The following is a 1,153,433-nucleotide window of genomic DNA, read 5'->3' on the forward strand; positions in this document are numbered from 1 at the left end:
GTGTATGTCCTCTGGGAAACATGAATGTGACTGGACCCTCTGTATTTTCACTTGCTAAATTTGGACATTCAGGGTCTGAAGAAGACTAGGGACAGGTAGAGATACAGACCTTGTGTGGAAGGAGAAGTGGGGTTTGTAAGTTTTCACCCAAGAACACACAGGACACGACTCGTGTGTCTGGGCCTCACAACTGACTACACTTAAGAATCGCCCAGAGAGCTTTGAAGAAAATAAAGTAAAAACGTCCTGATTATCAGAGATGCTGGGTTAATTCATCTATTGCACAGTCTAGGAAGTTTAAATCTCCTTAGGTGATTCTAGTCCATGGTGAAGTTTAGGAACCACTGAACTAAGCCCGGGAAAAGATGGAGTCACTGATGCGGGTGGAGAAGAATGCACAAGTTGGTTCCCTGGAGAGCAACTAGTGCTTACGAGCTACACAGGGACAAGGAGACAGCAAGGGGAACGGAGAGTGCTGGTTTGGGCATGATGAATGACCCATCAAAGCCAAAGGGAGGCAGGGAAGGCCTCGCCAGGGCGGCCCCAGGGGAAAGAAGGATGCAGTACTAGACAGCTGCTGGTAGGTGGCGCTGGTGGGTTCAAGGTCAAGGAGATGGTGTGGAAGCCAGTTTTCAGGTGCTGGGAAACACAGGCAAGGTGCCAATCCTGTCATTCCTGCCTTTATCTGAAAACAGAGACATCTGCTGTCTTCCCTATTCAACTCCTAGGGGGACAAAAGCCAAGTAGGAAAAAAGGACGCACACATTTGTCTTAGCTTGAGATGCTGAAGCAATACAGCATTGACTTCGGAACAACTGGAGCATGTTCTCATTTCCCAGTTCAGTGGCCATGGTCAAGAGAGTAGCCCCAAGGACACTTCATGCTGGTAGTCACCAACTGGACAAGACCATACAAGGTCTGGGAGGTGCTGGAGGATGAGATATGGTCCAAGCACAGTGACCGACACATAGTGGGTGCTTTTCAAATTGTTTCTGCCCAAACCAAAAGGACTTTGCAAATGCAGTAGACAAAGACTACAACAAGAATTACGACTACAAGGAAAAAGGAATTTATAGATCCCAGCACTTACATGGCAACCATAATTATCCATAACTCCAGTTCCTTGGCATCTGACACCCTCTCCTGACCTCTGTGAGCATCAGGCATGTACATGGTACGAATGCATACATGCAAACAAAACACTCATGAAATAAAATACATCTTTTTTTTTTTTTAAATCAAGTCTGCATAGGGGCTGGAGAGATGTCCCAGGGGTGAAGAGCACACACTGCTCTCTTGCAGAGGACCTGAGTTCAATTCTCAGCACCCACCTTGGGTAGCTCACAACTATGGATAACTCCAGCTACAGAGGGACCCCATGCCTCTGGCCTCTGAGGTTCTCTGTACCCGTGTGCACCTTCTCATATATATAATTAAAAATAAGACAAATCTTGAAAATGTGTGCCTGGGAACTAAATTTAAGTTAGAGTTTCTTCAAGCGAGGGTTGGGAGCAGTCTCCCAGTCAGGCTCTGCTCTCGGCAAGGGGGCAAGGGAGAAAGGGAAAGAAACACAGACGATGGATGATTACATGAGAGGATGTGTGGGGTTTCTAATTCAGTTACTGCATCTCGGAAGTAGCATTGCATTCTATCACTACTAAGGGATTTTAACTTCCCTGGGAGTATTTTTCTCTTTGTCTCATCATTAAAGGAGAATCTGCAATTAGCCACCTCAAATAAGGCTCCTGTTTTTCAGCTGTTGGCCACTCCCAACTCCGATACTCTCCCTCCCAGGGAACTACTCAAGAAAGTGAGGGGACAGGCAGGTTCAAAGCCACGAGTAATGTCGAAAAGGTGCCTAATTTGCCTAATGATGGTAGTTAGAACGCTGAGTGTGCTTCAAAGCACCTTACCAATGTTAACTAATCAATGCTCAGAACACCCTCTGCAGTGTGTGCCTCTGAGTGCACGGACAGACTGCAGAGCTTCAGCTGGGGCTAAGATTTAAATATGGCCACTTGACAGTGAGAATCTGTAACAAACCAGGACGGCTGTGTTAGTCTCAGAGAAGCCTGTGTGCTCTGACAGAGTAGCTGAACAGGTTGTTTTAGGAGCGGTCTGAAAAAACAAGCATAAAAGAAAATTGATTGATGCACTAACCATTCCAGAGAAACATTCAAACCAGCAAGCTGGGGGCTAGAGGATGAATGCATGCTTGTCTAAAATTCTATTTTCTACAAAATTCAATTGTTAATATTTTTGAAGTATTTTTCCAGTGCCAAGGTCGCAGGAAATCCATAAAACGTGGCTTAGTGCAGAGTTTCTCAACCTCACTCTGCAGGCATTCTGGCTGGCTGGTTGCCTACTGAGGAGGAGGACCTATGTGTGCCAGGGGAGCACTGGCAGATGCTAGGAGCACAAACCCCTCTCCCAGTCTGATAAAAAAAAAAATCTCTCCAATCATTCTTTAGTGTCCCCTGACCATCCGAATTGTGTACATGTAAGAACTGCACACTCAGACTAGATTCAAAGTATTTCTTCCCAGCTCTCTACACATCCAGAGAGCTCTTGTGGATTTATAACTTCCCTGACAGGAATGAAGGGATTCTAAAGAGACACTGCTTTCCCTGTCTGCCGTGGTCAGCCTCTTGAGACCATAAACCTCCCCAGATTGGAATTCCCCAGGATTCTGACTCTGTGAGAAGGGGAAGGCTGAAACCTTGAGCCAGTCAGAGCAGGAAAGTGACTCTTGAAAAGAGATTTTCCAGGATTCCAGCAGCTGGTCAGATCACCTTGAAGGAGAGAAGGAAGTCGAGCAGACCGGACGGGTCAATGATGGAGAGACAGAAGCCGAGCAGACAGATGGGTCGAAGATTGGAGGAGCACACCGTGACGGGATCGCTAAGCTGTGCCTATTTCTTGCTCTCTACTGAAACCTAAACCTCATGTCAGAGCCCAGGAGGTTGTTTTGGAGGTCACTGGACTTCTTCAATAGTTCCTCTTCTCAACATTATCATGTTGAGTAAACTTCCGTTCTTTGCTTTCCACTAGAACTTTCTTTATTCTTGTGAGGACAGGTGGCTGGGCCCAGTTCATCAGGGATGCCAGAGCTCAGGCTCTTACCCTAGCAACTCCAGTCACAGTTTTACCAAGGGGAGGAGCATTTAATCTTCCCTGGATTGTTACTCTTTGGTTCATGTGAACAGAGATATCCAGAACTTCTCCTGGCATGGGGGGGGGGGGGGGGGGCGGGGTGAGCCTTGGATGACACAGTGTCTCTGAAGATTCTCCGAATAGTAGTGCTTTTTAGCATTACGAGATGGCTTCCCTGGACAATCCATCTGCGTGGGGGCTGGCCGTGGACCTGGGGGTGTCTGCTAGTGGCCTCTGTAGCTTTCTCTTTCTCCTCAGATTGCCTGCTGGATACACTAATGCTCGGGGAAAGCTGGCAGCCCACACAAGACATTTCTGGCTTTGCCTGCCTCCTCCATCTCTGCATACTCAAATGCCAAATTCTCCCACTCTTGGAGCTGAGAACTCTGGGGGCTGTTGAGAATGAGCAACTGGCGATCAGCCTTCCTACAACCAACCTCTGACTCCTTCCTGCCTCTGCACTTCAGTTCCTTCTTTCTTACCATCCAGTGCCTCCCCAGAAGTGACAGAAGTCCTCATTGCTGTTAGTTCAAGGGGAAACAATGACACTTTATTAAAGCTTAGAAAAATAAGGGAAATTATCTCCTGATGGACATACAGATAAATAGAGGATAGTCATACGATGTGTTATGAAAACAAACTGGGCATTTATCAGTTCATATATGTAGTCTCTTCACACACAGTGTGTCTGCATTTGAACAGAGGGTCTTATAAGGGAATGATTAGGGTTAAGTGGCATCCTAAGGACAGGACTTAATCTGCCAGAGCTGTTGTCCTTACCAGGAAGTGACGCCAGAGGAAAGCAGTGTGAAGACAGCAGAGAAGTAAGGATGAGAACCCTCACGAGAAACCAACCTTGGTGCCTCAGCCTTGGACTTCCGGTCTCCAGAGGTGCTGGAAAATAAACATTTGTCCCATCACCAACTCTGTGGTAATCTATAAGAGCAACCTGAGAAGACTAATACACCACAGAACTCAGCAGTTAAGTAAATGGAACAAAAACCAACAGAAAATGAGTTAGAAGAGCCTCACCAAGGTGGGCAAGAAACAGCGTGATGTGTGGAGCGGGAGAAAACCCAGAGCCTCTGAGCAAGAGGATCATCACCATTTGGCATCTTAAGACTCCACGGACAAGATTGTGAGCACAGTCAAACACAAGTGCTTTGAGACACTGGCTTATAAATGGAGGTGTCTGGGATAATCATCCCAATGGGACAAACCCCAGTTAGCACTGGGAGAAGACTGGAATTGGGCAAGGAAATGGTCAAGGGTTCTATAGGCTCAAAGGTTCTATCTTATGCTATCTGGAGGGTTTCAAAATATGTATTTTATTAATTCTTTGAGAATTTCACATGATATATTTTGATCATATTCATCTCCACTCCTTCCCTTAACTCCTGACAGATCTGCCCTAAGCATGCCTTCCCAGTCTCCTATCTCCTCTTCTTTCTTTTTTTTTTTCTTTTCAGTTTTTTGAGACAAGGTTTCTCTGTATATCCCTGGATGTCCTGGATCTCACTCTGTAGACCAGGCTGGCCTCCAACTCAAAGATCTGCCTGCTTCTGCCTCCCAAGTGCTGGGATTAAAGTCCTGCACCACCACAGCCTGGCACTTTTTTTTTTTTTTTTTTTTAACTCACAGAGTCCAATTAGTGCTTCCCACATACTCTATCTGTTGTTTTGGGAAAATTCAGCAGGTCTGGAGAGATGGTTCTTGCTACAAAAGCACAAGAGCCAGAGTTTGAGCTCCAGCACACACACAAAGGCAAGTATCAGCAAGTGCTTGGAATCCCAGTGCTGTGGAGTTGGAGGTAGGAAGATGCCTGGGACTCGGTGATCAGCCAGCCTCACCTACTTGGCAAGTTTAGGCCAGTGAGAAACTCTTCTCAAGAAAACAATGGACAGCACCTGAGGAGTGACACCCATTGCTGTCCTCTGGTTTATGCACCTGCACCTGCACACACACACACACACACACACACACACACACACACACAATACATAACTAATGTACTACATACTGCATATATCATAAACAGTAATTAAGTCCTTTGTTGCCTTATTGTTCTCCTGTTTTCTCAGAGCTTGAATTATGTTCTCACTGATGCCTACATCTGGCCTCTCTCAAAGGCAGCATAAAGTCCCAATAATATTAAATTCTTTCTGCTCTAAGTTCTATAACGAATCACACTTTTTCTCAGCATTTGAACCCAGTTGCTTGATGCAGAAGTGGAACATGCAGAGTATTTCCCTCAAAGTCTAAACCGAGTTCCATTAACAGGAGAAGAGAAACATGTTCATTCCTTTCAATGGACTCTAGAGAGAGAAGAAATAAATGTACAATAAAAAAGAAAAGTAATCTGCGTACACATTATGGTTGTTGGCTTGGTGTTTTTGTGGGACTCCTAACCGTGGGACTCTTGGGACTCTTTTCCTGTCACTGGGTTGCCTCACCTAGCCTTGATATGAGGGTTTGTGTCTAGTCTTATTGTAACTTGTTATGCTGTGTTCAGTGGATATCCCTGGGAAGCCCGCTCTTTTTTGAAGGGAAACAGAGGAGGAGTGGATCTGGGGGAGAGGGGAGGGGAGATACTGGGAGGAGTGGAGGGAGGGAAAACTGCAATCAGGATGTATTGTATGAAAGGAGACATTCACAATAAAAACGAAGAGCAATACAAAGAAACCAGACAAAATATACCAAGTTAATAATAATAAAAGCCCGTGAAATGGATTTTCTGAAATAAAATTGAAAAGAGGTGGAGAGTTAAAAAACAATCCACAATAGTGACTTCATGGAGCTCACAACATGGTGCATTTACTGAGTCCATCTTCCTTCCGGAATGTGTACCTGTGTTCAGATTCCACACAGACCGGCTAGTGGCAGTGAAGACACTCCCAGACCAAGTCTGCTCTTTAGAACCCAAATGTTGGCTCTTATGGGAAGAATTACGAAAATACTTCTTCCTCTGATGAAAGAATGCCAACCCATGATGTCCCCTTCACATATCTGTGGTACTTCTAATAGGCTTTGGTGTTTTCTGCATGTTGGACATGGCCTGTCCTCACTGCCTTTTGTTATGGGAGTTATTTTAGCAATCACTGGAGGGCTTGGTGCTCTGTAAACTGCTCCACACACACAATGAGTCTTTCTCCATAAGGCTTCCAGATCCATTCTGAGTCTTGCTTCTGTGTTTCCCCACTTCAGGCCTCCAGGCCCTCCCTCCACTCCTCGAGAAGCTACCCTAACTTTTCAGTGAAGTCTTTGCCCACGCCTTCAGTTCCCTGTGGGGAGCTTGAGTTTCTTTCCTTCCCTTCTTGGCACCGTCTAGATGAAGTTTCTTTAATATAGACACTCAAGGACACCACATACTCCTCCAGAGCTCTTACCACAAGGAAACTCAATTAGCCAGTGTCTGGCTTTCCGGTCAGACTCTAAACTTCAGGACTGTAGGAATTTCATTGCCCTCCTCCTTGGCATAAACACCCAGTGCCATGCCTGCAAAATGGTAGCCACTCCATGCACACTTGTAAACAAACTGCTCTGGAGGAAGCTATATTTTTCAGGCCATAAAGGAAACAGTTTAATCAGTCACATTTCAATTTGCAAGAGGAGAATCTGCTCCATAAATAATTCTCTCTCTCTCTCTCTCTCTCTCTCTCTCTCTCTCTCTCTCTCTCTCTCTCTCTCTCCTTCCCATCCTCCCTCCCCCCTCTTTGTCTGTCTCCCCCCCCCTGTGTGTGTACATGTGTCGAGGTCAACACTGAATATCTTCCTCTATCTCTCCATCTTATTTTTTGAGACATCCTCTCACTGAACCTGGAACTCACCACTTAGCTACACTGCCTGGCCAGAGAGCTCCAGGACTCCTCCTGTCTCTACCTCCCCAGAGCGGGGATTATAGTCACTGATGAGACATCCAGTTTTGTATGTGGGTTCTGGGGATCTCAACTGCCGTCTCCAGGCTTGGGTGCTAAGTACTTTATCCACAGAACCATCTCTCCATCTCATCCAATGGATCTTTGAGTTCTGATCCAGTCCCTAGATAGAACTCCTAATATCAATGGTGTATTCTGGCCTGGGGCACTAGTCTAGACAAATGTAAGTCACCTGGGTTGATCTGCTATAGGAATGGCATTATTAATAGCAACATGCTCTCAAGAATTTCTTCTCATATTTTAAAACTGGACTGCTGTCTTGGTTAGAGGAATGCACATTCTGCTCATTCAGTCACACACAGTTTTTAAACTTTAAGATGCTTAACTAGGATCTGGAGAGATGGCTTATTATCCAGAGATGGTCCCTTGCAGAGGATTCACATCAGGTGGCTCACAACTGCCTTTAACTACAGTTACAGGGGGTCCAACGCCCTCTCCTGGCTTCCACTGCACCCAAATGCATTTGTTGCATATGCACACACTCAGGCTCATACACGTACACATAAAATGAAAAAAAAAGGATCTTTTAAACATGCTCAATTTAATCAATATTATAACTAATTAAATTTGTTTTTAAACCATTTCACACATATATGAGATACACACTGACCACTCTCACTTCTGCAAAGTCTTCTGCTCAGAGTAGTCACAGGTGGAGGCTGGGAAGAGTGAGGGGCCCAGAAATACTTTGGAAAGAAAGAATGTGCTAGAAAAATACTGCAGTCTTCTCCTGACATCAAACCACTCATTATTTAATATTCTCTTTCTTGTTCTGTTTTAACATGCCTTGTGTTCTATTTAAATAGGAGCATTAAAGTATTCTTCAAGGCTTTTTTTTTTTTGGTTTTTGGACCCAGGATTCCTTTTTGTAACAACCCTGGCTGTCCTGGAACTCACTTTGTAGACCAAGCTGGTCTTTGAACTCAAAGATCTGCCTGTCTCTGCCTCCTAAGTGCTGGGATTAAAGGAGTGTGCTACCATGCCAAGGCTTTTTTTAAAAAAGGAAGTTATGTGATAGTATTGTGTTCCCCAAAATATTGTGCACTCTAATAAACTTATCTGGGGTCAGAGACAGAACAGCCACAATATTAAACATAGAGGATAGGCAGTGGTAACTCATGCCTTTAATCCTAGCATTCCAGAGGCAGAAATCCGTCTGGATCTCTATGAGTTCAAGGCCACATTGGAAACAGCCAAGCATGGTGACTCACGCCTTTAATCCCAGAAAGTGAGCCTTTAATCCCAGGGAGTGATGGCAGAAAGTAGAAAGGTATATAAGGCATGAGGACCAGAAACTACAAGCATTTGGATGGTTAAGCCTTCAGGCTTTCGAGCAGCAGTTCAGCTGAGATTCATTCTGGATGAGGACTCAGAGGCTTCCAGTCTGGGGAAACAGGATCAGTTGAGGAATTGGCAAGGTGAGGTAGCTGTGGCTTGTTCTGCTTCTCTGATCTTCCAGCATTCACCCCAATAACTGGCCTCAGGTTTGATTTTATTAATAAGACCTTCTGGGCTGGAGAGATGGCTCAGAGGTTAAGAGCACTGACTGTTCTTCCAGAGGTTCTGAGTTCAATTCCCAGCAACCACATGGTGGCTCACAACCATCTGTAATGAGATCTGGTGCCCTCTTCTGGCTTGCAGGAATACATGCAAGCAGAACACTGTAAACATAATAAGTAAACAACATAATAAATAAATATTTTTAAAAAAAAGACCTTCTAAGATTCTTGCTACAAAGTTACCCTTACTGAAGCTCAGTGCAACGCTGGTGCCTTGGAGGATGCAACCACCTCTCCACACTGTGGAATAAACTCAGTTATGGCAAGGATATCAAACAATTGACAATTGATACCTGTAACTGGAGTATTCCTGTGTCCACCCAGCTCCTGCAGCTGCTCAGGCCCAATTAAACACACAGAGACTTGTATTACTTATAAATTGAATGGCCGCAGCAGGATTCTTGCTAACTGTTCTTATATCTTAAATCAACCCATTTCTATTAATCTATAAGTTGCCACATGGCTCGTGGCTTACTGATATCTTATGTCATGCTTCTCCTCGTGGTGGCTGGCAGAGTCTCCTGACTCAGCCTTCTTCCACCCAGCCTTCTCCTCTCTCCTTGTCCCGCCTACACTATCCTTCCTGCCCGGCTACTGGCTAATCAGCATTTTATTTATCAATCAATCATAGCAACATATATTCACAGCATACAGGACATCCCACAGCAGATACCCACTTCCCTATCTGAGTATATTACCCTATATTTGGGTAATAGCCTCATATGATTAGGAAGGTTTGCAAAAATCATCATACTTGTCTTTCCCTTGTGCAACTGAGGGATTGCAGAAGGTGAGTGCAGACCCCATATGGCCAAAGGAGAAAGCAAAGCAATGCACCCCATCCCTCTGTCCATGAAGTTACACTGCTGTCTGATGGAATCACCAGGGACCTTTTATAAGCAGGATGCAGCCAGGCCAATTACATCACAGTCCCTGAGAGGGCCAAGGCCTCATGGTTTCTGAAGCTCTCCACGTGGCTGCAATGTGCACCTGAGGCTGTGAACCATCAGGGTCAGCCATTAGGTTATGCTTGGAAACTCACATCAATGGGACACTGTCCCAAGACCTGCAAACACTTAGCTAAAACAGCTGTTCCCAATGACAGTGTACATATTCCCGGTATTAGTGTCACCAGAAATAGAAAAGAAGTAGGAACCATGATTTACTCCTTCAAAGGCATTTAAACCGAACCACTCAGGGATGCCAGGCTTTCATTATACACAGGGCTATTCACTGCAGCAGATTTTTGTAATAGAAACTATGTTCCATAGGGAACTAGCTAAATAAATTGTGGTCAACAGCAGAATAGGTAGCCATTAAAAGAGCAAACTACACATATTACAGAATAACAACTCTGAGCAGGTTTGCCCCCGTCTAAAAGACAACGATCCTTGACTTTTCCAAGCTTACATTAGGGCTCTTGCACGGGCTTAACTCTAAATGAGGATGAACCATGCAAATTCAAATTGTGGGGTTACTTATTCAAAGACTTACTTAAAAGTAAAGACCACAAGAGGAAAGTATTAAAACGGGTCAGGGCTCCTTCCTCGGGCATGGCTCTGGGTGTGGCCGCACATTCAAGAGGAAACAGGTGGTCCACGGTGGAGAGAAAAGGGACCGTGGAGAGTCAGCAGTCAGAAGGTGCAAGAGCTGTGGAGGAGAAAGAACAAAGGATTCGAGTTGAAATCTTTAAACAGAGTAGTCAGGGGAGGGGGCCAGGAAGAGTGAGAGAGGAAGCCAGTGTGGCTTTCTGGGTCGAGAGCGGCAGTTGATGATCAGGGGCTGGCTGGGGCAAAGTCCCAAGGACTTCCCAGAGTGTGGCTGGAGTGCTAAGGACTTCGCTGAAGCCCCAGGAAGAAGGATTGGTAGGTGGATAAGTGGGAAGGTGGGCAGAGGAGCGAGAAAGCTTCAGCAGGAACCAGAAGAAAAGGGGAGAGAGTGAGGATCTACAGGATGCAGATTTTATTTTAAATGTGTGTATACATCCCTAACATGGAAAAATGTCACCATATCCAAGCTAAACGAGCAACTCAAAATATGATTCGTGGCTAATTCAAGAAAATAAAAACTTGACTTTATGCACACACATATAAACATGCACACACACACACACACACACACACACACACACACACACACTCTAAAAAGATTAGAGATGTAATAAAAACACCCGTTGACAAGTTAGTTCTTTTAAATGCTCATTGGGCCGTTCTAACTGTTGTGCATAATAATGGGCTTCATCATGACATCTTCATACATGTACAGGATCACAGTCACCCTCCACTGCTCTCTTCACACCCTCCTCCCACTGGCCCCCGTGCTCTTTCCAAATATTTCCCAACATAATTTCATGGACTTGAAAAAAATTAATGTAATATTTCCTTTCTGAGTTTCACTTGGTTTGCTTAACATTATGCTAAGAGTCCCACTCGTTTGTACTTTCATTTATGTTTATGGCTCAATAAGACACACACATACAATGCATATATGTCACACTTTCTTTACCCATGCAATGACTGACAGGTACCTGGGCTGATTCTAGAACTTGGTTATTGTGCATGCACAAACACACACACTGACCTTGATTCTCTTGGGTGTATACCCAGCGAGAGGGAGAGCTGGATTGTGTGGTATCTCCTTTGAGGGACTCCCATGCTGATTTCCATGGTGGCTGGACTCTCATTGCCACCATCAATGGGTAAGGGTCCCCCCCCCCCACTCCTGCCAGTATTTGCCGTGTTTTGGTTTCTTGATGACAGCCACACTGGCTGGAGTGACATACAATCCTAACATCATTTGGATTTGTGAAGACGTTTAACATTTTTTTTTCATGCAGTTACAGGTCATCTGTGTTTTTTATTTTGAGAATTGTCCCTTCAGTTCATTTGCCCACTTACTGATAGATCTCTGTTCTTTTGGTGCTTAACCTTGTTAGTTTTTTGTATTTGGGGAATCCGTTCCTGTGGAATGAGGAGCTAGCTGCCCAGCATCCTCTCCATTTTCTTGCAGGCTAGGTCTCTTCTCTGGTAAATGTTTTCTTTGTAAGTAAAGGTCTTCTAATTCGGTACAGCCCAATCTCCAGTTCCTGTTATTTCCCGAGCAATTGAGGACTCCGTCAGAGAGTTCTTGACTATAACTGTATTTTAAAGTATTTCCCCAGAGTGGTTTCAAATGTGATCCATGTTAGATTGGGGTTTGTACAGGGCAGAGGAAGGACAGAGGCTCCGTTTTCTTCACGTGGCTATTTAGTTTTGTCACACAGCTTTTGAGTAGCTTGTCTCTTCTCAAACATGTTTTTGGCATCTTGTCAAGAACAGCAGGCTGGAGCTGCATGAGTTAACTTCCTGGTACCCTGCTCTATTCTGTTGCTCCTTATCTGTTTCTGCGGCTGCAGCATACTGGTGTTTCTCTGCACTACAGTTTGAGATCAGGCTTTGTGATACCCTCAGAATTGCTCTTTTTGCTCAGGATTTCTCGAACGATTGAGGTTCTTCATTTATTTTTTATTTATCTCACTCTCTGTATGAATGGTTTTGCCTGAATGTGTGTACCTGCACCACACACATACCTGGTGCCTGCAGAGGTCAGAAGCGGGTACTGTGGCCCCGGGACCTGGAGTTATGGATGGTTATGAGCCATTATGTAGGTCTCCTAACTGGCCCCAGAGCATCTGTAAGAGCAATGAATGTTCTTAAGTGAGTGAGCCATCTCTCTAGCCCCCTATTCACAGCTCTTTTTTTTTTTTTTATAACTCCAGTATGAATTTTAGGGTGGCTAATTTTTCAGAATGCTCCTAGAGCTTTGTTGAAGGCTGAACTGAATCTGTAAGTTACTTTTGGTAATAATGATTTTCAGCATATGAATTCAGCCAATCCACGAGTTTCTTTCCCTCTCTCCCTCCCTCCCTCCCTCCCTCCCTCCCCCTTCCTTCCTTCTCTCTTCTTTCCTTCCTTTCTTTTGTCTTCTATTTCTTTCTTCAATGTCTTATCCTTTTCATTGTAGAAGTCTTGTACCTCCTTGGTTATGGTTAATGTAGATATTTTATTTGATTTTGGAACCATGTAAACAGGTTTCTCAGATTTCTTTTTCAGCATGTTCATTATTGGTAGAGCAAAAAGCTGCTGACTTTGTATACTGATATTGACCTGTTTGTCAGATTCAAGAGTTTCCTGGTGATGTCTTTAGGGTCTTTTTAGTATAGGTTTCCTTTCCTATTTATATTCCTTTTCTTTTTCTTGCCTTACTGCTCCAGTTAAGAACTCAAGCACTATATTCAATAAGAGTGGAGAGAACCAATAGATACACCTGTCTTGTTCTCGGTTCTAGGTGAACTGACTCAGGTTTTCCCCATTCAGAGTGGGGCTACTGGTTCATCACATAGAACTGCACTATGTGGAGGTATGTCCTTTGCTTCTTTTGGGCTTCTATCATGAACAGATGCTGAATTTTGTCAAAGACTTTTTCTTTCCTACATCAATTCACATGATTATGTGATTTACATCTTTGATTACATATATATACTGTGATGGTTGAAAGAAAATGGCGCCCAAAGGGAGTGGCACTATTGGGAGGTGTGGCCTTGTTGGAGTAGGTGTGGTCTTGTTAGAGGAAGTGTGTCACCATGGATGCTTTGCTCAGTGTGATATTCAGTCTACTTCCTGTTGCCTGCAAGATGTAGGAACCTCAGATACTTCTCCAGCATCATGTCTGCCTGCACACATCACCATGTCCCACTATGATGCTAATGGACTGAACCTTCGAACTGCAAGTGAATCACCCCAATTAAATGTTTTCCTTTAGAAGAATTGCCATAGTCATGGTGTCTCTTCACAACAATAGAAACCCTAAGACATGTGCTGTTATAGTTATTTATATGTATCTGTTGTACCATCATTGCATCCCAAGAATGAAACCAGTGTGATCATGGTTGTGATATTAATGTGCTATTGTCAAATCTAGTTTGCACTTTTAAAAAAAGATTACTTGTGCATGCGCAACATCCTTCTGAACACTTGTAAGGTTCCCTTCCCATCTCTAATTTTATTAATGTGAGTTCTTTCTTTTGGCTAGTTTCAGCCAAGGGTTTGTCAATTTTATTCATCTTTCTGAAGAGTCAAATTTTTACTTTGTTGATATTTTTTCCCTCTTGGTCTCCACTTCTTTGATTTTTGCCCTGATTTTTATTATTTCTACCAATTTGGGGTTGGGTTTGTTCTTATTTTTCTAAGATCATTGGGTACATCACTAGACTGATTTTAAAATGTAAGTAGGTATACCTATGAATTCCCTCTTAAAACTACCTTCCTTATATCCCAAAGGATCTGGTAAATTGTGTTTTCATTTTAATTTGATTCTAGAAACTTTTTAATCCCACTCCTCAACTTATTCAACAACCCACTGATCACTAAAAAATGCATTGGGCAACCCCCATGAGTTTGTAGTTTCTCTTCGTATTAGTTATAGTTCTCCTTCATTATGATTTTCTTATTAAATATATAAGAACATATTTAAATAACTTTTAGGTATGTTAAGGCTAGTTTTTTGACTTTTAATGTAATCTATTTTTGAAAATTTTCCATAGGCTGATGAAATTCGATAGCTAGTTGTAATATTCTATAGGTGTGTAATAAGCCTAATCTATGCTGATCTTTAACTCTGGAGTTTTATATTAAGTTTTATATTTACAATCATTAAGTCTTCTTGATGTGTTGCCCCCTACACTAATATTTAGTAACCTTCTAAATTCCTTTTAATTCTGTCTTAAAGTCGGTTTTGTCAGATAAAGTATCACTGTCTATTTTCAGGCCCCGATTACTTGAGTTCTCATTTTCTGTTCTTCGGCTTTCAGTCTCTGTATGCCTTTTGCCAAGGAGGATGTTTATAGACAGGAAACAGTTAAATCTTATTTTTTAAATGCAATCTACAAGTCTACATCTTTTAATTGGAGATTAAAAGACTGTTTACACTTAGGTTATTGTTGAAAAATAAGTCTTAATTTCTCCATTATCCCGGAGGTTTTCTGTTTAAGTGAGTTAGCACCCTCTGACCCTTTCCTAATTCTCATAGTGAGCCTTGTGAGCTTTATACTTTCCCAAGCTCTCAAGCTCATGCCATCTATCTTCTTCTTCACTGTGTAGAATTCCTGCCAGTATTCTCTGCAGTTCTTACTTGGTGGTCATGAACTATTTCAGCTTACACTTACAATGGGAGGACTTTCTTCTTTGATTTTAAAGGGTCATTTTGCTGGATAGAGTAATCTTGGTGGGGACTGTTCTGTTTCATGGTTTGAAGTATACGAGCACACACCCTGCTGGCTTTGAGTTTCTGCTCAAGAGGTCTGCTATTGTTCTCATAGGTTTACCTTTGTAAATAACTTGGCACTTGCAGTTCCTTCCTTGTCCTGTGCTCTTGTTATTTTAGTTAAACCATGGCATGGGGAATTTCCTTTCTGGTAACATCTTTTGGGGGTTTTCTTGTACTTGAAGGCCTATACCCTGCCCCCCACCTAGATTTGGGGGAACTTTTCCCATAATTCACTGAATAGGTTTTCTATGCTTTTATATTTATTTATTTATTTATTTATTTAGAGACAGGGTTTCTCTGTGTAGCTTTGGAGCCTATCCTGGAACTCACTCTGTAGGCCAGACTGGCCTCAAACTCACAGAGATCTGCCTGCCTCTGCCTCCTGAGTGCTGGGATTAAAGGCGTGTGCCACAGCTGCCCAGCCTGCTTTTAATATATATTTAAGTTCTCTTCAATATCATAGACATACAGATTTAGGTTTTTGTTTTTTGGTTGGTTGGTTGGTTGGTTTTTTGTTTGTTTGTTTGTTTTTTCAAGACAGGGTTTCTCTGTGTATCCCTAGCTGTCCTGGAACTCTTTCTGCAGACCAGACTGGCCTTGAACTCAGAGATTCACCTGCCTCTGACTCTGGAGTGCTGGGATTAATGGAGTGTGCTGCCACCACCACTCAGCCTAGACTTAGATTCTTAGTGATGTCCCAGAGGCTTTAAATATTATAGTTATTATTTCCTTTGAAACATTTGAATACAGTAATTCTTCCTCCTTTTGATCAGTCCCTGATACTCATGCTTCCACTTGGTCTTGTCTACCAATCTATCAATCTATTAGTCACACTTTTCATCTCAGTCCTTTGAATTATCGAGCTGTTCATTTCCAATATTCTTTTTTAAAATTATCTCCATTTCTTCATCATTCAGATGTTTAATTTCTTATCCACACCTTAACATTTTAACTTCATTTATATTTACTTTAATTCTCCAAAAGGTCATTAATAACTTTTAATATTAAGCTTTTTAATTTTTTAGGATTTTAAACATTTCAGTTTGGATTCGATTTTAAAGTTATGAATTTTAAAAGGATTCATGTTTATTGGCTTCTAGAATTATATATATATATATATATATATATATATATATATATATATTTTTTTTTTTTTTTTTTTTTTTTTTTTTTCTTTTGAGAGGAAGTCTCACTATGTTGCCCAGATTGGGCTCACATCCACCTTCTACCTCATGCATCTGAGTGCTGAGATTATATCTGTTTTTGTTGTTGTTGTTGTTGTTTTGAGACAGGGTTTCTCTGTGTAGTTTTGGTGCCTACCCTGGATCTCGCTCTGTAGCCCAGGCTGGCCTGGAACTCACAAAGATCTGCCTGGCTCTGCCTCCCGAGTGCTGGGATTAAAGGCGTGCACCACCACAGCCTGGCTCTGGGATTATATCTATGTGCCACTACACCCAGTAACTCCTGTTTCTGTGTTGCAGTTTACATCATTGTTAGGATGGGTATATCGTCTGTTTTATATGGGGTCTTCAAGTAAGCTGCCTTCTCTTGAGGGGTTAATCCTTACGACTGTTCCAGGAGAAAACAAAATACTGTAAAAGTAACATCATCCAAATAAAAAAGCAAAGACACCTACTACATCACCAACCACCACCAAAAAGGAAGTGGTAAAAACCACTGAAGGATACCTCTGAGGTTAAAAATTAATAAAGGAAGAAGTAGTGAAAGAATTGAAGTAGGAGCAAGGAAAGGAAGACAAGATGCTGCAAGGCTAAATAAAAGAATAAAAGTATATGAGGAGGAAAAAAGATTCTGCTTACAAAATTAAAAGAGCATATAAGTAAAACTAGATAAAGGTAAGAAGATAAAAATATGAAATATTTTTTTAAATAAAGTAAAAATGTCAAAAATATTGCCCACAGATGAAAGGTTTAAAAAAAAAAGATGAAGAATTGTTGAAGATGTACCCACAGATGCAATAATGGCATGAACATCATAGGAGTAACCTATAATCTTCTGATAGAATTTAAGTCATATTGCACAAGATAAACCCACCTGGCAATACTGTCAGGCCAAGAACCTGTGGCTAGACAGGTTTCAAGCTCCAAGGAAGAACCTACCTACTACAATTATTCTGCTAAATGGATATAGCATTATACCAACTTCTAATGGGTTAGTGTTATACTCATCAATTAATGCATCTCTCAACCCTCACCAGAGAAACTTTTATTTGTAGTACACAGTGGTAAGGAACACAGAAAACCACAACCAACCAAGGTGTAGAAAATAAAAGACCGCAGAATGCTCAGTCCTAAATGGGACATGTATTTCACATCCTCTCCTCCCAAAGCTCAGGGATCATTGCAGAAGATGGTGGAAAGGCAAATATCCAGAGGAGTTGTTGACTATGAGGAGACAATGTCCCCAGGGCACAGCACATAAGAACTGATGATTGTGACAACATGCATAAGACCTGTGCAAGATGAAACCATACCAAATCTCAGCATGGAGAGGGGAGGTGGGCATAAAATCCAAACCTTAGCTGAAGACCTATTGACTTCTTTAAGAATGTTGCCTCTCCAAAGGGGTTCCATGGGAATCCTAAAACAACTTAGGCTGTTTGCAAGACTATAGATCTGTTATTCTCCACAAAGGATGGTAAGTCCCATTGCTGAAGGCAACACGTACACAACTCATTGAACATAGAGAAGTTGAGCTGGTGCCTACCTAGAGCCTTCACCCCTATGTTCTAGTATCTTTGGTACAGGAAGGTATCTTGCACACTACCAAATGAGAAACATACACAGCAAACCAGCCACAAACCTTTTATCTACAAGGGTGGCCTGCCTGCAAGATATGCTAGTGTACTGTTGGACAAAGCTTGTGGGAGCAAAAACATAAAACAAAGTAAAAGACAAAAATAAAAACAAGAACAAAGTGACTCCAGTGACCTTCTGTTATACTCAGAGATCAGTGCCTTGCTCAGCCATCATCTTGCAGCTCAAGCATCATCTTGCAGCAGATGGGAACAAATACAGAGACCCACAGCCTGACATCATGCAGAGAGTGAGTGAGAGGCCTTGGAACACTCAGCCCTGAACAGGCTGTCTCCATCAAACCTCTCCCCTCAGGCTTAGGAAACCCTGTGAAGAGGGGGTGGAAAGAGTGTAAGAGCCAGAGGGGATGGAGGATAGAAAGGAAACAAGGCCCTCTGAATCATCCTGATCAAAGCACACATGAACTCCCAGAGACCCAGTCAGCATGCACAGGGCCTGCATGGTCTGCACCAGGTCCTTTGTATATATATTATGGTTTCCAGTTTAGTGCTTTTATGGGATTCCTGAGTGTATGAATGAGTGGGTTTCTGTTTCTTATGCCTTTTCTTGGGCTCTTTCTGTTTGTTTGTTTTGTTCAATTTTGACGTGTTAGTTTAGTTACCTTATCGTATTTTATTTTATTATTATCCCTTAGAAGCCTGTTTGTTTTCTAATGAGAGACAGAAAGGGAGTGGATCTGGATGGGAGGGGATGAGGGAGGAAATGAGAGGAGTAGAGAGAGGGGAAGCTGACATCAGGATATATTATCTGAGGAAAAAACTATTTTCTGTAAAAGGATAAAAAATACACTAATAATTAGGAAATAACTGTACTGGAGAGCCAGGACCAGAGGATCCTGACAAATATCAAGTAACAGGGAACCTGGAAAATCGTATCATGGGAGATTTTATTTATAAGATCTTTTAAGTTATTGCTCCCAAAAAAGAAGGATTTTTTAAATTAAAAAAATGTCCTAATTGCCTCTGGGGAAAAAAAAAAAAAGAATGTTGCCTTTGGTGAGTCGACTAGAAGGTCACATATCCAAGAATTGGCAGGCAACACATATTAGACTTGATGCATGGGGAAAAAAAAAGAGAGAGAGAAAGAGAACACACAGTTCAGTGGAAGGGGAAAGGGCTTGGATCTATAAGGAATGGTGTCCATGAATCTATCAAAACACAATGTACAAAACTCTCAAAGAATCAATTAAAAAAAGAATTGGAGAAACTTCTTTTTTGGTCCTCTAATGTAGACGAATTGCTAAATGGTGTTATTAATAAAAAAAAAATATGAAGCCAGAAATTGGGGTTAAAGCTGAGAGATCAGAGGAACAGGACAAACCACAAGCCAACCTCACTTCACCACCCTTCAGTCTCTATAAGAGACCTACTTCCTGTGTACCCATACCTATAATCCTTTCTGTTCTGCTAACTCATTTCCTCTCTCCGCCCAGCTACATCACTTCCTCTTCTTGCCCAGTTCTGTCACTTCCTGTCTGTCTGTACAGACCTCTAGACCTTTATGGTTAACTAGTGTTGGAATTTAAGGCGTGTGCCACCGTGCCTGGCTCTGTTCCCAGTGTGGCATTGAACTCACAGAGATCCAGACAGATCCCTGCCTCCGGAGTGATAGGATTAAAGGCGTGTGCTACCATTGCCTGACTTCTGTGTTTACTGTAGTGGCTGGCTTTCCCCTCTGATCCTCAGATAAACTTTACTGGGGGGCATAGATAAAATATCGCCACACTCTAATACTGTAATCAAGCAGATGCGTCTGGGGAAGGGCAGTAATGGGCTGTAGCTGCAGTCCATCACAGTTCGTTTTCATCTAGCACTCAGCAGGCTGAGGGCCACGTGGTCATGGATATGTTGTCAGCACCTGGGGTGTTTTTGTTTCTGAAGCTTCCTTTCTTTGGCTATGAGGGAGCCACTATTAGTCATAATGAGCTTAGTGGACTGTGGGCTGGGCAGTCTGTGGAGTCTGGGGTACCCACTTCGTGTGTGCAGAGGGAGCAAACGTTCCCGTTGCGGAGTCCCTCCTACCTGACTGAGCTCTGCCCTGGAGGGGAAGAGCTCAGAGAACTGGCAGTCCACCCGATACTCCCAGAACTGTCCGAATTTACAGCGGAGGGAACTGCCCTGTGGGACAAAGGAGGCCGTGGGAACCCAGCCGTCTGCTGGACCTCTAAGTTCAGAGCTCTACCTCCTTCCCCACAGCCAACCATCGGTGGGAAGGAAGGTAGGTCTAGGGGTCCTGTGACTGCCAGCTACGGGTTCAGAGTTCTCATCTCCTTTCCCGCAGGCAATCAAACTTACTCCTCCTCAGGGTGCAGTGCCACTGGCCACTGCTTCTGACAGCTGAAGCTCCCTGATGCCTAAACTTCTCAGATCTCACCTAACCCTTTGGTTATCATCCCTCAAGATACTGTGGCAGTGCTTCCAGGCTGCTTCATTTAGGACTGACCCTCAGTTTCGAGTCCCCAGATGTGGTGATTTGAATAGGTATGGGCCCCCACAGACTCATGTGTTTCACTGCTTGGCCTATTGAGAGTGGCCCTATCAGGAGGTGTGGCCTTGTTGGAAGAAGTATGTCACTGTAGGGGCGGCCTTTGAGGTCTCCTATAGGCTCAAGCCACACCCACTTGGGACAGTTCTCTTTCTGTTGCCTGCAGATCAAGATGCAGAACTCTCAGCCACCTCTCCAGCACTATGTCTGTCTGCCCACCACCATGCTGCCCGCCATGATGATAAAGGGTGAAATCTCCGAAACTGTAAGCCAGCCCCAATTAAGTGTTTTCCTTTGTAAGAGTTCCCATGGTCATGGTGTCTCTTCACAGCAATAGAAACCCTAACTAAGACACCAGAGTAGCTCAGTCTTAAATCACAGAACCACTGTCAAGATGGCCCCTGGGTGTAGTGCTCTGAGACATGAGGAGTGTTGCCATGGATTTCTCCTCTGGTGCTAGTTCCAAATCCAGAGCAATAGTTATGTTGAAAACATGCACCGAGATTCAGGTGTGTGAGCCCTGTTTTTCCTCAGACTGATGCTCATCGCCAGAGCCATCTGGCTCATTTTATTGTGCATCTTTGGGCTCCATTCCCTAACACGGAGCCAGGGCTGGAGTTGTGGACTCTTTTCTCAATTGTTTCTGTTACCATCTTCTCTCCATGCTTCTTAGCTGCCCTGTCACTTCTTTTTTGATTCCCAATCCCCTTCATCCTTCTCTCCAGAGGATACAGTTTCTTTTTGTTACCAGACTCGTCTCATTCAGTCTCGCAGAAGAAACTTGGAAACCAACATCTTATCCCAGAAATGCCTTCTGGCAACTCTGTAAGTTATATAGAGATTGGAATTGACTGGTCACAAAGAACACCACCTTGTTCTTTATAATCTCCTGAAATATTTGTGTATTTTATTAAAAGTCTGCATTACTTTCATAAATTTAAACACGTTCTTCAAGACAGAGTATTGGAAGTATTCCTATCCAATACTCAAATGCGGGATGTCCAGCAAATGCCGAGCAATACACGAACATGCTTCTGCAGGTCAACAAAGATGTGGTCAACCAAAACAGTAAAAAGACATGAGTGAGAACAAGGTTTATGAGCTCTGATACCTATGTGTGAAAGAGGGTAGAGTAAGGTATGGATTTGTAAGCTTCAAGAAAATGAGATAAATTACCTGGGTACAAATTTCAACAGGTTTTTACATGTATTATAAGGGTACACTGACAAAAAGTGATGACTAGGCAGACTGGAAAGAAAACGAATTCTTTCCTACGAAAAGTCCAACAGTAAGTGGGTCTGGGCACAGGCAAATCAGCTCTTGTATTCCCTTGAGTGAGATCCCATGGTTACAGGGACAGGAAGGGCACCAATGTCTCATGACTCCTGCCCTCCTCTTGCAGTCTGAGGGGCATGATGCTCCGAGACCAACTTTCTCCAACTTAAACCTAACTTGTCCACATTTCCTTCCCTGAGAGCCATGCAACCCAGCAGCGGCTCTGTAAACACTCCAAACGCTGTTCTGTTGAAGCTGGAAATTGGGAACAAGGCCAGCTAGCCCTTCCATTTGGGTCACATTTTACCTCTGATCTCTCCCCCAGCCCACTCTATGACCCTTCTGTCACCGGGTAAGTCCTTTTCTTCTCTTGGTCTATCCAACCGCCACTCTCCTCACTGGCTAGCTCCCCTTAAGTCACCATCACAGGACCTGGGCCTCTCTACCTGCTGTCTTTTGTGCATTTTTTTCCTTCCCCCTCCACAAACTATCAACTCTCCCCACCAAGTAGGTATGTCTAACTATGTATGTATCCGCCTTCAAGTGAAGCTCTGAGACCGATTCTCTGGATCAAAACACAGCATTTTGGCTGCCCATTTCAAGATGAGACGTTCATCACACCTGTCCCTAGTACAAACACATGCAATTAAGGGAAAGGCTAACTGCTGGCAGTGTCACTCACTGAGGCCTGTCCACTTGCCAGGAGAGTTCTGAGCACTTGTCACTTATCCTGACCAACTCTATGAGGTATGTTCCTTTAGGGGGAGCAAGGGAGGCTTCAAGGAGTGAGGAACCCCTGGCCAGATAACATACCCTTAGGAAGTGACTCATCCCTTGGGTCTGAGGAATTTGCTATTACTAGGTGTCAGCACTATAGCACACTGCTCAACTTTTCATGTGCATACAAGTTAGCACAGGATCTTGTTAAGTGCACGTTCTGACTCTGGAGGACTGGAGTGGGGTCTGAGATTTTATACTAATACAACTCCCCCGCCCCGCCCCCAGTAATCATGAGGCAGCTGGGTCATGTACCACACCTTGAAGAGCAAGGCACTTTCCCATGACAAAGATACAGCTCCCTTTTCACGGGCAGAATGATAGTTCAGTAGTTGTAATCATGGGCTCGCAAGTGATGACTTCACCCTGACACATCTGAGACCACATGGAGACGAAGAAGACACCAATCCAGAAGCAACAGTGGTTATGGAATGCATCCACTTCCATGTATTTTTACAGTAAAAATGCATTAAAAAATCTTTCACAAAAGAAACTTAAAAAACACAAGTAGGCTATTGAGTCCTCCTACCCCCTGAACATTCTTTCAGGCATCAGTTGTATGGGGGGGGGGTCCTAAATGGTTTGATTTAATCATACAAAATACTCATCCATCATACCTCATCAGCATTCATACGTGAAGTGGGAGGTTGGGAAGATAGGCTCACAAGAATCAGTTTCCAATAAAGGTTACAGTAGATTGAGGAGAATTCTACTTTTCTGCTTAGTGTACAGTTTTCCGTACTTTGAAAGTGCAATACTTTCAAACCAGATCTGATGTACGGAATTAAGGTTAAATTGCTACAGCAGAATTCCCCAGACACCGAGACAGGCTCAGTTTAAATGCTCACTACCATTTCTTACAACGAAGACAGACATCTCGATGTTAACTTCACGATACAATCCAAAATTCATCCTTGACTTTTACTTGCTTATAACCCATAGACTGTGATCAAGAGAATGAATCAGTCACATCACGGACTGTGCTAGAAGTAGTGAGAAACATCCCAGCAGCAGAGCCTCAAGCATGACACCTCCAAGTTGGCTCTCAGGAAACTGATGAACTAAACATCGTCACTCAGTTGTCTTCCTCAGCATTAGTACTGTAGTCAATGCATGCTTCTAGGGAAAACTCTGCTAGTAAAAGTAGCAATCACAGACTCCCCGCCCCCTTTAGCTACAGAGTGTACACTGTGTTTGATTCAGGAAAGGAACTTTGATCATGTCCACATAACTATAGCTACTCTGTAATGTTATGTATAAACCCTAGGTCAAATAACGCTATGAACAATGTAATATTGATCTGTGCATAGTGTTTTATAAAAAAGATTGGCCCACACACTGCTTTTCATCAACACAGAAAGAGCATTAAGCAAGAAATAAATGAGTGAAGAACAGAGAATGCAAATGAATGCTTGATTATTCATGAGCAGGCTCTCCATGGAGAATGATAGCCCCCACAAACTAAAGCTTTACTGATTACTTATACAGTCTCCCATTTTAAAACAACTTTACATACCTGATTTAGTTTAAACTATATTCCCAAGAATCAGTCTGTTCATATTCAGAAATATAGACACATCACATTCCTCACAGCTAGACTTTTGTCATAAATTCTCTTTTATACAAAAAAAGGCAACAGTTGTTTAATTTTTTTCCAACAGGCTCTATTAATTACAATTTTAAACTCTACATACAATGATTGGCTGGTTTTATTTTTTTTTTTCTTTTTTCTCCCCTCCCCTAATACAGTACCATGGGAACAACAGTGATTGACTTGCAAAGTTTTTGTGTCTGAATGGGAAATGTGAAACAGTACTACAGAAATACAAATGCACTGTCAGCAGCGGTCTGCTGTAGCGGTCCAACAGGTACAAGCAAACACTTTGGCTCAGCTAGGCAGTAATCCACTTAAACCACTTCTCAGGGCTACAGCTAACCCAGCCACACCTCCTGAGGGTTCAGAAAATGGGTCTACTTTAGAAAGAAAAACCATTACATTTTATTTTGCTGTCCCCCCAAATAAAGAACAGGGTCACAGGGGTGGAGGTTTCCCAGTTTCTTCCTTGCCCTTCAATCCTTCAGACTTGGATTGCGCTTTCAAAGTGCATAGTCAGCTATTCTGGGAATAAGCAGCCCCAGTGCTTTTTAAATATCACGAGAGAGGTTTCTTCCACCAACGTCCACTCCTCTGCTCCATGAGATTATGCTAAACCTTTCCATGTTGGAGACATTTACATCTCCCTCATCCCAGAAGCATAAGGTCCTACATTCCATCTCCTCAGCTTCATATTGGACCAGACAACCCAGAAGCAGCTTGTCTGTTCCTTCTAGAGGCTGACAAGCTGTGGCGGGCACTGCTGTAAGTGAGATGTATTCTGCGGTGGAGCTGATGAACCTGACCATCTGAGCTAAGGCTGTATTTGGTTAATGGCAGCCAAGCTTCTTGTTTCTGCACCTTCCTGGGCCAGGGAGAGCACAAACCATTCTTTGAACCAACTGTAACTCAAGATCATAAAGTTTCTTAGCGCTGTGCACTGTAGTCATAAATATCCTTCATTTGCAGTAGTATTCTGTCACACAGCCTGGCCACCCTAATTCATCCTAAAAGGTCCTCAGTTTGTACAAGTAGAAGTTTACTTTCTGTGTTCTGCTTTTCTGAAAAACAAGTGTTTACAATACAGCACTACATCACTTCTAACAGTTTATATTGAGTTAGATTTAATTGCATTTACTTTGAGGACATGACCAACAAACAGCCCCATTTTCTAGAAGAGAAAGCTTGCCCCAAAGAGGGAACAATTCTCAACAATTCTATAGCTTGTGAAGAAACAAAATGTACATCCCTTTGGGCCATTATTTTGGCAAATGATTTTCAAAAAAAGTATGCATTTAAAAATACTTTCTTTAATATTATACATCAGGCACAAGACTTTTCATATATATTTTTTTTCTTATAAGATTTCAAATGCATAAAATGTCCATTACTATTCATAGGTCTGTCAGGTGTCAGATGCTGCCTCAGGTAAGAAACTAAACTATTTCATGTTTGCGACCTCCCTCTTAGAACCTTTGACACGGTAAAGGTTGCAATGTGACTCAGAGTCTCAGATGCTGAGGTCGGTGCTACATTCTTTATAAGGCCGCCTTCTCTGCTCCGGGGGATTTCTGGGGCTTCTCCCGGCCTCAGCCTTCAGACCAGCCTCCTCCTTTTCTCGGTGGCCAACCTTGTCATCCCGGTTCCTTTTGTCCAGAGACCGCTCTCGCCTGCGCTCAGGGGACCTGGCCCTCCTCCTGTCGGTGGACTTGGCTCTCCTCTCAGGCGAGCCCCCTCTTCTGCGCTCCGGGGACCGTCTCTGATCCAGGAGTCTTTCGAGGGACCTCCGCCGGCGGCTGGGGGAGCTGTCTCTTCTCCGGGTGGGTGACCGCTCTCGCTTCCTCTCAGGGGACACCTCCCTCCTCTTCTCATGCCTCTCCCTCCTTTCCAAAGTGTTGTCAGCGCTGCGGGTGCCTTCCCTGCGCTTCTCCGGAGACTTCTTCTTGGGGCCATTGGTGGCTGTCCGCTCCGGCTGTGCGTCTCTCCATGCATCGGGTGGCCGGTCTTTGGGCCGGCATGCCCCACTGTCGGGTTTTCTAGAAGTTCCATTCCAGGTGTGGTGTTCGTTGGGTTGTCTGCTGTGCTCCCTGTTGCCTTTTGGATCCTTCGCGTGTGCCCGCTTTTCCCCATGTTGTGATGATTTGTGAAGATCGGGTGGGTAACTGGACTCCAAGGCTGGATGCGGTCTGCGGTCTGGCGGCCCGGACCTCACTTCCGGAACACCTTGTGCACCGGTGGAGGGGCCGTTCCGGTCGCTGCTGGGGTCTGCCAGGATGAGAAATAAGAACAACCGTTTAACGTGAAGGTCCTGGGCTCCTGACCCCCGTTCCCTCCCACACTTGACTCATTAGTCACAACAAACAAACAACTGTTAAAACAGATTCAAAGCCAACTGAATCTGGGTTAATTTAAGAATGACTGCAACTAGTTAGGATTAAAGACTAGCACTATGGCTTTCAACATCTAGCTGACTATTCCCCATACCCTGAAGACAGACCATCTGAGACATTATAAATGGTTTTAGTTTTTAAAAAGCAGAACTGGAAGGGTCTGTCTAGAGGTGCCAGAACTACCGTACCCTGACACACACCTATTCTCCCTTGGCCACCCACCAGCTCTTTCCCAGCCTCTGTCTTTCTTCTGTATCCCTCCAATACCATTTTATTTGAACAATACTTGTTCTGCTTAAAATTAACCTAGAGCACAGACCTGGATGGGCATGAGGAAAGCTTTCTGAGGGTTAAAATTAGTCGCTGGCTTATCTGGATGGTGACCTAACAAGCAGGAGGACAAGCCACTGAGGATCTGCATATCACAGAAAAAACATACTTCTACTTTTAGAAAATGATTCAGGGTATTGGGCAAAGGGGGTTATCTAGGCAACACACAGGGCAGATGTTAACTGTCAAATGTGACACCAGCTTGAAGGTCCACTGAATTACTTTTACATTTTACTATTTTGTTTACTTTTGAGTAAAGTAAAAAAAAATAAGGAACTGTATTTAAAAAAGCTTTCTGCCAGAAAAAAGTGAGGGGGGATAGGATGTTAGATGCACCTTTGAAGTGAGTTGGGACTTATAAAATCTCTATGTTTAAAGCACCTTTCCTTATGATGTAAGAAGCAACCATAATGATATGCGAGAGCTGTGGACTCATTGGACTGCTTCTCAGTTCACTCAGGCATCCACAGATCTAAATGCTGGACAGCCTATGACAAGTCCCACTTATCATTAAACTATCTGAACTGACACCACAACCCTTTAAGGCAGCATCTTGAATTTATGCGAGCCTTTGCAAAGCGGGATGTTTTGTTGCAATGATAAAACTATCAAGTTTTGGGTGCCTGAGCTGCTGAGCTGCAACGTGGGATACAGGGCTTTGAAAACATCTTCCATGAGACAGTCAGGATGACAGTAACCAAATGGTCTGTCTCATGAAGGAGCTCTCCAAACCCAGGACAAGCTCAGCGAAGGGAGAGAGATAGCGTAGAACACGAGTCCTCACAGTCTTAATTCTTTTTACTGAGAGGGGGGCTGCTAACACTCATTTTGGGTCAGCAATCCCTCTTTAAGTTGACCCCTGTGGTGCAAAAACATTTTTTAAAAAATGGGTGTGCAATATGCCAAGAAAACTTTATTTACAACACCAGGATGTGGTTCATAGGCTGGAGTTTGCTGAGAGACCCCTGAACAACCAGGAAATCTCCTCTTCCTGTCCAGCAAAGCCTTACCCACCAGGAAAGAGCTCCATGATGAGGCTCGTTCTCTCTAAAGGCTGGGTGTGCTACCGGGACAGAGACAAAGTCATTCCACACTTGGGGGAGAGAAGCACTCGGGTAGCTGTAAAGCTAACCTACGTTCTTACTCTATTCTTAAGACAAGGGAGTGCAAACTTCAACAGGGTCAGCCATGTACTTACAATTCAAAGAACGCAGGGTGCTCAGAATGAATTGCCAAACATATCAAAATAGAGCTAAGCAGAAGCAATGAGGAAATTAGGCCACAGCACAGAAACACCTAGTATTGATTGAGCTACAAACCGTAGTTTGATTATGGCCCATAAGGTAGAAGCAAGCCTTCCCGAGCTTTTCATTTCTCATACATGCAGCGATATTAGGAGATATCATCGCTGTAGGAGGGAGGGCCCAGCACCAAGAACAGTCAGAGAGAAGGAGAGAGAGAGAAAGAGAAAAAGTTGAACATTTAGATTCCCTATAACAAGAAAGAAAGAAAAAAAAACTTCATTTGTTAACATAGGGCAAAGAGAGTTTATTTGACCGGTCAGTCTAAGGCAATACCCAAGGCTGCAGGGACCAACCGCAATTGAACAATGACCTTTTTAGATAGCTGTAAGATGACTCCAAAACCCAGATGATGATGCATCCTTTTGTTTTTTTGTTTTGTGATTTTTTTTCAAACAACTGGAACAATGACAAGCTGGCATAGGAGAGCATTAACAATAAACAACCAAAGAACCAAGTCCCCTCCCACCCCCCCAATACCGCGGCAGTTAAATTAAGTACAAAAAACTCATTACAAAAATAGCCTCACAGAGAAGCAGGTTCCAGTCAAGTCAGAAAAATATTGGAACTTAACATATTATAACCCATTTGTAACTCTAATCAATAGAATTAGAGAGATTTAGTCCAAATGACGCATGGAAACATTACAGTAGCACAACCCTGGCATGTTCAACCCTTTGTGGAAAACCATGTAGTTCAATGATCTTTATTTTTAGCCCAAAGAACATTTGTTAGTGTTGGATTTTCATCCTCAGTGCAACAGACATAGGTTTGGAGAAGATACACAGGTTACTGACGATGGCCCTCAAGTGAGACATCACATCCAACAGAAGCATAGGAAAGACAGAAAAGGGAGACATGTTACACAGGTTCAGTGGTATCCATACACCGAACGGCCAGAAGTTCAGCACAGTGTGCAGCCATGGCACCTGATGTTGTCATTAAGGTCCCCTCTGATTGGACACCCACCCTCCCCCTTACCTCAGACCCCTCATATTGTGCACCAGTACCAATGTCCAACACCTGGAAAGGCTGCCCTGCGAAGGAGCCACTCTCCTCCTTGAACTATGTCTGAAGTTGAGCATCTCATTGAGCCCAAAATGCATCTGGGAATTGTGCAGAAAGACGTTCAGAAAAGAGGGTGATAACAGATAAATCCCGAATAAAGGGGACCAATGTATATGGGGATCTTTCAATCACAGTTTCTATAGAAACTTTTGTAGACCTTTGGTTGGGAAAAAAAAGCCCTACATCTAGGGCATAGCTTCCTTTTTTTTAAATTTTAAATTTTAAACAAGAATCTCAAATAAATAGGACATAATTATCACAATATACAATATTTTGCCATCAGAACACTAAGCTAGGTAAAGAGCATTGCTGTCTACTCAAACTATGTTAAAGATACGACAGAGGAACTCTTCGTATCACCTGGCTTTCCTCATAGGAAAGGTATAGTAGCATGTTTCCCTCATGATGAGCGCTGGGAATCTATTTCATCCTTTATCATTTAAAAACATATGGCTAATAGATCAACATTTGTTTGTTGTTGTTTGTTTGATAGTGTGGGCTCAGGTGGTCTGGTTTGGGGTAAAAGACCAGTTGAGAGGGACAGAGAACTGTCATATACAGAGTCTAAACAAAGTGAGCAAAGCCCCCCAATCTCAAAATTTCACACCTCTGCAATAAAGTAACAAGAAAAACAAAACAAAACAAAAAACAAAACAGAGCAAAACAAAGAAACAAACCCAACTAGATATTGTGCCTCAACACCAGTCAGGCAACCTGCTTCTTTAAAGGACTGTGTAGTCATTTGTGCTAACAATTGGATCTGAGAAACAGTTTGGCACAGTTCAACAAACATTCCTTCGCTCCTGGTTGGACTAGACAGAATGTTCTCTCTGATTATCAGAAAGGGGGCTATCAAGATCTTGTCTTAGGCCACGCCCCAGTCCATGTAAGCAAGCAAAGGATGAAATGTGTAGAGATTTCAGAACAAGCGCGGCAAGTAACCACATGGTGTGAGAGGCTGGTAAGACACTGGTGAATAGGGAAACAAAAAGGACTTTCCTGCTGCCGTTCTGGAGACAAACTCATGGAGTCATGCCAGGGAAGGAAGGGATGTTTTCATAGTTTGACCCACCATATTCTGGGACTGAGCCGTCTCCCCGCCTCAGAAACAGACGAACTCTGCGGCCACCATTCTTTATCAGTTCTATGGCCCGAGAATGTTTCATGTTTTTGGTGGTCTCACCATTGATCTCTAGAATTTCATCACCAATCTGTCAGAACAAGAGACAAAGCGAAATGGTCACACCAGGTTTTCATAAGCTATGGAAGTCCTTTTGACTCAGAATTCTTCCCCTCACTGGTTCCCCACATACACATTAGGCATATTCCAGAATTTTTTCTATTGCTCAGGATGTAGCAGTGAAAATATTCAACCCCCATGGCACTTAGATTCTAATGAGGGAAAGGCAATTTGTAGGAACACTATACAAGTAGTACGTTACATAATGTTAAGTGCGAACTGAAGCAAAAGAGCTGTAAGAGACTAAGAGTTACTGAGGAGGACACAGCATGGCCCCAACTGAGGATCTCTGCTCCATGTAGGGAGGGATACTTGGGTGTAATCTCCTTTACTCTGGATGTAGGTTAGAATTAGTGGGTTGTTTCGAATCACAAGAATATGGTAAACGTGACAGGATATCCGGTCAAGGCGTTACAAAATAATTGTCTTCTGTCTTTCTTGTCCTTTGTTCTCTCATTTGCTCACCCTGATGCATGTTGTGGGGTGCCTACTGTGGTGAATGTGTTCCCCAAAGGCGCTGTGTTGAATGAAGACTTAGACCCATAGTCTGCGATGCTAGTGATCAATGGTAGCATAAAAGGAAGTTAGGTGACTGAGGGCATGTCCTTGAAGGGGATACAGGTAGCCTGACCTCTTCCTCTCACTCTTTCCTATTTCCCATGAGGGAAGGAGTTTTGCTATGCCATACATCCTTCCACCTCACTATAACACTCTTTGCCTTCCAAACAGGCCTCAAAACAGGAACCTCTGAGACTGTGAGGCACAATAGGCTTCTCTTCACGTTAGGCTTATTTCTGTAGGCATCTGGTCCTGAAATCTGACTAATATATCACCCGATGGAGTTCCATGATAAGAAAATGAGAGAAAAGCCTGGTGTGGTGGTGAATGCCTTTAATTCCAGCACTTGGGAGGCAGAGCCAGGTGGATCTCTGTGAGTTCGAGGCTAGCCTGGTCTACAGGGTGAGTTCGGACAGTCAGGGTTACACAGAGAAACTCTGACTCAAAAACCAAAACCCAAAACCCAAAACAACAACAACAAAATAAAAAAAAGAAAAGGAAAAAAAAAAAAAGAACATGAGAGAAGACTCCAAGACTCCAGCCACAGGCTGACAGGCACCCAAGCCTGGAAACAGCCACAATGAATGAGCTCAGAAGAGAAATCTTCCATGTGAGTCTTCCACATACCTTCCTAGGCACTGTGCAAAATCAGAATGAACAAAACAGGCCCGAATCTGACTCACACTCAGCTTACATTCTAGAAGAAAGAAGAGGCAAAGTACTGGCTTTGGAATCCATGCCACGAGCTTGGATCCCATCTCATGTCTGTCAAGTAATCGATTCCAGGGCCCTTCAACCTCCTGCAGCTCAGTTCTTCAACTGCAGAGGGGGATGAAAACAACCTCATGCTACAGAGCTCAAGGAACCAGGGGATAAATGTGTCTTAGGAACTGTGCACAGCTGTAGAGTAATGCTATTTCATACTATTAGAAACTGTTTCTTCCAAATATCCATCATTTTTCACCGCTTAATTCTAGAAACTATGCTCTGCTTCCTCAATTAAGAAAAGGCTCAGTTTGGGGCCAGTGAGATGGATCAGTAGGCCAAGGCCACAGGCAAAGTCTAAGGAGCTGAATTTGATCCCTGGGACCCACACTGTGGAAGGAGAGAACTGACTCCTGAAAGTCATCTTACTGGCTCCACATGTATGCCTAGACACATATACACATATATATGAAGCAGAATAATATACAAAAATAAGAAACAACAAACAAAAAGCCAAACACTTCAGTCTGAAAATGGAAAAACAAGTATAAACACATTATTGAGTTCCTCACTCTTGGCTTAGTGTGTGTGTGTGTGTGTGTGTGTGTGTGTGTGTGTGTGTGTGTGTGTATGTGTGTGTGTCTTTCTGCTCAGGCAGCTCACTTTTCTTCTTTTCCTGATGATCTCTTAGCTGCTGCAGTGGCTCCCTAAGCATTTCAAGTTATGTAACTTACCTAAATACCATGATTTGCCTCTTTTCAATCACCCAATCCACACAGATAGTAACAAACATTAAACAGCTCAAGAGAACAGAGAGCCCTGGGTCTGTGTGTCTTTTCTTTTTTTTTTTTTTTTTTTTTTTTTTTTGTTTTGTTTTGTTTTGTTTTGTTTTTCGAGACAGGGTTTCTCTGTGTAGCTTTGCGCCTTTCCTGGAACTCACTTAGTAGCCCAGGCCAGCCTCAAACTCACAGAGATCCACCTGGCTCTGCCTCCCGAGTGCTGGGATTAAAGGCGTGCGCCACCATCACCTGGCCTGTGTCTTTTCTAATTCTCAGGCTGGGTATGCCCAAGCTGTGACATGAGGGCACACATGGCTGAGGAGGGCTATAAATGTGGCCCAACACAAAACTCCTACTTAAAACTTTATGAGATTTATTTTTGAAAATTTGGTTTTTTTTTTTTTGTAACTTGATTTCGAGGTTCTGGTATGTGACCTTTGTAATGATAATGTTGTTTCACAATTTTAAAAGGGTTGACACCCCTGTAGCAACTCCCAGTGTATTAGAACTATTGACCCCATTGGGGTCTAGGGTTGACTGGGAGTCTCTATGGCTAAGGACAGGCAGCTGGTGACCAGCTAGAGAAAGAATGAGCTCTCTACTCAGAATCTATAGGGCTACTTGGATTTCCTCCCTTGTATGCATTCTGCACTGTCCAGTTTCTTGTGACAGGATGTGCCTACTGTAAGAGACTAAGACCAGAACAATGGGGAAGGCATTCAAAAAATACCCACTTTAAGTATGTTTTAGAAAGGACCATGACAGGAGCCATATATCCATTGTCCTGAAGGCTGTGGGAATGTCAAGCAGCGACCACAGATGACATATGTACAACCACTCTGGCCCCCTCTCTACTTACCCTCATCTTTCCACATCTTTCTGCAGGACCATCCTCTGCTAAGCGCAGAACATAGAGGTCCATATTATACTCTCGTCCCCCTCGAAGACTAAAGCCAAATCCCTTGGCTCCTCTTTCCAGTTCCACAGTGTAAAAATCTTGCTCCTATTTGAAGACATTAAATGCAGTCATTCTGGGGGAACTTAGATCCCCACCCATTTCTCTTAGTGACTTTGCAGAAAGGCACAGACTATCTGCAACTCCCATCTTGTGACCCTTGTTTATTAATCATCCGAGGAGTTAGGAATCCTGCATCTCTAAACATTCACGAGCATGTCTTGATACATGCATACATTTACAACACTCAGTAAGGCTGCGGCTGACGTTTCAGGCAGGGAAACTTTCCATTTCATCAGCCCAACCACTGGCTGCTGTGTTGCGAAATGGCCCATACCTGGTAAATGCTAGCAGTGCCCTAAGTCCGCCTTTAGAGATGAGGGCCCCGTTTCCATTCTGCTTGGAGAAGGCCAGCAAAAACATTTACCTCTGGATCACTCCTGTTCCTCAAATTTGTATCCCTGGCTGTTACTTGTGCATTCCCAACCTGAGGACCAGATTTGCACTCTAGGGGGTCTTATCTGAAATTTACTAGCTAGAGGAATGTCTCCTACACAAAGACACTTGCTTTTTGAAAACCATGAGAAGCGAGACACTAGCTGTCTTGCTTCTGATCACTGAGTCTTGTGACAGCCTTTTCCTTCTCCCTCAGAAAAGAGCACCTAGGAATATTTTTCAAAGGCAGTAAAAACAAAATGTCATTTTCTAGACAATCAAATTTGAGCACACATCTAGTTAAACCACCTCCCCAAAAAAGGCTGTTTATTTCCAAATAAGGGTTCTTTGAAGACTTCTTCCTAAAGCTAGCTAGCTTCAGGAAGTTGGAGGGCAATGAGGAAGATGGACCGAGAAGAGGAAGTGGCCCTCACCTGTGCAGCCTGCGGTCCTTTGAACTCAAACTGAGAATCCTGCTTTGGTTTGGTGGTATTCCTGCCAAAATGACAGACACAAATATAACAGCAATCCCAGGGGAAACAAGAAAGAAAAGCCAAAGATGTGTGTACATGAGGCAGGGGCTACTTTATCCCTTCAACAATGCCGATGACTACAGTAACAGTAACAACAGAGGGCCCAAGCCACATCTGACCTGGTTTCCTGGGTCCCCTGCTGAGAAGGGGCATGAGTAGTCGTAATGGTGGCGATCTTCTCAGCATTGGTCAGCAGTGTGGCATTTGAGGACTCTGTAAGGCAGAGCATGAAGACATGAGGGCCTTAGAGAAGACATCAACCAACTGGGAGGCATGCAGAAACCCTGGACCGAGATGAAAAAGACTGGCTTCTCTGTCTCCATTTCCAAGAGCTGACTAAAACTTCTCAACAATCAGGTGGTCAATAAACCTTCCCGAAGACCATGTGTGTCCCACAACTCTCCTCCCCAGCAGACATTTCCCCAGAAATGTAATGTGGCTTACACAGCCGGATCACCCCGTCCTGCCACTGAAAGGTGGTGGCATGTGCCATCAGAGCACTGCCCCACACTGGAGTTCAAGAACTTTACAGGATGATGATAAACGGCTTTGCTAACTTCTCTTGCAATTTATCGGCTGTATTTGGTTGAGTCTGCTTGATTTCCTCGTCTGAATACGAAAACTCAGAAATGCTGTACCATCTTGTTAAATACATGGATCTACTTTCTTCCCACTGCTTTTAATGAAGCCCAACTGAAAAGATGGGACGCTTGACAAATTTCATTTAGTATCTCTTTGAAAGATTAATTTTAAGACTTGCATTAGCATAACCAGTGTTTATAAATATAAGTCATATAAATTATGAAGCCACCTTAATGTAATGAATACAATTATATTCATATGTAAATTGACTTTCTTCTCCACTAATCAAATTCAAAACCAACTTCATTAATCTCTAGAAGTTTAGAGGCTCAGAATCTGAAAACACTCATGAATGTCACCATGCTCTGCACACTGACATGCATGTAAAATACAATCACTTGTTAGCAATGGCTAATCATTCTCTATTTACTAATCATTTGCTAATTTCTAATCATTTCTCTATTTAGATCAAGCTGGCTGGCAGCTAACCATGAGCAAGTCCTACTTTCAGTATTTATTTTTAAATTGACGCTGAAACTTAAGTGTAGATTTTTTAATCAGGAAAATACTAACCGTGGTTGTCAAGTTCTAGTGTGAGTCTGTACATGTCCATTTCATTTATGGAGCACCTTGGAAACTCAACCTCTACCTACCAGGTACAATAGGTTTCTATGGGGAAATGCTTTAGGTATTCTAAGCCTAGAAACCTGGACTATAGCTTTCTCTACTGAACTCTTGGAACAAAAGGCAGCCCGCTTATCCCAACTGCTGGTGGTCTGTCTTCTGTTTTCATTTCTTAAGTATGTAGTCAGCTAGTATCTAACTTCCTAGTTCTTTTTTTTTCCATTACATGCCGTGCATGAGTTTCGAGATCTCAGAAGCAGATTCAAATCACTGCCTTCCTCCTCATTAGGTACGAACCTGATTTTTCTTATTTGGTAAAAGGAGACCTACCCCTTCATGTGGATGAAGGGCTAGAAAGTGTTTAGTAGACTGCCTGACATGTATGTCATGAGTGTCCAGTGTGTATCTACTCTACCTTTGGGCCTTGCTACTAGTAAAAACATTTTATTAGTTTCTCTGGGAGCTTCTTAAAGCTATATGAGCTCTCTGCAAAATGACAAAGTTTAATCTGATTTTTTTTACAGTTTCTAGTCTAGCCCCCAAAGCTTATTACTCATACAGGCAAGGCACAAAAATCTAACTGGATCCAGAGAACTGCTTCTGTATCCCAGTCATGTTTCAGGACAGTGTTCCCCAGAATCTGTTCTTATCAAATGTTTCTGTAGCTATCAAGGGAAAGAGTGTGTGGTCAGTTAGGAAGTAATGTGTGAAACAAAGGGGAACCTGCCTCCGAGTACCTCTTGGGCTTTCTCTATCTGGTACGGATACAATGTGCCCTGTGTCCTCTGAGTGGGGAGGTGGTGCTCAAGTCAGCTGAGAGGCAGACTGCTCAGTGGTTGCAAGGTCAGACTGCAGAGTCTTGACAGCTTGTTCTGCATCCTACGCTCTGCAGCTTACTGCACAGGCCTTGGACAAGATGATGTAAGCGTTTGCTGCCTCAGTTCCCTCACTTTACAAGAGGAACAAGGGAAGTCTCGAAGGAAACTGGTGCAATGATTATAAGTCGAAAATAGGATAGTGCTGGACACATAAATATTAGCCAAAATGGTAAGAATATGTGAGGGTATTTATTGTTACTACTTATTTCTACCATCGTTATTAATAATTAAGAGAATATTGGTGAATTTTAACGAATGCTATTAAAAGACTGCAGGAACACCAGCTCTTTACATCACTTCCATACCAGGGCAGCTGACCTGGAGAACTGAGGTGTAAGTCTACCTGGTATTTCATAAAGCAAGTTCACTGTGCTAGTACAAGATGAGGGATAGCACAGCCTGTCAGTATGACTCTCCGGAACATTTATGACCATGGGCACTGGTCTCTTATCACACTTCATAGTGCTCACGGTCATACACTGCATAAAGATTATCCAGGAAATTATGACGGTGTTTGGGCCATAACGAAATCATAAGTGGGACAAAGAAGAATGTTTCCTTGTAATTAAAGTGATTATAATTGCTGAATGAATTCCTTTAGAATGTTGGTGTGCTGTTGGTCACCAGCATTTTCTGGGAACACTGAATCCCATTGTCAAGCAAATTTTGTATTTCTGTTGTTTTCCTGATTTGGTGGCATATGATAATCGCCCACTACACATGTAAATAGAATGCCAGCAATAATTTTCCTTCAATTCTTTACTTGCGATGCTTCACAATGCAAATTGTTTGGGTGTTGAAGCTCAATTTTCAACATTCAAAACACATTAACACTTAATATGCTACTGTGGGTTTGATGTATTTTCCTTCTCCCATGGTTTGTCTTACTATTTAGTTTACAGTGTGCAAAGCAAACACTGTACCTTGTAGGTCCCCTATGCTAATCACCTATCATTCGATTCTTCTCTTTCCATAAAGCAAGCAGCTACAATGAATGTCTCACTTTACAGATGTGGATCTGAGGCATAGGAAGATAAACAACACACTCAAGACCTCCCAGGAAGCAAGTGGAGATGCTGGGACGTGAAGCCAAGGCTCATCATTTCCCAAATGTTGGTGAATTTTAACGAATGCTATTAAAGTTCATTTCCCAAAACTTACTTTATTTTGCCTGGGAATTATAATTATCAAGAAAACCATACCCAATTAGTACATTCCTTTCAAATAAGCAATGCTTTAATTTTACTACATGAATATCAGTACCTTCACTAATCACCATCAATGATTCCTTAAAATACAACCTATCCCTGCCTACTGGATTTTATAAGCCATCTTCAGAGCATCAAAATAACTTAAATAGGCTTGATTTCCAGTATGCTTTTACAGTAAAATTATACTTATTTTCCATAAACATTTAAGTCTTCATTTGGAATTAAACCAAGATTACATCTGCCAAACACTGTCCAACTTTTAAAAACACAGAGATACAGCCCATTATCAACAATGTATTGTAGCTCTAGCCCCCAAGCAAAATTTGCCTTGTATAAAGAGACAAAGTACCAAGGAGCCTGAAAGAAGAGCACACGCTTCCCTGTACGGTAATAGCAATGGTACGAGGGAGAGTGACATCACATGTGACTGTCACAGCTCTCTGGCAGTGAGCAGACTGAACATTTTGGAGACAAAATCTAGACAGTGCCTATACCCTTTATTATTAATACTCTAATAATAATTAATATTATTATTAAATAGCATTTACATCTCCCAGAGGAACGAAGATGGATATTACTACATTTTTCAAATCCATCACATATCATGAAAAGCACATCCTAGCTCTCAAGGCACCGTGGAGGGCTATTCTAAGCCAGGGCACTTACTCTTCTGACAGGAGCTTCTACCTCAGGTTTCAACCTACCCCCCCTGACAAATGGTTACCATGCTAACCTCATTCCCATGCTAATATTCTTACCTTCCCTGATGAAATATACATTGAAAAGCCAAGCAAATCAACAAAGGATGCAATCTTTTTTTCATAAATACTTTAACTGCAAACACAGTAAGTATCTGGAAACAGCATGGGCAAACCTAAATCCTATGCATATGTGACACTGTTGGGAACTTTTTACTATTCCTCCTCTTCTCCCAAGGAAGCCACCGGATCTGTACTGCCAAGCTCCGACTTATCTATAAGCAAATACTTTGAATAACAGCAAAATGAAATATTAGTTACATTTTTAAGCTCACACATTTTTTTTTATTATCTTGAACTTGATTCTGTATTAGCCAAGCTCAGTCATGTTCTTCTCTACCTGATTAAAGTCTTATTCCCACTTAAACTGCACAGGCATTTCTATGCAATACAGGTATGGTTTCATTCTGAAAATTCAAGCTCAGATTCAGTATGTTCAGCTATCTTCTAGGCCTTTTTGAGTTGTCACTATATATTTACTAGCCCTTGCTCATAATCATGGAGCATCCTTCCTCTACTCTACCATCCTTCTTGATCACTAACATGTAAAAGGCAGAGAGGTAAGGGGTCCTCATTTGGTACAAGATCTGTGAAAGTAAAAATGAGGTCCTGGGTCAAAGGTTCTCAAGTTGTGGGTCACGACCCCCTTGGAGGTTGAACGACCCTTTTACAAGGGTCGCCTAAGACCATCAGAAAACACAGATATTTCCATTGCGCTACACTATGATTCACAACAGTAGCAAAATTACGATTATGAAATGGCAATGAAAAAGTTTTATGGTTGGCCCTTTATAGTATTATTAGGAAGGCTGAGAACCACTGGCCTAGCGGGGAGTAGAGTAAGGGAGATTAGGGACAGAATGAGGCAGCTGAAGACGGGGGAACAGAGAACCAGGCAGCAGGAGCTGAACAATGCAGCCAGGGTGGTGCCTCATGCCTGTAATCACAACACTCAGGAGGCTGAGGCAGGAGGATCTCAAGCTGGAGGCAGCCTGGGCTACCCAGTGAGACCTTGTCTCCAGACAACACCAAAAGAAATACAAAGCAAGCCAAAAACATCCAGGGCATGCTTTTAAGCATTGCCCAGATACTAAAGTGAGGATCAATGGTCTTGCTGTGCAGGCCTAGGGTTCCTGAGAACAGTACTAAAGAGCATGGATTCACTGTGGTTCAGCACTTCAGCCTCTTTGGGATATCGCCAAATGACTGGTCTTCAGGTTATTTGGTACAGTGACCACTCAAATGAAACATCTGAAGGAGACCAGAGCTCCCTAACTCCAAGAGCTGCCCGCCTCACTTCCCAAACCTGTCCTACAAACCACACACAGAGGAAACGGATCCAGCAGGGCTTCACCCCGCAAGACGGTGAAGGCCATTCTCCCTTTCCATGCTTGCCACAGTCACTGGAATCTGAACTCCCTTGCCTCAGGCTCCAGTTTCAGACCCTCTAATGAATGGACACCACATGTTCTTCCTATGCCTTCACCTGGGTCCTGACAGTCATTCAAGTCACTGTAGAGAGTTTTATTATCATTGCAATGATTTCCTGAAACACCATGGAGAAAATCCACATTCTTAGAGAGCCCATTCTGCCTTCAAAACAAACAAACAAACAAACAAACAAACAAAGTCTTCTAATCAAAGTAGGGTACAGAATGCCTTCCTGAACTTGACATTTAAGTATTAGTTTTAAAAGTCCCTTTAACTGCTAATTATTAGTGGCCATCCCACTACATACTCTGTATTGTTGGTGTTCAGGTTTTCAGAAAGTCTGTTGTCTATTATTATTATTATGTTGATTCTTGGTGTCCACACTGTAGTATGAGTTGCCTTTCCTGACTTCAGACTTTAGCACTTGCTTTCAGGAGGTCCCCTGCCTGCCTGCCTGCCTGCCTTCTTTTTTGAGACATTCTCATTCTCACATCTTGATTGCCCAGGACAGAGTCAGTAAGTGAATTCCCATGCCCAGTTCTTTGTTGTTGTTGTTTTAAACATCTCTTCGTGACATGTAACCTATTTAAATACTACCTCTGGCTCTCAACCAATTTTCACTTCTTCTCTGGCTTCCCTTATCCGTTCCATTTGGAATCCAGGGCTCTGCCATTTTGTGATCAGTTTTGTAAATTGCAGTAGCTTTCCAGAGAGGCAAATTGGTGGAATGGCCTCTGCACCAGATGGCAAATTACAAACCATGCATTTAAAGAAGGTGATGCATACAACCACTTAAGGAGATATATGTTCTCCTCCACAATAGGCACAGGGTACTTTTTAGAGGAAAGTACTCTGTTCTGAGAATACACAATTTTTTTTTTTTTTTTTTTTTAAGTCAGAGCTGAGGACCGAACCCAGGGCCTTGCGCTCTACCACTGAGCTAAATCCCCAACCCCCACAATTTTAAAATATGTGTTTGCTTTGAAGTTAACTTTGACTGAAAAAGCACCAGCTCTGCCATTCAACTTCCAAATCCTAAGTATCACTCTCTATCAAGTAGCATATAAAATATTCATTGAAATTATGGCATTAGTGTTCTTCACCTTGGGAAACACTCATGCTTTAGAATGTAATTTACTTCGTAGCGTGTATGGAAATAATGGGGAGACAATTAAATGTTTTGGGATAAGTATTAGCTTCTTCCTAACATAAAGCTGGCTTAGAATGAGATCAATATTCAGGCTTTAAGTGGACAAGCAACCCACCCTCACCGATATCAGCACATCAGCCTCACTTTTGCAATTATGAATGGTAGTCTTTTCTACTAAGTGACTTCACACTGTGGGGGATGTTCTATGCACTGGCGGATATTTGGGACTGTCCCAGGCCTTCACCCATTAGAGGACACTGTACAAACTACAGGCATGGCCAGATGTCTCCTGGGACAAAAGTACCAATGATGTAAAAGAACCCAAAGTATTAATTTAACCAGTTAAGTAAACAAGGATACTTCAAGTTTAATGTATATAATCTGTCAAAAATATAGACATCCAATCTTTTTTTTGTTGTTGTTGTTTTTTGTCTTTTTTTTTTTTTTGGTTTTTCGAGACAGGGTTTCTCTGTGTAGTTTTGGTGCCTGTCCTGGAACTCACTCTGTAGCCCAGGGTGGCCTTGAACTCACAGAGATCCGCCTGCCTCTGCCTCCCAAGTGCTGGGATTAAAGGTGTGCGCCACCACCACCTGGCCAATCTTTCTTAATCCATATTGAAAAATTATAGACAAACCAAGTAGGCTATGGCCTACTGTTCATTAAATCACAAGTATCAATATGGTCACTTATTTTGAAAAATAAAATAAGTATTGGCTCTGCATTGTCATTAGATAGTTTTTGTGATGTCATATTTTAGTGATTGTTTAAAATAAATAACATTATAAAAAAAAACCCCAGATTTCCAGCTAGACTATCAGGTCAACATTACTACCCATAGCAAAGTTTTTCTATAGCACTGGAAACAAAGAGAGCAAAGGAAAAAATAAACGGAGAAAGTTGAAGGTTTTCTGGAATATTTTATATCTGCATCAAGACGGGATCATAGAGTGATAGGATTAATTAGGTCAGAGAGTGAGAAATGGTTAGTAACAACGGCTCTGGTTCATTTGATAGGCATGTTTAGTTAGGGATAAAGCTGCCTCTACATCAAAATCAAACAATTACATGAACACTAATGGGGGGGGGTGAAAGAGAGAGAGAGGAATGAGAGAGAGATAACAGTATACTTTACCATCCCCGGGGATGATCCGGAGGGTCACTGTGTTGCCCGCTTCTTTGATTAGGTTGACAATGTCAGAATGGGATTTGTTGGTGATGGAACATCCATTTACTGCCAAGATCCGGTCTCCTACTTTCAGCTTGCCACAGCGGTCAGCAGGGCTCCCCTCAATAATCCGACCTATTTTGTGAGGCATAGCCACACATGCATTGCCTGCTTTGGTATTGCGTTTTAATTTTGTTTTTTAAGTTATGTGGGAATATAGTGAAGGGAGGAGAAAAGGGTTGAAAAGGGAAAGAGAAGGTTAAGTGTTAATTAATTAAAGCATTAAGCAAATGTTATTAGAGGAGAGCGCTGTGCTGATGGTCAAAACATTGGCAATACTCAGGGTGTTTAAAAAGCCACAGCTCTGAGACTAGAGTTCAAGGTCATAGTCTTTTTCTGATTGAAAATGATCACAAAACCCCAGCTTCTCTCCTTAAAACAGTTAGAATTTGGGATATTTGGCAACTTGAATCTTGAGACCCCAAAGAACTTGATGGCCATTGGTTTATTTGGGGCTATAAACATAAACCCCAAAGCTGGGGTGGACGCTTTTACCCACTCTGGGTTCCTGTCCCTTCATTTGCCAATTGTTATTAAAGCGTCTGCCAATGTTTTGTTCTTTCTCCATTTACAAAAATAATCACTGAACTTTGGGCGAGATTTAAGAGTCTGCTAGTGTTAAAAGTTCAATGTGAAAACACAAGGTGGACCGACCCCTTAGCTCTCTGTGTGCAGAGATGAAAGCTTTGGAAAAGAGCATAATCATCGGAGGTGAGCCTGGGGAGCACCAGCACCGAAACATACTGATCCATGTGGGACCTTTGTTCAATCAGCCAAAGTAGGGAGCTCTCAGGGAGGCCCTGGTGGGCTCATTAGCTCGGATCCCCTTCCTGCTTCACAAACAAATTCCCTTAAAGGGACATAGTGAAAATCCAGCACCTATTCACACTTAGGATAGCGAAGCAAAGCTAGCCTCCAGTCATTCCCCAGGCCCCTCTCTTTCATCATCTCCTCTCTACTCATCGGCTTACACACATACATACATAATATGAAACAGGGGAAAGGGATCTGCGGGTGTGTGTTTATTGCACGCTTGAGGCACTCTATTGGGGGAGCTGTCTTTGAGGAGTGCTCTGGGATAATCAGGTATTTGTATAGTGAGTTCCAATGTTTTTATGCAGACTTTTAGAATTTGCTTTCTCGGAACTACCAAAACAGCTTCCTGGTGGAGCCACCTTTTGGAAACGGTGACAAAATTAATAGGGGAGTCTATAAAGCCAACTGTGCAGACTCTTTCATTATAATTTCTACCTGAAGGGAAAACTATCGGAAAAACGCACTTTGACTCCTTTGAATTTGAATGACCGAGTCTGTGTGGAACACCAAATTCAATTCAAAGAATTTTTTTTTTTTTTTTTTTTTTCCGATTTTTCGAGACAGGGTTTCTCTGTGTAGCTTTGCGCCTTTCCTGGGACTCACTTGGTAGCCCAGGCTGGCCTCGAACTCACAGAGATCCGCCTGGCTCTGCCTCCCAAGTGCTGGGACTAAAGGCGTGCGCCACCACCGCCCGGCCAATTCGAAGAATTTTAAAAAGCAAGTGAGCTGTCCATGAATCTACAGAGGAGGCACAGTGGAAGGGAAGAGTATCCAATTCAAGGTCCTGAGTAAGTGTAGCTCGGCTCCACGGACAACTTGCAGGACAAAGGTCTCAAACAGCAGGCATGAAGAAAGGCTCTGCGTAGCTCAGCAGCCTCGTGCAAGGTGTTAGGGGAAGTTGAATTTGTTGATTGTAAGAATGAAGGGAAAATAATCAAAGATCAAACTGTGAGTGAAAGCATCCAATACTCATCATCCAACACAGAGCCTGTCACCTGACATACCTGCTTCTTCTTTCTGGAGACTGAAAATGAGAACTATGATAAAGCTGAGAGGGTCAAGGGGTACACTGCAGATTGGGGGAGCAATCACTTGGGATTTCTTTTCCCTGTTTTTTGTTATTCCTAAAGTCAGCAGAAAAGTCTTTGAAAGTAATTTAAAAGCAAAGCAAAATAAAACCAAATAAAAACTGGTGCCTTGATGTCAGGTCACATGCTGTGACACGCTGTGATGACTTCATCTTCGCAACTCAGAAAAGCACGGTTAGTGACGGGCGGTTGTTACTGCAGTCACACATGTGCAGAACACGCTGTCTCCTTTAGCAAGCAGCAGCTCATCAAGACTAACTGGAGACAGTGTGGGTTCTACCGGACCAGAATGTTAAAGAGATATAGGCCCTTGTTAACTTAAGCCAATGAGTGACCTAGACCACTGGCCAAGAGGTCCTGGGTGGATAAGCCATTTGAGATCAAAATTGAAGCCTGCATAATAACCCTTCCTGTCTCCCATCACCTTCCAGCGTGCTTGGGAGACAACAAGGGACTGAATCAGGAAGGAGGGTGCACATCCATCGCAACAGGAAAGAGACTCCTAGACTCAACTGGGTTCTTAGAATAATCTGGGTTCCTATTCGCCTTTATGCATGCACCCAGGAGAGAGGTAATACTTGGAAAAGGTTACAAAACATTACCCATACTTGGCTGAAATCTAAGACCTGGATAAGACCCCTAATCAAATGACTCTTAATTCAGAGTTCAGCCAGTTTCTAAAGCAACAATAAAAAAATCATTTAAAACTTCAACAGCACTCAGGTAGGGATGGAGGAAGGACACACACGAGGTAGGGGAGTATCACAGGTGGCTTTTTACTTCTGACATGTCTCCGTTTCCTAGGCATTCTTATGAACATCTGCTGCTTTGAAAACCCTTATGACTTTCTGAGGCCATTGCTATTAATGACCTCCCCTACTCAGGAACTTTCTGAAGTCTTTCTCTGGCAAAAAAAAAAAAAAAATAAAAAAAAAAATGTATAATCCGTTACACTACCAAGGAGCTGCTATTCAAATTTGACATAAATCTTATCTGTACTTGAAGTTGTGCATGACCACACATTTAGAAAGCTAAATGGGGTTGAGGATCAATAAAACCTAACCTACCAAATAAACTCCATCTCCAATTAAGACTTTAATTATCTGAAGCAAAAAACAAACAAACAAACAGAACAAAACCATTAAGGCCTTTCTGTTGGGAGCTAAGTCCAGACCCTCTGCAAGAGCAGCAAGCATCCTTAACTGCTGAACCCTGCTGGTAGCAGCAAGCCCAGCCTGTTCCTTCTAGCACTCACCAAAGGTTGTGCCCGCTTCAGGCCTGCTCACGGAGGACACGATGACGAACCCAAAGCCCTCGTTCTCCCCACGGCGAATCTCCACGTCATAGGGCTGCAGCACCGCACTGACCACGCCGCTGCCCCCGCCGCCGCCGCCGCTGCCGATGCCGCTGGTGCTGCCGCTGCCGGAGCTCACCGTGTTCAGCGAGTTCTGGCTGCCCTGTGGCGTGCGCTTCTCTTCCGTCAGAGAGGCCGGCTGGTTGCTACTGTGGTGCGATGAAGCTGGTGAGGGCACCTCATTCTCTGCTTTTGGGACTGGAAGAGACACGTATTACGACTAAACCATTTGAAATCCCTGGAAAACGGGCCCAGTCACCACTTCCACCGGAATTCCCCACCTGTAAGGAAACCGAGAGGCTAAGGAGGGCATCTTGTCTCAGAGGACTGCAACACAAGCGTGGAAAAACAGCCTTGCTGTGGAAACATTAATAGTCTGTCTTCAGGAAGGCTGACTCCATGCACATCGACCCCCAAAGAGGACTCCTAAGTGGCATGCAGTAGACAGTACAATGATACTACCCACAATGCCACTCTGTCTACAGCAACATCCAGTTATGACCTTTCTCCGATGGAGGAAGGAACTGTGAACAGACTCTGTATGAGCTGTACCAGTGCAGGCTGCCATCCTAGCCTCCTTTATAGCCTCACTCACTCACAGTCATTCCCTCCTCCTTACATCTTTGTTCAGTGTTTACGTTTTCACTGGATAGGAGACTGCTAGGGTGGCTCCTTTAAGGTTCGCAGGATTCATGAGGACCTGAAGGTAGGTACACGTAATTGCTCTCCCCAGCTCCCAGCTGTAAATATCTATTCTAATCACAGAGCTAGAGGCATTAGCTTCCTTCCAGCTTTGGGTATTCATCCAGTCTTACTGCCTTGTCAGCTAACAGGGCAAAACATTCTTAAAGAGTTCACACCTTAGGTAAAACCAGGCATGCCAAAATCACTGTGTACTATGGCGAGTTGTGGCTATGGTTATATTTATTCCACAAAGCTTTTACTTTCATAGATGGCTTTAGTTATGGGAAACAACAAATTTAATGACGTAACAGTGCTTATATGTAACTCAGGGGCATAGATGTATTCACACTGTCATGTAAATGTCACCACCATCCATTTCTAGAACTTTGTCAACTTCCCCAAGTGAAACTTTCACCACCAAATAACAACTCCCTTACCAGCACCTGTCAACACCCACTCTGCTTACTATCTGCCTACCTAATTTCACTTAATATAATGTCTGCACTGGACTAACTTACTGAATATCCCAAACATAAGCCTTTCAAATAAAACTGAAACAACCAAGTGAAATTACATTGCCTTACTACTTTAAGACAGGGAAATCAAAGTTTTCAACTCATTTCAAAACCCCAAAACAAACCAGCTGACTGCCATTGGCTGCATGGAATACCATACTCAGAATTTGGGGGCGGGGGGCCAGAAATGAGTTCTAAGGACATAATCTATTGTGGAGTAGGGACTGTTTTCAATGGCTACCATTAGATTCTTACACTGGAATTTAGTAACTTCATTCTGTAATTAATTATATATCACTTCAAATAAGCTACATTAGCTTTTTTTTTAAGTGCCAATTAATTTTATCTGGGCTATCTGCTATACTAATATTAAGGCTACAGAGAATTCACAGGCTTTCACATCATACTTCTTCAGTAATTCAACTGACATAACAGTTAATCTTCCTCTTCTGGATTCTGTTGTACAGGCTTTGAGTAGAGGCTGCATGCAAAGGTGAATAATAAAGACATATGCTTTCAGGAAAGAGCAGACATGTAACAGCTTTCTTAAAGGGGCAGAGTGAGATGTGGAAATATACTCTGAGCCACGGGCATGGCGGGAAGGGGGTGCTAAAACCTGAAAGCATTTGGAGGAGTGTTCTTGAGTGGAGCCTGAAAGGGTATTCTGAGAACTTCAGAGGAACCAGAGCTGACCTAGAACTGGCCAGCTCTTCAGCTTTCTCAGTAAGGCAACTGCAGGGGCTGTTAGGAAGAGCTCATTCTGCAGTCCAAACCTAACTTCTGTTCTTTGAACCTGGAGCTGACCTTTTCTCACGCTCCCCGATAAGCTGGTCGGATGAGGACTATCCTCCAGCGAAGAGGAAGGCTAAGCTCTGGTTGGTGAGGGGCAAGAGGCAGGGGACATATATTCATCTCTCGCCTTTCTGGAAGTCTTTTTTGGAGCATATGCAAAGAGCATATTAAAGTACTTTTGAATGACAGCACTTTTGCAGAGCTGGAGAGAAGCAAGCCATCTGGAAATTCTGAGCTTGATCACATTTGCAAACATTTGCTAAAATAGAAGCTTGAGGAGGCAGACAGGAAAACGACAGAGCATGGTCCGAGGGGATGAATGGAAAACATACCAGCAAACACCACTTTGCGCCTCACTGTGAGATTGACATGGCCTTGCTTGGCAGCCTGTTGCATAAGCTGGACCACAAGCTGGTGTGATTTTCCAATTACTGGTGTCCCATCCACACAGATTAATTCATCTCCAGACCTCAGGCGGCCGTCTGTGTCAGCAGCACCCAGTGGTACGATGTGACCGATATAAATCTGTTGAGTAATTAGATGATGGATGAAACATTGTCCTGTTAGTTTTACTATAAAGACTGATGGCCTGTACATCTCTAGAAATAATTCAATTCATTCATTCACATCCACATGCATGCCACAAACGATTATTGAGCACCCACTGTGTATAAGGCATTGTGCCAGGTCCTATAGCTGTTTTTAAGAAGTGGGAAGAACAACTATTTCTTGTATGGCTCTCTGACATAGCTATTATCTGTGGCCTGTCAATCATGTCGTTTTTCTTCTTCCACTCCAGAGAAATGGGCACTTTATTCTCTCACTTACAAGGCCTTTCCTCCTTTCCTGTCTACCCGAGAACCCCACTCTCACTAAGCCCTGGTAAGTACATCAATACTTAGTTTCTTAATTGTCTAGTACTGTCTGCTTAGCAGTAGGGCATCTCACTAAACATAAAATGAAGGGGAGAAGGAAGCAAATTCTGGCCTCATATTCCTATTTCTGCCATCTTTCAGCACTAGAAGGCACAGGAACATTTGTATTCAATGTCTTGCTGTTCTGCCATTCACCAAATGTGAGTTTAAATTTGGTGTGTGCTCTGTCTTCTCAGTAGACAACAATGTTATTGTTCTCTTCACATGGCATTTAGGGTTTATGAGGGGCAGGAACAAAACAGTGGCTGAAGAGATGGAGGAGTTGGGCCTTGTCAGCCTTGCATCTACACTAGCTCTGGGACCTTGGGCCAGTTCATTAACCTTTCTGGAGTTTTTATTTTCTGGTTTGAAAAACAGGGATACATTCTGGCTAAAGGAGATATTATATGTTAAAGGTTTTTAGTATAGCACATCACACACAGTAACTGCTCGATGAATGATAGGTTTTGTTCCAAAGGCATCAACTACACTTCTCTTTTGTTTTCCTTTCAAAGGACCGTGTGGTGTTAAATAACTGACTCTAAGAAACTGAGGAGATTCAGTGTTTATTGGTCACCGTTCAGGGTTCTTTTTCTATTATTTAAGGACAGGGTGCTGTTTTCTTGAGCCACAGTGCTGCCTAGGGAAGTTCTCTCTGTGTTCTAGCTACTTACTATTCAGACCCCTACAGTGTCTACACACACACACACACACACACACACACACACACACACACACACACACCCCTCTACTTGCTACAGATACCACAGAACTGACCACAGGGCTGAGGCACTGTCTGCTCTGCCTTCTGTTTTTCTTCTTGGTGGGGGGCCTCACTGCTGCAACCCCCACCACACACAAAAGCTTTAGAAAATATGACTTCCCTTCTTCTTTAAGACAAATAAACAAACAAACAAACGCAGCACCCCGCTGCAAAAGGAAGTGTGAGATCCATACTTCTCAAGATGAAAGAGCCAGGGCCCCAACTAGCAAGACTCCTCTCCTGGTGATCTGTCAATTGCCACCACTTTGCTTTGAAGTCTTAGCAAATAGCACAAGGGAGAGAAGCAGATAAAAGACTCACAGGTTCCCCTGGCTCATTTCCACCCAGAATCCTAAATCCAAATCCGGTCTCTTTTCTCCAAAGGAAGATGTCCTGTTCCTGATAATCTGGAACTGCAGAGAAGGAAGAAGGGAAAGAGATTATTTCATTAATAAAGGGGATTATGTGTCTAAAAAGGACACAATTACAGGACCATGATGGATGATGCATGCACAGATAAAAGCTCCCCAGCACAGACAACCACAGAAAAGGTCATGGGTAGGCGACAGGGCACAGGGCAGTGGGCACAAGGAAGCGGTAGGAAAGTTGAGCTCTGCAGTTCCCCAAGGGACTCAGGCTGCCTGGTAATGCCCAGTTTAGCTCATGACAGCTACGCCAGGAGTCAGCAAGCACCTCTCTCCCCGGCATCGCTCCAACAGGAATCAAACTGAGTCACTGTGGGCTGCACTACACAGCAAGTATCCACGAAAAAAATCACACAGAGGGGATTCTCCCCAGAGGAGAAGTGGGCGCTATGGATTTGAAAGTTCCTTTAAATGACTTGTCATTTGATTGAGAGGACAAGTATTATGGCTTTGGCTAAAAAGAATTCCTAATTTATTTTTAATCATATTCTTCTTCTCTAGCATAATCAAGACCACTGACACCAGTAATTTAATATGAGATCAGTTTTGTGAGAAAAAAAAATTACTCTCAAGGGCTGTGGGGTGCACAGCTCAGTGGAAACTGTTTGCCTATCCTTCTTCAGGTCTTGGGCTTGAACCTTGGCACCATCACAAAATATAGAGTTTAATATGATTTCAGTACTAATATCCCAGAGTTGTCACATTTCTAGACCCTTAGGGTCAAGTGGTGACAGCAACTTCTGAACAATTAACTGTATCTCATCACTAAATTACAGCTTTTCCCTTAATTTGCCTATGGTATCTGAACGTGCATTATTACCCAATAAGTTGCTATTTTGTCTAACACTCAGTAATGGTCTAGTGCTTTAAAACGAAGCCCTCAGTAAATTCCAGAAGAAAATGCCTGTTGTGCATGAAGTCATTCTATATAACTGCACTGTTACCTCACTGAGATAATAAAAGGCTTGCTTTCCCTTTATTCTTATGGAGTACTTTAATGTACATACAAGGTGTTTTATAGTCTATAAAGAGATACAACTTTTAGTTAAAGAGAATGCATATAATTCAGTTGCAGTGAATCCTAAAGGGGGCATTAAATTACTGTTCCACATTCTTTCTTATTTGCTTCATTAATTGTATTTTGGGCTGTAGGAGTATCTAGGCCTGAAACTTTAATTCCCATCTTCACCGTTTTGTGCGATAGAATAGGAAAGACAAAAATGGTTGTTTAGATTTCACACTGGGGGTTATTGTTCCTTTTCAGTGATTTGCCTATAGCCTAAGATGCACAGTCAATGAATAATCCAAGGGAAACAAAATGAATGGGTATAAGGCAGAGGACTCAGAATAGATTTTGCTTGAGCTACTTTTAGGCTGGGGTTCTACCTGGATGTTTGTATACAACCTTTTATATTAAAAATGCTGAGGCTAGCTTGTAAAATGCCAGGAAAGATGAACGGAGCTACATCACGGGACTCCTACAGAAACATTTGGAGACTAATGTTTCCTTGAACACATTTATATAAATATATTCATTAATTCCTGTTTGAGTAGCTTGGTAAATGATGCATGCTGTGAAGTGCCTCATTGAAATAACTAAATCAGAGGGTGTTCTGCCTTTTGGTTTACCCAGGGAAGGAAACTAGCACCCCAAAAGACCACTGGTGATTTTCAGCTGGTATACATGGGTGCTGGCAGAGTCAATCTGATGTCTGCTGAGCATAAGAGCTTTCTAAGAGCAATTAAAGGGCCTTTGCAGCCGCCTTCAGCCCAGACCCATTTTTCTCTGCATCACTTTAACACAGTATCATTTGTCCATCCTACAGGGGCAAAAAAATTGTAGCACATTCTGCCTTATGTTGCAATGAGGTGTCAGCTATCATGGTATATGGAGGAGACCCAACAGATTTAGGTCAATCACCCAAGTTAGGCCACAGGAAAAAAGTTTTTCTTCCTTTCAAGAATCAACTGGAAAATGGTAAATTTATTTAAAGAGTTTTCTGTTGAAAAGAAAGGTGCCCCATGACAATTGGGATATACATACACTCACAACGAGCCAGGAAACACAGACATAAACACCAACACAGACACGTGACAAAGAAAGCCTTCGGCTACTTAACTTTTAGCATATTAACAATTTTACCCTTTCACCAACTAAATACCATTTACTCAAATAAATATAGCCTCGGTTAATGAATTGGTATTGAAATACACTATGGTGGTCAAAATTTTATCTCCTATGATACTACTTCTTGATATAAGAAGTACTGAGATTTTGAAATAAGTTCCCCCAAATGTTTCACTCTCTACTTTCAGAAGACTTGTATTTTAGAGAGCAGCAAGGTGGGGCCATTTTTCTGACATTACTGTCACATTTCTTATTATTACTGTCACTTCAGTGAGGCCAGTCGTGCAGAAGTTACAGCTCTGATCCAGCCGTCTGCATCTTAGATCCTCACCTAGGGGACAATCACCACCGCAGTTCATCTGCTTCTGGTATTGGTCACTTAAGAAAGTAGCCGAATGACTTTCCTTGATATTTAGTGAGAGTGGGGTCACCAGGCCCTGGTGTCTCCACTGCTCCAGACACACAATGCATCTACAGATTCTGAGAGCACACACATCACTTCCTAATCTCATCTTGTGTTTGCTTTATGCTCAGCCAAAACAAGCCTAAAAACATCACTGCATGGACTTTTATCTTCCCTCATTTCTGTGGGCTTCTCCCCGGACAGATGGAAACATCAAACAAGAGAAATGATAATGGAGACACAAACGTGTGCGGCAGCTCCTTACTCTGACATTCTCCAAAACTCGTGGAACTGATCTCTCTGTCTCTTTCACCCTTGCTCAGTCCTGATGCAGGCGAAGGCGACATGGCTGGAACAGCAATTTCACAGTTGTGTAAAGCTCAACATACGCTCGCTCTTGGTTCATTTGAATTTAGTCGTGACTGATAAGGGATGTGCAGTTCAGCTTCACAATAAAGGTCCTGACTGCTATGGACTTCAAAGGACCACAGTTGAGTCCTGTTTTTCACTTTCTTTTTTTCCTGGTGCTTTACTTGTCAAAAATCTAATTGAACACTGAGAGTTTCCTGTGACTTCCATTACCACCGTAGGCTCCTGATGCTAAATTAGACTCTAACCACATTCTTGAGTGACCTCATTTCAGTCACATCATGAACGAGAGAAGGCTGTCTAAACCCTCATTGCCTTGTGAGAACATGGAAGTGTATGTTAGCACTCCACAACAGCACTTGCTTAGGGGAGAGTCGGTTCCTGAGAGAATCCGTTCTTAGAACGAGGCATGCCCTGGTGAATTCTAGGTATTTCAAACCAGAATAGTCTTATGTTTGAGATGCAATCATGGCATCTGTTGAATCTGAACGAGCACACAGACAGACATGGTTATAATGATCCTAAAATCCTGGTGTAAGACTTGTAAGCAGGACTCCCCAGAGGACAGCTTTATAATGGTTAAAATGACAGCTTCAGCTGCTTTCTTCGCAAGCAGGCACAAACTTTATTTATAAAGCTTTGGCGTTTCCTTTGTAGTAAAGGCTGCTGTGCACGAGGTGACTGTGTGAACATCTGCTAATAAGACCAATCATGTCACTTTTAAAGACATGGATCCAACTGGCATGTTATCTAGAGAAAATACAAAACAGGCAAGGCGGCTTATTGAAAGGACTTCAAGTCTTTAATTAACATTGAAATCCTTCAAAGGGATTCATTAACACTTCTGTAACTCAGATTAAATCATTTTTGACACTGCGGTTTTGGCAGAGAGCCAAATTGAGAGGATGGTATTTTGTGAAACACCTAGAACATGTAAGGGAAAGTGGTCAGCTGTGTGTTCATCTTTATACTGCCCTTAACAATGAAGTTCAATAAGAAGGAAAGGGTATTTTCAACACAAAGGGAATAATATGTATAATTAATGTACTGTGACTTACTTCAATTTTCCTTCAGTATTTGCTTATTTTATCATCAAAGGATGGGGAGGGAATTCCATCCATCAAGGCTACTCTTTTTTTTTTTTTTTTTTTTAAAGAATGTTCTTAAAAGACAACATACAAAATAACTTATTGCAATGGGAGAAATGAATTTGAGATTAAATAAAATGGTAGGTAATTCAAAGACAAGATTGCTATATGTTCATCAGTGGGTACCATGGGAAGAAGAAAAGCTGTGCTGGAGACACAGTAATTACTGGAGGTGGAGCCGGGGGAGGGTCATCATTATCCTCATTTAGTAGAGAAGAAAAAAATCTATGCCGATCTTAACAGCCATTAGGCTGTTCCTATCACTCAATTACAGGACCTCCAATCACCAAAGAGGCATTGATTCTCACTGTGGGGCTATATCTGATCGCTTAGATGCTAAGAAAGCAAAGGGACAAAAAGGGACCCATTCCAAACATGTCATTGTGACCGCATGGAGCAATGTCAAAGCTTACAGCAATCAGCTTATAGTGCTTATGCTGGATAGTCCAGTTTCTTTTTCTGGTGAAAACTTTCCTAAAAGTTGAACTAAAATATCCAAATCCCAAGAAATATTGTTGCTTTAGGGTGGACGAGCCTACCATTGAGCACGTACATGCTTCAAGTGTCCTGTCAATCCAGGAGGTCCCGCCAGTACTTCAGGGAATGATTTATTTGATCACAAAAGGATTGGAACATGGAAAACTCAATCATAATGTGTATTGGACTGAAGAAAGCAGGAGCATGGTCAATAAAGCAATCACTCAACATCCCCTGAAGCTGGGTTGTTGACTGAAGAAGCCACATGGTTAGAGAGCAATGTGAAGGGACTATGGAACATTTGAAACTGGGAGGCATTCCTTCAGGGTGTTTTAAAGAGAAATCACTACAGTTAGAGGGTATTCCTGGTATGAAGCCCAAGTTTGTAACAGTTGGGTGTCCCTGATTCTGAAAACCTCACATGCTATAAAACCCAAAGCTTTTTAAGTATTGATATAACACCATAAGAAGAAAATTCCATACCATAAAATTTATATTCACAGATAAAATCACTGCAAATATGGTCTAAAATGACTTTCTGGCTTTGTGTGTAAGAGATGTAAGAAACACAAACAGATTTGAAATTCAGACTCAGGTCCCATCCTCAGACTATCTCATTACAAATATGCAAATATTTCAAAATCGAAATTGGAAGCATTTCCCCTCGCGAGCATTTTTTGATATAGGATGCTCAACTTTGTAGTTAATTTGTAGATTTCCTTCAGCCTGGCTTCCAAAGGACTTCAGTGCTGTCTTCCTGGGAGTCGGGGGAGTCCATTTCCAAATTAGCTGGCTTTTGTCAGCATGCTGAGCCTCCGCTGGTCAACAGGCTATCTAATGGGCCAGTGTTTTACGCTGATGGTGCGGCACTTCAAGGGACCTCTGACAGCTGCTAATCAGCAAGAGACCCTCCTGTGCCCCCTGAATGTCGAGTTCTACCTAAGAGTTTGGTCAGCTTTCCTTCTTAGGGCTGCTGGCCTTACTCCCTTCCTTATCCGAGTCACAGAACAAGGGAAGTCTTCCCAAACACCCTTCAGACAGCCGGGTATGCTGAAGAGCCAAGTCAGAGAGAGCGGTTGTTGAGAGGAGGAAGAGCCCTTAGCCTCTCATAGTCTCTGAGCTACCAATCTCCACAGCGGTGACATCAGGGTGGTTAGGAACAAAGCCTGTTCCAAGTTCCCCCAGTGGCCCGGCAAAACAATGCTGTTTTCTCTCTCAGCCTCTCTCCAGGTCATCAATAGAATGTCTTTCCTCCTAACACATTCTACCCCGTTCTAAAACGTTAGTGACGGCAAAGACTCCAAAAGAGCCAATAGCATCTGCTACGCTTGGGGCATTTAGGGCCTTGCATTGGTAAAATAACAAAGATAACTGATGGTGAATGTCCCCAGGAATCACTTCATTAAAAGGAGAGAAGGGAAATAAGGAGGAGATCTTAGGTGTTTAAGATCCAGAAAGTTGATCTTAATAAAACAACACACCTAACTATTGTATAGATAATTAAGCTACAATCATTCTCTGTGGGTTTTCTTCTTCTTCTTCTTCTTCTTCTTCTTCTTCTTCTTCTTCTTCTTCTTCTTCTTCTTCTTCTTCTTCTTCTTCCTCTTCTCCTCCTCCTCCTCCTCCTCCTCCTCCTCTTTTTGAGGAAAATGTTTGCAAAGACTGATATCACCAGTATTTTTAAGAACCACAAGGCCACAAAGAAAGTACCTGACCTCATCTCATGAACCCACAATCACAGTTACACTGTTGTGTGTCGGAGCAGCTTCATCAGGCAGGAATGCAGAGCAGGCCACGTTCTCCACTCGGGAAAGGATTAAAAGACAGTGGCTCTTACCAACCACTTCTTTGAACCAGAAAGAAAAGCATCCATTTTTACCCGTGCTTCCTCAAGCTGGAGACATCATCTAGCCTATGCAGACAACCAGGGAATTCTACCTGTTCTAGGAAGCTGTGGCTTTCCATCCTCTTTACCTTTATCCACTGGATACCCCAGGCCTCTTTTATTAAGGGGAGGCTAGCGCACTGGGAAGGGCCTGGGAGAGCAGGAACCCAGGTTTTACTCACGTCGGTTTTCATACATGCTCCTGGACTGGGCCCAGATTTTAAAAGGATCTGGTTTTTTCTGCCCAGAGCTGTCGGTCTGATCTGGAGCAGGGGCGTCTGCGGGTGGGTACTCGGGGAGCACCTGTGTGCTGTGACTCGGGGACGCCGTGTGCAGGCTCCGGTGGCTGGAGACACTGTGCTGGGAGCTGTTCTGGCTGTCTTTCCTCTCCAGTGGCTGCTGTAAGAAGCAAGTGAGAGGGCCAAGAAAGGAAGATGACTGTCGTTTCTCCAGTGAGTACCTCTCCCCAGCCTGCCTTTGCTCAGCATTTCTGTGTACACACACACACACACACACACACACACACACACACACACACTTAAAATGACACTCTGGCTTCTCCAGCAAGTGCTGAATGCTGATAAATCCTTAGATGATTGGCAGGAAGACAGAGGGGCGGACTAGACAGAGACATAACCAGACCCATGCTGCTCTCTGGGCTGTAGTGGGAAACAAATCTGATTTTCATTGTAAGCTCTCAGGAAGATACACTGGGTTTATTTATTGTAAGATGCATCTATCCCAACACCCTCAGTTCTTGACAAAAATATGTGACTCAAAATATCCTAAGTGTTTTAGATGTAAGTCTGTAATACCTGTAAGCAATACAATCAGGGCTACAAATGAAACGTGGGGCTCCATATGCTGTATCTCTTAATAATAAAATGCCTGCTCCGCTCTGCAGGTTTCCTCCAGCCCTGTTCCAGCAGGGACTGTGGCAGAGCATTAGGAAGTCACACCGGGCAGCACAGTGCTCTGGTACTCACTGCAGAGAACCAAGAGCGTCTATAATTTTTAGTCAATCAATTCTAAAGGCAATGCTTTCTACCTCTTGAATTACCGAGACTACCGTGAATTAAAAAAATGAAGAGCAAACTTGAAGTACATGTATGTGTTGCTCTGCAGGGCCAGCCTTCCCAGCCTGGCAACTTGTCCAAAGTTTAAGTACTTTTCAAAGGGGAACTTCATCGACTTCAAAGGCAGAGTCAAGTTCCTGATCACTGAAACCAGCCCAGAACAGACTTACACTGTATGAAATATTCTCTGAATTGACAGAGAGCACAAGCAAAAACCCTGGTAAGGATTTCACCCCTGCGAATGCAATGCTGGAGTTCTCATTTGCAAAAGTTACCATGTTACTTAACTTCAGGTAGGGGACGTCTGCATCCTCTATTAAGCACAGTGCAGAGCTGTTTTTAAAGAGGTTTATAAGAACCCGACTGTGTGTGTTCTGGTCCCCTGGAGCTCTGCCATCGGAGGCTATCATCAATCCCCTGCTCTCCCCTCAGTGTCCTCCATCTTTCACTCCTTGTTGGAAATGACCATGGTCCTTTCCCTTTTCGTCCTTGTTTGGAAATCAGTAGATGAAGAGAGTCCAAAAAGAACAGATTTGCTTTGTCCCTTTTGCCTGTGTATGTTCATGTGTGGGGACATGTGCATTCATATACACACACACACACACACACACACACACACACACACACACACACACACACACGGAACGCAGAAGGCGACCTACCACTTTTTGTTTGAGACAGAGTCTCTCATTGGCCTTGAGTTCACCAAGTAGGCTAGTTAGCCAGCGAGCCCCTGAGAGTCTTGTCTCCACCTTCCATTTCACCTTTCTGAAATAACAAGCCTGGCATTGTCTGTGGCTTCTGAGAATATAACCTAGGTTTTCATATTTGCATGGCAAGCACGTTCTTGACGGCCATCTCTCAACTCCTAGGCTGAGTTGAGATCTTGCCTGCTAGAGACCTGACTGTAGGTTTTGGAAAAGATCCACAGGCTATGAGCACGTTGAGAGGCCTAGCTCACTCCCATGCAAAGGGGTGGCACCCACTAACGAAGATGCCAAGGGAAGCACAGGGCAAACACACTGCCACTTCACCCTTTCTCTCTTCAGGTGTTAATGGACTTAGCTCAGTGCTGGATAGACTAGCATTTCCGGGACCTGAAATAGGCACTCCGCCACCTTTTAAGGTCCTTCCCTACACGGACGTCAGCTCTCTTGGCCTCATATCACACCCTGAAAAGCACCTTGGGTGACATGCTGGAGATGTTGAGGGAGAGAACAGCACCAGTTCTCTCTTGAAGGTACACATCTCATCTGTGTCTCTCTTGCAAGCTCCCTCTGTGTCTCTCTTACAAGCTCCTAATCACAGCATCGGCCCATTGTTGGTGTGGACATACGGCACAATGTTTAGAAAAAAAAAAACAACCTGATACTATGGGTAGTTTCTTCTTTTAAGTTTTATGCTTTTCAGTGCGGCATATATATATGTATTTATATATAACAGGTAACTTCTTACAATAAGAGAATTAAAGGCTATTTCCATCTTGAAGTGAACTTTGTAAACAGAATTAATATGGACTATGACTTTTATGCTGTTAAGGAGATATTCTAAATATAAAACCAAATCACTCAATACAGGAGCTGGGTTTGCCTGGAGAACCACACACTCCCCTTCAACTGCTAACCCTATTTTTCTTCCTTAAAAGAGTGGCAGATGCCTGATTGTGGAAAAAGCCCAGCAACACTAAGTTCATTTCACAGCTGAAATAAGTCTCTACTCCTGAATGTGTCAGTCTCCATTTGAGGACACTTAACACCCCCACCCTCTAGGCCTGCATGCCGCCGTATACCTGGAAGAGCATTCATAGGTAGCTGTTTCGGGGGGGGGGGTGCTTTGCAGTGTGTGTCCTACTGACTTCTTGGGTCCCTGTCCCTGAAAACCAAACTTTAACCTCTTACACTAGATCACTTTTCCTCCCTGTCCCACTGAGAGTCTGGTGCAGTGTTGGCCATTTCTGCTGTATAATGTGCCCACTGGTTTTGTGCCCAGTGAGTGGCACCCACAGAGCCAAGGGTTTGAGCACATGGTCCCCAGCTGGTGGTGGTGTGGGAAGGTGTGGAGCCTTTCAGACATGTGGCCCAGCTACCAGAAGCGGGTATCCTGGGATGGCCCTTGAAGATGACAACACCCTTCTGGGTCTAGCCTGACCTTTCTGTTTCTTGTCAGTCACCATGTGGTCAGCCACTTCCTGCTCCTGCTGACAGAGATTAAGCCAATCCTGCAGTATGCCTCTTCACCCTGATTGAGTGACATCCCGAGCTCAGGAGCCAAAATAAACGGTTTCCCCTTAAGCTGCTTACGTCAAGACTTTTCTCACCCCAACGAGAAGAGTCATGCACACACCATCATCCATGTTGTTCAAATGGGTTTCTAAGGCCCTAGGATGTTCATCTTAGTGTAACAACTAAGGACACAGAGGACCCAGCCTCAGGTTTAACTAGAGAGCTGCTTGGCCATAAAGGGAGTATGCAGATGAAGTCTCCTGAAAACACTGTAGCCACTTTTCAAATTATAACAGCCTTTCTCTCCTAGCCATAAAGGCTCATTTAAGTCTGACGGCACACTTGGATGAAGGAACAAAACTGCATCTCTGTCACACTGGGCCTCTCAGTCCCTTTAATGTCATCTAATGTTGCCTCTCAGTCAGAAAATACTAGCAAAGGGATATCCAAAAATTTGGAGAACGTGCTCCAAAAACTATACTCCAGAGCCGTCACTCACTAGCTTAACCTGATGCCAAACTAAAAGGCTATGGTCCAGTAATCTGGAAGCTTTCTGGATTTTTACCTTGCTAAGATTTAGCTCTGTTCTATGTTCATTTTTAAAACTGACTACTTCTCTTCAATTTAAAGATGCATTCTATCATGTGAATCTTAGGGTTTTTGGAGTTGTGCTCTGTGTGCATGTGTGCAAACATTTCACAAGTGTTTTTCATTTTCTGTGACATCCTTTATTAGAGCCCAAAATTGGTCAAGTAAAAAGCAGGATTTACAGGGCTCTCAAATTAAAGTAATCTGGTGTGTGTGTGTGTATGTGTGTGTGTGTGTGTGTGTGTGTACGTGATCAGGTCTGTACGCACACAGGTGCATATGTATTTTTTGTGGAAGCCAGAGGGTAACCTTGGGTGCTGTTCCTTAGGCGCCATGCACTTCAGGGTTTTGAGACAGCCTTTTTTAAGTCTGGAGGTCCTTGATTAAGCTAGGCGGGCTGATTACCAAACAACACATTTGCCATCTGTACCTCCTCAGTACTAGGATTATATGCATACACCACTATATACTTTTTAAAAACTGTAGATGCTAGGGAATGAGCTTGAGTCCCTGAGGCCTGTGTGATCATTTTACCGACTGAGCTGTCTTCCTGCCCCTTCAGTTTGTATGGCTTTTCTTGACTGTCTACCAGAAGGCTTTGTGCACGAAAGAAAATTTACTTCTCAGTTGAGACAGCACAGATTTAGATCTGCAAGCAATATGAATGCCATTCATCTGTTTTTCTTTATAGTTTTGTTCAGTGTGTGTGTGTGTGTGTGTGTGTGTGTGTGTGTGTGTGTGTGTGTGTGTTTAAAGAAAGTTTTACTATGTAGTCCAGGCTAAACTCAAACTCTCGATTCTCCTGCTCCTGCCTCTGGAGCGCTAGGGTTATATGTGCGTGCTACCTTCAATTCATTTCCCTAGGTGAGACACAAGCTCTAAGACAAGGAGCCACAAGACTGTATCTTTAGCCCTGTTAAGAAAGGGAAGCCTGTGCATGCAGTGCATGGATGGAGAGAAACACCTAGCACACTAACAACAGGATACCAGTCAAGGCCTGCCTACAGCAACCACCTGCAACGTATTTATTCAACTCGATCAACAAATACAAATGGATAATTTATATTGTGCCAGACACTAAGAAACACAACAGATAAATAAAAAGATGTTACCTAACAGCCTGGAATTTATACCCAAGTATGAATGTATATGTGAAGATGGATATTAAATGAATCAGATATTCAGAATATATTTAAAACGATGCACCACAATGTCCTTTGGATAGCTGGTTTAAGGATGGGCGTATAGAAGAGTATTTTGGCAATGGACCCAGCATATGCTAAGTCCTAACATAGAAATGAGCTTGGACAGCTTGCAGTTTGCAGAATGAATGGCTAGTGTGACACTGCAAGGGGATGGGGAGCTGGACATGAACTTGGAAGGCGAATCAGGCAAGTGCCTTATGTGACACTGTACGGAGAGGCTTCCTTTCCAGCTCTGGAGGAAGAATCTATTGACGCTAAAATGAGAATGAACCAGGAGTTAACTGATGTAGAGAAAGGACAGGAAGCAGAGAGGCCAGGCTGAGGTTCCTTGTTGCTCTGCACCCAAGGCAGCCTCCCCTGGGGCAGGGGTGTGCTGAGGAGGAGACACTGCTGAGAGGTCCAGTGGGAGACAGGAGGAGGAAGAAAATACCTTAGAAACAAAGAACTCACCCCCGCCATCTCCACCTTAGAAACAATGCATTCACCCCAACAACACTACCACTTGAGATAATGATTGGGAAGCCACATAACCAGACAGAAATCACCAATCCTAACTACTGTCACTAGGCTGATACTTTTTAACTAAGAATTTCATTTCTGATTCTCAAATCTCTGCCAACTTGGAAGAAGAAATGGGCTTAATTTTAAATCTCCTTAAGAGTCCTTGGCCATGAACTTGTATCACAAAACCTTTTAGAATGAAATTGTACCTATCTCCCTAAAATGAATGATTCTCATCCTACTTACTGTCAGGTCAGGAAAATTGGGAAGGCGCAATGGTTTTTATAAATGGAAATGGGGAAAAATTTATCTCATCAGTATTTCACAGAATGATTTAGAAATGGAGGTTCTTATAAAGTGAACTGAAAATATTTGCTCGGAAGAGCAAATGAATACAGACAGCACTTAGGAGCTTAAATGATGAGAAGAATTCATGTGGCTTAAAAATGACAAATTGATCCATTTTAAAGCCAAATTATTTACAGTTGATGTATCTGCCAAGACCCAAGGCCACTGCAGCGATTTTCATGGACAATAGGAGCAGATCCAAGTGCTGCTGAGGTATGAGGCCAAGGTCATTAGAAGTGTGAAAATCAGACACCAGGTCTAGGCCAAAGCATAGGCTGCTCTTTATTTTTGCCTTTTCCTGTATCTCTTATCAGCTTCCATATCAAATTTCTTCTCAAAGTCAGGTGAAGAGAATTAATGGAGAAGAGCAGGAGAACACTGGTTGGATATAAAAATGAAATCTGAGTCACATAAGATGTAAGAAATTTAGGAAAATGGAAAGTCTACGCTTCTAAGGGCTCCAATGTGCTGTTCACTGAGGTGGGACAATTTGATTGACAATTTGAAGTCAGTCTATTCCTTTCCTCGTCTACCATTCTCACGGCTTTTCCTTGTGGTCTGAAGAAGCTTTGATGAGATCTACATGGTAGCTTTGGAACCGTGAAGACTAGGAGTGTAGTGTGAGAGGTAGTGCACATCACAGAGAGCGACTCAGGCAGGAGCCACCCGATGTATATGTCATCTAAGAGGTCTTGTGTTTCCCCAATGCATACATCATCATCTAGGAGGTCTTGTGTCTCCCCAATGCATATGTCATCTAAGAGGTCTTGTGTCTCTGTCTCCCCAATGTATACATCATCATCTAAAAGGTCTTGTGTCTCCCCAGTGCATATGTCATCTAAGAGGTCTTGTGTTTCCCCAATGCATACATCATCATCTAGGAGGTCTTGTGTCTCCCCAATGCATACACCATCATCTAGGAGGTCTTGTGTTTCCCCACTGCATACTCCATCATCTAAGAGGTCTTGTGTCTCCCCAGTGCATATGTCATCTAAGAGGTCTTGTGTTTCCCCAATGCATACATCATCATCTAGGAGGTCTTGTGTCTCCCCACTGCATACACCATCATCTAGGAGGTCTTGTGTTTCCCCACTGCATACACCATCATCTAAGAGGTCTTGTGTCTCCCCAATGCATACATCATCATCTAAGAGGTCTTGGGTCTCCATCTCCTCAATGCATACATCATCATCTAGGAGGTCTTATATCTCCCCAATGCATACATGACCTAAGAGGTCTTTTGTCTCCTAAAAACATACATCACATAAGAGCTCTCATGTCCCCCTTACATGTCTTAATGTCTAGTTCTAGAAATGTCGTTCAGTATCTCTTGTAGGTAAAGGAGATGGAAGTGAAACTTCCTATTGCTGTCTTGAAGACACCATCTTGTCACTGTTTGTAAAACTTTGGGTGTTCCCAGCCTGCCAGAGAACTCCAAATAATTTCACAGTTCAGCACAGTTCTTTATTCTACCTTGGGTCTGGGCTTTGTAAGACTATTCAATGTAGGTCACTGGAACTGACAGCGGGATGACTAGCGTAATGTATGCACATGGTCCCTTCATCCACTTTCAATGTGTACACCAGACTTTAATCCCCAGGCGGAGAGGGTCTAAACAGCTCTGTCTGTTGATGTGGTATCCATTTCTCTCCCCAGTTGCTGGGAGTCAGGGATATCTTCTGTCTTAGTTTCTGGATACCTGCACTATTGTAGCATCTGAAGACAGTTAGTAAACATTTGTACTTCCAATGTCTCAGTTCAAGTTCCATCTTAGTAGTCCTTACTACTAATTTGCTGAATGAAAAGCTGGATAAGTGGTTGAGTAAGTGGAGGATAAATGTATGGATGGACAGATGAACAGAAGATTGGTGAACAGGCAAAGCAATGGACAGATTAACAAAGGGAGGATGGGGAGGTGGGATGTGACCCAGCAGGAACACAGGTGCATCTGTCTTACAAGATGTTTGAGTGTGCAATTTAGAGTTTAAAGGCCCCACACAAGATCTCTGTGTTTGATATAAACTGACAGTTAAAATTAAGTTTCTAGTCAGAATGATTAAGTTGGGCCACAATTTAAGTTTTCCAAAGACGTCTAAAATCCCACAGCAAATTTGTCTTATTTTTTTACTGCCATGTGGTAGAAAATGTGTGACGTAGAAATCCAGGTATTAAATTAATCAGACATTATTAAGATACCACCATTATCCCGCAAGAGTATACAAAAATCCACAAACTTGCCATTTAAACTAAATCTAGCAAGTTAAATTCTTATTAAGAGTAAGCTATAGGGACAACCCAGGAGGAGGAACAACATTAAAATGCTAAACCCTTCTGCTCTAATAAAATCTCAACTGCCTAATTATTGAAAACATTAAAGAAGAAAGAAAAAGTATGGCAACACAGAGACCTTGTCCATCATCGGAGGAAGCCGAGCGTGTCAGAACCTCGGGGGTAACAGCGGGGAGAACAGGCAACCAATAGTGAGGACCTGGTTTAGATGCTAAACCACAGAGCTGGGGTGGAATCTACACGGATCACAACCCAGGTCCAACTGCTGCCCTTTTCCTTCTGCAGCCTGCAGAACTGACACTATCTGTCATCCCCTGAGCGGCTCAACCAGCACCTGGAAACCCATCGTCCCTGTGGAGTCCCTCCAACCCTGCTGAAAACATCTCATAATCATCTGTCCCATTGGCAGGACATCACCCAAATTCAACCCGGGGAAAGGGAAACAGCTTTCCATCCACCTGTACGAGCCCCCACTGATCACAGATGTTTGTAATGCTCTCCTGCCAACAGCAGCCCTTGGCTGATAGTCCCCTAATCATGTGCAGTAGCTGCCAGAGTGCCAACATGCTATGCGAGCTGCCATCCCTGTCCTGGAGCAGGACCTGGGTGAGGACAAGCTCCAAGCTCTTGGGTCCAGCAGCACCCACCCTCTTAGCTTGTGGTAATTAGAAGCCAGCAGACTGTGGGCAAAGCAGTTAAGAGCGCTTTTTTCCCTAGGAATGCAACCCAAGTAATTGGCTTGTTGCTCACTAATGACATGGCAACTACAAAAATAAGCTACCAGAGAATTCTCTTAACTGATTTCAAGAACATGGGCTCTGTACATGCTTGATACTACTAGGTGTCTGCCAGGTAATTCTGAACTACTCCAGGGAAGATGATATACAAACATTACAGAAACCTCTCCTGCACAGGTGCGAACAGCAGCGAACACCCCGATATCCACAGCATGTGGGGTGTGTAAAACAGGTCCATGCCTCAGCACAGCATGGTCATGGAAGGCTCACACTAACTCAAGCTCGGGAGACACATCTTCCAGCTGCATTCGGTTTGGCTGAAGGCTGAATGGGTTTCTGACGATGACCCAGGGATGGCGATAAACACATGCGCACATGCAGCCACTTGGGCATCTCTGTGGTTTCAATGTGGGCACCAAGCAGCACTTTCCTGCCTGGACATTAACACAAACTGACACGGGAAGCAGCCCTGAAGTCAGTGTTCCAGTTGCCACGGCCGGCCCTGTGCCATCAGCAGCACATTAACTACTGCAGGTTTTTCTCTTTGCAGAACTAGGGAGTCGGGCTTCCGAGGGCGTAAAGCTCCCCTCGCTCATCTCCTTAATAAACTTCTGCCTGGTGCGGCCATGCTTGGAGACAGGTGTAAAGAATTCAGCTGCAGCGCCTGAAGCTGCAAAGTTTTCAATGTCCTCCTCCGGATGGCACAAAGCTACAAATTTCCCCGTTCAGAAATCTTCTAAGTTACAAGGAAGCCCCCCCCCCCCCCTTTTAAATCCTAATATTAATGACCTGGGAAGCTTCTACCACCTAGTTCAATTTCACAGGCATTCAAATCACAGATTTTGAGTTTTTAAGTAGCATTTTAATTTGTTGTTAGTGCCCTGGGGGTAAAAGCTCATACGACCAAACAAAACACTATAGCCTCTAGGCTATTAGCCAGCATGCCAAGTAGGTAATGCATCTTCAGGGAAACCAGATTAGAAAGGACAGCAAAACATTGATTTTTTTTTTTTTTTAAAGAATCCTATACCTGCAGCATAATGCTGCTAAAGCTAGCAAAACAACAAAGGACATTTCCCCAGCAAGGAAATGTCTTATTCTCAGTGCCAGGCAGTGAACACCGTTCCACCTGAGCATGGACATACACAGGCATAGCAATTCTCCAAACCCACGGGCTTTTGGTTTTGTGATTAATTCACCATTGAGTGCATAAGGAAGCTCTGAGAGAGCCGGTAGCCATGTGAACGGCTGCCGGCGAACACCAGTTGAGAAGCAGGTGGAGCCTTTTTCTCTCTTTTCCTCCCCCAAAGGAAACAATAGCATTTGTATCAAGTTGAAACAGCTCAGAAACTCGCCCATTCAAAGGAGTTGCGAGCATTTGTGTAGGGAAGCCAAACTGCATTGTTTCAATCCTCAAAGCTTTTGCATCCTGCTTACACATCTCCGCATAGTTAAAAGACAAACCCAAACACCATCTGTATCAAACATATCCCCAGAACTTAATTAAATGAGCCTCTGCTCCTGGCTCCTGCATCCACTCTAAAACACATTTAGTGAGGTGAAACCAGGCAGCGAACCTTCCTTCCGCTGGGGTCCCCCGCTCCCCCTCCTCCCCCCCCCCCCCCCACCCAAACACCAAGTAAATGACAAGTCCTTACCGACTTTGGACTCTTCTTGGGAACTGGTAGCCCTAGAAAAAATGCAACAAGGAGAGGGAGGAGGAGACATCATTAGCATATAAATGTTACCTTTTCTTAAAGAACAATCCCCAGGTGTTTCATGGCCACCTAGTCATCTGCAGAGTTCTGTCAGCTTCCTCCCCAGCATCGGAGTTACCAGCCTGTTCATATCGAATCAAAGCTGAGGGAGGAGGAGAGCGAGAGGCAGGAGATCTATCTGCATTAGCTATGCTGACTTGTGCTGCAGCAGCCTGGAGGCTGGGAAAAGAAATTCACAGACCTCAGCGGCCTGGGAAATTGAACACTTGGACAGAATCTCAAATGCTCTTCTGGATTAAGAGAGACTTAACTTACAATTAAGTTCAGGATATTCCCTTTCCTTACGATCCACTTGTCAACGGAAATGGACCAATCAGGGCAGAGAAAGGGGTATATATTTAGTTTTAAAGGACAGCATGGTTAAATTTATATCCCCCCTCCCATCTTTTTATTCCCCTATGTATTTCAGGCAAAGAAATGCCTCCTTTAGCTTGGATGAGCTCAGCCTCAACACAAAGCCGACTGTTCTTTCGCCAGCAGAGAAGGATAAAATAGGAGCACAAGTTCAAGTTGGTTTAGGATACCCTCTGGATCATCAGCACACATCTTGAGATCTGTCAGTCATATAAGCAGCTCCCTAACTTGGCTTCTGGAAGAGACTGGGGCTTGGACTGGGCTCTGGAGAGGTAAGCATGCCATTTGGAAGGAAGAAGGAGAATTTCACAAAGCCGAGAGAAAAAGCTAGTAAGGGAGAAAGAGATCTGCAAGGGAGACAGGGGGTGGCTGAACCTGGTGGGCTGTCCGCAGACCCCGCCGTCCTTAGTGGGAGGGCCGGCCGGCGCGGGAGGGAGGGAGACAGTGATCTCATCACTTCTAGGAAAATGAGCAGCCATCAGAGGCAGGCTTATGGGGACTCTGTCACCAAACAAGCGTGGTGAAGGGAGGTGAGAAAGGAAAACAAGTACAAGCTGGTGTCAGAAAAGTAATCACTTCCCCAACTGCCACTTCTTTTTCTTTTTCTTGTTGGAGCAGGAGTTAGACCACAAGCTGCAGATCCCATCTGCACCAATGCCAAAGATACATTTGGGATGCGATGATTCTGCACAGCCATTTCAGCTTGGCTCTGAGAAGTGACTCTGATGCAGCCTACTGAATTTCAAGTCTTTGGGAAGTCACTTGTCAGATGGGAAGCCATGCTAACCCAGCAAGAATCACAGGAAGCAGCGGAAGTGGGTAGGAAGGAGGATCCCACTCAGATGAGTAGTGCTAATGTCCACACTACCAGTGAGGCCTGGCAAGAGTCACTGGTCCTCAGAGAAGTTAGGGGCACTCTCTGGCAAGGCTTCTCACATCACAAAAATGAGGTTACCATGGTCTGACAGAGTAGGTCTCAGATCTCAAAATGTAACACTTCCTTTAAAAAAAAAAAGCACAACCCCAGCACCCTCTACCCACCTCAGGAGAGCAGAAACCTGCAGTATTAACAAAAATCTCTCAAGGTTTCTGATGCCACGGTAAGAGTCACCTCAGGAACATGTTTAAAGAAATTATGACAGAGCAGAAAGAGTGTCACTGTTTCAAGTGAGGCAAAGGCAGGCGGGTCACTTTGGAGTCTTTTGCAGCTTAGTTTCTGCACTAATAAATGGAAATACAAGGCTCCTTTTTTAGGATTGTTAAGGCAATTAAATAACACAAAATCTCTGAGAGCCTCTGTCCTGTCCTGGTCCTATTCCAACATCATGTTCTTTTACCTTCCTTGGCTGACTGACATCATCTATGAAAAAAATGATTAGGATTAGCCAATTTCAATCACGAAAAAATCATTTTGCTGAGTTAATTAACACATAAAAAGATTTAGGGTAGGATTTACTTACAGATTTCAGACTGGACTGAATAATTTTTATATGACTTTAATTTAAAAGAATTGGGTGCTTTTATTGGCCAATAGGCTGTCCATAAGGAATCTTTATCAAATGCTATTACTGAATCACTGCATACATTTCGAAACTATATACTATTACATGGGTATGTTCACATTTTCTCCTAATTCTTACACACTTAATTGGAATAAGCCAAGTTTCATGACAGTTAGTTTTTATAAAACTCGATTGATCAGTACCCAATGGCCCTCCACAAAACTTCTTATACAGTCTCCAACTGGCTTGGTAAGACTTCAGTCTGGGTAGTCACCAACTGTCTCTCTTAAGATTGCCATTTGTAAGGTAATGGTATGTTTCATTGTCTGCCACAGAGGAACAATCACAGATTCCCTATAGTGCACCCACAAAGACGCTCACTGCAGCACTTTAATACACAGGCAAACTGAAAATCACCAGAATTTCTAAAAAACTTGTGGGGTAATCCACCAACAAAGCACTCCACATGCTTTGAGGGAATGAGCTCTCTCTTCAGGTAACAATGAAGAGACCACCTCCAAAACACAAACTCAGTGTGAATAGTATGGAGTATAACAGGAGGGAGGCAGTAAATACAGACACACAGTTTTGCCTTCTGTGAATGTCCCCAAACTGATATCACGGACATTATTCATCATTACTCATCTCACTGAGGTAAAAAGATAGCAATTTTAAAATAAAAATTAGCTAATAGCCCTTCTACTATTAACAATAAAATATCAACCAGCATGAAAGAAATTGGTGTAACCGATTGATGCATGTTTGTATATTTCCTCTAGGAAGTTGCCCATATGATGTTCCAGAAGGTCCTAGCTAACCTGAAAAAATTACCACCCCACCCCACCTCCCGACAGGGTTTCTAGATGTAGCCCTTGCTGCCCTGGAACTAGCTCTGTAGACCAGGCTGGCCTTGAACTCACAGAGATCTGCCTGCCTCTGCCTCCCCAGTGCTGGGATTAAAGGCATGGACCACCATGCCTGGCCCCACAAATTGTATTTTACAACAAATAAGAACACCTCTTTGTAAGAAGGCCTTTATTTTTCTCTGCCAGTGAGTTGCTGAAACCTTCATTTTAAAAACCACACCCTTTGATAGAAGCCCAAAGTAGGTTATGACCACAAATTAATATTTAAATAGTCAAAATCAAGACATTCCACTTGACTGCTTTAAAGTGTATGTGTGTGGGGGGGGAACCAAAGATTTGTGTTAGGCCCATATGGTCATTAAATCTTAAAATCTAATAAATATGAATGCTGGAACAAACTTCCTTATTACAATTTATAATTTATTTTAGCAAAACCTATTCAGAAGGATTGAAGGCAGCTAGGAAAAGCCCTAGAACACAGTCAAAGGGTCCCATTTGGGGACACATTCTCTAAGCCCTAGAAATCATGGCACACAGCTCTTCCTCAGAAAGAGGCAACAGTAGAACACCCTGTGCTGGGTAGACTCCTTCTCCACGGCAGAGTCCTGGTCTGCTTAGGTGAATTCATTCTTTGTGCACCCTGTGGCAGTAGGAAAGAGGGCTGTGCTCTATAAAGCACACCACATACTGCTTGTGAGGCATATGGGCACAAGCAGCACCTGTCTTGGTGGGCTCATATGGTCCACTCAAGGTAAGAAGGTTCCCCAAAGTGGGAGAAGAAAGCATTGATGGATGGCGCCATCTGCTCTTAGCACCCAAGCAGCAGCAAATGCTACTTCTAAGAGAATCCAGAACACTTTTACAGGGACGTGTATGCTCAAGGTGTGAGCCTATGTGTGATACATGCAGTGAGAAAAGCCTAGGACCCAGATTTCTACACTTCCCAGCAGGGAAAACAAAAGGCGAACGATCTAGTGAATGGGACACGACCATTAACGCCTTGACAGGGAGTGCTCTCTCCCTCATTAAATACCAAAGCCATAAACTGCTCCCAGACTCACTCTCACATTACTAAGTGGAAGAATGATATTCCTGAAGAAATGCTTTAATGGCTGGGCACAGATAACTTACAGGAACAAGCATCTGGGAAGCAAGGAAGTCCTACACAGAAACACCACTTTCTTTGGCTCAGGGGGCTCCAGGTGCCTTTACTACGTATGTTGTTATCCCCTGCAACAAGGAAAGCTTTATTTGTGAACATACATATACACACGGATACTACACTAAACACGAATCTGCACCGCCTTTTAAAGTAAGACACATTTGAGAACAATTGCTAGGGTTCTCACTGACTTCTGCATCTTGTAAGCATCGCTTCTTTCTCTGCAAATGAGCGCAGACACATCACTTTCCCTTCCTGGTAAGAGGATTGAACCCAGGGTCCCATGTATGCCAGGTCAGTGCTATACCAGCTGGGCTGTGTCATCAGCCCTTTGTTTTGTTCTCTTTTTATTTTTGAGACCAGGTCTTAATATGTATCTCAGGCTGGCTTTGAACTCACGGCCCTCCTGTTTCAACCTCTGAACAGTAGAAATATATGGTAGACTACCATGTCAGGCTGATGCGTACATAGTTTTGTCTAGATAAACATTTGTCCTTGCCTTAATGACAGAATGAAATGGTGAAGAAATAGGAGTGCGCAGCTGAGCTATTGGGGAAGCTAAGCAGAAACTTCATTTTAGCTCAGCGATGTGTGAACCTGGAGATGCTGTGACAGGGGGCTTCTACGGCCCCAGTGTCCTCCAGGATTAAAGGACATGAGGTCCCAAGCAACCCTCCCTGACTGACAGAATGAAGAAAAAATTGGGCAGAGGGTGTTGAAAAGGTGAATTCTGAAGTCACTGTGATATACGAAGAGGATCTAACAAACAAGAAAAAACGCACAGCATCACTGGCTGGCACTTCCTTCATTATTGGCTTCCATTCCCCTTTCACTGTGTCTCCAGACATGACCACCCTGCCACAAACACTTGGGTTTTCTTTGAGCAGTTCAACAAACCCTAGGTCACTATTCTGCATGCCACTGAACACATCTCCTTTTCTTGGAACTGTCTAGAAGGAAGTCTATAGAAAATGATTGTGAGGGGAGGAACTGCATTGAAGAACACACCACAACACTAACATTCAGAAGCAAGATGCTGCTCTGTGAATACTGGTTCTGCTAGTTAACGCATCAGCCTGTTTATGGTGGTGAGCTGAGAGGGAGGGACCACTGGGTAGGACAGACAGCTGAGAACAAGGCTCCTCCATCCAAGCGGAAATGACGATAGTCTGAAAACCAGTACTTCTTAAACAAGCCATGAATACCATTCCTTACCAACTAGCTTTCTTGTTTTGTTTGATAGAGAACATGTGAAAACGGACATAATATAATAGATTTAAGTGAGAACGCTAACTTCTACTGGCCTCCATGCACAGAAAACTGAAATGCTAGGGAGAGCTCAGGCTGGAAGAGATTAGGACAGATTCACTCACAAGTTTAACCGCAGTGCATAGAAGCCCTACTATGTGCCATGAGTTAAAATGCAGTGAGCAGGCTGAAGTCCTGATTTCACACACTGTGAAGAGAATCAACAGCATGGTAGTTAATTCCCGTGAGGAGTTTCTTCTTTGATGACAATGCAGAATTACAGTGAGAAAGAGGCTGGACCTGGGAACAGCTACTTTAAACTCTGGTCAACAAAGTAGTCCACTGAAGAGACAGCATTTTAGCTAAGACCCAAATCATAAGAAGGAACCTGGCATGAGATTATTCCTCCATCCAAGATTTACTGAGCTCTGCCATATGCCTAGCAGAGCATGGCTGGGGAGATCCAGGAACTCGGGCTAGGACCTATGCCCTGGAGAGGTTCCCAGGCTGTTCACAAACCCAAGTAACAGTGGTGAGCATGAACCACCATGATAGAAGGCAACCCTGTCACATGTAGAACCGAGAAAAGAAAGCGATTCTTTCAGGAAGAAAAGAGCAGAGGGGATGGGCTGGAATCGAAGGACATTCAGAGTTTGCCCATGGGGCTTGGAGAAGCTGGCAGCTACATGCAATGACTGATGATTGACTGAATAAGGATCATGACTTTTAAGGTTGTTTCAGGCTAAATAAGTATGTCAACATAGACTCAAAGCAAAGCTCGAGCCAGGGTACATTTCCACTGATGCATCTGACAAACACAATACATCACAAAATTAAATCCAGAAAACAAAATGAAAAATTATTCTAGTTTGAACTGTTTGATTTTTTTCCCCCTTTCCTCTAGCCAAAGACCATCATCAACTCTGCAGAGTAATTTTTTCAAAGCAAACACAGTGTCAGCTGCCAAGAACACGTGGACCAGACCCACTGGCCCCAGAAAGATGAAGGCATTCTTCCTTAGGAAGCCTACTAATGGTCACTATGCAATAGCATCACCCTTATAATGCAGAGGGCTGGCTGGACTTCAAGATCTGGAGTAAGGCGTTCCCATGCTGTGTCACCTGGCATCTTGCAGAGAAGATTAAGAATATAGTTGTTCAGGTTTTACAGCTATAGAGAAGTTGGCTTCAATTACACAGTACATATAGCCTAATAAATATGTCCCTAGGAGAAATAAATGGCTTGCGAGGCTGGTGATTGCTAATGGTTACAGAGCCTTTCACCTCTAAGTCAGAAGCCTTGAACTGACACAGATGTGGAGAGACTTGGAGCATTAATACCATGGGCTGCTGAAAGACCAAGGTAGGATGGATGGACTACTTTCAAGAAATTCCTTAGAAATAAATGGTCACTTGAGAAAAAATATCACTGAAATGGAAGGATGTTCCTACAGTTCATTCAAAGGCATGGGAAGTATGAGCTGGGGTTGTGGCTTAACAGGAGGGGGCTTGCCTACCATGCAAGAGAGTTGAAAAAAAAAAAAACTACAAACAAAACCCCAAACACATATGAAGTATACCTATAACTCGAAGGGTGAAAAGCTGTCTTTTCTTCTTATTTCTAATATCTATATATATCTTTAAAAATGAGACCTGCGTGTAAAAACAACTAGTGAGCATAGATGTGTACTGCTCTTTACAAAGAGCTCCCTGGGCAAGTCCTAAAAGCTTCCTTACTTTACAGATGAGAAAACTGTCACACTAAGTGTTAAACAACGTGGCCAAGGGCACACTGCCAAGTAAGTAGCCCAGAAGACCACACAACATGCTATTCTGGGGAACAGACCACAATGAAGGGAGGAAAACTATAGTTGTCCATGCAGTATACAATGAATTTATGGAAATGTTTTCATACAGCCTCATGGAGAATGTCGCCTAACATCTGCAAACAACAGGTCAGTTTGTCATGGTTATCTTAGACCCATGATCATGATTTAAAGTTGGGCAGATGGTTCTCTTCCATAGGTGAAGTCTCTATATAGTTAATTTCTTAACATGCCTCTGAGTTATTACTCTAAGTTCCAGTACCTAAATCATTGCCTGCTGAAAGCTGTGCATACTGAAAATACAGTTAGACCTGTCTCTGATTGGGGCAAAGAAGCAAATCTAAAGCTATACAGAGAACCCTAATAGTTGGAAACATAGTAGTAGTAACAGTTTTGGTTTGCAACTGAATCCTGATAGTACATGATAAAAGGATTTCTTTTTAATGGGGTATAGGGAAAAGAAGTAATGAGTCAGAAGTTGGCGGGGGATTGTGGAGCCTTGCCTTCATAAAGGGAAAAAGAAGAATTGTCACTTTAAAAAGTCTGTTCTGTCATGATATAGTGCAGGGACAATCCTTCTCCAGGGAATATCCTTGCAAGATGTACTGCTTCAAAGTGGAATCAAGGCAGTTCTTATAGTTCTCTACATCATGTGGGTTGTGAATATTTGTAATTATACTGTTCAGGGGTCTTATCTCACTCTAAATATATTTCTACCCCTGGGGAACACTCCTGGAATGACAGACCACCAGCTTCAAATATCAACTGCTACTTGTACAGATGTTTCACGACTGGCCTTGCTAATTCTTCCTCTTACCAACAGTTCCCTCACAGAGAAGCCGTTGGGGTGGGTACACTAGAGTCTGGAAACTCTACAGAAGTCCTTTCGAATTTCAAAGTTTGACTTTTAATAGTATTAGGAAGTAGGGAGGAGATTATGAAACAATAGCTCAAAATAGTGCACTGAGAGAAAAACTCAGTAAGAATTCCTCTTCCAAAAACAGGATGCTGCGTGTGTCCCTATTTTAAGGTCACTGGCCTCTAAGGGAAAGCTATCACTGTAATTGGTACTGAGGCACTTCTGGGTTGTAAAAGCCACACCAGGCCCCTTTCCTCCAGCCCTGGGGCCTTTGGGTCAATTTTTATCACAATTGCTTATTTTTAGTAGTGGAAGTAAGGCATGGGATGAAGAAAGCTATCTAGGAGAATCTTCTGAATTTTATCTTTACAAGACTTCTAGGGTGATCTTAATCTCTCCGCCATGTCTGCGTCTATGGAAGCACTCCCATCTCCACTGCCATTGTCTTGTCTTTCCTAAATGACGACAAAGGCCTCACCGCCCGACCCTCAGATTTATGATGGAGACCAGAGATGGCATTGTGTAGCACAGATCCAGTGATCCGGTCCCTTGGCTGTAGCTTCACTTAGATGAATCTCCCACTCTTCCCTGTATCCCACCAGGCCCTCCTTCATCTCAGCTGCCCTTGGTCCATTTCGGTTCCACCTGAGTCACCTCGTCCACATGTTCTAGTCTGGCTGCCATTTACTTTTAAACTCTTTGCTTCGAGTCCCTGGGCATTTTCACTGGCTGCTCCCCCATCGTGGAACAGTAAGTCTGAAGCTCTAGGCATGGGGAGCTTCCCATCTTCTCGACATGACGCCCTCAGAATTGATCTGGGCCACCAGCCAATATGAAGTGACCCCTTTTGTCATAATTGACTTACAAAGTCCAGCTGGTTTCCAGATACCATGACACTCCCTAAAATAACTTTATGTGCCCACGTCTTTATTTTTTAGTCCTGATTGTCTTTGGTCCACCTTATCTGTCTATGCCGGGCTTCAGAACCAGAGCTGGACCTCAGGTCAGTAACTATCTTTCCACGGAATCCCTGAACGTGCAGACCTTCTGAAGTAAGCCTGTATTTCAGGGGCTGCAGGAAGAGCCAGAGCCGACGAGGCACCTAGGAGGGGCGACCCGGCCTCTCATTTTTCTCACCCCGTCACTGCTGCAGTCCCTAGTTAACAACTCTTGATCCTTGCTCTGTTTCTTGATTTAACAGGAAGCCGCCAGGCTTAGCTCAACTCCGCCTCGCTCTGCACAGAACAAGGTTCTACTGTGCCACCTTGTGTCCTGACTTCCCATGACAACGACAAGCTTGCTTCTCAGAGCTCAAACCCTAGAGGCTCCCAGCCCCAGGAAACTCAAGGACTGTTTTCAGGCTGAGATAAGAGACCTACCTATCTTTGCTTATGAAAGAAACTTCCATTCCAGCAGGAGTTGTAAGGCTCCAAGTGGTTCCCTTTCACTCCCACAATACTGCTAAGGGGAAGAGCAGCAGCTGCTTTGTGCAGGCCAAGCCATGCATCTCTGACACATTGCTAATGACCTGATGAGGGTGGCAATTCCTCTTGTCACAGTCTATTTTTTTTTTTTTTAAATTTTATAGGAAGGCAGATTTCCGATGTTTTCTGTAAGGATGTGGCAATTTTATTTAACTTATTACAGGACTGCTTAACCACAACTAAGGACTTCCCTCCAACCTGCACCAAATCAAACTTTAAGAAGTGTTATATACTTCAGATAGCACAGGTTGTGGTTAATAACAGCAAGATGATCCCCCAACTGGAGTCCGTGGTACTGCATTATTCAAAGAGTCTGCGAATCAGGCCAGAGAAGCCACTTACGCAGGGGTCAGGCTTTCCAGAGAGCAAAGGACATATCATGTGAAGCCCCATTTGTGTCCTGGGGAGATATTAAATGTCTTCAAAATCCTCTTGATGAAACAGTATCTGAAGTGGTCTAAGTGACTGTGGGAATTACTGAGCGGGGAAGGAGGTGTTTCCTGTCAATTTCTAATGAAAAGAAACCAATCACTGTAGCTTCAGGAGAGAGGCTTACATTCTGTTCAGGTCTCATTGTGCCCACTGGATTTACTTCCAGGCAAAATACAACAGTCCGCACGCACGCACGCACGCACGCACGCACGCACGCACGCGCGCACACACACACACACAGAGTCCCACCCCAGGTGAGCCTCATTACAACTAACTTTTATAGGTCAAGTGTATTTAAAATGCAGGAAGGATCTGAGAACTTCGAGGCCACAGAATGGAACATTTTAGCCAGGAACAAGCTATAGAACGAGTACCGTGATTGTGGCGAGGAAGAAGAAGCATGGTGGAAATGAAATCTGTGCCGACCCCGTGAGCACTAAAGTCACTTGTGCACTGTGGAGGGTCCCGTTGCTTCTTCTGTCTGAAGTTAGCTGTTTCCTATTGTTTTTCTTGGCAAATCAGGCTAAAAGTTAATGTGGACGGGAGATCTTAATGCTAAGCAAACACTCAGGAAGGATTTTTAAAGGCTGTTATAAAGTTTCTGAGGCTGCTTTTTCCTTTTTAAATATAAAACAAAGACAAAAACAAAAACACCAGCCACGGGTATCTTGGAAATCCTCAAGCACACTGAATGTGCCCAGCTCAGTCTGTCTTTCCCTTTTGGATTAGACAATCTCTAGGTTACCCTAGTAACTTTAAGAGGGCAGAGCTACCACGAAAGGGTTTCACCAATAATGCCATAGTAAGAGGGTGGGGCACACAGAAGAGTAACAAATGTAACCGTGGCCTGGGACTCTGCTTCTCCCTACATTAAGAGTCCCCGGTGGTCGGAGGAGGAAGAGTTCCCTGGACTTTCTCACATGCTCTCCTGTCCTGTCTTCATCTTCTTGGTGGCCTTTTCCCTACAGCCGTGCTCTTTGGATTGTAGATTTCACAGACCAGCACATTTTTGTAAACCAGAATTGAGCAACTGAACATAAGCTGCCAATTCCTTACTTTGCAAACTGAGAACATCTTCAGAACGATTTAAAAAGGAGGCCAAAGGCACTCGTCTATCTCACTGAAGACTTCAGCCGGGAAAACTTCCCCAGTCAGTGCTGATTTTCCTCTTTCACTGCAGCAGAAAGAAGCTGAAGTCACCTCACCCCGTCAATAGTACAAAGTGGCAGCACATGTCTGTGTGTCTTTCTTCTTCTCCCCTAAGCACCGTCCACCCAGACAAAGCAAGGGCTATAAGGTAAAGACCCGCCACCTCCAGCCTACTGGTGGGCTGAGAGTGTGACAAGCCTGTGTCAGTCCATCTTGGTTACCACAAAGGAGGGTGCCCTTCCACCCATATATCAGATAACGAGCAGGAAGTCAGAGACACCACCGTCTAAGGCTCCCCCAGGCTGAGCCTCGCCTAGCGGCAGCCCGCACACACAGCTGTCACAACTGGCCAAAGCATTTACTTCTATTACTGAGGAGGTACAACAGAAAAATCAGAAATGGGAGACTGAGAAATTAAGTATCTTCTGCCCAAGTTCAACAACGACAACAAAAGATAATAAAGAAATTGCTATAATTTGCATTTTAATGAGTAGAACACAGAAATTGCAATAAGCAAACACAAGTGGATTATCAACGGGCTATCTAAACATGGTTCTCAGAATTGACTCTGTCCTTGAGACAGGTAGCCCACACATCTGCAGACACCCACTGCTACAAGCGAGGGCTGGGAGCTGTTACTGGCACAAGGCCTCACTTGAATACCAGCCTTTCCCCAGTTTCAGCTTGCCAGGGCGTTAAGTAAAAGTTGCTTTACCAAAGCAGACTGATTCCACAAACATAGAATTCTATTAATTCATGGGCAGTGTTGCTAATTTTAATGCAATCATCTGTCACTTTGGTAGGTGGTATCTACTGCAAAAGTCACTAAGAGAACATAATCCATTTTTAAATTTAGAAACAACAACAACAAAGTCTAAAAGAGGACAGACAATTCTATCTCCAAATGATTTTTATAAAACATGGTGTTCATGCCAACTATAGGAAAGTCTTTTTTAATACTGATTTTACAGGGTTAATCATGCCAGGATCAATGACCATACCAACGGACAGAGTAGAGGCCTAATTAAAAACCCAGGGTGCCCGAAGGAGGTCAGCAGACAGTGGCAAAGGGACCTGAAGGGATTTCCTCCTTCTCTAGGGCCTTTTTACTGTCCTCTAAGGCAACTCCCTAAGGGCCGCTAAGCTGTGGCTGTGAAAAACGATCTTTCTTTAAACACAGAGCTCACAAAACAGTAGAGTTGTTGATGGCTAAGGTGATGTACCAATGAGAGGTCTAGAAACTGAAGGAGGCATGGGACCTGAGCAAGCACACTAGATTTTACATGTTTACTTTCATGTCACCATCCATGAGAGATTAGCACAGTTCTGGAGTTTGCTGGGTGAATTAGAAGTAATATTTATTATATGTGGCAAGAAAAAAAAATAAGAGAATTAAAAACACAAAAATATTATACTAAGGAATCAGAAAGAAACCCAGGAAACAACCTGACACCAAAAAGGCACATTTGAGGTGGCCAGCAGGAAGCTGCACTTATGCGGAGCCAATGCTATTTTTGAAGACATTAAGATTCCACTAATAAGAATTCTTAATAATAAGTTCACAGGGAGGGTCTGGGATTAATATGTGAGCAGGATTACAAACAAATACGAAGCAACACACGAGTCGGAAACCACGTTTGCACCTGTCTGTGACAACACGAAGACTCCAGCAATTTCTTTTTTTCACTCACCACTTATGTTCTTTTTTTTTCTTTTATTGAAAATAGATTTTTTTCTCATATAATATATCCCCACTATGGTTTCCCCTCCCTCTACTCCTTCTAGTCCCCCCCACCTTCCCTCTGGATGTACCCCCCTTTCTGTCTCTCATTAGGGAAAAAAACAGGCCTCTAAGGAATAATATAATAAAAAACATAATAAGATTAAACAAACAAAACCCACAACATACTAGAATTGGGCAAAACACACAGAAGGAAAAGAGCCCAAGAGAAGGCACGAGAAACAGAGACCCACTTGTTCACACACTCAGGAATCTCATAAGAACACTAAACTGGGAGCCATAATATATACTCAGAAGACCTGTGCGAACCCATGCAGGCCCTCATTCCAGCAAATTCTTAATGCAATATGCTGCTAACGAATGTGAGATTTACCTTGATGGAATAAAGGAAAAAGAATATTTTACAGGGCAAACTGCCCCACATAGTAGCTCTGAGAGTGTTCAAAATCAGGAGCAGCAAGGTGCCTCTTCCTTTAGTGAGGAGAAAAAAAACTATCATTATGGAGTTTCTTTTCTTCTATACTTTTAAGATATGATACAACATCCAAAGTTGCTGATAAAAGTTAATCTTCACCTAGAACTAAGTGAAGGGGAAAAAAACTTGTGGGAGAAAAAGTCCACAGGTATTGAGTTTTTGTTAAAACAAATTATATTAGTGAAAAAACAGAAAATGCCACTTGCTGGGATTTTGAGACAGTAACAATGTACTAAGAAATACTTGGGAAATGGTCCACAGCGGGTCTCTACGCATCCATGCACTATATCCAGCCGCCGCCCCTCCCATCAGCGTCTTCATCAGTCTTTGGGCTGCCTATGGACCACAGACAGGTAATGTACAAGCGTGAAATCAGAAGTAAGAAATGGTAGGACAGGCCCATGGCATAGGAACCAATGCAAAAGCTAACTGTATTCAAATTTTAAAATAATTCTTCAAGAGATCGCTACAAAATGGATGAGTGGGCCATGTCAAATACTGCCCATGGACCACCAGCTCCCAGCTCCAAGTCCTTCCTAGACTTCAAAGCTCCACTTCATCAGTTCTCACAGGTGACAATTTGTTGTCTAAGGGATATCTGCCAATCTTGTCCGGCAGTTATGCCTCCGACATCTAACCAGGGATGCCGTTAACCACCTACAACATGGGTGTGGACTTTTAGGGAGGAACTACTCGGCTCACGTCCATCAGACTCTGCCCTTGCCTCACTGTTACCCGAATAGGCTCCATAATCACCTCCCCTCTGAGTCATTCTTTTTTCTTTCCCCAAAGAGGGTTTCTCTGTGTAGCTGTGGCTGTCCTGGAACGTGCTCCGTAGACCAGGCTGGCTTCAAACTCAAACTCTGCTTCTGCCTCCTAGTGTTGGGACTGAAGGCGTGTGCCACCACACTCGGCTTTCCGACTTACATTTCTTCTAAATCTACACCACACAGAGAATACATATCACTCTGGGAAAATTCATCTGCTGGTCTGGACTCCTTTAGTTAGCTTAGGCATACTATGATTTCACTCTTCAAATTCCAGAATTGAACACAAAGAATATCTTCACTCTTTGTTAGGACCAAGAAGGGGTTAAATGACAAGAGGCTTATAACTTTATTAATAGGACAGTTATATAGAAAATAGAGGCTGGGGAGAGCCTAGTCAGTACTGTGCCTGCCTTGTACCCATAAGGACCCGAGTCTGACCTTAAGCTCTCCTCTAAAAAGCCAGACAGGGTAACATATGCTTGTAATCCCAGTGCTGGGGAGGCAGAGAGAGGTGGGTTTATGGGACGTGGTGGCAGGCCACCCTCTCCTAATCACAAAGCTCCAGGCCCCAGTGAGAGATCATATCTCAAAACACAAGGTGGATGTCTCCTGAGGAATGACCCAAGGATGAACTCTGGTCTAATATACACATGTGCACACATGTAACCCACCTCCCCACATATATAAACACATACACAATGAAATAAAATCAGCTATAGTATAACTTCAATTGGTTCTATTAAGTGCAAACCTCAAATATACACAATTGAGTATTTTACTTTCAGGAGAAAAAAAACAATGATCAAATCTAGACCATTTTCTACCAAGTTTACAGAGATCACCCCACATGCCAATATTCCTCCCATGAGGGCTCCACTTCCTCCCTCTCAGACAGTCTGTCTGCAAGCAGCAAGCACAGGCTTCTCTCAGTTCTCCAAGCACCAGGACCTCTATCTTCTAAGTCATCCCCATCAGCATTCAAGATATTCCTACCTCCTAAGGAAAAAGAAGTGCCCCTCCCATGATTCCCCGCGCTCAGCCTGTCTCTTCTATATGCTCTACTTTATGACAGAGTTTCTACAGTTTGTCCCCAGCTCCCACTCCTCGCCACTCACTCCAGGCTGACTGTCTTCTGAGAACTCCACAGCTCTGTGCAGAAGGTTCCCCGTGTGCTCAGGAGTGTCGCTCTTCCCGGATGCCACTACTGCCGCCGGGACCCCACGGACATGGCTCCACTCTGGATTCTGAAATACCCGGTTTGAAATTTCCTATTCTTTTTCCTTTGCACACCTGTTCTGTTCTTGCTGGCACCTTCCTCTGCTCAGCCTCACCTTGCAGGGGGACACAGGCCTCTCAGGCTTCTGTTTTGGTTCCTTCCTTTTTATTTTTATTTTTTCCTAAATAACCTCAGTCAGCCCCAGGCCTCAAAGACTGTCCAACCATGTGAAGAGTTGTGATTGTGGTCCACAATGAGGAGTATATTAATATAACACATTCATACACATATACATTTACATATATATACAGGTGTGCACAAACATGTACACAATGTTCTGTGAGTACCTACCTACCTTTCCATAGTGAGACATACTCTGATAAGTTTATATTCTCTTTCACTTAAAGTAAAAATGCCAATTATAGCCTAATATATTGATTTCATGGCTAGCAATAGGTCTTACCTAAGTTTGTAGAACATTCACTGATTTCATAATGGCCCATAAATATGTATTTCTCCTGCCCTTATTCCAGACTCCAGACAATAGCAGGCATTCCTGCTGTACGTGGATGCTGATGGGGCATTTCACAATGAGTGTGTCCAAGAAGGAACACCTGACACCACAGCACCTCTCTGCCCACTCCTCTTCTAGCATCCAAATCCAGGCGAGTACGAGACTCATATGGGAAATTTAGGGATCATTTTCGGCTTTTCCATCTTCTCTTCCTCTTCTTCTCCTCTCCCCTTCCCGCCTCCTCCCCTGAGACAGGGTTTCTCTGTGTAGCCCTGGCTGTCCTGGAACTCATTCTGTAGGCCAGGTTGGCTTCGAACTCATAGAGATCCGCCTGCCTCTGCCTCCCGAGTGCTGGGATTAAAGACGGGTGGCACCACCACCTCTTTTCCCTCATTAAACTAGGATCAACGAAACTGGAGCCTGTAAGTATTCTAGTCAGATAGGAATGAAGATACCCAAGAAGGGCGTTTCAACTGAGGAACCACTCAGATCAGACTGCCCTGTGGGTACACCTACGGGTGACCTGTCTTGACGGTGAACTGGCGTAGGAGGGCCCATATCACTGTTGGCAGAGCCATTCCTGGAGTCAGGTGCTCTAGGCTGTATAGGAAGCTAGCTAAGCATGGGTTTGCTAGCAAGCAGCACTCTTTCCTGGTTCTGCAGTACTTCCTTGCCTGTAAATGAGTTCCCTGGTTATGAGTGGTATACGTGTGGAAAACTAAGAAGGCCTGCCTTCAAGTTCCCACTTGAGTTCCTGTTCTGGCCTCCCTCAATGATGGGACTGTGACCTGGAAGTATAAGCCGAAAAAATCCTTTTCTCCCCTAAGTTGCTTTTGGCCATGGAATTTGTCACAACAGATTGAAACCAGAATAGTAAGGCACATCGTGTGTTTTTAGAACACAAACAATCCATGCCTTTGTATGCTACCTGGTACAGTGCAGATGAGAGGTGAAAAATATAGAGGCTATAAGGCCCATAAAGCCTAGAACGGTTACTAGCCTGCTTTTTACACATATGTCAATCACTACTTACAACCCACCCACCGCATCATGCCACTCTCCCTAATGGCCCACGGCACATCGCGCTCGATCGGAACTGTGGTCACTCCGAGCTGCCGAAGCTTGCTCAAGCTCAGCAACAGCTCCACAGACCCGCTCTCTTCACTAGTTTCTAGTGCATTCTTTCACACCGGCTAGCGGGATGCTCTGCCAATGCTAGTGCAAGCGTTTCCTTCCACAGGGTGAAACCGGACACCACTGTGAACACGGCATTCTATTCTGAGTCCGGTCCTTGTCCCCAGCTCCTGACCTCATTATGAGTCTTATCACTTGTCTCCAGCCACAGTGCCCTCCTTTCCATCTCTTCCTTCCTCCCCTGTGGTGGCTTGTGTTTTACCAGCTAACACAGAGGAGTCACTCTTCCAAACTGCCCCCACCCTGCCTACTCCCGTGCTTTGATCTCATCCCAGCACTCTCCTCTGCCTGACACCTTCCTGTTCACCTGCCAATTTCTGCCCCCTTTCACCTTTCACAGAACACACATTTCACGAAACCAAGTCTTTTTCTGTTTTCTTTGCAGATGATTCTGTTCTGCTCCCTGCGTCTAGGCAATGCCAGGCACATAATGTGAATAAATTTGCCCCCCCCCAAAGAGACAACAAATCATTGTCTTTAACATTCAGAAGCAGCTTTATAAGTAGCAGCACAGAATAGTAATTTTACTGCTGTCAGCCCAGCCAATGAAATGCTACCACTCTTCCAGAAAAGCCGGGGGAGGCCACTACGTTTTAATGAGAATGATAAATCTCATACACATTTATAATAAATAATGTGCATACGTTGGGGATATTATACTTACCTTCAAGGGGGGATGAGGCACTCACCCATAGGAAAAAAAAATCATTTGTTTGAGAGGTGTCAACCACTCAGCGTTATGAATATAAAGGAACGGGGCTGAGGAGAGGACTCAGTTGGAAAGGCCAAGCATGAGACCTGAGTTCAATCCCCACAGCTTTTCATGTGAAAAAGCCAGCCATGGTAATACATGCTTATAGTCCCAGTTCTAGGTAGGTGGAGCCAGAAGACCCCCAAGGCTCACTGGCCAGCTGGCCAAACCTACTCAGGTGAACTCTAGGCTCACAAGAGACCAAAACCCAAGCTGAAGAGCTCCTGAGGATAACACCCAAGGTTGACCTGGGGCCTGCATATGTGCATAGGCACACATACTCACACACAAATAGCCAGACATATCATTCAAAATAGAAAATATTAAAAAGAGAATATAAAGGAGTGAACTCTAATTGTCCAATTAGATTTGACACCACCTATAAATGCTTGAACAAATAAGCAATATACTTAAATTTAAAAATTAAGACAAAATATAATTAAAGAAACTAGAATTCCTCAAGATATGAAAATGAAGCAATTCTTATGCATTATATAATGAAACACAACCAAAATAGAAACATTTTTATATTTATCTCCTATCTTGGTGTAAGTCATCTCAAATGCAAATGTGACCTAACATTTTATGAAGAATTCCAAAATAAAATCCTTGATGACTTTAAGCCATGGCAATAAACCAAAATAACAACTTCAAACTGCATTACTAATAAAGGCCAGAAGGCTCCTTAATAGCAAACGTGAAAGCCATCCTGCTTAGCACCATGGAAGTGCAAGAAGTTTGCTAATTTTAACTTGAACAACTTCTAACCGCCTTGAAGGAATCAGGCTTCACACTGGATCCAACCAAGGCCTCAACTTTCTGATAGTGCTGCAAAACCGGAACACCCTATGTAAGCTGTGACGTCAGTCAGAGAGACCACGCCCATCAACTCAGGAGGTGTCCTCAGCTTTCTCTTTCAATGGAGTTCTAACCAACTGTACACTGCTTATAGCTTAGGTGGCAGATCACACATTTTATAGGCAATAATTTTAGCTGTTATTTATTTTAAAGGTAAGATCTCACTATGTAAACCTGACTGGCCTGGAACTCAAGAGAGACCTGCCTACCTCTGCTTCCCGAATGCTGGAATTAAAGGCAGGTGCCACCAATGCCTGCAATGTTTTATATAAAAAAGAAAGTTGTTTTCTGTGTATGTCTGAGTGCATGCAGTAGCCAGTGCAGGCCAGAAGAGGGCATTGCATCACATGAACTAGAGTTGCAGATGGTTTTGAGCCACTATGTGGGCGCTGCAAATTGAACCTAGGCCTTCTGCAAGAACAGTAAGTGCTCTTAGCCAGTGAGCTAGCAGTCCCGCCTCCATTTTACTTTTTTTATACCTTTGTGTGTGTATTGTGCACGCATGTGTGAGTGTGTAGGTGAGAGGACAAGTTACAAAGGTCAGTTCTCTCCTTTCATCATGTGGGACCCAGAGATTGAACTCAGGTTGGCAGGGCTGGCAGCAAATGATTTTACCTGCTGAGCCATCTTTCAGTCTAGTTGGGTATAGTTGAAATTTTTTAAATAAACTTCTGCCATGGTTAGTTTTTACCATCAAATAGACATCCTAGCCATGAGTCACCTGTGAAGAGGGAGTTTTGATTGAGGAATAGTCTAGATCAGAATGGCTTGTAGGCATATCTTTGAGAAGAATTTTCTTGATTACTGATTGATGCGGGAGGGCACAGTCCACTGGGAGCATTGGCCATCCCTGGGATGGTGGTCCTGGGCTGTATAAGAAAGCTGGCTGAGGGGCTAGAGAGATGGCTCAGCAGTTAAGAATCAGGCCAGTGAATCCTACAGCCAGTCATGGCAGAAAGTGTGGCTCGGGTGTAGAGTTTATCTTGTCTCAGAAGTGAGATGTTGAATACCCTTTATTTTACTATTTCTCTTAACTGTATACCTTGGAACAGAAGGAGAAATATGATAGTGAAGATGACTTCATATTTAGTGGAGTTCTTTTTTATTATAGAAGGCAGTAATACCCATAGATCCAACTGATTCTTTGGCATCTTAGCTTACAGACACTCTTGATCAACACAATTCCCTGTCCTTGTGAGCAGTCCTGAGAATCCTCAGGCTTTGCAAACAACCAGATCTGGGTTGAGATCCAGGTGATGGCACTGGTTTGCTGCACGGTGTTGGTTCTTTATCCTTTCAGTAATCACATCCCAGGAAGCTCAGCTAAGGAGCGCTGTTCAGGAAACACGGCCTGGCATGTCTCATTTGTTCATTCAGTACATGTGATTTTTGTGGTTTTTTTTTTCCCCTTAATGAACCAGAGTTGGGATTTCATAAAGATAGTTGTGAATAGGTTTAAGCATGAGAATTAAGAGAAAGGGATGCTCAGAAGAAAGGGAGGCACATCTGTGAGCGTGGGTGTAGGCTTCTCAAAGAGCTATAGAAACTAAGACATACCCAAGGTACGGGTTCCTTAAGGAAGAGCCAGTCATTAATCTATGTGATTTTTCTGAATAACTCTCATATACCGGGCTCTATTTCAGGTAACAGGACTGAGTTCCAGCTCTCATAGAGATTCCAAGTAAGTACAAGGAACCTGTCCCTTACCTGAGGTGATACTTTCTGAGGGTTAAGTCATTCAAAGTCTGAAAATACGAACTTGAAATTTCCAGAAATAAACAAGTCATAGGTATTGTATGCTGGCGAGAAAGGCATGCATATTGTTCTAATTATTCATTGTTATTGGCTATTATTGGTCTCTTCTGTGCTTAACAAAGTAATCTTTACTCTAAGTATGTGTATACATACATGGAGGGAGGGCGCTAGTTGTGCTATTAAGGATAAAGGATAAAGGAGGAAACACAGCCTAAACACTAGGACTTTAAAACCTCTAAAACCCAGAGAACAGGGAGGGATGGTGATTGATGCCATTTCACTTTTTGTGCATGGTCAGAGCCAGCCTCTGAGATGAAAGGATCTCAGAGCAGAGGCCAGAGCATGTGAGGAATGGAGTCCTGAGATTCTCTGGGAGAAGAAAGAGCAGAGAGTGGATATCACATGGCAGGGCTTGACATAGGACTGTGGAGTTTACACTGAATGATGGGAAGCCACTCAGATATGAGAAGAGCCTTGACTTGACTTTAATCCACTCTAGCTAGAGTATGGACAGAAGCACTGAGTCCTCTTCTGAGGCCAGTACAAAGCCAAGTGCCATAAGGGGGCCTGGCAGAGGCCAGGGAGGGGTGAGATGTACTCTGAGTCTGGAGATCTAACAGGGAGAGGGACAGCATTTGAGAGGAGAACATGTAGTACTCAACTCTATCAGGATATCACTCTGGGAACAACCTGAATTTCCCTTCCTGGGGCCTTGCAGCTCAGTGTGAGACATTCTGGCAGTAAAACACTTTAAGTGGTGCAATTTGCAATTCATTCTCCAATCCAAGACCAGAGGGCAAAGAGAGGCGCCTGATCACCCAGTTTAACTCACAGGCAGACAGCTCACTGTGTTCCTAATTATGATGGGTTTGCATCATTTCAGAAGAAGCACACACACACAGAGATAGATATACACACACATAGACAGACAAACGACACACACATCCAGATGGACAAACACACACACACAAAGGCACATACTTACACTCATACTTTCTCATACACACAAACATACACACATAAGTGGATAGAAAGGAACCCACATACACAGAAGCACACACTCACATACACAGGCACATACACACACAGGCATAGTGACACACAGATACACACACATATGAGCATACTTATACACACACACAAAGCACATACTTACACACAGACACTGACACTAATGCTGTGCTTAAATGACTGAAACTTTTTTTCTTCTTTTGTTCTTTTCTTTTCTTTTTAATGCTAGAAGGCTTTTTTTAGCACAGTGTTGAAGCATAATCTCTGCAGCCCAGATTCCTAGTTCAGATCTTAGCCAGGTATGCCGTTTGGGGAAAATCTGACACTCTTGAGACCTCAACTTCTCCTAAAACATGGAACTAATACTGCACCATTTTCAGAGGGCTCCAGGAAGTCTATGTCAAGTGAATGCAAAACGTTAAGGTCAGTGCCTGGTGCAATGGCGGTTTGTTGTCTGCGTGACAAATCTTCTGCATGCTTTCCTAACAGAACCAGAACCCCTGCTTTGCTCTAGACTACTCAAATCTAGCTGGAGTTTCCTTCCACCCCCCACCCCCCCACACCAATCCTCTACATTTTCTCATATTGTAGGAGGCAGTAAATAAGTACCTTCATTTTGCAGAGGATCCCACTTAGAGTAACTCTGCACATGCCAGTAATTCCAGTTTGGCTGCAAAAATGAGATGTCACCGGGTTTACTGTATGTCTTTGTTTGAACGTGTATGATTGTACCATATGTGTCATTGCTCTTCTACAGTGAATTGAGGAGGTTACAAAGCTATATGGTGTGGTGACATTGTGTCCCCCAATATATTGTGCACCCTAATAAACTTATCTGGGGTCAGAGAACAGAACAGCCACTAGACAGACACAGAGGCCAGAAAATCATGGCACACACACCTTTAATCCTAGCATTCTGGAGGCAGAGATCCATCTGGATCTCTGTGAATTCAAAGCCACACTGGAAACAGTCAGGCATGGTGACACATGCCTTTAATCCCAGGAAGTGATGGCAGGAAGCAGAAAGGTATATAAGGCGTGAGGACAAGGAACTAGAGCCTTTTTAAGCTTTTAGCTTTTAGCAGTTCAGCTGAGATCCATTTGGATGAGGATTCAGAGGCTTCCAGTCTGAGGAAACAAGATCAGCTGAGGAATTGGCAAGGTGAGGTTGGATATGACTTGTTCTGTTTCTCTGATCTTTCCGTGTTCACCCCAATACCTGGCTCCGGGTTTGTTTTTATTAATAAGACCATTTAAGATTTATGTTACAATATGGGTAATATTTTTCTGTGACTTGTGGATGAGGCAGTCTACTCTAAAGCATCTGTGGTATAAGAAAAAAGGCACAGATCCCACTTTCTGGGAATCCTAAAATTTCATTACTTAAGAATCAGACCCTAAAAAATAACTTAGTGGCTTGACAAAAAAAAAAACTCTGCATATGCTATGGTTCATGGACACTGTGGGGGCAGACACCCCTTCATTACTGTCGGCATCACCGGAAGAACTCTGTATATGACATGGTTCATGGACACTGTGGGGCAGACACCCCTTCCTTACTGTCGGCATCACCGGAAGAACTCTGTGTATGCCATGGTTCATGGACACTGTGGGGCAGACACCCCTTCAGAATCCAACCATTCCTCCTATTCTCTGAAGCTGAAGAGCGCAGCAGGTGGAAGTTAAAATGGCTCTTAGGAAAGATGGGGACATCTGCTGCTTACAGAAGCTTAAGTGGGAGAGACGTGGCTTAGTAGGCGAGAACATACCCAACCAAGCAAGAGGCCTCAGCTTGATCCTCATCACCAACAAACCCAGAAAAACCCTTTAGAAATTACTCAAAATGGAAAATAACTTTAATTTTATGAACTTACCCCCCCCCCCCCCCCACACGCACAAAGTATATGAGAAGGAGTTCAAGCTAAAGACATCATGAGGTAGGAGCCTGGTTTCATTCACAACACCGATTACTATCTAACACCAACAATGGAGCTTCTCAAACAAAACGCACATGTCAACACATCATAGAATGCTATTAAGAGTCTGAGTTCTGGCTAGAGATCATCTTTGCTTTGCTTTTTCTTTTTCCTTTTTTTTTTGGTTGTTGTTAATAAAAAGCCAGCCCAACCAACTTCAGTAGTTACTTCTGCTAACTGGCAATATTAGTAAAACGCCATGGATGGACCACCAGCAGCTACTTCTTATTTACCTATATCATGCACACAAGGCATTCTCTTTTGTTACATTCTGAACTAAGCTAAGGGAAGGTGAGAGATGTGCCTAAAAGCACACACAGTGAAGGCAGGAACCAGGTTCAATTCAAATCTTCTTCTTCGGGCTCCAACTCTACTGTCTTGTCTCCCCAACAGTGGAATCACTCTCTTTATGAAATGGGAGCCCAAAAGGTCCTCCAGCTCAAAACGTTCTTTTTCTTTTTTGGATGAAGAAGTGAGTGTTGGGGCAAGAGGTAAAATGGTAAGGACACAGCTTGACCCAGAGGCCTGCTCATTCCTGACAGACCCAGTTCAGCTATATTTCCAATAGATGCTTCCTCTCCAAAGCACAGCACACATTTCCCACATTCACAGAACACTGTGGCAAAACAAAACACTGTCAAACTTCAAGTCAACACAGAATTATTTCGGAAAGAGAAGCACAGAGGTGTGCGTTAGCTGAGCAGGCAAGGCTTTGTACACTGTGGGGCATAGGTGATGTGCTGACTCCCCTTAAACATAGGAAAACCTGTCCAGGGCAAGTTCTTTAGTACATTAAGAAACTATTAATTAACCACTGGCTAGCATGATTCTCTAAACTCAAGAAGTCCTATAGACTCACACTGGCACTCGGAGGCAGACTGCTGACTGCAGATGCTGGTACAATTTTAAGCTGTAACAGAAAGAAAGCACTCTCTTGTCTACACAGCCGAGGGAGGAGGAGGGAAGGACATGCTCGAGAAGACGAGGACAGCACAAGGAGGGCTGTGCCTCACAGACAAACCCCAGAGCGGGAGCAAAGGCAGGAAGAAGGTCTAGTTGAGACACTAGGGACAACCTGTGACATTTCCAGCTAGCCAGCCTGTGCGAGAACAACTCTGGCAAATCCAAGCCTAACCCCAGAAACTGACTCCAGAAATGAACAAAAGCTATTTCATCCTCTGCCTTATTTCCCTAAAAGTAACAGACGTGTGTGTGTGTGTGTGTGTGTGTGTGTGTGTGTGTGTGTATAAAAGTAAATTTAACCAAATCTCGACAAGGACAACCATCAAGAATGAACATGGGACTTAGGAACGAAAACAGAGGCTGCCAACATCCAATTCTGCTACCAAGGAAAACAAACCCATTTGATAAGGCATAGGAAACCCCACCCTCCCAACATGGATGCTAGAGCATCACGGACGATGTGGATTTAATGAGTGAATCAATCTGTTTACCAGCAACTATGACAGAAATGAGATTCATGAGCAGTCAGTGAACTGACCGCTCACTTCCTCATATCACCCAGCTGCTGTCCTGCTTCTTCATCTAACATTCTCCTTACACCCCCACCGCACACACGGAGGGATGATTAAATGTCAGCCCCGATGCAAACAACTAATGCGTGGCACAAGCAAATATATTTTTATGCTTTTGAGAAAGATTAATAGTAGCTGGCAATGGCCTGCCAACTGCAGATGTACAAACTTTCCATCCTCCACATAAATCAAACTTAGGGTATATGGCGTACTTTACAGACTGTCGCTGTTACAGTGATTTGAAATTACTCAGGTTGTAGAGTAAACCATGTAGATGTTGACTAATGAGGCAATATATTCTGGATCTTTCCATATGAATGTTATAAAATGTAATAGCGTCAACAGAAAGACAGTCTCAGGAATTAAGAAAAGATAGACTTAGTTAAAAGAAGGGGTATATATATTTCTATAATCAACTCTTTGCTATGTTAGGCAAATGCAGCATGAGTGGAGTTAGTAGATTATCACAAAACTATGTTTTGGTACCTTTAAAAGTTAATCTACTGGTAGAAAAGCCCAGTACACAATACACTCAATAGAGAAGAAGGATTAAAATAGGTTAGAGAGGAGACTGGCTATAAAATGCACAGTAGCTGGATCAGAGAGAGATGCCTGTCAAAAGTGGACATGTGAACAAGTATGCACAACCAACATTGTTCAGAGAGAAGCTGGCAGAGCTCTAGACTAGGAACAATAGAACCAGAAATGGGGTAACAATTCTGTTCTGCTAGAAGCCGCCACTTTCCCATCCAAAGGAAATGGTAAAGATCAGATGAGAGGTGTATACATGTATAAGAGCACTCTACAAATCACCAGTCTGTCTACATGAACCCAGGTCACTTTTAGGGATCAGCTTTCTGGGTATAAAGTGGTCTCAGAACCAGAGGAGAGCTCAAAATGTACTAGGGTGTTTTTGCCAAATCAGTCTGCACAGTGTTTTTTGTTTGTTTGTTTTAAATTTTAGACAGGGTCTCACAATGTACCTCTGACTGTCCTAGAACTCATGATGTGGACCAGACTGGCCTTGAACTCCCAGAAATCCACCTGCCTCTGCCTTCCAAGTACTGGGATCAAAGGTGTGTGCCACCACACCCAGCCTGCACAATGGTTTTGATGACTGCTCCCGGAAGTAGGAAAAACACTTTAACCAACTCAACAGTTGTGCTGTGTTCTGTTTTTCCTTCAGTGACCCTAATCACTCTGATAACACAAAACGCAGCTGCAAGTGAGCACCTTTGTTGCAAGGAAACCACATTTGATAACTGATCTCCTCCTTTCCAAGGGCTCAACTACGTTAAGCATGAAATGTCATGCTGAGGAGGACATGGGCGGGGAAGGGAGACGATCTCAGGCCTTCTGTGAACAAAAATAAGCTACACCTAGTTACAAGTTCCCACCCCAGAAGTGAGACATTTCAATACTGAAATTAAGAAATACGAGGAGTGCTGCTGAGGAAGAAAATGGGAGGCTGAGGCAAGGAGAAAGAAGGAAGTTTAATGTTGAGACTAAGATGATGTGAGTTCTATAGCACTGTTCTAAAAGGAGTCAGGTATGCTAAATGCTAGGTTAACAAACAATGTGCAGATGTGTGTGCTGGCTCATAGAACTTACAATCCCATGAAAGAGAAAGAAATGAAAAATAAAAGTCTAAAATAATGGCTCATGATAACAAGACAGACATACAGGAGAGATGTCGTGGATATGTCAATGGTTAACTTAGATAGTGAGACAGATAACTCCCTAGGGAGAAATCCGGGAGAAACTAGGCTGAGGAAATAGAAAGGTCCTGAGGCAGGAAAGGACTAAGCCAATGTGGCTGAATTCCAGTGGAAGCAGCAAAATAGTGAGAACTGAGGCTGGGAGAGTAGACTCAAGAGGACATTTTTTTTCCAGCCTGGGAAGCCCAGGGCCAGGAGTCCTACAAGAGAAATCTTACTTGGTTTTAAGAGACAAGTCTTGCTTATTTTTAAAAGATGCAGGATTTGTTTTATAGAGTCACTCTAATTATATGTATGCTACACAATATATAAACTTTATTGTGAAGAATGTCCAAAGCAACCAAAAGACATTTGCAAAGTACTTTCAAATACGGAAGTGAAAGGGATCTAGGGCTAGCGATGTAGCCTGGTAGCACAGTGCTTGCCTAGCATGCTGAAGGCCCTGTGTTCAACTTCTAGTGTCTCAAAAAGGAAAAAGAACAACAACAACAAATCTTAAAACAAAACAAAACAAAACAAAACAAAACCCTCAAATAGTTGAAGACTAGTAAGCCAACCAATGCATTTCAGACTTCAAAAGCAAAGAACAAAATCAACCTACGTACCTCCTCGCTGCACCAACAGTGTGACCTCACTTCCCTTTGGACACTCAATCAGCATATCCACGACTTGGTTGTGTGTCAGAGCCTGCACGTTCTTCTTATTCACTTCCACAATAAGATCCCCTTCTTTGAGGCCTCGGCAGCGGGGACTGTCAACAATCTGTTTCACTCTTTGGCCACCCCCACCAGGACTATCTGCAATCGTGAAGCCAAAGCCCATTGGCCCTTTGACTATGTGCACAGTTATCAGCTCTGGCTGCGTGGCTATGGAGGAAGCCAAAGAGACCGTGTCATTGGGATAACCATGGGAACTGTTGGAAGCCACGTCTGCAGGGCTGCTTGGCCTGGCATCCTTCATGCTGCTGACTTTGCCTGTTTTACTACTGTGGCTTGCTGGTGAATCATAGGTCTCTTGTCCATTCACAATAATTGGTTCTTTGTCCAAAATGGCCACCGAGGTCACTAAACTTGTATTAGGGTCATCCGGGTCAAAAGGCAATGGATAACCTCTGCAGAGTTCAAGGTCCACACTGGCACCAATAGGAATGGACTGGAAGATTTTTACAACTTGAGCATGTGTGTGTCCCAAAACACAGGTGTCATTCACGCTGACAATTACATCCCCTGTAAAAGGTATGAGTTTGGAGGTCAAACAACAGTACCAAAAAATGGTGCTACAATCACATTCTCCTAATGTTCAGATTAGGAGATTCCTCACTCAGTACAGGCCTATTCTGGGCTAAAGATGCTTGAGAGGAACTCTTTTATTCCTCCTGAGAACTCCACATAGATGATGTTCTCACACAAGAACTAGCATTCTGACTTCAGTACATCCTTGTTACTATGGATAAGAAGCCAACCTTGTTAAACCACACCTGACTTCCCAGTCACTTCTCTACTCTAGCCTAAGCCTGTGTGTTCTTGTCACATTCTTATAACCTACTCTGTTTGCTGTACCAAGTGCTGAACATCATCTCTGGGCTGCTATTTACTTTTGAGGGTCCTGTGTCACACTCTACTCATTCTTTGTATTTAGGGAGCAGTTTCAGAGTCAAGGTCTCCCTATGCAGCCCAGGCTGGCCTTTAATTTGTGATCTTTTTTATATAGCTATCTGAGTGCCATTATACCTGGTTTTAAACTCATCTTAAATGAACGTAAATGCTTTCCTCTTATTGACCTATCTTTTGTGATTCTAAGGCCCATCCAAATTCCTAATGAGGGTGGAAGTGAAAATTTTAGTTCTTCTGTACCTTCAATATAAAGTTGAATGAAACAGGGTGGGGGTGGGGTGTCCACCAGCCAAAACCAGATTGGATATTTTAACTGATAATAAAGCTTTCTTTTAGCATCTAGTATCTTCTCTGTTAAAAGACAATATAATAATCATTGAAAGAACACTGGGGTTCTAAGTTTAGAATTCATTTATTCAAATGGATCTACATTTTTAGTAAATTACTACTTTACTACATGCAATAGCACTCTAACAGGTTTCTAAAGTCAAAGTACTTGCAAAGGTTTTCATCTGGACTGAGGATGGAGGGTGTTGTAAGAGGAGACTCTAGCTCACTGCCAGGTGTGAAAAGGACACATCCAAAGGAATCCTGATGCTGTCTGCCCCTGTTCAGATGTAGGCACAGGCCTCACCACACGGAACATGCTATGGCCATGGGGACTCACCCGTCTCCATCTTGCCATCCAGGGCAGCAGGACCATCTAGGACGAGGCTCTTGATCTGCAGGAACTCATCAGGTTCATCCCCTCCCACCACTGTGAAGCCAAAGCCACGACTGCTTTTCCGTAGCTTTGTGTGAATAAACTTGCCTTTCAGCTCAGAAGGGTTTCTTGTAAAAAAAGGTTTGCCTGGTTTGGATTAGAAGGAGAAAAAGACAAGGAAATTCATCGTGAGTATACCTGTGAATGGATTAAGGATGCTATGAGACCATGCAGACTGCTGTTCAAGAACAAGTGTTGAGGCCTTTGGAAACAGATGGGCCGGGGGGGGGGGGGGGGGAGGGCAGATCAGAGATGACTCAGAAATTAAGAACACTTGCTGCTCTTCCAGGGGACCCAAGTTTGGTTTTCAGTGTCCTATCAGGTATGAGGGCAATACAGACTCCATCTAAGGGTATGGCCACCATCTTAGAACACCTGCTGTACTCAGTTCCAGGAAGGACCTTAGGAATGTGCCATGACAACTCAAACAGATACAGGGCAGTATGCTCCTGAAGACATTCTGTCTGTGGTTTATGGCCCTTGAAGATATCTAGATAATCCTGCTGAGCAGCCCAGATAATTCTGTTCAGCGGGTTGTGGTCCCAAAAAGTCTAACCCAATGGTTTCAAATGTGGTTTCGTGCCCAAAGCTTAGACCAATAGCTTCAAAAAAATCACCTTGCCCCATATCCCTTCTACCCAATCCCAAGTTGACAAAACATGTAATTCCTGGCTTGCGGTTTTCCCTACAAAAACTCTCTACCCCTGGGCCTGTGGCCACCACTGCATTTCCCTCCATCTGCCGTTTGGTTGCCCAGGTTCAAACCTGACAATAAAATGACCCTTATGTGCTTGCATCAGAAATCAGCTCCTTGGTGGTCTCTGGGTGTTTCAAGAAGTGGGTACAACACAGGCAGCTCACAACTGCTGTAAGTCCAGCTCTAGGGAATCTGATGCCCTCTTCTGTTCCCTATGGGCATCTGCACATACATGGCATGTTTATATACACACACTTGAATACAGTTTTAAAACTCTTCTCTTGACTGCAGGAATGAGGGTGATCCTGCATACTCTGTTTAGGAGGTGGGTGTCGCAGTCATATTGTCATACATTGAGAATATCTATCTTCCTTCCTTCCTTCCTTCCTTCCTTCCTTCCTTCCTTCCTTCCTCCCTCCCTCCCTCCCTCCCTCCCTCCCTCCCTCCCTCCCTCCCTCCCTCCCTCCCTCTCTCTCTCTCTCTCTCTCTCTCTCTCTCTCTCTTTCAAGACAGAGTTTCATGTAGCCTAAGCTGGCTTCCAACCTCTTATACAGACCCTCCACCCTTCAAGTGCTGGATTACAGGTGTGCAGGGTAGAAATCTGACCTAGTAGGTCAGAACCATTGGGCATTCTCTCAGGTACAGCTCTGTGTCAGGCATGTCAGCTTCCAGGTCCAAAAGAAAAGAAAAGAGGACAAAAAACCAGTCTCAGGATTGTGACATTCTCCCTGAATTTCAGCCTACGGGGTTTCACAGCTACCAGGCTGCCACAGCCTCCTTAAAGGAAGCTTCTGGTCTTTGCTTTGTGCCATGGTTTTCTATTTTGCAGTGTTTACTATAATGTGCTACCGCAAGACACGGCTTCTAAGCATAGGGCCAATGGAGCAGAAACTTCAGTTTTTAACCAAATGCAAGGCTCCAGACAAAAATCCAAGGATAATATCAGGTCACCAAGTGTAGCTTGACAAAAATGTAGTATCCCAGTTTAGAAAATTAAAGGTCATTACTTCAAATGGAATTCCAAAGTCAATGGACTTGTCTCATTTGCTGCAGCTTGTAACATTCTGAAAAAGAGCTAACATGTATTCATTGCCAAGGTTGATTGCTTTAAACAACAACAACAACAACAATAACACCATCACCACTACCACTACCACCACCAACAAAAACCTTAGGGCATTTGGCAAAGGCAGCAAAAGCAGAAGCCGAAACAAAATCCTCAAACTAAACTAGTTCCTACAAGAGCCACATGGGTTCAAATTCAGCCATTTTCCTGGAAAGGAATTACTTAGCTAAGCAATGCTCACTCATACTAAGGTCTTCCTGCTTTTAAGCATGTGTATATGTTCATGTGCATGTCTGTATATGTATAGGTGTATACATGTGTGTGGAGGCCAGAAGACAACTTCAGGTTTCATCCTCAGAAAAACTGTCTGGGTCCTTTGTCTCTCATTGGCGGGGAGCTCAACAATTAGGTTAAGCTGGCTGGTCACAGAGCTTCAGGGATCCTACTGTCTCTGCCCCTCAGGGCTGCCATTAGAAGTGTGTATCATCACCACGTCTACCATTTTCCTGTGGGCTCTGAGGACCAAACTCAGGGACTCATGCTCATGGGGTAGTACTTATCAGTCTGAACTATAGCTCCAGATATGTTCTAGAGATAAATAACACTGAGGAAGTTTGTAAAGCCATAGAGAGATATATATTTTATAAGCTTACTTAAAAACACGTATATAATATATATGTATGTGTGTGAATACATAAGCACATACATACACATAGCTTAAATGGAGTTATACCACATGGGGTGATAATACTCCTCATAAGAGCCATAGAATAAAACCCCCAGTGCCAGGCACAGGGAATCTCTCTCCAAGCTGTTGATCAGAAGATTACAAGAGTTGTCCCTAAACCATATAGGCTATTGGCACTGACCTTGGCTGATTCCCAGAATTTTAAGGTAGGTCCCTATTGCTGAAGACAACACATGCTTTGGTCACAAGACTTCAAAGAATGGAGCTGGAACTGACCTGGAAGGGCCCTCCCTGAGGACTGGCTTTCAAAGTATCTGAAGGTGTTATGCAAGCTGCCAAGGGAGCAAAGTGGTCACTCATCCTACCCAGCTGTAAAGCCTGTGAACCACAACAATGGCCAGTCTGGCAAGATACTCCCAATGGTGCAGTGGTGGCACTTTTCTCTTGTGGATAATGAATAAGCTGTCTTTTTGGACTTAAGACACATTCAATAGAAGGGAATCTGTGCCTGCTGCTATCACCTAGCCAACTACCTACTGGCTGATTAGATCATAGGGCCTGGAGGAGAACCTACTACTGCCGTATTCCTGAACCAATATGATTTCTAACTGTATTCTAAATACCTAAATACTTATCCTCATGTCCAGAGATAAGCACAGCTCTTTCTGCTCACTAAGAACACTTCTTTTAGCTACAGATTGAGACTATTACAGAAATCCTAACTGGTCAAAATGCAGAGACTAAATGACCTTGGGATTCCTAGTCCCAACAGACATAGCATATTTATATAGATATCTATAGCACCACCTCTATACCCAAGGCTCAGTAAACATCAGGGAGGAGGAGCAGAAAGATCTTAAGAGCCAGATGACCAAGACCCCTGATGCTAGATAGTGCTTTCTGTTTATGACAGAAAGTTGCACTCGTGAAATATCAACAATATGGTTAGGCAACAAGATGTACATATTGACAACACCAGCTAACATGCAAATGTGGATACAGGAAATTCTGCAAGGCAATCAATGGCTGGAGAGAGAGAGAGAGAGAGAGAGAGAGAGAGAGAGAGAGAGAGAGAGAGAGAGAGAGAGAGAGAGAGAATATCAATGGTCTTCGAGTACAAGTTCCTGATAAATTATCTAATCCCAAATTGTCAATCTTAAACACATGTACATACAAATGACACTAAATGGACTCAATAGGTTATATTGATGTGTGTGTATATAAATGTAATAATAATAACAATAATAATAATAATAAGGAAAGAAGAGGTCATGGATTTGAGGGGTAGTTGGGGGCATAAGAGGAAATGGAGGGAACAAGGAGAGTTGAATGGAAATGCTGTAGATGCAATACTCATGTATGACAATCTCAAAAAAAATTAAATAAATTTTAAAAAGTGGCATTTCAGAACTAACTCACAAAACCATATTCAGGCTTCACTGAGTCCTTCTCTGCATCCAAGAAGCTCTTTGGGATTTCTAGGGTTATCCCAAGCAGTGGCCAGTTGCCTCTTTTCTAATTTCATTTGCTGTGTCCTGCCCTTGTTACAACCTCCTCATCTGATCTATTTCTTTTCTTTCTATCTATCTATCTATCTATCTATCTATCTATCTATCTATCTATCTATCTATCTATATTTTTAAGAGGAAGAAAAAGAAGTTACCCTGTGCCTCTGCACTTAGCAGCCTTGGCACCCAGTTGGGAAAGTTATTTTTGGTTAGCTATAACTAAAAGGCTTAAAAAGGTCTCTGGGCACACACACAAATTTTAATTGCATATTTTTAAAAGTCTCTGGCTCTTATAAAGAAGGCTCCTTCAAGTTGGCTATAGTCAGAGGTCTGTTCACAAACCTCCTCTCCAGTGCAGTCCAAGGCTTATTGGAAACTCAATGAATGGCAGCCCTGTAACTGTGGTTAAAGAGAGGCAAGATTTAGCAGGATTTGCCAGGCACAGTCATCTGCCAAGGTGTGGGGAGAAGGATGGCACCACCAGTGAAGACTTCTGGGAGACAGCTCGCCGGCCAATTACCAGGTAAAAAGTTGAGGACAGGAAGAAGGACTCTGAAGCTCACTTTGGCACATGGAAGTCAGATGGCCTAGGTCTTAGAGGAGAGGCTGAAGGAGTCTAGAGGGCTTGAAGTGCACACATTTCAGTTATACAGAGACATCAACAGCTGCTGACTGTCAGTGAGACTTTCTTGGACCATGTTATTAAAATGGGCAAGGTCTCTGCAATAGTTGCAGCCCTCTTTCCTGCTTTTTTTATCCTAGAATTGTCTCCTTTAACACAGTACACGTCTCACTGACCAGCTTGCTTTCCTGTGCCCATGCTGAAGGAGCACTGTACACGTACTAAACTCACGAGAATGTAAGCTCCATGGAGACTCACTTGAAGATTCAGTGCTTAGAATCTGAGTCCTGTCTGATATGTATGAGGTGCTCCAACAATTTCTGTTGTAGGAATGAAATGCTAAGGAAGGGCACAATGAACAGACTCACTAAGATGCTGAGAACTCTCACAAGAAGTGACTGGTATTGGTACCTTTCATTTGTATTATAGGCCAAGTTAGAACATGTGAAAATGCACCACTTAGCTTACTGAACTGTAACCACAGAGACAACATCAGAATTTTGTATTAAATGCACATTTTATAATGTTTTAGGTATGGGTGGGCCATGAGTTAATGTGCGTTGGGAATTATTTTCTCCCACAAGTAGGGGCATTTGATACTCTTGGCTGCTGCGCTGTGGTCTACTCCATCTACTGAGACACTAACTTCTTGGGGGTAGTTGTAAGACTCGGTTGTGTATCTGTACACTCATCTGAATGGCTTTTAAAAACGTACTCAAGGGTTGGGGATTTAGCTCAGTAGTAGAGCGCTTGCCTAGCAAGCCCAAGGCCCTGGGTTTGATCCTCAGCTAAAAAAAAAAAACAAAAAACATACTCAATTTAGTTCTTACCCACTGCCCGTTGAATGAGGATCTTCTGGGTCGGGCTCAGACTCTGCCCTTGAACTACCCTTAAGTGTTCTCTGACAGGTCAGAACTACTCTAGGCTCTGGTACTTGGATTTCTAAACTGGTAGCTATCTACCATCACTTACTGCAGCACTGGAAATACTGTGTATTTACACAGACCTGTATGGCAGCCGCTACATCATGTAAGTAGATATCAAAGCCTCAAAAGGAGGCTAATGGCCAAAAAACTTCAATTTTTAATTTTTTTCAGTTGCAGTTAATTTAAACCTAAGTGACAATATCTAACCAGTGACACTGCACTAAATAGCAGAGCTTAACTCATGAAATAAAATGTCCCACAAAAAGTAGAATGATAAAAAGTTATGAGCCAGAAGTTCACTAATTTCTAATGAGAACAGCATTTATATATACGTTCTACTACTTTGTGACAAACCTCTCTTTCTATTTGAGTATTGCACATCTAAAGAGAGACAGAGATGGTACCAACTTCACATAATGGTTATCAAGAATTAGCAAAATGGATCATGGATATGAAGGGCTTAGAGGGGTATCCTGGCATGTAATATGGTTCAAGAAATCAGTTATCATAGGGATGGGATTTGGGTTCAGGGTGGAGAGGAAGCTGTAGAAATCCCTCCCCAAACTCAATCTGGAAGCTGGAGAGTTTATCCAAGAACACATCTACAAAATGACCAGGTGCTGGGAAGTAAAGTTAGTCACAGGAGAATCTGGTCTAGAAATTAACCACCAAGCTAAGTTGGCAAAATGGCTTCTTGACTTACCATTAAAACTAGATACTGTGCAAAACTAAGATGTGTAAGCAGGAGGCTGGTAATGCAGACATAAACAATGAGACTAAAGTCTAAGTTAAAGTTTATGACACTGCCAGCTTAGAGAGAACGAGAGCAGTGTTAAAGTGTTCCTTTGGTGTCAGATAGACTCCAAAGACTCTATGTCTGAGGGAGAGGGATCAACACGAAGGCCACCCTGGAGATTGGCTATGAAAACAGTTACTTCCGTGGAGAGTTTGGTGGACCTGGACTTTCTCAGCCCACTGTCAAGTTCAACAGGACTAAAGAAAATAAAGAAAAGGAACCAAAAGCCTGGAGTATGGCTCAGTAGCTGAGCACCTGCCTGAGACACCAAGGACTCTGGGCATAGTGGTGTCCAGATATGTGTCCTCTACTATCAGTACAGAGGAGGCAGACAGGAGGGTCTCTGTGAGTTTGGGGCCAGTCTAGTCTAGACAGCTAGTTCCCTACCAGCCAGAGCTGTATAGTGAGAACATGGCCTTAAACAAACAAAATGAAATAAAGCGGGGAGATAATGAGATGAAGCATACGGACAAATGCCATGTGTAACCTTAGTTGGTGCTTTACACACATGGTACATCCAGGACCTGTACCTTTCGATCTGTAGTGTGGTTCATCTCTAAGACAATTCTTTTTAAGAACATGAGCTAACACTCAACAAAAATACATGTGTGTGTGTATGTATATATACATACTGTTTCACTCAATAATATTGTAATTTCAGCAGAGCATACGTAGTGTTCTTCTTGAATGGGAATTAACAAAACAAACAAACAAACACCAAACTCCTGGGCTCAGGCCTCCATGGATTTAAAGCTTAGTGCAGAAAGTACTGTGAAATAACACAAGTGAAGACGAATCCCACTGTTAAGCTCTATAAATGACGAGTACAGGATGGCTAAGAGTGAACGACGGGAAGGAAGAGTAGAGAAGAGTGGGTGGGGAGACAGCGACACGGAGGGAAGAGTCTATGGAACTCTTCTAGTGGTCCAGCGTGGCTGCTTGAGGCAAATGAGGCCGGTACAGCTCTCTGACTATGAGAGAGCTGAAGCCACAGGACACGAGCCAAAGAAGGAATTTTACATTCCAAGAAATGCTAAGGACGCTACAACAAAGATGGCATTCTTTAACATGCTAGATAGACTGCAGTCTCTCTTTAGGAAACCATTGTCACAGTAAAATGCATTTGTGTGTTCAAAGATATTAATAATGCTCTAATGATGACATCAGCTACCAGAGACAACTTGCCACGGGTGTGATGGTTCTGTATCACCAACATCCCATAATTCCACAACACTATCCAACATATGTCTAGTTTTCTTGTTGGACCAAAAAAAAAAAAAAAAAAACAAACAAGCAACTCGCCGGGCGGTGGTGGCGCACGCCTTTAATCCCAGCACTTGGGAGGCAGAGCCAGGCGGATCTCTGTGAGTTCAAAGCCAGCCTGGGCTACCAAGTGAGTTCCAGGAGAGGCGCAAAGCTACACAGGGAAACCCTGTCTCGAAAAACCAAAAAAAAAAAAAAAAAAAAGAAAAAAGAAAAAAAGAAAAACAAGCAACCCAAACACGCTGCCTCTCTTCCATCACTGAGGAGTAATAAGGACTGACTATAGCAAGGCTCAAGAACCCAAATTAGGGATGATCCTTTCTAAGGGGTTACACCATGAGTGTAAGTAAGACATATCAGTTCAAATACAGCAGCAGGAAAGGACATTTAAGGTAAAGTTATTTACACTGAGAAGAAAAAACTTCTCAAAAGCAAATATGTTGTCTGGAATCTCAAAATATCTAACACTCAATTTAAAAAACATTGTGGTCTCTGAATCACTCATTCTCAACTCTGGGATGGTTCTGTTCCTGAGGGGCATCTAACTATGTCTGGGCATCTTCCAGAACATCATAGTGGGTAGTGGGAGGTGGTATATGCTCCTGATGTCAAGTGGATAGGGATACTTCCAAACATCCTATAAGTAAGTGTTTAAGACAGTCCCCTTTACAAAGAATTATCTAGCCAGAAGGGTTGATAGCACTGAGGCTTCTGACTTACAAAATCTCATTTTTAAAATGAGACTTTAGGACTGGCAAGATAGCTTGGCAAAAGGTGTTTCAGGACAAGTCTAACAAGCTAAGTTTGATCCCTAAGCCCCACATGGTGGAAGAGAGAACTAATTCCTTCAAGTTGTACTCTGACCTCCGCACGTATTATGTGGCACTAGTGTGGGGGTGGCACACACACACAATCAATGTAATGAAGAAATTAAAACGTGCAACTCTAAAGCTCAAACTATCATGCAATCAGAAACCCACATTACCCTGAAGTGGAGCTTCCCTGGCTGGCTCCGAATTGCTCTGGGGATGGGAAGGAGCAACAGGGGGCACAAGGGATGCATGATCTTCTGTCCATTCTACGAAAAAGAAAAGAAGCAGTTTCCTGGTTTGTCTCTGAACAGCTGTGCCATTTATCTTCCCAGTAATAGTCAAAGCAACGAATCCATAGCAGGTGGTGAGCAAAAGAAAAGGCCAACGGACCTCCGTCAGTGGGAAAGATGGCAGGGTCTTTCTCCCCCATGTTTGAGCTTTTGCTAAAGAAATATGGCATAACTGGTAAAAATTCAACTTTAAAGGTCGTAAGTGAAAACACAGTTTTGGTTTTTTTAAAGTGTGCATTCACCTGAAGGTAGCCATATGAGGAAGTACCTTCTCCAGGCTCATTGAGGGGTGGGCTGGTCTGCTATGGTGCCTGTCCTGCATCATGAGTTGGATGAAGATCTGCCATCATTTTGCTGAAACACAACTTCTATTGTCTCTGAGACCCAAAGGGAAGCCACCACCAGATCCTAACTCTAAGCTCATGACCATTGGAGGCTCAGGAACACCTTGCAGTGAATTACCCTTAAGAGGTACTGCAGGGCCATCTTCCCTCAGCTAACATGCACCCACGGCTCAGAACATATTTTCTGAGACTACTAGGTTTTATCATCAAGAAAAAATAAATTCAAGTTGTTCTTAAATTAAAAAGGAGATTAAGGCAGAGAACTTCTCAGCTGGCAAATAGGCTCGCTCTCTAAACTATATAGTTAAGGGTAGCAGGTGGGAAACCATGGCTTACCAGCTAAATTGGGCTCAATGTCTACTTTTGTATAAACACAAGGCATGAACATCTTTCACATTTTTAAAAGCTTAAAACTGAGTATTTTCTGATACATGAAAATTATGAGATTTACATTAGTGTTCATGAAGCTTTACTGATCCACAGATATGCCTATATTTACATACTATCTGTAGCTGTTTTCATATTATAAAGGTGGGTAGTTATTATGGGAACTACATGTTCATTAATCCTAAAACACTTGTATGTGGCCATTTACAGAAACATTTGGCTATCCCTATAGTGTAAGGTCTATATTTGATTATGTTTAAGGGCTAGGAGTGTAGCTCAATGGTTGAGTAGATGCTTGGCAAGCATGAGGTCCTGAGTTCAATTTCTACCACCATACACATTTATATACACACACACACACACACACACACACACACACACACACACACACACACACATATTATATATATTATATAGTGGATATATAATTACATCCAGTATTGTAAGAACAAAAGTGTTATACTTCACATTTACACAATTGATATTCATATATTATACTTAGAGGGTATAAAGCCTATCATTTAAAAATTGTAATGAAAAATTGGGAAAATATAAATATGAATAATGGATGGTTACATATCAGTAGAAACACTTATTAAATGATACATTATTCAGCTATTTAAACTATGAGTTAATTATAATAAACCTTCAAGAAGGTTTAAGAAAAAGTGGAAAAAAAAAAAAAACCAAGATGCTCAAATACACCTGGGATATATTTACCCACAAAATTATCTTGTTTTTGATATTTCCAATTTGTATATACCAAAAAATTTCTGCACAGTGAACATCTGAGATCGGGATGGGGCAAGCACTGGGAAATTTAATGTTGCACTCTGCTCCTGGGTTATTTTTATTTCTACAACGAATACGAATTCCTAACTTCTAGAAGCACTCAGGATTACCAGCTCTAATCCTTCTGTGCAGGGTTTCCAAAAAAAACCCTGCACATAAAAAAGGAGTCTAGTGCCCAGGAACTCCGCTTGAAGTAAAAACATTAAAGGGGCATTGGATTTCGACAAGGATTGCCATGCAAATGCTGCAGGGGCCCTAAAGTCCCTCACTGTCAGACTTAGCTTTGCAGGCTAGAGGTCTGGGTGCCTATGCAGGGGCGCCCCCTTCAGCAGTGTGCTGGGGTGTGCTGTGGGAGGAGGGAAGGCTAGAGGAGGAGGAGTCAGTCATCAAGGCCAGCTCTGACCACACGGGGGTGTCAGTGCCTAGGAATTGCCCCACATTCCCAACTAGGCAAAAGCCTCCAGCAAAGAAGCCGACCTTCTGGCTGTGGTGGTTGGGGTTGCTGCTGCTGCTGCTGCTGCTGCTGCTGCTGCTGCTGCTCAAGCTGTTTCTTCCTTTTGGCTTCTAGGACTGGGTTTTCATATTGTGTCTTCCTGTTGATGTGGCTGGGAAGAAAGGAAAGCAGTTTTCAGGTAGGAAATACTCATTCTAGAGGCAAAAGGCTCAGCAAGTCCTTCAGTTGGAATGGAGCCACACAGAGGGTCTGGTGCAGACATGCAGATAAGAAGAAATAAACACGGTCTCCATTACTGGCTGCTTATGTGCACTAAGAGCTAGGGTGTCAGCTAGGAATGCATCTTATTAGAAATTCCTAGTAAATGTCCTAAGGCAAAATGTATTCTTACTCATGCAGCAGAAACTCCTTGTTTATAGGGGACATACTCCAAGACCCCCAGTAGATACTGGAGCCCAGGATAACATCTAGTCCTATAAAAACTGTGGTTTTCCTCTGTATCTGCACACACCTATAGTGAAGTTTAATCTACAAAACAACTGCAGGAAAAGATCAACAACAACAATTTACCACAGCCTCCAACCGTCTCCACACATGATTTCTTTTCTTTCCTTAGTCACTTAAAGAACTTCTGCCCTGTCTCTTAAGCATGTTCCAATTGCCTGTGCCACTTTGTGCTCTGGGTCCACCATGGAGTTAAATAAGGGACACTTGAACACAGCATTTGACACTGTGGCAGCTGACCTGGTAACTGAGATGGCCATTAATAGGTAGGCAGTGCATAATAAAGTAGAAATGCGCTGGACAAAGGGATGCTTCATGGCCGGATCTTCATGGAGCAGCAAGGACAGAGAGCTCAGCATGCCAGAAGCACATTCAACTTGAAACTTAAGATTTAGTTTCTTCTAAACTTTCCCATGTAACTCCCCTACCCCCAACCAACAGTTGACCTTGAGTAGGTGAAATCACAGAAGCGAACCATGCATTTAGGGACACTACGTCATTTTATGGGGGAGGGAAGTACTTCTGAGTAGTCCGCTTGCTCTGACAGTATGAGCGAGCATGCTCACTCCGCTATGACTGCTTTTGAATCCTAAGACTTGAGCCAGTGACTCTACCCAAATTTCCAAGCTATCACCAGAGAGGGGAGGTACTTAAATTCAGCAAGAAGTACATTCAGAATTACTGAAAATTAAGATTAACTGGGGCTGTGATATTATCTATGGCACACAATGATAGAAGTCTTGAATGGCCTACAGCAGGGTATATAGAAACCTAAGAGTAAAGCTGAAAGAACTCCACTAACATCTGTCAACTATGTTAACTGACTGACCAAGAGGAAAGACTGAAATTACAGCCCGTAGACAAAGATATTCCAAAGATAGCAGAACTGAGTATGTGTGATGTGTTCACAGGGACAAAGACCTAGGTATTTTAGATGGCTACGTAACTAATAAGGTCAGGGCAAGCGTGCAAGCACACATGCACACAACCCCCTACCCACCCACATAGGTGTGTTTTTGAGCGATGGCCTTATTTTGTATTTATGCTAAGAATACATAAATATACATATACAGATGATGTATGTACATAATTTTTAAGCAAAATTAACAGTTCATTAGACGCTTGGGGGCATACCTATTGTGTTATTATCTAAAATATAAAATATTGCTTTTGAAATTCAGACTTTTTTTTTAAAAGAAGGGTTTAATCAAATGGGGTGGGCAGATTATCTTTAATTCTTATTAAAAGGACATTTGCCTTTTGATTCCTTTGGGCCAGGCATTAAAAGACATAGAGAACCAGACCAGAGTAACAACATCTCATCCCTGAGGACCAGATTTCTTTTTCCTTCAAAGCGGTGCCCAGCCACTTCCTTTCTTACTAAATGCACAAGGCAGCTGAGTACCGAAGCAAGCCTGGCCTCACCTAGCAGAAGACTCTCTGTTCACCTGTATAAAAGAGCTTCCGAGCTCACACAGGAAATGTACTTTATTAGGGTCCATAAAAATGGCTTTGCTTGTGTCTCTGATGACGATACTTCTCTTTCTGTTCTGCAGAAGGAAGCAGGGCTTGCACTGGTCAAGGGCACTTCCTATACTGAACTCCTATAATTGCTATACAATGCGATGCTGGCATCTTACTTTGGCCTGGCATTTTTGTATAATGTGCTCCTATTATAGGGGCATTATACAAGTGACTTTTTATAGCCAGCAACATGAGAAAGAGAAAGAAGGCCTTTTATCTTCACCATGGCAGGAAGGATAACGATGATACAAAATTTATATGGCATTTGTCTTGTTCAAAGGGACTGTATTAGTTATCTCTCATTTTTCTCAGAGGAAAAGATATGATTTATATGTTTTCAGTATTCTACCTCTTGGTTATTTTAAAATTTCCTTTTAGAATCCTGCTAATCAATGATTTTAGTAAAATGACAGAGGACACGCCCAATGTTAGAATAAAGTCCATAGTGAAGAGATCGCACTAAGAGGTGAGACTCCTGGGGACAGGCCAAGAGGGACAGATAACAGGTCCTGCATCTCATCCCAGTTTTCCATTTCCTTCTTACTCCTGGTAACATTTCATAAATTATTAAGATTTGTCTAACCCGTTTAGAATGGCAGAATAAATAAGTAATTACTGCGAAGTTCAGACCTAGGCATGAGAAAGTAGGGCAGTAAGGCCCCTCTGAGAGAGCACTAGCTTTTTTATTGGCTCTTCCAAACCCTGGCCTTCAACTAACACTCACTGAGCACCCGTCACGTCACACACACTGGGTCTCGGTGATTTGGAAGTTAACAAAAGCCACATGGACTGACTTCCTTTCTGAATTTCTTCAGCTTCAGGGACGACTTACTTATTCACTAAGTTCTTGATATTTTCATTATAAAATTATTGCTATTACGTTGAACCTTGTAACAATACCATCATGAACATAACTGCCCAGGAGTACAGAGAAGGACGTGTGGATATCCCACGGGCACTTACTCTACATAGTAGACACCGTAGACAGGGTCTTCAATCTTCTCCCAGCCGGCAGGCAGCTCTGAAAAACAGAAGGACATCAGAACAAGATAGGCCGATTCCTGAAGACCCAGGCGCTCACCACCTGAGCGATTCAAAGGGGAGTGATATGTACAAGCACCGTGGACCCAATTAAAACAGTATGTTCTAACACAAAGACGCACCCATTATTTTTACTTTGTTCACTGTGCTTTTCTACATGAAAAACAACAACCACAACAATTCTTTATCTACTGGTGTTTTACTTAAGAAAATAAAACTTAATAAAATGCACTCCCAGCTGCCTCCATTACCAGCCAAGTATTAAATTAGCTTTTAATAGAAACACTTGAAACTTGCCTTCAATGCCTACTTCTCACCTTAAGTATTTACAGTTTTCTCATTGTTTCCAGACTACCTTGCCATATAAGCAAAAACACATTAAAAACTACTTTCTATTCATTTTCAACTCAATGGTCTTATTTTGCTTTCCTCAAATAAAAATCAAACCCACGTCTTATTTTCTCATTGTTCTTGATTAACACTACTGAGTGAACAGACATGACAGGCTGTGCCTGTGTCTGACGTGCACACTCTGTCAGGCCATTCTTACATGTGGGTCAGTTTGTCTTTCCAGAGCTCTACTTGTGAATATGACACAGACAGCTCACTGCTGTGTGTGAGTATTACTCTTTTCTATTTCCCCTAGTGAGTGGTGTCAGACCAGGTCGCACTAGGTAGGCCAGGCTGGTCTCACACTTGCAGTTTTCTGGCCTTCACTGCTGGAGTCCCAGGATTGTAGGCATGTGCCTACATGGCAGACTATGTTATCTTTTAAATGGGAGGGGGACTAGCACTAGGTAAACAGTGAACCCTGCCTGCCTCCTATGGTTTCACATCCAAGTTGGAAATTCACATATTAACTAGGTTCCTGAGTTCCACTAGATGAATCTAGCACAGAAAAGCCTGCTGCATTCGGCTGTTTTACTTGGAGAAGAAGCACCTTGGTTGCATCTGTGTCATCAAACAGTCCTTTCAGGCAGAGCAGCAATTACTCAATTTGAGTTTTAAAGCTCTGTAGATCTGTGTAGCTAAGGAAAGCTTGGGTAAATGCTATACTGCGAAGTGAATCATTATTCCTAGAAATCACTAGTCAGAGGGTTTGAGCTGAACACTACAAATACTAAACACTACAAATACTAGAAGTACCCCTTACTTTGAAACAGTTTCATTTTTGAATTCAAAGAATTGTATAGTTACTATTAATTATTTCTGAGATGATAATACAATTGCGCCATTTTCCCATCCCTTTCCTCCCTGCAAACACTCCCAGACACCCCTCCTTGCTCTTTGAAATTCACAGCCTCTTTTCTCATTAATAGTTGTTATATGCGCGCACGCGCGTACACACACACACACACACCACACCCGTATATACATGTATATTCCTAAAGACAACCTGCTCAGTCTGCATGTTATTTGCATGCATGTTTACAGGGCTGACTGTTGGGTATTAAGAAACCAAGTGGTGTGTTCTTCCCTGAGGAATACTATTTCTTCCACTGAGAGCATTTCTTAGTTGCCTCTAGTTCTTTTTGTAGGGCTGAGGTCTCATGGGTCCTCCCTCCCATCTACTTTGGCATATCTACTGCTGTCTTGGTTCAGCTCATGTTTTGATAGTCAAGCTGGGGAGACATTCCTAGGAGACACAGTCTCACAGCAAACTCCCTGGCCCTCTGGGTCTTCCTATCTTTCTGCCCCTTCCCACAGTGTTCCCTGAGCCTTAGGTGCACATTTGTTTTGTAGATGTGTCCACTGGGAGTAGGATAACAAGCATTTTGATTGGTTGTGAGTTTCTGAAAGAGGCTTCCATCTGTTGCAAAGAGAAGTTTCCTTGATGAGGGATGAGGATTTGGATATCTGAAGATTTGGAGCTAGGAGCCAAGAGAGAGAGAGAGAGAGGAGAGAGGAGAGAGAGGAGAGAGAGGAGAGAGAGGAGAGGAGAGGAGAGAGAGAGAGAGAGAGAGAGAGAGAGAGAGAGAGAGAGAGAGAGAGAGAGAGGGAGAGGAGATAGAGAGGTGTGACATTTGACTTTTTTGGGTCTAGGTTGTGTCATTCAATATTTCAATATAATCTTTTCTAGTTTCATCTGTTACCTGCAAAGATCATGATCTGATTTTTCTTTACAGCTGAATAGTATTCCACAGTGTGTAACACACTTTCATTAATCATCCATAGGGTGGCAAGCATTTAGGTGGTTTCCATTTTCTGCTTAATGTGAATGGAATAGCAATGAACATGGTTGAGTAAGCATCTGTGGAGTCAAATGCCATGACCCCTTCGGGCATATGCCAAGGAGTGGTATAGCTGGATCATATGAAAGATTTACTTTTTACCTTTCTGAAAAGTCTCCACACTGATTTCCATAGAGGCTGCACCCGTTTACAATCCCATCAAGAGTGAATGAGGGGCCCTTTCTCCTCACCCCCTCTAGCATTTGTTGTTAGTTGTTTTGTTAAACATTGCCATTCTGATAGAGGTAAGATGAAATCTCAAAGTTGTATCAATTTGCATTTCCCTAAGTGCTAGAGGAACAACAAACATTTTGTGAGATATTCCTTGGCCATTTTTTTTTTCCTTCTTCTTTTGAGAAAGCTTTGTTCAGGTCCTAGGCCTTTTTTTTTGGAAAAAGTCATTTGGTCTTTTTTAGTTCTTTATATATTCTGGACATTAATCCTCTCAGATATTTATCTGGCAAAAAGATAAATCCCATCCTGTGGGCTTCCTCTTCACCCAGTTGATGTTTCTTTAGCTGTGCAGAGCATTTCAGTTCTGGAAGTCCCACATGTCAGTTGTTGATCTTTTCCTCGGGCAAACGGGAGTCTTCTTCAGAAAGTCCTTTCATACACCTCTATTATGTAGGGCACTGCCTATGTTTTCTTCCAGCCATTTCAGTGTTTCCTGTTTAGGTTTTGGTCCATTGGGAGATAGTTTCTCTGCAAGGTGATAGGTACAGGACTAATTTCATTCTTCTGCACATGGATGTCAAGTTTTCCTAGCACCATTTGCTGAAGATGCTTTCTTTTTTCCAGCTTATGTTTTGGGAATCTTTGTCAATTATTAAATGAAGTTATGTGTACTCATGTCCGGGTCTTCAATTTTGTTCCATGGGTCTACATGTCTGTTTTTCTGCCATTACTATATTGCTTTTATTGCCACGATTCTGTAATAAATCTTAAGATCTGGTATGGTAATGCATCCAGCATTGTTCTTTTTGTTCAGGATTGTTTTGGCTATCTGAGGTCTGTTGTGGTGCGATGAGAATTTCAATTTTTTTTATTTCTATTACTGTGAGGAATAAGATGAGGATTTTCATTGGGATTGTATTGACCCTGTAAACACCTTTTGGTAAAATGGTTATTTTGACAACATTAATTCTACCAATCCATGAGTATGGACTGTCTACTCATTTTCTAATGTTTATCTCTTTCTTTGGAGGTTTAAAGTTTTCATTGTAGAGGTCCTTCACTTCTGTGGTCAGGTTTATTCTTAGATGTTTTATTTTCTTTGAGGCTACTGTGAATGGGAGTGTGCCCATGATCTCCTTCTCTGTGTGTTTGTTCCTGGTGTATAGGAAAGCTAGTGAATTGTGCAGCTTGATTCTATATCCTGCCACAATGCTGAATTTGCTTATCATTTCTAAAAGTTTTCTGGCAGAATCTTGGGGATCTCTAACGTACAATGTCATACATACCATCTACGAACAGTGGTGGTTAGACATCTTTACCTATTTGTCTTATGGCTCCAGCTAGTACTTCACACACACACACACACACACACACACACACACACACACACACACACACACACACACAGAGAGAGAGAGAGAGAGAGAGAAAAGTGAGGATAGTGGGTATCCTTGTTTTGTTCCTGACTTCAGTGGAATTGATCCAAGATTTTCTCTGTTTAGAATGATTCTGGTTATGCATTTCTCTTATGCAGCTTTTATTATGTTGAAGTATGTATGTTCACTCTAGTCTCACATTCTCTGAGACTTTTATCATGAAGGAACGCTGAATTGTAGTGGGTAGCCATTCCAGCTTTGATCTGGAAGTTCCAACCCCCATCGAGGCTTCGGTAACTGTCACGGCTACAAGGCGGGGCCAAGAGAGGACCCTGAAGACCCAAGATCCAGATGCGCCAGCTCTCTCTGTTCCTGGACCACGGCCGGTGGAGGTTGACCGAGCAGAGTTCTCCAGAGAACACCGCTGGACTGCGACACACCTTCCCCAGACCCTGCGACTTTACCTATCCCTTTACTTGTAAGTTACGCCACTAAATAAACCTCCTTTTTAACTACGTGGAGTGGCCTTAATAATTTCACCAATACTGAATTTTGTCAAAGGCCTTTTCTGCATCTATTGAGATGATCATTTGATTTTTGTCTTCAAGACCAAAGTCCATCTTTAAGACCAAAGTTTACCATATTTACTGACTTGTGTATGTTCAAACCTCCTGCATTTCAGGGATAAAGCAAACTTGGATACGGAGTATAATCTTTTTGATGTATCTCTGTATTTTGTTTACGAGTATTATACTGAGCATTCTTGAATCTATGTTCAGAGATATTGGCTTGTGTTTTTCTATTTTTATTGTGTCTCTACCTGGTTTTGGTATGTAAGCAATACTGGCTCTGGAAGTGCTCTTTCTGTTTCTTTTTCTTTCTTCCTCTTGTTCTTTTTTTCTTCTTTTTTTCTGGTAATAGTTAAAGAAGGATTGGCTGGAGATTCTCTTTGAATGAGTGAAAAAATTCTCTTGTGAATCCACTTGGCCTTGGACTTTTTTTTTGTTTGTTTGTTTAAGCTTAAAGGCTTTTTTATTATTATCTTAAGCTCCTCATTTGTTATACTTCTCTTTAGGTTGTTGACTTTTTCTTGATTTAATTTTGGTGGTTTGGCTGAATCTAGAAATTCATTTCTTTTAGGGTTTCCAGCTTGATGGAATATAGATTTAAGTATTCCCTCATAATATTGTGAACCTCTTTGGTGTCTGTTGTACTGTTTCCCTGTTTGTGTCGGGATCTTTTAATTTGGTTCCTCTCGTTTCTTTATTTTGGCTAGTTTGCCACCAATGTCTGACAATTTTGTTTATATTCTTGAAGAACCTGCTCTTAGATTTGTCAATTCTTTGTATTGTTTCTATAATTTTGGCTGTTTTTTTTTTTTTTTTTTTTTTTTTTTGCTGTTGACTAGTGTGATGGCTGTTCTTGGTTGTCAACTTGACAGTATCTGTAATGAACTACAATCAAGAAATAGGGGGCACACCACCTGTGAGAGATTTTCTCCTTGGTTTGAAGTGGGTAAATCTATTTCTAGTCCAGACCTTTGAGGTAGGAAGTAACATCTTTGATCCAGATCTTGAGATGGGAAGACACATTTTTTTGATCTGCTCTTGAGGCAAGAAGACATACCTTTAACCTGGGCAACACCTTCTGCTGGAAGCCTATACAAAGACATGGAAGAAAAAAGCTCTTGCTGTTTGCCTGCTTGCCCTTGCTCTGCCAGCACATCCATTCCTTCACTGACATTGGAGCCTTCCTCTTCTAGATTCCAGCATGTACAGAACAGCTGAGACACCCAGCCTTGTGGGACTGATCTCCCACTAGATTCATGGATGTTCTGTTCACAGCTGACCATTATTGGGTTAGCAGACTGCAGCCTGTAAATTACTCCAATTCCGTGTGTGTGTGTGTGTGTGTGTGTGTGTGTGTGTGTGTGTGCGTGCGTGCGTGCGTGTGTGTGAGAGAGAGAGAGAGAGAGAGAGAGAGAGAGAGAGAGAGAGAGATTGATTCATTTCATAAATTCTGTGGCTCTAGAGTACCCTGACTAATACAACTGAGGTTGGATTTGGTTTGCTTTAGTTTTCCAAATTTTTGAATTGCTTTGTTAAGGCATTTATTTGTGCTCCTTTTCTTTCTTTCTTTCTTTTCTTTCTTTCTTTCTTTCTTTTTCTTCTTCTTTTGTTTTTGTTTTTTGTTTTTTTGTTTTTTTCAAGACAGGATTTCTCTGTGTAGCCTTGGCTGTACTAAAACTAACTCCGTAGCCTTGAATTCACAGAAATCTTCATGCCTCTGCCTCCTGAGTGCTGGGATTAAAGGTGTGCACCTCCATCGCCTGCCCCTCTCTTTCATTTTCTGATGCAGGCACTAGGAGCTAAAGATTTCCCTGCTAGTACTGCTTTCAATGTGTCCCAGAGGCTTTGCTGTGCTCTCATTTTCACTCAGTAGAAGGGAAACTTTATTTCTTTCTTCATTGACCCAATCATGCTTCAGAAATGAGTTGTTTAGTCTCTACAAGTTTGTGTACTTACTAGAGATTTGTTTGTTGTCCATTTTAAGGTTTTATTGCCTTGTGATCAGATAGGATACATGGAGTGATTTCAATCTTTTTGACTTGTAAAGATTTGTGTCTCAGGACGTGGTATGTTTTCGAAAGCATCCATGTGTTGCTGACCAAAATATGTATTCTTTGGTGTTTGAGAGGAGTATTCTGTAGATAACCATTTGATGTATGATATCAATTAATTCTGATGTTTCTCCATTTATATTTTTTTTCTGGATGAGGCTTCTAGTGGAGAAATTGGGTATTGAAATCACCAACTATTACTAGATAAGTCTTAATCAGTGTCTTTAAATCAAGTAGTGCAATTTTTAAATTAAATTAGGTGATTAGGGTTTGGAGCATACATCTTTAGGATTGTAATGTCTTCTTGGTTAACTGTTACCTCGATTACGATGAAATGTCTATCTCCTTTGATTAGTTTTACTTTCAAGTCTGTAGTGTATGGTGTCAGATATTAATATAAAGATACCTGATTGCTTCCTAGTCCCATTTGATTAGAGCACTTTGGTGTCTATCTTTAAAGCTAAGATGTATTCCTTGTAGAGAACAGATAGATGGGTTGTGTGTTTTGTTCCATTCATTCAGCTCGTGTCTTTTGATTGGAGAATCGAGGCCACTGACATTTAAAGTGTCAGCTGAAATGTGTGTTAACTGCAGTTGTCCTGTTGTTGATTTTGGGTGGTGCTGTGTTCTCAGTGGTATTCTGTGCTTTAATAATTGTGGCTTCCTATGTCTTTCCACAATGTCTCTACTATGCTCATTTCTCTGTTCAGCTGAAATTATTGCTTTCAGTTTTTTCTTTAGGTAGAATTTGTTGGTTGTAAACTTTTTAAAAGACTGTTTATATAATAGAAAGCTTTTCTTTCAACTTCAATTACAGTGGGTAGTTTTGCTGGGTATGTTATTGTAGCCTGGCAATGATAAGTCTTTTAAGACTTGGAATGCATTGCTCCAGGCACTTCTCACTTTCTGAGTTTCCATTGTGAAATCAGCTGTTATTTTGATGGGTTTACATTTATATATGACTTGTATTTTTTCTCTTGGAGCTTTTAGTACACTTTTGTTTGTTATGTCCACTTAGTGTTTTAATTTTGATATGTTGTGGGGATTTTCAAATATTGACAGTTTTGTCAGCAAAGTGATCTCACATGTTACCAACAGTCACAGAGTATAGTGGAGTCATGCATGTGCACACAAATACATGTAAACTAATTACTGAAAGCTCATGATCTGTTTAAATTTGACTGCACATCCAGAGACATTGATTTTATGGCATTTGCCACACAGGTTATGCCTGCAAACAAAGACACACTCCCCCTGCTTTTTTAAAAAGCATTTAGTAGATTTTAAGATGTATCTGAGTTTGGGAGACATTAGCACTAAAATGCATGTTATAAGATAGCCTTTGTTTGTAATATCAGATCTTAAAAGACTGATGTCAATCAAATGCCTGGGAAACAGTTTACCCTTACAAAGCTGGAAATTACCATTTAAATGAAAATGAAGCAGGGAAACATTTTCAAGGAGTTGGGAAATTCAAGGTTAAAAAATGCAAATTGTTGCACAGTCATGGGGTAGAAGAATGGATGAGAGTGAAGGATAGTGCTAATTATACCAGACCTACCAAAACCTAAAACCTAAAAGATTTGACCTGATTATCATCAAATAAAATGGCAGAAAGATGTACTCGATTTTCTTAATTTGGCAAACATTAACAGAAGCACTACTGTTTGCCTGTGGATGTGTCAGGCACCAGGGACCCAGAGGGAAGTGTACAAGTCGTTATCTGTGCTTAGGTGGAGGTACAAAGGGGATACAAGAAACCACCCCTGACTTGACCCCCAGGTATCATCAACAACTTAACATCCTGGAGTTGAGAAATGTGGCCAGGCAGCTGGTATTTGTGAGTATGGGGGTTGGGGTGATAGCTTGATTGGCAAGCACTCTGTGTACTTCCATGCACACACACAAACACATACACAAATTAAACATTTCTCAAACAGACAAACCAATTCTATAAATTTTTGAATTTTTTAAGCTAAAACTCAGTTTGAAATGAAAAGACAGATTTCTCACTTCCAATGTGGTAATTAACTTAATAACAGGAATTAGTCTCCTAATGCTTAAAATAGAAATAGGTCATCAATTTGAAAAAAAAAAAAAAGGAAGCTGTTTGTCTTAGAATTTGCCACTTGGTTTTGGAAAATGAAAAAGGTCAGAAAATATTTAACATAGAAACTGATTACATTATGTTTTAGGCAAACATTACTGAAGACACACTGCCTGTGTCTATGGATGGATGACAGACAGGCAAAGCTCTCCAGCCTGTTATGGGAATTAGAGAGAGCTGAGATCCTTCACACTCAGATCTGGGATTGTAACTTATGGTCCACATTGGCTCTGTTGTCCTGTGGACTCGGCTTGGTTAGTAAATATCTCTGAACATACCTTTCCCCCAGTTCACCTGAATGGAGATGCTTGTAAAATGCTTCCAAGGCACGCGGCCCATAGCCAATGCCTGACAGGGAAGCACACGGAACAAGGATGGTTGTCTACAACTGTATGATTGCTTTTTCTCCCTCGGAAAATTTCATGTGGAGCAAATGTTGATTAGTCAAATGTTCTGTATGTGGGAAAGCTGTCAGAGGATTATTTTTACTTTAAGTCTCTACTTGATTTCACTATCTGAATACCTACCTACTAGATCAAAGGAAGGTTCTGTGGGTGTTTGTTTTTTGTTTTTTAATTCTAAAGACACTTTTATGGAGAATGTGACAGTTATCTGCAGACCCAGTGCAGAATGGAGTTACTACCTTAGCTCACATATTAGAGTCCAGACACAACTCTAAAATCAAATGACCTTTATCCATTACCCATATTGACGGCCTATGGCCCCCAGAGCAGGTTAGAGGTTCCTTATCACATACTCCCACTGTTCACCGAAAACCTGACAGGTGCCTTTGTTCAAAAAATAGATTACATTTATTAAGTAAATGGGCAGTGAGCTCGTCAACAGAACTTCAAGTAAATATAGTAAACAATAGTAAACATGGCAAACATGAGTGTGCACACTACTCTTACACAATGGAACTGTGCAAACAAAAATCAGGCGCCATACCTACATTACTCATGAGAACATATTTGATATATGGGTGACTGCTTTAGAATGGCACATAGTCAACTCTTGTCTTTGATGAAGGGAAAAATATTGTAAGAAAGTACTGGTCAATCCAATAAGAGGGCTAGCTAACATATAAAGCCTTATTGAAGCACCAACATGTGCTGATCACCAAAACAAGTTCTCAGTAAGTCTCCTCGGAAGCATGGAGGGAGCCCTCCTTTTACTCTGATTTGCAAATTTGTGTGTGTGTGTGTGTGTGTGTGTGTGTGTGTGTGTGTGTGTGTGTGCATGCCGTGTACATGTACACAGGTTCATGTAGGTGAGGGTGTATGTGGAGCCCAGTGTGGACATAAAGCCATTGTGAGCATGGAGAGGGCAGAGGAGTGGGTTTTTTCTCCCCATCTTCCTGTGGATTCCAGAGATTAAACTCTAATTTTGAGACTTGAAGTAGGTGTGTTTGCCTTCTGAGTACTTGCACCAGCCACAACCATGGTTTGTGAGACAGGATCTCTCATCTGTCTGGAACTTGCCAGGTAGGCTAGGCTGACTGGCCAGCAAGTCCCACCTACCTCTATCCTCAGCACTGGAATTTTCAGTGTTAGGCTAAGCTTAACTTAAAAGCGAAGGTTAAAGGTCCCTGGGCTGCAAGATACACACTTTACCAACTGAGGTCTCGCCCCAGCCCCTGACTTCGACATCTTTTATAAGTGTAAAGTGGGAAGGTGAACAAGGCTGACGTCACAGAGCCAGTAAGTAAGCGAGGAGAGCTGGTCCATGTCAGGGAGTCAGTCAAGTAAGGAAGCTGGGCAGTCTGCTTCATCCCAGAGGCAGTTCAGCAATCTGTCTCCGTGTGAGCACGGAGCACATCACTAGAACACATTCTTGAGAGTCTTCGACGCTATGGGCAAGTTCTAACAATGCCATAGTTACAAAGGGGAAATGACAAACTGCTTTCCTGAAATGCCAACATTCAGACTTCCTCAGAAGCACTGAACCGTGTGCTAGTCCACACAGCTGTGTATGCTATCTCCACGGGCCACCAATAGCGGCAGATTGGTCACTCACATATTTTATTCAGGTGGTAGCAAAGGCTGAAATTGGTTCAACAAATGGTTACTACTCCTGACTTTGTCAATGTTTTAATCTATTCTAAGTTGATAATTTTTTAAAATAGAACTGGTTTTGAATTATGTTATCACACAGGGCAATCCTCAAGCCATTCCCACCACAATAACTGCAGGGCAATTTACTAAGCAACTTAAAAAACAGACCCCAAGAGTTATCGTCCATTACTGATGTATTCACTAGTTGTAAGAGGGTATCTTCCAAATGTTGATAAAAATAAGGCTAAATTCTCTACTACAACCCTAGTCAACCAATATTATATGTATGTAGGAAAAGCAAATGAGAGTGGTAACACTCTAAAATACATCCCCATTACTAGGAATGAAGACACTTCTAGAGTGCAAGCAGATTCAGTAATCTCGGGCGAGTCCGCGCACGCTCACACTTATGTTAAAGGATCTTCTTAAAACCGGCCAGCGTGGGCCACTTTTCAATCGGCCAACGCTTGCTCCTGCAATTTACCTGAAAGTACTGGTGCTTTCCCATCTACTCCAGTGATGTTCCAGATGGACTGCAACTGACTTCAAAACTATTCAGATCTCAGTATTATCACAGGGAATATAATGCAATACAGTCCAAAAGCAGAGCAAAGAAACAGCATTATAGACACGTGCAAATTACTCCTAAACTCCAACTGCCAGGGCAGCCAAGAGCTGAGTTACACTGACACACAGTCTCTACAGAAATCAGCACGGCTCCTGCTGCCCAAGACTGCAGTGACAAGGTCAGCAGCACACAGTCCATGACTTAACCATACAATTATAAGACTCATCAGCTATGCAGCTCATCGCTGGAATTACTTGATTTCACATAGCACACACAGCAATCAGTAAATCTGTCTCGTGAGTTTTTGTTTTACTTGGCTTGTTTATATTATTCATAGAAACAGCCTTGCACACTACACAGATTGAGGCAACGAAGCAAAGACAGATTACATGAAAGTTCGAAAGTCATGGCAAGGATCCCTTCATTTCTTTCTGCAATTCTGAATTTAAAGACCACTCGTCGCCAATTTACTCCCATGCTACTCTTAATCTGCCCGCACTGTTTCTCTGTAAACACCATGTGTTACACACAACTCCACTTGATGGCTGTCATCAAAGGCACGGCCTTTCATGGGCCCGGCAGGCTGAAGATTGTGACTGGCAAAGCACAAACTCAAGGTACAGAGGAAGGAAGCAGTCCGTCATGGAGGGTACCCATGCAACAGCAGCAGGCAGGGTGGGGGGCGTTACCTAGTTCACTGTCCAGCTCCTCGGTGTGTACCCCTTCTTCTCCAAAGGAAGAGCAGGAATGAGACAGAAAAGAGAAAGACAAATTCAGACACCAGCACCAAGAGAGAAACTCCCTTAGAAATCAGCAGCAAACACATCATTATAGTGTCCTTACCTGAATTGCGGTTTGTTTCACTGGCTTGGCTAGTAAACTCCTGACCTCAGTGTAAATCACAAAATGGTAAGAGCTGATATTGGCAAAATAATTATACAGCTCATTTCCTTGCATGTCAAAACGTTGTTTGATTGGTTGTAAAGGATGATAAATACCTTTGCGGTTTCCATGCTCTTAAGTGGGAAGTCACTTGCTACTGACCTTATTTGCAGCAAACAAAGCTGTGAGACCTTTCACTATCGGTCCTTTTAATCCTTCAATAATCCTCTCATCACAGAAGCAATTACACTCGCAATTAGAACATTGCTTAACTTAAAAGTAATACCACTTGAGAAACAGAAGGTGAGGTCAAATTGAGAAAGGAGATTGTATAATGAACCCAGAGCCTTTCAATAGGGGCTGGAAAGATCAACTATGTCACGGTGATACATTATCAAGGACGTGGGGCTTGAAGGCCACACTGAAGGAGGACCAGGGCAGAGTTCACTCATTTGTTTGCTTGGTTATTTGTACATAAGCTTTCTAAGCCAATGGTTCAGAAATAGTCATGTGAATGTGTGCTCAATTATTTCAGCCAGCAAAACAAGTCAAAATCCTTTCCGTCTTGACCTCCTCTGGCTGTCAGTAAAACAAGCGGGTTATGCCTGAGATGAGAACATGGCACAGCACACAGAGTTCATTTTGGTGCTAAAACCTCCCCAGTGGAGAGCAGGTGGCTGCTGCCTACACCGGAAGGAAGCTGCACAAACAGAGACTAGGGGTCCAAGCCTCTTCCACAGTGCTACATGCTAGTAGTGCTCAGGGCACTTTCTAGACCATCTTAGGCACTAAACATTTCTCAGCTAGTCCTGGGAGCCAGTCTGACCTCAGGATCCCATCTCTGTCTCCTGGTGGAGTCTACAGAGAGGCTTCCATGGCCCCCCCCACCCCCCGGCATGGACAGTAAGTTTTGACTGGCGGTCTTTTTTTTTTTTTAAGAGGTTATCAAACTTGAATAAAATTATTTGTAAAAATGCCCATTTAGATGTTACCTAATAATGTTTTGGGGAGGGTTTGTTAATTTCTTCCCCCGTGACTATACACCAGTCACTGTGCTAGCTAGGGGCCTGTTACATCAGCAAAGATACAGCGTCTCTTTTGGAAGAAGAGACACTATAAAGCTAAACAAAATGTAACTGAAATTAAGACCACGCCTAATTCTCCAGGGTCATTGAAATGGTATGTGAGCAAAAATGTGAAGGGTGCATGGATGTCAACAAAAATAACTCAAATTTCAGCTCTGTGGCAGCTGGCTGTTTTGCTGTTGCAGTCACTGTAGGGCCTACAATGTATGTGTCACAGAGAAGACATTCAGCAACAGTGACGAACGTGAAGCTATTCTAAGGATAAAGAACTGTGCATCCAACTGTCCGGCAGGAGCTCAGCGCGGTCTAGTGGGAGTGAGTGCAAAGCAGAGGGCAGGGCAGAGAAGAGCAAGGACGGCTGGACAAGCAGACGAGACCTGGCGGTTACCGAGCAACCGGAGAACCATAAGTGAAGACTCCTTCACCCCGACACTGTAAAAGACTGCTGAGAGCAGCACGGAGAGCATCTAGGTAGGAGACACGTGCGACCTGGCTAGGGATGGTACAGGCAGGGAAGAAAACAGGGAGAGGGTCCAGAAATGTTTAAGAAGCACATGAACTGAGCTGACTCATGCATCAGAAATGGAGGTAAAAGGGACAGACGGATGGGATTGCCGAGTGTGCAGCCATTTACTCTCAACTAACATGGGGAACGACTAGCAAAGGCTGGTGAAGGGTCAAGAGTCTGGTTCTAATGAGCCCCGTGAGTCTGGAATCTCTGTGAGACAGCCTGTTGGGACAACAACCGGGCAACTAAAGACACTGACCTGGTACTAGAAGGCAAGGTCGAGACTTCTAATGGTACTAGACTGAGATCAATGGCCACAGGTAATTAATACCCCTTGGGTCCTCACTCATTTGAGAACAGCAACAGAAAGTGCAGCATCCTCGCAATATTTAAGCATAACGGTGTTGTGTTGCATTCTGTGTGCAGGTGAACCTGGGAGCATAAGGCAATGCAGGCACAGTATGTGTGGGCAATAGTGCATTCTTGGTCTGTGTCACAATAGCAAACAGGAGCACAAGGCAGCTCTGTGTTTACTAGCATCGGAAAATGCAAACTGACGTGTCATCATATGATTACATGTTTATGCTGTCTGCACATACATATCATTCTAGATGAATAAAACATGTGATTCTAATGTGGAAGAGATAATTACTGAATGAATTGCACTTGGTATGGATATATACTTGTGTTAAAGGAAATACTGGTAATATAGAGATGAAAATTTGGAAACAAAATCATTAACTCCTCTTAATGCATTTATTCCACAGCAATTTTTCTCACTAAAAGGTTCTGTAACCTTCTGTCATCTATAAAATTATAGTACTATGCATTTTCACACATTCCCAATGTACTTATAATGGATACTGACCCTGAAGACCCTATGTGATAAAAATGGCTAAACTACCTTCAAACTCATCTCTCGTCAGAGATTAAACTTGTTCTATGAAGTTGTACTAAAATACATTCTAAAGAATGCATGTGAGGTTCTCATCTTTGAAAATTGAAAATCTTTTGAAAACATTATATTAAACAGAATCCTCAAATACTCAGATAGCCGTTACCCCCCACTCCCCCCGTGTATGAGAAGCAGCTCTGATCATACCTAGCTCACTCCTTCTTCAGCTATGGGAACAAGGATCCAAAATAAAATGAGCACCTGATCGTGCCTCTTAAATTAGAAAAATACATATTTCCACTTGGACTTGCTCCAATAAATATAGAACATGCAAATCTATATTTATCTCATGTAATCTGCAGCCATATGCAACAGGAAACTCTCAGAGTACAAGGCTTTTAACTGGGTGATACTTTGAAACACAGTCTTGCATTTTCTAAACATCACATTTATGTATATGCAACAATTCTTCACTTCAGGACAAATTAATTATACTACAAATTCAAATGCCAGAATTGTATTGTATAATGAGCAGCAAGGCAAGAATTTGTTTTTTAATGTGTTCCCAGGAGGAAGGAATCTTGGTAGAACTCGGGTTAGATCCCAGTGCTAAAGAGGATGGACATGCTCTGCCTTCACCTTTCCCTACCCCCCCACCCCAGTTTGGGAGAAATAATTAGAAACTCCAATACTTGAAATAATCTTTTTCAACAGAAACTGGTATAGTCAGAAGGAACGTTTGGGAGATGAGGCAGCAGCTCTAACAGCTGCCTCTTTGAGGAATAGCCTTTCAAAAAAAAAAAAATGTGGCTGTATTTTAAACAACAAAGATATTCCCAACATGTCAAGATCTTCCCGTTGCCCCCCAAACTGGAGAAACAACAGCCAAGGAAATCTCCTGATTGCTTCCACGAAGCTTTTACCACATAGGGTTAGGGTCTAGTACATTAGTGTGTGTGGAAAATCAAACTATCTTTCGTTTCTATACCACGGAGTGCTTCTCTAGAGTCCTTTCAAGTTCAAGGCAGAGGATGAACTTGCCTCTATTTCCAACAACTATACTGGAATGTACATGTCTTGAACTGTTCTTTTGAAAGAATTCTATTTAAGTCCCTCTTGCATTCTAAGCCACAGTGTGCTTCCAATAAAATCGAACAACAAAAACTACTTCCATGTTAAAAACTGATTTACCTTTCGATCACTCTTTAGAGAAATGTGCCCATGTAATCAAGCCCCCAACTTGCTGATCCTAAGACCTCTTAGTCCTTACCATCATCCTCACATTCTTCCAGAGGCTTCTGCTGTTTGTTCAGGCACCGAGGGTCTAACCATGATGTTGTCTTTGTGTTATGGCTGAAATCCAGAGACAAAAAAAAAAAAGATGAAATTTCTTTAAAAAGAAAGAATAACAACAAAGTACAAAGACAGAAAAATCACAAACACTTGCATATCTGCTCATGAACCAATGAAGAGATGCATTCCAACAGTACAGGCAAACCACTAGAGGACTGGAGGCTGGAATGATAATGGCCTAGGGTGAGTCTTAGAAGAACATTTCCCTAAAATATAATCAATGAATTACTGAACGCTTAAAATATAATACCACTTTCTTTTTGAAAAAGATACAAAGGACATGCTTTTCTTATACAGTCTACCCATCTAGACGTATTCTTCAGTCTTCATATTTGCCAAAGAATAAAGTTTGGTTTAGTTTACGTTTGTCTATGACTTCAATTTAGAAGACTGAAATTCAAACAAGGCTACTATGTCACTATTCTATCATACAAGCCCTTTCCTTACAGTGGGGAACCCCTCTATCACACAGTACCTTAAACCTATTCATACGCATCACTCTCCACAATATCCTAACTTAGGCATTTAATGAACTAGTTAATTTACTTATTTATCAGTGTGTGAGCACGTTCATGCTATGGAACATGTGGAGGTCTGAGGACACCTCACAGGAGTCAGTTCTCATCTTTCATCATCAGGGTCCCGAGAACTGAACTCCGGCATCAGGTTTGTGGGGAAGCACCTTGACTGGCAAGTCACCTCACTGGTCCCTAACTTAGGCTTCAGAGAGGTCAAAGGCAACCCAAATTACCAACTACAAGTAGAATCAGGCTATTAAGGAAAAAAAGAGAATGAGTAACAGAGACGCTGTCCAAATGCCTTCTGGAGAGGACAGAGAAAAGGTCTCAACAGACTGACTGGGGCCTTCTGAGATCTGAAATATCCCAAGGGCATTGCCCTTCAGTCGCACTAGGAATGTCACAGGCAAAGCGGGAAGAAGACGCCTTTGTGCTTCCCCAAGTGGATCAAGACACTGGAGGTCAGAGTTCTGCCTGGGCCTGATTCACTGAGCAGCTAAGTGGGCGAGGTGGGAACACCAAGTCCAAGAGCTCTGGCCAGAAACTAGATATGAAAACAAGATATGGAGAGGGAAAAGAAAGCATTTGAAGTTTCAGCATGAATCCTCGTTTATCCCGAGTTTAAAGTTCAAGCTATCAATGTAAGAGGAGGCACAGAGCTGCCCCAGGTTTTAGACTCAAATCTTACTAATTGTTAAAGAGAAAATGATGCCATTTCACCTAAGTTAAACAACAACAACAACAAAATTTAAAACAATACCATAATTCCCATCATCACTCTGCTCTGTGGGGCCACTTGCCTCCATGAGAATCTTATTTCATGTTAGTTTATTTCATTCTCATAATAACCCTATGGGGGCAGTAGTGAGCAGTAAAGTTACTATGCCCATTCTACAGAGGAGAAAAGTGGAAATACAAAGATGAAGTCGGCCAGAGGACACTGCTGACACATGGCAGACATGGAACTGAAACGCAGGGAGTCGTACAGGCCAGTCTGAGGTCTGCACTAGTCTACAGTGATGCAGCAACACTACACCGCTCACTGCCGGGAGACGGGTATGCAGCATTTCAGAAACAAACCTCTGTCTTAGTTATGTTTCTGTTGCTCTGATGAAACATTGTGACCAAAAACAACTTGGGGAGGAAAGGGTTTATTTCATCTTACAGCTTGTAGTCCATCATCCAGGGAAGTCAGGGCAGGGGCTTGATGTAGTTACTGATGCAGAGGCCACGGAGGAGTGCTGTTTACTGGCCTGCTCAGCTTGCTTTCTTAAATAACTCAGGACAAGCTGCTCATGGGCTGACCCTGCCCACAGCAATCATTAATCAAGAAAATGCCCCACAGGCTTGCCTACAGGCCATGTTGTGGAGACGTTTTCTCAACTGAGTTTCTTTTTACCAATGATGGCTAGGTTTGTGTCAAGTTGACAGAAACCAACAGGACAATTAACCCCTTGCTGACACACAAACACATAATTTATTTATCCATAATCTTCCCTTTCTTATTCATTCACAAGACCTCATATTAATATCAATATCACAATATAAAACATTTCAGTCTTTAATAAGTCAAACACTTTAAAACTTCAGTCTGTCTAAAAGATTCAAAGTCATTTTCAAAGTTCAAGTTCTTTCTAAAATATCTAAACTCTCTCAAATGAACTCCTATAAAAAGTAACTTACATACTTATTTCAAAAAGGAAGAGCCAGAGCCCAGTTACCATTAGATCAAAGCAAAACCAAACTCTAACACTGTAAAAAACCCAGTGTCCAATGTTTAGGACTCAAAATCTTCTGGGCTTTAAAGGGCTTAAGGAGCTCCACCTCTCTTCTCTAGCATGCAGAACCCACACAGTACATTTCACAGGCTCAGACCAGCTCCAATCCACAGCTGCTTGCTGTTCTTGGAGGCTGTTCCATAGTACTGGGATCTCCAAAATGCTAGGAGATAACTAAAGAGGCACCCTTACCAATGACTTCTCCTAGCCTCTCTTCAGGGACTCTGACCCTGCCACATGATGCCAAGTCTCAATCTCTCTCCCTGACTCTTAAATCCCGGGGCTTCTACTTGAGGCTGCACTATGACCAGTGGTCTCTCCTGGCTTCTCAGAGTGCCAAATCTCAACTGCTCTCCATGACCACGTCATACTTTCAAAACCAGTACCACCTGGGAAACCCTTACACATTACCAAGTTCAGCTGCCATCATGAGGTCTAGTCTTGGCCCTTTCTGGACCACAGCTTCTGTGTGCTAACCCTGAGGAAATGCTTCCAGACTTCCAATAGCCAATGATGCTGGCCTCTTCCTAAAAACCACTAGTTTCTCAGCTCCAGCATCAATTGTCCCAGTAAAGCAAAGGTTTTACTATGGGGGTGCTGGTCTCTTGTTAATCACAGCCAATTCTTCAGCCTTAGCTGTCCACGACCACAAATTATTTTACTGAAATTATCAAAAGGCCACAACAGAGTCTATAAGGGACTCTTAAAACCCTCTAAAATTTCACAAGTTAGGTTTCCATTATCACAACGAATGTCAGCGTTCGTATCTTCCACGCTCCCACAAAATAGCCTTCTGGGCTGCGAACACTCAATAGCTTTTCCAGTCCAAAGTTCTAAAGTCCTTTCACAGTCCTTTCAAGAACAACAGTCAGGTCTGTCACAACAAAATCCCACTCCTGGTTCCAATTTATGTCTTAGTTATTTTTCTGTTGCTGTGATAAAAACACCATGAACAAAAGCAATTTGGAAACGAAAGGGTTTATTTCATCTTATAGCTTGAAGTCAATCATGGAAGTCAGGGTAGGAACTCAAGGCAGGAACCGATACAAAGGCCCTGGAGGAATGCTGCATACTTCTAAATATGTCTAGGTTTGTGTCAAGTTGACAAACAACCAACAGGCATAATAACCTTTTAGTTTGAAATAACTATAGATCCTCATGTCACTATAATGAAGAAAACAGCTAGATTCAATATACCTTTACCTGGATAACATCAATGGCAACATCTTTACAAAGCTATTCACCGGGACAGCTAGAACATGTATTATCAAGTGTGTGTGTGTGTGTGTGTGTGTGTGTGTGTGTGTGTGTGTGTGTCTCCCTCTCTCCATTTTTTTACAGACAGGATCTCATAATGCAGGTTACCCTCAAACTCGACATTCTCCTGAAAGCTAGGATTTTTAGGTACATAACCATGTTGGCTATTGGTTTTGTTCTTTAGATTGTTAATATGGTAACTATACTTATTGAATTTTATTTTTCACTCTTTTTATTTGTAATGTCTTTGAGTTTTTGTTCTTTTTTTTCCCTCCAGTACTAGGGTTTGAACCTGTGCTGTAGGCATACACACAAGCCTTCATTTGTATCATTATCAGGGAAACATCACCATATAAACATCATACAATGTTGATCTTCTTCTATTTTCTAAAACATTGTGTAGAGATGGTGCCCATTCTGCTATGACAGAATTCTTCAATGTGAAATCATGCAGGCCTACAATTTCTTTTTCAGTAGTTTAAAATTATAAACTCATTTTCCTAATAGTTAAGGGCTCCTTAAAAGATCTTAGCTCATACTACATGAGCAACAGTCTATCTCTTGAATCACTGTGATTTGTTAAATGTTTATATGGAGATCTGCGGCCACATTCCCTTAGTATCTTGTAGAAATCTTCAGATTGGTGATGATTCCCAGCTTGATTAATACTGGCAAATTTCTATTTTTCATTCTTTGTCTGTCTTAGAGATCCTCTTCAGTTCTATTAAACCTTTGAAGAATTAGCCATTCCAGACATTTTCTCTAGGGTTTAGCTCCATTGACTGCTCTTCTTCGGTCTCCCCTGAGAACAGCTTGAGAGTGTGTGCTAAGATTTATTATTATTTTACCTGTATAAGTGTTTGCCTTTATCCATGCGTACTACATTGTATACAGTTATCTGTGGATGCCACAGAGGACACCAGACCCTCTAAAACTGGAGTTACAAACTTTGTGAGCTGTCACGTGGGTGCTGGGAATGGAATCAGGTCCTCTCAAGAGCAGCCAGGGTCCTTAGCTGCCAAGGCATCCCTTATTTTGAGTTTGACTTAACTCTTCTTTTTCGTGGTTCTTGAGATAAAAGCTCAGACTAAAGACCAGAGCCGTCTCTTTTTTAAACACTACACATTTACCTCTGTCATTCACTGGGTTTTGTTCCACTCTGATACGCAGTATTTTCATTTAATTTGATTTTCTTTCTCAAGCTAAGTACTAAGGAGACTAAGGCTAGAGGATTACAAGTTTGAGGTCAGAACGGTTACAAAGAAAGACTCAGCCACAGAAGTGAACAAAAGCAAACAATTTCTTTGAGAATACTGTTCTGAATTATTGGTTCTTTTTCTTTCTTTTTAAAGAAGTCTTGTTTGTTTGTGAAATTTTTTTTCTTACTTTATTACATAATATTATGATGTTTAGTCTTTTATGATTAATACTTTTATTATAGTTTTTCCTATCCTTTTATGTTCAGCATACCTCAACTGTTACAACATTAATTAATTTCATGTAGTTACTGATAATCCCTGACTATGCTCCTGCTTTCCAACTCTTTTCCAGCTTTCCTGTGGGCTGCTGGACTTGAGAAATCCTTTCTCTGTATCTGAACTACACTTATTGTTTATCTAGCTTTTGAAATGGTTGCTTTGGATATGCCTTAGAGTTATTATAGCCGTGTTGAAACACCACGACCAAAGCAACTTGGGGAAAAAAACGGTTTACTTCTCTCGCAGCTCCATGTAACAGTTCATCACTAAAAGCAGTGAGGGCAGGAACTCAAGCAAGGCAGGAACCTGGAGGCAGGAGCTGATGCAGAAGCCATGGAGGCGGGTGGTGGTGAGGGGTGCTGCTTCCTGGCTTGCTCTCCTGGGCTTGCTCAGTCTGCTTTCTCTGGCCCAGGGGTGGCCCCCCACAGTAGGTTGGGCTCCTCCCCACAAATCACTAATTAAGAAATGGCCTACAAGGGCTGGAGAGATGGCTTAGCAGTTAAGAGCACTGGCTGCTCTTCCAGAGGTCCTGAGTTCAATTCCCAGCCACCACATGGTAGCTTACAACCATCTATAATGAGATCAGATGCCCTCTACTGGCGTGCAGGCATACATGCAGACAGAGCACTTATACCTAAAAAAATACATAAAGCTTTATAAAAAAGAAAATGACCTACAGGCTTGCTTGCCTACAGCTCGATCTTATGGAAACATTTTCTCAACTGGGGCTCCCTCCTTAATGATGACTCTAGCTTGTGTCAAGTTGACATAAAACTAACCAGTACAGGGTATTACAATGTAAATATTAAGATACCATATCTTATCACATTTAGATAGTAATTCATATATAGTTATCTTATTACACTTACATATTCCTTCATATGTGTGTGTTATAAAATCTACTGTTGTTACCATTTTCCCTGGTCAATTGAAAATATAAAAATCTTAGCTACACTTACATTCTTTTACTTATAATTAGCTTACTGCTTTTTCCTAAATTTGTATGGAAAAAAGTGTCGAACTTCTTTTTTATTTCACTCCTCTAAATTAATTAAGAAAAATCAAGAGGTAAAGCAAAGTTTTTCTTATTTATATTTTCGCTTTTCCTATTGTGGCTTCCTGCTGTTCCAGAATTCTCCTCTTCATGTAGAGTAGGCTTGCTGATGTCTACCTTTCTTAGCACTGGTTCATCTACGAGCACCTCCTCCTAAAGGTGCTTTCAATCTACATAGACACTGAGTTATTTCCCCTCTCTCAGGGTCCAAACAGCTCTTCCTACCTTCTAGTCTGGTGGCAACCTTCCTAACACTGCGACCTTTTAATACAGTTTCTCACATTGTGGTGACCCCCTAACCATAAAATTATTTTGTTGCTACATCGTAACTGTATTTTGCTACTGTTATGAATCATAATGGAAGTGTCTGAGCTGACATGTTGGATATCTGATAAGTGACCCCTAAGGGGGCGGCACCCACATGTTGAGAACCACTGTGCTAGTCTTTTTTTTTTTTTTTTATCAGTTGTTATATTAAGGTGTTATTTCTCCTATTCAAGATTTTTTTTATGTTAGTTTGAAAGAGAAATGTCACCATAGGCTCACATATTTGGACACTTGGTCCCCAACTGGTGGCTCTGTTTTAGGAAGTTACAGAAGTTTTAGGATGTGGGGTCTTGCTGAAGAAAGTCACAGGGCACTGGGGAGCTTTGAGAGTTCATCACCTAGCGTTACTTCCAGTTCAAATTCTGTGCTTGCTAGGTGACAATCTATATGACCAGCCAGCTCCCTGCTTGGGCCACCTGCTGTGGTGCCTTCCTGGCCCTTACAGATTCTCCCTCTGCAACTGTAAACAGAAAAAACTCTCCCCTAAGTTGCTTTTGGTCGTGACCCTTTCTTTACTGCAGCAACAGAGAAGTAACGTGATGATGATGTGCGTTTTCTTGTTGTGCATTCGGTTTGAGCTCAGCTGCTTTCTGCAATCCTGCTAAATGGGGGATATTTTGAGACACCGACTCTTCCATTTTCCCCCTTGCCCACTCACTGTCTTCTCCTAAAACTTTGATCACTGATGTCAGATGTTTGTAATTGGCCCCAAAGCTCCTGAAAGTCCGTTCTTTTACTTCTCTCCCAAGTTCTGTGTGTCCTACGGGTCAGGTAGTCTGTTTGCCACCTCCACATGCAGCCCATGTGGCTCTCCCTTCCCTGGTTCTCACTCTGATAATGACAGTGAGTGCTGCTGAACCCATCTGCTAGGATTTTTTATTTTTATTTTTTTTTTAAGTTCAAGGTTTTTCTTTTTATATTTTCTACTGTTTTGCTGAAACTTTTTTTGTTACAAGTATGTTTATAATTGACTAGTGAAGGAGTTTGTAATGGCTGTATGTACATATATATGTACTCATTCATTTATTCATGCAACAAAATCTCTAAATGTTGCTCAGGCTGGCCCTAGATTCTCCATCCTCCTGCCTCAGTCTTCCTAGTGCCAAGACTTCAGGCTAGCTACCATGCCTAACTATAACGGGTATTTGTAAAATCTTGAGACAATGCTAACATCTCTGCTATCTTGGTATTGGTATCTGCTGATTGCTTTCTCTCACTCAACATGAGATCTTTCTGGCTCTTGCTACAAGAAATGTGTCTGTCTGTCTGTCTGTCTGTCTGTCTACCAATCAATCATTATCTTTTTGTGGTACAGGGAATTAAACCCAGGGCCTAACATATGCTAGGCAAATGCCCTAATGCTAAGCTATAACCCTTTTTATTTTTAAAGAGGGCATTGATATGTTGCTACGGAAAGCCTTTAAATCCTGTTGCCCAGTTCACTGAATGGGTGAATTCCAGACTTGTACCAACAGGTCCAGCTAAGAAGTGACTTTTTTTTTTTATTAACTTGGATATTCAAAGCATTATATTACAAAACTATGGATTTCACTTAAACCTACTTTAGCTGGCTTGACAATGCTCCATAGAGTTATAGCTAGAAATTGCCTCACTTTCAGGGACACTAGATGGGGAAGGACATCCTTGTCCCCTTATCTGGAGAGGTCCATTCCAGCTATTTAGGAGACCTTGCCTGATACCAGCCCAGCTGAAAGGGATAGAAGCATCTCACTATGGCTCCAAACCAGAAGCTTCACCTGTGGGCTCTACCGCAGGCCCGAGATGGAAATCTGGACAACACTCTAGAAGGGAAACAGTACTTTGCTTCTACAGGTAGGGAGGAGGTCCACACCCTCTCCTCCCAGTATTTGGGTGGAGAATGGGCAGGCAACATTGTTTTTGCCTCTCTACAATCAACATTCCATCTCTGCCACAAGTCTTTCAGAGAGTACCCTGGAAGCAGGTTTAGGCTCCCATCGGACTATTAAGGGGCAATATCTAGGTTCCCTCTTTTACTGGCTCTTGGGGGCAAGGGTAGGACCCTGGTATGTTCTGTGTTGCTGTCTGGGGTACAGGAACTGTTCACCAAAAGCTGTCTGAATTGTCGGATTCCCCCTCCTTTCCCAATAATTCAGCTAGAGAAAGCAGGTTTTCATTAGGACCATCTGTTTCTCTATCTGCTAGTGTTTCTCAGTTGCCAGTTTCTCTTGCTCAAAGCCTAAGATAAATGAATTAAAAAGAAAACTCCAGGAATGACCTGCCCGTGGCTCCTTTGAAGACCTGTTTGAGAAAGTCTGCTCCATCGGCTCCTTTCAGAGTCCTCTTATTTCATTTTGTACACAACGTACAAGGGTCCTAAGTCTATGCTTTGTCTTTAATGTTCTTGCTAACTTTTAATATTTTAGATTTTCCCAAAACTGTAAAACCAGTCTAGTATTTTAGATTTTTTCCAAATCCGTAAAACACATAAGCATTAGATTTAATTCTACTTCAACTTGTGATTCAATACAAGATACTCTAAGTTCTTTTCAGAAGGAAAACATCGTTGGACGTTTAGTTCTGTATGTGTATGTGTATGTGTGTAAAATTAAGGCTAACATATAAATGGCATGTATGCATGAATGTTTATACACAGGTTTTTTTTTTTTTTTAAGTGCTGGTGATCAAATCTAGTATTCACATACAGAAGGCAGGAGCTCTACCACCAAAGAACATCTCCAGTCTCAAATGGACTATGCAATTAATACAGTTAATACTAATATCTGGAAAGCCAATGTCATACTTGTCAGAACCATATGTTTAGACATTAGGGTAATGAAACTGGCCTCCTAAAAGCTATGTTAACTTGCAAAGAGTATGTACTTAAGCTAGCCAAAGTTTTTGGGGCGCGGGGGGGGGGGGTGGGTAGCATCTCACTTACTGTTAGCATATGAACTTTCTTTTCTAAAGTTTATCAGTTCAGTCCTTGGCAAAATTACAGGTTGTTTCTTTTCCAAGAATGTGCATTTCACACATTATTTGATATTGGGAACGCCTCTATTACACTTTCTTCTTGCTAATGGACATAATTTCGAAGGCAGTATGTTATAAATCCTAACTATGGAAGTCTGAGCTTCAAGGTGATAAAATTTCTTTTAGCAATATTGGAGTTTGTCTGCCATAACTGTGAGCGATGAATGCGGTACTAAGAGAAGCTGTGACGGCTAACTACATCACCCCAAGCACTCTACACACTGCTCCCGCCAACCCGCAGACTGGGTAGGTTCGAGATCTTCTATCCTTTTACAGATACAGAAGAGGTTCAAAGAGGAGCAAGGCTCTCAGCTCACACAGCTGGGAAGTGGAGAAAACAAAGCGCTGACCACTGTGCTGCTCCCATTCTGTGTTTAATAAGCATCCGCCATTAACAAGAAACCTGCAAGAGCCATGGGTGTCTAATCCTCTGGCTGCACAATACAGACCTTCCTCTCATGCTTCACAAACTTCTTTCCAAATGGGTTTTCAAAGTAGCTTTCTTCCTCATGCCCATGTGCTTAGGAGAATTGTACTTTTAATTTTTATTTTCCTTTTCTAGTAATAAAATATATGGCACATATGAAACTTAAAACCCAGAGAAATGTGGACTATGATTAGGAAACAAGCCCCTCACTTAGATGCACGCGTGTATTTTAGAAAGTTGAGGTGCTTATATATTCTTCTGCAATGCCTTCCTTTGCTGGTAGACCATTTATGTGAGAATAATACATTTATCTATAGTTTTGTTTGTGTATAATTAGAGCACTGTACTACTGCTTTAACCGAATAATTGCCCCCCCCCCCCGGTCCATCTATGACCTATAAAAACGGTGCATGTCACCACCAGCAGATTCAAAACACCATGTTTAAACATGTACTACCATTGTTAGGGGCGCCAGAAGACTTTTGGATTTTCAATTATAGGAACTATATTAGTTTTCTTTTCTCTATTTCTGCTAGTGTTACTTGTTTAAAACTTTAAATACATACAATTTTAACCTTTCACATCTACATTTTTTCAAATCCCTATTCACCTATCTTGTACTATGCAATAAAATCAGCCTATGTCGGTCCACGCACCGAAACATTCGATGTAAAGCTACGAAATTTCTTCAAGAACTATAACAGAAAATCTTTAACCTTGAGTTAGGCAATGATTTCTTGTTACCACAGTAAAGGCACACTCCACAAAGGAAAAAAAACAGATCAGTCAAATCCAAAGCTCCTTGACTTTGAAAGCTATGAAGAGTCACACTTGAGAAAAATCAATAAAATTATGTTCATAATATATAAAGAAGCCTCAAAACTCAGTAGTAAGAAAACTAGTTAAGAAAAATATGTCAAGTATTTACTATTTTAATGGGAAAATAAAATGGTTATTTATTATAATTATATATCAAGATTCAGTTTGTCTAACCCCTTCAAGAAATTATAGACCTTCCACTCCCTAAACCCTTTCACACGAATAATTAAGAATGATATGAATGAAAACATTTTACGTGAAGCTTGTGTAATCAGAATATCACTACTATGTGATTAGTTCCCTCAGGCCTAGCTGATTTCCAGAGCAAGGGGACAGGAGGGAGAGAGCCAGAAGGGTATTTTCAGGTAGAGAAAATAGTATACTTTACTCTATAAAATAGACTTCTCCATTTTCGGTATAGGCCATCTCCCAGTTTTCAGGTAGAGGACCTAAATTATCCTCTGCAGAAAGAGGTAGGTACTGAGGGAACTTCTGAGAAGGGTCCGTGATGGGAGCGGCGAGGACGCTACTATTCACGGGCGGGAGCGTTGCTTCTTGGAGAGTGTGCTCGTCCTGGTCTCCAGAATCGGCTGCTCCATCAGGCACAAAAGAGAGAGAAAAAAAACAAGCACAAAGCTGTTCAACAACACGCTGGGAAATGCATGACGAATACATCTACATTCTTTCCCCACACGCATTTGTGATCCATCCTAGATTTTATTAACAAATATTAATTATGCATAATAATGGCTTTCCTTAGGTCATTTTCATACATGTATATAACGTGTTTGGATCATATGAACCCATTACCCTCCTCTCTCATTAATTCCTTTTGTCTTTACACCTAGCCTTCCTTCTCCTTTACTCTCCAACCTTCTAGCGACCCATGAGTTTTTCATCAGCATGTTTACAAAAACTTGTGTGTCTTGCCAGTGGCAATACCACTGAAGAAAATGCCTCTACCTGCTCTAATCAACCATTAACAGTGTGTAAAGCATCACAGGGTGTGTGGCCTTGTGAGTGGCTTCCTCTTTCATGCCAGGCCCAGTCTTACAGCTGCTGTGAATTCAAGGGTGCGACAGTGACGTCATGCCCAGAAGTTAGGGTTCCACGCCACTCCCCATCCTTTTACAGCTCTTGTAAATTCATCCATCCCTTCGTCTGCAAGGTTCCCTGAGCCTTGGTGAGGGTGTTATAGCTGTCTCATTGATAGGTAGGCTTTTAACAATTATTTAATTTCTGTGCTGTGTATCCCTGGTGAACACAGTTGCAAAAATTCTTAATAAAATACTTGCAGACCAAATTCAAGAACCCATCAAAAAGATGGTTCATAGTGATCAAGTTGGCTTCTTTCCAGAGATGGTTCAGGGATGGCATGATCTGTAACTGTAGTATGTCACATAACTGCCCAAATTCAGCTTCTACATTCTTAAAAGAACTTATCTTTTCCTAGTTGCTGGTTATCCACTATGGCTTCTGTTTCACTTGGGTAAACAGAAAGAATCAAAATGATTAGCAAGGCCAGGGATATGGCTGAGTCGTAGAGCATCTGCTGAGGGAACCACCCAAACAAAACAAAATGCAGCAAAGTATATTTGAAAAGAAACAAGACAACAATCATCTTGAAGATATCAAAGGAGAAAGCAGTTTATCAACTCAAACCCTAAGGATTCTATACCAAAATGTCCTCAGACTGATCTGAGTTCTCATTCCGTTGAATTCATTTGGTTTCATGATTCAGGAGGAGAAAAAAGATCAAACTGAAGCCACAGACTCTGTGGCATTTTTGTAGGTTTTTGTATAAGTTACTTAGTCTCTCAGAGTCACTCCCCTGTAGACATTTCTGAGTTTTGATAGACACTGGCAAAGATCAAATAGTGACAAATTAAGCTGGAAAGATTACAAAAGTTTAGAATAAAGAGACAGCTATGGCAGTGAGTCAGAACTGAGACTCCTTTGGGAAGCTAAAGAGACTGTTCCTGTGAAAACTAAGACAGCTACCCCAGAACAGTATCGTGTGGGTGGACTGATTGGACTTGGATCCTAGAAGAAGGCTCTAAGTGAATGTGTCTCCTTGCCTCCGTATTAACCAGAAACATCAAGGATGATGTCATCAAAACACCCATAAACAGCACTGTTGACATGCCTGCTGACTTTTTATAGAGGAGGATGATATTAAACGTCAATCTCCATGGAGCTTCAAAACACAATAATCAAGATATAGTCATTTTCTGTCTCCCATAGTCACTCCCCTGTAGACATTTCTGAGTAAAGCAAAATAAGGGATAAAACTGGGTCCCAAGCTGTCTGATGAACAGCTAGTGAGCTCAACACATGAGAAGGCTCCCCAGAAGGTGAATGGCAGCATGCCAAGCCTACAAGATGAGCAGCTCTACCACAACCTAGCACCACTGACTAGGCCATCTGGAGGACTTCCCTGGCCAATATTTCTCCCCTCTTATTTTGGTGCCATCATTAAGGCTCCTGTTTGGAGGCCATGCTGTGTCTGGGTGGTCCAGATAGAAACAGACACAAACCAATGTGTGGTTCCAAGTCACACTCTTGGATTTAGGAATATTCTATCGTGTTTGTTTTTTCCATTGGTTCAGGAACAGGTGCACACTGCAAGGCTAAGCAATGAAAGGCAGGTGTCTTAGTCACATTTCTACTGATGTGAAAAACACTCCAAGACCAAATGCAGCTTGAAGAGGAAATGGTTTATTTCAGCTTACAGTTGTAATCTACTGTGGAGAGAAGTTCAGGCCAGGAACTCAATGCTGGAACCTGGAGACAGGAACTGAAGCAGAGGCCACAGAGGAAAGCTGCTTACTGGCTTGTTCCCTATGGCTTATTCAGCCTGCTTACTTATACCACCCAGGATCGCTTGCCAATGGGTGGCTATGCCCCCAGAGAGCTGGGCCCTCCCACATTAATCATTAACTGAGAAAGCACACTACAAACTTGCCTACAAGCAAACCTTATGGAGGCATTTTCTCAACTGAGTTCCTCTTCTTAAATGACTCTAGCTTGTGTCAAGTTGACATAAAACTAACCAGCACATAAGGTATAGAAATTTTGGTGGAGCAACTTGCAGCCTGTTGATGCTGGAATAATCAAGCAGACAGGTTTCTAACACTTGATGTGCTGCTGGTGGTCCTTCTAACATGGCTTAGCAAGATGTATACAGAGAAAAGCAGAGACAAAAAGTGGAACACTGCCTAAGATTCCAATGGAGCCTTTGAGGTTATGTCTGAAACCGAAGCTGTTCCCAGGCTATTCAACTGCTTAATGCCTCACTTTCTTTCTCAAACCAATACAAGTCAAGTTTTATGACTTGCATCTCCTTCTTTTGGAAAACATCAAATGGCAGATCATGCCAGTGCGGTGGGAAGGCCTAGAGAACCGGAGGCCCAGGATAGGAGGCCGTGGCAGCTTCTGCCAAGGATTCGGCAGAGATCTTAGGGGCCACAGTAGTGGTCAAGGCCATGCCTATAGTCAAGGACATGGTTGTGGTCAAGGATGTGGGGCTCATGGAGGTAAAACCAAAGATAAGGGGTGGATCCCTGTCATCAAGCTGGGCTGACAGGTTAAAGACATGAAGATCAAGTCCCTGGAGGAGATCTACCTGTTCTCCCTGCCCATTAAGGAATCCGAGATTATTGACACCCCCCCCCCCCCCCCCCGGCCAGGCTTATCCCTAAGGAATGAGGTTCTAAAGATCATGACAGTGCAGAAGCAGACTTGGACTGGCCACTGGACCAGGTTCGAGGATTTTGTCACTATTGGAACTACAATGGCCATGTTGGTCTTGGTGTTAAGTGCTTCAAGGAGGTAGCCACTGGCATCCGAGGGGCCATCATCTTGGCCAGGCTTTCCATTGTTCCTGTGTGGAGAGGTTGCTAGGGGAACAAGATTGGCAAGCCCCACATTGTTCCGTGCAAAATGACAGGTCACGGTGGCTCTGTGTTGATGTGTCTCATCCCCGCACCCAGAGTCACTAGCATGGTCTCTGCTCCTTTGCCCAAGAAACTGCTGCTGATGGCTGGTATTTATGACTGCTACACATCAGCGAGGGGCTGCACTGCCACCCTAGGCAACTTTGGCAAGGCCATCTTTCATGCTATCTCCAAGACCAAAGTCTCCTTATCAGGAACTCACTGGCCATCTTGTGAAAACCCATACCAGAGTCTTTGTTCAGAGGACCCAGGCTCCAGCTGTGACCACCAAATAAGAGTTTTTATACAAGAAAAATAAAGTGAATTAAGTCTGTTAAAAAAAAAAAGGTTACTGTTGTAGAATATTAAAGATATGTTACATTTGTTTATGCTGTGGAATATTTGTTTAATGATGCAAAGATGTATTGCATTCTTTTATGTTGCATTTGTTTAACTCTGTGAAGCTGTGTTACCTTGCCTGCCTAAAACACCTGATTGGTCTAATAAAGAGCTAAACAGCCAGTAGCTGGGCAGAGAAAGAATAGGTGGGGCTGGCAGGCAGAGAGAATAAATAAAAAGAGAAATCAGGGAAGAAGAGATCCAGAAGTGAGAGAAGGAGGAGGACTCCAGGGGCCAGCCACCCAGCTATACAGCAAGCCATGGAGTAAGAAGTAAAGAAAGGTACATAGGATAAAGATAAAAGCCCAGAGGCAAAGATAAATGGGATAATTTAAGTTAAGAAAAGCTGGCTAGAAACAAGCCAAACTAAGGCTGGACATTCATAAGTAAGAATAAGCCTCTGTGATTTATTGGGGAGCCGGGTATTGGGCCGCCAAAGAGTAGAGAAAAAAACAACAGTTTGCAACTTATATCTAAGAGTATAGATTAACAGAAATCTAGAAAAACAGAAAGGAAATAAAAAACAGAAGGATCATCTTAAAATTATTAACAGATAGCAATATGAACTGAGTAATTAGCAAGAATGTAGAATGACTCCACAAAAGTCAACACACACTCATTTCTGACATTTCTCTGGAAGTTTCACATCTCATGTGTCCTAGAAACCCCCAGACCCACCACCAACTACTACTAACCACTTGCCTGGCTCCTTGGTGCAAAACACAGGACGGGGGTAAAATTTTAAAGGTGTGGTATATTGTGTTCCCCAATATATTGTGCATCCTAATAAACTTATCTGGGATCAGAGAACAGAACAGCCCCTAGATTTAGAGGCCAGAAATTTGTGGCACACACACCTTTAATCTTAGCATTCCAAAGGCAGAGAGATCCATCTGGATCTCTGTGAGTTCAAGGCTACACTGGAAACAGACTCACGCCTTTAATCCCAGGGAGTGATGGCAGAAAGCAGAAAGGTATATAAGGCGTGAGGACCAGAAACTAGAAACTTTTGGCTGGTTAAGCTTTTAGGCTTTGAGCAGCAGTTCAGCTGAGACCCATTTAGATAGATAAGGACACAGAGGCTTCCAGTCTGAAGAAACAGGATAAGCTGAGAAATTGGCAAGGTGAGGTAGCTGTGGCTTGTTCTGCTTCTCTGATCTTTCAGTGTTCACCCCAATACCTGGCTCCAGGTTTGTTTTTATTAATAAGACTCTTTAAGATTCATGCTACATAAAGGGACTTTTTTTGGGGGGTGGGGGTTGAACCAGGGTTTTTCTCTGTGTAGTCCTGGCTATCATGAAACTCACTCTGTAGACCAGGCTGGCCTCAAACTCACAGAGATCCATCTACCTCTGCCTCCCCAGAGTGGGATGGATTAAAGGCATGTGCCGCCACTGTCTGTCTTAAAGAGACTCTTTTTAAAAGCACCACATTGAGGAAGAGTCAGTTCATATAAGAACCATGTTTTCATACAGTTCTCTAAAGAGTGGAAGGACATAAGATAAGGTAGCATGTGAGCTGTTTATGTGCATGTTTATTTATGTGCATGTTTATTCCCAACTGGGATTTGAGCTCAGCTTCTCAGTCTTGAGCAGCAAACACTCTTACTCACTAATCCATTTCTCCGGCCCCTAAAATTGTTTGTTAACATTTTTGGTTCCCAAAATAGCTGTGCACTTTGGCCAACAGTATAATTCTACTGTCATTAAGTACACATAAGAAGAATTTGCCTTCAGTGGCTCCTCTTAGCTCTGTAATTCAGGGGCCATTTGTAGAAGACTGTCCCACTACCTAGTTCAACCATCAGTCCTGTGGTTAGTGTCTGCTATTATCACATAAAGAAGGCACAGGCTATGCCCTCAGGATGCGTGTGGGCATTATTCCCCTGTTGTCCTACTATTGATGTTGAATGTCACACAGGCATGATTACGGGGTACAACTTCTTCAAATGATCCAAGCGAGGGAGAGCAGCAATATCAGGTTCTTTTTCAATGTCCTGGTGAGTATCATTTTTAATGGGCACATAGTACTTCTCCATTTGGATAGGAGTGTCACCACTTTAGCAAAGCCAGTCTAAAACAGAGCTCAGACCTCATTATGGCACTGTTGTTCAAGAAGCTCTTAGCTCAGAGCAGCTGGCGGATTGCAACTTGAAGAGGTATACGGTGCAAAATGCTTTGAAGCGACTCCTTTTACACATATATCACAGGAGTGTTAATTATTTGAAAGCATCAGTTTGAGTTAGTGCATGACAGCGTCAGTGTTCTGAATTAGTATTCATTCAACATATTCCTTACATACTGAAGTTATCCTATCACACAGACACATCGAGCTACCCCTCCCCTTTTCCCTCTCTTTTTCCTTTCTACTTCCTTTCTCCACCCCACCTCACCCCCATCCCCAGATGCAGTACCTGGAATCTCCCCGAACTTGCACACTGGGCATGCACTGTACCACTGAGCTATCCCCCCAGTGTAGACCATCCCTTTGGAGGACATGCTATTTGCTTTCTTGGTACTAAGGTGGGAACCTAAAGAGCACAAATAGTGATCATTTGGCTTTCTGTTTTGTGTATAAACTAACGATGAGACTGATTTTACCAATGATGATCTAGGAACACATGCTGTCCTTAGATGCTAGACTTTCAGCTGGGGGTGATAAAAAAAAATCAGGTTTTCTGAGACCTGGCTTCTACCAATAGAAACATATAGTAGTTAAAAACAGGAAGCCCACCAGTAACTGCAGCTACTACCATGAATTTCGTCTTGTTTTCTACCAAGCAACCTCTTTAACATGTATGTAGAAGACAGGCAAAGGACATGAAACAAACCCCAGGCAACTACTCCTGGGTACAAATCCTGGAGGGCACTCCTGGGGCCAACTCCAGGGATCCTCTCTTGGAGCCTACTCTTAGGGAACACTACTGTGGTCTACTAAAGACAACTCCTGGAGTCTACTCTTAAAGACCACTCCTGGAGCCTACTCTTAGGGAACACTACTGTGGTCTACTAAAGACCACTCCTGGAGTCTACTCTTAAAGACCACTCCTGGAGTCTACTCTTAAAGACTACTCCTGGAGCCTACTCTTGAGGTTTATTCCTGGGGCCAACTCCTGAGGTTTATTCTTGGGAACTTACCTTTGGGAACCACTCCTGGGGTCTAGTCCTAGAGACCACTCCTGGGACCTAACTCTGGGGTCCACTACAGGGATCTACTCTTGGGGAATATTCCTTTGGCCTACTGAAAACTCCTCTTGGAGTCTACTTGAGGAGACTCTTCCTGGGGTCACTCCTAGGGACTACCCCGTGTGCCTACTCCTGGCATCCACTCCTCAGGACCACTCTTGAGGTCTACTCCCTGTACCCACTCCTGGCATCCACTCCTCAGGACCACTCTTGAGGTCTACTCCCTGTACCCACTCCTGGCATCCACTCCTCAGGACCACTCTTGAGGTCTACTCCCTATGCCCACTCCTGGCATCCACTCCTCAGGACCACTCTTGAGGTCTACTCCCTGTGCCCACTCCTGGCATCCACTCCTCAGGACCACTCTTGAGGTCTACTCCGTGTGCCTACTCCTGGCATCCACTCCTCAGGACCACTCTTGAGGTCTACTCCCTGTACCCACTCCTGGCATCCACTCCTCAGGACCACTCTTGAGGTCTACTCCCTGTGCCCACTCCTGGCATCCACTCCTCAGGACCACTCTTGAGGTCTACTCTGTGTGCCTACTCCTGGCATCCACTCCTCAGGACCACTCTTGAGGTCTACTCTGTGTGCCTACTCCTGGCATCCACTCCTCAGGACCACTCTTGAGGTCTACTCCGTGTGCCTACTCCTGGCATCCACTCCTCAGGACCACTCTTGAGGTCTACTCCCTGTGCTGGCAGAGCTGCTTCACTAAATCTGGCTGCTAGATCTTCTTTGGGGACCTCTTCTTTGCTGGGAGTTAAATCATGATTCACTATTCTTATCTGCTGAACTACTACGATATTAAAGTATTAGAGGTTTTTAAAAGAAATGGTAACACTTGTGCATGGTCCATTTTCATTTTGGAAAAGAACACGATAAACACACAAAATATTCCCAAGGAATGAAATCAGTGGAATTTAATAAAAGTATGCATAAGAATGGCAAATATCTTCTAGCTATTGCAACTAAAGGTCAGCCACTGTCTATTCCATTCTAAATAAAAAAATGGAAAATTTCACAGAATCAAATTCTTAGAGAAAGTTAGAAGTGGCCTAATTCAGCCATTTTATACATAAGTGAGGCTATGCATATTGTCTATAAAAGGAAAACCACCACAAGCCAAGCCTTAACACCTAAGCACTCCTTCTTTACCCAATGTTTCTCACAAAAAGGTTGAGCTACACTATTGCTGATAATAAAATTACCAAAACTTTTTATTGCCACCTCAGGATTCTGAATTTAATGTCTGGCAAAACCTCTGAGAAGTACAAAAGGCTATACATGATGTTCAACTCTAATAGCTCTTTCTTGAATATCCTATTAAATTATCTTGACTGTGGTGGGAGGTAGGCATACAGACTGACCAATCTTTTCACTCACTCTGGCTAGGTCTAACTAGATAAAGACAAAAGTCTGCTGATATGCAGAGAAAAGGATCTAACATGCTGAAAATGGATACACCATCAATAGCTACAATTCCGAGACAGGAAAGGAAATAAAAATACAGGCAAGCCGGGCGGTGGTGGCGCACGCCTTTAATCCCAGCACTCAGGAGGCAGAGCCAGGCGGATCTCTGTGAGTTCGAGGCCAGCCTGGGCTACCAAGTGAGTTCCAGGAAAAGGCGCAAAGCTACACAGAGAAACCCTGTCTCGAAAAACCAAAAAAAAAAAAAAAAAAAAAAAAAAAAAAAAAAAAATACAGGCAAAGTGGAGGAAACAAGATGGACTGGTAAGTCACATAACACATTAGCAACTCCATATATGCTATAGGCTGTGTGTCTGTGCCATGGTGGAAACAATGAATTGCATAGCCATTTATATAGTCACTACATTTTAAGCTACAGCATACAGATCAAACCCACACACTGTGAAAAATACGCTCACTAACTGAGAACATGCACCCCAGCCTCTGGTCTTACAGTGCCCGGAGGCCTTATCCTTAACCATCCCTTCATAATATGTATCATCTCAGTAACCCATGCTCTTTAATGCAGCATGCACATGCACTGTGGAACCTTACAATATTTATTTTTCTATCGTTCCCCCTGTAGGATATACAGTGAAATTTGTACAAGTTAACTGAAGACCTGATCTGGTTTCATTATATCTTTACCTAGATGAGAAGAGGATGCTGGGAGCTCACCAGTATAGCCTCAAATGACAGCAGCCTGATCAAACAAATTTTCATGTTTCAATTCATGATCAACCATGATCATGTCTCATGCTCAGGCCCCCCATAATAATAAATAAAAATAATCAAACAACAAAGTAAAGAATTTTTTAAACATGTTTTTTAGTATTCTGAAGAGAAAGAAATCAGGTTGAGACTGCAGTTATTTATTCCTAGTGCATTAAAGATGGTTTGGGTGAAGTTCAAAGACTCTTAGGAACAAGCACGGTACGCAGACCAAGGAAAGGACCCCCTGTCCCCATGTACCCAGTGGTCACAGTTTGAATCTTGATAACCCCAAACACTGGTTGGAACCTTTCTGTAAAGACTCCAATCACCACTTTGGCACATCTGTTCAGAGGAGACACAATCTATTCTTACCTGTAAAGCTACTGTTCATTTCAGGAACATCATCCTCCTCCTCATTCTCCGTGTGGACTATGCCAGCATTTTGCATATCATTGTAGGACTTTGTTCGCTTAGGGGTCGACTGCTTGGAGCCGGACTGAAGGCTGTGCAAGGCATCCGTCGTGGTCACTTTCCCACTGACTGGCTGGCTGGGAGGTTTGGGTGTCCCATAATAGTTTCCTAGGTGATGGAGAGACACATTTGCATGTTTCAAAATGAAGACTTTTTTTTTCAGCCCCAAGAATTCACATCCAAATCTCTTAGAGTATTAAAAAATGAAGCTGGAAAGCTAGAACATGCTGGATTTCATTTCTAGAATGAGGTATCAAAGGCGTCTTTTCTATCTAGCTAGTTACGGGGTTATAGAAGGGAAAAGGAAAGCCACAGCGTTTTGATGCAAAGAAGTTAGGATAAAAACAAAAGTGGCCGTGCTGAATAGAGGCGTTTCATTGTCATTACATTTGAATTTCAATGGGTCATCTTTTGATATAGGCAACCACACAAGGCCGAATCCGATTAAGAGTGAGTCCCACAGAAGACAAAATTCATGACTGCCAAGATCCTCCCAGGCCTCAAAGGTCGAGGTCTCTGTCTCTCTTCAAGAGGCAACCGGGGCGCCTCTGTAAAAGGAGGGCAGCAAGCACCACGTGGCACCTCTTAAACTGAATGGCAGGATTGACTACAGGGGTTGTGCCAGGTGGGAACAAATCCTCGCCAAGTTTCAACAGAAAACTGTTCACTGATGCCCACCATGTAGTGGTCTTCTTTGCTTCAAGCCATCTTCAATTCCTCTGTGTTTGGGAGGGGGCCCCCCTACCTCTGCTAGGCAATTATGAATGATACATGAAGTGGATACTTTTTTTTTTTTTTTTGAGACAGGGTTTCTCTGTGTAACAGTCCTGGCTGTCCTGAAACTCACTCTGTAGACCAGGTTGGCCTCAAACACACAGAGATCTACCTGCCTCTCCCTCCTGAGTGCTGGGATTAAAGGCGTGCAACACTACTGCCCAGCAAAGTGTATATTTTAATATTTAGAAATGTGTACTTTATTTTCATTTGTAAGTTTGCTCATATGTGTGTATATTCACATGTGTGGAGTATGCTTTTATACTTGTATGCATATACCATATACAAACCAGAACGGTCAACCTTACATGCCATTCCTCAGATGCCATGCACCTTCACTTTTGAGACAGGGTCTCTCCTTGGCTTGAAGTTTGCTGATTCAGCTAGACCGGCTGACCAGTGAGGCTATCTCCACCTGTCTCCTCCTCCCCAGCACTGAGATTACAAGCACACCCTATTACACCCTACTCTTTTATGTGGGTTCTGATGTTAAACTCAGGTTTTTATAACTACATGACAGACACTTTAACTATGTACCTAGTCCCAGATACGTATATTTTAAATTTGGTATAATTACTAAATCCTAACTAGTAAATTCAATTAACTTTCAAAATGAAAAACAATGCTTAAAAAAAAGGTTTATTTTAACCACATACCTTAATTTTCCTAAGAGAAAGTTAATCAAGTGCTCTCTTTGACAACACTTATACTAACATTGCAATAATACTAAGATGATATGCGCGCGGCCGCTGTGCAAGGATGTCATAAAGCCAAAGTTTACTTAAGCAATATTAAGGTGGCTCAATGTCATTATCAGTTGACATGCCAATGTGGATGGGAGATTTCACAAAGCCCCACCTCTACATAAAGAGCCACAGTCAAGCAATGGTTGCTGGAAGAGGGAGAATTGGTTTTCTCCAACCCCAAGTAGTCAGCCCTAAATACGTATGCATATGAGCAACACTAAATGGACTCAGTAGTTTGTGTGTGTATATATGTAACAATAACAACTGAAGAAGTCATGAGTTTGAGAGAGAATGGCAGTCATGGAGGAGTTTAGGGGAGTTAGGGAGGTATAAACGGTGTAAGTACAGTACTCATGCATGAAATCCTCAGAAACTTAAAAAAATTAAAAATTTAAATAAAGTGGGTAATGGTGGCACATGCCTTTAATTCCAGTACTCGGGAGGCAGAGGCAGGAGGAGCTCTGTGAGTTCAAGGCCAGCCTGATCTACAAATTGAGTTCCAGGACAGCCAGAGCTGTTACAACAGAGAAACTCTGTCTCAAAAATCAACAAAACAAAACAAATTTAAATAAAAAAAAAAGAAATCAATGAGTGGAAGAAATAATGATAGTAGTGATAATTTCCTTCTGCAATTTTATGTTTAAAAGCAAGTGATTTTGATATTGTCTTAAATGAAACTTTAAGACGCTTGTCCCAATACAAAAAAAAAAATCTTGAGTACTTTCTGACTAATCTAGATTTGGAAAGCATGTGATATTCAGGAGGGTAGGTACATTGACAAAGAATGTGCTTCCACCAGGCTTTACCTATAACTACTCTTCTGTTTTCTTTTATTGGGACACCTGCTTTCTTGTGGTGCTGTTTTATGGGGTGGGGAGTGGAGGACAGAGGTATGGTCTGGTTTCAGGTAGCCCAGGCTAGGCTGGTCTACTGCCTCTGCTTCCTGGGGCATGAACTGCCACTCTTTTTATACTTGCTGGGATTCCACTCAGAGCTCTAAGCATACTAGCCAACCTCTCTAGCAACTAAGCTATTTCTCCAGCCCTGCAATTAAACTTTTTTAAGAAAGGAAGGCTTAATATTAATGCAATATTTTTTAAAGAAGAAACTCTTTAGAATTCTTTTCAATTTTTTTGTGTATGTGTGTATGTGTATGTCTTCATGTATGTGCTGTGCTTGTTTGTGTGGGTGCCCGTGGAGGCCAGAAGAGAGCATGGGAGACCCTGGACCTGGAGTTATTAGAGATGGCTATGATCTGCCCAATGTGGGTTCTGGGAACCAGCTTCTGATCATGGGGGAGAGCAGCAGCAAGCACTCTTAATAACCGAGTCATCTCTCCAACCCTAACATTTGTTCCTTTAAGTTGTATTTTGAATCCGTAATTTTATTAGCACACGTAAAACTACTTTCTTTTGAGATGGATATAATAATCCATGCCACCAGTGAACTCTGGACATATAAGTTAATAAACACAGGAGCGAGAAATGGAGCCACTGCTCAGCAGCTGAGGGCACTTGATACTCCTAGAGAGGACTTGGGCTCAGCTCCCACCACCCAAATGGTGGCGCACAACCATCTGGACCTTCAGTTCCAGAGCATCTGGCATCCCCTTCTGAACGCTGCATGCATGTGGTACACATAGGTACAGGTAGGCAAAACAATCCTACACATAAATATAATAAATAAACCTTAATAAAAAAAAAAACCCATGGGAGCAAAGGGCACCATGTTTAAACTTTGAAGACCCCAGTTGGCAGTCTCTGGTAAGCTCTCGCTGGAGGCTTTGGTTAAGACTTAAGCTCTCACACAGTAAGTGATCTATCAGTCTCTTATGAAGAAAAATCTTTCAGATTCTCAACTTACAGGCCAAGAAGTTGGGAGGAAAAAGCTGGAAAGAAGACAACCTATAATGGTGTGAGAGGCTAACCCTCACACAAGAAAGAGCTGGCAATTATGTAACAAAGAAACACACTTCATCTTTCATACGTACAAGGTTATGGAAAGACTATTCTATGCTTTCTTTAAAGGTGTGCCTAGGCCAAGTACAGCAGTGTTTGTGAGGTTTAGGAAAGTAAGACTGTTGACTTAAAATTAAATCTCCATAGAGAATTAAACAAACAGCGATAAAGTGCTACTGAATTTAATTTTAATTCCTCCCCATTACTAATATACCAAAAGAGCACACTCACTTTAGAACTAGATGTTGAGTGAAGGCTGATACCTACAAGTCAGAACCTACTGCAAAAAGGGAGGTAAAGGATGGGACCCTGTGCTCTTAATTTCCTAATTACTGTTGCTCACAAAATTATCATCTTAAAACTAATTTACTCTTTGATATCCACAGCTTATGACAGAAATAAATGGCTAGGAAACAAAGTTTCACGTAATTTGACAAACACGTGTAGATTTTCCAACAAACACCTGTCCTCAGTTTTCAAGTTAAAAAAGCCTAGCAGATTTGTTGATACACCCCCACAAGTTGTTTCCCATGTCTACAAAGCAGTCTCGGAGACAGATGACTCGCATATTATCAGATGAACCATATAAAATTAAAACTTGTCGCACATCAACAATGTAGTGTGCCTTATAACAATGAATAAATGTGCATCAGCAATACTGAGCAGCCTTGGCACTGCATGTCAATAAAGCTTGTAAGAGAGAGCCCACAGTTCTAACTCACCATCACAATTTCCAAAAATCCTCAAAGAGTCTGTAAACTGGCCTTTGAATGAATTCAAATTTGGATGCATCTATCTGGATCCTGGACTTTCAGTCAACAAGAGTATAACATTGTAGACGGTCTTTCCCATGTAAGCGCAGGCAGGTGGGTCATGTATAGAGTCCCACAGTTACTCCAGGACTCTATAGCCTGTATCTAGTGTCTTGGAGTTTGAGATCCAAACTGTGCCTTCCCCCCCAAAAAAAACTCCACCTTATCAAGAATTCCCAGTGTGATCATTACGTAGGCCAGGTCCAGCCAAGGTAGAAGCCCAAACCTTACAGAGAATGTGCAGCATGTACACAAGACTCTGTGTGAAGGACATAAGTAATCTGAGGCACTGCAAATGATTCAAAAATTAATTAAGCTTATTGCTTGGCAGGTTGCATCATTTCTGTGAGCCCTGAACCTGGCTGTCCCACAGTCTCCATGTTACCCAGCAGACACTTCCTGAGGTGCCCGGGCTTCAGCCCAAGTGGGAATGTGTTCCTCTTCCTCCGCTATTTTCAGAGCAGGTTCTACAATAAAACTCAACAGGGGTGGTGGGTAGGGAGGGAAGGGAAGAAAGGGGAAGAGGAAGGAAAGGCTGGCCTTAATTAACAGGCACAATCTATGGCCATGACCAAAGCCAAAGAAAATCCTTTCTAACTCACACTTATAAATTAATGAGGGCTGCAAATCAATTTTTAAGAGCTTTATAAAACATTTAAGGAAGACTGTACTATCCCTGGATTTTCAGCAAGAATGAATCAAATCTGCAGCTTCTCAGCTTACACAGTTATAATTTCATTTACATCCTAGGAGAGAACCTTTATTCTAAGTACTAAGTGACGTACTAGCAGTAAGATGTAAAGATATAAATCTTTGTACATAGCAAATGTCAGTATTCTGAAACTTTAGTGGGCAAACAGTCTAGGAACATTAATTACAGATGCTGATCCCATAGGTCAGGGTGGGCCTGATAGTCAAGATTCCAACCAGCGTATCAGGTGATTCTGCAGCACCTCAGGGTTTCTATGTTTAGACAGAGGAAACCATGCCCCGTTTTGTAGGAGAGGAGCACAGAGGACTCTTGTAGGGTGCCACTGTTAGTTCAGCATAAACGAAGAAACCCTTTTCTGTCCCCTTAGAGGCTAAGCATTTGAAAATAACCTAAAGCCCAGAAGGAAATATAGACAAAACGTTTCCAATGAGGGCAGCATCAACCGCAGGTGATGAAGATCCCTTCTCCTTTTGGGGCGGCGGTGTGTGTGTGTGTGTGTGTGTGTGTGTGTGTGTGTGTGTGTGTGTGTGTGTGTGTTTCTATTCTACACTCTCCTGTATAAGCACAGACAGACATCTGTACACTTGGTGAACAGACATCCAGCTCATCTGGTTTGGCCTTGGCCTCGGGGCCCTGAGGACTCTGCTCTGGTCCTCCCCACTCTCAGGCTGGTCTACAGCTGTCTTCTGCATGCTCTCTCACTCTGCCTCCACAGGGCTTCCTTCATTCAGGAGCCCCTCACACTGGGCCTCCTTACCATCTCATGGCTTCCTTTGTCCCTCATCCTTACTACTGCTTGTCCTCAGGACATTATCTCTGATACCAGAGGCTGGATCAAAGCTGTACTCAGCCCTGCTGTGTTAACAGGGAGATACACACCAGTCCCTTTCTAACATCTTCCTCTGCATGTATCAAGTAGTTGGATTCGGCATCAGTTCTCACTTCTGGGTTATGAATTCTATAAGGCAGTAACCACGACAGTTTCCGTGCACGTCTGTGTTCCCTGAGGGCTGCCAGAGTCTATAAGGTACACAGTGTCACTCAGTAATACTTTGCGGAACATAAAAAGGAACAAGTAGTGACAGCACACATAAATCCCAGCCGAGGATCGTCCTAGATACCAGTACTGTGGATCCGGTTTTTAATGACATGACTCATGGCATTTCTCTCCACTCCATTAGTTACACCTGAATAACATATACCTATACTACTTTGCCATGTATGTATTCAACACATTAGGATATTCAGAAGACTCCCATCACTTTCTACTATTCCTTTTCCCACATGCCCCACCCTGTAAATGTGTATTTATATATAAAAAGGATAATAAGCCAACATCCTGTAATTAGATGTTCCTCTGTACCCATGACTTTGAGTATGAGACCAAAGAAGAGACAAGCTAGTATTTATAGTTACCTCACAGCAAAAGGAACAAGTAGCCTCATTTTTCAGTTGAAGGAGATGAGAGCCACATAATTTGTAAATGATGAAGGGCATTAAAACACAGACTGGCTTGTGTCTCACATCTACACACTCAACTCCAGAAATCTCTAAGGATCTCTGAGCAAGAAATTAAGTAAAATTTTCCTAGCTCCAGCCTCACCCTCTTCAAATGCAGGGGAAAGCCACTGACAGCACAGGTTTCCTTTGGTTACTTTCATTATCAACAGAGAACATTCCAAAGCAGAGTGTGCCAACAGAGCTTATCACAACAGACGGCTCCCAGGGCCCGCCAGAGAACAGGACTCCAGACGGTCTCCTTTTCCTCAATGACAAACATGAACTCTCTTCACCCCACTTTATATCTCTGTCCCCCAAAAGTACACTGCCGGCAGCTGCTTCTCTGCAGATCTTCTAGGAAGCAAAACAATCCCATTATTGAGCACAGACATCCCCTTTCTAATTAGCATGCAGAAATATGCAACCCATAACTCCAGTTTGAAATGTCACCCTGGCACTGCACTTCCAGGCTGAAGGAAAATCTCTGTGTGGCTCGAAGTGTATAATCGGTCTCTTCTACCCAGAGGCATTTGTAAAACAGGCATGTTCAGAACCCAGTCCTACTGAATAGTTCATCCCTTGTAAACTCTCTCCCAGGGAAGTCCCAAGGGTGGGCACTAAGGCAGCAACCAGGATTTCAGAGTAAAAATGTCAGCACAGAAAAAAAGAAAAAAAGAAAAAAAAAAAAAAAAGAACCAACAGGGATGGTTCAGTTGCTTTATTTCCAGCACTGTATCAAATAAATTAGCTCAGTGCACCATTAGAAAGTTGGCCCAAGGAGTTTATTCTTAGTTCCTTTGATTTGCTTTGATACCTTGTCTGTCCAGGAAAAGGACAAGGAGCTGGTTTGAGCCGATTCAAGGTGTAAAGCTGATCATTGCCACACTCCACTAACAACTTCTATGCCTTGCAAAAAAGAGTCTGTTGGGAGCACATGCAGCTGTCAACAGTTACAGCTGCTGAGGGGACAGTTCCATGATAGAGTCGGTGCCTACTCCTTAAACCTGGTCCAATTACAGCATTGTTTTCCTTCTTTTTTGGGACAGGCTTCACTGTGTAGTCCAGGGTAATCTAAAAACCATGCTCCCCTTTGCCTCCTTCTCTCTGTCTACCACAGCCCCCTAGTGTTTATTATCTTAGCAAATGTTAGCAACCTAGGTCTAGATACAGAAGACAACAGACTAGGAGGATTATTGTCACCTATCTCTTCTTTCCTTCTGACAATGAACAACAAATACATCAACAAATTCAGCTCTTTGGTTACAGGAATCTCTCTAGATTCAACCAACTGGTCACTACTACCATCACCCATGCAGTTCATAGCTAACCACAACACCCACTGCATAAAAAGCACAGTAGGGTGTTATGTGGTGGTGGTGGTGGTGGTGGTGGTGGTGGTGGTGGGGTGTGTGTGCGTGCGCGCGCGCGCGCGCGCGCACACATGCATATGAAAGTGAGTTCAGGAGCATGTGTGCTATGCTCCATGTATATGCATGCACTGCTGGTACATGGGCTGCATGCTGATCCTTGCCTTCCATCTTGTTTTGAAACAGGGTCTCTACTGGATTCTTCAATGTATACTCCAAGCTCGCTGGCCCATGAACTTCCAAAGGGTCTCTCATCTTTGTCTCCCATCTCACTGTGAGGGTCTTGGGGTTACAGACACACGCACTACAGTGTCCAGGTTTTATGTGGATTTGTGCTACAGCATTGAGCTTTCTGTACAAAGTTGGTAAGTGAGGAGAGAGGTTCTTCTGTGGGACTTTATTTCTCCTTGAATAATTTTTTATTCAAAAAATGGCACTGAAATAAATACAGTGGCCAGCTACCATGGTTAATTTAAATTCAACTTTTAAAAAATTATCAGTTATTCCTTTTAATATTTTGTGTGTGCATGTGTGTGTAAGAGGGAAGGAGGGAGAGAGAGAGAGACAGAGAGGGAGGGAGAAGATATGTGTGTGTCTGAAAGGATCAGTGGCATCAGATCTCTCTGGAACTGGAGTTGCAGGCCATTGTGAGCTACATGACATGGATGCTGGGAACTTTACTTGGGTCCTCTGCAAGAATAGTAACTGCTCTTAATCACTGAGCCATCTCTCCAGCCCCAATGTATGAATTCACAGTAGTTGCAACAGCAACAAATCCCTGTAACCCCAGGCCAGAACAAATCCAAGCATGGTGAAGAGAATTTGGCAAATGATCCCTACTGACATCTATTAGCTGAGAAGAGGGATGTTAGTCCCTGGTTAAGTTGACTACTCTTTAGTGGAAGACCACACCTCCAAGACTATTTGGGCAGCACAAATTGGTCTGGAAAGATTTGAGGGCAGTGGGGAGACACACAAAGTGTGTGGTAGACAGGATAGGTTTAATCTGGGAAGAGTTGGGGGAGGGGAGTGAGAATGACTAAAACACATTGTAAGAAACTATGAAAGAAGTGATAGAAAAGAAAAAACCCACAAAACCTCAACTGTTCAGGGGCTTGAGAGATGGTTCAGCATTAGGAGCACTTGCTGTTCTTGCAGCAGAGGACTAGAGTTTAGTTCCTAGCACACAGATGGAGTGCCTCACCAACCACCTGTAACTTCAGCCTCAGGGGATCTTCATGGCCAGTTCTGGACTCCACGGGCACCTGTACTCAGGCACATAGGCACACACATATCACTTTAAAAAGTACAAATGAATGCACCTGTTGAGTCTGAAGAGCCTTAGCAGGTTAGTGGCTACCATGTGCAGAGTTGAAAATACAGCGGGCGTGGTACACTGAACAAAACTCTCCATGGACAGCGCTGGCTGGGGGAAGCCGAGACGGGCTGCTTCGTGCCCCACCCACAAGCCACCATGCTAACCTCCTCTGTACTCAACACAGTCGGCTTTCGGCTCATGCCTTGGGTGCTGATGACTGGGCTCCCTTGCTATCTACAAGCAGTTCACCTGGCCTTCCACAAGCTCCCCTCTTCCAGCTGCTTCCTCGACCAGCTGGAGACAGCACCTGCCACAGCCTTCTGGAGCATGCTGCAGAATGCCCTTTCAGAATGCATTTTGCTTTTGTTTTGTTTAGTATTTTTGTTTTTCCCAGACAGGGTTTCTCTGTGTAGCCCTGGATGTCCTGGAACTAGCTCTGTAGACCAAGCTGGCCTCAAACTCACAGAGATCCACCTGCCTCTTCCTCCTGAGTGCTAGGATTAAAGGTGTAGGCTACCACGCCCTCTTTCTTTCTTTCTTTCTTTCTTTCTTTCTTTCTTTCTTTCTTTCTTTCTTTCTTTCTTTCTTTCTTTCTTTCTTTCTGTCTATTGCATCAGAACCTGAGAGGTTCTAATCCATAATCAGATGGCTCTCTTCCCTTGTTTTGGCCCTGTGGCAAAGCAAGACATTGGGACAAGAAAAAGGTGCATGCCAAGGTGGAGCAATCTGTTCATGTCATGCGTCTAAGAGGCAAAGAGAAAAAGAATATTCTCAATATTCCCCTTAAGAGCATATTCCCTTTGATTTCCCCAAAGCATTCTAACTAGACTGACTCCATCTTTTAACAGTCCCATCACTCGCCAACAGCAGCCTGGGCTAGGAAACAAGTGTTTTTAATGCACAGCTCTTGAGGACATTTATCTGAACAAAAGCAATCAAATACAGTTATTTTTAATGGCATATTTAAAGAATACCCTGTATAGTTTGGTTTGTTTTTAAGGAGAAGAGCTGTCTCAGCTCAGAGTTTCAGAGTGCTCAGTTCACAGCATGGTAGGCCCGGAAGTAAAAAGTGTTGTAATACCAGGCTCTTCCTTTTTGGAATTAGAGGCCAAAGGAAATTCCAGATAGCAAAAAAAATGTGGGTGGAACCTGGGAAATAAATACATATACTCGACTGGCAGGTCCACTGGTTTACTAGAAGGAGATGGGAATATGCTGTGTAGCAATTTACGTAAGGGGTGTGTGTGTGTGTGTGTGTGTGTGTGTGTGTGTGTGTGTGTGTGTGCAAGAGCTAACACTGACTGGGATGTACCTGTGCCAGGCACTCAGCTAAGCCCTTTGCAATCACTTCCTCATTTAGTCCAACTCACACGGAAGTGCTGCAATTACCAAGGGGAAAATGGAGACTGAGCATAAAATGATTTGCCAGAGGAGACACAGCTCCACAGCACAGGGCCGAGACTCAGATCCAAGTGGTTTTAGCCTGCTCCTGAGTGTCTCCCACCAGACACAGCCACTGGTGAGGGATGGTCCAGGGGCAGCAGGTGAGAGACAGGCCTCTGGGGATCTAGTAGCATTACTCCTAGTATCTGGCATTTAATAAAATTTCCATTTGCTTTCAGCTTGTGAAAGTCAAACTCTAGCTGGTTCCAAAAAGTTAAGAGCCTTCTTGTATGGTTGTGAGATTAAACTAGTAAAAGGTCAAATGCTGGAGAGCAAGCATAGAAAAATGCCTAAGAAGCAGAAAGGATTGATTTGGTATATCAGGAAATTTCAATTCCAAAATAACCAACCAACATTCATAGAAATACACTTGAAGACAATCAGATATTTTCTGAAAAATATTTACTTCCCTTCTGCTTGGCCAGGAAGTCAGTGCAACACTAACAGGCTACCTGTTATAGCCAGGGTACCCTTGAGTTTGGGGGAAGACTGCTGGATCTGAGCTGGGGGTGGCATCTCAGACTGGCCATGAAGACCTTCCCTATTCCCTTTAGCCCCGGTCGGTCACAGTACTGGTACCCTTGCTGCACCGATGACAGTAAAGGCGAAAAGAACCTGTCCCACCTATGTAGTTTGTCATATAAACATCTGAATAAACTGTTTATTTTTATTTTCCATACTACACTTTTGTCTAGATCCTAAGCTTTTCCTTTCACCCCAATTCCTCTAGCTGTGCCCATAAAAATGCAAACGTATGGAATATGCATCTGGGGACCAAGGCTCCCCAGATTGAAAGAATAGGTGAGGACAATTCACTATCGAAGCAAAGAAGTCTCCAGCTGCTCCATAAAGGTCACCAAATTATTAAATGGAGTCACACAGACAGGAAGTCCTTTGTGTCTCTCTCAGCCCCTTTCTATTCTTCATTGTATCCTTAGACCGCAACCATTCAGCCCAGAAGCTACCCATACACATTCCCTTCCAGGGGACTAAGTCAGAAATAAGTAAGAATCCCCCCAAACAGTATTGCTGCCTTGCAGTTATCCACCACTACTGGCATTTACAATCTTTCAGCCTGCTCGTTCACAATGATCCCTGAACCTTCTATTTAGGAACGAACATTCTACAGTCGCTTGTTCTCTGCATCTTAACCGTGTGTGGATGTCTGTATGAACTGCCATCTACTACAAAAAGGAGTTTCTCTAAATGGGGTTGAGAGATGCATTAATCTATGGGTATAATAAGTCATTAAGAACTGGTTTAATACTATGTCTATTTAGCAAAAAATAATAATAGTAGGTTCTCTCCTAGGGCCTATGATCTATCTAGTCACAGGCTTTTTGCCTAGATAATGGTGTCAGATATGGATTCCATCTTGTGAGGTGGGACTTAAGTTCAATCAGAAAGTGGATGGTTACTCCCATGATGTTCAGCCACTACTGCTCCAGTGGGCGTGTCTTGCCCGCTTAGTTGTTACTTTAGTGATTAGAGTCTGGGTGAGACTGATGATTACTTTCTTCCCCTGGTAGCAAAACACGCTCCAGGACAATGAAAGCTACACAGTAAGGATGAGCTTCCAGGTGAGTACCAGCTTGCTTTTTCCACATTCTCTGACTCAAGTATATAGTTTCTCCAACAATACAGTCTCGCCATCAAGTCCAGAGGGAAAGCAATAGCATTGGCTATATATACCCGCAATGTTTGGGGGTCTATGTGACCTAACTAGCCAACAACTTCAAAATAGGCAAACCATTCGTGGCACTAGGCTTTTTATTTGTTAGCCTATGGTGTCTGGTAGGGGCCCTGTTACCTGGTTATAGGGTAATTCCACTTTAATTCTTTCCATATATGTGCATGTATATATTATAGGAAGCTCCTATAGTGGTAGATTTCCTTATGACTTTTTTTTGGAAGAATATTAGTGTTATTTATCTCTCTCCAAGTCCCTCCTCTACTCTGCCCTACTATACACAGCCCCATATTACCCCCCTGTACCACTATTACTCTTTAGCCATTTCTATTACCGAGTTCTGGTGCTCTCCCCTCGAAAGCTCTTCTCATGGTACCTTCCTTATTCCGGACATGGCTATTCCAAACAAGGCATACATATCTGAAGACTGAAAGCTAACATTAGCAAATGAGAGACGACATGTGATGTTTCTTTCTGAATCTAGGTTACTACACTCAGAATGATTGTTTCCAACTCTATCTACTTACCTGTGAATTTTATAATTTTATGATTCTTAATAGCTAAGTAATATTTCATAAATATACCACATTTTATTATTCACTTGTTATTTATCTCATCTTGTTATAACTTTGGCAGGCCATATATTTTTCTCATCCATTTTTTTTACATTTTCCAGTTGGGGAAAATATAAATTTTAAAAGTATATCTATGATTCTCGGAATTTCTTCAGTATCTATTGTGAGGTCTTCCTTCTCATCACCAATTTTATTAATTTGGGTCCCGTTTCTCTCTTTTGATTAATATGGCTAGGAAACTGCCAATCTTGTTAATCTTTTCAAAGAACCAACTCTTGGTTTTATTCTTTGTATTGTTTTGCTTTTTTTCTGTTTCTATTTCATTAATTTCAGCCCTGATTTTGATTATCTTTTTGTCTTAGTTGGACATTTATTGCTTTGATAAAGACACGATCAAAATCAACTTAAGGAGGAAAGAGTTTAGTTTATCTTATAGTTTACTGTCCACCAGGAAGGAAAAGTCAGGGCAAGTGCTCAAGGCCACAACCTAGAGGCAGACACTGAAGCCGGAACCACAGAGGGAGGGGCACTCCTCACTGGCTTGCTTCTTATACAACTCAGGACTACCTACTCAGGGGTGGCAGTGCCCACAGAAGGCCTAGCCCTCCCACATGGATCATTAATAAAGAAAATGCCCCACAGACTTGCCTACAAGCCAATCTGATGGAGGCATTTTCCCAGGTGAAGTTTCCTCTTCCCAAATGACCCTAGCTTGTGTCAAGTTGACAAAAACAAAAACAAAAACAAACAAAATACCCCAACAACAACAACAACAAACGAACCAGTATACTCTCTTGTCTACTGTTTTTGGCTTTGCTTGTTCTGGATTTTCCAAATTCTTCCAGGGCAACATAGTTATTAGTTTGAGATTTCTCAGATATTTTTTGATACAGGTACATGAAACTATAAGCTTTCCTCTTCGGATTACCTTCATGGTATCTCACAGATTTTGGTATGTTGTGTTTTCATTTCCATTCATTTCTTTCTTGATCACTTACTTGACCTAACTCAGTAGTGTGTTGTTTAGTTTCCATAAGTCTACGTACTTTCTGTAGCTTCTACTGCTGTTGATACTCAGCTTTATTCACTTATGGTCAGACAAAATGCAGTGTGTGATTTCACTTGTTCTATATTTATTAAGTGCTGTGGGATGGTCTGTATGTCAAATGTGTTGCTCTGATTGGTCAATAAATAAAACACGGATTGGCCAGTAGCCAGGCAGGAAGTATAGGCGGGACTAACAGAGAGGAGAATTGAGAGAACAGGAAGGCGGAGGGAGACACTGCCAGCCTCCGCCATGACAAGCAGCATGTGAAGATGCCGGTAAACCATGAGCCACGTGACAAGGTATAGATTTATAGAAATGGATTAATTTAAGATGTTAAGAACTAGATAGCTAGAAGCCTGAGCCATTAGGCCAAACAGTTTAAATAATATAAGCATCTGTGTGTTTATTTTATAAGTGGGCTGTCGGACTGCCGGGGCTTGGCAGGACCCAGAGAGAAAACTCTCCAGCTACAAGACTTGCCTCAGGTCCTAATATGTGGTCTGTTTTGGAGAAAGTTCCATGGGCTGCTGAGAAGAAAGTGTATTCTTTAGTGTTTGGGTGGAATGTTCTATGGATAATCTGTTAGGCCGATTCGATTTATGATGTTTTCTGACTCCAGAGTTTCTTAGTATAGGCCTTTTCCCCCTTCAATGGCTTGTCTATTAGTAAGCGTGGTATTGAAACCACCCACTATCACCATGTTGGGATCAATCTGTAGCTTTAGATCTAATAGTGACCCTTTTATGAAAATGAGTGCTTCTGTATTTGGTGCACATACAGTTAGAGTGTAATACTCTATTAGTGGATCAATACTTTGATGATTATGAAGTATTTCCCTCCCTCCCTCCTCTCTCTCTGTCTCTCTGTCTCTCTCTGTCTCTCTCTCTGTGTCTCTCTGTCTCTCTGTCTCTCTGTCTCTCTGTCTCTCTCTCTCTCTCTCTCTCTCTTTTGTTTTTGTTTTCAAGACAGAGTTTATCTGTGGAATAGTCCTGGCTATCCTGGAACTCACTTTGTAGCCAGCCTGGCTCACTGAGATCCACCTGCCTCTGCCTCCCAAGTACTGGGATTAAAAGCGTGCACCACCACCACTCAGCTCCTCATCTCTTCTGAGTAGTTTTGAAGTCTATTTTTCCAGATATTGGATTAACTACTCCACTTGTTTCTAATTTCATATCTTTTCCTATCACTTCACCCTATGGTGGTGTCTATCATTGATTGTGGGGCATGCTTCCTGGAGGCAGCAAAAAAAGAGATGTATCCCATTTTCTAATCTAATCTGTTAATCTGTGTGTATTTGCTAGGGAGTTGAGACCCTCAAGGATTATTGAGCAATATGTACTAATTCCTGTTACTTTGTGGTATTTTATTACATATCTTTTAAGTAACTGTTCTATTCAAATTATATTAAGTTTGATTAAGTTTATTTCCTATGCCTTCTCAGGCATGTTTAATTTTCTCTCCACATCTCCTCTGTAGAGCTGGCTTAGTGGTCACAAATTCCTTAAATCTATTTTAACCATGAAAATTTTCCTTTTTCCTTTGATACAACTGATAATTTTGCTGGATATAGTAGTCTGGCCTAGTATCTGAGGTCTTTTATAACCTGTCTAACTGCTTCAGGTTTTCAGTCTCCACTGAAATATCAGCTCCTCCTCTTCCTCCTCCTCCTCTGCTCTAGCCTTTCTTTGTTCTGTACATTTACTGTGTTGACTGTTATGTGGAAAGTTTCTCTCTGGTTGTGTCTAGTGATTGCTCTGTATGCCTCAGATTTTTGACAGGCTTCTCCTTCCTTAGATTAGGGAAGTTTTCTTCTTTGGTTTTGTTGACAATATTTTCTGTGTCTTTGAGCCGAGTCTCTTTTCCTTTTGTACCTGCTATCCTGCTATCCCTGGGTGCTCTGTCTTTTCATAGTGTCCTGACGTCCCTTGTGTGTTGTGTCCATGACTTTTTGCTGTTGGTTTCATTTAACACACCCTTTGACTCAGTGATCTTGGTCTTCTGGATTGTCTCTAGACCCAGCGTGCTTCCTTTCCCTTGTTCCAGTCTAGTGGTGAGGCTTTCCTCTGAATTTTTTGTTTCAATTCCTGAAATTTTTAAGAGCTTTACTTCATTTTTTCCCCAAGCTTCTATCTCCTTATTAAATTCTATTTACAAAGCTTGGATTGCTTTTATTATTTTATTCAACTGTGTTTTCACTGTCTTTATTCCAGCATTTACTCAGATCCTCTTGGAGTTTCTCAATTATTTTATTGTTATTTTGAAATCATTGTCTTGTGTATCATCTAAGTTGCTTTTCTTAGGAATATTACTCTGGGAGGACTGATTTTTTGTGGTGACCTATTGTGTTGATTATCCATGTTGCATGTGTTTTGGTGATGGGACCTAGGCATCTGGGGTTAGGTCTTTGGTAAGGTCTCTTGGTATGGATACCTTGCTTTTCCTTTGTTGAGTGGGTATTTAAAAATCTCTGTTTACTGCTCTAGCAATCTGTAGGGTTATAGACCAGCAGAATTCAAATTAATTTCAGGATAGTTTAGGGGTTAGTCTTAGGGCAATTCAATGTTGATGCTTGACAGGGTATTAGAAGTAATCCCAGTTCAGCTTAGGCTAGGAGTAGTATCTAAGAACAGGAGAGGGCTTCTGTAGAATTAGAGGGGAATCTCAGGAGAGTCTGGGGGAGAGGAAACCATGATCAGAATGTACTGTATGAAAAACATCTATTTTCAATAAAAGAAAAAAAAGACAAAAAAAGAATTCCATATGATATTGCATTGTCATATTTTAATTAATAATTAGTTTAGCTTTTAATGGTGCATTCAATCAAGTGACAATGTCATAGATTTGAAAATATATAATCACTGGGTGTAGTGGCACACAGCTTTAAGCTCAGCACATGGGAGCCTGGTCTACAGAGTGAGTTTCATGATAGCCAGAGCTATATAGATAGACCTTGTCTCAAAAAAAGGGATAGGAGGGGGAAAAAGAAAGGAGAAGATTCTTACAGCCAATCCTCAGGAGTATGCTTAGGACTACCTGTTAGGCAGCAAGAGTGAACGGAACTGACAGTGTGAGCATGGGGTTCCCTATCTGAAGAATGGGGTCTGAGGGCCAATAAAAGAAACCTGATTCTCATGCAGGGAAGGGGGTTAAGTGGAGTTGTAGTGGAGCCTAGGAATAGGTTGTACTCAGGTTTCAGGAGCAGGTGGAGGTGGTCATGAGAGTGTGGGGCCCTTTCCTGGAGAGACGCCATGGGCATGAATGGATTTGACAGCACCAGTCTACAGTCCCTACCTGGAAAGTAGTCTAGGCAAAGGACACAGTCTTCAGGCAGGTTGGGGTAGAGACAGGTGAATAATAATAATGTTTCCATTTACCTTTTGTTTTTAATCTTAATGTTCAAATTTTTTGTATGATTATCCAAGACACATTTTAAGAGTTTATAGAGATCCATATAACATAACTATGAATAAATTAGTAATTTAACCTAGTTAATTGTATCATATTATGGTATTCTGTCTCAAATAACAACACTCCAAAAGAACAATCAAACATTATATCCAAAGATATAACATTGTTTTCAGAAAATGTCACATTTTCAAGACATATAAATGGTCAACAAGTATCTAAAAATATCTCAGTATCAGTCGTCATCATCAAAACTAAATCCACACCATAACAAGGTATTGTCTCACTCCAGGCAGAGTAGCTATTAGCAAAAGGACCAAAAGTAGCACATAGCAAACCTGAGGGTGAAGGGTAATTCTTGAACAATGAATATACATTGTATATCCAATAGGAAAAATAGCATAGAAATTCCTTAGAAATATAGAAACAGAAGTAGTTCATGATCCGCTTCATGCTCACATACATATATGTACGTATATACATACATATACGTACATATACTTTATATATAAAGAGAAAACAGAAGTAAGAATGTAAAACACATCACTACTCCCATGTTTATTATTGTTCAAAATGGTCATGGCTTGGCATCAATCTGAGTATGCCTGATGCCCTAGGTTCATTCTCCAGCACCTCATAAAACAGAAGTGGCGGTAAAAGTTGTTACCTCAGTACTGGACAGGTTGGGGCATTGGGATACCAAGTTCAAAGTCAACTTCAGCTACATACTGAGTATCATGCCAGCCTGGACTACATGAGACTCTCCTCAATAATAAAAATAAAAACTTATTGTTGGTCAACATGGATGATCATGGAGGACATTAGGCTAGATGAAAACATCAGACACAGAAAGACAAATACCTCATGTTCTTACATGCATGTGAAAGACACAATAGCTCTGTAACAGAAGGCGAGAGGAGAATAGTAGCAACTAGAGGCTGGGAAGGGTGTGGAAGACAGAGAAGATGATTAGCAGTAACATGGATACAATTAGCTAAGATGAAAAATTTCCAATTTTCTATCAAATAATAGAGTAACTAGGGCTATCACTAATTAATTATATATTTCAAAACAACCAGGAGAAAGGACTCTGAATATCCCTAACACAAATGATCAGTGTTAAATGAGTATCACTTGTAGCCTAGCCTTGTATCGAACTCATGACCTTCCATTTCAGCATTCCCAGCCCTGGGATTCCAAGTGTATGTCAAGTGTCCTGATCTGATCCTCACATATGTATGAAATATCAGACCTGAATGTCAATTAAAAAAGAAAACACTTAAGAAATCAGCTATGAAAAACCCACACATAGAGAACTAGCTAGATAAATTATAATACAACCCTCAAACAGGTAAGGAAATGTAACTTTTCCCCTATTTGGTTTTGACATAGAACTTTCATTTGTAGAAACTCACACTATAGCTACAGCTAATGCCCATGTTATTAAATATAGTAGTGTTCTGAAAGAGCAAAAATTATAAATATTTTTAAATAATAAAAAATCGTAACAATTGTTTTTAAAATAACCCAAATGTTTGCATGAAGAGGAAAAAAAAACTAAATATGGTACATTCATAGGAAGTGACTTGAGAAAGGAAAACAGGGAGTTCTCTATTGCTGAATGGCAAGGATCTATAAAGACAGAAAAAGACAGACAGGCACAGGGTATCCAGAGCATTCAATGCACACTGTCCTCTGTGCACAACAGGAAGAAACACGAACACACAGAGGGACACACATGCACGCATGTGATACTCAAATGGACTTCAAAGAACAATCAGGAGCTCTGGTCATCGGTCATCAGCCACATTGCTTATTGCACTGAATTCAAGTCAAGCAGGGAGCAGTCTGCCATAGGAAGATGCTACTCAGTTGTGTTTCTTTATGAACAGTGTAAATACACTTCCAGGTAAAACCAACTAGTAGTGGTAAAAATAGAATTTCATTTCTTCAAGATAAAAACAACAATATAAGGTCACATTGTGATGACCTATGATTCAGTGAAGCAGTACAAGGGTCCACATCAAAACATAAAACTTAATGTCCTTAAATTCACAAGGTAAAAGAGAAAAGCGATTTGCAAGGAGATCTTTCAAGGCTTTCCATATCTTATTAGTACAAACCACATTAAGGCAGACTAGTCTCTTCTTACTTCTTTAGACTCCCCAGAGTCTAAACACTCTGCCTGGACCACTGCAGGCACTCGGGATGCCACAGGGCAGCAGGGCAGCTCACCTTCATAGGTGCCGACTTCCAACAGGGTCCCGCTCTGCTCGAGGTCCAAGAACTCTTTCACAGTCAGAAAGCTGTAATCCACGCCAGGCACTTCTCCTTCTCTGGGAGATCGGGTTGTGCCTGCAGCAGAAAATACAAAGGCCCAGAATGCCATCAGTCCATTAGAACAGGGAGTTCCAACCTGAGTAATTAAACAAACCTGCTCAGTAAGCTGGCCTGCCTAGAACTGGAACAGGGGCCCAGGAAAAGCAGCTTTCTAATAGAACGACATCCCCAATTCCTCCCTCCTTCCCTTAGGCAGGGAGATGGGAAACAGGTAATCCAGACAGTTTTAGCATTTTTTTTTTTAATGCAGCAAGCAAATGAAAAATTGAATCCAATGTCACACAGGCAATGTTCACAATTATCAGCTTTTAGGACTCTAATAAATGCTACAAAGTTATCTGCCCTAAGCTTGGAGCCTAAAGGATTTGTATTGTTATCAGAGGCCTTGAAATCCTTGTTCACAATACATCTAGCAAACTCCAGTGTAATAAGCCTTTGAAGAAAATGATACCCAGTGCATTGACATAGCACTGCAGAAATGTGACTGCTCAATCTGGGCATGGACATCTCCCAGGATTAAAATGCTGCTTCCTCCAGGTAATTATTATGCTCAATAAAACGTGGACACCCAGGAGCTCCAAGGACAGACAAAGGACACTGTGTATGAAAGGAAAACTCCCCTTGAATTAATCTGTTCACACTCTCAACAGCTAATCAATGTATCCATTTCTCTTAGGAAATGACACGGGCCACAGAGAGCATTTAAGATGTTCTGCCCAGGCTCTGAACTGTAAACCTATCTATCACACTTCAGCACAGTGTCAACCAAAGAGGGGAAACAAGGTGAATGTGGTTCAGATCTACACCAAAGGAGAAAATAATACGATGCGAACACACAGCATGTACTGGGAACCTGTGATTAATGTTATGAGAACAAAATTAGGGCAATACAATACGATTTCTGATCCTATGTAAACCTTGCAAGCCTACAACTTGCAAGGGGATGAGACTCAGTGGAGTTCACAAGGCATCATCCATGGTGGTAATTTACCGTTTTTCCAGTACAATAAGCAGGGTTTTGTCTTCTTCCCCGAACTCTCTCCTTGCAATTGTAAAGCAATTAAATAAGCAACTGTATGCAAGCAGCAGTTCTAATACCCTCGGTGCAGCATGCAGTCTGATCCCATACCTGTATAAAACAGCATCGACATGCATAGCATGTGTAGCTATAACTTCCTAAGGTCAAAACCCTCAAGAATTACTGCATAATTTGCTCAGGCTGAATCCATTTCTCTGAGCACCCAAAATTTAAAATATCTTAAATCCATATGTCTTATAAGATAGCTTCAATTTTTTCCCAGAATGGTAGTTTCTCACAACCAATACATGGCTTTGGGCAAAGAGGCTATTGGTGCCACCCAGAACTCAACTCCTATATTCTTTGCTGGTTTGTTCTCCCTTCTCGTCCTGAGTGGATAAAAGGATAGTGTGCAATCTTTAAACTTCTATCCCAGTTATCACAGGCTAGGATCATTGGTGATGCTTGCTTGGCATGTTCCATCCCCAGAAAGGCAAAACAGGCACCAGATACCAGCACACAGTTGATACTGGAGAAAACCAAGAGCAACATACACCACAGGAGAGCAGAGGTCTGGATGGGAAGGACAAATTCATGGTCTGGCTCTCTACTCACAGTCTCAGGCATGTTCCTTAGTTTCTATGACTTAACAGTGTCCGCTTTGCAAGACAGGGTTAACAACAGCACTTACACCACAGGCTTGCTGAACGAGTCTGCTGGGATAATACTTGCAGTCAGTAATTGTTAGTGGGCATTGTTTTTATGTTGTTAGGATTAAATGAGTTTATAGAGTCTTATATTTCCAATGCCACTATAACAATTTGCAATTATACGAATATGTATACATCTACACATGTATATAATGTCATTGTTTGTCTCAATTATTTAATAATTTTCTGAGGTCCCAATGAATGCCAAGTGATGATGAAAGAGCAGAGATAGCATTGGTAAATGAGGCAAAGTTCATGGGAAAACTGATCGTTTTACTGTGAGACAGAAAATATGTATGGGGCTGGAGAGATGATTCAGAGGTTAAGAGCACTGGCTGTTCTTCCAGAGGTCCTGAGATCAATTCCCAGCAACCACATGGTGGCTCACAACCATCTAGAATGAAGTCTGGTGCCCCCTTCAGATAAACATGTATACGTGATAAATAAAATAAATCTAAAAGAAAATACATATGTATGTAGACAAGCACAGAGTATAGTTGTGGGTAAAAAAAAAATGTATCTTAGTGCCATGCAGCCTAAAGGGTTGGAAAGGGGGAAAAGGAGGCACCCACACAATGGCAGCTCCTAACTGGCTGTAACTCCAGTCCCAGGGGATCGACGCCCTCTTCTGGCCTCCATGTGTACTTCATACCCTTGCTGCACAGACACATTCAGACATACCACCAATATACATTACAATGAAAATTGGGGGGAAAAGGAAACTCATTACATACTATTGTTGGAATTCTCAGGGTCAAAATCTGGGCTTAGGAGACCCAACAAGTTAGATGAACCATCCTCCATATGCTAACTGAAGAGACAAGTAGTCCAGAAAAGCAGAGAAAGATGGTAGTTCAGTGTAGTCACACTGGGAAAAGAATGAGTAAAGAGGTCTGATGACCCCCAAATCCATCTTCAGGGTGCTGCCAGGAGGTTTAGGTTTCTATGGAGTGTAAGAGGTATGCATAACTAAGCAGTTCCCATCAAGGTGTGATCATGTCCATCACTGACCCAGGCTGCCTCCCAAAGTTGTCAGGACTATGTGGAATCTCTTGGGGGAGGTAAGTTCCTCCTTTGGCTGGCATTAGGTAGGATGCCAGCCTTTCCTTCACCCACATGAGGTTTCCGGGGAAAAATTTGGGGGAGTCCGTTGTTTCAATAGTCCTAGTAATGTAAGTGTCTCTCTTTTAGATATCCTCTCTCCTAGCAAGAAGGTTAGAACCACTCTGCCTGCATTTTAAAGATAAACACAAAGTAACCTGCTGGTGGATTAGATATGCTATGTAAGAGAGAACAATGGAGACTTTTTAAAGGTTTTTAACCTGGACAAATGGGTGATGCCATTTATAAAAGTTGAAATCATGGAACAAATAGTTCCAAGGGGAAGGGTCAAAAAAGTTCACCTTGGTCATGTTAAATTTGAGATTAGACACTTTGGTGCAGAAAGCCCAGGGAACAGTGACCTTGTAAATCTGAAGGTCAACCTGAGTTTGAGAAATTAGTTGTCTGTTATCAGCAAGCCAGGGGCATCTGAAGACAAAATATTGAGAGAGAAAACCTGAGTAGAGTGTGGCGGGAAAGAAGCTGAGAAGCACTGGCTGGACAGTAAGACCTTCCACTTTCTACCCTAGAAATTCCAGGAAGATTCTGGAAGACAGCTGAGCAGAAGTCAGAGAGGAAGAAGCAAAGGCAGGTGGGGTCCTGAAGCCAAGAGAAAAAGTCGCTGAGTCAGCAACTTGTACGCCACCAATAACCAACAGTCATCCTGGGAAATCCGAGTGTGCGACACAAATAGAACCTCTCTGGACAGGCTGTGAGAGGATCCGCCCTAAGTCTGTTCTTATGGCAAACTCACACTCAGCTTCCACCCTCAAATTCCATCAACCTAGTCCATTCAAAAGAAGAAGAGGAGAAAATAAAACCAAACAAAAGATGCCCTGAGTCTTACAAGTCTTCCTAGACCATCAAGTGCTGTTTTTCCCTTTGCCTGGCTCTGGCTCATACTTGCCGATTCTTTTTTACATGTTATCACATCCTATTTGCCAGATTTACTTTAAAGACAATCGTCACCCCAGGGTCTCCATTTCCTGAAAGGATTAGAAATAATCAGGAACTTCAAAAATTACATTTTACGGGAAAAATGAAGCTACTAGAGACACTCTCTTTCCAAGAAAACAAATCTGTTTCCAACAGCCTTTGAGCTGCGGGGAGGAGGTGGGAAGGCGGATGAGTCTCCACCCATTGGGCTCACAGGGCTTATTACTCAGACGAAACCTGTCCTCACTATAGGCTATCAAGAGGGTTACTCCCAGGGATGCTCCGAGCAACCCACTCTGGGTCTGGGCCAACTTCCCAGGATCCATTCAGAGAGGATGCTGGGGGAAAAGGCCACAGGGAGGGGCCCCGCCTCCTCTTTTCTTGTAACAGAATGACAGGCTGCTGGCTGGACACACGCCTGACAGATGGCATTTCAAAGGGATTTCGGGAGCCATCTGGGGTGGGTACAATGATTACAAACCGTGCTTCTAACAAAGCCAGAAGGGTTACTTCCTGAAAGAAGAGAAGTAAAACAGATTCTATCATATTAGGAAGACACACGAAAATAGACCAGGCTCACAAACTCCAGCTTTCTGCAGCCTAAAATGCTACCTTCTGTTTGTGGCGCTGGAAACCAGGCCAGCAATATCTTCCAGTTATTAGCTTTACACTCATAAACACAGGGTTTCTCCTCTTCGAGAAAAGGAGACCATCAGACACCAGGGGGAACAATGGCTTCTAGCTCCTGGATGTTTACTCGTAGAAAGACATTAAGCATTTAATCAAGAATATATTTAACCTGCACAAGAAACCATAGAAGGAGAAGTAGGATTAATATTATATTCGTGAAGAATTCTGAGATCCAGACGAGAAAAGTAACCCATTCACGGCCATATAAAAGGTAGGTGAGATTAAATGATTTAAGTCATTTAACACGATTTAAAAGACAACAGTTGATATCATCTCTCATTCTAAACTAGCCTTGTCTAACAGAACCTTCTGCCATGGTGAAAACACTTCATTTTGATGCTGCCCAACATGTAGGCTCTACCCACATGTGCCTGTTGAAAGGTGATTACCGGGTCTGGGAAATGGCTCAGAGGATTCAGTGCTTGCCACGCACACATGAGGCCTTGGGTTCAGATGCTAGACAGCATCCACGTAAAAGCCAGGAGCAGAAGAAATTTGAGTCTGTAATTCCAGTAGAAGAGTGGGGAACGGAGTGTAGACACAGAAGGCTCCTCAGAGCTTGCTGGCCAGCCAGTTTAGCTAATCTGTGAGCTCCATGTTCAATGAGAGACTACATCTCAAAAAATAAGAGAGAAGAGAAAAGATGCTCCAAAGCTATGTATCACATGCACACATAACTACACACACACACACACACACACACACACACACACACACACACACACACACGGGGATGGGGGGTGGGTTGACTACTGAGGCTGTGGAACTAAATTCAATATTATTCACTTTAATGGTGAAGAACCCCTGCTAACAGCAGTGGACTAGCCAGTCGAGCTCTACTGGAGAAAGGATCTGAGTTGCTGGTTATACACTGTGTTTGATACAGTCCCCCAAAGATTTCAAACTCTCAAAATAACAAGAAACATACTTATATTAAACAGCAAGACATCTTGAACGGCTATTTGAAAAAACCTTCCATTTTTCAAAGTTTGTATATGCTTTGAAAAATGATCTAGTTAAAGTCTGTGTTTTTGTTCTAAAAATCCTATTTGGTCCTTATTGGCTGTGGTTTTGGGAGCAAAAAAAAAAATTTTTAAATATGTTTGTGTAGCATGGATTGCAACAAATTAAACACAATAAAATGAGGGCGAAAGGGAAGCAGCCCTCCACAGGGAAGAGATGGGACTAAGCTTGGTGGGTTTGCCCTCAGCAACAGTTTTAGCTGTGGAACTGCAAACGGGAAGGACGGTTAGACTGCAGGCAGCTGCCAGAAGGAATGTCTGCATCGTGCACTGAGGAGACATGAACAAGTCACAGAATAACAGAAGACTTCGGCTGCAGTGACCCAAGAACAGAGAATGAAAAGGCCATGCTTTGTAAGCTCATATTCTAACAGATAACCGGTTGGAAGAATACTAAACTCTTAATGCTGGACACTTCAAGAGGGTGGCTGCAGAAATGGGAGAGATAAAATGGTCTTCCTTTCAGTAAATACTCTCATATTCTGGACTGGGGGGGGCACTTATTTATTGCTGCATCTCATAAACTGAATAAAATGATTCCTTAACTCTTGGACACTATTCAACCATCACCAATCTTAACTTATTCACCAGAAAAACATGTAAAGGAATTATAGGCTCCAGTCAGTGACACTAACAATGCATTTCAAGGATTCCCACGTGACAGAAAGCTAACACCAAGGTCAAGAACACACACTTTCAGTTGTGAATAAGAACACACTGGGAATAAAGTTGCAGAAAAGGTGGTACTATTTTTCCCTGATATTATTTTTAAAACTCAAAGTGTTAATGTTAATCAGTACAGCCCTCTTTAATTGTTTTAAAAGAGCCAATAAGGTAGAATCTAAGCTCCCAACCCTTTCTACCACCAGATCATAACTTAATCTGAGCACTGTCCTATTGAATGTCTCAGTGTGAATTAGCAAAGGCCCCAGAGTTCTCCTAGCAAATATTGAGTGGCTATTTGCTTCTTATGCACATTTTATGGTCCATAAACTTTTAGTATACCTGCCTTCAGTGACCCTCGCTGAGGCAATCAGAAAGTGACCTTCTTTGCCATCACACTCTATTCACCGTGGCTGAAGAGAGGACACTGGGCCGAAAGCCCTTCTTCCAGCCATCCCTCTGTTACCCAGTTGAGGCAGCTGAAGAGACCCCAGTGCTGAAAGGCCTCTAAGCAGTCTCCTGCTGATTCAGGTTCCCAACACCAGCAGGTTTCTAGACAAGCCATCCCAATGGAGTTCTTTCCCAGCAACTGTACAAACGCTCTCAGGCCCAGCCTGCTGACTGGGCCATGATCATCTCACTCAGATTGAGCAGTAATTATTTCGTTTGCTGTTACATTAATTTGGGCCTTGTTTATCAAAATCTACCAAGACTTCACAAAGATTACTGTCATTTCTACTGCTTAGGACGGTTGAACACGCTACACACAGACACCATTTCATCTTGTTACACAACTGCTTGCATTTCTTAGACATCCAGGATATCTGACAACAAGGCCAGACTTACGTTATTCATTCTTTAGCTAATGGAGACAGAGCACAGATGTATGCATTGCTCCCCCACCCCCATTTACTCCATTACCAACCTCTCACAAGTACTTTTTTTTTTTACAGCTCTGAAGACCAGAGGCACTACTCAATATTTGCCCTTCAAATAATTTTTCAAAAGCTTTAACATGACAATTTGTTTAAAAATATTTAATATAAATGTATCATACATTCCAATAATCTAATTCATTTCTTCCAGAGAAGCGAAACGCAAGTTTACAAAACCAAACAAAAATGTTTACAAATGTTTATGGAAGGCTTCTTTTGTAATCACCTCAAACTGGATATGACCTAAATGGTCTTCAACCGGACAAACTGTGGTGTGCCACTGCAATGCAACAACACCCAGAAAAACAACTGTTACACAACAGTGTGGCTAAATCTCAATCACATTGTGCTAAGTGGGGAAAAAGCCGGACCTAGAAGACTACACACGGTATAACACCATTTACATGATGGTCTATAAAAGGCAAAATTACCATAGGACAGACAGGCTACTGCAGAGAGATAGTGTGGGTGGTATGAAGTGACCACACAGGGCATCACAAGACGACTAGGGAGAAGAGAACACAGAAACACTGCATCCTGACAGTAGTAGATGGCGTTCATTAGTTAACCTGTGGTACACTGTCTTAGCTCATTTTCCTGTTGCTGTGATAAAATAACCTCACAAAAAGAACTTAAGGAAGGGTTCATTTTGGTTCATGGTTCCAGATACAGTCTATCATGGTCAGGAACTCAAAGCAATGGGAACTGGACAGCTGGTCACACTGCATTCACAATCAGGAAGCAGAGAGAGATGGATGAATGCTTGTGCCCAGTCCACTGTCTCCTTTATATATAGTCCAGGATCCTGTCTAGAGAATGATGGTACCATAGTGAGTGGATCTTCCTACCCCAATTGATCACTGGTGAACTCTACTTCTTATTAGTTATTTTTAACAAAAGGAAATGTCTAGCATTTCATTAAATGGAGAATCAGTTTCATTTTGTCATAAATACCAACCAAAAATAAATACAATAAAAAAATAAAACCAGTTTATCCAATGTGGAGCCCAAGGCTTGAATTCCCTTATTACAAGAGGAGATAACCACCGTGACTATCGAACGGAGACCACCTCCTTAACTTAATTATAAGGCTTGGTCATAACTGGAGCTGCAATAATCCACCAGAGACCAGGTGGCTAACGCTGAACAAGCCTATACTTCTCACAGTGCAGGTTCTGTCTGGACTGGAGGCAGGACTTACAGGAAGCGAGGGGGTCAGGGAGGAAAGCGTGAGCTCTTTCTTTTTCAATGACATTAACTCCATCATAAGTAACCAATGCTGTCCTAAGCCGTTCTAATCATCTCCTAGAGCAGAAGTTCATGAGCCCTTTGGGGGAGGTCGAATGACCCTTCACAGGGGCCACCTAAGACCATTGGAACACAGATATTTATATTACAACTCAAATTAAGGCATTTTACAATTCTGTATGTCTCAGCTATACCACTCCTGGGTATTCACCCAAAAGACTCCAAGTCATCAAAAGGAAATGTGGTGGGTTTGGCTAAGCTGGATGAGAAGAAAGCTGATAAAGCATTCTCAGGATTTCCAGGATCCTGACCCCAAGTTGTATGGCATTCTGTCACACTACCTCTTGATCAGAGAAACTTGGGAAGAGCCCAGACTCCATTCAGTAGCAAATTCCAGTACAAAGGGACATGAGCATTAATCACCCTTTGTCCATGGGAGAGAATGTTATCACAGATAAATGCAGAGAGCCTGCATGCATTAAACACAGGAAAGCAGAAGTCTCCAGCTGTGGCTGATTCACTCCAAACAGCAGCAAAAACATTCAGGAAATAAAGAATCTTCACCATGAAAGGTTCCCTTATCAAAAATCAACCCCTGGGGATTATCTTGACACATATTCCACCTGAGTAGAATTCAGGAAGTGAGGAATGCCACATCTGAATGGGAAGGGTTGTCTGTGATAATGGGGGACCTAAGCTGATTTTATCCATTATGACAGGTGATACTTTCATTTTCTCTGAAGTCATTACACTACTGTTTGTATATAATGGAATGGATTCATCTCCAATGTTTTCAACTGAATAATTTTCAAAAGCTTGTGAAAAAAATGATTATTTTAAATGAAAAACAATGATTAAGAATATCATATTTCCACAAATTAGGTGACTTTGCGTGCCCAATAAGGAATGAATAATGGTTCTAATATTAGGCAGCTTGCTTTCTTAGTTTAAAAGAAAAAAAAAAAAGCTCAGAAGTGACTGCTAATGAGCATATGGTTTCTTTGGGGATAATGAAAATATTTTGCAATTAATTGGTTGCAATAGTTGCACAGTCCTGCGAATGTAATGCAAACCAATGAATTGTACTATCCAAAAGGGGGGAATTTTATGGTACATAAACTGTACATCAATAAGGCTGTTAAAATATAAATAAATGTTGGCTGGGCAGGGTGATGCATGGTTGTAACTCCAGCACTTAAGAAGCTGAAGCAGGAGGAGGTTGAAGGCAGCTGGAGCTACATAATGAATTTAAGGTCAGTCTTAGATACATAATGAGAGACCCTAATTCAAAACAGATAAAAGGTATGCATGTGTGTGTTACCCTTAAAGATAAATGTGCAAGTAAAGTCTAGTCTCTGCTCTCACTTTTCAGAGAAAGTCCAAGTTCAGAAATCAATGTCCACTTTATATAATTTCCCTTAACACTTCAGAGATCTTGAGCTCTTCCAGAATTTGTGTAGAGAAATTACAAAATCTAAAATCAGGCTTTATACATTTAAATCTCAGCTCAGGTTTTTACAAACTCAGCAATGACAGTCAAGGTCAGCACCTTAGTTTCTTTATCTCTAAAATGGGAATAATTATGATAAAAATATAACAACACATTCTTCATGAGATGTGTAATGTTATATAAGACAATGTATGTAAAATGCTTAGCTGGGTCAGAATATGCACTTGTGAAGTACCAGCTGTAAGAACGGGAACATCATCATCATCACCCTGACAAACTCTGTAGTTCAAGGAACCAAATCTAGGGATTGTGCTGGGACAGGTGGGGGCAGACACTGTAGCTCAGTGCCAGACAGCTTGCTTCCCTTGCGGCCAGGCCTGGGTTTGAGCTGCAGCACCACACCTAAGAAAGTAATAAAGACCCAGCTATTGGTCACTTGCTGTTCTCACACAGAACACAGGCTTTCTTCACTCAATGCCTAATTTAACTCTTCAAAGGAGGGTACGTTTTCCCTGCCTTCACCAAAGTTTCCATCTTCAATCAACATTTTTCAAAGCCTTTCGCACAATGTATGTAACTTTAACTATACCCCCTTGGGTTATCTTTACATAACAAGTCACACGGTCCACATATTGTGTAAACAGCATCACTTTAGTTAATCATTTAGCACTAGCACTGGTATTGATTCACAAGAATATGTCAATATGTTTGCACATAATGTCTACATTGGAAAAACTCAATACTCCCAATCCCATATCAACCATATTATTCTTCATGTGGCTGACTCCTTTTCATTGAATGAATGTAATACTTATTTATTTAATAAATAACACAAGTGGATTCAAAGACAGATAACAATGTTTAGTACTAAGACTGAGCAATTCTAAGAACAATTCCAGATGGATATAAGAACAAAGGTTGATGTGAATGGCCTGCTAGTCACCTGAGTCCAAGGTGATGTAGGGGCCTGAGCTGTTGCCAAGGGTCATGTCTGGGTCTATGACCCTGCCACAACCAGGGTCTGTGTTGACATTCATGGCTCCTGAGACCATTAAAGGCTATGCTGATGCCTGAACTCTGGGTTGCCACCTGGGGCCATGTTGGTGTCCAAGGGCCACACAGCCATAGGGGCCATGCCAATAAGAGTAGCCTATGCTTCTACCTGGGACCATGGTGACATCTAAGACTAGGTGGCTGCCTAGGACCATGTCTGGGCCCATGGTCTTATCACAGCTGGGGTCTGTATTGATGATGTCTGTGGCCCATGTTGCCACCAAAGACCACACAGATGCTTGGGTGTGGGCCGCAACCTGTGGCCATGAGGGTGTTCAAGGGCCATGTGACTGTAGGGGCCATGCTGATGTGAGTGGTCTGTGCTGTCACCCGGGACCATGGTGTTGTCCAGGTCAGGGCTGCTGCTGAGGGACCATGTCTGGGTACGTGGCCCTACAGCAGCCAGGGTCTGAGTTGATGTCCATGGTTCCTGTTACTACCAAGGGCTGTGTGGATGACCAGGATCTGGTCAGCTATCTGAGACCATGTGGGTGCCTGAGTGCCACAAAGCCACCAGGGCCATGGTGATATCCAGGCCTGAGCCACTGCCAAGGGTTCATGCTCCTATTGCTGGGGTCTTTGATGATGTCTGTGTCCCGTGTTAGCACAGGGAGTCACTGGAACCATGCCCTGCTGAGCCAGCTCCGCCCTTCACTGACCCTAGGATGGCTGGCCCTGGCCATTACTGGATATTGAAGCAGGAGAGCTGGCCCCACCCCTCAGGGCAGAGCTAGTGCCCGGCCCCCACTCCCCCCCCCCCACACACACTTGGGAAAGATGGCTCCACCCCTCACCACAGGCATGCACCTCACCAGAGCAGCACACTAGATCTGACCCTGTGGTCAGAGATGCAGGTGAGCAGACTCTGAGGGGTTGAGAGCAGGAGAGCTGACCTTGCCCCTTTATCTGTCATGTGGTGGCATGGGTGAGAGAAAGATGTCCTCTCCCCACCCCCACGCCCGCCCCCTGCCACCTCCCACCCATTAGCACCTGCAGCAGGTGAGGGAGCTAGTCCAGGGTCACAAGAGTGGGAGAGCTATCCCTGGCCCTTACTGGCTGCAGCACACAAGAGAGTGGGCAATGCACCCCACCTGGACATCATACTAGAGCTGACCCTTTTGTTGGGGGCACAAGTGAGTCCGCCCTGAAGGCATCAGAGCAGGAGAGCTACCCCCACCCCCATATCCCCCCTACAGCAACTGGGAAAGTGGGCCCTGCACCTTGCCTGGTCAAAACAATAGAGCTGGCCATGTTGGTGTGAGTGTGGGCGACCCAGATTCGAGGACCTGAAGACAGAATGGGCCCAGCTCCTTGCTGCAGGTTGCAATGGGTGACCTAGCCGAGGCAGTGCTGGAGAGCTCACCCAGGCAGTGAGGATGGGGGAAAGCTGCTGGCAGGGTGACCAACCCAGCTACCACCCAGGCCCAGAACCACCCCAACATCCACCTCATCTATGAACTGTTGGAGTGGGTGAAAGGAGCAAACCTACAGATCCAAAACAGCAAGATCTCCATGGCAAAGGACAACAGGATAGTCAAGAGAAGCCCCAGAGAGAGCCGGTTATCTATGGTGTAGCAGAAGCCAGAGGCCTTTGAGCCACACCAATGACTCTTGCAAGTAAAGATGAATGGACTAAAGGGTAAACTGTGTAACTCAATGGACCACACTACAGCTTCCAGGACAAAATTCTTCTTTTCTCTCTCTCTCTCTCTCTCTCTCTCTCTCTCTCTCTCTCTCTCCCCCCTCTCTCTCTCTCTCATTTGTTTCATTTTTTTGTTTTGTTTTGTTTTTGTTTTTGTTTTTTTATATTTGATTTCGTTTTGGGGGGAGGTTGCAAGGGCAGAGGGTGGAATCCAGAGGACACAGAGATAAGTAGGATTGGAATGCAGATGTGAAATCTACAAAGAATCAAAAAAAGTTCAAAAAAAAAAAAAAGAGCAAAGTTCCTGGTGATTTATGACTATACACAGTCATGATAACTCCTGAAGCCTTCTCAGCCATACAGCCAAATACTCCAGAATATGTGAATTTTATCTACACACAGTCATGATAATTCCTAAAGCCTTCTTAGCCATACAGCCAAATACTCCAGAACATGGGAATTTGATCTACACACAGTCATGATAATTCCTAAAGCCTTCTCAGCCATACAGCCAAATACTCCAGAACACGAGAATTTTATTTTAGCTCCCCTAAAATACACATTGCTATGTCAAAGTCAATAGAAGGGCATACTATGCAGAGAGAATGACAGTGTGTTGGCAGAATAAAGGGGATTGGCTAGGAATTCCGCCTACATTATGTGGAAAGGGGATTGGCTAGGAATTCCGCCTACATTAAGTGAAGGAGACTGCCTATGTGTAGACTTTGTAGCATAAGGACATAAGAGCAAAGAGAGTAAGAGAAAATTTAGTGGCCAATTTAAAAAACAACAACAACAAAAAAAAAACAACCACGTCAAAGAGAAATGTTTACAGGTTACTTTGAATAATTACATAAGGATAATAAAATCTATTTTACAGATTTTAACTGGCTGTTTTCATACAAGTGTGCTCCCACCCCCAACATCAGGTAAGCATGTTGCCTTCTAAAATGGTAACATCATTTTAAACCTACAGGAGTCTCATTAACCCCCAAATGCAAATTATGCCCTTGTCAAATATGGAAAACTGGACCTAACGTAAGTTAATTAGATAAGATCCAATCAATGATAAAACCAAAAGCTCTTTATTAGAGACAAGAATTTGTACATTGATCATTAAAAGTGAAGGATTCATCATGAAATATAAATAAACTTATTTTTTAAAAGAAAAAATAATGAAATACACTGTTTGCTCCCTCTATGTGAACTGAATGGTTCACATAACAGGAAGCTGATTGGTTCTCACTACTGGGTTTCATCTAATTCTTCATGCCTGTCAGCAGCAGCTGCTGGTCAAGGGCAGAGAGAGGGGAGAGCAATCTCCCTTCTTTCATTTGGCAGCAGGGGCTCGCTGCCATTAGCTCTGTCAGTGGGGGCAGCCGGGGGAGGTAATAAATGACCTGGGAGTCCTTACAGGCCACTCTCCTCCATCCTCGCCTCTTCACCTCCTTACCTAGCAGTGACTGTCTCATCTTCAGGCAAAGCCACCTTTTTGCCCACAGCAGAAGAGTCAAAGTCTTTACTAAACCCACAGGCCACTAGTGGAGTTCCGTGGACATGTCCTGATAAACCAGTGCACTAAAATAGTGCAGAGAGTTTGGTAAAGGGAGCGTGGACATTCTGAAAGTCTCTTTCTAATTCCACACATAATGAGTTCTTTCTGAAAAGAGGGATGAGAGATTGAAGGCAGCAACTCTCCAGTTAGTCATTTTAGCAAATATTATAAAGGACAAGATTGTCTTTATTGTTTTATGAAGGTAAAGCAGGAAGCGAGCCACGTAAGGAAAGCCGCAGCTTCCTAAACGCCGGCCACCGAATGACGCAGGAATGATGCAGAGAAGAACGGGAAACAACGGAAAAGGCAGCGGTGGCAAAGAGGGCCTGCCAACCTTCTCAGTGCGTTCTTCTTCCTTCATTTCTCTCTCTAAGTTGATGAGGACAAGGGAGATGCTACCAGGAAGTCCAATGGGGAAAAGCACCTTTACCATCCTAGCTGACCACCATCAGACAGGGATCACATCCTGTGGTGCTCAGCCAGAAGTGGGGCTCATCCACACTTGCCTTCTTGGGAGCAACACTGACCAACACTGATCCCTACTACCAACGTTTACGGGGACAGAGACCCACTCCTTTTCACAACTCTTTTACTACCTCCACCATTGCTATGCTCAAGTCTCACAAGCATGGAGAGTGAGTGAGAACACACTTTTCACACCTTTACAGGAGGCTGAGGAATTGGAAGAGTGAAATAATCAAAAGCAATTTCTTGCTCTGGGTCTTGTAAAGGCATTACGATGATGATGATGATGATGATGATGATGATGATGATGATGACGATGACGATGATAACAGGTGTTCAACTGATGGGAGAGGTCTGTTATTAGTGCTGCCTCCACAAACTCTGACTCCGGTGCTACTTGGCATCCTCTCTCCTTGAAACCTCATCACACTCACGAGCCCAGAGCTCACGCCTATGGCTGGGAAAGGATGCATTACTTACTTGCTACCTTTTAATGGCAGCTATGCTGAGATCAAAACTCACACTTTGCTGATTCTGAAGTTTAGGCATAAGTGTAACAACACCACGGGGCTTCCCTTCTCAGTGGCCTCCTTGCTCCTACAGAACGCCAGGGAGCATCATCCCTCGAAGGCCTCATGTTCACATTCTTCTATCAGAAGGCTAGCGCTCCAAACTTGATTAGAATGTGTGTGCGCGCACAGGAGTGTGTGTACACATGTGGATGTCAGAGGACCACTTCCGTGGAGCCAGCTCTCTCTTTCCACCTTCATCTCGTTTCTGGAGGTCACATGCAGGACATCAGGACTGCACAGTAAGTGCCTCCATCAGCTGAGCCACCTGACTAACCCTCAGATGGCCAGTGGTCCACAAAACCGCCTCAGGGCCGTTGCCAAATCGCCGCTAAGTTTAACTCAAATGTTACTGTGGTAGTCTGAATGTCACTGGCCCCCATAATCCCATAGGGAATGGCACGATTAGGAAGTGCGTGGCTTCGATGGAGCAGGTGTGGCCTTATTGGAGGAAGTGTGTCACTGTGGAGGTGGGCTTTGGGGGTTTCCTATGCTGAGGATACTGCCCAGTGTGTCGGTCGACTTCCTGTTGCCTGCAAGATGCAGGACTTTCAGCTCCAGCACTGTGTTCATTTGCATGTCGCCATACTCCTCGTCATAAAAATAATGGACTGAACCTCTGAAAACCGTAAGCAAGCCACCCCAATTAAATGTTTCATTTATAAGAGCTGCGGAGGTCATGGTGTTTCTTCACAGCAATAAAAACCCTAAGACAGGCATCTTCGAGGTAAAGAGTTCCTTAACCCTTTAATTGCAAGTCACAGCCTCTCCCCCATGCTACTCCTTGCATTACACATGTCCTTCAGCACCCATCCATAATAAATGCTTGGCAGACATAGTGATCCATATGCAATCCCAGAGTTTGGGAATTGGAGACAAGCCATCCCTGGGTCAAGCTAGGTAGGTAAACTAGGCAAACTGGCAGGCTCCAGGTTCAAGTGAAAGACCCTGACCCAGTATGGAAGGTAGAGAGCAATTGAGAAAGGTGCGGGATGTCAGGCTCTGGGCATGACACACACACTTCAACAGGTGCACATGCACTTTATGCCAGCACACATTTGAACATGTATGAACGTATCACACACACACACACACACACACACACACACACACACACACACACACTCTACAAAGAAAAAAGAAAGAGTGTAGATTAGTGAAGCCTATCTCTAGCTGTTAAGAGGACATTTCCCGAGACAATGAGATACTGGAAGCTCTGACCCAATGAATAGGTTAATCTACCGATGTATTCAAAGCATAAATAGGTAAGTGTGGAACCATGGAAGAAGGTTGGGCTGGAGGTGCCTGGGTACAAAGCATGCGGAGGTTGATCTCAGCCTGGCCTTCTTTATCACAGCTTCATTCTGCTTCTGATGAACTCTCTGATCTTCCAGACCACCATGAGGGTAAACAGCTTCGGTGACATGGTCCTGTCTCCATGATGAAGTGTCTCACCCACCACGGGTCTACAAAAAACCTACAGTGTGAGATCTCTCAAGCTGAGGGCTGAGGTAACTAAGACCGCAGCGAGAACAGATCTTCCCCCACAAAACGGAAGCGAAGGAAAGGCATTCATACCAGCTTTGCTTTTGCACCTCAGACTGCAAACTTCCTCATGGCTTGTGCCAAGTGTTCACAGTTCGGATGGAAGAGGCAGCAACATGAGAAGGCGCAGACGCCGACACCCGAGAGAGAAGTTCACATGCCGTGTAGTATAGACAGTGTTGCTGATGTTAATCTTCCACTGTGTCTATTCGTACATTCAGCTTTACTGTGAGCATGTGGATACAGCGACAAACAGACTGATTGGGGCTTGGTGCTATTTCAAGCATCCTCTGGGAATCTGGGAACAGATTTGCTATGCATAAAGAAGAACTATGGCACCTGACGTATTACCAGTGCAGGTCACAAGCAACTAAAACCACCTTCCTATAATGGCATACAAGCTCCGTGGAAACAAGGGGCTTTGTCTGTCTTGTTGCTATTTAACTGAGCTCCTGGAGTACTATCTGGCCTATGTTAGCTGCTGAATAGACATGGGTTGAAAAAACAATCCATCTGGTTAGATGCTTAAAAATAGCAAGTAGATATGGTCCAGATTTCACTTCAAGATGGTCATGCCTCTCCAAAGCCTCCCCTGACCATGACTAAAATGTCTCTCCCAACTGTCCTTTGTTGGCCACTCACTTTTCTTCCCTAGCACTTTCATAATCTAGAATTAGCTTATGTATCTGTATAGTCATTTTCTTCCTAATTCACAATATTAATACTATAAGGATCAGGGCTGTATCTGTTCCAGGACATCCTCAGGCACTAGCCCAGCAAAGCAAACAGTAGCTGTTCAGGTTTTTTTCTGGAAATAAAAGTACAGAGGGACTTAGATAACTTCTTAAGGGAATGAACTCTCGGGCTGTTTTATCATATGGTTCCAAAAAGAAATGGTTAAGAGAGGTTGAGATTAGGAGGAATCCCAGTGAGATCCTGGAATCCCGAGTGGGTAGCTTATTAAGCCAAATCTGAGCTGACAACACCATGAGATATTAAGTTATATTCATGAAATAAAATACTTCGTAAGTATCAATATCCTGCTTTCAGTAAATGTTTACTAAATACTGTGTGCCAAGTTTAACACACTGCATGCACCAAAAATAGATGAATAAGTAAAACCAAAGACCTGCCCTACTGGAGTTTATATTCTAGTAGATAAACAATCCCCAAATTATAGAATATTGTTCATTTGCTGTAAGGGAGAGTGGGGTAAGGAATTCTGGGTGGCAGAAGCCCAGATACAAAAGGAACCAGTCACAAGGGTACGTGAATCACAATTATATAGCTATTTTCAACACAGCAATTTCGTTTATTAAATGTTGTGTGAAAGGGCTAAGCATGTAGGCTCATGATTTTAATCCCAGAAACTGGGAGGCAAAGGCAGGTGGATCCCTGTGAGTTTGAGGCCAGCCTAATCTACATAATGAGAACTGAGCTAACCACGGATACACAGTGAGACCCATCTTTAAAGAATAAAACAAAATAACAAAGATGTGTGAGAGGCTGGTAAGATGGTGCCAGCTCTACTAGCCTGGAAACATGAGTTTGATCCCCAGAACCTGTGAAAAGGTGAAGAGAGAGAACCAACTGCGCAGCTGCCCTCTGACCTCTACATGCACTCTGCGGCATGACCCCATTACAAATGACAATTTTAAGAGGTTGTGTGATTTTCTGTGACAGTGTCTGTCTTCTGTGCTCAGGGAACCTTGGTAGGAATCGAAGATGTTGAGAGTATCAACCCTCTGCACGATGTTTCCCAAACGCCATCGCTATCATGTCTATTCTGGAAAACACACTTTAGTGGACTTGGTGACTAGCACTCTGCTGTGACACTATCCAGGACCTCAATGCTGATGAGCACAAAAACCACCAGAAAAACCCAGACATGGGACATCTTTGCCACCACCAAAATGAGACTTCCACAGATGGGTCCTTTACCACTTTATTAATGTAACAGATCAAGATATTTACACTCACCCACTTCCACTTTATTAGAGATTACACTCAATAGAGGCTGGACTTTAACAACAAAAGTCTTTAGCCAGAGGCAATAAAGTCCCGACCCAAAAGCCACAGCCAGTCAGAGAAACAGACAGCCTGTTTTAACAACTGGCCTTCCAGTTTCTTGTGAGGAGACTAGAAACAATGTTGCTTTCAAATCCTAATAGCCACAGCTTGGAACAAGTGCAACAGATGTATAGAACTGATTCAATAAATATTTAAATACCTATCTGGGTATGCCATTAGTTTGTGAAACACAGATTTCAGAAAATATCGACTTGAGGACTACATTACTTACTGAGTAAATATATAGTGCAATGAATATTCATGAACAATGGAAATTCACTATTTTAATGTAAGCATGCATACTTGATTTCTAAATGATTTAGCTTTGCACAAGGTGGCTCTTAGATTATTATAAGGCTATGCTCCTTACCATATGCTAATAAGTAATTTAAGGTAAGGATTTTAGGCACCAAGTCTTGGATTATAATATAATGGAAAGTCATTACAGACTAATAGAAAACTAATTTTTACAAATGAACAACCATTTCTCTGTTGATATATAAACCAAAGTGCTACTATTTTTAAAGACTTATACTGGACATTAATCTTATCTCTTAGTTTAATGGGACTTAATGTATCAGAGATGAATTCCTCCATCATCTGTTATCCTTCTTTACACCTACATAAGCTTATGACAGCAACGTGTTCTCAACCACTGTTTCAAGACGGTAGCAACAAGAGAAGAGAAGCACAAGAATGAGCCCAAATGGAAATTTCTTTTCCTTGTTCACTCTCCCAATGGTCCTTACCTAGTACAGTAAACCCCAAAGAGAAGCATAAAACTGTGAATGTTATTACTAATAAAGATACTCAAAGTTTTGCACAGAACTAGATTCAACACAATGCTGGAAGAAAAAAAGTAATAAAAAGCAAAGGACAGCCGGGTGGTGGTGGCACAAGCCTTTAATCCCAGCACAGGGAGGCAGAGACAGGAGGATCTCTGTGAGTTTGAGGCCCACATGGTCTATAGAGTGAGTTCCAGGACAGGCAGGGCTACACAGAAGAAACCCTGTCTCGGGGAGAAAAAAAAAAGTAAAGGACATGACATGACTTCTCCTAGGTATGGTAGATGAGAAAGTTTATTGTAGATAAAAGGGAGACATAGTCAGAGGCAGGGACTTCTGGAAGAGTCCAGAGTAGACATGACCCTGAGCCATGTGAGGAGAGGGGGAGGGGAAGAGAAAAGGGAGAGAGAGAGAGAGAGAGAGAGAGAGAGAGAGAGAGAGAGAGAGAGAGAGAGAGAGAGAGAGAGAAGCAGGTGCAGCAGCCAGGAGGCCCAAAAGAGAGATGAAAGGGCCAGGTAACAAAATGGTTGGTTTATACAGGGAAGGGCAGCTGGGAGAAGGGCAGCCCAGCCTCTGGGCTGGAGAAGTTTAAGGTAGAGGGCAGGGTATGCCGGCCATACCCTCTAACAGGTAGGGACTGAGGGATGCAGAGAATCTGGTTGCCAGGTCTACTTTGATATGTTAAATAGGCACCTCAACCATTTGTCCCAGGTTTGAAACCTAACAAAGGCTTTCTCAAATTTTTTTTCATATACTATTAATCAAGAACTTCCAGGAAGAGTAAATGATGCTGCATTTACCCAATTCTTTCTACACTGAGTGCTCCATGGGACTGGTGCTCTTTTGTGGAACCTTAGGAAATACCAGCAGGTCAGGATTGAGTTCTACTGTTACACACTGCATAGGACACTTATTTGTATCATCACAGGAACACTGCTTCAAGAACTGATTCCAGTTTTTATGTTTTCACCACAGAAAGTTAAGGTGTACCTATGTTGTCAGCAGGATGCAGGAATTAGGTTTCCCTCCCAGCTGCCCAGCAGACCACCACAAACACAAATGTGACTCCATCATCAATCTGCTCAAAGTCCGCCACAACATCTACCTACTCAAAGTCCTCCAGGGGCTTCACAGCTCTGTACAGTAATACTTACATATTTGATAAGAGTTCTTGGAATTTTTCCCATGATCTGCTCTTGGTTTATCTCCCCTTTCAAATCTGTCAAGATCGCAAGCTGGGGACTTCAAGTTCCCTAGAAGCCCTCCCAAATAAATGTTCTAAGGGAAGAGGCCTTGGCTAACTTAGTTGAATGTGGAATAGACAATCACTGCCTGTGCATGGAAAGTTCACACCTGTTACACCTCCACCAGAAAATAGTTATGCCACCAATCCTTGCCTGGCAGGAGAACTCCCATATGTTCTTTTGGCTTCAGGCTGAGCTAAGTAATCATTACTCTGGGTTTTCACAGCATCTATTTATTCCTTTGGCATGTGGTAGGATCCCCCACTGGTCATTGAAATGGCCTAGTTACTTGTCTTCTCAAGCAAAATGCTTATGACCTGGGAGCCAAGAACAGAGTCAATATGCACATGTCTGTGCACATATCTTAGGTGGCAAGATCGATCAGTAAAACATACATGCTCTTAGGATGCTGGATATTCACACAGGTCACTAAAGCTGTTGAACAATGCAGGATAACCACTGAGCTCAAAGTACGTAACACTCTATTCAGATGCCCGGGATGTTGAGTGAGGGTGTGCTCTGGATCAGCCCAGTATGACAGTCCAGAAGGTGACTTTTAGAATTACTATGAAGGTCATTTAATGTGGACAACTCTTGTGGTATATTCTGATCACACTGTGACACTCCAGACTGTAATTAAGACTTACCTTGAATCAGGGGGCAGAGCCAGGGACCAGCTGACCGGAATTAGCCACAGAGAAGCCAGCAATTTGGATAGAGAAGATGCAATTTGGATAGAGAAGATAGAGAGGGTGGGGACTAGAGTTTGAGCTACCTTTTGGTTCTAGGACAAGGGAAGAGACGTGTCTCTTGGGGTGTCTTGGCCAAACATCAAGGTTAGCTAGTTGCTACTCAACCTCACTAGCAGGATTTTACTCCAGCCTTTAACTCCTGAATTTTATTGATAAAGAGAATGATAGAGACTTAACTGAAGCTGCAGCAGAGTGGGAGCTGGAAGCCCTGACAGGTCTTGGCCTGAGTGGCTGATAAGACACTGACTACGGGGCCGTGGGCTGCAGATAACAATTAAAATATCAGCACATTCATGTGCAGCCACTAAGCTGACCAAAAAAAAAAAAAAAAAAAAACCATCAGGAAACCTTAATAACATTAGTGAGGTCAGGAAATAAGGGAAGGGCGGTGAGTTGGAAAAAAGAAAGGGGGGGGGAGGGAAGCCCATAAGAAAAAAGGCCAGAGATAGAGAACAATGTAGCTGTGCATCTGAATGGATCCACACTGCTGTGCCCAGCTGCTGAGTGGTACTTCGTCATAGTCTCTGTTCCACATACATCTCAGCACGAGCATCTTGCCTTATGTAGTATTAGATAATATACAAAACTGAGAGCCCTTCAGGAGGAATTTTTATCTTAAGTGGTTTTCTTTGTCTTATATGCTTGGAAACTGTTGCATACATTAGGACTCACTTGTACAAGCATGTAAAGAAATAACTCTCACTATTGGGAAGATATGGAAATCATTGTGAGATCACTGGGAAAGACAAATTATTCTCAAGAACTTATTACACTGTCTATATTTTTGTATCGCTCAAGAAAACAAGTACAAATTCTTCTCCTGCAGAATCATGGCAGCTGACACTACAGATGTCTATGGTGAGCTGTTCTCTACCCTGCTACCAAAGAAACCCTAATGTGAAAGCCATGGACAACACAGACCTCAAGTTACTGCAATGTCAATTATACAAAAAAAATGCTCAGTGGAATTTTGAAAAAAGGAGGAGGAAGTGAGAAAGGGGGAATGAAAAAAGTGGGGGTAAGGAAAAAAAGGGGAAAAAAGACAAAAGAAAACTGAGTTTTGTTCCCTGGAAAAATGTTATTATTCCACAGCATTCTTTTTGAATGAAAAATTCCAACTAGACTTTAAATCACAAAACTATACACAATAGACATAGCCAGGAAATGCAATGAAAATGTTTGCTGTATTCTTTCCAGAAGGGTAGATGTGTCTCCTACCAGTCTACCGAGCTTCTCTGAGGAAGGAACGTGTTACAAGAAAAGAAGCACTCCTTTCTGCTCAGAAGCTCAACCCTGATAGAGAAATCAAGACACACAATGAAGAGGGTTGGAGCGCAGCTCACTTGGGAGAGCACTTGCCTAGCACACATGAAGCCCCGAGTTCAATCACCAGCACCCATAAACTGGACATGATGGCACACACCTGAAACCCCAATAATCAGGAGGCAAAAGTAGGATTAAAAGTTCAAGGACATCCTCAGCTAAACAGCAAGTTGGGGCCAGCTTGTCTCAAAAAGCTAGAGAGGGAGAAGAGAAGGGGGGAGAGAGGAAAGAGACAGAGAAAAAGAGAATTTCTGACTGTGAGAACGAACAAAACATTCCTCTTACTTAGGATCTGACACTTCCTGGGACTTAATAAACATTCACCTCCAGTGCGACTACTTTCCTTCTCCCTACAGAATAGTAACAGGAATGTGTGGAAAAGTGCCTTGTGACCGATTCCTAAAGCAAAGGCACAGGTATCTCAGAGCATCACTGAATTCCTGTAGCACGGATGAGAGTGCTAGCCTGTCCAGGACCAGGCAAATATTGGGGGTGTAAAAACAATGCCCACGTGCTGCCCAGCCTGAGGTCAACCCATCCTACCCTGCTGCCCTAGTGAGTTTGAAGACAGTGGACAGCATCCAGTGTGTAGACCTTACTGCATAACAAGAAAGGCTCTGCAGGTCACCACAGGTGGAGGTCTGAAATGGCAGCCATACAGGATTCCTTGTGGTCACCCACCTCCTAACTCTTTCTCAGCATCATGCAGCTCTCCTTGGAAATTGCATCTCACCCACAGACTTGGGCAGAGATCCAGGAAAACCTAAGACAAAAACTGGCAAATCTCCCAGCACAGCTCATTAATAATCTGCAAATGATGCCCTTCAAGCCACAGGTCATGGAGGTGCAGCCTCACATCTGTCATGTAAAAGCAGTGCCTTGGTGCTAGAGGTCCACAGGTGCCACAGGCTTGAAACTGTCCCTGACTGAGCTCCACCCACTAGCTACCTTAAATGCCCACTCAGAACTTCTTAGAGGCAAATGCTCACACTGCTAGGAGGGGCGTCTTTCTAACCCACGCCACCTCCTTCCCTGAAGTCAAAGTCCCTTCATCTTTGAATATCTTCTTAGGTCAAGCTCAAGGAAGGATACCGTCATCCAATCTGCAGCACTCCTCAACATGGCTCTCATAGAGCACATCAGTTCTCAGCGGGGTTTCTATTTCCCTTTCTTCTCTTTAGATAAAGCACATTGCCCCAGTACCTGATAATCTGCAGAGAAACGCTGCCCTAACACTTGTAATGCCAAATGCCTTCTATATCAATGGAACTAAGATCAACTCAGGATATCCTCAACAACTCTGTTCTTGCTGAAGAATCAAAGTGATCTGAAAAATCTAAATATGCGGCTTAGAAGAATGGCTTATCAAGACCTCGGGCTTAGCTTCAAAGAAAGTGAAACCGAAGGGCATCAGCACTTCCAGTACGCTACTGTCTGGAATAAATGAATTAACTTCTTAGACTGTATCTCGTGGTGCTTGAATTACAGTTATCGAGAGCCACTGCATTGTAAAAATGTGTGGAAAGAAATAAAGGATGAGACAACTACCCTGTCAATTCTCTACCGGCAGAATGTGCCTAATTACAACCTGGGGCTCAGTGGCGGAAATCCACTGGCATGCTGTGTAAGGGTTTACTGGATCACTACGTCCCACAATCCCGTCCTCGTCACTTACCGTCTTGGGAATTACAGTAATGCCACCAAATCTCAGCCAAAAGGAGTTCAAAGAACTTAGAAAATGAGATGTTCAGCAAAGGGCTTCCCAATCTTTGCAAAACAAGAGGGAGTCTTTTGATCTATATAACTAGTTCTTTAAAAACTTATCTTACATTCAACACTTGTACCTTAATTTATGACGCCTAACGGATCCAACTATGAATGGGTGATGCTTGCTACTCCACTCTGTCAAGTGACTATCTGATTGTTTCCTTTCCTTTCCCGTCACCCCTTCCCCACCCTGCTTGATGTTCAGTCCACTGTGTTTACGGTGAAGGTGTTGCTCCCCCAACTTGTTTTTTTTTTGTTTTTTTTTTTTTTTTTGCCAAAAACGACTGTTCAAATTAAAATAACTTGTGAACTATTGCATGTAAAACAAATGGGGCATCACTGGAACGACTACTTCCTGTATGTAATTCATCTGAAATGTAACAAAGTCGGGGAGATGGGTCCCATGAGCACACCCATAGCAAAAGCTTCACTTGTTCTAGCAACCAATACTGTGGGTAACTATGCCACCAAGCTGTCCAGAATGCTTTATCAGCATGTAAATCAGTTCATAGGTGCTACAGCTGCTATTACGACAGTATAAAAACAAGAATTTGATAATGAACTCTCCTCTTTATGGAAATTTGCTTCAAATTATTCCAATAACACCCTGTACGTATCTGGAATTGCTCGCCAACTGAAAAGCCCAATTCTCTACTGTGCCCAGATAGCTGCACTTGACCTTCCTTCTTATCACTTCAAATGGATGAAGAGGGAGTCTCCAGGCTACCTTCCACGGACCCCCAGCTTTTTCAGTACTCTGACAGGGGCTTTCCTGCAACTGACAGTGTGGATCACTTGGTGATGCAATAGTCCTACAATCTTTGGAAGGTTAAAAATGTAAACAGCCATCAAACCCACAGCTCCTAGCTTACCACCAATCATCAGCATTAAGTTCTGAGACCTTCAAATGCCACCAGCACGTAGGATCCAGAAAGGAAAAAAGAACTCCAAGGTCCAGATCTGAGACCAAGAACACATGCATAGGGTAGAAAAAGCTGGGCTTGAAAGAATTTAGAAGGGCCATTTTACTCCAGGATGCTCACCTCCGGTGTATTTGCTTCATCAGGTGACTGGCCAGGTTTATTAATCACCATCCAAAACTAATGCTTTTGAGCAGAAACTGCGGAGGAAAAGTCACAGCCCTTTGCTACCTTTTTAGGAAACAGATGCCAGGTCTCAGTTCCAGCATTTTTTCTACCCTCTGAGGATAGGATGCTACCACAAGGACATGGTGGGGCCTCACATCTCCACACCCACAGTTTGATTCTTCAAGTTAACTATTACATTTCAGAGAGATGGCAAGTGCCAACTAGGAGTCTCACAGAAAATGGGAACTATGGATCCCTACATTAATATCTTTTATAGATTAATTTTTTTGGGGGGGTCAACTGAAACAATACAGAGATTTTAGGACAGTAAGTTCTAGGGAGATGGCTTAGTGAGTATAGCACTAGCCATCAGATTGGCCTGTAGGAATGGGGGCATGGGGGGGAGGGGCATTTCCTTGATGAATGACTGAGATGCGAGGGCCTAGCTTACTGAAAGCTGTGCTGGGTAGGTGGTCCTGGGTTATACAGCAGCACTCAGACAAAGCCATGGAGAGCAAGCCAGAAAGCAGCATTCTTGATGGTCTGTGTACCAGTTCCTGCCTCAAGTTCCTGCCCTGACTTTCCTGGAGCATAAGATGAAATTAATCGGCCTCCCCCCCAGGTTATTTTTGATTACTGTGTTTCTCACAGCAGAGAGGTAAACTATAACGATACATAAATCCCAGTGTGGTAGTTTGCATCTGTAATCTTGCTGTTTCTACTGTAAGATGGGTGGTGGAGACATGGGAATTCCTCAAATCTTCTTGCAGAGCAGCTAGTCTGGCGTACACAGTGGTGAATAACTAGAGACCTCATTTCAGACAAGTTGGGGAATGAGGAATGATACATGAGGTTGTCCTCTGACTTCCATATATGTGCCATGACACATACATGAACACACTCACACACATATACACAAAAGACAAAAGGAAGACAGCAGGTCAACAGAAACGTGTTTACTCAATCCTTGTTCCAACGCCGTCATCTGTATCAATGAAAACTGAAGGCTCTGAAAGAACGGAACACGGGCCTTATCAACTGGACAGAAGTCCCTCGTTTTGGCTTCATCTCAGTGACAAATTCAAGATGTGCAGCAGTTCCCTCCGTGTAGAACAGCCAAAGGACCTGGTGCTCACACACATTGAGTCTCTGCAGGAGACTGGACAGGGTACAGAGCCACCTGCATCTCAATTACTAATTCTGCAACATGAAAAAGCACTACTCACCGCAAAGGCTGCTGGGTCATTTAAATTTGATAATCCAACTAAGCTCTCTGTGTGGGGCTGGCAGAGAGCAAACAGCCCACAATATCACTTCCCACTTCTATGCTTTCTTCCCACAGGGAAACATGGTCACTGTACCAGTGACATTTTGCCACTCAAGAATACTGGGGCTAACTTCTATCTGCCTGGGATATAGACTTTTCTACAATACAGAATTGATCTCAGCTTGTAAGAAATACATTAAGAATAGATTCCTCTCATAACTGTGGTTAAAAGACAAAACAAAACAAACACACAAAAAACATTACCAAAAGTCAAAAATGTAACTGTTTCAAATGTATTATTCAGTGACAAGATATGGGCAATGCTGCCCAGTCATCACTACCCAGTCTGTGCCCATTTCATCAGCACAAACCACCAAGCATCCATGTTCCCCTCTTCTTCCAGCGCCTAGGTTTATCTATTTTAGCTTTGTATAATCTATATCTTTCACATAAATTCATTGACAAAAAAGATGGTCCTCTGTGCTTGACTTTTTCCACACAGTACATTTTCCAGATTTGTCCACCCTGCAGCATGTCCTTCAATACTTTTCATGACTAAATGGTATTCTCTCGCATAGACATACTATAATTTATTTATCCACCATTAGTTGATGATCATTTAGGTTGTTTATACCTTCTGGTTACAGTGAATAGTGTTCTGCTATGAACATTCATGTGTGAGTTTCAACTGTTTTACACATAAACCTACAAGTGGACTAGAGCCAGAAAGGTCCGAACTTTTTAACACAGTGATACCGGCAATGCTATCCACAATGTTCATGCTCAAGAACTGTGCAATCAGACTACCCCTCTGGCCTCCAAATAGCACATAATGTTTTAAGTAACTTTAGAATTCCATGTTGGCCCACATGCATAACTCTCTTTGACCACATGTATTCCATAGGCCCACAGGTGGACATACCTGGAGCATTTATATGCACACACACACACACAAGCTAATATATATAAAGACATAGATCATTAATAGATAGTTATGCAGAACACACATAGAGGCTAATGTGTGCTACAGTTGACTTGGCCATATTTCTTGCGTTAAGGCCTTTCTTCTTTCTCCATCATCACTGGCTGATGCTCTCAACTCCACAACTGTAATCTTTTAAACATCAAGTCATGTCCCTATTTTCCTTGCTTACATATTAGCACAGATGTGTGAGAATACCTGCCTTGACTAGGTGTTCAGTAAATGTTTGAGCAATAAACAAATAGATAGGACCCAGCACACAGCACAGAGGCAGTGAATACCTGAAACCAGGCCAGTACCATAACCATTTACAAGGTTAAGTCAGAAAAAAGGTAGTGTTCAGAGGGGGACTTTAGGTGTCAGTGCCAGATGTTTGTCACCACTGCTCCTCATGCTAGGATGGACTTTGCTCTCTCTTACACCACAAACTCCTCAACAAGAGGGTATATCACAGTGTTAGAATTTCACCAGCCCCTTTACCGAACTGAATGCAGCTTCTATAAGGCTCTATTTGGCCCTCTGAAAGCTGAGATGCTAATTCTCGTGCCTTTAGTTTGCTATGAGAACAAAATGGTTTAGTCCTTTATGAAGTACCCAACCAACAGTGTCTGACACATAGATAAGGTCATCAGTGATAGTTCTCCTTAATACATTCTGAGTATAAGCTACGTCTTTCTTCTTGTACTAAATCCAGGAATCACACAAATCTCTGGAAAAATCAACATATCCGTTCCAATACAGATCCATGGCCTTACATGGATATGATGAAGAATGTCGAGTCTGCTGTCACGGTTGTTACCTGAGCTATACACTTGCCTGTAACCCAACAACCCACTTGACATTTCCACTTAGGCCTCTATGAACATCATAGAATTAATATGAAGTATGCTCAAGATACCATCATGGAGGGAGCTGGGAACAGGATAAACAGAAGGCCTCTTCACTATGTCTGCAATGTTCTAGGACTCCTAAACTATCCCAAAATCGAAGCTGTGATATTGATTCATAATAATAGCGATTGCAACTTTGCTTACTATTATGTTTCTTTATAATAAAAATAAAGTTAATATGACTCTCCAGCCCTAAAATGCAGATGCCCAAGGTTATGTAGCTAGAAATTAGAGGAGCCAGAATTCAAACCCAGCAATGTAGCCCTAAGGCTTTTGTTCTTTGGCTACTTTCTGGTATGAGCACACACTTCAGCAGTTGTGTGGACTAGTTCGTTTACTGCCTTGTGTCCAATGTGTATTGAAAACCTGGCCACTCCTCCCTCTCTGGCCTACCAACCACCCCAGTGTCCTGCCACCATCAACTCCCATGAGTCTGCATATGCTCCTCCGCTTACCACAGTTGACTTACCATAGTACTCAGAAACCTGGCTCACATGAGTAATCTTCTTCTCCTGCAGTTTCTATTTAATGTTTCGATAGTTTTTCATTAAGAGAGTTTTTAAAATCCTACCAGTGGGGGTGGCAAGAGGACTCTGCAGATAAAGGTGCTTGCTAACAAGTTAACAACCTGAGTTCAATTCCTGGGACGCACATGGTGGAAAGAGAGAACTGGTTTGACAAGTTATCCTCTGTCCTACACACCTGTGTACACACACACACACACACACACACACACACATTTTTAAAAAGGATAATGCATATTCATTTTTAAAAATGAAATAAAAGCAAGACCATACCTAACAGTGCCTCCCAAGTCTTCTGACTTCATTCCTGCTTTCCCTTGTCTTCCTTTCCAGAAACAGTGGCCTTGACATCTTGCTGCTTGTGGCCTGGATTTTAAATGCCATTTTCCCATCCCTTCTTAGCAACAGGACTCCTAATTCCCATAGCCATGCCAAACACTGGAACAGAAACTACTTATGTAGCCTGCTTCACAGCTACGGAGCCAAGGAATTAATATCTAACCAATAAGATCTACACAGAAGTGTTAGGTGTGTCCTTCAGGACGAAGTCTTTGGCACAGAAGGCACTTGGCTTTCTAACTCACCCTACGTCAGAATGGCTACTGTACAAGCATGGCGGCTTAGCCATGAAGCACGAGAATTTTAAAAAATTGCAAAGCAGGGCTAGGGAATTAGTTCGGCTGATGGAGTGCTAGCCTAGCATGTGCAGAGCTCTGGGTCTGAACCTCAACACTGCACAAACCAGGTGTGGTGGTACACATCTGTAATCCTCTTCAGGAGGCGGAGGCAGCAGTATCAGGAGTTTAAGGTCGCCCCCATCTACACAGCAAGTTTAGGACCCAGAGAGCTGGGAAGGAAAGAGAGGTAGAATGGGGAGCTTGCCAAGCAACAAGTGAGAAGGCGCCAAAGGCAGTGAGGGTAACACAAAGTTAGAGAAGGTGTCTCGGCTCATGACCATGACCCTCCCCACCGTGCCAGCTCCAGGGTACTTAGTCTGTGCACTGCTATCCTCAACAAGTGACTTTAGCTTGGGTTCTTTCCCCTTTTCCTGGCAGACAGGTCCCTGTATGGCTGCCTGCTTTTTATTAGTCTGTCTCCCCTCTGTGGTACCCCAATGGTGTCTATGGTTCAGGACCTCCCCCGATACCCCGTCTCTCCACATGTCTGTAAACTTCCTTTGTAGCATGTGGTGGCACTAAAAACCACTCGTCTTTCTCCTGACTTGGTGTCGCCTTCCACTGAAAGGTAAACATGGTTGGGAGTTGGGGGTGTCCTCTCTAAAGCACCTAGAACAGTTTCTGGCACACAAAGGACAGCATGTCTCCTTTGTGAGTGGTTTTGCACTTCCTCCAAATTAGCAGACTTAGTTCAGCCCACAATTTACTGAGTGCCTAACTGGGTAGAGACACAGTGGAGGATCTTGAAGAAACAGTGATAAAATACGGTGATGTCAAAGGTCACTGGCCCCAGGGGCTTCACATGGGCAATATTGCATTCCATGTTTACAGGCAAAGTACTCAGTGTTCAAGGAAGAAGCAGGACATTAGTCAAAACTTTTCTCCAGGTATGCTTAGATGCTCAGACTCTTATCTGTTATTTTCATTGTTGGAATCCAGCTTCACACTACACTACAATGATTTTTTGGTGTTTCTACTATCATAAAATATTAACAAATTCCAAAATGTCATTAATTATCCCCTTCTTTAAAAATCCTATCATCACAATATCGTTCTGTCAAAACCCATGCTGCAGAATCCAAACAGCCTACGAATGTAACATGCAAGACTGAAAAGCTTATAGAAAGAGACACGTGTCCTTTTAACAAGACCAAATGCTTCCTCAAGAGGCAGCTCCTAGGGCAGCTCCATCAAAATACCCTCAGAGCACCTGAACAAGGACTTTGCCATGAGGTTAGAACCATTTCCTGGTTTAATATCACTGAAGATGGATCACTGAAAACGGAACTTGAAAAACTTCATGACACCAGCCAGGTATGGGATCCATCCAGTTTAAGCCTGCCCGCAATGATGTAAGATTGCCCATGATGCTTGCCCTACTTTTACAAATTCAATACTTGGACTCTGAAGAACATTCGAGGTAGGTCACCAGCGTGGAAGTGGTTCTCTAGCCACAGGCAAAGCTTGAGATCCACTGAAGCCTGGCAGCTCCACTGAAGTTTATGAGAGAAAAAAAAAGTTCCCCAAACTCCCTAAGCCAGAATGCCCAGTGGAGCTGTCCCTGGATTCCTGGCCCTCAGAATCTGGTGATAACAAACAAGAACTGTTTTTAAAAAACAAAGAACATATATATGAGCATGGAAACCTGAGTTTCGAGCTCCAGCACCATTTCAAGTAGGGCACAGTGGTATATGTCTGCATCCCCAATCAGAAAAGGTGGAGACAGGAAGATGGCGGGAGCTTGCTGACCCTCCATTCTAGCTAAATCAGTGAGCTCCATTCAGTGAAGACTGACTTAAAAAGTAAGCTGGAGCCAGGCAGTGGTTACACACGCCTTTAATCCCAGCACTTGAGAGGCAGAGCCAGGCCGATCTCTGTGAGTTTGAGGCCAGCCTGGTCCACAAAGCGAGATCCAGTATAGACACCAAAACCACACAGAGAAATCCTGTCTCAAAAACACCAAAAAAAAAAAAAAAAAAAAAAAAGTAAGCTGGAGGACCAGTGAGATAGCTCAACAGGTAAAGGTGCTCATTGCCAAGCCTGACAGACTGACTTAGACCCCTGGGATCCACATGGTGGAAGGGAAAAGCCAACTCTTGTAAGCTGTCCTCTGTCTTGCATACATACACTGTGACATGCACACACCCATTCACATACACAAATGAATAAATAGATGTAATATAAAAATAAGGTGGAGAACAACTGAGGAAGACACTTGGAATTGACCTGACCTCTACATGTGTGTACACCACACACACACACACACACACACACACACACACACACACACACTTCATATGTACACACAATAAAACACTTAAGATAGGGCTGGAGAAATCACTCAGCAGTTAAGAACACTGGCTGGTCTTCCAGAGGATCTAGGTTCAATTCCCAGCATCCACACGACAGATTACAACTGTCTGTAACTCCTGTGCCAAGGGATCCAATACCCTCACACAGACATATACCCAAGCAAAACACCAATGCACATAAAACAATAAATAAGTCATTAAAAAGAGAAGACACTTGGGACAGTATTTAGAGTGTAGATCTGGAAAGACTGCAGTTAGAAAGTGGCCTGAGCTCTGTGACTTGTGTGAGTGCCACTAGCTTCAGAGAACTAGCATGATAAATACAGGAGATCAGGAAGTGAGGTCACAGGGCTGGCCACCCTGGCACACAGTAGGCCCTCAGCAAACGTCCACTGTGCTGCTACTGAGATTGATGAAGACGACCGATATGTGCTAGGATTTGAATCCATGTCTGGCTGCCTCTAAAATTCAGTCTTATTTCATTCGCTCTTACCCACTGTCTTTACTCCTGTTCACTAAGGAGTCATCTGCAGGAAGCCTCAGCTCCCATTTTTAAGATCTGGAAGCTGCAAGTCATCTAGGATGGAGTCTGCTGAACCCGAGCACCATGGCAGGTAATTTGTGCAACAGAAGACAGAAATTGAACGGAAGGAAAGTGCCAACTACTCGTGTGTGTGTGTGTGTGTGTGTGTGTGTGCGCGTGCTTTGCGGGGAGTGTGGGGGGGGGACCACAAAGCACCATATGGCTCCGCAATTAGGGAGGAAGAAGACTGCCAAGGGCAAAAATAACCCTGGCAAAACTGAATACGGTTGGCAGGAGAAGTCAGCCCAGGCCAGCTCCTTCTCCATGCTGTTTTCGTTCCCCAGGGGATGTTACTGTCACTTCTTCCCATGAATTTGAAAGGGATTTGAAAGATGAAAATAAGTCTGATGATAGTGGGTATTTCTAATAACAGGTCATTAAAACAATTTTCTCCCTTCCTAAAAGCCTGAGAATGAACAGCTCTTCAAAGGGAAGATCGTCTCAGGAGAAGACCAAATTGTTAACTTTGAAGATGTACAAGGACTCCCGTCTCCCAGCTGAGAAAGACAGCAGGTAAACTCCCAGCTCTGAAGGACGCTTCTGGGTGCATGAAGCCAGGGGCAGAAGCAAGAGGCGGAGGCTTCACAAGCCCCACGTGTGAATTTTCATTCAAGGAAAAGTACAGGGAATGGACCCAACTGCATTCCTTGAAGTACGCAAGTATTTTCTGCCTGAGGAAAACCAGCCTTGTGACTTTCCCAATCTGGACAGACTTCCAATGTTCCCCCGCCTTCTGGACCAATGGAACAAAGCGATCAATGGCATCAAGCACTATCACTCACTCAGTGGGAAGCTATTTTAGGCAATGAAGTTCGGGTGGGCGATACAAGGATAGAAAAAGCCAAAGTCTGCATTTGGCAAAATGAAAATTAATATTTCTTAAAATAGAGATCAGTTAGGTAATCACTTGTCTTAATTATGACACCTCAAGATTTTTTTTTTTTTTCTTGACAGCTTATAGTCAAAATCATCCCGATTGCTGCTGCTTTGGTTAAACAGCAGCTGAGGAAGTTGGCTGAGATCCAGGGACCATGTGGCATTTTTTAAGAATATACACCGAGCGCTAGAAATGTACCCACTTGGGTACTCACAGCATGGGGACACACTGAAAAGAAAACAAGAAAGCTAACCAGTGCCTGAAGTCCTGCTGAGGGGTCTTAGGAGCACCACAGCCTCAAGAAAGGGAACTCACAATACGGATAGTAGCATTTCAGTCTTTGACCTTTGAGCCAGCAGGCACTCCTGATTGTGTGTCTGGGGTATTAGCACTGTAGAGCATCGATGTTGTCTAATTGTTTCTTCCGCAAGATCTGTGAAGGTGGAGCTATCTTTAACTCCTCCTACTACACAGCACGTTTCTTCTTCTTCCTCCTCTTCCTCCTCTTCCTCCTCTTCCTCCTCCTCCTCCTCCTCCTCCTCCTCCTCTTCTTTTTTGGTTTTTCAAGACAGGGTTTCCCTATGTAACAACTTGGCTTGCTCTGTAGACCAGGCTGGTCTCAAACTCACAGAGATCCACCTGCCTCTGCCTCCTCAGTGCTGGAATTAAAGTCATGTGCCACCACACCCAGCATCTACATAGAACTTTCTATATTCTATGATATCAGGATAATATTGGATAAAATGACAAGAAAAGTGTGTGGATAATCTGAAGTCCCTCCTTATTCACACAGGATATTGTCCAAGACCCCTACAAATGTCTAAAATTAAATGATAAAGTTTAATATCTCAATTAGACATAATAAAGATCAATAATTAATAGTGAAATAGAACACTTATAACTATAATATGTAAATGGGGTCTCTTTCGAAAGATTTTACTGTACTGTAGAGCCCTAAAATCTCAGAATATAATTTTTTTCTTTTGTTATTAAGCCAAGAACATTTACCTTTTTAAAAGAAACATTTTTGGGTTTCTCTTTCTCACATCCCAGGTGTCAGCACCATTAATACTATCTTTGGGGTATTTACTAAGTAAAATGACAGTTCCTTGAACAAGCACTACAATACCATTCACAGTAAATCTAACACACTAGCTCAAGGGACTAACCAATGTGTACGGCATACAGCATGGATGTGATGGACGAAGGAATGATTGACGTGCCAGCTGGGACAAAGCATGACGAAGTGAGACTTCAGAGCACGCTACTCATAGGGCATGTGACCTAAAAATTATATCTGGAATTTTCCATTTAATATTTTCAGACTGCAGGTAACCAAAAGGAGAGAGGGTCCTTTCCTGCAGGCACCTATAAAAAACGATGATGAGATCTCTCTTTGCTTCTTTACAACCAAAAATGGATTGAGTCAAAAGGATTTCGGTGTTTACAAAAAGAGCCAATCCCTTTTAGCGTGTAGGCTGAAATGTGTACTACAAATAAAACATCTCACTCTAGTCTCCATGATCTGGATTCCTGTTACCAGCTCCCACATCCTGAGGGCCAAATGAGCCCGACCTTGCCCAGCACAGAACCTCTTCTCCAATCAGAGTGTTCTGGAGTGGCCACAACACCCAGATAATCTGCCTGGATTCAATAGAAGGATTTGGGTTGTGAATACTGAGAAAAAGAAACTTGTCTTTAAGGTCCAGGAGCTGGGGTGTAGAGCTGTTAAAAACAATGCATTCCCACCTGACACGTAATTAGAATATAGTTAGATGATCTCAACATGTCAGAAGACAGATCAGAGACTCAGGGGTAAAACCCTAGCGTGCTCTGGGCACCTAGACCTAGCCAATGTGTGAAGCCAGTTCCTAGCCAATGCCTGGAGACAGTTCCTTTAGTTCTTGCTGTCAAGCAGGCAGGACGTTTTCTTCTCTAGCATCAGAATGAGTTAGGATTCAGTGGCAAGAGCCGCAAGTGTGATGAGGGTGTTGCTGAGGCTAAGGCAGGTTTGCCGTCCTCAATCGTTACACAATGGACCAGAACCCACTTTCTCTAACCTTAGATGCAGATGTCATGCATTTAAACTCCAAGTGTTGTTTATAAATAAGAGGCGGGACAGAAAAGCAGAAGAAATTGAGGGGAAAGGGAAAGAAGCCCCTCACCCCAGAGTCTAGTTGAAGTATCAAACAGCCACAAACCATGCTAATGGCCAGAGGGTGTCACCTTTGAATTTAATTTTCCTCCTGTCCTGGCTATAAACCTGTATCTTTCTGAGAACCTTACAAATAAGATTATGAACCATCGTTACAATTGAAACATGCCTTAATCCCCTTGTGACCAGTACAGTGAGATTACCTCAACCCTTTTTAGATCAGGTTTCTATCTTAACAACCTGAGATCCTGTCTAGCGGCACTCTGTAATGACCCTATGGCCTCACTTACTGGGGGAAGGAGGAGGAAGAAAAGAGAAGAAAAAAGGGTGGTGGTGGAGGGGGGCGGGGGATAAAGGGAAGATGGGAGAGGGAGAAAAGAACTGAAGCCTCTTAGAAACTCTATGAACAATGTAACCTCAGAAGCTACCCAAATGGTATATATAGCTATCATCAAGGTACTTAAATCAGTGTCGTCTGTCTGTCTCTATCTCTCAGTCTTGAAGTTGGAATGTAGTCAAGCAAGGTAAACCTTGAACTGCTGATTCTCCCGCCTCCATCTGCCAAATGCTGAGTTACAGGCCTGTACCACCAAGCTGCTTGGCTCTCTTTGGAGAACCTACAGACATGTTTTAGTGTGTACATACAATCCTTTGCCAAAGAACATCGCTCCCTCCCTAACATCTGCACTTATATCTATGATGCAGTCCAACTCATTCTGAAATTCTTCTCTGGGATGAAGTCAGGAATCCTGGCTTCACCTAAGTAGAAGCCTCTAGAGAGAACCCTCGGACTGCCACAGGGAAGAGTATGGAGCTGTCCCCAGCTCTCCTAGTCCCTGACAAGCCACATACAGTGATGCTGACGTGCCTGCCTTTGCGCTTGCCATCACCCCTGCATGTAAGAGCTTCTCTCCCTCTTCTCGACAATAAAGTCCAGTGGAAATGAGGAAGACACCCCCCCCCCACCGCCCGCCCCGTGAAAGCCTGGCTCAACCCTCTTAAGGAGGGACAGACTCGGTCTGGGTTTTCCTACCGTGTCACCATCCTTGACAGCTTCTTACATTATCTGCCCCATCAGTCTACTGTGCTATGCTCACAAGCCTCTATCAACTGTACTGTCCACCTGCATCGCCTCACGGCTCAGTGTTCAACCAGCAAGAGAGAGAGGAAGAGACAGGAGGGAAGCAGTGAAGATGGGTGCATTCCCAACGAGAGCCTCCTAAGGCTGGCTACACTTCGTAACGAAAGCAAAATTCAGGTGATTGGCATCAGATTCCAATGTTTCCAAAATAACTTTCCAAGCCCTCTCCTTCCACTGCAGACCCAGGAAACAGGCACTGCCCTAGCAACGTCCGATCATTCACACCTTCACTAACACACAGGAAACCCAGGAGGCGGTGCTGGAAACCAGGAAAGTAATAGCTTCAAAACAGACAACACACACCACAGGAATAATGCTTTACGTGACAGTGACACCAACTCAGGGACTATCTTTTAGTCAGGCTGAAGGGCACAGAGCACCTTTCTTCTGATCTTTCCCTCTCTCGAATCCTAAAACATTGCTCTTGTGTGCCAAGTACTTCCTGAAACATATATTCAAAAATCAATCATGTAGAGGGAGACTCACCACTCTCAGAAATCTGGCAGATAAAATATTAAGGCTTCTACAAGAAGTGTGTAATTGGACTAAAAAATTAATTACAGCATCAATGTGATTCTCTTCAATCAGTAAGATCTGCTAGATACTGCAATCTCATTTACCCATATAGTTGCAACTCAGTTTATGTTCAAGATAGACAACTCAGAATAGCCACTTTCTCTCCATTTGTGCACACACACACACACACACCCTCTCTCTCTCTCACACACACACACATACACACACACACACTTTTCTTAAGGAAACAAGATACACATGCACACACATAAACTACCCAGCAAATAAAAAAAGAACTTTCTCCACATGCTGCCAAGGGGCCATCTGAAAGGAATATACCATTCTCCAGGGAACAAGAATACAACCCCCTGGGAAGGCTGTGTCCTTTTAACCTGTATCTGCATTTGTGACTGCAGGCCAAAGCATATGTGCTCAATAACAGGAGTGTAAGGAAGCATATGGTAAGTAACTCTGCAGCACAATTTGGGATGAAAAGCAGGGCATGGCTTTGCAGGCTGCTGGAAACACAATGGAATGGGCTCCCCCTGCTTTGGATGGGGTGTGTACAGCTAGTTAACATGTGAAGCAGATGCCCAGCAGGGAGCATTTTCTGGAGACATAACAGGTGGTCCTTAATAGAAATACAGCATATACACCAATGGTGTATCGAGTAGTCCAGTTTATCCAGTGTATTTTCCATCCAGGCTTAGCAACCTGGAGAAGGAATAACCCTGGACTTCTTGCTCACTGGCGAGGCGCTCTAAGGGGCTTTAAACAAAGCAGGATCAGCTCTGCTTCTAGGCCAGCAGCTCTCCCTCTCTGCATAGACACTCAAGAAGAAAATGCACCCTTGCTTCCTCAGGACTCGATGGAAAACGTGTGATCAAATCACACACTGAAAGCACTTAGCAATCAGACAGGGTCCGAGGGAAGTCAGAAACGGCACACCAGGACAACTCAGACATTCAGTAGCTAAGCTAAACATCACAACCAACAGAAGACTTCTTAATTTCTGTTTGCTACTGGACTACTTTATCTAAAATAGCAGTGTGCCCTTTATTCTCTGTCAGCTCATGCTGTTTTATTATGCTCCACAGAAGTATGTATCACCATTGGCATTTTACATTTCTAGGGGTTTGTATACTACTGTTTTGTTTTGTTTTGTTCCTTTGAGAGGAAACAGTATCTAATGCAGACCAAGCCGGCTTTGAACTCACCATTGTAGGTGAGACCAGCCTTGATTTCCTGATTCCTACCTTTGCCTCCCAGGTGCTAGGATTATAGGAGTCCCTCACCACATCAGTTCTCTTCTTGTTTCATAATGGAAGTTGGAGGAAGCTTACTGCTATACCACAGTACCCAAACCAGTACCCAAGAGAAAGAGAATCCCATGGCTCCAAAACAGGAGAATGGATAGAAACCTGAAAAACAGACAGCTATAGATTTTTATTCATTTTTTTAAATGACTGTGTTACAATGAAAAGGATCTTTTGTTTTTGTTTAGGGGATAAGGCCTCATGTATAGCCCAGGTTGGCCTCAAACTCAGTATGTAGCAAAGCATGACCTTGAAGTCCTTATCTTCCAGTCCACATCTCCTGGGGTTTGAGATGTACCTACCACCAGTCATGAGGCATGCAGGACTTCCTACATGCTGTACAAGTACTCTACCAACTGAGCTACAGCCCTGGGTGCGTGAAGAGGAGTTTGGATATTGTAGCTATTGACCTAAAATAGAACTACCACTGTTTGTTTGTTTGTTTGTCAACAAACACTGACTTGATGGTGCGTTTCAGGAGGCTGCCGGTGAGCTGCTGAGAGGTAAAGCCAACCCTTCATCACTCCAGAGTTTCATCCACAGTATACAATCACACCTTACTGATAACTGTCCCTCTCCCTTCTTCCTCCTGGCAACAGGAAACGCTGCCCTGCCATGGGACACAATAACCAGCCTGTTGGGAGAAGGAAGAGGGGATGGATGCACCAGAGAGCAGCAGCGAGGCAGGGCTTAGCTTCTGGGGTTCCCAGGGGTGCAGTCAAGTGCCAGCCTGCCTCCATCTTAGGCTTAAAAGCCATCTTCCAGTGAAGACAAACTAGGTTCCTTCCTGTTTGTGATTAAATCTGTTTCTCAAGGATTGAGCTCTGCCCCACCTGTCCCCTTAACTACAATCTGTGCTGCCTGCTTCAGGGACGGCAATCATGCCTTGGTTTCAAAGAGTTGTTTAGAACCATCTCACAACCCTGCCTTTGTTTCACACGGTTGCATGACCACCTACGGCTTCCTTGTTATGCCCAACTTGCAACCATGGCTTTGTTTCAGGTCATGAGGAATAACGCATTATGCTTATGTGCTGTTCCTGTAACCCCGCCTATTTTGCCTACCAAATCCTCTACCTGGAAACCCTCTACCCCTGAAAAGCCTTCTCTTCCTCACATGCAATGCTGATCTTCCAAACCCCACCTTAGGGGGAGGCAGCCCTTGGACTTGACTGAAACAATTTGGTCTAATTAATTTGGCCATGATGATCTGGGTCGGTGGTCTTTCTCCTCCCATCTTTGGGATTAACAGCAGCAAGCTCACAAAGTCCTGAGTCTTCCTTAGTCTCTTGAGAACAAACCACAAAAGCAATTTTTTAAAAAAAGATGATCAAGCAACATAAATCAGGAATGTTTTTAAAAATGCCTATGGTTAGGTGAAGACAGGAGAACCATGAATTTGACACCATTCTGAGCTACAGAGAAAAATCCTGTCTTGAAAAATAAAAATAAAAAAGAATTTTTCTTTTATTTTCAGAATCTTGTACTTTCTAGAGTGTCTCTAATGAATGATTGCCACTTCATTTATAAAATGCTACATATATTTGTGACTGGAGAGACAGTGCAATGGGCAAAATGTATGCTATGCAAGTCTGATTACCCAAGTTCAATCCCCACTACCCAGTGTCAAAGTAGAATACAAAAAGTGACTTCACAAAGGTGTCCTCTGGGCTCATACACGGGCCAGGCCCATGCATGCCTATTATCCCAGCAGTAAGAGGGCAGAGACAGGGGCTTCCCAGGGCTCCACAGTGGCCTCCCTCAGAAAGTGCAAGGTGGAGAGTGACACCTCTGTGTTGCAGAATATTTGTATACTGTGTGAAGATGTGTGGCTACGGCTGGTGTAATAAAAAGCTAAATGGCCAACAGCTAGGCAGGAGAGGATGGGTGGGATTTCCGGGGAAAGAAAAGTGCTAACAGGAGTCAAGAACTGCAAACAGCACCAGGCCTACACTGACGCTCGCCATAACATAACCATATGATGGTTATAATGTTTATTTCACACACAACCTCAGGACAGAGCCTGGAGTTCCAACACCACACACTGGAGAAGTGCCAAACCATGAAGCTCCATGACTATAGGAGCAAGGTTTGGGCAGTGTTCATCTGACGAGTAGGTAGAGTCATTGTGGACTCCAAAACTCCCAATCAAGCACTCCTCACAGCGTCTCCATGAGTCTCCTAACCCAGACATGAACTCACACAGTCAAGGATGTGGATCTACACTGGTGGCTGGGAGGAAACTGCTTCTGGCAGACAGGCATGCTAAGAGTTACATTTCCTGTGAGTGGGCAGGGAAACCATGGAAACTGGAGCTACAGGGCACTTAGGGGCATCCAGGTAAAAGCTAGCTCTCTCCATTTCAGAGCAACCTCCTGCCTCAAAATGAAGACACTGGTGTAGGAGGCCAGGGAAGTGTGGACCCCCTCCTTCTTCTTCTTCCTAAGCTAGGGACCTCCAGAGGCCAGGAGGGAACATGGCTTTACAATAGGATTCTGCACAAAAGGACCTCCCACTTCTCAGTGCATTTTTTTTTCCCCAGCTGAGCTTAGCTTTAGGCAAGCACCATTCTCAGAGAGGTCCAAAATCCAGGCTCCTTGCGGGGTGGGGTGAGCCAACACTTCCCAATAGCAGCAAGCCAGTGAAGTGGGGATGGAGGGAATAGGAGACAGACACAAAGAGGAAGACATTCTGGCTCTGAACACACGGGAGCCACAGCAAGGCATCCTCCATGACCCCTGCCACCAAGCAGAGGCAGCCTGGGGGGTGCTAGCTGCTCTCATCCCTCTCCATCTTCTGGCACAGACTCCTAAGACACAGCAGGGCAGTTCCTGAAGCCCGTGCTCAGCAGTGCACCCGTCACGACTGCCCAGAGAACATGGCTGTCTGGAGTAAACTGGAGAAAACACACAGAGAGCTAGGCTGGCACTTCAGATGTTTAGAGGAGGTAGATGCAGGAGATAGGGAACTTGAAAGCCTGGCAGGAGCCAAATGTGGTGGTGCTTCCAAGCTGCTCTGGGCCTGCCTCCTCCCTTCTCTCTCCTCTTTTCCATCTTCTCTGCCTCTCTCTCATCCCAGGCTCCATCCGTCCTGACCCCCATCCTTCCCCCTGCTGTCACTCCAAAGTCCAAACCAAGGAAATCCTGCCTGCCCACCCCTGCAGCCCCTGATTTACCTGCCTGCCAAGCCTCCGTAGGCCCTACTCAGTCACAGCCTAAGTGCAGGGGAGCAATCTGTGGCCAGCTGCCTCGTCATCAGGCACCTGTGGGCTGGGTAGCAGCTGCTCCTTCTATGGGATCGTAGGTAGGAGACATGGCCCCAAGTGTCCCTCAGCCCACTCGCCGCCTTCTCAAGGCGTCCTATTCACACTCCCTGCCCTGTTCCATAAGGCCTTGGGCAGGGTGGGGTGGGAGGTAAACATGGCTTTCAGGACACCCAGTAGGGGAAGGGGATCAAACAGTCCTCACCCAGAGTTACTACAGACTTAGAAATGGAAGTGGAAACTACAGTGAAATGACTGGGTTGAGTTTGAAATAAGGCAGAAAAGCAGTTAAGGCTTAACTTTCACTCATTATCAACTTACTTAGAACTATTACATAGGACCTGCCATTTTCTTAGGTCATTATGATGAGCTGCACTCTTTGTTCTGGTCCAGACCATCCTGAAAGCACTATGCTATCCTAGCCCACCACGCAGCCCCATCTTGGAGATACATTCTCTTTTTTGAGGGAGGATGATTCTGGCCCTCCTTCCACGGGATAAAACCAGTACAACTTGGTATTCTAACAGTTATCTGTAAGGCTATCCTGGCCCAATTCTACAGTCTCAAAGCTGATGCTACCTCATTGCATGCCAGTCCAGAGATGATGACTATTTGTTTTCCCCTTTAAAGCTCAAAATGGGGCCACACAGCCAAGAAATAAGGAGCAAAGTCTCTGTGCAGTCCAAGTTCAAAGATGTGGATGGTCCAGTTTGCCCAGTGTTTCTATCTGTTATAAACTCTTAAAGTCAAAAAGGCACCATGCCTATTTAAGATTGGGAAGATATTCCATCCTTCCATCTCAAAAAAAAAAAAAAAAACCAAACAACAACAAAAAAAACCAAAACATAAAACAACAACCAAAAAAAAAAAACAAAAACAAAAAACAAAAAAAAACCAAAAAAAAAACAAAAAAAAACAAAAACAAAACTCTTTTTTCCCTAAATGGACTCTGCATAGGCTCATCCCCAAGTGCGCACGCTTCTGGCCAGCTCTTCTTTTTTATTCGTATACAATTTCGGTTCTAATTTCAGGTGGACTATTGCAATCATTTGTGGGGAATTCAGGAGGAATAATCAATGTGACTAAATTGGAACTGGCCCCAGCATGCTCATATCATTGCCTGGAATAGCAGGTCCACTTACAAAGGAAGTGAAAAGCAATGGTTTGCTGTGCTTTACAAAATGCTCCAGGAGCCGGGCGGTGGTGGCGCACGCCTTTAATCCCAGTACTCGGGAGGTAGAGCCAGGCGGGTCTCTGTGAGTTCGAGGCCAGCCTGGGCTACCAAGTGAGTCCCAGGAAAGGCGCAAAGCTACACAGAGAAACCCTGTCTCGAAAAACCAAAAAAAAAAAAAAAAAAAAAAAAGCTCCAGGGGTATTTCCAGAAGCAGAGGAGATAGAATCTGCATTGAGGGGCTGCAGCAGGCCTGCCTTCGAGGAGGTGGACACATTAGCCAGTGGGAAACACTTACTTCCTTTTAATTTATTTTTTATGCAAGGACCAAGAATGCGTTTCACATGCAGTGTCCCCCAAAACAAACTGGTACAATTCTCCTAAGGGAACACATCAGAGGACCAGATCATCCTGCTTCTGATGAGATGTGGAGAGACGCAGAAGGGCAGTGTCTAAGGTGGTAACTTCCTGAGGGCTTGGGGTGGCAAGATATTCCTGCTGGAGTAAATGTGACTTTCAATTTGGAATAATTACATTAGGTCATTCAGTGGGTGGAGTGGAGTGTCTGTAGGATATGGATCTCCTGCTGAGAGGGTTCTTCAAGGCTGAGTGTTAGGAGGCAGAAAGCTGGCAATTAGAAGCCCTGAAGCACCCACCTTTTCTGATGAAGAGGGCTGGAGAGCAGCCCTGCTCAGACAGTGGCGAGTGTGTGTGTGTGTGTGTGTGTGTGTGTGTGTGTGTGTGTGTGTGTGCGCGCGCGGTTCCCAACATTAACATTTACTTCATCAAGTTTTACAAGCTTCAGTGTGGTGGAAAAAGAGTAACTCGAAGCAAAGGCAAACCAAAAGATGCATGACAAAAGCCTAAAACCCATAATTCAGAGACAAAGATATTTGAACCTACACCCAAGCATCCATTTAGCACAGAGTGAGAGAACAGGCTATGCTTTGAAACATCCAACAACAACAACAACAAAAGAGAACTTTTTCTGAGCTGCACACTTTTTGGTTTATTGCACTGACCCGCTCCTTACCAAAGGGAACAGGAAAATGAGGGCTTGCTGGTGACATCACCGTTCTTGTCTATTTCTGGTTGTTTCTAGCAAAATGGACCTCTTGGAACAAATTTAGCTTCTCTTGGGCCCTGACTCTTACTCGATAAGGGTGTGTGCAAGCTGAAATCTGCTTAGCGAAGGAAGTATAGAAACAAAACTTAGGTCCACAGCGACTCCTGACATGATACATGTGAAAATCGTCACGCCTCCTCTGAGTAGACTGGCCACGTTTCAGAAAGCAATGGTAGATAAATTCACTGCTTTTTATAATACACTCATCAATTCAATTCTCTAGTTCAAGGTAAGGAGGACTGGAGACTGGCGCTTACTTGCTCAGGCACTCATATACCTAGGTGCACCCAAGCCCCCCTAAACATGAACAGTCACTCCTGGGTGACAAGGCAAAGGGAAGTGAGGAAAACACCTCGCCATCAACGTTTCACTCTCTCAGCTGCATCCTGCTCACCTTGGCTAAACTAACAATACTGGTGCTTTCTCCCTGTGCAAGCACCCCAAGATGGAAGGAAACTAAAGTCCGATTTAATCTACGAGCTATGCAGAGTCTAACTCTATGAAGTCATGTATCCGGAGACTTAGTAGCTAGAGGCAGTTTCTCCATTTAACTAGAATGGCCACCCAGAACTCACTCTCTGCGGTAGGTACGGATCTTATCCTACATTTTGATCACTGGGGTTTATTTCTTTCTGAAGGTCCTAGCTAGCTATACTGCACTAAGCTTATGGCCCTAGTAACAAACAGAATAAATCAGTTTGGCTCTCACTGATATTTTTTTCTTCAAGTAGTACCTCTTTTCCTCTTTATTCCTCCAATACAATTTTTGGGAGATGGGATTTCACAAGGCCAGGCTGGCCTTGAACTCATCATGTAGGTCCAAGCTAGTCTCCAACTCATGAGTCTCCTATCTGTGTCTCTTGAACATGGCCATTAACGCATTTCTTGTTACTATTACACACTGTCTTCTATTCTGCTGTCTCAGATGTTAGAGAAGTGGCAGAGCAGACTTCCATGGTGACATCCCTGTTCCTAAGCAGGATCTAATGTCAACAGCACAAGTGGAGAGTCAGTCCCCAGTTATCATCTTACTCCAGCTAACTGCACAAGAAACACAGATGAAGTAAGAAAGGACCATCTTTGCTTTGAGGTGCTGCTGCGTCTTGTCTCTATGGACTTCCTTGCGGGTTTCTAATATGAATAAGGTTACAGCTTGGTAAGGGTGAACGGTGTTTAGGCCTTTGCTATTTGAGTCTGACTGTCCAGCACGGAGCTCACCCATCCATACGCACTCTCTCCCTCTCTGATCTGAGACAAATGTAAGATTGAAGTCAGACCACAAAAGCAAAACTATTTGGCCTACAGCAGTGATTTTCAACACATTTTTTCATTATTACTTCCACTATTTTCAGATATCTGCCCTCTCATGCCCCTCAACCTCTTCTAACAAACAAAGCTTAACAGCGCAGATACACCGAATATCTATTTGGGTACTCCAGGACTGTTTACATCTGTTTAAGAAAATCTTTACCGTACGAACTAAACATAGCAAGTTTTTTCCCCCATGCTGTCTTAGTTAGGTTTCTATTACTGTGATACAACACTATGACCAAAACTGTTTTAGGGATGTGTGTGGTTGCTTTGACTTACATGAAGGGAAGTCGGGGCAAGGAAACAAGGCTGGGACCTGGAGGAGCACTGCTTCCTGCTAACTGCCTTGCTCCTCAGGGCTTGCTCAGCCTGCATTTTAAAACAGTGCAGGACCACCTGCGCAGGGGTTGCACTGCCCACAGTGAACTGGGCCCTCCCACATCAATCATGTACCAAGAACACGCCCCACAGGTTTGCCTATCGGCCAATCCGAAGGACACATTTTCTCAACTGAGGTTCTTCTACCCAGAGAACTCTAACTTGTGTGTCATTGGCAAAAACAAACAAGCAGAACACACTCCCAGGAACTGCTTCTGTTCACACACTTCCAGGTTGATCTGGCTTCCAGCTGGGAGGGAATGGCCAAGAGTCTGGCACGCAGTGCTTCCTAAATTGAAGAAACTACAATGATGTGGTGGAAATGAGAACGGCCCCCATAAACTCGTATGTTTGAGTGCCTGGTTCCCATTTGGTAGAACTGTTTGGGAAAGATTAAGAGGTGTGGCTTCTTTGGAGGAGGCATGTCACTGGGAGTACTGGGCTTTGAGGTTTCAAAAGACTCAAGTATCTCTCTGCCTCCTATTTGCAGATCAAGATGTAAGGCTGTTCCTGTCCTGTGTCTTCATTCTACCTTCATGGACTCTAGCCCTGTAAAACTGTATGCCCCAAATTAAATGCATTCTTATATAAGATGCCTTCTTGGTAACGGCGTTTATTCACAGCAAAAGAAAAGTAACTGAGATAAGGGGAAGTCACAAGAAGATGCAGTAGGTGTGACTCTGTCCCACGACTAAGGAAAGGCTGGTTGAGTCTAGAAAAAAATGACAGGAGAGAAGGTGGGACCTAGAAGGCTTAGGAGCCCTTGGTGCTCTTTCTTGCAGACGGGCCAGGTTTAGTTCCCAGAACTCACATGTGGCTCACAACCCCCTGTAACTTCAGTTTCAGGGGGTCTGGAACCCTCTTCTACCTCCTCAGGCATCAGGGACTAACATGCAGGCACTAACACATACACATAAGATAAAATAATAATTATTTTAAAAAGGTGATAGGGGCTGGAGAGATGGCTCAGAGGTTAAGAGCACTGGCTGCTCTTCCAGAGGTCCTGAGTTCGATTTCCAGCAACTACACGGTGGCTCACAACCATCTGTAATGAGATCTGGTCCCCTCTTCTGACAAACACACAGGCAGAACACTGTATATAATAAATAAATGTTAAGAGAGAGAGAGAGAGAGAGAGAGAGAGAGAGAGAGAGAGAGAGAGAGAAGAGAGAATACATCAGGTCTGATGCCCAAGAAGCCAGAGTTTGACTGGCAGGGTGGCAGCATAAGGAGGCTGGGCTGGGCTGGGTATGAATCACAACGATCGTTTTATTGATGAAGAGAGATAAGAGCCAGTGCTGTAGGGCAGCCAGATAAGGGTGACAACTCTTGACTGGTCAGCTAAAGCTAACTATTACTTGAAGATACAAAGGAACAAGACAGCACAAAAGGGCTCCAGGTTCAGAGTTCTCCTTGCCTAAAAATTCTCCTTGCATCCCTTGCTCCGTCTACTCTTCCCCTTCTGTCAAGTTTGCCAAAGGCCCATGGCCCTCATGAAGTCATCCGCAGCACAGGTATGTCAGCATCACAGCATGGTCTTGAGTGGAAGGTCCTTTCATAGGACAACTAACTACAGCACTTTTTCATAAACATCACGGTCGTAAGGGACTTAAAATGTTACAGATCAGACAGAGGGCATCTGTACTGTGGGATGTTCTGTATGGCAAATATGTTGCTCTGATTGGTTAGTAAATAAAACACTGATTGGCCAATAGTCAGGCAGGAGGAAGTATAGGTGGGACAAGGAAGAGAAGAATTCTGGGAAGTGGAAGGCTGAGTCAGAGAGACACTGCCAGCTGCCACGATGACAAACAGCATGTGAAGATGTCTGTAAGCCACGAGCCACATGGCAAGGTATAGATTTATAGAAATGGATTAATTTAAGCTGTAAGAAATGTTAGCAAGAAGCCTGCCACGGCCATACAGTTTGTAACCAATATAAGTCTCTGTGTTTACTTGGTCGGGTCTGAGCGACTGTGGGACTGGCAGGTGAGAGAGATTTGTCCTGACTGTGGGCCAGGCAGGAAAACTCTAGCTACACATCTGAATAAATTGTAGGACCTTATATTGTTGGTAAAAAGGAAAGTGGTAAAATTCCACTGTCCACTGGTTAGTTACTAGTATTGTGCCAATGGTGACTTCCTAGTTTTGATCATGGTGCCACTGTGATATGAGAAACCAACATTAGGGGTAACTTTGAGGAAAATAGGAGAAATCTCTATACTGTTTTTCAGAACTTCTAAGTCTGATTATTTCAGAAAAAAAGTTTTTAATAAATGTCTCAAGAACCTACCCCACACTAGGCTTTTTTAGGAGCTTGGAATTAAGTCATGAACAAAGACAGACACCTATACAGTCATAGATACCAGGGACTTCTCTCCTCACAGTAGCTGCTGAGCAATGCCTACTTGGGGAGTTCTATCCTGCTACTACTGACATGTCAAGTTCAAAAGCCCTTGTTGTGTTTCCACACAATGAACATGGCTAGTTGTTCATGGACAGAGCATGGCTTTGATTCACTGCCTTTCACTCACTCCCTGCCTGACATGTAGCAGGTGCCTGGAATAAGGCTTAGTGTAAGTATCCTGGATAAGGAAGAGGAGGTAGTATTTCCTCAAAAACCTAGAGCCTGGAACAAAGTATCTTTTCAATTAACCTGTTTCTTTTCCTGGAAAGTAAGAATGATTTACGTACTAGTCCCATAGACTCTCAAATGTTTTATGACATGTCTAAGTTAATTCTTTGACAATTATTTATATGTGGTCTGGAGATGTGGTTATGTTACTTAAATGCTTGGCTAGCATGCACAAGACACTAGGTTTCATCCCACTCCTGTATGATAAGACATACTATGAACTCTGGGATAGCAGTAGGAGAAGCAGAAGGCTGGATTTTATGGCTACTGTGGAAGACATGAAATACTGTCTTAAAACAAAAGCAAATACAAGTGCACATAAGAGTGAGAAAGAGGAGAGGGAACAGGCAGAGGGGAGGGGAAGGAAGGGAGGGTAGGTAGGAGGGAGACAGGGAGAGAGGGAGGGAGAGAGCAGAGACAAAAGGCAAAGCAAGAAAGGGGTTAAATTACGTATGAAAAATGAATTCATTTGGACACCCCAAATGGACATCAATATCTAAATAAATAAATAAGTAAACTGGGATTCAAAAGATTTTATCAAGCTGCTTTAAAAGATAATGATCACTTAAAGGAAAATGCCAAGAATTCCAATGAGCATTGCTGGACATGAAGTATTCACACACAAATGAAAAGAATATCCATTTTTAAAATATGTGCTAGGCCTGGACTGGGGTTTAAACATGTCCTAGGCCTGGACTGGGGTTTAAACATGTCCTAGGCCTGGACTGGGGTTTAAACATGTCCTAGGCCTGGACTGGGAGATGGCTTGGTAAGGAAAGTGCTTGCTTGAGCAAACATGAGGACCTGACTTCAATTCCTAGAACCCCCATAAAACCTGACTGTTGCAGTGTGCATCTGTTTCCCTAGGGCTGAGGGCAGGCACATCCCTAGGCATGCCTCAGGTTCAGTGAGAAACCCTGCATCAATAATACGGTAGAGATAAATAAAGGAATTCATCATCAACCTTTGTCCTCCACATGGGTGAGCACAGTCAAACGAATGAATGAACACACACACACACACACACACACACACACACACACACATTAAAGAAAAAAGGCCACCATGTTTTCTACAATTTGAGTAGAACTGCACGTTTCCTAGCAGAGCTTACCTTCCTCTCCTCTTCCACCTCCTAATATTGGCTACCTGATATATTTATTCACTGTCCACTGTGACATCTCCAATTTCAGGACCAATTGTATTACGTATTTCTGAAGGCTGGTCCTCTTTCCAGCCCCCCCCCCCCAAGGAAAAAAAAAAGGATATCATGCATACCAACCTGGCCTCAAGCTCATTATGTAACTGGGGATGACTTCGAATTTCTGATCCTTCTGCCTCCACAGCTCAAGTGCTGGGATTACAGGTATGTCTGGTTTATGCTACACTGAGGAATGAACCCAGGGCTTAATCCATGCTAGGCAAATATTACCAACTGAGCTGCATCCTCTGAGCTCCTGGTTCCCTTTATCTGACAATGTCACCTCAGTCCATCCCATTCTAGATGCCACAAGCAGAGGTCCTACTGGACAACAGCTCCATCCACTCTAAATTCTGACAAGCTTCCTCCTAAATATATTGCACATCCATCCACTACTATTTCTCTGCCAATGTTCTCACCCGAAATGATAATTTGCCTGGATAACTATCACAGCTTTCCAGCTGGCTTTCCTACCTATAATTCATACTGCTCACAGAAAGCAGACTGATGTCTTTAAAAAAAATTAACTAGCTTAAGTATTCAAAGACTAAAATTCTTCATTTGACCTCAAAGGACATGTGCGATCTGGTCCAGTCAAGCTCTTGAGCATCATCTCCCAGGGCATCTAAGGCTCTGCTCCAAAGAACCCTCACTTTCATCTCAGCTTGAACAGCATCTTATCAGAATGGACATCAACAATCCTCCAGATTCTGTGCGTGGGTGACGCTCTAGATGGCCCTTAAGAAGCCCCAATTCCTTTGATTTGGACTCTTGTACATTCTCCACCCACTTAATACAACATTGATTTGTATAACAACAAAGAGAGAGAGAGAGAGAGAGAGAGAGAGAGAGAGAGAGAGAGAGAGAGAGACAGACAGACACACACACACACTGGACAAGAGAGGTTACATCACTTGAAAGATGACGTGAGGATACAGCAGTGGTACCCATCTTGTTTGTGTATACACCCTGTCTGCTTTGAAGAAACCAGCTGCCTTGGTAGGACCTGCCCTATGCAGAGCCACCCATATCAAGGGAATAAAACAACACTGCAAAAGACATGCTTTAGCCCCAGACAAATCCTTGCTAATTACAGTGAGACCAACAGCCGAGTTATACCCTCAAGAGAGTCCTTGAGCCAGAACCACCCACTTCTACCACCCCTGGATGCATGGCCCACAGCAACTGTGGGAGACAACATAAATCTGTCTTTGTAAGTTGCCTCTGTTAATGAAATGGACAGGGCATTAGAAATGTATTCACTAGGTTCAATGTCATGGTGATAACCTCTCAAAGAAGCTTGCTCTTCTCTTTTCTTGATGATTACATACTTACTGAACTATACTGGTCCATGTCAATGTCCTCATCAGTTCTGTCTTAACCCTCACCACAGTATTTTCCAGAACATTGTGCCAGGTAGAATGGAGCCTTCAAAAACATTGCACAGTTGAGGTCACCATTCCAACCTTACACCTGGAAGACTTTCCTTCAATAACAATCACCTTGACAATTTTGCTTTTGGTAGGAAGTTAACAGATGCAATGTGAACCTTAAAACTGAACAGTAATTAATATCAATAACAGATAACAATGTAGACAAGTTCCCCTCAGAACTGTGATTCATCTAGTGTTAATTTTACTCTATAATTGACCTTCAGCAGTACCCTGTACCAAACTGCCTTCCACCTAAGAGTCGATTAATAACAATAAAATTGCATCTGCTCCAGGTCCAGCCAGACTGCACACAAGACTCAGACATGAACGGACTTCCTCATCCCTGAGGGATAACTGCCATCCTCATCTTCCCTGGGCCTAGAGGAAGATGTGACTGGTGTCTAAATGGACTGGATTTCTGTTCCTCACCAAGACTTCTCCTCTGCAGTGGTATACTGCTAGTGCCAAGTGGGATCATTTGAGAAAAACACAGCCAGAAGGACCCCAAAGAGGGCTGGCAAGCCACCAATACTCAATGTGTATAATCAAACAGGTGACAGGTTCTATTTTCTCCACGTATCATTCCCTTCCAGCCACTGCCCCAATTTCTACTCTGATGATTAGAGAAAGCTCTGGTCCCACTTCCAAGAAATACATGGGTTTAGGCCAACATTTCCAATGGGTTGGCTGTAAAGGATATGTTGTCCGAGCTTTCCTTGAATGTAGTTTCAGCTGAAACGCTAAAAATGAGAGAGGGAAAAAAAAGGAAAGAAAAGGAAGGTAGAGAAAATAAAGAGACAGTGTGAGATTAAAGAAAGACAAGGAAAGGAGGAAAAAAAAGGTCAATTCATGGTGATGGTGCCATGAAAACGGAAAGTCTTTGACCTAGTCTATTCTGAAATGAGGAAAAAGCGGCTACAATTGCTAACACACATGAAAGAAAGAAAAAGTGATCAAGTGAGGGAGTTAGGCGGGGAGGGAGGGAGAAAAGGAAAGGAATGTTTAGCAAACCATCCTGATGTATTTGGTCAGAACTCCTGTAAGGAAAGCCTAGGAATCTGTGCTTTTAGCCACTAATCTATGGAGTAGAGTAGACTACCAAGCACTAAGCTTTACATGATGTAAAACCATTTCCAGTTCACTAACGTAAAGGGAATAATGGCAGAGAACAGTGACTGTTCTAAAGCCGGAAGCACTAATGACGTCATTCTCAAGTACTCCCACTCTGCTATGGTGGAACCAAACAAACAAGCCATATACGCTACACACCAGATAGCTCAAAAGCCTCCTCTCAGCACACATGGTGTGGTGGTTTGAAAGAAAACAGCCCCCAAAGAGAGTGGCACTATTAGGAAGTGTGCCCTTGCTGTAGTAGGCATAGTCTTGTTGGAGGAAGTGTGTCACTGTGAAGGTGAGCTTTGAGGTTTTATAGATGCGTAAGTTACTCACAGTGAGATAGACCACTTCTTGTTGTTTATAAGATGTAGGACTTTCAGCTACCTCTCCAGCACCATGTCTGCCTGCATACTGCCATGTCCCACCATAATGACAATGGAATGAACCTCTGAACTATAAGTGAGCTACCCCAATTAAATGTTTTCTTCATAAGAATTGCCATGGTCATGGTGTCTCTTCACAGCAACAGAAACCCCTAACTAAGATACATGGGGATTAATACACCACACAGGGACCATGAAACACTGGAAAGATCGCTTTTTAGATTCCCTTTCCTTGGTGAACTCATGTGCTAGGACCCATCTCATTTTTCCTCAAGAATAACTCCAAGTTGAGCAGAAGACAAGGACATTTCCCTCATGTCACTTATCATCATAAAAAGAGACAATGTCCTTCAAAGAAGAGGGCTGAAGGATTCTTATACTTTTCTTAATCAACTTTCCTGCCTTTTTCTTGTTCTGATTCAGCTTTAATATGGGGGTTTACTATGTTCTGAGGCTAGCTGTGAGCTACTCAACCTCCTGAACAACTCAAATACAGGTGTGTGTCACCACAACCAGCCCATTCTTCCTCACCCTAAAGCGACAGCTCTTGTGTCAAATTAATAACTTACTGTAAACGCAAACCTATGTGAATGATTTATTCTGCACTATCTTCCATTTACAAAACATCAGTTATCTACGTGAACATATCTACTTAGTACTTGAAAGTATTAAATTACTATTTTTATTTTTACCTTGGTTTTCTAAGGAAACACTTATCTGTACCATTTCTTATTTCTAACATTCTAATATTCCTATGGTGCCAGATGCTATATCAGGTAATTCAATCCAATCCTTTTTAAATCTGACCCAAGTGCCAATGAAGTAGGGATGACTATTCTCTTCTTACACAGCAGAAAATGGAGGCTAAGAGAGATTTACAAAATCATCTAGGGACTGGGGAGAGGACTGGGTGGGTAAAACCACCTGCCGTGTAAAAGCTGGCTGTACAGCTTGAATATCTGCAGTCCCTGGATAGGGAGGCAGAGGCAAGAATATCCTCATCAGTTCATAGGCCAGCTAGCCTGGTATGTGCATATGTGTGTGTGTGTGTGTGTTTGTATGTGTGTGTCTGTGTGTAGCAGTAATTAATGCATAAGTAAATAAAGACCCTAACTCAAAGTGGAAAATGAACGACACCAAAGTTGTCCTTTGACCTACAAAATATGTCATGAAAAGTACATGCCTACACCTGTAGACATAGAAATACACACATATACACATGAGGCACACATGGGCACACACATACTTAAATTCACATGGTTTCAGGCACAAATATGATTGTAATGCTTTTTTAAAAACAAACTATAAGTTTTGCATATATAGGATAAAATATCATCTTCCCATGGCGATAGGAAAAATCGTGTCAAGAACAATACATAGGGATTCCTTGGCATTTACCAGCATTGGCTTTTTATCATCTCAGGGAAAGTCACATACCAGTGGGTTTAATTGGTCTCTTTGAAATGTAACATATCCATGGTGACAGTGCAGGGAAGTATACTTCTTTCACTCACATCCTATAGTAAGGAGAGGTTACAACAGCTAGCTCATGTGTTAATAGCAGTTTGGGATTCTGAAGGAACTAGCCACCTACAGTGAATTTACAGGGCTGGAGTAAGCGTGAATTGTGTCCAGGCAGAGAAAGACAGGCGAAGGCACACATGAAAGGAACAGTACTGGAGGAGAAGTAAAAAGCCACCAAGAACCACCTCACACAAGATCACAACAGGCACTAAAGTGTGCAGACACGGGAGGGCTCCTGACACTGTGCCTCCCAAGAAAGGCTAGGGATCTGCTACAAACCCTGCAAACACAGAGGTCATCTGAGAGGAGGGGTCCCAGTGCTTAGCCCAGAGCACTGATGGATGAGCTGACAAAGACAGTGACCTATTCCTAACTTGACAGGCCCTAAAATCTCTGAAGAGGCAGCATCTAGCTATGTTTCTTAGTTAGGGTTTCTAATGCTGTGAAGAGACATCATGTCCACAGCAACTCTTAAGAAGGAAAACATTTAATGGGGTGGTTTACACTTTCAGAGGTTTAGTCCATTATCATCATGGTGGGACATGGTGGTGTGCAGGCAGACATGGTGCTGGAGCTGAGATCAACAGGCAACAGGAAGTGGTCTGAGGTACTGAGTGTGGCTTAGCATACATGAGACCTCAAAGCCCACTCCCACAGTGACACACTTCCTCCAACAAGGCCACACCTCCTAAGAGTGCCACTCCCTTTGGGGGCCATTTTCTTTCAAACCACCACAGTATGCGGATGAAGAATTACCTAGCTGAGGTCAACTGAGGTGGGAAGATTTACCTTAAGTGTGGGTAGCACCATCCCAAGGGCTGAAGTCCTAGACTGAATAAGGAGGAGGAAGTAAGCGGAGCACCATCATTCATGTTTCTGCTTCCTGACTAGAGATGCCTGATGGACAGTTGCTTCAAGCTCTTGCCACCACATCGTCCCCACTGGGGTGGACTAAACCCTCAACTCTGAGCCCAAATAAGCCCTTCCTTAAACTGTTTCTCAGGTGTCATCAAGGCAATGACAAGGGGAGCATGACAGTGACTCCTGGGGACACATGTTCACACGGTACAAATGGAGCCTGTGTTTTGAAAATGTTCACAGCCTTCCATTACTAATTCTTATCGGCACACTGTTATCAGGGGAACAGATACGTTGAGAAGAGACAAGCTGCTTAAGGCAACTGAGTATTAGAACTTATGCTTTTCCTAGTTCTTCAAAGGTGAAGTTGTTTATATTCTGTCATCTTTTATGAGTGCTGGGGGTTGAACTCAAGACTTTGTACATGGTAGGGCGAGTTCTACTATATTCTCAGCCTATATGTGAGGTTTTTAATGGTTACCAAAAGCTTTTACAGATCTTCTAACACTACTAAGAAAACATGATTTTCTTTGTCCATCAGTATTTCTTCCCAATGTGGGAGAATCTGGTTGCAAAGGTCACGTGACTAAGTATTTTGAATGCTACCCCCAGGTATCATCTACATGCCCCAGCTTAGGACATGGAGTCCAAAAGTCTCTATAGAACTCAGGAAGAAGAAACCAGCAAAGGCTTGAGGCTGAAAGAACAACCCACCACCTCAGAGGAATTTAAAGCTTTAGTTGATTATAGAGCTGTACAAAGAGAAAAGTCGAAATTTAAGGTAGAAAACTTTACCTTGAACTCAAAGGGCCCCAATGTTTAGCTATAATCTTAGAGGGTTGAGGAATGTATTATCTCTGGAAACTGAAAATCTTGGGAATTTACTGTCACAGGCACTTGTTTATTATAAAACAGTGCTTCTCAAACTTCCAAACACTGTGACCCTTTAATACAGTTCATGTTATGGTGACCCCAACCATAAAATTATTTCATAGCTACTTCATAAATGTAATTTTACTACTGCTAGGAATCATAATGTAAATATCTGTTATTCAGGATATCTGGTATGTGACCCCAAGGGGTCATGATCCATAGGTTGAGGACTATTTAAAAAGGTTGAAGCCGGGCGGTGGTGGCGCACGCCTTTAATCCCAGCACTCGGGAGGCAGAGCCAGGCGGATCTCTGTGAGTTCGAGGCCAGCCTGGACTACCAAGTGAGTTCCAGGAAAGGCGCAAAGCTACACAGAGAAACCCTGTCTCCAAAACACCAAAAAACCAAAAAAAAAAAAAAAAAAAAAAGTTGGTTAATTTTTTTTTCCATTTTACTTCTTTGAAAATTCTTTTTAAAATTGAAACATAAAGCCTGTATATATTTATGAAATGCTTAAATACACATATACACTGCCTGATGTTCAAATCAAGAAAAACACATCTAATGTTCAAATCGATATAAACATATCTGTCTCCTAAAGGATTTTCCCTATCTTCTTCCCTTCCTTCCTTAGTTTTATTTATTTATTTATTTTTTTTAGGTGTGATCTCCTGTAGCTAAGCTGGCCTCCGTCTCCATATGTATCTAAGGATGACCTTGAACTACTGATCTCTATGGCTTCTTCCTCCCTAGTGTTGGGATCCTAGCTGCCTCCTCCAGGTGCATTTGCCATTTCTTTATGGTGAAAACATTTGAAATCCTTTCTTCTAGCCTTTGAAAGTACGCAGCACATTATCACTGTCTGTAGTCAACCTACCATACAACACAACACCAGAGCTTATTTCTTCTGTCCTACTAGAACCAGACAGGGCACTGTCTATTGGACAGGCTTGATGTACTCCATTCCATTTCTCTCCACTGTTAAAAGACGTATGAGAAAGTTCACGAATAGATCAAGAACTAAAACCCGTTCCCACGGAAGAAAGGGTCAGACTTTTATGTTCAAGCTGAAACAGAGTCTGGGACTAATTTATGTCACTTCTCTCAATACACAGTGGAGGAGACTGAGATACCCAGGTGCCACATTTCCTATCATCATGAAAGATGAGTCACATATGAGTTTGCACTGCTTTGTACAACTTTATTAACAAATTAAAACAGATTCGGCAAAGCCACAGTTTGGCAGAAACACCTACCTCCACTTTAACAAAAACCTAGAACTCAGATATTTAACATATTTTCTAGGACATACCATGAAACACATCATGCATTATCAAATCTAAGGCATAAGCTATAATTTAAGATGCAACTGTATACTGTCAACTAAATTACAAAATGTCGCTGATTGTAGAGTGTGTTTTAATTCCTGGAACATTAAAGGGTGGGAAACCACACATCTTAGAATTGATGGTTGTGGCAACGCTTTCATTTAGAACAGAGTGGTTAACTACCTTTTGCAGTAATTCACAGATAAGAACATTGAGACTACCTCACATGCTAAAACTGCCTTTTCCAACATATCTAAGACCAAGAAATGATGAATTCATGAAACCAGGTGCAAAGGGCAAGACATCAGACAAAAAAAAAATCATATAAATTCAAAGTCTTTCACTTTAACACATACATTCATTCTCTGATCCATTTTTTTTAAAGTATAATAAGAATCTGGTTTTGAATCTAGACTCCTGTTTGGGAGTACACAAGTTTTTTCTTGGAAGAAATCATGCCCACAATTCAAAGGCTACGGTTTCCAGTCAGAATTTATTCGAAATGGAGTAAAAAGGGAGACAGTTGAAAAGCAATGTGAGTGTTTTTAAGTTTTTATGGCTGTTTTTAAAATTTTACAGACCTAACTTCACAATGATTTTTTAATCAGCTATCCTTTATTGGGACTTCTTCGAAGGTTCTAATGAGTTTAAGCAAATGACAGTTCTCTTTTTCCCTCACTCATTACTTTACTGGTTTCCACAGCTCTTACTTAAATTTATGCCTGTAGTAATATGTGACAGGTATGAGCCAGGTTGGTAACAAACAACAGACCATTCACTGGAAACACCATACAACTTTGGGTAGGCAGCACGGGATCTGACTGTCTCTGGAGTTCTCTGGGAGGAGCTCCATTGTAGTCCCCTCCCACTGAAGGGACTAACATGATAGGATGATGGGGTTTTCTGAAGTGAAATCCTAAAAGACACCTCAACTTTCAGTGTTTTGTCTTTGGTCTCTTGTTTTGCAAAAGCAGATGCAATGTCATGAGGTCACTTAATCAATCTTGTAGAGAAGTTCCTGTGACCTCCTGACAAGAGCCAGCAAAACTGACCAAGCTATGAAACATGACAAGATAATATCCTCCAGCTCTACCAACCCTGCTCACACTTGAACTTCAAACTCACAATTCTGGCCCCAGCCACTCGGCCAGGCAAGTTCAGATCTTTCACTTACAGAGCCTATATGGAGTAGTACATATTTATCACTGAAATCATCAACAAGATGGACAAGCTCACCTTACAGTACCAGGAACCAATATATCTCTCGACTACCTTGTGTGCAGTCAACAGGGATTCACCTTTGAGATGGAAAGGCTAAATGGCTACGCAGAATCTTCCTCAGAATGGCGTTCTAGCTTCCTTTACTACTAGGAGTTACTGAATAGCCTTTACATGTGAGGCAACTTCTCCTTTTATAACACCTAATAATGTACTCAAACCAGGAGGCATGGCTAAGGGGGGAGAAAGCACTGTACAGAAGTGGATATGGGGACATCAAGTCCCAAGTCTGTACTTGTTAGCATCAAGATGGCCAGGAAGGGCCTATCACCTACTCACCTACTAGGGCTTCTGCCTTAGGAGCTGCAGGTCTTCTGTATTCCTCTCTCCTTATAGTCCCCTCACCCCACCATACTAGGTGACCAGTTAGGAAAGAAGCTCTGAAGACCACAAGGAAATCTGTTTCATTACAAAACAAATGAACACTGAACAAACAAGAAAAAGACATACCTAGAAAGACCAGCATGTCAAAACGTTCATTCAATACATCTCTGTCCAGAAAAAAAAAAAATCCACTCTCAGGAATATGGACAAAGCCTTGGGTGAAGGCTGAGCTAAATATATTCTGTGAAATGCAAAGGGAGCTAAAATATTTTGTGAGGCTATGTTGGGTGGAGCAGATCTCTAAGACCTCAAACCTCACAGCAGGGCAAAGGTGGGTTCTGACTTGCAGTAACAGGAATAGATGTCTCTACTCAGATGTAGCCGACAAATAATCTATTTCTTATAAATGGCCTCTAAAACAATGTTAATTCACAGATAAGGACATCAGTAACTTGTACAGGACAAGGAAAAAGGTTCAGTGAAAGAATGCTTCACATATATAATAATCGCCTTGGATTCAATTCTCAACCCTACAAACAAAAACCAAAACAAACAAAAAGAATACTTCATCCAAAAGGCCATCATAGTTCCCCTGGTTTCAGCCGTCTTCTCTATTTCTAGGAAGTGCAGCTGATGCCCATCTCTGCTCTCCTCTATCCCACACCACAACAGGGCCACTCAATCTCTCTGCATGAGAACACAGGAGGTTTCCACTAACTTCCTCTTTCCCTGGGCAGAAAAGGGCTGGTGAGATGGCTAGGTGGGGAAAGGCACTTGGCATCCCTAGACACCACACGGTGAAGAGAACCAAGTCCCACAGGTGTCCTCTGACCTCCACACACACGCTGTGACACACACGCAGCACATAAAATGCATGCACATATACAAAACAAATAAATGGTTTTTAAAAACTAAGACAGAGAAACCAGGTGTGACGGCAAATGAGTGTAATTTCCAGCACCTGGGAAATCAAAGCAGGAGAACAGGAGTCTGAGGCCAACCTGGGCTACAAGAGACACAGTGGGGAGAGGAGGAAGCCCCAAATGAAATGTGCATTGTTGACAGGAGCACTGCCATGCCAAGGACCCTAATGCTTCAGGCCCATGGGAACTGGCCGAGCCCTCCTCTGGCCTGAGGGCAAATGTAACAGTGTATACAGAAATTGTCAACTACTCTTTTCTCCTCTGGGATGACTAGAGCCTGAGACTGCTTCCCCTACAAACAATCCCCTGAGATTAAATAAGCCTGTGGTGGCTCTTGGTGCCTGTGGTGGTTTGAATAAGAATGGTCCCCATAAGCTCATCTATACGAATGCTTAATCACCAGGGAGTGGCACTATGAGAAGGATTGGGGGGTGTGGCCTTGCTGGAGTGGGAGTGGCCTTATTGGAGGAAGTGTGTCACTGGGGGTGGGCTCTGAGGCTTCAAAAGCCCACAGCAGTGCCCCGCACTCTCGGCCTGCTGATCAGGATGTAGCTCTCAGCTACTGATCCGGTGCCATGCGTGGCACCCTGCTGCCACCGTGATGACAATGGACTAAACCTCTACAGCTGTAATCAAGCCCCAATTAAACACTCCATCTCGTAAGAGTCGCCTTGTCATGCCGTCTCTTCATAGCAATAGAACAGTGACTAAAAGACAGTGTGTCTCCATCAGAAAGCATGGCCCCCACACATATGCTTTTCCGTACGTGTCTATAAGTCTGTTCGTTCTTCACTCCCTCATCACCCCAGTCAAGTTCCCAAACCAAGCTGTGCAGAATGCCAAAAGAACCCGACTTACATAGCTAAAGAAGAGCAGAGGCAGAAGGCTACAGGGAGAAATAACAGAGAAACTGAGAGCTCAGAGTCAGGAACCTAACTGGTGAAACACAGATGGTCTACTTTCTCACTGTTTTACCCCTCACGAGCCACCATACTGGCTAAAGAAGGGCAAAGCGATCAGAATGGACAGCAGAACATACAAGAGACCTCATAAACATGGAGCAGTTCCCTGCCTTACACAAAGCTGCAAAAGAAGATAAATCTCATAGGAAAAAAGAGGAGTAGGGGCAGAACAAATCTATTTAAAAGATTCCTCCCTTTTACAATCACAGTGTGCTTTACACATGTCCTGATTTGGGTATTTCCACTGCCATCTTCTGCCCCTGTTTTTGGCCTCTTTCCATGTCTAATTCTGAATTTTCTTCTTCACTGAATAGATCCAGGCAAGGCAAAGAGACAATTATATGGCAAAAGAATGAATGAGCTTTTTTTTTTTTTTTAAAGATCTCTTATAAATAACTATCTGCAGAAATCTTGAAATAACTGTGGACAAAGAATTGTCATCCAATCTACAATACTAACAATATGAAGACCAAAAAAATTAAAAAATAAAAATAGTAGGCCATGTAATGGTTATTCACGAGTCTACTGGGAAATTAAAAATAGGTATAGCCTCATCCCAAGTTCAATAGCAACCTAAAGATTTATTTGCTTAACAGTTTGATTTCCTAATAGTATTCTAACCTGCAGCCAAGGTCTTCAGCAGAGGGGCCACTTGTCAGAACTGCTCCCAAAAGCTTCACTCATGTTTTATCATCATTAAATGCCTGTGACAGAATAGATCTCCTGGCTCCTCACTGCCGACCAACTTCGCAATGGGAGAAAGGCAACATGGTTCCAAAGGCTTTGCAGAAAGTGCAGTGACACTATCAGAACAGAGCTGAGCCAGCACGCTTCACAGCCAGAGTACTGGCTCCCCAGAGAGTATCAAAACAGACCTACGGTCAAGGGCAGCCGAACCTCCGAGACAGGGTAGCAAACCTTGATAGCCACCAAAGGTGCCAAGAGGAGCCCACCAGCAACGAGCACACAAACGCACGTACATGTGTGCACAGATGTAATTTAATAAAGACTTAAACATACTTCTAGTGACAAGTGAGCAACAGAAAAAAGGTACATTATCTAAAACATCATTCTTATTCCCTTTTTCTTAGTAGAAGATGCTGTGGCCTGTGCTACATGAAGAATAACTCTAGAAGAAAATAAATCCCACAGTCTTATCAAGGGCTTACCATTGTCTTGCTGATAATTCATAATATACAGCCAAAGAAGCATGCCAATACTAATTAGGAACTACACAGGAATACTTATGACCAGAGGGTATTCTGCAAGGCTATGCACAGTAGTTAAGAAAACAGCAATAGCCATTTGGGTTCTTGGATGTTTGATCAAGCTGACATTTGAGATCTTCACCTTCTCCAGGTGAAGTTTCAGGAATACCACTCTTCTTAAGAAACATTCTTAGGGGTGAAGGAGCCACTGGTGTGCTCTGCCACCGTGAGGGCCCAGTTCAGCGCCCCAGCACCCAAATAAAAAGCTAGCTGTGGTTATGCATTTGCCTTTACCTCCAGGGCTGTAGGTGGACACGGCAGGTTTACAGGTGCCTGTTGGACCAGCCTAGCTCCAGGTTTAGTATCCTAGTCTGCTTCTTGGTTTGTATGATGAAACATCAGGGCCAAAAGGACATGGCGAGGCAAAGGCTTAATTTCACTTACACTTCCGGGTCAAAGCCCATGACTGAGGGAAGTCAGGGCAAGATACAACTGGGATGACTTGCCCAGAGATGGCACCACCCACAGTGAGCTGGGCCCTCCCACATCAAGCATTAGCTAAGAAAATGCCCCATAAACATGCCCAGAGGCCCATCTGATGAAGGCAGTTCCTGAACTGAGGTTCCTTCTTCCCAGACGGACTCTAGTTTATAGCAAGTTGACAAAAACTAACCAGTACAGTGAGAGCTTGTCTCAAGGTGAAGAGTGGTAGAGCAGAATACTTGACTTCCTCCTCTGGCTTCCCAATGTGTACACCTGCATTCACACTCAACACACACACACACACACACACACACACACACACACACACACACCCCTCATACTCAACACACACTCCATACATCACACACACACACACACACACACCTCATACTCAACACAGTCTACACCACACACACACACATATACACACCTCATACTCAACACACACACTCCACACATCACACATGACACACACACACACACACACACACACACACACACACTGAGTGGGCAGGGGTCAGAGGGAGAGGGAGGAAAGAAGGAAAGAACTCATCTTTGGACACTCTCTACGTCCAGAGTAGGGTACACAGCAGGAGAGCGGAAGCTGCCACATAGCAGATGGGAACAGAGTCCTTACCAATCATACGGCAGGTATATTAAGTGTCAAGAGAAAGTATCACATACACATTTTTCAAAAGTAGTGCATAAAGCAAGTTACATTAAAACAGATGTCCATGGCACTCATCTGAACATGCTATCTGCATACAGAGGAAGAACCACAGGAAGGCTAGGAACCTAAAAATACTAACAGTGACTAAGTGCTGGGGACAGGGTGATTTTTATTTCCTCTATTTTGCTGATTTGTGTTGTCTTTCTACAATGAACACAAGGAACTTCTGCGATTGTCACATTCAATGTAAGTGGCACAAAGGCAAACCGCACACACTTCACAGCAATAACATAGGGAAGGTGGCTTCAAAGTCACTTGAGGTCAAGGTTCACCTCCATGTCATGGGGGTGTTGCTTGCTTCACTTGGACCGTGGGTCAGATACTTGTGCTCACACTTGCATTTTCCATGGCCAACTCAGAGCACACCATGGCCATTTTCCATTGGCAGCACTGTCAAGACCTCAGAGACAGCCCCAGAAGTCTAGGACACTTGTTACTGTTGAGGCTTCTTGCACACAATGTCCTCATCAGGAGTCTACACGTTGCAGCATGTTGCTGGATGTCTCAAATGCACCTTGGGATGGGCTCTGTTTCTACCTGGATGTACCTCAGCCTTCACTTTAAGAGAATTCCCAAGGCTCAAACTGGAGGCTCTTCTCTGCTCCCTCCAAGTACATCCTGAATCTAGGAAATGTAAATAGGAACACCCCACATGGCCCATCCAGCCCCACAAAAACCAGACAGGCCACGATGATACAGAGATAACATCTAAATCTAAAAATGTAAAACAAAACAAAACTCAACACACACAAAACCAAACAGCAGTCAACAAACAAACAAAAACAAACCAAAACAAATCTCAGAAAAGGTCCTGCCACAAAAAGCACTAAGAGAATCACGCTCCCAACAATTTTATCAGGTCAAAGAGGCTAGTTAGAGAAGAAAGGAATTGAGGAGGCAGCAAAGAGCCTTTCCACTGCTGCAACATATCCCACTGGTGTGGTATATTTACATTTAATTTAGGCCGAACACAAATCGAGCAAATCTCTTCAGCAGTTAAATGTTGCCTTCAAAGGGACATCAGGACATAAATCCCAGAGTCAGCATCCACAAAGCAAACTCCAAAAGCCCTGTCCCAAGGGCACCTGTTTACCAGAGAAAGGGCACAGCCAGAGAGTCAATTAATGTGAAGGTAAAGGACCGAGTAAACACGGAAGCTCAGCTTTTCATCAACTCTTCACTCAGTCAAGGAAGAGGACTGGGAGTGGGAGTACTTGTTAACGGGGAGGCAGGAACTACCCCCGACCTTGTCCCCTGGGTTCTCTTTGATTTCTCATTCTTTATAGCACCTAAAACAAAAATTTTTGACTACACACAAACACACACACACACACACACCCCTATTGGTTGTACTCAGGAGTCAGCCTTTGATGTATTTATCCAAACATTCCAGGTGACTCCTTGCTATGAGCTATGAGGGAAACCCTTAGCCTTAATCAAATCAAGGTGCAGAGTAGAACCCTCGTGACTATATATCCCTGCACACAACAGGGAGCTTAACTCATGTACTGGGCTCCATACTCTGCTCAGTGTGGATGATCCAAATTATAGACTAAATGCCACACCAGTGTTTTCAGCTATTAGTGAACAGACAACTCGGGACTGATGAAGCTGCATCCAGTCTACAACCATTTAGTGCCTTGCCTGTTCTGGGCAAAGGCCTGGGTGATGTTCTGTATGTTGGAGATTCTACGAGAGAATGATGATTGCCAAGTTTGCTTTTGGGTTTAAGCCAGACTAATACTAAAGATGAGTGCTCAGTATCCAGAAAACATCCTGACAGGGCCGGGAAGATGAATCAGTCAGTATAGTGCTTGCTGCCCAAGCATGGGACCCTGTGTTTAATCCCCAGAACTCACAGTTGAAAAATAATTCAAAACAACAACAACAAAAACAAAACAAAACAAACACTTGGAATCCCACAGCTGGGAGGCAACAAGACTTGGGTCCCTGGGGCTTGGTGAGCAGTCAGCCTAGTCTACTCGGCAAGTTACAAGCCAATGAGAGATCTTGTCTTTAAAAACGAAGTGGACAGTGCTTGAAGAATGATACACAAAGTTCAACTCAGGCCTACACACACAGGCACACATATATGTATGCACATATCTAAAGGAACAGCCCCACACACACACACACACACACACACACACACAATCACAAACCTCATGATGCTCCATAAATTTCTACTATATCAAGTACATGGCCCTTTTAGTGTGACTGCACGGGGTACTTCATCCTCTATACTTTCTTTTTCTTTTCTTTTTTTTTGGTTTTTTGAGACAGGGTTTCTCTGTGTAGCTTTGGTGCCTTTCCTGGAACTCACACTGTAGCCCAGGCTGGCCTCGAACTCACAGAGATCTGCTTGCCTCTGCTTCCTTCATGCTGGATTTAAACGAGTACACCACCACCGCCCGGCCCTCTATACTTTCTAACAATCTACAGTAATGAGTTAAATAATTTTCATGTTCACTTTTATTATCCATATAGACCAGTGCAAAATCCAGTTGAGGGAGTCATGTTTTGGCTAGATAGCATAATGCTTAAAAAAAAATTTTTTTTAAACAAGTTATCAGGTAGGTATGGTTTTGCCAACCTTCAATCCTAGCACTTGGGAGGCAGAGGCAGTAAGATCTCTGTGAGTTTGAAGTAATCCCGGTCTATACAGCCAGTTACAGGCTAGCTGGGGCTACAGAATGTGATCCTGTCTCAAAACAAATAAACAAATAAAAAACAACCCAAGTAAATGATAACAAACTAGCTGTTAAGCAAACTAGTATTTATTGATTAAAAAATAGAAAGGATAAACAAAATCTGGTTTGTACATTTCAATTGTGGATTTCCAGGTAGAAATACTGACACGTGATACGTGAATGAGCCCGAAGAACAATGGGGCAACCAAATGCCCTCTGAACTCAGGACTATGGGATCTCCACAGGCATCAAGTGAAGAAAGACAAATGAAGTTGGCAGTCTGCAGTCACTGAAGGGAGGGAAAGGAGAAGTTGTTGGCTGGGTACAAAGTTTTAGTTCTGCAAGATGCAAAGAAATCTGACAGAAGGTTGGTTGCACAATTGTGTGAATGTACTTAATATTGTGAACTATCATGCACACGTAATGATTAAGATGGTAGGCTCAGTGGGTTAGGAGTACACACTGTTCTTGCAGAGAGGACCTGGGTTCAGTTCCCAGCACCACACGGTGGCTCAAAACCACCTGTAACTTCAGTTCCCAGCCTCCCAGCTTAGTAGACACAAACTTGAAGACATACACAGCAGGCAAACACTCAGACACATATAATAAAAATAAATCTTTTTTTAAAGATGGTGTAAGCTCTATATTATGTATATCTAGCCCAGGTTTAGAATTTAGTTGACAATCTCAAAAGGGGCTAACGTCACAGGAAAAAAAAAAAATCAAATTTCCAACTTCTCTTTAAAACTGAGAAGATCTGGCAATAATGAGACCCTGTTACAACCTGGTAATGGACAGCCGGAGGAAGAGTAACCATTCCTCTCAATATGCTCTTGGTCTCCCAAATTCCCAGCATCTCTTGGTGTGTAAGGAAGGCTCTGAGTTTCATCTCCAGCACAAAGAGAGAAACAAAGGGAGCTTATCCTATCAATCTGATTACTGTACTCACAAACTAAAAAAAGAAGCCCTACGTAATTACTCTGTGAACATGGAAAAACCATTTGAGAAATTCCAGTACTGATGGAACAGAAAAAGCAAGAAAGGGAAAATAAATAACTTCTGGCAATCTCTAACTAGCTCCGAACTTCCTCCACCTGAAAGGGGACTTAGAAGAGACCCTACCCCAGCACTCACACCTGGGGCCGAGACGGAGCGCTTCCCCTGCAATTATAAATGAGAGGTGCAGAACTGCTTCCCTCCATTCTACCCAACACATCATTACAAGAACTCCTAGGCAGCACGACAAAGAAAGGAAAGGAAAGGAAAGACAAGGAAAATTGGAGAAGGCCGAGCAACCTGCCCATTTCTCCTGATGGCACAGTTACCTGTGGCCAAGGCTGGCATCCTGGAGAAATTTCCATGACTAAGTGTGGTGGGGAAATTCCCCAACCCCCATTTGCTTATGTAGTGACCAAGACTGTTTTCCCTGCAGCAGGCAGAGAAGCCACCACCACAGACCATCCAACCCACAAGCTGAAAATAACTGCTAAAGGACTTTGAAGAAAAGGTTTCTAACCCCTGATCGATGCAGACAGTCTGATTCAATCTGTAATATTACAGATCACAAGAATAATGTCCAAAAATATGTGTATTTCTATCCACTTACAATCTGTAGTCAGAACTGAAATGTTAAAGTAGCATTTATTGAAGCAACAAAAATATATAATATCGAAGACTAAATCTGACCACATGGTGAAAGGAAAGAACGGCCTCTGGAGAGTTGACCTTTGACCTCCACAAGCACTCCCTGATGCAAACATGCCCCACCTCACCCCCCCCCACAAATATTAAAAAAAAAAAAAAAAAAAAAAAAAAAAAAAAACTAAAAGGAAGAAACAAACCCTTTAAAGATTCACCTTATTTAGGAGTAGAATGTATTCATCCTGCAGTGTTGGGGGATGGAACCAGGAGCCCTGCACAGGCCAGGTAAGCTGTACCACTTAGCTAGACTCCAAACTCCACGGGTGTATTTTTTAAACTGTAAATTCTCTACATTTAGATATTCAATATAGTCCTAACCAAAATTCCACCTTACGTTCGTAGCACTAGAAACAGTGGTTCTAAAATGTTTGTAGAATTTTACTGCAGAAGATCACCAATGGCCAAAATAAATTTGAAGATGGAGGAGAGGTTTATGTCTAATTTCAAGACTTCTCAATTCCCAATTACCAAGACAATGCTACCCTAGTCTGGGAACATAACAGACAATCCAAATATGCATGCACACATGATATATGACTCGTTCTCGTAGACAGAGATCCAATACAATCCAGTGGAGAAATGAAACGTTTCCGAGAAATGGTAGAAAAACCACTAGACTTCTATATTAGAAGCAGAAAAACAAAAGACAAGAGCAAAACCCGACAAGAACATAAATGGTATGGTGGTACATGTCTTTAATCTCAGCACTGGGGAAGCAAAGGAAGAGGCAGGCCCATCTCTGTGAGTTCAAGGCTGGCCTGGTTCACCTAGTAACCAACCAGAGCACATAGTGGAGACTGTTTGTCATCCCTACCCCACTCCCTCAAAAAATTCAAAATGGATCGGAAACATAAAAGTAAAATCACAAACTACAAAATTTTTGATAGAGATGGGAGAAAACCCTTCTGACCCTCTGTTACATGAAATACGATGCCAAAAGCATGATCCCTACGTATAGATACAAAGAGTAATTTGGATAGCAACAAAATCCAAACTTCTATTCTCTATAAGACACTATAAAAGCATGAAAACACAAGGCACAGCCTGAGAAATAATACTTACAAACCGAATATTTGATAAAGGACTTTTATTGAGAATATCTAAAAAAATTTTAGAAATGCATTAAGAAAACACCCAGTGTAAAAGGAGCAAAACATTGTGTAAAAGGAGCAAAACATTTCAATATACACTTCAAAAAAGAAGATACATGAAAAGCAAAGGAGGCCATGCAAAAACTCAACATCATCTGTCATCAATAATGAAATACCACTATACACTATTAAAAGATTAAAGCTAAAAAGACTAGCCAAGGGGCTGAAGAGACAGTTCAGTGGTTAAGAGTGCACACTGCTCTGTGCACACTGCTCTTGCAGTGGACCTGAGTTCCCGGCGACCACATTAGACAGTTCACAATTGCCGGTAACACCTGCTAACAAAGATCTGACACTTCTAGCCTCTGCTGGCACCAGCGCTCACTAATGTGTGGGTATACAGCCCCTCACAGGCACACAAAATCCTAAAAATAATAATAAAAGCAAAAAACTGGCCAAGTTGACACTTGTTGAATACGTGGGAAAACTAAAGTCTTATTCACCACCAGGCGGGGGGGATATAAAATGCAACAGATACTCTGGAAATGCTGGTGTATTGCTTAAAATTTTCAGATGAAGTAACATCCAGCCATATCACCCCTAGATACTAAAAGAAGAGAAATGAAAGCCCAAATCCATATAAAGACTTACTTGCAGATGTTCATAACAGTCCCCAAAATAGAAATAACAAAAATGTCCATCAGCAGAGAAGTAGGTAAAATATGGTATCTCCATACGAGGATCATGATTCTACTTGGTAATTAAACAGTGAACTACAGCTACATGCTACAACATGAATGGATCTCAAAGAATTATGTCAGTGAATAAAACATAATTCACTGTTATGCTTTGATTTAAGCTAGATTGGTTCCTTCACAAGAAGAATACATAGTACATGACTTCATTGGTGTAAAATTTCTAAGAAAGCAACCTAAAGCATAACAATGGAAACCATGTATTGGGGCTGGAAAGATGGCTCAGCAGTTAACAGCCATGACTGCTCTGCCAGAGGACCAGAGTTCAATTCCCAGCACTCACATGATGGCTAGCAACCACCTGTAACTCCAGCTCCAAGGGATCTAACACCCTCTTCTATCCTCTGAGGGCACTGCACATACATGATGCACAGACATACATGCAGTCAAAATAAAAATAAATCTCAAAAAAGAAAATTTTAAAAAGAAAGAAAACATGTATCATTGTGTGGGAATGGAAAAAGTATAGGGTAGATAAGCGTGATTATAAATAGGTACAAGGAAACTTACACAAACAAAACATGAATGTGGCTTTGTCCCCTCCCCCTGGTCTCCCTGTCTTGTTATACTGTTCCGTTTAACTCCTGAGTACTAGTTATCTGTGGTAGTATTGTGTTCCCCAAAATATTGTGTACCCTAATAAACTTATCTGGGGTCAGAGAACAGAAAAGCCACTAGATACTTAGGCTAGAAAATGGTGGCACTCACGCCTTTAATCCTAGCATTCCAGAGGCAGAAATCCCTCTGGAACTCTATGAGTTCAAGGCCACATTGGAAACAGCTAGGCATGTGACCCACGCCTTTAATCCCAGAAAGTAAGCCTTTAATCCCAGGGAGTGATGGCAGAAAGATATATAAGGCGTGAAGACCAGAAACTAGCAGCATTTGGCTGGTTAAGCTTTCAGACTCTGAGTAGCAGTTCAGCTGAGAGCCATTCTGGATGAGGACTGAGAAGCTTCCAATCTGAGGAAACAGAATCAGCTGAGGAACTGGTGAGGTGAGGAAGCTGTGGCTTGTTCTGCTTCTCTGATCTTCTAGCATTCACCCCAATAACTTGGCCTCAGGTTTGATTTTATTAATAAGTACCTTTAAGGTTCATGCTACAGTCATCCTCTTGCTTCAGCTTTTTCAAGCAGTTAGGACTAAAAGCATACACAGCTGGGCCTAGGTTTTTGATCACTCTTAATCTCGGTGATGACTTCAAATTGTTTCACACACTAAATATGTGCAAGACATTGTATATCAAATCTTTCTCAATAAAGAAGTGTTTCAAAGGTCTTTAACGGAAGTTAAATTCTGTTTTCTAATTGTCCGCTGCATTAATAAACACAAGCTTTACACAACTGTATTCAAAAATACACCATCAGCATTTTAACCTAAATTTTTCCACTTTCTGTTCCTTTCTCCTATCTAAGTCTCCAAACAATCAAGCCAACATGTATTAGGAATCTCTCCAGCAATTCTAATCGAACTTTTCTAAAGATTCAGTTCGGGGCACTAATGTAATCAACACAATCACATCAGTGTTATAATGCACCTAGCATACTAGCATGAAAATGAGTGGTGATCCTGTCATTCCCATGCAGATATTGCTAATAAATCACTGTGTTCTCTTCTCTGGATAAAGGATCCCGGTTCTAACAGACTCAAGTTAGGCCCACCTCTACCATTCTAGAAGTGTAGTGGAAGCTACTGAGTAACACTTGGTTTTCACCCTCACCTGCCTCTCTCTCTGTCATTCTGTTGCTTTGCTCCAAATCAAAGAAAATGAGTATTACATTTCTGCCCTGGAATTTAAATAATGGCTTCCTCTAAGAGCCAATTTAGAACTCATACATTCCAGGAAGTCTCCTATTGACTAAACTCAGGTTGTAATAAGCCTGACTTTTTCTGAATCCCTTCAACAGTCTTCTATGCTAGACATTACCACACTCATCATCTGCTGCCAGGATTATCCTTGGAATATCTCTCTTATCACCTGAAAAATGGTTGTGCCAATATCTATATTGAAGAGCTGTCATAAGGACTAGGAGTGATGTACAGTTGTCACTGAGATGTATGTTCCAAGAACAAAGATTTGCTTAATTTATATAACTCAAGCATTCAGAATAGTGCTGGCATGCAGTAAATGGTCAATAAATATCTATTAAATAAAAGACTATGTAAAAGGCCCTTCACATACAGAACATACACAAAAAGGGAATTCAATCCATGTACACAGTCAGTGTTCTTTCTGTAAGAACTGAATTCATGAAGTCACCTTAGATGTTCTTTCTGTCAGTTACAATCATAATTTCCAAGGTCGGAAGTCAAGGACAGAACCAAACCAAAGGGAAGCAAAGGATACATGATCTTAGCACTCCAAAGAGAAAAACAAAACCAAAGCAAGCTTTAGTAATTTCGAGTAAAAGTGTTTGATGCAATATATATAAACCACACACACACACACACACACACACACAAAATTAATGCAAGGAATCTTTGAAGAACCTATGTCTTAGTGACTTTCCAATTCCTCTGCAGAGACACCATGACTGAGACAATTTATAGAAGAAATTATTACTGGGGCTTACACTTCCAGAGGATTAGTTCATGACCATCAGAGCAGAAACATGGCAGAAGACAGGCATTGCTGTGGGATGGTCTTTCTGTGCGCTGTGAATATGTGTTGCTACTATTAGTTAATAAAGAAGCTATTTTGGCCTATGGATATAACATATCCACAGGATATAACCAGGCAGGTAGTCTAAGAGAGATACTGGGAGAAGCCGGGTCAGAGGAGACACTGCGAGCTGCTGAGGAGCAAGATGTAATAGTACACAAGTAAAGCCATGAGACACGTGGCTATACGTAGATTAACAGAAATGTGTTAATTCAAGATGTTAGAGCCAGCTAGCACTAAGTCTGAGCCATAGACCAAACAGTTTGTAACTGATATTAAGTCTCTGAATGATTATTTTATAAAAATAGCTTCTCTCTGGGTGGGACCAGGTGGGACCGAGAAGCTTCAGTCTACAAGGCATGACCTTAGAGCAGTATCTGAGAGCTCACATCTTGATCCACACAAGCACAGGCAGAGAAAAAACACTGAGAATGGTGTGAACTTTTGAAACCTCAAAGTCTACCCCCAACTGATATATCTCCTCCAACAAGGGCACATCTCCGAATCCTTCCCAAATAGTTCTACCAACTGGAGACCAAGTATTCGAATATATAAGCTTATGAGGGCCATTTTCATTCAAACCATAACAAGTGAGTTTTATATGAAGGTAAGATCAGTACCAGAGCCATGCTGAGACTCAAAGACATCCTAGGAAAAAAGAAAAGGCAAAATTCTCATATATCTTTACTTAAAATATTATGTTTTAGTTTTTAAATTTTATATATGTTTTGTTTGTTTGTTTGTTTGTTTTCCTGCATGTCTATGCACCACGTGAGTGCCTGGTGTTCACAGAAGCCAGAAGAGGGCATTAGGTCCCCTGGAACTGGAATTATAGAATGTTGTGAAGAGCCATACAAGTGACAGAAATTAAGCCAGGGTCTTCTGGTAGAGCAGTCAGTACTCCAAACTGCTAAGCCATCTCTCCAGCCTCTTAAAATAATTTCAAAAACATTATCTTAAAGTGTTAAAATGATTACTGATAGTGCTCTTAAGTTGTATGCTTCTCCTACTTTATCCCAATTCGCCATTTGTAAAAAAAAACCCTAAAACTGTCTTAGAAGTGTCCTATTTAAACTCTCCACCAAATGCAATAATCTACTCTGCTTAAGCTCAATGTTGCCAGTCTGTTTCCACTGTGAGAAAAGCTCACTGCTTTTGGAGGTGAGCCCTAGGATGAAGTTGGCTTATGTTTGAGGAACGACAGTGTAGATGAGGTCCCTCAGCTTGGTGAGGTGGTGATGTGAGGAGATTTTTGTCTCCCAGTTCAGTCTCCCTCCTGATACAGTCTCTAGGCAATTGGGACCAGGTACACAGTTTTTGCCCCCTGCATTCCTTCTTGTGAGTGATGTACCACACCTGTCTCAATCTCACACATGCACACACTTGCCTTATGTCATGTGAATGAATAAATAAATATCGTGACAACGTGACTCTCTTAGGAATGCAACATTGCCTACCACACCTTGGCTCTCTACCCAGAACCCTGCAAGCTGAGGGAGGGTTCCGCCTATAGTTAGGACCTCAGCTCTCACAAATCACTATCAATGTCTTCAGGCCACAAAGACCCAAGAGACTGCGGCACCCAGGCTGCGCATCCCATTTGCTGCCCTTAATTAATCACATCATGTTGCTTCTTCTTAAAACTTCACAGTTTTATCCTGAGACGATGTAGCACCATTTCTGCCAGGAAGCACATGCAGAAACATGGTTCTGTTTTGTTTCTGGACATACTGTATTTGATAAAATTAGAAGGAAGTCGTCATACCAGCATTCTCACAGGAGGAGGAGGGGATTTTCAACCAGCTATGAGATGCCCCATAAAGAAGACATAAGGAAACATTTTTGCTGGTTCCAAATCCCACTTGCAACACTGATCCAGCACCAGAATGGAAAGAGCTGGATGCCAAGTGTTACTGAGCACAATTAATCCTGTATGAAAACTTGGCCACAAGGGACAATGAAGTCTCCCTGGTCTAAGAGTTTTTCAATAAGGACAGATGCCCTCTGCAAGCTCTCTAAAATCCACTGTATTCTGGAAGTCCACAAAACACAAGACACACTTGGCACTGGACCTCCCATGGCTGTAATGGAAAACTAGGTCAATGTGAATAGCCATAAGGGGAACAGTCTTGAAGTACTGCCCAGCCTGCCTACTGTATGAGTCCTGTAATCAGAGTATCAGATTCTACGAGGTCAATGTAGGTGTTTTTGAGACAAGGTAACAGAAACTTAACAAAACCCAGGGTCACAATGGCACTGAGGTCATGAAGACATTGGTTGGGACCCTCCAGCAAAGTTCCTGCCAAGGTACTACAGCACCTTCTGTCACTCAGTGGTTGGACCACTGAGCCCAAGACAGACACATGTGTGAACTCTGTACAGCTTCCCTCTATGATGAGCAGGACAGATCTCTCTACCTGCTATCAGATGCCATCTCACCAAACTTGCTGCTGAGATGCAAAGAGGATCTGACAGTCAAAACATTCAGTTCTAGAGCCTCAGAAATTAAAGCCAGTGAGAAAGGTGAATGGAGCATGATTCATAGAGACCTCACTAAAAAAAGAAAACAACACCATGTTTCCAAGAGCTTTGGCTGGGGTATGGTCATGAGATCTCCAACTACATCACCGAGTAACATGGAGACACTCTGACAGCTCAGGTCAGCACAGTGCCTCCAGCTGCTACTCATCTTAGAGAGGGGAGCGGAGGATGGAAACAGGCTAGACACATAGTCCAACAACTGGTGAACAGATAGTGAAGGTGTGGTTCACTCATACAATGGAATAATATTCAACTTAGGGAAAATGAAATTCACAGGTTAATGGATTGTGAACTGGAAACCATCATCTTGAGTGAGAAAACTCAGATGGAGAAAGACAAACCACATGTTTTTTCTGAAATAGAAACTTTGTGTGTTTCACTTGGAATGCCCACACAGGTTAGGACACCAGGAAAAGGCCATGCAGGAGCGGGACTTTTTCACACAAGAGGAGACAGAATATAAGGGTAGAAAGAGGGAAAAGAAAAAAACAGAATAGGAGAGGTTAAGGGGATGTGGGATAGGAGGGAATACTGAAAGCCAATAACTAACTAAATTCCTTTTGGAAAAGACACACACACACACACACACACACACACACACACACACACACACACACTTAACCTATAACCACATGTTACCAAATAATGCAGAATGCAGGAATGGGTTACTTCTTTGTGAAGTTGTTGGCCAACGGGGTCACATAGACCTACAAATATTACAGGTTATTATCATTGATTTTGGTTACCTTCCAGAATTTGAGGTAAGATCCTATTGCTGAAGACACCATACCCTTGACTCATAAAACATGGAGGTCAACAACATGGCTGCCTAAACCAAACCTGAACAATTCCAACTCCAGTTGACATCCCAACATAGACAGGAAAAATCTCTTGGGGATCCACTCCTATATGAAGAACTACAGGCAGTTAATGACTGTGGAGAGAGGAAGAACTGTCTTTCTTGGGGATGAGGCCTCTAATTAGTCATCTAATACCAGTGGTCAGCCCTAGAAACATATGCATACAAGTAATACTAAACCAACTCAGCAGGTTGCATTTATGTATATATTTGAATATATATCTGTGCTGGATAGTTTTATGTCAAACTGACAAAAGCTAAAGTCATCTGAGAGGAGGGAGCCTCAATAAAGATAATGCCTTAGAAAGATACAGCTATAGGCAAGCCTGTAGGGCACTTTCTTAAGTGATTGATGAGGGAAGGCCCAGCCCACTGTGGGTAGTGCCACTCCCTGGGCTCCTAGTCCTGGGTTCTATAAGAAAGCAGGCTGAACAGGCCATGATGAGCAGCATCCCTCCATGATCTCTGAATCTGCTCCTGCCTCCAGGTTCTGGCCCTGTTTGAGTTCCTGTCCTGACTTCCTTCAGTGATGACTACGATGTGGAAGTGTAAGCCAAATAAAGCCTTTCTTTCCCAAGTTACTTTGGTCATAGTATTTCATCACAGCAAGAGTAACCCTAACTAAGACAATATCAATAATAATTAAAGAAAAAGAGGTCATGAATTTGAGAGGAAGTGGGAATGGGGATGCATGAAAGCAAAGAGGCAGGGGAAATGACGCAATATTTTTATTAAAAATTTAACAAAAGAACAACAACAAAAATCCATATTGAAAACAGCTAGCTGGCCTTCACAGTCCTGGAAGGTGCTAGGCATGCTGTTTCCTTGTAATGATCCATCACTTCTAAAGAAACGTAATCATCAGTCTCACCCAACCGTGCACCCTGTGAGCTACAGTAACAACCTAAGTGGCAAGATGTGCCCAATGGTGTAATAGTGTCACACATATTACGGAGATAACCAACCACTTTCTTAACTGGATTTAAGGCCCATTCCATATGCCTGGCTCTGTTAATGAGGCCAAGAACCTGTGGCAAGATAGTAGAAAACGTACTAGCACTAAAACAACTCCTAATGACATACTGCTGTACCCAAGATCAGTGTATCTCTTAATCCTCACCAGAGATTCTTCCTACACTAGAAAGCAATTAACAGAGACTACAACTAGTCAGTGTGTAGAGAACAAGAAACTTCAGAGTGCTCAGCCCTAAATGGGACATCTATATCACACCCTTCCCTACAAGAATCAAAGATCTTAGTGGAAGGGGTAGAGAAAGACTCTGAGGGCCAGAGATGGTGGCTTATTCCAAGGAAACAGTGTTTTGTTAGTTTTGTTTTGTTTTGGTATACAGCAGGGCAGATGCACCACTTATGACTATCAACCGCAAGTGATAGGTGGTGCAAGCCTGTAATTCCTGCACTCAGGAGGTTAGACAGGAACTCTCTGAGTTTGGGGTCAGTCTGGTCTACATAGAAAGTTCCAGACCAGCCAAAGTTACATAGTTACAACTGATAACTATTCTCAGATATTCTTTCCAGAATATATTCTAGACTTAATTTGGGACTCAACTATAGAAAGTACTTGTATCCCTTTCCCCCGCAACTAGCATTTGCTCCCGGTTTGATGTTAGCATTCTCTCGAGTTCTCTTTTACCTCAAGAGCATTGTCAGCTAACAGCACCAGAAGAGAAGAAGTGACTCAAACACCAGAGCTGCCTCCAAGCTGAAGTTCAACTTTGGGGGAATAAAAAAGACTCCTAATAAGCTCGGTCTCCCTACCACAGGTCACGTTTCTTGTGTAAGTTCAGCAGGTAAAGAATCATTACAGCTGCACTAAACGCTGTATTGTGCCCACCTAGAAAGAAAGATCTTTCTACCAAAGAACAAATAACAAATCGAACTGAGACCATACCGCACAAAACATAGAGTCAAGTACCTCAGAATCCTACAGAGGGACAAGAGACCCCTATAACATCACTAATTTTCTTTCCACCTTTTTCTCTTACAAAGCATACAAGGATTTCTAAATATGAATGCATACATTCAACGCTGCCTAGATATCTTCTACATACTTAATGCTTTACAGTCTGTCCCAACTCAGTAGATTAGAACTATTCCACCCTTCTTTACTGTAGAAGGCAAAAATTGTGCCAGTCTTCCTTTCTTCTACACAGTCCATCCAATTTTACCGTGAGACCACACCCAGATCTGCTGGCTTCCTCCCCTTCCGACAGCTGTATGAACCTGCACGCTGGCCTTCTTCACCTAAGCTTGCCTTTCTACAGGCTGCTGGTCAGAGTCTCCTGAGTTGTCCTCTGAAGCGCCAAGTCACAAGGGAGTCTCTCAACACAAGGACTCAGCATCTTGCCAGGGACTGTGGCTAGAGGGTCAGGTATGTTCCTTAAGGCTTACAGAGCTGCACATCAGTGATCCAGAATTCTACTGCATAGATCACTTTTCTCAGAAAACTAAGCTGGACCACAGAAGATCTGTACTCAAAATCCTGTGTTAAAAAAAAAAAAAAGCTAAGTTCCTACCTGATAACATTCCCTATTACCTCTTCAACATCTTCAGATACTTCCTTCCCCTTTGCCCCACTCTGCCCCAGCCCCACTGCCCTCCCTTATTGATTATCAAACAAGTCAGGCATACTTCCGCCTCTTGGACATTGACTGACTGTTCATTCAACTGGGAACAAGCCACCAACACCTTGATTTCCAGAAGGAAAACAAACTCACTCCAACTCATCTGGATCACCTTCCTGGCTGAAAATTCCCACTCACTCCCACCTACACCCTCAGCGCCTTTTCCTGTTGCACTCTGCCTTTTCCTCCCACTTTTTTTGTTTATCAGTTTCAAACTCAAGAGAACAACAGTCTTTCTCTCATTCTTCTATTTGCTGAGAACATCAGAAAGTACCTAGAAGATGGCGGTTGTTGAGGTATTCACTGAATTCATGAAGGTGCCCAATGAGTGCCTCAGTACACAAACACAGCCTTCACCCCTGTGGATACAGATTACAGGGATGATTGCTAAATAAGTGGTTTGCCCTCTATAACTTCCAAGTTCTCTGTAGGTTGGCCATTCACTGCAATTGAGTGTCTTAAACATACAAGAGGCCCTAGTAGACTATCTGCCCCTTCAGTCAAGCTTAGCAGGAGTTAGTGTGGCTTTTCTACTACTTTACCTCTAACCCTAGAAGGTGCACCCCACACAGCTCCATACGCAATAACAGACTGTTCAGGAATAGAGCACACGCTCTGTGGACAAGGAATAAAGGTCTTGTTTATGAGCCTACATAGCAGATTTAAGGATGGGAGGAGGGAACAGCAGGTGTAGAGAAGAGGCTCAGGCCTGGGTTAGTTCTTCTCCGAATGGCCAGGCCCAATCACAGTGGGCAACAATACACAGAAACCTCCCTCAGTGCTCTTGGGAACAGAGTGGAGTGGGTGTCTGTAAGCACCCCACAAAAGCACTCACTGCAGGTGAGAGCCCTTGTGGAACTGCTATTAGGCACGTAACATCAAAGACAGGCTCTTGGGGGTTGATGGAGGAGAATGCCAGAGCATTCTGAGCGTGAAATCCAGGTCAAATACAACTTCTGTAGAGAGCAAGCTTTTCCAAGAAAATTGCTGGGCTTTCCCTTTGCATTCTGACCTTGTTACCTCATTTCTCCCACTTGAACCTCATACCAAGGCCATCACGAGCACAGATATCCATGGCAAGCACACAGTTACTACCAATCCCAAGGCCCTCTCTGGTCAGTATTCAAATGGTGGCTTCAAGGGATGCAAGTTTTTCCAAAGAAGAACACACTTCAATCAGCAAGTAAACACCAACTGGCATAGGCTATGACTTTGACTTCTTGAATTTTTGAAATTATGAGTGCAAATGTCACACAAGTATTATACCTTTCTCTCACAGAGATATAATATGGACCCATACATAATTTTACAAGACAAAGATAATATTAAAAATAATTCAAGAGGGTGGATGGCTCCATGGTTAAGAGTGTATACAGCTCTTGCAGAGGACTTGGGTTGGGTTCCCAGCACCCACATTCACAACTGACTGTAACTCCAGTTCTGCACTCACAGGCACATACCCACACACATACATATAATTTAAAAAAATATTTTAAAAAGAAAGAATTCACCAGGTGGTGGTGGCGCATGCCTTTAACCCCAGCACTCGGGATTAAAGAGGCAAGTGGAACTCTGTCAGTTCAAGGCCAGCCTGGTCTACAAAGCGAGTTTCAGGACAGCCAGAGCTGTTACACAGAGAAACCCTGTCCTGAGAAACAAACAAACAAACAAAAAACCAAAAAGAAAGAATCCAAGCCAAAACTAAATGAACAATTAGTTTATTTGAACTCAACATATTCAAACTACTGTGATGTCAAGTCAGTCTAAGAATGATTAGCAAGGTATTTTCCTTTCATTTGCTGACACTGAATCTTCACAATGTGCAGCCTATCTTTTCCTGTTACCAGATCTCAATTCAGATGTTTCATATCTGAAATGCCCCAACAGTTCCACGTGGCTTAAGACTTACTCACCCTGGACAGTGTGAGTACAGATGTTAAGCACTTTTCCTTTTCCGGACTCTATTGCTGCTCTCTGATTCATGTTTGTTAGGTACCTCAGAAAGGAGTTTGAAATTTCTCCCAATTTAGAACAGCATTAACCTCAGCTCCCAGATCTCTCTTGGAATATGGTTACTATATGAAGTAATATGACAGTGGGAATGGGCTGCTCTGTATACCAGAGTTGTATTGCAAATAATATCTGTGTTTTTCTGATCTCTAAGAGAAACTGCTTCATTAAGCTTCCTTTTTGCAGTGGTATTTCTTGCTAATGACACACTAATGTATGTTGACAATGAGGCTTTCAAACAGCTATACCAAAAACAAACCTAACAAAACAATTAACTAGCAACACAGAGGACAGGAGGCAGGTAGAGTTCAAAAACCATCCTGCATGCCTGGAGCTACTCTCAATGTTCTAGCTTCTGTACAAGGGAGCTCCTGAAGGATGTTCTCAGCAAGGTTTTAAGGAGAGGAAGTGAAAACACGTTCCGGATAGGTATAAATCCACCACCCCAGAGTCTCTTTGACCACGAAAAGGTCTCCGCTTCTTGAAGGTGAGATTACAGCTTCTCCTGGCTTCTGAAAGGTGAAGTGGATCACCAGAGCATGAAAGGCAGTTCAATTTGGAGAGCTTTCCACAGCAACAGTGGTGTAGAGCTCAAAGCTAGACAGAACCTAACATAATAATTAACACATCCCAGCAACTCCCTGACAGTCCCTATCTCTCCCTCCCTTACCCATGGGCCTCAAAAGACACTTTTTGAAAGAAAGCAAGCTGGCTTAAAGTTAACTTTCTCCCTTCCAGTGGGAAAAAGGAAGGTTGGTTGGAAGTATTGCTCAGCCTACAGAATGAGCTATTATGACCTAGTTCTGCCTTACAGCTGACTCAGCTGAGACCAGCTGAAACAATGCTTTTCAGGAGGCCAATGCTGGAGTTGGTGAGGCTATGACAGGACCCTGCCAAAGTCAGCGATTTCTTAAAAATGAGGTCAGGTTATAAGGAACCCTGGTAGCCTTGCTGCTGCAGCAAGGAAGCTAAAGCAGCCACAAGTACCTACCCTCCCTAAAAACAGCCAAGAAATAATGGGCCACACCCGAGGAAAGCTGGTCAAGAAGTGCCATTCAGCACAGCTAAAAAGTCATCAGTTTATCCATAGTTACACTATTGGCAGATACTGTATCCCAGCCAAGAGAAACCTGCAGGTGGGTTGCAGGCTCTGGTTCTGTCCTTTAGAAAGCATTAAGTAGAGAGAAAGTATATGCAAACACATCACATTCCCAAATCTTGCTGTCAGACTCCCTAAAATTAAATCTGAATTTGTTAGCTAAAAAGTATCAATGACTCCAGCACTAAAATAAATGGCAATGTTACAAAAATACCCAAGACTTAGTTCAGTGCCTAAAAGGTGCACTTGCCATGGTCCTACAGAGTAACCTTCAGCAGTACCATCCTGTGTTCTTCATTCACCCAACAATTCACTCAGGCCTTTCAGTACCAGTTAAGGGCCAGACCCTGGAGCTGCAGTGGTAAGCAAAGGCCACCAAGTACTTCCCTTTAGGGACCTCACAGATCTGTTATAAGGAAAGCAGACAGGCTAAAAGGAAGTTCACAGAAATCAGTAGTGCTCCCTGACTTGCTCAGCAAGCATACATTTTGTGTGAGTATGCATGACTACTGTCCAAACGAAGGAACAGAAGACTCATAGATGTGAAATGGCTGGCTAAGGTCATCTTTACAGCCAGTGACAGAGTAAGCCCAGGTAGGTCCAACTCCTAGCAAAATTTTAAAACAAAACCAACCAACCAAACAAAAACCCATCAAAAATGAAGGACGGAAATGAAGAAATGAGGAACCATTTTGATATTATATTTATTTGTGAGTATATAGGTCTGTGTGAATGTCTGCACATACATAGGGTGCCAATGGAGGTAAGAAGAAGGTTTCAGATACTCTGAAGCTGCAGTTAACAGGCTGTGAGGCCTGCCTGACATGGGGGCTGAGAACTGAACTCAGGCCCTCTGGAAGAGCAGTATGTACTCATAACCACTGAGCCATCTTTTCAGACTCCATCTTGATATTTGAAAGAAAAAAAGAATCAGATAAACTAATAAATAGGATTGACTGACAGTTTGTGTATTCCCTTAAAATTCTTGATTGTAAACAAAGCAATTTTTTAAATGGATAAAGAATTTCTACACACAGCTTACCAAACAAGATATACAGGTGGCAAATAAGCACATGTGGGCATGTCTAGCATGTATAATTGTTTGGAACTAGGACAAATTACTATCACAGTATTAGAAAGACTAAGAAAAAAATCTGGCAGGATGGCTTGAAATGTAAAGACACTCCTTGCCAAGCATAACAACCCTAGATTAACCCCAGAACCTCCATGGTGGGAGGAGAGAATCTAATCCTGCAGGTCCTCTGTCCTCCAATACATGTATTATGAAGCTCTGTGTGTGTGTGTGTGTGTGTGTGTGTGTGTGCACTCATACACATGCATACACACATGCATGCATATATACACACACACACTGAATAAACATTAAAAACCATCCACACACACCTATAAATATTTTTAAATAGACTAAGAAAATATTTAACTTTACAATATAGCTTGGGATTCTTTTATTTGAAATATTTGAGACAAGACTGTTTCTGAGTTCCCAGTCCTTTGGATTTTGAAATATTTGTATAGCCTTTACCCAGTGCACATCTCTCATCTGAAAACCCAAACTCTGAAAAACAATGAAATTACAAAATTTTTTAAATGCGGACATGACACTAACAACTCATTAGGGTTCAGCATTGGAATTACTGATGAGGGATGCTCAGCGTGTACCAAGTATTAGAGAAATGCCAGGCATGGCGGTGCATGACTTTAATACCAGCACTTAGGTGGCAGAGGCAGGGAGATCTCTGTGAGTTCCAGGCCAGTCTGGTCAACATATTGAGCTCCAGATCACCCAGGACTACACAGTGAGACACTGTCTCAAAAACAAAACAAAACAAAACAAAAAACAAATGCCAGTCTATACAGCAACTGAGAGTCTTACACTGCCCACCACAGTGAGGATGCACCACTATAGAAGTGGGTAAGTTTTCCCTAGCATTAACCATGGACTTACTATGTGACCCAGAGATCTCACTCCTAGGTATTTACCCAAACAAAGTGAAAATCCAATTTGACAAAAATCCCTTGAATACTCATGTGGTTCTTTGCCCAGGAACTCTAAGCCTATTCTCTTACTTTCTGTGGAGCCTCCTTAATGACATTATTCATAATCTCCTGAGTGAAAGCAATTCAATAGTCCTTCAGGAGGTAAATAGATAAATGTACTGTGGTACATTCATGAAATAGAACAATACACAGCAATACAAAGGAACTAATAAAGCAAGCAACAACAGAGATGAGTCTTAACTCTATTTAATATGCAAAAGAAGCTGAATTCATAAGCTTAATACTAAATGATTCCATTTATATGGTATCTGGGATAAGTCAAAAATATTGGTAACACAAAGCAGATATGGATGTTTGGGGATGGAAGGGTATCGACTACAAAGGATGGGAAGGAAGGCATTCTTCGGGAGACTTCAGTGCTCTCCTTGAATGAACTGACAGGTCCAAGACTGTATGTGACTGCCAAAACGCAGTACCACATCCCCAGTTGTAAGTAATTTTGAAGTGAATTAAACTCACTTCAAAAAAATTGAAGTTTTTAACAACAACAACCACTACCTTGCATTTCTTAGAAGCAGGCATGTATGTACATGTGCGCACGTACATACACATGCACACACTTAAAATTCACCTAGATTAAAGCCATCTCAAACTAGCATAAGTTTTCTTAATGACAAATGTTGGAACATACATATTTTCAAACTGGCAAGAAACATAACAGACTTTTTTTTTTTTTAACACCCTCTTGCTGGTTGGCAAGCACCACAGTTCACTTCAACACCTTCATTCTGCATTCTGGAAAATGCAAACACAACACAGGCGTCTGGGGTAGGAGACACAGGTTTTCCATATATCTTGTAAGTCACAAAAGCCGCCTCGGAGAAAGTGTCTTTATAAAAAGGAAACTGAAACCTCCCCACCAATAAAATCAAACCTTACGTATACTATAACTACATCCACTGCCTTGGAGTCCCATCCCTAGTCCACTGCTGGAGGATTCAATGCTATAAGGTTAGGGACCTTTGCGATCATTACACATAGAAGATACCACTGTGCTCAGCACCCTGCTAACATTCAGACTGTCCTCAGAAAGTAACCATGCCCCACCCCATGTCTTTGCATCACACATAACAAAAAAAGAAAAATCATGAGGAACAATTAGCTTCTTCAGTGCATGGCAAGACCAGCTGCCCTTTAGGGTTGGGTGAGGAATCTATCTAGAATTCTCTTTTCCAGACACATGTAGGTCTCCTTGGGCTCCAGAGCCATTCTCTTTTCTGAACGGTCCCAGAGCTCTGGCTCATCTGCCTACCAAAGACTCACTGAAAACCCCTATTACAAGCAATTCAAAGCATGAAATGAAAATTGATGCTTTCAGCTCATGTAATGATGAAAATGGGAAACTGCCAGAAACTCCATGTTCCTTAATTTCCCATGTCACATTTCAAGAATGCAGATAGCAGCGTGTCATATGAGATAAGAGAACGGACTAAGGGTGAAGCATTCTTCCCTAAATTTGACCCCATTAAAGCAGAGCATCTGCAATAAAAGTAAGTCTGGGAAGAATGTTTTAACAAAAGAAGAGGAAAAAATACAGTCTTCAAAATCAGCACCAACCAGGGCCAAGGATGAAAAGTGCACATTAAAATAATGCATCCTGTGTCCTTCAGAGTGGATCAGATCACACAAGTGAGATGTGCAACCCAAGGCCTATCTCTCAAAATGATGGAACTAGACTAAAATACAATCTTTCTACAATATTATTCTTTATAGTCTTAGGAACTGAGAAAGAATGGGGATATTGTACTGTCTTTCTTCTTCCATTAAAACAAAAGTTCTTTGATGGCAAGAATTGTTAACTACTGTATGGCAGAAATAGAGCAGACTGCCTGGGATGATATTTAATGTGTTAGACAAATTTTTATTGAACAAATCAATGGAAGACTTTAGAAGAAAGATGTCTGTCTTCTTTCACCCAAGTATCATGTTTTGTAACTACAAAATAAATATTAATATATTGAATTGGTTGCATGATAAATCCTAGAGTCACATAAAAATGTATGAGACACTATACTTAGCCTTAGACTTATAGTCTAGGTAGAGAAATAAATATTTGCTTGAAAAGTGAACCATCTAGACAGTCGGGACTTCCCCATGATTCTGTGAAGGGTTTGGAGCCGGAGTGGATCACATTACATAATGTACCACATTAAGGTTTAGGTATGAAACTTACTAGAAGGCTCATGTGTTGAAAGCTTAGTGTCCAATGCAATGTTCAAAGGTAGATCACTGGGGGTGTTTAATGATGGGTGCTCTAATAAATCAACAAATTAATATGACATTATTGGAAGGCAAGGGAAAGAAGGAGGTAGAATCTGGTTGAAGTAGGTCCCAGGGGCATGCCTTTGAAAGATCTAGTTTTCTCTCTCTGTTTCCTGGCTGCTATGAGGGAAGCTGCTTTCTTCCCCCATGCCCTTTCACCCAGCATTCTGTGTCACCACTACTTGCCAGTTGGTGGTCGTGGACTGAAACCTCTGAACTCATGAGCCAAAGGAAACCATTTGACCTGCATGCTGTTTTCAGTTAGTTATTCCATTACAGCAATGACAATCGGATCGACACTCCACACATAGGGATGGCTTCCTCAAGTTTGCGAAGCTGAGATTGGAGTCAAGATTAAAACTGGCAAAGACAGATTCATTTCTGGAGCAGACAAGCAGAAAGAAGATAAACAATGAGGTACTTCTGGGGTTTTATGCACTAACGAGGCCTAAACTCCAACTTATCACCTTCCACACCCAATCCGGGCAGCCATAGGCTCAAACACCTCCCACTTTGCTGAGCATCTCCACTTAAATGTCCCCTGTGACCTTTTAGTTTTTCTGGTCACTCTTCCTAGAACTAATATGTCATTTCCAACTCCTCCTCTCCCTTGTATTTCTCATTCCATTACTAAGTTCTTCCAACTTTACTGAATGGTTGGGTTCAGGACATTCATTAGTCACAGCTTCCTTGTAAATGTCCTTGTATTAACTTCCAACTTTAAATCAAGGGTTAACAAACTTTCCTCAAGTAAATAGTTCAGGCTTGGGCTACACAGTCTGTGCTACAGGTACTATACCCTATAGTTACAGCACAAAAGCAGGAGAAAGAAAAGCCCATGTCCCAAGTGAAGACTAGCCTAACAAACAAACAAACAAACAAACAAACAAATACTTTATTTGTGAGAAGAAGCAAGCAATGGATCACATTTGCCCAGAGGATCAGTTAGATGGCCTCTACCTAAAGTGGCTGCCAGTCATTTTCAAAAAATGCAAGCAAGCAATTCCTTCTGTTTAAATTCCCCCAAGATTCCCAAGGCCCTCAAGAGAAGTTCTAAGACTGACGTTCTGGCAGGACACAGGAGTGTCACTAAGTCCCTACCATGACAGTCCCTCACAACTCGTATAAACTGCACACACCACAATGAGTGACTCTCTTCAAGATGTGCACATGACTGGGCCTTCCCTCCGGACTCTCCAGGTGTCCTTCTGTCCTCTGCCCTTCAAAGCCACCAGCAGAGCTTCCTGTGTCCCAGAACCCATCCTTGACCTCAATTCCAGCCACATCACCTGTACTCACTGTCCCCCATAGTTCAGAGGACAGCATGCCACCATCTCCCACAGATGCATTTCCTACCATCAATGCCACTAGATCCTGAGTCACACTTCATGCGACGTTGTCTCCCAGGCCCCTAATCTACTATCTTCCTCACAGCTGAGACATATTAAGTATTTGTTTCATTAATTAAGGAAAAAGTCCTCAATCAACCTTGTATAATTTTTGAAGAACGCTGAATTCACTGGGCACTTTACCTTGGCTGTGCCAACTATTTTAATTTAGCACCGGCTACCAAAACTCGTCCACATGTCGGAATGCACTGTTCTTTCTGAGGATGATAGAACGGCATAATTGAAAATTTCCCCTTTACAGGAGATGTACTTTAAAACTGCTACTTGGCTGTCTCCCCATTAGTCTTTAATTAGCTGCTTGAACAATGCTGAGTATGTTACATCCTCCTGCAGAAAGCTAAGTCCTCAGGCAATTAGTTTGTCCTGCTAAATATGGCCTATGCTACCACTGTGCCCGTGGTAGGCAAACTTTCACAGAGGGGAGCAAATTCTTACAGCTTCCAGGACCTGGACAGAACCTCTGAGGCTGAGGACATGAGGTCTGGGTAAAGACTATATTTATTATAAATATTTACATATGTAGACCATATTTATACACAGCATTTCTTCTATCAACCTGTGCAACTTTTAAAGATTGATTATACTCAGTTTGAAGGAAGTTGAAAGAAAATAAAAACTTGCACACACTGACAAGAATGTGCACCATGAAATTCCTTTGCAGAGGTATTTCTAATCCTAAAACACAAATTCTCTAAGGCTAGAGGAATGGCTTTTTTAGAAAGTGCTCGCTTTGCAAGCACAAAGACCTGAGTTGAAGCTACAGAACCCATAGAAAGAATGTCAGGCGCAGTGATACAGGCTTGAAATCTTAGTGCTGGACAGGTAGAGACAGGCAGATCCCTGGAGCTCACTGGCCAATCGGTCTACCCTAATTGGTAAGTTTCAGGCCAATGAGAAACCCTGTCTCCAGGGAGGTGGACAGGATTACTAGGATGACACCAGATGTTGTCCACTGGCTTCCATATACACCTTCACATGCACGCATGTGGACCTGAACACATGCTTCCTCACACACATGAACACACATATAAACGTAAGTGTGCATAGAAAATACATACCTGTTTCACTCAGTAATGGTAGACACCTCGGGAGTTGAACCCCCAGAAAGTTGCAAGTAGGTACAAAGCTATTGCTCTAACAGTGTTATCATAGGACTGACCTAGCTAGTGATAGCCTAACTCATGGCATACTGGAGGTTTCCATAAATTCCAGATCATAAACTCCTGAGAACCCATTTCATGTCTAGTAAGATATTTCTCATTTACTAAGTTCTACCTGAACTCCTGACCTAAACCACAAGTTGATGACACCTTCGAGGCTTCCCCTATAGGTTCAAGCTAAAAAACAAAACCAAACAAACCATCAAACCCAAACAACTACAGTTAAAAAATAAATAAAGCTGGGCGGTGGTGGCATACACCTTTAATCCCAGCACTGGGGAGGCAGAGGCATGTGGATCTCCAAGTTCAAGTTCAAGGCTAGCCTGGTCTATACAGTGAGTCCCAGGACACCCAAGACTACACAGAGAAACCCTGCCTCGAAAAACCAAAAATAAAACCAAAAATAAAAATAATAAACTAGAGTCACTCTTCCTCCCTCTCACCCTCACCAAACACAGCCATGCCTTCCTTCGGCACACCTCTGCTCTGAGTAGAAGACAGTGACGGCTTCCTAGTTGTGTTCCCTGCTTCCATTCCTCCAGACAGCTCAGCCCACTGCCTAGAGTGAGGCTTCCCACCACCAAGAGCAGGTCTGCAGCACTCTAGTCGGGACCCTGCGATGGCTACTGTTCATTCTGAGTAGTGCAGTTGTGTCCTGAGATGCCACTTTCCACAGTTTCCCCCATGTTCTCGACTCCAGCCATCCTCATCTTCTTCCTATTTCTCCGCAGCTAGCACTTCTGCTGTAGTGTCTGTCCTGGGCTGTCAATCACCCAGACATAGTTCCTCCCCTCTGTCAACGTTTATGTTTCCTTCCCTGTGGGGTCTAACCAGAAACCTTAAAGACCCTATTCAAAACTGCAACACATCTAATTAATCCCCATGTTCCTGGCCTTCTTCCTCTCCTCTGCTCCTCCCCCCATCACACCTGCACCATTTTGCACACTAAATAACTGACTATTGCCAAATTCCCTGACTGTAACACAGACCCCATGCTGGACCTTCATCCTTGATCTTGATCATAAATCCCGAGCATCCCAGTGGTTCTCAGAACAGAGATGTTGCAAAATGTGCCGAACTTTTAAATCTATCTTTTGACTAAATGAGCCAGCTCAAGCATGAAGCAGCCTAAAAACACAGATTTCAATAATGACTAGAAAGCAGGAAGTAGGCAAACGTGTACTGACATGGAAAGCTGCCCAGATGTGATTGATGATAACAAGAAAAGCCAAGCGGAACTTGTGTGCTGGGCTAGTTACTGTGTATCAATATGGGAGGGAAAGGGGAGCTAAGCCAAAGTCGCAGCATCAAAATGAAAATTAAAAGCTTTATAGCACTCTGCCCTATACATGGGGCATTTGCTACCAAAATTTTGGCAGGGATACTTTAATTATTGTCTTAAGATGTCAATTTCAGGTAGAAAAAAGTGGCATTGATTCAACAGGAATACAAGTTGCCTATGCATATATTGATACAGAAAACTCAGAGCATGCACACACACACACACTCCTTTTGAAGTATGAGACTGAGGTCAGCTGAAATTATCTTTGTGACTGACCTTATTTGTAAACAATCAAGTCAACTTTTGTTTTGACCACCACAATAGTTTTTAGGAAGAAACTTCACAAAGTATTTCCTTTCCAGTAATCATTTCTGCCTTATCCTCCTTTCCCTACCTTGGCTGGACTAAATCAGCACGGGTTCTAATTCAAGCCTTAGAAGCTCAGCGAGATCTGGTCTGCTTTGCTCCCTGTGCTACAGTCCTCAATCTCTAAAGGCACAGAGTAGGCATCCATCCACATGTATACTACTTCCAGGGCAGTATCACCACTAGATAGAAAAGTCAATAATGACCTAAGGATCCCAAAAGCCATAAAGAGAAGTAGCAAAGGCTTCCTTCCCTAAACCCAGGTGCTAAGCAGCATTAAAAAGAGCTAAATGTTTGCAGACTAGTTTCCCTTTCAGGCCCTATCTATACTTAGTGTTTTTAAAGCAACACCCTTTGGCATTGCTCCACAATTAATTAGAAAATTATGGCACTTACTGCTTTTCGGCAAGTTATTTCATACAGCTGTTGTCAAATTTGTAGATTCACATGGATCTAATCTTTACTATGGAACAGAAATACACCCCATGCGATAATTCAGTATCACCCTGAAGATCAATTAAACAGTGAGCAGAAACCTAAGTGCTTTATTTCCTATAGAATATTGGACCAACGATTTAGCTTGCAGAAGAGAACATGCATCTTTAAATGTCGGGGACCTGCCCCTCCTTTCTCTATTTTTGAAATGATTTTTCATGTACTGGCAAAAGCAACAGCACTCTAGCACTCAGCTCAAACTTCAAAATGACTGCCCAGGGTTCCTGATGTATCCACTCACTCAAGTATTTACTCAATATGTATTATGTACTAGACATGGCACTTAGAACTGGGATCCAGAAAGGAAAATGGCAGAAAAGCTCCACAAACAAGGGTGTATATCACAAAGAAAGGAAATCTATGCCTGGGGATTTTTTTTTCCTTTTCCTTTCGGGTCAGAAAACCACAAATATCGAAGAGGTTTGAGCCTAGTGGGTCATTTTCCAGCCTGGGGTCTCTCTTTACGCTCATGTTTGGACTCCTTCAAACATCATAGTAAATGTCAAACAACATTTTCCCATTGATTTTATGCCTCAGTCTGACGTCTGTTGAAACTTCAAAGATGCCAATCTCCTTGGAAGAGAGAATCAAAATGAGCAGCCAGAGCCCAAGATGTGTATTAAGGGGAATACACCAAGCCGAACCAAGTATCCACATGGCATTCAGTCATCAACTCGCTAGATTCTGGGGACAAATGGGAGAAGAGCCATTTTTAGGAGTCTGAGACCAGAGACAGAACACACTGCAGTGCTTGGGAGGCACTGCTAACTTAGCCATAATCCCCTGAGTGTGAGCACCTCTGACAAGTCCTGTGCATGTGCTGGGAGCCAACAATGGCAGACACTTCTCTCGAAGACCTGGGGATCCAGAACATGACCTTGGAAGCAAGTGTCTCGAACAGTTCTTCAGAAGATGGAAAGCCAACAAGAGACGACCTGCTGCTGTCTGTCACACGGGCATCTGCAGAGTTCCCAAATCAATGGCTGCCACTGCTGCCTTTTCTTTCCACCAGACTTCTCAAAAATGCTATGACAGTTTGTCTGGTGCCAGAGGGTGTCAGTATGACTGCGAGGGATGTGCTTATATTCAAATATTTGGGGTCTGATTATCAACATAAGAATCATCTTTTAAAGGAGAAAATAAACATGCTGGGAGAAAAATGGTTACCAAATGAACTGGATTTTGCCAGAAAAATACAAGTGCAAAGAAAAAAAAATACTTGAATGAAGAATTGTCTTTGATTCTGTTTTTTCTGATCTTTGCACCTCTCTAGTCATTATTAACGTGAAAAACTCTTCTGCATTTAGGCCTAAGTTTCCACACATTCTATTCCATATGGGAAGGCTAATAAGCCAAAATTAGAGGGACACACTGAACTACATACTTAGTGGTACATACATACCATGAAATAAGCCATCTCAGATGCTGTTACCTTAATTGCTTTAAAGACACTGCCTAGGGGCAAAGAGAAATGTCAACTTTTTATTTATTATTTGTTTTTATTTATTCATTTTAGTAACTGGTACTGATCAATCAGTTTAACTTCTTTGTAAATGTAAAGGTTTAATTCTTTCTCCTTCTTCTTTATTCTCTCTTCTACCTCCATCCACATGACAAGGGTGAAGTAGAATACACTATGGGAAATGTTCTTGATGCACACTGACTACAGCCATGACTTCTTTGGTACAATGACTCATGGACTGTTACCTTATGTGTCAGAATGGACCATCTACAGCCATGTATCACAGAAACAGTCTCAGTGTGGAATAGATCCAGTGGATGGTTGCTCCACTGGGACACACCCTAGGTTACACATGGAAGCTCCAGTCTTCTTGGGAAAAGTTCAGTAACAAACACAATTGCCCCTGCTTTCTGCTCAGCAAGGAGCAGCAGGTAAACCTCAAGTCCAAGTTCAGTGAAAAAAACGAAAACAAAATAATAGGTCAATTCCACCTCTGTGATAAAAACACAGGAGAGCCAGAAACAATACCAAACATTTTCTTCAAGGCATTGCCATAGAAACACAACTTGAAATTTGTAGCCTGAGAAACTACAAAGGGAAGCAAAACAGGAATGCTCCAGCATTTAACTTGGTGGGGTAGAGTGCAGTGGGAGTGGGGGACAGAGATGGGTCCCAGCAGCAATCCCTCCCTTTTGCCCCATCCTCTTCCCCAAAGCCCAAAGCAAAGCGGCCAGGGGCAACAGCAGACTGTTTCTGTTTGCTCAGCCGAGAAATGGAGGAATCAAGACAGTGTTGATACCATTAATCTGCTCAAGCTTTCAACAGCACTAAAATTCATAGGCAAGTGGTTTGCTAGGCCTTATTGACCAGGTACTGTGCAAGTTCAATCATGAAAAGAATCTAAACATATATCTGATCAATGCAGGATTCCAAAGTTATGGAATTTTTAGTTCAGTTTTCAGAAGGCACTAGCTTTATAGATGATAAAATGTAAGCTTTTCTCAACAAAATCATTTTCCCAGAACCCCAAAAGGCAATGCTAGTCTATGTTAAAATGTGCATAGTTACATATAAAACCACAGTCAAATATTTTCAACATGAAAGTCACACACCCCTTCCTCTGCAAACGCTTTCAGTTTTCATCTGAACCTCCAATGAATATGTCTGAACCTTTGAAAACACTGAATAGGTTCTAGTCAAGAGTAGTAAAAACAAGCATGCAAGCAAACAACAAAACCAGCAAGGGTTATTTGACCAGTGCACAGCCCCAACTAAAAAGCCTCCTAAATGATTCTCAATGGATAGGGCTGTAGGCATAGCCAACTCTTGGAAAGAGAAAGGGGCCTATTCCTAATCCTTACAAATAAACAACACACACCCTCAAACCATTTAGTCCAGACACAAATCCACTCCCTTTGTGTGGAAGGCCAACTCTGTGGTTGAGACAGCTTCCTTGCACACTTCACTGCCCCCTTGGATCTCAGGTCAGGCAGACTCCGGTTTGAGAAGAGGAAGGTACACCCTCCTGCCTCTTTAAAAAAATGAAGATCCCAGCCTTCCAGGATTGGCCCATTAAGAACCAGCTAAGGAGAACAGCCTTTCAGGTCCCAAGCACTCACAAGCCAGACTCTGGTTTCCTCTATTTACTGATGCCCACAGACAAGCATACCTTACCTAGATAAGACAGAGCTCTCACAAACACATGTTAATTTCCAGGAAGCAAACTTAAAAAAAAAAAAAAAAAAAAAAAAAAAAAAAAAAAAAAAAAAAAAAAAACCTTCTGCATGTACATTCCTCCTTTTAAGACTGGGGGAAAGGAGAGAGGGGATGGTGGTCCTTTCCTCCTTTATTTTCCTGAGAGCTTGCAAAGCTCTTCCAAAGTGCAAAGGCATTTGCCTACTACCGCCAGGAGAAGCAGCTCTCTGTCTCCCCGCCTACTCCAGCCTGGGCGCCGGAACAATGCTGCAACATGCATTTACCAACACCTGCTGGAGCCTATTAATATGCACGGGGGCCTAAGGCTTTCCCCCTCCCCTTCCCCTGCCCTCCACACTGAGCAAGCTTTCATCTCTCCTTTACCATCCATCAGGAACTCATTTCGGCAGCCCCCCTCCCCCTCCCACCCTGAGTCCCCATTCAGCAAAGCCTGGGGGCCGCCCCTCGCTCTGGCTCCCCAAGCCCAGGCTGACTAGCACACTTTGGAATGCACTTCATTAAAATTTAGCTGCCCGATTCCAACCTGCAATGCGGAGGAGGCAATACAAAGCGCACGCCACACTTCCTCCAGGATCCCCTTCAAAAGCTCCATTGTTCACCAGGCATCTGCTCTGGAGCCCAGCCTCTCCCTACCCACTGACCTCTGATTTTTTTTTTCCTTCCCGGCTTCTCCTCCCACCCTGCCCAGCCAAACGGGGCCTGCCTGCCCGTTGAATTAAAACGCAGCCTCGGCCATCTGGCCCTCCCAAGCTGGCCCACAGTCTCCCCTCCTCCCTGGTCCACACACCACACATGGCATCTTCACCTCCATGGATGTTCCCACAACCCAAGCGCAAACCTCCGGTGACAGGCGCCCCTGTCGCCGCCTGCCTGATCCCAGCCTTCCTCCAGTGGACGAGCGTTCGAATCCAGAGGTGGGCAGGGGACGGCCAGGAGGAGATCGTGGACTTGTACTTGCCTGCAAAAGCCCAGCCAATCGCCAAGATTAATCCTTCCTTTTGTGCGCCTGAAAGAGCCTCCCACCACGCTGGTCCTCGGCTCCGCAGCGGCTGTAAGGAGAGGCGGGGGTGGGGAGTGGGATCTGAACCCTTTCCTGAGCTATCTGGGGGCTCCTCGGCCACCTGACCACCCAGTGGGTTTTCCAGGGCACAGGCTCTAGATGGAGGAGCAGCTGATGTGCGAGAAGGGAGAGAAGATGCTCAAGCTTGCGCCTTTTATATCACTGGCGACATTTCTAACACATGACAACAATTTCCATCTGTATTTAAGCCGGGAGTGTGAAAAAAGCGCATTACATCACAGAGCCCGGGTTCTTAGAGGCTGCCGGATATCTAGGCCAGGGGGGATTAGGGCTGCACCTGTGAAGGGGGCGGGAGGGGGCGGGACCCAGCTAGCTCCCCTACCAGGACATGTCAAGTCCCCATCACCCGATTGGTCCTAGGGAGCCCTTGGCCAAGCAAAGGCGGGAAATCGGGTTGCCCCATTTGCTAAGGACTGGCAGCTGAGTGGACAGATGGGTGAGGGCTTGGGGGTATGGTGAGGAAAGGTGGGTGACTCTCAAGAACAGGGACAAATGCCTCCCAAGTCCCCTTTGGCCTTTCTCCTAACTTTGAAAGGAATTTCACAGGAAATAATTCTTATATTTGACATAATTGTTTCTCGGAGTTAAAGATGATGGAGAAGTTCGGAATGAGAATGTGAAAGGTTCCCCATCAAGCAGCTGACTCGAAAAAATTAAAGGTAGAATCCCATTGAGAATCAAGTTCTTTGGGGTTTATCACCTTTTATTCAAACTTACTTTTTCTTTTCTTCGTGTGTGTGTGTGTGTGTGTGTGTGTGTGTGTGTGTGTGTGAAGAATGCATCTTCAATCATTTCTGTAGCTTAATATTCGAGGAAGGGTCTACCCCGAACCTGCAGTTCACCAGCTGGACCACCTGGCCAGCTAGCTAGCCCCTTGGGATGCCCTCATCTCTGCCTCCCCAGCACTAGGATGAAAGGCGCGTCCTGCTGCACTGGCTCTTGGAAGAGAGCTGGGATCTCAGGTCCTCATGCCTGTGCAACAAGCACTTCACTAGTCACCTCCCGCACCTCGGACTCGGGGCTTTGATCTCAGGTCTATCTCTAGTTCAGCATCCTCATCCCAGCTCCGGGAGTGGGAAACAGTGCTCAGAGACTTAGAACTCCAGGGAGTAAATATTTCCTATTGGCAATTGAGGAACACACTGATAGCAACACAGAGTATGCCTTTGACTACAAAAGGAATCACCCACCACTGCATTCCCACAGCTCCACACTATGCAAGAGTTACATGCGCCGGGTGGTGGTGGCGCACGCCTTTAATCCCAGCACTCGGGAGGCAGAGCCAGGCGGATCTCTGTGAGTTCGAGGCCAGCCTGGGCTACCAAGTGAGTTCCAGGAGAGGCACAAAGCTACACAGAGAAACCCTGTCTCGAAAAACCAAAAAAAAAAAAAAAAAAAAAAAAAAAAAAAAGAGTTACATGCAAGGAACTGTCAAGAAGTGTTAAATACTAGAGCAGGGGCGCACACCTCTAATCCTAGCATTCCTTGAATCCCAGAATGTGGGAGGCAGAGGCAGGCAGATCTTTGTGAGTTTGAAGCCAGCCTGGTCTACAAAGCCAGCTGGGTCTACACAGAGAAATCCTGTCTTGAAAAACCAAAACATAACTAAATACTAAAGTATCTAAAGTATGGACATGAGACAAGGGAGTCTAAAACTTTGAAGAATAATGAGAAAAAAACAGGCAGAGGGGATGAAAGCCAAAAGATGGCAAAATATTTGAAAGCTGGGCAGGAGAGAGCTGACAGTGCAGCCGGGTCAGATACCTGGGGACAGGACTCGGCCTGGGATTCAGGATCAGCAAGACGTCAGAGCAGACGAGGGAAGCAAAGCATGCTTCTTCCCACTTACTGGGCAGGAACCTGCCACTGTATTCCTGAAATGGGATCTTTTGGTCCTCCAACAACCCAGGGAGTGGCAAGACAGCATTTCTAATGTTCCTCTTCCTGTGGTCACCTACGTATGGCTGGAAGACTCAACATTGGAATCAGGCTCCGTGTGTGCTAAGCCCATCTCTCCTCTTTATGCTTTTGCATATCGGTGAACTGTGGTGGGAACTTTTTGTATATTATTCCCACATGATAGTAGTCATGGTGTATATGAATGTATGTGTTCACATGTGTGTGTGTTCATGTGAGACTGGAGGACAATATCCGGTATCACCTTTATCACTGTTTCTAGTATAGTTTTTTAAACATGTGAAAACAGGCAAGGAAAGTGTCTACAGCCCGTGTGGACAGAAAAAAAGGGTTACTGTATGTCATCTGCTGTTGCTATTTACTACAACGTTTTCCCTATAAAGCATCTCTAATTGATTGTTTGTTTGTTTTCTGGCTGTCCTAGAATGCACTATGTAGAGCAGGCTGGCCTCGAACTCAGAGATCCACCTGACTCCCAAGTGCCTGGATCAAAGACTTGTGCCACTAAGCCTAGCACAAAACACACACCCTATACTATGCGAGAGGTCCTATAAAATGGATACAGGACTCCAATTAGCTGAATGCAGAGCCCTGGGTCGGGGCATCACTCTAGCTGTCAGAAAAGTGAGATACTACTTTGTTTAAAAACAAAAACAAAAAACAAAAAAACCCCTTAATTCCAGATTCCTGCCTACTCCATTGGCAGGTGAGGCCTTAGAAGCTGAATGCAAAGAATCAGTGTACATTTTTGTTTTGAGGGAAACAATACTTGAGTGAGTAGTTTCCTTATCAACCTTGCACATAATATGTGTAAGTACTGACATCATTCTCTGTCATCATCAGATGGAAAAGCATCACATAAAATTTTCAAAAGCCTTTGGCCACAAGCTCATGCTGAAAACTGGAATCTGTATTTTATTAGTTTCCACACGAAAATGATTGTACAGCACAAATTAAACTGCTCTAGTACAATGAAGCTCCATAGAGACTGCAGCAAAGGTAACAGAACTACAAAGCCATCCTCTTTAGGAACCATGGAAGGAACTTCTACGCAGTCAGTATTCACAGCTTTTCAGTCTTCAGTAGGGTCAGAAAAACAGCCCTCATTTAGATGGGAAATATCCGTAATGGTAACAAATCATTTTCTTTTTAAATTTATGTTTTATTTTTAAAAACTCTCATACAATATATTTTGATCCTATTCTATCCCCTCCCCCAGCTCCCTCCAGATCCTCCCCATCTCCCTACCAATTCAACTTCATGTTCTTTTCTCTAAAAAGAGAGAGAGAAGAAAAGAAGAAAATCAAAATGATTTTCAATTAGCCCAAGACTAGGCTTCTCTATGTATAAGAGAATCTCAAGGCGAGGCAAGCGACCATGGGAATCTGTTTAAGATTTATCAGAGTACACCCTCAATCTTACAAACCCAGGCTCGCAGAGATCAAGTGGTCTCCAGCAAAAATAAGTACAGATACGTCACAGGGTGTCTTGAAATCACACTGGTCACATACACAAAATAAGAACCAGTGTGCTCTTTGTTCATTACTACCCGAGTTCTAGACCCAGGGAGCAGTTAGACAGGGTCTTCAGTTCAAAGTAACAATGAGCTGTAGACATGTCTTCCTATCAACAATTTAACAAGGTGTGAGAGAAGGCCAAAGGGTTTCTCTCTGAACAAATGTTTAGCCATCAAACCAAGTAAACACAATGACCACTTTGGAGGTAGGAGTGCAGGCTGGTTTCTAAAGTGGAAACTGGGGCCAAACATGTGCAAAAGCCACTCTGCCTCTTTCTCATGTGACTAACGGGGCAAACAGCCTCACTGGGCAACACCTTTACTCTCTCCTGTCCAAGGAGAGTCCATGCCCCATGGGGCAGGTATAACGACTGGGGGAGGGGAGGATGCAGACCATGAGTGAGTCTGGCACAGAGGCAGGCTTAGTGTTAGTGCCATCACACTAACCACCTTGGAACCTTCCAGATGTGGATCTGCTAACTGCTTTCTATGAATATGCCTTCTGGAGGATGGGGCGGGGGTTAGTTTGTGATATTGGGTCTTGCTATGGAGATAGCTGGGAATTCTCTATATCGAACATGCTAGTCTCAAACTTCCAGCAGCCCCCAGCCTCTGCCTTCTATGTGCTGGGATTACAGACATGCACCACTATGCCAGAATTTAACTGGTGATCATATTCTTCTGTTTTGGTTTGTTATTGTAAGGCAGGATCTGACTATGTAGTCCATGCTGGCCCTGAACTCAATCTCTATCTGCTTGCCTCAGCCTCTTGTGTCCTGGGATCACAGGTCAGCATCACCAAACCCAGTTTCTATATTTTTCCACCATACAATTTATTTAGTACATGCCAAGAGCGTGGCCCTGTGGGCTACAATAAACAGGCATATACAATCTATGATGTTGGAAGAGGGGCTTTGTACTGACTACAATATAAGTGTCCCTTGATAAAATTATGTTTAATGACAATCTAAGCCACCTTCACTAACTAAATGCAGTAACAATAGACATTAGAAATAGAAAGGAGGTCAAAAATGGACACTAATAACAAACTAAATCTGCAGGATAGGCCTAGGCACCTACACAGAAGGAAACTACAGACTTAAGTATACTTATTGGAGAATGACAGAAAACAATTGAATTATGATATCTACTTATGGACCTATAAACATGAAAGATAATCTTTAAAAAGGTTTGAAATATCATCTAATAGTGCTGGGATTATTAGATATTCATATGCAAAAGAATAAAGCTGCTCCCTTCTCACATTGTATACAAAGATTTACTCACAAGAGATGACAGACAGAAATTGATATAATTCTCAGAAGAGTTATTAATCTTTATAGTCCTTGGTTAGGCAATACCAAAAATGTACACACACAAATTAAGCACATTACATATTAAAGAGCTCCCTTTTTTCCCTGAGAGTAATACTACCAAGATGAGGAAAAGAGAATCAATAGAAAGGGAGAGAATATTTGTGAATCATATCTTATGAGGAACTTATATCCAAAATATATGAAGGACTTCTATAACTAGATAATAAAAAAACCAAACAGTCCATTTGAGAAACAAGTGAAGGATTTAAACAGACAGTTCTCCAATGATGATACACAATTGACCAGTAAACACATGAGAATGTGCTCAGTGTAATTGGGCAATCCATCAGGAAACATAAGTCACGACCACCATGACATATCACTTCATAGTCATGAAGATGTTTTAATCAAAATGACAACTAGCAAAGATGAAACTCTCAAATAGGAATATAAAATGGAGCTGCCATTTTGGAAGATGGTCTGGCAGAGGCTCAAAAAGTTATTTATAATATGACAGAAGAATTCCATTTCATAGAATGTGTCCAAGAGAAATGAAAATATGCCAATATAAAATGTATACAATGTGTTTGTGGTAGTATTATTCATACTCATCAAAAAGAAGTAAACACTCCAAAGAATGTGTATGTGTTCATAACTTAGGCCTTTTAAATACTATAAGTCACTTCTGGGTTGCTTATAATACCTAAGAATTGTTAAACTGTGTTGCTTTGAGAACAGTGACAAGAAAATAAAAGGCATTAATACTCAAGATAGACATATCCACTGTGAGCTTAACACAGAATCTGAAGTTGCTTGAATCCATGGATACAGGGAGCCAGCTATAGACTAAAAAACAAGTCCTTAAGAAATGGATGATACATTTCAATGAGGCTATTTTAAAAGGTATGGTGTAAGAATAATGACATTAGAGTAGAAATATAGATAAGAAACTACAGGCAATAAGAAAAAAGGATGAAGAGAGAAAATTTCTTTTATAGTTTGTTGTTTTCTGTGAGAGCATAATGCAGAGACCCACAGAGGTTTCCTAGTGAGAACTTACTCAGGGTCCGAGAATCTGAGCTTGCTTTACCCAGCAGGGCTGCGTAAGGGGATGATTTGACCATGGGCGTGGTTACCAGGTGTTTGGAAGGGTCTACACTTGGCTGTGCGGTGTGCTTTGATCTTGCAAGGGGGAGGTCCTTTGCCCCACCCTTTGGCATTATTATAAAAAGCCCTTTTGAAGAGGCAGAAGGAACCATTGGGTTTTGATTCAGGTCCTCCCGAAGCTGTCCTGTGTTTCTGCTTTTCTCCTCTTCACTATCTTTCTATCTAATATTTTCTTATCCCTCTCTCTTCCTCATAAGAACCCTGGAAAAGGTGGGAGCAGGCCTTCCACAGCTTAAGAAAAAGATCTTTGGAAAACAAAATCATGAGTAGTGAAAGGAGAAATCATGTCATTAGCTTCAAAAACAAAATGTAAAGCATTATAAAAAATGTGTAAGAGAATGTCATATATAACTCTACTAATTTGAAAACCTAGACAGATGAATTATTTTCTGGGATAATATACTAATGAAACTATCTTAAGAAACAATAGAAAACCAAAAGAGAGAAATTAATGAATAAAATGCAGTTAAGATGAAAGAACCAGTTGGGTTCTTTATATATATATATATATATATATTATATAGTATACACACACACACACACACACACACACACACACACACACACACACATATATGATGCACATTCTTTGCTCTACATTGTGTGTCTTTTATGTGCTCATACATGTTATGGTCTGGATACTGACATCCTCCAAAGGGAAAAACATTGGGTTGCCTGACTGTGGCACCACTGGGAGGTAAGGCAGCCTGAAGGAAGTGAGGACTGGTGAAGGAAGGTAGGTTGTTAGGGGCAGCCCCCGAAGGTATTAGGATCCTTCCTCTCACCTCTCTGCTCTTAGCCACCAGGATGGGAAGAGATCTCCTCAGCCACAGCTGCTGCTGTGATGTCCTGCTGTATGTACTACAGGCCCCAAGCAATGGGACCAAAGGACCACAGTCCCAAACCTTCTGAAACTGAGCCAAAACAACCCTTTCCTTTACATGTGACTTTTCCTGGCTACTTTGTCACAGTAAAGAAAGGCACACACATTTGTGAATTACTAGAAAAAAAATATCAGAGGGATATTTTTGTTTGATTTTATCTTTGCAGTGTTATGAGTTAAACTCAGGCCTTGTGCATCACATACTGAGCAAGCAGGAGCTGTACAGCTAGATTACATCCAGCACCCAAATACATGTGGCTATGTTATGTGTATTAGGGATGGGGTGCTGGGAGCCCTGGAGGCCTCACACATGCGAGGCAAAGGATTAGAAGATTTCAATAACAGTCCACAGTTATTTGACAAAAATAAACACTATGGTATTACTAAGGTCACATGAAATGTTTCTGCTTTTTTTAAATAACAAAATTTACCTTACTGGTGCAATAACTTGATAATTATATGGAATGGAAGACTCTAAGGTATTCATTAAAAATGTACATTGAATGTCTTGCTAGTTGATAGAGCCATGGAGATGAAAAGGGGCCAGACAACTGACACATGAAGGCAACTCCTTTGAGCTAAAGTCATCCACGTGCTGATTTATCAGCCTGAACACACAGATTCCAAGCACAGGTAACAACAATAAATAGTCTGTGTCTTCGTCCATTTGTGTTGATGTTTGTAAGAAGCAGAAATTCGTGAAGTTTGTGTCACACAGTTCTGTTAGCTGGAGAGGTCAAAGTCAAGGTGCCAATGGGCTTGGGAGTCTCACAAGAGACCTGTCCAAAGATGGCAGCTTGTCTGCATGCTCAGAAGGATGAACACTGTGTCATTATCGGGCAGAACCAAGACAGAACACAAACATATTCTCTTAAGCCTTCTCATAACAGCTCTGATTCCCTTCACACTCATGACTTGATCTATCATCTAAAAGTCTTTGACCATTTATTTTCAACATTTGAATTTAGGGAGACATTTTTTTAGATCATAGCACAGGGACATTTTTTTTTTTTTTAAAATACCAAACTTTCCTTAGTTTGGGGCTGGGGCTGTAGCTCAGATGATAGAGTGATGGCCCAGTATGCACAAAGCCCAGGTTCAATTCCTAGCAGTGCATTAATCGGGTATGCTGGTTCATGCATGTTATCCTGGCACTCAGTGCTCAGGATATGGAGGCAAGAGGATTGGAAGCTCAAGGTCGTGCTTAGTATAAAGCAAGTTCAAGGCTGCCTAGGATACATGACACTGGGAGAACAAACAACAGTTTTACCATGTTATTAATTATAAGCTACATATTTAATAGGTTTTCAAGGGAAAAAGGAAACTATAACATTACATACATACATCTATGTTTCAACACACCCAAATGCAGAAAAACATACGTCTCCAAATCAAGAAATAATGGTTTTGTAGAACAAAGGGGGCGCTGATCAAAATGAAACCTCTTTTCAAAGGATACAACTTTTAAGCACAGCTGTTTGAGTCTTGCGGCAAAGTTTTGCCAGGAAAAGGACACTGATTTTCTCCTAAGGTTAATCTATAAGGCTCATTTAGGACGTAGCAAATATTGTTGGGGAAAGAAAAGCCAATCAAAAAAACTTCAACTTCTCTGATTCTTTTAATGTTAGTCAAAGGATCTCGATATCAGGATGTTCCGCCAACCTATAGCTGAGACATGATGGAAAATCACTATTGATGTTTTTTCCTGCATATGGATTATAGTGGCTCTCACATAACATCAAAGACAGATGATAAATCATTTCACAGTTAGTATGGGCCACAGAGATGCAGCTTCCTTATAAGAACCTTTGACTTCTACTACAAATGAAAAGGGGAAAAAGTGTAACAATTTGAAATGTTGCTTTCCAGCTGGATTTTGACTTGAATTGCCACAAATATAGGAGGAAGTGACCCCTCCACCCTTACAGAAAACAATCCCACTGACAATTCCAAAGCTTTCCTAAGTCAGCTGGGAACCATACTGTAAATGGGAAATAAACTCAATCCAAAGGCTGTCAGTTTCAACAAGGAAAGGAAATAGAGTAGATGTAGAGCATTTCCCCATAAATGTCACTATTTGACAGTGACCTCCAAGGTGGAAAGAGCCCAGCTTCTTTGATAGCATGCACAGGTTTGTCAACCAACAGGCTTCCAGTTGCTACTCGACAAGGGTTCATGTAATGTAATCTATGCAAGAGGGCTATTCTACAATGGTGCCATCAAAGATCAAAGTTCCAAAAACTCCAAATTTGTATTGAACAGGAATGTTGTCAATGTGGAATCTTTCTTTGCAGGACCTCACTACAGAAGGACTGTTTGACCAGGTCATAGCCCTCCATCCTCAACACTGTGGACTGTCTGACCAGGTCACAGCCCTCCATCCTCAACACTGTGGACTGTCTGACCAGGTCACAGCCCTCCATCCTCAACACTGTGGACTGTCTGACCAGGTCACAGCCCTCCATCCTCAACACTGGACTGTTTGACCAGGTCATAGCCCTCCATCCTTAACACTGTGGACTGTCTGACCAGGTCACAGCCCTCCATCCTCAACACTGCAACCTTCCTTAGCTTGTGTCATCATTACCTTTTGGTCTGCTCTGCTGTGACTCTCACTGGCCACAGAACACACAAGAACAGGGGATAGGATGTTTTAACTTTTTACATGTGGTACATTATGGTCTACTGAACATAACACCCATGTGGAGGTCCTGAAGAAAATCTGTTACAGTGAGTAACTAAAGAGGGTAGGAAACAGAGATGTGCATTTGCTGGGGGAAATGATGTGACACACAGGTGTGCTTCGTGGGGTCTCTGCAAGACTGCAGAAAAGCTCACTTCTGTCATGCAGACAGCCATTTCAGAGAGCTCAAGAACTGGCAACAAAAGTAGAAGCCCATGAGGCCAAGCAGGCCCTTCTGTACTGCCTGACCTCCTTTAAAGCATGCTTACAAGCTTTATAGTCAATGAGGGGGAAAGAAAAAATAAGGCTACAATATCACACTTAGCATTTTAATGTGCAGGTGAGTGTCTTTTATGTCAGCAAATTATAGATTGCTCAATGGTAGGCTAGTTATACAGCAGATTTATCTCAATCGCAATTGCTCTAAAGAGCGTGGAACATTTGGTGACAGAATTATAGAACCAAAGCCTGCTTGTAGCCACAACGCACAGACAGGGTTGAGTGAGACTACATGGTCTGGTAGGTGTGCTTAAAACACGCCTTTCTTTGGACCGACCACTGTGCTCATAAATATCACTGAAATTGATATTTCTCATCAAGTGTATGGATTTATCTCAGCAACGCGGCTGCCAACTGTGTGCCTGGTCATATCTTCAAATGTTATGCCTCTCAATCCTCTATCTAAGTCTAGGGGGACCATAGCACAATCCTGTTTGTAAAACGTTAGGAAACCTCAGGGAAGCAACCTATCCAAGTCCACAAAGTCGGATGGTGGAGGGAATGTGAGTCCACATTTGAAGTCTGCATTTACTAACAACCCCAATGGTGTCCCAAAGTGTCCCAAAGTGTCTCAGTGTCCCAAAGCCAGGACGAGGAAAGCTGCCTAAAGTCAATTCCAGCACCTTCTCAAGTCACTATGATTTTGTCCTTACACACACTCCTCCCAACCCACCCTGTCCTGAGACAGGTTTTCTCTGTATAATGCTCGCTGTCCTGGAATTCAGTCTGTTAGACCAGGTTGGCCTAGAACTCAGAGATCTACCTGCTTCTGCCTCCAGAGTGCTGGGATTAAAGGCATGTGCTACTACAGCCCTGTATTACACATGCTTTGAAATACACAATCAAATATAACAATAAAACTCACAGTAAGTCATTTGGGATCCCAGGGTTGGCCCAACCCCTGAGCCTGACATGTAAAGGGGCATCCTGGAACAACGGCCCAATAGAAACTTGACACTGACAGAGGTTCCTCTCAGAGGAGAAGAGCCTTTCCCCCTTCTAACATTGCTCTTCCTGTTGCCACAAGCACCACTCCCTGGGCCTGCTGCTGTCTCTGCCCTGAAACAGCTTTCACTGAGCCCAGTGATGGCAGGGGCAGACACTTCCATCACCTCCATCAGCACCAACACTCTCACCATGGACATCAGCCATCTCATCACAGTAGGTCCCAGCACAGTGCTTGATGACTGGAGGTGAAGCCCTGTGAGGAGTCTCACAGAAAGGCTGTGACGAAGGTACTGCTCTCTCCACTTTCCAGGTGAACAAAGTGGTTCTCTGAGAAGCTAAGTAACAAAGGAGGAGGAAGAAATGAAAGACAAAAGCCAGGCCCTTTTCCTGCATGCTTCTTACCAGGGCAGGGAGATGGCTCTAATTGAGTGCTCCATCTACATTTTATCTTCTTGCCCCTTTTTTTAGCAACTCACGTCTACTCCACATTTGTCTCCCTTGCAAAGACAAGTTTCTTGGGAGAACTGATATGACCTCTAGTGTGCCTTTGTAACAAATCAGTCACTTTAGCCCAGTATGTATTATGCATGTGACCATTCTCGTTTTGTACTACAAAAGAATAGGAAGCAGGTAAGGGCACATAAAGAGAAGGGGGGGGGGGGGGTCGCACAACATAACAATGTCTTAATGAATCTGACCTCTGATACAAGAATAGATTTTCTTTTTCTTAATTTAGATGTTACTCGCCTGTGCCTTCACTGTGCCTGGAACAGAGCACTTACTGCTTTGTCCTTGGTGATTCACACTTCCTGTGTCAATCTTATTGCAGCCTACCGATAAAGCAGGTATAACTGGAACCATTCTGTGGGGTTTTCTTTGTATCTGTGTGTGTGTGTGTGTGTGTATATGTGCATGCATGTTCATGTATTCACCGGTGCACTTCTGTATGTGGATGTGCATGTATGCATGCATGCAGAGAGCGGAAGACAGCCTCGAGCCATGCCATTCTTCAGGGGCCATCTATCTTGTTTTTACTGAAACAGTCACTCAGTGACTCTGAAACTCACTAGTAGACTAGGCTAACCCTAGGGATCTGCCTATCTCTGCCTCCCCACCACCCAGATTACAAATCAATGTCATCACATCCAGATAACTTTACATGGTTTCTGGAGGTCAAGCTCAGATCCTTGTGCTTGCAAGCGAGCAAGCTCTTTACCAACTGAGCCATCTCCTCCATGCCCCAGTGAGCTTTATTATTTGATTTTTGATATAGATATATATGATTTTATACACACACACACACACACACACACACACACACTTTAAAGACAGGTCTTATGATGACTAAAGTTATGTTTTAAGTTTAATAACTGTGATTAAGAGATCTATAAAGAAAAATTGCTTCTAACCTATAAGCCCTACTTGCCCAAGGACAGATTCCTGGAATACTAGGGGCTATTGTTTATGTACGATAACAAGCTACATGTTTTAATTTCTGTAAACAAGCTTGGTTGCCCCAACTACCCAACCACACAGGACATGCTTGATCACATGTAGCGACGGGGATGGAGGGTGTTAAATAGGCAGGAAGTACATCAGGAGGTTTGCTTGGTCTCATTGAACCAAGGCTGGAAGTACAGAGCCTTGTGCAGTTTGCCTTTATAAGCCCCTGACTAATGTAATTTGGAATACCAAGAATAGACCCAGCCAGTATCCATCGTCCTGGACAGTGTTTAATGAAGCTTGCTTCAAATTTGGCTCAAAAATTGTGGTGGTGATCTTATTCCGACCCGGCGGGATAAATAGTCTCATTATGTAGCATAGGCTGCCTCTGATTCAAATCCTTTAAACTGGGCATGCTGAGTACTGGGATTATAAGCACCTACCACCACACTTTACCTTACTAGTCCCACTCCTGAGAAATATAAGAAGTTTGGACAATCTATCCAAGCATAAAGATAAAATTTAGGGCTGGAGAGATGGCTCAGCAGCTAAGAGCACTGGCTGTTCTTCCGGAGGTCCTGAGTTCAATTCCCAGCAACCACATGATGGCTCACAACCATCTGTAATGAGATGTGGCACTCACTTCTGGCTTGCAGGCATACATGCAGGCAGAATACTGCATATATAATAAATAAATAAATCTTTTTTTAAAAAAAAAATAAAATTTAAAACTCAATTCCTGCTATAATTCTGAGGAAAAAACAATCTAAATTAAAAAAAAATGGGAACAAATCAAATAGGAACCTTACAAAAGAAGATACACAAGTGGATAAAAAATATTTGAAATATCATTGTGTCAGCAAGTATGCAAACAAGTCCCAAAGAGATACTACTGTATACTCACCAAGATGACAAAAATATTTGTACACAAAACTAACAATATCTGATGACTTTGACAATGAGGTGTGGTCTGAACTCAGTGTAGAGGCAAGTTCCACCTTGGAAATGCTTTGGCAAGATCTACCACAACTGAATTTATGTCTTCACTTTGACCAGCAATTCTTCTCCAGGTATTGTGCATACATGTGTAATTGTGTAAGAACATAGACAGGCGGAACTAAAGGCTGGAGATCATTGGAACTGATGGAAAAGGATAGCAGTCTATCCTCACAACGAAAACCTATCCAGTGGGGGTGGGGTGGGGTGGGAATTCCTGCTACACTGAAACACATGGACACATTTCAAAAGAAGAGCATTAGAAAAAGATAGAAAGAGATAACAGAACTGGAGCTGGCTGGATGTTTCCGCTTAGTGAAAACACTGCCTCAAAGCCTGAGAACGTAAGTTCAATTCCTGGAACACAAGGTAGAAGAAAAACATACATATCACATGGTTATACTTATATGAAGGTCAAGAAGAAAAGTGTATTTATATAGAGAGCATCAGAATCACGGTTACTTCTGAAAAGGAAAGGAAGTATTCACAGGTGGAGGTATAAGGGGGCTGCTAGAAGGCTTTTATCTGGGTGTGTCCACCTGCAAACAAGCGGGTGACAAATGTTTGTGTGGAAATACAGGACAGAGGTCAACCCTGGTATCATTCCTTAGGCACTGTACACCTTGTTTTCTAAGACAAGGTCTCTCACTGGCCTGGAGCTCTCCAAGTAAGGTGAGGCCAGGGTGGCTGACCAGCCAGTGCCAGGGGTCTTCCTGTCTACCTCCCAGCATTGAGATGATAATCACTCCCTACCACACCCAGCTTTTTTTATGTGGGTAGTGGGGACTGAATTCAGGTGTACACTTTACCCACTCAGCTGTCTCCTCACTACCTCCCCACCCACTGCTTGGTCTGTAAATGATGCACTCTGCCGGGCACTGGGGATGATGCACTCTACTGTGTGCCCTGGGGATGATGCACTCTACTGTGCCCTGGGAATGATGTACTCTACTGTGCCCTGGGGATGATGTACTCTACTGTGCCCTGGGGATGATGTCCTCTACTGTGCCCTGGGAATGATGTACTCTACTGTGCCCTGGGGATGATGTACTCTACTGTGCACTGGGGATGATGTACTCTTCTGTGCACTGGGAATGATGTACTCTACTGTGCACTGGGAATGATGTACTCTACTGTGCACTGGGAATGATGTACTCTACTGTGCACTGGGAATGATGCACTCTACTGTGCACTGGGGATGATGTACTCTACTGTGCACTGGGGATGATGTACTCTACTGTGCACTGGGGATGATGCACTCTACTGTGCACTGTGGATGATGTACTCTACTGTGCACTGGGGATGATGTACTCTACTGTGCACTGGGGATGATGTACTCTACTGTGCACTAGGAATGATGTCCTCTACTGTGCACTGGGAATGATGTCCTCTACTGTGCACTGGGAATGATGTCCTCTACTGTGCACTGGGGATGATGTACTCTACTGTGCACTGGGGATGATGTACTCTACTGTGCACTGGGAATGATGTCCTCTACTGTGCACTAGGAATGATGTCCTCTACTGTGTACTGGGAACAATGCACTCTACTGTGCACTGGGGACGATGTCCTCCACTGTGCACTGGGAATGATGTCCTCTACTGTGTACTGGGATGATGTACTCTACTGTGTACTGGAAATGATGTACTCTACTGTGCCCTAGGAATGATGTACTCTACTGTGTACTGGGAATGATGCACTCTACTGTGCACTGGGAATGATGTACTCTACTGTGCACTGGGAATGATGTACTCTACTGTGCACTGGGAATGATGTATTCTACTGTGCACTGGGAATGATGTCCTCTACTGTGCACTGGGGATGATGTACTCTACTGTGCACTGGGGATGATGCACTCTACTGTGCACTGGGGACGATGTCCTCCACTGTGCACTGGGAATGATGTCCTCTACTGTGTACTGGGATGATGTACTCTACTGTGTACTGGAAATGATGTACTCTACTGTGCCCTAGGAATGATGTACTCTACTGTGTACTGGGAATGATGCACTCTACTGTGCACTGGGGATGATGTACTCTACTGTGCACTAGGAATGATGTCCTCTACTGTGCACTAGGAATGATGTCCTCTACTGTGTACTGGGAACAATGCACTCTACTGTGCACTGGGGATGATGTCCTCCACTGTGCACTGGGAATGATGTCCTCTACTGTGTACTGGGATGATATACTCTACTGTGTACTGGAAATGATGTACTCTACTGTGCTCTAGGAATGATGTCCTCTACTGTGTACTGGGAATGATGCACTCTACTGTGCACTGGGGATGATGTACTCTACTGTGTACTGGGGATGATGTATTCTACTGTGTACTGGGATGATGTACTCTACTGTGTACTGGAAATGATGTACTCTACTGTGTACTGGGGATGATGCACTCTACTGTGCACTGGGAATGATGCACTCTACTGTGTACTGGGGATGATGCACTCTACTGTGTACTGGGAATGATGCACTCTACTGTGCACAGGGAATGATGTACTCTATTGTGCACTGGGGATGATGTACTCTACTGTGCACTGGGGATGATGTACTCTACTGTGCACAGGGAATGATGTACTCTACTGTGCACTGGGAAGGCACAAACATCCCCTGCATAACCTTGAATGGTACAAATGTGTGCAGGTGTGCAATTCTGACAAAATGTACAAGGCATAAAGTAGGTGTCTACCCTTTGGGAGGAGTAGAACTGAGTAACTAACAAACAAACAAAACTCAATGAAACCTCAAGACCAAGGTTCTCAAAACAAAATATGACCCAGTGTCTCCCAGGGTCACCGTGAGTTCCATTGTCAGAAATCTGGGAGAATTTCATTGTTCCTGCGTGTGTGCATGTGTGTGTGTGTGTGTGTGTGTGTGTGTGTGTGTGTGTGTGTGTGTGTGTCTGCACACATGTATATGCACCCATGTGTGTGGAGGTCAGAGGCCAAAATCAAGTCACTTCCTCTATTGCTCTCTACATTACTTCCTGGACACATCCATCTCTGACTGAATCTTGAGCTCACTGACTCAGCAGGACCATCTGGTCAGTGAGCTTGAGGGACCCTCTTGGCTCCAAATCCCCAGCACTAGAGCTGCAGGTAAGTGCCCCACACTTGACTTTTTCTGAGGGTGCTGGAGATCTGAACTCAAGTTCTCATACTAGCATGGTAGGCGCTCTAACAGCCAAGCCCCAACTTCCCTCCATAGTGGTTCTGCAGGGTGACTCATTGTAAGCCGTACCACATGACTAAAGAACATTCCAGCTACCACTCAAGCAACGTTTCCTTTCACAATTCTGCTGAAACAGATGTGGCGTTTCTCCCACAAATCCTAATTAAGTGAAGCTGAAGCCACGAAAACCAATTAGAGATGAAAACAAGACATGTATAACTCTAAAATCAGTAGACGAAACAAAGAATACAGAAGCTGTGGTTCCCATATGCTGTAAGAACTTAATGTTCCACCCAAGGAGGTGGGTGAGGAGAAAACATCAAACACATTCCCATACAGAAACCAGAGGAATGAATCGCCCACAGGTATTAGCCAGTGACCTTGAAAATGACTTCATTTCCATTCTAACCAAAATATGTCTCACTTTTCCAAACAAACCCCCTAAGACAACAGAATGGCGCACTTCTCACAGGCAGGAAAGGGCAGAAAACCCCAACTCCACATAAGTCAGACATAGTTGAGATGGCTTGAGAATAAAGAGCAGGCTGATGAGAAGGCAAAGCCCTGGGAAAGGCCTGAGGGCTGCCACAGAACACCTTGCTCATGTTGAGAGGGCCCTTAAAGTCTGTCAACTAGCCTCCTGGGCACCTTAATTTAACAGGCGATTGAAGTTGGGAAGCATGCCATACCTATCAAGAGTTGCCCAGGACAAGTAGGGCAAAGGTCATTTGTCTCAAGTCTCCTATTCATCATGGACCTCAAATTTAGGAATTTGAAGTCCTTTTTTGGGGGGTGGGGGAGGAGACAGGGTCTCACTATGTAGCCTTGACTATCTTGGATCTCAGTGTGTAGACCAGGGTGGTCTAGAACTCAGGAGAGATTCTGTCTGCCTTTGCCTCCCAAGTGCTGGGATCAAAGGCATGAGCCACCACACAAAGCTTTAATGTACTCTTCAAATAAATCTAGATCCACAGTACAGTGATGCAATAAAAGAATCCAAGGCATCAATGGGGATCTCAGCTCACAGTCACGGGGTAGATTTTCCCTGGTTCCTCCACTGCTTTTCCTAGTATCTCCTTTGGTATTTTTGTTGGATCCCAGGTCACACTGACTCACTGGGCTCATGGCAGCTATCTCCCACATGCTTTTTGTATTCCCTACTACACAGTAGACACCCAAAAGTAGGGAATTCACCCAGCTTATCTTTTTTTTTTTTTTAGGTGTTTCATCATTTCTTTATTATTTCTTTATTTATTCATTTATTATGTATTTATTTTTCTTTTTTATTTTATTTTATAATTTAATTTAATTTTACCTATCAGCCACGGATTCCCTTGTTCTCCCCCCTCCTGGCCCCCCCAACCCCGCCTTCCCCCCAGCCCATCCCCCATCCCCATCTCCTCCAGGGCAAAGACTCCCCTGGGGATTGAGTTCAACCTGATAGATTCAGTCCAGGCAGGTCTAGTCCCCTCCTCCCAGGCTGAGCAAAGTGTCCCTGTATAAGCCCCAGGTTCCAAACAGCCAGCTCATGCACTGAGGACAGGTCCCGGTCCCACTGCCTGGATGCCTCCCAAACAGATCAAGCTACTCAACTGTCTTATTTATCCAGAGGGCCTGATCCAGTTGAGGGCTCCTCGGCTATTGGTTCATAGTTCATGTGTTTCCATTCATTTGGCTATTTGTTCCTGTGCATTTTCCAATCTTGGTCTCAACAATTCTTGCTCATACAAACCCTCCTCTTTCTTGCCAATTGGATTCCTGGAGCTCCACCTGGGGCCTGGCTGTGGATCCCTGCATCCGGTTCCCTCAGTCATTGGATGAGGTTTGTCCAGGTTGTTCATGTAGATCTCATCCACTGCTCTGTCATTGGGCGATCCCTGTGTCTTTCTTGGGGTCCTGTTTTCTAGGTAGCCTCCCTGGAGTTGTGAGTAGCAGTCTAGTCATATTTTGATGCACCCAGCTTATCTTTAATACTAAGCACCCACATTCATCTGCTCGGTACTGCTGTTCTGTAAACATTTTTCCAGGAGACAGAGAAATGAATAAATAGACATGGACTGTTAAGTAGATGTTTTAATTGAGAACGTCAGGATGGATAATCACTGCTCATTAAGGGCCAATCCTGATAGCTCTTTAATTACATCTGTTTCACCGTGACCAAAATATCTGAAAGAAATAAAGATCAAATTTCTTTTGGCTCTCAGTTTCAGAGGGTTTTAGTCCATCACCACAGAGAAGCATGGCAGAGCGACTCAGCTCAGAGAGGTGAAAGCATGTGGCTGAAGCTATTCATGTGACACCAGACAGGGCAGCAAAGAGGGAAGTGAGAGGTAGGTATACCCTTCATCAATGCTGTCCATAGTAAACTACACATTTGGGTGGAACTTCCAGCTCACCCCTGCATGATCTGGAAAGCACCCCCTCCCCCGCCTCTCCAACAATCTCCAGCAAAGAAAAGGTGCCAAAAAAGCCCAGTTCTGCATACCTGGCAAAGATTACAACTTTCTCCCCTGTTTCCACCAGCAGTCCAAGTCCCCACTTAAGCATTCCAGATTTTGACCATACTTGGGCACAAACCCAGCTTGTGGCGGGCACATCACACCTCACCTACAGGCTATATTATAATCTCCCATCTTCAGTTCAGGCATTTTTGGCTTCTTGGGCTTCCATCTCTGGGACTGGAGAACCCACCTGGGAGTAGCTTTGCTCAAATAAACATGTTGTTATACTTTTTCAATTCGGCTTGATCTGGTTTACTTTGTCGGCGAAGCAATCTATCATCGGGGTACAGAAACCCTATCACTACGTCCAACAGCTGGCTCTACATCTAAAGGGTTCCACAGCTGCCCAAACCAGGCAAGCCAGACTGGAGAGCAGGTGTTTAAGACAAGAGTAAGGAGAGGGGTACTTTTGACTCAAGTCACAACAAACAAAACCCTTTTTCCTTTAAGACAGGGTCTCATTATACAGCTCTGAATGTCCTGGAACTCACTATGTAGACTAGGTAGACCTCAAACTCACAAGCATTCCAAAGGGCTTAGTGGTACACCCCTTTAATCCCAGCATTTGGGACCCACAGACCTGGAAGTATCACAGGTTCAGAACCAAGATGGTGTTTAAATTTTGTACTGTACATAAAGGATTAAAAAGAGAAAGAATGAAGAACTCTTTTAATTGGGTTTCTGATAAATCTGTAGCAGGTATTACCTGGATAACACACTACGTCATAATATTTAGAAAGCATCTTTGAGACATGTACTTCCAAAATTAGTAGCAATATTATTCCACTCTCTCTTTCTCAAATTGAGCATCTATCTAGTAGAGTATCCACTACAGAGCTATGACTTAGAGGTGGTGAGATTTTAAGCAAGTTATTTAACCTTGAATGTGGAGAGTAACAGCACCCTGTTATAGGACCATCAGGAGACAACTATGCTGTAGTGGAGTAAAACCTAGCATATGCAGCATTCAGCACATGTTCATAATACAATTATCATTCTATGGATACTTTTATATTCCTCTAGAATCTCATTAGCAAATCCTTAGAATTGACTTAAAATGATTATTCCTAACTTATTTTCTAGATAGGCATACATGCAACTATATACCCAAAGTCTAATGAAAATCTAGAGTTATGAGCAGATGTTGAGTGCTGGTGTCTCAATCCTATTGTGCAAGAGTAAGAAAGTGAACCTTATCAGCCTCAGTTTCCCTATCTGTAAAAGGCTAACAGTATGACGGGAGTGCCTACCTTCACAAGAGTTCTGCAATAATGACATGAAACATGCTAACTAAAACACTTAACATAAACTTGTTATTCCATAGGAGATTTTTGTTTCATACTATGCACCTCCCTCAGAAAGTCTCCGCTTCATGACCTATCAAGGTGTTCACCAAATCTCAGCTCTAGGACAGTCTAAAGATACTGATGTAAATATAGGAAGAATGATTCCCAAATGGAGTATATACACCTTTTTCTTACCAAATAACAAGTGGTTAATTTACTTCTTTTGGGTATGGGTTAATTTTCTTTTAAGAATATTTTATCCAGGAGTAATTCCAAATCTATACCTGTCAAAAGAATAAAAATGATACATAGGACACCACATGCCCTCTCCCAGACTGTTAGCAGTTCTGCCTGCTGGCCTGTTATTTGTTCTCTGGCTCCCTTTCTGTACAGGCAGTATATTTTCAGTTGTTTTTTTCTCTTGTAAATAACTGGCATTAGTTGTATTCACCCTGGCCATCTATCCATAAATACTTCAAGGCATATTTCCAGACAGAAGTGGTAACCAGCTAATTATATGTGGAGGGGAGAGTGTTTCTGGAGGTTAATATAGAGCTTCATGTACTATGTTAGCCGTGCTACCATCCCAGGCAACTGCCTAATTTTAAATGCAGTGTGCCACTCATTAATATGACAATTTTATTCACATTGTGATTGAAATGGAACAGTAGGCACTGTCTAGTCTAAATTGAATAAAATCACATTGAGCAGTTTGTTTTACACCTCAGTATTTCTTGTGTATGTGCGTCTGTGTTTGTGTTGTGTGTGTGTACATGCACCATGTATGAGTGCAGATGAGCATGTATGTGTGTATGTGAGCATGAGAGCACACTATGTGGGAGTGTAGGTAACTGTGTGCCATGGTTGCACGAGGAGGTCAAGGACAACTTTCAGAAGGTTTTCCCTTCCAATATGGCTCTCAGGGATTGAACTCAGGTCCCCAGACATTCATGACAAGGGCTTTTATTCGCTGAGCCATCTTGCCAGCCCATTAGTTTCTAAAAGTGTGTGTTGAAACCCATATAAAGTCCTGTAACTGAATGTGAGAGATATGAAACTTTTGGCAATAGTAAAAGGGTGCTGATCGTGTGGTGACGAACAATTAACTCAAACATGTAATGAATCTGAGGTATTTGTGGCACGGTTTTCCCATGTTTCATTTCGCAGATTCACTGTAGCCCCTGTTCTGAACACACAAGTGCAACTGTGCACTAGCATGCCGTCATGCCATAAAACATCAGCAACACTGTCTACAGGAGCTTGGCTCAGAAATGAGATGCTAGCAGTTATAAATTCCAGCATTTCTACTGTTCACATGAAGTTTTCTGCTCTTATAGGAATATAATTTAGTTACACAACACAGAAAGTCTTTTAAATTTTCCCTACTGTCATGTATCAAATAGGAGATCTTTGCATGATACTGTGTTAAAGTGTTTGATTTTTAAAATTACTGTTTGAGCTGCTCACTTGGGTTGCATTAAAAAAAATGATTCAATAAATTTTGGTTTGAGACTATCTCAGAGTTTCAAAACTTTCTGAAATGGCCCTAAATATGCTTCTGCTCGTTTGTACTATGTACCTGTGTGAAGCAGCATTCCCAGCTCTCACCATCATAAGATCTAGCTGCCAATCAACTCTCAAAGACATGGAAAATGTTCTATGTCCTGCACTATCAAATAGCTAACAAAGATTTAAGTGATTATGTAAAAATGGACAAGCACATCCATCTTGTTTAGGCAAGTTTGTTTTCATCTTCAGTAAATGACAAAATTATGCACACACACACACCAAATAATTGCTTTAAAATTAGTTGCTTTATGGTTTTTTTGGTGTGTGTGTGTGTGTGTGTGTGTGTGTGTGTGTGTGTGTGTGTGTGTGTTGTTTTTGTTTTGTTTTAGAGATAGGGTCTCATGTAGTTCAGGCTAGCCTCAAACTCCCTGGGCTCTATGCTGCTAAGTGCATCTATGCTCTTGCTGCAGCTGCTGATGTAGTTCAGGCTAGCCTCAAACTCCCTGGGCTCTATGCTGCTAAGGGCATCTATGCTCTTGCTGCAGCTGCTGATGTAGTTCAGGCTAGCCTCAAACTCCCTGGGCTCTATGCTGCTAAGGGCATCTATGCTACTGTTGCAGCTGCTGATGTAGTTCAGGCTAGCCTCAAACTCCCTGGGCTCTATGCTGCTAAGGGCATCTATGCTCTTGCTGCAGCTGCTGATGTAGTTCAGGCTAGCCTCAAACTCCCTGGGCTCTATGCTGCTAAGGGCATCTATGCTACTGCTGCAGCTGCTGATGTAGTTCAGGCTAGCCTCAAACTCCCTGGGCTCTATGCTGCTAAGGGCATCTATGCTCTTGCTGCAGCTGCTGATGTAGTTCAGGCTAGCCTCAAACTCCCTGGGCTCTATGCTGCTAAGGGCATCTATGCTACTGCTGCAGCTGCTGGCACCATCCGTCACTGACAATAGAACCCAGCCTTCTTAGCTTCCAGCAGGCATTGAATGCCAGCTCACTCCAGGCCTTGAGCACCACACTGAGACTGGTGGGGCACCCGGCCTGTGGACTGAGCAGCCAGGTTGTCAGTATCTGCAGAGTGCAAACAGCCACTGCTGGACTACCCACCCAGCAGCATGTAAACTAACCTGTTAGCTCCCTTTGTAAGGTATATTAATGCGATCCAGTCGGATCCTCTAGAGGACCCTGACTAATATAATCTCCATGCCCAGTTTTATGTAACACTAGGGATCAAACCCAAAGGGTAGGAGTGTGGAGCTCATGAATGCTAGGTGTGAGCACTCAACCAAATGAGCCACACACCCAGCACTATTTGCACTTGTTTCTACTGAACACACTTGACACAAGGAGGATTTGTGTGAAATACATTGTATTTTATTCTCTGGATTTAAATATTTTTTGAAAAACTAATATATAATAAAGCCGCCTCTGATATAATAGGTAGTAAGGACACTATGGAAACTCTCATGTACCTTCAAAAATTACTGTGAAAATTGCTTTATAATTATAACAAATCTTGATGGAAAATGTCAGCTAAAATTATAAAGCAATTAAATAAATTAACACGGATGCCAAATAGATATATTAGGATCCCGGACTGAGCCAAGGACTAATCCATATGTTATTAAGAGGAGATGCTTTGCAATTCAGTATACATTTAAAAACTGATCTTCAAGACGACTGGAGGCAAAGAAGCAAAACCAGAGCTTGGACTCTGGTGCTAGTTAGAACTGTGTCTGTTCTTGAGTTCAATCACTAATAAACTGGGTACCAGCACAGATCACTGACTGGAGCTGCCCACCTCTCTTGCTACATACACTAAGAAGACATGAAATACAATAGTAACAAACTACAGCTCACCCTCTGAAGGGGCTTCAAACAGAGGAGAGTGGTCTCCTCTCATTCACACCTCTGTCACTGGACCAAACAGCAAGAAAGCTCTTGCCCCATTCACACACCTTGGTACTGATAAGTTTTAGACCCTCCTGAAGGCCTCTCCGCCATCACAACAAATCAAATCAGACCAAATTAGGAAAAGCCCAGGTTTAATGGGCAAAGTGCTCCTGGGCGATTCCCCACCCCCTCGCCCCGCCCTGCAGAGAGGAGCAGGGGACCAGACCAGAGGAACCAGGAGTCTGTTTTGGGGGATACTGCTTATACATCCCCTGTGGGAGTCGTCCTGAGCCTCTCTGGGGGAGGAGCTGTGTTTGGCGGGCTTTGAAGGGGCAGGTTTGGGAAGGAGCTGTGTGAGGTGGAGCTCCTACCTAAACACTCCAGACTCTATGGTACCAAATAGGTACCTCCATTCGTGAGTGATTTTTTTTCTTCATATCCCCTAGTCCAGAGTGTTTCTGAGATAGCTAAAGCCTAGAGAGAACTTGAAAATGAGCAGTGATGCTAAATTTGGAAATTCATGTCAGCAAGGGGAAGGACTGACCTCAACAGAAGACCTTCAGATAGAAGGTCCCAGGGCTGTGTAACAGTATCACACTGCAACATAACATTATTGTCTACAAAGTACAACTGAATTGCCCCCCCTAAAAAAAAACCAGCAAAAACATTTCAGGATACATGTTTATGATTTTGTGCCAGGCTGGGACATTCACAGCTATCCCAGGACACACGTGGTCTGTGAGTCACAGGTTGGACACACTTGACAGATGACCTGGGAAGAGGGAGGCTCACTTTTGGGTGCTTATATGCTACTCACAAGCATCCATGAAAAGAGTGAACAGTGGGGCCCCACACACAACAGGAAAAGTGCTAACTGGAAGAGCCACTGGCCTCTCAAGTCCTTCGCAGAATGTCCCAGAGAGTCAGCATCTCTTTGTCAAGCACCAATGACAGAGAGGCAGCGAGGGAGTCCAGGAGAGCAGAGTGAAATCTGAAAGGTGGTTTGTGGTGATGCTCTTCTGTACATTACCACACTACTTGCTAAATAAACCAGCCGATATGGCAGGTTAAAGGTTAAACACACACACACACACACACACACACACACACACATAGACAGACATACAGAGAGAGAGAGAGACAGACAGACAGACAGACAGACAGACACACACACACAGAGAGAGAGAGAGAGAGAGAGAGAGAGAGAGAGAGAGAGAGAGAGAGAGAGAGAGAGAGAGAGATATTTGTCTGTCTGTACTTCAGGCCCATAAGCGCCTATGTACCCTAGAGTTAGAGGTGACAGGCAGGCAATCTACACAAACTATACAAATCACAACAGAGCACCTGAGACACAGAAACAGTCACAAAAGTAAGTGACTATCAATGTTAGGAATCAGGCTAGGCTTTGCAAAGAGCAAAAAAATCCTTTTAATTTTAGGCAGCACTTTGATTAGAGGATAACAGTCCTCAGATGCATACAGACTTCTCTACAGGCTCCAATCAGAAGCACTTCATTAACATCAAACACAACCTGAACACAGACACACATTCCAGAAGACCTTCAGCATCAGCTTCTTTGCTCCTAGTCTACTCTACCATTAGCTCTAATTATTAAAGACCATGGCTGAAAGGGCTGATTTCAGACAAGCCAAGGTGGAAACAATAGTGCCTAAGAGAAAACCAATAGGTTCAAACAGTCCCCAAAGCAATGCATGGCTCTATGCATGAAGAGGCAAAAAAAAAAAAAAAAAGGTCAATGTTGGCAGATGCTCAACTGTCTATCTGAATACGGCACCTCTGTAAACAAAGACCAGGGTCATCTGTTTATCACATCAAATTTAAAATGTCTTGGAGATCAAACGCAATCTCTTTGTAAACTCTTTTAATAATCAATACCTCTTGGGCAGGTCACACTGGTCTCAGGATCACAGAAAGCCTTGATCAACAAAACATTAAGCTGTAAAACAGGCTCCTCTTCTCCTCCCCTGTTTTAGGAGATACTTCTTTGCCTGTGTAGAAGAATGAGCCCCTCAGAGCAGAGCCCCAAGACTTGGGAGGCAGGAGCGGGGTGCACTCAGCATTCCAGAGAAGCAACATTGCTGAACGAGCCGTGAGCTGCAGCTTGCATCTCACTTTGACAGCAGCGCCACGGCAAATGACAAGCCCCGTCAGGTGAGGTATTTATCCTCACATGGAACGCGGCCACCCCAAAGCAACAGTCTCAGATGCTGTCACATCGGCGAAGACAGGAAGTCATGGAACAGGAAGGCTATTATTGAGGGAGGTACAGCAACAGAGACTGTAATTAAGAGCTGCTGCAAAGGGCCCCTCTGCATCATGCTCAGGATTGCTTGGATTACCTGCCAAGCCACCAGTGAAGTCCTTACCAGCCAATCTCTGAGGGGAGTGAACTTCTGAGCAGCCTTTCAATCTGGAAACCTATACAAAAGCAGCTCTTAAAGGCTGCATAGGTATAACCAAGGAAGAAAAATCAAGGAAAACAGTGAACTTTCCTCCATCTTTCTTCCCTTGTTCATTCACTCAACAAGTAGTTATCTTACTATCCCGGCACCAGGTTAGGGGTACAGAGGTCACTGAGGGAGGCTTGGCAAAGTAAGATTCTAAAAGGACAGATAGACACACGGTAGGAACCACAGCTTAGGACATGGTAGAGGGGGAGGGGCTTTGAGAGCCCTGAGGAGGGCACCTGTCCCAGTAAAGGAGATGAGGCAGACCTTCAAGGAAGAAGAGGCTTCTAAGCTGAATCTTAAAAGGAAAGTAAGGGACTGGTCGGAGAAAACAATCTGGGCACACAGAAGGCGGCACTGGATGTATGCTGGAGACAGGAAGAAGTCTGTGTGGCTGACACTTTAGGCAGGGGCTAGGAAACGGACTGCATGGGCCTCAGGACAGTTACAAAAAGGGAGCAAGACAAAATGGTAAACTTAGAACACGGTGAGATAGTGCGTGTGTGTGTGTGTGTGTGTGTGTGTGTGTGTGTGTGTGTGTGTGACTACATTACCAGGTTCACAAGTGTGAGATAAAGTGTCGCAAAGTCAGGAGGTTGGTCATACCTACAAGGACCTCCCTCATAAGCTTCCCCTCCTTCAGAGACACTAGTTGGGCTTAGACTCCTACCTCCCATCTAAAGGGCATCGAAGGGGTTCTGTGAGCTGCAGGAGGCTACAGAGCTGGCAGAGCAACCCTCACACTTCACACTCTGGCTCCTTCTGCATTAGCTCTCTTCTCTGTACTCATTTTTTTTTTTTTTTTTTTGGTCCTGGGGGGGGGGGGTGATTTTCAGCGGTAAATATAATTAAGTTCTAGCATGATGACCTTTTCCTTCGACTGTAGAAACAGAGTTCTTGAATAAGGAGGAAAATAAAAGGGAGAATAGCTTCCACAAAAATAGGACTGTAGGAAGGAATTAAAAGGGTGACGTAGATAGTATGTGAATTATACCTCAAGGAAGCTGCTGCAAATTTAAAATAATAACCACAGAAGTGGGTGAGAAGTGAGCAGCGTGGTATTTCCAAGTGTGACTGAGCAGCAATTCAGTGGGTCCTCTGCTTGTCCATAAAACAGACTACTGTCATGGTTAGGACTGAGTTCTGATCTGTGACATCCATCCCTACACACATGCTGAGGATGTCAAGATGACGTGGGACAAGAGGAGCTTTATCTCCTCATTTCTAATGGCCAGTGTATCTTCTACAGTGTGGAGAACAGAAATTCAGCCCCCCACTGGCAGATACCTGCTCAGGGGGTCACCCTACCACATATGAAGGTCAGGGACTATCAGCCAAGGAAGGTTCTGGAACCAAGAGATCACAGGAAGTTTCATTTCTATTACAACACAAGCAGTCTCCCGATCCAGGGCTTCCTCAGCCATTCACACAAGGTACTGGTGAAGAAAGACCCTTGCTTTGCCAGGTATAGGCCCAAAGATCAAAATAAACACACACAGGGATGGACTATCCCAAGCCTGCCACAGAATTCCACATCACACTAGCCAACTCATGTTAAGAAGCACATCACAGGCAGGGGAGGCAGTGCAGAGGGCAAAGTGCTTGCTAGACCAGCATGAGGGCCTGTACCCACAGTTTAGAAAGCCAGATGTGGTGACACAGGCTTGTAATCCTAGCGCTGAGTAGGTGGAGACATGTGGATCCCTGTGACTCTCTGGGCAGCCAGCCTAGCTTAAACGGTAAAGCCCAAGTCCCAGTGAGAGACCCAAGGTTTCAGCACCCGAGAATGACATCAAAAATGGACCTCTGGATTCCACTTACACACATGTGCATGTGGATGTACATACACATGCATCACATACATATATCCATGCACATATACATACACACATATGTGCATATATATACATACATACACAGAACACACTATGCACAGAAATAGACCTCATTTTTCTGCCACTTTATAATTGGATAGGTACAGTGAATTGTGATGTATCTTCTTTTTCAATCCAAACACCAACTCCACTTTCCAAATTCCTATTTACTAGTTTCATACAAAGAGAACATCAATACCCACTAGTTTTTCAAGCAAAGACAAACATTATTTTTCCATCATTTTAAAAAAACTGAGGTCATTTTGGACCTACTTCCTCAATAGTGGCACACTTAAAATCAAGCCATGTAGCTCAGTCAGGTCCAAGAGATCAGTGGGGGCAAAAATAAATGGGAAAACTTGCCCAAAATGTAACCATGGCAACACCATAGATGTATGAAGTAATGGTGTGATAATTCGCTTCATCCCCATTTCTTAAATTGGAATCTAAGTAGGGGGAAAAGTACATGGAGAAAAGCATGAGTCTGCAATTACTGAACTCTGCAAAGTTGCATTCAACCTGCAACTGTAACTTACAGGCAGTCACGGGACAGCTAAAAAATGGCCCTAGGAGGTTCAAGAGTCAAAAAGATGAGGATCTGCTCTGAACTCCCCATGACTCTGTTTCCCCATCTGCTTTCAGGAGGTTGGTGTCTGTGACACTGGCCAGTGTGACAGCGGTGGACCCAGCTGGATCATACTGCCTCAATCCTGTAACCCAGAGTCACATTCTCACTCAAAACTGTGTTACTAGATCAATAAAAATGGGATTAAAATCAGCACCCCATTCGCAAGACTAGATTTAAGAATTGCAATTAATCCAAATACACATGTAGTCATTCAAGGATGTTACTGGGATTAGAGTTCTCAGTTCAATATGGAAAAGCTGAAATGAGGACAACTAAGTCAAGTAAACAGGTCACCTCTTCTCTGTCAGATGCAGCTGCCAGTGAGTAAAGAGGGGACTCTGGAGTGCTGGCCCAAGTCACTTGCAGTATTCTTCCCCACAGAGCCATGATTTACTACCAAGTAAGATGGAGGGCAGCAGATTGTTCTAGAATTTGATTTCCTAAGGTTCTCAAATCTATGCAAAGCCTTTGGTCCGTTACGCTTGTGACTTTAGTATCAGCAAACACTGGAATCTAGCACATTACTTACAAAATACCATATTTTAAAGAAAACCATCTCTAGACAACAGATCACAGTAATAGGAGGGCTTTGTGGATAGGATATTAATCTTCCTCTAGGAGGCAGTGTCTTAAAAATGGTATCCCAAAAAACTCTTTCAAACTTTAAAGGACCAAGTGACAGACAGCACTACGTAAAATTCCCAGTAATAAAACCAGAAGCACTCTTTCCTTGAGATGTGAATGAAATCAAATAAACACCGTGTCTTCCCAAGAGGCAGAGGTGAGATCAGCCTGTTCATGGACACAGTGTGTCCATGTCCCACTCTAAGGCAGTTGTCCATTTACCACTCACAGATCAACACACTGCCTCTTGTCCTCACCCACAAAGGTTTCCTTTCAGAGGCCCGATGTTCTGGATCTTGCTTGCTCAAATTTGATTGCTTTGAATGGTTTTTAGAATTTGGAATTTTTAATCTTTGAAAATCCTTTCTTCCTACAATCCATACTTGGGAATTTTTAAATCTGGTTGTAGGGAAGGAGAGTATACTGTGGTATTCCCTCCACTGAGGGCCATTAAAGACACAGTGGCCTCTGCCTCGCTCACTCCATTAAACACAATAATGTTTAGAAATGTCTCTATTTCTAGAGGCTTCACCTTGCCAAGGCTTTACAAACTGCTTACCCGCTTCAGTTCACTTATACTTCACAGCAGCTCCATGAAGCTAGCATGGCTGACATGTTCTTTACACAGATCAGATGGTGAGCTCACAAAAGGTAGATAATTCACTCCGCATTGAAACCCAGTACAAGTAGCAGAGCCAAGCGGAAATCCAGTCACACAGTCACACCATGATCTCATGCTGTCTGTCCCACAGTCAACCACCATTTGCTTCACTCAGGGCATCCCTGGGTGGACTCGCTACTAAGTGTGCCAGAACCATCAGCTGAGCTTCCTTCTCCTCTTTACACACGCGTGAACCCACACACTCCCACTCCAGCAGTGAGACACTAAAGCTGGCTACTTACAAGGCACGGCATGGCGGTAGAGGTTGTCCCGTATGGTCTGCTGGAGCTCATGGTCCGGAGACCCCTTCTGGAAGCGCTGGTTGAGGAAGTGTCGCAGGTCCTTGTTGAGCCTTCCTCCTGCAGGAAATACATAAAACAGACAGAGCACATCAACAAGAGAGGGCTGTGTGTGAGAAAGCCGCGTCCGCACATCCAGCCCACAGCCCCTCAGCCACCTTGAGGAAGTGCTTCCGTTTCCCTCTGCAGGGGAACAGCCAGAAGAAGGCACCAAAGAGAAAACAGCCCAGAAACAACTAAGGTGTGGCCCTATCACGTGCAACACTAGAAAGCCAAAGAACTGAGAGTTTCCTCTAGGATTTGCACTTAGACGGGCGCCTGTGACATCCACAGACACTCTGGGAGGGAGAACAAGCCGCTGAAACCGCAAAGGGGACAGTCTGTAACAACTGTCCCACTACACAGCCTTCTTCACTGGTTACACTCGCAAGCCTGTTTGGAACCCCAGGATAATTTACTGTAGCCAATAAGTAAAGATAAAAAGCAAGCAAAGAAACAACGTAGAAACAACAAGCAGACACCGATTCAGTAAAGCGCGGCCCACCTGCATAGGAACTGCTAAGAACACAGGAGCTACACCTCTACATGCCAGTCACAGGGAGGGAGCTCAGAAAGGAGCCTTCGAGGTCTGACCCCGGTTTGCATATTTAAACTTTATTTAACTGGCATATAAAAGCAAAAAAAAAAAAAAAGTTACAACTTAACATATAGGAGTATATAGGAGTGCACCATGTAATATTTAAACGTAGGTATATACTGTACAATGGTTAAGGTAGCAATCATTTGTATACAGTGGAAACTTTCGAAATCCTTTCTTCTAGCTTTTAAAGTATAGACAGACTGCTGTACTATTATGTCTAGTTATCCTTCTCAGTGGGAGCAAACCAGTTTCTACCTACTGACAAACCTCTCCCCTGGTACCACCCAGACCACTGGTAAACACCATTCTCCCACTCTACTCTCCATTAGTGTGAAATCATCTTTTATATTCCATGCATGAGTGAGATCACGGGTGTAACTTGTCTGTCTTTATGATTCTTTTTGTGCGGAAAAAAGATTCTAAATAGGAAATGGACTGAGGCACAACTTAGCCAGTTTGAGACTAAGTTCAATCCCCAGAATCAAACAAAAACAATGAAATAAATAAACTACAAAACAAAAAAGAGAGAAAACATATTAATAGAAGGGATCTTAAAAAGAAAAGAAGGACAGCCATTTCCTTTAGAGTAAAAGACTTGAGCAGAGAAAGGAGACCCCATTCTTCATTTTAGAGATAAATAACTATTGATGTGTATATCTCCATCCCTTCCACTGCCTTGCAAATGCAAGGTACACATTGCTTTTTTATTGCTCTTTGAGCCACAGTTAATTGTGTCTTTATTTCCTTGAAATCTTGTATACTTAGTAGAACAAAAGGAAAGCTTTCAAATGTTGCAAAAATGTATCATAGAAAAGAGAATTTTAAAGAATTGTAAAATAAATGGATAAAGACCCTACAGAGATGGCTAAAAATCACAAGAATAAGTTTGTCTTCCCAGCTGGGCAGTGATAGTGCAGACTTTAATCCCAGCACTCGGGGACAAAGGCAGGTGGATCTGAGTTGAAGGCCAGTTTCTTAATGTACAGAGCGAGTTCCAGGACAGCCAGAGCTACATAGAGAAACCCTGCCTCGAAAAACAAAAACAAACAAACAAACAAACAGTCTCTTTCAGTTTTTATACAAAATGAAAACCAGGCAGAGGCATTTCCAGCCTTAGTGAAGCAACACAGCCACTGGTCACCATGCGAGCCACAGAACTCCTTGAAGCAGCTTCCTGCTCAGAAGGGTGATTTAGGACTAAGACAGTGATGCTAACATGACGCTATTTCCTACTTTGGCAGGAAACTACTGGTCTCGCTTGTCACACCTGCTCATTCTGGCACAAACTTATGAAACAGCATTTGAACTATTTTATTTCAGTTGTATTAAAACCAAGGTTCAAGTTGTCAAAAGGAAAATACATACATATATTAATAATCAAAATTAACACCATTCAATCATTTATCACCTATTTATGAATGAAGCAAGAGCTGCCTTACCTGCTCCCTAGACAGACAGACAAACACACACAAACAAACACACACACACACACACACACACACACACACACGATGCTGACACATACCTAGGTGATAGGAACATACAAATTCAAATCACAAGGAGATCCCACTACATAGCTACCAGAAGAGAAGAATTCAAAGAGTGAATAAATATATCACCTTTTAGAAAGGTTATAAAACAAGGTTTTACATACAGCTAGTGTATAAGGAGGCTCAGCCTCATGGGAACATAATTTAACAATACCTTATTAAGTCAAATTTGCACAGAACAAGTAACCCACCAATTTTACTGGAAATGAAGAACACAAAAATAAGTCCACAAAAAGAAAACAAATATGAATCATTACAGTAGCCTTAATGATGACAACCTCAAATTATAAACAATCCAAATGTTTATCCAGAGGCAATGAAACAAAATGTGATATGTTCGATGAAGTGCTACACAGCAATTAAAAAGGAGAAATGGCAAATACATAAATAATGTTGACAATTCTCAAGCACTTAACATTGGACACAGAGGCCAGACACAAAAGGGAACAAAACTTCATCCATAAAGTTTTACCATGTTCTCTCCAGAATAGAAGGAAACAAAGACAAAGAGCGGAACACATGATGGTATGGAGTACCTGATGTATGAAGTACATGGATGTTTGCTTATGCACCAGTTCACATGAGGGAACTTCATGAAGGGCATTGAGAAACACTATTCTACAACTATGAGTCAACAACCACCACAATAATTATTTCCAAATAACTTAAAAAAAATAACTGACTTAATTTTCTTTGATGTGCCTTGGTGTGAGAGTGTCGGTTCTCCTGGAACTAGAGTTACAGACAGTTGTGAGCTGCCATGTGGGTGCTGGGAATTGAACCTGGGTCCTCTGGAAGGGCAGTCAGTGCTCTTGACTGCTGAGTCATCTCTCCAGCCCTCCAAATACCTTTTTAAGAAACAGAGACGACAATGGACTCTTTGAGGGAGATGTCAATCTCGAATTGATAGACTGTGTGCTGCAACACAGATCCTACACATCCGAACGCACAGACTCACACAGGAAACAGTTAGATGGGGTGGCTGGCTGAGTGGGTACCATACGCTAGGCGCTGTGCTAGATGCTCCGTTCCCAATTTCATCAGAGTCAAACAGGAAGAATAGGGCCCATCTTGGCAGCGAACAAACACAGGTCCAGGTATGGATCCAGCTCCATGACTCATGGCCCCTGAGCCTCTCTTCTCTCACTCGTATAAATAGACCAATGACATAATAGGAGTGGGTCACATGGCTGCTGTCAACACCACAGGCGGTGACAGGATGGCACAGTGCAGGGCAGAGTGGAAGCACTTACCAAGAGATAAAAACTGTAATCACCACAGTGTCAAGTGGACAATTTCTGAGGTGAGGGGAAAAGAATAAAAACTGGCCCAAACATGAATTATCATTCCTTTTCAAAAATAAAAAAAAAAAAATCACATCAATTTGAATGTTATTCAAATGGGTTAGAAATAACAAGAGACAAAACATAAAGGCGAGAGAGCTTGGACTAAAGAACATTTCCAGAGCTTCTAGAAATGGGTGAAAGTCTTTTCGTGCTAAAATAGTGTGTTCTTGGGTAAACGGGCTGAGGTTCAGGAAAGAATGCTAGCTGGTAAACTACTGGTAGGTGTGATAGTCACACTTGCTAACCTCTAGCCCCAGGGGGAAGGCACTCTGGGATGATTCAGCAAGAATAACATTTCCCATGGCCTACGATCTAGGTGGTATTTGACATGAAAAAGTCCTATCGGATCACTGACAGGGCCAGTGAGGCTCAGCGGGCAGTCTGCCAACGAAGCCCGAATTCCGTCCCTAGAATCAACATGGCAAAAGAGAACCAACTGTTGCACGTTCTTCCCAACACATTTGCCATGACACTTGTGCTCCCACGTACGCGCGCGCGCGCGCGCGCACACACACACATATAAATAAATAGACGGATGGATGGATGGATGGATGGATGGATGGATGGATGGATGGATGAAAGGGGCAATAAACACTATTTGAGCTATGAGTAGCAAAGAGGTCTGTGATATCTAAATATACCCTTAGGCTCCAAAATAAATTCCAGAGAACATATGGGACACATTAGTTCTTTCCCTATATGTAACAGAGATGCATACCTCTATAGTCACCATCAGGATAAATCAGAGATTTTCAGACGGGATGGTATTATTAAGACTCTGCTGGATTATTCTTGATTTTAGGCTCCAACTAAGCAAGCCAGTTATGGTTTATGGTCAGCAGACCGAAACCCTCCCTTTTGTGGATGTGCAAAGGGCAGGGTTAACTCTGCTGCCAGTTAACATTTACTCTGCATTCCCTGACATTTGGATGGGAAAGGCTTCCACCTTCACATTCCATTAAGAATAATGTACTCTGAGCATCTAATCTCAAATTAATTGCCAATTATTCAGAGGACATGTCAGTAAATCTTTTCCTAATTGTCAAGGGCATTGTGCCAATGAAATAATAAATTGTAAGGTGGATAAATAATAAACTGTAAGTATGTCACGGCATCTTTACTTTTGTTCAAATTAAAGATTTGTTTTGTAAATGGAAGAAAGAACATAGGTCGGAAGTATGTAGAGCTTTGCCCAAGAAAAAAGGTCAGAACTAGGGCTGGGGAGATGGTTCAGTGAGTGAATAAAGTGCTTGCTCTGCAAACATGACCTGGGTTCAAATCCCCAGCACCCATATAAAAAGCTGGTTATGGCAGGATAAACCTCTAACCAAAGTGCAGGGGAGGCAGAGAGAAGTGGATCCCTGGAGCCTACCGGGGAGCCAGCCTAGCCAAATTGATTTGGTGAGAGACCCTGTCTCAAAGAAATGAGAAGGGAAGCTGGGTGTGGTGGTACAGGGCTATAACTCCAGCACTTGGGAGGCAGAGGCAGACAGATCTCTGTGAGTTTGAGGTCAGCCTGGTCTACATAGTGAGTTCCAAGACAGCCTGAGCAAATAGTGAGGCCCTGTCTTAAAAAACACACAAGAAAGAAAGAAAGAAAGAAAGAAAGAAAGAGAGAGAGAGAGAGAGAGAGAGAGAGAGAGAAGAAAGAAAGAAAGAAAGAAAGAAAGAAAGAGAAGAAAAAAATGAGGAGGAAAGCAACTGAAGAGGCCACTCAGTCAACTTCTCGTCTTCACACATGTGCATGTATCTGCACAGACACCCGTGTGAACAGACGGACATGTCCACCTGAACACACTGCACATGCACATGGGCACACACACTTTCAGAGATCAGTGCAAGAAGTTTTAAATTGTAAAAGAGGACAATTCTGTATCTTCTAAATTTCCAAATATATCTCTGTATTTTTCCATTGAGTTTTCTGAAATTTAATGACTATCAATATATCATCTTAATATTGTATAAGGTTCCATTTTCAATACACCAAAATTCATTTTCCTTCATATAAAAATCAAGGTATGATTTTAATCCAGATCATGTTGCTATAAATGTCAGTGGGATGACATGAAGAAAAAAAAAATGCAGCAAAGGTCAAGAAACTGATTTCCATGGAGCAGAAGCTTAGTCTGCAAGCAAGTGCATTAGGGAGGGACTCCTAGGGTGTATTTAAGGACACAGTTCATGGATGGAATGGTTATTCATCCCATTTTCTTCACATGTCTTCAGGCATACCACGTTTCTTTCCTTTGGGGCTTCAGGCTGGACTTTAACTCTGAAATAGGATTTTCTGTCTCTTTTGGGGCAAGAGAAGCATGTGCTACCTGCATCAATACCATAATGAAATCCATTACTTTGGATGATAATTTCAATTAAAATATTTTAGTTCAGGGAAAGAAAAGGAAATTTATTTTCAGCAAATCAGAACTCTCTGTACTTTCCTTATAAGTTTTAGTTAGGCAACTATGAATTTCTACAATATACTTTGAAAGGAAGAGGACAGGACTATTATCAACAATGACCAAGCCACTGTGACCTTCAGACCCTCACCTACGTCATTTGTGCCAGAGGATATCAACATGGTGTTATTCATGTTTCTTTCTAACATTTTTTACCCAAAATTTCTCTCACCTGTAAAAGAAATATAATAATTAGGGAGTTAGTGTTTGATAAGAAAGAGTCTTGGTTGGAGATGTTCAAAAAGTTCTGAAAACAGAGGGTGGTGCTGGCTGCAGAACAATGTGAATAGACTTGATGCCAAAACCTCTCCTTGAAGGTGGTTAAAATGAAGTCTTACACATATTTTACCACAATAACGAAGGTATATAAATTATCAACCCTGAGAAACAAGCCAGTCCCAGAGACACACACTTATACTCTCACCACTTCAAGGTTGGGACCAGAGTACAAAGCATTCAAAAACAGCCTGAGCTGCACAGTGAGATCCTGTCACCAAAGAGCAAACAAAAACCCAGAACATTAAATGTTCTGTGTGTGGGCATTGATGTGTATCACATATGTATGGAAGCCAGAAGAGAGTGTTGGATCCCCTGGAACTGGAGTTACTGATGGTGGTGAGCCTCCTCATAGGTACTGTGAATCAAACCTGGATCCTCTGGAAGAGCAGCCAGTGCTCCTGACTGCTGGTTGAGCCATCTCTCTACCACCTCAAGGAGAAATATTTGAAGACAGAAAGTTGTACAACAAAGTAAAACCATTTGTAACCTCACTTGCACTCCTGTATTTATTTTATTTATTTTTTGCCCTGTGTATTGATACATATATACACTCAAAACATAAAATCATAGCTGTACAGACACATTGTATCCTTGGATTACAACATGCACCCTTTAACATGCCCATACACATGAGTAAATGCATCATCTCACTCAACAGAAATGTATTAAATGCCTACAGACAAATACGCTGTGAACCCTGAGGATATGCTTGTCCCTAGGAAGTGGCACTGATGTACAAGGCAGGAATAGCCCATGGATAGAGGCAACTGTTAAGAGGGCAACTAATGAACTAAATGAAGGTAGTCACTCCTGCAAAGCGTGGAGGAAAGTATTCCAAGTAGGAGGGAACAGCATGTGTCAAAGATTCAGAAGCAGCAGAGAGGCAGGCCTGCACAAAAAGAGCACAGAGCGTCATCAAGGAGGAGCTTGGGTGGGGAGTGAAAAGGGCTTCGAAGGCCATGACAAGGAGCTCGTATTTTACTTGAAGTGCAGGAGAAATGTGCTGAGGGACTCCAGCCATAGCAGAGAAAGACACGTTGTAAATTTTCAGGCACAGTAGGCTGTGGAGTAGTAAGTGACAGGAAGAAGTCAGTGCAGCCACACTAGCTAAAGAGGGGTGTTGACCTAGGAAAGGGCAGAAGAGCAGGAGAGGATAGAGATGTGATTTAACACGGAGCCTCCCAGAAGCTTGTGTATTCAACACCTGATCCCCAGTGGCGGCAGTCTGGGAAGGGTATGGAAGCTCCTGGAAGCAGAGCCTTGCTCAAGTAAGCATGCCGGTGGGGGCGGGCTTTGAGGTTTTATAGCCTGGACCCACTTCCTTTTCTCTCTCTGCTTCCGGTAAGCAGATGAAATGTGATCTCTATGCTCCCTGTCTGCCAGGCAAGTCTCAGGCTCCTGATTCCATGCCATGATGGACTCTGTTTAAGTCAGAATAAAAGCTATTCTCCTCTAAACTGCTTTTGGTCATGGTATTTTATCACAGCAACAGAAAAGCAACAAGGTTTTACTTTGAACTGGCGATGAATGGGTCCCACAGTTCAGAGTTCAGTTGATCCCTATTAACTATGGCCTAATTTGTCAGATCATACTCTGTATGAGGATTCATGCCCACATTTTATAACATTTTGTAAGCATTTGCAAAACATAATTGTGTTTCAAAATGCTACATATTTCATCAATTCACACAACCTATACATCTGTAAGAAGGAACCAAACTGAAGCCATTTTGAATAAAATTTCCAACTTGAATGAGGGTCAAAGTTTAACTCCCAAGACCTCCCCAGACCTCCCGGGGTAACTGACATCGCTGAAATCCAGTTGGCAAGATGAGACAAGAAGAGTGGGCAAGCCACCCCACCACACTTGAGTAAACCAACCAATGAGAGTAAGATTAGTGTACTACAGAGCCATGTTCCTAGAAACTATCTACTCTTTGAATCCTGATTGGTGGAAAACCGTAACTGTAACCTGGCACAGATGTTTGGGGTATTTCTGCTTAAATACCTTCTGAGACGGGGATCGGTCAGCTTCCGAGTCTGTGCTGCTGTTCCTGACTGGTCACTTTCTGCCCTGCTGCCCAATCCAATAAAATCTTGCTTTGTGAAACTTTTTGTGTCTGTATGGGTTGTTTTGGAGCCTTGGATCCACAACATCCATTTCCAACAGGTAAGCACGTACATTATCTTCTGTGTACAAAATCCATTCGTAGCTGGCTGTTATGCCACAGGCCTAAAATCTTGGCATTTGGGAGGTGGAGGCAGGATCAGATAGTCAAGTTCATCCTTGGCTGTATATGGAGTTTGAGACCAGTCTACATGAGATTATCTATCAAAACAGACAGACAGAGTAATCTATCTGTATTTATTACTTTTTCATGATCCTTGATATAGTGATATTGGAACAAAAAGCATGGAAATGTTTAAGGCTCTTGAAAGGAATTCTCTCCAAAAGACTGTGCTAGCTTCCCCTCATCCCACCTGATCTTTTATTTATTAGTTTTTTGAAGTTCTATAACCAGGCTGGCCTCAAACTGTTTTTCCTGCTGTTAGGTGCTAAGGCCCTAATTCTTACCCCAACTCCATGCAGTGTGGACACTGTCCTAAACAGAAGGACTTTGGCCTGGTAAACGGAAGGATTCTTACTGGATAAACAAGCCCAAAGGCTGCTTTCTGCCTACCAGACTCACTCTGAGTCTTCCCACAAAGGTCAACTACCTAGGGCAAAAACATCTGGTTCAGTCTGGCTGGCCTGTATCAGCTCACTGACCCCACCCTGTTGTCACATAAAACCTGCTCCTTCTTCTGCCATTTTGTTGTTCTCTCTGCCCCCACCTCCTACAGCCTTTGCAGCTCATCCCAACAACCTTTTTCTTCTACCCATGCAGTGGCCTAGTTTGGTAGTTTCACGAGGCCCTTGCTTATACCTGCCTCCACTTCATATGTGCTGAGATTGCAGATGGGCACCACACCAGAACTCTTACCTTCAAATGGCTCAAAACTGGTATAGAGATTAATCATGTACCAGACATGTGGATGCCCTACCTAATGCTACAATGCAAACTTAAGTATAAATTATTGCTGAAATTGCCTTTAAATGAAATTATGTGGTTCCCAAGGGTCATACCAATTTCTACTAAAGTACAGAAAAAATTCAATATCACTCATGTGACAAAGAATGTTGAAATGAGAATGGGTTTTCCCTTTTAATTAGTGTCTCCTAATCTTGACAAACTGCTCTCCACAGAAAATTAATTTAGAGAATGGCCTATTGAGAAATAACGAATGGCTGTCATTATCATGTGTATTTAACCAAAAAAAAAAAAAAAAAAGAATACCCTAATATGTAAAAAAACATATAAACTGGAAACACTGACTATGTCAAGTCTTTATACAGTTATGTCAAACTTCTTTACCCCAAATAGCATTAAAGCAATGACCTAACTCAGGGTTGGCTACATTTTACAATACAGGATGAAACTGAAGTACCCTTTCCCAGCCTTGAGAGCACACACAGGCCATGCAACTATTCCATTCTGCCTTGGTGCTATGAAAGTCAACAGGGACCGTATGCAAATAAGAATGCTTCCCATCAAAACAGTATTTATGAAAACAGGAGTGAGAACTAGACAAGGTGGGACACACCAGTAATCCTGGAAAGCAGGAGGCTGAGGGTAAAGGACACTGTGGGATATACAGTGAGATCCAACAAACAAGACTGGACTAAGGGGGGGATGGGGAGAAGGGCTAATAGACATGGTCTCAGAGCTATAGCTTATGAATGAGAATCCTGAAAAGAAACTGCTTCTAAAATGTCTGATGATTACATCTCATTGAAATTGTATACTTTAATTACACATTTTCTTGCTGTACCATTAGCTGCCCCCACCACACACTCCTTCCCCACCTATTTGCCAAACCTAACATCCTGACAAATAGATAAAACCCCCTGGAATGTATTCAGTTAACAAAGCCTTATTCTCCACCAATGGGAAGGCTAAGAATGCCGTCAGATACCATCTGAGGCCCACAGTTGAGATGTGACATCTTTGTCGCACCTCCACCCTGATGTTTCCACCAAGGAATTTTTAAAAAGCTTGATTTAGCTGGGTTTGGTAGTGCCTTTAATCCCAGCTCTCAAGAGGAAGAGGCAGGCAGTTCTCTGAGTTCCAGGCCAGTCTGGCCTACACAGAGAGTTCCAGGACAGCCAGAGTTACACAGAGAAATCCTGTCTGGGGAAAAAAAGAAAAGGAAGAGGGGGGGGGAAGGAAGGAAGGAAGGAAGGAAGGAAGGAAGGAAGGAAGGAAGGAAGGAAGGAAGTCTTGTTTTATAGCTCTACTTGTTCTGTCCACACAAAAACTCCACGCCGTGGTTTCCATGTTGAGACACTATACGGGGAACCTAAGTCTGTGTTCCAGAATGAACCTGATCTTCCTGTCTTTCATTCCTTTGATGCAGAGCTGCTCCTCTGGAGAGCAGGCTCCTGTTCAGGTGACAGCTCTGCACCCCTAGGTGGGTGGGAGATTCGACAGGGAACTCTTGAGACACATAGAAGCCGAATCCATGCATTCCTTGGTGGTACAAAGATTGCTGTTTGCTCACGCGTGTTTCTCCAAAACTTAAAAAGAAATGCACAGGAGTCTGTGATGTGAGAGAGGTGCAGAGCAGAATTGTGTACACTGATGAAACACAAGAAAACACTACTTACATTAACTACCCCACGTGGACGAGCACAAAACATTTGTCAGCACTTTAGGAAGTCGGCTTTATTATTATTTCCTGGCTACCTTTTTATTCTTTTTCTCCCAGTGAATCTTTTTGTAACAAATTTCATCCCACAGCGAGAAGAAACTTGAATTAAGCATGGAAAGAAAAGCAAGCTCAGGTTTTAACTTTATCGTCTCCATATTTCCATTATTTACAGCCTTTCTGTTCCCTGTATTTATTCCAGTTAAGCTAAGAAGCAGAATAACATCTGTTCACTGGGGGGGAAAGGGGGTGGGGGAAAGAGACATCTACAGAGAAAGCAGAAAGACAATGATCCCTCTTGTCTAAGCATTCTAGCTGATGCAAGTTCACGCCAGCCCAACAAGCAGCTCTAGGGTTTTACAAAAAAACCCGAAGCTGTGCACCCAGGCTCAGCCTCCTCAGCAGCACCTGAAGATGCGTGTGTGCCCGTTTATGCCCCACGCCAAGGCACTGGGGATGGCAGTGGTGCCTGCCGCTGCTTCTTCATTGTCTTCTCCTGTCCTACCCCTCCTCTTGTGCTTCTTTGTTATATTTATTCATGGGGGCTGGCGGGAGGCACATTGTAGTGGGTAGCCATTCCAACCTTGATCTGGAAGTTCCAACCCCCATTGAGGCTTAGGGTAACTGTCACACCTACAAGGCGGGGCCAACCCTGAAGACCGGAGATCCAGATGCGCCATCTCTCTTGGTTCCTGGACCCTGGACACTGGAGGTAGACCAAGCAGAGTTCTCCAGAGAACACCGCCGGACTGTGCTACGTCTTTCCCAGACCCTGTGACCTACCTATTCCTTCATTTGTAAGTTACACCACAAAATAAATCTCCCTTTTAACTACGTGGAGTGGCCTTGATAATTTCACCAATAGTACATGTTCCACAGTGGACTTGTGGAGATCAGAGGACAACTCATGGAAGTCAGGTCTCTCCTTCTGTCAGTGATCCTGGTACCTGAACTCTGATGGTTAAGCTTGGCAGCAAGTGCCTCTCTCTACTCAGGGAGCCATCTTACAGACCTGACAGAGACATCCTGAAAAGACACTAACCGGACGGACCTGCCACATTTGAGTAAGGATGAGGAACATATACAGACCACACTAGTATATACTGATGAGGTGACTTCATGATCCATCCACCTCCAAGCCAATGAGGTCGCTTCTACTGCCAGTGCCATGTTGAAGAAGAAAAACTAAAGAAATCCCTCCATCACCCGCCTAGAAAGGAGGAGAGAGATGGGACTCCTATCCAGACAGAGGGGCTGTCCGAGTGTCAGTAGTTAGGGAGGGAGTCAGGAGACGCTTACAATGGGAACAGAGCATCTTGGAAGAGGCAAATTAGGAAAGTAAGGCCAAGAAGTCACGGCACAGTCTTTGTAAAGTCAAGTTCTCATATTCACAAAAGGTCTGTTTTCTGAACAGCTTCTGCTTTTGTAAGTGTTCGAAAGCACAGCTGGTGTGGTGGAAACCAAGTGATATGAGACATGCCCGTGCACAGTAGGACTGTCAGTGGCATGCAATCTGCATGCACCTGACGGTGAGGAATGGTTTTTTTTTTCTACCAAGGTAGTCAGCCAACAACAAAGTTTCTGAACCTCCCCTCAGCCCTTTGCTCTGATTAGCCAATCACAGACTGTGAAGTCAAGCTCCACCCAATGGAATGAGATGCAGTCACTGCCTACATCAGGGATAAAAGACAAGAGGCCCTTTTGGCTACTGCGTTCATTAGCCTCATTTGGGCTCTGGTGCACCTTTTTTACAAAAAGAAATGGTTCTGCTGAATTACTTTTGCTTTCTTTGTTCATGTGTTCCTCTGTGCAATACCAAGATTATTGATTTCCCAGCAGACCTCGAGCCAGATTCCACTAGCTCTAATCTAGGCTCCAAATTCTGCAGCAGGCTTTAGACAAGTTGCTAAATCCCCGGTGATCCTAGCTTTCTCAAAGTATCAGCTGATTATAAAGACGGCATGTGCTCTGAAGACTTCTTGTCAGGCTTAGCATCATCATGCCTTAACACACTACCTAGCCCACTGTAAATGCTCAGTAATTCGTTATTTTTTTTTCTCTTACCAAGGGTCATCTCAAAGAAGTGTGTAAACTTGAGTAGACACTAAATTTAATACAAACAAGGCAAGAAAGACTCAGCTGAGGAAATGATGAGTGTGGCTGAGAAAGTCTAAGGATGCTATTGAAAGGCTACTGAGACATGGCATCTGTGCCAAAACTTACAGAAGAATGTCATCAGTTGGAAGTGATGAAGGGCTAGGGTAGCTACATCCTATATTCATAAAATGTGGTGAGATGCAAATATGTATAGATATGCAAACAGAGAACAGTGATGGCCAGATGTGAATGAAATGGAGCTTGGTAATGAGGGTACACGTTATGCTGCTATTCACCTTCCAGACGGATAGGAAGTTTTTCAGAATAAAAAAAAATAAATGATAACATTATTTTGCTAAGGCTATTATAATTACCACGAAACTAGCAAACATCTGTATGACTCTCAATAGGAAAGATACTAACTTCTCTCACAAATCACAGAAGTAAAGTCAACAGCCCTCAGTTGCTGTGGGATGGTCTGTATGTCAAATGTGTTGCTGATTGGTCAATAAATAAATCACTGATTGCCCAGTGGCCAGGCAGGAAGTATAGGCGGGACTAACAGAGAGAAGAATTGAGAGAACAGGAAGCTGAGTCAGGGAGACACTGCCAGCCGCCATCAGGACAAGGAAGATGTAAAGTACTGGTAAGCCACAAGCCACGTGGCAAGGTATAGATTTATAGAAATGGATTAATTTAAGCTGTAAGAACAGTTAGCAAGAAGCCTGCCACTGCCATACAGTTTGTAACCAATATAAGTCTCTGTTTATTTGGTTGGGTCTGAGTGGCTGTGGGACTGGCGGGTGTCAGAGATTTGTCCTGACTGTGGGCCAGTCAGGAAAACTCTAGCTACACTCAGTGTTCTTACTATGGAAAAAAAAAAAAAAAAGAGCAAAACAAAGAATTGTCATCAGACTAACAAACACTATCTTCCAGACAGTCAGCCAGGATGTGGGAGCAAAGTTCCTTCCAGGGAAACAGCCCTCCCCACCAACTGGCAAAGCACTGTCCCGCAGGGTTTTAGGACTCTGGGGACAAGAAGGACCTTTCGAATGATTTTCAATGCAAATGTGACTGAGATCCCATTGGCATTCCCAGGCTTGAACATCCACAATAATTAAGACAGCTGTTCCGCTGCCCTCCCAGTCTCACCTCAATTTATTCTCCGAGTGGGGAGAGAATCTGGGTTACAAACCATATTCAGATATCGTTCATGCAACAGTTGGCTGGGGCCAGAGTTCCAGGCACTCTGACCTACATTGGCAAACCACAGACAAACAGCATCATAGCACAGCACACTGCTGCCATTTATACTGGACCAGACTATGAGAGCAGACAGGAATGGTGAAGCACATATCACTACATAAGTTTAAAGAAGAAAGTGAGATAATTTCCTGTTGTGGGACATTTGCACACTGTGTGAAAATGTATTGCTGTGATTGGTGTAATAAAATGTTGAATGGCCAAGAGCTAGGCAGGAGGTATAGGTGGGACTTCCAGGCAGAGAGAACTCTGGGAAGAGAAACTTGGAGTCACCAGCCAGACATGGAGGAAGGAGCATGAGCTGAACGAAGAGATGAGGTAACGAGCCACATGACAGAACATAGATTAAAATAAATGAGCTAATTTAAATTACAGGAGCTAGTGGGACAAGCGTAAGCTAAGGCCGAGCTTTCATAATTAATAATGTCTCTGTGTTGTTATTTGGGAGCTGGCTGGTGGAATTGAGAAAGACTCGCTACTGTTTCCCACTCTAGAAGATACACCTTTACTGTTTTATTTAACAGAATCACCAAGACCAATGAGGGAAGAACTGAGGGAAGGAATATTTCATATGTGCACATGGTTATGTGCATAGTTTTGGAGCAATTTTATATGTTGCAAACCTGTAATGGCCTGTCTGGCAGGAATGAATATACTTTAAAGTGGAACTTATGTTATTCTCTTTGGCTATCAGACTAGTACAAGAATGGATCCCCAGAAAGCAAAATTTCCCCAGGAATCTCATGCAGGGAGAAGAAATGGCTGAAGCCTTGTGGGCAGCCAGAGGAGGAACTAATAGGCCAGAGGAGGGTCCTGTCTCCCAAAGAATAAGCTTACAGCAGAGGCTGGGAACTGAGACAGCAGGTACACAGGGATCACACCACCTCTGCTTAGTTATGTGTACCTCTGGCTTCCACTGAACCCCCACTCTCAGGACCTCCAAGATGGCCTCGAGGTGGGGGTGGGGATCTGGTCATTGGATCTCTTTGAACCTCTTGTAGCTGTGTTGAGTACATCCCTTCTGCTTTTCATTATTAATTTGGCTCTTTTAACAGGGCTATTAAGGAAGGTGGCTAGGTAGGGCAAAGGCGGTGACACCCAAGTTTGGGAATAAACCTATCAAGTAAAAATTCTTAATTTACCAAGATTCACCTCGCTGGACAGACTACAGCTCTCACTTTGAACGAATGAGGAAAACACTTCCTCGGCTGATCATCAGAGGTTGCTGATCTCCCAAATTCTATCAACAGTTCCCATTTTTAGACCCCACCATTTCCATGATGGACTCACTGTCATCTTCCAGCTACTATTCAAGAGTGACTACAAATAATGGGCTATAAAAGCCACTCGGTAATTAGGACACTCATTGGCCATATGCCAACTCAACAAGAGGTGATGTATCGGGAGTCACTGGCGCATCTGCCAGCCTGGTCCCCTCTGGCTGTAGAATAACAGTGCTCTCAATGGCCATTTGTTCTTGACTGAAGGGCTGACCAGCAAGCAAGCAAACAAAACAATCAATAAATGCCTCTCTGCCTCTCCAGTGTTGGGATTATAAGTGATGTCACCCTGCCTGGCTTCTTTTAAAGAAAAGGACTTGTCAGTGCTATAGACTGAACTAGGGTCCTTTTGCAAGCACTTTACCAAATGAATTATGGCCACAGCCAATTCTTGTAGAATTCTGGTTTTGTTTATTTCTTTTCTTTTCTTTTTTCTTTCTTTTTTTTTTTTTTAAGCTTCATGACTGTCACTTAGGTATAAAACAAAAGGAGTTAAACACGCCAGCCTTCTATGTGTCCAGAATGTAAACTAATTAAATCCGATGTTGGCATCAGGCTGCTTCCACACTCCCACTACCACACGGTATAGCTAAAAGTATGCAAGCCAAGAGAGGGGATGTGCTTTCAGCTTTATGGGAGGAGAGCACAGGAGAGAGCATCAAGTAGCATCCCCACTCTGGTTTAATCCAGTCCCAAACATCAGGGCATGCAGCCTTCATTTTCAATTTCCCCGTTTATTCCCACATTCTTTATGTGTGGATCACATTGCTTATTCATTATTTTAATTTGCATTCTCCCCAGAAGGCTAACCGTGTTAAGCATCTTGTTATGTGCTAATGAAAGTATCTTTCCATTTGTGAAGTTTCTATTCAGATTGCTTGACTTTTTTATTAGGTTATCTTAATAAAACAGTTCCCCATATACTGTGATTCAAGTCATAGACAAAAGGGGATTTTGTAAACATTCTCTCCATCTGTGGTTGCCTACTTATTTTCTTAGTGATATAGCTTTTTCAAAATTATATTTTATTACTTTGGGACCCAAGGATTGAACATAGGGTCTGGTGTACGCTGGGCAAACATTCTATTCTACAAAACTACACCTCAGACTTAATGGAATCTTTAGACGAGTGAAAATTGTCAATGTTGATGAAGCCTAATTTTTACAGTTATTTTTTCTTAACATTTTACTATTTTATATGTGAGTCAGAAAACAAGACAATAAAAACAAAGAATCCTGGACAAAGGTCAGAAGACCTGGATGCAAACCCAAAATCTGTACAATCTGGTTTAAAGAATCATCTGTAAGAGTCCATTTCACATGCAGACCCGACTAGGATATGAAGTAGCCAGATTCTTGGTCAAATATGACGCGTTTAACAAAAATCAATGGACTGAGTAAATCAGATCGCCTTCATAAGTGTAGGTAGATCTGATCTAATGGGTGAAGGCCGGAGGGTGTTCAAATCGTGGCCCCTCACAAACAACACGGACTTTTCTCCACCTGACAGTTCTGAATACAGAATCATTTCTTCTTCCCTTTGGACTAGAGCTAAATCACGGGCTTGCCAACTTTCTGCTGGGCAGTACCACCAGCTCGCCTGGGTCTCCAGCTCCTTACTTCAATTCTTGGAATATGCCAACCTCCAAAATACTTATAATCTGAATCTATCTCTCATTTCTCTCCTTCCCTCCCTCTCCCCCCCGCCCAAACTCCTTGCTTTTACACACACACACACACACACACACACACACACACACACACACACGGTGGAGAACTCAAAAGGATATGTCACCTAGTTCCATTAGCACCAACATAGTATGACACATTGTACTTAGTGCCTGTGGAATGTCCAATAAAATGGCCCTAGTTTTTTCTTTCTTTCTTTTTTGTTTTTGTTTTTGTTTTTGTTTTTATTCAGTTTTTCGAGACAGGGTTTCTCTATGAAACAGTCCTGGCTATCCTGGAACTCACTCTGTAGATCAAGCTGGCCTCAAATTTAGAGATTTGCCTGCCTCTGCCTCCCAAGTGCTGGGATTAAGGGCATGCATCACCACCACCCAGCACCATTGTTCTTTTTTAAAGATTTGTTTTTGTTATTTTTAATTGTATATAGGTATATACAGGTGCCCTCAGAAACTAGACCAGTGATTCTCAACCTGTGAGTCTTGACCCCTTTGGGCTCACATATCAGATATCCTGCATATCAGATATTTACTTTATAATTCATAACAGCAAAACTACACTTATGAAGTGGTAATGAAATAATTTTATGGTTGGAGGTCACCACAGTATGAGGAACTGTACTAAAGGGTCACAGCATTAGGAAGAGAACCACTGGACTAGAGGAACTGGATTCCCCTCGAGCTGGAGTTACAGGTGGTTGTGAGCTCCTGACACAGGAGCTGAGAGCTGAACTTGGGTCTTCTTTGAGAGCAGTATACATTCTTAACCACTGAACTACCATCTATCCAACCCTAAGTGACCCTAAAAAGAATACACTAGCTTCTAACTGATTTTAAAATTGCCCGATCCTTATTTTGGTCTCCCCTTTCTATTCCAATGAATGCTTTAATGTCCGTGTTCCTCTAATAAATTAAGTCAGCTGCACCATCTACAATGAGGTCAAAAGGGATTCTAAAAGAATTCCGTAACATACAACTTTTCAGCGTCTCACTGGCTTACTTATGCCACAGCGGTATTGCATGTAGTCCTTTCTGCCCCGAGTTCAGAATGAAGACAAGTCAAGAGGGCTGTAGCAGCTGGATTCTCCCAGCTCCTTCTCTATACACATTACTTACATACAGATAGAATCACTCGAATCCTGACATTTTAAAATCGGCACCAAAGATGCCAGATGAGCCAATAAACCCCATTAGTAAGTGCCCTATTAGGTGAGAAAGTCCTTGACACTTTGCTACTTTTCATACATTGCATCCAGACATGCACGGGATAGATGAAAGTCTTTCATCTTCTGCCTTTAAAATGGGACACTTTGTCAGTTGCTTGATTTCAGACTGATCCTTGAGCCTAGACACTTGGACTCCAGCCAATGGTGCTGTTGAGAACTGCAGAAACTGTGGCTGTGGCCCTACTAGCAGAAGTGCATCACTAGGGGGCGGGTCCTGAAGGAAATATCTGCTCCTGATCCCGAGCTACGCTTCTAGATTTCCCGAGATGTTATAAACATACCATGCCACAAGCATTCACCACTAGGGACCAAGCCTGCTGCAGCCCATGCCTTCCCAACCATGAGGGACTGGTGTCACTGGAGAGCCTCAGCAAAAATAAGTCCTCCCTCCCTGTGATATTTCTGTTGGGTATTATATTAAGGCCAGGAGAAAAGTAACTTATGTGTTACATGTATCTCTCAGAGAAAAATCAAACATCTTTTCTCTCCTAGTGTCCTCAAAAAATCTTAATACTGGAGTACCAGCCAGACTTACTCAAGGGCAGAGATGGAAGCTGGATGCTACCAGAGAACCAGCCAGACTTACTCAAGGACAGAGATGGAAGCTGGATGCTACCAGATGAAGATTTGCATTTCACTGGGGTTTCAGCAGAATCAGCTAAGACATGTCTAAAATAATACCCATTCCTAGGCCTCTGACTTCAGATCAATTAATAATTTCCGTAGCAGGGCTAGGCAGATTAAAAGACAAAACAAACAAGCAAACAAATCCCAGTATTTTCAACAGGTTTTAAATGTCCAGTAGGCTGGAGAGATGGCCGAGCCATTAGGAACCAGTACCCACATTAGGGACTCATAACTGCCTATAACTCCAGTTTCAGGGGATCCAGCAACCCCTCTGGCCTGCTTGGGTATCTACACACCTGTGGCAGACACTCACGCAGACACACACAGCAAACAGTCACATACATACACACCTACACAGGGTGTAACTCAGTTGTCAATGTGCTTGTTTACAGTGCCTAATGCCCTGGGTTTGATCCCCAGCAGGGTCTAAACTGGAAGTGACAGTACACTTCTGTAATCACAGGAGCAAAGGCAGGAAGATGAGCAGTTCAAGGTCAGCCTCGGATGCATGAGACTCTATCTGAAAAAACACAAACAAACAAAAAAAAACAACCACTATTTTTAATAGGCACCCACTAGTGGTTCCACTATGCAGCCAGGGTTCTGAGCATAGCCTGATTATTCACTCCTGAATTCATAATGGTTGTACTAATTGTCAGAACACTACGCCGAACCTGCTGTTTATACTGCATCATGCACCTAAGATGAAGTGCTCTCAGCTTCAAAGATGAAGCCGAAGACTCTTGAGAGGAGGACCAAGTGGGATGGGAGTGAAGAACATCAATAAGAAAAGGACATGAAAAATTCTAACATTCTTTAGAGTCACAGCCCTGGGAATTTAAATTGGGTTTCTGCCTGCCCTGACTAGGAGAGAAAAAAAAAAAATCAAATTAGCTGGATAGACACTTCATCTCAAAAGATCATGAGACTCAAAGTGATCTTTTCTTATGTGTTATCACTGACCCTTAGCCACACTTCTCACTTTCACACAAATTTCTGAGAAAAGCCCTCTTAACCATGTGCAATTTGAAGAAAAGACATCAAAGGGTAGGGTGTGTGTGTGTGTGTGTGTGTGTGTGTGTGTGTGTGTACAAGTGTAGGGGGAAACTGAATAGACCAGTTTGCACTTAGCTATGATCAATAGCAAAGAGCAAGGGGAGAAAGGCTTTTTGGGAACATGGTGCTTCCCACCCTCATATCGCAATAATGATGCTTTAACGGCTACTCAGGCTGGTATCTGAACTCTAGCAAGCAGCAGCACACTCAGAACCATAGAAAATGAAAGGACAAACAGGAGCCTCTCCCAAACTGAACACAACTCAATGTGACTGCTACGGATAGGGTAATTATTTCACTGGCCTACATGCACCCCAACAAGGTGTCTTCGGCCACCAACACCGAGTGCAGCCACTGCCAGATAAAGATCAAGCCTTCTCTGCTCACAGGAACCATTAATTTCCTTTAATGAGAGAGTACCCTGCCATGGGTCAGAGATACAGGTACAATGACATCATGCCCTATCTAACAAGGCATCCAGAAATTTCTACCAGCAAACTAAAATGGTGTTAGCACTGTAGAAAATCCTTATCTTTACGCAGACACTAAAATTTTGCACAAAATCTTTTTCTGCGGGCTTATCTAGCTGTCTAACCTGGATATGTGTGCTCTATTTATACAGACTGAAGTCACACTGGTATCTTAAAAGTTCAAGCAAAATCAAACTATGCAAGTAAGCCAGTTACACTTGCTTCCGCTTTTCACGATGACGAGAGACTAGCTTAACATTTCTTCCCCTCCCCATAATTAGAAAGGTTCTGGGAAAAGAAAATGTAGTCAAACAGGCTTGAGCAGAAAATAGCTTAAAAAGCAGTCTCATGTATAAAAGAATAACAATTAAGGGATAAGAGCTCCGTCTCTCATCTGGGAGGTATTACCTGCCCGAGAGTTAGGATATTCTTTGTGCTATCTCGAGAGAAGACTTTTGTTCCAAAACTGGGGTCTAATGTTTGAGTCGTGCACGCCAAATGAGCCTGAAGAAACAGAAGGCTCGGCGAAGCGCTAACAGAAGAAGCCCTAACATAACATGCCAAGGAAAGCGTGTGACAAAACAGAAGTAGAAAAATATTTTCAAAATCGGCTCCTGGCTTAAATATAGCACTTGGCGCCTCAAGTACACACAGAAGCAGCTCTAACTCGGTGGCGCCATGTGACTTCTTGAACTGCAGGAAGCCAGATGGGGAGGCTGGTGATTCATTTCTCAGCTCCTCATTCTCTTTGCCCTTCCATTACCAACTACCAGTTTCCGGCATTTTAGAAGGGCTGGACAGGAAATCCCTGGCTAGATCGACCTTTGCTCTTCCTAAGCGTTTGCTTCTATAAAATCACGTTTCTAGCAGCTTCCTCACACCAACTTGATAGTTCTTCTTCATAAGTGTTCTGGATAACATAACCAAGTCCCCACCCACTGTCTACTAACTGGGTAACCCTGCCCTTCTTGAAAGATGAGTCCTAGTTCTCTCTTTCTCACACTGAGTACAACCAGAGATCCTGGGGATCATCTTCAAGACAAACAAGCCCTCAAATGTAAAGAGACAGACATACATTGGGATGACGTTAGTTCCGGGAGTTTCCTTAAGTTTCTCATATCTCAGAGTTGATAGTGAAGAAGCTGGAAACTAGTCAAAAATGAATAGAAAGAGAGAAGATGAAAGCCTGTTCTTTTAAACAACCAGGGGACGGGAAAGGGACAGAACCTTTAGAAAATGGCCGCCCTACTTCAGCTAATCACTACTGAAAACAACAAAACTATGGCTCTACTACATTCTAAACTGGAAATTATGGAGAAGGGAGCCAAAGACTTCCAGGCAGTAAGGAGGCACCCTAATCTCTGGGCTCCATACAAGGCATATCAGAGGAATGAATGGAGTAGAGAGACCAAATTTTCTTTTTCTATCTTAAATTCTTTTTTGATTTATCTATTTTATGTATATGAATGGTTTGCTTATATGTGTGTGTGTGTGTGTGTGTGTGTGTGTGTGTGTGTGTGTTTATGAGTGGGTGTCATGGGCCCAAGGAAGACAGAAGAGGATACTGTATCCCCAGAAGCTGTAGTTACAGAAGTTGGGGATCAACACGTGGATGCTGAGAGCCTAACATGGTTTCTCTTCAAGAATAAGGAGTGTCCTTAATTGCTAACTAACTCTCCAGCCCCCAAAAATCAAATTTTGAACAAGGTTCTTGCCTTCCTCACATCTTCCCAAATCCACCTATGGAGAAACATGGGATTGCAGGACTCCTGAATCACCCAGGAGGGATAAAATCCACCTATGGAGAACCATGGGATTGCAGGACTCCTGAATCACCCAGGAGGGATAAAATCCACCTATGGAGAACCATGGGATTGCAGGACTCCTGAATCACCCAGGAGGGATAAAATCCACCTATGGAGAACCATGGGATTGCAGGACTCCTGAATCACCCAGGAGGGATAAAATCCACCTATGGAGAACCATGGGATTGCAGGACTCCTGAATCACCCAGGAGGGATAAAATCCACCTATGGTGAACCATGGGATTGCAGGACTCCTGAATCACCCAGGAGGGATAAAATCCACCTATGGAGAACCATGGGATTGCAGGACTCCTGAATCACCCAGGAGGGATAAAATCCACCTATGGAGAACCATGGGATTGCAGGACTCCTGAATCACCCAGGAGGGATAAAATCCACCTATGGTGAACCATGGGATTGCAGGACTCCTGAATCACCCAGGAGGGATAAAATCCACCTATGGAGAACCATGGGATTGCAGGACTCCTGAATCACCCAGGAGGGATAAAAGCACCGGTCCACTGAATGCCAGTGGAGGACTAAGGGTTTCCTTCTCCTCCCCTTGCCAAATCAATAGTAAAACAGCAAACAACAGACCACCACCACCAATCTCTAAGGGCGCTAGAGAGATGAGTCAGCAGTAAGAGCACCCACTGCTCTCGGGGAAGATCCAGGTTCAGCTTCCAGCATGTACATGGTGGCTCACAACCATCTGTAACTCCAGTTCCAGGGCATCCAAGGCCCTCTTCTGGCCTCGTTGGGCACAAGGTACCCACATGGAGCACTTAATACATGCAGGCAAACATACACATAAAATAAACATATGACTCTTAAAACAAAAACAAAAACAAAATCCCTAAAGTTTAATGAAGAGTCAGAAGTTCATAATGGCCAAATTTTACAGGCTTTATAACTGAAAATTATTCATCACACCACGAATCAGAAAAGTTTCAACAATGACGAAAAAGGCATCAACAGACACCAACTTGGAGGTAACAGAGATGTTACAGTTATCTAAGGACTTTCACAGTGATTATAGAGGTGATCCCAGAGGCAACAGTGAATATATCAAATACCTTAGGAAAAAACAGATACCATAAGGTTGAAACAAATAGAAACCTACAACTAAATTATGACCAATGAGCAAAAAACAATGGCTGGGCTCCACAGCGTAACTCATAATGGAAACCTAAGGATGGAGGAAAGGAGTAACCAGAAGAAACAATTCCAGTACACTTGAAGGCAAAACCATCAAGAATGCCCTCGGGAGGCTGAGGCAGGTGGATCTCTGAGTTCTAGCCCAGCCTGGTCTACAGAAAGCGTTACAAGACAGCTAGGGATACACAGACAAAACCCTGTCTCAAAAGATAAATAAACAAACAGACAAAAAAATCAAGAAAATAATTGGAAGCTCTGGTAGAAATGCATGCCTTTAATCCCAGCACTTGGAAGCCAGAGGCAGGTGGATCTCTGTGAATTCCAGGACAGCCAGGGCCATATAGAGATACGCTGTCTAAAAATGAGAAGGAAAGGGAAGGGAAGGGAAGGGAGGGGAGAGGAGAGGAAGGAAGGAAGGAACGCAGAAAGAAAGAAAGAAAGAAAGAAAGAAAGAAAGAAAGAAAGGAAGGAAGGAAGGAAGGAAGGAAGGAAGGAAGGAAGGAAGGAAGGAAGGAAGAAAGAAAGAGGAAAGGAGGGAGGGAGGGAGGGAGGGAGGGAGGGAGGGAGGGAGGGGAGGGAGTGTGTGTGTGTGTGTGTGTGTATGTGTGTGTGTGTGAATGTGTGTGTAGGAAGGGAGAGGGAAAGAGAGACAGAAACAGACACAGAGAGAACACACACCAGTCAGCCTGCCTGTCTGCCTCAGGGAATTATAGGGCTATATAAAAGATTTTATATTTGTGTCACTAGAATCCCAAAAGGAGAGAAGAAAGAACACGTCTAAAAATGCACTGGCAGTAATAATCACAAAATGTCTCAAATTAAGCAAAACATATAAATGTAGAAATTCAAGAAAGTAAGAAAAAAAACAAAAGAGGAAAAAAGTCAATCCACATAATATACAATATAATTAAGCATATGAAAGGAAATAAAGGTATTGTCACATGAATGAAAGTTATCATTAGCAGCAGACCTACCATAAAGAATGAGTGAAGAGGGACTGGAGAGACACCTTGTGGTTAAGAGCACTTGCTCTAGTCAAGTTCCCAGCACCCATGTTGGGCAGCTTACGCTTTCCCATAACTCCCGGTCCAGAAGACCTGATACCTACTTCTGGCTTCCACAGGCACTCCTACACACATGACACATGCTCATACAGAGATACACATACACACAGAAAAAAAAAATGAACAAACAGATTTACTGAACGAAAGGAAGACCAGAACAGAAATTAAGTGTGTGTGTGCGTGTGCATGTGCGTGTGCATGTGCGTGTGCGTGTGCGTGTGCGTGTGCGTGTGCGTGTGTGTGTGTGTGTGTGTGTATGATTCAGGGTCCTTCTCTCTCTCAATTCCCTAAACAGGTTTAATAATTGGGATATAAGGTATAATACTGTTTCATTTGATTCTAAGCATACAGAGTACTTCAGACAAGTATATTATAAGGATGTAAAAGAACATATGGTTTAAAGAATACACTTGAGCTAATAAAATTACCACATCAGTAGAAGGCTACATTCTGAGTCTATAAGGTGGTAAAACAACTACTACAAAAATCATGAAAAGAACAACATGATAAAACTTGAGATAAATTGAAATCGGAAACTTGAACAATGCTTAGCTCTTAGGAAAGCAGATAACAAAAATTACAAAAAAATAAGTGAAAAAGTAAAATAAGATAGCTATAAGCACTAACATGTCTAAAGTTACAATGTAAATGGACTAATAAACTGTAAGCATTATATATTAGTCTTTCAAACATTGTAAAACTTTTATGAGAAGAAATTCAAATCTTTTTTCATCTTAACCTTGTAAAACACTATACAAATGTTTCACCCCACTCCGCCCCTGCCAATCTCCCCATTGTCCAAGCTTATAAAGCCTTTGTTTACACACAAAGGCCCTGCTGCATTCCCAGAACTTAAGTGCCTTAAGTGACTCACTCCTCCCTTACTCTCCTTTCCTTTTCAGGATTCTTTTAAAACTAACTGGGAAAGACTGAGGCTGGCCCAGGCAAGGAAGAAGACACCGTCAGCACCTGAGTTAGGACACAAGACATGTGTGTTGTGAAGATGTACTTATGTGAATGGTGTAATAAAAAGCTGAATGGCCAATAGCTAGGCAAGAGGTATAGGCGGGATTTCCAGGGAGAGAAAGGAAGGGGAGGAAGAATCTAGGCACGCAGGAGATGCCAGGAGACATGAAGAGAAACAGAAGGTGCAAGATGGAAGAGAGGTAACACCATGTGACAGAATGTAGATTCATATAAATAGGTTAATTTCAGTTGTAAGAACTAGTTAGGAACAAGCCTAAGCTATAGGCCAAACATTCATAATTACTAATAAGTCTCAGTGTCACGTTATTTGCGGGCTGGCGGTCCCCATGAAAAAGTAGTGATACACAAGTGTATTTCCTGTCAATGTGCTTGCTCTTCTGAGTACATCCTCTTGATAAAGACTAAAATGTTGCCTTTCCAAGATGCTTTTGCTTTATTTCTGGTATTCCTTTGTATAATGCAGAGAATGTTTCTAACAAAATTAAAAGACAGAGGCAGCAGAATGAACTGAAAAGCACAAACCAACTATATTCTTCAAATATATCACCACAGAAAAAGGAAGAATAAAAGGATAGAAAGAAAATCATGGAAACTTAAGTCCAAGGAAGCAGTAATGCCCAGTTTCAGATAAAGAGGACTTCACAGCAAGGAAAGTTAGCACAGACAGAGGCATCATATAATGATTAAAAAGGTCAAACTAACAAAAAGACAGCACAGTCCTAGTGTACACACTGAAGAAGAGGACTTTAAGACACATGATGGATGGAACTTAGAAAGGGGATAAATCTATAGACTTCAACATCCCGCTCAGTTGGTAAAATCTCACAATCACCAATGAACATGTGATAGACACCTATCCTAGTACAACCAATATATATCTATTATATCCTACAATAAATCTTAAAGTATGGGGCAAGTGAGATGGTTCAGTAGCTGAGAACACTTTCTTTTCTTGCAAAAGACTAGAGTTTAATTTCCAGCATCCACATTGGGTAGCTCACAAATGCCTAGATCCAGTTCTAGGGAATATGATGCCTACCTTCACAGGTACCCACATATACATGCAAGTGTGAGCATGCACACACATAAATGAAATTTCAAATATTTTATTTTAATCTGAAAGTAGACATGGTTGTGTTCTATCAATACAGGAGAATCAAACTAGAAATTAGTAAGAGAAAGATCTGAGGACAAGGTCTGGACACTTAAAAGATCTGTAAAGATTTTCAACTGGACAGAAGAAAACTGCAGCATATCAAAATCTGTGCAACACAGCTAAAGTAGGAAATTAAATTTCAGAGGAAAATGTATAGCTTTTACATCAGTAAAGAAATAAATCCTCAAATCAATAATCACCACAAGAATTCATAGAAAGAAAAGCAAAATAAAGACAAACAAGAGAAAGAATATGAAGATAATAAATGTAACTAAAAACAAAACAACAGAATAGTTTATGGTTCTTTGAAAATATTGAACCGAAGGTAATTTCTCCTGTAAACTGACAAATGGGGACAAAAGAGGAAGAGAATGGTCCATAGGAGGAACTCAGTAAATGATGTTGCTAGTGGCCATGCATGTATAAACTAGAAGGGACTACTAGAACAGGGCATGCATTGATGACTGAGGAGGAGAGGGAACTCGTAACTAGAGAAACACCATAGTTTAGCTAAGAAACATAACTCAAACAGCTTTAGGACTATTATAGAAATGGAACTTGCAAACTAAATGCACAAGGAAATCTATAGGCTCACATACCTCTTCACTGATGAAACAAACCTAACAACTATGTGAAGAATACCAATTCCACATAATCTTTTCCAGAAAATGAATATAAGTGAACATTTCTCAATTCATTTTACAAAGCTAGTATTATCTGCTACAAAAGAATAAAAAAAAAGACTAGTATATCTCTCCCATGAGCCCAGATATGAAAATTCTCAAAAGAAAAATAAACTGAACCCGGCAATATGAAATGAAAAGAAATTATGAGCCATGGACTAATTGAGGTATTGTTTGCTTATTTGTTTATTTGTTTTGGTAGATAAGCAATAGTGTTTCATGACAGTGATTGTCTGAAGAGCAATCAGTATAATTCATAATACTAACACGCTTATAAAGAAACCTCAAGTGGAGTGGTAGTGGTGCATGCCTGTAATCCCAGCACTTGAGAGGCAGAGGCAGGTGGATCTCTGAGTGTTCAAGGCCAGCCTGGGGTACAGAGTGAGTTCTAGAACAGCAAAGACTGTTACACAAAGAAACCCTGTCTCAAACGCACCCCCACACACAAAAAAAGAAAGAACAGAAAAAAGAAAACTCATACTATCATATCAACTGATTCGGAACTGATAGGTATAAAACTGAATTCATAATTAAAAATAAACTTTCAAAAATTATGATTAGAGGAGATGTCTTCAAGCTGACCAAAAACAGTCAGAAAATCCTCTGATGACATGACACTTCTTGATGCTCAGTCAAATGCTCTTCCTGTTAGGATGTGAAAAATTCTCACTACTCAGTCAATAAGGCACCGGAAGTTGTAGCACAAGAGCAGAGTGAAGGATGGTAACACACTCATTACAACTGAAGAAATAAAACCGCCCAAATTTACAAACGCCAAGTTTATTTGCACAGACTGGACTGGGGATACAGCTTAGAGGTGAGGAGGACTGGCTCCTCTTGCAGAAGACCTGGGTTCAGTTCCCAGCACCCACATGGCAGCTAACAATCATCAGTAACTCCAGTCCCAGGGGTTTCCACTTCCAACACCCTTTCCTGGCCTCCAAGGGCACCACGTATGTATGTGATCCATAGGTATGCAGGCAAAACATCCTACACAGAATTAAACAAAGATTATTTACATAGAAAATCTCATGGATTTTTTATCAAGAATGTGAAATTGAGGTCAGTGAGATTGAGACGGGAGAGATTTAGATATATAACTACATAGCATTAACAAAAGAGACCTTGCCTCAACAAGTTAGAAGCAGAGAGCCAACTTCAGAGAGTGGCTCTATAATCTCCACATGCACATCATGATGCACCCGCACCCACACACAAACACAGTAACTAATTATCTACTTCATTTTTAGATTCTTTTATTTAACATGCGTGAGTATTTTGCCTGTATATATGTGTGTATATGAACCACATATGTGCCTGGTGACGTGGGGACAAGGAGAGGATGTGAGATCGATCCTCTGGAACTAGAGTTACAGATGGTTTTGAGCTGCCATGTGGGTGCTGAGAACCAAACCGGGGTCCACTGCAAGAGCGGCAAGTGCGCTTAAGTGCTGAGCCATCTCTCCAACACCCCGGCAGGTGTGCCTGTACATGAAGCCAACTTTCCCCGACACACGCAATCCGTATCAACCAGGCCAATGGGACTGTTGGTCACAGTCTATCAACCTCTTTACTTTCTTCTTTTGCTCACAGAAGACAGACATCCCACACATGCCAGCCGAATATTTGAGAGGAACAACATATTTAACTCAGCACCAAAGTTAATTTTTCAATTTCTCTGGGATTTAAGCCAGTATTTTTCATTCTCATCTTAAGGTAACCAACCTTTGACTAAGTTTTTAGCTCATCTTTAGAGAATATATTGCTCTAGAAATATTTAGAGCAAATATCTAAGTACCTATCTTCTGGAGCTATTACGCTGAGGGGAAAATGTACTAATTGAAATGATAAGGCCATAGCAGGACAAACTAAACAACATCGACTTTCAGACTCTGTTATTTGTACATATGCCATTCGAATGGAAAACTAAATGAGAAGCGGTAAACTGAGTTCTATTACTGTTTCTAGACTAACAGCACCACCGCTGTGAAGCCACTGTAGTCCCCCCTCCCCCAAGACAGGATTTCTCTGTGTATCCCTGATTGTCCTGAAACTCACTCTGTAGACCAGGCTAGCCTCCAACTCAGAGACACATCTGCCTCTGCCTCCCAAGTGCTGGGATTAAAGGTGTGCCCTGACTGTGAAGCTACTGTTTAAAGGTCTTAAGCTCTGGTTTTTAGTGGATGGGTAAATAATTCAACATTCTTCTAGGAAAAATCTGTTTTCATTTCTATAACTGCCACCATTGATATTATTTAAAAATTTGAAGATGAACATACGATTCATAGTCATTCAAAGTGAGAAATAATTGAGAAAGAACCAGGATAAAAATAGCACTTTAATCTACGGCTCTTGACTTTGGCATTATTGGCCTGTGTGAACAGATGCACCTGTGTTCTTGGGGGCAGTACTTGTGCTGTAGAACAGTTCACAGTCTTCCTGGTCTGTATCCACTAGAGAGCAGGTACCAGTTCCCAATCAGCTGTGAAAAGCAAGAGCAGCCTCACACATTGCCAACTGTCTTCCAGTGGAAAAAAAAGTCATCCTCATCTAAAAAACCCTTGCTTCAAATGAGCAAACAAGCTAACTAGCTGAATGCTGAGATGTAACTGAATTCTCCGTTGGCCCTCTGTGGGTTTAGTACTTGGTGATTCTACAGAACTGTCAGTGACTTAACTCCTAATGACTACATGTTATGAATCATCTAAGTATAACAAATTCCATGGTGATGCGAGACCATGAAAAGGCCAAGACCTCAGCTTTACTGGGATTCCAATAACAGGGGCCTTGCCTACTTTTGTATCCAAGAAATTGAAGGTGTCATTTTGAGGTCTGAAGACAATGTGTGGAGCCTCTGGGTAGCATACCTGAGGACTGAGGGTTCAAACAGTATGCAATTCAGACCTGTAAGAAAAACACAACTCTCTCCCATTCACTGCTGGAGTCAGGATAGCAGCATTTCCAAATCACTCAGGGAGTTCCCCTGCTCAGCATATATCCAAGTCACTATGCACTTAGGGTTTCAGAACCATCTCAACAGGTTGGGCAACCCTTATGGAACCCCACCCCACATGCATGCCCAACCACAATAGAAATGTGTGTTCAAATCACAATCTGAGAAAAAATGAAGGGCAGTATTTTGTACCTGAAGCTATCTCCTCCATCTTTTCTAGATGCCATCAATCCAACAGTCTGCTTCTGTCAATTCCACCAACTGCTTATCTCTCCAACCCGCCCACTTCTTCTTATCACGTGTTTCACTACTGGACTATGATGGGAAATCCGTCAGCAGCCACCTACCTTCCTTTGGGCCTTCTCCCCTGTCTAAAACACAAATCTGATTGCCTTTCTCAATGTATATTCCTTCGGGAGATCCCCAATAAACTTAGAATGAATCCTGATAGCTGTAACCTTCGTTTCTGTTTTTGTGAGACAGGGTCTTTCTAGTGTGTAGCTCTGGCTGTCCTGGAACTTTCTATGTAGACCAGAGATCCACTTGCCTCTGCTTCTGGAGTGCTGGAATTAAAAGCATCGGATACCAACTCTCTGTTTCTTTTTCTTTTTCTTAACCATGACAGGAGTCTTGATGCTACACAAGCTGAAAATGTCCGAATAACTAATAATACAAATTACTGCTAAAATCCTCTAAATGACCAGGAGTCGGGCTTTTGGAAGCTAGAAGGCCACACATAAACCTTTCGTTCCTCTCTCTGCATTTCTACAGTACTGTTCTTTTCTCAAAGACAGAGAGAGAAGTGAGCCAAGGTTATTTTAAACCTAGCAGGGCTGGGGGTTGGGACAGTTAATTAGAGGGATTTCAGTTTTCTCTTTCTTTTTATCCATCATCTCAGTTACATATGGTGGAGTCTAACTGTGCTTTTGATGTAATTTCCATATATAAAGCACAACTCCAACTACATTGAAGATATGCATACACAAAGGTATCCTATTTCCATGAGGGGGCAGAGAGGGTTGCTAAGCATGGTTCTAATATATGCAAGACAAATAAACTAGAGAAAAATACAGCCATATGCTAACAGGAATGTGTCTGGATGACGAAATTAAAGATAAATTGATTCTCAATACTTTTAAAAACTCTAAAAGTTTGCTTTGTAAAAAGTCTTCATCTATACACATAGATCTAGGGCCTACAGCAAAGGCACCATAAATCATTTTAGAATGCAAAGATGGATCACCCACCCAGTTTTGCTAAGCTGCGGATCTTTGTGCCCAGTTGATGGCCCCAGACTGGAAACGGTTATCATTGGGTGCTTTCAGAGTTAACTGCAAAATCAATCACATCCAAGCTTTTTCATACACAAATGTGTAGGGGGTAAGAGGGCAGGGCAGAGAGCAAAACACTACTCAAAGCTGAGAGCGAATTCCTATAAAATAGTTAAGTGGCTGCAAGAGCGAGTCCGGCTGTGTAACCTGGACAAGAGCAGCTTGTGCTGAACAGAAGCATGGGGAGGAAGGCAGTTACGAAGCATGGCAGCATGTAATAAGCAGCCAGCTTTCCTTCCAGTACCTCAAAATCAAATGTTCCATGAACACCCAAGGCTTCACATGCCAATCTTTACTTCAAGTACCCTTTCTGTGTGCTGGTGACACAGGAGTAGGGACCATGTTTTTCATTGAAGTATATCTCTTTCAATACAGGGTTGGTAAGCCCAGTTAAATATCCATTTGCCAAAAGTTATCCACTCTTTCCCTCTTAACACGTAATCTACAGTGTGCATCTTGGTTGGGGAATGAAATCTGTGCAGAGCCTGCTGACTAGTCTGTCTCCTGCAATTCTTTGCATAATTCCCAAAGTGCTAGGCTCCAAAATGTAAGACTCGAAGCTACCTTCACTTTATTGCCCAGTTGTTATGGAAATGCAAATTACTACAAATATATTGCATGTGCTCCGATTCTACACATTTTGTAATTGTGAAATAATTTCACTTTGCACAGAAAAATGCTTCTTGCCATTACTCCACTTCATTCCTATCAATTTCAAAAGGTGGAAATTATCTATCGCCTTGGAACTGCAAGCCTTGCTGCTTTCAATGCAGGGGCTTTTATGAGCTCCCTCCATTATACAGCTCTTCTCTTTACCAGTGTGAAAGGGCATGTGGGAGAGAGGAAGGTGTTTCATTCAACACCCAAGGATTCTAACAGGGGAGGGCGGGAGTGCAGACAGAGACGGGGGAGAGGAAAAGGCAGCTCCACACCTGCCTTCCCAGATGACAGGAGAGGACTTCACCATGATTCCATAAAGGCTTCCGATAGATAGGCAGGTGTAGACAGTAAGCAACTAATTAAAAGGAGGGAAATGTTTACATCCAGCCACATACAGTTATGGTATAGATTGTTACCTACACAGCAAAGTGCAATTCCCGATGTGACCTAGTCAAACTCCAGCAAAGCACAGATGACAGAGCAGAGGGTTTCTGTTCCTCCCCCACTGATGCTCAGATGGATTCATGGGGATTTATTATCAAGGGATATATTTTTTTTTTTTGCCTTTCTGCTCAATTTGATATGCAGAGAAGAATTCTAAATTGTCATCATCTATCACCATGACGACTATAATTTACTGCAGGACTTTGCTAAGTGTCCTTATACATTATGCAGTCCTAGCCTCAGCACTTTGAAATGGGAGCACCATTTGCTACCTTAGAGGCGATAAACAGAAGGAAGCACAGACAGGTTGAGAAAGTTGCCCAAGATCACACAGCTTAGTGAAAAGTCAACATGGAACTTGAGCTTAGGTACCTGAATTCTCATTTCCAGCTACTTTTATATTCTTTATGAAAATCTTATTAAGAAAGAGAAAAGCCTTAAGAACTAGAGAGACAGGTCAGCAGTTAAGAGCACTTGTTGCTCTTGCAGAGGACACAGGTTCAGTTCCCAGCAACCACCAAGAGGCTCACAACCATCTGTAACTCTAGTCCCAGGGGCCCTGTCACTTTTTGGCCTCCATGGGCATCAGGCACGCACATGGTGCACATATATACAGATAAAACATTCATACAAATAAGAAAAATAAATGAATCTTGAGAGAGAGAGAGAGAGAGAGAGAGAGAGAGAGAGAGAGAGAGAGAGAGAGAGAGGGAGGATCTTTTTTTCTTGTGTTTTCTCAAGGACCACGATCACTAACAGTGCAGAAAGAGGTCCTGGTGTCACAGAGTGAGTTGCCTGAATTACCATGCCAGACTTTTGTTTTCTAATAAAGTATAATCCTACAATATCATCTAGTCTGCATCAGGAACAGAGAAATAATGTGACAAAAGTACTAAATTTTAAAAACTCACCAAGGATATTTAGGGTCACATATTGAGAAAATGCAATCTTTTAAATTCTTTTAGATTTATTTATTTTATCTTATGTGTATGAGTATTTTGCCTGCATGAATGTCTGTGCACCAAGTGCATTCCTGATGTTCATAGAGACCAGAAAAAGTCACTGGAGTTACAGATGTTTGTGAGCCACCATGTTGGTGCTGGTAAATGAACCTGGGACTCTGTAAGAGAAGCAAATACTTTCAACTGCTGGGTCATCCCTCCAGCCAGTACATTTTTAACCAGAAGTTCAGTATCTTGCAAACATCTCAAACTCACTTGCCTGACATAGTTTACTGTTTCTCAAATGGTCTGTAACACTAGTGTATACGACAAGCCCAAGATGAAGGAAACTTGAATCTTTTAGTATAAATTTGCTGAGAGGAGGGAATGAAGAATGGTCATCTAATATTTATGAAGTTCTAGATTGGATCCTCAACAAGCCAAAGGGAGGAAAAAGTACCTATTGGTTATATCAGGAAATAAAAAAACAAACAGGTGACAGACAGACAGCCACACACACACACACACACACACACACACACACACACAGAGAGAGAGAGAGAGAGAGAGAGAGAGAGAGAGAGAGAAGAATAAGGACAATTATATTAATAGTTAATATTTATGGAATACCTTCTGAGAAGCTAAGAACTTTACATAATTTTGAACCTTTTATCTCTACAACATCTGTAGGACCTAAATACTACGGTGTCCCCAACTTTAAGATAAGAGGGTACAGGCATAAGCAAGCTAAATATCTCACCTGAGGACACAGGTTAAGATGTTACTGGGATTCAAAATCCAAACTCTGTGTTGATACTGCCTCTCAAGCAGAGCAACCAGAAAATTATTCTCTGAATTAAGAAAGATAAGCACATGTACCCTTTACTTCATACAAACAACAGTAAGCAACTTGGAAAGCCATTGGAAACTACTACCTAAGGGGCTTTGATTAACTAAATGAGGATCTCTGTTAAAGGGTCAGGAGAAGAATCCCTAAGCAATTAGGAAATGCCAGTGAATCCAACTTTCCTTCCCTAGCCTTGCCGAACTTTGGTTTCTACTGAAATCTCTGGGTGGCTACATTCTAGTTACTCTGGGCTGTCTGCAGCTGATACCTAAGAGAAAGAAAACTTGCTCCCAAGTTTGGAGTCATAGGCCAACAAAAGCCAAATCCTTACCAATGACCTCCAACGGAAGAGAAACACTTGTCAAATCTTGAAACCAGCCACACAACACTGGGAAGGTCAGTTACGTGCTCTGAGTAAGTCCCTTACCTGTCAATCTGGTGTAACAGTGCCTACCTACAAACGTACCTGCTGACAACAGTGATAGCAAAACATTCACAAGGAGCAAGAAAGCTTGTGCCTTTTCCAAATTTCCAAATCTCATTAAGGAAAACAGTCCAGATTTCTGTTCCTATGATCACGTCAGACCTTCATTCAATTGGAATAGCAAGAAGTATCTGCCTTTCATTTCCTAATCACCCATCTCCTTTGTCTTTTAGATTAAACAAATTTGACTATGATGAAACAAGAGGAGCAGAGCCCATCATCTCCATGGGAGGTCAGAATGTCTAGTCTTCCAGATCAAGCCATTACAGCATTTTGGAACCATTTGCATGATGTCAAAGGACCAATTATTCTGGGAATCTCAGTTCTGGCAATCAGATTGATAAGAGAAAATGCATCCACTTCAAATAAAAGTCTAACCATTAATCTGCTACCACACACGCACATAAGACAAAACACCAAACCACACCCCAGGATTCCAATGTGAATACACATTTTCGGAAATAAATTACGCATTGTTCAGGACACAAAATCATGTTTCCTGACATCAGTTTAGAGCTTAAAAAAAGAAAAGAAAAAAAAGAAAAAGCCCCAAATCTTTTTCTTCATATCCACTCACAGGTTGGAACGCAATTAGATAAATTGTGAACATATATATGCCCTCCTGGGGTGAGGAGTGCCAGCAGGGCAAAAAAATAAGCCATTCTAGATTGCTAGCCTAGAATTCAGAATGAGTGGAGAGAAAAGCAAATGTCAAACAATCCTTCTATCATCATGTGCAAATTACAAACTAAATAATTTCTTGTCAATACAATGTGCGGCTGAGGATGACCATGAACTTCTGAACATTCTACCTCAACTTCTATAACACTGGAATTACAGGTATGTGCCAGCACACCCAGTTTTATGTGGTGCTGAAACTAGAACCCAGGGTCTAAGGCATGCTAGGCAAGTTCTACCAGCTAAGTTGTGGGGGCCCATACGAGGCTCTTTGTTAAGACCTTACTCAGGGTCAGAAAATCTGAGCTTGCTATACCCAGCAGGGCTGCATAATCAGATTATTTGACCACAAGCATGGTTACCAGGTGTTTGGAAGGGTCTACACTTGGCTGTACGTTATGCTTTGATCTTGCAAGGGGGAGCTCTTTTGCCTCTCCCCTTGGCATATTATAAAAAGCCTTTTGAATAACGTCTCAAGGCACGACTGGGTATCGATCCAGAGCCCTCCCAAAGCTATTCTGTGTCTCTATCTTTCTCCTTGTCATTGTAGTCTAGGTCTATCTTTCTATCTAATATTTCCTCATTCCTCTCTCCTCCAACCAAGAACCCTTCAAAAGGTGGGAACAAGGTGGAAGCTGGTTTCCCGTAGACTCCCACACTAAGCAATACCTCAAATCCCGATGTTTTGTCTTTTTGATAGAGTCTTGCTATATACCCTAGGCTGACCTGGAACTCACAATCTTGCTGCATGAGTACTGGACCTACAGGAATGTGTCTCCACTCAGGTTCTATTTTACTATCTTGATGGGTTTAAAAAAAATGAGGACACAAGCCAGGCATTGGTGTTACACACCTTTAATCCCAGAACTTGGAAGGCAAAGACAACCAGACCTCTGAGTTTGAGGCCAGGCTGTTCTGCAGATCCAGTTCCAGGATAGCCAGAGCTAACACAGAAAAACTCTTGTCTTGGAAAACCAAACCAAACTAAAATGAAAAGAAAATAGAGGACACAATTGTGCAAGTATGGAATGGGGGATGGATCTGGGAGGAGATGGTAGATGGGGATGAAAATGTTCAAAATAAACTATAAAATCCTCAATAATTTACAAATACTTTTAAAATTTTTAGTGGGTAGGCAAATATACAAATACGGAACCACTGATAGGGATTAACTATGTTTTTCCACATAAAGCTAGAAGTGATTGGGCAGAACACTTGAAACTGACCTGCCTTCCGCCTGCCCATTAATAGTGATAGGACTTTGAGTAAACAGTTTCATTTCTCTTAGCTTCAGTTTTTAAAACATGGCAATACTGAAAGCTGCCCCATTAGGTCCTTTTGAGCACTATATATGATTAGTAGCCCTAGAACTATACTTTAGATAAGCACACGTTGACTGAGTACACATTATTACCATTTTATGGTGGTAATGAAGTGATACTCATCCTTGTACAAACAGATAAATTGTTCTACATCATTTCCCCCTTCCCTCTTCTCTTTAGTGTATGCTGTAATAATAAGTCAGCAGAACTGTTGGGAGCATTCTCTGAAATGTCATAGGTGAGAGAATTTGTATCACTTAGCAACTAGGCTGTGTCTCAGAAACTGACTGTCAGGTGACTTCATCAATGTGTGTGACATCAGAGTGCATTTACACAAAGACAGCTACAGTAGTCATACTGGTGATGTAATCCTGTGGGACCACCACAGCATATCATTTTTGTCACTGGTGGAAATATTATCGTGCACATGACTGTACTGCAATATGCACTGGAATAGATTTTAGATATTCCCACCATAGAGCAAAGGAAGAGAGCTGTGATCCTTTCACTCTGAGTATATGTATCAAAACTTCATGTCGTATTCTTTACACAGTATAAAGAAACATTATTAGGAAATACAAACACACCATCATGTCATTCTTACTGACCTGTTACACTGCTCTGGAATAGTCCACCTGTCTCAGAAGTCATCTTGGACATACGCACGGTCCTTTGGTCATTTCCTGATTAATGCTACTTTTACATTAAACAGAATCAAGTTATTACTATAGAGACTGTATGGTCCTGAAGCTTAAACCAAATGCTTCCTAGTATTTCCAGAAAAAGTTTACTAATTCCTATTTTAGAAGAGTCTTTCTCAATTAAAACTAAGCCAGCCTGCTTCCTTAAGCGCCAGAGGTAAACAGCGTGGCCTTTCCAGGGACAAATATGTCAGTATTAACCCGGAGGGTGGGGAGGACGGGCAGTGGCACATTCCCAATCTCCTAGTGATTTTTATTTCATTCACCTTTTCTTTGTTCTGATTCAGCTTCTGTCCTAAACTTATTAGGATTTTCAGTGATCCCGCTGCTTTTTATTATTATGATTATTTGTGGAAATAATAAAAAATACAAAGGTGACCGATAATAATATAGTAAACTGGATGGCTGGATGGTAGCAGTACATGCCTTTAATCCCAGTACTTGGGAGGCAGAGGTGAGCAGATCAATGAATTTGAGGCCAGCCTTGTCTACAGAGCGAGTTCCAGGACAGTCAGAGCTACACAGAGAAAACAAAACAAAACAAACAAACACACACAAACAAATGAGGACTTGAGGTATTACTTAGCCAGTAGTACTTGCCGTACTTGCCTAGAATGCCTCAAGAGGTGCTCAGATTCTTGTGCACGGTGTCATAACTACTGTGGGTTCCTATGTGCAACTGCCTCCTATGTCTGGAAACCGCTGCTTCCCTGTAGTCATGTACTGCTTCTACTCTTCCTGTTTCTCCACCCTCTTCTGCAGAGGTCCCTGCACCTTGTGAGGGGGGAGTTGCGATACAGATGTTTTATTTGGGGCTGAGCACTGGACAGTCTCTTAGTCTTTGCTCCGTGACCAGTTGTGGGTCTCTGTGTCAATCACCATGCACATGAACATTCTCTGATAGGGTCTGAGAGACTCTCTCATCTAGGGGTACAACAAGAAGTCATTAGAAATCAGTTTAATAATACATCCCATTAGCAGCAAGACAGTATTGTGTCAGTATGCTTCACACACCTGAGTCATAGAACATGAAGGTAAGGAGAGATAGTGACCTGGAAGTTTCCTTTCTACTGGCTAGTCTTCCTAATGCTAGTGGTTATGCATTCGACTAGAGGACGACAGTAATCATCAACCTTATCCAGAAGTGAACTCTGCAAGCTACAAGAACAACCAACCTGCCTTGCCAGTGTCTACTGGTGCAACAGTGTCACAAATTTCCTGGGCATAAACAGTTCTGGTCAGTTTTAAGACTTGCTCCATAACGGAACCTGGCCCAATTACTGGGGTCCATGGCCTCTGATTAGACAGGTCAAAGGCCTTAAGGCAAAATCTACTACTATAACACTGCTAATGGGATATACTATTAAACCAACTCCCAAATGTCTTTTTAAACCCGAAATCAATACAAAATATTTTCTTAGTCACTTACAGACATGTAAAACACATTGAAAGATTTTTCTCATACAAGGTGTATGTTCCCAGCAAAGGATAAACATGATAACATCCTGCCTTCTTGTTTCAGTTCTTACATGGCAGACAAATGCCCCCTTCACCATGCATTCACTGCTATCTTCTCACATCTTTGTGCTTTTTATGGGTGCTTTCTGTTAAAGATGCCCTCTAACTGTCTGGCTGAAGGCCACCCAGTGCTTCTAAAGACACAGCCATGATGTGCTTTTCATGGGTGCTAACTAAGCTTCATTTAGCCGTGAGTTTTAGGGCATCTGATTGTGAATTCCAGACTAACCAACCCACAATAAGGTGCATTCAGACAGAGGAAGAAGCCATTCCCCAAACGAGACCAACATCTGTAAGTGGCAAAGCGGAGATAAAAGGAAACAGACTAAAACTGGAAGCTGTGGAACTGGGCAGTAAATGAAGCACAGTAGGTATCTATGTCATGGGGCTAAAGGCCCAAGGCAATGTCAGCCATGTTAGCCAGGGTCAGGAAAATATCATCTCTTTTCAGTGGCTTTGAATTATACATCAAAAAGCAGGATTGTGTGCTTTATAAGAAATATGCATAAAGTAATGGATAACTAGCTGTTCATACATCTATAATAATCCTAGCACAAACAGGCTGAGGCAGGAAGATTGCCAGTTGGAGGCCAATCTGGGCTTTACAGTAATTTCTAGGCCAGTTCTGGGCTGTATTCTGAGATGTAGGTAGGTGTGGAGATGTAGAATTTTGTGTTTGCCCTACTGGGTTTCATTCTTGGTTTGATCCAGTATTTTCTCACTGTGTTCCCTTTTCTCCATTTTGAAATGGTAATGTATATTCTGTGCCAGTGTTTGTGGGAACTAAATGATCTTGCTTTTTAATTTTCATTTTACAGGGGGTTACAGTTAAGAGATTGCCATGAGTATCAGAGACTTTGAACTTTGATTTTTAAACAGTGTTGAGATTGTTACTGACTATATGGACTTCAGAAGTTGGAATGAATGCATTTTTGCATTATGATATGGCTACAAGCCTGTGGGAGTCAGAGAATGGAATATGGTGGTTGGAATAAGAATGGCCCCTTAGGCTTACATATTTGAATGCTTGGTTACCAGAAGTGGTGGTATCTGAAAGGATTAGGAGGAGTGGCCTTGTTGGAGGAAGTGTGTCACTGGGGATGGGCTTTGAGGTTTCAGAAGCCCAAGCCAGACCCACTGTCTCTCTCTTCCTTCTGCCTGTGGATCAGGATGTAGAAGGCTCAGCTACCTTTCCAGCACCAGGTCTGCCTGAGTGCTGCCATGCTTCCTGCTGTGATGATAATGGACTAAATCTCTGAACGATAAACCAGTCCCAGTTACATGCTTTCTTTTATAAGAGTTGCCATGGTAATGGTGTCTTTTCCCAGCAATAGAACACTGACTAAGACAGTAGGTATGTATGTAGGTATAAATAAAGTGCCTTTAAACACAAACACAAAAAAACATAAGATTCTGGTGGATTAGCAGATAAAAATGCTACCAGAGGTCCAGAGGACCCTAGTCCTGCATTTCCCTCAGAAGCTCAGTGTTGGCTCCGGTCTTCATGGTGACTTTGCAGAACACAGCTATCATGGATGACAAGAACTGAATAGACCCAGACCTTCCTTTAATAAATATGCATTTTAGACCTTAGCACATTGTTCTCCAATTAAACTTCTAAGCAGTTCTGTCCAGAAGTCTGAATGTTTTCAAGGTTCTTCATTTACAAACCTGTGTTTTATCACTATGCTGTGTCATGCTCTTCATCAGAAACCACAGAACTCCCAGGAGCCCAATCTACCTAGTTTTCGATTCCGTACCACCCCGTTCTGACCTGCATGCTCTAGAGGCTGCCCTAGACATGGCTCAAGCTTAGAAACTGCTCTAAATCTTGCAGGAAGTAATTTCGGCAAACCATTTTTAAAAAGAAAAAAACTTCTAACACCTTCCATATGGTCATTAAAAAAGCAATCACACTCAAATTTCTAGCTAGTAGTCCACCTGCTGAAGATGCTTTTCTGTACCAAGTGGAGAGCCAGGGATTTGTGTGGTTGCCATTGGCAACCTGTCACTCTCAGCAAACTTATCACCTCTTTCAAACTTCTCATGTGTACACATATGTTCACCAAGCACTATTATGCTAACAAGCAGAGCAATATATAAAAGACATAAAAGGATAATCAAATCAGGTGAGCTCAGGGATGGATCTCAGTCACTAAATCCTGTATAGCACACATGAAGCGCTCGCGTTTGCTCCCCAGCACTGCATTCATGTCCCTAATCCAAAACAGGAGGATCGGAAGTTCAAGGTTGCTCTCTGCTACATACTAAGTTCAGGGTCAGGCTACACTGACCCTTTGTCTCAAAAATAAAAAATAACCAAATACAAAAGCAGCTAGGTGTCGGCACATAACATTATTCCTAAGGCAGATAGGTGGACCTCTGTTTTCCAGGTTAGCCTGGTCTAAAGAGGGAGTTCCAGGACAGCCAGGGCTATATGGTTGAAACTCTGTCTCAAAAAGGGGGTAACTTTTTTCAGAGGTATAGACATAGTTGCTATAAATAGTATCTTAAAGAACACAAATGGATTTGGGGGTCATCCTCAAAAGTCTAACAACTTTTTACTGTAATATAGAATTTCTCAGACTTTGTTCCTCTACACCAGTGGTTCCCAACCTTCCTAATGCTGCGACCCTTTAATACAGTTCCTCATGTGTGGGGACCCCCAACCATAAAATTATTTTCGTTGCTACTTCATAACTGCAAATTTGCTACTCATGAACCATAATGTAAATATCTGCTATTTAGGATATCTGACATGCAACCCTTGTAAAAGGGGCATTGACACACCCCCAAAGGGGTCGCAGCCAACATGTTGAGAACCTGAGCTCTACACACAAGTCACATGAAACATGATGAGAAGGAAGTCAGTGAAAAATGATTTTTGGAAAACGCCATGTGTAATAAAATCTTGTAGACAACCACACAGGGTAGTAAAACTCTGAGAAGGTCTGAAGGGAAAATGACAATGTCTAAAATATGATACAGAACCATGACGGTGGCTTAGGCTTGGCTCGGACTGTGGCCAGTCAAGCTGGTTTGAATTCAGTTCTATGAACGTGGAGTTCACAAGGACCTTTCTCCAGGCAGTGAGTGGCCCCGCCACCAACCTCAACTGCTCATGATCACCAGCCTGTGAGGCACTATGGCTCCAGCCCTACACAGATGTGTTATCCTGAGATGGGTATCAGCTGACCCACCTCATCACCCAGAAAATTTTCACTGCCTTGGTCTCCTACATCCCGGCCAGGAATGTAGCAGCTGCAGCAGGAGCAGCATCTCATCTAGCACAGACCAGCTCAGCCCAGGTTCAGGCAACCAGAGCTGACATCGCAGAAGGGTCCAACAACTGGATGTTAGCTTGAAACTAGAGGAAGTTGTCTAGGAAACGCTGGACTTGATCACTCAAAGTGCTACCTGGAGGTCACAAAACAGACCTGACACTTAACAGTGCTTCGGAGGCAAGATAAGTAAGACTGGGTGGTGAAGAATCTGAACAAATTTGAATTTTTCTTTTTTACCTTCCTTCATTGCTTAACCATATTTGAATTTGGATTCCTCTGCCACCCAAGGGCCTTTTAATTATTTACTGCCAAATAAATGAGTGTGTGTGAGTGCGCGCACCCACACCCACCCACGCACATACACTTACTTCAAGGAGTAGTTCCCAGACCTCTTTGACCATGGATTTCTTTTACATACCTATGAATTCCAGGAAACAATGCTGAGAAACATTGTAATGTTTTGATGTTCAAAGCCACAAAGACGTAACCAGCCAGTCACAATACACTATTCTTTCAAAACAATGTGATGGACCTTTCACATTCAGTGTGTAGATTCATCACAGATCATGCAAACAGACAGTGTTGGGCCCCCTCTGAAGTTCCATTACTGCAACATTCACTGCATGAACACACAAGCAAGCCATCCTTAGGCAGGGAGGAGCACTGGGTTCCATCAAAGACAAACCCATCTAAAACCTACAAAACGCCGAGAGAATCACCTTGTCAGCCCACGGATGGAGCACGTCAAGAAGGAATGGTCTACTTGAAGAATGGCAGTGTCCTCTCTACTCACAGTGAACAGAAATGGGACTTCTTTGCTATGAATGGGAACAGAGGAAAAAGACTTCAAATTTAGACACTTCAGTTTCAAAGGCATCTGTCAAAATTATTTGGTGACATTATAAGGGCTCTTGGGAAGGAGGACACAACAGATTGGGCCTCGGGGAACCAATCACAAGTCAATAAGGACTAGGGTGTGAGAGCGTGTGCGGACTGGGGTTGGAGGGGAGGGCTTGGATGGAGCAGAATGAGAGCATTGAACAGTCTGGTTCGTCCCAATTCCATGTCGGCAGGTTCCTGTGAGAAAAGCAGCCAGAAGGTAAAATTTAATTATTCTTGCTGAGGCCCTTGGAGACATGCAAGCGTAAGGAGCTTGCTGCATGCTTGGCACAGACCAGGGAAGGGAGGACACATGAGGGAGACGAGAGTGAAATAGGAAGGACAGGTGTCTTCCAAAGAACTGCTCTGCATCCTAAAGGAGGAATCAACTTCTCAACACCCCCAGATGCAGCTGGACCTGTGGAGGACTTTCTGAGCAATAACAGTATAATGGTGGGATATAGTACATCAATTTTGAATCTAGCCTACCTGGATCTCTATCACAGCTCTTAAAAACTGTGTGACTCTGGGCTGTTTACTAAATTCTCTGTGCCTTGATTTTTCCATTACAATAGAAATGATACAAAGGTTAAAGAAACTAATATACCTAAAGCACCTATTATAGTGCTAGCATACTGTATTATTCAATAGACTGTGCTGGAGCAGGCTTGGATTTACTCATGAAACCAAAGGGTAACTAGGATTTCTTCCCAGTTCCATGATGAGTGACCAGAACCAGTGGCTCAACACTATCAGACCACAGACACACACAGACACAGACACAGACACACACACATGAATGCACTCACGCAGAGAAAGGGGGTGTACTCATGTCATACATATACGTAGACATATATATTAGTTACGTTTCTGTCACTGTGATAAGATGCCATGACCACAGCAACTTATAGAAGGAAGATCTTATTTTGGCTTATGGTTATAGAGGGAAAAATATCATAGTGATATCAGGCATGGTGTCTAGAGCAGGAAGTTGAGAGTTCATATTTTTAACCACAAACACAAAGGAGAGAAAACCAGAAGTGGGACCAGGCTATGAGCTCTCACAGACTTTACCCACTGAGTCTTTCCTTCAGCAAGACTGAAGCATCTCACCATACAGTACCAACAACTGGGGACCAAGTTTTCAAATACCTGAGCCTGTGGGAAACAGTCTCACTCTAACCACAATATATATGCATGGTCACATGGTTACACGTGTGCAGTTCTGTGAATATACAGAAGTGCTATCACCAATGCTATCACCATTAAGAGTTTTATGTGACCCAAGCAGAGACTCATTTGAATTCTTGGCTTTTTTTTTTTTAAGAGGTTACACAAAAATTGAGACATTGTCATGAATCCTCACTCTAACAAATACAGATGTTCTTCAATTTACAGTAGAGTTACCTACCAATGAATCCGCCAACTAAAAGCACCAAGCTGTGAAAATTCACTCAATAAACCAAACTTGTGGAACACCACAGACCAGACTGACCTTCCTTAACATGTTCTAGGAACTACATCAGCCTGTGATTGGCCAAAAATCATCCAATACTAAGCTTCTTTTATAACGAAAGATTGAATATCTTATACAATTCAGTTCTTGAACACCGCACTGAAAGTGTACAGGTACACTTCAAACCATCACACCATTAAAGACTGTAAGTCAAACACTCTATACTTGTGGAGCATCAAAACTACCAGGCACAAGCCTAGTCAGGCTGGGCTACTGATTGCTAAAGTACAACAAGGGTTTTTGCCTGTAGGGAGTTTGCAATCTAACTAAGATGTACTACAGAGATCCCACCACAAGGAAGACTCAAGCTCCCCCTCCTCCCCTGCCCCATCTGCCTGGTTTGTCTTTTAGAAGATTAAAGGAAGAGCAGGTGGGAATGTGGCACCAAGCAGCTGATAAGCACAGCATTACTTTTAATAAATTAAACACCACTGGGGCTTATTGGCTCTGATTCCCTCCCTTAGGAGCCTCAACCATCAACACAGCTAATATGGAGATTAGCTCCAGACAAGTACACATATGCCAACGGCACACATTCCCATTCTTCAATCAAGAAGGAGTCAACACACATGTACTGGGGCTATAGAATGTGTTGAAGTACTTCATTCACTTCCTTTGGAGGCATCATTTACTGTTTTGGGCTACATTTATAATGATGTAATTTAATTAAAGTTATGTAGTAGGTACCCAATGTTTATTGAGAATGGGTTCTTGTAAGAACTTGAGATTATTCACTCAAAGTGCATTGTGTACAAGTGCAACAATGCCATGATACACTCATAAGTTTGCATGAAGAGTAGATACTAGTAGTTATTAACTTAAAAATACACACACAAAACAATACTAGTCCTGCAAAATAAATAAATGGATGAGTAAATAAAAAGCCAATTAATGAAAAATTAAAATTTAGGTACAAGACTCTAACCCTGACTCAGAGAATAAAAGGGCTCAGAAAATGACTATTACAGTAGCCAAGAAAATCTGTCTAAAACAGAATCATTGACACAAATACAATCTTTTCATTGTAGACGCAAAACCCAGGCAGAGTCTTTATGTGGGGAGAGGCTAGTTTTCATTTTAACCTGTGAGAGGTATAAAACACTCATCTCAAATTAGAGATGTATTTTCCCATCATGCAAAGTGGCTGCTACAACCTAAAGTTAAAAACAAACAAACAAACCCAAACTAGAACTGTCATCAAGTAGATTCACTAGAAATCTCAGACTCAGCTTAACACTAGAGAACACACTCATGCTTTCAGACACTCATTCATAGGAGCAAATGCTAAAAGAGAAAGGTAGGGACTAGACATGAATAGACACTTGGGCATTGGTGTAAAAATCCTGGATCCTAACCTCAAGTCAACAAAACTTCATCTACAGAATGAAAGTGCTACAGAAGGTAAATCTGGTTTGTCCTATCCATACATATAACGAATTCCCAAATGCCAAAAGTGATGATTTATCTATCAGATCTAATGCTGAAAAGATACCACCTTTGATTGTTTTTTTAGCAACTGATGGATGGTCTTCAGGTCACAGCAGTGAGGGCACAATATGTAGAAACAGAATCTGAGCATCTGGTTTTTAAGGTAAAAATAAGAACAAAACAAAAACAAATACAAAAAAAAAAAAAAAAAAAAGAGGGAAGTCCACAAGAATACCAGGCAGACATTGCCTGTGAAGGTCAGAGAAGGGGTAGATGTCTTAGATAGAGACCGTGATAAAATTCTGACCAGGAATTACATTTTATTAATTAATGAAGTGATGATCTGATACCACTACAACAATTTTCTAGGGACTGATCTCAGAGAGCAGATTTGTAGCTGTAACTGAAGTCTATTCCTTTGAAACATGCATATCATTACACTCCCTCAAGGGCAGGCCTTCCCTAGCATTAAAGTGTGGAAGAAAATTATTCCAATTTGCTTGATGACTAGGAATTACAAAGAAGAAAATCAACTCATCTTAAATGATATGACAACAGGATGTGATCAAGAATGAACAATTGTTTTCTTGTATCCCAGTCCCTTAATTAATGCTTTAGAGTTTGAGAAGGTGACAGTTAAAAAATAAGTTTTCAAGCCCAAAAGGGCATCAAATAAATGACTACTGTCGCCACCTTTTGGTGGCAAGCAGAACTGCTGTGCTTCTACTTGGCCTTAGAGGTTTCTTCTGAACCCAGGAACTCTAATCATATGAACCCTCCAAGTTTTCCACGGGAAAAAGGCGGTTAATGTTAATAGCGTGGCAGATAATATCCATTACTACTGGACCTTCTCAACCAGACACAGCATGAACTGTAGAGGAAGTCTGGTCACTCCCTTCAATATTCAAATTGTGTGATGGCTCATATTTTTATCTTAAAATTTCATATGAATTTTGTGCCATACATCAAAGTAATCCACATCTATTTAACATGAAAAAAATTTTGAAAATTAATTATGAGGCAACTTTTGTAGTCCAACTGTTTAACTGTCATCATCCTGGGGTTAAACGCACAGTGCTTTAGGGACACTTGATTTTAAGTAAGCTCCACTTGCCACCTTCAGAAAGTCCTGAATTTGAGGATAAGTCTGATCTCAGCTCTGCCACAGTCTGCTCCATGCCCACCACGACCCTCAGTTTACTTGTAAGGCCTTATACGCACTGTGGCTGAGTGGCTAGGATGCTTCCAGCTCTGAAACAACCCAGAGACCTTTAGACATAATCCCTCTGTCTACTAGGAACCATAGGTGCAAAAATCTCATCAAATGTGGCCTCTGAGAATAGAGAACTGTTATTCCTTAGCACAGAACTAACAGAAATTTCACTTACATTATTAAAACCTAACACATTCAAACTGGCAAAATAAGAGCCTTTTCTCCCTCACACTTCTCATAAGCAAAATGCAGATGCCTTCCACATGGGGTTACTTCATATGGAAACACACAGAGTAGCTCAATAAGGCCTAGCATGTGAATGTGGGACAAGAGATGACACTAGCCAGAGAAGCAGTGGCCGCATCACAAGAGGTCTCCAAAATTATGTGAAGGAGCCAACAGGAAGGATTAAAGGCACCTGCCACTGAACACTGGACCCATAAAGAATTCAAGAAATGACTTCCATCATTGTCATATGACTTCCACAAGTTCACCAAGGCACACATACGTACTTACAAGTATACATTTTTAATGTAAAAATCATTTTTTAAGTTATGTTAAATTGGGGGCGGGAGGGGGATGACAGGGGAATCCATGGCTGATATGTAAAATTAAATTAAACAATAAAATTTTTTTTAATTATGTTAAATAGCTTAGACCCCTCCACACATGTGGCAGCCTACAGCCTGTGTGTTCTGCATACTCTGATGAGGTCACACAGACAGACAGACAGAGAGACAGGAGAGTATGGATGATCGCCTCAGCACACTCACAGGCACACTGACAGGCAGGGGAACATGGAGGACAGCCTCAGCAGCGGACTTTCAAGTAGGATTCCTGTTCACACCAATCTACCTGCAGGCACAGACTGTCGTTTCATTTTACCCTATGACCACAGACATTCCCAACCTCACGAGGTGCCTGTGAAACTCCATCTACAGAAACCATTTTGGGGAAATGGACTAGGAGCCAGGGCTTATGCATCTCTTTTGAAACAATTCAACTTTCTCTAGTTTCCAGAACAGCCATCCTCAACGGAGGCTTTCTGTTCTCGGACAGCTTTCAACCCTGCCTTAAGCTAGTCATCATCAGGAGAAATAAGAAGGAAATTTCAGTATGCCCCTTGTTCTCAGTGTTCCCCCTTCTGCCATGATCCCACTGTTCTCTGGCTGGCAGCTCACCGTCATACAATCTGCCGCAGAACACAGAACCTGTGCACTTCCCACACACATCACTGCCCCAACTGTACTAAAGTACAGGCTTCATAATTTGCTACAATTCAATACTAAAAATGAGGATAAGGCTCACTCACTGCTGTGGGTGCACTGAGTGCTAATAAATAAACTCTAAACTTCTGTAGACACTGGAAAGTGCACTCGCTCCTGGTCCTATCGGTGGAGAGTGCCCTTGATACTCTACAGCCACACCTTCCACACACTCAGCAAGCCCACTGGGTCGTTCCTCTTAAGACAAAGGATGATAAATTAGGAGAGAGACATGCTGACTTGACACTCCGATCCATGCCCACCAGTCTTAATCACAATTTGGGGACACCAAGACTCATGAAGACAAGTTAAAATGAAATTACGATATTTGCTTATATGTGTCATGCAGGGCAGATGAAAAGTCCCAGATGTTTGGGGCTTCAAAGTTCATTTGAAATAACAACAGATCACCTTTATAAAAACTGCACACCCAGGGCCTCTAGGCTTCAAGGACAGTAGAAGAGGTTGGGTTAGAACAAACCAGCTTGAAAAGCTGAAGTCAACAATTCCACAGTTCTGCCAAAGCATAAAATGTGTTTTTAAATGGGGAAACAGGGAAAGGGGGAAAAAATAAAAACCTCAAAAAAATGTTAATACTATACTATAGAACACTTAGTAGAAGACCTGAGGGGAAAAAAGGGGAAATTCTCAAATGACAATCACAGTCAGAACGGCATAGCAAACAAACAAAACCACAAGCCCACTATGAACCTAGAAAGACCTCATTCCAAGTATGTACCATAGACAGATTAACGAGGTAGCTTTTTACAGTGGAATTCAGCTCCACCCACTGAGCCAAGAACAAAACAATAAAACCGAAACAACTGCCTCACAACACAATCCGAACAATTTACACTGGTTCAACCAAAGAAACAGTGTATTCTAAGGCTAGAGACAGTTTTGGCTGAATTATGCTCAGGAAGAAATGATGAAGAATAGGGAAAACCTAACAGATTTTTGAAGATAAATGTGGCCATACAAAAAAATTCCACTTGATGATGACTTCTACATAATGGCTGCAAAGAGAAAACCCACCTGGTTAGCCCAGCAGACAGCAGGCAGCATTCTATCCAACAGTAAATTTTATACACATTCAGATCTTCACCTATATAATAACAAGCACTTAACTATAGAATACTCATACAGGAAAATATGGCTATTAAAAAGAAATGGGACCCATGTACTGTAACATGAATTGTTAGAAGGTCTTACTGATAAAAACAAACCCGGGAACCAGATATTGGGGTGAATGCTGAAAGATCAGAGAAACAGAATAAGCCACAGCTAACCTCACCTCACCAATTCCTCAGCTGATCTTGTTTCCTCAAACTGGAAGCCTCTGTGTCCTCATCCGAATGGATCTCAGCTGAATTGCTGCTAAAAAGCCTAAAAGCTTAAAAAGCCCCTAGTTCCTAATCCTCATGCCTTATATATCTTTCTGCTTCCTGCCATCACTTCCTGGGATTAAAGGCATGTGTCTTTCCCAAGCAAAGATGTGAGATCTCAAGTGCTGGGATTAAAAGTGTGTGCCACCCTACCTGGCTCTGTTCCTAGTGTGGTATTGAACTCACAGAGATCCACATGGATTTCTGCCTCCCAAGTGATAGGATTAAAGGCATGTGTGCCACCATTTTCTGGCCTCTATGTCTATCTAGTGGCTATTCTGTTCTCTGACCCCAGATAAGTTTATTAGGATGCACATATTGGAGAACACAATATCACCACAGTGTACTCACAGTAATAAGGACAGACATGAATTAAAGGATGAAAACTATTATTTTTATAGTTTTAAAACTATAGCATATAACGATCAAAAACACTAATGACAGTCTATGTTGGAGAGGATGCGGAGCAAGGGGAACACTCCTCCACTGTTGGGGGGAGTACAAACTTGTACAACCACTGTGGAAATCAGTATGGTGGTTTCTCAGAAAATTGGGAATCGATCCACCTCAAGACCCAGCCATACCACTCTTGGGCATATACCCAAGGAATGTTCAATCATACCACAAAGATACATGCTCAACTATGTTCATAGCAGCATTATTCGTAATAGCCAGAACCTGGAAACAACCTAAATGTCCGTCAACTGAAGAATGGATTAAGAAAATGTGGTACATATACACAATGAAGTACTACTCTGCAGAGAAAAACAATGACATCATGAAATTTGCAGGCAAATGGATGGAACTAGAAAATATCATCCTGAGTGAGGTAACCCAGACTCAGAAGGACAAACATAGTATGTACTCACTCATAAGTGGATACTAGATATAAAGCAAAGGACAATCAGACTGCAACCCACACATCCAGGGAGGCTACCTAGCAGAGGGGACCCTAGGATGACTGTGGCTTATAATAAGTTTTGGTTTTGCTCAATCACTGGGCAAGATTTGGTGAAACATTTCACTATTAGGATAAGAATACGTACCATATCAAGCTGATGAAAGAAAATGCTGGCCATACATACTTTCAAGAGGGGAGGCTTAAATCTTTTTAGATTATGGATTAGCCTATGAAAAATGTCTGCTGTAAATCAAAGAATGAAGGGGAATTTGAATAGGAAGCTCACATACACAACTTAAGTAAAATGTAGCTCTCTGAACCAGATGAAGATAGGTTTCTTTTGTATCCCAGAATCTAATTAATATGTATGTGTAATTCAGCTATTATTTGGCTTAAAGGGGCTTATTGGGAAATGTTACCATTTTTACTATTTTCTACAGAGAAAATATTTTCCAGTTTCAAATAACCCTGGACTTTTGAATTATAACCTGTTTTTATGTTCAAGCTATCTGTGTATTATTTCTCTTGCAGTTACACATAAAAGTTTTTAGATTTAAAAAAAAGGGGCAAATACTAAAATAAAAGAAAAAAACTATAGCATATAAAATATATGTCTGTATTTAAAGCAAAAACCATGGAAAGATGTGTATCCCCTTACTGAAAGTAGTTAAGCCAGAGAGAGAAACTGGAGCAGCAATTTTCAACTCTGACTTAAAATTTCTGAAATCTTACTTCTTCTAACAAATGAAAGCTGTTCTTATGTATCTGTGAGAGATCTCCCCACCTCCCACCCCCAAAGAACCTCCCTTTGATGCTCCAGATCTGTGCATGCTCAAGTCACTTATGTGATAGGGTATCCACTTCTCCAGAGAATTCACACACATTTAAGTCACCTCTAGACTGTTTATAAAATATCTACTATAGAGCAGACAAGATGGCTCAGTGGGTAAAAGCATTGGCTGCCTAGCTTGACAGTCTCAGTATAATCAGCACCACATGATGGAATCAGAGAAACAACTCCACAAGTTATCCTTTCTTGACTTACACACACACACACACACACACACACACACACACACACACACTGTAGTAATTTTTAAAAGTACCTAGTATAATAAAACAGCTACATGCTATTTCATTTGTATAGATTTCAGGTTACACTCAATGTGCAACAAATTCCAGTTTAGTCTTTTTGGAAAGCTCCGAGGTTTTTTTGCTTCCTAAATACTTCTGATTGTCAGCTGACTAAATGTGCAGATGAGGAACCCACACCCACAGACACCGAGGGCCAAGTGTACTCCTTTTGCAATACCAAATAACTGAAATCAGTCTGGAGGGTGGGGAAAGTTTTGAATTAAAACAGAGAACTGTTTAAAACAGAAGACGGGGAGCTGACCTGGTCAAGTCTAGCATGGCTGGAACAGGAGACACTGAATTGTATACAGACCAGGGAAGGCGACAGAGAGGTCCTGGCCCCAGCTCAGTCAACCATTAAAAACCTGAGGAGGGATTTGTTTCTTGTGTTCTTTTTCTCTCCCTACTCCTCATTCTCAGCCAAAGTACAATCCTTTTGTTCTTTCCTCGGGAGCTAAAGAAAACAGATGGTCTCACCATCCTTTGAATCTCTCAATGAACTACACAAAACCAAGTGTTTTTCTGGAGGGGCAATATTGTGTTCACAATATGGAATGACACATCCCAGTTTGTCCCTCACTTGCAAACATAACAGATCATCCTTCTAAGGAGACTTAAAAAGGGACAGGGACAGATGTATTTAATTTAATTCAATAGATATTAATTCAATGTCTCCATGTACATGGGATTTAAAAAGCTGCTGAGGGCCCTTTAGAAACTGAAAACTTTATGGGGGGGATACATAATAAAGAATAAGTATATAATTAAGATTGGGGGATGTGTGTGTAAATTATTTTAGAAGCAATAAGGAGATCTTGAGTTGAGACTAGCCTTAAGAATGGTAACAAGAACATCAAGAACTTTTAAACTTTCTTGGCTTTAAATTCTAATTTTTGATTTGTTTTGTTTTGTTTTTAGAGACTGGGTTTCTTTGTGTAGCCCTGGCTGTCCTAGAACTATCTCTGTAGACCAGGCTGGCCCCAAACTCACAGAGATCCACCTGCCTCTGCCTCACAAGTGCTGGGATTAAAGGCATGCACTACTGCCCGGCCTATTTATTGATTTTTGTTTGCTTGCTTATTATTGTTATTAATATTTACTACCTGTCAAAAAAGAGTCAAGCCAAAGATATTACAGCTGACTAAGAACAGTTTCCATGGTCACTGAGGAATTCAGTGAGGGCTGCTGGGCTCCGAGAAACAGCACAGACACAGCGGACATGACAAAGATCTGTGGCATACTGGTATCCTTTGAATCCCAACAATAGGGGATGTTTTAGCAATAGCCTGAAATAGGGAAGAAAAACAGTGGTCTGGGGCAAGGTGCTCAAGATGGAAAGCTCTCGGTATGAGGATGCCAGAAGGAAACATGACTCAGGTTCACCACTCAGAGGAGGTGAACACTGTGTTACTGCCTCGCTCTCTCCACCCAGCAGCTTCATGCAGTCGGTATGAAACCTGGCTGGCATCACCTCCAACACGGTCACACTTCACACCTCCACATTCCACCCACCCCTGCCCAATCTGGATCCACAAAGTAATTGAGAAAATATTGAGACAAATATCGTAACATGTGTCACCATATTGATTATGAGTGAGTGTATACTGACTTCCTTTCTAAAGTAAATAAATAAGTAAGTAAGTAAGTAAATAAATAAAGGACTCATGCTGCAAGTGATAGTATTTTGTGTGGTGTATGTGTGTTACACATTTGTGTGTGAACATGCATGTGTGCATGCATGTAATAAACATGTGTAGGGGCCAAAGGTTGATGGTGGGTTTCTTCACCTCTCAATCTCCACCTTATTTTATTTATTTATTTATTTATTTATTTATTTATTTATTTATTTATTTTTATTTATTTATTTATTTGAGTCAGGGTTTCTCTGTGTAACCCAGACTGTCCTGGAACTAGTTCCATAGACCAGGCTGGCCTTGAACTCACAGAGATCCACCTGCCTCTGACATCCCAGTGCTAGGATTAAAGGCGTGTGCCACCATCGCCCTGCTCCACCTTATTTTTAAACACAGGGTCTTTCACTAAACCTGGAGCACATCTATTCAGCTAGATTGGTTGGCCAGCAAGCTCCAAAGATCCACCTGCCTCCATCCCCTCAGGACAGGCCTTAGAGCTGTGCACTGCCACACCCAGCTCTCCTTCCACAGAGAGCTGCTGGGGACCTACACTCAGGTCTGCATGCTGTGTAGCAAGCACTTTACCAATCTCCTCAGCCCCAGTGCACAGCACGTTTGCATTTTTCGTAAGCAATTTAAAAAGTTTCCTACTCACAAAAGAAGTAAAGGTGTAAGAGGGTCCACCAAACCATAATGGGATAAAGGAGACGATATCCTTGGTAGGGATAGATACAAGACAGAGACTTAATCAAAACCCCTTCATGCAGGCTTGAGGACAAGCATTCCGATGGGTAGGTGCCTACCGAGGTTCTTAGCACATCTGTCTTACAAAGGCAGGAAGTCCACGGCTATGGCTCTCTTCAGTGCTGCTCTTTTCAAATTTTGTCAACCTGTGTGCTTACACTCCTCAAACAAGGGAACTGTCAACTAGTTTAACATCTTTCTTCTACATAGATTCAACAGGCTCAAAGAAAAAAAAAGTCTGAAAACTTCCCCTCATTCTTACTCTGAAATTTGAAAAGCACTTCGTCATTTCAACATGTCCTTGTTACTATAAGATAGCTATTTTCTATCCTCATTGACACTCAAATGAATAATTAAGAACCATCCAATCTTCAAACTTGAATAATGGGCTTAAATAGCAACAGAACCCTTTTTTTTTCCCAGCGTTCCACTTGCTCTGCTATTCCTCCTCAATCATGTTGTTTAATTTCTCGTCAGCTAAGCATGTCTGCAGACTAACAAAGCAATTTCTCCCCAGAGGAGGCTCTTCTGCAGTTGAAGCTTCTGTTTGCCTGTCTACATCCTCTAGCACAAACCCACGGATGAATATACTCAACCAGCACAAAGATGCTGTGTGTGATATTGAACTAAATGAGAAGAGTGGTAAAGTCTAGCACTGTAGACATTACAGACACTGTACTCGTGGGAAATTGGTTTCAGGACCCACCCAGAGAAACTAAATTCCATATTGTCCAAATATATAAATAGGATGCAGCATTTGCAGATAATCTAGGCATGCCCTCCAGGGTATTTTAAGCAATCTTAAGAATGCCAGAGGGACAGAATCACCCACATCTCTTGTTTCCATGGGGCCAGTTTGGGCAAGGGCTGCTAAGATGATGTCATGCCCAAACCATCCTCCCTGGGGGCTTCCTTCTCCTGAGCAAGAATGAAGAAGGCAGAGGGAGCCCTTACTCAGAAGACAGAGAAGACTACTCCTCCTTTTAGTCCCAAAGCTTTCTACCTTCTGAGTGTAAGGATAAGGAAGGAGAGGGAGTGATGACCTCACATTATACTCTTTTCCCTCTATACTTTCTATTCTTTTACGATCTTAGGAAGTACAGAGCTGGCCTCTGCTTTGGATTCCTAAACCCCATCCCATTAATGCCTTGGCAAAGCCACACAGGTCTTAAAACATTAAGCCATGATCTCTTGTTGTCAAAATATAAAATTATAGTGTCACTGATCACTTTTGGGTGGGAATAGCCATTAGTAAAATAAAAATGATAATATTATGATACTGCCAGGTATGTAACTGTCCAAAGAAAGCATGACCATGACTTGACATGGATGTCAAGTACGAGATCTGAGGAAGAAAAAGAATTACTTTGGGGCCAGGCTGTGGTGGCACATGATTTTAATCCCAGCACTCGGAAGGCAGAGGTAGGTGGATCTCTGTGAGTTTGAGGTCTACAGAGTGAGTTCCAGGACAGGCTCCAAAGCTACACAGAGAAACCCTGTCTCTAAAAAAACAAACAAAAAACAAAAACAAAAAACAAAAAACAAAAAAATGCTTTGGGTTCCTTAACTTTTAAGTCATTTTGACAAACATGTCCCCCATCAGTCCCTAGATCAGACCTACTTCCCTGAGCTCTGCACTGGGACTCAAGAGCAGAGCATCACCACTTCCGTGCTTCTTATATTGTCTGTGCATAAGTGCCTCTGGGAGTTTGGAAACAGGGTGAGTTACTCCCTGGGCCACTAGCTAAAAAGAGCATAACAGCTACTTAAGATCACCTGTTCTAATGTGCAGGCCATTAAGAGAGAATTCCAAATTCCTTCTTCTCCATTTCTTTCTTTCCCTTCCAAAGCCCTAGATATTATTCATGGAGTGGAATTAAGAAACATGCCTAAATAACTATCCTCTCAAGTCCATTTCCTCACGAGGTTCCCTGGAAGTGTGTAAAGGCACCAGAAGACAGTGCCATTGTTTGTCCTGCCATTACTGTACAGTATGAGTTATAATGCTTTTAGCCTAAATGAACAACCAAACTATTGTTAAGAGGAAAAAAAAAGTTCCTCTTCTGTTTATGTAGCCAAAGAGACAGACATTACAGTTTATACAATCACTCTGCTGCCATGCTGTTTGAAAACATTTCCTGAAGAAATTCCCTCCTAAAACCTTCCTGTTTAAACATTTGCAGACCCTTGCACTTATTTGTACACTGAGTCACTTCGCTTTTGAAGAGAGCATTGGGAAATTAACAAGTGAAGCCTTCTTCATCTCTTCATCCCCATTCCAGGCCACATTGCTAAATCTAAACAGGAAAAGAAATTAAGAAGTAAGAGACCAACCAATCAAAGATTTGCAAATCAGATACGTTTACAGAAAGGTGTTCAGGAGTTTGGGGGGTTAAGGTGGGCATAAATAAAATCGCCCACAAGATCAACTTGGTTTTACTATACTCGGGAAGAAAATGAACAACATGATTCCCTGGAAAAAGGGAAAGAATTGCTTTAATCAAATAAAATACCCTAAATGGAAAGCTAGCAATGAGTTCAGGATTGAAAATGGGCATGGGAGGACACAGAAACCCAGACAACGGGACTGTGGGTAACACAGACCCAATAGTCCAGGCAAAGAAAGATGTGGGGAGACACATTCCATTCATTACTAGTACTCAGTAGGTGCTACAGTAGTACCACAGTGTGATATGGGGAGGGGAATGGACATACAGAGAGATAAAGGACATACACTACAGGACCTAGAAATAGACCTGTGAAACATATGCACTCCTGATTTTTTGCAATGATTAAAAAAAAAAATCATTAAATCAATGAAATGTCACCTTTGAGCAAATACTGCTAGAGAAAAAGAATATTCACAGAACAAACAAATAAAAAATGAATGGTAACTTTCAGAGAAAATCTTCAACACACAGAGTAGGAGAAAGGGCTTTTGGTATAATACCACATACAATCTACTAGAGGACAAATTATTACTTTGAAGCCAATAGAAGTTTAAAACTTAACCATTTGAAAGCCAAAGTGAAAAGATTAAAAAGGACCCACTAACAGGGCCCAGCATGTTTAGGGAGGGTACACAACACTACACATTTATCTAAACCAACAGAATATATATCACCATGAGGGAACACTAATGTTCAGGTGAAAATTACCTGTCCACAGTTCATGAATTTTAATGCCTCTCTTTGTGGGGAGCAAAATGAAGAAGACTTCTGAAAGATTTACTTTTTATTTTTAATTGTATGCACATATACACAGGTTTTTGCACATGCATATGGATTACCATGGAGACCAGAGGCATAGGAACCTCTTCAACTAGAGCTACAAGAGGTTGTAAGTTATCTGGCACAGATATTGGGAACCAAACTCAGGTCTTCTGGAAGAGGAGACCTCACTATGAACTGCTGAGCCATCTCTACAGTCTAGGAAGGCTCTTCATGTGTAGGGTCAGCAAATTCAGAGGAAACGTGTGCAATTTTCTCAGCTTTGCTGCAAACCTTCTCTAGAATAGCTTTTACATTTTTTTTTTTAAATAAATGCAAGTTGTTGACTGGGAGAATGAGGACTTACAAAGGATGCTCATGTGTGAAGGTTTAAAACTTTACTTAAACATGAGCTAAAGCCCTGAACAAAAGATATGTGACTGAAAATGACAGGCAAGCACATGAAAAGATGTCCAAGACAAATGGCATTGGAACTATGTAAGTTCAAAACACAACATGTCCACTTCACTGCTTGCAGAATGGATAAAATACAGTAGCATTGCCAAGTAAGTACCAGCAAAGATGAGCTAATCCCGACTTGTACTCACGGGCAAGTGACCCTTCTAAAGTGCCTGAGGAGAAGGCATAGGTCGGGTCTGAAACTTTTCAGGAATGTTATCTCAGCTTTATTGGTAATTTTGATACTAGAAATAGAACCCAGGCCCTCCCTTGCTCCTGATAGGCAAGGTACATTCCCAGTCCGGTTGTGCACCCAAACCAGAAAATTCCAAATCCAAAATTCTGAAACCAGAATCTGAGCACAGAGCCTTCAAATGTTTTAGATTTTGGAGCATTTTGAACTTCAGATTTTCGGATTAAGGATGCTCAACCTTGAGTAAGCTGGGAAGTGAAATAAACGGTAGGGCCACTCTTGTAAACTGCTTGTGAGTTCCTTACAGAACTAAACACCCACCCAAATACTGTTGTCTGTGCATTTTATCTAGAAAGAGAGAAAGCCACACTGAAAGAAACACTCTACAACAATCTCTGCATGAATATTCATAGCAGCCTCATTGTGTACCTGAAATGTAGAAGTAACCAAGATGGCCTTTAACAGGTGAGTAAGAAATACAAGGCTAGATGACTCAGCTACAAAATTTGTATATTCCAAAAGTATAACAATTTTGAAATGAAAAATTTCAGAATCTAAGGAGAAATTAGTAGTTACCACAAACTGAGAAGGGCAGGAAAAGGCAAAAAAAAAAAGCAGATATGAATATAAATGTTACACTTGTGATGTGGAACCTGTGGCACAAGTATGTGTTTTAAGTGTGTTGCTGGGAGGACTGAACAAAGGGCCGTGTGTGCCAGTCAATGCATGAAGCTACATCCCAGCCTTGTTCAATAAGTTGACTGTGGTGATACATAGCTAAGGTTTCTATTGCTGTGTTAAAACACCATGACCAAAAGCAACTTGGGGAGAAAAGGGTTATTTTGCTTACACTTCCACGTCATCATCCATCATTCAAAGAAGTCAAGGCAAGCAGGAACTGAAGCAGAGACCACGGAAGAGTGCTGCTTACTTGGCTTGTTCCTCGTGGCTTGCTCACCCTGTTTTCTTATACAACTGAGGACCACCAGCCCAGGGTTAGCACCACCCACAGTGGGCTAGGCCCTCCTACATCAATCATTAATCAAACCAATGCTCCACAGACTTGCTTATAGGCCATTTTTATAGAGATCTTTTCTCAGCTGAGGTTCCCTCTTCTCAAATGACTATCTTGTGTCAAGTTGACATAAAATTAACCAACAAAACCATCTTACAAAGGTGGTGAAATTAAGTCCCCAGATCCACACAAGTGAACACACATCAACCTGAGCAAATGTGAACCTGCTTGAGAGACTGCATCATCGTCAATATCCTAGCTGCAGTACTACAGTGTGTTTCTGTGAAAAGCAGCTCTGGGAACCCTGAACTAAGTGTTGAAGGGATCCGACCACATTATTCCATAAACCTGCATGTGAATCTATAATTATTTCAAAGATCTACAATTAAAAAACCAAGTGCTTAAAAATGAATACTTTAAATGTGCATGCTCCATAATACTCAATGAAACACCAACATATAAAACCAGCAGAATGACGTCATTTAGTAAAAATGTGAACATAAGTTTAAACATTTCTGAATTAAAAAAATAGGAAAAAAAATTAGGAAAAATTTCTCGACAGTTGTTATTTGGGGGGTGCCAGGTACACTCATTTGCTTTTTAATTTTTCTTAAAAATTTAATCTATTTTTCAAATATTCCACAGTGAACATAGTTTATATTCTATTGTTATTAAATGGCTTTGTATCAAAAGAAGAAAAGCCATATTGTACCTATTTCATGTGAAGCACAATGTCAAGAAATGTAGTTTAGCTGAAGGCTAAAATATTTTCAGTTCAAGTATGTATCAATTTAGAAATGGTAATTAATCCCTTGAGTATAAATAAACACCCTTTTCCATGTAAATCCTACCAGTAAATTCACCCTATATATTACCCTATATATTGCTACTTTCATTCAGTCGATTCCATCATTTTAATTTTAGCACCAATAATGCCTTCAAATTTTAAAGCTAGTGTGGTGGCACATGTCAGTAACCTAATCATCTGGGAGGTGGAAACAAGAGAATCAAGAGTTCAAAGCCAGTCTCAGCTACATGGAGAGTTCACTGCTAGCCTGGGCTATACGAGATCCTGTCTCAAAACAAAAACAAGAAACAACAAAATTCAAACTTGAAAAGCTAACTAAAGTCCTTCAAGGAATTCACAGCTCCACATAGCCACTGTTACCATTCCAGGGTTGGATAATGTCTGTGTTCTTGACATAGAGCTACAGAACTATGAGGAGATGAACTCAGCTAGAAAAACACAATTCAGTCCTTGGTAACTAACTAGCAGGTTTCATTCTTGGTTGTCAATTTGAGGCAGGATGACACACGCCTTTAATCCAGATCTTGAGGCTGGAAGACACACCTTTAGTCTGGGCCACACCTTCTGCTGGAAGCCTATGTTAGGACAATGGAAGAAGGAAGAGTTCCTTTGTTCTTGGCCTGCTTGTTCTCATCTCAGCACATCCATTCCTTCACTGACATTGGAGTCTATTTCTTCGGGATTCCAGCACATACAGAAGACCAGCTGGGACACACAGCCTCATGGGATTGAGCAGCTACTAGATTCTTGGACTTTCCGTTCACAGCTAGCCATTGTTGGACTGCAGCCTGCAAGCCGTTCCAATAAATTCCCATATATATATATCAGTATGTATGTATGTGTGTGTGTGTGTATGTGTGTGTGTGTGTGTATATATACACACACACACACACATACACACACACACACACACACACACACACACAGAGAGAGAGAGAGAGAGAGAGAGAGAGAGAGAGAGAGAGAGAGAGAGAGAGAGAGATTCCCTAAATTCTGTGACTCTCAAGAACCCTGACTAATTCACACTATGCCCCACCCTCAGAATGCTTCAGATTCTTCCTGGACCTCCACTTAACACCCCTTTGCAGCCCAATACAAAACAAATCTGTCAGTGCAAATATGGCCACCGTGACTTCTCTCCCAGTTACTGTGGGAACGAAGTGAACAGCAGAGCAAACACCTCCAAAGCGAATGTGCTGGCTGGTCTCCCGCCGTGTTCTGCACTGCGTACAATCAGTCTACTTGATTTTTTCCTTGGGCTCTGGGCTTATGAGACAATCTTCTTGAATTAAACTATAGGTGATCACAGGAAACTGAAGGCTAGCCTGTGGCCCATTTCATTGACTGTCCTTTGGGTTCAGGGGCTGTCAATAAATGATATATCATCCTATGAAATATTTTGGCAATCTGTATGGGAGTGGATCTTGTGAATGCAGAGAGAAAGGCTGGAGTTGTAGCTCAGTGGTAATGCACTTACTTGCCACTAGCTAGCATGCACAAGGTCCTAATTTTGAACCCCATCACCATAAGAAAACAAAACAAAGAATTCTATCTCTGAATATAGAGAAGAGGAAATCTGTCAGAGTAACTTGGAAGCAAAACTAGGATTTCATAGGCAAGGTCTTGATGAACTAGTCATGAATAAAGACTGTCCCAGTAGAGAGTGAACAAAACACCAAGAATCTGAGCTGAGAGTCTTTTTATCCTGTATCTAGAAAGACAAATTGGGATTTTTGCCTCTATGTGTGTACACATAAGCCAGAGGACAACCATGGCTGTATTCCTTCAGGAGTCATCCATCTGGCTGGCCAGAGAGCCCCAGGAATATTCTTTCCCAGCTTCCCTAGTGTCTTAGTTCATTTTATACTGCTGTACTAAAGACCATAACCCAAAGCAACTTGGGGAGGAAAGGGTTTATTTTGTCTACATTTCTTAGTCATATTCCATCATGAAGGAAAGTCAGGGCAGGAATTCAAGCCAGGAAGTAAACACAGGCTATAGAAGAACACTGCTTACTGACTTGCTCCATAAGGCTACCTCAGCCTACTTTCTTATACTCCCAGGACCACCTGTCACCATCCAAATTATGCTGGGCCCAACCGGATCAGTCATTAATCAGGAAAATGCCCCACAAACTTGCCTCCTGACAATATGACAAAGGCAAATCCTCAACTGAGCTGATCTCTTCCCAGATGACCCTAGCTATGTTAAGTTGACAAAAAAACCAACAAGCATATTTTGTGCTGAGATTACAAGCATACACCACCATGCCTGACTTATTTGTTTTTGTTTAAACATACATTGTGACGGTTGAACTCAGGTCCTCACACTTGTGTGGCAAGCCATGTTACCAACAAAGATATCTCCCTAGCCCAAAGCATGATTTAAAAAAATGTATTTACTTCATTTTAGGTCATGCACCATGTGTGTGCCTGGCAACCAGTGAGGTAAGAAGAGGTTGTTGGCTACCCTGGAACTGAAGTTATGAGTGGTTGTAAGACACCATATGACGTCTAGGAACTGAACCTGGGTCCTCTGCAAGAGTAACAAGTGCTGTCAGTTTCTGAGTCATCTCTCCAGCCCTCTAATTTATGATTTTTACAGTTTTAATACTCTAATATGCAAAAACCATATAAATTAAGAGGATCTCGGGGCTAGCAATATGGCTCAGTGGGTAAAGATGTTTGATATGCAGCCTGAGGACCTGAGTTGGATCTGTAGCAATCAGTTTTATGACTGAAACTCATAATGGCTCTGTGCACAGGTTTCTAGAGCCTTTCTGTTTATAGCATGTCTAGGAACAGGAGTAATGGACTCAGCAAGTGGCTGGAAATGAATGTTCTCAAGCATTACACGGGAGCTGCTTAATCAGAATAGGCACTGAGAAGTTCCCCAGGAAGAGCTGGCCCCCAAGCATGTATTACACACACTTCAATATGCACCACTCACTATCAGCAACCTGGTTTCTTTTATTTTCTATAGACAGTTCCGTCACTACATAATTTTAAGCATTAGGGAAATCAAGAGGATGAATTCTCTATTAACTATACCAGAGGCAAATAAACAGAACTCAAAAACATCTTACGGAACAGACTCTGGGTGGAAAACTACAGAGAAGCAGCTGTCCACAGACTGCCAGCTCTGTACACTTTTTTTTTTTAACATTACTGTAGGGTTTAAAAAGGTAGTTGAGCTGCAGATGACAGCAGGAGAAACAAAGGAGATTTCTGTTCCACTCTGAGTTTTGTGTCCCAAATCATCCTCACTGGAACAGTGTGATACTGTGCCACTAACATATGTTGTATTTGGGTTGGAGAGATAGCTTAGAGGTTGAGAGCACTGGCTGCTCTTCCAGAAGTCCTGAGTTCAATTCCCAGCAACCACATGGTGGCTCATAGCCATCTCTAATGAGATCTGGTGCCCTCTTCTGTCCTGCAGGGATATACGCAGACAGAGCACTGTAAACATAATTAAAAGACACTATAAACTTATTAAATAAATAAAAGAATTTAGGCTGGGCAGTGGTGGTGCAATCCCAGCACTCGGGAGGCAGAGGCAGGCGGATCTCTGTGAGTTCGAGGCCAGCCTGGGCTACAGAGTGAGATCCAGGACAGGCTCCAAAGCTACACAGAGAAAGCCTGTCTCGAGAAAACAAAAAACAAAAACAAAACAAAACAAAACAAAACAAAAAAAAAAGTGGTATCTAATACAAGTTAGCAGACACAGAAAGAAACACAAAACTCCTGAGGCCCAGGTATTGGTGTCTTCAAGAGAAAACACACTCCAAGAACACTTCCAGCAAACAGCCTTCTCAAAGACAAAGAACCAGCCATCACCTCACAAGGAAACAAGTCTTCACTTTTCTCTAAGAGGATTTTGCTTTGAACAAATCTAAACCGTTGTCTTCAAATTCATGGTGAGTGTTTTTCTCCAAAATCTACTTTTTTCCTTTTGTTTCCTTGTTTCAGCAAATAACAGGCCCTATCACAATCTCTGAATTCTACAGAAACAACAAAATTCGGTGACTACTAATGACAGCAGGCCACAGCGGCACAAGGGCAGAGGATGTGGTCCACTCGGTGGAGAAGCCCGTAGCTAAGCTTAGGCTTCCTTAAGCCTGACCTGTTCGGCACTTGCAATACTAAGGCCAACCTTGAACTCCTTGCCTTCACCACTTGATTGTATTTTTGTGACATGTTTACTCTGTCTGCACCTAATTATCTACCAAACACAATCAGCTGCAGCTTAACTGACTAGAAGCTCCATTAATGAAAATCTTTATCTGATTAATAGGAAAAAAGGGTTTCACAAAACGACAGGCTAAGGCCACCTTCTATTTCACCTACCAAACACAGGATAATTCTCTGCTGCTTGTCCTCAACTTTCTTCTAGGGCACAGTCCAAGCCCCATTCCTGACTCTGCACATGGGCATTACCTGGAAAGGACATATCCCTTTGCACAAAAGATAACAGGAGCCCCAGCCCAGTCATGCCTACCACCCAACCTTTCACAAGAGGAAGGCATGAAAATCACATGACCATGACGCACCAATGAGATTTCAACCTAAGCATTATTGGGAGAGGAGAGCTCAATCTCTACTGTTGATGTAGAGTGAATCAGCATGGACCATTTGCTTCCCCAGTTCCCTTGAGAACCAAAGGAATACAGAGGACAAACACCCCCCCCCAAAAAAAAAACACCCCAAAACCTGACGACAGAATGTGCTTGGTCCTCGTGGCACACTTGCAGACTTATGGTTCACAAAGACACATCTTTCCTGGCACATTTTCCCTGTTTTGAAAGCCAGGTGCAGTTGGTGAACTGGTACTTGCAATAAAAGATTGAACCCAAATAGGCTAAGTGTCTTCCTTTTTTTAATGGCTCGCTTGAGGAGACACAAAGAAAAAAGCCAAAAGAACTAACAAGTCTAGGACAGAATCTGCACCACCTGAGCCACATATGATCTGTTTAAGGAATCTGTAACCAAGCTGGGAGTGCTGGCACACGCCTTTCTTTTATCCTAGCACTTGGGAGGCAGAAGCAGGCAGATCTCTGTGAGTTCAAGGGCAGCCTGGTTTACATAGCAAGTTCCAGGCTAGCCAGGACTATATATAATAGAGACCCTATTTTCAAAGCAAAAACCCTGGTAAACAGAATGATGGTCACAAATGCTAGGACATGGGATTATGACATGCGGATGTTTTGATAAGTAAACCTTACTTCCACAACCACCAAAATCCGTGAACTCATTTTAGACTGCCCAGAGCAACGGTGTGACAGTCCACATGCCAAACCTCTAGAAAAGCCACGATGAACATTAGCATGGTAAGGGTCTGTGATGTTCTGCTTAAGAAACGCGTTTATCCTCTCTGACCACATAATTTTACATTAAAACTACTGTGCAAATATTCTTAGCACATACAACATGACAGAACATTACACTCAGGTGAGCCCTGAACGCCAAGGTCTGCTGTTGCACCTGAAAATACCACTGCTGTTGTTCTAAGTCCGTGGCTGTGCTGATAAAACTGTAAGAACTTTGATTTTCAAAGTCTAACAGAATTGAAAGCTGCTATCCCAGCACAGCGCAAACTAATGCACCTCTCCAGGTTCTACCGTGGGGCTGCACTAACTACCTTCCCAGCTTCCTGTCACTGCTGTGTCCCCTTGTGTTCACGCATGAGTGGGAAGAAGAGATTTGATAACTGCATTGAAACCATAGCCGAAAAGTGCCTAGGCCATTTTCAACCCAATCAACTTCTCAATGGAAGACAAACTCTAGCTTGATGTCATCACACAGCTCTTACTAATGTGGACGTCAAAATGCTGCATTCCATGCAGAGGAATTCAAGTCTGAGTAACTCACCCCAGGCAACATAAATATTGAGCATGATACATGATTAATGCTATTGAAGAGGAAACAAGCACACAAGTACAAGGAACGTGAGCCCGGTGCCAGAACGGGGATACTTTGGTTTTGTTTCATTTTGGTTTCTTGACACAAGATCTCTTTGTAGCCTATAGTGGTTTGAGTGAAAATGGCCCCCACAGACTCATAAGAAGTGGCACTATTAGGAGATGTGGCCTTGTTGGAGGAAGCATGTCACTGGGGGTGGGCTGGAAGGTTTCAGAAGCTCAAGCCAGGCCCAGTGTCTCTCTCTTCCTGTTGCCTGCGGATCCAGATATAGAATTCTCGGCTACCTCTCCAACACCATGCCTGCCTGTGTACCACCATGCTGCCTAGCAGGCTAATAATGGACTAAACCTCTGAACTATAAGGTAGATACAATTAAATGTTTTCTTTATAAGAGTTTTCATGGTAATGGTGTCTTTTCATGGGAATAAAACACTGACTAAGACATAGCCCAACTCACAATCCTCCTGTCTCAGCCTCATGAGTGGTGAAATTACAAGTGTGGTCCTTCTTGAGTGAGTCTCTACCAGACACTTGAACTGGCCTAATCTAAACATCATCTGGTTCCTTATTCTCTCAAGACTCAGAACTTCACAGCTGACCAGTGTTGGTGACACCAGTAGACAATATCTCTGTGAAAAATCACAATTTTGCCTTTTTGAAATTCTTTTTGAGGTTTAATTACTTTTCCAACCAACCAGATCTCTGAATTTCAATTCTAAACCGCATTTAAATAAAATGTATGAATGTTTTACGTACATGTATATATGTATAACATGCACACGCCTGATGCCTTGTAGAAGTCGGAAGAGGGCATGGATTCCCTAAAACTAGAGTTATGGATAGTTGTGAGCCACCATGAGGATGTGGGAACTGAACCTGGGTCCTCTGCCAAGAGCAACAATTGCTCTTAAAAAAACCACTGAGTCATCTCTCTAGGCCCTATTTTATACATTTAAAAACATTATTTTCAGATGCTTTCATGGGTTTCACACTGCCTGAGGTATCTGGCACAGTAAGGTGAGAAATCCCCAAGAACTTTACTTTATTTTATTCTCAGATTAATTACTAGCAGTTATCACTTCAGCAGGTTCATTAATTGAGGCATCAGATCCCGTGGAACTGGAATTACGGACAGCCATGAGCTGCCATGTGGTTGCTGGGAACTGAACTCAGGTCCTCTGCAAAAGCAGTAAGTGCTCTTAACTGCTGAGCCATCTCTCCAGCCCTTCTTATCCTTATTTTTATTATTGATGAGAAGCCATTGTGGTATTTTAAGTACAGGGAGTGAAGATCATTTTGGAAAGAGCATTCCAACTCAACCACAGACAGTGTGTGAGAAGGGACACAGAAAAATCTCCCTCTGAACATCTTTTTAACCTAACAGTGAACTTTTAGACGTGAAAACACTTCTTCAGCTCTACCTTATGTATCTCTACCCAGGTACATAAGCCAGTAATAAGCATAGCTACCCTGAAGGAAGCCGGTGTCACAGCCCCAAATCATAGCAGCTCAACATTTCTTTCCTTTCCCAAAAAGTCCCTTCTGACACTCCCATCTACAAAGCCTGAAAACTGGATATATTTCCATGTCTAAGCCAGTAATTTGAAAATTGATTCTTTTTTGATAGAACAATTCAGAAACTACCAAGACCATTAAGGAACAACAGGTTTTTATGAACCTAATAATCCAATTCTCAATAGGCCACTATGTTCCATTACAACAAAGATTCTTTCATTCATTTTCTTGTTCAGTCATTCATACACACCAGTGGATGCTTCCTCTGTAACAGGTAGTGTTCTAGATAAGAGAGATACACTGCACCTACCACACAGAGTGAAAGGCCTAGATGGTAGTGGCAGAAGCCGGACAACATGTACAGGAAGGACCATAATGTAGAGTGATACCTGAATAGTCATTACACTAACTAAGGGCAGGCTCTCTTCTCTCTCTGTCTCAACCTTACCTTGACATTCTAGAGTAGCTCCCTAAACTCCTTGTCTCTAAAGACCTCTTTAATCATTGCACTTCCAGGGTTTTCATCCTTCCTCTTTACCTATCTTGCATGTTGAAAACCCTCAGAGAGACACAGTTTTTGTGTGCTTAGTTTTCTTTGGACCACATTCTGCCCCTCACTCCCAACTGCCAGCCAGGCAACCAGCTCATGTGCTCCTGCTTTAACAGCCCATAGTTCCAGCTTTAACCCACCTGCAGTGCTCTCCTTGTACAAGTCATCAAATGAGCCCCCACTTCCTCAAACTCTGACCCTTGACCTATAATGTAAAAATCTGACACAATGTCCGAAGCACAACAGGACCAACTAGGATAGAAAGTAAGGTCAGTGCAGGTAGCTAAAGCATCACTTTTGTTCACTGTGGCCTGTCCAGGGTTCAAAATGGGATCTGTCAAAAAAGTATACTCCAGGTGGATAGGATTTCAATTGGATGAGATGGGATGGGATGGGATGGGATGGGATGGGATGGGATGGGATGGGATGGGATGGGATGGGATGGGATGGGATGGGATGGGATGGGATGGGATGGGATGAGATGGGATGAGATGGGATGAGCTGGGATGAGATGGGATGAGATGGGATAGGATTTGATGGGATGGGATGGGATGGGGTGGGGTGGAATGGGGTGGGGTGGGGTGGAGTGGGGTGGGGTGGGATGAGATGAGCTGGGATGAGATTCGACGGAATGGGATGGATGGGATAGGATGGGATAGGATTGGATGGGATGGGATGGGATGGGATGGGATGGGATGGGATGGGATGGGATAGGATGGGAGAAAGGGTTAATAGACAGGCTATTGGACAGATAGAAGAAAAGAAAGACTAGAAAGAGATGGGGAGGGGAAGGGAGGAAAGGAACAACATGGCACTAGATACTGAAGGGAGCACAGACACACAATGAAGTACATTATTGGAGAGTTAGAAAAACCCAAAGAAGCCTTGACTCATGCTCCACAGTGCTTCCTAACCCATGTAACCCAGGAGGACAACTAGTGTTTCATCAACATGTGTTGCTAGAGTTTTCCTGCCTGACCCACAGTCAGGACAAATCTTTGTCACCCACCAGTCCCGCAGCCGCTCAGACCCGACCAAGTAAACACAGAGACTTATATTGCTTACAAACTGTATGGCCATGGCAGGCTTCTTACTAACTGTTCTTACAGCTTAAATTAATCCATTTCCATAAATCTATACCTTGCCACATGGCTCGTGGCTTACCGAGATCTTCACATGCGGCTTGTCATGGTGGCGGCTGGCAGTGTCTCTCTCACCCAGCTTCCTGTTCTCTCAATTCTCCTTTCTGTTAGTCCCGCCTATACTTCCTGCCTGGCCACTGGCCAATCAGTGATTTATTTATTGACCAATCAGCAACACATTTGACATACAGACCATCCCACAGCAAACATGACCTTCACCATGTCGTGAATAAGGAGGCTGCAAATGACTAGGTTTCAGAGATTTTTCTTAAGATCATACAACATGGACATGCACAGGAGGACTTAGACCCTAGTCTTCATGGCCCACACAAGTAGCTCAAAGCACCTGAATACAAAACAGCACAAGAATGGAACATGTTTTTGATTTCACAGACACTGAAAATTCAAAACAGTGAAAAAAATGCCCCAGACCAGGATTTCCTGAAAGACATTACGTGTCTTCTTGAAAGGTCTGCTATCCTACCATCAAATGGAAGCAAAGCTTAGTGTGGTGGTGCACATAGGTATCCCCAGCCCTGGAGAGGCTAGGGTAGGAAGACTATGGGTTTAAGGCCAGCCCAGGCTATACAGCAAGGCCCTGTCTCCAGAAAATATAACAAAACCAAGAAACCAAAAGGAAACAGATGAGCATCTTTGCAGAGGTGGAAGAAGACTTTGTCCCAGATAAAGGGCAGATCCTCAGTTGTTACTGGGCATCCATATTCAGAACACAGATGACAGAGGGGAAAATATGGGCAAGAAATAAATACTGGATTTTTTTAATCAGCAAGAAACAATAAAGATAAAAATTCACGTTGTAAAATGTAGTCAGATAACTAACAAACAGAAAACAAGCAGAAAAGTCTGACCTCCTAATCCCACTCATATACTCAAAACTACTCCTTAAAACACAAAAGCTAAATCCAAGCAGTAGGACCTGGTAAAGTCACTACCTCTCAGTAACACTACCTAAGTGTCAGGTGTGGCATTAGGAGGCGCGCCTTGAGGGCATTCCTCATCCTCACCACATTGCATCTACAGTGAGCATCTCTCAATGCTTACCTCACCAGGACGTTGTAGAAACTAACTGAATTTAGAATGTATAATACCTGGTTAATAGTAATTGCTCATAAATGTGACAGGGGGCAGGGGAGGAGGGATGGGAAGGTAGCTCAGCAGGTAAGAGCACTTGCTGTGCAAACATGAGTATATGAGTATTCATGTAAAAAGCTCTGCATGGCTGTGCATACCCTAGCATTGGAGATATGAAGATAGGAAGATCCTGGGAATTGTTGGCCAGATAGGTCCCAGTTTAATACTAGAACCGTTTTTTGTTTTGTTTTTAAGAAAAATTAGAGAGTGGTAGAGAAAGACATTGGACACACACATCCACGTGCAAACACACACACACATACACACTCATGCATGAAAGCACTCACACAAGAATGTACACCAAATAATAATAATAATAATAATAATAATAATAATAATAATAATAAATAATAATAATAATAATAATAATTATAAAAATAAAAACGAAAAAGGTGACTGTTCTCCTTACTACCGCTCTGTAGCTCTTCCACAAGGGGAATTCAATCGATCCCACATCCTAATAATAGCACATACTAAACCATAGATGCGTGAACCATCCTCATGGACTTAAGTAAAGAGACAGCTCACCGAGCCTAATCAAGACGATGGTCAGCAACAGTAACCCTGTATTCTGAATCAACCCCACACATACCCAGAAACTCTTATCCTGCAAACAGCAGGTACCCTGACAAGTCCTCTAACTCATGCTCCTATGAGCACCCCCTGAGTTGCACTTCTCCAGCTGAGGTCCTCTACAGGACAATAAAAAACACCTGCATTAAAAGGCAGGAATCCATCACTTACAACCAAAGACTTGCATTTTAAAACGCAGCAATCCCTCCTCTGGTTAGCTGTCTCTAAGAGCAGAAAGAGATCATTGGTGTTCTATTTTATGTTTTTCTTATGGAATACTTTTTTGAGTATATATTTTAGCACCGACTACATTTTGTGTACAAATTGAGAAAGTTCTTTTATACTTAAGGCAGCTCATGCTCAAGCAAACATTTAGTAAACTGGATTGGCATTCTTTACCAGAAAACAATTAGGATGGGAAAAGGAGCATGAAGATCCCCAAACTAATGACCCTGTTCGTACATAAATGCCAGTGTGCAATCCATTCTCAGATGCCCACTGAACAATCTTCTTCTTCAGTGTGGGGAAATAGTGGGTGAAAAAGGGAGAATGAGAGAGAAATGAATCCAAAGAACAAAGACAAGTGGGGAGAGAATGGAGGTGAGGAGAGGTCATTGGAGTAGAAAGTGTTCAGAACAAGTTCAGGACCGACAAACTCAGGCATCACTCTGTTAAATAATGTGGGGAGTAGCAAGTCCTGTCACAAGACGATGATAACAGCTGCGGAGTTCAGACTGATGGAAGTGATGGAAGTGACCATAAGGCCACCTGAAGACTGAGACACTCGGTCCTTCTGCACCACAAGCTGTGGGACATCTTGACCACCCCTATCCTTAAAACATCATTTCCTACTATCTAAAGGATTGAGGGGGCTAGGGAGATTGCACAACGGCTATGAACACTTGCTGTTCTTGCAGAGGACAGTTTCACCTCCCAGCACCTACCTGGTGACTTACGACCATCCCTAACTCCAATTCCAGGAGATCTGATGCCCTCTTCAGACCTCCAATGGCACCAGACATGGACATGACATGCATATATACATTCAGGCAAAATACTCAGACATATAAAAATCATTTAAGATTAAAAAAATTATTGAATCCTCATTTTTGTTGTTGTTGTCGTTGTTGTTGTTTTGTTTTTGAGACAGGGTTTCTCTGTGTAGTTTTGGTGCCTTTCCTGGAACTCACTCTGTAGACCAGGCTGGCCTCAAACTCACAGAGATCCGCCTGGCTCTGCCTCCCGAGTGCTGGGTTTAAAGGCATGTGCCACCACTGCCTGGCGAGTCCTCATTTTAATGTCTTGATTACATCACATCTGGACAGAGAACACGGGTTCGGAAATGACCAAGCTCCTGTATTTGCGGACTTTCCTCTTTATTGCTCAGAATGAAATGTTGATGAATGAATAAGTGTATCTGGAATAGATGCTTCCTAAGATTTCTTCTAAGGACAGAAAAGGAACTGAAAAGCCATTTGATACAATGGGCTGCTGGGACAGACATAAAGAAATTTCATTCCATGTATAGACTCTAATGCTCAGTTTCTGGCAGCATGCTGCATTGACAAGTCATTAAAATCAATACCCAAGCCAGTGATAAAGGCCCTGGTGATTGATTTGCGATGTTAGGAGAGCAACATAGAATATCAGTGTTTTGGGCACTTTTTACTCTTCTAAAAGCCACCACACTTTCCTTGTTCCAATTCTCCATAAGGACAGTCTGGCCCTTCCAAAGGTCAGGCATATCCTATCTGTACATTTCAAAACCTTCCAATGGCAATCATTTTCATTCAGAATAAAATCCAGTGGCCATTCCCCATCCACCTCATCTATTACCTAGTAGGTTCCAGTGCTGACAGCTTTTCTGCTCATCTTTAAGCACAACCAGCGTATTCCTGCATCTATCTCTGAGAACCACTTCCGTCCATCCAGATGCACTTAACCTCACTTTTCTATGGGTACTTATTTCACTTATCAAGACAGTGTCCCCTGTTTACCCTGTATAAAATAGACCTCCTTCACCATCATCTCCTCATAATATTTTCATACTTGATGTACCACTTATCTGTTGTCTGTTTCCTCCTCCTACTCCTTTCCAACTGTCATTCAGTACTAAACTCCATTAGAGAAGAAAGCCATCATTCATATTTATGGAGTGTCCCAAAACTCAGAACACATGAATGAATAAATGAATTTCTTGGCTATTAAAATGATTGAGGTTATATTCATATAAACAGTAGCTCATCTACCCAACAAAATGTTTGTCTATGATCTCAGATTTTGGTTCCCTCTTGTCAGATACCAAACACTGAACTTCCCACCTTGAAATGGCAATGGTAAAAAGTCAAGTAGAAGGAAGATCAATGCATCTCAGCATGAAATACATGCAGTAATGAATTACGAACAGGAGAAATGGAAATGGGTGGAGCCAAGCGGCAGAGTGCAGACAGAGCCCTGCAAGGCCCAACTCTGCAGTATCAAGGAGAGGAGCTGCTTCTTCCCGAGTTCTCTAAGTGTGAGCTACCCCAGACTCACCATCAAAACCACAGGATATCTGTCGGGCATGAAAATTCTTAAGCCTGACCTCTGACCTTCTGAAGACAGACCCAGAAATCAGTTTTAAACTAGGCAAAGTATGCTGACCTATAGTCATGCTTAGAAACTAATGCCCTGGGCAAAGAGGCAATATTTTAGATCCCCTCTTCCCTTGGGATAGAGTCTTGCTATGTCCCCTCAGGCTGGCCTTGAAGATCTGAGCTCAAGTGATTATCCTGTCTTAGTCTCCTGAGTTATATAAGGATGGAACTATACCATCGTATCCAACTGGAAAATTATTTTAACTAGGAACACTTTTGATCTTTTGCCTGCAAATTAAAAACATCTTTCTTTATAAAATTCTTGAGATAGCCTTTAAATAATAAACAACTAATTTCATGTGATTCCCTTAGTGAATTATCATTTTTAAAAACAACTATACATGATTTGTACATTTAAAAATATTTGTATCTTACAGTTGCCTTGAATCTACCTATATAAAAAACTCAACAACTACATCTACTTTCTGCCTATGTTGTGACTCTTAGATAGCAGTTCTGATAATTAGCAGGAATTGGCAAATTAAAATATGACTGTAAAACATCTTAAGAAGGCCTCAAAGGATAGAAAATGTGAATGCCTAACAGCCTGGCATCCAGAAACTTCACAGAATGTCTTTACCTGAAGCCGTTTCTGTAATTGCTTCTAATGAAGTCAATGCATGTGTTAATTAAATATTAAGTGCAAATGTAAGTACTTCTAAGGTGCAACACAGCTCTTCAGAAGTACACACTAGTCACTCTGATCCCTATAGAGGATAAGGGCTGGGACCCCAAAATCACTTAGCCAACACTCTCTTTCTATTGCCTGGACCGCCATCAAGGGAACACTTGTCAGCTTATAGAGATGAAATTTATGCCCAGAACATGGGTGAAGGGCAGGTTATGTAAACAGACTAAAAATATTAACCACTGACCTGTGCTAAGTGTTGTCACAGTCTTGTGACATTTCCACTTATCTCCAGTTGACAATGAAGAAACTAAGATTCCACAAAACAAATGAACTTACCTCAAATTGCAGTTTATAAGAATGATGTCAGAAGTTGACTCCATGCAGCTTTCCAATGCATGGTTTACTTTTTCTTCCTGCCCCGCCCACATGTGGTCCCTTGAGCGTCTCAGACAAACCCCAAATAAAAGCACTTTTACTACAGGACGTCGAAAGGCATGATTAGGAAGAGCTTGAATTGGAGTTTCATTTGCCAAGTAATGGTCTCTGGCGGACCCTGAATTTCCTCTGTACTAATGAACAGAATCACAGCTGTATACTTCTAGCAAAAAGATGTATAATTTGTAGACAGTCAATATGAGCAAAATAGGAAAATGAGTAGAAAATATTTTGAAATGGCTGACACGAAGCCATGCTAAAATTTTAAACTTGAACATTTCTGAGAACCGATTTCAGCTTATCGGGCACTATGCAAATCAGATGCAAATCCCACACCAGGCCTGGCTCTAGTCTCCTTGCCTGTTATTTCATTGGCTTCCCCTCACAGGTGGCCCTTGGGAAATCCAAGTAGAAACAAGGGAGCTGTGATTCTCCCTGTGGCTCAAGCTCTGGATGGAATGCTTGCTGCAGGAGAGGTGATGAGTGTGGCGGAGTTTCTGATTGGTATTCCACACATACGTTCCCACGCAAGTTTTGCAGTCTCCTGCAAAGCCAGCATTACATCCAAACGTCAAGAAGAATTGGTGTACGCATATTTTTAAAGTGTCAGCTCATACAGCATCCACTTATTTACAGCCAGTCTTTGCCTACCCCTGCTTTAAAAAAAAAAAAAAATCAATGCACAAACACAACAAGCCACCCCTTACATGTATGATTAGGCAGAAAGGCTCTTCACAGTTGAGCCTGATGCCACCAGAACCTTTTGGGTCAATGCTGCAATTTATCATAGTATAATTTGTAAGCTGCCCAACCTCCCCCCACTGCCCCCCCCACAGTCTCACGTGACACAGATGCAATACACAGCAGTAAAGTGTGAATTTTAAAATATACATGTGGAATTCTTGTCAGAAGCTATAAGAAGGCTTACCAGTCAGCCCCTCTTTTTGTTTTTTGGGTTTTGTTTTGTTTTGTTTTGTTTTTTGAGACAGTGTTTCTCTGTGTAGCTTCGAACCTTTCCTAGAACTCACTCTGTAGCCCCGGTTGGCCTCGAACTCACAGAGGTCCACCTGCCTCTGCCTCCTGAGTGCTAGGATTAAAGGTATGCGCCACCACCACCCAGCCTACTAGCCCCCTCTTACTTCCTAGAATTACCAATCCCTTTTCTGACCCAGCCTTCTTCCTGGTCCCCACTCCCTATCTCTCTGCCCTGAACATCATTTAGGGCCTGTCTTCCCTGACTAAAGATTATGCATGCATGTGTATGCATACTTGTGTGAGCAGGTGAACATGTGTGAGTGGGTACAAATGTGTAAGTACAAGTGTGGGATGTTCAGGTATGGAAGTACATGTGTATGTGCACATGGGTGCATGTCGGAGTCCAGCTCTAACCTGTGGAAGGGTTCTTGGTGGGGCAGAGAGAGGAATGAGGAAGTATTAGATAGAAATGTAGGAGGAGACAACAAGAAAAACAGAGACACAGGATAGTTTCGGAAGGGCCTTGGGTCAATACCCAGTCACCCTAAGATTTATTCTAATGGGCTTTTTATATACTACCAAAGGGAGAGGCAAAAGACCTCCGCTGCTGTGGGATGGTCTGTATGTCAAGTGTGTTGCTGATTGGTCAATAAATAAATCACTGATTGGCCAGTGGCCAGGCAGGAAGTATAGGCGGGACAAGGAGGAGAATAAAGCTGGGAAGTGGAAGGCTGAGTCAGAGAGACACTGCCAGCCACCACATTGAGAAACAACAGCATGTGAAGATGCCGGTAAGCCAGGAGCCATGTGGCAAGGAATAGATTTATAGAAATGGATTAATTTAAGCTGTAAGAACAGTTAGCAAGAAGCCTGGCACCGCCATACAGTTTGTAAGTAATATAAGTCTCTGTGTTTACTTGGTTGGGTCTGAGCAGCTGTGGGACTGGCAGGTGAGAGAGATTTGTCCTGACTGTGGGCCAGGCAGGAAAACGCTAGCTACACTCCCCCTTTCAAGATCAAAGCAGAACATGCAGCCAAGTACAGACCCTTCAAAACTCCTGGTAACCTCCCCCCTGGCCAAATCATCCTATTATGCAGCCCTGCTGGGTAAAGCAAGCTTAGATTCTCTGACCTTGAGTAAGGCCTTGCTAGGGAACCTCTGTGGGCCCCCACAGGTTGCACATACATGTGGGTGCACACACATCGTATAAGTATGTACACGTGTGAGGGTGCCACACATCTGGGTATAGTTCCTAAGGCACTATTCACCTTTGAGAAAGTTTTTTTACTGGGCTGAAATTCACCAAGTAGGCAGGGCTGGACAGTCAGAAAGCCCCAGGGATCTACCTGCTTTTGTCTCTCCAGCACTGGGATTGGAGGAGTTCATCGCCACTCCTGGTATCTGGGCGCTGGGAGTAGAACACAGGTCCTCATGCTTACACAGTCATGCTTACACCGTCAATACTTTACTGAAGAGGACTTTAACCGCCTGCAATTATTCATTGCACTTATTTATGCTCAGAATTTGAACTCCTTGAAAGGGGTGACATTGCTTGATCTGGTAACCAGAGTATTTGTGAAGCCTCAGTCCTCAAGGCGTATTTGTCAAACAACAAATAAATAAGGAGCTTCTCCTTTTTCCATCTTCAGCTTGGAGCTCCTGTTGAACACATGGTATGAGAAACTCCACTCTTTAGATCTCTGAGATGCAGGGCTACCCCCTGCTAACAATGATGGTTCCCATGGCTTTCATAGAGCATTTGCAGCAGAACCTGGAGAAGAGGCACTAAGAGGATTGGCTGGAGAGAGGCAGCCCACCCTCCCAGGTCAGCAGCTCCCTGCTGCACTTGACAAGTGCCTCCTCTAGCCTTTAAGGCAGGGCGTTAACATCCTACTGTTTTGGCAGGGGTAAGTGGCTTCTAGTCCTGCTGCTCTGTGTGCTGCATGACTGCTGAACCAGAAGATGAGCAAATCTGATGCCTTCGATGCTGAGTGAGTCTAACTAGAGTAATGAACTCGACCTAGGCATTTGCTGAACCCAGGAGCGGAGTGTGAGGACCCACGATGGGCGAGTCAATTATCTATTCAAATACTGCCAAGACTGCCCAGCACATCTTTTTTCACTGATTAAAGACCCAATGAAAACTTGTCTAAGGAAATTGAAACACACCCCAGGTGCCCTTTCTCATTCCCTCCATGACTGCCTTTAAGCAGTTCTGTCTAAGCCTGTGACTTCCATTATTAGCTCTGCGGCGATGGGTCTTTTTCCTGAGCTTCTTCTATGGATCCAGCTGCTTCCCGAATACTTCTATGTGGGCATTTCGAACTTGGAATGTGCAACACTCGCCTCAGGTCACATTGATAGTAAATGGCAGGTTAATTCCAGGTTAAGATGGTGCCAGAGAAAATAAACAGGCTTTCTAATGTCCAACCTGTCTTCCCTCAGTGTGGGCTCCTGGAGGATACAGGGTTGGAGAGTCCAACTGTACAGACTTGCTGAGGTAAGTGAAATCCCAGAAAAAATGAGCTCTAGATCACCAATGCCAATAAAATGCTACCAAATCCTAACCTTGGGAATGGCTAACTTGAGTGCTAGCTGGAGATTTCCAAGACACTGTTACAAGTTTCCCTAAACTAAACAGCCTGCAATTTGGTAGGGTGTTGCTGTTGTTACTTAGGTATTTTTGTTTTATTTTGTTCTTCTTATTCCTTGCACTGTCTTTATTTTTATTTATTTGTTTTTTGTTTTGGTTTGGTGTTTTGGTGTTTTTTTTTTTTTTTAATATGACACACTCATGTGGAAATCCGAGAACAACTTGAAGGAATCAACACTCTCCTACCATGTGGGTTCTGGGAACTCAACTCCGGTTATCAGGTTTGTGGACGAGTAGGAAATTCCCTTTACCAGCTGAACCATCTCTTCAGCCCTTGCTCTGCTTTAGAATGGTTACAGTTACAGAAGTCTCTCCCGATACAAGGAATGTAAAGAGGCAGAAAAGGACGGAGGTCCTCAAATCCACTGCTCTCTTTACATAATGGTCACATCACAGGGAGGCTTCATCTTATGTGGAGCTTCTGTAAGTCTGCTCTTACAAATTTCTTCCTTTAGGCTTTGCTTTTCCAGGACAGGTAATACTGAGCTACCTCCACTCCTGAACAAGATCAGCTATCCTTTCCAGGACAGGCAACACTGAGCTATCTCCACTCCTGAACAAGATCAGCTGTCCTTAGAAGGCACCTAACTTGCCATTCCTTGCCAATCTCGAATTCTAATTTTCTTAGGTACAATTGTTACAAAATGAGCTGGAGCCCGAGGTGTGAACTCAGCTGACTTGTCCAGGAAAGACCTGCAACCTCCTCAGCAGGAAGTTCAAGCCAGACTGGCTGTCCTATGCTGCTCTTTGCTACTCATTTCCTCAGGACTTCCAGACCTCACTCCTGGGCCCTTTCTCCTGGTTATCTTTATCTTTCTTCTGCTGCTAACTAGCTCTGCCCAAACAGCTCCCTGTGGACTAACTTGAGGTTCTTTCTCATCTAACTTGCACAAGTAACAAATGACTCACTTGGGTTTTCTATGGTCTGTAAGTTTGGGAATGTAACTGTTGGTCATTTACATTTTTTGTTCACAATGATCACTTAAATTAGTTCCTGAAAATGTTTGTACATTCAAGTGCATGGCCACACAAAGATCTGCTTTATAAAAAAAAAAAAAAAAATGACAGAAACAGGCAGCACTCTATGGAAATGCAGCTAGAGGAGGAGCTAAGTCACCTACACCGGGGTAACCCCATGACCCCTATCTCCTTCCATCTTGCCTGGGTTGTGCACAGGGAACTGTGTGTCTCATATTGACCTACCCTTCCCAATAATCCCCGTTTTCTTTCTAAACTCAAAACACAGCTTTCTGCAGCTGCACAAACTCCTCAGTGGCTTTCCCAAATCCCCAATCAATTAAAAGTGGCTCTGGCTGCCTGGAGATTTGGAGACCTTCGCTGAGGCTAAGGAGCAGTCACAATACATCTCATATTACCTTTACACAAACACCAGGGAGCACAATGATGCAGAGACTTGCAGACTATTCCCTGAAATCTCTCATTCTCATGGTTTTAAGTCAAGCTACATTCTTATTGAGCTCTATTTGAAGTAAGAAAAAAACGATTTCCAAGCTTACATTTGGATAATAAAGTGTTATTTGAAGTCATTTAATATTGTTGGAGAGCATAATCTTAACTAAGAACTTTCTCTGCTCTATAAAACTCCATAAAGTAGCTGGTATTCAGTGGCACACAAGGCCATCTGTGACAGGGTTTTGAAATTTACTGAAACCCTAATTAAATAGATAGTGCCTTAGTAAGTTCTTAAGCGGAACATTATTCACAACACATCCTCAGTCCTGAAAAGTAGTGCATGCACTTTAAGCTGTATACGTTAAAACACTTTATGTTCAGTGAATCTCACCCTGATTCTTAGAAAAAGTGTAAAGTATGAATCAGGGCAAACAATCTCTGATGGGAAAGCTTCTTCATTCTCATGAGATTAGCCCAGGGTTATACTGACCAACTATATGGATGGGCCTGAATGTTATTCTTTTTAAAGAAAGATAAATGTTTAAAAATGTAGTTTAAATTTATTTTTATTAAATTTAATTTTGTGTGTGTGTACTATATGTGTATCTGTGATATATGTGTGTATGTATATGTAGGTATGTGTGCCCATGCATACATGCTTGTGTGGAGCTAGATGTCAACCTCAGGTGTCATTTCCCCAGATACTACCTACCTTATTTTTTGATATATGGTCTCTCCTGAGCTGGAGCTCCAATTCAGCTAGACTGGCTGGCTATGAGTCCTAGGGATCCACCTATCTCCTCCTTCCCAGTGCCAGCTTCTTACATGGGTACTAAGGATCCAATCTCACATTCCCATACTTGTGCAAAAAGCCATTTACCAACTGATCCATACCCCTGTCCCCCTGAGTACCTTGTAAGAGATATGGGACACTTTCCAACTCACGTGGATGATGAAACCTTAATATGTCTTATGGAAAAAATTATATGAGTATGCAAAAGGATTTCACATTAGAATGAGTACAAAAACTTTAGCTCCCTCATGTGACTCAAACCTTTGAGTCTCCTCTTTAGACAGGGCTGATGTATAGGCCTGGGGCTACACAATACCTCAAGAGAAGCTCTGACAAGATGTTAGCACTTGTGTGCCTACTGATCTACAAAGGCAGAATCTACATATTTTTAAGACTTACTTTTATTTCTGCAGGTGCCAGAAGTGGGTATTGGATGGCAGGAAAGGAGGCAATGTGTTGGCTAGTTTTATGTCAATCTGAACAAGCTACAGTCATTTTAGAAGAGGAACTCAGCTGAGAAAACGTCCCCACCAGATTGACCTGTGGTATACCTTCTTGATTAATAACTGATATGAGAGGGCCCAGCTCACGGTGGATGGTGCCATCCCTGGGCTGCTGGTCCTTGGTGCTACAAAAAAGCATGCTGAACAAGCCTTGAGAAAGCAAGCCAGTAAGCAGCATGCCTTCATGGACTCTGCTTCAGTTCCTGCCTTGACTTCCCTCAGTGATGGATTGTCAGCTATAAGATGAAATAAGCCCTTTCCTCCCCAAGATGCTTTTGGTCATGGTGTTTATCACAGCAATAGAAACCCTAACTAAAACAGGCAGCAAGTGCTCTTAACTGTTGAGCCATCTCTCCACCCCTCCTAGATGTATGGGAAGCACCTCCAAGGTACCGAGCACAGAGCTATAGATAGAGAAACTGTGAAAAACGAACCAAGCTCTTCTTTCTGAAGGAGCTGGAAAACAGCATCAATTCAGACTGTACTAGCTTCAAGATAAGGACAGAGAATGGCTTGTGATGTTAGGAACCAGAAACAGCCTGGAATGCAGTGGAATCAAAGATGAGGATCCAGAGCTGGGCAGTGGTGGTGGTGGTGGTGGTGGTGGTGGTGGTGGTGGTGGTGGTGGTGGTGGTGCACGCTTTAATCCCAGCACTCGGGAGGCAGAGGCAGGAGGATGGTTGTGAGTCTGAGGCTAGCCTGGTCTATAGAGCAAGTTCCAGAACAGCCAGAGAAACCTTCTCTCGAGGAAAAAAAAAAAAAAATGAGGATCCAGACACAGAAGGTCAAAAGATGAAGGGAAGGGATCTGAGAGAGGAAAATAGAAACTCAAATGTACTGAAAAATACAGAGTATCTGAAAGTACTTTTGTAGAGCACAGCTTAATAGACAGGGAAAGGAGGGAAGTCACCTGAGATAACACTGAAAAAGCAGGCAGGGGCCAGACACCGAAGGACCCTCTTGGCCGTGAGAGTACACTTGAGCATTCTACTTTGATACAGGGAGACGTTGAAGGTCCCCCTCACCCCCAGGATGCTCAATTTACTTTAAACCCGAACCTATGCTTACATCTTTGAAGAGCATACACAAAAAATTTCCATACCCAAACAACCTATGGGCTTCATTTATCATTTCAAGAGAACCAGTCTCAGTGTGGCAGGAGGATAAACTAAAGACTTGGCAAGGGATGTGGAGGGATTGACAGCTCATTGATCAAACACGGACGCGTTCCGCGCTGTTCTTAATGGTGTGGGAACGTCTATCCTGAAGCCTGGCCACACCTTAGAGGTAGGCAACTTTTCTTAGGAGCTGCCTGAGAGAGCTCCTAAGGTTCCCAAGCTAAATATTTCATCGCTTGGATCCATCAGGGTTGGTGCTACACAACACAGAAGCACTTTGTAAATAATCAAAACAGGCACTCGAGATTGACCAAAAAAAAAAAAAAAATCTCTGGAGCAGAGAGGGAGGGTCATTAAGCAAAAGATAAAAGAAACCACATCAGTAGCCATGGGCTTCAAACTTCCCTCTCAAGTTTCTCCAGCAATACAGCAATTAAATGACACAGGCAGCTAAACCAGGGTAAAGTGAGCCAGTAAGATACTGGCAGTCAGGAAACCTTCAGACAAGGTCATGGACATGCCTACTCAAACCAGGGCTGTGATGGTGGAAATGGTGCGGCAAACACACATTTGAATAGATACAAAGCAAAGCACCATTCAATAGGGCATAAGTGTCATATACAGGTCAGCATCTCAGCAGCATTTCAACCTGAAAGAGTAGGGAATGGACACAGTTCTGTACAGTCCTCTGTGACAAAGTAATTCCCCCTGTAAGTGCAGCCCACTTTTTACAAATTGAAAATTAATCTTCCAAATCAGCTAGATAAAACTAAAGCTCTCAAAGCACCTAGGTGAGATCCAGCCTGGCCCCTTTTAAATTTAAAGACACTTCTAGTTTAGAGGGTGCTGCTGTAGATCAAATCCAGGGCCTCATGCATACTGGGCAAGCACTCTACCAACTGAGCTACATGCCCAACAGATACGGAATATCTTTAAAGAACAAAAGCTAATGAGAAGATAGTGTAGACCAGAAGAAGGAGAAAGGGGGCCGAGGGGAGGAGGAAATAGCATTCCGCTTCTGATAGAACGTCCAAAAAGGCCTTTCCAGACTTGGTAATCAACCTTTCTCCTATTTTCTCCTCTTCTACACCAAATCCAGGGCACTGGGATAAGTAAAAGACTTGAGACGTTAAGGAGTAGAGAATAATAATTCCGAGCCCTGTCCTCCCATCTGCCAGCCCCTCAGGAGCTGTGGCCTTGGAAGTAGTGGGGGGAATCTGATGTTTCCTAAGGGTTAATAAAGCACTCTAATTTAACAAGTCCCAGAAGAGGGAGGGACAGACCACACAGCTCAGCTTTGTGGACTGAGGGAAAAGCCTTAGAAAACTAGCCATACATTTTCAAACAATGATGAACATGTATTTGGTCTCTGTGTTCTTCTGTGTGACAGAAACGGACTCCGAGGTTCCATCTCTGACTTTGGAGTGGGGGTACTCAAGCACGTAAAAGCACGAGGAAAACAAAACCAAACCAATCGTACAACTTGGCACGTTTCTTAAACCAGTCTCTGAAGGAGAGGCAATGAGTAACATACTGGAAATGGAAACTCTCTCTCATTTCCAGTGCACTATGTAGCACAGTGGATAGCAGAAACTCAAAGGTTTTAGGACAGTGTGTCTCCTTAAAGCTGTGTCTCCACCAAGACTTTGTTGTTACAAATGGGCTGCCTCACCCAACTCTAGTAACACTCCCCAAGTGTCCCTGGATTTTTTTATTTTTGTGTGTTTATATCTGTGTGTTTATGCAGATGCACACACACATAGACAGACAGACGACAGATCGATAGATGTATATGAACATGTATACATATGCCTGTGGAAGCATGGGACAAACTCAGCTATCATTCCTCAGGCACTGGCTACCTTTATTATTGAGACAAAACCTAGAACTCACAAGTAACATAGACTTGGCAGTCAATGAACCCTAGGGACCTGCCATCTCCTCCTCCTCCTCCTCCATCTCCTCCTCCTCCATCTCCTCCTCCTCCTCCTCCTCCTCCTCCTCCTCCTCCTCCATGTTGGGATTCTAAGTACAGTGTGCCCTGACCAGACCAGTGATTTCTACATGTTCTGGGGATCAAGCTCAAGTCTGAATGCTTGGGTGGCAAGCACTTTACTAACTGAGCTATTTCTCACCCCTTGGTCTCTCTGTGTTTGTAAGAGCCACTGCAGGAGGGAGCATCAACGTGTGTGTGTGTGTGAGCGCACATGCATGTGTGTGCATGTGTGTGTGTTGTATGCACTATTTCTTTGCCAACATAAGCACATAACACCTATCTTTCATTATCTGATCCATTAGCGGTGTGTTTAAACACACTGACACCCAAGAGTGCCACCTTAATCAGCCTATGATCACAGTGTTCATTTCACACATAACATTTGACAAGTTGAAAATCCAAGACCTGTTTTTGACAGGCAATTTTAAAAGACTCTGAATAGCTCTAATTTGCTGATGGTACCTAACCTCTGTTTTATGAGAGACATAAACTGTAAATCAGGTCCTGCTTAAAATACACTTGCCAAGAAGTACCTGGGGTTATGCAAACTGTAAGGGATACACTTCAAAAACCAATGACTTTCCCTTCAAAACACCTTGCAGAGGACAACTCAGTGGCTACACAGAAGCTCAAGGGTTTGACCTGTGAAAACTGCCTTTTCTTAGAAAGCATTGTGGGAGCCGGACAGGCGGCTCAGCAGACTAGCAAGTACTGCTCTTACAAAAGATTCAAGTTCAGGTCCCAGCAGCCACATCAGGCAGCTCACTAGCGTGTGTAACTCTAGCTGCAGGGGATCTGATGCCCTTGCTGCCCTCTTCTTGACTCTCCAGGCGCGCGCACACACACACACACACACACACACACACACACACACACACACAGATGCACAGGTGTAATTCAAAATGAAAACTGAAAGACTTGGTGGGCTGGGATAAGCACCAGGGACTGAGTTAGTCCCCAGAACTCATGTAAAAACCAAACAAAACAAACACAGATTTGCTTTTACATGCTTATAATCTCAGTCCGAGGAAGGCATAAACGAGCAGATTCCTGGTGCTCACTGACCAGCCAGCTACTTGCTGAGTTTCAATAGAGACTGGTTCTCAAAAATGAAAAAAGAAAGGAAAAAAAAAATGAAAAAAAGATAGAAGGCATCTCACCAACAATATCCAGGTTGTCTGTTCTCTGGTCTCCATACGTACATGCCCATGTGTGCACACACCTATAAATACATTTAAAAACAACCCACATTGCCATTGAAAAACTACAAGTATGCTGTGGGATAGTCTTCCTGTACACTTGAATATATGTTGCTACCATTGGTTAATAAAGAAGCTGCTTTGACCTATGGGAAGACAGGAGACAGCCAGGTGGGAAATCCAAGAGAGATACAGGGAGAAGAAAGGTGGGGTCAGAAGAGACACTGCAAGCTGCCTCCTGAGAAACAAGATGTCATGGAACTCAGGTAAAGCCACGAGACACGTGGCGAGACACAGATTAATATAAATTGGTTAAGATGAATGAGCTAGTTAGTAATAAGCCCAGGCCATAGACCAAACAGCTTGTAATTTATAAAAGCCTCTGTGTGTTTATTTGGGACCCAACGGCTGTGGGACATAGGAAAACTTCCATCTAGACAGGCTATTACCCAACAGGCTTGGTTTGGGGCTTGGTTTCTAGAAAGGCAAACTGCTGCACTACAGCAGAAGCCATGGGGACAAAACATCAAATAAAAGACGCAGGTGGGCTGGACATGTTAGAGTTCATGCTTGGTATATTAGAGGCTCTGAATTCAATCCCAAACATGAGAGATAATAAGCAAGGACACATGTAAGTTTCGGCCAGGTAGACTTAACAGATTCCTGATTTCAGGGAACATTTCCTTCTTTTATATTTCTAGAGCACTTACTAGTTTGTAGATTTGCTTCAGCAATGTCTCTTGAAAGCTTCCACACCCCATGTCGGAGGAAATAACGCAGACAGACAATTACCCTCCTCTTAGGATTTTCAGAGAAATTAATACCCATAGAAGCAAACTGGAACCAGTGACTAGTGACTGTTTTTTTGTTTTGTTTTGTTTTTTTAATTTATTTTGGTTTTTCGAGACAGGGTTTCTCTGTGTAGCTTTGCGCCTTTCCTGGATCTCACTCTGTAGACCAGGCTGGCCTCGAACTCACAAAGATCCGCCTGCCTTAGCTGGGCGGTGGTGACGCACGCCTTTAATCCCAGCACTCAGGAGGCAGAGGCAGGCGGATTTCTGTGAGTTCAAGGCCAGCCTGGGCTACAGAGTGAGTTCTAGGACAGGCTCCAAAGCTACACAGAGAAACCGTGTCTCAAAAAACCAAAATGACTTTTAATGTCCAGTTCCCTATTTCCTGATCCATAGCTACATCTTCAATATATGGTTTTCTCTGATGCCTGCAGACATGGACTTCTGAGTCCTACCTCCACCAAACTTTTCTGTTCACTCATTTTGTACTGTACCCCAAACATAAAACTTTCCTTTTTTTTTTTTTTTTTTTTTTTTTGTATTGGAAAGTTTAAGTAAATTAGCTTGTTTTTTGAGATGGTCTCATATAGGACAGGCTGGTCAAAATGCAGCATAGGATAGCCTTGAATTTCAGGTCCTTGTGCCTCTGTTTCTATCTACAGTGCTGGGTTAGACATGGACCACCACACCTAGCTTCTGCCCCTTCGTTTTCTAACTCATTCCACTTGATGTCCCCATCCACTTCCACTGCCTCTTGTGTAGATGATTCCCAAAACTAGCCTTATGCCCTCAATTCCAATAAAACACTGCTACTCACCAACTATCAATCAAACATCAGCCACAGCCTATGGACAGTCAGAACTTCAGGTCTGACACCATGAACAAGAAAATGAAAGAGCCGCTGACTGTGAGGATCAATCATCATAACTCTGCAATATGATCACTGGACTAACGGGGCTCTTCATAGGTGTACAGACAAGATCAACAGGGAAGGATGTACAAAGGAAACAAAGAGGAAATTTAGAATCTAGATTTTATTCTGATATACTTTACAGATATTACTTTTTTTTTTTTTACCATGTAAACTATTTGTAAAAATGTAAAAATGAAAGTGTTTTAAAAGTAATTCCTAAAAAGGGAGGCTAATCAAAATGATCTGAGTCTTGGTACTTTTAGTTTGTATCTATTTGATGTTTGGTCAAATCTCTGCTACAAGCTTCATTCTGCTACAAACACACTCAACTCATATGTGAAGAGCTAAGTCCAAGAATGTGGGTCTGGTTACTGACAGGGTCTTTAGGAACACAAAGTCAATGAGATCATATGGAAAACCCTAATCCAACATGGCTGATATCCTTCTAAAGGCCTTAGGGCTTGCACCTGTATATCCTCAGAGAAAGACCACGTGAAGACCCAGAGAGAAGGTATTTGCATGCATACAAGCCAAGGAGACCAGCCTCAGGAGAAGGAAAACACACTGGCACCTTGATATGTAACTTCTACCCTCCAGGAAGAAGAGAAAATATTTCTGTTATCCAAGCCACCCAGCCGACAGTAATTTATGGCAGCCTTGGCAAGCAAACAACCCCCATATTGTCAACCGTCTGGGTGCACCCATTTTATGATCCTTACCATATTATAATTAATTTCTCTTCGTGTGAGCTGTTAGGTTGAAGCTATCTCCCAGGATATGAACACAATGAGGACCAAAACTCTAAGTTTCTCTAAAGTACTCAGCACAGAGGGAGCTCTTGTGTTGGCTTAACAATAAAACCTGAGAATTCTTTGCTATATCTCCCACTAAAAGGTCAGGTCTATGTAACCTCCTATTAATTTAGGATCTTGAACTTGACTGATAGACTATGAGAGAAATGACATTACCATTCCATAACATTTACCATTTCCAGGTCCAAAGCTCAAGAGCCTTCAAATTACTCTTTGGGGGACTTTTCCTTGAACCTAACCAACTTATGTAAAGTAAGCTGCAGGGAAACTATGCTCTGGTTCACAGTTCCAGATGAGATCCCAACCAACAGTCACCAACAGCTGCCAGACAGGAGTTAGGATCTTTCATTCTGACAGCAACCATGTAGAGGTCACGGCAGGGAAAAACACCCAAGCAGAAGAAACACTAACGTCGTTCCCGGAAGTCACAGTGTTTTATGATTTGTGGGTTTTGTTCTGGAGCAACAGAATGCCTATTTTATAAGCAAACAGCTACATGAAATGTGTTAAGCAGACATGTCTAGAAACTCCACCCTAGATCTTTTGTCATACCCCTAGGTCCATAGCAGGTAAACATTCTATCTTTATTCTTTTACTGGAAGATTCTCCAACTAAATATGCATCAAAAAGATGTAGTTAAAAGGTAAATTTACTGTAATCTTTACCTCAGATGTAAGCTGATTTCTCAGTGAAATGGAGAGTGGAAGTAACATGGACAAAAGCGGAAGTAACATGGACAAAAGCTTTCTCAGCTCCTTCTGCTGAGGAGACAGTTCCTGGCTACTGTCCTTTGTGGCCTTCTTTGTCATAAAGGACCCTGGCTGCTTGAGTGATGGAATATCACCCTGTCTTCTGCTTCCTTTAGCTGCCACATGAACCTTATCAAAGCTGCAGCCATCACCATGGAAACCAGGCTGGGAAGAAGCTCAACATCTTTGGTCAACTCTATGCTGTTACCTACAGAGAGCTCTAGAAAAAGCCTTGTATTTAATTGAAAATGTGTATTTCAGGTTCCAGGAGACACCTGCTGTTTTCTCCCTAACAAGCCACAAGAGAAATTCAAAAAAATAAAATAAATCAAATAATTTCATTTCTAACTGCCTTTCAAAATAATACTGATGATCTATCTCTGGGAATGACTAAAATAAGCCAGAAAACCTAAACCCCATTTTATTTAAGAATGGGCTTGTTCTACTATTAACTAATAACTAAATACAAGGCTTGCAAGGCCAGAGGGACCTCAACTCAAGCCTCAGCTTGCTACTAAACATCAGGGTGAGGTCATACAGTCCCTCGGTAAGTTGTGTGGTTAACAAATTCTTTTGTGTATCTACTAGGTCAAGAGCCATTTGCTGAGCACCAAGAAAATTCTTGGCTGCTCAACAGAACTGCCTTTGCCAGGCACAGGCTATAATCCTAGCTCTTAGGAGGGGCTTAAGTACATTACTTACCCCTCTTGTTGCTATGACTAACTAGCAAGCAGTTACTTAAGGGAAGAAAGACTTACTTAGGCTTACAGAAGGAATACAGTCCACCACGGCAGAGAAGCCATGGCGGCAGCAGCAGAAGCCCAAGTCAGCTGGTCACATCACACCCGCAGTGAGAAAGCAAAGCTTGAACAGGAAGTAGGAAGTACTTTAAAACCCCAAGGTTCAATCTTAGTGACCTAGTACCTTCAGGAGGCTCCACCACATACAGGTCCCACAACCCTTCAAAACAGAGCCACCAGCTAGGGACTAAAGGTTCAAACTGAGCCTGTAAGAGACGCTCTACATTCAAAGCACATCATGGCAGCAGAAAGATAGGAGTTCAGGCCCCTTTTGGCTTTATAGTGAGTCTGAGGCTAGCCTAGGTTACGAGACCCCGATTCAAAACAAAGAAAGCCCCAAATCAGATGCAGCCTTAAACACTGACCTAGGATCTACATCATACCACTCTATGAGTACTCTTAGGAGTACAATCTAGCTCCTAAGAAGCAAAGCACATTTAAAACCGTTTTCTTTCCAGTATAGAGACAAAGAAAACCAAAGTTAAAGAAAATGACATCGTTGCATAAGCTATGATCAGCCCTGGTAGTAAGTATGGCAATGCTAATTAATCTCCAAGCCTTAGCCTTGGTTTCTGTACTGGAAGACAGGCCTAACATTGTCATGAATGGTTGTAAGGATTAAAATGAACATTTGCAATGCACGTGAGCAGTGTGTGCTGCGCAGTGTGGGTGGTCAATATACCTCCTCTTGAAAGAGACAATCCACCATGACTCCCGGTCCCTGGGCATTCCGCTAGAAAAGCCCTTAACTGCAGTTTGCCCAGATCACTGCTGTAATCGTGATGAACCAACGTGAGACACGAGAAAATGTCATCCAGCTCACAATCCCATCTTAGACCTTTGAAATATCCTCTTGAGAGTCAAAGGGTGCAGGAAGCCTACACACACCATGCCCATGCTGCTTGCTGTTTCCCAGTGATATCAATTCTTTCCTCTCTGACCCAAGAGTCTTTTGTCTTCTGCTGATATGGACAAAACTGTAATCAGCAAACTGGTCAATTTTTACATAGACTAAAATTCTCAAACCGTAAAAGTATTCAAGAATCACCAATAATCCTTAGATTGGTTTTCTATAAAGAAATCAGATCTTTCTCTGACACAGCTGACTTTTTTAATGATAGCCCTTATGAGATCACCATGAAGTACGTACAAACTTCTGAACACAAAATCTGAAGATACGATATGGACTATAGATGTGCTTTCAAAATGGAGACATGGCTAGAAACAAAACTGAGCTCAGCTAGGTCAAATATTAATCAGTGATGCTTATTAAAAGATATCCCCTCTAGGACACTCAACTTTAGATGATAAAATAGACCAGAATAATCTTCTGAAACTCACATTAAAGTAAAAAAAAATGCACCCATTGTAGTTATAACTTTTTCAGGATAAGAAAGATTTTTTCCTGTGTTCTCTTGTAACCTTCCTTCTTCCCAGCCATTTCTCCCTTTTCTTTTACTTTCTGGGAGAAACTGTAAGTCCAATTCGCTACCTGAACACAAAAGCACAGAATCTGAAGTGCATCTTTAATTAAGTACACGCCTGGGACTTGGAAAATTCCAACCAGACCAGTGTCTGTTTATTTCACCTTAACTGCAGGAATGCAACAGTGTTTTTCCTTGAGTATCACCTCTTACTCGAAAAGCCACATGCACTTTCCAGGGAATGTCACACACCTACCAACAGACACGTACACACAGGAACCACAGCTTCAGACACATATTTTGTTTAAAATAAAAATTACTTGGGGAAAGAAGCAGATTTATTACTTCTCCCAGGCACTAGCCATGCTGAGGAATTATTTCATGTCAAAGATAATTGCATCAATGAAATATTTATGTGCTCTCATTATATGAAAACACTCCATTTTATAACCAAGATTTTGTGCAGTTAAAAAAAAAGAAGCAGGGAAAGGTGAGACTGTAGAATTCATTCTGCTTGGGATTTGTTAATTTAGTCAACTAGAGCAGCTGCAGCTGCTTATCTCCACTGGGATGCCCCTGTGATCAGCCAGGTGTTGGAAGCCGTTTGTTAGAGCAATGCTTTCAGAGAGTCTTGTTACCCTTGTAGGTATGTGAAGACTCGGGTCTCTGAAATTGGGTTCTAAAACAAAACAAAAACAATGATGCCAAGAAAGCATTTACCAAACTGAGTAACTCGGGTACCTTTGGTCTACTTTCAATTAGAAGCACCCTCTTGTCCTCATCCCTGGGGCTGAAGCATCAGACACCATCTAGCTAGGAGCTATCCATCCCATCATGCTGCCAAGCATCAAAAACACTCTGCTGTTTAGATGCAGAACCAGTATGGAAATTTGGGACATTTGCTAAGGACACCAAAGGTGATGTAGGAACTGTCAGATATGCTACAGGTCAGTGAACTGTAATCCCAAAGGATCTATGTAATCACTCCGTTGAAAAACACAGAGACTCCATCACAACCCAGCTTGAGAACAAAGATGTATTTCATCTGGAGAAGCTGCACTGAGAAAGAAAATAAAAAGAAAAAATTATTCTCTGCCCTGGATTGATTCATTGGCCACTTACCTCAATATGCAATGCACAGAAGAAATGGGAAGAATGAGCTGCAATTAGGCCGACACAGAGACAGACGATCTCATTTCACAGAGTACTGGGAACAGTGGGAGACTGCAATTCCTCCCTTGCTACCTGACTCTGAAATCTCCAGTTCTTGGAAACGACTTAATCGCGTATCTTTGCAGGCCTGTTTGCTGCCTTTTCCACATTCTGTATTGCAGAACTGTTCCCAATGCACGGCTTCTAACAACTCCTCTTCATGGGGCCCAAGATGAATAGAAAGAACAAGCCTGGTGCTCAGTGAGCACATATGGAGGCCTCCTTTGTACCAGGCTTTGTGTTTGTGTTAACAGGCTGGGGTCCAGAAAGAAAATCCCATCCTATGAATTGTGGCAACACTTAAAGAGAGGTTTTCTAAACTATATCACAAACATTTTATAGCTAAGTCTTAGATGCTGTAACGGAAAGTCAGGTCAACTCACTCAAGCCGTGTGTGTGTGTGTGTGTGTGTGTGTGTGTGTGTGTGTGTACACCACACAAATGTGGTAGGCGGAAAAAAGCCTCTCCAGATGTGTCCATGTCTGCTCCTCAGAATGTGTGGGTGTGTCCCCTCACAGGGCAACAGCAGACTTGTTTAAGGAAAGGACTTGAAGAAAGGAAGACTGACCGGACCTTTCAGATGTGCTAAGCCAAGGGCATCTTAAAGAGAACCTTTCTGGGATTTACAGAAAATGCAAGGCCACACTAATGGCAGTGGTTTAAAAAAGCAATACCAGAGTTAGGAGATGGCTTAGTCGGTAAAAGCATGAGGACCCAAGTGCGGACTTCTAGCGCCCACATAAAAGCTGGCGTGAAGCTATGTGCCAGTAAGCCCAGCCCTGGAATGTAGAGACAATTGGCTCTCAGGGAGTTAGGAGCAAGCCAGTTTAGGTGAGAAGGTGAACTCCAGGTCACGGAGAGAACTTCATAGAGTAGAGAGGACTTGAGAAAGACACTCAGCATTGACCTCTGGTCTCCACAATCTGTTTTGTTTTGTTTTGTTTTTTGAGATAGGGTTTCTCTGGGCAGCCCTAGCTGTCTGAAAACTTGCTTTGTAGACCAGGCCTTGAACTCACAGAGATCAGCCCGCCTCTGCCTCCCAAGTGCTGGGATTAAAGGTGTGCACCGCCACTGCTTGGCTTCAAGCCCACACACAATCTTAATCTCTGAGAAGCCTTCTCTAATAGGACTACCAACAGTCCTGCAGTTGGTTCTGACTGGTCCGGCTTGGATCACTCTCTGAATTAACCATGGTAGCCATGAGATGAGATTAGACAGCATCCTGAAAGATCAAGCTCAGCCTCGGGCCCTCTTCCAGGGTTGACTGAAAGGGCTGCCAGTCCTAGATCTCTACAGAGGAAGCCGAGAAGAAAGAGATGTTCTGGTAAATATACCTAACTATGCTGACAGTGATTTGGGAGAGGTTTCCCAGACTTACATAACAACACCATTCATGAGTCAGTCTCTGTACTTTCTCTTGGACGCAGAATTCACTTTGTGAATCTCATCATCAAGATATTTGTCAAGGTCACAATGACATGAAAATAAGAGACTACATTGCCTATGGTTAATGTGACACCACAATGGTCAACACGAACTTGTTTTGCTTTGTTTGTTTGGTTTTTTTTTGTTGTTTTTTTTTTTTTTTTTTAAGAAAAGGTATTGAGACTAGCCAGGCACTCTAATTGTAGAAGCCAGTTCTGCAATATTGCTGCAAGGATTCTGGCTGGGTCTGAGCTCCCTACAGTGATGAAAAGGAGCATCACTGTGAGAATTTGGGGCAGCTCTCTGAATACATGTTTCCAGAACAAGACGGAGATAAACCTCTCCAATCAGTCATAGTGACAGACAGGATAGGCAGAAGTGGCCTCAAGGTCCCAATCCAAGGCCTGCTCTGTCCTTCCCAATGTATTCCCACATTTCCATTCTCTGAAAAACATGCAGAGGCCATTTACTTTAGTTACACATCAGAAACACCTAGCCATTAGATGTCCTCACATTGCTGTAACTCATATAAATAAGCAAAGTAGCCTGGGCTCAGAGATAATATAGATTTCTGAGTACATTCTGAGTCAAATTATAGAATTCACATACAAATAAGTGAGGTAATCCTGAAAATCAATATACCATTAAGGAGCACAACATAAAAATGGGAAATGAATAAAGTCTTCATTGTTTTTTTCTTATGGCTCCTCCAGAAATTACTTGTCATCTCTCTCTCTCTCTCTCTCTCTCTCTCTCTCTCTCTCTCTCTCTCTCACATATCAACTCTACATAAACTACGATCATCTGGGAAGAGGGACACCAATCAAGAAACTACCTCCATCAGACTGATCTATAGACAAGCCTCTGGGGCATTTTCTTAATTAACGCTTGATGTGGGAGGGCTCAGACCACTTCAAGTTGCCAACCTGAGGAGGTAGTTCTGGGTGGTGAAAGATCAGGCTGAGGGCTGGAGAAATGACTCAGAGGTTATGAGCACTGGCTGCTGTTCCAGAGGACCTCAGTTCGATTCCCAGCACCTCCAGAGCAGTTCACAACTATAACTCCAGTCCCAGGAGATCCAGCACTCATTGGAAGCAATCCAGTGAGCAGCATTCCTTCAGGGGCATTCCTTCAGTTCTTGGCTCCAGGTCCCTGCTTTGAGTTCCTGCCCTGACTTTTTATTCATGATGGACTATAAACTGTAAGCTGAAATAAACCCTTTCCTTCCCGAGTTACATTCGGTCCTGTCGTTTATCACAATAGAAAGGAGAGTTTCAAGTCTCCAAGCCAGTATCATCAGGCATCTTGTCCTGGTTTCCACTGTCGCGTTAAACTGAGCTAGAGTGTTTCCCTTCTTCTCTTGTTCCTGTCATCCCTCCTTTCCTCCTCCCTTCCTCTAGCCAGTCTGTGTTCCCCCCTCTAGGCACCAACAGACGCTATCTACTCCTTTACCCAGCTCTCTCCACTCCTGGCCCCATCCTCTCACACACAGCTTTTTAGTACATAGCCCTATCAAGAAAAAGATGGAGAGCAAATGCTTTAAAGTGTTGGGTAGTTTATAAATAAATAAATAAATAAATAAATAAAAATTAAAGAAAAACTGAAAAATAAGTTCTAAACCCAAAACCTACAGTCATTAAAAAAAGAAAAAAAAAACTTGAAAAGGCACAGATAAAGACAGAAAATCACAAATAGTAGTCTACTGAACTAATATAAACATACTGTGTAGCTAGAGTTTTCCTGCCTGGCCCACAGTCAGGACAAATCTCTCTCACCCACCAGTCCCACAGCCACTCAGACTCGACCAAGTAAACAAAGAGACTTATATTGGTTACAAACTGTATGGCGTGGCAGGCTTCTTGCTAACTGTTCTTACAGCTTAAATTAATCCATTTCCATTAATCTATACCTTGCCACATGGCTCGTGGCTTACCGGCATCTTCACATGCTGTTTGTCATTGTGGTGGCTGGCAGTGTCTCTCTCTCAGCCTTCCACTTCCCAGCTTTATTCTTCTCCTTGTCCTGCCTATACTTCCTGCCTGGCCACTGGCCAACCAGTCATTTATTTATTGACCAATCAGCAACACACTTGACATACAGATCATCCCACAGCAATACTGTTATAGATTTGCTCAAATGATGTGCATGCATATGCATACAATGCATGTATACATATAAACATATCTAGGATTTCCATATAGAGTTTTGTTTTAACAAAATCCATTTTTATAATACTTTAAATATGTTTAAATTTAAGGTGGAGCAGTATATGCAACTTTCTAGTTTACTTTTTATCTTTTACATCACATAATGAAAGCACTATTGAATACCAATAAATATACTGTGGCATCCTGTTAATATACAGTATTTTAACACCTACAACATTAAATATGCAATTCACTTACTCTATCCATAACTTTACATACTTGGGTTTTTCCTAAGAGTGTCAAATTTTAGAACACTGCTCTTTGGATGGCCCAGACTCAGCATAGCTTCCTGACTCTCTATGATTTATCTTGTCTTTTTCAAGAGTTATTATCCTGGAGCCTGGCCGTGGTGGAGCACACCTTTAATCCCAGCAGAGGTAGGTGGATCTCTGTGAGTTCCAGGACAGCCAGGGCTGTTACACAGAGAAACTCTGTCTCGAAAAACAAACAAAACGTTATTATCCTCACTAGTGACTGAATACTGACAGTTTATCATGAACTGTTTTTTTAATGTGGTTTACTTCCTCCAACTAGGCTCCACCTCTCAGATTCCACAGCTTCCCCAGACAGCGCCACCAACTGGGGACCAAGTGTTTAAACATCTAAGCCACTGGGGAAGATTCCCACTCAACCCACCATCACACTGTATTCATAGCATATCTAGCAATTTCATGTAACCCAGGTACAGGTAAGGCCTACCATACACAATCGTCTTCAATTCACTTTAGTAAGTGAAAAACAACCACAAATGACTAAGTTGGTAACTCCAACATGAAAAGCACATCATAATCACAGTTTTGGTGGAGAAGTCATGCTAAAGGGAGGGTGATGAAACCTTAATCACATAGGAGGGCCTCATTAGAGCCTCGAGTATTTAATTGTCAGTGAGACATATTATGAGCATTAAAAAAAAAAAAAAAAAAAAACACAAACCTTGGGTGAAAATTAGTGCATTTCTGGATTAGAAAACGTGAGAGTTGCTAGGTGTGCCAATGAATGCACACATTCCTAAAATATCATCAACCACACACACAGTATTTCAAACAAAGAAATTTGAAACTCTAAGCAACACACTAACGATAACAAGCCTGAACAGGCATGTTTAATAAGAGTGAATATAATACATCTTCAAAGAGACCATGCATTAGAGTTTTCTTTCAACCCAACCAGGCTTTATAAACACATATATGTTTGTATGTAAACTCATATTATCCTGTAGAAATTATAATGCAGTGGTGGAGAGGGATGGCAAGGGAAGTGGTTACTACAGTAACCAAAATCACCACTACACCCAAATACTCAAATGATTCCATCTCTTCTCTTAGGTGACCAACATATCCAAGTGATTATCATCTCTTATGTGACCTACATAGCCAAGTGATTCTTTATCATTTCTTAGGTGACTTACATATGCAAGTCATTCTTTATCATCTCTTAGGTGACCAACATATCCAAGTGACTCTTTACTATGTTAGATGCTTCTCAAAATTATTTGAGCCAGTTATATGTCAGCCACAGAGAGGAGAGTCCTTTAGGAACAGGGCCCCCATTCTTCAGGATCATCTAAAAAGAGCTGTAAGTACAAAGTCTGTGGATAAGCAATTTCACTGCATACTAGACTCAGTTGGTCTTACTTACTGGAATACAAAGTGATGTATACTCTTTGGAAAGAGACATTTTTACTTGTTTTCATTGTTGAACACTCATTACCCAAGCAAGATACTACCTAAATGAAGTGTTTAATAACCAGATATCAAACAAATGATGAACAACTGATCTATCTCTCTCTCTCCCTTCCCCCCTCACACACACACACACACACAACAAACAAACAACAACAAAAAAACTCATAAACAAAATCTCTGTACTTGGGTCTCTTGGTCTAAAAATCCCAAGGACCAGCAAATTGAGTGGAAAGAATTCAACTCTTCTATATGCCCAGAAGGAAAGAACTCCAAATAGGGTTCCAATCCAACTTGTTTGGATCACTCATTCCTACTAATCATCAATGTGTCATTCAACAGAAGGAGAGTGTAATGGTTGAACGCACAGACTCTGGGACAATGGTGTCTCAATCTGAAATGTGGCGCTCTCCCTGTGTGACCTGGGAAAAGCCACCTAACCTCTGTGTGCTCCAATGTTTTTGTCTGAGAAACAAGGAAAATAACAGGACCTATTTCAAGTGTTCACAACCATAATTAACTACAGACTAAACACACAAAGAAGTCAGCAATGGTGGCTCATGTCATTAATCCTAGCACTCAGGAAACAGTCATAGCTTAGAGTTTGAGACCAGTTTGGTCTACAGAGAGAGAGTTCCAGGACAGCTAGGGCTCTACAGAAAAACCCTATCTTAAAAAACAAACCAACAAAACAAACAACAAAGAGTAAAATATCCTTAAGTTCTGTCTTACTTAGGGGTTTCTAGTACTGTGACAAAACATCATGAGCAAAGCAACTTGGAGAGGAAAGGGTTTATTTGGTGTATGCTTCCACATCACTGTTCATCATCCAAGGTGGTCAAGACAGGAACTCAAACATGGCATGAACCTGGAGGCAGGAGCTGATGCAGAGGCCATGGAGGAATGCTGCTTACTGGCTCGCTCCACTCCACCCAGCACCACCAGCTCAGGGGTAGCCATACCCGCAAAGAACTGGGCCCTCCCCCATTAATCATTAATTAAATGCATTACAGGCTTGCCTACAGCCAGATCTTATGTGGGCATTTTCTCAACTGGGGTTCCTTCCTTTCCAGTGACTCTGGTTTTTGTTATGTTAACATAAAACTAGCCAGTACAAGTTTTTTGTCAAAAATAACCAATGGCAATATATTGTTAGCAGTTAAGAGTATGAAGTGCTCTTTCAGAGGACCCATATTTAGTTCCCAGAATTCATGTTGGGCAGCTCACAACTGCCTGTAACTCCAACTCCAGGGGATCTAACACCCTCAGTGGATACTTGCACTCATATATGCACACCAACACAAACATACACATTATTAAAAATAAAATGAATATTTTAAAAGCCCAATTCCAAGTAATTTAATCAGCAATAAAAATAAAAGGAAAGAAAGTAAGAAAGTGTTACTCAAAGGGTTAATGATTCCATGGCTTCTCAGATCTGTTCTGGAGCCAGTATAGCAGGCAAAAAGTAATTTACATGAATGTACGCTTGGCAAAAAAAAAAGAAGAGGAATAAAAAATATGCAAAGGCTTTTGAGATTAAATGAATTATACTGCTGCATATGAATCAGTGTATTTTAAAGAAGGTAGGCAGTATAAAATAGACATAGTCTTGTAGTTGATTAGATTTACACTTCCATCTTATTTAAACCATGCCACCTGGAGAATAAGATAATTCAATGCTTTTTACATAAAACACCTTAGCTTAATATTTCACAATGAGAACCCCTGCTTTTGAATTCAATTATGGCAAAATGGAAGTCTAGGAAGGAAGATTCAGTGAGGGGGTGCTAACTACCTGGTGAAGACACACTGCCTGAGTGGTGGGAGATAAGGATGCTGTGTAACATTTCCTAGAGAGAGAAGTGATTCGGAAGCACCACCAAGTCTTGGAGGAGTCTTCCACAAGGCAAGCACATGTTGCCTTGGCTTTTTTAAAAAATTTGTTTTGCATCTTTGTCTTCTGTAAACTGTCTGTCTGTCTGTTTTGGTTAAAGAAGCCAAGGCTCGGTTGCACTCACAATGCCTAGGAATCTCTGATTAATGCTGTCATCACAGATGGCATTGTGAAAACAGAGAGAAGGAGAATTATGCTATTTCATACACACCAATCCAGAGGGAGGCCAGAAAGTTTCTGCACTGCTGTCAGCAAGTGCACTAAGACACTCTGAAATCAGTGGGCTGAGCGATGCAGAGGCGTTCCACCTTGGGAGCGAGGATGGGACCTGGGTCAGTTAAGGCTTCCAGGACCATCTTCTTATTCCCTGAGCATCCTGGGCACTTCAAATTCTCTCCAGAGAGCCATGAAAACATCACTCTCCACTCTAACAGCCCTTCACACCAAAGTAAGAAGCAGAACAGAAAGGGTATAATTCAACTCGATATTAACAGTTAACACAGAAGGAAATACAGAAGGCCGCTACGTACATAAAGTAAATTGTGACACAAAAGCAATACACCTTTCTACCCTCTGGGACTTACAAGCATCCTTCAATATGATCACGAAATATTCTAAAGGGATACAAAACTGCTGCAACTTATGAATTATTTGATAAGTAAACTCATTTTAATGGAGTTTCATTAGAGTCAAGAATTCATACAGAACAAAGTAAGGGGACCCCAGCTTCAGATACTTAAGTTGTATTAACTGATGCACGGATGCCAATAAATATTTGAGCAACATGTGAATTTTTTAAAAACTAAAGAGGCGGAGATTTATTTAAATTTAATTTGAGAAGTTATTATGTGTTCTAGGCCCCACAGTGCCCGGTCCCCCTTATACAGGCAAATAGGATGGATAACAGTAGGCAAGGTAGATTTTCATTTAAACAGACAACAGAAATATAGACAGAAGAATCGCAAATTCACATTATATTTTTAAGTCAGGGTGATACAATAATGTGACAGTGGCTTGGACTCTGGGGCACTACTTTAGATTGGATTAGTGGAGGAAGCACTAGAAAAGGGCAGTATTAGGGCTTGGTATCTGACTACAGGGAGCAGCTAGTCACATAAAGGTTTCGGGAAAGAGGTCTTTCACACTAGGCAAATACAAAATGAAGAAAAACAAGTGGAGCCCCAGCACCCTGTGAGAAGCAAAGAGGGTTTAACGCAACATTGGAGACCCAGCGAGGTAGAGATCATGTAGGGCTGTCAAGTGTACAGTAAGATGGATCTTCATCAGAGGGAGCTGCTGTTGCTGCTGCATGCCTTCATGCGAGTGTGTCTGTGTGACATATCTGTGCAAGTGTGTGCATATGGAAGACAGAGGTCAATGCTAACTGTCTTCACCTGTTACTTTCTAATCTAGTTTTTGAGAGAGGTCCCTAAAATTGTGAGGTCTCTGAAGATTGTGGACTCCTGGACTCAGCTAGATTGGCTGGCCAGCAAGCCTCAGAAATCCTCCTCTCCTGTTGCTGCCTCTCCAGCACAGGGGTTATAGGTGGACAGCACTATAAAATGACTTAAAACAACAACAACACCCTTATTTTCATTTATCAGATTGACATGTGTCTTAGCTAGGGTTTCTATTGCTGTGAAGAGACACCAGGAGCACAGTGACTCTTACAAAGGAAAACATTTAATCGGCGTGGCTCTGCTACAGTTCAGATGTTCAGTCCATTATCATCATGATGAGATATGGTGTCATCCATGCAGACGTGGTGCTAGAGAAGTAGCCGAGAGTCCTACATCTTGCAGGCAACAGGAAGTAGTCTGAGACACTGGGCAGGAACCTGAGCATATATGAGACCTCAAAACCTGCTTCCATAGTGACACACTTCCTCCAACAAGACCACACCTACTCCAAGGTCACACTTCCTAGTAGTGCCACTCTCTTTGGGGTCATTTTCTATCAAACCACCACAGCATGCATTCGTATTTTTTCTTTTTTTTTTTAGAATTTCAGTAGTACCATATTTACATCATTTCCAACTGCTCCAATGTTCCCCCAATTCCTTCTCAAATTCAATAACCTCTTCTGCTTTAACTATTATTATTGTTACATGTGCGTGCACACACACTCACTCAAGTGCACATGAATACATTCTTGCATATATAAGTACAACCTGCTGAGTCCATTTAGTGTCACTTATATGTGTATCTGTTTAGAGCTGACCACTTGGGATTGGATAACCTACCAAGGGGCTTGTCCCTGGAGAAAACTGATTCGTCTTTTCTCAGCAGCCATTCATGGCCTGCAGCTTTTCATCTGGGGGTGGGGCCTTGTGAGATTTCCCCAGCTGCACTACAATGTCAGCTTGTTTCACAAACTCCATTACGTGTGCAGCCAGGGCTTTACTGACATGGCCACTTCCCAAGCCTACGGTGGTTTTAAGTAGGAAAATGACATGATTTCTGCTGTGAGCGTGGTTGCTGCTGTGTCAAAAGAAGAATTCAGACCTCAACAACCTAGTTCAGTTCCTTAAGCCCGACATTCCCTAGAGAACCAATGGACACATGTTCCGGTCCACCTTTCTCCTAAATCAGCACTGTTGGAAGAGATGCGATCATCCCAGAGAAATCAGGGAAAGAAAAAAAAAAAAAAAAAAAAAACTTTGTTTTAATATTGTTTTGTCTAAGGCACCATTATTCTTTACAAACTTCCTTTGAATCTCATAGGGAAAAAAGGAACTCAAGCAAAAGCCTTTTCAATCCCACGCATTATTCTTCCAGGAGAGCTCCAGCATGTATTGAAGCCAATTAGTTTTTAAACAGTAAGTCTCTACCTTCACTCCGAGTCAATATCCCATGACACTGCCTCACAAAATGATAACATATTTAATACTCTTAGGATTCAAAAGGAGTGAATACACTACAATCTAATTAATTCTGACCCAATTAAAACTGATTTTTGTAAAAGTTTACAACTGCAAAGATCTGAGTCTTTATTCTGCTTCATTAAGAAAATTTTGTTCTAGAAATTAGAAAGTATCAAAAGGAACAGTTGCATGAGACAAATTATTCAAGCAAATGCTACATAGATATTAATTTCTATAGTGCTGGACTCGGACTACACCTGGCTTGTCTGTCTGTGACAGCAGGCCATCCACAGATCTCTGCTACCCTATGGGAGCCACTCTGCAGCTTCCTGTCCCCATACTAATAAACAAACTACAAATTTGAATATACCTCCAGTTGAGGGTCTACAATTCTTTCAGTGAGTATTATGACGGAGTTAGTACAAAAGTAACAGAAAGTACAAAAGTAACAATAGTTAGTACCAAAAGCCCTGGGACATCACTATCTACTAACATTCTGAGTATAATACTGGACACAGCAGACAGCTACAGTGTAGACAGTGTCACCAACAGACTTTACCCGAAGTGGTAAGGGAACTAAACTCTAACTTGAGGTTTAGAAAGTCAACTAACAAAGAGGCAAATGTGTGTGATACTGCTTTATTTAAACATTCTAGTTACTGCCCAGCAAAGCCAAGTTCCTTAAGCAAATCTGTTTGTGATCCCTGGAACCACCTCTGAGGTTCTTTATCACTAACGAAAGATACTGGAAGAACTGAAGAAACGGTTCAGGGGGTAAAGTGTTGGCTGGGCAAGCATGAGGACCTGAGTTCGGATCCCCTGAACCAATGTTAAAAAAAAAAAAAAAAAGAAAGGATGGGAAGGAGGGAGGGAGAGAGGGAGGGAGAGAGGGAGGGAGGGAGGGAAGGAGAGAGGGAGGGACAGGCAGCCAGGTATAGTGGAGAATACATCTGTAATCTTGGGCTGGAAGGGTAAGCAGGCAGATCCTTGGAGCTAGTGAGCCAGCCAGCCCAGGCAATTAATGAGCTCCAGCATATCCACATGTTCACTCATATAGTCACCCATGCACACACACCCTCCTGATCTTTCAGCCACTCTAAGAATAGACAGACAGACAGAGACACAGACAGAGACACAGACACAGACACAGACACACACACACACACACACACACACACACACACACACACACACTCCCTCTCTCCCTTCCGAGCCTTCAGCCACTCTAAGAATAGACAAACAGACAGACAGACACACACACACACACACACACACACACACACACTCCCTCCCTCCCTCCTGAGCTTTCAGCTACTCTTAAGAACAGAACCATAGTTCCAGTCTCCTGAGAGAGTCTCTGAACCAGTCTGCTGTTCCTATGGTCCTATAGTCTAGACAGCAGACCCGGCTAGCTAAGAAACAAATGGTTAGGGAAGAACAGACACAGCAATGCTGACAGCACCAAGTAGTGCAGTCCGCTTCCTCTGCTGTTTGACTCTACAGGAGGAGTTCAGAATGATTTATTAAACAAAACAGGACAGATTGTTTTCTTTCTCTTACCACACACTTTCAGGCCTCTGGTTCAACTAAAAATTAAAACATGACCACATACGTAGAGTGTAATTACATTTCTTCAATATTTGTCTTTCTTTTCAAGCCAAAAGAAAATAATATTTACAAAAAAGCAGACTGAGGAAAAAACATAAATGGCTGTCTTTCCATCTCATTCAACTAGTAATGCATACAGGCCCATTTTGCCTTAAAGTATTTTATCAATTAAGAAATTTAGGCTAAAAATAAGAGAATCCCTGAGAAACAGTGGTTTAAATAGTGAGAAGCTTGGTTTTTGTTTTTTAACTTTTATTTTCTCCCCCGTGCTGCTTCCCCCAGGGATCTAGGGGGAGAGTGTTCTGGGAGTTGCTTCAGCTACTCAACAATGATGTCTCTATTCCACCCTTCTCTACACCTTAGTTTCCACCATCCATTCCACCCATAAGATGGTTTCTATATTCTTATGCAAAGCAGGAAGCAGGGGAGAATGCTGGAATGATTTGTTTCTGTGAGTATCCGCCATTTTCATTCAGGAATGGACTCTCGACTACCTCCTCTTAACATCAATGGCAAGAGGTGGGTCACATGTACACCTCTAAGCCAATCATGTTTTTATTGTTTTGCGTGTGTACAAATTCATAGCGAGGGTAGAGGCTCAGAAGCTATTACCAGTAGTCTTCTGGATCAATGTTCACCTTGCTCATTGACAAAAGACTTCCAATTGAAACCAGAGTTCACTGATATGACTAGTCTAGCTAGCCATCTTGCCCTGTGGATCTCCCATCTCCACCTTTTGAGAATTAGAATTACAGACAGACCAACATGCTCACCCAGCATTCATACATTTACATGGGTGCTGGGGATTCAAACTAGGGTCGCACACATGCAGAACAGACACTTTAACCACTGAGCCAGTCCCAGCTCTTGTTTGTGGTTGGTTTTCTCATTTTTGTTTTTAAAATAGGGTCTCAGGTAGCTCAGGATGGCTTCAAGCTGTTTCTGTAGCTGAAGACCTTGAACTTCTGCTCTTCCTGACTCCATCTCCTGAGCTCTGAGATTACAGGTATGTTCCACCAAAGTCAATTTATGTGCTACTGAGGATTTAACCCAGAGCATCATGCACTGTAAAACTCTCTACCAATTGAGTGATATCCTCATTCTCTAGACATTTGAAGGAGAATAGGAGGATTACACTGGCTTAGACCAATCATGATTCAGCAGATATGACTAGAGATACATCTGCTTTGCTAAGATGGATTAACTGTTCTAATGAATGTCTGAGTTCGGTGAGTAATAACAACAGGGAGATGGTCACAAAGTAAACAAGGACAGTAACATAGATCTCACCCCCTAGAGTTGAAGGATCTACAAATAACAAATGATCATGGGGCTGGAGAGTTGGCACAGTGGTTAAGAGCACTTGTTCTTGCAGAGGAACTGGGTTCCCAGCATTCACATGGCGGTTCACAACCATCCACAACTCCAGTTGCATTAGATTCAATGTTCTCTTCTGACCTCTGTGGGCACCAGTCACACACATGTACAGAAATGCACGCAAGCAAAACACTCATAAAATAAATAAACCTAAAATAAGAAAATTTAATGAAGAAACATCATAGCATTATCTTTTATTCTTCTCAAGTCTGAATATTGTGGAAGGCTGACATGTCCTCAACCCCACTGCAAAGCCATCTCTACTCATTCTTTACCACAGTCAATGAAGAAAAGGAAGATCAGTCATGCTATCTCTGGAAATATCATCCAACCTCAAACTTAGGAAATGAGTAACTCAAAATGTAACGAGAATAACAGGGCATTTCTTCTGGTTACCCGTGAAGTTTTACACATATATTAAACATGTATAACCAAAGAGGCTGGAGAGATAGCTCAGTGGTTAAGAGTACTGACTGTTCTTCCAGAGGGTCTGGGTTCATCAATTCCCAACGTCCACTATAGTAGTTTGTAAACTTCTGTAACTCCAGTCCCCAGGGGATCTACTGCCCTCTTCTGGTCTCCTGGGGCACTGTAGGTACACAGTGCACAGACATACAAACAGACAAACATTCATACATATTAAATAAAAATAAAAACTCAAAAAGGTTTAAAAGCTATATAACTAATAGCTCTGGGATTACATGACTGATGTAAGAGGAAGAACTTAGAAATGTTTGCAAAATTGAAAACCTGTCATCAGAAAATTGTAACTCTGTTGAAACTAAGAGACCCACTCCTACCCCCTACAAAAGTAATTTCCACGCTATACCTAAAACCACCACATGACCAGTCTCAACCACAATATGGCTAAAGTGGAAGTGAACACTATATAAAGAATGTCTGGGGCTGGAGAAGTGGCTCAGTGATTAAGAACATGAATTGTTCTTGTGGGGGACATCAAGTTCAATTCCCAACACCCATATCAGGCAGCTTATAACTGCTTGTAACTCCAGCTCTGGGGGATGCCCCTAACCTCAGGCACATGCACGTATACAGACATACACATCTGCACATATAAATAAGTGATCATAAAAATATTTTTAAAAAGAATATCCATTATCGCACAAATTAGTGATTTGAGGGGCTTTAAATATTATTTCTTCAAGATCAGTCACTACATAAGCAGTGCTTTCAAACCCCCAGACACAAAGCGGAGACTTAGAAGAGCATCCATGCTCCAGTAGCCAGCCCTGTAACCTAAGGTCTGGTCCACTCCACTCTTAAGGAGTTTAAGAGTACAAGCAAGAATCACCCTCTACATTTGAGAAAGTGACTAACAAGATTATGGATGGTAATTAGTTGTTGTTCAGAAAAGTTACTAAGAACTAAAAAGTCACACTTAAAGAATCCTAAGTCTTGTGAACCCCCTCCCCACCGGGCAGGAAAAAAATTTAAATGAGTTTATCAAGTTACATTCTTCTAAGATGTTTAGGAATGAAATGAATCCAGTCTTGGTCTACAAAGGAAGCCGTCACAAGCATCAGGGAGACAAAAGAACAAAGTCCAGATTCCCTTCACAACGTCTCTATGCCAAGACCACAGCCCCACTGTTGGGCATTTAGCAGTCAATCAACACACACATGCAGGCTTCACCCTGATACTGGGATTCAAGACACAAAATCCCGCACACAGTGTGTATGTGTATATACAATACTTCACACTGATTCCTGCAGACTCTGATAAAGAAAAACAAGCCCAAGAACACAACTTCCATCCTTCCCCCACATCTTCCACGAGCTCCCTGTACTCTCGGGATTTACAGTGGGAGAAAAAGAAAAAGGAAAATTTTCTGAATGCTCCAAACCAGCCCCTTTGCCCTCAGACACCAAATCAGCAAGCTGCTCTCTATTGCCCCCTAGAGGGTCTCATTATTACAGCATGAAAAGAAAAGGCTTTGCACAAGAAAAAAAGTGACCTCAAAGGAATGTTTATTGAGGCGCTTATGGTTTTACATTTTGATTAGCAAAAAGAAATTCCCAAACATCTTGCTAGAGATTCTATACCACACTTAAGTATCATTAATGCATACTTTCCCCAATACCAAGGTCTGCTCCACTTCTTGGGAAATGGAACACTTAACTGAACACAGTAAAATATATGTGAAGATTGTCTTTAAGTTAAATAAGAGTCTGTGCTTCTTTAATTCTTTTATCAGAAACTGCAATAAGAGAAATGAGCTAGGTATAAGATATTAGGGAATGGTTAAGACTGTAGCAAACTGAAGATTTCAGCTGTACTGACATGGTGGAGGGGCAAGATCTAAGTTCTCGGTAACTGATTATGCCCCAGTTGGTCACATTATTTTAGAGACTGCATGCATGTGTGTGTGTGTGTGTGTATGTGTGTGTGTGTGTGTGTTTGTTAGATAAGACAGAAGAACAATTTTTATTAGAACCTCTATGTTTTAAATGATGCATAACTTCAAACAATGGGAAGGAAGAAATCATGCCAACCACTTCAATCTATCCACGTCACCCGAAATTTCTGCTATATGCTCATCTGGAGTAAAGGCAATCCCAGAGAAAAACAGAAGGAAACCTCATCCATCTCTCCTACAATGAGATTCATTCTATCAAAAAACCATCTGGCTTATAGGGACAGATGCAGCAGCTGTGGCAATTTGAAGACTCCTTAACTCTTCAACCAGTCCCTTCCTTGGGTGTTTCATCTTAATTTTGAAACAAACAAGTGGCTTTATATGGCATGTTAAAGCATAAATAAATCTCTACAGTAGTCTGGGCTGTTTCTTCCTCTGCCTGTTCCGTCTGGAAGCAGAAGAAAAGTGCCAACTGGACACTCCCCAGCATGGGATAGAGGCAACGAAACCACTTCCCTCGTTCCTATGAGACCACTGCCATTATTAATGCTCTTCTAGGGAGGGGCAGCACAGCCAAGTTAATACAGCAGTTCATGTCCCGATCCCAACTGGTACTTTTCTCCAATTCTGAGTCTGATCTAATCCAATCTCCTCTGCCTACTGCCCCAATGGCCCTCCTTAGATCCATTTCTCTTTTCCAGAAATGAGGACAGGCTCTCAGTTCACTTTCTCCACAGCTTATAGGACAAGGGATGGGGAACAGGCTCAGCAGAGGAGAATGAGCGGGCCAGATGCCAACTCATTTTCATCTTCAGGTTAAATACATTGTCTGCTCCGTGTCACCTTTACTATCATTAGTCAAATCTCTATTTCAGCAGCATGGAAAACTCCTCCGTGCTGCTTCCAATTCAATGTGACCACTGAAGATTCCTAAAGGAAGCAGAACTCCTAGGTATATAAGCAAGGGCCTAATGCCCTTGAACATATGCAAACATTTAGCAGAAATTTCCAGGAAGGCTATATCCAGTATTCTGGAAAAGAAAAAAAAAGAAAAACAAAATTTATCCTTCTGATCACTACAACTCATACAAATATATATATATATATATATATATATATATATATATATATATATATCGTGTGTGTGTGTGTGTGTGTGTGTGTGTGTGTGTGTGTGTGTGTGTGCTGGTTTGTTCACATGTGTATGTGGGTGTGTATACATGTGTCTGAGCATGCAGGTGGAGGCCAGTTCAACATAAGGTGTTTTTCTCAATTGTTCTTCACTTTAATTTTTTATGTATTCTTTATTTGTATTTTATGTGCATGTCTGTGTGAGGGTGTCAGGTCCCCTAGAACCAGTTAGACAGCTGTGAGCTGCCACGTGGGTTCTGAGAATTGAACCCAGGTCTTCTGAAGAGCCGTTATCCCCTGTGCCACCTCTCCATCCTCACTTTATTTTTTTTTAATACAGACTCTCACTGAACTTGGACCTCACCTATTGGGCTAGGCCGATGGACAGTGGGCTCCAAGGATCCTGGGGTGCCCACCTCCCTGGCTCTGGGATCACACTCACATTTCCGTACCCAGCAAATGTCCTCATGCTTCCAAAGCAAGTGCTTCACCAACTGAGCCGTCTCCCCAGCCCCTTCCAGGACGATTTCTAAAGTACATATATTTGCACACAACAAAGATCCTTAAAAATCTGCCCAGTGATATTTCAGTAATTTAACAATAACTTATTCCTGAAAGAGACACGAAACTAAGTTTAAAGATCCGTGGATTGTTTTTAACCTCCAAGGATTTTTTTCATCAGATCCTTTCTGGGACTGTGCTAGAATCCTAACCTTTCATTTCTCCCTTGCAAATGAAAGAGGGTTATGCCGACAGCGTCATCTAAAAATCTCATTTTAATAAGTGCTGCTTTCAGCCGGGCAGTAAATCCCAGTACTCAGGAGGCAGAGGCAGGGGGATCTCTGTGAGTTCCAGGCCAGCCTGGTCTACAGAGTGAGTTTCCGGATAGGCACCAAAACTACACAGAGAATGCTGTCTCGGAAAAAAAAAAAAAAAAAAAAACCACAAAAAAATAAGTGTTGTCTTCAACTGTTCTAATAATAGACAAGTGGGATTTACATATTATCTGGGTTTCTCATATTAAAGTGGATACAGCCCAGTTTATTAGGCATGTGTATGGGGGCACTTTCTTCAGAACCAGAAAGCCACATCCATGAGCTGAGGACCTGAAGCACCTGGTCTAACGATTCAACACCCCTCTCAACTGCTCACTGCCTTCTGGTGTCAGGTCCTGCAACTCCCCTGCAGGGAAGGAGGTAAGGATTTGATAACAAGCATCAGATCATAAACGCCAGATAACATGTGTCCAATTAGAAACAGCCAATGTTTTAGAACAAGGCACAGAGCTCATTAGCCTCCTTGTCGACACTGCCACAGCTACACGTGGTGAGTGGGGTGAAGAGAGAGAAGGAGGAAAGTTATAAAGATGCAATGGACACACACCATTAGTCCACAAAAGGAGCCTCATCGGCCTGCCTACAATTAGACTGTGCATAGCCTTACAACCTGCCAATAAACACGGAGAAACTCAGCTGGAGTACCCAGTGTTTTCAAAAGGCCATTTTCTTTCCTCAGTACCAGTGGCTTTAGGCCACCACGTCTCATGACAGTACTCAAGTGTTTAAACCACAAGTTTTGCTTCAACAGCACACACTGCACGGACAGCCCCAGAGAAGACCGAGAAAGGCTCTGACATGATATGATAGTTTACTCAAAGCCTTAGAGAGGAACACACAATATGTTCACACAAGTTCTCCCCCACAGACACGACCACACACAAAGAAAAATAAATAATGATCTACATTCATAAATCTGAAAGGAAATACACTCAGCTTCTGCTGGAGAAGACTAGTTAGGCTTGTGATAGCAGGGTTAATAAGAATGCTGACAATATTTTCTGAGAGCTAGACACTGACCAAGGTGAACTACAAGCATACATTATCTAATCCTGCAGGACTTCCCGGGAGGTTACTACAAGGTCTACGGCAACGCACATCCGTAGAAAGTATTCCTGAGAGTCATTAACGAGTGTGTTCAAAGGTCACGCACACAGAGAGCTGAGAATGCTGGGATCTGAATTTAGGAAGCCCTAATCCCAACCCTGTTTCCAATTACCATGCCCACTGCCTCTGATTGCAAAAGTGTTTCTAATGGTAAGGATTCCTGCTACTCTACAGCATCTCCCGGGCTGGGGAAGGACTCAGAGACGGTAGGGAGGAAGGAAGGCAGAGGTAATTGCTATGGATGAGTTTGCAGCAATTCAGAAGCGTTTTTCAGCTAGGACCAACAGACACTTTGTGAACTTCAGCTATAAAACCACCACTCTTAAGCTACTAAAACTAGGCTGTGAAAAAAGTCTTTACTGATGTGAACACTTTAGGAATATATTGCTAAGGAAAATCCAGCTCCAAATACATTGGGTACGTACATATTTATAGACACTATCTCTCTAACTTTTGCCATTCCTTATTTAAGTATTTATTTCTCCAAAGGGTTTCAGATTTATTGTTTCTGTGGTGAGGAAGTAGGCTTAATGGAATCTATCGGGGGCAGGGTAGAATTTAATAGCGTTTGGGCCATTTTTTTAAAATGGCGTTTATTATTATTGTTGAGGTGTACACATGCTGCCATGCACATGTGGAGGTCTGAGGACAACTCTGTGGAGTCAGTTCTGTCCTTCAACCTTTACACGGGTTCCAGGGATTGAACTCAGGTCATCAGGCTTGGGCAACAAACACCTTTCCTGGCTAAGCCCTTCTGCCAGCCCTTGGGCTGTTTCTTGAATGGACATTTTGGACTCCAGTATGCAAGCAGGTTCAAAAACCAGTTAGGACCAGACAGACCTTATACTCTTAATCAATTGTTGAGTGCAGAGCTCTACCAAAATAAAAGCAGAAGCCACCGTCCTTGTTTCAATATTAAGCTACATGCTGATGGGCACATGATGATATAAAAGTCCTCACCTATGGCACCTTCAGTTAGTGCAACAACATTTAAAATTTGTAAGATCTGTAAAAACCTACTCTGGAGTAGCTCTGTCTTCCATGGACTACAACAGGGAGAGTTCTGACAAGGACAGACTGAAAAGATTCTTGTGTGTGTGTGTGTGTGTCCATAGAAATCAAAGGTTGATAATGGGTACTCCCTCAGTCACTATAGATATTACTATTACTACTACTACTACTACTACTACTACTACTACTACTACTACTACTACTTGAGACAAGGTCACTCATTGATTGGCTAGGCTGGCTGGCCAGTGAGCTCCAGAAATCTGTTTCTCTCTGCCTCCACAGAGCTAACAGCACAGGCACACGCTACCATGCCTGCTTTCACAAGGGTGCTTGGGATCACAACTCGGGTGCTTAAGTTTGTGCAGCAAGTACTTTACAGACTAGGTCATTTCCCCAGGCACTGATGGTTCTTTTTAACCAGTGCCTCCACAGAGAGCAAAATGAGTGGTTCTCATGATGAGGAAGACACCCCAGGATCATTCTGTGTCATACAAATAAATGGGCATACTCTACTTGGGAATGGAATTTGTCACACACAAACAGAAAACCTTCACCATGGACATTCAAAGTTTAGAGAATAAGCACACAGAGATTCTGTCCAAGCTTGTTTAACGATGTTGTGGGAAATCTTTCTTTGGGGAGATGTATGTCTACCCATTCCTTACAGGGCTCCAATGACAAACCAAAGTATAACTATACCAAATTCCAACTTAGGGACCCAGTGAATTTCTTGGGCTTACCTACAGAGCGTGGGTGAGGGGTTCTTCACAACAGCATGGGTAACTAGAAGCAGCCACAGCACTGATCAGTCATATCCCAAGCATGGGTCATAACTTCCTCATGATTGCAGATGGAGCCCTCCTTTCGTTAACCTATCATAATCTGCATATTTTAGTACTTCTCAAGACAATGAGGTCACCTACAATTTGGGCAGAACTACATACAACTGGCCAGGAGGTGTAGGAGAGCTACCAGAATCTCAAGTGCAAGTCCAGGGACCCTCCTCACCCCCATCATCTATGGGGGACTGTCAGCAACCAACAAGTTGATTGATGATCTTGGGGGTCACTTGCAAGTAGTCACAGCTGTTCTGATGAAGGTGGCTGTTAATCTGGAGGATAGCATTCTACAACAAACACTTATTTCAACTACTTTTTCATTCAGCAAACATCTAGTAAGTTCCCAACCTGAACTTGGTATACAGTAACAGGTACAGCAGAGAGGAGGCGTGACCTTGACTAAGCAGGGTGTTCAGATTATACAGAATGAAGTCTGGAAATTAGATAATAGAATCGCATTATGAGGCTTTCACTGCCCTTGCTTATCTGCATACAGGAAATAGGACATTTATGCATATTTACATCAAAATGCTTAGAACTGTGCAACACTTAACACTTCATCAAAAGCAAGGAGAACAAAGGTATCCTTCAAAGGCTCCTGTTGTTCTACAGCAAAAACTCCAACCACAGCAACCACGAGCATCATCGAATGTGGAAGTGCTTGGCATTCACCAAGCACCATGCCAAATATTTTAGATCACTGGCCCATTCAATGTCAAGAGATGACTCTTAGAATCCAGGTGCCCAGGTTTTGAGACAACATTCCATTTTTTTTTTCCTGTTTACAGAAATCCAATCATTCCCAGGGCATGCTATTAATTTCAATAAACTTTTATAAAGAGAGTAAGAAAAGACTGTGGTGCCTGACATGTCAAGTTGTGTGGCTTGTGGAGTCCACCACGAATTGGTCATGTGCACTTGGACAAGTTCCATAAACTCGGAGCCTCTCTGCCCTCTTCCCTGAAAGGAAGAGCTGAGTCCTTGCCCAGAAGGACTCTGAGAATTAAAGGAAGTACAGGTGCACGTGAGTGTGTGTGCATCTGCTGATACTGGCACATAAGGAACAAACCTTGACCTTACTCAAGATGTAAACTACAACCACACTGTTCCATGTCCCTCTCCCCAGTCCCCCCAGCTTCTGGGTGAATTCATTTTGCGTGAAGTGTCTCAGTTCTCTTTATCTGATTTCCACTGGATTCTGCTGAGCTAATGAACTTCTCTGTCTCTGCAGAAACCTACAGCATTTGTCAAACTGTCAATCAGAAATGTAGGAAAACAGCCCAAAGAAACTGCCGTTAATTGAAGAAATGCGGTGATCAACAGTATGTCTGGGAAATGTTAGTAAACAAACCCTAAAACACATCTGCCCAAACACAAGTGTGAAAACAGATATGAAAAGTAGCTTTTCAAAGGGGGATAAGTGAGAGTTGTGGTAAAATGGGCCTGTTTTTATAAATCACCCGAGAAAGAGACAGATTCCCCACGGACTTACAATTCAAAAGGGATCTGCACTTCCTTGATGCCAGATACATACAGTGACATACCACAGCACCTATTATCACCCCTCTTGAGATTAAAAATCATTATTCTGTTCATTCCCACTATAGAAAGCTCTATTCTTTCAAAATGCATTTATCCATTCAACTGTATGTCAAGTTTTTACTGTGTGCCAGGTACTGTAAAATAAGAATATGTGGAAGCTTCCTAAGAATGTGTCTATCCAGCTCCTCATATCCCAGCAACTTTCCAGTTAACCACGGAGGAAATAACCTCTGAATCAGTCCTTGTACTCTGCTAATGTTTTAAAGGTCTCTAGAATTTCCTATTCACCTCACTAAAGCTTCTGTTACAATAATTATTTTTTCTGCATCTAGGGAATATTTAATATATATTCCTTTTGTGTGAGTTCTCAAACTCTAAGAAAGTAACATAAAGTCTGGGAACAATTAAATGACATGTAATAAAGATACAGGAATTCACAAAGATACCGTTAGGTACATGGCAGCTTTGTCCTACTACTCACAACAAATGGAAACTCTTTTTTCTTTAAAAGCACACTTGGATGTATTTTTGCAAAGACTCTTTCAAAGTGTTAATTATGTTACACATCAGTTTTCAGAAGAGGCCAAAGCATCTTCTGTACCCCAGGGACAGTAGAGTGGAGCCTGAGAAATGGCTGCAGAAAATGTTTTTGAAAAGGTTTTCTTTGTCAGGCTCCTTTCAGATAGTTTTCTGGTATTAGCATGAAACTGTGAGAGAATGGTAAGTCCAGAGGAGTGATAAACATTCTAGAGACTGCCCAGCCCAGTGCCCTCCACACAACACCACATGGAATCCGTTTGCATGGGTCAGATGATGTAGCTCCATTGCCCATACCTATCACTAGCTTCCACCTTACTCAGAGGCAATGACCAGCCTGGCTGGAGTCCAGCACATGCTCACTGAGCGTCTACTGAATGAACGAAATGGAAATCAGTGTGAACAGGAGAACATTGAGAAAGGTGGGATGGCACATGGTCCATAATGAATGACTCAGATAAGAAGTTCTTTAATAAATACTTTTTCTTAAATTTTATGTGTATGAATGCCTGTGTGTATGTATGTGTACCATTTACAGCCCAGAAGAGGATGTTGGCTTCCTTGGAACTTAAGTCAGACTGCTGTGAGCTGCCATGTGGGTGCTGGAAACTGAACCCAGGTCTTCTGCAAGAGCAACAAGTACTCTTAACCATCTCTCCAACACCTTGATACATTTTAAGCAACTAACTGTGTATGATGCAAAGTTCCTCACAGCACAGAGAAGTGTTCATGACAAAAGGCTCAAAAAAGACAGTGAGTGGCCTGTATAGACTCTATGATCACAACTTCAATAGTGACAAAGACCTTTAGAAAATATTTTCAAAAATAAATTTATGGAAACGCAGTCCAGGCATGAATAGGAAAGTCTCAGAGGGGTGGGCTCCTACATGATTTTTCCTTTTATTTGCTGTCTTTAAAAATACAAAATTTGCCATTTGGGTAATATTCTGAATTTTTGTTTAGTTATTTATGATTGTACAAGCAAGTGTGTGCACCCACACATGTGGCGGTCAGAGGACAGCTTTGTGGAATGGATTTTCTCCTCCCACCTTTGCAGAGGATCAAACTCAGTTTTCAGGCTTGGCAGCAGGTGCCTTTACCTGCTAAACTATCACATGCTGCTCACATAGACGGCTGCAATTAGACCAGTTTAAGTGTGTAACTTTATTGCATTAATGACATTCACAATGTTCTATAGTCATCATGGGTATCCATTTTCAATACCTCTGAGAGAAATTCTGTAACTATTAAACAAAGAAGTTCCCTACTCCACCCATTCCAGACCCTGATGACCTTTAGTCTACTTTATTTCTCGGCATTTGCCCATTCCATATAGTTTATAAAAATGGGCTCATACAACGTTGGCTTTATTTCACTATGTATAGTATTTGCATCACTGATACTTTTTGAAAACTATTTTCACATATTTCATTTCTTACAGTGGAAATATTATATATAGGGAACCAGAATGGCTTGTGCTGTAAATGAGAACAATAAAAGAACAAAAGAGAAGAGACACACAAAGGGCAGTAGCCCAGTGGTCAGTAAGTCCGTCCGCTACCCTGAAATGGGCGGCACAGAGCATGAGACATAACCCCCGCCCCCATTCCGCCCAGTTCGTCCCACAGGGTCACCTCCACGGACTGGGATAGGAAGCGTGTGACTTACACTTGGAAGCCCTAGATTTGTAGGTGAGCATTTTGTGCACGATTTGGCAGGTTACAAATGAACATAGGAAGACAGCATCTGTCACGCCCCTTAGGAAACCAGGCAGAACCGAATGTAATTCCTTACCTGAAAAACATAAACACAAACACATATTAGCATTCAACTGGCACAGTTTCTTAGTAATTTAAGCCACATGTTCAGTTTATTTCTTCTTCTCAAGGCAGGCTGGCAGTGTCAGTTGGATACTGAATTCTTATTTCAAAGAACATTCTTCCCTGTTTCAAGTCAGTTTGGATATAAATATTGCTAGCAAGAATCTATGTTCCATGCTAGCCTGGTCTGGTCAGCTCACGTGACTTTGACCATCCCATGCTACATCCAACCTCCATGCCCTGACCAGGACACTCATCTTAAGTCTAGGCTGCTGATTTCCCTGAACCCTAGCCTGACTGCATTCTCCCCAATCTTCAGACTTTGCCCAGGTTGCACATCCTATGGGTCAGCCCAATATCATTAATCCACCTGCACTTTCTCAATCCCCATGCTTGTCCCTGGCCATACACCCTGCATACTGGTCCAGTCTGAAGAGTCACTACAACCTTACCTGTTCACATTATCTCCCACTCTAAGTCCTTGTTTTGGCCACATGGTTTGTACACTGCTTAGCTAGTGAGTTTCCAATATCGAGCTCACCCATGTTGTTCCCTATGTTCACACTTAGCCCAGCTAGAACAGTCTGCATACTATCTCAGGTAAATCCAACCATTTTCCCATCCATGTGCTTCTGTGTTTACCACTGGACTGGAATCACCCTATTCCTCCACCAAAATCAACACCGAGCATCTGAAGGACTGACCTACCAACTCCTCATAGTTGATCTGAAATCAGTCAATACTGAACAACAGCAACAACAAAACAGAAACTGACTTTCCCTCAACAGAGGCAACCTAGAATCCCAGCAGGCACACAACCAGGGAAGTGAGTCCGCGTGCCCAGGTCTCCTTGCAAAAACAAACAATATGAAAGGCCAAGATGGTATACTTGCCCCCAGATGAACTCCACAACATACATCTTAAAATTAAGAACAATCACTGGCCTAGAGAGCTGGCTCAGCAGTTACAAGCACTGGCTGCTCTTCCAAAGGATGTGGGCTTGATTCCCAGCACCCTCATGGCAGCTCACAACTGTCTGTAACTCTAAATCTAGCTCCAGGTAATCCAACCTGCCCACACAGACATACATAGAGACAAAACACTAAAGCATGTAAAATACATTTTAAATATTTTTTTAAAAATCATACACTTCATCAAAGAATTCAAGAAGTTTAAAGAAGATGTGAAACAGCTCAATGAACTACTTACTAGACTAAATGCCTAAGTGATGCTCAAGAAAACACAAAAACACATGGCTGGATGAAACAATGAAGACTGGAATCAATAAAGAGATAGAAAGAGTTGCTGAAGAGAACCCAAGGCAAAATGAAGACGGAATTAGTAAACACAGGGCAGCCTACAAGCAGAATGAATGAAGTAGAAGACAGAATGTCAGGACTTGAAGATAAAGGAATTAGACCACATGATGTTAAAACTCACAATGGGGAAAGACAGAACTGTGGGGCCCCCTCATGGACCAAGTCTTCAAAATATAGGCAAAGATGAAGGAGAAGAATCCCAGGCCAATGGCATACGCCAGATCTTCAACAACATCACAGAAGTCGACTTCTCTGAATTAAGGAAAGACGTATCTACTTATACAGTAATAAGAACACAGAGAACACCATATAAGTGGAGGAGGAGGAGGAGGAGGAGGAGGAGGAGGAGGAGGAGGAGGAGGAGGAGGAGCTGCCTCTTCCCTAGAGCATATCATAGTTTACACACTAAATATACATAACAAACGAGTATTGAAAGCTTTAAGTGAATAAATACAATTAACACATAAAGGAAAATTCAACAGATCAACAGCTGATTTTTTCAATGGAAACATTAAAAGTCAGAAGAACCTGGAACAATAAACTTCAAGTTCAAAAAACCATGGATACCAACCTATATTACTGTCTGGCATAGTTGAAACACAGAGAAACTTTTTTTTTTTTTTTAAATGAAAAACAGACTAAAGGGATTTGGGTCTACCAAACCAGTCTCACAAAGAACACCGGGAACAACACTTTGGACCAAATTAGTGTAGCCAAGAGGTGATTGAAAGAAAACAACTGAAGCTGTGATTACTCAAATGAAAAACAGGATGACAAAGACAAAAAGAAAAACAAACCACAATCAGACAACAATCAACACATACCTTACAACAACTTGAAATATTAATAGCTTCGAATCCTCAATCAAAAGACACAGGTTAGCTCAAAAAGATTAAGAAAGCAAATTCTAGCCGGGTGTGGTGGTGCACATCTTTATTCCCAGCACTCTGGAGGCAGAGGCAGGCAGATCTCTGTGAGTTCAAGGGCAGCCTGGTCTACAAAGCAAGTTCCAGGACAGCTACGGCTGTTACACAGAGAAACTCTATCTGGGGGGGAGGGGGAGAAGAAGAAAGAAAATCCTATTTTCTGTTGTCTACAAGAAACTCAGCTTTAAAGATAGTCACTACTGTAAACTGAAAAGGTGAAAAAGTATTCCAAGCAAAGGGGATCAAAAATATCCAATATCCAACAAAAATGGACTTCAGACTACAACTGAGGGGAAAAAAAAGAAAGAAAGAAATGACCTGAATTAACAGAAGCAGAAGTGAACAGGAAAACATATAGTAAGTACTAAAGAAATTCAGAATATTATAAGGGAATACTTTAAAACCTGTAGTTCTTTAAGTTGGAAAATCTGAAAGAAGTGAACAAAGATTCATCCAAGCCACCAAAATTAAACCAAGAAGAGATTTAAAAAAAAAAAAAGAAAAAGAAAAAGAAAAAAAAAGAAAGAAAAAAAACTAAACAGACCCAATACAGAGGGGGAGATTGAAATGGTAATGAAAGGCCTTCTAACCAAAAAAGCTCAGGACCTGATGCATTTATGGCAGATTTCTAAACAGCCTCAACCAATTCTCCTTACATTATTTTTTAAAGATAAAACAAACTGAAGGGACACGTCCAAACCCCTACAAACCAGTATTACTCTAATACCACAAATAGGTATTAGAAAGAGGGAGGGAAAAGGGATTAAGAAAGGGAGGGAGGGAGGGAGGGAGGGAGGGGAGGGAGGGAGGGAGGGAGAAAAGGAGAGGTGGGAGGGGGAGGGAAGGACGTAAGTAGATAGAGGCAAGCAAAAACTCTATAGAACATTATCCCTGATGAACATAGATGTAAAAATCTTCAGTAAAATACTTGCAAGTCAAATTCAGGATTATATTAAAAAGACTGTCTACTATGATCAGGTTGGCTTTGTTCCAGAGATGCAGGGATGGTATATATAACCCAACAAATATAATAAATCGTATAAATAACATAAAGACAAAAATCACATGGTGTTATCAACAGATTCAAAGAAGCCCTTTGACAAACCCCAACATGCCTCCATGAGAAAAACTGGACTGGAGGGAACATACTTCAACATTATAAAGGCTATATTCTATAAACCCACAGCCAACATCATCCTAAATGGACAAACAGAGAGCAATCCCAATAAAATGAGGAACAGGACAATGCTGCCCATCATCCTGACTCATCTTCAACACAGTGCTTGAACCCTAGCTAGAACAATAAAACAAGGCATAAAGGGCTACAAATAGGAAAATAAGTCACTTATCATATTTTCAAATGATATACATGAGATCATAAACTTTCCACTAGAAAACTTCTAGAAATGATTGAATTTCAGCCAAGTGGCAGAATATAAACAAAATTAATGTAAAAAACTAGTAGCCTTTCTATACACCAATAACAATCATGCTGAGAAAGGGACCATGGACATACCGCGATTTACAATACAAACCCACGCTATCTATCTTTCTAAAATCCATCTATCTATCTAAAATCAATCAACCTATCTATCTAGCTATCTATTCTTACATACATACATATGAACTAACCAAGAAAGTGAAAACTCTACTCTGAGGAAAGAAATTGATGAAAACACTAGAAAATGCAAAGACCACTCATGCTCATGTATTGGTAGAGTTAATACTGTTAAAATGATCATTATGACAAAAGCAATTTATGGGTTCAATGCACTCCCCAATCGAAGTCCCCATTCTTCACAAGTAGAAAACAAACCCTAAAACTCACATGGAATCTCAAAAGACCCTGGAGAAACAAAGCAATCCTGAGCAAAAAGACCAGTTCTGGAAAAACTACCATTCCAGATGTCAAGCAATATTACAGAGCTATCGTAATAAGAACAGCATGGTATTGGTCCCAAAACAGACACAAATACCAATGGAACAAAACAGAAGGCCCAAGCACAAGTGCACCTAACTACAGTCTCTGATATTTGATAAAGATGCCAAAAACATGTACTGGAGAAAAGACAGCATCTTCAACGAATGATGATGGGAAAACTGATGTCCATGTTTAGAGGAATGAAATTAGACTCATAACTATCATCCTGCACAAAAGTCAACTCTAAAGGCATCAAAGACCTCAATTTGAAACCTGAAATGCCAAAGCTACTATAAGAAAACATAGGCGCTATCTTATAAGATATAGGTATAGGAAATCATTGAATTCTTTGCCCAAGAATTAAGGCTAACAATAGACAAGGGAGACTTCATAAAATCAAAATGGTCTGTAGAACAAAGTAAAGAATCAGTGGAGAGGATCCCACAGAGTGGGGAAAACTTTTTGCCAGTGATATATCTTACAGAGGATTAATAAACAGAATATGTAAAGAACTTAAAACAGAGTGAACCCACAAATGACCCAGTTAAGAATTTTTATGGATCTAAATGGAGATCCTCAAAAGAAAAAAGTAAAAATAGCTAAAAAATATCTCCAAAAGTGCTTTTCATCCTTAGCATTAGAGACACGCAAATTCAAACTAATTTTGAGATTTCATCTCACCCCAGAACAGCAAACATCAACAAATCAACTGACAACAAATGCTGGTGAGGAGGTGGAAAAAGGAGGATCCATCACTTTTGATGGAACTGCAAACTGGTACAGCTACTCCAGAAACTGGCATGGAGAATTCTCAAAAAGGTAAAAAATAAATCTACCACATATATGGCACAGATAAAGCACTTCCTAGCATATGCCCAAGGACTCAACATCCTACTCCACAGATAACTACTTAACCAGGTTCATTGAAGCTCTGTTCACAATAGGAACTGGACACACCTCAAAGTCACTTGACTGATGAATGAATAGCGAAAATGTGGAATATATGCATAACGGAATTCTATTCAGCTGTAAAGAAAAATGAAATTATGAAATTGAAGGTAAATGGAAGGAATGAGAAAATACTGTATTGAGTGAGGCAACCCAGACCCAGAAAGACAAATGTCACATGCTCTCTGTTATTTGTGGATACTAACTCTGAATCTTTAGATTTGAGCACAGAACCTGGAGTAACAGCGGAATCCAGCACATAAAAGTGGACAGGGTGGGGAAAGAGCTCTAGAAACGGGAATAACAAGGCCCAATGCTATGAAGGGAGAGAAATAAATGAGGAAAACAAGGTCTGGGGTCGGGGTGGGGGTTAGCAGCTTTAACTGGGAAGTGGGGAGACAGGGCAACATAAAGAGGGAGTAAGGGATTAAATAACACTAAGGATGTTTGAGAAAGCCAAAAGGAATAATTATTTTATGTTTACCTAAAATTGTATTTTATATATATATATAGAGAGAGAGATGTACTTGAACATATATACATACACACACACACACACACACACACACACACACACACAAAATTAAATATCACACCTCTTAAGGGTGATAATACTCCCACCAAGAGCCATAGATTATCTAACCAAAACTCCAATGCCAGGCATGAGAACTTTCCTTTCAAGTTGTTCCTCAGACAACTTCAAGAGACCAAAACCAAGAGAACCTGCGGTCACTGCCCTTGGTTGCATCCCAGAACTAGAAGTCAGGTATGCATTGCTGAGCACATGGGGAAAACACCATCTTCCAGTCAAGAAGTCTCTGGCCAGGGCCAGGCAGGGCAGGAAGGGATGCCCGGTCACTGGCTAGAGTTCAGGCTATGAATTAAAGCCAGGAGTCTGCAGGATCCAGAAGCCAATGGTCATATTACTGGTAAAATAAACACTAGGGAACCCCAAGGCCACATGCTGTAACTCTGGCTAGTATGATAATGGAGGTAGGGCTGGGTATATGAAAACATGAGATTTTTAAAAGGAGAGTTAACTACCTAAGATTTATTAACAAGAGGCAGGGAGCCTGAACACTGCACCTTAGTCTGACTTACAAGCAGCACCCTGGAAGACAAAACTATGGCCCTAACAAAAACCAATGACAAGGTGAACCTCAGAATGAATTCCTGAAATTTGTAAAGACCCCACAATGCAGTTCCTCAAAGGCTGTGACTAAACGCAGGCATTCAGACAAGTGGGCAACATGATCACCGGCTGGGAGAATGAGTTCAAAGTTTGCTATAACGATGAGAATTTTGAAAATGTGATAAACCCCCTCTCACCTGAGCTAAAGAGCACACTTCAGGCTCCAGTGCCAGATCTACATTAGAATCCTGGCTTCCAGGAACATTTTCCATACACTCCCTCCATCATTAGTCACAGAAGTGAGTTAAAAAGAAGCTTGTGGACTGGGGGTGGTGGCTCATGCCTCTACTTACCAATACTCCAGAGGAAAAAGCAGAAGGACCCACGAAGGCGACAAGGATGCCGGCCTACAGCTCCAGAGCAAGCCAAGTACCTGACCCCAACTCCCTCACACGCCTGCAAAGCTTCTATCATCCCTTTGTAGAAGGCAGAGCATGCAAGTTATTTAAACTCTTGAGCCAGGCAGGGTGGTGCATACTTTAATCCCAGCACTCAGGAGGCACAAGCAGGTAGATGGATCGCTGTGAAGTTTTAGGATAGCCTGGTCTAGCCTGGTCTACACCGCGAGTACTCAGACAGACAGGGTTACATATAGAAACTCTATGTAAAAACAAAAAACAAATAAAATAATTTAACAAAAAAAAGACTCTGACACTTGGGCCTCTGTCGCCTTATCTTAAGAAGGGAATTTATGAATTTTCATAAATTCATTATAAGGACTGGTCCAAATAATTTTCTTAGTATTTGTGTCTGATGGATATAAGCTGTAATTATTAGGGGGAAATACATGATTAAAATGGTGACGCCACTTGATAATCAATCAGGAGAGATGGCTGTCAGGCACATGTTTGTCCTTTTATTTGTCCTATCTCTAGCTTTGTCAGAGGCCTCAATCTAAATGTCTTCCTGCTGGTGACTTCTCAGGAAGGAAGAGCTGGTCCTGCCCCCTGCTGGGCAATGCAGCATTAACAGAAAAACAACAACAACAGAAAAACAACAACAACCACCCAAAAAAGCAGATTTCAGAAGCAGGCTGTGGTCACCCCATAGTGTGGCAGTCTCAAGAAGACCAATGTCTCCCTTTCTCTACAATGATGGCCCTTTTCGGCCTAACAATATGATGTTCATTGACCCTCGGAGGAAAAAGGCAGCATTCTACCTTCTACAAGGTTCTGGTAAGTGATTTCTGAAAACACTCCCCACAGGCCAACAGTACTTCTCAGAAGGGAACAAGGTGATGATCATGTCATTTCAGAGTGGCCTTGGGAACAAGAGGACAAAGAGTTTCCAAATTTCATTCAAAACTGTCTTTGAAGATATCATCAAGTCAAGTGGGGATGTATGTATATGTACATATGACCGGTAGTTATTTTTTTTCTCAATAATCAAAGTACTTAACATTTCTAGGTTCAAGTTTACACAACAATGCTACAGTTTAGACATAAAGAAAATACACCATGAGCGGCAGTGCTGACTTGGTGGGTAAGTACACCCTGCTGTTCCAAAGGACCCAAGTTCAGTTCCTATCAGCCACATCCAGCAGGTCACAACCCACCATAACTCCAGATCTGATGTATCCAGTACCCTCTTCTGGCTTCCTAGGGTACCTCCATGCATGTCACATGAATAAAAACGAAACAATTCTCTTTTTAAAGAAAGATGCTACATCATCTTCAGAGATAAAGACTCAGTCTGTAGTCAAATTTGAAATAATACAATTTCTTGGGATTGAAGAGATGACTGAGCAGTTAAGAGCATTTGCTGCTCTTCAGAGCTCATGAAATTCTATATTCACTCACTGTAGTCCTCAAATTTTAATCTACAATATCATTTTTCAACAGCATGAAAGCTATTCCATCAACTCCCAGAGCAGCCTTTTCTTAGATGCACTTTTTAATGTTCTCAAATCTGCTTTTTATCTGGGCTGCCTTGAAAAAAAAAAAATCATCTTAAGAAAAGATGGTGTTAGGAATGCCAAGTTTTCCCCTTAAAAGGAATATCCTGAGTTTGAGGTGGCTGTAAGAATTACAGCTTTAGGGGGCTAGAGAGATGGCTCAGTGGTTAAGAGCACTGGCTGCTCTTCCAGAGGACCTGGGTTCAATTCCCAGCAACCACATGGTAGCTCACAACTGTCTGTAACTCCAGTTCCAGGGGATCTGACACCTTCACACCAATGCACATAAAATAAATTATAAAAAAATAATTATAGCTTTGGCAAAGTCCACTAGATTTTCAGAGTGTACTCACATATTTCAAACTAAATCTACCAAGTTATAGATAAAGGAATGGCATCTGATTAGCCAATCAATTTGAACACCATGAATTACCATGAATTCTAACTCTACCTGCAGCATACATTAGCTAGCTACAGTTTTCCTGTTTGTAAAAAAACATCTTCCACATAAAGAGAGGTTTCCATGGGGCCAGCCAACTAAACAATGATTACAAAGCAAAGAGTGTGCCCAGTTACTCAATGAATGCTTACAATATTCCTTCCAAAAGCAGGCACAGCTTAACACCTTTGGACAAAGAGACAAGTGTAGAAAGGCTCAACTTCACTGGGTTCAAGTCCTACCCTACCACTGTCATTAGAATCTGCAGATTCCATCACGAACAGGGAGGTCTATTTGAAACTAATAAAAAACATTTTTATCTAGAGATGCAGGAGGCAGGGAAAGTGCAGGGCTGAAAATTCAAATTCACTTCTAGACAGTCTGTGATGGAATTCAACAGCAGCAATTTACATACAGACATATAAAATGAATATGTCTTCTAAGAAAATGTAAATGATACCCAGAGATACAACTTTATATCTATTTATGGTCTTCAGGAAGCTTAGTAAATGTCTTAATGTTTTCTCTTGTGAACAATAAAAATCAACTTACCCACAACTGAACAAACCTAGAAAACTTAAAACAACAACTATCTTACAAAGTTGTGATAATTATTAAAATAAAAATCTCATTAACCCTGTGCCAATTTATTTCAGAGTATACCAATTTGAGAAAACAGTTACCCTTGAGGCAACCTCATGCCTTATTATGCTATAATACAAACACTGAATATTTTGAACCTAGATAATTCAAAATCTGTCATTTCTGATCTCTCCCACCCCAAATTCCCTTTTTTTTTAATACCATTTCTCCACTTCTAAACAAGTCCTCCCTTTAGGGCTTTAAATCATCTAAATTTTCAGCAGTTGATTCTAAAAATGTTCTAAAATATGGAAAGAACTACATAATATTCATGATGTTAAAACAGCTCATATAATTAGTTTTCCCCTCTTTTTTTTCCAACCCACTGTCCTTCCTGACCACCCCGAAACCCTTCTCAAGGAGATGAAATGTCCCATGCAATTTGCTAGTGGTAGATTCTTCAGGAAAGAAAGGATTTAGAATGCAGGCAGCATCCCACTGGGGAATGTGGCTGGATGGGAAGAAGGGTCCTTGTTCTGCACAGCATTGAAAAGGAAGTCAAAATGGTTCATTTGAATAAGGTCAAAGCTCTCCAGTAATGAAGGACTAGAGCAAAGAGAAGATGGGGATTTGAGGATGAGTTGTCACAGTGTAGATGATTTTTAAACACCCTATGAGCACAAGTCAAGGCCACCCTAGCACTCAACAAGAGAAACACTTGAGAAATGCTACAACTCCATTCCACGCTCTGTGTCAGCAGAGGACATCACGGTTTCTGTCAGTATCCCTGTCTGACCTGAGACACGCTCTAAGCTGAATTGCAGAAGCAGGTTCTCCTATAAACTACTTTTATGAAAAATGATGGCCTTCCTCCCAGTGACACACCTTGAGGTCATTGGTAAAGACTTGTATCTCAACACAGAGAGCAGAGCCAAAGCGAAAGCTACAGAAGACAACGCCTGAACTTCAGTCTCAGCTAAAACAAAACCCCCACACAATACATCATGGCAGGAGGACGAGATTGAACTCTGTGGCCCATCCTCAAGAGAGAACAAAAGTCTTTCAGTAATAATACTGTGTTTGTGCCTACACACAGAATGTTGAATTTAAAGCAATTAAGCTCATTGAAAAGAATCTCAAAAACGACACTAAATTATTATTTTTAGAAAACAATGTGCTATAAATTAAATTTCAACAAATAAAACCACCCTTCCTAGTGGTTTAAGCCATCTTCTCGGAAGTATTTCACACTATAAAGGGTTCAACTTTTACATTTCTTGGCCAACTTCCTAGAAGAAGGAACCTTAAAATAAATTAAATCTCAGAAATTTAGGAAAGGGTGGGAGAGAAGCATTCACTTCTGCTTTCTCAGGTTTCAAAGTTGAAAAGCCCATCTTTTTTTTCAACCTTTTTGCTGGTGCAGGTGTGTGTTGAAATTGAGGGTCTTCCGAAATCACTCTACTGTGACTCCTGAAGCAGAGTTTCTCACGGAGCCCGGAGCTCACTGATTTGACTAAGCTAGCTGGCCAGCTTGTCCTGGAGAGTCCCTGCCCCAGCGCCTGAATGCTGGGATCTCAGGAGAGCCATCATCTTTTATGTGAGTTCTAGGGATCCAAACTTCAGTCCTTGGGCTGATGTGACGAGAGCTTCATCGCCAACCCCCATGTTCTGATATAGAAAGCAAGACATTCGAAAATCTGTATCAGTTTCACTGAAAAATTGAAGGCATGCTCCTAAAGTGAGGAGGGAGGAAGATACAGAAGCATCTCCAAAAGCTCAACAGCCAGCTAGGAAAACAACAAAGACTCTCTCAAATAACATCAGAGGTTGTCTATGACCTCCAAATACCCACACTTGTGCAACAGCACACACACTCTCTAGCATACACACTCTCTAGCACACACATGAGCACAGAGATAAAACAAAAAACAACAAACAAAAATATAAGTTGAGGGAAGAAGTAAGATGCCACTCACCCCCTTCTAAGATGTTTACATTATTAATTTTCTCATAATCCACACTATACAAACACTAGACACCTCCTCTGTTTTTTCTCCTTGTTTAAATTGGGTTGTGTGTGTTCACCCATTTGTTTTGTTTTGTTTTCAAAACAGAGTCTCATCATGTGGCCCATGAACTCACAATTGCTGCATTTTAATCACTTGGAGCTCATTTCCAAGCATGGCACTCTTAAAATACATGAAAAAAAAATTGTTCTCTTTGGACCACATTTCACAAACTGTTCACATGGGGCCACTATCACATTCACCCACCTTGCAGTACATTTAACAGAACTAGATGCTAATATATATTCCCAGAACAGTGGTTATAAGCCAGAGGTGATATCATACCCCAAAGAACACTTGGCAACATCTGGACCCAGTTGTGGTTGTCATGACTGTGGAAAAGCTATTGGTATCTAGTGGGTAGAGGCCAGGGATATTTCTAAACCTGCTACATATTATATAGCCTAAAATCTCTACAGTGCCAAAGCTGAGTCACTTTGAGAAGACAATAGTATTTTGTTGTCTTTATTCATTAACATTCAGGTGGCTCCAACACACTTCCAAGAATTCTCAAAAACAGGCAGACATTTACTTCTACTTGACATAAAAATTTAGTAAGTGCATGTATATATGTACAGTATAAGAATTCATAATTTAAACCTACCAACTACTGAGAGCATCTCACACATGTCATGTGTGTACCATGAGAGCTTCTCACACATGTGTACCTTAGCACAGCCCCAGGAATATCTGTCTTACTGCCCATTAAAACAAAACCACTGAATCAGGTCCCTTGTTTCCATTTTCCCATTTATTCCACAGTACTCCCTTTCAGGACAATTTGGGGGTTTACATTTTGTTATTTTCTTATTTGTAGGATTGTTGGTATTTTGAGAGTAGGTTTCATGTAGCTTAAACTGGCCCCAAATTCACTATGTAATTAAAGGATGACCTTTCACTCTTCATCCACCTTCCTAGTGCTGGGATTATAGGCCTGTGCCACAACCTACCTCAACACCAAATGCTCTCTGATGTCACTTAACTAATACACATTTCAGTGTTCCTGTCTATCCAAAATAAGCTCACAAGGATGCCACGCATATGCATATAATTATAAAAAATATATTTGAGCAATTAAAGAAAGCCCAGCACAAAAACCACCCACTGCAAAATTCTGTGAGTGCCACAGAGTATAAGAGGAAGGGACACACGCCCATTCACATGGGCCACAGGATTCAACATCTGCTCTTTTTTTTCTTTTTCCTCTATTAAAAGAATAACAAGAATCTAGATTTTAAAGTCAGCTGGATGGTAGTGGTACACTCCCTTTATCCCAGCACTCAGGAGGCAGAGGCAGGTGAATCTCTGAGTTCGAGGCCAGCAAGTTCCAGGACAGTCAAGGCTACACAGAGAAGTCCTTTCTTGGAAATTATCCGTTCCCCCTCAAAAAAAAATTTTTTTTTTTTATTTCAATGACACTGGACAAAGGTGGAACTAATAATGTATAGAGATGTCTTCTTTTCCCATTAAAAAACAATGAGTCTGTATTTTCTTATTTAAACAAATACTGAAAGGTGAAACGTACTGAGAGCAAGGAAAAGGAAAAAACTTTATTCGAGTATAAGAACCTAGAATTAGCTGGATTTGGATGCTATCTCTACTATGTACTGCTGTGGGATGTTCTGTATGTCAAATGTGTTGCTCTGATTGGTTAATAAATAAAACACTGATTGGCCAGTAGCCAGGCAGGAAGTATAGGTGGGACTAACAGAGAGGAGAACTGAGAGAACAGGAAGACAGAGGGAGACACTGCCAGCCGCCGCTATGACAAGAAAGATGTAAGGTAACAGTAAGCCAGGAGCCACGTGGCAAAGTAGAGATTAATAAAACTGGGTTAATTTAAGATATAAGAACAGTTAACAAGAAGCCTGAGCCATTAGGTCAAACAGTTCAAATAATATAAGCGTCTGTGTGTTTATTTTATAAGTGGGCTGTCGGACTGCTGGGGCTTGGCGGGTCCCGGAGAGAAAACTCTCTAGCTACAATGTACTATTTCTGATAAAGAGGGGAGGATAGAAACTTTCTAGCCTTGATTTCTCTGTGAACTCTCACAGAATTCTTCTGACAGCCAAATGATATACCATATGTCAAACTCTTTGCAATTTGGGGGAAGGAGACCGGATCTCACCGGGTAATGCACATTGCCCTGAACTCACTCTGATGTCCCAGCTGGCCTCGAATTCAAGATCCTCCTGCTTCAGCCATTGAAGTAGCAGTGACAACCACTGACCCAGCTGTAAGTCAAGCTCTTAACTCAGGGCTGGCATCATGCACAAGTAGAAACTGTTGGCCATCATTGTTAGCATTGCTGCTCTGCTCCTCTGCCAATGTACCCTGCTGTGTCTGGTTTCTGGAAGGTTCACAGTATATGTCCACGGATAACAAGTTATTTACTACGTTACATGCACGTTACATGTCTACTCCATAAAATGAAGAAACTGGGGGACAGCAAAGTAAGGAAACTCGGCCAAAGTCACACAAGTAGGAAGCAGTAGAGCCAATCCCTCTAGTACCACACAGCCCTGCCTTAGAATGGAGGAAAAGAGATGGACTGAAAAAGGCCTTGTACCTTAAAAATCACAACACAGGAGCTCCATCTCAGATCTAGGGAAAGAAACGGATGTTATGTCTGACAGAAGATCCTTGTACAGACGTAGGGTGGTTATGTGCAACCAATTGAGCTTGCTTACCATCTTAAACCTATTTAGTGTTATACAGACAGATGAGACAAAACTGAGGGCGGGGGAGCTGGGGAAGGATCACTGAAATGGACAGAAATTTAGGGTGAAACCGTGGCGCCCTTCCACAGCACAGGTACAGCTCAAAGCCCTGTGTGGTTTGAGATTCTCAATCCTCATTGATTCTCTGGAGGCCCATTCAATTTCCATTGTCCCCAGAATGCTTTCTTTTAGACATCACAACTTCATAGTCATGTAACTTCACCATCTGACTGCAAACAAAGCTACAAGTGAGATTGAAACATGAAAAAGGAAGTGGAATAGCAATGCTAGACACGGCCACAAAGAGGCACCGCTATCACCAACAGACCTTGTTCATCTAGGACTTTGCAGACTCTATAGGAAAATGCCAAATTCCAGCACTGTTAAGCTATTTCCTGTAATAATTACAGGAGGCTTCATTTCCAACCTCTCAAATGCTTTTATGGCTGTCTCTTTCCTAGTAGCAAAGGCAGGGAGGTTAAGCGGAGCAAACCATTTTAGTTCCAACGAGACACAATCTGCACGCACAATGCGGCAGAAGTCTTGATTCTGCAGAAGCCTACTCCTCATTAGGCAGCAGAGAATTAGTCTGGAATGCACAATGTCTCCAAAACCACAGAAACAGATGCCAGTGACGGCTGCAGGTAAAACGGATTGCTTTTGCCTCCCAGGACCACCTGGGAGTGAATGTGCTCTCCGCTTCATCTCCACTCTGCACTCTAGGATGGCTGAGCTCCTGAGCGCTTGTGGGAACAAGTCAGGTGTGAGGATAGCCTGTAGGAAATGAAAAATGGGCTTGATGTGACAAAGTGGTATTTTCCATCTTGATTACAAATGGGCCTAGATAGGGAATGAAAGGAGGTTCGTTTAACCCTTCAGGACCCTTGGAAGTATCATTGGGGAAGAGGTGGACTGGGATGTAGCTCAGGAACTTCCCGGGTGGTCAACAGGGCAGTGGTGGAAAATGTCCTCCTTTTCTTTGTACTGTAATTCCATCATGGCCCCAGAATGACTATACTTCACCAGGCAGAAGCCTTCAAAACCCAGAGTCTTTCCAGAAGGCAGGCCACGGATAACCATAGGCCAAACAGTTATTTTTGCCTCTTCAATTAGACTCGCAAAGGAATTCTCAGAAGAGGGTCCACAAAAAGTTCATTCAGACACTATCTGTCCCTTCTAATACAAGAAGAAAGTCTGACCTGTCACCAGGAGCCACTGACAATTACAAGAGACACCAATATAAGACACCAATTCACTCCCCCTCAAACTGGCCTCTCTTTACTGTGAGCATTGACATCAAGCATGGTCCATGAGAGTGGAGGGGGAAAAAAAGGAAGCAAAACTTCAAGGTACTCAGAGGGAAGCCACCATTACTTTGCTTTACAAGGATCCTTTCCAAAGTGTGAACTAGACATTGTTCATTTAGCCATTCACCAGAGAATCATGAGCCGACTCTGAGGAACCAAGAATGTTATTAGCCAAAATTATTACTTTGCTTGGAATTGGTTTTTGAGTTGTGTAAGTGATCTTTTCCCTTGTCGCCTTGGTTACTCTAAGTGCTTTATCTGTGTTCTTATTCAGTTCTTCTAGCCAACCGGTTCAGGGGGTACCATTGCTCCTACCGCTTTACAGATAAGGCAACTGAGGCCCTAGGACACTGAACACCACACCTAGGATTACACAGCTGGGAGTGACTGAGATGAGTTTGAAACACTGGCACACTCTCAGAAGATGGAAGAGAACAGCACTCTCCACAGGACTTAATGTCTGTGCTACCACAACTTCTGGAATAGGGACCAAATGCAGGCGTAATTAGATGTATATGACTACTCACTGTCATACAATTTGAAATCCAAGAATAGAAACGACTCCAATTTCCTAAAGAAGGGAGGTCAATCAATGATGGTGCATTCCATAAAAGCAAACACCAAACTAAGTGAGATGAAACTGAAGAGGAGCAGAAGACGCATTCCGAGATGTGCCACACTGGCAGAACGGTTATTTTGAGCTTAAACCCCTGTAAAAATAGCAAAGATAAGGACACTCTGACCTACTCTTTTTTCCATGAAATGCCCTTCCTGTACCAAAAGAAAAGTGATGTTCTCATTGTCAAGGACAGTGATGGCTGGGAGAATTCTGTACAAACAAACCATGTTAAAAGCACTCATCTTCCTTTGGCTCCTGTGCAGTTCAGTTACTTTTTACAATCGCTTCTCTTTGTTCAGCAGAATATGAAACTGGAACATGAAATTGTCTAAGTTCTGCAACTTCTTTGGCTCTGCATCTCACTGAGGCACTTCCTATGCCTTCACAAACTTTACATTAAATGTGTATGTTACTTCTCCTGCTTTGTATTATGGAAGTTTAACACTCAGGCAAGCTGGCAAACCCGAGGAAGGTAGAGCTCAACCTGCGCTTCCTCTCCAAGAGCAGCATGCAGGCGTGGCTTATTACGTGCCATATCCTTTTGATACATTCACTCACTTAACTGCCGCAGAAACTACAGGAAAGGGGAATGGGAAAATCCTCTCTCACTTCATCCAGTCACTAAATGTAAGAGGTGGGGTTCCATCCCAGGGTGTCTAGCTTCAGTGGCTTCTAACCATCACCCTCCACCCAAGGACAACAAAACAGCACAAATTCACATCTCTCATAGGCTTTCTATGAACACAGCCTGTCTGTCAACAAAGGCTACTGTTAGTAATTAAAAGGGTAAAAATGGGAATATCCATGTATTTCATTTGGTTCTTTGCTTTTTTTCCTAAATTGAACTTCAATTTGCCTTAAAGTCTAAAAGAAGGTCTGACAACTGAGGCCTTTTAGAAAGGTCACCTAACTCAACAGACCACGTGGGGACACATCGATCAAAGGGCTTACATTTGCAGAGAGAAGTCTACTATAAATCAGCTTTCTTCTCTAAAGCATCCTTTACAGAATACAATGAGAAAGCACTACCACACAACATGGCCTTTGAAAGGAATTTTAGAATTAATGGAGTGTGTGGAATAACCACAGGTGTGGACCCAAGGCCTGAGTAATACGCCTGGGGTATGTTGGCTTCTTTGAGGTATTTATTTTTATGTTTTTCACTTGGCATACAAAGTGACAAGGCAACTAATCACACTATTTCCTTGGGGTTGCAGCCTTTTAAGCTGCATTATGCACCCTCTAAAAAAGACACTTAACCATCAAAAAAGAAGATTAAAGGAACTAACGTACCACACCCAAAAGGTGGATTCTCACAAGGCATCCATGTCTCTCATTAAGCAATGCATACTTTCCATGACAGAAGTGAATGGATGATCCTCGATGGGGCATCCTCAGTGCTGGAGAACTACCTAATTCATCTGTCCCCATTAAAACCAGTCACATATGCAGTCAACTCCTGCAGAACGCAAACTTGGCAAATGCCATGCATCCCTCTGGCATCTGTAGCTAGGAATGGACAGATGCTGAAGGACTGTGCGCAGAGCTTGGTTCCCTTCCTTCCTTCCTCCCTTCCTCCCTTCCTTCCTTTCTTTTTCCCTTTCTTCCTCCCTTCCTCCCTTCCTTCCTTTCTTTTTCCCTTTCTTCCTCCCTTCCTCCCTTCCTTCCTTCCTTCTTCCCTTTCTTCCTCCCTTCCTCCCTTCCTTCCTTCCTTTCTCCCTTCCTTCCTTCCTTCCTTCTTTCCTTCCTTCCTTCCTTCCTTCCTTCCAGCATTTTGTGGCAGTCCTGATAACAAATACACCAATGCTTAATTGATTATAATCTTAAAAAAAGTATGAGTTATTTCCCACAAGTCACCAAGTTTGTGTGGTGATATTGTGTTCCCCAAAAATATTGTGCACCTTAATAAACTTATCTGGGGGTCAGAGAACAGAACAGCCAGAAGATATAGAAGCCAGAAATGGTGGCACACACGCCTTTAATCCTAACATTCCAGAGGCAGAGATCTGTCTGGATCTCTGTGAGTTCAAGGCCACACTGGAAACAGCCAGGCGTTGTAACAAGAGCCTTTAATCCCAGGAAGTAATGGAAGGAAGCAGAAAGGTATTTAAGGCATGAGGACGAGGAACTAGAGTCTGGTTAAGCTTTTCAGCTTTTAGCAGCAGTTCAGCTGACATCCATTTGGATGAGGATTCAGAGGCTTCCAGTCTGAGGAAACAGGATTAGCTGAGGAATTGGCAAGGTGAGGAAGCTGTGGCTTGTTCTGCTTCTCTGGTCTTCCAGCGTTCACCCCAATACCTGGCTCCAGGTTTGATTTTATTAATAAGAACTTTTAAGATTCATGCTACAAGTTTGAGATGGGGAAAGACACACAAAGGCCTAGAACAACAGGCTAGCATCAGGCCTGCTTGCTACTTGGGCTTTGCTCCGAGAACATGACCTTGAAAAGTTTACAGTGCCTGCTCCACCATAAATCCTTACTACAGCCCGTGCAGTCTTTGGAATTGATTGTGTGGAGGAAATATAATCACTAACCCATAAATCAATTCATTTTCTTCCATTGCGCAAACCAATGGACAATCTTCAAATAGTAGACATTTTCAAGTTTCTTGGTCTTCCATCTAGTTTTCATACAAGACAATGGCTCTTTCTGCACAATTTTCACATTCTTGCAGTATCTGCCTACATCATTAATATACCTGTGAACCCTGCTGATATAAGTAAAATTTTTACTGCTTTCAACTAAATAACTTGATCTGACCATCCTAACCCAATTTGTGGGTTTCTTCTTACCAGTGATTAAACTGAGGCCAACGGGAAGGGTGAATTATGCCTAACATTTTCAGAGAACTTCATTTATGAAGACGGAATACAAGCTTTGGCTCAGGCAGAAGGGTGTTCATAAGTGCTAGTTACATTCACTGCAGTATATGATCAAGAACAAGGAACAGAAATCCAGAAGTGGTGGGCAACATCTGGAATACAGACAACCTGCTGTGATCCTTGAAGAGGAAAACAGCACTGGACCATGACCACATGAGATGTGGATAGAAAAGATTGGAAACCAAGTTGAAAGGAAGTCTCTGGCTCTCTCAAGGGAAGGAATGTTAAGTACATATCTACATCAGCATTCCTTAAATTAAACCAAAATGTGATGTGACAGTGACAAAAAAATGAGCCAAGAATCTTACCATTAAACAGTTGAAAATGATGTATTATACATTATGTACTCCATTCAGGGCTAAAAAAAAAAAATTACTGGTGTGATGAACGTGCTTGAGTTGGATGCTTGAGTTTTGTGACCTTGCTTAGATGATGACAATCTAATTTATACCATCATACCACAGATGGCAACTGCTGATCACGGCAAGTGTTTCTAAACAGGAATAAATAACCAACAGGATTTTTTTTTAAAATAAAATGAGAAGGATGTGGAATATGAGGTTAAAATGAAGGAAGGCCAGGCATGGTGGCACACACCATTAATCCCAGCAGAGGCAGGCAGACCTCTGTGAGTTCAATACCAGCCTAGTCTACATAGTGAGTTCCAGGGCATCCCGAGTTACATAGTGAGAACCTGTCTTGAACAGAAAAGGAAAGAAAAGGAAAAAAAAAAAAAAACAGGAAAAAAAGACCCTATATTGCAGTCACCAACATAATACAGTAGGTTCAAATAAAGAAAATTCTGGTTGCACTGAGATACCTGACCTGAAGCAGGCAATAGCCTCCTCTCTCACTTTCTATTGTCTCTCTATTCTTCCATGAGTGCTTAGATTCTGTAGGGAGGATGGCAGAACCAGGGGACACACAATCCTTGTGCACCCATGTCTGTTCGACCATATGACCTCTCTAATCACTACCATATCTTCCTCTTCATACTATTGGCCAACTGTCTGTCCCCAACCATGTGTAACCCATATTTTTTTGCAGACCCCCCCCAATTTTTGTAGGCCTCCAAAATACATAATCTCTTTCTGAATTAACCACAAATTTCCCCATTTTTTTTTTTAAATTGTGCACACATGCATACACAGAGGTTAGAGAACAACCTGTTCTCTACCACATCGGTCCCAGGGACTGAACTCAGGTAACTAGGCTTGGTGGCAAGCACTTTTATATGCTGAGACAGCTCCGCTGCCTGAAAGGTGTTTTTTTTATTTTGTTTTGTTTTTCAAATACTTTACTAAGAGTATTTTCAAAATTCTCATAGCCTAAGTTGGAGGATATTTGTATAGAAAATATTTTCATAGAAAATATTTGTATAGAAGATGGATGGCAAGCAGTAAAGCCATCCACTCTTTCCGCCGTGGAAAAGACTCATCCACAGTGAAGCCCTGCTGTGGCTGTAGCTGGGGGGTAGACTACTTGTCTGGCATGCAGGAGGACTTGGGTTAGATCCCTTCCACTGCAAAGGCAAATACAACAAAAGGAAGCTCTGGTAAATTGAAATTAAACAACGGTTAAAAGAACAAACAAAAAACCACCCATTGTTTTGGACTGAGTTCCTGCATGAGGGCCCGAAAGTCAGACCAAACCAAACTGAAGTCATTCATTTCAAAGTCCCCTGTTGACAATCAAAAATGTAAGTTCTTCATCTCATGAGAAATCCAATGAGAAAAATGATAGTTAAGTACTAGACCAGCCAGTTCTAGCAAGCACAACGCCTTCACCTTTACAATTAGAGACCTTAGCCTGACATTACCCTGCCCATTCTTTACATTTTGCTATTTCCTCACTCCTGCTCAAGCTACCTTATAAAAACTGAGTGCTCTGCCACGCCTAGCAGACTTTCTTTTCTGAATCCTGAGATGTGGTATTTGCCAACTTGTGAATCCCTAATAAAAGCCAATTAGATCCATGACCTACATCAACAGGCAAGCTAGCATAGCAAGTTGCCTGAACATTCTTTAAACAAATGGCTGCAAAAATTATTTCAGGAAGTGGTCCCAACACATCAGATTCAAGAACTGAAAACCAAAGGTCACTTTCCTCAATCAATTCTTCTAAGATTCCACCACTACCTCATTTTACTAGTGAGTGGGGGAAGAGAGAGACAGAGAGAGATAGAGAGACACAGAGAGAGAGAGAGAGAATTGAAATCAAAGAGCAGAAAAGTCAGAATGCTGTCTGAAAAACTAATCACTTCTGCAGAGCTCACATAATAACAGCCAGCTGTGGGGTAGAATGACTTTATTCACATCGATGAAATCAACGGCAAAGATGAAATGCAGAACCGGAGGCCTGTGTTTTCCCCGTGAAGGCAGCACACAGAGGAGCCCTGGGTTGAACCTGCCTTGAGTTTAATTTTTAATATCTCTGCTTTAGAAAATACTACAGTGGCAGTACTTTAAAGAAATCATTATCTTTTGGAAAATGGGAAAAGTATTTTTTAAAGGATGAAAAGTGCTTTACACACCAAATAATATTTCCCTTTTAAACTCCATGGACAAAGCACATTTTCCTGTGTCACCACACTGTCAGCCCACTGGGATTCTGACGAAACACTTCTTATCTAAACTTAGTGCTAAGAACTCCTTGGGACCTAAAGCCAGCAAACAGCCTCTCCCTAGCTTTAATAGATGAATTTCAGGATTAAAGGCAATAGGCTTTAACAAGATGCAGTGCCATAAATAAAAAAAAATTTCTTAAAACTTGAACTCAGTATTTGCTTTATGATTAAAGAAAGGAAGCAGGAAAATGTTCTTCAAAGTTGTGAATCTTTCTTCCATGATGGTAAAGGAAATACAAGCAGCTGGAGACAAACAATTACTTATGCATGTCATCACAATATGCATGTGAATATAGGGGCTTAGCTGGGTGTCTTTTGAATAATTTTTATTTGCAATATTGTCTCATCTAGCTCTGAATGGACTCAGATTCACCATGTAGCTAAGGATGACAGTAAACTTCTGATCCTCAAGGGCCTATAATCTCAGCCACTTTAGAGGCCGAGAGAGGAAGACTGCTTCAGTCTAGGGATTCGGAGCCAACCTGGGTAACAGCAAGACTATTCTTCAAAATAACACGAACACCAGAACTTGCTGATTTATTGCCACTAAGTAGGTCCCCAACATGACCATTGTTCCTGTACCTATTAAGGCTACAAGGAAAGCGAAATAAGTAGAAGAAAATAGGCCCATGGGGGAAAGCTCTTTTCTTTTACCACAAGGGTCCTGAAGCCCTGCATGGACAAAGGACAAGACCACTGTGGCCATTTCCCCAAGGACTCAGCACCTTCTTACCCAAAGAAGACTGCCTTCTACACCGACATTGGGTTTCACAATTCTGATGCTAAAATCCGCCAAGCCCTGTTAGAAACTAAAAACGTACACTGACTGCTACCCTCTGAGCTGCCACTGAGAGTCATGTGGTAAACTCAGCCCTCATCCATCTTGCCAAGTCCAGAAGAATTAGATGGTAGAAAGGATTATTTTCTTTTTGTAAAGAAAATAAGTTTAGCTTTAAAGGAATCCATCACAGTCTAGGAATGTAGACGGCTTGCCCAGCATGTGTGAGGCCCTGGGTTGACCCTTGGTACCACACACACACACACATGGATGGATGCTCATATACACACACAATTATAAAATACTGTTGAGCAAATATCAGCTAAGATAGGACATTAATATGGAAAAACATCTTGTAAGGTATTTCTCAATCTTTTCAGATTATGGATGGAGCACGTGTAAGCATCTCATCACAGAGCATGGGCAACACAGGGAAACACTAAAATTTTTGTAACTACATGATATAAAATTTCAACTATAGGGAATGTAATTTGAAACAAAACTAGCTACCAAAACAAGGTATAACTGGCTTTCTCTAAATGTGTTAATAGTTATTTACTATTAGCTCACGTCATTTTAGTTTCCAATAGCATCAAAAGCCAGTAAGAGGTCTGGAGAGCTGGCTCCCCAGTTAGCTGAACTCACTGGAGCTAGTTCCTAGCATCCATACCACTGAGCTGATACCTTAACTTCAATTCCAGACACCTTCTTCTGGCCTCTGAGGGCACCAGCACACACATGGAATATACAAAACGAAGACACACAATAACACACATATACAAAATAAAAAAATACTTTTAAAAGCCTATGAGTCATCTTTAAAAGAAATTAAGAAAGATTGACAAAGGTTGGCAGTGTGGCACTTCTTGACAACCAACACTGAGGAAGCAGGTAGAAGCAGGAACACTAGGCGTTCGTGGACATTGAGAACTATATAGTGACTATGAGGTCAATCTGGTCTACATGAGACCCTGAACCCCCCACATACATACACACAAAGAAGTTTGATATAAAATAATCTTAATGGATTTGATCTCATTATTCAGTGACTGCATTATTTCACACTTCTTTATTTAAAGGCATGAGTCCCTATAATAAGTATGCAATTAAGGTCTGCTATATGATTCTATCCTATGTAAGATCAATGTTGTTAATGTTTTAAAGGAATGTGACTTACTGAGCCATTATTGTAAAGACCAGTGTTCCCTGGTCAAAACAGAGTCTTCGTGGTTCTGTATGTGAGGGTCCACCCATTCACTAGCACTGTGAGGCCCTAGTAAAAATAGCTCTTGTCTCTTCTAACCAAATTCTGTGGGGTTCAGGTATAATTGCCTAGCACAGAACCCTGCTTCTGCCACAGGGACAGACACAGGACCCAGGGTGGCCAATCGATGCTGATGGAAGCAAAGGTCCCAAAGGAGCAACCCAAGTTCATCTCATACCCCGGCAATGATGCTAGACAGAGAAGGAGCACTTACTCCCTACAACACAGGAAGAAGAAAGCCAGCAGCTGCCATGACAACAGCTTCCCAAGATCCAAGCTACTATATGGAAGCAAGCAAGAGAAAGGGAAGAAAGAGAGTGGAAGGGCAAAACCTTCCAGGCAGGAAGCTTATAACTACAGGAAATCAAGGAGTTACATTGTGAGACTCTATTGGACACAAGACACCTTTCCAGGCACCTGATTTCATAACTCACTTCTGAAAACTAAACCTTCTTGGGCAGTGGTTCTCAACCTTCCGAATGCTACGACTCTTTAATACAGCTCTTCGTGTTGTGGTGACCCCAACCATAACATTATTTCATTGCTACTAATAACTATAATTTTGCTAGTGTTAGGAATCGTAATGTAAATATCTGATATGTAGGATATCTGACATGTGACCTTAAAGGGGTCACGACCCACAGGTTTAGAACCACTGGTGTAGTGATATTATCTATACCAAAAGTACTTTACAGAATGAGAATTTAAGGGAATGAAGGTCACAAGGAGCTGAGGAGGCCAGAGGTCTGTCTGAGCTGAGTAAAGGTCAGGACTCAATAACCAGCGGCCTGAGTTTTTAAAAGCAGTCTATTTTTTTTCAAGAGCTGGATTCCTCATCAGTTAACTGGGGAAACTACTTGACAGGCAGTTCTACTTGAAAAAGAAATGAAATTATATGCATTGTACATATAAAGTATTCAAAAAGCACTGGATATAGAGTGGTTCACCTTAAATGTTAGTGAGGACTGGTCAACCCCATAAAATACAAAACTTTTTTAGAAGGAGAGGAACTCAAGTTCTCACAGACCGTGAATCACTGTGACTAGGAACAGCATGTCAAAGCAAATGCAGACATCTCCAAAAGATTAATGACCACAGGAATGGAGATAGAATCACTGAGAGATCAACTCAGCATGTCCTAGCACTAGATCCGTCTTCACACGGTAACAGTTTATGGAGAGTCACTGGCTTGCACAGCTCTACTGGCTACAGGACCCATTGGAATTTGTTACCGGCACTTTGAACTTGGTTCACAAGACTATCTTTTAAAGAATAAAAAGAACACAGAAGAAAAATACAGCGACATTGTAATTTGCTTTTCTCAGGTCTACGACTGCCTTGTCTTGGATACTTATGCCTTAATTATACTTAAGTCATTAATTTTAACGACTTCTTCATAATTAGATTCAAAGATTAGAATTGTTATATCTGATTGTACTTCCATTCTAATATGAATTATTTGTAGCTTGCTAAATGAGCTACAAATTAGAATAATTTCTTCCAAAGAGCAAATATGAAAAAGAATTCATAGGAAGAGAGAAAATTCCAGAAGATAAATAGCTCTGGGGTAGAAATTATTCACTACAGATTCCTGCAATGCTAACCAACCCAATAATTAAGGGGAACATGGGCATTTGTTTTCATAGCCCCAGTCTCTAGCTAATAAAAAAATTAATAAAGTGGTAATCCAGTTTTGTTACAACATGGGATAAAACATTACAGCATTAGGAATTTATACCTCTAAAATATAAATCTGGCTAAATGAAAGTTCTGTTTTCACCAGCACCGCTGAATGAGGAAAGGGGAGTTACATCTTCAACATGGCTCACAAAGGCCCGCGACATTCACCGTTGCTGCCTGAAGCTGCCTGCCATTGTTTCCCACCACATACCCAGAGCCTTTTCTGTTACTGTAATAAACACCATGACCAAACCGCAGCTTAAGGAGAACATCATTTGTTTAGCTTAGCCTTGCAGATCACGGTCCATCACTGAGGGAAGTTAGGGCAGGAACTCAAGAAGAAACTAAACAGAACCCACAGAGGAACACTGCTTACTGGCTTGGTGGCTGGCTCATGCTCAGGGAGCTTTCTTACACAGCCCATGCCTGCCCACCATCTAGGGATGGTGCCGCCCACGGTAGGCTGGGCCCGCCCACATCAATCACCAATTAAGACAATTCTTTTCAGCAGAGCCACATATCAATTCTTCAGCAAAGGTTCCTCTTCCTCAACTGACTTCAGGTTATGTCAAGTGAACAATTAAAAATCAGTACGATTGCCAGGCATGTTTAATCCTAGCACTCATGAGGCATAGGTAGGCAGATCTCTGTGAGTTTGAGGCCAGTCTGGTCTACAGAGTGAGTTCTAGGACAGCCAGGGTTATGTGTCTCAAAAACAAATAAACAAACAAAAACAAAAACAACAACATGAAACAAACAAAAAAGTACAACTTCTGAAATATTTGAATTAAAATCTTGTTATGCAATGTCTCTTGGATAATTTTTAAAGCCCACTTTTGTGCTTTACTTAATGCCTATTACAGATGTCTTCATATTCTGCATATATATATATATATATATATATTTTTTTTTTTTTTTCCCAAGACATAGTCTCACTATGTAGTTCTGGCTGTCCTGGAACTCACTATGTAGACCACACTGGCCTCAAACTCACAGAGGTCCCCCTGCCTTTGCTTCTGCCTCCCAAGTACCGGGATTAAATCTATACACCACTACACCCACCTTTATTTTGAATACAAGTTTTAGTCTTTGGACTTGTAGGTGCCTATAACCCCATGGGCCAAGTCAAGTCTATTAAGCTACTGTTCACATGGTTTATGAGTACACTGTGCACATCCATTCTGCTCTGCTAAGGGAAATGGTACACTCACAGCGTCTTCCCAAACAGTAGTGAACGAGTACATGGAACAAAAGGATCACAATGACTTAAGAGCAGGCTAAGAAATTCAAGCAAAGGATTAACTGGAACTGAGAGTGTGTTCTGTGCCTAACACAGGGAAGGGAGGATCTGTGAAGATCTATGGACTTGCCTCTGGCATAACAAGACACTGGAATCCGCCCCCAGAACAGAAAGACCAGGGCCTGACCTCTGTCTTTCCATCTTTGCCACTGACTGGTCCGTGACGCAGTTACTTCTCAGCTTCCGTTTCCATGCTTATAACCGAGAAGAAAGCATTATCAATGTTGCAGGATAATAGTGAAAATCAATGAAACAATATACGCTATGCAGAAGCTCAAAAATATTACTGATCATGTTTACTATTATTCTTTTCCCAAAGAGCCATCAATAACATAAACACACTGTGATCTCCATTTCATTAAAAGAAAACTTTAGTGCTTTTTTAAAATTTAATTTTGTTTTAAATTAGCATGTAAATAAGTTTTTATGGCATTTTTATAGAGACTTAGTTTTGGTTGATTCTTCTGTCCCTTCTCTCCCCATCTTCCTGCTCCCTGTCCCCTAGTCCCCTAATCCCCTTCCCTCACAGAACTCACCCTTCAACTTCCATATCACATGTATTTGCTCTATGACACTCCTTTAAAGCCCATCCTCCCTCAAAGAAAAACTTGGTGGAGTCTTGTGATATAATGTGCTTCCCTTTTTCTTCCTCTCCCCCATTCTGCAAAAGCAACTAACACAAATGCCACTTTTTCTGGTGAACAATGATATATGCTGTAATACCTAACATCTTGCATTTTTAAAAGCTATCTACATGTGAGCAGGTGTGTAAAAAAAATGTTCATTAACACCAAAATATTAATTTTGGATATGCATGGGCTGCAGACTCTGGATCTTTGTTTTCTTCTAGCACTAACTGATCTTTGATAAATTTCTCTTTGATTGTAAAACAAACAAGACAGAGACACTTCCGTAAGAGAAAGAATGTAAACCAAAATCTAGTGAAGTCAATCACAAGGCAGGTGCTTCTGTGGTTGCTGTCGCCCTTATCTCTCGGGCTGAGAGTTTTCCAGTCCTCTTAAACAAAATCCTCACCCCGTCTTCTCCTGGGACAGTGCAGGAAGAGTAGGAGAAAATCAATGCAGCATTATTTACTGCTGTTTGCACAGAAAACTACTGGCTGGCAGCTGGGTTTTCTTACCTTGCACTAACTAAATCGAATTATAACTTCAAAAACAAACAAAAATAAAGTCACACAAATATTAATGTTAAAAATGGGATGAGGTGAGAGAATGAAAGATTTGGATTTTGCATCTTTGAGTTGCAAGAAACACAATTTTAAAAAAAGGTAATCCTCGTTTTAACACGTTTAGAAGATCTTCTTGTGAAGCGTATTAAATTATAAAGGAGACATCAGTTTTGTAAAGGCTGATTTCTAAATTATAATAGAGCACATCTGGGGTGATTTCAGACTCTCCTCCAGTATTTGGTTTTCTTGGCAGCTACAGGAAATCTCTGGGCAGGCACACCACTCCAATAATTAATGCCAGCTTTCAGGCACTGGGATGAAAAAAAAATCCATAACATCAACAAAAAGTGGTATCCCTCAAAAAAGAAAAAAAAAAAAAAAAAAAACCACGGGTCTAATGTAAAACATGAATCCATGGCCTGGAGCCTAGAGCAGATGAAAGACACTTGTGGGATCCATGAACAAAGGGCCATTCGCTCTCCTCTGTCACACACTTCTGCTTTTCAGAGCTTTGGTTTATGCCCATCATAGGCAGCTCCATTCACACCCTGGCTAAGTCCTCTCTGAACAGTGCTCCTGAGTCCTGTGGCAAACACAACACGGACTCTACCCACTGCTTCAACTCTTGAGAGCTCCACAAGGAACTGCAGAGCCTATCCCAGCGGAAAGGTAGGAGAGCTCAAGAAAAGGCGGTGGACAGACAGGCTAGAGGATCAATGGATGCGAACATGGGAAAGGAGCATCCTCACGGGCTAGGGCCAAGGAGACAGCACCACGCAGAAAGTGTTAGCATCAGGTCGGATCCCAAGCACCTACATAACAAGCAGGGTACCGCACTGCACACCTGTAATCCCAGCTCCGGCAAGGCAGAAAGGGGGATCGCCAAGGCTGGTCGGCCAATTAGCCTAGTCAAACTGGTGGGTTACAGGTTCAGGAAGAGGTTATCTCAAATATATGGTGGACAGTAAAAAAGGAAGACACCCAATGTCAACCTCTGGCCTCCATATGTGCACACACACATAAACATATGCTCATGTATACACTATATACACAGTGAATGAAATTTTAAAAATATGCCAGACTTTCCTGATTGAACTACGGCAAAATTCTTTTATTGATAGTAAATGTATTTTTAGGGAAGTTTACTTTTTAAATGATTTCATACATGAGTACTATATGTCATTTCTACCCTTCCATTTCCAACTCCTCCCAAGTCTCCCCTACTCCCTCTAAAATTCGTAACCTAGTATTCTCTCTCTCTCTCTCTCTCTCTCTCTCTCTCTCTCTCTCTCTCTCTCTCTCTCTCTCCTCTCTCTCTCTCACACACACACACACACACACACACACACACACACCCCTCCTGAGTCCATTTAGTATTGTTTGCATGTGCATATGTTCAGGGATGACCACTTGGTATTAGATAAACTATCAAGGGATTTGTGCCTAGAAAAAAAACTGCTTCTCTCTTAGCAGCCATTGATTGCCCATAGCTCTTTATCTAAGAATGGAGCCATATGAAGTTGTCCGTGTCCCCCCACCCCCTGCCATTCATAGCAGCATTTCAACTGGTGTTGTCATTACGCAGGTCTTGTTTAGACAACCATATTTTTAAGATGTTAAAAAGCAGCTTCTCTGTCATGTCTAGAAAACACTATCTTACAGCAGGTGCCCTTGCACACACACATATGGTTTTCCTTGGGTTTTAAGGGTAGAGGTTGTGTTGTACCAACTGGGATTAGTTACCCCACAGTCATTTATTCTCTACATTCTGACTAGTAGTGAATCTCTGTAGTAGCTTCCATCTGTTGTAAAAAGATTCTTTAAGGAGGGTGAGAGCTACATTTATCTGTGGGTATAAGGAGAAGTATTTAGACTACAGATAGAAATAACACTGGTTTAGAAAAGTACAGTAGCATTCTCCTCTAGGGCCTGTGGCGGCCTCTCTAGCCACAGGGAGTTGGCTAGGTTGAGAGTACTGGGCATCAATTCCCCACTTTGATTGGACCAAACATTAAGTTAAACAACCTATTTTTATAGAAAATTTATATCACATCTTTTTTAAAAAGATTACACTTTATTAATTTATGGGGGGGGGGGTTGCATGTCATAGCATCTGTGTGATACCAGAGGATGCCTTACAGGAGTTGGTTCTCTCCTTCTGTCATGATGAGGGTTCCAGAGACAGAACTCCAGTCATTGGGGTTGGTAGCAGGCACTCTTAACCATTGGACTATTTTGCCAGGCCACATTTATTTTATTTATTTTACTTTTTAAACATTTTTTCATCATGTGTATATGTGTGTGTATATATATATGTGTATGTATGTGTGTATATATATATGTATCATATAGTGTGTGTGTGTGTGTGTGTGTGTAATGTATACATGCCATGGCATATATGTGAAAGTCAGAGGACAATTTTGAGGAGTCAGTTTTCTCCTTCCACCAAGAGGGTCTCTGAGATAGAACACAAGTCATCAGTCAAGGCAGGAAGGGCTTTTATTCACTGAGCCAGCTTGCTGACCCCACGTTACATCTTTTTTATTGTACTCTCAAAGAAACTCCAGTCCATAGTAACAAGGCAAATCAGTGGTTAACTAGTGGACTGTGGGTAGGACGGGAAAGTCAGGATGCAAGGATACAAAGGACCACTCCCTTCACAGGGTGGTAGTTTTATGGATGCTGAAGGTCAAAATTCATCAAACTGTATCCCTAAAATCTGTACAAATCATTGTGGGGCAATTATATCCCCAAAAAGCTGGTAAATGGCTGGCAAACGGTAATATATATAAAGAACTAGTAAGAAGCCTGGTACACAGGAAACAGTCAACACATCATAGCTAATACTATCCCATACTGTTTGGAATCCAGTGACACCATGGATAAGTAGTGAAGCAATATCACATATACACAGAAGATGTCAGGCATCATTTACTAACCCATAAAACATCTAGGGAACACTTACCTCATACTAGGAAACTTCAGATACTGTATTCTTCAAAGTCTTACAAAAGCCATGCGCAACAACCGTTTCTACCACTCAACCTCTTGGCAGATGCAAAGAGGTAGAGAACACAGACACTGATGGACCCAGGGCCCTTCATGTAATCAATGGACCACATCCTCAGCACACATCCAGACTAGGGGAAATATGCCTTCATCCATACCCAACAGGAAAACAGCTTGCCAAAAAAAACAGAGCCAAAGTTGGGAGCCACTAAACCAAAAGAGACTAAAAGCCAGTCAACGTTTGTCTTTGACTTTGGTAACTTTAAAAAAGATAAAACAACTCTTGGGCCAGAATCCTAAGAGCAAGTTTTCAAAGATTCTCATGTATTTCAGAGGCTTCCACCTTGTGGCAAAATGCCATTGGACACTGGACAGAATGTAACGGCATTAATAGTTGTCACAAATATGGAGGTGCTACCATCATGGAAGGGAAAACACACTGAACATCCTATAATGCCCAGAATAGCTGCCTTCACTTACCTCTAAACTATTAATAAGCCAGTATAAACTGTCAACAGTGCCCGTATTAACCAACAGAATGAAAACCTCCCCACTGCCCATGAACCTGCACAGTGCTGAGTCACACTCAGGAGCTCCAATGCTCGAGTGCTGCATGAAATACCAGCTCAGCCTCCCTCAGTCCTTCAGCACGCTCACACTCCAGCAGCCTCCCTCAGTCCTTCAGCACGCTCACACTCCAGCAGCCTCCCTCAGTCCTTCAGCACGCTCACACTCCAGCAGTCTCCCTCAGTCCTTCAGCACGCTCACACTCCAGCAGCCTCACTCAGTCCTTCAGCACGCTCACACTCCAGCAGCCTCACTCAGTCCTTCAGCATGCTCACACTCCAGCAGCCTCCCTCAGTCCGTCAGCATGCTCACACTCCAGCAGCCTCACTCAGTCCTTCAGCACGCTCACACTCCAGCAGCCTCCCTCAGTCCTTCAGCACGCTCACACTCCAGCAGCCTCCCTCAGTCCGTCAGCATGCTCACACTCCAGCAGCCTCACTCAGTCCTTCAGCACGCTCACACTCCAGCATACGGTGCTGCCAATGTGACCTTCTCCATTGCACCATGGGCTCTGCCAGCACTGCCATCAGTCCAGGTGTTCTTGCAGATGTCCATTAATGAACTTGCCATGCTCTCAAGCAGACATGGGAAGGTTCCAAGTAACTTCTCAGACTCAGCTCCCAAGCAAGAGAAGCCAGGAGTGACTAGGCAGAAGGTACAACATTTCCCCAAAGACAATACATCTCCTACCAAGCCCATGGTCTTCTCTACCTATGCTTTTGGCATAAAGAACTATGCGATGATTTAAAACTAAACTTTAAGTTGGGTGTGGTGGCTCATGCCTGCAATCACAACACTCAACAGGTCGACACGGAAAGACTGATGGAAGTTTGGAGCAGTCTGGGATACACAGGGAGACATTTGTTGGCTGGGTGGTTGATTGGATGGATGGATGGATGGATGGATGGATGGATGGATGGTGAAGAAGCTGACAAACTTTACAAAGCTAAGACTGAATCTGATTCCTAAGAGTGGGAATGGCATGATCAAGTGACACATTTATGTCATCTTCGATGGCCTCTGCCCCTCCCCAGGAAATCTCAACTTTGGGATCCACAAGTCTATATTATGAATAGTTCTCTTCGGGAGCACAGCCTTTTAAAGTCACAACCTGAGGAATATTATTCACACCACAGATGGAAAGATCTTGACCCCGTAAGGTCCCCATGGAGATCTACTTTTTGAAGGTGACAAATGTGTTAACATAAGCCAGTAATAAGTAGCACTGACCTTTCCCTAACTAGCTGAAACTGTTCCAGACTCTGTGTGATGCCAGGATGTTTTAGCATGAAAATAATGAGACGAAACGGCAAAAGATGATGCTTCTTATCACATTTGACCAACTTGAGGAAGCAGTACCACTGATGGCTGAGATGATGCATCAGGAGAGGCAGAAAGGAGGGCAAGGGGCTTACTCAAAGGCATCAACGAATACAGCAGAAGACAAGGTTTTGCCTTTCAAATGCACCCTCATTAACTTTAATAAGCACTTAGTTATGACACCGTCCACGTGGCCAGAGGAAGAGTTGAGGCAGGCATTTTACAACACAACACTCAAAGGGCTGAAAACGAACCTGAAGCCAGTGAAAGAAGAGACTCAGAGGCTCCAGTGTAGGTCAACTCACAGAAAGTCTCCGCTGTTATCTTCAGAACCACAGTGTCCCAGAGGGTCGACAGCTGAGCAGCAGTTTCATCTTTGAAGGACAAATGACTCTTAACATTTTAGAAAATACATCACTGTGATGCAACGAATTTGAATAAGCCCAGTTCATATCTGAAGATCACGCATGAACTTGTTTGCAAAGCCATAGGAAAAGTAAGGAAATTATGAACACTAAGGTAACAGACTTCTGGAAGGACACAACACACCGGTCTGTTTACCTCAGGAAGGGGACTCATGACAGACAAAGCAATCACTGCAGGGAGTCAACTTGGAGAACCAATGACTTTTTTATTAGTGTTACTAATGAATATGGGTGAGGGGTTACTTACAAGCAGCAGGGATGACTGTGGTGGTGTTGTGTTCCCAAAATATTGTGTACCTTAATAAACTTATCTGGGGTCAGAGAACAGAAAAGCCACAAGATACTTAGGCTAGAAAATGTTAGCACATGCCTTTAATCCTAGCATTCCAGAGAAAGAAATCTCTCTGGAGCTCTGTGAGTTCAAGGCCACATTGGAAATGCCAGGCATGGTGACACACACCTTTAATCCCAGAAAGCGAGCCTTTCATCCCAGGGAGTGGTGGTAGAAAGCAGAAAGATATATAAGGCGTGGAGACCAGAAACTAGAGGCATTTGGCCTGGTTAAGCATTTGGCTGGTTAAAGATTCAGGCTTCTAGCCTTCTAGGAGCAGTTCAGCTGAGAGCCATTCTGGATGAGGACTCAGAGGCTTCCAGTCTGAGGAAACAGGACCAGCTGAGGAATTGGCAAGGTGAGAAAGCTGTGGCTTGTTCTGTCTCTCTGATCTACCAGCATTGACACCAATAACTGGCCTCGGGTTTGATCTTATTAATAAGAACTTTTAAGATTCATGCTACAGATGACTCAAAAGCAGCTGCATCCCTGACAACCCACCTCAGCCAGGGGATAAGATGTAACTCTGGGGCTCTCTGCACAGCCCGCAGGAGGCTCAGCAGCTGAGACTCTCTTCTCTCTGGCACTCAGTTCTATCAGGGTCTCCTCCCAGCCATTGTTTACTGCTTTTTATACTGCTGGAGAGGGGCTGCAGAGAACCTTCCAAGTCTCTATTCCCCCAGACAGGTGACCTTTTCTTTACCTCCCGAGTGTCAGGGAGGAACTGCCATGTGAGATGCAGTAAAGGGAAAAGAACCCAGCTCATGCAGAGTTCCAGGAAGAGTTCTGGGTGCTGCTGCTTTTCAATTCTCCAAGAACAGTGGCTAGGGATGCTTTTTAGTTCAAACTTCACATAATTTGTTTTTAGAATGTTTGGAAGGACAGAACAGTACCCATACACAGCATCTCAGAATAGATCCTGAACCACCATAAGCCTCCTAGTACTCACTGAGGGCCCTTTGTGCCTGGCCTGGAGTGGGAGCACTTGAGGACTTTATCATCACAGCTGCCTTAGTCTGTTTCCCAAAAACAGATCCATTAAAAGAATCATTACCCAAATAATATGGCAACTGCTGTTTCTCAAAGAACAAAGGGCACAATGCAATTTACTTGGCCTCAGGCACATAAGGAGCTTCATTTTTCATGTCAGGGTAAAGAGCTTTAAGACAGTATTACCATGTGATAACATCCATGGAAGGATTTGCTAAAGGTCTTCCTCAATTCTCTATTTAATCCGCATTACCCTGCCCCTGGCAACCACATACCATTTGTAGTCTGAGTCTTTCCTGGGGTCAAAGGCAATGGGGGGGGGGGGGCGGGTGCTAAGCTACTAGACTGGAGAGCTGTGAATATATATTACTCTGATTGGTTTAATAAAGAAGCTGACTGGCCAATAGCTGAACAGGATAAGGTTAGGCAGGAGAGCCAAACTGAGAATGCTGGGAGAAAGAAGGGTGGAGTCAGAAGAGATGCCAGCAGACTCAGAGGAAGCAGGATGTGTAGAAAGTGAGGTAACAAGCCATGAGCCACATGGCAGAGGGCAGATAAAAATATGGGTTAACATAAATGTAAGAATTAGCTAGTAACAAGTCTAAGCTATTGACCAATCATTTATAATTAATATTAAGTCTCTGTGTGTTTATTTGGGGGCTGCTAGCAGGACAGAAACTTCCACCTACAGAGCAAGCAGTAGAGTCTTGGGTATCCTGAACTTTGATGGACATGATATATTTGCATGCCTGTTCATCACACAGCCCAAGTCTAGAATCCCCCCTGCCCATTAAGGAGAAAATACTTTCCTGTTATACTCTGCAAAAATTTTAATTAAGAAGTATGGCAGTCCCCCAAAGATGTCCAGGTATCGATCCTAGGAGATTATATATAAGGTTCATGGCAAACAGAACAGTGATTACTAATTGAGGTGACCTTATAAGTATGTGGGTGGGCCCTGGCTAACAGGGGGATGTAACAACCATAGTTTTGAAGACAGAGGAAAACAACCCCCAGAGAAAAGTCAAGGAAATGATCCCACAAGAGACTCCAGAAGGGAGCACAGCCTCCTCTACAGCTGGATTTGTAGCCCAGTGGGATCATTGCTCAGCACTAGTCCCCAGAAATTGTTTCATTTTCAGGAACTAACTTGGTGCATTTTGTTATAACAACAAAGAAGAACCTAATATAGAAATAACTATTGAGGGGCTGGGGATGGGGCTCAGTCTGGGAAGTGCTTTGCCACACAAGCATAAGACGCTGATTTCAGATCTCTAGATTCCACATAAACAAATCAGGCACAGAAGCACACACTATAATCCCAGCCTCGGGGGCAGAAATAGGATTCCTGGAGCTTGCTGGCCATTCTCAGACAAGGAATGGAAGAGTTCCAAGTTCAGTGATGGACAGGTGCGTGGGTGGATGGGTAGATGGATGGACTGACGGATGGATGGATGTACAGACAGACGGATGGACGGACAGAAGCAACTGAAGATGTTTAGTGCTTTCCTGTGTTCTTCACAGGAATGCACATACACACTTGAGCACACACCTAAAATATACATACACACTAATAACATAAAAATAAATGAAAGGTATTTATACAACTCTTGAAAGGAAAAAGAAAAACTATTTTAAAAACATATATATGCATATATATTATTTTAGTAAAGAAAAATGTTAGATGAAAAGGTCAGTTTACTTTGATTGTTTACCTTTAAAACACCAATATTTTGAAGTAGGTTTCCCCCCTCATTTTTTTATTAGTTGGTTTTGCTAAGGCTTAAACTCCAGATCTTACTCATGGTAGGCAAGGGCTGCTAACACTTAACCTCCAGCAGAGTTCCTTTTTGACTCTGCAGTTTAGAATATGATCTTCATAGGTGAGGGGGTCTCTATTCTATTGAAGGTCATTTGTTTTCAGGTTCAAAATCCATAACATTTACAAAGAGCTGATAATATATGAGCCATAAGTGTTACCTCATTGAGTCCTTACTATAGATACTATTGCACAGGGAAGATGCTATTATTGCTTGGCAACCAATGAAAAGTAGTTTAAGGGACTGGAGAGATGGCTCAGTGGTTAAGAGCACTGGCTGCTCTTCCAGAGGACCCTGGTTCAATTTCCAGCACCCACGTGGCAACTCACAACTGTTTATAACTCCAGTTCTAGGGGATCTGACACCCTCACATAGACATGTATGCAGGCAAAACACTAATGCATGTAAAATAAGAATAAATAAATCATTAAAAAAAAGAAGTTTAAGGGATCAGAGACTACATGTGCAAATCATATAAAAACTATAAAACTCTTCTCCCTGTGTCTCTGTCTCTGTCTGTCTGTCTCTCTCTCTCTCTCTGTCTCTCTCTCTCCTTTCTCTCTGTGTGTGCGTGTGTGTGTGTCTGTGTGAACATCAGGTTCCTTCTTCAATTTCTCTCTACCTAATTTTTTGAAAGAGTTTCTATTTGGAAAACAGTCTTGGAGTTCTTCAGAAAGTTACATGTGGAGTTACTGGATGACCTAGCACCTCCAAGATGTACTGCAAGAGAACTGGAAGCATATGCCCACATAGAAATTTGCACATGAATGTTCCAGGTAATACTAATCATAACAAGCTTTAAAAGCAGAAACAACCCCAAAAGTCTACTAGTTGGTGAGCTGTAAAGAAAAGTATGGTAGTCATACAATGGAGGATCCTTAGAAAAAAGGACTCAAGTCCTGATACCTGATAGTGCTTGAAAACAAGTCAAGTAGCAAACTACAAGAGACCAGGTATCACACAGTTCCCTTTGTCTGAAACAGCTACCAAAGGGAAGTCTATAGAAACAGAAAGTACATTTTCTGAATGTCTCTAGCCTCGAGCCACGTGGAGGAAGTGATGGACAACAAAGAGGCATGGGGATACTTTGAGAAAAGATTAAAATATTCCAAAAATATGAAGGCTGCATGATGCAAGACAGCTGCATATCTCTGCAAGTCCATTAGAAACACTAAACTGTACCAACTGTAACATGAATGAATGTTGCATCACATATTGATTGTTTCTAAATAAACCACTTAAAATGTAATTTAACTCCAGGGCCATGAGTGTATGTAATTTGGTTTAAGCAAATGGTTTGAGAAGTTAGAAGTTAGAAGAAAAATACAGTGAGCCACAAGAGGGCGCTATCTTCATAGCTACAGAAAGGAGATGCCAACCGAGCTGGGTAATTTATTTACCAATCTAATTCATATTCATCTCCTCCTTCCTTTTTGAGGAAGCGGCATTTATTGGTTTGTTTCATCCAAGCCAACAACATGACCAAAGTTGATAGGAGGTTGATAAATCAAGGATTAAACACAGATAAAAAGTAAATGTTTAACTGAACGTCAGGAATGGAGAAACTACAGATAGGATTGCTATGTGTTCCTTTCCGTCCCTTCCAGCCATACAACAGACTAACAAAGGTGTTTATTCAGGACGGAATTCAGGAAGACAGCATAAATCATTACAAGAAATGGAACATATTAGAAATACTGGGTGATAGGTTCCCTGTTCTGTTTCCTGCCCCTAGAAAAATTCCTGCTGCAATTGGCCCCTAATAAAAGCTTAGCAAATGAATAAGATGAATGAATGAAATCAGTATTTCTAGTTCTACTGTGTCTTGTAAACCAGATCAAAAATATCTCTCTGCATCCATACCCATATAAATAACCACGCGATCCTTTCATCAAGTATCTCTCAGAAGTATATTCAGTGGTATTAAATGTAATTCTTTTGGCCAAGGAGTCCTCTAACATTGACTGACACACCTCTTTCAATGATTTCTTTTTATGTGCATTAATGTTTTGCCATGAGAAGTTTCAGGTCCCCTGAAACTGGAGTTACAGATAGTTGTGAGACGCCATGTGGGTGCTGGGAGTTGAACCCGGGTCCTCTGGAAGAGCAGTCAGTGCTTTTACCCACTGAACCATCTCTCCAGAGCTTTAATGAATTATTTTTAAAGTTTCCTACTTCAAATTTCAATCAGTAGCCTTGCTAACACTCAAAGCACGCAACAACTCATTAGTGGGAGTCAGGTGTTTCTCCTCACCTTCAAGTTCCCTAACATCAGAAGGTCTGTGGTGGCATCACCTCTCTGTTGTCCCCTAAAGTCATGTTGAGGGATAGAAATTCACAGAGACAACCACAGGCAGATGCACTCAGGAGACAAGGAATGGGTAGAGATAAAAGGTATTGCAATCCAGGCACTGGGGCCACCTTTAAGACTGAACTCAGGACCAAAACAGCATTTCCATGGCAATACACTCTAACAGAAACCAGATCACCAAAGGATAAATTCAACTTGAAGTCTTCCTCTGCCATTTTTTTTTTTTTAGTGAACAGTCTACTGTCAAAACAAAGATGTTATGTTTAGCCAGTTCTAGGCAGCTCAGAAACTTTAAATAGAAAACCAAAAACACATTGAACTTGAACGACAGGGAAGTGATTCTCACACGTCATTCATTTGTGTACTCAAAACTATTTCATGGAGATAAGGGCTATATTCAGCACTGGAAAGCTGACAGCAAACAGGGCAGGCACACTCCCAGTCCTCTGAGACTGCACAGCCCAGCAGACCAGCTGGACAGAGAAGTGGGCAATTATAAAAGCGTGTGGAATGTTAGGAGAAGGGCATGGTATTCTCAGAACACTGAACTGAATACCTAATCGGGGTTCGGGGGTTAATAAAACAACTGCCAATTCATGAAATAACAAGGGTGAGGAGTTTGCCGTTGAAAGTGGGTAAGAAGAGCATCCCAGACAAAAGTCCCCCATGCAAAGGCCCGGAAGTACCATAGCTTAGCAAACCAAGAAAATGAAGCACAGCATGGCTGAAGTCGGGGATGGACAAAGCCAGGGTTCAAGTCAAAACGACCAACGAGGCAAGAAAGTCTCACCTGCTCTTCATCCTAAGAGAGCCCTACAAGTCTAAATGTTGCCATTTTCTTTTTTCTTCCACATTTTTTAGAGCCTTCTAAGTTCCCTCAAGGTCAAATCAGAAACCCTGACAAGTAACTCACATATGCTATAACTCAATTGTGCCCAAGTAAAGTTCCATGAAACAATCATGAGCGACCCTGCCAAAGCCTGTTTGGACAGCACTAGCAAGTCACAGACACGTGAAAAGCTTTTGAAGGTTTTACAGGATTTTTTTTTCAATGCAATTTGTTCTAGGAATCATGTAAGCATCCCACAAGGTGTGTGTTATCCCAGTCTTACAAATAATAGTGCTGCAATTCAGCCAAGTTTATGAATTCAGCAACAGAGCTTGGACTCTAATGCTGGTCTCAGCCTGCCTGTCACTTATCTGCCACCAGAGCACCTGTTTCCCACTGGAAACATCTTGCTCTGCAGACACTTCTGTATGCATTTCAAGTGATTCGTTTCATTCTGTGTTTAGGGTGCTCCTTTTGCACTGCAATTGTGAGAAGTCTTACTAGCTAGCTATGTCCAGAGTTCTATGAATGCCTCAGACAGACTTCCCAGCTTGGACTGTACTCTTGACCCTCTGCTACAATAAAATCAATACCACAAAAGCACTCTTGAAATCATGTGGTACTTCTCACACATAGATACAAATAAAAATCCTGCTTTTTAAACATCTTGGAGCAATGTAGAACCTTAGTAATGTGGACAAAATTTGCCTCTGTCTGTCTTCTGGTTTCCATAAGGGAGAAACAACTTAGACATAAAAATCCCCAGGTCTCTTATCCCTCCAGTTCTTATCCAGAGAGCTCCAAACAAGAAATGCTGTCAAAGCTGGCCTGCAAGACACTTGAGCAGATAAAGAGCTTGCTGGGTAAGCCCAACTCTCTGAGCTGGATCCCATGAGCATACTGACTCCCGAGAGTGATCCTCTGGCGTATACACATACAACACACTCACTCACTCCACGGCATATTTGTACCCACATTTACACACTCAATAAATATAAAATATTGTTACTGTAAGCATTATCATAAATGCTTATTAGTCCAGTAAATGGACTGCATGTCCATAACCTGTAGGCCTAAAGAGGACCAAGCGAAAAACTTTGTTCTTAAAAGCCAAACTAGAATTGGAGAAGAAAAATAGTTCTAATCATTACTAAGAGCCTATGCGAGCTTTGGTTAAACCGAGTTTCACCTCCCTAGCTCAAAACAAACAGCAACAATAAAGGACACTTGAAAACTAAGTTGACATACTCAAAGTTAAGAATAACCCTAAGACCACTGAACCACCACAAGAAAATGGAATCCCCACAACAAAACTGCTTTGCTTTAGCTTTGTATGTTTGGGGTGGGGAGTTCGACACAGGGTGTCTCCATGTAGCCCTGGCTGTCCTGGAACCCACTCTATAGATCAGGTTAGCCTGGAGCTCTGACAAGTGCTGGGATCAAAGGCGTGTGCTACCACCTGGGTTTGATTGCTTAAGCAGTTGAGTTTGCTGTCTGCACATGGAGGAAAGAAGAAACCACGGAAATGCATTGTGTCCTCCTTGTGAAATACTTGTTCAATACAACTCAGCCTAAATTGGCCTTTTATCAACCTAAACTCAGTGGTTTATAAACCCAACCCGTTGAAATCCATTAGTTGTCCTTTTTCTTGGATTAAAAGCAAAGTAGACAGTCACACAAGGGTTAATGCCAGTGGGCAGTTAGAGAAGAAAAAACCAGAAAGCCTGCTTTCCTGCAATAGACAGATCTTGATAAGATAGAATTTCATTGAGCCTGTGAAGTCAACTAGAGAAGTTTTAAAGAACTGTTAAGCTTGAGCTAATAAAGTGGGGAAAGGGTAGCTTAGAGCCAAAGAACCATGTCATTCCATGTCAGCTTTAGCCTCCTCAGGGAGCCTTGGGCCTTTCAGTTCCATAATGGTAAGAGGCTGGTGCAATAAAGCATGTTCATATCGACATGGTTTACACATGCAATCCTTGTAAGGATGACCTTTCATAGCACTTGCTGTCCTTGCCTATGTCACTGCCCCGATGGGTGGAGACTCAGGCTTCCTGAGAGGAACTAGTAGCCTTCCCCTCCAAGCTGAAGAGGTCAAGCTAGTCCAACAAAGACTCTTTTTTTTTTTAAAAGCATAAAAAAAGTAGACAAGGGACCCGGAAATAATGAAGTCCGTGGATATTCAAATCTCTATGTAAAATGTCTCAGTACTGGCAAAGCACCCACATGCACTCCTATATGCTTTAAATCATCACTAGTTATCGATACTTAGTACAATACAAATGCTAAGTAAGTAATTTTTACCTTAGATTGTTTGGGGACACTGACAGGTAAGAAAGTCTGTAGTACATGTTCAGTACAGACAGTTTGGTTTTGCCTTGTTTTCAAATATATTTTCATCTGCAGCTAGTTAGTTAAACCACAGATATACAATCCACAGATACGGAAGTCACTGGCTAGTACCTCCACAAGGAGAACCAGTCACAGCCAATGACCCTCTTTGGACGGTCTATGTAAAGACAGAACACTGATTAGCAAGGGGCAGTGGACACACCAGGAAAAGGAGGGCAGGCTGTAAACAAGGAAAAACAACGACAACTCTAACTACTGAATTTCTTCCAACCTGCTTGAGTTCCCAGGGAGATTCCACTCTCTGTTCTGTGTTTTAAGTGCCTGATTCTCTGTGTTCAATCAATTTCCTTTCAGGCTCCTGTGTGTCGGAAAATGTTCCTTTTCTTGTTAAAGTATCATTTGGCCTGATACTTCTACCTCAAGATAGACTTCTCATTCAAGGTATAATTTCTCCAAGAAAACTGGTAAAATCCTAATAGATACCCAAATAAATAGAAATTCACTGAAGTGCCTAACCACAGATATCTGGGGGGATATTTAAATGACAAGTGAAACAGGATTGGATAAACAAATCATTATCTATGCATTCTGAAATAGTTTGAGAACTGTTCACCATCTCTATGGAACTCTTGTAGGCACAGAGCTAAGCTGTGAACAGAATGAAAATCTACCTTCAAGAGGCCTACATCCTGGTACTACAGTGATAACACAGCCACTAAAGAACATGCTTCTGAGGGGGGAAATTTAACATTAGAAAATGTTATTAAGGGACCTTAAATAGAAGATGGTCCAAGAGGAGAATGCCTAAATTTTCCACCAGTGGGTATGAATTTTAAATAGAAGAGGGGAGGAGGGAGAAAACAAAGACTGGGTGTCAAGAAATGGAAGAGGAAGAAGAAGAGAACAGTGAAGACACAAATCAACTGCACATTCCACCCTGCACTTGCAATTACATTAACAAAGTATGCATTTTTCTCTCTCCCTCCCTCTCCTCAGGCCTTGGGTCTAACCAAGGACCTTGGGCATGCTAGGCAAGCAGTCTAGCAGTGAACTGCATGCCTATCCTTACTTTTCCTTCTCCTCCTCTCCACACCTCCTTATTTTGTGCACAGTCCTGGGACTCAAACCTAGGACCTCCACTGGGCTACAAGCCCAGCGTTCTACTTAAATCTCCTTAAACAGCCTAGTCTTCTGAACAGTAAGTACACTGTAATGTTCTAACCAAGACTACTCTATCGGAAGCATTATGCAGCATATTCTCTCTGCCATAACTGCTCAGCTGTGGTGCTGAGGTGGGAAAGCAGCCTTAGACTGTACATAACACATGGGAATGTTTGTGTTCCAATCGAACTTTATCAGTGGGAACAAGCTATGTACCACATTCGAGCTAAGGGACATACAGATCAAGGACTCCTTCTCCAACCCACCCCCACCCCCCACCAAGGTATTTTTCATCTTCCAAAGGTGTGATCTTGGGTTGAAATCTATGTCTGTGCTTTTGTTTGCTTATTTATCTAGTTTGGCACTGTTTATCTAAAAAACTTTGGCTATACCTCACAATCTGTAGTTAGTATACACTAGTAATGAACTGTTTATTTGCTGGTAAATTTTTAACTTGAGATAAAACAAAACAAACAAACAAACAAACAAAAAACAAAGGCATCCTTTAGTCTCTGCCATACAGCAAAGCCTAATTAGTACAGATCACACAACGCACCCAGCTTCAGGAGCCTCAAGCTTTCCAAAACAGGAGAGGAGGCAGATAAACATTCCAGCTCAGGGTTCAGGAAGGAAGTGCCCAAGTCAGCTTTAATAGGGACAAGGTGGCTCCGGAATCTACGAGCAACTACAGTTGTTAGACACATTTTTTGAATTAATTTCGTCTATGTTTGACAACTGCTGCTTCCGATAAAGAGAAAACCGAAGTGCAGTTTTTATGAATGGAAAGCTTTATAAACATGCAGAATCTCCTAAGAGTTTAGGGCAGAGACAGGAAACAACATCGAAACAGACTTGACTGGGAATTAGAATCAGAGCTGACTCCAGCGCATGGGCCAGTGTTGGTGTACGGTACGGCTCCGGAGCAACCCTTTCAAAGTGACAGCATGGATCAGTCCGAAACACATTCTCAGCTCTGCACCTTCAGCACATAGGAGCTTAACACAGTAACCCGTCCACTCACCTGGGCCTTTCTGTCTCCTGGAACACAAAAGCGAGCGGAAACCAGGCAGCAGCCATCATTCTGAGGGGCAGAACTCACATCAAAATGAGCAGAGTTGCTGCTGTTCCCATGACCAGGGCTTTGGAAGGTGCCTTGGATTTCTTTTACCTCCACAGATGTATCCGAGGGATGGTAAAAATTATCCACAGATCTAAGACATTGTAAACTGAGGTTTGATTTAATTAAATCAAATTAAGCTAAACTAAACAGGTGAGGCACAAATCATTTAAATATAGTTTTAACTGACCTTTATCTGGGTATTACTAGAAGTATACCATTTAGTATTCTTCTGGTCAAGACTCGCTGGCCCAGGTGAAGACCTAACATTCCAGTTGGGCACAGTCAATCACTTGGTCCATAGACCATTCTAAGGAAGGTGGGCTCAGGTCAAGCCACACTAAAGAGACAGATAAAATCATTGGTCTTTAATGACATACTGTACTTTTCCTTCCCAGAATTCCCTCTTCCAAGTGCAGTTCCCATGAGCCACCATGAGGTCTGGCTGGTCTGCCACCTTTTTGAGGGAGGCCCGAGTCACAAAAGTACCTTTCTTCATACTGTTTCTTGGTCTCTTTCTCCCCCCTCCCCCATCTCACCCCACCTCAGATGCTAGCCAGAACCTCCGTGTACTTTGTCTAATACATGAAGCTTCTTTATTCTGTCTCTAAAGCCACACTCCCCATCATGTGGATGCTTCCCTGCCATGGGATGCCAGCTAAAATGATGCCAGCTAAAATGAATGGCCTTTTCCCTTCTCTCCTTGATTCTCCTCCCAGTAGCTGTGGAGAATTACAGCTTGTGGGGTGGGCAGGGTTCCTTTAAATTTGAATAAAAGTCTCCTTGATCTTTTGTTTTTTAAGTATACTCTACTGACCAATGTTTGGGGGATGTTTGGAAGGTAGACAGTATATTATACATTTCCCACTAGATTATCAAATATACTAATGCATTACATTTAAATGTTCCTCACTTGGAAAAACGGCTGGTAGTTAAGGGGGGTAGAAAAACAGTGAACAATGAACATATTGTTTGAACATAGAAATAACATTGTTTAAAACATTTATGCTATGTTTTCCAAATTGTAAGATATTCTTGATTCAGAATGTCTACTCAGGTGACTGGCACTAATATGGTAACTGATCCCATGTTTCCATATCCTTATCTACAATGATATCCTTATCTAACAATCCCCACCCCACTGTCTGATCAGAATGAAGAAGAGATGACTGTAACATCTTGAAGCATATAGAAAACACCCACAGGAAGCACCTACCGCCATAACCCTTTTTTATTTTTGGAGACAGGGTCTCCCTATGTATCCCTGGCTGTCCTGGCACTTACTGTGTAGACCAGGCCACCCAACTACCTCTGGCTCCCAAAAACCTGAAACTGAAGGTGTGAACAACCATACCCAGACATCCTTTTCTTTTCAGTCATTACTTCCTGGTCCTTATGCTTAAAAGTACCATGTGTGAGCATGGGTAGGACATGCCATGTCATAGGTAAGCCAGTCTTCATTATCTCAGAGTAATGTGGATAAACTGAAGAGGATCCTTTGGTTACTGATTTCCTTTCTTATCCCTGTAGAGAGCTAGCAGGAAATAGAGAATGGACAAGTTTGTGCATAAGCTAGTCCAGTTCATCTCTCCTCTGCTTTCACCCTGTCACCCAGGGAATGAATCGGGGGACAGGTGCTCAGTCAGGTGCATCAGGAACTGCTTCCAATAACTAGAAATGCATTCATTGCAATAAAAGCTTCCCTGGTAGAAAATGATCCACAATTAGGAAACACAATTACCACATTAAGAAATTGGCAGAGGGGCTGGAGAGATGACTCAGTGGTTAAGAGCACTGGCTGCTCTTCCAGAGGGTTTGATTCCCACAAGGCTGCTCATAACCCTCTGCATTCCAGTCCAAGGGGATCTGATGCCCTCTTCCTGGCCCTGGGGTGCTGCACACATACAGCACATGGACACATATTCAGGCAAACACTTATACACATAAAATAAAAAAATTAAAACCTAAAAAACCTTAAAAGAAAAAAATGGTAGAAATCATTGCTTCTAGAAAGTTTATCAGTAAAAAATTTTTCTTAAATTCATTTCTCAGCGAGGCATGGTGACATGCATCTTTAATCCCAACACTTGGGAGACAGAGACAGGTAGAGTTCCAGGCCAGCCTCATCTGCAAAGTGAGTTAGTTTTAGAATAGCCAGGGCTACATAGTGACACCCTGCCTCAAAGGATGGATGGATGGATGGATGGATGGATGGATGGATGGATGGATGGATGGATGATTGATAGATAGATTGATAGATAGATAGATAGATAGATAGATAGATAGATAGATAGATCGACAGACAAACAGACAAATGGAAATTTTAGAAATCCATTTCTCCTGATGTCTACGTATTTTGATGCTAGGGCCTAAGGGTAATAATCTACCATCTCACGTCCATCTTATAGTCAAAGTATACACTGCACAGTTTGCTGCTGTTCCATCTCAGATGAAGGGTAAACAGAGAAACGCATGAAAATCTCAGCATACTCTTTACACTTATTCTCAGTCCCTTTCACTGACTTGCATCAATGTGTTTATTTCTGTCTTACATACAGAAAAACACCTTGTTTTGTTCTTATTATAGACTATGGAAGTGGGAAGCAAAGAACAACTCTAGCTAGCTACAGCTACAACTCTCCTGGGCAAACGTCATGGATCTAAGGCTGGCAATGGAATGTTTGCCTTACCCAGCACCAGGGTCTTGTGTATGGTAGGCAAGCACTCTAGCATAGCACTATAACTTCACCCTTTGCTGTAGCTTTTATCTTTTTTTTTTAAGAATAAATATATGTTTATTAGAATGGCGTACAGACTGTGGTCCACCAACAATTTTATATACCTATATGTAGCTTTTATCTTGAGACAGAGTCTCACTAAGGAACCTAGGCATGCCTTGAACTTGTGACCCTCTAGCATCAGTATAGACCCACAACACCAGTGGAAATACCCATTCTTTAAATGAAAATGAATGACCACAGAAAGTTGGGGGGGGGGGGAAGCACAGATTTAAAGACAGTAACACATTTATAGCTTCCAGTTAAATAACATTAATGCAGGCAATCTCATTTTGAGATTTGATACAGTACATCTAAGAAATATCTGGTCTTAAAAAACTATATGACCCTTTGAACTAGGACTTTATTAAATGTTTCTATTTTATATGTGGATTTGTGTGTGCATGTGGAACTGTGCTCTCCTGTGTGTGTGTGTGTGCATGTGGAACCAGAGTCTGATCTCATGTACCATCCTCAAGTTTCCCCATCTTTTTTGTTGTTGGTGGTGGTTTTTGTTTTTGTTTTTGAGACAGGTCTCTCACTGACCATGCAGCTGTTACCTTGGCTAGACTGGCTGAGCAGAGCGCTCCAGTGACCCTCCTGTCTGTACAGAACACTCCACTGCACCCAGCTCTCACATGGACACTGGGAATCCCAACTCAGGTCCTCATGCTTGTGTGTCAAGTGCAATATCCACTGAGCATCTCCCCAGGCCCAGGTGGCTACGTCAGATGTGAAGTCGTAACATTCTAGGAAAATGCTAAGTTGCTGACATCTTTGCTTCCGTGGAGATGACTGGCAAATTTGAAGGGACCTATATGCACCTGATGCCCGAGCAGAAATAACATCTTAGAGGGCTGTAGAAAACTCTGTAATTCAGACATGTCCAACAGACTACATACATTCCCAGACAGCTATGAAGGTAGCCCAACACATTTGTAAATGATGGTATTTCACAAAGCCAGAAGGTTGAACACTCCTGCTCCACATTATCAAGCAAGACCCAATGTCCACATAGATGTCCATTTTGCTCACATATTGTGTTCCCTTCCAATGACCTGGCCTACCTACATGTCAACATAGTGGCTCCCAGTTTTCAAATAATTTCCTATCTTTTGGAGTTTAATGAAACTTGGGGTGATAGTAATTATGTTTAAAATATGTGTGTGTGCATAAAAACAAAAACTTTCAAACAATTCACAAAAGAAGTACCTATTTTATGAATTCCCAAAATGTCACAAGCATTTAAAAAAAAAAAATCAAAGTTTCTTTGTGTATCTACTACATACCACTGTCCCCAGTACCTGAGGTAGAAAATTTGCTCTCAAAACTCTCCCCACTGATAGATCAGTTGGTAAAGTGTTCATTTTACAAGCATTGGAGCTGAGTTCAATCTCCAGAATCCACATCCAAAAAGCCAGGCAATGGCCTGGAGAGATGGCTCTGTTCCTAATAGGCCTTGCTGTTCTATCATGAGGACTGGAGTTTGTATCCCAGAACCCAAGTTGGGCAGCTCACAAACACCTCTAACTCCAGCTCCAAGAGATCTTAATGCCTTCTTCAGGCCTCTGCAAGCACCCCCCCCCAACACACACACAAATATATAGCCACACAGACATACACAAATAACGAAAATAAATAATAAAATTAAATCCTTAAAGAAACAAGGCAAGGTGGCACATGCTTACAATCCCAGGGATGGAGAGGAGACAGGCAGACTCCTCTGGGACTCTGGCCATCCAGCACAGCCTACAAGATGCATTCTAGGCTAGTCTCAAAAAAGAAAGACAAACAAAAATTGATGGTGTTTGAGAAACAACATCTGTAGTTCCCTATAACCTCCACATGAACACATGCCCATGGACCTGTGCACACACACCAACAACTTCTCCTTGTCCTATAACCTCCATATGAACACATGGAACTGTGCACACACACACACCAACGACCTCCACATGAACATATGCACATAGACTTGTGCACACACACCAATTGCTCCACACTACTCCCTACTTCTCCTCATCCCACCCCATTCTCTTCAGAGAAGGTCTGAGCAGAAAAGGTAACCTCAGAGAATTCTAAAAATCTATTTGGTGGAAATGGGGAAGAAAAGGAGATGGTGATGGATGGCAACTGTCCTTTAATTGCTAGGATTTTAATTTCTTATCACACAGATTCATTCATCATCTAGTAGTAATTAAAATTTATTGATTTATTAATTTATTAAAATTAATTAAAACATTAATGTAAAGGATGTCCAGAAAAAAAAATCAAAAAACCCTTCCCAACCACTTTAATGTCCCTAAGAACACGATATCCTGCAACCACATACTGCATTCTGGGCTCTAATAATGGCTAATATTATTAGATATACTATTGTTGATACTCTAATATCAACATGAAACTGGTCATTCAATGACTGGGACTCTTCACTGTGACACCCATCAAGTACAATACAGCATCTAACACAGGGCGGAAAGGGGATTAATGAAATAGTGGAGAACTGAAGGGGTGAATGACTAAAGAATCCCTGGTTTTCCAACCCCAGTACTAAGAACATGTTACTACTTTCCTTCCACAGCAAACACTTTCCAAGACACCTCAAGAAAGTCCACCTAATCCTTGTAGTAACTTATGTTGACATCTAACTATCCACAATGAAGAATGCAAACTCCAAGTCTATGCCTCCTCCATTTTCTATGATGTATACATCCATGTAAGCACTGTGCAGGAGAAGATGAACACATAACATATCATCTATGATGTATACACCCATGTAAGCACTGTGCAGGAGAAGATGAACACATAACATATCATCTATGGCCGGGTGGTGGTGGTGCACGCCTTTAATCCCAGCACTCGGGAGGCAGAGGCAGGTGGATCTCTGTGAGTTCGAGGCCAGCCTGGGCTACCAAGTGAGTCCCAGGAAAGGCGCAAAGCTACACAGAGAAACCCTGTCTCGAAAAACCAAACCAAACCAAAACAAAACAAAACATATCATCTATGATGTATACACCCATGTAAGCACTGTGCAGAAGATGAACACATAACATATCATCTATGATGTATACACCCATGTAAGCACTGTGCAGGAGAAGATGAACACATATCATCTATGATATATACACCCATGTAAGCATTGTACAGGAGAAGATGAACACATATCATCTATGATGTATACACCCATGTAAGCACTGTGCAGAAGATGAACACATAACATATCTAGTACCAACAACACACTCCTCCAATATCACCTGCTTTAAAACAACAATAATCAAGCTGGGTGCAGTGGTGCATGCCTTTAATCCCAGCCCTTGGGAAGAAGAGTCAAGAGGATTTCTGTGAGTTCAAGGCCAATCTGGTCTACATAGTGAGTTCTAGGACACCAAGGCCTATGTAGAGAGACCCTGTTCCAAAATAACAAAATATATAAATAAAATAATCTTTATGCACTGTCTTTGTTTCCTAGTAATTGCAAAGTGAGTTTTAAAATACGGCATTTTTATACAGAACACGCACAGCCAATCTAATAAAGTGATATGGGCTAAAACAGTAGTAGACGGAGAGTGTTCTCTTAGGAGATGACAAATAATACTGTCTAGACTAAAATCATGTGACAACTTCTACTGTAATGGGCACTGTCTAAATGAACACATAGTAAAGAGTTTGGATTTCAAAACCTTTCCTCTCAGCACTGACCAATTTTTATTTGTTTATTTATTGATTACAAATAAAAAACACATTAAGGAAATATTTAGATGTGGCCTGATACGCCCCTCAAAGACATCTTCTTCCAGTTCCTTAGGCGATGGTTCAGTCGGTAAGGAGCTTGTCAAAGAGTTTGTCCATGCAGGGGTGGGGACCTTGAATCCTCAGATCCTACATTACCAGTGCTGGAGAGACAGAAATAGGTAGACCCTGGAGTTTGCTGGTCAGCCAGCTCAGCCTGCCAGTGAGATGCCCTGTCTCAGCCGACTCCAGGCCGGTGAGATGCCCTGTCTCAGCCGACTCCAGGCCGGTGAGATGCCCTGTCTCAGCCGACTCCAGGCCGGTGAGATGCCCTGTCTCAGCCGACTCCAGGCCGGTGAGATGCCCTGTCTCAGCCGACTCCAGGCCGGTGAGATGCCCTGTCTCAGCCGACTCCAGGCCGGTGAGATGCCCTGTCTCAGCCGACTCCAGGTCGGGAGATGCCCTGTCTCAAGAAAACAGGGTGGAAAAGACCTAGGGAATGATACCCTAGATTGATGCCTAACCTCCACATGGCCACACACAAGCACATCCATATACATCCACATAGAGAAAGTATTACTCCTTATGAAATTGACTGAATTCATCCCTTGTAAATAGGTGTCAACAGGGAATATAATGTCATACACATGTTCTGCGTAAGTCAATGTAATTTACATTTCCTCTTACACAGAAGTAGTTTAAGTGCTTCAATGAAAATTGTAACTAAGGTACAAAAACAGTACATACACCTTTAAGATAGTAATGACAAATTAATGAAAATTTAGCAGAAATGGAGGCATCTCAAGGCTCACTCTCCATCTACCCCTGAGACAATTGCAACAACACTCAAGCCCAATTAATTGCATTCAAGTTGGAAAACCAGACTCATGTCTTCTTACTGAGGTAGAAATCGAGAGAACTACCACGCGAATAGCTTCTTCTGCTTGACCTGGCAGACAATGATTTGCAGGGGCACAAATAAGAAAAGCAGAAAGCTCAAAGAATGTATCAGTTACAAATAGAACACTTCTGATACAGCATTTTTTGGTGGTTTTTTGTTGTTGCTGTTGTTGTTTTACAGGAACATGATTACATCACAACATCAGGAGGAAGGGGAAGTCAGACGTGGCTGCACAGGCCAGTAATCCTAGGACTTGGAGGTGGAGAATCAAGGGTCAGGAATTCATGGACAGTTTAGTTTAGGCTACCTGAGACCCCACCTCAAGACAAAAAATGAGAGAGAGAAAGGATAGTGGGGCAGAGGAGAGGTAGAGGGGAGGGGAGGAGGAGGGAGGGAATAAAGGAGAGAGCGAGGGAGGGAGGGAGAGAGGGAGGGGGCAAGCAAAGAAAATGAAAATGGGAATAATTTTCCAGTGCTACCCGCACTAAATGAGGGGATTTCAGGATTTCTGCTGCTGCCTTGTGATCAAATCATTTTAACTTACATGTTCTGTGCATTGTAGGGAACTTAACAACACCTCTGGCCTCTGCTCACCAGATATGAGTGCACAGCTCCCAAGTTCTGATCATCAAATGTCTGTAGACACTCCTGATCCGGCACGTATTGGGGGGACAGAGTTTAGAGTGCTCAGTTGAGAACTAATGCTCTCCATCCATGACCCTGCTGACCACACAGACGATGAGGAAGAAAACAGAATAAAATAATAACAACGTCCACCTGGTCACTACTGTGAGTCAGATGCTGTGTTGAACACTCTGGATGCATTTTATTCTGTCAAATCATCATTGAAACAGGCACTGATATGATATGAAGAAGATACAGTTCAGGAAAGATAATTTTCCTATTTAATGGCATTACCAAGCAGCTGTATTGCACTCAATACATTACCAAGCAGCTCTCTTAATCTTTTCATGCACTATAACAATTTCTAGTCTGTGAAACGTATACGTAATAGAAATCCATTCCTTCCAGTTCTGGAAGCTGGGGAGGCCCAGATGAAGGTAGCAGCAACGCTGAAGGTGACAGCTCCCACATCTGGTGACATCTTGATCTCCGCTTCAAGTATAAGCCCTTCCTGCTGTGTGCTTCCACGGCAGAGGAACAATAAGGAGCAAGGACTCCTCCGTGGTCTCCTCTCTTAGGGAAGCACCTGCCAGAGACCCCGCCCACCTCTGAGGACTCCTGCACTGGCAATGCAGTTCTAACACAACAGCAAGGGCTGAGCACAGAAACAGTCAGTCTGGAATTTCAACCTCTGTTCTGGACTGCCACCTCTAGCCATACAGCATTGTAGGAGTGCTCCGTGGAGCCAGAATCAGGTACTTCAAAGAGAGAGACATGCAGAACATGGTATCTAATGATTCTACTGGAGATACCTGGGATAGACAAAGCAAGTCACCTCTGGCCTGGGAAGTCATGCATGCTTCCTACCAATAACCTATGCTTCACACACAACCTCGCCAATCTTCAGAGCAAGAAAGACTCTAATAAACAGCCTTAGTAAATAGAGCTCTATTTTTCAATGTAACAGTGTTGATGCTCCTAATAGAGCCCAGATTTTAAAAGGAAAACAGATCTGGCTGCTAAGCATCAATTGCTTGCAGCACAATGATTCCTTTGGGTCCAAAGACAATAATGTCAACAAAAAAATCTTCATGAAATGTCATTTAAAAAAATGGGAAAACTTCACAAGACCAACCGTGTTCCAACCACTTCACAAACTGGGGACCATTCTGGTTTCTGTCACTTAAGATACATCTTAGATTTACTCAGGACCTTTTGCAGGTCCTCCCCGACCCTTCTTTTTCCATCTTATTTTAAACAAAACAAGATCTTTTTTAGAGTGCATTCTCCTCTTACAAGAGCACTAACTTAACTGCTCAGGCTCAAGTGGAACACTGAGGCACAGCCATAATGTGTCCCCTGGATAACCCAAAAAAGTAAGAGAAGAAAGCGAGATTTACTCTGGGAAATGAGAGCAATACCCGGAGCGGGAATAACCTGAATTACAGGTGTGTAATATGAGAGAAACATTTGGATATTGGGAATTCCAGAGGAGAAATGAGCCCATGATTACGGTCCATGGAACCCATGGGTATGTTATTAAGAAACACATTCACATTAAAATAGTACGCTATGCTAGTGTGGTGTGAAAATACTGTTTGAGGTTTCCTACCGCATTCCCATCACAGACCCTGATGATACGCTCTAACAGCTGGGATAATTGAGCACACTGGGACCCTAAGCTTCTTTCTGGACACTTCAGCAATCCAGATGTAGTAGGTAATTTAAGACCTTTAGAACTGGGTCACCACTGTCACCATTGCAAGGGGAAGTTGCATAAATAGGTGAGAGGGTTACACCTAGCAAAGAAATTCAGTAATCAGACAATTCCGTTCCCTCACACTATGGAAAGACCACAGTTTACACAGGAGTCCCTCCCCTGACTGGAGGCAGCAAAGGTAGAGAAAGGTGAGAAAGAAGGAACAAGGACAGGGAGGAGAGCATAATTTAAATGATGAGTCTTTTAAAAACACTTTATCCAGGGGCTTCTGCTCATTCAGAGTAGCCTACCAAAAATCCTAAGATCACAACCCTCTCAGCTGTGACAGGAAACCTTCAATTCAAACTGAAAGCCAGATACTCTCTTTCTGCTGGTACAGTCACATGACCAGTATTACATCCTTGCCCTTGCCACCAGAGGAGACACTGGAGCGGGGCGGAGATGGATAGGCAGCTGCCTAGAGGAAGAGAAGAAGCCCTTCCCACCACAGAGCAACCAGGACACCACACAGGTAAAAACCCATCTCTGACATCCAGTTTAACTTCTCAGGGGCATAAGATGGTGGCCTTGGCACAGGCTCTCATAATCAGTCTCAGAACCCCATGGGCTCTGTCTTTTGCCCTCTGCAGGTGCCATCTGCAATGCCCCTCTCCCACCATACCCCTCCCTTAGTTCCTGCACACACATCTTCGTTTGTCCTCACTCTCCTCTCTCTTAATGCCTGTTTTACTCTATTTTTTCTCTACCAAGAGAAAATGTCTCTATTTCAGGATCCCCTCTTTCCCCAAGTATCTTATGAATTCAGAGGCAGGAGAAACCTGAACACACACAGATTCATTTGTCAAATGCCATCCTTGCTGGTAAGAGGAATGGCTGGGTGAAGCCTCTGCAGCTAAATGAATGCATCAGCATTAGTACAGCATTTCTTTCTTTTTCTTTTTTGTTTCGGGCTTTTGTTCTTTTGTTTGTTTGGAGACAAATTCTCCCTGAGTAGTTCAGGCTGCTCTGGAACCTGCTCTGTGGACTAATTTGGCCTTGAAGTCAGTATGAGACAGCCTGCCTGCTGGGATTATAGGTGTCCACCACCACGCCCAGTTTACCATAGCATGACTTTGAGGGAGGTCCAAAGCAGCCTGACCACACAGCTGCCATGACAGGCTTACAGGCAGGCAACACCTGGATCCAGGAAAAGCCATAAACTGGCACCACCTAGGAATCCACCCAGGGATGGGCCAGCACCTAAGGGGAAGAACCTGACATCCCACACATTCCAACCCTCAGGTAAGATTAGATAAGATCACCAGATGTCCCTGAGCCTAGCACACACCCATTTCCCCTATTCAGATACCCCCTAGACAATGTTTGCCAATCAGGGTCCTGAACACTGGAAATACCCTCACTTCAACCTTATTATGATAAAAATCCTACCCTGCCTGGGCTCGGGGCTCTGGGCTCTCTGCTCTCACCAATATGTAAGACATCAGTGAATAAAGGCTCTTTGCTTTTACATAAGGGATTCGGTCTCCGTGGTGATCTTTTGGGGGTCCCCTCAATCTGGGCATAACAGAAGTTCAGGAGGCCCCTCCTTTCCATAATCCTTCACATCCTAACATAGGGGCAAACTGCCTCTGAAGTTCTGCCAGCAGGAGGCCTCCTTCCTTCACAGAGTAGTTAAGCCACAAGTCAGAAAGCATGACCACTGTGGCAGCATCCCTGTCCAGAAAAAAGAATACTCCCTAAATGTTACATCAAGGCACACCGCAAACTAAGCATGAGTAATTCCACTGCAGTGGTGACTAGAAACACAAGTCAGAAACTCTTACAGCTAAGAAACAGGGCCCCCAACTAATGGAAAATGAACTCCAGTGTAGCACCACAGAGAGACAGGAATGAACTAACAGGCATCTTCCCCCTCACACTTCTGTCATCCAACCAAGGTTCCAACTCTGCCAGTGAGGTTGAGTGTCTACTGAATGATCATGGACACTCTTGGAGCTCTTGCATTTCAGTCAACTCAAAAGAGCCCAACAGCCACGTGTGCAGTGTGTGACAATGAGCAGCTAAAGCCACTGAAACACACCTTCATTGTACTGACACTAATGTTTCTTTGTTACTTGTGGATGGATTTATGTAGCTCCTTCCCGGCTCTCCCAGGAGACTGTTACAGGAAGGCTCCACCCGCTACCTCCTTCAACACTTTGTAAATACATAGCCTACAATGAATACATACCACATATTTGTTGATAGAACCAATCTGCTGATTTTAAAAAGTTGATAATTGAGCGAATGTTTACAGACGAGCAAGGAAAGAAAGCTTTTGTTCTCAAGACTGCTGAACTTCAGCTGCTAGACTAACTATAAAACATCAGCATCTATGTTAGGGAAGCAGAACCCTGAATGCACCCTTCATTATTTTTTCTCTAGGTAGTTTAATAACCTTTGCATCCTGGCTCTTCAAGGGATGAAAAGCATGTACTGTTATGGTAACGCTGCCCTTAGGCCTAGCACCCAGACCCTTTTGATTCAGACAAACCATGAAAGCTACAATCACTAATGTTTTCTGCTAACAGCCTAAAAAATGAGTGTTTAAAACTTGGGTTGCTTTTTTTCTTATTCTATGAGACATCTTTTGGATTGCCTGCCAAATCCAGAAGCCAACTCTCTTCTTGGGACACCTCCTGCCAGGTCTCTACAGGGAGCCCTAGGCGGCCATGTTTGACTAGGAATCCAACCTCCACGCATTGGCCAAGAGCAGCCACCTGACCCATACTTGGCAGCACTGAGCCTCTTTCTAGGAAATGTGAAGCTATGACTGGAAGCCAGCTAGCCAGTCTCTGTGGGTGGCTAGAACTTTAGAAAGAGCTAAGGGTTACTCATGTTTTCCTCCACATGAAAGCTAGGCTTTGGAGAGTGAGAGACAGGCAAAAACAACAAAAGCAGCTCCAAGATAGTGATAAACTCCCTAGTGCTCCCCAGATTCCAGGCCACAACCCAGGAGGAGCTCATGTGTGCACTCGGGGGCTAGGCCACCCCTGTAACTCCATAATAAAGGAGGTTTCCGCTTTTAGTCTTTGCCAAGTACTTACTAGCTGTGACTGAATACACACACACACACACACACACACACACACACACACACACACGCACGCGTGCACACACACACAAATCAAAGTCTTGTGTTGTTCACGGCTGTAAACAAATAGTATTGCTTTTTTATAAACTCAGGAATTTGGGATGGGGTTAATCTCAGGTTCCCTGTGCAGATCTCCAATTCAAGACCAAGCTATCTAAACAGCTTCTGGAAGTTGTCTGCCAGCCTCCTCAGTATTGGGCACATGGAAAATGGGGAGGTTGGGGGAAAATAATATGCCACCCAACGGGCTATTCTTATAAAATGGCTGACTTCTAAAAAAGCTATATAAAAGGTCATACATTGTGATATCCTAGAAATGTGTGTCCTTATTTTGGAAATAAGATAATAAATCCACAGGGCATTGCACATACATATGAAAAGCCACCCTCCTGAAGTAACCAGTTACTGTCAGTCTCCCCCATTCTTCTCAAACTTAACCAACTTGACTTAACTACACTATACATTACTATCACCCACAATGGTGTGATGAATGGTTCTCCTGGTTCTGGTTAAGAAACAGAAGGTAGTAGGATACTAAGGACTGGTGTACTAGTTTATTTAAAAACAAAAACCCGAGGCTTTGGAGACGGCTCAATCAGTGAAGTACCTGCTATGAAGGCATGAGGCCCTGTGTTCAGATCCCATGCCCAGGGTGGAAAAGCTGTGGGAGGCAGAGACTGGAGGATTCCTGCGGCTTGCTGGCTAGACAGTCATTCAGAATCACTGAGCTCCAGGTTCAGCAGAGACCACACCTCAAAAAAGTGGGGGAGGGGTTAGAGTTGGCCTACATATATAGTCTTCAAAACACACACACACACACACACACACACACACACACACACACACACACAGAGGTGGGGCAGGCGTTAATTTAAGCTACAGAGTTTCCTGCCAAGTACCACTTGCGAAGCCAAATAAATTTTTTAAAACACTTTCAACAATAATTTGTAGTTGGATTTTCTTTTACTCTAGCCCAATGTTGTTACATTAAAAGGTTGTTGGTTATTTTTGCTCTTTTTGTTCTTTTGGGAGGCCTACCACCCAGCTACCAAATAAATACACGCACGTAGACTTTTTTTTTCAAGACAGGGTTTCTCTGTGTAGCTTTGGAGACTTTCCTGGAACTTACTCTGTAGCCCAGGCTGGCCTTAAACTGAGAGAGATCCGCCTGGCTCTGCCTCCCGAGTGCTGGGATTAAAGGTGTGTGCCACCACTGCCTGGCTTGGAGGCTTATTCTTAGTTATAAATGTCCGGCCTTAGCTTGGCTTGTTTCTTGCCAGCTTTTCTTAAATTATCCCATCTACTTTTTGCCTCTGGGCTTTTTCCTTTTCTTACTTCTGTATATCTTACTTTCACTCTTACTCTGTGGCTGGAAGTGTGACTGGCCCCTAGCATCCTCCTCTCCTTGTTCCCTTGCTCCTTCTTTTCCTCCCAGATTTCTCCTTCTCTTAATTCTTTCTGCCTGCCAATCCCACCTACCTCTCTCTCCTGTCTCGCTATTAGCCGTTCAGCTCTTTATTAGACCATCGAGTGTTTTAGACAGGCAAAGTAACACAAAGTTAAACGAATGCAATGTAAACAAAAGTAACACACCTTAAAATAATATTCTACAACAATAATTTATGTATATGAGTATTTTGCATGCATGCATATATATACACCACATGCTTGAAGTACCCTTGGAGGCCTAAAGATGTTGGATCCCCTGGAACTAAAGCTACACAGGTGTGAGCTGCCTTATAAGCATTGGAAGCCAAACCCAGGTCCTCTGTGAGAGAAGCAAGTGGTTTTAACCACTCAGCCATCTCTCCAGCCCCACCCCACAAACACTTAAAAAACAGTGTAACGTCTTTTAACTATCTATAAAAGGCAATTAAAGAAATCACAGTGTTAAAGTAGTAGTGAAAACTAATTGAGTTAATATATGACACAGCAATTTCTCTCCATGACAGGCATACAATAGTCCATAAGAGATGCACTTTTGATATATATTGAGGCTTAGGATTTCACATTTACTTTATTTATCCCTCATCTTTCATTTATACAGTGGTAAAAGTGTTATCAGCTCAGACCTCCAAGATGCTAGATCTTTTATGAGGTCACCAACAGCTATTTGGGGTTAGGGGCATGGTGCACTGGTGTATCACATGTCTGCAAGTCTGCAGTTCTTGGTCTCCCAGCACCAAATCATACAAACAGACAAAAAACAAGGCCCTAGTTCTCTCGCCTGGAAATGTAGGTTTCCTTGGGTCAGCCCAGGAAGCAGAACTATAGTTCTGGAGCAAGTGGACACAGAGCACCCCTCACTCCCAAGTGGCCACCTGTCCCAAGAAACACAGACCAACTCAAAGCAGCTGGGAGAATCACAGCATGTTATAAAAGAAGCCTTGCATGAAGGAGAATATGACTGCCATGTTTTTATGTCTCTGAGAAATGATGATAATTCGGGTTCCAGTTGTATAGTAATTTGATTTGATCATTTGAAAACACGGGCATAAAATGGTTTGTTTATCTAACCAGTTGCTAAGAGTCCTGGCATTTTAATAGGCAACTTAGGAAAACACACCTTTTGAAAGAAAATACCAGTGTCTACAGCGAGGAAAAGGACAGATGAAGCTCATAAAATTTAACTGCATTTTAGTTTTGATTTGGGAAAGCTGTTAAGATCATCCATCCACTGGGAAAACGGTCTACATTTTTAAGTCCAACCTATTATAATGACAGTCTCTTCTACAGGGCTCCAGGGACCAGCAGCAGGTACAACCTCCGCTTGTTCTTTCTCAGTCTCCAGAAAAAAGTCCCAGTAACTCAAACAACTGGAAAAGTTTCCCTCCTCAGAAACTCAGATGAGTCTAGACCTCATGGTTTGAGAAAAGACACTCTGGCCTAACCTAGGCTGTGGCCAACAACGGCTAGTGAGAACATTGAAGCACAGAGGTACCACCTGCCTGCCCTGGAGACTTCTCCAGATATGGGGCCACTTAACTCTACTCAGACTGAATAATTCCAAGGTACAAAGCAAAAAGGCAGAGTAAGCAATTTCTGGCAGATAGCCATGTGACAAGGGTGTCTAAATTCCCACTTTGCTCTGTCCTTGCATATTGAAAATACTTAGACATTCCCTAAATGGGAAAGCAATTCTCATAAAAATAAACCATGTCATTTTATGCTAGCAAGAGTTTTATGTTACATATTTATATTCTGAAAACACATATTTTATTATATATTTAAATAATTTATAATAAAATTATATTACCAAATGTATTTTTATTAAATGCCTGCATGTTTTATGTGCTTTATCATAATCATCACACATTTCAAGGGAAGTGCTATTAAATACACATGAAGTAACAAAGGTGTGGTCTGTGGACATAAATGACCAGAAGCTCCTCAGCAGAGGATTGAGATAACTCTACCATGGTTTTGAAACTTGCTGGGCAACTTTCAAAGGCACCTAGACAAAAAAAGAGAGGAGGAAGGAGGTCAAGTTCAGGAGACCCTGATTTGTGAATTAAAACATAAAAAGTAGGGCTGGGGTATTATAACTCAGTAGAGGGTATATGCTTAGTACAGGCAAGGCCCTGGGTTCAATCTCAAGCTTCAGAAAAGCAAATAAAATAAAATATTGTTATCTACAACAGTGATTGTGAATGTTGGCAGCCAACAAGAATCACTGAGGAAAAATCCTTTGTAAATTCTGATGCTCTGATGATTATTGTTAATAGTCAACATGACAAATCTAGAATTCCCTGGGAGATGGCCCTCTGAGTATGCCTGTGGTATAGTAAGTTGATTAAATTAATGAAATGGGAAGACCTACCTTAATTGTGGGCAGAAACATTCCCTAGGCTGGAAACCCTGGACTATACAAAGGTGTGAAAGGCTAGTGCCCCAAGATCCTAGTTCTGGTGACTCCCTCACCATACCACATCCCCACAACCACACTTCCCCAGTCCCACAACAATAGACTGTAACTCTGAACTATGATTTGAAGTAAATACCTTCCCATTTAAGTTGCTTTTGTCAGAGTATTTTATCACAATGATAGGAAGAGGAACCATTTCCTCCCCCTTCCCAATGGTAATTCTACTTACCTAGAATGGTAAAATGTCAAATATTCCCCCATTTCATTTTTTTTTTTTTTTAAGTTTTCCAAGATAGGGTTTCTCCATGTTAACAATCCTGGCTTTCCAGAAACTCCCTTTGTGGACCAGGCTGGCCTCAAACTCACGGGAATACACCTGCCTCTGCCTCCTAGGTACTGGGATTAAAGGCATGCACCACCACCCAATGCCCCATTTGATTTTAATGTAGAGTCAAGCTTAGAAACAAACTGTATAGAATACAAGAAGCAGAGAGGGGGGGGAGAGGGGGCATGTGGCAGAATCTGGGGTAATACTTCAAAGTCCATAAAGCAAGTTAAGCTGCTAAGAGGCTGTGGCACTCTCTATAAGAGCAGTACTGAAAAGTCTTCCCTCGTTAACAGAAATGTTCTGAAATGGGTTCTGTCCAGTGTGGTAGCCTGCAGCTCCAATGGCTACTGGGAGCATAAAAATAAATTTAAATTTTATTTCTCTTTAAATAAAAATTAAATAACCGCACAGGGAGGGTGAGACTGTATTAAACAGCACAGCTCCAAATATCCAGGGATACACCCAAGCTCTACCAACTTGAAATTTGCTAACTGGAATTGCCACTGTAAAACAGAGGCAAAATAGATGAGTTTTTACTGTGTATCAATTATCTGGCAGGACTGGCTATCCATAGTGGAGCCTTATTAACAATTCAGAATCTCTGTATAACTACTGGGGGAAAAAAATCAGTACTACTGAAAGTATATCAAATATGTCCAACCAAATGTGCTCTAAGGACCTAACACTCCAAGATAACGAAGGGTTGGGAGAGATGAGGACACGGAGAGGGAGGGGGACAGAGAGAAATGCATACATGTGCAGGAGGCCAAAGCAGGACACTGGGGGTCTTCTACTGCTCTCCACCTTACTGTCCGGAGGCAGGGTTTTTCACAGAACTGGAACCTCACAATTTTGGCTAGGCTGGCTAGCGAGTTTTCTCCTCTGCCCTGCAATGTTGAGATGATAGGCATATGCAGCCTTGCCCAGCAAGCTCATGTCCTCAGGCTTGCACAGCAAGAGTTCTTACCCACTCTGCGATCTCCATATTCTTACTATGCTCCGCATAATACAAGCATCGATTACTAGCCATGGCCGTCATCAATATTATATTATTGATGTAAAACAAGTGAAATTAAATTAAATGTGAGGTATTAGGCCAAATGTTATCTTAATAATGGGACCCGAAATGCTTTAGTTCATCTTCAGATAGTCAGCATCAGCTCCAATGTTTTAAATACATATTAAATGGATCAATTAATAAGTCAATGATAACACATTTAGCCATTCTCTTTAATAGTATAGCTAATGAGATAATAGCTAAATTATAAAGAATAGGAATACATAAAATATTGAATATATGCAAGGAACAGATGGTTTAGACAGAAGTTATAGCCTAGAAAAGTTAGCAATACTTCTCACTTTTATTTCAACTAGAAACTGTTTTAATTCGTAGGTAAATAGTATTCCTGTATGCCAAGGTATTATGCATCCCTTAATGGGAACTACAAAAATATATGTCACCTGACTAATTTCACATATGTGCACACTTTCCTAAAGTCTACCATAAAATATGCTTTAAAAAAAGATTAACCAAATTTGGCAAGTCAGATTTTGACATATTTTATCTCTGAATGTAATTACAATTATGGATGCTGAACAGTATATTACACTTATCTAATTTTACATGGGGGTTGTTTCTATAACTTAAAATGACTTATTATATTCGGAATGGATTTTGCAAAAAGGAATCATCAATCCTTAGCTATACATATCTTATAAATATAGTATAGTTGCCCACTCCAGAAATACAACCCTTATTTATAGTTTCATCTTCTATGGCTTCAGATAACGGTGAACAACCTCAGGGCAAATTATTAAATGAAAAATTCTGGGAAAAGTTTTGAAGTGAATACTCTTTTGTGTGACATGATGAAAGCTCATGTCATTTCTATGCATCAGACCAATATGAAAAAGATTCTCTGTCCAGTGTATAGAAGCAATATGTACTACCTGCCCATTAGTCACTCAGTAGCTAAGTTATCAGACTGCTTGTCACTGTATTCTAGTGCAGTGTAAGTGTTGTGTAAGAGCCTAAGAAAACGTCACAATGCTATATCATCCTGTCTCATCATGAAGGCATTGGGTCCCTTTACATCGTCACAAGTAATAGCCTGAATGTGATTCAGTAAAACATTTCAAGAGAGAGGGCACATTCATATCACTATATAGTATCTCATTGTAATCACTTTTGGTTATTATTGTCAAAATAGTATAAACAGGAAATGGTACTGCCCATGTGTGATGCCTATTCTTGGTGGTCAACTTGACTACATCTGGAATTAACTAAAACCCAAGTAGCTAAATACATCTTCTGGTAGCAGCCTATATAAAAGACAAGAGAGAAGGAAGCACTTGCTCTTTGCCTGCTTGCCCTCGCTGTTACTGGCAAGTTTATCCCTTCATTGGGTATTAGAGCCTACTTTTTTGGGAATCCAGCATATGCTGAAGACCTCCTGAGATACTCATCCTCAGACTGAATAACTACTGGATTCTTGGATTTTTCTGGTAGTAGATAGCCATTGTTGGACTAGCTGGACCACAGCCTGTAAGCTACTCTGTAAATCCTGTATGCATGCGTGTGCGCGCGCGTGTGTGTGTGTGTGTGTGTGTGTGTGTGTGTGTGTGTGTGTGTGCATTCATTCATTCTATCACTTCTGTTCCTCTAGAGAGCCCTGACTAATACACCACGGTTCCAGATATCTATCAGGAATCTTGAGTTGTGTCTTTCACAGGGAAGGAGTGGCTAGTGTAATGTTAAAGCCTTGGCATGGCACCAATCTAAAAACAAAAGCTTAGTCTGCTCAGTTAAACTCTCTGGCAGTAAACATTAAGTTCCTAGTGTGGTCTTGGTGAACATATGAACATATTCTGGGCTCAATCCTCAACACACTCCTCCCATTCCTACCCCAATCACCCCTTGTTGGAGCATTTCTGCCTCCTATTCTAAAGACAGAGAGAATAGGGCTGTTTAAACATCTCTAGCACCACAAAAATAATAACAACGACAATAACAAAAAAAATCATGCTTCTAGTTTACGCAAAATATACTAGCACTTCTATTTAAAAAAAAAACAAAAAGGTTACCAACTGAATCTTTAGGAAAAAATGAATAAATAATGACAATGAAAACCTAGGAGAGTGCTTGGGTTACTGTAGGTCCCCTTTGGGTGCATTCTTATTCTGCTCTATGACAACAGATTAAACAGGACTGCTCTGGCCCTGGTAGGGACTATTTTTATGACAAGAAGGAAAAAGAAGGTTTGCCTGTTAATGGCATAGCAAATGTAAGAGAAACAAGACACAATGGTCTAATAAGAAAGAAAAGCAAATCATAAAATAAATTTGGACTATGATAATAGCTTGAGAAAGTCAATTCTAATGCAAGAGAACCATGACAATGTCTAATTACTCCCTTCTAGTTCTGCAGAGAAAACCAAAACACAGGACATTCTAACTTCAGTTAAAGGACAACTAATTAAAATTATGAGAGTCTCTCTTCTCTGGTTTTCCTCGTTTGGGTACTGCAAATTGAACTCAGAGACTTACACATACATTTTTACCACTAACTATATACTCTCACGTCTTGATTTCCATTTTAAAAATAAAATTAAAAAGACACTTAAATCCTTTTAAACACACAATATTCTGTATTCCTCTGTATCTTTCAAACACTGTCCTTGGCCAGAAACTGTTAGTTAATGAAAGATCTTGTTCACTTTCTAACGCGTCTTCACAGTACTCTTCTGTAGTTAGTTCACGTCTATCTCAATTCCACATTTAATTCAACTAATATTTAGTGACGCTCTATTTAACAAGCACCATACTAGGTATAGAAGCTCTGATAGTAAGCACAATCCATTTCCTAGGCGATGGAACATCTGGATTTATGGCTATCTAAGGTATAGCAAATGTAGTGAAGAGGCTGTACAGAGTGCAGCCATAACACACAGAAAGGGCTACCAGGCTGGATGAGGGAAAAAGAGGCAGCTTTCCAGACATAGTGAATCTAGGGTAAAGAAAAGACCTATCCTGAACCAAGAAATACCATGCATCAGCAGCTTAGCAGGGGGCTGAACCCTGAATGTGGAAGGATTCTTATGTTCAGCTAGCTCAAGGGATGCAGAAAGAGGGTCCAGTGACCAGAGAAGAAGCAGGTGTCATCACTGAGGAACTCCAACATCCTATCAGTGACTTTCAACTTTTACTAGGAGAAAGCTCTAAGGCTCTAGATTTGAGGTTTGTAGGACAACACTCGGGTGCTTTGTAGAGCGGAGATTGGAGGATGGACGAAGTCAGAGGATGTAGAACATTCCTAAGGAATCATCCAGGTGGCTTCTGCAGCACTGATGGTATTTAATCTCCATCTTTATGTGGATGGAGTAAGCATGAGCCAAACTCTTTGCAAAGTAACCTATCTTTTTTCACAGTAGATATTTACAGAGTCTGTACTATGCTCCAGAATTGTCTAAGTAATAGGGATGCCTCATGAAGCTTGTGTTCTGAATGACGGGCCATCCTTGGCAGGTTCCCTCCCAAGCATCACCACAGAGATACAACAGATCACAAGATGCTCAACAATTTCAGAAACGCACTATAAATCTTGGTTTTGATTTTTAACAGAAGCTGAAACCTGGAGTGAATAATTTCAAACTTCTTCACTTCATTGGTAAAATGAAAAACATTTTACAATTCACTTTCTAGAATTTAGGTACAATTACACATAAACTTCTTTAATATAATACAAACATAAAGCAATCAATAATGTTACTGATTATTATATCAATTCTCCCAAGGAAAATTTAAAAACTAAAACTCTTAATTAAAAGAGGATTAAAAGCTATGTGGCTAAACCACTCACGTACCCACTGTCACTGAAAATTTGGATGTTCACATAATGTTGTGAATCCTTGCTCTGCCTTTTCCCTAAGCTCTTGTGGGATCTTGGAGAAGAGCTGTATGTAAGAGCCAGGGCCACAGATGGGCAAATAACAGGAACTGTTTGCATAGCACATCTGGCTTACTTTCCAGCTCCTCAGTCCCAACAGCCCTTCATGAGCTCTAAAACAAAACATCTCATTTGTGCCCCTGGTCCATGAAGGGGATCAGCACATGGGGCTGTGTAGATGGAGAAAAGAAGGGGCCTAGTATGTGAAGAGGCCCAACATTAATTCCAAACTACAGGCGCTTCCAACCACACACATGTTGCAGGGACTATAAGGAACTATACACACAGTGAAATAGGCTACAGAAAGAGCTCTGAGTTTCATGTCTTTAAAAATAACCTGGAGATAAACAGGCCAGAGATATGTAGCTCAACTGGTAGAATGACTGTCTAATACAGACAAAACCCTGGGTTATAGACCCAGTACCACATAGGCCAGATGTGGGTGTGCTTGGGCATATCTAGCATCCTAGAGGGAGAAGCAGAGTGACCATAAGGTCATCCTCAGCTAAAGGGCAAGCCCAAGGTAAAACTGAACTACTGGAGACCTTTACCTCAATGACTAAATAGATTCTTTGTTCTCAGATGACCTAACTCCACCCATCATTAACAGACTGTGAATTAAAAAGCAGACACAGGGCTGGAGAGATGGCTCAGTGGGTAAGAACACTTGCTCAAGCATGAGGACCTGAGTTCAGATCTCCAGCACTTACATAAAAAGCCAGTTATGCCAATGTGAACCCAAAACCCCATCACTGGGGCAGGTGAGGGACAGAGGACCTCTGGGACTTACTGGCCACCAGCCAAGCTAGACTCCCTCCATGCTCCATGCACAAGCACAAAGCAGACAGAGGGCTGTGTAGGCCCTCTGAAGGTGGCTGCCGAGATAACTAACTGTCCCTTCTGATGCAGCATTCAAACACTGTGTTCAATACTGGGAGGCGGCGGGGCTGAGGAGTAATGATTCTAGCAGCTAGCTCTGGCTTTTCTCTTATCCATTGATCATTTAAGCACTTGGTAAGTTATACTAAGTATCTCCTTACTTAAAAAAAAACAATGTTTTTTTCTAGTCTAGAGTTATTTGTATGTTTTTGAGACAACATGCATGAGAACATTGAAGGATATCTTAAGATTAAATTCATATTAAACATTTAAGGATGCTCCCTGAAAAGGGGGTGACACATACTAACTGCCATCAACCACCGAACACACAAACACAGATCAGGGTAAGGCCCGAATGAAGCAGGGAACAGGGGGATGGAAACCGATATCTTCAAAAGCACAGGCACAGAAAGGGATTAATTACTTCAAATGGACACTAGACTTGGTGTTTTAAAAGTTTATCTTTGAAAATCTTACGTCAGATTTGCTTCTGCACAGAGGGTGGGGGGTGGGGGGTACTAAACAGTAAAAGAAAATACTGACAGTTTCTCAACTCAACATTTTGGCCAATGGTGCAGTCCTCTATTCCTTCTAGCAGACAGGGTCTCTTCATCTTTATAATCTGCCTTGCAATACTTCCTTTAAAGGACTACCCCTAAAAATAATATAAAATCAATTGTAAACTTGCTTCAAACATTAGGAGATACTGTTGCCTTTGGGTCTGAGGTAACTCAACTGCCAACTGTTAATGACAACTTCATGTCACAGTCTCAAGAGGCTGAACACCCCTGCGAACCTCCAGAAAGAACTACAACTCTACTAGCACCTTTATCTTAGAGCTATAAGACTATGCCAAGCTGCCGACCTTCAGAAATTAAACGTGTGGCATCTTAGCCCCTAAGCCTGTGATGATGCAGCAACAATAGCAAAGTAAAACACGGGCTTAGGCATAAGAAATAATCATGAATATCTGTTTAGGCCAAGAGTCAACAGGAAGCCCCTCCACACTGCTATGTTCTTTACCTTAGTGTTCCCTCGAAATTCCTACTTTCAAACCTGAAGCTCCTGAGATACTTTTAAACGATACGACCTTTAAGAAAGAACTTCCAAAAGCTTGGCTCTCACCAACAGGACGCTGACCTTAAAAGGTGCAGCGACTGCCCTTTCTGTCTGTGCTAAAGCAGGAGGGTGTGGTCTATGAGACACAAGCCCTTGGCAAGCCCTGAATCTACTGACCTTCCTAGTCTCCAGAACACTGAGCAATACAGCTCTTGCTAGACACTGCCCAATCTAGGCAATTTTTGTTGTAGAAGCCCCAATGACTAATACACATAAGGCATTATTTACAAACATGTTTTATTAAGTGTGAAAGTTGCACAAAACAGTCACATGTGCAATGCCAAAGACGGCCAACAGTGTTGGAGAACGTCTTAGAGAAACTAATATCAAAGTTATAAAATCCCCTCAGGTCATTCTGAAAGACAAAAATAGTTAACTTGAATCAGTCACTGAAACTTTTTACCAGCGGAATATGTTTTTACAATGGCCAAATGAAGCATAGACCCCCACACACACACATGTGAAGGGGTTTTCATTAGGTGTTGTTGAAGGGTAAAATGTATAGCCTTTCAGTTGTACTCTGGACTCATTACTGCTCACGAATGAATTGTCTTACCAGCCATGACAATATCCACCTACAATTGAAAATTTGTGTTCCATACATACAATGATGTCTTATGCAGGGAATGCCTGGTACACATACAGACATTAAAACACTCTTTAACTCCTGACCACCAGCACTACCCGGATCCACAGAAACCAATGCCAAGGCCTCAATGCTATGGCTAGCATCTGGCACATATGGTATCTCAGGAACCTCTGCTTGAGGCAATACACTTCTCATGACTTGAAAGTGAACTTTCTTTCCGTCCTTCTTCTCTCCCTCCCTCAAGTTGTCCTTTTAAGTAGTCTTTCAAGTTGTGACTTTTGAATAGTCACCAATCATCCTGAAGTTACTTGTAGATCACAAAAGCCACATCTGGAAGAAAACATTACTAAAGCACTGGCTGTCCAAAAACAAAGTCCAGTATGTAACTGTAGCTAAAACATCATGAACCTTCACATCATGATGCTGGGAAAAACACACAAGGAAAACCAAATAGACATGTGGCTTGACTTAAAACACAGAAAGGAGGATAAAGTCATCAGTGCTACTGCCACTGCTGCAGGAACTTACTGGCTAGGACAGTCCTAGGGGACACTCTGGTGACAAAGACATGAGTCACACACAACTGCAAGAACTGGGTGCTGGTCACGGGGAGTGCGGTATTTGGTCTCCTGAAAACTCATCAAGCTGTTCAGTTACAGCTTGTTCACTTTTCTGTATGCACTTTACAGCTTAAAAAGACGAAACTGGCAATGAGCTGAAGTAAACAGAACTAAGACTATGTACCTGGGCACAAAAGTCATGACCTGTAATACTCATTGCTGCAAAGAAATTCAATAGAAAAGGTTAAGGTCAACATGTACAAATGTGTAAAGAGGAGTCTTTCTTTCCTTGAGTATCACATCACTAAAAGATGAGAGAAAAAAAATCTGGGAAATGAAAAATGTCATTAATATAAATGTGACTACGGTTGTCAATCCACGCAGATTATCATGTCACATCATTACATGTAAAGTTTCCTAATTATTAGAAGACATACTTTGCCCCAAGCCCTCCAAGACGGCAATGTTTACATTATAAAAAAAATAAAAAAGAAAGCCTAGCAAACACATTGAAAAGCTGAAACTCACAGACAGGGATGGAGGGAGGGCTGCTTCACTTACAGATACAGAGCCACCAACCTTACAGTTCTCATAGATTCACCATCAAGCACTGATCTATGCAACAGGTCAACTGCAGCTCCAGTGAAAGCACTCATGGAAAACAGAAATCAGCTTTTACAAAACCAATGGCTTCATTACTTCTCTAAAGTTTAAGCCACAGATCACCAGGCTCTTGGCAAAATGGGCTACCACACAACACATTTTCTCTCAGCAGAAATCACTTCCCATTGCCTCCCACAGCCAGATCCCTCCTAAGAGAGGTTCCTGGCAGCCTTCCCAAATGACTGAACAAGTCTGACTTATGTTTGCAATTAATTTCCAATGTGTTTTATGACTGATAGTAATATATTGTACACTATTAAAAATAATCACACATGTCCATGTGATTAAACACTCAAAGGCTTGCCCGAATCTTATCAAGACTGCAATGTCCTAGTATGAGTGAGGAAAATCCATAGACAATGATGCCTGGGTTGTTTGCCAGGAGTCTTCCTATAACATCAGCTAGTATGAATACATAGGTCTGCAGTGCTGAAGCAAACAAGCATGCAGAATTAAGATGGGTGTGGTACTGGGTAGTTTAGAACAATGAACTCTGAAAAATAAACAGTAGCAGGGCTGGAAGGATGGTTCAGTGGTTAGGGGCACTGACTGCTCTTCCACAGGATGTGGGTTCAGTTCTCAACACTTACATAGCAGCTCAAGACTGTCTGTAACTCCAAGATCTGACACCCTCACACAGACATACATGCAGGCAAAACACCATCGCACATAAAATAAAAATAAATAAATTATTAATGGGCTGGAGAGATGACTCAACAGTTAAGAGCACTGGATGCTCTTCCAGAGGACCTTGAGTTTAGTTCCCAGCACCCACGTGACAGCTCACAACTGCCTGTAACTCCAGTTCCAGGGGATCCGACACCCTTACACAGACATACATGCAGGCCAAACACCAATGCAAATTAGATGGATGGATGGATGGATAGAAGCAAACACACACTAGCCAGGATTTGCAACTCTGCCAATAATGGGCACTCTTGGGCAAGTGTTCGGACATGACACTGATTTTCCCTGTTCATTTGTGAAATAGGTTTATTGGTCTGTGTTGCATTGTGGATTCCAAATCCATGAAAATATGTGGACCACCAGCATCCCTAATGACAATGGGAGAATTCTGATGATGTTCCTTTGTGCTAATTCTCCATAGAGACAGCGTATTGCTCTGTCTCCTGCCTTGATTTCATCAAGGGTGGTTGCCCAGGAAACTTTAGTTTCTCCTTTGCTTGTAACTTTATCTCCTAGTTGGGGTGGGGGGAGGTAGGGATCTCAGCATCTCCTTTAATAAGGGTTCCATCTGGAAGAAGAACAAGGAGGAAAGAAGGCAAACAGGATGAGGATGAGGAGCAGGATGAACAGGAGTATAAGAGCAGCAGCAGCAGCTTGGCAACTAGGGAAGAAATCATGTCCATATAATCTAAATAGTGTTTTACAAAAACTAAGACCAAGTGGACTCTAACCCCCAGAGCCAGCTGAATTTACTTTCCTCTTCCTTAAGAATGGGCACTATGAGGGTCTGAGCATAGACATAAAGCATCCCATTATAACAATGGATTATAGCACTGTACTGGACCACTCTTTTTCCAAGTACAGAGTAGAGCGCTCAATCTGTAAAAGAGGCTTGAAGACTAAGTTCGGAAACTCAACAGGTGGTATGTAATCATAATAAAGACATCAAGTTTCTGAACAACAACAACAAAAACTAAAGAACTAAATGTTCCTAGTTTTAGAATTAAAGCAAGAAAGATGTGAAGCCAAAACACAAGAAAAGGGGAGCTGGAGAGATGGCTCAGCAGTAAAGAGAACTTGTTTTTCCAGAGAACCAGAGTTTGATTCCTATCACCCACATTAGGGGGCTCACAACTGCCTGTTAACTCCAGCTCCAGGGACTGCACAGGCACCTACAGACACACACACGCACACGCACACGCACACATGCACAGACACACGGAGACACACATACCATAAAAATAAATATTTTTAAAAAAACCAAAATAAAAGAAATTCATGAGAGCTTCAGGATATATCTCAATTAGTACAGCACTTTGCCTAGCATGCATGGAGCCCTGGGTTCAATCCCTAGGAGCACATAAGCACAGTTTGGTGGGGCACACCTGAGATCCATCACTTGAAAGATGGAGGCAGGAAGACCAGAAGTTCAAGGTCATTCTTGGCTACACAGCAGGTTTGAGAATAGCCTAGGCTACATGAGATCTTGCTAATCAAAGAATTTCATGAAGACTGTTGGCAATCAAGAAATTTTAAAGCACTTGTTAGGAAAAAATCTACTTGTGTGAAAGGAAGTGTTAAATAAAATGGCCATGTGAGCTACAAACAACTATGGAGCTGAAGAGGCAGACAGAGTGAAATACGAAGTTCTGAAAGAACTCTGGTAGATTGCAGTTACAGAGCTGGGGCACTACTGAATTTCATAAGAACAACATCACAAACTTTCCTTTCAATAGTAGAGAAATAATCTCTGGAGAGACCTCAGACCCCTAACGATCAGTACATCTTAATTGCAGTTGCCATCGCCCCAAAGTGCTTTCTTGGTCTCTGGGGTTTCCAATGGCTCCTCCTTTTGATAGCACCTCTCTCGTCTGTCCACAGATAAAAGCTTCCTCATGGCTGGCAAGGGAGCAACTGCACAGCCATTGACAAGAATCCCAGTGCAGATCCACACACCAATGGCTGCAGAATACGTGTTTCCCACCTCAGGGGCAGCAGCAACGTCTGGCTCTGTATGGTCCTAAGCCTTATAATCTGGAAAGACCCCTCAGCAACGACACCAAGGAAGAAGCTAAGATGAACTCTTCAACACTAGTGAAAGGCTCTGAATGCCTTGAACACTGAAGTAAACCTAAATCTAGGATACTAAAACTAGGGATGGAGGGAGAACAAAAAAAAAATGAGAATAAAGGAGATACCCCTTTTGGAGTTAAGTACTCCAGCCTTGTATTCTTGGCACCCTCCCTGCCCCTCAAGATTCAAAGATCACCACGGAAGAGAAGTTAGGAACACTGTAAGCCAGAGGGAGTTGCTGCCTGTAATAAAACAGCATTTGTTGGGCATGACAGCACAGTTGCACACACGAACTCACAACGGCCGGAACCGAAGACACAAAACTTGCACAAGAATAAACCAGTCAAAATTCTAGCACAGATGGGAAAGGGGCTGGTGAAGTCCTACCCACTAAGCAGCTGCCAGAAGTTGATGGCTACTGAGAGAGGGGGGCTCACTTTTCCTTGAGATGTGAGCTCGGAGAGTTTTCTCATGCTCCAGTAGATGGTCCCACACCCATGACACACAGACAGCACTAAGTAGACTCAGTGGGTATTAATTTTTTTATTAACAGAACACAGGAAGTTGGATGAAAAGGAGGAGCAGACAAGGGAGCAAACGGAGGGTGGGCTGAATCCAAACATTTACATGCATAGATGAATAATAAAATAGTTAATAAAAATAGCTGGAGGAGGAAAGCGGACCACAGTAGCCCACATCTTTAATACTAGCTCTCACAGGAGGCAAAGGCAGGTGGGTCTCATGAGTCTGAAACCAGTTCTACACAAACCAGGGCTACATACTGAGAATGAGATTCTGCCTTAAAAATAACAGCAATAGCAACAATGATAATACTAAAGAAGAAGAAGAAAAAACTCACGGGCAAGTCTTCTAACTTCAACACTGCCAGCACTTCTCTGAATGGCACGTACTGATCTACACCTACTGACTTTGCCAGTGAATGTCCACACTCCCTCAAAACTGGGGGAAGCAAGATGTTCCCTTGCACAGCCAAGAAAAACACACTACCCTCAGCTTCTGCTTCAATCCCATGTAATCTGTAGTTGTTTCTTTTCCATCTCTTGGTTCCCTAAGCCTCCTATTCATTTCTATGGCCCACAGTGTAGCAAAGACATACACAATTATTTAACACTGTCAAGTGGTTACTAAAGAGAAGCCCCTGCATTTGATGGAAGTAAGCAACATGGTCCCTACCTACATTAAAGAAAATGACATATCACTAAATGGATTCAGTGGGTATTAATTTCTGTTGGTTTTCTAAGGATTTTGTTGGCTGCAATGTCTGACTATTGTTGGGTAATGCTACTTTGGGACGCTTGTCCCCTGTCCACTGCTTTCACTCACTGTGTGACTCTGGGAAGGAATGGAACATGCAAGATTAGTATTTTGTGTTAAAATCTTCACAACAACTCTCTAGTGGCACAGTCACCAGGCCAATTCTTATGACAGAATAGAAGGCTTTGGAAAAGAAAATAAATCACGTTTCCATTTCTAACACAAATGACTGAAACACCTTGTGATTATCCAACATCCATGCTATAACTCCTCTCCAACTTACCAAATACCAAAATGAAACAAAGAGACTGAATACAGGCCCCCTGAATATACATTGATATGTTCAAGTTTCTACTTATTACAATAACCACTGATCACTTTCCTATGTGCAAGACCTTGTTATTGTTTGGGTTTATTTTTTTCGGTATTGGTTTTGTTGTTGATATTTGCTTGTTTGTGGATAGGTTTGGTCTTTAGTAGGTTTGTTTGTTTGTTTATTTATTTATTTATTTATTTATTTAGACAAGATGTGTCTTGTGTTCTATACTGTCCTAGAACTCATCACATATCTGAGAGTAACTTGAACTTCCAATCCTTCAGCCCCACCTCTCAAGAGCTGGGATTATAAGTGGGTACCATTACTCACAGCTTATGTGGTACTGGGGGTGAAACCCAGAGTCCATTACTAGGCAGGCACCCTAACAACTGAGTTATGCAGTCCATTCCCAGTATACATGTTTACAAGATTGTTAAAGATCAGGGCTAAACTGAATGGCCCACCAGGATTTAGTATTTGTTTGTTTTTCATAATTTAGATTATCAGTCTTCTGAAGACTTTTATATACATCCAACCCATTTCATTTCAGACTCCCCTAAGAGTTTCTTTGCTTAAATAAACAACTGTATGAATACAAAGGCGGCTAGTTGAAGAGGTTTCATTTGCACAGGAAGGATCTGGTTAACTTAGTTTCTCAAATCCCCAGTTATGGATTACTAATATACAGGAGTGATTATGTAACCAAAACCCAACGTCCACTTAACAAATTGTGACTTGACAGGCATTATCCAGGTACCAGGGACACGGTTGAGACAGACAACATAGGCAGTTCAGCCCTTCCTGCTGAGAAACACAAAAGGTAAGTGTACATACGGTGACTGTTAGAAAGTGGCAGTGATATGAAAGGGGTAGGGAGGGACAGCAGGATGGCTACAGAAGGCTGTGCAGAGCCATTTTAGGCCATCTCAAAAGTGCCTAAACGGTATCGAATTAAATGCCCAGGGTGAGGAGACCAAAGGACTAATGAACAGCATGGCATTCAAAATGCCCCACCAGTATAATTGGACTTAACCCAAGCCAGGAACAGCCCCGGGGCACACAGAGTTGGACTTCTTTCTCTTATTGACTTCCACCTTGACTATACTATGGTTGGAGAACACACTGAATGATTACAACTTAAACTTGGTCAGATTTGTTTTATGGCTCAGGATATAGTCAATCCTTGCATACAACCTATGGAAGCTTGAAAGGAGCATGGATTCCCATCTGCTGGATGAAGTACAGAGGCCAACTCCGTCTCCTCCTGATGTTAAGACCTTCAGCAGCTTCGTTAATTTCTTCTCCAATACTCTGTCTCAGTCATCAAGAGGAGATGCTGAGAGATACAACCACAATTACACTTTGTGCACTTCTCTAGTCCATTATTCCCTCCATCTGTTTTGGCTTCACACAGGTTTCTGCTCCATTGTTCGGTGCACAGCCATTTTGAATTCCTCTGTCAATCCAGAGATTGACCCTTTTTATCAAAGGGTCCTGTCCCTCTCTGGGCCTGAGGATTTGGCTCAGTAAGTAAAATGACTATCACTCAAGCATGAGGATCTGAGTTCCGATCCCCAACACCCTCATAAAAGCTGGGTAGGGTTAGAGGAAGCCCAGTGCTTGGGACAAAGAGACAGACAGACAGATCTCTGGAGCTCTCTGGCTAGCCAGGCTAGACAATCACTGATCTCTCACAAAAACAATATGGAGAACAACAGATGCAGATACCCAGTGTCAACCTCTGGCCTCCACATACATGTGAATACAAAGAAATTTTCTAAATGTCTTTCTATGTGTGGTAAGTTTATACGCTTTGCAGTGTGTTTTTGTGTATGTTTTTTTATTTTATGTCTATGAGTGATTGCCTGAATGTATGGATGTACACCCTGTGTACAGAGGCCAGAAGAGGTTATTGGGTGCTCTGGAACTGGAGTCACTATATGTGAGTAATCATGTACGTGTTAGGAACAGAACCCAGGTTTCCTGTAAGATCAGAAAGTGCTTTTAACTGCCGAGCCATCTCTGTAACCCTGAATTCCATTTCATTTTATATTAATACAGCTACATCTGCTTACTATTGATTATGGGTTGCATAATATACCTTTTCATCCTTTTCCTTCAGACTTGTGTATATCATATAACTTGATGTGATTTTCCTGAAACCAGCATAAAATGGTGTGTGTGTGTGTGTGTGTGTGTGTGTGTGTGTGTGTGTGTGTGTCAATGACATTTTTGATGCATTAGGTCTTCAGTATGCCAATCTATTTTTAGCTAATGTTCTCCTCTACTTTCTATATTTCTTTCTTTTTTCTTTTCTTTTTCCCCAAGTAGAGAATTTAAACTCTTTTTATTTAAAAAATAATAACCCTTCATTCTGGTTTGCCTGTATTTTTTAAATGCCCCCTTTGATACAACATTTATCTTTTTTTTAAAACCAGGGACTTCAAGGAAACACAACACGTATGACTTTAAGGTATTTACATTTTCACTGTTTCAGACATACAGAGCAGGAAAAGAAGAATGTACCCGAGAGTGTCACTTAACAGCAATGGCAAAAGCACCTGTGGGCTCATGTATATCCAGCAATGTTTTTCTTATTTGAAGCATCTACATTTCCTGGGCTTCTGATCCACCTTAACATGTAAACTCCTAAGTTAGATGAAGGCCATTCATGGTAAGCCAGTGTTTGAAAACACATGACTGTGTACAAGAAATTAATAACCCTCTCTGGTATATTTACTTTCTTCACCGAACAATATTTGCATTAATGTTGCATTTTATAGTGAAATCTAAGACATCTCAACTATTTAAATGCAAATGAGAACACTCTTATTTTATACTAAGTATTTATAGGCCATTATCTGGCAGATTTAGGAATTTATATTTATAATTTTAGCACCCACTAGTACCCTATATAGATTTGCCTGCTCCATGGCTGAAACCAGAATGCAGCCCTTCTGTTCAACAACCCTGGATCTCCCTCACTGATTACATTAAGCTTCTTGTTTATTCCTGCTTTAATTTAAAATTTGGTACCATAGATAATAGATGAGAACAGAGTTGAAGTCAACATCACTGCTGACAAAATGGGTGTTGCTTGCTTAATACAAGGACCCAGCACCAGAGACTTTCACGTAGTGGCTTCAGCATGCCATCCACATCAACCCACATGCACAGAAGCTGTGACATCATGATCGAACAGATGTTTCATTCAACAAACTCAAGATGTCATGGGTACATTTAGTCTTGAGTAAGATGTACCAGGTACCACACACAAGATCACAAAGCCAAAGAAGAATAGTGCTTTTGCTGGAAAACATGAAGACTTGGCTCTGATGCTGCATGAAAGATTGCTCAGGAGCATAAACAGCTCTACTTACTGACAGGCTGGGTAGTCACCCAGAAACTAAGCTAACTCTGCTGTTATGGTTTAGTGAACATTCCTGGCTTTCTAGTTTCTTAAGGACTCTGTAAAAACAGGTTGGAGATCATGGCAAGTGCAGACTATCAGCTACTAAGGATATACAGGGGAAATGACATTTGGCTTAAGAACAGGATAGAGCTGGGCTTTGTGCCATCTGCCCTGCCTGGATGCTTCTGGTACACCTATGTTATAATATGAGTATAAAATATCATACAAACAATAAGTCCAGATGTGGTATAGTGCATGCCTGAAGTTCCATCAACATAGGAAAATGAGGTAAGAGGATCATTTGAGTCCTGGAGTTCAAGATCAGCCTACACAACACAGAGGGAATTTTCATTATGTTGTTTTTGATTGTCATAATGATGATGATACAACACCACCTCCTTATATTAATACAGTCACCGACAGTTTGCACACCTTCCATCTTTGCTCACAAATGGATCCTAAATGTGACAGTTTGGAAACAATTTCTCAGAAATTAAGACATCATTAATAAAGGCAAAATGAAGAGAACCTTCCTCAATTAAAAAACAAAAATAAAAACCGCATTTGCTTTTTTATGAAGGATTCTGATCCCACAGCTTCAAATGGATACAGGTGGGATGAGAGTCACACCTTGCTAACACGATCTCAGCCAAAACAGAGTTTCCACAGCACCTGGGTGGCCTTGCCTCTCTTCACTCAGTCTCTGTGTTATCAGCTCTGCAGCAACTGGCAGAATGGCCCTACAAGTGAGTACCGGTCATAGATGCTATGCCTGCCAAGGGAAGGCACAACATATTGAAGCAGGAGTGAGGAGAAACACACGCTCTCCCCGAAGTGGTGTGGGGCTACTGGAGTTCTCCCAGTCTACTCTCCAGGACCGACACTGACTACAACGTCCGACGGCAGCACTAGAGTCCTCCACCAGCCACAAGGGAGAAAACACAGCTAGCAGTGGCCTTCATGTTTTGCTAGTGAAATATGCAGCAGCTACGACTAGCTGTTTCCATAGGACACAGCTGCCTCCTGCTGCCTGGCAACAGTAAGCATCTTATTTATGATCTAAATGATCAGCACAAACTCACTCACACTTGATATCCCATCTCTCTGCTGCTATGCTATATCCTCCAGCATTCTCTATCTGTTGGTCTATGTGGTTCTTCTAATCAAGTCCTGCTGAATCTGCTGTCTGCTTCCCCACAGGGACAACCTCAAATTTCACACCTGTTTCAAGCCATTTAAAAGAACTAGCACAGAGATTCACAAACTCAGATTCAGGACACTTGTGGCTGAATACTTCTTCCACTGTGTGTGACTGCACTGTGGACAGCAGGACATTTAGCAGTATGATCTACCTCTCGCCATATGTGGCAAACAAAAATATCTCCAGGACACATCAAAATGTGCCAGGCTTGAGGCTAGAGAGATGGCTCAGCAGTTAGGAATGTTTGCTGTCCAATCCTTTGGGCTAGATTCCCCAAACTCATGTAACAAGTCAGGGGTAACTCAAGCTCAGAGGGATCTGACACATTCTTTTGGCCTCTATACACATGTGTGCAATATATATTCATGCAAATACACACGTAAAATAAAACAGAAAAAAGTACCCGGGTTGGTGGGAGAGCAGTGGTGGAGGACTGGGCTAGAATTAGAATTCTAGCCACCACATGAGAGGTCATCTGAAAGGTCTCACTTGTTTTATTTTGGTTTTGAGCAAGTGTCTTGTGTAGCCCAGGATGGTCTCAAACTCACTATAAAGCCAACTTCTGACCCTCCCACCTCTACTTCCCCAGTGCTAGGGTTATAGGCATGGATCCAATTTTATGTAGTGCTTACATTTAAACCTAGGACTTGTACACACTAGACAAGGCCCCAACCAACTGAACTACATATATCACCAACCTGAAGGTCTTATTTTTATACAGTTTTTCCCCTTCAAGAGATTATAGATCCATGAAAAATGGTAAAGATAGAAGAGATAAGACTTCTGTACCCATCACCTGTTTTCCCATATTAGTTCTACCCTAAATAACTACAGAGGAATTTCAGAAGTAAAAAGTAGCATTGCTACATGCATTTATTTATGCATTCTATGTCAGTTCATTACCTGAGTAGATTACTATAACCACATGCCCCCATCTTCTACACATACACACAACTGTTAACTCTGGGAAAAAAAACAGAGTAACAATTACTAAAAGAGAACCCTTGGATGTCGTTGGGAGGAATGTAAATTGGTACAGTCATTATGGAAGACAGTACTCCTGTTCCTCCAAGAGGATTGAAAAGAGAACTGTGAGATGATCCAACAATCCCACTGACAGGTATCTATCAAGGTAATGAAATAGGTTTGTGTTAGAAACAGCTGCTCTCCCACGATGGGGCTATTCAAATTAACTAGTCAAACTAAAGGGAGGCAGTTTGTGCTTCTCTGGTCCCCCTTCATGTCATCTTGCGCACATCTGTATAGAGACAGCAGTGGTATTCTGAACCTGGATGTCGTGACCCCTTTGGGGGTTGAATGTCCCTTTCACAGAGACTGCCTAAGACCATCTGCATATCAGATATTTGGATACGATTCATAACAGTGGCAAAATTACAGCTATGAAGTAGCAATGAAAATAATTTTGTGGTTGGCAGTCACCACAACATAAGGAACTGTATTAAGGGGTCATAGCATTACAAAAGTTGAGAACCACTGGTATTATTGTACCCGGTATTCCCTTTGAGCTTGCTTTGTTGGCTAGCTGGTTGGTTTTTATGCTTCTGAAGACTGAACCCAGTGCTCCACACATGCTAGCATGTGCTCTACCCTCAAGCAACTTCCACAGTTCTGATGTCTTCAGAATCTGCAATGGTATCTTCTTTTTCATCTTTCATGCTTGCAGTTAGTGTCCTTTCTATTTGTCAACTTTAGTAGACATCTGTCACTTTCCTTGTTTTCAGTATTTCACCCATTTTCTCCATTATGTTCCATTTTCAATGATTGCTGACTGTATTATTGGTGGGGGGGGGGTCCTATTGCTGTGATAAAACACAATGGCTGGCACAACATGTAGAAGGAAGGGTTTGTTTTGAGCTTACAGTTGCAGAGCTTTAGGGTCCATAATGATTGAAACCAAATGGAAGCAGGCAGCAGGCATGAAGGCTGGAGCAGAAGCTCAGACCCACATCTCAAACCACAAACAGGAAGCAGGGAGAATGCACTAGAAATATGGCTTTGGAAAGCTCAAAGCCTGCCTCCAATAACATACTTCCTCCAGTAAGGCCATACCTCCTAAACCTACCCAAACAATGTCACTAACTGGGGACCATGCATTCAGATGCCAGAGAATATGAGTAATATCTCATTCAAACCACCACACCAAATTACAATGGCTCTGTTTAAGCCAACTGGAAATGCCTGAAGGATATCGAGGATTCAATTTAAAAAAAGAGTCATCATCCAGTTTGATAATACAGATACAGAAGAATCATGGTAATAAAACATTTCAACAGTTACAATTAAATACAATACTCACAATTTAAATCACTGTTAACTAGGTAACTAGTTAAGTATCAGTGTGCACAGTTTCATCATTCTACTTTTTTGGGGTCCCAACTTCAGACCTCTACCACAGAGGTTGCTCTGCCTCCACCAAATTTTTATGGCCATTTCTTTAACATCAAAACAAATGCCACAGCCCTGAGTTATAGAGCTGTTTCCTACAGAGCAGGAAGTAGCTGGTTTTCCCTCCTGGGTGTCTTAAGACACAGCAATCAACAGGACCACTTTTTTACAACACTGCAATTACACTCTGGGAAGGGAGGAGGTAATAAAAGGTTATTTAATCAAACACAGAAAATGACACCCATTTTCTCATTTTGTTTAGTTCCTGGATTTTGTGAATGTGACACTTTAACATAATCCCAGCTAAAAGAATGACTTGGGCTGCAGCAAAAAGCCTTTCTGTAGCTCCTTCTTTCTCATTAGCTTTTGAACCACAGGGTGCCATGGGCAAAGTCACCATGACCATCTGTTGCTTACTCAGTGCTATTTCTATCCGAATCCTCTGCTTAATTCTGGACCAGGACTACTATGTTGCTCACAGTACTGGGGGATGGGAGCCTTCCTCTGTAAACTGCTCTCTGCCTTCTCGTTACTGTGAAAATTTGATATATGGGTCCTCTACCAAGAGTCTATGCCTCTTTACACTCTGTGGTTCCTGTTGGTCACATTTTGTTGCTGTATCAAAGCAGGTGACATACACAGTTTAAGAGAGGAGAGTTGCTGCCAGAAGATCACAGTGGTAGGGGTATGTAGCAGAGATGGGTCATGTAGAAAGGGACATGGTACAGCCTCCAACAAGAACCTCAGAACTCACAAATTCACTTTTAACCTAAAACTGTCATTTCATTAAACCAAGATTTAAGAAGACTGAAGCTTCTGTCTCAGGTGAGCTCTGCCACTCTTCCCTGAATCCCTCCTGGAGGAGCCAGATGTCGCAGACAAGTCCACTGGAGAGGTCTACTAAGTAAGGGACCAAGGCCTGCATCCCTGCCAGTGCCACTGACTCAGGCCTTTAGATGAGACTTCAGCCCAGCTGTCAGTCAGTCAGCTCATCAGAACCCTGAGCACAAGGCCCCAAGTAAAGCCACACTCAGGTTCGGACCCACAGAAACAAGAGAATGCTACATCTATTATTTTAAGCTGGCAAGTTTTGAGACACATTTATTACTCGGCAATAAATAACTAATACTACCTCCCAGCTAGAGACATTTACGGTCACAACAAAGCTGTCACCTGTTATTCAGGTCATGTTCAAAGACTCCCCCATTCCAGAGGAACTAACCCTGCTCCCCCAATCAAATCCACAGAGCAGGAAAATTAGTCATCACCAAGACTTAAACTTCGTAGAATTTTTATTTTTTATATTTAACAGTAAAGCAACAAAAGTAGAATGGAAATCTTTAAAGAGAAAAAAGCAGATAGTTAGAGAGGTTTCTCGGTGGTGAAACACTTTCTTCCTATATGAATGCTCCTGGTTTGATCTCAGCACTGAAGGGGGGAAAAAATGCCATCAGGCCTGAATTCAATTCCCAGGACCCATGTGGTGGAAGGAGAAACTGACTCCTGAAAGTTGTTCTCCTAACTCCACATGCATACCATAGAATATTGATGTACATACACACATGTGCACACATAATTAAGTAAATGATTCTTTAATTTTAAAAACAACAACAATAATAAAACAGAAAGCAAGGTTCAACCTTGTGCTCGGTTTTGAGCACTGATCTCATGGAAAAGAGACTGGTGGCCAAAAATTGTTAAAAAATGCAAGAGCTTATTTCCCACTTTGGGGAGCTCTGAGAGGTCTTTCCATATCAAAAACTCTGATCCTGAGCAGGCAAAATATCCTCTGACCCCCAAATATGCACCATGGCCGATGTGCAACCCCTGCACATATACAAATGCACAGAATAAATTAATGTATTTTTAAAACAAGTAAAACTTCCAATCCTGCTCGTTTCAGTTTAGCACACCCTTCACAGCCATAATATCCACTATGGAAGTCTTGCTGAAGCAGCATTCTGAATGGTACACTTTGGGGAGGAAACAGTGCAGAGAAAGCCGTCTCTAAATGCTGCTTAAATACAAGTAAAAGTGGGCTGGAGAGATGGCTAGGGTCACTGGCTGCTCTTCCAGAAAATGAGGGTTTGATTCCCAGTACCCACCTGGCAGCACACAACTGTTTATAACCTCAGGTTCAGGGGATCTGAACCCTCTTCTGGCCTCTACAGGCATGCTACACACAAAAATAAATAAATTTTAGATAGATAGATAGATAGATAGATAGATAGACAGATAATAGATAGATAGGTAGATAGATAGATAGATAGATAGATAGATAGACAGATATTTAAATGAGTAAATTCAAATCCAGTTTATATAAGACATGGGGGTTGTTTTGTTTTATAGTGTGTTTCCTACCTTAAGTACAGGGATACTTAAGTAGGGAGATTCAACATTGAATGGGATGGTGCCCTACACCCACCAATTCAAAGACCATGGAGCCCTGCAGCCACCCTTACTGCGGTTTTCAGGGTTAGGGATACTTTCATGCATTAGGGTATTCACCTCTTGCTTTCATTTAAGTTGTTTTGTTTTGCCACCCTGAAATTTTCAGAAGAAAGGCAATGTCAAGCATGGCAAAGACAATGGGCTCTGGAATGATTCTGAACTGTTAAGTGGCTCTGTATCCTACAACTCATGCTGAATAGCTTTGCTGGGCTTCCCCACTCTTATCAGTAAAAGGTAGCTAATAAAAAAGGCCTACCTCAGTGAGATCTATGGGCATTTAGGTACAACACCTAGGACCAGAGAGACTCTACAAAAACCATAACAATTTCCTCATCTGATGCACTGGATCTTAAATTAAGGAACTTGGACTTCTAACCCAGGGCTGACATCTCAATGTTTCAATCCTGTCCTTCATAACTGCACAGAGGTCCTGTCCTCACTAGGCCACTGCTCTGCCAGGATGATGGAAGTCTACTCTCATGTGAGTGCTCAGGGCTTCATCCTGTCTGAATCAGCCACACATGCCTTGAGCTTCCCCAGGTCCAGACTGCAGACAGACCTACCAATTTGGAGATCTCAATTTCCAAAGTTTCACAATTCTTGCAAGAAAGTGCACTTGGTTGGTTTGCTCCCAATACCATTCATGATACCACACAATGTTTCCATGGCCTCACAATCTAGCACACAGGTTAGTCAGCTGAGCCTAACTGATATGTTCAGCCTTCTTACCTAGTGAAAGGCTAAGACAGATCAAAAGCCAGGCTGAACACTCTTAAACTTTCATAAAACTTGTAAGTCAAAGCTGCAAATCAGTAGTGGCACTGCCACACTGAGCACATCATGTGGCAATTTCAGAACCCGCAGACACTGACTTGGTGCATGACTGTTCACACAGTGCTAAGAAATGTATTGGCTATTAACCAGATCTGCTTCTCCTTCTGCAAGTTATGCTAGTCAGTAAGGAATCTCTCTCTCTCTCTCTCTCTCTCTCTCTCTCTCTCTCTCTCTCTCTCTCTCTCTGTCTCTCTGTCTCTCTCTCTCTCACACACACACACACACACACACACACACACACACACACACACACGAGACTTCTAAAGGAGACCACAATCAGCCCGCAAACTAGAAAACTAAAAGCATCCTGGGATATTAGCCCTGATGTCATGAGGACTTGAGTGACAGTTGAAAAAGAGAATTTGCACCCTAGAAATGTGATGTCACTGCAGACGGCAGACAGAGTTGAACAGGATGCAAGCCTGGCCTCTGAGCAGACTTCACAGGATACTAGGTCTAGGCAACACACCCTCGCTGGAGAATCAAAGTCATGAACCAGATCTTCTGGCTGTTAAAGCTGCCAGATGCTCTGTTACCATGGTCAATGGGAGGCAATGATGGGGCCTTGGGCTCAATGAGGGAAATTAAACACCTAAGTAGCAAAGACCGTGTTAAGCCTTGGTAACAATTCTAAGGTAGGTCCTGTTATTATTCCAATCATACATAAACTGTAAGTCTGAAAGGGTAAGTATTTACCTAGGACAGTTAGGAAATGATGGAACTAAAACCCAAGCTCAAGCCTGATTGTAGTGCATAAGGTCTCAGCCAAGGGACCACACTGTCCCTCTGAGGAAACTCTTGAATGCATAATTTGAAAGGACAAATGGATTAACAATTGCCATGAGCTGGTGTTTTTATCTTCATGGGCCTCATCCTCAAATAAAGAAGGAAACCCTAGCTTGTTCTGGCAGATTACAATGAGCAGCAGAGTCACTCTGAGAAATGAAGCACCTTTGTTTATACCAATTTTAAAACAATTATCTCCTGAGCTAAATTCTGTCCTGAGGGCAGGTACTTTCTTAAACAGTGCCACATAATAAAACAACTGGGAACAAGGCAACAAATGACCCTCCAGACAGTTTTCTTCTTTGTAAATACAAAATCCTATCTGCTAAACAACTATACCATGACAAATCACAAGTCTGAGACAGAGTCTTCCAAGTGCAGATTTAAAGCTCCAGGATTTCTACAAACTTAATAACATTAAATCTGAGGCAGATGGCTGAATGCCTTAGAAATCCCAAATTCTTAAGGGGATCCTGGATGGAAATTCCCTGGCTGGGTTTGTAGTTTTTATCTCTGCATCAGAAAAATACTGGCACCACCTGGTGGTTCTTTTTCTGCTACAATAAAAGTCTCTGTGAACCATAAAATTAAGATCTGGACAGCACTCTTGTTGTCAAAGTGACTCACATTTAAAAAAAAAAAAAAAATCCTGTTCTTAATTTGTAAGTTTTTCATATAACTCCAACTGAAGCATTGAACAAATTTAGCTTTTATCCATATGGAGATATCCCCATCTCTTGAGCATGCTCTTAAGTATATTCAGTGATACACATGATAAATATTAAAACACACAAGTCAAGCCTGAGACAATGGTGCGTGCCTATAATGCCAGAAACATAGAAGGATGGTTGAGTAGGAGGATCATTTGAGCCCATGAGTTCAAGAGAAACTCATACGACACAGTGAGACTTTGTCTAAAAGTAAACTTAATTAATTTAATAAAATTAAAAATATACAAGTTCAAAAAATACCCAGGATTTATACTGAGCACAGTGAGAATTCAGTCCTGAATTTTTATACTGAAGGAATCACATCATCCTGCTATTATTTATGCATTACTTTATGCTGAGGATACAGAAGCTACTTTTTATAAATAAAAGTACCTTTGAACAGCCCCTAGTTATCATGAAATAATTTATCATGCAACTATCATTTTTTTCACTCTCTCACCTATCCAGGCCAGTGATATACAAATGATTTTTTTCAGTTAAATGTTTCTTTGCAAAGCTGGGGGGTGGAACCCTGCCCTCTCTTGCCCATGTCAGGCAAGTGCTCTACCACTAAGCTTCAGCTTGGGCCCTGAACGTGTCTTGATGCTGCTTCACTGGGTTCCTTATCATTTTGCAAGGACTGAGTCAGTAGTGAATGCCAGAGCTCAGATTGAAGCCTGTTCCCATACTGCTCCCTGCTACCCTTGGTTAGTATTACCAGGATGACCAGGAGCCAATACCTACCACATTTACACAAAACTTAGAGAGTTCTAGGGGACTTAAAAACTCCACTAATCGATGGCAGTTACCTTGAAATTTTAAACCAGAGTACAGGTTGCAACACACAAAACAGGTATACAAACTGTTGCTCATTAACTTACAATTCTGTTGACATTAGATAACTCAGAAGTCCTAAATACTTCTCCCTGGTAGAAGTTAAAATGCAAAACCAGAGGGTCCGAACTGCTCCAAAGACAGGAAGCACGTCTGTCAACTTCACTAGGAAGACTGAGAAGCAGCAGTGAGTTGGAAGAAATCTACTTTGTCAGCCCATGTGTCTCTGTTTGGGTTACTGGGAAGTGCGGTTAACATAGGAACTGCCTGTTACACTGAATGAAGCTTCCAATAAAAGAAAGCCAAATGGGAAATATATGGGAGTGGTAAAGAGGTGAGCCAAGTGGAGCAGAGCAGAGCAAAGTGACCTGGAATGTTTTAGACCCCATATGGACAGTCTTAATAAGATGCTTAAAATGACATCCTAGGGCCTGCAAATCCAAGAGAGCCCTTAAGTACATTTACTCCTGGTCCCATGGACCCATTATTGCTCAGCTTATAATACAGCTCTTACAGAAACCTGACAATCACTCTTTAATTAAAGTGCATTGCAAACATAAGGCACAGTTTGAACAAAGAAAACGACAGCGCTCTGGTAAAATTATCCAGCTTCTGCTGTATCTGATTTTCCTCCTAAGCTGAGAGTTCATTAAAGGAAATAAACTGACCTTCTAACTTATTAAGAGATGAGCAATCGGCGGACAGGGAGACTTTGCTGAGAAGGGGTTAGTGGCTGAAAGCCTGAGTGCTGTACTCAGCACAGAAATGGAGCTCAGTCACCTGGGGAGTCTATAATCAAGTTCTTTCACCAAGCTTAGTCTCAAGTTCAAGTGCTTCTGAGGAAGACACCAGATTAGCTCACTAAGTATTTCTGATTGTTGGTAATATATGAAGGCTGTATTTCCTAGTCACCCGGCTTGTGAGTGTGTGGCTGGGGCCCTGTCATCAGGCAGCCAAAGAGGAGTAAGCAGGTCAATGGCAGCCCAAATACTCATTGAAAGTTCAAGACCACCCACAGCCTCTTTTGCTCTTGCTAGGGGAACGAGTTCTGCTGCTGGGATAGAGGGTTCTCTCTCAGCCTCAGAAATGAAGGTGAGCAAAGTCATTGTCCCCATCCCTGACCCATTTGATAGACACGTACTTGAGCTAGGAATCAGCAGGAACAGTGGAAGCAGAAATGGAAAGTTAAACAAAAAACACTAGGATTTGGTTATTGCTTCAGATAATACCTACAGACTACTTCATACAGTAGTCATAGAAACTAAAGGAAATCAATTCTCTCAAGCAGCCCCAGCGTATCAAGGGGTGTAAAGAAGTAAGTACTCTGCCCTCTATATAGCTTCATATCTTGTGGAGAAGGAACACAAAGATCAATTAATATCATTTTTTTCTCCATTCTTTCCAGATTCCAATAAACATGGGAAGATGGTATTTGGCTACCTATGAGAATGTAATAAAAACTATTGCTCTGTAGATCCGAGGCAGGATAGAAAGGCAGGGAAAACTGGGAGAGGACAGAAGAAAAAAGGAGCTTGCATCCAGACATTTGGTTTCAGCTTCTCAGCAGCAGTAGGGCAAGATTCTAGCACAAGACCACTGTTCAAAGCCCCCTCCTTCTACCTCAGTCCCTACAGAGTTCTTGGACTCTCAGCAGAAATCCCATTTACAGGGAAAGGACATGCACTAAACCCCAGTGCAGCCCCCATGGACCTAATCAGAGTCTAACTCCATCCATCCAAAACATCTCTGCCAGAGAGAGAGAGAGAGAGAGAGAGAGAGAGAGAGAGAGAGAGAGAGAGAGAGAGAGAGAGAGAGAGAGAGAGGGAGGGAGGGAGGGAAAGAGAAAGAGAAACACATATCAAAGTTAGCTGATCAACTATCATTATGATGACCCAGGGGAATACCATATTATTCTGAATATCAGAAGAGGCACAATGCATCTGAACCAAACTCATCTAAATAGCCTGCTTCTTTACCAGAATCATGCTAATCTAAGCACACCTATTTGGAAATGTGCTAAGATTTTATTTTTTTAACCCATACGTTTGTGTCGTGCTCTCAAGTGTAAGCATAAGCCTTTTCTATTTGCATTATGCAAATGAGAATGACCAAATAACGATTTGCAGAACACTTAGGTAGCTGAACATCCTGCTAACTCAAGAAACCTCTTAGCACTCCACGCAAACACACTCCCAGATTGTTCTGGACTGTCCAGATTTTATTTTTTAATTGTCTAGATTTTAAAAGTGAAATTCTCACATCTCAGACACACTGTCAAACCAGGGCTGCTGCTGGTCTTAGTAATGCAAAGACATCCTCCGAGTGTCAAGATAAGAAAGAAGCATCTTCCTGGAGTGTAAAGACATAAGGGAGGGACATTACATCATCTGAGAGAGTCTTCCATTAAAACCAAGATAAGAAATAATATATGATATAAACTCTGGATGAACTTTTAGGGTAAAACTAAAGCTGTCAAAGCAATGTTGAGTTTTTGTCTTTTGTTTTTATAGGAGTATGGCAGACGAGATGCTGATTCGCAGTACTGGAGAACAAAAGCCTCGAGTGTAGAATGCACCATTCATTCCTCTTCCCTGCTGTGTGAGCCTAGACCAGGCAGTCAGCTCTCCAGGCCTTTCTTAAACCATCCATTGGAAAGGAGGGAGTGCTTGGTACCTGAAATTTGTACAGAGAAAATACTTGCTATACTGTGTTAGTGGTCTGATCTCTGAGCCACACATACAATATTCCCATTATGAAAATGGAAATTCCCCAAGAACAACCCATACATGTACATGCATTCATATGCACCAGACACACAGATAGACATTTTGTTTTTCATTTTTGAAAACTTGGAAAATACATCCATAAGAAAAAATTGCATGTTTCTGTCAGAAGAGGAAGTAGGAAGATTGACAAGGGATGAGGCTGAACAAAGGCTGAATCTTATGGGATGGACTGTTACAGGGGTAAAAGCAATGTGGAGTTTTTGTCTTTTGTTTTTACAGGAATGTGGCAAATGATATGATTGATAAGCAATACCAAAGAACAAAAGCTGCCAGTGTGGACTGCTCAGCTAGGTGTGAAGGGTTACAGAGTACCTTGGGCAAGGAAAGCTTAGTGGTGTGCTTCCACGGGGAATAGCTAAGAACCAACGCAGAAAGTGGGTTCCGGGACCTGTGACTCCTACACCAGCCTTCCTGTCTGGTCCTACCATAGGAAAGAAATCTGCCCAAGGATAACCACACAGGAAGCTAGTGACGGAAGCAGGAGGGCCATTGTCTAGGATGGGCTCCCTGGACATCAACAGACTTAAGTCTAGCCAGAAATAAGGAGGGCACTGATCAAATACAGTAAGCTTCTTACCAAATGGCCTCAAATGTGGAACACTACCTAAAATGGTAGAACGCAACACACACTAGGGAGAGTGTGTGTGTGTGTGTGTGTGTGTATGTGTGTGTATACACCTCCATCCACTGCTTTTAATGTTAGAAGACTCCCTGTACTTGAGAAAGCATTAGAAAATACCTGTGTGACTAGTCAGAGATATCACACCAGCATCTTCTGTTGTTATACGGCTTGAGATTTAGAGAGGTCTCCAGATTTTCTCAACTGCCCAATCCAACCCGATGTAGTCAACAGCTCCAGGAACTGTGAACACGACTTGAGTGTGTTATGACTAGATCTACTGTATATATTTAATGCACTGAGGAGTGAGTCCCTGGCAGGGCCAACATCACAGCTCATTCTTCTATGGATACTCTATGCTGATAAAAATGCTAACATGAGTTTCATCCCTCAAATACTTCAACACTCAAAGTCTAAAACACACACTACACCTCTATCATCTGCTGGGCAGTTTCTGGTGCACTGAAGCCTCATTCTATCTGTTCTGCTTCTCCTGTCCTCTCGGCCAGCATAATGTTAGAGGAACATGGAATGAATTTCTGGACCAGTAAAAAAACTTCAAAATGTATCCAAAAAAAAAAAAAAAAAAAAGATAGGTAAGTGATGGGGGGGGCGCTATCTCTATCTACACAAGACCACATTTTATTTAATTATTTGAAGTGCTTTCCTCTGCTAGACACCCATTTTGCTGCTGACACTAAAAACGAAAATCCCCTCAGAGCAAATGGGTTTTTACTATCAGGATTCATCCAAAGTGCCCCTGGCAAAAAAATACACGGCTCTGAACAAATTCTAGCCTATTATTTGAAATACATTACAGGGAGAAGAAAAAGAAAGAAGAAGGAAAGAAAAACAACCAGGAAAACCTAAGTCCAAGAAGCTCCTTCCTTCACACAAGGACTTAAGATGACAAGGCCAGTCATCTATCTGTCTCTGAACAGCCAAGACAGGATTTCTGAAAGAATGAAGCAATGATATGCAAACATCTCTCTGCTCTAAAAAACTCGAGGAATCTTCAGCATTGTTATCACCCCATTACTGAAATAAATTGCCCATCAAGATAAGGAAGAGTGGCTTTAAAAACCAGAGTTTGAAGAACTCTCCTGCCCCACCCCCAACACACACACACACACACACACACACACACACACACACACACACACAAGCCTCCAAATGGGTAACTCTCCAGCATACTCACAAAGAAGCTAGACACCAGTCTTACAGACACCACTGGAGGGGATGGGATGCTGTTTGGGGAAGCTTGCCTATGGTGTCCTCCCAGGGGTGCTTAGCCAAGGAGTTTTGCAACCAAAACCAAGCATGCCTCACTGTCCTATCACCTGGTTCCAGTTCAACTCATGACCCATACATACCTCCTGGGATGCCATGACAGATGGTCACATAGATGAAAAAAAGGAAATACCTATTTCAAGCTCACAAGCAGAGAGAGAGAGAGAGAGGTGTGGCACCTCAGTGATGGAATCAGCATCCTCAGGTCAGGTGGGCCCAGAAGAGTAGCAAGCAAGCCTAACACTTGCTAGGTATTATATTCAAGGGAATGGCACTAGCCACCGCAGCAGAGGGTGTGCCAGGCTAGAAGAATAAAAGTGATTATTTACACTCTGGGGTGGTGCTCATGGCCTCTGAAATGGTAAGATAAACACAGTTTGTGGCAAGCTGTGTGTGACAAGCCTTCCCAATCCTCACTTCCTCTAGGTTCTGATGACAGAACCCAGTGTCACAGAGAGAAAGCGTGCCCAGCAAGAAGAGTCCCAACCTCCCTTGCAAGAGGCAAGCAGAGAAACTCTAGGGAAGTTGCTGGGCCAGACTTCCACAAACGTGCTGTAAAAACACCAGTGGCTGTCACTGGCCCTCGCCATTCTTCCTTCTTCCTGCACTGCACTCTACACAGGAGTCTCACCTTGAGGAGAACAAGAGCACTGCCTAGGGGTGGCAGAACATGAAACAAAAAGAACCATGTGCCTTAGGTGTCTCAGGCCATCTTCCTCCAGGCTCTCCACTTCTTAGGACAAAAGCAAACCTTGCTCAGTACATTCTTCAGCTTCTCTGCAGTCTCCTCCCAGTATAATTTCTAACGGGCACAGAGCCCTGTGATATCTAGGATAGGCCACTGAAACAGGAACTAATGAGAACATGCTCCAGGAGCCACCTGAGGCTCTGGAACCCCAGATGTGGGTGTGATCTTTGGTTCTGCCAGAGACTGGAAAGACTGGAAAGACAAGACTTCTTAACTCTGGAGGGCCTCAGCTTCTTCAGAGAGAAAATGAGGACCAAACTCCGAGGACGAGGGGGGATGTCAGTGCACCCATGGAGCACTCGGCATTCTAGCCAGCATACAGGATGGAGTCTGCCAAAGATGCCATCATAAAGAAGAGCTTGTGTGGGTCCAGAAGATGCAAAAGCCTGGGTAATGTCTGCTTTGGGACCTGTAGAGAGAGAGATCACTGCACTAAATGACTGGGAGGCAAGGTAATTAAACAAATGAAGTCAGAGGGGGGCAGATGGCACAAGGAAAATTAGGAGAACTAAACTTGGCTATCGCTGGTTCCCGTGGGTCCACTGGCATGGCTAAGGAGACAAGCGCAGAATTTGTCTCTGGTTATCTGCCAGATCATCCCCTCACTTACTCATGTATCAGAGTCACGGGGAGCTCCTCACATGCTATGTCCTGAAACCTTGTACTAAGCACACACAGAGATGTATACACACGCCCACCCATGTGCACACACACACAGAGAGTAAGAGAGAGAGAGAGAGAGAGAGAGAGAGAGAGAGAGAGAGAGAGAGAGAGAGAACTTGGCCTTGCTATCTCTAGTACTCCGCAGCAGAACCAAGGATAAAGACACCAGCACCCTCGGGACTGCATGGCTGCTCCGAGGAGCCGAAGAGACCTATGGAGACGCTTAGGGGCCATGCGGCAGTGGAGGAGGAGTCTGCAGAGCCTGCAGACTGAACAACTTTACAAGGCAGGTCTTCGGGACGATGCTTTTAAAAAGTGGTCTCAGGAAACTGTAGAGAAAGACTGCAGAGCAGAGTGGCGCACACAGTGGCGACTGGAGAAACTGCAGACATGGCAGCAAACAGTGCGGGAGCTGTATGAGGGACGTAAGGGCAAAGAACATGTTAGTACTGAAGAGGGCCAGCCCCAATGCAGCCACCTCTGCTGCAGCCTGTGCTGTTCAGCCTGCTGCGAGAGGTGAGTAGATGAGCAACGCAAATTAGACTTGGTGTATTTTTTTTTTTCTTTTCTTTTTTGGGGAGGACACAAGGCTGGGTGGATCTGGGAAGACTGAGAAGCAATCAGGGTGTACTGTAAAATTCTCAAAAAATCAATAAAAATGTCATGTTAGGAAAAATATTAATTTAAAAAAAGGGTATTTCTGACCTGAATTGTCCTATGCAATAGCCACAAATGGCTACTGAACACTTGAAATACTGTCACTGCAACTTAACCTGGGATTTTCTTAATTATATGTCATTTAAACAAATTTGTGTCTCTAGTTAAAAAGCCACATTGTGCTAATGGCTCCCACAATGGATATGGAATCAATTTAAATGGAGTGTCCTGGATAGGGCCCTTGGGTTAGGCAACAAGAAGAGGGCAGAAGAATGGAAGAGACTCTGGAATGAATGAAGATCTTATCCAAATGCTTCCCTACACATGCTGAACTTTCTATGACAAGTGGCAGCTCAAAAACCCAGTGTTTCCATTCCCATCCCCCCTCCCCCCAGCACAGGGACATACTTTCCTAGGGGGACAAAACATTACAAATGAATGGCAAAATGATAAAAAAAAAAAAAAAAAAAAAAAGCTAAAGTTCCTGTGTTGGATGAGTGTGTCCCAGAACACCACTGTACGGAGTGGGTGATCTTGGCAGGTGCCGGAGCCAATGTGATGCACACGGCCTGATGCTATGTCCCTCCCACACTTCCCTGCACGAAGACTATGAGAACCCTGACATCAGAGAACCCAAGAGCAGGAAGACAGCAGGCCCGACTTCACTCCACACCATTCGGACACTCTTTGGATGAGCATGTTCAGTGCCACATCCCAGTGTCAACAGTCCTTGTTCAAGAGGTCCACGTGCCCTCTCAACATGCATGGCCGGGGACAAGCAAGTTGAGAGCTCAAGCTTGGTGTCTTCTCTACAAAGCTGTAACTAACATCCCCTCACTTGAGCCAGCAGCGCCAAGAAACTGTCTGACTCTCCACGAGAGTTTCCACGCATGCTCAAGTTGATGAGATGTATAACAGAGGGGTAACACCAACACATACTGATCCGGACTTCATTTTACCTTAACCCATGGCATATTAGAAATTATCCACAACCCTACCACACACACTGGCACTGCATGAAAACCTGCAAGTGGCCTGTTTACTCAACAGGAATGTATGAACCCAAACAGTGGTAATGGGGCCTCAGATGTACGAGCCACACCTGGCAGGAAGGCCACACTTGTGTCCTTAGCCTTGGTTTATAAGGTCATCAGCCAGCCATAGTCAGCGGTATTCAGAACAGGAAACAGCTGGTCTTTAGGATGATTGGCAAGCAGGTTCCTGGAAGAAACTGCCAAGGAGAGCACAAAATCCAAGCTCACTTTAGAGGTGACAAGCCACTGAAACAGACGCACGGCCATGCCACCTGAGATCAGATGCATCCTACTTTTTCACATTTTAGGAACTTAAAAATTTATGAAATTTTGTTAATTATCACCCTATAATTGTTTGCAAACCAGAATATTCTCATAGCGATTCTCCAATTCACACCTACTAACACACACATGACTCTAGCCAGAGTAGGTACAACCACTTTCAAGTCACACGCAAAAACTAGAGCTCAGGTCAGAGTTTCGAGTTAAATGGCTCTGCCATCCTTAGCAGAGATGGTGGTTATGTTACAGGTAAAAGGTTTGGGTCATGAAAACTGTGGAGGTGGGATGGTTTTCTTTTTTCTTTATCTTTTCTTTTTCAAGCTTTTAAATCTAGTATTTCCCCCGAGGAAGACCTGAAATGAATGAACCTGAGATGCTGCCTTTAGTGAAATTCTGAAAACTGCAATCCACTGAACAGGTTCCGAAACCGGTTAAGAAATGCTGCAGTCAGCAACTCACAAGCCTTTGCCTGTATTTCCTCCTTTTACAGGGGCACATTAAAAGACACACTACGAGTGGAAAGATGAGTGAGCAGTTCAGAACAGTGAGTGCACAATCATGAAGACTACCAATTTGGATACTGCACTCAGGTAACAAGCCAAGCATTCCAAACACCTGTAACTCCAGCTTCAAGGGCTCTAACTCCCTTTTCCTGTGCCCGGATGAGGCTTGTGCCCACATGTGTACACACGTATACACACACACACACACACACACACACACACACACACACACACACTTCTTAAAGATACTTTATGGGGCTGAGGAGATGGCTCAATGTACCACAGCCTGAGAACCCGAGTTCAGATCCCTAACACCCACATTTAAAAGTTGGATGCAAAGGCATGCCTATATAAACCCCAGAGCTAGAGGTGAAAGAGCAAAAATAGATGATTTTTGGAGTTCTCTGGTCAATCTAACCAAATGTATAAGTTTCAGGTTCCATGAGACAAACCCTACCTAAAAGAAAAAAAAAAAAAAAGAGGATGATTAAGGAACCATCAACATTGACCTCTACACGCAGATGTAGCCACAGGCACACTTCTTGGGCATCAAAATGAGGTAGAGTGGCAAGGAAACAGGAAAGGAACAAGTAAGTCTAATGCTACAACACTGAACTAATTAAATAGACATTCATAAAGACTGAGTATTTCCAAAAGTATTAATTCTGAAATGGTGTTTACAAGTATAAAGCTTTAACAATGACCTAAGCCTGAACGTGATCGTTTCCACTAAACAAAAATTCAGGACCCTGAGAAGTTTCCAGATAACTTCCGAAGGAACTCGGTGCTCAACTGTTTTACAGAGCTATGCCGTGTGGTTAGACGGAGTGGTGTCCCGATCTGTGATTCCAGACTCAAGCCAGTTGTTATGGAGACAACACACCAATGGGTCCCAGCTGCATTCAACTAATTTTTAATCTTGTAGACTTTGCTGCTCTGCCTGGCTGGGTAATGCCATTAATAAATTAGAAAAGATGAGAACCAGAATTTTCAAAGTCTTAATAAGGATAACTAAATCACTGCAGCTTCCCTACAGGAATTGCAGATTCTTTTACCTTCCACCCCATTCCACTCAGCATCTCTTCATCAGATCTAATTGTGAGCATCTCTGCCTTGTGGGAAGAGGAAAGACAGAGAGGGAATCCCTCTGTAAATGGAAACCTTCACTTAGCAATAGATTGTGGGTCTGATTTTGTCATCCCTGCAAGCAGCTCTCCTCAATGATGGGCATGGGGTGAAGCCTGACTGCTCTTCCAAAAATTATTACTTTTTTTTTTTTTTTTGCAAATATACAGCATCCAACCGCATAAAAGCCGGAAGACATCAAAGCCCACTTCCCCGTTGGTGTGTGCATTATTTTAGAGCTAATTCATCTTCGACTCTGAATGAGCTAGCACCGTTTGTCTATATCCAACACAAATATACCCAGAGTCTTTAAAGTGACAGAGCAAGACAGGGAGCCAGCACAGTGGACGCTTGCCTGAACCCCAGCATTGGTGGGGGGTAGGGTGGAGGTGGGGGGAGCAGTGGAGAAAAACCTTACAAAGGCAAGAGAAGAGTGGAGGGAAGGAATCGATCACGTATTAAATGCTCCACGCCAGCTACTACACCAAAGTCTCTGAACATAAGGTTTTATTTAATTCTTAGATCAAAATCACAGACCAATGTGTGTACAGAGTCATCTTTGCAGATAAGATGGAGACTGTGTCAGAAGCCACAGAGCTGGTCAGTGTGGATGTCAGGGCACATGGTACCATAGCCCAAGAAAGCTCCCCATGTTGACTTCGAAGAGGGCGGAGTCCTCAGGTACCCTGCAGGGATTTCTGTGCACACTTTTAACAAGAGCTGTGGGGATTTGCCATGGTGATGGCATCCAAAGGCAGCTGCCACGGAGCAGGTCCCCCTAGGAGTGTTCCAGAAGCCTGCCTTCCCAGAGGCAGAATCTTTGGGGAAAAAAACCGGGATGTGGATGGTAGGCTTAGGGGAGTAGATCGCCTCCTCTTCTGCTTCTTCCAGTTCCTTTGAGGAGGGAGTCACCCTTCATAGATTTAAATCTGTTTGACATGACAAAATATTTATTCTTTGAGCCATTTCAAAGTAACTAACAATAATCATTACTTCCCCCCCCCCCGTTTTCCTATTATTCTTAGAGTAACATACAGAATTTAAATAAGGAAGCAGAGCTGTGCTTTTAAAAAAAAAAAAAAAGCTTTTTGAGACATAGTTTCTCTGTATAACAGCCCTGGCTGTCCTGTAACTAACTCACTCTCTCTCTCTCTAGTTTTATTTATATTTATTTTTATTTTATGTGTGCAGGGTGTCAGATCCCCTGGAATTGTAATTACAGACAGGTATAAGCTACTATGTGGGTCCTGTGAATTGAACCTGGGTCTTCTGGAAGAGCAGGCAGTGCTCTTAACCAATGAGCTATTTCTCCAGCCACCTGGAACTCTCTTTATAGACCAGGCTGGCCTCGAACTCACAGAGATCCACCTCCCTCTGTCCCCTGAGTGCTGGGATTAAAGGCATGTGCCACCATTCCCCACTTGAGCTGTCCTTTAATAAAGGCAAAACAAAACAAAACAAAACAAAACATGAAAATCCAGCAATGATCTACACCCTTCAAGTAACAGATATTTAAATCACCACACATTTATAAGGAAATATTATACAACTATAAAGAGCAGCTTTGATATACATACTGGTCTTATCTCCATCCTTCCTCCACTTCTGTGTTCAGCCATAGCCAGTCAGTTCCCTGAGGACCACTCTCTGTGCTACAAACTCACAGAGCGAGTCTCTTTCAACGTTCTCTTATATTCATTGAATTATTGTTTGATTATTACCTGTCTCTTCTACTGCTATTAAATGAATGGTAGCAAAAAGACTTCTTTTCTTCTTAACTCTTAAATAGGTTAATGGATGAATGAAAATTCAACAGAACAGAAAATGCGATGAAATGTATATACTTATCAATGGAAGGGTGATCTACAGCATGGCGTCAAGTGGCCTCATCAGCAATGCTCAGCTGCACATCAGAGGCAGACAAACTTCCCATTTTCCAACTTGAAGGGTTCCCTTTACAGAAATGCCCCTGTGCCCTCCGCGCTGCTTGCCTCCAGGCCTTTGGGAAAAACACCAGGTGGCTTTTTGTGGCTATTGACTGTAAACATTGAGTTGACATGAAAATCCTTCTCAGTGACCCCACCACTGTTCAAATCCAAGTTAGAGTCCCAATGAGGGCTTTACTGGGGCTACAAATAGGAAAGAAAGGAGGGGAGGGGAGGGGAGGGGAGGGCAGGGGAGGGGACGGGGGGGGAGGGGAGGGGGGTAGGGGAGGGGAGGGGAGGGGGGAGGGGAGGGGAGGGGAGGGGGGTAGGGGAGGGGAGGGGGAGGGGAGGGGAGGGGAGGAGAGGAGAAGAAAGAGGAAAGAGGAAAGAAGAAAAAGAGGAAAGAGGAAAGAGAAAAGAAAAGAAAAAGAAAAGCAAAGCACAAATCAAAAATGTGACTAAGAAGACCGCTAAGGAGTCACCATCACTGTAATGACAGATACTGGGCAGCATTCCTCATGACAACTGCCCAAGAAATTAAGGTGTGCCAAAATACAGCACCTTGAAAACTTATGTTTGTTTATCTTTATTTTATTTATCATTTGTTTGTTTGTTTATTTTTATGTTGGGGCAGCATCTCATATATCCTAAGCTGATCTAGAACTCCTGGTAGAACAATGACCTCGAACTTGAGATCTTCCTGCCTCTAAGTCTCCAATGCTGGGATATGGGTATGCTCCACCAGGACTCGTTTATATAATGCCAGGGCTTGAACCCAAGGACTCATATATGCTAAGCAAGTACTCTACTACCACATCACTTGCCCTCACTAACTTTTAAAACCGTAAATACCAACAGTTACATAAGAGTGTGTACATGGAATCTTACCAAGGGGAAAAAAAAAGCTTTTAAAACACAATGTATTGATTTCATTTTTGTAAATACATGCTCTCTGTGTAAAGACAAAGTACACATGTGTATAAAACACATATAGTAGAAAAAATAAATGTACATGTAAACAGATAAATATGTAAGTTTATACACAAAACCAGGTAAAGAACTACTCTATAGAGACAAAGAGAGGACACTTGGGAAGAACTGTTGGGAAGTGCTACAGTCCCTGGGGAGGGGAGATGGGATGTACATTTAGAAGAAAATAAAAGTGATTAACAAAGAAAGTGGAAGTGGATGAGAACCCAGGCCTGGAGCTCACCACCAGGCCTTAAACATCTTCTTCAGTCCCCAGTTTACTCCTGACACACAGAGATCCAGAATGGCAGAAGCGCAGGGGGAGTGGGGGTTTCTGAAGAAAGGCTCTACAGAGATGGCCAGCACTCTGGTATCTCCTGCTGCACCCCTCCTCACCCTCTACCCACCCGTCACCTGGGAGATCTACACTGTCTTCTGGAGTCAGCTGTTTCCAAAGGCTGAGTGCTATCACGCTGATGGACTAGAGGGACAAACCTCAGGGCCAAGTGCAGAGATGCCAGGGACTCAGAGAAGAAGGCAGCAGGTGGCTGTTTACCTGGAGCCCAGGAGCCTGCCCGCTGCCTTAGCCGGCCACTACTGCTCAGGCAGAAGCACTCAGCAGTTAACCTTGCTTTGTGTCGGGTTTTTTTTTTTTTAACTTTGTTATTTTAAAAAATGTCACAAATAAAAATTCATCAAACCCTAAAATTAACCAGACCCAAAGACTCTGAACTTCAATACAGTTAGAGTGGCCATTTGGAATGGATGTTGTGGAGCTTCACATTGGATTTTATATGTTCACTATCAAATGTTTTTTATGCACTAATCCACCACCAAAAGCATTAAAAACTCATGACAGAGTTAGAACTAGAAAGAAAAGTAGCTTTCCATCCTAGTCCATAACTCCAGCCCCCACTGCATTCAGTTCCTCCTAAGATTTAGCCTTTCTTGGTCTTTTTTTTCCATGTTACACTGTGCCCATATGTACACTTGTTCACAGGTACATATATACTGTTAGCTAGAATTCTTTTTTTTTCTTTTTTTTTTTTTGGTTTTTTTGGTTTTTTTGAGCCAGGGTTTCTCTGTGTAGTTTTGGTGCCTGTCCTAGATCTCGCTCTGTAGACCAGGTTGGCCTCAAACTCACAGAGATCTGCCTGGCTCTGCCTCCTAAGTGCTGGGATTAAAGGCGTGCGCCACCACCGCCCGGATTGTTGGCTAGCATTTTTTTTACAAGATCTCTTTTGAAAGCAAACTTGTTCAAGCTTCCCCCAGAAGAAGAATGCCCTCGGTTGCTGAAATGGGCCCTAGGGAGTTACTATGACACTCCCTAGCTTGGCCCCATCTGTGAATTTGTAGATAATCACAACGCTGGCTGGGTGTGTTGATATACATCCAAACCCTAAGCAAGATGGGAGCTTGAGTTGGAACCAGCTTAGGGTACACAGCAAGACCCTGTCCTGAACATGTGAGTTGTTATCGGTGACTTGAGTAGGGAGGGAAGTAGCGTGTTCAAAGCTAATTTTCAACTAACGTTACCAGAAGAAGTATGCTGCTGCTCAACAGACTCAATCCAGAGTTAAGAAAACCCTTCAAAAATAAGTAATAAACTCTCAAAGTGTGCTGCATGGTTCTGAAATTTAAATGAGTTACGTACCCAAAGCACTTAGGAAGTCACCCAACCCAAGAAAAGCTCTCGGCTTTTACCATCCCCCAGCTGCCCACCCCACCCTCCCCACCAGGCTCCCAGACTGCAAGCCCTGGGCTGACATGATCCTAGTGCACCGGGCCCTGGTATAGTGCTGACATGCTGTGGGCGACACTCTCCTTCCTGGAACACTCCCTCAAGAGCTCAGCTCCACAGGGCCCATGGGCATCACTAGTCCAGCCCACCTGACCTCTAGAGCCCTCCCTGCAGGATTCCTTCTGACCCAGCCCCAAAGCCCCAGCCATACACTTTGTGCTTTGTTGGAGGCTTAGGTGTGTTAGGTCAGAGAATATGGGAACAGATGGTAGTCCCCGGAGTGCTCCTTGTCACCACTGATCTATCAGGAACCAGCAGCCAGTCTTGCCTGCGCTGTCATTTGCTTACAAGTCAGCCTGCTGAGGAAACTCCCCGGGAGTTTTTCTGGTCCATATGCTGTTCTGCAAAGTTGGCCCTGGGATGGGCAGAGGAAGTAAGGAGCCTGCCCTTTCCAATCACAGGCCTCACCTCACCTGCCAGAGCTTAACTGTTAGTGCAGCCTTCTTGCCAGTGGGTCTCACCAAACCTCAGACTGCTGGTGAATCGACATCATGCCGGACATGTGAACATTGGGCACAGGAGATGGAAGCCACCCAGAACCCAGAAGGCAAACCCTGGGGTAAATGTGACTATTCTGTTTTCACAAAGGAGGAAACCACATTTAGAGGAGAAAGGACGTGTCAAATGCAGAGCCTGGACTAAAAAGGTCATGAATCTGAGGATGAAGCCTAAAGCGCTTTACTTCCTACCTCCCAGACTCTGAATATACCTCCCAGACTCTGAATATACCTCCCAGACTCTGAATATCCTGGAGGAAGGGCTCAGTGTCTTCCTGCTGCAGTTGTGGAGCTGGGTGCCCGAGGAGCCTAAGCACATCGTCAGGGAATACTGTCTGACAGCCCGCTTCCCTGTGCACCGAGGGTGGATCATTTCTCAAGGGCTGAATAATAACTCCAGGCCAGTAAGAGCAAAGGTAAGGGACGGCAGGAGCCACTCTCCTCCGCCCAGCTGAAAAGAACCAGGAAAGGAGTTCTTCAATGCTTCTGGCTAAACCCAGGAAGGGTCATCTTTTGAATATGCGGCACTCTTCCTTTCAAGCTGAGATGTGCATTTCTAAACATAGAGGATGACAAAGAAAGTACACTCCATGGGAAAATGGGGGAAAATCCTGGGCTGAAACTGAAAAGTCAGCTGACCCAGCTCCTCAATGAAGTCCACTCTGCCTCTTCAACTCAATACTGCCACCTGCTATCCCCTGGTTGTTTCCAGTCCTCTGATCTACTCCAGTGTGTGTGTGTGTGTGTGTGTGTGTGTGTGTGTGTGTGTGTGTGTGTGTGTGTGTGCGTGCGCGCGCGCGCGCGCATGTGTGTTGGGGGGGTGACACACCTGCCTCAGAAGCATACACGGAGGTCAGAGACAACTTGTAGGAAGTGGTTCTCTCCTTCCACTCCATGGGTTCTGGGAAATGAACTCAGGTCATCAGATTTGGCGGCAAGAACCTTTACCAGAAGGCTTGAGGCACAGGCAAGGCTAACCAGGGATCACGAACACTAGGCACCATGCTATGTAAGGACTTCTGGCAAATACCAGGAAAGAAACTGCAGACACTGCCCTAGAGACATTACCAAACATCATAGAGAGTGTCCAGCTCCCATGTCCTCTTGGTCCCATACAGTCACTGTCTGTAGATTACATACACTACTGTCCTTAGAACCCAAGTAAATCCCTGGCTATGATGTGAAGGCAGAAGTTCTCTCATTCTACCCTGTAAACAGGGGCATTCCCTTTTCTGTCTGTGTCTGCCACATCTTCTGCAATAATACATCAGTGTAAACTTACCTATCAGCATCCAGTTGTGTGACATGGGGACATGTGACTGAACCCCCGGTGCCTTCAGCATTATAGTTTGGCTCTTAATCATCCCCTAAGATCTCACATGTTGAAGGCTCACTCACCAGTGCAGTGTGTTCAAGGGTGGGGCTTTTGGGGAGTCAGTGGGACAAGAGAGCTCTGACCTCATTAGTGGAGGAATCCTAACTTAATGAATTACTGAGATGCGGTGGAAACTGTGGGTGCAGGAAACAAGTCATGGCGGTGTACCCTTCTGGGGCCCATCTCCTCCCTACCTTTTCCCCCTCTCTCTTTGCTGCCTGCAACCAGATGTCAGGCAGAGTTCCTACCTAATGACAGACCCAAAGGCAACAGGGACAAGCAACCACACACCTCAATCTGTGCAGCCAGGAACCAAAAGAAGTGTTTTGTTTTGTTTTTTTTAATTAATGATCTATCTCAAGTGTTTTGCCACAGCAACAGGAAGACAGCTAACACTTTGAGCTTCCTAGCTGGTAAACTGAAAATAACAGTAGAACAGCTTGTGGTGTGCCATGAAGATAAAGTTTGAGAACTATGTGGGCTCAGTGGCGGTCACCCAGTAGACCCCATAAGCCTTCACTGTACCTTCAGTCAACGTTTTGCCCTGTGAACCATGGGCTCGATACCAGCCTTGTTCACAGGTGAGGACGGCGTTCACCAGAGTTGAAACACATTCCTTAAGTTGAAACTGCTGAGGAATGGGGCAGCAGCTGGAGTTTGATCCACACAGAAAACTCAGGCCCCAGACTGATCCTCACACGGTCTCCAACTCCTCCTCTCCACATCTGCCCCTCTCTCCATCGAACACACGGTAGCCAGCTCCCTGCTCCGCTCTGTCTCCATCAATTTCCTTTTGCATGTACTGTCCCTGATTTGCACATATTGGATACCACAAACCACATACTTGGAACACAGAGCTCAGAGGCAGATGCAAGCTGGACAGATCAGAAACCAGAACCAGGGAGGGGAGAGCGCTGTCGGTAAGCACTGGCAGTGTAAGCGTGAAGAACTGAGTTGGAACCCCAGAACCCGGGAAAAAAGCTGGTTTGGGTGATGCGCTGGGGACGCAAGGACAAGAGGATCCCTGTAGCCAAATGGCTAGGCAGTCTAGCGGAATTAGTGAGCTCCGGGCCAAGACTCATAAAACAAGATGACTAGCTGCTGCAGAAAGACACCCGAGCTTGTTCTCAGGCCTCCACATGCATGCACACACACATATACACCTGCACATACCCACACACACAAGCACATACATATACAGAAATACACACAAATCAGAACCCATTTGGCAGCATCTTCTAAAGTCAGACAGACATCTACTCTAAGACTTAGGTTCCTCAAACGTTTAAAAATACACAAAAGAAAGAAATATGTCCCCCCCCCCTAAAAAAAACACTAGGAAAGGACAGGACATCTTTAATAAAAATATCTCCAAATTATAAACTACCCAGATTCTTAAGAAGAGAAATACATTTAACATGATCACAAAGTAGAATATTATATAACCAGTAAAAAGAATTACTGACACACTCAAAATGGAGGTGTTTAGCAAACATAAAGAAAAAAATGTCAGCCTGACATAAAAAAGCACATGTTATAGTTAGTTTTGCCTGAAAAGCAAATGTATAGTGATTGTGATAAAAGTCAGGGTAGTGATAAGGCCAAGGGACTCTGAAGATCTGAAGCTCCACCTGGTGGTTGTTACCGAGAGGACACTGGTTAAAAGAGTAAGCTGTATTTTTATTCATGTACTTTTTGTACTTTAAGTCTTTTTCAATTCAATGTTTGAAAGAACAAAGGCAATAAAGACATCAAACCAGGACAGCAGCCAAGATGGCAGGCTTTGCTGCTGTCCACAGGCCAAGTGCTGACTTTCTTTCTGGGTGAGCCCTGAGACAACCTTGTGTACAGGGACGGGAAGGCCAGAGTCCAGAGTTCAGGTCCAGTGTGTGCTGCACTAGGGCCTCACGGCAAACCTTGAGGCCTAGAGAAGTCTGCAGTTCACGCTCAAAGTCTCTAATCCCGTTCTCACACACTGTTCTGGGCCGACTTCAACATTAATCCACATGTTGTGTTTTCTGCCACATCTGGTGGCTCTTGCTTGGGACATCATGTTCCCTGGTCTCCCTTTACCAGAACCAAAATGCATCCCCCCAATTGTTTATACTCTGCTCACAAAGGTTTCAGACTAACAGGAAGGGATTAGGACCTGTGCACTGTGTTATTATAAGGTACACTACATTCCGGGGGGGGGGGGAGCAGCAGCACACTGGAGAGTAGTTGTCATCAAAACTCTCACAGAGCCGGCATGAGTGGCCACGCCTACTGCTCCAGCCTTCAGGGGCTGAGGCAGGAGGACCCTGTGCTGGAGGCCAGCATATGCTGCCCTCTGACTTTCACACCAACCTAGGCTACACCAAGAGATCCTGCATCAGGAGATGAAGCAAGGGCTGAGAAGATGAGTTCCTGGGTCAAGTGCTCATCACACAGCCTAACATCTGAGTTCAGATCCCCGGAATTCCCAGAAGAGCTGGACATGGTGGTACATGTGTCTTCAATCCCAGTGTATCCCTACAGATAGATCAGAGATAAAGACAGGAAATTCCCAGAAGCTCTTGGGCCAGCTACACAGCCAAGCCTACATAGCAGTGAACAAGAGAGGCCTTGTTTCAGACTAGGTGGAAGGCAAGGTCCGACACTGGAGGTCAGTTGTCCTCTGACCCCCACATAAACATCTTGCAAGTACAACAAGTACATTCCTCTCTTCCTGTGTGTGTGTGTGTGTGTGTGTGTGTGTGTGTGTGTAAGGGAGGGAGGAAGAGAGAGACAAACACACAAAGATACACACATTCCTTATAACAGCTTCCTTATAAGAGAAAATAGGTAACAAAAACAATAACACCTGAAATCTCAAGGAGAACTGAAGACTTAGCATGCGTGAACGGAGGGAAACGACACAGGAAGTTAAACACAGTGCCGGGTGAGATATTCCACCGGAAGACAGGAAGCTGAAATGGTAGAGACCAACATCACTGTAATGACTAGCAAACCCTCTGTGTGCTGCTAAGGACTGAACCTGTGCTTGGTGCATACTGCACAGGTGCTCTACCACTGACTTAATATGGCCAGCTCTCAATTTGTCCCTTTAAAATTAAAGTAGTCCGTTAGGTAATTTCATGACATTCTACGAGCCCTTGTGGTAGGCAGAGGCAATTCTTGTACAGCACTTGCTTGGCGAGCAGAAGCCCTGGGCTCCAGCCTCAGCCTCACCAAAGGAGTGCTGTAAAAATGGCAAACACTTCCCCCAAGTTTAAGCAGAGACTCAAAGGCAATCTCATCTCAAGTACAGGTCATGATCAACACTCCTGCAGCCTGACCTAAGGGACAGTTGCCTAATAAGTGTTCTAGAAGCTGCCTAGGAAAACATCTTTAAACAAAACAAGCAGCTTCTGGTGTAATTGATGTAATGACCCACAAAAAAAAACTCATCACCCAGAAGAGAAGAAACCTTCCCACAGGAAGGGCGGTACGTGCCCTCCCTACAAGCATGAACAGCTCATGTGCCCATGGACACTGTCATGTGCTTTTTTTTGTTTTGTTTTGTTGGGTTTTTTTTTTTACTTCCACCCAGGGCCCAACTCCCCAGAGGTGACCTCATGGGAATCCAGCTGCAGAACAATCTTCCACTGGAGAGAAGGACTCTTGGCCCACTCACCTACTGTAAGTTGAGGAGAACATACAGAAATCCTCCCACTGGAAAAGCTCCCTGCATCTTCCATTGACAATAAGAAGTGTTTTGATCACATGCAAAACACTGGCCTGGGCCATACCACCCAGCACCACTGCTGTGAGAGGCTGTAGGCCGGCTGCGAGCTGAAGTTTGATACACATAAGAATGGAGGGCCATTCTTTACACATCAAATCAAGGAAACAATGAATTTTCTCCCATCATCCAGTGTTTATCATACTCCAAGATGAGAGGAGAAGTGAAAAATAAAGCACAGGAGAAACCAAGTGGGCAGGATTCCCACCAGGGCTGCACTTGCATTCCTGACACTCCATCCTACACGTCAGTGCTGTCAGCCTGTTTACAAGCCACCCAAAGCCTGGTCCTGGCCACAGCTCGGAGGAGGCTGCCAGCATTGATTGATGGACAGCTCTGACCAGAAGCTGCTCTGATTTGTCTATGGAATCAGTGGGGTAGGGGAGCAGCTAGAGGTGGGAAGAGATTTTAGCATGGGGTAGTCTTCTCCTGGCTGCCATCATTTAGCCTGTCTGTCTGCTTTTCCTGTCCCTGTGATTAGAGCTCCAGCTCCAAGGTGCCAGGATCAAAGTCATTATCAGCCTTGCTGAGCCATGCTGTTATGCCAGCAATCTGCCTTTAAAAAAAAAAAAAAAAAAAAACCCAATAAACAAAAGAATCCCCAGCAGACGGCTGCAGCCTAACGGGTTGTAGCCTAATTGGGATGAGTCATCTCACAGTGCACCCAGGACTTGTGCTGAAATGCTCCTCAAGAATTTCTCAACTTGTTGATGCGAAACCAGAAATGAAGACAGAAGCAAAGATCACTGGGTCTCAGGATCCAAGGAGAAACCTTGAGAAGCATTCACTCCTGGTGCACTTCCTTAAAGACAGAAAAATCCAGGGCTCTCCAAAGGAAGGTCTCTTGCAGGACTGCAGCCTCAAGTAAAGTAACGACATTACACTTTGCACAAATGTTACAGACACTAAGGAACATCATGCTCAGAGGTTTACTAATACAACAACCCTGGACAACCAAGCTGCCTGTGTCCCAATCCCAGCTCCCTACATCCTGGCTGTGTCCAACAAACAAAAATGTAAACCTCCCTATGCTCAGAAACACCTGTAAATTGAGGGTAACAGTGAACCCTATAACTCAGACCTGTGCCTGCACATGGTAAAGAGTCAAATATAGCACCATCATATTATGGTAGAGTGGTATTGTGAATGAGAATGGCCCCTACAGACTCCTATGTTTGAATACTTAGTCCCAAATTGGTGGAACTGTTTGAAAAGGATTAGGGGTTATGTGTGGCCTCACTGGAGGAGGTATGTCACTGGGAGCAGGCTTTGAGCTTTCAAAAGATTTACACCACTCCCAGTGTGCTCTTTGCTATCTATGGATCAGGATGTGAGCTCTCTGTTGCTGCTCCATGCTCTATCTGCTGCCACGCTTCCCACCATGATGGTAATAGACTTCTATCCCTCTGGAACTGTAAGATCCAAATAAACCCTTGCTTCTAAAAGTTGCCTTGTCCGTGATGTTTTATCACAAGACTAAAGAAATAATTAAGACAAGTGGTTTATGTTACTCCCATCTTAACAGCAACAAAATCTACCTCAGAACTGATCTACCCATTTGTCTGACGCTCCAAAGCTGGTAAGTGGCAGAATCTTGTATGGGAGACTGAGTTCACACTCATAGCTAGTCTAGTCTCCTCTCCCCTTACATTCTTCCACTTGATCATGTTTAGCAGACACATGAAGTCACCTATTGAATGCCCAGGTGATAAAAGTCTGAATAAAATTCCCTTAAAAGCCAAAACAGCAATAATGGTGACAGGAGTGGTACTCGGGGTAGCAATGATGGTTGTGATTGTTAATACAATCATTAGGGCCTTTCTGAGTGGATATTACTCAGAGCTAAAGTACATATAGACAGCATCTCACCTCCCATATCAGGAGAGAGTCCTTGTATCCTGACTCAGATAAAGCTTCAGAGAGAGAGAACTTCAAAGGTAGAACACAGAACTGTGTTGGCAGAGGGATTGTAAATAAGAAATATTGCAGAATACTTCCAAACCAAGAACCTTTATGATGGATAGACAGATGGACAGGAGGATCAGTGTATTGAATGGCCATGCCAAAATCTGAGGTGATGATGATCTGGTGACAACTGCAGGTGACAGGGAGACATCTCTCCCTAAACCAATACAACAGTGAACATGAGGACGAGATGTTCTTCATTTTTTTCACTGTGTGGAGAATGAAGTTCAAATCCATTGTTGTAAGCTCCCGAACTAGAGTAAAACTGGGCAGAGTACTATTAGCCTGGGACACATCTCGGCAATGTCTTATCACTTTTGTCCTCGTCACCATTTTTATGGGGAGTGTGACATCTTTGCTTCTGACTTTAAGCTTGTCTACACCCTGAGATCAAGAAGCAAAACAGCGGGTATTGCTAGCTGCTGCTCACTCGGTATCTAAAGCCACCTCTGGGAACCTTTGCTGAGTGCACAAATGTTGTACCTAAATCTCTGAAGTGCACAGTAACTGTTTCACACTCGGAGAGGGTCAGTCTACAGCTTGGAACCCCTGACAGTGATGAATGGAGGAAGAATAAACATCAACAAATTGCACACAGACAAGTAGCTGACTGATCACAGGCTCCCTTCTTCCTCAGCTTCTAGGTCATCCCTGTTCATTCCTCTCTTCTAAGCGGAACTCAGATTCCAGAGGACAAAAAGAAAGAAAAATGGCACCCAAAATGATTCCTCCATTGAAACAGGGCTTCATGGATATTGAAGGTTTACTGCTGCTGTTTGGTTTTGAGACAGGGTTTCCCTATGGAAACCTGGTTAGATTGGAACTTTGCAGACCAGGTTGGTCTTGAACTCACAAAGATCCACCAGCCTCTGCCTCCCCAGGTAAGAGCAGAGGGGAAATGAGATGCTTTTAGTTTTCTACATATTTCTACTTCACATCCAGCTTCCTGCAACTCAAATACGGTACATGCATTCATTAAAAATATGAATTCATTCAACAAATATTTATTGAACTCCTACTATACACCATATGTGCACAGGGAACCCTCAGGCACTCTTCAATCTAAAAAAGAAGGCTTCTTGTTAAATAATATTGGTAGATGTCACTGACTGCCTAGGAAGAAAAGACTGAGGACAAATGGGTGAAACTTTGCCAGTCATGGAAATGCCCCTGTGAGAAGGCTATCTAGGTGGCTATGCCTATGTAGGGCACTCTAGATCAGTAGAGGAATATGTTCAACCAGAACATGTTCACATCCATGCCAGCAAGAGAAGTAAGTGTTCTGGACAGCAGTCCATGAGGACTATGAATCAAATCTTGTATCCAGTGACCACAAAATGGAAGAGGAACTGTAAGGGAAGTTCCAGATATCCTTAAGGAAAGAAGGCCAAGGACAGAGGATCCAGGTGGAGAGTAGACAGGAACAGTTCTGAACTGAGAACCAAACTCTAAGGTTGACAAGATCCAGAAAAGGGCTCCCATGGAGAGAGGTGTCAGCATCTTAACATAGGAGCCCAGTGCCTAGGAAAAGAAAAAATGGAAACGGCCCTGCTCCCTCATCACACCACAGTTATCGTTGTCTACCTCTGTGATCCACACAGAGGGCTCCAATTCCTCCTGGCAGATGTGCCAATCGCTCCCAAACACCACTTCAAACAGATTACACTTCCCAGAAGGCATCTCATACAAATTTAAATTCCATCTCTTGGATTAAAAGGTCTTGGGGTGGGAATTACACAGGAGTTGGGAAACCAGAGTTTTAATGCCAGTTCTGTTGTTAATTTACCAGGTGGTCTTTAGCAAGCCAATAAACAACCTTCTGTCTGCAATTCCCCATCTACAAAATAATTACCCACAACAGTAAAAACACTGCGAGGCAGGGGGTATAACTCAGTGGTAGAGAATTTGCCTGGTGAGGCCCAGGTTGGAGTCTCGAAAGTACAAAGCAATTTTAAAGATCTAAAATTTAAAAAGCACAACACTAAAATTGTATTCATGACAACTGTCAAGATTTTATCTACTAAGAGCAACAGCAGAACAGAGTTCAGCAGCAGTCTGCAATCTCAGTATGTGAGAGGCTGAGGCAGGAGGATTAAGAGTTTGAGGCTACACTGGGATATATTATGAGACCGTCTCAAAAAGACAAAAACAGAGAAAGATTCAAAGTATTTATTTACATTTTTTTTTGCCTTTTGATACAAAGAAACTATTTCATGAGATTACATCTGTCTTACTTCTTTAAGATCTGAGTTTTTAAGACTGCTAGAATATTTAAATAATGAGAAAAATAATTCATGGTACAAATTTCAAGCCATGAGATGCTGGAAACTCAAAGGCAGACCAAGGGTGGATGACCACAGAATGCCCAGTGTCAGAACTTCAAAGGCACAGAGGCACTGAGAGGACCAGAGCTCCCAGGAGACACCAGTCTTCCTGGGAATTCTCACTCCACCACCTCAGCAGCTGAGCATGACTTCTGGCCTTCACCTTCTCCAGCACAAATTTTTCTACATGAAAAACAGAGCTCAAGACTGCCTTAGCTGACAGTCTACTGCAATGTAGCCAACAAAATATGCCACAGTATGTACTAGATGCTCAACAAGGGGTAATTATGTTTGGCTTCAGAAATTAAGTCAGAGGAGGCCACTGTGATCAACCACTGACTAACCAGAATGCTCTCATCCTGCAGAATACAACCGTCAGTACAAAGGACAACCATGCCAAACGTACATAGTAACATATATAGTATTCCTATAGCATAGGGATACTATTATCTTCCATTTACAAATGATGAAATTGGGGCACTGAGTTCATGGCCATTCACCCAAGGGAATAGTTGGCCAAAACTCCCACAGCTGAGACCCTGAGTTTTCCCAAGTGTGGATGTGTTTCTGGAAACATGGGGTCACACACCAGCATTTAACCTAGAGAGCTGTACCCCTTGGCCACGGGTATATAGAATCTTTTGTATTGGCCTAATCATGTTTCTGACTAATGGAAGGAATTCAGAAGCATCCAAATATCTCTGCAGGAGTCCAGGTGTGAACAGAGGAAGTTGGGGTGGACCTAAGGGTATTCGTATGAACTCAGTGAGCTCAGATAATTTATACTCGGTCTTAAGATAGGCAATGCATTGAGGAGACTGTGTTCTCCAGTTTCTGCTCAGGAACTTATCTCCTAATGTCTTTCTAAATTTACTCAAGTACTTCCGATAACAGTTCTGTAGAGGAGGTGAGACCTAAAATCCCTTGTCATTCACAATGGCCAGGGTACAGAGATATAAGGATATATGCAAAGCCGGTAGAAATGGCTAGACCATGGGGGTGACTACACATGTACAGATACAAGGTCAGAAACTAGGTCTGGGGGTGCACGCCTATAATCCCAGCACAGGGGAAGCTGAGACAGAAGGATGGCCAGTTTGAGACCATGTTGGGATACAAAACAAAATTCTTTCTTTAAAAATACAAAAACAAAAGAGTCAGATTTCGGGGGCTGGAGAGATGGCTCAGAGGTTAAGAGCACTGGCTGCTCTTCCAAAGGTCCTGAGTTCAATTCCCAGCAACCACATGGTGGCTCACAACCATCTGAAATGAGATCTGGTGCCCTCTTCTGGCCTGCAGGGATGTGTGCAGGCAGAACACTGTATACATAATAAATAAATAAATAAATCTTAAAAAAAAAAAAGAGTCAGATTTCTATCAGAGATCACACACTTAACCCTTCCTGCTTCCTAAGCCATCTTCTGTTTGGGAAGTTCCTCGACTGCCTGAGTGGCCGCCAATAGGAAGCATATGCACAGCAATACCATCTAGAACATTCCATGCAGACAGGTAACTTTCCTTTTATGAATTCAGAGAATCATTCTGACCTAGATAGGTGCATGTGTGAGGCAGGTTAATGTGAACTGGTTGGGTAGACATCCCCCTGGGAGCGTCCCTGGGACTGCTGACAGATCCACAGGGCAGGCAGATTTCTTCAGTTCCTAACAACAGAAGCCAAAAGAAAAGTCATTTCTTATGTGGACATGAAATAAAAGAAAAAAGAAACAGCCTCAATGGTCGAGGGATATGGCTCAGTCAGTAAAATGCTTTCCTAGCAATGCACAAAGCCCTGGGTTCAAGACCCAGCACTGCACAAAACTGAGAGTGGTGATATATACCTGTAATTCTAGCACTTTAGAGGTGGAGGCGGAAGTATCACAAGTTCAAGGATAGTATGGGCTACATGAGCCCTGGGAGGGACGGAGGGAGGGAGGGAGGGAGGGGAAGGGAGGGGAGGGGAGGGGAAGGGGAGTAAAGGAAGAGTATTAGTAAGAGTGTTCGGACTGGGGAGTGGAGGGAGGGAGGAACTAATGGGTCAGCAGGTAAAGGTGCTTGCCACACAAGCCAGGTGACAGAGTTCACTCCCTGGAACCCATGTAAAGGCAGAAGGAGAGAACCAGCTCTACCTTGTTGTACTCTGGCATCCACATACACACTGTGGCACCCACACATAACCCTCCCCAAAACACAATAAATTAAGCTCTTTTAGTAAAAAGACTGCTGTATAGATATTGGCAGCAAGGGCAGCAGCACACTTACGTGCTCCCCTCAGAGTGAACAGACCTGACTAGATCACTCAGGTCCCTTTTCAAGTCTGGAGAAGTTCCTCTGACCGACTTCGCTTAAAGCTGCGAGTTCCCCACCTAGAAGATGGTAGGGAGCTTCAACAGACCATGCTCCTGAGAATGGAATGTGGTGACATATTGTGTCCCCAACATACTGTGCACCCTAATAAAGTTTATCTGAGGATCAGAGGAAAAAGCCAGCCACTATAGTAAACATAGAGGTCAGGTAATGGTAACACACACCTTTAATCCTATTACTGGGGAAGCAGAGATCCCGCTGAATCTCTGTGAGTTCAAGGCCACACTGGGAAGAAAGCCAGGCATGATGGTGCATACCTTTGATTCCAGCACTAACCATAAAGGTCTGGAGGTCTGTGCAGACAGACAGGAAGTAACAGAGCTGGGCAGGAACAGGAAGTGATGTAGCTGGGGGAGAGAGGAAATGAGATGGCAGAACAGAAAGGCATATAGGCATGAGTATATTCAGTCTCTTTGGAGACTGAGGTGTCAGTGAGGTGAGGTTGTCTGTGGCTTGTCCTATTTCTCTGATCTCTCGGGTTTTAACCCCAATACCTGGTTCCAGGTTTTTATTAATAAGACCATTTAGCAAATCATCTTACAAATGAAGGGTACATTCTCTAAAAGTTAGAAAGGGAGGGGAGTGAAGAAAAAATAAGGAACTAGAAAAGAAAGTGTGCATGCAGAAAATTAACCAAGTGTACCTCACAAGGAGTCAGGTACCTAGCGACCCACATCAGCAATTTGTACAACCCTGTGTCCTCTCCACTTCTTTAACATCCCAGTTACTTAGCACAAACTACACCAGAAAGCTAAAGTCACAGATTGGGAAATGTAATAGACTCTTAAGCACTGGAACACAAATCAAAGGTTGGTATTAGAAATTAGCAAAGGGCTAGAAGGATGGCACAGTGCCTGCCTAGCTGGCACCAGGCCAGGGATTCGATCTCTGTAGTTTCCCAAAAGTAATTAATTGGCTGGGCAGTGGTGGCACAGGCCTTTAATCCCAGCACTTGGGAGGCAGAGCCAGGAGGATCTCTGTGAGTTCAAGACCAACCTGGTCTACAGAGCAAGTTCCAGGGTAGGCTCCAAAAGCTACACAGAGAAACCCTGTCTTGGAAAAAAAAAAAAAGTAATTAATTAAAACTTTGAACGAGAGGTCAGGGAGATGGCCTAGTCGATAAAGAGTTTGCTGAAAATTAGAATTCTGATCCCTAGAATCCACTTAAAACTCAAGTAGGCACAACAGCTGCTTGTAATGACAACCCTTAGGAGCAGAGACCAGGAATACCAAAGATAAGCTAATCAACCAGGCTAGTCAAATGGGCAAGCTCAGGGTTCACTGAGAGACCCTAGCTCACTAAATACAGGGACAGAGGAAGATACCTGACATCCACTTCAGGCTCCCGTATGTATGCTCACACAGGCACCTGCACATACATGTGCCAATACACATGCAAGCATGCGCATACCACACACGAAAACAGCTTAATAAACCCAAAAGTCAGCAAATGACCAATAAAATACTAAAAATTTCACTATATAGAACAGTTGCCAAAATTAGGGCTTGTATTTTGTATTTGTAAAGTCAATTGGAAATAATTATTCACAATAAATTACCCATGCAGCATTTTCACTAGCAACGTCTAGCTTGAAATAATAATAAAACAATTCCGCAACGTGACCCTCAAAAATGAACAAAAGTATTTTTTAGCAGGGTGGGTCTTAATAAGAAAAAATTTAATACTTCTTATACAAATAACCCTTTGCAACAATTATAAATAAGGTTATTCCTGGAATTGCACAGACACTCTTGCTATGTGCTAAAACATACTGCTAGACCACCCAGTTTCAACGGCTGAACTACCAACAAGTACAGTTCTCAAAATATGTTGTTTAAAAACGAGATTTGCTGTTTTAAACAATGACATCAAAGGGCCTAGCGTGTAGCTTAGTGGTAAAACACTTGCCCAGCATTCTTGAGGGGCTGTGTTAAATCCCAATAACAAGAGGCAGGTAGGCACTGGCACTAGAATGTCCAGCAGTGAGTGAGACCAGAGACACAATCCTGAATCGCCACTGGACTGTCCTTCTGTAAGCCTCTCCGGTCTTATTTCCTTCCCCAACTCATCCTCAGATAGGAGAGAAGGCCACAGAAACAGTAACAATCGTTTATCTTTTTGTTTATGTGTGTTGCCTCCAGGCTTTTCGTAAAATATAAAATAAAACCCCCTCAAATGAAACCACGGCCAGTACATTTCCTGTTCACTAGGAAGAAATAAGCTGTTCAATCTAAAGTGCCCAGACTAGCAAGAAGGAGAAAGAAAGGCAAATCTTGCAGAGTCCCCTCCTAAATGGGAAGAGGAAACACAAAGAACTAGGGATTCTAGCCGAAAGGGAAGGACCACCTATCCTACAGGAGAATGAAAATGGGAAGGCAAACAGGATCGAAGAAACCATCCAGAGCCTCATTACGGGGATCTAAAGGTAATGGCCCACTAATTAGCGTCCTAAATTGACACTGCAATGGACAGACAGGCCACGGCTCTCAGGCCGCCTCTGCTTAGCTACAGCAGGGGACCGACGACACAACACAGAGCATGAGGTAACTAGGGGCAGACTCATTACCAAGATGAAAGAAGAAACAGCACAGCCTGGAGTAGAAGAAGAAGTCGGGACCCGACCAAGCCACCATCTAGAAGCACACAGAAGGAGCGAACAACAGACACTTTCTTCTAACAGAGAAGGAAGGACCCAGCCTTAAGCTACCGCACAAAGTTAAGGAAGAGAAATTTTAAGGCAACTTGAATCAGTCTTGAGACTATTAAAATATCAAAGTATCTAAGGTCTGAGGCTCCTACTATATGAACAAAGACTTCAGATATTACTGAAAAGCAGTGAGAAAAGCATAAAGAAATGTCTCAAAACTGTTCCAAGGCTGGGAAGACGGCTCAGCTGCCAAAGAGCCCCTGTGCACGCCTAAGGATCTGAGTAACAGCCAGGCATGGTGGTTCACATTCGTCATCCCAGTGCTAGAGAGGTGGACCGCTGGGGCCTGGTGGCAGCCAGCCTAGCCTAACCCTAACCCTAACCCTAGCCCAGATCCCTGTGAAAAATCCTGTCTCAAATATAAAGGTAGATGGCAAAAATCAAGCCAGGTCGACCTCTGGCCTCCACATGCACACACACACACACACACACACACACACACACACACACAGCTAAAAGTATAAATATACCATCAATTGCACATGTAATAATTGTCTCCAGAAAACATTCAGACAAACACACAATAACACAAGTATCTCATCACATCACTACTCATCACATCGTTCTCTATGGAAGCAGAAGGTTGGGAACAACTTACACTCGACAACGCAGAATAAATATGTGATAAAATTCCATAAAACAGATTATCTGTGTGATGACGAAAAATGGTGTTTTTACATGTATCATGGGCATCTTTCCCTCCTTGGTAGCAAACGCAATATGGGCAAAACCCCAGACTGTGAAATAATTAATGCCTATGGAGGTAAGGCTCAGGCAGATATATGGTATACAGGCCTATATATGCATACACACTGACATGTCCACATCTATATTTTATGCTATTCATAAAGCAAGTGTTACCTGATGGCCATCTCTGAGGAGATATTACAGTTTTATTTGCACTTTCAAATACAGCAAACAAGCGTGATAAAATGTTTAAAAAAAATCACATTACAATCCAGCAATGTTATATATACTTGAAGTTTCAAACTAGAACAGGATAACCTTTTGCTAGATTAAGAACAGTAGATTTCCACATCTCCCTGTTTTACAGTTCTAAATGATTTGTTACCCAACAAGATCTTGTTCCTGTTCTGCACAAAACATTCACATCTGTCCTGCTGTTGGCAAAATTGTATGTTAAGATTTGTACATAAACAGATGAGAATTTTTAAAAAATCAAATGGCTTTTTCATTTATAGTTGATACATCAATGAGATTTTTTTCAGCCATTTGTGCATTAATATGCTTTGAGATTCCTTTAAACACCACAGAGCAGTGTGAGTTGCCCATGAACCACATCCTCCCATCCCTGCAAATACTCAGCTGAGCATATGGCTGCCCTGATTAAAGGCTGTCACTACAGCTGCTCAGGGACTTCTGAGACATGAGCAGAAGCAGTGTGCCATTCCTGGCTCATACTTGTGAAAAAGAGATGTGTTCCCTCATGGTCCCTTGTCCCCTTCCCACTATCCATAGCAGGCACGAGATAAATCTCACTTGGACCTGGGACTGCCCAGTTCTCGCCATTAGAAGAGGAAGTCCTACTGTAGTCCCCATGAAGTGCTGATTCCAAACCTACACTGGCTGATACAAACAAATACAGCTGAACCAGGGAGCCATTTAATTTCCCCAACGTGACACACAGTTGCCTTCATCACTATAAAGAAAAACTCTAAATGAACGTAAGCTGTTGGTCCCTCATTAATAATTGAAAAATAATTGTCTAGTCAATGTCAAGGTGTCTGTGCAAACATAAAACACAAGGTACACTTCAAATACTTGAGAGCTTTTCAAATGCTAGCAAAGTCAGCACCTGCATCCAGGTAAAAGATTCCAAAGACCACAAACACATTTTCACATGCAGAGGAAAAAAAGTATCTTTAAGTAGTCCCTTCTAGAGAATTAGAATGTTAAGTCAGATACACAGTGTTAACTGAAGTTCCTAGGAGGGGAAAGGCCACACTTCAAGTTCATTGGAACTTAAGTATCTATGGGGAGTTAGAATGTTGCAAGTTCAAAGTCAAACTATCTTAAATAGCCAGGTACTGTCTGTCCATTTTTGTATTTGACCTACCCTCCTTGTTGTGCTTCCCACCAACTCAAGGTTAAGAATGTCATCAGATGGCATCTGAGGCTTCGAGCAGAGACCTCCTGCCTTGCTGTAACCTGCCGGCTTGAGGTCTCCACCGGTACCTTTGGAGACTGTCATGATTTATGAGTATCTTTCTTCTGTTACTATACAAACTTTACGAAACTATCGATACACTGCAACATGGAATCTGGGGTGTAGGAGGCATGGAAGCCCTGTGTTCACAGATAAGCACTGGAGGAACCTAGAATGTTAGGGCAAAAGGTTGTTCCTCCAGGGGAAAAAATGAAATACATGTTATCTATCCACAAGGCTGGAGCAAATATGCACTCTAGCCTGGTGACTTTTGCACTATCTGTGTGGCTGGAGACCACAGAGGACCCTCCCCCAGACCCTTATAATAAGCTTGGTTTTTTTGGTCAATCTATAGAACCCATCTTTATGGAAAGTGTCACATGTATTTTACAAAGTCGAGTTTTGACGTAGTCATGTCCAATCTTTATTTACCTTAGTATATTCAAGGAGTTTTATGTATGCTTTCTTGTGTACAGGGGATGGAGTTAATTATCACCAGGAACATTTTCACCAAATTGTGCTGTGCAAATTATGCCTAAAAGAAACTACTCAGGATCAAACTCCCAAAGTTTGAACTAACCCCGGCTACTTAGTCATGTTGAACTGAACTACCGTCTTACCTCTCAAGGATCGTTACTGTGCTGGCTGTGGTCACAGAGACTCCCACATTAGGGTACCCTGAATCAGTGTCCGCAAAACATGGTCATTCATATTTAGCTCCAGAATAAACTCTTATTCCCTTTGAGGAGAAAGTTGCTGTTTATTTTTATTGACAGCAGGAAGGTAAAAGAAAATTCAGTTTCTGCTCCATAATGCAGTGTTTTAGTTGGGTTTTTATAATAAGCATGAACCAATTTAACAGCATACAAAAGAGACAAAGATGAACTGTACTGGTTACTCTGCCCCCCATGGTGGGGGAAGGGAGGGAGGGAGGGAGGGAGGGAGGGAGGGAGGGAGGGGAAGGTGGGTGACTAGGAAGAGGCAATGAAATTTCCATTGACAATTAAACCAAAGACTTATAAGGTAAGCTCATATACTAAAAAACTCTACTGAAATAAACAACTATAACATACTATAAAACTTGAATCTGTCTCTTTCCCTTCCTTGTCTTTAACAGATACCACAACTCCTCTATGACCAGAAGATGAGGAGAAGAAACCAGGGAGGAAGAAATTAAAAGTTCATTAAATAGTGAGGTATGGTGGCACAAAGCTTCAATCCCAGCACCCAAGAGGTAGATGCAGGTGGATCTCTGTGAGTTCAAGGCCAGCCTGTTTTATGTAGTGGGTTCCAGGCAAGCAAGGACTACAGGGAGACTCTTGTCTTCAAAGGAAAAAAAATCATAAAAAATAAATACCCTGTATATGGTTAAGGCATAACAAGATGCCACTGTCATCTAAGATACAGTACTTCCCATCTGGGCGGTGGGACAACTCATTAGTGACCATGATCAGACTTATGGCTCAATGCAAAACTCACCTCCCAGCACATAGTCCACAAAAGAACAACACAAAAAACACTACTCTGAATGCTGCTATCATATCATGCACAATGAACATGAGCAACTGTCAGACCCAGTACTATGAGATCAGTAACTACATCCAGGCTGCCATTAGTTCAATATGTTTTACTGTATTTCGACAATAATGAGGGCCAGCTGTCAGGATGTGTCAGCCATTAGAGGTATTTGCACATGAGCCTGACAACCCGAGTTCCATCCCCAGACCCCACAAGGTGGCAGGAGAGAACTGACTCTCAAGAGTTGTCCTCTGACCTCCACCTGTACACTATGGCATGATCTGACCTACACAATAAATGAATACATAGTTTTAAAGAAAGACTATCACAAAGCAAGCATCATCATTTGAAATCAGCAATGCCCAGTTGTTTTAAGAGTCTCAGTTGATTGCCTAAATTAACTTATTACCGTAATGGCAACCCCCACTAACCAAACCTGGTGGTGAGGGAGAAGCCAAATAAGTGTCTTAAGACATGGACTCTATATTCCTAGAAAACCACTGCTCTTCCTTCCCCGGGACAGTAGGCAGCTGAATCCACCTCAGTAGCTTTACACAATCACAGGATCTCAAAGGAAGAAAGCTAACAAAATTATTACTCAGATACTCAAGACAGTCCAGTGCGGTGCTCCCGTACACTGCGGCCCACAAAATCCAGCATATGGCTAACCATTACTCCAAAGGCCCTGAAATTCTACATAGAAACCATAAATTATCTGAATATAAGTGAATGCCCTTAATGTATTTTCTAGTATATACAAAGGTCAGGTGTGTATATATACACGTATTGCGTTATGTGACTGTTTTGCCTACACGTGATAATATTAAGTCCTGGGTTCACAGTAGCTTTCTAAAACCATGAGCTCTGGTATTAGTGATTATGAAAAACATTGAAGTACAGACACTTAGAGGACTGGGAACCACCACCTTACTCCAGTCTGGTCTTTCAGTTGAGCTCTGTAATATGACAGTGAGTTGAGATATAAGCATATCTGCCCTAGGTCAGAATGAGATGGATCAATGAACTAACAAGTATCTATCTGATATGTAGCGGGGAGAGTGGGTGAAAGGGAACAGAGAAGCCCGTCTTTTAAGAAAAAGGACACATTCTCTTCTCACATCCAAGTCTTTTAAGAGGCCCAGCTGCTAGTGCACAAGGTCAGCACAGACTCTGTATAGCAAAATGCTCAATATGTCTGAGCCATCATTCCCGATCCCCTCAGCTACCCAGATACACTGTGAGCCACGATGACGACTGTCCTGAGTGACAGGAAGACATCCAACAAATTCCGCGCTTACACCACGTAACTTCTGAGCACACGAGGCTGAGGAGCAACCTCCAAGAAACTCCGCTACAGTCAAGTGTTCCCCATTCAGTGTCAGGACAGGCAGCAATTTACCTTGAGAGGAGGGGAAACGACAACTAAAACCACAATGTCGGCTTTGGTCTGATGAGGCAAATACAAGTAATGATGGCCGCGACCCCTGACTGCTGTCAACGGAGGCTTCCTAGAAGGGAGGTACTTGAGAGGATGCTAAGACGACGATCAAAACGTGAACCCGTCAGCACGTGTGCACACGGGGTGTGCATGAGGGGAAGATGGTTCCGTGGCATACCTTAGAAAAGCGAAACCCAGAAGCAAGCTTTGCATCCTTCCACAAACTGCGACCTTAACGGCTCGTTCATACTACTCAAAAGGCACACAAAAGTTAAGCTGAGCATGGTAACTTGGGAGGCTGCAGCAGCAACATGAATTCAAAGCAAGTGTGGCTGCATGGTAAGACACTATTCCAAAACTTAAAATGAAATACACTTCAGGAAAAAAGATGGCAGGACCCCTAGCTGACATATAAAATTCATTGTATGTCCCCCCACAACGCTTCCTCTCTCATACACAAACTCACTCTCTCTCTCTCTCTCTCTCTCTCTCTCTCTCTCTCTCTCTCTCTCTCTCTCTCTCTCTCTCTCTCCCTCCCTCCCTCCCTCCCTCCCTCCCTCCCTCTCTCTCTCTCTCTCTCTCTCTCTCTCTCTCTCTCTCTCTCTCTCTCACACACACACACACACACACACACATACATACACATCCTCTCAAATGCACACAAACAATATTTTATTCACACATCTTTCTCAAACACATGTCCCCCTCTCAAACATACACAAATACATATACACCCCCACCCACCCACCCACCCTCCCCACCCCTCTCCTCTCATGCAGATCAAAAAGCTTGTGTTCATGTATTCAACTCCTCTAAAATTAAGCTTTATAAAAACTGGTTGTTTAAAAATACTAATTTTCTAGTTGAACAAGGCCCATCACAAATGCCAGTATTTGAGAAAATTTCACAAAGGATTTGCAACAACATTTTAACTTGAGGTCAGGCTTAGTATCACACTTGTACTCCCTGCACTGGGAAAAATGAGCCAGGAGGATTCCAAGCTTTGGACAGGCTAAGCAATACAGCAAAATGGGAGTGGGAGCAGGGGTGTATATGTGTGCAGAGGGCATGGGGTCCTTGTAGTCCCAGATAAGCACTAGGGAAACCAGGAATGTTAAACACAGACGGATGTCTCCTCAATGGGGGAGATAAAGTACCCGCATTCCACCCAGAAAGCTGAGAGTGGACATTATTAATAACCTGGTGACCTTTTGCTATCTGTAGAGGCAGACCTCAGCCAAACCCTCAAGAATGATTATCCCAGACTCTTCTCTTCCTAGGCTTTTATTATTTGTCTCCTAGTTAACAGGAGCCATCCTTGGGGGAGATGCCACCAGTATTTTATGGCCTGCTGACTTCCGTGATATCTCTGTGATAGACCACACTAGATTCTAGGCCTTTTAGCTATAGAACCCACCTTCATGGTCACATGTACTTTGCAAAGGAGGTCTATGTAGTCACGCCTTAAGCTTTACTATGCACCTGGAAGGGGAATGATTGTTGTTTTCCAAATTCTATTTTTCTTTAAATATGCTTGTAATAAACCACCAGGCAGCAGACTCTCTAGAAGTTTGATCCAGTTTGAATAAATCAGATGGAATCAAGTTTTTATTCTCACTCTTTGTGGTTTATTTCCCTGCCCGTCTGCAGGAATCCCTCATGGGGAGTGGGAGGCAGTGATCCAATAAATGGAATCTCAAAACAAAAACAAAACAAAACAAGCCAGGCAAAGAGGCACAGGTCTGAAGTCCCAGCTACTAGAGAGGCTGGGACAGAAGGATTCAAGTTCAGCTCAGCCTGGACACAGTAATGACATCCTGTTTCAAAATTTTTCTAAAGTAAAAAGAGGACTGGGGTGTGGCTCAGGATCAGAGATGCCCAATATGTGTAGGCCCTTGGTTGGGCTTAATCACCAGAGCAAAAAGGATGGGACAGGATGGGACAGGACAGGACAGGGTGGGATGGGATGGGATGGGACGGGACGGGATGGACAGGAACAAAGAACATAGAACAAGACATAAGCAAAATGAAGCCACAACTATATCCTGTAGCTAAAGTCAATTTCAAAACCATCCAAGTGACAGACTAAAATCTTCCCACTGTATTTAATAGCCATCTGAAATCACATAAACATTATCCACAGAAAGAAAAAAATAATGTAATTTATACCTTGTTCCCACAAGAAAACCTACGTTAATGAAACTGTAACTTGGGCCATGACTGATACTTTACAGAATGAGGCGGATTCTACGATGGTGGTACACAATGTGCTCAGTTCCTGCTCTCAGTCTGAGCACACCCGGCCCTCATTTCAGCACTGGGCAGCTGAAGTGTGTATTTTAACAGACACAAGTAGCACACTTACTTTTAACCGTTTTATTCTTACTCTGCATTTCATGAAAATTAGATTGGTCTCTTTTCTAGAAAAAGGCACTTCAAAACTTGATAGGGCCAGACAGCAAGTTGACTCACCTTGCTCAAGCCTGACCACCAGACTTCAATCCCCAGAACCCACATGGTGGAAAGAGAGACCTGACGCCTGCAAGCTGACTCCTCTCCACACAATGCACAGCACACACCCACAGCATGTCCCATCATGCAATGTAAAAACATTTGTAACTCTTTTAAAAGTTAAAATATAATTCATATCAGTATCTCCATGTATTCTCAAACCCCAGCAATATAGTATAATGAAAATAATGACCACAAATATTTATTGGCAGCTCATAAATATCCAATCACCAATTCTCATAGACGTCTAGAAAGAATAAAAGATAATCAGCCCCATTTACAGTTAACAGAACAAACATAAAAAGCTAGGCACCTCACTCAAGGTTACATGGATATTAAATGTATAAACAATATGCATAACTAGAAGGAGAATCCTGTTTTCACTGTGGCCCCAATATCTCATTCCAATTATACTGCTACACACATGTTATCCCCAAACCCAATGGCTTTAGCTAACAGAGACCACTTCATTATCTATCACAATTTTCAAAGTCTCTGTTAAGGGAAGCCTGAAGATTCACCCCCAGGAAGACTGAAGGTGACTTGAGACCAAAGGCTAGAAGCATCAGAAAGCTTAGCTGTGTCTGGTCATGGAAACACATAGACACGGCCTTCCCATGTGTCTACCTGAGCAGCTTCACAACCTGCTGGATGGATTGCAAGGCCAAGTTTCCCAAGAGAATGAGACGGAGGTTTCACTATCTCTCCTGACCCTGTCTTGGAAGTTTTAGATCTTCACTTCACTATAACCACAAGTTCTTCCCCTTAACTCAAGGAGAAGGAACCAGACACCCTGCCCACCCCCCTGTGGAGACAAGATTCTATTCACACTCTGGAACTGTGTATGAGGAAGGGGAGGAACCGCTGTCAAGAATTCCTGCCGTGATTCCTAAAAAGCTTTGACTATTATCAAAAGGACTTCACGGAGGCTGTGTGATACTAAGGTGAATACACCAATCCTCCATGAAGTCCCTTCATGTGGCACTTAGAACCTAAGGCTCTACTTAAACTGTCCTCTTCACTGTTAAAATCATTAAAACTGGGCTACAGAGAAGGCTCAGCATTGAAGAGCACTAATGGCTCTTCTAGAGGACCCAGGTTCAACTCTCAGAATTCAGGTAGTAGCTAACAACTATCTGAATATCACTATGGGCCAGGGGATCCAATGCTCTCTTTTGGCCTCTTCAGGTACTACATGCACATGGCACATAAACATACATCCAGGCAAAACACCCACCCATACCCATAAAACAAAAGTAAATTTTAAAATCATTAAAATGACAAAAATAAACCACACCACCCAAACACCAAAAAAGATAACCAACTATCAATTATCAAATGCCAAAGGTAACTGATGACAGCTCTTCTATAAAGTAATGCTACTATATCAGTCATTTTGAAGTTTGGGGGTTTCGTGGTCATTTTTAATGCAGACTAATTGAAGAGAGAAAATACCAACAGAATCCCATAAGAACAGTCCTTGAGAAGAACAAAACTACCTCAAACAGTGGTGCAAATACTCCAGTTCAACCCAATCAGGACACACCCGAGGAACACAATGGAGCCAGCGGGCATGAACTCTGCCCAGCTCTGTCTGGAAGGGGAGCTCACATCAGCACCCTTCACAGTCCTCAGAGAGCCTGTCCCAGCTCTGAGAATATCCTGTGGCATGGGAAATTTCACAGCCATCTTCACTGCAGGCCGAGGCCACTTGCATCATCCACGTTAATTACCTTACGAAAACCTGCCATGTGAATGTTTACTGTTGTCATGGAACCTTCCTATGAGGTCAAAACACACACACCCATCATTGTGACATTCCCAAACAGAAATGAATAGTATCAGGGAAATGGAGGTGCTAAGTCATGTCATCTATTAAAACCTATATAAAAATGTGCCCCTTTGCAGATAGCTGTGATGTTCATGGTGTGTGTGTGTGTGGGGGGGGATACAGCTGCACATGCATAACCAAGAACCTGGCAATAAATCTATCAGTCCTTTATCTCTCTCTGTGTGCACTGAACAGCAGGCCTAAGTGCTGTGGGATAAGCAAGTGGGATTTAGTGCACACAGGCAACATCAGCACTCCCGAAACGCTGGCAGAAAGTCCATCAAAGCGTTTCCTCTGAAAACTCAGCACCTATTTCCTAGTGCCCCTCTCTCCACCCAATGCCATGACCGTAGACACAAAAACAGTACATGAAACACACAGAAAATGTACTGGCCCAGGGGGTTAGGTGATGTCTTGAGATTTCAGAAATTAAAACTGTCACCTCAGAATGAGAGGCTACAAGTGTCATAATTATTATAATTTATTCAGAAGGCAAAGCATGACAGACGCTATTTTTATATTCATTCATACAGTAATCAAGTTTTCTTCTTTTCCAATTCCTTGCCCTCTACCCCCCCCAAAAAAAAAATCTTTGTAATAGGATTGGTGATCATCTATCCTGCAGCTTTCTCTATTACAGGGAATAACTGAACCTAAACTCACTATGGTAGGAAATGACAACCACAAATTAACAACTAATTTTTAAAAGTCATTTAGATGATAAAGTCTCATTCAAATCATGTCAATGACCCTCCACATTAATATGGAGAAATGATGTTGATCTAGACTTTCCAGACACTTCTTTCTGTTCTCTGAAGGGATTCTTCAGTTATCAAACCGTAATAGGTATTAAGCGCAAGGTACTTCAATCTCTGGAAACCTCCTAATGAGTCAGTCCTCCTCGGCAGTTAGAAGCAAGGAAATGGCCTGCTTGTTCCATGACAACACTCCCTGGGCATTCTTCCAGCTCAGAATGGGAAAAGGACTAACCTGCTCCCTAATGCTGCGTCTCTGGAACAGCCCATTCCTGCAGACAATGACAACCACATCAACATATCTCTCTCTCTCTCTCTCTCTCTCTCTCTCTCTCTCTCTCTCTCTCTCTCTCTCTCTCTCTCTCTCACACACACACACACACACACACACACACACACACACACACACAATCTGGCTAGTGTGGGGGAGCCATGGACTGATGCGCCACATGGTGTTCTCCAAGGCAAATGTCGCAAAAGACCTCAAATTCAGACACCAGGAACAGACAAGAGCAGGAAAAGAAACCAAGGACCCAGACCAAACTGAAACCACCAGGATAGCAAATAACAGTAAGAGCTGTTATCATCTCTGCAACAAGAGCAATCACAACATCCAAAGTGCAACCATGTTCAGCACCCGGAGGAAGGTTATCAGGAAAGCAGTATGATTATATGTGAGTTGAAAACAAATAAAGGGCCTTGAAATCAGCCAAACCTTGAGCTCAGCAATTCCACAGCTGGGAAGTTTGTCCGTCCAAAAATAAACTACTCATCATGTGGACAGATACTGAGATACAAGGGCGTTTATCTTAAAATTCTTTAAAACATGAAAACCTAAAGGTAACCTTCTACTACCCTGCAGTGAGACTAGCTGGCTCTGTGATGGAATGCTACGCAAACCTTTAAAAGAGGTAGTATAAAATAATGTGGGCTTTATTTTTCATAGCAACATGTTCATGATTTATAGGAAGTGGAAATAAAAATAAGATGCATACATTTCATATACATACATAATACATCTAGACTAATATATTCATGAAAGATAACACATCAAATTTGGTGTAATTATAGATGAGGATTTTCTGAGGGAAAAAGTCTCTTTTTTTCCCTAATAGTTTAGTAATAACTGTGTACTACTCTTTGCATCCAAATATTAATGAAAAAAATTGAGGTATTTCAATATCTTGCTACATGGGATTGCCATTTATAGGCAAAGTATTTTCAAGAAAAACAGATATTTGTCCCCTAATATCAATTTAAAATATAACACCAACTACTTAACTAAGGATATACTCATAATTACCTCTCTCCTTGAAATATTTAAGAATAACGCCTTAGACAGGACATAAGCCAGAGTTTGATATTCCAGTAGGCTGAATGGTTCTTTCTATAAAAGCCGTGCTCAAAAAGGCTCTCTAAATTTATCTATTTCTACCAAGAGTTGATCCAAAAATCTATCCTCAGCTATGATCTAACATCAAATATTTATTCTTCTCAAAAGTCCACTGACAACTTTAGAGAAAGAGGGGAAGAAAGGGAAGGGAAAGGGGGTCTCAGGGAAGGTCTATTTTCAAAACGCTAGAGAAAAACACTAACAAAACTTAAGTGTGACAGCACACCAAGGTGGCATTTATCTGTAGAAGTTAATACACGTGTGCATATTATATATGAAGACACATGTACATGTGCAAAATTACATGTGCACATATATACACAAACACAATTTCAACTGTTGATACGCTCAGAAAATAAGATTTTGTTTTATGGCTCGTTCATTTCTGATTCATTTCACAGTTCTTAGTGCTTCGAAATACTATATAAAGTCTTTCTAAATATACACACGTGGAACAATGAATGAAAAAAAAACAAACAGCAACTAAACAAAAGGAATGAATTCTACAGACAGATCTCCTTCGGAAATGGAAAATGTCCACTGAACAAAGCCTGTCATGGGAGGAAATCTAGAGTCACTCAGGCACACATAAGCGCATTAATTTTCACTGATAACACGCACCTAAAGGACCACTCAACTGAAGAAACCAGGCTTGGCAAGGTATGGTGGCACACCTTTAATCCTAGCACCTGAGAGGCAGAGGTAAGTGAATCTCTATGAGTTCAAAACCAGTCCAGTTTATATAGTGAGTTCCACATCAGCCAGGGCTACACAGTGAGATCCTGTCTCAAAACCAAACAAAAAAATAAATGGGGTGTGATGGGACCCAAAAATCGATCACAGGAAAGCAGGAAAGAAAGATCAACCTTAGGAAAAACTGAGGTCACCTCAGAGGTGCTGGCAGATGGCAGAAATATCATCAATGCCATAGTGTCACCATTTTGACATGACTCAGTTACAAATCCTTCCATCGCAACAATAGAGGAGCAAAGCCAAGCTGGATAGAAGAGAACAAGAATGAACTGCCCTCTTTTTAATGCTCAAAAACGGACTCACAGTAAAGCCCTTGGCATCCAGTCTCTGTACATGTATACCAAAACCTCCAAAGAGATTTTATGATACGGTTTCTAATATACTTTACCTAATTCACTTACATTTTGGATTAAACTTGCAAAAGAGGATTAAAGTTATAATTATATTAAAGAATGAAAATTAAAACAAACCCTCTCTGAGGTACAAATTTTCCGGATGCTGCAGAAGTCTTAGTCCAAAGTGAACGTACTAAGATGGCCTTAAATCCATGGAAACCCGACCTTGCTTATCAAGAAACATTTTTCATGTCTTAATCATTTGCACACTTAGATCAAAGAGAATAATAATTAAACTTCTAATAGAATTTCAGATTTGCTTTCAGTTATCATTTATCCGGTGAAACCAATTACCTGAACTAAAAATATAAAGCATTTTCTATCCTTTTGGCCAATTCTGCTTCTTGGCATGTTTCTAGGACAAGTGATAGATTATCACACACACAGTCGTTGGACCTTGGAAATTATTTCACCGGACACTATCTTATCTTTTGTTATACCAGGCCTCCCTGAATTTAATCATTATTTTTTTCAAATGTCATCACTTAGGACAGAAAAAAAAAATGTACACACAGCATCAAGGAACAACCTTCAAAATAAGCTCTCATTCCAGTGACAATCAGGTGGGAATCCAGCAGACAGAAAGCATATGGCTATAATTCTGGGAAGATAACATGGTGTGGGTGAAAACTATGAGGCATGTGTTACTTGTCTAAGCTGAAACAGGGCCCAGGAGACAGAAGGCATTCAATAAGCGCTCACATGCTAATAACACCCTAACACACAATTATTTTGTCAATATCTGCCTGTCCTGCACCAGACATGTAAATACTTCTGTTGGACTAGGTTTGGTGTTCTTTTGTTAGGATTTGTTTTTTGTGTCGCTGAGAATGGGACGTGGAGTCTTGAGCCTAACAAGCAGGTCCTCCATCTACTCCTGCTCTGTACTTCTATCCCCGACTTGACTGATGAACCTGAAATTGGAGTAGAAAAGGAGTTAGGATTTCTAAGAGCTGGAGGCATAGCTCAGCCTGGCATATACAATACACTATATTTGATCCCTAGCATTAAAAGAAGGTGTGGTGATACTCTGTTTGTGCTCTAACAAATAAAGCTTGCCTGGAGATCAGAGTGCAGAGCCAGCCACCAGAGGCCAGGCAGTGGTGGCACACATCTTTAATTCGAGCACTAGGGATCTCAAGCCTTTGATCCTGGTACCTGAGAGGCACATGCCTTTAATCCCACACTTGAGAGGAGGAAACAGGAAGTAATATGGCTGGGCAGAGAGAGGAAGTGATAAGGTGGTATGGAGACAGAAGCTTGGTCGGCCTTTTCAGTCTGCGGATTTGATAGAGGTAAGAAGTCTTTCTAGTGCCTGGTTGCTCTGAGCCTCTGATCTTTCAGCTTTCACCCTGATATCTGACTCAAGGTTTTGATTATTAAGACCAATTAGGATTCGTGCTACAAGAAGGTCCTACAAAAATTTGTTAAAACACAAAAACTAACAGTGTGGGCTAGCAACGTGGCTCAGCGGGTAAGGGTGCTTATCACCAGGCCTGACAACCTAAGTTCCATTCACAGGACCCACGTGATAGACACAGAGAACCAACTTTCACAAGTTGTCCCCTGATCTCCACACATGCCCACACACAAATAAATAAACGTCATTGTAAAAAAGACTAACAATGGTGCACTGAGTGCTGGAGCCATTTCTGCCCCTACAATGATTACAACAGATGTGCTTCCAGCCCCTGAGTTGCATGGGATTTCACTTCCTGCGCCACAGATGTGGGCTTCTGACCACAGTGGATCAATCAGAGCCCATCCCTTCCAAACACACAGTGTAGACAAAGATTCTAGCCTCGGTCTGAAATGCATGCTGGGAATGTGGGGGGCCAGGGCCTGGGAAGGCCAGAGAAGAATGAAGAGCACAGGAAGAGGAAATGAGATACAGAAACACCTACCAGACAGTGTTGCTCCTGAAACCCGGACACTGGTATCTCCTTCCTTGTCCATCCCTCAGACACCCTATGCTATGCCCCATGCCCTGAAGTTAGACACTTTCTGTCTACATTTGTCAAGAACATTACAGTGCTTGCAACTCAGAGTCATCCACAAAAGCATTTCCTCCCTAACCAAAGCAATCATCACACAAGACCGAGAGAGCTGAAGCCACAGACAGAAAAGTGCAAACAAGCCAGGGTGGTCCATGAAAAGAGGAGGAACCACCAGAAAGGAGACAAGGAAGCTCTGAGAAAGCGTATGAATTAAGTTTCTGTTCACCCTCGGCAAATGATGAGAGGCGCTCGGTGTCTAAATTGGCTGGTGATATCAGAGCTGTTTTTACAATGTTTTAGTATCTGTGAATCCCACATTCTTTTCCTTTCTTGTACAGTCTTGTTTGAAACTCTGGCAAAACGCTGTGCTTGGGAAGCAATTGAAAGTTGGCTAGGCTGAAGTTATGTGATTTTCAATTAAAAACATTCTCGCTGGCTGGTTGCTACCGCTGTGGAAAATAAAGAGCTGCGAAGGGGGTTTCCCTCCTGTTGAAAAATGGGTCTGTTAAGCTTCAGAATGGTGAAAATCACTTACCTACCTACACAAACCACTTCTGTTCAAGCTATACCACGGCTCTGATCCCAGTTCCTGGGAATAAGGCACATTTTTGTATAGACTAATTCTTCTGTTTTCATCCCTTAAGGGCCCTCCACGAATTTGCATTTATATATCCAAGAATGCCCAAAACTCACAAATGCCTGTGTTCCCACAGGGCTCGGATAATTACCACGCTTACTACTAGCACAGGCTTATTCTGCTCCAGGAGACACTTGCCAGGTTTGAAGGTCACTATTATTAAGAGAGAAAAATAAAACTTTCGCCACACAAAAAGAACTACCAAAGCCATCCTACTCTAAAGAACAACATGCTTGGTAATTTTTTTCCCAGTGTTGTTCAGTGAGTGCTAAAGAATGCAAAATAACATGTGCGCGTGCACACACAGAGTCTTTGTGAGCATCCCTGAACAGGGACTGGCTGTAATCGCTAACAGAGCAATGGTAGGGAGTAAATACCTGAATTTGCATCTGCTTGCTGAGTGATGCTTCTACAGATATTTTAATTAATGCTGTAAAGCTGAAGTAGAATGACATTCATCTCTGGGTCATGTCTTTCTGGTAGCTGATAAGGACTGACAGCAGCCCAGACTGCCACCGAGAATGGAACCCACTCTCAAGTGGAATAAAAGTAAATGAAACTAAGATGGCTCATTAACAATAAAATCCCAAACAATACAAGAAGACAACAGCCAACACTCTCTTACTAGAGAAGGCAGAGACTATCCTAGCCCCTGAATATGCAAAAGAAAACCCTAACACCAATCTCTGATCCTGCAGGAAGCACCAACGTCTCCTAGCGGCTCAAGCAGGTCTTAATTTTAGCTGTGAAAAAGTAGGTTGCTGGAGCTTTCTTACCTGTACCAGCCTGTAGCTCCCTCCCCTTAATTCCAATGTGGGCCTTGCAGGCAGAGCTCTTCCAGCAACTCTGCAAAAGGGCCAGGGCAACATGGGCAGGGCGACCTGGGTTTCAGCTATCACCTGCTGGCAGGACCTGAGCATGCACACCATCAGGGTACAGCCCAAGGGCAGGCACAATGTCAGCCCTTCTCTCTTGCTTGAGAGCAGGACCAAGCTGGCAGCATGAACCCTCCAACATTAACCTTCAGGAACAGGAGAGAGAACTGACTGACACTGTCTTAAAGAGCTGTAGCAAAATCAGAAGTTAAGGATCAAATGGGAGGAATTATAGATTGATCATATGTGTCATGAAATGGCTGGAATGAAATCACCAAGTCTAGTTGGGGAAAAGAAGCCCTGGAAGATGCTCATATTCACCAAGGGGGCGGGGAGGGAGGCTGTCTTAGCTGAAGCTTTCACATTCTGCAGAAATTGGGAGGAAACCTTGAGCAACAGGATTGATTGGGTGTGTACTCTGCTCTGCCACTTCCCAGCTGAGTGCGACCTTGGACAACCTGCTTCTAAGGTTCGGTCTCCTCATCTCCAAGACAGGAAGGATAGCTCTGTAGATCTCATAGGGCAGCATGGGAACTGAATTCCCAGCATACAGAAAGCCCTCCTAGTGAAATGTCAATATTGGTCTCTCTGTCTGTGTCTGTCTGTCTCTCTGTCTTTCACTGTTTCTGTCTCTCTCTCCTTCCCTTCCTCCTTCATCCATTTTCTTAAAAGAAGGGACAGGAAGGCTCCTTCCTTCGTATTATACCTGCACCAATGATTTCTTTAAAGTTATTACAGTGCTCTTTAAAAATGGTCCGGTTTTTAATTTGCCTAAAATATAGAGAGCCACGTTCCTCAAAACCAGGTGAATCTAGGAATCTGGAAGGAGCACCCACACTTACCCTGTGAGGATGTTGGGGAGATGGCATGACAACCTTTAGATTCAGTTTTTACTTTCCCGTTTCAGACCTTACAGAGGCACAGCTCCATGAGACTTCCGTGAGATAAGCAGCATGGCGAGCCAAGAGTGCCAGAGGGGCCCGGCCAAGCAAGCCTGGTATATATATTATCTATTCTGTTTGCAAGACTGGAAACCAAACTAAGACACCCACCTCTCTTTGCCTTTCACACTTTCCGAGACTTTCAGCCTCAGAGACGTACCCTAGAGGTAGGAGGCTCATTTCCTATTAAAATCTTTCAACAGAGAGTCACTGTTCTTGGAATAAGATCCAAACCCCTTACCACAGGCTGCAAGGCTCTGTGACTACCCTTCCCCACCCTACACACTCATCCCACACTCCCAGCTCCACTCTCTTCTAAGACCAGTCCCACTGTCCCTCAGTCCCGGATGCCCTTCTTGTGCCTCCTCCTTCTGCCTTTCTCTCATGACTCAACCCTGCCGGACACAGGTTACCCATTCACTGGATTCTCACTGGTTAAGTACCTAAGGGTCACCAGCTGTATTAGTCATGTTCCTTGGTGCTGTCACCACATACCTGAGAGAAATAGCTTGAAGGAAGAGGGCTTGATGTGGGCTCATGGCCTCAGTCTATCCTGGCAGGGAGGCATGAGGGAGTTCACGGCCAGTGAACACATGGGGGGAACTGCTCACATCTTGGCAGATCCAAAAAGCCCAAGAATGAAAGCAGAGGCAGGTGTCCCCTTCAGTGCACACCACTAGTGACCTATGCCCATCAGGTAAGCATCATGCCCTCCAGGAAACAGCACCAGCTGGGGAACCAGTCTTCAAAGGCCACATTCTAACCCAAACACCTGTTGAGAGCCTAGCTCCCATCTACCCTCCTGGGGGAAGCTCAGGAAGAGCAGGCCTGTGTACCCAATCACCACCTATGCAGGCCCAGGCTCAAGCTACTAGAGATCAGCAAAAGGTAGTGTGACCCCCTTCTGAGGCTCCCCTCTCCCCATGTGACAACATCCTGAAACAAAGCTTAAGGAAGTCACAAGAAAGCAAAGGTCTCACTATAGAAGTGCTTGGTTTCTGATGGTAATGAAGCATTCCTAAACATCACAGCGAAACTGGGTTCTCTACAAAGGTGGGGTCAACTAGGCCATTACAACAGCCAGGGCAGTCTGGAAACTGCTACAAAGAGTAAAAAAGTAAGGAAAACAGTAATGCTGGGCCCTGTGCTATATCCCCCAGATTCTGAATTAACAACAGTGTACGGCACTATCTGATTAGGATGACAGGATACTCGGTAAGGGGTGAAAAACACTGCTTTAGCACTCTGCCTCACAAACTATGGCAAGAGTATCTGAACACAGCAGTAACCAATCACTGGAAATTTCAAAAAAGTAAAATTAAAAAAAAAAGCAAGAGGCTGGGGGAGCCAGAGGCTAAAGTGCCTGCTGGGAAAGCATGAGACTTGGAATTCAGATCCCTGGAATCCAATTAAAAGCTGGACAAGTGGAGGGGGTCAACTTGTGTCCCAGCATTGGAAAGGAGAGACAGGAAGTCCCTGGGACAACCTAGAATTAGCGAACTCTGGATTCATCTTAAGACCTTGACTTAATAAAGTGGAGAGCAAAAGAAGACTTCTATACACATGCTCATACACATGCACCCCACACATGCACACACATATACTTTTTTAAAATATATGAAATGCAAGCCCAAACTATACAGATATGCAACTGGTACGTTAGATTATTATTCATTTTCAAAATGCTTACTCACAATGTCTGTACAGAGGTGATCAAAACGTGGTTTGGGGCTGAGGACGTAGCAATGGTACAGCACTTGCCGAGCATGCACAAGACCCTACGTTCACTTCCCAGTACCATCCTTGGTCTCCTGAACCAGCAATGCAACAAATGTACAGTAAAGGAACAAAACACTATCTGACAGCTTAATCGATGTCCGGACAATCTCTGAATTCTACCTGGCTTGATTATACTGCACAGTGGTAGATGACTACACTTCCAGTTGAGAGCATACCATAGAAATCCAGATGTTTCTGTGACCTGACAGACTTCCGTGGTGCTCCCAGATATAAGGAAGAGTTCTAGGGAGGTTTAAAATGCAGAAATAATGGGATTTCTGTGGTGAACAATTCAAGATACCTATCTTTTAAAAACGTAAGTTTACTTTTGTGCCCTTGGAATTGTGTTAATGTCTTTGAGAGCATGATTTTTGTGTTTCCAATTTTTAAAAAAAAGTAGACGCATGCTACTCTTCTCCCTGAAAATGCATTGTTACGACGAAGGCACATCTTGAAAGTCACAGCATCTAATAGTAAATAGAAGGCAGCTGGCCCTCTGTGTGCATCACAGATTCCACATCCATGGATGCAAGCAACCATGGGGTGGAAATTCTGGGTGAAAAAAAAATTGTGTCTGTACTGAATACATACAGATTTTTAGTTGCCATTATCCCCTAATGGAGACAGCACAGCAAATGCCTAAATCACATTTATCTCACAGGGGATAGTATTAGTAACCTAGAAATGATTAAAGTATGTTGGAAGGCTGGGGGTAGAGAACAATGGTAAACATGTACCTAGTATGTGCAAGGAGGCAGGTTCTATGTAACTACTAAGCCATTTTCTGTAAGTAACTTAAACATCTTCCCACCCTCAGTGGGTCCTGGACTCAAGCAACCCCCTTTGGACACCCATGGACAATTGTGTTACTTGAAGCAGGGCTACGCTAGGAAAGGGAGGCTAATGGCATTACCTGAACTCAAAGGCAGGAAGGATTAAGGAACCCTGGAGAGCTAGCAGGGTTTTACTAAGGGAGAACTGAGGCTAGGGCACAGGATGGAGGATGGAGGAAAGATGCGGGAGGACAGGAGCAGCGGAGTCTCACCTCGCTAGAGGGCAGTTTACAGCACAAGGCTGAGCCCCAGCAACAGGGTGGGGGTAGGCAGGCTTCAGTTTCCAGATCACCCCTCGGGGGTTCCATTCTAGACTCCTCATAGTCCATAAAAGTGAAGGTTTTCACTCAAGCCTCAAGGACCAAACACAAACAACAGATTGAGGTGAGAGTCAAAGGCATCACCCTAAGTTCAAACAGAAGCGGTTGGTAATATGCCTGAGCGGCCAAAGAGTAGTGAGAGAAATAAGAGCTCCCTACTCTCCCAGCACTCGGGAGGCAGAGCCAGGCGGATCTCTGTGAGTTCGAGGCCAGCCTGGGCTACCAAGTGAGTTCCAGGAAAGGCGCAAAGCTACACAGAGAAACCCTGTCTCGAAAAAACCAAAAAAAAAAAAAAAAGAGCTCCCTACTCACTCCGATAGCAAGCCACAAAGTTAGTGAGAGAAAAAAAAAATCACTGCAACCATCTTCACTAGGTAAAGACCGAGGATTCCTATAAAGAAGTGGTTGTGGGGCTAGGGAGATATTTCAAGCATAAGGGCCCAAGTTACCTCCCCAGCACCCACTGCCCTTTTCCAGCTATTCCTCCGGTACTCTAAGCCCCGTCTGAAATGTACAGGGTTTCTGTAACCTGCTCCTGTCCTAAGACCTTGACAGTTGCCAATCTTTCTGCAAAGTACACTCTCTACCCAACATGCTAACTTGGCCCTATGTTAATTCCCAACTTCAAAGTCACTTTGACCAGGAGACTCTCTATGAACCCTCTGTTACCCATCATTCCTGCTCATTCCATCACTCATTATCTCTTTATCAAATTCCATTTAGTTTCCTTTCTAGTGCCCATTTAAGTGATATAATTTTCTTTCTTTCACTGTGTGAAACAGAAACTTCACAAGAGGACAACTTTAAAGATGAAGATGAACAGACCATGTGAACAGTCTCCAAAGCTACACAGAGAAACACTGCCTCAAAAAAACAACCAAAAACAGATGCCACACATAAACCAATGTACCCTGAAGCAAAGGTTACTGTAAATATCTTTAAATAAGAGAATCTCTCACTAGGTCACGGTATAAAATAATCAAAGGGGGTACACAAGAAAATGTCTACCAAACTGTGAAACATCAACTCTTCCTTCTATTTAACACTCTTCCCTCTGACAGCACTATTCTATAACAATGCTTAAGATTTCTCAAATAAATCACTTTTAGGAGGTAGCAAGAATCAACTGAGAAGCAACTGGTGTCCACTTTGTCCACTTTTGTAAAGCCTATTAGGATTTGCCCGCTAACAGACCTTATGTGAACATGGAGAGTAGCCTTTTCCAGGCTCCTCAGGGTGACTGACTCTTTAGCAGTCTCCTCATTAAAGGATTTTCCTGGTCCTTCACCATGACGATCCACACAGACTATACTTCTGTCTATAACCCATGGGGGGCTGAAACTCACAAGTCTGCTTCTTCCCAGCATGCAGTATTTGCAAATCAATTGCTTTAATAAAAATTGTAAGTTTTTGCTTTCTAAATCCGGAAGATGCCTTACTGCTGATGAGGAATCAAGCTGAAGTATAACAGCTGCCAAGTATATGTCCTTACTACTGAAACCTGTGTGCTCACAGCACACCTCCTGAGCCTCCCCTCCAATTACACTCACACAAATACAATCGCTGTTCCCGAGGCTGGAGAGACGGCTCAGTAGTTAAAGTACTCCCTACACAAGAAAGAGGGGGGCTTCAATTCAGATCCACAGGACAGACCCACACAAAAAGATGAGTGTGTTGATACATGCCTGTAATCCCCAATGCTGGGGAGGTGGAGAAGGGAGGATCCCGAGATCTCATTGGTCAGCTAGTCAGCCTAGCCAAATCAGTGGGCTCCAGATCAGTGAGAGATCCTGTCTCAAAGAGTAAGGTAGAAAGTAACCAAGCAAAACATCCATTCCACGCACACGCGCGCGCACACGCACGCACGCACGCACGCGGTCATTCTATATTCCTGTATTGACACTATCAATGGCGTCCTGGTCATCAAACTGCTTCTTCCAACCCACCTTCCGTTTTCCTTTCTTTCTGACGGCTGGGGTTACGGAGCTCAGACTAGCCTAGAATTCCCCGTCTTCCTGCCTCAGCTTCCTGAGAGCTGGGTTTCAAGGCTTACACCACAATACCCAGCTCAGCCCAAGCCACCTTTTCTTAAGGTTGCTCCCGCTATCTTTATTTCAGGAATCTGGGTACTACAAGTAAACTAAGAAAACTCAGATAACACCTTCACAGTTAGTGCTCCTAACCATCTGTCTATGCTGGGAAAAAGATCACCTTGAATATAAAATGACATTTTCTTCTTTTAATTTTTTATTGGTTTAAAGTCATTGCACATAGTACTAGGTTTCATAAGGACACGTTATACAGGTATATAATTTACTTTATCTCCCCCCACACACTTCTCTACCTTCTCATTTTTCATCCCTGTTCCCTCCCATCTGTCCCTTTCTGTGTCATACATACATGACCTTATATATCTATATATAATCTAGACTGCACAAATGAAAATACAATTGTGATATTTGACTGAAACTAACTTAACTTCCTTAAATAACTTCCTATGACAATCTCCAATTTCATCCATTTTCCTACAAATTTCAATTCTTTATGGCTGTATAAAATTCCATTGCATGTATACGATGTGTGCATAATTTTCTTTACTCAATTAATAGACACCTAGATTGACTGATTCCATGAATGGCTACTGTGAATACTACAATAAGTATTCATGCACAAGTACCTCTATGATATACCAGTGTGTAGTTCTTTGAGGAAGACTGATATGATACGCTGGGTCACCTGAGAGTTCTAGTCTTAGTTCCTTGATGAACACTGAAAGTGAGTTCAGCAGTGGCTACATAAAGTCCATACTCCTGCTAGCAGTGTATAGATAGGGGTTCCCTTTTCTCCACACCCTTACCTGCATTCGCAAGAACTGCCATTCTGACTAGGAAAGAGAAAATGGTGGTATAGTTTCAACTAGCTTTTCTCTAATGGCTAGTGAGGTTGAACATTTTTTCACTTGATAAAACAGTACTGTAAGTCATTCTAGCTGTTAAATTAATGATTTCAGAAGTATTGTGAGGAAATAGTTTTATGAAAACGAAAGTCCTATTAAGGGGAAGACCTCCTTACTCTCTTAAAAAGAATACACCAGTTACCTTAAAGAAAAAGCATTTGGGCCAGCCAGTGGTGGCGCATGCCTTTAATCCCAGCACTCGGGAGGCAGAGGCAGGTGGAGCTCTGTGAGTTCGAGGCCAGCCTGGGCTACAGAGTGAGTTCCAAGACAGGCTCCAAAGCTACACAGAGAAATCCTGTCTCAAACCCCCCCCCCCAAAAAAAAAAAGAAGAAGAAGAAAGAAAAGAGAAGAGAAGAGAAGAGAAGAGAAGAGAAGAGAAAAGAAAAGAAAAGAAAAGAAAAGAAAAGAAAAGAAAAGAAAAAAGAAAAGAAAAGAAAAAGAAAAAGAAAAGGCATTTGGTAGCTGGGCAGAATAGCACCTCCTACTATCTCAGCACCAGGATGAGTTTAAGGCCAGCAGGGCCATGTAGCATGATGCTGTCCAAAACCTGGAGGAGGAAGGTAGGACCAAAGGAGGGAGGGCAGGAGAGCAAACAAAGGCAATGCATTGAAAAGTGCCTGGAAGCACAATGCTGTAGCTGACAACATAGAAATCCTTGAAATGCACACTGCAAGGAAAACACAACTGTGAAAATAAATCATCAAAGAGACACAAAATATGCCGGTCCTCCAAGTCCCTTTCTTGTTTCTTGTTTACACACTGACCTAAGTGGGTGAAGGAGCTGGGGTGCACCATGCCAAAACCTGCCCTTAGTCTCAGAGAGCCAGTGCTGCGTTGGTTGTGTATGTTCTGAACCTAGGACCTCAAACACGTTAAGCATGACCTCTACCACTGAACTAAGCCACTGGGACGTTGGAGCTTTCACAAGAACTGTTTACTAAAATATCTTGTTAAAGGGCTAGTGAGATGGCTCAGTGGTTATGAGCACTTGTTGCTCTTGTGGAGGATCCAGGTACATTTCCAGCACCCACATGGTGGCTCATGGCCATCCATAACTCTAGTTCCAGAGGATCCAACACCCTGACCTCCACCAGCAACTGGCACATGATACATAGACACACCAAAACAGTCACATACATAAATGAACCTAAAAAAATTTAATACAATAAAATATCTTGTTATAGAAACAAGAAATGGTCCTCAACATCTAAGGATACTCAATAGTGTTTCTTAATACTTCAGGATATACTCCCAAATTCTCTTGCCATCTGATTTGCCAACCTCTAAACACTGACTCATTGATGGACTCTGATCTCTACTCATCATCTCTCCTCCATCATCATGGATGGAGGCTCACCTTCAGGCATCTTGCACACTCGGTAGACTTGTACCACCCAGCAACTCAAATTTACCTTTCTCCTCCTCAGAGAGGCAATTCCACTTAGCTGGAAAGGAGCATGCACATCTTTTGGCTATGTATAGCATAGTGGACCACCACCAAGTTGCTCTGTGGTTATTTCACCTAGACTTAGACATCTGAATATGAGTCTATAAGATTTTGACACAAAGCACAAAAATGACTAAAACTGACCAAAGTTCATTCATCCCACAGAGGGTGCTCCACAGAAACACAGAGGGCACTCCACAGAAACACAGAGGACACTCCACAGAAACAGAGCATCAGTCCCTCCAGACTTGCAATCACGTCTCTGCCTTTTGGCATCACTTACCCTGTGTTCCTCAGATCCTGTAAACTGACATGTCACCACTGGTTTTTATCAAACATACCTCTGCTTAAAATGGACTCAGGATGGATCTATCTTCTTTTATCACAAAGGCATCCTAACACACATTTACTAAAATTATTTTTACACCTTTGTACAAAAACCCGATTACTTTCAACTCTCAACATTATGACCACTCTCTCCTCAAAATGTTTATACAGATATTTTTATTTACTTTTCTTCGAATAAAAACCATATTTTTGTAGACTACTGTTGTCTTAATTTGCTTTTTGTTGCTGTGATGAATACTATGACCCAAAGCAGCTTAGGGAGGAGGCTGTTTATTTCCTCTTACACTTTAGTATGTATCACTGAAGACAGCCAGGGCAGGAACTTGAGGCAGAAACCATAAGGAGGGAAGCTTATGGGATTGCTCTCTATGGTGTGCTCAGCTTGCTTTCTTACACAACCCAACCCAAGACCACCTGCCAGGGGTGGCACCATCCACAGTGAGCTGGACCATCACACACCAATCATGAATCAAGACAATGCCACCACAGACTTGTTGACAGACCACCTGAGGTTCCCTTCTCCCAGATGACCCTAGTTTGTGTCAAGCCGACAAAACTTTCTAGCTTCAAGTGCAGCACCTAGAAGATGGTAAGATTCTTCTTCTGTCATTACCAAATGCTTACCGTGTACAAGGCTGGGTCTGGTGTGCACTGACTCACTATTAAGTGTGGTCCCCACAAAGTAGGTAGTATATCCCACTTTAAGCTCAAGCCCCAAGGCTAAAAATGATTACCTTACCCAGAGGTCCACACAGCTGGCGAGTGACAGTGTACATTTTAATAAAATGTGACTCAAAAGCAAAGCACTGAGGATAATTCTTGAAAACAGAAAGGTGGAAGTGAAAATAATTTTATTCAAAGAATACTTATTTCATTGAGTTGCTACTGATGACCAAAACTGAATCTTCTCTCAGGTCTATCCATATAAGCTCACAGTTGAAGGCCCATGAACCTGGTTTTGAAAACAGTGCACCGTTAAATGCAACAATCCAACACTTCACCAGAATAGGAGGCGGGGAAGGTCTGTTTCCAAAACCATACACGTCATGTTTTCTGGTTTGAGGTGCACATCTCTGGCCTGCTCTGACAGAGCCAGGAAACCTGAACACCAGGTGAAGGCTGGGAGAGCCAAGGCTGAGATTACAAATCCATTACAAGTAGACAATTTACATAGAGGTCATCCAAGTCTTCCCTGGTTAGGGACAGCTCGTATCTATCTGGTTTTATTAGGTCCCCTCTGTTTGGTATGATAAACAAGCTCCTCAAATTCAGATATTCTGATTTGGAGATACTTATTTTTTTTCAGGAACAGAAATAAGAGACCCAGAAAACTACGTTGACTTAACTCACCATGGGACAGGACTGAATAAGGGACTTCATCTCCCTGGACCAGTTTCCTTAGTAAAATAGGAGAAAATGTTACCTTGCAAAATCATTATGAGAATGAAAAGAAAACACGGGGCTGGGGGTATAGCTCATGGATTGAGTGTGTGTTTGGCTTGTGAGAGGGCCCAAACTCCAGCACTGAGGACCAGGTGAACATATATTTTTATTTATTGTACATGGGAATTATCAACTCTGTAGCAAATCTGTCCAGAAGAAAAGCAGAAAAGACCACCTGAGTACATGTGTTGACAATGTGCATGCTGATGCTGTCCAGGCATTATAAATTGTTGCTTTAACTGCAAGTCACCAAAGGAAAAAGGGTTCCAGCCCCATACAATCAAGCAATTCATCAGACACGACGAAGTTTTATTTTAGTTTGAGTGTTTCAAATACTACTCAGTCAACACATTTCTTATTTGACAAACTTGCATTTCAAGAAATAAATCCATTAAGTGGAATAAGAATTATGGTATTATACCCTACTGCCTAAGTCTGAAACATAGTTCCAAGTTTTTAGGCCAAGAGGTACATACAAAACTAAAAGATAATTCTGGGAAACAGAAACCAAGGCCAGATTCCTAAGGGATTCAACTGATTGGGTAGCCCTGTGTTGGGCAGAAACAGAATAGCTGCCTTGAGCACAGCATGGCTCAGAGTTTAACTTGGACTTAGCCAACCTCCACCTGCTGGAATAAAAACTACTTCCCACAAACGGAATCACAAAGAAAAAAAATACATTCATTCTAGTGAAAAAAAAAGCACTTCCCAAACATACCCATGAACAGCAACTCTTTACAGCAAATTTTCCCCCAGTAGCTACAGCCTGAGGACTAAAATCAGGGTGCATCATAATCAACCAAGCACCAGCCTTGGGGAGATGCCCAGTAGGACACTGTCCACAGGCAGCAGATGGTGTTCTGCAAACACAGACCAGACGGGGAATTCTACCAACAGGGAGGGGGCTTCTCTGGTTAACAACGAACTGATATTAGTCAAGCCACTGGTTTGTATTAATAATGTAAAAGCCAGCAACATTGATTCTAGAGCAAAAATCAATTTCTTAGCACTGATTAACCTGAACCCACAAGTGAAGGAACACATTGTCCAAACCTGGTTGCACGGTTTCTGCAATCAGGAAGTCAAATGTCAGTGGGGCGGAGGACACGTTAACCTTGAGGCCTCAAGATATTCATGAGTGATTCGGTGATAACAAAGGACAACCCTTCCAGCACTCAAAACAACAGAAATCAAAACGAAACAGAGAGCAAGAGGTGCAGGACTACTATCATGAAGATCAGAACCTAGTGCTCCAGAATACCTGCTGCCCATAGTAAACGTACAAGTCACCAGGCTGAGAACAGGGACCAACAGATGTGCCAAACAAGGTTGTCTATGAGGGTACAAGGCTAGGACCAAACCCAACACCAACAGCTTAACATGCCTTTCCAACCCTATGTGCTAGAGTAGAAAGCATTTCCCAAACCCACCCACAGAGAGCAACTCTTGCAGCAAAACCCCACTGAAAATGGGTTCAGAGTCCTCTAACGCATGCCGAGTGGCCTTGGGTGAGGTCTATCACTTCTGGACCTCAGTTTCTCCATAGGTTAAAAGATGATGAGACCACCAGTCTCTTGGGGTAGTTGCTCAAGTTAGTAATAAATGTGTACAGCTCTTAGCATAGCGTAGGTACCCAATAAAAGGTAGGTTAGCAAGCATGGTGGATGTGTCCAGTATATTTGTAGTTGGGAGACTGAGGCAGGAGGATTACTGTGAGTTGAAGACGAGCCTGGGCTACAACACAGTAAAGTTCTAGACCAACCTGTGATATAGTGTGGGACTCTGCCCCCCCACGTCCCCTTGCACAAAAAAAAAAAAAAAAAAAAAAAAAAAAGCAGGTTCATGTTATAACCTTTTTGAGAACAATTCTTGAGAGGACAGAAAATCTCAGTGATTAATCATTTGGTAAACAATGCTGTTCAGTCCCTTAGAAGATGCTAACTGTGACCTGTGTCAGCCTCCTGCTGGAGTCATGACAGAATGCTGCACCAGACATGCTCACTCAATTCCAGAGACCAGAACACCAGTACCATTCACATTTTAACAACACCTTGTACACATTCGGCACTAATTCTGCTAAATATTTTCAAACACTCAATGTGAAAGTGCAAACCCAGACACATGCAGCTGCTAACAGATAGTTTCCTGCCAAACACCTCGGAGCAGGCACACTCATTTGCCCTCCATAATTCGCACTTATTTTTACCCGCAGAGGGTCTGTATACTTGCTCTTTTTTAGACACCAAATCCTACTCCCTGCAAAAAAAAAAAAAAAAAAAAAAAATCTAAATTCCAGCTTGTTGGATTGTTTTTTTCGTTTTGTTTTTGAAATCCCTAATGAGCCTGCACTGGGAAGAGGAAAAGTGATGAAGTAATACCGCACAGGTGCTTCCTACCTAATTAAAAGAGACGTTTCCAGCTGCACCGAGTGAGTCAGCCCCACGGGTTAGCCATGTGCATCCTCTGAGTGGCACGCAGCCCCATCAAGAGCCACGCTGCCTGCGCTGCCTTCTCCTTCCTTGGTAAAAAGATGATTATCAGGTAACTGAGGGTACTGTCTGCTTCCCAGCTTTCGTCCCTATGGACATCCCAGTTCATAGTTTGTATTTCCTGGATTCTAAAAACAATGAAATCACCTTACAATGAGGCTCAGCGCTCAGTAACTCAAGGTGTGAGATACACTGACTGAGTCAAACTGTACCATCGGATGAAAAGAAAGATGCAAATGTGTGTGTTTGCTATCATTTGTGTGCATGGTAAGTATTGAGATTATATGAGCAAATGTAAGGCTGGTCGTTTAATGCATAACAAATATATTCCCAGGGTCAGAGAGGTGGCACAGTGGGTGAAGGCACTCATTGCCCAACCTGATGAGCGGCGTTCAATCCCAGGAATAACACGGTGGAAGGGGAGATCAGACTCCTACAAGTTATCCTTTGACCACATACATGTACCACAGCATAAGTACACACACAAAGATATGGTTAAAAAAAACTTAAAGAACTACATTCATATATTTTTCTCACATAGACACATATCACATGTTGACATTCTAGTCAAGAATAGACTGCATATGACAAGAGGTTCTGGGGTTTTTTTATTATTGTTATTCTATTATCAGCTTGATACAGTACAAATTCTTATCCTAATAGTGAAATGTTTCACTGAAGCTTGCCCAGTGATTGAGTAAAACCAAAACTTATTATAAGCCACAGTCATCCTAGGATCCCCCCTGCTATGCAGCCCCCCTGGTTCTGTGGGTTGCAGTCTGATTGTTCTTTGCTTTATATCTAGTATCCACTTATGAGTGAGTACATACCATGTTTGTCCTTCTGGGTTTGGGTTACCTCACTCAGGATGATATTTTCTAGTTCCATCCATTTGCCTGCAAATTTCATGCTGTCATTGTTTTTCTCTGCTGAGTAGTACTCCATTGTGTATATGTACCACATTTTCTTAATCCATTCTTCAGTTGATGGGCATCTAGGTTCTGTTAATGTTTTATCACATATTAACTCTGTAGCCCCCAGTATAATTACATTCTATGTCTGCTCAGCAAGAAATCACCTAATGGCAATTTTGCGGCATACGTATGTGTTTGGTACTCATATGTATATGAATGTTCACATGTGTATAGACATATGTGTGTTCAAGAGGACATACACGTGTGTGTACATGTTGAGGCCTAAAACTGATGCCCAGATTTTTTCTCCATCACTCCCTATCTTAAATGTTGAGGTATGATCTCTCAGTAGAACCCAGAGCTCATCAAAAAGGCTAATCTAGCTGGTCATCCTACCTTAGGGATGCCCTGTCTCTGCCTTCCCAGAGGGGTCACCATGCCCACCTGGTGTGTAGGTGCTTGGAATCCCAACTTGGGTCCGACATGTGCACGGCAAGTGCTTTCTTTACCAGTGAGCTATCTATCTAGCCCTCAATGTCACCTGTCGTGAACGTATCCTTGTCTCTACATGACATTCAGTAAACACTTACACACCAATGCCCATCATGACCCCAAGGAAACCCAAATAACGTAACGGTGAAGGGGAGAAGGTGAGTGATTGTAAGGGACTAAGATAAGATAAACTCTTCACTGTAAACAATTTTACTCTTTGAAACTGTACAGCTCATGAATATGTAACAATCCTAAAAAGTTACTTTTGGCTCTCTCTAAAAATATTACCTGGAATATGCAGATGTTCTTTTGTGCTTTTTTTTAAATATTTATTTAATGTGTATGAATATTTTGCCTGTGTGTACATCTGTGCACCATGTGTGTGCCTGGTGCCCACAGAGGCCAGAAGACAGCATCAGATCCCCCAGAAGAGATGGCTGTGAGCTGCCCTATGAGGGCTGAGATTGACCACTGGTTCTCTGCAAGAGCAGCTAGTGCTTTTAACTGCTGAGCCGTCTATCCGGCACCAATCAATATTTTTTAAATTAATGCTTTACTGGTTTTTATTTCTTTAACTTTATGCATAGGTATTTGCCTTATTGCATATAAAATACAGAAACTTCTGGAAATAAAACCAATACATTTCCCAGAGGTTCCAAATTATATTTATTCTTTATTTTTCTTCATTATTAGTGTAAGAAACATTAAACATGAGTGTTTTATAGAAGTTGTGTTCAGAGCCAAGCATGGTAGTTCACGCCTTTAATCTCAGCACTATGGAGAATAGGCAAGCATATTTCTGTGAGTTTGAGACCAGCCTGGTCTATATAAAGAGTTCTATAATGGCCAGGGCTACATAGAGAGACCCTGTCTCAAAAAAACAAAAACAAAAAACAAAACCTTTGTGTTTAGGACAAGGAATTAAAATCTTTTTAGCTCCCCCAACGTGTAAGACTTTTAAGCAAATGTTTTAATTCTCCCACACCCTGTAAAACCTTTGTATATACAAAGGCCCTGCTACATTCTGGGATTGAAAGGTCTGGCCTCTTCCCCCTTCACTTCCTGTGAGCCAATGTTTTTAAAGGTAGCCAGTCCCCAAAGCCTGAGGTCAGGCCCCAGCCAATGGAAGAAAGACCCAGTTACCACCTACATTAAAGTCCACCAGATCAAGTCCTGATCCAGAGTGTTCACTCCTGCTTGATCAAGAGTCAAGTGCTCCCTTGTCATGACACTTCACCTGGAGTGCTGCTCTCTGTCTTTGCGACCTAGACTTATTTCTGACAACAGAACTTTCAAAAGGGGGGCGGGGGGGGGGGGGAGGACCCTATCCACAGAAACAACACTAGTGAAATACTTATATATATATATAAAATATATATATATATATATATTTTATATATATATATACAGATAAGAATATCCAAAACCCAGGACAAGAACAGCACCAAATGCTGGAAGGATGTGGAAAGACAGGAACTCCCACTCACTGTCGTGGGAACGCACAGTGGAAGGGCAAGTGTGGAAGGTAGTTGGGAGGTTTCTTACAAATTAAAACATAATCTCATCATGTGGTCTTGCAGTCAGTTTCCCATTTTACCCAGTGATGCTGAAAACCTACATCCAGGAGAGAACCCTTCCAAGAGAAAGTTTAGAGCAGCTTTCTCTCTGCTGAGAAAGAAGACGTACTCAAGTAATGCGTATCAGAACAAGGGGGTGTGGGCGATGGTGAGGTACGGTGAAGAGACAGCACAGAGCGGCGGAGACACTCTACAGGCGGCTGTGACAGTAGTCCATGCTGAGTTATTGTAACGGCCGTCCATCTCAACAGTCATCTGTCCAAATCCAGAAACTACACTACACCAAAAGTGAGGCTGAAGCGCAATCCTAATTAGTCTTAACAATACGTTAAGTGCCTCCCAAGTGCTGGGATTAAAGGTGTGCCCACCACTGCCTGGCCTCTATGGTTAACTAATGGCTAGCTTTGCCCTCTGATCTCCAGGCAAGTTTCATTTGTCAGAACACAAACAAAATATCATACAACATTTCCCCCTTTTTATCTAAACAAAAAACAAAGGTTTTAACTAACATAGAAAAACTATATACAATAAGTACAATAACTATATACAAATATATATAGGCAATAATTACATTAACAATGTCTAGCCCATTAGCATTTGACAAATAAGAGAAAATACTCCATTATCTATCCTATCTTGGTGAATCCAAAGTGTTGTACCTAATTCACTTTCTATCCTAACTTGCGTGCATTACCAACCCAAAATTATGTTTCGATGTCTCTCAACCCTATACAGTTTACACCTCTATTGTGAGTTTCTTTTCTGAAAGAAAGAAAGAAAGAAAGAAAGAAAGAAAGAAAGAAAGAAAGAAAGAAAGAAAGAAAGGAAGGAAAAGAAAGAAAGGGAAAGAAAAGAAAAAACTATAACTATCTAGTCTTCAACTCCCTCAGAGATCTGAGGTTAGAGTTTCCTTAGTAAACAGGAAGTGTAGAGCAAACAACATCCCAAACTAAGAAATGACAGAAACTGTTGGCTGCCTGGACAGTCACCTAAGGTTCCTCTGTAACACTGGGGCATACATACATCTTCGGCCTACAGGCCTAGAATATCTGACAGACTTTTCTGTGAAGCAGGATTTTTGAAGGACTGACCCTGCCTTGTCTTGGCAAAGTTCTGCAGTCACTTTCTTTTGTGTCCTGCTTGTCCATTTTGGACAGCATTCTTGCCCAGTTGATAACTTTTGTCACAAAGAAAGGAAACTCCATATGAAGTTTCTTCGAGGCCCATATCTTCTCTGAAGTAGACTGGTGCTGCCAGGAGCAGACAGCTAGTGTTAGAGCGATGTGGTTACACCAATGTGGGTTCCTACGGTGTCAAAGCTGTGCCTCTCCCCCTTGGTGGCGGTGCTAACAGTGGAGAGAGGCTATACCAGCTGGCAGAAGGAACAGGAGAAAGCTCTCTGTACCTTGTTCTCAAGGTTGCTGGTAACTGAACCTGCTCTAACAACAACAACAAAAGTTATTTGTTTAAAAGCTACTCAAGTAAACAAACAAATAAAGAGACTACACTAAATTGAATTTATAGTTACAAAGAAGATGTCCATATATTGAGATAGGGTCAGAATGAATTCCCAGCATCAAAAATGTCATTAAATCCCTGGAAGAACATCTATAATTTAAACAGTAAGTTATACAACTGTATTAATTAAGAGCGATTTCTATACCCTCTACATTTGGTTACCTTGATTAATACCCTGAATCTGGAAGTGATGGACAGTATTATACTCCCAAGGATCTACAAGAGCACCCAGCCATTCAGCAGTCATCAACTGGCCTCTTTTTTTTTTTTTTTTAATAAAAATGAGTTATTTTCATCCTGTTTGGCTGCTAAGCATGTCGGCTTAAATTATTGTTTGCCTGAATCCAGTGGATTTTAAATAGTCTTCACGTACAAACGTTCCACCAATAAATAAATGTGAGACAATGAGAATGTTCATGAGAAGGAAAGAGTTCAGCTGTACACAGGAGAACAATCTTTCTGAAGGTAGAATAATTAACTTCATTTTCAAAAAAGAAACAAAACAAAATAAGCAGTAGCCCAAAGGGTACAGAGTTGGAGTCCTGTAACGTTCTGGCAGACACGGTCTGTTCACAAGGACACTGACTGCACGGGAAACAAGGCAACTTGGTAAACACAAACTATCAGCTTTCCTGATCCTGCTCAACTCCCTGCATCAGCTTTTCCTCTGAACAAAAGTGAATTAATCTCATTGAATTTGAGTTAGTTTTCACCCTTAGGAGATGAAATGCTGACTTCTGATTCTGAAATTATAAATGTATGAGCAACTGGAGTTTCCATTCCTTAACCCCCAAAATGCTTACAAAGCAAAGATTCCCAGGAAACACCATGGTGTATTCTAGCCTGTGTTCCCTCCCCTCCCAACCCATCTACTGTGGACAACAATACACCGCAAGAAGAATTTCCATTATATATTCTCTTAGCCTTCCCCTAGCATCCATCTGCTGCTCTGAATATCAAAAGTTAATCATTTTTAACCAAGTATTTCAGACCTGCAAGCACCTTGCCTCCTTCCAACATTTTTCAATTTTATCCCCTTTATACCGATTTCAGATTCATAGAAACTCATGAATAACAGAAATCTAAATGGTCACCTAGTCTACCTTCTGACCCAATGTTTCAGTACACACACTTACTGGATAACCTAGACTGGGCCGAGAGCACAGAAACAGAGGAGGGGGAAGATTTCCAAAGAGCTACAATCATTATGGCGAGCACCATATTTTACAGACTACTCCCGTTGTACTCTTTGTATCTGTAGTGGTGTGTGCAGCGTATGCATGTGCATGTGTGTATAAGTTTGTGCATATACCTGCAGAGGGCAAAGGTCAATGTCAGGTTTCTTCCTCATCACTCTTCACCTCATTTTCTAAGACAAGGTCTCTTCACTAAACCTGGAGTTCACCACCTGGCTAGAGGGGCTAGTCAGTGAGCTCTAGGGATCTAGTTGTCTCTGCCTGTCACACCCCATAATGAAGTTACAGATGCAGGCCATCACACAGCAAGCCCTTTACCCACTGAGCCGTCTCCCCAGCTCTGTGATGATTAATCTTTATCAATGTATGAGCAATTGGTGTTTCTACTTGATGGGACTGAGAATATCCTTGGAGATTAGCAAAACGTGTGTGTGTGTGTGTGTGTGTGTGTGTGTGTGTGTGTGTGTGTGTGTGGTGTGTGCAAAAAGTGACAGAAGAGAGTGCCTTCACCCCCATGTGTGTGCAAGTGCATGCACAAGAGCACACCCATGTACGCCTGTGCATGTGTTCAGTCTGCTCTGAGTTAAGCAGCCGCTATTATATGTTCCCATCACCATGCTGCCCCTGCCTCACCACAGTCCCACAGTCAACAGAAGTACAGGCTGAAAACACTGAAGCCATGAGCCAAAGTAATCCATTCCTCCCTGGAAGCTGTTTCTCAGAAATCTTAGTCACAGATGTGGTAGGCTGTTTAATACAAGAAAATTGATTTTCATCATACATATCGGCTCTCCTATCCATAATCATCTGTCTTTTATTCTTCTAAATAAACACCTCAGATACAATTTCTATAAGGCCTCTGTAATAGTCATTAAAGTCAGTGAGATTCAAAAACAAGTAATTCTAAAATTACTTTCTTTTTAAGTTTAAGCAAGCAGAACACAAATATTCAATCTACAAATTCTGCCAGTCAAGTACAAACACTGTATGAATTTCTAATATGGAACCATCTCTTTTTAAAGTTATGATACATGTGTCAAATGAAAACCTAATCTCTCTTCCCCTAGATGCAATCACCTCAAGGCACTCCAGATATATAAGCTTCATTCTCTCCTGGAACTTATAGAGTATTTATAAAACAATGCAACATAATTAAATTTAGCCCATTTTGCCATGTTCAAAGAGATTCTTAACATTTATTCAATTTTACATTTCAGAAAAAAATAACAATTAAGATTAAATTGAAATACCTCCTGTGGGTTTTAATTTATATCACATTTATATTTAGTTAGAACACAATAGAGTTGGACTTCAATTTTATAGTCATAATTGGCTTTACTTCCAAACTGAAAACACAAACATGATGTTGACTTGTATTGCCTTTCAACCCACTGCAGAATTAGTTAATACTGCGTATCTTGTGGAAAGAACTCTATCGCTTGGTACACTGTGAGAGTGTGACAATTTGTAATCAAAAAACTTAAGTTAATTTTCTAATGTTGGCCCACATTTCAGCACTGGCTTATAATGTTCTGAAAACATTTGTTACCAGGTAGGCCTGGTGGCAATGTCTGTAATCACTGCTACTCAGGAGGCTGAGGCAGGAGGATAACAAGCTCAAGGCCTATCTGAGCTACATGTGAGCTCAGAACCAGCCTGTGAAATGTACTGAGACATCCGTCTTAAAATGAAAAGTAAAAAGAGGATTGGGGAAATAGTTCAATGGTAGAGTACTTGTCTTGCACACACAAGGCACTAGGTTCTATTCCCCAGAGCAGAACCCCACATGCCCCCACCTAATAGAACACTTTTGTTAATCATACTGGAACTACCTTCAGTGAATATATCAACACAGGGGTTCTTACATAAATTTGGAATAAAGAAGAGGTGTAGAATATACATTTAGGTTGAGTTTTCAAAGAAATGAACAAACAGAAGTAAGTCAAGGACATACAATATTTGGTATATTACATGATCTGCCTACATCTGTGGTAATATTTTAATTGTGCTGAAATGTGATTTTATTTGTATGTTAATAAATAAAGTTTGCCTGGAGATCAGAGGTCACATAGCAAGCCATAAACAGAAGTCAGGCGGTAGCCCATGCCCTTAATCTGATCACATGGCAGGTAGAGTCTCTGCGTGGTCAAGGACACAGCCAAGCTGGTAACAAGAGCCTTTAATCCCAATACTAACCACAGAGACCTGGAGGTCTGTGTAGATAGGCAGTGACTAGAAAGTCATGTGGCTGGGCTTAGAGCCAATGAGAAGGCAGAACAGGAAGGCAATAAAAACACAGGTTAGGCCGGGCGGTTGTGGCGCACGCCTTTAATCCCAGCACTCGGGAGGAAGAGCCGGGCGGATCTCTGTGAGTTCAAGGCCAGCCTGGGCTACCAAGTGAGTTCCAGGAAAGGTGCAAAGCTACACAGAGAAACCCTGTCTCGAAAAACCAAAAAAAAACAAACCACAGGTTAGAAGGGAAGAAGCTCTCTCTGGGGAAGCGATGGCGGCAAGGTGGTAAGATAAGGATGGTCATGGCTCTTTGTGCTAGTTCTCTGATCTCTTTGGCTATTACCTCTATATTTGGCTCTGTATTTCTTATTCAATAAGACTGTTTAGAAATTTGTCTACATATATCATCTCTCTGACTCCTCAAAAACTCCAAAAATACAGGTATTATGTGATCAGTCTCCTCATAGAAATGGAGACACTAAGAGATGGAACACCATATAACAAAAAGCAAAAATTCTAATGAGGTGTCCAACCTTTTGATATTGCAACACAACATTATACACAATTGTGCTGAGCCACTTCTGCATCTATTGTGGGACACGTGCAGCCCACGGGCCTTAGGTTGAACATGCCTGCCAAAGAGATGATAAGCCATGCAAAGTTACTCAAAGAGCAGCGGACTACATAAAGTTCACAGAACAGCATCGAGGCAGAAAGTTTAAGCCTGGGTTTCTGAACTGGTGTGTCCCTCCCTACATACCCATGTCCACCTGGAGCTTTAACTGGCCTTATTTAGAAACACACCTTTTGCAGACAAAATTAATTAAGAAGCACTAGATTAGAGCAGGCCTTAAGGCTAATATGACTAATATAGTTTTTTAAGGAGGAGACACTTGGACATATATGAACACATGCACGTGCCCCACCTCACCCACCCACCCACATACCTCCAACAGCAGTATTAAAGGGAAGAGAAATCAAGAGTGAGTAAGTCAGTTTTTCCTCACTTTAAAAAAAAAAAAAAAAAATCCCAAGATGAAGTTTCTCAGCTCACGGTTTTGGAGGTTTCAGTTTGTGAGCAACTGGCCTACTGAATTGGGCCAGGGCAAGGCTATTCACAACATGGCCAGGGAGCAAAAGAAAGGAAAACGAATGGGCCATGCCCTATGATCTCCTGCAAGGCCATGGCCCCAAGGACCTGAAGCTATCTCACTAGCACCCACCTCTTTTACATTTCACCAGCTCCCAGTAATACTTTCCTGGGGACCAAGTCACCCAAACATGGGCCTGGGTGAAGAATTCAAAACTCAAGTGACAGGGGCTAGAAGGCTGGTTCAGTGGTTATGAACACAAACAGTTCCTGCAGATGATCCAGATTCAGTCCCTATCCCCTGCAAGGCAGCTCATAACTTCCTGTAACGCCAGCTCCCAGGGGGATCTGACATCTGTGGCTTCAGATATGTACTCTCATACACACACACACACACACACACACACACAGATACATACACACATAATTTAAAAACTATTAGAACTATATTATTTTGTGTGTGAGAGATCTGCCTGCGTGTGTGCATGTGCACCACATGTGTGCTTGGTGCCCAAGGAATTCAGAAGAGGGTGCTGGATACCCTGGAACTACAGCTATGGGTGGTTGGGAGCCATCACATGTGTGCCGGAACTCAAGTCTAGGTACTCTACAACAAGTGCTGTTAACCACTGACCCATCCTTCCATCCCCAATGCATACATATTATTTAAAATTTAAAAAAAAAATTAACCCCTAAACCCAAATTACCGCTCACAGCTCTACAGCAACAAAACCAGGGAATGCTGGTGGCTGGCAGAAACTCAGAAGGCACAAGAAGGGGTCCTCCCAGAGTCTTCCTCAACGTTACGATTCTAGTTTCCAGAACTCAAAAATGACACAGTTCTGTTGTTAAAAGCTACCCATTTTGTAAAGCAGCCTGGAGAAGCTCTGACATGTGGGAAGGGAATGTAATAAGTCAAGCAGCACCATGATACCAATACCCCATTTGCAAAGAACATCTGAGAACCTGAAGCAGAAGCAGCAACAGGAAGCAGCCAGTCAGGAAATAACCAGGCTAACCTAGTAATCAAATGATAACTAGTGTCAAATGACAACCACTGGTGTATGTCCAGCCGCACACCAGCATCTGATACACTCTGTTAACACTGCTTGTGATAGGAGAGTGTAACTGCGTTCTAGATAACTGCTATGCCTGGCTACAGGAAGCATAAGAGATTCCCGACAGGAGACAGCTGCAAGTACAGCCTCCCTTAGGGCTCACACGTCCTAAAATAAAATGTCATTACTCCTCATCAGGTTGAAATTTTGACCCTGATATCCAAGGGTCATGGGTCCCATGGAAAAGACTGTTAACGCTATGACGTACAATCTGCTGCTTTTCTGCTCATTCTTCACGTATTCAGCCAGCCAGCCATCTGTGCAGGTGTCAAGCCTGAGTTCAATAAACACCACAGAGAACATACTAGGCAGCAGGCATGTTTGTGCTCACAGATATGGGAATAAACATGACAAATACATGTCTATCTTTTAAGGAACTGACTTTAGCAAAAATGAAAGAGGGTGAGGGTTTGTGTGTGTGTGTGTGTGTGTGTGTGTGTGTGTGTGTGTGTGTGTGTTTATATGTGTGTAGACCATAGGTCAACCTTGAAGATTGTTTCTTAGGAGCTGTCTATCCACCTTGTTTATTGAAAGTTGGTCTTTCACTGTTACTTTGGCTTGGGACGGCAGGCCAGCATCCCCAAAGATCCACCTACCTCCACTACCCACCCCATCCTCCACCCGAACATTCGGCTTTGCTCCTGGAAACTAGAGATCACATTCAGATCCATGGCAGGCATTTTTCTGATTGAACTATCCACCCACACCCCGAGAGACATTAAAAAAAAGGAATAACAACTTTAAGTATAAGGAGAATTACCAAGGAGACATGTGGGGGGGTAGGAAGACAGCAGAGGCTGGCCAGTCATGTACAGATGTCCAGATTATGCAAGAATGTAAGGGCATCTAACCTTGGAACATGCTGGGGCTTTTACTGGCCTCTCCATAGGCACAGCATGACCCAAGAGTGATGCATTCTCATCATCACACAGAAGCAGTTCCAACTAGTATCAGCTCTCTACAACAACAGGGAACAGGGACCTAATAGTCCATGCATCATCGATGAATCTGGATTTTATAGTGAGTAATGGGAAGTCATTGAAGAGACTTTAAGTATTAGACTCAGCTATCTCTGTGAGTAGAAATAGTAATTTGCCTAACACTGTTTCATCGCTTATGCGATAACTGTGATAATTCAAGGAGATGTATGAATAATTAAAGCTAAGCCCATCTGTAAAAAAAAAAAAAATGCTACTTTGGCTCTTTAACAATTGATGTACATTTAAATATTAGATGAAAACGCTAGTTTTCCCTTATTTATAGTTTTAAAAGATTTATGTATTTCTTAATCAGGTGCTCTTTCATTGGTCTAAAGTAGGATCACAAGCCCCAATCAAATCTTCCCACAGGTCCATTTCTTGCCTTCAAGATACAGAAATGTCTGGTCAGTACGGAGATTCCCCCTATCTAGGGGGCTGCAAAACTGGAAAATCATGCCCGTCGTAAAAACCGCAAGTCACTGCTCAAGCATTTCTAGCACAGAGTGGGGAAGAAAGGGCTGGGGAAATGGTCTGGCAGATAAAAGAGATACAAAGGTGTGAGCCTCACAAGGCAATGGGAATTCAGATCCCCTAAATACACATAAAAGCTGGGTCAGAAAGGGCTGGGGGCCCCTGGAATCCCAATTTGAGAGAGGCAGAGACAGTGAATTGCCAGAGTAAAGTGGCCAGCCAGAGTAACAGAAACTGTTGAGCTCTGGGTTTAGTGACAGATCCTGCCTCAGTATATATAGTAGGTCAAGACGTAATGTATACATATGAAACTGTCAGAGAATACATTTTAAAAGTCAAAAAAATTAAATTATACATATATTAAGTTAAATATATTAATTTATGTGTGTGTATATATATATATATATATGAGAAAATATGTTCAAAGAAGATAGCCTCAGATTTCCACATATATACTTATGGAAAAAAAGCAATAGAGGTTTCTATATCACAAGGATACTAAGGAGAAAGCAAGATATTCAACAGCATAAAGGCACAGTAAGGCCAACTGTATCTAAAATTATCCAGGGGCAGGGGCAAATACAAAGAAAACAGTGACATATGAGTGAAAATACCCCAAAAAAACAAACAAAAGAGCTGGGCATGGCAACGTACACCTTTAAGCCCAGCACTTGGGAGACAGAGGCAGGTGGATCTCTGAGTTCCAGCACAGCCAGGACTACAGAGAGAAACCCTGTCAAAAAAAACAAAAAAGAAAGAAAACATCCCAGTCAACCCATTGTTGAAGTTTTTGTCTGTCTGTCTGTCTGTTTGTTTTTAAAGTAATTAAAAAGAGGGGGGATGTCAGTCACAGTTTGCTTAGGGTATCCCAGCAGCATTCCCAGAGCGATTTCTAAAGAAAAAGGAACATTAAAAACCTGTCTCAGGTCTTTCTGTTCAGAAACCCACATCCTATACACCCAACTTCATCTCCTCAGAGAGCATCTGGGAATAAAACCTTACAAGACAATTGTGAGGATTTGTGAGTTAATGGTGCAAAACGGGGCTGGCATGAGATGGCTTTGGGGGTAAGAGCACTCAATGTGGATGCCCAAGGACCTGCGTTTAGATTCTCAGCACCCACAGAAAAGCCAGGCAGGGGGGCATGCACCCATAATCCCAGCACTGGGGATCCCTAGATCTCACCAGCCAGTCTAGTTAATGGGGAAGTTCCATGTTCTGTGAGAGAACTTGCTTCAAAAAATAGAGTGGAAATCAATAGATGAAGAAACTCAATGCCGCCCTTGGCTTCCACATACATGCATGAGAGCACACACATCATACAAAAGCTCAGAATCATGCCAGGGACATAGTTAAGTGCTCGAGAAAAGTTGGCTCTTGTTTGTACTTTGACAGCACCGTGGTGGATTTTTATCCAAGGGGGGTCTTGCAAATAGTAAGCCAGTTGAGCCTCATGTACTCCAGTTCTACCTAATCTTGGCTTGCACGGATATTTTTATTCCCACTACACTTTCTCTCTGGGCAGCTCAACAGAGAGTCCTACTATGTTCACGCTGGGATGTGCAGCCCCTGGCCTGTATGGTCCTTGCCTCCCTCCACACTTCTCACCCGGCAACAGGAGCTGGCAGAATTGAAGTCATGACTCATGATGTCGCTCACCCGGTAGAGCGCTGGGAGTGCTGGCCCAGCATGCACTAAGACATCAGTCCAACCTTCGGCACCACACAAACCAGAGGTGACGGCACAAATCTACAATCCGAGCACTTGGGAAGTCAAAGCACGATCAGAAGTTCAAGGTCATGCTCCACAAGCAATGAGTTAGAGGCTAGCCCGAGCTACATGAGATTGTTTCAAAATAATTATAATAAATAAATATTAAAGAAAAGAAAACTTGGATCCATGATTAAGCCCTTTTAAAATTCTATTTCCTCGGCCACTGAGTCATCCTTGACATTTCCTTTAGAATATAATCCCAGAGTAATAAAAGGCCTCAGCGGTATTTTTACGTATTTTTGGTTAGCACTTAAGGTGGTGTAAAGGTCACACTCAATGACAATCAAGGGCACCTTGCCCAAACCTGTTATAAAAACAACTCACTTTGGCCAACAAGGACAAAGACAAACAGCCTAGAGCCAATGACACACAACTCCCTGGGGAGAGCTGGGCAAACAAAAGAACCCGGTTCGATCTATGACACCTCTTCCTACTCACAAGGCCTAGAATACTAATGTCCCCATGCTGAACATGGAAGACACCATCCTCTCCCCAAAAGTAATAGTCTGCACAGCTTGGACTATTTCTAATGTATTCACTCAGTCCTCATAAGAACCCTCTGAGATAAATATTTTTATCCCCATTTGGCAGACAAATAAACTGAGGCACCACACATGGCAGACCTGTGACCATACAACAAATAAAAAGAAAGTGGATAAAAGTAAACTTTGGAGTCTGGCTCCAAAGTTCATATTTTCTCCACTATGTATATATATATGGCTGTAATTAAATGATTTTAAAACGTGTTTTTGAATGTTATGTATTTTATAAGCAGTTTTGTGTATACGCACTGACTCGTTACTCCTCAGAAGCTGTCTACCCTACCTCAAATCTACCTCATCTCCACAGCCTCATTACCAGAGCTTTTAAAGAGATTCTTGTCTATTAATGACCACACAGCTTTCTTCCAGTATCAGCCAGACTCCTGACACTGAAAAGCCAACCTCATAATTGGTCACGATTTGAGCCATTTCTGTTGTTTGGGATTTCTCAAAATGAACTCAGTTTTTACCTTAAAAGAAATTTTATTACACTGTGGTAAGACAGGGATTTCCTCTCAATCCAAACAGATGGTGGTACTAAAGATAAATAAGATGCCAGCAAAACAATGTTAATCGACCCCTCCCAGCTCTTCTGCCACCATGGCTGACAAGAAAGCTGCCTTTGGCGATGCGGTGGAAGAACGTGTGATCAATGAGGAGTACAAAATATGGAAGAAGAACACCCCTTTTCTTTATGATTTGGTGATGACCCATGCCCTGGAGTGGCCCAGTTTAACTGCCCAGTGGTTTCCAGATGTAATCAGGTCTGAAGGGAAAGATTTCAGCACTCATCGCCTTTTCCTGGGAACACACACACACGTGATGAACAAAACCACCCGGCGATAGCCAGTGTCCAGCTCCCTAATGATGATGCTCAGTTTGATACATCCCACTATGACAGTGAAAGAGGAGAATTTGGAGGTTTTGGCTCTGTCCGTGGGAAAATTGAAATAGAAATCAAGGTCAACCATGAAGGAGAAGTAAACAGGGCTCAGTACATGCCCCAGAACCCTTGCATCACTGCAACAAAGACTCCATCCAGTGATGTGCTTGTTCTCGACTACACAAAGCATCCTTCTAAACCAGACCCTTCTGGAGAGTGCAGCCCAGATTTATGTCTCCATGGACATCAGAAGGAAGGTAATGGTCTTTCTTGGAATCCAAATCTCAGCGGGCACTTACTTAGTGCTTCGGATGACCATACCATCTGCTTATGGGACATCAGTGCAGTTCCAAAAGAAGGAAAAGTGGTGGATGCAAAGACCGTCTTTACAGGGCACACAGCAGTAGTAGAGGACGTTTCCTGGCATCTGCTCCACAAGTCTCTGTTTGGGTCAGTTGCTGATGATCATAAACTTATGATTTGGAATACTCGTTCAAACAATACTTCCAAGCCAAGCCAATGGGTCGATGCTCACACTGCTGAAGTGAACTGCCTATCTTTCAATCCTTATAGTGGGTTCATTCTTGCCACAGGATTAGCTGACAAGACTGTTGCCTTGTGGGATCTGAGAAATCTGAAACTCAAGTTGCATTCCTTTGAATCACATAAGGATGAAATATTCCAAGTTCAGTGGTCACCTCACAATGAGACTATTTTGGCTTCTAGTGGTACTGATTGTAGGCTGAATGTCTGGGATTTAAGTAAAGCTGGAGAAGAACAGTCCCCAGAAGATGCAGAAGATGGCCCGCCAGAGTTGTTGTTTATTCATGGTGGTCACCCAGCCAAGATATCTGACTTCTCCTGGAATCCCAATGAACCTTGGGTGATTTGTTCTGTATCAGAAGACAATATCATGCAAGTGTGGCAGATGGCAGAGAACATTTATAATGATAAAGACCCTGAAGGAAGTGTGGATCCAGAAGGACAAGGATTCTAGACATGTCTGCACTTGTGGTTTAGACTCCCCTTGTTTTCCTCTGAACCCTGAGATGCATTGAGACAGACTTTGTTCAGCTCTCCGGCTACAATAGGTGCCACCAACAGTATTATTAGCCCAAACCATGGGGGTTTTGTAATCTTAACTGGGGGACTTAATTCAACAAAGCCACAGACTTATATTTAAATTTTTCTTCAGGAATTTTCTAGTAGCAAACCAGGTCTAAAACATCTTCAGAAATGGGGGATATTACGTGTGATTATTTTTCTTCTTAAGCTATATCCCCAAGTTTTTCAGATTCTCAAGTAAGAGGCCAGAGTGGATAAGGAATAGAGCCAAGTGAGGTAGGTGTCTGAGCCATGAGTATAACTATTGCAAGACGTCGTTTTTTATTCAGGAATTAGGGGAGAGTCAAGTCATAGGGTTTAAAGTCCTCACACCTGGCTTTCCAGGATGCACATTTTCCTATGGAAACCAGAATCTTGGTTTCTTTAGTTAAGACAACACATTCCTCCTTCCCCTTATATTTTTGCTCATTAGTGTATTTCAGTGAGCTGTTTCCATATTATTCTTTTCCTTTCTGTGAAATGGTTTTTGTTGTGTGTGGTTTTTGTTTTTGTTTTTGTTTTTAACTTGGGACCACCAAGTTGTAAGGTGTATGTTTTTAACTGACTGTCATACCACTGGTGAACTGTCAAGTTGAGAAAGAGTGAATTGCTAGTTTGTCTGTTTGTAAAGTTAAATTAATCCTTGGTAAGAGTTGCTTTTCTAGGGGTTAGTCCTTGACCACTATAGTTTGATGCCCTCTCCATTTTGGTTGACCTGTCTCAGCATCGGGCCTGTTGCTCTCCATGACTAACTGTGTAAGTACTTATAAAGGAATAAATTACTTTTCTATGGAAAAAAAAAAAGAATGTTAAGCATTTCCAGCTAAAGGTATTTGTAGTGGACCCAACACTAAGGTCCATCTATCCTGATGAGCTTCCCCTCCCCTCTTCCTTCCCATCCCTTCTTACTGACACCAACAGCACACTTCCAGACATTGTCACACCCAGTGAAAATGAACTTGAAAAGGTATGACTCTGCCTATGAACATACACCTTCCAATGGCATTAAGAACTGGGGGTTCTTAACGTGCACTCTTATAACTGAAAAGGAGGAAGTATAGGTGAAACTTAACTGACATTGAATGTTTAAATAATTACATATATATTTTACTCATCACACACTCTGACACAGTCCCCTTCCTGACCCTACGACACTCTTCCCTTTATGTCCCCACCCAAGGCTCCTGTCACACCACATACACTGCTCTGACATAAATTCGTTGTTTCTTTTTCCCCTGGAGGATACGGTTTTCTTTCCCATTTTGTTCACTGATGTATCCCGGCGATGTAAAACAGACACATAACAGATGTTCAGTAAACTGCATGAATTCATTAATTCTTCTGAAAATATTATGGACTCTTATAACTGGAAAGGAGGAAGTATAGGTGAAATTTAACTGACATTGAATGTTTAAATAATTACATATATATTTTACTCATCACACACTCTGACACGGAGATGAGTGAGATATTTTTCAATCTCAAATCTGCCATTTATATGCAGCTACACTTCTCAGAGAAACAGGCAAATTGAAAAAATACAAGCAGCTGAGAATAAGAAGAGAACATACTAAGTCTGGGAGCACAACCAGCGTTTTTCCCTGTGTGCTATTATGATGACTAAATAAGAAAAAGTGGGACAAGCCTGCTACAATGATAGTGGGTAGAGGTAGAGGCTGGAGGATGCCAAGTTGGAAACCAGACTAGGCTACATAGTGAGAGCATGTCTCATAAAAAAAAATTAAATAAATAAAATTAAATTAAAGATATAAAGTAAGATAAAAATATATTAAAGAACTTTTTAAATCTGACCCATAATAAAAGTCTCAATGAATGACCCATCCATCCTCATGTAATGTCATTAGAGTTCTATTTTTGTAAAGTGTCATTGGAGGAACTCATCGTGAATGAACAGAGCCAGCTCATACTGACACCAGATCCAAATGTGTGCAACTTTTCCAAGCTCTGCATTCAATGATGACAGTGGCCGTGTAACACTGGCCATGGGGACACTGGTAACCACTACTGTCTGCCCAGAGCTGGCAATTAACTCACAACCAGCACACTACTGAACACCCCTGAGGATCGAATCTGAGGCAACAATACAACAATGAATTCACAAGTAGTTTTTCCGGCTGAACCAGGAGCACTGCTTAAACAGAAACTAGAAGACAGCACTTGTCAAAGGCAAGATGGAAGAAATGATGCATTGTTTTCCTCCAGACTCAACTGTTCTTCCAGCAGGAATTCCAACTATTCACGTTTCCTTTCTCTCCTGCCACCATAACAAAAGTTTGGCCTTGGTCCCTCTATTCAACTGTGTCCTTCCACCTGGAAAGATTCTAAAACTGCAATGCATATGCAACTACACAAGTCTCTTGGGCACTTTCTAAATATATAGAACTTGTAAAGCCATTTTTTAAATATGAAAGGTGTAGTTCCACCTTTCAAAAACAACTACCTTCTCAAATAAAATCTAACCACAATAGGAGCTGTGGCAAAACTGCAACTTGTGATGTGTCTGTCATTACAGGCTGTAAGTAAAACAATGAGATCTTTCATTCAGATGAACCCTCAAAATGAATGAAATCATTATAATCAAAGATGCCGTCAGCATTAGCCTTATGAAATACAATTATAATATGTGAGTAGGACCTACAAACCTGTCATAGATCCCTTGCAGCAGTCAATGAAAAAAAACCTGTGATAATATACCTGCCTGTAGAGCAACCTCCTCTAACCTATTTATCTTTTCTCCTCCATCTAATTCAAACTTGCCTTACAGAGCAGCCTCTCACAAATCAAGGAAACTCCGCCTTCGCACAGGCAGAGAACACAGTGAAAACAGAAAGGTGTTTACATCTCAGAGTCAATGTAATCCACAGGATACAGTGCAAACACCATCTCCTCAAGCAACCTGACACCTTTTCATGCTGCAAAAGCCATGAAAGATTTAAACCACAACTAACATTCACAAACTAAACACTACAAACCACAAAACAGGCTTGGAATAAATCTTAGTGGTGGAGTACTTACTAGAAGTCACCAGGCTCTGGGCTGGGTCCTCAGAACCAAAAACAAACAAAAGGCCTTATAACACAAACCAACTCATGGAAATGACTCAGGATACGAAGCCAAGGGATGCCAAATGGTTACAAAAGAGAAAGGTGCCTGGGTCCGAAATTCTGGGTTCAGGGGGTATGGTAGCACAGCCTGAAGTTCCAGCACTCAGAGGAGGCTGAGGCAGGAGGACCAATCTGGGCTACACAGTGAGTTCCATGCCAAACTGGTTATACAGCATGACCCTGTTTCAACAAACTAAAAGGAAGGGAGGAAAAGTGGGAGGGATTTAAAATCCATCCTGGATTCTAGTTCAGTCTTTGTTTTACTAATACTAGTAACTTTGAGCAAGTTTGCTAAAAACAAATCATAGTTCCTTTCATCAAAGAGAATTTTTTTCTTGTGCATCTCATAGCTATCCTAGAAGACTAAATGACATTTAAAAAAAATGTATCTAAAGTAAAAGCCAGGTTTTTCCCATTTTGTCTCAGTCTTTCCTATACCCTCTGCAAGTCAGCTGGATGGACATTCATTCAGCAAAATGACCGCCTGGGTTCTGGTGGTTTCTTCATCTTTGCAAATTGTATGCTGGAGTAATCAGCATGCTAGAAACATAATAGCCTATGAGTGTATCCGAACCCAATTCTAAGTCTGAAGCTGTGTGTGTGGAGGAAAACACTGTATTTTTTTATAACTTGTGTTTCATTCTACTGTAAATTCGTCTACATAGACACCCTAGGAGCAGCATGCTGACCAGTTATATCACATGTCTAAGTACTCCCTTCCCAGTAAGAATCCTATCACACTTTAACATATAGGTTGAGTATACTTTATATATACCTCAGACTCTTGGGAACAGAGTGCTTGCATATGCAAAGTAAGATCTTGATAGTGTGACCCAAGTCTAGAAACAAAAATTCATGTATGGTTTATGCATACTTTATACAAATCATCCAAGGTCAATTTTATTCCATTTTTAATAATAAAAGTAAAAAATAAATATAAACAAATCAAAAATACCGCACAAGAAAAAACTATTTATGTTTTGGGATTTCCCAGTACTTTGTCATGCTGTGCCAGATTTTAAAGTATCTCAGATTTTGGGTTTTCAATTAAGAATTCTCAACCTGTCCCTCACTGGAGCTTCGAGGAAACATTCCAGGAAATGAAGGACATAGTAAAGAGCCTGAGAATCCAAGCATCTCCAGATAAAACAACCCTCACTGTGTTTTCTTTAGAAGGGCAAAAATGAGCATAAACTGCACAAAGAATTCATTGAATGGTGTTCTTTTTCAGTGAACATCTTCATCTGATTTGTGTATCATTTTCTGCTCAATCCCCCTTCTATGTACCTTAAACTAACATAAAGAAAGCCTCACTGCTGACCTATGGAGCATAGTGTGTTCCAACTCCTTCACTATATTGTCCAACAGGAAAGGATTCCAGACATCCTGACCCCAACTTGCACGTAGCTAATAAGAGCAGCAGCACTACAGCCCCGAGGAAGCCACGACCTCACACTCACTCTCCTTTTGCTAAGTGCACATTTACTAGTGACAATTTAGAACACACAGGAACACTGCCTTTCCTAGCAGGGATCACAGAACTACATTTTTAATGCATTCTGTAATTCTTGCTTTGAGAATGTGTAATGCGCGCATTTACACGCCCCTTCCCACTTCACAAAAGAAAACTATACCTCTTAGTGGTAAAAGATAGGACACAAAATCCATCTTGACACAGAGGGAAAATGACATTCAACACTTTATCATCTATTGCTGTCTTAGAGCAAAAAGAGGCTGGAAAATTGCTGTAGTCTTCAATTAGGTAACATATGACTTTCCTAAAACCAACTCCCCTGGAACTCTTCCAAAACAATAGGCAGTTTCAAGCTATCAGGGCACCCTCCGGCCGGCTCCACTTCGGAAGCTGCAACCCCTTCCAGTCCCACCTACAACACACATCATCACGAATGTGTTCCTGGCGGCCTTAGAATCCACCTGTAGCAAAAGCTGACCGGCTTAGGAACAGACACTGGACAAGTTCTACCAACTAATCCTGTCTTCTGAGCATGTAAGTAAACCTGTCATATAATAAACTGGGGGACCCTGGGTTTTCCAAATTCTATCATGTAGGTCAAAGTTCAGACAAAGATCACCTGTGGAGGAAGATACTTTGAGAAAAGAAGAGATTCAATCAGAAACCTCGGAACTTTCTATTCCAGGTTCCAACCTTTCCTGAGACCACCCCCTCCGTGTCTGCTAGCTCTCCTTTGCTCTCTGTTACAGTCTTTTCTACTTCAGCGAGTATTTGGAACAAAAACTGATTGTTTCTATGGTTTAGATAAAGTACTACCCTATAGTATCCTACATCATCCTACATTTTCTTAATAATTCTATCTATTCAATAATAGTCCAGAAGAGCTGATATAAAAGAGGAAATACCACCATCTACATCTAGGTAGGATCTAATCAGAAAATGCTCTATTAAAAAGTGAGTATTCAGGGAAGTTTACATTTCTTTCAATAACTACCTTTGGAAACAATGTAACCCATTCACACATCCTCTCCTTGGAGTCTAGAGAGAGTACAGGGTGCAGTAGCAGCTAAACTGATAAGCATCTGTGGTCCCACAGTTTCATTCAGGGTTCCTGGCATGGTTGCAGTCAAAATGTTGTTTTGAAGTCATGTGGAGCTTGATCAAGATGAGGGATCTTTTCCCATGATGGACAGCTAATAAGGATATTTGCCAAGAGACCTGATTTCAGCCAGGCACTCCTTTAATCCCAGCACTTGAGAGGCAGAAGCAGGAGGATCTCTGTGCATTCAAGGCCGGTCTGGTATACAAAGCAAGTTCCCTGGGTGGCTGGGGGTAGGGGGTGGCGCTGGAGGCTTGTCTAAGAAGAAATGGAGGAGGAGGAGGAGGAGGAGGAGGAGGAGGAGGAGGAGGAGGAGGAGGAGGAGGAATTCCAAGGGTACACTGAAGTTGTGTTCTGAGCAAATAAAGTACGGGACCTGTATAACTAGTCTCTGTCACGGATGGTGGGAGCAGGCTACTGAGAAAGCAGCCATTGTTTCTGCCCTGGGACACAGGATGAGTTTCTCAGGAAAGACAAAAACAAATTCTAAAAAGGAATGAGGAACACTGTAATGACCAGGAAAACAGAGGAAACTCTTAGGAAGGGTTATGTTTCCCAGAATCTAGGGTGTCCCAACAGGAACACCCTTAGAAAATGCCCTGAAGCGGAAGTCTGAAGTATATATAGCAGGCTAGCTAGAAAAATAATATGCAATAAAGAATATTCCAGATGGAGAGAAATGCATGGTTCCCGGGCAAAAGTTAAGGGAAGGAGGTAGTTGAAGGAACTGAGAGACATCCCATGATTGTCCTGTGAGAGGTGCAAGTGGCAAGAGGAGGAAGGGGTGGCTGGGGAGTTTGTAACAACCTCACTGACAGGTGAGTCTAGAACTTGCCCTGAGGAACAGGAAGTGCTGACGGTGGTACAGATGAGCTCTGTAGCAGGAGACACAAGAGGCTTTCCTTCTGCCAACACCACTACCGTGTAGATTTTGTTCTGTTCCTTAGAGAGGGGGTTCTCCCAAGGCTGCCCTGGCGAGCCCACAAACTCCCTCTTCCCTCACTCTAAGTTCACTCTTCCGGAATGATGTCCAAAACCACCAAGTATGGAAGCTGGTCCAGCCCCTAGGAGAAAAGTAACACTGAACAGACACAAAGTGCTCCAGGAACTGTCCGGGCCAAAGGACAGACACTGGAGAGTACTTCCCAGTCTGCCACCAGTCAAACAGAGCAGCTGGGCAAGACCAAGAACTCTCTCACCAGCCAACACACAAAATCATGAGAAATGACAAACCATTATTTCAAAGCCACCAGTTTTGCTGGTTTTATCAGTCAGCAAGAGAAAAAGCTGGACGGCGTCAGGTAAGATTAAAAGGACCCCAACCTTCACCCTGAAACCAACACGGAGGAGTATCATAATCTATCAGCATCAAGGCTCCCACGTCCATATTGTGGATATTAAATTATTATGAATGAATGAATGAATGAATGAATGAATGAATGAATGAATGAATAGTCGGATGAAAAGAATTGACTATATAAATACAAAGAAAAGTGGCAGGATCAGGATTTTCAATGTTTCTTCTGAAGCTGTTGGCAACCCATAGGTTAACCACAAATCTACTCTCACTTAGCTCCACATACTATATGCAAAGAGAGTCCACAGAACATATGGGTGAGTCATGATGGGGAAACCCAGCAGAGGCCTTTGAACCTTGATTGTCCCTTAAGTGGCCAAGAAAGCAGAGAAAAGTGAGGCGAGTTAGCAAAGAGCTAAAAGTGTTACTACACTAAGGTGCTAATCCACCAATAGAGCAGAGAGGCAAATTGTGTTTGCCTTGCCAAAATAAAGAACATTCAGCACGCTTTGAATCAAACTGGGCTGTTTTTCCTTAAGTCTCTACACAGCAACTTTCCTCCCGGTGCTGGATAAGTCTGTACTGCTTGCCAAAGCTCTCTTCCACTGGTCTCTATCAGAGACCCTCATTGGAAGGTGAAGAGCAAAAGAGGAAAGGGAATGTATGCTGGAATCCAACACGTCAGAACTGTCCTGAGACTGGAAAACCCCGAGGACAGCAGAGTCACAACCAACAGCGATACTCAGTCCTCTCAGGCAACACATGGCCAGCCCTTGCCCTAACGCTTCTGATTTTCAAGGTTAGGGTCTTTGTGTGTTTTGAGTGACAACAGTCTGGGTTCAGTTCAGGAAATCCTCTCCCTCCCCAGATGGCTCACCAGGAAATTGTTTATAACTCAGCTTGTTCCTGGAGGTGACCTAACCCACTCAGGTTGAGAAGGAACTTGCCTTTGGGGATAATGGCCTCCCTTGGCCAACCTGCAGCTGGTGGTTCAACCACAAAGCCACTGGCAGCCTATATAGCATGAGGCCATGAGAACATGTGTTTCCTGCATGGCCTGCATTGGATATCCACAACCACAACTCATCCTGCTTGGCCTGCTAAACGGAAGTTTTTTAAGACCATTTTTGTAAGCGGAGAGGGTATTGGGCGTGCAACCCAGGGCCTCCTGGATCTAAGCAGGCAGGCACACTGGCATTGAGCCACAACCTCCCCCACAACCCAACTTTTGCTTCCATTGTAATTAACAGAACTGTGGAGTATTGTATGATACAAAGAATGGGGAGAATACAAAGAAACTGTATCAAAATTCGTAATTTCAGTGGTTGGAGACAAGGCTCAGCAGTTAAGAACAGACAAGGCTCAGCAGTTAAGAGTACTACCTATTCTTCTAGTGGACCTGGATTCTATTCCCAGCATCCACAAAGCAGCACATGAGTGCCTAAAACTCCGGGCCTGAGGGATCAGCACCCTCTTCTGGTCTCCACAGCTACGGGGTACACGTGTTACACAAACATGCATGTAGGCAAAACACCCACACATATAAAGTTAAAAACTGCTCAGAAGGTTGGTATTTTTATCTAATGGATGTTATTCTGTTAGATGGCTGCATTAGCCTCTAAGAGTTATAAATAGGAGAAATAGGGCATTCAGTTTACTAGAAATCAAAATGTAACAATTCCTTTTTCTTTTCTTTTCTTTTCTTTTTTTTTATTTAACTTTTTTGTGAAGAAAGTTTCAGAATCAAGGAAATGTGAACAAAATAATACTCTATTAAGAAATGTTTGACCAAGCCAGGCAGTGGTGACACACACCTTTAATCCCAGCATTCCAGGCAGAGGCAGGGGGATCTCTGTGAGTTCCAGGCCAACCTGGTCTATAGAGTGAGTTCCAGGACAGCTGGGGTTACATAGGGAGACCTTGTCTTGAAATAATTTAAAAAAAAAAAAAAAAAAATGTTTGACTAGATCTTTTGATCTTAAGAAATACATTCCATTAAAAAATTTTTTCAAAGGAAATATATTCCAGTTTTTATGTGTAACTGTCCATCCAATCAAGTTCAGACACATACAAAGTAGAAATTTTTACCTACTAAAAGTTTTCTAGGACACAAGTGTGGCTCACTTGGTTGGTAGCATACTCAACTAGCATGCATAAAGCCTTGGGTTTGATCCCTAGCACCCATAAACCAGGCATGGTGGTACATGCCTGTAATCCTAGCATTTGAGTAGAAATCAGAGGTCCAAGGTCATCCTTGGGTACACAGCAAGTCTGAGGCCAACCTAGGCTATGGAGACCTTCTCAAAAAAAATATATATATATATATATGTGTGTGTGTGTGTGTGTGTGTGTGTGTATGTATGTATGTATATGTATATGTACATATGTGTGTGCATAAATACATATATATGTATGCATATATATATTATTGCATCAAGTATCTAAGCTATAAATAAAAACAGAGCTCCTAAGATTAAAAGGGAATTTGATCAATGGATTGGAACAATTTATTTCAGTTTAGCTAAACTAAGTCAAATCCTAAGCTAAAGCAAATGTTTCTGTAGATTAGGACTTTTAAATGAGTTTTGTTTGTTTGGGTTTTTTCTTGCTGCTGCTGTTGCTGCTGCTGCTTTTGGGAAGGGGCTGTCAAACCAAACCCAGGGTTTCGCACAAGCCAAGCAAGTGCTCTACACTGGTCCACCCTACTCCTTGCACTCATTAATGGCTTTTAATAAATAATGAGTTCTTGTCTCACTTCCCTGGTCAAGATGATCAGAGTGCTACACTCAGACTAGGAATGAACAAAACGACCTATAAGATCTTAAGATGACACTGTTGAAAAGAACAACCTCCCCAATGGTTACACGTGGGACCTGATACCATTCTCTGCTTTGAAACAGGATGACTTAAAGCTCGGAATAAAATAATGAAAATAACATTATGCAGGCATTTCTTTACATGTAGACCTCTTCTGAAGATCACAGGTGGGCCCTCCTAATCATCTAAACCAACAGCTGTAAGTATTCCTTGGTGTAACAATGACATGAGACTTATTTATAGTGTTCCTGAGACTCATTAAACATTTCCTGAAGTGAGACATCACTGAAGTCATTCCATTCGGACAGGCCAGCCCAGCACAAAGGGAAAGGTCCTCAGAGACAAAAGGAAAGGCTTCGCGGAGGGCAGTGCGTGCAGCCCTGTGTGCTTTGTGGTGAGGATGCAACCACTGTAGGTAAACAGCAGGCACAGGTGTATCCTGCCCTGCATAACTCATTCACTCGGGAGAGCCACTGACGTAAATACCAGCAGTATCACTTCTTTCTGCGACCTCTTCAACATCATTTTAATACGACTATGCAGCTAAAGAGAAAAATAGAACTATGTCTGCTCTTACTTTAAACTAACATACATCGTTCATGGAAAGAGCTAACCAGATCATCGATCAAACACACTCTTTGGACTTCCTGTGTCTCTAGACACATCTTCGTATGTGCATCTCTTTTTCAAAACCGAGTTCGTGGCTCCTCCAAGTTTCCACATTTCTGTGACTATACACGGGAAACAATGCAGCCATACAATCTCTAGGATCAGAAAACGTGCATACTATGTTTTACCACCATGATTATTATTTTTAATTTATTCATGTTTACATTGTGTGGTAGGGGTGGGGTCTGTAGCCCCCAGTGCTAATCCTAGGCAAAGTACAAAGAACTAAAAAGAGATGACTTGAGTTAGTTCTGAACACAGACTGGAGAATGTAAGCTATTCCAAGGAAACATTAAAAAGCCTTAAAGACGTTTGTGATCTAAGGTCAGAGGAGGACCGCAATGGTGAACAGTATACTGCAGACCCATCAGAACCGGCAGTCAGGAAAGACACGAGCTAGATAAACTACCAGCCTCCACTCTGATCTGCCCCGGAATGTACACACCCACTGCATCTGACACTGAGAAAGGAAAGGGCGAGTGACTGGGGACGAAGGTAACGCACTCAAGCAACACGGTATCCAGAACTCTGAGGAGGGTTGGAAGCAAAGCTGATATTACACCTGCGCTTCAGAGAACTGTCACTCTTCATGACCCTTCTTACTTTGAACACAATTTTCTTCTGCTCCTGCCACGTTTCTGTGAGGCCAGCAACACGCAGCAGGACTCTAACCCTAACACACAGCCGTTGTCTTTTTCTTGTTACTACTGTTAAATACAAAACCAAGGGGCTGGAGAGAGAGTTCAGCAGTTAAGAGGGCTTGTTGCTCTTATGAAAGACTCAAGTTTGGTTCCTAGCACCCACATGGTAGCTCCCTATAAAAGTCTATAACTACAGTTCCAGGGGATCCTTAGCGTGCATGATCCTCTGGGTTTTGTCTAAAGCGTTACAAAATAACTTTTTTCTGCTGTTATCTGAAGTATAAATTAACATGTTTGTTTCCATTCTTCATATCAAATTCAGTGCATTGTTATACTGTTATGTTTCTTTTGATGCAGTAAATATAGAAATGATTTTCTTTTTTCGTCTGAACTCTCCTAAACACACTCACCACTTGTAGGAGAAAGAAAACATTTCAGGAAATAGAAAACATTTCAGGAAATGTATCCCTCCTCTGTAAGATGTGCGAATTGTATGTATTCATTTATTCATACACTCAGACATTCTAGCTTGTAGTCCCTGTGAAGATTTCACTCCAGACAGTCGTGATTCATCCAACATGAGGAAAACAAAGCTTTTCATGAGTAATGTACAAATTTAAAGACTTAGTGGTCAAGTGTTGTTTAACTCTGTATATCTTAATGATAGTACAAGTCTTAAGGATAATCTGTTAATTCTATACAATTCAAAATGCTGAGGCTTTTTGTGAAGTGGATTTTTACTTTTGACACTGAAAGTAAGTGTTGAGTATTGCATAGCTTAAGGAATCAAAGGTTAATTTTTTTTATTTTCTCAAACAAAGAAGAGAAGTCACAGGAAAAAAACAGTCTGCTTGAGTCCATCTGAAAGTGCCGGACCACAAAAGTGCCTGACCAAACGCAGGGCACAAGATAAGGGCCTGGGAGTCAGGAACCCATTCATCCATGTTTAATGTGCTTAAGGAAAGGTAATGAAAAGTGACCTACAATTGTTTTCCCATTTGAAAAATGCACTAGTTAAACAAGCAGGACCACAGAGACGTACAATGCTCTATAAATGCTAATGTCTTTCCAATGCCATGGAAAGATCCCTTTAAATATTATACATCCTCCATGCCAGAGACTCTAGCTCTAGAAACCCTCAACTCACCTGGGAAACATTTCCAGAAAAGGTGCCATGCCCATATTATCAATTTCTTGCATCATTACAAACTAAGGGAATGTGGGGGGGCAGGAAAAAAAAATCCCACACTAGGGAAATGGCTAGATAATAAAAAACGTACAACGTTTAAGCCAGGAGTCATGGCTCATGTTTATAATCCCAGTGCTTGAGAAGCTGAGGCAGCAGGATCACTTTGAGTTTCAAGATCAGCTTGGGGAAGGGGGCACCAATTTTGTAGAGTTAAAACATTTAACAGCTATAAGTATTCATTATATAATACACTCATTTACTATACTGAGGGCATTCAATATATAGTATTGTGGGGAAGGGAAGCGTGGAAGATAGACCATCATTCAGCCCTTTGTCATGTTCCAATACACAGGAAAAGCAATAGAGAAACTGGAAACAATGTGAGGCTAGGGCACGAGCGCTCAAGAATGAGGTAGCAAACAGATTTGCTGGAAAAGCCTCTCCTAAAACGCAGATTCTCTGGCCACTCACTCTCCCATACACGTTGATTGTGAAGTCCTGGAAAAAGTGGGAACAAGAATCTGTGCTTAAAACCACCTTGACCACCCAGGAGATTCCGAGGTCACTGAGCGTAGTACACCCATTCTAAGGAAAGGTCTTGAGTGTCTAGCATCTGAGTGTCATGCCCAGGAGTGCAGCTACAATGCAGTAGCTTCCAAGCAGGACAGTGGCAGTTTAAAAAATTCTTTAGCATTAAAATTGCAGTTCTCAAACTCTATTTTTAATGCAGAATCAAAATATCCCTGTGTTCTAATTCACTTTTCACTAAAAACAAAGAACACATGAGCAGCTCTCTGGGTTGGACCAGCCTCCACAGACACTAGCAGAGGCTGAAAATAACTGGTACCAGAGTATGAGTACCCCCTGGGGTGGCCATCAGCATGAGGCCCTGGCATTTCCTGCCTTGCCTGCTAACCCTGGCAGTACTGCCTTCCCAGGGAATTGAAGACTGGAACTAGTAACCAGAAAGGGCAGAGACAGAGAAAGTGAAACAGTGCTACTGTCAGCATTTGTGGGTACAGGGGAAGGAGGATGGCACGGCTCCCCGCTGCCATCCTTGGCAACCCAAGGAGTTCCCTCAGAGTTTCAGGGATCTTGGCTGAGGGCAAACTAGGACTGGTGGCTTCTTCTGGGTTAGCCAGTTATGAAGCAGATTTGGGGATTAAAGCTCTTTGAGTACAGGTGTAAGCAGGAGAACTAAGGGAAGGCACTCAGAACAACAGCACACCCCAGGTGTGGTTATGAGTTCCAGGGAGAGAGAGGCGCCGCTCACTGCTTGTGTAACAGTCACGTGTGTGATTTAGGTGGGGTTTGGGGTTATTAGCTTATTATCACTGGGTGCTTCCTGAGGGGAACTGGATAGGATTACAATCGAAAAGGTAAAAGTCAAGCACATGACAGGGATACAGGAAGGCAAGATGCCTTTACTGTAAGCAAGTTCAGCTCTGAGAACCTTGAGGAGCTGTCCAGTTTGATGTGAAATTGGCACAAGCTAGAGACATTTGGGGAGAGGGAGGCTCAAATGAGAAAACACCTGCACTAGATTAAGCAGTGGTCAAGCCTGTGGTGCATTTTCTTAATTGATGATTGATGGCAGAGGGCCCAGCTCACGTGAATGTTATCAATAAACAGCACTCCTCCACGGTCTCTCCATCAGCTCCTGCCCTGACTTCCCTCAGTCGTGGACTGTGACGTGGAACTGTAAACCCTTTCTTCCTGAAGTTACCTTTGGTCATGGTGTTTCATCACAGCAAAGGAAACCCTGACTACGGCACTCAGGCAATGCCTGTGGAAAGGAATGGGGTCCTACACAAAGTCATATACATTCCGCCCGGGGCACTGATACTGTAAAGGGTCTATGTATAAAGTGAATATGAACTCTGTGCTGACAGCTTTCACAGCATATGTTCATTGTGCTGGACTTCTTGCTTCTCAGCTGGGGTGATGCGTGACAAACTCCTTCCTCTTCTAATGTCCCCATAATTTCTCTCTCCACCTATCCTCACTCATTACTTCACTCCCCAAGAAGCCCAAGGTGAAATACTTTTGCAAACCACAAATCCTCATCGCCTCTCACTGGTGGTTGCTGCTGCTGACCTTGGCCATTAGAAATCACTCACCCTTTGCAACATTTCACCATGCGTTTCCTAATCTGGAACACTCCAACTTCACTGCACGCTGGGTCAGTCCTCTTCCACCCGCTTCTTTAGGTACAAATTTCAGCAAGCTTTTCCAGGTGAACGAGACCCGGAGCCAAGGTAGCAAAGAGATTCAGCAGAGACCAAAGCAGCTACCACTATTTGTCTTGGCAGTGACATTCAGTGAGTTGGTTATGTCATGTGCCCACAAGCCTGTTTTCAGTAACTCATTTCCTGAACACTGTATCCTAACTATGCAGGGCGTCGTGCATGCATCTGCACATGGGCATGCTGCACACCACATACACAAGAGCTGCCATGGACTTCAAGGTAGGCAGAGCAGGAGACAAGAAAATGATAAACAGAGTTCAGTCGATGTGGGAGAAAACATGTAGGTGTTTAGAGCTGTTTTTTCATGTGTGAATTAAGAAGGCACTAAAGAAAAGCAAATGCTGAAGAAATACATCAGCTAATGAGTTTACACAATATACTTTGGAAGTAAATTTTAAGAAGGACAGCCAGGCAGTATCTAAGTAACACAGTTAAGGTGTTTTCATCTCAGTTAGTCCATATGAATTAATGTCCATTAATTAATTAATGTCGATTAATAACTAATAATTAATGTCAAGGAAAAGTTGGCCCCTTTGCTCTGTGTTGTGTCTGGTACTCCGGAACTTCCTGTGCTCGGTAACTTTCAAATAATAGTATGTGCATATTGCTATGTAAAGTAATTCCCCAGCTTTTACTTTGTGTAGTCCCTGAAGGAGACAGATCCTAATGCTGCAAGAGAATGAGATCGAAAGTCACAGCAAACAGTAAACAGTTCCTTAAAGCAACTAAATGCTGTCCTAACAGGTCTGTATCCTTTTATGTTTATGGTTTCATCAACACTGACTATGGGATTCAAATCTGTAAGAACCTCAAATGTGTGGTAGGTAGATGTGTTTAAATACAATTAAGAACTATAGGATCATAGTGTGAGCTACTCAGGTAGCAAGGTCACACATTGGAATCCAGCCTTGGCTACATAATGAAGTTCATAATCAGTCTGTGCAACTTAGCCAGACCATGACTCAAAGTAAACACTTGAAAAGGAGGGCTTACCTACACACAAGGTCCTGGGTTCAAATTCCTGTACTACAATAAACAAATAAACCAGAGAAAAATGCCATATGATCAAACTAATAGAAAAACAGAAACAGAATAAACTCATGTTTCTAAATTCTGAAACCTTCTGTATCTGCACCTTTTAAGTATCAGTGAGGAGGACTGGGAAGATGGCGCCCGGGGTAAAGGCACTCTTCTCAAAGCCTGATGACTAGAGTCTGGATACCCAGAACCCATGTGAAAACTGGATACAGTACTGAGTATCTATAACCCCAGTGTACCCCTATGAGGAGATGAAAGGCAGAAACAGTTGAATCCCAGAAGTTTAGGGGTCGGCCAGCTTGGCTAATCCAAAGAGACCCACCCCATTTCAAACAAGGTAGAAAGGCTAGGACCAACACCTAATGGTTGTCCTTGGACATCCATGAGTGCCATGACACACTTCCTCCCTCCACAAACACGACGCCGCCGCCATCAATGAAAACACTAAAGCTAGCTATAAGCTACGCTGCACTTACACCAGTGATCCAATAGACATTTAGACTGTGACAGCTCTCCATAAACACAGTAATCAACAGTGGCTTTAAAACCAGACTAGTGTCTTCTCTGCCAACACTCAACTCGACCAGAGAGCCCTGTACTGTGGGAAGCAGACTTACTCACGACATGCACATTCTAGCTTGTCAGCTTTCATGAAGGGAAAGAGGGGCTAATGGCAGATTACCAAGCAGCACTAGCACAGTCTGAGATAAACCATACCTCAACCTTCCTCAAAGACCCCCTTCATACAACCTTCCTCACCGGTGAAACCACACCCTATTGCCAGAACCGGAATAAAATGCCCAGGGCCTTTGGCCCTCAACTGCACTAAACTCTTAAACTGCCCAGCCAGAACAGGACTGAACATTGCTCAGCAGCTACTCACAAGCCCACACTCAGCCCAAGAAACTGACAAATTCCTGGGAAATTTAGTATTACTGACCCTCCAGAAACACCTCACTCTAAACTAAAATGCTTGAAGTTTTTTTTTAAAAGGTAAGAATTCGAATAAAACCAGCTCAACTTATTCTAAAAGGGGTATCAAAGGCCAACTGTGTCCTAAGCAAGGACATCTATCTTCAAATGCACAGATTTAACATGTGTGCGGGCTGAGTAATATACTATTTAAGCAGCTGTTAAAATCTGTTCCTGTTTTAACATCATAAAACCTCTTAGCCCTTATTTGAAAAACAAATTTTACAAGTGATGAGGGTGGTGACACGGACAGTCCCCATGAATCATGAGGCTTGATGCTGTCTTTCCCAAACCAAAATGAAGGCACTGAATGAATCATCCAGTCTCATCCCACTGCCCAGAAACCAGCAGGAGAAAGCAACCAGGACCGACTACAAGAAATAAAGAGAAAAGAGCATGCAGAGAGGGTACCACTCCATTGAGGTGTCCTCCTTAGTCAGAACACTCTAGAGACTTCTCACCATTTATAATCTCCTAAGCCCGCTTCTACCACACAAGGATACAAAAGTTTACTCATTTCAATAAAATCAAAAGTGTGGTTCCATCCAACAAGGGATGGAAAAATCCAAATGCCTTGGCCCAAAGCACGTGTCTACTGACATGTTTTAGCACCCATACCAGTGAGCTCCATGCCCAGCATTTGTCTTACTGTCCTAGAAATTCACCTGACACGGTACACAGCCAGCAAATATGTGTTGAATGATTGTATAAATGTCAACGGCTGTTTGCTATTACTGCTACTATTTGGTTAGAAATTGTTGTTTCTATTCAATGTAGACTTAATGGAAAACAACCGAAAGGATTCTTCTGTCTGAATCACTATTTGGAATTGTCCAAGATTATTGTTGCCAATCAAAACTAGGGTTTTTAGGACAGAAGCAACTAAGAGGTAGGTTCAGCCATTCATCCCAATTTGCCAAACAAAGAGACAGGCAATGGTGAGAGGTAGGGAAAGGAGACTTAATAGAGGGTCCAGTGATCCCAAGATCATCTTCAGGATGCAGACAGGAACTTTGGGTTTAAATGGAAGGAACTGAGGTAAAGGCTAAGAGGCACACACAATTAAGCAATCACTGTCTCAGGGTCCTGCAGGGTGGCCCAAAGAAGCCCTCACTTCCTAAGGGAGCAAGACAATTCTAAGGAGATGACCATTCCTGGCATAATGAAAGGATGCAGCCTCACCAACATGGATAATTGCTCTCACTGTGGGGCTATCTCTGTCCTCTAAGGCTCTGCTGTTCCTGGAATTCAATGCAACTGCAGGCTTATGGGGGAAAAAAAACAACTGGAGAAGACCATCATGAAACCTCTGGGGGTCTGGAACAGGCCACTCTGAAAGCTTACCTGCAGATACCTCAATTCCTTGTGTCTCTGTGCCTCAGTCTTGAAGAATGAAAGATGCTATACATCACTGGCTGGCTTATTGCTGTTGTTGTTGTTGTTGTTGTTGTTGTTGTTGTTGTTGTTGTTTGGCCAGCTCTCTTTGAATAATTAACAGGCCTAAACACAGAGGCGAGCAGGTGGCTGACCCAAAGCAAAGGGGACAGTTGCAAAATGAAGCTGAGATGCCACACTTTGTTCCTGTTTTTTAGTTACACTGCGGGCTTAGATGAAGAGCCAATGCCGTTCAGCAAAAGACATTTCCAAGCTCTTGTTGGGACTTTACAAGACTACACTTCCTCAAGAGCAAGAAAAGCACCATTTATTCCCTCCCAGACGCCACAGTGTGACAGTCAGCAGTCAGCTCTGAGTCAGCACACACAAAGCATGCCACCAGGTACACAGGGCAGAAAAGAGCTCTTCAGTGTCACACATCATGAGTGACACACATAAGTGTCCTGTCAGGTGAGAAGATACACTTGTGTCCCTCCCTTCAGTTATGAGACTATTATAACAAGGGACCTCACCCCCGCCCCCGCCAAAGAACTAAAATTTCCTCAGGAACCCCATGCTAGAGGGATGGAAGGTTGGACCCAGGGGCAGCACAGAGTTCTGATGCTTTATCAGACCACCTTGTAGGACAGGCCTGAATTTGAGAAATCGTGGGACAATGACAGGCTGAACATGGACTTGGGAAATCACTGGACCCTTTTATTGGTTTTTTTCCAATGTAGGCATCTCCTCTGCTTTTCACGAGTACTCCTCTCTCAAACTTTTAAATGTACAACCCAATGTTCTATTTATATTGGATCAGAACTGGCAGCCAGGCCATGGTGGCCCACGCCTTTCTTTAATCCCAGCACTCGGGAGGCAGAGGCAGGTGGATCTTTGTGAGTTCGAGGCCAGCCTGGTCTACAGAGCGAGATCCAGGAAAGGCGCAAAGCTACACAGAGAAACCCTGTCTCAAAAAACCAAAAGAACTGGCAACATTATTGGTTCATTTTGTAACAGCTTATAAATTTTAATCAAAGGAAATAAAAAGGCCAGACACAATACAAAGTCAGAAAAACAAGTAGAAGGTGGAAGAAGAACTTGTAGAAGGCTCAGCTTAAAGAAAGCATTGGAGGAACCAGGCTTGTCAAACATGCTGACCCATTTTCTCCAAGGAAGGAAATGAATGACTACTTTTCACCTGGAATGCCGAAGTGAATGCTGACAACCCGGTGACCTTTTGCTATTCTGTTATGAGCCAACCTCCACCTGAATCCCCCCAATGTCCTGAGCCTTGTTTAAGCCCTAATGCTGTGCTTTGTCTCTCCGTGAATAAAGTCATCCCTACGAAAGAGACCCCATGTGACCTCCACCAACAGAATCTATCCTTATGCTTATCACAGATCCTTCCTCTGGGTCCTATTCCTGAGCTCTGTTCTTCAGTCAATAAAACTCATTCTTACTGTAAAGGTCACAGGTACTTTGCTACATTGCTAGGGAGTTTCTATGTAGCTATGTCTAAAGCTATGTTGTGATCATTGTCACATGGAAATCCCTTCCCACAGTTTTACTGTGCTTAAACGTGTAAGAAGAATAAACCATGAGGTCAGTCTCTGGAAGGTTTTGACCTAGTGCCTGCAAAGACAGTACTGTCTCGAGTTTCATTCTTCACCTCACAAAGATCATCTCCCCACACTTGTGGGGTTCCTGACAAGAGCTAAACTATCCAAGTAAGTAACAAGTTATCTTGCCAGAGTTCAGGGAATGCTCCTAAGAGGGGCAGGACACTTCTAATGTTAAAAAGTAGCCTTGAAGGGATCTCACTCAATCTGTGTGGTCCAAATGCCAATCTTGGATTTGTAGATTTGTCTTTGTTCCCGAGACGGGAAAAAAAAAAAAAAAGCCGTGTACCCTGCCCTGGCTGTTGAATGACAGTTAAATGAAGTAAGTTATTTCAACCCCACCCAAGCACCTTCAGGAAAACACTTTAGGGGAGTGGAATACAAACAAAATACCAAGAGACCCCTATGTAACTCAAGCTCCATTATTACACCAAAGACCGCACAGAGAAAAGAGAATCATTTCCAAGGACTTCAATTCTCCTCACCTGGTAGGAAAGAGAATTAGAAAATCCAGTCCACCAACAGCCCTGCAAAAGATGCCAGAGCAGCTCAGTGCTATGGTCAGTGGCAATGTCACGGCTTGCTCTGGACAAGAAGGATGCTAGGCAGACCTCAAGGAAGGTTCTGAACAGTCACTAGTGTTGCTAAACAAATTAGAAGCCTATGAGCAGCTTCCTAAGGCAATCCCCATGGCACTCTCTTCAACCACTGTGTTTTCTGGAAGGTTCTGGATACAGCTAGACTCAGGAGCAGCATAGTATAACAAGGTAAATTACAACTTTGGGCAACCATAAAGGCTCCTATGGCTCCTCCGGCTAAAAAACTCAATGCTTATGTTTCTTTCATCTTCAGGAATTTCAGTGTAAGTATCCCAGTGCAAATAATCAGCCAGTGTATTGAGCTGGAAGCCCAGGAATTCGTATTTCAAGTGAGATTCTGTTACATGTAGACAGAGTAACAGTGATCTTGCAGCACCCAATTATGTAAGTCAGACCTGATGCAAGCATTCACCATAAGAAAACAAATGAAACATCTCATAACTAACTTTTAATACAGCCAACCTACTGAAATAATATTTCACATATAATCATATGAATAAAAAACATTTACTCTTTTTAAAGCAGCCAGATGTTTTGTTTGATTTTTTTTTGTTAGTGTGCTGGTTTCTTTGTGGCACTGGGGATTCAAACAAAGGCATTGTGCATGCTGATCAAGTACTCTGCCACTGCAATAAATCCCCAGCCCATTTCTTTTATGAGTCAGGGTCTCACATTCTTGCACAAGCAGGCCTTAACCTTGGGAGCCTCTCAACTCAACCTCCCAGGTAGGAAGGCCTGCACCACCACACCTAGCTGGGGACTTCAGATTGCATACAATTCATACTATGTTTATATTGGAAAGAAAAGTTTCTAAAGAAGCAAATCAGGGGCTAGAGAGATAGCCCAGCGGTTAGAGCACTGGCTGCTCTTCCAAAGGACCAGGATTGGATTCCCAACACCCACAATGATAGCTCAAGCCATCTGTAACTCCAATCCCAGGGGATATATCCCCCTCTTCTGGAATCTTCAGCCACTGCATGTACATAGTATGCAATGTTATATATGCAGAAAAAACACTCAAACACATAAAAAAAATTTTAAATTAAGCCAATCTGTTAGAGCTTTCACTCTATAAATACAATTTGTGTGTGTGTGTGCCTGGTCTCCTTTGGTAGTTTATGAAGCCTATGGGTACTGCACAGAATAACACATATAACTAAGTAAAATAAATGTGTAAAAGTACAAAGGAAACCAATTATACTGAAACATGACTTCTAAAGTACTTGTAAAATAAATTTACAATACAGTAATGCATTTTCTTAATAAAAACACTGAAGAATCATAAACCTGGATTCAATAACTACTGTGACCTCTAGTTAGAAAGAAAACAAAGCATGGAAGAATCTGAGCATGGTGGTATACTCCTGTAATCCCAGCATTTGAGAGAGAGAAGAATCAATCAGCAGTTCAAGGCCACCCTTTGCTTACAGAATGTCTGGGAATAGCCTGAGCCACATGTCAGCCTGTCTGTAGCATGAACCTTAGAAGGTCTTAATAAAAACAAACCTGGAGCCAGGTATTGGGGTGAATGCTGGAAGATCAGAGGAGCAGAACAAGCCACAGCTTCCTCACCTCGCAGTTCCTCAGCTGATCCTGTTTCCTCAGACTGGAAGCCTGTGTCCTCATCCAGAATGAATCTCAGCTGAACTGTGCTGCTCAAAGCCTAAAAGCTTAACCAGCCTAGTTCCTGGTTTTCATGCCTTATATACCTTTCTGCTTTCTGCCATCACTTCCTGGGATTAGAGGTATGAGTCACCAAGCCTGGCTGTTTTCAGTGTGGCCTTGAACTTACAGAGATCCAGATGGATCTCGGCCTTCGGAATGCTAGGATTAAAGGCGTGTGTGCCACCATTTTCTGACCTTTATATCTAGTGGCTGTTCTGTTCTCTGACCCCAGATAAGTTTATTAGGGTACACAATATTTTGGGGAACACAATATCACCACACCTGTGTTTAATTTTTAAGGTATAAATAATACTATACGATATTAAAATATCTAAGCATCCTGCTGGTGACTTTATGGTGAATGCTGCTTACTCCACTGAGGCGGACTGGCTACGCTCATAACTGAAGGAAAGCTCGAGTCCTGCTCAGAGTTAGTAAAGATATGAATATAATTTTTCTTCTCCAAATTTATGGATCTCCTAACTTCTATACACAGGCCTCTTGTGGCCCCACTAACTCCAAGCTGGGCATGCTTCTTTAATTCCAGGAGATTCGGTCTGTCACAGATACCCCTATCTCTGGGGGCTCATTTCTGTTAATGTGGTGTTGATGACCCACAATTCTTGTTTTTGACCATAACCAAGTAAATACAAGGAAGAGCTTCCGGAACCGAGAAGACCACACAAAAATAGTGGCACTTCATCAAATTCTCATTGTTTGTTACCATCTGCAAACTCTTGTGATACTGTGTGCCAGGTGCCCTTCTGAGAAATGCAAATATTACGTCTTTCATCCCACCCTAAGAGCTGCATACTATTAGCCTTATTCCCTTTGCACAGATCAAACAACTAAGGCTCAAAGAGAAGTGAAGTCCACGGTCACAAGACTGGGATTCCAGCAAAGACCAGCTGCCTTGATTTTTCTCAAGAAGCAGGTACTACCAAACAGGAACATGGAACCCACAGACTACTCACAACAAGGGAGCCTTCCTTCCTGCTTCCAAACTGCTCAAGGGGCGGGATGGAAGGCAGCCTTCACACCTCCTTACCTATTCACAGGTTGGCAAATTAAAGAGAGCACTGTTCTTTATCATATCTGGGACCTGGTATTTTTCACCTTATCTAAACTATGTTCCAGGAGACTCTCAAACCAGTGATAAGCCAAGTTTCGACTCCGCCACACCGGCTTAAAAGAGATTACACACATATTTTCGACTTAAGCAGCAAAAAGGACAGAGAAACCTCAGTCCCTCTGCATCCTGTCACTATTGACACTGGGTTGCCAGGGGAGAGCAAATCCTGGCTGAGTTAAAGATTCCGCAGTGAGGTTTCTGCAGGGAAACCAGCCCTACAGGTGTATCCAGGGAGGCAGGTGTACCAGCCACATTCCTCTCCCAACTGAACAAATGAAGGTTTGTCTCCGCTGTGCCAGACTGCCGGGGCCTGATAAGCTCATTTAGACAAGAACTTCACAACACAGGAACACTTGAGCTAGCTGTGTCTCTGACAAGAAAAAGAAAATAAAAATGGCTGTCAAAAGCCAGCCACAGAAAGAGAAAGGAGAGAGCGTCGCCACAACATCCATCTAAAAAGACAGTGCTCGTTAGGGCGATGGTCCATGCACATCAGTGACTTTACAGAGTCACTAGTCCCTTTTCAAATGGGACGCATTTAAAAGCTTCACCCTGGCTGTGTGGAAGGGCATCCCTTTCTGAAGCGATAGCAATGGCAGCCGTGATCTAAGTGAATCCATTCCCTCCAGAGAACTATTTTATCTCCACCACCACTCCCCAACTCTCCAACGCACCAGGCTTCAATACCAAGGGGCAAAAAGGCAGGCCTCGTAGGCCTGGATCATTCTCAGATTAACAACCTCGGAGGAATAACCCTAAAAGAAAATATTGTCAAGATTTTACTTCATAACATTTTGGGACCAGGTGAAATTTGAGTTTGCAGTTATGTTTTCTGAAACCTCTGAAGTCGTTTGTTTCCCACAGTTTTTCTCAGAAACTAGTTTGTGGGGAGGGAGGGGGGAGCCTCTCCTCGGCAGAGGACTATCTCAAATAAGGTCACTCTGAAAGAAAGTCAGCCCACACTGAGCCTGGGCCACACAGCAGAGGTACGGATATTGACAGTATGGCACAACACTGGCACAGACGCGCGTGCTGTGGGCGGGGCACACCAGACCTGATGCTTCCAAGCACATGGGAAGTGATGCTAACTGTGCAGTGGTTATCTCCAGCGTGAAACAGAAGTAGGTGTGTGTCAGGAAAGCCAGTGTGCGAGAGGTGCACTGTTTAAGGACAGACTCTGAACTGAGTCACTTCTCATTCAAAGGCCAACTCTGTCACATATTAACTGAGAATCTTAGTCTAGTCACTTGAACACTTGCTGTCTTCATGTCCTTGTCACTAAATAGAGTTCCCAACCAACCCAGAGTGCAGTTTGGAGGGTGGAAGAACTGACTATGCAAGAGTATTCGGAACAGGCCCTGGCTCAGAGCGCATGCTAGGTATAGCCATTTGTTTCTCTTTTTGAAATCCATATGGTTGTGATTTTCTAACAGAACCGCCACAACAAACAGTATAATCCCTGACTCCACTGAGAGATAAAGAATTGAAGCTTAAAGATATGGAATTTTCTCAGAATCAAGCAGTAAAATGCTAAGTAAAGGGATTCTATTTCTGTTGTAGGCATTCACACACCGGTAGTCTTGGTGTCTCTGTCTGTCCACCCATCCATCCACCCGTCCATCTTTCCACACATCCATCCATGTATGTGCATCTATCTTTCCATACATCCATCCATGTATGTGCCCCTTTCTCCTCCACTTTTCTTTTTGAAAGAAAGGTATGAGAGACACAGAAACAGACAAAATAAAGACATAAAAATAGAAGAAGGGAATAAGGATGAAGAGAAAGGAGAAAATGAAATTGTCTTGGACAATTTTTTTAACTGACTTAAAAAAATCAACAACAACAACAAAACAAAAAACATAACTTACTACAAATGGAATTCTCCAAGTCAAACTCTCTGCAAGGACATCATCAGGGTGTTCCTTCCTAGTCTCCTAGCCAGGCTTCTGGAAAGTTCTGCTGGACAAGTAAAACCGAGCAGGAAAACGCTAAGGGGTGAGGGTGGGAGGAGGGTACCAAGGGCGCCACCTGAACTGCTGTTCAGCTGTCCTTGAGTCCTCCCAGAGGCCAGGAGCAGAACACAATAATTAACCTGGGTGTGAGGGAGGAAAGGCCCTCTCTTCCCCATCAAATGCCTCACAATTTCTCTCCAAAGAAAACTGACCTTGTTTTTCTTATTTTCCTTTGGATGGCCATTTTTAGTTCTGGCATTGCGAGGTTACCCTTCAAATATCAGCATGCCAACCATGGAGCTTCCCAGTGCCACCTTAGGTCGCTGGGCAAGGGTAGGAAAGAGGACAGCAGCAACACTGGGGCTGCCAGTCACAATATTTCCCCAGGCGGCAGGGCTTTGTTTTGCTTGCAGTGGAGGATGCAGAGACCTAACATAGGAAAAATAAAACTCCTCTGCGTCAAAACACAGCCAAGCACCATTTCCTCCTCTGCTGTCCTGTGTCAAATGCAGACACATCCACAGCACCCCTGGGGCTCAAGGTGTCCTTCAAAACATACACACGCGGATATGAAGCGCGCAGGGTGGCTCCAGAACGGATGTATTGGGTTCTGATTTCTGACACTCTCGGTGAAATAGCTGTTTCCCCCAAAACTAAAGTGAAATAAACAAATACAGGAGTATTCCAAAGCAATGACACCAGGCCCTTCTTCCTGTGACTCAAAGACTTCATCAGCCTTTTGTTATAATGAACGTGGCCAGAAACTAAGGAGGTGCACCGTGGGAGGGCTGCAGGGCTCCTCATACCAACTGCATGAGGAATTTTAAATGGTTCCCATTTTGCAGACAAGGATATTGAGGCTCAGAGAGGCTCAATGTGTGGCCTCACATAACTTGGCACTAAGCACTTGGACCAAGATTCCAGGGGCTGAGGTCCTACCACTAACACTTACAGACTCCAATAATCACCTAGTGGTCCTTCATTGGGAAGCCTTAGGTAAATTCAGACTACTTATACTCCAAACCTCAGTCAGCCTCTCAGTCAGTCAAGCAACCAATCTCTTGCGCTCTCTCTCTCTCTCTCTCTCTCTCTCTCTCTCTCTCTCTCTCTCTCTCTCTCTCACTCTCACTCTCTGTGTGCACATGCTCCCTCACACACGATAAATCTAGGGCCACCATGGAACACATTTTGAAACTATCTACTGGAATTAGATAAATACACAGTATGTGATTGGGTACTACGATTCCATCCAGGCTACACTCCAGAGAAATAAACATGCCGGTGTATGCCAACATCATAATGTTATTTCTAATAGTTCCAAACCACATACAACATAATGTCATCAAAGCAGAACACAGGGGGCTGGGAAGATGATTCACTCCGTGAAGTACCTGCTGCGCACGCATGAGCACCTGAGCTTGGATCTACACCCAGGTAAAAGGCCAGGTACAGGTGCATACATCTGTAATTATAGCACTGGGGAAGCTGAGCCGAAAAAACCCCTGGGGCTTTCTGGCCTGCCAGTCTAGCCGATCATCAATGAGACCCTACCTCAGGAAATAGAGAGCAACTGAAGAAGATTCCAAACACCAACCTCTGGCTACCATATACAGGTGCACACGTGTGCACACACACAAAGTAGAGCACAGAAAGAAATGAGAAGATATGCGTGCTACCAATATCAACAGAAATCAAGAGTCTGGGCCTTGCTGATATACTACATGAACAAACCTCAACAAGACAGCAAGAAAGAAAAGCCAGGAAGAAAAGAAGCCATACCAAGTTCATCTGCTCATATACACTTTGAAAGCTCATAAAAACTCCCCAGCGAGGATGAGGTCACCATGAGAAGGGGTTGAGCCCAAAGTAGGGTGTGTGGTTGCTGTCAGGTTCTCCTGGAGCTGCTGTCACTGACCCAGGTGGGTTGACTTGTGCTATGTCATCTCTCATGTATGTCCTCATGTGACTTCCCTCCCTCTCCCTGACCTCACTCAAAGAAAGCCATTCATTAAACCTCACTGAGTTCTTGACACGAGCACAGGGAAAACGATGCATAAGCTCAGGTATACTGAAACCAGCCCAGGATTTCTCACACACACAAACAACTATGGAGAGACTACTTCAGTCCTCAAAGCTCAGCTTGGCAATATTTAAACTACGCTTGTAACAAATACAGATCTGCTTATCGTGGCATCAAAGGGGCATAGTGCAATCCATCTTGAGAAAAGACTTCTGGACAGAGTGCCTAGAGCTTATCACACCAGCAGGCAGTTAAGTGTCTGACACAAAACAGTCTGGTTAGAAGCAGTGCGCTCTGAGACAGTCACTAAGAAAAGCAGAGGATACAGATTGAGGCTGGGGCCTGACACAGCTAGACTATTCCTAACAGTCATACAGGAAACGACAACATTTTAGGTAGTCTGGCACGTATATTTAAGGTAGAAAGCCAACGCCCATGGTCCTAAGGAGCAAAGTACACATTCTGCCCGTTGGCTGTTATAGGCAGGATATCATTGTTTTGACAACTGCCAAGGCACAAATAACATTTCCATTTCTGGAAGTTTCTGAGGGGCCTAGTGGCCAAAGGCACAAAGAACTCTGAAGTAGCTTGATTCTCTACCTTCTCCATTTGTTTAACCTGAAAACTATTTCAAACTCACTGTGTTCAAAACACCCCGGCTCTCCCTTACAGTTCATTAGGTCCCTACATTTCCGCTGTCTTACAATGGGTTTCCTTACAAAATTATTTGATTCACAACAACTTATCATTCATTTGGCCATCAGAATTCACCAATGCACAACATAATGTCCATCCATAATGAGTACTAATAAAGGCCTAATAGGCAAGAAATTAATCCTCTCTCTTCCCTGTTCCTTTCTTGGCCCCACACCCTTTATGAAACAGGGTCTAGCCCAGGCTGGCTTCCAGTTACTATGTACTTGAGGATAGCCTTAGAGCTGAGTTCTGATCATTCTGCCTCCATCTAGGATTCTAGCTAAGTACTACAATTATAGGTGTGCACCATCAAACCGAGTTTATGAAGTGCTGAGTATTGAGCCCAGCACTTAATACATGCCAGGCGAGCGCTTCACCAACAGAGCCATATTTCCACTCCCTATATTCTCTTTTAATACCAAAAATAGGGCTGAAGAGATGGCTCAGTGGTTAAGGATGTTTACTGCTCTTGCAGAGGACCAGGGTTGGATTCCCAGAACCTCTAACAGGCAGTTTATCACAGCCTAGAACTCCAGTTCCAAATGATCAATTTCTCTGGCCTCTATGGGAATCTGTACACATGTGGTGAACATAACCTGATACAGGCATGCACATACATAACTACAAATAAATAAATTTCTAATATCAAAAAGCAATTTTTGATCTCCGTTCTTCTCACACAAGTGACCTATGGCTATGCCCTGTACTCTTCAAGACTGGTCTAAACTTGTTCCAGATGTTTTTTTGTTTTTTGGGGTTTTTTTTTTGCCCGTTAAGCCAGTTTTCCTAAGCCTAGACTCCCGCTGTGGAAAGGCTCCCAGAAAAGCCAGTGGAGATAAGAAAGTGATGTCTAGACTATCCTGCTTAGCCTTCTGAAATTCTCCAGCTGCTTTGCTGAACCTCAGCAATCAAGTCAAAGTTCACATTTCACAGATTCCTCATCAGGGTTTTGACATCTGTGGAGAGGAGATCTTGGCGAGGGCGGACAGACATGTCTCTGCCTCTAACCAACACATACAACACTTTTAATAAGACGGACACGTTTCTGGCCCTTTGGTTATCAAGTAAAAAGGTGGTCTGTCCCATGGGAGGATTCAAAAGGGGTGAAACGTACCTAATGCCAACTTAATTACAACATTTTAACCTAAAATCCACACGGAGCAAACCATCTAAGTTTGAAGCTGGAATTAAAAATCTCATTGTCCACAAATATACCCACTACTTCCATTAAGCAGAACTGTACAGGCAGGAGAACTCTCAGGTCCCTTTATCCATCCTTTTGTTTTTGTTTTTGTTTGTTTTTTGAGTCAGGGTTTCTCTGTGTAGCCCTGGCTTTCCCAGAACTGGCTCTGTAGCCCAGGCTAGCCTCAAACTCACAGAGATCTACCTGCCTCTGCCTCCTGAGTGCTGGGATTAAAGGCGTGTGCCACCACCACTTGGCTTTCCTTCACCCATTTTAAATACCCCCCCCATTATACCTGGTAAATTCCTCCCTTTGTTTCTATAGAACTCCCCATCTTTGTTCATTTGGGGGGGTGGGGGGTTTCAAGACAGGGTTTCTCTGTATAACAGCTCTAGTTGTCCTGGAACTTGCTTTGTGGACCAGGCTGGCCTAGAACTCACAGAGATCCACCTGCCTCTGCCTCCCTAGTGCTAGGATTAAAGGCGTGCACCATCATGCCCGGCTGCATCTTTGTTCCTGTGGAGTCATAAGCAAAAAACACTTCTGAGAAGCCAGGTTGGTGGCACATGCCTTTAATCCCAGCACTCAGGAAGCAGAGGCAAGTGCATCTCTGTGGTGATATTTTATTTGTGTTCTAACAAATAAAACTTATCTGGGGGTCAGAGGACAGAGTTAGCCACTAGATTAGACATACAGGCCAGACAATGATGGCACACACCCTTAATCATATTACTCAGGAGACAGAAATCCGTCTGGATCTCTGTGAGTTCAAGGCCACACTAGGAACAGAGCTAGGCATGGTGGCACACACCTTTAATCTCAGGACTTGAGATCTCATGTCTTTGCTTAGGAAGGATACACACCTTTAATCCCAGGAAGTAATGGCAGGAAGTAGAAACATATATAAGGCGTGAGGACCAGGAACTAGAAGCTTTTTAGCAGCAGTTCAACTGAGACCCTCAGGGGTGAGGACTCAGAAGTTTTCAGTCTGAGGAAACACGATCAGCTGAGGAGTTTTCAAGGTGATGTTGGCTGTGGCTTGTTCTGCTTCTCCGATCTTTCAGCATTCACCCCAATACCTGTCCCCAGGTGTTTTTTGTTTTTTGTTTTTTGTTTTTAATTACTAAGACCTTTTAAGATTTGTATTACACATCTCTGTCAGTTTGAAGTAAGCCTGGTCTATAGAGTGAGTTCCAGAGCAGCCAGTGAGACCCTGTCTCAATCAATCAATAGAAAGAAAGAAAGAAAGAAAGAAAGAAAGAAAGAAAGAAAGAAAGAAAGAAAGAAAGAAAGAAAGAAAGAAAGTTTTCTGGGTTTAAAATTTTAATTTAATTTTTAGTTAAATTTTATAAAAAAGAAAGATGGAAAAAAAACACTTCTGAGAAATGAGTCCAAATGCCACAGTTACACCCATTTCCTGATTACTGATAATAACAGGTCACCTGACAGACTTCCTACACCCCATCTTAAGCTCTTAGCTCCTGGTGGGCAAGGACTCCTATGTCTCGGAGCGGTCTGGCTGACACGGATGCAAGCACTAATAGGCAAGTGAAATGAACATGTGAACTAGGTTCCCATTACAGTCAAAGCCACCATGACATCCCAGAATAGTCTTCTCAACTTCCATGACATCACGCTTTCAATTACAAGACGGGGATGAGGAGCAGTCCCTTTCCCATCTGACGGTATCTTCCTGCAGCAAGCCACACCCATCTGCCGAACTGCATCAGAAGTGGCGTGCTAGACTGACTATGAACTATCCCAACAGGCTTGGTCCTGCTGAGAGAACGGCTTTGGAAAGCTCTAGAAACCTGAAGGTGAAAGGGTGAGCTTCCGAATCAGTGAGACCCTAGATTTAAAAAAATAATAATAAAATAAGAATAAAGCAAGCCGGGCGGTGGTGGCGGCGCACGCCTTTAATCCCAGCACTCGGGAGGCAGAGCCAGGCGGATCTCTGTGAGTTCGAGGCCAGCCTGGACTACCAAGTGAGTTCCAGGAAAGGCGCAAAGCTACACAGAGAAACCCTGTCTCGAAAAACCAAAAAAAAAAAAAAAAAAAAAAAATAAGAATAAAGCAGACAGTGGCAGAAGAAAATGCCTAATGGCCCCCTGTGGTCTCCACATGTGTGTGCATGGGTGCATACATCCAAACACCCAAGTGTGTGCACCACCCATATATTACCACCACCACCCCAAACCTAAGTAATCTCTGCCTAGTGAAAGGAATTACTCAGCATAAACTTACAGAAATAAAGTCACTCTGGGTGTGCTACTACCTACCCACAATGCATTTCCCAGCCAGTCTCTGAATTTATCCAGTTCTTTATCCTGCCCCTTCTACCGAGGTTGTAACTGCTGCTGTTATTTTCAGCTTGAGTTCCTTAAGCAACAATGAGCAAGAAGTGAACTATACACTGCCAGCATTGACAACATGACCTGGACCATGAAGACTCCTTAAATAAATGAGGAAACGCAACACCAAAAAAACGCACTGAACAATAATGTGTGTATTCAACACAGGTGACCAACAGCCTGCCGTGCTGAGCATCTTAGAACACAGCATAGTTGGATGTGGGCTTCAAGGGCACCCTGCAGAAGAAAAGGATCCTCATACCTGGTTCAGTCAGCAGCTGAAATGAAGAGAGAATGACATCCATTCTTACCATTTCACATGCTTCAGAAGTCAACCTTTCCATAAAGACAGGCTTCATTACTCTTCTCCCAACATTCCTGCTGGGTTCCCTTTAATAAAGTTTCTGCAAGATAAACATCACAAGTGTTCCATTGTACTGAGGGGGTGGGGGAAGGAGCGTCCAGCAAATTGCTTAGTTAGCACTGAAATTTTGGGAGCTATCTGAGCAATCAGCTAAGTGGTTTGAAAAGGTTGTTTCTCCAATTGGAACAGCTTCCGTGATTTGACTCAAGAAGCCTGTCATATACCAGTGGTTTCAGGGTAAGAAGTTAAGCAGGGTGGGCTTGTTTGGTCTACTAGATAGACAATATCCTGAACTGTATTCTTCACATACATTCAAGTCCTTCTGAACAAACGGTCCTGTTTGGAAGATGGGCTTTACTACTACCATAAAGCCCACTAGAGTAGAGATGGGGACAGGGGTACCTACCTACAGTCCTCAGCTACTAGAGAATTTGAGACAGCCCAATCACTGAAGCCCAAGGGTTCAAAGCCAGCCAAGACAATAGAGCCAATGGCCAAAAAAAGAAAGCTAAAGAACAGTGAGAAGGGAAGAGAGGGAGGAAGTAAAATGAAAAAAAAAAAAATCTAAATGTCCATTAGAACTAAGACAAACCACCGGGGAGCTGAGGTGTGGTACCCCTGCATGGAGAGGTCACTATACCAGTACCAACAACAAGAAAAAGAAAATGTCTACCAAAGGGAAGGACCCATCTCTTATCACTTTGAATTTCCCAACATGGCCCCATATCCCTACTCAGGAAGTAAACGGAAGAAAACAAGGACTCCACAGGAGCAGGGAGTGATTCGCTGGTTCCTCTGTACATCCCCAGTTAAAAACAAAACAACCCTCCCAAGCCCCTAATCTCAAGGCTGTTGAATTGTCCTCTCCAGGGAGTACCTGGCTCCCCTATCCTAAGGATCCTGCCTTTGGCTCCAGCTACTTTCCATAATTTAACATTTACCCAACTAAGGACCCCCCCCCCAAGCAGCTGTGTGCCTTCCTCTCCTGAAATACAATCCCTAAGAATCATACAAATCCTTAGGCTTAACCAGGATCCATTTCAGAGGATTCCATGAGCCTGCCCCACACTTCTTTTGTGATATGGTCTTGCCATTAAACTATTTTCCAAGGATCCTCCCACCTCAGCTTCTTCAGGAACACACCACTAGGCCTGCTCTCATGCTCAACTCTTTCCCATCCAGACAAGCCTGCATTGAAGCCGGTCATCTGTGGTTTAGGAGCTACTTCCAAGTTCTCCAGATACAAAAGATCCATCTCCTGGACATTCGGGCCACACAAGAAAGAAAGGGGTTTTCAAATGAGAAACACTTTTAGAAACTATGTCCATCAAACTCAGCTCCTTCGGCCTGCTGAGGATACCAAGGACTGCTTCGAAGAGACGAGCGGGTTTGGCCAAGGCCCCAAGGCACAAACATCCTTGCTCTAAAACCTTCCAGAGAGGCCAGAACCAACTGCATGTATTTTTCCTAGCTGAGAAACAGATGTAGGGTGCAAAGGATTTTCCACTGAATACCTCTGAAACAGATGCAACTATGTGGTAAATGTTCCCCTGCCCAGCGGATCCACTGTCAACAGAGACCTGACAGATGAACCCCGAGGCTCATGTCCATCATCGCTTATGAAAACTTCTACCATTTGTATCCCACTCTCACGCTTACGTCATTAAAAGTGCTGCTGCTACTACTTCACCTTTGTCCTTTTCCACAAACTCATTTCATGTGATTAAATGTGTTTCAAGTGAACGCTCTTCAGTAAAAACTGATAGGTCTATAAAGTACAGGCACAGAACCAGCTTCATAAAAACACAGTAACTCGAAAAGCAAAAGGTTCCATTAAAAGCTAGTTTCTCTCAAGTATATTAGTATATGTTAGTGGAGCAGAAAAGCTTATTTTTTTATTATTATTATTATTAGTTAAAGGCGGGGTGAGCATAGGAGGAGGTGTGCGCATGCCGGGCACAGGTGTGGAGGCTGGAGGACAACTTTCTGGAGTTGGTTCTCCTTCCACCTTTATGTGGACTCCAGGCTTGCATCCATCCGACTGGACCAGCTTATTAACCCCATAAAAGCATATTAACACCTAAAAGAGACTTCTCTGAGATAATTCCAAAAAGAGAGAATTCAGGGAAAAACAAACAATTTGAATGGAAGCAGGAGCTCCTGGGCACAGCATGAGGCACACAGGACACTGCTTCCCATGTGCTGCCTCTCAGAAGCAGAAAATGGTATCACAACCACAGCCTATACCCTGAAATGCCTTCTCCAAAAATGCCCATGATTAAGATGGGGATAGGACCCATATTTACTTGTTTCCTAACCCTTTTTCCACAATATGCCTTCAATGGCAAACTGGGAAGTTTCTAGCACCTCAGATGTTTAGCAGTTGACAAGGGACTCACTACCAAAACGCCCCAAGGTAATTCCCATCCAGCCAGAGCACAACGGCAAAAAGACTGAGCTGGAAGCTCAGGGTGCAGAAAGTTGTTTCTGCAAGATACAAACCACAGCAAAGTGATCTCCCTTCCTTCCTCAAGAATAACCTTCAAGAACTCAAGGGCATGCCAAGAGTCACCATGCTTGGGTGTGTCTTGTCTCCCTGTTTCTACAATTCAGATGAATGTTCTTTTCAATCACAAGATGGCTCAGCAGTTAAGAATATTTGCACTCTTGCAGAGGACCCAAGTTTGGTTCCCAGCATGCACGTGGCAGCTCACAGCCAGCTATAATTCTAGTTCCAAGGGGTCTGACACTCTCTTCTGGCCTCCATAGGCACCAGGCACATATATGATATACACACATTCAAGCAAAACATTCACACATATAAAATATTAATAGCTGGATGGTGGTGGCACACACCTTTAACCCCAGCATGCAGGAGGCAGAGGCAGGTGGATCTCTGTGAGTTCAAAGCCAGCTTGGGCTACAGAGTGAATTCCAGAAGAGGCACCAAAGCTACACAGAGAAACCCTATCTCGAAAAACCAATAATAATAATAATAATAATAATAATAATAATAATTTAAAAATAAGGTAGTTTTTAAAGTAGGAGCCACTGCTTAAAAAGGAGAAGAAACACTAGAAGCGGGTAGAGAGCTCTAAATAAGGGACACATCAATGTCAGGGTGAAAGGACCCCTCCCAGAAGCCTTCCCTCCCCAACTGTGCTCCACTAGAATTCTGTAAACAATGAATCAAGTTACAGGGTACCCCATCTGGAGGCCAAGACTGGGAAAGAGAAACAAATGGACTGTCAAACTGGGTCCTCTGCCAGCCAAGGGAGGGCAATCGTCTCCCACCAAAAGCGTTCATGGAAACACCAGGCCAAAGGCCCCCAGGGGAACCTGTCTTCTGACACTGCACATGCAAGCAGATACCTCCGGTTCTAAAACGGTAAGGAATGTGGGCGCCGAACTGCGCCACCTATCTTTATGCCCTGGCAAAGGCCCAAGACAAGTTTATAGGCTCCAAGTCCCCAGCACTACAGATGAGGACCTGTTCTTAAAAGCCTCCCAGGCATTGGAACGGAGGAACGTGTAGGAGGGCCCTTGCCCAGATGAGATTGCAAAAGCAATGAAAGAAGGTGAGAAGGTGAGTATCGGCGTCACCCTGTCATGGAGGGAAATCCAGGCATGCTCTCAAAGAGCGCCAGCAGTGGTTTTAAAGCACACCCCTGGGCTAAGTGTTCCCCAAACTGGGATGGAGAGACAAGCACTTGAAATAAAGTCTTGACCACATCTAGGCCAGGGACAAGAAGGAAGAAGGACAGACAGGATACTAAGAAAACAAGAACTGGGTTTAAGAGCATTGGCACACCGCTGGTAAAAGCAAAAGGGGGCGTGTTCCTGAAAGGGCAATCCGGCAAAACCTACTCCAGATACAAAGACGGCCTACCTTTCGAACCAGCAACTCTGCTGCCGCGGTTCTATTTTATAAACAGAATTATTTGTGTACAACGATCCAAATCAAAGCGTACAGCATCACCAGAGCATTATTTGCAAAACCAAAAAAACAGGAAGAAAGCGGTACTCATCAGTGGAGAACTGGTTGAGTGCATTCTGTACAGAGCACTGAGACAGGGGTAAAGGCCAAGTCATCAAAAAGAATAAAGTTGGGCCTGGAGCAATGGCCCAGCTCTTGTTACTCTTGCAGAGGACCCAGGTTCAGTTCCTGGCACCCAAATGGTGGCTTACAACAGCCTGTACTTCCAGTTCCAGGGGATCTATTCTCCTCCTCTGCCCTTCACAGGCACTCGGCATTCAGGTGGTGCACGTGCACACGGACGGCACTGTATGCACTCACACGTACACATAAAATTAAAGTAAGAAAAAGGGAACAAGAAAATCACACGCACGATTTAAAAACACAGGAAGTAGATTTCTATGCTATGGTCAGACGTAATATTATACATACTCTACGCTTAACTGAAGAAAAAGAAAGAGACAGAAATATGTTTTTAAGTGACTGAACAATTACCAGAAGAAGAAACAGCCACGCCCCAGAGCAGTGGTGGTGCATGCCTTTAATCCCAGCACTCCGGAGGCAGAGGCAGGCAGATCTCTTGAGTTCGAGGCCAGCCTGGGCTACAGAGTGAGTTCCAGGGCACGTGCCAAAGCTACACAGAGAAACCTTGTGTCGAAAAACCGAAAAAAGAAAAAGAAACAGCTACAGGGGTTCCACAGGAGTACTAGTTGAGTCAGGAAGCTGGAGACTTTTCACTCTGCACTTTTTACCCTATATCCTCTGTATACTCTGAATTCTTTTACTCTCCACATGAAATCCTTTTTAAACATACAGTAAACATTACCTGTCTGTGGATATTCTAAACCAGGTACTTATATTGATGCACTCACAGAGTGTGGTGGCCTATGTGGACTTTAGTCACAGTGCCTTGGTGAGTGTACTACGAGGAATTGCTTCACACCTGTTGAACATTCTGGAGGACACCTTAAATGTTCAGCAGGCAGGGAGCACGTTAGTTTAGCCAATTTTACACAAGGTGTAACTTGAAGGAATGACTAAGTAATGTATTTAACGAGGTTCCCATAACGCAAGGCTGAATCCTGACTCAAAATAATTAGGTCAAAGAATCAAGTACTGAGGACCCTCCCAGAATCTAAGCCAGTGACTAGAGCTGCTCTCAAGGAACATGCTTCCTTCCTTCTCACTGTCCACTAGCTTCTTCTCCATGCTGAGAAGCACTGGCACTCACCCTTCCTGATCTTTAACAACAGTCATTGTAGCCAGAGCAAAAGGATTTCACAAGCTAGGACTTACTGACACATGGGGCCACTTGGTCTGTGATGTGGAGGGCTGTACTGTGTACCACAGCATGCCTACCAATGTCTCTGGCCTCCGCTTCTCCTCATCCCAGTCCTGACAACCAAAACCATCTCTAGACCCTGACGGATGACAGTTACAATGACTGCTGCTGCCTTAGGAAGACTAAACTGATTTCTCAGTTTATACTGTAGTATCAAGAAAGAACTCTGACTGACAGCTTAAGTGCTCAAACCTTGCCGTAAACAGCCTGAGTAAAACCCTGTCTCCACCTCAGAAAACTGATTATGCCAAGTGGCACATGTTTTTAATCCCAGCATTCGGGAGGCAGAGGCAGGTGGATCTCTGTGAGTTTAAGGCCAGCCTGGCCTACAGAATGAGTTCCAGGACAGTCGGGTCTACACAGAGAAATCTTGTCCCAGAAACAAAAGAAACAAAATAAAAAATAAAAACAAAAACAAAACTGTAACTACAGGCTCTCCTTGCTGTTGTATGCCATAGGCTTTGGAGACAATTTGTTACACAGCATGCTTACAAAAGAGCTGTCCAATACACACGTTCTCTCTGCTTATTTATGGCTTCCCCAACAACAGAGAAATCAAAGAATAATGTTACTGCATGCTTTAGGGTTATCTCTATTCTACAAGTACAGAAATGTCAGCTGTTCTTAAAAGATAAAGGCAGAAAATATGAATGCTGATGAATTATTACTTATCAGACTCAATAGGCTCCAGAGCAGCAGTTCTTAATCTGTGGGTCTCCACTACTTTGTGGGGTAAAACAACCCTTTCACAGAGGCCGCCTAAGACTATATGCATATCAGATACTTTTACAATTAATAACAATAGCAAAATTAAAGGTATGAAGTAGCAACAAAAATAATTTTACGGTTGGGGGGGTCACTAGAACATGAGGAACTATGCTAAAGGGCAGCAGCATTAGCAAGGTTCAGAACCACCGCTCCACAGCCTTCCTTAAGGGGCTGTGGCTTGTGGCCTTCGGTGGAGTTTGCATTCAGAGAACACACGCTGCACCTCTCTAACTCAGCATCCCACTCAGAGACCAGCTGATCTAAAGAGAAGCCAGTATTGTGTGTTTCAGGAGCACAGCAGGCTTCAGCATCCTCCTGGAATGATGTACTCCTCCCCTGCAGTTCCGGGGGAGGGGGGGGGCAGCAAAACATTCTACTGTCCAAGACCCTTGCCCAAAGAGGAAACACAATCTCACCCAACTCAACTGGGGGTTTGTAGTGCAGAGAAATCAAAGATGAACAACTAGAGAGTACAAGTGAGCCCTGTCACTTCCCACAAAGACTGTTTCGGCCAGGAGCATCTCCTCCAGGCAGACATGGAGGTTTCTGCATCCTGCTTTTCCTGCATAGTATGTTAGCTTGTTCGTCAGACCATGCACCACATAGTGAAAATAGCTGGAGGGTTTTTTTTTTCAAAAATTCTATATATTTAGTGTATATATGATATACATGGACATGGCAAAAGTACCTTTATCCACTGAGCCATCTCCCCAACCAAGGAACGAACTTCTTGCCCCACCCAAGTTCAACAGCTTCCTCTTGGGCACACTTAACTATCATTCAAGTACTATCCAATAGAAGGAAAATCCAAGGCAAAGGGGAAAAAGACCTAGCAAGAGGACAAGAAGGAAACAAAAGAGATGAGATTGCTTGTTATGGGTTCAGGGTTTTGTTTTTCCCGCAGGCTCACCCATTTAAACACTTGGTCTCTAGCTAGAGGCTCTGCTGTGGAAACCTGTGGAATCTTTAGGAGGTGGGGCCTAGCTGGAAGAAGTGAGTCACTGGGGGCATGTCCTCGGGGGTCCATTAGCCCTCCTTCCTGTTAGGCATTCTGTACGCTTCTGGTCAAGTCACAAAATGAAGTCTGCAGCCACTCCATAAGGGACTGTACATATTATACATACATACATACCCTCTCAGACCCTGAGACCACACAAACCCCTCCTCTCTTCAGTTACCATGTCCAGTGTTCTGTCACAACAAGAGAAGTACCTGGTGCACAGTGCTGGGGGTCAAGAGGGCAGGGACTTGTAGGGAGGGCTTTCCCAGGCCAGCCCCTCCAATAGAGCATAACCTCTAAGCCTGCCAGTTTCTACATCAAAGCAGTTCCTGCCCACTTCAAAAGCAGGATGGAGAGGAAGGGCAGCAGAAGGGAGGAAGCACACACTGGCAGCAGAGAAGCAGTGAGGGAAATGAAAGGGAGTATGACACAGCCACCATTGTCCATTCACATCATCCAATGTGGTTGAAAGATGCTAAAACCAGCCGAAGAATACCTTTGCTGCTTAACGGATTATACCTTGGCAGTTCCAAGCATTTTCTGGTGAGAATATCCCATGGCTTAAGACGTGGCATACTCTTTATTTCATTTACAAACTGATTGCTTAGGCAGTTTGGTTTACTTCCTTTGTTGTGTGACCCTGTCCTGGACAATGGGCACTGTATAATCTTCATTAGGCTGGAACTACTGTGTTCAACAACTTTCATTCACCATTTCCATTAAGCCTGAAATCCCAGGTATTCTTGCTAAAACTGAGATTTCCATGAAGGGTCAGGAGTTAAGGAAAGGATGCTAAGTTTGAGGGTGATGAGGAAGAAAAACAGATGGCAAAAATACCAAGAAGAGCAACCCAGTATCCAACCCAGAGTGATCAACATTTCTTAACCAGGTACACCCACATACTCCATCCTTAGGATAGCACTAACACATGTTAGCCGTACTTTACATAGGGAAAAGTAACTTCAAAGAGGGATACAGACTTGGCTGACTTCACACATCTGGCAGACGTTAGTGCTCGGATTAAAAGGGGGGATTAAATGAAATATGGTCCTCTGAATCACTGCATTCCAATACTACCTCCTGGCAGATACCAAATACATGGTCTTTCGGGTCTGTTTGTATTTTGTCTTGAATCATTTTTTTTTAATGTTTTTTTGGTTTTATGTGTATGAGCATTTTGCCTGAAGGAACCAGAAGAGGGCATCAGACCTCCTGGAACTGGAGGTATGGATGGCTGTTAGCCACCATGTCAGTGCTAAGAACTGAACAAGGGTCCTCTGGGAACGCAGCCAGTGCTCTTAATCCCTAAAGCATCTTTCTCCAAACCCCTTGTTTGGGTTTGAAATAGGGTTTTATTTCACTCTCAAAATCACTAGGTAGCCAAGGATGACCTTGAACAAGGCTTGTCCTCCAAAGTGCTGAGATTACAGGCATGGGCCACCACCCTTGGTTTTATGCACTGCTGGAGAGTGAGTGGTCAAAGCTTTGCGAAGTCTACACAAGCACTCCACCAAATCAGTGACAACCAATCCCCAAATGTAACTTTGTGAAGAGGTAAAGACAACCTAGACATTCCCCTGGAGACATTACTCTAAATACCTTAGCCCCCACTGTTAAGAGGATCAAGTTTTAATGAGATGTGTGGGGTCAGGTACACAGTTAAGTGGTCAACCATTCAGCTATCATTTGTGAAACCTTGCGTTGGTGCCTAGCACTGAAATAAACAATTAATGAGCTAAAGTAATTTTCATAAAATCTCTAATCTGGCTTTTTCTACTTCTTTCTTTGTAAAGGAAGCAAAAAAAAAGTGCCTTGGGGTTGCATGAGATTTGACAATATCTCTGACTACTGCATCCCCCACGGTACTGACACACATGTGGACAAACGTTGCTTTAAGGACTCTGTTTAACTCGTTTTTTGTGTGTTTGTTTTTTGTTTTTTGAGACAGGATTTCTCTGTGTAGCTTTGTACCTTTCCTGGAACTCGCTTTGGAGACCAGGCTGGCCTCGAACTCAGAGATTTGCCTGCCTCTGCCTCCCGAGTGCTGGGATTAAAGGCGTGCGCCACCACCGCCCGGCAAGGACTCTCTCTATTTAACTCTTAAGCAACAGTACAGATGTGTAAATTGTAATGCTGGACATGGAACTGAGTACCAAAGTTTACTGATTTTTAGAATTTGCAATAATTAACTGTTCTAAATCTTAGTTGTATTAACCATAAAGTAGATGTAAGTTATAACACTTTGAGAAGATAAAGCTAACACATGCATATGAATTGCTTAGCCCAAAACTTAGCACACTGAAATCACTCTTTCAGTATTAAAACTTATTTGTTCAGCTCATCACATTTTATTTCCTAAATTCTTTTATTTTCAGAACAATTCATATAATCAGGATAAAATGTAAATAATGAGAATAAATAATCCAACTAAAGAACGGCATAAATATGGATGTCATAAAATACATGCTGCATTAGTTCATTTTATCTAAAATTCATTTTGGTTTATATTAAATATGGTTTAAAGAAATGTTGACTGTTCCCCCTTAAGAATTAGCACAAAGCTACTACAAGGGAAAGGTACACAAAAATAAAACATTAAGTTGCTTTAGAAATGTTCTAGGGAAATGACAGGGTAGACCATGACTCTAGTTAATCGCAGGAAATCACTCGCACCTCGAGGGCATAGATCCCAGAGCACACCTTACATCCTACTGACCAAGACCAGCTGCAGAGACAGCAGACCCTCCAACAACTGAAAGCATAGACCAACAGAAGGGGAAGAGGGGAAGATTAATTAGGTCACCTTATGTCGCCCGTTTGTGATGGCTATTTATTGCTGTATAACAAATGAGTCTGGTTTTATTGCTTTCAAATAACCAATACTTATTATCTAATGGCCTTATGAGTTAGGGCTCTGACAGTGGCTTGGTTGGGTGGCTGTGCTTCAGGGCTTCACATCTCTGCAGTGAGGAGAGCGGTAGTTACTTAGCCACAGCTCTCAGGGGGTAGCTGTACACAGTGGGCACCTCGGTCTCTCAGCACAGAGGACCCCTCTGCAGCACCATTCATCACAAGGCCTCCCCACAGGGAAAGGATCCAAGAGAGAAGGAGAGAGAAAAATGACTAGGACAAAAGAATTAATCTTGCAAATGGCAGGCCAGAGAGATGCTACTGAGCACACCAACCAACCCTGGCATACTTCAGCTACAAAACATATAAGCATGGAAACACCAGTCGATTGGAGGAACTTTTGACTGCAGACTTACAAATCTTTATAAACTCTCCGACCCACAGCAAATTCTGATAGTAACAAGTCAACGAGGCATGAGAGGCAGGATTATTTTGCATAGTTGCACCGGTTTACACAAGTCATTCATAACACGCCCCAAAGTTTAAAAAGGAAGTATCTTTAAAAAAAAAAAAACAGTAATTATCCATGAGAAATGTCAACTTGAATTTTCTGCCTCACCCAAAAACAACTGAAATGCTCTTGCTGTCCAAGTTGCAACACTTGGCAAGAGGAATTTTCATTCTGAAAACTCAGGACTTGACTCAGCAAATACATCAGTGCCCAGAGACCAATTTCCAAAAACTTCTTATGAAGCATACTCCAGACACAAAAGAGAGGCAAGTCCAAAAACAGCCTCGTCATTTCGAACCCTTCTCGGAACACCATATTTTATATAAGACATGAGGTAAGAGCAAACACCCTTCCAGAATGCCCTATAAAGTCTGAAGCCAAGACAGCTTCTTTCTACATCACAAAAAGCTTTCTGCTGATTTCTCTCTGTGTCTTCATCTTGTCAAATGTCACTCAGACTTGGACTGGAGTTATGTCTTAAAAGACAGGTATTGACTGTCTGGAGCTCCGGATCACCCCTCCCAGTATCAACCTTTGGCCTTCTTATTTGGCACATTTTTTTCCTTATTTAAGATGTTTCCAGTGGTGTGTGTGTGTGTGTGTGTGTGTGTGTCTGTGTGTGTGTGTGTGTGTTATGTGTCTTCATGTGGATACTATTTTAGAGGTTGCTCCTCTGGAGTCATCCTCCAGCTTTCTTTTTGAGACAGGGTTTCTAGGTTGGCCTAGACTTTACCAAGTAGGTGTGGCTAGCTGGCCAATGGGCTGTAAGGATCTGCCAGCATCCACCACTCCAGCACTGGAACTACAAGCAAATATTGCCACTCCAGACTTTTGTTGTTGCTGCTGCTGTTTTATTTTGGAGTTTCTGGATTTGGCTTAGGTTTTATGTCTAAGATGGGCTCTCACTATAGAGCCCTGGCTAGCCTTGAACTCATAAAGATCCTCCTGCCCCTGCCTCCTAAATGTGCCACTATGTCCACTTCACTCCCAGCTCCCTGTGTGGTTTTGGGGAGCTCAAAACAAGTCCTCATACTCACACAGCAAGCACCTTATCAATCAAGCTACCTCCCCAGCCCCAACATGTAGTAACGGAAAGTATTTCAAGTTATACTTTTCATCTGGGAATGAAGAGGAAACATGAGCCATTCTGAATTCCACTGACAGTGGATGATGGAGGGTCCTCACACCAAAAGATAGTCTTTACTGTGGCTGCTTCCAACCTGGGGTGTTCAAATTTGCCCTTTGACAATTATCTCACCATAGTTCCGCTCTGTGCTAAGAAGCCAGAGGTTTTGGTGAACTCAAACCTTCTGTCCAGTTGTGACTGCGGACACTCTTCCCCAGCCAGACCATATGTGGCCTTACATGATACTGTGAGAGCTACTAAGTCATAAGACAGTCACAAACAACGCCAAGTTATCACAAATACTTCAAATCTATCCCATCAACAGGCAGTCTGTGAGCTCTACCCTTGTAAACTCAAGACACAGCATCTGTGTCCAATACGCAGATTTACTTTCTTATCATTATTCTCTAAACAATAAAGCATCACAACTATTTACATTTTTTAGGTAATATGGGGAGCCTAGAGATGAATTAAAGTATACAGGAGAGGCTACATAAGAGTATATGTAGCACAAGCCACACCACTATATATAAAGGACTTGGGTATCTGGGGTGTCCTGAAACCAACCTTCCACAGACAGTGAGGGGAAACATACATCTTTAACAACTTTGTTTACATTTAGGGGGCTTGGGGGCATGCCATGGTGTACATGTGGAAATCAGAGAACAACTCACAGGGTTGGTTGTCTTCTACCATGTGGGTTCCAGGGATCCAACTGAGGTCATCAGGCCTGTCAGTAAGCACCTTTACCTGCCAAGCCATCCTGCTGGCCCCATTTTTTCATACTTGGAAAACAACACACAAATAAACAAAAAAAATCAACTCTTTTTTAAACACTAGTAAAATAGCAATTACATAAAATTTATCTTAAAGCCCTTTCTAACTAATGAATTTAATGGTGGTTTTGTTTTTGTTTTTTGGGTTTTTTTTAAAGTTTGAATCCCATTCTATAATTACCCTTGTTCATAACTTTATTTGATCCAAAGCCAATTATACAAATCAATCAAACCCCACACACAGCACAGATAAAGCAGAAGGGGCCCAAGAAATCCTGGGCTCAGATGGCAAGCTTTACGGCTGGCCCTGAATCACACTGCACACTTCATATTTGCTTTGTCAGAACGTGCAACAGGGCGCAGGAGTCCTCAGAAAAGACATCTTCACTCACTGTGGGGGTCTCTCACAGGGATTTTCAGACAGACACCATTAGACTATCTCAAGCTAACAAGAAATGGAAACCATCCCAGCACGCAATCTTCCAAACCCCAATTCCAGGAAATCAGCACGTCCTTTATTAAAGCACTTAACCCTGGGCCTTTCTAATGATGGACTGTGCTGGGTTCTACAGGGTTTCTTCTGGTTCCATCTATGCTTAGGCCATCTCAGCATTGAAAGTGAGAAGGGAAGTCTTCGCAGGCTCTGCCACCTGACCACGTCCCCAGCAGCAGACTCAGAAAGTGGTAGGTATGATCAAGTCCACGTCATTGTTAACACTTTATCTGACTACATGTGGAGCGCACACTCAAACAGAGTTCACAATGGGCCATGCTGCTGCTCAGGGACAACCCAGCAGCCTAAAAATGAAAGAGAGAGAGAGAGGGAGAGAGAGAGAGAGAGAGAGAGAGAGAGAGAGAGAGAGAGAGAGAGAGAGAGAGAGAGAGAGAAGGAAAAGCTGGTCTCCATGTGACCTGTCCCCTGCCTCTGCTTTGAGCTACCTTCCATCTGTGTCCATTTGCTATGATCTGAATAGGTCAGGCTCCCCACAGGCTCACGTTTATGAACCCTTGGTCCCCCAACTGGCAGCACAGTTTGGAGCAGTTACTAAGCCTTTGGGAAGTGGATCCTGCGTGGAGGAAGAGAGGAACATAGAGTGGACTAGAAGTTTATACCACCTCTGGTTCAAATCAAATCTAACTGTTTCTAAGTTCACAGCCAGACGTTGAAGAAGCCATTGCATTCTCCTGCCACCACTAAGCTACTCCAGCCAGGCTTCCCCACCATGGTGGGCTGAACTCTGAAACCGTGAGCCAAAATGAGCTCTTGTGGACACAGCAATGAGGAAATAAATATACCATTTGAGCCTCAACAACCTGCTGCTCTTCCCCAGACTTGCCAAGTCTCCTCAGCCTCTGGGAACTGAGGCTCTGCTCTTTACGGGGCCCTCTGACTCTGAACACACCTAGGCCCAGTTCCTGTCTCAAGTCAGGCCTTCTCTGAGCAATGGACCTGAGACTGCACCACCATGACTCCAGATCCCTCACTGCAGACAGTTATTTTGGTCACCCTTGTTCAGCAGTGCCTTTTATCTGCCTTATGTATACACATAAAAAGGAAAACCTATGGAAAACAGCAGCTAAGAAAAACTAAGTCTTACCCTATACGGAAGCTCTGCATAGATCCTAATCTAAGCACTTTAATTCTCAACTCTGTGCAAGGCAAGGAATAAGCTTGTTACAAATGATAATCTAAAGCACAGAGAGGTTAATTTAGTCAAAACACACAGCTTCTAAGTAGTTGGTTTAGGATCCATATGCACACTCTTTTTTTATTAAGCGGGGGAGGGGGAACATGTTGGTATGTGTCCAGGTACTATGTATGTGAAGCTGCATGCGCACATGATATGTGCCTGTGTGTGGAGTTCAGAGGTCCGCCCCCAGTGCTGGGATTACAAGTACATGCTATCACATCCGGCTTTTCCACATGGGTTCTGGAGATCAAACTCGGGTCTTCATGGTTGTGTAGCAAACACTTTACTGACTGACCTATCTCCCCAACCCCAAATCCATGATCTTACTCAGGACATCCTGGCACCTTCCCAAGAGAGCAGTGACCTTTGTCCTGCTCACTGAAGACTCTTAGAACCTAGCATGCTGGGAAGACAGGACTGCAGAGGGCTGACTCAACTCATGCTCTAAATGGTTTCCTGGCTCCTATCCCATCCAAATAATCACTAATAAGGGACCCAATGGCCAACCTCACTGTTGACTCTGCCTTCATCACGATCACAGGGGCCATTTGAATCATACCACAGGGGTGAGTCAGTTCCCAATTTCTTCATTCGCAAAGCAGTGATTTGAAGGATCTAAAAAAGCAGCACTTCCCTTATCCTAAGCTAAAATATCCACCTTATTTACTCTTATCTTCTTCCTTAATTCCAGGGCCCAGGCAGGAATCAACTTAGAAGAGTCAAGAGTTGTTTGTTTTGTTTTGTTTTGCTACAGCTATACATAGAAATATCAAGATCTCTGGGGAAAACGCAGGGGTAGTGGCACATGCCTCTAATTCCAGCATTGGGGAGGCAAAGGCAAGTGGATCTCTATGAGTCTAAGGCTAGCCTGATCTACATAGCAAGTTCCAGGCCAGCCAAGACTACATAGTAAGACCCTGCCTCAAAAAAAAAAAAAAAAAAAAAAAAAAAAAAAAAAAAAAAAACAAGCAAATAAAAACAAAAAAAGGAAAAATATGTAAGAATTTAGCATGAAACAGTCCAATTTTCTTACAGTTATTTGTCAAAGAAGGCAAAGCCTCAACCTACCAACCCCCGCCCCAACACACACACACATACACACACACACACACACACACACACACACACACATACACACACACACACACACACACACACATACACACACACACACACATACACACACACACACACACATACACACACATACACACACACACATACACACACACACACATACACACACACACACATACACACACACACACACACACACATACACACACACACACACACACATACACACACACACACACACACACACACACACACACACAGATCATATTTGTAGCTTTAATAAATCACATTCCCAGGCTGGGAAGGAACCTGTTGCTTAATCAAAACGCTATCCAACAAAAACCATCCTAGCAGCTAAATTCCATTTCCTTCAGGAGCAGTTGGCTGCAGGCTCACAGGGACATGTGGTTTCTGCTATTCTTACACTTCAGGGTGGTGCTATTTTTCCTCCAAGCCTTGTAGCCCAGCAACCCCAAGGCAACCTGATTAACTTCCTTAGGGATGTGCTTGTAAAACTCACAGCTCTTGTGGCTTCATGGAATCTAAATGGCTTTCCTTTCCTTTCATAAAAACCTTAAAACGCTCAGAGGAGGATGAGCAAAATGGGAACTTTCTTTTGATTTCACTCTTCTTCATTTTGTTTTTGAAATGCGGGTCAAGATTAGGAATAGGAATTGTGCCTCACCTCTTCATCTTCGAATTGTTTCATTAGTAAACTGGCTGGAGTCCAGAGGGTTCCTAAATAAACAGCCTCCATGTGAACAGGACGGGCTACATGGACTGTGCCAGGTCATGAGAGCCCAAATACAAAACCATTCTACTCAAAATACCGTAAGCTTAGAAGTATTTCAGGATCGCACTGCAGCCTTGACTGCAGAGGAATCCTCCTGAGAGCACAGGCCGGCGACTCCAGAAGAACTGACCAATCTCTGGGTCACTGCAAACTGGCAACAATGAGCCTAAGTTCTCAGAGAGTATCCCTCAGCAACTGATGGACCAGGATATCAGCAAGAAAAGGGGGGGGGGGGGGGTGCGAGGGCAGTATCTGACATAACTCTTGACTGTGGTATTCTGTCCATTATGTGTGGACATTATGTGTGGACCTTATCACTAATTTTTACTCTTTAAAGGAGTACACTGGGGCTAGCAATGTAGTTCAGTGGTAGAGCACATGCTTAGCACATGTGAGGCTCTGGGTTTGCCCCTCAGCACTAAAAGGTATAAAATAGGAAGTAACACATTTGGATATAATACATTGATGAGGTTTCAGTTCCTCTTAAATTTTGTAACTCGGGCAACTGCCTCACGTAGTCCCTACCCTGGGTGTCCCCCTTCCTAGCTGAGTAATTTCTTAGTATATGAAGCTTCTCATGTTGGGCATCACACCAATCAATTTGCATACATATCTGTTAGTCACTTGATGTCATTCTCGGAACTACCCTGAGGGGGAGGTACTATTGCTATCTCCATTCACTTGGGATACTAAAGCATGACACAAGTGGCATCACCTGCCCAAGAATACACACCTAGAAGAGCAGAAAGCTGAAGCTCTTCATCCCCGTAGCAACCACAGGGGGCCATACTGTCAACCCCAAGCAAGTAGACTTAAAATCTGACTCCATTACCTCACTTCACTTTTAACGCTGAAAATAATGACATTATCTTCAAAGCACCAGCCCCTAAATAGCTTGAAGGACTAAGATTCAACATAAGCTAAACATAAGAAATGGTTCATCAACATTTCAAATCTATGCATCCAGAAGAAAACAATCTCACCTTCCCATCTAAGCCAGAACAAAAGTTACTGAGGTTCCCTTAGGACATGTCCAGGGTCAGAGGACCAGGACCGCATGAATTTGCACCTGGAGAATATTAAACCAAGAGCAGGTTTGGGGGCGGGCTGGCCTGCTTCAATCCCTTTACCTAATTATACACTTCTGCTATTCAAACTTAGAGATTTACCCTGGCTCAGATCCAACAGACAAATTCATCTAAAGGATAAAATTAGGATCAGTTGTAGCCCTGGCTGCTCTTGAACTTGCTACAAAGACCAGATTGGTTTCTAACTTAGAGCTATTCTCCTGTGTCAGCAGCCTAACTTTGATTACTCATAGATTTCAACACAGTCATTGGGAAAGTTCAAAATGGCAGTATTATAAGAATATTAGTTTCAATGTTTCAATTTTCTGTTTCCAAGTTGGGGAGGAGGAAAAGGAGGAGGGAAGAGAAAAAAATTAAGGAAGGGAGAAAGGGAGGGAGGGAGGGAGGGAGGAAAAGTTGACCTAAATTGGGTCTATCTCAACTCACTGTCAGTAATGTTGGCTTTCTTGTGAATACAGCCTCCAATGTTCTGTGACAATATTGACATTTCCTTCAAAGAGGCAGTTAGTAAATAATCATATATTAGAAAAGACTTTTTTAAAGCTTCAAGAGCCTATAACCACCACTTTACTAAACAAGCATAATCCCTAAATATATTCTAAATATTTATCCTTCTATCCACAGATAAGTGTAGTCCTCATTCCTCATCAAGGAAGCTTCTCTTCGCAACAGATAAAGACCACTATAGAAAACCACAATCAATGAAATCACAGAGTTGTAGAGCCCAGTCCCAAATGATACGTCTACCACACAACTTCTGCACCTCAGGCCCATTTTGAAAGAAGGAGGAGAAAGGTTTTAAGAGCCAGGGGAATAGGGAGTTTACTGTGAGACTGTGTCTCCTAGAAATGTCAGAAGCTACACCCATGAAGTCTCACCAACATGATTGCCTAACCCTGGTCTAAACAAGGACGACGTCAACAGACATGCTAATGTGGACAGAGGCAAGCCATGAGGCCTCAACCCAACACAATAAACTACAGGCAACTAAGAAATGCTAAAGTGAGAGAGAGACTCTTCCACAGGAAAGAGCACACCAACTGGTTATCCAATACCAAATGGTCAGTCCTGAAAGCATATATATACTAGTAATATTATAAGAACTGAGCAGGCTGTATTTATGTATTTAAGAATAAACACATACAAGCTGGGTGTGGTAGAGCATGCGTTTACTCCAGACACTCAGGGCACAGAGGCAGGAGGATCTCTGTGAGTTTGAGGCCTACTTGGTCTACATAGTGAGTTCCAGGATAGCCAGGGCTACAAGAAAAAAGAAGAAGAAAGGAAGGGAGGAAGGGAGGGAGGCAGGGAGGGAGGGAGGGAGGCAGGGAGGAAAAAAGAAAAATAATACACACATAACACATACTCTTAAAGAAAAAGAGGCTGTGGATTTAAAAAAACAAGGAGTAGGTATATGGGAGGGTTTAGAGGGAGGAAAGGGATAAAGGAAATGAGGTAATTAAATTATAATAGAAAAATAATATTAAAAATTAAAATAAAATAAAATCTAAAAATGCCAAGGTTAAAAAGTCGAGCAATTCCTACCTAAGCAGGTCAGAGAGTCTTGTATACATTCCATTCCTACCTAAGCAGATCAGAGAAGTCTTGTACTATGGTGATATTTTATTTGTGCTGAAATGTGATTTTATTTGTATGTTAATAAAGTTGCCTGGGGGTCAGAGCTAATAGCAAGCCATTTAGCAGAAGTCTGGCAGTAGTACACGCCCTTAATCCCGATCACATGACAGGCAGATCTCTGTGTGTTCAAGGACACAGCCAGCATGGAGACACATGCCTTTAATCTCAATACCAACCGTAGAGACCTAGAGGTCTGTATAGACAGGCAGTGACGAGGAGGTCATGTGGTTAGGTTTACAACCAATGAGAAGGCAGAACAGAAAGTCAATAAAAAGACAGACACACAGGAAGGAGGTCTCTTTCTGAGGGGAAGGACGACAGCGACAGCGAGGGGTAAGAAGGCGGTCTTGGTCTCAGCTCTTGGCTGCTGCTCTGACCTCTTGGGCTTTTAACTCTGCATTTGGCTCTGTGTTTCTTATTTAATAAAACCGTTCAGAATTACATCTACATTGTACACACTCCATTGATCTTCATTTTCATTAACCATTTGTAATGTGACAGTCCAAGGAAGTTTCAAAACATGGAACATGGAAATAGTTACAATCTTTCTGTCTCCCTACAGTTACACTTCCAACAAGGAGGGCTCCGTGTAACCACTAACTTCAACTACCTCTCCTCGTCCATTAAGAACATCTGTGCATATGACCAAAATGACCAGGCACCAAATGGGGCAGGGAGGTCATTCTGCACAGACAAAACTAAATTAAAAAACATGAGTGAGTTAAGAACTTCTCTGTGAGTTGGAGGCCAGTGCAGTCTGCAAAGCTGGTTCTAGGCCAGCCAGAGCCACATAGCAAGACCTGTCTCAAAAATACAAGAAGCCTGTTGAGAAGAGGGTGGTGATATAAAATATAGACTGGCTACCACTGTATCCTTCGGCCTAACAGAAATAGAATTTTTTTTAGCTAAATAAATGCTAAGCTTGAGGATCCATTAAGGCAAAAACATGTCTTTCTTTAAGCTCTGGCTTGTAAATCCGAGCCCTCCAACCATTAGGACAGCCATTAGGACTGGGAAGACAGCTCAGGCGATAAAACGTTTGCCCTGCAAGAGTAAGTTGATCCCCACAACCCACATTGAAAGAAAAAGGTCAGGCCTGGTAGGGAGTGTACTAGTTTGTATTTGTTTGTAATCCCACAACTGGGGACGAGACTGGCAGACATCTGGGCTCACTGGCCAGCCAGCACAGCCTACTGGAGTTCAGGGCCAGGGAAAGACAGTCGCAAAAAAAAAAAAAACAAAGACAGGAAAAACAACTCAGTGATTAAGAGTGAAAATAGCTCTTGCAGAGACCCCAAATTTTGGTCGCCAGCACCCACATCTGCATCTCACAACCACCTGGAACTCCAGCAAAAAGGATCCCAATGACCTCCCCTGGCCTCCACAAGCACCTGTGTGCCCAGCATGGACCATGCACAGCCATACATATATACATAATTAAAAATCAAAAATAAATCTGGAAAAAAGTAAACAGTTTCTGAGAACTAATACCTAAGGCTGACCTCTTGCCTCCACATGTTCCACACACATATACATAAGCAGGCACACACATGCACTCACACAAACACACACAACATACTAAAACCTTTTTTATTAATTTAACAAAATAATGGGAATCATCATGGCATCTTCAAATGCACACACCATTATACTTCCTCTTCCCATGCATGCTAAGCAAGTGCTCTACTACTGAGCCCCGTCTCCAGCCCTTCCATCAATATCCAATGGGAAACACTGGATGAGTGGTGATAATGATGGCAACATACTGAGTGCTTCCCTGGGTGCCGTGGACCACTTTACATCCTTTCTACAGATTAGCAACTCCCCACTTTTTATTTATTTTATGCATGTGAGTGCTCTATTGACTTTATGTCAGAAGAGGGCATCAGATCCCACTAGAGATGGCTGTGAGCCACCATGTGGTTGCTGGGAATGGAACTCAGGACCTCTGGAAGGGCAGCCAGCACTCTTAACCACTGAGCCCCATCTCTCCAGCCCCACAACTCCCCACTTAGAGATGATATCACTACTCTCATTTTCCAAAGCAAAAAAGCCTGAGGCCTGAAAGGCTGGGTAACTAACCGACAGTACTATCTACACAGTGGTTGGCTGCTCCCAATTCACATCTCCCCACCCCTAGGAGGAAAGCTGAGTGAGTACAGGACAGCGAAGAAGTCTCGAGGAACAACAAAGAAATGCCTTCTTTAAAAGACTGCTCACCAAGCCTTTAATTTGAATTTAAACATTTGAAAACCTGGTATTTAGCTGGAAACAAGATGTAGGCTCAGAAAGCACTAAAAACTTGGACCTGCCTGTGAAGTCCCATTGTTCAGAATCACTTAATCCAAGCTGCTACAGCCATTTCAAAAGACAGAGGAGTTCACAGCTGAAACACTCACAAGCGGTTTGAAAGCAGTTCCAGAGAGGCCAGAGAATTTCACTGTCCTCTACGTTTTTTGAGATAAAAGAACTTTGCACAATTTTCACAACTTCAAAGGACAGCATAAGCAAGCAATGGTCCATAAATTAGTAACTACTGGAGCAGAAAGCAAGGGGAGAAAGAAACAGTAAGTCCACAATAAAGAGAAGCAAATATTTATGTCAGAGAGCAAACTAGTTTAATGTATGATGTGCATTAGGTTTTTTTCTCTAAGAAACATCACGCATTACAATATTTGTACTCTTCAACATTAAGGAACAAATTAAAAAAAAAAAAAGAATGAGACATCTCACAATGTAGCCAAAGGCTAGTCTAAACCTCACTTTGTAGTCCAGGGTAGCCTCGAACTCACAGCAATCCTCCTGCCTCACCTCAAGAGTGCTGGTATCACAGAAATGAACCACTATGCTGGCCTCATAAATTTTTTTAAAGATAAGATCTATCAAGAAGTCTGAAAGTTTGAGTCTGGGTCTTGCCAGTTACAAATGGCTTCAACTTGAACTTCTGGCCCCGGCTCACACTGAGCCCAGATCTACAGTCACAGTCATGTGTGAACCTGAGTGAAGTAGCCGTACAATCACCAGTGTTCCACGTGAGCCCCATTAACATATCACATACGCCAGACACTTATAATTAATATTTTTATAAAACCCTAATTACCTCCTTTATGGCAGTCACTCCTCAAGGCATATTATAAATACACTAGAAGCATTAATTTATTGGGTGTAAATATTTAAATACGCCATCATTTTTATAGCTGGGTTTTGGCATTTCTTTTCTCTTTAAATCTATTCAGGAAGTGGCCAGAGTTATCTCTGCACTTCTGCCTGACAGATGGGAGGAAATGGCTCCCTGGCCAGGGGCAGGAAGGTGGAGGACAGACACTTGGCCTTTTCCCTCTAGGCTACACCTTAAAGTGAGAAACACAGCAACAGAGAGGGGCCTGTGGCTGGCCCAAGTTGAGTTCAGGAGGGTAGATCTTAAAACCTCAGGCAGATCTTAAGCTCACCTGTGATGGAAGCCCTTTCCTAAGACTTCATCCTGAAGCCATGAGAAAATAGACAGACGGCCAATGCACTAAGCCCAGGAGGCAAGGACATGTCTGCATCTCCCGATTGAATCCAGCTCCAGCTAAGAAGAAAGAATGGGGGTGGGGGAGGGGATGGAAAGGAAAAAGTCTCTTGCTTTTTATCTATAGGTACATAATTTTAAATCTCCAATCCTGAAACATTAAGAGTATTTTTACCTGGCACAACTGCTAAGAAATCTGTAGGGCTGGGGAGATGGCTTGCTGTGAAAGCATAAACATTTGAGTTTGATCCTCCAGAATCAAAGTTGAGAAAAAGAGAAGAAAAAAAAAAAACAAAACAAAACAACTAGTGTACCTAGAATCTCAGCAGTGGGGAGATGGAGACAGGAGGATCCTTTAGGTTTTCTAAACAGCTAGTGAGCGCCAGGTCTCAAAGCACAAGGTGGAAGCCAAGCATGGCGGCACACATTTTTAATCCCAGTAATCAGAAGGCAGAGTCAGGAGGATCTGAGTTCCAAGGAAGCCTGGTGTACAGAACTAGGTCCAGGACATCCAGGGCAACACAGAGAAACCTTGTCTTAAAAAACCAAGAATAATAATAATAATAATAATAATAATAATAATAATAATAATGTAGAAATCAATTGAAGTCACTGGAGAATAACCTCTGTCCTCCACATGCTCGCTCTCTCTCTCTCTCTCTCTCTCTCTCTCTCTCTCTCTCTCTCTCTCTCATACACACACACACACACACACACACACACACACACACACAATGACTTGAAAATTACACACATGCTATCTCTGGGCATGTATCACTAGCCATTTCACACATCTAATATGATATCTCATACAACACTTCTCGGGAAGGGGCTGCAATATCCCCGTTTTACAGGTGATCAAACTGAAGCTCGAAGAAACCAAGTTCTTTGCCCAAGATCAACGAGACATAACCAAAGAAATCGTGTCTGCAACCTAAAGTCAGTAGTACTCCAGAACCCAACATCTTCTTTTTCCTTTTATGAGAATTAGATTCTTTTTCTCATACATTATACCCTGATTATAGTTTCGCCTCCCTCTACTCCTCCCAGTTCCTCCCCACCTGCCTTCCCCTCCAGATCCACTCCCTTTCCTTTAATCTCATTAAAAAAGAATGGTCTTCTAAGAGACAACAACCAAACATGACAAAGTAAAATAAGTTGAAGCAAAAACTATCATATCAAAGCTGGACACAGCAACCCAACAGAAGGAAGAGTCCCAAGAGCAGGCACAAGCGTCAGAGACCCACTCATTCTCAGTCAGGAGTCCTATGAAAATACTAAGCTGATATCTATAATAAATACCCATGTAGGCCCTGTGCTTGCTGCTCTCTGTGAACTCATGTGCACCTTGCTTAGTTGACTCAGAAGTTTATGTTTTCCTGGTATCCTCTATCCCCTCTGACTCTTACAATTTTTTGCCTACTCTTCTACAGGGTTCCCTGAGCTCTGAGGGGAAGGATTTGATGGAGACCTCCAATTCAGACTCTCTATCCGCATAATGTCTGGCTGTGGGTCTCTGCATCTCCTGTCAAAGGAAGTCTCTCTGATGATGACTGGATAACACACTGATTTATGAGTACAGCAGAATATCATCGGGAGTCATTTTATTGATTTTTTTTTTTTTTAAATCAGTAGTGTTTGGTTTTACCCTAGGTCTCTGGGCTTTCTAGTCTCTGGTTCTTGGTTACCCAAGCAGTGTTGGGTATGGGTTCCATCTTGTGGAGTAGGCCTTAGGTCAAATCAGACATTGATTAGCCACTCCCACAACTACTGTGCCACCAATGTCCTGGCATATTTTGCAGGCAGGACAGATTGCAGGTCTAAGATTTAGTGGTTCAGTTGGTGTCCACATTTCTCTTCTAGTAGCCTATAGAGTACCCTCCTGCACCCAAGAGACTAGAATGTAGGAGTAAGGGCTCCATGTAGGCACCAGCTCAACTTCAGGAAGTTAGGGATCCATCTTCCTCAAGAACTAGCTATACGTGCCGGGCGGTGGTGGCGCACGCCTTTAATCCCAGCACTCGGGAGGCAGAGCCAGGCGGATCTCTGTGAGTTCGAGGCCAGCCTGGGCTACCAAGTGAGTTCCAGGAAAGGCGCAAAGCTACACAGAGAAACCCTGTCTCGAAAAACCAAAAAAAAAAAAAAAAAAAAAAAGAACTAGCTATACCACTCTTGAGCATATCCAAAGGACACTTCAGCCTACCACAGAGACACTTACTCAACCATGTTCATTGCTGCTCTATTCATAATAGCCAGAAAGTGGAAACAATCTAGGTGTCCCTCAAAAGAAGAATAGATAAAGAAAATGTGGTACATTTACACAATGGAGTATTACTCAGCTGTTAAAAAAAAAAATGACATCATGAAATTTTTAGGCAAATGGATGGAACTAGAAAAAAATCATCCTGAGTGAGGTAACAGACCTAGAAAGATAAATAAGGTATGTATTCACTCCTAAGTGGATATTAGCCATTAAGTAAATGATAACCAAGCTACAGTCCATATACCCAGGGAGTTTAGGTAAAGAAGAAGGGTCTAGAGGAGATGCATGGATCTCCCTAGGAGAGAGGAATAGAATTGATTGTACAGGCAAAGTCAGGGTGGGTGGGGATAAGAGTCCAGGACATCCGGCATGGAAAGAGATGGGGTGGAGGGAGAGAGTTCTGGGAGAGACTACAGGAATTGGAGGGCATTTGGGTGATGGTGTGGAAACCTAGTGCAGTAGAAACTTCCTGGAATCTATGAAGGTTGTCCTAATGACTCCTAGGAATGGGGGCTACAGAGTCTCAACTGGCCATCTCTTGTTACCAGGCAAGGCTTCCAGTGGTCAGACTGGGTTACATTCAATTGAGCTGTTGACCAAGGGGGTCCTATGGAAATCCCCAAACAATTCGGGCTGTTGCCAAGACAATGGGTTCCCCTCCGTAAACTGACAGCAGGGCCCCACTGTCAAGAACAACACCCATAAAAACCAACTTCTTAACAACCATGTTCCACCAACTCCTCCAAAAGCTGAAGAGAGGACCAGGAAGTTCATCTGCCCTCTAAAAATTAATCATCCAAGAGGTCTCTCAGTGGTATGATTTAAGTTACTAAACAAGGCAACGGATATAGCCACTGCGTTCTTAAACTGTGAGCAGTGTAATAAAAATATTATAGTCATAGTTTTATTTCATTGGAATGCATTCAACATCAATTACTTAAACTTAAGTAGCATAAACTCTGGATCTGGTAAGGCTGGGAGCACAGGGGTGGCACTAATAAATGACATGACAAGTCTCACTCGGTACCAAGCAGCCGACATTCTATGGACTGCTCTTTCCTATTGTCATCATTGACTTGTCTTTATCTCAGCAAGTAAAAACTGTGTGCTAAATCACAATGGCATCCATGTGATTTTTATTCCTCCAACATTCATACACAGAACCAATAGTTGCTCAAAGAAGCTAAGTAATTTGCCTGATGTCACTCAAGAGGCAAGAACAGAGATTAAAAACACTTTTTACTGGAGCATTTTTTTTCTCTTGTCATCACTGTTTGCTTGTGTCATTAAGCAAGGATAATTCCTTTTTAATGACCTCCTCATGCCAAAGGGACAAAATGAGAACTTAAATCTGAAAGCACACTGAAGATACAATTGGAGGAGTCATTATCTGGCCACTTTTAAAGTTTAATAAAGAATAAAAAATAAAAAATAAATTTAAAAAAATTTTTAAAAAAGAAAAAAGAAAAAGAAAAAGAAACAACAATAAGCACCTGGCTTTTCAGAGCATCTCAGAAGGAAGCCCATGACTCTGCAATCAAGTAAGAAAGTGACATGAGTGATTGACTGGAAACAATAACCCCGACAAGTTACTAAATTTGTACTTGACCTACATCCAAGTTATGTCTGTGGTGTTCTATTTTTCCTAACCTGCAAAGCCGATACCAAAGTGGTTGACTATCTTTGAGTTAAAAATTAACAGAGGTTTAATTGTCTTTGCACAATGTCAGCAACTCGCCCCTTAAGTAAATGTAGGATCCAAAAATCACCCCCAAGTTCAGTGGCAGCCCAGCAAGACAGCCATTTCTCCTCCCCTCCATCTTTCCACCCAACACATTCCATACTGCAATGTAAGACTGCTACCAACGGCACAGAAGCCTGCAGCTTCCAGGATACTGCCCACCAAGGAGGACAAATGTAGCACAAACCATCAGCAAGAACAGCACCATGAGATGCAGTGAAGGACAGCCACGCTTATAGATACAGCAATCAGAACTGCCCATAGGTTTACAATCGGCTGTGACTAGCAGCTGCTGTTTAGTTCAAGTATTAAGATGAGCTCAGCTGTCTCAGATTGAGGACAATCACAGTCCAAGAGCGAGGACACAGAGTAGGCTCTGTAATTAGCAAGAATTCGCTATTTAAAATTATCATCACTAATATGAAATATTTTCTCCTTAAAGGCCTCTGACAGTTTTAATCTTCCCCTAGACATGCTTAGGAACGGTATGTACTATACCCCCAATACCTTTACAACAGTAATCAGAGCACAAACCCAACACAGGTGAACAAGAACCTGAGTCTATTCCAGGGACCTAGGGGAAGAACAAATACTACTGTTCTTTTAAAAAGAGGAAGAAGAGAAAGGAAGGGAGGGAGGGAGGGAGGGAGGAGGGAGGGAGGGAAGGAAGGAAGGAAGGAAGGAAGGAAGGAAGGAAGGAAGGAAGGAAGGAAGGAAAAGAGTAGCAATAAAATGTCTCCCAATGACATTCTGCTATACTCATATCAGTGCCTTGCTCAGCCATCATCAAAGAAGCCTCCCCTTGCAGTGGATGGGAACAAATACAGAGACCCACAGCCTGACATCATGCAGAGAGAGACCTTGGAACACTCAGCCCTAAATGGGATGTTTCTATCAAATCCTATCCCTCAGGGCTTAAAGAATCCTGTGGAAGAGAAGGTAGAAGGTAGAAAGAGTGTAAGAGCTAGGGGGAATGGAGGACACAAGGAAACAAGCCCTCTAAATCACCATGATTGATACACACACATGAACTCACAGAGCCTGAGGCAGCATGCACAACAGAGCCTGCACTGGTCTGCACCAGATGGGACATAGAGCCGAAAGGAAAAGTGGACGCGTGCCCCCATCCCAATCCCCCCACCAAGAAACTATCTCCAATTGACAGCCACTTGCAAATGAAAATTTGCTTTCCTCCAAGGGAGTCTGTCTCACTGAGGAAACAAACTATTCTGAAGGGCAGGCAGTAGATGGTCGATAGAAAACGAACTCAATGGCATCTTTGGAGATTCCTTGTATCATGATGTTATGTAGATGCTTTTTTTAAAAAATTTTTATTTTATATTATTTTATTCTTGTTTTACTTATGTATTTTTTCTCTTTTTACCCTACAGGTCCTTCGTGTGTATTACGGCTTCCAATTTAGTGTTTAAATGGGATTCCTGAGTGTACCAGTGAGTGGGTCTCTGAGTCTGTTTCTTGTGCCTTTTCTTGAGTTCTTTTCCTTCTGTTTGTTTTAGCCTGTTCTGATGTGGTAGCTTTTGTTTTGTCTTATTATATCATTCCATATTCTATTGACTGGATTATTCCTTAGAAGCCTGTCTGTTTTCTAATGAAAGACAGAGGGGTGGATCCAGATGGGAAGGAAGGCGGAGAGGAACTGGGAGGAGTAGAGGGAGGGGAAAATGTAATCAGTACATAGTACATGAGAAAAAAATACATTTTCAATTAAAGGGAAAAAGTGTTCACTTCCTCACTTGACCCTTACTCAACTTGGAGAGATACACACACGGATTAGTCTCCCACTGTACAGCTGAGTTCACTATGGCTCCTAAAGACAGTTGTCTGGAATCCTCAAGTTAGTGGCAGAAATAAGCCTATAAGCTAAGATTGCTCCAGTTATTCCAATGGCGGATGACCTAAAATTAGAAAATTCAAGTGCCCCCAGTGCAGACACTACTCGGAACCCTAGCCTCACTTCTGTGTAGCCGTAGAACCTGGAGATCTGGAAATGCACCTTCTAAGAGAACTAGCATACAAACAATATAAAGCCTGGGTTAAAACAGAGACTCAAACCAGTGCGGACATTCCAACTTGTTATAGACTTCAGGGATGTACACTTTACTCACTTAAGCGCTTTTAGAAAAATGACCTATAGCTATATATCATTCTCAGGACTTTTTATGTCATTAGTGATGCTCGGGACATGAGCATTTTTCTCCTTTGCTCTTCCCTCATGAATACAATGACATGCTACCGGTCCAGGTATGTCCTGCCTTTTAACATAGCAACATGATCCCATTTACAAAGTTCACATTGGAGAAACACAGTCAAGTTAAAGAAAGAAAAAAAAATCACACACAAAAAAATCCTCATAATATTCATTAAATTTACAGCTTTGTCTTTGGTCACATTCATATCTCTCCTCAGCCACATGTGCCACACAGACTGCAGAGGGAGCATGCATTAACAGTATATGGGTAAGGGGTAGTAGATGAAATGATTTTGCTAAAATGGTTAAAAAAAATTCTCAAAGTTATGGGGATCAAATCCAGGTCCTTAAGCACAGTAGGCAAGCACTCCATCTCAGTGCTATACACTCCAAATCCAGGTGCATTTTTAAATGCATTGTTCTCTTTGCGTATGAGAATAATGTCTGCATATTTATGTGCACCACATGGGTTCCCAGGTACAATTGCTTTTTATGTTAACAGTCATGTGCTCATTTTAAAGAATATTGGGGAAAGCTAGCTGTCTTTTCTTAAACAGATTTTTCTAACTAAAATTTGCAAAGTAATTTGATGAAAGGAAAAACATATTAGTAAAACCTACTTCAGGAGGTCAGTGATGAAAAAAGTATGAAAATGTTTAAGGACCAAAGTCAAGGATAGAGAGACAAGAGAGGGCAGAGGAACTGGCAAGACTCGGAGAGCAGCTCAGGTGAGAAGAGGAAGAGAGTGCAATTGAATCCTCACAGGAAAGAGGAGGAGAAAAGTCGGGCCCTAGGTCTTGACCAGCAGTATTAACTACTCGTCAGTTCTCAGTGATTATTCCACCACTAGCAAAAACAGAAAGTTGGCCGGGCCATGGTAGCACATGCCTTTAACTCCACCACTCGGGAGGCAGAGGCAGGTCAATCTCCGTGAGTTCAAGACCAGTCTGGTCAACCAAGTGAGTTCCAGGATAGCCAGAGCTGTTTGTTACACAGAGAAACCCTGTCTCAAAAAAAGAAAGAAAGAAAGAAAGAAAGAAAGAAAGAAAGAAAGAAAGAAAGAAAGAAAGAAAGAAAGAAAGAAAGAAAGAAAGAAAGTTCAGGTACAGACATGAGTGACGAAAGACCAACATACAGACCAACTACACAAGTGTGTTTTCATTGGTAAGGGAAGCTCTTCTACATGAGCACAAAGCGCTAAACTCACAGAGCATCACTGTCAAGACTCATCTCCAGCACACTTCAAGTTTCATTCTTCAAATGCCAATGCCTGTGGTGGTGCTAAGTTCCAGCCAGTTTGCCCCTAGCACAGAGAAACAAACTGATGTCTAAGTGTGGTGAGCTGGACACCTTGCTTCCAGACATGGCCCTAGACATACACTGCTAACCATCAAAGCCTGATTATCAACTCAGACATGGTGATGCATGTCTGTAATTCCAGTACTTTGAGAGGCTGTTGGAAAAAGATTTCAAATTCAAGGCCAGGCTGAGGTGAAGTACTCCCCACTCCATCTCAACAAACAAAATCTTGAGTCATCTTTAAATTGCAAACTTCCAATTTACAGAAGATTTTAAATGATATACAAAAATCGAAGTAAGAATACATATCACATTTTTAGAGAATTCCTTCCTTTCCAATTCTCTTTGAATCAAAGGATGACAGGTTGGAACTACTAGGGAAGGGGACCTCTGTTAACAATGGTTAGTGTTTTGTTGTTGTTGTTGTTGTTGTTGTTGTTGTTGTTTTGAGAGGAGTTTGAGATCAAACCCAGGATCTCATGCAAGCTAATACTGTTCTTCCCTGGGTATTTAATGAACAAGCAAGACAACTCAGACTTAGAAACTTGTGTTTATGTGTGTATATGCCCAGCAACACTGTGAGCTTCCAATTATGATCACAGTCTAGTTTACTCTAAAAAGGTAGGAATTCTTAAAAGTTGATTAGGGCTGCTGAGATGGCTCAGTGGGTAAATACACCTGCTGTCAGACCTGATGACCTGCATCAGATCCCTGGATCCACATGGTACATGGCTGAAAGAGAGAACCGATTCCTGAAAGTTGTTCTCTGACCTTCACACCCACCCACACCACACCCACATTCATACACAAAGTAAATAAATAAAAATGTTAAAATAAATCAAACAATAAGTCGGTAATTTGTGATTGTGGAAATAGCCATGAGGGTCTCCAAACCACCTCTGCCTCAGATACAGTTTCCCTGGGTTAGGAACGGGGTTTTCTGCACTGTATTTACCAAAGTGCAGGTGACTGGAATTTTCTTTTCTGGTTACTTTTCTTATTCCTAGATAACTGAGGAAACCATTTGGGCTAGCTAGTCCTGGCAGACTATATTCTGACCTGCTTCTAAAGTAAGGGGGTACAAATATTTACTAACCACCATTACATGTGAGACTCTGAAAAATCAAAAATAAATCGTGATGTAAATGTCTTCCTTGCTTAGTTTCTGCTGTATATCCCAGACTGTTAACACCGAGACCATAAATCTGAGGACCATGTGTAGGATGCGGCCCGGAAAAGTTTAGATATCAGAGAGTGTTGGGGTTTGAGCACAGGTCAGTTAACCTCAAGAAACTGTAAAGGGGTTGGGAAAAATGGTTCTCAGGAGTCCCCTCATACAATGGCTGGTATACAATCAGCAGTCAGTGTTCGCACTCCTGACTAACACGGACAGCTGGACAGCTAAGGAAGCTCCCTCAACAATGTCCTGACACTCATTCCATAAATAAACTCCACATAGTTATTCTCTTCTCAGAGGTCCTGGAATAGTACTATCACTGATTGTCTGTGATAAAATAAAGCGACTGAATGCCAACGGAAGAAAACTATGGTGGTGGGCAGCAAACACACACAGTGGACTGGTCTGGGGAGATAACTCAGTTGGTAGATTGCTTACCTAGCACGCACAGAGCCCTAGGCTCAATACCCCAGCCCATCTGTGATCTTAGCACCTGAGGGGAAGAAGCAGGAGTTCAAAGCATCGTTGTGAACAAGAACGGTTTGAGACCTGTTTGGGGCATGGTTGGAGGTGGGGACTGGGAAGATGGGAAAGGGAGCAGGGAGGAAGAGCTGCTCTGTAGCACAGCTTAAAGAACATTCATCTGATTTCTATCAATTTGTCTGCCTTTCAACATCACAACTAGCTAATCAAAACTTTCCTCCTACCCTCCCAAGGGATCTTGTTAAAATGCAGATTCTCAGGGCTGTTAGACAACCTGAGAGCCTGTATCAAATGCTGCTGGAGCTCACGTTGAATAGCAAAACCCAATTCCAGACCCACAACGGAACTCCTAAATTCCTTTCTCTTTCCAAAAAATCTAGGTATCGCTGAGCTGAGTTTTATTTCCAGATGAGGAAATGAACTGTCTCACAAACCATCTCGTGTAATCAGGAACCACGGCAATGGGCTTCATGGAGTTTTAATGACATTAATTTGCTTGTGTCTCCTGGCTTTCCTGGCAACATAAAGGATGCCAGTTTCCCCCAACCACTTAAAAATGACAACTCTGCCTCACTTATCCTGCAGCATGTAGCCCTAAGTTAACAGAACAAGACTCACAGACCAAGAGGCTAGGATTTACCACAGCAGTGGTTCTCAACCTTTCTAACGCTGTGACCCTTTCATACAATACCTAACTGTAAGTTTGCTGTTAAGAATCGTAATGTAAACATCTGATACACAGGATATCCGACAGGACGACCCCCTGTGCAAGGGTGTTTAGCGCCCCACCCCACCCCACCCCACCCCGTACAAAGAGGTTGCAACCCACAGGTTGAGAACTGCTGCACTACAGAAGCAGCAAGCCCTCCCTGAGCACCAGCTGAACAAGACCAACTCACATCAGAACAGGCATCACCCATTATCTCGTCATTCAGCAGATGAGTACGGAACACCAACTGTTTCGGGTTACACTGAGACAAGTAAAAATGTGTTCAGCACTGTAGCCTGGACAGCCTTCAGAGACACTTTCTTAAGTGGAATCAAGTGGTTTTCCTTCTTTTTTTTCAAACAAAACAAAACAAGGTCTCACTGTGTTGTCCTAGCTGATCTTGAACTCACTGTGCAGCCTAGGCTGGTCTTGAACTTGCATTCCTCCTGCCTCCACTTACCAAGTGCTGGGATCAAAGATATGCAAAATACACCCACTTGAACTAAATGAAATGTCATTACAATAACATGGGGGGTGGGGGGGCTATGCAATGCCAGGTGTGATTTCTGCCTCCATAAGGAAAGAATCACCTTCAGTTCAGGTATCACTTGCACATGCACACAGCCTGGTAACATTAGGTGAACTAGCAAGGCAGCTAATAAGAGCCAGCACCTTGGGATGAAACAGATCCCTGCTCCATTACAAAACTCATACTTTTAATCCCTAATCTGTGCTCCCAACGCAGAGGACTGATTCCCTGATGCATGCACATGACTGTGTGGGTAAATGTGGGTAAATAGGCACACATATGTGAGGCCAGAGGAGGACTTCAGGTGTCTTCCTCTATCACTCTCTACTGCCTTGAGATGGCCTTTCGCTGAATTGGAAGCCTTTTCAGCTGGGCTGGCTGGCCAGAGAGGATCCACTTGCCTCTGACCTCCAGGGAAGGAATTACAGGCACACAGAGCCATGCCAATCTTTCTACAAAGATGTATGGGAGTCAAACTCAGGCCCTCACACAACAAAGCAACTGCTTTTTCCCATTGAGCTATCTCCCCAGCTCCCTTTCACACGCATACCTGGGGTCCCAGCTAGAATGGCACACGGCAATAGGCAAGCAAAACCTACTTAGCTGAAGTCACAAGACTCCCTTAAAGCAGTCACAATGTTCAATAACACGTTCTGTAAGTGTGCAAGCATTGGATGCTGGGCTCACAGAAGAAATCCTGGTAAAGAGCCTAGGGTAACTTGCACACATAAAAGAACGAACAAACCATTTCAATCTCTGAATCCACCGCACTAACTGGATCTGTTCAGTTTCCTTTTGTTTTCCAAAGAGATTAGTCCCTTGCATGGAGAAGATATAAAATTACCATTTCCCTTGACTAAGGTCTAAGAAGGAAACCAAGAGTCACATGGTCAAGTGCTAACCCTGAGGGGCACAGGGTCCTTAGCACATTCCTCCACCAACACATAAGCTTTGGGGAACAGGGACATTGTTCACCTTAGTCCTCACCCTCACACAGACTGCAGGCTCTGAACAAACACAGAAGCAACTGTGAGCCTCTGATGATTCACTCTGCCTTGGCTTCTCCCTGGTGTAGACAGACATCAACAAACACATTTCCAGAAAGGTGCTAAGATAGCAACAACCTAAGAACAAGCGCAGTGCAGCCGAGAGATGGATCTGCTGGATGGTGCCTTGCAGCAGCCAGTCACCACAGTGGGTCCTGAGCAGTGCAGCAGCGGCCGTTCACACTGGCCACACTCAGAGCATGCAAGAAATAAAACAGATTTGGTCACACTAGAGCTCTAAGTTCATCAGAAATGCATAAACCTTTTTAACAGTACAGTTTAAAAAGCCAAAAATGTACATTCTTTTCACCCGTTTTCTCTATAGGATTTTACCACTCCCTTATAAGATTTTCTATTGTATTATTATTATTATTATTATTATTATTATTATTATTATTATTATTATTATGTGTGTGCATGCATAAGAGAGCATATGTGACACAGAGGACAATATTCTCGAACCTTCCTGAAGGAATTGGTTCTTCCCTTCGACCATGCGTTCCAGGGCTTGAACTCAGTCACTTCACTATGTCACGTCACCAGGCCAGTAAGGAATTTTTGAGATGGGGTCAAATCCAAAGTGCATCCCTAGGACCCAAACAGGGAATCCAAATCTTCCTCAAGTTACCGAAGGGAGGGGGGTAACGCAATCGACTCAGGAAGCCTGAGGCCCCAAGTTTAGCAACCTCACACTCCTCTCTTTGAGCCTGCAGAGGTCTACCCAGAACTTCTGTGCCTGCTTGTCATTGTTCAGGTATCCATTTCCAGAGTATTCATTTCTAGAACATTCAGTGCCTACCTACGTCTGTATCCTAGGCATTCAGGGAAGAGACATTTTCAGACAGAAGTCTGTGCACCAATTATACAGGATATTTTCTACTTTCCAAAACAGTAATCAGAATTCTAAGAATTTCAGCCCCACCGCACACAAGTGTGGACTGGAATCTAGAATCTACCCTTCATGAGCTACATAAGCTTAAGGAACCATTGAATTAACTCCGGCCTTCAGTTTCCCCACGGAATAATTACAACACCCAAGGAACTACCCTTAAGGTGTCCAGGAATATCAAAAACACCTGCCATCACGTATGTCCAGCATTTTGCCCAAGACATGGGACACAGGAAACTCTCCACAACTGCCAGCTACAATTATAACTTGTCTTTTTATACTGCACCTAACCCTAAATTAACATTGCAACACTTCATCTTTTTTAAAGTCTCATAATTCTACCCCATTGAAGCCTAACTGGATTTTAAAATATACACCAAAAACTTAAAAAGAGATCCAGGCACAGCTGCCAAGTGGCGAGTAAAAAGCCATAATTTTCCATCATTGGAATATATTTAGTTGATAACTATAAATGAAAAAGAAGAAAAAAATGCCCTGCTTCCAATCACCCCTGAAGTCTGACGGCCTGAAACCCACAAAACAAAGCTTGACTTCTAGTTCCGCTAGCCCTGCTCCTTCCTCCCATCTTTCAGAGCTGGGTGGAGAACACCCACATCCCCTGGGCTGTGCCAGGAGCTCTCTGCCAGGTAAGGTAAAGATGGCACCTTGCAGCTTGTGTAGAACAGCTATAACGGTACTGGCCCGCACAAATGACTGGCATGTGTTCAGCTTAACAAGCCACTCTTGCTATTGCTGAACAAGGCAACAAAGGACATCATCTCTACACACCCTTGTTAGGTCGCCTACTGTCAACTTTCCCACAGCTATAAAGGAATTCGTCCTCTAGGAACCACAATTTGCTTAGTAGAGGTAGGTATATTATGTGTGTGTGCGTGTGCGTGTGCGTGTGTGTGTATGCATGCATGCATGCATGTATGTATGTACACACACATACACACACAAACTGTAGATCATGGATCCTTTCTGGAGAACCATTTCTATTGTAGGGAGTATTTAAAAATGTGTGTATGAGCACAGTCTCTCCCTCAATAGCTGTGGTCTGGCAGAAGAGCTCCTCAATTACCTTGACCAGCACTGTGAAGGACTACAAACCAAATTCAGACCACTAAAACCTCCACTAACTTATCCACAGACCAAAGCTCACAGCTGCCAAGAGTTGTCACTGTAGAGTAATGTCACACTACCAAGAGTCACATCTCAGTCACACAGAATGCAATACAAACGAGAAAAGGTGCATATTACAGTTTCGCTGAGTCATGTTCGATTCTGACTGCTATCTGCAATTCTCTTGCTTGGTGATTTGCTTTCACGTTCTGATCTTCTTTTCCTCCATGATCACACCCATACAGGGGTAGAACTCCCATGAGAGCTAAGACCTCATCCACTTTGTTCACACTGTAAACTTGGCCCCACAAGACACAGCAGTAATGGTGGTGGATTCTACTATTCTTTGGCAGAAATTCTTTCCCTCCTCTTACCCTAGGCTCCATGGGAGGGCTGCTCTGGGTATATGCTGAAATGACACTGTGTAGTGTCAATTCCAAGGCTAGCCTCCACAGTAAGATGTATAGAGTTCCCCAGCCAACCTACACATCTGTGATTGTGGAGATACTTCATGTCTACGAGCAAGTTCAGGGTGATTTGTTACACAGCGCTTCATGCCAAGATGACTGCCACAGCAGGCTTGCAATAAACATTCGTTGGAGTAACAAGTGATCAAACTCAAATCATCCTTTTAGTAAAGAATGTATACTTAGAAATTGAGACTTAAGAGACTAAGACAACCTATTAGGCCTTCCTAATTTAACCACAGCCAAGAGATAATGACTATTTTTCAAATTTATAGATCATACTCTGAAACAATTCAGATTTCTTTTTTTTTACTCTTGCCTTTCCTAGAATGCTGGTGTGAAGGCTTCAGGCTCATAAGGTACCAATTTTTATAGAGTAGTATTCCTTTCATCTAGTGCAAAAAGCCTCAACGCTCATAAAATTGAGGTTGTAAACTTTTAAGGCACATAGCTTCATGGGGTTAGTGATGATGTGTTCCCATTATTTGAAACATTTAATGGAAGTCGTTTTATAGTTCACTTACATATTATACTCACAATTACTTAATTCTTAACAGAGAATAGAATCATGTCTAAATGAGGATAAAAACCATGATACATTTTACAAGTACCTTTTTATTCTGACCCTTTATCACTCAAGGCAATGGCTATAAAAGAAACCTTTTCAAAGACAATGCAATTCTGGAAGCAGGGAGAAGACAGAAAGGAGATAGCAGCAATAAATGTGAAAACAATCCATGGAGTTCCCCATCTATGGCACTGGATGCTTCCGTCCAAACACACCAAAGACCAAAATTTCATATATGTCCACATGACTAAGGTACATCAAGACCTCCCCCCTACTCTATCTCCGCTAGTGTGAAGTATCTGCATGTCTGTGTATGAAAGAGAGAGAAAGACAGAGACATTGGCGATGCACTTTGCACTTTACACAGGGTTTGCGGTAAATATACGACAAAATATTCTAAGTCAAGTCTACTTTACCATGTATTTTAATGTCCTAAAATCCACTTTCTCTATGTGAGAAAGCTTAGGTCACTCGGGTTCACGGTATTACTAGTTCCCTCTTTATTATTTGGATGCTACATTCCCTTGCAATCAAGAACCAGTTTCATCCTGTTTTGCAAATACAATCCCTTTACAGAGTTCTAATGAGTTCAGGAACCAAGGTGGAAGTCAATTTTCAGTTTTAATCAAAATTTGTCCAACTACATGACTTCATTTTCTGACTAAAAGTTAGTTTAGAAGTGGGGAGGCATGGTGATATACACCTTTAATCTCAGCATGCAGCGGGGCAAGGAAAGGCAGATATCTGTGAGTTTGAGGTCAGCCTGGTCTACATAACAAGTTGCAAGCCAGACAGGGCTACATAGTAAGAACCTGTCTCAAGCAGTTAAGAGCACTGGCTGCCCTTCCAGAGTACCTGGGTTCAATTCCCAGCACCCACATGGCTACTCACAATTGTCTGTACCTCCAGTCCCAGGGGCTCCAACACCCTCTTCTGGCCTCCGCAGAGGTGCACAGTCATACATGCAGGAAAAGCAGCCATACACATAAAATAAATAAATAAAATCTAACATGACAGTAAACCATTAAAATAAAACCAACAACACAAAAATAACCCCAGTGTACGTTCTTTTGATGTTCTACCTTGGTTATTTACCAGGGTGAACGCCACAAAATGTGCCCTGTAGGCAATAAAATCTAAAGGCAAGCAAAAGGACCCAGCAAGATGAAAGGTATCCCAGTCTAGAGTATTTTAGTAAGAAAGGTGGTGGGCTGAAAACTTCACTCAACCTCCACACTACCTCTGGAGGGACACGACTCAGCTTAGGGGCTGACTCAAAGACGGCACTTAACAAAGACTAACTCCCTGCCAGCGTCAAGGCAGTGTTCTCCATTATAGGCTCCATCTCCCTCCATCTTCAACTATTCCAGAAGGACAGCAACTATTTCTTCCCTCAGTCTACCAACCCTACTGAGAATCCACTGCATGTAAAGCCCTGCCTAAAATGTTTCACAAGCACTATTTCATTGATTCCTTCCAGGGGTCTGACCAGCACAAGGAAAGGGAGGCTCGGAGTTATAGACAGCGTGTGTTAGACATTATGAAGGCATCTTGCCTAATGCAGGAGATGATGGATGGAAAGATGAAAGTATTTTCCTCAATGGCCTGCTAGCAAACAGAGGAGACAGAAGGTTTGGACAGTATCAGTGTGTAGTACAAACCAATAATCAAGTGCAGGGTGCTGTGAGGAGGCCCATAAACCTCTACTTGCACTCTCTCTTGAACATCAAGTAGGGTTGTTCTATTGAGGGCAGAGGAAGACAGATGGGAGAAGACTCTCCAGAAAGGGAAAAAACCCACCTCAGAGAAACTTTCAAAAGGAAAAGTCTGAAACAATCTTTGAATCTTCATAAAAGTCACGAAGCATCAAAAAATTACTCTAATTATTATATAACGTGTATTGTCATATATGCCTGGCAGACAAGATCGCTCTTAACCCCCACAGTAGCTGAAGGAAACAGTCGTTACTAATATAATCAAATAAGTTAAATAATATGTGAGAATGAAAAGCCAAATGATGCTTGGACCCCATTAACGCCTAATATAGATATCATGCATAATTGATGACTGTACCTATCTGCCCTTCTTATTGGGGTTCCTATGTGCTTCATTATAGCAATTTTTCCTAATCAAAAGCAAGTAGCCTCAAGAAAAAAGGAAAAATTTGAACATCTATGCCAAAACCGATGAAATAGCTGCTAGCCACAAGGCCTTCAAAAACTCATTCAAGTTGTCAGGCATAATGGCACATGCTTTTAATTCCAGCACTTGGGAGGCAGAAGCAGGTGGATCTCTATGAGTTCAAGACTAGCCTAGTCTATATAGTGAGCTCCAAGACAGCCACAGCTATACATACAGTAAGACCCAGTTGGAAAAGGAGAGAGGGAGGGAGGGAGGGAAGAAAATAGATGAAAGTTGAAATTTATCACACATATGAAACGAAAGAAGCTACCTGTAGCAGAACTAGCAAACTCCAAGTTTTCCCTTACCTCCTTGTACCCACAGCAACTTGGGTATGCTAAACCACATCCTAGATGTCTCCTAGACTTCAGTAGGCTTAGCACCTCTGCAGCCTTTTGACATAGCAAGTGTCTCTATTTCATTCAGTGAGTCTCAAACAAAATCAATGCACAACACAGAAATTTCTTACCAGTAAAGGGACTCCCAACAGTTCTGCTTGGACAAAGAGTAGCTTCAAAATTTAGATTGGAAACACAGCCTTTTTAATTAGTTTTTTAAGAAACAAAGGGTAATTTACACAAAAGAGAAAAAAAAAGTATGTCTGGATGAGAAGGGGAGAGCTCACTATGTGAAACATCTCCATAATAAAGAATTCTCTAAGCTACCATTTTAATCACTTGACATTTTGCTTCCTTTTAACGCAAATATATAGAAGGCAAGCTCCAGGCTGACTGCTAAGGATATGGCCTTTGGGCAGAAACCAGAACCTATTCTAAAGATGTTTCAGAGAGCAAAAAGAGATCTATGAAATAACTGATTAAGATTCACATGCCCTAGGTGGGCTATTTTTCACCAACGATGCTTTTGATTCACTACCCTTTGGTACTGGATCCTTGATACTCTCAGGTCCAAGTGGCATGGGAAGAGCCATTTACCCAGCCAGGTAAATTACTGGAACTAGAGGGGAAATAAAAACAGGGTGGAATCAATGGACACATATAAACTACTCAACCAGTAACCACTCCACATCCCTATGTTTAAGGGAAACATCATGAATGCCCTGATATACAAAAGAAATAACCAGGCAGTTCAAATTATAGCATGTACTTGGAGTGTAAGGAGCTATGGGTTTAAGCCTTAACACCAAATGTAAACGGAATGAACATGCTGCTTAACTTTCTGCACGTCACACAAACTAGTCATCTTTTTAAGACCGACCTATAAGTGCGTCTGCGGGGCACTTTCTTGACGAACGATTAATGACTGATGCTGGCAGTGCCACCCCTATGCAGGTGGTCCTGGGTTGTATGAGCAAACTGAGGAACACAGGGGAAGCAGGCCAGTAAGCAGCATTCCCCCATGCTGTCTACTCCAAGCTCCTGCCTTGGCTTCTTCAATGATGGACTATCAACTTTAAGCTGAAATAAATCCTTTCCCTCCCAAGTTGGTTTTAGTCTGTGTTTTAGCACAGGAACAAAAAGCAAATTTAGCACAGGGGTGGGTGAATGTGATCAAAATACTATGTATGCAATTCTTGAAGAATAAAAATCATTTAAAACAAAAGGAACAAGGGGAGAAAGGGAGAACTGATAAAGTGCATGGTTTCCATATCTGTAAAATTGCACAACCTGGGCATCTGTTGCTGATTCCATCTTCCCTTCAAGACGGGAGTCGCTGGGCGGTGGTGGCGCACGCCTTTAATCCCAGCACTCGGGAGGCAGAGCCAGGCGGATCTCTGTGAGTTCGAGGCCAGCCTGGGCTACCAAGTGAGTTCCAGGAAAGGCGCAAAGCTACACAGAGAAACCCTGTCTTGAAAAACCAAAAAAAAAAAAAAACAAAACAAAATCAAGACGGGAGTCATGAAAGTGACCATAAACTACCTACTACTGCCTTACACTGCCTATCCTTTCCCACCAGCCATTTCCCACCACCTTCCCAAACAACATGAGGCACTTCTTCCTGGGCTTGGGCTTCTGCCCATAAGGATGAGGTTAGGTCCCTCCTACCAGAAAATGTACCAACAGTCATCCAATCTGGGGAAAGAAAGTCACCATAGGTAGGATGTCATGAACGAAGACAGCAACTAGGAACCGGAAGTACAGTAAGCTCTATGAGACATCTGAAAGCCAAATACTTCCAGGCTCCAACCTGGAAAGATGCTGCAACTAATCTGGAGCAAATCTCACTTCTTCATTTTCACCAATGCAACAGTAACAAGAGAAGATGAGCTCACCAAGACAATCTATCCCCATGCCCCGGATTCCATCCCAAGCACGGAAGAAACTGGGCACAGTGGTACACATCAAAAGTCTCAATACTCAGGAGGTGCAAGCAGAAGGATCAGAAGATCACAGGTAGTTCTGCTGATTTAACTAACAATGTTTCTTCTTTCCTACATGGGAGAGCTAGCTGGAATCATGTGTAAGGCAATAATGCATTCAAAAAGCATGTATGTGTATGGGGCTCAGTGGTATGCCTTCACCTAGCATGCAATAGGCTCCAGAGTCAATTCTTAGTACCACAGGGGAAAAAAACTGAATACACATGCACACCTGCATGCACGCATACATGTTTAGGGGGTGTGTGTGAATATATATATGTGCATGTGTTTGGGGTGTGATATATATGCATATGTTAAAAGTGAGGTGTTTCGGGCAGCATGCATGCACAGGCATTACATATGGCATGCACTGTGTGTAGTGTCTATGCACGCATATATTCAGAACAAGATTGCAGTGAAGTCACACAGTGAAACACAGGTAAGCATGGCCAGAGTAGCTCAGCTTCATTGTGCACTGGTTTTAAATTAATTTTGAATCACTGAGCATTCATAAATCCTTCACTATTGCCAAATTTTGCACCATCTTCACATTGAGTTGCATGACCTTGGAGAGTCATGATCCACAACTTAGGAAACTGGCATGGCAGGTATTCATAATTCCAGGCACCAAAGCACAGTTAAAAAGCAGAGGCGAGGGAAAATACAGACAGATAACCATCTCACACACCCTCATGGATAGTCAAGATCACTGTATATACAGGACAGGAAATACTCTGGAGGCACACTTGTAAAAATTAAATATGTCCCAATGATAAATCACCAACAAAAGAATTCCACAAGTAATGTTAAGTGGAAAAACTCTGAGTTTCAGTCAGATACCTTTGAATATAGCAGATTTAAAGCAAACACCTGGATGGGCAATAATCACAACAGAGACCAGAAGAATGATTTTAGCCACAGAAGCCCAAGACCTTGCCTTTGAAGCCATAATTACAAACAATGGTCCTGGTTACAATTAGAAGAATCCCCAGAATATATTACATACCCTTGCCATCTTAATAGAGAATGGTTCCTTCTATATCCAATTGACATTTAATTTAAGCATAATATAAAAGAGTATTAAACATCTCCTGAATTATCATTCCAAAGTTTGGATTTCATCAAGATGAAATCCGTGAAGTTATGAATTTGCCATGTTAAATAGCTTTTTCATTTTTAATGGAACACAGGCAGCAGCTGTTTACAGAGAAGCACTAGATTTAATTTGGAGCTCACGTGACCTACAGCTCTCTGGATGTGTTGCTTCAGTATCCCCAGCAGCCTGCTCCGAGGTGAGAGGGGGAAGGGAAGGCAAAGTATGAAGTCAGTGTGCCATACCTGAGTGAACAGCATCTTTTCCTCCTGACACCTGAAAGAACACGATCCAGGCTCTTTGCCTGTTTTCAGGGTATAGCAGCTATGATGAATCTGAAATGTCTCTGTCTTAGGGTTTCTATTGCTGTGAAGAGACACCATGACCACATCAACTCTTATAAAGGAAAACATTTAATTTGGGTGGGCACACTTATGGTTTCAGAGGTTCCATCCATTATCATCATGGTGGGACATGGTGATATGCAGACAGATAAGGTATTGGAGAAGGAGCTGAGAATTCCACATCTTGATCCAAAGGCAAGAGGAAGTTAACTGAGCCACTGGGCATGGCTTGAGCATATATGAGACCTCAAAGCCCACCCCCCACAGTGATATATTTCCTCCAACAAAGCCATACGTACTCCAACAAAGCCACACCTCCTGATTAGTGCCACTCCCTATGAGCTTATAGGGGCCAATCACATTCAAACCTCCACAGTCTCCCACAGGCTCATATTCTAAATGTTAGTTCCTTAGCTTGTGGCACTATTTCTACAAGTGTGGAACTCTTATAAAGGAGGTAAGACTTGCTTAAGGGCATACCTTTAAAGGTTATAGACACTTGTTCTGTCCCATTTTCTCAGCAATTCTACCACAATGAAGGAGCTTACACACCACACACATACACACAAACACACACACACACACACACAGAGAGAGAGAGAGAGAGAGAGAGAGAGAGAGAGAGAGAGAGAGAGAGAGAGTGAGAGAGAGAGAGAGAGAGAGAGAGAGAGAGAGAGAGAGAGTCATGAACTCTGCCATGCCTTCCCTGTGATGATGGACTGAAGTCCCTCTGAAACAGTGAGCCAAATTAATCACTTCCTGCTTCCTTTCTGTAAGGCAGCTTGGCATAGGAATAAAAAAAAAGGTCAATCTACAACTTCACTAATCAGGACCCCATCCCTACCAGATGTTTCTAAATAACAGTCCCACCTCCAACTGTCTAGTAATCAATACTCGCAGTCACTGAATCTCCCCTGCTGGGAAAACCTTTGCACCTCCCACCCAGAACTAGTTCCACTCCTAAATCTCCAATCCCTTCCTATGTCTTACTACAGAGGATAAGGACAGTGGTTTGTGAGAGCAAGAGGAGAAAAAAAGAGTGTTAAACAAACTAGCAACCAAAGGACAAAGACAGAGAAAGGGAAGGGCACAAAGAGGAACATGGCATCAATTAAGACAGACCTAGTGTTAATAAAGAACAAAGGAGGTAGAGACCTTCCAGACACCTGCCAGAACAAGACTGAGACACAGTCAGAGACCAAGGGCACCCTGGAATTGTTGCAGAAGGGAATTACCCAGTTTCTAGGAATACTCTTAAAGAAATTCACTTCTACTACTGGCCCTTGAATTGTAGATAGTAAATAAGACATTGCCTCCAGTAAGTCGTTTAGGGTCTCTACATTACACGCGTTACATAGAGCTGCTTTTCAAATGTGTAGAGGGGCTGGGGATGTGATTCAACTGATAAAGTTCCTGCCCAGCATGCACAAAGACCCAGCTTTGATCTCTAGCACTGCATAGAAGCAGCTGTAGTGGCCCACACCTATGATTCCAGCACTCAGGAGCTGGAAGCAGGAGAATGGAGAGTTCAAGATCAGGGGCTGGAGAGACAGACAGCTCAGTGGTTAAGAGAACCACCTGCTCCTTTCAGAGGACCCAGGTTCAATTCCCAGCATCCATGTGGCAGCTCACAGTTGTAACTCTACAGTTACATATCTACACAGTTACACATCTGTAACTCTAGTTCCAGAGATCGGATGCCTTCTTCTGGCCTCCATGGACATTGCATGCATGTGGCACACAGACAAATATGCAGGCAAAACACTCATACACATAATTTTTTCAAAAGAGTTCAAGATCATCCTCAGATACATGTTGAGTTTGAAGATACCCTGGACTTCAAGAGACAAAGGGGGGGATGGATATGTGTGTGTGTGTGTGTGTGTGTGTGTGTGTGTGTGTGTGTGTGTGTGTATGGAGAGGGAGAGAGAGAGAGAGAGCAATTACTTGTAAAGCAACAATTCATTTCTTTCTGTACTTATGACTTTTACCACTAGTGACATTACACTGCAGTGTAAATAGGAATCTATATAGCTGCATTTAGCACTGTCCATTATTCCTAAGGTACATCTAATTACCAGGCCAGAATCAGCAATCTAAACAGGAAACATTTATGTTGTCACTATACAAATAATGCCAGCAAATCAGAAGTAAGTTGTAACAGGCTGAAAATATAATACCTCCAGCAGTAGACAGGAAGAAAAACAAATTCCTACCTTTGAAGATAAAACACAGTGAAGATGTTTTAAAGTATAAAAATTTCCCCATAAAGCCAAGTAAAGAATTTTGCATTGTGATATATACATATCCATTTCATGTATATGTGCATGTTTATATGTAGCTATATGCATTTGTAAATGTATATGTATAACTATGTTTGACTAAAACAAACTAGAGTGACTTACTTTCAGCAAGTGCCAAGCTCTTGACAATCCCAAAGAGAAGCTTTTTTGTTTGTTTATGCTCTGGCCATCCTGTGGTACCAAAACATGAGCATCTAAGGATACCACAAACAGCACTGCTGTTTAAAGAAAACACAGCATTTGGGCATCTGAACAGAGACACATAAATATCACCAAGGAATGAGACTGTGAGTTCTTAAACTTTGTTTAGAACTGGTTTTGGCTTGGTGATCCTATGAGAAGGGGTGGAGAGAGAGAAAGACAGACAGACACTGAGGCTGTTGTGTGAATGTGTTATATGTACATAAGTAGAGGAGTATATCACCCATACAAGCCCATGCAGAAATCAGAGCAAAGTATTGTATGTCTTTCTCTATTGCTCTCTATCTTACTGGCTTGAGACAGGGTCTCTTGCTACACTGAAAGCTCACTGGAGTTTTTTGTTGTGTGTGTGTGTGTGTGTGTGTGTGTGTGTGTGTGTGTGTGTGTGTGTGTGTTTGCTAGGCCGGTCAGAGAGCTCTCAAAATCTGCCTGTCTCTAGCCTCCAATTCTGGGGTTACAGGCATGCACAGCCATGCTCAGATTTTTCTAAGAGTCCTGGGCATTTAAACTCAGGTCCTCATACTTGCAGGCCAAGCTCTCTTACTTCACTGAGCCATCCTCCCAGCCCCACAGTCCTATCTTTAAAGAGTATATATTTCTTGCACAGTCTACTGAGCATCACTACACACAGAGCAGGATGCAGATACACACAGAACACATGTGGAGTCCCAGTGCTCCAGAGAGGTCTGCATTCTGGCCCAACCCCAAAAGAACTTCAGCAGCTCCATCTCATTATCTCTTGCAAGCTCCAGGTCGCCATGGTGCTCCCAACTCCCCAGTGACACACTGCCTCTTTCCTGTATTATTAATTAACTGGCAAGAATCAAGTTGCCAACGAACAAGATCATTAGAATCCCAAGAAGCAGAAAAGCTGGACATCCACCCCAAACTTAGCAGATGCCTAATAATCAGCAGACTAAACCCTACTGACACAGCATGTCACCAACGCAGTCCCACTGCAGCACAGAGGAGGAGGACAAGGCGGGGGAAACTCACTGTACACAAAGGGAAAATGATGCAAGCACCAGGATCAGTTCCCTGACTCCATCCTAAGCAGCTGTCCTAGTGTTTAGGAGTAAGCATTTCAACCTTCATCAAGGACACTGGAACAGAACTATGCAGAGGCTTGATTCAAATGAGAAAAAATGCTGCAGATAGGAAGAAACACAGTGTACAGAGCCACAGTGTAGAAGTACCACCTCACTGTATTTGCTACACTTTCCTGGAAGTGGGGGAAACGCAAAATGAGGGAGGGTTAGATCATCTATATAGTTGTTCTCCGGATCTTACTGGGTTCCAACACGTGCTCCCTAATCTGAGCATGGTGCCGAGAATGTGTGAGGGCATCCGGACCTACTGAAAGAAGTCTGCACTCCCAGGTACTTCCCATGCAGTCAGGCTGTGGACTATCCCGTGTTGGGCCATATAGGCCTGGGGAAAACAGGGATTTCAAGTCTTCATCTCTTCCCTCAGTAAGTCTAGAAAATATGAGCACCATACTAAAGGGAGGATGCCCCTACATGACGGCCCTGTACCTGGCAAGTGTTATGAACACAATGAAGGAAAACCAGTAACATCTTTAACCCTACCACAGTGTGGTGCTGAGCACTGACGGGAACAGACCCAACTGGCACAACCACAGATGCGTATCAAAGCACAGCTGTGCAAAGGAACACACAAGGCTTCCTCAAAAGAAGTGGTAACAGAAACAGAGCAGCCAGAGTTAACTAGGAGTGGAGGGGTGCAGCACCCAGTAAGAGAGGAGCGGTAGGTAGGCAAGGGCCTCACAGCACAGCCCATCAAAGGCATCACTGGAACAGCCTGCCATGAGACTGGGGAGAGAAGTAGGGGGCAGACCCTAAAGGCTTCTGTACCTCCACAAGGATGCTGTGAACGATGCTAAGTCCCTGTGAATGTGTCAGCAGGACATACCAAGTAAGGAGAAAAAGGTGGTGGAGGGAAGCATGCAGAGTCCATGGATTTTACCGAAGATTCAGACCCCAGACTATCCTAGTTCTATAGAACCATTTCTCTTCTCTTCCCTGAGAGCCAGGTCTGCACCGTGGGTATGCCTGTCTCTGATACCAACCCTGCAAGACAAATAGTGTCTCTTTCCTATCAAAGAAACAAGCAAATCGTAGCCTGGTGCTAAACAAAAGACCAACACTACATGGCTGGTGAGCCAGCCTCGCGACTGCTGTAGGATGTCAGAAGAAATGTGGTGGAGTCATTAAGACTCTTAGGAACAGGGAGTACCTGAATTCCATCATAGGGCACAACCATGCATCTACCATGAGGGGACTGAAAGGAGAATACTAAGAGTGACACTTAACACACAGGAGGTGTTCCTTAAAGACTAACTACCTTTCCCTAGTGCGAGCTTCTCAGCCTGCCCATTAACTCTGAGAGAGAGAGAGAGAGAGAGAGAGAGAGAGAGAGAGAGAGAGAGAGAGAATAATTGTGTTTGTTTGTTTTTTGAGACAGAGCTTCTCTCTGTAACAACAGTTCTGGCTGTTCTGGAAGTAGCTTTGTAGACCAGGCTGGCCTCAAACGCAGAGATCCGCCTGCCTCTGCCTCCCGAATGCTGGGATTAAAGGCGTGCACCAGCACCGCCTGGTATATTTTTTTTTTTTAAATCTTATTTTTGATATGGGTACAAAGTCATGCAAGGGTATGAAATAGGTGCTGTTATTAGCCACACTCTACAATGGAGCACAGAAGGAGTAAGCAGTGAGATGAGATGTGCGTCCAAGCTGATACCAGGGGCTATAAACAGACATAACAATCTGAGCATTTCACAAAGGGCTCTCCTTGCTCTGAGCGTTTCAAAAAGGGCTCTCCTGATGCCCGGTAAAGCCCAGTGCACACAAGGAAGGGCCGGAACGACAGAAGTGGAGACCCTCTGTGCAGGGTAGAGTTAGACAAGTGAACAGAAAGGCTGGACAGAACTGCACTTCCTAGGTGACCGCCCCCGGCAGCCTCCTAGTCAACACTGACTTTCTCTGGCTTGGCTGGACTCCAATGTCATTAGTAAAGCCGTTACCTGAAAATCCCCAAGGACTCGTTTTTGGTAAAATGTAACTTCCTTTGCGGAATTTCCTGTTTGTGGGATGTGGAAGAAGTTGTATAAACCCTGCTCTATTTCGTTTTCAACTCTCTTTGCATACCACACACCCACAACTTGGTTATAAAGCACCTTTGCCCCCAGCTTTCCAGGCAGGAATAACAATACACAGGAAATACTTCATCGCTGCTCTGATCCTACCCAGTGCTCTAGCAGTCCTTAAGAAAGCAGTAGGGTTTCAAAGCTTTCTCCATGAAAACCAAGTGTGACCGACCGGTGGCATTTCAGTGGCTTGGCGTCTGCTGAATCGAGGGCTCCCTGGGGAACTGGCACAGTGGCACCAATGTGGGAATCAGGAGAGAGGACTGGAGTTGATACTCCTCTTCCAGCAGGTGAGTCATTCAGAACAAATGTTGGGATGCTGGAGACAGCCAACTTAGGCAACTGCATTATGTCCCCAAGAGGCAAACAGAAAAGGAAAGATACTATCCTAAGTATTCTCCTCTAGGCGACTAATACCGCAACAGCTACACTGCAACAACAATATACGTGTAAGCTAAATTAATTGTCATTTTTCCAGAACTGGTTCAAACACAAACTTGAAGGAAAAAAAACACAAACACTAAATTAGTTTATATAAGCAGGGCACCCAATAGATGCTTTGTCCCCTCCAGTTCTAACTCTCCCTCCAGCATCCAAACTGTCCCAATCAGATCTGGTTTTCTTTGTTTTAATTGGATGATAAACAAAACGGGTTTCTGAAAGTTATAGTTTTTACAGTCAAAAGAATGACAGGCAATAAAGAGTTTTGTCTTGGGCAAGCAGTCAAGGGCTAGCTTAGAATTTGGAATGGGGAAGAGGGAGGCAGTACACCATATTCCAGTCAACTTGAATAACCCACAGTATACTGTATTCCACAAAAATTCATTCTACAGTTGTCTTACAAATATAAAAGGAGACAGTATTGGAAGTTTCCAAGCCCCACCACACCTTAAAACATAAAATGAGCCAATGGACCAGCTATTTGGAGAAAAGCAGAATTGGGAACAAATGAGAAAGGAACGTCCAAACGGGAGGACACACTGGAGCACCACAGAGTTTCCCAGGATGAATCATCAAACTAGCCAACCATAGACCTGCATGCACAACCTTTAAAGAGAAAGGCATGCCCGGCGCCCGCATGGAGCCCAAGCCACTGAGCAGCTTCTAAGCAACAGTGCTAGTGTGTGCTGAGCATAAGGTCTCATGAATGTTAAAGCAGACACTTCATCACTGAGTTAGCTATACACCCCCGGCCCATAGCATCATTTTTAAAAAGCTGAATGGAACCATATGGAATGACTAACATGCATCTTCCTGGTTAAAGTGCGTCCCAAAATGATTGGGACCAAGAGGAAAAAGAGGACTGACAAGATCCAAAGATGTTTCCACCTTCTCAACATTCTGACCAGAGCCATTATTCATTAGCAAGTAAGATGTACAGCTACTTTGTTCCAGATCCCCAGGTTTTAAACAAACACAACCCTGCTGCAAAAAAAAGGAAAATGACAAAAAAAAAAAAAAAAAAGGGCCGGGCGGTGGTGGCGCATGCCTTTAATCCCAGCACTCAGGAGGCAGAAGCAGGCGGATCTCTGTGAGTTCGAGGCCAGCCTGTTCTCCAAAGCGAGTTCCAGGAAAGGCACAAAGCTACTCAGAGAAACCCTGTCTTGAAAAACAAAAAAAAAAAAAAAAAAAAGGAAAAAAAATATTTGACCTTGGAAAGTTTACACACTACTAAGCACAGGAGTCTCTACCTTTACTTGCTAACCCTTAACTTACCCAGATCCAATGTTAGTCCTCTAATTTGGTACAGTGTGGTCACTCTCAACCAGGAACTGCTCTACCCTCCAGGGGACTTTTGCAAAGACATTCTTTGTGACAACCAGAGGTAAGGAGAAAAGGGTAGGAGTCACTGGTGTCTGGTGGGTAAAGGCCAGGGATGTGGCTACAGTGTCAGCCACAGGCCCCAACAAGAAATCAGCCAGGTCAAGATGTCAATAAGGATGAGGCTGACAAGGTCTCTTAATAGTGGAGTTAGTATTCAAATTCCAAGTCCAAGCTGGGCAGGGTGGTGCATGCCTATAATCACAGTACTCAAAATGTAGGAGGACCGGGTTCAAGGTCATCCTCAGCTATATAAAGAGCACAGGCTAAACCCAGGCTACATCAGACAGACCCTGTTTCAAGCAAAAACAAACAAAAATTAAATTATAAATCAAAGGAGATTGGTTTGAGGCCCAAGCATCTTGGTTAGGGACTTAGTGTTCTGAGCCTCAGTTTACACACACACACACACACACACACACACACACACACACACACACGAAAGAGGGGTAATATGGCTCAATATTTCAGTGAAGAATGAAAGATGGGACAAATGTGAAGTCACCCAGCAGAGAGCCTCGAACATCAAAAGTGCCCTGTGACATCTTTTGTGCTGTTGTTGTTGTTGTTTGAGTTGCAGCTATTCCCTTCCCAGGTTCATTTCCTCTGGGGGTTACCAGGAAGCAGAGAAAAGTGGACCACAGCCAGCTCCGCCACGGACTCAAGCTCCACAGTGTGCGTGGAGCTCATTTAATGATTTAGACTCCTATTGGGTCTAAATTGATGTTTGAGGAACCTGGGGACGAGACGATCACAATTTCACACTCTTTCAAAGAGTGTGTTGTTTTTCTCGGGGAGAATTTCAATCCAACAACACAGGCGTTAAATGAAAGAAGGAAACGCAACAACCCCCACTAGGTCTTTGTAAAACTGGATGAGTGGCGGAGTATGCTGACTTGTATGACAATGAAAACCTTCAGTAATTTTATGGATGACTTACTGGAGTAGAACAAAGTAGATGTTCATCTCACAGGGAGAAAAAGGTAATTTCTCCATCAGAGATGACCATGTAATGGTCGGTCAGCAATGAGCCACTAACTGATACAGTAAAGTCATAACCCTCAAGTTGCCTTATAAAAAATTCATGCTTGCTATAAACTACGCCAGCAGGTCACAGGTGTAACAGCCTTTTCCCATTACTCCTAATCCTCAGAAAAAAAGACAGAATAACCAAGTAAGTCCCTTTCCAAACAAGACACTAAAGATGTAAAGATCGCACTATTAATAATCATGTCATCAGGTGTAAACCAGCTATTCTCAAACAAAAAATGTCACCCAATCCAGAGGCAGCCATGGGTAAGTGATCCATGTTGTTCCAGACACCCACCAATCCAGAGGCAGCCATGGGTAAGTGATCCATGTTGTTCCAGACACCCACCAATCCAGAGGCAGCCATGGGTAAGTGATCCATGTTGTTCCAGACACCCACCAATCCAGAGGCAGCCATGGGTAAGTGATCCATGTTGTTCCAGACACCCACCAAATGGGTTATAAATTTGTTCCCAGAACAGAATCACCTCATACAGCCTTTTTCATTTACTGTATCATCTGTTGACATGTCAGGACACAGAGTCAACTCACCACTTTAACTAGCTGTAGACTATGGTACAAACAGGGAGGTACTATAAGCTTTCAACCATCATAACACACGAGTCAATTTTTTACTAGCAATACCATAGAGTGCACAACCCTTCACATAGCATGCCGAGTTTGACTGTTTCCAGAGAAAGGGTTTCTAGTGGTGAGAATTTAAGGCCAAAATGTTACAGTTTTTAATGGGTTCTTCCCACATACTTTCAAATGAGGCTTTATTTATCGAATCATTTCAAGACCCAAGTTAATGAGCACTCCTGAAACACTGCCAGGCTGGGAAAGGAAGCATACAATCCCATTCCCCTTACTACTTGGGGCCCACAGCATACTTGTTATTTTCCTGCCTTCATACCACTGCTCTGGCTGTCCCCTCTACTCAAACTAACACCCCACCCCAACTCTGTAAATAGCCTAAAGACATCAAAAACTACCTCCTCAGTAGGCACTCCCATGCCCAACTGTGAGCAAAGACCCTGTAGCACTGATTTCTCCATCACCACCACAAACACTAATTGGTCTACAGTCAACTCTAAATTGTAGGCACTCCGAGTCAAGGCTGAGCACATGCAGGGGCTACACAGAGCTAGGAACACATCCTACTGGCACCAGTAACTTAGACCACATCACTTTCTCTAAACTCCAAACCTCAGGATTCAATAGGAATCCATAGGGATTCAAAACAGTATAAAGGTTTATACTTAAGTGAGCAAATATGCAAAGGCTATTTAACACACAAGAGGAGATCAAGAAATACTAGTAATTTCATTGATGATTGCTTAATAATAGGACTGACTCCTGAAGACTAAGTTCCCTGCAAAAGTAAAACATTAACTCAGACACAAAAATCAGAGTGTGTGTGTGTGTGTGTGTGTGTGTGTGTGTGTGTGTGTGTTTGCTATTTCAACAGACCTCTAGGTAAAATGACATTAATAGAAATATTTGACTGTTTAGTATGTACACAGTAGTCTGTAAATATTCCTCATACATTACACTATTTCATCCTCACAAACAATTCTATAAGGCACATAACCTATGTTGTTGTTGTTGTTGTTGTTTTTAATGGAGTCTGAGAAAGATATAAACATAACCCAAGGACAGAGTAGAAAAGAAATTCAGACCTAGGGCCACCTGACTCAAATCTGGACCCTTAAAGGTCATGTATCCCACACATTGCAAATACCACATCACACAGAGTAGAGCAGTCCATTCCTCACTCTACACACTAACAAGTCACAGAATATACAAATAGCTTGTGTATGTGTGGGGCCTGGATCCTCACAGGGGAAAACACTGCTCAAAGTGTTCACTACTCAGCCATGCCTAGGTCCCACAACCCCTACATCTCCTCTCAAGTGATAAAAAGAATGCATTAAAAAAAAAAAATGAGAAGTGACAGCGTAGCCAGCTCAGTGGTAGAACACATGTTACCCTGCACAAAGCCTGGTATACCTCCACCAGCAACGCAAAGTAACTACAATAAAAATGAAATGCAATACAATAAACAGTGAGCATAGGAGTCAAGGACGAATGCGGTCCTCCAGGCTCAGCTCAGCTCAGGGCTCTTGAGGTCTACCCTGCAGCCTTCAGGGTCCAGGTGCACACTCACACACTTTTATTTTGTTGGTAAGATAGGTACTATGTAGCACAGATTGGCCTCGAATTTATGCTTCCCTGTCTCAATCTCCAGAGCACTAGGATTACAGTGCATGCCATCACACCAGCCTTAAAGCATATTTTTTTTAGGCTAGAAGCAATAAGCATCTAGTGAATGAATTGTCATCCTATCCACAAGTAACAGAAAGAAAAACTGCCCAAGCCCAGTCTGCCACAACTCATTGGACAACATCTACATTCATTATCTTTCTCATGGCAATCATTCCAGAATACTAAAGAGTCAGAGATCCTTGAATTATCCCATAATCATTTGTAGTTTCCTTTAGAGGGTGGTGACTAAAAATTCAGACTCTGAGCCATCTTACAAAAGAAATAACAGGAAAACATAAAGACAGTATACTTAGAATGAATTTCTATCAAATCTGCTCCATAAAACTTGGTCCAACAAACTCAGCTCCATAAAATCTAAGTGGAGGTGGTAGTGCCAGGAAAGAGTATAAAAAAAACCAGAGTGTTAAACAGACGTGTTTTGAGTCAATTACATAGTCAATTCCACGCCTCCACAAACCTAGACTCAAAAGTTATCAGAGTCAAAGCAGGAAAAAATATCAGCTATTTGGTTCTGTTTTTACTCTGTGTTCTATGCTGGGGTTCACTGTGTCATTTCATTTAACTCTTGCAGCTACCATTCATGATGTTTCTTATTACTGCTACTTTCCAGAAGTATAATCACATGTCCAGAGTTATATACTAGTTCAGTCATGGGCCTCCAGTCGAACCCAGCCTCCATGAAACCCACATCTTGTGCATGTAACGAGTGTACTGCATCCCTCCCAAGAAGGTGGAAACACTAACTAAATTAAAGCTATTGAGGGTACTGAAGACACAATCTATAAACTGTTCTAAACACCAAAGAAGACATGAGTTAACACTGCTGGCCACGCTCTACCCTGGTGATGCACCACCTGCCTTCAGAGCCTGGGGCTTAGGTAAGTAGTATGCCTGAGAGACCTGGGAAAGAGGGGAGGGAGCAAGAAAGGAGACTAAAGACTGAGGAAACCTTTGATCCCCCCAAAGTGAATAAAACCAGGCAAGACAGTGCATGCCTATAATCCTAGGATTTGGAAGACAGAGGTAGGAGGATAAAGAGAAAGTCATTCTCATACACATAATAAATTTGAGGCCAGACAGGCATATATGGAAGATCCTGTCTCAAAACAACAACAAAAAAAAACCCTAAATAAATAAAATCTGATTCTATATACCTGCTTCTGAGCAGAAGATAAAAGTCAAACAGAGAAAGGGGAACGGGAAAAAAAACAAGAACAAAAACCAGTTCTCCATGGACAGATTAACTATGAGTAAAAGCAAGGCCTACACAAGTAACAGAACATGAAAGCCTTAAAGGGAAGGAAATCATGGCAAATGCTACACTGTGTACAAACCTGGAAATCATGGTGATAAGCGAAATAAGCCAGTTACAAAAAGCCAAATAACATGCATCCACAGATACACTACTCTTACAAGAGCCACATTCAAAGACAGAAATGAAGTAGCGGTTGCTAGGGGCCACAGGCAAAGAGGAACAGGGAGTTAACAGGGACAGTTTCCACTGCAAAAAAAAAAAAAAAAAAAAAAAAAAAAGACACAGTTCTCTGGAGATGGGATTGTGGTGATGGCCTCACAACAGTGTGTGTGTACCTAACACCTAACATGCTTAAAAATGATTGAAATGGTCCGTTTTACTCTACACATACTTTTCTTTAAGTCCAATAGAACCTCCACAAAGTTCAAGTTCCTTTCCTTGGACCCCTGAGAAGTGTCTAGTCAGAGCTGGAAGATGCAAACTTATGTCTAGACATGCACAGGGCGTGGCCACAGATGGATAAACAGTGCAGCTTTGTGATGAGCCAACCTGAGAAGAAATGAGGACTTCAGGATAACACAAGGAAAGAGGGGGAAAGCCCTTAGGAGTTCAGAATGAGAATGTTGAGAACCAGAAGGATAAAAGAAAAAGCAAACACCTTTGCTCTTCTTTGAACGCTAATATCTGCTGATTGTTTATTATCTTGGATTCATTTCTTGTTTTTTCTCCTTTTACCTTGGTCAGAGATGGGGATCCCTAATTACTGTTGGCTGTACTGCATACACACAACTATGAACCAAAGAGGGAGAGGTGTGGTGTGTGTGTGTGTGTGTGTGTGTGTGTGTGTGTGCAAATATACATTCGATGCTTTATATTTTTATTTTACTTGTATGAGTGCTTTGCCTATACCTATGTATGTGCATCACGTGCATACCTGATGCCCATGGGGTCCAGAAGAGGGCACTAGATCCTGCTGGCGGTAGAGATGGCTGTGAGCCACCATGTGTATACTGGGTATTGAACCTAAGTCCTCCGGAAGAGCAACAATGCTCTTAACCACTGAGCCATCTCTCCAGCCCCCTAGCTGTCTCATTTTAAAAGCCAGAAAAAAATACCTTCAACCACTAGTGCCAACCCCCACTGCCCACCACCCGCACCCATGATTAGTCTCTGCATATTTTCACATTTGTAACTTACTGCTAGTACAAGGTAGGGAATGTAAAAGCAGACTATTTTCCCCCAAAGACTGTACCCAACGAACAACACATGGGCATGCTCTTCCTCCAAAGATGACACAGTCCTCTTCACCTTCCAGCCAGGGCGTTTGGAGGCAAGATTTCAACCCTGAGATGCCAGAATTCTTAAGTACTGAGCTATGTGGCCTTAAGCCAGGTACAGAGAGCCAAGAACCACTGTCATCTTTTCTTATAGAAGAGGAAACTGAGACAGAGAGGTTGGGCAGCGTTTTCAAGGTCACACAGCTGGTAAGGGATCAAACCTGTAACTGCCCAATGGCACCAATGCAATCCCCTGCCTCACATGGAACATGTCCCCTTGGGGCCTAGATTCCAGGTGAGCCTGCTCCAGCCTTCGGTAACCTGATGGCCTGGGGACCTTCCTAGCAAGCCAACCCCGCTCCTCCTCCAAAGTCTAAATGCTCAGCTACAGTCAGCAAGCAAGTTCAGTGTCTCTCTCCACTCAGCCCAGCATGGGCTGGTGCTGGGTATGTATCTCCTGTTCTCCTATTTCAAGTCATTGCTTGTCCAGCTTTGCCAGCAGAATGAGAACTTGTTGTCTGATCAGTTCTCACTCTGCCCATTAGGAGTCCACAGTGCACCCATTATTCTATAGCCTACTACCGAGCTTCTGAGTTCATCCTTTTATCGCCCCCTGAGCCATCTCCGTCCCCCCACGAACCTTCCCACCCAAATAAGGCAGCTCTTTCGCTTGGTTCATCTATTCATTTCATATAATAACACAACTCAGCTGCCAGCTGCTGCTTAGTCAGGAGAGCAGAACATATGGATGGGATTACTGCCCTCCAGCCATTACACCCCAGAAGGCCACCAGAAAACAAGGAGGCTTGCTTCAGATAAGAGCATCACAAGTGTGCAGATAAGATGCAGGGCATCTGGTTCCCTAAAAAGGTTCCAGTTGCACCTAGGTTCCCCCATCTAGGTGCTGCTGTCCTTTAGAGACAGGTGACTCTTTGTTGTGGTACTGTCCTGTACATACTAGCATAGTAGGACACCGAGGCATCCCTGGCCTCCACTCACCATCTGCCAGTAGCACCTTCCAATTATAAAACCCAAATCTGTATTCAGACATTCCCTAACATCCCCCAAAGATGGCGGATGGGGGGAGCACAGCTCATGGTTTGTTTTTTTTTTTTAAAAAAAAAAACAAAAAAACAGTTCCCAGATTGGTTCACAGCAGAGCTTCTAGGATTGAAAACAAATTAAAGTCACGGCTTACTAGCTGTCAAACTGAAGCATGCTGGGGTAGGTGTGGGAAGGGGTCACCAACCAGCCATTCTATCTGGCATACAGTTCACGATTTCACCCTTTATAACAGTGCCACTTCCTGATTAGAAATCATGACTAATGTCTCCCCAGTTGTGCAAAAACTACATGGTCCAGATCCAGGTGACTAATCTCACTTTCCCGCTGCAACTGCACTTACCTGTAGAAGCCCAGATGGTTGACTGAAACACTACAGAAGAACTGACTCAGCACACAACATGTGGCATTTGTTTGTGCTTCTCCCCTCAGCTTTGAACATGAATACACATCAGCTGAGCATGGTGATATATGCCTTTAATCCCAGCATTTGAAAGGCAGAGGCAGGCAGATCTCTGTGAGTTCAAAGCCAGGCTTGTCTACACAGTGAGTTACATACAGGTCAGCCAGAGCTACACAGTAAAACCTTCTCTCTCTTTAAAAAAAAAAAAAAAAAAGGAAAGAAAAAAAGCAAGCATACACTGCAACCCCTCCCCTGAATCCCCCTTGAACACATCACCTATCTACAAAACAGAGAGGTAGCCTAAACCCAAAGGAATGGCAATGATGGAGAACGCTCTGAAAAGTCGAGGTTTTCCAATATAGAGGTAGAGAGTACACTTTCACAGCTGGTTAAGTCTAGGAGGCATGTCAGTGGCATATGAAGAGCAGACAGCCCTGAAGCGGATCAAACACTAACTGATGCTCTGTCTCCCTGAAATTCTTAGTTTTATGCATCAACTAATCCTTTTAGGCCATCTGAAACCATTTGAACTTTTATTATTAATTATAACCAAAGAACTGAGTTTAAAAAAAAAATAAAAAATAAACTTTAACTATATAACCTCAGCGTAGCCCAGAACCCCCAAGCATAAAACTCCAAGTAAAATTATGTTCTCAGGGGGCTAGAGAGATGGCTCAGTGGTTAAAAGAACATCATACTGCCCTTCCAGAGAATCTGGGGGTTCAGGTCCTAGCACCCCCACAGGCATCTCACAACACCTGTTACTCCAGTTCCAGGAGATCAACAGACTCTTTTGGCCTCTGAAGGCACCTACATACATGTGGTGCACATAAACTCACAGAAGCACGTAACATTAATAAAAGGATCTTTCTAAAAAAGATTTTTCCGACCATCCAAGATACTCACTTATTAAGTGTTGGGGATAGAGCAGCCAACAGGAAAAACATTATTCCCAGCCTCGTGGAAAATAATTGTTCTATACAAAGAGTTTAGGGAAATCTGCACACTACCATACAGTCAACTTCTTTAAGAATACTGTGATGGGTAAATGCAATGATCAGGGGGAAAAAAAAAAAACTAAAACACCACAAATATTAAGTTCAAATTTAGGAACCATCAAAGTGTCGCTCCAACCACATTTCAGAGCAGCCGAATGTGACAGCAAATATTCATGACTGTCCTTGACATTTGGAATGGCGCTGTCATTAGCCATGTGTGGCTTCCTAGACTTGAATTCATTATATGTACATAAAATGTCAAGTTCAGTTCCTCAGACACACTAGTAGCCACAGTTTAAGCCACCACAGCTACCTGTGGCTACTAAAGTAGATACAGAATGTGAAGGATAGCCAAACATCACAGAGTCTATTCTACTGGGCAGCACAGTCTTTCCTGTGGAGGACCGTCCCTGTTTTCGAACAGCAAATGTACTATGGAAGAAAAAGTCCCTTTACATTACAGACTGATGTTAGAGTCAGTCTGTAGCTATAAAGCAAGAAAACCATCTATATACTCCTATATACACATTCCCAAATATGCAGCTCCCTCAAATAACTTAGTCTGCCTTCCCACTACTGCTGCCTTCTCTAAATCAATGTGTTTTCAAGTATACACTGGGGTCTACCACCATCATTTATTAGGGAATTAGAATTGGAAAAGCACATCGTGAAGCCTAGAGCTTCAATCTATAGACATCCTACCATCAATCAGAACTGTTTTTACACCATGGCTGCACAGAATACCCACCCAACCCCAGGATTCTGATTCCATACTGTCTAAGCTAAGACCGTGTCATCCCCATATTCAAAACTATCCTTGCTGATTCTAAATCAGGGGTGGTTTGGAGGACCACTCTTTGGAACTGGACACAGAGACTAGGCTATGAAACTCAAGTTAGAATAGCAAATGAAGCTACCACTCCAGATGCTTAGACCTTGTAGCATGCTACGGGAAATTCTGCCGTAGGCTGTGCTCCCCTGAACTCAATAGGCCAGCCAGTGTTTCCAAAGCTGATCATTTTCTCCATGTATCCAGGCCTGCGATGCTATCAGCAGCGTTCAGGTGAGTATGAGCAGCATTGCCTGATGGCAGGTGCACAGGTCCACACACCTCCCCAGCCTCTTCTAAATCTCTCTTTGTCCTTGTGGATTCAGAAAGCAGAGTGAGTCACCATGTTTCATGAAACTCCATGGATAGGGGATCCTTCTACTAACAGTCTTCAAGAGTAACAACCAAAAATTATATCCCCATCAACGGCTTCTTCTCACAATTATCCTTTTTTTCAAGATAATTTATTTCACAGAGAATAGCTTGAACTTACATTTTTAGCTAAAATATCACAGAAACAGATTCACACTGCACAAGAAAGCTGGGTCCTTTCTTCCTTATGTCAGTATTTTCCAAAAGAGTTAAAGAGACACAAATAGGCAGCAGCTACAGGGACATTTCCTTTACTGGCTTTTCTATATAAATACACCAACATTGAAATAATGCCCTGTGCTTCCAAAAGAAGTCTTCTTTTTTTAGTTTGAAATGAAAAATGAAGTTATTAGAACAACAAATTCAGCTCACGGATTCCACTGGGGGAAAGCCAGGACATCTCGGGATGCAAGCAAGCATCAGAAATGGTAGGCTAGTCCGGTGTTCTTTGGCTGGAATGAATGGTTACTATGTTCCTCCCATCTTTAATTTTTGCCTCACCCAACACAAGTGCAAAAACCCCAAAGTGACCTAGCTTTTGACCATGTGTTAGCAATTCAGACATGGAACCTACTGTCTCAGTTACCTACTGTACTGCTATTGAAATACCACACACTAAGCAATCCTGAAGCCTCAGAGGCATTAGATATTCACCTGGGATTCACTCAGGATCAGCCGGGCAGCTTTAGAATCCTAGCTACAACAAGTGAGCTTTCCCACACACTGTCCAGGTGCTTAACTTTGGATCAGCCCTCCAGCACATCTAGATTCTTCAACAAAAACAGAGGGGCAGAAATACTACCAAAGCTCACACAGCCCAAGCAAGAATGGCATGTGTGCATTGCATACTACAATACATCTTTGAGCAATGCAAAGTGGCAGGCTAAGGCCAAATTTCATGCCAGGATGGAGACATCTGTGTGCCACAAATGAGGCTTTGAAAACACAGGAAGTTTCCCAGACCATACAATAGTCTCCATTGGAAAATCCCTCTTAGTTCTGTCCTATGCATGAAGTTCTACATGACAGATAGACTATCCTACCTAAAATCTGAATTCCTAGACAGTCTGCCAGAACGTTCCATTCTGATAGGTACAGAGGGAAGGACGCACAAAGCAGACCCACATGAGTCTTAACTCCTCGATGGCTTTAACTGCCAACTGCCCCGTCTTGATCTTGTAGCGGCCCTTCCCTTACCTGGCTCCTGGATAGAAAACCCATGTTGACTAAGCTCTGGTCTGAAATACTGAGTCCTGTTCCTCAGCTTCAGGCAGCTAAGCTGGAGTTTGGCACAAATTATGTAACGCAGAGCAATCCATTCTGCAGGCAGGAAAAGCAGCAAGGGCTACAGCTCCCAGAACACAAAATTCTACCATGTAACAACGGCACTTGAGAACAGGCTCCAGAAGCTCACCAAGTCTAACAGCATGTCCAGCTACTCTTCAAGGAAAGGCTGGAATCCTGACTTATCTGCAGAAGACCCAAAAAAGATGGTCTCAGGCACTTTCCTTTACTATTTAAAACCTTCCGGGCCAGAAAGACAGCGGAGTTATTTAAAGCAAAAAGACTTGAATTCAATTTTCAAAACCTACATTAAAAATAAAAAAATGTAAAGCCATGTGTGGTGGTTTGAAAGAAAATGGCCCCCAAAGAGAGTGGTACTACTAAAAGGTGTGGTTTTGTTGGAGTAGTTATGGCCTCGCTGGAGGAAGTGTGTCACTGTGGAGGCAGGCTTTGAGATCTCATCTATGCTCAAGATATCACCCATTGTCTCAGACCACTTCCTGTTGCCTGTAAGACATAGGACTCTCAGCTACCTCTCCAGCACCATGTCTGCCTGCAATGCCACCATGTCCCACCATGATAATAATGAACTGAACCTCTGAACTGTAAAAGAGCCACCCCAATTAAATGTTTTCTTTTATAAGAGTTGCCATGGTCATGGTGTCTCATCACAGTGTTAGAAACCCTAAGACACCATGTATGGTGGTGATGTTGGAGAGACAGAAAATGACAAATGGGGCTTCCTACTAGGTTAGCTTGAGGCCAATAAGAGATGCTTTCTCAAAAACAAGGTAGGGCTGTAGAGTTGGCTCTGTGGATCAAGGGACTTGTTGAACAAACACAAGGACCTGAGTTCAGATCCCAAGCCATCTACATAAAAAGCAAGGCATGGTTCCAAGTGCCTATCACCCCACCACTGTGGAGGAATGGGGAAGAGGAGACAGAAGAACTGTTGGGGCTGGCCGGCCAGCCACCAGTCTAGCTATAGGTTCAGTAAATCTGTCTCAAGGGATAGTGTGCACTGGCGGGCATGCATACACTCATGTTCACACATCACCCACACAAATACTACACACATGAAAGGAAGGGAAAATATAGATAGTCCCTATCTTAGTTAGGGTTTCTATTGCTGTGATGAGACACCGTGACCATGGCAACTTAGGGAGGAAAGGGTTTATTTTGCTGACACTTCCTTATCACAGTTCATCATAGAAGGAAGTCGGGGCAGAAACTCAGACAGGGCTGGAACCTGGAGGCAGGAGCTGATGCAGAGACTGTGGAGGAGTGCTGCAGACTGGCTTACTCCTTTTGGCTTGCTCAGCCTGCTTTCTTATAGAACCCAGGACCACTATCCCAGTGGTGTCCCCATCTACAATGCTGGGGAATGAGCCCCCCATCAAACACTAATTAAGAAAATGCCCTACAGGCTTGCCTACAGCCCAATCTTATGGAGGCATTTTCCCTATTGAGGTTTCTCCTCTCAGATAGCTCTAGCTGTGTCAAGCTGACATAAAAACTAGCCGGCACAGTGCTTGAGGAACAACACACAAATGTTATGCTCTGGTACATACTTGCATGCATACCCACACACCCATATACATGTATACACATACACACGCACACTATTCCTAAGCAGCAAACAGAGCTCACTCATTCTTTTATTTATAAGGCTATACATTTCACAGTGAAATCATCTCTAAGCAGAAAATAGATTCTATTCCCACACTGGGAATTCAAATCCATATGAATGTCAATTTCAAGATGTGATTTTGCACCCAGTTCTCAGTTTCAGCCGACCAGGGCCCTGAGACAGAATATTCCAAAGATTATAATCAGCTGTCAAAATAGACTCTCTCCCCAGCTCTTCTCAACTGGAATTGGAGAGCTGTCACCAGCTGGGCCTCAATGAACCTACATGGGCAAGTTCTCGTGCCAAACTAAACCACTTCCAGGATGTATTATTCATTTCAACACACATTTCTTGGCCTTTGTGTGTGTGTGTGTGTGTGTGTGTGTGTGTGTGTGTGTGTGTGTACATGCGCAGGCGCACATGCATGAGCTGGTCACCATCCTGGACCCTGAGAACACAGACATAAGAAACATGATTGCTACTCTTACAGAGATGAGATGTGACAGGCACCGATGGAGAGACTGATACATACAAGAAGCACTGCAAACTTGTCATGTGAGGGCCAAATATGGCTCCCAGATGCGTTCTCTTGGGTTCACCCATGTTTTCAAAAGAACTTTGAGCCAACATTTAAAAATTGATGAAATACATGTCTCTTAAAATTCCAAGCTTTTGTGGTTTCTTGAACTTGAAAAGAGCTAATGACCCTGGACCAACATTAGCACATGCCAGGTGACCACAGCAGATCAGAATCCTTTCCTTTAGAATGAGGAAAACCCTTTCAGTTGACCCCAGTCTCTACCACTCCATATACTTTATACAATTGAAGAACATGAGCTCAGCATGACTGCCATAAAAAACAATTCTGGTAGAAGGTATTGGGCATGTCAAATAAGGTCAGCGAAGAACAGGGTTCTCATACACACATTCAAAGGCTATAACTTGATTGCCAACTTGACATTTGTTCAAAGAAAATATCTGAACATGTTCGCTAAAATATACATACATAGAAGGATATTCATCGACACCATGTATAAAACATGGAACAAGTGAAAATAATGTAAATGTTCATGTTCAAAGCTTGAAAACATACTATAGAGTAACCAAAACAGATCACATAACCATTGGGATATTTAAGTAAATTTATATGTGTTTAAAAAAATATCTTAGATCCACAGACACAGTAGCCCATACTGCTAGTCCCAGAATGAGGAGGCAGAGGCCGGCAGATTTCTGAGTTTGAGGCCAACATGATCTAGCTACACAGCAAGTTCTATGCCAACCAAGGCTACATAAGGTCCTGGTTTTTGTTTTTTTTTATTTTGTTGTTGTTTTAAGTCCATGATATTAAAGTTCCACCAAGCACTGTTATACAATTTCATTTTAGTAAGAAGGTAGTCCCCAGCCCCCCCCCTCTCTCTCTCTCTCTCTCTGTGTGGTAAGCATGGATGGATAGATAAAACTACAATGTCAACACATACATTTCTCTGGGGTAGAATATTAAGTCATGTACATACATTTTCTTTCCACATTAACATCTTTCTGTATTCTACATATTGTTTAAATGTGAAAAAAATGAGACAAACAAACAGACAATAGATTGATATGGATGGATGATGGATGGATGGATGGATGGATGGATGGATGGACAGATCTACTACATACAGTGACCAATAGTTATATGAGGTCATTTAATTTTTAAAAGATTAGAAACCAAGCCGGGCGGTAGTGGCGCACGCCTTTAATCCCAGCACTCGGGAGGCAGAGGCAGGCGGATCTCTGTGAGTTCGAGGCCAGCCTGGACTACCAAGTGAGTCCCAGGAAAGGCGCAAAGCTACACAGAGAAACCCTGTCTCGAAAAACCAAAAAAAAAAAAAAAAGATTAGAAACCAAAACCTTTATGTACATACTTTTTATTAAAAAAATAAAATACACATGCTCTAACACCAAAGAAAGTTATTTTTTAACAAGTTGAGCTTTGAATTCTTAACCAAGGCGCACAGACAGAAGCAGGCTGATAGTTGGAGGGGGGAAATGAACACTCTATCAGATGCAAATTCCATGGCCTTGCCAAGGATTCAGGTGCTAAGACACCGGCTCTGTTTAAATCAGGCCAAAGTGGTGCCTCCCATGGCCACCTCACATAAGCAACTACTGCTCACATCTGGCCAGAATAAAGGCGTGCTAAACCTCCAACACAATTAATTCAATATTTTCTCTACAGTTCAAAACGCTATAACAACTGGCAGACAACCACCTTAAATCATCACAGAAAAGTCAGACATATGGCTAAGTATATTTAATATGCCTTAAAAATAAAAAAGTGGATTTCCTCGCCAACAAGATCCTAGGCAAGAATTTATGTAAAAATTATGTCTAGTTTTTAATCTCCGAAAATTTCAGCAGAGATTTCCTGAGTACCTACACAGAGCAGAGATTATACAATACACAAAACAAGGATGCTTCCTACAAGAAACATATACACAGCAAAGAAGACAGTCAGGCAGATTTACAGTTACGAGGCACAGGCATAAAAAACACCCAGTACCCAGGAGGAAGGGAACCGACAGAATTAGTGACATTAATCATAAAGAGCAGGAGCCCATGGCAAATAAACAGAATTGCCTGAAGATATGTCATAGCACATTCTGATTTCTGGCTGGTAAATTTGGGAGAATACTTTTTTTTTCTAGAACTATCTTAGATGAGGTCACTAAGCATATAGTACTGTATCTGGCATCTGTCTAAAACACGTACTTCCACACTAATCCCCCACACATAAGGACATGAGGGCTCTAGACATTTGTAATATGGAAGTCCAAGGTAGCCAGGTAGAACCAGGCAGACGTACGCTTGAGTCTCGCTGTCAGTGACTAACTTGACCTCTGAAGATATACTTCTCATGGTTAGGAGGAGAATAAGGTCTTTATACACCCAAGCAAACTCTCTAACCCGAGACTCCGAAAAGTTCATAGGCATTATCATTACTAATCTACCATTCCTAACTCAAGAGTCCCAGTCTCTCTATGAAGCAGTACTTTAGAGCGAGCTTTCTCAACCTCAGCCTTAGCGATAGTTTTGATAAATTTCTTGTACATTATAAGTTGTTTAGTAACTTTCCTGACCTCTATTTAGGAGGTGTCTATACCACCCAATCCTTAATAGACATGAAAAAAATGTTTTTACACAGTGGCAAATTTCTCCAAGGAGGGTAAGTGAAATTCTGCCCTGTTAAAAACTACTGCCTTAGGGGAACTCAATGTGCTGGGTTTCTATTTTTCAACCAAAAATGATCACAGATGATCATTATTACTTATGAACCAAGAAAAGCACTGTTTAACATACATTATCTCGTGTTGTCCTCACAGCCACCATATTAATTTGCTTCTCTGTTGCTGTGACCAAACAGTGACCAAAATCAACTTGGGGAGGAAAGGGTGTACTTGGCTTATAGGTTACACAGCCCATCGTCAAGAAAAGCCAAAGAATGAACCTGGAGGTGGGAACTAGAGGAGAATTACAAGCTGGCTTGTTCAGCTAGTTTTCTTATACATCCAGGCCCACATGCCCAGGGATAACACTATCTAGAATGGGCCAGGCCCTCCCCCATCAATCAGTAATCAAGAAAATGCTCCACAGACAGGTCCATAAGTCAATCTGATGAAGACAATTTCTCAACTGACATTCCCTCTTCCTAGATATGTCTACAGTTTGTATTAAGTTGTCATAAACTAGCTATGATAGCCACACTATGACTCAGGTATTCGGTTTGTCAACTGAGAGCTGACATTCTGCCAATGAACTAGCCCATAGTCTCTCTCCTGGGAAGAGGAAGAGCCTGGACTTGCGTCCACACACACACTGACTTCAAACCTACATAACTAACCACTAAACATCACTACCTCCCCAGACATTGTTAGTGTGGGAGCCCAGACATGGTACCAGAAAAATCAGAGAACCTTGGTGGTCACAATCTCAAGGATCACTAATGCTGGCACTGGCCTGCCTGGCACACCAATAAATAAAGAATCTGCCATCTCTCCAAACTTTATCAAAACCTGGGACCTCAGAACAATCATGAGGACCGACTCCTCACCCATGCGTGTAGGCGCAGACCTCCACCAAACACATGGGAAATCTACAAGCTTCCTTCCTGTTTGTCTAAACCAATCCTGTAGAAAGAGCATCCGAATCATACAGAAAGGTGAAGGCTTGAGAAGCACCCACAGAGAGCTATGTACCCAAATCTCCATCCCCCCGAAAATCTTTCTTCTCCCTGAAGCGCTTTCAAATGGGGAACATTAACAGAAGCCAACACTTTGTGCAGGCCCGGAGCCATGTGCCTTACTCAGATTCCATCTTCTTCCTACATCAGCCCTACAGAGTAAGCATCTTCATCATTTCCATTTTCAGAGGGACCATCGGGGCTCAGAGAGGTAAAGCACCATGCCCCCCAAAACTCAACTTTTACATTAGCCAGACTGGTCTAAAATCTTAATTACAACACATCAATTAATTGCTATTCGTGGAGCAGTCTACAAGCAGTTTGATAGTCCAGTTAATACTGCATATAGCAATCAATAATTTTTGAAACATGGCTTATCATCACTATATAAGCAAGCGCCTTTTTAATTGCACCATCACACCCCTGTCCATAAAGAGAACCGCAAGCCTTGTCTCCCAACAAACTAAAGGCTTAGCCTTACTGCAGAAAAGGTAACTGTGGCCCATTAACAGCACACACAATCGACTCTGCTACACTAACAGTAGGCTTGATACCTCAGGAATGAGAATAGAATTGTCTTACATAACTCATTCTCCAAACACTAGAGATGGTTACAGAAAGGTACACAGGCAGAGCCAGCAGGAAGAACCTCCCACCGACCACAGGAGGGCTGAAAATGCTCACGACCTTCCCGGATGCACTCAGCACGAGGCTGCTGCCCTAAGCCCAGAATTCCTCCCTCAGCAAAGTGACTTATTTGAACACCTGGTTGGCACCTTGCCTCCATCTACTTGTGTTTCCGAGGACCACCTCCCAGATAAGCCGTTCACATCCAACTAATCTCTAGGGCGTCTGAGATAGGAGGGTTGCCACCAGTTAGAGGCAATTTTACTGGTCGCACAGTAACGTTCAGGCAAATTTGAGGAACAATAAAAGACTGTCTCAAAAAATAAAAATTGAAAAAGCTAATCTCAGATGTGCTCCTAGAAATTCAATTTAAGACACACATGATGGTGGAGAGCAGTCAGGGTGGAAAACAGACTGAGGTCAATGACTTGGGGATGTCAACGAGATGCGCAGGGTGGCTCCAGTGGACTCCAGTCTCCAGTTTAGGTCAACCACCTGGTGACCCTAAGTACTGCCACCACAAAAATCCAGCATTCAGTTAGCCTTACAGTCAAGCCAAGATTGAAAATGCAAGTTAAGTATAACTTTATCTTTGACCCCCAAGGAGATTCTAACATATTCCATTCTCCTATGCCTGGTGGGAGACAAAGGACTAAATGTGTTTACTATAAAAACCCATAATCCCAAGTCTACTGAAGCAGGCCAGAACTGCTGTCTTCAAAAATATTTCTGGACCACACATCTAACTCTATTCCGCTCCAGTCAGAGAGTGTGACTATTAAAAGTCACACAAAGCTTAATGCAGACCATCATGAATTACCTACATTCTCATAATTTGCAGAGACAACTGAGCTCGAGGAGATATGTTCTCATTCTAAACTTGACAGTAAACACTCAACAAGTACATGAACAACGACTACACAGCACCCTGGGCACCAGGGAATCAGCATTAGTGAGGAACCAAACCACCCCGCCCTCTTGGAACTTATGTTCTACAGGCAACTTCCTTAAGTGATCTGCATATTCCAGGGTCAAATAAAACACAAAAGGGAGGGAGACCATAGGATGACAAGTGTCAGTGGAGTTGGCTTTAAATCATGTGTCCGAGGAAGCCTCACCGAGAGGGTGACACCTGAGAGGGGCTTCAGCTCATAAAGGAGCCAGTCTGTCAGATGTGTAAGTGGCAACCTGCAGACTGGGCAGGGATAGAGAAGCAATGGCAAGGGCCACATCATAGAAGCCTTGGAAGTTTCTCTATGAACTTTGCCCTTTACCTCTCACCTGGGGACTATAGGTGTGAGCATAAATAATGGACTGCTCTACTATCTAACTGCTGAACTATAAAAATAGATGATTACTATTTAATCATAAGATACACTATTCAAATACATTTTCTAATTGTATTGCATGCCTCCAGAAAAGGTGAGATTCAGAGCACACTAGACCTTTTCCAAGAGACCCAGACCATAAAGCAGAAGTCAATAGACAGGCCCAACCTTGACATCCATGGGCTTCAATTGGGGAACCAATGAAAGGAAATCACAAGAAACAAAACACGATGCAGGCACCCATGGAGTACAGTATGACTCATGAGAGACTCAGCAAGGTTATCTTGCATATGAGTGGGCTACAGACAGACAACGATTCAGTAACCTACTTTTTAGGACATGAATGTCAGCCCTTAACAAATCTGACAGCCTTTATTCTCTGTGTATACAAAATTCAGCATATCCTGTTACACATATATACACACACGCAAGGAAAGGACCACTAACATCACAGGGTGGTGGTGTGCATTAAATAACCACTGTTTATAGAGCAACATCCTTCACGTAAACCCCTGTGGGAAGGAGATGTCAGAATGTTTTCTCTTATAAACCACTTAATTCCCCTTGGTGGATATCATCAATTCTGCTATCCGAGACGAGCGGGATGCAGGATACTGAATGCCAACAACTGCAGTGAGCCAACTGTACGCCATTGCCTCCTCATAAGGTCAAGTGAATCTACTTTAAATGGCACAGCCAATGCCAAAGGGTGGTCACAAGGAACAACACACAGCGTGGACTTGCCTATCCTTGCACTGGTTCCGTCCTATAAAGGCCATGAAGTATTCCTCAACATAGGCTAAAATTACGCCTCTGAGAAGGGTCTTTTGGCACCAAGAACAAAAATAGACTGATTTTTGAAGGTTTAAGTTAAAAATATATAAATAAACACAAGGTATAATTTAAGAGTGAGAGAAAGGACTGAAGCTGTTTTATGTAGCTAAGAGTCTGTCTGCTGCTGGTGAAGATAATTAAAAAGACACTGTTCACAGAGACAAAGCTTCCATAAGACAGAGCTAAGGCATCATTCTCAGACACTGGCTCACACCAGAGACCACATGACCTGAGCAGGAAACCCCTGCCTGCTGGGCATCTGATTTTTCCAGCTAAAGATGTGTTAAACTTCAGTTAGTAGAGTCAACAGGCAGAAATACTTGAATGTAACTCATTAGGCTCTGATCATCGTTACAGTCCAGAATAAATTAATTGACACTGGGAGTCAGCTCACTGGAAGAACTGGTAATAAGAAAGTGGGCACAGTAAGAGTCTAAATAAGAAAGGATGAACAGAGACAGAAAGAAGAAAAGACAGATGCCACAGCTGCCCTAGTTACACACTTCTCTGAAACCATCACTGTGGTACCCACCTTTAATCCCAGCACTCAGGAGGCTGAGGCAGGCAAAGCTCTGTGAGTTCAAGGGCAGCCTGGTCTACACAGAGTTCCAGGCCAGCCAGGGCCGCACCGTGAGATGCTGTCTCAGAAGACAACTCCTCTCAGTAAGAAGAAAACCACAGAAAATGTCCGCCCGGGTAGAACAAATTTTAGTGAGTACCTAGTTAGTGCATGTCAGGTAGTGTTTTAGGTGCTGGGATTAAGGCGAATAGAGGTGAGCTTCTTGTCTTCACAGGAGAGAGAGGAGGGCACAAAAAGAACCAGAATTTGTAAAACTGTGACAACACAGGAGGGAAAAGGACGCACTCGACTCACGGTTACCATCCACGCTTCCAGTGGTGTCTGATAATTGCTCAGACTGGACTAGGAAAACCAATGCCATGCGCCTCTTCCCAATTCCAGTTCTGCCACAAGCCAAGGTCTTCCCACGCCCACCAAGATCTCAGGAAGAGGCTGGCAAGAGAGTCCAGCGGGGAAAGGTGCTTGCTGCTAAGCCTGATGACCTAAGCTCGACCTCCAGGACCCACACAGTGGAAGCAGCAAACTCCCTTCCTCAAGTTGTCCTCCACAAGCATACCATGGCACACTTGTGCATGCATTACACACACACCAAATAATAAATAAACGTAATAACAATATATTTTTTAAAAATCTTAAGAGAGAACACCAGGAGGAGGACATATAGAATGAACACAAGTCAATGAGAATCTCTTTAAAGTAACAATAAAAGCCAAGGGCCAGGAGAAATGCCAGGGCTGTGCTGCAGAGTTTGGTTCCCAGCACCTATTTCAATCAGGTGGATTATTACTCCAATGGGATCCAACACCTCTAGCCTCTACAGACACCTGCACTCACATGTACATGCCCACACAAGGACATATATGCATAATTCAAATTTTAAAAAGGAGTCAAAAGCCAGGCACAGTGGTGCACACATGTAACCCCAGCATGCAAGAAGGTGAAGGCAGAAGACTTTCGTACAGTCAGGACTATACAGTGAGTTTAAAGGCAACAGAGCAACATAGTGAGATGTGTCTGAAAAAAGCAAAGAGAAGGCAGGTGATAAGGTTCTGGGGGTAAACAGATTCACTGCACAACCCTGAGCTCAATTCCAGAAAAGACATAAAGGTGAAGAGTAGACCAGACTACACAGTTATCCTCTGCCAGTATGTAGCATATGTAGGCTGTGGCATACACTTGTCCCCAGGTACACATCACACACATCACACACACACACACACACACACACACACACACACACACACACAAATAAATAAATAAATAAACAAACAAAATAAAATTTTAAAAGCAAAGAGAAAAAGGATTTTTAAAAAGGAGTTGATCTAGAAATAATCTGGGAGAAAGGAAGCAGATCAGACACTCACAGAAAAGGAAGAAACCAAAAAAGACACGGCAGTGCGATTTGAAATGAAGGGAAAATGGTCACAGAATTATTTTCAGAGCTGATGCCATATATTCCGACTCAACAACACGAGCACACAACACCAAAACAAACAAACGCAAAGGAAGAAACCTGCACCAGAACTATATTCAACTCTGCGGAGCCACAACCCTCACCCTGTGGTGAGAAAGGTTTGGTGCCAATGTTTGAATTTTAAATTGGGTCTTATTTATTGTCTCCTACTCGCCTTAAGAAGAGAGTGGAAGGGCAATTTCAGTTCCTGAGTAATTTGCAAAACCACAAATTCATCCACACAAAAAAAAAGAAAGAAAAAAATGAAAAAGAATGCCCTATAATATACTCGTTTGAGAAACTGCAATCAGACCATTTTAAAACTCAAGTCTGAGTTATTCATGGCCCAGAACTTCACAAGAGCCGTGGCTCTGAAGGGAGGCCGTGGCTCTGAAGGGAGGCCGTGGCTCTGGAGGGAAACATACCCACTTACACCTGGCATTGAGAAATTTAGGCCCACAGAGGGTGACTTTGCAAGACCTGCCACACCTTGTTCCAGAACAGAAGGTCATCTGTCCATCTTCTCCACTTCAGGCTCTACCCTAGGCCAGTACTTCACAAAACTCCCTCAAGGACCCCGTGCCCAAAGTTTCTGAGGCAGAAGCACTTTGGGAGGTAGAATTTACATTCCTGATGAGGACCCTGGTGAGCTTAGATCTGCTGGTGGGGGAACTCCAATTCCAGACCCAGTGTCCCCAGAGTTAGGAGCAGAGGCTCTGGGTTGGCACTGGGCTAGGGCCCCCTCTACCTCTGCTATGTTAGTGGGGCTCTCAGCAAAGTTACCCAACCTCTCTGAACCCAAGTTTCCAAGATCTGAGTCAAGTTCAGAGGATTAAAGAAGAGAATGCTCACAAAGTTCTAGGCTAGCCAACCTGACATACTCTTTCCATCTTCTTGGTTTACTCTGGTGCCAAGGTGTGAACCCAGGACTCACATGTACTAAACACACACTGGCCTGGCAAATTCCAATGTGAGAACTTAACAAAAACTAGTGACCTCCTATTCAACATTTCTGTAATTACTTTCTTTCCCTAAAACACTAGAATGATTAAAATTCAACATAGGTAAGATTAGAGACTGGCAAAGATAGAAAATAACCGGAACATTCATAGCAGTGAAATGTGCACCTAGAAGCAAAAGCAAAAACAAATGGGAAAAACACATACTAGAGAATAGTGTGCAGAAAAAAGAAAAAGGAGCCACAGAAGAAGGTACACACAACATGAAATTTCCAAAACCACCTGGGTGAAAAAAGACACCATATTATATAATCAGTAGTGAATAATCGGAATATAAATCTATAGTAAGAATGAGGAACCAGCACCCTTTGTTGGGAGTAGATTAACTGGAAAGAAATGTGAAGGGAATTTTCAGGTAAGGGAAATGTTCTATATCTTCATTTGAGTGATAGGAACATGAGGGGGTACATGTGCCAATCATGTGCCAAAATTCATCACAGTAGACACTTGGTATCTGACCTAAACTTCTATAACATATACACAAGTATCAAAACACTGCAGTGCACTAGACATGGCAGCAGACACTGCAGTCCCAGCACTGTGGACACTGACGGGAGGACCGTGCATTCAAGGCCACCCTGGACCACCTGCCGGGGGAAAAAAATGTGTATAGATGCCTGTGTGTATCCGTTTAAAAGTGTATGTAGGTTTTTTTTAAAGATCTGGATTCTGCTACAGGTGAATAACATGGACACAGACCCAACTAACATATGCACATTTGTAATATTTTTTAGGCATGTTATGACCAACAACTGCACTCTACACTTGCCGTGAACAAACTCCAGCCTAGTGGGTCCATTTAGTCTGGTTCCCAATCCACTCCCATGCCATATGCCATTTGCTATAGACTATTTTGGTTCTCAAGTCTCTCCGGAGAACTGCCATGCAACAGAAAGAGTACAATCTTTCTCACACAAGACTGTGACATTTCCACACAGACAAGTATCCAGAGGGACTGTGTCCCTGTGAGGGGCTAACTGCAAATGGAAACACCATAAAAATATCATGTCTTCCCATAGACCAACTTAGTCTACCTGATACGATAAAGACACAGTAACAAAGAAAGTCAGATACAATAAGCCCTATAATGTAAATCACTTTGGAAACATGAAAGGAAGACTGTTAAAATGGTTCCTAGGGCCTTCTTCACTGTACCGTCAACATTGGACAAGTAACTGTGCCCATGTAATTATCACACGCAACAGTATTCATAATGTAGTGGATTCCAAGCCACCCCTAGCCCATTACAAGGATGTTCAGAAGCATCAACCCACTCTCCCTTGTGAACATTTCTGTTGGCAAAAGAAAGTCCTAGGGAAAGGAACTGACACTTGGAGGCACTACAGTAACTGTCCAATCCACAGGCATCTTTCCCCAACTACACTGATGAAGCGCGCGCTCTCTCTCTCTCTCTCTCTCTCTCTCTCTCTCTCTCTCTCTCTCTCTCTCACACACACACACACACACACACACACACTCACACACACACACACACACACACACACACAGGGGGCGGGGGTTTGCTAAGCAGTGGAAGGGACTCAGCTTCAGGCAGCTTTTTGCCCACAAGTCTCAGGACCCATTAATCACCCCCCAGACATCCTACTGGATGAGAAATCTTTCTGCAAAGTGGCCCTGAACTCAAACCTAATGTTGCTCAATAAGTCTAACACAGTATTTTCTCAATGGCTCTACCGAGTCATAATCACCCGGGAAACTGGCATTAAATTCCTAACTAGGATAGACTGCTTAAATTCAACACTCTTCCAACAATGATAGCTCGCTTCTACTGAGCACCTACCGTGAACCAGCACCATTCTGCACACTTTCTGTTAGGAATTTTATGAGAAACTCGTAAGGACATACTCATCAGACAAGGCCAAGTAGCGAGATAAAGACATTCCACGGTTAGGTGTCAGCCCCTGGCTCCCAACACCACTGACAGGCCTGGCTACTAGGCTACCCACACACACACTGCAGCCCTCCTCAGGTCATCTGGAAGAGGCTGGCTGCTGAGAGGAACGTTCAGCCCAGCCTTTCCTTTGACACATTTCCTTCAGCGGCTGCCACCCTGACAGGAACATATGGCAACTTTTCACCACATTCAACTCTGCCACCTCCTCGGGTGCCTTCATCCGGGAGAGCCTGCTTCACAGCACTTGGGTGCAGGAGGGATCCCTTTAAGCATGGCAGTCGTCCAATGGCCAGAGAGAGGATCGGACCTCTGCTCAGACCAAACTGGGAGTGACTAACCTACCACGGCCATGAACCAGCACCATTCTGCACACTTTCTGTTAGGAATTTTATGAGAAACTCGTAAGGACATACTCATCAGACAAGGCCAAGTAGCGAGATAAAGACATTCCACGGTTAGGTGTCAGTCCCTGGCTCCCAACACCACTGACAGGCCTGGCTACTAGGCTACCCACACACACCGTTAAGGAAACCATTCCCATAATACATACTTCTTGGGGGAGGAATTTGCTTCCCCCTACCCCAGCATTCAGTCCCTAGAGGTCATCCCCCAAAGTCCCTCCTCCTCCTTGCTTGAGGTTTAACAGAAAAGGCTCATAAACTTTTAGTAGTCGTGTGACCTTGGGCAAGTCACTTACTTAAGGTCAGTCCCGGCTTACTTATTATAATACAGGACCTACAAAACAAGTCGATGGTATAGCACTGTTTGTGAATCAGAATGAGATAATGCAATTAAACCACTTTACAGAGAGGCTCTCACACAGTACGCTGACAATGAATTGTAACTATCAGCAATCATCCTCAATAAGGACGGCGGTGCAGGAGGAGGAGGAGGCGGCTGGATAAACTTGGACTAGATTCGCGCCAAGAGCGAAACACCCCTTCCCCCACTGTATGTCTCCACAAGGAGGAGACACAGACGTCACCCCGCTGTGGGGTGAATGCAGCCTCCTCAGGCGGCGGGATTAAGAATCTCCAGGGGGTCATAACCCAGCCCACCTGGAGGGGCTGCAGGGTGAAGGCAATTTCGTGATGGAAGAGTTCCAATGAGCCACAAATAGACCCTCCCCTTCCACGACCAACTCTCCAGTTCTGGGAACCTAAGCAGTGACCAGAGAACGCCACCAGCTCCGAGAGCTTAGTCGCCGCATAAGAGACAAGGGGAAGCTTCCACCTTTGCCCTGCCTCAGTCTCCTAGCTGCCTCAAGGTGCAGAAGAGGCTGCGCGGCTCTAACTAGGTGGCTGCGATGAGAAGTTGGCAAACCCGGCTTGGGAAGCATCTCCACTTTCCAGCGCAACCTCGGCCCCTGCCCGCGGCCACGCAGGTGGTCGCCAGCCCACAACCTCGCAACTTTGCGTGCCTCTGGCCCGGGCCTCAACTTTGGCTCTCGGCACTCGGAGCAAACGGCGCCCCCTCAGGCCTCCCCTCTTTTTCTGGGTGCGCCGCCCCCCCAAGGCACGCCCCGTCTTACCTTGTCTGACGGCTCTGAAGGTGACGGCCTCCTTGCAACTGTCGATGACTCCCAGCACGTCATAGCGGGGCAAGCCGGACACCCGGACCCCCTGCACCTCCAACAGCAGCTCACCTTCGGCTAGCTTCGGGCCCTCGCCGCAGCCGGGAAGCACCGCCACCTCGGCTGCCGCCACCGCCCCCACGTACAGAAACTCCCCGTGCTCCGCGCCCCCCAGCACCGTCACTCCCAGCTCGCCCTGGGGTCCCCGCTTCACGGTGCACTCGTGAACGCGGCCAGTCCAGTGGTTCTTCTTCTGGATCACTTTCGACATGATGAGTTACAGCCCCTCCTCAAAAGGAAAAAAAAAAAAAATCAAATAAACTGCTGAAACGAGAGACAGGTGCCCCCACAGCACGAGCCCCCGGCGCGGCGGGCTCACGGGACAAGCATCTCTCCGAGCGCGGGAGCGAGCCACTCGATCCTCCTCGTCCGACTCACTCGCGCTCTCAAGCCATCATAAAACAAACTTTCCGGGCTCCGTCGAGAGCCCTGCACGGGCGCCCGCGAGCTTTGTTTGCATTCCGGTGCCTCCGGGTCCGCGTTCCGGCGCCGATCGCGCTCCCGGGACCAGAGTCCACTCCGGCGCCGCCCGGGCCCGCTCTCTAGCTCGGCGGCTTTTCTCCACACGCGCCGCGCCTGCTCCGCGCCGGCCGGCCGCTCCTCAGCGCGAGGGAAGCCCTTTCCAAGCTAGTTGCCGGGAGCCCTGGAGACGCGGCGGCGCGGGGCGGGGGTGAGGGGACGCGAGGGAAGTGGCCGCGGCCCCTTTAAGCAGATACAAAAGGCTCGGCTTGTTTTGTTACAGTTCATTCTACTCCGCTCGGCGGAGCGCGGCGGCCGGCTGGAGGGGAGACGCGCGCGCATGCGCCCGGTGGCCGCCCGCGGGCAGGCCCGCCCCACTCCTCCTCCTGGAAGGGAGAGATTCCAACGCGCCTCCCGCGGGGTCCTAAGGCCGACCCGCCATTGACGCCGACTTGCTCCTCTCCCTGCACCCCTAGAATTCCTCCTCTCCCAGTGTTGTCCGCCCAGCCAGACCCTTTAGGGGAACGCGTGTGCGTGCCCCACTCCAGCTGTCTAACTTTTGGAACACAGAGACTCCGGCTTTGGTGTTTGCAAATCGTTTCAAACAGGTGGGGGCTGGGAGACCAGTACAGTGCCGGGCTCACTCGTGTGCCTTGCCAGCCGAGTTCCCTTGTCGCCCTCGGCCGGTGCCTGGCCACGCCATCGCTCACGCGGCTCCGCTGCCTCCCGCCACATTCCCGCGCCTGCTCCCCGCCCAGGGGTTCAAGTCCACACGCGGAGCCTGGCTCTTGTCTCTGTGACCCTTAGGACCCGAACCAGCAAGTCCCACACACACTCTCTGCATCCCTGTCTGTGCCCATCAAACGCGCCTACACGTGCACTTCCACCCTTAAACTTTGGGGCCAACTTTTTAGGACAAGGAGAAAACTGCGGGCGAACGAGAAAAGCCAAAGGCTAGCGTGGCCTTCAGCCTAAGAGGTCTCCCTAGCCTCTCATTGTCCTTCCAGCAAAGGGGCAGCGGACAGACTTATTTGGCTTCTGGAGGAGCCGAGAGACCTAAGGATTGCTTTTGGGAGTAAAGATCACCGCGGGGTGCGTGCGGGTCCTGCACCCGCGTCAGCGGGACGGGGAATGGGGGGCGGGACCATCTGGGAATTCGCCGCCCTGAGGCGGGGTGCGGTGATCTGGGCACTGGCCAGATTGGGACAGAAAGAACAGCCTCCAAACGCCAAGAGGCCGGCGCAGTAGTGGCCCAAGCAGTTTCTTTTACCTGTTAGTGATTTCCAACAAGTTCCTCTTTGGTCACAGAGTTGAGAATCTACTAGATAAAGGGAGGTAAGTTAGAGCCACTAAGAGGTGAAGATACCACTGAACTGGGTTGAGAAAAATCTGAAGTTCAGATTCCTCAAGCATCTTTGGTATGACATTCAGTAAACTGACCTCTCAGAGCTTCCACTTGCCAATCCAATGCTGGAGGAATACAGCAAACCCCACCACCACCACCACCACCAACACACACACACACACACACACACACACACACACACACAGTTGTGAGGAATAATGCACAGGCACTGGAAACTTGCAAAGTAAATAATTGTATAGTGGCATATATAAAACTTCACAGTCTGAGAGTTGGTGTTGAGGGATCGGAGTCCTTACTGCTTTGGGTTGGAGGGTGGAGATAATCCATCTCTCTAGAACTTTCAAAATATAAGCATGTATTTAAGCCCTTAAAGCCTTGTTTCTAGAGTGCTAGTCTAAGTTAATAAAAATAAAAGTCTGGTGTTTCACGTCTCTAATCCTGGCACTTGGGAGGCTGACGCAAGAAGATCAAGGATTCAAGGCAAACCTTAGCTATATAGCAAATTCTAGGACAGCCTGGACTACACAGGACCCTGTCTTTAAAAAAAGGGGGGGTGAGTATACTAATAGTCTCACCTCTGATTATCTGGAACGGTGAGAGGAATTTCATGTGCAGCCTCTGAGGGATTTTATGTTTAGTGTTTTGTTGTTGGTTTTGTTTTTGTTGTTGTTTTAGGTGGTGATGGTGGTGTTTGGGGGCTTGTTTTGTGTTGTTTTGTCATTGTGAGGTTTTTGTTGTTCTTGTTGTTCTTTTAACTCTTTCAACACTGACAATGTCGAATGAGTGGTGCTGTCAAACCTAACTCCCAAGCCCTAACCCAGATCTAGCCATCAGAACCTTTAGGGTGTTCTGATTGGCTTTTTGTTGCTGTGATAAAAACACTAATCAAAATCAACATAGTTGGAAAGGGTCTATTTAAACTACGGCTTACAGCCCATCATTAAGGGAAGCCAGGCAGAAACTGAAGCAGAGACCATGGAGGAATGCTGCTTACTGGCTTGCTTCCCCTGGTTTGCTCAGCTGCCTTTTACAGCCAGGCCCACCTGACCAAGGATGGCATCCCACACGTGGGCCCTCCTACCTCAGTTAGCAATCAAGAAACTGCCCCTACAGACATGCCCATGGGCCAATTCCTCTATTATAGCTTTTCTCAGCCATGTCTAGGTTTTTCTCAAGTTGACAAAAACAAACAAAACCAACCCATCCATTGTCTGACTGACACACAAACATTACTGTTAAACCATAATCTTTCTTTGTCCCTAAGATTTCATGATAGTATTAATAATCATAATATAAAATACGGTTTTTAAATTAAAAGTCCCACATCTTTAAATTTTTTAACATTTTAAAAGTTCAAGAGCTCTTAACAAATCCAGTTTCTTTTTTTTTTTTTTTTTTTTTGGTTTTTCTAGACAGGGTTTCTCTGTGTAGCTTTGCGCCTTTCCTGGAACTCACTTGGTAGCCCAGGCTGGCCTCGAACTCACAGAGATCTGCCTGGCTCTGCCTCCCGAGTGCTGGGATTAAAGGCGTGCGCCACCACCGCCCGGCCAAATCCAGTTTCTTAATTGCAAAGTTAAATCTTCCCTGTAAAATCAAATCATTACAAATGAATACATCTCATTATTTCTTTACTGTTTTGTGTTGGACCATGTCTATAACTATCTTTTGCCTGGAATAAGATGGATTGAACACTTATTTTTTCTGTTTTTGAGACTAGATCCAACTCATTCTGCAGCCCAGGAGGGCTTCAAACTCTTCCCTCTCCCTTCCTGCACCTCCTAAGTACAGGGATCACAGAAGGATGCATCAGGCCTGGACAACAGTGGATTGATTCCCTTAAGTGGTGTTACTATGCAATACTAAAGGCCACAAATTTAGCATCTTAATCCCTATGTATTTTTTTTCACAGTCCCTTTGGGAGAATAAACATATGACACGATTCTCTGGAGTATGTACTCCAGGATGGCAAGGAACTCAGACATTTTGGGTTCCAGGCATACTCCCAGTCAAGAATACTGGATTCCTAGTACTTCATGAGTTCTCAAGTGTGTGTCAAATGAATACTTTCTGCCAAGTGTACATTTTTAAATATACTGTTTGAGATGCATTTCAAATTCACTGGTAGGCTTGACCTTGTGTTTTTTTCTTATCACTTCATTTTCTGTTAAGACCTATTTGCCAAAAATACCCTTACCCACATAGAACCAGTGGTCCCTCACTTCCTGACTTCACTCTCATCCCCACCTGGAGCATTCCAAGGGCTCTGCATGAGGCTTATGATTCCTCCCAGGGCAACTGAAAAGGCAGACGACTTAGAATTTAGACCAGTTCCCTTTTTCTGTTTTGTCTTGGTGGGGTTTGGTTTTTGAGTCTTACTATTTAGCTCTGGCTAACCTGAAACTTACTATATAGACGAGGCTAGCCTCAAACTGCCATAATTCCACCAGCCTCTGCCTCACATGTGCTGGAATTAAAGTTGTGCACCACCATACATGGTTGGGTTTGTTTTGTTTGTTTGTTTTGTTTTTGTTTGGAGTTTTCAGCCTGAGGGTTTTATTTTATTTTGAGACGGTCTCGTGTAGCCAAGGCTAGTCTTGGTCTATATAGCCAAGGATTGCCTAGAACTCCTGATTGTCCTTGCCTCTGCCTCTCAGGTGCTGGGAATACAAATGTGCCTGCTGACTAACCATACCTGGCTAACATACATACATATATAACATACAGACATACATCTTTAATTTTGTTTTTCATGTATAGGCATTTTGCCTGAATGTATGCCTGTGTTCCACTTGAATGCCTGGTGCCTATGGAGACCAGAAGAGGGCATCAGATCCCGTGGAACTGGAGGTACAGACAGTATGAGTTGCCCCTGTGGGTGCTGGGAATCAAACCCTGGCCCTTTGGGGGAGCAGGCAGGGTTCTTAATTGCTAAGACATCTCTCCAGTACAGACAGACAGCTAGATTTTCAGTGCTGGATTTCAAACACCAGGTGTTGTGTATGCTAGGAAAACATTCTACCACCAGCCTGCACCCCCAGCCAACACCTAAGGATATAAGTGTGGAATGACCCAGAAGGTAGACCTGAGTGCTCTGAAGGCAGTATGGAGGAAATACAAGTAAAAGTGTGGTCCTTCTGAGCAGTCAGGGTTAGAAATTTCCAGGTACTGAGTTTGGCATGTCTTCTGACCCTTCTCATCCACTCTGTTTCACAAGGTTTTGTTCCCATACCCACTGTGGAAACAACTTCAGGGCAGAAACTACATCTCTGATATCCAATCTTTGAATTCTCCTTCCCAAATGTATCTCACAGCGAGTGTACTGGTGCCTTAGTTAGGGTTTTGGGTTTTGTTTGTTTGTTTGTTTGTTTATTATGTATACAGTGTTCTGCCTGCACACATCCCTGCAGGCCAGAAGAGGGCACCAGATCTCATTACAGATGGTTGTGAGCCACCATGTGGTTGCTGGGAATTGAACTCAGGACCTTTGGAAGAACAGCCAGTGCTCTTAACCTCTGAGCCATCTCTCCAGCCCTAGTTAGGGTTTTTAATGCTGTGATAAAACACCATTACCATAAACGGTGTGGGGAGGAAAGGGTTTATTTCAACTTACAACTCTCAAGTCACATTCCAATGCTGAGGGAAGTCAGAGCAAGAAATCAAACAGGGCAGGAACCTGGAGGCAGGAGCTGATGCAGAAGCCATGTGGAAATGTTGCTTACTGGCTTGCTCCTTATGACTTGCTCAGTCTGGTTTCTTATACTGTCCAAGACCACCAGCCCAGGGGTGGCACTGCCCACAGTGAGCTCGGCTCTCCAACAACAATCATCAATCAAGAAGATGCACTACAGGCTTGCCTCCAGGGCAGCATATTTTCATTGAGGTTCCCTCTTCCAAAATGACTCTATCTTGTGTCAGGCTGACATAAAACTAGCCAGCACAATTGACCCCTTCTCAACTTGACACAAACACATTGCAGTTAAACTATAACCATTCCTTTCATTCATCCCCAAGATCTCAATATCACAATATAAAACAGTCCAACTTTTAAAAGTCCCAGTCTTCACAAATTAAAACACTTTAAAAGTTGAGTCTCTTTAAAAACATTCAAAGTCTCTTTCAAAGTTCAAATTCTCTAAAATATCCGTAGCCTCTCTAAAATATCCCAAGTCTCTTCAACATCTCTCAACTCTGGGCTCCTGTAAAAATCAAAATGAGTTAAAAAGCTCTTACTTCAAGGACGAAGAACCAGGGCACTGTTACAATCTGAACAAAGCAAAAAACTCCAATAGCACAAATAACTCTGTTTGATTTCTGGGACCCACCCAACAATCCTCTGGCCTCTACAGGGCTTTGGACAGCCATGCTTCTCCAGCTCCGCTATTCACTGTACACAGCTTGTTTCCTAGGCTCAGGCTGACTCCACTTCATACCTATAGCTGTCCTTGGTGGTTAGCCCATGGTATTAGCATCTCCAAAAAAACGCTAGGGACTCTATTGCCAACAGGGCTGCACCTTCACCAGTAACTTCTCCTGGGCTCTCTTCAGAGACTCTGATCCTTCAGTGATGATGACAAGCTGCAATCTCTCTCCATGACCCCTTCAATCCTCAGGTTTCCACTGCTACTGAGGCTGCACGCACATTCACGGAGGGTAGGCCTGGCCTCTTATGGCACCAAGCCTCAACTGCTCTCCATGAATCCTTTATGCCTTCAAAGCCAGTAAAACCTGGGAGACTCTTTAACAATATCAAGTTCAGCTGCCAGTATGAGGTACAGCCTCAGCCACCTGTACCACAGCTTTTATGTGCTGACCCTGAGGAAATCCTTCCCAGAAGACTTTGATGGTACCAGCAAAGCAAAGGTTTCACTTTGGTGGTTCTGATCTCTTCCAACTCTTCAGCTCCAGCTGACCAGAACCACAGATTCTTAATTCAAGATAGCACATAAAAAGCCCTAATAAAGCCTTTAATTCCCTCTGCAACGTCACAAGCCAGGCCTCCATTGTCTGCAGGGCTCTCAGCCTTCTTACCTTCCCAGCTCCCACAGCACAGCCCACCGAGCTCTGAATACTCAATGGTTTTTCCAGGCCAAAGTTCAAATGCTACCAAAATCGTTCCCAAGACTCATGTCACGTCTGTCACAGTAACACCCCTATGACCTGGTACAAATTTCTGTCTTAGGGTTTCTATTGTTGTGACAAAATACCATGATCAAAAGCCACATGAGGAACAAAGGGTTTATTTCCGCTTATAACTCTCAAGTCACACTCCAAGGCTCAGAGAAGTCAGGACAAGAACACAAACAGGATGGAAACTTGGAGGCAACAGCTGATGCAGAAGCCATGCAGGCATGCTGCTTACTGGCTTGCTCCTACAGATTGCTCAGCCTGGTTTCTTATAGTATCCAAGACCACCAGCCCAGGGGTGGCACTGCCCACAATGAAATTGGCGCTCCCACATCAATCATCAATCAAGAAAATGTACTACAGGCTTGCCTACAAACCATCTGGTGAGAGTATTTTTTCACTGGGGTTCCCTTTTCTAAAATCATTCTAGCTTCTGTAAGGTTGACATAAAACTAGCAGCACAAGTAGGAACCTTCATTGAATGGATGTTTGAATGAATGAATGGCCATAGTGTGTTGTTGAATGGCTATATGAATGGCCATAGGGTGACATTAAATTATATGATGTACATGCTAAAGACAATTTAGACTTGATGGCTGAAACCAAGATATTTAAAGATTGTTTTGTTGTTGTTGTTATTGTTGTTTTGTTTTGAGACAGAGTTTCTCTGTGTAGCACTGTTTGTCATGGAACTTGCTCTGTAGACCAGGCTGACCTAAAACTCACAGAGATCCATCTGCCTCTATCTCCTGAGGGCTGAGACTAAAGGCGTGCACTGCTCCCGCCTGACTAAAGATTGTTTTCTAAGAAGGGCTGATAGCTGCCACATTTTAAAGTATATTTTCCTTAAACAGATATAAAGAAAGGGCTCTAACATCTTAATGTTTCTTACTTTTGCCAGGAATTTGGCAATGCATTCTACTGCAAAGAATGATGCTACAAATCCATGACTTTGAAGCTGACTGTGTATGCCAGGATAGTTATGTGTGTTGTTATATTTAATTATTATAGCAACCAAGTGAAGTGGAAATTACCAGAAATGGCCTCAATTTGACCATTAAGTAAAGTGAGGGTAGGAATTGAACGAACTTGCCCAAGAGTTTTGAAGTAACAAAGAAAGCCAGGTGTTAATCTAGAGGTAAACCCAAAGATCATGTGCATAGAACACTTGGGTATGAGACTATGGATGCAGCCATTGAAGATATTAGGCAAAGCTTTGGTGGAAGGGCCCCTTGAATCTGCCAAACAGTGTGTTTAGGTTAATTCAGTTTTCTCATCTCTTCCTATCTGTTTGAAGGTATACAGTGTTCTACTTTGGGGTGTGCCTTTGAGCCATCTGAAGATTGTGTACTTCACAGGAATGTAGGGAGGATAGATTTGCAAACATTTTGCAGAACATAGGGATCTGAGGGCTAAATGCAGTGCAGGTGAGGTACAATGCATTCTTATACTGTTGACACATAAGATTTCCAATCCTTCACTTTTGGTTCTTCTCTCTCTCTCTCTCTCTCTCTCTCTCTCTCTCTCTCTCTCTCTCTCTCAATCTCTCTCTCTCTCCTTCCCTCCCTCCCTCCCTCCCTTCCTTCCTTCCTTTTTTTTCTTTTTTAAGACAGGATCTCACTATATATACCTGGCTGGCCCGGAAATCTCAGTGTAGACCAGGCTGATCTCAAACTCAGATTTCTACCCAATTCTGTATCCTGGCTAGTGGGATAATAGCTAGGTACCACAGGGCTCAGTCTCTTTAAAGTTGTTTTTTTTTTTTTAATGTGCATATGTATATGCCTACATGAGTTTATGTGTACCGTGTGCATGCATGTACACATGGGGCCAGAAGAGGGAATTTGAGCCCCTGGAATGGTAGTTACAGGGATTTAGGAGACAGCAAGGTGAGTGCCAAGAATCAAACCCAGGTCCTCTGCAAGAGCAGCAAGGACTCTTAACTGCAGAGGTATCTCTCCCAGCCCCAACCATGAACTCTTGGTTTGGTTTGGGTTTGAGTTTGGTTCTTTAGTTTGGGGGGCGGTTATTTGTTTGGCAGGCTTTTGGGGTTTTTTGTTTGTTTGTTTGTTTGTTTGGCTGGTTGGTTTAGTTTGATTTTTCAAGACAGGGTTTCTCTGTGTTACAGCTCTGGCTGTCCTGAACTCACTCTGTAGACCAGGCTGGTCTCGAACTCACAGAGATCCGCCTGCCTCTGCCTCCAGAGTGCTGGGATTAAAGGCGTGTGCCACCACTGCCCGTCTTGTTTTGGTGTTTTTGAGGCAGGGTTTCTCTGTGTAGCCCTGGCTGTCCTGGAACTTGCCTTGTAAACTAGTCTGGCCTCAAACTCCGATCCCCTTGTGTCTGTCTCCTGAGTGCTGAGATTGAAGGCATGTGCCACCACACCCAGCTACCAACGATGAGCTCTTAATAAGACAGACTAGAATTGAATGAGAAATAGCTGTAGCAATAGACTCTCCACAAATTCAGATCTGACTTATATATATCTCTTTATACTATAAGGAAGAACAAAACCATAAACAAGAAGGGTTCATTTCTTCTGCTCCTCCCAAATTTGTTTCTTTCTAAAGTCTTGAAGCTACGAAGAAAGATAGTCACACTAACAGTCTGTGCTGGGAGGAGAGGACCTCAATTGAGGAATTTTCTCCATTAGGTTGGCCTGTGGGCATGTGTGTGCTGGCATTCCCTTAATTGCCCATTGATGTAGGAGGACCCGGCCCACTGGGGGTGGGGCCATCAGTAGCGAGTAGACCTGGGCTGTATGAGAAAGATAGCTGAGCAAACCAGAAAAAGGATGCCACGAAGCAGCTTTCTTCCATCATCTCTGCTTCAGTTCCTGCCTCCAGGTTGAATTCCTGCTGTTTGGAAGGAGTATTCTCAATGTCGCACAAAGTGAAAATAATCTAACAAAGCAATTTCTTTTTGCCAAAAGGATGCGCCATGACCCAAACCAAACTAACCAGGACACACTGGATAAGAAGTTCACTTAGATCTTATTCTAACATAAGGTGACAGTGTCTGGAGGGCCATCTTAGGGGTGTACAGAGCTTGGGCAGGCAAGCAAATACACATTAAGTTTCAAGATGGGGAAAGTTTATGGGATGTTGGCCATTGGTGGGCTAGCCACCTTTGACAGAAAGAAACATTTCTCATAATTCCCCCTCTTTATTATACATTTTCACTTTTTTTCTTCAAGGTCAACCAGGGTATGCTAACTCTCTGTACTCTAGTAATAAATCATTGTTATGATAAATTACTGGGGATTGTTTGGTGACAGCAGCCTTGAGGAGGCTCTGGACAAGGCTCCTAACACAGAAACTAACTCTTTCTCCTAGTCAACATAGCTGAAGGTGAGCCCACCTTCCTAGGGAAAGGCCATTGGCCAGGAGACTGCCCAGGCTCCACTGGAATGCTGGGCCTCCATCCAAGCCAGAGGGTCTGTTCTCTTGACCATAAGATCTCTCCGAATAGGCCTTTCCACTGCTGTAACATTCCTGAGAACGAACGTCTGAGAGTCATTTGCAAAGCAGATCAGAAACCAGAGCCTCTGAAACACTTTTGGCATCTCAGGCCTTTGGCAAGGATGAGGCTACCCAGGGGCCCAAGGACATTTCTGGCTTTTAGCTAAGACAGAAGCTGGGTATTTTTCTTTTATTTCTGGGGTCTTTTACCCTAAACTGCCTCGATAATTTTTGGCCTCCTCCTTTCATCATCCCCTCTCCAAAGAGGTTACCCTAACTGCCGTATGAAATTGGGGTTAGGACTGATCTGGCTTATTCCAGTTGAGTAGGGGTATCAGATATGGCAGCGAGGGTATCTCTCAACTAGATCTATTTAAAGGACCCCCTCAAAGTGCACCCATGGTTCCATATATATAATGGACAGATATGGGGAGGAAAGAAAGTACTTGACCGATGCCTGGGAGGAGATGTGAGGGGAAATAAAGGCAGGAGCTATTAGCATTACAAGTCCTAGGCAGAGAACCAGAAAAGGTCAGAACAGAGGATATTTTTTTAATCTCCAAATCAAAGTCCATTAGCATTTCTTGATGGGCTCACAAGAGCATCCATCTATTGGACTCCTCCTCATTTTTCATTGGCCTCTCAGGCTGCTCTCCAGAATGCTGAAACCGGGATCTGCTCTCAGCACCCCTTGATAGCTGTTGGAGTGGCTAGAACCAGCCTGAGGTCCCTCCCAGATGGGTCCTAGGGATGGAGTGGAAAGGAGTTTAGCCCTCATTAACTTTTAGGTTAGAATAATAGTGGGCTTGTCTCTCGTGGCTGTAGGTAGGTGTTGCGGTGAGCCTAGGTAGGAAATTTGATCTGGGCAGCATTTTCTTTTGAAGAAGAAAGTCCTTTGTGAAAAATAGTTGTTAAAGTTATCATCTCATATGGATTTAGGTTTAATGTCTAGGGAATGCAAGCCTTTGGACTGTAAAAGAAATGCACCAATCATTTTAGTCTTTGGTTATACTTCCATGTTGGGCGTTTAAGACCATACAGATAACCAACATTAATCATTTTCCTTTTTTGATCCTAATCAATTGAGGATCTGGTCCTTAGGGGTCATTTGGACTTGAGAAGAACCTCTGGCTCCTCAAATCTTCCTGTGAATTGAAAGAAAATGGCCCCTATAGGCTCTTAGGGAGTGGCACTATTAGAAGGTGTAACCTTGTTGGAGTAGGTATGGCCTTATTAGAGGAAGTGCATCACTAGGAGTAGGGTTTGAGGTCTCAGAAACTCAAGCCAGGCCTAGTGTCTCACTGTCCCTTCCTGCTGCCTGCCAATCTGGAGGTAGAACTCTCAGCTGCCTCTCCAGCAGCATATCTGCCTGCATGCCACCATGATTTTACCATGATGATAATGGACTAAACCTTTGAACTGTAAGCCATCCCCAATTTAATGTTTTTCTTTGTAAGAGTTGCCATGGTCATGGTGTGTCTTCACAGCAATAAATCCCTAAATAAGACACTTTTTTTTTTAACCAGTTTTTCATCTATGTGAGGATAAGTCAAAGCTTTGCTCAACTGTGCCTTTGTTTGGAAACACTGAAGTAATGTTTCCTGTGTTGGCCCTCCTATTCATTGACTGGTTAGAATAGACTGGGTCTCCATGACCTCCCTAAGCAAAAGAATAGGTGAGTCCCTACAGTTACAGAGTGTTTCAAGAGCTGCCCACAGTCTGGACCTAGTTGACATTGGACAAGAGGCAAAATACTGTCCTTTTTAATCCTTCTGACCACATGAGTGTAGGACTCCAAGTATGGTTACTGAACACGGAGAATGTCAGTTACACCAGTCTGGTACCTGTGGAGGCCCACGAAGGTTTCCTAGTGAGATCTGAGCTTGCTTTACCCAGCAGGGCTGCATTAGAGGATTGCTTGACCACATGCATGGTTACCAGGTGTTTGGAAGGGTCTGCACTTGGATGTGAGGTATGCTTTGATCTAGCAAGGGGAAGTCTTTTGCCCTGCCCCTTGGCATTCCTTATAAAGCCCTTTAGATAAGACAGAAGGAGCCAGTGGATAAGAATCTAGGCCCTCCCAAGGCTATCCTGTGTTTCTATCTGTATCTCTCTGTTAGGATTCTGCCGCCACTCCAGTTGCATGGCTACACATGCGCAGTTCAGCAGCTAAGTAAGGGGTCTTGCATCTTACATCATCATCAGTGCCCGCTGGTGATTACGTGCATGCTGCGTGGTCACGCAATTAGTGCATGCATGGTGTAGCTCTGTAAGCCCACCTGCGCATGTTCACGGGAACCCTTATAAAAGCCGGACACAGACTCCGTCCCACCTCTGTTCTCCCCTGCCCCGCCCCACTCTGTTCTCTGCACATGCTTCTTCCCCAGGTCTGGTTCTTTTGTTATCCCCATCCCAATAAAGCTCTGATACTAGGTTTTGTCATGGTTTGTGCCTCATGACCTTTCCGCATCCTTTTATCTAAATATTTCTCACTTCTCTGTCCTCAAAAGTACCCTGGGGAAAAAGTGGGAGTGGGTCTCCCATAGGTACCTTTAACTACTGTGCAATATTTATATAAAGCTGAGGCCAAAAAGCCTACACATTTTAAAATAAACTTTGATTACACATATATTTTTTTCTTTAAGCCAGTCCTTGTAATTGTTATGAAAAACAGACCAGTAACTCCATTAATAGAAGTGAACTTTGATCTTAGAAATTTCAATATATACATAAAGTCTTTCACATACCTTAGGTAACTTAATCAAGTCTTTATAACTTGCTTAAGCTTTCAAGCTTTCTTTTTCATTCTAGAAAAACATCCACCCTTCTTAATCTTCATAGGAAAGTCCTGCTTTAATAAAATATTTCCATTTTTACATCATTCTGTTTTCTTCTACTTCCTGATTTTCTTTCTTTTTCTTTTTTTTTGTTTTTTTTTTTTGTTTTTGTTTTTTTTGTTTTTTCGAGACAGGGTTTCTCTGTGTAGCTTTGCGCCTTTCCTGGAACTCACTTGGTAGCCCAGGCTGGCCTCGAACTCACAGAGATCCGCCTGGCTCTGCCTCCCGAGTGCTGGGATTAAAGGCATGCGCCACCACCGCCCAGCTCTGATTTTCTTTCTTAATACCATGAGAATTTTCTCCTGGGAGAGTGTAGGTGCAGATGACTTGACTATGTCTGTCTATTTCCTCTCTCTCTTTTATTTCCCCTCGAGACAGGGTTTCTCTGTGTAGCCCTGGCTGTCCTAGAATTTGCTCTGTAGACCAGACCAGCCTCAAGCTCTCAGGGATCTGCCTGCCTCTGCCTCCTGAGTGCTAGGATTAAAGGTGTATGCCACCACTCGGTTCTATAACCTTCTAAAGTCCTAATGATAAACAAAAGTTTTATTTTATCTGAGTTCACCGTGGAGAACCAGTGAGTTTCTTGAGCTTACTTACAGAGAATGGGTGGGGGGCTACTGAAAAGAATGTGGGTGACCTGAAAGCAGCCACATTGGAAAGTCAAACTGTATGGATGGTGGCTTTCCCAAAAATGCATATATGTAACCCCCTCTCCTTAGTCTTCCCGAGCCTCTATACTCCAGCTCCTCCTCAAGACCCAAGACCACATGCAACTGAGGCAGAATTATACACACTTGGCTAGATACTCTGGCGAGGCTCCAATTACCCAGACCACCCCTCTTTCTATGAAGAAACATCAACAAACTTAACTCTGATGATCCTTTTTCTTTTCCTTTCTTTCTTTCTTTTTCCTGAGACAGGCTCTCTCTGTGTAACAGCCCTGGCTGTCCTGAAACTCACTTTATAGACCAGGTTGGCCTCAAACTCACAGAGATCTGCCCGCCTCTGCCTCCTGAGTGCTGGGATTAAAGGCGTGCTCCCCCATCAGCCTCTGCTGATCATTTATAAGCAGGCACAGCTGATCTTCTGAGGAAGGTAGTTGTTTGACTTAAAGAATAGTGCTAGGTAACAACCACCTCATTAAATGAAAGCTGAACCCAAACTATATGTAATAATAAACTAATATTACCTATACATACAGTTAAAGTATGGGGTTTTGTAAGTTCCTGGGTAAATCTTATATAAAACATAAGATACGCCAGGCGGTGGTGGTGCACACTTTTAATCCCAGCACTCAGGAGGCAGAGGCAGGCGGTTCTCTAAGTTCGAGGCCAGCCTGGTATACAGAGTGAGATCCAAGACAGGCACCAAAACTACCTGGAGAAACCCTGTCTCAAAAAAAAAAAAAAAAAAAAAAAAGAAAAGAAAAGAAAAAGAAAAAAAGAAAAGAAAACATAAGATACCCAAAAGTCTTTGAGAGGAAGGCTAGAAAGATGGCCTAGCAGGTAAGGCCACTTGTTGCCCTAGCAGGTTCCCAGCACCAACACTGGCTCACTACCATCTCTAACTCTAGTTCTGGTGGACCTGACAAGCTCTTCTGTCTTCCATAGATACCATGAATGCACATGGTGCACAAAAAAAACCCCTATATACATACAAGTACTCAGACACATAAAATAGATAGATCTAAATACATAAAGTTTTTGTGGTATGTACAGTCCACAGAATGATCTACCATTACCATGCTTTTGGCTTTGAATGAGTACAAGTAGCAAATAGAGAAAAACAGCAACACACAGTAAAACACCATCAAATTGAACAGCTAACAAATTCAGCTCAGGAAGTGCTGTTAAAACTATGACCCTGGAGTTACTATTGTGGGATGATGGTGATGATGATGATGATGATGATGATGATGATGATGATGATTTATTGAGCAGACAGTCCTCTCTGTCCCCTCTGCAGACTGTAACAGTCTTTTTCTTCACTTATTTTTCATTTACTACAGATTACAGAACACAGAAAACAATAACATCTAAAAGACCCTATAAAGGCGGGCATCAGCCTGCTCTTTTTTTCTTAGCCTGTCTATGTCACTTGTAGCTGGAAATTAAAAACAAAAGCAAGAGTACCCAAGGCTCAGAGGTGCGGGAACAAAAGCAGACAGCAAGCATGGACCAAAGGAGACTTGAGAAGGGAAAGAAGATTCTATGTGTCGGAGAAAAACGGCCACAAAGATGCTGAGCAGAAAAATCAGGTGTTAAGACCAGCAGAGCCTGCACCTCCCGCCTCCCACCCAAGCAGGTGGTTCCCTTTTCCCCTCCAGCTCTTGCAGCTGCCCACTGGCAGCAGCTTGTCTAGCACCTGGCAATCTTGTGGCTCTATGCTTTCCCAAGTTTGCTCTTGGCTGTTGCAGATTCGTCTGAGTAGTCCCGATCTAACCATCTCAAAGTGTCAGCTCTCATAGGTAGCTGACTAGTGTTGGAGGCACCGTGATGATATCATTGGAAAAAAAGGTATTGCAGAGCATTATTTTAAGGCGTGTTACTTTTGTTTATGTTGCATTTGTTTAACTCTGTGAAGCTGCGTTACTGTGTCTGTCTAAACTGCCTGATGGTCTAATAAAGAGCTGAACAGCCAATAGTGAGGAAAGAGAAAGGATGGGCGGGGCTGGCAGGCAAACAGAATAAATAGGAGAAATCTGGGGGGGGAGGGAGAAGAAAAGAGATGGAGGAGTGGGAAGGAGGAGAAGCCAGCGAAGAAGAGGAGGATTCCGGGGGCCAGCCACCCAGCTACACAACCAGCAGCAGAGTAAGAAAGGTATACAAAAGTAGAGAAAGGTAAAAGCCCAGAGGCCAAAGACAGACAATTTAAAGTTGAGAAAAGCTGGCTAGCAACAAGCCAAACTAAGGCCAGTCATTTATAATTAAGAATAAGCCTCCATGTGTGATTTATTTGGGAGCTGAGTGGTGGGCCCCTCAAAAGAGTTAAAATAAGCAACAACAAAAAAAGGATAAAAAACAAAAAAGAAAAACTACCATAGAGGTCTGGTATTATTGCCTGAGTTTGATATAAAAATCCATCAACCTTATCACCTGGCATTGTTGGAGCCTCCTCTGCATTTCCCATTTCCATGGCCCCATCAGGAATCCAGGGAGGTAAAAACCCAAAGAGAAAAGGGTTGGGATATGGGACTGAATGCCTGTGGTACAGGAAATTTTAGGGGTTTGGTGATCCGTGATACTGAGAAGTTTTAGGGGTACATGAACCAAGATGACAATGACATCATATGACCCTTATCTTCTTGATGATGTCATTAGTAAAAGATGTTAAGTGTGGTGGTTTGGCAGAAAATGGCCCCCAAACGGAGAGGCACTCTTAGGAGGTGTGGCCTTGTTGGAAGAAGTATGTCACTGTGGGGACGGGCTTTAAGGTCTCTTTTGCTCAAGCTTCCCTTAGTGTGACTGTCAGCTGACTTTCTGTTGCCTGCAAGATGTAGCACTCTCAGCTCCAACACCACATCTGCCTTCATGGCACAATGCTCTCTGCCGCATTGATGATAATGGACTGAACCTCTGAAACTGTAAGTGAGCCACCCTAATTAAATAGAAGGAGAATTCTGGGAGAAGAATTTTTTTTAAGTTTAATCCTTTCTAAGAGTTGCCATCATCATGATGTCTATTCACAGCAATAGAAGAAACCCTGACTAAGACAGCAAGTAGGTTACATGATTACTCAATCTTTCTTTCTTTCTTTCTTTCTTTCTTTCTTTCTTTCTTTCTTTCTTTCTTCTTCTTCTTCTTCTTCTTCTTCTTCTTCTTCTTCTTCTTCTGTTGTTGTTGTTGTGATCTGTCCATATAGCCTCTGGCTTTCCTGGAACTCTCTACATAGACCAGGCTGGTCTTGAACTCACAGAGATCTGCCTGCCTCTGCCTCCCGAGTGCTAAGATTAAAGGTATGTGCCACTGTGCCGGTTGGTTGCCTCAGTCTTGATGACATTACCAGCCAAGATGGCACCATAATTACTTTTTGCTTATGATGGTCTCAGACCCATGATCAAATGAGCCCATCCCCATCAGGGCCTGTGGTAAAGCACAAATTGTAACTGTGAATACCAAGGGGTGTTAGCTGGATCTTACTTTTGGCTCCTGGTACAAGCTCTTGCTAGAACGGAAGTGGAAGGAATGGGAGAGATATGACCAATGCCCATAGGTGGCGCTGTTGTTCGGGGAGCACATAGAGAAACTAGGAAGGAGAAAGCAACCTTGCCACCATTTATTTCCCTGCCAAGTATGGCGTGGGCTGAGATCAGACAGATATGTGACACTCAGCAGTAGCAGGAAATTAAGTCTTTGAAAAACTAACTTGTTAAAATAATTAAACCTGATTTAAAACCTCAGTAATCTTTTTTTTCTCTTGCCTCACATTTAAAAAAAATTTTTAATTAATAATTTATTTTACATCCCAACCACAGTATCCCCTCCCTCCTGTTCTCCCAGACCCTCTCCCCTACCTCCTTTCCTCCATTTCTACTTAGAAATGGGTAGGCCTCTCATAGATATCAACAAAATATGGCATATCAAGTTGCAGTAAAACTAAGCACCTCCCCTTGTATTAAGGCTGGGCAAGGTGATCTAGTATGAGGAAAAGGGTCCCAAAGCCAGCCAAGAGTAAGAGACAGCCCCTGCACCTACTGTTAGGAGTCCCACAAGAATATCAAGTTTACACAACTGTCACTTATATGTAGAGGGCCTAGGTCAGTCCCATGCATGCTCCCTGGTTGTGGGTTCAGTCTCTGTGAGCCCCTGTGAGCTCAGAAAAATCTCAGTAATCTTCTATGGTTCTTCTACCCAGTTAGAAAAGCAACTGCCTAGGGACCTCACGGTCTAAGGCAGTGTTGAACCTAGCCACACCAAGCAACTATCTCTTCTCCTCCCTTCCTCCAAACCTGGTCCAAAGTCTCCCAGCTGGAGAGGGAAAGAAAGGAGAATCCTATGCCTGAGAGAAGATAGGGAGTTAAATGTAGGTTTTGAATATTTCTTTGGCATTGTTCAATCTCTTCCTAGTTGGGGCAGGGAGAAGCATGTTGAATGTGATAGAGGATTCTCTGGGCTGGGTGGGGAAGTTGGTTCACCCTATCTGAGGGAATTCATTTCTTTTCTTTATTTTTCTTGGAGTTCAATTTGTCCTGAGCATTTACCATTTCAGTCAAAGTCCCTTAGAGTGTAACCCTCCATCCCTAAAGAAGATTCTTTCATCTCAGTTGAGAGACTCTTATAGTTCAACCCCCTCATCTCTAAGGAGAAAGTTCCTTGCACTCCCAGTTGCTCTCAATCTCTGGAATGTCCCAACATTTAGTAATATTTTGCTGTCCTCCATAATGTTTCTTAACTTGGTCTGTGTACAACTGTGTCTGGTGGCCCTGGGACTTTCCTAGGTTCCTTCCCACATTGCAAAGAAACTTTCTGTCCTGAAAGCATTACCAATCTGAAAGACTGTCATTTGCCCGAGACCCTGGGGGTCACTGCCATGGCACCATGGGACATGTCTCCTTCAAGGGAGGGGATTCAAGCAAACACACAAAGTAAAAGTAACCCAGCAAAGCAATTTCTTTTTGAAAAAAGGGTGTTCCATGACCCAAACCAGGCTAGCAAGCATACACTGGGGTGGAAGGGTCATCTACTTTATATTCTAATGTAGGTGGCGACTGACTGTGTCATGCCCCATTAGAGTTCCACCTCACAATCTGACATCATCAGCTAGTTCATAATCAGTGTGTGTGTGTGTGTGTGTGTGTGTGTGTGTGTGTGTGTGTGTTAGATCAAATCTCAGGAAGAGATTAAAAAAAAATTCAAAACACAAGAGTTTCAAAATTGGGACCTTTATGGAATATTGGCCCTTAGTGAGTCTAGCCACCTTTGATACAAACAAACAAACAAAACATTTCTCATACTGCCTTGGCATTCCTTGATGATCACTTGTATTCTGCAAGCCAAATGAATCCTTTCTACCTCAAGTTGCTTTGGGTCCATGTTTTATCACAGAAACAGACAAGCAAGCTAGGACACAGTCTAGAGTAGCGTTTTACCTCACTCTTCTGGAAATGTAAGGATGGGCTATAAACTTACCAGCTCTGCACGAAATGTAAGAGCATGTAAGTCAAGGGAATCACTATGTAGACCAGCCTAGCCTTGAATTCATCATCCTTCTTCCTCAACCTGTCAAATAAACCTCAATTCCTGTAGAACGCTGCTAAGAAGGTTCATTAAAGATGTCAGTATAAATATCTATGTGTAGGAAGGTAACTAACTCCACGCTGCTGACATGGAGCACAGACCAACAGGACAGATTGAAGCCATTGGTCCAGGCAGATGGTAATCAGAATAAGGGCACTTTCCTAGTGAGCTCATGGAGGCATTGTTGTGATTCATCCACTAATACCTTTATTTTTCTCACTAGGCAGATGATACTTGCTATGTACTTGATACTCACTGTATTTCACACAACCCTCCACTGTGCATAGTATTTCTGCCCACCTCCACCTTAGTACCTTCAGCTGAGAGCAAAGATTAATTAAATTTTAATTTTTGTGATCTTTCTAAATATCAGATATGAGCTTCTATTTCAATATACCAGAAAATAAAGGCCAAGAAGAGAGAGGATTTAAACTTTTAAATCCTGATAAACCTTCTTGTTTACTTCCATTAACTGCTTCCCAAAAATGAAGGCTGGAAGATTTGAAGTTAGATTGTATGTCAAAGGAGCAAGGAAACCCCAAAATTTTATTATAGCACTCCTAAGACTTCCCAGATTGTTCAGTTATATAAAACACTGTGTTAAATCAGCAACCCCTCCTGCATAATTCCCCTGAAAATGCATAGGATGATGTTGCTCACTGTGTAGGAGAACAGGATATTTGCATTTTATTCAAATAAACATTCTCTGTCTCTGTCTGTCTTTCTTAGTGTGTGTGTGTGTGTGTGTGTCTTTATACTTTTATTTATTGACTTATATATACACTTGTGCTCTTTATTCATTTGTTTACACCCACTTGTGCAAGTGTACATATGTGTATGGCACATGTATGCCACAGCACTTGTGTGGAGATCTGAAGGCGACAAGCATAGGGGTCCATTATCTTCTTTCACCCTGTGGTGTGTCCAGGAATTGAACCCAGGTCGACAGATTTGGTTGCAGACACCTTTGTCCTCTGAGTCAATATGCATCATTTTGTGTCTTGTTGTTTTGTTTTAGTTCACTGGAGAGCAGGTTTGAGTCAGGGTCTTGCTTTATAGGCCTAGCTCGTCTGATACTCACCACATAGCCCAGGCTGACCTCACCCTCTGAACAATTCTCCTGCCTCAGCTTCCCAAAGGTTGGGACGATAAGCATGTGCTGTGGTAGGTAGAAGAGGGGACCCTTGAGAGCTGAGAGGAAGAAAAACAGGAAACAGCACGCAGGCTGGACAATGTCCATGAGTGTGTGCACATGCAGGCTGGTCAGCAGCCTCTGTGTGGACATGCCAACTGACCACGCCTCTCCTGTAATCCCCTTCCTTCCCTCTCTCTTCTCATTCTAACCCTTACTGCCTTGTGGGTTAAAGCACCAAACTAGAATGCATGGTATAGCCGTGTATCAGAGGTAAAGAAGACAAAAATGTATAAAAGCCTCAACCTTGTTTGAGGCCAGCCTTACTACGTAGCAAGCTCCATGATAGCCAAGAGTACAGAGAGAGACCCTGGCAAAACAAAACAAAACAAAACAAAACAAAACAAACAAACAACAACAACAAAACCACAACCATGTAACATTCTGGGCTCTTTAGCATTTGGATAATTATGCACTAAAAGCCTGCTTCCTATTAAAAGCAGCCTCAGGGTCCCATTTCTTTCTTTCTTTCTTTCTTTCTTTCTTTCTTTCTTTCTTTCTTTCTTTCTTTCTTTCTTTCTTCCTTCCTTCCTTCCTTCCTTTCTCTCTCTCTCTCTCTCTCTCTCTCTCTCTCTCTCTCTCTCTCTCTCTCTTTTTTCTTTTGGTTTTTCAAGACAGAGTTTTTCTGTGTAACTTTGGAGCCTGTCTTGGAACTTGCTCTGTAGACCAGGCCAACCTCGAACTCACAAAGATCTGCCTGCCTCTGCCTCCCGAGTGCTGGGATTAAAGGCCCAGCTTCAAGGTCCCATTTCTTTTTTTTTTAATAACTTATTTATTCTTATTTTATGTACATTGGTATTTTGCCTGTGTAAAGGTGTCAGATCTTGGAGTTACAGACAGTTGTGAGCTGCCATGTGGGTGCCGGGGATTGAACCCGGGTCCTCTGGAAGAGTAGTCAGTGCTCTTAACCACTAAGCCATCTCTCTAGCCCTGGTCCCATTTCTTATACTAGAATGGTGTGTGTCACCATTCCTCATTCCTGGCTTGGATATTTCTTTTATCCCATCACCCACCAACTCCACAAAAATTCAGTAATTTAAGCATAGGACATATTTCAATAGTTCTAGTTTTTATTATTGATTTATTATTATTATTTTATTATTTTACATTCTGCTATTTCTTCCTCTTGCTTATTGTGAATCTTTTCCAGTTCCTATACCAAAACAAAATTGAGAGAAGAGAAAAATATGTACTGAAACCAAAGGTAGAATGCCTGTGTTTTAGAAATATAGTGCCATTGAGATAGCTCAGCAGGTAAAAGATCTTGCCATGCAAGCCTGATCCTGAGTTCAAATCCTGGAACCCACTTAAATGTTAAAGGAGAGAATCAACTCCAAATATTGTCCTGTGACCTCCAAACTCACGCATTTGTTCAACTACACAATCACACACATACGTGTGCGCGCGCGTGTGTGCACACACACACACACACACACCAAATACACACAATAATAAATTTTTAAAAAATTTATAAATGCCCTAGTAGCATTAGTTTTTGTAAGACAGTAAAGTTATATATAATAAGATTAGCATTAAATTAAGTTGTTCAAAACCCTGTTAGCGGGGCTGGAGAGATGGCTCAGAGGTTATGAGCACTGACTGCTCTTCCAAAGGTCCTGAGTTCAATTCCCAGCACCCACATGGTGGCTCACAACCATCTGTAATGAGATCTGGCTGCCTCTTCTGGCCTGCAGGGATACATGCAAACAGAATACTGTATACATATCAAATAAATAAATCTTAAAAAAAAAAAAAACCTATTAGCAAAAGTTAAGCACTTACATTTGAGTGGATTCCCACTAGGACTTTGTTGCTGTGGTTTGGGGGATGTTTGCTCTTTTGTTTCTTCAGACAAGTTCTCATTGTGTAGCCTGGGATGGCTTCAAGCTCTGGGTCCCCTGGCCTCAGCCTTATGCTCTGTTGTTACCAGCTTGCAGTCCCGCTCCCAGCTTCCTATCAGTACATATGCACAGGACAAAGCCTGTAACCCCAGCACTTGGGGGTGGAGGCAGGAGGATCCTGAGTTCGAAGTCACACTTGGCTACCTAGAAACTTTAATGCCATTTTGTGCTAAATGATACCTTTCTCAAGGGAAAAAAAAAAAAGATTCATGTGCTTGGCGATTGGGAGTGTGCATGCAGGCATGTATACACACACACACACACACACACACACACACACACACACACACACACACACACACACAGAGTACCCTCTTAAGATTCTCTCCCATGTGGAATTTAGTTTATTTGTAAAATAAAAGCATTCTTGTTTGTTTGTTTGTTAAGACAAGTTATTACTAGTAGGCCAGGCTGTCCTAGAACTCATAGATCACCATCAGCAACTGCCTCCTGAGTGCTAGGATTAAAGGTGTGTCCCACACCATACCTGGCAAAGTAATCTTTTTTCAAACTTCTCTTGTCCATTGATTTATCATCAACTCCCCTTGTGTAAACATAGACCTATGTGTATTACTTGCGATAGCTGAATAATACCCTGTTTGGCATGTTCCAAGATAGAATGGACCAATGCCCTTTTAGCAGTTATTCTGGATTTTGAATGAGACTAAAATAGCAATTTGTAGTAGGTTTGGGTTGCCAACGACATACCCAGTCTAACTAGCTTAACCCAAACAGGAAATGTATTACTCCACATAACTGGCAAGGCTAGCCTTAGAATGGCTGTCAGCATGTCTGGATGAAAGGCTTAAATGACACTGCCATGGTTAATCTTGATTGTAAACTTGATGAGACTTAGGATCCCTGTGGAAACAAACCTCAGGGGATGTCTGTTAGAGATTTTCTAGAGTAGGCTAATTGGAGCAGAGAAGACCCACACTAAATGTGAATGGCACTCTCCTACTTGCTGGAGTCTCAGAATGAATAAAAAAGAGAAAATGAGGGACTTGAGAGATGGCTCAGTGGTTAAGAGCACTGACTGCTTTTCCAGAGGAGCAGAGTTCAATTCCCAGCATCCACATGACAGCTCACAACTGTCATGCAACTCCAGTTCCAGAGGATCCAAGACCTTCACATAGACATACATGCAGGCAAAACAGGAATGCACATAAAAAATAAAATAAAAATGAATTGAGAAAGGAGAAAACGAGCTGGGCATCAGTACTCGTCTCTGCCTGCTGCCTGCAGCTAGTGACCGGCTGCTTCTGGCTCCAAACACCATGCCTTCCCTGCCCCATGGAGTGTAGCCTCGAACCGGGAGCCAGATACAAGGAACTAATACAGACGTCCTCTGCTATGTCTGTCTGTCTCTTGGATCTGCCTTCCTTCAGCTGTCCCCATCCTCTCTAGCTCTGTAAAAACTAGCCTTGTCCTGTCTGTAGGGAAAGATGTCCAGAGCAGCTTTCATAGTCTGGTTTAGCAGAGTGAGGAGGACATTTTTCAGTAGGGAAAAGCAATCAGAGAGACTCCAGTCCTTGGTAAAGTAATTCAGTTGTTGACAGGAGAGGTAGAAACTATGTTTTAGAGGTTTAACAATAACCACCAATGATTTAAAAATATCAGGCACTGGAGGTGAAGTTCAATGGGAGAACACCATCTTAGCATGTGTGAGGATCTAGGTTCACCCCTAGAATCTCCCCCTTCAGCTCCTAAAACGATCGTTGGCTATCTAAGCATGACAGCCTGTTTGTGGACATGGAGATAGTCGGGGAAGCCTCAGAAAAGAAGAGTACCCTGCAGCCTCTTATGGTTACTTTTTTATGCAACTGTCTAAAAGTTCCAAAAATTTAAATGTAGTGTGAGCTTTTTTCAATCGAAGCTGCAGTGCCTGGCCCATGTTTCTGTAGACATTTTAAAGAGACTATAAAGCTGGCAACGTTATAGTCTCAAGCCCTTTGCCATGGGAACCAGTCAAACATAGATGCTTAATATGATGTCTTACAAAACCATATAGCATCAACTTCAAATGCTTCAACAAAAATCTTGAGTTTCTATTTAGGCTAAGCTGAAGAAGTAGAAGATGGCATATGACCCTTGAGTATTAAGAACATTATTTTATTCATTTATTCCACAAAAATTGATGACTTATTTTGTCAGTTCTATTAGGAACTGAAGGACAGGACTGAAAGGCACACTAATGTTTCTGTCCAGAGCAGCGAGTGTCAACCTGTGGGTGGTGACATCTTACGGGGTCAAACAACCCTTTTATAGGAGTCGCCTAAGACCGTCAAAAAACACAGATATTTACATTACGATTATAACAGTAGCAAAATTACAGCTTTGAAGTGCAGCAATAAAATAAAGTTATGGTTGGGGGTCACCACAACATTAGGAACTGTGTTAAAGGGCCGCAGCATTAGGAAGGTTGAGAACCACTGCTCTAGAGGAAACTTACCTCCAAATTTGGTATTCAGACAAGAAGAAAACTACAGTGTTTTGAAAGTTCACAGAGAGGGAGACCCAGAGTGGCCCTAGGGGAGTTCTCCTTAGAGAGGATGGTACCTTGTAAACGGAAACTGTCAGAAGAGTGTCCTGTCTCCTTCCCGCTATTGATCTGAATGGCATTTTATGAAGCCAAAGGCAAGTCTGGGGTTCTGATCACATTCCGGTGCTCCAAGCTGTGTTTCATAGTCATTTGGTTCCTCGGGTGGTTAAAGATGCCCACGGTGAGACTGTGTGGTCCCACAAAGCTCATCTCTGCCTTCTAGCACAGCAGATCCCAGCAAACATGAGGTGAGATTTGGGAATATGACTCAGGAGAAAAAGGCAGTGTGGGAGTCTCGGAGACCTTGCTCCTTGAACTGCGCCATCTTTGGAAAACTGCTCCCCACCAGAATCATGTAGCCAGCTGAACGAGGACTCCAGAAATAGGTATGACTCGCTCTCCAGACTCACCACGTTCCTAGAGTTTTAAACTCATTTTTTATGGACTGTTGCCCAGGTGAGGAAAGACTTGGCCCAACCCAGAGTGGTTATGAGCAATGCCTCCCAGGGAGTTGTTCCCAAATTTGGAGTCCTTATATCCTGAACATTTCTGACAGTCCTGACTGAGACACTCTGCCTGTCTGCCTTGGAGCCTGGCAAAGATTTTGGATGCAATCTAGAACTGCTGAACTAAGCTTCATATTGGTAGGTACTAAGGTTTTAATTATTGAGTTAACTTTCGACTCTACTGAATGCACAAGCTGGCATATACTGGGGAATGTTTCTGCTTTCAGTCTCACAGCATCTGCATTTTTCAGATGTTTGACCTTGATCTTTGACCTTGCCTTTAGAATTCAGACAGCGCTGGGAACTCTCGCAGCTGAGTGATGGGAGCAAACACTAGACAGCACTTCTTTCTTCTCTTCTCTCCTTGGTCTTTATTTTAAAACCAGGGTTACCCTATTTTAGACTTACTCAGCTTCCTTCAGTTACTAATTTTACTTTAGCATGCAGTCTTGGTATGACTTTATTTTTTTTAATTGACGCCATTAAATGTAAAAATATTACAGCTATGCCATCCCCTCGCTAAGGCAAGCTGGCATTTCCTGCCACTGCTCTCCAGATGGCTGGGAACTGTCTCTAGGTTTGTGTCTTACAAACTTTTAGGGTTGCTGTTCATGATAAGAAAAGCAGTGTTCATTTCTCTCCAGCAGATTTTACACAAACACACTTGTGCATGTGACTGAAACCAAGTCTCAGGACACTGTATTATCCTTTCGCTCTGACAGAGGTTATGGTCTACCTCTCCTCCATTCTTTAGCCTGCCCGTGCACGACCCAGGAGCTAAGGCTGGCTTTATGTTTTTCAACGGACAAAAAGCAACTCAAAAGAACATTTGTATGGAGTCATATTTCTAACATGGCATACGTTGCCATAATTCTTTGTGTTTATTGTCTCATTAAATCTTTACAGCAATTCATCTTTGCCGTGATCAAAATCACAACCATAGTAGCAATGATGGGGAACATTTTCTTAGTGACTTCTCGCTATGCTGGCATGCTGCTGAATGCTTTATATAGCACATCTATTTAATACTCTCCATTTTATAGGCAGAGAATTTGCCCCATTTTGCAGATAAGGAAAAGGAAACTAAACAAGGCTGTGTAACTAGAAGAGGGCCATATACCTCGGAAGTGGCGGTTGGGATTTGGGCCAAGGTTCTCTGCTTCTAGACTGATGGTTTTGGGTATTGTTACTGGTCCATGACCTAATGCACAGTGTGGGGTCAATGCATGCTTGAAGACTGAGTAAGAACTGTGCAAGAATGAGTGAAGGGCACTGAGAATGTGATAGTCTCCCGTGGATCTCGATCAGCCATAAGAACACAAAGAAAACACTCTGGGCTTTGAATGCAAGGAAACATTTCATTTAAAAGATTATACATGCGTGCTTCAAATAGGTTTCCACACTTGAGTCCCATAATGGCTCTGCAAGGGGTGAGGGAGAGACCGAGGTTTAGAGAAGTTAAGCACCCTGCCCAACATGACACAATCAGTACTCAAATCTGTGTGACCGAAAAGAAAACCATGTTTTTAAACACAGTGTTTAGGTACTTCTATTATTTTTATATTTCTGAGGCCAGATCTTACACTGTAGCTCAAGTGGATGTGAAACTCACTATGTAGCTCAGGATAGCCTCAAACTTTGTTAATGCCCCTGCTCGGGTCACCACATGCAGCTTCTCCTATACTCACTGTGAGAGCTTCTAGCCTGTGGGTTTGTAGGCAAAGTGAGACACAGCTGAACCTTCATTAACAATGCCAGTGTATGCCAGTGATGTATTCTCTATCAAAAAAAAAAAAAATCCAAGGTAGAAGAGTTAGCAGAGGTGCAGAGGAAGCACCTTCTAATGTATTTTATATGAGTCTATGTTACTAAAATATTGTTCTATTATCTTTTCAACTTTTCTCTAAACTTAACCCCTTTCCCCTAAAAGTTAGATCTTGTTTTTAAAAACACCATGAAACATGTGAAGTGGTTTTTAGCTTCTTTAGTCATTAGGAAAGTGTAAATGAAAGGCATAAGGAACCTCTCTATACCTACTAGATATATAGGTCTGCTATACTTAGTCAAATGGAAAATAACAAGTGCTGAGAATGGGAAAACGTCAGAAGTTTCATGCAATGCATGGGGAAATAGAAAACAATACAGTGGCTGTGAACAGTTTGGCAGTTCCTCCATAAGCTACATTATACACAAGCCAACAGTTCCAAGGTATGTGCACCCAAAGGACAAAAACTGTACATAAATGCTCATAGCAGTGTTAGTCATAATAATCAAAAAGTGGAAACAACTCAAATGCCCTTCAGTAGATAAATGCATCAACAAAATGAGCTATATCCATACAATGGAATGTTCTTCAGCTATAAAAAGGAACTAATTACTAACATGGCCAAACAAGGAGGGGCCTTGCGTGAAGGAAAGCAGAAAGCCCACACAGAGCATCTTAGTTACTTTGCTTGTCACTGTGACAGAATAACAGACAAGAGGCAACGAGGGGGCGGGGGAGCAGATTTATTTGGGTTTACAGGACCCACAATCCATCATACTCAGGAAAGCATGGTGGCAGGAGGCTGCTGGTCACATTGCACTCATTGTCAGGGAGCAGAGCGCAAGCGTATCCAGTCTATAAAACCCCAAGGCTGGCTATGATGTCTTCCTCCAGCAAGACCCCAACTCATAAAGGATCTACAATCCCCCAAATAGTACTGCCAGCTGGGGACTAAGCGCTCAAGCATGTGAGCCTAATGGAAGACATTCTCGTTCAAACCACCACACAGTATGATTCCGTTTAGATGAAATATCCGGAATGCACACAATCTAGGAAACAGATCAGTGGCTGCCCATATCTATAGGAAGGAAAGTAAGAGTCTTAAGAGTTCTGTGATGAGGGGGGCCCACAGGGGCTCCCTAGTAAGACCTTATGCAAGGTCAGAAAGTCTGAGCTTGCTTTACCCAGCAGGGCTGCATAATAGGATGATTTGGCCAAAGGCATGGTTACCAGGTGTTTTGAAGGTCTACACTTGTTGGTACTTTATACCTTGACCTTGAAAGGGGGAGGTCTTTTGCCCCTCCCCTTGCTGACATATAAAAAACCCATCATGAATAAACTCTGGGCAACTGATTATTGACCCAGGGCCCTCACAAAGCTATCCTGTGTCTCTTTTTTTCATCTACATCTATATTTCTTCCTATTATTTCTCAATTCCTCACTCCTCCCTCCAAGAACCCTTTGACAGGTCAGGGCTGGACCCCGACAGTTCTGGAATTTCTCTAAGCAGGTGGTGAACTAAGATGAACATAGGATGTTACACACTGTTGACAACAGTCAACTCAGTATTTCAAAAGAACTACTATAGAGGATTTTTGAATGCTACCAAAATGATGTTGCCTGATAACCACTCAAAGTGCCAAGTATAAGTAACCCAAAGTGCTCAGCTATGGATGAATCACCCAACCTTCCCCTGTCTAAGGCACAGAGAATATAGAGAAACAATGGCTGAAGTAATAATATGAGACCTGACAGATGAGAAAGGAAGCTGTGAAAGCTGACATGGCTGATGCACACGTCAACTCACAGTGGCTATGATTATCTGCACATGATCAAGCTAGTCAAAATCCATGCACAAACTGGAGAGGAGTCCCCAGTACCCTACCCTTGGCAGAGAAGCTATTAGCAGTTGGTTTTCTTGGGAAAGGGTCACTTTCCTTTTGGTATATTGTCCATGTCCCAGAGGATGGCCCCACATCCATGCACACATGGGCAACATTAGCTGGACTCAGGGGCTTAGTAGTAATGACAACAAAAAGAATGGATGACATAAAGTTGGGAGGCAAACATGAGGGGACACTGGAGGGAGTTGGAGAGAGATACAGTCAATTGATCAAAATATATGCATGAAAATTTCAAAGGATAAAACATAACACTAAATAAGGTTATGTTTGAGATGACAGGTATGTCAATTACCCTTATCTAATCATTACATTTTATATATAGTAATGGCTACTTTGTTGCCAAATACATATATATGATTACTATACATGAATTAATGAAAATATATCTTTAAACTTTTCTGGGATTGAAGATACAGCTCAGTGATAGGGCACTTTCCTAGAATATAAAAGACCCCAAATTTAGTCCCAGCACAATAATAATAATAATAATAATAAATTTTTATGTGAATTTTACCTGAATTTTAAAAACTCTCTAAGCTGAATATAGTGGTGCATGCCTTTAATCCCACCACTTGAGAGGCAGAGACAGGTGGATCTCTGTGAGTTACTGGTCCACATAGTGAGCTCCAGGACAGCAAGAGCTATATAGTGAGACCCTGTCTTAAAACAAAACAAAACAAGTTGCTAACATCATTAAAGATTATAATAATCTAAAACAACACAGAATGTGCTGGTGTATATCATATAACTTACAAAGGAAAAAAATTACACATTACAAGAAACAGTGTTTGGTCAGCACATTGTCTCAGGTGTAGCCAACTCATGGCAAATTGGCCACGTGCTCCTCGGTGTGGCTGTGGCCTGGCCCAAAAGTTTGAACTTTTATAAAACATGAAATTTTGTTGTAACTCAGCTGTACAGTTCACAAGCATGAATTTTATAGAAGACAACGTCAAAAGAACTAAAGCCCCATGCTGCCACATAATGCCTGGTATGTCCTTAGCCCCACACTTGCCACACAATGCCTGGCGTGTCCTTACACAAGTTTGCAACCTGCAAACCTGAGCCCAAACCCTCTCCAAACACAACACGTGTATGATTGCTGTTCATTATCGATGCTTCTCAAGTAGGTTGGCACTTAGCCCAAGAATGATGATGATAGCCAGTGTGTCCCTCATTCTGTCTTTCTCTTTGTGTGCGAACTGAGTGTTACTAATCGTCTTCCTGATCATTAAAAGCCAAGTGATCCAGGTTTGGAGAGAGAATCATATTTCAAATGGCTTTTTATCTCTGCATGAGGCTTCCTACATCCCAGGAGAAATATTCTATGAACAGGTCTTTGAAGTAGTTTCCAAAGGAGTAGAGCAATTTATAATAACCATTATGTAGGATTATATGGAAATTTAGGCTAAATTGCTATAGCTAGAATTTTCAGGCCAGTCCCAACCTGGTGTTAAGCAAGAACAGCCATGGGATCTTTGTACAGATAGGAAAAAAAAAATTTTTTTAAGAATAAAAGGTAGTCTTTCATCTCTCCCTCTGCTTGAGAGTAAATAAGCTGCCACTGTGAATATTAAGACTGCTATTTTTTTTTTGTATCTCATATGGCACTCCCCCCCATCCTCCAACCCCACCTCAGATAATGATGTCCCAAAGCCTGACACAGCTCCAGAAGAAACTATACAGCTGCTGAGAATGGTTGTAACCAAAAGACTGAAATGTTTAGAGGCAGAGGCAGTCCCTCTCCCAGGCACAGGCCTCTGATCCATTACGTACAGTTTCTCCTCCACTCAACTTCGCCACCATAAGAGAATGACCCTTCCAGAGCCCTGTCCTCCAGCCTCTGCTTTTTTCCCCCCTCTCTGCTTCTCCCGGGAGTTGAGGAACGCAGGAAAATAGCTGCAGGGTTTGGCTTCCAGTTGGTCAACCCTGATGCTAATTTCTCTATGGGACGTTTTTAATCTCCATTCTTGGCAAGAAGCTGCGGAACCACAAAAGCTGCCAGCTGCATGAAAATATGCTGAAGAGCGGGGGTGGGGCTGGGGGAGGGGCGTGGAAGAGCAGGGTGTCTAGCAGGGTGTCTGGGAGTGACGGGTTTTTCAGACTTCTCATCCCTGAGCTAGACAGTCTCATCTAGCTACCAACATAGAAAATTTGACTCACATTTATCTATTGCATGAATATAATCAAAAGGACCAGAAAACAAACAACCCCCCAAAACCTGAGTTTGTTTTTTTGTTTTGTTTTGTTTAATTGTTTTCTTCTCCTTTCTTTTCCTTTGGGCAGGGTCTCATTATGATAACCAGGCTGGTCTTGAACTCACAATCCTATCTCTGTCTCCCAAGTGCTGGGGGAGTATGCTTCCATACTAGGCATGAAATTCTTTTTCTTATTCCTTATATTTCATGTGACACCTCTAATTAAGCCAAGCACCCTGTGTTTGCTTAGTAGCTTCCAACTTCCTTATGCCTTCTAAAATATATACAAAGTGCACACTGTGGACCAGATCATTTGCTACACATTATATATGGATTTGTGCTTTCATCCATTAAATATGATTTGCATACCTAACACATTGTGGTAGCTTGAATGTAATTGGCCTCCCTAAGCTCATAGGGAGTGACACTATTAGGAGGTGTGGCTTTGTTGGAATGGATATGGCCTTGTTGGAGGAAGTGTGTCACTGTGGGGGCAGGTTTTGAGGTTTTCTATACTCAGGATATCATCCAGTGTCTCAGTTGACTTCCTGTTGCCTGCAAGATGTAGGACTCTCAGCTCCTCCAACACCATGTCTGCGTGCATGCCACCATCCTCTCCATCATGATGATAATGGACTGAACCTCTGAAACTATAAGTGAGCCACCCCAATTAAATGTTTTCTTTATAAGAGTTGACGTGGTCATGGTATCTTTTCACAGCAATGAAAACCCTAACACATACATGAAAGGCAATATTTGACTATTAGGAAAACAGTCACCAACTAGATGGGCAAGGGTCTACTTTTTTTGTCCCTTTTCTCTTATTCTTGCTTTATTTTTGTGTTTTGTTTTGATCTCGAAAATTACTGTTATCAACCAGCAGGCCTCAAGCTTACAGCAATCCTCCTGTCTCTACCCCAAACCCCCATTGGAAAAGCTTACATTTGTCATGGGACAATACACACAAAGAAAAAAATTGAAGATCAGTACAATGGAGGGGTCATGGGAGAACCGCAGTGCTGGGGTGAAGGTGGCTATTGTTTCTTAGATGGCAAGCGAAGATGGAGTGGTTAAGTTCATATATGAGCCGAGACCTGGAGAAAGCAAAGGATTTGATCAAATAGTTACCCAAGGAGAAAGTGTTACAAGTGGAAGGAAGGCCAGGGGTGTGGCGTGAAGTTGAGGCAGAAACAGTGTGAAAAGCTTTGCCTCTCAAGGAGCATAGAGTCTGGAAGGGGAACGACTAACCAGGGATCTCCCTAGCAGCTGTCTAGTTCTAAAGTGCTGTGCCAAGGGGAAAGCTCAGGCAGGTTGGAAAGATCCTGCAAAGACTTCTGACTGAGGGCTGGAGGTGTGGCTTGGTTGTCTAGCAACCATAACATCTTGGCTTTGTACAGCCTAATCTGGACACAGTGAGACAGGAATTCAGAGTCATCTTCTGCTACTCAAAGTTCAAAGCTAAACAACAATAAAAACAGCCTATCAAGTCTAGGGAAAGGAGTAGCTTAGGCCATAGAAACTGAAATCAAAGATGTGGAAGTTAGTGAGATAAAGAGAAAGATGGCTCAGATTCAAGAGGAATAAAGGAGGCCGTGCTGCCTCTAGGAGATAAACGACCACAGAGGTTGGCCAGGAGAACACAAGAGGTAAGAGCCTGCCCGAGACAACTCACTAAAGGGTCTTTGCATTTACTTAACTGATTGAATAAATATGGCGACAGGCTCTGCTCCCTGCTGGACCAAACAGAGCTACAATCCTGCTTTATTTAATTCTGTGTCCTCAGAACCTACCCGGAGAAATATTGTACAACAAAAGCATTCCAGCAGTCTGATGTCACTGAAAGCCTTAATAATGAAGACAACAGGTTTCCGTCGGAGTTGGGGGTTTAGAAAAGGTCAGCCGACTTGGCACTGTTCAAAATTGCGATTTCCGTTTGAAACCTGGAGATGAAAGCTGACCATAGATAGGGCCAGTGAGATAGCTCACTGGGTAAAAGCACTTATCACAGATGCCTGGTGACCTGAGTTCAATGCCAGGAAGTCACAGGATTTAGTCTGCTTCTCTGTGGAAGTGGTAAACACCAGAGTCAAAAACAACCTGTAAAAGAAACGGTTTATTTTAGCTTACAGGTTATAGTGAGTCCATCATTGAGGGGAGTCAGGCCAGGAACTCAAGGCAGGAACTGGAAGGCAGGAAATAAAGCAGAGGGACCGTGGAGGAATACTTAACTGGCTTGCTCTCCATGGCTTTCTCAGCTTGCTTTTTTTTTTTTTCAATTTTTATTGATTTTTTTTATTTTATGAGCATTAGTGTTTTGCCTGCATGTATGTCTGTGTGAGGGTGCCGGGTCCCCTGGAACTGGAGTTACAGACAGTTGCGAGCCGCCGTGTGGGTGCTGGGAATTGAACCTGGGTCCTCTGGAAGAGCAGCCACTGCTTTTAACTGCTGGGCCATCTCTCTAGCCCCCAGCTTGCTTTCTTATGCAACCCTGGACCACCTGCCCAGGGGCAGTACCTTTCATAGTAGTTTTGTCTTCCCACATTAATTATTAACCAGGAAAAAAAAGGCTCCCCAAAATTGCCTACGAGGCAATATAATAGAGGCAATTTCCCAATTGAGAATCATTCTTTCTAGGCATCTCTAGTCTGTGCCAAGGTAACAAAAAACTAACCAGCAACTCATATTAAGGTGGATGGAGAGAACTCACCCTGTGAACTTGTCCTCTGACCTTTATACATGTTCTTCGACGTGCACATCCCCCTCCCCCCATACTGATGAAGGTTTTTTGTTTGTTTTAATTTAAACTGTGGCAATGGAAAACTTCTCAAGGAGCAGAATCCCCAAGGCCCTTTCATTGCTTCATGGCATTGAGGTGAGGACGAGGAACATCTGGACTAGGCATCAGTGTTCTGGGTTGTGGGCCTCTGCTTACCTGATACATTGTGTTACAAAGTAATGTGGTTGGCTACAGATAAGACTACAGCACTTTTTCACTTGAGATTGTGTAGTGTAGGGTTTCTTTTTCTTTTCTTTTTCTTTTCTTTTGGTTTTTTTTCAAGACAGGTTTTCTCTGTGTAACAGCCCTGGCTGTCCTGGGACTCGCTCTGTAGACCTTGAACTCAGACATCTGCCTGCCTCTGCCTCCTGAGTGCTGGGATTAAAGGTGTGAGCCACTACCGCTCGGCAAATGTAGTGTTTCTGACCAGGACACTTTCCTTCCCTAGGAGAAAAGAGGTGATACAACTTTGGGAGTATGTACAGAGGTGGCCAAATCTCTTATTTTTATTATATTTAAAAATGTGTTTATTTTGTGTGTGTGAGCAGACACGAGTTGGTGTACCAGGGGAGGCCAGAGGACTTCTTTTGGGAGGCAGTTTAATCTTTCCACTGTGTGGATCCTGGGGGATGAACTTATTCCTCATGCTTCCCAGCAGGTTCCTTTACCCACTAAGCCATAATAACGGCCTAAACCTTGTATGTTTGCAAGTTTGAAGACAAATATTTCGGAGACAATTCCTAATATCTGATCTTTTTAAAAAAACGTAGTTTTGCTATATGATCAAGGCTGGTCTCAAACTTCTGGACACAAAGATGTCTCGAAAGTAGCTGGAACTACAGATGCACACAACTCTATCTGGCTCTGGATTTTCCTCTCACAGTTGATGTGACAGGTTTGATGTTTTCCACAGAGGCCTCCACTCCCCCCTTTCCTACTTCCCAGCAGACCTCACATTCCACCAGAGGAAAAGAGAATCCTCCCAGGACAGGAGCAGATGTTCACTGTGCACCTCACAGCCATATTCGGTTCAGCTGGTTGATCCAGCGCTGTGCATGTGACCTTGGGGGTTCTGGTTGGTCCAGCGCTGTGCCTGTGCCTCGGGGGTTCTGGTTGGTCCAGCGCTGTGCATGTGACCTCGGGGGTTCTGGTTGATCCAGCACTGTGCATGTGACCTCGGGGGTTCTGGTTGATCCAGCGCTGTGCATGTGACCTCAGGGGTTCTGGTTGGTTCCATGTGGAATGCTGGGACAGAGAGGCACACTTCCTTTTGATTCAAGACAATGTGGTTGGTGGCGATGCAGATACAAGTTCTGGAAAGGGGTGGCAATTCATGCCACTCACAGAGTCACCCTGGGGTCAGGGCTAATGCAGAGGAAGCCAGAGCTTGAAGGATGAAAGGAAGACTGGTAGGCCTGGGAGCCAAATCCTACCTGGAGCCAGCCCTGCTTCTGGGCTCTTCTGTGTGCGTCCCTACATTCACTTCATTTATCATTTAAATTGAGACTTTGGGAATTGGAGGTCATGTTTTCCTAGCAGGTAAGAAATTCAGAGACAATGTTGTGCCCTCCAAAATAAAGCAGTGTGATAGGTAATCAAAGTACGGATAGAATTGCTCCAAAATATGTCTTAAGTGTTTTCAGTGATGTCTCCCAAGAGTTAATGCCGTAAATATATTAGTTAAATTTGAGTAAGTAAAAATGCATGCTTTATTTTTTTAAATTGCCAACAGCTGGAAGAGCTCAGCAGTAGAGCATGTGCTTACCATTCATGAGGCCCTGGGTTCAAGCTCCCACATGCGTGCGCACACGTGAGAGCACACACACACACACACACACACACACACACACACACACACTAGTGTACCGAGGGAGGGGTTTTGGGAATGGGAGAGAGACAACAGTAGTTAGTAGTAAGTGTTGGTCTTTGCTATTTTCTCCTCCTCGAAGTCAAACTGTTAGCTCCCACCACAGTTCCTAGTGGGTTCTTCATAAAATATTCTGGGCATGGATCTCCCTTTTAGTTGACATGGAGGTGCTCTATATAGCCTCTTGCTTTTTCTTGCCGAGAAAAATAACTTATAGGTTATTTTGTATCTGAAAAAAATTCAAGTTACATTTATTATTTATTATGTGTGTGACTTAGTGTCATAGCAGGTGTGTGGAAATCAGAGGACAACTTTCGAGAATCTCCTTCCACCTTGTGGGACCCAGGGTTTGAACTTGGGCCATTAGGTTTGGCAGCAAGTGCCTTTAGACACTGAGCCATCTTCCTGGCCAAATATCAGGAAATATTAAAGCTGTTTCTTAGCTAACATAGTGTGACTAGCAGCCCCTCGCTCTTCGTTATATTTCTATAGACTGCACCTGTGTGAAACACTTTTTTTTTTCTAATAAAGGTAGTTGGCCCCACAGAATGTCCATATTTCCTGAACCTCCATCTTCCCCTTTACATCAATTAGCTAATAACATCAGACTGTGGAGTTGAGCTCCCACCAATGGGATGAGGCACAGTCACCAGTGACTTCAGGGATACAAGACAGAGGCCCTTTTGGCTGAGTGTGCTCATTAGCTGACTTTGGGTGTTGGCCCACCAGTTTTACAAGAAGAAATTCCCTTGCTGAATTACTTCTGCCTTGTCCATGTGTTCTTTTGTGTAACACTGAGATTGTTCTTTCCCCAACTTTTTGGGGGCTTTCCAGGATTTAAAGTCCACCTCTGAGAGTATTCAGATACCCTTCCTTTGGGGAGGCACACTCTGCCTCCATTGCTGTGGCCCCCAAGGGAACAGCACTCCTGCAGATGGACAATGATTCCTGGACAGAAAGTTTCTCCGCAACACGGAGAGGGCCCAAGAAAATACTGTGGTAACTAGGTAGCTTTCGTGCACAAAACCAAAGTAAGAAATGTGAAGAATGGCAAAGTAGTTCTTGGTTGGTTGAGTTTTGATGGAGTCTGACTAAGAGACAGCACCTGTCGCTGACATAAAGTGAATGTGGAGTCCTGATCCATGGCTCCATAAAAGTGTCCTTGGAACTTTTGTTTTCCAAGAAGCACCTAACATAGGACATGATAGGACATGGCCTTGTTGTGGAATATTACTTTAGCTATGTAAAGATGTGTTTCATTTGTTTGTTGTGGAATATAACTTTAACGATGTAAAGGTGTGTTACATTTCTTTATGCTGCATTTGTTTAATAATGTAAAGCTGTGTTAACTTTGCCTGCCTAAGGCACCTGATTGATCTAATAAAAAGCTCAATGGCCAATAGCTAGGCAGAGGAAGGAATAGGCAGGGCTGGTGGGCAGAGAATAAGTAGAAGGGGAATCTAGGCTCAAGGGAGAAGAGAATGAGAAAGAGAGGGAGAAGGAAAAGCCAGAGGTCAGCCCAGCCAGGCAACCACCAGACAGACAGACAGACATGGAGTAGGACATAAAGAATTAAAGAAAAGTAGAAAGCCCTGAGGCAAAACATAGATGAAGAGAAACAGATTAATTTAAGTTAAAAAAGCTAGCCAGAAACAAGCCTAAACTAAGGCTGAGCATTCATTACTAATAAGTTTCCATGTCACGACTTGGGGGCTGGCAGTCTGAGAAGGCCTGTTACATGGCCTCATGAGGTAATTGAGATATTCATCTTAAAGCATTCAAAATCAGAGTGCAACAAAAGCCTCCATTAGGGAAGACTGAGATTCTGATTAGCTATGGGAGTGTAAGAAATCCGTATTATGTGGGTTTGAGACTCTGATGGTTAACTCTTACAAAGCCAGGATGGGAAACAGTTAGGTAAAAAGAGTTAGCTGTAAGGAAACAGACCAACTTCTCTGGAAGACCAAAGGCTCCCCCATCCCATTTTATATTCATAGGTCTGTCTTATTTTTGTCCACACCAGGCTCAGGTAGGACAAAATAACACCAAGGTCACTTTCTCCTTCCCAGTTTCCTCATATCATCCCCAAACAAGAGCAGCACCTATGGTGTTGGGCACACTTCCCCATTCTACAATCTACTCTCACAGGTTCCCCTTCTCAGCAACAGTTTGATCTTCCCCAGGAACTAAGGGGAGATCAACACGGGATCCAAAGAACACTGCTTGGTGTTCACAAGAAACAGTTGTGGTAAGGCTATGGACTCCTTTCTTTTTGGCTGAGACTATGAATTTTCTCCCCATTTCTTTCCTTTGCTTTTTTGGGGGAGATGGTGAGGGAGATGAGAGAGTGATTGCCAGTGTCCTTTCCCCCTCCCAACTGTACATTTTGTATTCCTTCCTGCCCTGCTTGTTTTCCATTGTAGAGGTGCATAAAATGATTACTAATAACCACATAACAGGTGATCTTGAAATCTGTTTCACCAAAGAAATTAGTCCACTACTGTAGTAGAATATTTTAAGGTGTGTTACTTTTGTTTATGTTGCATTTGTTTAACTCTGTGAAGGTGTGTTACTGTGCCTGTGTAAAACACCTGATGGTCTAATAAAGAACTGGCCAATAACAAGGCAGGAGAAAGGATAGGCGGGGCTGGCAGGCAGAGGGAATACATAGAAGGAGAAAACTGGGAGGAGAGAGAGCTAAGATCTAGGAGCCAGAGATGAAGGCAGACTCCAGGGGCCAGCCACCCAGCTACACAGTGAGCCACAGAGTAAGAGTAAGAATTACAGAAGTAAGAGAATGGGAAAAACCCAGAGGCAAAAGGTAGATGGGATAATTTAAGATAAGGAAAGCTGGCTAGAAACTAAGCCAAGCTAAGGCCAGGCATTCATAAGTAATAATAAGCCTCCATGTGTGATTTCAGAGCTGGGTGGTAGGTCCCCCCCAAAACAACAAAAGCCTCCAATAACACATTACTTTAAAATTTAGCCTCAGGCAAGTTCTTAGGATGTGGGCAGAAAGCATCCAGATTCTTTGCCAAAAATCACAAGAATGGTCTCTAACCCATTTGCTAATATTCTTCTTCTCTGAAACCTTCCATAGCACACATTGCTCTCAGCACTACTATCTTTTAGCCTTCTACTAGGATGGCCCACAGAGCCCCACTTATAGCATCCAACTGCTAGAAAAGTCTATAGTTCCAAGGTCTTCCACATTCATCCAAAATCCAATATGATCAGGATGCTCACAGCAATACCCTACTGTTGCCAACTTTTGTATTAGTTATTTTGCTGTGATAAAACACCGTGACCAAGGCAACTTATAGAAGGAAGAGTTTATTTTGGGCTTATGGTCCTGAGAGTCAGAGTCCATGATGGTAGAGCAGAGGTAGCAAGTGGCAGGTGGTGGTGGGAGCCACAACCGAAAGCTCACATCTTTCTGTTTGAACCACAAACAGCAAAGAGAGTACACTCAAAATGGTCTGAGTCTTTTGAAACCTTAAGGCATTCCTCCACTTCCTCCAGCAAGGCCACACCTTCTAAGACTCCCTAGCCATCAACTTGGGACTAAGTATCAAACTACCAAGACTATGGAGGATATCTTGTTCAAATGACCATACATGTGAATTTGCAGCAGCCCAGGGAAAACTTGGCAAAGTCCATATGCCATTCAAGACCTAAAGGATGATTGCCAGGTGCTAAACAAGCTACTGCCAGTAGGCAGCCACTATAGCTGGAGGCAAAGGGAAATTAGTCAGCTTGGGCAGGAGGCTGGAGATGCAGGCTCCACTGGGTCTTAATAACTGCTCTCTGCTCAGCGTCTCCAATCCTGTTTTTCTCCAACTGGCACGGTGTATTCTTTCCATTTAAGATTCCTTTGCTCTGTATTTTCTGTTTGCTTCTGTTTCTGCTCCACTGAGCCTCGGGTATCCTTTGCTTTTGTTTTTATTTACCAGTTACAGTTGCAGAGACAGGGTATGGAAACAAAGGAACTACGAGGATACCATCCCTTTCTAAGGTCTTTTTAACTCCGCTGTCATAATTTTAATGGGCTTCCTTAGATGAGTTTGTTAGATGTTGTAAACATCAATTTGATGATGTTTTACTGTGTGTTGCTGCTTTTCTCTGTCTGCTACTTGAACTCATTCAAAACCAAAAGCTTGGCCATGATAGATCATCACAGCTGAGACTGTTGATTATTGATAAAGACTATGAGGGCTGGATTCCCCTTACCCCAAGAAAGGGGGAAAAGTGAACCATTTAAGTAAGCTACAAAGGTCTGAGCAAGTCACATAAAGGTATGTAAAGACGAGACTCTATATATGATGTTAAAACTGATAAGGTTAGAGTTCAATACCTTAGTGTCAAACTGCAGCTTAAATGTATGTCTATTATAAAATGTGTAGGCTTTTTGTTGTTGCTCTTGTTGTTACAGCTTTATTTAACTATGTAACTTTTGCACAGTAGTTAGAAGAACCAGACTGGTGTAACTGACATTCGGAGTTCTCAATAACCATACTTGGAAGCCTAGGATCAGAGGGATTAAAAAGAGACAAGATTTTGCCTCTTGTCCTCTAAGGTCAACTAGGTCCCAGGGGACTGTGGGCTGCTCTTGAAATGCCTGATAACTATAGGGAGTCACCTGTTCTTTTCCTCAGAGATGCCATGGAGACCCACCTGCTGAACTCTAACTGGTGTCCAGTCTGTGGAAGAGAGGACCAACACAGAGAAAACTTCCTCTGTGCTTCCAAAGAATCAAGCAATGCTGTGGATATCGCTCTGTATAAATAAAATGCTGATTGGCCAGTAGCCAGGCAGGAAGTATAGGAGGAACAAGCAGAGAAGAGAATTCTGGGAACAGGAAGGCTGAGTCAGAGAGACGCTGCCAGCCGCCGCCATGACAAGAGAGATGTAAGGTACCAGTAAGCCACAAGCCACGTGGCAACTTATAGACTAATAGAAATGGGTTAATTTTTTTTTTTTTTTTTTTTTTTTTGGTTTTTCGAGACAGGGTTTCTCTGTGTAGCTTTGCGCCTTTCCTGGGACTCACTTGGTAGCCCAGGGTGGCCTCGAACTCACAGAGATCCGCCTGCCTCTGCCTCCCGAGTGCTGGGATTAAAGGCGTGCGCCACCACTGCCCGGCCGAAATGGGTTAATTTAAGATATAAGAACAGCTAGCAAGAAGCCTGAGCCATTAGGCCAAACAGTTTAAATAATATAAGTGTCTATGTGTTTATTTTGTAAGTGGGCTGTCGGACTTCCAGGGCTTGGCAGGACCTGGAGAGAAAACTCCAGCTACAAAGCAAGGCCACTGGCCTCTCCTCACAGAGACAGAACAACTGGGAAAAGGAAATCTAGAGGAGCCAGAAGTTCTTCCCAAGCCATGTGATGATCCCGAGGACCAGATCCTCAACTACAGTAAAAAGTGATTCATTTTGACCAACTACACACCCAACAGGGAAGTATAACCAAAGACTAAAATGATTCATATGTTTCCTCAATAGTTCCAGTAACCACACTCTCTAGAGTTAGTCTAAAATCCATATGGGATGTCATTTAGACAGCCATTTCACATTATGGATTTTCTTTGTAATGTTAAAAATGCTGCCCAGATAAAAGAATTCTGACCTTGGCTCTCTGCAGCACAGACTTACAGCCAGGAGACCTACCCATTATTATTTTAACCAAAAATTAAATCCTGGCTGCATTTCTGTTTGTTTGTTTTTTTTGTTTGTTTGTTTTTTTGTTTTTTCGAGACAGGGTTTCTCTGTGTAGCTTTGCGCCTTTCCTGGATCTTGCTCTGTAGACCAGGCTGGCCTCAAACTCACAAAGATCCACCTGCCTCTGCCTCCCGAGTGCTGGGACTAAAGGCGTGCGCCACTACCGCCCGGCTCTGGCTGCATTTCTTTATTCTCCTTCTCTAGAACCCATCTGGGAGAAACCTCAGGCTGGTTCTAGCCACTCCAACAGCTATCAAGGGGTGCTGAGAGCAGATCCCGGTTTCAGCATTCTGGAGAGCAGCCTGAGAGGCCAATGAAAAATGAGGAGGAGTCCAATAGACGGATACACTTATGAGCCCATCAAGAAATGCTAATGGAGTTTGATTTGGAGATTTAAAAAATATCCTCTGTTCTGACTTTTTCTGGTTCCACTATGACTTGTAATGCTAACCGCGTGTGCCTTTACTTCCCCCTCACATCTCTTTTGGGACACCATTCAAGGGCTTCCTTTCCTCTCTGCATTTAGCTGTTATACAAAATGGAAATTCCTCTCTGAGAGTTCAAGGCTATCATGGCCTACAAATTGAGTTCCAGGACAGCCAGGGCTGTTATACAGAGAAACCCTGTCTTGGAGAAAAAAAAAAGAAAAAAGAAGTTCCAGTGTACTTTTGGGTCTTTCAGCTAGGCTTCCTGAAGCAGAACACTGACTATCATGACCAACAACCCCATCTAGATGGAAGAAACCAGATTCATTATTGCCCCAACTCTGTTAGGCCAGATAGGGGTTACCTCTTCAGAAAGAGGGGAGATGATTTTTAAAAAATGTATGATAAAGGGGGAAAATTGTGAGGAATGGTTTTGTTTTGTTTCTATCAAAGGTAGTTAGCTCTTCAAGGGCCCATATTTCCTGAGCTGTCCCTTTCTTCTTTGTGCCATTAGCCAATTGTGTCTGATGGTGACATAGAGCTCTTACCAGTGGGATGATGTAGTCACCAGGGTTAAAAGGCAGAGGACATTTTGTCTGAGAACCTTTGCTAGCCTGGTCTGGGTTCTGTGGTACCCTTTTTGCCAAAAGAAATCACCATGTCAAATTGCTTTGTGTATGTGTTCTTTTGTGGGGCACTGAGATTATTTTCCCAATAATATGGGAAAGGATGAGCTGCTAAGTTTATTTAATCAGTGAAAGGCAGCAGCAACAGTAATAGCAGCAGCAGCAGCAGCAGCAAACACCTGCAAATGATTGCAGGTTTTCTTGTTTTTCTTTTGTTTTTCAGTTCTTCAACCAATTTAGCCAGTCTCCTGCAGAGAGCTCTTTAGGCTGGAACCTTGAGCTACCTCATGCAAAACGGTCCCAAATGTTTTTGTATCTGCTGCTTTGTTTGACAGCTGTGTGACATGCTCTAAACAACAGCATATGTAAATAAAGGCTGTTGAACCAAAACTTTGCATTTGAGACACTTTGAGGATTCAAACCCTTTTTGTTATAATTGGTTTGGTTTTGGCATGTAACTCTCTTTGCTCTTCCATGTATATGGATTCCTTTCCCTTTTTCACTGAACTATTAGTTTATTCAGCATGTACTTATGTATGTGGAAGTTTCTGTCCTGCAAGCCACTCCCAAGTAACCACACAGAGGCTTAATATTAATTAGAAATGCTCAGCCAATAGCTCAGGCTTGTTACTAGCTAACTCTTACATTTTCAATGAGCCCATATTTTTATCTATGCTTTGCCACATGGCTTGGTACCTGTTTGTCCCTCTTGCTTCTCTCTCTCTACATTGGCTCACTACACCCCTGATTCCACCCTTTTTCTTCCCAGCATTCTCTGTTTGGCTCTCCCCCTAACCTTATCCTGTCCAGCCATTGGCCACTCAGCTTCTTTATTAAACCAATCACATTGACATATATTCACACAGTGTAAAGGAATATTTCATATACTTATTGTGAGGGAATATAGGGTACTTATTCTTCCATCCAGGGCCTCATGTTATACATTCTCCTGAGAGCTGGCAATGGGGCTGATAAGTGTAGAGTCTTAAGCGGTTATTAAGAACTGACATTAAACAGATACTGGTTACCATGTTTCTATTGTTACTTCTATAGATACTTAGTTTGGGACCTGTATCAGAAGGGGCCATTACCCAGTTAGACAACTGAATATATATAAGGGAAACAGGCAATAGGAGCCCCCCAAAATAGAACACTATTACTGAGCCCTTATTTCATATAGACAGAATTCAGTAAATAACTACATGTTACCTACCACAGGAGCAGTAATGAGTCCTGTAGTTTGTTCCTTAACTCATTAATTATAACATTGCTTATTTTGTACTTTAAAAAACGCTTAATTTCCTCTTGTTTTTATTTTCCTTTAATTGCCAAATATGGAAGAACTAGTGTTGGGTTATCATTTGTAGTAGGGTGTGTGTGTGTGTGTGTGTATGTGTGTGGTGTGTGGGTATGCGTAGGTATGTGTGTGTGTGGTGTGGTGTGTGTGTGTGTGTGTGTGTGTGTGTGTGTGTGTGTGTGTGCAGGTATCTGTGAAGGCCAGAGGTCGACATATGTCTTCCTTTATCACTCTCCACCTAATTTTTTTGAGAATGGGTATATCACTGAACCACAGGTAAGGGCTGGGACTTTAGCTTAGTGGTAGAGCACCTACCTCAAAAACCTGAGGTCTTAGGTCCAATTCCTAGTACTGAGGGGAAATGGATCTAAGCAGTTAAGTAGACTGCTGGTCAGCAAACTCTGAGGCTCTGCCTGTCCCTACTCTGACACCACTGGAGTTACAGATGTGTGCCATTGCACCTGGCTTTTACATGAGTGTCAGGGATCTGCATTCAGGTGTTCGTGTTCCATGACAAGCACTTTACCCAATGAGCAATTCCCCAAGGCCCTGGAGTGTTTTTATAGTTGTAACATTTCATTCCGTCACATAATCCCCACAATATTAAAGCCTAAGATGTTAGAGGCATTGCTAGGGAAATGAGTTTGGATTCATCTGTGGCCCAGATGCGCTGTTCCTGACAAAGTGGTATGTTATTAAAATACTCTACCTATAAGGAAATCCGTGATCACAATCGTTACAACCAAACCTAGAAAGAGCTATTAAAAAGTTAACTTACGTCAGGCCACACCCTTATAATCTTGGGCTTCACATGTCTTTCTTTAAAGAAAAATTTAAAAATATTTTATTTTCCATTTTCATTCACATATACATGTGTCTATCAGTGTGAGGTGTGAGTGTATGCAAATATGTGTATGGGTGCTCAAGGAAGACATTGAATCCCTTGGAGCTAGTTATAGGCAGCTGTGATCTGGGAATTGAACTCGGGTCCTTTGGAAGAACAGCAAGGTCTCTTAATCACTGAGTTATCTCACCAGCCCCATATCCTCTTTACTTTCTGTTCATGCTTTTTATCAAGCATATATATGTGTGTGTATATATATATGTGTGTGTGTGTATATATATATACATACATATATATATATAAGAAATATACATGTGGAAGAAATATATGTGGAAATAAATATATCTTGTTTTTCTCCTCCACTGGACTCTAAACTTCATTGGTGAGATCAGTCTGTCTATCAATTTTCTCTCCGTGTTGAACACTGGATAGGTGTCCAAAAAATTGAATTTATATTTGGCCACAAACTAGTCAAATAAACCAAGGCAAGAGTAGTTTGTTGTTTCAGACGCTGTCCTTGTCACCGAGACAAAGCACCTGAAGAAAGGAGCTTATGGCAGGAAGGGTTTGTCTTGGATGACAGTTGGAAATTGGGGAAGGCATGACGGCAGAGGCATAACAAGGCTGTCCATTATGTCCTTAGTTAGTAAGCAAAAGGAGATGAATGTCAGTTCTCAGTTTGCTTTCTCCTTGTATTCAGCCTTTGGAATGGTGGTATTCTCATTTAGGTGGATTTCCCCTCCTTGGTTAAACTTTTCTGGGAATACCCTCATCGTCACACCCAGAGGTAGGTTTTCATGGTGATTTTAGATTCAGACCATTTGACAATGAAAGTTAACTATAACATATTCATCATAAAGTCAAATTAAAATAGTAACACAAACAATGAATGTGGTAAATGGAGAACACAATGGCTCATATAGGAATCCAGTGCAAAAGAAGCAGCAGCCTGGCCAGGGCTAGGAGTTTTGGAGATGATGAGGTCTCACTATATAGCCCAGTCCATCCCAGAACCCACCATCTTCCTGCCTCAGCTTCTCAGATGATGGGATTACAGGTGTGGACCACCATGCTCAGGTTATGGATTTCTTTATGTTTAATTTTATTGTCAGGTCCTGTATGGAGGCACCCACCTTCATCAGCTTCTGAGAAAATATCCTAAGATGATTGCACTCCGTGTACTGTCAAGACGTTGTGACAGAGCCCATCAAAAAAAAAAAATGACTTGTAGACCTGAATGGACCCTTTCATCAAAAGACCTTGAGACATCGTACAAATGATAATTCTCTCTTTCATCATCCCCTCTGAGGTAAGAATATTTTTCTTCATTCATAACTTAGTCTATATAAAATCATTTCTCCCAGACTCCCCAGTCATAGCTGGTATCAGTCACCTCCTGAGCCAAGTGTCAGTTGGCAAATAAATCACATTGTAAAACAAGAAAAACTTAAATTAGGGGAAAGTTATGTTGGGGCTATTGAGAGACTAAGTCATTAGGGACTTTTGGACTTCAAACAAAAATTCCCTAATGATGAGTGGAAATGTACTCAAGTTTCAAGAAAAAAATCATGTTCAGTTATATGTCATATTTTAATTCCATTTTTAATATTTGGATGAACCAAGAGATAAATGGGCTTCAGAATGCATTCTGAAGTTGTAGGTGACCTGGAGCCAAAATAAAGAATATCTGACCAGCTATACATTCTCAGAGGAATGATAATAAAAATCTTAATCTGGGAGAATGTTTCATTTTATTGCTCAAATCCATGGAAGTTCACCAGGGCTGATCAAACTTTTAATATCTGGTCACAACAGGACATCACTCTTGATGATCCCCAGCTGCACAGTACGTGCTTGAAATTTTCATTCCCACCTTTGTGCTGCCAGGGAGGGATCCTGCATTTTTTCGGTCTTACACAGTTTTTAAACATTGGTTCACAAATCATTTCAAGTGTCAAGAAAAATTATCAGCACAAAAACTTCCACGTACCCATGAACTGAATTCACCAACTAGTGCTATTTTGCCTATCCATTCTTCATATATGAAAATTTATTCCTGTTGGTGACTGAGTTGTATTCACTATGGAGCATTACCCATCAGCCTTTGTGTTGTGTTTCCTGAGAACATGGGTATCCTTGTATGTAACCACACTACTGCACTTACCTACTGAAGGTAAACACGTATTAATCAATACTTTTATTGAATCTACTGTCCACATGCCAGTTTTGTCAACTGATTCAATAAGGGCTTTTATTGATTTTTTTTTTTTTTTTTAGTACAGGATTCAGATCAAAATCAGATATTGCATTGTGACTGTCTTCTTCAATTTTGATCAATGCCTTTCTTTATATTTCATAATAATGACATCTGGAAGAACACTGGCTCATTCCTTTGAGAGGGCAAGGGCAATGAACTTTATCAATGATACTCAAGACAGTGGGCTTCCCCAAGCCCCTCCCCTTCTTCTAGGTATCTGTAATAGAAGCTGTGGTCCAGGTGCTCAGCATTAGGAGCTGAGTTGGGATAGGGCCTCCTCAGCAGCCAAGGGCCTCTCTCATCCTCTCTATTCTTGCTAGGCCGAGTGGTCCAGAGCTTCTTATTTCTTAGAGGCCAGGTGGTCCATGAGGTCTACCACCCTGTTGCTGTAGCCATGTTCATTGCCATACCAGGAAATGAGCTTTACAAAGTTGTCGTTGAGAGCAATGTCAGCCCCAACATCAAAGGTGGAAGAGTAGGTATTGCTGCGAAAGTTGCAGGAGACAGCCTGGTCCCCATATTTCCAGGACACCCTTGAGTGGGCCCCTTATGCCTACTTTACTATCTTCTTGATGTCATTGTACTTGACAGCTTTCTATAGGCAGCATGTCAAATCCATGAAGGACACACTTAGGGTAGGGGCATGGAAGGCCATCCAGTGAGCTTCCCATTCAGCTCTGGGATGACCTTGTCCACAGCCTTGGCAGAGCCCGTGGATGTAGGGATGATGTTTTGGGTATCCTCATGGCCATCATACCACAGCTTCCCAGAGGGGTCATTCACAGTCTTCTGTGATCATGAATCTCTACACAGTGCCAAAGTTGTCATGGATAACCTTGGCCAGGGAGGCTAAGCAGTTAGTGGTGTAAGAGGCATTACTGGCAATCTGGAGTAAGCTGTCATACTTCTCACAGTTCACACTCGTCACAAGCATGGTGACGTCAGGAGACTCCAAAACACACTCATCACCAGCATCACCCCCTTGGATGTTGGCTGGATCTCACTCCTGGAGGATGGAGATGGCCTTCCCATTGATAACGAGGTTCCCATGCTCAGCCATAACTGTGCTGTGGAACTTATACTGGACTCATGTAGACTACGTAGTTGAGGTCAATGAAGGGGTCATTGACAGCAACAATATCCATATTGCCAGAGTTGAAGGCAGCCCTAGGGATCAGGATCCCAGAATGGCCTGATTTTTTCACTCCAACTTCCTCATTAAAGCAGCGCCTGGCATACAGGCTTAGTGCCTAGTGAAAGTCCTCAGTGCAGCCTTCCTATTGCCAAACACAGTGTGCCAGGAGGAAGAGGACCACATGCCAGTCTAAATGGCAGCCACCCCCTTTCTTTCTCTTCTGTCTTTTAATCACATGCATTGTAATTATAAGACGGGAAGTAACTATGCAGTTGTTGAAAGCCTGCCTTTTCCAGAAAAGTAGGATTTCCCAGCAGACATCAGGAAGACTCCTGCAAAGAGCATTTGGTTTATCCCCCCCAAACCTTAACACTCACCGAGTGTTCTGCCTTTTTTCCTTAGGTCAGTGCTTTTCATCTTCTTTCTTTGGCTGTTCCTTCCTTCTCTCCACCCTGTGGGATACCATGGCTTGCTTAGGTTCTGCTGAGCTGAAATTGTGGAGTTCTTGATAAGTTCTCCATCATCTAAACATTCTACACCCATTTCCAGAAAGTAAACATTTTAAAGGGGGGTATTGTCAGTCTACTTAAGAAAATCATCAGTGCCTTGCTTTGGCACCTTTTGCTTGTAAGCAACGAGTTAATGGCAGGAAAGTGTTTACTGCGGTTTAGTTATCATTTAGAGAACAGAAACTGTTTTTGTTTACTTTGCTTTCACCCCTCCTCAACCATCTTCCAACCACAGACGATGTAATGGATGCTTAGAGAGACATCACTAGCCCAAGGTCAAACAGGTGGGATTTGAACACAGACCTCTTAAGTTCTATTCTCGCTGGATCACTCTCTGCCGGGCTCATTTGATGTATATTGGTGCCTATTGCCCTGCACTCTGGCAGGCAGACTAAACATGTGCTTTGGAAACAGCAAAGCAACACCCCCCCACCCCCCCACCCCCACATACACAGGTGGGGGTGGGGACTTGCTAAAGTGCTTGCCATGCAAGAATGAGGACCTGAGTTTGGATTTTCTGCACCTATGTGAAGAAATGCCAGGCACAGCCGTGTGTTCCTGTAATCCCAGCACTGACAAGGCAGGACAAGGAGGATCCTTGAGACTTATTGGTCAGCAAGTCTAGCTGAATTGTTGTGTTCCACATACAGTTGGAGATGGAGTCCCAAAGATAAAGTGGGCAGTGACTGAGGAAGACATACATCATGGACCTCTGGCCTCCACACATGGACATATGTACATGTTCATGGACACAAGTAGGAATGTGTCTACACACAAAAAAAATTAATGAAATGTATGCTATACCAAGAAAGTGAGTGATGGGATGCTCATCTTCTTCTCATTTCTTTTAAGGTTGTTTTTATTTTGAAATACAAGGGAGATATGGGAAGGGGCCATTACTGTCTCTTTAGGCCTCAGAACCCTCTTAAAATTCTAACTCCAGTTCTGGGTCCTTTAAAAATAATAAAATGGTGTTTCATTTTAAAATATCCTTTTCATTACTTTAGAGAGAGCTTCCCTCACGTAGAGCTAATTTTTCCCGGCAAAACATGGCTGGGAGAGCATGTGCTTTCCAGTGACTGCTCTCCAGGTACTGTGAGTGATAAGAGGAGCTCCGGAGAGAAAAGAAGGGACATGATAGTGCACACAATCTCTGTTTCAGGATGCTACATGGGGTTTCCCAAGTGACATTGCTTTCGGACTTTTCATTCTTTATGCTAAGTCAGCTAAGGATTACATTTTCGCTTTATATTCTGAGGAAGTGCTCTTTATATTTAATAGGTAACTGTACCTATTACTGAAGTTTATTTCCATGTTTCTCCTCAACCTCCTCCTCCTCTTCCTCCTCCTCCTCCTCCTCTTCCGTCTCCTCTTCCTCCTCCTCCTCCTCTTTTCTCTTCTTTTGAAACAGAGTCTCACTATGTAGCTCTAGCTGGCCTGGAACTCACCGTGTAGATGAAGCTGGCTTTGAACTCACAGAGCTCTCCCTGCCTCTGCCTCCCACATGCTGGGTTAAAAGGCATTTCATCACCATGCCCAGCTTGGGGTTTATTTCTTTAAAAATCATTTTATACCACTGGAGGCATTGGGGAATATGTTGAGGGAAGACATTAGTAGGGGTATGAAAGGAATTTTGTTAAGGAAAGATTCATGAGATCGTCTATCAACTCGAATCTACTTCCTCTTCCTCCCACCCCTCTCTCTCTTAGTCTGCTTTCCTTTTTCTTTGTGTCTCACATACAGGGTCTCACAGCATCCCAGGTTGGCCTAGATCTTGCTGTGTAGTTGAGAATGACCTAGAACTTCTGATCCTTTCACCTCTGCCTCCCAATCTTCTACCTCGAGGATTGCTGGCCTGTGCCACCATGCCTGGTTTATGGGATGCTGAGAACTGAAGCCAGGGGAGTGGCTGCATCTTCGGCTTCATCATCTTCTTCTTCATCGCCTCCTCCTCCTCCTCCTCCTCTTCCTCCTCCTCTTCTTCCTCCAGGGTTTCTCATTTTGTACATCAGGATGGCCTTGAATTCACAGAAATCTGACTGCCTTTACCCTCCAAGTGCTGAGATTAAAGGCATGTGCCACCACCACTCAATGTCAGGGCTTCTTGTATGCTAGGCAGGCAAGTAATTTTACCCACCCAGTTACACCCCCAGCCTCATATGTTTCTTTTATATCTGTGATTCACTGTTCCTAAACATAATTGACTTCATTTAAATTATATATATGTATATGTACTCAATGTTGTTTGCCTCAAAAAAATCACAAGATCAGAAGTCCCCTTTTCTATTTTACTTATATAAACAGGTGAACAATTGTTGTCTAGTAAACAGGTGTATGTTTATAATAAATGGGGTGAGATTGTCCTGCCTGATGGCTGGTGGACATGCCAGCTAGTGACAATAGCCATGCCTATTACTGATGGAGCAGTTGTTATTTGTAGGTATGTCAGAAGGTATTTCATTCTCACCTAATTCTGACCTCAAACCTCAGGACCAGTCACTGGTGTAATCTGCTTTAGTAGATTAAGATAGTGAGCCTGAAAAAAATTACAGATGAGCCAAGGCAGCCACACAGCTCATGATCACATTCCACCTGACTCCATGGGCTAGCCTTTGTTCTAGGTAAATCTTGCTTGCATGGGTCAGGAGGTGCTTTAGAAGGGTTTGGGTAGTATTCAGGAAACTAGAGAAGAAGCTATTGCAGAAGTCTGGGTACGTGGTGACAGAGCCAGGTCTAGAATTTCAAAGGTGAAAACAGGTACATGGATTGAGTTGGGAGGGTCTGAGAGTGAACAGTTTAGGGACACGGAGTGTCCTGAGGTCCAACCCTGTTGTGACAAGGACAGGTGGTATTGGAAAAGCTACAGAGGTTAAGATCCTTCAAAGTCTTTATTGTGAGGTTGGGGAGATGGCTTAGTAGTTAATAGCACTTGCTGCTCTTGCAGAGGACCAAGGTTCTGTTCCTGGCACTCACATTGGCTACTCATAACTACCTGTAACTCCAGTCCCAGAGGATCTGATACCTTCTTCAGGACTCTGGGGACACTTGCATGCATGTGGTACACAGATTTACACTCATGACCACACATACACATAAAAATACATAATATTTTTTAAAAATCTTAAAAAAAACTTTTGTTGTTCTAATTCCTCAACAGAAAACAGCCAATGAAAATTAGAATAAGGTAGAAAAGATGAAATGTTTGGATGGAAATAGTTTCATCATTTTCAGGAAATATAACAAGGCTACACAATAATTCCCTGTTCTACCCTGAGACTTCTTTAATAACGAGAAACAGTCTACAATTCACATATCAGCTGGATCCAAACCAGCTTCTGGAGTGTTTGAAGGTGATTAACTGCAGTTTGCTTTTTTGAGTGGTTTAAACACTCCCTTTGGAAATCTTGCCAAGCTCATCATTTGTTTCCAAACTCATTCTCCTTTAAAAAGGGGACAAGATAAACTCTGGCTGAGCCTGTGTCCCGCATAATGAGGTTTACTCAATTAGAAAATATTGATTGGCCAAGGGAACCTATATCTTCTACATCAATAGAAGCACTTAAAAAAAAGATTTATTTTGTTTATGCATATATATCACTGAGTGTATTTGCATGGATGTGCATAAGTGCCCTTGGAAGACAGAAGAAGACATTGGATACAGCTGGAGATACAGGTGTTCTGAGCAGCCTAACATGAGTCCTGGGAATTGAACTCAGGTCCTTTGAGAGAACAGCAAGTACTCTTCAACTCTGAACCATCTCTCCAGGCCCTAGATTCACTTTTTCTTATCCCTAGATCTTCCTTCCACTTAAGCTTTAGCTGGCATTAAGGACTATTTTAGAGACACCTCTATTTATTACTTTGTCTTCTACCGAATAGACTGGTACAAGACAGGGGTAAAGGCCAGTGAGGTGGTTTGAATGAGACGGCTCATATATTTGCATGCTTACTCCATAGTTGATGAACTATTGGGAAGGATTAGGAGGTGTGTCTTTGTTGAAGGAGGTGTGTCACTGAGAGTGGCCTTTGAGGTTTCAAAAGACCACATCAGGCCCAGCATCCCTCTTTTCTCTCTGCTGCTTGAGGATCAGAATGTAAAGTTTGTTGCACAAATCCTAAAGGGTCTTAAAATAAAAACCTGGAGCCAGATATTGGGGTAAATGCTGAGAGATCGGAGAGACAAAGGAACAAGGCACAGCCACTTCTTACCTCGCAAACTCCACGAGTCCTGAGACTGAATGCCTCTGAATCCTCAGCCAAAAAGGACTGTCTCCTTTCGCCTTATATTCTTTCTTTGCCCAGCATATCACTTCCTGTCTCAACCTTCTGGGATTAAAGGCGTGTGACTCCCAAGTACTGGGATTAAAGGTATGTGATCCCAATGCTGGAATTAAAGGTGTGTGCCACAACTGCCTGGCTGTTTCTCTTTTAAACTGGATTAATCTTGTGTAGTCCAGGGTGGCTTTGAACTCACAGAGATCCAGATGAATCTCTGCCTCCTGAGTGCTAGGATTAAAGGTGTGCTAACTCTGTGGCTGTCTCTGTCCTCTGATCTTCAGGCAAGTTTTATTAAAGTACAACAAAATATCGCCCCAAAAGCTCTCATCTACTGTTCCAGTGTCAAGCCTGTCTGCTTCCCACCATGATGATAACTGACTGACCTCTGAACCTGTAAGCAAGCCCCCAGTTAAATTTCAGAAGAGTTACCTTGGTCATGGTGTCTCTTCACAGCAATAGAACACATACATCTACACAATTCATTGAACATGAAGTTGAGCTGGTGCCTCCATAGAGCCTTCATCCCTATGTTCTAGTGTATTTGGTAGAGGAAGATACTTTGCATGCTACTGAAGGAGAAACATAAACACCAACCCAGCCACAAACCCTTTGATCTACAACAGTGTCCTGCCTGTAAGACTATGCTAGTGCCATGTGTGAATATCTGATTTGACTTAAGGCCCACTCCATGAGATGGAACCCATATCCAACATTGCTTGGGTGACCAGAGACTAGATAGCCCAGGGACCTAGGGGAAAACTGTTCTAAAAAAAAAAAAGTAGCAATAAAATTGCTCCTGAGACATTCTGCTGTACTCATAGATTAGTGCCTGGCTCAGCCATCATCAGAGAAGCTTCCTTCTTGTGGGAGACCATGCCCACTTTTTCCCCAGGGTACTCTTGAGGAGAGAGGGATAAGAAACATTAGTTAGAAATATAGTGGGGAGAGAAACAGACAGAAACGCAGGATAGCTTTGGGAGGGCCTGGATCAATATCCACCGGCCCCTTCTGTCTCTTTTAAAGGGCTTTTTATAGGAATGCCAAGAAATGGGGCAAAAGACCTCCCTCTAGCTCAGCCAAGTGCAGACTTTCCAATCACCTGGTAACCACACATGTGATCAAGCCATCTCTTAATGCAGCCCTGTTGGGTGAATCAAGCTCAGATCTTACTAAGCGACCTCTGTGGGCCTTCACACCTCCTGCAGCACATAGGAACCAATACAGAGACACACAGCCAGACATTATGCAGAGAGGAAGAGACCTTGGAATACTCAGTCCTAAATGGGATGTGTCCATCAAATTCCTCCCCTCAAGGTTCAAAGAACCCCTTGGAAGAGGAGGTGGAGAAAGTGTAAGAGCCAGAGGGAATGAAGGGCACCAAGAAAACAAGGCCCTCTAAATCAACATGATCAACACACACATAATCTCACAGAGACTGAGGCAGCATGCATCGGACCTGCATGGGTCTGCACCAGATGGGTTCCTAGAACTAAAAAAGGAAGTGGACACATACTCCCATCCCTAATCCAGAAATAATCTCCAATTGATAACCACTTGCAAATGAAAATCATATTTCTTCTTCTCTCTTTTTTATCCTGCAGGTTCTTTGGGTATATATTATGGCTTCCAGTTTGAGTGTTTTTATAGGATCCTGAGTGTGCAAATGCGTGTGTCTCTTTTCTTGTACCTTCTTTTGGGTTCTGTTCTCTGTTCTTGTACCTTCTTTTGGGTTCTGTTCCTTCGGTTTGTATGTTTTGGCCAATTCCAATATGGTAGCTTTTGTTTTGTTTTATTTTATTTTATTATTATCCTGCAGAAGCCTGTTTGTTTTCTAATGAGAGACAGAAAGGGGGTGGATCCACATGGGAGGGGATGGGGTGAGGAACTCAGAGGAGTAGTGGGAGGGGAAACCACAATTAGGATACATCATGTGAGGGGGAAAAATGAATTTTCTATAAAAGGAAAGGAAAAAAAAGAACAGTAACTAAGACAGGCAGTCTCATGACATGCCTTGCCTGAGATATATGAAGGATGAAGCATGTAGGCGTGGGGCTGTCTCCTCTGACATTTGCTGAATACCTCCCAGGCCGGGTTTCTACCTTTATTACCTCCTTTAGCTCTCCCAACCAGCAGATGCAGGGAGAGCACTAACACTTCAGGTAAGCTGATTATTTTGACTGTTCATCCCACAAACGACTCAGAGGACTCACTGTGTTTCTTACTTCCTCCCTTTCCTGGTTCTGTCATCATCTAACCTAGACCTACTGGTTCCCTCAGATACCTATTTCCTTCCTCCTCCCTTGTGTATCCATTCAATCATTCAATCCCATTTGTTTAGTTGTCTGTTCTGGATTCATTTTTCTATCATGGCTATAAAATGAAACCACACCGTAACCGCTTCTCTGTCTCTGCTTCCAGAGTCGCATGGCCCTTCTTCCTCGTCGTGAGTCACATCTCTCTCTTCTCACTTGTATGTCACTTGGGATGCTCACCCAGGCACAACAGGACAACCTACTTTTCTTAGTATCTCTAGTCCAAGGAGGGAACACACTTAAAGGGTACAGATAACCTTCTTTCTGCTCTCCACTTTCCTGAGCTTGACTTTTGTAGACCCCACATGTCTAACTGTCCCTGGATTTTTTCATTCCACACAGTGTCCTTTAGATTTGTTCACATTTTACACATGACATGATTTCCTGCCTCCTTTTTTTTAAAATAGCACCTCACTATCTGGTTTAAGCTGGTCTTGCACCCGTAGGTTCAAACCTTTCCCCCATCTCAGCCTTCGGAATGTCTAGGTCTAGATGGATGTGGCTAGCAAGATATTCTATTTAATCTTCCTTCCTTCCTTCCTTCCTTCCTTCCTTCCTTCCTTCCTTCCTTCCTTCCTTCCTTTGTGTGTACACATGCACGCACATGTATGTACATATCATAGCTTGAGTGTGGAGGGCAGAGAACAACTTGCAGGAGGCCTTTTACCTGTGTGTTCTGGTGATCAAATAAAGACTGTCAGATTGGCAGCAATCACCTTTACCTGGTGAGTCATTATGCTGACTCACACCCTGTCTGTAAAGGCCAGGTTCTATTTCAGTGTTCATGCATGTTGCATCTTAAAATCTTCTCACTCATCCCATTACGGGGAACTGTAATTCTCTGCCTTGGCTAATGTAATCATGACTTTTCTCATTGCTGGGATGAAATCCCTGTCAAAATAAAGTCGTGGAAGACAGGGTTTATTTTAGTTCACAGTTCAAGGGAAACAGTGCTTCATGACAGTGAATTCACAGCAGCAGAAAGAGGAGGCAGCTGGTTGTGTTGCCTCTGCTGTCATGAAGCAGATAGAAGCTGGGCATGGTGGCCCTTGCCTTTAATCTCAGCACTTGGGAGGCAGAGGCATGTGGATCACTGAGTTCAAGGTCAGCCTGGTCTATAGAGTGAGTTCCAGGACAGCCAGCTCTACACAGAGAAACCCTCTCTCAAAAAACAGAACAAAACAAAAATGATTGAGCCCAGAACCCCAGCTCTTGTAATGGTGTTGCTCACATTTAGGGTGGTCTTCCCACCCCATTTAACCCTATTTAGAAGGCCCCTCACAGACAAGACCAGAGGTGTATTTCTGTGGTGATTCTCAGTTGCATCAAGTAAGTGATGGTGATTGACCATACAGCTGTGGTGAACACATCAGGACACGCATCGATTTGACATTCTGATTTCATTTCCTTTTGGTATAGACCCCAAAGTAAGCTTCTTGGACCATACTACAGTTCTATTTTTAGTTCTTGAGGAACTTCCATGTCACTTTTCAAAATTACTGTTCCACTCATTCCTTGCATTGCCAGCACAGGTCATCCAATGCAGATGGAACCTTTCGCTGCTCCAAGCAAATATCTGCTCCTCTTAGCTGGCTGATAGAATGTCCACACAGCAGCACAGTGAGATCCAACAGGAAGGGCCAAACCTCCGACAGCCTTCAATACAAAGTGAGAAAACAGAAATTAAGGCAGAAAGAAGACAAACACCTTGTCTGTAAGGGTAATTAACCTTCCTCAGGTATTTTGTTATAGTAACCAACAAGGGGTTAACATACACTGCAAGAGTCGTCCTTCGGACTCTGCAGTTAAGGGCACTTTTGCTTTTCCAGAGGACCAGAGTTCAGTTTCCAGCATTTATGTGATCAGTTGACAGTCGCCCATGACTCTAGTTCCAGGAGATCTGATGCTCTCTTCTGGCCTCCTTGGGCACCAGGGCACATGTAGCATATGCTCACATATACACATGACCATAAAAACAAAATAAAGTTTTAGAAGAGAATTATCCTCAACCACAGAGCCCTAGGCATGGGCATCTGGGACTTGCTGAAGCTTCTGGTAGGCTGTCGGGGCTCTTTTGGGATATGACATTTCTGCCTGATATATAACACCACGGAGATGAGGCAGGTGACTCAGCTCCCATTTGTAGGGCAGAGGACACATTGTGGGCATTGGCTCTTGCCCTGTACCGTGTGGGTCCCAGGGATCAAACTCAGGCTGTCAGGCTTGGCAGCAAAGGCCTTTAGCCACTGAGCTGTCTTGCTAACCCTTCCCTACACATTCTCATCAGCATTTAAATGTTCTCTTCATACTAGCCAGTTTAACGAGTGTGAAGGGATGGTTCACCATGGTTTTAGTTTGCATTTCCCTGACGACTGGTGATGTTGAGTATTCTTTCTTATACCTCATTTGTATGTTGTCTTTTGAGAAATAGCTGTTCAGGTCTTTTGCTCATTTAAAAATATCTTATTGTTGAGTAATTTTAATTTCTTATGTTTGTATCATCTCAGTTGATGTTCATAAGAGCCTCAGCATCTCACAAAACCCCATTTGCAGTGATGAAATAGTGTGGTTAACAGCTGTGTGGTTGTAAGTTTGGAGAGGGAACTTGGACCCAGACAGCCTGGTTCATGGAATCCTGACACTTCACTGGTTCCAGACAACTTTACCCATGTCAGTGACAGGTACAAAGGAAATGTGGTGGTTTGATAGAAAATGTCCCCTAAAGGGAGTGGCACTATTGGGAGGTGTGGCTTTGTTGGAGTTGGTACCATCTTATTGGAGGAAGTGTGTCACTGTGGGGGCAGGCTTTGAAGTCTTATATATGCTCAAGCTTTACTCAGTGCAATATACAGTCTACTTCCTGTTGCCTGAAAGATGTAGGACTCTCAGTTACTTCTCCAGCACTATGTCTGCCTGAATACCACCATGTCACACCTTGATAACGTACTGAACCTCTAAAACTGTAAGCCACCCATTAAATGTTTTCCTTAATAAGAGTTGCCATAATCATGGTGTTTCTTCACAGCAATAGGAACCCTAACTAAGACAGAGGGTAAAAGAATGATTTCAGAATATATGTCACACTAGGGAGGAAAAATTCAAACCATATAATGTTTGAGATTAGTGATAAATAAGCTGATGGGAATTTATCCGTCCCTTTTGGTCTTAGGGAGAGCAAGTGACTCATCCAAGATCATTTTGATTAATGACATAGATAGAGGTGAGTCTAAGTTCAAGTACTTTAAGATAAGTGAGACTTTCTATAGTAGGGAACATTGGAATTAGAGAAATGTCTTGGTGGGAAAAGGTACTTGCCTCAAACTTGATGACCTGAGTTCAATCCCTAGAGCCCACACGGAAGAGGAGAGTCGCAGATCACACAAGTTGTCCTGAAATCTCTGTGTGCCTCTCTCCAAACAGAACGAATAAATATGAAGCAGAAAAATTAAAGTAGAGAAAGTCTAATACGGGCATCTTATTTAATTTTAGGCTTAAGAGAAGCCTAACCTTATCACTATCGTTATTATTCAACTCGATTATTTTTTATTAAATTGGTCAAGTTGTACATGTAACTATTACTATAATTCAATTTTAAAACTTTCTTCTCATGCACTTATTTGCAGTTAATCTCTGATTCTGCCTCTGGTCGTGCACAACCATTCATACCTCTCCTGTCCCTGTAGACTTGTACATAAAAAGGAAGTATAAAATATGTGATCTTTACAGTGACTTCTTCATATAGTGTTTTTAGATGGATATACATTGTAGTTTATATCAGTACTTCTTTCTTTCCTCCTTATTGTGGACTAGTCGGTCATGCATGCTTCCTTTTTACGGTTGACTAATACTTTCCCTTAAACCACATTTTGCTTGCCCGTTAAATCTTCTTTAAAGTTCACTCTTTCTGGCTATCATGAATAACTTTGCTATGAATAGTCACATATAAGGTTTTGCTTGGACATATGTTTTCATTTCTCTCAATATGGAGAGCTTGAAATGGGTTGGGTAAGTTACATGGTAATTTTGTTTACTTTTGTTTATGTTTAATTTTTAATATTTAATTTTGAAGAAAATATGTCCAATCATTTAAGCCAAGATGTGAAAGCTGGAGAAAGAAACAAACTGAGGAAGGGGGAAGGGAAATGGTCTAAGCACTAGTTTCTTTGTTCCATATATGATAAGGAAACAATTATATTTTACATTGAAAACCCAATTCAGAATAGCATTAAAGGAGGCTAGAGAGACCCCAACACCCATGTAACAAGCTGGGGGTGTCCTTGGGCACATGTAACCCCAGCACTGTGGGTAGCAGAAACAGAAGGACTGATGGGGCCTGGCTGGCTGCCAGACTAATGAGAAAATGTGAGCACCAGGTTCAAGAAACCTTGCCTCAAAAGACCAAGACAGAATGCGACACCCAGTGCCTTCCTCTGGGGTCCACAGGGGCACAGGCATGTTCTTCCCCCACAATACATGTGCATAGTGCACACACACACACACACACACACACACAAACACACTAGCATTATGAGAACAAATGTGTCTCTTTCCTGGTCCTCTGAAATAATAACTGCAGGATCTCCATGACTCAGGGCAACAGTGTGATATCTGAAAGGCATTTTGATGAAGGTCCAGGGATGAAGGTGTGACAGAGGCCTTGAACCAGACCAGTGACTCATAGCAATGAACATTTGGGGGTGGGACTAATAGGACAAAAGGGTGTACTGCCTGACACACCACAGCTCCCAATGCCACTGGGATGAATGAAAAGGTGTTGGAAAAGCGGGAATGACAGAGGATCAAGGTGGTTTTGTTGTTGTTTGTTTTTAATTAATTTTTGGGAGCTTCTCTGGGGGGATGCTGCAGGGGTGAGGGCCAGATATGGAAGGACTGGGAGGTGATTGGGATTGGGGTGCATGATGTGAAGTTCCCAAAGAATCAATAAAGAATTATGTTATAAAAGAAAACATATCCCTTTCTTGAAAGTCATAAATATGCCTGCATTACACCAGGGCTGTCTTTTCCAAGTTTGAATTGAAAAATCCAATGAGAAATGACTTTCTGAAACCCCACACTAATTAAAAACAAGACAAAGCAAGCAAACAAACAAAAACCCAGACTCTGGCCCGATACATAGGTTGGAAGGGCACGTGCCAAAAGAAAGAATGTGTGACTGCTCCTCACGTTCCTCGTCTGTGTTGGGGCAAGCCACCCACCTCCCACGCACAGCGACAATGTTTGCAGAGTCCGAAAGTCACAGTTCTGATTGCTTCCCAGAAGAAAACCGGTATTGGAAAAGTATAGGAGAATGATCACATTCAAGCCTGTCGTCTCTCTGAGATGCTTTCTTCCTCTTTGTCAGATTTTGTGAACGTTGTTTTGTGTGTGTTCCTGGGTGTTTTCCCTCTGTCTGCTCTTTAGTGCAAGACAGAGCAAGTATTCGTGACTCTGGTTGAGCCAATCAGTTGAGTACACAATACCTTGGTTAATCCAAGGTAACCTACGTGTTTAAACATTGCCTGCAAAGACAGCTTCAGTATAACACAGTTACATTAAAAACCACGGCATGAAGTTTGGAGATGATTTCTAATGGGCCCCAAAGAGAGCTTTTAGTTCTTAGGCTTATGACCAGAAGTTCATGGCACATTAAGTTTCCCATCTGAAAAGCAGGAAAGTCCCTTGCTACAACTTATAAAAGCGATTGGAGACGGAAAATATCATGTGTTTCTCTCGATGGTAAGTACTCTCCGAGTGCAATAATAGAGCTCCCGTTTCCTCTCTCTGATTTCAAACTGAACAGGAGACAAGGACCGGAGGTCTAATCAGCTCAAGGTTACTGCTGACTATCTTTCTTCATCACCTGCTTGTAACTCTTGCTTTGAACTTTTGGGAATGGCCCTTTGATTTTCCTTTGAGACACAGTATTGTTAAGTTAGTGTGGTTTGTTTGGTTTGTGACTATGCCCCGACGGTAGGCAAATTACCTAGACCTGAACAACTGGAGGATGCAGATCTCTAGTCAGTGTGTGATTGGCTCAGAATTGGGCACACGATACAACCTGAGCTGTTGAGAGGCCCGGAGCTTTTGTCAAGCCAAAGAGCCCTGTTCACTGTGGATTCTTCGAGTGGGAGAATTTCTTTTGAGAGCTACTCGGGAATATTTCTGATACCTGAGATACTGGAAATCTTTCCATAAAAAGAGAGAAGAATATCAACCTCGAGGACCGTGGAATCCAGAGATAAGCAAATACTGGATGGCATCATCTCAGCTCTGGGCCAGCTGAGCCACAGCACTGACTACTTAGTCACAGGTAATCTGTTTCCTCTGTGCATGTCCAAAGCTCTGTGCAAGGCACAGAACACAGTTGGAATGCCGTCTCCCAGACAGCCTGAGAACAGTCTCAGAAGTGAGGATGGCTTCAGCATGGTGTCCATCTATACACAGGTGCCATACATCAAAACTTCAGTAAGTTAAAACTGGAGGAATCCCAGAAGGCTTGCTACTTCAAAGGTAAAGTGACTGTCCCTGGGCCATCTGCTGTGGTATAATTGGACTGTCGTGATGTTGGAGTCTGGTGAGTATACTTTAGTAAAATGGATTTCAGAACTGAAGATCCTTCATAGGAATGAGTTCTAGGATCAATTATTAGACAGTGAGCAGCTTTTAAAAAAAACAAAGAATCGAGAATGTCAGAATTCATCACATACAGTAAGTATAAAAATACTCCATGAGGTTTTTGTTTCTGTTGACTCTAAAAGCATAGATGCACATATATAAAGATGCTTATGTAGTGAGTCTGATGGAGTCTATGTATTTTTACTGTGGCTCAAGGTCAGTTTGAAAACCTCTTTAGAGGATATTAGAATTTCTTTTACAGGGTGTTTTTATCAAAAAGGAAAAGCAATATATTTTCCGTATCAGTAAAGGGTTGCCTAGCATCGAAGTCAAGCCAGCCCCTGTAGACATCATGGATTCTAAATGAAGGCTCTGAGCCTGAGTTATAGACACATTTTCCCTGTTTGCCTCCTGCATTACTAAGCCACCAGTAACAAGGGTGTGCTTTACAGTGCTTTGGGATTCTTTGGGGGTTGAAAGTGCTGCATAAAATCAAGTCTAGTCTGTTTATGGATGTAATTCCCTGTGCCCAGAGATCAGGATGTGTGCTGTGGTCTGAATTACACTGCATCTGATTCTCATTAACTGCTCGTGATTCCCCCCTGGATCCGGTTTCTCTGCCCTCTCTGAATTACTGTGCACATGGCTGGCTTCTGGAGAGTGCTCAACCCTGGCCGTCGGCACTCAAGTCTGTTGTTCTGTAATAACCCAAGCTGCAATTGGAGTAGACCCTAGGAGGAGTGTTTTAGAAACACACACACACACACACACACACACACACACACACACACACACAAACACACACACACAGTCTAATGATCAAAGAAACTCACTGAGCTGCATGTTTCTGCACTGGTGAGCTGATTACCAAACACTATGAAGAGGGTTGTGTGGTTTGATTTCTTAGGTCCAGAGAAAAGAAACTAGACAATAAATGTTTATTATCAGCACATGCATAGTGCTCTGGACTGAACTGTGTTCCTTTAACATGGGTATGTTGAAGATCTGGCTCCCACCATGATTTGCAAAGAGAGCCTTTAAACCTTAAAGGATGTATGAGGAAATAAAGGGAGGGTCTAATTCAATAGGCTTGGTGGCTTTATGAGAGGAAAAGCAAGGGAAAAACCACTCTCCTTTGTCTCTTGTGTACCACACACACCAAGGAACAACCAAGTGAGCGCATAGGGAAAAGGTGGCCATTTGCCAGCCAGGGAGAGAGCCCTCACCAGGAACAGACCATGCTGGTACCCTGATTTTGGATTCCAGCCTCCAAAACATCAGGAACACAAATGCCCATTGTTTTAGCCATCTACTCCATTGTATTTTGTTATGGCAACCCATGCTGACTCAGACAGATGACACACAGCTTTTCTCAATTCCCTCTTCATGCAAAAACAGTGTGGCACAGCTCTTAGCCTAAGAAGTGTCTGTGCGTGGTGCCCACTGTGTGGCCAGCAAGATCTGGATCCTTGGGGATTATTAATTTGTGCAGGCTTCATAGCAGCTCACAAGCAGGTTGAGCTAATATTCTGATATTTTTTGGTTTTGTCAATTTGACACAAGCTAGAGTTACCTTGGGAAGTGGAAGCCACAATTGAGAAAATGACACCATCTGATTGGTCTGTGGGCAAGTCTGTTGGGTTATTTCCTTGATTGAGGTGGGAGGGCCCAGTCCACTGAGGGTGATGTCACCCCAGGCAGGTGGTTCTGGGTAGTATAAGAAAGCAGGCTGAAAGGCTGGAGAAATGGCTCAGAGGTTAAGAGCACTGGCTGCTCTTTCAGAGGACATAGATTTGATCCCTAGCACCTTCATGGTAGCTCACAACCATCAGTAACTCCAGTCCCAGGGGATTCGGCACCCTATTCCGGCCTCTGCAGGTACCAGGCACACATGTGGTATGCAGACATATATGCAGACATACAAGCAAGCAAAACACACACCAAAAACAATTAAAGAAAGAAAAGCAAGCAAGCAAAAAGAAAGAAAAGAAAGCAGACTGGATAAGCCATGGGGAGCAAGCTAAGAAGCAGCATTCCTCCATGGCTTCTGCTTCAGTTCCTGCCCCTGGGTTCCTGCCTGGGCTTCTCTCAATGGACTGTGCTTCAGGATATGTAAGATGAATAAAACACTTCCTCTACAGATTGTTTTTGGTCATGGTCTTCATCACGGTGATAGAAAGCAAACAGAGACAGCTAAGGAACACCACAATGACAAACTCCCGGAATTCAGTATTTAACACCATACATGGAGCTTTTTTCCTCTCCCGTGGACCTGTCTTGGGTCTGGAGTTGGAGAAGAAAAGTCTTCCACCTGGAAGTGAGTCATGTCTTCTTGCTTTTCATTGGCTAAAGCAAGCTCCAGGAAACTGAGGAAGTGCTCTCCTTCCATGTTGGGAAGAAAATGAAGCAGGCATCTTCCTTGAGCAGTAAAGTATCACAGCCATCCTATGAAGCACATGCTTTTACTGATAAGACACGGAGAATTTACAGACCTGTGCCCTTGTTCGTGCAGCTAATAAACTGAGTAAAGTTAGCAGGCATTGCAAATCAAAACACGTAACACCTAGTTAGATTTGGATTTCAGATAAACAACAAATAAATTTTTAGTAGAAAGATGTGCCAAATCTATGTAAGGAATATATTTACACTAAAACAATGGTTGTTTATCTGAAACACAAACATAGCGTCGTACTTTGTGTTTTAGGCAGGCAACCTTAATCCAGACAATCCCCAAATAAGGCTTTGGCTCCAGAGAAGAATAATATTCTATTCAGTGCCATTCTTCTGCTTCTGTGACCTTCTTTTGTGCCTCTGCCAAACTTAACATTTATTCCTTAACCATATGACTAAAGCTGAGAGAAAATTTAGGACCTCTCCATTGGAAGGGAAAGAAAGTGCTTTGGAAATGTTTTCCCGCTGATCACTACTTGATGAGGAAATAGTCTCCTCTGCAAAAAAAAAGGATCCTGCTCCATTCAGACATGTTTAGTGAGCTGTTGCCTAATGTTTCTGTTAATGGAAGGAAAGATGTGGGGCAGATAATCATAATGACAGTCAATCCCCCAAACTATCTCCTAGGAGTTGGAAACTGGTCATATTTGCCTTTTTCATTATGCAGCACTTAGCCCAATAATGCAATTACTTTGTTTCCTCTGACCAAAGTTACTGAGAATTCAGGCTCAAGGGGTTGAATCCATACCAATGGTAGACAGTAGTGACACCATCATGTGTGAGGGTGGGAGGGCATGACAGGGCAAGTTCACAGCCAGCTGAACCTTCCACATTTCTGGTTTTGTTTTGGGGTGTGCGTGTGCGTGTGCATGCGTGATATATGCACCATCTGTGAGATAGGAGGCCAGAAAAGAACCAGAGGAAGATGTTGGGTGTTCTCTTTTACCACGTTCCATATTATTCCCCTAAGACTGGGTCTTTCACTGAAACTGGAGCTAGGCTGATAGCCAGCAAGCCCCAGAAATCCTTTGGCCTCCACCCCCAGCAGCACTGGAGTTATAGGGACACTTAACCACGCCTAGTTTTTAGATGCGTGCTGGGATCCAAACTCAGGTCCTCGTGCTTGTTTATTGGGCACCCTTACCCACTGAGCTATCTGTCCCTCTAAGCCCCAGGAGTCCACATTTGTAGATGGCTTAGGCAAGTAAGTGAGTGTTGGCAATGGATACAGCTGACATCTCATTAATATTTAATTAATAACTCTTCACTACCTGGCACCAAGTCTGGCATGGAGTGTGAATCAAGTGTTTTTTGAATTAGTTGATAATGCCATGTGAGGTACTGACACCCTTCAACGCCCATTTTACAAATGAGGAATTGGAAGGTAGGCTGAGTGAGACTCTGATTAAAACAGGCCAACTTCTAAAAGGCACTGAGAGTAGGCAATGACTGATTTATCCGAGGATGTGTTTGAAGGACTCATCACTTCTCTTGATTTGACTTGGACTTCCAAGGTCTGGCACCAAGTGGCTGAAACCAGTGACTCATGGTCCCCTCTAGGAATAATGACTAACAAACCGTTAGGAGGAATGGGCTAGCAGGCTTGATTCCTTGCATGAAAGGTAATCAGTACATGAGATTAGTTTCTCCTTGCCACTGTGTGGCCTGAGTTTCACTTCTTAATCCTCTGAAAAATAAGACAAAACCTTTCCCTAGGCTAGGTTTTAATCCACGGTGTTTCTTATAATTTGCTGATCCCAGCAAGTGAAATAGCTTTCACGAATGTCTTGTCACAACCTGAGTATTCCCATTCTAAAATAACTGTTTTATATACAAGTACCATTAGGCTTCTTCCCTTGTTTGTTTGCTTGTTTTTTTTTCCAGTACTGAATATTGAACCATGAGCCTCATACAAGGTAGGCAAGTGTTCTACCACTGAGCTATGCCCCCAACCCAGGTTGGTCTTAATCTTCCTACCTACTAAATCTGAAAACAGTGCCCTGTCAGTGAGACCTTTTCAGACTATTGCTGACAGGAGCATAGATTCTTACCATGTGTCTTGGGGCAAGGACCAAGGAAAAGCAAATGAAAGCTAGAGGGAGTTTTTGTTGAGGCTGTTCAACTTTGATGGGTTCCCACCGATATTTAAAGATGCTGTTTAAAGATGGGTATCACACGCTGGGCAGTGGCGGCAAACACCTTTAATTCTGGCACTCGGGAGGCAGAGGCAGGTGGATCTCTGTGAGTTCAAGGCCAGCCTGGTCTACAAAATGAGTTCCAGGACAGCCAGAGCTGTTACACAGACAAACCCTATCTCGGACAAAAAAATAAAATAAAATAAAAAAAATGGGTATCTCCCCTTGTGGGCTTTCATAATGAAACAGAAAGTTCTTTGTTGAGGATACTAACTTTTGTTTATTACTATTGTCCAGGTGCCTCCCTAACTAACATCTTTGTAAGGATTGTAGTTTACAACTCAACACAGTCTTGTGGACTGTTCTAACATTGTTGTTTGGCCACCCAAGCTGGAATGGGCAAGCAAGTTTTAGATTGTGGTACAGGCCCCATCTTAGTTACTGTTCTGTTACTGTGAAGAGATGCCATGACCAAGGCAATTTATAGAAGAAAGCATTTAATTGGAGGCTTGCTTACAGCTTCAGAGGGTTAGACCATGACTAGCACAGCAGGGAGTGTGACAACAGGCAGGCAGGCATGGCATTGGAGCAGTAGCTAACAGCTTACATCCTGATCCAGTGTGGGCTTTTGAAACCTCAGTGCCCACCCCCAGTGACACATCTCCTCCAACAAGGCCACACCTCCTAATCCTTTTCAAATAGTTCTACTAATTAGGGGCTAAGCATTCAAACAGATGAGCCTCCAGGGGCCTCTCTCATTCAGACCACCGCAGTCACACAATAGAACACTAAATGCAGCAAAGCAGATGATTCATCTACAACTGCATCCAAAAGGATGAAGGCAGCTCACAGTGTTCAACCAGGGAAGTGAGACACAGGAAACATGCTGTCGTATAACACTGTGATGAAGGATATTTTTTTTAAGATTTAAAAAAATGTATGTGTGTGAGTGCTTTGCATGCATGTGTGTATGTGCATCATGTGCATGACCACAGAAACTAAAAGAAGGCATCCGATTCTCTGGAACTGGAATTACAGACAGCTGTGTGTGCACTGGGTGGTGGGAACTGGGCCTGGGTCCTCTGGAAGTAGAGCAAATGCTCTTAACCACTGAGCCATCTCTCTAGTCTCCGTTTTTTATAAATTTTAAAGGCAGGTAAACATTCTGCGAGGCATCAGATAGTGGTGTTGCCATAGACAGAGGTCTAAGGTCAGTTCATGATCTCTGCTGCCCAGTGCTTGTCCCTTGAGTACAGCTGTGTCCTCTGATGTGCTAGACTGTCACTTCTTACGGTCTTAGTCTAAAACATGCCTTACCTTCTTGGGTTTTGAACACTTGTGGTACTACCAGGAAGGCTGTGAGCCTTTGGGAGGTAGATGCTGGCTGGAAGTGCTAGGCCACTAGGGCCAGGGCTTTGAAGATTATAGCTGTCCCTGGCTTTGGTGTAGCTTCTTCTGAGTCCTGTCTGCCAGCCTATGAACAAGCTTCCTCTACATGCTCCAACTGCCGTAAGCTATGAAATGCCTTTGCCTCCATAATGGACTGAAACACACCCTCTCCTTAGTGGCTCCTGCCAGGTTTTCCGGTGATAGTGACAGGAAAAAAGCTAATACATCACTCTTGCCATTAAAATGCCTAATTGCCAAGCTGGTGATCTGAGGTGGGCACATGTAATTGGGTGAGTTCTTGAACGAGCAGAAATAGAAGAAGCCAGAAAGAGAAGGTCATTCTGGTCTAGGAAGAAGCAACAGCTGTGAACTGCCTGTGGGGACTGCCGGCAGCCTACAGGAGCCGAGAGCGGTTCCTAACTAACAAGCTGAACCGAAGGTGTAAGACGTGCACGTGAGACGACGAAGCCGCATGGCTTTAACTGGCTCAGTTTGTGGTGTGAGGGGTTTTCTAAGGACAGAGAGCTAGTGCAGATGGCAGCAATGGGAGGGGCTGCCAATGTGCTAGAAGTGCTCTCCGTCTTGATCTGGTGAGGGCTAGGTAGGAGTCCCGAACTTGCGACCTCACCAAGCTTCACGTTTAGAATGGATGTGCTTCTCTCTACGTATTTTGTGTCTGATGTGAAAAAGGTTTTTCAAAAGCTGGGAAGATGGCTCAGTGTGTAAAGTGCTTGCCTTGCACGCACAAGGACTTGATTTTGATCCGCAGAACCCACATTAAAAAATAACAAACAACCAGATGTGGTGGCATGCATTTGTAATCCCAAGACTGGGGCTGTAGAAACAGATGGATCCCTGCGGCTCACTAGCCAGCCAGTCTAGTCTACTTGGTGAGTTCTAGGCCAATGAGAGATCCTATCTTCTCCCCCAAAAGGGGACTTGAGGAACAGCACCCAAAGTTGTCCTTGGACCTCCACATGCTTACTCATACATGTGCATGAACCTGAGTGTACACACAAATGTGTGTACACTTTTACATACACACAAATTAAAGACCACATGTAGGAACAAGGTTATTTATGTCGATCTTAAGAATACAAGGCCAAGAGACACCCAAATCCAGGCCCACTTAACTCCATTGTGCTAGGCTTACTGAGGTTGGCCCTTCCCATCCGTGTTCAGGCTGTGGAAACCTCCCCCGAGATGGGGCTACTTTTGGTGGAACACTCAAAAAGAGAGGAAAGAAACAAAGGAGAGGCATAATCCTTTAGACTGAATTAGACCTTTGAGATAATGTCGTTTTGATGACACAGGACACCCTAATATTACTTCCGGTCATTCCCAGTGAGGGCATAGGTGACTGTTTCTTGTCACCCTGCCACTCCTCCCAGGGACCAGCAACGATTGGGTCTAGGAAGGAGTATGACCTTTTGTCCCTGCTGCCAACAGCCGAGGGTGGAAAGAGTGGTAAGAGAGAGGTAAGAGATCACTTAGGGCATTTGTATGGGAAGGCATCCTTAGGCCAGAGCTTCCTTTAAAGATGAAACAAAACAAATTGTGGAAAGCCGTCTTCTAAAACTCACCAGTCATTTAAGCAGAATCAAACAACTTCAGAAATTAAACCCTTCTCAGTGTTTGAAAAAAAGATTTTCCTCTCCAAACAGAGCCACTCTTAACTCTTGAACAAAGCTTGTCCTTGCTTCTTTAAGAACAATCTGGGGGGGGGGGGATGGGGCAGGTATGATGGTACATGCCTTAGTTCCAGAACTTTGGAGGCAGAGGCAGGCTGCTCTTTGGTAGTTTGAGGATAACCTGGTCTACACAGTGAGACCCTGTTTTAAAGAAAGGAAGGAAGGAAGGAAGGAAGGAAGGAAGGAAGGAAGGAAGGGAGGAAGGAAGGGAGGGAGAGAGAACAGGATGAGGGGAGAAAGAGGGAAGGAGATAAATGACTGAAATTATAGCCAAGAACTGGACATTCACTAATTGTTTAGAATGATAGCACAGCACATATACATTTCAAAAACTGCACTGTCTAATACATGTGGCCATTTAGCTCTTGAAATCTAATTAATTTCAATTATTCCTATGGAAATATATGGGTAATTTTAGACTTAGAAAAAAGAATGCAATATCTCATGAAATTTTATATTTCATGTTTATATGTTAAAATGATAATTTGGGCATATTAATCTATATGATATGTTTAAATTATTGGATTATATAGGGTCTTTGTCTGTGGCTCATGATAGGTTGGGTAGGTTGATGGCTAGAACCCTGAGGATATTTCATAAAAGATATCTACAAGAGAAAAACTAGGGTCTTAATTATATGATATCATCATTAGTGTGTGTGTATGTGTGTGCATGCATGTGTTTCCAGGGACTGAGCCAAGGTCCTTAGACATAGTAGGCATATATTTTTTAATGATCCTTTTCTTTTCAGTTTATAAATACATATTGAGTATCTCTTATCTGAAATGTTTGGGACCAGAAAGTGCTTCAGATTTTGAATTGGGGGAGGGGTTGAATATTTACATATACATAATAAGCTATTTTAGTGATGGGATCACAATCTAAAATGAACTTCATTTATAGTTCATGGGAGGATTTTACATATAACCTGAAGGTAATTTTATACATTTATTGTGCCTTCATCTTGACTATGATCTATTACATGAGACTGGTTGTCCTGGTTGGTTTTTGTCAAATTGACACAAGCTAGAATTATCTGAAAAGGTGAAACTCAATTGAGAAAATGCCTCCATCAGATTGCCTGTAGACAAGCCTGTTGGGCATTTTCTTGATTAGTAGTAGATGTGGGAAGGTCCAGCCCATGGGCAGGGACTTGGGGGTGGGATTGGGGTTTTCATCCCTGGGCAGGTGATTCTTGGTTGTATAAGAAAGCAGGCTGAGCAAGCCATAAGGAGCAAGCCAGTAGTGTTCCTCTACGGCTTATGTTTCAGTACCCGCCTCTAGTTTCCAGCCTTGAATTCTTGACCTGGCTTCCCCTGATGGTGGACTATGGGCCGAAGAAATCTTCTCCTCGCCAAGTTGCTTTTGATCATGGTGTTTATCACAGAAATAAAAAACTAAGAGACTAGGTCTGGAATTTTCAACTTGGGATACCATGTAGGTCTAAAAGGTTTGGATGTGGGAGCATTTGGGGTCTACGATTTTCATAGCAGGAATGTTCAACCTGTATATCATAACTCAGCAAGAAAAAAAATCAGAGACATAGAAAGTCATAATTAGGTAGCAAAATCTCCCATAATAAAAATTATAGTTTGTATTAATGTTATGGCATATATCCTTATAAATTATAATATACACATATGCATTATATATTATGTGCTCTATGAACTTCTTTCACTAAACTTATTGTAATTTTTTTCCCATAATGGTATCTATGTGACTATTTTTCCATAGAACTGTACTTTATCCAATATCTTGCTCACTTCAATTGTGTTCGGTTTTTCTTTTCTTTTTTTTTTTCCCATATGAAAATTGCTACTGCTTTTGATGATTCAATACTCTTATGGTACCTGTTCAGTCATTTCTTTAGGATTTATTTCTAGAAAAAAACATTCCTGAGCAAAAGAGCAGAAATGAAAAGCTTTAGGCCCATACGGTGCCTTTTTCACTAGATTTTTATTTTACTCTTGGCAATACCCTGCCAGGTAGACAGACTGTTTAATTCCCCCACAAGCTTATGGGCAGGGACCTAGGGGTTACCTCTTTCACACACCTTTCCAGCTTTTGAATTTGTTATAGCTGGAAAATCACTTGGGTTTTCTTATGGTGGAATCTAGTTGCAATAATCAGGGACTTCTCTAATTCTTGAATCATCATCTGAGGTACTATTAAGCTTTCCAGTGCCTGATATTGGTCTCAATCAACATTGAATAGAGTGGTGGAGACCCACGGGGCTCAAGAAAGCAATCTAAGTATAAGGGTACCTTCCACAGATAGACACTAACACCAGCTTGTCAGCTGAAGTCCCTATGGTTGCTTAAATAAGAATGGCCACCATAGGCTCATGTATTTGAATGTTTAGTCACCAGGGAGTAGGACTGTTTGAAAGGATTAGAAGGATTAGGAGGTGTGGTGGTTTGAATGAAAATGGTCCCCAAAGACTCATAGAGAGTGGCAGACGTTATTAGAGGTGTGGCCTTGTTGGAGGGGATATGTCACTTGGGGGTGGGCTTTGAGGTTTCAGAATCTCAAGCCAGATCTAGTAGCTCACAGTCTCTTCTTGCTGCCTGTAGATCCAGATGTAGAACTCTCAGCTCCTCTCCAGCACCATGTCTGCCTGCATGCCTCCAGGCTTCCCACCGTGATGATCGTGGACTAAACATCTGAACTATAAACCAGCGCCAATGAAATGTTTTCCTTTATAAGAGTTGCTGAGGTCATGGTGTCTCTTCACAGCAGTATGACCCTAAGACAGAAGTTGGTACCAGGGACTGAGATATTGCTGTGATGGGCCAGACCATGCTTTTATATGGAGGAATATGGAACACTTTGGGACTTTGGACTAGAAAAGCAGTTGAATGCTTTAAGTAGGACTTAAGGGGCCATACTAGTAGGAGCATTGAAGACAGTGGTGCTGAGGATGATTTGAACTGTGCAGCCCTGGCTCAAGAGGTTTCAGAGGAGAAAAATATTAGTATGTTGTGTTATTTTGGTGAAGAATGTGGCTGCTTTCTGCCCTTGTCCAAAAAAAGCTGTCTGAGGCTAAATGGAAGAGTTTTGGATTAACAGCTTTAGCAGAGGAGATTTCAAAACAGCCTAATATTGATTGTGTGGCATGGTTGTTAGTGGTCAGTCTTATGCAGATCTATAATGAAAAGGAGCAAGCTGAGCAAGGAAAAATACAAAATGTAGATAAAAAGTTTAAAGGAAAACCTTATGCTAAGTGAAATAAAGTGAGTAGTGACTTCAGGGCAAGATCCCACCCAGCTAAGCTCCCAATTGGGAAAAGAGATTTTAAAAAGTGAAAAGGAATTTAAAAAGCTTAGGGCCAGGTGTGGTGGCACAGGCCTTTAATACCAGAGCTCAGGAGGCAGAGGCAGATGGATCTCTGAGTTCAAGGCCAGCCTGGTGATCTACAGAACAAGTTCCTGGACGGTTAAGCTTAGGCAGTGAAGGAAACCATTGAAAACAGAAAGCTGGTGAAAATGTGTTTGAACAAGAGGTCCATGTTCCAGCCCCAGCAAGCAGCAGAACTTGGCAACTTCATCTGTGTGGTTTTGGCTTTAAAGTCAAGGACACAAGAAAGGGGTTATGGAATCTTCCTCCACGACCAAAAAAACCCACTGAAGCCAGGCATATGTCAGGGAATGTCCCTTCATGGAGACCTAGAGAAGTCATTGTGTGAAGTATGAAGATGAAGCCTGGATTGTGTTGGAGACCCCAAGATGTTGGAGATGCCAGAGCTGTGGGATCTGAGGGATGCCAAGCAGTGCTGTTAACAGGGAGTAGAACCAGTCCAAGAGAGAGAAGTCTGTTGCAGTCAATAAAGCTGAAAGGACTTGGAGCTCTGAAGAACACTTTGACATCAGATATGAAGATACAGAATTTGGAGTTTGCCCTGCTGGTTTTGGATCTTGCTTTGGTCCAGTATTTCCTCACTCTGGTCCCTTTCCTCCCTTTTGGAATGGTAATGTATATCTGTTTCATTGTGTGTTGTAACTGCGTGATCTGCTTATTTATTTAGTGTGTTACAGGGGGTAACAGTTAAGAGATTGCTATGAGTTTCTAAATGGACTTTGGACTTTTAAAAAGTGTTGAGACTGTGATATACTATGTGGACTTTTGAAGTTGGATTGAATGCATTTTTGCATTATGATATGACTACAAGCCTATGGGAGTCAGGGAGTGGAATTTGGTGGTTTGAGTAAGAATAGCCCCCATAGGCTCATATATTTGAATGCTTAATCACCAGGGAGTGGAACTGTTTGAAAGAGTAGAGGGATTAGGTGGTGTGGTCTAGTTGGAGGAGGCATATTTGGGCTTTGAGGTTTCAAAAGCCCATGCCAGGCCCAGCCTCTCTATCTCTGCATGTCGCCTATAGATCAGGATGTAAAGCTCTCAGCTTCTACTCCATTGCCATGCATGCCACATTCCCTGCCACGATGACAACTAACCTCTGAAACTGTAAGCAAGCCCCCAATTAAAAGCATTCTTTTATACGAGTTGCCTTGATCATCCTCTCTTTTTATTCACAGCAATAGGACAGGGACCAAGACAGCCCCTTTAACCAGGACTGCACAATAAAGGTTTATTTTCACTACATTTGAGTCTTTGAGTGCTAAGAAATTTTTGGTGCAAGTAACATCTCACTGCATCACAGGTATATAATTTCAGTGTCCTTGCCAAGTGCTTGAGTCTTGGTATCTACTCAAGAAGCACTGTTAAGTTGAATTGACTTTGAAGAGGTCATACATACCAACTAGCCCAATTACTGTAGGGGTAGGATCAGAACCACCATGCAAGATATCCTGTCATGAGCCACATTCTGGAAATGTGTTTCAGTCCTACAGTGAATAACTCCAGGAGTCAAAGCCATGAAATTAATGTTCTATATGATACATTTCTCTTTCATGGAGAAAAAATAAAAATGCCACCTAGGAGAATTCCAGGAGTGCTCAATCATAAATTCATAGCAAGTTTAGTGTGCTAACTCTTCAAGCAGTGCCTCATGCCCAATTGCTATAATTAAGTGAATTAGAAGAAACATTCAATGCCATGTACCCAGTCATTATGCTAGTAGAATTAGCATTAGTTTTTAGGAATGTAAACTATTACATATTCTAGAAACATTTTTTGAAAAGTACACACATATCTCTAAGGATTTTAAACCTTTAGACTAACATCAGTTGGCTGGGGACGAAGCTCAATTGGTAGTGCTTGCCTAGAATGCAGGAAGCCCTGGGTTTGACCCCCCAGCAGCCCAGCAGCTGTATGTGTTGGCATATGCCTATTATCCCAGCACTCAGGAAGCAGAGGCAGTAAGATCAGGAGCTCAGACCATCTTTGGCTACTGTGGTGGTTTGAATGAGAATGGCCCTTATAGGCTTATTTGTTTGCAAACTCAGTCCACAGTGTATAAACTATTTGGGAAGGATAAGGAGGTGTGGCCTTGTTGGAAGAGGTGTGCCACTGGGGGTGGGCTTTGAAGTTAAAAAGCCCATGTGGTAAATCATAAGGACATAAGCCTCATGGGTGAGCTTCCATAGGGAGAGAATTTGTAATTGTTGGACAGACGTGAAAAGGTTCCAGTATATCCTGTAGAGCCAGCTGCCAATATATAGATTTGTAAGTTTCATAGTTTGATATAAATATAATATCATTTGTGCAATAAGTATATTGTAATATATGTGTATATACACACATATGTACATACATATATATTATTATTAGTTTGGGGGACTGTGAGAAAGCTATAATTGACAGTTGGTTCTGATAGTTAATCTGTATATATAATATAAGGAACTCTGCTCAATAAATGAGTCCTAGATTTAAAAAAAACAAGCCCATGTGGGTCTATGTCTTTCTCCCTGCCTGCTGCCTGAGGACCAGGATGTAAAGCTCTTAGCTACTGCTCCGGCACCATGCCTGTCTGCTTCCTTCTGTGTTGATGAATGACTAACCCTCTAAAACTGTAATCGAGCTCCCAATTAAATGTTTTCTCTCATAAGAGTTGCCTTGATCATGATGTCTCTTCTCAGCAATAGATCAGTAACTAAGACACAAGGCACTATCAAAAGTCCCTATTGTGGGACTGAGGGGGAAAATTTTAATTCATGGGATTCCTCCAAAAAGGAAGGAGGCAATGTCTGTATTTTGTATCACCAACCCACTAAGTCTTTTTGTATTTTTTAAGTAACTTCTCTGTTTGTAAGCACTTCTCCCCCACCAGATCTCAGGCAGTCCAGAGGTGGCAGAGAGTAGTGAAACAGGAAGCAGAGCAAAGAGAGAAGCAGTCCCTACCCTGTTCCTACTATGAAACAGATCTGAATTGCTGGGGAGAAAAGCTAGAGCTGTGCGGCCATCTTGATGTCTGAAGATGCAATTAATAAATTAATAAATGAGAAGTGTTTCTGAGGAAGCATGGAACCTGCTCTAGACATTAACCTGGGGAAAGAAATGAAAATACAGCCACGAAGGTGCAAAGAGAGCAGTAGAGAAAATAAACGTGTATCCATCTCTACTTTATCAAACCCAGCTCAATTAGCTAGCGTCTCCCAGTCAGCTGCTGTTGCTGTGTGAGATGGTTAATCTCCACTGTCAGCTTGACTGAATCTCCAATCACCTTAAAGCACCTTTCTGGGCTTATCTGTGGGAACGTCTGGAGAGGTTTAACTGAGGAGGGAAAACCAACCCTGAATGTGGGAAGCGTCGTCCTAGGAGCTAAGGCTCTGGACTGAGCAAAAAGGGAAGAATTGAGAACATTGGCTGTGCACCTGCATTCACCTCTCTCTGCTCCCTGACTTAGGCAGACTGTGATCAGCCATCTGACTTTACCGCCACCATGGTCTTTTCTGCCATGATGGACTGGAGCCCCTCAAACCCAGGGCCCAAACAAGCCCTTCTCCCTTAAGTTGTTCTTGTCAGCTATGTTGTGATAGCAACAGGAAAAGTAACAAACACAGCATGTAAAAGCCACCTCACTTCAGCACAATCTGTGGTGACCTCCGTGATGAAAAGCTTGTGTGGTTGGTCAGGGATAAAGATATGCTGCTAATGCCAGATGGTTCTCTTACAGTAAAGAGACCACTGGGACATAGATCTGGATTGTGGGTTTCTGTTAGAAATGTTGAATCTCAGTCCCTGTATGGGACACACATAATGATATTCTGCATTTTAACCAGATCCCTGTGATCCATTTTATATTATAGTTTTGTTTGGTTGGTGCTGGGTTCGAAGCCAGTGCTTCACACAAGCTAAGCACACACCTTACCACTAAGTTTCAGCCACAGATCCTTTTTTTTTTTTTTCTTTTGTTGGTACTGGTATTAAACCTAGGGTCTTGTTCACATAGTTTAAGAAGCATTGATTTAGAAAACTCAGCATAAGCTGGGTGGTGGTGGTGCACACCTTTAAACCCAGCACACAGGAGGCAGAGGCAGGCAGATCTCTGAGTTTGAGGCCAGCCTGGTCTACAGAGTGAGTTCTAGGACAGCCTGGGCTACACTGAAGAACAAACAATAACAAAAGAAAACTCAGGATAGTTTGGATTATATGCTCTAAAGGAAATACCTCTTTTTATTTTTTTGTTTCTTTTTTTCTTTTTTGAGGCAGGGTTACTCTGTGTGGCTCAGAAAAGCCTGAAACTCAAAATCCCTGTGCCTCTCCCTCCAGAGTGATGGGATTGCAGGGTGTGCAGCACTACACCCTGTGATAAACGCCTCATTTTCTTCTCTCCGTTGTAGCATGCCGAATTACAAGGAACTTAAAACAGGGAGACCTGGGCCATGGCTATGTCATCCTGGCCAAATCGTTTCTAGAAGTCCATGCTTTCTTGTGGTTTGCTTAATCACTTGAATTGAAAAGTCCTGTCTGGTTCTGACACTCAGTAATTCTGAGAAATTTTGTTTGAGGCAAAGGAAAAAATTAAAGCCTCATTGAAGTTTATTAAAGACTGTGATAGATTGCTTAATGAGCTTCTGCCACGCTTCAGTGCGGGAGGGTCTTGTCCATGCATCAGGCTCATCGCCTGGGCCTCTGTGGGAGCCCAGATGAAATGTAATTTCCTGTTTAATCATAATTATGGCTTCTGCACCAAGGAGGAAGCACGTTGATAAGAAGATTATTGCCAAAACAAAATAATATTTGGTGTGGCAGGTGGCTAGGAATTTCTACATCATTTGTGTTGGAAGGATAGGTAAGTTCTTCTTTTAAAAAGGATTTTATTTATTTATTCATTTATTTGCTTACTTATTTAGAGACAAAGTCTCTTGTAGCTCACGCTGGTTTCAGACTCCATATGTAGCTAAGAATGTCCTTGAACTCCTGATCTTCCTGCCTCCACTTCCTAGTGCTGGGATTATAGATGTGTGCCATCATACCCAATTTTTAAAATATTACATTTATTTATTTATATATATTTAGTGTGTGTGTGTGAGTGTGTGAATGAATGCATGTCTGTGTATGTGAATTTGTAGATGTATGTGTGTGTCTGTGGATGTATGTCTGTAGATGTGTGTATGTCTGTAGATGTGTGTGTCTGTGGATGTGGATGTATGTCTGTAGATGTGTGTATGTCTGTAGATGTGTGTGTCTGTGGATGTGGATGTATGTCTGTGTGTGTATGTATGTCTGTGGATGTGTGTATGTGACTGTGGATGTGTGTTTGTGTGTGTGTGTGTTTATATGAATATATGTCTGTGAGTGTGTATATGTATGTGTGTGTGAATATATATGTCTGTGAGTGTGTATATGGGTGTATGTGTGAATATATATGTCTGTGGGTGTGTATATGGTATGTGTGTGTGAATATATATGTCTGTGGGTGTGTATATGGGTGTGTGTGTGAATATATATGTGAGTGTGTATATGGGTGTGTGTGTGAATATATATGTGGGTGTGTATATGGGTGTGTGTATGAATATATATGTGAGTGTGTATATGGGTGTGTATGTGAATATATATGTGGGTGTGTATATGGGTGTGTGTGTGAATATATATGTCTGTGGGTGTGTATATGTATGTGTGTGTGAATATATATGTCTGTGGGTGTGTATATGTATGTGTGTGTGAATATATATGTCTGTGGGTGTGTATATGGTGTGTGTGTGAATATATATGTCTGTGGGTGTGTATATGTATGTGTGTGTGAATATATATGTCTGTGGGTGTGTATATGGGTGTGTGTGTGAATATATAAGTCTGTGGGTGTGTATATGGGTGTGTGTGTGAGTATATATGTCTGTGGGTGTGTATATGGGTGGGTAGATGCAGAGGTCAAAGAACACCCTACAGGTGTCTGTTTTGTCCTTTTCCCCCCACCAGAGTGGGTTTTGGGGACAGAACTTTGCTTGTCAGGCTTGACAGCAAGCACCTTTACCCACTAAACCATCTCACGTGCCCCCCCCCTCAGTTTTATTTGTTCTGGAAATTGAACCTGAGGCTTTGTGCATGTTAGATAAGCATTCTACCAACTGAGCTACATCCCTGGAAGATTCCTTATTTGAAAAATGTAGCTAATTGGGATTGTTTTAGTCTATAAAAATTTTTGTTTCATTTTGAAGAAAAGAGGAATTGCTCAGTTGAAGAACGAAACAAGAACCGTGTGCATCGAGACAAATTCGTACTCAGGTAGTGTGGGTCATGGAGAATACCAAATACTTGAAAGCATGTTCCATGGGTGTCACTGACTCATTGTGACCTTGGCAGAGTTTCCTTCCACTCCATAGTCCTGAAGGAACTGGATTGGATTGTTCCAATCTGCAACTGACTAGATCTCCTTCATAGGGGCTGCCTGAACTTTTGGGTTGAGAATTATAGTAAGGCCTCAAGCAACCTGGTCAGGAAAGAAGTGATCAATTAGTAATGTCTGCAATGAGCAAGGGAATAGGGAGTGAACAAGGAAATTCCATTTGTCTGCAAATTGCTGGGCTAGAAGATCTCTGAAGACATTGATTGCTTTAAATATTTCATCCTGAAAACACTTATTTTAAAAAAAAAAGCTGTATAATAGGAAAAATCTAAAGAAATAAACTGATTTCTAGATTTATTATTGCTATTTTGCGGTCTTTTAACAGCTTGAAATACATACGTGTTTTTCTGTCTTAATAGCTACCTGCGGGATAAGCTCTGAGGTAAAGAAAAATATGGTTGGATTTAACAGAAATTCAGCGTGAGGTATCTGCTAGGTCGGACGTGATTTATGTAGGAATCCTGTTTTGTTAGAACATAGGCTGTTGTTCCATTCAGAGCCCTTTATATGAAACAGATGCCCAGTCTATAAATCAGGCACCCTGCAGTAAAAGAGATGGCATTTTGTATAAATTATGGTACATGGAGGAAGTTGAGGCGTGGATGAACAAATTTTCTTTGGCTTTTTGGTGTAGGAGTCATTTTATCAATCATCTCTCTGTGGTAATCCCCTCTACCCCTGCACTCCTATTAAGGGAAGTGGTAACGAGGAAAGAGTTGGAAGGTGTGCAAAGGAACTTGTCTTTGGCCCCACAAGTCCCTCCATAGGTCTACTCAGGGAAGCTCTGTAGGTCCTTTCCACCCTCAGGTATCTTTGGTTTTGGTTCAAATGTAACCCTCAGAGGAAACTACATCATCGTCCTCTTGCAGAGTTCCGAGAAGGAATGCAATTTTTTATCTGTCTCTTCAGTGACGTACTTCTGCTTTCCCACTTAAAAGATAGAGCAGCTGTGTAGACGGCCTCAGTCGATAAAGTGCTTGCCTTGTAAACATGAGTACCTGAGTTCTAGCCTCAGAGCCAATGTGAAAAGTAAGTCCAACGCTAAGGAGGCAGATACAAGTGGATTCTTGGGGCTCACTGGTGAGGTAGTCCAGCCTACTTGGCAAGTTCCAGGCCAATGAGAGACCCTGTCTCAAAATACAAGGTGGGTAACACCTGAGGAACAAGAGCAAGGGTTGTCTTTTGTACACAGAGAGAGAGGAGGGGGGTGGAGGGAGAGAGGGAGGGAAGGAGAGAGGGATGGAAGGAGAGAGGGAGGGGGAGGAGAGAGAGAAAGGGGGGATTTGCTTTTTCTGCAACTCCCTGGTGGATAATTTCTGGTAGAGACAGTTAATTGATCATTCCCCATGGACCAAAAGCAGCAAGATCCTTCATTCTGTCCTTGCTGTAGTAAAAACCACTCTTTAACTCGGTGAGTAAGATCTACAACTTGCCACCCAGGTTACAGAGCTCAATAAGACAGGTCTGGTCTTCAAGGTTTACAGTGCAGCAAAGGACCAGGAAATGTTCTGAATGACAGAGAATTCAAATATGAGTTTCAATGGATTTTGAAAGCACTTCCTTTCAGAAAAAAATGTTAATTTTCTTTATTTTGATTTTGTCATATGAAATGGTAACATATTCATCTGGTTAAAAAAAAAATAAAGAACTCAAGGGGGCTGGTGATGTAGCTCAGTGGTAGAGGGTTTCCTCTGCACTAGGAAAAATAAAAATAAATCAAAAGGAATTGTTACTCTGAGTACGGACTCCAACTACCTCATTCTGTCTCCTGGTCTCTTTGTAACAGGTCTTATTCGTGTGTTGTGTTGCCTTCTGGCTTTTATTTCCCTGTGAATATACTGTTGCTCTTTGTCCTTTTTATGGAAATTAGGATTCCCTGTGCCATTTCTGCATTCCTCATTTTTCACTTCATAGTTTTCCTGGGGTGTTTTCCACACGGGACAGAGAGCCTCTGCTCTTCTCCAGCTGAGTAATATCATTGTCCCTTGGCTTATTTACCTACCTGTCCTTAGATGGGCAGGGGGCCATTTCCAGCCCGTTGTTCCTGCTCACAGCTCTAATAGGGTGTCTGTGTCACTTTGCTCAGTGCCGGCTTAGGTACAGATGTAGAACAAATTCCCGCGAGTGGAATCACTGAGTGAAAAGTTAATGCATTTGTAATTTGGATCGCAATTGCCAGCTAGATCCCCAAAGGGCTGTACCATTTTGTACTCTTGCCAACAGTGTATGAGAGTGCAAAATTCTGCTATTTATTCCAGAATGTGTTATACAATTTGGAGATTGGGTCTTTGCCAGTTTAATACGTAAAAATGATATCCCTGTACAGTGCTGCCCTGTATTTTTCTTATTATTAGTGAAGTTGAACAGCTTTAAAATAGCCAAGAGCAATTTCCATTTCTCTTTCTGTGACCTGTCAGTGCTTTGAGAATATTTTTTTCACGAAAAAAATCTCCTCTACTTCCTGAATGTATATCTTAAAGATCTACGCTAAGCCTCCTTACATGTACTCATTCAACTTTTTAAGTATACCTGCAAGTTGGGTAGAGCTGGACTGTGTTGTTTTTTTCTTTTCGAGTGTGTGTGTGTGTATGTGTTTACATGTATGTGGGAGCACATGTGGGAGGGTGCAAGTGTACACTTGTACGTGTGCCAGGGGAGGCCTGACATCAAGAAACTTTCTTGAATGGTCCTCCACGTTATTCTTTTGGGTCTCCTCCTACCCCACTCTCTCTCAGAAGGGGTCTCACTGTGGTGCCCAGGCTGGCCTGGAATTCCCAGATATCTGTCTGTTCCTGTCTCCCAGAGTGCTAGGATCAAACGTTGTGCCAACATACCCACTGAGGCAGAGTCTCTTGATGAAACCCAGAGTTCACCTAGAAGGCTAGTCTCACTAGTTAGTCACCCGCCCCAGGGGTGCCCTGTCTCTAACTCCCAAGGGCTGGAATTACAGGACAGGCAACTTTACAACCTAACATTTATGTCGGCTCTAGGGATCCAAATTCTGGTCCTTTTGCTTGAGTGGCCAATGCTTTAACCTTGGAGCCATCTTCTTCCTAGTCTGTGTCCTTAAAAAAGAAAACTGAGGTTCAGAATGGCCGAGTAAGTGACAGGTCATACAATCAGGAAGAAACAAACCTGAATTTCAGGGGCTCGAGGGGCTTACAGGTAAATCAGCCAGGGGTGTGTGACCTTGGTAGCACAACGTTGTTATTTAGAGTTCACGCTCAAGAGCCACAACTGAGTTATCAAAAAGGTAAGTAGGCAAACAAACAAAAAACCTCAAAATGTTTTAAGTTAGTCTACCACTTTGTGTTGGTCACATCCAAACCTATTCTGGAGCACGTGCCCCCCTGTGGGTTGGATACCCTGCCTAAGGCACGGGTAGTGCTATGTGGTACCGCGTGTCTTAGACAAAAGCCAGACTTAACTCATTTGAACTGGTTCTCATTACCAAACCCTCAAGCAGATGGATGGAGACTCGTGTCGCTACATTTATTCTGGGAGTGTGTGAAAGTCCAGCAGAGATCAGACATGCAACACACTCAGTCCACCCAGCCAATAGTCACCATGGAGAGTGACGCACACCACTCACACCACAAGCCCAGGAAGCCAAAACAAAGCAGAAATGACAACCCTCCTTTGTCACACAGAAGAAAGGTCACAGAGTGACACAAAGTGTGAATGGCCCCTGGAAGGCAAGCACATAAGCCAGACTTCACCCCAGCTGGTTTCACACTGAGGGCCAGGAAACTGCAAGATGCGGCAACCTCTTTGGCCCCAGCTGCCCTGTATCAACCTTGTGGGAACCTGGGTCATAAGTGGTACTGAAGCCCCTCCCCAAGGTCCTCTAGCTGCTTGCCCGCCACCTGCAGACCCCACAGTGCTTGAGAGGACCGTTTTCCTTCCCAGGTGACCTCTCTGTTCAAAGTTGCTTATGCTGTAGATGGGAACTGAAACTGGCCTCCAAAGAGAAAAGTGAATAAAAAAAACTTTGTTCGTTTACAGCTCTTGACAAATCTGCAAGATTGGACACAAGAGTATTACTAAATGATTAAAACCCCAGGTTCTCCCCTCCGGGAGTAAGTGTGGGAGAGTATTAGATTACTGCTGAATAATGTAATCACTGCAGCGTTCTGACAGCTCAAACATACAGCCAGGACGCCCCTTTCACTCTCTTTACCAACTGCGTTCGAAAAGCCATCTTCCTTCTGGCAAGTTTCCCCATTTTCCTTTACTTTAGTTTATTGTGACTCAATAAAATATGAACCTGGTGGGTTGCAACTTACTTAAAGCAGCAGTCACATTTTTTATGCAGGGTAGGTGGTGTGTGGTAACAGGATTCGGGAAGTGTCTGTCTTCGGTGTAGACATTTAGGAGGCAGGAAGGATGTGGGTCCCTCACACAAAGGAAGGAGAATCAGATGGACTTGGATTGGCCGAGTATTTAATTAAAGTGGCACTACCTTGTACATTCACTCTACTGTTAGGAATCAATTTCTGAATTTCTTCCAGATGTCCATATTTGATGACAATCAAAGCAGAAACGTTCCCAGGAGGGAGTAATTGCTTTGGTTCCTATTAAGCTGGCTGTGAGTGGTTAGCAAAAACACACAGAGCAGCTGGTCCAACATGATGTCTAAACGGAAGCCCCTTCCTTCTGTGTTTCTTCCTTGTGTGTACTGCCACTGTGGATTTTTTACTTTTTGGCACCATGATCTCTAAGCAGTCAGAAAGGGCAGAGCAGGGGCTGGGGAGGTGTCTTCATTGGTGGAGTGCTTGCCATGCAGCATGAGAACCTGGGTTCAATGTCTAGAACCCACTCTAAAAACCCAGGAGAGGTGGCATGTGCTTGTAATCCCAGGGCTAGGGATCCTTGCAGGCCACTTCGCCAGTGAATCCCAGAACTCAATGAGAGACCCTGTCCTTGTCTCAAAAAAAAGTAGATAGCTTCTGCAGAAGGATAGCTGAGCTTGACCTCTGGCATAAACATGCATGAACACACACACACACTCCTATAAAGTCAGGGCAGAAAAGGCAAGTATCAAGCATAACCAACCATGGTCAGCCTTGGGTACTCTGTCACGTAAGCCTCAATTTCTCAACCATTTGCAGTCACCCGTGCCCTTGCCTTGTTGAATGTTTCTTTAAGATTTTGTGGACTTTGTCTCATTGGCTACCCTTTCCTCTCACATCTGATAGCATATTGTAGAGGTGTGTTTTATGTCTTTAGAGTTAATAAGTTGTCTAAGGCTATACTACTAAAAATGCAGAGCTAGAATTCGGGCCAGGTATATCAGATTTTTGAGGCCAGTGGTCTTACATACCAGAATGTTCTGTGAAAGACTTTTCCTTATGGCCAGGGCATAGATGGAGAGGACCTCAGCATTGCTAGGCTAATTCAAGTAAGAGGTGCTCTGGGTACAGTAGACCAATGTAGGCAGACTTTTCTGTCCCGCCAGCCAGCTCCCAAATAACCACACAGAGACTTCTTATTAATTATAAAAGCTCAGCTGATAGCTTGGGCTGGTTTCTAACCACTCTTATAACTTAAATTAACCTATTTCTATTAATTTACTTTCACCTCATGGCTTTATTCCCTTTATCCTATTTTGTGTGACTGACTTGTTTCATGCCGAGCTGGCTTCTCCCCATGGCGTCTCCTGGTGACTCCACTCTTCTTCATCCCTGTGCTCTCTTCCTGTCTGCAAGTCCTGCCTAACCTCTTCCTGCCTAGCTATTGGTCATTTATCCCTTTATTAAACCAATGAGAGCGACACATATTCACAGTGTACAAAAAGATTAGTCTAGAACAGACCAGTGTCTAGTAAGTGTGACAAAGAGACACAACACAGCTGTCTGCAAAGGAAATTCAGGCTATTGTCTAGAGTCCACAATGAATCTGTCTAAACTTGTTCTATGCTTTTATTATGACTGGCAATAGTTAGTCAACTCAAATTGAAGGGACAGTTAGTGAGGTGAAAAATCAAAAGTTAGCAAAAAAAGGGTGGTAGGAGAGGTCAAACTCTAACTTCAAAGTATACTTTAAGTTTTCCTTTTAATATTTGAAGTCACATTTTTACAAAGATCTAAGTGTCTAGAGTGGCTTTTGATTGTATTTTAAGTGGAGGCAGCTAAAATTCTATGACCATGATAAAAACTCAAGGATGGCAACTGCAAAAATATTTTTAAATTCATTTTTTTTTTTTTTAAAAAAAGGCAAGTATCTTCTTGGTATCTGTTTTTTGTTGTATGTGAGCTTTTGTCTCTCCTTTGTGTATGTGTGTGTATGTGTATGTACATGTTCTTGTGTATGTGCACCGGTTCACATGTGTGCACACGCTTGTGGAGGTCAGAGGTCAACCTCATAGTCTCCACCATGTGGTCTGAGACAGGGTCTCTCAGTGTCCTGGAACTCACTGATTAGGCTTGACTGGCTAACCAGTGAGCCTGGGAATCCACCATCTCTGCCTTTCCAGCTCTGGGATTACAGGTGTGTGCCACCATGACCAAGGATCGAACTCGGGTCCCCCTGCTTGGGCAGCAAACACCATGCCAATTGAGTGATCAACCTCTCCAGCCTCCCCAGTGCTAGAGACCAAACTCCAAAATCTTTCTGTCAGAGGCAGTGTGGTGAGGTCAGAGACACCCTCGCATTAGGTGCCCTTACTCCTGTCTGGCAGGGCCAGTGTCTTTTCTACTCTGAGATTTGGTCTCTTTATCTTACAAAGAAAAGGTATTTGCAACTTCTCGGCCAGTATGTCATGAAGAATCAATGTTGTTAAAAAAGAAGTCACCTCATACAATTCATGTCAGTTATTAACACCCTTTAAATGTGAGATGGGCTGTGAATCTGACGTGTGACACCTCTGCTGGGCATTTGTTATATTTATTGAAAGCACCATGAGGATAAATGTTACGGCTTCTATTAGGAGCCAAGTTCAATGTACATCACCGAGGTTACTCTTCAGCTTGCTAGGCCGAGGTTGATTTGTGTGTGGTTTTCCATTTTTCCCACTCAGGAATAACACACCTACAGCAGAGTGCATGACTTTTAAATATTTACTGCTTGGTGGAATTTAGATATGAACATATACAGCATTCCCGAACCTAGATCTACATGGAGCATAATTCCAGCATGCCTGGTCCTTCTTCCAGGGAAAATTAATATCTTTTTTTAAAAACAACAACAACAAAACCAAACAAAAAATTTGCAAATGCACCAGCATATGGGTGTGTGTGTCCATGTGTATGTGTGGTACAAACATGTGAATGTGCAAATGTGTACATTTGTGCACATACATGTGGAGGTCAGAGTCTCTCTACCCTATTGCCTTGAGATAGTCTCTCACTGAACTGGAAGATTACCATGTCAGCTAGGCTGGCCGGCCAGTGGGCTCTCAAGATCTACCTGTCTCTGTCCCCCAATGCTGGGGCTGTAGGCATGTGCAGCCATGCCATGTAACTTTGGGGTGTCTGTAATCCTACAGCCAGGGAGGAGAAGACAGTAAAGTCCCTTGGGCTCATTGACAAATCAGTCCAGCCTAATTGGTGAGCGCCATGTTCAGTGAGAGAGAGAGATCCTGCCTCAAAAAACAAAGTGGAAAGCAATTGAGGAAGACGCCCAGCATCAGCTTCTCATCTTCATACACATGTCCGCACACATACGTGCCCCCTTACACATGCATACACCCACTTGAACATAAACATATACCACACATGCATACACAAAGGGAAAAAAATGGTCAGTCATATTATGTAACATTCCTCAATTTTGGTTAGTGTGATGTTTCTCAAGATGAAACTCAGGATGTATATTTTTGGCAGTGATGCCACAGAATTATCTTTGTGGCCTTCTAATTGCTTATGAGACATGTGATAGTGTCCATTTGCCCACTAACTTTAGCTCCTGTTATAATGTCACCCATCTGTATTTAGAATTATAATTCTACTATAATGGAGAGATGTCCTTTCTCAAGTTTCATTTCTTTATTCAGTTATTTACTTACGAATTTTCTGTTTATTATTTAGTAGAAAGCTAATAACCTTTATTTCATTCAATACTTATTCATTCAGTACCTATTCATTCAATAACCTTTATTTTATTCTATACTGTGGTAGTTTGAATGTCACTGGCTCCCATAATATCATAAGGGGTGGCACTATTAGAAGGTGTGGCTTTGTTGAAGTATGTGTGGCCTTGTTGGAGGAAGTGTGTCACTGTGGGGGCAGGCTTTGAGGTCTCCTATGCTCCGGATACTGCCCAGGTTCTCAGTCTACTTGCTGTTGACTACATGTCAACATGCAGCAGCTCCCTCCCCCAGCACCATGTCTGCCTGCATGCTACCATATCCCACTGTGATGATAGTGGACTGAACCTCTGAACTGTAAGCAGGCCACCACAATGAAATGTTTTCCTTTGTAAGAAAGAGTTGCCATGATCATGGTGTCTCTTCACAGCAATAGAAACCCTAAGACAAATACTTTGTTTTTGTTTGGTTTTGGTTTTTCAAGGCAGGGTTTCTCTGTGTAGCTCTGATTGTCCTGGAACTTGCTCTGTAGACCAGGCTGGCCTTGAACTCAGAGATCTGCCTGCCTCTGCCTCCCAAGTGCTGGGATAAAAGGAGTGCACCACCACCAACCAGTTTAGTTAGATGCTTTCTATATCAGTTACTTGTCTGTTGCTGTAACAAAATGCCTGACAAGAGCAACTTGCAGTAAAAGGTTTGTTTTGGGTCATAGTTCCGGGCTGTAGTCTTCTACGGAGGGGCAGGCATGGCAGCAGAGGCTTTGAGGCAGCTGGTTATACTCTGTCTGCAGTGAGGAAGTGGAGAGCAATGAATGCCCCTGCTCAGCATTCTTTCTCTTTTCTTAGTACAAGATCCGTCCCATGGGATGGTACCTCACACACTCAGCGTTGGTCTTCCTGTCTAGGCCCTCACAGGTGTGCCCAGAGGCTTGTCTCCTAGGTGATTCTAGATTCTACCAAGTTGCTATGAACCATTATGCTTTGTATTTATTATTTGCCTACTTGGTACCAGCCTATTTCATGAATATGTAGTTCCCTGTGTAACATCCATTATTATCACTACTTTATTACTCATCTTGTCTCACCTTTGCTCAGTGGGAGACCCTTCAAGTTGACTCTTCTGTCCCACCGTTTGTTGATTCCATTTTGTTGTTGTTTAGTACTTCCCCATTTTCTAGAATCACAAAATGGTCAGGCTCATCTTGTGCTTTCCCTGGCCCAGCCCCAGAATCAATCATTTCTGTAAGAAACATTGTCCTTTTCACTGGGAAATGGCCTTGACACTGCGATCTAAGTTCTTTGTGTGGGCAGTGTGATATGATATCACTGCTTCCATTGTTTTCAAGTACCCGGAGCAGAAGGAGCCAGAGACTGTATGTGTGTGCACTAACATGCACACACACAATACACTTATAATTCAACAACTCTCATGTATTTGTCTCTATCATCTATCTGTGTCTCATCCCACACGTATATATGTATAACCATGGTGCCATACTGATAAGTTGGTTTCAGTTAACTGAGGGTTTCTGTGAGCCTCCATCCTGTTCTTATTTGTTATCCTCCTTTTTGACCAGCAAAACCACAATCTCACCCATAATATATAGATAAAACTAGGTAGGAGACTATGTCCTTAGCATGTACAAAGGCCCTTACCTTGATCTCTCACACTATCATAAAGTAGGAGTAATGTATCCACTAACTTGCTCTGCCTTTTCATAAATATAAGTTCAGAATTAACAATCTACACCCTTCTGAGATTTGATTTTTTTTGTACAATTCTTTATTGTTGCAATGTATAGTAAAGAACACTGTTTTCCAGTTTTACATAGGTTCCTGTGCCTCAGCCTCTTCCCACCTTCAGGGATTATTTTATGTCACTTGGACTGTAGGGCCCTCTGACAGTCAGTGTTCTGTCTGGTTCCCACTACATCCCGCTTGATTCCATTTGTGTATTCACCTCTGAATGTAAAACATTAACACAATTCTACAGTTTAGAGATTTTACTCAGGCATCATCTCTCTTCTCTTCCACTCTCTCCACATGTCCCCACCGTTTCTACCCATTCCTCCTTTTTTTTTTTTTTTGAGGGTCAGTATTGGTTATTTTTCTATTGGTGTGATAAAAACACCATGGACTAGAGCAACTTATAGAAGAAAGAGTTTATTGGGGCTTAATTAAGTCTAGGGGTTAGAGTTCTTCACAGCAGGGAATCCTGGCAGTGGCATTGTGGCAGGACCAGTTGTGAGTTCATATCTTGCACACACAGCAAGCAGGAAGAGCTAAGACAAAATGGCATCTGTCTTTAACCTCTCAAAGCCCACCCACAGGGACATAACTGAAGGGCTACACACCTCTAAATCTTCCCAATGGCACCACCAACTGGGGATCAAGTATTGAAAGGCCTAAAACTGTAAGGTGGGGACACATCCTTAAACTACCACAGGTCCTCACTGTGTAGCCCAGACTGGCCTGAAACTTGCTGTGTAGATTAGGCTGGCCTTGAACTCACAGAGATCCACCTGCCTCTGCCTCCGACATGCTGGGATTAAGGACGTGTCACCATGCCTGGCTCCACTCATTTTTTATGTGTGTGTGTGCACGCAGGTGTGGGGTCTGGAGGACAACCTCCGATGCCATCCTCTGGAATGCCATCTACCAACTTGGAGACAGAGTCCGTGGCCTGAAGCTCACCAGTTAGACTAGATGGGCCAGTCAATGCACCCTAGAAATCTTCCTGCCTTCACTGCCCCAGTGCTGGGATTACAAACCACTAAGCCTGGCATTTTACATGGGTTCTGGGAATCTAACTCGGGTCCTTGTGCTTACACGGAGTATTAGTTACTTTTCCGTTGCTGTGATGAAACGTCATGACTGAGTTAACTTATGGCGATATTTTATTTGTGCTGAAATGTGGTTTTATTTGTATGTTAATAAATAAAGTTGCCTGGGGGTTAGAGCTAATAGCAAGCCATTGCACAAGTCTGGCAGTAGCACACGCCCTTAATCCCGATCACATGACAGGCAGATCTCTGTGTGTTCAAGGACACAGCCAGCATGGAGACACATGCCTTTAATCTCAATACCAACCGTAGAGACCTGGAGGTCTGTATAGACAGGCAGTGACGAGGAGGTCATGTGGTTGGGTTTACAACCAATGAGAAGGCAGAACAGAAAGTCAATAAAAAGACAGACACACAGGAAGGAGGTCTCTTTCTGAGGGGAAGGACGACAGCGACAGCGAGGGGTAAGAAGGCGGTCTTGGTCTCAGCTCTTGGCTGCTGCTCTGACCTCTTGGGCTTTTAACTCTGCATTTGGCTCTGTGTTTCTTATTTAATAAAACCGTTCAGAATTACATCTTCATTAACTTATAGAAGGAAGGGCTTCTTTTTGGCTTACTGATCCCGTAGCAGGGAAGCACAGCTACAGACAGTCATGGCAGCCGGAGCAGCCCCCCAGAGCACACATCTTGAACCACGAACAGAACAGGAAAACAGAGAGAGAGAGAGAGAGAGTGGATCTGAAATGGTGAGAGTCCTTTGAAACCGCAAAGCCTGACCCAATGATGTACTTTCTCCAGCAAGGCCACACCTTCTAAGCTTCCCCAAACAGCCATAAGCTGGAGATGCCTGGACTATGTGGTATGCAGTAACATGCCTGTTTGATGAGCGGAGTCTGACGCATGAGTTTAGAGATGCCCTAAAAAAGGTTAAAGGTTTTAAACACATTTTATAATCTGTGAGAGTAACGTGTAAGGAACAGGAGTGTCAACAGCCTGTCACAGAGGTTGTGTAGCCAAAAATACGTGGAGTAAAAACTGTATCTAAGATTAAGGTGGCTACTCAGTGTTCCGGAATTTGCTTGCATCAGAAGAGATGCAATAGAGATGCTTATGTAGCTGTTTGTTTTTTTTTTTTTAATTTACAGTCTGCAGGGGTGGGGAAAGGGGTACAAGTTGCATCTGTGCTCAAGAACCTTCCCTGCTTCCAAAAACTTGGAGTCCATGGAGAATCAGAGAGCAAAGACAGAAAGAATCTGACATGAGTAACAGTAGAAAAAAAAATAAATTAAAAGGAAGATTTTAAAAAGTGGTGTTTGATGCCAGTTCACTAGGCCAGATAAGACTGTTCAATCAAGATTTGAGGAAAAGACCAATTTATTAGACTCCAGGACGGGGTGGAGCCGTAGCGGCTTTGGTGAGAGTCACATTAGGACAAGCTCTTTGTCAGGAAGAGACTTTAACAGATCTGAGTACGTAGGCTACCATGTAAACCTGTAAAGGTGCTAAAAACAAGTAAAAACACATAAAAAGCCAATCAGGGGACCTCTCCGTGTTACTTGGAGTCCAATGTGGGTAGACTGAGTCAGAGTTCTTAAGAAAAATACGTTGGTGAAACAGCAAATGCAGAGCTGGTGAGCCTTTAGGTCTGGGCAGCGGTTCACCACAGGGGAAATACAGAGCAGACAGAGGCAGCTGACTCCTCCTATTGCACACCTCACTGCCACCCACTCCCTGCTACGGAGGAAGAAAGTCTTCAGGGATGGAAACCTCCCCACCTACTAATGGGATGGCTCGGGGACACTTGAGGTAAAGACCATGTAGGGTGACTGAAATCCCTGTGTTACATTGCATACTTATCGGTCTTCTATTATGTTAAAAAAATATAAGCCGGGCGGTGGTGGCTGACGCCTTTAATCCCAGCACTCGGGAGGCAGAGCCAGGCGGATCTCTGTGAGTTCGAGGCCAGCCTGGTCTCCAAAGCGAGTTCCAGAAAAGGCACAAAGCTACACAGAGAAACCCTGTCACAAAAAAACAAAAAAACAAAAACCAAAAACCAAAACAAAACAAAAAAAATATTTACTGGAAGCCGATGTGTCTTGGTTTCTGGTGACTTCCAGGAATATCAAATGCAATAAACATCAGTTTATAAACATAGATATAAAACAGTGCAAGTCAAAAAGATTAAGCTTGATGGAGCTATAGGCAGCTGTCTACCCCAAGGAAACAGTGTGCATTTCTCTCCTAGGTGCAGTTCATCCAGCCAAGGGGAGGGGAACAGGTCTAGCCTAGGAGCTGGGAACAGGCATAACTAAGGAGGTGGGTGACTACTCCTCCATTGACCCTAGGCTAGACTAGGCAGATAGCACCAGCCCCATCAAATTCCCTAGGGGCAAAGGAAATGCCCAGAGATCCCATGAAAGTGCTCTACCCAGAGAGCTAATACAAATGGATAAAATCTTCTCATGCTGAATCCAACCTTGGTAACAGTTTGCTTCGGTCTACTCTTCTCTGTGGACTTCTGTGATCACCTGACATCTGCTTGGAACAGGTGACAACAGACTTTCAGAGTGCTTTACCAGGCTCATCTCTGCAACCTCACTGTTTGTCATAGGGTGGGGGTTCGGGACTTCACATCATTGTTCTGCCCACCTTCTACAAGAAGGTTTCATTCTACATACATAAGTGTTTTTTCAGATTTAGAGACGAATTTGAGAGACATGCCAGGGCACCCAAAGAAGTGGAGAGGGAAACCAGTTCCCAGACAGTAAGCATGGGTATCGCATAGGAAGAAAAGCAGATGCTCCAAATCCATAAGGTTTTTAAACATCCCCGGGCTAAGGACTGATTACCTCCTAAAGAGCTTTTGGCAGAGAGGTGCTAAACACCCCTGAAACAATAAAGGTTACTGTCATTGACATTGGTCACATTCCAGAAGTGGATGGTAAGATACTCGTAGAAGGTGTCACATGCTTTGGTTATAGAAATATAGCCAAGACTAACCTGAAAGTGTCCCTTCCCAGTAGTCTACTTCCTGTAGTGCTAGAATGTGCTATTAAGTTGCTAGAGAGAATTATGGCCCAAAGTCCTTCTCAGCTGTGGGTCCTGTATGCTTCAAGATGAAAGTGCCAGACATTATGCATCAGCTAGGACGATCATGGTGTGAGTAATTATGGAGGAAACCAACTTTCTGATTGGACCTAAGGGCCTTGTTCCACAGAGAAAAATTCACGTCTGGTACTAGGAACTGAGATAAAATGTGTGACCAGGGAAATCATAGGCTCCAACAGAAAAATAATTGCTTTTGTTTTGATAAATAAATATGATATACAGGCTGAAGTGCTCCCCAACACGTGTAATTATGAGCAGAGGTGATTACTGCTGGCAGTGTCCACGTGATTGTTTTTCCTGTTTCTGATTTTCTTCCTTTTCGACACTTGTATTTTACAGCAAAAGCAATACTACTGAGACTTAGCACCAAGGACAGTCTAGAAACAGAGATAGATTTAAAACAAACAAGCAAACAAAATACAAAGTTTCCATGCCCCCTGAGAGTTAAAACACCAGAGAGTTAGACTTCTTACCAGAGTGTTAGACTTCTTTGTCATCCCCTTCAACAGATCATTGAAGAATAGTGGTGGAAAGAATATAAGAGCTGGATGGACAGATGGAGTATCATATTGCAGTTTCCTCCTGTATCTTGGGGAAAAATTTGTTAAGATATAAGATGTTAAAAGGGAGGTGAAGCATTCCATTCTGCGGAGATGCTCTTTAAACTCAGGAAGTAAACAACTCAAAGGCTTCAGGAAGTCCCTGAAACCCACCAGATTCAATAGGCTCTTCCTTGTCCAAGCATATAGAAGCTGTAAGGGTTACTTAGAGACCCTAGTAGTCAAGCTAAGCTGCCTGGAAGAAGCAGAGTCCAGCCTAGATACCTAGAAGAGGCTTAGAGCAACTGAATTAACTGGAAAGGAAACTCTCCAACCTGTTGCCCTGCCTGCAGGCTGTGCAGTGTGCTCTAAGTTCCCAGTTTTGTGAGCCATCACTCATGCTGGGGTGGGCTTTTGATGATGCAGCTGTATTTGAGTCATTTCTGCTCCTGTAAGTAACCCCTTATCAATATTCTTGTAAGTAACCCCAAGTTGGACATTGGTCTGCTTTCAGTTTCCTATTTGAAGTGATTAGATCTTTGTTCATGTCTCCCCAGGAATAGTATCACATAACACATTTTCTTATATCTTCTTATTTCCCATGAAAACTGACAGATTACACATACTCTGTTGCCTCCCTCCCTACTTAGTCCATATTATTGGAAATAGCTTTCTATCCCTCCATGGAGAGCCTCCTCATTCCTTTTTCATAGAAGCACGGCTCTCCATTGTGGATTAGTCAGCCACTCTGCTGCATGTGACCAGAGAAGCATTTTGTGATATTTTGCTGTGATTGACAATAATATTATAACTTGTGTGTGTTCTTATATTATGGGAAGCATAACGTCAGTATAAATTCCTAGAAAGGGAATTACTGAGTCAAAAGGTGAATGGATATGTAGTCTTATTAGACAATCCCAAATCCCCTCCATAGGGGCTCTGCTAGGATGAGTTCTCACGGCAGTGCCGGATGATGCCTCTTTTCCTGTTGTCCTCTGCAATGCTCGCTTGCCAGGGTTTAGAAGTCTTATAGACCTGGCAGTAGAGAAATGGTGTTTAAAAATTATTTTAACCATGTGTCTATGTGTGAGTATGTGCACATGAGTGTAGGTCCCCTAGAGTTGGAGGTACAGACTGTTGTGAGCTACACAATGTGGGTGCTGAAAGCCAGACTCAGGTCTTCTGCAAGAGTAGTGTGTGCCCTCAACCACTGAGCCATTTCTGCAGGCCCAAGAAATACTATTTTGATGCTGTTGTAATTTTTGTTTAGCTAACTAGGAGGGAATTTGAACATGTAAATTTGAGGGCCATCTGTATGTGCACGTGTGTGTGTGTTGAGTTTTTTTCTTTGTGTTGTTTCTCTTCTTCTATTAGGTTTTAAAGCCTATTTCATTAAAAAAAAAAAGCAACAAAAACTTTTGCTTTAGAGACCTCATTTTATGCAGCCAAGTGTGCCTCAAACACATGATCTTCCTTCCTACTATAGCCTCCTGGGTAAGAGAAGGGATCTTGGCTTTTTTTTTTCTTTTTCCTGGTATTTTTTTTCCTATGAGAAGGTTTGGTGGTCTGTAATCCTGTCTCAGCTCTTGGAAATGGAGGTAAGAAAACCATGACTTCAAGGCAACCCTGGGCTATATATTAAGGACCTGTTTCAAAAATAAAATGAAACAACAAAACAAACACATGCCAAAAGAAGAAGAGGAAGAAGAAAGAAAGAAGAGGAGGAACAGAGAGCGAGAAGATAACTCCAAGAATTGCCTCTGGATGTAGAATGTCTGTATGTGATGCTCAGACCTACCGCAGTCTTCTGGCAAATTCCTTAAAGACTCTAAACAAATAGAGACGGAATAATAAATATAAGGACTGGAACTTTCCATATTCTAGTGTGGAGGCCAGAAGAGGGTGTCAGATTCCCTGGAGCTTGAGTTATGAGTGGGTGTGAGCCCTCATATGTGAGTGCTGGGAATCGAACTAGGGTTCTCTGAAGAATGTGCTCTTAACTGCTGAGCCATCTCTCTAGCTCTGATAAGGTATTATTTTCTATTATTCCTGACCCTCTAAGCACCCATTCTTTAAGACCAGTTGGGTTGCCCTAAGTATTAGACTTTGTTGGAGTAGTAAAGGGGAAACATGGCTCATCCATCACATATATCTGCAATTGTCCATTTTTAGCATGCATCAAAGTAACCCAGGGGGCTATTGAAACACTCTGCTAGACGCCACCTGCTATAAGAGCTGACTCAGTAATTCTGGGGTGAGGCCAAACATTTGAATTCCTAGGATGTCAATGCTGCTGGCACAGATGCTCTGCTCAGAGAACAGACATTATTATACTAGATTTAGTCATAGACATCTACTTCATTTTGTTTTTGAAATAGGGTCTCACTAGATACCAGCCTGGCCTCAAACTCATGACCCTTCTGCCTCAATATCTTGAGTACTGGGATCACAGGAGTGTGCCAGCACACCCAGCCAATCATAGACAAATTGAAAGCTCAAATAGGCTGTGGGGAGATGGCTTAGCCATTAAGCATTCCTGTATCTCTTGCAGAGGATCTGAATTTGGTTCCCAGTACCCACACCAGGTGGCACACAGACACCTTTAATTCCAGTTCCAGGGGAGCCTCTAGCTTCTAAAAGCACCTGTACACATATGCACACACCCTCTCCCTTGAGACACACATACATATACATAATTAAACAAGTAAAAAAAAAAGCTCAAGTATATCATGGCTTCTTTTTCTATGAAGAAATATAAATCTTAGGACTGGAAAGATGGCTCAGCTTGCTGCATAATCATAAGGACTAGAGTTCAGATCTCAGCACCCATGCAACAAGCTAGGCATCTTTCAAATGCCTGTCACTCCAGCTCCAAGAAATCTAACACTCTTGTGGCCTTCATGTGCACAGGTACACACACACACACACACTCAAATACAGCTCTCTATCACCTTGAGTGAAAAATCTATTTTCTTACATTGTGTGGATGATATTATCTATGTAACTATCACTATTTGTTGCATTATTACAGTTTTCAAATATTTTTTCAAGATTTGCTTTTCTTTTTTAAAATTATGTGTACTCATGTATGTGGGAGGCTGTGTGTGTGTGCTGTGGAACAATCTTTTTCTACACTATGAATATGTATTACTCTCATTGGTTAATAGAAAGCTGATGGGCTGGTAGCTAGGTAGGAAGTTAGGCGGGAAAACCAAACTGAGAATGATGGGAAGAAGGAGAGTGGAGTCAGGAGAGATGCCAGCTAGCTGCTGAACAAGCAGGACATGTAAAAAAAATGAGGCAATAAACCATGAGATACATGGCAAAGCATAAATAGAAATATGGATTAATTTAAGTGTAAGAGTTAGCTAGTAACAAGCCTGAGCTATTGGCCAGGCATTTATAATTAATATAAACCTCTGTGTGGTAATTTGGGAAGCAGCTGCCTGGTATTTGGGACTGAGCTGTCAGGACAGGAAATGTCTGTTTACAGGTGTGTTCATATAAGGGCAGGTATCCCTGGAGGCTAAAAGGTGTTGGATCCCCTGGAGCTGGAGTTATAGGAAGGCCCATCCATTTGTAATATTGAATTTAGTAACTTTTACCAGCAAAGAAATGGAAGGCCCAGTGTGTCTTGAGTCTTTCTTTCTTTCTCTATATCAGAAGAATTTGAGCATGCTTTCTTCTCTCTTTTCGGTATTTCTGTTTGAGCATAAAGGCGACCAACTGCTTCCTGCTCTGAAGGCAGGGAAAGAAGTTATATTTGGATGTGGAATGTCCATCATCTCAGACATAAAAGAAGGTCACCCTGCAGGGGCAAATCAAGATCCATTCTGTCTGTCTCTTGACTGTGGAAGAATTGATTTCCAGGTGTATCTGTCCCCCTAAGCCAGAGCAGCCCCTGTTCAGCTGGGACCTTAGCATAATTCATATAGAATCCTCAGCAGAAGAAAGCTGTCTGCAAAAAGCAGATGTCATAATTATGGTCTGGCTTGACTATTTTTACAAGTAGAGTTCGAGGCAATAATTGAGACACATAATACAACTTTATTTTAAATATGGAAGTTTATTTCCCACTCACTTAAGAAAAAACACGGGGCCGAATGGCCCATTAATGTCATTGATCTGCAGCCTCCAACTGTTCCGATTGTTGAGGCTTCCCAGCCAGTGAGGGTTGGGGTGGGAAATAGGAAAGTCAGAGAAAAATCTCAGTTCTTTTCAAGGTCAAGGGCTAGAATTTGTATAAGACACTTCTGCACACGTCCTATTCACAAGAACTGTCAGGCACAGTTAGCTCTGTGGGTTTGCTCTGTATCTGGGTAGCCATGTTGAAGGCATTAAAACTGATTTGGGAGCTTCAAAACTCATGGGGCGGGGTAGCGAGGGAAAGATAAGAAGCATCGTGAAGCTTTGAGACATGAGCCATTCATGAGGAAAGTCACAGACCACTCGCCAGCCTTGCTTGGCTTGTTGACGTACTTTGCTGCGAGGGTTTCCAAAAGGAAATGTGACTAAGCCCATCAAAGAGGGGCAAATGCCCGCCTCTCCCTCCTATTACCTGTTTCTCATTGGCCAAGGTCACCCCACAAGGGATGTAACTCTTCTCTTTCTGTAGCTTAATCCAGCCCATGGAGGCTTCCCTGGAAGTAGACATGATGCTCTGTGAGTGGATGAGTGACCCACTGTGAATGGGACATTGCCTGGGAGGGAGAAAAAGGCAGTGAGGAGAACTTGAGAAAATGCCCACAATCTGTGTTCCAATGCTCTACTTAATGCAATTTGACTTTGTTGAGAACTGTTGTAACTGGTCCGTCTCTGGGTAGCTTATAAAATGTAATGACTAACCAGAGGCCATTGGAGAGAAGGGAGTTCCCTTTGATCTTTGGACAAAAATTCTTAACATCATAGAGGAATCTCCACAGAAGGGGTTTTGTCTAGTATCTCTGAAACCTAAGGAAAAGTCCATCCCTCTACCCTTCCTGCTCTGTACATATCAATTCAGATGCTATAAGATATCTATCCATCCTTCCCTCCTTCCCTTCCCTTTCTCCTTCCTTCCTTTCCTTTATTCCTTCCTCTTGTATGTGATTTACTTTATTAAGAGCCTGACTTCCTTCATCACACTTTCTTTCCTGGAAAGCAAGCTGAGTACAAACCGGCCACTCCAAATGGTTCAGAACAGAGGTGTTCAAGCAAGCTCACATATGCGTTAGGTTGTCTCTGAATAAACCTGACATATTTGTCTCCTGTGAACTTGGAAATACACATAAATCAAAAGTTAAACCAGGGGCTGTAGAGATAGCTCAGAGGTTAAGAGTACTTGTTGCTCCTGCCAGGGACCTGGGTTCAATTCCTACCACCCACATGGTGATCCACAATCACCTGTAACTTGTTTCAGGGGATCCAATGCCCTCTGCTGCCCTCCTAGGGCACCAAGTACTCACATGGCATACACATACGTGCAGCGAAAACACTCACACATAAAATAATCTTCGAATTATTTCATTCAAAACTTAACCTAAAAAGAGGGACACATACCAGAAGCAGCTTTCTTGGATTTGGAAACACCTAGTTTTGCTTTCAAAGCATCTTTAAAAACAGAAATTTGCTCCTATTGGCCCTCATGCTATTTGAGAGTAAGCCTGCTTCTCCTTCTTTCTAGAATTTGATCCTAGGTTTACCTCTGAGCGTCTCAGTAACTGGGGCACGTTGCTGAATACTCACCTAATTTCCTACATAATCAGGATTATAGCAGCATCAAGTATTACATTAGTCAGCTGCTGTTACAGGCATGCCTCCTTCACAAGAGCTTTGTGATGATGGGTAATGAGGTCAGAGATGCCGAGCTCCTGTCATAAAATACCTAGAAATCCCAAGAAGTTCTCCTTGTTGTCCATAGTTGTTATCCTCATCATTCTATAGTTGGTCATTGTTTTGCCATTGAGATTCATGAAATGTTGGCTCTGGTCAAGGAATTTACTTAGCTCCAGAAAGGCTGTGGGAGTGGAGCTTGCACAGAATCAATCTTTCCATCATTAGGTTGTTGAAGGAGATGCGTACGTTGTGTGGGTTTGGTTTTTTTTCTTTTCCAGAAGTGTCTCAATCCTCCATCAAAGGGAAAACCTCTACGACATGCTTCCCATGGTTTTCTGAGGAGTTTCTGTTTTCAAAGCCTGGTAAAAGGAGACTCATGGAAATCTAGGTCTCATCTGGGTCCTGGGTTCAAGTTTAAGCCACTTGTTTACAGTCAGCCTAGGGTGATTTTATAGTTATACAGTCTGGTAATTGGTTTCTAAAAGAACCCGAGGTCTTGTCTCTAAATTCTGCAGCTGTTGCGCTCAGAGCAACAGGGCTGCTCCTTCATGTTTTGGAGCATATATCACTGCACTGACTCGCTTCCTGACAACCCCAAGAGAGGACAGATTGCGGATGAATTGGTCCTCTAAAGTAGCACATCATAGTCTTAACCAACCTAACTGCAAAGCCTGTGATTCGTGAGGTGCCTGCCCAAATTTCTTAATGAGAAGACAGAAAAGGGAAGATGGTTAGGAAGAGTCATCTGCAGAATTTCTCACCATGTGTTCTCCAGGCCTACGTCTATCAAACGCACTATGCTCCAGGATCGGCAACACAGGGAGCTTGGCCTCCAGGGAAGGTAGAAATGAAACCATACTGAGTCCTTTAAAGAGGCTCCTGAGGAAGGTGAGGCTCAAGAGGAAGCAGCCTGCAGACAAGTGACCAGGCAGGACCCTGGTCATCTGTTTCTCTCCACCCATTTTCCTCCTGCCTGTGCAGCCACGTGACTCCTTAAAAATACGGTGTCCTGTGTGACTTCCAGGCTTCTCGTGGCTGCCATTTCTCAGCTCAAATGACCATTCTGAGGAGTGGCTCTCCATACACTCAGCTGAAGGGCGGGTGTCCCACAAAGCCCCAATAGTCTCCCCACTCTTCCCAAGTGTCATTATTTTTAGGCCTGTTTGTCTTCATTACAGCTTCTCTTGCTACGATTAAACACCATAACCAGAGGACACGGGTTATCACAGTCCATCATCTAATGAGGGCAGGGCAGGAACTCAACGCAGGTACCTGGAGGCAGAACTGAAGCAGAGGCCATGGAAGAGTGCTGCTTCTTAGCCTGCTTTTTGTGGTTTGCTCAGCCTGCTTTCTTATACACCCCAAGACCACCTGCCCAGGGATGGCACCACCCACAGTGGCCTGGGCCCTCCCACATCAATCACTAATTAAGAAAATGCACTACAGGCGTGTCCACAGGCCAATCCAGTGGGGGACATTTCCTCAGTTGAGGTTCTTCTTCCCAGGTGGCTCTAGCTTGTAGCAAATCGACATAAAACCAGCACAGAATCCTGCTATCTGAAATAGCTCTATTTATTTACCATTTTCATTTTTTAGCTGCTCAACTGATAACTTTATTGTTATTATCTGAGCAAGCTTCAGAGAAAATTGTCTGAGTTAAGCTCCAAATCCCACTCCTGAGCTCTAAAGAGTCTTTTCTTCTTTTGAGTTACCCCACCTTCTGGACAAGAGACATTTTGGGCTAGTTCCATCTCTTTGTCTTATTTTCTTCTCTTTGGGGCTTCTTACAGACTAGATTTTCTCAGGGAGCTGCATGAGCATTGTCTTAGTGAGAGTTAACATTGCTGTGATGAAACACCAGGACCAAAGTCACTTGGGAAGGAAAGGGTTTATTTCCTTTATGCTTCCATAGCTGTGACAGTTTGAATGTAATTGGCCCCCACAAGCTCATAGGGAGTGTCACTATTAGGAGGCGTGGCTTTGTTGGAGTAGGTATGGCCTTATTGGAGGAAATATGTCACTATGGGGGTGGACTTTGAGGTTTTCTATGCTCAAGATCCCACCCAGTGTCAGAGACCATTTCCTGTTTGCAGATCAAGATGTAGCCAGCACCATGTCTGCCTGCACCCTGCCGTGTTCCCCCGCCATGATGATAATGGACTGAACCTCTGAAACTATAAGTGAGCCACCCCAATTAAATGTTTTCCTTATAAGAGTTGCTGTGGTCATGGTGTCTTTTCACAGCAATAGAAACCTTAACTAAGACAATAGCATTGTTTATTATTAAAGGAAGTCAGGACAGAAAGTCAAACAGGGCAGGAACCTGGAGGCAGGAGTCATAGAGGAACACTGCTTACTCGCTTACTCCTCGTGGCTTGCTCAGCCTGCTTTCTTATAGAACCCAGAACCACCAGTCCAGAGGTGACAGCACCCACAATGGTCACTAATTAAGAAAATGTTCCACAGGCTTGTCTACAGCCCAGTCTTACAGAGGCATTTTCTCAATCAAGGTTCCCTCTTGTTGGATGACTCAGCAGTTCTCAACCTATGGGTTGTGACCCCTTTGGGGTCAAATGACCCTTTCACAGGGGCCACCTAAGACCATCAGAAAACATAGATATTCACATTATGACTCACAACAGTAGCAAAATTACAGTTATGAGGTAGCAATGAAAATGATTTTATGCTTGGGGGTCACCCCAGCACGAGGAACTGCATTAAAGGGTGGCAGCATTAGGAAGGTTGAGAACCACTGCTCTAGCTTGTGTCAAGTTGACATAAAACTAGCCAGCACAAGCGTCTTATAATATCCTCCATTGTGTCTCTCTTCGTGCATTAGGAAAATTGTGTCTTGGGAGCGTCTTCGTCATTTTAGGTACCACATATAATCTGGAACACTCTGGCCCGTGATCTACTTCTGCCGAACTTCTGCCTTCCGAGTAAACGCTTGCTTGCAGAATCATAACCAGGGAACTGTTTGGTGCCGTGAAGGATAGATAAGCTTCAATAGCTCTTTGCAGGATCCCCGAAGTTGAACGTTAGGACGACTCTGGCAAAGCCTGTATTCAAGTAGCAGATGAGAGCGGCTACAGGCTGACCACCAAAACCCTCCTTATTGTCTTTGTGATGTTTAATATTGTCAGTTGGACAGGGTCTAGAATCCTCCAGGAGAACGCCTCCAGGCATACCTGTGGGGAAAATGACCTAATTAGGTTAGGTCATGCCTGTGAGGCATTCTCTTGATGAGGAAGCCACATCCTGATAGGGTATGAAACATCCCCTGGGCTTGGGTCCTGGACTGCACAAAAACAGGGATGCTGGCTGAGTGTGAGCATTTATTGCTCTCTTCTTCCTAGAGCACAGTGTGGCCAGCTGCTTCGAGCCCCTGCTGACTGAACCGTGAGCCCCCAAACCCTCCCTCCCTCCCCTCCTTAAATTGCCCTTGTCAGATTATTTTATCACAGCCACAGGAAAAGTAACCAGGACAGCTTCTTCTCCAGTAACCCTTGGCCTTCATAGAGCCCATCCTTGATAATCTGCTGAGAGACCAGTACAACAGGCTGCACAGTAACTTGTCAGGCAATCTCACAACATGTTTTGGTAGTCGAAGTGCGACAGCTGTGTTGACCATCTCATCTCCTTCTCTTTGGGAATAAACAATTGAGCAAGGTAATCAGTTTTCACCCACTCATTTTCTTATACAATTCCTTTGATATCACTTAAGGGAGTAGGAAGTGGCGTGTGTGTGTGTGTGTGTGTGTGTGTGTGTGTGTGTGTGTGTGTGTAGGATAGGGTAGTTTATGAGTGTACGGAGGCCAGAGGACAGCCTTGTTATTCCTTAGATGTGATCTTTTTTAAGACGGGGTCTCTCCTTCCTGGAATTTAGCAAGTAGGTTGAGCCGGCTGGCCACCGAGGCCCAGGGGCTGGGATCCATATGTCTTTGTGTTTCTACTCCCGGGATTATTTATTATTTATTTATTCACTTATTTATTTATTGTATGGGTCATGGGAATCAATATATCCCTGAGTACAGGGAAAGACTCTGGAATTTTGTTCCTGGGAATCAATATATCCCTGAGTACAGAGAAAGACTCTGGAATTTTGTTCCTGCAAAGAAGCACTTGGTGTGGGTGTGGATGATTTGGATGGCTGCTCCAGCACTGTATAAGCTTACATCATTTATTCACAATCTCCAGCTTTCTTTCCATAATCATCTGTAAAATGAAAGTAATCATTTCTAACTCACAAGGTATTTATTTATTTATTTATTAGGCCATATGTGTGTGTGTTTACATGTGTATACATATATGTGCAGGTGTGTGTAGATGTAACCAACTGTCATTTTAAATAAGAAACACAGAACCAATGCAAAGAAGAAAGCCAAGAGGTCAGAGCTAAGAGCTAAAACCTTACCCTTCCTCCTGCAGTGGTCCTACCTCTCCGAACCAGAGCTACCCCTGTGTTAAAGTCTTTATATAGAGTTCCTGTTCTGCCTTCTCATTGGTTGTAAACCCAACCACATGACCGCCTCGTCACGGCCTGTCTGTATAGACCTCCAGGTTTTCTATGATTGGTATTGAGATTAAAGGCACGTGTATCCAATACTGGCTGTATCCCTGAACACACAGAGACTTACCTAGCTCTGCCTACCAAGTGCTGGGATTACAAGCATATGCCACCACTGCCCTGCTTTCCTATGGCTTGCTAATAGCTCTGACCCCCGGGCAACTTTATTTATTAACATATAAATAACATTTTAATACAAATAAAATATCACCAGGTGTGTGTGTAGGACTGGAGTCAATCTTGTGTTGTTCCTCAGGAATGCATTTTTTTGTATCATATGTATGAGTGTTTTGCCTGGTGTGTATGCTAATGTACCACATGTGTGTAGTGCCCACAGAGATCAGAAGAGGGTGTGGGATATTCTGCAACTGATTTCCCGATGGTTGTTAGCTGCTGTGTGAGTGTTGGGAACAAACCCAGGTTCTCTGCAAGAATAGCAAGTGCTCTTAATTGTAAGTCATCTCATAGCAGCCACCACCTTGTTTCTTGAGACAGGGTCTCTCAATTATCTGGAGCTCATCAGTCGGTCTAGGCTGACTGAATAGTGAGCTCCAGAGATCCACCTGTCTCCGCCTCCTCAGCACTGGGATTACAACCACACCATACCGTACCTGGCATTTACATGGATTCAGGTTTGACTCCTAGAGTCCTGGAGTGTCCTAGGCTCCCAAGATCTACTCAACTAAAATTAGTGAAGGCAGGGAGATGAGCTGACAGGAACCAAGGCACTTTTTAAAAAATCCGATCAGATGGACTCCCTTCTGTTCTTCTGATGTTGTTTCAGAAGCCAGTGTGTAACTGTTCTGTGCCTGTGTCTTGGTCCTGTGTTCTAAGTCTCTGAATCTGTAGTGGTGAAGGGTCCATGTTCATACTGTGGAGGAGGTCAGAGTCATTTTCTTAGCCTGTGCCTCAACTTCTCCACCTCCTGGGAACTACTGGTTAGATCATAGCCCAGTTTTAGCCTATACCAGTAAGTGTCTGGAGAAGCTTTGGTTTCCATTAAAATAGTGACACACAAAGCTGAGGAAGTGGCTTGGTTGGTAGGATGCTTGTCATGTATGCATGAGGACCTAAATTTGATCCCCAGCAACTAAATAAATACCAGGCATGGTAGAGCAATCTCAGTGCTGGGAAGGCAGAGAGAGGAGGATCTATGGGGCTCCCTGGGCAGCCAGTCTAGCCAAACTGGTAAACTCCAGGTTCAGTGAGAGACATGGTCTCTAAAAATAAGGTGCAGAATAATTGGTCTGACATTGGTCTCTGACGTCTACATGCATGTGCACACTGGTGTGCACGAAAACACATATACACACCCAAACAAACAAACAAAACCCATGGCTTGTGGTGTCCTCTTTCTTAACTTCCCTCCCATGCTAACATCACATCTGTCATTGATACCTTGTGATCCCATGGGAGGAAGCATGATGAGAATGACTGGAATCACAGATATGTTGGCTCTGACTTCTGGAACACACTTAGCCAGTTCCAGCAGCCCCTTGGCTCAGGATTTCTTGCCTTATGAAGAAGATGCCACTATTGTCTAAGCCTATATCTTCAAATGCCTCCCTAAAGATATGCACACCCATCACTTTTGGTAGGACTGTGTCTAGATCAAGGATTCTGTAGCACGAATCTTAAAAGGTCTTATTAATAAAAACAAACCCGGAGCCAGGTATTGGGGTGAACACTGAAAGATCAGAGAAACAGAGTAAGCCACAGCTAACCTCACCTCACCAATTCCTCAGCTGATCTTGTTTCCTCAAACTGGAAGCCTCTGTGTCCTCATCTGAATGGATCTCAGCTGAACTGCTTGCTGCTCAAAAGCCTAAAAGCTTAAAAGAGCTCTAGTTCCTGGTCCTCATGCCTTATATACCTTTCTGCTTCCTGCCATCACTTCCTGGGATTAAAGGTGTGTGTTACCAGGCCTGGCTGTTTCCAGTGTGGCTTTGAACTCACAGAGATCCAGATAGATCTCTGCCTCTGGAATGCTAGGACTATAGGCATGTATGCCACCATTTTCTGGCCTCTATGTCTATCTAGCAGCTGTTCTGTTCTCTGACCCCAGATAAGTTTATTAGGGTGCACAATATATTGGGGGACACAATATCACCACGGGATTCTGGGAGTAGCAAGAATTTAAACTATCATGACTTCGTCATCTCCCCCCTTTGTATAGACAACAGTCCAGTTGTCTACCGCCACATCACAGCCTGAGCGGCTTCCAACAGCCTTTTTAAGTTATCTCTTTCAGTTTGGAACTGCCTTGGTTCAGCTTGGCAATTCTTCCATTCCTTGTAATATCTGCTGCAGCTAGTGTCACCCGGAGGTCCCTGGGTTTGTTCTCCTAATGCCTTGACAGGAGTAGCTGCAGCCTGGGCTCACCTGGGACCCTGGCCTTGCTCTCTTCCCATGGAATCTTGGAGCTTCTTCCTGTCCACATGATCCTTTCATCTGGTCTTGCTAGCTATACTTCACACATGGCATCTCAGGTCTTGTTTGTTTGTTTGATTTTGTTGTAGTGCTCCTCTTTGAGCTCAGGACTTGGCATAATGCTCGGCAAATCCTCAACCACTGAGTCAGGTTGCCAGCCTTTAGTGTTTGGAGACAGGGTCTCTTTATGTAAGTCCAGGCTGACATTAAATTTACTGTGCGGCCCTGGCTGACCTTGAACTCACTGCCCTTCTGTCTCTATTTTTCAAGTGCTGTGATGACAGCTGTGCACCGCTGTGCCTAGAAAGATAGTAAGGCTTTGTGCATATTGTCTCATTTGTCATTTCTGTTGATTAACGTGAGAATTATTCAGATTTAAAGACAGAGGGCTCCCTATGGGCAGGAATATTTTATTGGGGGATGATCTTTGCAGACTCACTATTATAGAAACTGAGACTAGGCTTTGAAAGTGAAGGATCCAAGATAGTTGAGTCATGACTATTTAAATAGGAGATCACGGAGGAATGAGAGACACGTGGTGGGACAGGATGGGGTGTGAGTAGAAGAGAAAGTTCTTATGTGCTTATCCCAGGGCTTTATCTCTGGGGTGAGATAGGTATGTAGCGTATTCCTGGACATTCTAGAGTGTTTAGTATCATCCATGACAACTGTAGTCGGATGTTGAATGTCCTCCAAAGCTCCATGTGTTAAAGGCTTGTTTCCAGAGTGGTGCTGCTGGGAACAGCTGTGGATCTTCAGGAGGTAAAGCCTTATGAGACTTCCCCACTGGAAGTGTCCCCTTAGAAGGGACTCTGAAGTCTTTGCTTCATGAAGGGAGCAGCTTATTCTGCTGTGTGTTCCCCACATTGCCATCTGGCACCCCATCACAGATCCAAATTATTGGGGCCCCTCTATCTTGGACTAAAACCTGTAAAACTGTGAGCCAAAGTAAACTTTTTGTAAGTTAATTAACTCGGAACTTTAATTTAAGTAACATGAACCTGTCCAATACACTGGCCTCTCCCCTCTAGATGCCAGTAACGTACTCCTTTCAGTTGTGACAACCAAAAACGTCTCCAGATGTTGCTTAATGTCCCCCCGGGTACAAACCACTCCCCAGTGGAGAGGCACTGCCCGGCCACAGTGGTGTTTGCAGTGTGTCTGTGACTCTTCAGAAGCCCAGCTAGGCTGCAAAACTGCCTCACAGGTGGGTCAGTGTGCACATTTCTAGTCTGCAGTTTTCACAGCTGGACGTGAAAAAAAAAAAAACAAACCAGAATCAGTTTCACATGGTTTTGTAGAAACTTTACAGTGTTTATAGGCTTTATAGCTCCCACCAGTAAATGCCCCAAATACACCTTTTCTTTTTAAAATTTTCCTTATCTGTCTGTCTTTCTATCTATCTATTTCTCTGTTTGTATGTGTCTGTGTGAGTATACACACACATGTACACTTGCCCATGCCTGCAAGGGGTGGCGGGGGGGGGGGGGGGGTGAGAAGAGGGTCTCCTCATTATTCTTTGTCTGTTCCTCTCTGATTTTTTTCTCTTTTTTTTTTTTTTTTTGACCAGGTCCCACTCAGCAGCTTGGTTGACCTGGAATTAAAGGTGTGCACCGCCATGCCCAGTTGTCTGTTCCTTTTGAGGAAGGGTCTCTTGAACCCAGGACTCATATCTCAGTGAGGCTGGAAGCCAGCAAGCCTCAGTAAGCCTCCTTCCTGGCTCTGTCCCCTTTGCTTCTAGGTTACAGGTGTTTATAGTTAATGAATACCCACTTGTTATTTGGGTGCCAGGATCCAAACTGTGTTCCTCACAATTGTGGATCAAGTGCTTTAAACCATCTAGCCATCTCTCCAGCCTTCCAAGTTCCCTTTTTAGGTTCTGCTCCCAAGTGCATGCTGGCCCAGTGTGGTGGTTTGAATGAGAATGGTCCCCATAGGCTCATGTAGTTGAATACTTGGTCCCTAGTTGATGGAACTGTTTGGGAAGGATTAGGAGGTGTGGCCCTCTTGGAAGAAGTATGTCACCAGGGTTGGACTTGAGGTTTCAAAAGCCCATGCCATTGCTAGAGCTCTCCCCCCAACCCCATCCACCTCATGGTGTGTCTCAAGCTCTTTTCCAGTTCCGTGCCTCCCACCATGATGGTCATAGACTTGCCCTCTGAAACTGTGAGCCCCTATTAAATGCTTTCTTCTATACGTTGTCTTGGTCATGGTGTCTCGTTACAGCAATAAAACAGTAACAAAGTCATCCAGTATGCTATGCTACTTCTCTGCCAGTGCACAGGGCTCAGAGTCCTCTTGTCTTCCCTCTTTTTTTCACCAAATCCTCCTACATACAAGTAGATGGTTTTATTGTTGTGGGTTTTGGTGGTGATGTTTTGTTTGTATGTTTGTTTGAGACAGGGTCTCACTACATAAGCTAGGCATCTACCCTGATGCCTTGCAATATTAGATCGAGTATATTTAGATATACTGTCAGAAGACAGAAAGATGCTCATTAGCACAGAAAACCGAGAGAGAGAGAGAGAGAGAGAGAGAGAGAGAGAGAGAGAGAGAGAGTCTTAGTTAAGGTTTCTGTTACTGTGAAGAGACACCATGACCATGGTAACTCAACTCTTACAAAAGAAAATTTTGTTTGTTTGTGTGTTTTGTTTTGTTTTTCAAAACATGGTTTCTTTGTGTAACATCCCTGGATGTCCTGGAACTCACTTTGTAGACCAGGCTGGCCTTGAACTACTCACAGAGATCCACCTACCTCTGCCTCCTGAGTGCTGGGATTACAGGCATGTGCTGCTACTGCCCTGCAAAGGAAAATATTTAATTGGGGCTGGCTTACAGTTCAAAGGTTTATTCCTTTATCATGTCAGGAAGCATGGTGGCATGCAGGCAGACATGGTGCTGCAGAGGTAGCTGAGAGTGCTACATCTGGATCCACAGGCTATAGGAAGAGACAATGAGCCACTAGACCTGGCTTGAGCATCTGAAACCTCAAAGTCCACCCCCAGGGACACACTCCCTCCAACAAGGCCACACCTCCAGTAATGCCACTCCCTATGAGTCTATGGGGGCCATTTTCATTCAGACCACCACAATATGTATACATATATAAAACATGTTTTGCTTTTCTCTCTATATGTGTGCATGTGCATATACATGTGTGTATAGTATATGCATGTGTATATATATATATATATGTCTGTATGTACACATATCAGTATATACATATGTGCATACTTTCTCTTTGGTTGGAGACAGTTGAATATAGATTAGAAATAATCTAAAATATTTCTAGTTCATTCTTACACTTGGATAAACTGGAAGAATTGATCTGCTAACTTTTGAGTCCAGGCTTGTCATTACCATGGTGTTGCATAGTTTTATGTCAGCTTGACACAAGCTGAAGTCATCTGAGAGGAGGAAACTTCAATTGAGAAAATGCCTCCATGAGATGGAACTGTAGGCAAGCCTGTAGGGCATTTTCTTAATTAGTGATTGATGGCAGAGGACCCAGTCCATTGTGGGTGGTGTCATCCCTTAGCTGGTGGTCCTGGGTTCTGGGAGAAAGCGGGCTGAGCAAGCTGTGCGAAGTGAGTTAGTATGCAGCACCCCTCCATGACCTCTGCGTTGGCTCCTGCCTCCAGGTTCCTGCTCTGCCTGCTTGAGTTCCTGCCCTCTCTGCTTTTGTTGATGAACAGTGATTAAAACAAACCCTTTCCTCCCCAAGTTGCTTTTGGTCATGGTGTTTCATCCCAGCAATAGGAACCCCTAACTAATGAACCGCCTCTGGGATGTGAAGGGCCGTATTCATGAAAGTTAAAAAACTCGCCTGCCTTTCTTACCCTTGTGCTCGGAGGGCCTGGAAAGTGCATGGTGAAGGGAAGGTGCTCACGATGTGTTTGTGGAGTGAGAGGATGTCTGTGCTAGAGAGCAGAGGACTTAAATAAAGATGTCGACTGTGTACCAAGCACACCTGTGTGTGATATCGCCATAGTTATGGCTGCTGGTCCCCAAGCCCCCCTTTGTCTGGAGGTGCCTCCACTCTCCAGGTGCTGCCTGCAGAGATGTGACCCAGGTGATATTTGGACTGGGATTTTGTCAGAATAAATGTCCTTGATTCTGTTTGTCCCTCCACAGGGAGAGAGGGAAGTGGCTGATTCTGGGTTCATTTTAATGATGGAACGAACAGGATTTCCTGCTAGGTAGGATAAGAAAATGGGCAATAGTACATAGGAGAATGAATCAAAGCTTAGGGCCAGAGCAGCAGGATAAAGTCAAAATTTGATGAGAAAAAGCTATGTGATGAAGTTGGGGTGTAGAGAAGGAATCGGAATGCAGTGTGTGTGGTGTTCTTATTTGAGAGAGGTTTTCAAATAAGACTCACTGTGTCCCTCATGCTGGTCTCAAACTTCTGGTAATCTGCTGGGTGGCGGTGGTGCACGCCTTTAATCCCAGAACTCAGGAGGCAGAGTCAGATGGATCTCCCTGAGTTCGAGGCCAGCCTGGTCTACAGAGTGAGATCCAGGACAGGCACCAAACTACACAGAGAAACCCTGTCTTGAAACCCACCTTCCCCCTCAAAAAAAAAAAAAAAAAAACCCAAAATCAAAAAAACAAACTTCTGGTAATCCTCATGCTTTGGCCTCTAAATTCTGGAATTATAACCACCTGGCGGGTTTCCCCATGTTAAAGATACACCATTCATGAGGACTTTTTCTTGCTGTTTTGTTTTATATGTGGGTGATATTTAAAGCCACGAGACTGAACCAAATCACCAACAGATGTCATTTGGACCACATTTTTGTGATATCTACTATGACATGGTAAACTTTACCAAACTCAGAGACTTAGATTTAAGATGCTTAGTTTCTTCGTTTTGATTGACATATGTTAATTACATACTATGATGAGTTTCAACATGTCTGTGATGTACTTTTTCATATTTGTCTCTATTACCCTCTTTTGTTCCCGTTCCCACTCTTGCTGATCCCTTCCCCTCCTCAACTAGTCCCCACTTAAATTTTAATGTCTCCCCCCACTTAGAACATCTAAATGTAGCTCATGGTTCTGCAGGCAGAGGGTAGGGGCTGAGCTGAAAACTCTCCTGTCTCAGTGGAGTTGCTGAAAGTCTCCCCTCGTTGCTCAGTTGGGGGATGGGTATGAATATTCACTGAGGGATGATGATGATGTAAAGTGAATTTTGTGGCTAACCATACACGTGCAGATAAAAGAATGTATAGTATTGATATGGTTTGAGAGTGAGATGCATCCCCTGTTTTCATGTTTTATACGCTAGTTCCCCAGCTCATGGCACTGTCTGGGGAGGTTGTGAAAACTTTAAGAGATGGAGGCCAAGCCTTAACTAGAGTAAGTAAGTTACTGGGGTATGACTGAATGTTATGCCAAGTCTCATGTTCCTTTTTCTCTTGCTGCCTCATGTCTCCTATGAGGTGACCAGCCCATTACTCTACATGCTCTACCCAAGCACATGGGGTCAAGCAACCATGTACCAAACCCTTGGAAACAGTGAGCCCAACTACATCTTCCCTCCTTTAGGTCATTCTCTTGAGTATTTTGGTTGCAGTCATATAGAAACAGCTAACATAGAACTATAGTGTTCTGAATGAGAGGGCTGCGCTTTCCCGGAGTCAAAGCTTCTGTCTTCATGAATGCTGGAGCATCCATAGACGTGTAGGAAAATGGCAGGTCTTTGGAAAACTACTGCGTAAATGGGAAGAGACAACTCTACCAGGGTAACGAGTCCAGTCAACATGCAGGCTTTTCTATAGCTCCTCATTCATTCCCTTGTCTCCTAATCACTGAGCCTTGACCCCCCCAAGCTGGGGCTACTTGTACCAGAAGCCTTAGTTAAAACTACTACATAATTCTTGGAGGAATTAAGTTCTGGACTTTTTCAGGCATGAATAACTGTCTCTTCTGCTGTGGTTTTGAAGCATTTTGAACTCACAGGAAGTCCTCATTGGCCACTGACATTAGAATGAGATTTGAAGTGAGGTGAATGGTGTGAATGCATTCAAAAAAAGGGAGCAAGTTTCAAAGGAATTTACCTTGAGAGAAAATGAAAATAATAGTATAACAAGAAAATTGTTTCCTCCTGCTTAATAAACTATTATTTGTCATAATAACTATGTATAAGAGGCAAAGAATTAAGTAAGTGTTATTATCTGGCTTGAATGTTTGGCTAGTAAAATTTTGTGTTAAAATGCCATGACAAAGGACCCTTCGTTCAGACACCATTTTTTTTACCCTGATAATGGAAAATTGATTTCTGTTTATACACAGATATATACAGACATACAGTCTTTAAAACTTTTTTAAATTGAAATAGGCTTACAGAAACAGTGTAGGTATGCTGAGTGTTCATGTTTAGTAATTGTCCACATTCATGAAGTTGGCACCTACCTCCAGGACAGACCATGACAGCATCCTAGTTGTCCCTTTCTTGTTCACATTTGGTCTCCATCCAACTCTCTGCTACAAATAACCGTTTTCTTGATTTTTAAAGCTTGCATGAGTTTTAATCTTTCTTTAATTACACTTGATGGGATCACTCCTTTTCCTCCATATCACATCTGTGAGCCTTACAGGTATTGTGGCTGGCAGCTTTACAAATTCATTCTTCTTGCTATGTTTTCTATACCATGCACACCAAACTTTGTTCTCCATTGGTTGATATTTGGGAAATTCCTAGTCTGAGGCTATTGGGAACAGACTATGACAGTGTTTATCACGTGCTGTTCCCAGAGTTACTACCATGACACTTGAGAAAGGCACAGAAGCAAGAAATCTCTCTGGCCTTCCTTTTCTCATCTCCTCTGAAGCGGTCCATAAGACCCAGATGAGCTTCCCCTGGAGCAGGTTATATGACTCTCATTCTAGTGAACTCCCTGCCCCCCAAGCCTGGAAGAAGGGACAGAGATGAAGACCCTGAGATGCCAAGAACCTGAGTGAAGATACTGTCAAGCCCTCGCTTCTAGCTCATTACCATCAGGCCACACCCCTTTGTCCATCCATCATACTTCTGCATACCCCCATAAACAAGTTTGCTTTCTGAGTCTCCATTTCTAAAAGATCCCACATCATGCAAAACCTATGTAATTGGGGTGCTTTTCTCTTGTTCCTCTGTCTCTCGTGAAGACCCCAGCCAGGGCTTGTGTTAATGTATGAGTTTTGGTCATATGCATTCCAGTTGGGTCACAGAGTAGTATTTTCTTTTTTTCCTTACCTGGGGATCTGTTCATTCGGTCCTATCTGTTTAAAATTTTTGCCTCAACAATATCTTACCCCTGTTGGAGCTGATTGTGTCAAGTGTAGCAATTAGTACATTTTCTCAAGAAAGGACACAATGATTCAGCAGCAGAAATAGGAAGCCATTATACCCCCAGTGTGGTGATAGAAGCAAAGCCGTAGGGTATAGAAGTGGTTACTGAAACAGGTATTTGTGAAAGGAGGAATGCCATTGATTCCTCTAAATGTTTTACAGAAAGACGTCAGAAGACCAATGAAGCTTCCAGTTATACTTTCTTTCATGCTGTTTCTTGGATACAGGCAAAAACATTTCCCATCACACATCATGCATGCAGTTGAGAAATGACCCATTTCTTTGGACTAGATAAAAGACATTTCAGAGCAGTAAGAAGGTGATATATCTCTTATGTACTCTGCAGAACTGTCATGAAGGCCTTGTGTCATGGTTTAATTGGCAGTATTTTTATTCTTCTGTGGAAGCAGATAAACAATAATGCATTTAAAAGCAATATTGGCTTAAAGCTGATGAAAAATGACATTTAAAGTTATATTAATGTAGTTTCTAAGCATAACCATTGAGCTCAGCAATTTGCAAACATCGTCTCATTTAGTTTAGTTTTCACGGCAGCCTCAGATGGTGGGTATGATATTTTGGGCCATGGAGAGCCAGACACTTTAAACAAGGCAGATCAGAAGTAAGTGATGAAGCCAAGATTCAAACTCAAGTATTTGTCACTTACTGAATACTGACTTCCCAGGACAAAGAGATCCAGTGGTTCCAGGCTGCTCTGTTGGATGAGGAATTCAACTGAGATGAAGAATGGGCAAGAAGATGGTTCTGGCATTGTTCTTCGACAGCGATGTTCCTCACTCCAGTGTGTGTCTGTCAGAGGAGAGGGGTATGCACGTATGTTGGCGTGAGTGTGGTGGGCTTACCTGTGCATATATGTGTGGAGGCCAGAGATTGATGTCTGGTGTCTTCCTCTATCAGTCTCCACCTTACTTTTTGAGACAGGGTCTCCCACTGAACCTGGAGTTCACTGTTTTGGCTAAACTGGCTGGCCAGCAGTCCCCAGAGTCACTTGTGTCCCCTGCCCTCCATCACTGGAGTTAGAGATGTGTGGTGTTGTGCCCAGCTTTCATGTGGATTCTGGGACTCTGACCGCAGATATCCATGCTTGTACAGCAAGCATTTTGCCCTACTCAAGCTGTTCTAGTTATAAAAGCTGTCTCCCGGCCTGCATTCTGGTCATCTGTTGCCAGCGTCTGTTGTAATTATGGATAGTTTCCTTGTGAGTATCCCTGCTTCTGCCATTATCCCTATGATCTGTTATCAACACAGTTAGAGCAAGGTTCAAAGCAGAAGTCGGGACACGTTCCAGCTCTGCCCCAAACCCTCCAAGGCTTCCTGTTTCACTTGGACAGAAATCCAGAATCTAGAAATCTATAGATCCCATGACCTTAGGCCACTGTCTGGCTCCCATTCTTGTTAACCCCTCTCTCCCGCAGGCACAACAACATCTCTTTCTTATTTGGCCAACTTGGCTCTGTCTTAGTTTATGTCCCCTGCCTACAAACTTGGAGACCAGGATTAGAGTATAAATCACTTGTTTGGAAAGTGCCCTTAGGAAATCAAAAAGGGAGCTGGGAAAGAGGGAAGAACTCCTGTAAAGGATGTGTGATCCAGCCAGCCACCACCACCACAGGCAACTGATCTAATTTCTCTGGCAAAATCAGCTCCAGCACTAACCATGTAAATCATGGGATAATGGTGTTATCTCGCCCAAATGGCAGGGGTCTGGGGGAACTTCTATGCCAACTATTGCCTGTTCCTGGCCTGTGTCTGTTCCCATTCCTGTTAGTGGCTATATATGGGGACAGAGAAGGCTCCAGTGCCCAGAAAGAGCCCTAAGGAAAGAAGGATACCAATGCTGGGACTTTCATATTGGGTTGAGATAAAAATAATAAAGCTTAATGCATAGATGTGAATGGGACCTGGGAAATGTCCGCCACAAGCCATGAACTGGCTTAGATAATCACTTGCTGTGCCTTCTCATAATAATTCTCTGTAGCTCCTGACATAGGCACTTATCTCCTGTGTGTTGTCTTTCTTCCTCCATTAGAGGTTCCACAAAGCGGGTGTACTTTGGCCTCTTAGACTTGCTGCCCTATTCCTGGGACTTACTATAGAGTCTGGTAGATTGCAAGAGTGCACTAAGTATTGAATGCATGAGTCAATAAATGGAAGATGATCTTTTAAAATATCTCTGTTGTACCTATATTTGCCATTTGAGTTGTAATCCTTAGAGATGAAGAATATAACTTAAAGGCATCTTCAAGTTTGATATTCCTGTTGTTTTATATTAGGTCTTGATTGTGAGTGGCTTTGAATGTACCCTCCTGTAGCATGAATCTTAAAATGCTGAAAGATCAGAGAAATAGAATAAGCCACATCCAACCTCACCTTGTCAATTCCTCAGCTAATCTTGTTTCCTCAGACTGAAAGCCTCTGAGTCCTCACCTGAATGTATCTCAGCTGAACTGCTGCTCAAAAAGCCTAAAAGCTTAAAAAGCCTCTAGTTCCTGGTCCTCATGCCTTATATACCTTTCTACTTCCTGCCAGCACTTCCTGAGATTAAAGGTGTGTGTCTTTCCCAAGCAAGACGTGAGATCTCAAGTGCTGGGATTAAAGGTGTGTGTCACCATGCCTGGCTCTGTTTCCAGAGTAGACTTGAACTCACAGAGATCCGGATGGATCTGTGCCTCTGGAATGCTAGGATTAATGCTACCACTGCCTAAACTCTATGTTTAATTCAGTGGCTGTTCTGACCCCTAGATAAGTTTATTGGGGTGTACAATATATCAACCATACACCCCCAATAAAAACATGTGGAATATCTTTGTTGTGTACATATTCATGTGTGTATGTGCAGGTATACATATAGGTTTGTACACATGTACTTATGGGCACATGTGCATAGAGCTTCAAGGAAAATCTTGATTGTTCTTCACATGCCATTATCCTTTTTTTTTTTTTTTTTTTTTTTTTGAAATAGGTCTTTCATTTGCCTAGAATTCACAAGTAGGCTAGCCTGGCTGGCCAGTGAGCTCTAGGACTCTGTGTCTCTCTGCTGGGGTTATAAGTGTGTGCTACCACACTTGCCTTTCCCTCCACATGAGTCTTGGGGCTTGAACTCAAGACCTCATGCTCTTGCAGTAAGGACTTTACTGAGAGGTTGGTTTCTGCAGCCCAATACTAGTATCTTACTGTGTGCCAGGCTCTGTTTGAAGGGCCAGGAACACTGTGATATGTCAACAGGGAATGACTTTGGCAGGAAGCAACAGAAACACCAAAGGCAATGGCCTTCCCCAAGTGGGAGTTTTATTTTTCTCATGTAATTAGAAGTCTAGACACAAGCAGTCTCCTGCTCTTATCATGGTTCTGAGGGGCCATCAGGGACCGTACCTTCTTCTTCTTCTTCTTCTTCTTCTTCTTCTTCTTCTTCTTCTTCTTCTTCTTCTTCTTCTCCTCCTCCTCCTCCTCCTCCTCCTCCTCCTCCTCCTCCTCCTCCTCCTCCTCCTCCTTCTCCTAGCTAGTCCCAAGTTGGTTGCTCTAACACCAGCAGCTTCTGTATTCCAGGCAGGAAAGAGAAGTGGCAATGGGAACATTTATGTTCCAGAGAACTCTCCACCTTGCATGCTTTCTTGGAAACCTACACCCAATAATTCTTATCTACCTCGTATCTTCTCCTGTCAACACAGGAGCTAAGAAAGGCATTACCACTTTCTAGTTTTGTTTTGTTTGATGGCCTCCTTGCTTGCACACACAAATTTGGAGAAAAAGATACAGTTAAACACATCATGATTGGGGACCAGCAACACTGACTGTGAAAGGAGTGAGAAGCGTGGTCTACCTTGGCTGTCACTGTGGGAGAACAGAAAGCAAGGTAGGGAGGTCCCTTCCGCACGCCCTCTGCGTGCCAGCTACTCCCGACAGTCTGAGTGCTGGGCAGAGTGATCAGGGAGGGGAGGCGTTGAAAGGTAACTCAGGTTCCCTGGAGTTAGGGAAGAGTTAACCTTGGAGCTGGCTTCTGGTGACTAGAGAGAGAGGCAGCCTTGCCAAGGTCAGCCACACCTTTCCTGATCCACTGTTGGTTATAATTTAATCTGGGAAAAGAAAGCAGTGGAGCCATGCCCACCTAGTTCTGTCAGAGAGAAGATAGCAAGCACGCTCTGTGTGCTCTGTGAGACTCCCCGCCCCCCTGTGCTTTTTTCCTCTCTCCCTCACACACAAAGAAGTTTAAGTTGTTCCTTCATAGTGATGGGAAATGAACATGGAAGATAAATATGCTAATAGTTTTTGTTAGTTATTTTCCTTTGGGGGGGGGAGAGAGAGAGAGAGAGAGAGAGAGAGAGAGAGAGAGAGACGGAGTGAGAATGTTCTTTTCCACCCCCAGGGAAATAAGCAGCTATGGACATTAAATTTTTTGTACTACATTTATTTATTCATGTATGTATTTATGTGGGTCGGGGAGGTCAGAGGACAGCTTTCCGGATCTTGTTCTCTGCTGCCAGTATGTTGGTCCAAATCAAGGTGCCAAGTTTGGCAGAGAACTTCTGTACCCACTGAACCGTCTCGGCAACCCGGACGTGGACAATTTGTAATAGAGAACAGTTTGCGGGAAATTCTGTTAATGAGTAGGCCAGCCTGGTGACTGGAGAGATTATAAGAGGAAATACTAGCTGTTAACTTAGTGTCGTGGCTTCCAGAGCCCATCCGTGGCACTGCAGGCCTCACGAGGTGTTATGTTCCTGTTCATATATGGTCTCAGAAATGCTTTCACATGCTGCTTCTCATTTCAAAAGTCCTTGTGATGGAGGAATGTGGCAGGATTTGGTTTGGTTCTGCGAAGCCAGAGCCTAAACCCAAAGCCTCACTCTAGGCAAGAACTCTAGCACTGAGCTCCGCTGTCCCCACTCATAGCCCTTGTGTGTCTCACGTGTGACCACAGTGGGCATGCTAATGTGGTTGGACCTGGATTTCCTTGAGCCTTAGCTGATGTGATTTTTTTTTTTTTTTTTTTTTTTTTTTTTTTTTTTGCTGGCAGTCACGTTCTACCCATGTTTTATGCTGTGGGTATGTGTCCTTTACACATATTGAGAACGTGGTCCCCTAACAAAACCCTGGCTCGATGAAAACCAGCAGGTGCATTCAAGTTCACTTGCAAGAGAGTCAACGTGGAGCAGGATATAAAAGTGTCAGTGAGTGGCATGGATGTGATGCTGCCCCATGTCTCCATGGCTAGTAATTCTGTAAATTCATTATTTACAGAATAAATGCTTTCCATCTTAGTTCATATTTAGGGTGGTGTGGGGTCACCCTGTGTTCATTAAGTGCTCTCTCAGCCCAGATGTCACCATGATCTTAAGAAGACTCTGTGCTTCTAAAAGCCACTACATACAGTGAGAGGATTTTCCCTTTTATCTAGCCTTCATCACTCTTGAACTCATGATACAGAATTGCATCCTCTCCCATCTTCCTTTTCCTCCCATCTTACTTTTTGTGGTGCTGGTGGTGAAACTCAGGCCCGGCACATGCTAGGCAAACACCCGGCCACTACGGCTACACTCCTTGTCCAAAGTTCGGGCATGACCTTTAGGACGTCCAACTTTCCACTTTTTCTATGTAGAGAAACCCTCCATTTTATCTCATGTACTAATAAAGCTTTACACTTCATTTTTCTTCTTGCTCAGGATCACGCTTAGGCCCTTGCACATGCTAGCTAAGTATTCTACATCTGAACCACGTCCCCAGCTATATTCTTGTGTGTGACACAGTCTCACTGTCTTCCCCAGGCTGGCCCCAAACTCATCATCAGCCTACCTTAGTCTCCTGAGTGTACTCCACACAGCTAAAAAACCAAAGCAAACCAAAAACAGTATTCTTGATTTCTGAACTCTATTACACTAACATCCTAATTCTACCTATAGAATAAGCATAAACACTGAAAGATTTTGAGAACCAAGATTTGTTCTAAAATGTTACTCAAATGATTTAAATATTCTACTATGTTAACACGAAGGAATTATTTATAATGATTTATACCCAAATTCTTAAAACAACAAGAAGTGATAGTGATATTATTCTGAGTGAAAAGGAAGCAATAACGTGCAGTTTTGGATGAGTCTGGTTTTTTTAAATGAGTTAGGAAATCTGAAATGTGAGGCTGGAGTGTGGCCTAGTTGGAGTGTGTTGGGCCAGCATGTATAGCACCGGCCCAGTCCCCAGCACACTCCCAAACCAAAACTAAACAAACACCCCTAGAAGACACTGTATCTGAGTATTAAGCACTGAAAAGTAAGGATGTAATTTTTCACTTTCTTATTTTATATTTTCCTACAAAGTTTAGTGTAGCTGAAGTTTTTCTGTGTCCCACCCAGTCCACAGCCACTCAGACCCAAGTAAACACACACACACACACACAAGCTTATATTAATTATGAACTGTATGGCCTACTGGCTCAGGCTTCTTGCTAGCTAGATTTTACATCTTTAATTAACCCATTTCTATAAATCCATACTTTGCCACATGGCTCATGACTTACCAATACCTTTACATCCTGCTTCTCCTCGCGGCCCCTCACAGCGTCTGCCTTGCCTTCCTTTCTCTTCCTGTCTATCTGTTTGGATTTCCTGCCTGCCTCTAAGCTGCCTTGCCATAGGCCAAATGGCTTTATTTATCAACCAATGGGAACAACACATTCACAGCATGCAGAGTGCCATCACCCATCAGTTTAGAGTGTCTTCATAGTGACCATTCACTATACCTGTAAACAGAATCAGAGCTGCTGCAATTTCATATATAAGTCTGGGAGGAGGGATGCATGGGTCTTCAAAAGCTCTGCATTTTTCTACTTATTTATTTATTTAGAGGACTTTAATAATGAGTACTGTGCTGTTTAAAATAAATATGAAGATGAAGGGTTGAAATGGCTGTCAGGATCACAATGAAACAATGCTAGGTAGTCAGACATGGTAGCATATTCTTATAATCCCAGAATTCGGAAGGCAAACGCAGGAGGCTTTCCAGTTGCTCCAGGCTACCCTGACCTAAAGAAGGCATCTTGTCTCAAAGTAAAATTTGAAAAGGGCTGAGGTTGTAGTTTAGCAATGAGTACTTGCCTAACTAACAGAGGCTCAGCAGTTGTGAGGTCCTGGGTTCCACCTCCAGTACCACAAACCAAAAGACAGGGAGGAAGCAAGGTCATGAGATGAATGTATACAGACATGCTTAAAGTAGAGTTGTGCTCATCAGCCATCCACATGGGGGGCTTTTAGAACCTGGCTACTTTTGTTCTGTAAGGTGAACATGCAAAGCACATACTACGTACAGATGATGAGGAGCCATGGAAAATACTACATGCTACAGGAACTCAAATAGAATTGTGTTGGGATCCCCCTTCCCCGCTTATTTTTATTATTTTCTCAATTTTTCAGATTTATTTACTTTATTTTATGTGTATGAGCATTTTGCCTGAATGTATGCCTGTGTACCATATGTATACCTAGCGCCTGTGGGGTCCAGAAGAGGGTGTTGGATCCCCTGAGACTAGAGGTACACAGGGATTGTGCGCCACCATGTAGGCAGTGGCAAATAAACCCGGGTCTTCCGGAAGAACAGCCAGTGGTCTTAATCACTGAGCCTTTTTGTTTTTAAAGGTAGGGTCTCATTATATAGTCTGGAATGGTCTCAATCTTGCCATCCTTCTGCCTCAGATTCCCAAGTACTGAGAGTATGAACGTGAGGCTATGGCTAGAAACTTTGTATTGTGACACTGGAATTTTTGCCACCCACCACTAGAAGGAAAGAAGAGCTCAAACATCACAAATTGCCATTTGTTTTGAGATGTACCTTTTGCTCTTTGAAAGTCCATCTCTGTGGACTTCCTTCCAGTTAGACGGCATAGCAGGGCGACTGGCTTGTCTCTTTATCTCTTGCCCTTTTAACACACATCCTGTTGAGATAAGCCCTGATACTCTATTATACAGCCAGGGGACACTCTAACTGTCCCTATTTTGTTGGGTTCCTCCTAGTTATGGGGTGCCATTAATTACTGAACAAGGAAGTTGAACTCTTCGTGAATAGAAGGAAATGTCCTCTGAATGGAATCCCTTTGCTGTGTTTGCTAAGATTGCTCAAGGAACTGGGGTGGATAAAATGACTAAGAAATCATTGTTCAGTTGGTTTGTCACAGAGAATGGCCCCCATACCAAAGATAAGACCCAGACTATCTTCAGACAGTGGCAAAATGTTAAAGGACTTTTCCTGAAAATCTTGAAGTGACTCCTAAGAGCCAGAAGTTAAACACAGAATAGATAAAACCGAAACTGACTGTTGACAATTAGTAGTCATAATCATGAAAATATCACCAGTGTTAATGATTCTGCCATGATTCTCTGGTGGGAGAGGTGCTCTCAAGGTACTTTGATTGTTTAGAGTTACTTCAGTTGCTATTTTTAGTCATATAAAGTGATACCCAGTGTCACCTGTACATATTGAAAGACTTAAGTGAGTTAAAAATCATTCAGAATTATCGTGGGTATCAGTTTGAAGACAGCCTTGGGACCTGTTTTCTATAGATTTCTGTGTTGATCATGATACTGGGGTGGAGAACTTGTCAGTTTTCATTTTGGACAGTGGTCACTCTTTGTCATTATTTCTTATATAAGGAAAAGCCTGACTTTTTATAATTCAAACCTTACTGAAACGTCTTGAACAGAATTTGTATTGGCATATAGCCACTGTGCATAGTGATGGATTTTGACAGGCATTTTCAGACGTGTATGGTGTATTGTGATATAGTCTCCATTCCTCCACCTTTCCCTCCCTCCCTCCTATATTTAATTTCATTTTTATTTGATTAACTACTCTTTTTAATTAACTTACATATTAATTTCAGATATGCTTTTATCTTTGTTCCTGGTTGATTTTAAAAATTGATCCTAACCTTTTTGGAAACTAAGCTTCAATAAAATATAAATTCACCCCGTAATGTGCTAGGTGATTGATTCCTACAGTGTTGGAATTCGAAGGGCCTTAAAGAGATCATCATTTCTCGCATTCCTGCTTGTAAGATAATTACTACAGAATTGTTAACAGCAGTGATTATTTTAATGTGAATCATGTTAATTTGAGATGTTGTTTTCTAGTCTATTTTGGATCACAAATCTGCTTTTAGAAAAAAAGCAGAGACTCTAACACAGGGGTACAACACTTGCCTAGCATGTTCAAGGCCAGATGTTCCATCCCCCACACTGTCATGTAGTATAGGCTGGCCCAAACATACCTTGATGGAGGGGGGTTGCCCTGAACTTCTGATCCTCCTGCCTCTATCTCCCTCCACCTCTAGAGTGCTGAGATTATAGGCATGCACCCCCACGGCCAACTGATTTAGCACTAGGGATGAAATCCAGGACTTTATGTAATCCCTGTACCAACTTAGCAACATCCCCAGTCTGTTAACTCTGAAGAGAACAAATTTGAAAACTGTTTTACCGTAGACGTCTGTGTTGACCAGAAGAACAATTTGGAAATTTATAATAAAACTGATAGAAATTCAAGTAGTTCTTTCTCAGTTGTGCACAGAGCTCAGCCCTGTGGGCAGTCAACGGCTGTCCTTCTCACATTGTGGAAGAAGGTGGTTTTGTGTGATCCTCTATGGTGATATTTTATTTGTATTAAAATGTTATTTTTATGTTAATAAATAAAGTTGCCCGGGGGTCAGAGCTATTAGCAAGCCATAGGAAAGCAGGGCAGTGGTGGCATACACTTGTAATCCCAGCACTTGGTAGGCAGAGCTGGGTAACTCTCTGTGTTCAGGGATACAGCCATTATTGGATACACATGCCTTTAATCTCAATACCAAGCATGGAAAACCTGGAGGCCTATACAGACAGGCCGTGACGAGGCGATCATGTGGTTGGGTTTACAACCAATGAGAAGGCAGAACAGGAACACTATATAAAGACTTTAACACGGGTAGTTCTAGTTCGGAGAGGTAGGACCACTGCAGGAGGAAGGGTAAGGTTTTAGCTCTTAGCTCTGACCTCTTGGCTTTCTTCATTGCATTGGTTCTGTGTTTCTTATAAGAAGGTTGGTTACATCTACAATCCTCTCCAACATTCTAGCGTCCAGCTCTCAGCCCTTCCCCTTGAGTAAACTGCAAAGCTAATGGAATCTCTCACTAGGATGAGTTACAGGACGTGTTTCCAGGTGTTCATCTGATAACTATGATTTTACGTTTTGGGGAATATGATCCTTTAACCTGAGATGAACCAGTAGCTACTGTATACCAGGAAGCTGTACATCGCCCTTGCTGGTGTTTAGAGAGGACACTGGAGTGTGAAGAAACGTAGGGACTGCGAACAGCAAGCTGGACTGATTACCTAGTCAGATCTGAATCTGTGTTTACTCAGGCCGTCCACTGGTGTTCTGTCTATCCCACTGCACTGCTACCTCATTGAGAAAGACGTTGCTAGTCTCTAACAAGTGGCTGTTGGTTTTGAATTTGAGTTGCTGCTGTTCCCACAGCAACCACTTGTTCTCAAAGTAGAACGCTCCCATCACCTCGGGACCCCTTTCAGTGCCATTTGCTTTATGTCCCCCCCTACAAAGCTCTATCCTCCCTGCTGCTGGCTCTTCAGTTCCTCCTTTGGTTGGAGTATTTCTCTTGACCTTGCATCAGACAGGCCCCATGTTCTGCAGACCCTCAGTCATGTCCTTTATGGCGTGAGATCACATGCTAAGCCATTGCCTTTTAGCACACATTGAGAACTTCTGAGGGAGTCAAGAAGGAAGCCTCCAGGGGGGGAAGGTGTGACTTTCCAAATCTGGATCACATTTACTGCACAAGTGTGAACATTTTGTATTATTGTGTTTGTTTATGATTATCTTCTTGTTTCTGATGTATAATTTTGATCTGTATTTAGAGTAAGCACATAAAGCTTCTTTTAAAATTAATTTCGGAGCCGGGAAGGTAGCTCAGGTGTAGATTCCTCACGTAGCATGTGTGAGGTTCTAGGGTGGATGGCCGGCACTGCAGGAAGGAAAATCCAGTTGGAAATCAGTTGAGGTAAAGAAAAGCATTAATCGGAGGCTGGTGATGTAACTCAGTTGGTGGAGTGCTTACCTAGCACGTACTCAAAGCCCTAGGGTAGATATATTCCTAGTGCTGAGTCAACCGGATGTGATGGCCAGATCTGTAAGCCTGCACTCCAGAAGTAGATAGAGGCCAGGAGGACCAGATGTTCAGAGTCATTCTTGGTTACATAGCAAGTCCAGTGCAGCTTGGGGTACATAAACCATTATCTCAAAGAAGGAAGATATAAAATAAATGAGTAAATATGTTAAAAGAGAATTGATTAAATACCTCAGATTGTTGTTATGAGTTAGGAAATCACAAAATTCACCTCTGTTCAAGAAGGAAAGAAATGTAGTGAAAATCTGGGCTATAGTCTCATCTTGGGTTTTTTGTTGTTGTTGTTTTGAGACAGGGCTTCTCTATGTAGCTCTGGCTGTCCTGAAACTCACTCTGTAGACCAGGCTGGCCTGGAACTCAGTGCTCCCCCGCCTCTGCCTCCTGAGTGCCAGGATGATGGTTGTTGTCATGACACCTGGCGGTCTCATCAGTTGTAATGTATAAACTGTTGAGCTCCCTTACTTGTACAAACCTGCCTGTCTCATGCTGAGTGCAGAAATCCCTGTCAATGCATCGGCTGGAATTGACCAGTGTGCTGCTATAATCGCCAATTGGAGTGGACTGAGAAACACCTGGAGAAAAATGAACCTCTGGGCATGTCTGTGAGGATATTTCCAGAGACGTTAACCTGAGGGGAAAGAACGGCCTCCATGAGTTGTCCTCTGCTCTCCATACCTGCACCATGGCACGTATCACACACACACACACACACACACACACACACACACACACACACACGCACACACACCACAAATACACACATACACATACCCCACACATACACACATATACACACACACACACATACACACACCACACACACTCACACCACAATACACACATATACACACACACCACACACACCACACATACATACACACACACCACATACATATACACACACATACACACATATCACACACCACACATACACACATACACACACCACACACACACATACACACACATACACACCACAGACATACACACACACTATACACATACACACACACCACACACACACACACATACACACACGTATGCACGCATGCACACATGAAATGCACAAAAGACCCATCCTGAATGTGGTGGTGCCATCCCAGAGGCTGAGGTCTGGGAACAACAGAAAAGAAAAAGCAGCAGCACAAAGTGAGCTGGGTACCAGCATCCCTCTCTCTGCTTCCTGCGGTGAACACAGAGTGACCAGCTGCCTCTCACTCCTGCCACCTCAGCGAGAGCTGCTCTCCCACTGTGTCTCCCCACATGGTAGATGGTCCCTCAGACCATGAGCTGGAATGAGCCCATCTTTCCTTCCATCACTTCTGTCAGCCATTTATTTTGACACAACAGGAAAAGAACCCAACAAAGAAGGTACTAAAAAGTGGAGACTTGGCTGGTTGATGATCAGTGGATAAAGGTGCTTGCTACCAAGCCTGATGACCTGAGTTCAATCCCTAGAACCCACAGGGTGGAAAGAGAGAACTGACTCCTGCAAGTTGTCTTCTGACCTTCATACGTGGAGATGTAACCGGGACATATGTGCATTTCTTAAGTCCCCGACCTGTGGAGTTAGGGACAGACAGGTCCTTGGAGCTCACTGGCCAGCCAGTCTAGTCCCAGGTCCCATGAGAGGCCCTGTCTCAGAAACAGGGTAGATCACTCCTGAAGAATAAGACCCAAGGTTGACCTCTGGCCTCCACACTCAAACACATAGGCATGCACTTGCAGACATGTACACACACATGCAGAATATGCACATGCACACATGCACCCACACACTTGGACACATACACACACATGGGCACCTGCACACATACATGCATCCACACATGGACATACACACAAAGAGGGGACTTCAAGGATTTGTGAAGTTAGAGCTCTCAAAAGTAGGATTTGTGAGCTCACAGAGAAGGGCGAGTCTTGGTCTTCTCTGCTGCCCCGTGAAGACACAGAATTTGTTCCTTGTGTTCTTTACATGGCAGTGTGCTGAGAGAAAGTACCATGTAAGAAACAGGCCCTCACCGCACACCAAGCCTCCTGGCCCCATCTTCTCCAATTTTCCAGCTTCCAGAGCTGTAAGAAATACTTCCTGTTGTTTGTAAATTGCATAGCCCGGGGCATTTTGTTGCAGCAGCTGGAAGGAACTAAGGTATTCATAGAGTCTTGAAGAGGAAAGTCTATAAGCTTCTTGACACCACAGAGTGTCTCTAGCTCATCGTTTATTCCTCAGTTCCCATTAAAGCCGCCCACATCTTGGATTCACAAAGAACTCATTTTTCTTTGTTTTTGTGGTGCTAGTTCATATGGCCACAGCATTTCTTTTTCCTGTAGCATTATTAAAAGAGCATTGAACTGGAACACAAAGAAAATAACAAGCATTTACACATCTTAACCAAATCTATGTTAGCTTAACACATACAGTGTATACACTGTATAACATTGAGTGCATACAATGTATACATTCAAAGCATAAAAATATAGAATGAATCAAAGAAAAATAAACAGCCCTCTGACTCCAACACCCGCAGTACAGAGCAACCAAACACTCATTTTTGGAGGGAGCAAGGAGGCGTAGACGAGGTTCCTAGTCACAAATGTATTGGGTGGTCCCAGGTCAGGAGCCCGTGGCTTTAGTACAACTTGGAATGTGCCCATTAACCTCTCACTCCCTCTGCTGGCCTTGACCAGCATGTGCACTGCGTTATTAACAGTAGCCCTGGCTACTACATGTCCCTTGAAATTGCTGATGGACCAGAGGACCCAGCAGCTACCTTCTCTGCAACAGTTGTAATATGAAATCCTACGGCAACACAGGCAGCTTGATTCATTGCACTTTTTCAGGTCCACAGGAACTCTCAGCCCTGACCTCTCCCGTCCTCCTCTGTCCCAGGGAAGGGAACCAAAGGCTGGCTACCCAGCCCACACTCAAGAGTCTTACTTTTCTTCCTAGGGCTCCCTGCGCCCTCTCTGGTTGTATTTCGCTGCTTTTCTCTCCTCTCTCACCCTCTGCACAGCCTCCACCCCTGGCTGGTGCCATGTGTGAGTCACATAGTCACTGTGTGTGACTGCCTTTGGTTACAGAGCAGAGCTGTTAGCCGCTCTCATTAGGCAGCCTCTTATGTCTCCATTTGTGCTTAATTCAAAGCTGTAAAAAGCTTTTCAAAATAGGTGTGTGCTCAACTTGACAGTTGTGATAAAACAATGCCTCCGACAGAGAGAAAGCAAGACACACTTGCCATTTCCCTTTCCATAATTTATAGAGTTAGCGGCCCCTCCCCCATCAGGAGATAAGCGTCTCTGGGAACAATTCTCTTTTGGTAGCGCCATCTGAAGCAGCAAACATTTCTTTTGCGGTTATCTAAGCCCCCTAGCCTGCGAAACAGTGAAGAGTGAATTAGGACTTAGGGAGGCTGTCTGCATCCCATAAATAAACAATGAGAGCCTGGCCATTTCATTACAGAGCTTAAGTACACAGTACAGATGGTCCGTGGCAGTGCTACACGTGCATAACCCATTTAAGAGATGACATTACAGGGTCAGAAGCATTAATGTGCTCTCCATGCCATTCATTTACTCAAGTTACAAGTTACGAGTTACACTTAACACGGCATCAAAGCTGTGGGTCAGGCGGATTACTGCCGTCGGTGACGTTGAGAGGACAAGGGAATTGTTGAATGGCAAGAGGATAAATCCTAAATTGGCCTGGGGATTTATGGGCTCTGAGCTTAATCTAATAGATGCTATTAGCCATTGATCCTTCTCATGGAATTGTAAGTGAAAAAAAAATCAATTCAAATTCACTCACATACACACATGAAGAGGTAATTAATTGGTCAGCGCATCGACTCATCTGAGAAGTTCAGAGCTTCAGACATGGATAGTTCTAGGTGCTCAGGGGTTGTTATGGTCAGAGCCTGGGCCCTGACAAATCTCACAATCTAGGCTCAGCCAGCTGTCCTTAGTCCTCAGTATGGTAAGTCCTGGTCAAGGTGTGGCCCTGCCCGTTATTTATCCTTATATCGGCTCTAATCTGTCCTGTAAGGTGGTCCGTCAAGCCGTGAGAACTGCATGGAATCTCTTTCAGAGAATCTCAGTCTTTCTCCTCCCCCAGCATGAGACTCCTGGTAGAACTCTAATTTCTTGGGGTTTATTGTCTCAAGAGGAGCGGCATGAGTATCTCTCTTTAGAGCAGTGGTTCTCAGTTGAGACCCCCCCTAGGGTCACATCTCAGATATCTGGCATATCAGATATTTACATTATGAGTCATAACAGTAGCAAAATTACAGTTATGAAGTAGCAATGAAATAATGTTATGGTTGGGGTCACCACACCATGAGGAACTATTTTAAAGGGTCTCGGAATTAGGAGGGTTGAGAATCACTGCTCTAGAGTATATTCTCCCCTGCTAAGATGATTACTGCTAAGTCTTTTCTTAGAATGTCAGTGAAGACCCTTAAGGGAACATTCCTTCTGGTCAAGAGACTAGAATCTCTAGCCTGCATAGAGACCTGATATTCCTATTGGGTAGCTTAACCATTCAACCCAGGGATTACCCCTTGGGAAGTAGGAATTACCCCTAGAAAAGTGGGTTCTGAAGCCATGCTAAAGAGACAGGTAGAATAATTATCCTTCTAATGAGATAACATCCTTTTCCTTCCCAGAATCCCTGCCCTCAGCACAGTGTTTTACATAATGTGGCCATGCTGTTCTGTGAGTCTGTCCGCTTCTCTGAGTTACTGAGAAAAGTGGTATATTTTCCTTTTCTAGCTCAGTTCTAAGCCTGCTTCTCCTAACACTTTGGGGTCCTGGACTCTTTCTCTAAAGCCTCCTTTCCCACCATATGGCTCTTGCTATTGTGTGGCTGAGCTCCATCCCTATCACAAAAAAAAGGAAAGGAAAAAATAAGACAGAGAGAGAGAGAGGGAGAGAGAGAGAGAGAGAGAGAGAGAGAGAGAGAGAGAGAGAGAGAGAGAGAGAGAGAACAGAAAAATTGTGCTGTGCTTGACATGATGATGAAATGGCCCGTATCATCTTGGTGGAGGAGATATTTTGAATGATTTTTGGAAGAGTAGTGTGAATGTGTGAATGTGTTCTTTTAAGCTTGGTTTGTTTGTTTGTTTGTTTGTTTGTTGTGGGGTGGGTACATGACACAGTGCACATATGGAGGTCAGGACAGTTTGCTGGAGTCGATTCTCTCCTTCCTTCATGAGAGCCTTGGGGACTGAACTCAGGTGTAAGACTTGGCAGCAATCTCTTCAACCCTTGGAGCCCTCTTGCTAGGTCTAGTAGCTGTGATTTTATGTTCATTCAGAATGAAAAGTCTAGACTTGAGTCATGGGTCCTTGGCTTGGCCACTAGTACTCCACCATGCTGGAAAGGAGTCCTGAAGCAACAAACACTCGTTCATTTTCTGTAACTTAAAATTAACTCTTATAACACATAAAACTATTGGTGAATTACAAGTAACCATCTCTAAGTGAGCAATTCAGTGGCATCTAGTCTAGTCACTATGTTGTAGTTACCATATCTATCCAAAAGATTTTAAACTTCATTACTATTAGACAGTGATGCATCCCTCTCCCTCCCTCCTCTCTCTTCCCCATCCTTTTAGTTTTCTTTCTGAAAGGGTCTCACTGTGTAGTTCAGACTAGCCTTGAGCTCTCTGATCATCCTGCCTCTGCCTCCTAAATGTTAAGATTACAAGTATGTGTAGAAGTAACCGTCTTATTAAATAAGAAACACAGAGCCAATGCAAAGATGAAAGCCCAAGAGGTCAGAGCTAAGAGTCTTACCCTTTCTGCTGTAGCTATCCTATTCAGCCAAGAGAGCTACTTCCTGTGTGTTTGTCTTTATATAGACTTTCTGTTCTGCCTTTTCATTGGTTGTAAACCCAACCACATGACCTCCTCGTCACTGCCCTCTGTACAGACCTCCAGGTCTTCTGTGGTTGGTATTGAGATTTAAGGTGTGTGTCTCCATGCTGGCTGTATCCTTGAACACACAGAGATTTGCCTAGCTCTGTCTCCCAAGAGCTGGGATTAAAGGCGTGCGCCACCAACGCCCTGCTCTGCTATGGCTTGCTATTAGCTCTGACCCCCAGGCAACTTTATTTATTAACATACAAATAAAATCACATTTCAGTACAATTAAAATATCACCATAAGTATGCTCCACCTCCCACTCTTAGCTACTGGGGATTGGGAATCCATACTCCATCTTTACTGATATACCCACCCTGGACATATCATGTGAATAGAAACATCCAATGTATTACTTTTTTTCTTTTCCACTTATCACAAAGTTTTCAAGGTTCAGTTGTGTAGTAGCATACATCAGTCCTTCATTCTAACAGGTCTCAGGACATGCTATCCCTTGCAAAGACAAGGAAAGTCCCACCCCCGTCCTCTGAAGTAGGCCAGAAGCCAATTTTCTGATCCTCCACTGGAGAAGGTAATAAAATCCTCATCCCGAAGTGCCCATTCTGCACACAGATGAATGAACAGCAAAAATGGCTTAAGACAGAAGGAGCTTATTTTCCTTCCATTTCAAGGGGACGGTCCATCATGGAGAAGAGAGTTCAAGGGGACAGTCCATGGTGGAGAAGAGAGTTCAAAGGTACAATCCATCATGGAGAAGAGACTGTGGTAGCAGGAGCCTGAGGCAGCTCACATTGCATCCATAGTCAGGAAACAGAGAGATTAATGTTGGTGTTCAGCTTGCTTTCTCATTTTTATACAGTCCAGGACCCCCACCCAGGGAATAGTTCCTCCCATGTCTAGGGTGGGTTTCTAATCTAGAAACTCCTTAACAGATGTGGCCAGAGATTTGTGTCCTAGGTAATTCTAGATCCCGTCAAATTGACAATGTTAACCATGTCATGTATGTGTACCATGTTTGTCCCTGGTGCCTGCAGAGGTCAGAAGATCCCAAAAAACTGGAGTTATGGATGGCTGTGAATCATTATATGGGTGCTGAGAACTGAACCCAGTCTTCTGCAAGAGCACAAAATACTTTTTTATCACTGAGCCATCTCTCCAGCCTAGGCTTTACATTCTAAGGGCAAGAAAACAACAATAAGCACTAAATAGGAAAGGCATGCAATTTACAGCATAAAATGAAAATTCAGACCCATTATTAAAAATGATTAATTATTTAAACATGGGAACAGCAGAACATTGAACAATGTGGAGGGCCTATCTATGTACAAGGACCTGTAAGACAGCAGGTATCATCCACCTATGAGATTATCCTGGCTGTGAGAAAAGAAATACAGTCACTTCAGAGGCTAAGTAACCACAGGTACACAAAATAGAGGAATGTGATAACAACCAGGCACTAGGGACTGTGACGGTTAATGTCACTTGTCAACTTGGTTGGGTCTAGAGTTGACTAAGAGATACACCCGAGTGAGTCTTTAAGGAGCTTTCCAGAGAGAATGTACTGAGGGCAGAATACCTTCCCCCTAGTTGGTAGCATCTTCGCGTGGCAGCCCAGCACAAAAAGGTCCAGTCTACCCTGCCTTTGCTTCTTGCTGGTGAGTACATCTATCCCATTGTCACTGATGCTATCCTTCCCTGCCATCAAAACCCAGCTGCTTAGCCTTCCACTGTAGACTGAAGACCAGTGGCTTTCCTTTGTCAGATTGGGACTGTTAAGGCAATCAGCTCTGTAGACTGAGCAAATACCGTTTCCCAGATTTTCCAGCATGCAAATAACCATCATTGGACTACCCAGACCCTATTATGTAAGCTAGTCTAATAAATCCCATTTACAATGCACAGTGTATTTTACCATCCCTCTAATCTGCCAGTTGGGTTCCTCTAGAGAACCCTGGCTAATACAGGGAGCTAGTCTTAAAAGTTGGGAATGGTTTCTCTCTTGTTCAAGATAATCCCTGAGCCAGAAAAAGGAACTAGTTATGTCATGATCCAGGGGCAGAGTATCCAAGCAGGAAGAGGATATGAGACAAAGTCACTTAATGTGTCCCTGATAGAGTTAAGAAATAATCGAGGTAACTGTCTGGGCCTTGTTATCTGTAGTCTATGTCTAGGTGTGACTTCTAACACCATGCTTCTTGAAGAAGAAACCCAAGGTTTTACATCTCTAAGAAAAACCAGTGCCTGTTCTTTGGCATGAAGCCCGTGAAAGTCCATCTTGGTAGCATCAAACTCTAACCCATGGTTCTTAAGGAGGATGACACAGCCCACTAGTGTCCACCAAACACATCCTAGATTCTGTCCAACTTATTCTGCTGCAAGAGAACACACAGTATTTGTCAGCATAGTGAGTGGAGGGGTGATTAGATGTGGGGTGTAGAATGCAATTTGAGCTAGTAAGTATTAAGAAACACTCCATCGGGGCTGGAGAGATGGCTCAGTGGTTTAGAGCACTGACTGCTCCTCCAGAGGTCCTGAGTTCAATTCCCAGCAACCACATGGTAACTCGCAACCATCTATAATGGGATCTGATACCCTCTTCTGGCATGTAGGCATACGTGCAGAACACACAGACCTAAAAAAAAAATACATACATACATAAAATTAATTTTTAAAAAAAGACTCCATCGTGACACCCTCATCAAAAGCCTGCCAAGTTGGAGCTTCAGACGATGTGTGTTTCTGAGAACGCCACCTTGGGTATAAAGGGGTCTGAAGAGGCTAAGAATGCAGGATGATTAGTGTGCCACTCAGACATCCCAGGTGCCTCTGAGCTGGAGTAGACCTGCATTGTGATTGCTGTGGGCTGGCTGGGTGTCTCTTAGGCCTTTTAAAACTTTTAATAATCATAAGGTTGCGGGAACTGAAAAAAGTGTGAGACTATCTCTAGGCAACATTTATAAGGACCATAGAGGTGACAGAGTCAAGTGTCTGTCTGCTCTGACAGTTCCCTTTGCAACTGCAGAAACCCAGGCAAGAGAAGCAGGGTCTCCATCCCAGCCAACACTTTCCGAGCCCTGTGAAGGCAGTGGCTGAGTCAGAGAAATGAGGGCCGCCAGAAGAAATCCCCCAGGAGTTACTGTAAAAATCAATGCCAGTGCTTGAGAAAATTGAATCCATGAGACCAGAGACTATTAGCAAAAGGAGAAAAATCCACGTTTTCTATCACTTCCCAAAGCAGAGTTACAAACAGTGGAAAAGCACCAGTGAGCACTGTAGACAAGAGGGAAGACACCAGACTGCATGACTGGCGGGAGTCTGGATGTCTCCCAATGTTTCCGTGTTAAGACGTTTCATTATTTTGAAGAAAAAAAAAACTCTGAGAAAATAAACTTGAAAGAGGTTAAGATTTATTTGGACTCAAGAGGTCTCAGCCTATAGCCATTACTTTTAAGCCTAAGGCAAGGCAGAGGCATGCTAGCAAGGGCATGGTGGAGCAGAGCTGCTCACTGAGTGATAGCCAGGAAATGTTGCCTGGGTCCAATAATTTCACCTCTAAGGGTGCAATATGAATGCTCCCCAACCACCCCTCTTAATCAGGGCCTAGTTCTGAAAGCCAGCAAGGCAGCGAGACAACAGAACCCCATTCTTACCAGCTACAGTATCCAGGCCAATTGAGTAAGTGCTTCTGGTCAGTTGAGAACATGGAGGGGCTGCCTAGAGGCAAAGTGCTGGGAAAAGCAGTAACATGCTTTACAGTGGACTGCCCGCCCTCACCCAAGATCCAACTATGACCTTTTAAATTGTAGCAACTTTTTGCTTTCTTTTAAAAATAATTACTTGAAAATTTCATATATAAATATAATGTATTTTGATCAAATTCATCTCCACTCCGTCCTCTCCAGGCCCTCCTATACCCCCCATCACATTTCCCTCCCAACTGCAATGACTTTAATATACTATAAAGAGCTATAATTGCTGATGCTTCTGGCACCAGACTTGCCCTTCAGTTCAATTTCATTAAATGATTTAAAGTGGACTCCCTCCAATTACGGGGTCTCCAAATACCGAGTCCTATGTTATTAATTTTTGTGACTACCCCCTGCTCTGGTTGTGAGTAGGTAAAGACAGGTTGGGGACAAGACGTTGCTTCCAAAGGCATATCCCCAGTGATCCAGTCCCTCCAACTAATCCCCACCACCACTTCTCAATAATGCCAGCAAATCACAAATCTATTAATGGATTAATCGATAGATGGAGACAGAGCACTCATGATCCTATCACTCCCCAAAAGTCTCACTTCTGGGGCTGAGGAGATGGTGCAGTAAATTACTTGCTATGAAAGCATGAGGACCTGAGTTCAAATTCTCTAACACCCCATTAAAAAAATAAACACCTGTGGCACAGCAGCATATACTTATAATCCCCAAAGCAGGAAGAGACAAGAGGATCACTGGAACTTGGTGGCAGTTATTCCAGATAAACAGGTGAGGTCCAGGTTCAGTGAGAGATCCTGCCTCAAAAAGATGGAGAACCATTGAGAAAGACAGCCGACATTGATCTCAGGCCTTCACACACTTGTGCACCCATACACACACCATGCGGCTGCATACCACACATGTCCTAGCTCTCAACACTGCTAGATTAGGAATCAACCCTTCAACATGTAAGTCTTTTTATTTTGTTTTGTTGTTGTTTTGAGACAGAGTTTCATTATATAGCTCTGGTGGTCTTGGAACTTGCTTGGTAGACTAGTCTGGCACTCACAGGGATTCATCTGTCTCTAGCTCTCCAATACTAGGATTAGAGGTTGTATACCACTGTGCTTCATGTTATGTGAGCCTTTTGAGGGGACATTTCATACCCAACCAGGACAGTTTGCATGAGTGTTTCCCGGTTCTTCATAGGTAAACACTTGGTTGTTTTAGATCATTCTAGATGCCCAGGCCATTCACATGATCTTTTGGGTTCATATTGTAGCTGGAATTTTCTCCAGTCCCGCCCAGGCCAGAAGCTGCTCAGACCCAAATAAACACATAGATGCTTATATTAATTAAAACTGTTTGGCCTAATAGCTCAGGCTTCTTGCTAGCTAGATCTTACACTTAAATTAACCCATAATTCTTATTTATATTTAGCCACATGGCTTGGTACCTTTTCCCAGTTCTCCCTTCACATCTTGCTTCCTCTGTGTGTGGCTGGCAACTCCTGACTCAGCCTTCCTGTTTCCAGAATTCTCCTCTCTCTTTGTCCCACCTATAGTTCCTGCCTGGCTACTGGCCAATCAGCACTTTATTTATTAACCAATCAGAGCAACACATTCACAGCATACAGAGCGATATCCACAGCATCATGTGGCCTTCATACTCACTGCACTTGTTGAACTACCAATCAGTGTGAACAGTATGTGTGACTGGGTTCAGTCATGTGAATGATAGTCATCCATAGATCCATGTGTGAATCCATCCCTGAATCAGCATTCACTCAGCCTGTACAATACATAGGTTTCCTGTTCTTAAAATACACATCAGGACTTGGAAACTTTTAATTCTTTCAAAATGAAGTACTGAGGGAAAAGCTGTGTCTCCCTCTAGAGTGAGTGAGAGGCCTCTGGGTGGAAGGCGGCATTAGCCAACGTTCTCCCCGCTGTTTGCGCTTTCATTCCCTGTTGTAAAAGTCAGAGTTCACTGAAAGCCAGTTAAATTCCAAAATATTCCCCACGTTTACTTTTCTTGGCTTGAAGTTTAGTCACTTGTTTACAAGAGATCTCTAAAACTGATTATTTTGTAATTGTTTCAGGGGGAAAAAAGTGGTTATACTTGTAACAAAATTTAGAATGGTATCAAAAGGGGTTAATCTCTCTCTCTCTCTCTCTCTCTCTCTCTCTCTCTCTCTCTCTCTCTCTCTCTCTCTCTCTCTCTCTCTCTCTCTCGCCCCCGCGCCCGCACTCTTGCTTTGAAACAAAGTGTCATTAAATCCAGGCTAGCCTCAAACTCAATATATAGATAAAGATGACCTTGAGTTTCCTATCCTCCTGCCTCTTCCTCCCAAGTGCTGGGATTACAAGTATATGCTACCACATTTAGTTTATATGCCCTTTGGGATCAGACCCAGGGAAGCATTCTACCAACTGAGCTACATTCCTAGTCCGTGGCATTCCTTTTTGGAGTCCTATTTTTCTGTACTGATATATATTATTTGTAAGATAAAGAAGGGAAAATAGAAAACTAACCCAGGTACACTGTGGGTTAGGATCGTAGCTGTTGGTAGACATACAGCACACACACTCTGGAGCTTGAGAAAAGATAGTTGACATGAGCGGAATGGCTTTGTGGAAGGATCCGTCAGAGCTGATGGGCCAACAGCACATGGTACATCACTCAAGGATAGGCAGCTGGGAAGCTGTTCTCACTACTAAACATGAAGGTGAAAGATAAAGGATAAAGCCTGAGGCTGGCAGGACTATGGTGAGACCAGGAGGTACAGAGGTACAGGAGGACAGAAGTTACAGAGATCAGTTCCCATGGCCTTGCCTTCTTTACCTGATCTAAACCCCATAGAACCCAGACTAGGCATCCCCAAGGGTCAGCCTCAGGCCATAGAGCGGGCCAGGGAACGAAGGGCATGATGGGCAGACATGTGGAGCCCCGCTCCAGCTGCACTATAAAGATGTTTATCTGATGCACGCTGTAACTCTTCTATGGCTTCACAATTAAAAAAATTTTTTTTTAATTTTCCTTTATTTTCTTTTCTTGGCTCTTGATAAAACTGAAATAAATTCTACGTCCAACAGAGATGATTAACAGGAGAGCAGTGGCAGTGGAATATGATTTAAATATTGTTAAAGATAAACAGGAGAGTCTTTTTTCTTGGTCTAGCCTTCACCCTTTCTAGAGAACTTTACGTCTGCATGACAGAATCATCAGTAACGGTTTCCTTTCCCATGGGATGAGCATGTGACTGAGCCTGGCTAGTCAGCATGCCCTGTGTCCCTGGATGTAAGAATAAGCCGGGCAGTAGTGGCGGACGCCTTTAATCCCAGCACTCGGGAGGCAGAGCCAGAGCTACACAGAGAAACCCTGTCTTGAAAAACCAAAAAAAAAAAAAAAAAAAAAAAAAAGAATAAGCTGGTACATGACCCATTGAGCCTCTCAGAGCTCTTTCCTAGAAACTGACATGAAGTCTGGGAAGTAAAGGTTCTTTCCTTCTGGAATCAAGACCTTTAGTCTAAATGGTGACCTTGCTCTCACTGTGTAGAGAGCCTGTTGGTGGAGGCTGATGCCATGGGGGAAGAAACTATAGAAAGACAAAGAGCATCGATTCCACACAACGTGATATTCAAGCACTTGGACCTTGCATTTACCTGAAGCTAGCAAATGGCCTGGATACCCCAGCTTTATACATCAACAATCTCTGTGCATATTATTTTGAAATGTATTCCTCACCCTTGACTCTGAAGGAGTCCCAACTCACAGTATGGAGGACAAGGGACTGGCAGCAGCAACTGCTCCCTGCACACCAATCAATGTCGTTTTCATCTCTTCTTAGGATAAATGTGGAGGCAAATGCTATTTGTTGTTGTTCTGCAGGTAAACAGAGAGATTTGGTGGATGACCCTAGGGGATTGAGTTGTCAGCCAGGAAAAATCCCCACTCACCTGCAAAGCTCATAAAATAATCATGTAATGTGACATCAACCAGACCAGTTTATAGTTGGAATAATTCCCACACTGGAGTAATGGGCACAAACTTGAGTTGTTCCAGGCCAAATACAAGTCCCTATACTCCTATGACACTTTCAATTTCCTCCTTTACTGTCGAAGAAACACATACAGACAGAGTAGTAATCTATACACTGTCATATGACATCTGTAAGCTTGGGTCGGGGGAAGGACTGAGGAAGTGATTCTCAGTCAATGTCATGTCTGTTCTGGGACCCAATGTGGGGAATGGCAAGGCTCGTGTTTTCCCCATTCACAAATAAGTTTGCAATTACTATAAGCCTCTGTGTAATTATTTTATAAGCAGCTGCGGTACCTTGGGTAGGAGAGATTTGACTGGACCGTGGGGCCAGGCTGGACAAAGACACCTTCACCTACACATGGGCCACCTAAATGATTCTTTTTGTTTATTTGTTTCTTTTTGCAACAGGGTCTCACTTTGTAGCCCAAGCTGTCTTTAAATTCCTTTTGAGAACTGACATAAGTGTGAGCACCATGCCTGCTACTTAGACAATGTTTCATGGAGTCTCTGTTTTAGATTGCAGGAGCTGGTGGTAAAAAGTTGCTGCTGCTGCTGGTGGTGTGTGTGTGTGTGTGTGTGTGTGTGTGTGTGTGTGTGTGTGTGTGTGATATTGTTATTTATTAAGTGGCACAATGTTATTTATTAAGTGATGCTGTTTACCATGCAAGAAAAGCCACAAGACGCAACAAAATGCACTATAAGAGTTTATTAAGGGAATAGAAGGGGTGTGCATAGTCCTGTGGAATGACTGTACTGGAAGAGAGGGAAGGAATTGGTGGAACTCACTTTTATAGGTACCCCCACACATGCGCATATGGGTTTATGTAGCTACAGCACACATGCGCATAGATTATGTGATCATGTAGAGCACGGATTATGTAGGATGTAAGGCCCTAGGATGACTAAGCATCTTGCCTGACTACTGGACAGCACATGTGCAGTTATGTAGCTTGGGGAGTGGCTAGGAATTCTAACAGATATCCCTTTTGAGAGTGTATGTGTGTGTGTGTGTGTGTGTGTGTGTGTGTGTGTGTGTGTGTATGTATGTGTGTGTGATATCCCTTTTGAGAGTGTATGTATAATATGTACATGTGTTCATGTGCTCTGTATATGACATATCATGTGTACACATACAGTGTGGAGAATATGTGGCTTGTGCCTCATACTGTGTCATGTACTTACAGTCTCTTCACTAGTACAATCCTATAAAACAGACTGCTAGCATCTGATTTTACAGACCAGGTAACTGCGCCTCGTTGAAGTGAAAGAGCCTGGGTTAGGCCATTCATCCAGGGTGTGTTTATTGTGTCTCTTTGAGCCAGGATACAATGTGGACTGCTGAACCATGTGATGATGGTGATGTCATATGTCTCTAATTTCTGTTGTCTCAACACTCGAAGCAAAGAAATAATGTGAGCAGACTGACCCTCCACCCATTCTGCCTGCCAGCCCCAAATAGCAAGTGGAGTGTGAACATGAGAAGCTATGCAGGGCTCCTTGGCTCAGTGACAAGTAAGGAGAGAGAAGACAGGAATAGAAGATGTTAGGAGACAGGTTCTCTGTCACTGGCAGTGGCCATGACAGTGATATGTTTAAATGCATTACTTTCTGCTAGTTTAGAAATCACACCAAAGCTACCCAAACATGTTTCTTTGATTTCTTTTGGGCTGGGAATTGAATCCAAAGGTTTGCGCTTATATGAGCTACACCTCTTTCGCATTTAACATGGGGTTTTGAGAGTTCCATCCCCTACCTTGCTTCTCCATACTGAACCTCTCCATGCCTTCCAGACTCTGTCCTGGAGACTCAAGGAGTGAGCCTGCTGCTCTCTGTCTAAAGGCCTTACCCCTGCACTTTCCGCTGCTAGGCTACTCTTCCCTTAACCTGCCCCATCCTCCACTAATGCCCTTCTGGTCTTCCCAGGGCACTTGGAACCATCCATCCTGACCATCTGATGATCATCTCCCCATGGCTCCATGTGCCTATCAGGGTCCACTTTCAGGTGTGTCTAAGCTGGTGCCCGTGGGCCACTTGGATCCCAAGAAGGCAGTGAATGTGGCTCAATACAAAATCATAAGCTTGCTTAAAACATGATTGTTTTGCAATTTTTTGTAACCTAAGCCATTCTCAAGCATGAAGCTGGTAGATGTCCATGTTGTGTTATAGGCTCAAAAGTTTGGACATGCCTAAGAACTTAATGTTGGTTTATATGATTACGTTTTCTCAAGCAGTCAGTGATCTCATTAAGGGCAGAGACTCCCTTCTTTTTGTTTTGTTCATCAAAACCACATTTCATTTAGTTACAAATGTGGAGCTAAAAATCTATTTGATGAGATGAATGACAGAATAAATGCACGCATGCATGGAGCTGAGATGTAACTGAGATACAGCAGGCACCTAGTCCACTTAGAAGACACTAAACTACCACATTTACCTTTATCTTATTGTCATTGTGTCTCTAGCACACAGCTCTCTGCTTCTAAAATTTCATGTTCATGCCAGTCATGTGAGCCTCTCCTTACGGCATAGCTTCAGATTTAGTACACCTGGCAAAGAGCTCGAATGCCTGCCTTTCTCACAAGCTCCCCAGTGCTGTTGAGGCTGCTGGCTCAAGGTCCACATTTTGAATTCCCAGTCTAAGCAATATAACATAGTTACAGGAGTGTATTAGCTTAGAGTGATACATCCAAACCGATGCTTCTGGCTACAAGTAACAGAAAGCCCAGCTCAACGTGGCTGACTTTAGCCTAATGTAATGACTATATAGTCCTAATGCCTATAGTCCCCACTTCCCAAGAGGCAGACTGCAGACTAGACGGGGCAACATAGCAAGATCCTGGTTGAAACATTATAAACTGGCTTAATTTAAAAGTTAGTTCGTGGGAAGGGTGTGGTGACACACGCCTTTAATCACACTTGGGAAGCAGAGGCAGGTGGATCTCTCTGAGTTTGAGGCCAGCCTGGTCTAAAGAGTGAGTTCCAGGACAGTCAGGGCTAAAGAAAGAGACCATGTCTCAAAAGAAAAAAAAATGAAGTTTCTTAACACCTTACTCTACATAATAACTCACACTGATCAAATTATTTAAGAGATGGTTTATTCTCTTGATGCTGAGGGAACCAAAAGCCTCTTTTCTGCTGAATGGTGCCATTTGGAACAATAATGGCTCTAGAAAGATGCAGCCATTTTGCCAGTGTCAAGGAAGTCAACGGAGGGATGAAAAGGGAGCTCACAGAGGAGCGGCGTGACAGAACAAAGCTGAACCTTGATTAAATCCCATCTGAACTCCATCATGTTCGTCTTTTTCAGTCACACGAGGAAAATGAGTCATCTTTATTGTCTGCTTTTTGTTTTATTTTTTTAAAGACAGATTCTCACTCTATAGACCTGTGGGCCAGGTTGACTTTAAACTTGCAGCAATATGCTTGATTCAGCCTCCCAAGCATTTGGATTATAGGTATGAACCTGCAATCTGTTTGATTTTATAAACCCTTGCTATGTAGCCAAGACTCACCTGAAGTGTGCGATCTATCTACCTCAACCCCCCGCCCCCCAAGTACTAGATTTCTAGGCCTGGCTTAGCAACAGGAGGGGAGTTACTGCTGATACCTGGTAGGATGGTACTAAATATCCTACAATGAGAAGAACAAACTCCAAGCAAAATATTACTCAGAACAAAATGTTCAAGCATGAGCACCTGAATTCAGTGTAAGAATAGAACCCATGTAAGGTATCAGGCAAGGGTGTGGTATCTCTTGCAATCCCAGCATGAGGAGGCAGAGACAGGCTCACTCACCCTGGGGATCATTGACCAGCCAGCCCAGACTACATGGTGAGTTCCAGGCCAATGAGAGACTTTGTCTCAAAAAACAAGGTGGATGGTACCTGAAGAATGGTGCTCAACACCCACTTCCCCCATAGACCCACTATTTATTTATAGTATTCTGGACACTGGTAGGTGAACATAACACAGAACATATTTTTAAGCTTTAGTGTACTTGAGAGTTAACACGGATACTTGTTTAAAATGAAGGTAGCCCAAGCCTCCTCCTGGAGGGCTGTGCACTGGCTGGATGTTGATGTTCATCTAGAGATGTTCGAGTTGCTCGGAACACACTCTGCTAAACAGAGTTTCCAAAGGCACAGACTTAGAAGCGGGATTGTGCTCTCAGGTTTGAGCCTAGGTAAAGGCCAGAAATAGCCTCAGGAGAGGCACCATCTTGAGCCAGGAACACATCTCCTGGTGGGATTCCAGGCACCAGCCGTGGGCGGGGAGATATTTTGGGCTGCACCGCTGAGGCCCTTGCAGCTCCTCGCTTCTCCTCGCTGTGGTGGGTCTTGTGAAGCCAAATGCAAACCCCAGCTGGTTTCTGATCTTGTCTCCTCTGAGGAAAGCTGGTCTGAAAACAAGGTTACTGTTTCCAAGACGCTGAAGGAGCTTTGGGGGTTTTTATTGACATTCGTTTTTATAGCTCTGAGGAGGTTATTTCTATCCTTTCTGTCAGTAATGTGAGATAAGTTGGAAAGAAAATGAGATTCCCCCAGGAGCAGACAGTTTAGCCAAGTCCTGTAATGTCATTGTGAACTCTGAAGAGATTTGTGGAGCCGGTCTGAGGGGCACCGTCAGAAGCTCTGTGTTGGGTCTATCTGTCTTCACGACGGGGGTCTGGATGTGAAACTGGGTGCGAAAGGCAAGTGAGAGCTCACAGGCCTCACCAACTTCGGCCACCCCTCAGTCCCCCAAACCTGCCCCCAGGAGAGAGAGACGTTGCTGCAAATAGACCCACCTTGCCGCAACTGCAGCAGAGAGCTGGCTGGAGCCTCTTCCCTGGCTGCTGGCATTGTTTTGGCAGAACTGATCCCTAAAATAGCTCAGCCTAGATGCCTTCTGCTTCAGCTTTCTACAGGGTTATGCCCTGTGTGGGTTCTTCCGGACTTCCTGTCGCCTGGGAAGAGGCCACGGTTGGGAAGAGAAGGAAAACAAAAGGCGTGGAGCTTTGGAGACATGGCCTAGTGTTGAAGTTCTGCCTCTGTGTCTTCCTGGCTTTGTTTGCTCTGGACGGACACTCATCCCTGGCTCAGAAGGCTAAGAGCCGCAAACTTGCTTATAAAACGGAGACAGTCTAAAGCCAATCTTGTGGAATCTAAGGATGGATTCAGCTCCCTGAAAAAAATGGCGTAAATTCCCTCTATACACAGACTGAGTTCTCTTTAATACTATTTATGACTTGGGTATCTTAGTGCTTTATTGGTCTTTTTGAGACTAGGTGGCACTATGTAGTCCTTGCTGGCCTTGGACTCAGAGAACTCCACGTGCCTCTGCATTCCAAGTGCTCGGATTGAAAGTGTGCGACACCCACCACACCTGGCATGAGGTGGGCATTTTGACATAGCTATCTTCATTCCTGGCATATCTCAGGCGGTATGAGGTACAAAATTACTTTACCATTTCCCTTCTTATCTTTGATTGACAGCTGTCTCCCCACCAGAAATCCATAACAGAGCACTCACCTATTCATAAAACATGTCTTGAGTAAGTGACAAATGAATGAGTGAAAAATGCATCCAAGTTACCACAGGTCATGAAAATGCCTTGTTTTAGAGTTAGGAATTATTTGTTTGCAAGAAACCAAAGCCCAACCAAACTAATATGAGTTGAAAGTAGTAATCAAGTCTGGAAGTGGAGCCTGGTCTCAAGGGGCTGTATGTAAACTGAAAACTTGGCACATTCAGATAAGCAAGTGTGTTCTGTTCAACCTCTCTCTCCCTGCCCCTCTCCCCTTCTCTCCTCTTCTCCTCCCTCCATCCCCTCTCCTTTCTGAAGTCAGTTCTGTCTTCTTTAGCTTTGTATAAGCTCCTAGACTTTGATCTTATCTGAGGTCAGATCACTTCAGCCTGTCCTTGAACACAGGGACTGGATTATCATTGAAAGGCATTGGTATTGGCTCAGGACCCCCAAGACCAACTTCTCAGCACAAAGAAGATGTATTTACCCCAGAGGGACAAAGGGCAGGGAGAAGGGACAAAGTCAGGAGACGGAGCATGAGGAGGAAGGGAACAAGGGAGATGGGGAAGGAGTACTTGTCTTGGGGGTGGGGGTCATGACAAAGGACTGCCTCTGGATAGAGAGGAGACAGATGTGGCCTGCAGGAAAATGGCAGTTTATAAAGGTAAAGAGGGAAACCCTGTGTTAGGATGAGGTGTTTATTTTTAATTGGGCATGTTGATTAGGGCAGCCAAAGGGGGCTTTTGATTGCTGGACTTCAATACTTTGATACCTGGACCTTGGTAGTCAGCTTCAGGAGGAGGAAGTGGTCAAATAAGGAAATAGACCTTGGTGGCTGCTTTAGGAATGTAATCTAATGGTTTTTAGCAAGGTAGGGGGAATGGGGGAGAAGGGCAAGGCCTGCCAGAGCCATGCTGGCCACACTCAGGCTGGCTACAGTCCCTTCAATCATCACAGTCAGTATTACTATTTGTGGTGCTGAGAATCCATCTTGGAGCTTTATAAAGTCCCTGTATTAGTTTCTTTATGTAATTGTAACTAAGTACTAGAGAGAACAATTTAAAAGAGGAAGAGTTTCTTTGGAACCACTATTTCAGAAGGCTCAGTTAGTAGTCCTGCTGGGACCCATTGATTTTGGGTTTATGGAGAGGCACAGCATCATGGCAGCAGGCATGTGGAGGAGGTTCTTTACCTCATGGTAGACAGGAAGAAGAGAGGGAAACAGAAAGGGGTCAAGGACAAGACATGCTGAAGGACCCATCTCTTATATTTTTAGTGGTGAGCACAGCCTTTAAAAGCTGAGCTGTCTCTTCAGTTCCCCCCTAAAGATTTATTTATGCATTTTATGTATATGGATGTTTTGTCTGTATGTACATCTGCACACCAGAAGAAGCTATTGGATCTCATGGGACTGCAGTTATATATATGAGCCACCATGTGAGTGCTGGGAATAGAACTCAGGACATTTGGAAGAGCAGCAGTGCACTTAGCCACTGAGACAGCTTTCCAGTCCTGAAGGATCCATCACTAACTATCCATCTTCTGGTGGTTTGAATGAGGATGACCTCCACAGGCTCATATGTCTGAATGCTTGGCCCCCAGTTAGTGAAACTATTTGGGAAGGATTAGGAGATTGGAGGGGTGTGTCACTAAGGGTAAGCTTTGAGGTTACAGAGGCCATTCTCAGCTAGTTTCTCTCTCTCTCTCTCTCTCTCTCTCTCTCTCTCTCTCTCTCTCTCTCTCTCTCTCTCTCTCTCTCTGTTACAAATAAGGATGTAAGTTCTCAGCTCCAGTGTCAGCCTACCTGCCTGTTGCCACTGTCCCCACTATGACAGTCATAGGCAATAAAGTCTCCAACTTAATACTTTCTTTTATAAGTTGCCTTGGTCACAGTGTCTCTTCACAGCAATAGAAAAGTAACCAAGACATACTTCCTCCAGCTCAGGCCTACTTTCCAAAGTTTCTACCAGCTGTAAAAATAGCATGAGCAGCTATGACCAGGTGTTAATATGTGGACCCACAGGGGATTTCCTATCAAGCCACTGACAGGATCTAAGCCTCTAAGACACACTTTCAGAAAACAATGAAGATTTTAGCTTAACAGATGAGTAGGCATCAGGTCCAATGAGAGAAGTTGGAGGAGCAGGGACGAATTCCTGTGGCCCTTCCTGCTGTGGAATATCGCTCTGTATAAATAAAATGCTGATTGACCAGTAGCCAGGCAGGAAGTATAGGCGGGACAAGCAGAGAAGAGAATTCTGGGAACAGGAAGGCTGTAAATGTAGAACTCTGACTATTCCTTGTATTGTTTCAATATGTTAGGATGATTGGAGGTGAAGTAGCTCCTTTGGGATTGAAGAAAGGACAAACAAGCCATTCAGTCACCCTTTGTGATCTTCTTTTGGAACCTTTCAAAGCTGAGTGGCTCGAAAGCATATCATTTTGTTGTTGTTGTTGTTTTTTGTTTTTGTTTTTCAAGACAGGGTTTCTCTGTGTAGCTTAGCACCTTTCTTGGAACTCACTCTGTAGCCCAGGCTGGCCTCGAACTCACAGGGATCTGCCTGCCTCTGCCTCCCAAGTGCTGGGATTAAAGGAATGCGCCACCACCGCCCGACTCATATCCTTTTTCAATAGCAATGATTTCTGTTCGCTTTGGGTACCCACATAACACAGCTTCAGATGGAAAACTCAGCCATTGCATGGAAGGGGAGCTTTTCCTGAGAATGTTCCACAGAAAGTATTACAACAGCTTCTGAGTAAGATGGTAGACTGGAGGCCGTTTCCCTGTGACTCAGTGAATAGTCAGGGTTCTCTAGAAGAATGGGGGATGCTGGAATGACAGACTGTATGTTAAAAATGAGGAATTGATTACATCAGATTACCCAATAGGCTCTGGATAGTTGACAATGGCTGTGTGCACACTGGAGAGACCAAGACACAAACCTATGGCTGCTCAATCTAGAAGGATGGATATCGTCTGTAACCTCAATGTAGCTCCAACGGCCTGGAGAATTTCTGTAGATCACTTGTCTTCACTCCACACTGGAAAGGTGAATAAGCTGGATTCTGACAGCCGTGATGGACAGCAACAGTGGCAGCCACAAGGTAGACTCAGTGACCAGCAGGAAGTAGGCAGGCTTTTTCATCAAATCTCTTTATGTCTGAATTGCCACTGAAAGGTGCCACTCACTCTGGGGGTTGGGGGTTGTCTTCTCCTCTCAGTTCGTCCTTCCTTGAAATGTCCTCACAGAACATTCTAGGGATGCATCTCTTAGTCAAGTCCAGATCTAATGAAGTTGATAATCAGAATTTTCATATTCAGTTAAGGAGAAGAGGCAATGTGAGAGAGAACAGGCTCTATTCCGAAGAACGAAAGAGGAAGAGTTGTGAAAATGTACAAAGGTAGAAAAAAACCTGAAAAGTGCTAAGGAAAATACAGGTAAAAAACCAAAGAGAAGCCAAGTCGAACACAGCTCCCACAATGCAGCTTGAGCAGCAGGGATAAGCAAAGGTAACAATCCAGTGTCTTCGGGTTCCTATTGCTGTGATGGAACACCATGACTAAAAGCAGCTTGAGGAGGAAAGGGTTTATTGGGCTTAGACTTCCACATCATGGTCCATCGTTGAAGGAAGTCAGGGCAGGAACTCAAACAGGGCAGGGACCTGGAGGCAGGAGCTGATGCAGAGGCCAGGAAGAGTGCTGCTTACTAGCTTGCTCTCTGAGGCTTGCTCAGCCTGCTTTCTTATAAAACCCAGGTCCACCAGCCTAGGGATGGTACCACCCACAATAGGCTGGGTCCTATCACGTCAACCACTAATTAAGAAAATGAGCTACAGGCTATGTACAGTCTGACCTTATGGAGGCATTTTCTTAATTGAGGTTCCAGAGGACTCCAGCTTGTGTCAAGTTGACATAAAACAAGCCAGCACAATTGACTCCTTTCCAACTTGACACAAAACACACCACCATTAAGCTACAACTTTTCCTTTCTCAATCACCCCCAAGATCTCACATTAAAAACATAAGTAACTTTAAAAGTCCCACAGTCTTTAAAAATTCAAGCACATTAAAAGTTCAGTCTCTTTAAAATACTCTCTTTAAAAATCCAAAGTCTCTTTTAAAAGTTTGAAATCTCTCAACTATGAGCTCCTGTAAAAGTCAAAATTAAGTTAAATGCTTTCTTAGTTCAAGAGGGAAGAATCAGGGCAGTCACAATTTTAACAAAGCAACTCAAACTCCAAAAGTGTAAATAACTCAACGCCTAATTATCTGGGATTCATTTATGATCTTCTGGGCTCTTCCAAGAGGCTTGGGTCACTTCTCCAGCTCTGCCCGCTGCAGCACACACAGCTCGTCTTCTAGGCTCTGTTTGGCTCCACCCCACTGCTGCTGCTGCTCTTGGTGGCCAGCCCACGGTACTGACATCTCCAGAATGCTGACATCTCTTGCTGCAAGTGGGCTCCACTTCCACTAATAGCCTCTCCTGGGATCTTCAGCAACTCCAGCCCTGCCACACAGTACCAAGCCTCAGCTGCTCTCTTGGACTCCTTCATGCCTTCAAAACCAGTACCACATGGGAGGCTCTTACACTACCAAGTTTGGCTGCCAACAGGAGGTCCAACCTTAGCCATTTCTGGAATACAGCTTTTGTATGCTGACCCTGGGGAGGCATTTCTCAGAAGACTTCACCTTGATGATGCTGGTCTCTTCTTAAGCACAGCTGATTCTTGAATGCCAGCAAACAGCATCCACTGTCCCAGAAACACAATGGCTTCACTTTAGTGTTTCTGGTCTCTTGTTAATCACAGTCAATCCTTCAGCCCCAGATAACCAGAACCACAGATTCTTAACTCAAATGGCCTGGTGGAGTCTTTGCTTCCTTCTGAAACTTAACAAGCCAGCCTCCGTCCTCTGCACTGCTCTCAACCTTATCTTTCAAGCTCCTAGAGAACAGTCCACTGAGTTCTCATTCAATGACTTTTATAGCCCAAAGTTCCAAAGTCCTTCCACAATCCTCCCCCAAACAACATGGTTAGATGTGTCACAGCAACACTCCACTATCCTGGTACCAACTTGACTTAGTTAGGGTTACTATTGCTGTGATGAAACACCATGACTAAAAGCAAGTTGGAGAGGAAAAGGTTTCTTTGGCTTACACTTTCACATTCTAGTCCATCATCAAAGGAAGTCAGGACAGGAACTTAAGCAGGAGAGGAACTTGAAGGCAGGAGCTGATGCAGAGGCCGTGGAGGGGTGCTACTTACTGGCTTGTTCCCCATGGCTTGCTCAGCCTGCTTTCTTATAGAACCCAAGACTACCAGCCCAGAGGTGGCACCACACACAATGGACTGGGCCCTCCTGCATCGTCACTGATTAAGAAAATGCTCCATGGGCATGCCTACAGCCCAATCTAATGGAGACATTTTCTTTTTATTTATTCTTCTCTCGTATATTACATCCTGACCTCAGTCCCCCACCACCTCCTAACCCCTCCCCCTGCCCCCATCCCCCAGATCCACTCCTTGGGGCAGGCCTTCCTAGGATATCAACCAAACACGGCATATCAAGTTACAATAACAAGTTACAATAAGATTAGGCACATACCCTTATATTAAGGAGGAAAGGGGTTTCAAAAGCAGGCAAAAGAGTCAGAGACAGCTCTTGCCTCCACCATTAGGAGTCCCACAAGAACAACAAGCTACACAACCATAGCATATATGCAGTAGATCTAGATCAGACCCATATAGGCTCCCTCTCTGTGAGTCCCTATGACCCCTGGTTAGTTGATTCGGTGGGCCATTTCTTGTGGTGTGCTTGACCTCCTCTGGCTTCTACAGTCCTTCTTTCCCCTCTTCTGCAGGATTTCCTGAGCTCTGCCTAATGTTTGGCTGTGAGTCTCTGCATCTACTCCCCTCAGTTGCTCGATGAAGCCTCTCTGATGACAATTGTGTTAGGCTCTGGTCTACAAGTATAGCAGAGTATCATTAGGAACCATTTCATTGCTTTGCTTTTTTTATTTTTATTTTTTATTTTTTGCCAATTGTGTTTGGTTCTATCTTAGGTCTCTGGGCTGTCTTGCCTCTTCAGTTTCTGGCCCTTCAGGAAGTGTCAGCCATGGACTCCATCACATAGCATGGGTCTTAAATTGGACCAGTCATTGGTTGGCCACTCCCACAAGTTCTGTGCCACTTTTACCCAGAACGTCTTGCAGTCAGGACAAATCGTAGGTTGAAGGTTTTGTGGCTGGTTGGTGTCCCAATCCCTCCACTGGAACTTGACTGGTTACAGAAGATGGCCAGTGCAGGCTCCATATCCCCATTACTAGGAGACTTCGCTAGAGTCACCCTCAGATTCCTGGGAGTTTCCATTGCACTGGGTTTCTACCCTGCCTCCAAAATCCTCCCTCACCACCGTTCATATTGTCTCTCCTTCCATCCTCCACCTCGACCTGATCCCTCCTGTTCCCATCCCCACCCACTCCAAGTCCATCCACGGAATCTATTCTACTTCTCTTTTCCAGGGAGATTCATTCATCCCCCCTTGAGCCCTCCTTGTTACTCAGCTTCTCTGGATCTGTGGACAGCATGACTCTGCAGGCGGCCATTTTGTCCTATTGATGGTGTCCTTTAACTTACAGAAGCTTTTCAGTTTCATGAGGTCCCATTTATTGACCCTTGGTCTTAGTGCCTGTACTATTGGTGTTCTGTTCAGGAAGTGGGGAGACACTTCCTTAATTGAGGTTCCCTCCTCTTAAATGACTTTAGCTTGTGTCAAGTTGACATAAGACTAGCCAGGACATCCAGGCGACGCCAAAGCAAAGAGACTGATTGTCCTGTGCTCAGGGCAAGCCCTCAGTCCTCACAAGCTTTGAATCAGATTGCACATTTCGGTGAGACAGCAATTCCTCTGTTGAATGGGTCACTCTACTGTACTCAGAGGACCACATCTAGGCACCATCTTAAAACAGAAACTAAATTTAGAAAACTAAAACCTCCTGGTGTGGAGGCTCAGGTATTTTAACACTTGGTCCCCAGTTGATGGTTGGAGAGTTGTAAGTTGTACAGTCTTGCTGAAGGAAGTTTATCACTGGAGGGTGGGGGTGGTGTATTTGATAGTTTATACCCTCTTCCCATTTCTGTGCTTCATGTTTGCAGTTGAAGATGTGACTTCTCAGCTTTCTGATCCTGCCACCCCAAAATAAACTCCCTCTTCCTTAGGTTGCCTTTATCATGGTGTTTTATCAAAGCAACAGAATAGTAACTAATACACCCAGAAAATCTGATAACAGGTAACAACCACAAGTTAAGAATCTCTTGAACAGGGCAAAGGCTGTCTGAGAGAATTAGGGCGACTTATAAATAAATAAATAAATAAATAAATAAATAAATAAATAAATAAATAAATAAATAGATTCAACCAATGGCCTGACTCCAGATATTCAATTCTCAACACCAACGAACAAGTCACGTGAGAAAGCAAGCAACAGTAAGTCCTCCAAAAATTTCTAATTCCACAGCAATGGCTTCCACTGAGGATGAATCAGATGGAATCCCAGACAAATAACTCTGAGGAATGATTTTACATGTGTTCAAATGAATTACAGAAGATGAATAAACCTCAAGAGAATACAGACAGGTGCAATAAGTAAAGAAGTCAAAAAGTATGAAGGAAATACTATAAAGAGACAGAAACACTGAAGAAAACCAGTGAAAATGCTGGAAATGAGAAGAACAGTAAAATACAAAGCCCAGTGGAAAGTTTCGTGACTATAATGGATCAAGGAAAGGACAGAATATCAGAGTTCAAAGACATGGTGGACGAATGTGAGTAATTTGACAAGGACAAAAATAAATTAATAAGAAGGCACAAGTGAGACTTCCAAGATATAAAAGATACAATAAAAAGACCAAAAGCGAGACTTGTAGGCATAGAAGAAAGATAATACTTTTATTCCAAAGGTATAGAAAATATTTTCAACAAAATGATAGCAGAAAATTTCCCCAAATTAGAGAAGAGATGCCAATCCAAATCTAGAAGGATTTTAGAACACCATACAGATAAGACTAGGCAAGGAAACCCTCTCATTATATTACACATAAACCACTAGATATACAGAACAAAGAAGGTATATCAAGTCTCAAAGAAAAACATCAAGACACACATTAAGGCAGGGCCATCAGAATAATAGCAGATTTCTCAATAGAAACTTAAAAGCTAAGAAGGTTTGGAATGATGTATTATAAGTTCTTAAAGACAACAATTGCCTCCCCGAACTACAATACCCTGAAAAGCTATTATAACGAAGGAGAAAGAAAAACTTTCCACTAAAATCAAATACACTGAAGGAATTCATTACCACTAAGCGAGCTCTGCAGAACATATTTGAAGGAATCCTTTAGACTGAGGGCAAAGGCAAAGACATCCATGAGGTCACAAAAGAGAGTAGATCATACTAGAATAACAGTTAAGCTAGGAATAGGAAAATACCAAACACTAAAAAATAAGCAAAATATCGGGAATTACCATACATCTTTCAATAGTAACTCTGAATATCAATGGTCTCAATTCTCCAGCCAAAGACACAGGTGAACAGATAAGAAAAGAAAGAAGGAATCATATGTTCATTGTGTCCATGAAACACATTTCACCATAAGACACAGATGCAGCATTTGAGTGGAAGGATGTAAACAGGTATTCCAAGGAAACAGCCTTAGGAACAAGCAGGTGTCATTGTTCTAATATCTGACCAAATAGACTTCAAATGTAAAAGATAATCAGAAGAAGTAAAGAAAACCACTACATACTGATTAGCGGATCAAACCATTGAGTGGATCTGATGATTCTAAACCTCTATCTACACAACATGGGTACGTTAGATTTTATAAACTACTACGAGGTGCAAAGTCATAGATTAACAATAACAGTGAGTGATATCTATACTCCCACCAACTGATAGGCCATTCCCTCACTGGAGAAGCATCTGAACCAAATGACATCATACACAAAACATATCATCCAAACGCTGCAGAATACATTCTTCTCAGAAGCCCAGGGTGCCTTCTCTAGAACAGACTGCAGATTAGAACAGAAAGCAGGTCTTAGCAAGAAGGGAAAAGCTGAAATAGTCCTTTTATTCTATCTTATCACAATGGAATAAAACTACAAATAAATAGGAAGAGAAACTACAGAACATCTGTGAATGCATGGAGATTAAGCAACATAATATTGAATTTGTTGTTTTAGTCATTGAAGCAAGGGAGATCTGGCCCCACCCCTGACCTGCCATATGGTGGTGTAGATGGGGGAGAGCTGGAGAGCTGACCAACCTTGCAACTACCTAGGCCCCGAACCAGGCTATGAGTTGGCCCACCCCAACATCCACCCCATTTATGATCTGCTGGAGCACATAAAGGGGCCAGTCCTGCAGACTCAAAGTTGCAGAATCTTCATGACACAGGGCAACAACAGAATATCCAAGAGGAGTCTCAGTGAGGGCCCAGTATCGATTGCGTAGCAGAAACCAGAGGCCTCGAACCAGACCAAGGACTCTTGGCAGTATACACTTGCAAGTAAAGAGATATGGATAAAAGAGTTTACTGCATAACTCACTGTATCAGCTTCCATGATGAGGGATGAATGGGATCAAGATGCATGATATGAAAGACACAAAGAACAAGAAGAACGTTTTAAATTTTTTCCTTTCTGTTGCTGATGAAAAGCAACTAAGGGAAGGAAAAGGTTTGTTTTGCCATACAGATTATAATCCATCACTGAGGGGGGCCAGGGTGAGAACTCAAGCAGGGATTGGAAGCAGAAACCATGGAGGAAGTCTACTGGCTGGCATGATTGCAGGCTCATGCTAGCTCGCTCCTTATACAGCCCAGGACCTCATGGCTAGGGATGATACAGCCCATAGTATGCTGGGCCATCCTACATCAATTAATAATCAGGACAAAGCCGGGAGGTGGTGGCACACGCCTTTAATCCCAGCACTCGGGAGGCAGAGCCAGGCGGATCTCTGTGAGTTCGAGGCCAGCCTGGGCTACCAAGTGAGTCCCAGGAAAGGCGCAAAGCTACACAGAGAAACCCTGTCTCGAAAAACCAAAAAAAAAAAAAAAAAAAAAAAAAGAAAAGAAAAAAAAATAATCAGGACAGTGTTCTAGAGACATGCCCACAGGCCAATCTGATTAGAGAATCACTCCCTTCTCAAGTGACTCTAGGCTGTGTCAAGTTGACAGATCTAACTAGGACCTAAGGCCAAGAGCTGACAATTGGTATCTCATGAAACTAAAAAGCTTCTGTATAACAAAGGGAACATATTGTAAAGTGAAGAGACAGACTACAGAAGGGCATAAAATCTTCGTTAGCTACACGTATGACAGAGAATTAATATCTAGGATATACAAGGAACTTAAAAAGTGAACAATATGAGAACAAATTATTCAATCGAAAATGGACTAATGAACTAAAGAGGTCTCAAGAAATGGATGAATTATTAGATACACATGATTGACCAAAGTTAAGTTTTAAAATGTATAAACAACTTCAGCAGATCCATAATAAACAATGAAATGGAGGCAATTTCCCTACAAAGAAAAGCCCAGAACTGGATAGATCAGTGTCAAATTCTGTCAGACCCTCCTATGGAAACTCCCAGCTTCATCAGAGGCCATGTAGAGGCAGAGGGCAGAACCCAGGTAAGCCCCTCACTCCCTCAGTAACCACCCAGTCTACTCTCTCAGCTGTCTCTCATCTCCTCATAACCATATACCTATCCATAACTTCTCTGGTGGAAGCCCCCGGCTCCACCAGAGGCCACACCCACTACCAAAACCCCTGCTCCGGCAGAGGACATCCTGCTGGACCAGAGGCCATGCCCTGGCAGTCAGAACTCCAGCCCCCACTCAAGTGGAAACTGAAGCTTGCATAACATTGAATAGATTGAACCAGAAAGGAAAGTCCCCCCCCCCACACACACACACACTACATAACACTAAACATACAGAACAAAGAAAGAATATTAAAAGCTGCAAGGGAATAAGGCCAGGTAACATATAAAGGCAGACCTAACAGAATTATACCTGACTTCTCAATGGAGACTCTAAAAGCCAGAAGAGCCTCAAAGATGTCCTGCAGACTCTAAGAGACCACAGATGCCAGCTCAGACTACTATATCCATCAAAAGTTTCAATCACCATAGATGGAGAAAACAAAACATTCTATGATAAAGTCAAATTTAACAATATCTATCCATAAATCCAGCCCTATAGAAGGTATTAGCAGGAAAACTTCAACCCAAGGAGGTTAACTACACCAATGAAAACACAGTAAATAGACAATCTCATAGCAGCAAAACCAAAAGAAGGGAAGCATACACACCACCACCACCACCACCACCACCACCACCACCACCACCACCACCACCATCAACAACAACAACAGAAAAGTAGGAATTAACAATCTTTTGTCATTGATATCTCTCAATATCAATGGACTCGATTCCCCAATAAAAAGACACAGACTAACAGAATGGATGTGAAAACAGGATCCATCCTTCTGCTGCATATAAGAAACACACATCAACATCAAAGACAGACATTACTTCAGAGTAAAGGGTTGGAAAAAGATTTTCCAAGTAAATGGACCTAAGGAACAAGCCATTCTAATATCTAACAAAATAGACTTCAAGCCAAAACTTATCAAAAGAGATGAGGAAGAACACTTCATACTCATCAAAGGAAAAATCCACCAAGGTGATCTTTCAATTCTTAACATCTATGTCCCCAAATCAAGGATACCATGTTTGTGAAAGAAAACACTACTAAAGTTTAAATCACACATCGACCCTTACCCATTAATAGTAGGAGACTCTAATACTCCACTCTCACCAATGGACAGGTCATCCAGACAAAAACTAAAAAGAGAAATACTAGAGCTAACAGATGTTATGAGCCAAATGGACCTAACAGGTGTCTACAGATTTCACCCAACACAAAAAAAAATATACCTTCTTCTCAGCATCTCATAGAACATTCTCCAAAATTGACCACATACTTGGTCAGAAAACAAGTCCCAACAGATACAAGAAAATTGAAATAACTCCTGCATCCTGTCAGACTATCACAGATTAAAGCTGGTGGGTGTGAAACTTGTACAGCCACTATGGAAATCAATATGGTAGTTCCTCAGAGAGTTGGGAATCAATCTACCTCAAGCCCCAGCTATACCACTCCTGGGCATACACCAAAGGACACTCCATCCTACCACAAGGATACTTGCTTAACTATGTTCCTAGTAGCTTTATCCATAATAGCCAGAAACTGGAAACAACGTAAATGTCCCTCAACCAAAGAATGGATAAAGAAAATGTGGTACATTTATACAGTGAAGTATTAATTAGCTCTTAAAAACAATGACATCATGAAATTTGCAGGCAAATGGATGGAACTAGAAAAAAATCATCCTGAGTGAGAAAACTCAGACCCAGAAAGACAATTTTATACTCACTTATAAGTCGATATTAGCTGTAAAAGATAATAATGCTACAATCCAAAGATCCAGTGTGCCTAAGTAACAAGAAGGGCTCAAGGGGAGGCATATGAAACTCCCTGGGAAGGGGAAACAGATTTTGTAAGTGGATTGGGGGTGGGTGGGGATGGGAGCAGGAGAGATCAGGTGGGGATGGGGGACAAGGGATGGAGGGAGAGAGTACTGGGGGAACAACTGGAATTGGGGGACATTTTGAGGGAGATGTGGAAATCTAGTGCAGTGGAAACTCCCTGGAATCTTTGAGAGTGACCCTAGCAAAAACTCCTAGTCATGAGAGATACAGAGTCTGAACCAGGCACCTTCTATAGCCAGGCAAGACTTCTGGCAATGGGACAGTGACACCAACCCAGCCACAAAACCTTCAACCTACAATCCACCCTGCCTCCACGATGTGCTGGGATAATGGTGGTGCCCAACTCGTGGTAGTGGCCAACCAATGACTGGTCCAACTTGAGGCCCACGCCAGGAGAGGGACCCCATGCCTGACACTACCTAGATGGCCAGGAACCAGAGGCTGGATAGCCCAGAGACCCAAAATAGAACCAAATACGACTTGGCGGGGTGGGGTGGGGGGCAGGATTCAATGAAATGATTATTAATGATATATTCATAGATCGGTGCCCCGACCAATTTCCATCAGAGCAGAGTCATCCAGCAACTGATGAAAACAGATGCAGAGACCCACAGCCAAAGACTGTGCAGAGCCAGGGGAACCCTACAGAAGGGGTGGGGTTTGCAGGAGCCAGAGAGGTCGAGGAAACCATGAGAACCTAGCCCACAGAATCAACTAAGCAGGGCTCATAGGGCGTCACAAAGACTGAAGTGACAATCACGGACCTTCTATGCTCATGGATTGGCGACTAAATATTGTAAAAATTGCTATATTATCAGGAGCAATCTTTAAATTCAGTGTAGTCTCTATCAAAAGTTCAATGACATTCTTCATAAAACTAGAAATCAAAAGTCCCCAAATCCATGCGTGTGAAGGTTAAATTAAATTGTCAACTTGGCTGGATTTAGTATCATCTGGGAGATTAGCCTCTGAGCCTGGGTATGTCTGTGTAGGGGTCTCCAGAGAGGTTTAACTAAGGTATAAGGAGCCAGCCTGAACACTGTTGGGTGAGGCTCAAGTCTGCTTCGGGAGGGGCTGAGGTTTGGATGTGGTTTGTTTCTGTGTTTGTGTGCAGGGAGCTTGGTCCCCAGGGCAGTGTCAGAAGGTGATGGATGGAATCTTAAAGAGTGAAGCCAGTGACATGTCTGTAGGTCAACCATGGGCTTGATGACAGGAGACATTAAGGTATTTGTTGTTAATTCTTGAGAAAAGGTTGTGACCAAAACCTGGTTGGTCCCATCCAGTCTCTCTGTCATCCTGTTTTGATATTGAGCTCACCATGAGGTCCTCGCCTTGAGCCCCAGAAACTGGCTTCACTTGAAAAAGTTAGTCTGGCTTAGCTATTAATAATTACATAGATTTTGGAAATGGACATGATTAAAATTTTAGAGGAAATCTTTTCCCCACAGATTGGCAAACTCTGAGACCATCTATACAGATGCTCCTGTGCAAACTACAGTCTGTTTGTCTCCTTCTAGCCTGATGAGTCTAAGTAGCTTTGACCCTAGTGAAGATAAGGAAGAAAGAAACATCCATGACCTTTCTAAATCCTCATTTTTTTTTTTTTCACCTAAGCCTGGTGGTTCTCGTTAGTTTTACAGACTGGAAGGAAGTAGATTTTGTGCCGTGTAAATTATTCTGAGTTCACAGTCTTGAGCAGGAAATCAGAGTCGAGTCCTCAGAGGTGTTCTGTTGAGCCAGTTAGCATGAGCCCTTTACTGAAGAACATGAAACATCTTTACTGGGGCTCCTAGTGCGTTCTCCTCATCCATAAGTCATGTGTGGGTAGGACTCGAACACATCAATCCAAGTCCCGCCCATGGAAATTGGTATTTAATTTCTGTTTTGTTAACAGGATTACGAATTCTTAAGAGGTAGCAGTGACAGCTGTTTACTGAGAGGATGCTCTGTACTTTTGAGTTAATGAGTCCTTGCAGTAGACAGGGAAGCCCAGAATCTAGGCCTTTGTGGTGGGCTTTAAGCCCTAAGAAACACAGAAACTATGTCATCTGAGTTTCATAGTACACACTGAGAGTTAAGATGAAGTGGGTATCTGTGATGAACTCCGTGTGTGTGTGTGTGTGTGTGTGTGTGTGTGTGTGTGTGTGTGCGCGCGCGTGCATGAGTATGCACACATATATAGAGGCCAGGAGATAACCTTAGGTGTTGTTCCTCAGGTATTATCTACTTTGTGTTGAGACACAGTCTCTCACTGGCCTGGAACTCACCGAGTAGACTAGACTGGCTGACCAGCAAGCCCCAGAGGCACACCTGTCTAAGTGCACACCACCACAACCAATTTTTTTTTTAACCTGGGTTCTGGGGTTTTGAACTTAGGTATTCACACTTGCAGGGTAAGAATTTTACCTGTCAGGCCATCTCCACAACTTACAAGCCCCATTTGAACGCGTGGGAAAACTTAAGTCTTGACAAGAGCCCTGAGTGTTGGAAAAGGGAACTTGGTCATCATTCTCTCAACTTAAGCCAAGTATTCTGCTACGTTCAGAAAGTGTCAGTAGTGAAAATTTTAAGGTGGCATTTAAGAAATATTTAATTTAACTTAATTTGTATGTGTATGGGTATTTTGCCTGCATGTACGTCTGTGCATCACTTTCCTGCTTCTATGCCAGAGGAGGCCAGAAGAGAGCATCTATAGGACTGGAATCCATAGGACTGAAGTTACAGATGGTTAAGAGCTGTCATATTCGGGGAAATCCATGGCTGATATGTAAAATTAAAATATTTTTTTAAAAAAAGAGCTGTCATATGGGTGCTGGGAATTGAACCTGGGTCCCCTGGAAGAACATTTAGTGCTCTTAACCTCTGAGCCATCTCTCCAGCTGGATTCATCATTTTATTTTATTTTTTTACTTGTTTGGTCAGAAACATTATGTCTTCTATTTTTCCACCACTCTGAAGAGATAATGAGAAAAATATGGTTTCTAAAGTGAATTCTAGAGCCAAAGCATTGTCAGAACGATTGATCAATCGAGTTAAGATAAAATACAGCTCTGCCCAAACAAGAGTTTTTAAATTCAGATATAGTTGTCTAAGAGAAAACATTTATTCCCAGCATACCTGATCTCTCATCCCCTCCAACGTTGCCAAATGAGTGATTTCCTGTGTACAATCATCTGTGAGCAAATGTAAATTGACATAGAACATTAATGCTCTATGAGGAAAATCAATGGTAATTAAAGGGAACACTCAATGAACAAAGTTGATAGACCCAATATATTTGAGATCTCTTCATTTTCTTTCCTCCTAATTGCTCCTTCTGGCTGTTACAATTTTCAATGATTTGTTATCCAAATATCAAATGAGCTGCTCTAGTCTGAAAATTATTAAGTGTTTAAATTACTGAAAGGACAGATTAAGGTTCCAATTTTTTAAATAATTTCTCTGATCTTGGACTTATTCCTTTCAACTGTTGTCACTTCATTCTGATTGATGGCTACATGGAAAATGGTGACTAGGCTTTCTTCTGGCATAGATGTGTGTGCACTTACATGCTCACCTACACAAATATAAATGCACACGCACGGAGTTGGGGGTAGGGAGAGAGGAGTGTTGAGCAAAGGGGAGAACAGAGATCCCATGCCACAGGCTCTCATGTAGCAAGGCTGGCGAGTCAGAGAGTGGCATGGAGTGACTTTGTCTGTTTTCTGTTGCTATAGCATCAGATACCTGAGATGAAGTAAATGCTAAGTAAGATATGGAGGTTTGCTCCGTAGGGTTCAAGAGGCCAAGAATACTGAAAACACTGGGCCAGCATCTGGTAAGAGCTTTCACAATGAGTCCTACGTTGTGCAGGGGATCAAACAGTGAGAAAGTGTGCTCGATTAAAGCAAAACATGAGCCAAACTCTTCTCTTCGTTAGGAGCCTTCTTATGTGATAATGTCCTTAATCCATTCAAGAAGGCAGGGCCCTCGTGTGCAATCATCTCTTACTACTGTTCAAAGCAGCAAAGTATATTTTAGCATTAGTTTAGGAAAAGCAGGCCATGCTGAGTGCTTTAAGACAGTGTTTTTTCCTTTTAAGATTTATTTTATTGTTTTTAACTGTATGTATATGTGTGGGTGTGTGCACATGACTATAGATGCTCACAAAGGCCCAAGGCATCAGGGCCTCCTGGAGCTGGAGTTACAGGCCTGATGTGGGTGCTGGGAACTGAACTCATGTCCTTTGCAAGAACAGTATATGATTTTAGCTGCTCAGCCATCATTCCAACCCTGAATAGTGGTTTTTATTGCTTTGCTTTGTTATTTGTTTGTTTGTTTGTTCGCTCATTCAAGATGGGGGTCTTGATTTGTAGTTGAGGCTAGCCTTGAACTTGATGTGTAGCCCAGGCTTGCCTCAAACTCATCATCCTCCTGCCTCAGCCTCCTGAATGCTGAGATTATAGACGTGTGACATGGCTCTGGGATGGTTGGACTTTTGATGTGATATCAACTCTCAAGCAGAGGCTAGAGCCATGAGAAGGGATTGGGGAGGTCCTTGTCTTCTGAATGGAACAGTGGGGCATGTGGAAGAATTTTAGGCTTAAGATCAAGAAGTGGACTCACATTACCACCCGATACCTGTGGTAATGTGGTAAAAAGCTTGTGGCTGGGCACAGTGTGTGTAAGCAGTCAGCTGTCTGCTGGCCTTGCACGGAGATGGCCTACACAGCTGAGGAGAACGTACTCCTTGCCATGGAGGTGACGTTATGAAAACACTTTCACATAGACGTTCTTGTTTTAGTCTTTGCAAATCAGCACCACTTCAGAGATGGGAAAACTAGCTCAGTGAGATGGAGACTCTTGCTTTGCCCAGCTCATCAATCTTGCAAGAGGTCAGGCTGGAGCAGAGCTCTGACCTTTCACCTCTGATCCCTAGCTCTTTCTAGGAAACAAGACTGGGTTCTGAGCAGAGCATTCTCCAGTTTGTCTTCTGAGGAGCCCTGTAGAGCATGCTTCTTTGTGGGCCCCTCAGCACCCTAGTTAAAATGCTCACTCTTTTAAGAGGAAAGAAACTGTCACCGAGAGGCATTTCCATTACACTGAGAGGCATTACATGCTGTCGTTACAGCCACTATTTGGTGAGCCTGAGTGAGAGGAACCTTGAGGCTTAAAATATAAACTGCATGCCATATGCCACAGTCAGGGGCTAGCATCTGACAGAGCATAGTCTGATGGAAACTTCTGTTGTCCTTTTAAAAAGAGGCAGACAGTCGGCAGGACTCACTCAGGCTGTGGTGTTTTGTGTTGGTGTTTTTGAGTTGAGTCCGTAGCTACTCTAACGGGCTGTCTTCTGCTCTCCCTTCCCAGTGCTGTTCTATAGCCTTTCCCAAAAGGCCCCAGCTCCCTGGACTCTGGATACTATTAGCAAGATGGCATTTCTCTCTTCCTGTCTTTATTGTCTGGTCCTCTGTGGCTTCCAGAACTGATGTATTTAAGACACTGACCAAGAAACCTTTCTCACAGTCCTCTTTTACACATCAGAAAGGACCTGAGAGGAGATGATAGGGCTTATGTCAGAATGCAAACAGCCTGAGACAGAGCTGAGATTTCTGTAGTACCCAAGGCCCTACTTGACATTTGTCTTGAAGTTTTCATCTCGTGCTCTCCGTGTCCCCACTGTCTCTGGAAGGGATGGGACAACATATAGGGATGAAGGCTAGGGGTGCTCCTCAATCTCTATAATGCCCAGAACCACCCACAGTGAAGGATCATCTAGCCCCAAGTATCAATGTTGTTGGGACTGTGAAATCCAGATGGCAGACTGTGGTGATATTTTATTTGTGCACCCCAATAAAGCTTATCTGGAGATCAAAGGAAAAAGCCAGCCACTATATTAAACATGGAAGTCAGGCAATGGTAGCACACGCCTTTAATCCTAGCATTCGAGAGGCAGAAATTCATCTGGATCTCTGTGAGTTCAAGGCCACACTGGGAACAGAGCCAGGCATTGTAACATGAGTTGTTAAAAGGTCTTATTAATAAAAACAAACCCGGAGCCAGGTATTGGGGTGAACACTGAAAGATCAGAGAGACAGAACAGGCCACAGCTAACTTCATCTCACCAACTACTCAGTTAATCTTGTTTTCTCAAACTGGAAGCCTCTGTGTCCTCATCCGAACGGATCTCAGCTGAACTGCTGCTCAAAAGCCTAAAAGCTTAATAGACTCTCGTTCCTGGTTTTCACACCTTATATACCTTTCTGCTTCCTGCCATCACTTCCTGGGATCAAAGGCGTGTGTCACCATGCCTGGCTGTTTCCAGTGTGGCTTTGAACTCACAGAGATCCAAACGAATCTCTGCCTTCAGAATGCTAGGATTAAAGGTGTGTGTGCCACCATTTTCTGGCCTCTATGTCTATCTAGCGGCTGTTCTGTCCTCTGACCCCAGGTAAGTTTATTAGGATGCACAATACATTGGGGGACACAATATATCACCACAAGGCATGGTGGCACACGCCTTTAATTCCCAGCATTACTTAACTATAGAGGTCTAGAGCTCTGTACAGACAGACAAGAAGTGATAGAGCAGGGCAGGAAGAGGAAGTGATGTAGCTGGGCAGAGAGAGGAAGTGAGATGGCAGAGCACAGAAAGGCATATAGGTGTGAGTATACAGGAAGTAGCTCTCTCTTTGGCTGAGGATTTCCTAGCAGTAACAATGTGGCTGGCTTCTTTCTACTTCTCTGATCTCTCAGTTTTCACCCCAATATCTGGCTCCAGGTTTTTTATTAATGAGACAGTTTAGCAATTCGTCTTATAGTAAACAAAACACACTTCAGATTTTATTCCATTCCAGGCTTTGTTGTAGAAACAAGGGAGTCTGTGTCAAGCAAGCGTTTCCCCCCTGGAAGTTCATTCTTAAGAGAAGTAAATACATTACTCAGCTAAAAATTGTGAAATACCCAAAGCCCATCTTAAAGATATTTTAAATTGTCTTGTGTAATATAAACCTCCAGTCAACTGCTAGGAGATTGCTTAACCAGATAACTCAACAAGGTCAAATATCTTGGTGACTTTCTACAGAACAGCTGTTTTTTTTTCTCCTACTTGCAAAATAGTCGCTGTATCTCCATTCTCATCAGACAATCCCCATGTCGGAAAAGATACGGGACTTAAGGGGTCTCCTCTAATGGACTCTTTTCTTCTGATAAAGGAGGAAAGTCTTTTGCACAAGCTCCCCAGGGCCCAGCAGTCTGCTTCTTCCATTCCACATGCTGGAAGTGACACATCTGTTCATTTTTAGACTCTGGGGGAAAAGGGAAAATTCAGTGGAGCATTACTATCCGCAATGTGGGCCAGAGATGAGGAACTTCTGTAAAAGGCCATGTGACAACTGCTTGGGTATTGTGTCAAGTATAATGCCTACGTTACACATTTATTTATTTATTTATTAAGACAAACTTTTTTTTCACTTTATATGCCAATCAAAGATTCCCTTCTTCCCTCCTCCTACCCCTCCAGCCTCCCCCCCCCCATCCCTCATTCCCTCCTACAAGAAGGTAAGGCCTCCCATGGGGAGTCAGCAGAACCTGACATTTAGTAGAGGCAGGTCCAAGCACCTCCCCCTGCCTCAAGGCTGTGCGAGGTGTCCTATCATAGGTAGTGGGCTCCAGAAAGCCTGCTCATACACCAGGGATGAATTCTGATTCTACTGCCAGAGAGCCCCTTAAGCAGATCAAGCTACACAACTGTCTTGCTGTGCAGAGGGCCTAGCCCAGTCCAATGGGGGCTCCACAGCTGTTGATCTAAATTTCATGAGTTCCCACTAGTTTGGTTTGGTTGTCTCTCAAATGGCTACCCACTATATTTCCCCATCATGATCTTGATGCCCTTGCTCATATAATCCTTCTTCCCTCTCTTCGACTGGACTCCTGGAGCTCAGCCTGGTGTTTGGCTGTGGATCTCTGCATCTGCTTTCATCAGTTACTGGAGAAAGGCCCTATGATGACAGTTACTTTACACAGTTTTAATTTACAACTTTTAAAATGTAAAAACTGATTTCAGTTCATGGGCTGTACGGAAAATAAGCCATTACCACACGGTGCGATTATGCCCTGAGGAGAATGGATGGGAGAGATGGTAGCCTCTCCAAGATGACTGCCCATGAGCCACGACTCCAGCACACATGCCCTTGTGTCAAGAGCTTTGTTGGACCTACTAAACTGATAGTGTGTGAACTCAGAGGTAGGATCGTGAATATGTTGCCACCTCTACCTCAGCCTCATGGAAGCCCACTGCTGGGTTGTAAGGACACTCACGTGGCTTGCAAAGTTGTAGGCTACCTGAGGGAAGATTCTCCAGTCCTACATAAGCATCCACATGACTGCAATGCTGGCTGAGGTCTTGATTACAACCTCTTACCTAAGCTGCCTCAAGGCCCCTCATCATAGTATCTATAAGAGGAGGCATGTCTTTTACTTTAATTTCCTTAAATTTGGGTGTGTGTGTGTGTTTTTTAATGTAGCCATAGGTAGCTAACACAGAATTCTTGAGGGTTGGGACTGCCTTAGTCCCCAGTCTCATGGAATGAAATTTTCAGACGCCTGTGAGACAATGGGGAGTGTTGGCGATGGTTCACTTGTGGGCAACAGAGAGGGATTCTGGGAACCCAGGATCTTGGGTTCATTTGTTAAATAAGTGCTTTGACCCACTGCTTTGGACTTCCCATGCAAACCTTGGGACGGAGAAGATCAATAATTGTCAGGAAAACAGAACCAGCAAGAGTTTTTGTTATTCTCCTTTCTGTTTTATTGTAATAGAAAGCTCAGTTCTATTTTCTCGGAATCAGGATCTCGCCACCACCCCCATCAATCTTAAAAGGTCCTGCCGCAGTTGGACCCAAGTCCAAATGTGCAACACTGGGCAGAAATCATGCGTGGAGTCTGATTCAGGACCAAGGACAGTAGCTAATAAACTGCTCCCCACCCTCACCCCCAACAGGCAGAAAATCTGGAGCTTGCTATGCATTTTCCCAAATCCCATCTCTGATCTATAAAATTAGAGGAGTTGGATCACATCTTTCAGATTCAGCTCTAATAGTTCGTAAATATGATTCCAGGTTATTTGCGCAGCTTTCAAACCCTGATCAAACACCATCAGTGTCTGCCAGTGCGGAAGGTCAGTCCTGTCCATCAGCTGGACATCATGTTGGAGGCGAGACACCAAGCTCATATCAGTTTACCAGGGAAAGGGGGCAAGCGAGGGCACTAATTTATTTCTTGTTGCTTGGCTGCAGCTGCACACCATCCTTTGCCAAGCACTGCAAGAGAGACAGGGGAAAAAGTCACAGATTTTTTTCCTTCTGATGCTCGCAGTCTGGAGGATGTCAAGGGCTCCAGTGACTCTCCTTGCTGCTGTCTCTCTCCTGTAGATGCACACCGTACTTGTCCCCTGCACAAGACTGACTCTCAGACAGGGATCGTGGAACATCCATTCTGATTCTGGCATGACTTTAATTCATGATATTGCCATGCATCCGAAGCCTCATCTGTCTTGTAGAATGGAAGGCTTAATCTCCTGATAAAGAACTGTGAGGCTGTCATTACTAGACCTTTTTTAAAAAGTGTGACTAAGTTCATCATTAAAGTTGTTTCAAGTGCAAACAGGGCTGTAATCCTACGCTACCTATACACAGCTGATGTCAGTGGAGTAGTCCTCTATTCTTAGTTGGACTGGAACCCTGAACCTTAGTTCTGTCTAGGTCTGGTTTGACTGCTAACCCCATTGCTGCTTGGCCAAGACTCAAGCCTGAGTGTGATGGTGAACTGTGTGTTTCTCACAGAGGCTTTTTCGAGGGCAGATTTCCACTTCCTGGTGGTTGACATTGATTGCCAACTTGATAGGATCCGGAATCACCCAGGAGATGAACTTCTGGGTCTGTCGGTGGGAGAATTTCTAGATTGGGCTAATTGAGGAAAAAGACCCAGCCTAAATGTGGGATGAACCAGCTGTGGGCCTGGACTGAATTTTTAAAAAAAGAAAAAGAAGAAGAAGTGAGCTGAACATCAGCTTTAGTTTCTCTGCACTTTCTTTTTTTGTAATGATTTTATTTTTTTTTTCTATCCTGACTACAGTTTTTCCTCCCTCCTCTCCTCCCAGTCCCTCCCCCCACCCCTTCTCTGTCCCCCCATCCACTCCTCCTCTATTTCCTGTTATGATTGTGTAGTTTGGTCTTCTTGTGGGACTCCTAATGTGGGAGCAGGGACTGTCTCTGACTCTTTTCCTGGCTTTCGGGACCCTTTTCCTCATACTGGGTCACCTCGGTTGGTTTCTCCACTTTCTAATGTGGACACAATGTGACTAGATCACTGCCTCACTCCACGCCTTCCCCACCACGACAGGCTGTCTACTCTTTAGCTGTGAGCCAAACAAACCCCTTCTTCTTTAAATTGCTCATGTGACCAGTGATTTTTGATCTGGAACGGCAGCCCAAGGCTCTGTAAACTACAGCTGCCTGGAGAGCATTGTCTGTGATTGGGGCTGGGGATGCAGCTCAGTCAGGAAGAGCCCTTGCCACACAAGCATGAAAACCCGGGTTTGGATCTCAGCACGCACAGAAAAAGCTAGGTATGGCTGTACACGTAGGCCTGTAACCAGAGCACTCTGGGGAGGTGGTGACAAGAGGATCACCAGGGCTTGCTGGTCACCTACCTAGTCCCAGGTGTAGCGGGAGGCTCTGCTCAAAGGAAGACTGGAGGGTGGCAGAGCAGGACACCCGGATTTCCTCTGACCTCCATACCCTCTCTCTCTCTCTCTCTCTCTCTCTCTCTCTCTCTCTCTCTCTCTCTCTCTCTCACACACACACACACACACACACACACACACACACACACACACACACACACACGGAAGTTATCTGCCACAGAAGAATGTGGTGCTAACTTATTTTTCTAAAATTAAAGTTGGACACAGGGAGGAAAAGGGAACGTGATCAAGAGGGAATAATGGAAGAGAGGCCGTAAGAGATGTAGACATTTTGGCCTCTGGGTCAAGCCAGGCCTGAATGCTCCCTACTTTGTATAAGCCAGGGAATTCCCTATTATGAACAAGAATGTTTAAGATATCTTTCTTTCATTTACAACCTAAAGGAATCCTAATACGTGACTCTCTGAGCTATCAAGAGGGTGAAGCAAAACAGGAGTTTTTGAAAGCACCTTGTTGAACACTATACAAAAGCCACAGTCATGTCCTCTAGGTGTTAACCCCTTAAGCTCCCCATATGGCCCTAAGTGCTCAACAAGCATTATTTCTTTCAATCCTACCCTGCAGCCCCTATGCCCTGTGGATGGGCAAACCTTTGGTTTTCCTTCCTTTGATCTGAAGCTAACACATTTCGCCTATCACAGTTTTCAATAAGTTCAATAATAAGCTGAAAGATCCCTGCACTCTTTTAGTATGGGTTTTCAAAGGACAGCTGCTCAACATAAGTGCAACAAGCTCTCTGCATGGCTTTCTGAGCAGGGCCTTCAGGGACCCTCTCTCTTTCATGTTTTGTTTCAACAGCGATGGCCTAGCTGCTATCTGCGGTGGGGCCAACCCACCACCTGCCACCATTGGTTTCCTGAGCACCAAGAGGAACCTATTCCAGCCACATTCTGGAAGTTCCAAGGCAGGACAAATAGTTTTGCAGATGGTCCCTCACTTTAATTTCTTCCTTCTCTTTAGATGCTTAGGAAGTCTCAGCATTCTAAAGCATTTGAAGGGAGATCTTCCCTTATCCTCAGAACCACAATTATTCATGGTTTTATTTATTTATTTATTTTGCCAAGCATAAACTGTGTCGTTGGAATCATGGGGCTGGACTTTCCCCCACAAGGTGGCATTCGTTGGAATGTGACTTACAGATGTTAACTCATGTCTTACCCAATGGCAGAGGCTGAGGTGGTGGCTCAAAGTCTGTGAGACTAAGCTTCTTGTTGACAAAAGTCGTTTGCAGCCTTAAGAAGCCACTTAGCAAATTCCTACAAGCAGATCTTCACCCCTAGAGATAATTTTTGAAGAGTTTTTTATTTCTTTTAAATACAAATCTTTTTTTGAAAAAAAAATTGAGGCAGGACCTCTTGTAGCACAGGTTGACCTCAAACTCTATATGTAGCCAGAGATGACCATGAACTCTGTAGGCTCCTGCCACCAACTCCCAGGTTCTGGGATTACAGGTGTGCACCATCATCTCTACCCACTTTGGGTTTCCTGGGACTTTACTATCACTCCAGTCTCTTCTTGAAAACTTGTATGTGGTCACTAAGTCATTACTGATGCTCACTCAAACTTAGCATCTAGACATCTTAACATTGCTCACACTTAACACTTGGTGCATGCCTAGAGTCACTGAGGCTTCGAGTCGCATATTCATTTACTGTGCACTAACTAGGCTGCTTCTGTTCCTCAGGAAGATCAAATTCATTATCTATCTAGGCCTTTGCACATTCTATTGCCTCTGGCTTAGGATACAGTTTTTTCATTCTTCATAAAGTTGATTCCAGACTTGCAATTTAGACCTCAACTCAAATGACTCCCAAGGGTATTCCTTGTGCTACCTCCAACTGAAATAGCTACCAGTCACTCTTGGTTACCCAGAATTACAGCTCCATGACAGCAGGAGTCTTACTGTGTTCGTATCTAAATGACCACCTTTTACAATCTGTGCCAAGCATTTGATAAATCCTCGCTGGATGAAAACCATGCCTGGCTTCCATGCACTTTCACATTCTGGCATGCAGATGTTAGATGCCTAGTGGGTGTTGGAAGCAGGTGGGATAGATAACTTAGAATGTGTTTATGCTTTAGTTAAAAATGATTGCAGTTTTTAAGTTTCAGACTCACTAATTGTGATGGTTAATCTTAGTTGTCAACTTGACTACATCTAGAATCAACTGGGCATGCCTATGAGAGCTTTTTTTGATAGGATCATTTGAGATTAGAAGACTCGCCCTAAATCTGGGCCATGTCTTCTGGTGACAGACTGTATGAAAGGGCATGGAAGAAGGAAGCTTTTGCTTCTTGAGTGTTTGCCCTCACTGTTGCTGGCATGGTCATCTCCCCTGCTGTTAAGACATCTTCGGGATTCCAAATTAGACAAGAGGAGCTGAGACATCCAGCCTCATGAACTGGATAACTACCAGATTCCAGACCTTTCTGTCAAGAGACAGCCATTGCTGGACTACCCAGACAACAGCCCGTAAGCTGTTCTAACAAATCTCCTTTTAGTGTGTGTGTGTGTGTGTGTGTGTGTGTGTGTGTGTGTGTGTGTGTATGTGTCCGTGTATGTATTCATTCTATCAGTCTGTTTCTCTAGGGAACCCCAACTAATACACTAATCAAGAAAGAGGCATTCTTTGTGTAGCCCATGTCCTTCTGAATTGTACGTGTGTTTTTCTGGGGAGAAGGGCTGTGGTGTTCCTAGTATTTCCAATGGCATACACAGCACTGGCCGAGGCACACTTGCTACTAATCTGGACCTAGTCAACTGCAGCTGCACTAAGGCATGCACTTGGGTAGAGCACCCTTACCTTGCAGGCTCTCGAAGCCTGCATTAAGTTTCTATGCAAGTTGTAAATCAAGTATATACATTCGCTTATGGTTTTATTAAGATCTCTCTCTTTCTCTCTGTGTCTCTGTGGTGTCTCTTTTTTTACATTTGATCCTCAGAACCTATGCCAAAAAAAGTAGGCATGTTCTAGGCCAGTGAAACCTTGCCTCCAAAGAAGGCTGGTAAGGTGGAGGCACCTGAGGAGGGATATCCAAGACTGTCATCTGACCAGGAGGTGTACACACACACACACACACACACACACACACACACACACACACACACACTCAGTTATTATTAGAATAGCTAGCAGCAGAGATATTTCCAACACAGCCCAGTCCCTAAAGACATTATGAGAGTCTTATTTTCTGTAGACCAGAATGTCCCATGGGTGAGCCAAGCTTAGGCTGCAGCATTTTTGAGGAGTTTGTTTTGGTCCTTGGTGACAGAGATGCTCAAGGTCTCCCGTCACCCCAGCAACTCTCCAGTCTCTTTGGCAGCCTTTCAATAATGTAGTACTATCTCCCACATTTTCAGCTTTCTTAAACATGTTCTAGCACCTGCTAGAATCTGAGCCAAGCCCCCTGCCCCAGCCTTTCCACTCTCTTACCAAGGGATTCACAGAGCAGCTGCTGTGGCTGCAGATTGGAGTCACAGCAAGGAGTCACCCAAAGAATGCTCCTGCTTTCAGAGCTGGTGTGAAAACACCATTCTCTTCCTTCCCCTCCTTTCTGTAAGTTGAGTTTTCTGCTAGTTGAGTGTCCCCAGGTCCTTTGTCCTACCCTAGTGAAGTATTTGTGAGAATTCTATGTAACCAGTGCTAGAAACTCCATCAAATTAGATGAATTCTAAAAACATCTATTGGTTCATCATTAAACTGAAAATTCTGTGGTAAGTCACCTTTGGGCTCAGCTCAGGGCTCTAAGTTACTATTCTAGAGTTGCTGTAGCAGGGTACCTGAGTGCTTTGCATGATGGGAGCTTTTTGTTTCACAGATCTTAGAAGTGTGAGACCAAGGTGTGGGCAGAGTCAGTTCCTTTCCAGGAGATGAGAGAAAAATGTTTTGTCTCTTCCTAGATTCTGGTTGCATGCTGCCAGGCTTTGGCATTCCTTGAAATGTAGCCATGTTCCCCCATACCACCACACACTCACGCATGTGCCATGTGCTAGTCTCTGCCCTCATATTCACATGGCGTTCTTGTGTGCACATTTCTGTGACCAACCCCCCCCTTTATAGGAATGTCATTCATAACAGAGCACAGGCCCACAATAATGAGCTAAGTATATCTACAACCACTCTGTTTCCAAATTATGTCACACTGAGAGGGACTGAAGGTTGGTATTGTTGGTAAACAGAGAACTTCCCACATTCCAGAACCAGGTGCTCCCCCAGCCCACCTTCAGCGACTCAGCGTTAGCAGCCAAGTCATCACCAGCTGCCAAACTCGACATATTTCCACTGTCACCATGAGTCGCGTACCCTTTCTAAAGCCTGCTGCCCCCTTCCTATCCATCCTCAGAGACAGCCTTTTGCACTTCCCCCACCCCAGTAAATCTCTTGTGTGAGGTCTGTTGTGTGGTGTGATCTTTGCAATATACCTAGGCCCTCCGATCACTGCAAAACCCTAAGGTGTCCCAGCTTAGGAATTATATGCGGAGGAACACTCTTCAACCCTTGATGGAACCGTGTTCTTTTGCATCTCCAGGCTCTGCGCCCTGTGTTTATAGCATTCTTGCCAGACTTTCTCTAAATTTCAACGAGCATGGATACCGGCATCTCCAAGTTGGAAATAAGTGGGGTTTTTTGTTGTTGTGGTTGTTTTGTTTTGTTTTGCAATTTAAAAAAAAAAAGTTCCTGCTACAGTTGAAGTCTCAAGTGTTTCCTGGTCATGGTCTCTAGCTGGTGGCACTGTCTTAGGGGGTTACTGTAACACGAATTTTAAATGCTCTTATTAATAAAAAGAAAAGGCAGAGCCAGATATTGGGGTGAACGCTGAAAGATCAGAGGAATAGAGCAAGCCACAGCCAACCTCACCTTGCCAATTTCTCAGCTGATTCTGGTTCCTCAGACTGAAAGCCTCACCCGGAAGGGTCTTAGCTGAACTGCTTAAAAGCCTCTAGTTCCTGGTTCTCATGCCTTATATACCTTCCTGCTTCCTGCCATCACTTCCTGGGATTAAAGGCATGGGTCCTTTCCAAGGAAGACGTGAGATCTCGGGTGCTGGGATTAAAGGTGTGTGCCACCATGCTTGGCTCTGTTCCCAGTGTGGCCTTGAATTTACAGAGATCCAGATGGATCTCTGCCTCCCAAGCCATAGGATTAAAGGTGTATGTGCCACCACTGTCTGGCCTCTATGTCTAATCTAGTGGCTATTCTCTGACCCCCAGATAAGTTTATTGGGGTGCACAATATATCAGCCATAGGTTATCTTTGGAGAGTGTGGCCTACGTGGCAGAGCTAAGTCACATAAAGATTACATTTTCTTCTGGACCTTGAGATTGCAGCCCCTTCCGGTTTGGGCCTGAGTTCTCCACTGCCTGGTTCATGACCGTGATGTAAGGGAGGCTCTGTCATCGCATGGTCTCACTATTGTAAACTCTACTGTGTCTTCCTCACTGTGATGGACTGACACTGTGAGCCAAAAGAAATCCTTCCTCCCTCAAGTTATTTCTGGCACAGATTTTGTCATGGCAATAAGAAAAAGTAACTGATGTCTGTAGTTGGCCTGACATGAGCCACCAACTTGTCATCTGTCATCAACCTGGACCTGACCAAAGGTATCAGCTATTCAACAGTCCCAGGCTTCCCTTCATGCTAGGGTAGATGAAGGAACAACATAGATTGAAAGTGGAAAGGAGTAGGGTGTCCCCCAGTAAAAATAGCAAGTGTTCACTGAAGTGACGAGAGGTGACCATCATGCTCAGCGATGCTGTCTGATACAGTCTTAGCGTAGCACCCCTGCATCCGCAACTCTTCCTTTTCATCACCTGTATGAACTCACATCATCTTCAACACCTTGCAAAAGTGAAATTTCATCCTTCTCTTTCCCAGCATATTTAAACTCCTTTCCTGTCTCAGTAGCAGTTGAGAAGATTGAGTTCTAATTCTACAGGAGCCTTGAGTTCTTGGTATTCAGATGCGGAGTGGGGCTTCCTGCATGTTATTCCTCTTACTGACACTGTGTCTGTCTGCTCCCTGCCACTCCAGGGTACAGCATAAACACTTAATGTGGCTATTGGGAGAATGAGCTCAAAAATAGTAGCAGGCCCTTGTTCATTATTCCACAGGATGAGGATTCATTTCCTAGTATAGACACTTCCTGATGGATGAAAAACTTTCCCCAGAAAATGTCAAGGTCTTTACCAACTCCCCAAGCTAAGCATCTGCTCCAGAAGTTATTCCTAAGTTTACAGAGCCTAGAACACCCACATCCTCCCACATTAACATTTATACCCACATCTCCATTTTGAACAAAACTTTCTAGGAGTTCACTTCCTCGTGTGACAAGGCCTTCCTAAGAAAAGAGACACTGTGCCTTGGGCACTTATTAATATTCATCATTATTTCTAAATGAAGACCAAAATGAGATGATGTTGTCAGCTTATGAAAATGCATTATGAAAAGTCACAAAATATTGCTAGGCAGAGGATGCCACCTAAAGCTTCAGACAGATAGTTGGTATAGCTGGCTCACCTGGCATCACACTGTAGACAACCCAGAAAATGAGCACACTGAGTGTGGGTTTCTGCACTAAGTGTCATACAGTTGGTGCCCCAAGAATAATAAGGGTCGGTAAACCTGACTTAAAATCATATAGTATTATGAGTATTTGTCAGAAGGAATTACTTAAGATTCTCTAGAGATATAGAACCAATAGGAAGTATGTATAAAAACAACATAAAGAGAAATATTTAACCAGGGGTGGTGGCACAACCTTTAAGCCCAGTGCTCAGGAGGTAGATCTCTGTGAGTTCAAGGCCAAGCTGGCCAACATAGTAAACTCTGTGGTGGAATATTTGTTTACACAGTGTGAAAATGTGTCACTGTGATTGGTTTAATAAAGAGCTGAATAGCCAATAGCCAAGCAGGAAAGAATGGGTGGGACTTCCAGACAGAGAGAAGAATCTGAGCCATGGACCAAATCGGACATACAGAATGGAGAATAGGTTAAAAAAAAAAAAAGCCACATGGCAAGCAGAACATAGATTAATAGAAGCAGGTTAATTTAAGTTATAAGAGCTAGCTGGGGACAAGCATAAGCTAAAGGCCAAGATTTCATAATTAATAAGAAGTCTCTGTATCATTACTTGTGGGCAGGTGGCTAACAAGGAAAGTCCAACTACGAAACCTTGTTTGGAACACTACCAAAAAAAAAAAAAAAGAGGTATCCTTATTACAAAGAATTGGCCTGTGTGGTTTGGAGGAAGTGCAAAGATTTGTAGGTGCACAGCTAAATCTGAAACTCAGAGGCAATGACGTCAGTTCTAATGTGAAGGCTCACAGGCTTGAGATCCCAGAAGAGCTATGTTTCAGCTGGAGCAGAAAGGTAGGAGAAAGGGCAGTGTCTGTGATCCAAGGCAGTCAACCATGCAAGGCTCTTTGCCTAAGGCTAGCCTTTGGTTTATCTAGGCCTTCAATGCATAGGTCAGGTCCATGCACATTAGGGAGGTGTTTTAGTCCATCTTCATATGTAAATGTTTAATCTCGTCTAAAAATAACTTCTTAGAAAGATGCAGAATACTCCTGGACCAAATGCTGAGGTTCTTCAATGGTTCTGTAAAGTTAACACAAACATTAGACATCATATATGCAGACCTACTTTCAACTTTCTGGGCAAATAAGTGAACTGCTCCAAGAACCAGCCTGCTTATCTACATGACAGGAATAAAAATACCTGGCTAATAAAACTTTAGCCAGATGGCCTGGCACTCATCTATAGTGCTTGGCAAAGTGGCTATCGTTGCTAAGAGTTTTATTCTTTTTAATTCTTAGAAAATTTCATACATTTATGTAGTGCATTTTGAGCATATCTACCCATCATTACATCATTCCCACTCCCTCTTGTTCCTTCCACTCCATCTCCATCCCAACTTCATGCATTCCTTTTTTATTTTAATAACCCAGGGCCCAATTAGTGTTGCCCATATAGAAATGGATGTGGGGGAGTTCATTGGGATGTGGGCAGCCTATATTAGCCATGGCCCCAAAGGAGAATAATTTTTTTTTTTTTTTGTCCCTCAGCCAACATCAACTGCTAATAGCTCTGAAAAGGGTGGGGCTTCAGGGGGCCCCTCTCCCACCCGTGCTGAAATTTTGACTGGTGTGATCTTTGACAGGCAACCACAGGTGCTATGAATTGGGGTATGCAATGGCCACATCATGTCCGGAAGTCAACATCTCCCATCTCTTCTTCTCATCCACCAGCTCTTATGTCCTTCACACGCCTCTTCTGCCACATCGCCTGAGCCTTGGGTACAGGGAGGTTAATCTGGATGATTCACCCACAACTCAGCACTTACTGTTACTTAGACTTGGCACTTTGATCAGTTATGAGCTGCAACACTAACTGCTACACCCTGCAGGAAGCAGCCTTTCTGACCAAAGTCAAGAGCAGCACAAGTCTATGAGAACAAGCCTAATTATTTAGGAGGCAGTCTGATAACATGATCATCTAGCAAAACAATAACAATAGGTTCCACTCCAGGGCCAGTCATCTCCCCAGTCATGGGCTTTTGAGCAGGTTTACAGTATAGCATGAAATCTCTCCTATGGCCCAGACCTCATATCCAATCAGAAAGTGATTGTTAATTCCCATACTTGTCATACCACATCATCGCACCAGTGAGTACATCTTGCCACGCAGGTCCATATTGGAGCATGCAGCATTGAGTGCTGGGTGAGATCACGGTGTCTTTTCTCCCCAGCAGCTTGCATAGCACCTTCTGGCAACGTATAACCAGCATCCAGAGGGTTTCCCTGTCAGTCAACATGGATTTCTCCATGTCCTGTATCCACAGTGAGTGGTCTTCGGCAACAGGGTCTTATCATCTAGTTATGGTGGACAACCAAGAGCGATGGCAATGGCCCGTGTTGTTTTGGATGTCTCTGGGGTCTCCCTGACCAACAATTCATAGGCAGGTGTCACATTTAGAAAAGAAAACAAACAAGCAAAAGCCATAACGAGACAATCACAAGTGCACTTGATCCTCTTGTTTGAACATGACACTTGTGTAGATGGACTCTTCAGAAAACCCCACCTGGGTAAGTTTTTTTTTAAATAACACTTTTATTAATTCTTTGAGAATTTCATAAAATGCATTTTGACCACATTCACCTCCAGATCCACCCCCCATGTAGCAGGAATCTTAGAAGGTCTTATTAATAAAATCAAACCTGTAGCCAGGTTTTGGGGTGAAGCTGGAAGATCAGAGAACCAGAACAAGCCACAGCTACCTCACCTTGCCGGATCCTCAGCTGATCCTGTTTCCTCAGACTGGATGCCTCTGAGTTCTCATCCAGAATGAATATCAGCTGAACTGCTGCTCCAAAGCCTGAAAGCTTACCCAGCCAAATGCTTAACCAGCCAAATGCTTCTAGTTTCTGGTCCTCATGCCTTATATACCTTTCTGCTTTCTACCATCACTCCCTGGGATTAAAGGCATAAGTCACCATGCTGTATCTTGAACACATGGATTTCTGCCTCTGGAATGCTAGGATTAAAGGTGTGAGTGCCACCATTTTCTAGCCTTTGTATCTAGTGGCTGTTCTGTCTCTGACCCCAGATAAGTTTATTAGGGTGCACAATATTTTGGGGAACACAATACCACCACACCCCCACCTACCTACTCTTCCAACTTCATCCCCTGCCCCCTTTAGCCCATCAAGTCCAATTTGTCATATTCTTGGGTATGGATGAGTCTCTGGAGCATGACTGACTTACCAGGGGGTCACATCCTTAAAGAAAACTGACTCTCCCTCTTCCAGAAGCTCTCAACTGCCAGTAGCTCCTCAGCTGGGTTTGGAACTCTGTGCCCACCTCCTCCTCTAGAGTGGGACCTTGTCTGGCTTGAGTCTGTGTGGGTCTTGTGCATGCTGTCACAAGCCCTGTGGGTTTGTAAGGGTAGCTACCCTGCTTTGTCTGAAAACACTCTTCCATTCCAGCCACCCACTCTTCCAGCTCTTAAAATCTTTCTGCCCCCTTTTCCATGGTCATTGTGGAAGGAAGGGAAGGGAAGGAGATGACATAGATGTCCCACCATCTAAGCATCCCACAGTCTCTTATTCTCTGTCCATGGACCAGCTATGAGTTTCTGGGTTAATCACTTCTATTACAACAGGATGCTTGAGTGAAACACTAATCTGTGGTTATAGCACTAAGTAGGGGTTAGCTCAATACTATGTCCATTTAGCTAAATAAAAGTAATAGTAAGACTTTTAATTTTGAAAGCAGTACTTTACCAAAAGTTCCAAAGAGTGTTTTTATTGCTTGTTGAATCTGCAGTACAAGAATAAGTTATGCCTGGGGGTAGCTATTCTGAGAAGCCATCATTGGGGCCAGAGAGATGGCTCCATAGGTAAAGTCCTTGCCCTACAAGTGTGAGGATCTGTGTTCAGAGTCATAGAACCCACATATATCTGGATGTGTAGCACATGTCTATAATCATCTCAGTGCTTCTACAGCAAGATGAGAGGTAGAGATGGGAAAAACCCCCAGAAGCTTTTGGTCCATAGTGGAAAGCCAAGACAAACACCCAAGGTCGTCCTGGAACTGCCACATGCACACCATGGCAAGCATGTGCTCAGACTCCCACACGCAAACACACACACACACACACACACACACACACACACACACACACACACACACAAAGATATTTTTAAAGGGGAAAAGAAAATCATTTATGTATGTGTAGAGTATAGAGTGTTTGGAGGAAAGGAAAACTTGAGCACCTATTCTGGTGTCTTCCATACAACTTGGGCAAAGTGTTGAGATGTTATATCAGCATCAGGACTGGGGATGCGGAGTGCTTTTACATTCCGAGTGGGGGAAGTGAGGAGGGAGGCTGTGGATGATGGCATCTTTTACAAGCGACAGTCCTTGTTTCTCTAACCCGCTGCTTTAATATAAAGCCAATGGTGGCTTGGAGCCTAGTAAATCAGAAATACATTTGAACCTTATTGATTAAATAACAAAAATCAAATCAGTCTTCTCCCGAAACCTATTTGCAATTACAAGATATTACCTGAAATTTCGGGCTCCTGAGAGAGAAAATGCCATCCAAATAGAAGGTATTCGTTTAGAAGGTCTCAGACACTTGTATTGACTTGACTCATGGTTTCAAAGTCTAACGTTAGGTTATACCTGCCCAATAAAATGAGTGGCATTATCTGCACACTTGAATAAAAGAACACCTTAAATTGTCCTTTTTCTAGGGACCTCTTAGGACTTTGTAGGATCTGCTGAGGATCCCGTTTTTGGTTGCCTTAATTGGAAAAGAGATGAGATGGAGGTTGAAGATGTGGAGAAAACGACCCCTCTTCAAAGGGAAAAGGTTTCCCATATCTATTTCTACCAGATAATTAAGCCCATTATCCTGATGATAAATGACCCCCTTAGATCTCCTTCTAGACCTATAATTTTGTAATTCCAAGAATAAATCCTCAGTCTAGCTACTGAGGCAATTAAGGTAAGTTTCACTCGGGTAAAAGCAAGATTACAGCTGGAGTCCTGCAGGTAATTACTATCATCCTCAGCTCCCCTTCGTCACTGGAAGCCTGGCATGCTTAATCAAAGGAAAGGCCCTCTGGATAGAGTGAGGAGATGGTTAACTGCACGCACTGAGACCTGCAAATACACTGGGTACCACAGAGAAGTTGGATGATGGGATCTCTGCCCTGCAGAATTGTATAAGTGCCGTGATGGTGGACCGAGCAAAAGAGATTGGCATGTTGTTGTGCGCAACCTGAGTAATAACGACAAGTAGTAGGAGAGCTCTGAACAGGGAAGTCATTCCAAAGACCACTGGGACAAACTACCCTTTGTGTGTGAGGAGGGTCATGGCAGATTTGTGAGCAAAGACCATGAAGCTTCAGCAAGAACTCACAAGACATCCCACTTTTTCATCCCTAATAGCTCTACCCTTTACCTTGCTGAATATTTTCCTACCTTCCACTTCACAATGAATACTTGCTCTTGTATTCTGCCCTCAAGAGAACCTATCCTATGGTTTTTCACAGCACACCCATCCTCCAGCCTGTGGTTGCCCAGGGGATGGCTGTATGTGAGATGTGGAAGTGGGTAAGCTGGATAGTGTCTAAGAACTCAAGATATGAACTCATCCCCAGGGGAATAATGGGAACTATAGAAGGCATTTTAGGCAACAGGCTGTGGGTCAGTGTATATTTTCTGAGTATCTACTGTGGATTCGAGTTTTACACATAGATGGGTTTGTTCTTTTTTGTCGTGGTTAGTATGGGCCACTGATGAAAACATGGTTGGCTTCTTCACACTACTGGGTAACTGCATTTTCATTGTCCTTATGGTAAAGGACATGGTAAGATGAATGGCTAAAACAGAATGGACTTTTATATGGCTGGGTTGGGGTTGTAAGAAATTAATGGGAACCAGATATAGAGAGTGGCGCACACCTTTAATCCCATCCCCTGGAAAGCAAAGGCAGGCATATTTCTGTTGAGTTCAAGCCCAGCTTGCTCTACAGAGGATTCAAAACCACTACACAGTGAGACCCCATCTCAAAAAATTAAATAAAATGAAATAAATAACTGGCTTCAAAAGTAGTGGCTCTTTGCTTGGAATTTTCTGAGATGGCTGACAGGAGCTGGAAAACATGTCCTCTTCACCATCTGTTGATCTGAGGAACTAAGGCAGGCCTTCTATGTCGTCAGATATGAGGACGACAAGACCTGATATGAGGTCGTGTCCTGGTTCCAGCCAAGGCCAAGTTTAGATAGCTCAAAAGTACCTAGATCCATCTAATTTACCCAAGTCTTAGTGGAATGTGTACTGGGTAATTTTCTTGGTCTGCATTAAAGCCCTTCCTGATCCCCTTGTGGGGCACATAAAGTACTGTCCCAAATCACAGAGATAGCGTCCTGGGACCAGTCTCAACCTCCAGGGAGAAGGAGTTCACAGGTGGCCATTCTGTCCTCACATCCTTCAGACGAAGCTGGCCAGTGTTTCCTGCATCATTTTTAAGAGGTCCTGCTAGACTCAACTCCCATTGTATCTATCCATATGCATCTGGGGTGATTTCTTTGTCTTTTTTTAAAGATTTATTTATTTATTATGTATACAGTGTTCTGCCTGCATGTATGCCTTCACACCAGAAGAGGGCACCAGATCTCATTACAGATGGTTGTGAGCCACCATGTGGTTGCTGGGAATTGAACTCAGGACCTCTGGAAGAGCAACCAGTGCTCTTAACCTCTGAGCCATCTCTCCAGCCCCTGGGGTGATTTCTAGAACCTCTAGGCTTGCTCGCCTGCCTCCCCTTTGTCTCCTGTGAGGTTCCCTTAGACTAACTGCATGAAATCCTTGTCCTCAAGTTTTGAGTCCTTGACGGAGATATCAAATCAAGGAGGTGGCATTCTCTGAGAATATTAAGTGTTGGAACTCTACGGTTGATCTTACCCAGAAGCGACACCTTCCAGTTGTTTTGACTTGTTAAAGTAGTAACATGTCTCATCCTGCTAATTAGAGGAAATGTAGCTTGTTTTAAAAAATTAAATTTTGCAAAAGTGTCAGCATATGACACAGAAGGAAAGCTTTCTAAAATGCTTAAAGCAGAATGAGAAATTAAGTTGAAGGGTGATATTGTAAGATGTTTATATAACTACTTGAAACCATGTGTTTGTGACTGAAAGATATATTCCAAATTCTTAGTGGTGGTCACTTTGGAGAGGCAGACTGAATAATGAAACTACCAAGAAGACTTTCAGTATTATCTATAATTTTTGCGATGTGGTTATTTTTGTTGTTGTTTTTTGCTTTTTGTTTGTTATTTGCTTTTCAAGACAGGGTTTCTCTGTGTAGTCCTGGCTGTCCTAGAACTTACTCTGTAGACCAGGCTGGCCTTGAACTCACAGAGATCTGCCTGCCTCTGCCTTCTGAGTGCTGGGATTAGAGGTGGACACCACCATGCCCAGGGTAATGTGGTTTAAATAAGAGACTTGAAGAACAGTGGAGAAACGGCCAACATTAGCTATTCCTTTGGAAGGTATCACACAGACCTGTTAGGTTTTTCTGTTGGATATGCTGTAAAATGTTTCCAAATTAAAATTTTTTTAAAGTTAAAGCACTTTTCTAGTAAAGTCAAACAAATTTAAACTTTCATAAAGGATTAAGCTGACCTGTGCACTCACCAACCCTGAAGTATGTACCGTACTGCTAAAGTGATTATATTTTTCCGAATGTTTCTCTACCTCAGAATGTGCAATGCAGCCACTGATTTTGCTGTGTTTTTAGAGATTCCCAGTTTGATTCCTGATGGTAGGAAACAGGGAGAGAATCTTGTAACAGAGAATAGTAAAAAATACATTTAATTTGTTTTCTAGAGAACTTGAGATTAGCACTATGAGGGTGAATATGGGGTCGAACTTAGTTCGTAGACACAAAGAAAAGAAACCAATCTTATTGGGAATAAATCGATTTCAATGTTATTTCTTTTTCTTCGATCACCCATTTATAAAAACAGTATCATGCCAGCATTCTTCTCTATCTTCCATAAGAACTTCTGGCTACTGTTTTCCCCGCTTCTTTTTATGATTACAAACAGCCTTCACTAAATGTGCAAACTGAACCCACAGTTTGGATTTTTTGCCTGGCTGCAACTTGGTATTATTCAGTATTATTATTAATAATATATGTGTTGGAAGACAGGAGAACACTCTGATAGATATTCATGCTACAGGCCAGATCGATGCATGTGTAGAGCATCTATTTGCACGAAGTAAATGCCATGAGCATCTGGCTCCCAAGTTCTGAAGTCTGACACTGTTAGATAGGCTGGTGACGGTAGTTTATCATGTATGGCTGCAACAGAGAGATGAATGGCAAAGCCCTTTAACGGTCCCTGCCATCCAGGCAACAAACCCTTCTGTCCTTTTCCTCTTTGCCTCCAAAATAATCAGTGGAGTAGGATTCAAGGATAAAGTCAACATAAAACTCTTTGGGTTCCAGAATGGACGGAGAGGGCCTTACTAAGGGGCAGTCATGAATAGAAGACATTGTACAATTTGTTAGCCTCGGAGCCTTTTCCAAAGGGGCCTGCAGTTTTGCATGCTGCAAGCCATTTTTTCCCCCTGTTTGTTATCTTCTACGTTTCCCTCCATCCACGGGGAACCAGGAATAATAGTTCCTAATGGGCCAGGCAAAGGGTGGGCAAGCTGTAAAAGGTGCAAGTAGTTTTAAAACCCTTGATTCCTTTAGTCTGCCAGCACCAAAACCTATAAATAGGAATGCCTGGCAAGAGAGGGAGGGAGACAGCTCTCTTCACATCTGAGTGCTCTTGAGCAGGAGGGAGGGAGAGGCGCGTGTGAAAGGCTTTGCACAAGCCTGGCTTCTTGCCATTATGCCAGAGCTCCCTGGCATTACAGAAAAGCGGGCATGTAGGGAGGACTCAGAGTTGGAAATTTTTGCTACAGAGGCTATTACTGACCTGATAAGATTTCAGAAATGCCTCTCTAGGGAGGAAAAAGGGGCCAGAGATTTTTGTTTAATTTTGTGGACATTTGTCTTTTACATGCCTGCTATGGGCTGAACTCATATCCCTCCTCAACTTTGTACAGAGCTCTAGCCCCTTGTGTGGCCATCTCTGGAGACAGGGCCTTAAGGAAAGCAATAAGGGTCAAATGTGGTCATAAGGGTAGGGCTGTCATCCAAGAAGACAAATGTCTTTTGTGGAAAAGAGGCCCCAAGAAGTGTGCTTGCACAAGAGAAAAGTCACGTGAAGACAGAATGAGAAAGCTGCCATCTACAAGGCAGGAAGTGTGCCCACCCCAGAGACCGACCCTGCTGCCACCTTCCCCTCGAACTTCCAGCCTCCATAACAGTGAGAACATAAAGCGGTACTGATGAAACCACCTTGTCTGTGGTCACAGTGTGGGTAGACATGGCAAACATGCCGTGCCTTGCAACACCAGAAGGCAGATCTTACTACACATAAGTGTCGAAACTCCACGACACATATATATATATACACTTAGCTCCAGGAAATGCTAGAATGAATCGGCTGCTGGATTTAGGCAGGCCTAGTTCAAAGCCCAGTTGGCCACTAACTAGTGGAATTGCCTCCAGCTAATTATTACTGCTATTTATGTCTCCTCATGGGCAGAAGAGGAAGAATGGCGGATCCTACCGACAAGTTTGCCCTGAGACGGACTGTTTTCTGTATGTAGAACATGTGTGAAGGCTTCACAGATAGAACTCTAGCAGACTGCTAGCTGTGGCCGAGACACTGAGGGCCTGGTTTGTGTCGAGTGTTTTCAGCTTACCAAGTGTTTCCATTGCCATTCTTTAACTGGATTTTTATAGCAATCTGATGAGATTAGCGGAGAAGGATATGTGATATCCACTCAAGGCAGGAGGAAATCAAAATTCTGAGAAGTCAAGCAGTTAGTCCCAGCTCAAATTTCTAGTAACTCTGAAGCCAGGCTTCCCATGAACGTCCCCTGGCCCCAAGTCTATGGCTTTCATTGGTAAATCAGTACCCTCTCCGGTTCCTCCCTCCCTCCCTCCCATCCTTCTTCTTATTGTCTCCCTCCCACAACACATACTGAGTTTCTGACATGTTTTCAGAATACTTCTCTTTCCTTCTCCAGAACTCTGTTCTTTTTCCTTTGTTTCTGTGGAGTTTGATATTAGCTGTGCAGTGTGCAAGCCCCCCTGGGAATGCAACAGTGTGCCCATGCCTCTGTATCCAGTGCTGTCATCCGCAATGGGAGTGATCACCTACTTCGTGCCTCTTCTCCCCAACCTGACAGCTTTCCCACTTAAAGATGCCAGGGCTCAGCTTTCAAGGACATATTATAAATAGATCCTTAGCAGGACTCTCCTTTCTTATCTGTGAACTGACACCAAACACAGGCAACCAGGACACAAAGAAAGAATGGTGTCCGGGACGGAGCAGATAATCGATATCTTCAAATGATTTGAGAGCAAGTTTTCCCAAGGGGGAAGTGAGGAAGGCCTGAAAATGACAGCCTGGGAATGCTTTCTGGGGTCTTCTGTGGAGGGGAGGGTGTCATTTAAAGGAACAGGTTTCAGATTGCCATTTTTTATATTTGGCAAAATGTCAGCATCACCCTTTTGAGCTCTTCCTACAAACTGGAGAAACTAAAGCTGTGCAGATGCTCCTTGATCGCTGGTGTGACGTGGGAGCTGCAGCGATTCCCAAAGGGACAGGAAGGTGCCTCTGCATTATGAGAAGTGAGTCATTACTATGTACTTCTAACCATTAGGGACGTGGATTTTATGTGTGTGTGTGTGTGTGTGTGTGTGTGTGTGTGTGTGTATGGGGGGGGTGCACATGTGTATGGAGGCCAAAAGACCATCTCAGGTGCCATTTTTCAGGGCTTTCAGTTCTTGTTTAAGACAGTGTCTCTCTGGCCTGGAACTTGCAATGGTCTAGACTAGCTGGCCAGCAAGCCCCAGGGATCCTCTTGATTCCACTTACCACTGCTGGGACTGCAAGGATGTCTCTATACCCAGCTCACTCGCTCGCTCGCTCACTTTCATTCTCTCTCTTTCTTCCTTTCTTTCTTTCTTCTTTTCTTCCTTCCTTTCTTTATTTCTTTTTTATTTAGTTCAGTTTTGAGGATGGAACTCTGGTCCTCTGACTGAAATCTCTCAGCATCCCCAAGAATGTGGAAATTTAAAAACTGAGAAGCACTGTCCTGTGGAATCGTCAGAAGAGAAGCAAAGGCCTAAAAGGTTTTAGTTCATGTCTGAAAAGTCCCAGGAGAGTATGAGAAGCCCATCAAATCCAGCTCTCCTGTTTTACAGGGAATGCAACTGGAACACAAAGAGGAGCCCCAGGCAGAAGATCTAATATTATAACTAGATGTGCCAGGCCCAGCTCTTCCTTCAACCAGTAGTGAGGGAATATTAGTGGGAAAGACCAGAGAACTGCTAAGTCATTCTCTGCTCCAAAGATAGAAAATGAAAGTGTGCCCATCGGATGCTGCCTCCTACCCAGGACATCTGCCTGAAGGATGTCCCTGGGGAGCTGAAGGAACACACCCCAGATCTCTCCTGCCCTTCTAACTGGCTTCAGAAGGGTCTGTCATGTTTCAGTGATTATTCCAAGAGCTAAAGTAGTGAACTGGAGAAGTAATGTGGAAGATCATGAAGCAGCTGTTGGCTTTCTGTGAATGTAGATCACGTTCCTGTAAGACAGAGTGTCTGTAATTATTCTACGTAAGAAATCACCCACAAGATGCTGGTAAACCTCACCCTCACACTTAGCCTTGGTTCTCACCCACACCCTGACCACTCTTTCCTTGGTCCTCTTCTCAAATGACTCATGTTAACTGTGTCATGTTAACATAAAGACTAGCCAGCACATCATCCATGACCATCGTGATGTCCCTAAACATGATCTTGATGTTACTCTTACATGGACCAAAACCCCGTATTTGGTCATGAATTTTAACCTTTATTTTTGCTCTCACCATATTCTTCAAATGTACAGCAATCATAATCAACTATAACATAATCAGTCTAACGCTTTCTTGACTCTCATACTGACTGTGACCCTCTTACCAAACTTTATCATTTTGTTTACCATGTCTGTGACTCTGAAGCTGACCTTTATCTGCAACCTGACCCTGACTCCATGATTGTTACCCAAACACTCTATCTGATCTCCTTGCTCCTCAATTGTTACTTCATCCTTGATGATGTGTCTGACCTTGACAATCACTCTGATCATGACCAATGTCATGACCTCTCACCAGCCTCACCCTCACAGTAGTTTGTGTCTCACAAAGCCTTTCATTTTGGTTGGATTTCTTATTCTAACCCATGTCTTCACCCCTGCTTCCTCGACAACTGCCTTATCTTTGCTGTCACTCTCACCCTGACCCTGACCCTAAACTTTACACTGACCGTGAACTTCATTCATTCATTGATCCTTACACGATGTCAGCTTTTATACTTCCATACACTGACTCTTAACTTGATTCTCAAATTAATTGTATTAACTACTTTTCTATTGTTGTGTTGGAATCATAACCAAGAGCAACTTGTAGAAGAAAGAGTTTTTTTTGGTTTATAGTTCCAGAGTCCATGATGGTGGAGAAGGCATGCCAGAAGGAGATGTAAATTAGTGGATCACATCTCAATTGCACACAGGAAGCAGTGATGAACAGGGAGTGGGGTTAGGATAGACATCCTCAAAACTCACCCCTAAGGGCGTTCTTCCTCCAGCAAGACCATACCTCCTAAAGTTCTATAGCCTCCCTAAGCAATGCTATCAACTGGAGACCAAGAATTTAAATACATGAGCCTGTGGGGAACATTTCTTATTCAAACTGCCACACTGATCCTCTCCACATCAGAGACCCTAAAATATACAAACACTCTCACTTTGACCCTATTCTCTTCATCCTCACCCTAATGCTCACACTCTCACTGATCTTGACTTCCAACTTGACTCCAACATATACCATTACCCTGAACCTACTCCTTAGCATCATCCTAAAGCTGTCTTCATAACCTTGACCTACAACATGACCCTGACCCTCATAATGATTCTATTAACAATGACCTAATCATCACTAAACTGAGTTTGAACATAAATTTTATGTACTTGTATTCTATCTTAATCTAGATTCCTTATCATTTACAATAGAAATGCATTTTGAAAAGTATATTTAGTTCTGAACTTGCTTATACTTGTACTTTGTGTTTTCAAATTCATTCTTCTTACTTACATGAATATGTCAAAGTAAAAAAAAAATACTCGAGAAGAATAGTTTGTTGTTTTTGCTTGTCTCATATAGCCACAGTTAAATCTGGCAGTTAATAAGATTTTTCTTGAGAGACCAATGTCTGATTTCTCCTATATTTTCCCCAATCTCTGTACACAAGTATAATTTTCAGAGATACTTTTTTCTTTAACTGACAAGAAGTAAGTGTATGAAGTTTAGGGTTTTCTAGCTTGGTCTGACTCAGAGGAAGAAAATGTAACTCAGATGAATGTGTGAGTTTCTGAGAGATGTTTAAAATCTTATCAACCGTGTATGTATCTTGGTTGAGGCAAACAAATATAGTATTGAAAAACTCTGTTATCAGGAGGCTGGAGAGATGGCTCAGAGGTTAAGAGCACTGGCTGCTCTTCCAGAGGTCCTGAGTTCAATTCCCAGCAACCACATGGTGGCTCACAACCACCTGTAATGAGATTTGGTGCCCTCTTCTGGCCTGCAGTCATACATGCTGTATACATAATAAATAAATAAATAAATCTTTAAAAAGAAAGAAAAGAAAAGAAAAACTCTGTATCAATGCAAACAAGCTGCCTTACATGTTCCTCTCAAGTACCTTATTATTGCTTCTCAGATTAAACTGAGATGAACGTAAGCCCAGAAGAGTGCGTGCCATTCATGTCAAAGGTGCCTCCTTACTGTGAGGGGAACTGTGAGCCTAAGCTGTGGCACTGGAAGAATCCGAATCAGTCTAAACAAGCTCAGATTCAAACATTCTTCTCAAAAATAACTCCTGCCAGGCTTTGTGGCACACCTTTATCACAGCACTGGGGAGGCAGAGGCAGGAGGATCTCTGAGTTCTAGGCCCGCCTGGTCTACATAGTGAGGTCCAGGACAGCCAGGACTGCATAGAGAAACCGTGTCTCAAACAACAAAACTCCGTATTGCTACTTACAGTGAACTAAGATGAATGCATGAACAGCATGTGTCCATCTAAAGGGTAGGAATAGCTATACTTCCCATTCTTCCATTACAGTCCTAACCTATAATCTGATGGTAGAGCCTGTAGGGATGAATGGGACTTTATAAGATGAGGTGGAATGCTTACTTCCCTTCTGTGGCCTCTACCGTCTACGTACCAGCAAACACAGAAGACCTTCACTGGATGCTAGTTCTGCAGGCACCGTGATCTTGGAATGATGTGTGACAAATGCTCATCACTGAAGCCAATTGATGCTATTCTCTTGATGGCAAGCAGGCTAAGCCAACGGAGCTCAGTAGAGGGATGCTGGGAAGTATTGATGAAAAGGAACTGGATAGTATCATCAAGCTCAGGTCAAACCTGCCTTTTAAAGTCCTTCTCAGAGAAAAACAATGTGCACCTAAGGACACAAATCACATATCACATATCAAAGGCACGTGGAGAAGGAGCAACTAAATGTAGTCTTAGTCCATTCTTTATTCTTAAAATGTCAGCGAATTAACAAAATATGCAAATCTCTTTGGCTTGTAATTTGGATTGACCTTTTCAGAGCTTTTAATTAATAACATGAATACTCATAAAAAACGTACCTGGGCAGTTTGTAACTTCCTGTCCTCTAGGAAAGAATTGTTACTTTAATTAAAGCTAATAACTGACATTTTTTTGTACTGAGTTCAAAGATTGCACATATAAGGTTTGATTTTTTTTGTTTATCCTTTTTTTAAAGTTGTGTAGCTCATTAATATAATAAACTAAATGACATACACTGTTTTATTTAGTATATTAACAATTATAGTTTAACATTATACTTTTATATTATTACTTATGTTTACATATTTATATATACCTTAATGCATACAAAGGGAATATATCCTTTACTACATATATATTTTTGCATAAGTAACATAAAGTATAAAATTAAAATGAGGCTTTTTTTTTCTTTTTTTTTAAAGAATGAGTCTCACTATGTACCTGGCCTAGAACTCACTCTGTAGCCCAGGCTGGCCTCCAACACACAGAGATCCACCTGCTTCTTCCTCCCGAGTGCTGGGATTAAAGATATGCATCGTCATCACCTCTGGCAGAATGGAGACCTTTTGTGTAAAATGACAGGTCATTTTGACGGGCTGCACAATGACCAATGGACATTCTTTTCTGTCACCAAATTATTCTAATGCTGATGCTTCCTGCACACCCACCAGCCATCCTGTTAGAGGGTCTCATTGATAGCCTTGGCCTAAATTTTCTTGTTCAAATTTTAAGACGCCATCACAGAGTTAGTTCACCCTCAAAATACAGACAGCTTCTAGAAATTAAGTCAGTTACGAAGACTAATACCATGGTCTTCACGGGGCTTGACAGCTCACCGGATGCAGGGGTAGAGGAATTTTATGTGTTTTTTTGAATAGGTGTTGGTTATTTTATCCGTTGCTCTGACAAAAGCAACTTAAAGGAGGAGTTTTTGGACCTCACAGTTTGAAGATAGTACAGCGACAGGGAGGCAGAGTGTCAGGAGCACGAAGCGGTGAGTCCCACGGCTCCGAGTCAGAGAGCAGAAGGAAAGTGCCGATGCTCAATCAACCGCGGCTTTTTTATCCGGTCCGGGACCCCAGCCCACAGAAGGGTGCCACTCACATTTAGGGTAAGGCATCCCACCAAACTAATCTAGACAGCCCCTGGAAGACAAGCCCAGAGGATTGTCTCTTTGGTGGTACTAGAGCCTGTCAAACTGACAGTCCATAGTCCTCACAGCATAGTGGACAAAGTTGGACTCATTTCAACACAAGGGTGTTTCCAATCTGCCAAAAACAAAACAGAACGCGCATATTGCATGTCAAATGAAAATGTTTACCACTGTGCAGAGACAACAACCTTCATCTAGACAGACACTCCTATGATCACACCCACAAGGCTCGCAGCATCCAATCCACTGTTAATGGTCAGTAAATGGCCCCTAATTCGGTTTCGGATGGTGCTTACTTAGATCTTAGTGTTGCCTGAGCAACAATGATGCCAAAACACTTGAAAATGGGAATTCAGTGAAAATTCTTCAAGTTGTCAGCACCAGGCAGGGATAAACATCGGACGAACAGTGGCAGCCTGACTTTAAATCCCCATGCCAGCACTGGGTCCCAAAGCATGCCCTACTTGCCAGGCACAGTCTTGATAAAGCCCCATAGTGGGTCACCAAACAGAATGAAGGGCTCTACAGCTCTCTAAACACCAGCCAATGGACTTCACACAGTACCTTTTGTGTTTATCGGGAATTTGTTCTCAGGGCCCACTCAAGTTTCTCTTCCCTGGAGAGAGCTGTGCCTGTCTGGTTTTAACGGGGTGGGGAGTGGGGAGTGGGGGTGGGGATAGCTTAGTTTTGTGTTTCCACATGGGAAGTTCCCGCTTGCCCCTCTAATGATGTACCATTGTTGAATATTTTTACACAGAGACTTCGTGTCTTCATCACCTGCAGTCCTCACTATGAAACAGAGGACTAGGGAAGCTTCTAGAGCCTGGTGCATTCCCATGTCTCCAGGCCATTAGTTTTCCTGTTTCTGGGACTTTCAAGCTGTAAGTGGGAAACTTTCTTAAAGGAGTAGATAGCTGAACCCCTGGGATTACCTGGGGCCGCAATCCTGTCTCTCCTGCCTCTTTGTTGCCTTGATGGAAGACAATACTGCAATAAATCTCTCTGCCCATCTCAGCCACGCCTCTGTAAACCAGCGGCCCAGGTACGACTTTCAAGTTTAATGCGCCCTAGTACGTTCGCAATTTAATTCTTTGGTGTGTTACTCTCCCATTGCTCCCCAGTACATCCTGGCCAGTGTGCAGGGGTGCCACTCTTAGGGCGACTGTGCACTTGCACCTCCTCCACAGTCCCAAGGGGACATTACTGCCGTTGCTAGGAAACACGCGCTACAATCCCCTCGACCCCGTCCTCAAGTGCGCTTTGCAGAAACGAGCCCAGCTGGACCCTTGAGCTTGCAGGGACTATTCCAGGTGCATAGGCTGCCAAACTGCTGTTGTCAAGGCGCAGTGCTGGATGGAGCTCCTGGCAGCCCCGGGAACGCCTGCTGCGGCGGCTTGCGGTGAATCCCGGCTTAGCTGAGATCCGTGGCATTCCTCTCCTTCCTCCAAAGTAGGAGGCGCGGCCTCAACAAAAAGCCAGATTCCCTCCCAACCACCCCCTGTTCTTTTAAATAAGTGCGTTTGTGCCTGGCCAGGCCCTTTTGGCGTTCGTATGTGCTCAGTGTCTCCACCTGCTGGTACTTAGCTATGCTTTGCTATGTAATTTTAAAATACCAGAAACACAAAATTGGGCTCTACCTAAAAGAATGGTTGAGAAACACGCATTGAGAAATAACAGTGATTTGGTGGCAAAAGGACCTTCTCATGAGCAAATTAACAGTCATTTTACTTGTAAAACAAATCATCTATTCCTTACCCATATAATGGTAAAAGATTTATTAATAGGAATTATTTGTAGGAATTTAGTCATGTACACAGGAAAATACGAACATTGAGAATGAGGCAGGCATGGAGGTGCATATCTGTAATCCTGGTGTGTGGAGTGGAGGCAGGAATTCAAGGCCGTCTGCCACAAAGCAGGTTCGATGCCAGCCTAGGCTACGTACCAAGACAAGTGTACAAAGTTTTGACTATAGTGTCCTGTTCAGAGAACTGCGTCTCTGCAAGGCTTAGATCCAGACAGCTGACATCCATATGAACACTATCTTTCAAGCTGGGAATAGTGGCGCATGCCTTTAACCCCAGCACTCAGGAGACAGAAGTAAGCAGATCTCTGTGAGTCTGAGACCAGCCTGGTCTACGGAGTGAGTTCCAGGACAGCCAGAGCAAATAGTGAGCTTGTCTCAAAAAACAAAACAAAACAAACAAACAAAAAGCAAGATAAAAAAAACAAAAATGTCTTTCACTGAATAATTAGTCTTTTTTCTGGAAGTAAGAGGCAGTTGTCTGGAGAAACTTAAGTTTTCAGTTTATTGTTATAGCAACGTGTCTTCCTGGGCTGCACAGATGGCCTAGTGGCTAAGAGTGAGTACTGCTCTTTCAGAGGACATAAGCGTGGTTCTCAGTATCCACTCACAACTGCTAGCAAACCCAGCTCCAGGGGCTCCAGTGCCCTCTTCTGGCCTCTGCAGGCAACTGCACACACATGCACACATTGATAAACACATATACACATAATTTAAAATAAAAATAACTTAAAATAAGAATGTGTCTCCTGTGATTTTAAGATTGGAAAAGGCAAAAATGGGGGGCAGGCATCCCCAGTTTGGTTAGGTTGATCCCACAGTTCCGGTATACTTGACTATTGAATGACTTTTCCCAGGCCCTGAGTCAGACTCCCAGGAACACACCAGTAGGTAGGTATATTAGGCTTATTGCTAGTTGCATTGAAGGAGAACTCATGGCAGCAGGACCTGCATGCTGTCTCAGTAAGAAAGTGTCAGAATTTATTTATATAAATGTTGTCTTCTGTTAGGAGACTTAGGAAGTGAGGGTTTTGATCTAGATCAGATGTTGTGAGAACAGCGGGGCCAGATACATAATTGGGTATCTTGTGTATACATAACAAATGATTAGATGATAACCTAAAGTTTTTAACTTTAGCTATAAAGGATAATTAATTATCAGTAAATTAAAGCAACGTATGTCAAAGTAATTTTATCTCACAAATAAACTACAACAACTTTAAACAATCAATAGAAAATCAAATAGAAATTCTGTTATGCCCAGTATGATAAATTCTTGCTTTAATTATTAGCTCAAATAGGAGCAATTGCTTTTTTTCTTTCTCTTCCTGTAGACATAGTGACACCTAGAGGACAGAGGATTTAAAAACACGTCAGCTCGTTTTCACTAAGCATTATTTCATAGTCATTAACAACAAATACACATGTGTTTGTCATCTAAAGATATTTTCATCGTCTGTGAATTCAATGATATTTGAAGAAATAAGAGTCAGTTAAAATATGGCTTATGAACAGTAATATCTGTCTATGTTTACTAAGAATGTACCTTAATTTTTTTAGATTTAAAACTTTATTTTCATTTTATGTGTGCAGGTGTCTTGCCTTCGTTATGTCTCTGCATGTTCAGTGCAGAGGAGGCCAGAGGGGAGCGTGTTCGATCCTCTGCGATGAGTTACAGAGAGTTGTCAGCCACCATTTGGGTGCTGGGAATCAAATCCGGGTCTTCCAGAACAGCAGCCAGTGCTCTCAACCTCTGAGCAGAGTATATTAAAAAGTATATTCCCAAGAAAAATACTTTTTAAACGGATGTGCTCTGCTGTGGTTACATTTATTTCAGTTTACCCTAAGAAGCAGTACGAAGTTTTCTGTTGTTGGTTTTTGTTGTTTTGTCTTACAATAGCCATTAGATCTAGCTCCAAGGAATCTGACATCTGATTTGCCTTAGAACGAATTTTTTTCCAGTATCTTCTCCATTTGCCCAGACTCATACATGAAGAATTTATGTGAGAAAAGGGACTCCGAAATGTAGAAACTTACATTCATGTCAATTGTGGTTTCTTCCCATGAAGTAGAGGAAGACAAAGTAATCTAAGCCAAGTCTGTGAATCTGAAATGTGCTTTTGATTTCTTATTGCTAGTCAAAATGAATACAGTTGAAAATTGTAGGAAGGTGAAGGGACAAGTAGTAAGATGAAGTCAAGCTCAGATTCCGACGTCAATCCCTGAAGACTGTTCTTAATGACTACTAGAATAAGTGGAGTTGAGCCAAGGCCTTATCTGAGGCAACTCAATGAGAATCAGGCGTTTTTCTCAATTGCCTTTCTTGCTTTGGAGTAGACCATATCAACACAAATTAGAACAACAAGTTTATAATATGCTCAACATTCCCATAAAGAATTCTAAGAAGACTAGATGAAACTAGAGTGTGTGTCTACAAAAGATCCCACGTTCAGATTTAATGTCGTGAGGGCAGTGCTCAACATAGGGTCTTGGGTCATGCTGAGAGCTTCACATCAGTATCAGGCTCTGATCAGGGTCAGTGTCAATTTATGAGGAAAGGAAATATTAGATTCAAGCTAAGCATAAGTAAAGGTCAGGTCAGAGTCAGAGCCAGGATTCAGGTCAGGGTTAAGGTCAAGGTCAGTATCCAATAGAGGTGCTCTTAGGATTACAATAAGGGTCAGGATCAAGGACAGGACTGAGTCAGGATCAAAATAAGAATCACAGTAGGGAAGGGCAAATCAAGGTAAGAGGCAAGTGATTGGCAGTGTTGGGGTTAAGGTCAAAGTCAGAGTGAAGTATGGATATTATGTTCAGTGTCAAGGATGAGAAGTCAGGGCCATTGTGAGGGTCACTCAGAGAAGATCAAATAAGATATGAATGATTATTAGTATCGATATTAGGTAGTGATTGAATGTTATGACAAAGGACAGAGTGAGAATGTGAGGTCACCATTGATGGAGGACTCTGGGTGAAGGGCAGAGGTAAATTGAGAGTACAGGTTGGTTTAAATATGAAGAGTCAGTGTATGATCTTTGTAAGTGAGGGTTACAATCAGAGTCAGTGTAAGAGGAAGGTCTAGTTCAGAGTGAGGTAGTGTAAGGGACGTGTCAGCCATCATTGCTGAGATCCATGGTGATGGTCAGAGTCAAGGTCAGGTTGAATGTCAAGTACAGGATCTTCCAACAACCAGGGTCATTGTAAATATCAGATAAATAAAAATCAGATTCAGACTTGGTGAATTTGTTTCAGTGTCATAGTGAAGAATAGGGAAGAGTCAGGATGAGCATGAGAGTGTCTCATTTCAGTCACAATGAGGTTGAAAATCAGTTTCAAAACTGAGCTCAGTGGCATGCACCTCTAATACCAGCTACTCAGGAGGCAGAAACTTGGGGATAAGAGTTCAAGTTCAAGATGCCTAAGCATCTTAGAAGAACCCATCCCAAAGAAGAAGAAATGAAAGTAGAAAAAATCATGTTCATATTTAGATTTCTACTCACCCCAGTTGACAGTCATAATAAGGATCATGGTCTAGGTCAAGGTTTACATCAATGTTGAGGTCAAAAAGGATTCAGATTATGGTCAAAGTGTCAAGTGACTGTCAAAGGTAGGTAAATTTCAAGGTCATTGTTAGCTTAAGAGAAAGGTTTAGAGTAGTGTCATTGTTGTGATGAACATCAGGATCAGAGTCAGGTTCACATGAGGTTAAGTCTCAGTTGAAGAACTGTGTAGATCATATTGATCCATAGGCATGTCTGTGAAGGCTGGGCTTGATCATTAACTGGTCTAGTAAGACCTAGCCCATTGTAGATGTACCAATCACCAGTTGGGACTTTGGACTGGTTAAGAGTAGAAAGGGATAGCTAAGTAGCAAAAGAATGCATTTATTCTGTTTGCTCTTGACTGTGGTTGTGGATGTGACCAGCTGCTTGACTTCCACAAAATGATGGATTGCAACTGGGATTGTAAGCCAAATAAACCCTTTCCTCCTCTAAGATACTTTTTGTCAGGATATTCATTCACAGCAACAGAAGTAAAACTGTAACAGTCAGACTCTCCATCAATGTCAGTATCATAGTGAAAGTCATGGGACCATGGTGAAAGTCACTAAGTCCGGACTAGGAACAAAGTGAGGTTAGTGGCCAATGGCATGCCTAAGGCAAAGGTCAGATTAAGGACCAGGATAAGGATGGAGTATCAAGGCCCACGTCAGGATGAAAGTTAGATCAGAAGATGTTTCTTCAGGTATACTTCAATGAGCAGGATTAGTGTAAGAGTGAGAATCCCATTCAGAGTGCAGAATCAGGGACAGAGTAGAGTGCTGTGTGAGAGTGAGTGTTGGGGTCTAATTTAGGCTTGGTTAGCTTGGGAGTCAGAGTTGGGTTTACAGGTAGTATCAATGGAAATATTGTATGTTTACTTGAGGTCAGGGAATGGAGACAGTCAGCTTGAGATTCATCATCAAGTAGAGGGAGCTAGCTAGGAAGTGAGGACTAGTTTAATTATTAATCAAGAAAAGAGTGATAATGAGGGTCAGATTCAGTGTCAGGGCCAACTTGACTTTCAAGGTTAGGGTCAGAGTCCACATTGGCATGGGTCACAGAAGATGAGATTGAGTCACAGCAGTATAAGCACGAGAAAAGAGGTGGAGGAAGACTCAGATCCAGATCATTTTCACAGTGAGGGTGAACCCAGAACTAAGGCCCAATGGTGAAAGTCCAAGTTAAGGTGAGAGTTGGGGTGAAAGGTCAGATTCAGTGTCATGATCAGCCTGACACTGAACATAACTAGAACCTGACCTTGGTTATCTTCGTGTTCTGAAAAGACAGTGGCTTTGAAGCTGACCTTGATCCAGATAAAGTCTTCACTCTAAGCCTTGAACTTGACTCTGGACATTACATGGACAGAATATCACTCTGATCTCCAGCATGATGCTGACTGGCCTTGGCCTTCAATCTGAAACTGACCCTGACTAGCGAACTGGTACTTTGTCTCAAGGAAAAGCTGAACCTTACCCTGTCCTCTCTCTGACCCCAATTCTGCCCATGACCATCACCTGGAGGGTCCTTACTATGACCCTCCTACTGACAGAGCTGACCTCCATCCTGAATCTGACCCTAATTTTTTCCCTGAACTTAACTCTCAAAACTCATTGACAGGGCTGGAGAGATGGCTTAGAGGTTAAGAGCACTGACTGCTCTTCCAGAGGTCCTAAGTTCAATTCCCAGCAATCCCATAATGGCTCACAACCATCTGTAATGAGATCTGGCACCCTCTTCTGTATACCTAATAAATAAATAAAATCTTTTTTTTGATGTTTCTATCAATGTATTATTTTTAGTTTATTTTTTATTTTTTTTTTTGGTTTTTCTTTTTTTAAAAAAATAAATAGGCTCGAGGGATGGCTCAGCGGTTAAGAGCACTGCTTGTTCTTCCAGAGGTCCTGAGTTCAATTCCCAGCAACCACATGGTGGCTCACAACCACCTGTAATGAGATCTGGTGCCCTCTTCTGGTCTGCAGGCATACGTGCAGATAGAACACTGTATACATAATAAATAAATCTTTAAAATAAATAAATAAATAAATAAATAAATAAAATCTTAAAAAAAAAAACCTCATTGACAGCTGCCCCCTGACACTGACCCTTCCCTTGACCCTCCCTTCACTATGACCTTGACACTCATTTTGACCATGAGCCCATCCCTGAGTGTGATCCTTGGCCTTGATTCTCAAACTGAACTTGACTATCACCTTGATCTTGACCCTGAACATGATCAGCATTAACCACAACTTTGAACTTTCATTTTGACAAATTTCTGAGCCTTAACCTCACCCTGATCTTGACGCTTACACTCACCCTTCTTGTGACCCTTGTAGGGGTCTGAATGAGAATGTCCCTGATAGTCCCACATGTTTGAACACTCGGTCCCCATGGGTGGTGCTGGTTTGGCAGATGTGGTCTTGTTGGAGAAAGTGTGTCACTGTAGGTGGGCTTTGAGAGTTCAAAGGCTCTGAGTCACTTCCAGCTGGTTCTTTTTACTTTTTGCTTTGGGCTGAGGGTGTGGCCTCTTACCTTCCTGTTCCTGGCCGCCATGCTGGCCACTTGCTGCCACGTTTCCCTGCCATGATGGACGCTTATCCTTCCTGAATCATTAGACTACATAAATAAACTCTTTCTTTTATAAGTTGCCTTTGTCGTGGTGTTTTATCGTAGTACCAGACAGTAACCAATACAAACCCTTAACCCGGCTAGGATTGGAAAGTTTTGCTGTTTCTCACATGTTATTTGCCCCTGGCCCTGACCATTATTCTGCCCCTGACCAATACTGTGACCACGGCTCTGATCCTATCTTTGACAACTTATCCTGAAGCTGACCCTTGCCCTCCCTTTACTATAATCTGTATCATGTCCCTGGCTGTGAACTAAGTCAAACGTTAACTCTTGCCTCACACGGACACTGAAATGGACCTTCATCCTGCTTCTTCCTCCCTCCTTCTCTCCCTCCTTCTCTCCCTCTGAATAATATCCTTTATCCTGAACCTAATCCTCACCGCCCCCCAGACTCTGATCCTAACTCTCTTCCTGGCTCTGAAAATGGCCTTCAGACTCGTCTGAGCCTTGACTTTGACTTGACATTAGTCATCGTGACATTCACTGTGACTCTACAGTGCTCTTGATCTTCAACTTAACCCTGTCACTGGTCATTATACTAACATGCACCTCGACTCTGACTCTGGTTTTTACTTTCACTCTAATGCTAACTCTTAATCTGATCCTCTTTGTTTTTATCCTGATACTAAACTCTTCACACCAGCCCTCTCCGTGACTGTGGGATCATACTGACGCAGAACCTCACACTAACCCTTGTCTTGACCTTTATTTAGCTGTACTCTTATGTGACCTAGACCATTATCACCTGTTGTGTGATATTTTGTTTGTGTTCTGACAAATAAAGCTTGCTTGGAGTCAAAGGGCAGAGCTAGCTGCTGCTTAACCATAGAGATCTGAAGGTCTGTACAGAGAAGAAACAGGAAGTGATAAGGCAGACAGAGACAGGATCTCAGCCCTCTTGGACTGAGGAATGGAAGAGATAGTGACTGTGGCTGCTCCCCTGCTTCTCTGATTTTTCAGGTTTTTACCCCGATATCTGACTCCTGATTTTTATTGATAAGATCAATTAGATTTACACATCAATCACCACATTGAGTTTAAGCTTGATGTCTTTACATGTACACATTCTAGTTTCACCTAGCTTTCTTGGGATTTGGGATGAGAACCTACTGTGAGAATTATATACATTTACCAACTTGCTTATACTTTATATACTTACTTTCAAATATGCTTTGATTCATGTTAGCATGGTCTAATACAATGAGCTGAAAAACTGTAGGTTGTTCGTAGTATTTTTATTTGTTGCTATGGTAACAGAGTTACGATGGCTTATAAGTTAGACAGATTAAAAACAAAAACTTTCACACAAATCAAAACAAATTCAAGTACTGTAAAGAGTCCTCCTGGCCAGCCGGGTAGATCATGGATATATTGGGACCTATATACTGCCACTAGTCTTTACTATCTTTTATTAAGCAGATACTGGGTAGAACAGATTAGCTGGCATCACAATCCAGACAGTGGAGAAGGGCAAGTGGCATGGCCTACAGATTACAAGGATTTAGTCGTGATGCCCAGCTCATGGCATGGCCTACAGATTACAAGGGTTTAGTCGTGATGCCCAGCTCATGGCATGGCCTACAGATTACAAGGATTTAGTCATGATGCCCAGCTCATGGCTCGTTGCTGTGGACTCAAGAGCTATTGCAACCATTCTGGCAGGAATGAAGAGAGTCTAAGTGACACTTGTGTCCCTTTGGCCACCATAGTCTTGAAAGAATAGGCTCTAAGAAATGGAAAATTCCTCAGGAACCTCATGCTGGTTACAGCCAGCAAAGGAACTTGTCTCTCAGAAAGAGATTTCGTACAGTTCTGACTTGTTAGACCACCTTGCAGGACAGACCAGGGCCATCACAATGACCAGCCCATAACAGACCAGACCACACCTTACCAGGATTGCTTAGTTATGTATACATCTTATATTTAAATCTGGGCTTCATACCAGGACCCTAAAGGTGGTGCAGGTAGCATGGTCAAGTGGATTTAGAATCCTGAAGATGTGCTTGGAGGTAGCAGGGAGATACTGGATCTCTTTATTCGTTCCTCTTCCCAATGTGATATATTGAATAAATCTCATTTTCCTGCCTTTCATTATTACTTGTCTGTTTAATTAGGTTATTGAGAACAGTGGCTGAGCCTAGCTTGTTAGGGGTACCTGGGCCTAGATGCTGTCTCTAATGTCTCCCATATTACTATAGCTGTTGCACTGGATCCTTTTGTATCTTTTTTATTATAAAGAATATAAGTGGTAATTTCTCTCCATATTCATGACTATAGAGAATGATAAAACACACATTAGTTGTGTCCAATAAGAGAAAAGGGTATCAGCCATCAGTGTGCTTTTATCATCTCCCACAGAGGAAAGCAAACATGCTTGTACTTCAGAAGCTATTGCTTTCAAAGATTTATTTGTTTATTCTGTGTGTGTATGTGTGCACCACATGTGTTCAGGTATCCATGGAGGCCAGAAGAGGACATCAGATCCTCTAGAACTGAAGTTACAGAAGTTAGTCAAATGATGTGAATGCTGGACCCTGAACTCAGGTCCTATAGAAGAGCAGCAAGAACTCTTAACCACTGAGCATCTCTCCATTCCTTCAGGAACTATTTTTATAAAGGATATTTTATAAATTAGAAGATTAAATTTGCTAGCCATGTAGTTTTATTTCTTGTAAAGTCAAAGAGAGAGGGTTTTTTGGAAAGCGCATATTGGAAAAGGTCTTCACTGAGAAATGTCTGATAAGAAAATGCCACTGAACTGGCTTACAGCAAATGACAAAGAATACAGACTATGTCTCTGTGTGTGTATTGCCTCAAAAGGTTAGTCTAGTATGATCACTAATGAAAAGAAAAGACTTTGACATTTCTAATTCATAGACAATCATCCTGCAGTTCATTAAAGTGGCCAATAGTCGTGGTGGACAAAATACAACAGATGGATGGCTCATTGCTAAGATCCTATTTTCTTCAATGTAATAATGTAATACCGTAATCATATATTTGTAATTTATACATACACACATACATGCATTCTTGGGTATTGACTTAGGGCCTCGTAAATGCTCATCATAGCACTCTACCCTTGAGCTACACCCCCAGCCCAATCATATTTACTTCCTTGATGGCATTCCACTTTACTCCTTATCAGAGAAAACCAGCCAGCAAAAAAGCAAAAGTCAAGAAGTTAGTAACGTGAAGAAATGGCCATGATGTTACCAAAACCAGGAACTAAAACAAACTTAACCATTTCTGGACCAAATAGAATCTGTCAACTTGCCAAGTGAGTTAATGGTTTTTAATCCTCCACCACAACAACTATTGCAGCTGTGCATTGCATGGGGCTGATCTTGCTGTGGTGTCTAACTGGGCTTGAAGCCCATCAGGCACAATATAAATGACCTTTACTTACATACCCGTAAAAACTCGAGGGGACAACGTAGACACCTGCACTCACAGTTGATCAGAGCTGAAGGAAGACAGGCCTATTAAGCAGTATTGTATTCTACAGGAGACAAGAGAGTGAAAACAGAATTGACTTCCTCATGCAAAATCATCAAATCCAGAACTCTTGTATTTCAGGCAAGTAAAGATTTCATTGGTTAGCTTCATCTGACTGTGAGATGCAGGGGGCTTTGGTGTAGAAATGTGAATTTCAGAAAACAGATGTGGCTGCTTCCTCGTTTGGCTAAGAACACTGTCTTTGGGAAACAGGGAAGAGCTTCGGGCTTTCTTATTTACTAGCTAACATTTTTTCAGAAATTAAAAGCTTAGGTTGTACCATGCCACCGTGTTTTAACATTTCACTAATCGAATGAAAGTAGTGATATGCAGTGAAAAGCTTTTCATGTTTATCTATTGAGACGGCGCGCACTGTGCCAATTTCACACTCCTTGAGCATGCCTTACTCCTGAATGAGAAAGGAGAAAGCACCGTTGAGGCTCAAAGATAAAGACATAATTTTAAGAAACAAAGAAGTGGATTTAAAATTCCCCGTCCCCAGAGTCCTGTAAGTATTTCTAGTTAGGAAGCAGATGTACTTACAGGTCTAGCTATTGTTCCAAATTAGATTGCTGCAAGGCTTTGATTGGGACTGCCATGGGGTACTTGTATGTATTGTTAGGAGATTGGAGAGAATTTCATGGGTGGATGAAGACATTTGACAGCATAAATGCAAGGGTCTAATGCTTACAGCCACTCAAGATTATATGATTCATGTCAGCTTATGGAACAGTGTTAACTCATATTTGGAATGGAGCATGCTTCCTTGCTTGGGTGGAAGACAGTTGAGCTTTCTGTCATGTGATCATATGTGGAGAAAACTCCTTTGACCCTGTGCTAGAATCCTTCATTCATTCATTCATTTAATAAATATTCAGTTAGACCCAACTGAGGCTATTTATTTGAAGGAAGTCTGTCCCATTTGTGTTTCATTGATGATAGAACCTGGAACAAGGACTGGGGTACAGGTAGTTTGGGGTAAGGCAATACCTCAAAGCATGGATAAGAAAGTAGAAAACCATGAGACAGGAAAGGGAGCCAAAGGTGATAAATCGTACATAACCAAGCAGGTGAGTACTATAAGCAGCTAGGTCTCAATCCTCATGCGTAGCTCTGAGAAGCTATCTAGAGCACACAAAAAACCTCCCCATGACAGTGAAGTCTTGGGTCCTTCTGTACCCACATACTTGATTGTGTCCATGGTTGGGCAAGTGGATGACTGGCATCAACTTTGGGGGAGGAACACTGTCAATTTGTCATAACTATTTACCTTAGCTGTAGGTGAACTCAGGTGAGCCAAGAGGACATCAGGTGGGACCTCACCAGCATCTGTTATAAACTCCTTCCTTTCTGGAATTAACAGACTTCAGACTGAGGGAAACACAGAGGTGCCATATTTAGCCATGAAGATCATGTTGTTGAACGTCAAAGATTGCTACTTACATTGACTGCAAAGCAGTTACTGTTCCTGGATCTTTGCAATGAAGAAGCTATAAAGTTTATAGTATAAACCATTATACCACCATATAGTTTCTAATAATATAAACCATTATATAGTTTATAGTAGAAACCATTATATAGTTTATAGTATAAACCATTACACCACTATATAGTTTCTAGTAATATAAACCATTATATAGTTTATAGTAGAAACCATTCACATAGTCATCAGCAAGATACTGAGTATCCCTAGGAGCAGTACAATTGCAGAACCTGCAAAACTTTGTCTGCTGCCTATCTCACAGGAAAATCCACCAATGAAGAGCATTGTTCTTGATACTACTGTAGAAGGATAAAGGGAGGAATTTTCAGAATAAAGCAAGCACAAGGCTGTGATTAGTTTTTGTCAACTTGCTGCTACCTAGAATCACCTAGGAAGAGAGCCTTGATCAAGAAATGGTCTAGATCAGGTTTGGCTGTGGGCATGTCTGTGGGGGGATTGTCTTGATTGTTAATTGGTTTAGGAAGACCTAGCTCATTGTTCATTGTGGGCAGCGCCATTCCCTAGGTGTGGGGGTACTAGTAGTCCTAAACTATGTAAGACCGGAAGAAATTCAAAATCTAGGTGAGAACAAGCAAGGAAGGATCTGTGCTCTCTGTCTCTCTCTGTCTCTGTCTCTCTCTGTCTCTCTGTCCCTCTCTCTGTCTCTGTCTCTGTCTCTCTCTCCTTCTCCCTCCCTGCTCTTGGCTGTGGATGTGACGTTTTAAGTTCCTGCCTTGATTTCCCTGCAATCATAGGCTGTGACCTGGAATTGGAATGAGCCTAATAAACTCTTTTCTCCCCTAAAGTGTGTGTGTGTGTGTGTGTGTGTGTGTGTGTGTGTGTGTGTGAATATGTGTCACAGCCACAGAAACAAAACTGGAATAAGGCTCTTGAGGACCGTGGTTTGATTTCCAACACGGCACAAACCAGGCCTGGTTGTAAAAACCTGTAATCCTAGCACTAGGGAGGCAGAGACTGGAGAATCAGAAATTCAAGGTCATTTTTAGCTACAGGAGAAATCAGAGAATTCAAGGTCAGCCTGAGATATATGAGACAATGCCTCAAAAACATTTTGGAAAATAACACCGGTAAATTGAACAAAACTAAAAATGAGCATAAGAGGCAGGGCTGTGCATGGAGATGACATATGACCCTACATGTGGTAACATATCCCTTTCTAATTATTTGGGGAAGTGATGGGCATTTCACAAGAGCAGCATTGAGCCTATGGCAAAACAAAGGTATCCACTCACTTTAGAAAGCTGTTCTTGGAAGCGGGGCTCACCTGGGGACAGATCCAGACAATGGATATTCGGTCGGTAACATTAAGCCTAACGTGTTCATTTAGAGTGCGTGCTGGTGGCTGGGAAGAATGGAAGGCAGCACTCTTTGGTCTGGAGGCCTGCTGTTTGCTTGACAGGAGGTAATAAATAAAAGCCTGCGGTGCCCCACAGCACTTTGGAAGGCTCAAGATGAAGAAGGTAAAAAATGGGCAACTGAGCATGAGACGGGCAGGTGAGGGAGCCGGGGAATAGAAATTCAAAGTGAGGCCCATCACTCTTTAAAATGTCTCCTTAGTGGGGAATTAGCAGTGGTTCTGAGCTCTTAACAGAGCCCGGTGACTAATTACTACAGCCTCCTTTCCTGACTTCAGAAGCACAATGACTTTGGAGGGCGGGGGAGAGCTTGGATTATTAATTGATTAAAGAACACAATATGTCAGGATTGTTCCTCCATCCCTGCCCCTCCTCCTCTCTTTGACACAAGGTCTTATGTAGACTAGGTTGGTCTCAGGCTTGCTATGGAATCGAGAATGACCTTGCACTTCAGATCCCCCTGCTGGGCTTTTAGGCATGCACCACCATAGGCAGTTTATGTTGGTACTGGTAGTAGAACCCAGGGCTTCATGCACGCTAGGCAAGCACTTTTATCAACTGAGTTTTGTTGATGAAAGAAATAGCTTTCACCTAAAAGGGGGGTAATAGAGAGTTTATTCTAGAACTAAATGAGTAACCAGGACCTGAGAACACAACTTCAGGTGATCCTAAATTCCAGGTTCCAAATGTGGTAACAGTGATTAAGTTTTTATAGCAACAAGACAAAGTCATAATTTAAGGCACTTTAAAAAGATATCAAGTAGGGCTGGAGAGATGGCTCAGTGGTTAAGAACACTGGCTGTTCTTCCAGAGGTCCTGAGTTCAATTCCCAGCAACCACATGGTGGCTCACAACCATCTATAATAAGATTTGATGCCCTCTTCCAGCACACAGGCATACATGCAGAGCACTCATACATAAAATATGAATAAATAAAATTATTTTAAAAAAGGTATCAAGTAGGTCATTTAAAGCAAAGTGGAGAAATCTCTGCTATGGGCCTCCAATGCTATCTGTTGACATTTTTAGCCTTTTGGTTGTTGGAAACCAGAGTTCTTTTTTAAACAGTCCAAAGGATTTGCTCAGTGGCCACAAAGATGTTAGGTCACATACAGAGGGGGCAATAGATGGCTATTAGGGGTACATCATCCAATATTCCTTGTCACCCACACAACACAGACTCTCCAAATAGGTGTAATTATTACCATAGATGAATCAAAATTAAAATATCATTATCTCCAAACTTCATGATTTTCATTAAGTAAATTCCTCTTGGTATTTGTGGTGGTCTGAAAGAAAATGGGCCCCACTATTAGGAGGTGTGGCTTTGTTGGGGTAGGTATGGCCCTGTTGGAGGAAGTGTGTCATTGTGGAGGTGGATTTTGAGGTCTCATATATAATCAAGTCATGCCCCGTATCTCAGACCACTTCCTGTTGCCTGCATGTCAAGATGTAAAACCCTCAGCTCCTTCTCTAGCACCATGTCTGCCTGCCTGCTGCCATGTTCTCCGTCATGATGAACCTCTGAACTGTAAGATGCCACCCCAATTAAATGTTTTCCTTTTTAAGAGTTGCTGTGGTCATGGCGTCCCTTCAGAATAATAGAAACCCTAAGACAGCATTGTACATTCAGAGTTTTAACAAATATATAAAGGCCCATACTCATCACCATAACCACACACAGTAGTTTCACTCTCCTAAAAATCCTTGTATGCTCTACCTGTTCATTCCTCTTTCTCCCATAATCTGGTGACCACTGATCTCATGCATTCTATGTGGCACTCTCATGAGCTGTCCCCTCAGCCTCCCACCACTCCTGTCACCATAGAGTTGTGTATTCCTTAATTTCACGTGGTTGCAGTTTTCTGTTATGTTCTTTCAGATTAGCTTGTTTTGAGGAGTAAGAAGCACTTAAGTGTTCTCTAGGCCTTTTCATGTTCAAAAAGGACAACTTCTGGAAATCTGTTCTCTCCTTCCACCATGGGTTCTGGAGATGAAACTCAGGATCAGTGCTCCTATCCATCCTCTGTCCCCTTTTCTACAATGTTCTCGGAGTCTCGGGGATTTGGGGTTGATATAAATGTCCCATTTAGGGCTGGGCACTCACAGTAACTTATTTTTAGCACTCTGACAAGCTATAGATCTCTGCATTAACTGCAGGCCACTGCCAAGGTCAGCTTTTCTGACTGAGGCTCAGAGCAGCACAAATCTATAGGCATCAACATAAATGTTTGGAAGACATTTTGGCAACAAAATTGAGGATGACCTTGGATTTTTAATCCTCCTTCCTCTACCTCCTAAATGCTGGGATTATAAATGTGTGTTACCATGCTCGTTCCCCCTTATTTCTCGTATTGGAGAAGAAAGTCAGCCCAAGTTATCTTTGACCATAATGGTAGACCAAAACCGAGAAAAACCACGAGATGCCATCATCGGTGTCAAGTGAGTGTCACAGGGTGACTTAAAATTATTCATTGGCACTTCAGTGATGAGGAACAATTACAGGAGAGGCGTTCCTTTGTTATAGTTCACTGTGACAGAACTATGGGCCTGGTGGGTAGTGAATGCACAAAGTTTAAGGCTTTAGGATAATTTCCACACCTCACAGAATGGAGATCTTTGTCAGAGACTATGACAATTAGCCAAACAACATTCCATCATGGCTATTTTTATACATCTTGAAAACCGAGCCACAGCTTCATCTTGGGTCAAATAGTGAACAAAAATCCAATTATGAAAGATAATTGAATCACTCTTTGGAAAGCGTAGGCAGGTGTATTTTATCTTGTTCACAGAGCAGGCTGAGGAATTAAGCAGTATCTTGTGAGTGGATGTCAGCATGACACAGGTCATCAACAAAAGCATATAAATGACAATGGTCGCAGTACTAATGAGTATTCATTAGGAATGTCCTGAAGGTGAAAATGGACGCACTACTCCTCACACATGCAGATCTTGCCAGCCTGAACACAGATTCTTTCTCTGCACTTGTGAGTTATATATAGCCTTGAAGATGACTTCTCAATGATCCCTGCTGCCCCATATTTATGTCCATATGTCACTCACTCCTTCTGAGTGTGGCTGTCAAAAGTGTGGGCTGTCACTCAGATATTTGATTACAAAGATGGTAGTTTTGTTTTGGTATGCTGAGGATCTTGGCCAGGATTCACAACATTGTAAGTTCACATTTCATCCCTCAGCATAAGACTGTGGCTTCCAACTTGGTCCAACTTGGATGCTCTCTCTTTGATCACTTACACTGATGGAAGCCAGGTGCCGTAATGTAGGCCCCCATGTTATATGTGTGAATTTGAGTTCAGAGGACATCCTCTGGAATTTTCAGGTTCTTGAGTTCTGAAATAAAGAATTGGACCAGGGACATGAATAGTGATAAAAACACAATTTACTAATCGAGTCCTTCCCAGAGTGAGGGACTAGGGAGTCAGACAGACCCCTTGAATGCAGACTGTGGGGAGAGGAGGAATCCCAGAGTATGTGAAGTTCTGAGTGAGTGCATGTTGTTGGCCATGTCAAGGACCTAGCCTCAGATTCATGGGAAACTTTTTTTTTTTTTTTTTTTTTTTTGGTTTTTCGAGACAGGGTTTCTCTGATGGGAAACTTTTAAATCCCCCCTGCTGTGATTATTCTTGGTTGTCAACTTGACTACATCTGGAATTTACTAAAACCTAAGCAGCTGGGTATACCTGTGAGGGATTTTTCTTAATTAAATCATTTGAAGTGGGAAGACCCACTTTTCATGAGGTTATTTTGAGGTGGGGAGACACACCTTTAATTCGGATGTTTTGAGGTAGGAAGATCCACCTTTAATCTGGGCCCCACCTCCTGCTGGCAGCCTGTATAAAGGACAAGGAAGAAGGAAGCTTGCGCTCCTTGCCTGCTTGCTTTCAGTAGCAAGTCCATTCCTTCACTGGCATAGAGCCTACTTCTTGGAAGACCAGCTGAGACATCCTCATGGGCTGAACAGCTACTGGATTCTTGGACCTTCTGTTAGCAGACAAACACTGTTGGACTAGCTGGACCATAGCCATAAACCATTTTAATAAATTCCATATACATATTCTATAATTTCTGTTCCTCTAGAGGACCCTGACTAACACCACTCCCCCAAGGAGGGATGAGGCTCAGAGGGAGGCAAATTTTCCTGTGGGCCATGTGAGGATGTTGTTAGTGTGTGTAGGAAATGTTCACCATGGCTTTCTCCCTCAGAATACTCATGGCCTGAAAACAGCCCCCCCCACAGAGACAGCTCCTATTGAAATGAGTTAAACCTGTCTCCTTGATTGAGTTCTATACCATACCCTGCCTCCTTGACTTAGCCATATGCAACAATCCTGCCTCCCTATCTAACTGTATATAATAAACATGCTGAGCTTCTGGGGTACCATGGTTTTTCCATCAGATAACCCATTCCACCTGACCCCAGCTCTTTTGGGTGTATTTGTGTTTGTCTTTTCTTCCCTGCACACCCAAGTCAGGTCTCTCCTGGAGCCAGGCTGGATGTGGCAGCATACAGGCAGGGTAAAAGGGCCTCTGGGCACATTAATGTGCTCTCACTCAAACATTTAAGATGGTCAAACTGCCGATTCTTCTCCTCCCAAGACAAAGTCTGGGTGGTGTTTTTACCAAGAGAGGTTAACTGTTCAGTGGGATTTAAAAATATCCCAATGAGGGAGGTGATTCCAGGGCAGGAAGCAATCAACTTCTCTGGATTATCCAATTCTCACAATAGCCCAGATTAGCAATTCTGAGGGAGGAAGGGAAGTCTTCCTCCTCCCAAACATGTAAATTTAAATCTGGCAGATAAATGTGAAATCCAGCTCTGGATCTCCATATACTGGGGAAGTTGTCTCTTTGGGTGCCTTTGCAGGGTGTGTGTGTGTGTGTGTGTGTGTGTGTGTGTGTGTGTACTTCAGTAAAACTTGACTGAGTGCTGAGACCTTGTTTTTCTGCCTTTTTATTGAAATTGGTATGGAGAAAGTGAGTCTATTCCTGCAACCTTAAACCAACTCACCATGATGGCATTTAGAGTACAAGTGGGCTAGAGAGCTGGGGAAGGTCAGAAGTGGCACTTGTTTGGGATCATGTACTTAGTGCCTGCTGAATTCAGGAAGTCCAGGCTTTCTCATACATGTTATATCCCTTACAAGTCCTTTACTTAGGGAGTTTTCTGGTCTTTTTGCCAACTGGCTTCTTTCTTATGCTAATCTCAATACTTCCTTGTCTGCCTTATCTCCTGCCACACCCATATGCAGAAGACATTGGGCAAGATCCTGAGGAGATTCCCTAGTATGGCTGGTGGCTTGTCGACTCTGCACATTTTCCCATCATGATCTCGACATCCCCTGCCCACAGAATCCCTCCTCTCTGTCATCAGTTGGATTCCTGGAACTCAGCCTGGTGCCTGGCCGTGAATCTCTGCATTTGTTTCCATCAGTAACTGGATGAAGGCCCTATGATGACAGTTAGGGTATTCACTAATCCTGTCACCGGAGTAGAACAGTCCAGACATCCTCTTGACCTTTGTCATTAGTCCAAGGTGGGGTCATCCTTGTGGATTCCTGGGAACTTCCCCAGCACCCTACCTCTTCCTATTCCCATAATGTCTTCATTTATCATGGTATCTCTTTCCTTGCTCTCCCACTCTGTCCCTGTTCCAGCTTGAACCTCCCATTTCCTTATGTTCTCATCTCCTATTCTTTGCCCTCCATTACCCCACCCCCTCACTCCCAGTTTGCTCATGTAGGTCTTATCTATTTCTCCTTCACTGGGCTATCTATGTGTCCCTCTTAGGGTTCTCCTTGTTAGCTAGCTTCTCTGGAGCTGTAGGTTGTAGTTTGGTTATCCTTTGCCTTACATCTAGTATCCACTTATGAGTACTATCTGTGCAGCCCCCCGTAGGACTGGACGAGGCCCTCTAGATACTTGAGACAGTTGTATTGCTTGAACTGTTTGGGGGGCCCCCAGGCAGGGGGATTGGGATCTGTCCCTGGTCTATGGACAGGCTTTTTGGAGCCCAGTGCCTAGGGTGTGACACCTTGTGCAGCCCTGGTGCAGGGGGGAGGGCCTTGGACCTGCCTCAGCTGAGTGTGCCAGGCTCTGCTGACTCCTCATGGGAGACTTTGACTTGGGGGAGGTGGGAATGGGGGGTTGCTTGGTGGGGGAAGGTTGGGGAACGGGAAGAGGGAAGGGGAGATGTGGTGGTATTGTGTTCCCCAAAATATTGTGCACGCTAATAAGACCACTGACACAATTTTGAGCCAAATTTGAAGTAAGCTTTAAGGAAATACAGGACAGGATGATGGTTCTGCCCAGGTCCATTCATCTGTGAATAGCAATACATTTCTTCCTTTTCCACTTGTATCCCCTTGATCTCCTTCAGTTGTCTTATTGCTCTAGCTAGAATTTCAAGTATTATAGTGAATAGATATGGAGAGAATGGACAGCCTTGTCTTGTTCCTGCTTTTAGTGGAACTGCTTTGAGTTTCTCTCCATTTAATTTAATGTTGGCTACAGGCTTGCTGTAAATTTCCTTTATTATGTTGAGGTATGTTCTGTATATTCTTATTCTTTCCAAGACTTTTATCATAAATGGGTATTGGATTTTGTCAAAGGCTTTTTCAGCATCTAATGAGACGATCATTTTTTTTTTCTTTCAGTTTGTTTGCATGGTGGATTACATTCCCCGATTTTCATATATTGAACCATCCCTGCATCTCTGGGATGAAGCCTACTTGATCTTAGTGTATGATCTTTTTGATGTGTTCTTGGATTTGGTTTGCAAGTACTTTATTATTTTTGCATCTATGTTCATAAGGGAAATTGGCCTGTAATTCTCTTTGTTGAATCTTTGTGTGGTTTGGGTATTAGAGTGACTGTGACCTCATAAAATGATTTTGGCAATGTTCCTTCTGTTTCTATTTTGTGGAATAATTTGAGGAGTTTTGGTGTTAGCTCTTCCTTGAAAGTCGATAGAATTCTATGCTAAAAGCATCTGGCCCTGGGCTTCTTTTGGTTGAGAGACTTTTAATAACTGCTTTTATTTAAATTTTTTACCTGATCTTGATTTAACTTTGGTAAATGATATCTATTGAGAAAATTATCCATTTTTTTTAGATTTTCCAATTTTGTGGAAAATTTTAAAGTATACCTAATGATTCTTTGGATTTCTTCAGCGTCTGTTTTTATGATTCTCTTTTTGTTTCTGATTTTGTTAATTTGGGTATTCTCTTCGTGTCTTTTAGTTATTTGGGGTAAGGATTTGTCTATCTTCTTGATTTTTATCTTTGTTTCATTGATTCCTTGTCTTGTTCTCTTTGTTTCTACTTTATCCATTTCAGCCCTCTGTTTATTTCCCGCCGTCTACTCCTCTTATGAGTGTTTACTTACCTCTTTTTCTTCTAGAGCTTTCAGGTGTGCTGTTAAGTTGCTAGTTTGAGGTCTCTCCATTTTTTTTTTTTAAATGTGTGCACTTACTGCTATGAACTTTCCTCTTAGCACTGCTTTCATTGGGACTCATAAGTTTGGGTATGTTGTGTATTCATTTTCAATGAATTCTAGAAAGTCTTTAGTTTCTTTATTTCTGTCTTGACCCAGTTTTCATTCAGTGGAGAGTTGTTCAGTTTCCATGAGTTTGTAGGCTTTCTGTTGTTTCTGTTGGTGGTGGTCTGATGGGATACAGGGAATTATTTCAATTTTCTTGTATCTGTTAAGACTTGCTTTGTGACTGAGTATATGTTCACTTTTGGAGAAAATTCCATGAGGGGCTGAGTAGAAAGTATATTCTTTTTAGTTTGGTGAAATGTTCTGTAGCTATGTTAGATCTGTTTGGTTTATAACATGTTAGCTTCAGTATTTCTCTGTTTAGTTTTTGGCTGGGAGCCGTGTCTATTGGTGAGAGTGGGGTAATAAAGGCTCAATGTTTGAGGATCAATGTGTGATTTAAGCTTTAGTGATGTTTCTTTTACAAACATGGGTGCTCTTGCATCTGGAGACAGCAGCTGAGGCATCACCTAATTTACATTTGGCAACATGGTCCTACCATGCAGTTGGAGCACAATACTTAATTATCATATGGGCAGGGGTGGGGGCCAGATCTGTAAGGACTTGTGTTAAATGAAAAACTTGAGATAAGTCTGGCTCTGTAGCTCAGGGACAGCTTCCAAATAAGGTCAGGCCTCCAGGCGTAGAGACACTATCCAGGTAGGGAGGGAGCCCTGCTGGAAAGGGAGTCCTCCATTTGTTGCTGAGCTCAGAGAGCTATCCGGATGTGGTGGACCACAACCTTAAGTGCAGTATACTTCAACATATTCTATTGGTGATGCTTGTGTCTGCAGCTCCTATTTGCTTACCTAGATTGTTCATTTCCAGAATTCCCTCAGTTTGTGTTTTCTTTATTGCTTCTATTTCCATTTTCAGGTCTTGAACAGTTTGTTTTCTTCAACTGTAGGTTTGTTTTTTCTTGGCTTCCTTGTCTTTCTTTAAGGGATTTATTAATTTCTTCCATTTTCTTTTGTTTGTCTTTTTCTTGATTTCTTTAAGGGATTTGTTTACTTCCTCTTTAAGGACCTCTATCATCTTCATAAAATGGGTTTTAAAGTTTTTTTCTTGTGCTTCAGCCATGTTGAAATACTCAGGGCTTGCTGTAGTAGGATAGCTGGGCTCTGGTGGTGACATATTGTCCTGACTGTTACTGTGTTCTTCTGCTGTCATCTAGGCTTCTGGGTTTGGGGTGATTGTAGGTCTAGGTGCTCATTTCTGAGTTAGTCTATGTTGGATGGGTGTTTTGTTCCTTAGTTTCTGTTTCCTCTCTCGTCTTCTGGCCAGTGTGGCCTGTAGTTGAGCAGGTCTCCATCCAAGCTGGGAATTGGACTTCTGGTGGTCAGGTTGGTCTCTGGTTGAGCAGGGGGTTTCTGCCCAAGTTGAGTGATTTGGACACAGCAATCAGGAGGGGTTGGGGCATTGGGGATAGTATGGGCAGAACCGAGAGAATGAGGGAGTCCCTGGGGTTGGCTTACCTGGAGTTTTGATGGCTGGTATAGCTTCTGGTTGATTAGGGTGCCAGGTGCTGCAGCTGGAGTTGGGGGGCCAAGATATGGTGACAAGGAGGGGAAGAAAGACTGGGGGTGAATGGGTGGGAATTGACAGGTGGGGGGGGGTCTGCAGAAAGGCAGCTTATCTGGAGTTCTAGCAGCTGGGGTGGCCTCTGGTGGAGAAGGGTCCTGGATTGTTATTTTATATGACTAACAGCCTCTGGCATCTTGGGAAGTATCTGTCCTTGGGCAAGGTGCTCACAGGTTAGAGGAATTTTTGTTTTATGGATCTCTTAGGCACAGTAATTAAAACTTAAAACATAGTCAGGCTGTGGTGGTGCATGTTGTGGAATAATCTTTTTGTACACTGTGAATATGTGTCACTCTGACTGGTTTAATAAAAAGTTAAATGGCCAATAGCTAGACAGAGAGGATGCGGGGAAGAAGGGCACAAAAGCCAGCCAGGTGTGGAACAAGTCAGACACAAAAAATGGGATAGAGGTAAAAGCCACATGGTTGAACATAGATTAATAAAAATATGGGTTAATTTAAGTTATAAGAGCTAGTTAGAAACAAGCCTAAACTATAGGCCAAGCTTTCATAATAAGGAGTCTCCATGTGGTTATTTGGCTGCTGGCTAGGCATGATGGAAAAAGTTGACTACAGGTGCATGCTATTAATCCCAGCACTCCAGAGGCAGAGGCAGGCAGATCTCTGTGAGTTTGAGGTCAGTTTGCTCTACAGAGTGAGTTCCAAGACATCCAAAGCTACAAAGAAAAACCCTGTCAAACAAACAAACAAAACAAAACCTAAAACATAACTTTGGCTCTCACATAGAACATAGCAGTTCAGAGATGCCTGAAAATGCTAAGTAGTATGAAGTAACATGTAAAGTTTATAAAAATCAAACTAATTTGATTTTGTCAGTTAGAGTTTTAGCAGTAACCAGAAAACATGCAACTAGTATTTTGGAGGCAAATACACTCAGGGTTAAGAAAATTTGATTTTAAAAATGAAAAGGGAGTCTCCTTGTCATGGAGAAGAAATGTGGACATTTCTAGAACTAAAAGGATTGTGTTAGCAGAAGATACAGAGAGGAGAGTGGGACACTGTGGAGGGAAACCACACTGTTAGAATTGGGGACCGGCCTGGGGCAGAGAAAGAAACCTGGACTTCCCTCCCAGAGAAGACTGCTGGGATACGGCTTTAAGCCAGTAGAGAGTTCTTCTTAGCCAGCCGGCAACCACACTGGGTGTTCGGGATCCCAGTGTAGCCCTAAGCCTTTCTCAGGGTGAGCTTCCAAGTACAAAAACCATGTCCTGGGTTGACATACTTCATTTAACAAGTACAGTTAGCCAGAAGCAGAACTACAGAAGGTAAACAAAGCAAGGTTAGTACATTTAGATTCTTTCCCATAAGTATGGACTTTGATGGATTAGGTAGGTCCATTTGTTTTCATTTTTGGCAAGTGATGCTGTCTACTTGCTGAATTTTACAGCCCGGTTGGTACTTCCATGGAGTCAGTTGTGCTAAGGTCTGGGGCCCTGTTACACTCTCCACTCTCCTGCCCTCCGATTTCTCTCCTCTATTGGCCAGTTCTGATTGTAAGCCAGATGAGTTCTTGGTGGCCAGTCTCAAGCACATGCCCACACCCCAGGGAAGTGCTTCTGTGCTTTCCATTATTCTCCATCTTGAAAAAATCTTCAACCTAATGGATTTAAATAGCTATTTATTATGGTACAACCAAACTATATCAACCAGATACCAGCGACTATGTCTTACTATATAAACTCTTATTTCCATCTGGGCTTGTTGACTTGGGCTTCTACTCCCAACTGAGGTATGAAGATGAGACCTGTGGAGGCGACAGAGAAAATTGGAGTCCGTCTGGGCAACTTGGTGAGACCTAAGAATAAGAAGTGAGAATAGGGCTGCAGATAGCTAAAATCAGTGATGGAATGTAGCTGCTGTGTGTGAGGCCCTGGGTTCAGTCCTAGTACCACCAGGCGAAAATCTTAGTTTCTGTAATGAACAGTGAACTGAACATCCTATCATATTTCAGTGGCTTGTCTGAAACAGTTCCTCAGAGCACAATGAAAACAGGGCAGTTGAAGACAAAGTAGGTCTTAAGGGTTATGATGTATCTTGCTGTAGTGCTCCCCATTGTCCCTCAGGAAAGCCTTTACCCACTTGGTAAGCTAAATATATGCTTTATTATTGTGTTAATTTTTACTTCGCTGTTACTGAATTTACAGTACTTTCCATATGTTCATTAGCTATCTGTATTTTTTCTTTTGCAGCCTCTGCAATTTTTTTCCTGTTGATATTCATGGTGATTTACATGACCAGTATTCCCCACAGGCTCAGGTAGCTGAACACTTGGTCCCCAGCTTGGAGGATGTTATGGAACCTTTGGGAGGTGCCACCTTGCTGGAGGAAGTATGTCACTTGGGGTGGGCTTTGAGAGTTGATAACCTTGCCCGACTTCTAGTTCTCTCTCTTTAGTATTTACAGTTCAAGAAGTGGTCTCTCAGCTTCCTGTTCCTGGCACCTGCATGCATCTTGCTCTCATGTCTCCTCCTGCCATGACATAGTCTCTCTGGAACTGTAAGCCCCAATACACTCTCACTTCCTTAGGCTGCCTTTGGTCATGCTATTTTATCACAACAACAAAAAAGTGACCACTACAATATTCATCTTTCTTTTATTGCTTTGTGGGAGCTTTTTACACATTAACATTTAAACATATTGATTTTTTATGTGTATGTGTGTACATGTATTTGAGTGCATGTCACATGTGTGTGGTGCTTCAGGAGACCAGAAGAGGGTGTCAGAGTCCTTGGGGTTGGAGTTACAGGCCATTGTGCACCACTTGACATGGGTGCTGTGCACTCAGCTGGAGTCTTCTAAAAGAATAGCATGCAAGTTTTAAAAATTATTTCTTTTATTTTTTGAGATTACAATATAATTACATCATTTACTCCTTCCCTTTCCTCTCTGAAAATCCTTCCATATACTCCTCATTGCTCTTTCAAATTCATGGCCTCTCTTTTCATTAATTGTCATTACATAATATATGTATGTACATGTACATAAATTAAAGCTGCTCAGTCTGTATGTTCTCAGGGCTGATTATTTGGTCTTGGATAACCAATTGTGTGCTCCTCCCCGGGGAAGGCTGTTTCTCCCACTCTCAGCATTCCTTAGCTGCCTGTAGTTCTTTGTGTAGGGTTCTGGCCTTGTGGACTTTTCTCTGTCCACTTTGACATATCTATCATTACATTGTTCAGCCCATGCAGAGGCAGTCATGTTGGTGAGACTCTATGGGTGTTGATGGGCCATCTCTAGCTCCTGTTTACATATTAAATCTTGAATGAGATTACTATATATACTGCATGTGTTCTCTGGTTTAAAATAATTCACAGACCCTCTCTTCTTTCCTTCTTTCCCTTCTCTTTAATTTTGTTTGTTTGTAAGACAAAAGCTTAGTGAAAACTGCTGAGTAGGTGTATATATACAGCTCACAGCACTGAATAGCCACACGGACCCATCACAGAAATGTAAAACAGAGTAGACTGCACAAATGTTACACACCCATCACCTGGTTCATCTTCTTCCTTCAAGTTTCCTTAGCACATTTCTCTGCTTCCTCCCTTATATCTTTTGGAACATTTCATGCCTTTTGCAACAATTCATGTCACCCACCCAGCTGAGCTCTAGCTCAAAAGCTTTATCCTCAATTCATTATGTACGATATAAATTATTCTTGCAACTTCTTTAACTTTTAATGATGGCAGGTCATTCCTTTCAGCTAAAGCTTTTCTATTTCTGTCTTTGCAGCCTGCCTGGATTTTCCACTGGCACAGCCCCAGTAACCATATGAACCACCTGATGGGTCAGTGACACAGAGCTGTGCACAATCATTCACCCTGTAAGACCCCAACACAAGACTGCAGCCCAAAGGTCTAAGAGCGCTGTAGCATGTACAAGCGTATATGTGGACAAGCATGTTTATACACGACTGCCCTGCAAGATGTTTTAGGGGAATGTTACAGCCAAAGTCAGACCTACAGTTGGAAACTTCTGCTTTTGTTATGTCTGCTAATGAATGAGCATCTGCCAGTGAGCCTGTGAATGCCATTCCAGCATGTTGATCAACATGTTACTTTTTTTTTTTTTAAATAAAAATAAGTGACTCAGCAGTTAAAAAGTGCTGGCTGCTCTTTCAGAGAACCTAAACTCATGCTGTGGAACATATGCACTCACGTGTGTCTACACACACACACTCACACACTTTTTATCTTTTCTAGAGTTTGACATTAGTAAAATTGCAAAGTGTGAATCCCCTAAGGGTTTATTTATTTTTCACTTACTACAGTGCTTTGAGGCTAACCCATGTTGTAGGCATCATTAATTTACTTAAAATGTTTATCTGTGCATTTATTATTTGCTGTGTGTGTAGCGTGTGTGTGTGTGTGTGTGTGTGTGTGTGTGTGTGTGTGTGTGATGTATGTGCACATGTGTGTGAGGATGTTCATGCCCATGTACTCTCTTGGGGAGGCCAGAGGAGGCACTGGGTGTCCTGTACTATCAGGCACTGTCTGCCTTCTTCACTTGAGTGAGGGTCTCTCACTGAACCTGAGTCTTGTCATATTTTTGGCTGGAGCCTGATAAGCAAGCTCTCGGGGTTCACCTGCCTCTGTTCCCAGTGCTGGGGTTACAGGCACATTCAGCCATGCCTTGCTTTCTTATGTGATTGCTGAGGATTCAAACTCAGGTCCTCATGCTTGCAAGTGGTCTTACACACTAAGCCTTCTCACTAGCCCCCAGGTTACTTTTTATTGTAAGTATGCAGTACAATATGTCCATCCATTCATTAGTTGGTAGACATTTGGGTATTTCCATTTTCCGTGTTTATCGAAAGCTCCTAATGATAGTGTAAAAGTTTTGGATGCACTATGTTAGTCTTTTAGGGTGACAATTGTACTTTGTAGCAGTTGTATAATATTAAAGTAAGTTCAGCAAGACAGTACATGAGTTGTTTTGTCACTGTGGGAGTGGGCTTTGAGGTCTCTTTTACTCAAGCTTCACTCAGGTGTGGCAGTCGACTTCCTGTTCCCTGCAAACCAAGATGCATCACCTCTGCCTACATGCCGCCAAGTTCTCCACCAAGATGACAATGTTCTGAATCTCTGAACTGAAAGCGAGCCACCCAATTAAATGTTTTCCTTATAAGCGATTCCGTGGTCATGGTCTCTCTCTTTACAGCAATAAAAAAAAAAAAAAAAAAAAAACCAAACAAAAAAACAAAACCAACCCTAAGAGACCTTCTAAGCGATCTCATTGGCCCTATCTAATTGTATTTTGATAGTAGCTACCTCCACCCTTCTTCCCTTTCTCGCCTCTAGTAAACACTCTGCTACTTGAATAAGTAAATTAATTTAAAGGGAAATAAATCTCAGTAGAAATGGAGTATGCGACTTTCTTTGGTAAAGGAAACGTATTTTTGTTAGGTAATTTTTCTGATAATGGATTAACAGAAATCCAGACAGAAACTTGCACAGATAAAGAAAGCGAAGGAATAACCGATTTGGATTTAGAGTAGGAAACCACAGCTAGCCTTCAGGTACAGGCAGTGCGGCCGGCCGGGGCCCAGTCATTCCTCCAGCCAGGCACACTTCTCTGGGCTCTCCTCCGGGCTCTTCCCGTAGATGGCAGCCGGGTCACCGGCTTGTGCAAGTCCAGGCTGCCGGAGAGCGGCATGCAGGTGTCTGAGACACCCCAAACCCCCGCCTCCCCGCCTCCCCGCCTCCCGGAAAGGGCTCCTTGCCAAGTACCAGGTGATGCACGTGCGGTTGTTATGGCGTGACGTCGCGAGACCTGCCCCGGAAGTAGTTGCTTCATACCCCGCCCCAAACATGGCGGCGCCCAGCTCTTTGGTTCACCACCTGCTTCTGCTCCACCTCTAATCTTACCCTTGCCGGAGTCGCCGGGGCCATGGACGCGCCCGGCTTCATGGCGTCGCTGGTGGTGAGTGCGGGGCAGGGGTGAGTTGCTGGGTGCAGGCTGCACGGGAGCCTTGGCAGCTTCTCTGCACGCGCGCCTTCTTCCGGGTTTGCGCAGTGGTCTGTCCTCGGGTCACGGGCAGCTAGGTCTTGGAGCAAGTCTGGGGGCGTGCAGGGAGCATGCTTTCAAGGCCAGGTGGGTCCAGCAGGGATTTCAGAGAAGACAGGAATGCCTGACCTAATTGTCTTCTTCTTCTTTTGGTTTTTCGAGACAGAGTTCGTCTGTGTAGCTGGCTGTCCTTGAACTCGCTCCGTAGACCAGGCTGGCCTCGAACTCAGAGATCTGCCTACCTCTGCCTGCCAGGCCTTTCATTGTCTTTACTCAAGGCAAAACAGCTTCCCTTATACATCACATTTTCTCTGAACTTGGGAATTAAAGAAAACATGGAAAGAAACACTATTAAGGAAAACACTCATGACCCTTCCGTCCAAGACACTAACTTGTCTTTTTGTTGTATCTACACATGTATTTAGTTAATAGTAATCTGCTTATTTTGCTCCAAGTTTAAGCTTTGAAGAAGTACTGAGCATAAATAGTTGTGGAGTCGATAGAATGTTTATTGTTTAATTCCGTGGAAGTATAAGAACCAGTGTTTGAGGAACCTGTTACACAGCAGGTCTAGCCGGGGATATTAGACTCACCAGATGCAAGACAGAAGATGGGTTGATTTTGATTTGGTTGTGGAGAAGTGTACAGGTGCAGACACGGAATGCCTTGATTTTTAAAATGCCCCTGCAATGAGCAAATAGAAGCCCAGCGGCATTGTTCACAGAATTAGCTAATGATCTGGATGAAGGGCTTGGAGACACAGTGTTGAACAAGAGAAACCTCCCCACGAGGGGTCAGGTGCTGAAGTGCGTGTTGGGGTAAATGACAGGTGGGCAGAGTTCAGGCTATTACGGGAGTAGGTGAAAGAGAGGGGTGGCTTAGCCAGATTTAGGGGGTCATGGTTTTAAGTTTAGGTTTGTTGAAACTTGTGTAAGCCAGGCTACTGAGATATAAAGGAATATTTCACTTCAGGGAGCTTTCTCTGTCAGTGGGTGGGGCAGCAGTAGTGGTTTTGCTAGTTAACATTATGGTTCTTGGAAATGGTGTATGTACTTTACGTGTTGTTCAGTTTAGTTCTCACAACCGAAGAATTACCCCAGTCTTCTAGTTTGCTTTGTGCTGTGATAAACACTGACCAAAACCAACTTCGGAAGGGTTTGTATGGCTTACAGGCCCTGATCACAGTCTGGACATCTTTGCAGGAAGCAAAGACAGGAACTGAAACAGAGGCTGTGGAGGAATGATGCTTACAGACTTGTTGACCTACTTTCATATATATATATGAAATTTATATTTTTATTCACTTTACATACCAACCACAGATCCCCCTCTCATCCCTCCTCCCACTTCCCCCCAGCCTCACTCCCCCTACCCCTGACCCAACCCCATCCCCTCCTCCAAAAGGGTAAGACCTCCCATGGGGAGTCAACAAAGCCTGGTACATTCAGTTGAGGCAGGACCCAGCCTCTCCCCGCTGCATCAAGGGTGAGCAAGGCGTCAACCATAGGAAATGGTTGCCCTGCTTTCTTATACCACCCAGGGCCACCTGCCTAGGGGTGGCACCATCCTCAGTGGGCTGGGCTCTCCCATTTTAACCATTAATAAAAAAATTGCCCCACAGACTTGCTCACAGGCCAGCTTGAGGGAGGCATTTTCTCAAGTGAGGTTCCCCTTTCCCAGACGACTCTAGCTTGTTGCTCAGGCTCCAATCTAGGTTGTTCAGTGGTGGAGTCTGTGTTCTTAACCACTTCCTGAAAGCTCAGATCAACAACAGTAGTGCTTTTCAAAACAGGCGAGTGCTAGAGTTATCAAAAGAAGGATGGTTTAAAAATGAACATACAGAGGAACTAGAGATGGTTTTGCAGTTAAGAGCACTTGCTGGGTTTGGTCCCCAGCAACCACGTGGGGATCACAACCATCTGGAACGGCAGTTCCAGCAGGTCTTACGCTTTCTTCTGGCCTCTGGGCACCAGGCATGAATGTTGGTGCACAGACATTTATACACACAGGCAAAACAGCCATACACACAGGTAAATAAAAAAAAAATCGTAATAAACTGAACATATAGGAAAGTATAGCCTTTTTTATTGTTTGGTAGAGGTTCAAAGTGGGGTATGTGGGCAGCAGTTCCAAAAAGTTGGTTCTCATTCATGCCAGCTGAAGAACAGTTTTTTCCCCTCTTATTGCAGTTTATGAGACTACCAAGACTGTCTTTCCTCCCTCATGTTTTTATTTTAGGTGAGAGAGGGGTACTTGGGAAGTTTTAGTGTTTGGTAATTTAGTTGTGGATGATTTGTTATGAGTTTTGTTTCCACTTCCAAACTCTTAACACTACTTGCCAATTGCTACTTTAAGTTTTTATTATACAAACAAAATTTGAGTAAAAAGATGAAATGTCAGATAAGAGGAAAACGGTACACTTAATAGCTATCCCACCTTCACAAGCCAGGTATCTTCTGTTAGAGCAGTATTGTCCCTCCCCTCAGAGACTAATGGCCTAGGAGGAGGCAGACAGTAAATTAAAAATAAGGCTGTAGAGAGCTGAGTGAAGACTGAGGAGACATTTGAAGTCACTATTAATAATGTAGGACATGAATTTAGAGATTTTAATATGTGATTTTATTAATTGAGTTTAATATTTGATGTAATCTTCATTCTTTGGCAGAGGACTCCTTAGTTTTTACATGATTTTTAATATTGATATAACAATATTGGCTTTGGTAAACTTTGAATGCTATCAGTAACAACACAGTTCCAAAATAATTGCTCATATATATTGATAGACCCAACTGTAAAACTAATAGCCCACTTGTATTGATAATGGGTTCTGGGCCAGGCATTCTAAATATATGGGCTTCATTTAGGGTTGGGGTGATAGCTCAGCAGTTAAAGCACCTGCAGTGTGTGAGGACCTGAGTTTAGCTCCCAGAACCTTCGGAAATGCTGGGTGGGTGTGGTGACTCATGTGTAATTCCAGGGGTCGGGTGGAGACAAGGGATCTCTGCAGCAAGCTGGCTAGCTAGACTAGCCTTTTGATCTCCATGTTCAGCTGAGGGACCCTGCCTCAGTGAATAAAGTGGAGAGATAATGAAGACGACTTCTGACTCAAGATTGGGCTTTCATACACCTGTAAACTACCTCCCCAGACACACACACCACACACACATGCAAGTGCAAATGCACACTACACACAGATATTACTAAAACAGATTCATTTTAATTGTATTTTATTTTTTTCCTTTTTTAAAAAAAACTACTGAGTTGTAAACTCTTTTGGGTTTTCAAGATAGGGTTTCTCTGCATAGCCCTGGCTGTCTTGGAACTCACTTTGTAGACTAGGCTGGCCTCAAACTCAGAGATCCACCTGCCTCTGCCTCCCAAGTGCTAGGATTGAACACACCCGGCTTGAATTGTACACTTTATTTTTGCCCGGCTTGAATTGTACACTTTATTCACGTATTGTTGCGGTACTGGAGGTTGGCTCAGGGCTGCATTCGTGCTGGTCAAGCACTCCACCACCTCCGGCTGTTTTCTCCCTCGTTTTATTTCTTTTGCCCACTCTTCCCTTTCGTTTTCTCCCCCAACTTCTTTTGTGGCTCAGAGTGGAACTCAAGCCTTTCTACATGCTAGACAATTGGCATGACATCTAGCTACCAAACCTAACTTTATTTAATTTCCATTTACTGTTATTTACTTCTCCAAAACTCTTGAAGCATAGGTACTCTTTCCCCTATTTTGTACATGAAGAAATAGAAATAAGATAGGCCTCTAAGAAGAGGCTCTCCCAAGAAGTGGAGCTCGAGCTAGCTCTGTCTGATAACAAACCTGTGTTCCTATGCACTAATTTAATATGAGAGAATTTCTGAGGAAATGGAAGAATAGTCAAGCCCAATTCTGCAGCTACTTTTGCATTCTTAAGAACAGCCTCATTGAACAGATTGAGTCCTGCAGGCCTGCTGTCAGGAGGGGATGATGAATGGAAGGTTTCTAGAGAAGTGACCCAGAATACGAGAACCAGTGTGACTGGGGAATGCTAAGAAATGTTACCGTCTTACAGTTGTGTTGGGGAAGTCCTGCGGTGTCAGAGGTGCTGGCTTAGCTGTCTAGCAAGCTGAAGGTCACTGACCTGGCTGACACTCTGAAGAATCTGGCTTTATCACTCATGGTTAGTACAAAGGAAAACGTGAACACAATTATGAGAAGGGTAGAGGAGGTAGCTTTTAACTCTAACTGGGAGGTCCGGCATGACTTTATGAGGAATGTAGCATTTGGTTGCTGCCAAATGACTAGACAGGATTTTTGGCAGGGATATGTGTGTCTGTGGGGGGGAAAGAGGAGAAGAGAGCGAGGAGCAGTGGGGAAACTGGTCTCTGGGAATAAGTTGGATAAAAAGGGCATTTCAGACTGAGAGAAAAACCTAAGCTGAAGCAGAGGCAGGAGAAAGTTCTCGACATATTTGGGAGCCATAGTAGCTGGAGTGGATGGTGGTCCAGGTTTTGTGGGAGTGTACAGTGGAGAGGAGGGAGCCTGGGTCCATGAGTGCATGCTCTCCCCTGTTCTTCGCCTAGTGCCTGTCAAGTGCAGCCTGTGGATGGAAGAGGTTTGGAAGGACTAGGCGTATTCATGTTGAATGGCTCTCACTTAGGCTTGCAATAGTCCTTATAAACTGTGATCAATTAAAACAAATAATAATACTTCCAAACCCCATTCCATGGAGGTATTTAACTTCTAGCCACCTGTGCGTTTGCTTCCAGACTTGGGTTTACACAGTTACACATACTCAGAGGTGAGAACGGACAGCATATATTGTAGTATCACTTGATAAATTTAAGAGCTAGTAGAGGAGCCAGGCGGTGGTGGCGGCGGCGCACGCTTTTAATCCCAGCACTCGGGAGGCAGAGGCAGGCGGATCTCTGTGAGTTCGAGCCTGGTCTACAGAGCAAGGTCCAGGATAGGCTCCAAAGTTACACAAAGAAACCCTGTGTGTGTGTGTGTGTGTGTGTGTGTGTGTGTGTGTGTGCAATAAAAAACAAAAGAGCTAGTAGAGGCATAGGTTTGGTTTTGGTTTTGGAATTTTTTTTTTTTTTTGGTGCTGGTGCTTGAACCCAGAGCCTCACACTCCCTGTGTGTGTGTGTGTGTGTGTGTGTGTGTGGTGGGGAGAGGGGCTTGCAATGCAGCCTACCTGGCTTGGAACTCAGAATCTTACTACCTTTATCTCCTGAGTGCTGGAGAACAAGCCCAGTAGGCCTTGCTGTTTGCATGTACTGTTTGTGTGTGTGTGTGTGTGTGTGTGTGTGTGTGTGTGTGTGTGTGTGTGTGTGTGTGTAGGCCAGAGGTCAACCTCCAATGTTGTTCTTCAAGAGTTGCCTACCATGCTTGCTAGATTTTGTCAACAACTTGATATAAACTAGGGTCATCTGGGAAAAGGGAACCTCCACTGAGGTAATGCCTCCAGGCCAGAACTGATTGATGACAGAGACAGATGGATCTCTGTAAATTCCTGCATAGTGAAACAAAAAAACGCTGTCTCAAAACAAAACAAACCAAAAGAAAAAAGAAAATGTCCCACCAGACTGGTCTGTAGGCAGGTCTTGGTGGGGGGCATTTTCTTAGTTAATGATTGATGTGAGATGGCCTAGCCCGCTGTGGGTGGCACCACTCCTGGGCACATGTTCTTGGGTTGTACAAAAGAGCAAACCGAGTGAGTCATGGAGAGCAAGCCAGTAAGCAGCACTTCTCCATGGTTTCTGCCTCTGCTCCTGCCTGCAGATTCCTGCTTGAGCTCCTGCCCTAACTTTCCTCAATAATAGACTATAACCTGTAAGCCAAATACATCCTCCCCAAGTAGCTTTTGGTCATGGTGTTGATCACAGCAATAGGAAGTAAACTAGAACACCCACCTAATGAGACAGAATCTTTTACTGGGACGTGGGGTGCAGGTAGCCCTAACTTTCCTCAATAATAGACTATAACCTGTAAGCCAAATACATCCTCCCCGAGTAGCTTTTGGTCATGGTGTTGATCACAGCAATAGGAAGTAAACTAGAACACCCACCTAATGAGACAGAATCTTTTACTGGGACGTGGGGTGCAGGTAGGCTTGCAGCCAGCAAGTCCCAGGGGTCCTGTCTCTGCCTCCCTAGTGCCTGAGTTACAAGTGCATGTGTTGTACAGCACTGCCCTTTTAGCCAGACTGCAGCCATCTTTATGAGTTCAGCCCTGCCTGCTTGCAGAGGATCATCACAGCTGGGCTTCTTGATTCTTGCCATTCCTTCCTAGGAGGAACAGGGTGGGAAGTCCTAGGCTCCTCACTGAGAATCTAGCCACTCCTTCTAGCCGGTTGTGTACAAGCTGCCCTAATTGCTCATGGCTTCCAGGGAGGACTAGAGGATACTGTCTGGGGAAGAGTAGGAGAAGAGGGCACTCCATCTGTGGGACCGTGGGAAAGTCATCATCCATGCAGAGTATAGACTTTTCAGTGCTTCTGCTTTGAGGTCACCCATGCTCCTCTGGTGACCCCACCCATGAGCTCACCTGTGTTCTGTAAGTAAACCTGATCTGCACATTGATTTCCTAGGGAGAACTTCTGAGGAATTGAACTTTGGTTTATCATTCGGAGCTTAGAATGGGGGAGAGTAGGCGTTGCCTCGTCCCCCACCACACCTAGCTTTTCACCTGGCGGCTGGAGATTGCAGTTCAGGTCCTCATGCTTGTTTCTAGGCCCTTTACCAACTCAGCTGTCTCTCCAGACCGTGTGTGTGTGTGTGTGTGTGTGTGTGTGTGTGTGTGTGTGTGTGTGTGCGTGTGCGCGCACTCCTCTCCCCCAGTTTGAGACAGGGTCTCCATATGTAGCCCCAGTTGGCCTTGAACTCACAGAGATCTGTCTGATTTTTTGCTACAGCTATTGCTGCAATAAAACATTCTTGAATATTTGAGAATTTATATCTATCCAAGAAATATTGAGGAATAAAGTAACTGGGTCAGAGGTATAATAATTAAAAATTTTTATTTTGCCAAATTGTCTTCCAGTAGATTGTTTCTATTAATAGTGTCCATAGAATTCATATTTAAATCTTTTCTAATTTCAAAGTTATTTTTATTTAGTGATAAGGAAGTGTTTTCTCATTTTGTTCTCATTTGTAATTTTACTTCTTTTTTTTTTTCCTTCTTATTTTAGAGATGGGGGTCTTGCAGTATTTCCAAGTGACCTCTGACTCTAAACTGAAATGGGCTTCCTCTCAGTAGCTCGAATGGACCACTGGACTGGCTTATTTGAGTTTTATTTTTCCTCAGAGGATAGGTGTTGATTGGTTTTGCCTTTTGCTACTTTTTAAATCTAGTATATTTTTTTACAGGTTGATGTGCAGTCCCATAGCCCACTTATAAAATAAACATACAGATGCTTATATTATTTAAACTGCTCGGTCGTTAGCTCAGGCCTACCATTGTCTAGCTCTTAATCTTATACTCAGCCCATTTCTGTTAATCGGTATGTTGCCACGTGTTCCATGGCTTTACCTGTTGCCTTTACATGATGCTCCCTGGACGACAGGCTGACATCTCCTTCTCTCTCCGCCTTCCTATTCTCTCAATTATCCTCTCTGCTAGTCCCGCCTATACTTCCTGCCTGGCTACTGGCCAATCAGTGTTTTATTTATTAATCATTCATCCACAGCAATGTGCAGTACCTTCTAAAATATGAATAACATCTTTTCATTGTAGTTGTTGAGTGCATTCTTGTGCTGATGCTAGGGATGTATTGGTAAACAAAATACAAATTTTATAATCTAGTGGGATAGATATTGAACAAATGGTCTGGTGCCTGTCTTTAGTACAGGGGCGCTGGAGTCCTCAGGGAGGATGAGTGGCCATTGTAGGAGGAGACCAGGGTCATAGGAAGCAGGGACAGCAGTTTGGAGATGTGGAAGATAGCTGGCAGATTGTTGGTGGCCCCTTGAATGTGCAGTCAACTGAACACATCAGGATAAATGGCTTCCCTGAGAAGCCATGCTGGTGGTCTTGCTGGCTTAGTTGTCCTTTGGGCTGGTGGTCAGTTTTGGGTTTGCTTATGTCACACAGGTGTTTTAGGTGATAATTTTCATATTGCTGTGCAGCCAGATTCCTTTGAAGAAAAAGGCTTGGTAGCATACAGTCTTGACCTTTTCAGTTCGTAGGGCAGTTTCCAAGCAATAGTTGCATAATTTTAAAACACCAATCATTTCCCTATGGCATGCCAGGACTTCTTACAGCTGCCAACTTGAGGCAGAGCATGTGTTTTATTTACACTTAGCATTTGAGGTCGTGGTTAGTTGTTTGTGCACAGTTTGTGAGTTTTCTGCCCCCATCCCATTTTGTCTTGATTTGAACTCACAGCATAAAGCCACTTTTCAGCATAAGGCACTCTAAATCTCGAGCTTAGTCAGTTGCGTGATAACATTTTGACAAATTTAAAGAACAAGAGAATCTGATAGTGTCTCTTATAATCCAGCTGGTGTTGGCTCATGATTATGCACAAAGTTCCTGTGAAATTGCACACATTCCATAAAGGTTTTGCTTAAATGTTAAATATATTCTGTGGCTGAACGGACTCTTAGATTCTCTATTTTTCAATCTCATAAATTAAATGATGTTTTGGTTATAGAAGCTTGAAATTCACACTCATAGTTAGTAACTTTCGATTCCCGTTTTACTAGATGAGTAGATTGCATCTGGCCATTTTATCCTCAGAAGGTCAGAATGCTGATGAACAAAGTCAGAGAATCGACTTGTGCGCAGTAACCACACATTAGGAGAGTAGTTCATTGATTAAAGCTTAGCACCAGATAGCCAGTGTTTCTCTGGACTTGCCGAAGATTAAAGAGAAAATTCTTACAATGCAGCTTGTTTTTAAAGAGTTGACGAATATCACATGTCCTCATCAGATTTTGTTCTGTGTTCTGAGAAAATGCTGAACTGAATAAAAATCCTTTTGAAAAAGTGACAAGGATGCCTGACCGTTGCTCAGTTCCAGCATGGCAGCGAGCCTCCTCTAGGACGTTTAAAGTCCATCCTGTCTCCACAGAGAACCACACGTTCCGGTCTATTCTTTTCTTCTTCCTTAGTGGCTTCATTTCCAGTGATCCTCCCACCCACCGCCCTGGGCTACTGCAGGTGCATGCCACTGCCCCGACCACTCATTTTAGTCCTGTTTGCAGCCCTGTCCCGACACATCTCAGAGCTCTTTGGTGACATCTTTTTAGGTCATTCATGTCACAGTCTTTAAGGTTAATTTCTAACTTTCAGGCTGATCATGTAGTATTACAGTGTTAACACATTTGCCAATGTACTTCATCGTTTACTAATTCACTTGTATTATTTAATTAAAAAGTAGTCATTGCACTAATTCTCACCAGTGTTTTGTTTTTCCACTTACCTCTTGCAGTAGTTTTGTGCTGAAAGGTGGGTAGAGCAAGTTGGCCTACCACACACTAAGTATTGCACAAACTGGAAATTTTGAAAGCTCAAAAGTTAGACTAAATTTGAATTTTGCCCATAAGTGTGAATAGTGCCCACTCTTTTCTCTCTCTTTCTCCTCTCCTTTCTTTGCCATGGACACACTTTTTAGTTGTACATTTCTGTATTTTAAAGAGATTATGTTCATGTGGTTCAATATTAAAAAGACAGAAATGCTTAGCAAACCGCTTACAACATACTGTGAGGACTCTCATCTGCAGTGATATAGTCTGCCCACTTGCCCACTTGTGAATGTTGCCTTAGCCCTTTCAGGGCACTGTGTTTGGGTTTGTGTTTTTCAAAATTTCATCCTCCTTTTACTAAAATATAATTAGCATTAAAATATTCTGCCTGTGTGTCACTATAGGTGTGAGGTACAGTTTTGAATGTTCTACTTTTTAAACAAACTCAATTCCTTGGGAATGAGTACCAGTTCTTTTAAAAAAATTTAGTCAATTAAATGTTGTCAAGGGATTAGCAAGTATAATAAACATAGAAAATAATATATGAATCCTTGGATGTGTGCTTATCTTAATACAGATCTAGGTGGATAAGAATTATTATCTGTCTGAAAATTTAAGTCCCCTAAAAAGTCGTTGTGCAGATTTAGTACTCAGTGGTTCAAAAGACAAAATAGAACATTAGGTGTGATTCAAGCATAGGATAAATTGTTGAGCAGCCTAAAAGCACTGTAGAACAGTCTATATATTGTATGCCATCTATTTCTATTTACTTAATTTTGAGACAGTCTTCCTCTATAGTCCAGGCTGGTCTTGAACTCCAGATCTTTCTGACTCAGCCTCTTCAGTGCTGGGGTTACAGGTATATGCCATTACAAATCCGGGTGCTCTCTTTTGCTTTTATTTACTTTCACTTTTCATTATGACTTTAGAAAACTAAAATATAGCACTTCTTTCCTCCTTTGCCCTCTTTCCCTCCTGCCCCATGTTGCTTCTGCCAGCCCTTCCCATGCCCCCCAAATCCCTCTCAAATTGATGGCCTCTTTTGATTATTGTTGTTACATAGAAAAGTGCATAAATAGATAAATACAACTTGCTGAGTCCCTTTGGTGTGTGACTTGTGTGTGGGTGATTTCCGGGCTGACCACTTTGTATTGGATAACCAGGTAGGGGCTCATCCCTAGGAGGGCTAATTCTCCCTCTCTCAGCAGTCCTAAGTTGCGTATAGGTTTTTGTCTATGAGTGGGGCCCCTTGAGAGTTCTTTGTTCTGTGTCATCATGTATATTACATTATCACTGTTCAGGCCTTGTTTAGGCAGCCATATTGTTGTGGTATCATGTGTGAAGCTTCCCTGTCATTTCTAGGACACAGTCTCATAGCAGACTTCCTAGTCTGCTAGCTCTTACCCTCTTTTTGTCTCCTCCTCCCCAATATTCCCCCAGCCTTAGATGCAGGAGTCCTGTTGTAGATGTATTAGTTGGGACCAGGCTTCCCACAGTCCATTGATTTCTGCATATGACTTGTAGTTTTTCAATAGTGATCTCCATTTGCTGTAAAGAGAAACTTCTTTGATGAGAGATAAGAGCTCCACTTACCTGTAAATGTCAGGGTACATTTCAGAATGAAGGTAGGAGTTACGCTGGTCTAATAAAGTGATGGTAGTAGATTCTCTTACAAGATCATGACCTCACTAGCTCGAGGTAGTTGCTTAGGTTTCTAGTACCAGGCATGATGTTCCTCTTGTTGAGTGGGCCTTAAGTCCAATTAGACAGCAGTTAGTTACCACCAAGATATGAGTGCTGCTCCTGCACCCGTAGGGATAGCTTGCTATGTTGGTCATTGTTAAAATTCACTGTTGTCACAGCCGGATGGACTATTGGTTGCTTTCCTCCTTCAGCAGCTTGGAAAGTACTTTCTGGTACTATGAAAGCTGGGACCACTGGAAGGAGGCTTGCAGGTTATTTCCAGTTCACATCTTCAGAGTCCTGTGTGTAAAGTGTGTGGTGTCTTCAGCAGTAGGGACTATCTTCAACCTCCGAGAGGCAACCAAGGGCAATAGCAATGGCCTGTATTGTTTTGGGAGTCACTTTGACTACCCTGACCAACAACTCAAATGGAGGTTTCTCATGCCTAGTACCGCATGTGCGGGGAGTATCGTAAGCTCAAGTGGCATATCTTCATTTAAGGTACACACACACACACACACACACACACACACACACACACACACGCTTACATGTGTTGTGTGTGTATAATTTTAGGTGAATGTAAAATAAGACGATGCTTCATCAAATATCCTTGGTGTTATTTGCCCCTCCTCTCTCCCTCGCATTCTGTATTGATGTCCCTCCCCTCCCATAAAAACAGAGCCCCTCCTACCCTTTTCTCCCATTTCTCCCTGTCATGTCACCCGGATCCTGCTCTTCCTTCCTCTAGCCCTGCCCATAGTTCCTTTTTACTTCCTGGCTTTTAAAGTAACTCCTGGTTATACTCTACTGAAGATTCTGAGTTAGGAACTACAGTTGAGAGAGAACATGTGGCATTTGTCTTTCTGAATTTGGGTCACCTCATTCATTATAATCTTTTCTAGTTCCATTTACCTACAAATTAACTATTTTTTTTAACAGCTGAGTAGTATTCCATTGTGTATATTTGTTCCATCACACTTGAAAGGTGGAGGCAGAAGGAGTTCAGGGTCATCTTTGGTTGTATAACAAGTTCAAAGCTAATTTGGTCTACATGAACCTTGTCCCCAAAGCGGGGTGGGGCTCACTGGTCAGTTACCATAGCAGAGTTCATAAGCTTCAGGTTTAGTGAGATACTATCTCAAAAAATTAAGGTGAAGAGCAGTCAGGGAAAGATGCCTGATGTCTGCCTCTACTCTCCACACACCCACAGGAACAGTACATATACCACATACAAAATTAAAACAAGAAATCACAATAAATAAGAAAAGAGTATCCATGCTTGCTTGACTATGCCTATGGTAACTTTGGAAAGTCACAACAAGAAACTAATAAAAGTAGCTTCTGGAGTAATTAGGATACTTTTTGCTCTTTACCTGTCTTTTTCTTTTTTAAATGGCTTTAAAAAGTTATTGAATTATATGAATAAATTAAGAGTGAGCTTTAATTTTGTTTTAAGAATAAATTTAATTCATTAAAATTCATCTAAAAAGTAAAAATATGTACAAGTTGCAAGTATAGCACAACTGATAAGCGTATCATTTTCTTATTAAAAAATGTAAGTCCTTTGAGTATTGCAAAGAAACTTGTGGACTGAAAGATGTGAGCAACTGTGTGGAGTCTTCCTCAGGGCTCGGGATGTAGCCCAGGAGTAGGGCACTTGCCCAGCATGGGCAGATGCTCACAGCCCTGGTCCTGCGTGGGAGAAAGGAGAAAGGCCGCTTCCCTGTCCCTCCGTGGCTCAGAGCTCACTGTTCTCTCTTCCCCATCCTTTTGCACAGGCTGGAGGAGTAGCAGGTGCCTCTGTTGACTTGATCTTATTTCCTTTGGACACTATTAAGACAAGGCTGCAGAGTCCCCAAGGATTCAGCAAGGCTGGTGGTTTCCGTGGGATCTATGCTGGCGTCCCTTCTACAGCTGTCGGATCCTTTCCTAATGGTAAGGGTGTTGATCCTCACACTGCGCAGAAGCCAAGATAATGGGTTTATATTCAGAATAATTAAGATGTACATGCAGAAAGTTCCTTATATGTTACAGCTGATCTTCTGGATTTATGTTTTGTTCTTTGATTGTATGTAAACAGAATGCAGAGAGTGTTGTAGATTTCATTCCAGGAGGTTTATACAAAAAAAAAAAAAAAAAAAAAAAAAAAAGGGTAATCTTTTAAAAATGGCTTTGCTGTTTAAATCCTCAGTTTAGAATCTTTAAAATGTTGCTTTTTCATCATAATCTTGTAGAGTAGTAGTTTTAACCTTGCCTGCACACCAGAGTTCTCAGGAGGCTTTATAAAGGTGTGTTGTCCTAGGTGACCCCAGTGAACAGGTGAGACAGAGAGAGGCATTGTTCTTCTTAAATTGCTCTTAGATGAGGAAGGTGCTTCACTGAGTTGTCCTGGAGACTCTCCTGCCAATGCCTGTTGTTTGGGTTTTAAAGTCTTGTTGTGACTTTTGGTATTTTCATTTGATAATTAGGATGATGTGTTTTTATTTAATCTACTTCTGAGTATATCTGTTTTCAGTCACCTGATTTTAATTGTTTACCAGTAGGTGCTTTATTTTTCTTTTGGATTGTATTCAGGACCTTGCACATACTAAGCATACAGTGTTCTCCTGAGGTGTGTCCACTTTCCATCTCCCAGTTCCTGATGGATGCCTCTAATGCTCACAAGTAAACTTAGCTAACTAGCAAAAATGATGTACAGCCTGCATCCACAAAATCATGGCTCTAGGGGCTTCTTAAATCCTGGGTTTGTTTTCTCTCTTTTTCCAGGATAATGAATGAATATGTTAACCTGATGCTCACGTGCCCGGTCTTTAAACATAGCCTTCACATGAAGATTTGTAGTGTAGAGAAAAAGTAGTCTTTCCATCTTTCTGTTGTCAACTTCACTTTCTTCTCCATCCCCTAGGAGTCACCCTGGGTTACCTTTGACTCCTAGTCTGTCTTAATTCTTTGAGTATTAGTTAATGAGCTGTTGTTGAACCCCCATTGTGTAATGCATGGACAAAGGTACAGGGTTGTCCCAAATAGAATGGCCTGATCCACAAGGAGCTTGAAGCCACACGGATACCAGTGGCCCACCTGCAGAGATTGGGGTGTGTCCAGGACACTGGTGGTTTAAAACTCCAAGGCGATCCTCCTCTGTAGATAAGTTTGAGGACCTTTGAGCAGGCGATCTACAAAGGAATATGCTCTGTGCTCATAGCTTTTGGTGACCAGTTTTTGTGGCTTTTGTGGCTCATCCTCATGTATTGCAGTAAGGGCTCAGGCATGTGTGACATCACCAGTGATGTATGTAGTACATGATGCTGCAGTTAAGCTCACAGGACTGTTTTACATTCTTCTCCAAGGCATTTACATATAGAACGTGATTTTGAATTTGTGTGTGTGTATGTGCACACACACACACATGCACAAGCATGTACACATGTGTTTGTGTATCAGTCTGTCTCTGGGAAGGCTATGTTGAAAATCTTTTCCTTTTATCCCATAAAGTGCAGGAAACAAAGTCAAAGCAAAGCCTTCTAGAAATGGGATTTTATAGCCTGAAGTTTCTTGGTCCTGCCCGGCAGCAGCCGTTTTTATAAAATAATCACTCAGAGGCTTAATATTAATTACAAACTGTTTGGTCTAAAGCTCAGGCTTATTATTAACTGGCTCCTTCATCTTAAATTAACCCATTTCTATTAATCTTTGTATTGTCACGTGTATTGCCTTTTGTTATTGGTTAAGACTCTGTAGTCTGAGTACAGAATCCCTTGTAACCATAGATGGCTATGGACATTGTTGAGAATCAAGCCAGCACAGGTGAGGGATTGAGAGGGAGAGGGAGAGGGAGAAGGAGAGGGGAGCCTTTTGAAGAGGCCCATTCCTTTTTAGGCAGGAACATAGCAGAGGAAGGCCCAGTCTGGCTTTTGTTCTTGTGGGGGTGAGGGCTGTGGCTAGTCTACCTCCTCTTCCCTTCTTCACGCAGAGCTTCTGTTAGAGCTGCACTGTGTCATCATTTCCAACTCTAGAGCCTTTTTGGATGCTACCTGTTTGGCAGGGGCTGGAACTTACATCTCACCAAAGTAGCTATAAATGACAATCTTGAGGTACTTGATGATGGGACCTGGGAACCTTTAGCTTCCTCCTTTCTCCTGGGGTGGGGCAGGGCTTAGGGGGTATATGCACCCACAGAACATACAGCTGAGTGCAGCAGAGCCCTTATACCTGGACATGGAGTGAATGGGCCAAAATTGGGGAAGCAGTGTGAGGAACCACATGCGGGAATAGACCAGACGCAGCTACATACGTACGGCTGTTGTATTTGTAATTAGACATGTGAGCAGCCTGTGGGCCCTTCACACACTGGTTGACTTTGGGGAATGGTTTCCACTGTCGGGTTGTTTTCCTGAGTGTTTAGTGCTCTCATGTCCTTCAGAAGATGGGTTTGTTGTCCACTTATCCTCTGTGCCTTGTCTCTTCTGGAAGAGGTAAAGACATCTCTTGATTGATAGTACACAGGAAGTTTTAAAGCCTCCTGTGCAGCTCTGATTACAGCAATAGAGGCAGCTTTCCGCTGATTCCCCCTTGTCTTTTCGTTTCTTAGATACAGTCACACTGTGTAATGTGGCTGTCCCGGAGCTTGCTATGTAGACTAGACTGGCCTCAAACGCACAGAGGTCAGCCTGCCCTGCCTCCAGTGTGCTGGGATTCAAGGTGTGCACTGCCACGCCTGGCACTGACTTCTGTTTTTAATGAAATTGTTGATTGTTTCCGTGTTTTATAAAGATGATTTCAAGTAGGGAAAAGTAGCATAGCTATTTCGTATAATCTGTAGTAAACATTGTAGCATTGACATTTTACTTAAGGTATGTATGTGTTTATGGTTTTAACCTATGCATAACTCAGCAGCTGCTTGTTTTTATGACTATATGTAATGCTATTTTGGGTCTGTGAAGCCCACAGTCCTTTTTAAGAAGTTTACTAGAAAATGAAGCAGGGCAGTGCCAGGCTACCTGTTGAGTGCACCTCAGATAGGGATCGTGTCTTCTGTGTTTCTCCAAGTCCAAGGTCAAAAATGTAGTCCAGGTTTGATAAGTTCTGCAAGAGGGTGGAAAAAGGCATGTACTTGCCAGTTCTTATCTCATCCTTTAATTATTATTGTCACAGCTTTTGAGAGACATTCCTAAGTAGGTGAGATATTTATTGACATTGAAAAGATACTTTTGTATTTCAGCTGCTATGTTTTTTCTCACCTATGAATATGTGAAATGTTTGCTGCACACTGACTCGACTCCACACGTCAGGCCCATGAAGCACATGCTGGCCGCCTCTGCGGGAGAAGTGGTAAGCAATGGGCGACGTGAGAAAATATTTCAGAAATGTGAGTGATGTCTGGGTTTGTTGGTGCAGCTAATTGTTTCATTTTTAAAATTTAGATTTAACTGATAGATAAAAATTAAAAATTGTATCTGTTAGTGTAATGTTTTAAAATGCACATATTGTATAATGTTATTTATATTATTTATTTATTTTGGTGCTGAGGATCAAATTCAAAGCTTTTAAAATGCTAGACAAACTGTATCACAGTATCTGATTCTGTTGTGTAATGCCTATATCAGAGTACACATATTTATCTCCTCAAAATGTATTTATGGTGAATTTTATTTTTTAAAGCCCCTCCCCTTTGAGTCAGGTGGTATTACTGTGTTCAAGACCCAAATTGGTAATCCTTCTGCCTCAGCCTCCTGAGCACAAAAATTACAGATATATGCCACCACACCAGGCTTTAACAGTTCTTTTTGTGGATATGTGTGCATTTAGGTGTGTGTGTGCTGTGTATATACAAGTGTGCCTGTGGACCTGTGCCCCTGTATGCAGCACCAGGAGGGGACGATGTTGGGTGCCCTGCTCCATCTCTGTTTTATTCCCTTGAGTCAGGGTCTCCCACTGAAGCTGGAGCTAGGCTTGTGGCTAGCAAGCCCCAGCCATCATCCTGTCTTCATCTCCAGCAGTTCTGGGCTCACAGTGCATGTGTTACATCCAGCTTTTTAGGTTGATGCTAGACCCGCAAGCTTGAGTCATCTCCCTAGCCTCCACTGTTTGGGGTTTGTTTGTTTTAATTATGAAAGTGGCAAAATCCCAATAAATATGAATGGATTAAACATGACAGTTAAAAGATAGTCTTATGATGTAAGAAAAATCCATTGTATATTATTGTAAGAGGCAGCCATAAAATGTCATTCTACAGATAGAATTAAAGAGATGGAAGAAGATGTCTGTATAAGTTTGGTTGGTGTTGTTTGTATTAATGTAGCTGAGTTGGAGCTACTTTTCCCAGAATGGCTTCTACAGAATGGTTTTAGGTAGTTAGTCACAGAGAAATTAAGGTGGAGTGGAGTAGCAGCTGTGGTAATGAACAGAAGTGTGGTGCAGGGGCAGGCACTGTGGCACATTCTGGCCCCTGTGTCACTGCCTGTTCGCTTATGGTGTTGACATCTGGCCCATGCCTTCTCCAGCTCCCATCCTTCCCTCCAGCTTCTCTAGAGTCTGAGTCCAGTTGTGTGTCTCTGTGGCGAGGACTTATCTTGGGTAGGGTGTGAAGAGACACCATCACCACGGCAGCTCTTATAAAGGAAAACATTTAATCTAAGTGGTGGCTTACAGTTCAAAGGTTCAGTCCATTGTCATCATGGTGGGGAGCATGGCGGTGTGCAGGCAGAGAGGGTGCTGGAGAAGTAGCTGAGAGTCCTACATCTTGCAGGCAACTGAAGTGGATTGTATCACACTGAGTGAAGCTTGAGCATATATGAGACCTCATAGCCCACCTCCACAGTGGCACACTTCCTCCAACAAGACCATACTTACTCCAGCAAAGCCACACCTCCCAATAGTGCCACTCCCTTTGTGGGCCACTTTCTTTCAAACCACCACAGGGTTCTAGGGTTGAGTGTGTGTGTGGTTCTGGGTGAGGGCTCTAGGTACAAGTGTGTGTGGCTCTGTGGTGAGGGTGCTAGGGTCAAATGTGTTCTGTTTGGCATCATTGTTAAGAAACCGTTACCTAATCTGAGCTCATAAAGATACACTTGTGTTTTCTTATACACATTTTATAGTCTTAATTCTTGTACTTGGGTCTTTGCTACATTGTGAGTTGAGTTTTGTATATGGTATGGGCTTGTGATCTAACTTTGTTCTTTTTTGTTTGTTTGTTTGTTTGTTTTTTTAGAGACAGGGTTTCTCTGTGTAGTTTTGGTGTCTGTCCTGGATCTTGCTCTGTAGACCAGGCTGGCCTCAAACTCACAGAGATCCACTTGGCTCTGCCTCCCGAGTGCTGGGATTAAAGGTGTGAGCTACCACCACCCTGACTTTGTCCCTTTCTTTTTTTAAGTTTATTTTTATTGTGTGTATGCATGTAAGTGCAGGTGCCATCATATGCATGTGGCGAGGTCAGAGGTGTCTGAAGATCAAACTTAGGTAGCTAAGTGTGTGTGATGTGATGGCTGATGTTGGTTGTCAACCTGACATGGCTAGGAAGAACCTCAGTTGAAGAACTGCCTCATTTAGATCACTTGTGGATATGTCTGTGGAGCATTTTCTTGATTGCTAATTGATGCAGGAGGGCCCAGCACACTGCAGGACGTACTATACCTAGGAAGGTGGCCTGGGCACTATTAGAAAGGTAGCGGAATATGAGCGTGGGAGCAAGCCAATAAGCAGCGCACCTCCATGGCCTCTGCCTCCAGGTTCCTGCCTGGAGTTCCTGCCTTAGCCTCCCTTAGTGAAGGACCGTCTGTAGGATGAAATAAGCCTTTCTTCCCCAAGTGTGTTTTGTTCAGTGTTTTATCACAACAGAAACCAAACCAGAACACACAGCAAGCATAACTACCTGCTGAGCTACCTCACTGGCCCCTAACTTTATTCTTTGGGATGCAAGTATTGAGTTTTCTAATACCTTTACTAGAAAGACTTTTGCTCTACACTGAGTGGCCCCAGAGTTCTTGTCAACAGCTTATTGGCCATCAAGGTGAGATTTGTTTCTGGATTCTGAGCTCTGGCCTATCCTTGTGTGTGTCCCGCACTAGTACTACATGGTTTGAGTACTATAGCCTTGTAGTAAGCCTGGAAATCATTGAGGCTTCTCCAAATGCTTTCTTTTTCAGTATGTTCTGGCCTCCCTTTTCTCTTTCTTCCATCCCCTCCCTCCCCCCCCCCCCTCTCTCTCTCTCATTTATTTTATTATTATTATTATTTTTGAAGCAGGGTCTCACTATGTAGCTCTGGTTAGCCTGGAACTCAATATGAAGGATGTAGACCAGGCTGACCTCAAACTGCTTCCAAGTGCTGAGATTAAAGGCATTCACCACCATACCTGGCATATACTTTTCGTGTGTGTGTGTGTGTGTGTGTGTGTGTGTGTGTGTGTGTGTGTGCAGGTATGTCAGGCACTTGTGGATATGGAAGCCAAAAAAAGGGCATTGGGTCCCTCAGAGATGGCTTGTTATGTGGGTGCTGGGATCTTAACTCTGGTCCTCATGATTGTACATCAAACACTACTGAGCCATTTCTCCAACCCTGGATCCCTTGTATTTCTGTGTGAATTTCAGAATCAACTTTACATTTCTTTAAGAAAGCAGAGAGGTACTACATTTGATTCTATAAATTAATTTAGGGAGTTTTGTCATTTTAACAATTTATTAATTTAAAACCAATCCACACTTAATTAAAAAAACCCTACTAACTTTTTTGTTTTAGGCTTAAATCAATTCTGATTATGTTTTGACAGACCTCATTGTATACAGTTAATTTTGAATATTTTAAATGATGGAAAATTGTGTGTGAAGGTTTAAATGCATTTAGGGTTGTTTTTATGATAGTTGCCAATTTTATTTATTATTATTATTTTGTATATGTATGTTTATATGTGGATGTGTCGATGTTGGCGTATGTGCTGGCAAGTATGGACATATATGTGGAGACCACAGGTCCACCTTGGGTCATGATCCTTGAGATGTTCTTCTGTTTTTGGAGACAGAGTCTCTCACTGGGGCCTGGGGCTTTGTTGGGCTAGGCTGCCTGGTCAGTGCGATCCAGAGATCTGGGTGCCTCCACCTCTGGAGCACTGGGCCTGGCATTCTGCATGGGTGCTGGGGATCAAACTCAGGTCTTAGTGCTTGTGGGCCAAGTGTTTCACTGAATGACCCTCGTCCCAGTTCCTCCTCTGTTATTTTACCCTCCACCCCAGCATGAATCCAGAGTCTGGCATGTGGTAAGTAGTACCCTACCACTAAGCCACACCCACACATAGCCTGGCCATTGTTTTGTAATGGCGTGATGTATTGTTTGGCTTCAAATATAGTTTCATAAGTTGTGCATTTGACCTGTATTTCCTAATATGTTGTTGAAAGCAAGAAGCACAATAGAACTTAGCCATTCACTTCATTTCACCTTGACCTTATTGCCTGAAGACCTTGTTGCTAATCTTTATTCAGTCGCCGCACTCCTTTGAGCTTACAGAAAGATTTTATAGAGGTATGTATTGGTTGCTGCTGTCTGCTGTGGCCACCATAGTAATCTAATTCATCTGAAAGGAGGAAGAGTTTATTTTGGCTCATGGTCTTAGAAAGTTTCAGGCCGTCATGGTGGTGAAGGAATAGCAGGACAGCTCAGTTGGTGGTGCCAGGAGTCTCTGGCACCAGGTACAGAGAGCGAGGCAAGAAGAGCCGAGAGCAGAGGCAGCCTTCAAAGCCCACATCTGTAGAAGCTGTTGTAGGGGCTGATGCTTCTGAGGTCTGTAATTACTCTTTTTATTTATTGGAGCTTTTCAATAGAATTTTCTTGTGCAGACTGTTGGACATGGGGGGACATTCCTGATTCCTTAGAATTAGGAACCATGCAGCCGTGAGAATGACTACACAGCATTAGGACATGCATAGTTAGTGTTCTCGTAGGAGTTCCTCCATGACTCCCAGAGGGGCTTAGGAGGAGAACTGACCCTCAGGGGTGCAGGAACTGAGGCCTTGGGGCCTGAGACATCTCTCTATGTGGACTTGTAGTTGATTTAAAGCTCCTTTATTGAGAGTGTGGCTGGAGAGATAGCTCAGTGGTTAAGTGCATGTACTACTCTTCCAAGGACCTGAGTTCCATTCCCAGCACCCACATCAGGCACCTCACAGTCAGATGTAACTCCATTTGTAGGGACCTGACACCTTTGCCCTCTGTGGCACCTTCCCTCTCCTGCAAATACCCACACATGACACATAATTAGAAATAGTAAAAAATATGTGACAGTAAAACTCATTTATTTTGTTAAAAAGTTTGCTATATTTTAAATGGCATAGATGATCTCCAGGCCCACCCTTCCTGAGGGGCTATCTGTTAGTTACTGGGGAGTGAGGACCACCCTCTTTTGAGGATGTGGCACCGGTATGTTTCCCTTGTTCTGGTGGGTGGTGCCACACTTGTACATATGTGGGCATACGACTTGACTTAGTGGCTTATTAAAAAGACCTGTTAAAGGAACAAATGGAGCTTAGGGGCAGATACGACCTTATTTCCTACATGTTTGAATTTCTCATGAAAAAATACAAATTTTAAAAAGTTTGCCAGATTTCTCAAGTTTATGGAAGTACTATTCTGAAGTGCTAATAGTCTTGGAACTTAAATGGAAAACCTCCCTGAAGTTCAGAATCAGTTCTGTCAAATTGTTTAACAAGTATACATATTACTTCCTTCCTGTTTTAGTATCTTGTTTCCATTTCACAGAACACAAACTCTGGGGTTCAGTTTCATATAAATGTGCTAAAAAGTAAGAGAAAGAAACAAGTGGACATAGGGGGAAATACAATTTCATGTGTAAAATAAAAGAGACAGAAAATCCTTCTTAGCAGTCATTGCTCAGAGCTGCAGCAGCCTGGCTTGTAAGGAACAGCTCGGTGTGCAGTGCTAGGCAGCACCTTTGCTTTGATCCAGGCTTGTTGTGTATGCTGCAGACAGACCCTTAGAAACAATGCCGTGTTTTGTTGCTATTGAATATATCCACAGTTTCTTTGTTGTAGCGACAATAAAGGCAACTTGGAAAGAAAAGAACACTGCCACAGTAATAAGCATTCCCTGTAGCTATAGCAGCCACTTGATTAAATGTTAATGATGAATCAATATGACTTTAATCACAACCTTCTGCCTTCTGCTTCCAATTTGGAATACAGAGAAATCGATCAAATAAGATTTAATATGTAACCACAGCAAGAAGAGTCCCGTTTGTGCCATTTTTATTAGGAAGTTTGCTGTACCAAATCTCTAAATCCCTGCCTCAATTATGTCCCAGCCCAGTTTTCATCACACACAGAACAAGCCCTGTGAGAAGCAGAATCCGTAATGAGGTCCAAGGCACGGCAGCTTTCCCTTAACGGTGTGGGCACCGTAATCTAGCAGTGGTGATGCTCTTCAGTGGTTTTCAGATTTTACTTTTCTTGAATCTTCTGCTTCTTGGAGCTTGGTTCCTGTTACTTTTAGAAATGGAAGGACATTGAAAGTTCTTTATATCCAGAAGGAGCCCCATGTGAATTAAATGTATGCACAGTGACATAGAGGTCCCCCACGTGGATGCTGGTTGATTGTCCTTTTCAGGCCCATTCCCGCCTAAGACGGAAACACCCCGGAGACACATTAGATCCTGTTTTGTACGTGCCATTCTGTCCCCTCCTAACAGTACTTCTCCAAATGTGACCTAAGGAGCGCCTGCATGGACGCAGCTGCCTGTGTGGCAGGGGACAAATGAAGGTCTGGAGACGGTCGTGGGGACTCTGCAAGGTAATCGAGAACCCCAGATGGTGACTGGTTATTTTTGAGGGTGGAACAATACTCATGCATAGACTTGGCTTTTCTGTCAAAGGATGTTGAGTGAGTGTTACAGCCGGCTCCTGAGTTTTTTTTAAAGGCCCATGCTGTTGTGGAGTCTTGTAGCTAACGACACTTTCTGTCAAGGCTTCCCTTCTCTAGTAGCTGAAAGGCTGCTGGACCTGCTGAGTACCAGTCTCTCAGGCTCTTATTGGATATGGTGTAGTTAAGCTTCCACTAGATGATCTGTTTGGCTAAGAACTTGAAGGATGTTTCTCAGACACAAAGCTTAGAGCACATGCTGGTATTTGCTGTGTTTTCCCTAGTGGGGATGGATGTAAGCTTGTAGTGGGTAGCCATTCCAGCTTTGTTCTGGAAGTTCCAACCCCCATTGAGACTTCGGCAACTGTCACACCTACAAGGCGGGGCCAAGGGAGGCGCCTGGGGACCCAAGATCTGGATCGGCGAACACTCTCTTGGTTCCACCTTGTAGGTGTGACAGTTGCCGAAGTCTCAATGGGGGTTGGAACTTCCAGAACAAAGCTGGAATGGCTACCCACTACATCTGCCACCCACTACATAAGCTGTTCTGTTAGTATCATAAATGAATAGGAGATGGTTTAGCAGTTATAAGCATGTGCTGTTCTTGTAGAGGACTTGTATTTCATTCCTAACATCTATATTAAGCTGCTCACAACCATCTGTAACTCCAGTACCAGGGAATCTGGTACTCTTCTCTGGCCTTTGAGGGATCCTGAGTCTACACATATGTATGAGCACATAAATAAAAATAAAATGAATATTTGATGTTAATTATGACCTTTAAGAACCACTCAGTGTGGTGACATACACCTTTTAATCCCAGCACTTGGGAGGCAGAGGGAGGTGGATCTCTGTGTGAGCTGGAGGCCAGCCAGGTTTATAGGGAGACCCTGCCTCAAAAAATAAGTAAGTAAGTAAGTAAATAAATAGAAAAATAAAACAGCAAGAAGAAACATTGAGCAAGGCAATAAGAGAAAAGTTAAAAACTTAAAATTAAAAAATTTATTTTATTTTATTTTATGTGTAAGAGTGTTTTGCCTGCATGTGTGTCTGTGCATATCTGATACAGATCTCAGAAGTGGGTGTTGGATGGTCTGGAACTGTACTTAGATATGGCTGTGAGCTACCAGGTAGATATTGAGAGCAAAACCCAGGTCCTCTGCAGGAGGAGCAAGCGCTCTTAACCACTGAGCCATCTTTCCAGCTCCAAGTTAAAAAATTTTGAGAAGAATTTTATATTTTGGATTATTCATGATAGATGTTGAAATAGTCATAAATATATGTGAACCATCATTTTACATTTAAACTTTATTTTTTGAGTTTGAATCTCACTATGTAGCCCAGGCTGGGTTAAACTGCTTCTCCTGTCCCAGTCTCCTGAGTGCTGGATTCCGGACATGCACCACCAGGCCAGCTTCCTGCAGTTGTAGTATTTTCTAACTCCTTGCTCAGTTGTGTAACTGAGTCACAGGGCAGAGGGGAGTGGACAGCAGAAACTGCTCTCCTGGGCCCCAGGCAGTGTATGATTGGTTCAGAAGGAACTCACCATGTTGCTACAGGGGAAGCTGCTTATAGTTGAACAGGAACAGATAGGAATGCCTACCAAGACTTGGCCTCTGCTAGCCTCCTTGTTGGTTAGAATACAGTTCTTGGGAAGGTAATGCCTTGGTCACTAATTTGCCTTGGTCTGTGGCTGTGTGATTTTCAATATTTGTGTGTTCTCCATATAGCTGGAACCATGCCAGGTGCTGGGAAGCAGAATAAGAACTGTTAATCCTGTTTCTGGGGAGCATATAAAATAAATGGGTGGATTCATTCACTGAATGGCCAGGAACTGATTTGAGGGCTTCAGGTGTGGATCATATATTTTCAAATTATAGATGGGAGTCACAACTGTGACTTCTCCACATATTCACACCTCCTTCTTGTGTGTGTGCGTGTGCATGTGTGTATGCTTGTGTGTGCACACTGTTTCTTTCCTGGAGCCGCTGCTCTTCCCACCTGGACAAACAGGTGTGCATGCTGCTCACCCTCAGTTCTTACAGGGATGAAATAATGCAGCATTAGGCCGCGCTCAGCCTTGCCTCTCACACAGAGCACGGTAAATGTTATTCCTGGTTCCATGCCACATAAATTTCTCTGTGACACATTTCTACAGTTTTGATACAAGAATACAGAAAAATTAAACTTAAAAAAGTTGAGTGCCTTGCTGAAGATTTCTTGGCTATGTGTGGACAATAGCACACCATGGAGGATGATTAATGAGGCCAGTGTTTCTGTGTATTGCCAGGAGCACCTCTGTAGAGGTTTCTGCTTTTTTATGGTATGTATAAAAATGACAGAAGTGGAGATGAGAAAGTACAGGACTTGGGTAATGAGCATTCAGATCAGGTGTCCATCTGACCTTGTCCTGCTTGTGCCATCTTCAACCTCCAGGGCTAGACAGCCTGCACCGCCTGTACCTGGGCTCAGCCTGGTGAGTGTGCCTGACCCTAGCCCACCTGCACTTTACCCAGTCCCCATACCTAGCCCAAGACCCACAGCTAGAGCCGGGGCCCAGTCTGCTGTGTCCATATCAGACGTACAACCAAAGATATCCATATGCCCAGGTTTCATTAAAAATAAACAGTATAAGAGGTCAAGACAGCACCTCACCCCCAATCCACCAGTCCTATAGAAATGTTCTCCAATGAGAATGACCTAGATGAACCCTAGGAAGGAGGGAAAAATAACACTAAGGCTCTTTGAAAAGGCCATAGGGAATCATATTATTTTATATTTACCTAAAATTATACATTGTGTGTGTGTGTGTGTGTGTGTGTGTGTGTGTGTGTGTGGCTTAAGTGAAGTTATGCCATTTAGATGACAATGTTGCCTACAAGAGCCATAGACTGTCTAACAAAAACTCTGGTACAGTTCATGAGAAACCTTCTTTTGAGTTGTTGGTCAGGAGAGGACTCCCCAACAATGTAGGTTATTGCTCTTGCCCTTCTTTGCCTCCCAGAGGGTGAAGGTAAGACAGTTGCTAAAGACACCATGCACTTCGGACACAGGACTTAGAGGAATTGAATTGGATCTTACCCCAGAGCCGCCTCTTTGAATACCATAGTACCAGAAGGTGATATGCAAGCTACCAAGGGAAGAAAATAATAGTCTTACACAGCTATGATGCCTATGACCTGCAGCAGTAACGAGCATGGCAAGCTATTTCTAATCGTGGTAGTAACCAGCAGCTGTCTAATGGACTTAAGGCCCAGTTAACAGGAGGGAAATCTAACCTGGTTCTGGAAACACAGCCAGCTACCCAAGGCTAGCGAGGCCACGGATCTTAGAGGAGAACCTCCTACTGCCACTCCCGACCCATTTAACTTCTGTCTGTACTGGAACTTCTTATCCTCATACCCCTGAGTAATGTAGCTTTCACCTCCTCATCAAAGAAGCTGCTGCTTTTTTTAAAAAGCAGAACCAGACAACTGGTCAAAATGTAGAGGACAGCTGACAGTGAATGCCCAGCCCTGTGGATAATCCACAACACAGCCATTACGTCCAAGGCTCAGGGGACATAGCGGAAGATGGGGTGGAAAGATTGTAAGAGCCAGCGGACCAGAAAATCTGCAGTAAAGTTGTGTCTTCTAGACATGACAGGGAAGCTCCATCCATAAAAATCCCAACAATATGGCTTCCTAAACAGTGACATGACCAGTTGACATGTGGATGGGGGAAATCTCACGTAGCCCCACTCTTAGACAAAGAACTACAGGCAATCAATGACTCTTGAGAGAGGGAGAATTAGTGTTTTTAAGGGATGCGTCTCCTAATAAGTTAGTTCTCAACATACACACACCAAAAACAAACCAACAAACTCCCAAAATTAAGAAGTCATTTGAAGCAAAAAATACAGATTGTTTTGTTTCTTAAAATAAGAAAACCAGGTTCTAGAACTTACTGTTTCTCTTTTAGAGAACATCATGCCCCCTCCTTTGATTCCTGAAACCTGAGAATGTTACTTTGCAAAAGAGGCTGGGCAGATAGGATAAGGGATCTTAAGAGCTAGGATTTCTTGGATCATCAGGTGGACTCAGTCTAATCCCAAGCATCCTTACACCAAGAGGGAAGGAAAGCAGCAGGACCCAGGAGACCTGAAGACTCCAGGCTGAAGGAGAAGCCACAAGCCAGCTGATGTAAGTGACAGTGTGCTGCAGAGGCGGTCCCTTCCCATAATTCTTGCCAAGGTACATTTACCATTAAGTGTGTGATGGCGTGTCATAGAAACGGCAGTAACTCTAATAGCGTGCCCGCCTTCAGGTTTATCTGTTAAGAGGAATCTACAGATTGATGATTCGGGCTTCCGTTCTCCTTTGAATCACGACTCACTACTGTGATGGAGAAGTACAGAAGTGGGAGGCCTTTGGTTTGTATAACGATTCTTAAATGTTTACTACCAGGGCCTACAGGTCATTATAATGATTTCTGTTGAGAAGACTGTTCACTTAGCTGCAGTCTGGGTTACTGGGGGCAGTGTTGGTTTCTCAAGAGAGCCCAGTACCTGCAGAGATTGAAATTTTTCTTATGGTTCTTATAGGGTGGTTGTGTAAGTGAGGGGAGCCACTTAAGGAAGAAAGGTTTGGAAACTGTCTCAATACAAGAGATATAGGTAGGATTTCCAAATTGCTGTTCACCAACAGGTACAGTTCCGTATATAACCAGAAGATGGCAGGCTTGATGCACAAATGAACCGTGGAGTTGTAGAGGTTTTCTTAATTTTAAATGGTGGCATGGAAAGATATGTTAGCTATTAATCGAAGCCTGCTTTCTAAAGAGAATTTGGGGAGCTAGAAAAAGAAAGTAGCATAAAACGGAAGTAAACTGCTTTTCAAAAGTCTCTATTGTTAGACTGTTTCTCTGATGCTCTTTGTAGCAATCTGCTATGAGTTTGTTCTAGAAAGCCCAGCATTGATTTCTCTTCAGATATAGTTGATCTCTGGTTGGCTCTGGTTGACACAGTCTTAGGTTTCTGTTGACTGCATTACAGAGCTGCCATTTGAAGTATGAGGAATTCACTAATTTAAAATTAGCCGACTCCCTCGAATGCTTGTAGGCATGGCACACTTTTAATGAAGATAACAGCTTCCCTGTGTGAAACTTTGAGTGTGTCTACAGTGAGAGAGCAGAAGGAAGTTGTGAACCCCTGGCAGACATGTGTTGAAGGTATGGAACCTGGCTGTGGCAAGGAAGAACCAGAGATTTTAGCATCATCCCCCACCATCTCTTGTCTCTGTCCTATCATCCCCCACCCTCTCGTGTGTGTGTGTGTGTGTGTGTGTGTGTGTGTGTGTGTGTGTACACATGCGTGTGTGTATGCATACTCAAACACATGCCGTGGTGTGCACGTGGATGTCAGAAGACAGGTTAGAGGTTCCATTCTGTCCGCCACAGTGTGATGAATCTCAGGACGCCAGGCTTGGCAGCAAGCTCCTTTACCTGCTAAGCCGTCTCCCCAGTCCTCACTTACTTCCTTACTGTGGTGCTAAAGGTCACTAGAATTATTCCCTTCCATACATTTATGGCTTATCAGTTTTCTGTTGTATTTAACAAATGGTTGGGTTGCCCCCCGGAACAGTAAGCTAACTTTCAGAGAAGTTTTTTTCCAAGAAAGAAAACTCTTGGTAGCTGCATCAGTATTCAGCCAACATTTAACCATAACTTTTGTCATATTCCTGGTATTAATTCTAATGAGCCCAGCATTCTGTTTTCTTTTTAAGTTGATGAAAGATGGGTGCACATGTATTTCTCTTTGTCTGTCTCTGTTTCTGTGTCTGTCTCTGCCTGTCTCTCTCTCTGTCTGTCTGTTTCTCTCTATATCTCTGTGTCTCCTCTCCTGTAGGCTATACTGGCCTTCACTCCTGACTCCCCTGTCTCTCCTCCTGAGTTTTAGAATTATAGGTATGACTCGTCATGCTCAGCTCCATATATATTTTCTTTAGGTAAAGCCATTTTGATAGAACTTTACCACGTGAAACATTCTCGAGTTTGAGGAAGATGCCACCATCCCAAGTGTGTGAGGAGAGTGTGCCACAGAGCAGATGTTCCAGGAGACTTGGGGACAGAGTTTCTTGCATTTCTTGTCACAGACCTGCAGCACCCAGACATGCTTTGTTCTTGTGCAGTCTCTGTTGTTCCTCATACTCAAATTGAAGAAAAATCAGAAAACCAAATGGAAGGCATGGGGGGAGCTGGAGGAGGGAGACGAGACATTTCTTTGTAGACTGTCTTGGGCCCGAATTGCCATGCTACAGAAGTCAGATGCCATGCTGGGCCTTTGTACCAGACGATGGCTGAGACTTTTTTTCATCTGAGAACCTTTTCCAAGTTCTTCTCTGTTTCCGTATTTTTAAGAAATAAAAATGTAATCTAAGAGGATGAAGGGTTATGAAGCGTGAAGTTCCATAAATATTTATGCTGAACCTCAGAAGTGGACAGCTCCTATTTTCCTGCCGTATTGGGGTCATATTTCATTGTTGACCTCCGGAATTGGAAAGCACAAGGCATTAGTGGGCCCTTTTCTTTCTCTTCTCTTTCATTTATTTATGTGTTTTCATTCTGCGGTGAGTTGTAGATGTTGGGAGCTTGCCTTTAGGTTCTGTCAGTGTCAGTGGACTTAATTTTGCATCTCAGTTTTCTGTGGGTTTCGGAAAGTTCACACTCTTACCCAAAGAAGCAGTTCATATGTAGTTTTAAGCCTCTGGGGTGCTGTCTGAGCGGCTCTACCGTAGATCATTGCTAACTTAAACGCAGACATGGCTGTCAGAGCAGTATTATCTTGCATCTACAAGTGCATTTTAATTTGGCCCCTTCATTTTATGTTCCCCTCACATAAAGTCTCTGGTCCACAGAACTTATATGTGATAATTGCAAAGAATTTAGAAAATATGGATAAGCAGGAAAAAAATACCTGTAATCCTACTGTATTTTTTCTAGTCTTTTTATCAAAATATGTATGAGCTGTAGCAGGAATCTTAAAAAGTCTTATTAATAAAAATCAAACCTGAAGCCAGGTATTAGGGTAAATGCTGGAAGATCAGAGAGGCAGAACAAGCCACAGCTACCTCACCTCGCCAACTCCTCAGCTGATCCTGTTTCCTCAGACTGGAAGCCTCAGTTCTCATCCAAATAGATCTCAGCTGAACTGTTGCTCCAAAGCCTAAAAGCTTAACCAGCACCTAGTTCCTCATCCTCACGCCTTAAATACCTGTCTGCTTTCTGCCATCAATTCCTGGGATTAAAGGCGTGAGTCACCATGCCTAGCTGTTTCCAATGTGGCCTTGAACTCACAGAGATCCAGGCAGAGCTAGGATTAAAGGTGTGTGTGCCACTATTTTCTGGCCTCTATATCTAGTGGCTGTTCTGGTCTCTGACCCCAGATAAGTTTATATTTTGGGGAATACAATACCACCACAATGGGCATTTCATAGAAAGATAGTTGAAAAATAAAGGGAATATTGATAAAGATACTTGTGTGGAAATGCATAACTTTTTGGTGTTTTTTTCCTTCTTGGTAGTTTAATTTCCTTTTTATGTACAACAATACAAAAATATTATCTATAACAGTTTTCCTTTTCTTCAGTTGGTTGGTGAGGTTGGTAGATATTTTTCTCACTCTCAAGGTACTTATGGCTCAGTAGAAAAAAATTTTTTTAAAATTATAAGTTAGTAAGTAGGACTGGGGAGGCGGCTTAGTGGGTAAGAGTGCTTGCTGTGAAAACAAGAGGATCTGAGTTCAAATCCCCAGCACCCATGTAAAAGCCAGACATAGGTACATGTGCTTATAACCCCATTATTGGGAGGCAGTGCTGTGAAGGTTTCTGGGCCTCACTGGCCAGCTAGCCAGCCTAGCTGAAATGGCAAGCTTCAGGTTCCAGGAGAGACCCTGTCTCAACATATAAAGGTAATAAGCATTTGAGGAAGGTGTTGACCTCAGGCCTCAGATGCACAGGCACACAAGTGTTGTGGAGTATTACTTTAACTGTGTAAAGGTGTGTTACATTTGTTTATGCTGCGTTTGTGTAAAGATGTGCTGCTTTGCCTGCCTAAGGCACCTGATTGGTCTAGTAAAAATCCGAATGGCCAATAGCTACGCAGCAGAGGGAGGTGGGGCTGACGGGCAGAGAGAATAAGTAGAAGGGAGGAATCTAGGCTCAAGAGAACGAGAAGAGAGAATGAGGGTGAAAAAGAGAGAGATGGCTGGGGCCAGCCAGCCGCTGAGTAAGACCTACAGAATGAAAGAAAGGCTAAAAGCCCTCAGGCAAAATGTAGATGAAGAGAAACAGATTAAATTAAGTTATAAGAGCTAGTGGGACAAGCATAAGATAAGGCCGAGCATTCACAATGAATAATAAGTCTCCATATCATGATTTGGGGGCTAGAGGTCCAAGAAAGCCTGCTACACACAAGTGCTTGTGTACTTGTACACACACACACACACACACACACACACACACAAAGTGAGTAAGTGCAAAATGTCAGGTAAGAGTTTGTTTAGGAATTAAGAATAATGAAGGACCTTTTTTTGTGATAGACAAGGTATAGTAATGGAAAACTATAGAAAAAATTACAGAATAAGGGGCCAGGAGGGATTGCTCAGTGGGCAAGAATCATTCTGTGAAAGCAAGTGGAAGTGTGCTCAAATCCCAGTACCTGTGTAAAAGCCATATATAGCCATATGTGCCAGTAACCCTAATGTTGGAGGGTGGTAGCATTCCTGTCTGGATGCCTAGCTGGATCAGGGAGCTTTAGGTTCAGAGAGAGAGAGGTGGGGAGACAGAGACAGACAGACTCTGTCTTGACAAGAAAAACAATAAAACAGCTTTAAGTGAAACAATAGAAAAGATATCCAGTGTTGTCCTCTGGCCTCTTCATGTACACCCATAGGCGCATGAGCTTGCCCAAGTGTACACATATACTACATCTATATCATAACACATATAACACATAAAAAATAGTATCTAGTGGATACCATAAAAAGATCGATTAAGGAGAATCACACATATATACATACAGTTTTATAAATATATACGTTTATTTATTAGTCGGGAAATAAAAGTGCAATAGTTAGGAGCAGAGTGAAGTTGAAGGAGGTCAGCAGAATGCTTAAGAGGTCACTCAGAGTATCCCAATTGGCTTGGGGTCATTTGGTACAGGAATGGTTCCATGATGGAGAGAACTGGCCAGGGCTCCTGCCTACCCTTTCATAGCCTCTATGTCTTCATATACGATCCCACTTTTCCCCCCGAGTTGCCAACTTCTGTTTTGCTGTTACCATGGTAACAGAATACTGACTTGGATATAATGGTCCTGACCTGTGCTAGACATATGTGTCTTGAGCCTCCCTAACAAAGGAGGTGGCCATATCACACTGATGTAGCCAACAGTGCAAGGAGATATCTGCTGGGAGGACATTCCCCCCTCTTCCCAGAAGAGGAGCATGTTTTCATGACCAAGTATGTTGGTCGATGAGAGGTGCTGGAGATCAGCCCTTCTTTTCTGCTTGAGGCCACTTGTGGCAGTGTGGGAGGACATAAGGTTAGAGAGCCCGGGTCTATATTAAGTGTTGAACTGCCTATCACCAAACAAGTTTATAGACATAGTTATGACTTAGGATCGCTGTTAGTACTGTCTCTGATCCACAACACTTAGAATGCATGGGAGTCTGGAGTATGTGGGTCTGGAAATGCACATGAAGCAAGGCCACAAAAAGAACCTCAACGGGGCCTGTGTCTCTGGGTGATCTGGGTGATCTCAGGAGTAGTGGGCCTGTATCTCCAGCTGATCTCAGGAGCACTGGGCCTATGTCTCCGGGTGATCTGGGTGATCTCAGGAGTAGTGGGCTTGTGCCTCCAGGTGATCTCAGGAGCACTTGGCCCGTGTCTCCGGGTGATCTGAGTGATTGCAGGAGGAGCATGGCTGAGATACCGCCATTGGTCTGCCCCACTACACTGACACTGAACTTTGACACCTCATCCGTAGGTGCCGATGCGGCTCCTGGGAATGAGGATGAAGCTGTTTTAGCAGACCTGTTGTAAGCGCAGTCCACAATGCAGATGTAATTTGACATACTGCGTCCATACACGTCCATAATATTGACATTTTGGTGTGTAACCAGGGTAGAATACATAATGGGATAGTATGGTACTTCTTTACACTGCCTTTTCCAGATCTGGTGTATATGACACTTTCGGCGCGTCCAGTTGTCTCGGCTCCTTTGTTGGTTCCCAGTGGCCTGGGTAGCCTCTGCCTCATGGACTGGCCAGTGCCACTTTAAACTCAGACTGGCTGTCTGTGTTTAGCCTCTGGGCAGCCTGTCACAGAGCAGCCTAGACAGTGTGGTGCTCCCTTTAGCCGCCTGGCCTGCCTGCCTTTCTGCTTTACTGACTACTTCTTGTCTTGCCTGTCCTTCAAGAGCTGGTGCTCCTCAGGGCTCCATCCTGGGTGATCTGTTGTTCCTCTGGTGCCAGACCCCATCTGACTCTCAGGGCTTCCGTAGTTTGAGCCATGGTATTTTTCTTGTTTGCTAGCTGTGTTAGTCAGGGATCTCCAAGGAGCAGAACTGATAGAATGAACTAATGTATACCTACATATTAGTAAGGGATTTATTAGATCAGCTTAACAGGCTGTGGTCTGAGTGGTTTTAACAAACCAAATCTGAGAGTTTATTCCTGTCTTTTCCTTTGAATCTGACCCCTCTTCTCTAAGCCGTATTTATTTCCTGGCATCTTTCATCATCTTTCATGGCAGTCTTTTAGCTTGTCTCCTGCCTTGCAGCCGATAGTTGAATCTTGCTTTTCTCTTCTCTCACACTGCACCACAGTCTTGCCATAAGTCATCGAGTCTCTGCTTAAACTCTGACTTTCTTGGTCTGTGGCGTGCAGCTCAAGCTGTGTGTGATGGTGGCTGGAGCCTCCTCATCTGACTGCCTGGAGCTCCTGACCATGACCTGATGCTCTGATAATAGGTTATGGCTTGGGTGGCCACCAGCTGAGGGAGGCTGTGTTGACACAGGCTGCCATGGCCCCCTTAAGCACTCTGCCTTGTGCTCATGTGCTTTTCCCCTTTCATTTCCTCTCCCCACCTTCCCTTGCACCTTTCTTGCCAGCTCCTTCTGGCTCATTTGGAAGGTTCTTCAACTAAATTATCTCTAACAGTTTCCCCTAGGTCTGGAGGTTCCACCCAATACCCCACTGCCATAGACTCAATACTTCCCTTCTCTTTCCATGATTCTGAAATCCTTGTCTACCTCCCCCTCCCCTCATTTATTAGAGACAGGGCATTGTTTCTTTTCTCCTTCTCTTCTCCTTTCTTCTTCTATTTCTTCTTTGACAGGACAGTGTTTCACATAGCCCAGGCTGACCTTGAACTCCTTACATAGTTGAGGATGACCTTGAACCTTGTGATTCCAAGTTCTGGTATTATAGGCATGCACCAACACACTGGTCGCAGCACCAATACACTGGCCAAGAGGGCAAACCTTATTCGTCATTACAGTGGAGGTCATGTGCATGTCTGCCCCCATATAATTTTTGGAAATGAGTTAATTTTGAGGGGAGAGTGGGTGGAAAGATGTTGGACTCCACTGCAGATATTTTTTGGGTATTGTGGGATTCAAATACTTGGTGAGTGAAGAAATGGAAATTAAATTTTATTGTTTTATAAATGTCTATTTTGGGAGAAATATAATTTGAGGTAATGATTCCTTCATTAGAACCATATCTGTTGTGTGTCAACAAAAAGCATCAGTGCTTTAAGCTTTCAGAGACTGTATCCATGCCAGCTGGGTCCATAGCACATACAGATATATCATGTCACCTTTGTCCTTGCATCTTGGAGTGCTGAGGCATACATCTGTGCTGTGCTAAGGATAGTACCAAAGAAGAATTTGTCACTGTTTATACCTAGAGCAAACTACTGTTTGCTTTTATAAATAAAGTTTTATTAGAACAAGCACAAATTGTTATTCACATGTCATTGTCTATGGCTTCTTTGTACTAAAAACAATGTGGTTGAACCATTGTAACAGAGGCCATGAAGCTTGCAGAGTCTAAAATGTTTGCCACTAATGTTTTTGACATCAAAAGTTTTTAACTCTTAGAGCCATTTAATTTTGGAAAGAACAAAACCTCTTTTGCTATATCCAATTAGATTAGAATCTGTGATTAGAAATTAGAAGAATCTGCTTTGAAAGAAGTAAGCCTCAGCTGCATGAAGCTGTTGATAACAGTTCTCCCCCAGCAGCCTTCATAGCTCTGTGAAGCGTAGCCAGCTGGGAAAAATCTACCCTGTTAGCACCAGCTTGATTTCTCCCTGTCCTGTGACCCAAGTGTGTATTGTCTTCAAAAGTTCTGGTGGGCAACCAAGAACAGTGGCAAAAGCTTATTGTCTTGGAGGTCTCCAGGATACTCTCATGAACTACGCAAGAGGAGGTATTTCATACCTGACACTGGGCTTTTATTTGGGCAAGCTATGGCTTTTGGAGAAGCATTATGTCCTTGGGTAACTCCAAGGAAACATTTTTATATGAGAGTGTGTGTGTGTGTGTGTGTGTGTGTGTGTGTGTGTGTGTGTGTGTGTGTATTTAGGAATCTTAATTGACCTGACAAGAAAATACATCTGTGTAATAATGGCATGGATGTTATGGGAGTAACCAACTGTTTCTTGTTTAGATTTAAAGCCTATTCAACAGGAGGAAACACATATAATTATGGCCAAGAACCCATGGTTGGGAGGCACATAGGCCCCAAGGGTAAACCTATTATTTTGATAAATGGACAAAGTATGGAACTGCCCTCTAAAGTCATATCTCTATACTCATAGATTAGTGTAGCATAGCATCAAAGATATTTCTCTCTTCAGAGGATAGCAATTAACAAAGAAACTCACAACTGGTCAAAATGCTGTGGCGTGCTCAGCTAGAAATGGTACATCTACACCACATCCCCTCCTCCCAGGACTCAGGAAATGTCATGGAAGAAGGGGCGGGAAGATTTTTAAGAGATCAAGAAAGACTGGGGCAAGCAGTATCTCTTAGACAAGACTCACAGAAGCTGTGGTCGCCTGCACAAGACCTACACAAGATCAACATTCTAGCTTAGAGTGGAGGGGGGCTCACCAACCCCTGCTCCTAGCTTAGAAACCTTAGAGAGTTGATGGCCCCTGAGGGAGGGAGGGAGGGAAAGGAAGGAGAGCTAGTTTTGTTAGGAGCATGGCCCCCTGGTAGGTCAACCATGCTCCAGTGGATAGTGCCACACCTATACACATGTAGGCAGCACTAACTAGACTCATGGGTTATTTAAAAAAACAAAAAGGACAGGACGTAAGGTTGGGAGAGGATTATGTTGGAGGTAGATAATCATATTTCATTGTATACATGTATAAAATTCTTAAAGAATTGATAAAAAATACTATATTTTTAAAGGAAAAAAGATAAGCTTTGGCCAGGCATTTTAGTATACGTGTGCTAGCATTTTGGAGGTTGAGGTAAGAGGATTATGGGCTAAAGGCTAGCCTAGCCTACATAATGAGAGCAGTTCTGTTTTGCAACAGTTTGTCTTGTGTACTAGAGATTGAACCTAGGGCATACGTGCTAGGTAATGGCTGTACAGCTCATTTACACGGGTAAATGGCCCGTGTCCTCAGCCCTCTTACTTTAGTTTTTGACGCACAGTCTTGCTAAGTTGTCCAGGGAGGCCTTAAACTTTGGATCCTCCTCTCCCAGCCACCCCAGAAACTGGCGTTATAGACCTGTGCCACCAAGCCTCGCCATATGTGTCACTGTGTGGGAGCCCACCAGGAAACTGAGCTTGCTTTACCCAGCAGAGCTGCAGTAGAGGATGGCTTGACCACATGCGTGGTCACCAGGTGTTTGGAAGGGTCTGCACTTGGCTGTGCTCGGGGGAGGTCTTTCGCTCCACCCCTTGGCATTCCTTTAAAAAGCCCTTTAGAAGAGACGGAAGGGGCCCGTGGATTAGGATCCAGGCCCTCCCGACGCTATCCTGTGTTTCTATTTGTCTCCCTCTCTCCCCTCTATATTTCAATCTAAATATCTTATCCCTCACTCTTCAAGTGTACCAGGGAGAGTGGGGGAAGGTAGGGGATGGTCCCCCACATTACTTGAAGAAAGATTATCTGCATTTCTTGCCATCCCTTACATATAAATATATATTCATATTCTAAAAGCTGAAATTTAGTGTCGTCAAGCGTATGTAAGATATTGGACACCAAGAGGTAGAAAGTATTTGTCCATCTGGAATATCGCTGTGCTGAGGCTTGAGCTCATGTCTTCCCTTTAAACAGTTCAACGATCCCTTTGTGTCTTCTTCCCCGTGACTGGGTACCCGTCCCCACTCCTGCCTTCCGGTTTGAACAGTTGCTTGGTCTTCTATTTCTGAAAGTAGGCTGCCAGCCTTTACGGCGTTGAACCCTCTTCACTTCCCTGAAGACAGTTTAAGAATTGCTTGTTGACTTAGCTAGGTGTGAAGTTGGCTCATCAGGACCAGTGTCGGCTGGAATGGTGGTGCTGGATGACTTCGGTTGTGTGGTGGGAAGGCCTAGGTGCCAGGCTTGCTTGAGAGTTGGTGGAGACTGGTTTGAGGTGGGGAAGAATAGGGATGTCAGCTTACAGTCAGCCTTGCCTCTCCTGGTGTGTTACTTCTGGTCAAGCAAAGGTTGTTCTAGTAGATTCCTTGGTGAAATAGGGTTGAATAGTTGATTATTGTGTTGACATACTGTTCTGTGAGTGGGAGATTCATGAGAATTTCCTTCCTACCACTGAGTGGTATGTACATATGCGTGGGATGTGGTGTCCAGAGGTGAGTAGATCTCATTCAGAGGAGAGTTTGGCACTGATGACACTGTGTGTCCTTGAAGGTTCAAGAATTTTAGGTTAATAAAAGACTTAGACACCTCACATTAAACCTTAGGATTATGTTTGCATTATTAGTTTTGCTTATGAAAAGATATCAATTTTTGCAACAGCAACTTCCTTTTCAGATATAATTAAATGTGTATATTTTAGGTTGCCTGCTTGATTCGAGTGCCTTCTGAAGTGGTTAAGCAGAGGGCACAGGTGTCTGCTTCTTCAAAAACCTTGCAGATTTTTTCTACTATCTTAAAGGAAGAGGTAAGGCTGCTTTTCGACCCCTCCTTCTCTCTTGAGGGAGATTTTAGTGAGAACACTGGGCTCACTGCAGGGGCCTCGGGAAACTAGGGCGGCTTTAATGTCTAACTACAGTAACTTGTTTGCTGGGACTATCTTTTTCTTTGTGGATTTTTATTTTCACTCTTTGAAGCAATCACGTATTGAGTACCACTGCAGCATATCCCCTGAATGTGATCTGTCTTAGGCATCAGAATCAGACAAACTCATTGTGAGAAGGAACTAAGATACTCCTTTAGAACGTTGCTACAGAATTTGAGGGCCCATGGGAAAGAAGCAGTATTTAATATGAAAATATAATAGTGGGCTGGTCATTATTACCAGCGTCATAATGTTATATGAACTTGTCATTTCTCCCCTGGCGTGGGGCACAGGCCTTTAATCCCAGAACTCTGGAGGCAGAGGCAGGTGGGCTTTTTAAGTTTTGAAGCCAGTGTGCTTTACACAGTGAGTTCCAGGCTAACCAGGGCTACATAGTGAGACCCTTAAACAAACAAACACAAACAAACAAGTAAGAAATGTTCTTTCTCTTTCTGATCAGTGTTGGCTGTGGTCAGATCTGCCCTTTTAGACACATGGCTACTAGGAATGCTGCTGATTTCTTTTATCAGTTTAGTGGAAGCCTCTGTTGTTCTGTTTTTCTTTGATATATGAGTCAAAGTCTTGCTGTGTTGCCTCCAGTTGGCCTTGAACTTCTGGGGTTATTCATTCTTGCTGCCTGGGCTCCTAAGTGGCTGTGGCTTCTGCCATAATGTAGTATCTTTTTTTTCCCCCTTAAATAATGTGAGCCAATCTTAGTTTAGGTTTAAAGAAAAAGTTATTTGTTTTGGAGGTGATGACTCCCTATGTGGTCCTGGCTGGTATTCAGTCTCTTTCGTCATCCTCCTGAGTGCTGGGATGACAGGTCTGTGCCACCATATCCCTCATCTTTCTGGGCTCTTACCAATTGCAGGAATGAGGTCAGTCCTATGGGCTGCTCATTGGCCTATGTGTGTGCTTAAGCATATAGCGCTAGGCTTATCTTTAATATATACTTTATTGAGAGATTATTGACCAAGTTCTGAAATAAGTCCTCTTCTTACATTACAGGATGATGGACTGGCTTTTGGAAATGTATACAATGTAAATGTTTTCAAAAGATAAAATGCTGTTACCTAATACCATGTATCTTGTTTCTTTATTAGAGATGTCAACTTTAAGGGAGCTAACCCCAAGCTTGTGTGCCTTAAGCCGGTTTAGAATGTTTAACTTTAGAAAACTGTGGCCAAGGAATGTCTTAGAACTCAAATTTTAGAGCAGGCGAGTCTCTTTCTAGAATGTTCCTCACAAATCTTTGTTGTTCCAACTTTCTGATTGCTTGGCTCTTGTTTGTTTCAGGGCATCCAAGGACTGTACCGAGGCTACAGAAGCACAGTGTTGAGAGAGGTAATGTGTATATTTTATTTGTGCTGAAATAATAAATAAAGCTTGCCTAGAGATCAGAGGAAAAACCAAGCTATTATAAGTAAACACAAAAGTCATGCAATGTTAGCACATGTCTTTAATCCTATCAGTTGGCAGGCAGAGATTTGTCTGGATCTCTGAGTTCAAGGCCACACTAGAAACAGCCAGGTGTGGTGGCACATGCCTTGAATTCCAACACTAGTTAACTATGGAGGTCTGTACAGACAGACAGGAAGTGACAGAGCTGGGCAGGAAGAGGAAGTGATGTAGCTGGACAGAGAGAGCAAATCAGATGGCAGAACAGCAAGGCATGTAGGCATGGGTAGACAGGAAGTCACTCACATTTGGAAGCTGCGAGTTGGTGAGGTAAGGTTAGTTGTGGCTGTTCCTATTCCTCTGCTCTCTCTCAGGCTTTAACCCCAATTTTTGGCTCCATGTTTTTTTATTTAATAAGATCATTTAGAAATTCATCTACAAGGTAACCCAGTTACTACTCCTCAAGTCCTGAAGCAGGATGGCCTTTGATTGTGACCCTATGTTCCTTAAGAATCAGAAGTAGAGTTGGAGAACTGTCTTAAGAAATCAAAAGGAGAATGCCATCACTCAGAAACTGTTGAGTTGCACCTTGGTTCTTCCATTTAGAAGAATGCTTGCGGTGGGTCGCTAGATGGGCTGATGTCATTATTACTCTGGATGACTAAGTGTCTGGTAGCTGGAATAGTAAGGAAGAACACAGCAAGAAGCCACCACAGGGAGGTAGCTTTTGGTTCCCCGATGTGAAAGGCAGTGGACTGGGGACTCTGTGGAGAAAAACCTGGCGCTTTCCTCTTGGCCTTCTAACTAACATGCTGTCCTGGTGTTTTGGAGTGGGGTGGGGTGGGAGAGGGAGCGGAAAGCAAGACTTGGCCCTCAGTAATGACGTCACTAGCTACTGTAGACAGCATGCTTTAACCTTTGCCTTCCAGAGGGGAGACTGTTTGGAGTTTTACATAGTGAGATGTGAGAAGTGGTTTTGGTCCAGGACACAGTTTTCCATGACAGAAGAAAGAACTTGATGATGTTTCCTCCTCTTCTTGGAGTTCTGGGACTAAAACATTTTAACTTGTAAAAGTATTTCTAATGTAAATAATCTGGGAGTTAGTGGAGTATTAAAATTCTTTGAAAGCTCTTGTTGGCACTCCCCATGGCTTGCAGGCCTCCGGACACGGTGTGGCCTAGAGCTTTGGCTTTGGGGAGCTAACGCCTGAAGGGCTGCCTTACTGCGCAGAGGCTGGCAGCTCCTTTTTCTTTTCTTCTTCAGACCAAACGTTCTACATTCGTCTATTGTCTGTCAGAAATGCCACCTGAGTGAGCCTCTTTTTGCCCTTTCTTTCTGACTCACTGTACCTGTGGTATTTGCTCATCTTACACCTGGATGTAGGAAAAAGTGGAGGAGAGAGTAATCAACATTTTTTATTTTTCTGAAAAGGGCTGAATAAATGAATATATTTTCATTCCAGAGAGGGCTAGTTTTGCATACAAAGAGATAAAACACATGCTCACTACTGTTGTTCCATCCTTTCAAAAATTTGTTTTGACATATGTCGTGCTAGTAATTAATTTTTTGGCTGCAATCCTTGTGAATTGTATGACCTTACCGAGATGACTTTGTTTACTCAAAATGGCAGAGCTTTGTAGGCAATTTAATTGGGGTCTTGTGCATTCTGTGTGCTCATAAAGGAGCCTTCAGGGCTGATTTCAGTTGAGGTGTTGCTCCGTGCACCATCTCAGCTGGAATGGAGGAAATTACCGCCGAACGAAATGCAGCTTCTTCTCCAAGTGAGACAAATGAGAAGTGATGTGCCTGCTTTAAACAACAGTGCTGCATTATGAGCAGTCTCAAGCCCTACATTATCCTGACAGTAATATCAGATCTTTTTGTCTGGAGCCCATTTGATTGTTTCAGTAAGAAATACACAGAAGCTTTAGTGAGAACCCCCAGGAAATGGATACGGTTTGTTCAGTGTGCAGTTTTTTCTTTCTGATGGTTTATCTCACTTAGCAGTAGCCTTTGGGAGGGGATTGAAGTTCGGCTCCATGAATTAGAAGCAAGATGTGTGTTTTCTGGGCTCTGTGAGCACCGTCACACATGGTGCTGTGTTTGATGTTTGTAGAGATTGTATACTTAGCCATTGTTCTCCTGAACTAGTCCAGTTTCTGTGAATTTTGCACTGAGTCTGAACAAGACTATTTACCTCTCTTTTCTCTGTTCATCTTTCTCATGGACTTGACCAAATTAGATAGGCTGAGCATCTTGGTGCATTGGGGTTATTGCAGTAAGATGGAAGTGGGGAGCACAGTCATATTTGTGGGTGTAGTCAAGATGATTTCAGGTTCATTGACCTGAAAGTTCTGTGCAAATTAGCCTTATGCTGTTGAATGGGAATTAGAAGGACTTGGGCAGGGAAAGAAAGCAGAGAAAAGAATCTGTTTCAAAAGAACTTGGAGTGAGTTGAGTTCAGCTGATGCCTTTATCTACAAATTCTACCTTAGGGTTATGCAGAACAGCTCTGCCCTGATGAGGACGCAGAGGGGAGTCTTCCTTACCATGCATTTAAGGGCTTGTGGGATGCACCTGGGTGTTCCGAGGCCGTCCACCTGGGTGCACTCAGCATTTGTCACGTTAATAAAAGTAAGCCTTAGGGCTGGGGAAGTGGGTCAGCTGGTAAAGTACCTGCCACACAAGAGTGAGGACCTGAGTTTGAATCCCCCAGAACTCACATCAAAAGAGGGTTGTATTGGCATTTGCCTATCATCCCAGGATTGGAGAAGCAGAGGTAGCCAGATCCCTGGCAGTCACCCGTCACCCAGCCTAGCAGAACTGATGAGTTCCAGGTTTGGAGAGACTATGTTCCAAAAATGAGTGGGAAAGTGATTGAGGAAGACACCTGATGTTGACCTCTGACCTCCACATACTCACACATACATGCACACATACTTGCATACATGTGCATGTGAGGGTACACGCATGTACACATAGACACAAAATGAGCCATGATTCTTGGGGGCTTGCAGTTAGAAGTAGTCAAAGAGATAAGTAGCTGTAGTAGCCTGAACAAAGACAGGGAAGAAGTGTGAGTGTGTGGTGCATGTCTCAGTAGAATCCAGGATTTCCTAGTTTTCCCAGATGACCCTCAAGCTAAGGAAGGATGCTTTCAGAGAGCACCAATAAGGTGGGGTGCTTGCAAGGAGGAAAATGAACCTCTCACCTCAGCTGCATTTTTGCTGGAAGGCTGGAGGGGAAGACACGGGAGATGCCCCAGAAAGCCTGACTTTATGTCCTAGAGCAGGAGTTTCCAGTTTGTGCTTTTGCTGCTCGGACCTGAAGGGATGGCGCTATTGGTGCCATTTGGGTTGTAGATGTTGCCATATTAACAGTGAGTGACTCCAGCAGTCCAGCCACTCAGTAGTTTGGAGGTAAATAAAGATACCCTCGCCCCCGACTTACATGCAGGCCGAATGGATTATCCAGCCTGTTCTGTAAATTTGAGGCCCCAAATTGAGATGCAGAAGTCATTGAGTAAGTAGCTCACTCCAGAGGAGATGCCCACCCTCGCTTTGCAGACTCATCACCCTCATTATCCCTGTCAGGCAATAAGCGCTCCCCTTCAGGGATGTCTGTGGGTTGTCCTTAAAATTTTCTATTCTGATTCTGTTGTCTGCTCTCTCTCAGGGTCTCCCCCAAACTCTTCATGTTGTTACAGTCTCTTGAGTGCCTACTAGGGCCATTTATTTGATCCTTCGGACTCCGTTTCATGGTGATGATGTTTGCTAACCAAATATATTTTTGGATCATTTGATTCTTTATGATTGTATGGTGCTTGATTGTACAAATGAGCCTTTGTTTACTTAGCCCGTCCCCCATTGGTGGCCATTACAGATGCACCCCAGTGTGTAATACCATTTGTGTGCCATCTTGTACACATGGGTTGGGTTCTTGGTAGATTACGTGCCAAGACATATAATGATTTGGCTAAACAAATAAATGTGTAATTTTGACAGATGATAGAAAGTTAAGTATGTGGAAGTTCCAGCCTGTATTTTTGCTGAGAATTCAGAAGCTCCCTTGTCCTCTGGCTTGCTGGTGGTGCTAGCAGTGTACGAGCTGAAATGATGTCTTTGTAGTTTTAATTTTAAGTAAGACTGAATGTATTAATATGTGTGTTAGAACTCTTGTTTATTGGGTTATTTGAATTATCCACCATTCTTTGGAGAATTAACCCAGGGGATGTATGTAATTCTCTTTTGTCATGCCTCTTACCTAATAGGAACTCAAGAAACATGAACTAAGTTTGTTTTCTTGGTCATCAAGAGTCATTAAAGTTGGATGCAGGGGGATGACTAGTTCAAGGCCTGTATGAGGGATATAGCAAGATCCTGTCTTCAAAAACAAAAACAAAAACAAACAAACAAAAAAAAAACAAAGCCAGAAAAAAGCCCTTAACAGTAAAAAGACACCTACCTACCTACCTGTAGGATACAAGTCTGCCCCCAACTGTGTGCGGGTGCAAGTACCATTTCTGATCCCCATTTTTCCCCACTTTGCTAGGAACTTTGCATATTCTGTTTTACTGAGCTCTTGGGTAGCTAGGTAAGATGTCACACAGTAGGACAGCCGACCAGGACACCCAGACTAACATTGACTTGAAGTTCAGTTCTTGTCTCCGGAAGCCCCTTGGTTCTGTCTGCATTTGAATGTGTACCTGTGGTTCGTGATAGCAGGTGTCTGAAAGAGGGGCCCAGGACTGCTGTTGCTGATGCAGCTGCTTAGCCAAGGTCCAGATGCTTCATCCAGCTGTCTGGGAGACAGGACTTTTATCACTGTAAACAGAGTGTGGGGCATCATTACTCTAATGGTTGACCTTTCAAAATCATTAATACGAGCAGGTCAGGAAAAACTTGTGTTTCGTTGCTAATTTACCAGAAAAGGCTAATTTGCATGTTTCAAATAAGAGCACCCACCGTCTTGGTTTGCTTTCTATTGCTATGATAAAAACATTCTGACCAAGAGCAACTTGGGGAGGAAAGGGTTTATTTTCCATGTCAGTCCATCATTGAGGGAAGTCACTCAAGCAAGAACAGAAGCAGAACCCATGAAGGAATTTCGTTGATGGGCATGCTCCCCACGGCTTGCTCAGCCTGCTTTCTTATACAACCTGGAACCGCCTGCCCAGGGGTGGCACTACTCACAGTGAGCTAGGCCCTCCCACATCAATTATTAATCAGGAAAGTGCCCCACAGGTTTGACTGTGGCCCATCTGGTGGAGGCATTTTCTCAGTTGAGGGCCCTCTTCTCAGGTGACTCTAGCTTGTATCATTGTTGCCAAAATATTACCCAGCACAATGATCCATTCAAAGAAAGCCTTTTGCTTTGCTAGGATTGTTCGAGGGCTTGGTAGTCAAGCACACTGTCTGCCCCCGAGGTGCATCTTCAGCCTGAGGGACTTTCTGAATGGGTCCTGCCTTTCCATGTCCTCTTTTGAAGAATGACGTGAGGAGTCTGCCTAGAACTTTACCACTTGCGCCCATTAGGTCCGTCCACTGCTTCCCGCGTTCTTGGTTGTACTCTTTACTGTCTGATCAGAGAGGATTTCTAGCTGTGTGTCCCAGCATGTGTCTTTGACGGTGTTTCTTTGGTTTGCCTCATTGCTTCACCTTCGGTTTCTCCATCCTGTTTCCAGGGTGCGGGTTTTTTGTTTTGTTTTGTTTTTCCCTTTTTTTCAGATAGTCTGCATTTCTCTCGAAACTGTTGTCTTTTCTCTCCCTTCGCATGCTGGTTCTCTAGCATACAGAGTCTACACAGTGGGTTCTCAATAAATGTGTTGGCTTCCTCATTCCGGGAAGCTCTGCTCTGTTCTGTTCCCATGCTACCAGACACCAGTTCCTCTCTGAAGGGCGAGGCAGCTCTAATTGGGGCTGGAAACAGTCAAGCAGTGCCTCTTCTGATGATACGCTGCATGTTAGGATCCGTACACTGGCTAGGCAGTGAAATTCCAAGTTGGACATACTTTTCCAAGATTTCAATTTTCTTAACCCTTGGAAAAATTGTTTTTGTAAGTCTGGCTTTGTTGGAGGAGGAGTGCTGTAGGTATACACCGATGTACATCTCAGTGATAGTCAAATGCAGAATGACCAGCAGCCTTTGCAAAGTTTTAATGCGAAGTTGTCTTTCAGTTATAATCGAGTGCAAACACACTGAGCCCAATTCTAATCCTCTAGAATTCATTTTATTAACTATGACTAAATAGAACATCTGTTTAAATTCCATAATGTTGGCTTCATGGGAAAAGAAAAGAAAATCCCTGTTTGTCTTTGGAATTTGTCCATTGCCTTCTCATTCAGTAAACGTGTACTAAGACATTCTTATTAATGGGAATATTAAACAAATGAAAATGAAATTTCCCCTTTAATTACAGAGGTTTGTAGGATGAGTCACTTAATTGCATTTGCATTATTGTAACTACTGGAGAGACCTGTGAAGAATGACGGGTAATTCATTCTGTTAATCCTTTAGTGTAAGATCTTGACGTCACTGTGCTCCAGCTTGGAGTTTAGCCTACAGTTTTCACAATCTCTTCAATAAACATTTTTAAGCAGAACAATTTAGTAAAATTAACTTAATGTAGAAAAAATAACTTTAGTCCTTTACTGGATGCATTGTTAGGTTCTGTTTACAGATGCCAGCTGCTGTTTACTTTTCTTATTCCTTGGACAGTTCTGTTCTCACTGTAAAGTTTCAGAAATGCCTTGGCTTGCCAGATAGCCCAGCTGATAAAGGCCTGGCACCCTGCGTTTGATCCCTGGACCCCATGGTGGAAGGAGACCTGGCCCCCATAAGCTGTCCTCTGTCCTCCACACTTGCGCCGTGGTACTCTGACGCACACACAGACACACAGACACAATAAGTAAAATGCGATAAAAAAGAATTAGGGAGTCCTCACAGACTTCCCTGGCACACTGTAGTGTCCACAGCCAGCTCTTTACTTATCCAGTACGGCCAGTTTTGGTCTGACTCTCCTTAATATACTGTCTGGTATTCCTGTGTTTTCTACAAATAACCTTATCTTAATTTCTGGTTAAGGTTGCTCCTGTGGAGAGGATGCACACACACACACACACACACACACACACACACACACACACACACACACACCTCCATGAATAATTATTTTCTGAAATTATATAAAAATAGTAAACAACCTATTGTTTTGCAAAGAAAATCCTTCATCAGATGTTTTCCAAGTGTGGCCACTGAACACCAGAGCTTGAAAAATCTTGAGTCCTATTACTGGTATAATCTTACTGTCTGCACAAATTCCATCTTACTAGAAGGATTAAGAGAGAAACTACATTTATGTATTAAGAAAATTAAATTTGAAGTTAAAATACAGAACTTTTATGAGCAATTCTAGGTCGAAGGGTATTTGAAGGAACTTGAAGAGTTGTATCGGTGAGATTTGATAGTCTGGCGCAGACTACCATGGGGTCATATAATGAAAAGTTATAGTTTGAAATGAATAATGGTAGCATACTTAATATATTTTTAAAATTTTAAACTATAAAACATTAGCTTTTTTTCCAGATCAGTGAGCTGAAGCTTGAAAGATTCAACAGAGCTAGGAAGTGGTGGACTGGAATTTGAGGTCAAGTGTGTGAAGCCCCAGATTGTGCATTCCTGGTCACAGGATGCCATTGCTCACACCTCACAGATAAACCCACTGATCACTCCCTTCCAGTAAGTCCCAGGAAAATGACTACAGATGTGTAAAGCTTGGATCGAGAGCGGAAGTAGAAAACAGAGCACAGTGTCCTGTGTGTGCATCTGTGTGTATGTGGGTGTGTGGAGGGGGTGTGTGTTTGTGTGCATGGGCATGCAGGTGCAGGTGCACATGCTCATGCCTGTGCATGGAGGCCAGAAGAGGACACTGAGTGTTCTACCACTGGCTTATCCCCTTGAGGCAGGATCTCTCACTCAACCTAGAGCTATGCTGGCAGCCAGCCAGCCCTGCTGATTCTCCTGTCTCTGCCTCCATGGCTCTGGGCTTATAGGCAGGCATGTGGCTATGCCTTGATTTTTTTTTTTTAAACATGAGTGATTATGCATTGATTTTTTTTTAAACATGAGTGATTATGCATTGATTTTATTTTTTTTACACAAGTGCTAGGTACTTAGGAGCCATCTATCTCTCTAGCCCTTTGAACGCAATTTCTGAATTTTAAAGAATTCTAAAGGGTAAAAATTAGGCATCAATGGTGACTTTATCTTCTTTCCTATAATCTTCATTAAACTTGTTTAAAACTGTTTTAACTTCTTGGACATCTATCCTCTTTCCTTCTCTGGGCTTCAGCATGAGTGGTAGGTGGGAAGTTGATGCTCAGGCATTGAGGTGTAATGGTGGAAAAGAAAAAACCAGTAAGAAAAGTTTATTTCTTCTCTCTGAAAATGCTGCATTTGCTTACTTGACGTGAAGCTTGTGGTGTAGGATGAGACACTAGAGGGCGCCCAAGGCCTGTGTTTTAAAAGTTGAGGCCAGAACTCTGAACAGGCGAGAGGAACCTGGAAGCTTGGTGGTGTTGTTGTCATCAATAAAAGTGGGTCAGATTGGAGCATGATAACATATTTTTTATGATCCTGATCCAAAGTACTTGAAAGCATAATTTGTTTTTAGCTTTGGTACATACATGCCCAAAATTTAATTTAGTGGTTTTTTTTGTTTTTTTTTTTTTTTAATTTAGAGACAGTGTCAGCTAGTAGAGTGCTTGCTTAGCATAGTTGGAGCCTGTGCTTGTTCCCCAGCGTGGCATAAAAATGCATGTAGTAGTACATGCCTGTAATGACCAAACTGGAGGCAGAGACAGGAGGATCAGGAGTTCAAGGTCATCTTTGCCTCTCTTTAGACTTGAGTTGGATACATGGAACTCTTAATTTAAAAAAAAAAAAAAAAAAGAAAAGTCAAAATCCAAAGCAAAAATAAATGAAGGCAGTGCTTCCTTATCTAGAGCATGCTGACCTCAAACTCAGTCCCCTTGGCTCAGCCTCCCCACCCAAACAAAACAAACATAACAAATTTCAGTATGCTCATGAGGCAACTTCATACAGGCCCAGCAGAGAGATGTGCGAACTTGTCAGATGATAAAAAGTCATGATGAGAGCCTGCCTGAGATAGGGGCTTGGAGGAGACTCAAGAGTCTGGTGGAGGTGGCTTTGGGCCCGGGACAGGAAGCAGATGTCTAAGGGTACTTAGGTACTTGGCGTTCAGGTGAGAGCGACAGTCTAGCTCATAGGTAGGGTTTGCAGTACCGGCCTCGGTGTGCAGCACCGCTGGGTTAGTTCTGTGCAGGACCGGCCTCGGTGTGCAGCGCCGCTGGGTTAGTTCTGTGTGGTTCTGACCTCGGTGTGCAGCGCCGCTGGGTTAGTTCTGTGTGGTACTGACCTCAGTGTGCAGCGCCGCTGGGTTAGTTCTGTGCAGTACTGACCTCCGTATGCAGCGCCGCTGGGTTAGTTCTGTGTGGTACTGACCTCGGTGTGCAGCGCCGCTGGGTTAGTTCTGTGTGGTACTGACCTCGGTGTGCAGTGCCGCTGGGTTAGTTCTGTGCGGTACTGACCTCGGTGTGCAGCGCCGCTGGGTTAGTTCTGTGTGGTACTGACCTCGGTTGCAGCGCCACTGGGTTAGTTCTGTGCAGTACTGACCTCGGTGTGCAGCGCTGCTGGGTTAGTTCTGTGCGGTACTGACCTCCGTGTGCAGCGCCGCTGGGTTGGTTAGTTCTGTGCAGTACTGACCTCGGTGTGCAGCGCTGCTGGGTTAGTTCTGTGCGGTACTGACCTCGGTGTGCAGCGCCGCTGGGTTAGTTCTGTGCTGTAGTTGCTGTTGGTTTTCCGTGTGCTAGGAGCAAGCCCGCGGCTCTGCCCACTGCCTTCTCTGCCCCTGGGCTACCTTTTCAGCCCCGTGGACACTGGCTTCAAGGACTATTCTAGAATCAGCAGCAGAATATGTGTGGACTCTCCACCATATAGTGACTTTGATAGAAATCTATAAATTCTTTCAAAAACCAAAAGAATAAATGGGGGCTGGAAAGAGGATTCGGTGGTTAAGAGCACTGGCTGCTCTTCCAGAGGACCCAGGTTCGATTCCTAGCACCCACATGGTAACTCCAGTTATAGGGCCCCGGCCCCTCTTCTGACCTCTGTGGGTACCAGCTATGCATGGGCTGCATGCACATACATGGCAGGCAAGAGACTCATGCACGAAGAGTAAAATAATGATTTTACTATTGAAAGCTACAAAAGGCCCAGGTTTAGGCATTGTGTGAAAGAATTTGAAATAATCTAAAAAGGGCAAGTTAAATTTAAAACTCAATTCTTAAACTCTTACTGTTTTGTCGAAGAATTAAGTGTAAGGAGTTAACAGAAGGCGTGGTGGGCAGCCCTGCCCACCCTGTTTCCTTCCTCACGTTCTAGAGGTAGCCTTGGAACTGCTTTTGTGGAGGTGTTTGGATTAGGCCTGTACTTTTGGATACTGTGTTTAGACATCAGACTGTGGAAGTTTGGGGGTGGAAGATGGGGTGTGGTTTGCTCTGTGCCCCTCCTCAGCAGGGATACATCCTAGCCTTCCAGAGAAATGGATTTAATTGCTTTATATCTGTGTCCTTCCTCCTCCTTCCCCTCCTCTCCACTCTGCCATTTCCTTCTCTGGTGAGTGGGGTGTGCCTCATACCGACTGACGGATGGACAGGTCCCGCGACAGTTACAGGTGTATAGTTTCTGTTGTCAGCATCCCTGTGGATGTCTGAGTCTAAAAAGTGTAGTGCACACAGGGCGTCTCACCTGTGAAGGCCATAGTGTGTCCTCTGAAGGTGGAAGCCGCACCCTGTACATGGCTGTTCACTTCCCTCACGCCTTTGACATTTTGACTATGGAACCCCACATGGAGATTGTCAGATTTCCTGTGATTAGATCTGGGTTACTTTGGTTAGACTTTTTACACAAGCACTACATAAACGTTGGTTATGGCCGGCGGCAGGCAATGCCCAGGTGATTCCCTGGGTAGGTGATTTTTATACAAGGATGATTCAGTTCCTTGTGAAGCAGTCCATGGGTGACATTTTGAGGCTCTGTGACTCTCTTGTTCCCCAATCATCTTTCACCTAATAGTTCCACCATCTGTAAATGTTCTTGCTTGAAACATTTATTACATTGGTATTGCAAAACGATGATTTTCCTAATACTGTCTTTTCCCTCTGGGTTTAATGATTGGCATTCATTTTTGAAGAAGAGTTTTCCTCTTTTGCCCTCAGATTTTTTTTTAATCTTAACTGTGGACTCATGGATTTATTTTTTTTCTTCTTTTTACGTAACAGCTTTTTTGAGATGTAATTCACATACCATCAAATCCACTTGTTTAAAGTGACAATTTCATGAGTCTTAGTGTAGGCACGGTATGTACTCCTCATCACACAGCCAGGGATCCTTGTTCAGTAATCATGATATGTTTACATTGTTCGGTGTGTGACTCCCTAAGTTTGGCCAGTGGGAGCCTTTCCAGGCCTGCTGAGTCTCTATTGTGCCTGAGAACCCCCTCTTCTTGCTGGGCCTTGGTCAGGGTTGGTGGAAAGTGTATTAGAAGCTAATATCTGGGGGGGTGGCTGCATCACTGCATCTAAGCTCGTATTTGGAGCAGAAAAGAGAGTTAAGTAAGTAAGTCATTTATTCCTTCCATTTCCATATATGTGTCGCAGACAACAATGTGTAGGTGCTGGCAGTGTAGCTCAGTGGCAGAGGACCCGTCTAGCACCATAAAGGCTCTGGCTCCATCCCCAGCCCTGGAAGGTGGTGGGAGAACAGCTCAGATCATAGTAACTGAGAATTGAGAACTGGCCTGTAGGTGGGTTTCTTCCTGATGTATAGTGCCGTGGGTCTAACATATGCTAGAGGACTCCTCTGTCAGCCCCTGAAACATCTGCGCCATCTCTGTAGTCATAGTATATCCTGCTTTTGATTACCAGCAACCATTGATCTATTCTCCAATACTGTAATTAATACCATCCTATCATCTGTCATCTCAAAACTGATTTCTATTTTTAAAACCAAAATTCTTAATTAAAAGAGATTAGTGTTTTGAGAACTTTAGATTTGGATCCAGTGTATGTGGACCATATTCGCCCTCTGCTCTTTCCCCTGACTTTCTGGGTTCGCTCCCACTCCCTCACCTTCATTCCAGATCAGTGACAACAGCCTGTATTGTTTGGGGGTCTCAGAGGCCCTGATGAACAGCTTGAGGAGGGAGACCCTGCTGTGGGATGTATGGCAAATGTGTTGCTAATTAGTCGATAAATAAAACACTGATTGGCCATTGGCTAGGCAGGAAGTGTAGGCGGGACGAGGAGGAGAATAAAGCTGGGAAGTGGAAGGCTGAGTCAGAGAGACACTGCCAGCCGCCACGATGACAAACAGCATGTGAAGATCCTGGTAAGCCACGAGCCATGTGGCAAGGGATAGATTTATGGAAATGAATTAATTTAAACTGTAAGAACAGTTAGCAAGAAGCCTGCCATGGCCATACAGTTGGTAACCAATATAAGTCTCTGTGTTTACTTGGTCGGGTCTGAGTGGCTGTGGGACTGGCAGGTGAGAGAGATTTGCCTTGACTGTGGGCCAGGCAGGAAAACTCTAGCTACAAGACCCCACACCTGACACCGGGCCTTTTATTTGATAAGGAGCATTATCCACTGTGTAGTGTAACTTCACTTAATTTCTCTCTCTCTCTCTCTCTCTCTCTCTACACACACACACACACACACAGGGGAGAGAGAGAGGGAGAGAGGAGCTTTTTCAAACATCCTTATTCTTAGTTACCCCTCCTCCCCCTCCCCCTCCCTATTTAAACTTCTCATCACGTATCTCCCTTTCCCTCTCCATATCATTTATGTTTTACTCTCTCCCTGTCCTTCTTAAGATCTGTCCTTCTACAGTCCCTTCCTAGTTCCTGGTTTCTGTGTTTTCAAATGTCTGTGTGAGAGAAGTGCTTGCTGCGCTCCTGTGTGGAGGTCAGAGGATAACCTCGACTCTTTGTCCTAGCTTTCCTGTTGTCTGAGTTGGGTCTCCTGGGATAACCTGGGGCTAGCCCTAGCCTGTGGACACATTGTTTGCAGCTGTGCTGTGCGTTCCAGGCTAGCCAGCTTTCCAGAGATTCTCTGTCTCCGCTTCCCACCTTGCCACGGTGTCTGTTTTACGTGGGTTCTGGGGATCTGGACTTGGGCCGTCAAGGTTTCATGCTAGTGCTTTTACCTGTTTCCAAGACTCTTCTGGTATATTACACAGGAGGTCTAGACAGTCCTGGCCTGGGCAGGCAGAATGCTTTCAAGTCTTTCCCGTGGCTGTCAGCTGTTCTTTATTGCTGAGTGGTATTCCGTTGTTGGCAAAATTCAGTTCGTATTTTCTTCTAAAAGTCTCATGGTTTGTTTTTTATATTTGGGGGTGATTTTTATTTAGAGGTGAGGTTTAGGTGTAAGCTTTTGTTTGTTTGTTTTTAGCACATGGGTATGCAGTTGTAACATGATTGGCTGAAATGCTCCCGCTGTTCTAGGGAAGTGCTCCGCCGCCCTACTTGGTGATGTTTGTGCTTCTGTGTGTGAACAGGTGTGGGCTTGTTCTTCACCCTGTGCCAGGCAGTGTCTTTGGTTTCTTGTCATGCTCAGGAATTTGTTTGCCCATCTCTCAACATCTATCTGGAAAGATGCTGCTTTGATTGTCTAGGGCATTTTCCTTTTTTAACTGGTAGAGTAGGCTGCTGATTAAAAACAAAACAAAACAAACAACCCTTCAAATATTATGTCTTCTGGATCCCACTCCCCGATCTTTTTTAATGGATAGAAAGGCTGACTAGAACCATTCAAAAGCCTTACTATATTTCATACGTTTTTATTCATGAGAATGCCTGCTTTTTCTTGAATTACTGTCTATTAAGGTGTGTGCATCAGTGAGCCAGGACAGTTCTTTTTCTAATTTTGATTCACAAAGTAATATTTCCTTGTAGAGATTGAACCACTGGTGTTTTCATGTTCTTGTTAGGTCACCGTGTAGTAAAACTTGTCAAGATCTTGACATTGACCTATTGGAAGGAGCAGGTTGCAGACTGGAATTATCGGGAGGCTTTTCATGCAAGAGCTAGACTGTAGCTGTTCTCTTTGTATCTTACAGCTGAGGCGCTGACCGTGCTGCAAGAACAGTTAATATCAGTGACGTGATTGCTGCATACTATTAGTTCACTTGGATTTGTTTGTAGAGTGAGTAGGGCACAGAGTTAGTTCCTTGGTAGGTGAACATGTAAAGTGCTGACAAGTGTAGGAATAAGCAGTCACTGGCCCCGGAGTAGCCTTCTCTCCAAATGAGTTGAACTTGGACAGGAGTCCTAGCTTTTACAGGAGTTCCTAGCAGGAGGAAGAAGAGTGAGATGGACAGGCCGATATTGGGAAGCATCCTAATAAGCATGTACTTAATTGCCTTCAGAATCTTTTGTAACTGGAATTTTTTTTCAAGTGGTACTAAATGCTGCACTCGAAGTTCCTGCCTGGAATCACATGTGCAGACCCCTTTGGAACTGGCACTCCTTCCACCCCATGTCTAACTCAAGGCTTAAGTTCGAGGGGCAAGCAGAACTGAAGCTGAAGTAGGGCTTGTTTGTTTGTTGGAAAGGTCCATTGATCGCATGTGAGTAAAACAATCAGTGTTGGGTAGAAAAGATTAAACACACATGGCTGCACATATGCACACATGCACACACACATGTGCACACACACATATGTTCACTACCACCACCACCAACAATAACAGTTAAAAATGTGCATGAATTTGAGAGAGAGCAAGGAGGGTTACATGGGAGGGATTGGAAAGAGGGAAGTGAAGGGAGAAATTATGTTATCATAATTTAAACAATTATTTTAAAAACCCACCCAATAGGGGCTGGAGAGATGGCTCGGAGGTTAAGAGCACTGACTGCTCTTCCAGAGGTCCTGAGTTCAATTCCCAGCAATCACATGGTGGCTCACAACCATCTGTAATGAGATCTGGTGCTCTTTTCTGGCCTGCAGACATACATGCAGGCAGAACACTGTATACATAATAAATAAATAAAATCTTAAAAAAAAAACCCACCCAATAATCATATTCTTCACTGGCTCTGGTGACACAGTATAACACCTACTAACCTGTTTACTGTGGGTTTAGTTTGTTTGTTTGTTTTTGTTTTCTGAGCTCTAGAGGTAATAAGAATGACTGTAGCAATTGTGCCCTGAGGCTGAAATGTGTGGATATAAAGGTGTGTCCTTTTGTTCTTGGCTCATAGTGTGGGGTTTCACTTAGAAGATTTTGAAACTCTACTTACTCTCATTGCAAGTAAAAACAGCCCAATCTTTTAGCAGGGCACCTTGTAGCTGGAAGTTTCTCTGGTCCCACCTAGCCCCACGGTTCGGCATCCACTTATAAAATAACCACTTAGAGGCTTATATTAATTACAAACTGTATGGCCTATGGCTCAGGCTTCTTGCTAGCTAGCTCATATAACCATTACTATTAATCTATATAACACCTTGGACAGTGTGCTGGTGTCTTCCCACTCTGCCTTTCTTCTCTCTCTGTCTCTCTTGGATTTTCCCACCTGGCTCCATCCTGCCCTGCCGTAGGCCAATGCAGCTTTATTTATTAGCCAATGGGAGCAACACATATTCACAGTATACAGAAAGACATCCCCCAGCAGCACCTACTGCAGTTCCTCATGCTGAGATGGAGCTAGAGGTGGGCTGCAAACAATGAGTGGATACTCACACCAAAACTTACTGAATTAATCTCATGTAAAACAACATCCCAAATAGTTGATTTCCCATTTCACTGTTTAGAGAATAGTAAATAGGTATTAAAATAGTAAATAGTAAATAGTCTCATGGTGAGACTTTTTAGGCATTGCTCAATATATATGACTTAGTCAAGTTGAAGTGGCCCCTGTATTTTCTCACACTATGTCTGAAAAAAAAGCCTGTTATTTATATTCCATTTCTTAAAATAAAGAATTGAAGCCATCAAAATTGGCAAGCGTTAAGCATGCTAATTAGTTCAACATACTGACCAATTCTCTGAATTATTAGTTCAAAGGAGTGTGTGGACAGGGATGAAATTAGATTTAGGCTTTTTCACTCTAGTTGTTTTAGGGTCCTTGGGGTTGCTTTGATCTGTAAATAACAGCTGTTTCTTCATGCATGGTTCAGGATACATGAAACATGTTCCAAACTGTGTCTCAGACTTGGTACTCATCCTTAGGATCCTGAACTGGACATGCACACATTAACTGCAGCTCCTTTAGAAATGCCAGATTGAATTTGTGAACAGAAGTGAACAGACTTTATTTTTCTTTACTTTAAATAAGCTAGTATATCATAGTTATAAAGTACATAAAGTTTACTCACTAATTATTAAAGTATATTGACTTATTTAAATATCACTTTTAATTATAACAGCTGAGACAGCTGTGATCACATATGACGATATCTGTATGTGTGCATGTTTCTAATTTTATAAACACATAGAAAGTTATTCACATGTATATATGTATGTACATATAATTACATTATAGATGTCTTCTTTGTAAAGATAAACATGCTTGTCTTGCTTGCTAACTATTTGTTTAAATTTAAGAATTACTTGATAATTAGAATTAAGATCAAACCTAGACTATGTTACTTCAGTGCACAAACACTGTGTTTTACTCACGTATCATAATTTATACCTCTTTTGGTCCTATGTGAGAAGATTCTAGTATTGGGGGAAATTGTTTTAAGGAAGGGTAGAAAGTGAATAGTAGATGAGGAGAGAAACTTTTAAAACCAAGACAATAAGAACCTGACTTTCTTTGTCTTCCACACCCTGATCAGGAGGTTGAGCTGTAGGCTCACTCTGGCCTGGTGTGGGGTGCAGCAAAGCCGTGTCATTGGGACCCAGTTAGTGTCCTCTGCATCCTTCTGTTTACAGATGATGTTAGAGATAACAGGGGCTTCAGAAATAGTACAGTGCTCAGGAGAGTGGACTGCTCTTGCTGAGGACGGGTATTCAGTTCCCAGCACCAAAATCTGTGAGCACAGAACTTTCTGTAACTCCAACTCTAGGGCTGTAACACCCTCTGCAGGCACCTGCATACCCATGATTAATACATAATTAAAAAAATAAAATTAAAAAAAAAATAGAAATTATAGTCATGTCTTATGTTAACTCTAGAAGTGAGATCTCCCTTTAGTAAAGCCTTTTATTCATTACAAACTACACAAAATTTACAGTGTGTTCCATTTGTGGCTTTACTGTTCACTTAACTTTACTCTTCACTGTATCAGATACCAGGGAGCCAAGTCCCAGCTGCAGTGATAAAATCTGCTGTCTGTGGCTTCTGGAGATGTTTAATCATCCTGGCATTGGCCATGTCAGTTTTACAATGCTGCACTGTAACTTGTCTTTGTAATAATGCTCGTAGGCACATAGCCACTCTCCTGGACTGTCGGCCTTCACATTGCACGCATATAGTGTGCAGTGCTGTGGGGGATGCTGTACAGCCTGCAGAGCCTAAACTCCATGTTAGCTGGCTCAGTTAGAAGAAGTTTGCTGAGTCCTGGACTCTCTAATCTCCAAAGTATGTTCCTTGCCTGCGGTGAGATTCCTTTTTGTAGAACTCCTCGTTAGTTCCAGGGCCAGTAGTCCTTTTCTGATTGCCAGCTCAGCTGACCATCCAGAGAGGGGGACGTGCCCATCTGGTTCTTCAGGGGTGGTGCCTGGGCCAGCAGCATCAACATTACCTGGGTGCTTAGTAGACATGTAAGTCCTTAGGTTCTGCCCAGACTTTTGACTCTGGAACTCGGGTGATGGGACCAGAAGTTTGCATTTTATTCCCTCCAGGTGATTCTGAGCCTGCTGAAATGTGACAGCTGAATTGTGATACCAGGTTCAGTGAAGGGATTTCCTTGTGGGGTAGAAGCTTACCTAGTGTACGCAGGGTTCTTTGCCTTCCAGTCCCCAGCACAGCAGAACAAGCAGCAACCAAGACAAATCCCAAACAAGCCAGAAACAAAAAAGAGGTTCCTGTTCTGTTGTGAAGTAAAGAAATGGTAGACAGTATTGCAGGAACTGGTGAGATAAAGTGTTTTTTTCATCTCTAGTAAGGTTTCTGTAATGATGACAAATTCCTGATGCCTGTGTTATCTTCCACATATTTTTTCATCCACACACAACATAGTGGATTATTTTGATAGTTCCATGTCTGTGTGTCACATACTTTGCTCACACTCACACCTACCCTCTCTTGTCATCGTGTTGCTGTTAATGGACAATAAACAGCATGACTGATTTCTTCATGGGTTTTTCTTTTTTTCTCCCATTCTTGATACTAGGCTACTTTGAATTATTTTAAAGCTAAACGATTTAACATAGTTTTCAAGATAAAAGAATTATATGAAGACTTATTATGTTTATTCTGAAAACACTTTGAGGGGAAAAAAAAGCATTTAGCCAGCTTGCCAACTTGATTTCTTTCTGTTTTGAGTGAGGTCGCTGTTGGATTGACTTTTTCCTCAGTGCTAAAAACCAGGAGAAATGTTCACCCCTCAGATGCTCCTCACAGAGAGGAAGAGAATCGCACATGCCAGGAAAGCATCATGGGATGACGTTGTTATTTGGAGAATTGCTTTCATCTCTGAGATCTCTCACACCTGCTTCATTTGGCACAGTATTCCCAACGCTCAGCAAACAGGCCCCCCCCCCCCCCCCCCCCCCCCCCCCGTGGTCACAGTAACAAGGAACACACTCAACATCAAAGTGCACAGTGCTACCGAAAAATCCAGGGTACGCAAACTGTTAGTCTACTTTATTTTCTTGAAAACAGGTCCGTGTGTGTGTGTGTGTGTGTGTGTGTGTGTGTGTGTGTGTGTGTACACGACTACACATAAACACACGTGCTTATTTCATTATATGGTGGCTATATGCTTACACTTTAATGCATATAGCTAATCTGACAGCTGTGTGGAAGTGTTTGCCCTGGTGCCTTGTGTGTGCATACGTAGGTCCCCAGCACACTTTCATACATGCCATGCTATACTAGTTCTTTTGAAGTGCCTCTAAGACCCATGTGACCCGCCAGTCACTAGCCAGCTGCCATAGGCCGTGTTTGTGTACGAGTTGTGTTGAGTCTTCTCTTTGAGTATCCAGTGTGACGGGCGGTACACATTGTGTGGTGGCCTAGGCTCCTGTAGGGAGTGAGAGGGAAGTGTCTCCTGATGTTTGTCAGATTCCGTGAGCTGCTGTTTTCGAAGAAACTAGTTTGGATTTTTAGACTGGAGGTGTTTGTGCTTTAATTTTTGTTGGACACCAATAAAGTGTCAATATTAAATTATTTAAATGTCATCATAGCTGTTTGTGGAAGTCCTTGAGAAGTTTCCTCATGCTGGTAGGTTTTGGAAAAGGGACTGTTTATTTGCTTCAGTTTTCCAGAGGGTGGTATCCGACTTTTTCACATTTTATCGATGACTCACTTGGCTATTCCTGGGCCAGCTCCAGTTAAAAATGATAGTATTTAATATTTAATAAACTGGCCAGCTTTGGAGCCATCTGGAACTTTACTCTGTTTGCACACAGCATCTGAGTTTCAGCTGTTAGCCTTTCTCCTTCGCTCTGGGAAGGGTCAATTGCTTCGAAAGTCTTTGATGCATGCTGTGGCAGCCTTTTCATATTTTCAGAATGCCCGTGTAAAAGGGCTTTTCATCCATTCATGCTGATAATTCTTTTGAACTTGAGGCTTGAACCAAACTAATCAAATTTAATTATAGCTCAAATCCTGTTACAGTGAACTCCAGTAGACTTCCAGGCTGGTTTTTTTCTTTATTTCCTCTTTGTTACACTGGAATTCAGCCATTACCAATATTACATTAAGCGAGCAGGCCATTGACCACAGTGTGGGAGACTCTTTGCAGTGGCCAGGTTTTTGTTAAATTGACATGGTAATATGATTTGAACTTTCTCCTTTCTAAAGGAAATCATGAATTAGTCATAAGCAAATTTTTTTGTTTGCATAATTCTTATGTAATCTTTTCATATCATATTTAGTGGTTTCAACAAGTAACATCCAGAATTAAAATCTGAAAACTATTTTCTTTTTTAAAAACTTTTATTTTATATTTTTGGTTTGGCAGTTCTGAGTTGCTGACTTCCTCCACTATCTGCTCTATAACCTAAGACAAAAACAAAACCAGACAACTGACTACTGTGTTGGGAGTTCTGAAACTCTCTACTCTGCTTTCTTTCCATTTTCCAGCTGTCTTTAGGCATTTGGTATATGATCCTGAGGAACCTGAACCATGCTCAGTGTGGTGGTTTGAATGAGTTCTCCAGTTGGTGGAATTGTTTGGGAAGGACCAGGAGGTGTGGCTTCACTGGAGGAGGGAAGTGACTTTCTTAGAGAAAGCATTGGCTTTTTTGTTGCTCATGCTTATTTTTATTCTTCTTAAGATCTAAAATTCAGTAAGTGTTTCCATCTGTCTCCTTGAGGATACCACCATTGTGCAGTTTCCCTTGTTCTGAAGAAGATTGCCTTTCCCATTTTGATTCATTAAAAACCTACCTGGAACAGTAGCATTTACTGGAGAGAAAGTAGGAGGAAGTCTGATACCACTGCGTGTGCTCACCACTGCGTGTGCTCACCACTGCGTGTGCTCACCACTGCGTGTGCTCACCACTGCGTGTGCTCACGGAGACGGACTAGTACTGACTCACCAGTGTTGCTGTGATTGCTGGTGCCCGTGCCTTGTCCTGTAGTGTCTTGTTGATCTGCACCTCTGCCTCGGTAGGTGTTGACGGCTTTCCCCAGCACAGTGTAGGCTTTATTTTACAATTCAGCTCTGGTTTCTAAGCAGATTTGGGGATAATGGCATTTAGAAATACTCCAAGATTCTTCTCATCCATAAATAAAAGCCTATACAGCTTTAGTATTGGATCTGTTTTGAGCTCCGAGAATCAAATGGCAGATTTATTCTTTGCTCAGGATATTAAAGATGCAAAGTAGAGGGTTTTTTTTTTTTATTTTTATTTATTTATTTATTTTTTTAAGATTTAGCTATTTATTATATATACATATTCTCATTACAAATGGTTGAGAGCCACCATGTGGTTGCTGGGAATTGAACTCAGGACCTCTGGAAGAACAGTCAGTGCTCTTAACCACTGAGCCATCTCTCCAGCCCGTTTTTTTTTTTTTTTTTTTAAAGAGCAGAAAGCAGTGTTCCTAGTAAGGTGGAAACTGACTTATTTTGAAATTTGAACTCAAGGTTGCCACTTCCCCTGTGTCACTTCCGGCACGGGCTTTTGTTCTACATGAAGTGAAACGTGAAGTTAGTTTGTATACCGGTTACTTTGAAGTTGAATTTTGTTCAGTGTTGGGGTAGATGCGGATCTTTTTCTCTGCTCCAGAGTTGCTGCTACACCTCCCGCTCTGGCTGGAACAGGCTGTGTCAGAGGACACAGGAGTGCACCTTTGACCCGAGCTCCAGGGAGAGTGAGTGACAGCTGCATGTTCGTCAGGGTTCATGCGTAAGCTGGAGCTGTGACTGGAAAAAGCAAACTTAGATTCAAAGGACTGAACCATGCTTGGTGAAGAGCATTTCCCAAGAGCAGTGGCTAGCGTTTTACAACAGTCACATCGGCTTTCTTGACAGAGGACCCCGAGCTCGCCTTACGTCTTTTTCTTGTCAAAGTGTTGTCATTAAAACTTGAGTTGATAAAACGTGTTGGCCGCAGGTACAGATGCTGAGAGCTGTGGAGCCAAATGCCTAGAAATGCCTAGAAATGCTGGTGTGAGACTGTGGAGGTGGTAGGTAGACGCACAGGCTGTGAGGTCGCCTGTCTGGGTGCACTTCAGCTCCAGCACCTGACACCTGTGTGGCCTTAGGCAAGTTATTTCAACCGTCTTCTCTCATTTTCTTTCGTTTTGAGATGAGTACAAAACAATGCCGCCCTGAGAATTTTATGTGTTCACACATGGGGGGGGGGGTGCTCAGGAGAGTGCCAGAGACATAGATCTGGGTTCATACACATGAGGGGTTTGGAGAGTGCCCAGGACAGTGAGCTGGCTGTGTGAGCCCGTTTATCATGGTGATGGTGATGGTGCTGGCAGTCCCAAAGCTTCCTGTCCTCACTACTCAGCTCCTCCCTGGTCTCTTCAGCGTGCCTTGTGTGCCCAGCTGTACTTCTCCAGGTTTGGGGGTAGACCCTTATCCCTGCAGGGAGGCAGTTGTTAGGGAACTGCTCCAGGGCCTGCCTGTTGTTTTGATCCCCTCCTGGCTGAAGCCTTTTGCTCAGCCCCGACTCCCCTGCTGTGCTCTGTACTCCTTCCCTTAGCCCCTCACCACCAACTCATCCAACACTAACCGCTAACCGGTGTGTACGTGCTAAGAGTAGACAGATGAAATGCAGTGCGGAGCCCTGACGGTTCCAGCACTGTGTGTGATGTTGCTTGCTAGGAAGAAAAGGCAAAGGAAATGCAGCTTAAGTTTAAGTTCAAGCCTTAACCCCAAAATGATGAAAACTCAAGCCACAAAACCTGGGGTGTGGGCAAACTTTGCCTCTGAATTTGAGAGCACTGTTGAGTAGCATTTCCAGTCACAGGGATGAAGGGCCAGCAAGGATACAGAGGGACACCTGCATCTCTTGAGCAGGGCTTCAAGACATGCTCACACAGAGGGACACCTGCATCTCTTGAGCAGGGCTTCAGGACCTGCTCACTCTCCCATGTAGTGGGAGATGTTTAGCAGCACCCTGGCCTTTATCCTCTGGATGCTGGATGTCACACTGAGCAGGGAAACTCAGAGATTCTGGGTGACTAGAAGGGCCCTGGAGGAACTGTCCTTGGGTTGGACATAGGAAGTGACAACTACAATAGAGAGGCTTCATGTGTTAGTGACGTGACTGTCTCCAGTGTGGCTTTAATCATCACCTCCTTTCTGACATAGCTGTGCAGCACACAGGGACATCTCGGTTGACAGTGGGGCTGGCAGACGATGTGGTCTCGTGAGACTGTAATGGATGCCTGCTGTCACAGCAGCCACTCCCAAGTGGCAAGTGTGGTGCATGACCTGCTTGTGCTGTTGCTGGTATCAGGAAACCCCTCTGTCAGTCAGTTTTGAGTTACAGTAACAAGATGCTTGCCATAAGAAACCGAACAGAGAGGAAATGATCTTGACTCACAGTTTTGGGCCATGGTTGGTTGGTCCGTTTGCTTTGGGGCCTGTGGTGAGGTAAAATTTCATGGTAGGGTGCACACCGTGAGCGTGCTGCCTACCTCATGGAGCCACAGAGAGAAAGAAACTGGAAGGAGCTGGGTGGACCCTGCTGGCCTGGCTCCCTGTCTGCACTGCTCACGAGGCAGGCGAGGGTGAGTGTTGTCTCATATGTGAAGGCCTCTTCCTTTGAGAACTGTTTGCTCATTTCATTAGTCCTTTTGTGGGTTAGTTTTGTTTCCTGTTTTATCTTTTGAGTTCCCTTGTATAGACATTAATTCTGCATCTAATGTGTAGCTGACAAAGATTTCTCCCATTCTGTAGGCTGTCTTCATGTCCTTTGCTGTGCAGAAGCCTTTTAATTTCCTGAAGTCTCAGTGCCAATTGTCATATCACTGTTATTATAGTGACTAGATCTTATTTCTAAAATGCTGTCTATGACCATAACTTTTATTTATTTTTTTCAAGATAGGTTCTCTCATAGCCCAGGCTGCCTCTGATTCACCATGTAGCCAAGGATGTCTTTCACCTTCTAATCCTCCTTCCTCTACTCTCTGAGTGCTAGGATCATGGGTGTGAGCCACTGGGCTCAGTTTTATTATCCTGATGGGAAAATGTCTCCCTACTTTGTCTTCTGTCAGTTTCAGAGCTCCCAATCTTACATTAAGGTCTTCCTTGTTCCCTTTGGGAACACACCTTCAAGGGTGAGAGACAGGGATCTCCTTTCAGTCTTCTACATGTGGACATTCGGTTTTGCTAACACTATTATTTGTTGAGGAGGTGGTCTTTTCTTCAATGTGAAAATCAGGTAATTGTAGCTCTCTGGGTTTCTATTGGGTGCTTAGTTCTGTTCCATTGACTTACGTGTCTGTTTTATGCCAGTACCATGCTGTTTTTATTACCATGCCTGGAGTATAACTTGAGGTCTGGGATGGTGGGACCTCCAGCATTGTTCTTTTTACTCAGGATTGCTCTGGCTACCCAAGGTCTTCTGTGCTTCCATATAAATTTTAAGATTTTTTTCTTCTATTTCTATGAAGCATGATTTTCGAATTCTGATGGAGATTTTAATCAATAGAATGTTTTTGGTAAAATAGCTGTTTTCAAAATATTAATTCTCTGATCCATGAACACAGGATCTTTCTGATCTGTCTGTCTTCTGCCAATTTCTCTGATTTCTTCCTTCAGTTTTAAACCCTCATTTATTATTTTAGACAGAAAAGGGGAAATGTGGTGATATTTTGAACAAACAATATTTACCTGAAGATCAGTGGACAGAACAAGCCACTAGATTAAACATAGAGGCTAGGCAATGGCGGCACACACCTTTAATTCTAGTACTCGGGAGGCAAAGGCAGAGATCCAGCTGTATTTCTGTGAGTTCAAGGCCACACTGGGCTACACGAGATTAATCCAGTCTAAAAGAGAAACAGCCAGACAGTGGTGACACATACTTTTAATTCCAGCACTTGGGATCACACACCTTTAATCCTAGCACTAGGAAGATTGAGACAGGAAGTGATATGGCTGGGCAGAGAAAGAAATATAAGGTGGGAGGAGACAGGAACTCAGGCTTTTTCAGGCTGAGGAGTTGGTGAAGTAAAGGGTGGTAGCTGTGGCTTGCTCTGCTTCAATGATCTTTCAGCTTTCACCCTGATATCAGGTTCTGGGTTTTTATTATAAGACCAATTAGGATTTGGCCAACACCTGTGTTTGGCACTTACATGTTTAGATGTATAATGCCGTCTTGATAGATGTTAAAGATCTCAGTGTGATGTGATTGTCTTTATCTTTTATGACTAATTTTGGTTTGGACTTTTATTTTGTTGGATATCAGAATAGTAATCCCCACTTGCTTTCTGGTTCCATTTGCTTGAAATGCCTTTTCCATCCTGTCACTCTGAGACTGTATTTGCTTTTGATGATAAGGTGTATTTCTTTCAGATCACAAATATTTCAATTTGTTAGTCTGTGTCTTTTAATTGGGGAGGTTAACCTGTTAATAGTCAAAGTTGTTATTGGAAGATATGCCTCCTGTCATTTTGTTGATTTTTTTTTTTGTAGTGTTTTGTGTCTCTCTGTTTCTGTTTCTTATTCCTGCATTGTATCTTCTTTCATGTAGCGTCACGGGAAGCCTTCTGTTTCTTCAAGGATCGTTTGTAGAACTGGTTTAGTGAAGGTCAAGACACCTTCAGCTTGTTTTTATCATGAAAGGTCTTTTTTCTTCAATCATGATGGACAGTTTTACCGGGTATGATAATCTCGATCGTCAATTACTGTGTTTCAGTGCTTAGAAAGGCATCGTTGTTGTTCTCCTGGGTTTTGGCTTTCTGTTGAGGAGTATGCTGTAATTCTTATGGTTTTTGACTTTATATATGACTTGACACTTTTCTCTTGCAGTTTCAATATATTTTCTTAGTTCTCTCTAGTGTTTTAACCATAATATGATGTGGGATGGTTCTTTTCTGGTCTTGTCTGTCTGTTCTGAATGCCTCTGGAGTCTGGATGTTCATCTCTCTTTCTAGATTTGAGATGTTTTCCACTGTGATTTTCCTGAACATACTGTTTACTCCTTTAGACTGAAGTTCTCCTTTTTCTCCCATGTGATTCATGAGTGTGGTCTTTCAATGGCCCCATGAACTTGCATGCTCTGTTCATCTATCCTTCTTTTATCCTTTTTTCAGTGTCTGAACGCTCTGATTCATCTGCCTTATTTTCCATCTTCCGGGTAAATTTCACATTCAGACATACCACAGGTTGGGGGGTGTTTTATTGTAGTTTTGAGTTACATTTCCCTCATAGATGATGTTGAACTTTTTCTTTTTTAAATGCTTGTTTTCTGTATGTATATCTTTTGAGAGAGAAATGTTTTTTCGAATCATTTGCCCTTTTGCATAGATTATTTCTTGGAGGGATGAGGTACTGGAGAGATGGCTCAGCAGTTAAAAGCACCTGATGCTCTTGCAGAAGACCAGAGTTCGATCCCCAGCACCCACATGGTGGCTCACAACTGTCTGTAACTCCAATTCCTGGGGATCTGGTACCCTCTTCTGGCCATCACAGGCACCAGGCACATAAAGTAACATAAATAAATCTTCAAAAATATTTTCATTTTATTAATGTGTGTATGTGTGTGGGTGCTTGTGGAGGCCAGAAGAGGGTGTTGTGTCTCTTGGAGCTGGAGTTAGAGGTAGTTGTGAACTAGTGGGATTTGAGTGCCAAGAACCAATCTCTAGTTCTCTGCAAGAGTAACAAGTACTCTTAACCTCTAAGGCATCTCTCCAGCCCTTTGTCTGCCCCCTTAAAATAGGAGAATTAGCACTGGGCATGGTGACCCAGGCGAATCTGAGCATCAGGAGACAGGCGGGGGATGGAGACTTCCAGCCAGTGCAGGCTACATAATGACAGGGCATCTCCAGAGGACAGAAACAACAATGAACAAAGCAGATCTACTCCCCCTCCCAACAGCGACAACGCTGGCGACAAACCAGCACTGGCACTGTGGCTCAGTGGTCTGGCACACAGAGTTCCGGGTTTGACACTCCCATACTAACCTCCTGTCAGATGTGTGGACTCCAAAACTGTCTGCATAGTTCCTTTACTAATAGTCTGCTTTGCTGTGTAGTCTGCTGTGTAGCGTTGTAGTCTGATGTGACCCCAGTTGTCCTCACTTCTGTGCTGTGCTGTAGGGATTTGTGTGGCAATAATGGTCACTTTTATCTCAGTAGCCATGATTTTAAGATCACTTTTAAAAAAAAAAAAGAAAGAAAGAAAAGAAACACATGTTAAAAAAAACCAAACCCAGTGTGATGGAAACCTTTGTAAGGAAGAACAACACTTTTTGTATTTATTGAAAAGAAGACAGGGTCTTACGTAGTCCAGGCTGATCTCAAACTCTCTTTGTGGTGAGGTGACCTGAGGCTCCTGACCCTCCCCCCCCCCCTTTCCCAAGTCCTACCATTGCCGACCTACACCACATCTAACTTACTTTAAATGAACGCGTGCATATGCTTCAACCTTACTAGGATTTTCCAAGTAGGCCATGAGCCTCTGCCTGTCACAGAGACTCTGCACATGTGGTCTCTGGACAAAGCATAACATCAGCTGGCATTGAAAATGAAGGCAAGTTCTCGGGCCCTACCTAACGTGGAGACATGAGGGCTAGGATCCTTCGCCTGTGTTGGTACCAGGCTCGCATGTGGTTATGAGGCGTGTTCATTCTCTCCGTTGGGAGTGCTTCGCTGGTCCTTGTAGCATCCTGAGAAGCTGTAGATCTTGGTTCCTTTGGATGCTGTCCCTTGTTGGAAGGCACTGTCCCAGCTCTAGCCCCCACCTGGAGTGATGCTAGTTTGTTGGGTATGTGGTCTGAGAATCCCTTCAACAGACAGGTTTATAGCTCTTTCACTTGTTTAAAGATCAAAATACTTAGCAATCAGTAGCAGCTCTTTAAGTATTGTTGATTTAAATCACGTGCCAGTGGAGTAGGTGGGGGCTGAGGCACAGAGGGCAATAGGAGGAGAGAACACAAGCTGGGGATTGCTGATTTACAGGCTAGTGGGAAGAGCAGCAAAAGTTCACTCTTGGTTAAAAGGATTTCTCTGTGAAATTCTGTCGGTTCCATGCTCCTGACCAGTTTTCTGGTGGTGTCATATTCAGTGGTGGCCTGCCGTTTATAGAGTTTGGAACTAGCAGGGAGAGCTATGGCGTCTTGCATTTTGTGCTGCTGGACCATTTGCAGTGAAGAGAAATCTATTTTTTACATTTCCTTCCTCCCTCCTTTCCTCCCACCCTCCCTCCCTCCTTTCCTCCCTTCCTTTTTTTGAGGCAGGGTCTTCTGTATCCAAGCTAGCTGCAGCATACAAAGGATAACTTGGAACTTCTGATCTTCCCGGCTCAGTATCTCCAGTTTGATGTTGCTGATGCTTGAACCCAGGGCTTTGGGCATGCTAGGCAAACACTTAAGCAGCAGGGCTCTGGCTGAGGCACTTATTTCTCACTGTAAAGGCTGGCGGTCCAGTGTTGAAGAGCTAGCAAGGGTCTTCTTCCTTAGTCACCCCAAGGTGACTTGGGTATGTAGCTCAAGGCCTGCATGAGCTACATGTGACCTTGTCTCAAAAAACCCAGACCAGATAAACCAGGGCACACTTGCTTTAGAGTGTCTGCATTGTTGTCACAGGTGAACCTTGGAGGTCGTTGTGGGAAGGGGTGGGGCATTTTGAGATGACCCTGGCCTGCAGTGAGGATAGCAAGAATCCTTTAAGAAAGGAGTCTTCTTCATTAATATTAACTCACTAATTTAAGATACATTTTAGTTTTGTTAAATAGGACACTTACCCTGTAAAACTGATATTAGCAGTTGAAGATATTTAAAATGTTGTAATACATTTCCTCATTGAACAAGTAATGCGATCCATGTTTTCCGATTTGTAGGATAAAAATAAACATTGGCCACAGTTCTAGTCTCATCACTACAGTGCAGTTTTCTCTTCAGCACAAGGCCTCCCACCACAAACGCACTTTTTAGTGAAGGCATCCTGAAGCCTGGTGACGGAGGGTGTGTGGGAATGAGTGTCTCGCTTTAACAGACTTTCTGGGGTTCTATTTGTTTCCCATAATTTTCTGCATGTTTATTTCAAACGAACCATAAAATGACTCAGTGCCAACATGTGGTTTTAATAACAAATCAGGGTTGGCAAACGAATGCTGACTTGGAATTTAAAGTTTTATACTTTGCCATGACCAACCTCTAAGCCAGTTTGTCTCTCAGCACTCAGTCTGTTAAACAATTTATCAGTAACGGCTTGGATTCTCTCTCTCTCTCTCTCTCTCTCTCTCTCTGTTTCTTTCCATGTCCGTTTTCTAGGGGTACCTGTTCATAACTGGAAAGCATTTATCAATAAACCATTTTGGTCAAACTGTTCATAATACATTCCTTGTTAAGTTTTATGAAACAGACATGGATTTTCCTCATGGACCCTCCTTGTCTTATTTTTAATTATTATTGTTTATACTGCATCATAACACCAATTTCAAAATAACCAGACAGTGTATGGTAAAACTCCTCTCTGTGCAAAGATTTCTACTGACAGGAGATGTTGAAATCGGGGTGCATTGTAGTACCCCTCTGAACACTGGGCACACATGGCCATCTCTTCCTCCCTCTCTCTGGCTGGTCTGTGTCTGCAGGCCTAGCCTCTGAGGTGGAAGACAGGTCTGAGAGATGGAGAGGTTGTAAGGGTTGATGTGTGAGGGAGAGTAGAGGCCACATCAGATTTGAATGTCATTCTGTTAACAGGCCTCAACTACTTTAAAGTCATGTTTAAAAATCAACATTAGATTCATAAAAATATTCTGATCTAAGAAATAATGCAAAGAGCTAAAACTGTTATTCTGTATTGGCTACCCAAGTTCATTTATAAGCCCAATTTTATTTTGCCTCATATTTTATGTCTTTTGGGGAATGAAAAACCTTTTCTTTAACTCAGATTAGTGCTTGAGGGCCCAAAATTAAACTGACCAAAGATAGATTAGCAAGGGGGAAAAAGCAGATTAGCAAGAAAACAGAAACATAAATGGATCGATTTGTATATACAGGGTTATTAGAAAGTGTAGCTGGAAGCGGGCTAGATTGGGGTTTGTAGAATGTGCTGCCTTAAGTGGGGCTGCAGAGGAGCAGGGGTTTCTTCTGGAAGAGCACACGACCTTGTAGAATGTGGCTGAGTCAGGAGGATTGCAAGTTCGAGGCCAGACTGGTCTATATGGGGAAGCTTTATCTATAAAAACAAAACAACAGGACAAAACAATTTCCCAGAGCGATTGGGCCACATTAGACTTCTCCTAGCCATGTGAGGGCTCTAGTTGCCCGTACCCTTGACAGTAACGGGTATCGACAGTCTTCATAAGTTTGAACTTTCCCATTCCATTATGCAGTCACCTTACTTCTTTCTTGCTTGGCTGCTCTGGCTCAGCCCTCCAATGTAATGCTGAATAGAAGTGGTGGCTCTGAACATCTTTCCCATGTTCCCAGTCTCTTGTCAAAGGCACACGTAGGGATTTTTGCCATTTAGTGTTATAATAGCTGTTGCTTTCTTATTCATGGTTTCAAATTTAATTTTATTTGAAATTGCTTTTACATTTCTTCAATTTTTTTGTGTGTGTGCATGCTCATGTGTAAGTGCATACTACAATGTGTGTGTGTGTGTGTGTGTGTGTGTGTGTGTGTGTGTGTGTACGTATGTGTACGTGTACATATGTGTAGGTCAGAGGACAACTTATGGAGTCAGTTCTCACTTCCGCCATCTTGGGTCCCAGGGATGAGACTGAGGTCATTGAGGCTGGTAGCAGGTGTCTTATCCTCTGAGCCATCACACTGGCCCTTGATCATCTTTTTTTCCCCAGTGTAAGAGGTTTACTGTGAGAGGTGGGAGAGGGAGAGTGAAAGATAAAGGCAGTCTCAGAGTGCGGACATAAGAGAGGCAGGCACCAGACAGACAGACAGAACATGCAAGAAGAGAGACAAGTCAAGAAAGGCAAGAGCCTTTAATCTTATTTCTTAAGGAGGAAAGTTCCTTACTGTTCATAGTTTTGTGTGTGTGTGTTTCATGATAAATGTGTGGTATTTTGAGGACCCTTTTCTGTATCTATTGAGATGACTGCACAGCTCTTCTTTGTTCTGTTCATAACTACAAATCATACTGATGCCAGAGTAGTGGAATAGCTTCACAGTGCTAGAATATACTTTATTGCTCATGAGGTATAATCAGTGTTTATAATTTGGAATTCACTTTGCTAATATTTAAAGTTTGTTCTTTCTTTAGGGGCTTACAAGGACAGTGCCCCCTTGGTTTCCAAGTTCCCTTTCTTCACAGAATCTGGAAACTTGATGCATCAAGACCCTTAGGACAGTTTGAGTCTTTCACAGGCCTCGCTTGTGCTTGACTTGTGCGTGGCTTGCTGAGTGAAATGGAACTGGAGGGAATTGTTGAGAAAACAATTTTGCCACAGGAACGAGGTGTGGGTATTATTACCCACAAAACAGTCAGTGAGCAGGCAGTCTGCAAACCAAGTGTCACAAGGAGCATGGGGTTCTGATGGCACCATGTTGTTTCCGTTAGCTTCTGACATGGGGTTTATCACGCTGACTCAGGTGGCTCAGATCTCTATGAGGGGACCAGTCCCCATTCTTTCGTTTTGCTCAGTGTCTTCTATGCTTTCTCCTGAACTCATAGATGGCTGTTGTAGGAATGCCGCATTTCCTCCTGGTTTGCATGTGGACTCATTGAGTTTTGACTGTGTACCCTGGGTCAGCTGAGGTGACAGGAACAGCAAGAAGAGCAATGTCCTTTCCATGCTCAAGGTCCCCACAGCCCTCTGGCCCAGAACACAATGGCGTCTGATTCATTCCTGTCAGCGAGGCCAAGCTTATTGTCTTCCATCTTTAGTTGCCTCAGCCATGTTACAATAGAGTAACATTATGTGGTTTTCTAATTTACCCAAAGCCCTTAGGTGTCTAGCGCTTTATAAAGTGGAATGATACAGGGGTGCCTGGGGCTTGGGCCTTTGGGAGGCCACAGAAATAAAGAACAGTCTGGAAATAAAGGAAGCACTTGACTGGCCCTTTCTGCAGCTTTCAGAACATAGCATGTGGTTTCTGAGTTAGTGAGACTGACTTCAGCCTTACACACCTGCTGTGAGCCAGCCCTTTGCTGGCACCATGTACAGCCCCGTGTATGTAAGCTACACTGCTTACAGCAAAGTGTAGACCTGTGCGCACATAGTACTGCTAAGGAGTAATACAGTTGGGTCTCCACAGGCCAAGTGAGGTGTTCTCTTTGAATCCCTGTCCCATCAGACCTCCAGGTTGAATTTGTTAGCATCTTAAAAGAGAATGGTTTGAATATGCACAGCTCTACAGTTGCTTTATTCAATACTCAACATTATCTCAGTGGTTTTCAAGCCTCAATGTGCACAAGTCACTCTGTAGGGTTATGTGTGGAAGACAGGTGTCCTAAACATGACTATTTAAGAGAAGTATATGGAAGTTTTAAGCTGAATGCAGAGTTTTCCTGTGCCTACCACCTGTTCCCAAATAACTGACTCGGAGACTTAATATAAATTATAAATGCTCAGTCGATAGCTCAGGCCTATTACTACCTAATTCTTACATATAAATTAATCCATGTTTCTTATCTGTGTTTTGCCACGTAGCTCATGGCTTGTTACTTCATTTTCTATACATCCTGCTTTCTCGGCAGCTGACTGGCATCTCCCTGACTCCACCTTTCTTCTTCCCAGAGTCTTCAGTGTCTGGCTATCCTGCCTATACCTCTTGCCTGTCTACTGGCCTTTCAGCTTTTTATTAGCCAGTGAGATTAATACATATTTACAGTATACAGAAGGATTATTCCACAGCATTTTCCCCTTTTTGTCCAATTAAAAAGGAAGGTTTTAACCTTAATGTAGTAAAACTATATATAACAAAACAGTTATTAAGTAAGAATTGCAGTTACAATATCTAGTTTATTTGTATTTGGGAAAAATAAGAAAATACTCTATCATCTATCTTATCTTAGTGAGTTCAAAGTTTTATATCTAATTTACCTTCTATCATAACTAAGGAAAAATATAACTATCTAGTCTTCAATGCCATCAAAGATCCCAGAAGGCTGAAATGTTAACAGGAACATCTTTCTTCCTGGACAGTCTCCCATAGTTCTACTGTAATGTTGGGGCATCTATCTTTGGCCCATAGGCCTAGTCTATCTGACAGACTTTTCTGAGAAGCAGGGAATTTTGAAGGATTGTCCTACCTTGGCAAAGTTTGGTAGTCACTTTCTTTTGTGTCCTGCTGGTTCAGTTTGAACAGTATGCTGTCAGTAATTGAGGCAAGGACAGTTTCTTTGTCCACCTGGCTAGCTTTTGCCACAAAGAGAGCAGACTCCATATGGAATTTCTTTGATGCCCATCATCTTCTCTGAGGTAGATTGGTGCTGTCAGGAGCAGATATGCCTCACTTTCATGAAAATCCTTAGGTTATTAAATATATTAAGTGCCATAGTCTGTATGTCTTTGAAGTGTTTGAAGACCCTCTATCTATCTAAATATATCTGTTTATAGCCTTGAAAACGTGTCTAACATGACTATAAGTTTGATTATTATAGATGACTATTAATCTGTATTTCTTAATTATATATTACATTTTTAAATGAACTGTATAAACATAATACCTTACACAAGAGTAGAAGTATACATACAGTATAACAAAAGTAACTTGTAAATTTGTATCAAATACCAAAACCATACCAATGTAAAATACTTAAGATTAATGGTTGTTTTTTTTGGATTAAAGTAGAACCAATAACCTACCCTTTTATCCTATTGTTTCTATAGCATATCCCTCTTTTTTTCCTTTAGAAAGAGATCTTTGAATTTAACTTCTTTGTTTAGCTTTTTTCCTGACCATGACCAATGCTGTAGAATAATCCTTCTGTATACTGTAAATATGTATTACTCTCATTGGTTAATTAAAAGCTGACAGGCTGGTAGCCAGGCAGGAATTATAGGCAGGACAGCTAGACACAGAGGACTCTGGAAAGAAGAAGAGCAGAGTCAGGGAGAAGCCAATCAGCTGCCAAGGAAGCAGGATGTGTAGAAAATGTGGTAATAAGCCATGAGCTACATGGCAAAACATAGATAAGAAATATGGGTTAACATATGTACGAGTTAGTAATAAGCCTGAGCTGTCGACTGAGCATTTATAATTTATATTAATTCTCTGTCAGTTATTTGGGAGCAGGTGGTCAGGACAGGAAAACTCCGCCTACATTAAACTGGCTTTGGCACTATTTTCCTTTGCCCTGATTCCTACCGACTGTATATTTCCTTCACCCACTCTGCTTATCTTGGTCTCCTTTGTTTCTATAGTCCTAGTATAAGTGTTTTCCTGTTAGAACATGTATGCATTTATAGTTTGTACAAGACTTAAAGCACATATCAAACAAAACAAATGTGACCATAACAAAATGTAAATGTTTCAAGAAAAGGTAAGTTTATGTACCCTGTCCAGTTGGTACATATAGTAAATGAGGTTTTAGAGGGAAATGGCTGAATACATGGCTATTTTATTAACTGAGCCATTTATAGTGTGCACTTACTCTTCCATGGGGACAAGGTACTTTGCAGAATAGAAACATCTGCTAACAAAGTAGATCTGTTCTTTGTCCCTTATTCTTGCCTCCCTTCCAATGTGGTATTTGAGACAGGCATGGTTTAATTTGAATACAGTGAGTAGGAGAATGTGCCCTCTTTACCCATCTTACTTCTCCCCTAGCCCCTGAGTGTCCCAGGAAATCTGCAAGTGTTTGTTGTGCAAGTGCCATGTTGTAATTTTTTTCTTCAAAGTTGTATTTTATTAAAAATGAATTTGTTTAGTCATTTGGACATTAAGGATATAATTATTTTTGGATATTTTTATGACTTCTCCAGAATGCATTTGTTTGCTGTGCCCTTGGTGTCTGGTTTCAGATTTCCACATCACTTTGACATTGTTTCTGGGTCCCAAGGGAAGGAATCATAGATGAGTGGTAACTGAAGTAGGAAGACTTGATCAGGGAAGCTGGCCTCATTTCAACTTGTTTTTCAACTCATTTTTTATTAGATAGTGCTTTATTTGTGTGTGGGTGCTTGTGTGCACATACCATACCTTGTGTGTGAAGGTCAGAGGAGAACTTTGTGGAGTCAGTGCTCTCCACCTACCTGTATGTGGGTTCTGGGTGGTTTCTGGGTGTCAAACTCAGCCTGCCAGGCTTGTGCGGTAAGAACCTTTACCCACTGAGCCGTCTGACCCGCCCTTCTTATTTATGCATTTAATTACAGTGCTGGGATGCAATGTAGGGTTTCATAAGTGCTAAGCAAGCTAGCTTGTTCTCTCTCTTGCTCGCTCTCCATGATCTCTCACCCCATGGGCCTGATCTGAAAACTGAAATCAAATCCTTGAGAATTTCTTATTTTTAGGTAATGGCATTTATATAATATTTGAGCTATTTTTTGAGATCATCACTTGCTGGATTGTAAATTTCCACATACAGTATGGTCTATGTATGTAAGTATAAGTTAACTTTAATTACACTACAGGACGGCTGGCTACCCTGTGAAACATCAGGCATTTTGAAAGACCCTGATCAAGAGTCTGCATTCCAGAGGTGAGACTAGCAAAGGCTCCCAATAGCACCACCTGAATCTCTACAACTCCTTAGGTAACATCAAGAGCTTCCATGACAGCTGCAGACCGTCCATACAGACAGCTCACTCATCTGTTTTCTTCTACCCTTTTATGGCTGTATCTATTGCCTTGTGTTGATTTATAAGTAAAACCTATAAAGGTAAATGGTCCATGGCTCATCTAGAAGGAATACAGAAAATACTGCTGTCATAAAGAAAATCTACTTTGTATAGTTTGCTTCAATCTAAATAATATGTATATTTTAAGGAACCCCAAATCTACTCCCTAGTATTCCCAGTAGTGCTCCAGGTTTGTTGGTATAGTTTGTAAGCACACCTTCATCATTTCTATTTATTTATTGTGTATAAATGTATTAATATGTATTTATTGTGAGCTCTCTGTAAGTTAGTGAGTGCTTTGCCAATCTTGATAATCTTTTATTTTAATTTTTGTTTATCTTTTCAAAGAAGTGGCTTCTTGTCTAGTTGATTTTTGTTGTTGTTGTTGTTAATTGAAAATAGATTCTTTTTTCCAGATAATATATCCTGATTTCAGTTTCCCCCTCTCTCTACCTCTTTCCTTCCAGTTCCTCCCCATCTGGATCCACTTCCTTTTTGTCTCTGCTTAGAAAATGACCAGCTATCTAAGGGATAATAATAAAATAAAATAAGATTAAAAACAAATCAAAATAGGACAGAATAAGCAAACAGAAGGAAAAGAGCCCGAGAAAGGGCACAGAAATAGCTGTAGATGCAGAGAGCCACATTTTGCACACTCAGAAATACCGTAAAAACACAAAACCAGAAGTCATAATATACATGCAAAGAACCTACAGGGTTAAAAAAAAGGTAAGGGAGAAAGAAAGAAAGAAAGGAAGAAAGAAAGAAAGAAAAGAAAAAAGAAAGAAAGAAAAGAAAGGGGAGAGAGAAGGAAAGAAAAGAAAGAGAAAGAGAGAAAGAAAGAAAAACAAAGCTTTGACAGGACATTATGATACAAGGAACCTCCAAAGTTCCCATTGAGTTCGTTTTCTATTGACCATCTACTGCTGGGCATGCAGCCTACCCTTAAGAATAGTTTGTTTTCCTGGTGAGACTCCCTTGGAGGAAACCAAATTTTCATTTGCATATATATTGGAGATAGTTTCTGGGTTGGGGGATAGGGATGGGGACATGTGTCCACTTCTCCTTTCAGCTCCAGGCCCCATCTGGTGCAGACCGGTGCAGGCCCTGTGCATGTTGCCTCAGTCTCCGTGAGTTCATATTGCATCAGTCCTGTTGTGTTTAGAAGGCCTTGTTGCCTTGGTGTCCTCCCTCCACTCTGGCTCTTACACTCTTTTTGCCTCTTCTCCTGAAGGTGTTCCTGAGCTCAGAGGGGAAGGATTTGATGGAGACATCCCATTTAGGGATGAGTGTTCCAAGGTCTCTCACTCTCTGCACATTGTATTTGTTCCCATTTGCTGCCAGAGGAAGATTTTCTAATGATGGCTGAGCAAGGCACTGGTCTATGAGTATAGCAGAATGTCATTAGAAATCATTTTGTGACTATGTTCCTTTAGTAGAACAGTAGTATTTGTTTCTTCCCTACATCCCTGGCCTATCTAGTCTCAGGTTCTTGGCCATCCAAGTAGCATTGAGTATGGGTTCCATCGCATGGAGTGGGCCTTGAGTCAAATCAGATATTGGTTGGTTGCTCCCACAAGCTTTGTGCCAGCATCGCACTAGCATATCTTGTAGACAGGACACCATTGTAGATGGAAGGGTTTGTACTTGGATTGATGTTTATGTTTCTTCTTTGGTAGCGTGCAGAATACCTTCTGTTACCAAGAACACTAGCACATAGTGAAGGCTCTAGGTAGGTACCAGCTCAACTTTTCCATGTTTGGTGAATTATATAGTTGTTGTCTTCAGCAATAGGATTTTGTAGTTAGTTTGTGGAGAACAACCTGTAGCCTTGGCAACAGCCTTGGTTATTTGGGGGTTCTTATGGGACCCTTTAGCTAGCAACTCAATTAGATATAACCCAATCCCAGTACTGGAAGCTTTGTTTGATTACAAGAGATATCCGACTGGGGCTCTGTCTCCTCCATTATTTGATGATTTACTTAAATTGCCTTCATATATGTATATCTTTTAGGAAGCTTTTCTGTATTAGGTTTTCATACTACCACTTGAGTATTCCTTATTTTAGCTGTCTCTTTCATCTCCCTCCTCCCTCCCCATCCCTGCTTGATCCTCCCGTTCCAGTCCCATCTCTCTTTGTCCATATATAGCTACATATTCTATTTCTTCTTCCTAGAGAGATATATCTCTCCCCTTTCTTCCCTTATTTATACCCAACTTCTGTGGTTCTATGAATTGTAGCTTGGTTATCATTAACTTAACAGCTAATATCCACATATAAGCAAAAATATACAGTATTTGTCTTTCTTTGTCTGGGTTACCTCACTCAGGATGTTTTTTTTTTTTTTTCTAATTCCTTCTGTTTACCTGTGAATTTCATGATTTCATTTTTTAACATATCCATTGTGTAAATGTACCACATTTTCTTTAAATGTTCATTTGTTGAGGGATGTCTAGGTTGTTTCTAGTTTCTGGCTATTATGAATAGAGCAGCAGTGAACATGACCCATCAAGTTTCTCTGGGGTAGGATGAAGAGTCCTTTGGGTATATTCCCAAGAGTGGTATAGCTGGATCTCGAGGTAGATTAATTTCTATCTTCATGAGGAACTGCTACACTGATTTCCATAGTGGCTATACAGTTTGAACTCCTACCAGCAATGGAGGAGTGTTCCCCTTACTCCACATCCTCACCAGCTAAACTGTCACTTGTTTTATTGATCTTAGCCATTTTGACAGGTGTACGTTGAAATCTCAGAGTCGTTTTTATTTGTATTTCTCTAATGACTGAGGATGTTGGACATTTCTTTCAAGTTTATTTCAGCCATTTGAGTTTCCTCTATTGAGAATTCTGTTTAGATCTCTACACCATTTTTAAATTGGATTGTTTTTTTGATATCTAGTTTTTTGAGTTTTTTATATATTTTGTATATTAGCCCTCTTTTGGATATATAGTTGGTAAAAGTCTTTCCCCATTCTGTAGGCTATCACCTTGTCTGAATGGTGGTGCCCTTCACGATGCAGGAGCTTTTCAGTTTCATGAGGTCCCATTTATTAATTGTTGATCTTAGTGCCTGTGCTAATAATGGTGTTCTGTTCAGAAAGTCTTTTCCTGTGCCAGTGAGTTCAAGGCTATTCCCCACTTTCTTTTCCATCAGATTCAGTGGCTCTACTTTAATTGTTGAGGTCTTTGATCCATTTGGAGTTGAATTTTGTTCAGGGTTGTAAACATGGATCTATTTCACTTCTTCTACATGCACGAAACCATCTAATTTGACCAGCACCATTTGTCAAAGATGCTGTCTTTTTTTTCCAGTGTACATTTCTAGCTTCTTTATTTAAAAAAAAAAAAATCAGGTGTTCATAGGTGTGTGGAACTTTATCTGGGTCTTCAATTGGATCCATTGTTGAGTGTGACTGTTTTGTCCAGTACTACGCTGTTGCTGTTTTTATTACTATAGCTCTGTAGTGCAGTTTGAGATTGGGGATGGTGATGCCTGCATCAGTTCTGTATTAGTCAGGATTGTTTTAGCTAGCCTGTTTTTTGTTCATTTGTTTGTTTGTGGGGTGCGTGTGTGTTTCTCCATATGAAGCTGAAAATTGTTCTTTCAAAATCTGTGAATAGTTGTGTTGGAATTTTGATGAAGATTGCATTGATGGCCATTTTTATTATACTAATCCACTAGTGTGGAAGATCATTGCGTCTTCTGATATCTTCTTCAATTTCTTCCTTCAGTGTTTTAGTTTAGTTTTGTTTTGTTTTTATTATTTAAGTCTTTCTTGGTTATAGTTATCTCAAGATATTATATTTTTTGAGGCTATTGTGAGGGGTATTATTTTCCTGATTCTTTTTTAGTTCATTTGTCATATATATATATATATATATATATATATATATATATATATATATATATATGAGGGCTACTGATTTTTGTGAGTTAATATTATATCCAGCTACTTTGCTGAAAGTATTTATCAGCTGTAGAAATTTCCCAGCAGAATTCTTTGGGTCACTGAGGTATGAGTTGCGAATAAAGATACTTTGATTTCTTCCTTTCCAATTTGTATCCCCTGATCTCCTTCAATCGACTTATTGCTTTAGCTAAGACATCAAGCATTGAATAGAGAGAGTGGACAACCTTGTCTTGTTCCTGATTTTAATTGCTTTGAATTTCTCTCCATTTAAGTAGATGTTGGCTATGGGTTTTCTGTAAACTGCCTTTATTATATTGAGATATGTCCCTTGTATCCCTAGTCTCTCCAGGACTTTTTCCCCCCCACAGGTTTCCTAAGTCGATGCAGAAGTGTTAGCCAAAGCCCTTGTGTTTCCTGAGGCAGAGGAGGTGAGGGTTGGGAAGGACTGCTTTCCCCACCTTTCATCAGGTGATTGCATGCTGTCCTCTTCAGCACTCCCCACTGGGAATCTCCTGAATGTGCAGGCTCTTTTGTTTCCATGTCTGAATTATTTAACTGTTGTATTCAGGGGAGTATGAGTTTCTAACATAACTTCTTTATAAATCATGACTTTGTTGTTACTTAACTATTTTTTATTAAATATTTTTGTTTATTTATTGTATGTGCCTGTGTTCATGCATGCTACAGCATGTCAGAGAATAACTTGCAGGATTGGTTCTCTTCTAGCACCATTGGATTCTGAAGGGTTGCCCAGTTAGACTTGGCAGCCTGGTACCTACTGAGCCATCTTGGTAGCCTCCTTCATATCTTTCTTAAAGATCATCTTCATTAATTTTTTAGCTTAATTGCCATGCTTACCTTTTTTATTTTTATCATTTTAAAAGTCACTTCATATTTTTCTTATAAACAAAATTCTGCTAGTTATTTTAATGTAACAATTTGTTTTCTTCAGCTTGCTTTTTTTGCTAATATTTTGTTTTATTGTTTGCTTTGTTGTTCTTTGAGACATGCTCTCACTATATAGCCTAGGCTAGCCTACAACTCACTAAATAGCCAGGGCTGATGGAAACTTGTGATCAGCCTCAACTTCCCAAGTGCCAGGATTACAATGTGTACCCTCCATACCTTGACACCATGTGCTACATATTTTCAGCTGTAGTTTCTGACCCTTAGTTTTGCTGATTTGATCAGGTTGGTTTTGGTTCTTGGTTATTTTGAATATTCTAACTGCTTTGGAATTGCTCTTTCTTTCCCTGTGCTCTTATGCAGAACTGTGTTTGTTATGAACTCAGGTTCCTGTGCCCCTTCCACATCCTGAATGGCTGGAGGGGTACTTGAATCTTCTCCACAGCCCTGTAGTAGTCAAGAACTTAAATGAGGGTGTCCCTGGCCAACCTGTAGCCAAAAGGTGTTGTCTGGGTAATAGAAGTTTCCTGAGATGTGTGGATGGGTTCATTACTGACCTGTAAGCTTAACTAGCAAATACAGTGACTGAGATCTCTTGTTTTATATTTTTTCTTTTACATGAAACTGATACTGACTTATCTTTCACATTCTGCTTTCCAAATACTGTTCTCACAAGTAAAACCATAATTACTTTTAATTCCAGCACTGGAGAGGCAGAGGCAGGTGGATCTCTGTGAGTTCGAGGCCAGCCTGGTCTACAGAGCGAATTCCAGGACAGGCTCCAAAGCTACACAGAGAAACCTTGTCTCAGAAAATAAAAACAAAACAAAACAAAACAAAAACCCATCATTGGTGAATTGTCCTTCCCTGAACTGTCAGCCAGAGGATGTGGGTTCTAGTCTACCTGAACCCTGAACTAGCCATCTCTCCTCTCATCTCTTCCTCCCCCTCCTTGGTTCCACTCATGCGTGTGGAATTTATGAGCACCCTTGCCCAGGGCTCTGGAGGGCCTGATAGTGAGCAGATGGTGCCCTGCATGCTCCTCTCAAGGTTGCTGGCTTTGTGTCTGCTTCCCCAGCTGCTCGCTCTTTCTTTATTGTCTCGAAATTGCTCAAGGACACGTTACTGCCTAGCTCCCTGGTGCAGGTTTATTTTAATAGCATCACTTCAACAGTGCTTTTCATTCCACTGAGCTGTTCAGAGAGGTTAGCGGTGGTGTCAGGAAGGAAGCAGGTGAGGATTTAGTGTAAAGATAAAGAGTACGTCTATATAAGTGATGTCACTGTTGGCTGAGAGTCTTTACTGTGTTTGGTTAGCTTGAAAGTCTTCGTTTACTTACTCTTTAAGAATTTAGGAAACCAGCCAGGCATGATGGCACACTCCTTTACTCCGTGCACTCAGGAGGCAGAGGCAGGTAGATTTCTGTAGGCCAGCCTGGTCTACATTGTGAGTTATAGGTAGCCAGAGCTGCATAGTGAGATTCTGTCTCAAAAAAAAAAAAAAAAAAAGGTTTTGGGAAACCACCATTATCAGAAAAATGGCTGCAAAAGCCTAGCTGAATAGTCACCTCCTTTTGTTAAGCCAGACACTGAAAGAATAAGAAGTAACAAAACTTAACCATTGAGCTTCTTAAAGGGTTGAAGATTCCTTTTCCCTCCTGTTTTCTGAGCAGTATGATGCTAAAATATGCTGGGGGAAGGAATTGTAGTGGAGAATCAAAGTACTGTATCCTCTTGACTGCAAGCATCTGTAATCCCAGTGCTACAAAGAGAGACAGCAGGATCTTGGAGCTCACTGGCCAGCCAGCCTAGCCAAATCCATGAGTTCCAGCCTCAGTGAGAGACCCCGTACAGTGGCTAGTGTTGTCAACCTGACACCTAGGAGGCAAGCCTCCTGACATACCTGCTAGGGATTGATTAGATCTGAGAATGTCTGTGAGGGATTGTCTTGATTATATTAATGATGTGGGAAGAACTATTCTCTAGTTGGGGCTTTTCTCTCGATGGTGATCCTGGGTGTGTAAATGCAGAGTGTAGGCTGAGCACTGGCGAGCATGCATCCATTGCTCTCTGTGACATGGATGTGAGGTGACCAGCTGCCTCCAGTCCCTTGCCACTGTGACCTCCCCACCGTGATGGGCTGTAACCTGGAATTGGAGGTAAAGTGAACAGAAACCCTTTCAGCAGTTTGCAGCACCTCTGTGACCTGTTATGCATCTTCTCTGGGAGAACTGTCTACTGTCTTATTAGTTTATGTCTTTGTGCATTTTGAGCAGAGGCCTTTAATATTAACCCCTTATCAAGTCTGATTTGATTCTTTTTCTTGCCTGATTGCACTGGCTAGTACCTCTAGTACACTGTTGAATGGAAATGATGAGAATGGACACCGTTCCTTGTTCCTAATCTTAAGATGTCAGCACTGTTAAGAATGAGATGTGCTGTCATTTTTAAACATGTTATCTGTTCTTATTTTGATGAGCAGTTTTATCATGTTCAGGTACTCAGTACTTAAATTTTTTTTAAAAAACGGCAAGACTTGCTTTGATGACTTCAGAAAAGGGCTTCCGTGCTGAGTGGAGGAGGTAGGAACCCAAATTCCTACACAGCCAGATCACTACCGTTGAGGTGGGACACGGGGAGAGAACGGTGCGCTGGAAACAGGCTGGAGCTGAGGACCCAGTTGGTTGAGGAGGAGGTGGACCCTGCCCAGGAGGAGTGTCTAGCTATTACCCTGCAAAAACCAGAGGATACAGAACAAGCTGCTGCTGAGAGTGTGAGAGATATGGAGGTGATTGAAAACCAGGCTCTAAAAGATGAAGAAAAGATGGACCTTGGGGAACTTCAGCTAAAGAAGCTGAGTGCACTGCGGGAGAGGCAGAGAGTGTGGAGAGATGGCTCGTGGGTCAGTGATTGTTGAAGGAGACTTGGGATGCACAGAGGACCACCTTGGCAAAGGATGCTGAACCAGACTCTGCTGGACCCGAAGGGGAGACTGTCCATTCCAACCTTGCCGCTCTGACCTTGACTCTGCCTGAGGTCAGTCTGCCCAAAGCGGACTGTAAAACTGAGGACTGTTCTTTTAATTGAGGACATTTAAGGGGCTGTGAACACAGTGCAAAGTGTCTTCAGAGTGCACATTGGGGATTTCCAACCATTTGAACATTCTAAGTGCTTCCACAGCTTAGAAGCAGTGATCGGGATAGATTTTCAGCCTGGTGAATACTGCCCTCTCCATAGAGGAGGGACACATGAATGGGCCTGCCTCACTGAGAGCCAGCAGAGCCCAGGCAAAGGCCTCCGATGTAGAAAACATCAGTGGTCTGCACAAAGTCTCAGTCAAATGGGATTCTGGGAAGTTTTCAAAAACAAAAGTCCCAAACAAACTATTCTGTACTGAGAAGGCTTTCAGCTTTAGATATCTTTGAACAACTTTATTTATTTACTTTTTCATCAGATGTGACCAAATTAAGATGGTGAGCCTCTGAGACACCCCTACCTCCCAGGGCCTTGTGCATGTTAAGTCCCAGCTCTGAGACCAGACTTCTCTCATCTGTATCCTCTTCCTAACTGCTCACAAAATGGCATTGCCCCTTAATGTTGAGGTGACTACGCAGTGCTCTTTTGCTGGCATGGGGGGAGTGGAGGAGGAGAGGGGAGGGGAAGGGGAGGGAGAGTGAGGGGGGGAGAGGGGAGAGAGAATGAGTCTGAACAGTGTTTGTGCCCTGATTGAGCCATGTGAAATTCATCTCATCACCCTTCTGAAGCTGCGTTCTCTAAAGGGTCACCTCCGTGTACTTTCTGTCAGTCAGTGCTAGGGAAGTCTTGAGTAGCTTTATGTATAAAACTTTACATTTTATGTTACTTTGCAAATTTGCTTCTGGGGATTGGGTTACCTTGACTAACCCTCCTCTCCCCGGGTGGCTGTGAGAATTCTGCCGTCTGTGGACGGGCAGTGTGCTGATCCATCCGAGTGCCCTACCCAGTTGCCACATTCAGGTGGCTTCTCTGAGGTTTGTGTGGTGGACACCCTGCAGCTTGCTGGCTTACTTGTGTTCTCCTCTGTGGTATGGCTGGGGCCAGTTAGGAAAAAAGAGAACCCCACAGTGCAACTGAATTTTGATAAACGTCTTTTTGAACTAAAGATCCGGTCCCTAGTGTGTGTGTGGGGGCGCATCAGAAAATAGTGAATTAGAGACTAATGACCCCTCCTGTCGTGGCCACTTTGTGTTCCTTGCTTCTCTTGTAGCCGCAATTAAATACTTGACAGAAGCAACTTAAATGGGGGTGGCTTGTTTCTCTTATCACTCTTCATTACATGACAGGGTCACATGACTGACACACTAACATGGAACTCGATATGCTGGAAGTCACCTTGTCCAGACAGAAGAATTGTGATGATGCTATAGACTGTACAGAGGAAGCCCCACGACTTCCCTGATAACGGTTACTAGGCATCCTTTGTGTCTGATGCCCCGTTAGTGATGGAGTGACTAGCAGTATCTTTGTGTCCCTCCTCTGTAGTCCGTAAGATTGAGTTGAGCTTCACATGCTCACTCTTTTTTTTTTGTTTTGTTTTTTGTTTTTCGAGACAGGGTTTCTCTGTGTAGCTTTGCGCCTTTCCTGGGACTCACTTGGTAGTCCAGGCTGGCCTCGAACTCACAGAGATCCGCCTGGCTCTGCCTCCCGAGTGCTGGGATTAAAGGCGTGTGCCACCACCGCCCGGCCACATGCTTACTCTTACTTTCTCCTCTCTGTTAGATTTTTTCCCTCTCGTGTCATATTGTGCTTAATTTGGAAAGATATCTTAGAGTGCCTTAATAACCTAAGAGGAATTCATTTCAGTATTTCCCCTTTTTCTTTTTGTGACAGGGTCCTCTACCCTTACCCCTAGGTTCTGTAATTAAAGAGGTGTGCCACCCCACCCTGCAGTATTTCTTTTATGAGATATACATTTTCTTATGTAAAATGCTGGTATGTGAATTGAACTGTTAAGTAAAAAAAAAAAAAACCACAAGGTGTTTATTGTTGAAATTCTGTTCTGATAGACAGCTGCTAGCAGGCTTTGAGTGGCTTTCAGTTGAATCTTTTGTTGTTGTTGTTGTTGTTGTTGTTGTTGTTACTGATAATCACTTTGAAGCAAGGGGTTTCTATCTCCTCATCATTTGCCCCTGGTTTCCACTGGGCTAGAACAGAAAAGGCTGATGATTCAAGAGGAGAATGGCTGTCATTTGTGGGACACTAAAATGGGAAACCCGAAATGAAGCACATTAATTTGGAAACTGCCATGCAACAGAAGAGAGATCTCCCTTGTAGGATTCCTTGGAAAGGGGACTGGGCAGCTTTGGACCCATTCCTGTGTTGGTGGCAAGCTGCTACTTTTAAATCTTAGGTGTTATTTGTCTTGTTTCCACAATGAAATACTTGACGTAAGGATGGTCACATGTGAGTGGACACAGTCCATCATTGTATCCAGTCAGGCAGCAGAGAGCAAGGATACCTGCCCAGAGTTCAGTTTCCCGTTCTTAGTGAGTGTAAGACTCCAGCCTGTGGAATGATACCACCTGCATTAAGGGTGCGTCTTCCTACTGCAGCTAGCCTACTCTACATAATCCCTCACAGACAAGCCAGAAATGTGTTCCCATGGTGAGTTTAAATCTGACCAAGCTAACAGTTAGGAATTACCATTACAACTTGGAATTTCAACATTTCCTTGAGCTTACAAACAGAGTTGTTGGTCATTTTGCCAAGTGTAATAACATTTACTCTTAAAGTATAGTTTCTTGTTCCTTAGGTTCCCTGGTCATTCACATTGTATTCATTGTAGCTTACAATCTACCCTTATTTATTTTTTTAAAAAAGTATCTTGTTATGGGATTGTTCTATCGAACAGTCAAATTATAGAGGTAAATGATACCTTAGAAATGATATTTTATAGCCCCTCGGTTATAAATCACTTGGCTGTTTATTAAAGTACTATAAAGTTATTTATCTTTGATCATAAGGTTAGAAGCATTGATTGAATTCAAGCATAATTGCAGTCCAGTACTTGGGGATGGGTAAGTCCTGCTTAGGATATAACCGTGTCCATTGTTCGTGTCGTCAGTGATGGCAGCACTTCTTGTAGGGACACGCGAGTTTCATTTTCTCTATTTCATCCAGGATCCTCACACACACTCTAGGATAGAATTGCTTCTCTGCTTGTTGCCGAGTGGAATCCATGTTGAATTGTAGCAGGGTCCCCTGCTTCTGCCTCTTTGATGGTAGCTGGGTTTATTGCTGCTTACTTATTAGTGCCCTGGGTCTTAACAACCTCACTCAAACAAGACATCTTAAATGGAGGCATTAAACAGGTCACTACAGTTACCCGTTTTGTAAACATACCCATAAAATGGGTATGTTGTATTTTGGAGTAGAGGGCCTCTGAGCGTAGCTATTCATTTTCTTCATCTATAAAGCATTTTAGAATAACAGCTTACGTCTGTCTGGGCTATAAAATTCCACGTTGTGAAGAAACATCAGTGTTGTGTGACTTCAAACCAGACATGGGAAAGGAAGGGTGCTCTCCAGTAGCCCATATTCTGCCCAAGTTAGGAACAGTGTGGAGCGGTACGTGCATGCCTCGCAAATGTGTGGCGCATCTCCATAGTGGTTTCCTCTTACTGGGAACGACAGCAAGCAGCCCCCCAGTTTTGACTTCACATTTGAGAAGTTTTCACACAGCAGGAGTTTATCTTATGAGGGACCTTTCAGTACTAAGAGCTCAAAATAAAATTATATATTCAAGCATTTACAGCATGTTTAATTGCCTTAGTCTGTCAGTTAATCTTGTTGTAGGGAGCCAAGCTGGGGTTCACTGTGGGCTTTCTTGTCTAAGTGATGCCCCGGGGAATAGCTGAACGAGGGCCACTCCATTGTATGATATGTAAGTTGCTTCTGTAAGCTGAAGAAAGAATTTCATAAATAATTTGCAGTAGAGGCAAATGGGCAAAATATTTATCCTTAGAATGAAAATTGCATAGTCTTAAAAGCCAGATAAGTTCTGGTAACATTCAGTGCAGTCCTAGAAGTTATTTTAATCAAAGAATGAGCAATGATTTTTACAATAATTTAAGTCTTTTTTTAAAATTTGCAGGTGAGACATTTAACTTTGTCATAGAATGTGATGTCTTCACATTTAGGAAGGAAAAGTCCAAAGAAACTTCAATTAGAAGACTCCAAGTCCTGCCTGTTACTCCTCTTGGGGGTATCTCACAGTATACCTTCTCAAGATTTTAGAAAAGTCTTTAGAAGCCAGTTTTACTGGTTTTGGTATTTGATTTAATTGAAAATGCAGTTCTTGAGTTTCAGGATGGACAATGTCAGATTTGTTTTGGGAATCAAAACCCTAGACTTAACATCTTATGGGACTGTGACATGTAGGGTGGGTGGCTGTTTACTTGTGACATGAATAAGCTTCTCCGAGATTTTCATTTGTCAACTTAATCCAAACTAGTGACATTGACATTTACAAACAGGCACACATGCACGTTCACTACCATTTTCTTTCTGAGTAGGACAGATTCTGTCTCTGTGGCCACTGCCATTCCCGCTCAGGGGCACTATCTGCTTTAGACAGATGCTGCTAGACTTTGAGTTTCTGAGTAAATACAGCAATAACTTCCCGCCCTGAGTTCGTGTTAATTCCTCCAAAAGATGTGGGGATGCTCACTAGTCAACACTGATGACAGTCCACATGGGTGCAGTCTAGACAATCTATCCCTGTACAGAGACGGCAACACTGGGGCCTCTGGGACCCCTGACTGTCACCTCTGCTGAGTGTGCTGGAGTCCACTGGAGTTCATTCTTATTTTGGAAATGTGGGTGTCGTTTCTTTTTTTAGAATTTTAAAAGTTCAATTAAAAGCGAAGAAATTGTACTGAGTGAATTTATAAGCAGATAAACATGGTTAAACGTTTATCTGTGCAGGTGAAATAGTAGTTAGGGTTCTGAAGTCAGGCGGTCTGACTCAAGTTCTTGACTGTGTCTTTTGACAAGTTACACAGTTTCTTTGGACCCCAGCCTCTTCATCTATCAGCAGAGTGAGAACAGCACTGATTGGCTTCTGGGTGATTCTGACCCATAGTTCCAGTGCTCACTGTAAACACTTTCTAAGTGTTGTGATCTTGACCTCTCCTGAGGACTGCAGGGGACTTTCTCCTTGGCCCGGGCCGGGTTTACTTTGAAATCTGCATAGAACATAATCTCTATAGAGCTTTTCTTTCTCTAGGGTGCAGCCATTCCACTCCCAAGCAGTTGGCAGGTTCATGGCATTTGCCATGTTATGTGTTCCTGAAAGCGACTCTGGCCTACCCCCCAGCACAAGCGCGCGCGCGCGCGCGCGCGCGCGCGCACACACACACACACACACACACACACACACACACACACACACTTCCCTCCTCTTGTCTCCTTTCCCTTTCCTGTTGTCTATCCTCTTCCACTTTCTTTCCTTCATCCTGCCTGTTTCCTCTTCCCTCTTCCCCTGCTGTCCTCCCGCCCTGCTGCCCTCCCCCCCTGATGTCCTCCCCCACTGTCCTCCGCGTGCTGTCCTCTCCCTGCTGTACTCCCCCTGCTATCCTCCCCTGCTATCTTCCCCTTGCTGTCCTCCCCCTGCTGTCATCCTCCTGCTGTCCTCCCCTTGCTATCCTCCCCCAACCCCTTACTGTCCTCCCCTGTCGTCCTCCCCTGCTGTCCTCCCCTGTTGTCCTCCCCTTGCTGTCCTCCCCCCACCCCCTACTGTCCTCCTCTGCTGTCCTCCCCCAGCATTTCTTTTTTCCCACTCCTCACTCTCCTTGTTTTACTTCCTTCACATCCTCCCCTTCATCTTTCTATATATTGTTTCCATCTTGCACCTCTTTCCCTTTCCCCTCCCTCACCCTCTCTCTTCTGCTCAGTGGCTCTTCGGAACTCTCACACTGTTTGCTGAGGAGTCCCCGGCCATAGCTCTCACGTAGAACCTGGTTGGGTCTTCCCATTGCGGTTGTTGTAGGAGATGTGTAGTGTAGCTATTGTTTCTGTGTCAGCCTTGGCCCTGCTTTCCCTTCAGTTCCCGAGGCTGCTTCACAGTGGTCTTGATGTTCCTTAAGCCTGAAAAAGCAGAGGGTCTATGGCCAGAGTTTATCAGTTTTTCAAACATGTACTACGCCTGTGTATTTGCTTAGTACTGGCCATATTACAGCCATGACATGAAGTGAAGCCCTGTAATAATTGGGGGTTCTTACAATAATGCCCGGTCAAGCACTGATATATTTTTACCTAATTTGCATTATTTTCCTCTCTCTCCAGATTCCTTTCTCCTTGGTCCAGTTTCCCTTGTGGGAATCCCTGAAAGTAAGTTTTTAATCATCATTTGAAAATTACTTGCTAGTGCCCAACAGTGTGGGTAAGCAATGGAAGGAGATATTAGTGAGTGGAAGTTTAAAAATTCCAAATTACCAGCACCCGAAAATGTTTCTCCACACACAGGCTGGGGGGGGGGGGGTATGTGCATGCTCACACATGCACACACACAGAAATTGATTAATTAAATGGCTTACAAATGCATAGATACTGCTTTTGTTTTTCATCATTGGGGCAGTGAGAGTGATATGAATTACATGGGTCTTTGCCAGCAGTGTAAAGGACTTAGTAAAAAGAATACTACATGGTACAGGTTGGCATCGTCATGTACAACTTCAGTGTTGCACTGTGCACGTGTATACAGAGAGCTGTACTGAATTGTAATGTAGACATAGGAAGACATATGTCTTAGTAGGATAATGGTCAAGAAAGATCGAAAGTTCTTGATCAAGTGAAAAAGGTTTATAGATGACCAAGCAGGAAAGTGGCAATGTATCAAGGTAGGAGCTGGGCTGGGGACAGCTCAGCAACCATGCTTGCCTCGCATGCTTAAATCCCCAGTACCTTAGTCCTGCAGGAAAAGGGAACAGACAAAATCCAAGCTGATGCCGCCATAATTTTATGGAGTTTCTATGCATGTCATACCTATAGTAAACACTTAAAAAGTATCTTAAGAGTTAGTTTGGACTCCTAAATAAGTCTTACTAAAATTGCATCTCAACAATAATAAATGAAGTCAAAACATGGTTCTTTTAAAAAGTAAACTGGAGACTTGGAGCCAGCAAGATTTCTCAGAAGGCAAAGGCACTTACCTTCAAGCCGGATGGCCCAAGTTCGAGCCCCGGGACCCACATGGTAGAAGGAAAGAGCCAGCTCCTAAAAATTGTTTCTGACCTCCGATCTTATGCCTTGGCATGCATTTGTAACAACTCCCCCATGCATGCATTCAGGCATGCATGCGTGTATGTGCAAACATACACACACACAAATATAAGTTTTTAAAAATGTAAACTAGACCATTCAAGATTTCTTACATGTGGTCTGATTTTAAAAGCTAGTACCAGTCATTTACTGGAGTTTTGGGATCTTTGGTTGTTAATGTTTCACCATTTCCTTCATGGTGCAGGGTAAAAACAGATTCCTTGGCCAGTGTTTCAAGACGTGATGTAACAGCTATCCAGTGAGAAGGTCACATTCCCTTAGCATACCAGTTCCCCTTTTTAGCGTGTGACAAAAGAACAATGAGGCCAACAGCTGTCCAGCAAACAAGAGCCCTGTCTAAGTGCCTCAATAACCAATTCACACAGATTCTACACATTCTGATGTCCTGGCACTCAGAGTCCACGGAGGAATGTTTGGGGGTCCAGAGAGGGAAAAAGCATGGGTTGGTTCATTTCTTTCCAAAATATAAGGGCATTTGTAGAATTCTAACTAGTTAAGAAATCACTGTGGATCTTGTGGTAATCACAGATGACAGTACCGTGCTTAATTTTTTTTTTTTAATTTTAGTTTTAATGTGTTGCCTTCATGCGTGTCTCTGCACTAAAAATGTGTGCCTGCTGCCTGCAGAGACCAGCAGAGGGGATGGGACCCCCTGAACTGTTTTTTACAGATGTTTGTAAGCATCCATGTAGTTGCTGGGAATTGAACTCAAGTCCTCTAAAAGAGCAACCAGTGCTCCTGACTGCTGGGTCATCACTCCGGCCCTGTTAAAAGCATGTGTGAAGTGCTATGTATTGTTTAGTTCCTCTGGGAATACTGTGTGTACAGTAAATGTCACCCTTTAAAAGGATACGTTAGTTCTGATAGTGTTTTAGCCCAGTTCACTCATACCACTTTATCCCGAGTGCCCTTTCTATCCCAAGCCCCAGTTACTGCTTTTCGGTGTCACGTAGCAGGTAGCATGTGCCATGCAGCATTCCATGCTCTGCTTCCTTCTCTTCTGTCGGCTTGGTGGGTCTTTGTATTGCTTTTTGCACAGGCATTAATTCCTTCTTGTCACTGGCAGTTCAGAATGTGTAGCTCTGTTCAATACTGATACACATTTGAGCTATTCCCAGGTTTCAGTGGTTATTCATTGAGCTTTATGAATATCTATGTGTAGTGTTTGTATGGACACCCCCCCCCCACACACACACACACACCCGCAAGCTGCTCAGGAGTGGTGTCCCTGGGCTGGAAGGAGGATATATGCTTAATTGTATAAGAATCCATAAGGGTGTTTTCCAATGTATTCTGCGTTCTCAGCAGCATGCGTGAGAGATTCCTGTTTTGTGTCCTTGCTATTACATGTTAGTTGATTTAAAGAAAACAACCATTCTAGTAGTTGTAGACCAGTGTCTCGTCATAGTTTTGATTTGGGTTTCCCTCAAAGTTAAATAATAGTTAAAGATGTTGTGCATATTTTCAAGTATTCTGTGGTTTTTATATAATATCTGCATGTGAGATCACAGGGTCTCTGTAGAAGCAGAAACTTTGGAACACTCATTTTTGTGTTTATGGTTTTATCCGCTTAAGTTGCTTTTACAGTCATGCTGGGGGATTGTGTCATTTGGAGAGATTTCTCTGTTGTGTTCATGTAGGGATGTGACTTTCTCAGCCAGGACCCAAGCAGTACATAGTATGTAGTAAGCCGTGAGTGTCTGGAGGTGGTGGGTAAGCACCACTATCCTAAATGTTCTTTGTCCAAATTACAGTGGTCACCTTTCTTCTAAACTGACTTCCTTTCTCTGCCCTCCACTTCTGTTAGCCATGGCTGCTTCTATCCATCTGGTCTCTAGACCCATTACAAAGTATGACTGTTCTGTTTCTCTTTGCAGCCTGTAGTGGTATTGTGTTCCCCAAAATATTGTGTACCTTAATAAACTTATCTGGGATCAGAGAACAGAAAAGCCACAAGATACTTAGGCTAGAAAGTGTTAGCACACGCCTTTAATCCTAGCATTCCAGAGACAGAAATCCCTCTGGATCTCTGTTAGTTCAAGGCCGCATTGGAAACAGCTAGGCATGGTGACTCACGCCTTTAATCCCAGAAAGCAGCCTTTAATCCCAGGGAGTGGTGGTAGAAAGCAGAAAGGTTTATAAGGCATGAGGACCAGAAACTAGAAGCATTTGGCTGGTTAAGCATTTGGCCTGGTTTAGCATTTTGGCTGGTTAAGCATTCAGGTTTCTAGCAGCAGTTCAGCTGAGAGTCATTGGGATAAGGACACAGAAGCTTCCAGTCTGAGGAAACAGGACCAGCTGAGGAATTGGCAAGGTGAGATGTCTGTGGCTTGTTCTGGTACTCTGTCCTTCCAGTATTCACCCCAATAACTGGCCTCGGGTTTGATTTTATTAATAAGAACTTTTAAGACTCATGCTACAGCAACCAATTGTTTACTCTGTTTTATTGACTGACTTTTTAAAAAAAATTATTTACTTATATTTTATGTATGAACACTCTACATGAATACCTGCAGGCCAGAAAGGGGAATCAGATCCTATTACAGATGGTTGTGAGCCACCATGTGGTTGCTGGGAATTGAATTCAGGACCTCTGGAAGGCAGTCAGTGCTCTTAATTGCTGAACCATTTCTCCAGCCCCCTTATTGACTGACTTTTTGAACCTGTAGACATTGGCTGTAAGATTTTTTTACTGTCTTATGCTTTGCCTAAGTCCTAACAAGTTCTCTAACTTATCATCCACCTATACGGTATGTAAGTGTGAATGAGTGTGTGTGTGTGTGTGTGTGTATGTGTGTGTGTGTGTGTGTGTGTGTGTGTATGTGTAGTTTGTGTGTTATAATTGTGTGTGTGCGAGCACATGTGAGTGTGTATGTGATGTGTGTGTGGTGTTAGTGTGTGGTCTGTATGAGTATGGTGTATGTGTGTGAAAGTAGTGTGTGTTAAAGTAGTGTGTGTGTAAGTGGTGGTATGTGCATATTTTTGGTGTGTATGAGTGTGTATGTTGTATGGTGCATGTAAGTGTATGTGTGTGGTATGTGTGCTTACATGTGTGTGGGTTGGCATGTATCTCAGTACACATGCACATGTGTGTTCATGCATGTGGAGGCCCAAAGCTGACATTGGTTTTTTTTTTCCTCAGTTACTCTCCACTTTACATATTGAGTCAGGTCTCTTATTTGACCTGGAATTTGCCAATTCTGGCTGTCTTAACTAGCCAACTTGCCCCAAGATCCCTGTCTCTGTCTCCCAAGTGCCTGTATTCAGGTAGCCACCTTCCCTGCCAGGCTTCCATGTGGGTTCTGGGTAATCTGAAGTCTGGTTCTCATGCTTATGTGTCAGGTACTTTAACTCTCTTCACAGCTCTTTACCTTTTTGAAGTAGCATTTGTGACCTTATAAACTTAGGACTTTGACAGTGTGCATGTCAGAGGAGCAGCAGGTGGCAATTGAAGTTCAAGGTGTCAGCCCACCAGGAGGAAACTCTGATGGGTGACTCTTATTTAGGCAAGGCCACAGGACTCCAGACTCCAGAATGTCTTTTGCTTCCGCTGTGACTTTATGTTTGCTGCTAGAGTCTTTCTTTGGTATCTGGCATAGTGTGAGTGGATGTGGGGAGATCCCCACTGCCTATAATGTAGTATGTTTATCTCATGAAAGCATCTCGATCTACTGGGCATTTTTATCTGTGGATTGTCAAGATGATTCCTCCCTAATTGATAAAAATAATGATAGCCTTTCTGAGTCTGGGATACCTCACTCAGGATGATTTTTTCTAGATCCATCCATTTGTCTGCAAACCTCATGGTGTCATTGTTTTTCTCTGCTGAGTAGTATTCCATTGTGTATATGTACCACATTTTGTTTATCCATTCTTCAGTTGAAGGGCATCTAGGTTGTTTCCATGTTCTGGCTATTACAAACAATGCTGATATGAACATAGCTGAACAAGTGCTCTTGTGGTGTGGTTGAGCATTCCTTGGGTATATGCCCAAGAGTGCTATAGCTGGATCTTGGGGGAGATGGATTCCCAATTTTCTAAGAAATTGCCATATTGATTTCCAAAGTGGTTGGTATGTACTCACTCATAACAGGATACTAGATGTGGAACAAGGATGACTGGACTGCTGCTCACATCACCAGGCAGGCTACCTGGAAAACAGGACCCCAAGAAAGACACAGAGATCGCCCAATGACAGAGAAATGGAATGAGATCTACATGAACAGCCTGGACATGAGTGGGGGTAGTGAAGGGCGAGGGTCGAGGGAAAGAGAGCTTGGGTGAGTGGGAGATCCCAGCTGGATCAACAACAGAGAGGGAGAACAAGGAATAGGAGACCATGGTAAATGAAGACCACATGAGAATAGGAAGAAACAAAGTGCTAGAGAGGCCCACAGAAAGCCACAAAGATACCCCCACAACAGACTGCTGGCAATGGTCGAGAGACAGTCCGAACTGACCTACTCTGGTGATGGGATGGCCAAACACCCTAATTGTCGTGCTAGAAACCTCATCCAACTACTGAGGGATCTGGATGCAGAGATCCATGACTAGGCCCCAGGTGGATCTCTGGGAGTCCAATTAGCGAGAATGAGGAGGGTTTATATGAGCGAGAATTGTTGAGACCAAGGTCGGATAAAGCACAGAGACAAATAGCCAAACAAACGGAAACACATGAAATATGAACCAATGGCTGAGGGGTCACCAACTGGATCAGGCCCTCCGAGTGGGTGAGACAGTTGATTGGCCTGATCTGTTTGGGAGGCATCCAGGCAGTGGGACCGGGTCCTGTGCTTGTTGCATGAGTCGGCTGTTTGAAACCTGGGGCCTATGCAGGATCGCTTGGCTAGGCCTGGGAGGAGGGGACTGGACCTACCTGGACTGAGTCTACCAGGTTGATCTCAGTCTGTGGGGAAGGCTTTGCCCTGGAGGAGATTGAAATGGGGGGTGGGCTGGGGGGAAGGTGAGGGGGGCGGGAGGGGGGAGAACAAGGGAATCTATGGCTAATATGTAGAACTGAATTGTATTGCAAAATAAAAATTAAAAAAAAAAGAATGATAGCCTATACAGAGTTTTGATGAATAAAAGTAAATACAAGGTTATGTTTCATAACTAAGGCCTATGAGTTCCACTTAGGAGTTGCTTTAGATCACAGCTCAGGTTCATGATTAAGGAAAACAATTGAATTTCCCAGGAGCCAGGCTGGCTTTAATTCTCTTAATACTGAAAAGATGCAGTCATGGGTTTCAGTGTACACCATTAGCTGAAACAAAGTTTCAAAATAACTTCAGGTTAGACAGATGCCTGGCTAATGTTTTTTAAGATACATAACCCCAGAAAAACAATCTAAAGCCCACAAGGACACATAGCTGAGCTGTCTGATTCATTAGACTAAATTAGTTGTAAATACAAAACATCCTGATTGTTAATTCTTTGCACCCATTCCTGACCTCAATTTTCTGATGTGGGTATGCACCCTGAAGATTTAAAGTTTAGCTGACTGACTTTTTTTTAATGTATAAAAGTTTAGATTTGTGACTTCTTTAAAATTTCTTATAAGATTACCTCTCTCAAGATAGATAATAAAGTGATTGATTCTTTGTAACTGCAATTTGCAGCCTGTTAACAAAAGGGTTGGCTGAGAAAATATGCTCCTTGCTTGCTCATGGTTTATTAATCTGTGACAGATTATGTAGATATATTGTATGTGGGTTGTCAGGATGACTGTTTTTAATCATGTAAGGGAGATTAAAAAAAAAAAAACCAACACATTTTTACCTATAATCATTCACTTAAATGGAATGTAACCTCTTTGTGACTCCTGTATTGCCTGAAAGAGTTTATTGGGGTATATAAGCTATAGAGGGAGAGAAAAGAACAGAAGAACAGAAAACGGATAATAAAGAAGGAAACCATCAAGAGAGCATTTGAGTATATTTGAGCCTGTACTGCCTGGAGGCTGGTCCCCCAGTTAGTGATAGGACTTTGTAAATGTGAGGTTGTATCTCTTTTTCCAGAAATCCCCCTGACCACCAGAATGTACCTTCATGGATCTAGATGGGATGCACCCTTCAAAGTTTAGTCAGGTTTTGATCTGCTCAAAGCTGTCTGCTCTGGGCTGTGCAGACACACCATCGCCTCCCTGATGCTTGTGTCTCCAGTTGCTTTGTACTTGCTGTGTTGTGTTGAAGATGTCGCAGAACAAATGAGAGCATTCAGATAAGGCCAAGGACCCTTCCACTGGCAGACAAATGGCATAGGCAGCCATTGTGGTATGGTGATATTTTATTTGTGCTGAAATGTGATTTTATTTGTATGTTAATAAATAAAGTTGCCTGGGAGTCAGAGCTAATAGCAAGCCATAGCAGAAATCTGGCAGTGGTAGCACATGCCCTTAATCTGATCACATGGTAGGCAGAGTCTGTGTGTTCAAGGATACAGCCATCTTAGAGACACACGCCTTTAATCTCAATACCAACCATAGAGACCTGGAGGTCTGTATAGACAGGCAGTGATGAGGAGGTCATGTGGTTGGGTTTACAACCAATGAGAAGGCAGAACAGAAAGTCAATAAAAAGACAGACACACAGGAAGTAGGTCTCTTTCTCAGGGCAAGGATGGCACTGGCAGCGGGTGGTAAGAAGCCATCTTGGTCTCAGCTCTTAGCTACTGCTCTCTGACCTCTGGGGCTTTTAACTCTGCATTTGGCTCTGTGTTTCTTATTTAATAAGACCATTCAGAATTACATCTACAGTGTGGTTTAAGCCAGCGCTGCGTCTTCATTGCCCCTGTACTGGGTCAGACCTTGTTCAGTCCAGCAGGATTGCAGGTTTTCTCTTGCTGAGTTTAGATGAAGAGTAAATATATTATTAAAAGGTATGTTGACTGTCCTGTAGGAAGGTCAAGTTTAAAAACAATGACAAAAACCAGGAAACAGCAGTTCACAGTGCAGGAGGGGAATTGCTAATTACTTCCAGATTTACATAGTTTACATCAGCTACAAGGTGTTGCAGAATTACATAGTAGTAACTAAGAAATGAAAACATGAAGTTTGAAGCCAAGCAAAAATAAATCAGCTTATGTGGATGAGCCTGTGATGTAATTCTCTGCTTCTTAGGATGGAATTGAATGAAGCCTTGAAATAGGAAACTGGGGCTAGTACACCCTCATTTCCCTTAGAGGCATTATGTATGGTAGTTACTTGGATATTTCTCGTGTGTTATAAGTACCATACAGAAGCAGTACTGTATAAAAACTATGTTTTCAAGTTAAAGAGCAGTAACTTTTTGCTCTTGATTCTGATGCAGTGATTGCTAAATATCTGCCACATCACATCCACAGCAATGCCTCTTGTGTATTGAGTAATAATATCATTCATTTCCATAGGTGCTGTTTTGTGAGACTGGGAGAGAGTGGTGTCTCCATGGATAGGCCTGCTGGCTCAGAACAGTCTGCAGTACAGGGAGGTTGAGATGGTACGGATGAGAGTAAAGTGCATGTGTATGATTAGTACCATGCCAATGTCGGGTCAGTGTGGAGGAAGAAGTCTTAACGTAAGGGCAGAGTGGGTCTATTTCCTAGTCACTGACTTGAGTCTAAGATGCCGTCCTCGTTTGCCTCTCTATTGCTATGATGAACACTGACCAAATCAACATAGGAGGAGAAAAGGTTTATTTCAGCTTACAGTCCCATCATTGAGAGAAGTCAGGGCAAGAGCTCAAAGCAGGGACTGAAACAGAGACCTGTTGTCTCACAGTATTCCTGGGAGATGTGAGCAGACGTCTAATCACCCAAGATACAGAACCAATGACAGGCCAGAGTGTGAATACCAACAGAGTCCACCTTGGTGAACCAGTGAGTTTTATTGGGGATACATTCAGGTGTTAGATATGCAATGCACTATGTGTATGCTATATCTTAGCAGGCATCACTAGTTGATCACACAGCCCACATTTCATCAAACTCACACTCTTGGGAAGCTCACCAGAATGCCGTACCATATAGTCCATGATGTGAGGCCTACATTCTGTTCCTGTTTTACAGTGTTCTCAGCCAAACTTAAGAATTAGGAATTTTGATGGTTGGCCAATTCACATGTTCCCTCATATTTACACAAGGTAAAATTATCAAGCACTTGCCCTTCAGGTATTCATGTAGGCATTAAGTATTTGCCTGCTTCTTAAAAATGACGGCCTGTGAGCCAGGAAGTGGTGATGCATGCCTTTAATCCCAGCATTTGGGAGGCAGAGCCAGGCAGATCTCTGTGAGTTTGAGTTTACAGAGTGAGATCCAGGACAGGCACCAAAACTACACAGAGAAACCCTGTCTCAAAAAGCAAAACAAAACAAAAACAAAAACCAACAACAACAAAAAGATGGCCTGCTAGGCTTATGGCACCCCAGAGATGAAGGCAGTGGGTCCTTTGTAGCTGGTGCTGCTTGTGTATTGCACAGCTGCGGTCGGGCTGCACAGAGCACTGAGAGCTGCTGAAGGCTGGTGCTCACAAGCGACTGCTTTGTGTTTTCTGGTGCTGGGAGAGATCTGGGCTTGTCTTTCAGCTTCCCCTTGTAAACTTGATATGTATCTTTTATGAAACTTTAGTTTTAATTGTCATCTAATGATTTGGTATGTATAGGGGTCAGTGTGGCATTTGGTACAGTACCCATCTTGTAAACAGTCTTTTTAAAGAGATTGGTCCGTCCTGAAACAGGAAGGCAGGTGTTCTTCTGAAGGTGGGAGTATTAAAACAGTTGTGCCGTTTGTTGAAGGATCGTGAGCCTCAGTTATGATTTGTTTTATTGTGATTATTACTCAGACAGATACTGAGGTACTGTTCAGTGACTAGGACCTCTGTAGGAGGCCGTGGGAGTATACAGCAGGTGACAACTAGTATTTAACAGTTTGACCCACCAGAAAAATAACTCTCTGTTGGGGAGCCCCACTAGGCAAAGTCTGTGGGTCACTGGTGTGGAAACCAGTTGTTTTCTGTCTGTAACTTTCTCAGGGGCCACCACTTACCTCCCTAAAAAGAACAGCTGTGGGGTATTTCCACAGCCCACTGGTGTGTGTTTTACATCTTTGGGCACACTTATAACTGTGGATGGTCAGGAAGATGATTTCTACTTAAGCTGTATAATTCTGATGAATAGAAATAACACTAGAATATTTTTAATAACTGATAAAGGAAAGTAACAGTATTCTTAGTCACAAAGACAACTCATTTTAGATTTCAGAACAAATTCAAAAACAGACTAGCTGCCACTGCAGAGAATACACAAACCTAAGTTCCAGGTGTTTATTGCTGAATCAAGGTCAGACTTGAAGCAACTCTGGTAGACATAACTCCCTGCAGTAATTCTTTCTGCATGTACCCCAACCACTCAAGGTTCAGCCAACTAACTGTTCTTGTTAAGTCCTGAACTTCAGTGTTATGCTCTGTCTGGGAATGCTAACCACTCAGGCTACATGCTTGTCCAAGAATTACTCACTGGCCAATCAGCGAGACCTTCCTAGCCTGAGAAAAACTGTGTTTTTCAGGGTCGGACCCTGAAAATGTAACATATAGTTGTCCAGAGTTTGGCTGTGAGAGAGAGAGAGTAAAGTGAGACAATGAGTGAGTAAAGAGTGGGTGAATGATATAGAAGAAGTGTGTGTGTGTGTGTGTGTGTGTGTGTGTGTGTGTGAGAGAGAGAGAGAGAGAGAGAGAGAGAGAGAGAGAGAGAGAGAAAGGTGAGGTGAGTGAGTAAAGAGTGGGTGAATGATGTAGAAGAAGTGTGTGTGTGTGTGTGTGTGTGTGTGTGTGTGTGTGTGTGAGAGAGAGAGAGAGAGAGAGAGAGAGAGAGAGAGAGAGAGAGAGAGAGTTGTGTGAAAGAGCTGCTATGTAGAGGAGCGATGTGAAGGCATTGTGTGTGCTGAGTGAGGGATGCAGCTGAATGGCCAGAGAAAGAAGTGTGAGGGAGAAGAGGGGATGAGGAGTGAGGGATTGTTACAGTGCGTGTGTGGGTGTGCAGAGGAAGCTGAGGAGAGAGGATGAGTAGCTAGACAGGAGAGAGAGCAAGAGAGATTTTCAGAGAGACATTCTGAGGTGTATGTATGTAAAGAGAGATATATAGCCGTATGTAAAGAAATGTAGCTGTATGGAGACAGATTTTCAGAGAAAGAGATTTTTTAAGATGAAGTAAAAGAGAAAGTTGTCATCAGAAAGCATGTGTGTTTCCTTATACCTGTCAAATAGATAGAAACTTGCTTCTAAATACCCCCAGATAAAGAAGTTTCCCAACAACCCACTACTCTGAGGTCTTCTATTCACTGCCCCGGAGCAGTTCTGAGAGCTGGCCTCCTGGACTGCAATAGGCCTCTTCTCCCTTCTGCCAAAAATAAAATAAAATAAAAAACCCAAAACAAAACTAATACAAAATCAAATGACAGATACAGAAAACTCAAGAGAACCTCCTAGTTAGAATAAATGTCCCCCCAAAGACCTATCTACATAATCCAAAAATATGACTATGTAAACAGTAGTCCCTAACTCTTAAGAAGCAAGTGTGGTACCATAGCCCCTTCTACATTTTCCCCAGAACATCACCTTCTCTGTTCAGGGCTCTTAGAAATTCTTATTGTTAACTTTCTTCACTCTCTGGAAAGATATATCAAAAAGCCTCAGCCAGCCTAAATTCAGTATTACCCAAAGTAGATCAACCCAAAGGAGATGGTTGCTTGTACATCCCACCCACAGCATGGTCCAGCTGCAGCTACAGCCGAAGTCAGCCTCTGTGTTCCGAATGGTTCCTAATTAGCAGTTGGGTGCATCCAGTTTTCATTATGTGAACTTTGAGAAGTCCCTGTTAGCCTTCAGCTACCTGGTGATACTGCAGTCTCCCTGTTGTGTTTCCTGTTCTTTTTGGTTTCCAAAGCTTATTTTGAAATCTTCACCTCACACATTAGTGTATGAGCACTTCACAGGATGGCTCATCTGCCTGAACAGGAGTCATAGGCAGCTGTCCGAACAGCTTTAGGAATGCTTGTGCAAGGCTACACAGTAGCTTGGTCAGCTTCCGGAAGGGACCATTTCCAGGAAGTGGGCATGTGCTGGCTCTGCTGCGTGGCAAAACCTGTTGGTGGATTCACAACTGTCAGTCTCCCAGAGCTGATCCCAAGTGCTGTGGAGATTTGAAAACCTTCATGTTGTCTTAGTCATAATTAATTTGGAATTGATTAGATGACTTTGAAATACCCTATCATGTACCCATGAAAACCACATAGTAAAATTTTATAATCTTATGAGATTAGAAGCCATATGAATAGACACATGAACAAGTCCCACAATGAATTTTTTCCAGGCTGGAGCCGGATCACTTCTTTCCGCTTGGCTTCATTGGACAGTGGTGTTGATCTGGGTAGGTCTTTAGAAGTCAAAATCCGAGCTCCTCATGGTATGGTTAATGGAAGATAGCTGCCCACACTAGTACTCCAAGCCATTCCTGATGGTGCCTGTTTGTACCTCTTTGTGAATACTGGTACTGGGGTGTGCCCTGCTGGGATGGCAGGACCAGAGTTTCTCATAGTCTTCTTCCTCAAATAAGCCTTCAGCAATGGCTGAAACTAGATGGTGGTACATGCCTTTAGTTCAAGACCAGCCTGGTCTACATATGGAGCTCTAGACAGTCAGTGTACAAGGTGAAACATTATCTCAAAAGAAAAAATAGTGAAGAATCTTAGAGGATGAAAACAACTTGGTTATTTGTGTAGCAATGCCTGAGTTAGCACTAGTGGGAAGGAGCTAGGTGAATGTCCGAAGTTGCATACTTTTACACAGTAGCAGTTCTTGTCAAATTTAGTTAAGACCTGCAGATTAGTAGGCTTGTTCTGATTTCTGTGGTCAGCTTTGAGCCTTGAGCTATGGACGCTGGCGGGAGAGGACATAGGAACCATACTGTTTCTATAGCTCTTCTGTAAACCTAAGATTATCTTAGAATGAATTTGTTTGCATATGCTGTTAGAAATCTTTCCTTCCCTACCACACTGTTAAGAGAGGGTTACCTAAGGAAAACTGAAGATGTTAAGCACATTCTGATGGCCAGTCTTAACCCTCGAACTTGAATTTCTCTTTGATATAAATAAATGTCTGTAGAGTCATCATACAATTTCATTTTTATTTGAGAAAAAGGAGATAACATGGAACTGAGATCAGGATTCAGGTACCTGGGGATATGTGATCCTCTATGTTTAAATGCTTACTTAACTTAAAAGTGGAGACTCCAACATTGTCTCTTCGTGTTTGGGCCCCTTTCTGTCCCTCCTGACCTCTCCAGTCATTCTTCTGCCTTGGTGGGAGTGACAGTCACACTTATGTGGCAGTGGAAAAACTTACTCAGGTTGAGAATGTTACAGAAGCTTGAATTGTGTGTATGTGTGTTCAGAAAGGCCCTTTAGGCGAGAAAACAGAACACCAGAAAAAGCCCTGTTACAAACCTCCAGTAATTAAACAGATGTTGTTGGGATGAAGCCATTTTTCTCGACGGCTTGCATGCTCTACTGTGCCTCCCCTGGAGGTTGTGCTGAGGTCGTGACTAACCTGGAGAAGCACACATAGACCATTCTGTCTGTTACAAGGTGTGGCTTTGTGCAGAGCAAGACCAGCCCGCTGGATCCGCCATGTGACCTCGGGCAGCTTGTTCAACACTCCTAGCCTCTGCACCCACCTGTTGTTGTGGTTATACAGGCTTTCCAAAATTAAAGAAGATGATCTGGTAAAATCTTGAATGTCCCACTTGGGATGCGCTAGTGAGCTATCCAACAGCATCAGTAGGAATCATGTGACCCATTGCCCGTGCTGTGTTTATTTTCATTGTATTTCCAGTGTGCTCTGAACTTCCTTAAATAAAAGCAATACTTAGTCTTTCTGTGAGTGACTTTCCCTAGCTTTTCCAGTGAGTACCCATCCTCTTGTCCTTACAAACACATGGGCTAAGATACAATTTCAAGTATTTTTCTAATTTATATGTAATACTTTTTTTTTTTAAGACTTTTTTTTAAAGACTTATTTATTTATTATGTATACAGTGTTCTGTCTGCACATATCCCTGCAGGCCAGAAGACGGCACCAGATCTCATTACAGATGGTTGTGAGCCACCATGTGGTTGCTGGGAATTGAACTCAGGACCTTTGGAAGAACAAACAGTGCTCTTAACCTCTGAGCCATCTCTCCAGCCCCTATATGTAATACTTTTTATCAGCACAGTTCTTATTGTTCTTGTTTTCTTAACTCCAAAATGCAGCATTTGTAAATTGCTCTCATCTGTTTAGATTGGTCGCTCTTAATATTAATTTCCCAAGACTTTATATTCAGTTATTAACTTAAAAAAAAAAAAAAAACCTCAAACTTACCGAAGCAAATTGCTTTGAATATGGCATAGTATGGTGCTTTATTTATTTACTTAGTCAGTCAGCCAGCCTGTTTTTGTTGTTGTTGTTTTTTAAAGTGAGAGTCATCTCATTCCAGCCTGTCCTGGAACTTATTGTGTAGCCCAGGCTGTCCTCAAACTCATAACAATCTCCTAAGTGCTGGGATTACAGGCATAAGCCACCTCACTTGGGTATTTCAGTATCATTGCAGTGGCAGCTATGGTCCCTGTGGAATATACCTCTCCCCTTTGAAGACAGAGGCAATCTGTAGATCTATATCCAGTTGTATAGGCCACACCATGTGGTCCCATTCAGATCCAGTTCCACTGCTAGGCTCACTAGTGATTGAAGGTCCTCAAGCCTCAGTGTCCTTGTCCAAAGGATGGCCGAATGCTGCCAGTTGCCCACACTTCAGGAGACTGTGGTGAGGGTCCTACTGTGAGGAGTGTGTAGTGGCTGGAGTTGTGCCTGTTGCTGTCAAACAGTCTTCAGACATCGGAGTCTCTTTTGATTGCTTCCTTCCCTTGGACCAGGTTTCCTTTCTTCCTAGAACACAGCAGGCGCCTGTGTGAAGCTTCTCCACCACCAACCCCACCCCATTTCATAACCTCCTTCTCCCGACTTACTGCTTACCATATATACCTCCCTCACGGATTATTCTTTGTTTTGTTTTTCCCTTGAGCTTGCAAGAAACCCCTGGGAGGCAGTCCCTGACCATTTGCTGCATTCATGAACTCCATAGTGTCTTTGACCTCTCCTTCTGTGCCGTCCTTTTTCCCTGTTCGTTCTTTACTGTTGCTGTAAATCAAGTGTTTGGAATAATGTCTTCTTTAGATGTCAGAAGACTATGAATAGAAGATGACCTCTCCTCACTAAGAAACGTGGATCCTGTCTGCGTTTCTCCAGTCAGCCTGTAAAGTGAGTGATGGCGTTAAGGAATGGGGATGTGGCTCAGTAGTAGAACACGTGCTTAGCATGAGCAAGTCAGGCACAAACACCATACAAACATGCTCGCGTGCATACACACACACACACACACACACACACACACACACACACACACACACGGGGGTGGGGTAGGGTGGGGGGCATATAACATGAACGCTTTGTGACATTTTTATCAAATGTATGGCTAAATACATAAAGATTGTTATAAAAGATACAAGTTGTTCCTCTTTACTGTGTCCCATTGGGTCTCTAATGCTTATAGAGAAATGGAGACAATAATGCTTTCCACAAAGGTACACATTCATTTTCAAACATTAAAGCATTTCCTCAAAATCTACCAAATTCTGTTCTGTAGAGCTACAGACTTTAGAAACACATTTGTATCAAAGATTCTTAAAGCCTATTTGTTTTTATAAGCAGGATTAAAGAGCCTGTTTGATAGGTAGACTTTTAGCCTAGTAGATTTAGTAAATACACTTTCAGAGAATTCCTCTTCCTCAGAGGGCTGGGAAGAAGGGAGCCATCCCAGAACAGCATGTATCTTATCTGTTATTCCGTGTTGGCAGCCTACACTTGACAAGGTAAACAGGGCCATGTGCATCTTGATTTATTTTTATGACATCATCAGATCTTTAGCCGTCCTGTAACCCTCCCAGAGGAAGTTGTCAGTGGGGAAATAAATACCCATGATGGGAGATGGGTGCCGGGTCAGCTGTTCCTATTTCATGTGGGCTGTTTGGGTATTTCCCCAGAGCGACACTACTTCCATGTCAGTATACTATTGTAAACATTTACGATAAGATAGTCAGGAGCTCTTTTGGTACCATGTGTGGCCACTGTTGTGGGATAAGAGAAAGCAGAAAGATGTTCTGATTACAAAGGAAGAAGCAGGCCTGACTGTATGTAGGTGACGAAAGTTGATGGTGTCTCCACTGGAGCAGAGCTGAACCACTGAGTGGCCAGTGATGCAGAACACAAATATCTAAAATCATTTGTATTGATAATCAGTTCCTATTAAATTTACATATTAAAATTTACCCTTCACATAGCTCCACGACATGTGGAGTACTTAAAAATACATCTGACAAAACCAGGGTCAAAGCCTATGAAGCTCTAGCTCAGGGTTGAGAGGAATTTTAGGAAGGCTAAGTGAGGGGAGAGATGCTCACTGTGGTGGCTTGAATGAGAATGGCCCACATAGGTTCATGTGTTTGAACACTTCCTCCCTAGGTGGAACTGTTTGGGAAGGATTAGGAAGTATGGCCTTGTTGGAGGAAGTGTGACACTAGGGGTGGGCTTTGAGCTTTCAAAAAGGCCATGCCATTTCCTTGTAGTTCTCTCTTCTCTGCTTCCTGCTTGTGAATCAGATGTAAGCTCTAAGCTCTTGCCCCAGCGCCATGCCTGCCTGCTGCCATGCTCCCCGCCACGATGGTCAGGGACTGTAACCCTCTGCAACTGTGAGCCATGATAAACATTTTCTTTTATGAGTTGTTTTAGTCAGTGTCTCTTCACAGCAAAAGGAAAGTAACTAAATGCTTATGATGAAATAGTCAGAAAAAAAATCAATGTTGTTAATGTATCCATTTCACCCAAAAAACAATCCATGGATTCATGTAAGCTGGATGAGCTCTCAGCAGGGTGTTCTATGGAAATTGGTATTCTGATATAAAAATTCATATGGAAATGTGAAGAGCCTAAAATAGTCAGAACAACTTAAAAAAGAATCTGGAAAACTGAAACTACTTAATTTCAAACTTTATTAAAACCTGTGATAAGAAAGTAAAGAATTAGCATCTATAGATGAGGACCAGCTAGAGAGTAGATTTTTGGAGAAGGGATTTCACTGGAGAAAGAACTATATTTTTCAAACACTAGATATAGTGGGTGTTTTTCATACATCAAACAGAATGAAAGAACACCGGCCCAGCCTTCATACCGTACCAAATTAACTCAAAGGTAAAGATGTAAAACGTTTAAAGAAACTTAAGATTTCTGAACATATAGGGAGAGAAATCTTTGCACTATTGAAATAGGCAAAGTTTTCTTACAAATGACACCAAAAGCAAGATTCATAATCCAGGCACCATGGCACACACCAGTGATCTCAGCAATGAGCAGGCAGAGCCAGGAGGATTAAAACCGGTTCAAGACCACCTTGATCTATGTAGTGAGTTTCAGGTCAGCTTAAAGTACAGAGTGAGACCCTGTCTCAAGCAAAATCAAACAAATCTCCTCCATCTATAAAAGGAATATTAACATATGAATAGTATATTATCTTAAAAATAATTTGGACTTAATCAAAATTTAATGCTTATTTGAAAAACATTTTCCAGAGAATGAAGAGATAAATCACAGATTAGGGAAAAGTATCTGCAAATACCTTGTACTCGGAATATATCAAGAACTTTGAAATATTTTATTTAGATAATAGACAACCCAATAAAAGTACACAAATATTTGAAAATTCATGGATAGCAAATAAGTATGTAAAGAGAAGGTCACCATCATTAAAACCATGGTAAAGGAACCAGAGAGGTGACTTGGTGGTTAAGAGTATGTACTGCTGGGTTCCTGGCACCCATGTGAGTGGCTTACAGCTACCTGTAAACTCCAGTTCCAAGGCATCTGACATCATCTGACCTCTGGGCACCTATACTCATGTGCTCATACCATCCCCTCCAAGGGACACACACATATATACAGAACTTAAAATCTAAAAACAAAACAGAAACATAGTGCACACTTACTAGGATGTGAACACTTAAAAATGCTGGCAACCAAGCTTGGGAAGGATGTGGACAAATCAGGACTGGTGGGAATGTAAAATGTACAGCCATTTTTGGAAAATAGCTTGGCAGATTTATAAAGTTAAACATACCCCTACCTCTGACCTAGCAACTTCCTTCTTAGTTATTTCCTGAGCAGAAGGGAAGACATTTTCCATCTAAAGGTCTGTTTACAGATGTTCACATGGGTTTATCAGTAACATCCCCAAACTAGAAAAACAAAGGATGATGTACCTATGTGCTAGATCATTGCTCATCAGCAAGAAGGGAATGAAGTCTTGATGTCTGTAATGTGGATGAAACACAGAATAGTTACAAGAGAAGGCATAGAAAAGAAAGTTAATGGTATTGTATTTATATAAAATTCTAGAATAGGCAAACCAGTCTGAAGTGACAGTAATATCAGGTTGCTTAGAGGACAGTGAGATGGGGCTCAGGAGAGAAGTTCCCAAAGGGATGCAGAACTTTTGGCTCATAAGTAAGTCTGTGTCTCAGTTGTAGCAGTAGTGTGTGTATGTGTGTCCACCCAAATTTATCAAATTGTATACTTTAAATATATGTTGTTTGTTAGATGATCCCTCAGTAAAGCGAAGGAAAAGAGTATTATGCAAGGCTGTGCCTCAGAAGCCTAGATAGAATAGGATCCAACTCCTGGAATTGTTGAGAAGACCGCAGACCAGAAGATGAGAGACTTAAGCATTGTGCAGATGCAGTCATCTCTTCCACAAGGCAGTAAGTGTCCAGGGAGCCAAGCACCTTGTCTGCCACGTTCCCAACTTACGCCTGGTGTGGGTGTTTGTGTGATCCTGGCTTATTATGTGAACAGCACAAACAGGTTTTCACTAATTCTAAATTCATACTAGGCATGGTGGCACACACCTAGTCCTAGCACTAAGGAGACTGGGAAAGGATGATCCTGAGTTCAAGGATAGCCTGGATTATCATTAGACTCTGTCTCAAAGCGTGCCCCCCTTCCATTAAAGTACTGCTCAGGTAACAGCTAGTATCTCTCAAAGGTTAGGTGTGGATAAGAATTTTTCAAAGAACTAAGGAATTTGGCATACACTGTTCTGGAATAATTATGAACTATAGTATTTATATGCTTAGAGTTATATGAGAAATACATAAAATATTTCATTGTCATAAATTTATTATATTTATTTTAATTTGTGTGTATGAAATCCTCCTTGAAAATATTTCCTTTGAGAATCATAATGTGGCTGTCACCCTTACTTCTTTGACTAATTTTAGAATGCAGTTAAGTCCTTGGGAAAATCACTTACATCATCATTGAAGAATTCTACCAAAATAGCTTCTCACTTAAGTTCCCATCCCAAGCTAAACCCACAGCAGGTTCTGATAAACTCAAAGATGGAATAACTTGTCTTTTTCTTTTTCTTTCCACAGGCCCTCTGGTCGTGGCGGCGGGGTCATGTGGTGGATTCTTGGCAGTCAGCAGTCTGTGGAGCTTTTGCAGGTGCGAGGGATTATATTATACTGGGAAACCGAAGTGGGGGAGACTGTGCAAACTCTATCTGTGCAGAACAGCAGTCTTCAGGAATTCCAGATCGTTTAGATGGACAGAGCCTCACTAGCTATTTGCAAAAAGAAATTATCTTAGAGGGGGAAAAAAAAAAACCTGCTAAAGAGGTGTCTGGTTGAATGACAACCAATTTGTTTTTGACAAATTTCCCTTTTTCTTTTTATCTTTATTAAAGCCTCACTCGGGCCCTTGGCTTATTTTAAGCATGATTTATAAAGCCCTCTGTGTGTGTGTGGGTGGGTGGGGGGGGCACTGTGCAGCTGTCTGCTGGGCGCAGTGCTGCGGGCAATCCAAGATTCACAGCCCGTGTGACATGTTTGACAGTGCAGGAGATTAATTAGTATCGGGAGGGCAGGGGCTACTCCCAGCTTACTGCAGGCTGAACTGCACTGGGCGAGAAGTATGGCCCTGTGAACATCTGGGTATTTTCGAGACCTTACAGCAGGAGCAGCATGTCAGCGTGCAGGACCGCGCTGTCCGTCACTAAGTGCTGAGAACACAGATGCTTTAAAGAATGTAGTAAATGGTAGGCATGTTCAGAAGCTGAAGAGAAAGGTCTGTTTTGTCATTACAAATACAGGTAAGTATAGTTGCAGTAAAAGCAGAACTTGGCCAGAGAATTGCAAAGTGTTTAGATGCAGTGCTGGTGAACAGATGGGCAGGTAGGTTGGAGGTCAGCAGCTTTGGGGAAAATGATTCTCTTCCAATATCTGTAACAGTTGTTGGATTTTGTTTGTTTTCATGTAGTGATTAGGAAAACAGAAATCATACATTTTATTGGCTCATTTGTTAATAATTTAAACCCATGTAAGTTGTAGAACTACCAGAAATAAGAACTTTCCTGCAGAGAAGGCATCAGGGCATGCAGATCAGGGAGGGTGATAGCTTCCACACCTGCATCGTAGGTGGCAGGGTTAATGAAGGGGTCTTGATTCATCTTTCAGAGGTCAGGATTCTTTGCTGCCCCACCCTTTGGAGAAGTATGTATTTTTGTTGACTGTCTTCTTGGCTGGGGCAGAGGTGTTGGGGGTGGAACACTGAGTAAACATGGAAATTTATTCACCCTGGACAAGAAAAACCACTTCTTAGAGTAGGATACTTTAAAGCTTCTCTGCCTTCAAGTAAGAAGTAAGCATGTTCTGGTATATCCCCTGTGGTAGTTTGAATAGGAATGCACCCCCATAGACCCATGTGTATGAATGCTTGGCCCATAGGGGGTGGAACTCTTAGGTGTGGCCTTGTTGGAATAGGTGTGGCCTTGTTGGAGTAGGTGTGGCCTTGTTGGAGGAAGTGTATCACTGTGGAGGTGGGCTTTGAGGTCTCATATGCTCAAGCTATGCCCAGTGTGCCACACAGTCTCCTTCTTCTGCCTGTGGATCAAGATGTAGAACTCTCAGCTCCTTCTCCAGCACCATGTCTGCCTGCATGCCGCCATGTTTCCTGCCATGATGACAATGGACTAAACCTCTGAAACCGTAATCCAACCCCAATTAAATGTTTTCCTTTGTAAGAGTTGCCATGGTCATGGTGTCTCTTCACAGCAATAGAAACCCTAAGATGTCCCTCAAATCATGATTCCAGAGATTTACATGCAGACACATGGATACTATATATTTGGGAATTTGTTTTCTATACGTCCTCTTTGCTGAGGAATGCTCTGCCTGGCACTAACATTTGTCAAAGGGGGAAAGGAGGACAGTTTCTGTCACATGTGGGATGTGGTAGGAACCCGCCGTCCGGGCCCTTCAGGAAGGCAGTGAATCACGGAGGATGCTGTGACGCTGAGCTGGGAAGATGGTGCTCAGAGCCTCGCTGGGCTTTCTGTCTGACAGATGAGATGAGTGGATGAGTCTCTGTTTTAGGCCATTTCCTGGAGGAGACCTGGGCTTTCTGAGCACCAGTTTCCTGACCTGTAGCATAGAAATAATCACTCCTCCCTCGAGGGAGCCCATGATACTTGCGTTGGCCCTCGTGACCTGTAAAACTGAGCAGCTGTAAGGAGTTGTTACTTTTCCAGAAGAAAAAGCAATGCCCCCAAAACGGAAAGCTGTCCCCATAATAACTCATCTCTGGGACGGCACTGGAAGATGTCATGATCTGAAGGCATTGCAAAGCATAGTTTCTTATTTGAGCCTGTAGATTCTGTCCAGTCATCTTATTGTTTTCAGGGGAGATTCTGTTAGTGAAAGAATTTAAGGCCTATGGGGGAGCGGGGGATGCATTGTTAACAGAACTTTATATATTAGTAGAAAAGAAATATATTTCTTGTTTATATTCTTTTTCTTTGGAAATTTTGTTTGATACTAACATTAGAGAAACAAGATGACTATTTTGAAAACATAGCTGTAGGATAAACATAATTTGAAAACAGTCCAAATTGAGTAAATTGGTGTTCTGCAAGAGCAGATTGCAGCCCTGTCTTGCACAGCCGGGGAGATGAAGAATGGCCTCCTACCCACAGCGCTGTCCAGACATCTACACACAGCCTTACCAACTCCCTGCTCTTCATGATCAAACTTGCCCTCATGTCAGAGATCAGAATTTTCATCCACATGCGCTTTTCCAAGTTTCAGTTGGCCTGGGTATTGCCAAGGACTGTGCTGTGCCGTCCTCGGCGCGTTCTTCTGTGTTCTGTGCCATCCTCGGCGCGTTCTTTTGTGTGCTGTGCCGTCCTCAGTGCGTTCTTCTGTGTTCTGTGCACGTTCTTCTGTGTTCTGTGCACGTTCTTCTGTGTTCTGTGCACGTTCTTCTGTGTTCTGTGCACGTTCTTCTGTGTTCTGTGCACGTTCTTCTGTGTTCTGTGCACGTTCTTCTGTGTGCTGTGCCGTCCTCGGCGCGTTCTTTTGTGTGCTGTGCCGTCCTCAGTGCGTTCTTCTGTGTTCTGTGCACGTTCTTCTGTGTTCTGTGCACGTTCTTCTGTGTTCTGTGCCGTCCTCGGCACGTTCTTCTGTGCCGTCCTCGGCGGCGCGTTCTTCTGTGCCGTCCTCAGGGCGTTCTTTTGTGTGCTGTGCCGTCCTCGGTGCGTTCTTCTGTGCCATGCTTATTTCATAAGATACTTGGCACAAATACCCACAAATGTCTCTTGAGATTGGAGGTGTTGATGGCTTGTCATGCTTAGAAATTCCCCTGGCTTCTGGTCAGGGTTAAAGTAAGGAAAAAGAAGGACTTTGCCAGCCTTCTCACTCCAGGCCTTGATCTTAAATCTAACGATGTTGAGTATTAATGTTTACTACTATTTTGGTCTCCTGGTATCTTTGGATCAATTTTTTTTTTTTTTTTTTTTTTTTTTTTTGGTTTTTCAGACAGGGTTTCTCTGTGTAGCTTTGCGCCTTTCCTGGATCTTGCTCTGTAGACCAGGCTGGCCTCGAACTCACAGAGATCTACCTGGCTCTGCCTCTCGAGTGCTGGGATTAAAGGCGTGTGCCACCACCACCTGGCCAATTTCTTATACTTATAAACATCCTTATATTCTCCTAAGAGAGAAAGTACGGGGAGAGAGGAGGCTCTCATCCCTGAACTGTAGAATAGGATGAGGATTGTGTGTGAGACAAAGGTGAGAACTGGCAGAGTCTCTCACTGGAACCTTGCTTGGAGCCTGAGTGGGAGGCGGGCAGGAAGGAGCCCTTGCTCTTGAATGCATCAGGTACGAGGCTCCAGGAGCAGAGAGGAGCGGAGCTGCCAGGGGTGGGCTTGGGGCCTCCTCCTCCTCACTGCCCCCCTCAACATTCCTAGCTTCTGCTCTGAGGGAGCAGCTCCAAGCTGTCAGAAAGAAGGGGGTTCCTTCGCCCATTAGAGGGTTATTATTACGTTTGTCCCCCACAGCAGCAAGTAGTTTTCCTGTGAAAATCAGTTCCATGAAGGTGGCCCCAAAAGCTGCAGCTGAGCAGTCAGTAAAGCCCCCTTAGGAGAAGGGTACACACGAGAGCAGCCCAGGTCTGCCGTGCCCGTGGTGGTTTCCTGTGATGTGTCGGTGTGCTCCTCATGTTCACCCTATAAGTGGACTACACAAAGAAAGTAGTCCGATATTTGAGGGTCTTCACATTGATTTACTAATGCCTACGTAAAATACTGGTCTCAGCATGGAAGTACAATAAGGGCCTGTGTGTTTTGAGTTCATCTTGGACTCTTTTATGGAGCACAGATCTCTGGAGGATATGCAGGTGTCCACAGGAAAGGATGGTTAACCTCCACTGGTGGCCAGGGCAAGTTTGACTTAGCTATCCAAATTTATTATGTGTTGTCAGCTTTATAAATTATTTAGGGCAGCTTGTGAATATTTTTACATAGGAGGATGAAGTTCAATGCTCAGGCTTATTTTATTTAATGAGTTGTGGTATCAGTCCTTAGGTGTGATAAGAAGATCATTTTAGGGGTCAGGATACATGTGATCTCATTCCTAGCTCATTGCTAGCTGCTGTGTGGCCATGGGTGGATGCTAGTGATGGTATAAGCATAGTTCTGGAGAGCCTGGCAAGTAAGCAAGGGGTGGCATTCGTGCCAACCTTTCCCTGCCTTTTACAGGATGAGCTCACATGTTTAGTTTGTTAAAACCATAGACTTGTGTGGGGCACCCACTAAGCATATTGAGTGCCTACTGTGTGCACTAGTTTGAGATAGGAAGGAAAATCACCCAGTCTCTCTACCCATGTCTTTTTCTATTGTGATAAACACCAAAGAGCAGCTTGGGGAAGAAAGGGTTTATTTCAGCTTATAGTGTATCCTGAAGAAAAGCCATGATGGGAACTCAAAGCAGGAACTGAAGCAGAGGCGCTGGAGGGGTGCTCCTTACAGGCTTGCTCAGCCTGCTTTTCCACACAACCTAGGACCGACGACCACCTATCCAGGGGTGGTACTCCACACAATGGGAGTCCTTAATCAAGAAAATCAGACTTGCCCAGAAGCCACTTATTGTGGAGGTAGTTCCTCAGTTAATGTTCCCTCTTTCTAGACGACTCCATCTTGTGTTAGCAAAAACCTAACCTAACCAACACAGTGCCCGCCTGGCCTGGAGCAGATTCCTTTATAGTGCTCCTGTGGGCCACACCACTTCAGACACTTGCATGGGCCTTTAACAAAAGGAATCTGCTACATGGCTGCCTGCACTTCACAGATGAGCATCTGAGGCAGCAGGGACCAGGGCCAAGTGCTTAAGAACGGATCTGAGCTCTGCACTGAGCAGAGCCTTTTAAAGTGCTTTACATTTCTTTCCCTTTAGTGTGTGGTGGTGGTGGGCGAAGGCATGTGCATGCCGTGTGCACGGGGAGTCAAGGCACTCGTGGGCCAGTTCACTCTTTCCGCCGTGTGCCCTCCATGCCTTGCACTCTGGGCATTGGACTCGTGGCAAATGCTCTTGACTTGCTGTGCCATCATGTTGGCCCACAAACTCATAATCTAAAAGGACGAAAAGGAAGGGGTTCTAAACAAAGGGGGTGCTGACAGGCCTTAGGTGTGTGGCAATCGTGGTGACCAAAAATAGAACGTAAACGGGGAGTGGGTGTGCCTTCCCCCAAGTGTCTGAACAGATGTCCCTGTAGCCCAGGGTCACTGTGATGACCTTATTTCAGCCCCGTATTTAGAAAGATGTTTGTCAGACATCAAATGCCCTTTTGTCCACATGCCACAGCACAGGGAGCCTGGAGCTATGTCTGGAGCCTCCTTTGCAAACCCCCATCATCTGCTGCTCATCCCCAGCTCCTGGGAGCTGAACCTCCCCAAAGCCTTTTAGGGGTTTTTGTTTCTCTGTCCTTCTGGCCTTTTAGGGGTTCATCTGCATCTGCACCAAGTGAATAAAATACTGACATCAGGCCTGGTGTGGTGGTGTCACATGCCTTTAACCCCAGGACAAGGAGGTGGAAGCAAGCTCTGTGGGTGTGGGGCCAGCCTGATCTACTACATAGCAGTTTCCAGGCTAGCTCTGGGAGCATAATGAGACCTTGTCTTCAGCAAATAAACAAAACCTTTTGAGACCATAAACTATAGTTTATATTAGCAGTAAATTCTTGGTTTCTGTGTCCACAAATAGGAACACTGTTAAAAGCTATGGACAGTTTGGCCATTATAGTACTTAGACAAAGAAAACATGGAGAGAACATGGAAAGGAAGCCTTGAGGCAGAATGCATGCCAGAGCAAGAGGAACTCTAAGGTGATGCAAAGAGGGTAGAAACGTAACTATTCCCTGTCATTCGAGCCTGGGAACTAGAGAATGCATTGTCTGTTATCAGAAGAGTCTGGTTGTTTATTCAGAAGTCCTCCTGAGACACACATGAGCCTGCCCATGCAGAACAGAAACAACCAAAGCCTATAGAGGCTGTAAGACAGGTAGCCCGTAGAAAGGTATGGTCCCCAAAGCCACTGGGAGCCCTGAAAATCCACATCTGGCTGTTCACATGTCCTATGTGTTCGGATTAGTGTACCAGGCTGTGAGAGAGCAAGGTGAGTTGTAGGGCCTCACTTCTTAACCCAAGTGGAAAAGTAGTATCTTCCACCTCCTTGCTGTATCACTGCAAAAGACATGAACGACGTAGATTGAAATCCGTCATGTGTGCATCCTGTTTCCAACACAGTCAAGCAGAGTGATGATGAAGAAATGACCCAGATGTAGAAACGATGAGGGTACTGTCCAGTCCAGACAGCTCACGACTGACTGTTGGGTCTTGCACACAGGTGGGTTTGCAGCTGCAGTTACTACCCCTCTGGATGTGGCTAAGACAAGGATCATGCTGGCAAAGGTAAGTATCAGCCAGTGCAGATCCGATGCCATGGCTGCCAGCAGGCAGAGTTGAGGGATACAGCGAGCGCCCCCTGGACCTGCCGGGCCCTCAGTACCACTGACAGGGGAAGAGAAGCATTGTCATGACTGCTGCAGATCTGCAGCCGTCGCCGTGATGGATCTGTGTGTAGCACACTTCCACTGCACAAGCATTCTCACAGCTGTGCTGATAAGATCGGAGGGCCTCTGCCTGGTGCTGTTTTCAGATCGAAGACTCAGAGCTTGACTAGTTCCATGTTCCTCGGTCATGATTGGCTGTGACCAGTTAAGGCAATTGTCAGAATCGTTAAAAAGAAAAACAAACAACAAAGCAAACTCCGGGCTGAGCTTTAAGGAATTCCAATAACATATCTGAACATGCATTCTCTCAGGTCCAGTTCTGTAGAAAGCAGAGCAGTGTGAGCAGAATTCTAGTCCATAGCTCTGAGGATGGGCTCATTTTAAAACTGAAAGCGGCGTTCTTCATCCCTACCAGGCTTTATAGTTAGACCCATTTATATTTGGAACCTTCACCCTGACCAGGCCAGGCCTACTGCTTCCCATCAGCTTCTTGTTAACAGTTGCCATTAGTTCCTAGGTGAGCTCTGAGAAAGGGCTTCCCTGAGGTGCCTGCCTGCCTGAATGTAGGCAAGATGTCCAAGTCAACCCCAGAGCGTGCCTTGAATGAGGGTGAGGGGAGCCTGCTCAGAGCACTAGGAGGTAACAGCCTTATTCCTTCCCTATCCTCTGCAGGCGGGCTCCAGCACTGCTGATGGGAATGTGCTCTCTGCCATGCACAGGGTGTGGCGTTCACAAGGACTAGCAGGGTAAGGACAAAGCCAGCCCTCAGCTGCCTTGCCTCTTCTCCACTGGCTCTTCCTCAAGTCTTTGTGCCTGCCATGGATGACATGCAAATGTGTGACCCTCAGCAGTATTGGGGCTGCAGCATTGATACAAATAAGTCCCTACTTATACAGTGTAGACAGACAAGTGAGGCAGAAGAAAGTGTTTGGGGCTTGGGTGTTTGTAACCACTCTTTAGAGCCATTGGTAGCCAGGCCTTATGATGGGCATGTGCTGTGCATCTGTAGGTGTTATTTTATTGATGGATAATTTTGTCGTTGCGCAAACACACTCAGGGAATACGGCGTCTAGCGGCTAGTACATGTGACTACCCTGGAGATCGTGGACAGTTGTAACAGTAGTAAATACTTGTGTATCTAGAGATAAACAAATAGAAAAAGAGCTATTGGGGGGTGAGAAGTTTCCAGCCACGCCATCATCCTACAGGACCAGTCTGGTTTTCTCTGAAGCGTTACCTAGCTCATGACTGTACTGTCTGTTCCACAGTGGTTGGCCTCAATTGGGCATTATTGTCCTGGATTTTTTTTTTTTTTGCCTATGATGTGCAAACAGGTATATTTGCACACGTGTATGCCTGTAGAGGCCAGAGGTTGGGGTTGGATGGCTTCTTCATCATGCTCCATCTTATGTTTCTGAGAGTTTGTTACTGAACTTGGAGCTCACCATTTTGGCTACAGTAGCCATCCAGTGAGCCCCAGATCTGCCTGTTCCTTCCCTGTGTGCTGGGTTACAGGTGTATGCCACTGCACCTGGCTTTTATGTGGGTGCTGAGGATCTGAGCTTGGTTCCTCAAGCTTGCGTAACAAGAACACTACTGAACCATCTCTCCAGCCCGTGTGCCTCAAAATGTTTTGCTTCATGTCCTAAACAGCTGTTACTCCATGTTGACTTCCCATAGAGTTGTTCTGAAGCTGTGTAAATGCTGAGATGTTAGCAAAGTTGGATTTCCTATATGGAACCTTCTTGATATGCTGTGCAGAGTACTCAAGCAGCCTCCCTCTGGAGGGGAGGAGGGTGAGCTGGCACTGGGATGGCTGGGAGCAGCACTGTGTGCACAGCTGAGCCCTGCCTGCTCGAAGCCTCTTCCCTGGGCACTGCTGCCCGTCTTATCCCCATGCCAAAGTAGATCACTGATTGCCATTTTTGTGTAACTTTGGCATTTTCAATTTCAGCTGTCTGGTGGTCTGGGGGATGTAGCATGAATCCTAATTGGTCTTAATAATCAAAACCTAGAGCCAGATATCAGGGCAAATGCTGAAAGATCAGAGAGACAAAGGAGCAAGCCAGCCACAGCCACCTCTTACCACACCAACTCCTTAGCCTGAAAGGGCTGAGCTCCTGTCTCCTCCTGCCTTATATTCCTCTCTATCCAGCCATAACACTTCCTGTCTCCACCTCCCTAGTGCTGGGATTAAAGGTGTGTGCCTCCCAAGTACTAGGGTCAAAGGCATGTGATCCCAAGTGCTGAGATTAAAGGTGTGTGCCACCACTGCCTGGCCTCTGTGGTTAACTAGTGGCTAGCCCCACACACTGATCTCCAGGCAAGCTTTTTTTGTTAGATCGATAGCAAACCCTATTGTCTTGTTTGAGTTTTCCAGCTCAAAGTGGCAGCTAGTGGCTTTACTGAATGTCAGCTCCAGTGGTCTGAGATACAGGTTGGATCTGGTGGACAGGACTGACTGACAACACTCATGATGTCTCAGAGCACAGGGAAGGCATGGTGGTAGCATTTGCAGTGAAGTCTGTTGTTCATAGCTGACACCTGAGGAAATAAGAACACATTAGTCATTCATTTGGGTACTAATTCAACATTGAACAAAGAAATGGAGTGAGGAGGAAAAATGGGCTGTGAGCACCATATGCATTGTTTAATGCCTCTTAGATAAGCAGTGGCTGGCCCACAGAAGCAGCAGCTGGTGACATTGGCCTTCGACACCATGAAGGCCACCTGCCAGATTTCAGTCTTGTTTCCACATATTAGCTTCTGTGGTGACTTAGCCGAGCCTTTGACCACAGTGTTGTAGAGCTGCAGCCCATTTGCCTGTGTTGAGAAAGTAGTGACAAGAGATGGCAGGATGGATGGTGCAGTGCCCCACCATGGCCACTGCTTTGTAGATGATGCAAGACCAGCCTTTCCTGTCCAGGTCACGACACACACTTGACTCAAACTAAGCAATGCCAGAACCACAGGCAAAAGAGAGAAAGCAGAACAGGTCAAGGGTGTGTGTTTGTTCTGACCCAGCCTTAACACTGAAAGTTAATTTAGATTTTTGGCTCATCTTCTGAGTCTCCACTCTTGGACTCTGGTCACCTTGTACAGGGCATCACTGAACAGCATGTTCCAGGCAGCAATGCCTGTGAGTGAATATACACCAGCTCCAGCCTTTCTACTCAGAGACAATAAATGATTGGACAAAGAAACAAATGAAAACAACTGCCCCCTTCCTGAACAGGTGGCTCAGTACACCTCCTCTTGCAGCTCCAGATACAGCCACCACTTTCTGTGTCCCCTGCCCTGCACTAAGCTGACCAAGTCTGCACATATCCCAGCAGCCCCCACCACCAAAGAACCTGATACTCTCAGAGTAGATTGGAGGCAGATCTTGCTTTTAGTTCTCATAGGCAAAAGCTGTAGGCAGAAGTTTCTGTGTCTTGCAGCTGCTCTCAAATAATCACTCAGAAGCTTAATATAAATTATAAATGTTCGGCCAATAGCTCAGGCTTATTACTAACTAGTTCTTAAAACTTAACCCATTTTTATTAGTCTATGTGCTGCCCCGAAGCTTATGGCTTTTACCTCTATCCCATTTTGTGTGTCCCACTCGTTCTCTGGCTGGCTGGTGAATCCTCTGACTCTGCCCTTCTCCATCCCATCATTCTCACCTAACTTTATCCTGTTCAGCTATTGGCCAGTCAGCTTGTTTGTTAAACCAATCATAGTGACATATAGTCACACAATGTACAGAAGGATTATTCCACAGCATTTCCCTCTTTTTGTCAAATAAAAGGAAGGTTTTAACTTTAACATAGTAAAATTATATACAACAAAAACAGTTATCAGGTAAGAATTACAGTTACAATATCCAGTCTATTTGTATTTGGCAAAATTAGAGAAAATACTCTTTTATCTAACTGTTTAGTCTTTAACTCCATCAAAGACCCCAGAAGATGAAATATTACCTAATGACAGGGACCACAGGCTCTCTGGACCCACAGTTCCACTGTAACATTTAGGCATCCAACTCTGGCTCACAAGCCTAGAATATCTGACAGACTTTTTTGAGAAGCAGGATTTTTGAAGGACTGTCCTACCTTTTCTTGGCAAAGTTTGGCAGTCACCTTTCTTGTATCCTACTGGTCCAGTTTGGACAGTATATTATCAGCAATTGAGGCAAGGGCAGTTTCTTTGCCCATATGGCTAGCTTTTGCCATAAAGAAAACAAACTCCACATGGAGTTTCTTTGATGCCCGTCATCTTCTTTGAAGTAGATTGGTGCTGCCAGGAGCAGACACATCTCACTGTCATGAAAAGCCTTAGGCTATTAAACATATTAAATGTCATATTCTGTAGGTCTTTGAAGTGTTTGAAGACCATCTGTCAATCTAAATATATGAACTTGAGAACATATCTAACATGACTAAGGTTGACTATTATAGATGACTATTAATCTGTATTTAATGATACATTACATTTTTAAGTGAGCTGCATAAACACAATACCTTAAACGAGTAGAAATATACATACAGTATAACAAAATTTCAAATTTTTAACAATAAATCAAAATCCATACCAATGTAAAATATTTAAGATTGTTGGTTTTTTTGATTAAAGTAGATTCAATAATCTACCTTTTTATCCCATCATTTCTATATCCTCCCCTTTTCTTTTGAGAACAAGATCCTTGAATCTAATCTCCTTTGTTTACCTTTTTTCTTGACCATTACTAATAACATCTTGTAACCAACCCCCCTTAAATGCTAATAAATACCCATAATCCATCTTTTGGGAATGTGGGCATAGTTCTCTAGACTACTTCCTGTTGATTGAGAGTCTGGTAATCACTGGGGGACCCTGAGAAAATTTAGAATTATGGTTAAGTCTTGGCTGGAGTAGTTTATGAGGCTGGACCATCTGAGCCAGCAGCCTTAAAGGTGTTCAGGATGAAGAACTCCAAGGGAACTTCAACAGAGGCGTTTTGAGATGCTGGATCATCTGGGTCAATTGTTTTCATTGGTGTTTGGTCTCCTCATTCTGAAAATACATAAACTTTTAAAGCTAACATACATATGTGCATTAAGACAAGTACAGATTGTGCACTGTACACAAGTCAGCCAAAGATGATTTTTGTTTTATGTTTGAGCAGGCAAAATATACATCACATGTCTTGTAGTTCTTATAGGTTTATTTCTTTATTTGTAGTCAGGATTTCAGGGGGTCTTCCTCAAGTAAACCTGATCATCTTCAACTAACTTTGAATGAATTCATAGTCTTTTATTTTCTATGGAAATAAAAGCAGAACCTCTTTTCCAAAGTAATGTATCTTTTGACTTTCATTTTGAAGTCAAGACATTTTCAAAATACATAGGTTGGTTTAATCAAGCAGCATTTATAATGTCTCTTAGCAGCTGTTGCTCCTTCCTCAGCAGTCAAAAAATTCAAAGACAACACAATACCATACAGTATCCAATGGATATCTGAAGAATACCTGAGTTCTAGAGCAGTGTTTCTCAACCTGTGAGTCCTGACCTATTTTGGGGGGATGAACAACTCTTTCACAGGGGTTGCCTAAGACCATCAGAAAACAGATATTTACATTATGATTCATTCCTAACAATAGCAAAATTACAGTTAAGAAGTAGCAACGAAAATAATCTTATGGTTGGGGTCACCATAACATGAGGAACTGTATTAAAGGGTCACAGCATCAAGAAGGTTGAGAACCACTGATCTAGAGAGTGGTTTGCTAACACCACTGTGGTTCTGATTGGACTGGGATGGGGCACCTGAGTGTCCAGGACTGACATGTGTGAGGTGCTCCCCCTCCATCACAGTCATGTGCCTCTGGTGTCCTCATGTAGACTGAACAAGAAAAAAAGATCCACAAAGATTCATTTCCTTCTTGTAGAATCACATTTGTGAAACTCCAACAAAATGCAACTGAGTCACCAGGACAAGAAAGTAGCAGAATTGTTTAAGAACTTCCTTTCCTCCTTAACTGAGACCCAGAGGTCCCTCAGGTGTCCCATTGGGATATACCTTTACCAGCCTTACCTCAGATTCATCCCCTGACTCCGTTTTTAGAGCACAGCTGTTAGGACAGTGGTTACTGTCTTAACATGAGTGTATCAGGTAGACAGTGCAGCATTCAGCCATGCTAGACTGGGCTCTAGTTTCTCACTCATACTTGGGAACGTTACTTAGTGGTCTTCTATGGGATTTGACAAGTAGTGTATTGAAGTGAGCAAACCATGGCTCTGTCCCTAGGTTATTTGCAGGTGTCTTCCCACGAATGGCAGCAATCAGTATGGGAGGCTTCATCTTTCTGGGTGCCTATGACCAGACCCGCAGCTTGCTGTTAGAAGTGGGCAGGAAGAGCCCGTGAAGTGGACACTGCATCCTTGGAGAAGAGGACTGCTGTGCAATCCCTGTCCTCCCGGGACTGGCTCAGTCATCCAAGCAAGGAAGTTGACGCTGCAGCGTGGTGCCTTGAGGAGTGCTGCAGAGTGCAGCCCTGAGTGTCGTCCGAGGCACAGGCTGCCCCTGAGGAAACTGTCCTGAGTGGACCTTCAGATCAGCATCTCAGACCCCTCAATAAATCCTCTTGGTAAGCTCAGGCCAGGCCCTTCGGCATTCTTGTTTGGTCATTGTCCTCTGCTTCCTGCTCTCTATTTAGTCACTAAAAAGCAAGCTGCCTGCAACTGGAAGTGAACAAGTAGACAGGGGGAAGGAAGGAGGCTCGGGGCAGGAATTGTACGCGTGGGTGTTTCTCCCCTGGGCTAATTCCTATTGTGTAAGATTATAGCTTTGTTTAAAAAGCATGCACTGCAGGTGCATAGCATGCATTCTTTCTGGTAAGGAGCCTGCTGTTTTTAATTACCCTCGTATTTCTCCTATAAAAACACACGATTATATTATTTTACAGCACAGTGCCCCCAAATGCCTAGTGTGGGAGACAGCAGACAGCTGCAGTCCCAGCGAGTGGGTGGGCCCAAGTGACTTCAGTCAGGAGCATGGCTGAGGGAAGCAAGGCCCATGACCACCACTGTCCTCCAGGAGGACCATCTGGAGCTGCTGCTCCTCCTCAGTGTGTGCAAGCAACACTGGCTGCCGGAGGTGGGAGGGTCAGCATATTTGGGGAGCACAAGGCTGAACTAACCAGCTCCAGGTGGCAAAAACTTAGTGAGCTATCTTAGGAATGTAGCACCAGCGCGTCTTCTGAGGCAACAGTGTATAGTCTGTGATGCTCTGTCTTAAGTATTCTCCTTGTGGGGAAAAATATTATTAAAAGCAGAATAAGTGTACTTAGAACAATGACCACAGCACACACTCGGTACTTATAAATGAACCTTTATTAAAGACACTTTAATGCCATTTGTTAGACACTTCATATCTTACATGTTTTCAATGTACACTGTACCAAAATTTCTATAAATAAATAACTCTGTACATAAAAAGTAATACTTCCTCTTTCACATTGCCTCTCAGAAGCAGCAAATTCACATATTTTGTGGAAGTAACATTAATCAGCCAACTGTGGAGAAGAAACGTCTGACTGTGCTTTGTCCTGGAGCGCAGTGATGACCTATGACATGACAGTACACTGTGACCCTGGCCATGACTGTGTCAACACTTCCCTCCAGCTCCCAGGGATTGTAAGGACCAAGTTTGTTTCCATGTAGTTTTTACTGAATTATACATTGGCACTCACAAGATGGTTAGCAACAGGGCCCCAAAGTGCAAATACACCCAGGCCTGGGACTCAGTCTTGTACAGTCCAAGCCCAGTTTCACTGTGCGAGGGAACATGGTGGACAGGCCTAGAAGTGACTCTTCCTTTTACCCCCACTGCAATGCGGTGCTGGTAGAACTATCCCTCACTATTGAAAATCCACAGATGTACCAACACTGGCAGCCTCTGCCTTAATAAGCGTCAAAGACCCATTGAAGGAGACAGACAAGACATTTGCTTTTACCGAGTGAGTTACAAACAAAATGCCATGCTCGATTGTTCTGAACCATTGCTTTTGGTGGGTTAACAACCCTCAACCTCTTCTTCAGAAACAGACCCTGAACCCAGAAGAAAGGCAAGTGACGCGTGCACCCCAGCTCTACAGTGAGGCCGCCAGAACAATGCACCTGAACCTGACTAAGTGAGCACAGCCAAGATGCCCTCCTTTCCAACCACTAGCAACAGCTAATGTGGTTTTACCTGAATTTCAGCTGTGCGTTAAGGCACCAAAACTATTCCTGACCCTCTCCAAAATTAGATAGCAACCTAATGTGAAAATATCACTGAAAGCGGGGCCCATGCGCTAAGGATTAAAATAGTCTCTGTAAAAGATATAGAATATATATGAAATCTCTGAAAACTCTTATGTACAGTGGTATCAAATACTCTTCCTGCCTTTTGTACACAAATAGTCTCTTGCATTTCTGTGCTCCAGATGCCAAGTCCTTTAGTCAAGTGATACTCCACACAGAAGTTAAAACTGTGTCCAGAGTGACGTTTGGACACCAACTTCCCACAGCCTCTCCTACCTCTTTCCTGCAGCGATTGCTTTAACAGAGCTGAGGTAGATGAAGCCTAGCTTTTCGGGGCCAAGAGCAGTGGTCCTCTCCGTTTCCCAGTGAGCTGTCCCGTCAGTGGCACAGACTCAGGACTAGAGTCACAGGCCTGGGGAAGGTGGCCATTGGAAACAAGCAAGTGCTGGGCTTCAGTAGATACGGCATCTTCTGTGAGCTCTGGGCTGCCTGACGTTAGCGTAGGAGAAGGCTTTAGGTCTATGGAGTCTGGTTCATGTAACTTTGCTAAAGTCCAAGGGGAACCTCCTGTTGAAAATAAGAGGGCACGTCAGCCTGGGCACACTAACCCCCTCAGGGCTCCCAACCCACCCAGACACACCTCCAACACAATACTTACCTTTCCCATCTGGGGATGCCGCCCTCTTCTTCAAAGACAGCACTATTCTGTCATGGTTACTCGGATAGAGTGTTCCCCCAGAGTGGGTGGGAGGCCCATCAGCAGTCCCAGTATAAGGATGGTGTGGAGAACAGTCTCGATCATGCTGCCTGAGCTCTTGGCTGCTTGGTGTTCCTGGCTGTCCACTCTCTCTGGACACAGGCTGGGGATGGAAGGCTTGTTCCTTGGGCTGACTGTCCGTGTCAGTGTTACAGTCACTGCATACAGCGGAGCCACTGTGTGCTGAATGAAGAGCAGAGCCAAAGGTCAACTGGACCCAGAGCCACTCAAGTCTCCAGCCCCTCTCAGAGGCCCAACGGGAAGCCGAGTCCTGTTTTCCACTGCCTCTGTAACCACCCTGTCCCTCCCTGGAATGTACACATGCGGAGTCCTGGTCTTTGGTGCTTAATGTCCACATGAAATTGATTTAGAATTTCACATTTTCCTTGATGAACGGGAAAGTAAAAGGGAAGATTTGCATTAGGCATCACATAGTGGCAGATCTTGTGAACAATTAGACATTAAGCCTCAAAGACTCCTGGTAGCTGGACTGGGGAGGAGGCTCAGCAGGTAAAGTGCTTGATGAGCATAAGGATCAGAATTCAGGTCCCCAGGACGGTGTGGTGGCCCATCTGTCATCTAGGGCTTGGGAAGCAGAGGCTGGAAATCCTGGAGCAAGCTGGCTAGCTAGAATAACTGATCAGTGAACTCTGGGCTTCAGTGAGAGGCCCTGCTCAATACATAAGGTGGAGAGTGACTGCGGGACAGACAGCAACCTCTGGCCAATGGCGGGGTGTGGTAGGCCATGCCTGTTATCCTAGCATCTCAGAAGGCTGAGGACAGCCTGGGCTACACGGTGAACCCTTGTCTGAACAAGACAAGACCGTCTGGGTGCAAGGATGCTCCCTCCATGCTTTGTGGGCCTTGCCTGTAAGTGGTTTATCAAAGTCAACCCCCATTTCAGTGTCAAAAGCAATGGCTTTCCCTGATCCAAGTGACTCCTACCTGTCGTATACAGAGCAGCTGTCCTGTCGGCTTTCTCTGTCACTTTCCACGGCTCTCTAGTGTATCCAACACACAGCTTGGGCTGCCGGCATGTAATGCTGTGCACGTCGACCTCTGGGAAGAGGCTTGAGTCTCTCAGACACACACCTGAAATGGAGCCCCTTACAATTTAGAAACCTCTTAGGTCTCTCAGCCTAATGGACAGGCTACAGCTCTTTCGCAGCACCCATCTCTTAGCATCCAGCAGGGATTGGTTCCTATGCTCCTCGAGATACCCAGATCCAAGGATGGTCAAGTCCTTTCTGTGAATGATGCTGTTTGCACACAAACTGTACACCTCGGATAGACCTTAAGTCGACTCTACCCCTAGTACCCAGTAACAATGAAAACCTCCATACATAGTCAGCACAGATACAACTTTTCTTTCCTGAATATTTTCAATCTGTGGTTGACTGAACCACCACATGTAAAGCACCAATAGTGCTGGAAAGCTGGTTTGGGATCTGGAATGTTCTTTGCATCTATTCTTCCTGGCAATCCTACCTTGACTAGGAGACAGAGTGCTAAGCCCAGTGCAGGGACTTCTGGCAAACCAGATGTTAAAACCGCAGAACTTGTACACACCAGCAAAACATCTGTCAGAGACCTGGTTCACCACATGTGACACAGGTGCCCACCCTACCCCAGGGAGGAGGTAAAGCTGTGTCCCCGACACAGCTGGATCAGTCTCTTTCACTGTTCTGGAACTTACCATTGCTTTCCATGTGCCCACTGGCCTGATGACCACCCTCAGCCCTGACCACAGTTTCCTGTCTGTCAGAAAGGGTTCCCTGAGAGGAGAGGTAGCTTGGAACATCTGGAGGCACAATGGTTTCATCTGCAAGGAAACACAATGATGAAAAACAGGGCTGCCACAACAATAATACAGCCATGTATTCGCAGTCACAACAGTGGTCCACAACAGTGGTCTGAAAGCTCTGTTCATTAACCTCCTTTCCATCCTGTTGTAAAAATCATGGCAGTCAGACACCTGAGTCCACAAAGATGGGGGACCTAACAAAATCACAAGACGGTGAGAGCTTGGGAACAATCTGATTCATGACAACACGAAGGGCCCTGGTGCCTCTGAATCACCATGGAGACCAGAAACTGCAGGGCCCAGCAGGTGCTTGAATTTGAGAGTGTTCCTATTTCCTGTTATGTCCTTCAGCGTTAACATGTTGTCAGGGGCTCAAGCCTCAACTCTACAGACAGAATCCTATTCCTAAAGATTCTGGAAACCTAGATTCCAGACAAAAGCTCAAGCCTGGTGTCACTGTGCCGGTCTGCAGCCCTCACTACTTCCACTGCCCCAGAAGAGCCTGCCACACTGCTGACCTGTGTTAGTGACGCTGTACTCCTCGCTCTTCTTCCTGGTCTGGTAGATGATGCACACCCACACCAGCGAGGTAAGGACGATGCTGCAGACCACAGCAATGGTGAAGATGCCTATGGTGGTCCCATCCTTCCGGCAGCCAGGGGTAGGCAAAATGCTCAGCTGGCTATGTGCTCGCTCGGTGCCCAGGGGATTAGACATCTCACAGGTATACCGGCCTGCATCCTCCACTACCACATTCTGAACAACCAGCAGCTGGTTGCCTGGAGTGAAATGATGCCGCTCGGTGAGGCTCAGTGGGCGACCTCCCTTCAGCCAGGTGATGCGCGGTGTGGGACTCCCAGTTGCTTTGCACTGGAGGGCCACCGTTTCTCCCACGGTTACCACACGGTCTTCCAAAGGCACTGCCAAGGACGGAGTTTCTGCAGGAAGGCAATGGAGATTGCACACTTATTCTATGGGTCTTCCTTGCTGGAGGTCTACTTGTTTTCCAGACAAGAGACAATCCCATATAGTAATGAAATGCCATCTGAGATCTTTTATTGGTGCTCCAAGCTTTTCAGAAGGCCAAACGTGACTAAATCCTTGCCATTCTAGGAACGGCCTCAACGGAGCAAAGACCTAAAGCCTTACCTTACACCAAACTGTCCTAGTGTAGACCTGTGTCACTATTCCTGACCAAAATCACACCCACCCATGCCCCTCGAACAGAGGGAATTCTTACTCAGACAAACAGCCAGCTGAGTACTGTCCAGACTGAATTCCTTGCTCACTGTCTTTTATGAGCTTGCTTAAAAGTAGCCCCGAATTTCAAACTAAGCAGAGTCTACCACACTTATTCCAGAAAGCAGATACCTGTACTACTTGAGTTTTGCCCCCACCCCACCCCACCCACTGTCAATAGCGAACCTAGGACAGTCAGGGTAGCGTTTGCTGAAACAGAGCCAGCCGAGTTCTGGGCAGTACAGCTATACACCCCCATGTCGTCGATTTTCACATCCGTGATGAAGAACACATCATCATCTGGCATGACATGCATGCGTCGCTCACGAGCTGCAGGGAAATCAGTGCCTCCATCCTTTTGCCACGCAATCTGGGGGTTAGGGTGGCCCGTGGCAGCACACTCGAGGCGGGCTGTGGTGCCAGTCCGGATGGCAATGTCATAGGGAATTTTGGTGAATGACGGCAACACTGGAAAAAAAAATCAGGTAAAACTATATGGGCTAGCTGCATGAAAAAGCAGACTCCTGGCAAATATCCCCACTATGTCCAGGCCTCAGCTCACTGCTACTCCAACCTTTCCAGGGGTACCCAGCTTCTCCCCATCCCAGGCACAACACTGCACCCATTACACTGAAAGCCTTCCTATTGCTGTAGGCTGGTGCTAACCACTCGAAGGTACGGCTTTTGATGGAACAGTCTGCCTGAACCTCCACAATAGTCACTATACAGGGCCCTCCAGAAGTCGAGGTCTGGGGCTGACCTGCTTTAATTAGCTATCTGGAGAGAGCTGGGCAACAAGACATCCGCTATTACAGAAAGCCGCGTGTCTTCACCATGGAGGAACCAATGGGCTGGCTCACCTCTCTTGAGGAAACCCACTGTGGTTGGGGCCTATAGGGGCCACATTATCAGCCACACCTAAGCCAAGATATGCAGTTTACTAGCTTCTGTAGCTTTAGTATCAATGCAGACACAGTGGACAGTATCCAGACTTGATGTCCAAGCCACTGTGGTGGAGAATCTAACAGCCGCCTCAGTGTCCAGGAAACACCCAGGCCTCTTCAGGCAAGCCCAGGCGATCTGCCGACTGTGGTAAAGACTGTTTTGGAGGATGGAGGCAGTGCTTCAGGCCACCCTCAAGCCAATTCTTCATCAGCCTGGTGTGGACGGCTAACCTAGTCATGCTGTCCTCACTTCCCAACATACCACATCAAACAGTAGTCCAAAAGCAAGGCACCCAATGGGCTGTGTCACAACCTCCCTGCACACTGGATCATCAGGCTAGGGGCTCAACCCACACCTAATCTCCATAGCCTCTAGGGCACTGGTTCTCAACCTGTGGGTCTCGAACCCTTATGCAAACCTCTATCTCCAAAAATATTAACACTGATTCATAACAGTAGCAAAGTTACAGTTATACAGTAGCAATGAAAATAATTTTATGGTTGGGGTCACCCCAACATGAAGAACTGAATTAAAGGGTCACACTTGTCTAGAGGGATGGGGACCGGCACCTGTCCCAAGCTGCCTTGCTCCCAGATATACATCTACTCTAAGAGCAGAAGCTTCCTCAGGATCTAGGGGTGCTTGGAGTCTGGAAACCGCATCTCTTGGTTTGTAGAAGACAATGAACAGAAAAATACAAGGCTTAACTCCGTAATGTCACTTTACATAACTGGACTTTAAAAATCACCCACCCCAAACCAGAAAGAACGATTCAATCTGTACAACTTGGTCTGTGACAAACCCAAGGAATGGTGCAACGCAATACAGCAATACACCATAGCAGCTTGTGTCTCCTACACCAGTGACAGACAGACCATCAAGAGTGTCGCTTGTGGGACTCTGCCCGAGAAGCACGAGCTGCCACTTCCGTACCGTTCACGGTGAGCCTGGCCTTGTGTGAGTACGTGGAGCCGAAGTGGTTGGTGATGACACACTGGTAGCGGCCCTCGTGTCCGAATGTGACGTGACGGAGGTGCAGGATAGTGGTATACTCCATCACTTCGCCATCCTGTGCGCGGACATGTGCAAAGTTCTCCATGTCTGCGTTGGCCAGGACCTCGTTGTCCTTCTTCCAGGCGAAGGTCATTGGGGAGCTGCTGCTGCTGGCTGCTGAGCACGTGAAACGGATGTCCTTGCCCACCACAGCCATGGTCGTCTCAGGCTGGGTGATGATCTGTGGCTTTGGAAAGTCATCTGGGGAGAGAACCAACCGTAAGGCACCCTGCTCTCTGTGTACGCCGGCTGCCAGTCGAGCTAAGAAGGAACTGGGTCAGTTCTGGTCACAGTGCCAGCACAGTTAGTTCCACCAGACATGGTGAGCACTGTGCCATGCTCTCAGGCCTCCCTGCCGCCTCGGCTAGAAACGAGCCTAGCGTTTCCTTTCGGCAACTCTGCCCACTTGGCCCGCTTTAAATCTCCAGGCACCGTCAGCCATACTTGCAGACCTAGTTCCCAAAGAACTGGGGTTCAATGCACTTTGAGTGTCAGGACTCAAACACACACTACTATTCACACAAGTAAAATACCACAAAAATGGCAAAAATAATTTTTTCCAATTTGTGGAAAACCATGTGTTTAATAACAACCCATGAATTTTTGATTCAAGAAAAAGGCCACACCTCAGTAAGGACAGTGAGAGTGCAGTGTTTTCATCTATCTAGGTCTCATTCCATGTCCCCAGGTCTGTGACAAACTTGAAACCCAGAAGCTAGCAACCAGCAAGGGCCAGCTCCCTCAACAGCTCCACGAGAACCATCACTGTCTGGAGCAACTGGGAGCTCTGACCTTGCAGGAGTACGCAGGGCAGAGGAAACCCTATTGCTGAGCAACTGATGAACTGGTCAAGCACCACTGTTTAACCCACAGCTGTTCAGGGGACCACCCTAGCACTCAGGCAGCTGGTGAAGCAACTCTCAAAGGGAATCAGATGAAGAAGACAACAGTAATGGACAATGAAAACCTCCAACAGAGTCCTGGGAATTTAGAAGGCCACATGGGTCTCTCAAGCTATGCAAACACCCAGGGAAGGCTTGAAGGGTTTCTAACTTCTTTCCTGTAACTGGGCTGGGGGATCTGCACAAACAGAAAATGATGGCAAAACCCAACACCTACAGGAATCCTAGGGAGGGGACAGGAGACTCAGGAAGGATGTTTGTGTCCAGTTGTTAGCGAATCACTAAAATAACCAAGCAGAAACCCAAGGGAGCTGTGTAGAGCACGCTTTACGGCCTGGGCCCAGGAGACAACCCTAAACAAACAGTTAATAAACAACAGCAACCAGCCCAGAAGGACAGCAGACCGAGAACCTGATCCTCACACTCCTCATTTGGTGTGATTTTTGTTGCCCACTTTTCAACAACAAAGGTAGCAAATATACAGATAAGAAAAATGGCAGTTGGGAGAAACTATCTGAGTAGTCCTAGATTCTGACCTTTTTGTATCTTACTATAAAAATAGTCAAAGAACTAAGGGAACCATATATAATAATTAAAGACCATAAGTACCTTAACCAAGACACACATTATAAAAAGGAACCAAATATAGTTTTAAAGTAGAATAAGCAAATTTTAAAAAATCACTTAAGAGGGGCTTGATAGTAGAACTGAGCTGGCAGAAGAATATGAACTTGAGACAGATCAATGGAGATTATCTACTCCATAAAACCAATAGAAAAAAGAAAGAAAAGAAAACTGAATAGATGGCAGAGGCCTATGCCACAACATCAAGAGGCACAGCAACATGAAGATTAACCAGACACTACCATGACAAAAGAGAGAAAGGTTTCAGAGAAACAGGCCCAAGCACACGCAGTCTGATGGGAAAGATGCATCCCAGGCTCAGTGAACTACAAGTAGGGTATATTGGAGAGCTACATCCAGATGCACACTGTGATAAAGATGCACCATAGTCAACCTGCTAAATGCCACAACAGCCCAGGTCAACTCATCACATTAGAAAGGGCCTCCAAAACACCAGCAGCAGACGTCTCATCAGCAATCAGGGAGGCTGAAGACAGTACAAAGACACATCCAAAGTCCTTACATAGAAATTATCAACTAAATCCCCATAGCCATCAAAAATACCTCCAAAGTTGAGGGAATAATTTAAACATTTCCAGATTTTTTTCTAAAAAGGGTAATCTGCAGTAGAGAATTTCTTGCTTCCAGACCTATGCTGCATGTATTCTGGGTGTGTCTTTCAGACTAGATCCAAACACCAAAAAACAAACAAAACAAATCCAAACACTGTAAAGGGAATTACACAGGTATAAAATCAACACAGGTCAGTTAGCCCAGTGCAACTGGTAAGTGAAGCCCTAGTTCCCAGTGAGAGATCCGTCTCAGAAACACAAGGTGGAGAGGTCCTGAGGATGACATCTGAGGTTGACCTCGGGCCTCCACACACACGCATACAACAGAAAAGTCTACAAACAAAACAAAAACCAACCAGAATATATTATATCAGCATGGTCATGGGATACAAAGTCATCATCCAAACCAGTTGCATTTCCATATACAGCATTCCAGTTTCTATCACATTCAACTGCATCTCTGTTTCCATGTAAGAGTAACATTTTTACACTACAAGCTATAAAAGCAAGACTGAAAGAATAACAGAAAAAATAAGTAAATAAATGGCAAGCTGAGAAGTGGGAACACCATGTTTATGCATCAGGAAGACAACACAGTTAGGATGGCCATGCTCCCACTTTAATCTAGAGTCAGTAAAATGCCAAAATCCTAGCTTCCTTTATTAAAGAAATGTACAAATTAATATCTTGTAGAGAAATGGCAAGGGACCCATAATAGTCAAAATAATCTTGACAAAGAACAAAAATGGAGTCGCTGAAGTTCTATAATTCTTAGGAAAAAGCAAAGGAGTAAGGTATCATGACCTGTGTGACTCACTAGTTCTTAAAAATGACACAGCACAAACAACAGAGTGTGGAGAACTTAAAACTAGGAAATTGTAAGACTTTTTTGCTCTTTGGCTGTCAACAAAATTGATTAAAAAAACAAAACTAAACAAAAACAAAAAACAAAAAACCTCACAGAGCAGAACATATTAGCAAACCCTATACATGATCAGAGTCTGGGATATAAAAAAGCATTTACAGCTAAGGAACAGAAAAGACACGACATGGACAAATGATTTTAATGGCCAGCTTTCCAAAGAAGAGACACATTCATTCAGTAAGCACATGACAGTTTGCTTCCACTGTGACTAAGCCATAGTGAAAACAAATGTCCTATGGAAATTAGAATCCCCATATATTGTCTGTGGGTATGTAGAATCATGAAGCCCCTTTGGAAAAACAGATTCAGCAATTCTATTCTAGGTATACTCAAGAAAACATACATAAAAACCTGACTGTGTGCAGCACATTATTCAAAATATCCAAAGAGTACTCACAACCTAACGCCCAACTTCTGATGGATGAATACATAAATTGTGTTATCTATACAACAGGAGGCCATAATGCCATTAAGTGAGTACATGTTAAGGAATTCTACACTGGGGCATAGCTCAGTGCTGGAATGCTTGCCTAGCATGCCTCAGGTCCTGAAGTCAAACCCCAGCACTATCCAAACAGAAGAACTGAGAACTCAGTTACAACTTGCCAGAAGGAGCAAGCTAAACTTTTGTATAGTTCTGTTTATGTCAGCTGCCCATAAGAGATTGATCTGAGATACAGCTGGACTGGTGCCTTCAAAGGATCTGGGAATAGACTTGGGACAGAGGCAGCTTAATAGCATGGGGGTGGGGTTCTTTTAGAGGCAATAAAAATATAAAATGAGTAGTGATAGTGGCATTAATTTTGACTATCTAAAGCCATTTTAAGAAGGTAAAGTTTTACAGTATATAAACTGTATTTCCTCTTAAAAGGTTTTATTCAGCTATATAGTCTACCCATGTAAAATATACAATTCAGTGGTTTTTTAGTATCTTCACAAATAGTTGTAATCACTACTATAATCAATCTGAAACATTTTTATCACCTCAAACAGAGAAGACTGACCTTTTTAGCTCTTCCCCTTCAATCTCCACTGCTCCCCAGCCCAAAGGAACTGGTAACATGCTCTTCCTACCTCTACAGAGTTCCCTTATTCTAGGCATTCCATGTGACTTCATTCACTTGGCTGATCATTGTCAAAGCCTATCCATGCTGTGAGATGGACTGACTGACCTGATGTCCCACTGGACAGCTACCCTGCCTACCATCTACTCATGGGTGTCTGGGTAGCTCCAGCTTGGGCTGTTATAAGGAAGATTCTGCGAGCGCTTGGTCAGAGCTGCTCCCATCCTTTTACATGTATCGCAAGGGTGGGCCCTGTAGCTCAGTGTACTGTTTACATAGTAACGTTCCCTGTGCAGCACCAAAGGGCTGGACCTCTCCATCATCATCACTACTGGCACTCACCTAGCTTCATGCTAACCTCCTTGCATGGGTAAGGTGTCTGTTTCTGTTTCTTAGAAATAACACACAAGTGGGAGACACCAAGAAGAGTTTGAACCTCTGATTTCCTATCAAGGATTGTAGTGATTCTCAAATTCTCATGGGTGGTTATGAGGGGCTTGCTATGATTCCACGTGCGGCAAGGCCAGCAGCTAGGGATCAGGTAGAGCCTGTCCTGAGTCCCGTGGGTGCATGCAAACGAAGACTGCCCTCCAGTAGGACAGATGGAGGAAGCCACAGACTACTTAGCTTCAGAAAGCCCAAACAAGTTAATGGTGGTGGGCTCGATTAGCACTGGCCTTGTAAGTGGACCTGCTTTTCTATGACTAGGGGGCCTCTGCACAACCCTGGGTTCTACCCAGGGAGTCAAAGCCCCGAGAAGTCAGCAAACCTGCTTTGTGAACTAATGTGGTGGGAAGTAGAGGATGAGTAGATAAGAGGACATGTGTCTCACCTCCAGCAGGCATAATTAAAAAAAGGGGTTGAACAAGTGGCCCTGGGACACCCATGCTGCTAGACAGGGTCATAATGAGCACTGTCCAGGAAGAGATCCTGAAGCTCAGTGAGGCCAGAGAGAACCACTGACAAGAGGGTTGTACACCCCACTCCTGCTCGGACCTCAAAAGACTTCACATTCTTGGAGTCCATTTCGTTGGCTAGCCTATGTGTATGTTTCAGCCGTTCTGCATTTCTGTGCTCTTTGTAATTCAACTTGGATCCTGACCACCCCTGGTCAAAAAGATGGCGACAGCTATGTTCCAGCAGTCTGGAGGAAGAAAGCCTCTCACCAGTGCACATTTCAGTGGTCTGGACACACAGCAAGAGTGCAAGTCAACATTGAGGAATTATTTTTACTACAGTGGCTGTTCTCCTGAGACCCATTCTTCCTGTGTTTAACCTCTCGTTCTTAGGGCTGGAAAGAAATCCACATTGAAACCCCCATCCTCATGCACTGTGTGAATTCACAGCCAAACCCAGGCACTAGGACCCTTCTGAAAAGACTACAACTATCTCCCTGCAACCAATGATTTAGATTTGTAGCTGAACTTACTCCCTTCTAATTAAATGCATGTACTCCAAGAACCACATAATGAGGCACCATACAGTAAATACATGTGGTTTCCGTGGGAAATAAACTGCACCCAGCAGCTAATCTGTAACCATGGACTACATTAGCTTGTGTCATAGGAGTGAGTCTCACAATGAGAAGTTCCTTCTGGCCTCTCTGCCCTTTATCTACCAAACAAACAAACCAACAACCCACACAAACAAACAAACAAAATCAAATCTCAAAGATAACCTTACCACACACAAAACTGTCAGGCAGCACTGAGAAAATGCTCTGGCCCTTCAGAGACTCTGGATGGGCACAGGTGGCTGTCACAAAGGCCTGTAGCATCCTGCCTACGAGCCATGGGGGTAGCCATTTAAGCTGGCAGTCACACAGGAAGCTCTCACTGCTGATGTGGCTGAAAGAGAAACAAGAGGTAGACACTTAACATGTGTCCATTAAGGGAGGGGACTCCCTTATACAAAGAGCAAAACACGGCAACCAATCAGCTTAGAAGTCAGAGCATCTGCTTTTCCTCATGGCTTTCTCCAGTGACGAGGACCAGCTCATGCAATGTGGTCAGATTCAAATGGAGTACAGCTTCTGATAGAGTCGGAAGGGCAGAACCCAAGATGCTGTGTGTCTAACAAGCCCCCAAGAGATACTCGGAATGTTTGTCCAAAGACCACACTTGGAACAGCAGCACCTTGTGAGTTTACCCATGTCCTAAGGGGTCAAAGCTCCTGTCGCCCTGGGGATGCCTTCTAATTTGTGATCATGAATGCATTCCACATGGGAACAGCACTGCCCACCACTGGCTCTCCACATTTCTGATAAACTGTATGGAACTTCCAAACTGAAGCAGACTTTAAATTCTGCAGCAAATCCTAAGAAATCCTTTCCTATATGGCTGTTACCTTCTTATTTGGCAAAACTGTAAATGTTTAATTAACAAACCCAAGCCTCACCAGCACACTTTCCTCTTGCCTGTGTTTACCATCACACCAGCACTACTGTGGAGGGCAGTGCTTTCGAGTTAACTACTGTAGCCCAGCAGGTATGAGAATGCTCAACTTTGGTTTTGTGAGGCTCCAACCAAAACAGAGAACATTTTCATTTGATGGGCAGGCTGTGTTCTGCGAGATCTCTAAGGGCTGTCCTGTTGTGGGGCTACTGTGATAGCAGAAGGCCAGCAGCACTACCCATGAGAGAGTGACTAATTCATACACCACACAAGGAGGCAAGTGTCAGAATGAGCCCGGGGTAGTGGTGGGCTGGCTGTGTGAGGCCAGGTGAAGGACCAGAAGGAACTTCCCACCGTCAGAACCACTGCTCATCAAAAGATACTTCTGTGTGGTAGAGCACAACAGATAGGAGAGGCCTAGAGAATAGGGCCAGGCCACTGCTAAAGACAGGACAGGGATGTATTTCAGTTTATTTAAATTTTAGTCATAAGAACAAATTGGGGGAAATAAATCTCACTTCAACCTTTGATCAGATGTATGTAGAAAGAATCAGGCTTTGTACCACATTCAGTATATCTACTGGGTTCAGCATTAAGGTCTTTAGTGAAGCCCACCCTAGGAAAGAGGCCAGGCTAGACCCAGCAAAACATGGGCACTAGAAATGGGAAAGTCTTCCTAAATGATGAGTTTGAAGCTCAGAGAACACAGGAAGTTGGGACACCAACCATGGCATCTCATAGTCAGAGGCGAAGGCCGGGCTGGTTGGATGGTAGGACCATGAGCTGTCCTGGGCCCTATAGAGTCCAGTCTTTTCTTCACTCAGGCAAAACTGCTCTGCCACCACTAAGAGGCAGTATTTTCCATGGCTCCAACCAGCCCAGTTCTTCACTGGCTTACACTGTGCATTTTCATGATTCCAACTCAAAGTGTGTTTCTAATCTTGGCTTGTGGAAATTTACCCAAAGGCTGACTAAGGGCACAGAATAACCTGCTGTGATCTGATAGAGAAGAAAATGACCAAGCAAAGTGAACCTCCTTCTCCAATCAGAGGACTGGGCCCAGGGCCAGCCATGGCTTGAGAACATAGAGCAGTCGATGGGAAACCAGGCAGGAGAGCAAGGCTGAGGCTCCAGAATTAGGCCATAGACACCTTGCTCACAGTCCAACAAACTCCTTCAGGAACCCCTCTCAAGTACAAAATCAAACCTGAAAGATCGAAACTGGTATACTTACAAAGGTGAGGATCCATTTAGAGAAGAGATTCTATTACATATCAGAACAGCACTTAGTAGACTGGCCTGCAGGCCCACTGTTTCTGTTGGTATGGATCTAGTGGCACTCAGCTGCACCCATGTGTCTGTGTGTTATTACTGTGTCTGCTGTAATAACTATCTGAGAGTCATGATCCAGCCCCTATGACCCCAAAAGTCCCAAATGTTTACTATGTCAGCATCTCAGAAAAAAACTTGCCACCCTTATCCAGAGCTAAGCCCCATGAGGCATTTTTCTTTTAAAGATAACTTCCATCTAATCTATAAATGATCAGAGCTATCACGTAAAGTGAGCACAATACAATTACAAGTCTTGCTTAGTCTCAGTCTCCACTCATGTCAATCAGGCCCTGGATTCCCAGGTACTCACAGCTCTTTAAGATTCTTCATCTTTGCAAAGGCATCAAACTGGACAGACCTGATTGCATTCTCTCCAAGGTTCCTGAAAGAGAACACAACAATTGGTGCACAGGAACTGTGGGTATCTGTCAACTGGGGCCGAGTTAGGACACTCAGGGATCTTCCAGGCCAGCCCTGGTTTACAGATGACCCACAGGAGCTACCCACACCTATGTGCCAGATCCACTGGGAATGGCTCTCAGTTCTCTTGTTAATGCAAGCACACAGAATGACTTGGGGACCAAGCCAACCATAAGGGCTGGCTTGAAGCTAGGTAGAAATCTGAGAGAAAAAAAATTTACCCAGTAGATCAAAGGCTAACCTTGATTCAAAGAAGAGTAAAACTAAGAGCCAGGCACTAGAGGCATCCACTCCCAACAACAGCATAAACCTCTCAGGACTAGTGCTGCCTACTTCGTTCCAAGGTCCCTTAGGCAAGCATCCCAGTAGAAAAGCTCCTAGCATGTGCTAGGAATGGCTTAGCTGCTAAAGGGGAGGGGTGTTGCCTGGCTTTGCCAAGATAAGTATCTTTATGTAAGTAGCAATAGCTCAGGGACTCTTCGAGGAGTCTGATACAGGGTGATGTAGTCCAGCAGGTGGGAGGAAGGTTCAAATACCACTGAGTTAATTGGGAGCACACCAGCAGACTACACGCTCTGTGAGTGTTCCTGGCATGGGCAAAATAAAGGCTGAAGTTGAAGCTGACTTATAATGAGAAGGAAGCAGATGGTGTTTCCAAACAGCCTGTTTCTCGGTTTACAAAGAAGTGATTAAATTGCTAGCAGACTTTCTCCAGCAGCCATGTTTAGCAGGCCTGTGGGGCAGGCAGGCAGGGTCTGGCAGGATACTTACAGGTGTTCCAGGCCTTCCAGCCCTGAGAATGCTCTCTTAGCCACAGATGTGATCTTGTTTCCAAACAGAGTTCTGTAGTTTCCAAACATCCAGGCCCAGGGTAGACAGGAGTAGGGGACCAAGGAGCATTAGGACAAAGAAAACACACCATTAGGGCAGTGCTACCTGACAAGTGTCTAGGGAGGCGGGTGCAGTGCTGACCTGTGTGGGGTTACAGGGCTGCAGTACACAGGCCATCCCCACTCCGAAATGAAATACCTCTAGCTTTATTACAATTTCATGCTGATGACAGGCTGGAATTGCATATTCCACTCAGTCTCAAGAGACCCCTTGTAGTGTCAAGTGAAAACCACCATAGCCATGCCATGTTGTCTGTCCTAGGACCACCCAGGGAGGTAGGAAGTTTGTCAGGGTGGTAGCCTTGCAGGAAAAACAGGCTGGTTACTGTTTTAGTGAGAAGTGAGTCAGAAGGCAGTGTAAACTGGTACTAAAGTCTGCCATCCACCTCCATGCACTGCACTGTGGGCATAAAGGGTCACAATGACCAGAAAGAGAACTGGAAAGTGGGCATCCATCCAGATGGCCTCATAGCTCTTTGCATTTGTCATGCACTATAGTGGCCAGGACGCAGCTGTCATGATCTTAACCGTTACCCTTAAGGCCTGGAGAAGAGGGCCTGTACTCCGGCTTCCTGAGCAAGAGCCCAGAATTTATATGCAGTAGACCAGAAGTTCATTAAATCCCAGGTAGTTGAGATGTCACAGTCAGCTTTCCAGGTAACTAAAGTCTGTACCTTTAGGCTTTTGAGCACGGGACAGGACTTTGGCAGTTCTAATCCTGGCCTCAGCAGTGAATATTCAGTTTAATATACACAGAGTGTTCCTGTTCTGGGTACTGAGCTCAGAGCTCCCACCAGAGGGAGACCCTAGAGTGCACCACAATTACATACAGAGTTCCTTCCTTTATTATTGAGGACTCTGATGAGAGGCATCTCTCAGGACAGCCCAAAGTGATGCTTGTCATCAGCTCTGCCCCTCAATCTTAATGTCTTCCAGAATTTTCTAACAGTCATCTTTAAGCAGGCTAGATGCCTGGGAAATGTCAAAATCCACAAGGCTGAGCAGCAGTGTTTAAGTAGACAGAGGAAAAAGCACCTAGACAAACCTAGTCTGGCTCAACTCTTCCTAAGAGAGAGGTATTTCTTGGTGAGGATCCCAGCAAGAATCAGGGATATGATCTGGACTAGAGGCTGGCCATCCTCCACCTATGGAAGACAGAGGCCACAGGGAGGACAAGTACCAGCCTGCTGCTGGAAGCTAATGAAAGATGACGTGATGCCTGGAAAGCCCAAGTTGCACCATGGCCTAGCCATCACCCACCACGAGGCTTACATCCCAGAACAGGCCCAAACAGTGCAAGAAACACATACAGAGGTGCCAGTTCCACCTGCTCCCAAGGGTATCCAAACCACACCAAGAGGCTTCTTTAGAAACAGATTCTTGCCCCGGGGGGCCCAGCAGTCAGTTCAGCCTTTAGGCAAAGCCTACTGTTTCCAGACTTTGTAAGGTGAAGGGCAAGCAGGCCAATGACCTCTCCACCTTCTCCTTCTCTCAGGGGCGGTCTGTGTAGACACAAAAACAATCTCATCCCGAAAACTCTTCCACAACTCGAAATCTGAAATTCTTACTTTAAATAAACCAAATGCCCAGAAACCCAGTGGCCATGTTCACTTTGGCTCCTTAGCCACAAAACTAGCAGCAATTAACAGCTCATGGGACACTGAACCCCAAGTGTGTCTGCGAGACTGCCAATTCCTGCACTTACTCAGATCCCCACAAGCCAGGGCACCATGTGCTCCAGGTCCCAGTAAAAACAAACTGAGCTGTTTAGTGAAATCTCCCATAAACCAGATCTAGGGAAAAGCTGTACCTTATTTCATCCATTAAATATTAGTCACATTGACCTCTTTTACAGTGAGGGCAGCTGTTAGTTCTAATGGTGGTAACAGCAATAAAACAAACTCGATTACACAGTGCCAATCACTCTGCTGATAGGCTGAAACAGGCCCTGACCTCTCTCAGCAGATACCTGGGGGTGATGTGGGGTGTGGCTCTCAAGCTAGCAGTTACTGATGGCTCCCTGGGCTGGAAGGTGCTCCAGGGAAGGGGTGGTTAGCCTGAACCCCCCTAGTAAGGACTCAGATCAGACAGTGACCTCAGATGTCACTTCTTAAACCCTCTTACACATCTGGCCAGCCCAGCCAAAGGCTCCCAAAGGCCAGTTCACTGCTTGCTAAAGCAACCACAAAAGCACCTTAGTGTGTGCAGGGTGGGGGGAACATGTCAAGGTGGGCCTTGTACTCATGTTCTTGGAAGGAGCCATGGCATGGACAAACCTTCCTCCCAATATGGAGTGCCCATCCAGGCAGGAGGCCAAGGTCCCACTTCTCTACACCCCACGTATTTCCCTTCATGAGCACCCTCCATAGAAGTCCCCTTTCCTCCTGAGCAGTGCCAGGGTGGAACTGGAGGTGACAGTGTGGCGCTGTACTGCTTCTCCTACACGTCACTCAGGTTCTAATTAAGTACTTCTTCTATGAGGTCCAGAAACGCTCCCTCCCTCACAAGCAGAACTCCAGAGCCATTCTGACACTTAGGCAAGAGAGTGAGTAGACCAGTTCCACAGCCAGGTGCACAGACCTGAACCTGCCACCTGCAAGGTCTGGGGTCAGTCCCTTCACCTGACTCACCTGTCCTGATGAGATCACCAGGAACCCCACACAGACATGAGCCTCCTGCAGCAACTAGCAAATCCTAGGAGGGCAGGGCAAAGACTCCCAAGGTTGAATTCAAATTCAAATCATGGCTGCTTTACTAGAGATCATAATTAACAGCAAAATACCAACAAGAGCCTCGAAACTATCAAGTTACTCAGAGATACTTCACACATTTTCTAGAAATTGAGGAAGGCAGCCACACCCTTCTGTGCAAAGGACAAAACATCTAGTGTTTTCGGACGGGCTGTGAACAGGACCAAGACCAGCAGCCTAAGGACCACCACACAGGACAGCACAAAGACGGAGAGCAGCCTGTGAGCACTATGGAGTCCTCACACCAGCCCTCCGCCTCTTCTCGGCACACAGCAGAAGGCCTCCTGCTGGCCTTTGTGGGCCCACGGAGACCCAAGGGAGCTGCAGGAGTGCACCCCAGAGCTTGCAGAATTGCACATTCGGAAATACTCACAGTTTGCTGAGGTTGTCAAGCCCCATGAAAGCACCGCTGGTATCTTCGATTGTACCTGAGATCTCATTATGGTCCAGGTCCCTGAGAAGAAGACAGAAGACAAGTTCACCTTCCCTCTTGAGCTCTGGCTTCGTTCTTCACCATGGAGGGAGACCAGCCCCACACTGAGGCCTTCACCAGGAGGCCTAAAGCATCTAGTGTACCCCAGAGGGCCCAGCATTACGTACTGCCACGAGAAGTGTGGCTGGAGAAGACCCGTTTGCACACTCTGCAGTGTGACCTTGCTTCTGCTTCCAGGGAAGCCAGCATACCCATCAAGTACTCTGGCTGGCTCCAGGGAGGGAAACAGTAGAGACGGCACCAAAAGAAGCCAGGCGTGTACCCCTCTTCCACCAAGTGGACCTTTGGCCCAAATGATTCCTGTGGTTCCTGTCTACTCTTGTAGTAACCACAGTTCTCTCTCAGGGCTCAACCAGGACACTGAAAGGTATGTGGAAGAAAGGGACAGAAACGGATGGGGCTCGGCCCTGGTGTCCTTCAGGCTGGCTCTAAGTCCGGGCCGGCACTCTGCTCCTCATGAGGCCTATGCAGCACCAGACTCTGAGCCAGAGCAGACATCTGGGTGCTGAGTCAGTCTTGTGACCCACTTGCCAGGACAGGAAAAATAAAGCCACCTCCTCAGCCCCAGACTGCCTGGACAAGGTTAGTATTTCAGCTTCCTTCCTGAGCTTCCAAGAACAGGCCACAGTGCCCAGCAGCATACCACACCAGGCAGCCAGACCCTACTCTCCTCACATTTTGTTCTTTCCAGATCTTCACAGGGCCATGGTCTCTGCAATCCCTTTCCAGAATCCCTGCAGATATGGCTAAGAACAGAGAGGGATGCAGCTCTTGGCTCTGGGAAAAAGCTGGAAAGTCACCGCCAGTGGGGAGTGGAGCTGGGATGTAAGTGCAAGACGCTTGCTGTGACCTTCCCTTTCCAGCATGAAGCTAAGAGAACATGCTGCTGGAAGGGACCTCCCCTCTCCTGGTCATCTTTAGACCGAGTCCAGCAGGGGTCCAGGCTGTGGCTTTGTGTGCCTGTCTTCCTGCTCTGGGCCTTTCCTACTAAAGTCCCCCTCTCCTTCTGGCCGGCTCAGCCTGAGTGTTCCTGGCCTTTCTGTCCAGGCCTCTCAAGGGCTCGCAGACTGACCTCGGTCGAATGGCTTGGCTCTAGCTCTGACACACTCGCCAGCAGTGACTCACTAAAGCCCACTCTGCCAGGTGTGAGTGTGGAGGCCTCCCGCCAGGCACATGACAGGCGTGCTCTCCCAGTAGAAGACCATGTTGGAGAAGGCAGAAGCTGAAGCTGCTCCTCCTGTCTGTTGAGAACCCTAGGCCCTTCTGGGAGTTTCAGGCTCAGGGCTGCTAGGAATCTGCCTAATGTTTATCACTGACAAGTTCTATGAAACGTCCCAGAAAAGCACCCTCAGCAACTTCTAGCCGCCTCACCCAACTGGACACTTTAAAGGACATGACATTCTCACTTCCTCTGTGTTACACCACTCCCTAATGAGACTCACGCAGGACACCAGACCTCATTTCCCTCTCTCGTGGATACCAGATCCACTGAAGAGCTTCAAAGTAGCAGGAAAGTGACCATAGCACTGACTTGGAGAAAAAAAAAAAAAAAACACATAGGATCTAAAAACAGAAGTCAGGGCTGGGGATGTGGCTTAGTGGAAGAGAGAACACTTATCATTCTCAAGGCCCCAGGGTTTGAGCTACAGCAACATGAGAAAAAAATCCTCCAAATTTACAGCCAGGCCCAGAGGCTCACACACCTGTAATCCTAGTGCTTGAGATGGGAAGATAGCCACAAGTTCAAGTCCAGCCTCAGTTACAGGAGCTTGAGACTAGCCTGGGCTACAGAGATCCTGCCTTAAAAAGCCAATGAACAAAACCACCACCCTCCCTGCTCAGAAAGAACAATACATAAGAAGTCACAGCCAGACAACTGGAGAAGAAACACACAGCACTGTCTGGCTGCTGCTGCAGGTACCCTGTGTAGACATGCGTTTCCAGACCCTCCCACCCCGTCCTGCCTCATGTACTGAGAATTACTGACAATAACGGTTTTTAAAGAGTTCTCATCCCTCTATCGGCACCATCCTGGGAAAGTAAAGATTTTTCTGCTCAATGGTTACTTTTTTGTCAGTGATATAAAAGTTCGAGTGCATGTTCCCACAGTAGGCCAGCTTTGGGTCCAGTTCTGACTAGCAGCCAGCAAGAGGGGAATCTGAACAAAGCAGGCACTTTGTGGTCTGCTCTCCACCTGGGTACCCTTCATTGTCACCCTCAAAAGCAAAATCCTTACAAGACCCGCAGACTCTTCAGTCCCTTGAAGGCGCCTTCAGCGATGTGGCTGATGGCGTTGTGGCTGAGGCGCAGGATACTGAGGCTGCTCAACTCGGCCAGGCTCTCCTCATCCAGCCTAGTGAGGTTGTTGAAGGACAGAATCCTGAGGAAGAGGAAGACAAATGTCACCACTGAGCTAAATGGATGCCCTCTTCTCTCAAGCAGTCACGCCACAACTGGCCTGACCTCACCAGGAAGGGGATACTGTCTTCAGGAGCCCTGAGTAAAAGTGGCCATACAGAAAGAAACCCACCAGGTCAACATTCATCTAGTCTGATAACGAAATGATTATGCAGGTCATGAAACCAGTGCCACAAAACTAAGACTACTGTTTATACACACTGTAGACACCTGCCATACAACCCAGACCTCAAGGCTCCAGGCCCCTCCACTGCAGGTCCTGGTTCAGGCAATGAAAGACCCCTCTCGGCAGAGACTGACCCAGTAAACAGAATCTGGAAGGGTTCTACACTGTGCAAGGAAGCCACAGCTACACTCCCTGTATCGGCCAGCAGAGGGCACCACGAGCCACTGCCTGGGACAGCCAAACCAGGACCTCCCATCTTAGCAGGGTAAGAGCATGACACAGAAAGCCTTGGTTGTGAAGACTACACCAGTCAACAGGGATCATGCTCCAAAGCATGCACTTTGCCTCTCTGTCAGAATCCAGCTCTTCCCATCACTACTGCACAACACTGGGTTGGTTATGTGACGTATTAGTTATCTACAGTCAGAAAGTTAAGCCTGGACTGGTACAAAAAGAAGCAAACTGAATTAACTGAAGGTTAATGTGGTTTTAAAGGTGGTAGTGAACACTATTCTGTCCCTCTTAGAGAACTAAGTCATAGTGTCTATCAGTTGCAAAGACTGACAGGAGACCCAAATTACATCCTCACCTGCAATTAAGACCTTTAGCTTAAAGGAAGGGCAAGAACTTGCTGGAAAGCAATCCTTCATCTAGCTGAGGCTTTCTAATATGGAGCAAATTACTAGGACTAGTCCAGTACACTCGAGAGATCCTTCCCTTTCTCTAAAGGGCACAAGAGAGTGTCATACTGCCAGGCAGAAACAGGAGGAGGGGACGCAAGGGTCTGCCCAGTTTACCTTTCCATGTGGCCCCAACTCCAGGGGCTCAAACACTTTCTGGTGTATTCCAGAGGACTGTCCTTGCTTGGGAACTAGACTAAATACCTATAAGGCCCCTCCCTTCCCTACGACTCCTAGCCGCCAACAGAAAACCACAAATCAAGGGCTGGTCAATGGCACTCGGTACCATGGGCAGTGGTCAACAGCATCTTCTTGAGGGAGCAGGAAGCTAAACCCAAAGAATGAACACTAGCTCTAAGTGCAATGAACACAAAGTACATACGGGGCGGGACTATGGCCTTTTACAAAAGACAGGGACCAGCTAAACCCTGAACTATGTGGAAGTATGGGGTACGGAGAGACATATACACTGAGGGCCATAGATAGCATCCAGAGTAGAGACGACCAGAGGAAAACACAGATTGCGAGAGTCAGCATCAGGCTGAAGTGTCTCTAAGGAAGCCCGGTGAAGTCAAAACACACAAGAGAGGCTGAGCAAGGTGTGGCATTCCTACCAATCATTTGCTTTGGTGGATCCTGTAGCCAAGCCTAGCCAAATAAAATAAAGAAAGGAAGGAAGGAAGGAAGGAAGGAAGGAAGGAAGGAAGGAAGGAAGGAAGGAAGAGGAAGGGAGGGAGGAAGGAAGGAAGGAAGGAAGGAAGGAAGGAAGGAAGGAAGGAAGGAAGAAAACCAACCTCTGGACCTCCCCAAATAAACCTCCTGGACTACAAGGCATCTATTAAACGGGAATAATGACTGGACAGAGGGCAGGAACAAAGGGACACACGATGTCTGCTGAGTCCTGGGCTCTGGCACTATAGTGTGTCTTCTGTGAAGGGATGCCTAGGCCACATGCCCCCCATCAGGGGAGTCTGTCACTACTATTCTCAGGAGCAAGGGTACAACCTGGGAACCCTGTCCCAGAACTTCCCAAAGGACCTAAGGGATGCTGCATCTCCATACATCCACCATCAGGCACTGGGACACAGATGGGGCAGGAATGAACCCAGTGTCCTGAGAAACCGTCTGAAAAAAGGATGGTGGAGGTCCCCCCTGTCAGCATGTCACCATCTTTCCGTGCTGCTGTCCTACACTAATGGGACTTTTTCACTCAAGAAATACACATGAACTACTGTCACTCAGAAGTGCTGTGATGACACCTAGGCCTCTGTTCTCTGGCACATCCTCTCCTTCACTGCTGACTCCAAGCCTAAGGCCTGGGGGCAGTGGCTCCGCATGGGTCTTTCTTCCTGAACAGATCACCTGCCTCTGGGTGGCCTCCTCATCAGGACCCTGTGGGGTGAGGCGGGCCAGTGGTTCCTAGATGCTTCACCAGGTACTGTGAGTGACCGCTGCCCTAGACTTACAGCTCATGCAGCTTCTGACAGAAGCTCCAACCGTCACGCTGAATTCGAGAGATGGAGTTGTTGCTGAGGTGCAGCTGATGAAGGGCCGTGAGGCCGTAGAGGGAGCCGCTGTTCACTTCCACCAGGCTGTTGTACTCCAAGTGCCTGCAGAGAAGGATACCCAGGATGAAGAGACTGCCATCCCCTCGTCACACAGACAGCAAGCAGGAGGCCAGTCCATATCAGATGTGGTCCTCAGCACAGAGAAGGTAACAGAACGGAGAAGTATGCACATTTTGTTCGGTATTAGAGAGGAAGTTTAAGCAACTGGCACTTGCCTTGGTCCATCTGACTTTCTCCCGCTATTCAAATCATGAGTGCTTAGTGTATTAAAAAAAAAAATCCTAAGAAACATACCACTCCTTATTTGCAAATTTAACATAAAACCAAGTGGTGGGTAACCAGTTTTCTTCTGAGAACTCTGATCTCAGCAAGTGACCATTTAGATTTCAGATTCCAAAATGAACATAGGAAACTGACATCCGGTTAATCCGAAGTGGAAAGTGTGAACAGCAAGAAGTGGAGCAGCAGGCTCCTCCCGTTCGTGCCATACAAAGTGAGTGTATGGGAAGGGGCAGGCAGTGGGATGCTTCTGAGGATGAGAACGGGCAACACACTGGTGGCTGGGGGCCCAGGCTTCCGGCCTTGGTTTCAGCTACAAAGATTACAGCAGATGTACAGGCTGTGATGTAATCTGCATGGGAAGCAGGGAGTCAGGGAGTTGGCCAGCTGAAGCACGGACAGGCACAGGTACAGACAGTGGTACAGTTGTGTTAATCTGGAAGGAGCCACTGGCAAACCTGAAAACCAGAGAACCAAAGGCAGAGCGGGTAAGGAGTGACCGCCTTCGGGACACGACAGCACCTTCCCTGCCTAGCTGTGCAGATTCCAACAGCCGCAGAGGCTTCAAATCAGAAGATCAGTAATTGCGTCTGTTATTCTCTTTCATTATTCTGGCAGCAGACAGCTCTGTTGCTACACACATCTGGCTGGAAACTCCCCTGATAAAAGCTGCACATCTGCACTCCGTGTCTTGATTAGCTCACAAGACAGAAATAAATCTCCCAAGATGAACTCTACATTTTGGCCCACCTGCACATCAAGAAAGACCATCGACCCAGCGTGAGGGAGGAAGGAAGGGACTTCCTATAAGTGTGTGAGTGGAGAGGATGTGGGGAGGGAATCACTCTGGAGTCTTAGGTTCGTGGAGGAAGTGGGGGGTGGAGAGTAGGCCCAGCAGACTGGAGCAGTCCATCTCCTTCCACTTCCTTAGCTGACCATGTGTCTACTAGAACCTCCTCCTACCTTGCAGGGAAGACAATCTGGGGTTCAGTCCATTGTGCAGAAAAAGGCCCAAAGAGCAGGGGACTCGGTCCAGGTAGCCACCACACCCAGCTGAATGAATGTGTGAGTGCATACGTGCTCCAAAGAGCCCATGCCCATGTCCTCCCAGAGCCCGGGAGGGATGCCCGCACTTACAGCACATGCATCTTAGACAGCCCCCAGAAGGCACCATCTGTCAGCTTGCTGATGTTATTCCGTTGAAGCTTCAGCACCTCCAAGCTATCGAGCCCCTGGAACGTGAGACCCTCAATCAGCCGAATCCGATTCCGATTCAGGTCCCTATGGAGACGAAGCCATCAGGTCAGAACCTCCCATGTGCACATCTGGCCAGCACCATTCCCAGAAGTTCAAGCAGGTTTTTGAGTCCACGTGGAAACTATGGAGGAGGAGGTGTGCAAGGGCACACCTCAGCCGGCAAACTGACACTGTCAACAGCATGGGTAACTCAGTACACGAAGTACAGTGAACACTGTATAGCTCTCTCTGTGCTGGCTCTGGTACTGTGGGAGCAGAAGCACCCACATCTCTTCCCTGAAAATAGTCCTCATTTATGATTTTGCAGCAGGCCCTCGGCATGACTCAGGAGGTGCATTCCTTAGCTGAGGTGCTCAGCAACAGAAATCCAGACCAGATGCTTCAACCCAAGAAAATCCTAACCACTGGGTATCACACAGCAGCAAACCTTCCACTCGGGCATCTGACAGTGACTGCTCATGGAGGCGTGGGGGACAGGAGCATACACACTTGGCCCCTAGTCCTAGCAGAACAGCCTTAGTTGACAAGAGAGAGCAGGGCTCTAGGTCAGCTGGACCCCATCAGCAACTCTGGGAAGGTGGGAGAACACAGCACTAACTGGGAAGCCCTTGGTTTTCCCCAGATATTTCTGCAGTGGCTCATGACTCCACTTCACACACAGCGTCTCCAGCTTCTTAGACGGAAAAGAGCAAAGCAAAGCTCCAGCACCCGTGGGGTGGGGCACAGAAGCATGTGGACAGGACACACTCCACCTCGGGCAAGCCTGACCTGCACCTGCCCCATTCTGTTTAAACCACATTTTGAATTTTGGCTCATTTTCCTGAAATACACTCTTCTGCTAAAAGGAAGACACAGAAAAACAAACAAAGTTGAAATATCTTTCACTGGCTGGGAAGTTTTGGTTAGTGTAAGTTTTCTAGCAACCTTTTGCTATTTATGATATCTAGAGACACATGAATACATGCTTTTATACAAAAACAAACCAGATAACCTTCTAAAACTTAGGAAATGAAGAGGGGGCTGCCTCTGATCAGGTTAGCTTCATACCAAACAATTCAAGAAGGTCCAGATAACTTCATGTCCAAGGTACAGACTGCCTCAGTACCTTAACCCTCACTAAAACCTGAGCTAAGAATGAAACTGAGGTGGGAATGGTGGTGCATGCCTGTCATCCCAGCACTTGGGAGGCTGAGTAGGAAGATCTGGAGTTCAGAGAGGGAAAGCCATCAGCAGGAGTCAGGGACTGCACTTCAGAAGCTCAGTGTCAGCGAGGACAAGTATGCATGCAAGCGTGTGGGTCTTTTCCGAGGCCATCCCAGGGAGCCTGCTGACACCAGACCCAACTCCTAATTTGCTTTTATTAGGTGTTGCAGTAGAGTCATAAATGATAGTTTATGCAGAGCTTTACCGAGGGGGGTGAGGAAGGGGTGGCGATTGGTACAGGGTCCTTGGGGAAATTTGGCCCCCATAAAGTTTGGCTAACCTTAATTAAAGTGCAGGTTTCTGTACTCACAGTTGTATCAGCCTGGGTAGCTTGAATGCTTTCACAGGAAGCTGGGTGATCCTGTTTTTGCTCAGACGAAGAGTCAGCAGCGACCGTGACAGACCATCAAATGCTCCAGACTCCAGGCTGCTGATGCGATTGCTTGCCAAGTTGCTGGAACGATTCAGGAGAGAAAATGTTGTGGCAGTAGGAGGCCTTCCTCACTCCTCACAGCCCCAGACCCAGCAGGGGCTGCTAGGAACCATCTAAGACACACCAGAGGGACAGATCTCCACTGAGTCCTTTATCTCCAGGCTGCCAAGCCCATCCTGACTCAAGACAGGGAACCTGGGCATGCTGGCAGCAGACTGTCTGGTGAGGAGACACCGAGGCAGACCATGCTCAGCACACTTCTGCTGGTGGGGACGACACTAACCTCTCCCCACCCCAGCAGCACAGCACAAGGCCTGCCTCAAGAGAACCTGTGGGTTCCTTCTTCACCACCAACTAGTTCACACTGGACAGAAAAGCCCTAAAAGCAAAAGTCAATTAGGAGCCAGTATCAGTGGGTTTTACACTTCGGAGAAACAGCCTTTATTTAATCCTGAAGTGGTTCTGACTGTACAATTTACATAATGAAAATGTGCAAACCATTCATTTAAATAATTCTAACACCTTCAAGAAGCACTTAAGAGACCTCTGTGAGTCCTTTAGAAAAGAAGACATACATCTTCACAGGGCTACACGTTATACGTGTCAGGGGAGCCTCCTGTGACCACCCAGGAGGGGACTCTTCCTCAAAATACAGGGCAGTGTACTCAGATGCAAGCAGCTCCCAGAACAAATTCTATCAAGAAGTAAAAGGACAAGACATAGCCAACGATATAGTCTCCTCGTGAGAGGCCACTCCACTGCACACCTCTCTTCCTGCCATCCCCAGACAAAAGCCTGAGTGAAAATGAGACAGAGACTCTTCAACCGCAATGGTTGTGTGCCAAGAGGGGGTGAGGCGCTTCGGATCCCGCCATCAGGCAGCAGCCCAGAGCAGGGCACATAAGGACTCTGTAGATGGGGCTGGACTGTTTGTTCTCAGCTCTCCAGATTACAGAGCAATCGGTGTGATGACGACATGGCAGTCAACGGCCGCCAACAGAAAGTGCCCTCTGCATCTGTGCAGGGAAAGGACAATGCAACCCAGGGTAGCAGTCAGTGCTTCTCTGTGCCACATAAGAAGCACCAGGTGGTAGCTGGACACCTTTTGAAAGCCCCCTCCCAGGGCTTTATAGAAGTCAGGGCCTCTTGTTCCCAATACTTGTGCCTTGATGAACCCTTGAAAGCAATCACTTCTCTTCCTGGAGTCTCAGAATGACTGGAAAAGATGTACCATGTGTCATCCTTCCTGAGAAGATGGGTCACAGTGAGCCCCAAAGCAGCCTTGCAAATGAGCTGCAGAATAACTCAGAAGCAGCAGCAAGACAGGAGATGAAATGCATTCATAACTAGGAACTGTCTCTTTAGCTTGGGTCTTCAATTCCTCCCCAAGCAGTGTGTTCCTACCTGCAGCGAGTGGATTACAGAGGTTTAGCTTCTTCATTCCTGTCTGCCATCCACTCAGTGTGAGGCAGGTACTGAGACATGTTTTTAAAAAAATAGACACCTAAACAACTACAAAGCCGAGTAACTGCCCTCTCCAAAGGAGCCAGCCACAACATGGCTTATTCGAAAGGTCTCTGATGATACACTGTGTTTGAACCTGTCTCCCTGGGATGCACACCCACTCACCACCCAACCATTCCCTCCAAGTTTCTCTGGGAGACAGCTCAGAGCATGAGAGCAAAACTAGACTTGTGAGCAGAGAGACTGGGCCTGACTTCTGGGCTCTGCACTGTGAGAGGCAAGTTCCTTAGACAGCCATAGGGCACCACAGGGTTTGGAAAATGCTCTAAAATGGGTGCCCAAGGGACCATGGGTAGACCCCACTCTTGGCCTGCCAAAGGTCTGCACAACCTCACGAACTTAGCCCAGCCAGGGCCAGAGTGAAGCAAGCACCCATCCTGTGTCTAGGACTGAGCACCAGGGCAGTCATTACAAGGCCTGGAAGCTGGGGTACATGGATGGCAGAGACACTTACAGCTCCCTTACACGCAGGCCATTCGGGAAACAAGAGCTCCGGACTTCTGTGATGTTGTTCAAGCTCAGATCCAGAACTTCCAAGGACAGGTACGACTTCAGCTGGCTTCCATCCACACTGAGGATCTTGTTGTGCTGCCTGAAACAGAGCAGGGGGTGAGACTTCAGCCCCCACCTCCCACACTGTGGATCCTGTGCTGCCTGAGACAGAGCAGGGGGTGAGGCAACAAACTCTTATCCTCCCCACTGTTTGTTTTGTGATTTTAGTTTGACCTAAAATTACAATTCAGGGACATTCAATATGTGATCTATTCCTCTGTCTATTGCATTATCATCTGCTGGCTCGGTGTTATATATAGGCTCTTCTGTGCAGAATAAGCTCTTTGCCTCAGCTGTTCCACCCAAGAGAAGAACATAGGGTGCTGACATGCCCAGTGCCCAGCGATAGATGACATGCAGGTACACCAAGCCGCCCCAATCCCACCCCATCTCTGATCTCTGGTGCCTAGTCTAGCATTATGACTAAAGACTGCTGGCACCAGAGCTCAGTTGTTTGTTTGATTTTTAATTTATTTATTTTTATTTTATGACCATTAGTGTTTTGCCTGCATGTGTGTCTATGTGAGGGTGTCAAGTCTCCTGGAACTGGAGTAACAGACAGTTGTGAGCTGTCATGTAGGTGCTGGGAATTGAACCCAGGTCCTGTAGAAGAGCAGTTAGTGCTCTTAACTGCTGAGCCATCTTTCTGTAGACCAGGCTGGCCTTGAACTCATAGAGATCTGCCTGGCTCTGCCTCTGAGCCATCTTTCCAGCCCACCCCCCAAATCCCAAGAGCTCAGTTTAATCCTACTGAATAGTCACAACACAAGTTAAGTCTCTAGTCATGTGCTGTATCCCAGGCATGAAGACAGAAGGGACTGCAAAGAATACAAAGATGATGATGGCCAAACCTGACTGAAGTGAGACAGGAGCTCATTGCTGGGCCCAGCTGGAACCAAATCCTGGAATCCCCACCCTTGGGGACCTTGGGCCTTAGTTTTCTCATCTGAGAGATGAGGCAGCCTGCTCCCTGAAACCACATTAAAGCACCTGGAGGGCACTGTGGTGCTTAACTTCCTGCCGTGACTTATTCTCACCTTTAATCCTCTTTCTGCCAAACCAAAACCTAACCAGTGAGCATTAGCAACAGCCAGGAAGGGGGTGAGGGCTGGGCACTGATGTGGGCTTGGCTCTGCCTGGAGGGGTCACAGTGAAGTTCGCTGGGTGTTAGGTAGTGCTGGGACTGCCCATCCCAGCCACACACTCTGCCAGCTATGAGTAAACAGGGGCAGCTCTCCAACCAATCAAAAACCTTTTGGAACAAAACCCCAAAGAGCCTGGTGTTGCTTACCAAGTGGCATCTCCTTTAAACAAACACTTGACCAAATCGGTTCCAACAGGCATAAACAAGGACCTCTTTCCCAGAAGCTCTGGGACTCTCAGGCTCCTTTGTTCTCTTCACAAGTCTCCCAGGCCCTGAAACTCAAAATGCATTTGCACAACTGTGCTGAGGGAGAGACAAACTTTACCTCTCCTGGCCCCTCCCCAAGCTACTTCCTGAGTTCTTCATTAATGTTTTTAATAAGGCGGTCTCTTCAGTTTGCTGACTCCAAAAGGAAAATAGAAGCTTTATTATGTAAAGTATGGGAAGAAAAAGAACAAGAAATAAAGGACACAGTGCTGGGCCTCATCCGGGAACTCTGAATATAGTACCAGGGAGCCAGGAACAGAGGGCCTGGGCAGAGAAAGCACAGGCTCCACACAAAGCGTCTGGCACCCGAGGCCTTACACAAGCAAGCCCGGGGACAGTCTAGCCCCTCTCCTCTCCCCCACACCTCCTCTCTGTCGCCTGTCTTTGTCTTTTGTCTTACACTTTTTCTTCTTTCTCGGCAGTCTATTTATCCACTGAACCGCATTCTAGGCCCCCATTCTGGATAAATGCCACTGTGAAGAGGACAAGACATTTTCACACAGTGGAAAAGTTCCCCACTGAGCACAGAAGGCAGCCATGGAGATGGAGAGACTGTGGGAGTGAGGCATGAGCTCTGGGAAGATGAGCCAGGAAGAAGTATCCAGGAAAGGCCTGAGAGAAGGACTGAGGCAGGAAGCCAGGCGGGGAGATCAGGAGCTGGGTCAGACTTAAGAGCTGGCTTGTCGGGCTGAACCAAACCAAGAGGCACTCTGTGGGCCAAGTGAGAGAAACAGGGACAAGGGATTTAGAAAGGGCCTCGGGAACCTGCACCACCCGGAGAGAAGCATGGCTGGTCAGGAAGACCTCCAGTGAGCAGTGCCACCTGCAGTCAGTTCCCAGCCCAGCAGTCTAACAAGCCAGTAGGGTCCCTACTGGAACAGGGAAGACACCTGAAGACCAAGTTTGGGAACTGGAGTGAAGGCTCAGAAGAGGGTCAACTTTTGGATCCTGCGGATCTCACACCTCAGATTTAAGCAAATGCAGTCACACAAGACACTCAGGAGGAAAAAATAATCAGACCTGCACTGCACACGTGCGAACTTTCTTTTTATCATCCCCGAAACCACAAAGACAGACAACGGTTTACAAAGCGCTTGCACTTGCACTTTCTTGACTATTAAACCTAATTCAGAGATGACTTCAAGAACTGTACACAGGTCCATGAAAATATAGCATTGTTTTCCATACAGAACTGAAGCATTCAGGGGTAAGGTATCTATAAAGAACCCCTACATTTCGACAACAGAACATTCTGATTAAAATATCAACAAAGGGGGCTGGAGAGATGACTCAGATCTCTTCCAGAAAACCTGAGTTCAGATCCCAGCACCCACGTTAGTTGCTCATAACAGCCTGTAACAGCAGCTCGGGGGATCTAATATCACCTTATGGCCTCTACAGTTACCCTGGGACATGAATACAGTCACACAAACACACACACCAAAGAAAAATAACGTTTTTAATCAGCAGAGGACTTAGACATTCTCCAAGGAAGATACACAAACGGTCAGCAGGTATCAGTGTTTGTATGGAAACATAGGTCAGTTACGATAGGAACGCATGTACATGAGAGTGTAGAGAAATCAGACTACGGCAAGCAGTGGGGGAGTGAGGGTGCTTTAGAAAACAGTTAACTCTCTAAAACACTAGCACACCCCCAAACCGGAAGTCAGATCTCACGGACACTTTCACGTGTTCACAGAAAGCATTATTCAGAATATTCAAAAGATGAAACAACCCAAATGTCGTCCAGTGGCAGGTGAGTAGATAAGGAAAACGGGATATAAACTACAGCTTCCTAAACTATGTGTATCGCCTCATATGGGGTCACATGACAATGTATGGAGGCTGCAAACGTTTGGTAGTAGATTTCTGAAGGCACAATGACAAAATACTAATTCAAAACTGAATGTGTAATGGATCCACACTGTTTCTGATGGCACTGGCCCATGGCGTTTCACAGGGCTTCACTGCAGCCGAGGTTCTGAACACACAAAAACCTGGGCTGCATATGTTGACATGCCAAGGAAACACAACAGCTCACATTCCAAACACTGTCTGTTGTAAACCTGTGTTTACTGTACTGTCTATAGATATACCAAAGAAATGTTTCAAAATAATGTATTATTGTCGGTAAATGTTTAATTTGTGTACCTATTTTATACACCCGGTACACAAAATAAGCATTTAATGCCCACCATTGTGTAAGTTTTCTGTTATTATAGACACATAATCATTTGATTCTAAAAACAAAGACTTAAATTTCCTGTCACTACTGAGCATGTATCAAATTAGTGTATCTCTGAGTTATATTCAAATGTTACATCTTTTTAAATTGTTGTTTCAGTTGCTGACTTCAGTTTCACACACACACAAAAACTGTTCAGTGAATTTTGGTTTAAATTAAGATAGAATTTCCAACAATTTGAGCATGGACCTAAACATACGTTTACCACTTTGTACAACATAATAAAAATGGCATTCTTAGCACTAACAATTATATATTTTTTAAAGATTTCACTTTATTATTATCTTATGTGTATGAGTGTTTTGGCTGCATACATGTCTGTGTACAGGTATTTGTGGTACCCTCAGAGGCCAGAAGAGAGTGTGGGGTCTTCTGTTACTAGAGTTACAGACTGTTGTGAGCCACCATGTGGGTGCTGGGAATCAAAATGGGGTCCTTTGGAAAAGCAGCCAGTTTTTAACCACTGAGCCATCACTCCAGCCCCCAATTATAAATTTTAAAAAAGATTTATTTGTGTGTGTCCACACATGTGTATGTGTGGTGGATGTATGCAAGCCTGTGCATGTGTGCAGACCTGAAGAGCACTGGATCTCTCAGAGCTGGAGCTACAGGTGTCTGCAGAATGCTGAGTATTACATGGATACTAGGATCCAAGTTCTAGCCCTAACCCTAACCCTGAGGACTGCAAGTTTGAGGCCAGCCTCAACTACACAGCAGTTCTAGAGAGTTCTAGGTACCCTGGGCTACATGACGAGACCATGTTTCAAAAAGGAAGGGAGGGAGGGCAGGCAGGCACCAAAAACTAAAATAGAAAGATGGTTCCAAAGTAAGGGGCTTTTTAAAAAAGACAATGAAGATTGGTTGGTAATGGACATGGAGTCTTAGTACTGCAAGATAGGAAATGGTTCAAGATAGGCTGCACAAAAACAACAAAAAATACTAAAATTTTCTGCTTAATTTTTTAATATATATTTTATCACAATTTTAAAGGAAAACAAAATGATTCTTGGTTCATGAGACTCTGCTGAAAACAAATGGCTATGGTTCCTCACTTAGGCCTCCAAGGCACAATACCTGCCACAGGCCTGCCCAACCTACTCCTCCACTTCATATGCTCTGCCCCATGTCTGTCCTAACACTGGGCAGGCCACAGGGCCCTTGTACTTCCTGCTCCTATCGCCTGGAATGCTGCTTCTCCAGGGGTCCACTTGTCTCATCCCTTACTCCCTGTCTTTATTCAAGTATCATCTTCTGGTGAGGCCTTTTCCTGGCTATTCTTTCTAGAATCACACACCTGCATGCACTGCCTCCCATCATCTGCCCTGTCCTTCTCTATGCTCTAATTGTTATCTGATAAACTGGGTACTTGCTTATCTAGTTCACCATCTTCTTTCCCACCATGGCATGGTGCCATGAAGAAAGACACATCTCTATGCCCGACTGCTTCCAGGTATTAGAAGGGTACAAGTTGCAGGACAGATGTTCAATATAGGTCCCAAGAGTGAATGCACCTACTTTCAAAAGGACTAAGGGTGAGCATACAAATGGGATTCACCAGTATTCTTGCAGCAGAAACTGTCCAAGCCAAGAACTCCAGGCAGAATCAACAGGAGCAGAAAGGAGTTTGCCATGGCACAGATCTTGTGACAGCCCTGCCCAGCTACAAACACCCGTATCATGTCCAAGGCAGCCCAGCTGCTGAGAACACACACCATATTCCCTTCATTGCTGCTGTCAACTACAGTCTGGGCCCCAAGCAACCTTTCCTGAACACCTGTCCAAGTTCAGAATGTGGATGTTGAAGCTCTGATCCTGCAGAACTCTGCACACTTCTTGAAGGACAATCTGTGTGCATGAGATCTGACAATCCTGGCATCTCTTGCTCTGAAACACGGCACAGTCCTACTGAAGATGTGCTGTGAGTATTGTCACCCAAGATAACAACCCAGTGGTGCCACTAGGTGTGACTCTTCAAGAGTCCCATTTGTAAAGTGGAGTATGAAGATCCTATAACCATGGGCTGATATGACCTGACATGTACCAGCAGTTGCTTAATAAAAAGGTCCTTGTTTTATGAGTCACATTGTATCCTCAGAAGCAAGCTATGGATCTAGTCCACAGGAAGTGCTTTGAAAAGAAAAAGTGAGTGAGAACAATGAGCGGATGACTGGTTCCCTTCAACCCCTTTGCAACATTTCAATGCAGGGGCAAGCCTGGCTCCCCCTCAGGAACAAAGGACTGAGTCAGAGCTCTCAGCTCCACTTAGGAACCAGGCCTGCTTCGGCTGCAGAATGCCACCCCCAGCCCCTGCAACAACCAAGCTGACTCAGGGAGCCAGACTTCAAAGCAAATTCAAGACTGCCCTCAACCAGCTGGGGTAGATCACCTTCTCATTTCCACAGCAAGCTCATATCCTTGACCCATGAGTGCCAACACCCCCAAACCCATTTCTTCTTAGTCGCTGGCTCTCGCTCTAGCTCTCCATCCTTAAGTCTAGAGAAAATAACCAGCATTCAGATCACACAGGAAAGCCATCCCACCTCCCCGCTGAAAGCAGAGGGCCTGGAGAGCCTATCTGCTGCCCCCACTCAGGACAGCATACTACTTCACAAAACTCCCTATTCTTTTTGTTTGCTTCTTTGCTTAAGACAGTCTTAGAGCCCAGGTCAGAAGACACACTGTTCTTAATGAATATCCAAACAAGTCATTTTACATCACTTGTTAACCTGAGTGCTCACTTCCCTAGAAGGTCCCTATTCATCTCCAAGTTCTTAACCGTAGCTGATCAATTGCTGCATGTCATATAGCTGGCCCGAGGCAAAACAGTGAAACCAAACAGCAACCTAATCAGGTAACTATGGCTACCACTTCTTCTCAGATGGTTCAAAGCAATGAACTCAGAGCTCTGTTGGAATTTAAATCGAATGAGGTCACAGCTAAGATGCAGGAGGAGCTGAGAGGCCAACCCAGAAGAACTTGACTCTTGGCTTAGACCACTCAAGAGGTTCTCCTAGTATGTTCTATTTCTTGAGCAACTCTGATGGGTCTGTGTAAACCAGCCTCCACCAGGTGGCCCAGCTCTGCCCCAACTTGCCAGGGTTCTACATGAATAGCATGTGGTAGAGGACCTGTGGGACCAAGCCTCAGCAAGCATGGCAGATGGAAGCAAAGGCCCCACAATGGAGGGAGGAACACCCAGAGAACACCTTCTCCCAGTTGCTGTCAGAGGACCACATCCATCTCCTCACGGGGTGGTGAAGCTGCAAAAGGACACACTTCAGTTTTACAAAAGGCCAGGACAGGGGACAGCACTGTGCTAGGAATAATGTCAATGGCCTCATCAAAGGAACACAAAGCTAGTGATTCTGCAGCCAGGAATTTCGGGTAGCGGGTGGCAGCCTGGTCACATGGCACTCACTTCCAACCAGTGTCAGTTTACCCCCGGGGCTGCCCTCTGGGGTAAGGAAAACTTAATACAGCAGAAGTCTATTAAAGCAACACCTGTTAAAGGCTTCAAAAATAATATCAGTCTTCAAAGGAGGAGGGCAGGCATGCTAAGCTCCCTCTACTTGGCTACATTTTCAGAGCTGATATTAGACAGTAAAGCAGATGGAGGCATGCAAAACCAACACTTAAAACTTTTTATCATGAGCATTTGTTCCACTACACCCTGTGAAAGCCTAGTTCACAAGGTCCCCTTAGTAGTGAAAAAGATCTTATGTCACAGATCATAGCCAGGAGGAAAGGGTGAGTGGATCAAAGGCACAGGGACATGTTGAGTGGAAATTTCTGGTCCCTGAAATTATGCATCTATTGTCTATACCAGCAAACTTACTCTATAATAGGCCAGGTGGTGAATAACTTAAGTTTTGTGGGCCATGTGGTCTTTGTCACAACTACTCAAATTCTGCTGCTATAGTGTCTAAGCAGCATAGACAATACACAATCAGAGGGTTGTGTTCCACTGAAACTTGACTTACAGAAATACTCGGCAGACCACCTTCTTGACAGCAGGGCAATCAGTTTTTGTAACTGTGTGTCAATCTGCTTTCTCAACCCGGTTTGGCTACCTGCAAAACTGGGCTGAACATCCCTCTGCAGAGACACCCTCCCTTTCTTCCTCTGCCCATGTCACTACGATGGCATTACTACTGCACACTTTACTGCCTATGTCTTTTCTAGCTCTTCAGAAAGTAAAATGAAACCTAAATTACCAGCTTTGTATGTTCCTCAGAGATGACCCAGGTTACATCCTGGAGCCAGTGGAAAGAGACAAACCAATGAGGCTGCTGTGGAGAATACAGAGAGCCACCCTGTGGGTCTCTCCTCTATAACTCTCCCAGCTATTCTGAAGCAGACCGAAGCTGGCCAACTCACCAGTCCTCACATTCAATCATGGATGACCTTTAGTTCTTCCAAACCATTATGGTAAAGTCCATTCCTTGACTGTGGACTCTAACAAGAAATACAAAATCTTCCATAATTTTAAATCACTGAAGTTAGCAAAATCCAAACTACAGCTCTTTGCTTGACCCTCCGAAGGAAACATAGTTTTTACACAATCTAGACCTGAACAGGAAAAAACTGTAACACATACCTAGCATACCTCCGGCTCTCTCACCTCCAGCCCGCCCTCACCACAGGATCCTGGGAGACAGTTAATCAAACTCTCCACCAGGGCAGCTCTGACTGCTTAGAGCACTTTGTACATCATGGTGGTGCTCTGGGATTCTGGGACTGCCAGGTAGCACACAGCTCACTACGCACATGTAGCAGGCACTCAAAGTCTGGTCTGAACAACTGAAGGCACCCACCCATCCATAGGTGCCGTGGGCAACTACAGTACAGCTTAACACATTGTACCTGTAACTGGCGCAATGTGAGTATCTGGAGATTGTCACTGAGGGTAAAACTTAGTGCAGCATTGAGTGGCCCTCATGCTACTTAGGGAGGTATTTGCATTCAAATGCCTCATGATGTAAACCACACCAAAGACAGAATGCAGATGATGAGTTCAAACAGGGCAGGCCACATGATACTAGCAGCTATTTATTTATAAACATTTTTACGCTATAAAAGCCACACTGAGACTTTTATGCATAAATTATACATGCAGAGTTCAATGTATTTTTATAAAAGGTGCACATACAACCCACAAGAGCATCATTCAGATCACAACAGAAAACTGCCACCTCCTGATCTCTTAGCTGTTATTCTTCTCAAACCAAACCTATAATTTCTTCCAGTCATGAATAACTGTGCCTATTTTAATGCTTTATATACACAAAATTACTCCACATAAATTCATCTATATCTGGCTACTTTCACTCACATTTTGAGACCCACCCAGACTGTTCTTTCCTACTGAGTGTGTGTGCATGCGTGTCTTTGTGTTTTGACAGAGTTTTGGGTGTGTGTGTGTGTGTGTGTGTGTGTGTGTGTGTGTGTGTGTGTGTGACAGAGTCTGGGTGTGTAGCCCAGGCTGGCACTATTCTCTCCTAAAGCTTGGGCCTCCATCCGTCCTCCTGGGATCACAGGCACATGCCTCCATCCCAACTTCAGCATGCTATTTCCATTGAAGAAATACACAGAAATTTGTTTTCTCATTGCATTTTTTAAGCAGCACTGGGGTATTTCCAGCTGGGACTAGTGTGGAAATCATAACCATGAACACAGATGAGTCTTCTGAACATGGTTGTTGATGCGTATCTGTGTGTTCTCTGGCAGGCATGCACATCTCTAGCCTCACACTGACACTAGTAGCTTTCTTTTAGACTAAATTCTCCAAGGTTGAAATGAACCTGAGAAACGGTTTGTTCCAAGTGCCCATTTCATGCTGTTTCATTTAACCATTTTCAGAAGTCATACCTTGCTCACCCACCCCCACTTCCACACCTCTCAGTAAAATATATTACAAGGGCCAGTGATATGGTTCAGTGGATAAGGACACTTACAGCCAAGTCTAACCACCTAAGTTCAATCCTTGGGACCCACAGGGTGGAAAGTGACTACTGGCTCCTGAAAGAAAGACAATCTATCTATCTATCTATCTATCTATCTATCTATCTATCTATCTATCTCTGAGTAAGTGTAAAAAAATTAAGTATTAGGAATATAGCTCAGGGCCACAGAATATGGCCAAGTTCAATTTAATCATCTTGTTTAGCTGTTAGATGATGACCTAATGAGCAGAAAATGAGGATAACAAGTGTAAGGTATAAATTGGCAAGAATAATGTCAAGATAAATGGCCATATGCATCCTGAACGCAGAGCCCAGGAGAGTCTTAAACCAAGTGAGTACAGAAGACCTTTGAAAGGCCAACCTAAAGCAAAGTGCAACACGACAATCACAAGTATCATTGCCCCCACTAGCCTGGTTTATAACCATCTTCCTAAAGTGAAAACCAAAACCATCTGCCCCATTGTACCAACTGACCACCTGCTTGAAGACACTGGTGTCTTGAAAGAGACAGCCCAGTTCAGATGATCTGGTGGACAGGAAGTGAGAAGCAGCGTAAGCAGGTCTCTTGCTCACTGCCTCTCCTTCCCCTGCTCTGGTGAATCACCCGTTCCCTGGGGAATTTTGGCAGATTCTGTCTGGCTGCAGATGACGTTCTGGATCTGTTTATTCAGGTGGAGACTGGATAAAAAACAAGAGCAGCCCAGTGGCAGGATAAACGGCCTCCACCAGGCAGGGTCAACTCTCCTAAGGCAGGACTGGGCTGTGTCAACCAATCTCCCAGGCGGCTCACTTCCTTCAGGACCAATGACCCCTTGGGGGTCTTCAACAGACAGTTTCCATTAACTCTTTGAAAAAAAAAAAACCAAAAAACACCTGATGCCTCAAGCCCATGTAAATGCATGTTCCAGGGACCCTGCTGCAGCAGATCCCACTTGGTTCTGCGGTCATCAGCCTCCAAGTATTGAGCTAGAAGCTTCAGGTTTGCAATGAAGGACGATCAAGTGGCAGCCAGCACTAAGTCTAGAGTGACCAGCCCGGGGAGAATTGGCTCATGAAGACACAGTCCAAACTGTCGGGTTGTTGCTGCATCCCATATAAAGATGCACAAATACAACAGTAACAAAGAAACGGCCTGAGGAAAATGTCACTGCTGGGTGAAAAGGCTTCCTAACACACACTTCTGAAGGAGAACATTCTGAGCAAATTAAAAACACCTAGACAGCAAGTCAACAGTAGTTGTCAAGAGGGCTAGATAGGGAGGAAGGTGGGACAGGTCACACTGGAGCCTCAGGATAGTCACTGCACATTTTTCCAACCAACAGAATATCCAACGCCAAGAGTGAATCCTAATATAGATTCCACACTTTCGTTAGGGGTAATGTTTCAATCAGTGTTGGTTCATCAGGTCTGAACAATGAACCACAGGAAGACAAGGGAAACAAAGGCTGGGGTGGGGGTGGGGTACAGGAATGCTCTGTACTTTAGTTATTCTACAAACCTGCAACTGCTCTAAAAGTGTATTAATTAAAACAGAATCTCAGCTAGATATGGGTGGCTCATGCCTATAATCCCAGCACTCCGGAGAGAACGCCAAGGAAGACTGAGCTTGAAGCAGCCTAGTGAGTCCAAAGTCAGCCTGGTCTGCAAAGTGAGACCCTGTCTTCAATCTCTGCCCCCACCTCAAAAAGTCTTCTGGAGTAGTTTGCAGTCCTGAGGTCACAGCAGATGTATGGCCGTGAGTTTTCACTTCTTTCTTTACTGCTACATCCTCAGTATCCAGAAAAACACTTAGAATATAGAAATTTCTCCACCAGAGTTTGTTGAGCAAACAAGTGAATTACAACTCTAGCTCAACCTCCTGACAACTACATAGAAGAAAACAGAGGTAAAACCACCCAATCCAACATTTTTAACAAGGAAAAGGAGTTAAAAGTAAAGCAGAGAATGAACTGTCTTTTTCAGGTACGGAACCTGCAGGCAATCTTAAACAAACAGTAGGGAGAAGTGAGTTTCTGAGGTCCTTATACCTTTCCGGTGATCACTAAGCCCCAGACACTGAGCTTCATGGATGCTTAGCAAGGCTGAGACATTGCTAGGTCAAGAAAGGCTGCCTAGTGCTTCTTTTTGCCTGGCTCTGGGACAGCAAGCTAAGGGTCATCTGAGTGTCACCTAAACAATGTCTCTCCACTCCCTCAGGAGAGTGCCTATCAGATGCCACTGACCAGTGTGCTCTGAAGGCCACATCTGCCTCTATCCCTGAGGACACAGGCTGAGCCTCCCCAACACTGGGCAGGGATTTCTGAGGGCCTGGACTTCCTTCCATGCCTGCAGGAATGGAATTTGTCCTGGCATCTTGGCAGGGCAACATGGTATCAATTGGAGTCAGGAGACAGAAATCAAGGCAAGTCCAGTCACTTCCATCAGAATTTCCATCTACATACAGACATCTTAAATGGAAAAGCCACAAGTGTTTATCGTTCCTGGTCAAGGCCACCCTGGCCACCAGATACTCTCTCAGCTTTATCTTCCCCCAAATTATTTTCCTTGTTTCAGACCCCAGTCACATACACCTGCTACCTCACAGACCCCAGCACACCCATGGTGCTTCTGTGCACCACATCATTCCCCTCCACTAGACCCTAGCCCTCATGTGTTCCTGTAAGTCAGCAGAGCACCAGACTGTCAAGCCTCTAGCCCTTGCTCAACCAAACAGCTAGGGCTACTGCAAGGCTGGCCTGGCCTTGCCTGACTTAGAATAGCAAGCCTAAGGCCAGTCTCTTACACAGTCAAGGCCATGGTCCATGCCTGTAGGAAAGAAAGCTCCTAACACAGAACAATGAGGAGCAACAGATCTCCCAGCCCCCAGGCCCGGGCAGCTGTCTCTGGACAACAAAATCAGACAAAGCCATACAACACTCATGTTACTACCCGGCCCCTTGCCCCTAGCAGACTACTAAATGGATTTTTCTTCCTGTTGGAGGATAGAGAGGGAAGAGAGGGGAGGGAGAGAGGGAAGAGAGGGGAGAGGGGGAGGGAGGAAGGAGGGGAGGGAAGGAGGGAGGGAGGGAGGGGGGAGAGAAGGGGGGAGTGAGTGAGGGAGGAGAAACTGTAGGAGATGACAAGGCGGGAAGGGGACCCACTGAGGTCAGCAACACACCCCAGCTACTCCGAGCAAGCAGCCGTAAGGAGCAGTCTCTCTCCACTAAGGCTCTACCCAGCAAGGGTTCCCATGAAGGGACCACCTACAAATGCTGGTTTGTGAGGGGAGCACCAGGAGTCCAAAAACCTACGGGCCCTGTCCCCAACTCTTGTGGTCCTTCTTCCTAGTGACCTCACCATCCAGGATGAGAAACAACATGGTAACCTCATTCCACATGCCCTAATGGAACACAGCCTCCTTCATATGGCCATACTTCGTGCTATCCTTATATGTCGAGTATACCCAGGAGAAGGTCCATCCAATGTGGTGAGCCAAAAGGCAGGATGTATGAGTTATCAATGTGCATGACTTCTATTCTGAAAGCCCTAGACAGAACAAAATAGGGTGTAGCTCTCACCTAGAGCCTGAAAGTAACTGAATCATCGCACTTACTATTTTGCACAATATCAATGTGCTTGCCAATTAGGTAAATAAGCTTATTTTAAAAAATGATGTGAATTTAGATGCTGAACTGTGAGACCCAATCTTTTCAAAAAGTTTTTTTCTTAGATTTTATTTATATATGTATATATTACATATATATATATTTTATAAAATATGTGTGTGTGTATATATATGTGTGTGTGTGTGTGTGTGTGTGTGTGTGTGTGTGTGTGTGTGTGTGTGTTTTTCCTGAATATATATGTCTGTATAAGTATGTGCAGTGCCTGTGAAGGACAGAAGAGAACATTGGAGCTCCTGGGACCGGAGTTACAGTTTTTAGCTGTCATGTGGGTACTGGAAATTAAATCTTGGTCCTCTGGAAAAGCAGATAGTGCTCTTAAGCCTAAGCCACCCCTCCAGGTCTCACAGGACCCAATCTTTAACTGGAAATGCCGAGGTAAAGTGTATGTACAGGGCATGGTGTTCACCGCTTTACTACCTGTGCATCAGGCACAGACCAAGATTTGGGGTACTGAGGTCTGGAGTCTCCCAGTGCCCTGTACCCTAACAGTCTCACAGTATGTGAGCCTATTCCAGGTGGCAGATACTTTAGAGGGCCATTGTAGCTGGAACCTGGATTAAACTCACTGGGGCTTGCCCACAGTCAGGCTCACCTCCCCATTTTGCCTTTACAGGTGAATCTCAATCTCAGTGATGTGGAATGGCCTCAGGATGGGGGTGGGTAATAGTCGGACTCCTAGGGAAGAGATCATCACTGGAGAGAACCTAGAACTCCCACCGGGGAGGAAGCATCCCCTGTGCTAGGCCAGTGTGTGGTCAGAACAGTGGTAGGACCTGTCTGTACAGATGTTGAGGAAGCAAGTGAAGTTAGGAGACATTGTATATCCCCCGCCCCCACCCCAGTCTCCTAATGATGGCCCCCACACCTGCAAGGATCTTCCCAGGCCCTTAGCCTACAAGCTCTAACATACTGTTGCTCTAGGGCACCAGACCTCCCTTATATACACTGAGCATGACTGAGGTGGTCAGCTTCCCCATGTCTACACACATGAGGAGCGTGCCTCTCATTTCCTAGGCAGGAAGTATGATGGCACAGAAGCATTCTCCAAGGAGAAGCCTTCCACCCTCTGCTCCCAACCATGCCAAGCAAGGTGTATCCAGATCCTAACTCAGGGGTTACACCCTGGCTGGGAGTCATCCAGCCAGTTAGGGTGCAAGCCCAGGTGTTCTCAGACTCCTAGCTGTGCTGTCCTGTGAGCAGAAGCAGCACGGGAAGCTGGATCACTCAGCCAGTGGCTAAGAGAACAGAGAGGGGATTGAGGGAGCCAGGATGTTCTGGAAATGTCTTCAGGGGCCACCAAAGGGCCGCCTGTCTTCACCTGCCACTGGAACCTCCCCTAGATCCACATGCCAGCTTCGAAATAGCCCTACAGTTCCGGGCAGAGGAGGAAGCTGTTTCAGCATTTGGCTGCAGCCTCTAAGACAAAGTCCTTTCCCTCTGGGGAGTCATACCATGATGTGCCTTTAAAAATAAAATCAGGCCTATTTCCTGCCTCATCTGGAAGACTTTTGATCTGATCATATGATTTAGACTATCTCTTACCACGCAATTTCCCAAGCCTTCCAGCATATGAACTAAGTGCACTTGGTAAATCAAGGATGGGATTAGGAGCTGGCCCTTTAATGGCGTCCTCCTTATCCACCCCATAGATGACAAGACTGCCACACCATCAAAGCGGCACCAGTCAGCACCACTGTTCCACATCCCCAAGCCACCAGTCCCCCATCCAGTCTGCTCTGCATTCCCACAAGAGCAAGCACTTGCTCTGCTCTTCCTGGAAACACATGCTGTTAAAGCATGTCATTGTGGACTTAAATGCAAAAAGTAAGACTGCAAAACATATAGGAAAAAACAGGAGAAAATCTTTCAGCTTAGGGCTAGGCAAATTCTTAGACTTGACCCTAAAAGCACAATCCATAAGGTAAGAAATGAATGAACTGGACTTTATCCCCAAGTTCAAGGTAATTATAATGTGAACAAGTTTGTTAAATAGAATACCAGATTTTATTTAGGTAAAAATGTTTTCAAACCACACATCCAAAAAAGAAAAAAAAGTATCTAGAATATATAAAGACCTTACAAAACACAAATACCAAAAAGTAAAATAAAATACCTAGTTTGAAAATTTGACAATAAGCAAGAAGTCTGACAACATTTCAGCAAAAAGACTCACAGACTAGCTGGACACTGGGGTGCACCCCTCTGAGAAATGAGATCTCCCAGTCAGCCGGGGCTACACAGCAAGATCCTGTATCAAAACCAGCAGAAATAAAATAACCCATGGGTAACAAATAAAGTAGGAGAAAATGTTCAACATCAATAACCACCAGAAAAATGCAAATGTAAATCACAATGAACTATATCTATATATCTAATAAGTACTTACCAGAATGGCCAAAGAACTAAAAAATGAAAATATACAACCAAATACTGACCGGAAAAAAATGACTGAGTTATTCATACTTTGCTGATGGAAATATAAAACGGTACAGACATTCTGGAAGAGTCCAGCAGTTTCTTAAAGAACAAAACATGAGCTGCCATGCAACTTGTCCACTGCACTTTGAGACGTTTATCCCAGGGAAATGAAGATTTATATTCACACAAAAACTGGTGCATGAATGGGCACAGCAGCTTTGTCCAGAGCAACCAAGAACTGGAAGACCCACAGGAGGCCTTCAGTGGGTGAAAGGTTAAACGAAGTATGATATATCCACACCATGGAATACAAAGTACCAACACACAACTGCACCAACCTCCAGAGAGTTACACTCAGCATAACGACCAGTCCCATTTCCATTTCCATAACACTTTAAATGAAAAAAGAAAAAGTATAAATGTGGAGAAGACTAGCAGTCTGGGTATGGAGCAGGAAGGAAGTAGGTATGTCCATACAGAAGGAACTCTAGTGCGGATGGGTATGTTCTGGGTCTCCCTGTATCAATATCAACATCCTGGTTGAGAAGTTTTACAAGATAGGGCCACTGAGGACACTGAGGTAAAGATATTAAGGGAATTTCTATTTCTCATAGCCACTTACCAATCAACAAGTACCCCAAAGTAAAAAGTATAACAAGAACAAAACACTAGGTGGTCACAGCTCCCCAAAAAGGAACTAATATACCAGAAAGCCAAGAATGTGCGCGCGCGCACACACACACACACACACACACACACACACACACACACACACACACGCCTGTGAGCTCCAACAGGTTTTTGAGAGATCATCCAGAAGAAATATCTGCAAACGAGATCAATTTTAGGGCAGGCAGACTCACTATCTGACACCAGGACACCTGAGAAACCAACACCCCCAGAGCACAGCAGCAAGGCAAAACCCATGTCACCCCAACCCTGAGGCTACAGGTGACAATATGAAGCAAGCAGATCCGACTTACCTCCATCACAGAGTCACGTGGTTCAGGAGTAACTTCCCAGCAGCCCTCCCAAAGACAGTATCTTTTTTTATCTTCCCAAGGTTCTGTAGCAACACATCTGGGCAGATGCTGGTGGCTCTAGAGAGAACAGGCCCTGACACTACTGTGCTGCAGCCTCCCCACAATCACGTTCAGCGCCCAGTGAAGAAGGTGGGAAGAGAAACCACAAGCTGGCACCTCTGCCTCAGTTGTTTGGGCTTGAAATGCATCCAGGAAGTGAGGAAATGGCACAGGAATCTGCCCTAGAGTGATGTCTTCAAGGGCAGGTCCCCATTATGGGCAACTCTGCTGGCACTACCACAAAGGAGGCTGGGGCTCTGCAGAGGCCTGGCAACAAGATCACGTCCCTGGATGTGTCAACCCCTCAGAATGACCAGCTACATGAGAGGATCGGGAGGATCAGCCTGAACTGCAGGCACAGGGAAGCCTTTCCCTGGATCTGCAACCCTTAATGAGAATGATACCACCAGCTGCTCCAAATGAGCTCACCTGAGGCCAACAAGATGCTTGTAAAGCAAATCCATGCAGGAATAAGCTGGGCAGAAGCATCGTGGCCCACACTCTGAGGTCTCTGTCTCTCTGTGACCTCAAGGAATACACCTGCAGTCTCTGTGCCTTTGGCATCTCAGACTAGAGCTGCATCTCAGAGGGCACACAGGACAATGCCTACATACACCAAATCTACAGTCACTGTTTTAGATATCTAAAAGGGTGGACGCTAAGATAACATCTGATCCTCTTTATTTACAGAAATGTCCATTTCATATGCCTGTCAATATAATAATTAGCTAGCCTATCTTGAAAACTGTTAACCTTTGCACAAATGGGTTGAATCTGTATTCCCGATATACTGCCCAACAATGGCAGGCCTTGTGAAAGAAAGGCCTGGCATAAACACACACACACATTTCTTCCACTTGGGCTAGAACAGCTGAAAATGGCTCCCAGGTGTGAGCAGACACAATAGGCTCTGCCTTCTTTGCAAGGTCATCCTGCAGGTCAAAGTCAAGCCGACCATTTTCGGATTAGGTGCATGTGCACAAGAGGCTTCCCCAAGTGCTAACTGGATTACAGAAGCCACCTGCAGGAAGTGGGGAGGGGGAGGAGGGGAGAAGGAAATGGCCCAGTTGGAATGAGTCTGTTGATATGGGCAGGAGCCAGCCCCTTTCACACGGGAGGTTGTGCAACCAGAGCAGCTCTGCTTCCAAGCTGCATTTCACGGAGCCCTGGAGGGTGTTCAGAGCCCACTGCTGGAAGGAGTGGCTCCTCCCTCCAAGTCTTTCCTGGTTTCTCAAGCATCAGGCGCAGCCTGTATTCCCACTGGATCCTGTACTATATTGAGAGAGAGGAATAAAGAGAGAGGGAGGGAGGGAGGAAGGGGGGGTGAACACCACCCAAACATCTAACAAAAGCCAACACTCAGCAGTACAACTTCAGCTGCCGGGTTCCCAAAAAGGCAGGAACTTCCATGACCAAGTTGGTATTCCACAAGTGCTCCCCTGCCTAGGCTCCCCCAGCTCTGCAGCTGGTGTTCCTTCACTTTCTCAGCAAATAACTTGCAGATGTACCTCTCATCTCCCCGGCTTACCACCCCCACTCTCAAAGACTGAGGAGGGGAGAGAGAAGGAAAAGGACCAGTCATGACTGTGTGTGATTTGGCAGGCTCTCTAGGAGGCCACATCGGCTCCTTTCCCAGAGAAAGGCTCACTTCAACTGGGGGCAAAAGGACGTCTGCGCTGCAGAATCCCCAGGAAGCTGCCGGAACACAGGGCTGCTCTCTTTGCAAAGTGGGAATTTTCTATTTTGAGGCTCAGTGGTGGTGGTACCCAGCATCCAATGAGGCTGCAGTTCTGAGACCACAGGTCCTCCTCAGCCTTTCAGCAGAAACTTGCTGGCTTGCTTAATGGCCTGTTTGATGACAAAGAAAAAAGACAGAAAGGCAAACTGTCCCCAAAATGGAGCTAGCCATGTCTGTTAGTCCTGCTAGTACCCGTGAATGCCCCAGGGTCTCACTGTGCCGGCTGAACAGTGGTAAATTACACCCACTTTGGGGAGGAGGAAGAACGGAAGTCTAATATTAGAGATGTGGATCAGAGTCCACAGGGTACCAACTGAGATTTCCAAATTCCTGAGTCCTAGAACAAAGAATTACAACAAAAACACACAGACAGTGATAGAAATAGGGAGCGTGTATTAAGGAAGAGAAAGGCATTCCCAAGAATGGGAATGGGCTAGAGAGCTGGGGCAGGACTGAGACTTTTGTCAAAGCCTCCCGCCCTAAGCCTGGTGACCCTCTGCAGGTCACTGCCATCACACCTACCTTCTCTTGAAGACTGTATGGGCTTTGCTTGAACTTCTGTTTCATATAGCCAGGCAGGGAAGAGTTTCCAGTCTGCCAACTGGCTTCCTCGCTTGCATTAATCTCTGATGCCTACTTCTCTATGTCATACACTACTGCCACGACCTTGGTAAAATGACGCTTTATCTGAGACCTTTCCTGTCATGTGTCCATCAGCAACATGAAGGGACCTCAGACAGTGTTCAGCCCTGGTATGATGATTATCTGTCCACCTTTCTCTGCAGCTAGATGGAGTTGCTTAGGAGAAGATGACCTAGACCAGTTGTTACTGAGTTTCTCCTGGACCCCTCCTAGGAGCCTCACAGGAGGCATGGCAGCCTTAATGTACAACTCTGGAGTCCATTACAAACCAGTCTGTACCTTACTGCTTTTCTTTTATTGTTAAGCCTGAAAACTGCAAGGAGAAAGACCATATCCATGAGTGCCTAATTAAAGTGCCTAAATAAAGCAAGCTTTATTTTAGAGGTGCACCTGGGACTGGCCAGCTGGCTGTCCAGCCTAAGTTGGGATTTTAGAGCAGCCCTGGGTGTGAGGAAGACAGGGCTTTTTATAGCTCGGGGCAGGGGGGTTCCAAATGGGGGGTTTGGTAGGCAAAATAGGCAGGGTCATAAGCATAACAAGTTAGTCACAACAACCTCCTGAAACAAGGACATGATTGCAAGGTGATCGTAACAACAGGTAGTCCTAACAAGATAGCCATAACAACCCTTTAGAAACAAAGGTAGGATTGCAAGATAGTTATGAACTTTTTGAAACAAAGACATGATTGCCATTCCTGGAACAGGCAGTACAGAACCATTTGTAGTTAAGGTTACAGGTGGGGCTTGGCGCAATCCCTGAGAAACAAAGGTTTAATCAAACAGGAATCAACCTAGTTTGTCTTCACTATAAATTTGCTTTTAAGCCTAAGATGGAGGCATGCTGGTTCTTCATTATCTCTTTTGCTTACTGGTGATCAGGACTACAGCCTCTCCAGGGCAGAGGTTGTGGTAGCAGGAAGAAATGGTTATATGCACAATGCCAGGCTGGGAACACACAAGAGAGGGACCTATTAGAGCAAGGAGAGAATTGCATACCTCCCCAACACCCCTTGTTAACGACCACATGAAACAAAGAAGTGCTCTCAAGACTTAGGTAAGGACAGGATCTAACAGACACTGGTGACTGATAGTCAGCAGTAGGGTAAGTGGTATTAAAGCTGACTCTTGCCTGGAGGCGCAAGCTTCAACAGCCACCAGTGTTCAGATAGCAGTATGTCTCCTGCCAGGTGAAGTCTCACGCCAGGTGAAGCTATGCAGGGTGCTCCTTGTCTCCTTCCCTCTCTAGTAACTTGGAAAGTCAGCTGGAGAGCCCTAAGTAGGTCACCAATGAACAACAAACTGAGCAGCCACACACTGGTAACAGCCACGGGTCTCAAGCATGCTCAGTATATCCGTGGTACTATGCTTATTGTCTACTGCCACTCAACTCTGAGCAGTGACTGCTTGGAGCCCAATATTCCAGGCAAGTGCCTGTCACCACACAGGTGACATCAGGAAATGCCTGATTTAGTCTCTTCCAAAATCCAGTGAGTTTGGGAAGGACACCTGAGCCCTGGGGCTTCTCTCCCATATCTCATATAAACTTAGGCAGTGGTCCTCCATGGCAGGACAACAGCATCTAGGAAGACATAAGCTAATTGTCTTGTCCCATACAGAACTGTTGAATCGGAAGACAGGACCAGCTTCAACACCAATTGTCTTTCTTCTCTTGATGACTAGCCTGATGCCGGCCTTTCAGGGGATACACTCACACGAAGTTTGAAAGAAAGCTAAGGAAAAACAAGGTAAGAGCCTTACTTACTCTTGCATCTCAGATGAGAGGTAAGCACTCTTGCCCCAACACACACACCCCACTTCAAGACTATTAGCAATGCAGTTCTACATCCAGCAAAGTTACACCTGTAACCTTGAACTATGATCTGTCTCTAAAAACACAATACACAGGGAAAAAAAGAAAAAGGAAAAGGATATTAGCAGCTAATTATCACTCAGTATACAATCACCTGTGTTTCAAGCCTAATTTCCAATGTTCATAGCTCAGGTCCTGAAGCCAGGAATAATTTGCAAAGTTGAGTGAAATCCCTGTATCCCTGGTTTCCTGGCACGTGCTCATGAAAGGTAGGGAAGGAAGGCATCTGTAGATCACAGCTCTCTCCCCTTTAAGGTTTCCTTCTCAATTACACTTTCATTATTAACTGATTTCTGCATGGGCTGCTCTTCCAGAGGATCTGGATTTGACTCCCAGTACCCACATGGCAGTTCATAACCACCTGTAACTCCAGTTCCAAATGAAGGGATGCCATCTTCTGGCCTCTGTGGGCACCAGGCATGCACACTGTGCAGAGACATAACAAGCATACACATGAACTAAAATAATTTAAAAATGTAAGAGAAGTATTTCTAAGCAACAATGAAAACTTTAAACAGCAGTATTATAAAGTCGCAAACAAGTGTGTGTAACTAACTGCTGCTCAGGTGTCCTGTCTAGCTAGGACACAGGTCCAGAAGAGCAAAGAGCATGGCATGGTGACAAATAAGGTCTGAAGTGTTCCACCCCTGGAGGAGTAAGGCGGGCCCTACAAGGGTCACGTGGGAAGTCGGCTGCAGCTGCTGCCCGGCAGTCAGAGCCCACTTTACGGCAGCAACGCTCCCTGCTCTGAGAGAGGAACCACTTCCACTGCTCAGTGGTCTCAATATAGCAATGCTCAGCAACGCTCCCTGCTCTGAGAGAGGAACCACTTCCACTGCTCAGTGGTCTCAATATAGCAATGCGGAGGGAAAACACAAGCCCTCCCTCAGCAGAAATGATGGTGATTTGTCAGACAAAAGTACAGTTGCCATGAGAATCAAAAGTTGAGTTTCCTGTACTCCCCCCCAAAAAAAGTTTAAATCTTGAACATAAAAATCTGCTGGCAGATTCTATTCCTTTTTAAAGTCTGTTTCTTTTTCTGAGATCTATTTTTTATGAAATAAGCTCCCTCACTCCAACCCAATCCTATTAAAAGCTTTCCTTGGGTTTTCATGCTTTTTGTTATTAAAGACAAATGGCCTCAGCATGATCCTCAACACTAATGCAAATAAACCTGTTCTTTGACAAATACTTTAATTGAATCTGATTCCTTCAATCAGAAAGCAATAACCAATTGAAAGTGTGCTGGATGATCCCAGTTCCCCAAAGTCTCAAACTCTTTTTGATGCCCTGATATTAAACAAAGGCACAAAACTGAATCTCCTCCACGAGGCCTTCCCAAGGAAGGGCAGGGAATTATGAGCTGAAAATCTAGTCCTGAGTAAAAAAGTGACAAGGAGGACACATTAAGGCTGGCATCCAGAATGGCAGATGTCTGCCCTGAAAGTCACAAACTCACTACTTAAGGTCTCAAGTACCAATAGGAGTTCAAGCAGAGGGGTAAATGTGTTTGTTTTAACATTGCCCTCTTCTCAAGTTCCAGTCACAGGAGGAAAGTGAAAAGCTAGGAGGATACTTTACCATGTTTCAATTCCCACAGTCAACATGTAAGTGGGGGAGGGGAAGCAACCTGTCCCAGGCCACACTTGTACCAGTGACAATGAGAGACATGCAGACAACTGGTCCCTGCTTTCCTGATATGTTTATTGACAAATTTACCCCAAGAATGCTGCCCAAGCTTCCCTAACTCAAATGGCTGCAGCAGACATATATTCTATTCCACAGATCCTTCATCTATTCAAAAAAGGGTACAGTAGTACTACTCCAAATCCTGAGGCAGGAGAATTCAAGTTCAAGAACAGCCCAGACAACATAGTAAGACCCTGTCTCAATTAAATATGTCTTAAAAGTTCTGGTATTAGGCAGAACTGGAGTTGTGTTAGTAATATGCTTTCCTTACAAGCACAATGACTTGATTTCGACCCTCAGAAGCCATATAACAATGCTGGGCACAGCAGTGCACATTTGTGATCCCAGTGCTGGGAGAAGTGGAGACAGGAGGATCTGTGGACTCACTTGCCAGACAGTCTAGTCTAATTAGTAAGCTTCAGGTCTACGAGAGACTCTGTCTCAAAGAAGGTAGATGGTATTTCTGAAAACGGCACTTAGCCTCTGGCCTCCACATGCACATCTGTGCAAACACACAAACACACACACAAATATTTTAAAGAAGCTAGGGGTATACCTGGACAGACATTTGCCTAGCATATCTAAGGTTCTGAGTTTAATCCCCAGTACTACAAAAATTACATTGCTTAAACAAAGAATGGCGAGGTAAGGACAAGAAGTGTCTATAAACTGCCATACCTTCATGCACAGCATCTGGGGAAAGCTCTAGACAGAAGAGAGGAGCAGCCAAGGAGGCCCCCACTACGTCTTTACAGAATGCTGATACCTTTTAATTCTGCAGTCCTTAAACACAGCAGAGGTTAAGAATGCATGTTGCTCCAAGTCTGCATGACTTGCAGTGGCTTCCCTGCTTGTTCCCATCAGGAGGGGCTGTGGGCCTTCTGCTCATCTGCTGGGAGCAAAATAGCCTATCACCATGCTCCCCAGACCGCTAACTGACCTTTTTGAAGGCACCAGAAATGCAGTTGCAGAACAAACTTCTAGTTTCAGAGCAATTACTGCCCAAGTCAGATGGGAACGAGAGTAAACCAATGAGGTGGCTGCCAGCATGAACCTGCATTTTCCACACCGAATCACAACAGAAAGGGAGGCTTTTTTTCTTTACATATTTCAGCATAGTCTAATGGAAGAAGAGGCACAGGGCCAAGCAGCCCAACTGCTCCCTGGCACTGGTGCCGAAGAATAGAAACAGATTTCTCGTTAGTAGAGCAACAGAAGTTCAAAGAGCCACAGGCCCAGAGACTACGTCAGGGGCACCCCTGCCACTGGAAGAGGTGGCAGTGGCTCAGATCATCTGTAAGGGCATTTCGTCCAGCCTCGGTTCTACCACTGTCTTGCAACTAAGACGACTTGTGGGGAGCCGCTCCCCCTGGCTTCCTCAGTAAGAAGCAGGCGGAATGAGACCAGCACCTGCGCGCTAGTGGGTGGGCATGTGGCCTTGTTAAGTAAGGACTGTGATGGGTGTGGCCTGCTGCTCTGCACTCCAGCATGCCTAGAGCTGACAGGAACTGCTAGTCTGCAACCTGGGCTTCCAGAAGCTACAAGTTACAAGCATCTTCGAGTGCTGTGCTTCATGGACACACAGGGATTATCACATCCCTAATTAGCTTCACATAAGGCTAACTGACCTAATTTACCAGCAATTAAACACTCTCCAGATGCTGTGCACAAAGGCCAAGTAGATACAAAGGAAAACCAGGCTTTGCCTGTCTAAAAGGGATACAGCTTTCCCAAAAGCACCTCACAGAACAAGGGCTGATTCACATATCTCATGGTCCTAAAAGTGAGAGTTCACCAAGGTCCACAGAGCTGTGACTAACCACCAGTCAGAAGCAGTGGCCATGTATTACGTCTCATGGGATAACAAATGCTTTATGTTCGTTCCACTCCCCGTTAGTCCTGGCCTTGCTCATGGGGAATGTGTAAAGGATAAGGAACACATTTTGTAAATGAGGGGAAAGAGGTTCTGAGAGGGCAAGTCATTTTTCCAGAACACAGAGAGTGAGTCACAATTCTACTCCCCAGGCTCTCCTGCAAGCTACCAGGCCTGATAAAGGGTTAAGCTCCAGGGCAAAGTTCACAGGACACAGCACCCCTGAACACAGTGCCTGGGGCCAGCCAGAATCAGATCTGCAAGCTACACCAGCAATCTTATTAACTTCCCGCTAAGTCCCTCTGCTCAGTCTGCTGAGCCTGTGTTGAGAAAACGATGTATACAGGTGGGACAATGAATCCTAAAACCAACAAATTAAAGGTATGCAGGGAGAAAGTGGAGATGGGAAATTCAGTATAACAAAGTATTCTGCTGGGGAAGCTGCCAATGAGACCTGGTAGCGATCATTCATGACTCAGGGCATATGTGGAAAGACCACTGAGTGAGCTTAAACCAGTGGCACTTCATCTGATGCCACAGGAATGGGGTGGAGCCAGGTGCATAATCCCCAGAAAAGGCTAGGAGCAGCTTAAATGATAACACCCCCAAAGCTCCCTCCTCTTCCTTTCTGGTTAAGCCCCTGTATGCCTTTTCTCATTGTCAATGTTTTGTCTACAGTAACACGCGGCGCTAGGATTTGAGTTTGAATGTCCCCCACAAACTCAGGTTTTGCATGTTTGTTCCCGGGCTGACGGTACTGTTGGGGAGGTTGCAAAACTCACAGAAGCAAGGGCCATGTAGCAGAAGCATACCACCAGGAGCAGGCTTGTGGAGGTTACCAGGACCCTGCTTCTAGCCTCCTTGCTTTCTGGTATAGCACCATGTGGACAGCCACAAGCTCTGACTGCAACCTACTAATTCCCTACACTACCTGCATCCCCTATGAAGGGTCAACCCTTTGAAGCCTCGGTCCCAAATCAATCTTTCCTTGTACAGGTTCTTCCCCCAGGTGCTCTGTAACAGAGATGCACAGGCAGCTACCATACACAGGTTTGTCTCAGCTAACACCTGGCAGTGACAGACAACTCCTTGATGCTAAGATGATTCCAGAGCTCTATGGGTAGTAAACTGGGTTTACCAAAATCCACTGCACAAAGATGAGACTGACATAGTTCATTCTTTGAATCTACTTTATTAAGTCAAGTTGGGACTTAACTACTAAAAGCAAGAGATCTAATTCTATGTACCTCTAGCAGGTGTGGCAGGGGGATGGACTAATTTTCCCCAAGTTAGAAATGAAGCAAAAATTCCAACTTAACACTATAAGCTTCCAAACAGCAAAACAAAGTGTTTGCTATGACCATTACTAGGCACCATTAAGAAAGGCCACTGTTAACCAGAAAACACAGGATCACACACACTCTTGCTAGCAAGTGTCAGCAAGCACCATGCCCCCAACACACAGCCCAGGGTCTCCAGGTGGCACCACTTACAGAAAGAGAGAGACAACACTCGTGGAGGCAGTGCCCAAGGATGGTATGGCCGTCAGCTCATTGTTATTGAGGTACCTGTAAGAACAAGAAGCAATTCATCACTTGGAGCATTTAAATCAGTTAAAAATCACATACAAGAAAAATAAGAAATCAGTACTGTAGTTAACTAGAGTAAGGCTACAATGAGATGTGAGATAAAAGATATGGAATTTAGAATCAGTTTTTAAAGAGAGACAAGCTATATAAAGTTTAAAAAAACCAAAAAAACAAACAAATAAAAACAAAACAAAAAAAAAACCCTAACCACTTATCATTTCTCTGGTAAGAAATAAATACCAAGAGGAACTATGTTCTGGCTTCCTATCAAGCTCAGAGATCAGACAAACAGGAATAGTAAAAACTGGCCATGGTGAGGGTCCTGGTCAAATGTGTTCCCGTGACCATCAACAGAAACGGTCTTGATGAACTAAAGTAGTCACAAAGGATTTGGGGGGTAGGAAGAAGAGAGTCCTCCTAGTTACTCTGGTTCTATGTCCCAGGCACGGGGCAACATGAGAATGAGGTCTGGAGCCTCTCCCTCCCGGCTATGGCACTCCAGGGGCATTCAGTGTGCCTCCTTTGACATATCAAGGGGGCTGGACTCACACCCTCATCTATTTGAGGTTCCAGCTTAGTTGGACTTTGATGAAGCCTCTCAGTGACGTTTGAAGAAAACAAACAAAAACAAATGTACCGCGCTTCTGCAAACTGACATTCTGAAACTCCTCTGGAGACGGGATTCACTCTCCAGGATCCCCTCCCATTACAATGTTCTAAATCCAGATTTCCACAGTTAGTATCTTTTAACAGAAGGGAAAGCCCACAAACCAAAGCACAACCTGCCTGTCTACAAAGGCTGTTCAATCTGGCCTCTTGACATGGGCATGCATTTCTAAATCTGGGAAGAGAATCCCAAGTCAGATTTCCAATGTAAGTCCAAAATGCCATAAGAAACCCAGGGCACAAAGTCAAGCTTCTGGGGAGGATAGGCTAGAAAGAAATAGGCTTTAACAAGAGGAATTGAGGGGATAAAAATGGGCTCTTGTTCCCAATTTCTTAAGGGAGGTGTATCTTGCAAAAAGCATCTTATTCCATTTGAAGACAAGACCACAGAGATGACAGCTGTATTCAAACAAGTACACAGCTTGGATACTTGTGTGAAGAATATGGCTGTCTGCCATCTTTTCAGAAATGAATAGAAGGGTCGGGGCTTGAATTATCTCATCTGCTTTCTTCAGTGCCGAAGTCAGTTAGGGATGAAGCTTGGCAATTACTGACTGTGGGACACAGAATGCCTTTTTCACTAACTCCATGACTGAAGCATCTGGCAGGGAGAAGGCAGGTCTGTATCATGTGGCCAATCCTTTCTCCACTTAAAGAGCCCTTGTTTGTGGAAATAGACAATTAATTACTTTAACAGTCTCTTATCTGACTGCCCCTTAAATCACATAGTTTCTGCTTCTCCTTATCTCTTCCTGCCCTGCCATTTCCCATCACAGTGTGGAAGTACTGAAAACTCTCATCAGTCCTAATCTCAACCAATAAATCTTCTAGTACCCACCAGTGTGCTGATTACTAGAAAGGACCCTCACATCTTATCAGAGCAAGAAAAACTGCCGAGAGCCTGTTGCCAACAAGTCATCCTGCATAAGAAGTCATTCCTAAGGATTACTGGAAATCAGAGGGTGGAGGTAGTAGTACAAACAATAGTAGTGCTTTGCTAGACACTTACTGAGGTGGGTCCATTCTAGGAGCTTTCCCATGCATTACACCTCATCTTTAGATACCTAGATGTAGGTCCCAGGAACATCCCAGCACAACAATGAAGCAGCCAAAACACTGAAATGTAAAGGAACTGGACCAAGGTCACCACAATACATAACGGCTTAGGGAGTCAAGCCTTAAGATCTAGGTTCCTAATAACTACCCATTGCGTCTTTGTAATTACAACCCAAATACCATGCGCATTAGATAATTTCGTCCTAGCAGCTACTTTGAGTCAGACACCAGGAACTGTTGTTCCCTACATTATAGTAAGTTTAAGTCCATTTATATACCTAGCCTGGGGTCATATGACCCCACACTAGCACTTCACATGTACGACACAGCCAGGAGATGAACAAAGATGGACAAGTCAAAAAAGAACAAGCTCACAGGCTAGGAAGCATGGGACAGGCTTGAACACTCACAATCCCTCAGGTAACACCAAGGTTGTTTTCCTTACTGCTTATTATAACTTGATTTTGAACTTGAAACAAAGAGTATGAGATTCAATGCAGGTAAACTTCAGTTGAGGAACCTGGTCTCAGGCCAGCCCTGCTATGTATATGACACATCACTTCACTTGATACATACCACAGAACTAAATGAGTGAGGCTAGCACTTCACATCTCCATGAGCCTACTGGAAGTGGATTATGCAGGAACAGTCGACTGGGGCTAAAGATTAACAGGGAATTGTATGACTTGATGAGCAGTCTCGGAGCAACAGGCTCGGTCAGAAATAGCAGGCTCTAATTTCAACAGGGCTGCCTGATTTATGGAGAGGACCCCTGGAGCCCAAAGAAGAACTAAGCGCACAGCTAGCTAACTTTTAGAACATTTCTAAATGCTAGTTCAATGTAAGCTGCTGGCTCCATCGCTACTGGCTCCCCAGTTTGTACTGCAGGAAAGAGAATGCAATCCTCAGAAGGCAAAATCGTCAATCTCACTCTGAGACATGAAGAGCTGTTTGCCAGACTGAAATAGAGACTGATCAAAAAGAGCACTGCTGCAGCACTGAAGGAAAGGAGGTGCTCTGGATGGTTAGCAGTCTCCACCAACACAGGCATTTTAGAGGTTAAGGAAAGTGTGTGATGAAATACTTTCACTATCTAGGGTTCCACACTCTTCCATTCCTCATGCCCTGTGCTCTAGCAGCTCCCTGTTGACTCCACCTACCCACCCCCACCCCAAAAACTTTACTTCCACTCAAAGCACTACAAATCTTCCTGAAATGCCTAGCTTTTATAAACCTTTTCCTGATGATTCAGGACCAGAGCATGAATCATGGCCCAACCCTGAGTTGGTGGAGGTGTAAGTAGGGTCAATGAGATACACAGATTGCCTGACCCCAGGACAGAACCTGGAGGTGGGATGCTTTCCCACTGACCCTTAAGATCAGCTGGGACACTCTGATCCTGCAGCTTTCTCTCAAAGCTTCTACTTATAAGTAGCTTATTAAAGGAGTATTGCACGGTGCAAGATGTGCAGTATCATAAAGGGCAATTTGCAGTACAGCATCATCATTTATTAACGTAATCAAATTTGGCTTTAATAAACAATTTAAAACCCACCAAATGAGTAATTGGAGGCTATGGGGGTGGGGTGGGTTAGTACCGTATTTATTTACTGAATAGCTGAAATGGACACATAACAGAGTTCCAAACACTCCAATGAAGAATATAAGGAGTATTCAGTGAAAGAGAAAGCTTCCTTACACTTCAGGGCCCTGCTCTGCCCAAGAGAAAGCTTCTGGGACAGTTATGAGAAAGTTGCATGTTTCTGTTTCACACAGACACTTACATACGACACATACTGTTCAACACTGCTTTCCCCTTAGGGATATATCATGAAGACCTTCTTTTGACCACCAGCAGAGTTTACTTACTAACTAATTTAGCCAATTGGCTCTTTGTAGACAGAGTGGCTGCTGTGGGCTATCTCCTAACAGAGATGGAGCTGCAGTTCATAGGAGTCAGGTTGAGAGTTTGGTTGGTTGTTTTTTACAAGGAAAAATCCATTAGCAGAGCAAACACAGGTTTTAAATCAGGGCTTCAGTTACTGGAGAATAATACTGACGCAAGAGTTCCATGAAGGTTTGATCCAGGATTCCCTGCAAATAGCAGAATCTGCTCAAGAACCTTATAGAAATATATACAGTGCCCGTTTGTAACCTGAATGTGTCCTGGGAACCCTCAATCATCTCTATATTACTTAGCACCCTTAAGACAATGTAAACGCTAGGTAAACCATTAGATTATACTACATAGGACATAAGGACAAGAAACTAAGTACATCTGTATGTGTTCCAAACAGACACATTTTTCAATTATCAAACCGAGGTTAGCTGAATCTACAGATGATAAATCCATGGATATGAAGAACTAGTTGCTTCAAGTTAATAATCACATATGACAAGAAGGGCCAATGCTTAGTGTGTGCCCAGCTCTGCTCAAAGCCTGAATAACACACCAGCCCCTCAGGAGTACACTCTACTACAAATCCACCTCTAACAAAGAAACAAAGGCAGTTAGCAAGCAGCTGAGCAGGGAGTTTGGGGCATGAAGTCAGACAGCACAGATTTTTAAATTACAAAGGGCTTGGTTCTTCTACTTCTAACCAATCAAATGACCTTTAGTGTGCCATGTAACCTTGCTAGACCGTAGTTTCCTCCTTTGAGAAATGTAAATAATACAAGTACCAGAGTCACAGGGTTTGGGCAGGAGCCAGAAGAAATAAATCTAAAAGTGGGAAATACTTAGCAGTCAGTACTAGGAGCAAAAAAGCAGACCATCAGAACATCCCTCAGTACTTCAACCTTCCTTTACATATACAACCATCGTAACCCTCCAGGCGTGTGCTTGTACATGTACACCAGCAGGGTGAGGGAGGGGGCAGCAGCCTGGGACAGAGCAGAGCTGAGCCATAAATACCCAAAGGCAGGGCTTCCTTGCCCTCTCCAGGAAGCATTTGGGGCACAGCAGCAGAGTAGCAAGCACTCCCAAGCCACCCGTGGTAATGTGATCCAAGGGCCTTTTCACAGAGGACTGTATAAATAGCCCTCTTATTAGAGGACTCAGTGTCCAGCACTCTGGTGGAGGCACGCCCTGGTGGGCTTTCCTCGGGGTTGTAGGCAGTGAAGACTGTGACTTGAAAGCAGCTGCACAAGGCCATGTCCTCCAGGGGCCTCCAAAGGGCTTGCTTTCTCTCTCTACCCAACCCACAACATTATGTGGTTCTAGAGCCTCCAAAATTAAACCACTGCTAAGCCACCACAACTACTGCGCCCGCCTTTGGCTCCGAAGACCGCAAGGTCTGGGAGAACTGACCTGAGCCAAGTTCATCTGGAAGTGCTGGTGTGTTGACAGCAGGTTGTGTTCTTTTGGTTTTGGCTTTTTCCTTCCATATTCTTACTTAGCTCCCACCACTCACTGCTGGTACCTCTTGGAGTCACCAGGATTTTATACAATTCTCTTAGGGGAAGCCCTGGGTCTCCACCAGTGAGAAGTTAGTGTTGCTGCTCTGGGCATGATGAATTCAAGTCACCATCTGCAGAGGTAGGAGGCCGTCAGTGGCAAGAAGTCCAACCTGTCAGCCTCAAGGATGTGTCACTAAACAACACACTCAGCATGGGGGCTGCAGAGTTCCAAAAGCAGGAAGGAATCACGTATCCACCTAAGTCAGGAACTACAACAGGAATGACCATGGTCACTACATCAATGCCACAGAAAGGGGAAAGGGAAACTGAAGAGCCACGTCATTTGTGCAGGAACAGATCCAGAACCAGAACCTCAAGTCCAGCTCTCTTGCTACCCCACCAGGAGGCCACAGAGCACTGAGTGAGCTGTGGTGCATGCTGCCTGTACTAGCTATGAGCATCAACTCTTAGGAACCTGGGGTTGATGGAGGTTACATCTGGGGGTTAAGGCAGTAAAACAAGAAAGAAGAAAGCCTCTATGAGCAAGGAACAGGGACGGAGGGAGATAAACACAGGAAGTGCTCTTCGGAGCACTTACCACATGCATGAATGACAGGACACAGAATACATTAACAGAATTTTAAAATATGTGTCAAAATGAATGCAAAACACAGTCCACAATGATCAAATTTAAAAGTTTAAGACAAGATGGATTAAAAGCAGCACGATCAAGCCATTCTGGTTCTGAGGTAAAAGGAAAAGCACCAGAAACATCGATTCTGTCTTGATTTAGACTTTTAATGATTTTGTTCATGTGAACTTCCTAAAACATTCACCTTGCCTTTGAAAGTATGACATCAAAATATCCATCCTCTTGGCTGGTAAGTTTTGGTGCCCTTGTGACATCAGTGCCTAAGGACAGGCCGTCACTTGCCTCACCCCAGTCACAGACCTATTTCTGTATTTCATTTGACCCAGAACAGCACCTAACATAAAGCAGACATGTAAATTAGTACAAATGAAAGCCTGTGATGTCACAGGAAATGCCATCATTTAAATCTCTCCCAATAATAATATCTGAGACTGACACAGAATTTGAACATATAATAACCTCAAGAGTCAACAACATCCCAGACCAAAGCAAAGCACTGAGTTACAAAGCCAACTGGCTCTTGATAGACTAAGCTTATCAACCTGGATAACTAGGACTGGCTGAACTGTGTCGTCTTCCTCAAATTAGTGTGTTGAAGCACAAACCTCTAGGACATCAGAACATAGATATATTTACAAAGAGGGCTTTTAAAGACAGTGTTAAGGAGACTGAGGCTGCAGCTCAGTGGTAGAATGTTGGGCTAGCAGGGTCAAGGCTCTGTGTTCAATCTCCAGCACAATTATAGGAGAATATCATTGATGTCATATGAGTGGATCCTAAATGATGGGACTGGTGTCTTTATAAGAGGAAATCAGGATACATCATGAGAAACCAAGAATCCATGTACACAGAGGAAAGACCATGTGAAGGACTTAGACTATGTGAAGACTTAGCAAGAGGCAACTGTTGCTGGAGAATTTCTCTCCAGCTCCCGCCACCAAGTCCCGCCAGTCCCAGAGCCCACTTATAAAATAAACACACAGACTCTTACATTATTTAAACTGCTTGGCCATTAGCTCAGGCCTGTTATTGTCTAGCTCTTACTCTTATATTTAGCCCATTTCTATTAATCTTTACTTTGCCACATGGCTCATGGCTTACTGGTACCTCACATCTTCCTTGTCCTGATGGCGGCTGGCAGTGTCCCTCTCAGCCTTCCACTTCCCAGAATTCTTTTCCTTGTCCCGCCTATACTTCCTGCCTAGCCAATGGCCAATCAGTGATTTATTTACTGACCAATCAGCAACACACTTGACATACAGACCATCCCACAGCAGGCAACCATCCGCAAACAAAGGAGAAAGCACAGGAAAAGCCGGTCCTACAGGCTTGGGATCAGTCTGTGCTGTTGAAGCCAGCAGCCTGTGGGATGTTACTGGGGTCTTGGCCCTCTTCACATTTCATCCTCCCACCCCTGACTAACTGACCTCATGGGCAAATGAAAGGCCAACACAAGGTATTTCCACACTCCTTCCAACTCTGATGTTTAGCTCTGGAAGTCTATGCTTTGTAAAAAGACATAAAAACCATATAGTCTGAACATGAGGATAGAGAATGCAGCTATTTTGCAAACTGTATCAGTGAAAGAAGTTAAGGTTTCATTAGCTAAGATGCTATAATGGAACAGAAGAACAACCACAAGGACTTTTATCAATTGCTTGTAGTAAAAATACAAAGAACTTAATAATCCGATGAAATATCTATAACATTAGAACTTGATAATAATTTTATAGTAGTTTTATATAAATATTCATATAGAGCACAGACTTTATGAGTGGGTTGGGAATTGGGGGGGACAGAGACATGATGGGATGGGACTAGAACGGGAGGATCAGATGGTAGGTGGAGATGGGGTTGAGGGAGAGAATGTAGGGAGAGACAGCTACGATTAAGGGGCATTCGAGGGGAAGTATGGGAACCTAGTGCAGTGGAAACATCCTAAAATATACGAAAGTGAGCCTAATAAAGTCTCCAAATAATGAGGGGAAAATTTAAATCATATATTTTTAAATGTGAGGATTAGTAAGTAAGCCAGTTATAAAACTATAAACACCTGTAACTCTAAGCACTCAGGAGGCTGAGGTAGAAGGATTGTGACTTTGAGACCTGCCTGGGTTACACAGCAAAAACCTGTCTCAAAAAACAAAACAAACAAAAAACCCACAAAAAAACCTGTAATATACATTTTGATTCTAAAACTATGTGTATATATGTATGTAGTTTGCAGAAAATAATCACAGTGGCTGACTCTGTGCAACTAACATGAAATTTCTGTAAAGTTGCTACAGAGCTAAAATTCCTGATAATCCCAGTGCATGTATCAAAGCAGAATTCATTACAATAAAAAGAATGACTAGCCAAGTGGTGGTGGCAACACGGTTAATCCCAGCATTAGGGAGGCAGAGGCAGGAGGATCTCCATGAGTTCAAGGTCTACAGAGCTAGTTCCTGGATAGAGCTACACAAAGAAACTCTGTCTCGAAAAAAAAAACAAAAACAAAAACAAAAACAACAAACAAACAAACAAATGAAAAAGAATGACTGGGGACTGCATTAAAGGATGCTCCAAGAGGTAGTAAGCCTGGCGTTCAATGGCAGTGATGCTTGGCTCTGCTAGGAGGTACAGGGAAGGTGAGCCTCTATTGCCCATGCTTTTATGTCAGATTCATGGGAAACACAGGCGGTGGGCTGGCACCAGGTATCACAACTAAACTAGTCCACCTCTGTGGGACCTGTGAGAAAGTACCAGGACAGCTTTGGGTCCCAGTCAGTCAACAGGGCTTTCCATCGAAGGGCGCTCTCGTACACAACCATCGGTAACCATGATTTTCAGTATGCCTATTGGCGCTACAGCACACCCTTCATAGAAAACAGGGGCTGCTGTGAGTCGGGCGGTGGTGGCACACACCTTTAATCCCACACTCGAGAGACAGAGCCAGGTGGATCTCTGTGAGTTCAAAGCCAGCCTGGTCTACAGAGCAAGATCTAGGACAGGCACCAAAATTACAGAGAGAAACCCTGTCTCGAAAAACTAAAAAAAAAGAAAAGAAAGGAAAAAAAACACAGAGGCTATGGCAAAGGGAAAGAAGTTTAATATGGCACCACTTTATCTACAAGGGCTACACTCCTCGGCCCACAAGGATACCTAGAACCCCACATATAGTCTTTTTCCATATGTAAGTTGTAGTAAGAGAACAACGATAATTCAAAGAATACTTACAAAATAAAATGTATGTGAATTCAGTCTCTTACACAAAATCTTATTGTATTTTCATCTTTTCACTTAAAGGACCTACTTCAGAGCTTCTTTTTGGCATGTCCCACTGTCAATAACACCAATTCTGTGCTTTGGGATCATTACTAGGGAAAACTGGCATTACTTAACATAAGCACCACAATGCCATGGCTGACGATCTGATAACTGGGCAAGTGGCATGGATAGTGTACACAGTCTGGACAAATGGATATTTGTGACCTGGGCAAAACAACGCAAGACTCCACTGCACTACTCATAATGAGTGCAATTTGAGCTCATCAACTGTTTACTTCTGGAATTTTCTACTTTGAATTTTTGGTTGACTGTGGGCAACTAAAACCATGGATAACTAAACTTTTAACAACTAAAAAAAGGGATCATCCTAGTGCCATTTGTCAGTAAAGACCCATATGCAAATGTCCCTTCCTATAAGCTGAGACCACCTACCCAGGAGAGTGAGAACAGTACAATATGCAAGGATTTCCCCCAGATCTTTCTGCCCTCCATCCCTACAGGTTTAGGGGAACACTCACACTTCCTGCAGATTCGTCAAGTCCTTAAAACCGTCAGAGTCAATCTCGGAGAGTCTGTTATAACTCAGGTTTCTGATAAAAGAGAAAGTGAAAAACAATAAATTAATAGTTGACATTGCATAAGAGACTAAGAAACCTTTCCTCACTCACCAAGTCCCTCAAAAGAAACCCATTCCCTCTGCCTAGTGACCTCCCGTCCTGTTCACTGTTTAGTAGCACACACTGAGCTTTGTAAACACACCCCTCCTCCTCGCCTGCTTCAGTGCACACTGAAGGAGTGCACAGAGCACAGCTGGGAACCCACACTGCTAAGTGGACTCATGCAGGCTTCAACAGGCCCAACTGGCTACCTAACACTTGAAAAACTAAGGTGGGCCAGTCCTAGTCCAAATGCTTTGCACTGTGTCAAGTCCAGGGCCATCTAGTTTTTCAAATTACATTTACTGGGACTAGAGAGCTCAGCAGTTAAGAGTACTTACTGCTCTTGCAGAGGACCTGAGTTCAGTACCCAGCACCTACAAGGCTTATACCTGTAACTCCAGTTCCAGAGGACCTGACACTCTCTTCTGATATCTGCAGGCTCATACACACACACAATGCACATACATATACTCAGGTACACACACATATAAAATAAATATTTTTAATTACATTTATTATGTGTGTGGGGGGGGGGTCAGAGCCAACCATGAGCACTTTTAAGGCTGCCACCCTTTAACACAGTTCCTCATGCTGTGGTGACCCCAACCATAAAATTATTCTGGTTGCTACTTCATAACTGTAATTTTGCTATTGTTATGAATCATAATGTAAACATCTGTGTTTCCAGATTGTCTTAGATGACCCCTGAGAAAGGGTCACTCTACATCCCCCGCATTGTGACCCACTGCTGCTCTAAGCCACACATTCCTATTGTTATTTTGAGAGAGGGTTTCCCTATGTTGCCCTTGCTGGTCTGGAAATTGCTATGTAGACCAGGCTGGCCCAAGAACTCAAGAGATCAGCCTGCCTGCCTCTCCTAGGGAGCGCACCATCAAGCTGGGCCTTAATGACTTTTCAAAAATTAATGTTTAACTAAAGTATCAACATCAAGAACTAGTTACAGAAAAAGAGATCAGGTTGTCAGCACTTCACATTCTAAGCCAGCAGTTTTCCACCAAGAGTGATTTCACACACACACACACACACACACACACACACACACACACACACACGGCAATGTCTAGAGATATACTCAGCTGTCAGCACTGATGGAAGGCGGCACTAAGATCTTGTAGTTTAGAGCTGCTCAAACATCCTGCCACATCAAGCAGTCGGTGTCCCACAACCAGGCATCCAGCACCTCAGGGTCAGTACTTGGTCTGAACAAGAATTTAAGATTAACTTTAAAAGTTCGGGAGAATAGACAAAGTTCAAGTGACGTTTAGAAAATGAACACTACAAGATTCAGAATAGTAAGGCTGTGTATGAACACAGGATGCCTACCACCAATGAATAAAATTAGGAATGACAATCACAAGAGAGGGAAGTCAACTGGTAGAGATGTATGTTGGGGATAACCCCATCAGGGAAGCCACAGAGGTACAGTATTCAGATAATAGCACCCATCCTGTTCAGAACTGGGCCTCTCTCCCTGGCACTGCCAACCTGTAGCCTTCGCTGCAGACAGAGCAAGTTTGGCAATGTTCACTCAGCTAAGCTTCTTTAAGCACAGGCTGAGCACAGCCAGCCTGATCCATCACGAACAGAAGCCACTGGAGGTGATCAAGATGAGCTTTCCCTGCCGCAAGTCCACGCGGGCCCGCGTGTGGGGAGAGGGTGACATGTTTCATCTTGGCTATTAGTTCCATCGACATTAATGCCAATTAACAAGACCACCAATCATAAATGGCAACTATCTTTTTAACTTACTCCAGAGACATTTCAATCAATACTACCCTAGAGCTGATAGCCATTTCACTGTGAACTCAAAGACATTCATCTAAATAAAAGTCAAACTGCACTTGAAACTAATGGCCCATCTGTGTTCATGGCACAGTCTGAATTAAAAGCAATTTGTCCAGAGATTAAGTTACCATAAAGATTGAAGGTGGTAATTTTTAAACCACACACTGAAGTCAAGTATGAGCTTGACTATGCTTGGGAGGTATTTATTAATGAGTATGGAGACAATAACAGCTTAGACCTGGGAAAGAAAATCCAGTTTGAGAGAATTCCCTACATAGTAAAAGGGCTGACTGGACTACAGTTTTCTGCTTTGATGAGATTATCCAAAAGGGTATGGGAATACTGTCTTAGGGGGTAAAGATAACACAAAGCTTACATCATCACAGGGAACTGGCATGGGCATACTGAAGAGAATTTAATAAAAGCTCTCAGAAGCCAGAGCAGGTGGAAGAGCAAGCAGACTAGGTGGCTGATGGACCGAGACTAACATGGAAGCCTGCCCACCTACCCATACAGGCACCAGAGACAAGGGCCAGTGCTAACACCAGGCTAGGCTTTCCAAAGAAGCTCAAAATCTGAATTCTTATGAGAAAACCTTTTCAGTTCCAAAAACAAAAACAAAAAAGTTACCAAGGACGGGTAAAACAAAACCTCTCTGCCAGCCACCCCTGGCCTGAGGAGCACAGGTTTCTGCTGGGACCTGGACTCCTGGCTCCTGAAGCTACAGGTTCAGAAGGCAACCCCCAAGGGAGGGGCTGGGCTCAGCAGGCTTGCTACAGCTCACTGATGGCTTTGTTTTGAACATTCTACGATAAAAACCATGTCTCTCCTTTCCCACCCTCACATGTCCATTTAAAGCCCGACGCCCACGGCTTTCAGAAATGCTAATCAGGTCTGCCTAGAGGAGACTGAGAAACAACTGTTCTGGACACACTGTAATCCAGAGCTGAGAAGCATCTTGGGACTTGATACCACGGTGACAGCAAGCAACTCCAAGGACAAGACACCAAGTATGTTAGCCCTCACTGGGTCAGCCTGGGTAGTCAATGAACCGGAAAAGCCACAGAGCAACACACGTGCCCAGGGACTGCCTAGAAAGGGCCACTCTCGCATGGCACCATGGGCAGCACACAGCGAAGGTGCCACAGCTCACAGCCACTGTCCCTGGGCAGAGCTATTCTAGCGTTCAAGTTTGAAAATGGTCCTGAATCCCTGAACAAACTGTGCGACCTCAAATGCATTACTAGGAAAAGGGGGAAACAGCATAATTCCTCTGTGGAAATATAACAAGGAATAAAATAATAATAGACATCAGCCAAATACAAATTCCCAACACTACTTGTTCACTGTTGTAAAATGTATGTAACATAAAATTTAACATTTAACCATGTGTAAGTTGCTGCTCAGTGAACACACATACACTCAGACACATCCATCACCACCACCAGTATCAACTTTTTCACCATAAGATCCCCAATCCAATCTGCCCTGGATATGCCAACCATCACTGTCTCTATAAACTCTTCTCTAGGTACCACGTGTCAGTGGAATCGTAAGACCTTCTGTTTCTGGCTTACTTCACTGGACACAATGCTTTCAAGGCTATAGATGAATCTCATCACAGACGCCAAAGTTGTCACTGCTTTTGATGATGAACATTTTGCTTATCTACTGACTGTAGACAGACATTTAGCTTGTTTCTAGTTTTGGCTGCTATAAATAAAGCAATTATGAGCACCAGGTATTTTTTAACAACTTAAAAAAATTAAGTCTTTTTAACCCTTTGCCTTCTATACTTACTAACATTCATTTTTCAACATTAAGGAAATAAACTTAGGCCAAGAAGCCAGCAGAAAAGAGTATGAATTTTTATTTCCACCCCAAGAACAGTGAAAGGGTTAACTACTGAAAACCATTCCTCCAGGTGGCAGCTGATGTGCACACACATCTAAAGCATCCCACTTATTTCAGGGAGCACGGCTGCCCCTTCCTGCCTGACATGTGAATGGGTCTTCAGTGGAGGGTTCAGATTTTCCTGTCAAAACAATCCATCTGTCAGCAAGACACACACTGTCAAAAGTATTTCTGGACCTTTAGGGAGCAAAGAGCTCGCAAGGAAAGAAACCTCAGGGAATTTAGTCCCTGCCAACTGCAGCTTTCACTGAGCGTCATCGGCCATTGTCACAACACAAATCGCCCCTGTTCTTGCACAAAGAGCAAGCAGATCTTCGAACAATTGAACCCAGACATAGATACTTTTTCAGCTAATCTGCTGAAAGATGGCCGTGCGGCCCACCGTTTGCAGAACACACAAGAGGTAGGGCTGCAGAGAACAGCTCAAGTTTTATTCAGGCGTGTCTGAAAAGCACACTGTTTAACAGGACACGACAACTCTGTGCTCACTAAGCATGTTTCCCAACAAGCTCCCCTCTCTGAGCCAGAGAATTTCAATAGCTGAGAAATCGCTACCACCATGTACACCCAAACTAACCGTGTGGCCTTGTATTAACTACTTAATATATCAGAAAGCATGAGCTCAGCTCCTTATCACATTAACTGTATTTCCAGCACTCAATAGACACATGTGCACTGTGTGGAGGAGGGGCACTTCAGTTGTTGCTGAAATTTCTGTTACACTGTATGGGAATGAACCATAAGCAAGCAAGGCTTCTAAATCATTAGCCAATCAGGGAATAGTCCCAGTAAAAAGGCAGCTACAAAAGAAACATGGATGCTCAAAGTTAATCTCAGGGGCTCAGGGACAGTGCTTGCCCGGCATGTGTGAGGCCCTGGGTTTGATCCCCAACACCAAGCAGTATGATACTGATATCAGTTCAGGGCTGTGGGGGTACTCGGTGGGAGAGTGCTTGCCTAGTACTCGGAAGATCCTGGGTTTGATCCCCAGCACTACAAATCCGTTTCCTAATAACACAAGAGCTTTGTTTAAAATGTACAGTGATATTAACGCATGAATCCAGGTCTTTCTTTTTCCTTTTCTTTTTTTTTTTCTCTTGAGACAGGGTCTTAGGTAATGTAATTCAGGCTGGCCTCAGTGCACTAAACAGCTGAGAATGACCTTGAACTCTTGATCTTCCTACACCTCTTAAGTGTCAGGTTTTGGGTTATGCACCACCAGCCTGGCTCCCAAGTTCTTCTCCAGCAAGTTCTTAACTATCTCAGCAGGAAAGGAACAGTGGAAAGCTCAAGTCCCTTGAAGAAAGGTGATTCTAATAAAAACTGCTCCAGTGTAATGCTATAGGCTTAATCGGTATTTACATAATCTGAGTAGCACCTTCCTGGATTATAGCCTGAACCACATGTTACAGACTTGGCAAGCATTCTTCCCCATTGGCGAACAATAATCCATTGACTTCTTGGAAGCTGAGTGACAAAAAGTGCCACTTACATTTTGAGTAAGCTGTGGTGAGGAGGTTACCCCACTTTACTAGACAACACAACGGGCAGACTTCATCCCCCACACAAGCCTCTACAGGCAAACTCACAGTGAAGCACAGCAAAAAGTGTTTCCGGTTCTCAACGTGAACAGACCAGAATTCCAAGCAGAAGGAACTGGTCCTAAATCTGTGACAAGCATTCCCCACAGAATGAGGTTTCCCTACGCAGTTTGGTTTCCAAGTGAATCTACTTCCCATTACTCAGCCCTGGCTAGGCTCCTGGACAGCACTGAATTTTTCGTAGTTTAAGCTTTCAGATGTTTGCTAAACTGAGTAACACAGCAAGAGGGGGCAGGGGATGTGAAGGTTATAGGCAACCCAACGGCCAGCTTCTGAGTACCAGCCAGTCCCCAGGGCTAGTCTGGGAAAATCATTTTTCATGATACTTCATGCTCTGGCCATTCATCTCGTCTTCAACCTCAGAACTTGCAATGTTTGTCACCCATTAAAGAGGAAATTGCCTGCTGGGAGCCAGGAAAGCAGGATTGGTCCTTTCAAGAACTCTAAAGTACAAGAACTGTTCAAGCCCTTTGAGCCCCAAGCATTTAGGCTGTTTCTTCTGTGTTTGTACCTTCTGGGGAATCACATGTCACACAGCAATCTCCAATGAAATCACTGTTGTGGCCCCTACATCAATTTGCCAGGTTTGTGAATGTAGGAAATGCTTTAAATCCAAGACATCACATGTCCTTTATCTCTTTTTCCAATGTAGATACTTTCCCAAACCCACACTGAAGGGCCTGTTAATACACATTATATTAAGTGTTAACAATACAATTGCAATTAAGCTAGAACCATCGTCTGGAGTCCACACCCAAGGGCTCTCACACAGAACATCCTTGCTCTTAAATAAGCCACAGTCACATACTCCCAAGTGGAGGTTTAGCAATGGAATACCTTCTGTGAATAAGAAAATAAGAAGTGAATACTGTCCCAACAAAATACATGTAGCTCATTGTGTGTTTCTGGTTAATTTGATTTCAGAAAGGCAGTCATGGGTTGCGATCATTTCCAATTCTAAACATACTACTCAGACCATCCTCCCTGAGAATAAGGGAGGTCTAAGAGGTGACTCAAAAGAGAAGTGAACACAGCCGTAACAGCACAGCCATATAAGGATAAAGTTCACCCATTTCTCTGTAAATCAATTCAATTCATTAGTGTGAGCCTCTGGGTTTTTTTTTGTTGTTGTTGTTTTGTTTTGTTTTGTTTTGTTTAAAGACAGTGTTTCATGTGGCCCAAACTGGCCATGAAAGTGCTATATCCAAAGACAACCTTGAACTTCTGACCTTCCTGTCTCTCCCTCCCAAGACCTGGGATGACAGGCATGTGTCACCACATCTGTTTTATGTAGTGCTATGGATCAAACCCAGGGCTCAATGCTTGCTAGGCAAGCACTCTACCAAGCAGCATCTACAGGCGGGAGCCTCTGAATTCCAAAGCCAACTCATGCTGCCTCTATGACCTCAGAAGGCCTTGTACGTACTCTGTCCTAAAAGTATACACATCATCCCCACGGTTACTCTGATAGAGACATACGTCCTTTTCCTCTAGTAGCCAATAATAGTCAAATTCAACAAATGTTTGAGCATATGCCTATCATAAGACCTTCTGCAATTTATTCTAATTACACATGTACATATACATAAATATACATATACATGGGGTTGAAGAGATGACTTAGCAGTTAAGACCACTGACTGTTCTTCCAGATGATCTATCTGGGTTCAATTCCCAGAACTCACATAGCAGGTCACAACCATTTGTAACTCAAGCTCCAAGAATGTGGCTCTTTCTCCCAGCTCTGGGGACATTACACACGTGGGGCGCACTGACATACATGCAGACAAAACATCCGTACACATAAGGTAACTTTTAAATGAACAAACAAATCCTGATAAAATTAGGACAAGATGTTCTCTGTTGCCTGAAGATTACAACTTACTGGTCAGGTAGGACTCCTGACCAAATAGCTCTCAGAAAGTGTCTCACAGTAGCAGACTGAACCAAAGCTGGGCTGCAGAGAAACGTGCTTACTTCTGATTGAACAACGTTTGGAGAAATGATCCCAAGCACCCACATGAAGCTCATAACCATTTGTAAAGGTTCCAGAGGGATCTGACCCCCGCTTCAGGCCTCCACTGGCAGCACTGCATGGGGTACACAGGTCTAAGAAAAATACCTGAACTCATAAATAGAAATAAATAAATGTATACACACACACAAACAACAACAACAACCCTAAAGTTTTTACCAATGAGTGTGCTGCAGCTTCTCTTGGGCGTTTCTGTACCAACAGGCTATGTGTATTTATAAGCAGTTTAGTGACCACAGACCTCACCACTCTTGCTGACACCCTCTATACTCTATCTGCTTGGCCCCTTCTTAAATCTAGCACCCTTATGATGGGTACATAAAGCCCAGAAGCACCCAGGACAAGGTAGATCTGCTATGGTGGGAAAGGTTTAAAAAAAAAAAAAAAAAGCTAAGCCAGAAAGAGGAGGTGAGAGGAAGTTGGTTTCCGGGGAAGGGGGACTAGAGGAGCAAAGATGCCACGGAGTAAAAAGTAAAGCAACTGTAAAATGGCCAAGTGATCAGGAAGGACCTGGTAAGAAAAGGGCAAAGTGGCAAAGGGGGAGCCCGGAGCTTCCTGGCCCACCCAACAAGCAGGTGAGTCAATGGTTATACTGGTCTCAGAATGTCAAGCACTGGACCGTTAAGGTCCTTTCCACAGAACAGAATTAGCTCCTTGTTCCTACAGGAAACACTTTAACCTAAAGCATCATGACACCTGACATGTGTTCCTGCCATCACTGCAGACCGTCAGCATCTGCTTTCGGCATCATACTTTACAACAGGAGATTCTAGAATCTGTTTTCCTTACAAAATCTTTGCTTGGACAAAGAGAGAAGTAGTAGGTACGTTTATTTTATTATTTAAGCATCCTTGGTGGAGGCTGACATTGAGAAGAAGCCCACAATTTTCCCTTAATAGTCATTTGTTAACATGGTCCGTACACCATTAACCCCTGCAGATGAATGAATTCAATGATGAAGGTGCATGCCAGCCCATGATTGCTGTGGTTGGTGGATACTTTCTAAGCAAAAGGCATTCATTTGAGCAGGGAATGGCTGCCTGCCACAGGCCTGACCATCCCACAAATCTACCACCAGAGGAGCATCACCATGACCACCAAAGTGGGATGAGGTACCGAGGGCCACCATTTTGACTTTACCATTAGAGAAGGGCTTCAAACAGACTTAGAAATGGGAGTGAGAGGGAAGCAAGTCACAAGTCTAGCCCCTCCGAATTGCCTTTCCCCTATCCTATCAGCTCTATAGAGGAGCCACACACTCACACTTCCAGAGTCTAATTTCTACAGGGCTTTAAAAAGTCATCACCTGTACTACAGCCACCCCTGGGCCCCAGCCTACCTTGTGGAGTATAAAGTGTGGGTCTGCCTCAGAGCTGGGCACTTTATCAGCTCAGGATGGCCACCAGACCCGAGGACAGAGTGTCCACTTCTGGCTACTTACTCTGAAGTTAGTAATGCTCCTGGGGAGAGCGTGGAGGAGGAGTCTTCCAAATGCTCTACTGAAGCAGGAAATGGACTTTTGCCTCCAGAGCAACAAAAATCAGGTGGGCAAAAGGGATAGGAAATGAGGGATGGGTGAGACTGAGAAATAAAAAAAAGTATTCCTCTAGTAAATAAATTTGGAATCCTGTGTTCTCTAAGTGCTTTGGTAGGTTCACCAAATGTGCACTCTCGGGAGATCCGTTTCCTACAGAGCCATCCACTCTAAGAGTGTGTTTCCTGTGCTGCTCACAAGACAGCTGTAAAATTCACTAAGTTGGGGTGTGCACAGGAAGATGGAAGCTGGCTACCCTATGGACACTTTAAATGGGTCACAGAATTTAGTTGTCAAGTCTGGCAGAACCACTGCCCACAGCAGCGCCGTGACCAAGCTCCTGCTCCAGCACCTAAAACGATTCTCTACTTCGTGCCCAGAGACTCACATCTGTGTGTTTACAGTAAGAGCCATCAGAGGACAACTGCTTAAGAAAACCATCTCAGCACAGCTCCATAAGGAGCACTCCTGCACAGGGTGGCCACATCCCACGCCTGTCTTTCTGGCAGAAGGTATAAACATACATTAAGAATCAAGGCTCCATGATTCATTACTTCCTCTGAGTACAACAGGCATACATCAAAACAAACAAACAAAACTTCTCAATCTGGGCCACCCATCACATACCATCCTAAACCCTATTTTCCAGTTTTCTAGAACCAGGAAATGACAGATATTTTGTATGCCTTCCACACACAGAAGTCTAACTCTACCTCCTAACATAAACCAATCAGGGAAAATATTATACAAAACTTCCTATCACAGAAATGAATGGAAAAAAATTTCAATACTGACTCACTTCTTGACATGTAATGATCAGGAGTTATTGGTATTTATTCATTCATTCATTCATTGGTTTTCTTTCAGGTCAGGGTTTCTGTGTGTAGCTCTGGTTGTCCTGAACTCACTCTGTAGACCAGGCTGGCCTCTAACTCAGAGATTTCCCCTGCCTCTGCCTCCCAAGTGCTGGGATTAAAGATGTGCACCACCACTGCCCAACTATTTAGTTTTATTTTATTTGATGCATGTTTTGACTACATGTATATATGTGCCCACAGATATAAAAAGAGGATGTTAGATGCCCTGGAACTGTTGTTACAGACAGTTGTAAGCTACCATGTGGGTACTGGGAATTTAAGTCTAGGTCCTCTGGAAGAGCCCAGTACTCTTAACCATTGAGCCATCTCTACAGCTTCTTCTCATGTTTAAAGTAAGTAGTTAGAGGGATAATTCTAGGCAAATATGTTCTGGTTTACAAAGGAACAGTGTATAATATGCTGCCTATCTTCCTCCACTAAAAGGGAGGAAGAAGGAAATGAAAGTGGTTTGTTTTAAACAAATACAATTGTACAAACAGCAGCTCACCTTAGTGTTATCAGTACTCTTTCCTCTCACTGCCATATAAAAAGCTTTACTAGGCAAATGACATAAGTGAGTGTAACAACTTTACCATGTTGCAACTTCTCATTAAAAAAAAAAAAAAAAAAAAAAAGCCAGGCGGCAGTGGCGCACGCCTTTAATCCCAGCACTCGGGAGGCAGAGCCAGGCGGATCTCTGTGAGTTCGAGGCCAGCCTGGGCTACCAAGTGAGTCCCAGGAAAGGCGCAAAGGTACACAGAGAAACCCTGTCTCGAAAAAACCAAAACCAAAACCAAAACCAAAAAAAAAATCCTGGCCGAGTGGACGGTCAGCTTCCATTGCATACATGTGTCCTTGAATTTTCAACTAAAATTACACCCACTGCTTGCTATTATTTTTATTTGATGTCACTATGAGTCTTTATGAAGTCCAAGCATCCAGAATCTTTAATCCAAATATAAAAGCCCACATTTACTGGAATTTACCATGATGTACCTCATTATACACGGAATTAAGTGTAATGTACCTGCAAACATTATTTCCTAGATCAACAGCCTCTTTCTTGCCTATCCCAAATTTAAAATTGAAGATTACTCAAATGCAAAAAGTAGAAACCCAGAAGTAAATCAACCAAATGAGAAGACCGAAGAGACTCAAAACTCTGCAAGCATCCATCTTCTGCATCACAGGGAGGCATGGGAGTATCTAGCTAAATATTTTAATGAAGACACAGTTCTAAGAGGTCAGCTGCATGGCCAGCAGTTAACAACTTTATTAACTAGCTGATAGACATGGGATTTCATTCTGTCCAGCTTTCCAGGGGACTTTTTAAAATTTATGTATATTATGAAATGCCTAGCTAAAGACAAAAGCCAGTTTTCTTTCTGCAATAGTAGACCACCATGAAACACTATGAACATGAAACAGTATGAACACGAAAGACTGTCAACAGCATTACCTTCTCTGCTTGAGAAGCAAGAGGGCAGTAGAAATCACCCTGCTTCTGGTGTGGAAGCTCCTGACAAGATCCACAGTCAGAGTCTGAACAGCAATATTTCTGTGCATACCATTCATAGGTGGCTTTCTGCTGTTACAACAGGGACCTTCCTTTTTACTGGATTACAAGTGCAGAGAATCAGATGACGTATACTGAGACCTCTCTCCTCAAATATATCGAAACTCTACCACATCTAATGGAAAGCTGGCTATATAACAAATATTTCTATCTTTGCTTTTTACTCATTCGTCAGTGAGGCTCACAGTAGCATGTCATGCCTTCCCCATGCAAAACTCAACAGTTCTAGGTCATTTGCTCCCAAAAGACAGGTCTTAGAGAGTTGGTAAGGGCAGCCAACTCTATTAACTAAACAAGAAGTGAATGATACACTACTGTAACTATGGGAAGGGGCCAGCCAAGTTGATTAGAAGTCCTAGCAAAAGTCACACATAAATGACCTCTTTTGGAATGCTACTTAAAGGAAAAATCCCAAGAAATACAACACACATACCTAGATCTTCTGTTTCCTGTGTGTGCAAAGACTAGTCATTCCACAGATCTAGATCTCTGTATCCTGTGTGTGCAAAGACTAGTCATTCCACAGATCTAGATCTCTGTATCCTGTGTGTGCAAAGACTAGTCAATCCACAGATCTAGATCCTCTGTATCCTGTGTGTGCAAGGAAAAGCAGAATTGTCGCCCCACAGAGCTTCTTCCTATCTGAGCAGGAAATCAAAGCCCAGGGTCCCATGAAACCCAGATACTCATGAGGTTGGTCCCCTGAGACTCTTGCCCCATAAACAGCTAGAACTTCCACCTGTAACTTTTCGTGTAAAAACAATCCCCAGCCCCACCAATCACACCTTTTCAAATACGCTACCAAACCAAAGCTGATGAACCTGCTCATCACCCCATCCTACATCACAACCCTACCAGGACTTCCCTGGCCCAGAAACATTCGAGGATAGGGAGGTGGTTTGTTGCACAGTTCCCACTAACAAAATCAGCATTATCTTCAGAAGTGTCAGGCTAGTTCTTTTCCATAAGAGGGATCAAAGTATGGTCTGTGATTCGGGCAGTTTACTCAGAAGGCATTCAGCTCTGAGCTCCACATCTATGCAGCAGATAGGTCTATACAAGTTTTCCCTCTCTTATTATGATCCCACACTCCGTCTTCAAATCCAACGACCGTCATTAAAAGGCATTCTGATCCCAGGTCAGCCCGATGGCTGCAAAACTGTACTGGTGACTACCCTCATTTGCAGCAAACTCAGCCATGGTCAATAAGCCAGAGCCAGTTGAGATCAGGCCAGCCTATACCTGCACACGCACAAAGAGAAAAACCAACTCTCAAACCTCGAGAACCAGTGCAGAAGAGCACCTGCACAAACTCGTCAGGGTGGTTTATAAGGTCATGAGCACCTGAGAAAAGAGCTTTTATTCCTAGGGGCATGAGACAAATGGTAGACCTGTCACACTGCTGGTGTCAATATTTATCTAAGGCCTGGGTATTCATGATGGTATAAAACCAGGCACCTTTTCAATTCAGACATTCGTGTAATTTACCACTACAAAGCCCCAAAACAGAGATTCATTTACAGCTTGAGTTTCTTCTCTTCCATTGCCATACAGGAGGCTGGCGGCAGGACCCACCGTTTATGTCAGCACTAATCCCAGCAGCCTGGGAACAATGCGCTCAATGTATTTCAGAACTGCCAATATCAAATGGCACTGCACCTGAGGACAATAAAGAGGCAGGGGAGGACGGCAAAGCACCTGCTTTCTCCCTCCCACGGCATGCATGCTTTATGTCCTGGAAATGAGCAAAGCTTTGGGCCTGCAGTGAAGTAACTGAACCCCAAGAATCACGTCTAGCACCTCTAAGCATTACTCACACCACAGCACCATTTCAGTCACCACTACTCAAAGCCATGTGAAGCTCACAGGAAGACCTGGGCTATGAAATGGCCCCTTTTGGTCAGCTTTGGTTTTCCCAAACTCCTTCCTCTCTCACCCTTTCCCCCCACTTTACTCCACTCTTACTCCAAATGAAAGCCTAATCACAATTTTTCTTCCCAGGTAAATGATAGAAGTGATAACTGCCCCGTCAATATCAGATTCAAGGGGTCCTAAGGACTTCTGACTCACAATGGCTATCTCCCAGTCTCTTCTTGTAACCCGGAGTCCCCAGAGGACGCTACACTGTAGCTCCCTCTGTCTGTCAGCTCTCCCAGCACTGACTGCACCAGAATCAAAGAACTTAGGAAGGACGGCTCCCCAGTGACAGATTAAAGACCTGCCTCAAATACTCTTGTAAAAACTGCTAGCCAAGTGACACTGGGGCCAATTTCTCAAGCCAACCCTTTTACCCATACTCTTTTGATGTTAGACATATAATGTGTTTCCCAACTGAAGGAGTACCCCTACCAAATACCTCTCTGTGACTCTAGATACCCAATGCTTGTATACATCCCAGTGGCTTACAGAGCCCATTCCCTTCTTCCTGTTCCCAGCAGAATGTGATGGCCAGTGAAGAGCTACCACACACCATGCACCAACATTCCTCAACCTGCTTTAAATATGCTGCCCGGTGCACTTGCGGGATGAGCACACAGATTCTCAACCCCAAATGGTAACAGCTGAGGGTGTGGTCAGTTTTATTTTTTTCTTATATAAAAATACACCTGACACTTAAGTGGATAGTATTTCCTCATGCATGTTGAAGTTAATAATTCACAACCAACTAGCTTTCATCAAGGATCAGAAAATTTGAAGGTTGCTTGTGCAAACACTCCTGTTCTTAACAGCTGCATATTTAACTGTTGGCTCTGTTGCCATTAGGAGCAGGTAGCACTTCAAAGTGTTGTTGGTGAAGCCAGACATACCACTACCCGGGTTCCTCAGCCCCTGGGTTCCACAGTGTGCAAGACCTGCCCTGCATCTGCCTCTCAGAGCAGGTAGACAGTTACAGTAATGTAATAATACACCACATGGATGCTATTTGCTGTGGAGACATTACTGCAATCACGCTTTCCTCTTTCTAAGCTGGACCTCCAAACTGACAATCCCCAAAGGTGCCAGGGCACAACAGAGGCAAGGGTGTGGCTAGAATAACCACCATTCAAGAGACAAGCTGCCTGGGCCTCAGAGGACCTTTCTTATCACGGAGGAAGACATCCTCTGTGCCTCATCACCCCATCCCCTTTACCCTCACACCCTGACCTCTCTGACACTCTTTCCTCAGTCTCACTTAAAATCACTCTCCTTCATTTTTCAAAGAAACATTACAGCCAGGACATGAAACCTAAAGTTGTGTGCAAATGATGCCTTAGGCTCCAGCCACTATTTGAGTGTCTTCGACATGCTGAAGACTAGGAGATGGCCGAACAGCTGCTGGCTGTTATTCCAACCAAAGGAAATGAAACTGGGAGTCTGAGTTGGCAGCACTGTGTGGGTTTATGAATCCATCCTAGTTGCAAGGCGACATAGAGGTCCACCTGAGCCTTGTTAACTGATTAACCATTAACCACCACACACTTCAACAGTGGCTCTCACCCTTCCATGCGCCACCCTCTAATACAGTTCCTCACGCTGTGCTGACCCCCAACCATAAAAGTACTTTCGTTGCTACTTCATAACTGTAATTTTGCTGCTGTTATGGATCGTAATGTAAACATCTGTTATGCAGGATATCTGTGACCCCTGCTAAAGGGTCATTCAACCCCCAAAGGAGTTGAGACCCACAGATTGAGAACTGCTGCACTTCAAGGAAAACTATCATCCCCACTTCCCACACACCTCTTTGTTGTTTGGGGTTTTTTTGTTTTGATTTTTGGTTTTTCAAGACAGGCTTTCTCTGTGTACAGGCTGTCCTGTAACTCACTCTGTAGACCAGGCTGGCCTCAAACTCACAGAGATCCACCTGCCCCTGGGTTTGAAGGCATGTGCTACCACTGCCCAGCACTCCCCACACACTTTTCATATCTTCTTTTTGAAAGGACTTTCTGCAAGTTGTTTCAGAGAGTTTGAAAAGGATGAAACTGAATCTAGTCCTTGGTTTGGGTTTTAATAAACTACGACAGGAACAGACAGTGTTTTGAGTAAGAGAACACATCAGGAAAGCCAAGGGTCACACACAGCTGGCTTGAGAAGAAGTTAAGCAACTGATCACGTGTCAGCTGAGCTCAGGCACGCATACTTACTCTACAGGGGACTCTCATACTAAGAATCCAAAGAAAGTTCCTGAAGCTTTTAAAATGCAGGTTCCAGCCCACACACCATCCTAATTCTGAGTTCGGGGTCCATTAAAAAAATTTGTTGTTATATTTTGTTAGTAATTTTTTCAGCCTACTGGCTACCCAAACATCTGCTGTGTTAACTATGTCTTGCTTAGGGAGGCGCACCCACTGACTAACCTCACAAAATGAGGTTCTAAGAGCGGGGCTGTCAGTGCTTCCAAAGTGTACCTAAAAAGCTTACTGCCACCACGAGGATGTCCCCGCCCCCACCACGTTGTCCCACTCAGTTCTGACCACATGGGAAAACAAAAGCAAAGAGCAGAGAATATCATTGCCTACCCAAGGTTCTACACTGCCTTAAAAAGATCCCAAACCAACCTCCTGAGTAACCGAGCGAGCTGATTTTGCTGTTTTCTTGCTTTAAAAGAAACCACTGAAAGCTGTGGCTTCCTTTCCAAATAAAAGCCACCAGAGCCATGGTTTTCAATTACTTGCATCAGTCCATCACCCAGAAACTGTTCAAGTTCAATCTGTAGTCCCTCCCCCAGCTTCCGGTCTCCACCAAGCACTTCACACCTCTCTACTGTAAACCTGTCCAGAGCAATTACCCTGCCTACCTTTGGGCAGCCTCCATACAGCATTTCTGTCAAAATTTATAGCTGCTAAACTCAGTTGGCAAAGCAGGCTTGCCCCAAAGCAGGCCCAGATAGATGCAGAGGCACAGCAAAGCTCAGCAGGCTGCAAGAAAGCAAGTCCCCTCGTCTGTTCTGGTAGCGGCCAGCGCTGACAACCATCCTGCAGAGACTCCGGCACCTAGAGTTCCCGCAGTAACCACTGCCATTTGCTGCCACATTTACTGCTTTCCTTGGGATTACAAACAAGAGGCAGGTCACTAGGCACGGACAGTTACTCTTCTTGGACTTTGTGATGGTTCAACAGGCAGACACATTCAGTAGGAGCCACACTTGGAATTCTGAATGTGGTCTTTTCCCAGGCTAGTAGTGATGTGTGGTCTGATCTTTAGTCTTGAAGCAAGCGAGCCACAGCTCCCAGCAACCAACACAACCACTCATTGTGTTGCTAAGCTACAAGTTACCGGTGGCAAATACAATTTAAACTTGCTGTTTCCAACTCAACATGGGTTGTGGGATATTACCTTACTGAGTTAATGAGCATCTGTAACACCTGTTTGTTTCTATGAGAAGACCCCAAGAGTTCTAAAAGTCTGAGGACAACAAACCTGAGAGGAACATCCCTGGGGAACAACCCAAACCTTACCTAAAATCACACTGCTCGTCTCTTTTAAAAATGATACACACAGATTCTTCATAAATAGCCTAGCAATGTCTCCCCGTAAAAATCAACATGTACTTACCATACGCCCCAGCAATTCCACATGTACATATCCAAGAAACATAAACCCTCACACAAAAACTTACACATCAACACTCATACCAGGTTTTGTGGTGCATGCCTACCACCACCCCAGCGTCCAGAAGGCAGAGCAGAGCTACAGAACAAGACCTCGTCTGAAGGGGAAAAGATCATAACTGCATTATTCTTACTAGCCAAAAGGTAGGGAAAGCCCAAATGTCTGGCTAATAAATGAATAAACAATATGTGTTATATCTAAACAACTGAGTATTATTCAGATGTTTTGAGAGGGGTAAAGATGATAGACAGATGGCTCAGTTAAGAGCATTTGTTGCTCTGACAGAGAACCAGTTTAGTTCCCAGCACTCACATCAGACTGCTCACAACTGTCTGTAACTCCGGCTCCAGGGGAGATGACACTCTCTTCTGTCCTCTTTGAGCACTCACATATGAGAGTGTGTGCACATGCATGCACACCAATAAATAGATAACCTTTTAAGAAACAAGCAGAAGGAATAATATGTACATAAGAACTTGGAAAACATCAGGCTAAGCAAAAGAAGATGGCAGGTCTGACAGGCCAGGTACTGTATGTTTCCAGTTACAGCCAACATTCAAAACAGGCAAATCAACACAGAAAGTAGATATTCCTAGAGGATGAAGGAGGAAGAGATGAAAACATCAACCAGCTTGAGGTTTTGTGCCCCAGCACAAATATAAATAAAATATAAAATATAAATTAAAAACCATTAAGTACAAATTATAAAAATATCCAAGAATTAGGAGTGGCAGCTGCATGATGCTGGACATACTAAAAACTAAGAATCTCAACACTTAAAAGATGACTGTGGTATTCACACTCTATCTCAATTAAGCCATTTATTAAAAAGAAAAAAGTTGCTGGGTGTGGTGGCACTCACCTTTAATCCCAGCACTCAGGAGGCAGAGGCAGGGGGGGTCTCTTTGAGTCTCTAGGACAGTGAATGCTATATAGTGAGACCCTGTTTCAAACAAAAGAAAGAAAGGAGGGGGCTAAGGAGGGGAGGAGAAGGGAAAGAAAAAAAAAAGCCCACTCACTACCTCAGGACTGAAAATTCCAGACTGAAAATGCTACCTCACTTCAATACCACAAACAATGTACAAATAACCTTTTCCTTTCATGCTAGAAGATAGAGGAGAGGCCAAAGTACCCACATTTATGATGGTAAACCTGGGATACCTCCGTCACAGCCTCCTCACACCAAATTACCTCTTTTCTGCTTCTTAAAGGACACGATCACTCCCAGGCTCAGCCAATCCTCTAGGCACAAAATCTGAGCTGGAGTTGATCCTCCCTCCCACAGTCTCTAGATTTTGAAAGAGCTTTTTTTTTTTTTTTTTTTTTTTTATTTCTTCTTTTAAGTAATTATTTAATAAAGCTATGGGAAGCAGGGCTCCCAATGGCCAGCCATTCAAAAATTAAAAAGAAGCCAGAAGGCAGGAGGAAATGTCAGTGCATTGGGGAGAAAATAAATTAGTCATATTAAGATTAGGATCTAACCTCTTTCTGTGGTTGGGGCAGGAGGTTTTAGAATAATAGCATGCTGTTTCTCGAAAACTCCCTCCAGAGGAAAACTTGGGAGGTGCAGCTGTCTGGTTCTGGAGCCAGGCTAGCATTTACTGAAGTTGGCTGAAGGAAGAGTCTCTATGCGAGTGGCCAGTGATCCCTTTGCACAGTACCTGCCCCGTCAGAGTCAAGAGCAAGGTCCTGGCCACCCTGGACAGCACACTCCAGCACCACCGCAGCCAGCAGAGATGTGGTTAACCGGGAAGCCCTGAGTCTAATGGGGCCAGGATGCTAGCCAACATCAAAGGGATTCCACTTGCTCCCCTTGTGCAATAAACTCCTTTCACCCACGATCATTCACACTCCCAGAGTGCAAAGTTCACTCTGATATTGGTGGCCTTCTCACTCTAACCTTTTTGGCAAGTGCCCCTTGGCCTGGCTGTTCATTAATACATAATCAGAACATTAAAAGCATTGTTTCGACTTTTAGGAAGACTGTGGCCAATTTAAAAGGACACTGTTCCTAGGTTGGGGGAACCATCTTGAGCCCAGCAGAGAATTCAAAGACACACAGACTGGGAAAGGGTGCAAGGTACATACTCACAAGCACACAAGAGTTAAGTATTTCACAAGATGTTTCTGATATTCCCACATGGCAAAGGGGCAAAATGGAAACAGTCATCTGGCCACAGAAATTGCCCTAGTGTTTTTCCCCTTAATGTTTTTAACACCGAATGACTCCTCACTCCAGAAACCTCTCCAGGAAGTGGTATCTTGGTGGCAGGACGAGAAATGGACGAGGGATGTCTTAGGCACAGTATTAGCACTGTCTGCCAGCCTTGCCCCAGTCTGCCACTTTTACTTTTCAAATCAGACACAATGACAACTCACTTTAGAGACCGTGTTTACTTTGCTGAAAGCCACATTCTAAACACAGGCTTGTCTGTAGAAGGGGGGCAGCTTATGGTCCAACCTTGTTTATGTTCCAAGTAGGTTTGACAGAAAAACCACATCAATTTGTTTTAAAATAATTTCCATTTGCTGGAAGCTGTTCCTGAAGGGTTCTCGGCCACGCTAATCTGCTCTGATTCCTACCAGCTGTAGGTACCAGGCACACTGGCCACAGACAGGGTACTAGGGTTGAGTGGGCCGAGCTGGCTCCATGGGGGCCACAGCAGCCTGGGAGCCACAGAGCCACTGCAATACCCTTTGTGGAACATAAGAGCAACTCGAGTCTATAAAAAGGAAAAGAAAATGGAAGGAAAAAAAAGCATGTCCTGCTTAAGGGTTAAAACTATGCCAGGGCTACCAGGAGCACAGCTTTCTATAGAACTAGACCTGCCCTGTCTCAGAAACACCAGCTCTAGAGAGTTCAACAGTGCCCAAGTCTCAAGTCCACAGTTAAGGACACCAAGGTAACTACTGGACTGAACATAAAAAGGAAACTTTCAAAGGAAGGGTCTGTGGTGAGCAGTGAAAAGTTTTCAGCCTTACCATCCAAAGAAAGACGACGAAGACAGTGTAAGGTGATTCTCTGGTACATGGTAACAGAATGTCAGAGTGTGAGAAAAGCAAGCACGAGCTTCCCCTGTGGGTTGGTAGCGGCTTTCTTGGGGGAAGTCATAGCAAGTCTTAAGAGTTTTCCTATCAAGAGCAACCTAGACTTCTTGGTAACTCAGCCTAGGGAACCAAGAAATATATAAACTATTATGCGCAAAAGGATAACCAGCAACAGTTAGGGTTTTGAAAAGCCTAGAGGCTCAATATCAGGGAAGGTTTTATTATGACTCAAACCATACTATTTATAAAGTTTAACCACAGAGAAATATTCATAATACTGAGTCTTTAAAGTGTTAAGTTGAAATTGTTGATGTCCAATATCAAGTGACCAGCCCTGCAATTACATACAGACAAGTACAAGTAACAGTATATGGACTAAGCAGGTTGTATTCATATACTTAAAATATACACACACATACACACACACACACACACACACACACACACACACACACACTCACTTAAAGAAACAGAGGCCATGAACTTGAGAGAGAGCAAGGAAGAGAACAGTGTATGGAAGAATTGGAGGGAGAAAAGGGAAGAAGAAAAACTATGTAATTATAGTTTAATATCAAAGAATAAAAAGACAACAAAATAAATAGATAAATAAGTAAACCCAAAACCCATAGTTAGAGTCAAGCACGGCACTTTAGAGGCTGAGGCAGAAGGTTGTGGGGTTCAAAGCCACCCTGGACTGTACAACATATCATTATATCAAAACAAACACCCATAATTTGAAGCAGGTATTCAATTGAAACATCAGTGCAAATTTATACAACAAAATGATATTTATTACTGAATGAGGTCAATTATCCTTTCTTTTGCAGTTTTCCTCTGATTTAATAATTACTAACATTTATTACCATATAAATTAAAAATTAAGAGATGCCCAACAGAACAAAGCCTCCTCACAAAGCACCTTCCCCCACCTAGTTCAGGCAGGTACAAAAGCCTCCCTGCAGAACCCCAGTCCAAGACCTACCTTCTAATCATCAAAACTAACACACAAGGCTGAGCTCATGGCAGACTCCGCTTCCCAAAGACCTCCGTTAGCAGCATCTCTGCAAAACTAAGTGCCCAGTGAGGACCCACCTTGAGCCAGGTCAGCAGTGACTCCTCTGCCATGAGGAGAGGACCTGTGTATTTGAGGATGGAGTAGGGGCTAAAGTGTCACACCTGAGGGCTACACAGGAAGGGTCAGATTTACAAGTCCATGGGGCCAGACTCCTGTTGTACATGTTCCCTACAAATCTGTGTTGCCATGCTGGCTTTGTCTCCTGAGGGTACAGTAATCTGCCCTGAATGCGTATGTATTCGATCCCGTCAAGGAGAGCAACCCTTCCCTCTGCCAAGAGCAGAGGAAGAAAAACGACCTTGGCCTGGTCATGCTTTCTGTCAGGGGAGGTCTTAGCAGAGTAACCAAGAGCTCAGGCAACCAAAACCAGCTGCCTGGCGAGGGCTCAGCATAAACTGAGCAGAATAACCACAAGGGGAAGGGTGTCTAGACAGCCTTAGTCTAAGTGAGAAGCAACCCTCCCCAAAACAGACTCCACCAGGCAAGGCAGCTCTGGCAAAAGAGCAGATGAGAGACCGTGTCAACAGTTCGGAACTACGCCGTGGGTGCCCTGGCCAAGCACAACTCAGAAGAGAACTGTGCAGTCTAGCCCACCTGCCAAGGACAGCCATGGGGAAGACTCCAGCAAGGAAGTGGAGTCCAGGGACCCCATGTGAGAGACAGGTCCCATGCAGTGCCTCCACTGCCTGTCCATCCGCTTTTAAATTCCGGTTTCAAGGTGTCAAAACCTTCCTGTTCTTCTAAATTTTCAACACGTGCACTTGGTAGAAGATCAAGGGGACTACCAGACAAATAGGTCAGTAGGAAATGGACAGATACATGAGCCCTGGGAAGTCTGAGCTATTCTGTTGAGCAATTCTGTCCGATTATCTCTATTGAACTTAGAAAAGCAGAGACAAAGAATCTGGCTCAATCAGTCGGCTAAATGTCTAAGGGGCATGAAGCCCCGGGATCAATCCCTATCCCTGAATAAAGCAGGTGAGGTGGTACCGACCTGGAATGGCAGCACTTGGGAGGCAGAAGCAGAATCTGAAGTTCAAGGTTATTCTCTACTATTTAGCATATCTGAGGCCAGCCTAGGCTATCTAGGACCCTGCCAGAGTGGGAAGAACAAATGTCAATGCCCTTGTCTACATTTGCATTGGTACTGCCCGGGCATTTTTGTGTGCGCCAGACTTCATGCTAGATTCTGTGAAAACAATGAAGCATTAGAAAGGAAGCTGGTCTTCGCTGTCAGGCAGCTTAGGGTGCCAGATATGGACCAAATGAACACACTGAAAAGCCTATGTGCAGTAAGACAGGGTCTTCCAGATAAAGGGAACGCAAACAACAGTTTCCAGGGGAAGAAACATTTAAGAAGGACAGACAGGAGCCTCCAAGCCAAAGACCCTTCCTCCAGACATACAGGACAAACAGGCAGTACAGAAGCTAGAAAAGGCTTGGGCATGGTAGCATGGGCAGATGGAACCAGGTAGGGAGGCACTATGACGCTCAAGAGTGAGTGGACAGCCAGCAGCAGGCAGTCTATTCTAATCTGTGACTCTGCAAAGACCCCTTGTAGCTCCAGAGGGGTAGGGAGAAGGCAGGGACAAAATAGATGTGAGTCAACAGCTCTCTACTCCTGCCTCAAGTCTCCACGACCCAGAGAATAGGTACTTTTTAAAGTTCAATGTAAAATGTACCAGAGGAATCAACAACCAGCATCTCCCTTCATTCCTTCCAACTCTGCATTCCTTTTTCTAAAATGAAGGGTTGGGGGCCATGGGTCACTGGTGGTCACAGCATTCTCCTAAGACCACATGTATCCCCAGAACACCCAAACCAAGGCATGCCAAGGATTTCAGGCAAGAATAAACTCCATCAGCAGGCTAAACTGTTTATATGTTCTTGAGTTAAAAATACACCGCTCGGGTCAGCGTTAACACCAGGGCCTTATCACCAAGGCTGTTTGTGTGCTGGTTACACAAGGCTGGACGCCGACCTGCCCATCTTTTAGATGAGCCTCAATCTGCAAACTGTCTAATGATACATCAGTGAGATTATAATAAAGCCACCAAATACACACGCATTTGAGAAAAACACTTTCCAAACCCAAGGGTACTTTACTGTTTATAAATAGTTTACTTTTTTTGATCCCCAAGCATATAATATTCGCAGTTGCTCCAGAAACCAAAGAAACACGCAACAGGAACACAAACCACAACCTAACAGAAACAATAAACAACAGATGGCAAGGCATATGTGCATGCTACCACCCTTCTCACCAAAGAGTCTGCAAAGCACAAGCCAGCCCAGGAAGAAGCCTGTGCTGCAAAATCACATTTCAGACACCATTAATAGACTACCAACTGTATGCCAAAACTGTCCTGGGTACTCCAGCCACTCAAAAGCAGAGGAGTCAGTGACTGGCCTCAAGGAAGTCAGACTTGAAAGGAAAACAAAAAGGGCCAGGACTGGTCTTAGAGTATTCTTTCTACTATGATCATGTGCATGCAGACTAGACTTCTACCTCCAGCAACTGCTAGAGCCTGACCAGTCCTTTACCAACCCCGGACCTGGTGCATAAAACATTCATGGTGTATTTCAACAGGATGATGATCAAATTAGTTAACACATGTATCCTGCTCTAAGAAGATAAACTGTTAGTACTTCAACCATGTGGTAGGCACTGCCTTTTTTTTTTTTTTGTCCTTAAACTAGCTCAATAAGGTGGGCACTTTAGTCATCCTCATTCTACTGGAGGAAACCAAGACAGAGAGAAACCAAGCACATTAACCAAAGTCACTCAGAAGGTAGCCAGGTTCCAGGGATGCCGCTCTTAACAGAAACCACATGGCCGCTTCATCTCCCACCCCTTAACCACAACCTGTGACATGAAGGAGCTCACAGAAGATGAGAGCGCATGTTCTCCTCACAGACCCCAAGCCATGGACCTGTTCTCCGGCCTTCACTGGCAAACAGAAGCTCAACTTTTTTAAGGAGTTCAAAACAAAGGCTTAGATCACTCAGACTCCAAGTCACACTTGCAGTCACTAGTGATTCTGAAGAGCTGGATTTTATGACATTTCTTAAAATGTTATCTGCCTCAAGAACAAAGGACAGAGGTCCAATAAGTACGTTGGCTGTAGTACTGCTCCCTGATATGGACATTCCATTTTAAGTATCACAATCTCGTGGCTGTTTTCACCTCAATGCTAGTTTTTTTAAGCTCTGACTACAATTTTCCAACTGCACTGTAACTTTAAGCTTTTATGTCTCTTCCACATTTAAAAAGAATGCCGTTTCCCAAGATATAACTCCCAGATGTAGAGTTCACTGGTGATTCATCTACAGAACAAGTGTTCTGAGACATCAGCTCCAAATAGAGGAAGAACTTGGAATTCCCTCCTCTCTCAAAGCTAGAACTTGCTTCAATCTGCTCTGCCCAACAGTTTGTTTTCAATTATATTTCCAAATTCTTCAACAATAACTGCTCAGCTTGCGGCACCAACACATCTGATTCTTTGAAGTGGTTGGTTCTCAAGCAGAAAGTAGAAAATAAGGAAGGAGGAAAAGGTCTCTCCACAATTTCTGTTTTGTGTCAGAGATTCTCTCCAAAGGTTCTCTCTCTCACATATAGGCAGACAAATCACAAGTCTGACTCAGGATACAAAGCACTGCGTCTGAGGAAGGCTGCAGCTACCCCTTTACCTCACCAGCTCATGAGGGCCACCCAGACCCTCCACCCCCGAGGGGGGCCTCACTCTCCACTAAACCCCGAACCACGTCCCTTCAGTCCTCTACACAGGCTGACCTGAGACAGTCACACCTGGAAGCTAGCCTGAAGCCCCTGCAGGAGCAAGGAGCCACGGGATCCTTCCTGCCCGGAAAGAACGCACCAACCCCCAAAAGAGAAAAGTCTAGAGGTAACCAACACACCATGTCTGGTGATTCCGGGGGATATGAACTTCAACAGTCCCTATGACTTTCAGGACGAAGTGAGGTGAAAAGTGACCTAATTAGACTGAGAATCCTTCGGGAGAAGGTTAAAGGGTAAATTCACGGAAGGTCACAGGAGTAACAGAAAATGACACTGTGCATGAAGCTCCTGAAGGATGGGAAATCATTTTGCCTATACTGATCTTAACACAACAGAAAAGGCTTACATTTGGATTTGGTTTTTTGTTGTGGTGGTTTTTGTTTTGGTCTTTTGTTTGTTTTGACAAGGTCGAATCTGGTCCAGACTGGCCTCCACTTCGGCCTACAGTACAACAGGTGTTATCTGGCCTTGAACTCCTAATCTTCTGCCTCCACTTTCCCAGGGCTGAGACTTCAGGCTTAAGGCAGCACAGGTACGTATCTGTGTGGGGGGCACACATACATGTGGAGGTCAGAGGACAGCCTCATGTGTCATTAAGTATCACATGACTTTTTCTTTTGGAGACAGGAGACACTCTCTTACTGGCCTGGTACTCACTAAGTAGACTAAACTGGTTGCCTGGTGAGCCCGAGGGATCCTCTGGTCTCTACCTTCCCAGCACTAGAATTTCAAGTCATCTAGCTTGGATTTTACTACATGTATTCTGGGGATGGAACTCGGGTTCTCATGCCTGCAAGGCAGTGCGTTAATAATTAAGCCATCTCCTCAGCTCTTAATGAAAAATTATTTGTTTGTTGTTGTTGTTTTCCGAGACAAGGTTTCTCTGCGCAGCCCTGGCTGTCCTGGAATTTGCTCTGTAGACCAGGCTGGCCTCACACTCACAGAGATCCACCTGCCTCTGCCTCCACAGTGCTGAAACAGACTAAAGGTGTGCGCCATCACGCCGGGCAAAAAAATTTTCAAGTAGCTTTTTGGACAATTCAGTCCTGATGTAGTCTCTAATTCCTGTTAAACTTAGGAGGCTCCAAACACCACTAACGGCGCCTCTAACTTCACTCCATTATTCGGGTTTGCAGTCCTGAACAAAGCTCTAACTTCCAAGAGCATGCTCTAAAGAAAAAAACAGAAAAGCATCCTAAGGCCTCATTTCATGAAAATGTACACAATAAAGAACGCATAAAAGGAAAAGTCTGAGAATCTCCAGTGAAGACAACAAATTCCACGAGAAGGAGGGTGGCTATGAAGAACACAGAAAACGGGTAGGCTGGGGAATAGTTTAGTTGGTAAAAGGCATGCTGTGCAAACCCAAGGACCTGAGTTCAGATCCCCACCACCCATGTAATCAGATGGAGGAGGAATCACGTGCCTGTAACCTCAGCACCAGGGGAACGGTAGCAACAGTTTCTGAAGCCTTCAGCAGCACAAGCTAGCCAAAAGGGTGAGCTTCAGTTCCAGTGACATACCACTTCAAAATAAGGTGGGGAGCAAGCAGTAAGACACCCAACACTGGCCTCCAGACTCCCCCATCCCCACCCCCACCCCCACACAAATAACTTAAAAATACAGAACACAGAAAACAAAAGCTACTAGGTTCTGCATGATAAGTATAATCTCTTAGGAACCACTCTTATTTGGCGGGAATCAAGATTTTCTAAAAACAGTGTTAGATCAAAAGGAACCCCACAGATGGGGAAATTTGGTGTCCACTGAACAACAACAATACATTCAATAAAATAATGTTTTAAAAGAAGAGAAAGACTTCAAAAATGGAAGAAAGACATCACTGACCGATACAAATGTTAGGCCGTTGAGTTTCCACACTGGACGGCTCCTTGGGAAAATGGCTTAAAGTTACTCAGAAACCGGCCCAGTCCCTGCACAGAACCACAGGCAAGCTTGCTCCAAAGGACAGAGCTGTGGGTGTGTCCTTCCCTGCAGCTGTTGCTACTGAGTCTGTACACTGGGCCCACAGAGCTGAAGGACTGCCAGGCTTAGGGACAACTTCACTGATCCTACTACTCACTGAGGGCTAGCAGCAACCCTAAAAAAACCCTACCAAAATGATTCCATACCTGTTTGCCTTTTCTCTAAACCTATGTTCCTAAAAAGCTAAGTCAAAGTTTGCAGCTTCCATAGTTTTCTTTGGCCCAGGAGGGGGAAAGGGAAGCTAAGAATCCTTTAACCAGAATGTCTGGGGCCACAGTTTTCCAGATCTCTGATTCTTTTTTTTTTTTAATTTCTGGATTATTTATATAAGGATGGTACCCAAGTCTAAACATGAATTCATTTATGACTCATATACACCTTACACACATAGCCTCAAGGCAATTTTCTACACTAATTTTAATACTTTTGTACATGAAAAATGAAGTTCCCAGGATGGAATTTTCCACTTGTGGTGTCATGTCAGCTCTCAGAAACTGTCCGATTCTGAAGCATTTTCAACTTTCAGACTAGGAAAGGGTCACCTGCGCTCTCAGATGCACATTTGCTTCTCCTTAGCCATAACAGAGGCCCACCAAAGCGTCCCTCGCTGGGCCCCTCCCCTGACGCTCCACCCTCCTTTGGCTGTTCTGGGTACCCATCTGCAGATCCCACGGAGTACTTTCAAGTGAGCATCCTATACACAGACCCATTGACTCACCAGCAAATCCAATGAGGAAGTTCACTCCCCCTTTGCCTCCACTAGCTAGAATCTGAAAATGAGGTCTTACATCCTTCACAGACAGGAAAGGAGGGGACCAGCCCAAGGTCACACTACCAGTCAATAGCACAGCCAGGACAAAACCCCCAGGTCTCCTGAGACTCAGCCACAAGCTAGTCTCCATTCTACCACATTCTTATTCTCCACAGCTTGAGAAAAATTCCCTTCTTCTTTTCAGTCAATAGTTGTTCCTCCCTGTTGAGTCCAGAACTTCTTTAAGAAGTGTCTAAGCTCTGGGCCCCTCTCCTCCAGAAAGATGCACTAAGTACCCAGCGTTTCTGAGAAGGGGGACTCAGCCTTGCCTCCTGTTTGTTCCCCTCGGGCCCAAAGACAGCTATGGAAGCTGAAAATTTGTATCTTCACCTTTTCAAGAGCTTCATTGTTTCTTTGCTTACTGTTTTTGTTTGTTTAAGCAAGGAAAGAGCCAGCCGTGGTGGGTGGTGGCATGCTTGTGACCATAGCACTCAGGAGACTGAGGCATGAGGACTGCTGTGAATTCAAGACCAGCCTGGGTTACACAGTGGAGAGACCTTGTCAAACAAACAAAACAAAAGGCAAGAAAATTTAAGAACATGAAACCAAGTTCTACAGACTCCAAGTCATTAATACTTGAGGTGAAACAGCTTTTATTTGGGGGCTGTCCAGAACTGAACATAATTAAACCGTTCCTAAATATTATTTCAAACAGACTTGTGAAAGAATCTAAAAATCCTCTCAGGGACTGGAGAGATGGCTCAGTGGTTTAGAGCACTGCTGCTCAGTCATGAGGACCGGACTTGGAATCCCAGTGCCCATGATGGGCGACTCGAAATCACCTGCGACACCAGTTCCAAGGTATCTGACTCACTCTTCTGGACGCCAGCGCGCGCGCGGCACACGCACATGCACACACACATGTGCGCGCGCGTGCACATGCACGCACACACACACACAGCATACAAACACATGAATACACAAGAAACACATAGACAATAAACCACTTCAAAAATAAAATAAAAATCCTATCAGAATTCCTAATTTTTCTCTTGGGCAAGGCACAGCCTCTTCCACAAGGAAAAATTACTTGTGAACAAGACGTAGACATTGGATCTGAGAAAACACTGAATTGGAAGTGAGACAGTCCTGGTAGCCAGAAAATACTTGTTTCTGGCTCTCTTCTCCTGCAGAGGAGGGGACAATCCCCCCTCCCCCCTTGAGTAGTGGCTTCAGCATCCATCACTTGGTTGCATCAACAACCCACTTCCTGGAAGCTACGAGCTCTTCTGGCTGTTTATAAAGTTTTGCAAACACTAGGCACTCATGTGCCAGAAACTCACACTGTCCCAGGTGGAGAAAGGAAGTCACAGACACACACGAAATTATTTTAGTAAAAAATAAAATGAAAATCAGTTACATGAGCGCGAGGCTGAACCAAGATACCACATCAGAAAGTAGACGAGAGAGAGTTCTCCCAATTTGAAAAACAGAACTTAAGCTCACAATCAGACCCTCACACTTGGTTCGTCTGCCTATAAGTTGCTCTTAAACTCTTCAGTGTGTTTTTAGACAGAGAGAATCCCCTGTAAATGGCATTCTAATCAAATATGACAGCAGTTTAATTATGTTCAACAGATCTGTGAACTTAAAATGACATGCTGGATGGGTTTTTAAACCACTAAACGCTCTATAATTTACCTAAAATTAGATTTTCACAGACAGAATATGAATATCATCGATTTATTTTAAAGGAATTCCTCCAACCCACAAAGAGACAATAGAGAAACAGAGCCATGGACTTCTCTAACACAAACCACTCAGTAGCCAGGAGGAGGGAGCATTTTTCTAATCTGTGTGAAGCTAAAAAGGAACCCAATGGGTTCCAGGAAGCTGGCTCTGAGCTTTGGGGGATTTTCTTATAGGGCGCTTCTAACTCTATTTAAAGCAGACTCAAGTAGACACAGCTGGAGGGTCAGGCCCTGCAAAGTAAACAAGAGTTAACTCAATTCAGATTCAAGACTTAGCTACAACCAATGGCTAATTATCTCTACATTTAATAATAATAATATCTGAAATACCACTTTTAAATGACCCATTGTAATCATATTTGCTCACTAATAGATTCCAATCTACAATTAATAGCTTGGAAGAAACCTCCCAATTAAGGGATCTATGGCAAAAGAAGAAAACTCGTAAGAATTGCACATTCTGGCAAGGAGCTTGAACATAAGAACTTTTAAAACACTCCCCACAAAAGCAAAGGTAGGGAAAACAAATAACATGTAATTTGAGAACATAAAAAAACCACAGTGCATGAAATATGTGCTCAGTAAACATTCTGTAAATACATAAATTTTTTTTCAGAACTTGTTCATTTACACATTTCTTAAGAGTCATCTTTTAGTGAATAGTAGTCATGTGAATGATATGTCCCCCAAAAGCTGTTAAATGAAAATCCTACACATTTACAGATGAAATCGCACGCTTTGGATTTACTTCTTTAAAAAAAAAAACTGTAGAAAGGGAGAGAATATTTGGGGTATAGAGCCTATGAGACAGACCACGAGATGGTAATTATTGAAGCTGACAGTCCCAGAATTCATGACATTATTAATAAACTGTCCACTTGTCTCTCTTCATAAAATAATGTTAAGAAGAAAACCCCCTACATTGACAGAGTGAGTTTATTTAAAGCATCTAGTTCAAGGCAAACATTTCCTTAACTCCAAAGTGGTTTGAAGGCCAATCTTTCTAATCGTCTCCTAAGAATAAAAGTTCTCTTGGCAACAGGCTTGTCCCAGTCAGCTGACAGTTTTCACTGCCCTTTCTTGTTATCCAACCCACAGTGCAAATGCTTCAGATGCAAAGGCTTTCAAAGGCAGGGCACTGGAACCACAGGACCTGGAGCTACCTAGGTGCTCTATGTCCCAGTTCAGGCGCTCAGTCCTAAGGGTCCCCAAACGGCCATCATCAAGCAGGTAATCCAGAACAAAGAATTCAACAGTGCAATGTGTGCTCTGCTGAGATGAGCAGTGAATGGTTTGAACAACAAATTATAAATTAGTAGAAAGGTCAAAGGACAGGCAGGAGGGAGCAACTCTTCCCTGCTGCACAAAGAAGCCACAGAAGGCGAATTTTAAGGGGGTTTGCTTTGTTTTTAAACCAGCTTTTAAAATAATGGGAGGGGGCTGCTTGTGAGAGAAATGGTACTCATTCATTTCCAATTCCTGCTGATCATAAAAGGTGAGAGACCTATGCATCACAAAGACTTTTAAAGACAAACCACCCTTTCTTGTCTTTCGCCAAAATAAACTCAAGGAGCGGTGATTGGAACCGGCATCCTGGTTCACAAGGAAGCATCGATGAATCCAGCCTCACGGAGATGAACGGATTGGTTGTTAGCACAATGGGCCTTACCGGTTAGGTTAGATTAAATAGTAATAAGGGTGCAAACAATTGCAGCCGTTCATGTGGGCAAGGCTGTGAATCATGGCCATTCACAAGGGGGAAAGACTCACGGACAGGTGCACCAGGAGCAATAGCAAACGGCTTTTCAAGGTGCATCCTTGCCAGGTTCCTCAGATGGCCCTGTGTTCGCTGTCGGTGCCCCCGACAAGTTACCGTACCATAGCAAACAGACCCAAGCAAATGCAACTTGTTATCTGTCTTCAGCCAATAACTATCTCCCTTCCCACCTCCTCTCCTTCAAGTCTTTCCAAAAGGAGCTGGGTATGTAATGAGGCTCAGCGGGCCCTAAAGACTGTAACCTAATCTCTTTTGGAAGAGCGCACCTGCATTCTTCCAAGCTACTGAGCTACCTGCATTTGGGTAGGGCTCAATTTCAAGGAAACCCTGAGAAACAAGGGGATAAAACGATTGGTTTAAGGACTTCTCACTTTCTTGCTTTTTTCCCCACCCACCCTCCCTAAAGAATAATGCTAAACAGGCAGTATTTATACAACTGGAATAGATTTTAAACTACCCCAACAATTTTTGCTAATTGTATAATTTACTGCAACTGTGTACAGCTTCCTGCCCATTCATCTGAGATTCCCAAGGCACACAGGGAGTCTACCTGTTGCCGTTTTCATGTACTACCAAAACTGTTGCTGGAGAATGATGCCTGGCTTGTGAGTCACGCTATACTCCCACGCCAAAAGATCCCTTCCTATCAGAAAGGTAAACTTTCCCCAGGAAAGCCTTTGTCACTGGGAAATGCAACTTGGAGGGACCTGGTCATGAGAACAGACGGACGTACTGCCACCTCCATCTTGAACTGATGGAGCACAGAGGAAGCAAACGGCACACACGCACAGTTTAACAGTCCTCACAGCAGCTACAAGATAGGATACTATGATCCCCTTGGTTAGAAACGGGCCAGGGGCTGGAGAGGGGAGACACCAGAAATGGACCCTAAAAATAACTTTCAATCTTTCCATCACTACTTCAAACTGAAGGGGGTGGCGCTGGGTGCCCCTACCCCTGCAAGGTGAATGGCACCAACATAGATAGCAGAGTAAAAGTAAAGGAAGTTCCGTCCACATCATTCCCACCCATCACACACCAGAAACCAGGGTACAAGTCTCCAACGCCCGTTTAGAGAGGAATCAAAGAACTCAAGGCAGGAAAACAAAGAGTGTAAGACCCAGGGAAAGGAAGGAACCACTGCTGAAAATTTCGAACAACCTTTATTAGCAGATTGTATAACTCTGTTTTAAATGTCTATGCATAATGTGCCTGGGTCAAAAAACAGATGATGATAGACAGGCAGTGGTGGCGCACGCCTTTAATCCCAGCACTTGGGAGGCAGAGGCAGGTGGGTCTCTGTGAGTTCGAAGCCAGCCTGGTCTAGGTCTACAGAGAGAGTTCCAGGACAGCCAGAGCGACACAAAGAAACCCCGTCTCAAACAAACAAACAAACCAAAAAACAAAAAGCAAATGATAAAGGCCAGAGAAAGCTGATCACTTAAGCACACTTTCTACTCTGTCGGAAGACCTGCGTTCAGTTCCTAGCACCCAGGTCAGGCAGCTGGCCACTGTCTATAACTCCAGCTCTAGGAGAATCCAAAACCTTTGGCACCTAAGGGCACCCGCATTCAAGGGTATATACCCCCACACAGACCCTCAGGCATGCACATAATTAAAAATAATGAAAATCAATCTTTTTAAACCCCCAATGAAGCACTAAATTACACAAAACATGACAGCATAGATGCATAAGGCATCTATGGGGTAAGATGGGGTAAGGAAAAGGACACCCACCAAAGGACGCCTGGGCACAAATCGGCAATCTGCAGTTTAACTGATGAAAAACTGAAATCTTCATTACATTCTGCGTTCTCTGTTGACCTACTCATTTTGCTTAGTAACAGAGGCCATGTTAGCACCAGTTACGTATGTGACCAATTAACTGGTCAAACTGAACTACTCTCCTAATCTCTGTCGCTACATAAAACTATTTGGGCCAAATCAATAAATGAATGCAATTTTCACTGTACCAAGTTTAACCTCTGGTCTTCAAGGTCCATAAAAACAAATCTGTGGTTTTACTAGACACAACAGCAGAAGATAACCAGCTAGTTACCAGCACAGAGAAAGAACGGAAGTAATAGGGTCCATCCCTAGTGAACCCCATTGGTTCAATACCCCCCTAAACTGTAAAAACATATTACTAATGGTCCCTAAACCTCCCACAGGCCAGACAACACTTGACATTTTTTTCGTATTTCCCCTCCTCTGCCTGGGATTTTTCCCTCCACCCCTTTCTCCCTCCTGTCTCAAGACAAAGCATTCAGCCTTTGAAAGAGCATCCACTGTAAACAACTCTGAATATTAACACAGCCCAAAGTCCTGTTCACTTCTAAAAGACTCCCGGGGTTTCAAACTGCAGTTGCTGAGGAGCGGGGAAGGTCCCCAGTGAGCAAATGTCACCAGTCTCATTCGAAAATGAGGTTGAAAATTAGGCTTGCCCACAAAACTCAGTCTTCCAACCTATGGGGCAAAGGAGAATCCCTTTTCTGTCTGAAACAAATGAGGAAAAAGAGGAGGACACAGACAACAGCAGTCACCACCGCCGCCGCCATTCTTACTGCTTACAGCCACTTTCAACTCCCTGAGCCCCTCCTCTCCATCTCCACTTTTAAAACAGCCACAGGCCACTCTGAACAGCCACCAGCCGGCTCTCCTATCTCACAGACTCTCTCCAGGCAACAGCAAGTGCATATTCCAGAGCTAGGTGTGTTAAGTCACACTAGCCCCTAGCGGGCTCTGGGACACTTCTATCCACCCTGGGAGTATGCTGAAAAGGCTCCGCACCCCAGAGACACTTCTGCAGCGAAGGGAAGAGACTCTTTCATTGTGAGCACGGAGCCTGACAGTAAGAAAGGTCAGCCAGAGGGCGACCCAACTAGTCAGAGAAGCAGCCCAGGGAACCCAGGTGACGTAACTAACCCAAGAGGGAGGAGGCTGGAGAGCAGGAACACAGGGACATCTGACAGAAAGAAGCTCTTATCACAGCATACTTCACTGTCCCCAAGCCTTCTCAAGATGTTGCCAAGAAGTACTGCCTATAATACACTCAGAAGTCCAAAGTTTGTGAAATCTAGTAACCATATGTAATTATAGAAAGAGATGAGCACACTGATTCTTAAAATAGTGCCTTGAGTGGGGAACAATGTGATGAGGATGTGGCTCAGTTGGTAGAATGCTTGCTTAGAGTATGCAGAGCCCTGGGTTCGGTTCCAGCCTTACAGATCTTTTTCCACATGAGCTCACAACAGAGAAGACTTTGAAAGGTGCAAGTACCCTCCAGATCCATAGGGCTGGATGGGAGAGCTCCTCGGTGGGAAAGCACTGCTGTTAGCATGCCCCAGGCAGTGAGTTCGGATCCATAGCACCACAAAATAAATAAATCCACCTCTATTCCAAGCAACCTCCAACCCCAAATCGAAACAAGTTCAAGGTTTGCCGAACTCTTAAAGTGATATTAGACCAAAAAAAATTAAAATAAAAATAAAAGAAACGGTAAGGAGAGGTTATAGGCCAGCTGGGCACTTCATTAAACATACATATCTACATACACACACCCCAGTTTGGATCCTCAAAGGATGTGGCCATCTAATTTGCATAAATAAGATGGAAAGTAATTTCCAGAATTTTAATTCACAACACCTTGCACATTTGGCCCTTGAAGCACAGCTACAGAATCTGAAAGGCAGAGGTTCTCCTTGCTTTCCAACTATACAGTGACAGCACAGATTGTATGTATATTGTCTAATGTAATCATAACCGCCACTTACGTGCTCAAACCAGCAAAGCTAGATTTGAGCCACCCAACTTAATACTTACTGCAAACTCCCAATACGAGAGAAACAAATCAATAAACTCTTACTACCGGCACTCAAGACGACCACATCTGGTGTCCTTTCCTAAATGTCCTTGCTTTGAATCCCTGTTAACTTCCCTCCACAGAACAAGAATCCAAGGACTGCCCTCCTAGGCCTGCCTGCCTACCCCCCCCCCCCATTCCCAATAGGCCTTCAGTTACCTCTCAGGACGTTAAAGCCAACAGTATGTGGTAACTAAACTCTCTGCTCAAATTTAGACAGGTAAGAAAGATTCTAAAGCAAATCCTCTTTAATACCTCTTCAACAGTTTCTGAAATCATGCTCTCAAAAATAGTTTGAAGGAAAGCAAACACGTAAGTTCTAAGAAGTCAGCCTCTTCTAAGGTTCTGGGAGTTGGAGCAAGGCTTGGCAGGGTCTGGTGCTATGTATGAATGTTCTGATTGGAGCATGCCAATCTCACCTATGCCGTGAGCTAGGAGTCTCAGTTATGCTCCAGCACTCCTAAGTCATCCACGGCCCTGGAAAGGAATCCACCTCCCTCCATAAACACCAACCTGTACTCACTCGCACTGCATTTCTATTTACTATGAAAAAGTTTTCATTTCTCTGTTCTTGGCCTAAGAGCAACTCCAGAAGTAGACGTACTGTTTGCAAGAGTGGGAGGAGTCCCGTGAAGCCACAGGGCCCTTGCGATCTCAAACCCACAGCCGGACACTGAGCAGGCTGCAGTCACCTACTTCACAGGAGGTGTGTGAGCTAGCTCAAAGCAACTGCAGACACAATGGCCTTAGAAGGTGTAAAGTCAGGGAAAATACAAGATGCTTTATTATGTTATAGATGGAGACTTTCTCCACTTCTGTCTTACCAGATCACGGCCCAGAGTACGAATATCTTTATGGAGATCCCAGAATAAAAGCAATGGTTTAAAATGAAAGTGCTAGTATTAGAGATACAGTTGGAGAGAGCATGCTTGCCTACCATGCTCCAGACCTTAGGGTCAACCCTCAATATGAGAAATCTGAAGATAATTCATACTTGATTTCATTTTTAAGCAGAAATAAAAAACCTTCATAATAAGTATTTTTCAAAAGACACCCTTTTGTGTGTGTGCGCACTGTATCACCACATACTAAACCCAGAAACCACACTGCTTGAATCTTCAATCTAATCCACTAAAGCCATCCTCAGCAGAGTCAAATCTCCCGAGGCTCAAAATACCTAGTCTGGTATTTATTGTGTGAGTAAAAGAGACTGCAATTTTAAAGGTATTTACGCTGTGTGAATTGTCACTTGGAGGCAACCGAAAGCCTAAAAATGACTAGTAAGTTCTGCTCCAAAACAGGGCAAGGCAAGGTGGGTCTCGTGACCTAGGAAAGTGCAAATAAGAACACTCTGTCCTCTCCAGGAAGTTGTGGCTCGGAAACTGAGAGCCTTCCTTACTATGCCTCCGACAGACACATGGCTTTGCAAGTCACTCTTCCGACAGGTGGACACTTAAGAAGTTATACTCATTCTACCCACAAGGTTCTATTATTTAATTTAAAAAAAGAAAACTACCTTAAGCATGCAAAGAAAAACCACAGCCCCAGACTGCCTCAACTGTTAATACATAAAATCCTAGCGAAGAGCAACAGTGTGTTCATCTCCCAGTAAGTGACAACGCCACCGTGTTCACCCCCACTCAAGAACCATGCATTTTCATTAGTAAATTCCAGAGAGGAAGCAAATCCTGGAGAAAAAGCCTAACGGGAGCCACGACAGCTAAAGGGTCTGTCTCAGCCAGCTTCAGGACTCACGCAGCAGGCTGCTCAAGGGATCCAGGTAAAGACCTATGCCTCTCTTTGAGAAAACACAGGGTCTTCTTGTTAAAAAGGGACTAACTTCTCCCCTTCACGGCAGTCTAATGCTCAGGTCCGGAGGGGTGGGTTAAAAGCTGTGTCGTCGATTTTCTCTTTTTAAAAACAACAAATGTCATGACTGAAGTTACTGCTGTACCTCTTCTATGTCCTAGGAAAGACATTCAACTGCTCAAGTGAGAAGCAGACTACTCATGCTAGGCCTGTTCTGGAAGGTACTAATAGTTCTAGAGATGCTAATTACTGATAACTGAGGTCTAAGTTTTTAGAAGTCTAACAAAGCTTTTCTATTGCACTGTGTTTACAGAAACCTAATGTCTTTTTGTTTCTGCCAAACCCCCTGTAAGAAGTCTCCCACTAACCCCTGTAGGCCCCAATCCCCACAGCACAGAAATGCTCCTCTGCGGAGTGAAACAGGCTGAGAGGACCAGCCAGGCCCCGGCAACCTCTCCTGAAGCAGCACCACTCCACAACTAACTTGTGCCATTTATGGAGGAGAAACTCGAGGGTGGGACCCACCGCTGGGGATCATCAAGCCCAAGGGGGCCCCAGGGAACAGACAGGAAAGGATCTGGAACACAGTTCTTGTACATGCCAGCCAGGCGGAAAAGGGCCAACAGCCGTACTCAGAGAGATCTCCAAGAACTCTCAAAGATCTTCAACTCCTGGGTTCTCCAGGGCAGGATTCCTTTTGCCCTGGCCAATGCCAAGTCAAGCCACCATGATCTCTGGTGAGCAGGAGACAGCAACACACACTAATAAATAATGTAAATAGAATGAACATTGGAGATAAGAGTCACCTTCATTCATTACCAACTGGAGGGTAAGTTGAGGGAACTCAGACAGCAAAGAGCTGGGCTAGTGGAGAGAAAAAAAGAAACATACACCCAACCGATCCCGACACAGACTCCAACACTCTGCCATCCTCCGTCTCGCATGCACACAAATCCGCTCACCTCCACTCTTCACTCACAGACACCCACACACACGCACCTCGCACTCCTCGGCACACTCACTCACCTTCAAGGCAGAATCCGGTGGCTCGCCTCCACACCCCACACTCGCCGGCCTGCAGACTCCAGGAAGCACACACACACTCAGTCACCCCTACACTCGTGTCCTGAACCCGGGTGCACGAGAACACGCACTGCAAAGACAGGCTTCTCCTCCGGAATCCCCTGAGATACTCGTGCTCACCTTCAGACCGCAGAGACACACAGTCCTCTGTCCCGGGCCCCCACGCGCGACCTCCACTAGGCCACCCACAAGTCTCCCAGCCGCACAGAGTGCACTCCGCACCCTCCCCGGCTGTGCACACCCGCAGCCCTGTCCCAGTGACAGCGCCCGGGCGAGCAGCGAAGGTGATACTCACAGGCTCCGCGTCCAGGAGGGCAAGTCCCGGGGCAGCGTCGCCAACCCGCGCCCACTGCAGTCCAGCGAGTCCCCGGCGCAAGTGCAGGCGGCCGCGCAGGGCTCCCGCGAGCCGGCCTGGGCGCCCGCCGACTCCGGCCTTTGCAGTAGCAGCAGCAGCAGCCAGAGCAGAAGGCGAGGCGCGAGGCGCGGGGCCCCGAGCACTCCCGGACCCGGCCGCGCCATCTTGTCTGGAGCGCGCCGCGAAGCCGGGGCGCGAGCGCTGCGAGGTGCGGGCGGGCGGACGAGCGGGCAGACGGACGGGCGGGCGGGCGCGGGTTGCGCTCGGCGCTAGGCTCCGCACCCGAGCATGGACGCCCGATCCCAGTCGGCTCCGCGGCCGCGGCGCTCAGCCGGCACGCTCTGCCCGGGCCGCTTCGCAGCGCCCTGCGGGGAACGCCACCCCGGCGCCCATCCGGGCCGAGCCCTGCGCGCGGCGAACTCCACGGAGTCCCGCGGAGAGTGCTCGGCCGGCCGCTGCTCGTCCTTCGAGCGGCGCTGCGCGTCGCCTTCCGAGCCCGGGCGCACGTCGGGAGAGCCGCCGCCGGCCGCCGCCTGTGGACTGAGGGACGCTTAGGCTCGGCCTCTGCGCGCGGCGCGGGCGAGCATCTTAACGGAGGGCTCTGGGCTGCGAGCCGTGGACCCCACGCGCCTCACGGTCCTGGAGCGTCCGGAGCGCACCGTGCCTCGGCGCGGTGAACAATCAGCGGCTAGCCGCGCCGCGGTCCGGCCCCGCGGCCCCAGGCCCCGCCCCGGCTGCTCGCCCTCACACACCCCTCCGCTGGGGCCCGCGGGCGGGCGGAGAGCGGCCCACGTTGGCTGCAGGGCTACAGAGTTACGCCCCGCCCCGCCCGTTGCTCATTGGCTACCGGCGCCCCGGTCGGTTTCCTAGGCCGTAGGAGCGCAAGGTCCCCGAGGTCCCGCCTCCGCTCGCTTTTCCCACCCAAGGTGTGAAGGGCGGGGACTGGGCGGGGAAAGGGAGGGGTGTGCTTCCTCCTCTTAAAGGAGCCCTGCAGGATGGTGGCTACCCAGCGCCGGGATCTAGAAGTGGCCTAAGGGTCGGTTCGGTCCCTTGAGCCTAGGGGAGGAGAGAAAAGTTGGGACCGTAACGCACGGGTTTGGAAGCTCTCTGGACCCTAGGTTTGTTGCGATCCCCCCAGACTACAAACAACACGGTGGGTTCACAGCAAATGCACACCCTTTTTTCAGATGCCTTCCAGGAGGGAGAGAAAAAAAAGAACTTTCACGAGTTTCTCAGCTATTTCCTCAGAGGTGGGGCCCCTTCTTCTTCGCACATGCTGGAGCTCATTTCTGCTCCGAACTCGTTCTTCTTGATATCTTAAATTCAGAAATGTGTCCATGACTACCGAAATGAATGTGTACTGCAGAAATTCAATCTCCAAGGCACGCCCTCTTCCCCGCCCCTAGTTGGTTGGATAGTTTGGGGAAAGGCTCCGGACTTGGATAAACGGTTTGCTGAGGTCTTGTGTTTTATTTTTGAAAATCGGAGTCTTTAAAAGTCAATTTTCAAGAAACCATCCATGGCATTCTCTTTATAGACAGTCAAAAGAAAAAACAAAACCTGTAAGTTTGGCCTATACAGTTCAGAACGGGTTGATAGCTGCCTTGTGAAGTAGTGCATGGACATAGGCGCGCACAAACAGTGGGGGGGGTGGGGGGGTGGGGGGGGATAAGATTAGCACTGTAAGACATACCTGCCACTCCGGGCGCTTTGACTTGCTGGTGTCTCACATACATCTCTCCCAAAGAGCATGCAAGTTTCTAACATACTGCACAACAGACAGGGTAGCTAAGCCGTAAGAGTCGGCTGGAAAACATTTGTTCCAGCACGTTAAATCTAACTTACATTTTATAAAAATAGAGTAGAAGAGCTGTTCATCGGGAAGACAAAACCAAAACACTTTGGGGTTTTTTTTCTATCCCACATTCGACACATTCAAGAGGTTTCCTCTGATGCTAAATGGGACTATCCTTCAAGTCTTTTAATTGGACCTGAATTTAGTAGTCAAGTGATCGTTGGCCTGCCTGCCTTCCTTTCTCTTTTTCTTTTTTTCTTCTTTTTCGGTAATTTGAATCTCATCATATAGCCCACTCTCTCCAAAGTTGTGATACCCCTGTTTCAGCCTCCTGGATACTGTCATTACAGGTGTGGACACCACACCCAACTTTGTTTGCCGTTCTTTTTATCCTTACTTTGATCATCCCTTTCTTCTGATTGCTTACACTACCAGATAAGTGCTGTCCAATTTCTCTCGAATTTTTTTTTTTGCATATCTCCCAAGCAATATTGAAGCAGTGCTCAAATGTGTGTAAATTAAGCCAAATTGATACCTCAGAAATATTACCAGGAAAGCACCGTGCCTGACCCATCCTACTCACTGCTTTAACTCGTATGTGTGCACATGCATGTGCATGCATGAGCAGCAACATATGTACTACACGTGCAGTGCACAAAATCACACACCTTCCAGCTACATAAGGAGAAACAGGTCTCTTTGTTTTATTGCCTTTGGGTAGAAATAATAATAAAAATAAGCTGGGAGATGGAATATAAAAGACCCCCAAATTGAAGGAGTCCTCTATCTTGGTATTTAAGTATTTCAAAACCAATGAACACAAAAGAGTACATTTTAAAGATTTGTTTTTATTTTATTTTTAATTGTGTGTCTGTCTGTCTGTATGTGGGTATGTGCATATGAGTGCAGGGTGTCCAAGGAGGCCAAAGGCCACTGTAGCCTGATGGAGGTAGTTGTGAGTCACCTGACATGGATGCTGGGAACTGAATTCTCTGCGGGAGAAGTATGGCGTACTTAACTACTGAGCCGTCTCTCCAGCACTCCCCCCCCACACACACACACACTTTTTTTTTCTTTGAAACAACATCTCACTATGTGGCTCAGGTCAGCACCAAACTTGCAACAATCCTCCTGCCTCAGCATCCCAAGTGTGGGGACAAAAGAGTAATTTAGGCCAGTAAGATTGGTAGAACAAGAGAGTAATTTGACCCCTGGAACCCACAGGTCAGAAGGAGAGAAATGAGTTTGCAGGTTGTCCTCTGGCCTGCGCGCGCGCGCGCGCGCACACACACACACACACAAATCTAATTTAAAATTTGATTTAAAATTTTTAATTTATTTTTTAGTGTGTATGTGTGTGTGTTGTCTGTATATATGCCTGTGCAACACATGCATGCCCACAGAGGTCAGAAGAGGCATCAGGTCCTGTGGCATTGGGAATTACAGACGGTTGTGGGCTTCCAAGTGGTTTTAGGAACCAAACCCAGTCCTTTGCAAGAGCAACAAGTGATCCTAACCATTGAGCCATCTCTCCAGTTGCCTCCCTCCCCCAGTTTTTCAACAAAAGAGTAATTTCATTCAGAATGCTTGTGAGCGTTTCCTTAAAGAAATTTGTCAGGTTGTCCCCACCCACCTCAGCATCAAGCAGCATAATAAATACAGCTGATCACAGCTCTTGAAACAGACTGAAAATTACCTTTAGGTTGGTAGCAATTGAGTGTTTTCAAATGCTTGCAGGTGGAGCTATGAGATGGTTTGAGACCTCCAGAGTCCTAGAGAACAGGATTTGGTTATCTGCAAGGTAATTTGCCCACAGATCTACAGCATCCCCTGTGGTCTGGTTACCACACCACCAGAGAAGAGGATTCCAAACAGAGAAAGTCTTGGGGGGACGGGGCGCCTGAGCCTTGGCAGTTCTTCTTGTCTACAGCAAAGCATGAAGTCATGTCTGCTCCTCACACCATGTATGGAAGTCTGCCCACATACTAGCAACCTGCATGTGATTGCAGCAAGAATGTGAGCTGGAGAGCAGAGATCCAGCTTAGAAAAGAATCATCTGTGGCCACAACCTAAAACCAGGAAGAGAACATCAAGGAAGACTTTGAAGGAAAGCTACCTGCTAGAAGAACATGGTCCTTTCAGCACAGAGCAGTGTATTCTGGATCCCCATTTTAATCTACTGCTTTAATTAAAAAAAAAAAAAAAAAAAAAAAAAAAAAAAAAAAAAAAAAAAAAAAAAAAAAAACTCTCTCGTGTAGTCTAGGCTAACCTGGAACTTGATAGGTAACTGAGGATGACTTTGAACTCCTGATCCTCCTGCCACTACCTCCTTAGTGCTTGAACCATTTATCTAAGTATTCTAGATTTTCCAGTTAGTTTTAATCAAGCAGGAACTGATGCCCCAAACCAGCAAGGAATCAACACCCCTAAGAATCATTCCAGGTTTCTTGCATCCAGAAGTCTGGGCAGTACATCATGCTAAACTCACAGCTAGGAAACTTCAATTGCCAAACTGCACTGAGAAGCACACAACACCATAAGAAGAAAGGGGCCAGCAAGATGGCTCAGAGAGCAAAGGCCCTTGAGGCACAAGTCTGGGGACTTAAGTTCCAACCCTAGAGTCCATATAAAGGGAGAAGGGGAGAATCAACTGGACAAGTTTGTCCTTTGACCTCCATGCATGTGATATGGTATGAGCATACCCCCATCCCCCACCACAATACCCCCTTTAAAAAAAAAAGTCAGGAAAGCAGGTTGATCACAGGGATTGAAAATCCAACTTCAAAGGAGTCAGAATTCTGCCTTCTTGGTATTAAAAGAGAATTTACATTATATTTGGTCCACTAAAAAGCACTGGAGTCTCAGGAGTATAGCTCAGTGGTACGGCCCTTGCCTAGTGTGCACAGGTCACCAGTTTCGCAGTTAAAAAAAAAAAGTTCCCTGGACAGAATTCAGAAGACCTGGGTTCCAGTTAGCCTTGTTACTAGAAACCTTTTTACAGTTATTTCTTTTTTTAAGCTTCAGTATTCTCAAATAACAGCAAAGAATAATTCCTTCTGTGCAACAAAGGATAATTCCTTCTGTGCTTGTGAGAGTTAAAAATGATCCACTTTGAACTGGGGAGATGGCTCGATGGGTAAGAACACTGGCTATGAAGCATGAGGATCGGAGTTCAAGTCCCCAGTACCCACAGAAAAGTTGGCTGTGTGCCTGTAGCCCCAGAGCCATGGGAGGCAGAGACAGACAAGAGGATGGCTGGGACCTGGCATCTGTCTGCCTAACTCCAAATTCAGTAAGAGACCCAGCTTCAAGGGCATAAGGCAGACAGTGGTAGAGTAGGGCACCCAAGTCCTCCTCTGGCCTACCCTTAGTGTACATGAGAGTACACCAATACACACATCCTCACACAGCATACCATTCTCATAAAGGACATAGATGTGTTAGAGGCACTTTAGGGCCACCTATGTCAAAGGCTTCTTTTCTATGTGTTAACTACGTTTAAACTCTGAAACAACTAAAGTCCATGATTTTACTACGGATGGAAAATCTTAAGGGGTTCTTTCAACCCCAAACTTTTCTTTTCCGAGAATGCCACAAAGAGTTAATAATTACCTGTAAAGCCCTTAAGGACTCAAGAGTGATGACAGCCTGCTCTGAGCCCGACTTGTACTTCTCTCCCAAGGAAAACACAACTGTGTGCTCATTAACTCCTTCTTTCCAATAATCTTGTCAAGGAGATGGATGGGAGAAAGCCAGCGAGGGAGCTAACGAGGCTGGGGATGGGATGGAAGAGAAGTTTGATGTCCCCCTGCCTCCAGGTCCGGCATTTTCCTCCGAGAGAGGTGAGAAGAAGTGTTTCTTGTGCAATGTCTGGCTCGTGTCAAACTGCAGCTGTTCTGCCTCCACAACCAGAGTGTGTGATGTCTGTGACTCAGCTGTGACCTGCACGGGTTCCTGCCCTCCTCTGAGAACTATTAATACCAACTAACAACTGTGGGGTCCACTCCCTGACATAAGCCACATCCTGGGGACACTTGTCCGTTGTTACCTGTGAATTTGCAATTTTAACTGACTGACTGAGAGAATTTTTAAAAAGTTACAAAAAGCTCTGACCATCTCGAAATCCTACAGCTCACCAGAAGAGGCAGTCCCTTACTGCCAGTGATGGGCTGATGACGTCAACAGAGGCTGATTGGAGAGGCACATAAAAGATTGGGGGTGCAGAGGAACAAGAAACAAGTTAGGACTGCCAGCAACTCCAAAGAAACAGTTGGATGTATACCGGAAACAGCACATTTATCACAGAGTAGAATAACCATCCTCATGAAGTAATACACCGTGTGTGTGTGTGTGTGTGTGTGTGTGTGTGTGTGTGTGTGTGTTATGTGTGTGTGTGTGTCCGCGTGTGTTATGTGTGTGTGTGATGTGTGTCTGTGTCTGTGTGTGTCTGTGTGTTTAAAGCAATTTCATGTTACAGCCACAGTTGTCCTTTCCTGGGCATTTGTTTTGTGTCTGTGACGTTGCTGAGTGCTTTATATATTTTTTCCCTTGGGGGAGGATTCAAGGGAAATGGGCATGGCCACATGGGCTAATAAGTGACAGGGCCAGGATTGCAAGCCAGCTCTGTGGACACTAGATGCTTTATGATAGTTGTGTCTCCTAAAGTTTGGGCTGGGAGTAGAGGTTGTTGTTTTGATTTGAGACCGAGTCTTACTGTGTTGCCCAGACTGGTCTTGAACTCTTAAACTTAAGTGGCACTTCTCCCTCTGCCTCCCACGTGCTGGGACTACAGACATGTCACCATGCCTGGGTAGCAAGTATTTTGAATATTACAGTTGTAACTATTCCCACTTTATAGATGTGAAAGCTGTGGTCACACAAAGTCAGGAATCAATAAAACCTTAAAATTCTTTTGTAATCCATGATTTATATTCAGTAAATATCTCGTCAAATATATCAAGATACCTCTTTCTTGACAGTATCATAAGAATGGCCATAATTATTTTCTTTTTTTATACTTACTAATAGATTTCCAGAATTTTATCTATGATTAATAAGCTAATTTTGTTTTCAAGAAAACACATGGACATTTTCCTCAGTTGCCCACACTCGTATGGTAATAATGGTTAATCAGTGAGCACTTACTATCTGCTAAGCATTATTTCACATTATGGCTGGATTCCCCCTAAGTCTCATGAGACTTCCACAGGGTAAGAGCTGGGACATAGCTCCATAACCGAGAACTTGCCTAGCATACACAAAAAGGCACTGTTCTGATCTTAGCATTAAAAATTGTTTTTTCAAACTATAAGGTTGGAACTGTAATAGTCACCATTTCTTTCTGGATGAAGTTACAGAGACTCTGAACTCACTCAACTCACATACTTAAACAGTGAATCCAAAACTGTGCTCATAGCTAATTCTTGGCAATTCTTGATCTCCTCATATCATTCTGTTTCCATTCTCTTTCCTTTTAACCTTTCCTTCCAACCTGGAGGCTCACTAAGTCCCAAGACTAAGTTTAATCTGTTCGTGGTATTCCGTGTCTAGCTCAATTCCAGGCACACATGTGATATTTGCTCACTAAAGCCATTAAGGGAAGATACTTGTCAATCCCTTCCTTTCCACATTTTATACATAGTTACTACTGTTTAAACCTGGGCAGCATCAGCATCCATAAAGCCTCTCAACGTGTGACCTCAGCCCCTTCCCCTACCCACTAGTTCAGAACCTGTCCTTTTTTAGAACAGACTGCCCTCGAACTTGCTACATAGTTGAGGGTGACCTTGAACTCCTCTTCCTCCTGCCTCCACCCCCCAAGTGCTAGGCTCACAAGCCGGGGGCCACCATGCTGGTTTTATGTGATGCTAGAGATCCAACCCAGGGCCTTAGGCCTGTTAGGCAAATGTTCTACCCAGCAACACCCCCAGCCTCAGAATCTGCCTTTAACTAGGTCACGATTCGTTTGCACATTTAAAGATAGACACGCACCAGGTCATTTGTGTTTACCACACCCATCCCTCATGCCACCGTGGCCCTCTCATTGCTATATGATAGGCTGGCTTCTTTGCACGTTATATATTTGTATATGCTGGTGCATGTTTACATTTTCCATATTTTCACAAGCCCTTACTAAAACAATTTCAAAAATAAAGGCAAGCATGTGGTTTCTATTATTGCCCCTAAACTGAAGAGTATTCAAAACATCTGCTGCACATGAGATTCTGGAAAACACACAAACACACACACACACACACACACACACACACACCACCACCACCACCACCACCACCAAAAAAAAAAAAAAAACAAAAACAAAAAAACAAATAACTTCTCTTGTGCCACGTTTAACTCTTTCTCTTTGAGCCGCATGCAGATTAATAAGAAGCATTTGTGAATTTTATGACCTGTTATATTTGTTTCCAAAAGAACAGTTGGGTTTATTACACACTTCAAATTTATCTTGCACGTATAGACAGAGGGGCCGGGAGCCAGTTCAATGGGCAAAGTGCTTGCTATGTGAGCAGGAGAACTAAGTTCGGATCTCCGGCATCCATATAAAAATCCAGGCATGGCAAGGTGCAGCTGGAATCCCAATGCTGAGGGCAGAGCGGAGACAAGAAGGAGCTCATTGGCCAACAAGTCTGGGTGAACATCAAGAAACCTTTCTCAGAGCTGGAGAGAGGGCTGTGCTCATGTAGAGGCTTTGAGTTCCAGTATCTATACAGTGGTTCCCAACCATCTGTACCTCTAGTTCCAGGGGGTCTGACGCCTCTTCCAACCTCCAAGGACTCCTGCATGCATGTGGTGCACATACATATACTCAGGCACACACATACACCCAAAATTAAATATAATTTTAAGAAAGAAAGAAACTCTGTCTCAAAAAAATAAGATGGAGGCAGTAGCCGTTGAGATGGGTTAGGGAGTAGAGGTGCTTGCGCCCAAGCCGACAACCTGAGTTTGAACTTGGGACTCGCGTGGTAGGAGAGAACCAAGTCCCACAATTTGTCCTTACCACACGTGGCCATGGCACGAGCAAACACACACATTAACACATGAAATAAATAAATAAATGAAGGAACGAACGAACGAACGAACGAATGAATAAACAAACAAACAAATAAATAAATTTTAAAGAAGGCAGAAAAGCGATTGAGGGAGACATCGGTCTCTGACCTCTGCAGGCACCGGCACAGCAGGTTAGCACAAGCACACATTCACGAACACACACCTGCATGGACCACATACGCATATGCAAAATAAGCAAACAGATGTACAGACAGACACACATTCTGTGCTGTTCACTGCCTTTCTAGCCCAGGAGCCACATTCCTTAGATAAGCATTTACATTTCCTTGTTTCCCCGAGGGAATCCCGACACTTCCTTGGATATCGATGCTGGAAATCAAAGAAAACTTTTCGTCTTGTCACCCAAAAAACCTTACTCTCACCCAATAAAAATAATCATGCTTTTGTATTAGAAGTGCGTTGAGGGGTAAGAATCAGAGAATCAAGTAGTCAGCGAAGATAGCCAGCAGCAGCTCTTCCCATCAAGATGGATTTTTCCTCCCTCCTTGGATAGTGATTGACATGGTGATTGACTCTAACCAGTCAGTATATTATGATAGAAGTCACTCTCTAACCAGTTCTAAGCCTGGCAGCTGCGCCCTGTGCCCATTTCCTACTCTGGCTACCATGTGAAGAGCCCCAGGCTGTCCTAGAAATTGAGGCCCAGAAAAATAGAGACCATAAGGAAAGAGAGGCCGTGTATAGGGAATGGAGAGGCACAGCCAACAGTCAAAACTATAATGAAATCTGACAGGAAAGCCTCAATGTTAAAGTAAAATGGTTTTTTTTAGATGTATTTATGAGCATGGTGCTGGTGTCTTGCTCAATACCTGATCACTGTCCCCTTTATGGGAAAGTATGTTTTTCCTGCATGTAGGTATGTACGTCCCTAGAGACCACAGAGGTCAGAAGAAGGCATCAGAGCCCCTGGAACTGGAGTTACAGGTGGCTTGTGAGCCACCATGTGGATCCTGGGAACCAAACCCAGTCTTCTGTAAGAGCAACAAGTGGACCAAACTGCTCAACCATCCCGGGATGCACTTTTTAGCCCAATCTGGCCACTGGCTATGTGCAGCTGGGAACATGAACAGGGCAAGCACAGGGTGAACAGAAGAAGCCATTCCTGCGAGCCTCATTCAGATTCTCGACCCGGAGAATCACGACCAGTAAAAACAGACCTCGCTCCCAGACACTGAGTCTGGAGTGATTTGTTAAATCGCTGTAGCTAGCCGAGACTGCAAGTGTGCCTAAGTAGACAGGCAATAAAACATGAGTGGACTGTAAGAAAGAAAGTCTTATCAAATACACCTGTCATTAGGAACATCAAAGGATCAGTGTTATCACTGACCTCCCTGACATGTTTGTCACCATCTTTGATTGAGTGCCACACGCAAACTGGCTCATACCGTCTCACACCGCTTCTTGGGTAATATATGTGCTGGCTCTTCAGCAGGCCACAGAATTGCTCCTCTCCTCCTGTCTTGAGGTTGAAAGAAACATAAAACAGTAGTTTATTCTCAGAAGGTGGATTTGGGGCTGGAGCTGTAACTCGGTTGGTAGAGTGCTTTTAGCATGCACAAAGCCCTGGGTTTGAGCACCCTGTAAACCAGGTACATTGATGTTAAAATCAGCATTGGGGAGGTGGGGGCAGAAGGATCAGAAGTTCAAGGTCATCCTCGGCAACATAGCTGGTTTGAGGTCACCCTGATCTAAACGAGACTCTGTCTCAAAGACACAAGAGAAAAAGATGAATTCTCCAATGTATCCTCATAAGCAGCGGCCCTCTGCCCCCTTAGGCAGTTACTCTACTCCACTCTCTTCTGGCTCCTGTGTTAAGAGCTCTACTCTACACAGTGTGGGAGCACCAGACCAGTGCAGGGTCCAAAGCTGAGTTCACCAAGCCCTGCCATCAGAGAACTTCTAGACACAATTCCCCGGTTCTGGCTTGAAAAATAGCAGGTATTTAATAAACATTGTTTATTATCCGATACATGGTTTTCTATATGGGAACCTCATTTTCTCCAGCTAGACTCTAAGCAGGTCACAGGAAGCTGGCCATAGACTCGCAGACTTCTAGATGGCTAATGACCTTGTGATTATCTAGCAGAGTGAGTCAGGCCCTACCCCTGTCCCTGGAGGTGGAGCCAGCATTCTGTTTTAACAGTAGGTGTTTCAGGCACAATAAAGTTAGAGAACCACCTATTTAGTCTAAATTCATCCAAGTCACACAATTGATAGTAGCTTCCAGTAGAATGAGGATGCCAAACCATCCAGGTTTGCCCATAACCATGCAGTTGCCTGTGTCATGAAACTCCCAGTACTAACAGTATTGCTATAGCGAAGTACTCGATACCGGATAACTTAGAATGAAAGAAGGTTTATGTGGCTCACAGTTACAGAGACTGGGAAGTCCAAGAGTATGGTGCTAATGTCTGCTCAGCACCTGGGTCATGGCCTTTTTGCTGCATCACAATGTGGTATCACACAGTAATACAGATCAGGTTCTTCTCATCTTATAATGATCCTAATGATGGGCCAGCCAGATGGCTTAGTGAGTGAAAGAGATCCTGGACACTGAGTTCTGTCTCCAGGATCCACAGTGGAAGGAAATAACTAACCCCAGAAACTTGTTTTCTGACTTCCACATACATGTGGTATGTGTGGACCCACACTAACACAAACACATCGCACACAGAAATTAAATTAAATATTTTAAAGTTATTAATGACACATCTACCCCCCTTACTCTGTGACCTCATCTAACACTAATAACCACCCCAACCTCCTAATCCACAATAGATGAACATATGAACTAGGGGGCTTACATTTCTAATGCATGAACTTTTGAGGGGATGACACTCAAAATGCAGAAAGAAAATTTTCTAGAAAACTTGTGACAAGTTGGTAATCATTATTAGAGCTCAAGTTTCCCAATTCTTACCCAGAAGCCTTTGCTTGGCACATGGCTAACCTGAGTGAGATGCTGTGTGCTGGTGCAGAGGGACCTAGTATTTTCATTTTGCAGAGCAGAGCTCTAAAGTACAGGAACATTAGTAACTCACTCAAGATCGTGCAGCCAGGAACCAGACTACTGTCTGCTCCAGTCACCATTCCTATATACATCACTGTTATCCCGGTGATTCCCAGCCACTTCCCTAGTTTTTACAAAATCTCATCCCCTTGTCCTCATAACACCACTCACAGTTTGCAATTATTTCTAGAATCAGTCAGTCTGCTTGTCCCAAACTCCAACAGTAGGGATGGAGATGGAAGCAGGGACTGTGACTCAGACCCAGTGTGTCCCACACAGCACCTAGCATAGGAGACTCAGGACAGGCGTGTGGGAAGGAAACAAAAGCGTTAAGCAGAGCAGACTGACTGAAGGACTGGCAGGCTGAGGTGGGAATCTAACACTAACAGTTGACTACGTTTCAGACACCACCCAGGAAGAGAGAAGGGCCACACTTAAACTTCAGATGGAATTAACTTAACCTGTTGTGCTTGTTTTTAAAAACTTGGATTTGACTGCCTGTAGGAGATGGGCATCTGCTACTTAATTTATATGTCATGTCCCACCCTGAGGACATTTCAGTTTGCAGCTGTGTTCCTGATTCCCTAACATCAGTTCATCTGTGCAACTTCATCTTAAGAATAAAAGCCTAAAACTTGGGAGGGACAGGTATCCAGCCAAGGTCACAGCTCATACATGGAGGACTAGCACTTACTCAGGATTTACCCTCTTCATATACCCATCCTTCCCCTACTAGAGTCCTTGGGGCATTATGAGAATGAAGGGGTCATTCTGTGTCCAGCCACATATTTGTGTGACCAGGCTGGGGTTTCTGCCAAGAGGAGAATCCTTCTGCTATCATCCAGTCAATTCAAATGTATCCCAGGGGCCCTAGCATGGTTCTCTCCCCATGGTGCAGCCCCAATATCCTCAGGAGGAGAACATAAAGGTTCTAGAAACTAGATGGGAGTTAAATCAATTGTGGGAAATGATTTTGGACGTCCCGGTGAGAACTTGTTTCTCTATCCCCTCAGCCCCTCTCTGAGGCAGGGTCTTACTTTGATGGCCTAGAGCTCACTATGTAGGTAGCCCAGAGCTGACTCAAGTTCATGATGATCCTCCTGCTTCAGATTCCTGAGTGCTGGCATTACAAGCATGAGCCACCACACCCAGTTTTGCAATACATTTCATTTGTAAGTTTGATGAGCCTCTAGTGAAGAAAAACAAAAGAAAGAAAGAAAGAAAGAAAGAAAGAAAGAAAGAAAGAAAGAAAGAAAGAAAGAAAAGAGAAAGAAAAGAAACATTGGAGAATTAAGAAGAAAGGGTGCCAAGAAGATGACACAGTCGGTAAATGGCAAACCGGACCTGAGGTCAACTGCCAGAACCTGTGTGAAATTGCCAGATGTGGTGGCAATGCCCTCATAATCCCAGAGCTGGGAAAGTCGAGACAGGGAGCTATTTACGGCTCACTGAGAGACGCTGGATGCTGTTTCTGAAGACAACCCAAAGTTTGTCCTCTGATCTCTACACATATGCACCCCTTCATACATGAATGTGAGAGTGTGTACAAATACACACACACACACACACACACACACACACACACACTACATAAAGAAGATGGGAAGAAGGCTGGAGTAGGGTTGGGGCTCAGTGGCTAGAATACTTTTCTACCACACACAAGGGTAGTAGGGAGGCTCACTTGGCAGAGTGCTTGTCTACCAAGCATAAAGCCCCAGGTTTGATTCCCAACACCACATAAACTGAGTGTGGTAGCACCATGTTTGCAAGATGCAGGCAGAAGTATCTGGGTCTCGAGGCCATCCTCAGTTACATAGTGAGTTTAAGCCAGCCTGGGCTCCATGATACTGTAATACTGTCTCCTAATGATAATAATAAAAGAGGAAGATTTAAAAAACGATATGGAGGAAAGAGATTGAGTATCATGAGAGGAGCACTATTAGGAAGTAATGCTAGGGTGATGGCTAGCAGACAGGACCCAGGACCAGTTCCCAGCACCCACCTCAAGAGGCACACACTGCCTGTAATTCCAGTTCCTTATTTTAAATCTTTTTTTTTCCCCCGGAGCTGAGGACCAAACCCAGGGCCTTGTGCTTGCTAGGCAAGTGCTCTACCACTGTGCTAAGTTCCCAGCCCCTAAGTTCCTTATTTTAAAAAAAAATAAAGACATCCCTCAGCTCCTGGCCCTAATATAAAAGGCGTGAGAGGAAAGATTGGCCATGAAATGTATTAGCTTTCTCTGGAATTAAGATAAGCAGGTACTTGCTAAAATAGGCATCAATACCTTTCTCTGTGAAAGGACAGGCAGTAAACATTTTCAACTTGGTGGGCCAGACTGTCTCCACAGAAAACACTTGTACAGCAGGCTTTCTTTGGGGCCACCAACCAGCTCCCAAATAAAGACACGGAGACTCAATATTAGTTATGAACGCTCGGCCATTAGCTTATGCTTGTTCCACTAGCTCTTATAACTTAATTGAACCTGTTTCTCTTCATCTACCTTTTGCCTTGGGGCTTTTTACCTTTTGTTTCGCTCTGTATGTCCTACTCTGTGTCTGGCTGGCTAGCCCCCGGGGCATCTTCCTCCCTTTCTCCCTCATTTTCTTCTCTCTTCTTTCTCGAGCCTAGATTCTTCCTCGTACTTACTTTCTCTGTCTGCCAACCCCATCTACCCCTCTACTGCCTAGCTATTGGCTGTTCAGCTTTATATTAGACCAATCAGGTGCCTTAGGCAAGCAAGGTGAAACATCAACACATCTTTACACAATTAAACAAATGCAGCATAAACAAAAGCAACACACCTTTATATAAAATAATATTCTGCAACATAAACAAACATAACATATCTTTACATAATTAAAGTAATACTCCACAACATACTTGCTTGTGTCCTTGCAGCTCAAATACAGCTACAAATCGTGTGTAAATGACTGCCTGTAACTACATTCAGATACCCTTCTATCTACAAAGATCAGCTGCAGGCCAAATGAGGACTGCAGGGGAAAATCAGCTGAGGCCCAGACAATACTGCAGGAAAAGGCTTTACTGGAGTCCCAGTAAAGAAGATAAGACATGAACCAAGAATAAGCATGATTTGAATTGAGGCTCCTGTTTGCAAGCAGAGTAGCCACGTGAAGATAGCTGACTCCATGACTCTATGCAGGAGGCCCCCCAATTTGAGATTAGAAGGTTCTAGAATGGGCAAAACCAGAATATATGAACGGAAGTGGAGAAACCTAAGAACAATACTCTCCAAGAGTTGAGAGAGAGCACGGAAGGGCTAGAAGACAGTACACATAGGTTCAAATGTCAATTACTTCATCACGCACAGTAACTGGGGAGAGATGTATGCATCAACATTATCTAACAAGCCCGTCAAGTATATACTTTCCTTATTTCACTTGGAGGCTACCAAAGGCTCTGTGTGTTAGCCACTGTAGCAAGCCAGTAAATATCAAAACTGAAGTTCCCTTGGCTCTCCACTGTGACCTCTATTTCCTTCCGCTTTCGGATTGGATCCAAGGTTTTCTAAGGATGACCTAGCAAAATGTATATCCAGAAATTTTCTTCTGGAAGCCTAATTAAAAATAATTACATACCTTTAAAGACACTAAAAAGACAGTTCGCATGCCAGCAAGGAAGACAGTTCATATTATATCAATGTCTTTATGGGGTTGGATTCTGTTCAGAAAAATCTCAGGCTCAAAGGGTAATTGCTGGCAGCATGCAAAATCCATCAACCCATAATTAACATGTGACAATTATTCTAATTGCCTCTAACAACATTTCTATGTTTTTAATTGTAGAGCAATTTGCCAATCGTATTGTTAATTGGCAATTCATATTTTAAACACGTCAAGGACAATGGAGCCTTATTTCTTCCCAAGCGCGAAAGACATTCACTAAATTTTTCAGAGACGTTTGCTTCTCTTCTCTGACCTGGGGAGCCCCCTCAGGTGGCTCTGACTACAGTTGCTTCTGGCCCAAATGTGTTTTCTCACGTAACTTAATCTCCCTTGAAGCGCTTTAATACATTTTCCTAACAATTCACTTAGACCAGATCCTTGGTTCCTGCTAGACACCCTGAACAGGGCTCCCGTTGACTTCAAAAGGAAACAGGGTGTACAGGCTGGGGGTGCGGGGAGACAAGGAATCTGGTTCCTGGTTCAAAAGCCCTGCTCACACCATAAAACCTCCCTGGTGTCTTCCTGTGTGTTAAGGGCCAATTAAAACTTGTGAGGGAGACCATTGTATGAAACCACCCTGACAACTTGGGAACTTGCTGGAAAAACTCAGCACGGAGTGTGAGACTGAGCTGAGTGGCCCTAGCTCCCATGCCGACCCCCAGCTGCTCACAGGGAGGGACTCAGAAGAGGAAGAACTGCCTCAAAAGACAGAAAACCAATAAAAACAGCTTCTTCCATGCTTGGCTTCTTGAAGCAGTGTTTCGTGTAGCCTGAGTTAGCCTTGAACTCCCAAAGTAGTGGAGTATGATTTTGAACTTCTGATCTTCCTTCCTCCAACTCCAAAGGACTGAGATGACAGGTGTACGCCACCAAGCCTGGTTAATGTGGTACTGGGGTTTGAAGCCGGGGCTCCGTGCACGCTGACTCTGTGTCAGCTGAACTCTTTTTTTCTCTCTCCCCTCTCTGCCTCTGTGTATCTGTCCCTCTTTCTACTACAGCATGTGTTTATAATATCAAAAACTTAAAAATAACTCATCAGCCATGCGTCAACCTCCCTGTCCAAATCCAAGGACCTTTTTCCTCCAGGGGGTTTGAGACTGGGGTGGTTTGCCTCATATCTGCAGCTCTGAGCTGCAGAACTGTCCCAGTGGGCTGCTGGCTGTCGCCTCAGGCATTTGTCCTGCCGGAGATGCTGCTTCTGTGTGGAGGGGTCAAAGGCACAAAGGGCTTTGATTCTTCCCTCCCTTACTAAAACTATGACCCGTGGCTGTGACCTCAATCCAATGATGCTAAATTAGACTGTTAAGAATTTAGTGACAACTGGGGTTATAGGGAGATACTTCACTCTGTAAGGTGCAAGCAGGAGGACCTGAGCATCAGCTGCAGAATCTATATTAAAAAAAAAAAAAAAAGCCTACGTGTGGTAGCATGTGCTTGTGAGCCCAATGCTGGGGAGGTGGAGATAGGCAGATCTCCGGGGCTCATTGGCTAGCCATCCTAACCTAATCAGCAAGTCCCAAGTCCCAATGAAAAGATCCTGTCTTGAAACACAAGGTCAGTAGCACCTGAGGAATCACTCCTGAGACTGACATTGGGCCTCCAGATACACATGTACACACAGACACACAGACACACAGACACAGACACAGAGACACAGACACACACACACACACCTGCCTATGACAGGCAGCTGATGGAAACTAGAAACCCACATTTGTAACTGTGTGGCGTTCTTCCCTAGATAAGGGAAAACAGAAAAAGACACATGTTTTTCCAGTCTGGGGCACTGCTTTCAAACTAGGGTACCCTCCAGCCACCAAACACAGGGGAGCTGAGCTCTGACTTCTAGGACCTAGGGATGTCTATAGGGACTAGTCAGGATCCTGGATACGGAGCCTGGACATCTTGTCCATGGATGAGTTCAGTGTGTGTGGAGGTTTAGTAGGACTGCCCTAGGTTAAATCCTGTCCCTCCACCAGGTAGGGTGCAGGGCTTCCACGCAGCTCCTCAGGCTGGAATTGTTCAGTCTAGACCAGAGTTTGCAAACTGGAGGCCCACCCACAGGCTGGATCCGGCCAGCAGATGTGTTTTGTTTGGCCCGCATGGGGTTTTTAAAAAATTGGCTTACTTGCCAACCTTCATTAATGGGAATATACTACACAAAAATCTGGGGATCTGGCTTCTTTGGGAAAACAGGACTATCTAGCCACTCTCAGTCTGCATTCCTTCTACAACAACAACAGGCTGGAGGGGAGCCACCAGCCCAGTGAGTACAGCCAGTGTTGTCTGGTTCACCACAGCTGGCACAGCTCCTTCTTGTCCCTCGGGGGCCAGGCCTGCCTGGCTCATGGGCCTTCCTAGACCAGGTAGTTCTGACTATGGGGAGAAGGGTAGGGGTGTGCAGTACTGGGGCTCCCTAACTGTCCTCACAGGACACCAACCCCCCAACCCACAGCTTTGCAGATCCACAGAGAATTAAGGAAGGCAGTATTTACTGTATGCATTAATCTGAACAGTCCCCTGCCTCCAACAGGAGAGTGTTTGGTACTGAGCGCACAGAGGGGTGGGTGGTTCTCAAACCGATCTTTACCTCCCTGGCTTTGCTGAATCTCAGGCTTGGGCTTGCTTGCAGAGGAAAACATTCCCACCCCCAGACTATCCGCCCACTGAATGCTACACATTTACCGATCATCGGTGCCTTGGGCCGGGTCATATTGCCAGGCCAGATGGCCCCACACCTGTCTTCCTGGGGCATTATTTCTCAACCTGTGGTTCACACACCTCCTGGCGGATTCCTGAGCTCCACCCACATGCACTGAACCTGGATTTCTGAAGGTAGGGCCAGGCATCCACACTGGCGCGCTCAGTGAGGTTATCACAACAGCGGCAGCAGCAAACCACGGTTTTCTGTGTGTCATTTCGTGTATCAACGCAGACACGGTAGAGTGACGGTGGAGTCATTCCGTTTCACTAAGAAGCAAGATGTGTTCCAGAGAGGTGAAGAAACCTGCCGAAGGCCACACAGCCAGTCAGAAGCAGAGCCTGAGATTTTGATCACTTGTTCTAGTTATTAAGTCACTACCCCAAGTGACCGGGAGACGGGCAGATTCGTGGTTCTCCAAGCCACTCTGGCTAGGGACGGGGCACTCTGTCAGCTGCAATAGAGACAGATGAAAGCTTATTACCATAACCTGTGACACCATGTCATTGGGTAACAGAAAGTAACTTAGACTGCCAGGAGTGGTGGCTCACATCTGGAATCACAGCACCCAAGAGGCTGGAGCATGAGAATCACTGTAGGTCTGAGGCCAACCTGGGCTACATATAGAGTTCTAGTACAGCCTGGGCTATAGAGTGAGAACCTGCCTCAATCAAACAAGCACCAAAAAATCAAACAAAGAGTGAGTGCCCTGTGTCTTGTGCTGCCTGCTCCGCTAGATTCTAGTTCTAACTCCTCTGCTGTCCTCTGATCCCCACGTGAGAACTTAGCACACATTCCTCTCCCTTCCAGGGCCCTCTGTCCTCCTTCAAATCTTTTAGAACGGTATCTACTTTTTGTCTGTTGTGTGTGTCTGTGTATGTGTGTGCAGACACTCTCGCATGACACACCCTTCACGGCACACATCTGTGTGGAGGTCGGAGGACAACTTCTGCAAACTCTCTCCTCCTGCTGTGTGAGTCCTCGGGATCGAGCTTGGGTTGGTCATGCTTGGCACCACGTGATTTTTATCTGCTGGCCCTCCTTTGCTAGCCTTTTCCTCCATTTTTAAGAGATGGTCTTTCAGGGCTGGAGAGATGGCTCAGAGGTTAAGAGCACTGGCTGCTCTTCCAGAGGTCCTGAGTTCAATTCCCGGTACCCACGTGGTGGCTCACAGCCATCTATAAAGAGATCTGGTGTCCTCTTCTGGCATTCAAGGTTACATGGAGGCAGAATGTTGTATACATAGTAAATAAATAAATCTTTTTTTTTTTTAAAAAAAGGGAGATGGTCTTTCTGGGTAATGTAGTCTAGCCTCCAACTCTAGATCTTCCTCCTTCCTCTTTTAATTACAATTTTTATTTGTCATTGCTGGTATTACAGGCATGCACCACTGTGCCTGAGTAACCTTTCTCTGTACCTGGAAGGGCAGGTAACAGGCCAAGCTTCAGGTACTACAAGCTCTGGGCTGTGGTCACCATGTGAGAAAAGCAACCACGGGTCATGTATAAACTAGCAGGCATGGCTGTGTTTATAGACACTGCAAGGTTATATTTTGTGTCTGTTTTATGTGTCACAAAACGTTTTTCACCTCAGGGCTAGGGATGTCGCTAAGTTGGCAGAGGGCTTGCCGAGCATGCCCGAAGCCCCGGGTTCAATCCCCTGCACTGCAATCAGGGCTTTAATTCCTCTGACATATATAAAATTAAAACAGCTTGGTGATCCTCTCTCATCATTGTGTGACTTCTCACAGACTTATCGATGCTATTCAGTATTTTTGAAATTTCAGTAAAACCTGTTCAATGCTTGTCTTAAAAAAAAAAAAAAGGCAGTGTTTTTCTGGTGGACACAGTGGAGGTGCTGCTGAGTGCATGCTACAGATTTAAAACAATGTGCTAAACAGAAGTTCTTCCCAGCTCATAGCTGGTGCTGCAAACTTCAGAGCAGAACTGACTAAAAACAATTTAGTGGCAGGCTCTGTATTTCCTTCCGGTATTGCAGACTTAGATTTGGATGAATTCAACATGCTCTTATGCTGTATTGAAGAGTGGCGTGAACAGGTTTTGTGCAGCACACCACCCACTGTTGCTGGAATCGGACAGACAAAGGCGCTTATCCAATCAGAAACATTGGTTCAACACATCTCCAAGCTGATTACCAGAAATTTGCATCATAAGTACTATAGAGTCAAGTTCACAGTCTAGCTTCTAAGGATCATGATCCTCTATTTTAAATACATAGAACTTAAAAATCTACTCTGTGGCCTTAAAAAAGATGCTGGGGCTAGAGAGATGGCTCAGTGGTTAAGAACACTCATTTTTCCCGTAGAGGGCTGGGTTTGATTCCCAGCACCCACATGGTGGCTCCCAAAAGACTCGAGCCCCCTCATGTTTTTCCTCCCACTATTTGAAATATGAAATGAGGCCTGATTGCTTTTGGCAAGATCACCTCAGCACGTTTGTTTATCAGCACAACAATTACGGTGTGCTGTTTGGAGCAAAGCTTGCTATCCAGCCCTTTGGAGACTGCTAAGTGAACAAAACCCCGTAGGGCAGTTTCTTCTGTCATGGTCTTACAGAATACCCAACAAAAGCAACTCAAGGAAGATGTAGCTTATTTTGGCTCACAGTGTAGAGCCTTCATTGTGGGGAAGCATGGGTGTTGGATGAGGAAAAAGAGAGCTTGGGCCAGAACCAGAAATGGATATCACCTCCAATGCCCCACCCTCCACTGCCCACGACCCACTTCTGCTAGCCTAGCCACAGTCCCAAAAATTCCACAACACTGGCCCATAGGAGATTTCTACCTCTGAAGGAGAGTCCTTAGAACTCACAGCCTTCGGGAAATAATCAGGTATGTACCTAAGCATCTACTGTTGATGTTTAAAGATGCCCTTGAATTCTTAGGCATATCTGTCTTTTTGTGTGAGTACCTGTGCACATAATGTAAATATGCACATGGAGCCTGGAGGGCAACATCAGTGTCTTCCTTAGTCCTATCATCTTCTACCTTGTGTTTTGAGACAAGATTTTTAATCTCACACTGTACCTGGAGTCCCTGATTCTGCTAGGCTGGCCGACCAGCATACACCAGGATCTTCCTGTCTCCACCTCCCCAGGAGTGAGATTCCAAGTGCATATCACAGTATCTGGCTTTATTATTATTATTATTATTATTATTATTATTATTATTATTATTATTATTGAGGTTATAATTACATCATTTTCCCCTTCCTTTTCCTCTCTCCAACCCTCCTCATACATCCCCTCCCCACTCTTTTTCTTAAATTGTTGTTGTTGCGTCTTATAAATGCAAACTGCTCAGTCTTTATAATGTTGCCTGTATGTATATGTTTTCCGGGATGGCCATTTAGCATTGGATAACTAACTGGTGTGCTCTTCGCTGGGCAAGACTATTTCTCCCGCTCTCAGCACTCCTCGGTTACCTGTAATTCTTTGTTGAGGGTTGAGGCTCACACACTTTCCCCCTTTTGCACTAGCATAGCTAATGATGTCATCCTTGTTCATGGCCTTCCACAGCCACGTCAACGAGACTTCGTGGATGTAAACTCTCTGACATTTCTAGGAGACACAATCTCACAGGAAACGTCCTGTTCCTCTGGCTCTTACAATCTTTCTGCCCTCTTTTCCAAAATGATCCTGAAACCTTAGGTTTGTTTTAGATGTATTGGTTGGGACTGGGATCCACAACTGTGTGTTTAAATCAGTTGTGGTTTTCTGTAATGATCTCCGTATGTTGCAAAGAGAAGTTTCCTTGATGACGGCTGAGAACTACATTTATCTGGGAGTCCAGGGATAAATGTTTAGAATATAATTAGGGATTATGCTGGCTTAGTAATGTGGTTATAGGTTCTCCTCTAAGATCCATGACTTCACTAGCCCTGGGTAGCTGGCTAAGTTTCCAGCATTGGCCCCAATTTCCCCGTTCTTGAGCAGGCTTTAAGTCCAATTAGAGAGCTGTTGGTTATCACCAAAGTACATATGCCACCATTTTCACCCTGGGGGTTATCGTAACATCGTATCGTTGTTGTTTTAGCTCATAGGCGTCAAAGCTGAGCAGGACCACTGTTTGCTTCCCTCCTTTGGAAGCTTGCACAGTGCCTTCTGGTTTCAGAAAAACTACTCCTCAGGGAGGAGTGTTCGGGTCAGATCCAGCTTGGGTCTTCTGGGTCCTGAAGTACGTGATATCTTCAGCAAAAGGAACTTACCTTCTACTTCTGGGGTGCAACAAAGGGCAGCAGCAATAACCTACAAGGTTTTAGGAGTCTCTTGGACAACACTGGCCAACTCCAAGAGGGCTTCTCATACCTGGTATCGGGGTGGGGTGTTGTTAGATAGTCTATGGCTCTTGGTAGGGAGCAGTATTAGGCCAGATGGGAAATTTTCATTAGAACTATGGACGTTTCTGTATACAAAGATGAACATGTATTATAGGTATTTCTAAGTAGCTAGCTAATAGTATGATCGCTTGTGACTTTAAGACCTCCTTACTGCTATTTTACTATTCGTCCTCCTCTTCCGGTATTTCTTTCCTCCTCTCTTGAAGTTCTCCTGTTTTTCCCATTTCCGCCTTTGGACCACGTGTATCCTGCCATTTCACTCTCTACAGCCTTCATGTCACAGGCCCTTCTTACTTTCCTGGTTTCTGAAGTTACTCCAGGTTATATACTCACATCTGAAGATTCGGACCTAGGAACCTCAGATGACAGAGAATGTGTGACGTTTGTCTTTCTAGGTTTGGTTTACCTCACTCAAAATGATCTTTTCTAGTTTCATCTATTTACCTGCAAAGTTCATGATTTCCTTTTTCTTTCCAGCGGAATAGTATTCCATAGTGTACATGTACCACATTTTCGTTGTCTATTCATCAGTTGAAGGGCATTTAGATTGTTTCCATTTCCTAGCTATTGTGAATAGAGCAACAATGAACATAGCTAATCAAGTTATCTGTGGTGTATGCTAAGAAGTGGTATAGCTGGGTCATGAGGTGTATGCTAAGAAGTGGTGTAGCTGGGTCATCTGTGGTGTATGCTAAGAAGTGGTGTAGCTGGGTCATGTGGTAGTAGTAAAAACAATATGGTACTGGCACAGAAACAGACATGTAAACCAATGGAAGAAAATAAAAGACCCAAACATGAGTACATGTGACTTCAGCCATTTAATAATTGACAAAGATTTCCAAAACATAAGCTGGAGAAAAGAAAGCATCTTCAGCAAATGGTGCTGGGGAAACTGGATGTCCACGTGCAAAAGAATGAAATTAGACCTCAACCTATCACCTTGGACAAAAACTAACTCTAAATAGATCAAAGACCTAAGCATGAAAGTGCTGTGGGATGGTCTGTATGTCAAATTGCTCTGATTGGTCAATAAATAAACACGGATTGGCTAGTGGCCAGGCAGGAAGTATAGGCAGGACTAACAGAGAGGAGAATTGAGAGAACAGGAAGGTGGGAGGAGACACTGCTATCCGCCACCGTGACAAGCAGCATGTGAAGATGCTGGTAAGCCATGAGCCACGTGGCAAGGTATAGATTTATAGAAATGGATTAATTTAAGATATAAGAACAGTTAGCAAGAAGCCTGCCACAGCCATACAGTTTGTAAGCAATATAAGTCTCTATGTTTACTTGGTTGGGTCTGAGCGGCTGTGGGACTTGCGGGTGAGAGAGATTTGTCCTGACTGTGGGCCAGGCAGGAAAACTCTAGCTACATGAAAGTTATACATCTGACAGAGGATTAACATTCAGAATATATAAAGAACTCAAAAAATAAGAGTCAAGAAAGGACCCATTCAAAAAATGGACTTGGGATCTGGAGAAAGAGATTTCAAAAGAAGAAATAAAAATGACTAAGAAATACCTTTTAAAAATATTCATTGAAAAAAATGTTTGTTGTCCCTAGCAATAAGGAAAATGGAAATCCAAACAACTCTGAGATTCCATCTTGGCCTAGTCAGAATGGCAAAGATCCACAAAACAATGATCAAATAATGCAGTAGAGGATGTGGGGAGAGGGGACCTCTATTCACCGTTGGTGGGATCGCAAACTGGTACAGCCACTGTGGAAATCAGTGTGGAGAATCCTCAAAAAGCTCAAAGTAAATCTCACATCTGGCTTTTTAACGTGGGCACTCAGGAGCAAACTCAGGGCCTCCTGCTTGCTGGCAAGTACTTCGCTGACTGCAGCATCCCCAGGGCCTTGAATTCTTTAACTCTATAGAAGGTAGGGTTCTACTTCTCCTTCCCTTCAATCTGGTATGTGCCTACTGGGGGCAATACAGTCAGGCTCATATGATGCTCTGCCTGGCCAATGCTTGCCTTTTAAGGGATTGTCTTCTATATTGGTCTACTGGAGTCCTCACCTACCATGGTAAAAAAAAAAAAAAAAAAAAAAAAAAATCTCCATCCTGAGGCCACCATGCTCTGAGAAAGCAACAGCCAGATGTGTGGGATGGGCTGTCCAGTGGGAGTAAGAGAAACAGAGGGAAACCCAGCGGAGGCTCCAGAGGTCCCGGGACAAATCAAGCCCTCCTTTCTGTGCTCCGAACAAAATCTTGATCCAGGAGATATCTTACTAAACCACTAAGTTCAGAGTCACTCGCTATGTAGCAATAAGCAGCAAGAATGTGCTCAGCATGAAAGGAAAAGGCAGGGCCCTGAGAAGTCAGGAGAAAAATTGTTTCCAGCTTATGGGTAGGGGAAGAAATGGAGAAGGATGTGAGGCAATAGTGACATTTGAACTGAATCTGTAAATCATCAGGAGTTATAAAATCAGAGATGAACAGAAAAGGAAATCCTAGGCAGAGAAAATAATGAGGCCAAAAGCACAGAGGAGAGAAAGTGCCTGATGCAAGTGAAGGAGATTGATTTACTTATTTCTGCAAAAGAAAACGATTGGTCAACTTCACCAGCCATCAGAGAAATGCAAACTGCATGGAGGTTTCATCTCGCCCCAGCAATCATTGAGAAATGATGATGCCAGTCATTGAGAAAATAAATAACAACAGATGCTGACGAGAATATGGACAAAAGGGAACTCCCATGCACTGCTTGTAGGAATGTTTTTTTAGCCACGATGGAAGTCAGTTTGGAGGTTCCTCAAAACACTGAAAATGAATCTACTATGTGACCCAGCTATTCCAGCTCCTGGTTATTGAGCCAATGATCTTCAAGTCAACACACCACAGAGATACTTGTTCATTAATGTGAATCCCAGCACTGTTCACCATAGCTGAGTTATGGAACCAATGTAGGCATCTAACAATGGCCCCAAGAGACTTGGAAAGTATGGTGTATCTACTCAATGGAATGTTTTCTACCATGGAAAAGAACAAAGTTCTGTTATTTGCAGGAAAAATGGCTACAACTGGATATAATTGTGTTGAGTTAATGAAGTCAGCCTCAGAAATACAAATATCATATATTTCTTTCACATGCAGTTCCTAGATTTTATATAGATACATCAATAACACATGTACAAAACATGAAAGTAGACATAAAGTTCTACGCAGCCAAAGGGACTAATGGGAAGGGAGACGAGAAGAAAGGAGATGGCAGTGGGTGTGCAAGTGTTGACTGCCAACTTGACAGAACCTAGAATCACCTACCAGACGGGTCTCTGGACATGTCTGTGGGCAATTATCGTGATTACACAAATTGGCCAGGAGTATTAGCCCAGAGAGCCTGGGTTAGAGCTCTCCACTCCAGGATTCTAAGAGGACACATTTGTGTTGTTAAATCTGGGGACATTTGTTACACCAGTAGGAAGCCAACACAGGAAGCACCAGGGAACAGCATTAATACTAACACTTGACAACCCTTCACGAGCGTCACTGTATTTGGAGCTAGATTCTGTGACATGTTACATGGAAACACAGGCCTTTGGGTCCAGGTAAGTCCTCCAGCCACCAGGTGCCTTTGACTAAGTTATTGAACCTCTCCGAGCTTGCTTCTTGCCTATTAAGTGAGGGAGTAGTAAGCAAGAACACTCACCTCCAGGACATTACACACTACTTTTTTTCCACCATGACATGTTTTATAGAGAATGTTGCTATCATTTGGACACTGATGGCTATAATCTAAGTTTGGAAAAAATCTGGACTTCTCAAAAGATGACATCTTCTCATTAAGAAAACATCTTGGGGCGCGGGGCGGGCTGGAGAGATGGCTCAGTGGTTAAGAGGACCAGCTGCTCTTCCAGAGGACCCGGGTTTGATTCCTAGCATCACCTGGTGGTTCACAACCACCTGTAACTTCAGTTCTGGTCTCCACAGGCACCAGGCACACATGTGGTGCACAGACATCCATAGAGAAAAAAACATGCACATAAAATACAGTAATAAAAGTACATTTTTGAAAAATAATCTGAGAGTATAAGTGATATTTTTGTGGGAAAGGCAATACTGAACTTGCTGAGCTTAAATGCAGAGTTTGCAATTCTCTGGAAATCCTGTGAATATGCTATTTCACAAAGAAGGTGCAGGAAGACGTTAAGGAACGCATGGCAGGAAGTGCCTGGCAGTGCCTCCCAGTGAGTGGTCCCCGTTAGTGCAGCAGCTGGGAGGACCGGCCTAGATGCTGGTAGGTGCTTCCTGGTGCTGGAATTGGACAGCTCTAGGAGCCGAAGTGGTTTGAAGTCACTGAGGGCAAATTACAGTTGAGAAGTAGAAAGAACATAATGGGGAAAGTCCCCACTTGCTTAACCTTTAAAAAAAGCTCCCCACCCCCAAAGCTAAACTGAACAAGCCATTAGTATGACAGTATACCATGAGCCCTCTCTCCTTAATTATTTAATTAAGAAATGGCACACTTGGGGCTGGCAAGATGGCTCAGATAGCAAACAAAGTGCTTTCCTTGCAAGCAAGAGGACCAGAACTCAATTCCCAGGACCCGTGTAAAAAGTGTGTGTGTGTGTGTGTGTGTGTGTGTGTGTGTGTGTGTGTGTGTGTGACATTTGTAATTCTTGTAATTCCAGTGCTGGGGAGGTGGAAACAGGAGGATCCTTGGGGTTTGCACTCCAGCCAGTCTAGAGAATCCCAGGTTCCAGTTAGAGACCCTGTCTCAAAACAACAACAAAACCCCTATGGTGGACAGTTCCTGAGGAACACCCTAGGTTGACTTCTGGCTTCCACATGCACTCACACCCACATGCATACCAATGCACACACAAAGAGGGAGAGAGAGAGAGAGAAAGAAAAATGGCACATTCAATCTTTGTGGAGGGAGACAAGGCCAGGGATACTGTAATGATTGTTAACAAACTTCCTATTGTATACGAAAGAGAAAAAAAGAACTAAATCAAGATGCAAAGTACCAGGGAAGCTGATCGATACGAGCAAGCCCACTGGAACTACGTCTAGTTAATGACCCTGAAGTTGTTTCTGGTTGAACATCTATGCCAGGAAGAGGTCTAAATCTGAACATTTCAATATTTTCAAGGCATTTCAATTTGAGTCGTGCATCCTAACACAGAGCAAACGGGCTTCTAGAAAGGGAGCTACCACAGTGTTGCGTGTTGTGGGGGTGTGGGGGGGCGGGGACAACATGCTGTGATACAGGGGCAATGTCACAGTAGAGAAACATTCACAGGTTCCAGGGTGCAAGACCTAAGTTCTGCACTGACTAGGAGAGAGCCGTCTGGCAATGGTTGGAGGCTGAGAGAGAGAGAGATGGTATCAGTTTGAGGCCAACCTGGACTACTTAGTTTCAGACAAGCCTGGAGCTATAGAGTGAAATCCTGTCTTGAAAAGACAGACAAAGGAGAGAATCTGAGAGTGAGAGGGGAGCACAGCAGGCAGCATTTGACCCGGGCAGCGCTCTGGTTTCCTAGGTGCGGATCCCTCCCAGCAGGTGACCCTGGCCGACTGGTGACTATTAACCGTATTTCTTTATTTTCTAAATTTTTATGACACATTGACATCTGGATGTCTCTTAGGTCCAGGGAGGGAGTTCCCTCTCAGGATTAGGTAATTCACACAAATGCCCAACAACTGCCTTGGAGCGAAGCTTTTATATGTATCCTCTTGTGTTGGACTCATACCAGCCTGGGATGTTAGCCTGCATCCTGATCACCTCAGGGCTAGCTGTCAGACCTGCATAAAGACCAGTAGGAAGCAGAATGCAAGAAAGAACTCAAATTATTCAACCTTATTTTGGGGCGGGGTGGGGTGGGGTGGGGTGGTGGTGGTGGTGGTCTTGCTGTGTAGCCCAGACTGGCCTCAAAATACAGATTGTAGGGGTATAGGATAATCTCTCAATCTCTCATATTCTCTCTCTCTCTCTCTCTCTCTCTCTCTCTCTCTCTCTCTCTCATACTGGAAATAGAACTCAGGGCTTTATGAATTATAAGTCAGCACGCTGCCACTGAACCATGGTGGCAGCCCTGTTTTTTCATTTTGTTTTTTAACAAAGGGTCTCATTATGTAACTCTGGCCGGCCTAGAATTTGATATGTAGATCAGGTTAGTCTCCAACTCACAGCAATCCTCCTGTCCCTGTCTCTCAAATGCTGACAGGCACGAGGCACTCCTGGCTTTAATTATTATTATTATTATTATTATTATTATTATTATTATTATTATATTTTTTAAAGATTTATTTATTTTATATTATATATATGGGTGTCTTGCCTGCATATAGGCATGTGTATCACATATGCATGCCTGATGCCCACAGAAGTCAGAAGAGGGCATCGGATCCCCTAAAATTGAAGTTAAGGATCATTGTAAGCCACCGTGCGGGTGCTGGGACTTGAACCTGGGTCCTCTGGTAGAACAGTCAGTGCTCTTAGCCCCTGAGCCATCTCTCCAGTCTCCCACTTTTGGCTTTTGGTGGTAATTCTGACCTGATGGCCTCACTGGGTGGGAGCAGGTTGCTGAGCACATCTTTGTTTGGGTCCTGCCACCCTTGGGCATCATGTTTACTAGTTCCTAAGAATGACTTCCTCAACTGCAGTCTGGCTCTTCATTTAAAATAAATAAAGAAATAACATTGTCCTGCCACAGAAAGACAGTTAGTTGCTGGGGGTGAGAGGAACGGGGAGGGTCTGTCTGTAATGGGCACTTGGATGGGGGGGGGATGGTGAATGATGGCACAGAATCAGATAGTGGTGATGGTTCCGCAGCACTGTGAATATATTAAAAATGACTGAACTTGGGCTGGAGATAATGGCTAGTGGTTAAGAACACTTCCTGACCTTGCAAAGGACCAAGTTTGGTTCCAAGTATCTATGAGGTGATTCGCAAGCACCTGTGACCTGAGTTCCAGAGGATCTGCTGCCATTTTCTGGTCTCTGTGGGCACCAGGCGTGAGCATGTGGCATGTAGACACACGGTGGCAAATGCAACTTGAGCTCCCTCTCTCTGTCTCTTGAGGCCGGGCCTTATGTAGCCTAGGCGGGCTTTGAATCATGTACCAGAGGTAGACCATGTACTGCTGATCATCCGGTCTTCAACTCCCGGGTATAGGTGTGCACTACCACACCCAGTTAATATGGTGTAGGGGTTCGAAACCAGGGCTTCCTATGTACTAGGCAAACACTCCACCATCTACATCTCAGCGTTTAAAACCTGTGCTCTCTACTTTCTCTCCTCTTGACTCATGTTTCCCTTGCAAGATTCACGGGTTGGTTTCTTCGTGTGTTTTAACACTCGTTCGTTAGTTTGTGTGTGTGGTGTGTGGTCATGTGTGCACAAGCATGCACTTGTAGAGGTCAGAACATAACTCGCTGGGAGTCAGCTCCCTCCTTCTACCCTGTGGGTCCTGGGACTGAATTCAGCCATCTTGCTGGCCCCAAGGGGAAATGGAAAATAAACACTGTGGGAGACCTTCCTCTGCTGCCGGTGGATCTCATCGTTTAACTTCAACCACCCTCTGTCTCCCACTCAGGCTGGGGAAAGTTCCTGGTAAAATCCTGGTTTCTTCTGCAGCCAAATAAGATCCTGGATGTGTGATTTCTGGTGTGACTTTCCCCACACTTTTTCTTAGGGCTTCTAAATTAAAGAAGAAAAAAAAAAAAAGGTAGAGAAGGGGCTCTTTGTCTTCCATTTGGAAGCCATTGCCTCCAAGGGCTTAGAAACAGATGGGCTACACACGAGAGTGAGACCCAGTCTTTCCCATGCTCTATTTTATCCTGGGAGCAATGGTTTAAAAAAAAGCCTGTGACTTTGGGACGAGCCTCCATCCACAAATAACTGTCTGAGGGGCCAGGGTTCGGATTTAAGCAGTTTAAACAGGTGTACACTTCAAAGATTTGAAGGTTTAACGGCACTTTGGATCTTTGGAGTGAATTTCGTCAGCTTGTGCCGGACCCCTGGGGAGGAGAGAGCAACCCTCTTACTTTTAGGCACTGACCCTATCTGGTCCTTGTCCTTAACTGTTTGTTATCAGCTCCTTTCTCTTGAAAGGACACAGTAGCCTCCCGAGTGACAGAGGCCCCTGACTAAACACCTGGTTAAACCACCCTAGAAAAGACAGGGTTCTCCAGCCTCTTCTCCCTGAGCACAGAAAGCCGTAAGCCACAGCCAGGGCTGACTTCATTGCCGTCCCTGTAGAATAAAGACAAGGCTCATGACAAGTCAAATGGGGATGGACTTAAAGGAGGTAAAGTGACAGGCCAGGATGTTCGCTCCAGCACCTGATTCTAGAAGATACTAGTGTCTCTCACACTGTAACACGCAAGAAGCTCACCATGGCACCCTTACAAAATGCAGAGTCCAGTTCAGTGTGTGTCTGCATTCTAACAAGCTCCCCGATGGCCGCATTCTTGAGCAGCAAGTCCTCAGGTTCAAGAGGACTTTCTGAACACTGACACTTCCCCGAAGGTCCTCGTTAAATATTAATGACAGCAGTGATAATGGCCGTGACAGTGCAATTGGCCTTAATGGAAGGCTTCCTATGTGCAGCTCTTCCCCACTCTCTACCTTCCTTCCTGAGGCAGACTGCTTCCCTGAACTGGAAGCTGGCCCGTTCAGCTAGACTGGCTCATCAGCAAGTCCCCAGGATCCTCCTGCCTCCCCTTCCCCAGCATTGGGATCGCAGGAGTGCCCTGTGCCTGGCTTTTTACGTAGGTTCTGGGGATCAAACTCAAATCCTCATGCCTGTACAGCAAGCATTAAAAAAACTTAATTTAGAGACAAGGTCTCACTAAGTTGTCCAGGCTGGCCCTTGACTTAACTCCACTCCAGAGTTAGCCATACGAAATACTTGCCCAAGGTCTCCTTGCTGGTGAGTGGCAAACTTGGAACTCCAACACTGACCCACAGACGTAGGTCAAGCATCTCCAATCCAAACATCTAGAGCACCGACGTCTAAAACTTGTTAAGCGCCAACATGATTCCACATGTGGAAAATTCCATACCTGACTTCATGTTAGTTCAACGTGCAGG

The 1,153,433-nt window shown here is 43.3% G+C and overlaps 4 protein-coding genes, 1 long non-coding RNA gene, 1 other non-coding gene and 1 pseudogene across 18 annotated transcripts; 3 read left to right on the forward strand and 4 right to left on the reverse strand.

Annotated features, from left to right (window-relative positions):
• Positions 1-25,099: 25,099 nt before the first annotated feature.
• Positions 25,100-675,986, reverse strand: Magi1 (membrane associated guanylate kinase, WW and PDZ domain containing 1). Of its 13 annotated transcripts, none has more exons than XM_059258247.1 (25): positions 675,295-675,983; positions 290,190-290,306; positions 165,341-165,460; positions 145,659-145,865; positions 135,972-136,173; positions 124,831-124,913; positions 120,880-120,915; positions 108,983-109,040; positions 106,015-106,142; positions 103,898-103,990; positions 95,251-95,433; positions 93,576-94,196; positions 66,456-66,487; positions 56,014-56,230; positions 52,218-52,301; positions 49,318-49,409; positions 47,652-47,844; positions 45,230-45,526; positions 41,978-42,178; positions 34,331-34,424; positions 34,113-34,173; positions 33,148-33,291; positions 30,079-30,217; positions 27,957-28,045; positions 26,126-26,182 (listed from the first exon to the last, which is right to left on the reverse strand). In XM_059258247.1, exons 1-25 carry the CDS (start codon positions 675,605-675,607, stop codon positions 26,126-26,128), a joined length of 3,861 nt encoding a protein of 1,286 aa, XP_059114230.1. In that variant the 5' UTR covers positions 675,608-675,983. The 13 variants fall into 13 exon arrangements, with proteins under 13 accessions (XP_059114220.1, XP_059114219.1, XP_059114221.1 ...); XM_059258246.1 differs by having other exon boundaries at positions 41,978-42,181; XM_059258237.1 differs by lacking the exon at positions 27,957-28,045 and having other exon boundaries at positions 25,100-26,182; positions 675,295-675,967.
• On the forward strand, positions 240,290-240,417 carry LOC131907552 (small nucleolar RNA SNORA44). Its single transcript, XR_009378455.1, has one exon. It is a non-coding gene; the product is annotated as a small nucleolar RNA SNORA44 (small nucleolar RNA).
• Positions 503,827-532,389, reverse strand: LOC131907224 (uncharacterized). Its single transcript, XR_009378332.1, has 2 exons — positions 532,162-532,389; positions 503,827-504,266 (listed from the first exon to the last, which is right to left on the reverse strand). It is a non-coding gene; the product is annotated as an uncharacterized LOC131907224 (long non-coding RNA).
• LOC131907223 (histone-binding protein RBBP4-like) lies at positions 566,347-567,681 on the forward strand. Its single transcript, XM_059258250.1, is given in 2 exon segments — positions 566,347-566,565; positions 566,568-567,681. Coding segments are annotated over 2 exon segments (1,278 nt in total). The 5' UTR covers positions 566,347-566,358; the 3' UTR covers positions 567,639-567,681.
• Positions 675,987-890,849: 214,863 nt separating the features above from the next.
• Positions 890,850-893,476, reverse strand: LOC131906460 (proteasome subunit alpha type-3-like; annotated as a pseudogene).
• A 1,490-nt stretch (positions 893,477-894,966) lies between these two features.
• Positions 894,967-1,017,755, forward strand: Slc25a26 (solute carrier family 25 member 26). Its single transcript, XM_059258253.1, has 10 exons — positions 894,967-895,086; positions 908,091-908,247; positions 911,531-911,640; positions 933,236-933,340; positions 934,754-934,801; positions 984,632-984,676; positions 1,004,174-1,004,243; positions 1,010,974-1,011,038; positions 1,011,812-1,011,885; positions 1,017,407-1,017,755. Exons 1-10 carry the CDS (start codon positions 895,054-895,056, stop codon positions 1,017,522-1,017,524), a joined length of 825 nt encoding a protein of 274 aa, XP_059114236.1. The 5' UTR covers positions 894,967-895,053; the 3' UTR covers positions 1,017,525-1,017,755.
• Positions 1,017,756-1,019,134: 1,379 nt separating this feature from the next.
• Positions 1,019,135-1,121,910, reverse strand: Lrig1 (leucine rich repeats and immunoglobulin like domains 1). Its single transcript, XM_059258252.1, has 19 exons — positions 1,121,687-1,121,910; positions 1,083,395-1,083,466; positions 1,073,738-1,073,812; positions 1,047,549-1,047,686; positions 1,045,448-1,045,591; positions 1,043,815-1,043,958; positions 1,042,297-1,042,440; positions 1,039,803-1,039,946; positions 1,037,447-1,037,527; positions 1,034,205-1,034,276; positions 1,033,324-1,033,395; positions 1,030,972-1,031,135; positions 1,025,082-1,025,402; positions 1,023,390-1,023,671; positions 1,022,483-1,022,902; positions 1,021,857-1,021,982; positions 1,021,106-1,021,252; positions 1,020,062-1,020,343; positions 1,019,135-1,019,970 (listed from the first exon to the last, which is right to left on the reverse strand). The coding sequence occupies exons 1-19, from the start codon at positions 1,121,908-1,121,910 to the stop codon at positions 1,019,726-1,019,728; spliced, it is 3,297 nt and encodes a 1,098-aa protein (XP_059114235.1). The 3' UTR covers positions 1,019,135-1,019,725.
• Positions 1,121,911-1,153,433: the final 31,523 nt, after the last annotated feature.

Source organism: Peromyscus eremicus, chromosome 3, assembly GCF_949786415.1.
Source record: "Peromyscus eremicus chromosome 3, PerEre_H2_v1, whole genome shotgun sequence".
Classification (NCBI taxonomy): domain Eukaryota; kingdom Metazoa; phylum Chordata; class Mammalia; order Rodentia; family Cricetidae; genus Peromyscus; species Peromyscus eremicus.

Bases quoted from the DNA above. Each gene is read 5' to 3' on its own strand.
- Lrig1 (XM_059258252.1), bottom strand. From the start codon at position 1,121,910: ATGGCGCGGCCGGGTCCGGGAGTGCTCGGGGCCCCGCGCCTCGCGCCT. The intron at 1,033,396-1,034,204 runs GTAAGTATCCTG...GTTCTCTTTCAG, and splicing joins CTGGAAGGCCTGGAACACCT to GAACCTTGGAGAGAATGCAA. The intron at 1,031,136-1,033,323 runs GTGAGTACCTGG...TTTCTCTTTCAG, and splicing joins ATGAAGAATCTTAAAGAGCT to CCACATCAGCAGTGAGAGCT.
- Slc25a26 (XM_059258253.1), top strand. From the start codon at position 895,054: ATGGACGCGCCCGGCTTCATGGCGTCGCTGGTG. The intron at 895,087-908,090 runs GTGAGTGCGGGG...CCTTTTGCACAG, and splicing joins GCTTCATGGCGTCGCTGGTG to GCTGGAGGAGTAGCAGGTGC. The intron at 1,004,244-1,010,973 runs GTGCGAGGGATT...TCTTGCACACAG, and splicing joins AGTCTGTGGAGCTTTTGCAG to GTGGGTTTGCAGCTGCAGTT.
- Magi1 (XM_059258236.1), bottom strand. From the start codon at position 675,607: ATGTCGAAAGTGATCCAGAAGAAGAACCACTGGACTGGCCGCGTTCAC. The intron at 136,174-145,658 runs GTAAGAATAGAT...CTGATGGAGCAG, and splicing joins AATGAACAGTAGCTTTACAG to CCGATTCTGGAGACCAGGAC. The intron at 30,218-33,147 runs GTAAGTAGAGAG...TTGTTCTGACAG, and splicing joins AAAGATGTGGAAAGATGAGG to ATTGGTGATGAAATTCTAGA.